Here is a 1,153,433-nt window from a genome sequence, read left to right on the forward strand (position 1 = left end):
AAACGAAAAATTTAAATGGCGAAGTAAGAAGATAACGTTATAGTGAATTATTTTTTCACATTAATTGATTTAATAAAAATGAAAACATATGATTGATTGTAAAAATAAGAATGTATAATATATGAGAGTTCATTTTCCAAATTGCTTATTCTATTCTGATATCCATGACTTTATTAATTTTGAAATCATACAGACGTTTGAAACGATTCGATCGTAACAACGCATGTAGAGTATCGGTTACGACATCTTTTCGTGCACATCGGAACTTTCGTCTATTTTTTTTCGTTCAAATTTTCTATCTATCTATATATATATATAAATTATAAATAATTATATATATTATAAATATATATTTTTTTATAAAATTATATATATATATTATAGAAATATATATATATATATATATATATATATATATGTACAAAAAAATGTTAACTTAATTAATAAAGATATGTAACTTCGACTTTCAATCTCTATACGTTTGCAAATATTTGATTTAAAATAAACATGTATCATGATGCACAGCTATAAATCACAATTGAGTCTTAGTTTAAAGCTATTTATAGACACTAATGTTTTTATCATCCAATAAATATACACGTAGTTACATTTTATTGTTATCGATCATTTTCTCATCACATGTATTCAGGTACAGTTAAAAATAATTGTAGCTTTAAATATGCAACAAAACTGGTATATTCTTGGACTAATTTACAAAACGATACCGAATGACAGCGCTCTTATATTCCAAAATGTATCCTCGATTCGAATCTCAGATGTCGCCACTATCCAATAGAGCCTTACGTTAATCGTTCTACGTACAGTCGATAGATCGAAAAATCAGTATCGATCAGTACAGCGGGTGCAGCCTGTCAGAAACACTAGAGACGGGGTTTTTGTTGCATTGGAATTGCACTGTTCCAAACTGAGCTTTTTTTCTTATCAAGAAAACGAGTAATGCTGTCGTGACGGTCGCACAACAGAATCGTGTTGTGAGCAACATAGCATTTGTAACAGCTTCGGTTTGCGTTCTTTCAAGAAACGATAGCATTTTGTACCGGAGTACTGTTTAGCCATTTTTGTAGTCCTGTACTAAACAAACGTGCCTCTTGTGATCCGCAATGGCGGAGACAAATGGGGCCGCAAATTTGAATACGAAAAATGGCAATTTTATCTGCGGCGTCGTCGAAGGTACATAAACGGTTTTTCTACGGCGTGAAATATACATATTTGGTCATCGTTCGCAATGGCTTCACATAGGAGGGGGAATGATTGGAATGCGCTATTCATTACAGTAACTCGTATTGTTTGCATAAAATATACCATCTGATATTTCAGGTTTTTATGGGCGACCTTGGACTACAGAACAAAGGAAAGATTTATTTCAAAAGCAAGTATTTTACATCAGTTTTTATTCATGTTCATGTTAAAGACAGTATTCTAAGCTTCCTTCATTAATTTTCAGATTAAAAAAATGGGGTATGGATTCGTATTTATATGCTCCAAAAGATGATTACAAGCATCGAGCATATTGGAGAGACTTATACACGGTAGAAGAAGCAGAACATTTAACAGGGTTGATAACAGCTGCAAGAGAATGTGGTATCACATTTTATTATGCATTATCACCAGGATTGGATATCACTTATTCAAGTGCAAAGGAAGTTAGTGTATTAAAAAGAAAATTAGAGCAAGTTAGCCAGTTTGGCTGTACTGCATTTGCATTATTATTTGATGATATAGAGCCAGAAATGAGTGAAGCAGATAAAGAAGTATTTCAATCTTTTGCTCATGCACAAGTATGTATTAAATGATTTAATCAGCATAATAATTATAAAATATCTTATTCATAATTAATTAAAATAATCTGTTTATAGGTTTCTGTTACAAATGATATTTTTCAACATCTTGGCCAACCTAGATTTTTATTGTGTCCAACACAATATTGTGCAACTCGGGCAATGCCAAATGTAGCATCTTCAGAGTATCTTAACACACTTGGTAGTAAATTGGCTCAAGAAATTGATATAATGTGGACTGGTCCTAAAGTAATATCCAGACTTCTAACTGTTGAGTCCATTGAAGAGATTACAGAAGTTCTGAGGAGGCCACCAGTCATATGGGATAATTTACATGCTAATGATTATGATCAGAAACGAGTATTCTTAGGACCATATTCTGGTAGATCACCTGACCTGATTCCTAAACTCAGAGGTGTTTTAACCAATCCTAATTGTGAATATGGAGCAAATTTTATAGCAATTCATACATTAGCTCAATGGAGTAGATGTAATGTTGATGGGAAAAGGGATTTAAGTTTGAGTGAGTACCTAATTGCTTTTGATTAAAAAATAAATTAAGTCTGCATTATTTTGTTCTACTTTGTGTTTTTTAGATGACACTGTATCAGCTGACATAAAATTAGAGACTGAAACAGAAGATGGTGTGCTTGGTGAAGATGTTCCTTTAACATTGTCTCCAAATATATATCATCCTCGGCATGCTTTGAAAAATGCTATTACCGATTGGTTAGTAGAATTTAACAAAAAACGGTCTGCATGGGGTGTCATAGCGAAGCCACAGCCATGTGTCGCTCCAACCGTACCAATTCCAATAATTCCCTCTGTAAATACATGTATGAGTCTCACATCCACGACGACTACAACTACCGTTCCTGCAACACCGACGCCAGTAAATAATTCCAATCATCTTCAAGCATTAGCAGAGGTTTGCTCAAGTGTGACAACTACTGATAGCTATGTGCAACCTGCCACTGGTCCCGTCATGAATTCTTTGGTATCTGAAACGACTGTTGTTAGTGAACCCATTATTCCATCAATTTCTACTAGTGTGGAAAATGTACCAAGTTCAAATACTTTGTCATCCATGGAACCAATGGATTGTAATACAACACCTAATAATTCTCCAGCACATGCAGCCAAGATTCAAACAGAGGATGATGCTATGGTAGAAAATACTTCTGTGAGTTTCTTTAAATGTCATTAGCTATGGAACTTGTGAAATTTATATAATTGTTTATTTTGTTTCATAGACATGTAGTGAAGCCTCTGGCAGTATGCAAGTAGAAGTGGATGGCACCTCTCCTGTTGTAAATGGTACTCAGATGATCGTTGAAAATGACAGTGAAAATCATGATAGCAGTGATAACGCATATCAAGAGTCTCAAGAATCGATAGATGCCGACAAGCGATTGACGCAAGAAGATTTATCGCTATTATGCGATCTTTTCTATCTGCCATTTGAACACGGTGGTCAAGGCATTCAATTACTACAAGAGTTTAACTGGTTGAAAAGTAATGCTCACGTTGTTATGAGAAAATCAAAAGAGGATGAAACTGTATCAGAATCTGATGTATGTAATTCTTCTATCAATTTATTATGACTAAGATATATATATATATATGTCGAGTTGTCGTTTGGATTTCGAGCGCGAGACGATTCTTCGTTAGTATTTGCCATCGTGATGTTCAATAAAGGTTATATTTACATAAATTAATATTTCTTTACAAAGTTTGATAAATAATTAGTTTAACGGTTAACTGGAATAACAAACAATAAGTAAACGAATGCTTTTGACAATATTCTTGGGTTCTGTAACGAATCCACGGTCAATGGGAAACTTTTTGTACGTTTTAATATATTTTTGATAGCACACTGACACGTTCGCTCAAGCACAGGGTTTCTCTAAGACTAACTCCAAGATGATGACAGTAAACTCTCCAAGGAGATTGCAAAATAAAAGACAGATACAGTTACATATATCAAATACATATCGATCGGGAATATCAACAAATTCCCAAGCGCCGTAACTAGGCAGTTCCACATAAACCAGCATTGCTCCTGATCAAGACTTGATTGTTTATACAGCGTATCCCTTAACACTGGTACCTCCTCTGTAAGACATTTCGTTCATCCCATGACCGTGGCTACGTTCGGCGACCAGTTATGTCACCCCGAGCCCAAGTATTGGGAAATCTTCCAAAAGAAAGGCCCGATGTCCCTACATCTCCGATATATATATTACGTTATAATGTATATATTACATTACAATATATAACTATATATATATAACTGTTTTAAATCAATTTTAGATTGAAGAATGGCACACGCGAGCAGCTAAGTTAAACGATATGTGCAATGCCGTAAATAGACTATTTCAGAGGCTTACATATTGTAATAATCGTGAGTTACTGTATGATCTGTATTCGTATGTGTGGGACATGCGAGGAGTCGTGTCTCTCTTAAACAGTTACGTAAAATGGTTGGGTAAGTTACATTATATTCTTACAAAAAGTTCAATACAGTACCATCAGTATGTCGTTATGTTTCGATATTTCTTTAAAAGAGATGAAAGAATCTAAGGAAAATGCTCCAAATAAAGTAGAAAGTAATATCAAAAGTATTTCATATTTTTAATTCTATTTAAATTACTGCCTAATTTAGCCAATATTCATTCCTTTAAATATAAATGTATAGAAATATGAGTAATATTAAAATAAATGAAGAAAGTTCATTCAAAATGGTAGTATGCTGGTACAATGACAAAATTATAAAAACTACATAACACAAAATTTCATTATGTTTTATTTTTTCTTTTGTTTTCGTATTATGTCGCGATAAGTATTTGTTGTGCTACAAATGAGTGCTGTTATTAATTTTTCTCAAAGGTACTATAATTTATTACCTATACTTATATTTCAGAACAAAAGTGTCTCGAGTATTGGTAAGTGTAATGTTATATTCGTTCCTTAACTCACTCATTTTGTCTTTTTACAAGAAAGATGTGTTTTTTTAGGAATTAGGCAATAATTTTTGTAACTAATGATTTATAATACTGTAGGAATTGGAACTATATATCATTTTAATATATTAAAAAAGCCATTTATATACTATTTCTTAAACATTTTTCTCTAAACATGTAACTGGAAAATATTTTTTTTTTAAACTTGTGAATTTGTTACATTGTATATAACTTCCTTGTAAAATGACATAATTTATACAATCATAAAACACGTAAAAAACATTAGTTACTAATTTCAAGAATTATTGATGTTTTGTTAATCTATTTTTAAAACAAACAAAATGATTTATTTTTTGCACATATAATTACCAAAAAATAAAAATAGATACCTTTTTAATTAAGAGCCACATCATTTCGTGAATGTAACATTCTTACGTATATTAATATTATATATATTATATATATATAAATATTAAATATTATTTTGCGAATCTGTATATACAATAAATGCTATATATACTTAAAATTTTCATATACAAATATTTATACAATATAAAAAATTGGACAAAAGAGAACTCTCAATTAAACAAAATTCACTAAATTCTTTCGAAAATTGTTTTCCATAATTTGACTATTTTTTAATTAATCAGGATGTAAACATGCATCAGTAATACTTGGAATCAAAATATTTCATAGATCGCATATCTATGAAATTGCATCCGTACATTTGTTTCTGCGCTTTAGAATCAAATGTACCATGGCGCGCGTAAACGAACAAGCAGGGTTGCCGTAAGTCATCGAGAAATCAGAACAAATTAAAAATGTAAAGTAAACTTACTCTCCTTACCTAATACATTCATATTTCCTGAAAATACAGTTGCACTATAGAATTGCATTATACAATTGCACCAAACATTAATTCTTATACAAAACTGAAACACGAACTTAATAAGTTATTCTGTATTTAAGGCTAATTGAAATAAATTGTTTTAATTTTAACTGTATATAGTTTCTTACGAAGTAATTTTCTTATTTGTCGACTAACGGCTTCCTATTTATAGTTCTATTAACGAATAAAGAATGTCACAACATTTCTCATTTCCTCATTAACTTTTTCTGATAATATAATTAAAATACTATATATGTTTTGCTATATATTATCATGATAGGACAAGTCATGAAAACAATGAGAGTTGATGTGACTTTCTAGCGCAATATTCGGCAAAAGGATTTTTCTTAGCAAACAATTTCTGGGAAACTATTTAACAGCATCTATGTGGACCTGAACAAATACCATATTTGAAATAACCTTGTGCCAGCTATTAACATATTGGCTGACTTTCTTTCACAGATAATGTTTGGCAGAAATCTATTTGTTATATTTATTTATCTGAAGTTCACAATTTATATATTTCAACATGGTAACATATATTTGGATTATTACCATGCGGCGAACAAAGATGAACTTTCAGTAAATAGTTTCTGCCAACAATATAAGTGTATCAGGAACAGTACAGCTTCAATTCACTGACTAACGTGCGTTTCTGTGTTTTTTGTCTTGTTGATAGCGTTTGGCAGATTCCCGTCGACGATGACAACGTTTACCCAGGGAAGCTACACATGTATGCGATTCACCAGTCTGAGTAATCCAACAAAAAGCGCGCGACTAGCAAAGCTTCAAACCAATGAAAATTATGACAGAATTTCAATTCGAGTTTGAAGCTTTGTAAAAGTATTATTATTATAATTAATATAAGCAAGAGATTTGCGCGTAGAAGCAGCGTTCTGATGCCTTGAAGAATCTATGTATATTCAACAAAATATTACTAGTACTTGATGTAGTTTGGTACACGATGGACATACTTTCCTATTTTGCAAAAATTCTTGCAAAACATTTATTGAAATTTTATATAAAGCGGTTTTGTGTCTCATTATTTGATTTTTATTTTATTTCACAGCATTTATATTTGTAACTGTATTTTAGTTTATTCGTGTATATATATATTGCTAATATACTTCAAAGTTGTATTAATGTAAACTTCACTTTTATTTTTAAAGATAACATTTCGATAAATCTTTTGTAATAATAATTTTTGCATGTGAAGTAAGTCCATCTAAAATTTCAAAAAGATTGGCGAAGTTAAGACAATGTTATAAAATATTGAGAGCTTTTTCCTGAGAATTATACTGGTCAAACACAATCAACAAAAGTTGTATCGTCTGTGCTTTTTTTTTATTTCTTCAAATTTTTTAACATTATTTGCAAAAAATCAATAGTGTTCACTGCATATTATGCTTTTATTATGTTCATTGAAGGCATCTTTCATGAATTGTGAATGACCAGTAGTACATCCTCCTTTTGCCAACTTGCCTGTACTAATTTCTTTTAGTTCCAGAAACTGTATTCTTTTCAGGAGTAATAGGAGTTTTATTTCAGGCGCATTTTGGCAAACTGGATTACCATTCCACCAATCCCATTTTCCTTTCCATTATCCTAGGAATTTGTCATTACCCGAACTTTGGTGCAACATTCTTTAAGCATTAATTCTTTTGTTGTTACACTTTATTTTAATCATAATTGGTACAACATTAATAGAGAAATGTAATCTTCTATGGATGGAAAGTTAATCTCCCTGTAACGAGACTCGTTTTTCCAAATTACCTTATGAATTTCATGCTCCTTTTTATTTGAAAGTTGTTCAGTAGGTAGACGAATAAACAATCAATTGAAACGTAATCAAGTTACGTATGATTTTATACATTAACGAAATGGTGCACCGTAGTTTTTGTGTTTTTGTGTTTTCGGTTAATGGTTTCTTTATCTCGCAAATACGATTCTCTCGATTCTATAAAATAATGCAAAGGATACAGTAGTGTGACCGAGATGAAGAAACATAAAGTACCATTGATCGAAATCTACTTATGCATGTTACAAATTTTAAGCAAAATTAGTGTTCAGAGCAGTGGAGACCATTCTATAAATTTTACAAACTGCATAATCGCGCGTTCACAATGTTTTGTATTTTACCACTATATTAAGGCTGTATTGTATCTTGGGATAGGGTTCTCGAATGGCTGGAAAGAAACTTTTATGAGTGGAGAACAAGAACCATGGGTATTCCGCGGTGGACTTACGGCTGATCTACAGGTATATTTATCGATTATATCTTTTTTAAGTTAAATATGTAATCAAAAAAGAGAAAGAGGGTGGAGGAAAGGAAAATTAATATTAATTTCTTTTTATAGAGATTAATTCCAGTGGATAGTGGTAATGACTTATTTGTTTATAAAGCACCAGAAGTGCCCAGTAGTAAAATCTATACAATTAGACCTTACTTAGCAAGTGATGAAGATGCAGTTTATGATGTGTGCAATAAAATATGTGGCTGTGTGGGTTCATCTGCAGTTGCAGATCGGTAAGAATATATTTTCTTTATAACAAATTGCATTTTTTCTCTGTTACAATAGACAATTGCAAATATTGAACTTTTAATGTCAGGTTGGTAGGTGGTTACATAACTTTGAGTCCAGAACTATGTATGGTTGTCGAAGATGAAAATGGAATAGTAGGTTATGCACTGGCTGCCTTAAATGTAAAATCTTATTATCAGAAGTTATCTATTTCTTGGATTCCTGAGTTACGAATGAAATATCCATTGGAGGATAATATTAATGAATTACCACAGAATGTTCAGGTATCTGTCTGAAATTCGTTATCTTGTTAATTATTAAATCTGAAAATTGATAGTATATTAATCTTTGAAATTTATTTATAGGATGCCATACAGTATTTCCACTCATTTGTTGCGGATGTACCTGAACAATTGTGCAGACAGCATCCGTCAAAGCTGTTATGTGCTGTGTTACCAAGTGTTACGGATCAATCTGTCCCTAAAAGAATAATTACGTGTATTCTTGCCGCTTTAAGAGCAAATGGTAAATAGCTTTTTGCATAGTCTTTTAATTACTATTTATGGAGTGATCTGTCATATGATACGAATTCTTTTGCAGGTTCGTTCGGTGTACATACTACAATGTCAAATACGGACAAGGAGTCTCACGAGTTTTACAGTAAATTAGGCTTTGTCGACTTAAATCCAGCGCACGAGGAACATCCCGGGATCAAGACTATGTGTAGAAGTTTCTAACAAAGAGTGAATACACCAGTGATATTTGTGAATAAAGTGTATCTACTCGGAGCATCTGCAAAGAAGGCTTCTATGGCTTAAAAACGAAGTTTCTGATAACGTAGAAATCTATTTATTTCTAAAATGGCCCAGAAAAGCTTTCTTTATCGTGTGTTTTCCTGCAAAGGACAGGAAATTGATCATCAAGAATACTTTCTTAAGAATAAAAAAAGGAGAATATGGGCAGATTTTATATTATAAGATTTTTAATGACTTGTACTTCCTTTCCAAAAACTGTCCTACAAGATATCTGTTTTAAACTACAAATAGAAAGAAGAAAAAAAGAAAAGATCACCCAAATGTGTTTAACTATATATTCGCATGTATATATAACATGAAATAGGCTGCAATGTTGTCGACCGTAAAAAATTCGAAAGTGTAAAACGTGCAATATTAATGTTTAAACAGAGCAAAAGCAAAACACGATAAGGAGAATTTGTTAATTTTATGAATATTTGTGTTTGTGAGTACAATGCTATGGGATTTCAGTATACCCGGTATGCTGGTATGTTAATATGAAGTTTTTTTAAAAATCGGCGGATGTATATAACGTGTTGAATGCTGAATGATGAAAAAGGATAATGCCAGTATGTGTGTTCAATTACTGAATTAATCGAAGCTTTTTTAACCTATCGAAAGATATTTTCTTATAAAAACTACAGGTGTGAACAGCAAAAGAACCATGAGACAAGAGGAGAAAGTAAACTTGCTTCATTCGGTTCATTCTTACTGAAACGCTATAAAAGTAAAAAAAGAACACAAGGTCTAATTTTAACATCAGATCCGTGTTTTTAAGAGAATTTAATCTATAGGTACAGTACTGCCTGGTAAAAATATGTTCACTTTAAAGTGTGTACATAATCGATATTTAATATCCTAAGCCTATCCTAAGGCCTTTTTATGTTTAACGTATCCTAATTGGCTTTATAATTACATTACATTACATAGTATTCGTGTATGTATTACCAGGGAATGTGATATATAGAATTGTTTAGAAAATATTGATTATTTCACTAGCGTCCATACGTATTCAAAAGTTAGTTAATCACTAATTTAATTTTATTACGTCCAAGTTACGTATATATACATTGTGTTTTATACGATTGTTTATTTTTATTAATGATGATAAGTATCTGTCCTATCGAAAATAACTGAATCAGTTATAAATTACGCGATAATTGTTTTCCGAGAAGCTATTTATTCAAGAGAAAGCAGATAAAGTTAGATCATTACATTGCTGATTAGGTACTAACAAGCTAGTTCGTATCACGTTGTATGCGTCAGTGTATCAAATGTACAGAGCCAAGATAGAAAGTAATTAACTAAATAAGGTGAACTAAATAAGAGAAAAAAAATTCAAATAAATATGAAAATCTTAGATATTTGCCTTATAATTACTATTGATCATAGTACTATTACAAAACAGTTGTATCACGGACTAAGATGTGATTTTCCGACCCTTAGCGAAGTATAAGTATCATACTAGGATTTGAGATGCGGTGCCATGTATGAAACAAGAGGAAAAATTCAATCGTTACGAAAATCGTTCACGTAACTATGAAATCTATTTTAATTCGGATTATCACTTTGTAGAATTTTTATATATACTCGCCACGTGTTTTCGTGACGATTGAACATAAAAACGATTAAAAAAGAATTGTATTCACGGGAAGGCTGGAAAGCAGAAATGTTCTGCATATTTTACCATCCTTTTTTTTCTTTTTTCTTCTTTTTTTTACATAATATTGACTTATTGATCACATATATTTTTTCTTATCCTACTAAAGTAGTTTGATACACATGTTTACTCTGTTCAATATTGATACGAATAACTGTTTGTATGTATAGCTTTTTTATAGCAAATATCTTTTTAATGCGTGTTTTCTTTTGTCAATACTGTTTAAACATGGAAAGAAAGAATGATGTGCATACAATAATATTTCCAGTTGTCCCGTCTTGTACTTGTTAAGTAACGTACATGTAATTAACACTATTGAAACAATATGTGATTATTACTGATTTATTTAAATAAACATGTCAAGACTGATATTCCCGGCGTAGTTGAAATGGATATTGATCGTATCGAAAAGTGATCAATAATTTTATCGGAATCCTTGTAGTTTGTTTAATTTTTCAATGGTATCGTTGCGACGTCATTGTATTTTCGCAAATCCTGAATTTCGCTTTGAAATTGTAATATCTGAAATTCCAAAGAAAATGCATGAGAATCAGTATCATTTAAAAAGCAAATGTTTTTTTCCCTGTAACGAACATGCAAATTTTCAGTATAAAAAAATAGCGTATCAAATACCTTTTTTATATCATTTTTAAACAAGTTCTGTTTGGTTCTAGGAGTTATTTTATCCGTAGCATTTACTTCAAGTTTACTTAAAGATTCTAACAGCTCATTGATCTTTTTATTAATGTCTCTGTAAAAAGTTATTTCATGAATTTTTGATTGCGTTTTAGCAAACATATAAATTTTAAATTATAGAGTAGAGGGTATCACTTAATTATTTACGTTCAAAAAGCAAATAAAGATTATGTAACATTAATATTGCTGATTATGTTACTAAGAAGCTAGTTATCCGTATCACGTTGTGTACGTTAGTCCATCAAGTGCACAGAACCAAAATAGAAACTAATTTTATAATTATAATAATAATATTATAATTTTTAGATTGTAGAGCAAAAAGTTTATCACTTACGCCGGTGGTATAAATTTTTGCTTGTCCTTTTTTCTTGATCCCAAATTTTTCTATAGTTTAAATTAATAGATGTATAATCAAATCTTTTGTAAATTTTTGTAAGAGAACTGTTAAAAAAAGTTAAAAAACAAATCTCACCAGTTTGGAACTTTGTTTAAATATGGAATCATAGTCTCCGACATCGAAACCAAACGGGATATCATCTGTTAAATAAATATTTTATTTAGCTATAAAATAATGTAATTAAGTCTTTTTTTATAGTACCTGCGTTTCTTTTCATTGCCTTTTCCATAGCTTTGCTATAACTCCTTTTATCTCGTCTCCATTCTTTTAAAACATTTTCATCCCTAAACAGTTACGGGATTGTAAAAAATGAAATGTATTTTACTGAAACAAGGAAAATGAAGATGATCTTACTTTATCTTTTGAAGTAGCGCTGTTTGTCTGGCAAACAATTCTCTTAACTTGGAAAACCATAACAAACGATGTTCCACTGCAACGTTTGCACCTTTATTTTCACATCTACGTTCAAGAATTAATTGCAATTAATTGTAAAGTAGAAGTTAATAAAATTTAGACTTTTTATCGTTTCAATACAATATATATATCTGTATACATATATAATAGCTACAGAAATCATCAGTTTATTGAAAATTTTTACTGAAGGATAACAGGGTATTGATTAATTTTAAACATATTTTGGAATGAAATGTATATATTTAATTTTAGTACTTAATTTTTTATACATTTTATAATCCAAAAGCTTCTGTTTTTAAGTAGAAGAAATTTTTATTCTTCATTTATTTACGTATATAAATACTTTAACTACTTATTTCTGTACTATGTACCTAATTCAACTATTTACTCCTATATAATTTTCTAAACATGACAGTATCCAGTTTGGATCGTTTAATCTCATTGGATTTAATTTAAATTTATTTCCATCGTTTGTAACAATATGAAAAACACGTTCAATATTTTCCGTAGAATCTTTGTATCTCTTATTGTTTTCTAATAATTTATTATTTTCCGATATAGCTGTTTTAATTTTATTAATACTTCTACACTCCTTTTCTATTGAATTAGAGTAAGTTTTCAAAATTTTTATATTCTTTCGGACATAAAGAGATCTCGGAGATGGGCCCATCAAACGTAAGACTTTATTATTCATTTTATTGATTTCGTCTTCTATTTCCTTATTGTTAAAACTGGTTATACTTTCCAAAGCACATTTATATTCTAATTCTTTATCGATCTTGCAATTGGTTACTTTTTGCAAATAAAAATCATAGAAAGATTTAGATATTTTTTGTAAAGAATTATTATTATCCAGAAATATTGGTTTTTCATGATAATACCTGTTACTGGGCTTATACGATTTACGTTTTTCTCTTGTAGATACGTTCCTGTTAGAAATAGTGTTCTTCAATGGTATAATTTTCTTCTTATTTTTTCGTGGAGATTGATAACATAGAATTGTCGACAACGATGATCCGATTTTGTCTGAAAATTCATCATTTTATCTTATGGACCTTCTTAATTACTAAATATATATACTTTTTTTAATTGATAACTATAGCTACATATACAAATTTATGTACGTGGAAATACACCTACTTTCCTTGGCTTCTACCCGTTCCCCAGGATGCGCATTATTCCATTCCATTCGTAAAAATTTCAAAATAGCCACACAACCAGAAGCCACGATATCTTTCGGCGGCGTGACAAGCGGGTTCTGTGTCACGTGAAGGGTCTTCAAATTGGGCAAGGTGCCTAAAATTAGTCGTTATGAGTTGTCTGACCGTCAAGGCCCAAACATCGTTAGAGAAACCCTCAATAAACCAAAGGTCCCACCATAAACCGAATCTCATTAATTGGCAGGTGGCTTTAATCCTTGTACTTTGGTTTAGTACTGGTACTTAAAAAGTTCTTCGATCTATTGCACATTCTGCCAAATTACGGAGAAAGGAAATAGTTATCTAACGGGTAAAACGAAATAATTGCCTAACAGAAAAGCTGGTTTTTCACATAAATAATGTCGCCCACGAATCACGTTGGTAAGAGGCTTCTTCCTCCCATTTTCCTTCCATCGCGGATCATTGCTCTCACTTTCCTAACTAAAAATGTAAGCAACAAATCTGCGTTCTTTGTTCAAAGGGCACACCCATACCGAGCTTTCCTCCGTAATCACATCAGAACAAACTTCAGAGTTTTCCTTCGGCTCTCACAGTGCCGCCAGTTCCGAGAATTCCTTCGGCTCTCACGATTCCTACAGTTCCTTCATCTCTCCGACTGTTCCTCCTGCTTCTACGCCATCAGGAGAGTCACTATATTGCTTCTCATAATGATTCAAACGAACAATCAAGGACAACATATATACGGATTCTCTCAACTAAGAATAATCCTTCACTTCGTTATCTGTGTCTTAATCAACGGCGTTACTACTTTGTGTGATTGTATAAAGTGTTGGAAATACATAAGTTATAATTCTGTGAATTACGGTGTTGTACTAACTGAGTCACCCCTATTACCCTAACCGAAATCAGGGGATCGAACAATCGTAACGGGAATTTACGACTCCCGTTAACGCGTATTCTCACGACCGCGTCTCCCCGCGATAGCTCGAAAATACAGTAACAATGCTTATTCTTTTACAAATTATTCGTTCACATTATGGCTACACGTAGATGAAATACTGAAAAGGAAAAAGTGGAAAAAATTGAAAAGCTTTCAATGAATGCTTACAAAGTTCCAACGGTAGATTTTCCACTCTGTTTCCTTGAAGTAGAATCGTTTCTAAGCACATGTGCCCTTTGATACTAGCTGGGAAGGAAGAGAGTTGGTTATTTCTGACATCTAACCACTCCAAGTACATTAAACAACTGAAAACTTCGTCAGGAATTTCGATCAAACCGTTGTTCGACAAATACAACATCTAGAAACAAAACAAAAATATGTATTCAAAATGTAAAGACATACCGAGGAAGTTTCTGTTAATATTTCAATACAATTAAAGTAAAAAAAAAAAAGTACTTGAAAAAGTAAAGTACCCTTAAATGCGGAAAATTATTCAATATTTCCGCGGGAAATTGTTTCAAGTCCATATTAGAAAAGTCTACGAATATTTCACCGTATACGGGTTCCTTTTTTAGAGCTAATGGTGGTAAACTTATAGTATTCTTTGAAGATTTTCGTGATTCTTTCACTGTTGCGGAAGAATCTTCTGAAGCATTATCCGGGTAAATGTCATCGATGAATCCTAAACTTAAATCATTTTTGTTTTTACCCTTTACTTTCTTTGTTACTGTTCCTACAATGAAAGATATAGCAAATATTTGTTTAGGTACGACCAGAGTAAATATTGCAACCTCATTACAATATTTTAATGTTTCACGATTTCACGTTAAAATTCCTCGTAGGATCAGTTAGGATGATGGGGGTAGTAGTTTGCAATTAATGTGATGTTTGAAATTAAATTGAAACTTATGTCGATTAACGTAAAGTTATTGCTGCAAAAAGAGTCAGAATTTCTTGGATGTATAGATATAAAGATAAAAACTCTGAGTCGGTGTATGAAATACGTAAAACCGCGTACGACTTTTTCTTTTTAACAGAACTTGATTGGAACATAGAGTATTTATTTGATATAAATGTTAATACCTAGATCTTCGATATTCTGTTCAATACAATCCGTAGGGCTATCGTTTGCTGATTGCTCATGTAGCGTATTTTCGAAAATATTGCACATAATATTCGGCCCAAAATCGATATCTTTCAAATCGAAAGTTTCATCATCATTGTATGCATCTTCCATGCTGTTTAAAACTCGCGAAGATCGTGCGTACAATTCGTTCGCAATACTTGGTTTCTGGTTTTCATCTTCGTCTTTCTACGAACGATCACGCATAAAACGATTATGGAAATATAAATTACGATCAATGTTATAAAATAAGAATAAATTAAATGTTCTTCTTCTCTGTAAGCTGTAAGCGATTATTACTTTGTTAGCAATAAGCAAAAGTAAAATAGTAGCGAATAAAATTAGTTTTTTTCTATAGTAATTAACCAACTGCAAAAAGGGAGTTTCGTTGTTTATTCGTCTTTAAAAATCGCTAATTTCACTTTAAAAATATATTTGATAATATTGTGAACAAAGAATTTGCTAGCATATTTTTGTTACGTTTCTTAAATTACAAAGAATTAAATGTTTCTGGGATTAATAAGATTAATGGCAAAAAAATTAAAAAAAATAAATATTTTTCTATCATTGTTTTTTTGAAATAATAATATAATCTTAACAAAACTAGCCTATTAATTAATGATTAATAATATGAATAATAAATAAATAATAATAAGTATTAAAACTAATTGAACTAAAAAAAATAAAAATATACTATGTCCATTGATATTAACAATGGCAATAACGTCAAATTAAATAAACAATTAGAAATTATACAAATTGGACTACCTGAGACTCTACATCAGACACACTTTCTTCCTTGCTAGTTAAGGAGGTTTGTTCAGTAACTTGTTTCTCCTCTTTGTTCTTTATGTTTTGGATACAACGATTAATCGACAAATACCTTTTGCTATTCGATTCTGCACCGAGTCCGTAATATTGGGTTAATAAATCTCTAGCCAAATCGGACATGACGTTGAATAAGTATTTTTATTATTTTAGCAAAAGAGGAATTATTTTCAGGAACTGAGGGTGATAATTCAACAATGGTTAACTAGATCGATTATTATTCCTGTTTATTCATTGCCTAGGTGACGAGATACTTAGATTATATATACCACGTATTATTTTTTACTAGAAATGAGAAATATATTTATTATATTAAATTTCATTTTCTTTAGTTTGAAAAACATTATTTTTATAATTTAATATCACGTTTTTGACTCAAAATTCTGAACGTACTCTACTTGATATAATAAAATAAAATAAAATAAAATGTATTAAAATAAAATAAAATAAAATAATTTTGATATGTATAAAAGGATGTGCTAAAAGAAAGAAATAATAAATAATTGTAGCTTCTGATCCTACGTTGAATCCGAAATAATAAGTATATATGTATACGTATATACATGCCACGCATGCGCAGAGAGATCCTACTCCTTCCCTCCAGCGCAGAGCGTCTGTTTCAGTCTTCCATCTTGTGGCAATTTAGTCTTATTGAAGTCGTCTACGAAGAAGGTCTGGGAGTGTCCGTGGTTACGGCCAGTTACATACTACGTGCTTTGTTAGGTTATTCCATACAAGTGCTGTGTTGACCAGTGCCTTAACCAACTCGTCATTTCATAGCGTACCATTATTCGTATTTAAGTGAATTCGATATAATTTCCGTGTGGAATGTCGGATTCAGAGGCGAGCAATCTATCAGACAATGAAAGCGATCGAGGAGTTGGCGGCAGCGAAAGTGACCAAGAAGAAAACCATTCAGTGAAATCCGCAGCTGGCAGCGATGGTGGAAACGCTGGTGAAAGATCACGTAGCGTCTCTCGCAGTAGAAGTCCGTCCAGGTCGCAATCGAGAAGTCCACGCAGGTGGCGATCACGATCTCGATCAGCCAGCGGGTAAGATTAATACTTATTTTATGTATATTTTATGAGAAAACTCCATTTGGAAGCACACGGAGTTCGTGACCTATTTGTACGTCATATGATAGTTTTCAACAAGTAGAGTTCAAAAATATCAATTTAAAGCACGCAGATCATTGTTTAATAAACTACATGCCTGTAAAATTTATACATAATTTACAATTCACCTGGGTGCCATTTTGAGATTTCGGATAATTAACACGACCATATTTATGTTCATGGCTGATACAGTGAGTTGTGTCAGTGACTACATATATAAATGCACGTGATAGTTATTTCAGCGTGCAAACTAAGAAGCCAGGAAAATCAAATTTATCTAATCAAAGGATAATACAATGTTTCTTGAAACTCAATTGTACTGATTTATCAATTTTATTGTTTTTGGATTGTCGTCATTAAAGACATTACCAAGTTAACGTTATTGATAGAAGGAACTACCACAAAAATTTGTATAGACAGTCGATAAGACTGTTGTAATTAAAATCTAATGCAACTAAATTGAAACTCTAATTCATTTATTTACAAATTTAATCTTATATTAGTTGATTTACTGTTTTGTGCAAATAAACAATTGAAATTGTACTGTTACGGTTATTCGACATATTTGTTTCAGTTATATGTATATAATACAAAAACTACGTGCTCTTTAAAATGAAGTTCTGTTCATAAATAATTTATATAAACATGAACCATATTATTTGAAGAAATAAAATATTGAAACAACTATTATATATTTTTTCAATGCTTTTGTAATTACACATTGAGTTTATATTTTTATATGGAATACTTGTATGCTATTCCTAGTTGTATATGTTGGATAAAAATTCTGAAATAGATTTTATAGCATATCATGTTGCTTATTAAAAATGGAATTGATCATGATTTAAAAAAATTTATTGAATCTTTAGTTCGGAGGATGGTAGAGAAGATGAAGCAGAGGAAGCAAGATCTGGTGATGAAGAGATGGTGGAGCCTGAGGAAGAACCTGAAGGTAAATGACAAAGAATATAAATACATATATAAATTTCTTTTATCATATTAATATTTACTTTAATTTTTGTTTAGGAGAAGATTTGGAGGGAAGTAGCGAATATGACGAAGAAGAAGAAGAGGAGGATGATGATAGACCTCGTAGGAAAAGAAGAAAAGACAAATATCGTGATTTTATCATAGACGAAGCTGAAGTAGATGATGAGGTTGAAGATGATGATGAATGGGAAGAAGGTGCCCAAGAAATTGGTATCGTTGGAAATGAAGTGGACGAGTTAGGTCCTACAGCCAGAGAAATTGAAGGCAGGCGTAGAGGAACTAATCTTTGGGAGTAAGTACCTTAAATCTATTCAAATCCTTTAAGATTTTTTGTCCTTAAGCTAATTTTTACAAATTTTCACAGTTCTCAAAAGGAAGATGAAATAGAAGAATATCTTAGAAAAAAGTATGCAGATGAATCTCTTGCTACTCGGCATTTTGGTGATGGTGGTGAAGAAATGAGTGATGAAATCACACAACAAACTTTACTGCCAGGTGTGAAAGATCCAAATCTGTGGATGGTAAAATGCCGTATTGGAGAAGAAAAAGCAACAGTACTATTGTTAATGCGAAAATTTATAACATACCAATATTCAAATGAACCTCTTCAAATAAAATCTATTGTTGCACCTGAAGGAGTAAAGGGATATATTTACATAGAAGCGTACAAACAACCACACGTAAAGGCAGCCATCGAAAACGTAGGAAATCTAAGAATGGGTATTTGGAAACAACAGATGGTACCAATCAAAGAGATGACTGATGTGTTACGTGTAGTTAAAGAACAGACAGGCTTAAAAGCGAAACAATGGGTTAGACTAAAAAGAGGCATTTATAAAGATGACATAGCTCAAGTTGACTATGTTGACTTGGCACAGAATCAGGTTCATTTGAAATTGTTGCCCAGAATTGATTATACTAGACCACGTGGAGCTTTGAGAACAGCACAAAGCGAATCTGAAGCCTTAAAACGCAAGAGAAAAAGAAGACCAGCAGCCAAACCGTTTGACCCCGAAGCAATTCGTGCTATCGGAGGAGAAGTCACTAGCGATGGTGACTTCTTAATTTTCGAAGGAAATAGATATAGTAGAAAAGGATTTTTGTATAAAAATTTTACCACAAGTGCGATTATCGCAGAAGGTGTGAAACCAACATTATCTGAACTAGAAAGGTTCGAGGAGGCTCCCGAGGGTGTCGAATTAGATTTAAGTGGAACTCCAGGAACTGGTGCGGGTAATAAAGAAGATGCGACGGTGACCCATTCTTTCAGTACAGGAGACAATGTCGAAGTATGCGAGGGAGAATTGATTAACTTGCAAGGAAAAATTGTCTCTATAGATGGAAACATGATTATGGTTATGCCAAAACATGAGGAGCTTAGAGAAGCCTTAGAATTTCAAGCGTCTGAATTACGAAAATATTTCACTATGGGCGACCACGTTAAGGTTGTTGCAGGAAGATATGAGGGTGATACCGGTTTAATAGTTCGAGTCGAACAAAATAGAGTAGTTTTGTTTTCTGATCTTTCAATGCACGAATTAGAAGTGCTTCCAAGAGATCTACAACTTTGTTCGGATATGGCAACTGGAGTAGACAGTTTAGGTCAATTCCAATGGGGTGATTTAGTACAGCTGGACGCACAAACCGTGGGTGTAATTGTTCGATTGGAGCGTGAAAACTTTCACGTACTCTCAATGCATGGCAAGGTTATAGAAGCTAGACCTCAGGGACTCACAAAGAGACGTGAGAATAGAAATGCAGTGGCGTTAGACTCACAACAGAACACTATACAAAGGAAAGACATTGTCAAAGTAGTAGATGGTCCACACGCTGGAAGGGGCGGAGAAATAAAACATTTATACAGAAGCTTTGCATTTTTGCATTCGCGAATGTTCGTTGACAACGGTGGAATTTTCGTTTGCAAAACGAGACATTTGCAACTTTCTGGTGGAAATAAGTCCAATATGTCGTCTATGTCACCTGTGGCAGGATTCATGTCGCCAAGAATAGCTTCGCCAATGCATCCTAGTGGAGGTGGCTTCGGAAGAGGTGGCGGAGGTGGAAGAGGCAGAGGTCGTGGTGGTGGAGCCAGACGTGACAGAGAATTGATAGGAACCACTATCAAAATAACTGGCGGGCCGTATAAGGGAAATGTTGGAATAGTAAAAGACGCTACAGAGACAACTGCTCGTGTAGAATTACACTCCACCTGTCAGACCATCTCCGTGGACAGATCTCACATTGCGAACGTTGCTGTACTCACAAAGGATGGTGGTTTCAGCAGCTACAACAGGACACCAGCATATGGTGGTGGACAGACACCCATGTATGCTAGAGATGGATCGAAAACACCCATGCATGGCTCTCAAACACCAATGTACGAAAGTAAGTATTTGAAACAGATGTACAAGCATGCAAGTATATGATTAAATTCAATGAACTAATCTTAATATTCTAAACTCGCAGATGGTTCTCGTACACCTCATTATGGCTCAATGACGCCATCCCACGATGGTTCACGCACACCGGGACAATCTGGTGCCTGGGATCCAGCTGTTACCAATACTCCTGCCAGAACGAACGACTTCGATGGATACAGTATGGAAGAAGGCGGATCTCCAGGTTATGCGCCAGGTTATCCTTCAACTGGACCATTCACGCCACAAACGCCTGGCACGATGTACGGCTCAGAGCAGAGCTTCAGTTCATATCAACCGAGTCCTAGCCCGGCAGGAAGTGCCACTGCAAGTCCAAGTCCTACAGGATACGTTGCAACTCCCTCACCAACTGGTACTGGATATACTACTAGTCCGCATGGAGCCTTTGCCACGCCTTCACCCATGGGTTACAGTCCTATGACTCCAGGTAAATGCCTTTCTCTATTTGGGCGCTTTAGAAATAGAGATTAGAATGTTCGTTAAAACTATTACTTTTTCTTTTTCAGGAGTTGCAGGTAGCCCATACAATCCACAGACACCAGGTGCCAGTCTAGATACAAATGTCGGTTCTGGAATCATTGGAGGAGCCGATTGGCACACAACAGATATTGAAGTTCGAATTCGTGACTCTCATCAAGATCCTGCGTTAGCTGGCCAGCAAGGTGTTGTTCGGGGAATATCCGTAAGTATTCTACCTCTTGATTAATAAAACTAGTTTTATGTAGTTTATAATTAGACTGCAGATGTTTATGCAGGTACATGTCTATGTAAATACAATCAAAGAAGCAGAATCTAATCAGAGATTTATTTCATCCACTAAATATTTGTTATAAAGAGTATTATACTGTGGATATTTTGTATACAATGTTTTGTATACTGTATGTATTATATGTATTTTTGTGTTTTCAAATTTTCTGTAAATGTATAAACATCTAGTTATAATGTACACTAATTTCGCTATACTCTTTTCTATATTTCTTTCGATTTCCATTTATTTTTTTTTTTATTATATATACTATTATTTTTATTTTATTATCTTTTTATTTCAAATCTGTTTACTACTTAAATATATGTGTGAACAGGGTGGCATGTGTGCGATCTTCCTACCTGTAGAAGACAGAGTAGTGAATTTGATTTGCGAGGATTTAGAACCGGTAGTTCCATCACGAGGTGACCGAGTCAAAGTGATTATCGGAGAAGACAGAGAAGCAGTAGGCACTCTGCTATCCATAGATAACCAAGAAGGTGTAGTGAAATTAAACAAGGACGAAGTGAAAATGTTGCACTTGCGGTTTTTGTGCAAGATGAAGGCATCGAATACATAATTTTTCATTCCAAGACAATTTTCTAACTAGATGGGAAAGAAGAATCCATAAAGACAATTTCAACAAGGGGAGCAAATTCGAAAGATTTATAATGAAAATCTTGCAAATAACATTGATGATTTTATGTTGTATTTCTTGTTATGTTCACAAGTAGCATCTAAATTATGTAATTATTAAGTGTATATATATAAATAAATAAATAAATATATATATATATTGTAAAGAGTTTTTAATCTTTCCCTAATATTTTAACTTGTTCCATGATGTTATAAAAATCGGGATGAGTTATATGGATATGTATACTTACAATTAGTTGTGTATAAAATAGTTCACCAATTTTTATACAATGTAAAGATGAATTGTAATATAAACACGCCTAAGTACGAAAAGAAAACGGAGTTCTCAATCTTCATTTGATCGAAGACAAAATCGAAGCTATTATACCTATTAAACGTTTGTACTCTTAAAATTATTCACAATTTACAACTCATTAATCTGAAGACAGTCGCATAACAAACGAGAGGAAGCCGTGACGAAATGATTAGGGAATACTCAAGGGATCGGCATAAATTTTCCAAGGGAAAATCGTACTAATCGGGATTTACCGATTGGATTATGAAATCATGCTTTCTATGGTTCTTTCCGGTATTTATTGCAACTATTCTCGTTAATATAGGAAGGTATATAAACATAAACACCAACATCATACTTGTTTTATTTAAAGTTCAATTGTACAATTAGAAGAATGTTATTATTAATTAATTATATGAAACTGAGATTATAACATTTCATTTAAAAATATATGCTTCATCTCGTTACTGTTGCGAATGTTAGGGTGATGGGTGTTAATACTTTCAAACATGAACAAAACATTGGCACGGTGTTATTTGAGAAAAGTGATACAGCTAAACATTGTTGGACCACAGAGGAATTTATTATCTTAAATAGTCGACGAATGTTTCAAGATCTCTTACCAAAGGTACGGCTCTCCTTAACCTAGTTCTGCCAGTTATGAATCACCAAAATTGTATTCTTTTATCCTATACAGTTTATTTTAACATAAAATATTCCAAACATCATTATTGCTTTTTTGCATATTTTTTATTTCCTTCATAATATGTTGTGTGTTTGTGATCTTTTCATTTTTGGTGTACCAATAAATTTTTAATAAAGGAAATAATGATACTTCAATCAAATACGTATATTTTATAACATATATATAATTCATATTATTATTCAATAAATGTCTAAAATGTATTTTTTCATATGCAACTAATAATAAATTACCTTCTTTTTTTAAATAAAATTTATTTACTATCATCTGTACATATACGTTAAACATAATAAAAATGCTCAAATTAAAAATGAATTACTAACGGACAATTCTGTATTTAAACAAGAAGATATGAAGCAGTGTCATCTTAAATAATGATACAAATTTATTCGTGACCAACAGATAATTTTTCTCTGAACAGAATCATTATTCAAAAATAAATCTCGGAAGTTCGTTATTCTTGAAAGGTTGCCCAACTTTGTTAGGTATAATATTGGGTTATACTCGTGGTACAGATTATAGTTCCAACCTAAGTAAGACAAATCGCATCGAAATTCAAGTTTAAAAATATTGTAATAATGTTTAGTTTTAGCAATAGCTTAAGCTTCAATGTTTCAATGAAGACTACCAAATATAAATTATGTTTCAATAATTCGCTCTTAATATGGTATTATAGCGATAAATAGTTGAGGACTGCTTAAATATCAACAAAAATATCGCAAAACGATGAAGTGTTAACACCGCAAATAGCTTCAATGTATCATCCTATCCACTTTAAAAAAAAGCTTGAAATCGTTCCATCATCGATTCCTCTTCAAAAAAATATCCATGTGTCTATACCGTTCCCATCTATGGTTACTCTGATTCTCCAGGTGAAAGTTCTAAATTATGAGAACGATCGGTACATCGCGCTGCTGATGGATTACTTTCACATTTGTCTGGAAAACGTGCGTAAGCTGTCGATAGGAAAAACGAAGCACCTGATGCTGAAAGCCCTGGCGGACACGATGGGCGGCTACTTGCAGGTTTACATTTTGCCCCTCACCAAACACTCCTATTACGCGGGCAACGTAAAGTACCGAAATGCTAGAAAACTATTCGAACTGTACGAACAGCTGAAAGTTTTTTTACGAAGCAACGGAGCTGGTTGGCTAAATCCTTCGAAGAAGATAAAACAGACGAAGATTCAAGCGATAGTGATCACATCGCCGAAATCGTCGTCGGTTGCGTGCGACGGGGTTATTACTTACTCTGCATGTAAGAATATGATTATTAGCTTTCGTAAAGTATTCATGAGCATTTTAAGCAATTCGATAGTGATTGTTTCAATCGAAAGTTTGGAGAAAATAGTTTTGTTTGTAGATGGAATGAAGTAGATTGCTAGGATACTGTAATGGGTTTATTTGGTACTAATTTGGAGGGAAGTTTCATAGATACAAGTGTTGAAATGGTGTGAGAGATGGCAGTGCTATGTGCCAACATTAATCGTGTGTGTATAAGTTTAAAAAGTTTGGAGGAACATAATTATTCCGTTATTAAAATTGAATTTTGGATTTATGAATCGGGATGTGAATATAACGTAATTAACAAAATTTATGGGCTTGTATCGAAATGTGTAAATAATGATATGTATGATAATAGTAACTGTAATGATATGTACTGTAGATAGTGTAATGATAATGATAATAGTAACATTATTCTTAGCTATTATGTATCTAAAGTTCAAACAATTTTTAAGCTAGTTTCTATGCAATAATCAGTTTGATATTATTATTATTTATTTATTAGCTTCGATCGCTAACAGACGAGAGACGAAACGTTTCACGTTCAAGCAGAAAAAGAGGCATATTCCGAAGCACAAAATTAAAAGTACAAATCCGAGTGAGTTCATCAGAATTAATATAAAAATTAAATACTTGCTAAGTATAATCTATCCCTAATTTTAATAAACAATCCAATACTAAAAAGATGATATTTGTTTAAACATAATATTATCATTATTTGAAGGGCACAAAGATGAATCTGATCGAGACAACGAATCAATTATCATCCCTCTTCCTTTCCTGGACGACGATACACAGCCAAATAGGTATTGACAATTTGAACCATTTCCTTCCATTGCCAATATTAACGATATTAAAATAGAATTTTTTCTTCAGTATCGCGTTACCTTTTAAGAAGAACACCTTGCAGTCTTTATACAGTGAACGATCGACTTTTGCATTGGTCAAATATTACATAGCTAGCGTAAAGTGCATCGTCTCGAAATCGAAAGAAAAAGCTGAGCTGGAGGCCTTTAATCGGGAGTTTTACGATTGGCTGCAGCAATCCGTACGTTGTGAGTCGCTGTGATCGAAAGTGGCAATCTTCCTTACATATATAAATATAATATATACTTAATATACTTATACTATATATAAATATATACTATATATAAATTATAAATATATACTATATATAAATACTTAAGGAAATTGTTCAATTACAATCAAGAAACCTTTTCCTAGCAAAACATTTTATAACCATCATTAAACAATGGTATAAATGGTTAAACGATATTTTTTAACATATTTCATGCAATATCATATTGTTTAAGGTTTCTCAGATTGCATGTTATTTTGTGCAATTCAGTTTGAGTAATGCTGTTCTATAAAATTGATTGTTTTGAACGATGTTTGTCCGAAATTCTTTATCTTAATACAGCATTGAGCTGCATTGCATACAGAACGTCTACATATAATTAGGTTTCGTTTCTTTAATTATGCCTATTAAAATGTAAATTTTCATAAATATTTACAGCCTATCAATCAGTGTTTTAATAATTAAGGTTTATTTGATTCTACATTGCTCAAACTTGAGCAACAACCATTAGACGACTCTCATCGCCTTTCCAGGTGCAACGACACCTTGATGATGAGAAATGGTACCCGGCGTTCGGCGGTGTATTGAGGGTGATCGCCTCGTTGGAGGAAGCAGGTACACGTCGCTCGATTCTTTTCCTTATTAGCAATTTTCCAGCGCTGGATGTTTCCTATAACCCATCGTTTTTCCATGTCAGGCGCGGGAACCGGTCCCACGAAGGGAGCAAAAAGCGGAACGTATGAGATTATGCCCAAAACAGGCATGCAACAAACTATTGAGCCAGAGGAAGCCGTGTCACCTCTGTACAAAGGTGACGAGAGAAAGCAGCACTTCAATCGCCGTCGAATTTTTCTAACTTCTGCTTTCTAACGTTGTCTCGTTCCTTCCTTCGTTCTAGAAGAGGAAACGGGAGTCCCACTAGGAACGACCGAATTAATATTGATTGCAGTGGTGAGCGCGTTACTAGTGTGGTTGCTGGTGGGCTTGAGCTTGGTCTGCTACAGATTCCTTACGAAACACTCGGACGAGTGCGTCTCATATGAACCACAGGATCCTCCGTATGTTTTAATAAACATTTTTTATGGGGAAAAATTATTTTAAATTATAATATTTTACATATTTTACAAGGGAGGAATTTTATTAAAATGCAATGTTATAATATGCGAAGAGACGTGATAAATGATATTCCTCGCTGTTTACAGAAGAACAATTTTAAAATGCAATATGTTCTCAAACAATTTCACATCAAAATGTTTTATAGTGGTTTGAGATTAAAAGAAAATCAAAACGATAAAAAACAAATACAATGATTTTTTGATGAATTTTTCCATAGATTTTAAAATTCTATTAAAATTTGTTTTTTCCAATTTAGTGATATTACACATACAACGGTTTTTTAAAAGAAAATTTCCTATTTTTCTAATTTAGAGTTGCTGTTTTGTACGAAAATAAAGAATACTGCCAACCTGATACGTGTCCGACACAATCACCTCGTAAGAGTTTGCTGGAAAGAATTAAGGATTATTGGAAGAACAGGTTTGGTAAATGTCATGGAGGTTGTCAAGATCGTATGGACGAGGAACGTTGTTTAGCCGCAATTAGTTATACTAGCAAAGACACGATCGACGTTAGTCATAGTAGCAGAAGTTATCAGTAAGTATTTATTTAATATTTATTGATTATCACTTTAGAAAATCAATTTCCTGCGATTAATTTATTATTCTCAAAGATTTATGTGTTGTAATAAGTAAATTTAAAATAATGATTGGATAATTATTTCGTAGATCATTTGATTTTTCTCTGCTTGTTATAAAGATTAATGGCAAAACTAAAACAGGTTCTAAAAAGTTATTTAAGCCTTAAACAATTATATCTTCTATTATTTTTTCAGGAAAAGGAAAATAAACAAATCGGTTTCAGCGATGTTATCGTGTCATCGAAAAGAGCATGTGCCCATCAGAGTACGTAATTTCGATTATTCAAATTGTTATTAATTACGTGGACAAGATATAACTGTAAATTCAATTGAATTTTTGTAGAAAGTTTGTTATAGTTCGGATGGCTCGTTAACCACGAATACGGAGAGTCCGGATAGCAAACCCAGATAATAAAAGGTTACAAGTTTTCATTTATCTTTTAATATATCCCTTTTTAGTATGTACGACGTAATAAATACAGTCAATTACAAATAAAATCACCTTTCTAATTATTGCTATCTAAGTATAATAATTCTTAAATACGTTATATAATAACTAGGTATTTTTATCCCTTTGATAGTGTAATAAAGTTGTAATGTTATGATAGTGTGAATGAACGATTTAGAAAATAATTATTTCTTTATCGTTACAAGACTTTATATTTCAAATATCGAAAAAATACGTAATTTAATGTAAGAATACGTCCATTTAAACAAAAAATTAAGATATTTTTAATGATTTTCTCAATAAAATTTCAAAAAATTTCTAACTTTTGGTAGCAACATACGATTTATCATGTTTCTTTTTCGTGACCTTTATACATTTATTGCCCCCAAAAATTATTAAACATACATTAAAAGAATTTTTTCATCTCGAATCCTCGTCAAGAATGACAAGGTGGCCAGTCCGTTATCGTAGGGGACGCGAGACGGCAGTTTTAATTTTATTATAACCGCGTTCTGCAGAGGCGGCTAGCAGTCGATTGCACTTTGTTATGCCGGCCGCGTACGTGCGGATTGCATTCAATGAATGCACGTTCCCGAAGCGTGCAGCCGACGAGCCACGCGCTGCAACTTGTTGCAACCGGGCCGCGGAGTCGAATGCCGGCGTCTCCTGGTTTATCAAACGCGTCGCAACAGCAGCGCCATCTGGCCTTGGAAGCGTGTCGAGTGTCGGCCACGGCGATCAGGACAGTCAGTGTCGCGCGATACGTTTAAGGGTAAAGGTATTTTGCGTTGTCCTCTCGATATACTTTCGATCGTGTACTGTCATAAGTGCTTCGAATCGGTAAACATTCCATATTAAATGTGATATAATTGAACTTCGTTACACGCTTTCTTATTCACGTTCGATAATACTCGTTGTCGAACGAATCAAACAAAAACTAAATTGTGTTCGCATATTTCATTCGTTCGTGAAGACACGTGTGTTACGGTTACTTTTGATTCAACTGTCCCTTTGTTTTTACTCGGTTATTTGACTAAAAATCGAGCTCTAACGTTCATAGTGGTGGAAAACATTACTGTAAAAAATAAGAGTTAATTAACAAACATTGGTGAGATTTCGGCGCGAATTCGCGTTCCTTTATCTAAATTTTCATAGAAACGCGAATTGGAACGTTCCGCTTGTTCAAACGATCTATTGGTTAATTTCAAATAGATCGAATTCGCTGAAAGGTGAAGCTCGTGCGATTTGTTGAATCGACTGTTTGAAATTCTTGAACTGAGTTTTCTAGTCGTGTTGGACGATCGTTTTATTTGATAAATCGAGTAAATAAATCTTTGTCGATTGAGGAATACGACGCTTTAGAATTTCGTACGTGTAAACAAAACAATTCGAGCTTGACTTTGTTATCGGTTTCGCGGGACAAATTTTTTTGGTAGTTCTCCTGAATTTGAATTCGTGAGAAAAGAGTGTGAGAATACTTCGTAGTTGATACAATTCATGAATTGATTCGTGTAACTATACGATTGGGACTAGTTTCGATTTGTGAACAATGTGCACTGCGGATAGATTCTCGACTGGCGTTTCGCGCGTCCGTAATTGACTGTGGTGTCGTGGTGTGCTCTCCTCTTTAAGGACATGATGGGACGACGAAGCTGCAGTAAACTGTGCCTACTGTTCGTCGTGTTACTCCTCGCCGCCGTTTTGAAAGGTGAGTGACGTTTTTCTTCAGTTTCTTATTTGAAAAGCTTACTTCGTTGAAAGATTCATGTATTCAACGTGACATTCGAGGTTTTGAGAATTAGATGATTTGAAGGCCATGGAGAAGAAACATGATAAATTACACTTCTTGCATTTTTAGAAAAGCAGTTTTTTTGTTAAAATTTAACACATCAGTCCCATATTACAGAACTGTTTTTTTACTTCGTTTATGAATTATCTTAGATAGAAGAAATGCGTTATTACCTATATGAATATTTTAAAACTAAAATATCAGTTATCACTAGATTGCGAACCTTTATGTATTTACAATAAATTTAACAGTATAGAGAACGCAGATAATGCATGAAAATGTATAAAATATTCAAAATAAAACGACCAGTGTGATATTTAGCGAATGAAACGAATATATATATAGATTCTATTTTTTTAGTTGCATTTATAGAAATATGAAATTGCATAAATATCCACGGTCTAATTAGCATAATATTAATTATGCTGTTTATTTTATCTAAAGCTTTAACCAACTTTCAAAAGGTATTACATAAAAAGTTATTTTGCTTTTCAACTCAGTTTTACTGAAATATCCACTTTTAATCAACAAGCGATATAAAAATTAGGAAATCAATGAATGTAGACTTATTGTGGGTACTCGTGTAATCTTCATTTGTAGAGTGATATGTAGCGAACACGTTTAGGATGAATAGGTTGAATAATTCTTATTAATTCTATTTATTGACGGTGTATTTCATTTTTTATTTATGATATTGGAAATGAAAAATATATACAAAAATAATTTTATTTTGACCGAATTCGTTTCATTAACCCATTAACGATCAAGGTTATGTTAATGCAACATTTCATTTGCAAATTTTTTCTATCAGTTTCTCTGTATTTGTATTACTTGATATTAAAATATTTTTTTTAATTATAAACTAACTTTACATACATAACATGTACTTATCATGTTTGTCCTATAATCTTCTATTAATATAATTATTTAACATAAAATAAAATATCAGAATCAAAATTATTTTAATGTTAATGTCAAATAAAGATTAATCGTTGAAAAATGTCTAGAATATCCAAGGTTTATTATTATTACGAAGTATACGTAAAAGATACGTTTCATTTTTTCCGGGGATCGAATTTCATTGAGAGAGTATGAAGGACATCTGAATAGGAATGATATATTTTCTTAATGTAAATAGAAAAAGTTTCGAAGGCATATGGTACACGGCCACGATGATTGTACCTTTTTCACAAAGTGATCGTGAAACGTGATGTTTACATTGGTACGACCATATACAAAAAGTGACGAAGAACGCAATAAGGAAGGGAATTCAAAACACATATTTATCCAGGCTGTATTTGTATCGAGGTCACCACAATACAGCCTGGATTCTATTGTTTTTTGCATCTGCCTGAATACCAACGTCATTGTTTTCTTCGCTAATGAATAAAACCAGGAATTTGTTTCTTTTTTGTAGTTATTGTATATCGCGTTCAATTTCTGCTTTATTAGCTTGAGGAAATAATCAAAGCCATTTTCGCTCCGTCAACAATTTTGATTATTCGTCTGTTGAATTAATAATTATTAAAAAGTTGGATTAACAAGGTATTACGCAATTGAAATTATTATTATATTGATATTTTGTTGTTATTTTATGTTTTAGAGGTAGGATCGCGTTAGTTATTATTATGTTATATAGATAATAAATCCACACTTCTCGGAGCAGAAAAACCTTTATTGCACACACTTAGAAGGGTCACAAACGAATGAAAGAAAAAAGGCAAGGGAGGTCCTAAAACTATTGATCAGGTCTATCGACCGTGTCTAGGAATAACTTCTAGTTACTCCTTTTGTAACTAGCCGTCAGCATATAGATGGCGAGCGAGAACTCACGTTGTTATTTTCAACATATTTTTTATTTTTCATCCCACATGACCAAGAAATGGACTTCACGCAATCCTTGTCTTACAATTCTATCTTAACCTTTCTCTCCTCTCATTCTCATTCTCATTTTTTCTTATTTTCTATTTTTCAACTGTGTATACATACTTCCAATAATATTATTTATTGTTAGTACTACAGGTAGGGAAGGGGTAGCCTTAAAAGCACCAAGAAACACGTGAAAGGTTTTAGATTAGAAACAGAAAATTTTATATTAATTTATTAATTGTGAAATAGTTAAGTGCTTATAATAAATTTCTGGAATAAAAGTACTGGATTTCCAATCATCTTGCCATACTTGTTTTGGTTATAGAATTTTTTTTTTTTTATTTATTAGAATATTTACAATCAATTCTCGTTGAGAATTTTCAGTAACTTCATTTGGCGTGATACAATGACATGGCTTATAATAGTTTTATATTGTTGGTTCTAGTAGAATCTAAGGATTTAATCTAGAAGGTATTTTCTTTTTAGTCTGCGGATCTGGTCCGTCGTGAGGTTATAGAATAACGCGAGAAATCAATTTATGTAAAACAAGCGAATTTTTTTTAAGCTTTTTTAAAATCTGTTGCAATTCTTCTTTAATTTCTGCTAGAGTAGGGTAAGGATGAGATTATGATAATTCAATTAGTTCCATAATACGTATAATCATGCGTGTAAAATTAGGATCACCGTGATTATTTCGACAATTTATTATAAGTTTATTTATAAAATTTGAATTATTCAAAGGATATTAAATAACGTTGCGATATTCATCTACCTAGTTCGCAATTGATTAAACTTATTTTCTTCGACAACTTTGTAATCAGATTGTATTTAATACACGTTTAATATATTCTGGGAAATGTAACAATTATGAGGATTTTAGTAAATTATTAGGTCATCTGACATAAGGACTTGTAGCCTTTCTGATTGTGAGAACTGAATTTACAATGAACAATTCAGTTACCATTCATAACAGTAACACTCTTCGCTCTAGAAGTTCTATGAATAGAGGATAAGAAAAGGTAGGTTATTGTAGGAAATAAAGAAAATTATTAGTAGCTATATTAATGATTAATGGATGAATTATTTTTCATTATTAATTTAAATAAATATAAGGCATTTTTATTTGCTCAAAGCCCATACTTTAGCCACGAAAAAAGTAACACAAGGTCAGTGATTTTTATTAATAAGTAACTATTAACACAAATTACATAAATAATTCAATTTCTTCGTTGCTTTGGTATATCTCAATTTATTCCAACAACGAGACGCGCAACATCGATATACATAGAATTTGGAAATTTCCATCGTAAATGTTCCATTCAAACGTTTTTGCTCTTGCAAACAGAACAGAAAACCTGGTATTTTATCTCACAAACCGACAATATACCGTGGCAACACTTTTTGACTAAATCGAATTTACAAACCATGCATATCTAACGAATCCAAAGAGGTTCAGGGGAAAAAAGGTGAAGGAAAAAAGAGCAGAATATTTACGTCTCCTCGAAAATAAACACCAATACGTGGCACGAAACGCGAGTTCTCGCATTTCCCGGCTGCATGACCGTTTTTCACCCGTAGAAAAAAGTAAAAAGGAGGAAGGACGAGGTGGAAGAAGAGGAAGGGGAAAGGCAAAGCTTGCGTCGAAATTCGAATGGAAAAACGTCGACAGGGGGTTCATTTCGCTCTGGCCATCGTTTCGAATCCCATTCCGAACTCGGATCTCATTCTGGACACGCGTGATCCGGATTAGAAACATCCGATTCCTCTGTTTTAGATTACCCGGGTCGTTTTGTCGCATGCAAAAGTTGGAAATCGAAGATGAGCCAGCAAGATATCATGTAAATTTTCCCCCGTTTTCATATTTCGATAACCTCTTTTCCTTTTGTTTCTGGCGAATAATTTTAAAAGAAATTGAACGGCCATGGTGGTAGAAAAATTCTAGTTTCGTTTTTATTCTGTTTCTTCTTATTTTTCCCATATTTGCAAGGCTGAATATTTAGACAAATAGTTAAAGGGAAGCGCTTCGATGGAGTTTGAGAGGACAGGTGGTAGAAAAACTTTGGAAATTTTATTTTTCTTCCTTCCTATTCTTTTTTATGTATTTTTTATAGTTGTATGGGTGAATATTTCAGCGAATAGTTAACATGAAAAAATATTGTAATAGACGGAGTCTGTGAAGGAAAAGACGATAGAAAAATTTGAAAAATTTTAGTTATTCTTGCTTTTATCCTACTCGTGTTTTCCTTCGATATTTCAAACGGTGAATATCCAGACAAATGGTTAAAATTCAACAATATTGTATATAAATACAATTTTAGACAAAATCATTTCCCTATTCATAAACTTGCCATTGTACATTCCCACTTTGTACAGTCAGCTCTCCTTCAACTATCGTCCACGCAGATCCAACCTTCTTCTTTATGCTAATCTGAAGTACCTGTACATCAATATGAAGTTGATTTCTCACACACGATATGTATCATGCACAGGTAAAAGGAGAAGCGGAAAGATTTGCATACATCGATGGTTGTTCCTTTATAGCGGCACGTGTAACGGAAAATATCAAGAGTGGCCACTTTAGACTTACATTGTGCTTTATAAACATTCAACAAGTGGCAACGGGTCCATCGACTTGTGGAACTTCTCAGTTCGCCGAGTGTTCCTTTTAAAATCGATCGAACTGCATAAGTATTTCTCCGCGGGACGAACTTTCGCTGTTTAGCTTGCCACCATTAAATGAGATTCTTTCCAAGTACTACTGGCTCGCACCACCGTGAAATCGATGGCGAATCAGCATCGTGCCAACGGAATACACCCCTGAATTTTGTTGAATGTTTTACCACCGCCAACTTCTCATGTTAATCCACGATGTTGGACTTTTAAGACGGTTGGGAGAACTGGTTGAACGAGATTTAATTCGGTGCAAGCATTATGATGTATTTGGTTGCTTGTTTCTGTTTTGTTTGAGGTGAAAGTTTAGGATGACACACAGTGGCTAAACTAGCGCAGATACGTGAACAAAGTAAAGATATTGGTACTCTAGAGATCATTTAAAATCTAATCAATTTAAATCTAATGGATTTAAAATTTCCATACGTGTTGTAAGTCTAATGTATTGGATTGGCAACTAAGTGATTGCGTATTTTAAATAAGAAGGAAAATTCAATATTTTTGCTTAAAAATATAACTTTATTCAATTAGGTATTGTCCGTTTTTGTCGATCACCTTTTGCCATCTTTCAGGCAGTGCCATAATTCCATGTTCGTAAAACTTCTGATTTTTGCCAGCAAAAAGCTAAATTAAATGTGATTTTACATCATCAACGTTATTAAAAATTTTATCGCTTAAGGAGTTCTGCATGGAACGAAATAAATGGTAATCTGAATGCGCAAGGTCAGGACTATATGTGGATGTGACAACACATCCCAAACTAGTTCCAATAATTTTTGGCGAGTAATCAAAGATGTGTGGAGCTTTGCATTATCATGCTAGGAAACAACGCCCTTACGATTTGCCAATTCAGGTTTTTCTTGAACTGCATCGCTCAGTTTGACGAGTTGTTGAACGTACATGTTTCAATTAATCGTTTGGTTTCTTGGTAAAAGTTCAAAGTACAGAATTCCTTTATAATTCCACTAAACTGACAGCATAATCTTTTTTTGCTGAATCTCAGCTTTTGGTGTCGTCTGGGCTGGTTTATCTTGCATCATCCACGATCTTCTCTGATTAACGTTGTTATAAACAATCCACTTTTGGTCGCCAGTGATCAGTCGTTTCAGAAATGGACCAATTTAGTTGCGTTTCAGAAGCAAATCGAAGATGCTAATGAATTTCCTTAAGCTGATAAGGGACCCATAAATCGAGTTTCTTCACATAGCCAAGCTGTTTTAATTTTTTTAATGCATGTATGCGATACATTCAGCTTCTCTTCAATCTCACGTTGTGCTATGACAATTTGAATCAATAATGGCCTTGATATGGGTCTTATCAACTTTAACTGGATGGCCAGATCGCTGAGCATTTTTGAGTGAAAAATCAGCAGAACGAAATTTGGCAAACCAATTTTAACACTGCCTTTCTTTCAAGACTTCACTCTCATATACGGCACATAACTTATGCGCTTGCGATGCGTTCTTGCCTTTTCGGAAATAATACAATAAAATATGTCTGAAATGCGCGTCTTGTTCTTCTATTTTTAAATTGGGATAAAAACAAAATTAAATAACTAATCGATAGAATTTTTTTACTAAATTAAAGGTGGAAGTCCAAACAATAAGAAAACAATGTAGGTTAGGCGCTTTGAACACGTTGACAAAACAAAAGAATGTGCTAAGGCTACCTATTGACAAAATCCGCAATCACCTAGTTGCCAAATTAATAATTTCGTTAAATACAGTTAGATTATTGTTTTGTCTTTAGATATATTTCCATGTATTTGTATATGTACATTTTTGTATTCTAGCTAGGTTTTCTAATTATATTTGAATGTTAATATTAGCATAACGATGAGGGATCACGAGAAGGAGATTGAAAGTAATAATGGCGTTTGGTTGCAAGTATAAATATAAGGCAGTTAGAGAGAAATTAATCTTAAGGTTAGCCCGATATACAAACCGATATACGATGTGGTGTGGAGGGACGAATGAGTGGATTTTTCTAAACCAAGTCCATTTTATGGCCTGCTAGGGGCTAAAATTGCAACATATTATCACGTTGACTGCCGCGTGTGTTTTCAATGAAATCTCCTTCAGGCCACGAGTGCCGCTGTACTAAACGTACTTTGCTAGGTACTCCCACCAACATTTTAGATAATTTAAAATCTCTGCCCTCATTAGTTAGAATGTCGAAAAGAAAAATGGAAAACTTATTTCTTAGTGAGTGAAATAGCAGTGAAAAAGAAAGCTTTTACGAGGCTTAAAGAAATTCGAATAGTAGCGATGAGGAAGAAATCAGATTTTCTAGAAATAGAAATATAAATAGAATTACATCGCCTGATTCTGATTCGGATATTGATAAGTGCAATCGTAGTGATACTAAATGTAATGAAGATACTGTTGACGAGATTTTACAAGAATTGGTTATTGAGGAAGAAAGAAGAACTGATGATACCGAGGAAAGTACAATTCAATTTGGTGAATGGAATGAATTTAGTGGTCGGCAGAAGTCAGTTCCTTTTCCCGAGACAGACTGCGTCATTAGGCAATTACCTGGCGATGTCAATCCATATGATGTGTTTCAGCTGTTCGTTGATGACGAAATAATAAACTTACTTCTATCAGAAAATTGTAACAAGGAAGGATGTAAATATTAGAAAATTTAGAGAATTATTAGCTGAAAAATTATTAGGCTTGTCTGAAAATACAAAAAATCCTTGTCTTCGACGGAATTAGCATAATATCGCCGTTCGGAAAAATGATTCCGGAAGAAGCATTAGACGCATATGCAAACTACGTTATGCAGATAAAAGACGTCGAACGGACCGATCAAAGACACGGGAGAATTTAAAGAAAGCAACAACTTATTGTCCAAATTATCCCGACCAAACTCAGCTTTGTATAGAATGCTTCAAAGTTTTAGATTCTAAATAATTTTCTTAATAAGTCATTTTTGTATTACTTTTATAACAATTCAATAGTTTTATTACTTTCTGTGGAATATCTTTTCAAGTACCTACGACGATCCTTCGCAAGTAATCAAATAAGCGTCACCCGAATACGGGTGATGCGACCATATCGCAAACTTTGCTGTCACCCTAATATGGGTGACACGGCAATCAACGTGTTATTATTATTATTATTTTGATTATTAAGGTTAAATGATGTATTCACTTATAAACTCGATATAAATTGCTCTAACAAAATATTAATCAAAAGATTGACTTTTTAAGCAAATATTTAATCAAATATCGATCAAATATTAGAACGTTTATAGATTTTCGTTACTATGTTTGTATGACTTGTCAGAGCTTAAAATATATAGATTAAAAATAAAATAATATTGATGGAAACGTCGCTTAATAAATCCTTACTATCCATCTATTGTAGATCGTTCAGTTTGGTCGTTGTGTGACAGTTTGTTTATTAATTGTTTTAGAAAAATTGATGATAGAATATTTATGATGTATACAGTTGAAAATAAATAAGGAAAGTAGGTATAAGATGAAGATGAGCTCATTCAGATGATTTAGTTAAATATAACGATGATTGATGTGATACTGATACTCCAAATCGTATGGAGCAAGCAGCGATTTATTGATGCATGAATTTACATGTAGCTCGCGATTTTACTCGGTTTCTGATTCTAAATTCATTACGTATTACGCATTCTGATATTTAAATTCATTACATATCACGGATTCCGATCCTAAACTCACCATGTATCCCGGATTCTCATTCTAAATGCATTACGTGTTACAGATTCTGTTTCTAAATTCATCACAAATTAAGATTGCAATCTAAAACTTGTCGAAAAATACTCGGGAATTTCACATCCATCGATAATTATAAAATTACAAAAATATTTAAAAAAATGTCAAAGACTGCTGTCTACCACATTATTATTTACAATTTACATGCCTATATTATCAGGTTATCCGAAAAGTATTTTTCTTTTACAGACACGTCCATTACAACGATGCATCTTTATACAAACATGAAACCGAATCTGTCGAACGTTGTAATCTTTATCTTGATAAAACAAAATAGATCATGCGTGATTCGATAAAATAATATAAAACGAAAAATGTTGTGCATCCATTAATTCCTTATAAAACGAAAGAAACTTTTCGTACGACCTAATATTATGATAGGTATTAATACGTATTAATACTTCAACTAATGAATGAATTAGTCGATTGATGTACGAACTTCGCTCACAAGAATATTTGCCCGATCTTTTTACCTATGTATTTTGATTGTGAATTCGTCACATGGTATATTACGGTACAAAATTTGTCCAAATATATCGCGGAATCTGACGCCCACCAGCAATGATAAAGTTCGTGCCTCCTTCAAACGAGCTTAAACACGAATGAAGGGACATTTTCAACGAGCCATGCGAAAATAGCCCGTAAAGCAGCAATAAAATGTGAATTTTCTGCTCGCTGAAACGTTCGAATGCCCGAAACCCGGGCTTTGCCCGTTTTAAACGGGGTAGAGGGGGCTTCATAAAAATTTGAATGCAATTCACTCGCGGGTACCTCGCGTGTGTCGCCCAATTTTCCCAGCTTTTTTCATGAAAATTTCTCTTCCTCCCCCTATTATACACAAAGATAGAAAGACATAGAGAGGGAAGAATGCAGAGAAGAGAATGAGACACGGAGAGATGGATCGATTCGAGCGTTTATATTTATTACCAGTTTGTCGTTTCGCTATTCTAATTTCAATTGCAACCCGACACCAGGCTGCCTGTAATTACGAACGTTTAAAAGCTTCGGCGACGTGTACTTTAGTTTGTAAACAATTTCAAACGCATCCAAGCCCCCGTAAGCCGAATTAATGGGCTCACTTTTAATTACCACTCCGCGTGCGTCCGGGCGCCATTCGCCACTCCCTTTTTTTTTTCGTCATTTAATTTAATTGTTCGTAACGATTACTCGCTATGCTTTTTTAGTTCAATTGCAGCTGGTAAGTTCGTACGTCTTCTCGTCTTTCTATCCCCAGCCCCAACAGTGCAAGCAAGTTCTCGCGAAATTGAACGAATTTTTTTTCCAGCCAGCTGGATGCGCGACGCTTTTTTCGCACAGGCTTTTCCAGGCAGTTGCTGTTGCTGGTTTATGGGATGGTTTGAAAAAGATCGACGCGTTACGTTTCTGGGGCTTTTAATTTAGCGATCGAGAAAGCTTGAAAGGAATTTTATGGCGAAAGCTGAAGAACGTTTCGAATTTACGCCAAGGGTTGCTGAAGACCAACGGTGTCTATGTTTTGTATTTTTCATGTAGAAGTTGGATATTAAGAGATTTAAGGGTTTTCAAGTTATGGAGTTTTAGTAGGTTCGAATAAAATAAATTAGTGGCATATAATATCGGAAAAACAATAATAAAGAAATCCAGCAATAAGTGACGTTACTAAATTCATATTATACACATATACATGTACAATTCATATTGTATACAAGCTATAGTACCATTTCTCAATGATGAACGCGCTCATCATCCCCGGTTAACTGGATCATCATATAACATAATAAAATCATATACATATATATATATGGATAATACAACGACACCCAAAGACTCACATTGCTTCTATCTTTATCTCAGATCGAAGCAAAGTTAAGATATACTTTATGTGGACCTGATTAAAGTTTAGTGCCCTTTAGTACACTAACCCTTTGCTCCAGTGTATGCATATCTGTCATGAATAAAATATCAATCTTAGAAATTCAATACCGGTGCAGGACACCATTAGCTTTGCACGACTCGCTCTATATAACTCACAATGCCCAGTCTCCAACTTTAATACACACTTTCTACAGGAAGTCAGTTTCTGAAAAGTTTGAACCAACGTCGTTCCACGATGTAGAACGATTTATCAGTGCCTGGAGCGGCCCGATGGGGTTGCATAAAGACACGAGGTTCACCGAGCCGATCCGTCACTGCGAATAATCGTCAGAACGAGGTTGATTTTATTGGCAATGAGCCTCGGTTATCGATCGCTCGGATGATAACGCACATCCGTAAATAATAGCGAGTCGATCGAACGAGAGTTATCGATCGTTGAAACGCGTATCAGTTGGTCCAGTTGAAAAACGTCTCACAGTTAAATTACTCATCTTGGCGCGCCGGTGAAATAAATATGGCAGTGAGCGTGTAACTACCTGCCTTACGTCGGGCGAGCCATCGACGTTTACAGACGCGTTCCGCCGTATTTACGGCCGCAAAAAGCGCGATTCCGTTCGCCGTTACGTCTTCCTTGGGCGACGAGCCGCACAGCTTCCCGTTCAGTTTTACTTGAGCAACAGCACCAGGGTAACGAAGGTTGGTGTAGGAGTTTTTATTGCTCGGTTATGTCCGCGGACGTCGGAGAAAATCTTTCAGGGTTTATCTCTGCGTGCACGAAGATGTGGAAATGGAAAATAAAGGTTTAAAGGCTGATGAAGATTTGTGTCGCGGCGAAAGAAAACGGTGAATCGGTGGATTAAGTTTAGTCAGCTGGCTCAAGGAATTCGTATTCCAAGGATGTTAGAGATATGTATCTGCTGAATAGGGGAAAACGTAGTTAAATTAGGTTTTGTTATCGATAGACTTCGGATTTTTATGAAGGTTTATATCTTTGTGGGCGCAACTAGAGAAATATAACTTAAATAGAGATTCGTTCTATCTGTTAAAAGATACGAGTATTTCTAATTTAAATATTTCATATGCTTTTCCATATTATTTTGTATACTTTTACGTCTTTAGATTTTGTACAAGTACATAAAAATCCGTAGTAATTACTAGGAATGTGTTAACGAGTGAAGAGAATGATTTTATCTTAAAAGGATATAGGGAGTTGCTAGATTTGTTAACGAACATGTCGTAGAATACGGGGAATTGTTAGAGTAGTTTATATAGAAATATTGTACTAGATAAACGGTTCACGTTAAATAAAAAATTTGAAAGTTTTTAATTTCAAAGTATGTAAGTAAAGATGTAAAAATATATCAATTTAGAAGCTTAAAAAATTCCATAAGAATAACTTGTTGATAACAATTTATATTTTTGTTGAAAGTACCAAGTTACCAAGTACAATTCTACGAGCTAGTAACGTCGTCAGCCATGCTTTCCTTCGAGATTAGTGATAAACTACACCGGCAGCGATATTTTATCGACGATGCTTCGAATTTATTTCGCTCGGCGTGCTATGGGGCGGTTCTTTCGCGTGATTCTTACCACTGAGAGGCATAAGAAAAAGGAAACGAAGGAGGATATAGACTTGGACAGAACGGGCGAGGAAAACCCAAGGAGAATGAAACTTAAAGGAACTGCTCGAGATTTTGCGAAATTTATGACCAAGTATAATGGCCAACGCTGAATTTTCTTTCTCAAAAGCTGCCGCGTAATTCTGTCAACCAATCCGGCACATTTGTACGCTTTCCTGCTTAAGAAACTCTACCATGGCAGCCTCTTTTTAAGAGCAGCTTGCTACTGTTCAAGTTTTCCTGGAAAGTTTGTGAGATTTCATTTATATAGAAGTGTGTACCCTGGACAGAAGTATATTGATGTTTGTCCATTAAAGTTGGTAATTTCAATAGTCGCAATGTTAAAAATCATTTTCAGTATTTGAAGGAAAATTTTAGCCTACAGTTGAGACAAGAAAAATTTATTTATTTACGCATATATCCTATTTTCGTCTTTTTCAACCACATTCGTATCTCTATCTTAGAATAGCTTTGAAAGCTGAAGTAAATTATTTTAACGTTTGTAACTATTCCTACCGTATATACCAGATAAATAAATGGAATCTACACGTTTTCTTTTTCAAAAATGCTCGTTTACTTTTCCTAAAATTTACATCATTTGTCACTTCAAGCCTTCAATTATGTTACAAGTTTGCATTGAAAGATGCTTGACGACGTTTGAACCGTAATAAAATTGATATTCGATCGAGACTTTATTAATTTTATTTTGTTCACGATAGTAAAAAGCTCAGTTCTATACTTTGCCATGATATCCAAGATCTGCGAATACGAAACGCTCCGATTCTACTTGATCGCAATTTTTAAATTTCGCGGGTATAATAGCATAACAGAAACCGTGTTAATTTTACTTTGTACATGACAGTGAAAAGCTCAATTATTCTATATCACGATCTGTAAAATCTGCAAATACAAAAAGACTGTGATTCCAATTCGATCGCGATTTTCAAATTCCATCCGCAGGTTTGGTCGTAAAGCTTCAATAACAGAGGCCATTCGTCGTGCGATAAACGTTGCAAATCCTGGTGTAACGCCAGTAGTTTCGAATGCACGATTCATCACCTCGTCGATCACCGGAACGATAGAGTGGAAGCGCATCTCATCATACGGAAATATTTATACACCGACTACGGTGAATACGATCGATGTAGGTACGCACGATGACAAAGTTTGAAGGAACTTGTCTGAATTATACATGTTGGAGCTGCATGCTTCCTGTTTTTCTCTATTTTCCCTTGCGTTCCTCGCGCAACATCGCTCGAAACTATGTGTAACCTTTCGTTTGTACAAATCGATGAGGGATACTTGGATGTGGCATTCGCCAACGTGTTTCGAGTTCCCGAGTCTTTCCGCTGTTCCTCTTTCAACGAGACGACACAGCTGTTTGCGTGCCATTTTCGTGACCGCGTTGATACTGTTGATTCGATGTTACTCGTAAACTTTTCTGATACCGGAACTCGCCAATCCTTTCGTTTCTTCGTAGATATTTTAGTCTTTTTACCGTGTGAAATATAGAAGTTGTTTGGGTGTTAAGAAGTTTAATTTAAGAACAGTTGACAATATTTATCTTACTAACATGTTATATTTGTTACTTTGCGTATCATTTGCTCGGAGATATTTATCACCACTTTCTACGGATCTTTTTACGCGTAGTTTTTCTTCTTTTTTTATGCAGACTTGTATGTCAGATAGTTTAACACTACTTCATGGAACCAGAATTATAATTTTTCATAAAATGATTTTCCGTTGTAACTTTCGGATACAAAAATTATGCTTATGCGTTATGCTCGATGCATGAAATAAATAATAATTTACATATTATCAGATAATAAATATAGATATATTTATTTGCAAACAATTTTATGATTAAAATTTGGTTTTAATATTTATGACGAATTTTGAGGACGAAGTAGATGAAATTGGCAAATTTTAATTTGAAATCTAATTTGAATCACGAATTTTCAAGGGGATATATATATTATAGGGAAATTAGCTTTATTCGTAACTTTTTCTGTTTATTTAATAAGACACATAAAAAATTGGATAAAGCATTACAGCTCAAAATGACGTCAATATCTGCTGTTTGAATAATACTGTTTTTCATCTAATGGCCCATAAAAATTTAACTTTAAGAATTCTGTATGCATAACATTCACGATCGTCTATAGACTACACTTTGACGTCAGCTATGTCTCAATAACCGCCGTTTATTTCCTCATTCGTTACATTTTACGATCGCAGACAACAGAGATGCATAACAGAAATACTCTGCGCTCTGAGCTAACAAGTCAAAACCTAGCGCAATTTCGTGTCTTCCATATAACTACTAATTCATATACTATAAATAGATCAGTGCCTCTCAACCCCATCATATCGCTAAATTTCTCTATGATAATTCTGTCGTGAAGCTATTTTCACAAAAATCTCATATTAAAATTTTCAATCTCATGTAGCAAAAGCGAAGAAAAAATATTTTCGTACATCCCTCCTCCTGCATACAGTCTATTCAAAACACTGAATTATACTAAAAAAAATCTGAACTGAAAATGAACAAGATTATTTTGCCAAAAAGCAAAATCTTTTAACATCCCACAATTCATTACGCTAAATACACCAAATCTATACTGAACCTTATTAATTTATACCAATGATTTATATCAAATATAAAAACTTGTAGCAAATTTTATACCAGAAGATTGATGTTCTGTCTTATCGAAACTCATAAACACTCTTTTCCAACACGTTTTAAAAGAAAATTCTTTCCCAAATTACTCCCCTCATTTTCTTTCAACGTACAGCCTAAGCTAACCACTCGATTCACGCTAAACCTTATCACAAAAGTCGTGAATACTTCCAGCCAATTACCCCGAAGATAAAAATAATCGAATAATCCGAAAGATTTACCGACGGCAACGTCATCTTTCACTTTGCGTTTCGCATGATTTATTCGCGGTCCCTGTAGACGGAATAAGAGGGAAAAATGGTGAGTTAGAGTCGCATCCAGGCCACGCAGAGGGTGATTGGGGGTGGGTTAGAGAAGCAAGCGGCGGGGTTGAAAGCGTACGAGTCCGAGCAAAGTCAATGGCCGGCGAGCAAGGGCGTATAAATCTGAAACTTAAATTTAGATCGGCTCTGAAACGATGCTTTTCCCTTCCACACACCGTTCTATCAGTTTGTCGGCCAGTGCTGCCGCCCTATCCGTCGATGTTCGAACCGGAAAACGCGTTTTCACGAAGGCGGTTCTTTATGACGGTCATCGTGCGTCGACCGTACTCTCCTTGGCCAGGGTCATGGTCTTTCGTACTGGTTCAGGATTATGCTTTACGACGCTGTTACTGCACCAGGAATTTTACCAAGCCTTGTTCTTTATACATATTGTGCGCTGTATCTCGTTTCATTTATATCTTTTCTCTATTTTTAGATGTTCGTCGGAAGTAAGAATTACGCACGTGATTCGAGTCAAAAGATTTTTTGGTAGGACGAGTAATGATATCTTGTTTGAGAGTTTGTTTTTACGAAAGTGATTTTTATTTCAGAATTTTTATGTAATTTAATGGTCGATATTGTTGATGGCAATTGTTACTCGTATTTAGTAAGAGCGGAAAGCTTTTGTCAGTTCAAGGAGAAACGAAAGCTTGTTCGAGAATTCGTTTCTAAAAGAATGACTTTTATTTAAGGAGTTTTATGTAATTCGATGGTAGATTTGATCACGCGAGAATTTGTTTTTTTCTATTTTTATGCATTCCTGGTCAGTGGGAAGTAAATTTGGAAATTGTAAGCTATGCTTCCCAAAATTATCGATATCGGATGTCTTGCAACTACAAAGTACAAATAAACGTAATCACGTGCTTAATAAATTTCTCGGTTTTCTTCGAAAATACGTTAATCGAACTTATAAAAAAGTATTTTTATTTTTTCCTTCAAAATTTGAATCAAGAAGCTGAAACACAAAGCTCATCCTCTAAAGAATAAACGATACTTACTGACAATATCGAGCCAGTTCGGTACAGCAGCAAGTTGGGAGAAAATTAAGTCCCCAACAAGACTGTTCTTTTTTTATTTAACTTGGTGTTTTGTTTCCTGTAATATCATAGCCGATATTAAGAGAAGTTTTACAAGCCTGGTCTCGAGTATCACTTTGATCCACTGCTGCTGATACACTTTAGTCTGGCTGAAGTTTCATAATTAGAAAGTTTATCGCGGCAGGAAAACTGCTAGGAAAAGTGCGCGCGTCTGGCGTCAGCATTTCCTTATCGACAACTTTAATGACGTTTTGTGATTATTAATTCGGGCAAAAGCACCCTGCTTTCTCTTGATATCTGTATTTGATTGGAACACGTGAGCTTTTCAGCGTTCGAAATGCTCGATCCATGGGCAAAGTTCCTGTTCGTTCTGCAGTTTGACTGCAATGGAAAGCGAGTTTACGCGAACGAAAAGCTGTTGATCGTTTAATTAAATTCTGCGAGCTTTTCACTTTATGATCGTTGAAATCTGATGGTGTTTCAGCAGTGAAAGGAAAGGGATAGGGCGAGCAGAAATCTTATATACATACCGCTTCTTGAATAGAAATTGTACAGTACAGTCGGCAAAATTGAATTGTTTTGGAGTTTTCAGTTTTAATTTTGGTTAAATTACTGACATTTATTCTTATTCGTAGTATGTTTTACTTTATGTTTTATTCATTTTATATTCTAAGCAAAAATCTGTTTGTATGTATAGGTATGCATACTTATCTTTTAAATTACTGTATTATATTAGGTTGTCCGAAAAGTTTCTTTCGTTTTATAAGGAAATAATAGACACATAATGTTTTTTCTTTTATATTAGTTTATTGAATTATGCACGAATATAATAATAGAAATAGAACGAAACGGATCATACCTAATTCAATAAAATAATATAAAAGAGAAATTGTTGTTCATCTATTATCACATTGTAAAACGAAAGAAATTTTTTGGACAACCCAATACATTTTTTCAAATATATTCGTATTACCGAGATATATATCGATGTGAGGGGCAAAGTATCGAAGGTATCGACCAAGCATGAGATATATTTTTAACGTGATTTATGTCATATTTCGCATAGAAAATTCATTCAACGAATTGTAACTAAAGGAAATATATTAAAAAGCAGTAGGGACAGAATTTTACGTATTTTTATATGAAATTTATGTACACTTGATTAATTACAACTAGATCCAAAATAAAGAATTTTAGAAATATTTGAGAAGAAAGAAAGCAACAAAATTATATCGCGTCTATGTTTAACATTTTTCTTAGATGAATAAAACTTGGAACAATAATACGCACGGCAAGGAGAAGAAAGTAAAGAATTAGAATTGGCAACGAGCTTGCCCCTCTCTTCTTTTTAAATTCCCTAGTCAACAGGTTAGTAAAAGAACAGTAAGGGTTGGCATCTTACAAATTTAACTCTCAGCCCGCCGCTCGAACGAAACGAATACAGTCCACCGCATGTTACTGTTATTTCTGGCGACAGTTTTTAACTAGTGCAATCTGCGAATAAAGCGTTGCCTGCTCGTCGAGCACCAGTTAACATCTGCGAGTCGTTTTCCATCGTTATTTTCACCGGGGTTCGTCGAATCCTCCCTTTTTATTCTTTCTTCATGTGCTACCAACTCCCTGTAGAACTCTCTTTTAATTATCTCGCCTCTTAAAACATGAAACTTTAGCGTCTATATAAACTTTACGATCCATATGACACGATGTAACGTTTTACAGCAACTTATACGTTTGCCAGATCTGCAAATAAAATTTATTTCCTCTTTGTTTGTTACATACACGTAGATTTTGCGTGTTTATGCAAATTCGTATTTTTGTGTTTGATATTGTCTCATTTTTTCATTATTATATCGAAGGCTAATAATATCTCGTAATAAGCAACACATTTGATTATTCTGTGAAAAGTTGAAGCTTGAATTTAAATTCACTTTATAATTATGTTGCTTCGTCTTTTAAAACTCGCTTCTTCACAAATTTTACGGCCTATGAACATGGCGTACGTAATACTCCAAAACAGTCTGCGCGTTTTCAGAGTCCAATATTTACGTCTGCTTTCAAGTTATATGATAATTTTTACGTTTACGCAAATATTCCACATAAATTAATTCGTTTTAACGAGTTCAGCGAGTTATCCCTTAATTAAAAAAGCTTTTACGATCACGCAATTACATAATTATTAATAAATATAATTACATGATCGTTAATAAAGCCAAGTAAATTTCTATGTGATTGGCTCTATTCCTCATAGATATAAATATAATACAATTAATTTCTAAGGGACACGAAAGAAAAGAAGTAACTGAAAATATCTGCTGAAGGTTACATTGAAAAATTTGGCAATCTGAGCGACGAGTTAATTCACCTTCTTTGGTTAACAAATTCAAAACTTTAAATACTGCGCAAGACAATTTTTTCCTTTTAATATTAAAATTTGAACTTTGAATAGAAGTGTTTCTGTTATATTTTTACTACGAAGTAGACAGCGGGAATATGTACGGGAATAACGATGTTTCAAGTGAAATTTTTGCTACCGAGAAATTTAATTACCGCTGTATTTATTGAACTGTAGGAAACACACGCGTGCCGCGCAGCCGTCTGTGAAAGTAATTAATATGAACGAAGGTAGAGAGGCGATTCTCGTTTGCTTTTTCTGCGTCCAAAAATCAAGTTCCACAGAGAGTTCTGCGTTTGATGTTGATTCCGTTCGAGACCGATCGGATTACCCTCGGTTTATACTTTGACTGACAGCTCGACCAGCTTGTAGTTTGTTCGCGATAAATGAATTTTTTGAAAGCACGAACAGTAGAGTCGTCGGTATTTGTTTAATCCAGAGGCATTTTTCCTATTATGTATCTCTCTAAAGAAACTCATCATTTATTTTAATGAATTTTACGAACCTTGTTCGATGCTGTTTCCCATATACCCCAAGCATCAAAGTCATAACTTTTATCTCGATTGAGTTGAGAGCAGCTACGAATTCTCAAACGCTAAAAATCTTAGAAATAATTAGAGATCTATTGACTCTATATATGTTAATAATTTTTCAAAATTTTCTTTAATTATAATGAATATAGCTTTGCCTTCCAACACGGTAAATTTACTAATCGCAAGCGATCGATACAGGTTGCTACTAAAATACTTTGTCTTTAATAGTATTTTTGAAAAAATGTTCTATATTCTCTAAAATCTTGGTTCGTCCATTCATTACAAGTTTTTCATTTACGAGCTTGGCCATTGTGTGCATCAGTCATTATTTATTACATATATACATGTAAATTCTATAAAATTCAAACTACCCGCCGACCGATATTTTCACTTTTGCTTTGTTTTATCGGCAGCCATTTTACTGAACAGATGAGATGACGAGAGAAGAACGGTAATGTAGGACTTAGAAAATCTCGATTATATATATGTAATAACGTAAATCCTTAGGATAAATAAGAGGATCGATTCTGGAAAATCGAGTTTATTTTGGGAATAAATTAAATTATACAATTATATACAACAGCAATTAATAGCAAATCTACTACTAATTTTACTTGGAAAATCGAGAATCGATCTTCTAAGTCCTAAATTACCGTTCTTCTCTCGTCATCTCATCTATTCAATAAAATGGCTGCCGGTAAAACAAAGCAAAAATGAAAATGTCAATTGGCGGGTAGTTTGAATTTCATAGAATTTACATATATATTCATTATTTATATTAGGTTCAGGAAGAACGGTTAAGTTTTAACTCATAAGCAAATATATAGTTAATAAAATAGATAATACATAAATATTTATATAAAATTGATTATATTGATAAATACTGATTTTCGGCGACCTGGATATTGCGAAGTTTCTGACCGATTTCATTTTGGGCTAAGTTTTTCATTCAGTTCTCTTGCCGTCTTATCAGAAGGATCATCACTCTGCTCACTCCGTGGCCAGGCCCTTTTAGAAAACCCTTATCACTTTGCACGTGTCACGGGGCACCGTGAGCCCGTGACTTCGACTCATCGGCTCCGTGCACGCTATCCCCGGTGGTGGACAACGACAACAGAGAGCGTCGGGTCACTACTCGGCAATTTGAATCTATAACATCCGCGATTCTTGGAAACGTGTTCGTAACACCACTCAAAACCACATTGAGGCTAAACCCTGATGACACACCCATTTATGGTGTCGGCTATCAGCAGTATAATATTCTTGGAAATGGATCGACATCACACGATGCGTCGACCTTGATACAAGCATATCCTCTACGTCCCTGACATATCCATCGTGTTTGAGCTTTGAACAGCTTTAAGTATTTTGCGTTTTTATGATATCCTATGCGCTATAGTTTATGTAAAACAAAATTTCAATTTATACTTTTTTATTTCGTATGTCTTGTATTCAAAACAGAGAAACTGCAAATCAGTAAAATTATTTCCTATATTTTTTCAGAAATAAGTTCCTCTCCCATTTCTTGAAAAACAAAAGGTCACCCATTACTTTCTCAAAATGTTCGTCTTCGCTCGTGCTACAACCGTATTACAAAAATTTCGATATCTCAAAAACGATCAACCGTTGGGAACCTCGTGAAACTTTATCAAAGAACGCGTCTTATCGACCACGAATTTTTAAAGTCCGATCCAGTCGCGACACGTAGACGGTGAAACGTCGATTCCGCGCGAGCAGCTTCTCGCTTCTCTCCTGTATAACTTGCTGATTTTATCAGCGATGCGTGTCACAAAGTCCTGGCTTCGGTTCGTTGCGTGCACACTCACACACGTACACTCGATCAACCGTGTACACGCGCGCGCCCCGCCACCATCTGCTATATGCCAGCGGAGCATTTCGTGATTTAATTAATTAGCGCGAATTAATCCCAATTAGCGAATCTTGTCTGACGACTGCGAGGTGAGTGGCTCCTCTCTGTTCGTTATGCACGAACGGTGTGCAGCTGCTTTCACACCGGGGCACCTACGTGATACAATGCGTCTTTGGCCATGCTGAATTTATTCACGGCCCCTTATGGTTCGAAAGGCTAACGTAGAGAGAAAGGAAGATGTTTCCCGCGAAAATGACGTTTGCTGGAAAATTTGCTCATTGGATATTATAATGGATTTAGGAATTTTTTGCAATTTTAGGAATTTTAGAAGTTTCTGTCCATACGATTTGTAGAGGATTGTTGGTTACTGTAGAGGATGGTTGGTTTGTTTGAATAACGAGATAACTCGCTATTGAAAACCGTCAAGTATATTTAAAATGATAAGTAAATTAATGCAGACAATAATCGCTCGTACTAACAGATTCGCTAAAAACAGTGTGTAAATTGCTAATAAGATCGCAGATAACTCGTTGATAACTGATAGATACTGTCTTTGGCGAATCTGCTAATACGAGCGATTATTGTCTGTATTAATTTATTTATCATTTTAAATATACATGACGGTGTTCAACAGTGGGTTTCTCGTTATTCGAACAAACCAACCATCCTCTACAGTGACCAACAATCCTCTACAGATTCATAGGACGTTGAAGTCTTTAATACTACTTGACAATAAATGGTGGAACTTTCTTATAGAAATTGCGTGTTATTGAGGATGTCAGTGATATTTTGTAAAGTATATGAATAAAAGCTCGCATCTCCTTCTTGCATTATAAAAATATATTTATTAGCGAGTTGAAAGCATATTAACTTCCCTGTTTCGTATCATTTTATTTCTGATAGCTTAGAATAGCATTCGTCAGATACAGATACAAAGAATTAATAAATCGAAATGTTGTTTCCTTATTGTATATTAAAATTGTTGTTTGTGCTCATAAGTCACAATACTTAACACATTGTTGACCGGTCACGAGTTAACTCGTGTTTTCATGGCCAAACGTTGTGGACCAGCCATGAATAAAGTCGTGATGCACTTTTTTTCGCGTCAGCATTATTTAACTTTAAAATGGTCCAAAAAGATTACCATTTTTTGTGATAAACTGCACCTTGTTCAATGCATATAAAATGTACTACCTGCCAGAAAATAAAACAAGATACAAAAAATTTCTACTGGAAGTATCTAGAGAATGGATAACTGTGGATTCCAAAGAATGTAGCATTGCACCTGACACTTCTCGAATTTTTAAAATAGCTCCTTATAATGATGCACCCTTCAGGCTTTCCGGGTGACTAAGAGGCCACGTCTTAGAGAAAATAGTCACTAGCAGAAAAACAAATCCGTCTAGAGCGTATAGAGTATGCCCCTCAAAAGGAAGACGCAACGAAACTAGATATATTTGCAAAAGATGTGTACCATTACACGTAGTTGATTGTTACACTGTTTATCATACGAAAATGAAATATTAAAAGTTGAATAATAAATAAAATTTATTGAAATTTATTTATATTATTTTACTTCTATATCCAATTACGAAATAATAGACATGAGATAAATTCTCAGTAAAATTGCAGGTCAACAATGTGTTAAGCTTTGACATCTTTTTATACTTGTTTCGTTGTAGCCTTCATTTTCATTATTTTGGCACATATCTTAATTCTCGGTTTTGTATTAATACTTTCACGAATATCTAAAATATGTCGCGTGAAATGTTTGCAATTATTAAAAAATCACTGATACAATCACAAGCGTACACTGTAGAATAATAGGTACATACAAAGATAGTTGATTAACACAAATCCTGACCAGAACTCTAAGAAGTAAAGCATTATAATCCCCATGACTAAGAAATTTGTCATATCTGTGTAATTCTCTGGAATACTTTAATCCAGGCTACTCCGGATACGGAGAATCGTTTAGATTGCATTTTGTTACTTGGAAAATGGAAGCAGTAATCTCAGACTGATTAAACAAGATGAGTTCACGGTAATTCGCGGTGTAGTTTCGACTATAAAATTCAATATTCTATGAATGAAGATTACCTCTAGAGTTCTGCTTTATGGTCGGTTCACATGCAGCCGCGGTTTGTGGTTTCAAGAGTCATCGTCGATGCATACGTGTCGATTTTGTACGTAGATTCGCTAGCCTCTCATAGAGATTTTCGTTTTTCGTATTATTTTACTGTTATTGTTTCGAGTTATAGTCGAAACGTTAATTAACGAAGACTGTAATATTCCATGAAATTTCCAGATGATCGTCAAACGTTATAACGATACTATAATTGGACAGTTCACGTGATAGAGGTTGTTGACAATAGAATAAAATTAATCAAGTTGAGCATTGATATAAATTAAATAAATTTAATGAAGTGGAATACTTCACATTATGCGGAGGATTTGGGAAATGAAAATCAAATACAAAAGTTTAGCTGGATATAAAAGACTGTAAAGGTAGATATTATATTTTTATTAAAGGAAAGATTTTTATTCTACAAATTCAAGAACTAAATATCCAAGATATTCTACACTAAATAAAACAAAAATGTAAAATTTGTACGTTTGAAAGAAATAAAATAAAAATGTTTCGTGTTTATAAAAATAGAATTCACACTTCTAACAATTGTACAGAGAACTTCAAACAAACACTTTCGGATTTCACTATTACACGTTCAGGCCTTGTTCAATCGTACAAATATACGATTTTTTGTTTTTGTCAACCGAAAATGTACTACGGTACTACGATTGTTTGTTCGAAATGGTGCGTCCACGTCAGTGGAACTTTGATATTGGAATACAAAGTCGACGTGTTTTACGATGGCTGGAATTTTGCGTACTCCGATTTTCCAGAGAAATCGGTTTGCGCCATTGGTGATTTGGGACGCGCGCTGCCATGCGAAATAAGCTGAAACACGTCCGGAATCCTTGTTGGGAAAGCAAACGCTTTCACCGTGATATTCGCTTTCATGGAGTTATAATTAATATCCGCGACCGGTCAATTCAAATATCATCCCTCTGGTCGAAACGCGGCGCTATGCCTGTCACGATAATTAATCCCGTTTGATTTAAATCTGAGAAACGTTGATAGGCATATCGACTTTATCTGGCTTGTTACGAATTTGAAAATTTGCAATACTGATAGTTTCGTTTGATACGGATAATATCGTGCTAAAATTACGATTAAATATGGTAGGAAATACAATGATATTAACGCTACATACAACTGTGATTCTTGAATGTGTACTTAACGATAGTTAACAAGCTAGTTAACGAAGCTATTTCTACCAAAACCAGTCAAAATGACTGGTCTTTAAAAAATATATAATTCCATGTTATGTAGTACATTTTTGGTATTATTACTCCATCTGGGATTATGATCCCTAAACGAGAATTGGCACATTTATAAAATTGTAGAACCAGTCATTTTGACTGGTGTAGTATTTCTAGTCTTAGCATCTAGCGATAGATCTGGAATTTTCCTGATAACTAATATCATCATATTGAATGTATTAAAAATTTAAAAAATGCGTGGGAAGTTGTACAAAATGAGGAAATTTGTTAATTGGGGTTCGATAAACAGATTGCAGAACCCTTTTACACTTTGACAAGTACCAGTCATTTTGGCTGGTATTAGTATAAGTAGCCTTGATACAAAATTATTTCGAGTTTGAAAACATAAAAAACAAAATAAAATTCATTATATTATTCTTTTAATTATCGTTGCGAAAGTCATTACATCATTACGGAAAAAAGTTATAACCTGAAGTAAGAATTTGAAAATAAAATTGTAAAACCCTCAATTTGTCTGGTGTGGTAGTTCTAGTGTTAAACAAGTTATACACAGTTAATTAATATTAAAGTAACCTGATAAGAGCAAATAGGTAGAATACAATCGTATTTGCATCTCAATAAACCTAAACATTTTAATATGAAAGCTCGTTCACGTTTCTAGTAATCGGAAAGATGAAAATCCGGTACCAATCATTTCCATTGGGGTACGATAGTTCTAGCGTTAAAGTACAAGAAGAATCATGATTCATCGTCATGAAACCATCGAATTTCATAAAATCTTTAAAAAAACTCGCGCTCAGATCAAAATCGATAAGTATGATGATACTTCGTTGATGACGTTCTACAGTAGAGGCGTTCGAAACATTATTTACAAGCATGTAATAGGACTCGGATGTAACGCGGTTTCAGCTAAGTACCTACCATCGGGTCTGCATCATGTTTCATAGTGAATTTACGCAGCGCGCAAATTTAATAGCAGCCATGCGTGCGCATCAATTACGATTACTCGATGCGACGTAATATAGGATTATCGATCGACTGCCACGCACTTACGCCGTTGTATAGTATATCGCTGGGACGATAATAACGCCGGAACCCGTCCAATTGGGAGGATATTACTAACGATTTTAATTAATTCCACGATACACCAGGAAATCCCTTGCAAAACGATAGCCCTCGCCTTGCCCTAGGGCCGGCATTGCCAATCTTCTCCTGCCCCGTTCTTTCGGCTGTTCGTTCTGTCTTCTCGTCCCTGCGTTTCTCTCTTCTGTCTTCGAACGTTAAAATGCACGAAAGACGAAGGAAATTGCATTTAAATTTTAATTTTTCATCAAGATAGAATTTGAAATTGTATATTAGTCAGTAGACTATGGATATTTATGTAAATTTATATTTTAATGAATATAATCCAAAAAATGTAATCTAACTAGTAAATTATTTCGCTTTTTCAATAATTGGTAATATATTGTAGATATTTTTTTGTATATTCTTGCGTGTTACGTTCATTCTTTGTATTTTTCTACGTTCAAAATTCACAAAAATACAGAAAAATTCGTGGTCTACTAATAAATCGTCTGTAAATTTATTCGTTTCTATGTCTAGGTAGTTAGATTTCTTTATTGGAGATGTAAATTAATATGTTGTTTTTGGATTTACTTGTTCGTTGTTATATCAGACTTACATGTAACAATTTAGGTTTTTCATCGTGGATCGTATTGATGGACGCTATAATTTCATTTCTCTTTTTAATTAAAACAAGGAAAGATATATATTATTGTATAGATCTACCTATGTTTTGTGCTGAAAAAAGATTGTAGTTTAACTACACTCTGATGAAAACATACTGGTCCATTTATCACATCGCGCATCCATCAATAATCCGCAAACATGCCCGGTTGTTCTACGTCAAGCGATCGATTAAAAACGACTCGATGCATCTGTCCTGACACTATTTTTCGTCTTGGAACTACACTCGCCAGAAGATATGAAATCATTTTTCGCTATCATATCTATCATACTCAATTTTCCAGAGAGATACGGTCGATAGAGACATTCGTAAAACTTTTAACAGGCTGTAACGCTATCCATTAAGCCACCTGAAATATTCGTGTCGTTGGAGTTGATTTATTTTTTCAGTTCCAAAGGTAACTTCCTTTTAGTAAAAGAGTGAAATGTAGGATCATTTAAGAAAGTGTTTTTCAATGAAACGCTATACAAATATTGGAGGAGAATCTAAATTTTCAGAGATTTACGATTTGCCCCGAAAGGAATAAAAAATATACATATTGCCAATAAATTACAACATAATTAAAGAAGTTATGGAATCTAAATTATTCATTTATACATTTATATACATTCTACCTTTCCATCTTTAAATTTCCCATGAATCTATAAAAGTCCACAGTCTAATAATAAATATAAGACTAAAACCAATACTTTCGATATAAAATGTACCTTTGTATCTACGAGTATCCCATATCGTTAAGAATCCACCTGGATTTATTTTTATACAGATACTATCACAACATACAATTCACATACTATTAGGTCGTCCGGAAAGTTTCTTTCGTTTTATAAGGAAACAATGGATGCACAACATTTTCCATTTTATATTATTTTAAATTACGTATGATCCATTTTGTGTTATCAAAATAAAGATCACAACGTTCGACAGATTAGGTTTCATGTTTGTATAAAGATGCATCATTGTAAAAGACGTGTCTGTAAAAGAAAGACACTTTTCGGACAACCTAATATTTATATCTATTTATTTAACAACTTCATTAAGAAACGATAGAAAGAAAATAGTGTCTCACGAAATACCATGCATAATCAGTCAGCTTTTCAAACCCTTATATACCCGGTTTATTTTAATCGTGCTTTTCATCCATTCGAATTCCACTGGGAACGTTGGTTCGAAGCGGCGTGGAAAGTTCACGTTTCGTCGAAAGCACGATTTTTCCTCGAATCGTGCCCGCCCTTTTCCTCTTTTCTTTTTTCTCCCTTCTATTCTCAAAGGGTCGGAACGAGACGCTTAAAATCGGTCGTTTTTTGGCGGACAGCCGGTGGTAACGATGGCTGGCTGATATTTATACGATGGCCGGGAGTTATTCGCGTACGGGTGTAGGCAGAGGCCGGGGATTATTACGTTGTTCGGGATACGTATGAATAATATATCGTGACAGAGAATAGGTTTTGTGCTTAAGCTTGAGCGACGGGGAATGATCGAAGGGGAATTAATGGCGAAATTGGAAAGCGAAGGTCGAGAATGGCGGGGAGAGTCTGGCTCACGTTTTGTTGCTTTGCGTTTCGAAACGGACTCTCGATGGTTATCGAGTGAAAAGGATCGAGATACCGCTCTTGGCAAAGCTTTTTCGCCAGGATAATGTTCGAATGTGATGTCGTGCGTTCGATTCTACTGAATGACGCGCACGAATCGAGGTTCCCTTTGATTTAGACCGTGGCGATTTGCCGCGCTACAATTCGACTCGGCTCAGTTGCCATCGCATTTAGCCCGGCTCAGTTAGTTTCCGGTGGTATCGCTTCGGATCGTGAAAGTTCGATTTCCTGTCTTTGGATTAGGCCACCTTTTGTCATGTGTGTATTTTAGGACACGTTATCCCCGAATCCATTCGATTCCATTGTTTTCCTGCATATAAAATTCATCTTCTCAAACGAAAGTTTGATCGCATGTAGATATTTTTTTGACGAATATATCTTTAAATGTTAGAATCGATGATTTTTGTAAAATCACAAACTGCGCTACATCATATGATATTTATTTTGATTTATTGTATAATTGGAATATTTATATTTATTTTTTAATTTATATTTATATATGGAATAATATTGGAATATAAATTTCAAGGAAAAGAAGATAAAATTTAAGGTTTTCGTACGACTATTTTGGATATACTGGAATAATGCGAAAAGATAAAATTAAAATGAACTAGGTTTGATAGGGTGATATATTAGTATTATGTTTGTTACTTAAATTGGTCGAAGAAGTTCTGTATCCATCGAACAATTAATACAGTTAAAGCCTGGATCGGTTCAGTTCAATTAACACCAATTTACACTAATTCATATAAGTTGAAACTAATTCGCATCGAATTAGTCCAAGTCCAGATCAACTTCCATCTCAACTCATCAATCTATGTATTTCGAATCAACTCAAACCAATCGAACCGATAACTTCCTTTCTACTCCTCGCTACTTTCCTTCTTCACAAACTTTTACCCTCACTAAGGACAAACTTATGTAGCTGTTCTTCATCATTCGTCATTCATCACAAACCTTCGTGGACTTTTCTTTCTCACTCTTTACTCTTTACCAGATATTGGTATACCACTTGATGTATCTGACACCACACATTCGTCGCATATTATTACAATATTTATACGCGTTTTGCATATTTTGCATGCTTTTTACAATTACTAAAAAATTTTTTCCGGGACAAGATAATTCATTTTTATGGGAACCTCGAATAGGCTTCTATGGAATATTTTTGATTCTCTCGTTCCTAACGCCGGCTTTAGCCGACAACTATGCAACAGTTTCTGTATCCGAGTGCCAACTATAATCGGCATGCACATAACGAGCCATCATTCCCAGTGCTGTTTTTAATAAATACTTTTTAATCGCAATAATCATTTCTATACTTCTTATAGGTTCGCTAGTATTCAAATAACTATTTGAGTAAAGTAAAAAAGTATCGATTTTTTATTCTAGAATAATTATAATCTTTCAAAATATTCGGAGAATTTGAAAGAAATCGCTGATTGATATCTGTCAGTTTCTTTTTTTTTACGGATTTAAAGGCCAGTGTTTTTATTTTATTAAAAATAAAAACATATATTTAGACAATTGTTTTATAATGCTACACATACTTTGCTCTTTATACAGAATAGGTACTGACAGCGGACTTTTCCATACAGAGGGAAGATACTTGCGCACACGCCACGTCGGAACGACAGGGTTAAGCTACACGTTCCATAAGTTTCAAATACCTAATGCGCTTATTGTGTTCAACATTACATCTGTAACACATGTGTACTCAAACGATCAGCAGCAACCATAGAACCACACTTTACTGTTAACGCAACTTTGACCAAAATGTGCTATAGACCCTCACGCGAGCTTTCCATGCAATTATCACGTTCGCTATGAAACCATCAGATATTCTAATACTTACGAACACCACGTATATATTCCATCAACCCAGCTGAACGATAATAGGACCCCACTGAGCCATTTTCTTACCACTCTCCACCAATTAACCAGTAACGAGAGAAGTTCCTGTTCTATTCTGCAACTCAACGCAGCACAACGCGTGCAGCAATATTGTTTTGTATCGTGAATTTTCAAGAGAGTAATTTCGACGTTGTTCCGACATAGCATCGAGAGTGCGTTAGGTAAACGGTATTCGATCGGTCACCGGTCGAACGCGTTTGGATCCACGCGATTGGGGGTTAACCTCGTTGCTTGAATATCCTGGACCCTGTCCATTGTGCTTGGCGGCTGCACGGTCCGCTTGCTCCTTTTTAGCTGGGATGCCGCGTTTCGTGCGCGACGCTCTCTCCTCGCTTGCCGATCTATCCCTCTGAATGCATCTCGTTGATTAACTCGCTTGGGGTTGCCGTACGCTGGCCGAAAGGAATACCTGGCGAACCCGATGCACCCCTGCCCACCGTCGACTGCGTGCCTTTGCTAATATGCGCGCCGCGAATACCGTTCTCGGACAAAGCTAATCGAATCGAACGACACGCTCGCCTCGATACACTCCCTCAGCTGCGAATCCAGCTATGCGAATTCTTGCTTGCCGCCGGTCTGGTCAGTTTGCCTACAAAATCATCTGCCTTCGGTTTGCTTGATCGGATATAACGGTACCTGCGGATTCACTGTAGACTGGCTCAGCGATGGAGGAATATCTGTGATAATATTTTTGCATAGGTTTGTCAGAGGCAGATAGCGCAGATATATAATTGGAGGACGTATTATTGTGAAATTTTGAGAGAGTTTTAGATTTTAAACTCTCGTGGTGATTATCAGATGACATATTTGCAATTATTTGAGTTTGGCTCATACGTTTTAATTTTGGGGGATTTTATTCGTAAGAGCTCGTTCTATTTGAATAATTTCTTAAATTCATAAAGGACGTGGCGTGACGCGTAGTATAACAGAATAATGAGAAATTCCACAAGAAAAGGCAAGTTGTAGAATACATTTCTTTCATTTAGGGTTTCGTATCAGACAGAGTTAATTTTAAACAAATATCCGGTCAGTAGAACGACAGGATTTCCTTACCATCGCCCAGAAAGAAAATCAACAAGTTAGAAAAATTGTGTTATGATATCTAAATTTATTTTCAAAATGTGACTAATTGTGTTTCTCTACAATGATCTTTGCACGAACCATTCAAAAACAATATTATATAATACCAACTATATAAATTGAAATGCATAGGAAAATAATGACGTGACAAACACTGTGTTTTAAATTTACCTTAGAATTTATCATTATATATGCATTGTATATTTTCTTCTCATAAATAAATTTATGGAAGGAAATCATTTGTTTCCCGAGAATTGAATATCAATCCATTATCGTTCTGATGAAATTAATCGATCAGTTCGTCTTCGAGGAGATTCGTATTCCTCCCAAATGTTCTGTCTGTAGTTTACAATTGATTTCTTTCCATTTCGAATAAACAATAGCACGGTCGAATTCAAAGCAAAAGCAACCGGCGACTCGATTTAACAGTCACGGTAAATCCTTGCTTCCCGTGGAACCCTCGCTCCGAAGTTCACCAGCCGCGTATCCGATGTCGCGACGCGTTTTAATAATTGAAGCCGGCCCGTGGAAACTTCACTCTCGTTTCGGATTCCCAGGGCTTTCGCGAGTCGCGCAACAATTGCGTCGTCTGATTGCCCGTGAGGTCGCCGGGTTACCACGGCTGCAGCCATCATTCTCCACCAGACGGATCGGGTTGCGTTAAAATCGTTCTAGTCGCTGGATCATCCAAGTTTCTGTTTGCCCTCGAGACGATCGTTTGAAATTGAAATATCTTAGTTGCTAGAGTTGAGCTCGAGTTTCTTCGTAGTTTGCGCATAGACGTTGGTATTTCTGTGATTTCAAAGAGTGTAGAGATTTTCCAAAGAGAGAGAAAGAGAGAGAGAGAGAGAGAGAGAGAGGGAGAGAGAGCAATAGCATTCTAAACTGGAACATTTTTTAATTTTTAAGTCCTGCGTAATCTTTGCACATATCTTATTGGTTTGTCAGTATAGCGATACATTTAGTCAGGAAAAGTAAATTTTCAGAAAATCAATTTGAAATACAAAGTTTGACTGATTATGAATATTTATGGTAAATATTTCACTATACTATTGTAAATATTAATTTTAGCTAGTGGATACTAATTCACAATCGTTCGAGCTGATCACGCGATAACACAACAGCAGTATTTGCAGGTTTGACAAGTGGATCGTTATGGAAAGACTTCGTTTCTTTTGTAATTTAAATACAATAGAACTCCACTTGTATAAACTCGTCAGGGGCAAGCTTGTAACATATATATTGGGTTGGCAACTAAGTGATTGCGGATTCTGTCATTACCACCTAATGTCAAAATCCGCAATCACTTGGTTGCCAACCCAATATAATTCTAGTTCCAAATTTTTGAATCCTGATCTATTTCTATTGATAAGTAATACAAGTCCATTAAGTAAAATATTTTTATTCATTTTAATTATTTCAGTATTTCAAAGTGGACGATTTTTAGATCCGTCATTCTTGTATCACATTGATGTGACTGATTAATTCATTATCAATTGTGTTTTACTTGATAGAAAATAATGTTAATAGATTGTGGCATTATGTATATAGTTATTAAGGGTGCTTTTAGAACGATGCAATTGTTAAGGATGGTTTTAGAAGCTTTTGCTTGAAAATTACGAGTTTAGTGTGCTCTTAGGAAAAGTGCATTTTATGGCTGGTTTTAAAGTCTTATAGCAGGGTTGTTTGCGATGACAGGAGAATGTAAGTTCTCGCCGGAAGTGCAGTAGAATCTATAGCATCCGCATTAACGGAAAGACATGATCTTTTGGATATAGAAATTTTCGTATTCGAACAAGAAATCGAAAAAAAGAAATAGGAGAAAAAAAGGAAAGTAAAAACTCGTCAAGCGGTGTTCGCCGATCCGACTCTCTCTAAAATCACCTCGAAGCGTCGTTTCTCCCTCTTTCAAAGTCTATTCATTCGCAGAACGGTGTCGAACGGTAGCGGGTAGAAATTAAAACCAGCGCACAAAGAGGAAGCAGCGGATGGATCGCGAGCGAAAAACGCGAAAATCCTTGCTCGAATCGGCGTGGCGGCCTTTGATGTCGCGGATTACGTCATTCTAATAAACGACTTACCCTTGCGTCGTGTGTTTTGCGCCCCTTACGATTACTCGCCTCGTTCGTTCGTTCGTTCGTTCGTTCGTCACTTGCACTCGCTGGCGAGGGAAGCTTGAAAATCGCACGTTCGTCGTAGCGAGCTTAGAGCCTCGCAGTTTGCTTGTTATTTCGCGGACGAATCAAAACGGCCTTTGGTTTACCTAAGAAGAAGGGCGTCGGCGCGAAAAGGCGCGAGTCGATGCTCTACCCCGGTACTTAAGCTCTCCGCTTCTCCGCTTTTAATTGCTCGAAATCCCGGCGATTTCTTTGCGACAGGTCCCCCGTGCTCGCTCCTCCTCCTTTAAGCGTCGTTCGAGCGTGATCACCCGACCCAACCCCCGGGGCTTCCTAATAAAGCCGCCCCTGGCCGACGAAATTCGCGCGGCGCGCGACGTTTTACGTACACGCGCGCGCTCTTGTGTACACTGGGTGTGGCGAAAATCGTGATACTGGTAGAATGATTCTCTTTGCAAAGGTAGTAAGTCGAAGTTGTGGAATTAATGAGTTTTCGTGTCGGCCCTTGATTACCAGAGAAATAATTAGTAAATTGATCGAGGGGAATCGTTTCATGTGTGTAGGCTATGTGCGTGTAAGAGGAGGAGGGGCGAGTGGGCAGAAGGTGTCCTCGGAGTGGAAGGTGAAAATTTAATGATCTTTGTTGCGCAGTAGTAAGGTTTTAAATAAAGGCTCGTGTGATGATCGTGTTAATTATAAGAGGAGTCACGAGAATATCCCCATAATGCAAAAAGGTAATTTCTGCTCCAAGTTGCGAGCGTGGCTATCGGATTTCTTGGGATTTGATTCATTAATGTAATTTTAAGTGGAAAAATATATTAAGGGGTAAGAGTAGCATATCGTATGGATAGAATCGTATGGATTCAAATAGAAGAATGTTTTACCGTGGGGTCAGGAAACTAAGGTCGATTTTTTTATTGTTTTAAATAAATAGATTAAACTATTTTCAAAGCAATCAGTATTTATGTAAACTTTGAGAGGTAATAATAATAATAAGCACCAATGGAACACGATAAATGGTAGAATGTAAATATAATAAGGAAAGAATAGAGCGAATCGGATTTGCTAATGGTACACTAACAACTACCTTGAAGTGTTACTATCCACACTTGGCTCATTATTCTTGCTCATTATAACGCATTAAACGTCACGCCAGCCGCGCTGTGACGACACACCAATAATTCATTTACTTTTATTTTTTTCAATTGCTCCAACTTATTACTCTCAGTACAATTTTCACCATTCTCCCTCGAGAAATTCTCGCTACCAACAATTCGCCCCTTGCGCGCGCAATTAAACCCACTCGATCGAGTTTCAATCTCAAGTTCCCTGCATCTCGCAAAAAAAGTCAAGAAACAAAAGCAAAAAGAAGAACAGAAAGAAACAAGGGGAAAAAAGCAAGAACTAGCTACCATTCCATAGCCTTGAAATCTCGTGTCCACACTCTCTCTCCCTCCCTCTCTTTCGAGACTCTCTCTTCCCTTGACGGTGGAACCGTGCGATTTCCACCGCACCCTGTATATAACACAAATAAAGGCCGGAGAGGGTGGCGTAACAGCGTGGAGGGGCTTGGGGTGGCGCGTACAGGCTCATTTTCCAGGAGTGTCATTATGAACTAGCAGATATTAAATTTGTGCCGGTCGGTCTGGCCGTGGTTACCGTGGAGACCCCTTTGCGCCCTCGTGTACAGCTTTTCGCGGCTTTGGGATCATTATTAGTGCAGCAAGCGCGCGCGCGACTGTTTAATGAATGTCGACCGCGTCGTGGTCGCCGATTAAATTCCGACGAGTGATCGATATGGTGGGAAAAACGGTTTGTTTGATAGTGTTTCACCATGTTGAGGAGTCTTCTTTCCTTTGGGGTAAATCAACGCCAAGGGGAGAGACAGCAGGCGTTTTCCTATATTTGTAGGGGTATAGCAGGTTCATGGTCGCGAGGCTCGTTGGGGTGTGAACGTGGGAATTTTCAAGGGTTCCCTTTTTACGTTGGAGGAAATATACCGGGGAAAGGGGTGGGTCGGTTAGACAGGACCTTAGAAAGTAACGACTCATTAGTTGCCAGTACTTTGCGTGTGTTGTGTAGGGTAGATTTAGGCGAAGGTGTAGTAGTAGTGTGCTGTAAACATTTTACGGTTGTGATCTCTTTCGCCCTTTTAAGGTAATATGTATTGAAAGCAGGGTAGGTACCCTCTATGTTAAAATATCCTGTGCAGTATTTTTTCATTCTTCGAGATACGTTGAGATACTTGAAGCTTCCTTTGATTTTTACTTTTTGGATAAAGTTATATTTTACAGGCTGCTACGAAATAACGACTAGATATTTGAAATCAAAAGAAGAGAACCAAGATTTTCACGAAAAAGTAATGAAACTTGAGTTTCCTCGGATTGTTCAAAATATGTAGTATGTCGATAGCGCATTTCGATTAAGAAAGTAGTAGTATACTACTTAACACTTAGCCAACCGTGCGCGCCACAGCAAGCTATACGTTTCCACCGCGCATTTTTCCAAGTATAGAGGACTCATATTCACTACTTAAAAAACAAAGAAGTCTAAAAATTATTTAAGTGGTTAATTATATTTCGCGGTAATGATTTTATTTAACGATTTCACATATTATTTATACAAAACAAAATTAAAAGTATAAAAAAATATAGGTAAAATTAAAAACATTAAAGATAACCAAAGATAAATAACAGGACTTGCAGGTGAAATTAAAAATTCATAATGCATTTTAATATTTTTTTTACAGTGTGTTATCGTTCGATTATAACTTTATTTAGTCATAACTGATAGTGTAACTTTTTAATTAATTTTAACACCATTAAATTGGTATATTTGATTGTATACTGTACTTTGTAAAAGCAGAAAAAGTGGTGCAATTAATTGGGAACAATTCCAGGTAAACAATAACTGATAATAACAACCAAAAAAAAGAAAACGCGTTTCTAAAGTCAAAAAAGACTAGGGAGGTCTCCCCGTTCGGTTGGCTAAGTGTTAACTATGGAATACTTTGTATCTGTGGATAGTTGTGAAGATTTCGGGTCTCGATTTAATGGAAAAGTGCGATAAAGTATGATATTCTGTTAAAAAAATCTCTAATATACTGTTTGTCTTCGGACATAACGTAATATGTGAACATAAAGGAGAAAAATAATAACTGTGTTATAAGATACTATCTTTGAAAGTGTATGTGACACGTTATAGAAATTTACGTTGACTGGATACATCGAAAAGAAGAGGAAACTTCATCTTTTTAAATTTAAGCTAGAATTTACGATTCTTTGCTCTATTCGCGGTAAATAAAGTTATGAAAGTACTTAAATCATTTCTACTTTAAGAAGTTCAACACCAACCATATACTTGAGTAAAAACAAAGAGTATAATTGATTAGTTTATCTTTCGTGGAATTCATATATCCCCTACTATGTTTCAACAGTTATTTAATAACGTGTATCGCATGCAAGTTAACGTTGATAATACTCATTTCACATTGAAGTAATAAAGGCAATATGCTGTTTCGCTAGTGGAACGTGTACATAATAAATCATTCGTACAGTAGAACCTATGTATAATAGATGTTCGTATAGCAGAAGTTCTGTTGAAATACGAAACATAGATACGTTTTCGAATAATAAATTTTACCGAATAAATTCAATTACTCGATAAATTTTGGTTGGAAATTTCAAGTAAAAAATGCATGTAATCGATAGAGTGGGAATTAAAACATCGCTGGGCTTGGTTTTATCTTATTTCCGTCGGAATTGATGTTTGTTCATGCATGACGTTCAATGTTAGAGGTAGAAGTACAGAGGTAACTCATTTTTCTAGTTTTCTTTATTGCAACACTATGCACGCGCGCTAAACCGCGCGAGGAAGTAAATTTCCAGACGGTCGTTCTTTCTGTTTTATATTTCATAACAAAAACGTTTCACGAAGAGTAATCTTTTCTAGAAGTTTACACGGTAATAACGGCATGCGCAGCCATACAGCAAAACCTCATACGACTATGATATATATAACATAGTGTGTATATATAACAACATGGCACATTGTGTGAAATATAGAAGATATTTCTAAAATGGTTTGCCAACCTTTGTCTATCTATAACGCCTGTTCTATCGATGGAACACTTTTATTGTAGCTTTCAAGATGTAGTTCGTAAAAATTGTAGGTAAAAGTCGATGAATTTCAAGAATGTTTGTTACTGTACGAAATTGAAATATTTTATAAATATTATTTCTTCTATTAGTACTCTTATTGTTTAAGAAGATACCCGTTTAAGTATCACATACTTATTTACTCTTGTTCAACAGTTTATACAAAATTCAATCGCTTTTGGAACTTTTTCCTTATAATCTAAACACTGATTCGATCTACTCCAATCGTTTAATCGTAGTTGCGTTTTCTACATATGTTTCTGTTAATACGTGATCGTTCGAAGATTTCACTGTGAATTCTTCTCTTATTTTCGAGATTGTTCAACGAACTATAAGAGTCTGAATTAGTTTAGATAAATGTTTTAACTAATTGAATAAACAGAGATGCTAACATACCGCGGTTTTTCTTCGATTAAAAACAATAGAGAATCACATTATCAATGAACAATTGAACTAAACATCCGTGTAATAATATATACAGTGGCGTAAAAGCGCATTCCAATTTCGTAAAGAAACGCAGATTCCATTGGGAGAGAGACGTTCTCCAACGCCATACGTTTCATGGTATGTAATACTTACGTACTTTTGCCCCGACATCCGTGAGGCATCTGTTCGCTTCGTTCACCATGAAATATCTATCTCGACGCGCGTTGACACGACGAACGGCATTCTAATGGGGAAATCATGAGTCGGAGCGGCTGATGCATGAGCTTCCACCATGGCGTGTTGCCTATACGAGCTCATAAAAACCGATCCACCGATGAGAAATATCCCGTAGACGGTGTACGGATGATTAAACTGTCGTTTACGCTGCTTGCGGAAATCTCTGATGCCCCGAAGACGTGACTGTCGAACGATATACCCAGGCCAGACTAACTGCGTTCATTTGTCGATCAATAATGCGCACCACCGTGGTGATGATAACGTTTATCGATCTTCCATATATCTTGATTCATCTTTCTTTATTAATCTATTTGCCTCGACGTGTTGATAAAACATTCGATTTGTTTTTTAGCCTTCTACGAGCATAGTATCTCACCGGTTTCGCACCATCTTTATATTGCTCTTTGAAAAACTCATTTTTTGCGTATTCACGCCATTAATCTGATTTTTATATAAATTATATGGTACTTTATATTTTTATGGATACAACTATGAAAATACCAATTTAATGGAGATTTGTCTTTTTTTTTCTTTTAAGACTTTTTAAATTAGATCAATAAATATTTTTTAATTGTTTTCAATGGAATACGTAAAATACATAGTACTTATGAATTAAATCGAATGCACATATTAATTTAATTTCTATGTTACTGTTTATCCTCGGTTTATTTCTCCGACTGTTCGACCAAAGGAATAATTCTAAATGGGATCGATACCATTAAAGATCGAAGTATGAGAATAGATACGATAACTGTTTTACCAAATAAGCTGCTACCTCTATGAATCTCTCACATAAATCATAGCAAACTTCAAACACAAAGCGAAATCCTGTGTAATTAATGGTTTCCCTTAACTCTACGTTCTAACTCAACTAATTTATACGCCAAAGCGATCGAACTTATTTCGATCATTCGTAAACATAAAACAGCGCCATAAATAAAAGTCGTATTTTATATGCAGCAAAACGAAATTAGAATCCGCAATCGAATAAAACACTGCCGTAAACCAGCCCTCGATATCGAGCGTTCTAGTTTACTTAAACATACTGTCGCGGAACGTGCACTGGTCCCGTGGTTCTCATATTGTCGTAAACAAATTACACAAACGGGGTGAGAGCCGGTCGATCGCGGCTCCTCGTTAAAATATTATTCGTTGTGCCGATTCTCTTGTTACGAAACGCGGGGAATCGAGCTTGTTACCGTGCCCAGGCAAATAATTTCGTTTCGCGTAATTGCTGAATATTAAACGAGTCGACGCGCGACTATTAAGGGACGAAAAATGAGAAATTTCGTGGAAAACGGTGTTTCTCGGTGCAAAAATGCAATTACCGCGCCGGTTCTTTTGCTCTTTACATCGTCGGTCGACAACATCGGTAAGCTGGTCGACGAAAGGAGAAAAAGAAGTTCTCGATAGCCTCTGAAACTCGTGGAAACGCGATAGCTCTGTGAAAATTTCGACCACTGCGATTAAATACATGAGTTGCCGCGAATAATGCGATTTGACGGACAAAAGAAACCCCAATAATTAAGCGATTCTGGTGAAAAAGTAGGGAACGTCTTCGTTGAGGAAGTTTTAACGGCCGTTCCGTGCTGCGAGGTTTCCTGCGTGAGGCTGGACAATAATGTTCTTTAAGAATCTTCGTCCTTCGATTGTAATTAGGTACCGTACAAAATTGGTGTGATCGAGTGTTAAAGTATGAAAGGAAATTACGAAGGACAAGAAATTCTTTTTATTGGATTTCTTGTATATAAATATTGTACAATGGCTCGTACAGGTATTCGTACACCTACCGTACAAAACTTTTTCATGTACTTATATCATGTGCGTTATATAATATATAAAAATGTACTAAATATCTTGTAACTTGTGGATTTCAAAGTTTTACTAATATGATCATGCTAATTGAGCGTCGCTATAATATTAGGTTGTCCGAAAAGTTTCTTTCGTTTCGTAAGGTGTTAATAGATGAACAACAATTTCTGTTTTATATTATTTTATTGAATTAGGTATGATCCATTTCGTTCTATTTCTATTATTACGTTTGTGTATAATTCAATAAACTAATATAAAAGAAAAAACATTGTATGTCTATTATTTCCTTATAAAACGAAAGAAACTTTTCGGACAACCTAATACTAATGTACTGCTGTTATAACATACGTAATATATTCATAAAAGGTGTTAATAAATGTGCGAATACTTTCGCGAGACATGTTATTCGAGTAACTTTGACCTAACTTCTTCCTTTATGGCCTTTTTTAAGCGAGCGTTCGTTGTTCACTGATTAGAAGTATTATACTTACAATTTATATGTAATGATTCTTAGTGCAAAGAATTGAAATGGAAATTTGCGTTTAGATGAAACAACGCATGAAACTATTGATTCCAAAAGCCAGAAACATTCTAATCATCGACCGTTGTAAAAGCTTAAGATGTAAGATTCTAATTTGTTTTCTTTCGTTTGTTTTAGGTGAGTCGAATGCATGTTCGTTAGAAGATGAAGTTTTTAACGTTATGACGTTCACGAATGTGGTAGGATCGGATTTTTTCTATTTTTCTATTTTCTAAAAGACTCTAGGTATATGTGTGACTTATCCTGCTTTTCATATTAAATGCTCATGAACCAGTGTGTTGATGTGACACTTAAATAAATATAGAAAAAATACGTTACAAGTAATTAATGACTTTCCTGGCGAAAAACATAGAAGAAAATAAATGAAAATCACTGAGCGGAAACGACGAAATTAATAATGAGCGTCGTTCGTCGAGCAACGTAACGAGAATTCGCTAGCAGAGGGACAAAGCGAATTTACATGTCCGATAGCTATTAACCGACCACATTGTTATTATAATTGTATGTGCTCTATGGTACATGTGCTCTCGACGAAAGACGATAATGAGCACTTTAAGCTTAACTCCAGATTGATGTGGCAAATTGAATTCTCTATGGGATACATTTGATTCTAGCCGGGCAAAGCGGCTTGACCGACAGGATTTATGCACAAAGGAAGCCCAGGTAATTACCTGTGCGTCGGCAGTGCCTTGAATATCAATTCGGACGAAAATTGGATGTCAGATCTCGTCGAATCCCACGCGTGTCTACGTTCGTTTTACGTCAAGCTTCTTCGTTTCCCAAAATTGCTCGCACGAAAATCGAATAGAACGCGTTACCTTCTATCGCTTCGTTCTTTCTTCTGGTCTAATTATGGACTTAATCATCGCGTATCTTGTTTTCAAATCTATTCTTCTTTGTATGAAGAAATGGGGAATTTTATCTAGTGTGTGTCGAGAGTACATTTGCTAGTTCATGTTTATAGAAATACTATATTTATTTATATTTATAGAAATATTTCCATTTTAATTCTTTTTACAGAACATTTATTATATATATTTATTATATAGAAGCAATCTCTTTCGTCGCTGATATTTCACTAGTCTCTCAAAAACAGCAATACCTGAACAATATTCGAAATAGAAGGTTGGATAGAAAAATATTTTATATGTCTCTTTTCCGATTCACTGCCAAAGTTAGTACCGGAGAATTACATTTAAAAATTCTCGGTTCACACCGAAGGAATATTCCGATTCGATAGTAGACTTAAATAACATCGTCCATTTTCCTCGCTATCGAGGAAAGATCGTATCGCCTGCAGTAACCCGATCGTTACAAGAAACATTCAAAACATTATCCTTATCTTTTTCCATTGTTCCAACTGCCATTCCAGAAGAAATGTAAAATCGACCGTCGCAACGTATACTCCATCTACGAATCATTCACATACTCTACGATCCTCTTCTCAATCCCTCGGGCAAATCACTCACTCTGTAGAACGACAAGTATAATACATGTTTTTCCAACTGAAATTTACACCACTATGAGTATAAGATCGGATTACAATGCATATAGTGAGAGCCAAAATCGGGTATACACTTAGCAAACATGAAATTTGTGTAATATCGACTTACCTACAGATCTATGTCTTTTACTATTTTACATTTGTATCTTTCCAATAAATTTTCAATTTATGGAACGTATGAGCTGTTTATTTGCCGAATCGATCAACCCAACGAAACAAAAATTAATAAAATTGCATAAGAAGAGTGTCAATTGACATTAAAATGTCAAAAATTTCAAATAATGCAGATAGTCAGTTTGGTCCGCGAATGGCTCGCATGTGAAACAGTTTTCGAATAAATGTCGTGCCTTCAAGGTGTGCACTCACTTTTGACTCTCGCTGTACATACGCATATCGTATAATTTGCCATATCTCGGGCCATAAAGGAGCCCATAAGCAACGCCAGGTCGCTAGATTCGCGTGCACATCTGCTATCTGTCGATTCGAAAGGTGGAACGCGAGACGAGCAAGCGGAATCTTTAATGTTTGCAGGCTGGAATCGATGGTACGTCGAGATTCTGCGTAAGCACAATATCAGCTCCCGCCAACGAGAGGGAGAATGCGGCTACGAGTCATCTTAAGAAAATTACCGTCCGCGGACATTTTGCCAGAATGGAAAATCGATGTGTTAGGGCGACGCTCGAGCAACCCTGCAGGCTCTGTGGATGCCTCGACATACAGAGAGAAAGAGAAAGAGACAAATATAGGATTGGTAAGAGAAAGGAGAGAGAAGGAGAGGGATTGTTCGTTGGAGACGAAAATTCCAGTCGCAGCGACGTTACCGGCCCGTTATACATTCATGCCCTTCTAATTTTCACATTATTAAAAGATTTATCGGCCACTCGGTCAGCCGTGATACCGGCTGCGCCCGAATATCGAGGCTCCATTAAGAGATGGAGGCGAAATTGCGTTCCAAAGCGAATCTATAGGGTGACTTGAAAGTTTCTGGCACTAGTGTTCAGAAGATATCTTTCTGGATGGTTGGAATTAGATCTACGATGAAAGTTTGAAAGGCAAATGATGCAAAAAACATTGTAATTTTACAAAAGAAATTTCACAAGAATAATGAGCAGATGATAAAAGATGCGTATGTGATACTCACATATACTCAGTTTCTTATAATATTTTCTTTTATCCGCCGCCGTATATGTAATCCTATCAGTTCTTTACAGTAGTATTACATATTTGAATAAGTTCCAATGGTGTTAAAAAAAAATTATAACAACGCTTTATTAAAAGGGTTAAAAAATTTTATTAAAAGTCTTAAAAGGGTTAAAGAAGTTGCGCGTCGTTGAATGTAACGTTAGCAATTCTTATTTTGTAAAGCCAACCCTTGTAGACACTACTCCATTTACATTGTTGGATCGATTGTCTCTCGGCTAATGGAATTTACTACTTGTCTTAAATATTAAAATAATTTAAGAGAATCGATCGTCGTGATCGATGAATCATCGGTGGTGGATCTTTTGTGAGCAATTATTTTGGAGTTGCAAACATCGTCCACTAGATATACACTGCATATGTCCATGTTTAAACCCATAAGGGGATAGACCCAGGTGTTCACGAGGCTATCGAGTCCATTAATTGCGGCGACACGTCTTCAGGTTTATGATACATCAGTCTGCAGGACATTGGAAGCCCATGTGGTTACAAATGTTCAGTAATAAGAGACTTCCAGGTCACCAATTGTGCAGTTAATATCGTCTAACTAAGGTGCGGCACTTGTCAATGTCCGGAAGACGGTCAATTTTGATCGTCTGTATCATAGAATTAATTTTTCAGCACGAGATATCTGGTATCAGAACTCCGATGTATTTCGTGAAATTTATCGATCTGAAAGACACACGATTTCTGATAGAAATTGAAAAACGTTGATAGCAAATGGTTAAATTTATGGTTTTCCCGACAATTACATTGTTTCATTAATGATGAAAGTATTATTCTATAAGTTGAAAGGAAGTTTGTAAAAAAAGGATATAAAAAAAGGAGATTCATGGAGCTAGAAATTGGAAATTGTTGACTTGAAAATGGTACTAAAAATGAATGTCTCTTCTTCGCAAATTAAAATTACTTTTAATGATATAGAGTAGCATTAATTATACATAAATGAATTTTCTATAAATTCTCTAAATATAATATTTTCTTCTTCGTATGACAACATGGTAGTCAACTTCAAGATTATTACAAGAATTACACGAAATTTGTAAAATTTCCATTAAACGATGTTGAAGATAAGCATTCGTGAGTGTGTTAATTCAGTTTCGCGGTTGCCTTAGTAACGACGTGAAATTTGCGCAAACTTTTGGCGGTGTAATGTTGAAGGTAGACGTTCACAATGGCGTTAATTCAGTTTCGTGGTTGCCGTAGTAACGACGTGAAATTTGTGCAAACTTTTGGCCAACTAATGCTTGGAGGCCAACCTTCCATTTGCATAGGGCGTGATTACTCCGAATTGACATAATAATACCATCTAACAAATTTATGAATCTCGTCAGAAATTTCCTCAATCACTTTCCAAATCATTATATTAGTTATTAAACTCATGTAATATCAGTTATTAGTAAAGTACCAAGTATATCATATAGTTAATTACTTAATTATCACGTCTATCGACTATCTGATTATCAATCGACTAGCAATCTTGTTGTTAATACCGATAGAAATTTCTCTCAGTTCGATAAATTTCTTTTACGACGATGTTCCCTAAGATAACACAAAATTTCAAGTCAAATTTTCTTCGAATTCTCGAATTTTATGTAATGTATTATTCCAAATCCTTGTTATTTCCTTCGCACTATTTTCCCAATAGATAATAGAAGGTAACTCATTCTTTTAAAATTTTAAACTAACTCATTTATTTATGTATCTACTGAAATACAAATTTATTCATTTTCATCCCAAATTTGTATGTAGATATCTCATTAAAAAATCTGCTTTCCCAATTTATAATTATAGTTTCATATTATAGTTCTTATTAATCTCGTCTTTCATTAAATTAGTAACATTCAAATAACATTTTTTATAAAAAGAGAAAGTCATAGTAAGTTTGAAAAATGTTCCACAACTTTGATATACCTGCGACTGAGATTAGCCTTTCCACGGCGGAATGATATAGTTTCACAGGTAGGGTGTGTCTCGTCTTCAAAAAACCGATATTCGAGAGTGTTATTACGAGCTGCTATCATCTTACGTTTTCCTTACGCTTCCCAAAGCACTCACTCTCTACCATACCTGAAGTTGCAGCCACACGATTAAGTGTTGACGTTGTCATCGATATGGCTCTTTGCAAATTCAAGCTACGTCCTCGTCTCCAGTTTCACGAGGAAGGCTCTCCTCTCTCAATTTCAAGCCGTGTTAGGTTGTTCCAGTCACGATTCGATAAAGACGTCAAATTGTGTGTACTTCCTCTTTCGTTTCATACTCGAGAAATGATCGAGTATCCCGCGGAAATTAAACGTCACCCGATGGTTACCAGAAAATAAATTACTATTTATTCCCTGCGGGAATTGGAAATTTCCAATATCATTCTACAAATGTAACTTTTACATGTTTCAGAGTTTTCAATTTCTTTATGAGGAAACAAAGGTCTGTATGGTTTGATAAATTTTAACTATCGAATGTAACATTACTCCATATTTTTGAAGGTCCAATTTCTAAAATTCTTTTACCGTGCTAGGTTTGAAAAATATCTAAGAAAATTGTGGGATGTTTATTAATGTTTATTATACAATGGTTGTTTGAATCAGATGTTTGGAACATTTTCGATAAAAATAAGAATCACGTTGAAAGACAATCGAGGGTGAAATTTTGCTTAGATCATCATCGATATTGTTCGTTTCTTTTATAAACTAAAATTAATCATTAAATGCTCCCACTCGTGACACATATATATATATATAATTTACCCGATTATTTTATCCACGGATCTGCATGAACTCATAATTAAAACACTATCTTATATTTACGCTAAAGTATTTATATATATTATACAAAATGTATATCATACCCATTTTTATTCCACACATTTTCGTGACTGTCTTTCATATCATCATTCCATATTTCAATTTTCGAACAAAACCAACCAACTCTCGTATACAAAAACCAATCGATCTCCCAGTATGTTTTCGCCCGGAAACGAATTAATATTTGTCCGGGGCGCGTCAATTAAAATCCTGCCCCTTCCACTGGTCGATGGGTAACGATGTTGATGGTATCGCCGAGACGAACGACAGATTATTAGCGGATACACGTGAATTGACCGATGTCCGAGGTCGAGTAACACGATGTCTCGTTACCCGTATTACGCGTCGCAACAAGATAACCAGAAAATCGAGCGGCGTTGTAAATCATGGCCCGGGATTGTGTTCTCCGCGTTGGCCAAGATAAAATGGCTACAACGCCGGACTTGGACGATGTAGTAAATCGCCGAGCGTGTTCTTAGCCTTTATTACGTTGCGTGCTTCCTTTAATTAGATTCTACGCGTTGTATTTTTATTCGCGAGGCACGTTTCGTTTCGTTCCTTGTAGTGACTGGCTTTAGATTCTCAATGCTTTTATCCGTTGTTTCCAGAGGGATGATCAGGAAGAAATGTATTCTGATGGATAAGGATGTCAGTTTTGGAGTTTGTATTTTGCCGTGAATTATTCGTAATTTAGATTACTAAGTTTACAGTGTTTGCTTTGTATCAGGTCGTCTGAAAAGTTTCTTTCGTTTTATAAGGAAATAATGGATGCACAATATTTTTCGTTTTATATTATTTTATCGAATTACGTATGACCCATTTTGTTCTATCAAGATAAAGATCACAACGTTTGACAGATTAGGTTTCATGTATGTATAAAGATGCATCGTTGCAAAATACGTGTCTGTAAAAGAAATACATTTTTCGGACAACCTAATATCAATGGTTCTTTTGGTGGGTGGTATTTTGAGAATTGATGGTAGGTTAGGCTTAATTAAATATTGCCTTTAAAATATATTTTTCTTGTTTTATCGCAGAAAAGAATACAATTGTGTAATCTCAGTTTCTTACTTTATCTCACACTCTTTATTTAGCCTCCAACTGATATCGTATAAGCGATTACAAAAAATTATAGTTCAGTTTGTGCGAATTAAATTAATTTTAGTATCTGATTTCATTCTTTATTTCTTATGACTATTAATTACCTTCAATCTCGAATTAAATTACATAATGTGTAAGTAAAATAATAGAAAATGAAACAATACGATATAATCTAAAATTATTGGGTAATATTCTTCGATGCTATAACGATACCAATCGAATATTAATAATCACTACTTAACATGATTACACACATTTACATATGTAATATGATCACGATACAAAATTTCAAGTTCCCATCGTAAAAATCTATATTCATTTATAAAACACTCACCTTTTAACATTCGCAAATATTGAAAATCTTTGGTCTGAAAAATGTCTGCTATAAATCTCTCTATTCTTTCATCCCTTCCATGATCTCATTAGAGACCCCGTACCAAACCAGAACACCGTCTCTAATTCGATCGCATGCAACGAAACGAATCCCTATTCTCAATCTCGGCCACCCGAAGCGAAAAGAACATCAAACACACGGGGTGGCTGACTGAATGGCCAAAATAATGACGCACTTAAGGATTGATCGATGTCTCGGACCGCGTAAACACGTATAGCCTCGTTACGGTATCGTGAGACAAGGGGTGTGCAACAGCGTCTTACACGATGCCCGCTAGGACAACATTGTAATCCCTGCTCTGTGAGTCGTTGTCTTTTCCTTTGGCCGAGCACCGGGTTAGCGCTAACAAGATTGCTCGAAGGGATCGGGCATAATCTCTTCCCTTCTCCCGTCTGCTTCGCTTCCTCGTCTCTTTTGAGATTACATCTTGTACGTCAGGCACAGAATCCACCAGCGTTTCAGCCCAGGCCTCCTTGTCTATGTGTAGTCCGCGCCTCTCTCTTTCTCTTTCTCTTTCTCTTTCCCTTTGTGTGTGTACGTCTCGCGGAGCGCTTTCCAGGCTACGAGCACGTTACAGAAATCGTTTTCTCCCTGTCCCAGCGAAAGGTAATCGACTTTTAAGCACCGCCGCCTTCGCTGTAATTGCAGAAGAAGACACTGAAAGAAGCGACGACAAGGGTAAAGGGAGAAGGTTAGGCAGGGCGTAAAAGAGATGAACGAAGAAGAGAGAGGGTGGAAGTTCTTGTTGCGTAACAACAGCTCGCGGCTTCCGCGAAGGACGCCTTTTAATTTGCAATTGATAGCAGGAAATTAAACGCCCTCCACCGGTGAACGTGGTGCTGCTGCTCCTCAGATTGGACTGCACTGTCTCGGGGAGATTCTGGGGAAATTTTACGAGTGAAATTGCGGATAGCGATTTTGTTTGGTTAGAAAATTGCGGGCAGGAAGGTTTTAATGAGTCTTGGAATAGGTCATTCTGTGTCAAATGTGGGCCGATAAACTTGGAACATTGAGTCGGACTTTCAATGAGGAAAGAACTTGTTATTTCACATTCTAAGTGTGCTAGGCTGTAGGCAGATTTTGAATCAAGGCATGTTATATAAAACGGTGATAAGTATATTTAATAAGGGAATAACGGATATTAATTTATAATAATTACAAAATTTTTGTTTGCTTTATTTTACCGATATGTTTGGATGTTGTACCATTATTCATTGTTGAAAGATTAAACTAGACAATTTCCAGGGCTAAATTATAATAGTTGCTTGAAAAAAGTTTGAGAAACTCAAAGCTAACTTAGTCAAAATCTAGTGGCAACTTAAATTCAACCATTTCAAAATTGGCCTAGCCTGGAACCTGAATGTTTGAAACATTGTTACGGTTTAATTGAAGTGGCATGACATAACAAATATTTCTAATCTTTAAACAAATTGATTCCTATAATTAACTTTCTATTGGCGAGATTCCTCAGTTCCCTGTCAGAGAATCAATGCATTTCTAATTTCTGTTTTACTCTAGAAATCAAAGGTTAACAACCCTACTTGTTTAATTTTACTAATTTTTTTACTAATTTATTTATTAATGATTCTTATGATTAACTTTCTATTGGCGAGATTCCTCAGTTCCCTGTCAGAGAGTTAATGCATTTCTAATTTCTGTTTTGCCCTAGAAATCAAAGATTAATCTTACTTGTTTAATTTTACTAATTTTTTAATTTAATGAACATATACTTTCATCATCAAGAACATATAGATCGTAGAATTTTGACTCTGGCTCAGCGTGTTTAATTCAAGAAGGAAATATTCCTGAGACGATCAGTTGAACTTCTCGTATCGATTACACAAATTTAATTAGCGCAACCCTTTGCAATCTTGTTAGCGTCCGCAATTAAATGATCGATCGAAAGCAGCGGAATGACTGATAAAGCGAAGAACGGTTTTCTAATGCGAGTAACGTGACCATGTCTTACGGAGTCAGTTTAACCTAAACAACGTCCGGCCCAACTTCTGGTTAATTACGAGTCGCAGCTTCGACATCGTGACGAGCATCTGTTCGTGCTTTCTTCGCATTGTCGAGCGTGCTCAAAGGACCCTTTTGACACCGTTGTTTGCGCTCCACGCGATCACGCCAACGAGATAGCGCACGTAGCGAGAACCTGGCATTGGGAGTGAATATTCATTCGTTGCTATCAGATTGGGGGCGACAGAACTATGCTCCGCCGAAAGAGAAACGCCCTAAACAGGAGAAAGAGACATCGTTGCTCTGGCGAAGAGAACCAGTTTCGAATATTCTTTCCATATGTATTTCAAATATTCTCTTTAAATGTATTTCGAAGGGAAATTATTTCGAATTTGCAACAAGTAACAGTGAAGATAAGTTTGATACAGTTGTTTTTTACGGATATAGGCAGAGGGCTAAATGGTTAACACTTTGACTGCCACACCGAAATCACATGTTTCGCTCAGGACGCCACAGGAGTATTTTTATTATTCAAAGCATATAATGGCAAAATAATAATAAATTGATGATGTAAGACAACATTCTTTCCCAATGGACCGTTTATCTTACTGGTGGTCACGGGTGACCACTGTGGCGCCTTGGTAACAGTTGATAGCGACATATTATAACAAGGCTTCGTTTATTTCAACATACCATTCGCATTCGTTATTTCGTCGCAAGCAAAACGTGCAGAATATATTGTTGAAACGTGTAGAAGATATTAGTAAGCAGTATTTGCTCATTCTATATATAATGGTAAGGTATGTGCACACTTCTAACTTCAATTATATGATTATAAAGCAGCATTTACGATTATTTTCTAAGCTGTGTTTATAATAATATTCGTAGATTATCCCTCAAACATATGGATGCAAACACGGTGCGTCGTTAGCTCCAAGATTTCTTCTCATTTTTTTTTTTTTTTATTAATGTTCTAATAAAAATGTTTAATTCTTCAATGGAACACTTTTTATTTCAAAGTATCTTGTATTTATCGGTTATATTCAAAATGCCCTAACTGTCAATTTTCATGCAATTTTTACAATTGTAAGAAGTTCAAGCGCTTCGGTCACCAATGATCACCGTGGCGTCACAAGATAAACCGTGGCCGGTCATATATGACCAACGTGGCAGCCAAAGTGTTAAAAAAGAAGCGAGTTTACGTTCATTTTTTACTTCTATGTTTTATGTGATGAAAGCGATCGAAATCTCGGATCTGGATCTCTTGACGTTTTCTCGGCGACTGTCTAAAACCGAACATCGACGCTTCCATATCGGCGAATATTTAGATTATCGACGCTCAGTCTGACACGGGTCCTTATTACCTACACGAATAACGAAATTAATTAAGGTGGTGAATTGAGCAAATTGGATTTATTTATTATCTTTTATTCACTGTTTATATTTTGAGATAACAAATGTTGTATGAATTTCATTTACATTTCATTTAAATGTCTTTCTCATCAAATGTGAAGCGTAAGATGAAGTTGACTTTTTCAGGAAAAAAGCAAGTATACCTACAGAGTTTTTCTACAAAATAGACTGTCAATGATAAAAAAAGAAAAAAAAAATGATGAAATTGGATATTTATATGAAATGATAGCGTTTAGTAATTGCTATAAGAATAGAAAGAATAAGATATTGCTTATATAATATTAATCAGACAATATTAGCGAACAATTACTATAAAAAGTGATGCATATATCCAAAAAATATTAATTGTATAAAAATATATTATCTTTGAATGTTCCTTCAATTCCGCTATAAACTTTTTAAACAATTCAATACACCAATCTGATATACTATTTCACCGTGATCTAAGGCCATTTTGCTAAAATTATTCTGAAATTCTCGTCATTGTACAATCAGGATCGTTTTCACCGTACACGAAAGCCACCAGCATCACCTAATCCAACGCAAGACAAATCAATACGACCGTTTCACCGGTAGAAACCGCATTTGCATACAATGTCGAACGTTACAAATGGCTACACGCCGGCGAGTCGCCAGGAACTTTTCCCGATACGCGTCCATTTTTCCCTCGGCTTGGCCCTTTCAGGGACGAGCGGCTTTTTTCCGCGATTCACACGCTCTCAACGCACGGTTCGTTTCCACCTAAGCGAGTATCCACCTCGCGTAAACGTTACTACGGCTTAGCTCGTAAACCGACTGAAATTTTCTCTAACTGCCGCTCGTAAGGAAAAGGCTATCATTCGAGAGGCTGTGTGGATATGCAAACCCTGAAAAGAGAGCGTACCGTGCTAGAGCTCCCTTAAGCGGACGCGCGCGCGCGCGCTATCATGCGAATACAGCACTGTGCAAAAGAACCGGACTATCGAAGACGTTGTTACTTTGTGAATTAATTTAGGAACATTTGGTATTTTATATATTTTAATATATTTATATCTTTAAATGAACATTTATTAATCAGTAAGCCGTGGATGTTTGTGCATTTGTGTGAAATTTAAAAATGCAAAGTTCGCAGAATTTGATGTGCACATATATAATTTAATATAATGTGTTGATAATCCATAGAGTTATTGCATATAGTATGCGCAGGTGTATGAAATATTCAAAGTAGAGTAGCACTGGTTAAAATTTTCAGTAGATAATATGAATCTTTATTTAAATTGTGGTTTTTAGTTATGTTCATAAAAATACAAATTTATATAAAAATCCGTAGCCTATTAATTAGACAACTACCTTTATATAACTAATTATTTACCAAATTATTGTGGTTATCGCATTATTCGTTTTTAAATTTTTCGTACAGGTATTAACAGTCTTTGTACTGGTCTTAACTGGAGCTACAATATAATGCCATGATAATAAAAGTACTTGTATAATCCCATTTACAAAAGATATCAAAGATTTGAAAAACTCGAGGAATATAACCTTAAGAAAATTTTCTACTTCAAGTAATGTTTTCCTCTGATACTTTTTCCTATTATCAACGTGTAATAAATAAAGTATTCAAAATACTCAAGTTAGATGGAATACCCTGTATATGCGGAGGTTGAATACGGAATAATCGCGACTCACGACACTTGTATTGCTTGTTGGAGACGTTGTTTCACGCATTGGATGTGTATTCAGCAGACTAGTCGCAGAAGCTGGTATGATGGTGACGAGAAGATAGAGATAGCTGTTTGTTCGGTCTTTGATTCGGTCAGGTTTCAGCTTACATGATCGATCATTCCAGTAGCTCGTTTATATCTGAATGCCAGGAGAAACGTCATTATTCTAGGCGGAGAAAAAGAAGGCAAATGTGGGCAAAGGTGAAGTTCATTGTTCCATATATGTATATATTAGGGTGTCCGAAAAGTTTCTTTCGTTTCGTAAGGTTATAATAGATGAATAACAATTTCTGTTTTATATTATTTTATTGTATTAGGTATGATCCATTTCGTTCTATTTCTATTATTACGTTCGTGCATAATTCAATAAACTAAAATAAAACAAAAAACACTGTGAGTCTATTATTTCTTTATAAAACGAAAGAAACTTTTCGGACAACTTTTAAGGATTTTTAAGAAGCGAGAAACAACGAGAAGAGGAGAAACAAGCAATTATCGCTGAAATTCCGCACTTCTAAAGCGAGAGCCCTATTTCTCAACACAGTAGACGAATTAAAATCCGTAAAAGACCAGCGGCAGTACATTCGTTTCTCCCTACTAAATTTTTCCTGCTGCTTGCAACGGTTCATGCTACGAGAGCGTGCATACCGCAGCGCGGTGGATAAATTTCTTTGCTCCACCGTTGTCGCACCATCCAATTCTCTTTCCCGTTTTCAGAGCTTCGATTTTCACGGTCGCATATTTCTCAACAGCGACACAGCTGCGGGAGTATTTCTCCGCCCTCATTAATAACAATAGTTTCCTTAAAAAGAGCGTTTCTTACACCATAGACGGTGGTACATCGCGTGCCCTGTCGCGTTCGTGCGGTTCACATGCGTTTGGTCGAATGTAGCCACGTGCAGAATAGATGTACACGACCGCGTATTCACACGCGTAATTTGCAGTAACTCCGCAAAGCCGGCCATATATATGCGTACAAACCGCATTTACATACGTGTAGTCGGTGTTTCACGTGGCCAATTGCGCACGTGTACACTTACATAATAACCATGTACGGAAATCGCCTTCTGTTATTACGGCCAGCAAGCGGTCTCGTTTCCAGTCGACTTTCAAGCCCCTACGAGCAAGCCGAGTCTCTTCAAGCGACGAATTTTTTCTGACTTTTTAACTGGTTGACCATGGTAGTGAGAAAAACGGTTATTTCTTTAACAGGATTAGGCTGATCAGCATGGTTGTAATATTTTACAGAAATTTCATAGATTTTATGCCATAGAGGCTCTTTACCGTAGCAGTGACCTTATCTTGTTACGTTGATTGCATTACGGTGATGGAGTATGTATGCGATATTGACGGTAGTCATTTATAAATCAGTGAAATTTATGCATCTGGTTTAGTGAAACTTCAGGGTTCGGATATGTCAAATTGGATACGGATGCGAAACTGAAGACGATTAATCTTTGAGTAGATTAATCCCGTGACGTTAAATGACGTTTCTGGCATGTCGTGCATTTTCCATGCCAAATTGCACAATGACGTGTTAGAGACGTCACCTGTAGCCGAACGATTAGAGGAAATTCATGACCAAATAAACATTTTGACTTTAATTGGATAACCGTTTTGCCAGTGTCTGTATGGAGATTTCAGCAAAACTAGATTTACATCTGATAGATACGTATTTGTACGAAAAATTTCTATTAGAATTGCAAGAAGGATTTATTATTATAATTACGCTTAATTAGTCTGATTGAATTTATAGGAATTTTTAAACTTTATTTTACGTATATTATACGTATACGTATATCATAACCATGCACAACAATATACATATCTTGCTGAAATAAGCTACAGGATTTTGACGCTGTAAATAAGATGTACATTGTCGCTCAAAAGGATGTCTACGTTTTGATTCATTTTTATTCAGAATACACGAATGTCATTAAAATATAAAAATTAATGGCAGACTAATGATCAAAAGTCAATTTTCTCACTATTTTCTTCTACTATTTTTTTATTATTTTCTTATGTGATCATCAAGTACATGTTATAAGTGTCGGAACACTTTTAAGCAAGTCGACGTGTTAACCAATTCACTTGTCAAATACATCAACTTCAATAAAAGCGAAGAAAATCCTAGCAAAATCGTCTTTCCTTAAACCACCACGAGAAAGAACGTTCTCTTGTTCTTCACTGGCAAGTCGGAAAGGATTGACCACTCGAAATCGATCATCGCTTCGTACTCGTGTGTATATACGTGAAATGCAATCGCATAGTGCTCGGAAATAGGTTCGATGGACACAAGATCTGCGATGAAAACCGGTCTTAACCGATACCAGCGTGTGCTGTTTCTCACGTGGGTTCAAGAGCTGCACACTTTACCGCCGCTTGAGGTTGGATCGCCGCAAACCACACGCGCTTCTTGTTTTACGCTGCTTCTTCTCCGAGATTGCCAGCTTTCCGCCTGTACTCGTTCTATTTATCGGAGCTATGGTTATTCAGCTGGATTCTTTTGTCTGGAAGACCTGGTCCATAGGGATCGCGATAGAATTGGACCTGTTTCGTCAAGCTACCGCAATTTTAGTCGCGATGAACTGGTTTCGACTACTACTGGGCTTTCAGCTCGAGATGGGATGTTGACTTGATTCTGGACAGCGAGTAAGAGGAACGATGCGGTTTGGAAATGCTCGAGAGTTTTTAAAAGCTCGATGTGGTTGATCTTTTATTAAACCAGCTAAGATTTTTCATGGATTTTCCATCTAATTATTAGACTGCGGATTTTTATGCAACACGAATATAACTAGAGAGATTAAATAGAGATTTATTTTACCTCTCGCGTATTATAATTAGCATTCTACGTTGAATTCATTGGTAATTTACCGTAAAGATATCTCAAACTTTTGCATTTCAATCTTACCGTTATGTTAGTAAACAAAATAGGTCTGTGATATTTCAAGAAAATTGTTTCGTGCAATTGCAAGTCTCATCAACGGTCGAAGCAAAATTCACAAGGCAAAACGATACTACGCTCTTTATGAAAACGGTACATTGAAAGTTCAGATTGCACCCAAGATAAATTTAACCCCTTTGAGAATGTTACGCGACACTCGACTGTGGACGATCGTCATATAGAGGCAGCGTACGGTAGCAAAGTGGAAGACAGATGTTTGACCCGTGAAAGTCCTTTTTCTGGGAAATTACAGTACCGTTCAGGAGTAGTAACTTGTTACCAGAGAACCGGTAATTACTACCGTGGAACCGCTATCGAGTCAGCTCTCTGAACCTCTTTGGTTTACCTTTGCTTTTGAAATTCTCCCTATTCGTGACTGAGTGCGGCGGTACGTTTTTACCTACCGCTTATTCTGTTTACCTCGTGGTACGCAAGCTGGCTTGCTAAACGTCGGTTAACCGTGGAGGACCTTTCATCGAGATTTCCTCTGCGGACCGTTTGAATTTTCATATGGCTTTTGACTCGCGTTCTTCGACCCTGTCGCTCGTTCACCTCGCTCGAGAATAATCGCCAATGACGCTGCCGTCGGTTTCAATAACCTACCCGTCGTGCGAGATACATCGACTCGAAACAGAAGAATCTTGTTACAAGATCGCTAGGGTTTCCGATAGATAAAACCGATACATTCTTGTTCGAATCGATTATTCTTGCGGGAACAAGAATTTGTTACGACCGGCTGTAGCAAGTGTTTGAGCTTCGAGTGTTGTCCTTTTTCACACGAAGATACGCGTATCGCGATACACGTTTGAATTACGCGTCTAGAAGTAAAAATAAAAAAGAAGTAAGAAAGTATAACGTAGTATTTATCTAACAGGAAAATAAAAAGCGACTGACAGATTGACACACGAGAGAACTGAACAGAGTGAGCGAACTAAACGATATGGTATTTCTCGTGTAAATTACAATTTGTTGTTCGTGTAAATTACGGTTCGTTGTCGTTCTCGTACAAAAAAGATCACCAGTAACCGAGGAACTCAAAATACACAAAATCAGTATGTATTAATGTTATTTACGAAGCTTCAGATGCCTCTAGTATTTTATTTAATATAAAATGTCATACAAAGAAAGCACGGTATAATATTTCGGCGACATGAATTTATGTTTTACATCATACTATATCAGTAGTATAATTCAATTTTTAGACGACATAAATTTGTGCTTTATATCGCATCGTATCACTAGCATAATTCAATTTTTCGATGGCATAAATTTGTGCTTTACATCGCATCGTATCACCAGCATAATTCAATTTTTCGATGGCATAAATTTGTCCTTTAAAATATGGTTACGCTAATGTAATTAAAATACAGAAACGAGAATGCGTTAATAACCAACCAGTGACTTTTAACATTCTTTCAAACAGAAGTGAATTTACAATTTTCTATTGTATATTGTCGAGTATTAATATTTTAACACAACTATGTACCGAATATCTTAATACAAGTATATTATACTCTAATAATTATAATTCTAGAGGAATTCTACAAATAGATTGGCAGAGATTACAAACAAGCATGTTAAATGATCATTTCTAGAGACAAGAAAAAAAAAAGATGGTAAAATGTAGATTCTTTTAAATCAACAAAAGTTTCTCTATATAATTGTTAATTTCTTAGGAAGTTTCTTAGGAAGCAACTATAGATTTAAAATAATACCAACTACTAATAACAGCCATTCAATAGATCTAAAACTTTGCACATCACGTTCTACAATTACGCCATTTTCTTCCTTCAATTTTCAACCTTATTTCAACATGATCGGCGTTATAATCAAGTAGCTGTTTCCAGGGGTATTTGATTAAATCCGCAGTCGATTAAATAACTGCGAGTTTCCACAATATTTCATACATCTTCGTCGGGTTCGCGGAAAGAAACGTGCTCTTCGCCCTTTACTTCATTCTTCGCCTCCCTTTTGGTCGCTAATGTCTAGCCTGCCGTTTTTCCTCGAATTCAGTTCCCGTACTCTGAACACGTTCTATTGGCAATTTCGATCCCGAACGCCCGGCGAATGCCAACGGTACGCCTTATCCGTCTACTTGGACCGCGTTATCAGCGTAAATCCGTTTACAAGCTTACGAAAGCGTATATCCACGCGTACACCGTGAAACCGGCCTCGAACCCTAGCTACCTGATCGTGGTAATTCCATGTACGCTCACGCTGTGACTGTATTACGTTGGAATTGGATTATTTAAACGAGTGAAATATTTTTTTCAAGGGAATCGTTGGGTATTTTTAATTCAGTGCTCGTTTACCGTAGTTGTTGTTAATCGGTGTTCATCGGAACACTTAATATTCCTCGAAATTAGATGTTTTATTTTGATAAAAGAATTATTTTAGTTACAGTTTCTGTTGAAGTGGATTTCACTTCTAGGAAAACTCCACATCTCTAGTGTTTAGTTTTTGGCACAACTATTCTCTTTACACTGGCTTCTTTGGTCTCTTTTGTAGTACCCGACATACAGGCAATGTTCGACTATTCGCGGTAGATCGCATCAACGAGAGTCGTAAATTCTCGTTACGATTCGATAATCGACGTCGCTAATTGATCGATTCCCTATTTCGTTTAGGATAATAAAGATTGTTGACTGATTATAACACTGAAGTAACAGGTTATAATATATAATTTATTCCAACATCTTTGTAGACATAAATGTTGGGTTGACAACTAAGTGATTGCGAATTTTGTCGTTACTACCTAATGACAAAATTCGTAATCACTTAATTGCCAACCCGTTACGCGACGTATGTATAGACGTATTCTCAGAGACGTGTAAATAGTAAGTTACAACTCATGACTGATCAATGAATGAGAAACCAGTCAAGAGATGTTGACTTATCTAAGGCAGATAAACCAATCTAGAGATATAGGGCAGTTAAACCAGTGAAGTTTGGTGACGATGCTGTCGCAGAGGAAGACTATTGCTGGGTGTTTGTTGCCCCACCACCGGTCGCTTGCGGGTGGAGATGACCATTGAACATGAGAAAAGTTCGACCTTCTCATTTTTACCTGATGGAACAATAACCATAAGGAGCGTCCCAACTTGAATATATTTTATAATAATTAAAGGCTCTGACGATAGAATAAAACTCCTTAGTTTTATCACAATTCCTTAGGATTATTGCGATCCGACCAATTATTAGGTTGTCCGAAAAGTTCCTTTCATTTTTTAAGGAAATAATAGACGTACAACGTTTTTTGTTTCATATTATTTTGTCGAATTACGTACGATCCATTTTGTTCTGTTGAGATAAACACCGCGACGTTTCACAGATTTGGTTTCATGTTTGTATGAAGGTGCGCTGTTGAGAAAAACACGTTTGCGAAAGAAAGACACTTTTCGGACAACCTAATATATTCGCACAGCTAGTGGCCGTCTTGTCCGAGGGATGAATTCTAGTTTATGTAAAGAGTCATCCGAAAGACGAAAAGATCGGAAAACTTCAATAAGCCTAACGGCCATCAATATATTTCAGCACCACAGCCGTTCATCGTGAGTTAGTCACCAAGAGTCAAGAGTCGTTAATCGAGAGTTGTCATATCACACTGCTGAATTAAGTTCAAATTAAATAATCATCGCTTTTTTGTTTAATTTACTGTAATAAATCCATTCAGCAATACATTATCACGTAGGATAGAAACCACTGGAAATCCTAATTTCTGATATTTCTAAATAAAGAACTTCTATAATACATTGATCCACGCGTTTGCTCTTCCTATTCCGAGATATAAAACCTCAACAGATTCTACGAATAACAATATAATATTTTTCTTAAACTAACGTTCCCGTTTTACATCGTTACATATGAAATCTGTAATTTATATATTTTAATGAAGAGCACGTTCGCGTATATCTTTATTGTTCGTTTTAAGACCTTTGTGATTTTGGCGCTCCGCAAATTTTTCTCGTAATCTGTAATCTATTTATAAAAAGTGAGATTCGTAAACAATACGATCACGCGACCAATCAGTGAAATCGAGAGAGATAAAAAGAAAGAAAGAGACATCGGCGTACAAGCGTGGAATAATGCCGACAGCAGGGCAAAATCCGGTCTGATTTCGTCGATCCATTCTTCTCTATTGAAACAAGTTAAAGCTTACTGATTTCAACGGATGAAGGACGGCGACAACATTCACGAGCACGTGTGAAAATTTTCTGATAAGATCTACGAATTGAACGAAATGGAAGTCGACAGAAACGTGGACTTGCAAGTCTGAATGTTCCTTTTCAGCGCCTCTTCCTACTGCGTTGTTTCGAAAATTTTAGATGCGCGATCGAGTCCCGCAACTATCTACCATCACCGGAAATGCTTTGTACAGAAGTAATCGAAGAGAGTGACGGTCATAAAAAAAATCGAGGTCTCGACGCAAAACACGATGCCTACGCACGAACGATAGATGGGAAAAATGGGAAAGGCTAGAAGCGGCGGAGTTAACGCTGCAAACAATTTTAATACACGCTTGTTGATGCGATGACAAACGGATTGACAGGATCGAAACATCAACGTTGTTTGCAGATGTTCGACCTGAGATCCATCATATTGCAACGATCTACTCTGCTCCCGGATAAAGTGTGTCGATAATATCTATACCTCTGTCTTGCGGGCACAACTCAAAATTACTAGTTTTGTAGAGGAACATTTATGATAATTAAAGTGCAATATAAGATCAGGTATTAGATTTTCAGGTAAAAGAGTGAGAAGGAAATGAAATTGACTTGAACGTGTTTAACGATTCGCGTTCGACCGACACCTACATATGGACATGTACATATGTATGTATATGGGCAGTTAGTTTTCTGCTCGCGACCACGTGTGAATCTCGTTTGTGTTCTTTTTCTTCCGGACGAGATGATCGATAGGCGTATTTTTTTCTTATTTGAGAAAGCTCGATATTTTTTCTTCTGTGTTCGCTACCACGCGAGGGTCATACTTCCGCTCACAGATTAGCTCGTCACTTACATGTCCGACAAAAAATGATAAATCGAGAACGATAACCTGATTGGGAAATATACAGAGTATGATATATGTGTTATTCGGATAATCGAACGTTCGGATAAAAAGTGTCCACAACAGAAAAAAAGCTATGTAAAACAAACAATATAAACGAACGAAAGGTAATACGATAGAAGGAATATTGAAATCCAGGTTTTTCCTCTCCTGAAACATTTCCAATATCTATGCGGTCTGATTCTAATGATTCTAGAAACGGAATTATTCAATAGTTTTAGAATTCTATACTCTTCGAAGACGCTTGAACCTCTTGAAGCAGTTCCAAATATAACATTCGGGAGGTCGACTTGGCGCGAACGTTCGAGCCATGGTAAGTCGAACGCTAAATGAATCTGCTGTGATTAATCACGAGCTCAGTCAGGTGCCATTTGTTACCGTTTCCAACCCGGAAAATAATACCGGCCGTGTAACACCTGGTCGCTGACTGCAACTTTGAAATCGCACCCTTTCGGCTGCTACAACTATGTAATTTCGAATTCGATTGCTAGGGTCCGTTATACTACACGGAAAAGGCTGTCTGTGCTAATTGCAATTTCTAAGGACTATCAAACATTTCGTTCTCTGATATATTGCCAGAAGCAAGTTGTTTTCTTTTTATTTACTTCCCCTAACTTTCATGTGTGTGTATTGCAGTGAATATGTGTGATCAGTCGATATATAAGTTTATTAATATATTAGGTCATCCCATAAGTTCATGCCGTTTTTCGAGCGGTTATATATGTTAAGATTGTTTACATAGCTTTCAGTTTCATGAAAAAATGTAATCCCCCTCTCATTGTACAACTTCTTCCCATTTTTCATTATTCCGTCTGGATAAAAGTTCTCTTGTTTTTCTTTAAAATATGAAATGTACACACAAAGGTCGGCACGAACTTATGGGATGACCTAATATTTACTAAATTAATAAATTGGACGTAATATACGTATGTATGCGTATAAAGGAATAATCGAGCTTAAAATCATAAATTTCATCAATTCATGTTGTTCAATTATTTACGCATTTTATGAACATAAATTAATTCAATCTGAAACTCTGAATTGTAATAAAGTACTGCAATGTTATAATTCAAATATTGTAATAAGTTTCCAAGTACGTATTTCCAGCATATGCAAGTTCGCTGCAAATATAAATCATATTCTTATTAATATCTTAGTAACTTAAAATTTTGATATTCTTTCTCTTCTTAGTTCTTTCATAGTTCAACAAACTACGATTGGGAATCGTAAAAGACGAATATCAAAGATAAAGACAAATCAGATAAATCAAAAAGTTGCAGAAATATCGAATAACATACAATCATGTGTATCTTATTTTGAAAGTAGACTAAAGTAAATCGCATGTAACAAAGTTGTAGTACTTTCAAGCGCATTGACGTTCCAAATTTTCAGGAGCAGCTCGATCGTTTTTTAAGCATGTCTCTGTTCTTATCGTTTTAATAAAATGTGACCCCAACTCGGAAAGGACCCTCTAACTATGTCAAATTAGCTTTTTCTGCATTAAAAACCCGTCTCGACAAGCTGTCATGGCAAGGGTCAAATATGAGCCGTCGTCAACGCCGAGGGAATGAAAGTATTTTTACCACCGCGCAGGGGATGAAAACGGCCTGCCAAGGACGGGATTAATTACACCCAACAATTTTAATTCCAGGAGATACAGATCGCGAATTAACGTTGGATTGCTATGTGAAATAACTTCTGTCTGGTCTCTTTCACGACGTAAAATGAAAATCTTCTCATTTCTAAAAATATTCCTGTGGGAAAAAAGAAATTTTTATTATTAAACAAATTCATACAATTATTGTCTCTTAGAAATTGGATATTTTCTTGCATTAAATACAAAACATTCCTTTGTTCGCATATTGACTTTTAACAAAGTAAACGAATGTGTGATTCACGATGAAGTAGAATTATCGACAACGGAAGATCTGATTACCTAATTTGAATACAACATGGAAAGACGCAGGAGGATGAAATATCCATTGTGACGAAAAGCTTTGTTAAACAGAGTACAAAATTAAACATTATTTTTATGTAACGATCGATGTATATCGATTTCAACGTCCCGTCGATAAATATCTCCATTTCGCCTTTCGTTCGACAGTCAAACGTCTAATTACTAATTAAGATTCAACAAGCAAAAGCATACAAGGATTATCTCAAACATCCTTTGTGACAAAAAGCCCTGTTAGACCATGGTTGCGATGCATATTCAGATGAACTGGTATTCTGACGAATGAAACGTCTAAAGGCTGCAACGTACATGCTCATAGAAATCTACATACGATTCTTTGAAATACGCATCCACTGTAACCAAAGCCTTAACCAGAATATATAATTGAACATTATTTTTATACAGCGGTTCGTGTGTGCGTCGTTCGTGATTTCACTGTCTCGACGATAAATATCTTTTTCGCCTTTGGTTCGACAGCGAATAGTCGTCTTGGGAGAGAGGGTTGCGTGGGCGGACGAATTTTGGTCAGGGAGCTCGTAAGCAACCCCATGAATCGTACGTGCCTCGTCGGAACTTGGCTTCTCCGTTGTCAACGTGTATCAACGCCCTCGTGCGCGTGCACACGCGTGTCTACACGTACACTGGCAGTTGCACAATATGTGGGTGGATGCAGTTCTGTCGACGAGTCGAGAGGAAATGTGTTTTCAGAGCTATGGATACAGGTTCGGTTGAAGTGCGGTCGGTTTAAGTACGCGGGTTCAATTGTTTCTTCAGATGTTATAAAAGCTGAAGAGAGTTGGGGCAGGAAGTCGTGCTAGTGGAATTTTCGAGTCTCTTCTTTGAATATTGATTAAGCCTCCGAGGACGAGCGATAAAGTTCTGCATGGTGCAAACGTTCTTCGTGTGGCACCCGGTGGTTAAACGAAATAACGTAGGAATGTGGACAAATTTTAGTGACGTCTACGTTATAGGTCTTTTAATAGTGATTAAATGTTATTTTGGTTACCTGAATAATTGAATATTTAAATAATCAAGTAACGAGAGATTAATCTCTGATTTCTTTAACATCTTGATACAAAAATCAATTTTATTACAGCATCGAATGTTGCAATTTTAACTTTGCTATGATTGTTGAATTTTTCTCTTATTCCAACAATCGGAAAAAATTTTAATGTTTTACGATCATGTGTGTAACTATCACTGTAATGATGTAACTTCGTTCAAATTATTAATCTCTATGTCTTGTAATTTTCTTATGCGGAGTATACACGTCAACGTTAGCCACATATTTGCCGCTTCATATAAAAGATTGAAATATTATGCACAATTTATATTCTCCAATCTACAGCAAATTGAAAGCAAAATCAGAATTTTTTGATTGAATTTCTTTCTCATACAGTGGCAACCTGCCTCCATTATATTTAATAATTCACTGCATGATTGTTATTATTCGCGCTACAAACGTGAAGTTATTAATATGAAACCGACGATGTTAATTAAAATTATATTTAATTATAATTGAATCGTAATTTAAAATTATAAAATTAGAAGATATTAAAATTAATTTAGAGTTAGATATTAACAAATTCTTGAAATACCTGATAAATACACTTGGATTGCAATAAGCTTTATAGTTCATATTATTCTATCTGCCTTTATTGCCAGTCTAAGAAAGGAATGCCAGACATCATGAAACCTCCTATATGAAACAAAATCTCGCCGATCCCTTCATCTCTTTTCTCCTTTCGCCGAAAATCTCTTGTCACGAAAACACTTTAGTAGTTCCCTGGAGTGTCATCTGGCTTTCCTTTTCACCATCGTCTACATTGCTAGCCATTTTCACCGCAAATTGTTGCGCCACTGTTCATCGCGTTGTTATTAACCGTGCGACAAAGGGGCCCAGATAAATCTTGATAACGCGTCCAGGATCCTCCGCAATTCTTCCGCGGTGTATCGTCGCTCTGATTCATAGCTGATGAGAATTTCATTGCTCTCCGTGGATTTGGCCACTGTTCCAAAATTATTGCAATAAAGAGAAACTTTCCCTCTAGACTTATGAGTATTAGGTCGTTTTACAAGCTGTGTCGTTTTATAAATCCTCAATAAAACAGCACTGTTCCTCATCGTGTCAAAATCACATTGCCTCTTAGTCGTTTTGGTTAATTCTACTGCGATCGTCGAATTCTCGTATTTCAACTTTCTTCTCGTAAAAAAAAAAAAAAGGAAAAAAAATTTGTAATGTAATGGAACTATGTAATATAAAATAACATAAAGTTAAAACGAGAAATTTGTATATCAACAACAACGTCTCCTCGCGTTTTGCCTAAATTTCAGATATTTTTTTAAAAGCAGAACAATGCAGTTGGGTCGCTAATGATGACCACTTTAGATGACTTAATACTGATGACAAATGGTACTAATTTCCTGAAAACAGGAACTTCTCAGATAAGAATTGATAACAGACTTTGTCATCTTTTTTGTCGGCTTCAGATTAGATACGATGATTCATAATTATTCTGATCCTTTTGTTACGTGTGTATAAATAGTATTTATTAGTACAAACAAATTTTTATATTTTGTTTCATATTATTGTTTCGTATACTTTGTTTCCATATTATTCTCATTTTTCTGTTTTATCCACAAAATTCCAAGCTTCTTAATATCTCGAGCTCTCATTGTTTGATACACCAAGTTACAATATAATATGTTTCGTCCATTGCATTCCGCAACACTAACCCTTATCTACCATTAACCTACTTACAACTGATACCAACTTCCATTCTGATGTTCCACATAAAAATTCTCTGCTTTTTTCACTAAACCAGACATTTTTTTTCTCTTTCTTCCAAAACAATTATCCAGCTGTGCATATCTGTTGCTACAATTCTTTAAGATACCCCCTCACTAGGAAGAGATCCTTAAAACTTTTATATTGTATTTAATATAAAAGCCCATTAATTCCACTTGAAGTATCAAACATGGAGCAATTCTTTGATTAATGAGAAAATAATGTTGGTTTTGTTGAGGAAATGAATTACTTATTCAGCTTAGCTTTAGTGTCCATATTTTATGTGCATGTAATAAAACTCCATTTATTTGAACTCATCGAGGGACAAACAGCTCAGACAACAGGAGTTTACAGATCCTCTATTGTTCTCTTTACTAAGAGGACAATGAGCAAGATTTCTCTTTACTATCTACGACTTTTTTATTTTTACAATAGGAGCTCAGATAAGAAGACTCAATCAGTATCGTTTAATTAAGCACGAATTAAAATTACGTTCCGATAATCAGAGTTTAGATAAACGAAGATCCATTTTAATTAGTTATATAATTGTAACTGTTTATCGTGAGTAACTATGTTTCGAATGCTACAGATACGTGAATCGACTAATTGTGGGTGTTTGCAACTGAAGAAACGGCAGGGAAGTTTCAACAGAGATTTCTTTCATCCTGTGAATATTATAACCAGAACTGTACATTTTTGTATTAGTTCGTCCGATAAGTTTCTTTCGTTTTATAAGGAAATAATGGATGCACAACATTTTCCGTTTTATATTATTTTATCGAATTACGTATGATCCATTTTGTTCTATCAAAATAAAGATCACAACGTTTGACAGATTAGGTTTCATGTTGGTAAAAAACGGGTTTGTAAAAGAAAGACACTTCCCGGATAACCTAATATATTTCAATTTTTCGTAAATGCATGAACATCGAATTTGAGAATGATACTCTACACTAAGACAAAATTGCTTAAATTCTTTTCCTTAAATTCTTTTATTCCTTAAATTCTTTTTTTACGATTAAGAATATCCTACTTGTATCTTTTAGCACGTACTTAACGATACGTAACGTATTAGCCATTCGTTTATACGTACACAGTCGCAAATCGACATTATTTTCCCAGAAGCTCAATAACTTCTATGGAAATCCTATCGTCAATCCTGTTGTCAAGTCTTTTCGTCTATCGCTTAATTCCTACACTAACTTGGGAGTCGTTCAAAACAGCAAACATCGATCAACTGAAATTTCTTCTTTCAATCCGAGACCTCGCCAATCTTGAAATCTTTTCATTCTCGAATAATTACTAGCCATGTAACGATTCGTGTTTAGCCCAATTTCAATTATGAAACTGCCTTATTGAACGAATGTTCGTGTATCACGTAGTATCTCGCGCAACGGGTTGACAGAACGAATACGCGGCTCGAATGATCTCGTTGCAGCGTGAAGAGTGGCCATGGGTCTCACCACGAACCAATTACGATGTATTCAACTGTGGAAGGGCTAAAATTCCGGTCGAGTGGTTCTTGAACCTCATCCGCAGATGCGGATAATCGTGTAATCCCGCGCGAACGTGCACGAGTGGCTGCCACGACCTCTCGGTTGTTCGGATTGACTCGGATTGAGCCACCTAAACGTCTCTGTGCTTCCTTCGCAGACGCGGTCTGCTTGTCAAGGACACAGTTGCGCGCGGTTACAAGGGGCAAATATGAGGGTATAAACGTTTGTGGTGTCTGGAGATGTGGCAAGCCTCGTGAAGATCGGTATTAGAGTCGTGTTAAGTTTGTTGGAAACCGTGGTTGCTTCTTGTATTGATTTTCAGCCTATGTCGTAAGGTGCTGCTTAATCTTCCAAAAGTAGTGTTGGAGTTATGCCAAGTTTCTTTTAAAATATGATCGTCAGACACGATAATGAACTCTTTCGCTATGAACGGTTGTACACTTCTGAACGCACTTAACAAAGACACCAGTAAATTTGAATAATCGCCGAGGAATTGTTAAAATCATTAAGAACGACTATCTGACTTTAAACGTGCTGTTATAAAGAGCTGATACGTCGCTAATTATAATTAATGAAATTTTTTTCTTTATCTATCTCGATAACTGTTTCAACTAATCTCGACAATTGTATCATTAATTTCCCTGTTCTGTGTATATCGTTAATTGAATTCATGAACGTTGTAAATGATTCTACGAGCTAGATTTAAATTTTGACTTTTAAATTAAAGTTTCTTCTTACCCAGTTTCATTCCAAACTTTTCCAACGAGTTTTACAAACAGTCTCTCTTAACTTTTATCGTACATTTTGCATCATTATCTTACTCGAGTACGACATTTTGATCGACCATTCGTTTGTCTGAAGATTTAAATCGACTAGTGCGTTTCTTATTGAACGAAAAAGTGCCCTTATTATGAAAGGATAGAAATATAATACATATAAACTATGATATTTCGATTTGAACAATTTCACAGCACATATCACTAACCGGAAAAAAAATCTTCATCATTCGCGCATAAATTTTGATAAATTGATACAATTTTAACATCACCACGTCAGAATTTTAAACTGATTTCTGAACTTTTGATTCATATCCTACGCGCAGCATATGTCTTACTAGGACGAACACGAAGAATAAGAAGAAGATCCTTTAAGGAAATTACTCAGAAGGGAAAGAAGAATTTCCAGGGTGACAAGACATTCTTTCCCAGTAGACTTGCCGGAAACCGAGACATTTAGCTGCTTCGTCTCGTATAATGCACCGCAGAGCCGGGAATAATCTTTTTCCATGTATCCGCGACTTCTAGCAAGCCTGTCAGCCTATCTGTCGCACGCCAGCCACTCAGACACGTTGCAACGTATGTAAATGACGCAAATGCGCCGTGCTCGCTGCTTCCCGTGATCGAGCCTCTATATTACCAGCTCTTCTCTAAGTAGATTTTCGGCCAAGAGTGTCGAGCTCAGGTGCGCCTATCGATTTCCGTAAGAGACTCGACGAGTATCGAGACGTTGACACACTGGAAATTTGTCTCACATCGATGTCGACTTTGTCCCTATATTATCGCACGTCGATTGATCCTTAAGCTCATTTTTCTGTTTATTTCCTTTTTAACGATCGTTTTGTTTTTAATTTGAAGGATTCGCTTCGATACTGTATGAAAATTGTAATGTATAGTATAGGCTAGATACAACGGGATCGTAAATTATCGTATCGTAACACGTTCAGATATTTATTTTTATTGTGGCAGTTTGAAACAGTCTGCGTATTGAATTCCCGGTGCTTTTATTATCTGTTCGATGATCAATACGTAGCACGTTTCAAAAAGACGCTTCTCTGATCTGCTGGATTATTAAAGCGTTGTTTCGAGCCTGGAAAGCTTGTTTTTACAGCCAATGGGGCTTTCGATTTTGAATATACGGCAAAACGTTCGTTGGTATGTAAACCGAGCTTAACGGAATAACGTAGCCAGATGAAACAGCCGTTTCGGAGTTTGTAAGAGCTTTCACGCTCGGCTGAATAGTTGCAGATCAATTTATACGCTAAATTTATTCATTATGTTATAAATATTTTAGAGGGAATGCGTTGAAATTAATAATTTGAAGAGAAATACGCAGTTGTATGGATTACATGTGATCATATACGAAACTAGAAATATTTACGAGACTCACGAAAATGAAGCTAATTTACGATTCAAATTGTAGTTCTAAGTTATTTCAGCATATCAGTTTCCACATTACACTACATGCTAAATATTTGAAACTCTATATTATGTATTCTCTATATTCAACTCTATATTCTATATTCAATACTATATATTCAAAGTTTGAGTTTTTGGCTTTTCTTAAATCCGAAATGTAATTTATTTGTTCTAACAATTATTCGTATAAAACTTGGAACGAAATTTAAATAGAAACGTACAAAATGTACCTGGAAGAGATTTTCGAATATAAAAACGAAAGATTTTTTCTTTTCTGCAAGATGGCTAAAGCTTATATTTTTGTCTTTAATTTTAGTATCAGAATATATGATGAATACTACTTAGTTCTTCGAAAAAATTGAACAATTAGTCTAAAAATTGTTGGTTAATTTATCTTTTATATGGCTCGTATATCATAGTTTTGTTCGAATTTCTATTAAAATTACAGGAAAACGTTCTGTTCTATCTATTATATTAGCAAAATCGAAAAGAGATTGCGAGTTTATTTATGTATCCATAAATTACATGTATCCAATAGCCAAACAACATTTCGATACAGGATATAGTTCAATTACTCAAATCAAAAAGCCTTTTCATAGGTAGAATAAAAACGAATTGGTGGCAATTGCTACGAGATAACCGCTGTGTGCCATATTCCAATAACACCGGAATAAACACATAAAAATCATCAATTAATCCACTTAAACCGCAAACAGAACTCGATTCCGACCGAATCGTTTCGGCGACAATTTCGCCAGATTTTTCATCAATTTTTCCAAATTCGTTGCCATGAAATAAAGTATCGAAAACCGAGAATAAATATTAAGCTGTAGGATTGACCATTGATTAAATCAACATTCAGGTTTAATTTTCACGATGTTCTCTCGAAAAAGTTACAAATTTAGAGGGCGGACCGTTAAAATCAAAGTGAATTTCAGGATTTCCATTGCGATTTATTTACTTATATCGTTATCGTGTATTGCGTCTATGAATTCTAGAATCTTTGTTTCTATTAATTTAATTGTCGTATCACGCTTTTATATCTATGCATTTAGAATTTCCGACTTATTTGATATATCAACGTTGAAATAAACAACGAACCAAAAATTGAAAGCTTTGGTGGATATAAAAATAATTGTTAACTGATTTCTAACCCAAACTAAATAAATTTAATGCATTGGCTTGGCAACTAAGTGATTGCGGATTTTGTCAATACCACCTAATGACAAAATCCGCAATCACTTAGTTGCCAAGCCAATAAATTCGATATGATTTATCGATATAAGAAAAAGAGAATAGAATATATTGATATATCGAATTAACCTACATCGATATATCAAATACTGGCTTAGAATTTTTATTACGAAAAGCTTATTTATAGTATCATGCTATTATATCTGTGCATTAAAATTTTGTATTACTATTAATATTATTTATAATATTACGGTATGACGGTTATTAGGTTATCGTTTGAGAGAATTCACCAATATACGAGGACGTATGCGTAGCTTTAAGCCAGATTTGAATGGCGACCTATCATAAACGTTAATTTGATACTGAGCCATGGTTTAGTCCTATCAGTAGCGAACAGACGACAATAACGATGCTTTGTAACGTTTCCCATTGTAGCGGTCTATCCTCGGAGAAGACGAAATACAAGCTCTCGTCATCCATTCCGTTGCCAACGAAGAATTTCGTTATTATTGTTTCCGCTTTAATTAGAGTTGGTTAACGTTTTGAGAATTGGGACAATGCGCGTCGTTGCCCTTCCTGTTTAATACGAGGTAGGGAATGAGCTCATTTCGTGCTCTGCAAATGAATTCTGCGTCCATTTCTGTTTCAAGTCGAGATTCGTTTGTGACAGATTGAAGGAAATAGGATATTTTGGTACGAAGTTGCAATTTTACGATGGATTGGTAGATCGACTATGAATTTCCTATAAATTGTTGAGAAGTGGATCATGGATATGTTGTATTATTTGTCGTGTTACTTGTACGAATTTAACACTAGGACTACCGATAGTTAACACGAAGCTATTCCTACCAAAACCGGTGAAAATGACTGGTCTTTAAAAAATACGTAATAATAGAATATTTTTATATTTATTGATTTATTACTTTCTTACAAAAGGAATTCAATGTCATGTAGTACATTTTTGGTATTATTGATCCATCTGGCACCGTGATCCCTAAACGAAAGTTGACACATTTATAAAATTGTAGAACCAGACATATTGACTGGTGTGGTATTTCTAGTGTTGGCATCTAGCGATCTAGCGATCGATCCGGAATTTTCCTGATAACTGATATCATCATATCGAATGATACGCGGTAAAAATTTCAAAAACGTGTGGGAAGTTGTACAAGGCGAGGAAACTGGTTAATTGGAGATCGATAAACAGATTTCAAGAGCCTTTTACACTTTGACAAGTATCAGTCGTTTTGACTGGTATTGGTATAAATAGCCTTGATACAAAATTATTTTCAGTTTGAATACATAAAAAACAAAATAAAATTCATTATATTATTCTTTTAGTTATCGTTGCGAAAGTCATTACATCATTGTGGAAAGAAAATATAACATGAAGTAGGAATTTTAAAATAAAATTGTAAAACCAGTCAATTTGACTGGCGTGGTAGTTCTAGTGTTAACATCTATTTGATTGAATTTTGTGGAAATATACTTTTGCAAGTTTTTTTTTTTAGAAAATATGGACGTTTTAGAAATCGCAATGCAAATTATACATACGTATGTTCTATTTTATACATACATGAGTTGAGAATTTTTCCTCGAAATTTGTCACGATTAACGACTAATCACAGATAACATGAAAATCAGAATAATTTCTTCTTTAAGCTGAAAACAAGTTTATATTCATGCGGGGTTAATCTGTGGTGAAGGATTGCTGGAATTCAGCTGCACCAGTAACTTTACCGCAATTATTTCCAAGAGTATCATTTGTCATCACGCTACTTTCAGTGTCTGTATTCGTACAAGATCCGAGTTGTTGGTCTAATGACTAGCAAGCGCTACGTCATCTTTTCCCACTAAATAGTCTAATATATCCACGAAAATTGCACTTTCAGCACTTAACGCGAATTGCAGTAGTTGCTAGTTCGTGTCAGAGATTCGTCAAGTGCCTTTTATCTTCCTTTGCACTTTGTGCTACGTGTTGTCGCAAGAAACTGTTGGTAAAACATGTTTGCAGTTCGTAAAGTGCAACCTGTTTCCTCTTTCTTGCTCATAATTTCTAAAATGTGTCGTAATATTTATTGCCACGTCTGAGTTTTGGAATGTTTACGGTTGATCTAATTTTCCCCACGATTTTTATCCGAAAGATCATGTTAATCTTTTATTCTGAACAATATTGCGGGTAGATTCTGAAACGTTCATGGTTGATCTAATTTTCTGAACGATGTTCATCCGAAAGATTTTTGCAACTTTTTATTCGGTAAATTATCGCCAACAGATTCTACAATATCAAGAGATCCGCTGAAAACAATTTTATTACGAAATTACTTACACTGCTTAGACTATAATTATAAATATAATAAAATACAGCGTACCAAATATCATCAGAATATAATTTTTGCTTTTCTCGTTCCATTCTACTGTATAAACATATCTGCATTCAGCAAAATGCTCCATTTTTATTCTAAATTTCGTCCGAAAATCCTCACAATTTCTTTCTATTATTTTCGTACCATAGAATAATCTTTTTTAGAATTGTACCACGTGTACTGCCACACCCTGTATACTTTTCTTTACATTCTACCGCATATTCCATACTGCACTTCACCATTGTAATACAGCGTGGTATTCTTCCCTTCACGCATGCAACACAGTCGCTGCGGAACTCGATCGCGCATTATTCATCGACGCGTTTTTCAATCCCATGGTACACACCGAAGAATACTCGACAACGCGTCCGCGACGTCGAGAGCCTCGTTCGAGATAAATCGTAGACGCTTTCGTTGGAAGCCAGATAAGCCTTGTACGTCGGCTGTGATACGTGACATCGTCTTGCACGATTGATTCTTTTTTTCTGCGGTCGTGAAGGGCTCGCGTGGGTGCCTCCTCTACGAAAATGGATTTAATATTTCCATTCGCGGCGCGGATCGATATAAATGCAAATTAGGGCTAGCGGGGGTGGCACGATTCCCGCACGAGAATAGGCAGACGAGTACTACAGGGTTGGAGGAAGAAGAAACGTGGTCGATGAGCCGAGACCGATTTTCAATCGGCTGCGTTGCGCCAACAACGGGATTATGATCGAACGTGGATCCGACTCTCAGCGAGTGGATTAATGGATTTCCAGGCAACCGGATGCGGATAGAAGAAAAGTGGCGAATTCCTTCCACGAATAGACTCAGTCTTTTCCATTCGCGTTAAAGTTTTGGCCGCTCTTTCACAGAACGATAATTAGACTACTACTGGATTTCTTTTGCATTTATGGGAAATTTGAAGGTGTAAAAATGTATATAAATAATATGTACATAAATAAACTCCGAATTTAGTATTTATCATATTATTTAGTAAGTGAAACGATCGTCTATCTAGGTTCCACTACTTAATTAAATTTATAAAAATATAAATTTATACAAATATCTACAGTCCATTTTATGTCTCTTAATTCCAAATACCTTCTACCTTAGAAATAACATTGATTTTTCATTTTAGTATGTATAATATTGTTCGTACGCAAGTCCTCATTCTTATGCTGATTGCGTGGTGATATATTGGCTTGGCAACTAAATGATTATGAATTTTGTCAATACCACCTAATGACAAAATCCGCAACCACTTATTTGCCAATCCAATATTTGATGTATTGGAGTTATACGTGAGAGTGCCCATGAGAAATGCTACGATACGAAGAAGCTTTTTGTAGCTACTGCATATAGTGGAAAAATAAAATTATACGAATCGTCAAATATAAATCATAACTTTCAAGCTTCTTCTCTCGTCTGGAACTCAAGACGAACAGATCCTTCTTTTTTACCTGTCAAATTCGAGTCTGACTGAATCTAATGATCTAAATGAACCAGTACGAAAGCAGACTCGTTGGAGAAATCGAAAAGTCGGAGAAAGTATAAGACAGGGATTAAATTGGTCGGTTTGCCGTGACTCCCGCGGCGAAGTTATTGCTAGATGGTAATTAAATCGCGAGTGTACGTAGTCGCGTTCGCGAAACGTCGAATTAAATTAATCGTGTCGATGCCACAGCCTCCGTTCTTCGATAAATTCACCCGCCGCGCTTGCTGGCCAATCGAATTAATCCTGTCGCGTGCACACAGACTTTAGCTCGAAAACGCGCGGCGGTCTCGAACTTGCACAACCAGTTACACCGCTTCGTCTCGTTTGCATTATTAATCGTCGTTCATTGTCGTGGATACATCGTGTTGCGCTGAGTATTTTCGATTATCAACTCTTATACAATAGCATCTCGATTGCCCGAACTGATTACTATGACACCGCGGATATTTATGCAAATTCATACTTTTGTGAATTCATAATTTAAAAGATTTGTTTTACTTACTAAATAATATAAAAAATACTACACTTTGAATGTTCCATATACTTTTGCGGACTATGTACATCGCGTGCATTTTTGAAAAAAAAAGAAAAAATAAAAATCCGCTGTCCACAGATTGCTTACAGAAGAACCGGATAATCGAGTCTTTCAAATAATCGAACGACTAATACTGCGACTACGTTTCACACGCAGGATAACATGGATCACTTATCGTATATGTATTAGGTTGTCCGAAAAGTTTCTTTCGTTTTATAAGAAAATAATAGACGCACAATGTTTTTTGTTTTATATTGGTTTATCGAATTATACACGAACGTAATAATAGAAATAGAACGAAATGGATCGTACCTAATTCAATAAAATAATATAAAACAGAAATTGTTGTTCATCTATTATCACCTTACGAAACGAAAGAAACTATTCGGACAACCTAATATGTCCCAATAATTTTCTTCCTGGACTTCTGACTCGAATGATTTTTTCTGAAGCGACAAATTACAAATTTTAAGAAGAATTAGTATTTCTGCAGAATTATTGTTCTTTTGCACTTCGTACCATCTATCAGCTGTTTCTATTGTTAAGAATGCTTCTGATTTATAGCTCATCGATGTTCTCGCTACTGTTAAATTTCTCTCTAATTCTGTTGATAATTTTCCTGTCGCTTACATATGTAACGATGAATTGAGAACAGTAACGTGATTGGGAAATATACAAAGAGTATATATGACATAGTTAAGTATATCAGATCCTTTGTTTCCTTTTACTTCCCGATGTCGTTTAGATAATTGTACGTTCAAACAAATAGATGTTCGACAAATCGCTGTATCACAAGAACGTTATGTAGAAGCATATCGAAGAATACAGATACATGGAACATCTCCTTTATCAATTACGCTTATCATCAAGAAACAAAGTTCAATAAAAGCATCGCTGACAGTGCCATTCGTTCGATAGTATGACAGATCTTCTCCAATGCCAGCTTCCTCGCTAACAGTGTCAAACTTGATCAACTATTACAGTCATCGAAGTAGCTTCAGAAGAGAAAGTTTAAGAGCAAGAAAAGATTATGAAGTCCGTTTCCGTTTACTGGAAAAAGTTGACAGAATTTATCGAATTGCAAAGTCGGAAGTTTTGGTCGCGAATGGTGAAATTGGAGATGAACCGATAGACAACTTACTACAGTCAGCTACTCCCTTTATCCCAACAGGACAGCCCAGTATATCGTGTATCTTATTCCTGTGTATCCGTCAGTACTCCCCGTGGAGTTCCATCGACGTTTCCAACGTTCTTTTTCTTCGTTCTCGTCCTTCGCGCTTCGTCCTTGCCCGTCGACCGCACGCTGCTTCGTGACACCTAATTTTCGCGTGTATTCTGACGCTACGTTGTGTGAATATCCTCCGTGTAAAGAGGAATTCAACCAGGCCGAGAATTAGTGTGAAAAAATTGTTGCGAAGATTCGGTGATTTTAGATTTTATTAAATACGGTTGTGTAGTTATATACTTAGGTGTTATTAAATGGGTTGTAACTACTTAGCGTTCGAGAGGAAACTTCGGGGAATTTAGTTGCGCCGCCAACTATTCGAACAGGGAAATTAGACTACTTCTTGCTTGAGATTAGAATCGGGATCAGTTGAGCGTGTTGTTTAAGTTCGAAGAATCTCATCGAATGTCGAGTTATTTGCAATCTCAGTGTTCTCCTTTCCAGATAAGAAACTACGATTAAATGCTTAGTTTAATTAATGTTATTTTTTTGGAATTATCATAAACCTATATCTTGATCTTTAGCTCAAAAGTTATAGAATTTTCAATAGTAAAATTGTAATATGTTAAGATTCTAACATAGTGCAATAAATCTTTAATAGGCAAATTCAGAAATCCTAAATAAGATAATACGCTAAAACACTTGCTTTAACTGTTAATCAAAATTTCCAATTGGTGGGATACTTTTCAGATACTCGTAGATGCTTTTCTAATCTTTGATAAAAAGTTAAGACATTTTAGGTAATAGAAGAATATTATTAAATTTGAAATTAGATTTTCAATAGAAAAAATGATAAATAAATCGTGATTTTAATTCTTAAACCAAAAGTGTCGAAGTGGCAAATAATAGGACAACTTAACGATTTTATTCTGAATTAAACTAAGCTTTTAACCTTAATCTCCTATCTGAAAATGCAGGCACTGAAATTGTAAATATTGTCAAATTCGATGGGATTCTTTGAATTTAAATGATGCGCCTGACTGATCCTGATTCTAATCTCAAGCAAGAAGTAGTCTAATTTCCCTGTTCGGATAGTTGGCGGCGCATCCAGGTTCCCCGAAGTTTGATGTTCTTAACTCTATAATCCAGGTCTGTCTGAATCCTGACGTTTCCGTTGGTTGTCTAGAGAAGTAGGAAGAAGCTCCAAGTCCGCTCTAAGACCTAATTAGAATTTCCGATGTTTCTCGTCCTGAAATGTTACAGGCTAAAACTCTATACAAAATCCTTGATCCAAGGGTTTACATGCCGGTATCATGTTCCCTAATCCTTGTTGTCTTTAATTAACAACAAACCATTTCCCAGTACCATTTAGTTTATTCACGTTGAAAGGCTATCCTCAAAAATTGATTGATTTTATCATTTCTATTTCACAATTTCCAACGAACAAAAATTATATTCTCAATAAAAACAAGAACTAAATAAACGACCAAATTAAAAAAATAAAATCAACCGAAAGGTAAAAAACAATCATTTTCAAGTCGTCCTAATGAATTCCTCCCCGAACACGTTAGCAATCCATATAAATATCATTACTAACACTTCCATCTCGAAAACACGAGAGCAAAATCAGCCATAGACCCTCCATCTCGTTTACCCTCATTCACCCCAATACCCCACATCGAAACCTCCTTCTAATCGATACGACCGAACGCATCATATTTCCCACATAACCGCTTCTATCCTTCCTCCAAAATCCAAGGTCAATCATTTAAAACCCTTGTTAGCAAACCAGCATCGTTTCACGCTCACGTTGAACACATGTCCCCGGAACTCGTATATTTTTGTAGATGCATGCAGCGCGAAGAACCATCCAGCCAAACTAGAGAGCGAGAGAGAGAGAGAGAGAGAAAGAGAGGCGAATAGAACGAGAGGGGTTCATCGTGGAAATGAATGAGCGTATAAATCAGCGTTAACGATCGTTCTGCAAACAACTCGGGAGGCCGACCGGTCCCGAAATTAAATAAGTCCACACCGATCGCTATCGTATCCTCATCTTTTTTCTCTCTATTTCACCTTTCCCTTTCTCTTTTTCCCCCCTTTGCCTCGCTAGCTTTAATACAGGCATATAAACATAGAGACGAGGCAAAGGCATCGATCTACCAAGGAATGCATTATTCTTGGGTTCTCGGAGGTTGCCTCGTTCCCGCCGATTCGTTCTGCTTTGCATATAACAGCAATAAACTGGAGATTTATGCATTTGATACGATAACCGCTGAGATTCCGATCGGTCCGGTCAGCTACTGCTTCTTCTCGCTTGGACAACAAGAGGAAGAGCGTCGCGTGTTGGCCACGGTTGAACGATCTGCAAGCAGAATTTCTGTGATTAGGCCCGGAGTGTCGGGAACCGCATACTCGAGGGAATATTCGTTTCCGGACGACAGAGCGAACAGTTGTGATTTGAGCTGTTATACATCTCGGACGTTCGATGATTGGAGCTTGAACGTTCCACTCTGTTTTTAACTGCGCTCCGCTCTTTCGCTCATTTTCTCAGGCTCAATCCTATTTTTGCCATATTGAAGAATATCTCCAGTTTGAACAAAAAGTCTCGTCTCAACTTTGTGTCAAAAACTTTTTTAAAATAGCGGAAATTCTTTTTGTCCACTGAAATGGGCGCAGGATTGAAATATAAACATTCGAGAATCGAAGTAGAACTAAGGATGGATAGAGATAACGATGTTGGAACATCATATTGTTCGTAACTATAGTGCGTTTAGGAACCTTAAATCTGTCGTTCGAATATTATAAATTAGTAACACGTTGTTAGGAATTTTAATTAAAGACTCGCGAATGTAAAGTTCACTCCAAAAAAGTTGATTCTAGATTTTTATTATTACCCTTAAAGTGTTGAATCTTCTAAAATTGTTTGAATATTACAGGTGCGTTCGATATAATATTTTCAAATGGAAATTTTAGTACATTTGAATCTTTTCTTCTTTTCTTCATTACTCACTATTTTAAACTAAACGTATATTTGTATTTCGTTGAGAGATTCTTATCAGAGGGATAGTTTGCTGTTTCCAACCAACAATATCGACGTATTATACCTCCGTTGGTTACCGGAATGGCTAAACACGAGCTGTACTGTTGTCGTTTACTTAGCTCTGCTTGGAAACACGTACCAACTTTGTTCCTTATAGTGGTAAATTTATCTTTGATAATTGCACTGCAAACTCGATCAACCATACGTAAATCGAAAGTATTTTAAATATCGTATATTGTATATTTAGTATATTTGCATATATTGGGTTGACAACTAAGTGATTACAGATTTTGTCATTACGTGGCAATTACTTAGTTTCCAACCCAATAGTTGTGTGATATATTTCAATCTATCGCGAGTTCCAAGGCAAAATATATAAAATTCGCGTGGCAATTAACGCGTTAAATAGCAAGAAAAGTTAGATACGTTAGAAAGATATTTCTGCACCGGTTAAGTACTTTCGAGAATCGAGATTGACAAAGCTTTCGCAGAGGGAATCGCACGTGGGCTGTGTCCATTAGCGCGCGCAGGAAAGGAATTCCCATTTCCGGCGTACTTTTAAGCGGTTCGATACTCTTTTAGCAACGCGGCTTCCACGGAACAAAATTAGACACGGGAGAACGTCTTCTCCGACTGCATTCATGTCTCGCGACTTCTGCTAAGTGTACACGTACACATTAGTGCGTTTACATGAGTACATTAGAGTGTCGGATGAATTCATTATGCAGCGTATGACTATATAATGGGAGGCGTTTGCTGGTGAATTTATAGATGTACGATATACATATATAATTAATCCTATAGATTTACTTAATTAATATCGACGCAGTTATTTATTCATGTTATTTAATTTTCATTTCTACATCGAAATTAGAAAAAGGGTAATGAGGTAATAATAATGTACCTATTAATTAAGATGTGGAAACAGTTATAATATCAACTTTATTTGTTGAAACGACTCATACAATTTACCTACGGGCCCATTTGATAATTTGGAATAATGTAAATTAGTAGAAGAGTTAAACGTTCTGATTATAACTTTCATCTTGATAATCGTACTATGCTTCATTCGTAGTAACTGACGTTTAAATATTACTGTAAAAGTAGAGACTGTATACACAGGGTAAATTTTTATGAATATTTCATCTGATAAACCTTAATTCTTATTTTTTCAGTCTACAACAAGATTGATGTATTTTATAAAAGTATAGGTATGCTATATTTTTAGTATGTTTTTAGCATATTGTAAAATTACATACGAGTAGAGTTGAAAATATTATAATATATTATTGTCATTAATAATTATTAAGGAGACAATGAACGACAATCCAATGTTACGGTATAATGCTTTAACAATAAAACAGATAAAAAAAATTACAATTTGAAAACTACATTTACATATCTACATATCAGAAAATTAAAATTTACATATCTTAAACGTGTCTCGATAAATTACAAATTTCCTGACATTAACTTGACGCTAGTTGCTATAAAGCAGCAAGCAGTCCATAAAAAGACGATTTCAATAAAAAAAAAAAAAAAATAAGAGTTAGCATTATTCTGGCCTTAAGGAAAGTGGATCTTTGGGGATAAAACTCGCCTCGATTCTACGGAATTCCGTAGAACGGTGAGATTCGAAGCGATTAACTTTTCAGATGACACGGCGTTTCGATCCGATCAGAAGTGGATTCGACACTTCAACACACTTCGGAATTTCGGAACTTTTTATTTCGCGTCGGATCAGCTTGCTTTCTACTCGAACGCACCCCCAGACTTCACCCCACTTTTCCCCTCTTTTTACCACGAGTGTGGGAGGCGTGCCGGATCGCAGGAAATTTGAAACTGAGAGCGAAGCATCCGCGATAAAAGTCGAAAGCTCGCCGAAACGTTCTCTTCAACGATCGAATTGCAACGTGTGTCTGCACGGTGCACAGGTCTCCGAGGAAATTGCGTTTCCACGGTAAACTGCGGTATTTTCAACTTTGATTAGATGATGTGTCCTATGACGGAAATTGATTAATCTCGTATAACCGAAATTTTATTCATTTCGCAAAAGAGAAAGTTATGTGATATTTCAGGATTTTATTTGAAAAAACGACGTCTAATAATAGAAATAATAATTTCTTTATTATACAAATAAATAATACTAACTTTATTACACAGATAGAGGTATATTTATGCTGTTCAATTATAGAAGCAACCAGTAAGTGCAAACAAGTACAAAAATTTCTGTACAAGCTTTTTTTTTAAATTTCACTATAGTGCTCTCATATTTAATCTTTCTGTATCTAATTTCGATACAATTATGATCAGTGACGTAAGAAGATTTAGACAATTTTTAATACAATAAGTGTAATCCTTATAATTGTTGTAAAATTGCAAATAATGTAGGTAGCTCAACAAATCTGAATAAATCGTGTAATGCTATTTTGATAATGTAAAAAAGATAACAAATGGTAGTTTAATAACATTAAAAAGATAAAAAAAGATGGAAAGATATCAATCTAGTACGTTGACAGTGCATCGTTTGTTCAGAGTTCATCCATCGACGCTGCAGCTCGTTTCGCATGCCGGCGCAATTCGCAAATATTTGCGCGACGAAGGAGCGATTGCAAAAACGCGGAGTTCCGGCAGAGGCAGAACCGGCTCCGACCGTACAATACGTGTGCTCATAACAGGATATTGGATGTTTCGTGTAAATGAACCATTTGTGCCGCGCGTTGTTCCAGTGTATTTCAATTTAACTAAAGTTTTTAATCGCTTGATAGAAATGTCTACTGAATTATTTAACAAAAGATGTTGGAGAGCTTGGTGATAATGTGACTTCAAAGAATTGGAAATCGATTCGAGTAACGTTGTTCGATGTTTAATTAGAATAAACGTGAAAAAAGAAAAATATACGCGAATAGAAATCAGTGAAGTTTCATTAGTTTAATTAACTCTGATTTATTTGTCCACATTAGCAGTTATTAGTTCCCTATATCGATGATAGAGCAACGTATAAAACGAAAAGAATATGGATTTTTAATTTGTAGAGTATATTTGTTATTTTTATACTGCGCAAATAATTGAAAAATATTTATGATCAAGATGCATATAATTTATAGTCTCAGTAATAGATTTTATTTTTAAAGACAACTTTAAAATTGTTAAAAGTTGTTCAAGAACTCAACTTTCGCAATCTATATTTGTTAAATAAATTTAAAATCAAGGATATGATAACTAGAACGCTCCTTAGTTTTATGTGCGTTGTGATAAATTCGAATATTACTGAAACTTCTGATATGGAGATACAAAGATAACCAACTTTGGAACCATGTACATAACTATATGAAAGTTCATTAATTATTATGATACACTGAATTATTAAATTACCAGCGGTTAACCAGTGTTTCAACACAAGTTGCAACATAATTTACATAACGTAAACTGCTAAATATTAATCCAAACTATCTAGCAGTGAAACACGTTTTAGAATAAAAAATTACTTCCTCAAACTACAAGAAGCATTTTCCTGGAAATCTTCTAATAACATTCCTTCACTGAATTTTTATTTTACTATTTCTTTATAAACCAAAAGATTTCGGCAGTATCTTGCAGGAGTCGCGTAGCGTGGTAAAACAAATTTATTTCAAACATCGCAACGCTGCTCCAGCTATTTTCAATAACGCTCTCGTCGAGAATTACAAAGAAAACTTCGACGCGAGGCGAATTTCCGTGGAAAAAAAAGATGTTACAATCCTGTCGAAATTACAGGATGGAAGTTTCACGGAAAATATTCCTACGGGAGTTTTTCGCGTCCAATAAAAAGGGCGGATGAAAGTGGCTGCAAGTTTCTCGCTAAAGAAATTTCAAACACTTTTGCGTTTTGCCCCTGGCGAAGAATTCAACCGTACCTCCGTTGTTTTCGCGTTCTATGTATACTACCAGCATTACACTTGCGGCAGTTTCATTACTCTTTTGGTAGGGACGTCGTCCGCCCAATTTCGACGGGCAGACTGCGAGCTTTATTACGTTCTCGCGTTATATCGCTGGGCTGGACACTCGAACACTGTCTAGGAATTGCGCTTAACACGTGATGTCAGAGCCTGGAATGAAGTTTCTTCATTTAGGTCTTTGCCTGTTCCCACGAGGATTAAATTAGATTGGATTATCAGCTTTTCTAACGAAGTTATTGAACATTGCTGGATATTAGAAGTTAGTTGGTAATTGTTTTAATTTTTATGCAATTTCATATTTTTACCAACATAATCAAAGAAATGGAAAGCAGATAACAATTTACTTGGAACATTGAAAATTGTAACAACTTCATATATATAATTACTTCGTTTTTTATATTTTTACAGATTATCTGCATTACGTAGATTTTCACATTTTTCAATTTCCCATAAATGCATAAAGATCTACAGTTTACATCGAATACGATAGTAAAGTGTTATTCTTGTAGAATAATCTTTAATCTTCTGATGCATCGTATCTTCTTAGTTTTAGTCGTATCATTTAGTTTTGTTGGATTTTTTGACATTTTTGTATCAATTTTGTCTTCTTCTTGTCTTTACGTTTGAATATATAAATTCGAAGAACGTATATGTATCAGAGGTCAGTTGGTAGACCTTTGAATTTAAGAAAAGAATCGACACTTTCACTGTAGGTTAAAACAGTGGTGTGCTACAATTATTTGGTTGGCAACTAAGTGATTTCGGATTTTGTCATTACCACTTAATGGCAAAATCCGCAATCGCTTAGTTGCCAACCCAATACTATGTTTCAAAATTTACTAATAAGTTGTTTCATATTGATTTTGCATATAATTAATATATCGTTATATATATATCGTTAATATATGCTCGTCATATGCTAGATTTTAAAATAGAAAACACGATCCTGACGATTCTAAATCTTAACAACTTAGAAATACGGATTCCACAGTGAAAAAGTCGAAAACAAAAAGAAAAAAGAGAAAATTACATAGCGATATTAATAAATCCGAACCACTTAAGTACACGTCACTAAACGTTTTTCTTATTTCAGGTAATTATACGTCTTTACACAAAGATTTGCTTAAACTACGGCGCCACGACGTTCGCTCGGCCTGACCGGATTCATAAAGGCTTTACGAGGTGCGTAATTAAAGCTGATTATCTTAACGGCCATTGTAACAGTAGATATCGTTCCCGTCTTCAGCCTATAAATACTTGCGATAGGCTTTTAATTGGAATTCATGGGCTCGAGTGCATAGTATTCCCATCCGATAATCTTCGTTGTATCGCGCGATATCTGGCCCAGACGAATATAGCCAAGCTCTGTTTGGTAGCGTACGTGATAAACGTATTTCTCGAGGAGGTTGTTGCACAATTACGATATATCTTCAGGGTAAAGGTAATTAACAGTTGAAACAGGTTTTATTTCTTTCGCTGATTCCTTCGTCCCAGCGAAAATTTGAAGGTTGATGATGCTCGTAAGTTTGAATGGGTCTGACCATTTGTGGCTAATCCATAGCAGTGTGTCGAGTATTTTTGCATTATTTTTATGCAGTTAAAAAGTGATAGCAAACAGGTTTTTCACATACAAGGGGTTTGCTTTAGTTAGGATAAGATTCAGAATGAGTTTAACACGTTCCATGCAAAGCTGATAATCGACAAACTATCAATTTATGGAATCTATTTTCTCTTATAATAGCTTTCTTCGGCTTTCAAACTTTTTATGGGCAAAGAAACAAGCTAAATAAAAGTTTTCACGTTATCAATATCGCTGTAGCTGCGTCGGGATAAAGAATTAGTCACACGAAGGGTTCAAATGTTTTCTCGTGGCAAGATATTGACTTCAATTTTAGATAATCGATATTGGTGTTAGATATCTTTCTATATAGAACTCTCTATCTTCTAAAGATAAGCAATTCATCTTATAAGTTCCAATTGCTAGGAAACTTTTCCTTCTATAGAAAAAGTATCTCGGACGAGAGTTACTGGTACTGTCAGATCTTTCACAAGATTATTTGAAACGCAATAAAAAATTCCCCTAAATTAAAAGAATCTGAAAATGAACTCTTCGAATATCATCAAACGCGGGGCAACTTCATTAACTTGATTTTCCTTTAGACATCCAATCTCTGACCCAGTCAAACCTCCCTCTAATCCACGCCTACCGCATGATCAAAGTACATATTTCCTTGCCCGAGTCATATAACATCCCTTGTCGCACACAATGAATAATTACTCTCGTATAAGCCCTGCATATCGTTGTTCTTGTTTCACAATAATCGCATCAATTATTCAAACGACCTGTCACCACTCAAATACATACCCTCAGCTGCTCTAAAGAGAAGTTTAAAGGTTGCCACGCGTTGTATAAGAATTTAATCAGAGATTCAGAGTCAGGAAAGCCCAGGCGGCGAAAATCATGGTCGAAACGAAGAAACCTGATCTCGACTGACATTTGCAAATGACGTTAGCCCGTATTAACGCGGTGGCTGTGTCCGCGCCGTGAGACAAAACGTTTCACGCTACCTTCTGACGATGGAGTCGTCGTCGTCGTAAATTAGTTCCAAGTTAATCGGTGACGGCGTAGGGTTGCGAGCGCCAGTCTCTTCTGGAAAGATGGCCGCGTGAAAAGAGATAATTTGCATTTTAATTGCGCCAGTCTGCGCCACTCTGCCCCCTCCCCCCCACCTCTCGAACGGTGTGCACCCTCGTCGACGTTGACACTGCACCCTTGCAACCTGCCCGCGCCTTTTCTCGCGAGCGTTTCCACGCCAAAAGCTTTGTTTCAGCCGGCATTGTGCCATGAACCTTCGCCTTTTCGGCTTCCAACTCTATCAGACGATGGTAAGCTCATCGTCGATCGTTGCCAGCTTTGGTTATCTTTGTCGCCGCGATTTTGTCTTCGTACTTTGCCACTTTTCACCTTTTGTGTTGGTAATGCGATCAGAGTGGATGCTTTTGAAATTTGTTTTAAATTTTCGATTTTGTGATACTAGTAAACTGCAATTTTTGTGCATTGTGTAACGTATAGAAATGTAAAAAATATTCAGTTTTTATAGGCTTTAACGAGCGAAATAAATCTTTGTGTAGTTTTCATTGCCTCAGGTATGTTCATAAAAATTTCAGGTTTCTGATTTTGTAACATGGCAAGTCAGACATTTGGCGGCAGTTTTGGCAATATAGTTGGAAATTGAACTTTCTGAAATTCGATCTGTTCCGTGATGAGGTTTTTAATTTGAGGTTTCTGTTTCTGTGGCAGGAAAAGCTAGATATTTGGCAAAAATGATGGTTACGTAATTAGAGGAAGGCATTTGAGATTCATTCCGTTTGATAATAAGCTTTTCAATTTCAGTTTCGATTTCGTAGTATGCGAAGTTGTGGAGATTTAATGAGATTTGTTTCTGTTCATTATCTACCTGCTTAATTATTTTTCTATTTCTATAATTATCAGCTCTGATTTAAAAATACACAATCTTTATTTCACATTTAGCAAAAATGATTGAATTTCTAAAATAAAAGCCAATTACAAGTAAATTATATTCTAAACGGCTCGGGGAAACCTTTCACCGAAATAAATTGAATTATTCAATATTTCAAAGCCAGCAATCCTGGAATCATAAATTAAAGCTACGGAACTTCCACAAATAGAAATTCGCGCATAAATATAATTTCGTTTGAAAATCTCGCTTATTGAAAAAAATCAAAGAGCATTTCGCGGAAAGAAATTATCTCCGGCCGCGGTTCAAGTTTCCTCTTTCCATTTCATGGCTTTCTCCCCCTTGATGCTCTTAAACTTTCCTTGCCGCGGAATGGCAAAGGAGAGAAAAGAGAGAAGAAGCGGCGCGTTTAATTGTAAGTACATTCAATTTACCTGGCCGATTCCTTTCTTTCGATTTCTTTCAATTTCTGCTCCACTCTCCGCGTCTTTTAAGCAATGGCGAAAGGAGTTGCTGGAGGATGGAATAACGGGAACAGAGAACGCTGGAAAAGTTTACACGGAAGATGCTCACCAACTTTGCCTTTAACTTGCGCGCTCACTCGCTAAACCCCCTCGCACCCAGACCCATTAATAAATCGAGCTCTTCGAGTAAGTTGCGTAGAATAATCAATAATTCGATGAATTACCGAGAAGGATGAATGACTCGGCGAAAATACGAGGGTCTGCCCCGTTGTAATTCCTCAGCCAATGTACCATGGTGGTTTGTTAAGAGCCATGGGGGAAAAAATTGCGGGTAGTATCAAGTTGAGCTTTCGAGATCGGAAAATAATTGGGCGCAAATTGCAGGATGTTTTTAGTATATTAATATCTCGAGTATAAAAGCGGAGATTCCAAGTGGAATCAGTTTTCAGTCGATATGAATAGTTATTATTTATCCTTTCTTTTTATTAATGGATTAAAGGGATCATTCAGTTAGAGTAAATATAAATAGAAAGGATGATTTTAATCCTCAGCAGTGTCTACTTTTAAATTCGTAAATAATTTCTGGGAATGAAAAATCTCTTATCGAAGGATACGGAAGATATTGAACAGCTGTTGGTTGAGCTTATCGAAATTAATTTTATTGAAAAGTACAATCTTTCTGGAATATTTATATGAAATTTCACATTAGAGATTGTTAGAGTAACGAAGTCATCGCATTTTACTCTCAACTCTAGCCAATTACACGTATACGAAGTTTAGTTGGAATCGTTGATTGGATTTTTCTAGGCACAGTACTAGAAATATTAGAAAATATTGTCGAGCTAATTTGGCTGAGATTTTACACAGCTGTTTTACATCGAATGATTTTTTACATCTTTTCGTAGGATATTTGAAGAAATTGTTACCTTTTATGTACAAAGAGAATATATTTGTAAAAGAAATTTTCACAAATTGCAATTACTCTATATTATAATAATATTGCTAAATTTCCTACGATTTTATTTATCTATTGAAAAAAAAATGGTGTTTCTTCGGTTTCTGTTAAACAACAGCACTCCGAAAGCCCGCATCGAAAAATACATTTTATCTTATTATTTTTTAATAAACTTTAAACGATTGTCAAACATAAATATTCCTTCTAAACGATCTAAACTTTACTTTAAAATTATATTTACATCTCTTAGAGATTACATTATAAATAAAAACCAATCTGTCTGACTTACGTATATCAATTTGAAATCACGCAAGATTTGAAAGATCAAACAGACTTCATTTCACTTTACAACAATTTATACTTTCGAACTTTTTTAATGAATATCGCCCCTTAAGCTTAAATTAAATGCGCAGACGTATTATTTCTTAACGTAACAACTGACGTTAAAGCTTAAGCTTTTTACCGCGTTCTATGAATCATTTTTCGCCCAGTCGTATTTTTCTACCGTTAGGAAATTTCTTCAGTTTTTTCTTTCTCAAATTTTCTTAAATCCTACTAGTAAGCTCTTTATCCGATTAAAATAAAAATGAGATTAAAATATAAAGAAAATAAAAGAAGATCGCAGCAGAGTTAAATTCAAACTGGTTAGTCGAACGAATAGAAAATCGAACTTTTATTCCATCCTTTCATTCCATTATTCTTAGAATCGGTATTAAGAGTAATCGATATAAAATTGGATAATACCAGGACTTTTTACTGGCACAATTCACGGAACTTTTATCGAGGCGATCATTGACGTGGTCTGGCTTCTCCGCGTCTGGTTCCTCGTTAAATATTAATCCCCTAATTCGATCCACTTGCGCCTTAAGCATCGTGAGAGGGCAGAGACTGTGCTTCCGTATTCCTGGCAAGAACATCACGGTTGCAACTGTCACCTGAACGGTAACGGGTTTTATGGTGTCCTGGTTCTGCCGGCGCTAGTTTTACGACCTCCCCCATTGGCTACAGCGGTTACCCTATAGTATAGTTACGCTGAAGTGAAGGTCGATACGACTCCTCCTGGAGCACGCTAGCTCTCTGTTCGGTATTTTCCTTGGTTATCCAAGAATCCGCTCAACTTAAGAGTAGAGAATTATTATTACATCGGTGCATATAAAATACCGCTCTACTTTTTTAACTTTGAATTTTAGTAGGACAAACTATGCATTTAATTTCGTTCTATCGCCAATTACCAAATACATCGAAGATGAAGAAATTTGCTGTAAAACACGTACATAGATGTGTGAAATACTGAAATGATTTATAATAAAAATATTACAATTTCGTATGAGGTCTACATTTGGAAAATGTGCTACTAAAGTTGCTGGTAATACAGAAGCATTTGAGGAAGTTCAAAGATATTCTTATTTAATTATTTAATCAAATTGAATTATCAGAGGAGATACTGTGACAGTTCTATTTCGAGAGTGTTTCACTTTAGAACCAATAATTTGCATAAGTCTGAAACGATGGAACTTATCAGTTACTCTGCTAGTATATTGAATGATAAGTAGAAATTCGATTAAGTATATGATTCTTTACATAAACAATGTGTGACGAAAATTTTCTTTGATAAAACGATACTGCAGATATATCGAATTAAAGTACACCGTACAATTAGAAACGTAGTCTGATAGTTTGGACTATTTATTCTAAATTCCTCTTACAATTAGTATCACTCTCGCTTGGTCGAACTATAGATTCGCTGGCTCACAATACAGACCGAATAAACTAAACACTCTCACATTCCTCAAAGACATCGACCCTGCAAGACATTCCATCCATATCAGGCCAGGCTGATTAAAATGAAACCCGAGGGCCACACGCTGATAAGCCAAGCCACAACATAAACAAAACTCGAACGTTTAATTAGATCCAGCCAGAGCCACCAATAAAACCAATTACGGACTCCCTAAACACACCCGTTGCCCCAGCAAGCGCACCAAGGCACGTTTCCACTGCTGGTACTTGCTTTCCTTGCCTTCACGCTGCCAATCTCTCTGCTGCTAACAGAATTAGTCCTCTCCCTCTCTGAATTCAGCACCATCGCCTCCTTTTCTCTACCAATATCCAAGCTGCCACTTCTAACTGTCCTCATTGAAGTCAACGAAGGCCTCTTCTTAGCGTTGAAGTAGAGAGACACCCTTCTCATCTGTTCCTTCTTGGGCGAATCTTGACCAGACGAAGACGATCTGCTCTCGTTTTTATCCTCCTGGCCCTCTGATGTAGTCGTAGTGATACTAAGTCTCGTAGGCTTCTTTCGTGTCGATTTTCCAGGAGACTCTGGCACTTCCGACGACGTGACGCTACTCTGCTTCTTATACTTCCTTTGAGCAGTAGGTGACGCAGGTTTTTGCTCTTTATTGGCACTACACTTCTCTTTTCTGATCGTTCTCTTCCTACGTCCACTTGGTGTACTCGGTACACTTTCTTCGTGAGAAAACACGTGTTCGTCTTCTTGATGAGAATCTCCATCTATGGAGGTCTGCGTCTGAGCTGGCACCTTCAATGTTAGGTTATCGTAGTACATCATCCCTCTTTGTGGATACAAGCCTCCTCTTGGCAAAAATGGCACGTTCTGATACAAATTCTGTGTATGTAAATAGGGATTGGTATTTAACCTACGCATAGTGTTGAATTCGTAAGGAGTAGGTGGACCTACTAGAGTATGCGGACTCGGTCTCTCAAAAGACGTTACCTGAATCTGAGGCTTGCTCGTTGGAGACATCAATTTTCCATTCATTAGTTGGTTAGATGGGATTAAGAGACGGTTTTTGTCAGACTGAACCGGTCTGTATCTTTCTGAAAAAGGAACTCTGTTGAAGGTGGGCACTTCAGATTGTGATGGGTAGCAGCACAGGTTGTCATCGTTCACTTGGACGGACAGCGGTCTGGTGACGTTGTTCTGGTTCATGTAACTGGTAGACGGCTCGAAACTTCGTAGAAAGGGGTTCTTGAAGAGTCGATAGTCTATGGTGGGTAACTTGGGGATTTCTGGGATGTCGGGGCTCATCGCCTGTTCCACGCGAGGCGCCTTCAGAGTGACGTTCAGGTACGATTTGTACGGCTTCGAGTCTGATATATTGTCCAAAGTGTTGTCACTTCGGGTCAATATTTGTTGCTTACCATTAGATTGATTGACCGAAGCGGTTTGAGACTTACTAGGTAAATCCTGCCACGACATCGACTTTGTCAATTGATTGGTCGTGCCTGATTTGACTTCAGCGATTAGTAAGTTGTCTGTACTTAGGAACGTCCTCTGTTCACTTTTATCATTTAATAGATTACCCTCGTATGGAATTGCTCCATCAACGTACAGATCAACCGATCCCTTCTGAGATGTGAACTGACTTTTCGAGATTACAGTAGACCCAGTCTTGCCACTACTAGAACTATTCCCAGTTCCAAAGTGACTGACAGTCGGCGAGGATTCTTCAGTCTGTTTCTTTAACTTCGAAGGCAGTGGAGCAAAAAAATGCTTCGGTTTCTCGGCTCCTGATAACCCAGGACTCTCTTCTGTCTCTATCTTCGTTGCATCACTAGCACTCAGATCGGTTGGTCCCTTCATATTTGGCAAATTTGCATTCGTACTCCAACCATTTTCAATCATTTTCTCCGAATTCTGACGACTATTTCCAAAGAATGTCGAGTTGAGTGGATTACTTGACAATTTTAGGCCAACACCTCTTCTTTGTACAAAGCTTGGGAAATTAGGAAAACCTCCGATGGTCGATGCGAATTGTTGCTTTAATTGTTCCTGGTGAATTGTAGCAAAGCTCTGCATACTTGGTGTTCCGTCAGTATCAGTTGCTCCATACGTGGTCACCTGTGTCTGAGGCATTATAACGTTACTTTGCCAGCCTGCAGGAGGAGCGTGTATTATTTGATCGTTGATTTCATTCATAGCCGGACCTGCTAAACTCGATATTGGGCCTATTCGGTCTGCATTTATTCTTGGACACGGAGAAGTTAGCATCGTTGATGCATCAGCAGGCAGCATTAGGTTTAGCGTGCTTGGGAACTTGAAAGGATACTCGTTATAGTAAGCAGAGCTACCTAAGCAAGTCGATGATTGATAGGCGCCAGGACAGAAGGGGATATTGTCATGAAGTTGCCTCGACTTTAGGATAGAAAGTGGACTTTTCTGTTCTTTGGATTGCAGAACATCTTCCGAAGAAGCTTCCTTTTTATCCTTATCTCGTTTCGGCTCTTCCTCTTCGTCGACCACTGATAAGTCGTCGAAGTCTACGTGTAGCCTATGGAGACCGTTACTGGTCATTTTCTCCGTGGAAATCTTTTGATTTTCCGCGTTGTCTAATTGCTCAGATTTGTCGGGTTCCCTGGTGGTATCTTCGCCGTCCTCGCTGAGCTCTTCGTCCTCCTCGAAGGAGTAATCAGATTGCAGACCGCCATCCTCATCGGAGCGATCCTGAAATGTATAATCCTTTAAATCTCTTAATTATTCTAATCTGTGACATTTTTTGTATATACCATGTACATTTTAATTTCTATTAAAAATACAGTTTTTATAAATTTCGTAACAAGTACTTCTGAATTTTTACATCGATATTCAAATTGATTAATTCCATCAGGACATTATAACAATTCTAATAACTTTATAATAATTGTAATAACTTCTCTCTGGTCTCCTTGTATGCAACCAATCAAATTTTATATATTGATACGTAGACTACAATTATTACAGTGCTTAAAACAACCAAGGAATCACTACTATAAACGATTCAATTACACTAATCAGGAGAATAGAGTCATCGAAGTATCCTTTAGAAACAACAGATTGATATACGTATAATGTTACTTATATTATACTTTGATAAAGATTGACTTTAAGATCATTGTCCAACATCCAACTGTTTTAAGCATCGTGTAAGTAATTATATAAATTTACTGGTTTTATCTAGAATGTATATTTTGAAAATATTAGAAATCTTAATTTCTTAACAAAATTAAGAAAAGAAGTTCTTTTCAGAGTCAAAAATCATTCATTGATGACCACGTAAGTCCTAAACAGATATTTATATGAGATATTAATGTATCGATATTCGACTTCGGGAAAGTAATTTATAAACTTGTTCTCGCTAATTCCTCGCGTACATTAATTTCCCATCAGTATCCTTCAAATCAGGATACCACTGCGAAAACAAAGTTTCTGTTATCAATCAAATACGCAAAATCTGGAAAATCGACGAATCGATCAGTCATCCCTTGTCTCAATTCACAATGAACGAACTTTAGCATCGAGTTACCTCGTATTCTTCGCTTTCTGGGTGGCACTTTTGCCTCTTCAGGATCTCCTCGAGCTTGTCGTACTCGTCCCTGAGGCTCCATATCTCCCTACGCAGCTGCTCGTTCTCTCTGCGCAGCTTCTTGATATCGTTCTGACCTGAAATCGAATTAAATTACTTTCCTCCCTTTTTTTTATTTCAATATATTCCTCTACAATTTGCGCGAAGAGACGTTTGACAAATTATTGTAACAATTACAATAATTATTATTGTTATTATTTTATACTGTAATTAGGTTAAATAAATGTTTCCTCCTTGGAAAACCAGATTAAATTTTATTCGTTATCATTGCCGGTATCGTATTTCAAAACGAACGTTCTTTTCAATTGGGTCAAAGACACAATCTCTGTGGCTTGATTTATTTTCAAGTTCCACTTTAGTTTCATTAATGTTTCGAGGTTTGGATTACGACTGGGTACGGACCCGAAAACACACGTATCTCAACATAAACATTCACTGGAAATCGAGTAAATCTAATAAAATCAATAAAGATCATAGAAGAATACGTTTCCTGACCGTGTAAAATAAAATTCGTGCAAAAGTACCGATAATTTTCTGCGTATAAAAGGAGCCGCGAAAGTTGAGGAGCGAGGGTACTATACAAATATCTACAAATCAAAGTAGTTTATTTAATTGTGTCAAAAACACGAATTGGAGCTATCAATTAGTTTCATCACGTTTGAAACGAACCACCTACACAAACACAATAATTTAAAGATTCTTCGAGCTCAAAGGCCCAAGCACTACGTACACTAGGATGGCTATTTCAGTTGCAGATTCGAACCCACTGATTCTAACATTTATATATTAAACCACAACTCGAGCTCTCAAAGATCAAGGCTCGAAGCTCATCTTAACGATGCTGAATCCGCTTGAAAATGCTCGGAAAATTCTACACCACGTGTTCTCTTGGAGTTCGTTTTTTTCGTGGAAATCACTTAATCACGATCTGACCAGTCTGGTAACGGACAGACCGTCCGTTGCACCAATCGAAACGATCGATCATTGGTCAGGCCTGGCAACAATCTCTAACCCTTCGTCTTTCGGTGCGTCAAGGAACTGGTGATAAATCACCCACGGTGAGAGACCTTCAAATTACTTAGCCGGCAGATACGAATAAAGTTTCAGCAAAGCCTAATCTAGCCGACGAAAGGCTGGCACGCCGCGAAATAAATGAAAAATCGCGATAAAACGAGGCTTCCTTTCTTCGTTCTTCTGCTTTTTGTTCTTCTCGTCCTACGCGCGCACTTCCAAGACGCGCTTTTTGATCGATCGTTCGGCGAAACGGAGATTAGGAGGTCGATTAGATGGACTTCATGGGTTGTTTCCATTGTGTCTGCTGGCCGCTCTCGAGTGATTAATGCGATGCTCCCTCATCGTAGAGAAAGCTCGGTGTTTAGAGGGAACACGCGAACTGCGGTTGTCTTCGCGTCTCGAGATACAGGTGCGCAGGAAGTTCGCCTGCCACTTGTCTGGCGAAGGGATTGTGACGATAAGTGGGAAGTTACTGTGTAAGGAGTACGGGAAGTTCGCGTTGTTCCGTCAGGCTTGATTTCGGATTTCGTAAACGTAGTTCCGATTCTTAGCAATTGCTTCGGATGCTGCGATCCAAAATTGCATCAACATTATTTTTCTAATCTGAAAAATTCTTTTGTTTCCCATATGTTTGCGCGTGCATCACAGATTATTGCTTTTTTAAGCTGGGAGATTGTCACAGAGCCATAAATTAGCGATAGAAAAACCAAAGGGTTCTAATGAACACTCCGCAGGCCATCGAAACAACAACGAAGAGAGTGTTCCAGTGTCAGAAAACAGTAACAGCATGGCCATCTCTGACCTGGACCCCGGCGACACTCCCGGCGATAGCCCCTCCATAGGAACCAAACCCATAGTGTATAAACCTTCCTAAAATCAGCTCTCGACATTCTCTGTTCTAACACTGTGTTGCATTCGTACAATAAATTTTACTACTATATCTAAAGTTCAATTCTTTACCTTATTTGTGAAACGTTCAAACTGCGACGCGAGGAGATCACCGGTGATCTGTCAATCTCGTCATTTCTTGTGTCTCCTATGTGATGCGATCAAAGTTGTTAAACGTTAATAATATGATCGGTTTGGTAGTTTGTCATTGGAAACTGTCTAGGAATAGCGAAGTTTAGAAGAATTGAAATAATGATATTTGTTTATTCTCCGAGAACATGGACATGGAATGGATCGTGGAACACAGAAATCTTTTCGTTATTCGACTTGAAAACTCGTTTTATGATATAGCAAAGACTTTAATAATTTGCTCAGATTTTTTGGAAGTATGGAATAATACAAAAGCTAAGCGTGATCATAAACGACTGCTATGTTCTTTGTAACGAATATATATATATTTTTGTTTCGTCAAGATATAACAAAAGTCTGATTGGAATGCACGATTTCCCGTTTCCATTTTGTGTCAACGCTAGAACTACCAACTAGTCAAATTGACTGGCTTTACAATTTTATTTTAGAATTCCTACTTCATGTTATATTTTCTTTCCGCAATGATGTAATGACTTCTGCAACGATAACTAAAAGAATAATATAATGAATATTATTTTGTTTTTTATGTATTCAAGCTCAAAATAATTTTATATCAAGGCTATTTACACCAATAATTTCAGTCAAAATAACTGGTACTTGTCGAAGTGTAAAAGGGTTCTGCAATCTGTTTATCGAACCCCAATTAACCAGTTTCGTCGTTTTGTACAACTTCCCACACGTTTTTTAAATTTTTACTACGTATCATTCGATATGATGATATCAGTTATCAGGAAAATTCCGGATCGATCGCTGGATAGCTAGATGTTAACACTAGAAACACCACACCAGTCAAAATGATTGGTTCTACAATTTTATAAACGTGCCAACCCTCGTTTAGGGATCATGGTCCCAGATGGATTAATAATACCAAAAATGTACTACATAACATGGAATTCCTCCTGTAAGAAAGTAATAAATCAATAAATATAATAATATTCTATTATTAGGTATTTTTTAAAGACCAGTTATTTTGACTGGTTTTGGTAGAAATAGCTTCGTGTTAATTATTGGTAGTTTTAGTGTTAAGCATTTCCTTAAAACAGTGCAAATATCGCATGTTAAAATAACAGCGAGATTGAAATATAGAAATTCGAGAATCATAGTAGGATAAAAAAAATATCCTTCAAAACAGCCCAGAGATTGTGTGAAAAATTTCCGATCATGTACCTATCATAAAACCATTAGAACGTTTGATACCGGAAGCCGCGCGTTCTCCATTATCCATCTCCGCGTTCGAAAACTGCCAGTCCGGTTTCATGGCCGCTTATCGGTCGCGCAAACACGCTTTATAAGCAGCCGCGTGATAACAGGCCGCTTAAGCTGCACGCGGTGCCCATTGCATGGTGGAACAAGAAAAGCCATGTGGTAAATCAGGATTAAAACGGCGCTGGCCGCTTGGAAATTTAAATAAATTAAATCCTTCCGGAGGTTCATAAATTCGGATTTTCCGGCTGGACACCAACGGCTATTTGGATCCTATTAAATCTCGCGCCTCTATCTCTCGGTCGTTTGCATTTTTTTCTTCCGCTTCTTCTTTTTCTACATCCCCGCTGTATCCCCTCTTGTGCATCTCTTCCAAGAAACCCTTCCTCCACCGATATTCTCGTTTCATTCGATGTCGTGATGCTCAAGGGTTTGCGACGAATCGCCACGTCGCGTCGAGTCGAGTCAAACTCGAAACGTTTCTTATCTATTGGCCGAAACGTATCTACGTAGCATGGAGATTGACGAGGATAATGGATATAACTGTGAAAAGAGATCGTAACTAGGGATGAATCATAGTGATGTCAGCGTGTAATGTGCGATCGTATTTACAGGCTAAATGACTTTTATAAGCATCATATCTCGCGGTCTTGAGACGACACTTCGGGTTTACGAGTGTATGTAAATTCGTTTTGTAAGACGTATATATTCTAGTTTTACGCAGGATGTTTTAATAGCGAGTTTTTGTCTTGCTGAAGATAGGTTACGGTTCCTTGAAATTCGTTGAAAATTATACTACATGATAAGTGATGCTTCTTTGGTTCTTACATTTATTTATTTATTTATATTATTTATATATAGTATTTTATTTGTATTATGTTGTGGGATGTGGCTTATTTTATTATATTTAGAGCATGGAGTGATTTTGGATAGATTAATTATATAGAATTAAATTCTTGTTTAATGTAGAGGTTCATTTGCGAAGAAATATTTATTAAATATATCCGGATCGAAGGAAATATTTACCTATTAACGATTGTTACTTTGAAATGTCACAAAAATATATTTAAAAAAAATATAATATTTCAAGTTACCAGGTATGCTTTAATATTTCTATTTCAATTAGCTGTTTTAAAATGTGAACTTGTCGCCGATTTGGGCGAATATCGTAGCGCAACATCGTCCTTTCCAAGAAGTTATTTATTCCAGAAGGATTTCCGCGTTGGCGAAATGTCAGGGCTCCGTGGGGCTGATATTTGTAAAGATGACACGGAAGAACGTGTTCACGGCTCGTAACGCTAGTTTGTCATGCACCGAGTATTCCTTATTTCGTCGTATTTTTCTATCTGTTGAAACATTCAGCCATTTTTCAAACGCGGAAAATCTTCCAACGTTCCCTTTGCTTCCGAGAATCATTTCAACGGAACTGTCTTATGAACGAATTTAATACGAAAATTGCTCAACGTCGTCTAAAAACTATCTTATCGACATACAAAATGTACAGCATTAGCCAAAAGCTTCGAACGGAACTCATATATTCCATAGGCAGATCTTATTAGCGAAAATCGTAGGATGCAAGCTTATTTCTCGACTATCGGGTGCAGTTCAAAATCATCAACTTTGGATTAACGAGACCCTGTCAACCTTTCGTCCTAAAATATTGTCCTGGCTGAAACCATTCTTACCCTCTAAACATGCTACCAATTAATTCAAGTCCAGAGCAGAAAATGGTGCACATAACTCCTGTCAAATTAACGCGAGACTTGAGCGTGCAATTGCCACGACAACCGTCGTATTTCGTTGTACTACCTCCTACCAAACCATAGAAAACAAAAACGCAGCTCGTGGTTCTCCGTTCCAGCTCTATATTAATTATTTCACCGGCGAGGAAAGGTTTTGTCGATCGCAACTGCGTTAGACCGGAAGAGGTACATAAACAGAGACGACGTACATTAACTCGGAAATTGGTATGCTCGATGGAAAAAGGAGAGGAAACACGGAGGCCGGCGTTCTCTCTGTTAAAGAAGAAACTGATCAAAGCAGCAGCGCGAGCCGCGTATTTGGTTTCGTCAAGTTTCCATCGGGGTTGGGTTGCGTACGTTGGCCCCTTTGAAAAATGGAAATTGCGTCCCGTGGATGCAAACGAACGTCGAGCAACGGCGAGGAAACGGCCGTGGGCTGTGTTTTCCCTCCCCTTTGAGCTAAAAACAAGAAATCGCGTAAGCCCGGCTTGATTGATCGCGCGCCCCTCCGCAAGAAAACTTCGCGCCTGTTTGCCCGTCATATTTACGGCCGATGTTAACGAACCAGAGGATCGGCAGAGATAGGTAGTTGAACCGGGTTTTAGAATGACGGTCTCTGTGGATGGTTCAACCGGCTCGTGAATATTTTTAGGAATTATTGAAACTACCGCGAGGTGTGGTTGGAAAACAGCAGAATTCAGTGGAATATTGAATTGCGCTGAATATTCATTTTTAATGAGCTAGTGCAAATCGTTCAGCCTCGATTTTCAACATTTAGATTTCGGACATAACGAGCTGAAAGATGTGCAGAGATTTGTTTGGAACAGGTTCTTTTTGGAATGACGGTTGAGCGAATATTTTGAGAGGGATGAAATTATTGGAATTATTGCGGTGTGCACGATTGAAAAACGGTGGAAAGAGAAAATTAATAGGGTCAGAAGATATTCATTTTGATGTGAATTACCGAAAGGGCAAAATTGCCAGAGTTTTTACATTTCAGATATCAAGTTTAAATATTTGGTTCTAAATCAGTGGGAATATTTCAATTTCGACATTCGAAACTATATTTGTCAATTCTTATTTTGAAGTGTAAAATCGTACACTTTAAACATTACGAGCTGGAACGAGTGGGAAAAAATGTAATTGAGAATAATTTTAGAAGAAAAGAATTATTGAAATCCTTGTGAGGCATCGTGGTTGAGAATGTAGAAAGAAGAAATTAAGAGTAATACAATAATAATAGTAATAAGTATAATGATATTCATTCATTTTAACGCGCCATAACGATGCAAATTGTAGATATTAGAAGAAAGAACGTCAGATTTCCTGAATTTCAGGCCGAATACCGAAGCTGAAACAACGGGAATTTTCAAATTTGAAATTCCAAACCGCAGACTTTACATTTCTTTGCGTTTCTATCCATTCTCATTTCATCTCTTTATTTTTCACGATACGTTGAAATATTTACATTTCCCCGGGTTTTTTACCCGAGTAAACTTATGATATTCAAATTCGGTTATATTACAAGTACAAAGAAATAACAAATCTTCAGTTTCCTTGCATCTTTCGAAATAATAGATAGGACGTTTTAACCGAGGAGAACAGAATCCTGCACTTTCAATCTCCTTCCATTGCATTCGCTTATTTCGCATCAAAACGAGAACTGATCTGTCAATGAGAGACTTTCATAGAGCCTGCAAAGATTCTACCAACGACGGTAACTGTATTACTAGGGAAAATGCCGATCGTCTATGCTTAATGGCACGGTCGGTCCTAAGCCATAAGCTTGTAAGCTTATAATCGAACGTGACACGGGCGTCTGCCAGCGGCCAAAATTAGATCACGCCAATATCCCGTGTAAATTATCGCGATCGGGTTTGAGAGAGGCGAGACGACGTGGCAAGCTCGCAGGAAACTCGAGGAACCGATTACCATAATGCAGATTGCCTTTCGTATTTATAACCCGCGTTAATTAACTCGTCGCCTCCCGCGCGAAGATTAATCCGTCTCGGCGAGCATTCCTTCGAAGCGTTGATATTTCAACGAGATCGACCAATGATGAATCGAGACTCGGTTTCTCGAGCACGCTAATTGCCGTTTTATTGTGTCTGCAGCGTCCTCGGTCGTTTCGAGAAGCGACTATTATATCGTTGTTTCAATGATCGCGAGTTTCGAGCAAAGTAACTCTGTTCTCTGTAAGATACATAGTTTCGCTATATGTTTTTCTTGTACTCGTTTTAGCGTATTTTGCCAAACTTTCGATGAATCGGATGGACTTGAAACAGAAGTTCTAACGGCTCGAGAGTCGGATGGTTTTAAGTAGAATAAGTTTGTTTTTGATCAGACTCGAGGTCACATATTGTATCTACTTTTAGTCATTCTTCTGAAATGTTTAATGTTAATTATACATTTAAAATTGATTTACAAATCATATTGCACGTGACTTATAGTTGTAAACGAGACGGTTTGTTCTTTTGTAAAATAAAAATGTTTAATTAGCTTTCTTCTTAAATCGGAAATGTTTAGTGTAAACCTGTTTTCGATCAGGTTTATCGACACACTTTCGTTTTCTTTCGGATCGTAATGATATCAACAGATCTGCAGTTGAGGCGGATATTATTTCTTCATTTTGAAAACGAAATTCGGAAAAAGCGTTCAGTAGAAATTATAGATTCTACGTAGTTGGATTATCTTCTCGCAGGAGACATCGGAGACAAAAAAGTTAGGAAGATTCTACTTTTTTGGAACTCTGCAAATTCTCAGGAAAACTTTCGTGGAAACTTTGATATAATTATTACACAATTTTTCTTCTTTATACTTTTTGGTTCTTCAGCTTTGGTTAAACACCCTATGTGAAATAACGTGTGTCCTCTAGTCTTATAAGCAATGTACCTTGAAAACCCTGAAGTTTCAAGTTTTCGTTAGAAGTTTCAAACAGGTCCTTTGTTAGTCAATTTATAATATTTTATTAAGTTGAGATTAAAAAAATTTTCTAGAGCCTAATGTCATAAAAGAAGAATAGTTTCTATAGTAACTTGTATAGCCAATGTGGGTTAGAATAATTAGAGGTTCATAAGAGGAGCAGAATTTTTCGAAGTTAGTAGAATATGCTTGTTCCAGATCAGACGTATTCTAGTCTACAACTATATATATGTGCAATTTTATTTATTTTCTGAATTCAACCATTCTGAGTTCGAAACAAACGATTCCATCAAGTATCTCATACTCCAAATTGACAATTAGAGATCATGTTTGTACATTAAATAAGGGAGACTTACATTAAAATTTGCTCAGTCGTGTGATTATCGAATTCAATGAAAATTTGTATTTTTATATGAGGAATTAAAATTATCTACACACGATTGGTGCAAAATTTCATACTAATTGTATTTTGACGAATTTTATATTAAAATTTAGAGATCTCGCATACGGCAGATAATTTCTACCTCGATTCAGACTCACGTCTGTCTACATTAATGAATACCTTTTTCATCAAGTTTTCTGGATTTTCGGTTTGAAATAAAAGAAATGGAATATTCTTCTCTAAAACGTACGTACAATATTGGCAGAGCGGAGAGAATTTGACATTTCCAATTTATATCCTACTCGCTCTCGAAAATTATTCAAACTGTTCACTTCGAAATAGAAAGAACGGAAGATTTTTTTTGGAACGTATTTGTAAAATTGGCAGAACGGAGCAAGTAACGTGACGTTTTCAATTTATACGTATCTATTCTCGTAGTTCTCGAAGCTTTGCAAGTGGAATTAGACGAAACAGAATATTCTCCTGTGACTTATTTTCAAAGTAGATAAAGTCAAGTAAATGTGATGCGACAGTTTTCATTTATAAATGTCTATTCCCGTAAATTTCGAAGTTTTTAGTTCAATATAGAAGGATCAGAATATCCTCTGTGCCTTTAAAATTGGTAGAATCGATCAATTAACGCGGTAACATTTTTAATTCATACATAATCGGAACTCTCTCAGTGCGAAATAGAAGACATGATATATTTTCCTGTGATTTACCTATTTCCAAAATTGACAAAATTAAACATAAATGAGATTTAATAGTTTGATTTATACATGATGCATAAACTGTGAGTTGTTACGCATTTGTGCAAAATTTAATATATAAAGTTTAAAATGATACATCCAAAGATACGTAAACTATTCGAAAGAACATTCGTTGTAATTTTTAATAGGCGAAACGAACCTCTGTTTATATTCTGTCTCTTTACGCGTGTTCGTAAAAATATAAATTTGCATAAAAATCCACAGTCTAATGATGAATTTTCAAAACCCTTTAATTGAAAATAGTGGAAACATCATATTCTTCTCGAAGGTATTCTTCAAAGTTGGCATGATGGAGTAAGTGGTTCTATATTTTTAACGGTGTTGCGTATGCAAGACTATCGCCCCAGGGAAACCGTCCCATTGACAGAATGACGAACGTTCCAGGTAGTCGGTGGTTACTCCCAGGGCTTATAAATCAGACGATATTTCCTGTTTCGACGTTCACGGAGACGTCCCGTTTCCTGCGTGCCATCTTAAAGTCAATCCTCGTGGAAGCTCGCTGGCTGAAGTGTTTCTTTCCATTTTTAGATTACTCAGAAACATTCGAATGTACTTTTGGTTTTCTGCATCTCCGTCTGCCTTTTAGAATTTCTATACTTATTTTTAACCTACGTTCGTGCGAATTCTATTCCTTTCTTTTTATCAAATCCTTGAAATTTTTGATGTTTCACTAATTCACGAATTTTGAAGTAATAGATTTTCAAGGACTCGCCTACTTTAAAAAATTGATATCATCGTCTTTTAGAATACTTTTACTCTTCGTACGTTTCATTTAGCGGATTTTCAAGTTCTGTGTGATTAAATAATTTTTAGAAATCGTTGCGTTAGTATTCAATGTGCCTCCGTACGAATATAATTACTAAAACACAAATAAACGTCAAATATGAAACATAAGTACGTCTAAATGAAACAAGTAAAATTTATATGAAATTTGGAAGTAAAGAAACGAATAAAAAGACAATTCATCTAAATGAAATATCCAAAGAATAAAGCTCATTGTGATATTTGATGGGAGAAGCAAATCTGTTCTTGAATTTTCTTTCCTTCGTTATACTAAAAAGAAATGTGAATTTTCATGCACATCCATAGTTTAATCGTGACAACTAATGGATTATGGATGAGAATTTACGACAGTCCCCATTGTCTATGCACATTTTCCTGTTTCAAATGCAAAGCAGGCTAATAATTAGGTAATCCTTGGATATGGTAATGTTATCTAACTTCAACGCTCATTGTCGTAATTTAATGTATTTAACTTTAGCTTTCTACGATAGATTGTTTCAGGATTTTCCCCATACTAAAGCTAAAGTAATACTCCTATCTACATCTCACCCACGGCGTCATATTTCAGGATCTTCGTAAGTTTCCTAATCCGCTAAGTTCGCTATAAGAGGATGGATCTTCGATGAAGCACTGGCTGTTTCTAACTTCAAAGCAAGGACCGGTTAAGTAGTCGTGCAAAGTAGAATTACTTAGAAATCGATCTTATCTTCAAATTTTACCATATCCAGGGCAGCGTGAACTTTCGAAATTTGCGTGTTCAAAGTGAGAAGCCCTGTTCAGCTTCCTGGACTTTCTCGAAACTACAGAATTTAATATCACAAGCAAGCGTTAGTTCCAAAACACAATCTTCATCGCCACCACATTATTCTATTTTATTTTAGTTTATTCGTCAAACTCTTTATCGAGTACTTTATGGAAAACTTTCTCGAAATTGCATTTAATATCACAAGCAAGCGTTAGTTTAAAAAAACAATCTTCATCGTCACGACATTGTTTTATTTTATTTTATCCTCTATGGAATATATCTCTTTTTACATGAAAAATAGAAAATATAATAAATGCAATGATATACAAGGTTAATCGATAATATCGTGAATTGAAGCTTCACGGAATTCATCGTTCAGTTTATTGGAAAATTCTAATACTGAATTTTTAACAAATGTGAAATTAATATGCAAATCAGAAAATCGATAAGCATTGACATTTCATACTTTTCAAGATTTGCAATCTGGAAAGCGGAAGAGATAGCTCCGGTTTTCCTCGTTTGCTATTCAACACTCGAAAGAATCAACGTATCACGTAAATCGACAATTCTCAGACAAGTTATGGCGTCTTGGGCAGATATCCTAGTTCCTCGGCTCGACTATCATATTCTTTTGTCGAATATAGTTTATTGCACGTTCGACTGCACCTGCGAAAAACACAGACGTAGCGAATGTCGTCGAAATAAGAGATCGTTGTTTATGGTTTCAAGCAACAGACAGGCTTCGAGGTATTGCTGCACGCTCGAGTTTTACAACCACTACAGTTCTCTTGACACTAAATTATCGTCGGAGCAAGCGTATAGGGTGTCCCTGTAGGAAAAGGCGGTATCACGTAGGTATCGATAAATCTTGGCTGACGAGCTTCGTGCAAGATACATTACCACAGTGTCGAAATTTTGGTTTCAACTATGTGCAGTGAACATATTCTGATTTCGTTTTAATCTGTTGCCCTTCTCTAAACACTTTCTTTCTCAAAATCATCTCTTTATCAAACTAAAGTTTTTGTATTTTTCCTTATTCGTATGTTTTCGTACATTTAAGTAACTTCCCTTAAAAGTTCCACTTTAATTAGTTGCATTTTTCTGTAATTTTTTTTTCAATTTTCTTACTTCTTCTTTTTCCATTTATATCTTCATTGATTTCTTGCTGATCGTAGTAGGTGTATTTCTGTATACAAAATAACTGGGTGTTTAGAAATGTTGTCCTCGAGTCAGCTTATACATGATCATTGTTGTATATTTATACAGTACGAAAGTGGTAACAATCGTGATCACTACACTTCTAACGATGCACAGAGAAAATAACATAAACATCATTTCTCTACAGGATTTCCGCTTGATTTTTCCTCTATGTTTAGATATTCGAGACACCAGAAATTTAAATATTTGCCATTTTCGAGCCAAGATTTTACTCAAAATTTACATCTCTTATACACTTAATTCTTCTTCATTTAAAATTCACCAGGCTCCGAGATTATCAATTTTCTAGAAATCAGTTGCTTCGTCACTTTTGCAATCTGAATTTCCTGTTTCCGAGTTTAAAAACGTGCTAGGAAGCTTAAAAAAGTGTTAGAAAACCGGCTGCTTTATTTATACCGCAACTTTGCCCTTTTTACATTTTATATCTATGATTTCAAATTTGTAAATGTAATTAGGTTGATGTTGTCTAAGCGAGTCACCCTATATTCCCGGTTATGGAGCTCCATAGAACGCTGGATGACGTTGTTCCCAAGCATGACCATGTCAAAATGCCCATTTGCCCGCTTTTGAATAATCACTGACGTCGGTATTTTTAACTGGAAGAAGTTGGAGGAGTAGTTCCCGGAAAGCATTTGTAAAATGTCGAGACGACAAGCTTTCATTGAATCTTTAATCTTTACTGTGGAATCGTGGACAATCTGTGCTGGTAGCGTTCGTTTTCTTTTCTTTCTTCCGAGAAACGTCCGTGGAAAAACAGAAACGTTCGTGTAGAGCCACGCTATGTTCATTATTGACTATGAGCGTGGGATTTCTCAGTGCTTGGAGCAAACTGCTACTCTTAATACTCGTTGCACTGGTATATGAAGCTTTATATGGAACAGAAGAATGTAATTTTTATTCATTAATCGAGTGAAAAGATATTTAATAAGTTTTTTTTGAAATTTCATATTTTTCTCCTTGGAGTTGCCTTTATGTCAAGTAATATTACAATATATCGTTCATTGCCTTTTTTATCTTTTTGCGTCGTTCTGTCGAAACACATAAATATAGAGCAGTACTAAATTTATTTAGATATATCATCATATCAAATCATCAAATATATAGCATCATATAGCGATAATGACGCAACATATGCGTCAATGGTTAAAAGCGAAAGTGTTAAATAAATGTATTTGATATAGAATAATTAAGGAACGATTAAAGAAAATCGGAACTACGTAAACTTAATATCTCGTTGGAGATTCGAAGAATGGTCAGTGGAAAGTTAAAGGATATTGAAATGGTAGTGAATGGAAGATCACAAGAGATAAATAGCATAATGAAAGAAAAATCAGGAAAGACAGAAAATCAGGACAAAAGTGCATAAGATAATCAGAAATAAAAGTCCAGAGAAATGCAAAGAATAGTCACAGAAAAAGCCAAGAAAATCACAAAAAGTACTAGAAACTGAAAAGGCCATGAATCGCATCTAAAAGTCCACGCGTCGAATCGTAAAATAAAAGTTGGCATATAATCGGAAAATAACGAAGGAATGTGAGAACTGCGGAAACTCTAAATTCAAAACGTCAAAGTGATCAGAGAATCAGCTAAAAAATCCAAACCACGTGTTGAAGCCATTCGACAGCGTCTGTTCAAAGCGAGCCACCGCAATTCCAAAGAAAACAATGTAATGTCCAAGTTACTCCAAGCCAAACTACCCTGCTACTGGGTTTCCCTCTTTCACGGAACTCCACTTTCGAAACAGAATTACCCAATTTCCTGCGGCCACGACACATACACGTAGACACCCTTCTACACGTATACACACATGCTCATATAAAGACAAAGATCACGCTTGTAGAAAACGTGGAATACGCAGGCCTTGTCCGACAAGTCAATCGGCAATGTTGGAGATCCAAATCCGCGATAGGCAAAATAATTTAGTCGCAGTAAGTTCGATGGTCCCTTGAAAATCCTTGAACGAGGCTTCCTCGATAGATCTGCCTTCGAACTTCCGGTCATGCCGTTTACTCGACAAAGTTTCTGTTGTGGTTTCGAAATGCGAATATTACAACTTCTTATAAAATAATAATACAATAATATAATATTACAAGTTCTCGTTGTAAAGTAATAATAATCATAATAACGCAAATCATACTACAAATACACATTACAAAAGATAGTTGAAAATGGAAATTATAAACTAAATTGGGACAAAGCAACGCACATCGATAAGATGTAGTTACATGTAACAGGCCGGATATATTTATATTACAAAAGAGAAAAGGAAAGCTGCGTGATTGACGTTACGGTACCGAATAACACGCGCGTTACGCAAAAGGAACGAGAAAACATGAAAAAGCATACTCCACTTGCAATAAAAATTTGCACCAATGAAAATAAGAGAATGTGACGGTACTACCGATGGTCATATCCGTCATACTTATCACTCATAAACAAAGAATTCCTCCAGTTATTTTGAAACACTAGGCATAAAGACACGCCTTCGTTCAAACGTACGATGAGCTATGATATTCGAAAGAGCGGCAATAGTCGAGAAAACGCTACGACAGTAACACGAGAATATAGATATGAGCTGGTGAACACGAACACGTCATGTAATCCTCAAAAGCACACAAGTATAAATAAGGATGATAATAACAATAAAACACACCTAAAGCTCTAATAATAAATAATAATACTCTTCGCTATACACAAGAAAATTCAACGCCTCGTCCTAACTTGGTCAAAGCACTTTGCAGTGGGCAAATCCATCCTTCGAAAGATGAAAAAAGAGAAATAAAAAGCAATGATAATAATAAAACACATCTAATGCTGTACGGAAAATAGAGACACATCGGCGCACAAAAATCATTATTCTTGGTCATATGGTCATTGGTACGAAATTTCTTAAATACATAATGGACAAGGCGAATATTTGGCGATAATTCCGTATTTACCATAAATATCGGCGCATCTTAAGAAAAAAAAATAGACGATAATAATAATAACGATAATAGTACTGATAATTATAATAACAATGATAATGATAATGATAATGGCGGAGCGATAATGGTCGGTTCCGAGTTCACCAGGAACTTTAGCGGGGAACTTTAAATGCGCGCCGACGGGATAATAGGAGAGTCTCGCAGTTCGGGCAATTTATGGCGGTCATTCTCTGGACGATAACGAAACGCCGCCGCGCTACCGCGAGAGGCGAAAACTTGTCAAAAGGCGAAATTACCGTTGACCCAGCACGTTTAATCCGCCGTAGCGATGTTTGTTAGTTTATTCTAGCGCACGGAGGGCCGAACGCCGAGGATACACGAGTTTTACGTTTCAGATAATTTCGTCTATTTTTGGAATTTTCGGAAAACGTGGCTGCTACACTGGCGAGAGACACCGAGGCAAATGTATAATTTTAGTGGAAATGTATTCTTTATGAGGTTAGATTTGAAAGTATTAGGCTTCTTGGAAGTTTCAATTTAACGGGCAAATATTAGCATCTATTCAATTTTCACCTACCATCTATCACAAACCATGTTAAAGAAGAAAAAATTTGCTATGTTTTAAATACGTACAACATTAAGGAAACTTGTTAGAAAGAGTTTATTTATAAGAGTTCTTATTTTATTGTAAGCTTTACAAAGAGTATATATATTTCTGAAAATTAACAATAGTCAAGCGACGTGACTCATTACTGTATCAAGTTGTATGTTTACATCTCTACATATTTCTATCGGTCTGAACATCCGCCTACATCTGCATAGGAAATAATTTTTCCAACTTCCATTTTGTATCCACGTCATCCACCTACGCTATTTCATTTATCCTAACTATGAAAGAGATTAAAAAAAATTATTTATTTTTTATTTGGAAGTAATTTACAATCAATTCTCATTGAGAATTATAAGTAAATTATTCTGGATTATTTAAAGCTAGAGGGTAATGCCTTTTTAGCTTGCGGATCTGATCCGTTGTGTCAAGTAATTGAGTAACTATTCGGTTTTGATGGTTGTTAATTTTTATGTTATATCTATTACTGAATTTGAATATTTCTTTATTAACTGTAGGTATTTTAAGGTCGCGATGTATTGTTTTGTTGGCAACATACCAAAGTGCATCTATTGAGGATCTTAGAGTTTTTGATTGGAATCGTTGAAGAATTTCTATGTTGGAATTACTCGCTGTTCCCCATAGTTGGATCCCATATTTCCAAACAGGTTTTAATATGGCTTCATATAGCATTATTTTACTCTGCAGGCGTAAGTTGGAACGTCTACCAATGAGTCAGTAGAATAAAAAAAATTATGGCACAGTTGAAGTTGAAGCTTATTTTTCTTCAAATTCTTGGCTTCTATGGAACACGTAGTGATTCCGGACAATTGGTTGGCAATGTATTACTCGCTCGCAACAAAATGCATATAATTTCATATTAGTTCTTATATTTCATTTTTATTCGCATTTAATTCTTGTAATGCATATTTTCAATCACAGAATTACATTCTAACTTCACAATCACTAGCACGATAAAAGAAGTTAGAGAAACTTCTTCAAAATTGATATAGAAATGCGAGAAAGATAGGCGAAATGCGTATGCAGAGTTTCAACTCAAAGGGAGTGCAAAACCAGTCCAGAGTATGCAAACCAAGAGTGTGAATCCAACTAAGGGTATGTCAACCTTAGATGTAACTTGCGATTCGCTAAACCAACAACCATCTCATCTAAAATTCAAACTCGGCTCTGTAACATTAATTTATCACGGAGATAGCATGTAGAAATTATCTTATGCGTACATTACGAGTGTCAGACGAATTTACAATTCGTTAACCTAAATGGGATGCAACTGCAAAGATAGTGATTAGACGGGACGAGTTGCAAATTCAGCTGAATAAATCTACGCTGTAATCATTTAAAAAGATCGTTAAATAATTGAGAAATTGACAATCTTCTATCTCAAATCATTCGTTTAAAAAATCTTTCCTCTAATTTCTCATTGCGTCATTTTCCTAGCAAACCAACGATACGTAAAACGAATACAATCTTCCTCGCCCCATATACTATAAAACACAATATCAAAGATAATTCCATGAAAATTCGATGAGAAACACACGACAAACGTTCTAACGTCAGTACACTTTCAAATCTACGAAAACCTTCAAAATTCAGCTAAAACAGGCAGAGACAACGTTTCTGCGCGATTTTTACTCGGTCGAGGCGTGATCGTATGCAAATTGAAAAGAACGACGAGAGGATTGCGTCGCAGCGTGGAATTGCAACGCAATTCAAGCAAGCCGAAGGCTGCAAGTCCGTTCAGCGACCGAGTTAGGGTTCCAAAGCCGTTTCAAAAGCCGACAACGGGTTTTCTACCGGCAACGAGAAACCGACAGCACACGTGGAAATAGCACAACGCGTTTGCCCTCGGCGATTTTTCCGTCCACGAGCCGGCAAATTACGCGCGGTTTTGGGGTCGCTGGTTATTTCTGTCCGCTTTTGTCGGCAAATAGGTAATTAATGCGCTCTTAAAGACGACGAAATGGCGACACAAAGCTTGTTTGACTTTCACGGTAGGTGGTTCCCGCGGAATTTGATTCGCGAGTTGCGCTTTTAGGGAATTTCTGTAGACCGGCGTTTCGTTCTTTCTCAAAGTTTCTAACTTTGTTTCGTTTTCTGACGGATCTCGAATAATTAGATCCGCGGATTTTTATGCATTTCTACCAAACTGAAAGTATCACTGTACAAAAGCTGACTGAATGTATATAATTTGTAAAGATATATAAAATATTTGAGGAAGAATACTCGTGTTCATGTTTAATAGATAAAGTGAATCCTTATTTTTTTAATTGTATTTGTAAAGATAAAAATTTGCATAAAGATCAGTTTGGAACGACTAGTTGTTTGGTTTTTTTCCTACATTTTTTTTACTACTTTGTGATCCTTCATTTTATACGATTTTCTTATAGTCAGATTTATCAGTTATTTCTCTTCTTAAAACTAATTAAAGAATTATTTATACAAAGGTTTATTCATATACGAGGCTATTTACCAACAGAGCTCACAATGTTCAAACGTTAAGATGAAAAACCTTCGTTTAATCTGAAAGCAGACAGACAGAAATTATTGATAGTAGGTGTACGACAATAATAATTGCGATTAAACGTGAAATACGTGACTCGTCTGCAATTTAATGAGTAATCACGTCAAGAGAGAAAAACCATTACCATTGTCTATAAAATTAGTCAGTGTTACAATACCATTACGCTCCCTCGCACTCGGCAAGATTACAGTCGTGCTTTTGCTCGCAGAGGACTACAAAGACCTTTAATTTACTAACTCCTGTATGCGACGTTCCTGCAGGACAATTAACGAAACCTAATCAAGTACTCTGAAACAGGGTAGCAACCAATTTGCATCCTCGTCGAATAAATTTTTGGCAATGTGATCCATCGTCATAGCAACTCTAAATTCAAACGGTGTATTTCTTGAATGTTATGTAAGTTTTCATCTTTAATCCTAAACTAATACTTTAATCCTACAATTATACGACGACTAAAATATAGAATTTGTATGAAAGAAAAATTGAAATATGCGTATGGTAAATAAAATAAAATAATATACATATATTATTTATATTAATATAATGATATATATATATGGTTCAGGAGAAGAAACAAGTCTTTATCCACGTGTTTCACGCCATACATCGTTTTCACCCACTTCAAACTTTTCTAAACAGATATTAACGTCATTTAAAATTCTAAATGAAAATGATGGTTTGGTTATGTAAATACCAGCTAAGGGTATGACTTGTTGTTTGCTTTTTTATGTGAAGAATTCTTAGTAGAATGACTCACGAATCGCGCTGGTCATCGTATTTTCTCATGTTCAACTTCATAAGTTTCCTAAGCTCCAAAATTAAACATAAGATGAGATCTTCATTGACGTAACTTCTACTTCAAGTGCAAATCTCGATCACGAGTATGTTATTTTTAAGAGTAAAGATCTTTAGAAAATATGAAATTCTTCAATGAAATCTTCACTATCATCGAATCAACAACAAGAAGATGACATTTTTCTTCGTTAATTATTTATTAAATTTTTCGATCTTCTTTTTAAGCTTTATAAATTTCGGTAGGATGAAGATTCAAATGAAAATCATTACTAGTAATAACTATGCAATCTGTCGTTAATTCCACGTCAAGAAAGTTTGTTTTCTCCGCATCAATGTCTTATAGGATTTCTCAATATTCTCTTAAAACACGTAACTTTCGAAAACAATGGAAATTAAAGTCTTTAATTAAAACTTTACCACAATGTCAGTTGTTACTCACTCGCTAACAGGAAATACACTTTCTTTCACATTTACATTCTGTTATATAAAACTTCTCAATATCTTTCCAAGGTTCGCACTCTTTGAGAAACTGCAGATTCGGATAAAAATCTCATGACAATGCACACCATTATAAATTTCAGCAAATTCCATTCTATGCTATTTTCTGTCAACTCACCTATATAAACCATCTGTCATCTTTTCACTACGAGAAAACGTAAATGTCAATTAAAATCATACCATCAAAATTATATCTCCATATACACGAGCTATCAATTCCACAACAAAAATACACTTTTCGTCAACTTAGAACCGTAAAGTATCAGAAAACTCTTGCGATAATTCGCACTACTATTAACATATTCATTGCTATTTACTACGTCTATCTATTATACATATTTTAAGCAACAATTTTTCTTCAAACATATTGTCTTTTAAACCATATTGTATTAAAGCTCAAAGAAAGTACAATCCAACGATTATGTCAACAGCATTGCTTAAATAACTGAGCATAATCGACGCAGCATATGCGTCACTAACAGAGAATATCCACCTCAAACTCTTCTAAACTAAAATATACTCGAACTTTTGCACGAAGAGCGATAGATTTGTCACTTTTTCCTCGAACAATCGATAGATTCATAAACTCTACTCACTGTCTTGCATCAGTCGTGTTCAAACAACGTACCACCGGTCATAGATCGAAAAGAAAACAAGGTTCCTCATGGATCGCGCACGTTTGCAACTTGTTTTATCACGATTTGCTTTTCTTCTCGGGAACGGTTCATTGTCGCGTTGTCAACTCGAGTTTTCTGACGATCTCGGCGCCGGATCGCATTCGCCGCGTATGCTAATTTTGCTGGTGCAGTCACGTGCTTTCGCAACGAGGATGCACCGGCTTGGCGTCGCTCAACAGCGAATATGAATGTTCCGACACCGGGATTTGCTCTGTGCCTGCGCTGGAATTTTTTTCTACGCTTTTCACGACCTCTTTTGTTACCATTATTAAAACATTCCGCTGTTGTTCTTCTCTAAGCTGTGTTTTGAGTGCTTCAGTTTGAAACACGGGCTTGTAGATTGTTTAGCAGAAAAATTTGTTCTTCTTGTGATAAGATATCTTTTTATAATGTGGGATTTTTTCTCACATTTTTATAAAATTGATGTAATACGGCAAAATTGAAATAATTTTTATCGCGAAAAAATACATTTGACGTTTGGTTAATAACTTGTTGAAGCGCAGTGTTGCTCACGTGCAACGTCAAGTGTGAGAATATTAAAAGAAACGTATTGTTCGTGTTTTTAAAGGGAAAGAAGTAGCGAAGGAAATTCATTTTATTGAGATAGTTTCTAGGTTAGGAAGATTAATAATTCGGTAAACTGTGACAGTGTCGAGTCCAGGTCAGAATTTATATTCGTAGATATGTTGAGTAAAAGATTAGCTGGGAATAAACGAACGATTTTCTAAAGGTGGAGAAACTTCGTATTTCATTTCAACTAGTTTTTCTAGACTGAACAAAGATGATTTACAAAAACGAGCACCATTGTTCATATTGGATAATGCTTTTATTAAGTGAAGAATTTATTTAAAAGTAAATATGAATAAAACTGCGCCGTGATATAAAAGTAATTAAGAGTAATTAACAATTGCCACTATAGTTTTAATCGATCATTTATTTCCCATGTATGTAATAACTTTTTAAGTTTGAGAAATATTTTTCCTAAAGTTTCAGAGTTCTACCTAAAGAGAAAAAAATAGATTGATTTAAATTTGAAACTTTTACTTAACACAAGAGAAAAAGCTAAGAAAAGTACTAAGTAAAAAAGATACTAAGAATAATTGTTGTAAATCTTGATGCTGCAAATTAAATATTGTTCTTTTAAAAATTGTTATATGTCTGCTTATCTCAAAAAGAAGGAAGGAAGGAACATTAGTTAAATTAAAAATCTTTAATTAATTATAGAAATGTCTATCTAGAGTTTAAGAGTCCTAACATTTTCCTCAAACAAGAAGCTTTTTAGATTTTTGCAGACAAGAAGATTTTTAATTTCATTTAAATAATTGCTTCGAAATAAATTGGCAGATAAATTAAAGTTCAGCCGCGCGTTTTTTTCGAAAAGAGAACTTCATCCAGCTTTCAAGGGGATCGCGCAATTCTTTCCTTAAACTGAAATAAATTTTCCTTAATGCAGGCGAAACTAGAGCGCAGCGGAAGCTGCTATTGGTACTTACGCTTAATAAGTTACAATAACGTTAATTACTGCAGATAATTACGTTAAAACTCTAATATAATTACAACGTGACTCGCTCGTGGAATTCTCTCGTCTGTCGTTACTACAGAAAGATTTTACAGTTATGTTTGGATGTTGTTGAAACGCAATAACAAAGTAGCTTCTGCCCCCAAAAATCGATTACAATTTTCTATTTATTTAATTATAACAAAAGACTGTTATAGTTAAATCTTCACCCGACCCTAAATTTAATACAACTACAACCATCTGTTTCAGTAAACAACGTTTTCTATCCCGAAACTGTACAAACGAATAACTTTTACAATCCAAAAGATGATCATTATGAATATCCGAATTACACAGAACAAAGAGTTTCCTTTCTCAAAAAAAAAAAAAAAAAAAAAAAAAAAAAAATATCAAATTTACGGCGGCCTATCCAAACACTGGAGCATAGCATTCAAAGTACGGTGGGAAAGGAAGCGAGACAAACGGATCCACGAAACATCCATCAACGCGGAAGAATCCCAGAGCGTGTGAAAGGGGTTGTAAAAATCTGCATGGCCGAGTTTAATATCGAGGAACAAACGATGATTCCGGTGAGCTGACAAACTCTCTCATCCCCTTCTTCTCCCCAATTCCTTTTCTCGATTGTACTCTTCATTCTCCCGGCGGAAAATTTCTTTTCTGCTTACGACCGACTGATACCTCTCTTTCATCGGTAGATAGAAGACTAGAAAATAAGGCGCAAGGTGTACGTGGATTCTATCAGTAAGAATCATATCCACCTGTGCCCAGTGGTCATTATCCTGTCTTCGTTTCTTCCATTTCCTCTTTCCTTCCATCATTCTTTTCTTCTTCTTCTTCCGTTCACCAGCAACGTAACAGGGTAAAGAGTGGAACAAAAAAAAAAAAAGAAAAGAAAAGAGATCCGAGGGATGGAAGGAGAGAATATTAAAAACTTTTTCCATAAAGCGTCTTTGCGAGGCGAGACGCCGTTAGAGCGAGCATGAAAGCTTTGGTTCCTTGCAGTTTCAAGCGTATCCTCGCCGGTTTTTCCGAATTAGTTCAGACGGTTTTCCGCGTTGCGCCTCCTATTTTTCTCGGCTTTTTTTCTTCGCCACTTGGGCCGCGGGCGAAATGAGCGCACGGCCCCTTTCGCTGTGGATAAACGCGGCACAGAGCTCGAGAAGAGGAAACCCCGGGAATAGTAAAATTTAATTTCGACCATTTTAGTTGTGCATCGCGCCAAGTCATTTGGCATTTCGAGGAAATGCTCGGCCTTGAGATTATCGGTGGAAATTCGCGATGGTTAATAACATTGAAAGGAATGTTCGTGGAATATTTTTAATAGAAACGAAAGATAAGGCGAAGGATACAACGTGAGTTTATGGATGTGTGTGTGTATAGGTGTAAATACTTAGGGAGGATGGGAATTACGGCAGACTAAAATCTACTGGAAAGTGTGGTTTGAAGTTTCAAGCTCAGTCTGAAGCTGAGATGTGGAGTCACGATGCAAATGTTTATTTCATTTGGTTGAAACTTGGTCTTGCAGTAAATACTAAAAACTTCGCTACGTATTTCTAGAAATTTAATGCGAAGAATTATCACTATCATGAAAAAATATTTCAATAGGAAAGAGAAATATTTTTTTTGCCAAAAATTCAATTCTAATTGTGTATATTGAAAATTTTATTAATTGATAGTAGAAGAATGATAGTTTGTAAGGTACCGTGGCAAATATTCAGAGAAACAAAGCATACAGATCGATAAGAGCACGTTGACGTTATCAGAAGGTTAATTGGAAGTACGTGTTTGCGATTGCTTGCCACCTAATTAAGGAAACTGGATCCGTAAATATGATTAGGAATGCGATTGAATGCGTAACAAATTAATTAGGTATGATATTTAATTGATGAAAGGTTTGTGAAAGCTGACGATAGAACGAATTATACAATATAGACCGATGCTTGAAGAAGATCTGAAACACTTGAAGAGTTGATTCAAGTGTAGCTACTTACATACGTATATGTAATTACGAAGTACTATCGAACAGAGAGGATCAGAAACATCTATAACGATTACTTTTCTGAACTCAAGAAGATCGTCTTGCCTTTTCTTTTAATTTAAAATTTAGCTTGTACTGTATTTACTTTGAAGAAATACAAAATAAACGAAGAAATACGAAGTAAAGGAACGCACACCTTCCACGTCTATCAAGACAAATACTATTTTTATCTATTAAAAAATTCTCAGTGAAATAATAAAGAAAAGTCAAATAAAAGAATATCTGCTCGTACTTTCTTCCACAAAGAAAAATTCCCTTCTACATCAATTCAATTCCAATAGCAACTTCATTATAGAAACTCTTTATGATACTACTACCACCGTTTCTATTACAGCAATAGCACTACTTTCAACGCGAAAACCATTACGCTGTACGATTATCCTCGCACAATATAAAACGAAAGAAAGATATCACGTACTCCCTTTTTCTTCGCCTTTGTTTCTTCCCCTTTCTCTTCTGTGCATTGTGTCTCTTTGCCCATCTCTCCATTCCAAATTTCACGTTCGTTCGAACGATTCGCCAGGGCCACCAGGCGAATTATAGTGATTTACGAGCGTTGATTTACGCTCGACAGATACGTCGATTCCAACGCCTCCAAATTATCCTCTCGAAGAGTCATTAAATAATCGAGGCAACGTTTCGTCAACAAATAAACTCCCTTCGACGAGGCGTGCGAAACAACCAGAAGAAGGACGTCGTCGCGACCATTGATTTCGGGAGGAGAACGCGCGAAGTCAGTTTTCCTCGTCGCGAAGAAGTTGGCAAGTTCGCTCTGATGGATCTCGATCAACGTGCAACCCATTCATCTCGTATACGACGTCGAAACAGAGCTATCTTCTGACGCTCGTCGTCCTTGTTCTAAATCCCCCGATCGTGTTCTTTGATGTTACACCTCCTCTTCTTTTCACTTTTTCCTGCTCTTTTTTCCTTTCTTTATTTCCTCCGGATGATTGTCTGCATCTTTTCTTACGGAGTTACGGAGCGATGATAGAGTTACTTGGAAATTGAATTTTTCTTGCGGCTGATGATCCATAAGATCTGCTTCTTCTTTCTGATTCTCGTAGTTTAATCTTCTCTATTAGTCTTAATAGTCATCCTATTTTTGGCTTCACTTTTGTTATTGTTCCGTTTCCCCGATAGTTTTGATTTATTTTCTTCGTTGTTTCCAGTAATTATCGTAATATATTGCTTTGACTTGTTGCTCTTCTTTCTCTTACCTACAGTATTTTCTGTATTACTTTTAATAGTTATCGTATGTTTGCTTCGAATTTTGTTATTCTCCTTCTTCAATGGAATTAATTTTCTTTTGTGTTTATTGCTTTTAATAGCTACCCAATCTTTTTATTTATCGTTCTTGTTTGACTTCTTTGACCGCTTAATCCTTAGAATATTCGAGCTATGATTTCCTCGGATAGAACATTTCTGAGAAATTGTGCCAAGTCCTACTATTAATTAACGTAAGAAACTTCGAACTTTTAGCAAAACGACGATAATATTCAATGAACGACGAAAAAATAAATAATATAAAAATTGAATAACAGAAGAAAATCTATTAATATGCATATCAAATATTTATACGTTTAAAAGCTTGTAACTTCGTTCTTTCAACAGAGACGAACGATTTTTCGTATTATTATTTATGAAAGAGGTTTGGAAAATCTACTAAGAACTTTTTAACTTATATAATCCTAAGAAAGATTCGAAATATTTCCGTCAATCAGTATATGTATCTTTCCAAACATCATTTCTCGGATCACATTAGATCACATCACGTGTTTACACGCTGTTACACGAGATTATTTTAGCAGAAGTAAAATCTTGCATCCGGTAGTGTAAATGTTTCGAAAAACACATGAATCTTGTTTGAATGATATTAAGTATCGTTTCAGGCAGCTTTACTTTCAAACAGAATATAGATTATATACAAATTTCCCAAAAATAGCCGTGTATATCATCTATTACTATTTTCATCTACATTGCGTTCTGTGTGTACTAAGCAAATTTCAAAAGAAAATAAAAATAAAAAAAGGAAAAAATATTTCCAAATCAGCGAGTCACTCTAAGCAAGGAAACGATCAATTTTCTACCGATTATCGATCAAAAAATTATGTATAATATACTGTATAGTAAATCAATTTTATGTTAAAAAATAAATGCAACAGAGATATAAATCTCTCGCAAGAAGACGATAAACAGAGTAAATAGAGGAAATGTAACGTTCACAAAGATTAAGTGTAATCACCACTATCACCGTCTCACAAAAATATTTCTCCGATTCATCTTAAACTTCACAAATGCATCGTCTTAACGCATTAACACATCACCACGAAATTTTCACTGGCAGTCAATTCGCGTCTTTCAATAATTAACTGTAAGTCACTGTTTAATTTCTCTTTTTCGTTGAAGTATTTCTCCATTTCTTTCTACTGGCAAACTATATCAGCACGATTAAAGCAACGTTCGATCGATACAATCTTCACTGCTAACTAATCTCTCTGATCGATTTTCAATTTTCAATTACGTTGTGGAAACAATCGTCCAATTTTCATGAACGATTAACAAAAATTCCTTGAATCCTCGTCCAAATGTTTTTAACTCTCGCCAAAATGTCTCTGTAACTTGGTAACAGCGCACGTAAGCTTCGATATACAAAATCTTGGCTAAAACTCGATCCATTCGCCAAACTATCCTCTGGAAATTGAACTTTCGAATAAAACGGCACGATATATTGATGTGAAAAATCAACGTATCTGTTGGCACACGTCAGAGAAAAAATGGAAAGTCTCGATGAAAAGAGGCAGACATGCCTGTCGTTTTGAGCCTCCGGATAAAACTAGTTCGCGGATGGCTGTTGAAGCCCGTTAGCCCTCTCCTTCTTTCTCCGTCGCGCGCGCGACTATTTAAATCTTTTGTAATAGCTACTGGCCAAGACGAGCTTCCACCAAGATTCTGTCGTCACGTGGCGACAAGAACGCTGTCCATGTTCAGCTTTCGTAGGATATCTCCACTTTGAGCATCTTCTTTGGGGTGGTTTCGGTGGTTTCTTGGTGGTTTTAGCCACTTGAAATTTGTTTCTCAAAATTTCCAAGTAGTAAGAGAATAGTTTCCTAGACTTGGAATAGTTCTTAGAGGCTGGCCTTTGGGAAAATGTCGCCCTCTGACGAATTTCTCCTTATGACGTCGATGATTTTTCTTCCGAAGAAATTTTCTCCAAGTTTCTTCTTTCTCTCTTTTTCATCGCTTGTATGTTTTTGTTAAAAATGACAAATTTCTCGTGTATATTTTTTGTTGTCGATGATTGATAAGGTTTTTGAGAGCGACATTAAGAGCATTTTAAAATGTAAATTAATGTTTGATGACGACGTGCGGAAATTTTATGACGTTAACGAAGAAACTTTTATTGTTTGGATAAAATTAAATTGAAATTTTCCAGGAAAGAGATTTCCGATAATCTTCGATCATTTGCTTAGATATATCTTTCCGCTAATTCCTATATTTTAGTGATGATAAGTTCTTCGAAAAAGTGTTCTTAAATTGCGTGTCAAGCATCATCGATCTTTGTATAAGAAGATCTTAAAAAACTATTTTCCTATATCTCGATTCTCACGATAACTACAAGTTAAATTAATCGCTGCAAAAATAGCTCATCGTTAAGAAAACCAGACTTTCCTTTTTTTTAGTGTTTTTTTTTAAACATGCTCTTGCCATGCCTCAAAAATAATCGTGAAAGTACAATCTGCTGTTATTTTAAACAAAACACAAAACAGACACTCGTCTTTTAAACACAGAATCTCGAGAGTAGCTGAAGAGGTCAGAGGAAAACTGATACAAGTGAGAAAATATTTCAATTACAAGGACAATAAATAAAGTTTGTGTTTTATAGAAACATTTCATTTTTTATATATCATTTTTTTTTTATATCAAACATTAAAACGTTAGATGTCATCATTATCACAAAAAAACATATGCCCACTATTTTTCTTTTAAAAGATGCGTTCACACCGCGTTTCTACTGGGTTCTTCGATTACGCTTCTTTGCATTTTTTAAGATAATTAGCCTAAGTAGTCTCCGTACATAGAACAATTACTCTCAAACATTCGTTTTAAACGAACGTTTCATTTCGTTTGATTTTGGAAATCTGTATCCTTTTCTACATAGAAATATGTCATACAAATGATACTACATACAAATCATGCCATATGAGAAACAACTACACTTGTATTATTTTTCCACCAAGTTCTTCAACGATACCTGTTAGTAAAAATTATAACTTTTGATGATTGCCTAGAATATACTTTAAAATAGCGTAATTCGCTCTTTTTAATTACCTTCCAAACGTTCGAAACGCGTGTTGTGATTTAAACAAAAATACAACAGTTACTCTACATGTTCATCAAGTTCTCCTATTTTACCTAATACTAAAAATAATAGCTTTTATCGATTTTTAAAGGTATTGTTTAAAATAGCCTGTCCAAGTCTTCCTAGCGTTGCTTTAACTTTAAACATTCCTATTCAATTTCAACCCCGACGTCTTAGCAGTTCACCCATCTCGTGGCAACCACCAACTGACAGAGAAATAAATTTTTCGGTGTCTCAGATTTCATCCAACGTGATACAGCTACCGTGACGCAACACAGGCCTTTTCCCCCTAGGCAAAAAACACACGCATGAAAGAAAATACGCGGCCTCTAGGATGACGAATCGTTGATTAGGACGCGGCACGTTTCCTTCACGCTGCAATGTAATCTGTCAAGCGTTTTAAAAACGCCTGAAAATAATCCAGCGTGACGCAAGGGGCTGTATAGCTCTCGCTTGTCGAGTTTACAAGCCCCCCATGAAATTCTGAGATCCGTACAGGTAGAAATAGTATGAGCACCATGACCAAGAGGCGTGGAAATTATGGGGAATAGTGATCAATAGAGATTCGGTTCGAATCAAATAATTTTTTCAAATGTTTCAAGTCTGATTGAATTTATTTGGTGAGAGGATCTTGATGAAATTGTATTAGGTTGTCCGAGAAGTGTCTTTCTTTTACAGACCCGTCTTTTACAACGATGCATTTTTATACAAACATGAAATCTTATCTGTCGAACGTTGTGATCTTTATTTTGATAGAACAAAATGGATCATACGTAATTTGATAAAATAATATAAAACGGAAAATGTTGTGCATCCATTAATTCCTTATAAAACGAAAGAAACTTTTCGGACGACCTAATACGTAGATAACTTTGTCAGAGGTTTGCTATAGAGATTACAGAGAATTACTATATTAGGAAGTATTTTTAGATGAACTTTTATTTTCTGAGAGATTGATTCAATCGCTGTGCTATAGTAACGCAGAAAATAATTTGCAAATATATATAAAGCGATATTTTTTTTAAACCAATTTTTGTTTTCGAAGAAAGTTTGTTATTGCATCGATATTAATTACATTTTTAATGAGCATGTCTAGATCACTGTGTTATAGTAGCAATAAAATTAATTGGAAATATTTTACAAAATATTTTTATATTAACTTTATTGTTAAGAAATAAAATCTTGTTTTGGAAGAAATTGATTTGGAAAATTTGTTCCTCCTATTTCGATTCCGTAGGATCTATGAGCAAGCATTATCTGTTCCATTTATATTTGTCGGTATTTATAAAATTGTACTTTGCATATTATCACTCTTAACGGAATCATAATCAATAATTATGATATATTTATATGAAATTTCTCTATATTCATAATTTGTATAAAGAATTAGAACTACCCTCATTCGTGTTTCTTAACAGGTAACGTGATTTATAATTTGACAGAAATAAGAATGTTGAAGTAAACTGAGATACATCGGAAAATGAGATTTCAATATTTGTAATGAGAAATTTTTGCGCGAAATATTCACTTCCTATTGATTGTACGTAGTAGGAGTTTATCAGAATTGGAAAGCTATCAATTTACTAGGAAAAGCAGAAGACTAGGTTAAACGATCGAGTTAAGATATGAAAAGGTGAAACAAATTTCAATAACAGTTTCTCAGGAAACGTAAAGGATAATAAAGTTCGAGGCCTGAATCCACTTCGCCAATTTACAATTCTGATTCATTATTACAAACTCAGCTTTCAACAACGTTGAAACCTTACCAAAATGTTTTTATTCTATTGTATAGGTAACCAATGATGGTTCATTAACGTTTAAGACGCACCATATTATTTCTATTTTTAATATATATATAACTGTTAGAATATATAAAACATTAGAATAGAATTAGAGTAATATTATATGGAAGAATAACAAATATTTTAAATAAAAGAAGATAAACTTGTGTGTACGTAACATTTCAAAATTCTTCCAAAACTTATCATGTTCAAGAGTTTCTTTAGACACTTAGACGTGAGTATGAAAAGAAAGTTCTACAAATAAAAAAGCTTTAGAAAATATTTCCAAATTCATGCTTACTTTCTTATCGAGTTTTCTAATAATGTAATGAAGATTGTTCGACATGGACATTTCATGGTGTTTAATAACTGTGTTTAATTTTGAAGATACATTTTCTCCCGCTCATATGAACGACGCTCTTCAAGAATCGGTATAGAAACGACATCTGGATTTCTAGAGCTTCGGTAGAACAAGCGTTTGCCGTGGGCGGGCATTGCTGCCAAAACAAAGCTTTTCTTGGCTCGATGGATAAACAAATTTTGAGAAAATAGCCGGCTTTTCGCAATTCTTCGCCGGCATGAAAATATTCGACACGTTCTAAACGTTTCATCGTTATGTTGTATTTGTTCAGAAATTAGTTATCTTCCATCCCCCGCTACTTTCTTCCTACAGTACACCTTTACTCCTTCGATTTATAACATTTGCAATTAAACATTTAGAGAACATCGTTACTTTGTATTTGACTTTGTATTTCATTTTCTAATATTATACCATCTAATGACAAAATCCGCAATCACTTAGTTGCCAACCCAATAGTATTATGATTTTGGTATTCTTTGTTATGCAATTTTTCAAAGGTCTTTTGTTATATTTTCATTAGGCGAAGCCTGCACTTAGTTTGTTTATATTTTCCTTTGGACGTAATACTAGGGTCATAGTAACTTTATCAGTTTCACCTTTTTCCTAAATAAAACATGTTTTTATACAACAAACAACTTTATCTCTTTAATATTCAAAGGAATTTTTAAAATAATGATTATAGATATTCGTTTTTATTGTAGTTTTAAATAGTCAGAATTTACGAGCTATTTAGAATTTAGGGCATAATAAATTTAAAAAGACCATCATGTTTTCATTACTATCACACTGACAAATTTTCCAAAAAGTTTTATAGCGCCCTAGAACACGTAACACGTAGCATCTAAATCTTCCTTATGACTCGAATATTTTTCTCATGCCACAAACACCATTATCTCTGCTTATATAATCAGCCTGGTTACCAATATATTTTGACCTAAAATGTTTAGATAATACATAATGCACGTTTGTTCTCCGGAAAACTGGTAGATAAACCAAATCTATATCATAAATTTCTATCCGCATCGCTGCCAAAGGTATTATTCTTCTATATTTGACTGCTTCAGAAAATTCCACGAGAAATAAAAACAATTAGTACACTCACCATCATCGGAATCATTCAGTCATTGGTTTAAAATAGTAGCGAGATCCATTAAATCACTATTTTACATTTATTCACTTGTCGTCGTTCTTCTTCACGATGATGAAATTCAACAAAATTTCTTTCGCGATTCGAAGATGAAGAAAAATTCGATTTTCCATCTTCGAATTTTTAGCACAATACTCTTTCTAGTATTTTATTTTTATTTTGCCTTATACAAATATCAATTTATACTGTACGTTAGAGGTAGTATAGGTTGGAGATTTTGCAAGATTTATCACGAATAATTATGAAAATATGTTGGAAAATTCGAGAGGTCGAGTGACTGGAACTGCGACAGCTGCCGGCCGGACACGAAGTTGGCGCGTTTGGCTAAGTTTCGAAAATAGTTCGCACCGGATTCGACGATGGTGTGTCTATTTGTAGCATAAAACAACCAGTCAGACCCGCCACGTTTAATTTACGAAACTCCCTAGCAATCTAGTAAAAACTATCTCCTCTTTCAGAAATATCATTTTTATTCCTCTTGTTCTTTGTTTTATCTTTTTCGTAATGAAACATTATTTTTGATTTTTCATATCTTAACTACATAACTTTAGGTATATAACCTTTTCCAAAACATTGTAAAATATGATATAGTATTATCTCTGTTTCATAGTCGTTTCTTTTATTTTGAGAATATAGCAAAACTTTCGGTAAGACATGAAGTAAAGCAGCTTAAAACAGTTTTTCTATGCTTTTGTCTGAACACCCTTCACTTTATCTAATATCCAATTATTGCCGAATGCTTTTTATTCTTCTCTTCTTTTATTCTTCTCTATGCTTTAATATTTTTATTAGTGTTTTTTTTTTTGTCTGATATCCCATCTTTTATCTAATATTCCCCGTAAATAATAATTGAAAAATTTTCTGAAAAGAAGGATCTCTATGATCCATGACGAACACGTATGTACTGAGCACTTGTTTTAGTCAAATAGTTCAATTACCATTGTATTTCTTTCATAAATAGACAAAGAGAAAAGTTGATTAAAAGTCATTAAAATGATAAATTCAAACTAGGTAATACTAAAGCTGATTACGTAATTACGTATTATTCGCTAATATTAAACAACTAGAACTGAGACATCCGATGCAGTTTTGTCTCATTGGATCTTTTTCCGGGAACTTTTTCAATTCCGCTATATGCATTATAAACGTGTGGTACAGAATTGCTGAGCAGGAACAGCCCAGAACAGTAATTCCGACTATGCTAACATAGTAATCCGGTAATATCATAAACTCTTTACCTTGCTCTACTTCAGCGTTAATATGAATAGTCCTCAGCCTCAGCTCTTCGTTCTCATAAATCATCCCTCGCGAGGATTTCCGGTCGAGCTTCCTGTTTGGTTTTACGCTGCAGTCTCTCCGCCTGGCTCTCAGCATCCCAGCGCCACCAACTCTGACACCAGTACCCGCCATCATTTCATTAATTCGATAATGTCACAGTCACAATAAATTAAAAAAGAAGCGAAATATAAGAGAAGAAGAAATTCACTTCGTCTAAATGTTCCTTAGTCTACCGATTAAAAACTCGTAAGATGTCCTTTTTTTCTTTAAACTTAAACTTCTTTAGGATTAAACTCACTGTCCTCGATGCAGTTATTTTCGAGTGAATGCTAATAAGCAAAAATGTATGTTTTATGGGGAACAAGGAGGGACGTTCCGTTGGTTGATTTTTACTTGTGTCTTCTTGTAGCTTTACGATCAGCTGTGAGCCATTTCATGCAGTTTGTACTTTCACTTGATGCCCGTGGACGCGTTAAAACATATTGCGCCATTAAGAAGCGAGTTTAAAGTCTTGAGAGAGAGAGAAGCGGCGTGTTCAAGTGGCGTTTAATCTTACGTGAAGCTTTTAAATTGGATTTGTGGCGCTGAACTTCCCTCAGATTTTCTTCTTTATGGGCTTCTCTCGAAATTTTTCTTCCTTCCAACTATCTCCAATCGTTCTTTCCCTAATCTTTTTGGGATATTAACTTTCACGTCTTTTAATTTCCCTCTCTATTAATTTTCTTCCTACCTTAGATGCCTTGCATCTCATTTCACTGTTACCAATATAATTAATATCGATTTTGTATTGTATTTTAGATGTCTGTAATTACTTTGTATCTTGGAAATTGTCTTAAATTTTATTCCTGCTTTTTCTACATTCTTAAATAATTGCATGTCAGTAATTCCAGGACTTATTAATTTCGCTCTGTTCGAATTCCATCGAGTTAAATAATCAAGTTAAATAATTATTGTTTAATTTCTCACTTAAACTTCTCTCAAGCCAGTTCCTTTCACTTTCCCTTTTCTAAATCTCTCAAGATTTCATATTTTCTCAGATTTTTCAGAAATATTGGTCTCAGAATCTTCGCTTCGATCATATCAGGCTTTTTCTTCTCTTTTCTAGAACCAACCTCACGCTCTTAAATTCGGCCCAAATTCTATCCCGCTTCTGAAATTTCTCACGCGTATTATACTCTCTCTCTCTCTCTCTCTCTCTCTCTCTCTCTCTCTCTCTCTCCTGCCACTCCTCTATCATTCGATTTTCAACTTCACATACACCTTTCACTTCCTCTGGCCTGCAAACCATGAACCGGAATAAGAAAATTCCATCCAACCTACGCCCTCGTTCTCAAGAATCAACGTCCATAAAAATGGGCGTAGAAATTCCAGAAAAATTGCAAGTTGGATCGAAGCGTCGTGCGACCAGCTCGATCGTAAGACAAGGCCCTTTTCATCGGAAACGGCATGCTTTCCATCGAGTTGCCGCGCGTCCGCGCCAAACCCGAAAGAATTTGCATCATCCGTTCGTTTATCACGCGTTGTTCCTCCGGCGCAATTTGCCTGCCCATTATTCAAGCGTTTATCAGCGTTTTCGAGCGCCCCAGCCCCCCTCTCCTCTTGCACGCCGCTTTTGTCCTTGTGTATTTCTTTCAATTTATTCGCGCGTCCTCCGGCATTTTATCCTAGATGTTCCGCCGCTTCCGGTTTCCTCTCGCTTCGATTCGCCGGGATTTATTCGCGTCGCTGATCCGAATTTATCGCGTACGAATTTTTTCTACCCCCACAAGTTGCTGTCAAGGGTCGAAGCTGGTTTTCCATGGGACTTGGGACCAACCGTTTCCAGTGAACTTTGAAAACATTTGCTGCTTCCTTCGTCTCTTTCTGTTACCTTTTCAGAGAGGATTTTAAAGAAAATTCCTGTTGGACATTAGATCGCATTGTTCGATTTGGTATTTGAGATCGCTAGGTTGGTTTTCTCACATAGTTAGTCGTTGAAACGTTGAAGATTTTCAATATCAAATTTCTTTTCCATGATATCGATACTTGTTGAGAATATTCGAGTATTTGAACCTAATTATAAGGTTCATTCCGTCTTCCTTTCGTTTTTGTTGCTAGAAAATGATTCAACGGGTAGTTGCAACGCTGTTGTGATTCCAATGGTTTTAAAAAATATCTTCTGTATTCAAGATTCTTCAAATTGATCTTCGGAAAGTCTACAGATATATCCGAGTTAAATTAAATCCTTCGAGTTATCTTCTAAATCCAGTTTGGATAGATTCCTTTGACGACTGAATCATTTCTCTGAAAAATAAAATACTAATGTTACTTATTAAAATTATTAATGTTGTATAGATTTTTAAAAATTCAATTCAGACTAACTTACCTACACATTTCGTACGTAATAAATTTAAAACACGTTTGAAAGAAATTTTGAAATTTCAATGTTTCCTATTTGATACTTTAATCTCTTCGAAGTTAAAAAATTTGTTTCTTAAATACGATAAATTAGTAATCGGATTTGAAATATATAATTCAAGGTTTCTAACGATGATTAATTGTAAGTAAATAATTGTACAGGATTATTGTGGTAACACGCGTGAGAACTCGTTTCGATTTAAACAGTTTATTTCACGGCGCGTTGAGCACGAGAAACAACCGAAACGCAACTAAATAACTTGCAATCGGCTAATCAGCTTCAACACTGGAATCGAATAAAGTGCTCGGATAATCAAAATTGTAATTCTTGCCTAAATAAACCGTTGAATGCAATTAGTTGGAACATGTGGCAAAATCAGTGAAATATTGAAATTAAATTCGAAAATTATTTGTTTATAATACGCATATCCTGTATACGTTTGGTATTATCTGAATTCCACAGTCAATTTCATATGATATTTTCAAAAAACGACGAAATACATAATTCAGAATTAAAAGAACAAATTGAGAAAATATTCTAATTTAGAAATTGAACCTTAAAGACTTTCCATAGAATATTTTACCGTAGAATACACTTCCTTATATATTTCGACTATTTATTTATTTCGAAGTTCGTTTAGTAGCAACCAATAGTTGCTACTTCTTTTAATACGATTAGAGCTTGAGAATTAGGTCATGTTAATAATAAATTCAAAAGACAAAATAGGAAGAGAAACTCATTACTTTATGTGAAATTTACGAACAAACAAAAACCTTCTTAATGTACATCAAACAATGAACGAACAAATGCAGAGATAATTATCAAATAGCAGAAATATTATTTGGAACGAAATAATTAAAAAATCTCCTGTAATTAAATGTAATATCTGATCAGAATACATTTTTATATTCGCGAGTGAACAAAGTCCTGCTTGATAAAGATCAAATAACGAGTATTAAACGCAGCTACAGCCATCATTCCATATATATAAAATCATTTCAAACGAGGCAATTGAAAATAAAAAGAAGTAGATTCCACTATAAGTAGTGGAATCGTATCTATTTATTCCCTATACCTGTTCGCTTATTTTTGTCTTCGACTGTATCGCATATATCCAATTGTTCACGTTCGTATCTGTCTCGTATATCGCGCCATATATGTATCATTTTCAAAGCATTAACCCTTTCGCTACGGGTGGTTTTTCTGCCGCGTCAAAACAGTGCACAGTGCGCGAAGAAAATCGTCAGCGACCGCGTTTACGCCTCACTGCTAACCGAGCTGTTCTGACGGTGTTTTTCGAAGAAAAAATGTTTCCTCAAAACAGAGTATTTATAATTTCTTAACACACTCATTTTTAATTACAATTTGGAAACAAAAAGATTACAGAATATAATAATATGATATAATATAATTGCATGATGCTAATAGCTTTTAATAATGGTATTTTTCGAAACATGGTGTTACACATAGGCTAACATGGCAAATCTGGCACTGGTATCGCGATTCGCTCCACAGTTCCCATCATTCGATTATACTCGACAACACATTTCGATTTTTCAATCATTTTTTGCGTGTGATAATGACGTTTCATGTGAACAAATTTTTCATTGTAGAAAGAGGATAACATATACACTGCCCTCTTGTCACCGCCATCTTATTGTTAACAAAAGGCTTGAGGATGTATTAGGTTGTCCGAAAAGTTTCTGTCGTTTCATGAGGAAATAATAAACGCATAACGTTTTTTATTTTATTAGGTCATCCCATAAGTTCGTTCCGTTTTTCGAGCGGTTATATATGTTAAGATTGTTTACATACCTTTCAGTTTCATGGAAAAATGTAATCCCCCTCTCGTTGTACAACTTCTTCCCATTTTTCAAGTGCATTATCCTTATCGCCGTATGTTTATAAATCGACACATGAAATGTATACACAAAAGTCGGCACGAACTTATGGGATGTCCTAATATATTATTTTGTCGAATTACGACCAATTTTGTTCTGTTGATAACACCGCGACATTTCACAGACTTGGTTTCACATTTATATGAAGCTGCAGTCTTGTAAAAACACGTTTGCGAAAGAAAGACACTTTTCGGACAACCTGATACAATACTCGTCATATGTACAATTCGCGGCATCTTACGCACAGCGATTATAGCTGGACATCTTAGCGAAAGGGTTAAAGAAACTTGATTGAAAAAGCTCGCTGCAAACAACATTTCGGCGAAACGAAAATCAAGCAAGTAGAAAAGCAAAAGCCGAAAAAAGAAGATCGTGTCCGGCACAAAGAGCTAACCAACTGCCGAGACGTGGAAAACACCGCTAAAGACAAATCGAATAAGCGTGTGTTCAAAGGGCTCTCGTATGCTATGAAATTGAAGCCCTTCCAGGGAAAAAAGCAGCGAAATAGCACGAAAATGAATTATTCACGGAAGAGAAAATGGGAGGGAAGCAGCTTGAAAAATTTGCTAGGTCGAAAATCCAGGTCGACCGCAGCTTCGTCTTGGTTTCAAGCGTTCTCTGGCGAGCTGTCCCGAGGGATGGTCGATTAAAGCATTCGCCGGCGGGCCGATTCGGCCTTAAAGGCGCGGCACTCGCGCTTCCCGCTGCAGATATACATGGAATAGGAAAACATTCTCGGCGGAAAGCCGAGGTAGAACATAAATCTATGCTTTGAAGACCGTTTTTGGCTATAGCTCTTTCCCCCTCCTACGGCGGCGGCCGTGCTCTCTGTGTACAGTACACGGAGTCTGACGACGTGACATCAAAGAGCAAGAGGCCTGGGAGAGGCTGCCGCGAAAGGCAGACAGCATGAAAGCACAGGTGCATATCGTCGTGTCACTCGTTTGTGGGCTGTTGCGTTACTTTTCCGTGGAGGAGGATTCAGAGCAAAATGGGAAGGGGGGGAGATTTAGGAAAGAAGCAGTGAGAGGGGTGTAGGGCGTAGGGGAAGTTTCAAAGCTGGAGGAACGGATAGGATAGAGAAGAGAGATAGGGACAGATTGGAATACAAAAAAGGGATAGAAACCAGAAGAAGAAAATAGATTAGAATAGATTAGAAGAAAATAGATTTGAGAATGAGGAGAATAGAGAAGTTGATTGGAAGGAAAAAACGTTGCTGGTGTTAAAGGAGGAAATGAAAAGATACGGTTAGTACTGAGAAAAGGGATGAATGAATAGAGAAGTGGGAAAAGGAAGGGATAGAAAAGCGATTGATGATACTAGCAATTGTGGATTATTATGAATGAAAGCTACTGGAGGATTAAATTAAGGAAGTAAGAAAATAGGAGCTTTGGAAGGAAGAGATATTATTATCTAGTGCTAGACGGGTGGAATGATTTAAACACGTAGCAGGGATTTGCTATGATTAAACGATTGAGAAATAGACGAGTAATCGATAATACGAGGGCTAGAGATGAATGAAAAGTAGTGGAAGATTGGAAAATGAGGAAACTGAGTATGTAGTTTAAAAAAGAAAGACGTTCTTAGTGCGTGGAAGATATAGCAATAGAAATAAGAATAACGAATAAACGAAAAGATTTGAAGCTAGAGGAATAATTATTTCAAAGGAAGTGAGAGATTAAGAAATAACAGAGAAGAAAGAGGTAGGGCAATGCGAATGAAAGAAGTGGTCGAAATGAAAGAAAATACATAAAAGTTGAGCAGAGGATAAAAAGAATGAAGAGGAAAGTGTTTAAAGGCAAAAGAATAATTAATTGATTATTTATCGATACTAAAGAAATGAAAATTTAGAGAATATGGAAAAAATAACAAATGATAAACGTAGAAGGGAATGACTAGGAAATAGGAAACCGATGAACACGAAAGAAAGAAATGATCGCAGTATAAGAAATAAATTATAACAGTAAGATAAAATAAAACAAAATGAAATTTTGTTATAATATAATTTTGTTAAAAGAAATGGCAGAATAGTAGAAATGACAATGAAAGGAGAATTATAAGAACAATGAGATTTTTAAATGGAATAGAAAGGAGACGTGAAAGACAAGAATTGGTTAAAACAGAAAGGCTAATTTTCAGGACAATAGAAAATTAAGAATAAGGTATAAAACGAAGAAGTCACGTGGAAGAAAGAATCGCAAAAGCGCACAAAGGTATTGAGATATTGAAAGAAAAGTAGAAACGAAACATGTATCTCCTGAAACTTAATTAGAAAGGAATAACTGAAAGAAATGCCAGGAAATGAAGAAATGATCCTAAAGAGAGATTGTAGTTGGAGAAACTTTGAAACGATGAAAGGAAGAAAAAAGGAAGGTAATTGAAACAAAGCAACGTAAAGGAAACGACACTGAATGAAGAAGCGCGAGAGGTTTAACAAACAAAGAGAAAAAAAGAGAATCGAGGAAAATGGACGTTGAGAGGAAGCCTAGAGAAAGGGAGGTTAAAAGAAAGTGAAATGAAGTCACAGAAACCTAAAGGAAAGCAAGCCTAAAAAAGAGATTTTAAAGAGGAGAGATCTGAAAGATGAAGAACATGAGAAATGAAAAATTCAAGAAATAAGGCACAGAGCGTAGCTTTAAGTGAAAAATATCCGTCAAGAATAATGTGATACTATGAAAATGAAAATAAATTTAGAACAGAAAGTTTAAAAAGTTTGTAAAAGAAAGACTTAAGAAGATTAGGAATACTCGAAAATAATAGTCTAAGAAGAAGGAGAAATGGCAAGAAAATTAAAAAAAAAACATTGCAAATATTTAAGACAACGATTTGCAGAAACTTCAGAAACCACAGACTCAAAAATAGAATTACAACAAATGAAAAATACCAAGAGCAAGGAAATACAATTACTATGAGTATAAAACGGAAAAAATAGGAAGCAAAAAGGAGAGCTTTAGTAAAAACAGGTTTTAAAGGTTAAAAAGAGAAGAAGTCAACAAAAGACATAGGAAGGTAGATTAAAGGAGATCTTATAGAAAGGTGGATCAAAAGATACGAGAACTCGAGACAGAGAGAAGTATGGAGAAGGATCTAAATAGGCAAGAATTAAAAGAGAGGGATTTAGAAGAAGTGTTCTTCATCTATGGAAGGGAGCGAGAACCTAAAGAGACGGGGGTCAGGAACTAAAGAGATTAAGGCATGGAATCCTAGAAAAGGGGAGCTCAAAGAGACGTACACGCGGATTAAGAGAGAAGGGGATCAAATGAAGAAGGATTAAGAGTCAAAGATTTTGAAAAAAAGAGGCACTGTTACGGAAGGGACGCAAATAGATACACGCGTGTAAGAATAAAGGAATGAGCAAAAATGAGCCAGGAGTTAGAACCAGAATACGAATATTGTTCAAACAAACAGGTGTTATCAAAATCATTTTACAAAATAGAACGATAAATGTTAATTACAGAAGCTACTTTAATAGCCATTTTATTATTTATGAAAACACTGAGATTAATTTATTTATCAGAAAGATACAGAAATTTAGAAGATTGTATGAAAAATAATATTTCAAGCTCAAGAAGAAAACTTTCCAAAATGAATAAAAATAATAAACACTGCGATGGTGAAAATCACGAGAGAAAAAATGAAATGAAAATGTAATGAAAAACTAAATCACACGATTAACCTGAAATATATATGAAAGAATAATAGTGTCTAGAAGAATAGGAAATAGTTAGATGGAAAGAAGGATAAGGGCAGATAGGAAGTAAATTATTAAAGAACAAAGTTTATCTAATAAATTCTTTGACAACGTACAGGCGCAATTAATTTATAAACAATCCACTGGGAAGTACTTCCTCTGTAATTGTTTTGAATTTCCTCGGATGCCGTAATTAGAAAAGAAAAAACAGGAATTTTCAAACGCCTTGCAGTCTGATGATTATTGTTGCATCAGCGGAAGCGAGGTTAATTTGTTCAAAGAACCATGCTTTGCCTGGCTATGTTTAAGTAGATATGTTTGTTTGCTCTGTGTCTGATCCGGTACGGTGTTACTCTACTGTCGCTGATTATTAAAATTTGTTTTCCTATTTTCACGAATCTTCCTGTGTTGATAATTTCAATTAGTATTTATTTTTATCAACATAACTCTCAATATTTCGGTCTCCTGTTATTTCTATTTTTAATTTCGTTTCGTGCCGATCTTTTATTGCCTCGCTTAAAAAAGCAACTCCCTCTCTGAGAAATTTTATCCAAATGTAAATTTAGAAATCAAATTCTTCAAAATGATTACTTTAATATTGACCTTGCTGCGTTTTTTCCATCATTTTCGATCTGATCGTATTTTCCTAATAGTTAAAAAATATTTCAAGTAAATACGACAAAAGCTTTTTATTAAGTACGCGTGACTTGTTATTTCAAATTGTAATTTCAAATTAAAACTCTTTTTTGAAAGTCAAACTCTCGATTAAAAGTCTTTTTGTTTGTTGAGACAAAAGCAGCATTGGAATATAAAAATTCAATTCGCAGGATTAAATACGAAAGAGATACACAGATATAGATTGTTATTCATTTTTCTTCCTTCTTTATCCTGTTCTTCTTGCATTAACAAATTACCAGTGTTCTTTCCTTTTCTTTTTCATTCTGATTTAATATAATAATCACATAATAGTGAAATTATGAAAATTTGTCTAACAGTTATTCAAAAATAGAATTATTGTTAGAAAAGATCGAATTATTATAAATTGTAAGATAATTTAGCTTCCTGTAATTTTTAATTTTAATAAAACAGTAATTTATCTTTATACTTACTTTCTATTTTTCATACACTACATTGGTACCATTGACCTTTACGATTTTGTTTCTACATTTGCAAGAGTCTCTGCGTCGCACATGGAACTTTATGTTAGAATCTTCACCAAAGTTTATCCAATTGTTCGAGGCTTCAGTGTTCGTTATATTAGGTGCTGTGAACAAAAACTAACATGAAAATAATATTCCAGTGTTAGAAGGTAACCAATTATCCATATCTTCTGTTTGAATTTTACCCAACATCTAACAGAAACTAATTCGCGTTTATAAATCTATAAAACTTATTTAATTCTTTTATAAAATAAAACTTTTTCCATGTCATAATTTATTATTATTACGCAGATATACGATAAAAGTAGATAACAAGAATTACATAACAGTGAAATATTTTTCACAAGACGTTAAATTTGTGTTACTTGTAAAATCGATATAAGAACCAATGCCAGAATCATCTTGAAACAAGTAGTTATAAAAACAGAAAAATAATCAGCAGGTGAAATATGAATCGATATAAGAATCATTATGTCAAATAAATTTCCATTCGTTCCAACAGTTATTCACAATAATGAGTCTATTTTAGAAAAAGCAACATCGATGATGAGAAGAATCGTATCCTTCTGTTTACAAATGTACACCAAATTTTAATACAAGATGATCAGATCTGTATCAATATTTTTCTTCGTCGCTACATTGCAGTCAGTTAATACCGAATCGTAAAATGAATATCGTATCAAACGAAGCAGCGCGTCCATTACGGGGAAAAGAGACGGCAAAATTTTCAAATGACAATCAACGGAAGTTTGAAACTACCTTCTTCATTTTTCCTTCTATATTTTTTCCCTATTCCACTTGGGAAAGTTTGCGGGGGTGGAAACGAAGTTCCACGGTTTCACGGCTTTTCCGACGAAATATTCGTGGCCGTAATCACGTTCATTTGAACGCGGATGCATTTTAATAGCGGGAGCGAATCGCAGGCAACTCGATTCGGAAAGTTGTCACGCTGTCGGGCAAAAACTTAGACCTCGTTAAGGCGCCGAGGTGCGTTTGCGTGACACTCATCAAAGCAACGGGCGAGGTTCCTTCAAGAAGACGGAGAAGGATTAACGAAGAGGAGTGTCCTTTCTTGCGTTGTTCGTAAACTTCGTAAATATTTTTCATAAACGCGTTGATGAATTTAGTCGGGAGTTGTACATATAAATTTTTGACAAAACCCGAAATTTATAAAGAATTATTTTAATTTTTGAAGGATTTTGTTATTCAAGGTGTGTAGTTTAGTTTTATCTAAATAATTAATGTTTCTAAAATGACCTTATATGGCATTTAAAAATTTTAGTCCTCCAAGGTGATGAGCGTTTTTTAAATATTCTTTGCAAATTAGTAAAGGATATACTTTATCTTTTTTTTTCTTTTTTACTTCATTTGAAATAATATTTATTTAGTTTAGTTGTTTAAATTGAATAATTCTCTTTAATTAACTTTGTTGTGCATGAGATTTTTAATTCTTTGAAATCGTAGTGTCTTTTAAATTATTATAAATTATAACAACTTTTTCAAATTTAACGAATAATGTTCCTCTAATAGTAAAAATTCTTCTAATTAGTTTGAATTTTAAACAAGCTCAATTTCGAATAAACGATTAGCCATTTTGTAAAAATGCAAAATCTAATTGTGATCTTTGTAATTCCAATTGAAAGTTCAAATTTTCATCTATTTTAAAATTAGATAGTTTGTTAACCCGACTGGGTAATAAATCACGGCTAGGTTCGTAAATAAGAAGTCACAAGTGAAAAATCGCAGAACACTGCAGGAATACTGGCTACGTTAAACAAGACGCAGAACTACCAACACTCTACTTAATTTTGATTTTTACTACGATGTCGAATTTACAATGGAATTTTCCTAACGATTACATCGCATAACACTATTAATTCCATTTGTAATATATTCTTTTTCAATTCCAAAATAGCCGGATAATCGATGTACGTAACAAAAGTGTTTATTGTAAGAACAAAAATTGGATCACGATTATATTCGACACGAGTTCGATCCAGGAGCGTTTTACAGACGCAAAACATGCTATGGCCACCTGGTGGTGGCGCAATTTAATGATTTCCGGTAGCGATTTTCGATACGCATTTCGATGACCATGAGTTACGTTCGATAGAGTCGAGAACGTAAAGCAGATGAACTGCCAGAATGAAATTGCACGATCATCATTTTCTAGAAAATACTTCGCTTCCCAGTTTCCTTCAAGTTTCTTCATAACTTCTACCATCCTTGTTCGAAACGACTTAGAAATTTTACCTCAGTTCAATAAGGTCATTACGATTTTGACCACTTTTTCAATGTTCAGACTATTATTAGAATCCAATATGGTAATTCAGTTGCTCGATAAACTAAAAATTCCCAAAATTAGCATATGTAGCTCCTTGTTCATGAAAAGTGTAAAAGAAACATTCTAAATTTCCAAAGAATTCGAGAATCTCGAGGAATTCACTAAGCTGAATGAATCAAAATAATCCAAGGAATCGAAAGATCTGTAGAATCCAAGGAATATAAGAAATTGTAAGATCCAAAATATAGAATTTATTGAAAGATCGAAAAATCCAGAGAATTCACAGAATCCATTGAATACAAGAAATTCAAGAAATTCCAGGAAATAAAGATACTAAATGAAACAAAATAATCCAACGAATCCAAGGTGAATTTAAGGAATCCAATAAATTTGAAGACTCAAAGTATACAAAATGTTCAAAAGATCTAATATTTCAAGAATTTAAAAGTTCGAAGAGTTCAAATCTCTGGGAATCCTTTAGAATCAAATTGATTAATACAAATCTCATTTATAATATTATATTCCTTTAACGCAAACGATATTTCTACGGTAACCGAAACTTCGACGTACACTGTCGCTTTTTTCTATTAAATTTGTATTAAAAATATGTAAATGCATATTTCGAATATCGAATGCACCGATAAAAGCACTTTGTTCGATCAAATATGAATAGTTTATTTTAAAAAATTCGTCGAAGCGTTAACAGATTTTAAATTGATCATGACAATCTCTCAGTTAATTTGAAAGAATTTTCTTTACCTTATCTATTGCTTGATAACCAGATAATGATGAATTCCTCAAATGCAAATGTCGGTTTCTTTATTACGCTAACTATACTAACCTGTAAAATGAAGTTTTATTCAATCATAATATCGTCTGTTGGCTCTAATAAAGGATAAAATCATTCTGGGTCCTTTACTTGTAACTTCGTGACTAAATTACATTTTGCCAAAGACAGACAAGCGTCCACATATTTTCTAGTGGCAGTGTAATAACAAAATCGTTTATTGCAAGAGCAAAATGCGGATCACGATTATGTTGTACACGAGTTGCTCTGCAACTATCCAGTGACACCGCAATTCTTGCACGTTCTTCAAAATTCTCCGTTTAATCATTGCGTTATAATATCGTCAACGTTGCATCAGAATATCGAAAAATCATCATCTCCGCGTAGAGATACGAGCCAGTGAATCGTGAGTGTCGCGTTGGCTACACGCGGAAAGCGTGCACTCGCGACACGGTCGAGGTAACGACAAGCCATGGATTACTCGCGCGACACGTGTTGCCGACGTTTACCCGCGTCACGTTAACATGTGCATCGGCGTCGTTCCGCGTAAGTGCGCGCAGAAGTGCGCGTACACGTGGTTTCGGCCGGCCGATCCTGTTGCGGATGATTTACATGCGGTCGCGCAACGCCAGCTGGCTTTGCTCGCCGCACAGGATACTACTTTGCCTCCACGAGCGTTTTCGATCCTCATCGCGGTTCACTGCCCCCGACTTTGCGCACCGCCGATGCTGCAACCCGAACCCGTGGCCGGTCGCACGATTTTTAGGGGATATCGAAGGAGGGTAGCTGGAATTTTCAATGGCTGGAAGAATTGGTAATAGGGTGGTTTAGGGTGGTTTGAAGAGGTTCAAGATGGTTCGGTTGGGTTCGGTGACGAATCAAAGTAGATGGAATGTGTAAAGTGGTTTTTCGAGACAGTTATTTGACTTGATCGAGGGTGGCTCGGAAATTCGTTTAACTCTGCTACGATCTTTCGATCATGTTCGAGCCAATTGTACGTCACGTTAAAAACATCTTCAGGTTGAATAAAATACGAAAAGGTCTCGTCGATATGCATAGTGTCTCGTTTCAATTTTATTAGGTTGTCCGAAAAGTTCCTTTCGTTTTATGAGGAAATAATAGACGCACAACGTTTTTTCTTTTATATTATTTTGTCGAATTACGTACGATCCATTTTGTTCTGTTGAGATAAACACCGCGACATTTCACAGACTTGGTTTCACGTTTGTATGAAGGTACACTGTTGTAAAAAACACGTTTACGAAAGAAAGACACTTTCCGGACAACCTAATGCGTTAACTTTTTAAATATTGCGTACAATATCGTTATATATATAGCAGTGCTGAACAATTTCCGCAACGGAAACTCGAAAAGCTATACAGGAAGCGTAACTACGATCCGGAACTCCATTGAGAAAATCCGATGGCTCCGCTCTCGCGATAAAATAAATCACGGCGCCTGGCCTTGAGAGACGCGGCTTCACCCGCGACTTGAACCCGCGAGACGGCCAGACATGGCGAACTAACTTCGTCCTCGCGATTTCGAGCCGTGGCTAATTGAATTCGATCGAAAATACTCGTCTAATTGCAGCGTCGCTGGTGACTCGACGGTTTCTCTCCCCCGTTTGCCCCACGTGAAAAGTGGGGCTGAACTTTCCAGTTTATGGAACTGAATCTTAAGTGGCCGACCCTCCAATTTAAACTTAGGTTATCGTTCTGTCCTCGAAAGCAGGTTACCGTACACTCATACCCCTTGCCATGACTTGCCTCGTGAATCAAACTCTCTGTCCCTTTGCCGTGCTATCGAATTCAAGAAATAGCGATGGGATCAGGTTCGATACTTATAAATTCGAGTCCAGCAATTGTAGATCTTAAGAATCTGCTTACACGCATATATCTCGATACACCTTGTATTTGATTCTATTTTGCAGTACTTTCTTCAGTTCTCAAAGTATATACTCATAGAGAATTCGATTCTCTCAAGTCCAAGTCTACTTGAACTTGTAGATACTACTTCTTCTTTTTCAAAATAAAGAGAGTTCAAAATTTAGGCGACCGACATCGAACATATTTCTGACCTACTTGAGCCTATCTCCATGAAGAAACTACGTGAAATCGGACACTCCATCGTGAGAGGGTAAACTGGTCCGTGGAATTTTTTCAAAGCGCAAGAGGGGCGATTCTATGGTATTTTGGGGGATGCGCGTGATTCACGAGTCACTGAGGAAATTGATGGGCCCAGTGGACTGTTTGGGAATGAGAGTAGGAGGATTCTTGACCTATCGGTCAGAAGTTGCTCCGAGGAGGAAATTCAACTTGGTCGACTGGTAAGAATGTGAAAGGAAAGGAATTGGGAAGTTTGCACTTTGATGGACGTGGAAAAATAGACGGCGAATTAATTTTCTATTTCCACAACGCAGGGTTAATGGCGTGAAATTGAATTTTTATGATGAGAAGTTTTTAGATGAATATATTTGATACTTATTTGTAAGGCTTTTTATAGATTGATTTCAGCATGTGCTCGTATTTGTTTCGAGTTTCAGTTTTTTTTTAATTTCAGTTAAATCTATTTATAATTTTCTTCGTCACCGGAAATTTGAGAAAATGTTCGTCTAAATATGCCGACGATTTTTGTAAACTGTATTGTACGTAAGTAAGACACAGTATATATATTGATTTGTGGTTTATATATAGAATGCTTTTACTTTAAAATTTGTGGAAGTTTCAGCTTTCATTTTTAATGAACAGGAAAAAATTTCAAACGTTTTACTCAATACATGTAATATTAAAATATACAGGATATTGAGAAGCCTAGGATGAAATAAAAGCTTAGAACTTTAAAGGTTTTTAGCATTTGATTACTTAACAAAGGTTTGGAATTATTTTATACAAGGTTTTACGAAATATGTCGTAGATATTTAAAAGGTGGGTTCTAAACATGAAAAGAACGAAAGAAGTTCATGTACATACTTATACTTTGTGTTTCTCACTTTAATACGACATATCTGTCTATACCTTACGTCATTTGTTTCAATTCATGGACCTTGGTGTATAGGTACAATAACTCTATATGTATGGAATTTTTAATTTAGTCGCCTATAATACGTGTTATAGTTCAATTATAACAAAAAGTTTTCAAACGAAAGACTTCATGGGCATAGGAAATAAAATTTTGTATCTTTCAATAATTCTTGACCTATATTAGCAATAATTTATAGCAATCTTTTATAGCGATATAATATTTTCTGTTAAATCTCTCGCAGACTAATTTCTTTGTTTGTATTTTATATTTTGACACGAAACGTGTTTAATTTGCTCATAAATACGTAAAAATACAACACCTCATTCGAAAAACTTGATCTTAAGTTTCTTATTTCTGTTGGCAAGTATCATAAGTCTTTACAATTATAGACTCATCTCTCTAACACTTTGTGTAATATTAGCATATCACTGCAAAAATTTTATTCTATAAATTAAAATCTCATCTAATGGAAAAAATCATCTTCACTCTGGAATCTTATTTTCTGAGAGTGTAACCTTCTCGAATCTGATGGAACGTTTATCTTTACCGACATTTTGTTCCACTTTGTCAGTCAGAAGCTCTTCAACGGATATAAAAAAATTTAGCGTGTTTTAGCGTGTAAAGAAGAAAATGTAATAAAGCTCTCATCAAAAACTCGCGATCAACGTTCGCTCTCGTTTCTACTAAATGCATGACGATGAAAACTTGATCGATCCTCCACAAACGAGTCTCTTTTTTTTGACGAGTTGTAGGTTCGCGCTGAAATAGCGTCGCGGCGCCGTTCGAATGCCTGAAGATCGAGCGTCGACCACCCAGTCAGATCCCAAGTAATAAATTATATCTCGTTTTCTGATACACAAGAGAAGAATTACAGAAATTCATCATTCTGTGTTTTGAGATCTAACACGCTGTTTTCTTTGACAATTTGTTCACAAATTTCTGTTTATATCATTAATTATTTCATTCGAAATAATTTTTAAGTTCATGAATTTTACTTTCAATTTTCTACATCTCCAAATTTTGGAAATCTTCGTGTCAATGATCGCATATTTGTACCACGATATCCAAGGCACAAAATAGTCAAACATTTTGTTTGTTTTCAAGTTTTAGTAACGTGGATTATTTTCAAATTTACGTGTTAGAAATAAAAGCACAAAATTTAAAAATTTGATTAGTTCCGGTGTTTGAAAATTTGTGATTTAATTAGTAATTGGTATTTTTCACGTTGTTTTACAGTGATGATAGTATTTTAAGAGAAATAACGTAGTACGTTACATTTACTATTCTTTGTTTAATTAGTGGAAGAATGTATGTATCCTTGTAAAAATACGATTCACATTCCTAAAAATATTATGTGACTATTTATACTCATTAATCGTCCAACTTTCTTGAAACCTTCCTTAAAATTCTATTATTCAAAATTTGAGAAAATGCAAACCAGAAAGCACGTTGAAGGCATCTTTCCAAACATTTTACCCAAACTCGGAACCCAATTTCCTAAAGTAGACTCCTAAACATAAACGAAAAGCTAGCACCGCACCGCGCCGCACGAAAAAGGGGAAAACGAGAAGAGAACAACGGTTAAACTGTCTCAAAGTCCGTCCCATTCACTGCCACCCGGAATTTCCATCCCCTTCCTCCGTCCGACCTCTCCAATTAGCCTTGTCAAAAACACACGTCGAACTACCCCAACGAGATCCAACCCCCTTCGTCCCGTGTCATTCGCTCTCTTGGTTCACATGGCTGACAAGGAAAATGAAATTTCCCGGTAGCGGGTGGAACAAACGGAAAAACCGGAGGGCTACGGAATTGCACCAGAAAAATGAGGCCCCTGGTAACGCACACCCCCGCGTCGTTCTATATTTCAAGGGTCGTGTTTCGACTGGCCGGAAACTGCAAAGTCATTTCGAGGCCGTTGCAACGCAATAAAAGAGCAGTAGGGGTGGCAATAAAGGCCAGTGACGCGGTTAACTGAAAAAAAATCTATTTTTTCGCTTCGAGACGCGGTTATCATCCCCCTGATGGTAGTTCAGTCTCGGGACGGTTGACAAATACGCGTCCAGTTTGTTAGTGGGTTTCTTCCTTTTCGAGAATGATCTTCTATTGTTCTTAGGGTGTAGGAGATAAGGGAGGTTTATGGGTTGACGTTAAGGATGGTAGATGATTCCATCTTGGAATTGCAACTTTGGCTTTTCTTCTTCATTTTACGACGACCGGTTACTTTCGAATAGTTTATGTTTATAGAGAAGTTTAATACTCTCGTGTGCCTTATTTTTATTTGGCAGATTCTACAGTATTCTTGGACGAAATTTAGCGATAAGTAACTATGAAACTGTAGATATTCCTGCATTTATGGAAAATTGAACTTGATTCAAAGCTGCACGAACTATGCAGAAATAAATAAAATATCCACAGTACAGTTATTATTGTAATATTTAATGATAATGATTTAACGATGTATAATTGTATAGAGATCTGCATTCTAACAATTATACACTAATGGTTAATAATGTGGACAAGTGAAGTGATTGAATCTTGCTAAGTAGAATTTAAATGGAAATGATTGTAAGAGATTAGAAATCCAGGTATCAAGTTAACTTGTCTTTCCCTTCTAGGAAGTTTAAATTAAGCTTAATAGGAGCAGCTTAGTTTATTAAGATAATCTGTAATAGAAGAGTATATTTGACAAGAAAATATTTATAGGATACCTGCACCATCTAGATTCTAGATTCTAGAAAATGCTATATAGAATTATTCTAATAATTTTTTATAATGTTTCTTGATGTAATTGGGAAGAAACTCGATTAGCTTATTTGTCTCGGTTGTATGTACTTGTGATTATGAAGTAGTTCTGTCTCACGATGTGAAAATATGAGTAGAATAGATATTTCTAACACGTATAGGATGATAATAAGAGGATAACTTGTAGCTTCTTTGCAAACAATATATACACATTTCAATGATTTAAAAACAAACAGTTCCATTATTTTACTTATTTCTTATCTCGCAACTGAAGTAAGTGCACTGTTTTATTTTTCAAAACTTCGAATATTGTACTGAAAAATTATCAAAGAATCAATCGGTTCATAAAAATATTTTGCTGATACCTTAAATGATACGAAATAAAAATTGCAAACGTACCGTTAAAATTTACATAAATGGTTCCATTTTACTTATTCGTCATATAGTTTGTTGGAAAAGAAGAGAAGGTTAGTTTATTTAATAAATAACCGTAGTCTAAACGTGGTATCTTTTCAGTATCTCTGTCAAAAATTTCAAAACGAAGTAGTGAAGCCTTTAAAACAAATCAAAGATTTTTTTTGCATATCTTACAAGAAAGAAATAAAGTAATGTCAAAAACGAGAATGGTAAACGAAAAATACAAAACACGATGAGTTCTCGCACCGTGAAAATAAATTCCCAAACGAAGATACATTCTTCGTGAATGAAAGGGAAGATGTATGTGCATTCCTAAAACCACCATTCGTAATCCAAACAGGCGAGTATTAATAGGCGGGAAAGAAAACAGTGAAAATTTTCAGCGACCGATGTCTGACAATCGTCGAACAGCTGACACACGGACAGTCCAGAAATAAATTTTTCTTGTCGCGAATTTTTGTCGATTGCCGCGATAATTCCTCCTAACTTCTTCGAAATTATGTTGTTTTTTATTCCAAAAATGTAAAAAATCATCACCGATTCCTAAAGTAGAAATGCAGACGAAATAAATGTAGCAATAAGTAAAAAAGTGTAGAAAAATCTTTTTAAGTATAAATTATAGTATTGTCGTATTTTTTTTTAGATACATGTCAAGATCGAGTTCAATAAGGATAAACTAAACTTCATTATATGTTCTATATATCTGATTTCGTTGTATACAATTTTTATAAACTTTTATATGTTCTTTATTTATTATTATTAAAGTTCCTTTAAAATAGTGAATTTTCTATTTTATGTATGACTCAAATTTTTCAATTTCCGTATATATGCATGAAAACATCTGGTTTAGGAAGCGTCTGGTTCAATAAAGTATGACTCGTTAAAAATCAAGCATTTCATATGCGCAAGCTAATACTGTACAGTGACTGCATGGTTCTTGTAAAATATTCTTCGATGATGAGTTAATACAAATATTCCTTACCAATAATCAATACAATTAAAATATTATAAAGTAATATTTAAATAAACACATGTACATTTTTTAAGCAAAGTACATTTATTCTTAATAATATAGATTCACTAAAAAGTATTATTGAACGAAGAATTAAAGAGAACCTTTTAAAGAGAAAGATTGAAAGTCAGAATAATGAATACAAATGAACAAATATATTAATAAATCAGAAATTACAAATTAATGTAAATTGTAATATTGATACAATTTTTGTTTAAAAAAATAGAGAAAAAGTATACATTCTATTAATTACGACATATAGTATAATTTTGACTTTCGCATATTTTTCTCAATAATAATTAAGTTAATACTTTCGAGATCTTATTGATCTGGAAACATCTATGAAATATACTTATTTCCATAAATTAATGAATTTTTTCAAACATCTTTTAACTGAGATAATTAATTCTCCGTAACATCATGCAACTATGAAAGTTATATACCTATATGCCTATTCATTTTGATATCTGTATGTCACCGTATTATTATTCCTTTTTAATGCATCTCGATACCAATACCAAATTATTACATATCAGATTAAAATAAAAAATTGTTCTGAATTATAACTTTCTCCTCTCAGATCCAGACAAAGGATTGACAATAAGAAATTATAAAAATATAGAATATATAACTGTGAAATATATGCGATACCTAAACAGACATTCGCTTGCTTTGAACACATCTATTCACTATATAGCATAAACTCGTCCAAAAATAATCTAATCACCTAACAAAAAAAGAAATAAAATGAACGTTTCACAGAGGTGTTAAAAATCACACCATCGCACTCACTGTCGTCCCCTCTGTCCCGCTTGTCAATCTCCCGCTGTCGAATCTCGATCGTTCCGCGTCGTAAATACGAGCCATATGATCGCCGGCCGTCTCTGAATCATCGCCGCAGAAAATATCCACGACCCCGAAGGTACAACCTACTCCACGCTTTCCACCTTCGAAAAGGTACCAGCAGTTCCTCGCTTTAATATCCAATTCCTTTCTAAGAACCTCCTTCCTCACACAAACGCTCTTTTAAATCGCACAATGAAAAAAGAAAGAATAGAAAACCACGAACCTTCGTTCCTCTTTTTTTCTTCTAAAAGACACGACAGTCCCTTTAACCGCGTTTAGAGTTCCAAAGCGCGTGAAAAAAATGCCAAGCTCCTCGGGGTACGCGACAAGACGAGAGCGTCACACGCGACACACATTCACTCGACTCGAAAAAAAAGGAGGCGCTAAAGGAGCAAAAACAGCGAAGAAAGACATGGAAGAGAGGAAAAAGAATTGAAAGAGAGAGGAGAAACAAAGAAGATAAGGATAGAAAAAGAAGGAACGAACGATAGAAGAAGAAAGAGAAGAGGCAAAAAACACGAGAGTGGTCCAGCTCGAAGCAACAATGCCTTTTTCATCCTTCTTTTACTTGCACCTCACTAACGACCGGGAGCACGCTATCCAACCTTCTTGCTCGCCTTTTTGCTTGCTTTTTTATCTCTCGACCCGTCGCTCCATCGTCGAACGCGTCCCTATCCCTTCCCTATTTTCCCCCCACGGCCATCCCTTCCCTTTTCCACCCTTGTTTTTTCTACACCGGTACACAGGAAGGCAGGAAGCTTCTTCACGCGACGTACCTCTCTTTTTGCCCCTCTGTTCCTTACTTCTCTTGTTTCTCTCTCACCGACACACCACCCTTTCTCGACCACCTTCTTCTAACTCGTTGCTTCGTCTTTTTTCCCCTTTTCCGTCTTCGTCGTCTGTTTCTTCTTGCTCTTCCTGTTTCCCTTGCGTTTCCTTCTCGCGGCCACGGCCGTGCGGAATTCGAACCGGGGTTCGATTTGGCGGCACCCGGTTTGAGCCGGTCGGCATAACTGCGTTCGAGTAGACCACTCACTCCCGGACTCGTGGCCTCTTGCCTCTTCTCTCTCGCTCTTTTTATGTTCCTCTCTCTCTTTCTCGCTCGTTCGCTCACTCTCTCCGTTTCGCTCCCAAGCTCGGCTCTACCACCTCTCGAACGTTCTTCTTAGTACTCCCTCTCTTTCGCACCAGTTTAACGGTCTTTCTTTGTCTTGCGCTAATTTATCGCTGTCTTTGTTGGTAGTAATGGGTTTGAGGTGATTTCATTTGGCACGGGCGAGAATAGAAGGTTGCACGGAGGTTGAAGTGGAGTTTTCGTGATTTGGAAATTTTTGTCAGATGCAAAGCGTCAAATAAAACAAAAGTTGTGATATTGGCACTTTAGAAAACGCAATACTCGATAAATGACATAAAAATCAGAATGCTGGAGTTTTTGAAACATATCTCTGTTTGAAAGTCTTCGGGCAAGTGTTGCATTTCATTAAAATTGTATCAACCCTAAACTTGCAGAAACCAAAAAACACATTTCTGTCTCCGTATTAGTTGTTTAATTGTGCTCTATACAATTTTGCTTCTCTTTTGTTAAAAGTATCCTTATAATTAGGTATTTATCGTTTTAACGCTAAGATTATAGATAGCAGTAAGATTAATCCATTTGTACATTCGACAGACTCCAATAAAATGTCATGATAGTACTATAAACTATGAACCTTACAGCTTATACGTATATATTCATATTTTTATTAATACCGTAAAAAAGTAGAGCTTGTATTTTAATTGATAAATGTTGTAACGTGCATTTTAACTTCGATATTACAAATTCATGCTTGTCCATTTTTCTGTATTCACACTTGACACATTGTAAATGTATAACCGTCCATTGTCTAGGTTTATTAACTACAAGCAGCTGAAAGTACGCATTTTATTGCATCTAATATCAGAAATACAACCAATTTTTACGATGGTTATTAATTATTCTCTCTCCGCAAGTAGTTTATTCGAGGTAGCTCGTAACTTTATTACACTGTGAAAGATAGGAAAAATCTCCTTTGATCAATTATCTTCTAAATAATAACATCATCACACCGTGGAACAGATAAAAATCTCTTGCTTCCGGTGGATTAAGAAATCCAACCCTCCACTAAGACACCCACAAAACGCCTCACCTCCAAAAAAATGCAATCACTAAATCACCACAAGAGAACCACAAGAACATCCAACTACCGCGTTCCAAGTCATTCTAAACTCACGAATCTAGGTCTCGGAGATAGTCACGAGGTGTCCTCCCGGTGGCAATCGAATTTAGTCCCATCACTATCATCACCCTGATCTTCTGCTTCGATTCTTAGCCTTGTTCCTCACTTTGGATCACTAATTTTCCCTCCTTTTCCATTTTTAGCCCCTTCTCCGTTCGTTTCGTTTTCTCTTTCGTAAACACGGTTCAACGTTGCTGTATCCCGATTTTCTCCGCCGCCTTTTTTACCCCTCCACGTTCTGTTATTCCTCCCCACCCCATTTGCTGTTTTTCTCTTTCTCTTTCCGGTACCCTTCTCTCCAACACCCAACACACTCGCGCACACACCTTCTATCGTAATGTATGTGTACGCACATACAGGTATTAGTAACGCGTACCACGCTATCTTGCCGATCTAAAATTACCCCAGAAACGAGGAACGGCCGCGAGGCGAGTCTCTCGCTCTCTTCCGCACGCTTCTTACCGCTAACACGCACGCGAGTTCCGCCCTACCAGGTGGAGGATCGCTGGATCACAGTCGTGGATCGGTTACGGGGTCGATGGATCGGTTTTCCTAAGTGGCCTTCCACGAGTCTTCAAGTATACTTAGTGCAAGCGATATAGCAAGATAAAACGTTAACCCTTTGCGCCCTGAACAGCGTTCGAAATTTTATCCTAATTGATTATTCAAATTAACTGCTTCTCATAGATATCTATAATGGAAATATACATATTTTTATATTCCCCTAATAAATATTTATATCGCTATATTTCTGTCAAAATTATGGTATAACACAAAAGAATATGTTTTATAATAATCTGACAGTGTAAATCCTATGCGCTTGTTGGATCGTCACACGAGCTGTTTGGAAAAATACAGGAAAGCGACGATGTTGCTGATCACACGGTGGGTCGGTTTTCTTAACCGGCCTTCCGAGGGTCTTCAGACATACTTACAAATAGTGCAAACGATATAACGCGGTTGTCAGATAAATCGTTAACCCTGTGCGGTCTGAGCAACATGCGAGATCTTATCCCAACTGATTCATGTAGGTACAATAAGTTACTGCTTTCCAAAGGTATTTGCAATTTGTCTGTATTTTCATGTTTTTGTAACTAATAGTCTACATCGATATATTTTTGTTGAATTAAATTATAATCAGATTGCGGATTTTTATGCATTTATGGGAGATTTACAGATGAAAAAAATGCATATCATGTGCAAAAATATATTTAACAAAATATTGAAAGTAGAATATTTATCATAATATCTAGTAAATGAAACAGATAATTTTTTGGATCCCATTTCTTTAATTAGTCTATAAAAATGCTTTAACTTCTGATCGATTTTATGGCTTAACTATGCATTTTGCTTCCACCGTCCGTAACAAGTATTAGATTTGTGAAGGGGAGGTAAAAAAGTTAGCGGAGAAGAGAAAGTAGTTATAATGATGGATAGAATGAATGCATTCAGGCAATTGGATTGGTTAATGCTGTTTGTCGATGTTGTTTATATATTGATTCTTTCGTGAGCTAGGGGAATCTGAAGTAATTGGACATGTTAGAACTAGGTGATGAATGTATTCTTTTTTTGTGGCTGAAATGTGTAGGGTTGAACATGTTGATTTTAGTTCAGATCTAGTTTTAATTTCTTAATGATTTCCTTTTCTTCTTTGAATACGTCGGAGGGGTTAGCGACGTGTAATTGAACTTTCAATTTAAATTTCATTATCTCTGTAAAAATTAATAATTATTTTGTAAGTTACAAGAGTTTAAAGTAAATGAATACGTTGGAATTGAATGGAAAATACGACTTTGTGTGATTTCGTAATCGTGAAAATTTCTCTTTTGTATAGTGTTAAAGGATTGGCAATCTGTGTATGCATTTTTAATTTAAATTTTACTATCGTGAGATATATCAAGAAGAAATAATTTTTTTAATGCAGCTTTCCCTCCCCCTATTTCTTTCATAATATTTCTAACAATATATTATTGTTGCACACGGGAAGCAAAACGGTTGATCAGATTTCGCATTCGAGTGTTCAAGGATCGGCTAATAATCCGTGTAATTCGACGAACAACGATCACCGTGACAATTATACGGTATTGTTTGTAACTAGTGATCAATGTGCCAACGGAGGGTGTTGCGGTTACGGCATTTAAGTTCCGGGTAGAAGATACGCGGAACGGTGAGCGCGCTATGTAAATTCCTGTGCCACATTTCACGCGCCATAAACTTATGAATGACCGGTGTGGACAAGTCCGTTCTGATGCGTTGCTCGTATGCTCCGCCAGGGTTGATCCATAAACATGCGATGCGGAGAATTCCTAATGATTACAATCACGCGGGAATGTTGATCGAGGCTATGAATGAAAATTGGACAGGGGTAACGCGCGTTTCACGCCCAACCATCAAAGAAAATGCGTTAGTAAAATGCAAAAGGAAATGTATAGTATATATCGGGCCTCCAACTTGGCTCAAATTATGTTCTCATTACTGATCAAAATAATTTAAATATGTAAATTTATGTTTTCACCTTGTGTATCGCATAATACATTTTCAATATATTGTTGTGATGCAAAAGAAGAGTAATATGCTAAAGACATAAAATCCTCTGCTTGCGTATCGAATTTTGCTGAAAGATTGTCCGCACGTGATGAACATTAATTATAATCAATTCTCAATTGATGCTGTTAGATTATTAATGACAACTTAAATTAGGATGTAGAATTTTATTTTATTTTGTATTTTATATCTTACACGATATAAATTATCGGTTTTATTTATTATCAGATGGATGAAAAATACAAATTAAGATTAGAAGTAAGTGAATATAATTGTGATCGCCTCTAACCTAACGATACTAATGGAGGATTAAAGATCGTTTGTCTGAGTTTATGATCTAGGTGTTAACGTAGATTCGAGATTATTTTGGCACTTCTTCCTGTTATTTTAAATAACTTTTGAGTTAAATTCGAATCAAAATATATTGCACTCCACTTTTCAGAAAGTAAATGATCTCTCAGAAGAGTAATTTAATATTTGGAAGAATTTTAGTTTTAGTTATATAAGGCAAATAAGAATGGAAAATAATGACGGAGGATGTTGTACTTGAATCCTAGTACCGAAACCTACTAACAAATGCAAGTTACGTGTGACAATATGATATGCAATTTTGTAAGATTAAAAACATTTTCTTGTACATTTTTTTATCAATATTCTCCATTATATCGATACATATAACAATATATAAATATAATCAATATACTTCGTTTATCAGAATCTTCAAACTATGACTTATCCCTGGCATAAAGGAAGACACATTTCATTGAATAAATATAAAATAGAGATTTAGGAAATCTTTCACCGTAAAATACGTATTTATTTCATTTCACAATTAGCATAAATCTTAACAAATCTCGCTTACAAGCCACTATAAGAATCATTCGATCTAAGCGATAATTACCTTAATCGTTCGCCAATTTCCCAATCTTCACCACTTTTAAATCATACAAATTTTCCAAATATGCATCACCAAACTTCAAAACGAAGGCGCCTAGCAAACACTTTCGAACTGACTCAAGCCGTCTGCTTCTAACAACTCCTAATTTCAACGGCGCGAATCAGATCTATTACCGTAAATATACGTACAAGTTTCAAGAATAAATATGTCAAATCTGAACGCAGCTGCTTCGTCCATCATTCACGATCCCTCGCCTGCGGGTTAATCATCCGGTGGTCCAAAAGAAAAGTTTGGACGACGTTCAGGAGAAACGGACAGTCGTGATCCGGACGCGGGTCCACATGTCACTAGGTGGCCTACATTTACAAGTTAAATCCACACCGTGTTCCACTGTTCCAGTCTATTATAAATTGGACTGTCGTCGAGTAAGTGCTGCATAGTAGAACCGTGAAAAGCTTCATTATTCCGGTCTCCGCGCAGTCCGATTCCTCAGGGGCGAAGAGATAGAGGAACAAATAGAGATTCGAATGTGCTATGTGTGGGTGTTGGGGAAAGTGTTTGGAAAGTGAGCGTAGAGGACAAGTCAAAGCGGAAAAGCGAAAGTGAAACGAAGTATTAGGTTTTAAAGTTTCATGATAATTAGGCGAGGTACTCGTGGTTACTCCTCCCATTTTTAGTACGTTGCGCTTTGTTCCAAAGTCTCGCTTCTTCGCTTCAATTGACTTTCTCAGGGAAGACGTACAAATATCAGTCTTCTTTCGTAATTTTCGTAGTATTATTTTTTTCCGAAGAAAAAAATATGTTGAAGTGTATCCTGAGCAAGTGCACTGGAATGTTCACGAAACGTTGGAACAAAACATGGCAAACCAATCAAAACCTGATCAGAATCAGGAAAATCACAAATATGAAACGAAATTGTTGAAGATCTTGGATTTCATGGAGTGAATTGAACTTCTGTGCACGATTTTGAATGTGTGAAATATATGCAATTCTGTTTTTACATAATGCATTCACATCTAAAGAAGCGTGTCAATAAGAATAGTGCAATGAAAAGATAGAAAATTGAATAATTGCATGCCTGTTCTTTAATAACAGAGATGTTTAATACATATTAGAATTCAATACATTAACTAAATCAATTTATCTATTTTTCCAGGAAATATTCCGAAGAATTCTGATGTTTCTTGTCACTTTAATTAAAATTTACTATCAACCGAAGAAACATCAAAATTCTTTAAAATTAAACAAACGAGATTTCCTTGGCAAGAATCGTGTGTATGTTTATTATTAGGTGCATCCGTCTTCGAAGGATCACGCGAATTTAATTCGCGATCTATATAAGCTTTCATTGAATCTATTTAGAAACATTGGGTCTAAATCTAAACCTAAATAACTATTTGTATTTATAGAAATTGTATTCAACGTGTAATTATTTCAGACTTCTAACTTAATGCAAATATTTATTCGTGATTACATTTACATTAATATCTACGATTAAATATATTTGATCATGGCAAAAGATGAAAGCTAAAGGTTAAAAACATCATAACCTACATTTCCTGCCTCTTATATAAGAGTAATTTTAAAATTCAATATGCTGTGAACCAATTCCGCATCAAAATTATCTTTCCCTTTAACTTAGAATTAAATATGTGGTCACACCATCATCCTAGATACTTAAAAAATGTTAATAACGTTAACTATGTAGTCTAATATTTATTAAATCAAATCAACATAACAATTAAAGAAATATCTTTTAAATGTCAAGATGTCGCTTCTAAACAACTTGTCTAGTATCAGACGTACCAGTCAGTCACTAATACGTGACAAATACGTTCTGATTTAGCCGAAGAATTTATATTGACGTTTTATTGTTAGATCGTAATTGTGAATCAAGGACAAGTGGTTGATCGTTCAACACTTATACGTAATTTAATTTGCTGGCGAAACTGTTTTATAACCTTACCTTGTCACCTTGTCCATAGCGCAATAAAAATTCCTGCAAGTATATATCGACTCATAATCACGTCCAATCGCTCGATTAAATGCCGTTGCTCTCCGCGTGCAATTTCCCGGGGATAGCCGCGACAGGTTGGCGCTCGAAGAATGACGACGAAGAAAAATGCAATTTCGCGTGCACGCCGATTCGGGAATTCCAGCATGCGCGGCCGAACAAACAAAAACGAGTTAATTAAAAGCTGGCTGCCGCAGAATAGGTGGAGAAACGAAGCCTGTGGACACACAATGCCGCGTTTCCTGCGTGCCATCCGGCCTACGTATGCATATGCATACGCATTCGCACGGAAGATGCAATTTTTTGCCGCGTGGAATGCATATTCCGTCGATCACAAGCGCAGCAATTTCGGACAAGCGGTCACGATCACCGGCTCCTAGGGAATTTCACGGCCAACGTCCATTCCCCATGGATTCGTCGACGAATGTCGCGTATTCCATGGATTCCGGGCAACTGCAGTGAGGTTATGTTCATAATGGAGTTCGTTGGCTATTGTTCGGATGGGTTTGGGTTAGGTTTCAGACAGAATCCATGCTGGATATCTGAATTGTGAAGGCTTGTTCAGGTTTCAAGCAGGAAGTTTTAACTTTAGTTCGGAAATTTTGGCTGACTGCGATTTTTTTAGGAATTTATGTTTCAGAATTTGCAGTAACGTTATATTCATGATAAAATTTAGTGGTCATTGTTTGGACGAGTTTAATACTGAATGACTGGTATATGTTTAAATAGCTGTCTAAATAAAATTAAATGTTTATTTAGATTTCAGACAGAATTTTGGTTTCAGTTTGGGATTTTTGGAACATTGTGGTTTCTTTTTAAATGTATGTTATGTTTCACAGATTTCGAAACTCGCAGTCGCATTGTTTTTATAATGAAGTTCGTTGATTGTTGTTTGGGTAGATCTGAGGATCAGTTGTGTATATCCAAATGTTTGTTCAGGTTTTAGGCAAAGTGTTTCAACTTTAGTTTGGAATTTTTGGCAGACTGCAAATAGTTTTATATGTGTAATGGAATTCATCGTTTCTTGTTTTACTCGGTCGAGAGCATGTATAATGTATGTCTAAACGTTTCATCGTGTATACATTTGTAATAATTCCGGATCTCTAATAAATCTGTAATAGTTCAATCTAATGGATTTAATAGAATTAAATTCAAGGCTGTTTAGGACATATCGAATTGAAGAGTGTACAGATCTATAATGTAAATATGAGAGGATTTGGAAACATTTAAAGCGAACGAAATTGTAAAATTTTTACAAATAGAATTTTGCAGTAGTTTTTGAAAGACTTTTTCGTTTTTACTGAGCTGGAATATAATTAGTTGGTTAATTCTTATTTTCGTTTTGCACAATACTGGCTTCATGTAAGGACATTAATTTTCAAATGTTGCCTGTGCAAGTTAATATTGTGAAGTTACTTGTACAATTTTGCAAAACATTATATTATATTATAATAAATGTTAAATTATACACCATCATAATAGAGTCAATAAATTATCCTAGAATTGTTTATTCAATTTACGATAATGATTCTTCACAGATTGATTTCTAATATCTCCGAAGAGAATATTAGCTAATTGAGATCCGTGTGATAACAGAGTACTCAGTGTACATTATACTGAAAGTACATCCAATACTGAATATACTGGGTATATTTATGTATAAAATACATATTGTATGAGAGCACCATAATTTAAAGGACTGCATATTAAAGCAAGCTATAATTAAAATTGTTTTCCAACTACTTTAGATGAATTTATAGCGTAATATAAATATATGATTCGTATCTTTGTATGAAAAAATGTATATATGTTTCTCAAAATCGTGATAAAATTTATTCAGTCCTTATAAAAGAAAGGCGTTCGAAATTAATTAAAAAAGGAAAAATCCTTTTGATAAAAATCTACAAAAATTTCCATTACTTTGGTAATTAAAAAAAAAAAAAGGAGAGTGCAACAAATTCTTGATGACACTGTGAGAAATTTTTACCAAAATGACAAGCTGTTTAATATTCTGAAAACATGAAAGCATAGAAAGCTCTATCTCAATAAATCGTCATATATTCTACCAAAAAAATGTTTCCACCGTGTATAATTCGTGATGTAAAACCAATGTCATAAAAAATTCATCAGAGAACTAATTTTTCATCTGCGATAAAGTATTGCAAAAGGCTCGTGGCATATTCTTGGTAATGCAGACTGATTGTAATAATCGCGAGCAAATTAAATTGCGATTCACGTCGCGAGCACAAAACTCGTTAAGGACCCATGAAAATTGTATGGAAAATAAATTGCATGGCCCGGGAGCGCGGAATTACCTGGCACATGCAGCCCGGATTCATAGGAGTTAATGAAACTTTCAGCTAATGCACACAACGAACAATAAATTAGAGGAGGCAAAAGGAATGCAGAGAGCGTAACGCGATTTGAGGAAACAGCATGATTTTTCCTCACGCTTCTAGCCGTGGATTTTGTTACATTTACTGAACTCTGCTACTATTTTATTTTAATAAAGAAATTGTACTCGAAATTATGTAAAATACCTGATGAGTTAAAAATATAATTTTCAATAAATTTATACATATATGACTTTATCGGATATTATTAAAAACTCTATTTAAAAGCTTTGTCCGAATGAATTTAGATTTTAATATATATAAATATAATATTATAATATATGTTTAAGATAAATTATAAATTCTGATAAAGAACATAATTTTTCTGAACTAATGACTGATCATGTTACCCTCGAAGAGTCGGTCGTACGAATTATAAAATTGTCGCGAAGAAAACTGAAAGATAGTACGTATTTTAATCGCGAGGATTAAAACAGAGGTAGCGCTCGAGTTTTACATGGTCGCAGTCGACGTAAAAACTCGCGTTTCGTGACCCGTCAGATCGCACGTCTCGATTAAAGGAATTGAAGCAAGGAACTCCTTTGATCTGGAATCCGAGGCTCGACAGGCCGAAAAGCTTGGAACGATGGAGAAGATTGCGTTTTACAAATGCTCTATCAATCTTACAGCAACTGTTAATTTTCCAAGATGGAAGTACGACACTTGATTGACTACTAACGTGATTTCGTTAAAATTTCTTTCTTAAAAATGAGATTTTAATGTTACAACATTTCATTCGAATGAGAAAGAGAAAAAATCGGACAATATTTTAAGCTATTATGTACTTTACTCAAATTTATTCTATGGGCATAAAATAATAAAAAAATAGATAAATTGCGCTAAGATAATCCGCAGTTTTCCTAAATAGAATAAAGAGATTCGCGAATTCTCGAAGAACCGCGCATTAACTGAATTTATTGATCAATAAAGTAGCCAGTTAACGTCATCCATAAATTTAGTAATTCATTTCCACTGGCCGAAACCCCTTTTAATTTATGTCTATTGTTTATTCATTATACCGTTTAATCTTTGATAAATTCATATACCCTTTTGAAATCGTTATTCAAAGCGATATTGGATTTTTAAAAGATGTGCAAATATAAGGTAGAATTATTAAATGTACAGAAGCAATTAATTATTTAAGTTTACGAAATCTGGAACATTATTTAAATGTAAATTAAGGACACGCGGTGGTCTTATTGTAGCGAAACGTATTATCTATGTACAATCTTTTAAATTTATTTCTTCGCTTTAACCAAGCAGTTCTTATCTCAAATAGAAAATCTCCAATATTAATAGAATGAATAAATAATAAGTTGAGAAAAAAGATTCTGACTGCATTCAAAATTTGAAAAGTTTTATTATATCAACATAATACAATTTTAAAATATTTAAAAACTTCAAATGTTAAAAATTCATATATACGCATTACCAAAGTTTGAAATATTCTAATAAATGTCCGAAGATCTCCTTTAAAAAATTAAACATCGTCCCGTTGCTATTTAGAAACCTAAAATCTTCAATAAATATGTATGTATATACCTGTAGCGGTAGATCTTAAAATACCATAATTTACATACATACAGCATCACCCATAAATATGTATTGGGACACTTGCAATTAAATGCCTTTCATTGGTTTCATATTTTAGTCATTTTATTAAAAATCTATTATTTCATTCGTATCATATATACCTTACAATACAAAATATTAAGTGAAGCAAAATTTGTTAAAGTTTCGCAACCAATGTAGCCAAGTGTATTAATGGATCTCAGAAGCAGGAACAAACGAATTGATAAATTATTTATGACAGAAATAAAGTAGTATTTCTTACGAGTAGATATTGCATCTACCACTTAATAAACATTAATAAATAATTACTACTACTACTACTACTGCTAATATTACTATAAAGAATAGCTGCCACTTCTTTAAACCTATTCTCTTTGTTTGAAACTTAACTGTTCATTTATTCCCAGATATTTTCAGAAACAACAGGAACAATAAAAATGATGACACGAAAGAAGCAAAAACAAACGAATTGATAAATTATTTATGACAGAAATAAAGTAGTATTTCTTACGAGTAGATATTGCATGTACCATTTATTAATAGACATTAATAAATAATTACTGCTACTACCACTGCTAATACTACTATAAAGAATAGCTGCCACTTCTTTAAACCTATTCTCTTTGTTTGAAACTTAACTGTTCATTTATTCCCAGATATTTTCAGAAATAACAGGAACAATAAAAATGACGACACGAAAGAAGCAGCAGAATGGATAGAAAAACGAAGGGAAACTAAACGTTACCACGACAGGGACGATAAATCACCGGTGTAATATCTAGTCACGGCAGGTCAGGTCCCAAGTCTCGACGGGTAGACGCAGCGAAGTCTTATTCAATTCGCATGCTCCAAGAACGCTGCGATTACATCGCGTGACTCGATGCACCGGTTCGGATTACACGTGCCTCGGGATCTTGGTGATCCTAAATCCTGTCGGCCCTTGTCACCCAGCTCCAGGAACTCCGAAAACGACGTGGGCGACCGACTACGTCGTGCCTCGCTCGACCAAACACCTACAGACAGTTTGTGTCTGGCCAGAGTCTTCTGTCTTTTTCGTGATTCCTAGCAATTTTCTCCTCTCTTCTTCACTTCTCCTCGATTTTTGCAATATTTTACGGTTCTCTGTGATTTTCTAAAATTTATTTCCATCTTTTTAGCATTTTATATGATCCCAAACAATTTTGCAACATTTACAATGTTTTACTGTTCTTTACTGTTTCCTGTTATTTTTTTTTTTTCTTTGTTATTTTCTCTAACTCTCCGCAACGCTTTATAATTTTATTACACACATTAATATCTATGGTATGCAAGAATATTCTCGTCACACAAAAAAGGAATCTAAACGGCCGATTAATTTTCGTAGTGATATTAAGCTACACCAAGCTACATCTTCTTCCATAAATCTGTACCACGACGAATTAACCTTCTTCGTCAACCTATTTCTCAAATAATTTATATTTCTTTCCGCTTTCTGAGATGTTGATCGTTTTTGTCGTAACTGGAAGCGGGCAAGCATTTTCCTTCGTCACGTTTCATAAGCGAACCTTTTATTCGGCCGCTCGACTCGTTTGTATTACAAATTGCTCTAAGAAGATTTCCGAGTCCCGCGTCCTTGGTACCTCGCCTAGATCCTGATTTATACTTCTCGATCTGCGCGTCAGCAACCGTGGCTCGTTCACGGCGCTCTTCAAGGACAGAAATTCTCGAGTATATGTCTCCACTCTAGTGAAACAGAGCTCATAATGCGAGGAGAATTTTTCCCGTAAATCCGTACGAAACGTTCCCTAATTGCGATTATTGCAACATTTCGAGTACAGTTGAGGAAGTAACATTAAATTCCAGATTTAAATTAACTTGATTTTAAAACAAACAATCCCGTAATGTTTTTTAATTCGATGCACGAGAATGTTATAGATTTTTTAAATAATGTGTATAGCAGTATAATAATGTGTAGGTAGAATTAAACAATGTGTCAAATATGCTGAATTAATTTAATAATTTTAACAAACCAGATAGTTTCGAAATTGGACTTAAGTCGACACCTCGAACTTTCACAAAGCACGCACCTTGTGAATCAATGAATTTCAGTACAAAGTATTCGGAAATACGGTTCTATCGCCAATTTTACAGTTTATGTCATCGATCCAAACCTGAAGGTTACACAAGACGGCCACGTTAACGGCCAACGCCAACCCTCCTGTCTTTGCTTTTTCACAAAAGAAACCAACTCTGATGATCTTTTTCCCCTAACTTCTACGTACGATTACGTTCGTACAGTAATTGCTGGAGAAATAGGAAAGCGCAAGTGGCCAAGGGTTCGCGAAAATTAACTCACACACCCTCTGTCGAATTGACCTCGCTGCTACCGGGGGTGGCAGATGGCTCGGAAAATCTAGGATTACGAAACTAACGGAAATATCGAATTACTGGCACCGTGCAAACGGTCGCGAACGAAGAAACGACCGTCCGTGCAATTGCGGCAATCGAACGGCGTATAACCGTGTCTCCTCCGCCTCCCTTGGGGGTGGTTTATAGGGGTGACGCGTGTTCCCGCTGAATGGAACTATTCCCACTCCACGGGCAAACTCTTTTCCAATTGTCTTCGTAAGAAGGACCTCTGATTGGATCGGATAAATTGAGATCTTTTAATTGGAATAGGGTGGAAGACGATTCTCGGCCGATGATTATGGAAAAATTTCAACGGAATAGGTTTTACGCTTTGGGTATCGGCTATAGATTTTATGGTGTTTCCATAGTTCGTACTTTCCGAAGAGGTTTCTTTTCTTCGGAGCAAACCTGAAAAGTGACATTTTCATAGAAAAATCACGAAATATGTCATCGTGAAATTTTTAAATCTAAAGAACCTAACACTTCGCTTCATTACCAATTAACCATTATTAATTTCAACCACCATTCAAATCATTTAGATTATCGCATTGTCAAGTATGATTCTTGTAAATTTCCTGATAGAATAAAAATGTAAAATTCGGCCAAATTAATCATCGTGATATTGGCAGCGACTAGACTCGATCGTATTTGAAGTATTGGAAGGGGGCGGGTAGGGATACGCATGGTGCTTCATTAACCGCGTCGGGCCTTATGGAGTATCGGAGGTCGGCGAATTTCGCGTCCCATGAAATCCCGCGGGTGCCACGAATCGGCGATCAAGCGACAAATTAACTCTGGATCGCGTCGTAGATCGCCGCGGGTGGCCCCACGACGCAATGCGACGCGTTAAACGTTCGCGGAACGCTGACGACGGCGCGTTATCTGTGTTGCTTTTTCGCAACCGGATGACATCCGCCGTAAACAGCTCGATCGGCCGTGTTGCTTCCGGGAACAGGATCCTCCATGCAGTTCCCGGAGGAACGTCGATACTTTCTTGTATTCCACACGGTGATTAGACTAAGTTTAATAACTATACAGGATGTTTAGGATGAAAGAGATCACTTGAGTATTTATTGAAAAACATATATATTTAATAAAAAATTAGCATACAATATGAATAGCCATTTTAATTTTTCTAAATTAAATTTAAATTATTATTAAATTTTTAATACTTTTATCATCTCTGCGAAATACATAGTTGTAATTTATTATATTGCGAATTATTTGTATACAATTTCACTATTTCGTTCATCTATTAATAATTATTTTTTTATTATTTAAGCCTTGTTAAACATGTTATTTCAAACAAAAAGTTATTTTGATCTTTCACACTACCAAAGAGTTCAGATTATTTTACTGAAGAAGAAGGAGAGGGAGAAGCATCTCTCTGTTTATTTTTCTTCTCGCGATAAAATTGTATTTTTTACTCACGCTTTCGAAATTAGAATAATTTAAACGGATCATGTTTAATCACGTTGAATAACATCAACATCTTATGATCAAAGAATTTTTCAACCTCCTTTGATTCAGAGGAACTTCAATTACAACTCAAATAAATTCAAACTCTAGATGCGCTTAAGTCAAACATTCTAAGAAATCCTACAAGATGTTCGCCTTAAGTTTTGATATTAGCACAGAAACTTCTAGATCGAAGTACTACGAATTTCTACGATATGCATCTGATCTTTAATAATTCGTATATAATTTATGAATATACACAAAACCGAAATTTTTAATAATTCTCAAGCACCTCGTGTTCTCTTAAATTTCGTCTAATTCCAATTCCGAAAAGGAACAGTACCAAATTATATTCTATAGAAGAACTTCTCAAAAATTTACTTTTTATTTTATTCGAAATTCTTCAGCCAATTTACATTACGCAGTTCTATTCTTCAACATCGTGGACATAAAAGCCAATGCTAGGGATTTAAATCTAATTAATCAAATAGAAATTAATGGAAATTTATTTCATTCCCTAAATATTACAGCAAACACCATACTTTGAATATTTGGTGACTTTAAATTTCCTATAAATCGATCAAAATCCGCAATCTACTTATTACCTTTCCAATTCTTAAACATCAGCAACTCTCCATAGCATCATTTTCCTAAAACTCTTCGATGCCGTGGTATCTTTTAAAAAATTTCTCAAAAGTCCTGCAGGATAATCCGAAAGCAGTTGAATCCAATAACCGTGCCGGAAATTTGTACCAATTCGAAGGCTGATCGGCAAGGAAATAACGTACACCTTTCCGCTCGAAATCTCGTTCGAATTTCCATGGACGTCGCGACGAATCGACGCGACATACGAAGCTGCTTTGCTCTCTGGTTTCTCGCTCGTTTTCCAGCTTTGGTCTCCCGAGGAAAAGGACGTGGATCAACAGCGCTGAAAACGTGGAAGCTAGGAAACTTGGATCCGATCAAGAACAATAGCAGACACCGGCAATGACGGTTTATCGGCATTCTTCGTGACGTTTTCTACGCTCGTGTACTTCGTTCCTTTTATCGTATTGACTTTATCTTTCGAGAATAGAGATCCGAGCACACGGAACTCTGCAGGGAGATTTACGAAGATCGTTTTTTAACCGTAGTCCACGGTTCTCCCTCCCTCGAGGATGTATTTTGTTCGAGAAGGAACTTTTACCTTACATTCGAAGAGAATAAGTGGAGGTTTTTGAGTTTCCCGTCTCTTTTTTTTGGTTTTACGTTTTCCGAGCGGCGAGTGAACTGGGAATTTGAAGAATGAATTTTTCTAAAATTGGTATTTTTGATTGATATTAAAGTTAGTTTTAAGTATAATTTGTTTGGAGCTTATGGCTGGTGATGCTGATGCGTGAGCACAAGCTGATTTCTGTATTTGAGCACTGACCTGTTAATTGTTTTAGGTGTAAGTTATAATAAATTCACATTGTTAACAATCTTTTGTTCGTGAAATTTAACTTATCTTAAACACCCGAAAACACTTAACATGGTTCACCGACGGCTACTGTCGCAGTCAGCGCGTTATCTGAACTTTAGTCTTTATTTTATACGATCCAACGTTGATTTTCGGCCTACAGTTAATTATTTATACCTACGTTGATCTGGAAAGAGGGTAAGTGTAAGCGAGTAGAAGCTTCTGCGTTTAACCTGTTGCGCCGAGGGCGGATTTATCGACCTGTGTCGATGAATATTTCACAGGAATCGTCAAGTCTCCCGACAGCGTGATAATAAACTGTGATTTTCATGGCTGGAAAAAATGGAACATCGATGAACGAAGTTTACTCAAACCCAGGATTATTGAAATCGTTTAAATTCTTCCCTCCCTTCTCTTCTTTCCTTCGCTATTTATCTCCTTTTATGGATTAGATTACACGATCGAATATTTCGTTTGTTCGAAGAAGCGTATTAAAATAAGATTACGTTGAACGAATGTACCTTTGAAGTAGTTTTTAGTAATAATATCAGAGTGATAAATGAAAAATTCGTAATTTTTTATAGAAATTCCAACTTCTTTAGTCGTCATGATTATTACAGTGTTAACGAAATTTCAAAATGTTTCGTATAATATATTCATAAAGGAAGTCCGTGATAAGTCTCCGAATACTTTCGTGGGCCACTTTTCACTCTCTTCATTACTCACTCTTCATTCTCATCACTCTCTTCATTCATTCTGAAATATATATCTCGAAATCTACAGAAATCTTGATCGCTCGCCAAACGCGACAAAGACATTACACTTCCTACCTGCCGTTATTTCATCCTCCCTTTGTTCGTACCAAGTTTCCAAGTAAGCTTTCCAATCGAACAGCCTGTAAATCGTTGTTCGCCGAAAGAATCGTTCCGTTATCATCCATATTCAGCTGACACCATCGTTCGGAGGAAACGCTCCATGTTCCAGGGACGGCAGGCTGCAATAACGATAAAACTGTCCCAACCATTCTGTGGCCGCAAACCGCAAATGTAGACGGCCAACCAACCCCGCGATGGCGGGGATAGTTTCCCATGGAAACAGCTTCAGACAACAATTCCGTAGGACATCGATGTTTACTGCGCGTCGAGTTAACGCAAAGACAACCCCTGTGCTGCTTTGGACTCGACCGGAAGAGAGAACAGGATCCGAGCGCATCGATCTCGCGAGGGGGCGGACAGGATCCCGAAAGGGTTTCGTGCTGCTACAGCCCGACCGGGGATTACATTCCATTGGCCAGCCGATTGTTTGGCCTTAGTAAAGTCGTGTGTAACGTTCTTTGCCACTTCCGTTCTTTCCTACTTCCGTTCTTTGTGCTTATTTAGCTTGCAGCTGGATGCCTTGTTTGACAAACGAATTAATATTGTAGCTTTAGGTAATTTTGAAGATTTTTCTTTCGAAGTAAAATTTCTCTGTACCAACACAGTACAGTCATTAATTAACAATCATGTTAATTTACACAAAGATGAAAAGTTAAATAGTTATAATTGCGTGAATAGTTAGGTAAGATCAGTGTGTAAATATATATATCGAGAATTAAGGCTAAGTGGTTGAGAGTTGCTTTTAATAGCTAAAAATAAACTATTATTATCATTACATAAAGATATAGACAAACATAGGTATTATAAATAACAGATTTAAACATGTTTCAGGAGTTTAAATACATTTGTGCATGGATTTTTAGTCCGAATCATTTCTGTAGGACATTTTAGGAGTAAAGAGTGTTAAGAGAGAATTAATAAATTTGGGAGATGTATTAGGTCGTCCGAGAAGTTTCTTTCGTTTTATAAGGAAATAATGGATGCACAACATTTTCCGTTTTATATTATTTTATCGAATTACGTATGATTTTGTTCTATTAAAGATCACGTTCGACAGATTAGGTTTCATGTTAGTATAAAGATGTATCGTTGTAAAAGACGGGTCTGTAAGAGGAAAACACTTTTCCGACAACTTAATAATAGACGAGTAGGTTAATGAATGATGGTATTGGTGATTATATTCTATTGACTTATATTACTAAACTTTGAAACGGATCTGAAGATATACATATAGAAGTAAATAATATTTACGAGAAGTATACAGTTCGCAAAAATTCTGGAGATAAACGATTGAATATTTTCATGGGTCACTGTGCTTTCACCTTTTCACTGGAAGTCAATATTAATACATAATTACTTTACGTATAACGAAATTTGAGACGTGAGGTTTATTCGAATTGAAACGAGTACGTGATTAATAATTTCGAAATAATCACCAGCATCTTCCACGCGTTGTTTCACAACGTTGAAATTTAACAGTCGTTCAAAATACCGAAGGGATAATATTTTATGTTGTTTGAAATATTATTAGATAGGTCTAAGTAGACTAAAAATAGTAATGCGAATAATTTATATATAGCGACAAAAGTCGTGTGATCTTGGAATTCATACGAACTTCAGTTATACCAAGCAAAGATTTTTAACAAGAATGGACATCTGGTAGATCGAGTGTCCGCCCAGTTACGTCGAGTTGCTCATCTTTTTGTCCTCAGACCCTCTTCTTCCTCTTCGTTTCCTGCCGGACCTCTCGATCGTTATCTAAACGATCTTCTGGTGCGCTGGACCGACGTCTCAGGGTAAGATAACGCATTGCCAGGATCCCTCGTCCTTGGGACCACATTGAACGACCGTCTGAACCCTGTTTCTCTTATCATAGACCCTTTTTCTTCTTGTCAAGCCAGCGAATTGTTACGTTAGCCATCGTTACGTTATTAGGCGGAAGGTACGATAGGGTCGTTTACTAAGTTTCCCTTTGGAGACTGGTACCACAGTCTCTGTCTTCTGACTGAATTTTCAACGTTCGATACTTGTAGCTTGATGAATTAATTAATTAATTAAGAAGGTCCTTGTTACATTGCACGGTGATGTTGAAGAAAATTAGGTAGAAAGGAAAATGGAGGTACACGCGAGGGAATATATATCTGTCTAGATTCTGGAAGCTTGAAACATAAGCACATCATAAAGTGTGGTATGTAGTTTCGAGGTTCTCTTCGAGCATTAGATAAATTAAACATTCCAAATTCGGTTATTGATATTGCGTGTTGTATTTTGGCAATTACAGATATTTCATCAAATGATCATTATTAAATTTGAATTAATTGGATATTGAATATCAAGTATATCAAATTGATGTATATGAATGATTACTGCTGCAACGAAAGCAAATAGAAATGTATAATTACGCCCCTACATTAATGAACATTTTTTCGCATTAATTGATTTATAATGAAATTGATCAAATAATATTACTACTTTCATTTCCCTTACTTAACATTTTTTTCTTATTTCTTTAAAAATTAGAAAAGATGAACTTTCAATGGCACGTTTTTTCTATAAAATTTAATATTTTCTTAATAGATCAAATAAACGTTTTCTCTTTTTGCACTTGCACAACACATTTATAAGGAAATTGCTCAAATAAACGTCTTGCATACATCTCATGTCTCATATACATCCCAATTACAATTAATAATAACATATTATGTTACAATTATTTTATTTTATTATATTATATCTATTATATAAAATTGTCATATGATATCGCAATACGTTATACATTAATACTTATAATTAATTTAACTATCTTTTTCATTTATCCTTACGTTCGTAAAAGAGTGATCCATTTTAAAAAAGGCTTTAAACTATATACAAACTTCTTTCGAACATTTCCTGCAAATTGGGAGAATTCTATAAAAAGAAACAAAAGCAAAAGATTCGATGCTATCACCTCGACTGAACATTTTCAATTTCTCGAATAATCCCACGCTCACCACCCGATAACAAAAGACAGAATATTTCTCATGCTCGTGAAGTTGCAGCAAATTTTCCGGAAGTCCCTAAACAAAGAGAAGACTCGACGTAAAGAAAGAGAAGAACATCGATACGGATAGAAATCGAAGGCAATCGATGGAACATCCTTTGCATTTCGCGAGCTGCATACCGTGGAATGTTATTTCGCGGCGAACGCTCGGTGTAATGGGATTCTCCGAGGACTATCTAATTTCTTTCGTCCATTTCTCTCGAAACGGAATTCCTGGCCGTATGTTCTTTAAGTAATGGCCCGGCAACGCGAAGTGAATTTACATTTCGATGGGATCGACTTCATTCTCGGTCCTCCCACGTTCTCGCTCTGTTTTCTTTTCTCGTATTCGTCCGTTCATCTTTTTCGATAGAAAGATTCTTAAGTCGGCTCCCTTCTTTTTGGAGCACAGATGTCGCAGGAAATCTCCTGCCGATTCTGTGGAAATGGACAAACCGAGGGCAAATAGAATGAATCGAGTGTTGATAAGTTTTGTTAAAGACGATTTTGTGGGATTTTGATTAGGTTTCCATTTGTTGTTACATGTTCTGCATACTTTGCTCGAGAACAGTAACTGATGCTAATAAACGTCTTATAATAATGAACGTAAGAAACCATCTTATATTTAATACCTAGTATTGCCATTTTGAAATTCAAGCTTTGTAAAAGGCAAAAATCGATAGACTAAATATATCTGTAATATCTGTGGGAAAATAATTAAGATAATTTTTTTTTGTTACAGGTGAGTGGTATAAACATATGATTATCTTCTCCAAATTATCGTCTACGACAATTTTAATGTAAGTAAGTAACTATAAAATTAGTAACATATATTGTAAATATTCTGTATTTTTTATATAGTACGTTCACTTAATTTATAATACTAGTCAATTAGATCTAGATATAATGAATATCGTATGGTTTAACAATACTTTCAGTTACAAAAAATTATAAAAATATATAATCAGAAAAAAAATTTATTGGAAAGCTTTAATGGAAAATAAATGTACACATATCCTCGCATATGTATGCAGTATGCATATCCTCGCATGTGTTACTATAGCAATGACCTCCACAGAGTTAAATTATTTCCAACTTGACCCGATATACCACCAAACACCCTCAAACCATGACCAATCCACTTACTTCCACAACTAAAACCTACTCAATATATTGTACCTCCACTCTTTCATCAAATTTTAACTTCTCCATACCACAAAAGAGAAACCATCGTTGGAAAATCTTTTCCAGCAGTTACTCGTCGCTAATTGCTGAAATTGAAGGGAAAGAATGTCCGATCGTAGAACTATTCGTTTGGATACTCGAGTACTAGGAGGAAGCAGCTGGTGCTGGTGAGAAAAGGGACAAAGAAAAGGGAAGTTTTAACGAGCCTCCGGTATTTGCATACGTCTCATTAGCGATTTTTAATTGCGAGTAGGCGGCCATTTGTTCCTTGGCTGTTTCCCTCCGCTTCTTCTTCGACTAGCAAGTAGAATAAAGATATCGTACACACCGATTGAAACAATTAACTCATCACTTTTGTGATCACGTCGTGTCATTTGCGCGAAAAACAGCAAAGAGAAGGAGTTCGTTGTCGTGCACGAGAGTTGTCTGTTATCATTGCTGTGATAAACCGTTGCCTCCGGTTATCAGTCGCTAATTGCGCGAAATGATACGTTCGCAAATTATTTCCGTAGCCCTACAGCGCACACGTGAACAGCCTAGTTGGTGCGACCTTAAATGTTAATTATAATGAAATATATAAATATAAATATAATATTATATTATATTTGTATAAATATGTAAGTAAAAGGTTTGAATTAAATGAGTTTAGAATAATCTTTCTTTAAATCGATATTGTACCAGAATAGAGCATCATTCAACAATAAATATAATCGGTTATGATAAATAAATATTTAAATTAAATAAACGTTTTTAAAAGATTCTTTGGTCATAACGGGGTTCTTTGGTTACTAGGGTAATAAATAAAACATGGATTTCACTCTTGTGACAGATACTGAGTTTACTAAAAATAAAATCCAATCTTGTATTTAATAAAATATTTGAACATATCGAATCGTCATTAACGCGTTAACGTAAATCTTTTCGTTTACTTAAGCTGGAGACCTATAATTATCGAGGGCAATATGTACCATCACGAATAATTGGATAGAACAGCGACAGTTTTTGCTCGTAAACACAGTCCACGTGCGCCTGGCAATTAAAATACTAATTACGAGTAACGTTGACACGACGCGGACGTTCGTTTAATTTCTTTCGATTTAATTACCGGTTTCACACTCGCATTTGATGCCACGTGGGTCGTTGCACACCCGCGTCTGTAAACATTTCGCGGTTCCGGATTCCCGACCTGTGTCTAATCATTCAGAACGTTTCAACTCCGAACGTATTTTAGACCTCAGTTTGACGATTATTAATTGAAATTTGATCACGTTAAAATCGCGTTATTTATTACCTTTGGTTTTATGTTTGTGGGAAAAATTTAAACTTTACTGCAAACAATTCATTGGAAAAATAAAAGTTGAACATTAGTTTTACATGCTAAATCCAATTTAAGAAGATTACAAAAAATCGATTACCCTTTGGTTTCTAAAAAGTGCTTAATAAAAGAGAAGCTACTTATTATATATTTTCTTAATAAGATTGCTATGTATATGGCTTCCAATGATATTGATTTTATTTATCAAATATGAAATACTTCGAATTAATAATTATTATATTATATTATTGTATTATATTTCATTTTCTATTTTAGAATTCTAAAACTCGAAAGGAAAATCAGTAGGTACCGCTGTTTAAAGCAGCATGAAAATTGTTAAGTTCAGTCAAGTGATTTGAATCAAGTTGCCTTCTTGTCGCTTCTAATCAAAAGTTGAGTAAGGAGTTATGACAAATAGCATAACGATCTATCCTAGTATAAAATATGAAGAATCTAACATTTTGATTTTAAACCCATTAAAGTGAAACTCCGTTTCTCGCCGCACTGACGTGACATAATTTAATTAAACCGGCATAACTCAATGAACCTCGTCGAAATTTAAAGTTGCATCTAATTTAATTAAACTTCAATTTAACTTAGCTTCTACACTTTCACATAACTATCTTCTATTATCTACGTCAATCTACGAAATACCTCTCCTCGTATCTAATTCTCCTCAATTTCTATTCCAAGCATAACTTTACTCGATAATACGTTTACTGCCACGCGAATTTTGTATATTTTGCCCTGCGATAGATTGAAATATGCTATACTATAATATCTCATTTTTATATTAAATATTAAAATATTATATATATAATATATTGTATTTTTCTGTCAGTGTTATTTTTAAATTATTTGCATTATTGACAACTTTTTAGTCCGTGAAATTTATCATATCTCAAAAAAAATTGAGTAACTTGAATCATTGATGATCATCGTGGCAATCAACATGTTAACAAAAATGAAGTTTTTAATGCTTGCGTTATGGGAAATAGGGAAAAAAGGGAACAAATGTACAGGACTTCGCTTCCCTTTAATTCCTCTCGTTGCGTTGGTCTAAAGCATAGCACATTTTTGGAACAATGTTTGCTTTTAATTCTTCGACCTCGTTATTGTCCTTGCAATACAATTTATTACAATACAATGAGAGTTCACATCTTGAAACTTTTTATCGCATTAAGGAAACGAAATAAAAAGTTTAATGAACTTAAATTAAAAGACGTTATTCTTTTTGTTCGACTTATTTTCGCACGCACAATCACTACTCGACTTGTTGTGCCACGATTTTGGGGACACCCTGTACATTATTTAATTTCCGTTGGATCACACATTGAAACACTCGCATACGCAGTTGTGAATGAGATTTTCATAAAAGCTGTTTATTTAGATTCGTGAAGTATGCGAGTATAGTAGAAAGATAAAGAGATCGATGGCTGATGAATGTAAACAGATCGCCAAGTGGTCCAAAGCGGCAAACGTGCGTCGGCTATGCTTGTGACTGTGTCATAGAACACACGCATCGACAGGATTCAATGCGCTAGTATCGACAGCTTTTTTCGAATATCTCGGAAACTATGTTCAACCGACGATTATATGTATAAAAAAAAATTATATAGAATCATGCATCCGACATCACATTTAAAAATCATCGCTGTCGGTGGGAGAGCAGTCTTTCGACAAGTTCTTCTAACGATGAATGAACTTTCACGTTGTCCGGAAAGATTGCATTTGAAGAAAACAGTATGATTCGCGGAAAATGCATAGTCGCCGCAGCAGTTTCCCGAATATTTTGGAAACTAGGCGAATCTACTCCTCATACGCGTATGTATAGAAAAAAGTTAGTCAAAATGTTGAGTTTTACAACATACTCAAAAGTCATCGAAATCGGAAAATACTTAACTTTTCTGTAGTTTCATCAACGACACCTTCATAAAAAATTTTGCAATCTACCCCTGGCGAATACGAGTATTATTTTAACACTAGAACTACCGACAGTGAACACGAATTTCTACCAAAACCAGTCAAAATAACTGGTCTTTAAAAATTACCTAATAATAGAATATTTTTATATTTATTGATTTATTACTTTCTTACAGAAGGAATTCCATGTTATGTACACTTTTGGTATTGTTAATCCATCTGGGACCGTAATCCCTAAACGAGGGTTGACATATTTATAAAATTGTAGAACCAATCATTTGAACTGGTGTGGTATTGCTAGTGTTAGCATCTAGCGATTTAGCGATCGATCCGGAATTTTCCTGATAACTGATATCATCATATCGAATGATACGCGGTAAAAATTTCAAAAACGTGTGGGAAGTTGTACAAGACGAGGAAACTGGTTAATTGGGCTTCGATAAACAAATTGCACGACCCTTTTACACTTTGACAAGTATCAGTCATTTTGACTGGTATTGATATAAGTAGCCTTGATACAAAATTATTTTGAGTTTGAATACATAAAAAACAAAATAAAATTCATTATATTATTCTCTTAGTTATCGTTGTGAAAGTCATTACATCATTGCGGAAAAAAATATAACATAAAGTGGGAGTTTTAAAGTAAAATTGTAAAACCAATCAATTTGACTGGTGTGGTAGTTCCAGTGTTAAGAAGTCGTAATATCATTGAGACGACCAAACAAAGTAGTTGTTCGTCGATAACTCGTTCCAATCCCGTTCATCTTATCAACGATCACAGTTAAACCATTTTCGCCGTATCTCGTGAGTGTAGGTGATACTTTCCGTTACTCATCACTGATATCATCGAGTCTAGACGTTTAAAACATCCCCCTTGGTAATTAGACATCGAGTCTTGGAATCCGATATCCCGTTCATCTGCTTGTAACCAGAGATTTTAGCGGGCAAAGCTCGAGCCTTAAACCACTATCTCTGTCCCCGTTGTCCAGTAAATTCGACCAGTTTAATTCTCGTGCGGCTATGCCACCATGCAGAAACATTATGTTCTTTGTTTCATGTTATGCCGGAGATCCGCCTCCTACGCTCTCATATCGACGAGTTACGACCACTCGGACGACTAAACATCCGAGAGAAATCACCGCGGGCTTCCTCTTGCTATACGATGTTCCGGAAAACTGAAGAAGCCATTGTAGAACGACGAGGAGACGCGCCGCGCGGGATACTTGACGACGGTTCTATGCTCGTTTGAGAACAATGACGACGGCGGGATCGTTGAACTGAAATATTTGTAGTTCCCTGTGATTTTTATCTTTTAAATATAGTTATCAGAAATAGTAACTAAATATTTTTGATTGAATGCAGGAAGACAAAGACGGCACAAACCAAATAATAAACTACTATAGTTTCCGGCAATTTCGAAATAGTAGAATTTAGCTAAATCCGACTTTACACCGTTTCACTTTGCAGGAACACGGTAGATGGACGATGCTTTCATCCTTGTTTCATACGCGGATAAGCGTTCGTCAGCGGCGCTCATCCGCTGCATTCTTCCAGAGGGAAAGGTTAGAAATACGGTTTAAAGGAAATAACAGGACAGATTTGGGATTTTCACGCGTCATACAATGTACGATATATCAATGTAATCTTTACTATGTTTATTTAATTAAAATCGCGCTAAAGACTGTTTATATCATACTCAAGTACCAGTTTTAGATATGCGAGCTCTTCCTTTTAACATTCTTGTTGAGGTTATGTGATAGAGGAACACGTGGATGAATTTGTAATAGAAATATATATTGAAGTAAGTATAAGTATAGTGTATACTGATCCAGATTCTCACTTTAGCAGCGTTACATTACAATAGGAAAATGATAGGAAGCACGTTGATACATTTATAGCAAAGGATATTGCCAAGAAGTTAACTTTGGTGTGTAACTCTAGCTGAAGGTTGCAAGAAACGGCAATAAAAATCTACTTATAGCTCTTTTGTTTCTAGAACTTGTAACCCAAAAACAACATTCGTATTCAGGGATACAATAATATGGACCTTTCGTTTTTTAATTTTTTGCTTCAGTAAATTCTATTTTCTTCGTAATGATGGTGTCCAGGTCACGGGTATACAAAAGAAAAAGATGTAAAGTTTTCCCAGAAGTAATTACTTCAACTATCCTAAATTACTCGCCAATTGCAAATACTTCAAATGTATTATTTTTGTTATAGCATGAAAATGTACATGCGTATTACGTTTATCGACATCATCTCAATAGGCACATAACCACACACGATGCTATCATTTTTCGCTCGAATGGGCCACAAGTGGTAGCCATAAAATCAACTAAAAAATATTCGACCGCTTTATCGGCCAAATATCTGTTGCCGAACTCGATTATTTTATCAGTCTACGTTATTTAACTGGGTCTTCTGCATCAGCTTGGGAACGAGTGCCACGTTTGTTCGTTTATCGCCGTGTGTCCAGGTTCATGCGTCGCTGACGCTTATCATTATCGTCGCCAGGCACGCACAACATTTCCAACTCGCTCGTTTTCCGGACGGGATCCACTGAATCATCGCGTGTAACCCATCGGAGGTCCCTGCGCGGCCGGAAATCCAGGGGACCAGGAGGGACGATCGCCGATTTTTGAAACGACCCAAGGCACGTAGGTGCCCTGTCATTGGTGTAACTTAACAGATGTTGAAAATATTGGAAATCGAAGGGAATCGGAGGTTTTTGATATTGGAACGATTTACAACAGCCGATAAAAGAAAGTTGAAAATTCATGCACTATAAATTTCAGTAACTTTTATTCCAGAAATTTTAGTGAATTATTTAGAAGTTTGGTCAACGATTTCGATATTCGCTCTTGAAATATGTTATCAAGGTCATTATTCTGAACAACTTTTTTTATGCACGTAATCGCTTCATGAATTTAAGTCAAATATTTAAGCGTTCGTTGTCGTGCATATCAATGACAATTTTTGCATATTTTATTTAAACGAGATATTTTTTAACGCGGAAAAGATATAATGGGGAGTAATTAGATATAGAAGGATTGAAATACGATGACCAGGAATCGTAGTAATCGATGCCTGGAAACGATTCCAGTAAAATATTCAATGGAATCCGAGAAACATTGCTTCCTAAACGATATCCCAGCCAATTACTTGAAATTCTATTCTCCTATTGGTAATTAAAACAACAGATGGTATCGTCGATCGGCTGACAGTATTCGAACGATACGACGTTGCAGGGATGCATCAGGATCGAATGAAACAGCTCGCGAAATCTAACAGCGTGGCTCTCGATGGACCGTGGTTTCGTTACATAGCAGATGATATCTGTGGGACCAAATGCACGTGGTAATGGATTCCCGGAAGGGTTGAAATTAATTATAGAACGTTGTAGCTATTAGGAAGGAAGCACGGTCTGCGCTGGCACGATAACAGCGACAAGAACTTTGTTGTTTTCGAATTGAATCGTGCATTCGCCTAACTAGCAATGCCGCGTTCATTAACTTATTAAGTATTAATTAAGTTCGTTTCCTGCTTCTGCTTTAACGAGCAATAATCGCCCTATCTTCCTTGTCAGACAATTATGTAACTTCTTGTTTCCAAAGCAACGCTAAAAATATCATCTTTTAATTATTTTACAATGTAATTTGTACGAGTAGACAAAATACTATATCTGAAAGAGGCAATCGAGTTGTATAAAACTTGGACAATTCAATTTACTATTATTATTACGGTAATGTTTTTCATTTTCTATTAAGATTTTGCATTTAAAAATTGTCAGGGTAATAATTTTCTTCCGATTTATTCATCAAAATTGTTTCCTATTTTCAAAGTAACTGCCAGAAAGAATCTGAAACCTTTGTCTTCACGATCCAATTCAATTTTCCAATCAACGAAGCCAGAACGAAGTTAGGTTCGCCTAAATTTTCCATGAGACGAAACACGATACTGGCTCTTTCACTAGCGGATCTACACAATCAACACGGGCAAATTTCAACGGAACGTCGCGCGAACGGCTCGATGTTGCTGGATAGAAGGGATAATCTTTCCTGCCTGCGCACCATTATCCTGGCTAAATTGGTATCCATTGTTTGTTGATGGGCCTGCTAATTACCTAGCGCCGCGCACTGACGTCCTAAAGGGTTCAGGGATTAAGTAGATCGGTAGGTATTAGTCTGCGGTTCTTGGTAAATGCGCACTGTCTAGTACAGCCGTAGCTCCTTGCAATAAGTTTCCTTAATGCCCGCACCACCGCCGTATCGAAACGAGCGGATTAATAAATTCTTGAGCTCGTGAAGCGAACTCTGTCAATTTTCAGGTTAACGCGGCTCCTGTGTCGAAGACACAGTCTAGTTCAATCCTCTATGGTATTTGACATATGTCTTTTAAATATATATTGAACTGTACGAAGGTTTTTTTTTATTATTTAATTTGTACTTTACAATTTGTCCAGCTGAACATTTGGTAAATTTTTCTAACTTAATTGCTAAATAACATGTGGATGGCTACCCCCAGCGGGAGATACCATCTTCGAGTTTGACTATTTTATTTCTTTAGTTAGGTCAGTGGCGTGTTTTCTTTTTAGTCTTCTTTCTATGAGAGTTTTGCTCGCTTCAACAGCCAGCTGGTTTGGATTTGTTGCCGTTCTTTCCTTGTATTTTTCTGTGTACCTGTCGATATACTAAGGTGGCATGTATAAAAAGTTCATTGCATATGATTGCTTGATGGTCGATTTAGCTTTCAGAAGACTCAGTAATCTCATACAAAACATAGGAATTATCCTGGTTTTTTAATATAACGATTCTGCTATTTGTCATCCACTAATACCAATTATAGGTTAAATAAGTATAATTTTTCAATTCATGAATTTTGAATTGATCATGACTAACTTACTGTCATGGATGCAGAATAACAGTTGGAGTAATAAATTACATATATGCTATTACACATATTATGGTTTACCAATACAGCGAATAATGGGTCTGTTCAAATGTTTTGCTGTTCTTCGTTAAGGTATCCAATAAACATCTTGTAACTTTTAATTAATACATTTTCTCATCCACGTTTCAAATGTTACCAATATAAACGCGATAGTTGTGTTACAGTGCTAATGAGATTTCAAACTGTTCTGTATAATACATAGACGGAAAGTTTTTAGGGTTGTTGGAATACTTTTGTCAGCTAACGTACGTCACTCGCTAATAAGGTTCTTCTTTCAACCCCTCTACACTACAAACGTCCTTGAGATTCAAATCGATGTGATCTGAACGCGAGAACGATCCAAGCAGAACCCACGTCAACATCAATGAAACAAATTCCACCATAAAGCTTTACGACGACCCTTTCGTATAATACTCCTACTTACTTTATCCTCTGTTCAAGGATCATTCTCCGATGTTGCAGTCAAAGGAGACACAATGTCTCAACATCGACCAATTAACTAACCAGAAGATCCAAGTTTTAAATTGAAAATCGAAGATATCGAAAATCAATATCTGGTTGCGATGTCGTTTTCTATGCTAATTAATTGAACAGCATTATGATCCTATCGGCGGTACGGCACCATTATGTCGCCCCAGTGTCTTATAATCAAAAGAAGAAAGGCTTCGAAGAAACGTGAAACGATGTCGATTGCTCACGGAAGCCCCATTAACGTTTCTTCCAATCGCCGGGGAAAAGGCGATCAATTTTTGCGGGACTAACGTCAAGGAGATTACGGGTATAATTAAACGTACTTTGCCTGGGAACAAAATGACGTGATTTAAAGGGTTCTCCGGAGCCGCATTTACTGCCACTGGCATTACGCGGCGGTAGTTTGACGATGCTGAAATTATTAGATGGAATCTTCATAATTTTCACTAAGAAATTTTACTTTTATTGTAGTGTAAACAGACGGAGGGAAAGTAACATAACGACATAATAATTTGTGAATATCGACGAGTAATGAAAATATTTTTATTGATATTTCTATCGAGAAATAAATTCATTCTTTAGTATTTCTTTAATAATTTTTTTAATGTGTATCTACGAAATATTTGGTCACGCTAACATTATGTGATTTTAATTCGAAGATGGATTTTAACTCCTTCTTAAACGGAATTGTCATAATTTTCAGTAAAGAATTAAGCAGATGGAGAAAAAGTGTAGCTAATAGCTGGTGGGTACTAGAGATATATTTGCAAATTTAACCGAAAGGTAAACGAATTCTTTATTCTCTTTGTTCGTTCTTTCAGCGTTGTATGTGTTTTTTCGTATCTGCCGAATATTTGTTGTGTATTAATCTATTATTTTCTTTTCTGTTTTACTAAATACGTGAGATATAAAAATCTTTGACTCATGTATTTGTATGGACGTTTGGTTTTACTCCGGGATTGTTTTATCGAGTAACCTAGTTATTCCAGATTTCCTATCTTTCTTTTGTTTTTTGGACTGCTTATGTTTTCACGAATTTATATTTATTTTTTGCAGTTTATATTTCATCTATGAAAATACGGAAAATTATTTTTTCATCTTTTATCTGCTTTACTCATTGTTCGATATCTGCTAATTCAAACAAATAAAACTTCGCTTTAGCGTACGAATTTCCGCGATACAAAAGATCATAAGAGCTCCATGATATACAATTCGTTTCATAAAATTATAACACATCGTTCTATTACTCTAATATTGACGTTAAATAGTAGAATAATAAGACGAAACACGTACAACTCGTTACTAGACTGCGAATTGTTAATAGAAAATTTGAAAATGCGTTGAATAAAAGGTCAACTCATTACGTTGTGAACCTCACGACAGAATATCACTACAAAAAATATTCCAAAAATGGAACCGCATATAAATCCGGCTCACGCCATGCAATCCCAACATTATTCTACCCTGCGTGTCTCCAAATATCGCCATCATCAAATGTTGGCGAATCGTCCGTGGAAGCCAGTGGAAGGTCGCTTCCCATAAAGAATCCGCTCGGTGAATCGGTTTCATAAAGCCCGTCGGATGCAACCCATGCGCCAATCGCATCCCCACGGTGTGTGCAAGCGCGGTCATGGACCACGCTTCGTGCCATAGTGATGCAGAGAAAACATGAGGCGGGGTCGTTGGCAACGGGACGCGAGGGTCGGGAGATGATTTCTGCGTTGCCATATTGAATTTCATTTGGGTATCCAGTTTCGCGTGCGGATGACATTCTTTGTCTTCTTGGCCAGGCGGAATATTGCATTCTTCCGGAAAGCTTTTCCTTCCTTTCCGGTACCGGGCGGCCTCTCATCCGAGGTGAAATGAAATTCCACGTCCAATTTGCCATCGAACGCCGCTGCGAACGGTCCCACCCCCCGCACCCTGTCACAGATAGGGAAAAAAAGAATCGACCGAATCGACGAACGCAAAACTGGGGAATCGTCTTTCAAAATGTGCGTGGCTCGCGTTATTTCCTCGTGAAACTCGATACCTAGGTATTGTGATAAAATTGAAAAAAAATATCGAACCGCAGCCGTTCCGATAGAAAACAAATCGTGGGCGGAAAGGAGCAATGTGAATGTGTTTTCTGGCGAAACCAGCCGGTTTGATTTGTTTATGTCGGTCTAAGACGACGCGATGGGTGGGTATGGCGCCGATGTAGTCGCTTCTTTGTTCAAGGATGCTGCTGAATTATTTTCGCACCTGTTGTACTTGCTTTCTTCGTATCTGGTTTTTCCAATTTTCTTTCCCCTTTCTTTTCTGTTAGCTAAGGTTTAACGTGGCATCACCTACAAGGTTGCTAGCGACACCATGAGAAAGGGCAGCATACCATGTTACATTACACCACTCTATTGAATAACCCGATTTTCTTGATCAATTTTAACAAACTATGGTTTTTTTCGCCTTCAAAGTTATCCTTGAGAAGGAGCTTCAGTGTTATATTTTGGACAGTCCACGATTAGGTGGTCCATTGTGATAAATGTGCTCATGAAAGGGTCAACTTTTGGTCAACAGGATATTCACTCCTTTCTCGCTGTTTTACCTAAGCTTTTAATAAAATATACAAAATTTGAGGCCTAATCTTGCATCGTATTTTAGATATCGTAAATGTTTCTTTGGAAATTTAATAATTCTAACACTCTTCTGGCCGCTCGCCAGAGAATTGATATTAAAAGAAGAAAAGATAATGTTCAATCTGCTTCTTTATTTAAAAAAAGAAAATTTGCACATTCATGGTTTTGGCATAAGAAATATCTAATTATGAAATTGAAGCACAGAAGAACTTACAGTAGCTTCTGGATATTTTCCAAAGAGGGAGAAAGCGGCTGAAATATTCTACGTTTTTATATTTGCATATTTTAATATAGTAAATGTTATTACGCTCTTAACTTTCAGACTGTATCCATATCTTCAATACAATTTTTATTTTTTCTGAAACTCTTTCCTTGCTATTTATTTTCTTTCCTTTTATTTCTCTCAACGTATACTTAGATATATGAAAACATTTCCAAATTTATCGCAATGTTTACAGATGTTTTTAAAGATACGATTCGATATAAAACTTGAAGGAGCGTTTCCAAGAAACGAAAGAATAATAGCAAATATTTAAGAATACGTATTACAGTTTGGAATATATGCAGGACTCGTGTCATATACAACTGACACATACGTGGACTAGAGACAGTGTGTTTGGTCGAGGAAATGCACGCTATCGGAAAACTGTCCCACGATATTCCAGTCACCTCGAGCTGATTCTTACCATTTGCTCCTACGACCTGCTCTATCCGACGCTTTTTTCCAGGACTTCCACGAAGTCGCATTCGTAAGCTTATTCCCGTGGCTGCGGGGAAATAATGCAAGTGTCAGGATTTTTCTTCTGGCACCGCTTGAATGTTCCCTCGAGGAATTGACCAACGTCATTTGTAGGTTCGTGCACTTCCAACTTATCTGTTCAACTTGTATGATTGCGAAAAAATTGGTGGCAATAAATTTTAAAAGAAAATTAAATTTCATAAACAATATAGGATTAACAGCGTGTTATGTAATTCTTTTTCATATAAAGTCCAGAAGAAAGTTTTTCCTTTGCCCTAAGGCAAGTTCTCGATGTTCTGGATCACAGGAACCGATCTAGTTGCATATTCGCGAGGCACGACTTCTGCAGTCATGCCACGACTTAAATGTCAGCGTACGAGTTGCATGTGCAGTTGGCGATCCAGGCCATACAGTCTGCCCCTTATCGTCTTCATGCTAACTATTGTTCCACGTGCTTAACGACTATTACGCGTATCCTTCCGTCGATTCTGATAATGTGTGTCGTATAAAAACGCGTTGCAACGCGAACTGCTTTTTAAGTAACTCCCCAATTCGTCGATTACGCCTTCTTCTGTCAATACACTTTTAAAACACAATAAATTTGTAATGAGAAATTTACTTCTGTTTCGTGACAATTTTACAGTAATTCGTTCGTTAGCAGAAAAACTGTAAGAAACGTTCCTTTGGAGAAAAAGCCTTTATTGTATTGTATATCTTATGAGCTTTAATAAAGAAATACAATTATGGTTGCAGTTGTTTATTTACGTCGTATGCTCGACGAGAATCTCCTTCAATTTCAAAGGCTTAAGAACGAAGACTTAGGCTTCAAAGATGAACCTCGCTTTTTAGATTAATGAATTTATTGCAAGAAAAAGAAAGAGAACAATTTTATAGAAATGATATTAAAGGATGATGCTGAATCGTACAAGTAATGGAAAATAATAGGATTATAACGCTTTGCGACGAATTTTACTTTTATTTAAAAATTGGATAGCAGTTTCCAACAGACTTGATGTATCACGATCTTCTTACGAATAAAACTTCGCAGAAATATCATGCAATAAAATAAAATAATATAGTATGCAAATTCCAGAACATTAAGTTACGTGTCGCTATGTCACTTAATCCATATCTAAAGCACGACATCGAGGTCTTCTCATTTGTAGCAAACTCGTTCTCGAAGGTTGGCACGACTAAATACAGGACATTCGCGAGAAATCCTTAAGGCCGGTCTTAATTAATACGGCGCTTAATTAACTACGACCCGCAGTTTATTCCCCTCGCAAATTCACGGCGTCGGTAACGCATACGTAAACGCGAAGGGCCTGCCCTTTCTACTCGATTTTCCATGCGCATACACGTAAGTGAATGGAATTCGCCTCTCTCCGCGGAATTTCATTTTCAGGCTCATCCACCATCGCCAGTGTCCTCCGTGCCACCAAACTCGCGATACGTTGAAGGGGTTGAGTTACGTCACAATTTGAAGGCCAACGCTCACATTCTTGTTGCAAGAGTTTGTTTACCACTTTTCGTGTCGATGTTCGTTTAAAAAATGAGAATTTGAAGGATGTGTTTTTAGAAAGTTCATAATAATCGAAGATCACGCGAGAAAAATACAATAAATACAGTTTTGTTGATTTTTTAATTCTAATGTTGTCTTGTATGATCAAACAGAAGATTTTGAGCATGACGTGATTGAAATAAACATAACCAGTCTGAATACCTAAATTTCTTAAAAGTAGCTGATACATTGACGATGTCTTATGAACGCCATAGATGTAATTATTAAAACAAAGGATATTTTAATAAATTCGATAGTGTAATAATAGGACGAGAAACATTTTTAAAATTTCGAAGAGGATGAGGAAGACGAATGAATTGAAAAATTTCAAGTTAGGCAATGTGATGTACCGTGTTCTTTTCTCGATTATTTATTTCTTTGCTATCAGTTTTCTTAAATTATTATTTGATAAATCATGAAATTTGGAATAGTTTTATTTTAACCACTCGATATCCAATAAAAAAGCATTTTCCTTTATACTTTTCATTTTTTTTATCTTCAATTAAAGCAGTACCGTTGCATCGAACCTTCTCACGATTGGATCATAATTTCCCCATCCATTAGGAGCCTTCAGGGGTTTATATTAATATAAAATCTTCGGTTCTAGCGATCTTCGACAAAGACGAGCAGCCAGACGGGGGAACATTTATTCGACGTAATTCCACTTTTCATTCGGTTGAAATTGATTTCATAACCATTCCGGCGTTTCCTTTCCTTCCTCAGGTAATTTCGCTTATTTCAAATTCATATGTGTTATTCTACAAAAAAAAAGAGAAAAGTGAACTTTTCGTTTCACACTATCTCTTTGAAAAAAGCGACAATCTTTCGTCGCAGTACAACATCCAACATCCAATTTCAATTACATTACAAACATCCAATTTCACCCGAAATAAATCAACCCGTCAGCCCGTAAGATATTGCTCATCGTTCCAACGTTAACGAACGATCAATACAGAAAATATCATCGTTAAAATTTGTCGAAAGTGCAACAATTTCACAATTTCCACTTTGAAAATAATCCAACACTCGTCAACAACTCGTCATCACTCGTCGCTTTTCTCAACGCCATTGTTATCTCCAGTAACCAAGCAGAAAGATGTAACACAATTCGCCAATTCAAAATACCGTTAACTGATCACCGAAACATTGAGGATACGTCACGTCATCTCGATCACCGATCAGTAGCGATCATGACCGCTGGAAGAAGAGTCGTCAGCGAAACGTTGACGATGTCTTTCTGTTAGATATACAGTTTACATCTGTAAACCCAAGACAGTGTCGAACAGAGCAGTGTCAAATGTAACAATGCCAAGCGTAACAGTGTTAAGTATTGTTAAGGTTGAGGTTGACTGATTGAAGAACGAGTGGATGAATTTGTAATAGGAAAGCATATTGGAATAATTAAAAGTATAAGTATAAATGTAATGTATAAGTTTATGCTGATTCAGATCCTTACTCTCTTAGTGTTACTAGACAATGGAATGACAGAGAGCACGTTCATATATTTATAGCAAAAAGACATTACCAAAAAAGTTAAGCTTATAGCTTTGGCTAGAGGCTACAGGGAACATAAATTGAAATCTATTTATTAGTTTCTTTGTTCCTAGACTTTGCAACCCAAAGCATGATATATACTCAAGGGTACTATTGAAAATTGTGGATCTTAATTGCCGAAATAAAAGTAAAGGAACATTAAGGTTACACTTAGAATTCATATTAAAATAGTTTTAGATTTATTTGATAAACGATTTCCAGGATCTTCGTCGATATACATTTGCACACGTCTCAGCACTTCCTTTGTCTCACCACCTTCCATACCAGACTGCCGACGAAACAGTTACATTCATCTGTTTTTCGAGCGTTGTGCACGCCCATACTTCCACACACTCATATTCACATATTCACACATGTCACTACTACGCGCTAGTCTAGCACACAAAATTATACATATCTCAATAGGTACAATAATATGCACCGCTCCTTATTTAAAATATTTCTGCGTAATGGCAGTCTCCAGGTCACGGATATACATAAATAAAGATGTAGAGTTTTGAAGTAGTTACTTCAACAAGTATAACAATAGGAAGTGTAACAATACTAACTATGATAACCCAGGCCATGAATGTATGAAGAGTCTCGTGTAACACAGTGTATTCCACCTTTCAAACATTTAACAGCCGTAGAAAATCACGATCCCCTGTGCACGTATAAACGCGAAACTCATCCTAGATCTGTGTTTTAATACCGTTTATTAGCCAGCCATGGCCTTTATGAAATCAGTAATCTGTTAATGGGTCGTCTCACAGCCACCCCCTCTCTAGGCCGCATAAACACCGCGAACAAGAGCCAGGGGTTTTCCCCTTTCTCTGCCCCAATTGGGATTCGTCATGCGTGACTGAACGGAAGCAGCGTAATCTGCGTAATACCCGTAACACACCATTATGTTATTAGGCCGGGGTGTTGCTGGCCCTCGTTGCATTGGCCACGTTAACGCGGACTAGGTATTAAAAGGCTCTTATCGTTCTCCTTGGGAAAGTGAATCCTCGAGGGGCGAGAGAACCGGTGAAACGAATGTTGGATTCCATCGTGGATGGCGGAAGATGAGAGTGACGATCGCTAATCTTGATCGTCATTAGTGCTTTTGGCAGATTGGCATTGTTAATTCAATACTGGTTAGATGGATTGAGGTTGATTGGAGTAGGTTAGATTGCGTGGTTGTGAAGTGCCACGTTCGGAATTCAGCACTTGAGAAATTACGGGCTTCGTAGTTTTAAACGAATTAAATTGAGATTAGAGAAATTTTACAATTAATGGGAGTAGCGTTTTGTTAGGTTCGCTTTAAAATTCATGTAGAGAAGAAAAAAAGGAAGTAAAAAGAATAAAATGAAATAAAATAGATTTAAGATCAGATATGTTTGAGGATTTGAAAGTTTAATAAGCGACCTTACTCTAATTAATTTAATCTAATAATTCAACAATCCATAATTAATCAATCTAATAATTGAATAATATATATAATAAATATAATTATGTATATAAAGAATGATCGAATTAGGGGAACGAAAGGATGAAAAAGATTATACTGGATGGAGGAGGAGTAGGACAAGAAGGATAAGAAGAAAATGAAGAAATTAAAAGAGAGAGGAGGGAAGGAAGATAAGGAAGTAAGGACGGACGAACGGAAAGGAAGGATGGAAGGATGGGGAAGCGAAGGGATGGAATTTTTATTATTTTCAATCATTCTGTCGCAGTTATTGCTACTACGCTTGTTATTTTCAAAACACAAATTTACCATTACCAATTCATCAAAAGGAAAACCTTACATAAACTAGCGAGATTGATCGTCACAATTCAGAGAAAACAGGGAACATCCATTTTTCAAACTAATCCTTCATTGTTCGACGAGAAAAATCCCACGGACCGAGAGATATACTGTCCATCGTCATTAGTGATGGAGTGAAGTTCGATATGTACATACGTCCTTATAAATCGAGATCAAATTTAAATTCCATTTCACAGAATTCGAACATTGCTTATAAAAATGCACATAATCTATTTTTTTCTTCTTTATAATATTTCATACGTATAATATAAAAATTATATTATACATGATAAAATTATAATTTATTTCTCTGATATTATTTGGAAAAATACGCTTTCCAAAAATACAGCTGTCATTACATATATAAAAATCTACTTTTCATATAATTATACTCATCGTTAATCACCAAAATCGAGATCAATTCTAAATTCCATTTCATAGAATTCGAACATTGCTTATAAAAATGCAAATAATCTATTTTTTTCTTCTTTATAATATTCTATACGTATAGTATAAAAATTATATTATACATGATAAAATTATAATTTATTTTTCTGATATTATTTTGAAAAATACGCTTTCCAAAAATACACCTGTCATTACATATATAAAAATCTACTTTTTAAATACTTATACCCATCGCTAATCACCAGAATCTTCATTATCATCTTGGCGAAATTATCGCAGAACTAAAGACGTTGTTGAAGACTCCCTCGAACCAGTTCCTGGTAACAATGCAAGTTGTTCGATCGGTCGATTCTTGCCGGTCTGAAAAATAATACCGTTAATCAGAGTGTAATTCCACGCTGTAGTATACGTTGCCGGTTGCCCTCGACACGCTTCACCCGCGGCTACGTAATTTCCTTCGATGATAGTGCGGATCGGAAGATTTCGTGGGCGGCCTGCCACGGTACCAGACGTAATATCGAGAGAATCGCCATCGCCTGCTAATACCGCGGAAAGTTTATTAGCTCTGGCCCTTCCTTCGTGATCCGGCCGCTTTAATCTCCAGTATGTCGTGGTCCTCGGATCAATTTCTCTTAAGGGGAGCAATGGGAAAATATGAGAGGAATACTCTCCGTGATAAATGTCAATAGTTGTTTCGATTGAACGTGAGTTACGTTTCGTTGCGATATACAGAGTGATCCATTTCAATAAGACCACTTAAATGTCTGTTGGAATTGCGGCACAAAATATTTTACGCGTAATTTGAATGGTATCGATCGTAAGGTGATCGATGATTTTTTATACACAACTACGTATTTTTGCTTGCCATCTCGATAGATATAAATTGTAGATACATTAATTAGAATATATTTATTATGCGACCGTATCTGCAAGTCGCACAGTTCAAACTTCTCCTTTTCTAAAGATTCTCCCTGTTACGGCCGATGACTCTTCATGTTTGAGGCGGCCACCAGTTGTACACATAGAATTAAGCGGGCCGTAATAATCTTAAGGAATTGTCATAAAACGAGGCTTTTTGATTCACCGTTAAGGCTGTCAATTGGTATAAAACATCTTCGAGTCAAGAGCTTCCTTATGATTATTTCTCCAACAGGTAAAAATTAAGGAAACGTGGATTTTCCCATGTGTCCCGGGATTCCACCCGCAAGCGACAAGTGGTGGGGTAATCACTACTGAGTAAGACTTTTTCTTTGCAACAGCATCGTCACCAGACTTCACTGGATCTACGACTACAAATCAGTCAACATATTTGCACTGGTTCATCGACTTTAGAACAGTCAACATCTCTTTACCGGGTTTTCATCCTTCAATCATTCACCTACTTAACTTATACCTTATGCACCAGCGTAACTATCTTTCTACAAAGTTGTTGGAAATATATACTATCTTTGAAATGTTAATCAAGCATTATACTCATTAAACCACCTCTGTCCTAATCGAAATAGGAGATCGAGCAGTTCGTGGCGTCGATTGTTTAATCATAACGGGAATTTACGACTCTCGTTGACGCGCTTCCTCGTGATCGCGTCTCTCCGCGACTGCTCGGAAAAACACTCCCCTCTCTGCTCCCTCGGCTCTATCCCAAAAACATTTCTCCACTATATCGATCAGTCGTCGAAACGAATCAATGAACTGCGGCAACGACATCTGAAACAATAGTAGCATTGAAAAAACTCCACTCCCTTGCTTGTCACATTGCACCCTGAATGAAGTCGGTTCCTTTCATCAGCTCGATCGGCGTGCACGCACGACTTCCGCAGAATATTGGACACAGTGACGGGAAGATATTGAAATCCTCCGCTTCGTAACGCAGCAAGCCTTCGAGTTCTCGGTCCCGCTAGCTACGTGATCACGTTACATTAGCGAGAGACCTCCACGTGGGGAGGATGCGTGGGTGGAGAGACATAAGAGAAAGAGCTGACGTGTTGATGGGAAGTAAGAGACGAAAGGAAGAGCAACGAGTTGAGGCGGTGGAAAAGTGAAGGAGGTGGAAGGTGGCATGGGTGGAAGAGAAAAGCGATGATGTACGTATAGGAGGAAGAGATGAAAACAGGCGGAAAGGCGGAGGGGAGGGAGAGTTGAGGTGAATTGAGAAGCTTGGGGGGAACGTGATGGAAGGTGGATGAAGGGGAGTGAAAATTACGTAAGTGAAAGAGGAAAAGCGATAAGTTGGATTAAGACTTTGCGTCTGCTATATTTTCGAACTTTCATTCCAATCGATCCGCGCTGATTTCGTCAGTCACTGCCATTAAGTCAGTATGTACCGTGTGCTTATTCGTTATTTTAGCTTGTATTATTTTTATTATTCGACTGCGGAATTTTTGCATTTTTATATTTTTACGAACACAGTCAAAAAACTGGAATAATAATTAAAAATAAAAATTTGCTTTATGTGCTGAATTTTACAATAAATACTCTACCATTTTATTGTATATATTTTTGCATATTATATGCGTTACATACATTTTTGCGGCTACAAATTCTCAATAAAAGCAGAAAAATTCTAAATCATCACACAGATGAATAAAAACCAATGATGCGTGAAAACGGTACATTTTGTTCGCAATGTTTTTCAATTTGCACATATCCCTATTTTTCAATAAAATGCACTTTGAAGAAACACAGAGAACGAGGAAAGAGGGAATACAGGAAAAAGTAGGCTCGCATGAAAGAATTGGAAAAGGATATCGATGTGTAAGATGGATAGAGGAGAGGGTGAAAAGGGTTGGGAAAAGGTAGTGGGAAAATGTGGACTATGTAGGTGAACAGGGGGTTAATTAGCGAAAAGGAAAAAAGGACTGAAAGGAAGGGAAATTGGAGAAGGAGTGGAGAAAAAAGTACGTGAGAGTAGAAGAATCGGAAGAGGAGTTTAATGTATAAAGTGGATGAAGGAGAAAGTGAAAAGGGTTGAAAAAGAAGGTAGAGAAACAATGTGGACTATGTAGGTGAACAGGAGTTTAATTAGTTCAAAAGGGGGAAAAGGATAAAAGAGGAGGGGAAACGGAGAAGGGAGCGAGGAAAAAAATGTGTGAATTGAACAGGATGAAAAGGAAGAAATTTGAAGTGAAGATGAATGGAAGAAGACGGAAGATAAAAAGAAAAGTTTAAGAAGAGTAGAAGCTATATAGGTGAAAAAAGAAACAATAAAAAATGTTTAGAGAGAAAAAGAGATGGAGAAAACGAAATTTAATTTTATGTGAAGGTGAATGCAGAAATAGATAAAAAAAAAATAGGAAAAACAAATAAAGGAAGAACGAAGACTACGCACAGGAAAAAGAAATAAATTGGAAAAAATATAGAACTAGAAAAATTTAATATAAAGGGTAGAAGGAAAGAAGAGATACAAAACATCACGACAATATTCATAAAAAGTCAAGATAAGAAAGTTGGTTACAAGGAAGAAAAAAATAGAAAAGAAATTGAAAAAGAAAATGTATAAGTTGAAGTGGTTTGAAAGTGGAATTTGATGCGATAAAAGAGAAGGAGAAGAAACGAAGGCTGTGCAGGTTAGAGATGGAAAGGAGTTAACCAGAAAAAAGAAATGAAAAGAAGCGGAAGTTGAGAGAGGGTGACAAAGAGAAACAAGAGTATGTGAGTTGCAAAAGATGAAAAAGGAACTTATTACACGACGATGGAAAAGGGAAAGGAATCAAACAAGAGAAAGAAAAAAGAGTAAAAAGGGATAGGTATATCATAAGCGGAAAATAATAAGAAACGTATATTTAAAATTATAGAAATAAACAAATGATAAAAACTAAAAGCTTTCACGAAATGTAGAAGAATAATAAAACTTAAGCGTTATAAGCCCGGATGAAAGCACGAAAGAAATTAAAAATGCGAAATTTAATTTCAACCTAATAAAATACAGGAGATAAACAGCGAAACAACGAAACATATCAAAAGAGAAAACAATTGCAACAAAAAATAGAAGAATAATAAAACACAGGAGGAACAAATGAAAATAAAAAATACAAACCAATCAAAAACCAAGCGAAAACGAGTACTTCTCTGTAATCTAAAAACTACACAAAATCCAACGAGAGAAGCAAATACATTTTAACGATAAAACATAACTGAAATGTTCTGCCTCTGAAATAGCATACAATTCCAAAAAACTGTGAAGAGATACTAAGTAAAAACAGGATTATTGGAAACAACGAATAGAAATCTAGTTCCCTACGTTTGTTGGTTATGGAAGATTGTTTGTACAAAAACAAACCCATACATTTTCTTTAAAAGTAATAGCATTCCAAATGGAATTTTTAGAATCGGGTCACACAAAAATTAATTTACCCATATTTTTGAAACAGGAATTATCTACAACAACGGTACGCTTCACTTTAATCTTCTTGTTTGTTATTTTTGAATATTTAGATATTTTATGGAATATTAAATACCACGTATATACATTATGTTATTAAAAAATTGCAAAGAGATTTTTCGTATAGAATTGTTTTATTTGGGAAAGAAATTAACCCTTATCCAAAAGAGACTGGATTATAGTTACGAACAACAAGTTTTTATTTTACAATAACAAAGTGTAGAGTCAATTGGAAAGCCATTTTATTTCTATGCGACAGCTAAAATTAAACAAATTAAATCGTTCGTATAATTTAATACAATAATGATACATTAATGTCACTGAAAATAATAAATATAAAACATTTGCCTGAGATCATTGACCCAACTAAAGGATCATTTGAGTTAAATACAGATTTTGCAAAAATGATACAACGATTTAAATCCGCTATAATAAAATAAAATATATTAGATATTACATTGTATGCTGCAAAATCTTATATAAAGTAAAATTTTAATAAAGTTTAATATTTATATAAAATTCTAGAATACGCGAATCTATTTGTTTTTATTTATTTTATAGAACAATTTTTATTGACAACTATCAATTCACATGAAATGCGCATAGAAATTATCTTTTTCTTGGTCAATGCAGTATACGTCTTCCAGTAGCATGAAAGAGAAACGGGGACTCTGATCGAGTTCCCCGTTTATGGTACGTGTATGGCATAAGGTCCCGGCGTCGACGCAGCGTCGTCGCGAGAAATTCGTTTAAAACTCCGTGCAAGGGCGTAAATACGACAGCCGCTGGCTCCGGGAGGGCGCTTCATCGCGAGAGTGCAACTTATGAATCAAATTGCATTCACGTAACTCGAATTCCCGCGGAACTCGACCTGCAACCCTCCTAGCGCATTCTGTCGATGATACTGGAATTCCACGGGGAATTCACGGGGAATTTACAAGGAATTTACACGTTCCATCTTGCACATCGACTGTGTGTTGCAGCGTTCGTGCTCTTGTATCGACTGTTAGACGAAATTGTAGAATTTCGACGGATGAAAGGCGACAGTACTTGATTTAGCTTGAAATGGAAGCAAAGTGAAAAGGATAGCTTTCAGATGCTTAAATTTTGTTGAAGAAAATGTTAATACCATAATGTGTATACTATAGCGTGGATTATAATTTTATAGGAAATTGTATTTACGTGTTACGTTGAACCTATAAACTTAAGCTTGTGGTTCAAATTAAAATTTAGATATTTTATAACATTTGCTAGATTCAGCTTGTTGTAGTCTAGATTTTTTTATATTTTTAACTTTGCGCAATATTTCGAAATATTTTCTAACCCTAGGAAAATACAAATTGATCGAATTTAATTGAGGGAACGTAGCAGAGTTAACGCAACAAGATGCAAAACGCAAGACAGAAAGTGATAAAAAGCGAATGTTTTTATAACTCCAAAAAAACGTGATTGCTTATTAATGTAAAAAATGTGTTAGAAATGTTTGGTTGACTATACCCGTGTCTCACACGGAGATGAGCGTTAAAAGGTTAAACTCGAAATATCATTTCCTCTACAGCCATAATCTTACCTCCATCTGCCAACCTCGAAACTGACCATTTCATCACCGCGAAACTCGAGCAAACTTCCTTCGCGACTCCTTCTGCGTTTTCCAAACGAAGATGCGACACTAATTAGAAATAATCGCGCCTCCAGGGTAAAGGGTACCATCTTGCAGGTGCGCCTCTTAAGTGAAATAAATGTTCGTCGACAGTATAGGCCGCTTTTTAACCCTGGTCGTGCTCCTTTGCCCATTCAAATGGTAACTTTAATGCACGCCCCGAATTAAATATCGCCGACTAGTAAGAGAAAGCGACAAGTTGAACGCGTAAATTACTCGAGATATCAGCGTGACTCGTTACGACGAGAACGTATTAAACGTTGCCGTAATTTCAGCTTCGTGATTTCGAAGGACTAACGACCCGTTGGAACGCGAAAATTCAACGTCGAATATCGTACTTTCGTAAGAAACTCGAATCTTCGTGTCTTTTGCTTTCTGCCACGTTTGACGAAGCGATGAGGGAGGAAGAAATTGCGAAAAGAACGTTAGATTGCGAGGGAAATGCTGGTAAAGTTTAAAGAGTGATGTAGGAAGCCTTTGATGAGAGTTCTGAGTTCGTACTTTTTACTTTCAGATATGTTGAATGTGGCGGTAGATTTTGTAGAAGAGATCGATGGTTGAGATGAAGGTTGCCCGCGTAACTTCAAGAAAATGTTTCTTCAGAGGGTTAGGTTTGTGACGGATATTGAATGAAAATGTTTTAATTACAATATTGTTAGATACATTTATATTGGACAAAATGATTTAGTCGTGCGTCAGAATAACGTGGAAACCGTGAAAGAACGATTTCAAGGGCTAAGAATGGAAATTTGGCCAATGTTTCGCTCTATTTTCTTTACATTGTGTGTTTAGTGTGAATAATCTTTTTGTAAAATTGCAAATGGTTTTTCGTTTTGCCTGAAAAACTTGTTTGCATCGTAGGTATAAACCTTCGAAATAAATACGCGATGTTATGAATATTAGAGAGTTAGTAACATTGCTATTGTAAATTTTAATTTTAACAATATTTTAATTGGAAAATGTGTAATGTGTTATTTTTATTCCACATTAATTACGATTTAATTTTAAACTTAAATTATTCATACAATTTATATAGATTTTTGAAATTATTTGTAAGGGCAAGAAGTGAAAATGTTACAGTATGAGCTCAAAATATTAAAAAATAAACAGACAAATGATTTCGGTTTTATTAAGTCTAGAAGCTAAAATGAAATAATTCATAAAAGCTTATCGCTGTATACGGTATGGAGAATTTACATCCTTTTGCAGTCAAAAAATAATTCATCGTACAACTTTATATTATGTTAAATGAAATAAAATTCTTATTTGCATATGTTACGTTTCAGAACTAATAAAAAATTCCAATAAAAATGCTGAATATCTAAAACAGATAACTTCAAAATGTGTCTCCATTAATTTACAGTTATTGGCTACTTTATTTTATATTTCATTATTTTATTATTGTTTTATTTCATTTAAAAGAATTGTAATTGTGGAAGCAAAGTTCTCTTTAAAATTTTGGAATGGGGTTATAATTCAAATTATTTTCAAATCTCTTCGCACGTAATAAATTGTAAACCACTACCTTACAGTTTTATTAAGTTATTAAAATGTAATAACTTAAGTTAATAGCTAGTCAAAGGTATTTTAATTAGACAATCTGCCATAAATTGACCTTCTGTCTAAAATATTTCTACTTGTCATTATTCAACACCAAGAAATTTGTGACGATATAGCGTCGCAATTATTCAACACTTGAACAAATTCCTGCATTATATTAAACAACTGGCGAAACTTGTTGGGCTTGTAACCTCTTAATAAATCAGTTGAAACAAAAAATCTGGATACCAGTTACACCCTTTCACCATTGTCGTGTCACGATCAGTATTCAGCGATGAAAAGCGCAGATGTTACAATAGCTGCTTCTCATTCGGCTACCTGTACAACTCGATTATTAATAATATTGTCGTCTAGAATAGTGTTCATTGTTCTGTACAGCATTTCTCTTACGAAATGATTTCTAATTTAGAGCTCTGTTAAATGTCCCATGCTTAATCATCTTGGAAGAGACTGTAGGTTTATATCTCAACTTTCCGGCATCAGAAATAGCTTTAAATAAATGAACTAAATATTGAGCTAATAAAAAAGCCATTTAATATTTATTAACACTTTGACTGTCACGTTAGTCATATGTGATCAGCCACAGTTTCTCCTGTGACGCCACGGTGGTCATTGGTGACCGGAGCGTTTGAACTTCTTACAATTTACAACTTCTGTAAAAATTGTATGAAAATTGACAGGGCATTTTGAATATAACCAATAAATAGAAGATACTTTGAAATAAAAACTGCCCCATTGAACAATTAAACATTTTTATTAGAACATCAATAAAAAAAATGAGAAGAAATCTTGCATTTAACGGTGCACTGTGTTTGCATCCATATGTTTGAGGGGTAGTTTACAAATATTATTATAAACAAGTTAGAAGTGTGCACATATCTTACTATTGTATATAGAATAAGCAAATACTGTTTACTAATATCTTCTACACGTTTCAACAATATATTCTGGACGTTTTGCTTGCGACGAAATAACGAATGCGAATGTTTTGTTGAAATAAACGAAGCTTTGTTATAATACGTCGCTATCAACTGTTACCAAGGCGCCACGGTGGTCACCCGTGACCACCAACAAGATAAACGGTCCATTGGGGAAGAATGTTGTCTTACAACATCAATTTATTATTAATTCGTCATTATATTCTTTGAATAATAAAAATACTCCCGTGACGTCCTGAGTGAAACATGTGATTTCGGCGTGGCAATCAAAGTGTTAATATAGAGAAGGAGAATTAAAGATCTGAGTATCTCACATGAACTACAAAAAGTTGATACTATTAAGATAAAATGTATAGAATCTAATAAAAAGATGTAATTGGTAAACAAGTCTATGTTCAAATACTTGGTGTAGCCATGGTATACATATATCATCATACTTACATAGGTCGAAATCAATAATTCTAGTGTTAAACATCTTTCTTCCCTCGCAATATCCTTTTTTACTGAGCGTTCTATTCATTCCACGTGGGCCTTGAAACACCCCTTCGGTAGCACCCAAGGACACCCATTCCTCTTCAATTCCCTGTTTCAATTCCCCAGCGGAGAGACTTTCGATCTCTTTCTCCATGGTAAGTCAACGAACCCGCAATTTGTTCGTTTCCTTACGTCAAAGTCGCGTGGTCCGCGCGACAAACACGTTGCGTGCTTTGGTTGTCGCGTGCATCGGTCGCTGGTACGGATCGATAAGCGCGACAACGAGGCGGTCGAAGCGGGCCGTGTATCGCCGCGTCGCTTGCGAAAGAGGAAATAAAAGCGTTTAGAGGCGGAGGCGGAGGATGGAGGAGGCTGAGTAAAGCAAACACGAGCAAAAACGAGCGGCCAGGGACGAATAAACGAGCGATGCCTGGCTGGCGGCGTTGCAATGACAACAAATTGTATTCGAAAACAAAGTACGCGTAATTGCGAGCGAGCCTCCTCCGCCAGGCAGACGAGTCTGGCCCTGGCACGCATCGTCGTCGTAACTTTTTTGTAACGAACCGACCCACAGTCTCTCTCCTTCTCTCTCTCTCTCTCTCTCTCTCTTTCTCTCTTTGTCTTCTTTCTCTAAGGCTAGTCGCGAATGCTCATCACGTAAGGGGATTGACTAGCTCATTAGAAGCTAACTACGAGCATCCTCTAACCGGAGGTCTCTCTACACCTTGCACGCTCGAGCTGTGTGCTGTATGCCGCCCCGCTTTCAAATTCACGCTGCGGCTTTCGTAGACACGTACTACACACGAGCTTCGCGGGACATTCGTTCTACCGGAAGTTAGCCAATGTTTGTTTGATGGAAAGTATGGACTGTGTAGAATTGCAGTAATATGATGATGATGATGATGATCGGTTTGAGATTGTTGACGATTATACGTTTTTAAGTGGAATTGGAAAATGATGGCGAGGCTCTGTTTGACTTCTGGACAGAGGGTAATGGAAATTTATAGTGGCAGCCAGGGATTAATGGATCTATTGAGTCGTTCCTAAAATTCGTAGCCGAATAATCTCCTATATTTTGTTTGTTATACATATTTTTGATGAAATTTGAAAAGAATTATTTATTAAATCACGATGAGAAATAGGTGAAGAATACTAAACTCGTGAAGGATTTACAGCATCTTATTCATATTCTGATTTTTGCAAGATCTTTTATCTTTACATATCTAGAAATCTAGAAATCTGAAAAAGCAATTTCTGGAAAAGAAATCAAGATTAGAAGCTGCACGATAGATAGCAAAAAGTAATCAAAATTAGACTTTCTAGTCGACTTAATGGAAAACTAATGGAAATAAATTGTTAGAAAATCCGTTTGAACTACGAATTTTGAAATAAAAGATCAATCACAAGGAAAGTCACACGTAGAAAAAAAGCTAATAATGCAAAGTACCTAGAAAATAAATATTATATATGTAAGATATAACAGTTATGAACTTTGAAAGAAACTCGTCCCTATTATCAATTAAAATTAAAAACATCCAGAGTAAAGTTAAATAGATTCCAGGAAAATGAATTTTTAGAATTTAATTTGAAGCCGTTCGACCAAAATCCACTGAAGCAACCGCGTTTTAGTAGCTTTCCCTTACAAGCCAAGTTGTCAGTTGAGAATTCAGTTATTTAATGAGATTAATCAGCAACCTTTGAAGAAGTTACTGTTCGGAGAGATCAACATTGAATAATCTGGTTTCAGAGAGATCAGAAGTTAGTCAGATTTTAATCAGCGATGGCGGAGTTTATATTGCGAAATAATGAAACCTAGAAAATTTATTTAGCACCCAATCAGTGAGTCACCCTTTCGAATTCCACCGAAAAATAAACTAATTACAATAATTATTAATTATTTATATATTTCGTGAATTTTTTATTATTCATCGTTACTTTTTTATTATTATTATTTTTAGATTTGTGAAATTATCGAGCTACTTCTATGTTCATTGCTTGGTCTCCTAACATCTTTTACTTTTAAATAAGTCACTCAAAATCAACGTGATCAATTCCATTTTCTAAACATTAGTTTAATTTTCGAGAACAATTAATCCCGATGGAGTGGATTGTTATAGCTGAAATATCTACTTTATAAAACATTTTGTAATTAATAAGCCATGTCATAGTACCTAAAGTAACTTTAAATCTTGAAATTCAGAAACATACACCAAGACGTAACATATCACCAGGGTAGATGGACAAATTCTTCAGCACAGTCTTTTCATCCCCGAGATAAACATGTCTCGCCATAAACATGTCTCCGAAATGATATAACCACATTTTCTTTTCAAGGTATAGCTACATTTTATTTCAACGTATCATCCACATTCTTTAGGAACAAATTCAAGATCTCTACCAAATCATCGTTAAAAGCATATGCAAAATCCACGGAAACAAAGGGATTGTAATATTATCACACCAACGATTGTTGAGAATTGTGGATCTTAATCGGCAAAATAAATGTATAGGAACACTTAGATTACACTTACAATTGATATCAAAATAGCTTCAGATTTATTTGATATGCGATTTACAAGATATTCGTCGGTACACATTTGCACGTGTCTCAGCACTCTCTTTGTCTCACCATCTTCTTTACCACGCCACAGTCACGTAGAAGACACAAGAAATTACGAAAATGATAGATCACCGGTGATCTCCTCGCATTGCAGTTCCAACGTTTCACAAATAAGATGAAGAAATTGAACTTTGTATATGGTAATAGAATTTATTATACGAATCCAACAGAGTGACGGTTCAGAGCGTTACAACTGACTGATCTCGAGCGCTAGTTTGGGAGGGTTTTTATACTGAGGTTTTAGTCCCTCTGGAGGGGTTGTCGTCTGGTGTATATCAGAGGCGGCTATTCCATTACTATTTGGCTATTGTTTACATAGCTGTGGCATGCAGAATGTCTATTCTATTACTCCTTCTGAGCGTGTGACCTTCTGGTGTGTGTGACATTACCAACAGAACACTCTTCTGTTTTATGAGACGCTGTGCACGCACATACTCCCACACACTCATACTCATATATGTGTGTCACTGCTACGCGGCTAATCTAATGTAGCATACATAACACATATCTAGCATAAATTACACATATCTCAATAGCCATAATTTCAGCGTTAATTAGCCAAGTTCAGACATTTTGACGAATTTTAAAACTCAATCTCTTCTTAAACTGTGCTTGGAATGATAAAATGTTTTCTATGTTTTCATCATCAATTTCCTTCTGCACACTTGTACATATTATTTCCTCGGATCTTGTATATTAAAGCACATCTCGAAGCGTATTGAATTCCATTCGCGATGCTTCTTCACGGCTCACAACCCCCACGTTCCCACGGACAAGGAAGCCCCTTTGTTGCAAATTGGAGAAAATTTACGAGTCTCGCGACAATTTCACCAATTGTACCCTCCTATTGATACGTTCTGCCTAAGTGCATCCCTGAAATTCTTATCTGGACGCGGGACTCTGCGTTATACGATATACATACATACATATATATGTGTGTGTATATATATATATATATATACAGGTCGTACAGGGGGCGTGTATCGGTCGGATCGGGCCTTTATGAAGGCAAGTTGGGATAAGACTCCCAAGGGAGTTCCAACCCCAGAAGGGGATGATGTACTTGCCTTGAAACTGCTGATAGTATCCTGGGAATACGAGAGAGATGGTCGTTGAAAAGCGACTCGGCTTCAACGTTGATTCGTTGAGGTCCACTGGTTCAAAGCTTTTTGTATTATCGGCCAGCTTCTTTTTCGCGAATTTATTTGCACACTTTATCGATATGTGGGTTCGCTGTATCGTTGCTCTCCGACGCGTTGTGGATTTCAGTTTGATTCGAGATCAGGTTATTTTAGGGTTGAAACGGAGGATGCGCGGTTAATTTGGATTTATAGGATGTTAAATCTTAATTTAGCTTTCTGGAATGTTAATGGTGTAAGTGGCGATGTTAAGTGTGATTTGTGCCACTAACCTTGTTTCGATTTGATCGTGTTTTATTTGGAAATTAAGTATATTTTTAGTCAATCAAGATTGACGTACACCCTTTTGCTGACTTCGTTTCATCTTTTTTCATTGTGTGTCTAATGTCAAAAAATCGGTCGTAAGAATTCAAAGAATTATGTCGTCGATCATAGACATTAGGACACATGTTCGTTACATTGAGCACATTCGGTAAACTCTAACAAATTGTACTTCATATTATAATGTAGATACGAGGCAAATAAAATAACAGATTTATAATAAAATAACCAACAATTTAAACCAACTCTCAGAACCTGTCGTGATAATCGTATCGATAGTCGATACGATAGATAATCGATTAGATCAACGGTGTGTATTCGTTAACAAATAAGTAGTCTCTATCGTAAAACTTTTGTGTAGGGTCGCATGTTGACACGATTTCACTAGAAACTTCCGAAAGAAATTCAACTAAAAAAGACAACTTTAAAAAAGCACAGAGAGCACAGAAAACGGAAAAATAGCAGTAGGAGTTTAAGCTGTCTCTGGGGGGTGGTGGCAGGCTCGGGATTGAAAGCGGATCGAGCACAGCGGCAAATTAACGGTGACCAATAAAGCAACGAGGCGACCTCCGTTCCGGCCAATCTACTAGTGGCTAGATTCAAATCCGCCTCCGGCGTTTCGGTCGATGATTAAATTTCGCCTACAGCCGCTGTCGAATATTAGTCCCGGTACACCGCGGCAGCCTCCCGTTGTTCCTCTTGAGAGCCATCATCGACACGGTGGCGCACGTTGCGATCGTAAATTCCCCCGGTTGCCGCTGAGATGCGATACAACGAGGCAGAAATTGAGGTAGGTCTCTGGAAGAGTAAAAAGGGCCACAGTCGATTGATTGATTTTTCTGGGGCAAATGTTCGAGGAGGAAGAAGGTTGGAGTAGATTGTTTGGTATAATGTAGCATATAAAATATATATATCTGAATCCAATAAACTGAGCACCGTCTTATATACATAAGGGTGGTCAAGGTAAATGGAATGATGGAAATGTCAAATGTATTTATTGCTACATGAAAGAGTTCTCAAGAAAAAGTTACACTATTTCAAGGGATATTATATTTAAAGAATTTTTAGGTATTATATTTAAAGAATTTTAAGAAATATTATAGAAGTATATAATAGTGTTCATGTATTATACTATCTTCTTTACTTATCATAGCTTTATACTCAATATTATTTATGGTTCTTTTAGATATCGCTACCCGTATATAAAGTGAAGAATTTATCTGGTCGAAAATTTTTGCACAGCACTGTATAACGGTGAAAATATATAGTTCTTTCTCATGGGCATCCTTTTTACGAGATTCGAAGGTATTCCTCTGTAACTCTTCCAAATAATCCTTATAAATTTTTTACGTGTGTTTCGAATCGTTATCTCGTACACGTGTAAACTTCTGGTTGATTAATTAATTTTCTAATAATCTAGATGGATTACTATGTTCTCTATGAAAACAACAAGCGTCGTAATACTTGTAAAGCGTCGTAAGACTGTATACGATGTTTTATAAGGGCTTACTTTAATGGTAGATAAACAGTAAGTAAAAGAGTTCATACGAACGTGTCCTATCGTTTTTCCTTTTTCCTGGGTTATAACCATTTTTGTATTGTAATAAGGTGCATTCCAGTTGGTTGCGTCTGCAGGAAATAACTCGAAACGGTTATCTCTGGCTTGAATACAAATCCGCGGTCGTTGTGTTATAGAATTTTTCAAACTTTCAGCAATTTCAAATATAGTGTAACCAGAACACATCTTCCAAATGAAATAAAAATCAGATCGAAGATACAGAAGATACAAACAAAACGGAAGACAGGAGGAACGAAGGGAAATATAGGAGAAGAATATTAGGGAAATCTCGAGACTATGAAAGTAAGAAAGGTGGGAGGTATAAAAGGAAGTTGGAACGAAAGGAAGGCACGTACTTGCTTTTGCATATATTCCAAGGGAGGATTCCCTTTATGGGGCACAATGCATCCTGTGCACGATGTCTCAACGGGGGGGAGACGCAGGCTGTAGAGCATGACGTAGTCCAGCATTATATGAATCCCTGAAATTATGGGAATCCATGTAGGTACGCAATAAAGTCCGTTGTCCGTGTGTACACGCCCTACGATGTCCCCTTCCGCGTAGAACGATTCGTTTCCAAAATTATATCCCGTGCATGCCATGAAGTTCAATGAAAATCGCTACCACCGGAAACGATCAGGTGCATCTGCCTGACTCTCGGTGCTTTCGCTCTTAAAATACAATATGTCATAACGTAGAAGCTCTACGGTTGTTGTAATATATTAGCTATGTTTACAGTATACTATCATGCAAAGAGTTTCGCAAGTATTTATCTATTCACACTACCGCTATAAAAATATTTGGACACTTGCTTATTTTTTTACAAGATATGTATTAATTACAAAATTACAAATTGCTATGATTTGGTTCTTCATAATCATCGTACTTGCGTACTATAATATATTATAACCCGACTTAATTGATTTTCGAATCAATTCTCATTGAAAATTATAAGTAAATTATTCCGGCGTGATACTATAACGTGAATAATAAATGATTATCGTATGTTTGATTCTAGCTGAATCTAATGTTTAAATCTAGAGGATAATGTCTTTTTAGCTTGCAGATCTAATCCGTCGTGTCAAGTAATTGAGTAACTGGTGGGTTTTGGTGGTTTTTAATTCTTATGTTATATCTATTACTGAATTTGGATATTTCTTCTTTAACTGTAGGTATCTTAAAGTCGCGATGTATTGTTTCGTTGGTAACAAGCCAATATATAATAATAAAACTGACGCTTGTAATTGTCGTATCTTACGCAACTATCTCGTTACACGTTTATCTGTAGACTTTTGGATTTTTGCATTTTAAGACACATTAAGAAGGCTATTCTAAGCCCCTGGCGTTAATAAAAACAGTGATATTAAGCAGCAAGTGTATATATTATATATTAGTATATTATATACACTTATAATATAGTATAGATTAATACTAATATATAATATAGTACAGATATATATATACTACAGTATACAGTATACAATATGTTGCACGACTCATCATGCAGTGTCGATCGATTTCCAAGAGAGTATTATATTGTCGATAACCACTATCATAAATGTGTCATCAGCGTTTAGACTCGATAGCGGGTTTGACGAACACGATTCTAGGAATTGCGAATGTTATAGTTTCGGGGTGCCGCACGAACCCGACGCTCTTTGTTGTTGTCCGCCGCTGAGGATTGCGTGCATGGGGCCGATGACTCGCGAACACTCGGGGTCACGGTGCCTCGTGGCACGTAACAAGCGATAAGGGTTTTCTGGAAGGATCTGGTCACGGAGTGGGGAAGGTGATGAATGATGAACCCTCTGGCAAGAAGACTGGCAATGAGTCAAAAACCTCAACACCAACACTCAACACTTAGCCTAGAATCTTCGCGAGTTCGAGATGGCCGAAGATCAATGCACGTATTATTTAACAAATAAATATTGAAGTAAATTGTTGTCATATTTTGTAATGTGTAATATAGATTTATAAAAAGATAGTAAGTGTAACTTCTAACTCAAAAATCAACTATTTTTGTTTAAAGTTAGAAGGGGTCTTCTCTTATTGTTTTCTTTGTTTTCTTCAGGATCTAAAACAGTTGAAAAGGAAGCAGACAGAGTGTATAATTTTAAACACATTTATCTCGAAATTTATTCTCACGTTAACTTCTTATTATCAAAGCGTGTATTATATCACATATTATATTATCAAAAGTAATTTACATTATTTTTTTCACTACCTAGATCAATATTTCTATTTGTGACTGCTTTTATCGTGTTAGATAGTAAAGAATTCATAATAAAATAGAGGCTAGCAAAGAACACACTCTGGATATTTTTATCAATTGATTTATCGTTGATTACATTAAGAAACGATTTGGGGAATTTATAACGACAGCGTTTTGATAACAAGAATTCATCAGAAACATGAAAGCGCGCCCCAAGTATCTGAAGCTTTCACTTTGTATTTATGGGTTTCCCAGTGGCACGTGTTTTAGCTACGATTCCTATCCTTCCTCCATTATTCACTGAAAATACGTATTCTAGTAGATTAGATTCTTTCGGAAGCCCCTTCTCACTTCCTTTTACAACTATAAAGTGGAATACAGAGTGAATAAAATAGATCTATTTCTTTCCAATTCGTTAAAAATATATCTCCGATAATTTGAAATTTGATACAAGTTTCGAAATTTAATTTAATTTAATTGTTAAATTAAAATTAAATGTTAGAATTGGTTTAAAATATGGAACATAGAAGAATTTTATATCAAATTAAACTGTAATTACTGAATTAAATTTTAATTGAATCAAAAACTTCATTGGAGATTTGTAAGAAATAAAAAATTCAAATTAAATTAGGATCGACTTTAATATGTAATTTCAATTTGATAACTACCTAATTAGAAATAGAAATTTCGAAATTTCAATTAATTTTATGTCAAATTAAAATTAGATTAAAATTAGATTTGATTCCTTCCCTAATTTAAGATTTATTAGACTAAAGACTTAAATTAAAACTCGAGCAAGTTGAGATTTAGTTTGTGCTACATTTATGGTGAAATTTAGCGTAGATTAAATCTGAGTATGATTTGGTTAATTTTAGATAATGCACAGAGTTTGATTCAAGTTGAATTTCACTAGGTCAAGGTTAAGATTTAAGCTCAAACTAGTTCTGTATTAAATTTGCATCGTATTTTGTCGATACTTAGCTTCGAGTTATGTTAAACTTAGACCCAGATCTATAGAAATCGGAACTAGGTCAAAACTACATCTTTTATGGATCTAGATTACGTTTGAATCCAGTTTTTATCGATTTGAAGATCTAGAATCAGGTCCAAATTTAATGTTATCTAATCCAAAGCTAGATTCTAACTTATAATTAGATTTGAAGATAGATTATGAATCCTAATTCAAATCATGAGAAATTATTCACATGAATTCTAATTCAATAGATTTGAAGATAGATTATGAATTCTAATTCAAATTCAACTGCACTTCGTAGTTTGAAATTCAAATTGGATTCGGAATAATTCTTAATCAAAGACATAAATCAAACATAGGATTTCAACATCACGTCAATCTCACTGGCTGATTCATAATTTAACATACTTTAATACGGTTGATTCAACATTCTTTCCAATAATATTATTGATTTATAACAGTAGATTTTTGGGATGCAATATGCAACATTTATAGCAATCGTAACATTGTACTATTTATTTCAAAACCACAAAAATTTATATTTAAAATATGATACACGTAAAATTTAAAAATATAATACACACTATACTTTGGACATTTCCTATCTTTAATGTACGTATACTTCATTTAAATTATTATCCTGCTTATATCTAAAAATTACATTAAATACTAATATTTTATTCGACATAGGATTTTCTTTGCGTTGCACAAAAAATTTCTACTATTTCCCATTTTTAACGCCTGTGGACGTATTCAGTATTTCCCTGAAATTCCTCTGCAGTTCTGCATCGCGATATGTACAATAAAAACCGGCCAGTCCACTTCTAATATCGCATATGAATGGCTGCCAGGAGGGGGATGAGGGTTGAACGGGAAGACAGATCGACCTTTCTCCGCTTGAAAAACCGACGCATTCAATACGTGGCTCTGGCCAGAGATAAAAACCATTAAATGCCTTTCTCGATATTTGTTTGACTCGATTAACTTATCGATGGCGACTGGTAAAAGTGTTCCGGCTTGTCAATGCGCGACGATATTTCAACGTGATATCGCGTTAGGAGATTTCCTCTTTTCTACCTTTGCCTTCTGATCCCTCCAACACGATTCGAATCCTATCGGGTGAAATTGTTCGTCCGACTTCGTTTTGTAACACGCTTCGATCGGCTTTCCAATTAGTCGATCCGATATCGATTCTGGACGCTATTGACATTCGAGAAAGGATCCAGGAAAATTGATCTTGATTGAAGCTACGAATCTCATTGAGTCTCTTTCATTAAATACCGATATTATTTTTAATTACTTGATTGATGAATAGACATCTTATTACCCTTATTCTTCGGTCCTTCGATTGCAACGAAACGATTTTATTTGAATACTGCTATCATAGTAAGCAGTATAGATTGTAAAAGTTTGATGCAAAATGAGCATTTATTATGGTAACCTTTGACATGGTAAGCGAATCTTTTCGTAACACATTGAAAATATACTTCGATTTATGATCCACAAATCTGAGTTTTATATTATATTAAAATGGGAAAAACTATATCGAACATTTATTAGAACAAATGTAGAGAATTATACCATGTTTGCGTGTGTGAAGTAATCTATTAGGTTGTCCGAAAAGTGTCTTTTTTTTACAGACACGTCTTTTACAACAATGCATCTTCATACAAACATGAAATCTAATCTGTCAAATGTTGTGATTTTCATCTTGATAAAACAAAATAGACCATACGTAATTCGATAAAATAATATAAAACGGAAAATGTTGTGCGTCCATTATTTCCTTATAAAACGAAAGAAACTTTTCGGACGACCTAATATGTTGATATATAATAAATAAAATAATCTTGTGTTTGCAACTTTACTAACGCATTTCTAAACCTAAATCAATTCTTCTGCTTGCATTTAATGTATTGACGTAAGACGTCGAATGTCCCTAAATAACAAAAGTTTATATCGGCGAGATATCTTTTCTTCGACGAAAGAAATTTTCAAACGTATTATTTCGTTATAATTTTGTAAATACTCAAGACTTGTAGTTTTCCGTAAACAAATGACTGCTTATCTCTTCGTAAATCTATAGTGTCCAATACTTTCTCCACGACTTTTCCCGACCAAATACTTTTTTTCAACTGCAATTTCTTTCATTCGCTCACTATTCTCCCCTAAATAATAAACGGAAACTCCGATTATTTATTTTTTTCTGCTGCGTTTGATCGAAGACTCGTTGTCAGAGACAATGCGCTTAAAATTAAAAGTATACACGAGGAAACTATGTTGTTGAAACGGGCTCTTTCCATGAAACCGTCGCGATTGATGATCTGAAAATCTGCACGCTGATAGTTATGGCTAGATCACAACGAACGACCGGCCGTATGGCGCGTTACTAGCCAGTCTGTCGGGAAAATCGTGATTTGCGGGCAACATATGTTCGAGATTCGGCCGCCGTGCGGGGTTAATCGAATCACTATGACAAAACGATTAATCTCATTTAGTGTGGCGCGACGGGAGCGAATGGTAGGAATGAGGGCAAGGATGGATGGGGGTTTAAAGGGGAGAGAGTAGGAGGTGAGAGGATCAAAAATTGTGATGGTGAAGAAAAATGAAGAGAAATTTTGGAAGGGGATAGGTCTTTGTAGGGAAAGTATAGGTGAAAAGAGACGATGGATAAAAAGCTTGATAAGATGCAGAGACTCGTGGAAAAGCTACAAAGTAAAGCGAAGAATTGTTGATTTGGAAAAAATGGTACTTACGAGATGACCGAATAGGAAATGACATTGTAAGTTTGTATAAAATGTTGTATAAATGTTGAAGAAAAGGATTTACGTAAGGATACTAACAAAATGAAGAATAAGAGATTTAACACTAGAATTATCAATAGTTAAGAGGAAGCTATTTCTACCAAAACCAGTCAAAATAACTGGTTTTTAAAAATTACCTAATAATAGAATATTTTTATATTTATTGATTTATTACTTTCTTACAGAAGGAATTCTATGTTATGTAGTACATTTTTGTTATTATTAATCCATTTGGGACTATGATGCCTAAACGAGGATTAACATATTTATAAAATTGTAGAACCAGTCATTTGGACTAGTGTAGTATTGCTAGTTTTAACATTTAGCGATCGATCCGGAATTTTCTTGATAACTGATATCATCATATCGAATGATACGCGGTAAAAATTTAAAAAACGTGTGGGAAGTTGTACAAAACGAGGAAACTGGTTAATTGGGCTTCGATAAACAGATTGCACGATCCTTTTACACTTTAATAAGTAACAATCATTTTGACTGGTATTGCTATAAATAGCCTTGATACAAAATACATTGAGTTTGAATACATAAAAACAAAATAAAATTCATTATATTATTCTTTTAGTTATCGTTGTGAAAGTCATTACATCATTGCGGAAAAAATACAACATGAAGTAGGAATTTTAAAATAAAATTGTAAAACCAGTAAATTTGACTGGTGTGATAGCTCTAGTGCTAAATAAAATGTGTATCGAGTTTGTGAGAAAGATGTAGAGTAGAATGAAAAATTGGTGATTTGGAAAGATGGTAGGTATTCTCAAAAATGGGAGAATGAGAAATAACGTTTCGAAGGAGGAAAATACTAATGGAATTATGAATAAAATATATTTATAGTTTAAATAAAATGCACATTGAGTTCGTGGAAAGAACTAAGATCCTTAATATCTCGTTGTCAGCAACCTAAAATACATAAACTATTCTGTATGAGAATATTCTAAAAAAAAATTAAGACTTCTATACTTAACCGAAGTATAAATAAATACACGAATGGTCCTAAATTGAAACGTACTGAACGATGACACAAAGACACAACGATATTCTACAGCCAGAAATTCTAACTAAAAGCCCTTTAGACATCTCGCTAAATCCAGGTCTGTTAATCGAAAGAACCTGGTCGTCTCATTCTTCTCCATCTCGATTCAAGAAACACAAAGCAGAAGAATCATCTCGAGAAATCCAGGAGGCATTTAAAAGATGCAGAAAAACAGCGAAACGCTTTCGTTTAGTCGCGAACCTTCAATTAACCCCGCTCTGAGTTCCGTTGCAAGGGTGGAAATAATTAAAGCTGACGAAAGAGGTAGAAGCAGAGCGGTCGTTCTGGCGAGCATTCAATTCCGGTTCCGTTCTTTCCGGGATTAGGGCCGCGTGTAACCTCGGGGCCGGATTGAATCCTCGAGCACCGTTTCGTCCGCGCCTCTTTCGTCGATCAATCAGCCCGGCCAGAGTAGGGAACACGTGTCTATTCGGCACACGTACGAAGAAAGGAGGTAGCGGGGGCGGACACGCGGTCGAAAGGAGATAAATGGTCGGACAGATGGAGAAATGGAGGCGAATCGACGAAGAGGCAGGTGCGTGCCTCGTTGGAGACGGAAATATGAAGGAAACGCGATGGGCAACTCGGTGTAAAAATCGCCAGATACGAGTGGCAGTGTTAGAGGGACGAGTTATTCGTAAGAGAAAAAGGGTAAACAAGTAGAAATGTTAATGAAAAGATTTTAGAGAAAGAAAAGTGCCGTGCTAGTGGTGGTGAGTGATCGTGACGATAGTGAATTGCGTAGTAAAATTGGACATTAATCTCCTTGCTAAGTGAGTCGAATATAATTCCTTTTTATTCTTTTAAGGAGGTAAGTTCGGTTGGCGAAGCTTTCTTTGCGTAGATAAATTAATATATCGAGGTGATATTTCATGCTAAAAAGTAGAATTTTATTGTTAATTACGTATTTAGATATTTTGCTGGGTCAAATATCTGTTAATTATTTTTAAACGTTGACGCTTGCTGTTGAATTATAATTGTTTAACACTGCTACTCTTCTCATTTCTTTTTCACATTTATATGAGACATCTTTTCTTCAGATATCTTTTTCCTGGATTTTGAAATACTTTATTTTTTAGAGGTACAGAGAATCAATAACTAGTGAAATTTTGATACATTGGATATTAAAACATATTCACATTTGCTATGTTTTATTAATAGCTTTCATAACTGAAAGAGAAATTCTTATTGCAAGTCTACTTTCACCAGGCCAAATTTATCTATAAACATTATGTCTTCTAATGTTTCCATCAAGTAAAATTTCTTCTCTTTGTGGAGGCACTCGATAGTAAAATAACACCACTCGACACTAACTAGTGTCGAACGACGACAGTGACATAGCGCCTTAGAATTACGAACGTTCGGGACCCCGGGTTTCGAATCCCGGCGACCGGTGTCTGATTTTTCTTCTACGTATCAAAAATAGAAGAAAAACAGCAGTACCCCATCAACGACATCTACAGCCAGCAGCTACAATTATCACCTCATCTCACAAAAATAGAGATTTTATCATAGGCAAACAATAAACTTATTAAATGAAATAATAAAATTCGTAAATCTCAATTACTCCAAGGTATCTCGTATAACGCTACCAAATTTCACTATTTTCAGTTTAGATCAAAATAATTCAATCGAACGTAAATGTCCACACACAAGTATATCGTTCCATTTAACATCTATTTAACATTATTTATAAATTCATATCCACTGACAAATAATATTCGATTAGAAATTCAGTATTATTGTAAAATTCTATTTTATTCTATGATAATTTGATTTTTCACGCTTTGCCCGAAAGAAATTTTATTTCTGGTATAAAAATAAAATAAATTTAAAAAAAAACATGAAAAAACAAATAAAGAGAAAACTGAACAGCTAAAATAAAATATAAGTACATACTTACGTATCCTGGAACAGAGAGATTCGAATGGACAGATAGACGAAGGAGGCTAGTTAATTAGAGACAGAGACAGCACAGGGAGAAATAAATAAGGCGGGTAGTAAGGGTGATAGAGATCGAAGGGGTGAAACGGGGAGAAAGGAATATTGCGAATCCTTCGCCGGCGTCACGTACAAACGTCCTTTTGAAAACCAACCCCTTCCCATGGCCGCTCGTTCGAACGCCTCGAGAAGGCAATCGTTCTCCTCTTTCTTTCCGCCTCGGATCCTTCGACGCGTGACTCGATTGTTCTTTCACGATCGACCGGGACACGTCCGCGCGCCGCTGTAAATTTTTACTTGTCCGTCCGTCCGTGCCATTCGTTCGCTTTCTCTATCTTCGATAAAACCGCGCGAATGGAGATGAACATTTTTAGGAGCTACGATTACGAGGATTTTTCGATCCAAGGAATTATACGTCCTCGCTGCAGACGTCCTTCTTTCGTTGGAAATTCCAAGATGCTGCTATGTTCTCCGTCTGTAATGAAAGTAAATCGAGAGGTAGTGAATCACTGGCGTGTAAATTTAGTTACTGAAGTCTGATCAAATGAAATGGAAAATAGGGGATTTCGAAGAGAAAGGGAAAGATTGATTTTGCCGAAATATTTATGTGGAAATCTGTAAAAATGAACTTCGTAAAATAATCAGTAACGAATCTTTTAATAACGCTGTAATACATTTTTTAAATCTTGTAGAAAGCTGTAAAATGACGAATAACGCTTCATTTAAGGTTGATATTTACACTTGACAGCAAACGTTTTCTGTTACCTTATGATATAGCAAAAGCATTAAAAAGCTAGAGAAATAGCCATTTCGAGTTATAGTTGATCGATACACTTCGTTATATCTCCGCAATCAAATAAGTAGAATATCAGAGCTTGTAGACCCTAGATGCTCTGGTGACCTATTATTACAGGAAAAAAAATGCCGTAGGTATCGTGGTAATTTTTCCCTTGTTATACGCTGCAATTTATCAAGGGTCGAAGCTTGTTGGCTGCAATTTATTTTGCGATAGTCGTAAACAATCGTGTCCCTCGCGGTCTTGAAACAATTTCAAGTAAAAGCCCCCTTGAACTTACTCTATTAAGACGAACTGGTACAATTTCTTTTGATAAAACAACTTCCTTTAACGATTTCTCATGAAGCTTCTGAAGATTTCTTCTTATTCAATCACAAATCAGCCCATTTTACAAGACGAAAATATACAGCTGTTTTACTTAAAACTTTAATATTATCGTAATTATGTTACAGAAATGTTAATTCTTTTTAGATTGAAAGATCCTCATAGAACATAGTACCTCGTAGTATCGGAATATACGTCGAAAGATATTAAATAAATGTTAAATATCATCTTTCATTAACCACTATACATTATAAAAAAAAAGAAAGGAAAGAAGGATAAATAATTTACTTTTAACGGGACATCGCTAACAGGTCTTCTACTCGATCTCTCGTAACACGCCGAAAAGAGTGTCTCCTAATCAATTTCCAGGCGGTTTAGGGGCACGCAACGATTCCTGTTCATGTCCTTTCCCCTGCACAACGTTCAATTACCAGAGGGACGATCACCTTTTCGGACGGGAAGTGGCTCGTTATCACGGTCATTACGAGGCACCGTGATTACCTGACATTACATCGTTCGAGGTAGATCGATTTAGGTTGGCAGGCGTGGCTAACGTGCCTTGCGATCTGTTCAGCCCAAGGATCGAAGGAGATCCATTGAACGCTCGAGGATCGATGAAATTGCACGGAGTCAGGTGTTCCTCGATGCTCGTTTTTTTGCAACGGTCTTCGATGTTCATATCGATCGTTTTCACTGCAATCGGGAATCGCTTTGATTACGGGACATCCGCTGGGATTAACATGGAATTTTTGCTGACGTAACAACGTGCTTTACTTTCTGATAGCTTGCTCGAAGGCTTCGCGAAGGTTTCGAGTGTTGTTCGAGTAGTTTCCAGACTGTTTCGAAAAGTTCCAAGCGAATAGGGATTTTGCTACGAGTTCGAGTACTTCGAAAGCGGAAGTTGGATTTTATTGGCAGAGTGACGCGAGTATTTTATGATATATTGTGAGTGATATACAGTACGAGTTAAAAGCCTGGAATTTACGCGTTGTGCGAGATTGATGAAACCAAAAGAGACAGTTCAGTATTCGGCGTTATCTTAGTAAAAATTTTCGTTGAAACATTTGTCAAGCTAAAAATTTGAACGAAGCTTGATCAGCCATTAATTCAAAATTTCCTCAAATTTTCCCAAGAGTGGCGTACAAAGGACCAAGAAAACGTAATACAACGAGAAAGTACTGTTTGGTTAAAATGGACGTACCATCGTTCTCTAAATTTACATTTTCAACGTTACGCAAGCTGTCTGGTCGCACGTATGCGTTCCCGAAGCCGAACACAACCGTCCACGTTGACGGAGATCGATTTAACACTCCAGTCGAACAAGGGCTCGTTTGAGTTCACGGAACTTGCGAAAGTTCTCAACATTGCACGATCCGAGCTCGATGAAATAAACATCAGTTCTTTTGACTGCGAGCCTGTTAAAGCAGCGTCGATTTTAGAACGATGTCGTCGGTACAAGGGACCGATGCAATAATACAAATTAAACATTGTTTCATATTCCTTCGATCACTCGACTCGAAGATAAATATTTAATTGGAAGCCACAGATTGGAAATTATCGCGATATTAATTGCAATTTTAATAGAAATACATTTTACGAGAGAAGCGTAATTATTAGTTATTTTACGAAGAAAAAATAGTTACCAACTTTTTTTATATTGAATTGAAACTTTGAGAGTTTTACAAGCAAGAGGTGATCTTCCTATATGCAACTATTGAAATTTTTTTTTAGAAAAATAAAATAGTTAGCTTAAGGAAATGATAGTTAGAGTTATTTCTCTTAAGAAATGTATAGTTCCCTAAGTCTGTGCACAATACGAATCTTCTGCGAAACAGCCGCTACCAGAGACTTCCATCCATTTTTTACTTATAAAATATTTAATCGTAGATAGAATCCACAACGAAAAAATGGTCAACACTCGCAAAGAAAAAGAAATACGTTGCGTACAGGAAATACGGGCGGAAAGACGTATGCAACAGGAATGAAAATTGTTTCCGTCTTTATCGTCCTTCTTGTGTCATCTCCCGGCGTGTGCGAATAAGATCGTCGAGTTATGGACCGAGGAATTTCAGGAACTCGGAATTGCCGTCTCGTGTAGAATTCATAGAAGCGTAAAGCAAGTCGAGTGTTACATGTAATATTTACGGCGTCGAGAAAGCCAATGAAACTCGTGCCAGTGAGAATAAAAATGGCACCACCACTGTCGTCTCTTTCCTGGATGTACCAGAAAAAAATGTTAACGCAAAAAGAGAAAGAATCTCGTTAAATGGTAGTACACGATGAGTCAGTGAATTTTTAATGGGTATTTAAGCAAGAATATTTTAGTGATTGATTTCATTTTTGATATTCGTATATTTTTAATTGGTTACAAGGTATTCGACTATGCTAGATATTTAGTACATTTTCTTCAAAATTATAATACATGTTAGTACAGGAGAAAATAATTCGAAATAAAATAAAATGTATATAGAAAAATTGTGTAGGAAGAACTGAGTATAAAGTACTTAGATGGTAAATATTTTTCTGTTCAGCTCTCCATGTGGTACTTCTCGCTTTTAACGTTTTATCTTCGTTTAATATTTCCTAGGATATTGTAAGAATTTGATCAAATATCGAATTTATGAAAAAATCGCTTTCAAATAACTAATAGTGAAGATTTTATATTATTTCATTTCCTCGTTGTAATCTCGTTACATAGAAAAGTGTACAACTGACGAGTCGATTTTTGGAAATCCAGAGAAGACCTAAAAAATCAAAAAATTATTCCTTCCTATTTTCTTCTTTTGCTTTATAGAAAATTCGTTTATTGTAAATCAAAGACTGATAGAAGAAAAATAGATCTAAGATACCGTACATCTGTCTGTGAAGACACGATTAAAATAGATTTCCAGATTACAAAGATCTTTGTTCCTTTCCACAGTGCGTGTTAAAAAGGTATACTTCCAATAGAATTTTCTGAATTTTATTACCATCTCCGCGCTGGCAAGATCAACCACGCAACGGTATCAGAGAATTTAAGCGGCGTGGAAGATCCCCCGAGGACACAGATCACTCGATACACCGTAAAAGAGAAGAGAGAGATTAAAGGGGGTGGACGAGAGTCCTTGGCCGTAGTCCTCAATGCTCCTCGAACTCTTGGAAAAGGTTCTTTCTTTCTGTCAGGCCTTACGTTTCCAACGACAAAGAGCTTTCTAAGCGGATCTAAGCCCGTTCCATGTAATAGGTAGAATCTATGTGCACCCGTTTCCTATGTATGCGGTTGTGTACGTGTAAGGGAATAAAAGGGAACACGTGAATATCTTCGTTGCTTGCGATAGTACGATGGTATTGTTAAGGTTGTAAGTTTGACAAAGTAAAAGGAACATAATCATACAATAACGTTTTTTCTGTTCTCTTTTTCGATGATGTATCTTTTTTTCTTTTTTCTAAAATATTAAAAATAAAATTATAAGTTGTATTTCTGATTTGTAATATAATATATAGCTAAGTATTAGATGTGATATTCGCAGAGGAATTTCTATCAGATGAGACATCCTTTACATCGTAATTGGAACATTGGCATACATCGATCCTATATTTGTATAATCTGTTGCAAAAATAAGGAGATGTATTAGGTGTGGCTAAAAGTTCTATCCGTTTATATTATGAAAATGCTGCAATCAGGAGAAAAGAATAGTTTTTAAAAGTATTATCGGTAACTGAGGAATTCAAATAGAAGTATAAAAAGAACGTAATAACCGAGATTACGCGTCACTTTATCAGCAAAGAAGAAATAACAGAGATTGGTTGAGAAATTCCATGTCAATCACCGTATTTTCCAGATTTAGTACCTTACGACTATCTGTTATTTCTGGTTCTGTAAAACCTTTTCAACGGAAGAAAGTTTCATGAAGATGCAGATGTGAAAAAGGCACTGAATAAATTTTTGGCTTTCAAGAATGAGATTCCTTTTACCACAGAGAAATACACAGGCTGCCATTAAAATAGGAAGAAGATAGAAAATAATAATGGAAATTATATTGTAAATTAAACTTTGATAGACATTATAAAAAACGTTTATTTTCTTCTGCTTTAAAAACGAACAGAATTTTTTTTTTTTTTAGTATTTACCAACAATTTTCAAAAACGAACAACATTAAAGCAGCGCAACTGCAAAAAGGAATCCCAGAAAAGAATCACCTACAGTCTCCAGGACAACGAGAACGAATTTCTCGCTTGCGTTACGAAAGTCCAAGAAAAAGCACGTAACGGGTGAAAGAAAAGGAAAAAGAGAAGGGGATGAGGAAAAATAAGCAGAAGCTTATGGTATCGCCGAAAGTAAGCGGGAATCCTTGTAGGAGTAATTAAAGGACGAGAAAGAAACATTTCATTCCCGAAAGGCTGCGTCCTTCCCTTTCGCCTAACTGAGTTTTAACGAAGGGAACCCACCCTACGTGTAACTCCTGCGGGGTCGTAATACGTCACATAAGGCTCATCCCTTAACAGACGTCTAATGGCTCACAAAGGAGCAAGGAGGGCTGATTACACAAGAAAAGGGGAAGTTTTATGTACATAGCGTGTATCTCGGCCAGCAGGCGAGGAAATAATAAAAAGAACGACCCGTGTTGATTGAGTTATGGTCACCCTGTGCGCGATTTCTTCTTATAAATATGATATGGATATTCTCGTAGGACGATTTTATTTTCAATAATAGATCATCATCATCTTCCTCGATTTGCTTGTGACACGAATTTAAATATACGGTGTACATGCGTTAGAAAACATTTAAATTGCTAGAAATAGCAGCGTTGTAAATTTATAAAATTTCCATGAAAAGTTATGAATTAGTCGTCACTATTACTCTGGCAGCTGCAATGTTCAAGTATTCCAAGAAACAACGATCTATCGCAGGAATTCTACGTAGAAGAACGACAGCAAAGCGATTCACTTTTCGATGATTGCGAGGCGACGTTCGCGGCGCGTTACCCCTGTCTTACCGGAAACGATGCTCAGCCTGCTCACGGAATTTATTATCGTCAGTGATTTTTCACTTGCTCGCCGGCTGGCCGCGAATAGAACAGCGAGAAGGAGCTCGATATCTCGGAATGAAATATTATTACCCGCCAGGGAGGGAGTTTCGCGGAACTGTTGGGAAACTTTGCGAAAAAGTAACGAGGAAAAGTGTCTGGCTCGCTTTCCTCCTAGCTACCCTTCTTATCACGTCTGGAATTTGGAATTTTACAATCCGTTATTTCTTGTATTATTGAAATACTTTGGTGGTAAAAAGTGGATTCATGGTATTTGACGTTCCGATATTAAACTATGTTTGAATTTCCTTCCGCCAGATTTTTATTTTTACTATACTAGAATATCGTAAACTTTTGGAAATATTAATTATTTTGTCTCTACTCTCCGAAGAAATATAATTTTTCTGCGATATAATTAAATGATTATAGATAGATTTGTTTATCATTACAGCCTGGTAAAAGGATTTGAATTCCATATTTTTCTGATTTTTCACTCACACATATGTGCTGAATTCTAATTTCGATTTTCTAGAATTAACAAACTTATGTCTGTTTGAAGAATGCTGAACGATATTCAAATAATATAAAGAAAGCTTTAAATATGTATGTATCCTTCACGAAACTATATTTTTCGAATTGCCTCCTTTCTAATATATTTGACCGATGCGAAATATCTAAATTTACAATGGCACAAAATCCTTTAAAATTTACGAATACCGTGAAATTTAAAGCTTGAAATATTAAACAAAGTAAGTAATAAAAATTTGAACAATGGAGGTATAAAATTTTGATAGTGGAAATAAAAGAATTAATATTCCTGCATAGAACAAAGAAACAATATTTATTGATCAATGATATAATTGTGAATATTCAAGATCCTTAAAGTTAGAATTTCGTGCTAATAATCAAGCCAATGAGAAGAATGCATGGTCGTAAATTGTTAGGAACAAGTTTCTAGGGGTTGCAAAGGGTTAAGAGGCGGCGTGAGTGCGAAAACGTGTTGAGAAAAATGAAGGTAATTTAGCTTTCCACGTAATTATTGCTAATAGATGCAGCCACGTTAATCCCATAAATTTTTTAAGAAGTACCCCTGTAATTGCTACTGGACATGTTTTTCTTCCTGGTCGTAACGTTACAGAAGAGGAATTAGTTATATAATAGCTCCCTTTAAAGGTCTTATCATTTTTGTAAATCTTAGTACATTTAATTTTATTGTCCAAGTTATATTCTCAATTGAAATCGATAGTAACAAATTTCCTTCTTGTATCGCTGTAAGAGATTGTAACAAAAATTTTGTTTAGAAAATATTAATTTGATGGAATAAAAGGAATAAAATTTTTGTTTCATAAACATTTTGTTTCATTCTCTGTATAAAAATTATAATGAATGTGTATACTCTTTGTATACTCTGTATGTTTTTACATATTGTATATATTTTGCACATTTTTGTACACTTAGATTTCCTATAACTCCATAAATATTCGCAATCCAAATGTTAATTTTGATTATATTAGATATCAACGTTTAAAGATATCCAGCGTACACGATAATTAACACCATCAAAATAATATAATAGAGAAGGTAGTCGAGCAATAACCTTGAAATAAAAGAGATTTAACATGGCCGTAACATGTTTCTTTATATGAATCGTAAATTTCTCAAAGTTTTGCGGTATTACTATCTTTAGACGACAATCTATTACCCTCCTTCTGTTTGTTTCAGTTTCAGCAAACTCGGCATGCAATATTAATTTTCCTCTATTTTCATTAGTTTCTCCAAGCTCGTTCTTCTTCATGAGAACAGCCCTAACCTCTTCGTCAAACGTTTCGAGGTTAAGAAAAACTTTTTCTTTCCGAGTTTCCTTTCTGAGTTCCTTTCTGAGTTTCAAGTTGCCAACATGAATTTTAAAACTGACCCTCGTCGACGTCGCAAGAACTTTTCCGCGGTCCGCCCTTTCACACGCGTAATTGTAATCCCTCCGCGACTCTGGCTCAACCTAAACAGGCGGCTGATTATTTTGCTCCCCCGTTCACCGAGAGTTTTTCCAGTTCTTTTCTTGAATGGCTTTTAAATTTTATCCAAACTTCGAAAAAATTTTATCGATAAACCAGCAGTTGAATTTCTCTGTGTCCTGATTCTTGTCGTTTTTAAATTATTTCTTAATTTAACGAAATTAAACGAGCTTCTGAGAAAAACACGTGATATTAATATTGTCAAAAACGCGTACATATTCTCAGTAATTGTAGGAAAGGAATTTTTATGAATTTCGTAGATTTTTTTATTTTAAAGACTTTGGTTTTAAAGGAAGTAAAGATCAGAAATTTTCTATAATATAAAAGAGCAGTCAATATTTCAATTTACCACTTCAAATATTCCATTACGCTTCGTTAAAATAACCTGTCGATTTCTTTACCCACCGCGTACGCTATCGCAACTTCCCTAACATTCCAATCGGAAGACCATCAGAACTAGGTCATCGGAAGGTTTGACCAGAGTGTTCCACTTGAACTAGTCACCAAGACCGACCGCTAAAATCAAAGGATTAATCCTCGACTGTTTCGTATCCCTTCGTCGATGAAAATCCTCCAACAGTACGTCAGAATTTTAGTTACACGGTACTAAAATTAAAAATCAAACTAAGGAAACAAATATCTCGACACGCGTTTGAGAAACTGCATTGACTTTTGTATTGAACTTCTTGTTTCAATTCTAACAACAGATCGGTATATATATTCAGTAAAATAGCACAGATAATATTGCAAATTGCATTTCGTTACTGATATTTTCTAGCGTTAAATTTAAACATGTTAATTTTTGGATTATGCTTTAGATAATTTTCAAATATTCAAAATAATTATGATAATGTACTCTGTTTTCGATATCCTATATATCCTTACACTATGCATTGAGTGCACTTTGGCATCTTTAAGTTTTCCACAAAATGTGTAAAAATTCGCAGTCTATGTATCGTATTTTACATTTCTTTAAACAGACGCCATTAAGACAGACATTAAACTTTGAATTCTTCGTTTTTGTCGCTTGAGTAAAACAGTTGTGCTGTTGCATAAATGGCGTTAGGTTTGAATGGTTTCGTTCTCCGGCAGGCGAAGATGTGACTATTTTCACCCTCCACCCCTCCGTTGAGAGTTTGTATGTGACTTTGAAAGCGCGCACGCAATTACGAACGAAATACCGGACCGGCTGGCATACGTAACAGCCACGGTCGCCGTGGAAACTTGGACGACAGGCAGCAGAGGGAGGACAAAGTGACTCGTTTAAAGTTACGGCTGACAGTCACGTGCCTGGCGCGTCTCGAAAGTCGTTCGCGTGCTCAGACGTCGTTTACGCGACGCTGCGAGATTCATGGCCGAAATTCTGCGATCGAATAACAGGGGGTGAGAATATGGAGGTGGATTTCAATTAATTGATTTGGGAGACGGAGGTTTCTATTAGCGGCATTAGAGGTTTCGACGTTACGGAACGGGGTGGAAAAGGAAGGAAGACGTTACGACTCTATTGAATTACTATGGGAATGATCAAATTGATGGTTTCCTTTTTTTTCTTCTTTCTTTTGTGATTCCAGGTACGATTATACTTTACGGCGGATTGTTGCGAGCTTTTTCTGAAGTAACTATGAAGCAAATTGCTTCGAAATCTTTTATGACTTCATATTTAACATTTGAACATACGAAACAAATGTTTTTATCTGAAAAATATGTAAAGATATCGTTATTGAGGCATTTGCTACAGCTGTCGGAATTGGAAAATGGTAGGAGCTCTAGTGCTTGCAATATTTGTGTAGAATCAAAAATCGAAAAATATTCTTGTTATTTACGAAATTATATCAACGATGAACCTCCATAATAAAGTAAATTAATGTTTAAAATATGCTCATTGCAATTATTTAGTCATGTGTGTAAGGACAACTCCATTGGTTGAATAATTTCTTCTAAATCACTAACTTAAAACAAGTAATTTCGTGAAAGAAGCATTTAAGACCTGAAGTAAAAAGAAATTATAATTTATACACAGATATACCCGGCAAGAGTTCTTCTATAACCCATACGTGTCTCTGGAAATATGTCGAATTTTAGCCTAAAGAATTTTAGTCTAAACCTTTGGAATTATGTTCTTCAAATGTATTACTATGAATTAAAGCAATAAAAATCTTGACACATTTGACCCGATAAAATATAGTGCTGCTTTTAAGAATGTAATTTATCTTATTTCTTCTCTCTCTCTCTCTCTCTCTCTCTCTCTCTCTCTCTCTCTCTCTCTCTCTCTCTCTCTCTCTGTGACTTAAGAGTCTAATCTGATAAATTAGAAATTTCAAAGAGTTCGTTACTATTTGTATTTCATCTCGAAAACTTTCCGAGTGACCCAGGCAGATTCTAGGATGCAGATAGTAGGTGAGATAGGTTTTGTAAATCGAGTAAATTGTCTTGGAGGAAGGACCTAGTTTTGGTTGTTTGGAGAGATGGGTGTTGGTGTTATAGTTATTCGCTTGTACAGGGACTTTGTGCTTCGTTACATTAGAAGCGCGATAGTTTGGAACTTGGTTGGCCAGAGTTTGCGACGACTACTATATCTACTCAGTTATTTTAGTAATGTATCGGTAATTTGACAGTCGGCATTATTTTAATATCTTGTTTTGATATTTTAATGCATAAGAACATTTATTCTTTAATATGCGAATATTTTTGATAACTTTATGTACGAATTTGTCATGTGTTTCAAATCCATCAGCTATAATAACCTTTTAATGTAATAAACAAACAAAACTGTATTCATTGAAAGCTTTTATAATAAATTCAAATATCATTTCAAGTATTGAAAATAAAATTATAATAAACAGCACTTTCAAAATTATATACCTACCATTCGCATTGTCAATAACTGAATTTCTTATTATTGACTGCTTAAAGTTTCAAGCAGTTTTAAGAACAGGAACGATTATAGCTGTGCAATTAGGATCTCGATTATTAGTATACCGATTAACAGAACTATCTATTATTGAAACATCGATTAATGGAAAACTTGAGGATGGTCTCTTGTAAAAAATATCGAAGAGCAAGAATAGAAATTGCAACAAATTACTTGAATATTTTTTATTCCTATTTGATATTAAGTTTATCATTATTTAAAATAATAAGTAAATATTTTTGGACAATAAAGGAAAAATGAAAAGGACAGTAAATAAAGTTAATGATCTAAAACTTGAAGAATATTCTCACATGCAGATAACCTTAGCCGTAATCTCCAATCCAAGACAAAGATATCCTATATATATATAAGTCCCAGAATTTTTCTCCGACTCAAAATAAAATACAATGCATTTCGTAAGGTGCAATAACAAATTCGGTTATTAACCCAACAAGGACTTAGACTCGGAAACATCTCCTTGTATCTTCTAGAAGGAATACCCGTACGCATCGATGCAAGAGTGTATTCCTCGTCAACACGAGGATCGTGACGTCCCGTCACGGGCTAGCAAGCAAAGGGGCGCGTTAGGGTTTCGCCGATTTGATCGTTTCACGCCGCGGAGGGTGGCTTTCGTCTTGGCGCGTCAAGTGGATCCTCTTCCCTTATCGATTCCACCCGCGCGCTCGCTCGTCTGTCTGAAGCGCGTCGGTGAAAACAGATGTAAATTCCGACTTCTGGAGCGAAAGTTGCTCCGGGGCCCCTTGATCCGGCGATGCATGAGACACCGACGATCCTACACGGTTCAAACGCTTCGAGTGTTCCGATAGTGTCCGGCGATCACTGCCAGACATTGCTGGAAGAATGCGTGAGAATCGCAAGAGGAGACAAAGGAGGAGAACAGAGGTAGAAGTGGACGTTATCGAAAGAAATTTTTATTCGAATAATTGTTGAAATAGAACTTGTTTTTATTCATTCTTCGTTTTGATACTTTGTCTTTGAAGTATGGGTGTTTCCGCGGATTCATATTTTTTATACGAGAGTATAAAATCATATAAATACAGCGAATAAGAAAAATATGTGGAACGGTAGTGGGAATAGATATATTAAATAAAGTTTCGTTAAATACAACTTGTTTGCAGAAAAATGTAAACGTTCGTCTCAATTATTTACAAAATAATCGATGTACTATAAGAATGTATAATAAATGAAAGATGTAACATTAGTATTAATACAATTAAATTAGTTTGATTAAATGTCGATGAATTTATCAATACTACGTACTGACGCTATCTGTCCATTTCTTTTTGTCTCGAATGTACGTAATCATATTTTGATGAGATTTTTGTGAGAAATATTAATAGAAAATGGAAGAATAATTATATAACGGATAATAGTTTATTCAAAATGTATGTATCTAAATGTTCAAAAATGTATGTAACTAAAGGATTTATTTTTCATTTTCAATCATTTTATTTCTCATCATTCGAAATAAAAGGTATGCAGAGAGTTTGAATAAACAGGAGGCAAAGATGACAGTGAAAGGAGAAGAGCAACTATAGATGTCTATGAAGGAATTCTCATACTCGAAAGGAGTCCTCAAGTATTTGAAGAGAAAATGAGAGAGAAATGGATAGATCGACGTAGATAGAAGATGCATAAGGAACGTGTGATTTATCTGACGGATTACGAGGAAAGTTTTCCAATTGCTGGTGAACGACGACATTGGAAACCGATAAGTTTCGACGTTCACGTGGCGCTCAAGTAGCTGGAAGCGTGGATGGTTCTTGGACATACCACCATTTGTTCCTCCTGAAATTCCTCTGCGTTCTACCTTGATGCAATGATGAAACACTACAATTTGTTGAAATCTTGATCTATTGGTGTGTTTATCAGGGTAAAATGGAGTTTGGTTCGATCCACCATGGATATAGTGAGTTTGTGCTATTAGATTTTCACACGTGTTTTAGGATGAAGCAATGGTTTGTCTTTTTTTTCTTTTTTTTTTTAGATTCACTACATGGGAGACGTGAAGAAGGAGGAAGTATTAGAAAGGATTATTAATATACTATAAATCCCTCATGTTCGTTCGTAGGAACAAACAAACCTAAATTCTTGGCGCATCAATTTGATAACTGTTGAAAAGCACAAAGCACAGCATGCGACTAGAGATGTAAAATGAAAAATCTAGAAATATCTAAACTTTCTATAGTACTTTCTATAGTATGTATTTTCTAGATAGAACAATTTTCTACAGAGTTCATATTTTTTAATCATACGTAAAAAAATTTAAATTTGCATATAACTCCTCAATTTAATTATAGCGAATACTGTACACTACGATACCTCACATATTTATTGAATATTATGTACGCTCTTTGCATTATTGCAAATTTCCCATAAATGCATAAATAGATTACAAGTCCAATTTATATAAGCGAACCAATTTCTGATGATTTTACAGCATTCATATTAATATCTACACGATTAATCAGAAAATAACATAAAACATACAGATTTGGAGAACAAACACTTCATTCTTGTGGAAATGTTGGGAAGCTGTCAACTCATCAGTCTAGACAAGAACAATTTATCATAAAACTCGAAGAATAATTCCGGACTGTCTGTCATCGTCGAAGAAGACGCATTTTTCACCACGTGAACGCGTTTACTCTTCGGTTTCTACATTCTACCCTTCGTACAGTTATCCCTATCCCTGAGATACCGCGTTCGATTATCGTCGACGCGTTGATGTATCCCTCGTAGGATGATCGTTTTTCCTGAGAATGCCGAGTTATCGCGAGATTAAAGGCGGCTGGTTTCATTCGGCCGAAAGGAAACGTTGCTTATAACGCAAAGGAGGTTTTTTCCTCTGACGGAAAGGGGCTCGTTGTTTCATCTGACGTTTATGACAGTTTTTTAATTTCTTTTATTGATACGGATGTGTGATATCTTGGCGATATCCTCTTACTTTGGAGATACGCTCGTGGGAAAATTATGTTAATGCACTGAGTCTTCGGTTCGTTTTTTGGCTGACATTGAAAGGAACGATGTACTTTCTTTCATCGAATGTGTCTTTATACTCAACCTTGAACGCATAAACTACCAAAAATCAAAGAATTATAAGGCAAAACGACTATCATTGCGACACATTATTCTTTTTTCAAACGTGAAAGTACTGTAACAAACCGAGAGTTGTACCATTAACACGACAAACCTCTGAATGAAACATTTACGTTTCCGTGTACTTTCACTTCCTACTCAACTTCCAATTGTTAATAAGGTTACCAAGTGCATCTATGTTAATCAAATACAGACGACGTTGAATAGTTGCCATTCGATCAGAAGATCGAGTCTATCACCTTTGTTCGCATACAATGCGTTTGGCAAGCCATTATTACCGATCGTATCTGATTTACGTCATAGAATGAATAGTAATAATACATAATTTATAATTATATAATATAATATATTGTGTGTATTAAATTATACACTGCAGTGAAGAATGCAATTTCTAAAAAAACATTTCGCACAGATACAGAATATCGAACTCATCGAAATAATTAAATACTCCACTTAAAACCTGTTCAGATATCTTAAAAAATGCCATCATAAGCACACGATTCAACACTATGAAACGTAGAATAAGGATATATTCTTACTAAATTGAAAAATTAATCGAATAACTCCAGTTATAAAGCAAATCAAAATAAAAAGTTTATAACAACGATTATTTATTATCGTTTATAACTTATTATAAAATAGTAGTATAATATAGGAAAGTAGGCGAACTCCAAGAACTTCAAATTCGCCCGAATCGACGCATGCTCACCCTACCGAAAAACCACTCCGCGTTTCACGCAATCTCAACCCTTGACTCTCACAGGCCGCGTTACCTCCTTCGCCTAGACAGGAAATGCGTGAACGAGCAGGAAGAAAGCGAATCAATGACGGATCGTTGCCGGATATTACCAAGATGAGGCAGACGTGTTTCAAGACGATGCCTGCTACATAGTGTGCACGCGTTAAAAGCGGAGACATTGGCAAGAGCACTTCCTTTGAAAGCAGACGCATCTTTGACGGGCGTGGTGGCGTGGCTGGGTGTCGGGCGAGGATTATTCGCCAAGCGGAAAGGGAAACACGAGCGTCCGCCTAGCTAGACGGACGGGAATATCTTTGGAGGATTGCGGGCAAAGTATTAAACGGATAGCCGTCGATGTCATTCCACCAGCGGGATTAATATTTCTGCGGCGTTTAATAACGCCAACGGGGAAACTCGTTTCTTGCGTTTTGAAACTTCGATAGAGAAAGGGCGTCATGGATGAGAGTTGTAAATTAAACGTTAGGCTGACGAAATTGTTGGTTCTTCTTCGGTTGAACGAATGTTTCGCTGAATGTTATTGGCTGAATTCCTACTTTGTACAGAGACTTTGACTGTGGTTAATTTTTGTTGCTGGGGTGTTTTATGAAATTCTTTGAAAGAGAATTTTATTACGCCCTACGTTTCTTTTGTTGCGAATGAAAACGTTCGTGGTTAATGGAATGCTTTAAGAATGAATGATATTGGAAAATGGTAGTCTTCCGTAGTTGTTAAATTATCCTAAATATTAGATGCATGAAATTGTTGCTTTTTCGTCGTTTACTGTCACTCTGGATAAATCTTTCAACGAGTATTATTTGTTCAAGACATTGATTATAATTATGTCTTGTTAGTGGCGTGTTTTATGAGATACTTTTGAAAAGACATGAATTTTGTCTATTCTTTAATTACTAATCAATATATTTCTTAATAAATAACGAATCGTATTTTTAAAGTATTTGTTGAATATGGAAAACTATGAAAATTATTAAATTTGGTACATATTAAAACTGTTAATACGAGAAAGTATAACCAAGTAGGTACTAGTATACTTCTTATTTATGTTCTTCTTAAGTATAACGTTTTATGGTGGGATTAGTAATGAAATACGTGAGGTAATTATACCATTATATTCCAGTAATAATTTAAAATATGTATATTATTAGGTTGTCCGAAAAGTGTCTTTCTTTTGCAAACGTGTTTTTTACAATAGTGCACCTTCATGTGAAATTAAAAAAAAAAATTCGAACGTGAAACCAAGTCTGTGAAATGTCGCGGTGTTTATCTCAACAGAACAAAATGGCTCGTACGTAATTCAACAGAATAATATAAAACAAAACGCATGTTGTGCGTTTATTATTTCCTCATAAAACGAAAGAAACTTTTCGGACAACATAATACATATATTATATTATTAATTTATATTTTTAATATTTAATATTACGTTATATTTTTAATATTTATCGGCATACAAGTGATTAACTCTAGCATATCATCGGTTCATCGATTCCTTTATTTTTACATTCCTTTGCGTATACATAGCTGTTTTATAGGCGTTGTATATCATTAGCTGTTGCGAACAGAAGAGAAAATAACTTATAGCGGAAGGTGATTACTTGAAAGTATTTTAAAACGAGTTAGGTATAATAATCGATTCGCTAAAATTAATCGTTAATTCTTTGTTGATTCAGACCATGAAATACAGTGGCTCGTGCAAATATGTGAACACTTATCGTTGAATACCTATGATACTAAACTTTTTGAAATTTCATTGGCGCTATAAAAAGACACGATTGTCGTGATCAGAATAAATAAAAAACCAATCTGACAATGAATATAGAAATTGTAAGACATCTATTGCAAATGTGCACTTACGTTAGTGAAAAATTAATACACATGAATAGCAATCTTAACCAGGAAAATGGTGTTAAGAATGTTCACTAAATATTGTCGTTTCTTGATAGAATTATTAATTGATTGTTTAAATGCTGCGGAGATCTTCGCGAAGCGTATGCTTCCAATAAATATATCGCAACTTCTATTTACGTTATCAGATCCATTTCAAGTTCTATCAGTATAATCGCGATAGTCGTGTTTCCTTACAATGGTAATGAGATTTCAAAGTGTTTCACGTAATATATACGTGAAAAGTTCCCAGGATAATCCGAATACTTTCGTGAGGCACTGTACCACGAGTATTCTACCTTACGAACAGTTCAAACGAATTCTCGAACGAGAAAGACTTAACCTAAATCGATTGTATCCTTGCAAATCCGTAATTCACGAGTAAACAAACAGTGCAGAGTGTAAAGTCAAGAGGTGATCCTGTGTTCAGGGAAATTAATAACGAAATAGGAAGTTCCACGGTTTGTGTCCTCTGGCGAGTAACAAAAGCCCCTGTGGGCATCCAGGTGGCCTCCGTGGCCCGTTCCGCCATTTACGTCCTCCGCATCTTGGCGGGCTTATCAAAAAAACTCGCGAGAGACGAGCTCTCTCTCTCTCTCTTTATCTGCCTCTCGCGTATATTGTACACGCAAGACTCTGTCGTTGGCCTTCGTGAAGAGAAAGAAAAAGAGGAAAAAGAGAAAAAAAAAGAAGAAGTGGAAGCCGGTGCATTTGTTCTGCCGGCTTTCTATCTAGGATCAGCATGTAGCCAAGCGTGTGGCCGCTCTCTTCCGGCCGTGTACGAAGGGAGAAAACAATGGCCACGTTAAAGGCAATATTAGTTTTTGCCCCGGTGGCCCTCTCGTTGGAACGCCGCGCATAAGCGGATGGGAAAGCGGTCGGCGAATGAGCAACTCTGTAATCCTTGGATCATTGTTCTGCCTGGCTTATCGATAGATACAACTCTAGCCCCGGTAAAAGTGAAGTTTCTGTGAGGAATTAAGGTGAAGCAGTGAGAGACTGAGAGATTTGCATCATAGCTTCCACTGTCAACCGGTTAATTGAAAAGTAAGACTTTGCGGTTGGCTGAAGACGGAGTTGGTTAACCCTTGCTCGGTTATAATTAGGTCATTTCAAAGTCAATAATCAAGATTTATCATAGTGTACATAGTGTACGAGACTTTAAAGTTGTAGGTAATTATAATATAATTGTTTCTTATCTTCTCTACAGGGAATGTCCACGACGTTGTATTATACAAACGCAATACGTCAATATACGTCGTTAGAAGAATAGTAACTGCATACATACGCACCGAATTTTCAAATTCGATTTTCTCGAAATCAAAGCCTCGAACGAAAAAATTTTATTCTGCATTTTCTTCACATTTTTGCACAAGGAATCGCCTCATGCCCGGTTGTATATGTTATTCGACCGTGTATGTTTTATATTTCCTTTTAATACAAAGTAGATTACTGCAATCTACACAATCTATAGAAATCACTGGGTAAAAACACACCATTCTCAAGTCAATCACAAATTTCTATCTGCAAAAGATACTCTAACTCTCAAACGACATGCCAAGTACCTTATAAAGTGAAGAAAAAAGGCTCGACACAGCAAATCACTATCGCATACGTAATTATAAAAAATAATGAAGAAGAGTCTCGGAGTAAAACCAACTTCGCCGCCATCTCCATTAACATACATCGTCACAACCAACTCTTTCGTTGCCTGATACCATTCAAGCCTGGAGAACGTGGTAGGTTTTATCATGAAACTTTCCGGTACGCCAGATCTCTCGGTCTCTTCATCCCCCAATTTGCTTTTGACGCAATTACCCCACTCTCATCCTCTCTCGTCTCCTTGTCCTATGTACGCGTGTAAGTAAGTACATGTGCCAAACAGAGCGATAGCTGTAAACGTTAAGCAGGGAAGGAATATTAGTTTTTACTGTACGGCTTCCTTTTATCCGGTCTCGCGGACTTGCATTCGAGCCAGCCGAATGGAATAGAAACGACGCCTTAATGGGCTTTTTGCGGCATTACCGGCGTCTTTGTTGCACGTTACAGCACTGCATCCTCCGCAAAATCGTATCATACCTTCGACAAAATGGCCACCGAGCAAATGTTCCCTGAAACGTCTCCCCGAGGCAGCTCGTTCGAATTTTATTAACGTTCACGTGGCTTTTCATACTTCGTCCCTTTATCCCCGTCCCTGTTAGGGTAGAGTTAACGTCTTACTTCTCCTTCCACTTCTTTCGCTTGTACAGAGTTTCGTTTAATTGATTTCCAATGGAAAGCGTGATTAGAGTAGTTAGGTCATTAGAGATTGCTATGTAAGTCAGGTTTGTGGTTGCTGTTTTGTAGTGGTTGGATTGAAGCAGTTTGCGAAGTAAGATGGCGAAAGGGTAGTGGTTCGAGTGATGGCGTTGAAATACGAGACGTTCGAGTTTTAAGTCCTTACGTGACCTGCCTGTGACTGTCGTGGAATGACATGACTTACTCGCGTCACGTTTTTGTTTCAAAAGGGATGGAACAAGCATTAGTAGAGAAAGGTATATCGTAAAGGATACGAGTTTAGATTGTATATATCTTAAAACGATTTCAGATAGCTATGTTGTAGGTGGATATTCGTAAGCGAATTTAATATTCAATTATGTACTATATTAACATGTACAGTATTAATTTGTAGTTTTCTTTTCAGTTGTAATTTTTAAGTAAAATTTAAGTTAATGATTAAGTAATTAAGTAAATTTTAACTTTAGTTAATATTTAACTTCCAAACTCTAGGAGAATAAAATACCTACTGCTGTAATAACTTGTTCGTATGATACAAGAACAAGATGAATTCGATATTTTATGTGATGTTTGTTCGCGTGGGAAACAACCGTCTGAAAATTAGTTTCGTTGGCGCGTTATTTCGTGACAGGATTCGAGGATCGAGGCGCAAAAGCTCGACGTAGATCCGCAGACAATATTGCTACCTGTGGATAGGCAATAAGAGCAAAGAAACATCTGAGAACGAGACCAAGACCGCAATAAAATCAAACCGTCGGAGGTTCATAGTGTCAACCATTGTATTCCGTGGCTCAGTTTGATACCACGTTCGAGTTCTTCTCCTCTCTGGAACGTATCCTTGAAAAGAGTTCCACGAACAACATGTAATCCTTTATAAACGATCAGAAATTCGAAGACTAAACAATGCACTGATTTCTTTCCATTTCTTCTTTTCTGCTGGACCACGTTGGAAATTGTAGTTTTCACAAAAATCGTAAAAATAAGTTCCTACAAAGAACTTTTTAAATTCGTCAAATTGCGAACAATGATTAAAACGTTCATGAATTGATCACTACTAGAAAATTAATTACTTTTAAAAACTTATTACTAGCACTGAGGTGAAAAACAATTGTCGCGAAATAACCGCAGAAAAAAATATTAAAACACCAAAATCTTGAAAAATGAATGGCTATTTGTTAAAAAGTTAATTTCTAATTATCTCTAAAAATTAATCACTATCGCTGAAGCCGTGAACTATCGTCACAGTACTATCAAAAGTTCACTACAATATTGCAAATACCAAATTTGAGAAATTCGCAAATCGCAGATTCCAAAGAAGAGGACGCGGGAGCAGAGAAAGGAAGCGCGACGTCAGACATCGCCTCTCCTCTCGTGGAAACAACCGGAACAATAAAATTTAATCCGCGGTGTGTGAGCGTGTGCAACTTGAAAGCCGCGAGGGCATAGCCTTGAAAAAGGCTTGACAAGCGAGTCGTTGTGGCCGTATCTGATCTCAGCACGAAAACGAGTCTCTAACGAGCTTCTAACACGTTTAACGCAAAATGGACACGGCCGATCTTAATAAAGACACTTGCAGTCTCGTTGACAAAAGAGCTTTCGGAAGAAGAAAATGGCAGGGCATCATGCAACGCTCGTTGCCGTGAGTACAAGCCTTTAACCAGTCAACGTTCGATAAACTAGTTCCCATTTCGCTCGAGCGAAGAAAATTATCCGGGATACTTCAATCGTTTGCTAGAAGAAGCTTGTGTCCTTTGTTCCTGCTGACTTGAACTTTTCACGCGGTGATACGGCTGCCTCTAGCAGAGATTGCTACACTGTGTGTCGTTAATTAGCTTTTGTAGGTGACTCTTCTATCGAACAGCAACTCCTAGACCTTCCACGAGGAGAACAAACGAAGTTAATTATCGGACTTCGGGGAATTGATCGACAAGCCGATGATTTTTGTCTTCTCAGTGGTCGGCTTGAGTCGATGGAGAGTCTGAGGAGATGGTACTTTTGTTGGGGAATAATAGTAGAGGCGAGTATTAGAAATTGCTAGTTTGTGATATTAACGATTTTAGTATTATTAACGCATATGGTGCGTCACAAGCGAAACTTAGCTAATTTAAGTAATGTTGTAACACAATTTTGCATTTTCGTCTTTGCTCATTTGCACATCGACTCACGAAATAATCTGAGTGATATGTTAAAATAAATATTATTTAAAATAATATGATACTATTTCCGATGAAGAAAACTGTGTAATTCCAATAGATGGAATAGCCATACTTTCAAGCAACAAATGTGTTGATAGAGGTAATAGTTTTATTGGAATTTTGTTATTAGTCATGAATTTAATAGATAAATTGGGGTTTGTGTGGAACTATAATATTTTAATTTTGTTAGATTATATTTAACAGTCACAACTTCAAACTTCTGGTCCAGATAAACAATCATTGTTACCAAATCGTAATTTAGCTGTTTCATTTTTTAAATTTTAGACGTTAATTTGGGGCATCGTATTTTGTGAACTCGTTGACAATAATGTCAAGTCCCTTAACCAGTCGTGATTATCACGCTCCGATTGGCTCCGAAGAGGATAGCGATTCAGTGAATTGCAACTCGCCATAAATCTTTGATCTCTAATTTGTTCCACTCGTAAAACGTTCATCGTATGTTATGATAAAGTAGATTATTTGGAGCACCGTCAAAACTTTCTGTTTCATCAAAGAATTTATGTTATTGTATGTTAGTATTTTAATATTTACAATTTTTAACGTTGCAAAAAAAAAAGGTAACCTTGTTAGTAGAATTTTGAATTCTATAAATTGTTTAAAAGGTTGCATTAAAGTATTTAATTAAAGAAAAATATATTGCTTAATGTAAACCTCCGAATCTTTCATCTACCTTATTTGAACAAAAGTAAAGATTCTCTTTGTCAGTGGAAATTTTCCTCCTCTTCTCTATCGAGAATATTTAATTACAGAAAAGTAGCGTTTCTATCTAATTTCTGACACTTTGATCTTCCCTTCAATCTACCTTATTTAAACCGCTTAAGAATTGTCCGTGTCAGATAGAATATTGTATCCTTGTCAATAGAAGATTTTTCAAAAGGGATTCGACTTTACGAAAATAACTAAAGTCCCACTTTGAAATAAATTAAATGCCTGAATAGTATAAAAATATTATGAGTTTAATCGTTCAGTGTTTCAATGAATATTAGTAACGAAAAAAATTGAACAGAACTTGCGAAACATCTGAATCAATGCTATGACATTTATCTCATTAAACTTGCTATAAATCAAAATTTCCTCAAATAAAATACAATTTATCGCGAACGACGTGACCCTGAGCTCTTAATAACGTTTTAACTGGCAAGTGCCATTAATAAATTAAAATTTGTGACGTGGAATGACCCAAGGTCTTAATCCACTTACCATGGATCACCAAAAGGCGTTGATGTCCTTTGGAAGCAGAGATTCCCTCGTAGCAATATCCAGCAGTCTTACAGTGGTAATCGTCAACGAATTTCACGCGTTGATTAATACAAATTTAATTCGTCGAATTGCATCAGACGGAGTACTGGGGGACAATCAGGCGACGGTTTTCTCTCGATCATTGCAGCAAGTTCGAATGCAACCGTTTTACAGCTTGCCCACACGATTCCCGGTGACAGGGTCAAATGGTTGTCTGAATTACGGCTTTTAGATTGCCACCGTACGAACACCATCAGTTTCGAGACGATTCTTAAACGCTAGACGTTCAATATAATGAATTTATTGCCCTCCGGTTTTTGGGTACTTACGATGCTCAACACGTACTTCTTTGCAGCGTCAAGGATAGAAATTAGTTCTTTCTTAACACGCTGATAGAGATAGTAAATCACTTGGAACAGATTTATATTTTATCTTTTCCTTTCGCTTTCCTGTTTCTTTATTAATGTTGAGAATTGTGGATCTTAATTGCCGAAATAAAAGTAAAGGAACACTAAGATTTCACTTAGAATTCATATTAAAATAGTTTTACATTTATTTAATGAATGATTTCCAGGATCTTCGTCTCAGCATTCTCTTTGTCTCACCATCTTCCTTACCATACTACCAACGTAACAGTTACATTCATATGTTTTTCCAGACACTGTGCACACACATCTTCAATACACTCATATTCACATACGTGTGTCACTACTACGCAGCTAATCTAGTCTAGCACACAAAATTATACATTTCTCTACAATTAACATAGGCAAACAGTGTTCACTGTTCGTAATGAGTTTGCTTTTCTACTATATTTATAAAAACTTAATTAAAAACTTAATTCATAGATAAACCAACCTGCAAAGTCTGTAAACACAGTCGAACCTACGTGCGTCATGACGATGACGAATCAATAAATCTCTGTTCCGCCATCAGATAGCAAAATAATTCGTCTCGGAAGTCAAGTCCACGTGCAATTCATTAAGATAGCACAGAGGGCTCGTTAACTCTCGAAATCCAGTTAGAAGGTTCGATTCGATCATAGGAAAAAGCGAAGTCAATTCACATGGCACGTATGTCATGGCACTTGTGCCCCTCATGCGAGTCGTACTCACTACGGGGGTTCTGTGCCCGAATTTCTCGGCAAGGGTGTTCTCGAAGGGTGCACACGAAGGGTGCGCTCGAGTGTCACGTGCGTCCCATTTCCAACCTCTCTGTCCTTGAGGATAAAGGGGATTTTGGTCATTCCTGAAGCTAGAGATGGATCCACACGATCGAGTACACATCATATGGAAGCACGCGTTTGGCCTCGATTTGTTATTTCTAACGTCAGCCTTCCTTTGTATAGTAATTTAATTTATGCCTTACAATGTACAGATTGTCCATGATTTTTCTCATTACACTGTCTACTGAAAATCGATAACAAGACTATTGGAACAGCATCGCATTATTTTTAGATTCACGATACTCTCTGTCATCTTCCTTTTCGTTGTTCCTCTTAAATGCAGCGTAAACAACTAGCGTTTTAGCCGGCGGCTTATCATTTGCTCCATTTATGTAACAATTGCTCTAACACCCACTGTTAAATGTTCTCTTTCTCTCCTTCTCTCGGACGCGTATATTGTGGTAGCTGAGACAATAACTCCATTCACGCGAAATGTCCCCGTTACGTTGAATAGCATGGAAAAGTGATTGTCAGAGAGATTGTGCGATATTCCGAGGAATGATGCGCGAAGGAAGTGTCGTCTGTAAATATACATATATACAAAGACATTTTATTTCTTTTCTTTCTGTACTGATTTTAAATTTTGAATGGCGTTCTGTGAATTGTAAATTAAAATGGATTCAATGATGTTTACGAAATTGGAAATTTCCATTAGTATTGTATTTGAGCTTTAATCGTTTAAAAGGAATAAAAATGAATTCGATGGTCAGTTAATATTTGAAACGTTTGAACGCTCTTCCGTAGCACTCCACAAATTGTTAATTTGTATGGTAACTAACCATCACTAAATAATTTGATGGATACAAGTGATTTTAAGAAAATATGTGTACAATATAACGTTTCTCTTTTTGTTACAGGTGAGTGGTACGGAAAATTCATCCGAAGCAATTTCAACGCAAGAAACTACGTAACTATATTAATAAATTATGTACGAATATCGTAAAATTGTTACAAAATATGAAAGAATTTGTCATAAATATGCAATTTCATTTTCAGCAAAGAAACCTAATAGAATGTTTGTATTTTTTGGAGCTTTTATTTATAAAAATTCCTACATCAATTGAATTACATATATTTATATTATTATTTAGTGCTTCGGTCTACTGCACATTTCAATTTACGTTGAATAGTGTGTGTAATGCGTATATTTGAACAATAATTTATTTGATATTTTCATAAACATCATTAACATGCCAATGAAGTGGTAGGACGTGTAGGGTGCCAAAGAAATACTCCGCGGATTGATCTAACAATGAATTTATTAATAATACGAGCAAGACCTTGACAATCTTGTTAGTGAGCATTACCTGGGCCGTACTCGTACTGTTCTTTGCGTGTTCGCCATCGACTCAACTTCACCGATCACTCGCAACGCTCTGTCTCTCTGTGACACTCGCGAACTTTTCCTCGTTTCCCTTTATATAGGGCGGCGAGGTTCTCGAAAGAGAAAATTTTCTTCCGGGATAGGAAAACAGTTTTTTTTCTTGTCGAAGGCACTTGCGCTTTTTGTATGTCCCAGGATTTATTCTTTTACGATATCAGCCTTGGACCTCATTTCGATGCTTAAACTCTGGAACTTTCTTTACGGCCATGGGCCGCTATGACAAATATTAAATTTTGATATGTTTCTTCATAACGTAGAAAAAATGGAATCGATGCATAACAATATACTTTTGACTAGTGGCATTGTTTCTTGCTATTGTACGTATCTCATCTCACATAAGTATATCTCTGTTTAAAAAGATAAATGTTCTTGAAAATCACAGAAGAGCGACGCAAATTTATCCTCATGAAATCTCAAAACACGGAGAAAATTTTATTTGAAATATTTTTTCGTGTAACGAATAATTTCAGGAACGATTACATAGTAGAATAGAAAAAACTATTTTCCAAAATCGGTTCACATTAAATGGCACAGAAGAGATGGAAATTTTAGCTGAGCGATGAGGTCATAAAAATTTCCAATCTCCATAAATCTCTTCGATAACTCATCTACGTCGAAGCATCCATAATTACATGAAATACCTAATATTGGAGCAGGGACGACGCTACGTTTAACTGGAAAATGAACCGGGGAAGAGAAAATATATATAGAGAAAACCAACGATGGGAAATCCATAAAAGTTCCTTCGAATACCTTTCCATACCGCGATAGAGGCCAGGTATTAGCATTTTTTTTCTTTTATCCTTTTCTCTCGCCCCCTCTCCCTTTTTCGCTCTCTTTGCAGCTCTCTTTGGCCGGCTGCTTCTTGGCCTGCTCGATATTAGGGTGCTCGGCGTTTCTCTCCTATATTCTCAGCCTCTCTCCTACGACCGGCATCTTTTATTTCGCCTTTTCTGCCCGCTCGTCGCCGTCCATTTCCTTGACATTCACTTCGGCGTCGTTGAACACGCGCGGAAACACACTTTTGCCCCTTTGTGACGCGGGGACACCCCTGCCTCTGTCGTCTGTTCGATTTTCGAGAGAATTTCTCTCTCTTCTAGTCGAAGAATCTGAATTTTCGTAGAGATTCGTATTGAAATTACACATGGGAACCAATATTTCAATGGTAACGTGGTGGTATTCAAGGAGAGGTTGTTTATTTGGTGATGCTTTAATGTGTCGCAGAATTGAACAACATTTTATCTGCATAACAAATAACAGATAAAAATAAGATTTTATTCACCATTAATAAATAAATATTCAGTCGGATATGGTTTTATTTGGAATAATTATTATTCCAATAATTTGAAAATAAACTTATTTTGTAATATTTACACAGTCAATGGTCTGGTCTCGTAGACAACATACCTCGACCAGACAATAGGGAATTTATGCTGCTTTAAAATGAAGTAATCCAACTCAGAACTAGCTTAAACTGTTGTGTTTACACAATATGACCCAACGAGATTGATCGTTAACTAGTCACGCGCATGGGCCATGTATCCCCCGAGATCCTTCTAGAAACTTTAAGTTTGCATAATCAAAACGTCATATATACCGTCAGTTTATTAGAAAAGTGACATAATTCATTCTTCTCCGGCAATATCGTTTTTTAACTAAAGCGGTCGGTATTATTGGCCATTCAGTTCCTGGTCTGATTTCTTATTATCCTGGGTTTTAAAAAAAGTCTACAAAAATTCTGAGATACTTATTATAGTCCCTAATTTACTATACAAATGATCCTTCAGCCGAATGTTTAAACCTTTTTGTAATAAAAATAGACATTTGACGGAAAGTTATGAAGAGATTGGAATTTGTTTAAAGGTACACAGTTTCGTAATAAAGAAATATTTAAAGAAGTTATTGTAGTGTTTTACCCATAACACTGTGATCTTTTGAAAAAATATAAAGAGATCTTCCAGCCCCTAGAAAACTATAATTATTTTCAGACCTAAATTTGCGACATTTTTAAGTGGACTATTTATTATTAAAAAATGGCATAAGACACGCGTCGAAAAGAAAAGGTTTCGCATCTTGTACTTGCTAATGCATGAGAAACATAGAAATCATACAAGACTCTGAGGCACTTGCCAAGAGATTAGTATATATATCAAAATAAAAAAAAATTATGCACAAAAATGCATTTATTCATCAAAAGACTAACGTGAGCGGCAATATAAGTCGCGGAAGACACAGTGCTCATTTTTCCTTCGTGGTATTCAACCTTCGTGGTTTGGGCTGTCAACGCCTCGTAAGAATAGGTTTTTTTTAGGTGCACGAATCGCGGAGTCTGACACCTCCGGAGTTCCGGAGATTTCATCAAGACGTCGACGACCCATACTGACGGCGGAGGGTTAAAAAAAGTAAACTTTTTGTAAATTAAGAAATGCGATGTCAACATTCTGACTCAGGAAGATCACTTCCTCGATATCAAATCCGAAATATTTCATAGCATTTCAGAAAGTACACATACGATGTTTAATATATCTCTAGTCAAACATCATCGTGTGTATTCATGTTTTCCATAATTATGTCATTTGTCTTGACAATTTACATCTCTATTTTCTATAAATATTATACATACCTGAATATTCCGATATGACGAAAAAATATTAAAATTAAAAACACATTCATAACCAGATTCGGTATAAACAGGCTGAATTAAGCTAACAGCAAACTGACGATATAATTACTTAACAAGAGCACCGTCTACGTAAGTTTCAACATTAAAAACTCTTAGCCAATCTATAATATTTACCATGCTTTCAACCACGCCTTCGAAATATTTGTTCAGGACAAGGAAAATCGACCTAATGAAAAAGCTGCTACCCCATTTGTCCATAGGCGAGTAGCGTGAGTATCGAGGATTTTTAATACGCGTCATCGGCGCGGAACCAAGCTGACTACCAGCCGATGGGGATAGCTATATCCGTGCCACGCGACCCTGTTTATTCTTCCCAGCTAATCCCTGGCGGTCGTTCGCTCGAAAAATCTCACCCCCTCGCCTTTTTTCCCTGTGCCTTGCCTCGAAAAAGACGGTTCTGTTTGTCTGGCAATTTATTCCGAGCCGCGTCGCCGCGATTATAGCGCTTTAACTGGATACGAGTCGCGAATTCGAAGGGTGCATTAAAGATCGATGCACCCGGGGGTGGATTAATTTGGGGATCTAGATGAAGAGAGATTGATGCATTTTGCAAGTCGAATGATGGGTGGAGGAAGGTTGTTTGCATAAGATTGTGTTCTTTTCATGGTGGTTTGTTCTGATACTTACAGCAAGGGATGGTTAGTAGTTTATGAATGTGTCGATATACGAAAAACGTATCGTAGGATCTAGTCAGTGACCTATCCAGCTTGAACGTAACTGTCGCATGTTTTACTCTTCTCTTAAGATACCTACAGTTAAAGAAGAAATATCCAAATTCGGTAATAGATATAACATAAGAATTATCAACTACCAAAACCCATTAGTTACTCAATTACGTGACACGACAGATCAGATCCGCAGGCTAAAAAGACATTATCATTTATTATTCACGTTATAGTACCACGCCAGAATAATTTACTTATAATTTTCAATGAGAATTGATTGTAAACTACTTCCAAATAAAAAAAAAGAAATATTTTCCTTTCTCGTATATACAGTGATACACGAAGGTGTTTGGACACATATCATGAAAAATTTTTGTGGATACGTCACATGCGTTTCATATACACACATAATATATATAAACATAATGACATAACATAATATTAGGTTGTTCGTGTGTTTCACATCAATGCACCTTCATACAAACGTGAAACCAAGTCTGTGAAATGTCGCGGTGTTTATCTCAACAGAACAACATGGATCGTACGTAATTCGGCAAAATAATGTAGAACAAAAAACGTTGTGCGTTTATTCGATAAAAAACTCATAAAACGAAAAATCTTTTTGAACAATCTAATATATTCATAAAAGGTGTTTACAAGTACTTCAATAGCTTCGTATGTCTGTATACGTAAAGCGATTCATTAATGTAAATAGAAATATGGATTTGCATAAACATCCATCGTCTACTCAGAGATTCATTTAGACTCTCCCGATCTGAGAATCGATCAACCTCGCCACAAGCCACCCCTCTGCAGCCTCGATGCTCCGAGGAGGCCCTCGAGAGCTCGTTAAGGGAAGAGGCTCGTTTTCATCGCTAGAACTCCGGTCGATTGATCAAGCGGAGTCGCTAGAGTTGCGCCGCGAGATTCGAACCGGCAAGCACACTGAGAAGTGCAGAAGGAAAAATGGAACCATGGAAAGTGCCTCGAAGAGAAACAATAGCGAAAGAAAGAAAAGTTCAGATGGAAAGAGAGAGGAACAACGATAAGAAGCATGGAACGAGCAACGCGAATAGAAAACTGGAAACGGAACTCCCGGTGGAGCACGCGTGAACGAGCTTTGGACAGTATTGCGATCAGCCAGCCCTCGGGCAACTGCAACCTCCCCTGCTCACCCCCGTCGCTGGTATCGTGGATACGCCCCTGACCCGTTGCCCCTGGCAAGTAGAGACTCTCCATCGCGAAACGAAACGATGGAGACTGAGTTTTGTTGGCATAAAACTTGAAACTCAATCTGACCGAAGCTTCTTCGTGCAGTTGCCTGCTACAGAACGGAAGTCGACTGGCTGTTACTGTTTCCGGGGACGTGGACGCCAGATTACAATGAGACGCAGGCGGATGTATATACACATTTTGGCAAATGTTCGAGAGTCGATCAGAAATTAAGGAGGCTCCCTATTTTATTTGAATTTTTTAGCTAATTATAGGTTCATTGTCTTCTCAGTTTGATACCATTTCTTATTGTTCTTTAAAACATTTGTTATTATCACTAATGGATTGGAATGGCTTTTATTAGTCTTTTAACCTACTTGTTGGTTACATCGCGTTGGTGAGCTAACAGTAGCTATTTTTTCAGGAACAGTGATGTAGTACTATTTGTAGCGGCACGCGACACTAACTAGCGTAGGATGACGGCAGCGCAGTGGTTAGCGCCTTAGGTTACGAACGTTCAGGACCCGAGTTTCAAATCCCGGCGACCGTAGTCCGATTTTTCTTCCACGATACAAAAATGAGAAGAAAAGCAGCAATACCCCAGCAGCGACATTTACACCCACAGCAGAACCTATCTGGGCCTCTACATCGAGCCGTAGCACTATCACCACAACTATAACCACTACTATCCACCTTCATATTTAATGAAACGCATGCAAATAGCAAAGGATATAAATTCAGTGGTTCTGAAGAAATTACATGTACATTGATAAAATTGAATACACCTGTACACAATTAACCAGCATGCAAATCTTGTAATAAATGCAACGTTGAGCAAATACTTTTTGTAGTCACTGCAAGCATGGGTAATCTACTAGTACCAAATGATGGATATAATCGTTTATTTAAATTTATCTAAATTTAATCGTAATGTAGCCAATCGTTAAAATAGTTTAATGATGTTTATAGCTTTTAATAGTCCATCGATACAAGTTTAATTAACATCATTAAACGTATTTTCAATACCGTTAGATAAAAAGCGTAACTACGTTAAAAACTTCAATTAAATAAATCTTATTAAATAGTATTAACAACGTTTCAATATCGCGACAGATTGAAGAATGGAAAATCACTGCTGCGTATCAGTTTCACATACCCAATGCCACAAAAGCCACATCTCACGGCCAAGAAACCCTAAGAACCTCATAGAACCGAACATTTACAGGATAAAGCGGCGAAATTAAAGGAATCCGAGGTATCACGATCGCGGATCCCATAACAGTTCCAGCGATTTCTTCAAAATTGAATTCTCCGTCGTCGAAATAGAACGACAGACCTTGCACTTGTTCGATGGAAAACCAATGGGAGTAGAACTTTTCCAGGACAATGTTTCGCGCGTAGAACGCTTTTCTACCTTCAAGCAGAAGATTATTCTCGCTCGCGGAAACGGCTAGCAGATGGCACGGTCGGAAGAAAAGGAAGAAAGAGAACGGTTTGCGCGTCGACCCCTCGAAAAATCTCGGGGACAGAGGACGGCTTTTCAAGTCGCTGCACACCGTCTCCTCGTATGCGCGAAACTGAGATTCTCGTAGCGCCTGAGGGTAATAAAGGGAGAAGAAAGAGAGAAGAATGCAAGGAGGATAAGAAGCTTCGAATAAGGGGAGAAGGACCGTTGTGGATGGCAAAGGAGGCTCGTTAGATTGAGTTTCAGGCTGGCTATGGCTTGGCAACGTCTCGTTTTACGCAGGAAATTTTCTGCTCCCCCCTGAAAGGGAAATATAAACGCGACACGTACAACAGAAAAGGGTAGCCTGTTTGGGGAAACAATGCCACGTGACTCGTTATCATGGTAGCCGCGAACTTTCCACGCCTATGTTACCCGTCGTTCAACGGATAATGACAGCCTTCGTTACGAAGGTAGGCTTTTGCATTCAGAAATTATACGCTCTATCCGGTTAAATTTGCAACGCTCAAATATCAGACAAAATCGCAGTTTTCCATTGTCAGTTACTACATTGAATGCTACTGACATTGAATATATAATGAAAAATGTAGATCCTCGTTTGAATATTTTAATGTGATGCTCGCGGGATGTTACAAGACCACCGCAAGGTCGAAAGAATAGACACATAGTATATCGCTCTCGATATTGTGTGATGTTCTGAAACATTTCTTCCTATTATTGTAGTAATTAGTTTATTAATAATAATAGATTAAACAGATGTTACTTAAACAGAGAACAATGGTTATTTAACATGAACTAAACGCAACAACAATTAACAACAACAATTAAGACAACTCTCGTCAACACAGATTCAACTCTCTCTCTCTCTCGCAACGACGCTAACAACACTATCTTGACAGCACAATCCACAATCTCTGGCTTCTCAACTCACACTGCTGTTAATTTGTTTATGTCCCTTAGCAACCCCTTGTCTTTTGTCTTAGTCTCATATCTTTTGTCTTAGCCCCCCACCACGCACATGCTCAGCTTGTTTGTAATTCGCACGACATCCCCCCAGGCCCACGATACTACATTATTTATATTTTTCTCAGATAGATCGGAGACACCGTAGATACACATATAAAAGAGTGTTCAGTCTGCGAGAGTTATTGTTTGGGATATTTGAAAGAGTTTACGAAGGATAGATTTCGTAAATTATTAAATTATTTCATACATATTAAAAAAGCTATATTCATACACGCATATGGTACAAAATATATGTACTTTTAGTAGAAAGGATATATAGGTTAAAGTATTAAAGGAATATACCTTCAGGCCAATACATTTGGTAAGATTTAGAACCTTTATCGTATGATATTTTGTATAATATTATTATATTTATAATAACGTACTTGTTTTTTTCAAGAAAATCCTGTAAAATATATATGTACTTAAATCATTTAGTGTTCTCATAAGATGCTGTAATGGATGTTGTGAGCACTAGTTTCGCTGAAGGTGAGATTGAAAGCTTAAGGTAACGATGCTGAAAGCGCACGTCGCGAAACTTTATTAACAAGTGGATAAAGGAGCCGATCTAAATTTGAAGGGTGTAAAGGATGAGGCAACTTACTTCGTTTCTTGATTAAGAAGCAATTCCGTTTAGGTAAAGAACCAATTAGACTTTAGCAGTGGAAGTTACTCGGAAGTCAGTCGATTAACATCCACTGATGTATTCAGGCTTGAGTGCTAGATGTTAATTAATTTTGCTACCATTATGGAAGTTGTAATGCTTCAAACATGCAAGATTTCGATTCTTAATAGAAAATAATTAAAAATTTTAACGCGTCAGATTGTTACGTTTCAATGATAATAAATTAATCATACATTCCAAAGCGGAATTTAATTTAATTTAATTTTCAGTTAGCAAACATTTGATCAGCAATTATAAACCAACGGGTCAATTAAAAAATAATGAAATTAAATGTTAATGGATAATTCAGCTGAGGTTCGCCAGTTCTATTTTCACAAAGCATTTTATAAAAAGTGTTTGATAAAAATCACGAGTGTGATTTAGCTTTGAATCAAAAGTATTTCAACTGGTTCCACGTCGTATATATCCACGATATTCATAGTATGTAACCACTGCAAACAGTAATTTTTCCACTCTCCATTTGATACAGAATAGCGATAAAGGCATTTCATTTCACTTGTTTAACTTTGTTAGCTTTTTCATTGTAAAATCGTGGTTGATATAAAAGGGCACAAATTTCTTTAGGATACAATATTTACAGAAATATCGAGAAAGATAACTCTCTCATATTATAAAAATTCATCGGATAAATTTCACCATCCACAACCTTTGAGGGTTAATAACTAACAAAAACATACAACGTGTCTCGTATAACATTAGACATAACAATTGACAGCCGGAGTGATTGTACGCGCAAAAATAAGTCGAAAATGTAGAATGGAACTTTCAAGTATACTTGAACACGGCTAATTCCAGAATTCATGGAAAGAAAGACATAATCGACAGTAAGCTATTCTACGTGATAAATTTTCAAATTTATTCTTTTTTTATTATTTTTACATATACAATAGATTCATCCCCTAGTCGGTTGACTATGACCAGTGCGGGATACCCTGTATAATTATTCTCAAAGACTGCTTACATGTTTATATACGCCTATTACAATAAGTAAATAAATAATTTTAAACACTTTTACTTCGCAGACGAACGAACTGCTTGCTATTCGCGTCACAAAGCCATGTACATATATAAATCTTGACCGAGGAAATAACGCCTGGGTCTGGCTGGGCTCATAGCTCTCCAACAGCGAAACACGACTTGTAATTACGTTTCTGAAGGCAAATAAGAGGTCTCATCCCGGCGAAAGAGGCAGGACGGAGCCGAGTTTTGTTGGCATACAACTTGAAACTCAATCTAACGGGCTTTTCCACGTTTTACGCTGTTCCGCTTTTCCCGCTCCATGTTCTGTCTCTTTCTACCTTTCCCTTCCTCAAGCTCGTGATTCCCTTCTTAGCCCACGGGGCTGACACGAGGATCCACAGAGTTTCAGAGCCGCGGCGCAAACAGAGGATACACCTTTGTCTGTCTTTCTAATTCTCGGGACAACAGGTCGAGAATATGTTGCCAACTTTTCTTTTCTCAGCGGTAGATCTCGAAGAGGTCGAAGGATCTTCCTTTTTCACCAAGAAATCTCCTTTCCCGTTGCGTTCACAGTTTCTGCTCGAACCTTCGATTCTTCTTTCTCCTATGTATTGGTTTCATGAACGAACTGCGATTATGCGACGCTTTGTTGCTATGCAACATATCTATCCTACCGCAAACAAAGATAAACGTTAAGAAAATCCAGTGAAAGAAATGAACATATTTCTCTAAAATACGGTATTTACAGAGATATGGAAAATAATTTATTCGCATTATAAAATCCAATCGTGGTTCCATGATCATAATAAAGTAGAAAGAATTTATTTATAAACTCAATACTTTCCATCAATATTTAAAAACAGAATAGAAAAATAAAAAACGTAATTATCACAGAGAAATTGCTAAAAATTGGACGGTGAAAAAGAAAAAGAAATTCATATGAAATCGTTCGAACGAATATAAGCACACGTATACACTATACGCGTGTTACATTCTTTCATTTGACGAATATTAAAACGACACGGTGGTATCGCTCTTTTGATTCCATCGTGAATCGATTCTCGAAAGCACGCAATCGATCTGCGTAGTCCTCCTCGTTTCACGGACAACGCGTGTGGCTGCCGCAAGAGCCAAAAGCAAAGAAAGGTGAAAGGCAAAGCGAGTGGAGAGGGAAAGGGAAAATAGGGAGCAGTAGGAAGCTTTAATGGGGAAAAGCCCGCATTTTGCGACATAACCGCAGGGACAAGCCCGTAGCTACAAAGAATCACTCGTCACCCCAAACTGTGGAGAAAAGCACGATCAAGTTTTCAGACTTGTTCATAGAGGGGTGACTCTAAAGAATCCAATCCGTGTCACCCAAGCGCGTCGAGGCGTTCCCAATGAGAACTAAATAAAGAACCTTTCTCATTGCTGTCGCTCGCAGTGCGATGATTATTTTAGGTTATACTATCTTCTAGTGACGTATCGAAATTCTGCTAGTCTCTTAGAGCATGTTTTAGCTTATTCATGTTCGGGTAAATATAGCGTGTTATAAATATGGTAATCTAGAAGATCGATATTTAGCGAGACATAATACAGTCACCTAGAAAATATGTCCATCTTGTTATAATTTCTTATAATTTACAGATTATGTGTACAGAGACTTGTATGGATGTTTATACATTTAACATAGAGTAACAAAAGTATTTGATGCTTTCAAGTGTACGTGTCTGCTTAAAAACATTTTAAACTATCTAACTTTGCTTTATTTTATTTTATTCTACTTTCTGCCTATTAACACTTTGACTGCCACGCCGAAATCACATGTTTCGCTCAGGACGCCACGGGAGTATTTTTATTATTCAAAGCATATAATGGCAGAATAATAATAAATTGATGATGTAAGACAACATTCTTTCCCAATGAACCGTTTATCTTATTGGTGGTCACGGATGACCACCGTGACGCCTTGGTAACAGATGATAGCGACATATTATAACAAGGCTTCATTTCAACAAAACATTCGCATTCGTTATTTCGTCGCAAGCAAAACGTGCAGAATATATTGTTGAAACGTGTAGAAGGTATTAGTAAACAGTATTTGCTTACTCTATATATAATAGTAAGGTATGTGCACACTTCTAACTTCAATTATATTGTAGCGGCACTCGACAGCAAACTTCCCAACGGTTTCTGTCCCATGCCTCGCTACACAAGGACTCTACCTTTCGAACTGATGATTGCCAGATGTCGATACACTCTCTCCGAATATTTACAGCGAGCCTAAGGATCCGCTATAAATCTTAGGATTCATGCAGCTAAGATTCTCTAAAGGAACAAATAGTCTTTGTCTCAATAGTCCCTACACATACCACCTACTACGGGAAATCTGCTTTTTCTCACGTACGACGCTCCTCGCTAGCAACTCTCTCTCAAGGGCAGTTACCATCCCTTTCCAACCACCAACTCACAATTTAGCCAATTAACAGCGACGTCCATTTCCCTCACTCTCTGAACCAACACTTTTCTTAACGAATCCGATGATCCCGTATCCTTAGACACACCCAAACACAGTTTTCCTAAGGAGCATCATCGCGTCACTAATTCATTCTGTTCTATCGCGAGCCGCGAGGCAAGTTGGAAGACGCCTATCTGAATTGTCCGTCCGCAGTCGTACGTAATAGCGAATCTGAATTCCTCGACATCTGTGCAATCGTCTCGACTTGAACCACCGCGTAAAGTACCGCGCCGAGCTTGAACTTGTAATCTCGAACCGATAATTGTACCGTGCTTTCGGCGCGCTAGTGTATACTACGGACACAAGCAAATAAACTGTTATTGTTTAACAATACCGAGTGATTCTTCTATACCTATCACGCACATCACCTCAATATGATTATAAAGCAACATTTACGATTATTTTCTAAGTTGTGTTTATAATAATATTTGTATATTACCCCTCAAATGGATGCAAAATGGATGCAAACACAGTGCACCGTTAGATGCAAGACTTCTTCTCATTTTTTTTTTTATTGATGTTCTAATAAAAATGTTTAATTGTTCAATGGGACACTTTATTTCAAAGTATCTTCTATTTATCCGTTATATTCAAAATGCCCTAACTGTCAATTTTCATACAATTTTTACAATTGTAAGAAGTTGAAGCGCTTCTGTCACCAATGATCACTGTGATGTCACAGGAGAAACCGTGGCCGGTCATATGACCAACGTGGCAGTCAAAGTGTTAAATCTATAGCTCAAGCTAATTTCAATATTCGACATAATTTAAACGACACTTGTCAAACACGATAAAACAATGAAAAGGGGGATCGATCTATAGAAACAGGAGAATCCTGTTTTACTTTGAAACAAAGCTCAAGTAATTCTACATAATTGAAAGGATACCTCGAAAATACGACGAAACATTGAATACAGCGATGAATTCATAGAAACAGAGGAATCTTGCTTTATTGTTGAGCTGAGACAACACTCGTACGCTGTTACAAATATATAAAGGCGACCAGGTGTTCTGGAAATGACGAGATCTCGAGGATATCATCGCGATTCCACCTCGTCTCACGTAACCACCGTGAACCGCTACGTGTCCCCTGCGTCTAACTCGCTGATCTACCTAAACGCGCGTCCTCGGCGAGAGACACGCTGCGTATATCCAAGGAACGAGCCGCGGAACACGAAGCGAGGATTTGGCCCGGTATCCCGGAAGGATTTCGAGTACGTTGAAAATGGAATAGGGAGAAACAAATACGATGGACGTGCTTGGTTCCCGCTTGTTGTACGAAAATCAAGATCCACCGTCTCTCCTTTTGGGAGCTGATGGTCCACGATTGTTTTGTTGTTTGGATTATATAGCGAAATTGTAATGTAGAATGTACAGAGGAAGAAACAGGGACTGCCATGGGTGTTTCGATTTTGAAATACGGTTGAGTTAGAAGGATGATGAAACTGGATGGATGGTTTCGTTGTAGAGAGAATTTCTCAGGTGAGGATACAACTGTGTTTTTCACGCTAGATTGTAAGGATAAGAAAGGATAAAATGAATGGATAAGAAGAATAATGCAAAGAGTATTTCCGGTCGACTATAAAAGTCGAATTAGAATCTTGAATCTTTTTCAATAGAATAAAAAAGGTATTCTATCGTGTGAGGTAATGTACCTAGTGAAGAATTTATTAATTACTGTACCGCTAAATGGATGTTTTCATTCTTTTAAATACAATCAAGTTACCATTATACAAATGAAGAAAGTAGAGTGAGAACTGGAAAATTTGTCGAACAACTCGATAACGAATTGTATAAACAAAAATGTGCAAAGTAGTAAGAAAAATCTTTTCATATAGTAAATACCTTCGTGTTTCAAAGTAGAATGAAATTCTCATCGCGTAAGATAAGAAGAAATATACGGTATAAGGAGTATTTCAGATAAAGTTCGAGTCATTTCTCTAGGGGTGAATAATAAGGGTGAGAAAATAGCAACAGAAAATGTTTGATACAGTGTTCTTATATTTTAAGGTGGAATGAGGCTTTCGTTATGTAAGATAAGAAATGTAGAGTACGGGAAAATCTCCTGAGTAATAGTCGTTTCTTCAGGAGTGGGAACGTAGTAGCAAATAATCAGGAAATTGGATGAAGGTAATAAAGTCTTTTTAACTTAATGGAAATTAAAACGTTTATCATCCGAAGTAAATAATGACAGGAAGATATTGCTACAAAAATTTTTCTAGAGAAATAGTTCTAGAAAATAATGTGAAATGATAATAGTAACAGGATGATATAAAATAATATAAAACGATACGAAATAATATAAATATTAAAATTAGCCCCTTCGTATCTTATCATGTTATACTTACAGTGTATACAATATCGTTCTTTAAAACGTTATTAACTGACTAAATGTTAAGCATTTTTTTATTTAATAAAATTAATTGTAATTTTACTGCGTTATACTTTCTTCATAGAAAGATTAGAGAAAAAAAAGTTTTTATTACCAATAATTAATAAATAAGAATTCTCCACACTCAAAATGACATTCTGTCTTAGAAGGACAACTATTCAACTACTATTTAACTATTAATATATTATAATTATACAACTATTCAAGCTAATATTAATGAATTGGGAATTTAAACTTTTAGAATTTATTCAGAATTGAAGCCAATCCAATATGTAATATTTATTTTCCGCTGAAACAAAGCCTACTAAAGGAATTAATTTCCAGCTAATAAATTTCTTTATTCCTCCGATAACCGATTGCCTATTATCCTGAAATGATCGTCTTTTATGAGATCGCCGATTCACAAAAACCATCAATTCACACAAAATAAAAACCCAGAAAAATCCATTCACTAGAAACTCCATTCTGTGAAACCGGCGTATCGAGAACTGTTAATAATACAAAATAATTCAATAATATAGAATAATAATATTTTAGAGAAATATTAGAGAGTTATTTTAAAGAAATACGATTATTTGTTATTATTATTATTAATTCTCTCTTCTTATTATTCTTATTATTATTATTCTCTCTCAAATCACCAATTCAAGCTATCAATCCAGGCATAAAAGGAACGCTTGAAAAGTCTTTCATCGCAAACTACATCTCATCAAATCATCGTATCAAGAGCTTTTAATATACTGTACCATGTACTCGTTCCACGCGATTATTCAAATGCATATCGACCTAATTTCACGCTTAACCGAACACCGCGTCACCGTTTCTTTTCGTACAATGCTCTTTATCAACTACTGGTCGTTCACCAACCGGCCCTTCGAGAATCGATTTAGGAAAAAAATTCACGATCGATCGAGAAAAAATCACGCGTGGTACGATGCGATATCGATAAACGAGTTTCCCAACGAGTGAAACGAGAGGGGAAATATTTTCCAGCAAGGTGTGTGCAGTAGTGTGCACGCAGTCTGGCGATCGCGACCGCGATAAAAGGGTCAACGAGATCGGCTCGTTTTAATGTCTCGATTGCGATTTTCACTGTTGGGGCTCGCGTGTACACCTGGCCAACACTTATCAGCGCCGATAACCCATCCAGACGACAACGCACGGCTCGAATGAGCGGTGAAAGGCGGTTCGATTTTTGAATAATACATAACACGGTTATTAATGAGCTACTACCTGGTCGTTAGGAGACATTTTACGTAGGAAATGAACGTTTTATATGTAAAAGATTATTATCGTGAATGATGATGAGTTCGATCGTTAAGCGACTTGGTTCGAGACTTTGTCAGGAGGAAGATGGAATTTATTTTTAATACCGAAGCTATTAGTAAGTATAGAATTTCTATCAAAGGGATCAAGGTGAAAGATAATATGAGAAAATATTGTACATATAACGCAAGGGAAAAAGCAAAACTTTCATCATTTACATACTTAGTGAAAAATCATTCAAATCTCCGTAACTGTATGAAATAAATTTGTAAATCTATAAATCTGTACACACTTGAAGATGTATAAAATTATTGTGAAAGACTATGTTTAACCAAAAATCGTTAAAATCTTCATAAATCTATGAAATAAATTTTTAAATATATAAATCTATGAATTCTTGTAAATCTATGAAATTACGGTAAGAAGACACGAGTGTTCATTTTGACTATCGATAGTTGGTAATTCTATTGTTGATAGCTGCATTTTTATTCCAAATACGCAATATACCGTCTGATTATAGAAAAAGGGGTAATACATAATCGCAAACAAGTTTAGAAGGATTTTCTTTGTACTTTTTAGTAGTTGCGTTACTCGTATCTATCAGAAAGTTCATTATGAAACAGTATGCCATGGATAAATCTTATATAAATATCTAAGTTTAAAATAGAACGTGTATTCTGATCTTATCATACTACCTCCATTATACAGGAGCTATTAAACACAGTTTTCTCAATAATGTACATGACGAATATCATATATTATATTTCTACAAATATATTATAATATATTTTATAAATATATAATTTTTTTATTACACTAAAGTTTATACAACTTAAGAGTATGATTAAGAAATAATCGCTGGACAAAACAATTTCAATTTTATTTTTAATTTAATTTTAATTTTAATTTTAAATTTTACAAACTTCTACAAACTCGACAAATGATAAATTATTAATAAATACTTTAATATTTGATTAAACGATGCCAATGCTTAATAACAAAAACCAAGATTAAATGCACTACTATCGCAAAGCTGTAAAACTACCTTAACCGTTACAATCTTCCGCTGTAAGTAATTCCAGTAATATTCATCGATTTCACATTTCACGTGTCTCTAATCACCAAAACCGCAAACACCGTGGCACGCCCTAAAGAGTTTCTTTCAGATATATTTCCAATGACTGGATCGACTAAATACCTTCGGGATTGTCCACAATCAGGTATCTTTCCTTCATCCCCGATTTCCTGAACACGTTCAGTCTGCTAGCAGGGTCGGGCTGCTAGGATATCCATGGCGTCGCAACACAGGGGTGAAATTCACCCCTTAAGCCCGCTGCAGGCGAACGGATACGTCGCTTTAAGCTGCTGGCTTTGATGTCCAGGTCAGGATCTGACCGGTTCTCGAGCTAACGGAGAGTTCGTGCACCCCATTGCAACCCGTGCGTGCTCCCCCAATTAACCGTCTTTTGAGGCTCCGTTACGCCGCTTCCGCCCCCGTGCAAGTATCAACCCCCTCGCAACCGCAGCCTCCGATCGTTATTTCTGCGTTTCACAGCCGATTGCCTGGCCATCTCTGATAAAACATAGCGAGTTTTAAAATTACTCATAATATTATGGCGAGCTTGCAGAAAATTCTGCGAATATTGCATAGCTGTATAAAAATATGGATAATTCTAAAGAAAATTCGGGATGTATAAGTAGACAATGTTACTGCCTTCTGTGGTAACAAACTTGTTTTTAATATCATAGACAACTTCCAGTAAATTGTATGAGAATTGGATGGTTTCATAAGAATGTAGTGGAAAAATTGTACGACAATAATTGCTTTTCATTGTAAACTTCTACGTGAATTAAAAAAGTATTTTTGTAGAAATAAAGTAAGTATGTATGTACTTACAGAATTATCTACACTTCATATTTCTCTAAGAGATTCTGAATGAAATTTTCTAGCTTTTAGTTCGTATATTTTAATCGTCGTAGACATACAAATTTTTCTATTAAAACCGAACTCCTTTTATTCACGATTTTGCCAAATTAAAAATTGTATCACGTTATATAAAGATAACATTATTTGAATAATTTTAGTGAAATAACATTAGTTACATACATTTATTTTAAAAATAAACTTTGATCATGCTGTATTTGGCACATTTATTATACATAAATCGTTATTAATTATACTACACACGAAAAAGATATGATCAATGGGAATAGATTCTTTTTCCATAATGGAAATGTCAGAAATAAATTACAACGTTACGATAAGGAAACGTTCGCATAGAATTTCGACGGGGCCCGGTGAGGTTCCTTTAATTAGAAAATTAGTGGTTGTTCTCCGGGGGCGTGTAACCGGCTACCGGACTCCTACACTCCCTCAATTAACCTGCTTTGGCGCCTTAATTGCAGCCGCCAGGTCTTTCCACCTGTTAGATAACGAAACCACTTATGCACGGTACACGCGTGGATCGTGGCTATGTACGTAAGTACGTAAATCTCTTTTTTTCCCTTCAAAGCCGAACCCATGTCATTACTCTTTTTATTCGTTTTGCTACATCCATTAGACGTTACAATATTTTTCAACAACTCTTTTCGTTTTTTAAGACTAGTTCGCATGCTGCGCAATTTGAATTTTGATCGGAAAGGGAAACAGGAAAAATCGATTGCTGATTAGAAATATGCATTTTTACACATACACTTTCATTAAATAAATATATTATATACAAAATGGTTCGTAATTCATGGTACAAATGTGGTCAGGGAGATCTCATGGTTCAAGATAACACGAAAATCAAATACTCAGTATCTTTTAAAATAACAACAATGTATAATTTCTTTCTTCTTATCTAAGCAAACAAATAAATATAGTATTATATGAATTATATTGTGTGGTTTAATAAAATCTTATTAGAAGATTGTATAATATAACAATATGTAAAAAAAATAGGTATAATATGTATAGTATATAAAACTCATGTACATGTAAATATGTTACAATTTATTTAAAATATCTCTATAAAAATATATTCGCTTTTCAGTGAATCGTTACATAAAACATTTGCAGTCTACAAACTCGCTTGAAAAGCTTAGAAAAACAATTTCCTACTTCCAAGTAATGGTTAAAAATGCATGTCACTTTGAATAACCTATTCAAAACTCTTCCACTATGAAACTACTGGTTTTTCTGCGAGGCAAAAATTGCTTTCAAATCCTTTCATTTTCCAAATCTCGTTTCAGAACTTCTGAAAACAATCTTTACGCTTAATACCCCTTTTTCAGAGGAAGCATGCCATCTTAAAACTTATACATACATATTTAAATAGTTTCAAATAAAACGTTCCCTCCTTTTACGTTCAGCTAAATCTGTTAAATCGAAGTCATCTATCGTTCATGTTTTATTCGATAACTTACGGAAAGAATTTCCAGTCTTACAGCGCTTGTTCAAAAGATACGCCACCTTAAAAAATCCATTCGAGAACTTTTTATTGAGAAACTTCCCAGTAACCCAGAAATTCTCACCGGAATCCTAGCGAACCAATTTCAAAGTTTGATCTGTTCCTCTGTAAAATATTCCATCGTAATGGAAGAATCTAAAATTTCTTTCTGCGCTGTGAATATCGTCCATTCTTAAAACTTTTATCACCTATCATAGTAATAAAGATTTCAGAACGCTTCTTTAAAAAATGCTTCATCTTAGAGAAATACTCTTATCTCACGTCGAAACTTGTTGTTCGATTCTAATGTTCAACTCCAGTTATAAAAATAAATCTGAATATTAAAAAAACCTCTTTTTTAAAAACTGCATTATGAAGACAATATTTGGCTTTTTAAACTCCATCGGGAAAAAAATATGAAGTATGAAAAAAGTAGAGAGAAAGGTTCTTTACCTGATTCATTGAATTAGTAATATATTTCTAGCGCAAAATTTAATTGGTTGTAATTTTTTAACCCAATTCTATAAACATAAATTCGAATATAAAACGTCTTCTTTTTAAATACTGCATTATGTAAACAATATTCTGGTGTTCTCAAGTCCCACGAAGAGAAACATAAAACGTAGAAGGTTCGTCAGTTGATTCATCGAACTCTTATTGTATTTCCAGCGCAAATTTAAATTGTTCATAATTTGAATATTTTTCTACACGAAATTTGCCCATTGTCTTCACAAATATCGCCCACTATTTTTTTAATAATAACGTATACAGTAAATTTAAAGAAATATCAGAAAGCCAATTCACCTATAACACCATTATTTCAATCCATTCATGATCCAGTCGATTCGAACCTTTCCAACCACTCTCGTAAAACTATCTTCTACCTCACGATACTTAGCCAATATTTCGCTTTAAAAAAGGATTTCTTCCACGTCAAAACCCTCGAAGCCTCTCCCTCGGTCCAACCCCAACATCAAAACATTACACATCAATTTAAAAAAACCTCCGTTAAAGGGTGCTTTCGTCCCTCTAAATAAATTCTTCGAGCAAAACATCCAGCGCAAATACGGAACGACTAATTGTCTCGCGGTGCATCTTCATTTTCTTCCCCCAACCCTTGGTTCCCTCGTCTTGTTCATGAGGCTGCGCTTTATTTAAAACCTTCGCCACCCCATCGGGACCGTTGAAAGCGTTCCTTGCTCCTTCGGAAAGAAGCCACCCCTGCCACTTGCCTCGATTTCGATTTAAAACAGAAGTTCATCGGTTGCTCGGCTTCAACCCCCTCGGTTTCTTTCACGCGCGAGCGAGCACGTCTGGCCGAATCGGCCTGCACAGGAAAGTAAGTATTGTTCCTTGGTGAATTTCGTTGTCATTCGTCGATTCGACGGAAAGGAAAACACCCGAGCCGGGGGTCGAACGTTTGCCGAGGTAAACAACCAGCGTGAACTCGTGGAAAGGGGGTGGAACGTGACACGATTCTTGTTTCCTTTGCTTCTGTTTGTCCGATTCGGTTTTTCCACGGTTTTTCTCTGTTACTTCTCTTTTCTCTTTTTATCGAAACACCACGAGGAAGCGACAATTTTGTTTGTTTTAACGAGTTTTATTAAAATACGGAGATTGAGGTCGGATTGGAAATTTTTTTGGATGCTGAGAGATGGCTGTTGAAGGTTTTGTTTGAAATGGTCCGAGGACCATAGTTGAGGATTTATGACGGTGGTCGAGAGGATATTTGAAAGATAAGCGATAAAATAAAAATACTTTCACAAAGATAGAGTAGATGACTGTTATAATTCTATAACTAATTCATATGTTTTATTATTATTTATTTTTTAGATAATCGTAAATGTAACTTCATTTAATACTATAGAACATTATTATTCGAATCTATACGCTGGAACGTTTAAACTTTTCGTTAATCCTGAATCGAATAAATGCACTCCGATGTCCTGAAAGCAAACGCGAACATTGGACTCGATAAAAAGCAGAAACTCTACGCTAAAAATTTTATTTCGCTCCCCTAAACGCAGGCAACTCCATTGGCCCGTCGAAAGCCAGTATTTCTACTATATTTTTCCCCAATTTCGTTTCGTTCCCTTTTGATCTTCGTCTGTAAAGCAACCCCCTCAGCTCTATCGTTTCTACGGAAAGCCTTCTGTAGAATCTTTAATTCCACAACGACAGGAAAATACGTAGCAAACAAAATTATCGGTCGCAGCATGTGATTCAGTTGTAGAGGAAAATAAAGGGGAGACGTCCCTGCTCGATTCTTAAGGCAGTCTCTTCTCATCCAAGCCCAACCACCATTCTTTTATTCTTTGAGAATCTGAAACAGTCGGAATCGAAAGATCCAGCTAATAAGAATCGGTTTACTCGATGTAGGTTTAGTTTTGTAAGAAACTAATTTTATTTTCACGAATTGGAATTTAAGATAAAATCTTTTGATGCAAGGGAAAAGAATGATAGAAAATAGAAAAAATGCTGAAATAGCTTATGGAAAATATAAAAAATAGAATTTTAGTTATTTATGTATTCGTTTATGAACAAACATTGTTTAATCTTCGGTACATAATACAAGAAGCACATTAATTATAAAAACAATTATAAAAAAATATTAAAGAACTGAGGTGTCCGTGAAAAATAGAAGAGAAATAACTTTGCGGGGAAAGTTCATGGTTATATCATGTTCATATATTCGTCGTTTTTAACCAACCAACTTCATCTTGACACAATTATCTTGGTGAAGAAAACGCCCTGTATATTTTTTCTGCACATATTTCTCCTTAAAAGAATTAACGAATATTAAGCCAAAAAACAGAATAAACATCTGATTTGTACATTTTATCTGAGTATTTTTTATTCTTCTCTTATTAAACAATTATTGCTTAAATAGTTCTATAATTTTACTTAAATATTTGCAATGTTATTATTTTTTTAGTTTTATCGTTTATGGTATATTATTATATAAATATCAACGTTATCACATGAATATTAATATCATTGTTTTGTCACAATCTGGAAATTAATTTTGGTATGAATATTAGTATTGCCTGTTTTTGTTACGTATTATTATTATTATTACATTATATATTATTAATGATTTTGATATTATTTGCAAATTAATTAATCCTTTTGAATTCAAACAGATAAAAGTAGATTTTCCTCGAAAATAATAAATCGATTAACTTCTCTGACTAATGATGCATTTAATTAATTCCTCGTTAATGATGAGCCCAAAATGCACGCGAGATGATCCATTTTCATCGTAACAGTAATAACAGAAAAATTATATAATTCCATTCGGAAGATGAATATTAGACTTGGATTAATAATTAACATAGTAATCATACTTCTTATAGAAGTACAAAGAAAATTAAATATAATGTTGTATTATTGTTAATAATAATTTTGTTATCATCTATCACGCAAAATCACAGAAATATCAGATTTTCCTATACACTTTTTATTTGCAAAATTCACAATGCAAATACTCTGTCACTTAAGAATTTAGGAAAATTCCTTAAAAATTCTCTTATTTTATAGCTTTCCATTTGACTGCTTAATATAATTTAGAATATCTTCTCTCATTCTTATCGTTATCGAGATAAAATAGATCGAATATTATCAATTATAGCCGTGCTTTTCTACGTGACAAAAGATCGAGAAAAATGAGGGGGTTTCAGTGTGAAATTTCTCATAGACTCTGGCACGTGGCGTTTCGTCAGCGTCGAAGCGTGAAAAGACGCGGAAATTTGTTCGCGGAGGCACGAAACAGCATACTTACGCGCGATCTTCCGGCTCCTAGGGGGTGTGCGCTCGTTAATCTGCCGTAAAAGGCGCAAGGTACATAGAAAGCGATTTAATTATCCGCTCGCGCGATCTTTCGCTTGGCCGTGGCTAAGGAACGGCGAGTTAATGGTCGTTAATTACTCAGCGGAAAATCAACCGTCGCCGGAACGTTGTACTTTATTTTGCCTTGGCTTGTTGTGACTTTTCTGACGTAAAACCTGCAGATTTTATTGTGAACGAATTTCTCTACACTCCAAAGAATTTTTTATGCTATCTGAAATGAACGTAATGGCATAGCAGTAATAGCATTTTGTTTGCTTCTGTCAAGTATATTTCTTCGTATACTTTCATAACAATCACTGAAGAAAGGGTTATGCGCATTTAAAATAATTTATCATCGTTTAGAAGAAGAACGTTAAAACCGTAGAGAGATACAGAATACAGAAAATATTTTCTACCAGTTACAGAGGGACTGATCTACAAATTGTAATAGATATTAAAAAAAAAAACAATTTAATACAAATCTATACTGTAACGTGACCCAAAACACATGAATATTATCATACATTGGATATAAATAATCGCAACAAATTTAAAAAGTGACGAAAAATATTGAGAAGGATGAAGATGGAACTAAAAATTGAAACAAAAGATGAATTCACAAATAGAATCTTAAAATTGCACAAAACCATCATCATTTGAAAGCTTGGCGTTAGATATGTTCGCAAGAATATTAATATTTCTTAATTAGTTAACAAATCATTTTCATCCGATTGTTCATTTCAGTGTCAATAAAATACTGATTTGCTGAATGATTTAATCGCTTAATATATTGTACTAATATATTAATCGCACAGTACATTGATTTTTATAAATTCAGTATTTTATACAAATATTTTATACACCAAAATATCTACATGCATATGTATCTTATAAAAACTTAAACAATTGCATGCTTTCCGATGTGAAAAATTCTTTGAAATAAAAATATATATCATTGGAAGAAGCATGAGTGAGAAACAACGATATACCTGAAGTCTTTATCTAAAAAGAAAATCTTGTTCAAAAAATACATGTGCATTATTCAGCTTCTATTAATAAACAAAGATGCAAAATATGGTAAAACAAAGAATGAAACGGGGACGTCGAATTGACATTTTTGACGAAACTTTCCATTTGTCATTTCGCGGCGAGCAATGCCAGGGTGAAAACGTACATTTTAGCGTGTCGCGCACCGAATTTTAATTAAAGCCCAAAAATTCCGTATGGATGAAGGAACCCCCACTGTGACAGGCTTAGAAGGGATAAAATGATTCTCTGCAAGTGACGTTCGAAGTCGGGGAAGTGGTCGTCGTGGATCAAAACGTAGCCCAGGCAATTTCTCATATCGCCTTGAAAGGTGGATCCAGAAGAGATTATGTAGATAAAGCTGATTCGTGTTCACCGCTTTCGTTACATCGTTACTGTTGCTGTTGTTCAATTTATACCGAAATGTGAATCGTTTAGTAAGATCTCATATACTAAAGTCTGATATTTTACCTTCAAAATCTTCCATTGTCGCTTCACGAAAAATGACTAATTTGAAGCTTCGTAAAAAACCTTTCTTACGTTGCCTAATCACGAGGTCCACCATCCCTACGTATAAACCACTGCAGAAGCAATTAAACTGGCGAGAAGAAATATCCGGACCCACCCTGACGAGCCATAGTCGTCAATCCTGAAAGCTAATTCCAATTTCCAAACAAGAAACTATCCAAGGTTTCGTTTCAGATCGGGGATCGTGATCGTTGATCAACCCCATAAAACTTATGAGACGGTGCTCTCGCGATCGCGTCGTCGGACAGGCCACCATCCCCTTGGTTACTATTTTTAGTACGACAGCTGGAACGAACTGAATTAAAGTTTAATTAAAGCCGGTAAAATTCCTGGTAGACGAAGACAACTGTAGAAAAAGAGAAAGAGAAGCGAGTGCCTTTCTCTCTCTCTTTCTCTCTCTCTCTCTCTTTCTCTTTCTCTCTTTGGACCAGACACGACAGGGGTGAAGCTTCTGCGAGTGACGTACGAAATTGCTAGTCGCGTCAGAGGGTCATCGTAACCCTGAAACCGGTGGTGGACACTCTTTGCCGTTTCTCCTTTTTGCAATTTTTCCCCCTCGCTTTCTTTTTTTCTGCTGCGCGAAATTTTGTTTCTGCTCCTCTCCTTTAAGGAAGCAGTCTCCTGTGAATGTTGCAAAATTTCACAACTTTCGTGAATTTTGTTTTAAGATGATGGTGCGTTTAACGTTATAGTGTTTTTGTTATCAGTTATTTTTTTCATCATGCATAACAATTCTTTATACAGTTTTAATTAATTGTTCCTCGATTTTAGCTTGCCCGCAATAAACGCGTATTCAAACTTTCAGAGTGGATTAAAATGAAAGAATCAAGAAGATTCTTCATCGGTGTATTCTAAACACGGGTTTATAGCGGACGAGATAAAATCGAGAAACAGTTAATTAAAGCTGTATAAAAAATTCTTACGTATGAGAAAGTAATTAAGTAAGCTACAAAAAGAATTATAAAGTTAGACCATCGGTTTCAACAAAATTCATGAAAATTGTTAAATTTTGCAATGTTCGTAGGAGAATGCCCCGTTAACGCGAGAAAAGGGCTGGGTGTTACGAATTAAAATACGCCACTGTTCTATAACGAACGAGAGGATAATCAAGAGAAAGAGAGAGAAAACGGGGTGTTTCGTAGGGGGCAGCGGGCACTTCAGTTCTTTCCAAGAGCATCGACAAAGGGATACTTTGTACCGCTTTTTTTCTGCCCTTCTCACTCGTACTTCTTGTTTTTCCACCTCCCATGCTTCCATTTCTCTCAAGTTGGTTTTTCTTATTTCCCAATTGTGAACTGCGGCAATTTCATCTATTTTTTATTCCTTCTTTTAGTGGATCGAATTAAGGCTTTTTATTATGGAAAGAAAAATTGATGCAAAACAGTTAATTGTCGATCCTCGAGATTATTGGAATATTTAGTATATCAGTTTCATAGAAAAAAAAGTATCTCTTTTGTCCCTGAAATTTCGTTTCGAGAGATTAGTACTTATAAATTATCAAATTTCAATACTTTGTAATTTACAATTACATTTGAGTTTCGATAGATTCTGATCACGTTCATTCGATATTAAACTCCTATTTTCCTACTAACTTTTCAACTACAATAATACAAATAAATGATAATAATAATGTTTAACAATAATAAGTAAAAGGATCTGTTAGACTTGCGTTTTCGTAATCAGAATAAATTTCTATGTTTTATGCCCGCAACCAACACGGAACAACCCTTCTGAAACAATACTCACAATCAAGCCAGCAAAACGATCCCAACGACTGCCTTTCTCTCTTTTCGAGCAATTCCTAACCAACTCCATTCTTTTCTCTTTACATACACACAGTGCACCCGTTGTCTCTTACCTTCTCTTTCTTGCATCCTCTCGCGCCCTTGCGTATGCTTCCTCCGTCCTCTTCAACTCTTGTTCATCTTTTTTTCCTTCGTTCACTTTCTACGTCCTTCCTTCTCCTCTTTCTTCGTCTTTCCCATATTATGATCCATTGTCGATCTTCGTCGACTCTTCTCTTGTTCCTATAGTCTCTTCCACGCCACTACGGCGGCTTCGTTATTTTATAATTGGCACTATCCGCCCTCTTTCATGAATTATTCCGCAGACCGATAAAGTCGCAGAATATCGACGAGTTTCCCTCTATGGCTCTTCTGTCTCTCCCTCCTGGTTTCTCCACCTCTTTTCACTCCCCCTTTGTTCTTCTCTCTCCACGGGAAAAGTACACGGTTTCTTTTTTCTGCTGTTCCACGGTGTCTTTTGCGTACGAGAATCCAGCTTTCTCGTACCTCGTAATTCTATGTCGATCGATTATTATATCATCGTAGAAGCTGAAGATTGGAAGAGTGAACCTTGGAGGTTGTCTTATTGAAGAAGTTGAACATAACGAGCAGATAAATTCTAAAAAGAATTAAATAGATAAGTAAATAATAATTAAAGTAGATAAAAATATGCCTTCGTTCAAAAATCTTAGGACGATTATTATATTTTCTCCAACATTGGAAAACATTATGTCGGAGTAACATAACAATAAAAAATAGATGACGTCCTAAGGTCTTTGAGCCAAAGTGTTTATACATAATAAATAATATAAAGAGCGGATAAAAATAGAGGAAACCGTTGTTCACAATCGCGAAATATGAAAAATCATTGCAAGAGAGAAGGAAGGAAGGTGGAATAGAGAAATAAGGAAATTGGAGAGGTGGAAAATAAATATTTGTGCAAATTCATATTTTTATGCACACGAGTCAACGAGTAGAATCTTGATAGAGATTTGTTTTACCCACTAAATAGTACAATATTTTGGATACTTTATATAGTTTTGTTCATTATGTGGATACATTATGTGGATAAATACATAAAAATCCGCAGTCTATCTATTCGGTGCAGTGCAGACGAGCGACAAGTCATTGTTGGATGTGGCTTTAGCGATGCGCTGAATGATCAATTGTCTGCCAACTTTGAATTGAAATAGAACTAGAAAAAATGAAATTCTTCAGGCTAACATATATTATCACTACAACAGAGTTAAAATACATAATCGAAAGTATAAATTGAATATTCATCTTCAGACGTTATCTAGGTAATTGAGATTCACGTTAAAAACTAATAAAAACGAGCTCTTATTACTGTACACCTTTCTCTTCTATAATTGAAACAATGTAATTGTTTTATGAAAGAATAGAAATCGATCGAAGAAATTGGCTAGACGTTGGTTATCCACTTAACGTGTACCGTGTCGAGAATTGAGAGAGGAAACTATTGTTACTTGTGTTTTGTTCCTATTCTTTTCGCTTACTTTATAAGACACGAATAGTGTGTTCGCTTGTAGTAAGTTTATGAAGGGGTAGAAATCGATCAATAGACATATCCAGCTAATGTGGACTGGGGTTGCAAAATGAAATGGAAACTTTCTATATTTCTCCTTTCTTCCACTCCATTTTTCCCTTTTTTTGAATAATGAATAGGAAATTAGACGTTGTTGATAGCTATTCCGTGAAAGTATGGTAATTGATTCATGGAAATGAATATTATTCTCTGCTAATTACCTGGTTATCGTAACTTCGTGTCGCAAATTGAAAGCCAGCAATTATTATTGCTCTCCTGCTTTCTTTTATTTTATCTTGCATGAAAGTATAATTGCTTGGAATCAATTTGGTTTTTATGAAAGGCTGGTAATTGATCGATGAAATTGAATAAAGTGGAACTGAAATGATACCATATTACGGAAAACACTGTTTGATAAATAAACTGCGAATTTTTATGCATTTCTGACAAATTTAATGAATGCATGTAATGTAGGAAAAGATATAAAATAACCGAAGTGGAGTACTCGTCACAATTTTTAATAGACAAAAGAATTACCACGTAGCTTCCATTTCTTTAACTCTCTTCATAAAAATACGAAATTACGTAAAAGTGTCAGGTCTAGTGATAAATTTCCGACACGAATTCACGTTAAGTGGATGATCAACGTTCATCGACCAATCACGACCAGCGTTGATCTCCACTGAACGGTGGTGCTCGTTGTCTGTGCAGTCTGTGACACCCTACTAATAGTTCGAGTGACGCAAGAAAGTGGCAGAAGTCATCGTCGTCTGACACGCGCTCTAAAGCCCTACCCTTCCCAGACGCTTCTCCTTTTTGTTCTCAAAACCAGCACGTGTGAACGCGTTTCTTTCTTCTTCTTCCTCTTTTTTCCACCCTTTTCTTTCTTTCTTTCCTTGTATTTTTTTTCACCTATTCCTCTTTCACCCGTTACGTTGTCGTTTTCTCTCTCACCCCTTCTGACACACGTACACACACTCTTTTTCCGCGTTCTCCCTTTTATTCTCTTAAAACGTCGAGACGACTGCCCCGTAATTCCGCTGGCGGCTCGGCAGCGTCACGCCGGCTTCTGAAATAAAACGTTTCGCGGCTGCAGCTCGCCGATAAGACCGTCTACCACGCCGCGACTAGAATTTTAATTGTGAATCGTGACTGGTTAATGGGTCTCGAATGTATCGCCGTTGTTAAAGAAGAAGATTCTTTCGGCAAGCTTAGGATCTTCGTACGGTTTTAGCCGCTTGGTTTTCATTTTTATGGGACACCCGCTAGCTTTAATCCTTTCACAATGTAATATGAGAGAAGATAGAACAAGATATGAATTATGGTTTTACAAATTTCAGGTTTTAAATGTTATTAAACGAGGTCTTTGCCATATAATATCTTCAACTGATATTTCGATTTTTCATATGCAATACAATTTAAACACATGTAATGACATCTTGTTTCTGTGAAAGTGAAGTAGCACCAAAAAGTAATATGAACGTGTGAAAATGTTTCTGCAAAACACAAAACTTTCCATGAAAAGATATTATTTGCTATGAATTAAAGTTTATAAAAAGTAGTGAAAAGGTTGCCTTCTTTCTCAAACAAAATACACTTTGTATTGGAAATATACTTAGAATGCAAAGGAAAGATTTAAAATTATCTTTATTCTTGGAAAAAATGTGTCAATTTTAATAAATGTTTTCAAAAATCCATATTTTTCAATGTATCTCTAGATTATTGAATGGTACTACAAGAATTAAATGATATTCCACAAAATTTCATATACAAAGAATTTGTCTTACGAAATGTTCCTGTATTTTCAGACAAAAGGAGCTGCGATTTTAGTTTCGTATAATACTTCAACTACACTTCCACTCGAAAAATCCACCACATTCACCAGTTTCCAAAATCAACCCCTCCAACCCCCTGCTGGCACAACCGTAAACACTCAAACCCCTCCAAACATCTCTACTTTCCTCGGAGCAACGTTCTCCCTCCCCAGAAGAAGAAAAAATCCTCTCCCAGTCGACCACAGAGTCCTCTTTTCCTCTTCTTTTTCCTCTCCCTGTCATCAAACCCCTACATACCCTTACGCATTGTGGCGAGCCACCCCCGGTCACCGTGCAAATCCGAGCGCAGGACAAAATGTCTCTTTGATGTGAAACAACCGAACGCTTGCCTACCCCATCCATTGCAGTAGCCATGAATTCATTCAACTAACCCCTTTTCCACCCCCTCATCGCAAAAGAGGAAACGAGCGTGAGTCGGTTTCCGTATGACGATGATCAAGGCTCCTTCTGCAGTTTTCGACTTCTTCCGTGCGGAAAAAGGCGCATGGAATCGATTTCGCAGCCTGTTGGTTCTCACGAGGTCTGAGGGCCGATTATAATTTTACATTAGGAAATCTGTGTTGGTAAGAACGATTCAAGTATGTAAAAAAAGCGATAGAAAATAATAGAAAGAAGTGATTTTTCCATTATTTTTCATATTTAAGTTTTCAATACGTGTTTTACGTTATTCGATTTTCCATTTGCCAGGAGACCTTCTAATCAGCTAATATCGAATAATAACAAAACATTTACGTTTTATTATTACCAAGATCCTTTTGCAATTTTCGACGATAGTTTACGAAGATATTTAACAGAAAATTGAAACGAAAAATCATGCATACCAATGACAACTTCAAATATTTTATAACACCAAAAAGATGCGATTGAATCGAATAGGACCGAAAGAACGCAGTAGGGTAGAACGTGAGTCAAGAAAAGGAGCATAGCAAAATGCAAATATAACAATTCCAGGAAACAAGAAATATTCAGAACCATGTCATAAACTTTGGAAATTGACTGGAACGCAACATCTCTATTTCTAATGTTCGTACAGGTAGAAAGGGTTGTGGAGAGAGTGGGTTACAGGAGAAATGGCGAGAAATTAGCTGGGCACTGCCGGGTTAATGACCGGGTGTCGCGTTTAATTTTGTGCGACGTTTATTAAAATTTCGTCGAGGATCAGCGCGTGAAAGTTTTTTTCGGGAATTGGTAAGGTTTCCTCGCCACGACTACTTTTCTACCGATCGTACGCTAGAATCGCGTAGAACCGCATACATCGCACGTGGACCATGTACTCTCGTGTTTTTTCGAGACTGCTGATTAATTGGAACGACCCACTTTGACAGATTGATGGAGGAGGCGGAGGTGAAAGAATGTCGGCGCGTTCTTGTAGTTGGCTCACCTTGATCATTGTGTGCTTCGACGCGAGTAGAAGTGGCAGGTTGAATAAGTGGTCGATTAATTATGTCCGGTTTACAGCAGTATTTAGCAGGTTTTCTTATATTCTTTTATCATCTAAACTAAATCTAAAAGTACTCGCGATAAAATCTCGTTTATGCGAACGAGATAATAGTACAATTCAGTGTGATATAGTTTAAAGCATGGAAGTATGGTCTTTTGCTGATATTATTTTACACGCGTAAGCCGTAATAATAATATAATAATAATAAGCAAAAATTATTCACGCTGCTCACAACCTGTTACTATCGTCGGCAAATATGCTCAATATAACAGAAAATCGCAATCACAAAGAAATCTCCATTCCTCTTGGAACAAACACATAAGCCCCTGAACCTTTTATCAGAATATCAAAGCAAAATTAAACACGCGTTTACGCAAGAATTGCCCTCGCCTCTAATTTCATGCTTCCCCTTCTTGCATCTTCGATTAAACGAAAGCCATTCCGCGGCGCTAAATGAGGAAGGTTGCAGGAAACAGGAGCGTGTTCCTTCGGTTGCATCGCCTTGATCGTTGAAACGGCTGGTCGAAGCCAAAGCCTAAGGGTTGGATAAGTGGGTCATTAATTAGGCCGAGTTAATTTGCGATCAACACCAAGAAGCCTGTACTACCCTCTCTACTCTTCTTCGTTCTCCTCTTCACCCACCAGGGCTAAGAGCGAGTAAGGGTGGCTGGAATTACTTACGGTCTCGCGAGTCTTTCCTGCCGCGAAACAATTATGTCATTGTCACTGGTAGAATGGGAGTGAACGAGATCGAGACGGAAAGGAGAAAGACGACCGACTATAGAGAGAGTTGAAAGGTGGAAGGGTGAACGTAGATTGAAACGACGGTGACATTGTTGGGATAATTAGATCGTCGGATGGCGAATTGAATAGTATGTATTTGTTACATTATGTAAATTCGAAGGTTACGCAACGCTGGATTAATTCGAAGTTGGTCATTCTGTTTCGAGCACTAGCGAAAATTTAGCGATGTTCCTCTCGCCAGGATTGCGTTGAATCCTTAATAATTTTGTATATTTTAGGGAATTGCGTCGGGTCAGCGGAATCTTCGATGATCTGGTTACTCTGCTGCAGGAAATTTCACCGTTTTCTTTTTTCGGAATGTTGTTGCGTTGGAACATCGAGACTGATTAATACTAATTGTGACTTGTAATTTGTACATAATGGTACTGCGAATACTACATCTGATAAAAGTAAGTAAATTAAAACAGATATCTCCGTACGTTTTGTTTGTATTCTCTTAATAATTTGCAATATTACAACGATTTTAATGCGAATAAATGAATAAACTGACAAGAAAGACAAGAGAGGAAATGTAATTTCATGCCTCTCGACAAAATGTTTGAATTTAATCGACACGTGGTAACGTTAGGTTAGTAAATTCAAATATGATTACCATCTCGATTCGATTGTGTGATATTAATAGGTAGAAAGCTCGCATGGATTGAAACAACTTATTCAATTAATGCAAAATTATAGGCCAATTCGATGATGAAATAAACTGTATAATTAATTAGTTGTTTGAATTTCATATTATTCAGTTACACGAGGATTGTCCGGCAGAAAGGATTATTATAAATGCATACAGTAATTAATAAAGGTATTTATACATGTCCTTTTTCCACTCAAGCAGCTTTCTATTAAGTTCTACATTTCCATTCCGTAATATCAAATCGCATAAAAATGCTATTAATTTATACGAGATTTATTATAGTCGGAAACAATTAACATATTAATACAATAATTAATGCAGCGCTATACAAATACTTTTTATAGTCATTGTATATTATGCACACATTGTGAACAAAGCAAAAGATCTATAGTATATTCATTAAGAAAGAGAAAAAGGATAATGTAGAGAATGTCCTTTCGTGTTACATTCCCTTTTTTGTTACCAACGGTGTTAAAGGAGTAAGAGAAACGCGTGTGAATTCTGAAAGACAGCTGAAATGCTAAAAGAAGAAAGTAACTAAGAAAGGTACAAAGGAAATGAATGAAGAACAAAGGGAAAAAGCTTGAAGTTGTAAAACTGGATGAGAATCCTATGGACAATTAGAGTGAGGGCTTTGTAATTATATTGCTCACAGAAGGAAGGAGGACTGGACAATAGTAATAACAAATTATCAAAATAGAAATATATTTTTAAGACTTTTAATGTTTAAAAATTGTACTAAATCGGAAGAAAAATCTATGAAAAATTAACATGACAGCATTCTAATAATATCATTTAAAGAAAATGAAAGAAATAGTAATAATAATTTAATAATAAGAACGAGGTAATAAAATAGTAAAAGGGAGAGGTATAACGCAATGTTTAAAAAGTTGTAAAATCATACGAAATTTTTTCATGGAAATGAAAGTCGACACGAACGCATAATAATAATAATAATATTCGAAGGAAAAAGGAAAATAGAAATAATGTAACAAGAAATCGCTAAAACAAACAAAATCAAAATTAAGAAACTTCGAAAGATTGCAAAGAAGGGAAAAATATTAGAAGAATAATTCACAAATTTATAGAAATAAAAGAAAAATTTGTTATGAAACGAAGTGTGGAAAATAAATCGGTTATATGAACTAAAGTACAATTAAATAGAGAAAGAAATTGCAGAAAGAATAGAAGAAAGATGGAAGAGAACACTGAGAGATTACGTAAGAAAGAACATTAAGACGCCAGCGGAGATTGCTAAGGAAATAAGAAAGAGATTGATAAAGCGGAGGGGAAAAATGACCTGGGCACAGATAGTTGAAACTAAAGAAGTATGCGAAATAGGGTTGACTACCAGGAAGAAGACAGCTGGGTGGAATCGCGACGAAAAGAGTGAAAGCTCCTTTTTGCAACTTTTTTATCTGGGCTTGCGATGAAAATTTAAACAGCACAAAATTATCAAATTTCATGGAAATCGATTGATGCAGAAGTAAACAAGTGACATGGACAGATGGACAAAAATGTAGATTCACTAGTTGTAGGTATTTTTAACTCGTAAGCTCGTAGCTTCTGGTAACTTTAAGCGATATCCATGAAATTTTCGCTATGTATGCATATAGCTGACATAACTCTTCAAACTCTGTTTATATTACGATAGTTATAGAGTTACTATAGTTGACTATAACATTTTGTTATAACGACGCTTATTGTAACACAAGAAACAAAGGGTAACGCAGGCAGAAAATTAAAATTACCTGGCTCAGAATCCATATGAAATGAAGCGAAACGGGGGACAAGAGACGACTTTTAAACCATAATAGCTAGGAAGTGGCGAAAATTCGATTGATGGTTCGCAAAGTGGCATCGCGTGCTGTCAAAGGCGCGTCACAGGTGTGACGAAAATAGGGATGAAGTCGGCTCGCACGGCGGAAAATACTTTTCGATGCCGGTCGACCGGTGCTTATTAATTAACGCGTGAATCGAGTTTTCAGTTACGAGCTCGTTTGCTAGTCTGACTGCATAGGCCGCGAGCTGTCTTTCGTTTGATTTAATTGAAGTAATTACGAACGAACTCGATATCGGGCCGGGGTTAGAAATTAACGTGGCCGGCGAGGATCGCAGTTTAATCGATACTACCGAACACCGTTTCCTGTTCGCGCGCCGAAATACGCCATTCTACGACAAAAAGCACGCTGGCTTTGTGTCACTCGTTTTCTTTCGCATCATTGATGATCGTCAAAGATCATCGAAGAAGGTGTTTGTGATTTTATAGCGATTCAGAATTACGGCAGTGGAATTTAATAGTTGGTATTGAATTAGCGTAGATAGACGAATTATCGCATAGAGGGCTCGATTTATTAGATGCGATCCGAGAGGTGAAAGAATCGGCTCAAAGAAAAGAGACATAAGAGACAATGTTAATGCAACGGTGGAACTGTTTTCATTTTCAATCTTCACTGAATAAAGCTTTTGCTAATGTAAGAAATTTACCGCAAGTATCAATAAACCACAATATTTAGTGAAATTAACTGTTGAATTAATTGTTGTATATCTAAGACTAGCGTTCATGCTGTATACTAATTTTCGCTAAGTGCATATTTGCAATATACGTTTTGTAATTTCTATATACATTTTCGGATTGGTTTCAAACTTTAATATCATAATCACGAATGCCGTGACTCGTTACAATGGTAAAGACGTTTCAAAAGGTTTCGTATAATGCATATTCATAATAATTGACTGCGATAAGTGATACTTTCATGAACCACTGTATATTCACGTAAAAGGTTATTATTTATGTTTAAATATCATTGTCTGTTTTAATAACATTTTAACAGTGATATAGTACAATTACTAAAAATGAAGAAACATTCGACGTTAAGAGTTAATAATTAGAAGAATTCCAACTATCGCGTACATACAAATTCAACAGAGAATTGAAACAAATTTACTGTATACTTGATATACAACATTGAGAAGAATGGAAACAATTTGTGCTCTCTAGAAAAGAATAAACGCGAGAAATAATTTAAGTTTAGACTAGCGAGGGGTGAACGAGGTTCCTCTATATCAGCAGGCATTTATTTCCCCTCCCTACCACGGCAGGGGTGCACGCCACCGGCAACGCTAGATATTTCTCTTCATCGTGATCGCTTTATTAGCACAGACGCGCGCGAGCACTCGCCCATTAATCATTGTTTTTCACTTAAGAATTTAAGATTAATGTCGCCTGGCTGGAAAGAAAACAGTACACCCCCTCCCTCTGGTTTTCATCGAACGCAGCCGAGCGTTCGTTTGTATCTATTAGACTGTGTGTTGCGTTAATATTTTCCACCGTTCTTATTAAATCCCCATTATTTTCTATTCCAATTCTTCTCAAATGTTCCAAAAGTTGATAGATTTTTAAATAATGGACGTATATTCAATGTGAGAACAAAATTCTGGTAAAATAGTAAATTGATATTTTAAAAATCATTTTGTTACAAAATTTGTTTACAGATATTTTGTTATCTCTGCGAGGCAATAAATACCTGATATTCGAGTTTACTACTTGAAATATTAATTAATAACTAAGATTTAATTTAAAGATCCAAATGAACTATAAACAATTATTACGAATGTAACATACAATCGCTTCAACGTGATTAAATAGTGTTAAACTATTGTTTTCAAAAGATACCCGCTAACAAATCGACCTAAAGTTAACAAGTGATCGGTTACAGGTTAATAAATGAATGTTACTCGATCAATTACAAATATCTTGTAACAAATTGTTCGATTAATCCGTGTAAATAGAAAAACGGAAAAACGCTAACACGTTAACCAATCTCGTTTTCCATCGGTTGTATTATAGTTCGAAGCTTGTTGTAGACCAAAGCTGAAGATGTAGTAAACACGTGCAAAGTCAGTTATTAATCACTATTTAGTCAGGTTGCTATCAAGACAGGCGATCAGCTACAGGCACGAGCAATCAATCATTGGTCAGTGTTTAGTCGAGACAATATCTCCCGAAGCAATCGGAATTCGGGCTGAAATAGTCATTTATTACTCGACATTTACTTCAGTCAAGATCTTTTAAGGCAATCAACTTTTTGACGCTTTCCACTCAATCAGTATTAACTCATAAGAAATTCGGTCGAACACCGTCAGTGCGGTTAAATCTTAACAAATTGCTTACGCGCGGTTCATTATTGGATTTTAAAACTTTGACGTAAAGTTAAAAATAAACATACATTCCAATAAACGAATTTCTCTCACAAAAATATTTAAATAAGCAATAATCGCAATTGGAAAATCAATATGAATGTAATAGAGTACAAAATGACTATTATATTAGGTTGCCCGGAAAGTGTCTTTCTTTTACAGACACGTCTTTTATAACGACGCATCCTTGTACAAACATGAAATCTATTCTGTCGAACGTTGTGATCTTTATTTTGATAGAACCAAATGGGTCATACGTAATTTGATGAAACAATATAAAACGGAGAATGTTGTGCATCCATTATTTCCTTAAAAAAGGAAAGAAACTTTTCGGACGACCTAATAATTGATCTCTTACAACACAGTTTATAACGTTCACGTACAAAATTAACTTAAAACAGAAACGAAACGCTAAATCAATTTTATTTATAACAGTTAACAGCTTCGTTCGATCCATGCAAGATACTTCTCCGCTTCCGTAAATCAAAATTTCTGAAAAGTAATTCCATCGCTGCGCTTTCACCGGTTTCTACGCTCTTCGTTCCCCTCGAAGGTCGAGAAAAACCGAAGGGTACACGGAGAGCGAACAAATTTCCGTGTTCACCGCGGGCGGTCCGCGACGCTCTCCTCACGCAGCGTCGCGTCGCCTCACGCAACAGTCGTATCCGCTGATACCGGCACCTGGCTGAATAATGCGTCCAATATGCACCGCGATAACGAACATGGCCGTGTTTCACCGCGCGGAAATATTGTTCGCGGTGGCTCCTGCAACACGTTTCTGCGACAGCCTACCTAGTGGATTTTGTCGCAGCAGCGCACGCGAATTCTTCCGGCCGTCACTTCCGCCCTCGACTTTAATCCCGATCAAGATAACGAATTTGTCGGCATGGAAGTTGCGTTTGCACGCACGTTTCTAGGTTCACCGCTCACCGGGCAGAATTGTTTCGACGTGATGGAGATATGTGAGTGAACGAAAGAGAATGGGGTACGTTTGGCGACAGAGTAGAAGCGCGTGGGATTAATTAGATGGAGGGTAGACGCTGATAAGATAATCGGAGCAAGTTTAGTGGAAACATTCGTTCTTCTAACGTGTTTTCACGTGGTATAAGTAAGTGCCTTTTAGAATTAAATTTCCTCAATGCACGTACATATACATACGTCCGATATTTTTAGTGTTAACACCGAAGTTATGAGGTCCTCGAATTTTTACACTTGAATCACTTTTCGAAGATTTCTAATGATTTAGGAAAATTTGGAACGGAAAATTGTTAGACGTATACCAATGATATTTTTTCATAGTTGGTCCAAACTTGAAATACGTTTTTTAAAAATACGGTTGTATCGATAATGACCAAAAAAAGAAAAAAAAATGCAGCAGGGTTAAAAATTTAACTCTAATCGTATATTTCAACTGCTAAAAATATTACTCCTTTAATCTTATAATCGACTGATTATAAATTATAGCCTGCACTGCTCTTTTCACTTTTTTATAATTTTCCAATGTATTAATAAAATATTAATATATAATGGATGTAAAACGCTATTTGACGAGAAACAAAATTATAAAGCAAGTGTCGATTTTATAAAATCAATCGGCCTTTCGTCCATAATAATTAGCAAGATAGTCGTGAAGGTTCCCTATGTCTGTTGAATTATCACATTAAGCGAAACGTGCTTCTGAATGATGGTCCTTTTCCTCCGTGGAAAACGGTTGATCGCATTTACCTTGTGAAAGAGGCAGAAAGATGTGGCTCACGTAACGACCGGTACGAAATTAAACATAAAATCGACGAAACGTGGTCCGCACGTGAAAGGAGTAGTCCTGAGTCTCGAAAGAGACCAACTAGGAATTGTCTCTTCACAGTCACCGACGCATTTAGCTGTTAAATGTATCGACCAGACGGGTTGAATTGGTGACAGAACTGTACTTCAACGATCCATTTCTGCTCGTTTACTTTTCGATATAACTCGTCAATCTTTAAACAAAATGTTCTTATATTTCTTCCTCTTTTTTTCTTTGAAAATAAAATTGTACCAAAATGGAGAGATATTCTCCATCATTTATCGCAGCTCGAAAATACGTAAACAATTTCTTCTCAACGATAACGTTTAATTATACGACAGATTTTAAAGAAACAATTGTCTTATTTTCAAAGAATATTACTTTTAATAAAAGACAACTTATAATTGCTTTATGAATTAAACGCTGTAGCGAATACTACAATTTGAACAATTTATGTATTTTTGCATACCATGTCTGTTTCGTGCATATTTTCAGCTTGAAATTCCTCGTAAATGCATAAAGATGCATTGCATGCAAATGCAGTCGGGTTATAGTAATGTCTTTTGTCAATTTATGTTATGTTTAATAAAAGGGAAAATTGAAATTTTGTAGAACACCCTATATAGAAAGTATAGCGAAAGGGCAGTGTCTCTCGCGGCAAAACGAGTCGGCCGAAGTCTCGTTTGAAATGAAAGCCGGCTCACGGATCACGAATGAAATCTTTCGCGTCATTGTTTTCTCTCTTCCGCGATTCGACTCTTTGTCCCAGTTATAAACGTTTGGTTTATTCCCTTCCACTTCTATATCGCTCTCGTAAGGGACAAAAGCTGTGTGACGCGGCATATTTTCCTCTTCGAGCGACTCGATAAATAAAACGAATGCCAGATAAGTAAAGAACGCGAAAGAACCGATCTCCTTGTTCCAATATTAATTTTCTACTCGCTGCAGGGAATATTATTTTCTTGTAATTCATCTACCCCGTGTTTCTGTTATTCAACATTCCTACCTCTGTTGTGTACTGTGTACTTCAAGTTTTCATATTGTAAACAAGGAATCGTGAGTTTTAACATTTCACAGCGTAGTGTGCAAGACAAGCTGAAGCAAGCTGTTAAATATAATATTAGTACTACAAGTATAGTACTAGAAGTTTCACATCTTAAATATCAGTAGTCATTGTACCAACGTAATTATTAATATTTATTTTCTATATAAAATATTTCATTTACACTTCATGCTCATATTATTCATTTCTCATGATTTCACATAGACGCATAGAAATCCGCGATCTATTGGACCGCTCGGAAAGTTCGTTCCGATTTTTAAGGAATTTGGTCGATATAAAAGATCGCGTTGAAAAGTTTTTCGCCGAGAAATCTGAGAGGTTCTGGAAGACTAGAATATTCAAGTTACGTGAAAGATGCGAAAAACTCGTGGAACAAAACGGCACCTATATAATTCAATAAATGTATATCGAATCGAAATGTAAATCAGAACGAACTTCCCGGCCGATTCAATAGTTATAAATAACATTAAGATTATTACGAGAAAATAATATTAGAAGAAAATTCGCATCGGGTGAAAGCCATTTACATTTTGAGTTAAATTCATGATAGCATTTACAGGTTAAATATTTCCAATTTAAATCTATATACATTATCCCGATATATCGAGTGTATCTCAAAATATTCGTTAAATATATGACTGACTTGAATGTGAAAGTTGAGTTATCAAAAGACGTTTAGTTTATTCATTCAACTCGCGTATATACCTTCAAATCAAACGCAAACTTCCTAAAGAACAACTACAATCGATATTCCACTACAGTGCAATCATCAGAGAACATCAAAGATCCAACAGTGATGAAATTCTAAATGCCTACAATTCAAATGTACAAGTGTGGATGTCTTAATACGCTGAACCTAACGTTGACCGAATTCAAAGTATCTACAATTCAAATGTACAAATGTGTATACGTCAATATGTGGAACATCGATGGAATTCCTAATATCTACAATTCAAATCAATGTACTAATGTGGATAACAATGTTTGGTACATTAATTCAAGTCAAGTACATCTCTTGAAATCAAAGTCAAATTATCTGCAGAACGGCATAATCAACACTCCAACCAATCACGTAACCAGCCACCAATAAACACCATACAGAAATAAAAATACAATTTAATGCAAATTCATATCTTTTCTTTTTTTTTTTTTATAGAACTTAAGTAAAAATATTAATTAGTTTTACTTACAAGATATTACGCCTAATAAATAATTTACTTTGGATATTTTACGTATCTTCGGATATTATATGAATTCCGTATATATATAGCATACACCCATTTTCCCATAAATGTAGAAAAATTCACAGTCCATTAATACTTTGACTGCCACGTCGGTCATATGTGACGCCACGGTGGTTATTGATGACCGGAGCGCTTGAATTTCTTATAATTATAAAAATTGTATGAAAATTGATAATTAAGGCATTTTGAATATAGCCGATAAATAGAAGATACTTTGAAACAAAAAGTGTCCCATTGAACAGTTAAACATTTTTATTAGAACATCAATAAAAAAAAATGAGTAGATATCTTGTATCTAACGGTGCACTGTGTTTGCATTCATATGTTTGAGGGGTAAACTACAAATATTATTATAAACACAGCTTAGAAAATAATCGTAAATGTTGCTTTATAATCATATAATTGAAGTTAGAAGTGTGCACATACCTTACCATTATATATAGAATGAGCAAATACTGTTTACTAGTATCTTCTACATATTTTAACAATATATTCTGCACGTTTTGCTGGCGACAAAATAACGAATGCGAATGGTTTGTTGAAATAAACGAAGCCTTGTTATAATATGTCGCTATCAACTGTTACCAAGGCGCCACGGTGGCCACCCATGACCACCAATAAGATAAACGGTTCATTAGGAAAGAATGTTGTCTTACATCATCAATTTATTATTATTCTGCCATTATATGCTTTGAGTAATAAAAATACTCCCGTGGCATCCTGAGCGAAACATGTGATTTCGGCGTGGCAGTCAAAGTGTTAATGGTCAACTAACATCGCTCATCGCTAAAGTTTCAATATTAACCGACTTGAAAAAATTGACAATGGAAATTTATGATCGAAATATATTTCAACGTGTATACGATAAAATGTATATTATCAAAAGATGATAGTGCTATACGGCGAAAATCGAAAAGTTTAAAATGGCGTTAAGCAGAGGCTGAAGGCCGGCCCCATTCAACAATGCCCCCATCAGAGCATGCATTTGTCCATGGCACGCCGTCAGAATTTTCCATCTCTCGCATTGCACGTGTGCAGCGTGCAGTCTCGCGCGTGCATACCGAGCCTTTGACACGCGCATAAATCCAGCAGGGCGTCCCGTGGCATTGTGAGCCTTGTCAGAGGAGCTTCCTCTCGTGCCTTCTTTAGAAATGCCATTTCTCTACGTCACGCGTCCCTCTTCTTTCGCCAACCTCAGTGCTGCCCACCTTTCCAACGGGACCACGTGGAAGGACATGTTTACTGGGAAACGAGGCTATAGAAGAATCTTTGTTGTGCTCGAGTTGGAGGTGCAGTGCACTAAATGACTCTTGATTATTGACTTCGTTTACGACCGATTTCATTTAGCAATTTTTTGTTTCCTTTGGTCAGATGTCAAGAAGCAGCTAGGGATTTTCAATGTCATTACGTGGAATGACGGATGAGTGTGAAGTAAAGGATATAGAAAAAAATGTGAATATACGTATATTCGTATTATATTTGTTTCTTTTTTTCTATATTTAATTTGTACTTTATAATTTGTCCAGCTAGACATTTGGTAAATTGTTCTAACTTAATTGCTAATTAACATGTGGTTGGCTACCCCCAGTGGGATATCATCTTCGAGTTTGTTTATTTTATTTCTTTAGTGAGATCAGTGGGGTGTTTTCTCTTTAGTCTTCTTTTTATGAGAATTTTGCTTGTTTGAGCAGCCAGCTGCTTTGGATGTGTTGCCATTCTTTTCTTGTATTTTTTTTACGTATCTGCCGATTTCTTCTTTGATTGTTGGTATAATATTTGTGTATATTAGGTTGTCCGAAAAGTTTCTTTCATTTCATAAGGTGATAATAGACGAACAACAATTTCTGTTTTATATTATTTTATTGAATTAGGTATTATCTATTTCGTTATATTTCTATTATTATGTTCGTGCTTAATTCAATAAACTAATATAAAACAAACAACATTCTGCGTCTATTATTTCCTTATAAAACGAAAGAAACTTTTCGGACAACTTAATATATATATGCTACGTTATTATAAACTTAAAATATTCAAAGCTTAAAAAACTTCAATACTTACACCCTTAAAAGAAATTACTGGATCGAAACATCGAACAAACGACAGACTCTAAATATTCACTGATTCCACGAGCAGTTTCAAGTTCTTCCAACTTCTCCGTCAATTTTGGTTCCATTTGGCGAACAATCAACTGAATAATTGATCGCACGATCGAACACTGGTTCGCTGAAAAATGAATTGAGTCGGACGAGGAGCCACGTAAAATTTTTAAGAGGGGAATCGAGACAGCAGCGTCTCTCCTGCCTCGAAATAGCTCGTATTTTGACACCGGTGACAGGCATTCTTATTCTTATGGTAATACTCGCGGCTCTTTCAGATCTTCGCCTTTCTTAACCCACCTCTGGTTCTTATTCTCGCGTTGTCCTCGTAGAACAGGCGACGCGGCAGCTTTTGAAAATCTTTTCGTAAATCTACGCCAGACCCGGCGTTGTTCCCATTGTGACGCGGTAATGCGTCCTGGGACGTTTTTGGTCGCGTGGGATGGTGCGATGAAACTCTTTGGAGATATTCTAGCGGGAATTCTTTTTCGCGGAAAAATACAAGAGATTTGGAACTACGTTAGTCAATCTAACGTTTTTTGACGTGGTAATGTGTTTGTCAAACTCTTTAACGTTTATTTATCAAGATACCGTTCAGGAATTTTTGTTAAAAATTCTTGCAGAATTTTAGAGATTCAACGATGCAGTAGCTTTTGTTTAATTAAATTGATGAAGAGTATACTCTAAAACTTTTGATACGAACGTTTATAGACTAATTGGTGATATTTATATCCATCTATAAAATTTATTATATAATTAGATTAGATACGATTTATGATCAATAATTCATATTTTTTACCGTGTTTAAAGATTGGAAATTGACTTGCTATTTTTTTGCTCTTATCACATACCTCTAAAGTACTACAAATTAATCCATAACAATGTACTGGATTTCGAGAGATTTTTTTTATTTGTACTTTACAATTTATCCACCTAGACATTTGGTAAATTTTTCTAACTTAATTGCTAAATAACATGTGGTTGGCTACCCTCAACGGGATACCATCTTCGAGTTTGTATTTCTTTCGAGTATTTCTTTAGTGAGGTCAGTGGGGTGTTTTTTCTTTTTTTGTAATCTTCTTATTTTCAAGAGATGGCACACCTTTTACACCGTAATGGATTCCCACGATGATGGTCCCCGGTTGCAGATAATTCACGTCACCGCTCGTATAAATATACATATGTCTCACCCCCGGTCAGCTACTTAACTGTTAAACAGCTCTAACGAACCATCGAATCGTCACAATAGGCATTCTAAATAATAAACGAGCGATATTTCACGTGGAGCACAAAGCGTCAACTTTTTATTTTGACAGTATTGTCACGGTCCATGGAAAATACAGGGGTGCCATCTCCAATTATATGTACTACCAGCACCCCAAGTTGGACTGTTAGTTTGTGTTTGTGGTTGCAGCTTTGAACTGTGAAAAGTTTCACTGAGATGTGGTAGGTAATTGTCGAGATAGAAAAGATTTGATTTATGTGAGAAAAAGTGGTTGGAAATTGTGACATTAGAGGGTAAGAAAATTTTATGGTTTTGATCCTTTTCAGAAGTTCCTCCTAGAAATATTCAAAGCGATATGTCTACTTTTTTTTTGCATTGTTAATCTATCTTACTGAATACAGAGAAAAAAATAAAAAGATTGTCTGTATATCCGCATCTATAAATTTACAAAATCCCATCTGTTAATTAAAAATTATTTTCTTTAATTAAAATTATTATTACCGGCTATACATTGGTACTTCGAATTCCTCTCGTGTATCCCGTATTTCATTAATTAAAAATTATTTGTTTTAAACGAAAGATCAAAGAATTTCCAAGAATGGACTCATTGAAACGAGAGGATTCTATCGTTTCTCGATCGACAGTAGAATATTAAACGAACAAAGTCGATCGAGGTCTCGTGGAACAGAAAGAAGTTCCTTTGCTTTGTTCAGACTTCATAAACACCGGTTACTCGTAATTTCACGCACAAGTGTGGCGCTGCTTGTAAAATCGTACTTATTAATTATTCATCGGGCAGAGCGACCGATGCGAGATATTTCGCTCCGCGAAAACACGAGGAAAAAATAACGAGCACGATGAATATTACGATAGAACTATACATCACTATAATGGATCGCGCGCGTTGAATATTCAAGCGTTACAGACGGCGATCCGAATGACTCAATAGGCCCCACTTAAGTCCTTCTGTAATCGTTTGCACGAACGAGACTTTAAATTATCCCGTATATTCAATTTCTCGTTTGCGGAAGGAAAAATTTATAATTCTGAGAGAGAGAGAGAGAGAGAGAGAGGGAGAGAGAGAGAGAGTATGCGTGTGTCCACTGGTTTTCTCACATAACTGGTAAAAATGAAGGTTGATGTAAAATTTTTTGAAACTTTTCAAATAAAAATAAATTTTCTTACGTACATTCATTATATATGTTTGAAGTGAAAACTATTAAAAATATGAAAATGTTCATTTAGAGACGGTTAATTTAAATATTTTAATATTAATCTTGTCTAATTGGATGTACATATATGTATTCAGCGATTACTGAAACAGTTCTAAGGAAGCTTGTCTGCAGATATATATATCGGATTTCGTTAGAAATTTTAGGCGTGAAATAATTAATAAGTATAACAAAAGCTATTGACAATGTTCCTGGGCTCAATAACGAATCCACGGTCAACAGGTAAACTCTTTGTACAATGGAGTACATTTTGTAGCACGCAGACACGTTAACTCAGACGCTGGGTTACTTTCAGACTGACTCCAAGTCAATGACAGAAAACTCTCCAAGGAGATTGCAAAATAAAAGACAGATACAGTCACACATGTCAAATACATATCGATCGGGAATATCAACAGATTCCCAAGCGCCGTAGCTAGGCAGTCCCGCGTAAACCAACATTGCTCCTGATCGAGACTCGATTGTTTATACAGCGTGTCCTCAACATCGGTACCTCCTCTGTAAGACATTTCGTTCATCCCGTGACCGTGGCTATGTTCGGCGACCAGTTATGTCACCTCGAGCCCAAGTATTGGGGAACTTCCTAAAGAAATGTCCCTACATCTTCGACATATATGTATATATAACATACAAAAAATAAGTTATTTGTCATCATAGATATATTGTAGTTTCATAGCAAAAACCCACTGTTATTTGTATAAAACAGTTCAATTTTGAATTTAAAACTACACAATTGTAAAAAGTCCCAGAAAGGATCTTGAGATCCAGAAATAAGTGGAAGAGTCTCTAAGCAAACCATGAGAGTCCATAAAAAATTCTTTTTTCAAACGTTTAATAACAGTGTCAGCAATCGTAGTCCAAGAAGAAAGAACTATCTTTTTTACGATTCAATAAAAGTTTTTTCTTGTGTAAGGAAAAACGAGAGTGTATAACATATATGTATAATGATGTATCTTCATATAGAAGATACAAGGTGAAAGCATACGATATATACATAAGAGAAAATGAAAATATATAATACTTATACATAATACATTATATATAAAATATATAAGAACACACGCATATCCTCGCATATATAATAATATTTATTCTAATATAGATAAAAAAAATTGCGATAAACAATCTTATGTTTAATTCTTCTTTAGGTGTGCACTTTTTAGAATTCAAATAAATTTAATCGAATTGAATAAATAATAATTCAAATTCAAATATATCAGTCTGCAATAATTCGATATACTACATTTGCATTATTTGTAATACAGCGATATGTATTTTCAATGTTATCGTGCAATATTATTGTACACTGTGCGTCCTGGGTCATCGACAATTCAAACTTCAGAAGAGAGTAATCGCTCAAAAAAATCCAATATTTCCTTTCACAAATTCCATTTCAACGCTTCGGAAAACGATACAGCAGAGTCAGATCTAATTTGAACATTTATCGAAAACACGATACAGCCACGAAAAAGCAATAATTCTACCAATTACGCTGTCCAGCGACCAAACTCATCCTCCTCTCGACAAACTCTTCAAAGAAACTGTAATAACTGTAATAACACCAACCGTCAGCGAAAAACCCAAGCAGAAATTGCAACATCCGCCATTGCTGGTGGTGCAACCGCGAAGAAATTTCATTTGTGCCGGCGGCAGCCTGGCCGCGTGAACCACTTTTAGCAGCGTCAACGCGAAATTATTTGGCCAACGCGACGCACACGAGCGCATACACACATTCAAAAAGCATAGATACACCCAGACGCACAATTACAAAGAGAGTCACGTTTTGCAAGCTGGCAGACGAGCTCTGACTTTTCCTAATGGAAACAGGATCGAGGGAGGATGGAGAAGCTTTAAAAGTGGCGTTACAAGCGCTTTAAATCCGCGCGGCATTTATTATTCCACCGCGAGTGTTATTTTTCCACGTTGGCTACCTTGCTCGCATCTTTTTTTGCGAGCAGGCACGGATTTTCGGATTTTGTCTCGATCATTCGACAACCAGACCGCCGAATATCATCCGGCTAAACGAAGATTACATTCCTCACGGGATTTGTCCGACTTTTTCTCTCCTCGGTCGCCCCCGTCTCTGCAAGTTTCATTCGTTGATGAATTTTTTAAAGAATAATTTTCTACCGCGGGATTCATGGATTCACGGTTATTCGTGAAAATCGTTTGTAGGACCGCGAGTTGATGTAAAAATAGAGGATTTAGTAAATGCAAGGCATTTTTTAGTGAAATGTTTCAAAGTTTGAGTAAACGAAGAGCGCTGATTATAGAATAATATAATTTGTATATGCAAAATGATGTTATACGTAGAAAGATATTTATTTCATTTATACTCCAAAGGATCAAAAATTCTTTTCACAAACATCGAAGTTTTCAGGAAACGGAAAGCAAATCGTTTAATGACACTTTTCACATCCAAAATTCGTCCTCGACTTTCAATAATAAGAAATTAATTCTCAAATCGCGAAAGCTTCCACCAAACACAAAAATCCCATAAAGTCGTAGCACTATTTGAAGGTTTCAACGAAACATACCCTTATCCTGGCGAACATCCAATTCAAAGGATAAGGGAGGACGATCCACGCCACAAACCAAGGCTTGCATCGTCGGAAAGTTGACGGATTTTTCATTCTCAGGATCGGTTGCAGTTGGCATTGGCAACTTCGCCAGACCACTACTTGCCAATTACACCCTGAAGAGAAGCGTTCTCTGCAGGGGTGGCCCGGATCGCGCGACGAAGGAAGCCGCAACAGTGGACCCGGCAAAAGTTTAGGCTTGTCTGCGACAATCGCTTTCAAACGCGTTCTCCGGACCTCTCCAGGGGGTGTTTTCCTCGGACTACTCTCTGTCACGAGCAGTTTCCTCAGGCTTATTCGACGTGGCTGCACGTCGTTTAACGCTGTTTGAGTTCCGTTCAACATCGAATCGCTTGCAAGGATAGTCTAATCGTGGTAAATTGGAAATAGGGTGCAGTTTCTTTCAATGACTGTTTTGTATTTCAAATTTAGGATACTTTTCCTTAGAAAGGAACATTTGAAGTTTAGAGCAGAGTAACTTCAGATTTAAAGTTTTGGTTGGGACTAGATTGGGGTTAGGTTAAGCAAGCAGTTAACAGAAGGATCTGTCTCGTTTTTGAGTAGTTGAGTTATTAAAATCGAACATATTTATTATAAAACATTTATTAAATTTTCCGCAGCCATTAACGCGATAAGATTTTGTACATATATCTCGCTGTTATTATCTTTGTACTAAAATAAACTATTCGACTAATTCATTAATTCGAAAAAATAAAGAAGTAGAATAAAAATGGCTTGGATGATTTTAGAGATGTTATGAGTCATCCCTAAAATTAACGCATTCTCATGATATGTATATTCAATGATTTAAGATCGATATACATCTGTACGCTTTTAAGGCAGATTTCAACGAATTTGTTATGTGTCGTCGGCGAATTACCAACGAATAACGAATAAAATATGGAAAACGTTGGGAAATTCTGTTGATCCCGAATTAAACGATGTAGCATGATCGATGAGTATCGGAAGCAAACGAGTCGAAAATAAATTCAGCCCTGGGGGAGCGTGATCAGGCGTCACAGCGAACCGGAAAGTATTAACGCGACAATAGCAGGCCGCAACGCGGCGGAAAAGCGAGTCGTCAAGCATTTTAAATAATCTCAAATCGGCCAAGCGACGCGAAAACCTAGCGGAAGCTACCTTCGCGTTTTTACGACCTCGACGAAACGAATTGTTCGCGCATCGGTCCGGTAACTTGGAAAAATCACGCCCCCGTTTCTTACACGGGGTGCAGCTTAGGGGATGAAATATTAATTAATTCGCGTCGTTAATAATAAAGTGGAAAAACTTACAGTATAACTATAGACCAGTTAGCATCTATTTCCTGATCATTCTAAGGTGTTTCATATCTAACAACAGACTGTTCTATAAATATTGATAATATTTATGATATTAGTTAGTACCTTGCACATGGTATATTTTAAAGCAGAAAATATTCATAGTGATTCGCATAACCATTGTTCTGACAATTATAAATCTTAACAATTTATAGCTTTCTATGTATGCTTGTACGACGTACGGGCTTCACAATGAAAAAGTGAACAGAGAGAAACAATTCTTTACGTAGGTTTAGTTATGTTAATAAAAATATGAAATTCCGTAAAAATCTACAGTTTATTAATAACTTTTAATCCTACGATTATATAGAAATTTATAGCTAAATAACCGATAAATTAAAATTTCATTTATTTTTAAGTTTATATTTATTATTACTATGAAGTTCTAGTTAGCCTATATAGATAAAGGCTCGTTATCGATGTCACCAGACCTCTGGCCATCGAATCCCTGGAATTTTTCCGCCGATTTAAATGCCAGCCGCGTATATGCCGGGAATGAACAAAATTCGACGGATAAAGAGAGAGAAAGGGAGGACGGGAAAAATGTAACCAGCTTCCAGCGACGAATAAATAAAAATGTTCTGACGTAACCGTGTTCTCGTCAACAGAGCTCTTTGAAGTGCTGGGTACACATGATTGGGCTTTAAAACTTTGTCGAGTTTGTTTAGGTTGCAAATATAGAATTAAAGGGTTGACTGTGCGCGTATAACCCTGGACTAGACTCTTTTCTAATTCCTTATTACTTTCGTTTTATCATTATGTCGAACGTGTTTTGTTTTCCAGAGAAAAATTAAATTCTCATTTTTAATTCTGGTTTATTAAAGCTCTCGTCGAGCGAACGTTTTAACGAGCTCCGATTTTAAATACTCGAGAAATTAAATTTGCGATATTCACGTAACGAAGTTTATTAAAAAGCATGGTTGTTTGAGATAATATGTAATAATGTATAAACTGAAAATAAAGACACAAAGAGAGAAAGGAAGGAAATGGCTATATTTATTCTTCGTTTGAATTTTTCCTTATTTAAGATATTCCAGAATATATGTAGAACTTGATGCGAGTTTCATTTTCGAAGCAAAATTAGAATAACTGTAATACATTTTCATCGATATTTCGTTTATTGAGAAATAGCAATTCGTTATAACATAAATGAAAATTTAAATAAACCATTGGATTCAATAATTACGAGGGTACGGATACTTCTGTAATTTACTATAAATATGAAATAATAATTCCGATCTAACTTTCTTGCTGTAATTACATGTGTTAATTAAAATTGTACTTGTAAAACATCAAACATCAATTCGTTTCACCATTATAAAATGCAAATTCCTTTTTCACGGAGCAACTGATCCCCGAACTTTTAAGCGATAACGTAACACACAAAAGCTCGCGTAAAATTCAATATCCTTCTCCGATCGTCCGATTACAATTTACATCCACCGCCACAAAAGGCAACACGATTCAAACAAAAAGCGAAACACTTTTCGCAAAATTAAATCCTCATTTCGTTGCCATTCAACAATCCCCTCTTCCTATTGCCGGTTTAACTCTCCGAAAAATACTCAGCTTTCATGCAGCAACAAAAGATAAGCAGAGATAGATGGACGGGAGGAAAAAGGAGAGCAAATAAAATACAAACAAAAAGAAAACGAAGAGTACAATAGCGTTCGATTTTATTGGCCCTCTCTGGATGCGTGTTACGTGGACCAGCACTCCGGGGAATCGTACGCGTTTTTCCAGTCTCGTCTATCATACGGGATGTCTACTTTTTATGAGCTCTACCAGTGTCGTGTTCGAAAACAGGAGCCAGATTTAGGGAACAACCGCTGACTTTTTCGTACTTTTTGGTTCGTTTTTGCGTATACCGCAAATCAAGGAAACATTAGTAAAACAGAGTAATGTTTGTACGTATGAATTCTTACGCTTTTTAACGAGATTTGCGGACTCTTTAAGAGAGAAGACGTTTCAAGATCGAACAAAGATCATATATAGAGTGTCTCATTTTAATCTATTAATGTGAATTATTGGTGAATTATCTTAGATGTATATGGAAAGTTATTAACCCATGTATATCGAAAAACCATTAATTAAATAGATTTTCTGACTTTTATTCTGTAAAACCTAGCATAAGAGTGATAAGAAAAACAAACATAGAAAAATAGTGCCTTAAGTCTGTCCTTGCCTTTCAGACGATAAATTTTACGAAATAATATTTAATATTAAAAATTATATGATTCTATTTAAGAAATCGTATGACCTCTACGCACCCATTTATGGGAAAACTAATTACACCAAAATATATTTCGTTTATGCATTAAAATCGAATGCTTTACTATAGATCTGTATACGGAGGAAAAGTTAGGATGCAAAATTTCCTCGTATCTACATTAAGTATAATCAATGTTATATTAGCTAAAATAATAGTTTCATCTGAAATTAAAATAAAATTTTCTCGTGTCTCTAAAAAGAAATGTAAAATGTAAAAATGTGTTCCAAGTGAAGAAAGCAGTTCCAGGTAAAAATTTCCCCACCCCGTGTATTCGATTCGTAACAGTCCAGATAATATTTCCTTATTTATAATCAATAAAATAATATATATGTCATCTTCGAAATCGCAAGGAGTAGCCAGTTCCAGCCAGAGGATAAGCCAAGTTAGAGGAGGCAGAGTATTGCAAGTTTAAATTTGCACTTGGCACCTGATCGGCTGACGTAGCATGAAACCGAGGGATGCAACCATAGGAAGGGGTATAATTCGCTCGATTATTTAATAGCTTGGCCTAGCGCCTGGCTACAACATCGAGCAGAGCCCTGTCTCGTGGATCTTCCGAATTGCAATCTATATTAAAGCCCCCATGGCGAATTACTCATTAGTAGATTAACGAGCACCACCATGCCAATGTTAATTGGAGTTTCCTATAGAATTGAAGATATTCTGGCATATGCGAAGCATATAGAGTTCCCGGATGAATAGAGGAGATTTAAATAAACTACTACGTAGAAACGAAACTCTCATCAACTTCATTCGAGATTCATTGTTTGATTTCTGAAAAATATCTTTAGAACATCTCTATGGAACATCTAAATAAACACTTCTGACACTAAATAATATTGTATCTTTAAGAACTTTTAAAACTTTATTATTTCATGTTCTTCCTCGTTGAAAATAAAAATCAGGGATCGTAGAAATGAATTTATGGTTACGTAGTTCCATGTCTACAGGCCAAATGAGTTTAGCATCCTGCATATTCAACAGGAACATACAACGCATGTATTTATCATAAACTCGCATCTCGATACATCGGTACATTGATAATTAGCCTACTTGCATATGTTCTCATTCGTATTCAACATTTATTATACAGTAGCCAAAACTTAAACATTAACGGAATTTTGAAGAAATTTTCTAATCCTTAACTCTGTTCCAGTCTCAATCTTACTCTGCTATTTACAAGTAAGAACATTTGTAATATTTCAATGAATACCTTAATGTATACTTGAAACGAAAAATCATACATATTAACGAAAATTCTTCCATACTTGTTCCACAAACTTATAAAACTTGTTAAGAATATAAAAACACAATTGAGTCTAGAATGGGTTTAAAATAACCCAAAAAATAGATATATTCTTTTGATCAGTAAAGTATTATATTAACATTGGTGCTTGAACTCTCGTAGTTAGCAGGCTGTGTGTCAATTATGCAAATCTCAATGTTTTCAAATTAAACAATTTAAAAAAAAATAATAATAATCCATCTTTTGAACGATTATAATATAATTTTGAACACGAAATGTGAAAACAACGACAATATTGATTTTGAAATATTATGTATGTGGGAGCTTAAATCACGCATAAGATAATGCAGATTATTGCACTGTATATGCAGTCAGGGATCACGATGTGATTTAGATTACGGTGTCAGAGATTATGGGAACGATACCAATCGTTCCACGATAAATTCCATTATAATCCAGATTATTCTGTGTGATATCTCAGCTGGTAAGCCACTATGTCAAGTTCGATTCGTAGATTATAGGGCGATTCGAGTCGTTGAACAAGGAATAATTGCATGTATGAATTAGCAACATTTGCTACAGTTTGGAGCTTAATGCTCTCTTGAGTAACCCTGTTGATGAAGCTCATACGAAAACTAATGTTTCTTAATTATAATAAATAGTCGTACATTTTTCCTTACACATTCAATTTGTAATTAACAAGCCGTTAATAATAAAATGACGACGTATCGTAATACAACTACAAAAAGTATCATATTTGATGTTGAGGTTGAGGTTGATTGATTGAAGAACAAGTGGATGAATTTTTAATAGAGAAGTATATTGAAATATTTAAAGATATAAGTATAATGTATAAGTTTATGCTGATTCAGATCCTTACTCTTTTAGTGTTACTAAACAATGGAATGATAGGGAGCACGTTCATATATTTATAACAAAAAGACATTACCAAAAAAGTTAAGCATATAGCTTGGGCTCGAGGCTACAGGAAACATAAATGGAAATCTGTTTATTAGTTCCTTTATTGCTAGACATGCAACCCAAAACATAATATATATTCAAGGGTACAATAATATGCACCACTCCTTATTTAGAATATTTCTGCGTAATAGCAGACTCCAGGTCACGGATATACTTTAAATAAAGATGTAGAGTTTTTCTTGAGAGTAATTACTTCAACATTTGATATTTGATTTTCATTCAAGTTCTGTCTTATCCGATAAGTACCACTTTAAACACAAATTAAAATATATGTAACCGAAACCTGCGAGAATGCCCAATACAGTTCTAATGCAGTTTATCCTCGCATAAACCATCTCTGTTCAACGTCTCGTCATGACGTTAACATCGTACATCAGGCTTATTATCGTTCCTACAAGATATCAGACCGCTAATAGAGTTAGCTGCTTGAAACTGACGTGACGCTGGACGGAAGAAGCCGATCGTATTTCGCCCTGACAGAATCATCGGGTTTTGTGTTGCGTGAACCACGAAGGGGTTGGAGAATGGTCGTTTGCACCTTCGAGGGACGGCTGTTGATGTGGTATTTGCGCAGGTGTAGGAAACATCGAACGTCAACGTTTCTCGATGTAGTTGGACGTTCCGTTGTTAGGCAGTTGGATAACTCGAGATACGGCCGCGCGGGCGAATGTACTTGGCATGCTTGTAGCTCCGAGCTTATGCTTTTGATCGATTTTCAGGCCTACTCATAGATTGCTTAGGTAGATTAGGATTAACCGTGTCAATGTCCGTCGGCGACCATTCATTTAGAGTGTTAATTAACGAGATACAAAGCTTTAACCTAAAAAGGTGAGGTTCCGGGACTAACGTCATACGAAGCGCAAGCTTCCGAAGATCAAAGTCTCGCAATCAGTCTTATTCCAATGCGAACACCTAATTCTAATTTTAGATTAGGGACACCGGATCCTATTTCATTTTAGGGATCTTTTATGTCCTCATTTTGCATAGAAAATATATGTACATATATATATATATAATTAGTCATATATTTATTAGTTGATTTGCATATCCTGATCTCTTCTTGAAGTTCAGGCTAAAATAGTCTAAGCAACATTATATTATGTTTTTGATGTATATAGACTAACTTGTTGGATAATTTAAGAATTGAAATATTTTAATAATTTAAGTATTTCTCAGTATTTTCACTTTATCGTATATTATATATAGATATCTTAATTATATGTATATAATGACGGTCGTAATATATCGTGATATAAATAAATAAATAAAAATAAATTATGATTACATAATACTCTAATTTACGCCATGTACTTTAATTTGCTCCTCTTTCGTCTATAAGTTTTTATAATACACATGAAACATTATTTTGTGTTTTAACTCATGTAAATTCACTCGATATACATACTTATAAATAAATATTGATTTACAGGTGAAAATGGCGACATCGAAAATTTAGATCCAAACGTTCAGGATTACACCACTGACGAAGATTATAATGACGTGTATGATGCAACATCCAACGGGTACGTAATCAAATATTCTTTTTTCTTATTTGATATCTGTAATTATTTCCTTATCTAATGCTGATTTTGTGATGAATACATCGTTAGAATAAATTTCAGTATTTAAAGAATATTACTAATAATTGTGTCAGCCAATTTATTTTCTCAAATATTTATAGGTGGCGGAAAATGTTAAACTATTTCACATCAATCTTTGTAGCATTATAAACGAAACAAATTAAATTGAAATTCAAGTTTCATAAGTTTATTATTATTACAATTTACTGCAATTGAATGTTTTATATATGTAATTTAATAACTTAATATTGTATATATATATATACATTGTTTATCAATAATAAATATTCTGTTATAAGAAACGAATACCGCGGGAAAACAAAGGTGCAGTAAAAACGTATTAATTTCGCCGACATTCGCAATGAAACGTGGTTTCGGACTCGAGAAAGTTTCACGCGTACACCGCCAGCGATCGTAAATATCGTTTATTAAAGGACGGCAACGGGTTAAAATTTCAGCGTTCTTTACAACGAACGCGTAACACGTGAAAATTATGTAACAGGGGATCAATTTTCTGGCTTTTACACGTCAGGTCGCGCGATCGCCAACACTTCATCGCTCGCATTTTTTTCCACGAAAATTTCGGTTATACACGGTTATACAAAAAAGAAAGGATGTTTGTCAAAAAAGAGGTTTTCAAAGTCAACTGTCTACAGAATTGTCCAACTGTCCAATTGAAGATTCGTTTAGTTGAAAAATATTGAAGTGTGGGGGTGACGATTGTGAACGTATTTAAGTATTTATTGTAAGAACCTTTCATAAATAAATTATGCGTGTTATATAGTTCGAACTAAATCTGAAAATGTACATAGAAGTTACAAGATAGTTACTACATGATATTTATTTGTGGAATTGTTAAATGCGCTATGGAATTGTTTTGTCGTAATAAAATTCATCTAATAATGCGATAAATTGTTTTGTTACATTTTTCTTGATATATTTTCAATTCTTTACAATTTGGATATTCTGAAGAATTGCTTTTTTCCCAACTTATCTTCCATTTTACAATAGGAACAAAGGGAAAATTTGGGAAAAATATTAGAGAAATTTTACTGAAACTTTATGAAATTCTAGTAATGATAGAATGTTTGTAGAGTCTGTCTTCAAAAATAAAACTATGCAATACAATATTATCAATATGATCTCGTTATTTCTTCCGATTTCGTAAAACAATACGATTCCATTTACAACTCATCAAAATAAACCGAACTAAACCGATAACCTAACAAACTTTACCACGTTCAACTTCAACGATCCTCGTATGAATCATCGTCAATCAACGAACACAGTGTCGATCGTTACCCACGCAGAATTAAATTCTAGATACATGAGGCTGTATGCATGCTTACAAGTTCACCCTAGCGCAACATTGGAAAAGGTGTTAAAACGCTGAAAGAAGGTATGGGGGTCGATGAATCGTTAACAGTCCGACGCGCCCACACCGTTACGTCACTTCCTTCGCTTGGCAGCTTTAAAGCAGTCAGAAGACCGTCTCAGACAGGGATTAGGCGTTCGCAAGGTTTCTATAAATAATGCAACGTTTAACCTCGCTTGAGGGATCGGTTTTGTACCCCACCTACGTTTCTTGTCCCGGGAACAACGTTTTAAAGTCACCATGCAAATGATCGAGCAAAGCCAAATCGACCAAGGATTACCTTCAAGTCAGCATTTCTGGGCGAATTTAGATGTACTTGTAGCTTATAGTATTTCGCTCTAGATTAGTTAAGTTTATCTTAACTGATAACACAAATTTTGCTTTCGAAGTTACTAAAATTTACAGTGCTAATGAGATTTCAAAATGTTTTGTATAATATACATATAAAAGAAATATCGGAATACTTTTGTATTGTATTGTATTGTATGCTAATGTATGTAAGATGACAACGTATAAACCAAATAGTCGGCGATAAGTTAATTCAATACGGAATTTATTGTTAATTTAACTTCGTTACGGTTAGTTGGTCATTTAAGTTAGATTATTTGCTTCTTGTTCGATGGAGAAAGATGTGTCGCAGCAACGTCTGGCAGCATCCCTGTCAGCTTTCCTCGTCAACAAACCCCTTGTAGAAAGGGGTTGCAAGAGAATCGAGCGTGCATCAATATTAATGGAGGCACGTGGCGTTCGGGAATAATGTAGTTGGCTGAAAGTCGGCGACCCGTGGCACACACGATATCGTAACCATAATGCTCTCGCTTAGATCGGTTACGACACGTAATTTCAATCACGTTCGTCGCATTATCGCCGTCATTATATAGCCATGTAAATCACATGGAGCGTATGTGTATGGAAAACAACCAAGTGGAACAATTCGATTGGTTAAGATAAAGGATATGTGAGGAAAATCGTATTATTTCTACTACAACTATCAAATTTGATAAAATAGTAGATATCAGACTTTTTTTTGCTCATAAAATTAATATTAACTTTGGTTAAAATAAAAACGTAATTTTTGATCTAGACAGGTCTGTCGTCATGTGATTGTGTAAATTACATAGAACGTATGCGTGGAGAAAAGAAAATGGAAAAGTCTGTTACCAAAAAATTAATTCAGCAGATCGAACATACACATCATGACTGAATCTTTTCGTTTCCTAAATCCTAACACGCGATAGGCAACACGATAAAATTCCTGAAAGAAGAGGATCGAATCTTCGGAATGTCAGAATTAGCTCTATCGACGGGAATTAGCTTGTCAGAAGCGAAGTAGAGAATTCAAATTTAATCACGCCCACAGCTTTCCATGTTCTACGACGCACGGGAAGTGGCATTATTAGCTTTCGAATCGAACCAATCGAGCCGCTTCCTTATTAAGCCCCGCGGCATCCCCTGCGCTCGCTTTTCCATCATGCGAACCCATGAAATCCTCCCCTTTTCTGCTCTCCTCCGGCCCTCGTCCCCCTTTTTTTAATTCCACATCTACATTTCCGATGGAAAATTTTACTCATCCCTACCTCGCCCGAACGTAATTTTTCCCCAACGATAATTCTGATCGGCATATTCCACGATTTTACGTCGAGCATATCGATAATATTTCATAAGCTAACCTTGCAGAGGGCTGTCAATAACTAGGTTAATTTTGAAACCGGATGAATATTATCAAAACTCGTGTTAAATTTGTTACAAGAACGATTCAAAGAGATTTAATACTTTGAAACGATAAATCAACGCATAATCAATGATCGTGTATATCTATTTGTACTGCATTTAGCTATATGCTGAAAGGGTTAATATTATATTCTTTGGATAGCATTTTTCCGAGCGATATATTTATTGCTGTATAATACACGAGTAATAAGATATACGACGGTGAAACATGTTCAAAGACATTTTCAAAAAATTCATAAAATTCTTAGGATAATTTAAAAAAATTTATTAGAAATATAAAATATATATTGAGATATGTATAATTTTGTGTGCTAGACTAGATTAGCCGCGTAGTAGTGACACACTTATGTGAATATTAGTGAATGGAAGTATATGTGTGCACAGCGTCTCGAAAAACAGATGAATATAACTGTTCCATTGGTAGTGTGATATGGAAGATGGTGAGACAAAGAAAGTGTTGAGACGCGTGCAAATGTATATCGACGAAGATCCTGAAAATCGTTTATTAAATAAATCTAAAGCTATTTTAATATGAATTCTAAGTGTAACCTTAGCGTTCCTTTACTTTCATTTCGGCGTTTAAGATCCACAATTCTCAACAGTATATATTGAATTGATATGAAATAAATAGCTAAATCAGAATGATTGGTATTTCCGCTTTTGCAATTATTTTAATTATACGAGACTTTTCGCCAATATTAATATTTTGTTTTATCGAGACAGAAACATAATTACACAATTGATTATTATATACGTAATATTATCTTGAATCTAATTAGATACCATGTACTATGCAGAACGTGTTTAGCTTGGTACTTTTAGTTTCTTAAAATATCTCAAAATTCGCTATATGATGACTGTGCAAATTGTTGATTATTCTTAACAATAATATTTAACGTTTATTCCTAGTAACAACGTTTTAACATTTTAATGTATTAATCTTGTATTCATTGATCGTGTATTGATTGAAAAGCTTAGAGTTCGAAGAGCAAGCGAGTTAGTTTAATTTTTCATATTTTTATAAATATTTATGTCTATCGCAAACTGTTATTAACATTCGTCGTTGTTTATCAGAAATCGCTATGAAAAAGCAAAGAGCCCTTCTCTGATATCTTTTGCAGCAACAACGCATTCGTTCGAAATTCCCAAACTTTGAATATAAAACAGGAATTACTCTTTCCATTCTTTCCACGATTTTCCCGCGTTTATCGAGATTTCGCCAGTTACGAGAGCAAGAGCTGCGGCGTCACCACGAACGCACTGACGAAAACGCCGCCTCCTCAAAATGCATAGAATTACTTTGCATGGTAAACACACGGAGGAACTGGCCAGGTCTTTTTCCAGACCTCCGCCAATCCTGTGTCACCCTTACGGCGAATTTCGCGAGCGCTGTTAATTTCGTCCCGTGTCGTTTGACGTCGAAAACCGGCCGGGACGTCGTTAATGCATGCACCGGTGATTTCAATTTTGCGAAACTTCCGCGGGCGTAACTTTTTGTCCTCGTGTCCTCCACCATCTCCTCCCCCTTAATCCCCTGTAATTTGATGATCCTCTAATGGCAGCGCGTAAAATCGACCGAGACATGGAAAAAGGAATGGTTAGCCAGGGAAAAATAAAAGAAAGTATAGCGAGTTGCCGACGACATTGAAGAGACACGATTAAACGTGATTATTCAACAAAATCACGACGATTTTCTGTTGATCTTAAGGTTTTGAAATAAAGCAAAGGTTTGACGAGATTGTCGAGACGCTATAATACAGGTCTGTTACGTTTGTGATATAGGAAGTTAGAACTTTTAGGTGTTTCGAGTTAGTTGAACATTTTATTGATAATATAAAGATGAAGAAACTGGGATGAAAATATATAATATTAATTTGCTATATGAACTTTTGATTTGAGAAAGGATTTACTACAATCTATAAAATTGAATAACGCTCTTTTATTCTCTCCACTTAAATATACAAGCAAATCACTATTTAATTATTTAAATGGAAAGTTCTGTCTGATTTGATTTATCTGTAATGTAAGCACTTGATGCACTTAAAGTACTTCTTTTACTTAAAATAACAACTAGTTTTATTCTCTTCGGCATGCTTCAAGAATTGAAAGAAAAATTGAAAAAATTCCAAAAAACGTAAAAATTCAAAAGCGTGGCATACACAATTATTCGGAATTAATGTTCCATCTCAGTCCCATCCACGCATCTCTAATTCATCTTTGATTTGATTAAATAAAAACATAGATGTTTTAGAAAATGGGAGGATTCCGAAAATTCTGTTCTCTTTACTACATTTCTCCTACATTGATAGAATCGTGTATTTCGAAAATAAATAGTTTAAAACTGTGAGAATGAACGTAGTTTCAGAACGAAAACCCCCAATTCGATTTCCTCTATTTAACATAACTCTTCGTTCTTTTCACAAAGCGATCAAAATTATATTCTTTACCGGAAACAGAACAATCACGATATCTGTAAAGGGGTATTATCATTTTACACAATTTAAACGACTCGTGGGTCAAGAACGGTTAACCCTGGAGGCCACAGGTGCACCGGAACTTGCCGATGACTTAGTGATCATAGCTTGATTTATATTCAATAACCAACGGGGGTTAGTTACTCGCCACGGTCGTATGCAATCACGTTCCAGTGTGTAAACACGTGCGTACACGAGTGGACGCGCGTGTCCTTGTGTCGAACGAGGAACACGCACACGCGTGCCTTGGCAAACGTGGTGATTGCCTCTGCGCGCCAAGGGGTAGCTTCCGGTTTGCGTAACAGTACGCTCTACTTGCTCGATATCTAAGAACGGTACGCTATGGGCTACTGTGACAGTTTCGTGATGCTTGATGGACGATATTGCTGGCCTTAGTAGCTGTTTTAGTCGCTCGAATATACGTTAGTATCGTTGGTAATTAAGCAACAGATCGAGCATTCTGATTATATTGTAAGGGCGTGAGTGCCTTTCTAGAACGTTGATAATTTTGCTTAGATAATTGAAAGCTTTAATGGAGAGAGAAAGAGAGAGAGAGAGAGAGAGAGAGAGAGAAAGATTAGTTTTTTAAGAGGCTGATAATATTATTAAACCTTTTGGAATTAAATTTCTTTTACGTTGTCTATACTGCCTTATATAAGTATTAGCATGTCTATTTTTAGTATTTATGGGAAAATCGTAACGAGTTTTACTTTATTTAATGTTTTCCATTATAAGGGAAATACGATATAAATAGAATAAGAGATTTTCAGATTTATTTCAAGAGATACATTATTTTATTTTATACGGATATTTTTCGATACGGGTTGATATATTTTATGTAGAGACACGAGTATTTTAGAATATAAAACACACATTTTATTTTATATGAGCACGTTTCAGTGTTAATAATTTTATACGAGTGATTGCGAAATTTTATATAGGAAAGCGTATATTTCAAGAATTTGATGATTTCATTTCAACCGTCGAAAACTGTAATACCTGATGTGCTGTGTACGTCTATATGAAAATTTTGGATATTCCATTTTATTCGACAGGTCGACAATTGTGTTGATTGCAAATATCTTATAAGATTGATCGATTAGTTTTATTTTAATGGCCAGAGATATCTTTTATGTACAAATGTCTGCGTCTCGACTTTATACTGCTATCGTTTAAAACATTAATAACTGACGAAAATACTGAAACGTTAAAATTCCTATAATCTAATTTATTTTAAGAAAAAAAAATAGCATTTTAATAAACATATGAACCAATAGCATTTTACTGACTGCGAAAAACACTCGTATATTATTTACCAAAACTTTGAATAGCACAGGAAGAACTGAAAAATTTCAAAACCAAAGATAATAATAAAATAAACAAAAACATATCCGCATGTTAAACTGGCGATTGAAACTTGGCGAAATCAAGAACTGAAAGTGCATCGGATCAACGAAATCAATTTTCCATTAACCACAGCGAAGAAACGTGGAAACGACGCGGTAATAAATTGAAAAATTCATTAACCTGATCGTACTCGATTCGATTAAATTTCAAATTGATCGTGAGACCAGAAAGGCAAACGGAACTAGGCGATGGATTCGATTAACCGTTCCGTCTGGAACGTTTAAAAATTGTACAGTTTAATCTGTCTCTTTTTCCTTTTCAATCGAATTTCACGCGATAACTTTTGAAACAGCAAAACAGCGGCTACGCCGTGATTGATCGGAACGAGAATTGACTGGATCCGAAACCGGTGTTGTTGCTAAAACAAAGGAACGAACGATGGAATTTTCGAGCAGGCTGCAGTTTAATTAATCGCAAGGGAAACAACAATCGACTCTGCGTACCTAGTTTCATGTTTCCAAGACAAACTCTGTGCATCTGACGTGCACACGAATTGGAAAGCCCTTTACATGATCGTCATTCGTCGTTGTATTAGCGAAGGATCTCGTTTAAGCAGATGCATCGAGCTTGAAAGGGCGAAACTTGAGGATAAATTTTGACAGTAACTCGTACAAAGGAAATAGAGTGTCGCGTGTTGAATATATCGTTGCCGAAAGCGAAATTTATACTCCGTTCCTGACGATACTTCGTTAATACAGCTGCCTTCTCGGATCATTCTCTTTATTATTAACGAGTTTCTCAAATTTGTGGGAAACGTAAGAGAATCGTCGATAACCATCTTCAATTGGAATTATTCAAATTCATCGATCTTTCCAATCGTTCGAATAATTCTAAGCAACAGTGTATCTCTCATTGTCAGTGTAAAACAAACTGCCGTAATCTTTCTTTTAACCACTTCCATCTCAAAGATACGTGTCCGTAAACGAAGGAGGATGCACGGGGCTCTAGTGGAAGTCGCAATCAATCGTGACTTCCGGTAGATCTCGACGCACGGGGGAGAAAGTAATCGCGTATATTAGGGCAATATAAATCCGGCACGGCGGACGTTGTCGCGCGACGTTGCGACTGGAATATTAAGTATGAATATGTTAATGGACCGGCACCCTATTCTTCTCGCCCTTTCGCGTGGTGGCGCGCCGCGAAATAATGCATGACCAGAACTTCCCCTTATCACCCTGGTGATGTACGATCAGCGGGGTCGCGCTATTTACTCGAGTGTTTCTGGAAATGGACTAGCCAAGATTTCATCGTCTTTGCCCGCTTGATCGAGACAAGAGACACATACAGAAATATTATTCCCTTACAGATCCTCTTACAATGTTTTCCGGTTCAATCGTATTCTCTTTCTTTAGTAGTCTGTTAACGTACAGTCTCTTTCGACCTACTCGATCAAAAACGTACAATTTTCTTTCTAGCGGAATTGTTTCTTGGATGTATAATAAGAGTATATTTTTATAACAATATACTTTTTAATAAGATAAAATGCAAAAGACAAGATACGAAGCAACGGAAAGCGTGTGGCCTTTATAAACACGAATTTCTGCGAGAAAGAAACATAGCTCCCTTTCCGCTTCTCCTTCACATTATCGACATAATCAAAATTCCTTCGCCAATCGGGCGAAACTTTCAAGCTGAGCGATTCAAAGGCCGAAAACTTGGCTGCTTTTAACGATCCCCTTCAAGTTACATTGTTAGCGGCGAGGTTACACGAAGTGGCTGCAGAGATCGATCTGCATGTGGGTGGAAACGCTGACCGCCCTGAGGGCATCTGACGTGGGATCGCCGTTGCATAAAAATCCGTCAGGGACACTGGTCCGTTTCGTGTTAGTGCTCTCTGTGTCTATCAAGGTGCGTTTAAACGAGCAGGAACATAAAATGAAAGCAACAGCATTCGTTCGTGCTCGTTTAATGTAAACGCCCAGCAAGAAAATTGTTCGCAAATGTATTTATAAGAATCGAATAAACATTTTTGAAGTATTTTTAGTGCATTGTAAGAAAATTCGTACGTACGATTAGCAAATAAACGAACAATCGCCAATTCGTCGTTTACACTTTAACTATTTCACGGTGCATTAAAATAGTGGTGTGATGCTATAACTACGTTGAAAAATTTCTAAAAAAATTGTTTCATCTGGATTTCTCATATAATCATATAATTATAATTATTAAATATGTACTGGAATGTATAGTGATTCATGCATTCACGTCGTCGTAACAATTATAGACTTTAACAATTTATAATTTCTCGCGTTTTCGTACAATGTACATCGTCGACCAAAAATCTTAGGACGGTATCTATATTTGCTTGAAAATTACGGAAAATTATGTAATTATCAAACCATATAGAAATGTCGCCTAACAAGATACATTATGCGATAAAGAAAGTATCAGGCGCGAGTGTATCATGAATTTTATTAAAAAGTATATCCACGCTTCAAGCTTAGGAATCTGCATCAAATATCGAAGTTTTATAAAAGACAGAAGGTGTTTTAAAGCTTTTAAATAGTAGGGAAAGTAGGGAAAGAACGAGCGTTCGTTCGCTTAATCGAAACGCACTTTTACTCGAAAGCGCATTCTCTTTGTTTCTCTCCCTTCTTTACTTTTGTTTTAGTTCTTTTGTTTCACAAGATCGAACAATGAATCAATTGAGTCTCATTGGCATGGTTAGATAACTATGATTTAATGTGACAGCAGAGTATGAAAGAGTGGGTGGTTCAAGTGGATTTTGTGTTTCGGTTATTGGAGCCGGATTAAATTTAACCCTGCCACATCGAGAAATTTGCCGTCCACGTTATGCCAATGGATCTCGAATTGAATTTCGTCTGCGTGAAATATAACGGAGATAGCCAATAGAGGAGAAAAATTTCATATTTTTCTCCACTTTTTTTTAAATAACAACCTAATACAGTATGATTTATGATCTTGGGCCTTATGAACAAAGAATAGATTCGTTTGGGAAATTTTAAGTATAGATTTTAAAGAAGCTTTTCATCGAAGCATTCTTTACAAGATTAGATCTCGAGGAAAATTATCTCCAAAAGTTCTAGATGCTATAGAAACTTTGATTTTGCTCGTTATTTTGCTCATCTGCATCTTCTTTGATTGGAATCTCCTTGAATTTTTCAAAATCCTGCTGCAATACAATGTACTATGCAATGTACAATGCAATGCGCTTTGGATATTATCGATTCATCGTTATTAAAACGCAAGGCATTTTCAAATAAAGAATTTACAGAATATTTCCCAATAATTTACCTGCAATGAAGTTTGAAAGGGAAAATTTACCATTTAGTTAATTTGTTCTTTGAATACTTGTCGCCCTATGTATGCTCTATTTCGATAACTTTTAATTGTATCAAAATTTATTTTTATTTCATAATCTAGGTATTTAAATTACTTTTCACATGATATTTTAGGAATGAAATATTTAAAATAATATAATGTACAATGCATTTTACGAAAATCTAGGTCTTTGGTATTTATCTTCTCCGTGCAATTTGTTTGATTTATGAGCCTGTTGTATTACGTTGATATGAAAGTTCACTTATTTTCTATTACATAATATTAGAAGTATAAAAATATTTTTTAGACTGACGTGTTATATTGACAATATCGAACCAATGTATACATTAAAAGATTATTTCAAAAGAAAAATATAAAATATCTTTTCTTTTAACGAATAATTTAGATTGAAGCAGATGAACAAACCTACATATATATTTTTCATATTTTAATAAAAATAATTCAAAGTTTAAGTATTTCAATTTTATCATCTGTTCCTTAAAATTCTAATTGCAGCAATTTACTTTTATTTTTCAACTTATTTACCTATTTACTGTCCTTATTTTTTTTTAACAAAATTCGTTGAAAATCAAAGTCTTTCAAATTACGTATCTATTTTCGAAAATTCTAATTTCAGCGACTCGATTTTATTTCTATATTAATTTTACAATCTACTCCGCGTATCCATTTTATTTTTTCTATTTCCTTTTTTTCTATAATATTATATGCCATTACGCGGCTTTTAAAACACGAAATATTTTTAAGCGGCACGATTTACTGTGCATTTTAATAAATGCTTCCGGGCAACGCTTGTAATATGCTCGTGTAAGAGGCATCGTAACAAATATCCAGTCATGGTGGAAAATGTTTTCCCGCGCCAGGGGTTTACACGTTGTAAAAATCCAAATACAAGGTATAATAATCGTTGAATTTTTGATATGTCGCTTCACTCTACGCCTGTAATCATGCTAAACGGAGCATGTAAACTGGTGACTGATAAAAAATTTAACCCGTGTGTCCTGAGCGTTCTTTGGTCCATTTCTCGCGACAACATGTTGCTCATACATTTCAATGAGAGCACTCCAACGGGTGCTCGGAAAACATGTATCATCAGCGTATACTTGCCGGAGTTTACTTTTTAAAGTCATATTAAAAAATGATTAATGGATATCATGCCGTAACCTTGGTTATTATCATTTTCGCTGGCGCAGCAAACATGACGAAATAAATATACAATATTTTACAATATTCCACGTAGAATACTATTTTGGTTTGATTAATAAATTTATTCACCTTTTACTATATATATATATATATATATATATATATATATATATATATATATATATATATATATATATATCATTTGCATATATTCTATACCGTTTCGAAGAATGCTATAAAAGTTGTTTAAAGACTGTAAAAATACGCGCATTTGAATCTTTTGATGGAAGATTCCATATTTATAAAGACATGGGTGAAATAAATAGTTTCTTAATTAATAGCGCTCAACGTACTCTTTTGAGGAAAAACGACTGAACTTATTACTCGATCTAATAAATTATTATTCAGCCTAATACTATTCTGCAATTTTATAACGATAGAAAATGGTGGCTTATTTAAAAGTATTTATAGAGTTATACATTTTATAAAACTTTTCATCTAAGGAAATAAACAAAGTTAAATACCGATCTATTATTTTGAAATATTTAAATACCATAATGTTTGATAACATATTAGCGATACTTACCTCGTCAGAGATGTAAGAATATTTTATTTTGATCGTATATGAACAATGTTTTAATTTATTATTCTTTTACTTTATAGAACTGACATGGAAGCTGTATCTGGAGCCAAAAGTGGCACGTTAAAGTTCATACGCACTTTGACTAATATCTCGAGAGATGCCGGTAGTGTAGTACACATGCGATGCGAGGTTGTCGGCGATCCTCCGCCAACTAGAATCAAATGGTACAAGAACGAAGCACCTCTCGAAGAAAAACGGCCCAAGATCACTATAAAGAAGATACCTGCGCAGGTAATATCAACATTTATTAATCACAAATATTTACCTTTAACTTTTCCTCCTATTCTAAATACGAAATAAACGGCAAATAAAAAATTCGTACAAATAACCTAACATTATAAGATGTAAGGACTTTTTAGGAATATTTGCAATTTTACACGTAACTTCTAATGAGAATAACATTCTAACTTTCGTAACTATAAACATGTACCCATGAGACTACAGTGAAAACAGTACAGTTAAAAATTTGTGCTTTACATTGGCCAAATGCAGAAATATGTACGTATGTATATGAGATGTAGAAATACCTATGTAGATGGAGTATGTTGTACCAAAGTATAGATCATGTTTATACTAGATAAAATATCTTGAAACAACATAAAAATATTCTACTATTTCGAGCCTTGTTTTATGCGATTGTTTATTAAATATATTTTATTATACATATATATGTAATATGAATAGGAAAAAAAAACAGAAAATATTTGTATTCCTCAGACACATGAACATGCTGCGAAGAACATCGCCGGAAGCCGCCTAAAAATCGTCAACTTAGATGTCTCTGACATAGGGTTCTATGCTTGTCGTGTAACGAATGGGAAGGATCAGATCCAAAGCGAAGGAACCCTTCGCGTCGATTCGTCCAAAAGCAGACACGGTGAGTTAAATATGAGTTAAAAATATCCTTAGCAAATATTTGTACAACTATTCACCAGCAATAATTATTCAACGATTATTTATTAGATCTTTGTTTAAACTTACTTGAAAGATATAGGAGTATTGTCACTTAACAAAGCATTCAATAATAGAAATACGAAATCAGTTAGAATAACAAACAATTAGAAACGAGATTAAAATTGCAATCAAATTTAAAATGCAAAACTAAAATTCGGAGGAAATAAAACTGAGATTAAAACACGAAAGTACAAAATTTAAAGAATAAAAGATTGATGACACTGACAAAATTCAATTGTATTGATACGAAAAAGATCTATTTTAGCTTTCTTCTACAGACACGATCATCAGTGAAACTATTTGTTTGCATCAAACTAAGTATATATGTATCTTTGTTCTTCAATCGGAAAGTTCCAATTGAGTCCGTGGGTAAACGTTTCACGATTTCGAACAAGTATCTATGATGACGAAGAAAAGCTTTTCGTGATCTCGAGCGAAGACGTACGAAATATAGGAAGCTTTAACGGAGGATCGTAAAGCTGTCAATTCGACTCATCGAAATTCCCTTTTGACGTCTACTCGGCGAGGACGTGAGGGGAAATTGATTCCCCCGGGCAAAGTGATTCCTTTTAGAGAAAAAAACGTCGAAACGCCGACTTTGACCATTTTTTTGGGACAAAGTTTCGAATAAGCCAAAACTTGAAACATTAGAATATTGTTTAAATTATTTCAAAATATTTTATTTATTTTCTAAAAATACATGTTGCTGTACATATAGCGAATCGGAATAATATTTCTTTTATTAGTACAATAAAATATAGTAGATATAAAAAATAGATAAAGGATATTTCACAATTTCACCAATATTAGTGTATTTTTTATTCAGAGATAATATTTAATTCATTGAATTTTAATCGTTGAGAAATCTAATATTATTGTATGAATATGAGAATTTTTCTTTCATATACAGTAATACATTAAAGCTACTTATTGATTTCGAAGATGTCAAAAATCTTAGATTTCTCCTTTCCTCATTTAAATATTTCTACAAATGTTATAACAATTTATAGAAGTATCAAATATTTATTTGTGTTGAATCATAAGATATTTATATGAATGAAATATTTATATAAAATCCATACTTATGAAAACGCTAAAAAAAAAGTACGAATTTATCTGTCATCAATGAAATTTATTTAACTATTTCCCAGTAGCAATTTCATGACTAAGTTTACGAGGATGCGACGTGCAGGGAAATTCCTCGTGCTCTTTACAAACGTTCTGACAAGTCGTAAACTCATAAAGCATCTGCTTCTGAAACACATTGCACGCAAAGTTAGCGAATTGCAACCAAATGAAGTGCCTTCATGATGTATGAAACTATATACGTACGAAAACACCATTTTCTAAGATGCAAATTCCTACGTCCGTCAGTTTATCAATTAACTTTTACTTTACTGCCAAAATTTTACGAGTGCTTACTCGAGAAACCTCGATTTATTTACAAAAGTCTTCACTTTACAGAATTATTAGTTTAATAGAAAAATATCGACAATTTCCGTGCATATTGCACAAAATAAATTAGGCAATAAAAACTTTAAATATCTTTTATCCTATTTTTAGTTATTATGATACATCCACTGCGCATCGTTCTTGTACAATAATTCGTAACATATATTATACTTTCTGAATTTTATTCTTGACTTGTATTAGCTTATTATCCAAAGAATACATATAATAATTACTTATTTTACATTCTATAATAATATTTAGTTTGCTTTTTATTTATTTTCCAGTAGATAAAATGAATTTTATTATTAATTTTTAATTAAAATTTTATAATTTAAACTTTAGATTTACGCTGTCTCTGGTCACTATATCGATCGCTACATTATTTTGTATAGTAATACATAATTTGCAACATACAATTTCTAGACACTGTTGAAAAATGTATGTTCATTTATCGATTCCTGACGTTTATTCTCTAAATAAAGTGACCAAATATTTTCAACGTTTCTCTAAAAAAAGAAGAGAATTAAAAAGTTTTAGTAACACGAACGCAATTAAACCTCTTTCGTTTCTACTATCTCTTTCGCAGCACACTTGCGTGTTAATAGCTCCTGTATATGGTTTCCGTGTACGGTGGTAATTAGAACAGGCCTACCACGTTTTCCAACAAAGTTCAAACGCGACACCATCAACAAGTTCTAATCTATTTTCACGGATGTGTCGCCAACGCTTGAAACGTTGGAAGAACCATGCTATAGCGCTAAGAGCCTCTTCCAATTCCAGGCTGTTAGACTTTCTTCTCAGCCTTGTTTTCGGCCCAAAGAAGCTGCAAGATGTTCCGCGAATTCAATTCTCCGAACAGAGAATTGAATTGAGCAGAATGTACGACGTTGCTTCCTGTACAGAAAGCTCAGTGTTGTTTTTCGATACGTGACTCTTTGTACTATTTCGAAGGACAATCTTTTTTATCAGAAGAATTTTTCTCGTTCAATTATATAATCTTCTATAGAATAGAATGGAACAAAGTATGTCATGGAAAAAATTGCAATTATCGTGTATATCCTAACGTTAATTATACACGACTTTCCAAGAACGAAAAATTCCAATTTATCTATTAAAAGTCTCATAAAATCCACCTTAACACGTTCATCGCGTACCTCCAAAACTATACTGAGATTGTAAATACAAATGAAGCAACGGACAAATTACAACTTCGTTCTAAATTTTTCAGCGCAACGACAAGCCCAAGAATGTCATTCCCCATCACAGAAACACAAATACCCCCGCCCCTCCTCCTAAAAAAAAAAGAAAACAAGAAAGAATGAGAAGAAGAAGAAGGACGAAGGAAACAAGCTTCGAAGGCGTATTAAGGCCGATGCCAGGGCTAATTCAGCCTCATCCCCGTGGAGCTTGTCGTCCCTTATAAGTCGGTATTCAGCCGGAAAGTTTTCGCCCGGTGTCTCGAAGAGGAATTTCGCGCGAGAGGAACTTTCGAAACGCTGCCTTGCCCGCTAGCGATGAAACAAAACTGACAGCGTTCCTCTGACGAAGTTACCGGCCGACACCCCTAACAAATTCTAATCTAATCGGCAGCGAGAGTGGGCCGATGCACGGAAGAGAACGTTTCTTCGCTTGTCGCCCCTCGATGGACCCGATGGCCAAAGCCTTGGAAACCCTTGGCGACGCGGAACTTTAATATTAGCACTCTGCAAGTCAAACTCTGCTAGTACTCTCCTCCCCGATCCGGCAAGATTCGAAGTTCTTTCCACTCGTTTCGATCCCTCGTACTGCACCCCTCGTTTTTGATCCTTTGAGAGGACGCGTCGTTGATACGAGCCTCAGTGGAAATCCTGGCAATGATTTGTTTGACAAGTTCAGTCTCGATATAAGTTTCTGGGAGATTTTTGTTTCGGCAGCATGTTCATTTTCTGTTTATTTGTTCTTTCTTTCTTCATTTCTTTCTTTTCGACTAGACGAAAGCCGAATGAGTGTACAGAGAGATAAGAGAAGAATGGAATAGAGAGTGGTGAAATTTTATAGGAAGAATCTCTGTTATTAAATTATTTACTGTAGAATAGGATAGAATAGATAGCAGTTTAATTATATTTACAAACGATGTGATTCAAAAGTATTAATTATTCAGAAATACATGTTCTTTTAATTGCTGAGAGAAATATGGCATAGAGATTTTGTATTTAACATAACAACATACATACGTATTATTGTATTATTTAATATCGCACATTAAACTATTAACTTGTTAACAAGTTAAAGAGACTCTATATAAATAAGTAGATATAACTAAAAGAACAAAAAGTGAAAAGACAATTTTAATATTTTAAATATTTTAAGCCAAATAGCATGTCGTTAACGATCCTTTTATATATCTCCACAAATTTCAAAGATTTATTTATGTCGATAAAAAGAGATAGATAGATAAGAAAGAACAAGATAAAAAAGCAATCGAAAATCACCCGAAGTAATCAAACTGCCAACGTCGATTTACTTGCTTAATGTAAACGAGACTTCGCAATTTCGAACTTAATCGTTGGATGGTTTTTGGTTGGAGATCAACGCCGCTCATCGCGTCATCCTCTCTCTCTCTCTCTCTCTCTCTCTCTCTCTCTCTCTCTCTCTCTCTCTCTTTCTCTTTCTCTCTTTCTCTAATGTTTAATTCGAAAAGGGGCGAGAAGTCGAGTTAATTAACACGGTGCTCAATTATTCAGGGCGGGCCTAATAAGCCGTGTCGAAACTGTTTGCCGCTGGTACACGATCGGAACGAGTTTGCGTTGCGCGCGAGCGTCAGTGGGCCTTTTATGGCAAGGTGTTGCTTTCGGGGGATGGTGTTGACCTGTTTAAGTGGCGTGGAACGTAATGATTCGTGAAGTAAAGCGCCACTACAGCTGTGACGGAGATTTAAATGGGAAGAGGTAACGCTCTGTTGAAGAAGTATTCGGCGGAACTGGAACGTGTGTTCGAAACTCAGGGCTGTTACCGTCCCTTGGAAATGCGGGCAACTGGATTACATGTAATTTAGGAAGAGGTTGGTAAGTGGCTCACATTGATTCCTTGCGGTGAAATGAGGTTTTTTTGAACATTGGAGCGTCGTGGAATCTGGAATGATAGAAAGGTGAGTTTAGTGGTTGAAAGTAGGCTTGAGGTATATTTGAAGTTTTTAACAAAAAGAAAGGAAAAGTTAAGATGGAATATTTAAGATGATACGAAATAGAAATCTAATGACTATAATATGAATAAAATTAAAAAATAATTATACAAAGTATAAATGTACAATATTCAGACACCTTCTTTGCGAACCTTTTACGCAGAAACAATGATGTAGCATGCACAGAGAAGGGAAAATTGGACAAGGTAAATGGCTACGCTAAAAGGACGTCCGCCCTGCACTTTCCTAATTCACTTATCCACGTTGCCATCGAGTTTTTAACGAAGAGGCTGAACACTTAGTTATCGTGAAACCCTGCCACCCAAGTTCTCGTGTTTACTTTAATCTGTCGGATGAGATCTTTTAAAGAACCTTCACGTGTTTGTTATACTATCGCGTGAAACGTTTAAAACCGTGACTTCCCGGTAATAAAACACAATTTAGATTATCATATATTATATCATAAGCTACGACAAATAGTGGCTATATTATTATAATTAGTTATTTATTATCCTATCAGGAAGTTATTAGAAGTATTTTAAGATTTTTGTTATGAAGCAACCCTCTGTGACACCACTAGTACAAAATTATACATACATATATATCATTTTTTTAAATTTATTCCTCTTATTCTTGATTTATTATTTGTTAACTAAATCCGTAATACTTTATTAATCTACTATCACACGAAAACAACAAACGAACCCTTTAATAATCATTACATTATTTAGGAATTATTATTTCCTTTCTCTCTAATAATTATTATTTTACTCTATACAATAATTATTATAAATAAAACGATTATTAATTTCTACATTTCAAATCAAAGTAAAAGTCTGAAATTGATTGCAATCTCTTTTCCACAGAAGCGAATAAAGTTCTCTTTACAGAAGATTAAACGATTCAGTGATGAAACCAATTGCAATGGAAAGGATACTTTACACAACATCCATCGTAAAAAACCTTGCAAAATGCTTTGAATCGAGCGAAATTTTCGATTTTACAAATTCAAACGAGGCCCATGCACGCGCAACTACGGAACGCTACATTTAAAAGAATAATACTACAAGAGTAAAAAAGGGAGTAAAAGAGAAACAAACAGCGATCATTTATCGCACCGAACGGAAAGAACTTTCCCACATAATAATTGTATTCGATTTTACGCGTCACCGCCGGCTTCCACGAGCGTTCATGTTTTCTGCATATTGAAAGAGAATCTCGCGAAATTTTCCACGCTGATCGACACGTCCCCGTTCACCGTTCATCGTTCAACGTTGATGAATATTCAAGTTACTGTCCATAATTTTTCATATAATTCCGAGTCGCGTCGAGTTCTCTATTATTTACAATCGATACTTTTATTTGCACAAGAGAAGGGTAAAACGGCTGTGAAACGAACGCAGGCAGTATGAAAAAGAAACGAAAGAAAACTAAAACCACTTCTAAACTACTTCTTCTTATTTTCTTTCTTTCTTATAACAAGAACAATTTTTGTAACGCAGTTGGAAAAGCATGTATTTTCTCTTGCTTTAGAAATTATCGTTTTACTCTGTTCAACAATAATTGTATTATGAATAATTATGGACTGAAACACACTATTTCTTCAATATCACCAAAATCCGTTAATCATCCTTGGATACATTAAGTGAAATTGTTTTTGTAAAGAATAGATTGAACGCTATAAGATATCAGAAGACGTTACATGGCGAACTATTGTCTTTTCATAATCGAAACAGGAGACGAAAAGACAAATGTTCAATAGGACAGTTTTCACACAACCGCCACTACAAAAAAATGGTTTCAAGATTTCGGAACAGGATTATTACCATGAACAACATTGGCTTCTGATCTGAACGTGATCGAAACCCCGCAAGGGCAATTCTAGCAAGAGAAGTTTGCACCTCCCAGCGTGGATGAATCACTCGCATACACATCAAAGTGTTAAAGTCTAGATTCGCCTTCAGCTATAAATTCCTGTATCAAAGGCCGAATAGATATTAAAATTTATTCGAGTTAAAGAACGAACGAAATTCTGCTGTAATACATTTCGTAAATCAATTTTCTACGGAATATGAATAATAGTCGTAAAATGTGATCAAGTACAATTTTTATCATTTTTCATGATTCTAAAGAATCCTGAAGAACCGCCAATTTTTCGGCACATTTTTTGAATTGCGTTAGTCGGTGGAGCGTGTAGTCCTCCTCGATGATTTGGAAATGATATTCAACGAATTTGAAGGATCGCGTTTTACGGCTGATTCGATTAATTCACAATTATACCCGTCCTGGTTAATATCGATTCCGGCGGACGGATACTCTCGCTTCGCTGCCCCTTATTTCGACGGCATTCTAGCCGAATTTTAATTAATTCTGGAATTATTAATCCGACCAGGCCAGCTGGCAACTTTGATCCACCTATTTTCGCGGAAATAATTGAAAAGGTTCCCTCACCCACGGAAAACTGTCTCCACCATGACGGAGACAGTTCTCGATGTCTCGATCTTTTCTCGTTACAAATGGCCTCGTTTGTGACAGGGATGATTGATTAATCGATAGATTATAAAGTAGGAAATGTGACTCTGATACTTTTTCAATGGAAATGTTTCGAGACGTAAATATTCTCAGTGATCGATACACTGCCGATTTCTAAGAAAAATGTATTTTAATAAAAAAATGTATGAACATGGCAGTATCTCTGTATTCGTTGTTCCGTACAAGAGGGGGCAATTTAAATATGATGTTCACGTGTTGCTTATTCTACGAAGATATAAATCATTTATTGTTTCTTGAAAATACGTAAACCATCTCGTTGTATCAATAACGTTTAATTGTACAAGCGATTTTTAACAAAAATTTATTTCAGTTTAATATTCGGACACTCATTTGCGTTCGAGCTAGTCCATAGAAACAGTTCGAACTGCGAAATAAATTTATCTCGTGTAATTATTTTGCGCAATCAGCCAATATTTTTAAGAAATTTAACAAGTTACGAAAAGTATTAGGAGAGTATTAGTTTCGATAAAAAAACAACTTGTAATTTATCATAGAGAAAATGGTAAAATTTATTAATTGCAGCAGAGATCATTAAAAAATATAAAGAAGACCGCATGCAATTTAAGAAACAAAGAGGAAAGCTTCTTTTTTGTTGAAAATGAAATTGTACAAATTTAATTTTATTGTTAGGGAGAAATTATTTACGTTAAGTTACAACGAATGATCTATGTCCTCAATCTATGTAGAACAAGCAGCACAATATTTAAATCATCCTCTTTCATATGAGGCAACAAATACAGAGATAGCGCTGTCTGCAAATATTAATGCGAATGTACAATGTACAAATTGCAACTTTAAATGTACAAAACTGTAAAGAGTATGCACGTACATTGCAATCGGCGCGGTAAGCAATCAACATTCTGCAAACTACTTCCATAGAATTTCGTTAAACATTAATCACACCGTACAACAAAACACATTAACTGAAACAGCGTTCACCGCAAACAAATTTCATTCAGCGACGACGCGTTCATTATCAACGGCATTATAACTCGAGGTCGCGCGATGAAATTTTCCGCGGTCGCGTGCTACGCAACCATCCCCTGCATTCTTGCAATAAGATCATGAATACGGCGCGAAAAACCAATACACCGGGAATAATCGAAAAAGTTCGCCTGTCACCGAAGACAGTCGCGTCCGGTGAACACATTAACGGTACCACGGTGAATGCGCGTTTCTGCTCGCGTTGCACTCCTTGCTCAAAGGCAGTTCGATTTACGGACAGGCCGATGAACACAAAGTTGAAAGCGGGGCAGATGCAGAGAGAAAGAGAAAGAGAGAGAATGGGAGGGAGAAATTTTAATGGAGAGAAATTCAAACAGAGAGAAGAGAGTCTTGGTACGCGGAATTTCAAACAGTGCAGGAAGATCGATAAGGAGAAGGTGAAACAGAACTTGGAATAAAAATCTCTGTCGAAGGTTTTGCCATTCGAGAAGATTATTCTTGCATGAGGTTTTATTCATTTTAATAATTTGAAGGACTCTTAACCCTGCTGCGGTCTTCCAAGTTCTATATTTCAATCTTGCTCTCATTCCAGCAAATGAAAAACATTTATGATGTTTTAAGAAGATGTTCAACGTAAAACTAAAGCGAGAAAGCATGCATTTCAAGAAGAATTTTTCCCATATTCTGTTTAAGCTGGAGATATTTTTAATGATAGAAAAATGAAATTGGTCGGTAATGGTTGAAAGAACGCAGCAAGGTGAAGAATTATGATTTTGTAATTTAATTATTTGTTATTGATTAATTAATAAAATTAATTAAATTAACTTTTGTTAATTTAAGAATATATAATTGGATATCATTTGGTTAATCTTGAATAAATTGGAGAAATTTTAAGGTAAACTTTGAATATGTGAAACATAAAGGGATTCTGAATATAAAAGATACAGAGACTCGGTAGAAAGAGATTCGCATAGAAGAAGACTCGCAGAGGCTAAATGCAAAAACTCATAGAGAGAAAGGTTTCCTGACAGTCAACAGAAAGAATCGAGTGAGGAGATTCACGGGAAGACTAACCACGAAATAAGGGAGGAAAGCCATGGAAAGGAAGTTCACACAGCGAAGCTCACAAAGAACGAAGAAAAGAGAAACTAGAAAAACGCCTGGAACAAAGTGACTATCCAAATGAAGGGACTCGGGGAAAAAGCTGTGAAAGAAGGACGGCATTAAAACTCGATCAACACGAAAGATAGGCGAAATAAAATTTATTTAAACTTCGCAAGATTTATCACTGAGGTGACGAAACACCTGGAGAAAGAAAGCAGATTAAAGAACGAAAAATGTATTATCCGAGACGTGATAAAAAATTGAAAGAAAGGAAATGTATTTCGGCAAGAATATCAAAGGAAGAGGACAAAGGAAATTTCACGAAGAAAGAATCATTGTTAGAAATGAGAAAGCAGAATTCACGAGTAAATGCAAACACATATAGTTTTCAGAAAGCGTAGACAAGAAAAATTTGTAAGGCTGAGAAAAATGGATTAAATAAAAAATTTACGAGATTTGCACCGTTCAATATTAAATTATTGCAAAATTTTGAAAAAAGCCTCATGCAGTGAAAATTATTTTGGTTATTTGATAAATATAACTTTGAATTCTTTAAAAGCAATCAATTAATTCTCTATATAATTTATTTATTGTACTTTATACAGTAAAGAAACTTTATATTCAAAGTTGTACTAGAACAACTAGATTCCCAGCACTCGTTACTTCTAAATGTTGGTGAAACTTTCGCTCCACAAGTTTTTTATAACCTGATCTTAAAGCTGATGAACATTTAAAAAACGCTGAATAAGTACATGTTCGTCGCCCAACAAATTCAATTTTCAGCTACTTTTGAAAAAAGCCAATGAAATCTCCATAATCAAACATGAAGCTGATGCAAAATTTTCAAAACTTTGTATACGTGTTCATCCTGTGTAATAAACTCAATTTTTAGTAAGCTTTTAGGAAGGATAATATGACTTTTACTCCACGAAATTTTCATAACCAAACAAAACTGATGCAGAATTGCAAAAAAGCTTCGTCGTTTAATAAGCTGAAATTTCAGCACTTTTTAAGTAAAACAATGAAACTTTATAGAAACGTTGCAGATTTTGGCTAATCTTTCTACATATTGTGTATATATATACATAAAGCTACGAAAAAATTTAAAAGCCACTGTATATTATACATCATCGTTTAGTAAAGTCAATTTCCATCATATTTCCTTAGCAATGAAAAGCAATGAAACCTTTATGCTACAAATTCTACTTTATCAAACGTAGAAGTACCAAAAAATCTGCAAACTACGACGCAATACATCTTCATCATCCGATAAACATCATTCTCCCCGTACCTACTCTCGAAGGCGATAAAACAAGCGCTCCACCCCGAACACGAAACAAAAACAACTCGCCAACGCCATGCTTCGCAAATTACTTCATCGACTATCTAATCACACGATCGAGCTCAGCCCTACGTATTTTTCCTTCCATTCCCACCTACGTGTTTCATTAAAATCCACGCGATTCTCTGGTTAACAAGATAAAAACATATACGTACGTGGCACGACGAAGAAAGAAAACAGAAAGGAGCGAAGATCCTCGATCGAAAAACACGAGAAAGACAAAAGGGTGAGAAAAACGATAGAGAGAAGTAAAGAGAGAGGAAGAGAGAAAGAGAGAGAGATTGGGAGAGAAGGTGAACTAGCAGAAACTCTGGTGAGGGCAGTGAAGCAAGTTGGAGAGAAGCAGTTTCAAACTACACAGCCGTGTAATCATATACAGATAAGAGACGTACATACATACGTATTCAGGTGGTAGAGGGCAAGATTCTATCGTTGCAGCAGCTGCAACGTGAAAGAGGATGTGCCACAGACCTTAGTGAAAAGCCTCCACACCCGATTCCAACGTGATTTCGTAGGGTTATTTAGTATGCCAGGCAGAGAGAGAGAGAGAGAGAGAGAGAGAGAGGAGGGAAATGAGGCAAGTTTCGATTCGCGATATCGAATCGTGCACGATGATACAATGAGCCAAAGTAATACACCTCGAGATACGCCGGCTCGATAGCTTTTGTAATTCTGGAGAAATCCAGATGCAAGGATTACTTTGGGGTGGAAAATTTTTCAGTGAAAATTGTGTAATGTTTGTTGAAACGTTTGATGAAGCAGATTAATTTAATATTTCCGTAAAATTTTATAGCGTGAAAGAGTAAATACCGAGAGGCGAAGCTTACTGCGAGATAAAAGATTTTTTGGTAAAAATTGGGAAATGATGAAATGTTTGGTATAAGAAAGAAAATAAGCTTTGTACGTGATTGCTTTGTTTGTGATTGCTGCAAATTATATTAAAAATGTCCAACTCCGTTAACTTACGAAGAACGCGGAATAAGAAGAATAAAATATATATTTGTTCATTTATTTAAGAGAAACCCTAAACGTCCGGCACTTAAGGAACTCCCCTTACTAATATTTTATATTATATACAAATTCAGTTTTTAAATTGTAAACCTATCTGTCTTGTAACTTCTATATACAATATTCAATTGCTTTTATTTACTACAAATTTTAATATTATAATCACAATAGTCGTGTCTCGTTACAGTGCTAAGGAAATTTCAAACAGTTTCGTATAATGCACATAATATATTCATAGCGATTTTCTGTGTTCGAATACCTTCGTGAGGTCGAAAAAAACAGTCAATCCTGGAATTTTGTACCGAACACACGCATTTTGAATTGCGCCCTACTATAATATACATTGTGGAATAGATTGATTGTCGCTACTGTAAATAAATGATAATTACAAAGAAAAATAACCATCACCAGTGCAACAACACGTTTATTTGTTAAAACAAAAACAAGGTAGAAATTATGAGAATTTGAAGAAAGTAGGAAGATTCATTAACCAGACACAATCGTAACAAACCGATTGGAGTGTGGTCCGCCGCGATCGCGAAGCATTTGCGTTAGACGCGACGAGGCGAGTAGCAGTTATCAGCGACGACTCAGGGAAATCGTGTAATTTACGAGACATCGTAGCCGTGAAATGCAACAATGCTCGTTACGAAATACATTTCCCAGGCCGCGAGTAATACCTATCTACGAAATATCGGCTACGCTGCAACCACCTACGATTTACAGTCAACCACGATTAAGTAGCTTACCTGGAAATTCCGTACTTGCTATGAAACGGAAACTTCGACTAGCAAGTTTCCTGATGCACTTGCAACTTGCAATTTGCCGGTCGAGCACGTTAATCAAAAGAGATTTACCAATAAAAGGAATCTTGAAAATGGAATGCGCTAGCTGGGAAAAAATGCTATTTTCCCAAACGCACGTGTGACAAATTCCTCTGGAAGTATAAAAAGGTTGTCCACAAAATGATCAGTAAATACAACAAACAGCGAAACAAGCTAGCGAGACGGTCTCCCCGGAAAGTTTGCCGATAAATTCCTTAACAAATTTCGAAGCGTATAATTAGAGACGGCCCGTCTGGCGTATCATTAAACCAAGATACCTCTCGTTAAGCACGTCCACGGTGAAATTGAAGCTTGCAGCTGGAGCTGGAGGCTCGCGCTTCGGCCAACTTTCGCATAAAGTTAAAGCCGTGCCCGAGGCACAAAAGCATCTTCGAGGCAGGCGTGACTGAACCCGCGATTTCAGATAAGCTCGATCTTCGCCGTATGTCTCGCGTCTAGAGCTTGCGTTCCTCCTTGATCGACCTACATGTCGCGCACATCTTATTCTTACTTTGGTATGCCTTTCTTCTTTTTGATAGTTAGCCACTGGTATGTACAGTTACTCGTAAAAGTATTCGATCAGTGTATCTAAATTCGACTATATAATAACACAATATAAATTCTACGATAGAATAAAAATGAAAATTATACGATAAAATTATATGATATACTAATATATACATATAAATCATATCGTCATCGATTAAACTGATTCTTCACAGAATGACGAAACTTCCGTATATGTATCGTTCATGCATAAAGATCAGAGGGTATATATTGTACATGTAACTCTTGAATCGAGCTGTAGCTGTAACAACACGAAACCGCAGCGTTCGCCCGCAGGTGTGCGTGTGCGTGCGTGTGGGGGATCGGGGGCATCTGTTCCATGTACATTTAATGCACACGAAACACACAACGCGCCCCCAGGCCGGAGGGGTTGCAAGGATAATTTCGGATAACCGCACTGGTAAAACCTGAATACCAGGGGCGTATCCATGGCCACGGAACTGCGGGCTCGAATGTTCCGAATGTAACTTAAATCTTAATAATATTCCGCCTTATCTTAATTAGCTTCCGCGATGCGATGCGTGTTTTAATAGTGGCACCCACGGCTGCTTATCTCGTTCGATCAAAATTTATAACCGGTATTACGCTACTTGGCGCGTTAATGCCGCTCGGATACCCTTCGTCCTTTTTTTCCGAGGACTCGCGTGGACACGGTAAATCGTCCAACTTTTCTCCCCTTTTGCGATCGTATTGATCGTTCATTAGCGCTGCAGGACAAAGTATCGCACGTATGTACTAAGTACCCGGATTATAAGCGTTCGTCTGTGCTTGCGTGTAATGAAAAGAGCTTAAAATGGGAGTATCGTCGGATATGTGGGAATATTGATCACATGTTTCAGCTCGATATATGGTATATGTCTAACTGTAAAGAATAAAGGATAGGCTGACTAATAAAGTTTCTTGATGTATATGTATAATGTTGGTAATATTATTAGTAAACCGGGAATGTTTACGTATCTCTGATAAGTTTAAGTAAATTTAAACGAAATTATACAGAATATAATAGTAATTTATCTTTTACCTATAATATTTTACATTACTTTTTAACGTATCTTCTTTTTATTCAATAGCGCTATTTATATCGCTTTAAATTCAATTTATTCTACCTAAACAAAGAGATAAAATCGTTTCTTTCTAATTTTAAAAGATACTTTTAAGAATGTTTTCCAAAATGCTCGCTTGAAACATTTCAACTCTTCTACAAATTTTTCTGCATCTGTTCTGTTCATTTATTAGTTTGCTTATTGCAACTAACGTAAGTATGCAATAACGTTTCCATAAGTAAAGTCTAAAGGCGAATAGACTCATTACTATTACACGATCTAATATTAAAATTCTATAAATCATCAAGCTATAAAAACAGCATAATAAACATCGTCAGAGTATCCACTATGAGAGCTATCTATGCACTTTCAAAAACGTGCAAACTTTCGAACAATATTATCCGAATTGTTGGTGAGTCAAACTCCGCTTTCTCGACACGTGGTCGCGCCAATACATTGCATTGGACGGAAGTGAAACGTAGATCATATCGAAATTCAGTACCGTTCGAACCAGGTGAGGGTGGAGCAAAGTTCTTTAAAGCGGGAACTGTTTACGATTCAATTGGAAAAGGCTCTCTCGACGGGCAGCAAGCGCAGCGTGACTAGCCGCACAATATCGGTTAACAAACCGTCGAGAACTGTCAGGGACTTGTTCCTAACTTCGATGTAACTTCGCTTTCGAACTTGTTCCTCGCCGCACGATTTAAAGACGACCGCAAGAACTCTTTTTCCTTCGGTCGAGAGGTTCGACTCGTGAAAGCACTCGATTTCAACCGCACGTTTCTCCGTTCTTCTCTCTCTCTCTCTCTCTCTTTCTCTTCCAGCCTACACTTCTCCAACGTTCTCCGTTTCCCAACGAGCGTGAAATTACACTCCAGATATCTAGCTGCACACCTAAACACTCGAGACACCGCAAGGATCCTGGACCTGTCGTAATTAGTGCCCGAAGAATCGACAGGTTCGTGTTCAACCGCGTTGTTTGAAACGTTTTCGATCTTAGGAAAAATTTCGCTAATTATCAGCAATAGGCTGTGCATCATTGATTTTTTGTTAAGATTCTTATGTTTCCAAAGTAAGCGTAATATATAATGTAACATAAACGTAATGAATCGTAAGTAAAATGACTGAAACGTTCTAAATACTTGTGAAAGATCGTTTTTCTTTGTTATCAAGCTTGTTAGTGCTGTTCAAGAACATTGACAGGTATCGGTAATTCATAGTTCGTGCCTTGTAAAGTTTTACCAATAATATTAATCCAACTGTGCAAGAGGAACCAAAGAATCATTGAAATCGATCAAATGAACGTTATAGCGAATAATTGCCAGAATTTCTTTTCCGTGAACGTTCCTCAATGCGACATAGAGAATTTTGAATTAATTAAATTGTATCGAACATGGAAACAGTTGGGGACCGGCTAAGGCTAATCGATGACTCGAAAAACACCACTTGTACGATATAATTTTTCGCTATCATCAAGTTTGTTACTGGTATTCCAGATTCATTAATATTGGTAGTTTGTGACTTTTCAAATTTTACTGATAATAGCCTACTGCGCGAGAGGACCTAAGATCGTTGAAATCGATAAAACGAACCTCCTGGCAAATAATTAGCAAAATTACTTTTTCGGGGTAGTTTGGAATCGGAAACAAGATACAGAGGATTTCGAATTAATCACGATACACCGGTAAACTGCATTGAATATCGGCACCGATTAATGCAAATCGATGGTAATCAAACGTGGCAAAGAGTAATATCGTGGCAACCACTCGATACTATCCTATTAAGGCGCTCGGTTACCTGCCTGGTTCGCTCGAGCGTATCGTATACGATCTATAATCCCAAGTTTCACTTTATAAATTGCACTGATAACGCGCTAATGCTCTGCCCTCGGACCACCGTAATCTTCAGACAAGAATCACCACTAACGATTGGCCATTTATCCGGCAACGCGTGGTACACTTTTCGAGGACGCTGTTTTGGATCGAAGGTAGATGTAATGGGAAATAATAAGCGTGAAATAACCACTCGATTTTACGTGTTTTATTTTGGGCCGAGAAGAAAGACCGTGGGTTTTATTTAGAGGAAATTCGTTCATTCGTTTCCTTCAAGATTTCTTTTTAAGCTTTATGGAAAATATTTATCTGCGGATAAATTGTTGTTAATTATTGAAATCGATAATATGATTCTTTGAAAATCATTGAAAATTGGAGTAAAAAGAATGTAATATCAAAATACGTGGATATATAGAATTGTTTACATAGAGTTTACATACTGCTTACGCATTTTATATCCTGTATAATGTTTGAAAGATCATCTACGATAATAAAATGCTATGAAAAAATTGTTTTTAAAGTAGAAAGTCTATTTTTTAATTCGTAGATATTAAAACAAACGTAAATTATCGATTGCGTTAAAAATAAAAACACGTAGATCTTAGAAACTATCACATTCTTATCATTCTAATTAAAATACCTACGAAACAGTCGAGATTAATAATTTTACTTCTAGGAATCCTTACTAGCTTAAAAGCTTTTATAGATATATTTTATTACCGTGCTAAGTTAAACAAGGACACTGTATTTCGGGGAAAAATTGTTCATATTCTCCGTTTCGAGTTAATCTAAAAAAAAAAAAAAGTTCCCTAAATTAACTCGTCGATAATTTCCAAAAGCAAATAAGAAAAATATATACGAGAAATATTTTTATCTATTTTATCGAAAAAGAGGCACGAACCTCGAAAATGAAAACCATGAAAACCTTTGTAGTTTGAATAGTGTCTCCCTCAAAGCCGTTGGAACAAAAACTCCCATGTTTTACATTAACGCGTCTACCGCCTACAGACTGTCAAAGGAGGCTGTATTAAGCGAGACACTTATAAAAATAAAACAGATCCGCCGGTTATCGCTCGGCTGCGGGCTCGTTTCCATGATTTCGATCCTTTCCCTGTCGCGATTCTCTGGCAACGTGTGCAACCTGATATAATTCTCCTGGTGTCGCTATCAGCCTATTCATTAAACTCACAAACATTTACAAACATCTATAAACACTCACGAACATACGCAGAACGCGTATTTATTACTGTAATTTAAAAAATTTTGTTAAAACTAATAAAAGTTTTGAGGAAATATTGTGAAGTTTTGTTAAAAAATTGAGAAAAATTGATTTTGTTGTATATAAGTATATATATAATATATATATTTATATATATTTAAATAATATAGAAATTTACATTTAAATATATACATTTAAATAATACATTGAAAAAAGGATAATTACTGTTCAAAAGTATGCGATACTTGCTTATCCTTGACGAGATGTAATTTAATTATAGTACATAGCGTTGCATCAATCTCATTTTTATCAAAAGGAAGATATTTCAAATCAAATATTCTAATCGTTGGTTTAATAACAACATCGATCAAAATTTTGATCTTCTATGTTTCAGTAATTTAAAACGAAACAATTTATATTTTAAATTCTCAGTCACGAGTTCAAGAAACGGTGAACACACATCGTGAACGTAAAGGTAGGAATGTTCCAGTTCAATATTTTTTAGAAATATAGTAATGATAACTGTTGAAAATTTAATATATGATAAATTTCGAAAAAGCAGCTTGTACATCGGAGAATTGAAAAGAATATTCCTCACAACGAAAATATTCATGAAAAGGGTAAAATTACACAGAAAGTTAATTAAAAATTTGTTCTCCAGTGTAATATAAAACAGGCAGGATAATATGAAATTTTGATGGAATAAAATTTTCCAATTTGATGAAGCAAGAGAAAATTTTGCGAGATATTTGCTAACGATTCTACAAAATGTAATATGAATTTAACAAGTACGGATTTCATTTCGCTCATTATTTCGTACGAACAGTATTCTAAATAACACGAAGGCATTGTTTAATGAACAATAGAAAGGCATTTCATATCTCTATATTATATCTGTAATTCACGATTATGACTTTGAACGAAAATCAAATTAAAATATTTTAATTGATTAAAGAAATATCAAAAAATATGAAAATATAATATAATAAGAAAACGCGTCAAAACCACTTGTATAAATCACGAAAAATAATATAACATAACTTTGCAAAAGCGAGAAAGAATACATTCCTGTAATACTCGGTATCAATGAAATAGTACGAACAATATTTTATTTTATAAAAAACGTTTACAAAAGAAAGAAAGAAATTCGTTATACCGTAACAATATGAAACAATATGAATAATAGTTTATTTTCCAAAAAAAAATGCTTTATAAAATGGGCAAGCTTTATATCACCTTATAACGACGAAACAATACGGTTGTATAAAAACGCGCAGAAGCGGAACAATATAAAAGGAAACAAAAAATAAAACCGGGCGAAAGACACGCGGATAATAAAACATAAATATGTTCTTCGCCGGTACGTGCTAAAAAACCGACGCGAATCGTGTAGCCAATTTAATATCGGCGGCAGATATTCGAACGAAAATTAAATAGTAAAATTTAAAAAAGGAAATATTAAATTTCGCTCGCGTTTCGTCGGGACGTGTTTCATAAAATTGCGCGATTCACCGAGCCATTTTTCATCCGTGAAAATCGGACGCGAGCAATCGGTTCGCGATTTCGACCGTGCGATATTTTCAACAAATTTGCAATTTACACATTCGTCCTACCAATGTCGGAGCAAATACGCGTTATCGTGTGCCTCGGATCAATTTTTCGCACACGTAAACCGGAAACTCGGGGCTACATAATCGTCCATAAACGCGTATAGATTTCACGTGGCTCGAGGTAGCTACCAGGGCTGCCATCTCACCTCACCCCCTTCCGGAAAGCCCGGCTTAAAGGACTTAACAATTCGCGTTTCGCGTAATCTCGCATGAATCTTCATCGTCTACTATCTGGCCGCGCTTTCTGCAAAGCTCCAATCGTGCCACGGAAACCAAACGCAAACATCCGCCGTGAAATTGATGCCGCAGTTTTCGCTCGCGTGAACGCCTCGCTTGAATGCTTTGATTTCTAACCTTATGGTTGATATATCGTACAGCCTATTTTAGGTGAAAATATTTCCCGCATATGCTATCTATATGGTTTCCATAGGAACGTTTTTACAGACAGTCTCGTCTCGTGTACACACTGACACGTTGATTTGTCACTGTTATCATTCGTAGCGCGAAAAATGAACGCTTTAAGCAGAGGCGTTAGGATTGCCTGTTATATCGCTAGACGAATAGAAAGTTAGAGCGAAAAGAAATAAACGATTCCAAATTTGAATATATCCCCTAGAAAGAAAAAAAGAAAGAAAATAAAAAAGTAGAAGTTGGAAAAACATTGTTCGATTTGCCTACATCGATCGAACCTTTGCTTTTTAACTTGACGATTTCAATTAATTTCTATCGATCCATCTTTCGCCGAATCCGGTTTCTGTCGTCTCTTCATTCACATTGACAGATCAGTTGCAACACTTTCTGTCACGATCCACCGAAACATCCTCCGTATGAATGACGAAACGTTCGGGTGGATGACAGATAGCGTGAACGGTCTCATCTAACACGCATGTTTCAATGTTCTGTCGTGGCGGTATCGATACGTGACGGTCCATGCCGTGTAATGTAAATTGACCTTAAAGTTTATGTGCAGGTCAACACGTAATAGAAAAAAATCAATTTCTTAATCCTGCCAAATGAGAATAGCTGGCTTGAAAGAAAAACGAGCACACTGAACGACGCGAGGATAAAAACGCGTAATTGAAACGAGTCTCCATTCACGACGTCAGCAAACGAACCTCCAATTACAATCTCGTTGTAGAAATCCAGGGGAACGGGATACGGTAACGAACAGGAACGAAGAGGTAGCGATCGCGATCGTATATACGATCCAAAGGCTAGAGGGGAAAAGGTGAAGAGACGAAAAGAGAAAAGAGGATCGTAGGTTACTCACGGTTAGCAAGAGGCGATGACCGGGCGTCGTCGTATTTTCACGTAACGGTTCGTTAAAGGGCAGAGAGTTGCAACGGTGGACGCGAAATTTTACCGCTCCGCGGTGCGTGAAATGGATACCGGGACGAGTGGGAAGCCGTGGGCACATCTAAACAATAAGCAGGGATATTAGTCTTGCTCAGCCAGGCAGGTGTAGATGCACACCGTGATTTCACGTATCGCGGTGTCGCGTTCGGCTTCACAGGTATCTTCGTGCAAGACAGAAATTTCCCGGGGGCACTTTAATAAATTATACACGAACTTTGATGCCACTCTCCGCTGAGAGAACGCGTATACTGTCGGTTGAAAATACCTGACCACCCAGATTATTCTTCTTCCTCGTTTCTCTTTTCTTTTCTTCTTTATTCGAGCAGATAATTTTCTGCGTGAAAAGATTAATTGGAAGAAATCAGGGAATCGAAACGGCAAACAAGATGAATTTTAACACATTTTCTAAAATCTTCTTTCATTTTAACCCTTTGCACTCCTATGTCGACATCAGTTTTTATCTCAGGAGCTCCTCGATCCGAGTCCCATTCGACATTCTTTCAATCCCACCTTTTTTGTGAAACGTGCAAAAGAAAACCAGGATTGCATGCTGGAAATTGTTTCAAGATATATCATACACTTAAAAATTACAAAATACAACAAATGCGAATAAAACTGGTATTTAAGTGAATTTCTTTCTTCCTTCATCTATTTAAATTGTCTTATTTTTTAGTTAAAGTAAATTTCAAATAAAACACTTAAAAGCATTAGGAGCTGCTGATAACGAAAATGAAATAAAATTCGCAGTGCAAAGGGTTAAAGATAAGTTGAAACATTTGGCCTTCTCCGCGTCTTTCGCCTCTTACGATCACGTACACGCTTTGCCAATAAACAACGCAAATAATCAAACGATAGTAGATCTCTGATTTACGACAACCAACTTCCACGTAAATACAACTGAATTTTATACAACAATTTATTCAAGTACATTTATTCAATTCAGAATATTTATTCAGTTTATACAACTGAATGAAATAGATACTTGACGAATCGATTAATTAATCGTCGCAACAGAATGAAATCTCAAATTCCATTGAGCAGCTCTTCGATGGACCAGTTTGTAACGGATAAACAGGTTTGCTTCGTCGAAAAAAGCATCAAAGATTCGAAAACGAAAAACTAGAAACGAGAACGTGGTGTGGGTGAGAACGAGATGGAGGGTATCGTTTGCGATTCACGGAAAGCTCGCACGGCGGTCGATTAATAGTGCAATTAAAGGGCGGCGTTCGGCAAAGGCACACGTTTGGAATCGTTATTGACGGGGGCTCGACGAAATTCCATTTCGTTTCAATAATTCCGCATGTACACGTGACGGTGACACGGGCGTTAATAAAACGGGAGTTAAAGTGCAGCCCCGTTCATTGAAAATACGTGTCCCACGACGCGTTTTACGCTATCCCATAATAGTATTACAGTTTATTTCGTGCCTCGATAACGAATACGCATAAATAGCTACGGATATCGGCCCGCGAAATAATAATAATCGAGACTAGATGACGAAACGTATACAGATCGTAACTTTGTCCCTGATAAGATAAAAGTTGTGGGCCACCTGCCGTGTATGTAATCGAGAAAATATTTCTGCTTTCTGCTATTCACGGATTATAAGTGACATAGACATGTCATATAAATTGCGAATAACAACGATCATCGTATTCCGAATGCAGAAATACAGCTGTGGAATATTAACTCGTATAATTAACTGTTATTTGAATACATCGTTCATTAAATTAATAATAAATACCATTGAACAACGAATACCATAAACGTAAAAAGAGGAAACACGGTACCAGTAAACTGTGAATACTCAAAAAACGTAAATGCCAAATACCCAATATATGGGACAAAACATCCAAAGGAAGAACGAACTCCATTTCTAAAATTAATCCTCCTCATCGAATCACGATAGTAATGCAACGCAAGTAAATGAAATAACAGTCGATACCAAACACAGCCATAACACGAACAGATTCACGGAAGAGCGAGCGGACAAGCCGGTCGTTTTCACCGGAAGGAGCGACTGGACCGATGATGATCGTTCACCCGGTAGCATGTAACATACGCCGTGTTACACGCAACAAAATTCACGGTCGGGGCGAATTTCGAAATTCACCAGGATGGTTAATGCCAGACTCGCGGTCCATTAGAAGTCCACCTCTTTAGAGATCGTTGCCAGTCGATCGGTAGAACCGATGCAGCGAGCCAGAGGCTGCCCTGGTCCGCGGCCGGAAGCCGGCAAAACGGATAAATTGGAATGGCGTGCGGCCGGCCAGCTTCGTATCGACATTTTGGATAATCCCAGGGCCGCGCAGCGATGCGTACAAATGCCCCGCTGTGTAAACTATGCACCATCGTCCACTGGCCTTGTATTTATTAAACATGTCCGGTTACGAACTACCGCTACCCTCTGGCTATGGGCCGTTGCTCGATACCCGAGATCCGTGTTAATTTGTCTGCGATCAATAGAATTGACAAATCAACTACTTGCGTTAGAACTTCGTTTTGAGGTAAAAAGAATAATTATCCTTTGCAGTGCAAAAAGATCTAATCGTACAGTTTTTACGGCTAATCGCTCCAAAAGCAAATTTTTCTCATTTTTAACTATTTTATATGCAATATATAAAATAATTCATAAAATCGTCTTTTATATTTTATAGATATAAACGTATACAAAGGTACAAAATAATGGGGATTATTTAAAGAGCTGTCGTCATCTTGGATTTCGGTAATTTTTTTAATACGTCGTAGAAGTCAACATTTACAATAATTTTTTTCTTTGCGTGCTATTCCTGGACTCTTTTAGTTTTCCAAATATTTTCAAGAAACTGTACCTTTACCACTACAACGAATTCTGCTTATAATTATGTGTCTGTAACGGCGTACGTGTTAAAATTGGATGTCGACCGTCTCATAGCGTATGCATCGGGATAAAGTGATTTCCTTGAAAAAAAGCAGTCAAATTAACCTTAAAATTTCTGAAATACATATGCTTCTAAAATATATTCGTTGAAACATTCTAAATGTCTCGTATAACCCTCTCATACACCAAAACACATGAAAAACGCATGTGGACGTTAAAAATTTGTTTCGCGATGATTGCACGTAGCTGCGAATATGTAAATCAGCTAATAGGTAATTTACGTTAACTAATAACAATACTGTACACGAAACGAAAATTTTCCAAAGTTGGACGAATCTTTTTCCTACCTTTAATCATCACTAACCTACAATCTCATGTATTTATATAAAATATCATAATTAAGCAATTTTATTCTAACATCTACCAATTAAATAAAAAAGAAAAGAAATAAAAGGAGGGAGAGAAAATAAATACACATATAATAGCTCATAAAATCGACTCCGTTGCTTCATTAAATATCTCGGATGCAATTGGAGCAAAACCTTTCCCGGCACTTCCCGCGCCGATAAAGCAATAAAACCTGCGACGAATGGAGCACGAAGGGAACAAAGCGAAGGAAGAAACGCGGATCCAGATTGCCGGCAATCGGATGTCGGCGGCGGTGGATTCTCTTTTTGCATCGCTTACAAGTGGTTCCGACGATATTTAGGATCGGAGTCCGCTTACGTGAAGAGCCAGCTATCATTTATCTCGGTACATTCCCTTCCTTTTCACGATACACGCCCGTGTTCCTCTACACCTATGTATACTGGGTGATTCATAAATGCATGTCAATGCTTCGGGGGTGAATCTACACATGGAAACAAGTAAAAAAGACTCATCTGAACATACAATGGTTTACGAAGGTACTCAAACACTCCTAGGTACTTTTTGTGTGTATTTTATTCAAAACATTTCGAAATCTCGTTAGCACTGTAACGAAACACGGCTCTCGTGATCGTATTGTTAAAATTTGAAACGGATCTGAAAATGTATATAGAAGTTACAAGATATTTATTGCGAGTATACCTACGCTTCGTTAGTCAATTTTTTAGAACGAATAAAATAATAAAATATTCGTGGCTTAACAAATTTTCAATGACTTTGAAACATTGGCCAATCACTTTGATAACATTGCCGGAGGAAAGATGAGCAAACACAATATAATATCTGGCAGAAATTAAATGATACAGAGTAGTATATTTTGATGTAACAATTGCGGCTTCCAAAGTAAAATGGTATACATTGTTAAATTTTTTTTTTTTGTTTGTAAATTACAGTTAAATTACAGGATGTGTGAAATCATCCATAAATCTATAAATTGAAAGCTAAGATACATAGGATATATGTGTTCGTACGATGTTTTCTACTTATTTTAATATATGTAGATATATATTCATCCTCTAAAGTATAGAGTTACGTTTATGAATCGTCCTGTAAATATATACGTATCTGCTTTTCTCGGAGTTCACCGACGAAACGATCGCATCTCCTCTACTATGCCAGTGGTTCTCACCAACTTTCGACACTTTAATAACGTTTACCTTGCGATCGTTTCAACTTCGACTTTCTCGAGGCCTTCGGCTAAGAAAGTTCGAACGTAAGTTTCGTATAAGCTTCGTGGAAATCGCGATCTTTTTACGATCGAGTAGAGAATCGACTTACCGCTACCGATAGTTACAGAAACTAGAAAATATGAAAGCACAAAACGTATTTATAAAATCTGAGGAAGTTTGAATTTCTTTGGAATATTGATTTTACTGATTAGATTATTAAATTTGGATGAAGTTTCTATTATCTGTAAATGAAATCGTAATTTTATCTAGAGTCCAAAATATGTTTCCCTTTTTCATTTTCTATATCAAATTATTAAAATACTAAAGAACGACGAGAATTCTAATTTTTAAATTATTTATTATTCTTAACAACACTAATAATTGGAAAATCCTAATGCTGCTCTTTTCGTGTTTCTTAATCACATACTTCGACTCGCAATTATCAATTTAATCATACGGGAATATTATTAACAACGCAAACAATATTTTGATAATTTTCGTAACGATAACGAAAAATACAACATCGATAACTTTTAACCAGATAAAAATACCATCGATATCTTTCTACGAAGTATAACATTCGTACTATTATCTTCACCCCTGAAATATAATATTTATACTTTCACAGTTTTACTTTGTTGCAGCACAACTCGTAAGTGACACAATGATACATTCGGTTGTATTTTTTCGTGATAAAATTATCTCCGTGTTTCTAGCTGCATTCTAATCGAGAATACTTTTTTCCCCCGCTTTCTACACCCGAAACTCTGCTATTTGGTACCCATAATACCATGCTAATTCCCGTCACGACGCAGTTGCTCAATTTCGTTAATTTATCGTCGCGCGCGGCGGCTGTTTAAACGGTGATTTAATTTCATTTAATAACACGGAACGAAATTACCGTGATTTATAGCGGCAACAATATAAGCGGAATTTGCAATGCGCGGCCGGAAACGGCAGTGTGTTCGCCATTTTCGACGTTGGGCGGCTGGTCGCGGTTGGAAAGTCGAAACACGCCAGTAGAACAGAGAAAAGAGACTGAAAAAGGAAAAGAGTAAAGCAGAGTTTGAGGATGAAATTTAATTACATACGTGTCGCGTGCAAACTCTACACGGGAATTATGTCGGATGTCGAAATTCATTCTCTTCTTATTTTCTTCGGCTGTTTCCTGTGTTGTAATCGCGTGCTTGCAACTTCCTTGCGTATGTTTTAATATGAACAAGCAATGTGCAGGACCTTTGGATGGACCACTGACTTACATGAAACTTCTAACGCTGATAAATTACATTGTTCGCTTTACGCGGAATAATAACAACGTACGATAGCTTAGAAAAGTTTTCAGATACTTGTAGAAACCTCTTATGATTATCTTGTGTGTGTTACGCGAAGCATTTTGAAATTTCATCATTCACGAGATTAAATGCGTCGAAAGCTTCTGTGTTCGACAACTATGAATAATAATGGCGTAAAGCTAATATTTTTCACGATCAACTTCAAAGAAGAGATACTCTCACGAGTGTACGGTAAATCTTCGATTTTACACGACTTATGGGCAATCGAGTGCACTTGATGTCCAAGGGTGTCGAAGCCGCTATAAATTCCACGGGAATTATGGCGTTACTAAAGAGGCAATTTCCACTGGGAACTATTCGCCTGCAGCCAGGATAATCCGGGAAAAATATCAGCTCGAGGATTATTAGCCTGCGGCTTTCGCCGAAGTGTTTCCAATTAACCAGAGGAGAATTATGATCGTCGCTGACGGCCTGTTCTACCAACGATAGATTAAAAGTTTCGCTCGCGAGTCGTCATATGTATGTGAACGTACCTTTAAATATGAATATAGTTTACTTAACAAGAGCGTGATGGTTAAATTACAATTTAATGATTATTCGTTGTGTTAAAATGAAAATACAGTAGAATATCGAGTTCTTAATATTTCTGAATATTTGGTAAAAAAATGATATCGAAGCGAAGAATATTATTATTGATATTTGTAGCATGAATTTTTATTAATAATAAAATTATCAGGTGATCCGATTCAGATACAACTGGAAAAGTAATTCCAAATTGTCGACCAGTTGCGCATCTTGTATTGATTCATTATTTAAAATATTGTTCCCTATTAACCAGACGAATTTATAATTTATAGTATAACATTGATTATATTTAAAAGGATTAAATTGACGTACTTTTTTCTAAGCAAGAAGAAATGTATTTCCTTCAGAAGTACAATTTATCGGTGATTAAAAATTAATCCATTTTACGTATACATTTCTTCCGTGAAACTACTTAAAGTAGTTGTAAAGTTGTGGACATCGTTTCACTTTACGGTCCGTGCATTACTGTTTTTTGGCCAATTTTAGCAAAACAAAATCCCCGAACGTTTAATTTAATTTTATTTTTACACTCTGTGACGCTCTGACAAATCATGATGCAACAAAATAAAACGGAAAGAGAGGAAAATAAAATCGAGAGGTCGATGTACCATTGATTCTTTCCAATAAAACCCGAACGATTTAATGAAACAGCCGAGCATCGATCCTTACCGTTCGTTACCAGACTGTTGCCTCATCGAAACGAACGAAAAATTTCGGAATTATTTGTCGGAATGGAAATAAAGTCGTCAAACGACGAAGTTTCACCGGTGAATTCGGGGCGAGGGTAAATATTCGTGGTCGCGGAACCGTTCAAACGCCGTCCGGTCAATTCTCCTGGCTAAACCGCAACTGCGACGTGCCATCGACGTTCAGGAAAATTGAAAATCCAAAAAATAGATGCCAACGTCAAGGCGAGCCAGACAGGGAGATTAATGCACAGGGGAGAATCGATGGAGACGATCCATTTGCGATAAAATGAAGAGATCATGGCTATTGAAACAGAATAAAAGAGAAAATAAAATTGGAAAGATATTATTGATAAGTACACTGCAGATTTTCATGCATTTATGGAAACTTTGAAGATGCAAAAATACACCGGATGCGGATAACGTGCGAAGATATGTAAAATATCTAACGTAGTGCATTCGTTATAATATTTAGCGGGTGAGAGAGATCTCTGCCCAAGTTCCAATTTTTTAATTATGACTGCAAAAAAATTTTTATTTGCATAAATGTCCGCAATCTATCGATGAAAATAGAATTTAGAAGCAAGAGCTTAAAGAGAATGTATCTTCGTCTTTTTACAAATTTTAAATTATCTTTATAATTTTCCAGAATTCGAAGAATTTTGTACTTATGTACTAATTTACAGGTTACTGGCCTTCTCTGATTTGTCTAACATATTAACAGTCTAACATGCTAATAAAATTATCAGCGGAGAAATGAACAAATATACAGTGGCTACAAGAAGTTTCGTCACGTACGCTTATTTTCCAATGAAGCTTTTTTTTGGTCAAATTGGTATGAAATTTTTGTAGTTATATGTAAGTTTACAAAAAGTACCACCAAATGATACAAAACCTAACACTAGAACTAGCTGTAAAAACGACGAATTTCAGATCTTCTTTTTTCTAGAATTACTAAAAGCATGTAGATATTTTAGTCAAAATGAATATTTATTTTTATCTAGATAGAGACCCAATTACTTGGATTTATTTATTCCAATTAATATCATTTGAATTGTAACGATTCATATATAGAATAATTAATTACACATTACAGATCTGTAGTTCTAGTATTAATATACATGGATATACCTAATTAATTAATATGTATTAATATGTGAATGAATTTGTAATAGAAAAGTATATTGAAATAATTAAAGATATAAGTATAATGTATAAGTTTATGCTGATTCAGACTCTCTTAGTGTTACTAGACAATGAAATGATAGAGAGCACATTCATATATTTATAGCAAAAGAACATTGCCAAAAAAGTTAAGCTTATAGCTTGGACTCAAGGCAACAGGGAACATAAACGGAAATCTGTTTATTAGTTCCTTTGTTGCTAGACTTTGCAATCCAAAACATAATGTATATTCAAGGATACAATAATATGCACCGCTCCTTATTTAGAATATTTCTTCGTAATAGCAGTCTCCAAGTCACGGATATACATAAATAAAGATGTAGAGTTTTTCTTGAAATAGTGACTTCAATATAAATGTAGTATCTTGAATGGGTCTAGAGGAGGGACAAGTAAGGATGCTTTATTTGTTAACAAGTTGATATAGTTCGTGTATTTAATAACGATGAATATAATGATAAAGCATGACAGATTATTCAGTGATAAACAATGTCAACGTGTTCGTTCGGCTTACCAGCTTTATACACCCGACCTCTCGACGTGTACTCTTAGAATCTTCAAAAAGGACTCCTTCGACCTTAGATCATTTCTTGGTCTTCTCAGGGAGACGAACCCCACTACGCTCGGATCACGCCACCGTTCGCACCTATGATCACGTATATCGCCTTCCTTGTAGATGAAAACAACAGACTGAAATCGACGTTTCTGGAAGTCGCTGCTTGGCGACAACTATGCGCTCGTCGATACATTGTATGCCCCTTGTTGGGCAAATAAGGCGATCCGCCTGCGACATTGTAGGACCGCGAGCGACGGCCAGAAACGCGACCCATACTAAAACCTCGCAGCGTAACAACAAAACGTACACCTCCCTCTTTTTTTGATACTACATAAATAATAAATAGAACGATACGTCAATATGCTTTTTGTGGTCACTGTAAATAATTGTTAATTATTAAGAATTATTATTTCATATGAAACTTCATTTCACCATGCTACATTTGACCTCTCTTTATCCCATATTCTCTGAACATTTCTTTATCGATGAAGCGTATACAACTACTCTATACATAATTAGCCTAAGCTCTCAGGAAAAATGTCTTATTTACGAAAGGATCTTATAATCTTCCTAAATCCACGGATTTCCACGTTCAAAACACTTCTGCCAAATTTCCTCCATCATCCTATTTACAATATCAGTATCCCTCATAAATATTGTATTAGCTACGCTTGCTGTATTAAGTACGATCTGCATACACGAATCTTGGATACTTTCGCGTAGATGTGCCATCAAAATAGGAGAGAGGCTTAACGACAGAACACCGTTACCGAGCTTTATTATAATTTCATGTAATTTCGCTAATGGGGATTAGCCGCTGGCCGGACATAGAATAATATTAAGGTGAAACTTCCTCGTCCGGGCTTTAAACCGTAATCTAGCTTAATACGACCGACCAGGGAAGGATTATTTTTCGGGGGTACGGATTCTTGTCTGCCTGGTAAGCAGTTAGGCTGGTATACACGTCTGCCGCGTTATATTTTCGCGGCTAATTTCCCTCACGGCTTTACTTCAATTACCATAAGTTTCCGGCCTCTGTCTTAAATTTTGTTCATTTTAATTATTGCATACATTTTTATTGAATATCGTATTTTTGGGATAAGTCTGAGTGAAGAGATGTTGACAAGTTGAATAGGATTTTTAACATGAAATTTGATATATACAGAGAATCAGAAAGTTGACTGTCATCGAGTTAATCCATTGTTTCGCATAATAGTTTACTAACTAATAATATTAGTAAATTATCAAGTGACAAGTTTAATAAAATAATCGAACGATTTGTTATTGTCGTTGCTCTGTTATTTAAAGTCGCATCAACTGTCAGGATTATTAACTGCCAGGATTACTTTTTCTTAAAAAATCCACGTGTATTTTTGTTTCTACTAAAATGTATTAAGTTGTCCGGGAAGTATCTTTCTTTCGCAAACGTGTTTTTTACAACAGTGCACCTTCATACAAACGTGAAACCAAGTCTGTGAAATGTCGCGGTGTTTATCTCAACAGAATAAAATGGATCGTACGTAATTCGAGAAAATAATACAAAAGAAAAAGCGTTGTGCGTCTATTATTTCCTCAATCTAATAGTACAAGACAAGGTATTGCTTGAGACAATCATTTGCTTTATTATCAAAAGTGTTCCAATTATGAAACAAAATATATTGATACTGATAATCGGTAACATGTAATTGTTACTAATAATATTCACTCGATAAACAATAAAGGATCAACGTCTCATGCTCCCTAACAAAATGAAATACCAAAGACCATCTTTTTGCTCGAATATGATTACTCAAAGGGTGAAATCTGAATGATGCGCGGTGCTGATTTCAAGCGGAAACGATACGCAGCGAAACGTCGCTGATCACGAGGCAGTGCGACCATTAATATTAATGGAATACCGATACGACGCGATAAAAGCGATTTAATAGCGTAGTTAATGGCATTATATCATGGAACTACTGGAGCCATTAGCGAAATTACGGGGAAATTAGATGTACCGGGGGCTGGCCACGCTGATCGTCCTTTCTGAGCTGCATTTTTAACCAGAATCACGCGCCATCTGCGTCTGCTTTTCGTGAATCCTCGATGAAATTTCGATGATTCTAGAACCCTCATATGCAAACGCGTATACGATATTGCGTGCATTACTGATGCAAATTAATTACAACGTTAATGCACTGCCTTTTAATAGTGCGCTGATTATTCTAACCATATTTGGTACATTAATTTCGCATGATCAGCTCTTGAGACTACCCACTGCTTTTGTTTTCAATTTTTATAGGATTGTTCAAACAGTTGTTAATCTCGTTAGTCGTCATTTATTTCCTGGTGATCAAACATTTGATTTTCCCTTGATTACATTTTTTTAAATACAACGATAACTTTGCCATCTTCAATCGGTAATGCCGTATTAATCCACTAGTTCTAATTCAACAAATTGTAGTTGTTATGTTTCATGCAAATAGCGTTGTTCCAGACCGAGGTAGCATAGCTCGAGTCGCTTGAAACGAATTTTGTTTTTCACCGCCTGACCGCGTCCTCATCGCGTTTCCTACGATCATCAAAGCGTTAAAAACTGTAAACATTTGAACAAAACGTCACGCGAACCATCTACAGAAATTTCGATCGGCAGCCAAAATTTCTCAGACACCCGATACGATTCAGATCTCGAAAATCGTTTCGCGGCGCAGATATCGATATAGCAATCGTCGCTTCCAATATTCAACAACTTCTATCCTCGGCTGTTTTGGTCAGCCGCGAGACTTCCAATTAAAACGGACAAAGAAAAAAGCAAATGAAAAAGGATAGAAGGCGGGGAAGACAGGGAAAAGATCGGAAGAGAACAAGAGTCTCGACTTAATTTTGTATGCACTATGCTCGATAACAATTTCATCTCCGATATCGCTGGTCGATTAGTCGAATAACATCGAAGCAAGTGGAGGAACAAGGGGAGAAATAAGAAAAAGGGAGGAATAAGAAAAACAAGTGCAAGAAGAATAATAAGAAGAGAAAGAAAAAGGAAAGGCAAGGGCGGCCGCCAAGCATAAGAAAGGGCAACAAGGACGAAGATCCTGAAACCAGCCGAAGGCAAATCACGTACACTGCCGCCTTCGTGGGCTACTGAATTGAATTTCGGACAACACTTACCACGCCAGCCTCATGAATAATGCATTCGTTGGAGTGACTGGTCGCGGGTGTCGCGCACGGAAAAGTGTTGACCCTTTGACCAAGATGGATGAGGCGGTCGTTGATTATCAAAGACAAACGTGGCTTCCAGCCGCGTTTCTTGCACCCTTCTCCATCTCTGGTGCACACCGTACACCAGAATCGACTTGCTCAAGCTTTTGGCTTTGAAATATCCTCGAAACGGCGCGATGCGACGCCTCGCAAGTCTAATCGATGCGCGTTGAACGACGATAGAGATATTGCTCCGCAGCTTTAAAACAGATGGGGCACGTCTTCGGGGTTCTCCTTGGGAGGTGGACGACGTATTTGCTCGGAATTTTTATACGTCGCGCGTTTTAAAAGGACGAATCTTTTTGAAGGATGAGAACAATTACAGCCGAGGAACGTTCTGTAGAAGTGTTCTTATAAATCCGTATCAAAATCGTGATTAGACTTTAGATTTTTATTTATTTATTTATAGGAAATTGGAGGGTAAAACAATTCATAGAATGCACACAATATGAGAGAAGTATATAAAATATCGAAATTATAGCACTCGTTAGGATTTACCTAAGTTTTTGATTATATTCATAAAAATATGAATTTGTATAAATGTTCATCATCTACTCGTAACACATAAAGCTTCGTTCATCGTGTTCGAACCAAGTGTTCGATATGCGCAAGTTGGTTTTGGATCTCAGAACGAGTACATTTTTGGTTCCACCAGTTGTTTTCGCCAAACGCGTATATCAGTTCCTCGGCCAAATTGATGGCTTACGCAGAACGCATACACGCGGCGGTAGTCGGCAAAGGGTTAATTAAAATTCTGCTGAAAAGATTCAAGAAGAAACACGTGTAGCTATCCGTATTGTCCCAAAAATAGATTCCGGAAACGTCATCGTCCCGCGGAATAATTAATTCGAAACAGGGACTAACCCGATTGCCTGGCGTGTTTTCCGGGCTACCCACGCTAAAAGCGCGGGCCTCTCGAGAAAAAGTAATTAGAATTCAGAAAGGGCGAACTATACCGAAACCCGACACTTTGCATATAATTTCGCTGGGACCGCGTGTATACGCGGCGAGTACTCGCGCGATACGCGGTGATACATTATGCTATTACGTTTCATTGCCCGACATTAGACGAGATTACGTTCCTTCCCTTGATATTACACCCGGTGCCCAGGGTGACTTAATGGCTTATTTCATCATCGCGACCGGCCGAATATTTTTCTGCCCCTTCTTCGGCACTTTTTCCGACGATCCGCGATATCTTCGCCGGCAACCACCCGAAAACCGTAATTTGTACCGTCGTAAAAGGCGCCGGTGAGAATTTGCGAGTTGGCAAGATTCTATCGAGACCCACGCTAACTTATTATTCTTATCGGCAGGAGCGTTCGTTTAGCCTTTTCGAGGGAAAGAATTACAGGTTCTTCGTACATTCGTACGAAGCAATTCTATCCTCTGTGATCTTATTTATTCACTCGATAATTCAGATACGATGACTTCAAAATGAAAGAAATTTTATTAATCGGGTCATCCTATGCCCAGCAACAATTTTCATAGCGATGGAATTCAAAATTAACACTGACAGATCAATTTTATTCGCGGTTGATTCGCAGTACTTGCAAATGTTAATACGATGTAATTTATTTCGAACAAAATGAGGAGGCGGTTCTTACTTGGTAAGTCTTTTGAGAGATCGACTATTCGAATGAGAAATTCGCTTCTCATCTTCAGTTAATATGTTCAAGATACGATTTAATCCCTAGTTTTATTAGGTTGTCCGAAAAGTTTCTTTCGTTTTATTAGGAAATAATAGACGCGCAATGTTTTTTGTTTCATATTAGTTTATTGAATTATGCACGAAATGGATCATACCTAATTCAATAAAATAATATAAAACAAAAATTCTTCTTCATCTATTATCACCTTATGAAACGAAAGAAACTTTTCGGACAACCTAATTATGTATTTCGTCAAGTTTACGTGTTAAGAACAAAAGACAGAATTTTACCCATTCGACAACGTGCAAAAGTTTCGAAAATATCAATTTTCTCCAATATCTTCCTTATGATTATGTTCTAACTGAGACAAAACAAAGACATCGTGATTTTTATATAATATCATGAATATTTTCAAATCAATAACCATTCATTATGTGACTTGATAATTACTTATTAATTAATACTTGATAATTACTTTATTATCAAGTTATATTCAACAGCCTAGTAAATGAAAAATAAATGTTTGTTTTCCAAAACTGTTTCCCTATAAAACCCAAGTTTCACCACAAAGCATAAAAGTATAATATGTCTATTATACTATAATTACGGTTATTTAAATAAATATATATTATTTATATATAAATTTATATGCAAATATGTATATACAAGAACAAATATTCCGATGCAAATATTTCGACGATGTCTCTGATAAGTATCACGATGTGAAGGAAATTCTTATCGATGGAAACGAGTCGCAGCACGCGATCGTACCAACCAAAGTCGAATGCACTATGTTACAGAGATGCAGCAGCGGTTACGTGTCCGACCCACGTATTATGTATCTCGAACAGGAAGTGGAAAAAGATAAGACAACTTGGCGTCATTAATAACTCCTCCCCCGCGTTCCACTCGCATCTGGAGCTTGCTCTTCCTACAACTCCGTGGCCTTCCATTCACCTCGATGTTTATTCCTAAGTAATTTCAACACTTCAATGGTCATTTTAAAATTCGTTCTGTCGGCAATATATTTCACGTGTCTCTGCACTTCTCTTACGAGATTCTTTGCTAATTTCATGGAAATTCTAGTTTTCTTCGCTCGTACAACTTTTAAATAAAACTAACGTAGAACATCGGAGGAAATGGAAACTTTCGAATTTTTAGGCATTTCCAAAAGTGGATTTTTCCTCGTGAAAAGTTTGAGAAGACACGGGGTCTCGTAAGATTTGAGAAAATTTCTATGTCAGAAATTTTGTATCACAGATATAAATATTTATCAGACTCCCGTCAGTTAAGTTAATTATTCTAAATTTCTAGAAACAAATTTTAATTCGTCGTTTCAAAATCGTGAAATATGTGTCGCTTTACCGTACATTACCAACAGAATGATAAGGAAAAGAACGGTTCATCCTAACTACTCTGATCTAGTATGTGCTCTATAGAACACTCATAGATAGATGCAATTCAGTCAAACGGATGCTTATTGCGAACTCGCAAAACGGCCATTACTCTATTCTGAAACTCCAACAAATCCCCTCTAAATCCATCGAATTACACGCGATTCGTATTCCATCGAGGTTCACTTCCTCCCTGAACGTACTGCAGCCTCTTCAATTTCGATCGAAGAGTGAAAAACAAAAAGCGAAAATTAATAAAAAAAAAAGGCGAAAAGCGCGATCGAAACATCGCGATGATGGCCGCGCATTATCGAAGCCGTGATAAATCGAATGGAGCGCGACCGGAAGCTCGAGTTGCATCGCGTATCAAATTCGCGGCCGGAAATCGTACAATGCGGTCCGTGTAATGAAAGATAATTGAAATCAAAACAGAATCAATGCGGGGAGCTACAGTTTGTTACCGTTGCGAAGCTACATAAAAATCCCACTGTACAACCATAAAGCAACCTGCAGCCCGCGATTTCGATTTTTCCTCACTTTTTTCCCTGTTTTACTTTCATCCTGTTTTTTTTTTTTTTTTATCTTTTTTATGCACATCCTCGTATCCAGTTCGGCTTTATTACGTTTTCCACCGGAGCGCAAATATTTCCACGATGAAAAGGTGGTCGCAATTACGAATGGAATTACGCGGATGCAGCGCGCTCCTCTCCTTAAACAGAGAGAATTGTAGGATATTTTAATAAATCTATTTTCCATCCGTTTCGTGTATTTTATTTGTCGTGTTTAAAGTTGAATTATTACGTCGTAATTCCCTGAAAGCGGAATTACGTAACGTAGAGTTTTTATTAGCAGGATATTTGACCATTCGGTATTTTAATATGTCTGCACCGAATTTAACGACAGATATTTTGTTAACATTTTTTACCTCATTGTAATGACGAAATTAAATTCTGTTCTGCGTAGCATGTTTTTCAAATAATGAACGACAATTAAACGAACGAGAATACCTGGCCAATTTTCCTGTAGTTTTTGCATTTTAGCTGTTGAAATAAAATATGTATTACGTACAGCGTGATATTGATTTAGACAATGAATCGTGAAATATTTTAATAATTTCCTATTTTGATCGTATATTTGTTGTTTATTTTACATGTTTCCATTATACTTTCAATCCGTTCGAGTGGACTCATTTATATTCAGAATATTTTATTTTCTTAAATAATACGAACATTCGAATACGTCTATTTTCCATTTATATCGTATTTTATTATTACCTTCAAATAATTCGATAACATTCTCGTTGCAACATTTTGAAATAAAATTGTGTAACATTCTGGTCTTCTCTTCTTAAATAATGAACAGAATTTAAATATTGAACGAGAATTTTATGAATATGTAAATGAACCTGTTTGAAAGTTTTAATACCACCTGATATCTACGTTAATCACGACATCGAAATTATATGATTTTTAATTTTAACATGTCGTTAATACAGTACATGGTTTAATATCTATTTTATGAAAATTTAATAAGCGTTGAAATGTCAGCAACATAGCCTCTTCTCTCAAACAATATTCGTTATATCCTCTCGTTATTTTACATGACATGATGATCATCTAAAGTGAAAAGAGCGTAAAGATTATGGATCTACAGGACACTTTATATCGCTTATAAGAAAATAATAAAACACTGCAGAAAAATCTGTAATTCATTACTATGATACGTTCCAAAGCTAAAATCAACCATTTTTAATAAGCAAATAATTCTCCTATAATTCTTAAATATAATATTAAATAATAAACTAACTAATAAATGTAATACTTCGCCTATTAATATTTCAAATATTATTAAGTATTTCGATTATATATGCGGAAATAATATATACGATTCGATAGAATAGAGGCAATTTTCAGTCGAAACCCGATATATTCTAGCGATTACACCACAAAATTTCGCCACATTAAACGATGAACAGAACCGAGAATCTTTCCGAGTACGAAAAGTAATTTCGCTTGGTAATCGTTGGTAGTTTGTTATACGTAAATCGGTCCTGAGGGAGAGACACCCTCTATATTTGTTCGCAAGGTTCTCTACGCTGGTGCAAGGTAAATAATATTGGAAATCTGAATCTACCGACGAGGCAGGAGGACCTCTCTCCACTAGCTTGTTGTGGACATTTCGAAAAGTTTTCCGGCGACGTTGTTTGAACGCTACTCATTAAGCAAAATCATCGATTTCACGATAAAAGGAAGACGAGTTCGATTTAATCGTACTTGTAGATAAGAAAAGAGAAGAATTTTCTGCTTGAGCATGTGCTTAAATATTATTGGAATAACATTATTTTATTATTACAATTGTAACAGTGAAAATGCAAATTTCCATCTTTAAACATCTTTCACTGAAAACCAACTTTTCTGATCGTTCTAATGTGGTAAGAAAATTGGCGTTTATAATAATCGCGTGGGACTATTTTTCGCTTTGTTATTCGTTTGTTTCGTATTAATTGGAAACGATAAGTTATCGTTAGATGCGGATAAACAAAGAGGAAACACGCAACAATTTTGTGCCAATTAAAATATCAACAATTTAATCGCAACGAAACTTAATGATCGCGAAAGTAACTTAAAAAGCGTTCTATAGTCATAAACGCAAAAACAGGGAACCGAAAACGGAAAGAAACGAAAGAACAGCTGGAGCTAGGAAATTACAACGCGAAACAACGGTACTATACCATACGCCGCGTTTAATTTCTCTACGAATCACAGAGTTCATGCCTTTTCTCGAAATGCAAGGACGAGGTTGAAACTACTGTTATTTTTCCTCTTTTTCCTTGGAGAAAGAGGAACGAAGAAAGGGAAAGCAACGGGGAAAATAAAACAGACAACCGTACATACCGGGTGAAAAAAAGAAGAGAGAAAAGGAACAAGGAAAAAACGCAAAAAATGAGACAGAGAGATCGAAAAATTCGACGGCAGGAAATTTTTAGCGAGTGCAGCGTACACCCTTTTCATCGTGTCCCAACTCTTTTAGAATTATAGCGGTACAAAGGCACGAGCATTGGCGGAGGAGGATGAATAAACCGTAGCTGCAAATGCAGGCTCGCGCCAACCCAGAGATTTTCAAAAGGACCACGCGACGTGCCAGGCGTACAAAGAGAACAGCAGTCCATCCTCCTTTCGACAGAAGAACACCTTGAACATTGCACCAGAAAGATTTCAGTTGGTCCGCTGGTATCATATTTTTATCGGGCTGACGTCTATACCACCCTACCCGTAGGCATAGCCGCGCGTCATCTGGAACAAAGCTCCTGGTCAGGATTAATGTTGAAGAGGAAAATGGAGTATAGAAGACGTGTAAACACGAGAAAGAAGGATTGGTTGTGTTCAAAGAAGATGACCTTGAGTCACGATAGAAAGACATACGATAACAAACAAAGATGTTAGCACAGATCCGATTTTTCTGCACAATTTTTAGATTTTCAAGTTTCTTAGAGATAGCTTTCGAACCTTTCAAGTATGTTATTCTTTATTATCATTAAACAACTTTACCGTAAGAATTAACGATAAAAAATATATAATAAACTGTTTCGTAAAATTATATAAAATTACTCTAATTAAAAACTAATTGTAGAATCAATACAAGAATCGAACTGTTTTGGAAATAAATCATTTTTGTTGAATAACTAATATAGAATTACTTGTCACTGTATGTGGTATAATTTTTTGAAAGATTTAGGAAATGGGGAACAATATTATGAATAATTATACAAATCCATTATGAAGGAGAAAAGAGAAGGATGCAGTTTGAGAGGGTGGATTGTTTCGAAGGCCAATTTTGAACTGATACGATTTTGAAAAGAGGATAATTGACCAGCTTAGGCATTGTAATAAAAGATGAACAATTTTTAAACTGTTATTTAAAGAAATAATATACGTGGCATAAATGAATAAAAATGTTTAATAAACGTATCAAATGTTGTAAAGTATTTAGAGAACAATATGAAACTATATGAAATATTTATAAACCTCCGTGAAATGTAAATTAAATTTTTAAGTATATTAATGCGTTTCATAGAAAATATGTTTTTAATTTAAATAATAATTTATTTTACAGTTCCTGTGCATCCCGACCACGCCATTAGTCAAACATCGGACGATGATAGATTTTCACCTGACATGATTGGTGGTGGCGATTTTATTGAAGGGTAAATATTAAATTTACGTAACATTTATTATACAGTATGACGTCTTTCAGTAAATAACATTTTAGATTAATAAATGATAAACGATACTGTTTTTAAATTTATATTTGATAATTAATGACATCGACTATTATACCAGAAAAAAGAGTATTTTAGAACGTTTATATACTTTTAAAAAAATCTGTAATATTTAAGAGAAATTTTAAGTTAAATACTTTAAATTTAAAAAATGTCAAGTAATCATTGTTATTGTATTAAAATTATGTTATCATAAATTGTTATCACGTATCTATTTTAAACAGCTACTATTTTTTTTTAATTGGTGATTCTTTATTTCACCGCCTAAAAACTGCGATTAGCGTCAGTTTACAAATGGACGCCGGGTGTGGTGTTAAATGACATAAGATTTTTCTGTTAAAATTTTTAAAGATAATTTATAAATATGAAGCTACTCTTGTACCTAGTATTGTTACAAAATACTCGTATTTTTGTACGTGCCATACATAGTGTCAAAAATGTTACAAATGTTACAGAAACAAGGTGATCATTGTTTGTTTTTTTCAGTGAGGTTATAGAAACTGCCGCGAATTTTGTACGACAGTAAACATACAAGAATGTAACTGATATTCGTTAAATAAAGAACCGAAAATATAAATTTGTGTTATTTTATTTTTATTTTAAAACATTTTATTTCATGAATCAGGACATTCTATCTGTTAATAGTTGTGTTTGTTTTATGCTTGAAGGTTATGTTTTGGAGAAAATAATCATGTATCTTCCTAAAAATCATGACATAAAATGTTCACGCAATGAAATAACAAATTGATATTTTTACTTTGCACAGCAAATGAATCTGTATATGCTTCCATTATGATAGAAATATATCATTTTCTGAAATAATAAAACAAAACGTTTTTGTACTTCTAACCTACCAAATTTACTCTATAAATTTCTATGTTATTCAATGAATATATTGAGATAAATGCTTTTTTGTTTTGTATTATTAACAGCATTGGACCTGGAGATGGATTAGATCTCTCAGGAACTGGAATGTCAACTCCTCACATCTCTCATTTGGCATCGACAAATCCATTTAGTATATTATCACCAAGTCCACAACCAACTAGTTCTCAATCTAGTACTATCGACGTTCATACAATCGGCGGCCTTAGAAACGTCAATATGCAGTTATCTCCTGGGAGAAAAGACAATCATGAAGGAAAATGCGAGGTACGTAAGCAATCATAAAGTCTTAAATTGGTCATTAAGTTATAAATCCTGTATTAAAGTTTTAACTCATTCTTTTAGGTGTATGTAGGGAAAACATGTGCACAATTTTTAGGAAATCAATCTGTTTATATTCCATATCCAATGACCCAAGAACTGCTTGATGATAAACTAATGAAAGCTTTTGGTGTTATCAAATACTCAAAGTAAGTGAATTGTATATGTTTGCAATTTCATCATACTAGAACAAAATAAATTTTTGTTTATGTTTCAGTGAGGTCTCATCGAATTGCGAAGGTTATGCAAAACCATCATTATGTTACTCTGCATTCCCAATATGTCGTGACCCTGCCAGTATTCTTAAACTTAAAAATTCTGAAGCTAGCGCAAGTTTATTTCATTTTCTGAATTCGAATCAGGGTGATTTGTCAAGAGACGCAGGTGATGGGGATGATGCAGATGATATTACAGGAGTTCATGGCATTCCCAGAAAACGTAGTCCTACATTAGGTCCTGGCTCAGAATTCAATCCATATAAGGATGGGAAAGCTTCCAACAAAAAGATAATAAATCAAAGCTATGGAGAAGCACAGTCATCTAGTAGAAACGAGATCAATCGTAAATTACGCAGGATCTGTCGGCAAGAATGTGAAATGCTAGAAAATGATTTGTGTAAGAAAGAATACGCAATTGCTAAAAGACATCCACTGATTGGTCATCAAGTGCCTTTAGTTGATTGTTCTGATTTACCAATGGAAGATAGCCCCGAGGCTCGTGATTGTTTAAGTCTTGGAATTTCCTCAGGAAACAATGTACAGGAAAGTACGTATTAAACTCCTTTAACAGCTCCTTAAATAATAAAGCTATATTATTGTATTGTAAAGCGTTGTTTCATTTTTTTGTAGATGACTACTGTTACTGGGGAAGCGGAAAGTCTTATCGTGGTATTGTGAAGACAAGCATTAGTGGAAGACCATGTATGCAATGGTCGCATGGTGAATTTAATCTCCAGATTTCCGATTATCCCGAATTAGCTGGAAAGCATTCATACTGCCGTAATCCAGGCGATAAAGAATTACAACCGTGGTGTTACGTTTATGTCGATAGTAAGCCGCAAAAAGAATTTTGTAACATACCTAAATGTGGTAAGTTGTGATAATTAAATAAACAATCAAGGACATATTACTCATTAGTATAAAAGTACACTATAACTTTTTTCTTCACAGTTGAAAACTTATGGATCTATGCAGTCGTTGGTTTTGTACTAACAGGAGGATTTGTTGTCATATTAGTCTGTTACTGCTGCTGCTATAGAAGCAGGAAATCTAGAAGGCAAATGAATCATTTGCCATCAAATAAGGTAGAATTTTACCTAATTTGAAAACTATATTTTAAATGAATCTGGATGAAAAGTTTCTCTACTAACAATAACAATACAAATTAATACTTTATTTTTTATTTAAAGATGCTAACCGGTATACAATGTGATAAAAATATATACGACGGAAGACGAAGTACAACGCAACCTATGGAAATGAGTTCTCTTTTAGCTGGTCCTGGTAATACAACTCCAGGAACAGGAACATTAAGTAGCGGTAGTAGTCGAACGTCCAATAATAGAGTACCGCAATTTACTACCAATAATGTTGTCCTTTTGCAAGAACTTGGAGAAGGAGCTTTCGGTATGCATGAAATAGAATAATTTTATATTTCCTTTTTATACACACTTTACATAAACTATAATTTTCTGAACGTTTTCTAGGAAAGGTATACAAGGGTGAATTACAAACCGGCAATAAATGTGAACCGCCAATTTATGTAGCAGTGAAAACGTTAAAAGAGAATGCAAGCCCAAAAACACAAAGCGACTTCAAACGGGAAGTTGATCTGATGACTGACCTAAGGCATCCAAACATTATTTGCCTACTGGGCGTAATATTGAAAGGGGAACCAATGTGTATGTTGTTTGAGTACATGACCCAAGGGGATTTACACGAGTTTCTCATTTGTCATTCACCAAGATCAGACGTTCCATTAAACAATGGAAGCGGAAAAATTTTAGAGCAGCCAGAATTTTTACACATTGCTTTACAAATCGCATCTGGTTAGATCAATTTGGAATTTATAGTTTTATTACATATATCTATACAATTTACTAAATCAAGATATCATATTAGGTATGGAATATTTAGCCAGTCATCACTATGTTCATCGAGACTTGGCCGCGAGAAACTGCCTAGTTGGAGACAATTTAACTGTAAAGATTTCCGATTTCGGTTTATCTCGTGATATATACAGTAGCGACTACTATAGAGTTCAATCCAAAAGTTTATTGCCCGTTCGATGGATGCCACCAGAGTCAATCCTTTACGGAAAATTTACGACAGAATCCGACGTATGGAGTTTCGGAGTCGTATTATGGGAAATTTATAGTTATGGCTTACAAGTAATAAAATAATGTTAAATAATAACACTATGGAATTAAAAAATTATACTTAAATGTTGCACGTTTAATTTACAGCCATATTACGGGTATAATAATCAAGAAGTAATAGACATGATTCGATCACGGCAATTGTTACCATGCCCGGAGGATTGCCCGACGATGATCTACAGCCTAATGATAGAGTGCTGGCACGAGGTGGCCAATCGCAGACCGCAGTTCCCGGAGATTCACCATCGCCTGCACAACTGGTACATAAACCAAACTTACCTGAGCGATTTCTGTAACGAATCTATCACCAGCTATTCCGGAAGCAGTCATAAAAGCACGAATAAAACCAATTCTACGCAGCTATCAGCGCCAATATACAAATGCGATCCAAAGGATATGAACTTCAAAGGGAACACGGAGCAACCATTCTGTAACCTGAACGACCACAGCAATGGGATCAAGATGCTGCCGTCGAGCTTTCAGAACGCGAATTCCGTCGAACAGAGATCAAATTGCGGCTTCAATGAACACGGCACGCCCATGAAGGCTCCCATTTATCCGAATCAGACGACAAACATCAATTTGAACGATTTCGATGATAAACAGTGTTGTTCGCCAAAATTAAGCGGAGCGAAGAAAGTATTGCCTCCAGCACCTCAGCCGATGAACAAGATAAACACTCCTAATGGAACCAGACCAATGCAAAATGGAGCGCAACTAGTTGTCAGGTTACCAGACCCCAGTAAGGTCACTACCGAGACCAGGGTATCGAAGTGAACACGAACGAAGATTGTTCACTTGAACAATTTTTGTATGTACTCATGGTAATCGTTACACAAGGTATATATCTATACCGTTCGTTTCGCAAGTACGATTCGATTTTCGAAGCTTCGGATAACGTTCGTTAAACAGGATAGGTAACTCTCTCTTCAATACCTAATCACTGCCACGTTTCCGTATTTATTTCTTCAATTGGAATATACATATTTTATACTGTCGATAAACACGTAAAAAAACATGGTGTACAACCTTAACGAATTTTTTATACATACATACAACGTAACGGAATATACATACGTATAAATATGAATATATGCAGTATAGGATGTAGGCTGTACCGTTTCATATTGTCGCGTTTCCCTTGTATTATTTCGTAGTTACATCTTCAGTTTTATAACATTTTCAACGTATTGAAAATCACGTTAATACGTAATCAAACATATTTACTAATAACATCTTATGCCATTAATTTTGTATAAGTGTACGAGATCTAATATTCCGTTATATTATAGTCACAATGTTAGTGATACTATTCATGCGACAAAATTTCGCAAGTTAAGCAAGTTCTGTGAGACTTTTTATACTATTTTATTTATATTTTTGCATACGCGAAACCGTGAATTTCTCGACTGATCTATTGTTACTAGATTGTAATATAAATATAATATCGCGTGTCTGCCAGATGGTATTCACCATCTAATACGATTCTGAAAATCTATCTCCAGAAATGGCACAATAATCAATTATTGGCTGTACGTTGTAGCAGTAAGTCGATTACGCGAAAAGCACAATCTCATTGTGCGTTTAATAGATTTTTAAAAAAGTAACTTTATCTGTGAAAATTCGTAAACTATCAGTGATGATTCATTTAAGAACGAAAAGCAATTTTGAATCATATCTGAACGTGAACAATTATTATGCTCAATCAACCAATCGCGCATCTTTATTATATAGAGCAAAATGTTTTTCATACTCTTTTCATCATTTCATAAAATCCTGTATCTTAAATCGTTCGCTCGTTTTACGTAAAAAACCAAGCAAGATCGTGTGCTCTTAACTACTGCCAGAATTTAATATTCTTTATAGAGTCTATTCAGTTAAACGATACTCAAGACAAATATATTGATGATTGCACTGATAGTAAGAACTTACAAAAGCTCAGAAATTTCCAAGAAATTATTGAAAAGTTGTCAACATTATTAACGTGTAAATTATACAGGATCATATTATTCATGTATAGAGCGTAGAATCTACGATTATATGGAGCAGGCGTTACAAACTGTATTCATAAACGGTTCGAAACTAGTCTCTAGTGAAACTCGAATAATAATAAAACGAATTAACGCCTGACTCGTTGCGATATAGCGTGAATTATACAGTTAGAATCGTAAGCAAGCGAATTGTAGGTTATGGAAGTCTAGAGTGAGAGTGTTTAAACAAGATTGTATTATACTTTTTATAATTTTCTATTAGGAGAGGAGAGTCAAAGGGGGATGTTTTGTCAGCCGAGATGAAGCTGTCAAATGTTTAAAATCGATTTAAACGAGATGATTAGAGTAACGATTTAATAAGGTATTATGTTAAAACGGAACTCTTTTTCAGAGATGACGAGCCTACGAATCGGTCTTTGTATTATTATTAATTATTATTATTAATTGTATGGTAATCCTGACGTCCGCATCGAGGGCTCGTTATCCGTTAGATTTAAGTTAATTTATATCAATCGTTTTGAAGAAGGATCATAAATGTAAGATCTTTATATATTTAATCTTTGATCTTTATATATGTATATATATCTATATATATACACATACACACGATCAAGTACGGTATACATATATACGATCCATGTTTTTTGTATGAAAGCGATATCACTTCATTTTTCCCTCTTGTCACACCTCGATCCCGATCTATTTTCAATCCGCAGCAACATGTTCCCTGAATAAATGTTAAAATATGTACGTATCGTATTTATTGACTTCCTCTTCCTAAACAATTTCAATTCTTTTCTCTTAACTTAATATAAGTCTTTTGCGTGAAAAAATAAATGACTTATATTATTTACTAAAATGAGCATTATTAACGTACTTAATTGTCAGAAATAATTACACAATTCGCAAATACTTTACAAAAAATTCTCTAAATAAAATAAATAGCAAATAATGATTTTTCAGATTATTTTCTATTACTTTATAGCATAAATCGATAAATTAGTAATTTCGAAGTATTTTATTGTATCTAAAAAAAGACCACATATTTAAAAGAATTCAAAAAGAAATTACAGTGACACAATTGCAGGTGATTCGACCTGAATTACGACCATTATTGCAAATTTCAGAGATAAAAATCAAAATCAATCAATATTCGTAAAAGCATTATTTTTTAACGTGTATCTTCTCGACGCGTTATCTTAGTAAAAAGATCATAATGTAGAAAGGTCCCCCTTCTACGTTATAACAGTAATATTTCGCTGATGGACAATCGCAGTACATACCGGAAACTAACGGGTTAATGGATATTCACGATGTGCGTTGCAAAAGCAAACACATCAAAGATGCTTGTAACCCTATTCATAATAATCCTTCGTTATTGCCGTGTAAAATGTCAAATGGAGAAAAGTATAATTTGGGACAAGAACCAACAAGATTTCGTTCAACTGTACAATGATTCAAGATTCCGCGATTTCCGAAGACAAACGATTTCCACGAGGCAAGATTTACATATGAAAGATATCAGTGGAAAAGTTCTGAGAGCTTCTTACTACGAGGTTTTAAACAGATCCCTTATAAGCATATGAATTGCCCGTAAATTCGAGGCGTTGTTCCGCGAGACTCAAAGAATACTTCATCGTTATACTTTAGGAACAGGATTTAGTTATGTTTTATGAGAACGACACGAAGGTGACTGGAATCTGTGGCGATATATGGAACCTGCTCGCATATCATCTCAATTTCACGTACGTTTTTCATATCACGTATAAATTATTTTTTACGTTAAGAAGGAAGATTTCAGAAGTTTTGTTAACAATTTCTAAAAACTAGTAGACATAGAAAAAGTAATTTGAGATTGTGTTTAAATTAAAAATTCAACTATTCATTGTTTTAGTTAGAATATTTAGTGACTTACAAAATTGATCAAATGTCTTGCTAATATGAATATTTGTATAATAATAACAAGAAAGATTATTAGTGTCATCGGATTTTTATTTAAGCATGTTCAGGTTTTCCGATATTTTCTCGATATTTTTATTTCACACTGAAATATAAATATTATATGTTTCTTAAATTATTTCATGCAGGACAAAATAGAACTCACTAATATAGAGTAAAACGGAACACCTATTGTAATGCCTATACTAAGTTAAAAGTGTTTATCTGCACTAAATGTTGTTTGTAATATTATGTCATATTTAATTATACATATAGAACTTATATTTGCAATTTTTACAAAAATACAAATTTTATACCTTTAGTCATGGCTTTAAGCGGGCGTTCCATTTTACCTTATCCTATGATTAAGGAAATATTTCAATACTTCTAGAAAATCTCTCTACTAAATTAAATTAACAAAAAGTCTTATTTTCTTATAATCTAAGGTTCAATTAAAACATCCGATTCTCTATTAACAAAATGCAAAATTGAATATTCCATTCTATCCTACTTTCTCAAGGCTGTACATCTACAACATTATTCGGGAATTTCCACAAATAAGAATTAATAGGAAATTTTTAAACATTTTAATTATCGAAACACAAACCATAAAAAGTTAGTATAATATTGCTAGAAAAATCAATTACTCTTGTATATTTGATGATTATCTATATTATCTTGTATCAAGTATATCCTAAGTACAGCATTTTGTACGAGTGCTGGATAATTTGGTGTTTAAATTGATAATATAAGTTTTTTAAATACTAAAACGAGCATTTAAGGTAAAAAGCATCGAGTTATTGGATTAGGTTGATACCAGTGAAATACGGAGAACATCACTTCGGAGAACGCTTGGAAAACGGAAGTTACAGCGGTGTAATGGGGTTGCTCGATCGAAATGAAACGCAAGTGATTTTGCGAACAGGATATTATGCTCTCCGCACGAATCTATTCGACTATACAGTACCCGTTTGGAATACCAAGTAGGAAATCTCTTTTTAAATAAATTTTTAGTTGAAAATTATTTTTATTATTAAAAATTATTGTTGTTATTTCTGTATTTAGAGGTAGAATCACAATAGTTATTATTTTATTCTGTGGATAAATCTATCACACCGTTCTAAGCCGAAAAACTATATTGTACTTTCTTACATGGGCTAGGGATAAAAACAAAAGAATATCTTAAACCTATCGATTATATTTGGAACTATCTTCTAGTTACTATTTATTGTAACTAGCGCATTTGCATATGGATGGTGAGCGCGAACTCACGTTGTCATTTTTAACAATTACATTAAACGATTCTATTAACCTCTGAATAGATATTTCTTTAAATTATTTGACTTTAAAAAAATTCTATTAATCTCTGAATGGATATTTCTTTAAATTATTTGACTTTAAAAAAAGAAATAAAGATCAATTACAATTTTTTACATCATTAATGCATACTTAAAGTTGTAATGCTATATAGACAACGTAGATATGTGGTCATCTATGATGCAGTGATACCAATTCAAGATTAAATTTATCATGTTTATTATTTACGTTAGTCACGTTAGTTTGGTAACATTTGTTAAATAATTTATTATGAATTATTTGACTGACACACGTTAAACAGGTACCGATTGTATATAAAGCCAAAATACGAATACGACAACAGGTGGCTGTTGAGCATGTTTACACGCGAAACTCTGTGCACTCACATTTTTCTAATCCTGATATTTGCTGTCGCTGGTTACATTTTTCAATATGGATCACGCAAAAATCGCAAAAGAAGTAAACAATCAAAGTCAAGGAGTGGATACTTCAATTTCGCCGACCATATCTTTTACACATATTCCATAATGTGCTGTCAAGGTTTCATTATTTCTTATTCTATTATTATTCTCTTAATTTGACAATTCCAAAAGTTTATTAATTTCTATAAATTCTATTATTTTAGCTACTATACTAGCTATTTATCGCACTATTTCTAAATGAAATAAAACTTACTGGAGTTCAATTATAAAAGTAGAATTATTCTAAATTTATTCTTCAATATTGTAAATCGATTATTCTATGAAATAGCTAGAAACACGAGATTTATTTTCAGAAGAATTTCGTTGTGTTTAATATTTTCAGGATATCTTCCGCGAGGTTTTTGTGATCAGAGCAAGATATTATCCACATCGAAATTTTTATTCGCTTGGTTGATGCTGCTGATTTTCAGCTCTAGTCTTATTTATCGAATGACAAATCGGTCTATGACACCACCGTTTGTCGATTTTGACACGTTGTTGAAGCAATCGAAATACAACGTTCTAATTTTCGAAGGATCTATAATCTACGAATTCGTAAAGGTATTAGGGCAGACTTCAAATTCCTACAATGCTCTGTATAAATCCAATTTTTTTATTTCGTTATGCTGTTTGTTCAATGATTTTATCTGTGTTTTCCAAAAGTATTAAATAAGAAATTATTAATTTTATTTATTATTATCAAATTATTAATATTAAGAAATAAGAAATAAAGTATTAAATAAGAAATAAAAAGGAAAAAAGAGGTGGTTTTCAAAAATATAAATTTCAACAGTTCGTCCCCTATACAGTTATTTAATGTTGACTCGACAATGTACTTTCAGAATGCCATTCATTTGCCAATGTACGACAATTACAAATTATCGGAACGTATCTTCTTTGAGAAAAATTTAAGTTTCATATACAAGGAAGTTTGTTCTGGCAAAAAATTAATCGCCACTTTGGAGAACGAAAACAAAGCATATTCAAGAAGCAAAGATTTCTGTCCGATCGTACCAGTGGGAAAAAATTATTTTCAAACTTGGATTGGATTTGGTGTACCAAAACGTTTTCCGTACAAACGTTCCATCGACACATCGTAAATATACTTCTGACAAATTAAATAATTACCTCTAAAAAATTGTTTAATTTTGAATATCGAAATTTAGAAAATGAAAATATATTATACAGTGACTCACGAAAGTAATCGAACAATGCTAAAAATTTATTAACTGTAACATCGTAATAAGACACGACAACGTGGTGACTGCATTGATAAAACGTCAAACGAATTTAAAACTGTACATATGTAGAAATTACAAGATATTTATGGAAAACAAATGTTTGGTAAAAATCACCAAAGTTTATGAACAGTCAATTCACTATATTAATAATTCCGAATATTTATCAAGACCGCAAAATCTTTAAATTGCATTACATTGCTAATACTAATTTTCTATACTAGTTTTTTACAAAGTGTACGTTCCCAATAAATGTCATGTAATTTCTATACAAACTCGTTTCAAATTCCACTATTATAATCACGATAATAGTTTTCGATTTCAAAATTCAAAAAGTTTCGTGATAAGTGTTGCAATATACGTATACAAGTGATAAATATCGCGGGTCAAAGTTGAATGGTTTGAAAGGGGACACATTTTCGTGCTATTTTTCTTACTTTTCTTAATCGAATTATGGTTTTCAGAATAATAAAATTACACGAAGTTGGCCTAATAGATATCTTAAAAGATCGCTGGATGAACTATCGCAGAAACAATATAGAAAGGAGTCCTTTCAAAAGGATCGACATAAATCAAGTTTATCTAATTTTTGAGATGCTTTTTATTGGTATTGTTCTTTCCCTCATAATACTTTCATTAGAAAATCTAATATTCTTTTGTAGAAAGGAGCTTACGTAATTACTGTTGTAGCTATGATAAATGATAATAAATGAGATATGGTAATACAACATTTTTCACCCTCGTTTCTTTTTTCCTAATTAAAATAAATAACAAACGATATTGAGTAAATATTCACAAAAAGGGAACCACTTCTGATTTTCATAACTTTTTAATATGTTGTCATGGTCATCATCCTGAGTAGTATAAAGGTCTATTAAAGACTTATCATCAAAAAAGGTTTATTTCGCATTTTCATAGTAATTTTAAGCTAATCAGAAATGAGTTTCGGTTAAGTCTGGGTTACTTGAAAAGAAAGTCCCGGTCCTTCGCACTTTATTAAATATAAATAGTGTTGGAGAAATTGCGTACTTCTGTGTAGACCGTTTTCGATAATAAAATGAAATTTTGTGAATATTTACCTAATATTGAACAGTCTTAATATTGACCACGCTAGATTTACACATGCACATCTAAGTCCTAAATGTGACCCACCAACTTGGCGTATTTATAATTTTCAAGTTACCACTAAATACATCCGTCTGAGCTGTCTCTCAACGTCTATATGTAGCGTTTCGTTCTAAATTGCAGAAACTCCAAGTGGAAATCTCAGTAACAGAAAAGAAGTCCCATTTTATACGATTTCTTTTCCATTAACCTGGCAATGAATAAAATTTCGTATTATGAAGTCGATCTACATTACTAAATGCATTTCTATCACTGACCTAAATCGTAGGTATGTTTTCATGTTACAACGATTTATCAGTATGAAATCGTAGCGTTTAGCATCGACTGTGTTGCAGAAACGCGAGATCGTGAGACACGATAACATTTACCGAAGCAAATGTTAGAGCAATTTACCGTGACGTTTCGTTAGCAATATTAGCTGGAACTATTTTATTGAAATGGCAGCTTGATATGTGACACGCGATTAATTTTAATCGTTATGTTCAATCTTAACAGTGTAGATAATAACGCGTAATTATGTGGATTATTGGAAAGATTATTTAAATTTGTTATAGAACTTTGAAATCATGTATAGTAAATGGGAAAACTTGCATGAAAAAAGGAAGATAAACTATCGAATGACTGGAAAAGTAAAAGAATAATTTCTGTAATATTACGTAATATTGAATAGAATATTTTAAAATTTGATAATAAATTTAGTAAAAAAAATTTGTTCATCCTTCGAATTTAATTTAACATTTAATCGAAAGTTTCTTTTATTTTTCCTTATTCTAAATTCAATTGAATTGAACAATATCTATAGATAGCTAATTTACAGAAAGCCAAGAATTTACTTACGTAAAATTAAAATTTTGCATTTAAACTATAAATTTTTTCATATTTCTTTTCTATCCAATAGATATGAACAAGCTCCTATATCTATTTTATTTATATCCAATTAAAACTTTCAATAAAATATTGCATATATAATTACTTCACGTGTCACAACACAACTACAACATAATGTCTCTCAATGTGTGTAAAACTTCTTCCTTCTTACTCTATTCTAATATTAAAAATGAAATTTATACGATATCAGCTTGATTATATAGCCAGCTATATAAATGAAGGATAGTTTCAACTATCTAACGATAAATCTCAAATATCTCGAAATAGTATTCTAAGTGATTTCTTGTACATCCTGTAGTCTAAATGAATTAGACTACACTCGAAAAGCAGAATAGATAGAAGAAAAGACGAGAGACGGAACTTTTTAAAATGATTACATTGATTAAAATCGACCTTACGACTAGCCACCAAATAAAACAGCAGAAAATAAATGATTTGATCGATTAGAAGATAATCATATCGCATTAAAACGAAAATATCGAGCAACATCAATATGTATAATGAAACCTCCTGCTAGCGATTGTGGTTGAAACAAACGTCGTTAAAGCAAGAGCAAACGTTACCATTGTCGTTCTTCAAGCAATACAGTCCAAGAAACATTTTCTTCATGAGAAAGATACTACTACTCGTGATGGTTCACCAATTACTTAGACCTGTTCGATCAGTGAACGGTGTGATATGGGACAAGAAACTACAGGATTTTGTTCCGATTTTCGGTATCCCAGCTTTCGCAGCTGTAAACAACGAAGTGCTGAGCCAAAGTCGAGGAGAGGAAATATACGATTTCCAAGGGAGGATCGTTAGGTTCTCTTATTACGAGGTAAAAATAATGTTTCCCGTTTTCTGAAGGAGTATTATAAGGCTGATAATAATCATAATTGTAAAGTTGAAGCTGCTTTTTTCTGACTCATTTTATATAAATTTCTGCTGGAAGATCACAAACAGCAATCGAATCATGGAGATCAGAAAGCATTGTCATTTCACTGAATTCTCTGAACAAATTATACAGAATTATGCGATAACAGGATCATTATAAATTTTATTTTAATTCAATTCTATTATACCTGTTGAAGCATGATTTGTACCAAATTTATACCAAACGACAAAATAAAATTTTCTTACATATTTATATTGTTATATTATATATTAACATAATATTATGTAATATATATTTTATTATATTAATTTTATTACAGAAATTTTATTTTAATGTTTGCGCTTCTATTTAAAGATGTCTTTAAATGAATGAAGAATTTCTGTTAAGAATCCATAAAATGTTGAACTTACTCAACCATAGAGTCGGGCATTATTCGAATTACTATCATTTATACCATATTTTATGATGTTTCTTTAGGAGAAGAACCTTATCAATAGCGTAGGTAATGGAACACGAATCACCGGAATTATAGGCGAGATCTGGAATATTTTGTCCGAATATTTAAATTTCACGTAATGCCAAACTCTCTATTTCTCTTATTTAATGAATTTGACATTAGATATTAAACCAACAAAGACACAGATTTTTGGGAAATTCAAACTTTTTAGAATAAAACCGATTCTGACGGACGAGAAGAGTACAGGGGCGTCAGATCTTGATGGCATGTTTAGAACTGGTTTATTAAAGTATATTGCAGATAATAAAACAGATGTAATACCGAGGATGGAAGCTCATCCCAAGAGATTGACTATTACCCAGATGACGATGCCTTTATGGAAAGCCGAGTAAGAGTATTTTATAGTAAAAAGAATGATGTTGATGTTAATTATGGATATTATAAACATGAATTATAAAAACAAATTGTATAGACACAAACTTTACTCTCAATCTTTTTTATCTGTTAGCAATTCATTGCAAATAAATTCATGTTACTATTTTGAATAAGCATCGAAGAATCATAAATTATCATCTTATTAAAAAGATAATAATAAGCCACGCCGTCTGTCTTTTATAGGAAAGTAAGTTTAAAATTAATTCAGCGATTATGCATATGCTCTCGCTACCTATATATTTTTCAATGTTTTTAGGATATTGATTATCACAATATCAGCCATTCTGGTCTTATACGAAGTTTCTTGGATTTTTCATTTATTTTTAAACATAGTATATATAATCGTAATATGTCCTTCTTTTTTCTGTACGTTTATTTTTTCAACCAATCGTAAGTCACATTCGCCCGTTAAATAAAAGCAATAGACATAAAGAGGGCATAAGAAAAATAGTATAAAAAAGAATAATGAAATGATACATTAACGTAATGTTAGCCATTGATAGGTAGAAATATTCTTTTAACCATCAGATGATATTAAAACTTAAAACCAGAAAATCAATAAGTATCATGCTTTTTCCGTATAGTCTTCAAATATGTACAGTATCATAATTTACTTACAGATATCGGCTATATATTGAACGAGAAGTAAAACACGTACCTACTTGGATGGTGAAATTATTCTCCAAAAGAGTTTGGCACGCAGTTCTGATAACATACTTATTATTGAGCATGTGCAGCTATCTTTCTCACAAGGTCGAGACGAGAATCATGCTTAAGAAGTTGCAGACTGACTTGAAGGATCATTTTTTCTATAACTTTGGCATGATCTGCGGACAAAGTAAGAAAAAATACATTAGCGAAAATTATGGCACATAAAATATAAACTTAATCTGCTTAAAATTCTTCTTCACGAAAATCTTTTTGCGATTACAAATTTTTATTTACACAAGGCACGATTGTTATTACTACCTACACCGTACAATACGCGTTATTAACACGTTGACTGCCACGATACCCGTATTCGAGTGTCGCTTATTTGACTACTTGCGAGGGATCGTCGTAGGTATTTGAAAAGATATTCCATAATAATAAAACGGTTGAATTGTTATAAAAGTAATACGAAAATGGTTTATTAAAAAATTATTTAGAATATAAAGCTTTAAAGCATTCTATATATAACTGAAGTTGTTGGCGACAATTTGGACAATAAGTTGTTGTTTTCTTCAAATTCTTTTGTGCCTTTGTTCGGTCTATTCGACGTCTTTTATTCGCATAACATAGTTTGCATGCGCGTCTAATGCTTCTTCCGGAATCATTTTTCCGAACGGCGATATTATTCTGACTCCGTCGAAGACAAGGATTTTTTGTATTTTCAGACAATCCTAATAATTTTGCAACTAATAATTGTCTAAATATTCTAATATTTATATTCATCCTTGTTGCAATTTTATAAACCGTCAAAGCGTTTACAGCAGAAATTCCCAGAAGGAGTTGAATGCCAAGTTTTCTGTACCATTTGATTCCTTTTCTAATTGTGGTGGCATAAAAAACCATTTGGTCGGAATAATTTATACCACACTTTCCGTCATTATATTCAACAACAGCTAGTGGCTTTAATGTTGCGAACGAACGAAACGGGAGATCATTCTTGAGACCACCACATGTGCGACCGCATTACTAAAATATCGATGAGAGCACCTAGCAGAGAACGCTTGGTACTGCTGCACGCGTGGCCTGACGGAGATTTCTTTGAAAACACGCGTGGCAGTCAACGTGTTAACATAGTAATAACTATTAACAGCTATAATTAATAATAATTTACATTGTCACAATAACAAAGCGAAAGAAACTCAAAAAAAGAAAATTAAAGAAAAGTAAAATTATCTCTTTCGAAACTGAAGTCTTCTTTTAAAAACTGGATCAATGTACACTTGTGTACAGTTGAGTCTGTGTAAAAATTGAATAGAAAACAATTCATCAATACACAAACTTTAACGCCTTTCTTTAAAAAATATTGTCCTCACTTTTTTACCATCTTAAATTTTTTTGCATTTATTACTACAGCTTTTCACTAGACAATTAATTTATTACGAATGAAAGCTCTAATTTTTTACAGGCTTCTTTCCATCTTCTTCGACCAGAAGCTCAAGGATAATAGAATTATGGTTGGGTTTATTTTCTTGTTTGATCAGAACCGCTTTCAGTGCCCTTTTAATAGGCTATATGACGCAAACTACCTTCACACCTCCTTTCAACGATATAGAATCTCTTTTGGATAATACTTCGTACAAAATTTTAACTTTAAATGGTTCTATACCAAATCTTATTATCGAGGTACGAAAACGTAATTCTTCCTGAGTCAAGAGCTCATAACAAAAACGATCCTTGCCCATGTTTGTTTTCTTCTAGGAAAACGAAAGAATACGAATTTCTGACCAATACGTTTCAGTTCTTTTAAACAAAATATTTATCGTATTATATAATTACTGTAAATTATCTGTAATTAGATCACAGTAGGATTCTATTTAAGTCATTGAGTTGTGCAACCATGACAAGGATTATTTATATAAAATTGTTTAATTTTTATTGAATAAATCAAGGCGTAAGTCATTCATAAGTTTCTGACCATTATATAGGATGTATAATTATTTGAGAAGTTGAAAAATATAACAAAGGCCGTTTTTGTTATAAGTCTCTCAATTCCAATCACTATAAATCATCAGAAATTTAGGGAAATAAGAAAATAAGTGAGTATATATTAAATATCTTCAGGTATCAGGTATCTTATTTAGACATAATTTCACGCAAATTTTGAGAAACATATATCATAAAAATACCATAAACAACTCATGAATCGAGTTTCTATAATAGAAATTGTAATTACAATATAAAATGTAATGTAAAGATGTAGATTATGCTTAGCTGTTTTATTTAAATATGATTATTTTATTACTTGAGTTTAGCGAGGAACATCGCCTGTATACAAAAAAGTTCTTGACATGAAACGATATATTGTTATGGATACAATTGAGGAGATGTATACAAAAATATGTACATCTAATAAGCCATACACAATATTCGAAAGTGAAGATTTAAAAAAAGCTAGAGGAATGTACTTCTGTCGATTGAATCCCGTAGGAATTCCTTTACTTTATTCATGGATAGTTCCCGGAATTTCGAAGACTTTTACACATAGAAGGTCTATTGATATCGGGTAAATATTTTAACTTTACATTAATATTTATATATGTATATTCTTCATAATATTGTACAAATTTATTTGGTTCACAAAGAAATAGAATAATTTGATTATTTTTACTATATAGAATGTTGAAATTATATGAAGTTGGCTTTATCAAACTATTGAAACATCGCTGGATAGAGTCAAAGAACGTTGAAAAAGAGACACTAAATGTGACAGAACCAATTATCTTAGAACAAGTGTATTTAACATTAATGATCTTCATCGGTGGGCTTCTAATATCATTCGTAATTCTTTTGTTTGAAAATATAATATTTTATTGCAAAATTAAGAAAATATCCTAAGAAAATTGTGAAAATTATTGTAAAAAGTTGTAAAAATTAATAAAAATTTAGAGATATATTATTGAAAAGTTTGTAATCTTCATATTTGCATCAAACAATATTTTGTTTTAAAAGTATTTTATTCATCAATTAATAACTGGAATTTGTACATGAAATACAATTATTATGGTTTTGCATCAGTATGCTGTTCACCTACAGTTTCTGGCGGTACCACTTGAGCAACCGATTCAACAGCGCTATCAGATGATGAGGATTCTTCCTTTTTCTTTGGCAAGATGTAAGTAGATGTCGATATTTCTTTCGGTGTTAGCCAATTTGGTATAATTTTCCCGTGTATGCGCCAAGTACCATATACATTGGATATATGTTTCTCAAATACTATATAATCCAAAACATCTTTCCTCACTGTCTCACTACCTAATAACACTCGTCCAAATCGATCATAAATGCAGAGAAGCTAAAAGATTAATTTTTCATGTAATAATCTAAATATTATACATATCCCATACATATATACAATATTAAGATCTACTGTTAAACCTGTTGAGTATGAAAACGAATAGTGACTTGTGCAAATAAATTGCTCTTTGTAATCAGATTTGTTACTCTAGCATGTACGATACGTGCTGGCTCCAAAGATTCCAAAAATTTCCATACAATTGTTTTGTTCTCAACATTATGTATCAGTAACTAAAATAAAATAATATCTATCAGTATATTCACACCATTATATGAAGAAAGCAACATTAAATTTAAATATATCGAGACATACAGGATATGCAGTTTCTGTAACATATTGTAGTATTTCATCTTGATCTTTACTGTAAATACAATAAATTTATAACTTAATCTAAACTATCATTAGCATAAATATATGATGTGATCAGCTTTGAAGTAATGTATTCCAAATAAATTTCAATGAACATTTCTTACCGACATAAAGCTTCGTGTGCTTTTTTATAAATATTTAATAGGTTTTCTCTAAATGTATCAGATGAATAGTTGTCCTCATATGACTTAATTTTTCTAAGGTCCATAAAAGATTTACTCTTTTTTTGTATAAATTCAAACTTTTGTTTCGCACCCTAGACATTACATATAAAAATATTTTGAATATATTGTCAATTCAATCTTCTATTTCTATTTCTAATTCAATCTTTATTAATTATATTATGCTATAAATAAATATATTATGTACCGTAGTGCTAATGGGAGAAAATTTTCCATCACCTTCTGGAGCAATGTAACTTTCAAATATTGTAGGTGTACAGCTAATAAAAACTGGTCTTTCAGACCACTCTTTTTGTGGTAGAATTCCAGCTTCTTTCAACTTTGTTCTTAGCTTACTGTTAGTATTATCATCATCATCATCAAATTTAGGTAATTTTATTTTAATGACTTTCTTTCCCCTTTCTTTGCGATACTTTTGATTAAAATGTTTCTTTATATTTCTGACTTGCTGAGAACTGTCATTAGGAACTAGATAATTAATAGGACCTAACATTACTGGTAGATTATTCTAAAAACCAGTAAAATATGTTTTACAGTTAAACAATCATTATAAAAAACTGACATTTTAAATTGATAAAATTATATCATTAATAAAGTTTGAAATTACCTGCATATACTTCCCAAAAATACATACTGCATTTCTGTATCTTTGTATCATGTTTATAAATGTGTCTGAAGGCGTTGTTAAGTCACTTAAACTTATATTTTTCAAATGAAATTTATTTAAATCACTTGTTACGCTTCCATTGAATACTATGTTTAGGTTAGGTTAAAGTACCCAAAACAGATTAGTAAAATACACTATTTAGTAACATACAAATATATTTACATTAAAATACTTCCGTTAACTGAAAAAGTATATAATTATAACTAGTTTATAATCTTATATTGTTTAAACAATAAAAATATATGTATTATATAATTGAGAACGTGTTATCAAATGATGGCGTTATAATTAACAAATTCTATTAGTTGCTGTTTTTCGAAAATTCAAAATAATATAAAATAAAAATATAAGTTATATAATAGAAGATAAGTTACGGGAAATTATTTCTTAAATATGAAATTTACAAATAAAGTACGGTATAATCATTAAATACATATAGCATTTAATATATCTTTATTCAATATCTATTTAAAATATTCGCCTACTACTTATAAAATAAATGCAAATAGATATATATAGATATATTAATATTTTTGCCGAATTATTGGCATTTTTACCTATTTTCTTCTTTACTGTATCATTATGATATTACTTTTACATTGATTTGAAACGTAATGTGATTAATAAAATTTTACATACGTGTTTCTATGACTCAAAAGATCTTGACAATTTCGTGAGAATGATGTCTTGATTTCCGTTTCCTGATAGTTCCAAACTAAAATATACATATACACGTGAGTAGTGGTAACGCGTTTAATTCTAAAGAGAAACTTATCGAACAAAGTTTTTCACGACATTGTTATTGAACAACGACGCCTTATTTTAATTTGCAATACCACGAACACACTGTATTTTGATTTTAAAGCTTTATGATCACTGAATAATTTAATATATCTTTCTTTGAATAAGATAGGTTATGAATTCAAAATTGTACTTTGTATTTATAAATGTATATGATTATAATATTTAAAGAAATACGCTTTATTTAGAAAACGATGTTAATTATGATCCATATATATTTCGCAATAATATAAATTATTACAAAATAATAATTATCATATAAATTAAAATTTCTTAAAATTAAATTAAAATTTTTTGAAAATACATACGTTAAAAGCAAGAAATAAAAATGGTTAAAGCAAAGAAGAAATTATTATCGGAAGTTTCCCAACAAATACGTAATCAACAAAAGAAAAAATCTTTGAATCCATTCGAAGTGCATGTAAATAAGAACAAACAAAATGTGTTGGGTAGAAAGAGCAAGACGGATGATGGTCTCCCAGGTGTATCACGTGCTAAAGCAATCAAGAAGCGAAAACAGACGCTTCTACAAGAATACAAATTAAAAAATAAGGATAATTTATTTTTAGACAAGCGTATAGGTGAAAAGAATTTATCCCTGAGCGAAGAAGATAAAGCATTGGCCAGATTTGCAGCAGAACGTATAAGAGCTCATAAAAAAAAGAATATTTATAACTTGAATGATGATGAAGTATTAACACATAGGGGTCAAACTTTAGAGGAAATTGAAAAATTTGATGACCCAAAAAGTGATGATGAATATAGTGATGATGAGAGTAGAACTGGTAAACTGGATAATAAGTTTGTTGGTGAAGCTCACTTTGGTGGTGGAATTTTATCCAAATCAGGATCTGAAAAATCTAGAAAAGATCTTATAGATGAGCTTATAGCTGAATCAAAAAAACGCAAAGCTGAGAAACAGAAAATACGTGAACAAACTATAGATTTAACAGAAAAACTTGATTCTGAGTGGAGGGATCTTCTTCCAATTGTTTCAGCGACTAATAAGAGTGTTAAAGAAGAAACTGCAGAGACAAAGGCTGATGATTACGATATTGCAGTACGTAAATTGAAATTTGAGGCTAAAGGTACACCATCAGATAAATTAAAATCTGAAGAAGAGATTGTAAAAGAGGAAAAGGAGAAACTGGAAGCTTTAGAAGCAGATCGGTTGGCAAGAATGAAAGGACTTGTAAATAATATAAGTAATGAGATTAAACACAAATCTGCAGATGATCTTGATGATGGTTTTATGCTAGAAACTATAAATGACCAAATCCCAGCAGATGATGATGGAGAAAATTCAATTAAAGATATACAAGAAGGTTCAAATAATGAAGACAGTATAAATATTCAGGGAGATAAACAATTAAATACTACTGCAATGAGTGACCTTATTAAGAAAGAAAGGAAAATAGAGAAAAAGAATTCTGTCAAAAGTGAATTAGCTGAAAGTTGTAGCGATGAAATTTCAGAATCTGAAAGTTCTGAAGAAGATAACTTATCGGATTTGAAAGAATCAGAATCTTCTAGCGAAGAAGAAAAAGAGTTAAACAAAAGCAGTATGATAATTGGTTCAAAAGGGAAATCAAAAACTAGTGTTCTGAAGTTGGATAATGAGACTAGAGAGCAAGAAATTAGAGATGATCTTTTAAAAATGAAAAATATCATGGAAAGTGCAAGGAAGGAATTACCTTACACTTATAAAGTACCAGAAAGTTTTGAAGAGTTACAAGAATATTTTCAAAATTATAATGCTGATTACCAATCAATTATCGTAGATCGTATAATTAAGTGTAATCATTGGTCACTGAATAATACAGATAAAGAAAAGTTATCAAATTTATTTTTGTTTTTATTACAACATGTAAATGATCATGTTATAGGAAATGATGTTGAAAGTATAGTTAAAGGTTTCCAAATTATGGATAGGTAATATATAACTTTCTAATAAAATTTAATTACTTGTATTATATCTATATTATATTACACATACTTATTTCAGATTATCTCCTTTTTTATACGATCTTGCTCATCTAAATTCACAGAATGCCAAATCTGTTATACAAAGAATAATCAAAGAAAAGCACAATGACTTTGAGAAAAATAAGAAGAGATACCCTGGCCTAGATACAGTATGTTTAACATATAACTATATTAAAAATATATTTTCAAGAGTATTAATTATAATCTTCTTATAAATATCTTTTTTTCAGCTTATTTTCTTTAAATTGGTTTCTTTGATATTTCCAACGTCCGATTTCAGACATCCTGTAATTACTCCCTGTGCAATATTTATGTCAGAAATACTATTTAGATGTCATATTAAAAATAAAATAGATATTTCAAAGGGTCTTTTTATATGTACTCTTATATTAGAGGTAATTGTTACTACTACTGTTATATTTTTATAATCGAACATATTATGTGGAAATGCAAACCCTATATTAATATTTCATTCACATTCACAGTATACAGTATTAAGTAAGCGATTTGCTCCATCTGTGATAAATTTCTTGCGCGGAATAGTTTACGTATCCACGCCTACACATTTAATACAAGGAATAAAAATAATACCGCCCTTTAAAACAATCGGAAACTCGAGAAATTTATTAATACTTGATGAAGATCATGCTAAGTTTGATATTAATCCAAGTAGTATTTATATGAAAGCATCCGATCTAATAGATGGCCCCATAGATGATGATTTCAGAATAAGAGCCTTATTAATAGCTGTAAATTTATTGCGCGAATTTAAAAACCATTTAGAAGAACTGGAAGCTGTGTATTCGATATTTGAGCCAATTTTAAAATTACTTAAATCAAATTCTTTTGACAAATATCCACCAAACGTGAAGAAACATATTATGCAATTACAAAAAGATTTGGAAAAGCTAAAGAATAAAAAATTAGAATACATTATGGTTCAAAAGAAGAAACCAAAACCATTAAGATTATACGAGCCGCGAATTGAAGCAGTGTATGTAAAAATTGAATTTGTAATTTCAAATCACGCCGTTTTATAAATTCAAAAATGTTATTAAGTTTCGTATATTCTTTACAGATATGACGGTAAGAAACATAAGACTATGTCCAAGGAGAAAGCTGAAAGAGAAAAATTGTTGCACAAGTATAAAAAGGAAATGAAAGGTGCTATACGTGAAATACGAAGAGATAGAGTTTTCTTAACGAAGCTACAAATAAAACAACAGATTAAGAGCGATGAAGAACGTAAACGTAAGGTGAAAGAAATCTTTGGCGAAGCTTCAGTACAACAGAGTGAATTAAAGAAATTAAAACGGAAGAAATAATAGTAATACAATAAACCGCGCATTCTGGAATCTGTATATATTATCTTTCTTAGACAATATTGGTATTTTGAATGATTTTGTGTAAGATTGTATTAACGATGACCTCGGATTTAACGAATCGTGATCGCTATATTAGCGCTTTTTTTGAGATTCTTATAATTTCATTAATTGTAATAAATGTAAATAAGCATTTTGATAAGAAAATCTTTTAATCTATTTCGTTTGTCAAAACAATACTGTAATTGTATGACACGGAGATAATTCCTTATGGAAAAAAATTAGCAGAAAACACAAAATAAAAATCTCTCGTCCGAGAAAATAAATAAAAAGTGTGATATAAAATTTGCCAAGTAGTTTTTCCACTTACTTTTTAAGAAAGTAGAATTTGAACGTTCTCTGGCAAAATGTTCTCTGGCTTACTTTCTGAGGACTCAGTTGCTTTGTCATTAATGTCACTGTTGCTGTTATCATTACAAATTTCAATTTCTTTTTCCCCTGGTTCACTTCCTTCATACTCAGAGAATTCACTATCCTCGATATCAGAGCATTCCATTGGAATCCTTTTCAATTTTTGCAACGATTCGGATGCTTCCAATTGTTTACACATTTTCAAGGCTTGTAAAATATTGTTTTATAAAATGAGAAATCAGGTTTTATTCCAACGACTGTACTTTTATTTTAAATGAATAAAACAAAATTAAAGTTTATTATATTATTCCTTTAGCTATCCCTGCAAAAATCACTGCATCATTGCGGAGAAAAAATATAACATGAAGTAAGAATTTTAAAATAAAGTTGTCAAACCAGTCATTTTGACTGGTGTGGTAGTTCTAGTATTAATTAAGAGTTGTCCTAATGTACACATATGATAAATTTGCAAATTTATTTTTTTTGGAAACAAACCGTCTTGTGAATAAATTTTATTCTACATTTCCGACTTATTTTCACATGTAGAAGAGTAATCTGATTATTTACTTCTACCTAGTCTGGAATTAGTGGTGTTCAAAAAAACTTTATATATATGTTTCTATGACTCGAAAGATCTTGATAATTCCGTGAGAACGATGTCTTGATTTCTGATTCTTGATAATTCGAAACTGAAATATACATATACACGTGATTAGCGGTAACACGTTTAATCCTACAGAGAAACTTATCGAACAAAATCTTTGACAACATTATTATTGAATAACGACGCCTTATTTTTAATTTGCAATATCACGAACACATTCTATTCTGATTTTAAAGCTTTATGATCACTGAATAATTTAATATATCTTTCTTTGAATAAGATAGGTTATGAATTCAAAATAATACTTTGTATTTATAAATGTATATGATTATAATATTTAAAGAAATACGCTTTATTTAAAAAACGATGTTATGATTTTATTATATAAAAATTATGATCCATATATATTTCGCAATAATATAAGTGTTACGTCCTGTGACCTAAACATATGTTCTAATCCATCCTTCGGCCAAGATGCTCAACAGCAGTTTTAACATTTGCTCGGACGCACAATATTCCATATAATCCCAAGGACTATGGACAAATGGACAAATCACTATAGTCCATTCCTACTCACACATTTTTTGATCGATACAACAATTTCTTTTTTAACGATTTCTTTCTTCATCCTAAGATACTACTTGTAGAATTATTTTGCAGATTTGCTAAAACGATCGAAACCAAGTCGAATAATCGTTGTTGCACCGGAACTGTATTACTTAGCGAGGTTAAATTTAAATAATGTAAATCCAATGACACCCTTGCTTGGCTATTTATACTATATTTCCAAATATGTAAACATCGTTTATACACTAGAATTAGCACGACGTCTGGAAGGTTTTGGCGTGGCAACCAATTGTTTTCATCCTGGTCTAATAAGCACTGGAATCTGTAAAAGTGTCTCGCCTCCACTTCTTGGGGATTACATTTTTTACTGAACACATTTTCCAAAACAGCCGAACAGAGCGCGCAAATAACGATACATCTTGCAGTGTCCAATGGAGTTAGTGGGATTTCTAGTAAATATTTTTCGCATTGTCGTGTAAGAAAAACTTGTCACAATTTTTTGTTTACAAATAGCATTTCTTAAATAATGATGATATCGTTTATTGCTACATATCATTAATTTTAGGAAATCGAACTTCCTCACGGGATAAAGAATCCATCTCAAGGTAAAAAGTTTTAGGACTCAGCGAAACCATGGTGAAACTTCAACCATCAGATCTAAAAATATAGAAGTTCGCATAAACATATTTTATTAATCTATGTACTTAAAAGCCGCAAATTTTCTATAATTAAAAGGCTTCTAATTCGTTAAACTTTTTGTACAAATTATTTATATTTAATTATCCCGCAAAGTAATAATCGGGAAATAGTAATACATTTCTCATGTTTTATTTATACAAGGTGGTTGGTAACTGGTGGTACAAACGGAAAGGGGGTGATTCTACGCGAAAAAAGAAGTTGAAAATATAGAATACAAATTTTTCGTTTGAGGCTTTGTTTCCGAGAAAATCGACTTTGAATTTTCGCTCGGTACGCGTGCACTTTATCACGTCTCGTTATAACGGATCTCACTGTAGATCGTTGTCTCGATGGATATTATCGCAGTTTAAGTTTGTTTTTGCCGTAACGGAAAATTAGGAATACATAATGAAATAATATGAAGTAATCATAAAGTTTATTATTACAAAAATTGCTGAAGATGTTCTGCCGAATTCTGCCGAACATATACTTCTGCTCTTCTAATTAAATTTCTATGAACACTTTCTAAGTCGATTTTCTTGAAAACAAAGCCTCAAACGAAAAATTTTTATTCTATATTTTCGACTTCTTTTTTCACGTAGAATCACTTCCTTTCCGCTTGTACCACCAGTTGCCAATCACCCTGTATATTCTAATTTCATCAAAGAAAACAAAGGATCACCGCACCTTATTGTACTTGTAACTTGCATTAAAAGTATCCGCTAATATTTACAATTCTTTGAAAATATTAATAAATACTTACTTATGGGTTTAATGTTTCACTGTATTTCGGACCGATGGTTCAGGAAACAATCTTTCCCATTCTTGCATCCTTTCAGGGAAGAATTCAGTTTTGATCGATGGATGAAGATTCAACTCTAAGAAATTGTTTTGCTCGGGTACAAATTTGTCCCACCTTACATTCCTCAGTCGACTATCGTGTTTCGGAATCGGTTCGCCATTTATAACGAAATTCGACCATATGCTAGTAGAAATTTCCACCATAGGAATCTCTGGTGCGTCGCTGTTGAAATATGGGAACTGGCTTTTTATGAAGAAAAGATACTGCAGATCGTCATGATGACATACACCTGAGGGACACGTAAAACGTTTAAAATATGGTCCTCATTGAGTTTCCAGACAAACGAAGAGTAAACAGTTTTACCATATGGTGTCGTGGCGTTCAACATATAAAAGCTGTATCGTCCTTGGAACGAAAATTTATAAAAGTATACCGGCAATTTCGAATACGTAGCGAATAACTTGATTGCTCGGTACATAGGGAATGTAATTATAGAATCACAATATATCTGAAAAAGATTTGATATTTTTTTATGATTTCAATGGAAAACAAATTACAATTAGAGTACGAAGAGAATTTGATACGTACATCACCGAGCTCCTTGCTGTTAGCCGAGTTAATTGGCTGATCGTTAAAATAGAATTTCCGTAATTCCCTACTAATATAATTCGATCGCGACGTATTACGTTCGTACATAAATACGATTGGAGCGAGAGTATTCCAATTATCGTTCAACTCAGGGTACACAGAATTACCTTCTAGTGTTGCATTTTCATAATCTGCGCAATTTAATGAAACAATTGGATATGCTCAATTTTCATATCTTTATAATATATTTATACAAAATATCTTAATTCGAATACTCACACGCAACTATACCGGCAAATTCTTCTTCTGTAACTCCCATCATTAAAGGAACCTGATAGAATCTCCTTTGCGTTATCACGTCGTACGGCTGTTCAGACAGGAACCTTTCGACACCAGGAACTTCCGGTTCCACAGCGGGTGTCCACAACAAAATGGGAGTTGCGTACCAATCCTGTTAAAAAAATAACATAATTAATATTTACACTTGCCAAGACTTTTATACACTAGATTTATATTGTTATATGGAACGTACGAATAAGGAGCCCAACGTGACTATGAAGTTTTCTACAGGTTTCGTCCGCAAACAATCTACCATAGCGCTGGTCGAGTCAGTGGAACAATTCAATAGTCGTGCCTGCTTCTGAACCAGTTGGATTTGTCCATGTTGCGATATTCCCGAATAGACTTCTAGTACTATAGCCGAAGAACTCATCGTGATAGCTCTGTGAAAAAGATTGCGAGACATTGGAGACACCAAATGCAACATAATGCTGAAACTTCCTGCGCTGTAACCGCATAGAGTGACGGAGTTTGGATTGCCACCAAAGGCAGCTATGTTTCTTTGAACCCAACGGAAAGCTGCGACTTGGTCCTTTAGACCCATATTACCTGGTGCTGCACTGTCACCAGTATTCAAGAAACCTGAAATAATTTCAATTTATGTTTTCAATAAGCTTTAATCCAAGTAATAGGAGTAGATTGACTCATCATATTCTAATTGAGGAGCTTCCTACTTTTAAGGAACTTCCTAATCCTAAGAAAATTCGAATCGAGTAAATTGATAGCTTTGGTAGGTAGCTCCTTAATTACTTCCTTGATTTATTTCAAATTACCTAACGCCCCAAGGCGATAATTTATTGTAACCAAAACAATATCTTTATCCAACAGATACTCTGGTCCAAAGTTTATACTTTGTCCTGAGAAACTGTAAAAGCCCCCTGGATGTATGAAGATCATTACCGGTCTCGATACGTTCTCGCTTTTACACGGTAGCTAGAATTGCAAATGGACTATTAATGCAAAGATTCCAAAATCACTTAACCATGCACGCTAATTTAGTACAATTCGCTACCTACTTTGGTAGTATACACGTTTAAGCGTAGACAATCTTCCGATACTAGTGTGCCATTAGGTTGAGGACAACTGGGTCCTTCTTCGGTTGCGTCGAAAACGTTTTGCCAATCTTTCGCTGGAATTGGAGGCTATACAGTAATTTAAAAACACGAAATAAGAAATATAACGCACATATCATAACAGTTTTATCTACTATGTAATTAACGAAAGTTATCAACTATATAGTTAACAATTATGCAATTTGTGTTTAATCTCTTAGGATGTGCGAAATTGGTAACTTTACTTCTGTATATTATATCGTGAAAATGAGATAATTTATAAGGCGGCTTGTTAAAAATGATTCAGTGCCATAATGTCGCGAATCCGCTTAACTAAGGAAGCTTGTTAAAAACATTCCTCGAGTAATTGTACGTGACATTAATGAAAATACCTAGTCTTGATTTCCATGTCTTACATTTTGCAAACTATACGTTTAGAAACTGTTTCGACGCTCTTTATACAAGGATAACGCATAAGTTAACGCTGACGTAAAATAACAACCAGTTAAAGGATTTTTTACCTGGAAACGTTGGGATCCAACAGGTGGTTCGCCATATCTTATACCACGGAACGAATAAATTTCTCTTCCAAGTCTAGAAGTCAAAATAGACCCTCGAATTTTCCCGATTGGAGCAGTGACCAAAGGTTGTTTCGCGGTCTTCGACTGTTGAGCGATAGCGAGACCGGTGACACAAACGAGAAATACCAGAACGCCTCTCATCTTAGACCTTGCAGCTTACTTTTTTTCTTTGTCGGAAATTTCTTCTCTTTGGATGAAGAAGCAAATTGATAAGATCAAATCAACTCGGTTAGCCGATTTCAACGGTGTTCGTGCAAGCACTGTAGAATCGGCTGACAAATGCGCACATTTTATACGACAGCTTTGAGGAAAGTGAGTGGGGAAACCCAGTTTCCTTTCTGAGCAATATAATCTTCAATAAACTTCCACACAGTGACACCCCTTATTAGTCAATCGAGCCAACTATAATATTTCTCGATTAACATGTTGTATTTATTAATATTTTTATCTTTTAATTGCATGCGTTTTTGTTATAGTAATCGCTATATTATGTAAATGTCGCACTGTCTCTCTAATAATAAATGTATCGTTGCAAAAAATCAATGTTACAAATATTGTGAACTCAACACTCATAGCATGAAAAATCAAACAAACGATAGCGAGTATGCTTCGACAAACAAATAGTCATGTTCAGATTATCGCAACAAGGTTTAACGATTCGTATCTTCCAAATTATAAAAAGGAAAGGAAAAAAAATACTCGGCTGTTAATGAAAATTTGAAGTTCACATAAACGTATATTTTTGATCTATGTATCTAAAAGCCGTGAATTTTCTGTCATTAAAACGCTTTGAATTCATTAAACTTTCTGTACGAATAATTTGTATTAAATTATATACAGCAATGTTATTAAGAAATAAGATATTTCTCATATTTTAATTACGCATTCTAATTTGATTGAGAAAAATAATAATAGCCATTGACTTTGCACTCGCGTAATGTTCATCGCATTTGAGATTTAGGGTGCAGGGAACAATCTTTCCCATTCTCGCATTCTTTCAGGAAAGAACTCAGTTCTGATCGATGGATGAAGATTCAGCTCAAGGAAATTGCTATGCTCGGGTACCAATCTACCCCATCTTACATTCCTGAGTTGACCATCGTGTTTACGGATCGGTTCACCATTTATAACAAAGTTCGACCATATGCTGGTAGAAATTTCCACCATAGGGATTTCTGGTGCGTCGCTGTTGAAGTATGGGAAACGGCTCTTTATGAAGAAAAGATACTGCAGATCGTCATGATGACATACACCTGAGGGACATGTAAAACGGTTAAAATATGGTCCTCATTGAATTTCCAGACAAATGAAGAGTAAACAGTTTTACCATATGGTGTCGTGGCGTTCAACATATAAAAGCTGTAGCGTCCTTGGAACGAAAATTTATAAAAGTATACCGGCAATTTCGAATACGTAGCGAACAACTTGATTGCTCGGTACATAGGAAATTTAGTTATAGCATCACCATATATCTGGAAAAGATTTGATATTTTTTTATGATTTCAATGGTGAACAAATTACAATTAGAGCGCGAAGATAATTTGATACGTACATCACCGAGCTTTCTGTAGCTAGCCGAGCTAAGTGACTGATCGTTGAAATAGAATTTCCGTAATTCCCTACTAACGTAATTCGATCGTGATGTATTACGTTCGTACATAAATATGATCGGAGCGAGAGTATTCCAATTATCGTTCAACTCAGGGTACAGAGAATTACCTTTTAATGTGGCATTTTCATACACTGCAAAATTTAATAAAACAATTGGATATACTCAATTTTCATATTTTTATCATGTATTTATACGAAATATCTTAATTCAAATACTCACAAGCAGCTATACCGCCAAATTCGTCTTCCGTAACTCCCATCATTAAAGGAACTTGATAGAATCTTCCTTGCTTTATCACGTCGTACGGCTGCTCAGACAGGAACCTTTCAACACCAGGAACTGTCGGTTCCACAGCTGGTGACCAGAGCACAATAGGATTTCCACGCCAATCCTATCAAAAATATAATATCACTAATGTTCCTAGTTGCCTAAATTTTTACATGCTGGGTCTATATTGTTATATCAAACGCACATATAAGTCGCGTAATGTGTCTGTGAAGTTTTCTGCAGGTTTTGAGCGGAAACAGCGCACCATAGCACTAGTCGAATCAGTAGGGCAATCCAATAATCGTGCCTGTCTTTGAGCTAGCTGCATTTGTCCATGTTGCGATATTCCGGAATAAACATTTAGTTTTATAGCCGAAGAACTCATCGCGATAGCTCTGTGAAAAAGATTGCGAGACATTGGAGACACCAAATGCAACATAATACTGAAACTTCCTGCGCTATAACCGCATAGAGTGACAGAGTTTGGATTGCCACCAAAGGCAGCGATGTTTCTTTGAACCCAATGGAAAGCTGCGACTTGGTCCTTTAGACCCATGTTACCTGGTGCTGCACTGTCGCCGGTATTCAAGAATCCTGAAATAATTCGAATTTGTTTTAGCAAATTCCTAACGCGAGTAAATTAACTTTGTACGTTCTAATTGTGGAGCTTTTTCAAAAACAAGGTCTGTAAGACGAAATAGGGTATAGCAAATTGTAAAATAAATTCGGTTTGTATTAGTAATTATTTCTTTTTATATTTACGAAATAAATAACAATTTCGTAATAATTTAATCATTCTTTAATTTCAAATCTTTTCAGAAAGCTCCCGCAATTACTTCTCTGATTTATTTCAAGTTACCTAACGTCCCAAGACGATAATTAATTGTAACCAAAACGATATCTTTATCCAACAGATACTGTGGCCCGAAGTTTATACTTTGTCCTGAGAAACCGTTAAAGCCACCTGGATGTATGAAGATCATTACTGGTCTCGATACATCTTCGTTTCTACAGGGTAGCTAGAATTGGGAATGTATCCTTGTTGCAAATGTTTAACTGCGCATGATATATTTATATGCATGATGTGTGATGCCTACTTTGGTAGTGTACACGTTTAGGCGTAGACAATCTTCTGATTGTTGTATGCCGTTAGCATGGGGGCAACTGGGTCCTTCCTCGGTTGCGTCGAAAACGTTTTGCCAATCTTTCGCTGGGATTGGAGGCTATACAGTAATTTCAAAACATGAAATAAAAAATATATCGCGTATATGATAATAGTTTCATCAACTATGCAATTAACGAAAGGGGTATTGTGCAATTTATTGTCAATCTCTTAAGATGTGCGAAATTGATAGCTTTACTTCTGCAAATTGTATCATGAAAATGAGATAATTTGTATACCGGCTAGTTAAAAATTATTCGGTGGCATAATATCGCAAATGCGCTAAAATAAGAAAGCTTGTCAAAATATTCTTCGAGTAATTGTACGTGACATTAACGAAAATACCTAGTCTCATACATTTGCAAACTAAGCTTTTAGAAACTGTTTCGACGCTCTTTATACAAGGATAACGCATAAGTTAACGCTGACGTAAAATAACAACCAGTTAAAGGATTTTTTACCTGGAAACGTTGGGATCCAACAGGTGGTTCGCCATATCTTATACCACGGAACGAATAAATTTCTTTTCCGAGTCTAGAGGTCAAAATAGACCCACGAATTTTCCCAATTGGAGCAGTGACCAACGGTTGTTCAGCGATCGACTGTTGAGCGACAGCGAGGCCGGTGACACAAACAAGAAATACCAGAACGCCTCTCATCTTAGACCTTGCAGCTTACTTTTTTTCTTTGTCGGAAATTCCTTCTCTTTGGACGAAGTAGTAGATTGATGAAAACAAATCAATTAGCCGACATAGACTGTGCTCGTACAAGCACCGGAATAACCAAGTAGGCAAAAGCGAACAATTTATACGAGAGCAACGAGGTAAATAAGTGGGGAACTCCAAATGCCTTCCTGGGAAATATCATCATTTGTAAACTCCCACATAGGGGCGCACTTCATTTGTCGTTGAAGATATCCATAATATTCCTCGACCAACAATAAGTGCATTTACTAATACCAATTTTCGCCTTTTAATTACATGCGCATGTCACATTCATTATAACTTAGTATCGCTATACTATAGTATATATATATAATATATATAGTAATATTACATATATTGTATAGTTATATATATTATATATAGTAATATTATATATATAGTATATGTATATATAAATATCAGACTATCTTTTTAATAACAGATTTATCATTGCAAAAAGTAACGATATTACAAACGTTATGAACTCAAAACTTGTAACATAAGCGCCAAACAAACGATAACAAATAAAGACATAAATATTTGCAACTGTGTTCTGACAAACAGCTAATTACATACAGATTGAAGATTCTTCAGATTCGTATCTTTGGCATTACCAAATAGGAAGGGAAGGATATTTCATCATCAATATCAATAATGATCTATATGTTTATTAAATTGCTTCGAAACACTTAAAACAAAATTAATAGCCTTAAAAAGGACCATTCGGACTTCACATTGCTATGTTGCTTTGCTTTATGATGCAGGAGATAGAGGAAATAATTTTTCCCATTCTTGCATCCTATCGGGATAGAAACCAGTCTTCATGGTAGGATTCAAGTTGATATCCAAGTAGTTACTTTTCTCGCTTTCAAACCTGTCCCACGTTATATTCCTACCATTTGGAATGGGTTGGCCAGTTTGTACAAAGCTGGACCACATAGATGTGTACAATTCCACCATAGGAATCTCAGGTGCAGTCTTATTAAAATATGGAAAGTTACTCTTTATGTAGTATAAATATTGCAAATCGTCTTGATGTTCGACGCCTAGAATTATAAGAAAACAGTGTAATCAATCGTTCAACAGTGTGATCATCGAGTGAACTTACCATAGGGTGTCGTAGCGTTCCACATTGTAAAGCTATAACGGCCTTGATAAGTAAATTTATAAAGATACACCGGAGCTTTGGAGTTTTCAGCTATTAACTTCGCCCCACGATATTGTGAAAATATAATTACGCTGTCCGCATAGAGCTGCAAATTGATTTTACAATTTCTTTGATTATCAGTATCAATGGTGAATTTGTTAAAGGAGTAATTTAGCAGTTCATACATGAGCAAGACCATTTCTGTTAGACGAACCGAGTGGTTCGTCATTCAAATAAAACTTCCGCAATTCTGTACTAATATTTTTCGATCTTGCCGTATTACGTTCGTATATGAAACTAATCGGTGCTACGTGATACCAATTTTCGTCCATATTTCGGTATATGTTGCCATTGTTTCTGGTGGTATTTTCAAATACTAAAAGAAACAAGCGATCCATAATTAGGGAAGAGCTTCGATTCTTTTATAATTGTGATTCAATTTCACAACTATGCGACTTACTGACGACTACCCCACCAAGTTCATCTTTCGTTACCCCAAATATGGCTGGGACTTGATAAAACTTTCCTTGTTGAATAAGATCGATGGGTTGAGCTGGTAGAAATCGTTCCATTCCTGGAACTTCCGGTTCTACGACGGGTTTCCAGACGACAATTGGATCTCCGTACCATTCCTGGGATGTAAGAAGTATTAAAAACCTCTAAGTATCCACTAAATTATAAGAAAGAAATTTCTCTTAGATATGAACTAACAAAAAATTCAGATATAGTTTTTGTAAAGTTGGCTACAGGCTTTGATCTGAGACAAGCCAACATGTCTTTGGTGCTGTTAATGGGACAATTCAAAAGTTTCGCTTGTTTTTCTGCGATATCTCTTTGGTGGGTTGGATAAGGTTCCGTGAGTAAGGGGGAGCCACTCATATCGATCACCCTGTGGAATAGATTTTTGGACATTGGTGATAACATGTGCAAGAAAGTACTGAGCCCTCCGACGCTGCAGCCGCTGATGGTCACGGAGTTTGGATCTCCTCCGAAAGCAATGATGTTCCTTTGAATCCAACGAAGCGCTATTACCTGATCTTTCAAACCTAGATTTCCTGGAGCCAGTGAATCGCCTGTTGCTATAAAACCTATGAAATCCATATTTATATATTTTATATATCCTTGGACAGAATAGAAGAATAAATAATTGGAAAGAATAGAAGGAAAATGATCATTGGTATATCGTGTATTATAAATGCCTAAATTACCTAACGTGGCAAGGCGATAATTTACAGTAACCAAAACGATATCATGGTCCAGCAAATATTCGGGACCATAGTTAAAGCTCTGAGCGGAAGACTGGTAGAAACCGCCTGGATGGAAGAATACCAATACTGGCAATGATACATTTTCATTTTTCGAAGGCAGCTGCAACATTTAGATAATTACATTCCATAAATATATATTTTTTATCTTGATCAATTAAACACGCTGTAGACGAGCCGGAAAAAGTAAGACATACTTTTTTAGTATAGACATTTAAACGCAAGCAATCTTCAGACATTAGCTCGATACGCTCCACATTTGGACATGCAGGACCTTCTTCGGACGCATCGAAAACATCGTTCCAATCTGCTGCTGGAGTGGCAACCTGTATTGTGAGAAAATTGTAAGGATTATTCCCACCGATGTGCCATAAATACTCGCATAAAAGGAAATACGCAAAGTACTCTTTGTTTGCATAGTTGAAGGCTGACGATAAGTTTGACAAATGTCCACGAACAAGGATGTTTCCAGGATTAATAAAATTACGATAGAGGCAAGAATGAGAAACTCACCTGAAAACGTCGTTCTCCTGTGGGAGGCTCTGCATATCTCACGCCACGGAAGGAATAAATCTCCTTTCCGAGCCTTGAAGTTAGAATAGAGCCGCGGATTTTTCCAATTGGCGCTACCGCTTCCGGATGTGCTGTGCAATATAAAACGTTACCGATTCCGATGATATAAAACAAAAACAGTAGCTTCATCTTTTCGTTTGACAGTAATTCTTTTCTCATGAATATCGCTGTTTCCGTAAACGAGGAAAATCAGTCAGCTAAATTATTGGACGGTTGCTCACGTAGCCGATGATTAAGAGACACTGAAGGCTAAGAAAGAGAGAAGAACGTTTTATATTCTGGTTGAAAGGAAAAAGCTAACCATAATTATCTTAATATATTCGATCGTGAAAAACTAAAACATAGCCATCATAGTTTTACAAATTACTGTAACATATTGTCCATCTGTTCTTTGGTAGTGTACAATTAAGTATCGCTAGGTTATCGAATGTCAGTAAAAGTATTTGGTAACATCTACAACGTGAAAAATATAAAATCGCAGACGACGTAGGTGAAAAATTGGAAAAATTGAACATAAAAATATTTATCGGTGAAATATCTAATACTTGTTATTTACTGGAACTCGTTTTTATACAAATACGTGTATTGCGATACCATAGAGTTACATAACTATCTGCTATTGCGTGCAAGTGATAAGAAAGAAACGAAAGAATCATCAATTATCTGTATTCTTATCACGCCTTTAGTTTTGGGAAACAACAACAAACGAAAAACACGTGGAAGATTGGACACTATTTAAAAATGTGCCTTTTTTTACTGTCTTTTTTTTGTTACTTTTTATTTCTCTATTTTTAATGTACATTTTACTGTACATTTTATTGTACATAATTTTTGCGTTATCTAAATTCCTTAGTTTCACTTTCTACTCTTCTTCAGTTTCTTCAGCTACCTCGTCCGTTTCTCCTTCTTCTTTTTCCTCTTTTTCTTCTTCTTTCTCTTCTCCTTCTTCCTTTTCTTCTTCTCTTTCTTCTTCAGGTCTTTCCAATTTCTTTCTCCTTGTCCTTGAAAGATGCTTTTTGCCCAATAATTTCTCAGCTCGTTTCCTTTCCATTTTCTGCTTTTTTGCAAAGTCTGGATAGATACAAGGATCATAGGTTGCTTCGTAAATAATCGGATCAATCGGCCGCTTTTTAACAACCCGCTTCTTCTTCGGCTCTGGACATTCGCCCATTTTATATGGCTTTGTTTTTGGCAAAACTTTGCCGTAAACCTGCGACAAAATCAATAAATGGTTCTGCGGCTAAATGTTCAGAAAAATTGATTCAGTTTTTAATGGTTTTTACTTAAATCAACATACAGGCATCTCGAATATCGGTCTACCATATTTATCTTTTTCACGCGGCGGTCTTTTTTCAACAGGACTTCGAGGTCTCGGTGGTTTCGCCAAAGATTCAACTCTTCCAGAAGCTGTAGCCGCCAAAGCACTTTTTTTCACGGTAAAAGCATCAGTTCTGATAGTCTTAGTTTTATGAATATTTGGTTTGGCCAATTCTTCCATACGTGCGGATGCTGAAACAAACAACAACGTACACACAAGCTCGTCAACGTCAACTAATTTTTTATTAATTTCGCCGCAGACCTTTAGCATTCAAAGCTGCTTTCGTGATGCGTGTGGGATCATCTACGCATGGATGCGGTGCGAATCTCCAAGCGTGTTTCTCGAGTTTTCTTCTTTTAGCTTTCCGCTCTTCCTCTTCACTTTTAAACACTTCCTCCTCTCCTTCTTCCGCTTCTGTAGCTTTTCCATTCGTATCGTCGGACTTACGCTTTTTTCCTCTTCTCTCGCCCTCTTCCTTTTCCCTGTATTCAGCGAAAGCTCTTCTACCTCTCTTCTCCCCTTCCTCGATTATCATCTTCTTAAAAGCTTTTGACTGTTTGTCCTTTTTATCTTTTATCGTCTTGTACGATGGTACAGCCAGAAAACTTAACCAAGGCGTAATCTAGCGATTCGAGAGATTAAAAAACTGTTTACCATGTTTATTCGTGAAAGTTGAATGGAATATACACGCGGACATGAAATTAATGTAAATGTATTTTAGAAGTGGTCACCACTAAAAATTACAAAAGTAATCTGTATTGGATCATTGCTTTTCAAAATCTATTCTTTTCGTCAACATACTGTTTTAGCGCGCAAATAATTATTTCGTAAGCTTTCAAACAATTTCTCCCGAGAAACTTCTTTAAGTTGCGCCACTTCGAATATACACGTACAAATATTCATATGCACATGCGATATAGATTCATTTTACTTGATAGGAAAGCGCAGTTCGTTTTATGCCATAAGGTGTAAATAGCTCCTCTATTTCTTCTTTGGTTAATTGTTCAGGACAATCGAGCAATTTCTTCGCTAAAGCCAACTTCCTCAGTCTGTCTTCGTCCAGCTCCCGTTTCTCATGCAACATCAATCTGGATGGTTTGCATTCTTCGGGAAGAATGACACGGGGCAAGCTTAGCTCGATGATTCTTTGAGATGCCTGGTAGTTTAATGCTGCTGGCGAAACCTTGTAATAAACTCGACCAAAATCGACCAGTTTTATATTTGGTAGAGACAACAAAATCGTTCTCTTAGATGGAATTGCTTTCAGTGCCGCTTTCGAGATAGCGAGGTCTAATTTGCAGTGAATGCTTTCGTCGATTCTTTCCTTCGGTTTGGACAACATTTTGATTCTTTTCTTTAGCTGAGATAATGGCTTCGATGGCCGAACCTGAGGAATGTTGCACATTGTAACGTGTAAAAGTATTAGGTCATCCCATAAGTTCGTGCCGACTTCTTGGCGTATACATTTCATATTTTAAAGAAAAACAAGAGAACTTTTATCGAGACGGAATAATGGCCCTATCAGAAAAATGGGAAAAAGTTGTACAACGAGAGGGGGATTACATATTTTCATGAAACTGAAACGTATATAAACAATCTTAAACATATATGACCGCTCGAAAAATGGCACGAACTTATGGGATGACCTAATATGTACAAATCTTTCAAATCTAGAATTTCTCGTATAATATTTAAATAAAGATTTGTTTCGCCTATTAAATTATCAGATATAAAATAAAAGTCTGCTTTTTCAATAAATGCATAAATATCCGCAATTTATTTACGACTAACTATAGGCTCAGGTTGCGGAAGCTTTTTCGGTATAGCATTGAATTTCGCCCAGGCATTGAAACGCGCCCAATCAGCCGGCGTCGCTAGCCATCCTTTCAATCGTAATTTACGTTTAATTTTTCTAAAAGTCAGAATGTTAGAAAGATTTTTATCTGTTCGACACGCTGACAAAAAGATCACGCTTACTTCCCCTTGAGTCTCGACTTATCTAGTTTTCTTAATCTGCCAGCTGCTGCTCTAGGGGATCCGCTTCTTGCTGTTTCCTTCGTTTCCTTCGTAATTTGACCTTTCCTCGCAACCACGCTCCTTACGGGTTTTTTTAGTTTTACAGCCATTTTTTACAAGTTTTCGGAACTAGTTTCTAATCACTACATGAATGCTTCATAACATGGGCTTAGATTCGAGAGAAGAATAGAAAATAAACTTCTTTATCAACGACATCTTCGCGAATTTAGCTCATTATACAGGTTAAATGTTACTTCAATTTACCAACGAAGAAGAGAATATTAAGATTGTTAACGGTGATACTTTTCGTTGTGCGTTACGATTTTGCGTTAAATTTCTCATTTTCGATATAGCTATTTCATTTTATGCGACTTTATTGTGTCCGTGTTACGTGAACCGAGACTGCCAAGTTTTAAAAGAGATCAAGCCTTCGTTTGTTTTTCGCCGACGCAAATGTCCGCGTTAAATAGAAATTAGTAATTATCGAGTCATTTTATAGACGTTCTTTATTTTATATTACATCGTTTATGGATTATGAGTTATCTTTTTTCCTGAAGCGTTGCATTTTTTCATCATTTGCAAGTAATTCTCGAAATCGTCGTATGGCTCGGTACGAATCATGTAACTTTTCGGTTTCGCGAGTTCATGCAGTCGTTTTGAACATCCTTTATTCCTAGCCGCAGTGATACGAGCATAAGTATCCAGTAAAAATCTCTTCTTCCTCGATTCTTGCGCGTCCTTCGATTGTTCGCTGCTATTTATCAATTTATGATGTCCTTGTTTCACTAAGAAATATTTATTATACAATTGCATAATTCTATAGTAATAAATTTCGACATTTCTTTATGTACACCTGATATGTTCAAGATTCTTTCCAACTCGGGAACGAGAACTCTCCAAAAATCACACTCAGTCTTTAACAAACGACCACGATTACGAGTGATAGAAGAGATTCAAACGAATAATTTGCGATAGCAAATAAAGAAAGACTTTAAACAGGCCAAAAATGCAAATTAGCAAAACAATACATTGAAGCACTTAGTTTAGGGGGTTCTTGAAACTGATGGAGGTTCGATGAAAAATGAAGGTAACGCTTGGAGGGTTCTCTTTAAACTACCTGTATTTATGGGAGAACTTTTAACGCTAAAGTTGGATATATTAGACACGTTTGTGCCTGGTTTTCGTTTAGGTTGGGCTAATTTGTTTAACGAATCCGTAATTTGATAAGATAATGCTCCACGTTTTACCTGTAATGTTAAGACGACTGAAATATTTTTCGTGTTTCTTTATGTTCGCGATACTTACATTGAAGGCATTGTAGTTATTGGTTTTATCGATTCTTTTTCTTGGTTTCGCTAGTTTTTCAAATCTTGGTACATTATCTTGACAAACATCCGTGTTCATATCGTTAATTTAATCGTAAAATTGTTATCTAACTTGAGACTCGGGAAGTTGTAATGTAAATCGTGGAAGCAACAGAAAATTTAGAAAAATTTACCTTAGGGTTAAATGTTGATTGGTGACAGTGAAGCGATTATAAAATAAAGATGTTTGCAAACTTCAATTCTTTCTTCGTAATAGATCTAACAAACAGTGAACAAAATTTCAAGTCCCCCCGCAAAGTCTGTCGATTGGCGAAATTAATACTCTAAATTTCCGTTCTACGATGTTGAAATTCGAGTAAATACAGCGTTTCCCCGTTTTCCTAGTTTCCCCATTCTCACTAATATAATTTTCCACATAATAGACACGAAATAACGCCAAAATCTGCTATCAAAAACCATCGTAATAAACGAAGAACTTATTGGTGCGCTCCTAGAAGAGTAAAAAGTACAGTTATTGTAGAAAATTTCGACAATTCGTTGACACAGAAGAAAAATATAAAAAAAGTAAAATACTAATGAATACTTTCATATCATCGTATTTTCGATAAGTGTCTTTTTAATTTACCAATAACAAATACTCAGAGATAAACAACAAATAAAATGCTATATTTATTTGCAGAGGCATCATAAGAAAAAGCGAAAAACTATGAAAAGCCTGAGACGCATTGACATCTTAGCGCAGCCTAAATCTATAAAACATAAAGTAGAACATAAGAATCATTTTTCTACAGTAAATATTTATCTTTCTAGCTTGAAAATTCATTTCGTGGTACTAATATAATTTTTTGGTACATCAAGGTAAGCAAATCTGCTCAAAAGTATCAAATTCCAAAAAGGTCTATTTCATCGGATCACAAAAGTGCCATTTACCAACGTAAAACATTCAGAATAAAAAAGTTTAAAGGTACACGTGAGTTGCCAATGAACTCGACGTTGAAGGATTGTTCGACAATTATATTACCTAAGAAGCTAGGTGTCCGATTGTTTGCTTTAGGTCTTTATTTATATTTTTACTAATATTATTTTTCTATCTTTTCACTATACTAACTAGTCTAAGATTAATTATTCATTTATTCATAATAGTAAAAAAGAAACTTAAAGAATTAACAAATTCTAACAATACGTAAGAAAGACTGATCGAAGACGAAAAGACTGCAAAGTCGTGCAATATATCAGTAAGAAAAATTTTAAATGAAATGAGAAAATAATTGACGTAACTATAATGTACTATAAAACAACTTTATTCAGTGTGTACAAAAATATTAATGGACGGCGTAAGGTACATGTACGGTTACACTGCAAATATACTTAAATAACAATTAAATATCATTTTATACTTATCTAAAATGTCGAGAAATGGACGGATTATACAATAATCTTTAGTTGAGAACTATATGTTACGTTACCACATCCATTCATTTAACTATGAATCGGTATGTAAAATACGAAAAATATGATTAATTTTGTGAACACATCTCATACAAAGATTAAAAAACTAGTAAATATAGCTAGATGTATTTTCTAAAAGTTTTTTCTATCGAATGTACATATATTCATCTGTTAAAAGAAATTTACCTTATTTACCTACTAAGTATGTAAGCAAATATAATCATAGCTATCGTAGCTATTATCGAATGCTCTATAGCTGATGCACCGGCATTACAATCTACAATTCTTCTAGCTCTCATAAAGTCTGGACCTAAATACGCACTAAACTCTCTTTTTTCTGGTGGTATTACTACTAACTGCTGTGTAGCGTCCTGGAAAATCAAGTCGCTATAAGGCGGCTGACTGTAAAACATACTAAAACTAAATTCGTCCTGTTCTTTTCTGCCATAAAATTGTTGGGCGTAAATAAACAAGTTTATGTAAGCGTTTATTTGTGTCTCGTTATATCCATAATATCCACCACGTGTAACTATTGCATTCGCTGCCACTTTTCCTAAATTGCAATGTATGTAATCGGTTGTTGGTCGACGAGTGCCGTCTGGGCAAAGCAATTCGAAATCTTTAGTGAAAGTATTACGTGCCCACGTTTCTCGTCGTTTTCCATCTGTATTTTCTGCGACTGTTGTGTGCTTCACAAAAGCTACATCTCCGCCCCCCTCGACTAAACATCTAAAGGCACCAGTATACCCATAATAATCTTCAGATGCATCTCTACGACAATACTGGAAGCTGGCACCGTGGCACAGATCACACATATTGTCATATGGCACTCCTAAAATAAGTTAACATGCAACATATAATTTTGCACAGACCTGCAATCAATCCTAGTTCAAGAATTGCAATTACCTGTATTGTATTCGGTACTAAGCGCGCCCGGAATGCAAGATTTACTAAAATATTCTGCAGCAGCGTGAACTGAATCACAACCATAACCCCTGATCCACGTATTTGAAATAAGATATGCTAACGGATACACCCAACCTGCCGCTGTATTGATTCCTGTATGACAAGTGTTCTTATTTTTTAGATAAGTCAAATCTGTGTTGTCATCCTCCTCTTTTGCCACTGCAACGACATAATATTCTGGTGTAGGTAAATTGTAAACTTCAGATATAAATGGAATCAAATCAAAGCGTAAACCAGCAGTATATACGTCACTAGTGTCTAATACTGCCACATCAGCAATTCTAAAAAAAAAAAGAGAATGAATTTTGTTTTACACTAAATTCTCCTATTTTATCCGCAAACTTTTTCGATATTACATATATACATACCCACTTTGTATAGCCTGCATGCAATGAATTTGACTGTAACCTTTGTGACAATTTAATTCTGGCTTCAACAATTGTGCCTTTAATGCTATCTAATATGAAAATAAACATTAATAATTATATTTAATTTAGAGATATAATATTTATTTCTTTAAATCGTTACCTTCATTTTTATACATTTTTCCATTTCTGGATCAGACGTAATACATAGGGTCATTTTACTAACAGGACAACGTCGCATTTCTAATATTACATCAAGGAATCTACCTAAATAACCAGTGTACACTTGTTCTTTTTCACTTAATTCCATGAAGTCTCGCGCTGTATCCTAAAATTATACAGTTTAAAATAAAATTATCTTAAAAAAGGTAATGATAATGTCAAAAAGAATATTGTATTTACAGAAAAAATCAAATTATGATGCATTCCATATTTAGGTGCAGATTCAAATAAATTGAAAGTCTCTATTGGTTGTATGTTTGTTGATTCTGTGTTATCCCATGTATTCAAATCATTTCCATTATAGCTTCTTTCATTTCCGTTACGATTTTCAAAGTTATCTGTGCTATATTCGTTTGGATTAACATATTCAGTGTTGTTAAATCTATTATTAAAATCTGGCCGATTTTCGAAACGATTGTCATAAAATTCGGTCGAATTTTTTGCATTATGTCTGCGTAGTACCTGAACTGCTGTCTCTAAAAATCGCTGATATAATCGACGGGTTTCGATTTTTGTAGCAGACGATGTAACTACAGCGCGTGATGGAACTATACCCCAATTACAATATTTGTATTCGTTAATCGGTTTACGAGTACCATCTCGACAAAGTAATTCAAATTGCTCCTTCTTTACAGAATCTTAAAAAATTGATATTATTTATTAATATTGTAATATAGTTTAATGGTAAAGCCCTTTAATTAAAAACATACTAAAGTCAAATGTTGTTGATGTCATCTCATCCACAGTCGTGTCTACTAAGAAAGCAATTTCTCCTGCTTCTACCAAACATCTAAATGCTCCCTCATATCCTGCATAAGGATCTGAAGTTGTACACCTTTCTCCAGGTATCTTTCCAATACACAATTTACATAATTGATCAGAGTTATCACCTAAAATTTAAAATTTCTATAAAGAATATGAACATTAGGTAAAGTTATTATCAATCATACCTAATGGATTATATTTATCTATCAATGAATTTACAGCACAACTGGGCCCAAAATATTTGATGGTAGATTTAACATGATTATTACAATCTATAATTTCTAATCCACCTTCTTTCATAAGCTGTATAAAACAGAAAAATGACAGATTTTGGTTAATACAGCATATATTACATAGAAACATAGTAAAAAGAAATAATATTTACTGTATAAATTGGAATAACCCAACCAGCAAGCATCCCAAGACCAGCAAAACAAGCCTTTTTACCCCTCAAATCACCTAATCTCTGGACATCTGGTAAAGATCCTTTTTTAATAACTGCTACCGCAAATTGATAATTGACACCACTTTCATGTATTTCTTGCATTAATGGGATTAAACTATGATAGCGTCCTGCCATGAAAATTTCACCAGCATCTAAAGTGGTTATATCTGCTTTTTCTTGATCCAACATAGCCATGCATCCTTCTTTATTAAATGCTTGTTTGCATTGCACAGAAATGTAATTACGCCCAAAAAATGTTATTTCGCGATCAACTGCTCTTGAAAATGCTTTGCACTTATCCTGTTCAGCATCAGATATTGTACACCATGTAACAGTATTGTTGAGGTTTTGTCCTGTGTACGGATTTAAACATTGTTATTAATGCTAATTATAATAGTAATCGATTTGTAAATATTTTTTGCAATTTGATATTTGTTATTTTTGAGGATAAACAACAATTAATAATTAAATAATAACAAACGGTTAGTCATTAAACAAAGTGAATATTTGAATGTGAATTTTGAAGTGAATACTAAACCATTAAAAAATAAAAGTATATTTTATACCATATATAAAACGACAGGATAAACTGAAGAGTATTAAAATTAGATTTATGCAATTGATTGGTAGCATTTTTATACTTTCTTCGTCTAAGCATTAATTGCTACGAAAGGCAACACCCATTACTTTAGTACTCTTACTATACTATTACTATACTATGTGTATTATTCATTCACAGTGCTATAGGCTGTAGCGAACTGTAGTAAAATATCACTCATTCTCCAATTGTTAATTGAATATTCTAGTACTGATACAACATTTTCATTCACTTTTCATACATTTGTATTAATTTTAAAAGTTCACTAATGATTATATAACTAATACGATTAATAAATAAGTTGAATATTGAAATTAATATCATTGCATACTTAGAAAATATAATTATAAAATTTACTTTATCATAGAATTATCATACGTAAAGTGATACTTTTGAATAATAAAGTAATCAGTTAAAAATATATAGATAATCTCTTATTTTTCAAAAAGACAATATAATTATCTTTTCTCATTTCAATTATCAAGTATTGTAACACTACCGAATTGACTATCATAGCATTAAATAGTACAGGGCAAATAATCTTGCAATCAGTAATGAGTACAATGTCAGTAGTACAATTTGTTCTTCGGTAATATGGTTAATTGTTTGTGTTATAGCATAAATGCTTTATGTATGCTCAATTGAGCAACGTTGAACATTGATGATGTCCAGATTAAATTTCTGTGTGTGTCATAATTGTGAATACGATCAATTAGAAAATATGTACATTTGGTGCAAAAAACGTATTCTTCTCGGTCCATTGACCGATGAATCTTTGGAAAACAAAAATAAGAAGTTTTGAAGAAAGATCGACTTTGTTTAAACAAGCTATGAAAAATTATGTGAGAGCAACAAAATTTTGCTCGTAATTGCCTAATTTTTGTGCGTGATATCAAGGATACCTCACATTTGACAAATTAATGCAGCTGTAATTTTTAACTATGCAAGCTGCAATGCGATTTGTATTAATTTTAATCGCAATCTACTGTAAATAAGGAAAAGGACAAAAAATATCAATGCTTTATAAACTTTCTTGGAATAAAAAAATGTTGCCATACTAATAAGTCCTTGTAAGACTGTTCAATGATTAATTTATGTATTTATAAACTAAAGATACTTTACTTAAATACTTATTATTCGGCATGGAAGTTGTTTGGAAGAATATAAAATTTAAATATATATTTGTCTGCATTTTAATTACATTTATTATTTCGTGCCTGATAAGTATCGCACCTATAAGTATTGGTAAGTCTTTTATATATTTAATATAACAATGAATTACGAAGTGTTTAAATAAAATTTTAGATGAATGCAAGTGTGAAATAACTACACAATCAAGTCAATACAGTAATAATAAATGGCAGAGTAATGATAATAAAATTTACAAAAAAACTTTACATCGTTTAGCTATACTTGTGCCATTTCGAGATCGCTTTGAAGAATTACTGATATTTGCTCCACATATGAAAAAATTTTTAGATAAACAAAATATAAATTATCACATATTTGTACTTAATCAGGTACATTCTGGTTAATTTAATTATTAATAAACTAAAACATGTTATTTAAATGTAATAATAATATCATGTATCTTTATAGGTTGATAGATTTAGATTTAATCGGGCCTCTCTTATAAATGTAGGTTTCCTTGAAATTAACAAAGAGTTTGATTATATAGCTATACATGATGTAGACTTGTTGCCTATAAATGATGAATTATTATATTCTTTCCCTAATAAGAGCCCATACCATATATCTTCCCCAGAGTTACATCCTAGATACCATTATACAACTTTTGTTGGTGGAATATTACTTATTAAAAGGTTCTTATTATAATAGTTATTATTGTATGAAATACTTATAAATTCATGTAAATTAAATTAACAAGAAAAATATTTCTGCAGAGAACATTTTATACAAGTGAATGGAATGTCTAATAAATATTGGGGATGGGGTCTTGAAGATGACGAATTTTATGTTAGATTGAAAGAAGCTGGATTAAGTGTTTTAAGACCACAAAATATATCTACTGGAACACATAACACATTCAAGTAAGACACTTCGTAACAAGTTTATATATACACTAAATATTAATATAAATAAATGTTCATAAATTAGTGATTGTGTTACATTTATTTATTGTAGACATATACATGACAGAAACCATAGGAAGCGAGATATGATAAAATGTTATAATCAACGGGAAGTTACTAGAAAACGAGATCGTCAAACTGGCTTAAATAACGTTTCTTATAAAATATTAGGTATGATTACAATGTCTATTGAAGATACTCCATTAACAGTCCTTAATATTTCTCTAATGTGTGATAAAATGATTACACCTTGGTGCGAATGTGATAAAATACTTGGATCCAAGGATGGAAAATCAAAGGAAAAAAAGAAAGTTAATAATAACAAGTCTGCCACTGGATTGTAATTATTCTAATAAAAATTGTGTTAAAAGAAAAAAGAATATATATACACATACGTATAATCAAGTGTATTTACTATTGTTATATTGTCTTCTACTTTATATTATTCAAATGAGACAAATACAGGGTGATCACTTTCCTAGTTATTGCAGTTGCATGACATTATCGTCGCGGCACGCGACACTGCCTATGAATTAACCAGCGAGAGAATCACCCTATATAATTTCTCAAAATTTATAATCATATTTTTAACATACTACTTATATATTCCCTATGTCATATGTAGCATAAATATCTTCAGCGATGAAGTAATTAGATAGCATAAAATTTGAATATGCAGAAGTATTATTATACTATTATCTTTCTTACATCTTGTGTAGATTTTAGTAATTAAAAGATTTTAATTACTGTTTAATTACCCTGCACCTTCTCTTTTTCAAATAACATAGTTGAATTCATATACTTTTAACATTTTATTGATGCACGAATATTGGAGTATTATTACCAATAAATTTAGGAAATCAGAAACAAATTTGTAGCAGATCTGTTTTTCTTATTTTACTACTAAAATATAAATCTTGTCAATAAGAAGCATGAAGTATTGTATATCTCTAAGATAGACCGATAGACCATTATGCAGAAGATTATTTATAAGCAATGATTTAATACTGTAATCAATCACTTAAAATGGTCTTTTATATTACACATATAATAATATTTGTACATATATATTTACATTTGAAGTAAGAACACTGAATTATACTATACAATAAATATAATTCTTAAGAGCACAATGGTACATATAGTACAATGACAGAAGAGATTTGACGTAAGTATTCGTGATTTTAATATTACAGTTCTTAAGATGTAAAAAGAAAGATATAATTAACCCTTTCGCTACGGCAGTGTGCTCCGTCGGAGTGATACCGCTGTATGGGCTACCGTACCGCCGGAATAGCGGTACTGAACGGAGCACTGCGACGGAAAGCGTGCATATGTCATCGCGCGGACGTCGTCTATAGGCGACGCTCGTACAGATAGGTCGTCACGCGGATGTCGCCTATAGGCGACACTCGTAGCGAAAGGGTTAAAATACAAAATTATGGCTACATAACTGCATTTAATTGCAAAATAAAATGTTCTCTCAATTCATTTGTACTAAAATCATCACCATCATTATTTTCATCAAAAATGTCTTGCACAGTTCCTGTCACAGTTTCAGCACTTTCATATTCAGTTGCTTTGCCAACTGAAGCTACATGTTCTGTGTTCTTTTCATCTATTTCAGATTCATTATTTGTATCATGAGCTTTTTCTGCTTTAATACTTATCTTCGTAGAATTTTGTGCCTCGTCCATATCACTTCTGTTAAGATCTGTAAAATCTTCAGTAAGAAGTTCTTCCGTTAAAGCTGGTAATGGTGGTAATGGAAACCCATAAGAAAGCAGCTTATCATATTCATTTTTCCCATAAAGTTCCCAAATCTCTGTTGCCATGGATAAAACCTTTTCTGAAAATTCTTGTTTAGAGCTGTCTAGTAACATTTCATTAAATTTGCACATTTTTTCATCCAAAAGCTTTCTTCTTCTCATAACAGTTTGCATATTTAACATTTTCCTTTTGTAGGTGTTCGTGTTTTTTTCTGCTCTTTCGAGATATTTAGATGCTTTTTCCAACTTCCAGTTAAGTTCCTTTATTTGATTATCCTTTTGTTTAATTTGCCCTTCAAGCTTTCTTTTTTGCTGAGATGCCAATGTTACAGTTTTTGTTAATTTTTTATTCATTTCTTCAAAATAGTTTACTCTGTTTGATAAGTCTTTTATCAATCTTCGTTTGGATTCTAAATTTTTTTTATTAAGTATTGTAGATTGTATGTTACTTGATCTTGTATTAATTCTAGATGTTTCCACTTCTTTGACTTGCATTTCATGTCCTGTGGTTTTTATACTGTTTTCAAATTCTTTATAAATAATTAACTGGTCAGTTAACTTTGCAATTACATCCTCTTGAATTTGTATTCTTTCTAACAGATCTTCATAATCTGAGGAAACACAACTAGGATTATTTTCCAAGGAAGTTTGAACACCTTGTGTACAATTTTGTAATAGTGAATTAGTTCTTATCCTTTCTTCGTCATCAGAACATGTATGTTTGATACAAGAAGGATAGTATGTTTTAGAACTATGAGTTGAATTGAAACTTGTAAACTCTCTGTCTTCATAAGGAAATTGATTCATTAGTGAAATTTCTTTACTTAAAGGTACATATTCATTCTTTATCATTGGATTATTAAATTCTCCATAAATAATACCTTTAACATCTTTTGGTGTTTCTACTGTTATAATAGATGTAATGAGTGAATCATTTTCCTCAATTTTGGAAGCAGTACTGAATTCTTTAGATATTTGTGTTCCTGTTGTGTTAAATGATAACTCTTCAATAATTTCAGTCACATCATCAGGGTCACCAGTTACTTTGATAACAAATTTATCAGTTTCTATTTCTACATCATTTTTATTAATATCATTTGTATGCTGAGAAAACAAAGGTAATTCATCTTTTATTTCTATTTCAGATGAGTCACTATTACTTGAAGAATCAATATCTTGATCTGAATTGCTTCTAAATGACTTCTTTATTGATCTCATTATTTCTTCTCTAGTTCTTCTCTTACGCTTCATAGCTGCTCTTATATTTGGTATAACATGAACTTCATCTTTAGTAAAATTTTCTTCTATGTCTTCATTGAAAACCTTCTTTTCATCTTTAATATAAATTATTTCATCATGTTCCAATGCACTGTTATTCACTTTATTCATTTTTGATACAGTTTGTGATACAGATGTTTTTTCATCCCCACTTTCAGTACCAAATATTATTTCAACATTTTCTTCTTTGTTTGTAAGCATATGTCCGACTTCGCTTTTCATTGATAAATGATTTTTATTAACAGGCGAAGTAACTTTATAGTCATTAGTAGTAAATTCAACTTTATGATTATCAGCAGTGAATTCAACTTTATGATTATCAGTAGTAAATTCAACTGTATGATCATCAGTAGTAAATTCAACTTTTGTATCCATTTTTTCTTCAATTTCACCTTCCTTTTGACTCTTAACCATCAACTTCTTCTCAATCTCATTTTTATAATTTTCATCTTCAGTAGATCCACCATCACAAATTTGTTTTAACTTCTCCTCAATTTCATCATAACTATCTTCAAGTGTGTTACGATCCATAACCTCTAATTTAGTTTCTTCCTTTATAGTAGTATTTGATAGTCGTGTAGTTTCTGAATTGTTCATAAATAAAGATAATTTAATTTCCTTTTTATTATTGTTCGGTTGAACTTCAAGACTATATTGCTCCACTAAACTATTAATATCAGTGAGGTTATCCTCAGCAATCATCACAATATTTTGCCTTTGATGATTAACCTTAATGTTTTTTTCTATCTTATCTTCTGTATATTTATGGGTATGTTTAAGATAATCTCCAGTAGTTTGTTGTATAGATAGTTCCCCAATCTCCTGAAAATCCAAATCTTTCTCTTCTAAATGTTCAATAGATGAATGCTCTGTATCATTTTCTGTATATTCTATGTTATATTCACCTTGCAGTAAGTTTTCACCTTTTTTATTAAATATCTTAGTTCTTTTTTTAGGTGATTTTCTAGTAGATGTCACAGTAAATATAGAAGGAATTGCGTTCTTCTTCAGTCTAATTCTTCCACTTTGTGTTATAGACCATTCTTGAGGTTCAAAGTGTACATGACAAAGAAATGAGTTATTTGATGGTTCCCAATCAGCTCTAGCAACACGCTCTTGCCAAATTTTTCTGTATTTTGGATCACGTGGAAAACATTTCATAATATAACCTTTCTCACTACGATTGTTGCAGCCAACTGCTGCACAGCCTGGCATATTTAGACATCCAGAACTTGTTAAGGTTTCTGCAAATTATAGATAATAAATTCATAATTCACTAAGATGAACAACTCAGTTTTATAAATCTAACCTAACTAACAATATATTTCCATATGTAAAAAGTTAATCAAAATTAATATTTATTTTCATATATAATATGTATATCAGTTGATTTAAAAATTTAATAAGTTTAAATATACATATTAAATTTTTAAATCAACTGCTATCAACTAAGGATCAACTAAGTTTAATTATACATAGCATAATTTAAACAAATATTGAATACAGAAATAATGCATAATGCGAAAATATACTTTTTACTTTTCTAAGAATAAATTTAACCAAAAGATATTTAAAAGTACTTTTTCATGTGATGCAAACCTTTGTTCTTGAGTTGTAACTACTGATAGAAAGGGTTGACTCGATCGTATACAAAACATTCTAAAAATTAGGCTATTCAAACGGTGTATTACGTTTTATAGACGCGGATAAATTTAAAAGCTTCTTATATAAATTGTTAGATTGTTATAACTTAAAGGAAGACAAATATTTCTTGAATACTATAAATCTTCTGCCGGTAATGTATGATGTAAAAAAACCGAAACCCGTCCACCTCACCCATTAACTCTATTCAAGATCTATTATTACACGTTACAATTTGTAAATTTACTATGTTATTTACTAATTTCATGTGATCAATATTGACGCAAATATACAAAAAAAAAAAAAAAATATACAAAGTTAAACAGCTAGACAATGGTAAACTTGTGTTGAGATGTATTTCTCGCTACGCAATGGAAATGTCTCGACGTAATATGGCTACCTCGAAAATCGGATAATAAATAGGTTAATTGTTAACTCACGTTATCGAATAAAATTAAATATATATTTCTATCAATACCAATGTAGTCTCTATACATTATTTAATCTTAGTATACCTGCCTTTTGAATTCTATTTTCAAGTCATTATATGTCATCTTTATTGAAGGTGAAATAAAAGTTTTATAACAACCTGCACATTATATGAATTACTAACTATACTGCACTTTGAAAAATTGATCACTCTAATTATGTATGAACACTTATTTTTATATTCATCACATGGTGCACTAAATCGTCTACATCCACCGTTTCATATTGTTTTATATTACATCATTTAAATAAATTCCACGTGGAATATTTTTTTATTTTGTTTTGTATTGATATAGTTTAAATAAATTGTTACCAAGTTCTCAAGTAAAAATAAAGATTATACATACATTGCATTCATTTTATCCTTTATTGTGGAACGATAGATAGGGTTAGTATCTGAACAGCGGTTCTTTCACTTAAGCTTAAGAGTAACGGCAAATACGCATTAAACGTCTATTTCACCAATTTTCTTATGCCTCGTTCTTTTGTATATTTGAAGTGAGCAATTGCTTTTAGTGTGACGTTTGAATCGCAAATAAATATATTACCGAGCAGCATGTAGTTTTCTACGTACGATGTGTCTGTCATAAATTCGGCCTACATTATTAAAATGTAATTTGTCAAAACTGATTGATTTATAGAAAGTGAGGAACGATTTATTAATAAATATTTGGCAAAATGACAACATTAAATAACGTGTTAAAAGCTATAGAAGCTTTAAAATCAGCTCAAGAGTCAAACACTCTTCTGTCAGATTCGAACGCAAGGTACAAGAACAAATTGTTTTTTTCATTTAATAATTGAAATGATCGTATAAATAAAATAATTCAAAACTTTTGAATTGAATACATTATTTTTGTTTATATAGTTTATAGCTAAATACCTGCAATAAAATTTTGTATAATTTGTAAAATTAGGACTTATATAGTTATCATAAAAAATTAATAAAAATTATGGAATGTAGTATGTTACAAAATTTAATATATCCTTTATTTCAATAAAAGGAAAGATAAATTAACATGTTGCATGACAATAACAGAAGGAATATGTTCACCAACTGTCAAACTAGCAACCAAGTTTCCTCAGGTACTTAGTCTTTCAATTGAAACTTTACTGACACTGTGTAATGATGATGAATCTGATGTCAGAACGGTAGCAGATGAAACATTAAATAAAATTATAAGGGTATAGATTTATATTTCATAATCTTTGATATTAAAGCTATAGATGTTTTAATAATATTTTATTTTAAAGGCAATGGCTGATAGTAATATTGTTAAAGTTCAAATAGAACTTTACAACGAAATAAAAAGGAATGGACCTGCTAGAACATTGAGAGCTGCTCTTTGGAGATTTGGTCTTCTTAGTCATATGATACGCCCTACAAGAGGAAAAGCATATGTATCTAATTTGATACCATGTATAGTAAATATTGCACATCGTTCTGAAGAATCTGTAATTGAAACGCTATCACAATCATTACCATTAATTATGAAAGCACTAGGGCCATTTATGACAGACAATGATATCAAGGTAATTTTCCTTTATTTTAGTATTTATAACTATGAATCCATGCCCATGCTTCTTTTTCAGACATTATTGAAAGCATTCTTTGAAAATATATCCTGTGTACAAGCAGCATTTCGTAGAGCTGCAGCAAATATGATTTTAGCAACATGTTTGAATTGTCGCAGACCACAGTTTTTTTTAAATTATGTACTGAAGCATCTTTTAGGTAAACTTATGAATGTTATACAGGTACAAGTAAAATACTTTTTACTAATTAAATGTTACTTTTTATAGGTATTATAGTGCCTATAAGTGAAGATGAGAACCGTATAGCAGCTATTATTGGTATATTTGGTTGTATAAGAATAATTTTACCACATATATGCAATCCATCAGAAGATCCAGATGATGACACAGTAGAGACAGATAGCTTGTTACAAATTTATGAACTATGTTTACATTATACAAAATGGCATTCTGATCATAATGTTATAAATGCTGTTCTGGAGACACTGACTCAGTTTTTGAAGTCACCTCCAAAAGTTCTAATATCATTATTATTATCAAATCAAGGTATAACACAGAGCAAAATAGCAGTGAATCAAAATGAAATGATGTTATCATTAAGTCAAGCAAGCACATCTAGTGTTGCAACTGCTTGTGGAGAAAATTCTGATTATACCTTAAATTTACTTGATTCCGATATACCTGAAATAAATCCAAAGATAGAAAAGTGGATGCTAGATTCTGAGACTATACCTCCTTTGATGGAAAATGTACAAATTTCAAAGGAATGCATAAATAATATTGTAGAAATGAAAGGAAAGATTTTAGAAAATTATAGTGATTTGAAGATTGGAGTCATTGACAGTAAGAGAAAAAGTGTAGTATAGAAAGTATATGTGTATCATTTGAAGAAATAATCGTATTACGTTTATTCCAGATGAAACGATCGAAGAAGGTAGTGATGTTGGAAGTGAAATAGAAAAATCGGAGAAAGTTTATTCGAGTTTACAAAACGAACCAAGAGACGTGGATTATACCGAAGAAATCACATGTTCTATCGCATCTCTTAAAAAATTATCTTTAGATTTTTCGTTACGAGAAATAGACGTCGGAACTTTTACAGATCCTGATATACCGTTAAAATTCTGTTGTCGTTATTTGGTATCGTCTTTTCTCTTAACTGGCAACATTGGTCATGTAATACCAGATAAATATTTTCGTGTTAGTGTAAAGTCTCTTGCTTTAACTTGCGTGGCTTATATTTTGAAACTTTGTCCGAATCTATTTTTAATACCTGTTGCCAAAGAACCGAATTCTAACGAGAATAAACAAATGATAACGGATATCTTATTATTTGCAAGTCATCCAGATCCTCAAATTAGGGGTAATATATCAATTATTATTGGTACATTCCTGAAATCTGTATATACTCAATATGGAGGTTCTTTTAAAAAATTTGAAGCAGAGATCACTGATAAAAACTTATGTGGAATTATATCACTAGACAATTTAATTAAATTACTTTTAAAGGTAAATGCTCTCATATATTAGAATATGATTATTCGAAAATTTTGATGAGCATATGTTTAAAACAGGGTTTAGAAGATGACTCTGCTACCACATGTCGACAAACATTAACAGCATTCAGTTTATGTCTACCAGAGTTGTTAGAGTCTGTTGACAATAAATATGGAATCACTGTGTTAACTGTATTACCTCAGCTAGTAAAGAATCCATATTTTCTGGTAAAAGTTAAATTAGTGGAATTATTGAGTGAGATATCGTATGTTACTATAGAACATATAACTGGTGGATCAATGTTCCAAGAACATTTTATCAATGTTATTGTAACTCTGTTAGGTGACCAAGATCAAAGAATTAGGCATGCAGCATCAGATGCTATTGTAAAGTAATTATCGGAGTTTATATCTTTTGTTAATCAAGTTTTAGGTCTCCTCGATTAACATAACTCTTTTTTTTAGGAGTATTCCTTTATTACATTTCCAACAACCACATGATGATGTTATTACGCGAAAGGCCATACAATACACGGAGCAATATATGAGCGCAGTTACCCGGAGTTCAGTAGAACTGTCCTCTTGTCAAGAGAAACAAAAGTTCTTTATAAATACGTCTATACAGCCATTTGCAGCTTTAAACTTCCATAACTCGACGAATTATCGTCCAAATGTAGAATACTCGTTGTCGATTGTAATCAACATGTTGGCTGAGATTCTTGGAGTACAGTCATCGAAGTATTTAGTGTATGGCTGTTGTGAAGCACTGTTTCGTTTAAGCGATGTATATAATACTACAGTATATATTAGAGGATGGGATTGTATTTCACCTAAAACATTGTTGAAAAGGTCTCATAAAAAGAACGGTAGTCGATTAGATATTAGCGAATCAAATTTTACAAGCGAAATGATGCCATCGTCCGTGAGCAACAGCCTTTTATCTTTGGCTTTACCCTTACTATCATCGTCCCCTATAAGCTTAGACTTGTTAACGCATAAACATTTGGTACTTCTTGCTGGCAATCTTGCATCGGGTTTAGCATTTTGCAATTTTAAACCCAATGATCCAACTAAAACTTGGTGGGGCACGTTTAAGGATAAACAAATAGAGTTGTTGTTAACACATATTACAAGAGTATTAAATATATTTGTTCATATAATCGACGACGTGCAATTGACACAATCTAGTACAAAAACGGCGTTATCGTCTTTGTCATCTACGCAAACATTATCGCCGAAAAAGAAGATAATAATGTCTGAACCGAAGTTGAAAGAGAAAGGAGAAAAATTTGGAAGCTTGAAATTTATAAAAGAGCAAATGGGTGCGTTTGTTTCAACACCGCATTATATGAAAATGTACGAAAATCTTAAAGCAGCACATTTGAATTATCTAGCCACGCTTGAACCGCATGCTAGCGAAATGTATTTGTCTTTGTTAAATGCTATTCTAGATGTTCTTTCGCAAATTCTTGAAATTATATCAGTCAATGAAGCAGCTCAAATAGCAGAAGAAATTCTACATTATCTACAAAGCACTGTCGTATTATCTCCCACTGCAACCGTTCAGTGTGTTCAACAATTGCTGAAGTGTTTATTCAGCACAAACGTGTATGCACAATGGAATGAATTAGATATACAGAAAAATTCAGACAGAATAACCGTACTATGGGATGACGTTAAAGGATTTTATAATCATTGCTTTCAAAGTCCTGCAAGGCAAATGGCAAATACTATAAAATCCATGGGAAACAATTGCAGGGGTGAAAACGAACCAGATACCGGGTAAATTTGTATTTTTGTATTGTAACTTGTATTTGTTTGTATAGATTGCTATACACAGTTATTTTATTTCAGATGGGTAGGTTTGTTACATAGAAAAGGTGATAGAAAATTCTCTTCTATTTTTAAGAATTTATCGCGATCATCTGATCAAAAAACCTCTGTAGCTTCGTTCATTCGTCTTTTTGAGCCAATGGTTATAAAATCATTAAAACAGTACACTGTAACAAGTAGCGTGTCATTACAGTGTCAAGTATTGATGCTACTCAGCCAGCTAGTGCAATTAAGAGTCAACTATTGCTTGTTGGATTCTGAAAGAATATTCATTGGATTTGTATTGAAGCAGTTTGAATTTATTGAAGAAGGTCACGTGAAACAAACGGAGGATCTATTGCCAAAGATTTTCAACTTTTTAGTTCATTTGTCGTACGAAAAAAATCATTCGAAAGCTATAATAGGAATTCCAAAGATAATCCAATTATGCGATGGACTTATGGCAAGTGGTCAACCAGCGCTCACGCACTGTATACCAGCCCTGGCTCCAGTCGTAGAAGATGTATTTTTAATTAGAAACGCAAGTTCAAACCCGACAGAGCAAAGAGAGCTTGAGACAACAAGAGAAGTCCTAATTTCGATGCTTTTACGTCTTGTAGAATATTACCAAATCATTGAGCTCTTGGCATTATGTTTAACGGAGTCTAGATTCAGCGGAGATGGTAACGGAGAAGAAAAATGGCGAAGATGGTCTAGACTGACAATGGACTCTGTTCTTCCTATGCTGGCAGCAGGAAAAGTTCGAATAGAATCGGAGAAAGCACACGTGGCTTTGATTAAATTATTCGCAGCTATTTCTCCTACGGTTTTTAGACCAGTCGATCCTCTTTTAAAGGTACTTCTCGTTAAACCAGACTCTCTGGATACTTCAAATTTGAGACTAAAACGATGGTTAGGAGTGGTAAATGTTGTCCTGTTATCTTTGATCGCGTGCTCGAAAGAGGAAGCAATGCTTGCGCGACTTTCCGACCTCAGTTCGAACGTGTCCGAACTATCCCACTCGTTTCTTCATCCAAAATCGTCTTCTCAAACCATGGATCCTTTGAATGTTTTGGACAGCCAATCAGCTGAAGTACCGCCAGAAAGAATATTAGCTAGATTTATATTTAAAGTTATTAACTTGGTAGGCTGCAAGGTTTACAATCTCCTTGGATTGGTCGATCATAAACTCAGCGATCCATATATCGCATTTTCCGAATCAATGGAGAACGATTATTATTTGATCCACCAATTTGCATTCTTCTTGCAGTTATGCATTCACATGTTCGAATCTGGGAGTCACTGCAAAGTGGCAAACGCTGTTATACAAATGATTCAAGGTCGAAATGTTCTCGAAGAGGAGAAGCTGCCGATCTCCGATTTGAACTATTTAATGTTGAACATTGGAAACAAGTGCCCAACATTAACTTGCCAGTGGGCCTATTTAATGACTTTATTAGGGTACAATGAAATGACTTTTTGGTCCAAAATATTGGGTACTCGTCGAACAGAATACGTCGTGCATTGTTCTCCAAATGAAGAGAAAAACGTTGATCATGACAGCAGCGTTAACATTCAAATTATTAGAAAAGGTGGCATAATATTATTCTGCGATTACGTCTGCGAGAATCTGTGCGATGCAGAGCCCTTAACATGGTTGTTAGTTAATCATACAGAAGAGACAGTAAATAGTGCCATCGAGTCTCCTGTCAGAGATCTCTTGACGACAGCTATACACAGAAATTCTGCAGCTAGTGGATTGTTGGTACAAGCGATCGCGACCAAATGCACAGACTTGTCACAACCCAGTTTCGTCAAGAGACTCTTGGAATGTATAGAAGGTGCTCATCATTCGCAAAGCGGAGCTGTTTTAATGACACTGATACCGAGATTGTTATCCACCAAGTATCTGGCTTTGTCGAGAATGGCGGCGAAAATAGCTAGTCGAAGAGTAGAAATTTTATTAACCACACCTGCAGCTGATGCGACGAAGCAATTATCAAAAGAAGATTTCACCAAGATCATGGAGATTCTGCAAGTGACCAAGCTTGCTAAGAAACACGGTGGATTAGTTAGTCTGTTGAATAAATTTGGAGTACAGTATTACGATTTGTCCCCTCTAGAACTCGACCAATGTAGACCGTTTAATCCATCCACCGTGAAAAGTATTCAACTGGATCGTAATTGGTTTTTGTCTCAAGTAAAATTACGATGTTGTAGTTCAAGTGCTAGTCACAATTTATCGGAAGCAGCGCAGTTACTTAGGGTTTTAGATTTCGAAGATTGCCTCGGTATCCTGTCTTCCAAAGAGTTTAATATCTCGATATTGAAACCCTGCATAATATTGGGTGTACGAATTAGCGTGGAGAAGTGCCAAAAATTAGAATTCGGTGTAGCACAGAACGAAAAGGATTTTAATTTCGAAACTAGTCCCTTATACAGCGCCGCGAAACAGAGTTTATTAGAGCACGTTCATTATGTCACCGATTTAATGCCAAAACCGCATCATATTTACAATCCAACGCAATCTAATGGCAATTCGAGAGAATTGAAGTATGCGCATCGTTTTCATGAACTCTTAAACGAGTTTGTATATTGGGATGTACTTTTTATGTTGATACCCGCTGTGAAGATATATATGAAGACATTGCCAAAGTTAGCCAAGTATAATCTAGCGAAAATCGATAAAAAATCCGAAGAAGATCTAGCCAAATTTGCAATACTGTGTTTAGAATTAACACACTGGATGGTACACTGTGATGAGAATAAAATTAAAAAATTGAGACCAAGGAACATGGAACTTGCGTTAAGCTGTGCATCAGAAATTCTAAAACATCCTGGCCCAAGTAAAATTTTTGGGGAAAACGTGAAGTATTCGTGGGTTTGTAGTGGTGCTGCTTCACTCAAGAAAATAGTAGAATACCTGTTGACTACTGTGGACGTTTTGCCAGTTATAGATATACGTGCTTTAGAACCAGCGCTAGAAGATGAGGATACCAGAGACTTTGCTCGTGCTTGCATGCGAATGGCTGATCTGGTCGCTTGGTTGGAACAATGTCAAAAGAAACAGTTATCCACAAATATTCCACGCTACCTGTTTGACACGATACAAGATTTAATCGTAAGTATCAGTCGTCAACCACTGGTAAATTCATATATCTTAACACCACCGTTAGTTTGGAAACAAAACTGGAATGTCGTTGGTTCTGGTCCGACCAAATGTTACTTCCCGTTATTATCTTCGGAGTCGAATCTCCTTCAGGAGGTGGAAATTTTGGAGCAGTTCATTTACAGGATAAATCTGTTAGGCTGGGTCTCTCGGTTGCAATTCGAAGAGATATGGATGGCTCTCTTAGGGGTGCTCAATCTTTCACAAAACGAGAACGTACCCGTAGAAGATATCCCAGCGTTGATTCAAGCGAGCAGTTTAGCTGTACAGGCGATTACAAAATTGTTACTGAATACTTTGCTTCTTCCTTATCCTGGCAACCCAAGAGCCAGCACTGTGATTCATTATCCGAGAGATCCTCAGCTCTCGGTTCATAAAATCAGTTCTCAAAAATTGTACGCGATTCAAGATCTGCTCACGTGGAAGTACGAATGCATGAACGACTCAGAGATGATCGATGGCTTGAACATGGATCACATCTTCCATCGAGGAAACATAGAAAGAGTTGCGAATTTGAACAAGTATACATATAGCCAACTTTCTGTTTCTTACTTGTGGTCGCTGTGCAACTTGTATGAGGATAAGTTGAGCGCCTCCGTCCTCAATTTGAAGAACAGAAGAAACGACGCGTTAATGTCCGCGTCACTTGATTTGGATTCCTGCCTTCGTTTCTTGATAGAACTTTATACATCTTGGATGTCTCCGCAGGCTAATACACCGATACAATTGCTCACGGAGGTCGTTAAGTCTATTCTAGCAATTTCGGAATTGTTCGTCGAAAGAGCCCAGTATCAGTGGATGTTGGACATGTGTCTGGAATTGTCGAGAATTCATCCAACAGAGAATGTCATTTTACATCAATACTTGGTAGTTTCCGTGTGTAAAGCTGCAGCAGTACTAACACCGTTGGTATGTATTCTTCGAAAATATTTTTTGCAAATTGTTTAATACAGTTAGGATTTCATTTTTTCAGGACTTTGAAACGTTAGACAAAGTTAAGCGTCTAGTAGACACGAATCTGAAATCGAGCTTCTTACCTGCGAAGGTATCCGCCCTTCACGGTTCATTGTATCTGTTGCAAAGTGCTGTGCTCGCAAATTGCGAAGAGACGATGAATATTATTCATCCGTTGGCAATAGAATACATACAGAAACATTTGGACGCGCAAGATTTGAACGGGTAAATCACACAAATTTCTATTGTGTATTCTACAACACACGTGCTTTGTTGAAATTAATTACTCACCTAATTTAGCGTGTTAAGACAAAGTGAAGAGCATCAGGGTGTAATGTGGGCTTTGGTATTCTTTCTATTGGAGCATGCCGAAGATACTCCACCAGACACGGAAGCGCCAGCTGTGTTAGAATTAGTCCTTAATTTACTTACATCACAAAATATTTCTTGTAGCTTACATCAAACACTCTTGCAGGTATGTTATTGGGTATTCGTGTAATACTATGTATTTGTTAAATGTTCAAATTATGTATACTTGTAATGCTGTGTGTATGTAATCAATTTAGGGGCTCGAGCGACTCGTAGCAACCAAAAGCGTGATAGGAAAGGTAGCCGAACAGATAGTAAAAGTTGCGATTGATCGCTTAAAACAACCTAGTCCTATGTTATCGCTGCCAGCGTTGCAATTGTTATTGACTTGCATGTATACAGAAGCAGCAGATAGATTGAATCAACCGGAAACGGAGGAACCATTACCAGATGCTGAACCAGAAGCATTGGTTCGATCCATAGAGCGCGCTTCAGCGATTTTCGATAAGATCAGGAGAGGACACTCTATGGAAGTGGAGCTTTTATGTACAGTTTTGTCCGGTGTGCTCGGAGATTTCTTCCCACCATCGGAGATCTTAACTAAAGTCATAGGAGAATTTTTGTCGCCGCAACAACCTCACCCCCGGCTACTTGCCGCCGTTGTTTTTAAAGTTTGTATTGCCGATGCGAACGCATAGCGATATACTAAAAATAATCGAGTATTAACATTATGGTTGATTGGCTATTTTATGCAATTGACTAGCGATTGATCAGCAATACGTTAAATTACGAATAATTTAAAGCAATAAGATGATTTTTCTCCTTTTTCTGTAGGTATGCGAACGAGCATGCACTTGCGCGCAAATGGAACTTCTTCAAGATTGGGTTGTATTTAGTTTGCCAAACTTTATTCAGAGTTTACCTGTTACAATGTCAACATGGTGCTTGTCTTGTTTTTTTATCAGTGCATCCACAAATCATTGGCTGAGAGCTTTGTATCCTTTCACATTTTCGATAGTTTGTCAAATATACTCATTTGTTAAAAGCTTTCTTAACAATTTACTCAGGTTTCCATATATTCAATCAAGGATTGGAAAATACGAATACGAGGATAAGAAGATATTGTGCATCGCTGCTTCGGACTTCTATCGAAAGGTATAAAATTTTATGATAAAGTCAGCGCGTGATATCAAATAACGTCATCACTTTTCAATAGTTATCTAAGGACACTCAGAGGGAAGCTTTCGTGGAAACTTTCGAAGCAGCAGCAAAGGAACCTGGAACTCCGTTCAGTGACATTTTAGCGTCCTTCTAGCTAGTCTTATCATCGATTGTGTCGATATGGGAAAGTTAAATCAAAATGAGAAGTATTCATCGTAATTCTGCTCTTGAGTCTCTTTGTAAATTGATGTACAATCATTGCACGACCTCGACTCGTTGCGTGTACAGTTGTATGTGTATGTAATGATATTTATTTTACATCTATCCTGTCGGAAAGAGGTAACAATGTTTACAATAAACGATATTTTTTAAATACTTCGCGTTTGTGCATCTCGAATTCTCCTTCCTTCGAAAATAAAGGAGATGTTCTTAGTTAGATATACTGATTGCCATTTTCTTGCGTCTCTGTTTCATTCGTTTCACGTAGAAGTACAAATGTATGGTGCTATAATAGAATATTTCAACGAAGGATAGTACACTGACTCCCAGAAACAATCCCGCCGCACCTCCAACACCAGCTGTAACGAATTTGTTCAATTACAGAAACTTTTATTTCTTTATATTAATTTTTTTTTAATGTTTGTTTAATGTACTTCAAATTATAGCATAACTATCTACATATTTATTTACAGATACGTACTTAGAAAATCGTGAAACCCGTACAACAATGCTCGATGGTAGATAATTTGCGGAAGCTCGACGATTAAGGTCATAACAGACATATTTATCGGTGTATCGTTTCTGAAACAATCCAAAAATTCTGTTTTCCTATACATGCTTTATCTCTAATGGTAATATGAATTAGTTTCGATAAATACAGTTCGGTGTTTTCACTATCTCTGATTTGATAGGTAAAGACATTGCATTTTGGGGCGCATTCGCAAGAACGGGGTGGATATTGGAACAGAAAAAGGCTCTGCGTCGCTTTTCCGATACATCGAAGTTGCGTGGAATTGCAAGTGTCTACACCCTCTGTAAAACCATTAAATTTATATTTATTCAATTTCTCTATTACGTCGATTTTAATATTACCAACCAATGGGCCTGGCAAAATGCGGACGACAATTGCATTTGTCCTGTATCACTTTCATCCTACATTCGGTGATGCACATATTTCTCGTATACACTGGCCACGTTTTTAAACCAGCATCGTGGAAATCTTTGCAATTTCTTTGATGAGCACGAAGCTCTTTAACGTTTGGGTTCATATTAATCTGAGTTATCGACATGATGGCACGTTGCAGCATCCTTGGTTTTACCCATCTCATTGGAGTGTCGTATATTATCAGCTCAAAAGGATCGCATGCGGCGATCTGCAGCACCAAAAAAGAAGAAGAAAAAAAAGGAAGAAAACACTTTATTGCCGATATTTTGTCATATCTTTATTTTCAAAACATATAGAAACATACTCGTACCAAAGCCATATGCTCCACGGCGAAATTTTCTTGTATGCCGTCGATGTTGTAATCGTACAATGGTAATTTGTCTGGTATAGGAATAATGGTCCAGTTGTCATTCTTCCAGTAGCTTGTTCCATATGAAAGAATCATGTTTTTGAGTTGATTTAATGTTAATTTAACAGGAAGAGGACATTAGAGAAAAGTACCAACTTTAAAGTAGCATAGGTTGCGAAGACGCTCCTAGTTGTTAAGCACGCGCCTCTTTCTGTCATTACCCACGTTTCATAAGGGTCGTTCTCTTTCAGAATATTCGGAGAAATATCTTTCTTCAAGTCGTAAAGTATCTCTAGCCACTTGTTCGCTGGAACTTGGTCGAAGATAGGTGTATTCATCATATTTTCATAAGTGACGTTGCCAAGAAAGACGAAGAACTGTTCTGCCTCTGATGTGTGTTTAATACCGTGTCTAGATGTGCAACGTGTTTAGCAAAAAATATTTCATTTCATCCAGATATTATCGTAAGAATAAAGATCCTACTTCTTGAATACATGTGGAATCTTCTTTAGCTCCACGCTTGGTACCGGGCAAATAAACAGCGCTGGTTTCAATGTTACAAATTGGTCTCGATCAGTATCTACCACGATAACTGTGGCGTTATTCTGGTAACGACCCCAGAGTAGAAACGACAGGAAGATCAGGCACAATAGAGCTCCAAGAATGCAGAAGGCGGTGAGGAATCTTTTAAGACGTATATTTCGCAATTTTATTATCTCGTTAGTTCGGATATCGTCGAAGGTACTTACGTCTCAACGGGGTGTCTATTTGGTGCTACCAGATGATTTAAACCGTGTACAGACGAAGAACTCGCGAATTCTACAAAATATTTTCCTGCGTTCGATTTCGCACTGATGATTGGCATGCCGATATGATTTGGATAATGTTCGAATACGGATTTCCTTTGTTTCAACGTAGCTCCCCAACGAGCTTGGAAGTCCGGTAATATCTCATTCTCGTAGAAATAATTATTTTTCTCCTGTGTCTTCTCCGATATATTTTTCGGTATTTTCGGCATGCCTTTTCGTTCGCGGCTGACTCTTTCTTTCGATCAAATCCACGCGAATGGATATTAAAGTAAATGTTTGTAATACAGAAAAAGATTCGTGTTATAATCATTCTCTATCTAATTCGTTGGCATTTCCATCGATCGATGAGAGACACTGCACGCGATGCTTCTATTAATTATGAATGATAACGTAATAAAGTAGGAAGTAGATCTATAATAAAGATAATACAGCAGTTCAAGTGCTCGTGATTTATATGATAATTAATTCGCAATGAAACACGTACGTATATGTTAATAAAAAAGTTTATTTCAAAAACAATTCTCCATCTTCCCCTTTACTCGCAGTGTTTATCGCGAATATTACAAATTTTTAAATATTACACATTTTTCCAGTGCCTACTTTAGCGCTAGATTTCAGAGATGACAGTGCAAGTCAATTCTTTTTTTTTTTACAACACACGTTCCGTGCTTTTTATATCAGAACACGAACTTTACCTTCTCTGTATTTCTTCCCTTTTTCTCTTTCGTCAATTTTCTTCGATGGAAGAACAACATTAAACAGAACAGCAGATCTTATTATGAACGAAGGTGAACTTGATCTTATGGGAATCCGGGTTGTCCGGGACGTGGGCAGATGCGAATTCCACGGGAGATTCTGACGTCAGCAAGATTATGGAACGACCAGATACAGAAACGGTTAGGTTTTACTCATTAATTAACCCTGAAATGCAAATGTTGCCATTTCACTCATATATGCTATCCCATTATCACGATACGATATTTATTGCATTGTAATTTGAATGTATGTAAACGATCGAAGAAATGGTCCGCTCCTACTTGAATGAACCTTTTATTTCATCCGTTTAAAGAATTAAAATCATTAATTTCAAAATGTTTTATCCCGTTTAAAAAAAGTCACTCGTTTGAGGATTGATTTTTCGATGTACGTATCGGTCGTCATTAGACGATCATAGTCAATACGGTCTTAATTAATAATTAAAAATAATTAATTCAATGACGCCTGTTTAGGAGACTGAGGAATGCTACCCGGTGCAGAAATACCACGACGTTCGACGAAAACAGGGTGAATCGCATCACGATTTGAAACACAAGTGTTGTTTAAAGTGTAACCAGCCATGGACTGAGGTGGGGCCATCGGAATTTGGAAGGAGGCGTAGAAGAACAAAAGATCAGGTGCAACACTGTCCTTCTTGTCACTGTCCGCCTGAAACAGTGAAATATTCGATCGGAAGAACAAAGTACGTTTAATTGGCCGTTGTACCTTACAAAATTAGAACGATTCCTTTTGCTAGCTGTTCGAAAAACATGGATGCGGTTTTGAACGAGTACGAACACTTGTTGACGACTCCGACGAGTCAAAAGTTCAAGCATCAAAGATCTCAGAGCAACTCGCTGTCGCCGAGATTATACGCATCGTCGCCTTGCAGCAACGCGGCGTATGCTCATTATCATTCGCGGAAAAGGCAACCGAGCAGTCATCGACGTCAATGTAGGAACGAGCAGGAACAAGTGCTTTCAATTATGAAGAACACGCTACATTCCGGTGGCAACGATCACGACAGTTTTTATTGCGAATATCCACGGTCTATGAAAAACAGCTATAAGAAAGAGGGCTACTGTATGAAGAACGGTGATCAGGTAAAGATACTTGTTATTGGAGACTGCGGCTCTTTATGCATTTATGTTGCATTTGCATATTACGCTTGTGATGTATAAAAGGTAAAATAAAATATCGCAAGTAAAGTACTCGTTATAAATTTTAGTCGCTGCGCAATTGCTATTGCCTTGCCGTTTCTTTAATTGCATTTATAGAACTATGACTTTATGTAAATACATCCGCAGTCTAATTAGTGTAACTGAACATGTCCAAATTTCTCGAAGATTAACACGTTTTCGAAATAGGCAATGACAGGAATTATGAAGACCATAGACGTGGACAGCGAGACGATGGAACAGTATATGCGACACAAAAAGGAGCGCATTTTGAAGTCAGAATCACGAACAAGAGAGAGACACCACGTTGATAAAGTGAATAGGATAAACGCGGATGAAAGATACGACTTAGGAGGACATAAAGACGACGGCTGGTTATACACTAAGGGTAAATTGAGATTCAATTTATCCAAGCACGAGAATGAAAATAAAATAGAGGAGGAAGGTTTGGCTGAGGATCGGAACCTACAGGGGAACAACAGATCTAGCGTGCAACCGAATAAACTTTCTATCCTAAAAGGCAGCAGTTCGCAGACTTCGTCGAAAAATAAAAACGTCGAAGATGTGGTGAGTCTTTCTTTAATCGCCGTACTTTTATTCTCAAGTATGAACATTCTATCGAAGCTATTTCTTCGCCTTTCAGTCCAAGCATAAAATTCCGACAGTCGACGCGAACGGTTATTCGAAAGAGGCAGATTTGTCAAAAGGAGCCGAGATTTGTAAACCGTGCCAGCGAACCGTTGTTCAACAGAATTCTCCTCGCAGTCCTGGCAAAGAATCGACCAGTAACTCTGAAGAAAGTAGAGACGAAAGCTCGTGTTGCGAATTAGTTAAGGAGGAAGACGAAGAATCTCCTTCTAGGAAGAGTATTTACGCAGGTGGAGATCTCGATCTCGATCTTGATCTTCGTGCGACTAAAAGTTATATCGTTGATCTAATCGATCGGGTTCTTAGCAAGAAATTCGCCATCTCGCCGGGTCAGCAAAAGGTTTTCATTCGATTTCAAATGATTCGATAAGCTAAAATTTGTCCATTATTTTTCTCTTCTTTTTTTCTTCTTCAATGCATCTGAACATACTTTTCATCGCGTTTCAGAACATAGAATCGAATCGAGAATTAACGGAACAAGGATTCTCCATAGAAATAATACGTGCGTTGCGTGATGACTGTTGCGAGATATTTGCAAAGGATCTGTCCAGCCATCACGAAACATCGGCTGAATGTATAAAACGCTTGAAAACCCTTCGATCGAAACACATGCAACACATTCAGGACGAGTTTAAAAAGCTGTGTGATCTTCAAAAGTTTCTAGACGAGTATTCACCGAGGCAGTCGTTACCCTCGTTTCATTCACTTTCGGGTGCGATCGAACAGAGGGTGGAGGAACGACAGCAGCAGCAAGCGCAACAGCAACAACAACACGAAGAGAAACAGAATTTGGGTACGATATCGTGAAGATTTCAAGGGTCGATTTAATGGCATCAAATTTTCACGATTAAATAGCTCTCTATTATCGAAGAGATGCATTTCTATTCAGCATTAGATATAACGCAACGAAAGAAATAGATTTTTAGTTTACTACTAGTACTGTATATCGTCTATTTTTTTACCGAATTATTCGAGTTTGAAAGAACATAAGATTTTATTAATAAAACGCAGATGAATAAAATAAAATAAATATATTTCGATATATAAAGAAATAAATACTTTTAGAGCGTTGGAACGTTACAAACTTAACATTGGCGACAGTTCTTCAAATTCTTATCAGCCATTTTCTATCCTAAATCCATAAAATAAAGCGATCCATAAAGGAAGCGCGTCGATGTCTTTTTGGCCACAACTTTCTTCTTCCTTCCTTCGGGTTTTTCATCTTTTTTTACAGTCCCTTAAAATCTCCAAACTCACTAATCGTTCTCGTATACAAAAACTTGCAAAGGTTCTCCGTATACAAAAGTTCCATATACAGTGATATTCAATTTTAAAATCTCGTATTATCCGGCATTTTCACAAAGTAAGCAACTTTATCCTCAGCGACTCTGTAATTGTGGATCCATCTAGATCCTTTCCTAAGGCTACCATCTATTCCATCCTTCCACACTCCTGCAGGCAGATAAACTTCTCTCTGTCTGCTACCGGAATAAAGTACGGGCGCTACTATAAGTTCCTCTCCCACAGAAAATTCATCAACGACAACGTGACAGGCTGGATCCGCAGGATCTAACATCCACAAGGGTCGAATTATCGGTAGACCAGTGTCAAGTATTTCCTTAGCGTATTTCTTTAACAACGGTGTTACTGTCTTTTGCCTTAAGGTCGTCAACGTCTTGGCTATTTCTAACACAGATTCGTCCGAGTATTTGCTTGGTAAATGAGTGAAGCGTATCACTGGTAAGAACGTAGACAGCTGTAACCATCTGATGTACAATTCTTTGTCCGGTAAATTCACTTCAAAGTCATTATCAGGATTGTTGTCAGACATGGGCAGGGCCACGTCTCCTCCAACAGCACCCGGCATAATGAATGGATAACCAATCATTCCATAGGTCAAAACTGTTGGTATGACAGTCTTGATGGCCTTCCACGAGGAAGAGAATGGCGGAAGGGAAACGAATACTGGCGGTCGTGGCCTAGAGATCGCGCCTGACACACCCATCACTGGCACGGATCCCAATATCGATTTTGTGAATATCGTTTTGTAATGATCCGGATTTGTCAGTGGCTGCTCGCATTTGTAATAGTGAGGCATGTCTTGCGCTGTGCCCAAGTCAAGGTAGAACGAGTCCACGTGGTACTTCATGATCAATCTTTCGAGCTTGGACTGCAGCCAAGGTAGAGTTTTATTGTTCGTGATATCTAGGACACCCACGCTGTTACTCTGCTTGTACCTGTAAACAGAATTTCGTATCTTTATATAATCGTATTTACTGTATTATATATATATGATTATACATATGGCAATATATAATCCGTTGGACTACTTTTTGTCGACTATTCTATTTTTACCTAGTCAAAGCGGGTATTCTCGGATCGCTTCCTCTCTCAGAGATCAATAATCGGTTGGTCACCGCGTCTTTAAAATTGATAGACTCCGTAGATATAAACGGCTGTATACTGAACACGATTCTAAATCCTCGACGGTGAATAATATTAATCGTTTCTTCCATCGACGGGAATCGTTCCTCATCCAACACGAAGTCACCTGGACTAGGCTGCCACTCCTCGCTCAGCAAAACGTGTCCCTGTTTCAAGAAGCCCAAAGCTATTACGTTGTCCGTGTAATTGTAAACCGCTGCTTCACTGGTAGGTGAAATTTGCCAGACTGGTTCAGACAACAACGAGTGAACCGCGTTCAACTCATCCGGTTTTAAACCGTCCCACAAAGACTTCTCAGCCATGGAAGAATGCAAATTCTTCATATTATCGGTAGCACAGATTGTGTAGTTTAACTGAGGCAAAGGTGTCAGATGATTAATATACGCGAAAGCATCATACTTCGCTTGCATACAGAAGTTGTTGCTTTTGTTTGCGTTAATCGACACGTAAAGTGGAGTTTCTGGATCAACCAGTACGGTAGCGCCTTTCGAGTTTAAGAAATATCTCTTGAGTACATTTCCAAAAGGATGTTTGGTAATGTCACCGGTAATAAAAGGACTTAAATCAAGTCGTCCACGTTCGAGAGGATAAGGCATATTCTGTACTTGGCCACCACCGTACCAATGGCCTCTTTTTTGCGACCAATCGAAGCAATCTTTGGGGTTGTAGTGAGGGTTTAAACTTTGCCAAGTAACGTGGTAACAGTGCATGTCCGTGTGTCTTGTGTGAGCGAGATATAGACGTGCTTGTTGAAGCCACTCCAGGCAAACAGAGTCTTGCTTCTGGTGATGAGATAGACAAGGAAATACTCCGGTCTCTGCTGGTATACCCTCGCCGAGTCTCGCTGCGATCACTTCCGTTCCGGTGCTGCTGTATACGTGCATCACTCGTTTGTTCTTATTGAAGCTAAAAATGACAGATTTAAAACATTTATTTATCGAGGCTTTCAGATACTGTAGCGCAATTTACACTGCCGGAAATTTCTATTCTAAAAATTCATCAAAATGATAATTGTATTCTCTAATATGCCATAAGTTTGATGCGTGACAGAGTATGAAGTTACGCAATAGAGAATAAAAATATACAAAAAGCACCATAGAAAGACGATGTAGAGAATATACAAAACTGTAGAAAATATCGGAAGCGTAGAACTCGTTGTAATATTTAAATAAATCTCTGCTTTTGTTTCTTTACCGATCATAACAAAGACATAAATTGGCATAAATATCCGCAGTCTGGTAATAAGAATATTACATCTTCTTGCTTACCTAAATTTATCGAAATAGGCCCGTTGAAGGACATGCTGCGTGTAATAAATATGCGCAAATCCTACCAGGAAGACGACACAGAGAAACAATATACCGACGAAAGCTCGAAGTCTAAGAACAACCATCGAAACAAACGTTTAAACTCTAAGTCAGAAATTACCATAGGTAGTCACGTTTCTCAAACTTGTTTACCGATAATCGGCGTTCTGCCTCTTCTTGCTACTGCGTAGAGCTTGAGGAATCGACAGCTGAAGTTTTTCCTTGAGCAAACTGCTAATGCTGTTAACGCTCGTTATCGTGGAGTTGGCGCTCTGCCCTCCAGATAGTTCCATCGGATCGTTTCCTAATTTTTTATTTATCATTGGAGACATGGTTCTGCCTTTCCTTCGAGGTGGAGCTTGCAACGGTACTCTAAACAATCACAAAAGGAAATATGTAAATTTTCTTCTTTCAAATGAAATATCTAAAAGAGGCAGCAAGCTTTACTCTCGTTTCTTTTTTTATAATACCTTTGCAGAGATACCGCACTGCCAACGTCGTATCTTGGCATCATTTTCTGTTCGAAACTTCGCGAGAACGATTATTACCGACGTTTGACTCTCATGGAATTTATCGTCGAATTAATAAACGATGGAAACTAAAACTGTAGCTTATTCGATTTCGCGTGCCAAGTGACTGCTAGAAACAAAGCGAGCGCGCGGTAAGCCTTAAAGTCTCGACTGCAAACACTGCGTTAATCTCACCAAGTGCATCGTAAATTACACGAAGATACGCAACAGTGTACACGTAACACAAAGTACGCGGAAATCTCTTGGTGTTAAAGGCTGTTAATGGCCAAATACCGACTGACTGGCAGTCTGGTGCGACGATTGGGAGAGTCTCGATCGTACTCTTAGTGCGATAACCCTGAAGCGATATAAAGAAGGTCGAATCCGAAGATGATCCTCACACTGAGCGCACATAATTCTACGAAGACACGAATACTGGTTTTAACTAGTTAGACAAAGGATTTACATGTGATGTGATAAATATTAACGACAATGTTTCAGGAGTGTTCCTCTCTCCTTTTCAAAGGCAGTTCGGATTCGCGGTGTTTAAGATACGATATCGTTTTATGATTACTTTACTATATGATTAATTATTGTTTTGCTTATTAATTTTATATGCTGAACTTTTTCCTACGAAATAAATATTTATATTCGTCTGCGAGCGTGTGTATTTTTGAATAAAAATGCGTATAAAAATTTGTAAAACCTTGTACCGCAAAATTGGGTTCGCTTACTATGTCGTATCGATAATTATAATATTTTATTAGTCTTGTCATTTTTTTACGTTTGGAGGGGACGATTTATTAACGTGTGATCGTACTTAAAAGACTCACGGGATATTTATCAGCCGAATAAAAAAAACTTACTTGGCCAACTCTTCGTCATTTGCTTCTTCCTCGGTCTCAGAACCGAGCGGACTTCCATTGGGCGTCGAACCGCTGTTGCTGAACGTCACGCTGCTGCTGTCGTCGCTCTCCGATCTCGTGAACTTCGAGGCGGTTCCCTGCGAAAGTTTGACCACTCGTGAACATCGAACAATCCTGGGAAAATCAATTTGATGACAAGTAACAAGAAGAGAAAATTTAAATCGTTGTCACGTTTCCTGTTTTATCGTTTCTTCCGTGACCTTACTCGTTTAAACTCTCGAAATGTCAAGTCACGATGAACAACGATGGAAAGTGAGACCTGCTGCTTCGAACGACACTCGTGAACTACTCTCACGGAAACGTAGAACGGCATAGCACAGCACAGTACGGTGAATGCATAGGTTGACGATGGTAAACATTACGTAATCATCGAGAAATCATACTTTTTCATCGACAAATCGCAACCGACTCAGAAACCGAAGCGAAAACTTTCGGAATTGGAAAAATTATATGTAATTCAAAGATAATTTTTATACCAATTCCCACCATGCGATATTTGTAGCAGGTATTAAGCTCCGGAATAAAGAACAAACCTTTATCACATCCAGTTTTAGATTCTCAGATAATGCTCTTTTCAGAGAATAGTGAGATATAGAATAGATAGAACTGTATTTATAATCCTTGACATCCTTCACATGCATAGAGAATACTGTCTCGATCATTTATGCGAATAACAAATACATACTACTATACATATTAAAGGTTTATCGTGAATAATACAGATATAATGCAAATGAATTATTCTTCACTGGAAGAAACCAGTTTCCAGCTTCAAATTCCTTCAGTACATTTAATAAACATATATACTGATAATTATGACAGAATGACGACAGTTAACGCTGTTGTTAGTACCTTTGCTGGGCTCGCACTGTTATTGATTATTCACAGTGAAGTTTAACACGATGTTTGATTTGCGAATATTAGAAAGAGACTGTGTATATGTTTAAGCATTTATTATTGAATCCGTGAGAAACAAGTATCGTCTTCTATTCAACTTCTCCACTAACATTATATTCTTCGAACTTACCTTTTGTCTATCGATTCGTAGATCCTCCATTTCATCCAGATTACTCGGCATCGAAATACTCGTTTTACGAATTCGATTAGCTAGTATCGTGGGATCGATTGTTCCAGTACTCTTGTCATTCGGAACTTTTATAGTTTCCGTAATTTTGTCTGTGGATGTGTTATGTCCCGCCACCTTCGATGTATCTAGAAACCATAATTATTTTCTCCTTGTTATGTTGTATTTCTCTGAGAAATAGAAATATTAGAATCGTAACTTTTATTTGCGAGTATAATTGAGTATGATTTCAACGCTATAAGAGAGAAATATTACGAATAAAATACTTATACTTATTTAAAGAAGTCATTGTTTCTACCGAATTTCAAACTAAAAACTATATTTTACTACAATCATCGATACTCGATCAACAGTGTTACCAACGTTACTTTGTTTACGATATTATTGCCTAAATATCAACAGCTCTAACCTCGATAGAGTACGTTTTCTATTATACCAAATGAGCACAATCGACGAAGAAAATTATTAGAAAACGGCTGACAATCTTAAATGCCACAAAAATGTGCGATTGCCCTGCGGATAAAGAGGATGGTAGCATAAAGGTGCCGGAGACAGTGACGCTTTTCAAAAAATGTGCAAAATCGTACCGTCCAACGAAAGACATAACCGAACCACCGAGCTGTGATACAATTTCGAATAAAGATATCTGGAGTACTGTGGATTCTTCGCAATCGGATCATAGATGTACGATATACGGATCTCCAAAAGGATCACAGTCGAGCTCAAATAGTTTTAGCACTGATTCCAAAGTGGTAATTTTATTCTCGATTTTTCATAATCGAACAAAACGTTTCGTCAGCTACACTACTTTTCACATCATGTAGTACAAGTTCGTCGATTCTGGGGAATGCGAGTGTCTCGGTGAAGCAGAAGAAGAACCATGGCATCCACCGATATTCAGTTACGAGCCCTGCGTCGAGGAAGAGGAAGTCGAAGAAAGGCCAGACATCGAGTGCACGTTGGCAATTATAAAACCAGAAGCAATAATCTATAGAAAACAAATCGAGCAACGAATATTCGAGGAAGGCTTCGAGATTTATCAAACACGATGGCTGCAGCTCACGCCAGAACAGGTGTCCGAGTTTTACTCGGATAAATATGGACAGCTAAATTTCGCACATCTTGTTGCCTATATGGCATCAGAGCCTATAATCGTTCACGTTTTGGGGAAAAAATGCGCTGTTCATGAGTGGCGATTGCTCATGGGTCCGACGAAAGTAATTTATAAATAGGTTCGACCGTCTCGAAAATATCTCGGTTAATTCTTCAATTACATTTAATTATAGATTACATTCAATTATTTCAGGTCACGGAAGCTCGTTTGTATTATCCTGATAGTATAAGAGCGAGATATGGTAGAAGAGGCGAGGATTTTAAAAATGCTGTTCACGGAAGTAACACTCGACAAGAGGCTGAGAAAGAAATTCATTTCTTCTTTCCTGATTGTATAGATTCTGTAGTTACGTGTACTTTTTTCTTTTCCTTTTTTTTTAATCATCGATCATTTCGTTTGTTTGTTTCAGTCATAGTCGAGCCTCTGCTGAAGAATCAAATAGCAGTGGATTACTTGTGGGAAGTACTTAACCCTGTACTCGTAGAAGCACTATCAACAGTAAGAGAAACAACTTCTAGGATACCTTTTGTCAAACCTCAACGATTACACCAGAAATTGATAATTTGTGAAAATTCTTTTACACAGTGTTGCAAATTAAAACCTGCAGATCCTGTCCTGTGGCTTGCCAATTGGTTGATTATGAACAATCCGAACAAACCGAAATTGCCGCAAGATCTTGCCATGATTGCATCGTGAATATCGAGATTTATATTTTATACTTCCGAAGACTCTGTTGTTTTTCGTAAATTCTATTTTTCTGATATTAATAAACTACGTTTTATCTCACCTACTGTGATATTCTCCTTCTGAGGTTCGTGACGTTGACATGGCGCTCTTTTGTTTATTGTCCTTCTTTGCGTTCCGCTTAAAATGGGACTGTACCTTGAGAAAGTATCATCGCGTTAATAAATCATAACGACATGTTACAACTCCACCGTCATATCTTTTTATTAATACTAGTTATAGTCGTTCTATCGATATCGGTACCTCGAAATTACTAAATTTTGCACAACATTCACAAGCTGTTCGTCCTCAAAAATTCCGTGGCCGAGCGTTTCGTTTTCTTTGGTTAACGTGCACTGTTCCTCTTCGACATTTCCATCAACATTCACCGCAGAATCCTTCGGTCTACCTCGTAAACGCTCTCCTTGTTCACGCGTAGAATCACAATTCCCAGTGTGACTCACAGTCGGTAAATGAATCGTATTCGACGAGTACAAATTATTCACTTTATGGACACGATTTATTTCGTCCAATCGTGATCCCCAAGTGGAACTCCTACACCCAAAAAATTAATCCGTAATTCTGACGACTTTTCGATCGACGTATTATTCGACCGAAGAACGTGAGTGAAATCGAAATTGCGTTCTACCTAGGGCGTTCTTCGTTCACGAAACGCACTCTTGCTACTGTTCCGCCGCTCTGCTCGCCATCGAAATCATTGCACGTGATTTCCGGTGTCGTGCCGATTAATCTATTGTCGTCTGGAATTTCCAGATCGTCCCGGAGGTTACCGTTTCTTCTCGAACTCTTCCCTTCGTTCGACACCTTCTTTCTCGCTGGTTTTTCCGGTGTTTTCGCTGGATAGTATTTTCCTCCACTTGGTGACCTTCGAAGTATAGGGAAGATAAGGTTATTATATCGTTACCAGCGCGTGAAAGCTTTACAGGGTCGTTTCGTCTATTCCCGAAAATTAGGTCTAGTTCATACTTCGTATGCTTTATTCCCAGAAAGCTAGATTTAAATACTACTAAAATATAAATTATAGAATTAGACTTAGATCGTAGAGAGCTTCGTACGTCTTATTCCCAAAATCTAAATCCGCGTTATAAGGAATGTCGTATATTTTGTCATCAAAAACTAGGTCTAGACCGTAAAGAACGTTTTACAGGTATTTCTGTCGAATTTTCCCGAAAATGGCAAATTTAATAGTTTTCGCGATTATTCTAAGTTAAAGATGACGATCTGAATTTAATCGAAAAGAGATGGTCGTCGATCCCTGGCGTTAAACGAAGGCAATCGTTTTACCTGGAAGAGTGCCAAGGATCCACCCAGGTGGGTTCCCCGGAGCTGGTTTCAACAGCTCCGCCAGCGGGAAGATGTTCCACCACGCTGCTATGTGCTGGCTTGTACCAAGGTGACGGGATCCTGACTATTCTACCAGGGGATAAAGATTCCTCTGGCTTACTTCCGCTCTGTTGTGGCAATAAGAATGACAGGGAAACGCCTGGTCGTTCTGCCAAGCCGACTGGATCGACACTGGCTACACTGACGTCCCAGGGATCGACGATGGAGAGCAATACTTTCTGCGCAAAGAGAATAAGGATGGAGAGTATGTCGGAGGGAAGAGGGGCAATCAGAAAAGTACCGTCACGGGAGTTGGCTAGTTAAAGTTGATTAAAGTTATGTCGTGGTACCGTCAGTTGAGCCAAAGTGAAAAGAAGAGGATCATCTCCAGACGGTTGCGTCGTGGCGAGAAATCTTCGTGGGATCTTTCACGGTTGAGCAAGGGAGGAACGTAAAGATTTATCGTGTCGTTGTTACTCAAATATTAGAAATTGATAAATTTCTGGCTTTTAAATCCGAGTGTAAAATGTGATGAGCTTCGAAATCGACATTCGTGAAACTAAAAATTCGAAGGTTTTTTTCGTTACGCATTTATAATCGCACTCGAACAAGCTCGTTAAAGAGAAATCAAATTATGGTATTTACACTCCGTTAATCATCGAAAGTGGCATGGAGCTGACAGTTCAACGTATACGAATCATTCGAATTACATAATGGAAATTGATAATGGCTTGGATGTCGCGCGCGTGCTATTTTCTTTCCTATTTTTAATGTACCAGCCAAAGTTTAAATCGTCGCTTGATTTTCTCATTTTTTTTTTTTTTTTTTTTTTTGAGAAGGTTAATTGTAGCTTCCGAAAGATAAAAGTAGTTCTATCTCGGCAAAATCGTAGGCAGATTTGTTCGAGGATAAAAACGAATCGGACTCAAGATGGAAAGTTGAATTAAAATCCGATTAAATAGGATATTTGAAAGGAGCCAATATTAGGTAATTAAGTAGTATAAAAACAGAGAGATTGGCGTGTTGTATTTATTCGCTACACTGTAAATGTATTTGCGAACTGTACATCGAGCGGTGTAGTCGGTATTATCAAGGGGACCATATCTTGTTTACGTTCGGCGGAGCAACGAACAGAACTTTAAACAAACTAGACAATAAAACGATTAAAAAAAAACGTGCAAAGATTACATGTACGGTTTAAATCGCCGCGATTAGCGAATGAACAATTTTCTTAGATGCTCGTTTGTTACTTCGCTATTGATACACTAACATTTGATAAGAATAAAAGGAAGTATTACTTGTTGAAGATAAAGCTACATACATTGAATGCATGAGTCAGATTCCTCGTGATCCACGATAGATGTTTCAGCCTCTTTTCTCGTTCTACGAGACAATTCGTGTTTCCCTGATGTCATATTAGAATAGCATAATTGACTGTTAATTGCAAGATTTAACGACTACCGTTTCTTTTCTTTTCTTTTGAAATAAATACATTTTAATTCAACAGACCGAATCATCATTACAAAAGCGTTGAAAATTTGCACGAAAAGAGTAGCGACGTTTGGGACGACGTTCCTCCGAGTGACCGCCATTGTTTCACGTTTCGTTTACGATTCAAATCTCGTGGATTTCGTGAAGACAGGAAAACAAGGAGAAAAATTAACGACGATGATCTCATTCGCACGGTTGATTCGTTTGCACGCAGAGATGCGAGTTTTCTATGAAATTAGGTTAACAACTGCAGAAACAGTAAGATAACTTTCGACCTCGAACGAACGATCGAATTATAACTCGACACAACAGTAGCAACACAATGTTTTATCCTTTCCTCGAACCGTTCCGAGTCTGATTACGATGAGTTTTGATACTTTCCCGTGATCATTTCTTCGAAAAATTAATTATAATTTACACGATATGCCAATACTCTATATCTCGCGTTTAGTCCGATACGTAACATGCAAAGTATCGACATCCTATAAAAAACAAAATCAGATTTTTCACGTAATAAGGACTTTACGGACAAAGTTTAATTCAATCATGCAACTCTGTTATGCAAGCGATGATTTTGAAGGCCAAGGAAAATTGTTGAGGTAACTAAGAAAGGCTGTGTTGAGTCCTTTGTCGACAAATATCACTGGCAGCAAACTCAAAAATAGTTTGTCAAATTAGTTTCTATCGATCTATAATCCTTGATAATCGTTCGATTTGTCGTACAACGATATTAGATAACGTGTTTCAGAAAATACAGTGTCTGCAAGTTAATTTGAGCACGTAACGGAAATTCAAACAATAGTCGATAAATCCGTGAATCAGGACTGCCGATCAGGCTAAAATAAAATAAGATCGTAATAAATACGGAGTGACAGTATCGTTTAAAATATTTATATTTGTAAGTTTCGTGTTATTTCCAAATAAATTTGTCATGCTTCCACGTATTCGGACATACGTTATAGTACTAAAGAAAAGGGGCTAATTAGAAATGCTAGATAACTCGCATGACGTCAGTAAGACTATTTAACAGGAAGCGATAGAATTCTTAAATAAAGATGATTTACGATAACTAGTAATTTAAATAGATTTCATTACTTGATAGAAGCATTCTGTAATTAGAGAACATTACGATTTATCATTACTATTTATCATGGCAATTCAACGAGTAAAAACGCTTACAGTAAGAAGGTTGTTGCTTTATACGATTCTTTCATATCGTTTCATCTTTGCAAATGTTATTATTAAATGGGTCGGCAAAATCGAACGCAGCTTTGAAATGGTGTAAATCAATGCGTCAATTGTTGAGCAGTGTCAAAGTTGCATAACACTTTGGTCTGTTCGCACAATGAATTTTCAATAAACTACTGTACTTGTATATATTCGTTATACATATTGTATATAATTTCAAGATACAACTGAAAAAGGACGAGGAGAATAATTAGAATGAAAAGTATTAAAAAAATCACTACCGAACATAACATTTAAGTCTTAAGATTCCCTGAAGTTGATCGTCCTTTTACGCGATCGAAGAAAAATTTCATAAAAACGCAAAGAAACGGATTCGCGAGGAAATAAACCTAGAATGTAATTTTGAGAAAACATACGCGCAACTTTCACGAGGCGTTTAAACGATTCTTATCGCTTCAAAGGCACGACGCGGTTCTACTAGAAAAACTATTAAAATTGTTATCGATCACGTTGCTCGAAATACGTTGCACTGCGCTGTCGAGAAAAAAAGTAAATGGAAAAAGACAAGAAAGATGTTCACTCACCTTTTGATTGTCGGCTTTCTTCCGTTTCTTCTTTAATCTCTCCATTATTCTGGATCGAACGTTCGAACCGGTTGATCGCAGGCGATTATCGAGCTTTCGAGCCTAAATTATACCGCGTACGTTGAGACGATTAGATGAGAGAACCTCCACCTTCGAAGACAGGTGGTTTTAGACTGATCTTCCGTTCCTTATATCGGCAACCACTTAGCGATATCTTCCGAGACCGCGTTCAATGTATCGGTAACGCGTTTGCGCGCGTATAAACACTCACCGATTTGCAAGCGTTCACTAATACATAAAAATTGAATACCGCATACTTGCATATATACAAGATATGTCCCTCTTTCCGCCCACGGACAACTGATATCGATAAATCCCGTGAGTGACCAAATCGGAGCGCGTGAGCGAGCGTGTTTACGCCGCTACCGATCGGATACTAATACAGTTCGTGATCCTTCGGTAGGAACTTTATATTTCCCGAGAAGACGGCTCGCAGTCACCAAGGCGGCCCATAATCGCGAAATAAAAATTTCTTTTTTTAAATGTTCGTGACGAGTTCTACGCGGCCTCTGGCATCGAAGGAGAAGAAGAAGATCGCGTTCGTAGGTATCTTTTTAAGGGAAAGCTTGTGACGAGCTCATGGAAGAAGAAAATTTCGAGCATCGAGGAAAGGGCTTGTTGTATAGTGATTAGCGATTAGTTTCGAAGAAAGTCGGGAAAGATTTGGAACGTATCGATCTCGCGAGTGTTGTCACGGAGCTGTTCGAAAGAACGTTATTTGAAAACGAATCTGTGCAACTATTTGTTTTTCAACTCGGGCATCGTTATACGACGCGCAAAATCACGGCACAATTTATTACATAAGCGACATTGTATATCCAGCGTAACCTGAAATCTGCGAAATTATAGAGAAGTAATAATTCCATGAGCTTAGCTATGTTATCGAGCTGTGCAAAAAAATATCAGTATCAATAAAGACGGATGTTGTAATGTTCTCTGTATTTTTTCTTTTTTTTTTTTTAATTTTTCTTCTTTTTTCGTAATTTTATTTTTCCCCGATTCTTAACAAGATGATCCGAAAACAAATCCAACAATATCAACGTTAATCCGAAATACCAGTTTTACAGCAAAAGTCGCGAACTAATAGTACATGATAAATTGCTTGGAGCATTTGTTATTACGAGCTACGATTATACATAGTACCTTAATTAATGTCTAAAGAGTTAATTGTAATGATATGGTCTTACTGTAATAATAATTAAATTAAACTACCTAATTCGTCATCCAATTTTACAGACTTCTTTTTAACGTGATTATTAATGAAGTAATTAATAACTAACCGCCTTCTTTTTTGGACGTACTGTCCCCTTATTAGAGAAAAGAAATAACATATCTTATATTCTTCGATAAAAAAATACTACTGGGCAACGATAAATAAGTAGAACTAATAAGTGAATAAACTTGATGATTTTCGCACAATACAATTACATATAGTATAAATAAATATAGGCACGCGATAACGAACATAAATCAAATTTAGTAAATAATTTTCACATGCATGCTCTAAAAATGTAAAGCTAGCGGTTCGGAGCAATGTAACTTGGACGTATATTTCTTTGCTTAATATCCTTTCTAATTTCTCTCGAAAATATTTCTATCGTCATGATTTACACGATTTACATGTAACGACATAACTTCGTCAGAAATATTGTTGCCGCAAAACACATAATTGCTTATACCGACGCTACCGATGAAACTCGAATAATTAATTATTTATAATTACTTCATCGATTAAAGAAATAATATATCACAAAAAAAAAAAAAATATAAAAATCCTACGGCCGTTTCTGCCAATCGATGCGACCTTCGGCTAAAGTCTATTAATGGTATTTTAATACTTGTTCGGTACTTCGTGTACTGCGCTTTCACGAATTATAAACTTAAAGCAGTAAATATTCGCGCAGGTAACGCCTAATACGACCAAGCTACTAGTATTTATAGATTTTTGTTGGAAAAATTGAAGGAAAACTCATAACTTAAAACAAGAGGTAATCGTATTGGCGAAGTTACAAACCATTGCTCGATGCTTGAATTATAAGCAAACTTCGTAACATCGTGATACTACAATTTTCAGTTCCGAGCCTCGAGAAACCGAAGGTCCACCTTCGTTCGTCTTCGTTCAAATATAATTACGGGCGAATTTTCAACAATAACTTGCAGATCATTTTGCACAGTTCCCATATAGTAGAATTATTGATAGGATAAAAATCAAAAATCGTCATTGTGTACTTCCCTGATTGATCGATCTATATGAGCGGAACAGATACATATATACATAAGTAGATTTATATTTCAGACGTACATATTTATATATCTGATCGGATAGTACTGTGTTCAATGCGTGAAATTCCCATAAAAATAATCAAAACTTCCCTGCTTAAATATTGTACAGTATTGAACGATAATCAATCACCTTAGATTAATTCGATCAATTGAACTTGAATTATCAGAAATCTTCGCGAACAGAACATTTGTTTCATTTAAACAAAAAGGTTCTCATTATTCTTACGGCACTTCAAGGATTATTACTCTTAATGCTACTAACGTTATCTCCCACTTCGATATCCTTAGGATAAACCATTCGGCTTCTGCTGCCTCAAAAATCACGCGCAATTCATTTCGAATAAAGTTTAAAAACATTAACGATAGTTATACATCTATTTCTATAATTATTATCTGCCGAGGCTTCTCTCGTTGTTGAACAAACGAATCGTTCGGAACGGAAGTGCGGAAGATCGCAAAGCCTATCGATGGAAAGCAAGTTGAAGAAGGAGACAAGGAAAAAATAGAGAGACCATAACGTCGAATGTGGTGTTCCTAGCGATCGATTGGTTCCGAACAATTCGCTGTTCCATCGGTTAACACGACGAACAGGCCAAGATGCTTTAAAGGTTCATCAGTGTATTTACCGATCTTAAAGACGCTAAAATTATTCATATATAATCGTTTCGTTCTTATTATCTGTATCTTCTTTAACAATGTCACTGAGTATTATCTTTCTTTGCTCATCTGCTATGGCGTTCTACCCATGTCTTTCTTTAACTTTTAACGTTTCTCTTAAGTCTTATTTATATTTGTGGGATCTTGCCGCTTGTTTCTTCCATCGTTAAATCATCGTTACCTGAAGTTTTATCTTTAGACAAACGTTTACACACGTTACGAATGTTGTCTTCGTATAATGGAGGATAATGAAGTGTATTTGTTTGTGAATTTAACGATGAGTTCAACGTCTAAGCACAGCTACGGTTTTTAAGTTGGATCGCGTCTCGTTTACAATCTCTGGTATACGTATATTCACCATTTGTACACTACCGGCGTGCGATTACACGAGATCGGATCGAAAACAATTTTTACTTTATACTTTTGCATTTTTAATAGTAAAAATATAGCTTCGGGAAAAAGTAATCTGTGCTATCGTTCAGACCACTATTACGCTTACTTTACACACATGATAACATGAACTGGATATTGGGAAAATCTCTACTTCGTTATCAAGTACATACAACCGTATACGTAGATGAAAACAGATTGGAAAAAAATGTAAAAAGAAAAAATGAAAAAAATGCGCACAGAGTATAAAGGAAACTAACCCTTAAAAGATAATACTTGTTGGTTAAGTTTATATACTCATAAGAATTCAACGAACAAAAGTTGGCGATACCTATTAGGCTAGTAGAAAGGAACGTCTCGTAATTCAATGATTCTCTCGATCGAGACCGAAAGTTACGTTACACACGATGAACGATAGGCCAATGAATAGGTTCATCTATTCGTCTGGTGTTTTAGTATGATACTATAGCAACAATATCTTACATAGAAAGTAATGCGATCGCTCAGTATTCTTCCCTTTCTAACTAAAGTAGCGCAATCTACGATAGAAGTGTTATTAGCTAGAGATACAACGATACGTTTACTCCCATCTGATGCTGATGTTTGCTCTTTTGTTTAGAACAAAAGGAAAATGTTAATTTTCTAGTAGTACTTTTCGTATTTGCAATACTATTAAAAGATCGTACACTAACACGTAACAGATGCACTGTGTTAATAGCATCGTGAAACTAATGAAACAGGAGTCTGGCGTGATTAGGGTGTCCCGTTAATTTTTGAATCGTCTTAGAAAAGTAATCCTAATAAAAAAGTTCTTGCTACAAAGATAAGTGAATTGTGTCCGATGAGACGATACCTTTGCTATTATGCACCATACACGTTTTTTAACGCCGCACGTTACCTCATTCTCCTGGATCGTCCCACTTTGCTTCTTCGGCTATTCGGTCAAAACAATCTGACAGGAACGTGTACTGCAAATAAAACGTAATATATTCGATCGTAAATATGCAAAATAGTTTGATTAAATCGTAACGATACAACAAGAAAAAAGAAATGGAAAAGACAGATCATGAATAATGTAACAGCGTCCTCTCACAACATATCACCTGTACATAGCGAGTAAACAGATTATTAACTATGATATTATCATACAACATCCAGGTAAAAATAGAAAGTAAAGAACGACACGTAAAACAGCATTGCTCTGCTATCAAAAGAAATGACTGCAATCAATGTACAGTAACACGTTTCAGTAAGTTATTGAAATTCATCTTTTGAATAAGAAAAAAGGGGAACTCACTACTTACATAAGGTGTGAAAAGCTTTAGCCAACGCGGTGGACGGTTATCTTGGCGCGTGTATTGAAAGCAGAACGCCATTCCTTCTTCGTCTACCTCCCATCGAGTAATGGTGTTCCAGTGAAATTCAACGACTTGAGATTCCAAAGTGCCGTCCTCCTTCGCTGCGTGTAGCTTAAATGCCGGTGTTCCAACAGCGGGAACAACGTGTCCTTCCTTTCGTGAGTCGCACGCACAATGAGGGAACACGATATCGCCGTAACCGCTCAATTCTTTCGCTAGTTTTAGGTACTACAAACAAAAAGATAAGAAGGGAATGTGAATACAAGACTTTTGAAACTGACGAGGGTACAGCACATATTACATAGAAATAAAAGGTCGCTCGTACCTCGTGTTTCCTCGACGCGTCTTGCAATGCTTTCAACTGATACAATCTCTCGCCGGCCGTAATGTGTCCTCTGTTAACTTCGTCCACAGTTTGCCAGAAGGTCCAGGTTAATGCTTGCTCGTTGAGTGGTCTATTTACATTGAAAAGCCACCTTCTTATTGCTAAACACGTCACACTGGCGGTCGAGTAATTTTGAACGTACAAAGTATGAGGATGTTCATGGGGTTGCAGCTTTCTTTCTGCGAAACGAATGGTATTCTATTAAAACGAATGACATCTCTGGATATATTACAGTAGTTAACAATAGACCTTGCCACACATCCATATTTTCCAATGAAGCGCTTTTTATCAGATTCTACAGTTCATTTTTAATATATTCATATATTCATTTAATATATTCCTTTCATATATGTACTTTGATCTAATTAATTATCATGTAAATATTATAATAAATACAATCGTGTGTCAATACTTTTTTGTAGCCACTGTATTAAATAATTCGGTCTATTGAATTTACATCCAAATTACGTACCGAAATTATATTCCACGATCTCGAAAAGATAAAAGTATTTCGCGGTTTCCGCGTCTAGTCCCACTCTACTGCAAACTGCATCGTATACGTCACTGACAGAGGCAGCTTTAGCAACCGTTATGGTAACAACCTCGCGATCCGGCAATAGTACTTTTAAATCGACAGCTGGACCTTGATCCCCATCCTCTTCGAGTCTATCGGCCAAGAATTCTTGCATGATATCGCTTTCGGCAATTACACGCACGGCGCAAACCTTCTCCAAATACTGTTCTAACCCGCGCCTTCTCGCGTCCAGTTGAAGCTCGCTCAATCTACGCACAAGTATGACAATCTTTACATATAAAAACACGTCAGACGTACAAGTCGAGCCGAAAAATTCGGAATTTGATGTGGATATCATACTGAAATGGCCATTTTCCTGGTAGCTTAGGGAAGTTAAAACCGATAAATTCCTTCTTCAGTGCCATATGCAGTGCAGCGAATTCTCGATAGCGTCGAGAGCACAAATGTCTGCCTGCCATGTGAACGTTGAAAACCACATAACGCTCATGCTTCCTCTCGCGGACGTGATAATCCGGCACGCTGATAGGTAGAGATCGCTTCTCGCTGTAGTCCACCGATGCATAACTAGGAGAAAGCGTAATCGACCGATATAAATGCGCGAAAAGCGAAAACAAGAAATCATTTAATACGCTTGAAAATCTATCGCAAGATCTTTAAACGCTCCAAAAGTCTCGAAATCTTTAAACTCATTGACATACAAATTTTTTCGCACCGGACGATCCCATCGCCTGATAGATGACTGTGCATGTCAATAGATCGAGAACTTAAGAATCCATCTTTAAGAGATCATAGAAGATTTTAAGCACCTAAGTCTCTCTAAAATTTGAAGATTTTATCTCTTAAAGAGACTATCACGATAGATCGTAAGGCAACTTGCGTACCTTAAATCTTCGAAAGGTTCTAACTTTTCCGCTTCCTGCGGCGTAACGGAGATAACAGTCAGCGTTAAGACATCACCCCCTGACTTGATCAAATCCACCACTTGCTTGTGGGTGGCTCCCTCGACGTTCACATTGTTTCTGTAACAAGACCAAGTCTTTATCTTCCAAAAAGTACATCTACAAATCATTTCACACATCTTTCTTTTACCCTGCCGTGATTGCTTTGAACCGCGAGTCAAGATTCGGCCCGCGACGTCCACGATTTTCCATCCACTCGCATTGAACTGCAGTGACATAACACGTCAACATTTTATAGTTTTATCACCACGATATCGGGAAAAAGTTGTCAACTGTTGCAAAATCAGAGCAGTGACTTGTTACGCTCTGTTCAGACTACACTCGAAGCTACACAGCGAGGAAAGAAAGCAAATGTTGCGGTTTCTTTCCTTCTTTCTTTCTCTGCCCAGTCGCGATTCCGTGGCTAGTTTTGACTTTCACAACTAAAAGAAACACAGGAGGAAAGGAAGGAGGAAAACAGGTGACCAGCCTTGGTCGAACTTCGAATTCCACACGTGAAAGGACGACTGTTATTGGTCGCGAGAGGAGGCACGACTCTGCGATCGATTTGCGATCTACACTCCAGCTAAGCATAAACAGTGCACTTTATACTTATCCCTATCGACCTCGTATCCCCCCTTCATCTTAACTTTATTTTATTATCTTTGATTTTGTTGCGAACTGGGTTGACCAGATAATGTCACGCGTTGTAAACGGAAAAAAATTACTACGCTTCTGATTATTAATATTCTTGTCGTATACGATGACTTTTCATCGAGGATCAATTAATACAGCGATCGGCGAAAGTATTTGAATATCTTCCATCGAAAACCTTTATGCATATATTGCGTTAAGAATCAAGAGTATAATTGTTAAGCTCGAGTTTTATCAATTTATTGCGAGAGATAAACTTTCTTCGCAACTTTCCTGCCATGGGCTATTAATAGACTCGTACGACAATGCGAGTATATTTAATGAGAGTTGCTATTTTTACAGCAAACCGTTTTTCAGGTGTTCTGCGCGTCTGTCCCGGATAAGTATCGGAGCAACAGAAAATCGCCTCGCTTCTCTTACGATTTAGCACAATGTAATTTGACCTGAGCATACTGTAATGTAATCATTGAATGGTAAGGGCGACTAACATTGACCAAAGATAAAAATAGAATTATCGAAACTGATTTTAAAATGTTTTATTATAATATTCTAGTCAAGATTGCTTGAAAAAAAAAAAGAAGAAAAGAAGGGAGAAGAACAGAAGATAAGGAAATGGATTTGCCAAGATATATGGGTCTCGATAAAACTATCGTTTTGTTTCTTTATCGCGTGCTACTTTTCTTACGACGCAGTCTGGTCGAAAGAGGATACCAATCATGTAAAAATGTACGTAATCGTGTAATATATAATTGCCAGGAATTACATAAACGTAAACTGCGAAACTCTTTGCTTTTTCTTTCCAGTTTAATCTCGCAAACGACCGAATACTTCGAGCGTGCTAAAAACGCTCCAAGATAGGATTTAATATACTCATCGTTGATTGATAACTGACGACGTTTACAATTATCAACACGCGATACTATCTGCATTGCATTCACGGTTAATCGTACGTTGACCTTATCCGAAAGAAAAATAAATCCTACAGATTTGATCACCAATTCAATTCTATTCGTTTCCATCAAAGGCTTTCAGTTCTCCAGGCTTTAATCGACACAGTCGCGGACGTAATTGAAGGGAAAGCTAAGCAAGCAAATCGCGATGAATTCGCTGAATGAACGATAACACGGTAGTACTCAGTGTTTCTCCAAGTGTCGCAGAATCGATCATTCGTCAAGAAAAAAATCACATACACGTAACGTGTTGCAATTTCTTTAAAAATATCGATAAAATTCCTTTATCGAGAGTTCTTGTTATTAATCGTCATTATGATCACGTTACTTTTCCACAATATTTTTCGCACTTAGCGCAAGATGTAACGTAGAAAAGAGGTCATATACATATATCTGAATGCCAAGCGTATTTACATTTATCGGTATGTCAACCAAACGATACATTTCAACAGGAGCGAGATAATCTGCTCTTACGATGAAAATGTGAACTAGTTATCTATTAGTCAGTTACCAAACACAATGTCATGACAAACATGAAAGAGTAACAGCACGGACGAAGTATGCATAACGTACGGCTAATATACATCAGGAAACTTCGTATTTCATCGATTTAGAACGGTGAATTCGAGAAATTGTATTTGTGGCAATAGCTAAGCCGCGGATGTTTATGCATTTCTGAAAAATTTAAAGACGTACAAATCTTTAGACTCTCTCTATATGTAAAATGTAAAAATATGTAAAATATGTAAAATGATCTCTATATGTAAAAAAAACATATAACATATTCAAAGCATAGTGTTTCATATAACGTTTAGCATTTGAAACAAATTATCACATAGATTTTACTTTTTCAGTTAATAATGTAACTAAATTTGCATAAACACTGGTGGTCTAGTAATCACTGAAGTTACAAAATATCTAGTGCCGCATCGCGTGAAATAAATCATTCATCAATGATCATTATTTGCATTCTTGTACAAACAATTACGTCTGCGTAAAATTAACCCGTACATAATACATTAAACAGACAATAATAAATAACTTTGCGCAGTTATTAAAGAGTTTCGAGAAAATTCAACGTTATGTTTATTTACGAATTTCTTATTCTTCAAATTTACAAAACCAAGCACGAGATCTTGGCCTTCTTTATTAAATTAAACTTAGATATTAGTAATACGATAACTACAAACATTAGCCTATGGACTAATTGAATAAAGCATGTAGCGTTTCTTCATACCAGTTGTTCATTCATATAATTACTCAGCTATTCCAATGAAACCGGTCCAGGTGCAACTAGTAAAACAGATTGCAGATATAAACGGTATCAGATGAATCGATGGCAAAAATAAGATTGTACGTGAAGAGATACAGGAACTGAAGAAATATTTTTTCCACCGACTCTCTTGAACCGTATCTGAATATTAAAAAATAAATATTACGTATATACAAATTATATAGATAAATAAAGTATATATAAACTTCCTACGTTGAACAGTTAGGAAATTATTCCTTACAGATTAGATGATATCGTTATTTCTTACTCGTATCCACCTTAACAACTGATACGGAATTATTTCTAACACCCTACTCTTTTGTCCACATTTCCTGGTATTACTTCCAAGTTTCGTTTAAAGCTTTGCGGTTTTCTTCTTTTTTTTCTGAGGCACATAATCGCGTCGAAGAAACACCCGTTTCGCTCTAATTTAATATCGTGTCCTTGGCGGCTGAAAAGTCCATCCACGAGATCGCCACGCGTACGTGTAACCACTTGTTAGAAGCCGTACAAGGGACAAATCTTCTCAAGCAAGCTTCGATGCTTGATGAAGCTAGCGTATCGAAGAGAAGAATGAAATTTCTAAGTCGACCTTGTCTCAATTTTGCGTTAATTGTATATAGGTATTTCGCTAAGCGAACGTATTAACTCTTTATGTCATCGAGTTGCTTTCTACAGAATTTACTTTCTACTCTAATTACCATCGTCAGCGTGTGTGTAAATGATAAAAAAAAGGTTACTGTAAATAGTAGATATAGGTACTTACTTACGTGATTAACGTCTGATTTCTCGAGTTGGTTCAACTAAGTACAGTGACCTATTGCGCGTACTCGAGATAACGAATTAACTAATAAACCTTGATACATTTTTCCCTGGGAACAATGTCTTCTGTTAATCTTCCTTGGACAAAAACAAAGTCACAAAGCACAAACTGTTTACGTCTGGGAATCGCGTGCTTATACAAGTTTTGTTTTCATAACGATAGTTATATACAGTGACTCGTGTGAATATTTCAACATCTATAGGAATGTTTTACAAATGCATTATATATGTTACGCGAAACATCTTGAAATTTCATTAACGCTATAGTGAGACACGAATGTCATTAATGCAGTGATACAGACATGATCAAATTTGACACAAATCTGGAAGTGTACGGAAAAAGTTACAAGATATTTTTTCCAAGTATATATTTTACAGAGATCGTGAAATTATTTAGACAATTAATAATTATCCAGTATTTGATAGAAACGTCTTTAACACTTATTATATATGCCGTGAATCGTGTTTTCCTATTCGTTTTCAATGACGCCCCACGCGAATAAAATTAACAAACCAACAAGTTTACAGTACCATTAGACGATCATTACAGAATCGTTAGAATCCACGTACGTATTACCATATGTCTGTTCTTTTTTGCCTTGACATTACGTTTTATACCGATAATAATTATGCAACAGGCGGTAAATTTATTTGTCAGTCAGTAAAATGTTTTTAAGTATATCTTGCAGCTGATAATACATCTAAGTCCGCCCGCAAGTTAAATGACATATGCTTCGAACGGAACTTAAATTTATTTTTTCCATTCTAATCGTATCGCAACAACAGCTGTTATGCATGAAACTTTTTTAAAACGTTCATTGGACTTGTGGTAAATAAGAATATTACGAATTATACGTCGGAGAAAGAATTTAAAAAGCCATGCTTAATTCTAAGTAGCTTTCCTATTGATACATCGATCACATAAAAATCAGAGATTGCACTTCCATTTCATAAATGGGGAATAACACTGAAAGCTAAAAGATTAGAGTAGGAATTCCCGAAGAAATGGGAAAGAAAATTAACTTCATCCCAGTTAACGTATCACGATGTTTAAATTGATAAATTATCGCACGCTTCGTTGAAATTCCAATTGCGAAGGCGATTACCGATCTTGCGAAATCAACGGCGAAAGATCGGGCCGATAATAATACTGTTGCGTTTTCTAATGCAGAAAAAGATAAGAAAAACACCAGGTCGGAAGTACCAGGAAATGGAGGGGAGGTAGACAAGAAAAGGCTGTCGACATGATACGTTCTCATATTTCGTTCGCGCGAATTTAAAATGATCGGTCAAAAACAGAGAAATATTAGTCAAATATTAATTGCTATCTAGATTACAGCAAATACGCGCTAACATTTACTTTATTATTACAAAATATAAAAATAACAAAGTTGAAATGCAAAAATTGTCTTTGGATCCTGTTGCGATCCTCCAGTTTTTATATTTCAATTTTGCTCTCATTACAGTAAACAAAAAGTATATTTTGTAATGGCTTAAGAAGATTTCAACGTAACATTTTTGAACGAGAGATCATGCACACCAATAAGATCTTTTTCATATTTTGTTAAAACCTGAGATATTTTTCTATGTTAGAAAAGTACAAATGGATCGAAAATGGTCGAAACAATGCAGCTGGATTAATGTCATGAGGTACATAAGAAGCTTCATTCAATTTAAATTCGTCTGGCTGATTAAGCAGCAGAGACTACTGTATCAAAACATATTTCCGTTATAAACAAGAGCGAAAGCGACGAAATAAATATCATTGCGAATTTTATTACATGTTGGTTATTGTTGGTTATTTAACGCAAATTTACGTGTTTAATTACCTCGTACAGGTATAATTAGCATAATGACCGGTTTAAAATAAGGCCAAAGAATAGTTTCAGTCAAGAGTCAAGTCGGCAAACTTTTTCAACGATTCGAATCGACTTTTCGGAACGTCAAAATGCGCGATCGAAACTTGAGTAATTCTGAATAACTTTGATCGCGACAATTACATAGTATCGCGTCGATAAAGCAGCTTTTCATTTAGAAAGTCGTCATTCCTCGATATAAATCGGAGATCTACACGTGAGACTGGCATAAATCAGGAGAATAAATGTTATGATGTTTTTGATTTGCAAACTCGACACTGCGTCATATTTCCTCCAACGTGGAAACGTATTACTGTTTTATAGCAACAACATTCTTTCTTATAAAAATACAAACAAAAGAACCTACTTACGAAGTACAAGGCGTGTATGTTTGTCTGTACCGTTATTTCAGTTACATCGATACGACGATTACGTTTCTAATTGAATAATATATTCTGATGTTTGAGAATTAAAATGGAAAACTCTCGACTGATCGATATAGATTTTCCTTTCCAAAAGCGTCTGCTTTACAGATCTTCTAAAATATATGTTTATGTAGATAATACTGATCGTTAACAAAAGGATATACAGCGAAAAAATCGAAAATCGAGTGAAACAAAATATTAGCTCACAGAATTAAATGTTCATTTCCTGATAGAATAGCAGGATCAGGTGAAATGTAAACCTAGCTCAGAAACCATCTTCCGTACTGGGAGAGATTACGTCTAACCAGTGAAATTGATTAAAACAAGCAGTATCGATAAAGCTTAAAGCAAACAGCAATTCGGCTGTCCAATCTATGCGGTTAACAATTTTCAGGTAGCCCGTTACAATTCGCACACAGTGGATACAACGAGTGGTTGCGTGCGATCTTTATCCCGTAAATATCTAATAAGAAATACTCTTACTTCTCAGACGAGGTAAAAGTCGGTACTCGTTTGACAGGTAAACGTACAATGATCAGATCGTAAGCTAAAAAGCGCAGACAAACAAAATGATCGGAGAACTTCGAAAAGAAAACAAACGAAGCGAGAGAGTGGATTACTCACACTTCTAATATGCGATCGCCTTTTCGTACACCGGCTTTCTCAGCAGCACCTCGAGGTAATACAGCGCTGACATGCTGAAGCGGCGCGTACAATTCTCCGTTGATGCTTCTGAGCTGTCCACCCTCGCTGACCTGACCGCGTACATTGAACCCAAAACCAGTCTCAGTTTTGTAAATGATGACGCATCTTGGCCCCTGTCCGATCGGATTTGTCTGGTTTACCGGGTGTTGAGGCACGCGCCCGTTGGTGATCATCGTCACGCTCGCGTTTCTCGTTACGTCCTCGTTCGCGGCTGGCAAGCGCTGCACCTCCGACTCGCAGTCCGCCATCTTACTCTCTGACCGCCCATTGATCTTTCTTTCATACGGAAATCCGCCGCAAGACTGCGCCTGTGTAGCCCGTCTAGCGTTTCTCTTTCTGTTTCCCTCTCTCTAGACGTCTTTCTTTCTTCCATGCTAATGAGTTTAGTGGCCGCCGCCAGAGGTCAGTCTTTTGAATCAGCTGTTACCGCCAATGTTAACATTCTCTTTCTGTTTGTGAAATGATCTTCTTACTTTCCTTTTTATCGTTTCCATTGCCATAAATACATAATAAGTGTGTTACGTTGTTTGTGTGTAAATCGAATCGTTGGATTAAGATGGATGTCATCTTGAAGAATCGTTACCTGTCTTTTGCTAACGCTGTTGGGATGATAATATTGGAAAACATAGAACCAGTGGACTCGTGATTTGAAATGGAGGACTAAGGTATGCAGTAATGATGTAATTTGTGTGTTGTATGTTAATTGTCATAAATATCTTTTAATCGCAAATATATTTTAAAGTTATGATGAAAATTTAACCGTTATTTTTAAAAATTACGAGATGCTGCGCTGGTGCATCGGCGACGCTGCGCATGCGTAACACTTTTAACCCCACTGCAAAATAACTACCATCTGATGTGATTTGAAATTTCAAATTGCGGATGTAAATTTGAATCTTGGGATTTTAGAAACCATAGAAACATACAATACCATTTATGTTTGTAATATATTAAATAATTATTAGATACATTTATGTGCGATAGTTGTTTTAAAGTCATTCATATGTACAATATTTCGTTCCAACTCTTAATTTAAATCTCTGTTGTTCGTAATATCTCAGTACGTTTTACCTTCTATGCTTGAAACAAGAATTTCAATTTAATTATAGAATAATTAGATTTTCGATATCGATTCTTCTTTCCCCTTCATTTCTAACTTTTTTATTGTACAAAATCCGAGCGAATATCAATTTTTTAAATTATATTTCTAGAAAATGTATATCGTCAATGGAACTTCAGAGGTGCGATTTAGAGAATCATAGGACTCAAATAAATTACCAACGACGGTTGAAACAACGTTTTTACAGGAATGAGAATAATCGAACAAAGAGCAGAGAGAATACTGATCGCGCGAAAAGGGATGATGTTGAGAATATAAAATTATATAGGATCGTAATACTGTTGAATTGGTTAGTTTAATCTATCTGTACCCTTACTTTTTCGATAATGCGCAAGACAAAATTATTCTAAGGGGTTTAGAACATACGTTACTCGCCCGAGTACCTTACAAAAAACTTTAGTACCTGTTCCGGTAGTTTCTTTCTGTTTTTGCGCATTTATCTTCGGTATACCGATACACGTCTGAGGATATTATGAAATAGACACACACAAATAACTACAAAATCACACGTTACATCCACACTTAATTAGAATGAAAGAGAGCGAGAGAGAAACGACGAAAACATCGGGTCGGAATTTTCTTTTTCATTCGAAGAAAATGAGAACTCGATAAAACCTCCGTATTCACAGACTGCACTTGTTCGCAAATAAAAAACGAATAAGAAAGAGAGAAACTTCGTGTTGAACGAAAGAAAAATGTACTTTTTGGCATTGTGTATTACCATAATATGATGTTTTACGCGTATACTTTGAATATTTTATTTTATTTTTTCTTCTTTTTTTTTTTTGCTTTTTAATCTCAAAGGAACAAAAAAGTACTATGAAAAATTTCGTGCTTTTCCTTAACTTAACGGATCGTTACGACTGACTGTTATTATGCAACTCTCTTCTTTTCCTCCTTTCTTTACATTTCCAACTAGCAGGTTCTTAGAAAGTGAAACCTTGAGAACATGGAGGTTTAAGTGAACCATAAGACTTCGTGATAGTATGTGCGTATTATGTACATCGTATGAATACTTTAAGATAATCTTTTTAATAAATATAATAGATAATATAAAAGGGCACTGTGAACTAATTACAAACGTTAGAGAAATATAATATAATATAATATAATAATAGCAGTAGTAGTGGTAATAATAATAATAATAATAATAGTAATAGTAATAGTAATAATAATTATTATAATAATTAGTAATAATAAATATGATTGTACGGATAACATGCCCTTTTTAAGGTAACCCAAGAATAGGAGGAACGTGTATACATTAAAATTGCTCGAAACTTATTTAAGTCTGACTAAGCATTTAGTACAACAGCATTTTTTCCCGTTTATATAAAATTCGAAGGTATTCCTAACAAACGGTTCACTATCGATAGATCTGAGACGACGTATCGGTCGAAGTGACCCTGCTAAATTTTGCACATAATATACAGACTGTACAGAAAATACACGCATTGGGTTCTGGGCAAAGAATTTTCTCGGCAAAAAAAGATTCTCGTTCCAATGAGTTCATTGGTATCGTCTAGTGCGTAATGGCAAATCAAATCGAATAAATTACAAGATAAGTCGAACGGTAAATCTAGATTCTAGATCATGAAATTTAAATAAAACGCAAAACTCATAGTTAAACGTTACGCTAACATGGCAGCGTTCTTATAAACAAAAAACAATTATAAAATCGTATATCGAGAGCGATCTAAACGGCTATCACATATTATATTCCGTGATATAACAACAAATTCACGATGTCTCCGTTAAAATTCGTATCATACATTAAATTTAAGACGCAAGAAAAATTCATTGTAATATCAATTGCCTTTGTAACAACAATTTAGTATTACGATTTTCTTGCAACTATCATAATATACATTCAACAAATAGACGGTTAGACAGAGTGTTAGCTATAAATTGGACATCGATCGACATCGACATTCAGGATTTTTAAATCGTTTTAATAAGAAATTCTCAGATAAAACATCTATGCAAACACGGTCTCCAAATAGAATTTCTACTATTCTTGTTTTGATATAAGCGTGCTTCATTTCACAACGCACCTTTAAAAAACCTTTCAATGTTGCCTTTAACGAGTAAATGCTAAAAATTCGTATTAAAAAGCGTTTGCATCTACAACAGCGCTTTTGGACACGCCCTCAAATTATATCAACATTCATATACTTTCTTTGTGTAAATACATTTCGTTTTCCGGCCGATAAGATTACGTTGTTGAAAAAGCTATCGCGAAATGAAAGTTAATATAACGGTATTGATCTATTGATTCACCGATTAATGAAATCAAAAATGTATATCTTACGACACTTCGACAGTATCAACCTAAATATTTAATGGCTCGAAACAAGTGGTCGATTCTCTAAAAATTTCAATTGTAAATCACACTGTTCTCTTTCTCTTATTCTCGTATTATACACGAAGGCTTTCGTGGAAGAGCGCGTTTTGAATTTGCTTGATATCTTTGCACTATGATCTTTAAAAAATCCTACCGTTGCTAAAACGAAGCACGTTTGATTCTCGACGTATTCATTCGCCACTTTTAAAGGTTCAACTTCGTACGACTTTCCTAAATTTTTTCAACGTTTCATCGAATTGGAAGTATTTTTAATCTATGCAATGATCCCTGTTTAACAATCCCTGTAAGAGAATCCCTTTATAAAGTGTCAGCCAACTATATCCAGACGCGATTCAATTGTAATTGTTCTGAGACGGTGTAGGAGATAATCTTTGGTTACCCAAAAATGCCTATTAAATACGATCGACGATTACTTAGTTCCTGTATGACGGAAGCCGTTGTAACACGTTATAATATATTTGTAGGTCTTTAAATCTTACATATCAGTGACCGATCGGCCGCTTAAATTATATCGTCCATAGTTTTGTGATTTTTCGCAACATTCATATCTTTTTTTTTTTTTTTTTTTTTTTTTTAAGTTTCATTATACTTAGGTCTTCATCCTTAATAAATCAGTTTTACAACTTTAACCCTCTCATATAAAGATTCTATAACAATATATCCTTCAAACTTTGTACTTGATAATTTAATTTTTAGACAGGCGTTCAAAGTATGAAAGACACGTCGTAGAAACAACAAAAATCAGCTAGCATTTAGTACAAGTTTAACAAAATAGGCTCAAGTCCTATCAAATCGTAAATGACGATAAAAATGCGAAACTAATTATCGTAACGGAGAGTGCAATTAATCGTGGTTAGAATATAAAGTACATATTACGCGATAATGCAAGTGGCGATAAACTAAGCATACTATTATAGAAGAAACTACTATTAATTATTATTTATCTATCAAACGTATTAATTCATATAGTAGTACACTAATATAATAAATAAAGTCTGTATGAATGAAACTGCATTTTATCGGTTAGAGCGCCAAGTCTTGTGACCTTAACTCTGGTACGCGTAACACAGAATATAAGAAAAATTCTTTAAACCTATGAAATAGCATAATTCACATACTTGTATACATTATATATTAATTTAATTGACGTAGTAATTGTTCTCAAATGGAATGTTCATAAAGTAAGACGTTTCATACTTTACACGTTTTAAATAACTCGTAGTCATCTTTTAAAATGTACAATAAAATTTACATATGAGAGGGTTAAACTTGGACCGGCATCCGATTGTGCCACGTTTCACGCTATTACTCGGACAGCCGTTTCTAATTGGCACTGTTGCGCCACTTAGAACGTCATTTATTCTTAATATCGAATCGCTTGTTCACAGAGCAAAATACCAAGGAACAAAAACGGAAGGTTTCTGTTCGCACATATTGGCCTTGAAAGAACTAGTCTTTCTTTAAATATTCTCTAAACATATAGCCTAACATAAGAGTAGAAATCTGAAATATTACATCAATGGAGATGATAGCAAAAAATAACTTTTAGTTATTTAAGCTAGAAATAGGCTATGTAAGGAGATTGTTACGCATATTCGGGAAGAACATCAATCTGGTACATGATAATAAAGGTTACACCCTAATCAGAATCTTCTTCTACGGTTGGAGGTAACATAGCAAGATGTTGTGAACTAAGTATGCCTCTGGAAAGCGCATACTCTGCCAGAGCACGATGACAGAAAACGTATTGGTCTGGCATTTGAATACTGTAGGCCCTCTGTGCTCGGATTTTTTCCACAGTTCCACGAATGTCTACAGTTCCAGTATCTTCTAGTCGCGATATGCAAATATCTAATGTGCAAAATGTTCCTAGAAAAATAACATCCCGCGATAAGTATCTTTGTTGTACTCTCTAAACGTTTTCTTTGAAACTCGCGTGAATAACGGTATTTATACCTGTCCTTCCTATTCCGGCACTGCAATGAACAACTATAGGAGGTCCTCGCGGATGTCCAGCCCACGTATCCCCTCTACTAGCAAGTAATTTATTTTGTTGTTGTCTTACTAAGGCTAGAAACTGTAACAGAGCTCTGGCCGATTGTGGGACACCATAATCTGGCCACGCGGTGTACAGCGTATGGCAAACTTCCCTTGCCTCGTCAGTCTAAAATAAAAGCATAATGTATTTATCGATTAGAAACTTCTAAACATCGAGAGTGTCAGTTCCCGTCCTTGAAAGTTAAGCCAACACCGAGACATACCTTGTTGTTTGTAAGAAGAAGCATCGATATCGTGTACTCGGGATTCGTATCGACCTCAAGAGTGGTTACTGTAAAACCTCCCGCTTGTACTTCGTCTCCCGGTTCCGGACCCCAATATTGTGCACATTTCGTGCGACCTCTTTCCACCACTCTAAAATCCATCAAAAATTATGGATACTCTTCCGGTTGAATATCAAAGCAATCAGGGAAATGTGCCTTTATCGACCTACCTTGTGGTCATAACGACAACGAGCGTTTGCTGTTCCCAAATCATTCTCCAGAAATCACCGCAAGTTTTCGGCAGCGGACCCTGTGTGCTAATAAACGCGTTCTTCTGTTTGTAACCGTCAACAAAATTAGCATTTATGTAATCTGATGTAGCGTCCCCGTCTACTTGCGACAGGCATACCCTACTGTGATCGTAGCAAAGCACGTCTGTGTACCGGTTCTTCGACTGATTCGATCTTAATCTGAAAAATGTATCGAAAATTGTTTGTCAAACGACGATTCGGTGATAATCCTACGAAACATATTTCTCAAAGAATAACAGCCTTCGCGTACTTTGCATTATTGAAGGAACCTTCGGGCGGTCTTTGCCTAATTTCCGTGTACTCCGCTATGAGACCTGCGCGTCCTCTCGAATGAATCTCTTCGATCAGTTGTTCCATGGTAACGGCCTGAATGCCGAGATCCCCGTGTAAGCTATCGTCGTCGCTAAACCCTGAACTAGCTGAGGACGGAGGCTGTACTGGAGATGGTGCCTCATCGGTTCCCATCCAGATATCACCATTCGTAATCTCGATATCTCCAATATTGGAGATACCATTTTTAACTTTGTTTTTATCGATTATAGGACTAGTTGAGCTACTGACCGTAGTTCCATTGGGATTTTGAACCGTGTGGTTTTTCAATGTGGGCGAAAGAGGAGTACCCACTCTAGGGGTAACCTACACATATAAGAAATCCATGAATCATTGTTGAAGAATTCTTTTGGCATCTACTAGAACAAATGGACGCAATTAGAATACTGACCTCACAAAGCTCACCCCCTCCCCTGTTTGTCATGGATTTAAGACAGTGGAGAAGCCATGCCTCATGCTGTATCTCCAATGTGCCGCCCAAGCGATGCGGTAATGATTCCCGCGGGATATGTAACGTTAATTGAGGAATGGATACGGTGAATACTCTGTCCCTCAACTTTTCACGCACGAATAATCGAAGGATCTTGAAGGGTGCTTTGAACCACAGCGGTGCAGTCACTATTAAGACTTTTTTTAATTTTGCTGGATAACCACCCTGAAACAATACGTCATCGTTATAGTACGTATACTCGACCGAAATTATTGTAGTTCAATATTTACATTTTCCATCTTACATGCGACACCGTAAAGTATAAGACCATATGCTTATAAACGAATTATTTACGCAAGTAGTCAACTGCAGAAACAAAGGAATAAAAAAAGAATAATCGAATAATCGATCAGTTTATAACATACAGTTTATTTTTATATAACGATACTATTATAAAAAAAAAACATTGTGTGCATCGCGCGCGCGCGCGCGCGCGCATCTGTGTGTGTCTTAAAGATAAAAGATATTAAAAAACGATCGGTTAACGCAAGTGCAGGATTTATTTTCGAAATGGAGCGACTTTCAAATTTGACCTTTGCAAGACGATGCAATAATAGAATGGTATATAAACCGAGAACTACGTTTTAGTGCCAACTGCAAGCAATCTTCGAATATATGTTTTACACGCGAAGGGGTTTCGTTCTAGAGGAAAACTACGGAATTACGTGGCACGAGTTTCGATCCAATTTAACGGTAAACCTGTCTTATAGGCTAGTTACGCGTTGCATCAAACGATGCAAAATTCAATTGAACTGGGACAAACGATTCATAGGCGCGGGGTCGACGAACATTCAAGATTTCAGATCAATAGGAACGTGTAATGCGTGAAAAATTCTTTCTCACTTCTGGAGTTGTGCAAAATGCAGGAAACACGGTAACTCAACCCTCGGTACCCTCTGTGATGTATATAGAGGGCGGAAGTACCGTAACGGCAACGACGTCAGCAGCAGCAGCACCACTACATCTTTACGATCTTAAGCGCATAAACTCTATTACATCGAAACCCCGCGAAAACACAACGAAAAGGTGTCGACGACTTGAAGCTGTTTCGAATCGATTCAGAACGATTACCGATCGCTATACAAACAGATTTCCTATATCGAAGATCGTGACAGATGAAAATCGGGATCGAGGAAACTACATACGAGGGTATTTTGGTGTGATACGAGCACTTGAGCACAATCAATCAATAGATTAGAATTTTCGTTTACCGTATGTCGCGAAAAGGTGCACTGTAAGCGAATATTTTATCGGACATCGATGACACGAGCTCGTTAGGCGATCTACCTATCAAACGACGGATCGTAGAACGTGGATTATCTAATGTACGAACGAAGCGCCGATGTAACGATAAATCGAGCGCTCTCGATCGGCTTGAAATTCGATTAATCACCAGGGTATATCCAGTGGTCGTTGAATCGATGGAATCGAAATCACTGCCGACACTGGGTCAGTCAATCGATAGCGTGAAATTAGAATAACCGTTTTCTACGGTTGACGAGCATAACTCGCGCTGCTACAGTTCCCGATTGTTACAACGTCATTCTCGTGCCGCGAAGTGGTTGGTTCGCGTATTCGGATGGAACAATGCGACGATTCGACAACTCGAAGAAATTACAACGATCCAAACGGTGGAATCAGGTTGTAACTTCTTCCGATCTGTGCACGATAATGACGCAAAGGGGTCACGATGATTACTGACCACGAGCGTCGCGACGTTATCCCGCGTATGCGCGCATGCGCGCCAACGACCCCTTCTTTTTACCACCGCTCTAGCATCCCTTACACGAATTTCTTTCTCCCCCCTCCCCCGGCAAAGGTGCGATCCTACGTGCGGTGACGTATTATGTCAGTGTCTCTCAACCCGAGGACCTATTCTTGCTTCATGTCCGATACTTTGGTAATCAGAATTCGCTGAAATATATGAATCGTGTTGCGTACAACCCGGGGGTTATCAACCTCTAAAACTCGCCACCGCTAAAACTAGAACGTTCCGCATTATTTTTAACCGCAAGATCTGACTACGTAAACAAAATATCACCTTCACCGTGTAGCACCTTTTCCTAGTTTTTAGTGCGAACGCCCTTGAGGAACGTGATTCGAAATGGGCCACGCTATTTTTACCGTGATACGAACTTTAATTTATCAGTCCATAACCGATGAAAAGACGAAACTTTATCGGGAAAAGTAGTAGTCAGTCCGCGACCGATTATACGCTATAGACGGGTATAATAGAGCGGAAAATGAAGGAGTATCGGAACGTTATTAGTCGAATAGAAAGCGATCACGTACCTTTATGCATTTTCCTTTTATATACTTCCCCTAGACACGCGTTTCAGAATAGAATTCTACTTTATCCCCGGTTCCTAATAAATAATCCGACTAAACTGATGATTATTTTTACCTCGGTGCCCGGTGACGTAAAAATGTTTGTTAGAAATAGTTTCACGAATATCCTATAACTGCGTCATTTCGACCAAAACCTTTGAAACTCCCTTGCCTCGCTCACAATGCGCGGCTCACTGGGCAATTGCAAGTGGGTTTCCGTGAAGCGTTAACGACCCCTTAAACTTCCCTGTTCTTTGAGATACACCCTTCTATGTACCCCACCAGCAGACGCTTCGGAATTACTTTATGTATTGCTCCGTATTATATAATCGAGATTCTAAGCGACCCGCTCCTTCCCTTTTTGCCACCAACTAGGAGGTACCACGGTCCAATACACGCGTCTCAAATATTTTCTAGCGTGCAACGTTACGCATTCGCATATTAGGCTAATCTTTTTCACAGACTGGCGACACATGCGTGCATTACACGGTCTGATTTCGTCCGTGGTACGAATAAAAGCCAAAGATGTTGATTAAATTTCCTGTGTAAAGATAATGGCCTACATTCGGAACGATCCGTTGCTACCAACAAAGCCTCTTTGTTTCTCGGCGCTCTGTAAACTCCGGACGTAGATTCGTGAATGAACCAAGGTGAATATCGAGAATGGTAAATTTGTTAAGTCGCGGGAGTATATATTAAGTTTCTGTCAAAGTGTAATAAATTTATTTATTCAGGATTTAACAGTGTTTATAATAACTGACTTAAATTTAACGAGGTGTTTCATCATTCTGGCGCTATTTTTTTGTATCTCGATAGAGTTAAATAATAAATATATGTAGGAGGGATGCGTAGATCGTTTTGAGATCGCGCGTGCACGGGTGTGAAACTTACCTTTAAGAGGGTGAGAATCTTTTGGGAGAGGTCATAGTCGAAATTCTGGTATTTGCTATCCGACATGTCATAAATAAAAACCAGACCGTGCTTTTGAGTTTCTACACTTTCTAGCGCTGCATCTAACTGGTACACCACACCCTGTAACGAGACAGTGAAAGTTCCATTATTAATAATTTACAACGTCTCTTATGGTATGATCTTCTATTTTAAGTTTTTAAGTACAAACTCACTTGTAACGTTGTCTGGTGCGTGGTATTTTGTGGAAGGTGTAAATGTGCTGTAAAAATAGCTATGGCTGCCCCTGTAGCGTCCCTCGAAGGCTACAACATTTTCACAAATGCAACGTATAAACATCATGTAATCGAAAACGCCAGATCACATTCAGATTCTTTTCAACGAAAATTAGAAACTTACTAAAACTGTAAATTTTCCTGTGCGTAATTCACTGAGCAAAGGTTCCTGAGTAGGATACAAAAGTGCAAGACCCTCTCGCCTTCTGGTGGCTTCGTGCTGTTCGTACAACGCTAATGCTCTCGCAACTTCGAATTTCCTCGCTGTTAAAAATTTCACAGCCGTGCTCCACGATACTGGACCGGCTCTTCTTCCAGCCCGGCATTTATTAACTGCTTCTATAAATTCTTTCGTGGCCTGCAAACACAACGAGATTGATCAGACATTTTTCAGCAAAGCAGATCTTGTTAAATTTGAAATTTATTTCACGTTAAATTTAACATTAACATAAAACATCAACTGCTTTCTCCGCTTAAATGGTTCTTTATATATCCCGAACAAAAAACGCTAATTCGCAGAATGCGCGGAATTCTAATAAAAGGAAGATGATCATTAATCAAAAAGAAGATTATACGAGACACGTTTAGAACAATGGGATAGTCTCGCAACATTTCTACACTGTCGAAACGCGTAACAGTCATTCGTCAATGATTTGTGTACATGCCCTGGGTACCGATATAACTTCCGGTGCCCGACTACCTACCCACCGGCAACTTCCGCCATAGTACGCTCGCCGGGGACCGGTGCGGTAAATGGATAGATTCATTCCAGGGTCAAGAAATTTAATATCGTAAATCGATACTTTAATAAAGCTTTGCTAACCGACAGTTCTCGCTTTGTTTTAATTCCAACGTCACGTTTTGCTTATGAAAGACGCACACGTTCTATTTAATGCCACGGTTGAATTTTTAGAGCGGAAGATTCGTCGTTTTCCGCGACGCAGACCTTATAAAGCCACAAAATCCTTTTGTTTATCAACCGCATACTATTCGATGATTTATTTATCACGGTATATGACAATTTTTCTATCGGAATTGTACATAAATCTTGACATATTCGCGAGAAATAAGATAATACGATGTTCCGAAAATTCTCAGTCGGCAAAAAGATCGAACGTTATTGTCACGATGACAATGTCTAGTTGTACAAACATTGATGATTAAAGCATGATGTACACACGCGAGTCTATCTATCGCGTTTGTTTAACATATTCAACGTTGAGTAATGTAATCGCAGTTGCAATTCGTCGAAAGACATTCTTGAAGCTCTATCGAGCAGGAAGAATTTAGTTCTTTTGTCACTTCCGTTGAAAATTATCGGGAAGATTCAAAGGATTAGCGCCAGAGAAACGAACAATGTTTATATTACGCGGTTGTAAACACGTACGTGGTGTAGGGATCGAAGTAAAAAAAGATCGCGATCGATCGTTTCGAGATGTCGGCAAGATCGGTTGAAACAACTTTTGGACACGATATATTTTATACGAATATTTTATAATCGCTTACCTGTTCTTGCTCGACAGTTAACGTGGCTGCCATTTTGACTTAACGCACTGACATAACCGAAGAATCGCACTAGCACGTACTTATTTTCGACTCTATCCTAACGATCCTCTGTCTGTGGCTACACATTTTGTTTCCACACCAAAACGCACAACACTATCCTTATGACCGATTGGTCGAAGCGATGACAGAAACAAGTAGATCGGTCCGGCACTCGTTCATTGTCCGACGCTTGACACAGCTATAGCAGAACCGCTCCGACCCGTTCAGACGCTCGATCGTCTTTCTCTCCGTAGGTTGAGCGCCATCTTGGAAGCGTGAGTGTGTAGGCGACACTATACCATACTATACATTAACTACAGATTTGTACCATAGTTTATCGGACGCCTGTCCTTCTCACGCCGGATATGCTATCATTGGCCGAGTATAGTTAACGTCGAAAGCCTCTCTGACTCCCCAAGTCTTATACGATTTCGTGCAAATTCAACGCCGGAAACAAGCCAGGTGTGTTTTGGAACGGAAGCAGAATCGTTGTTAGTATATTATAATCCGGACACGTATCGGTACGTGTTTCAATGCGCGCGCTCGAATACCAGTCACGTATACATTAATATGCTTTCAAAGGATCTTGCAGAGTTTTCGCAAAAAAAGCTCCAAAATTCTTGCGCTTTATAAATTGTATCAGCGAATTTGTTGACGCACGTCTGGTAGATACACAAAATCAATTTTTTGTCGGTAACGTGGGGCAACGCAGTCAATGAACGAGCGGTTCTTCCTCGTACTTCAATCCCGTTTTGAACCCAATTTGAACGTTTCAATCCCGAGCGATATATGGATCGAAATTAATTTGAATACGTCAGATGCCATTGACGTGATTGATATTTTAATATCCTGAATACCACGGCGTTAATATGTACTACGATGCGTGAGAGAGATCACCGTCGAAACGTTGCCAATAAGCAACAAGTTAGCGTGCGAGCTATACGCAACAAGTCTCATAATAGAATTAAGTTTTTGTACGTTTGTTCGAACTTGGGAAAACAAAGTTGGACGTATTTCTTCGTATAAATTCGATTCGTGTCTAGGAGCGTGGTTAAATGTAACGAATAAAGGTACGCAGACTGTATTTTTTTTTTTTTGTAATATAAACATTTTTCTTATTCAAACGTATGTTCTTACATTTACACAGTACAAAAAATTATACTCAGACCTGCCGGCCCGCGGTTCATAATTGCTATGACTGGGGGCGACCGGTGATGGGGTAGTGTAGGACTTTGGGGGTGGATATTTTGTAGGAGTTTTAAGGGCTGTACAATTGTCTCATCCATTCCACTCCGCCCCCAATACACGGCCCCTTGTTCTCATTCTCGCTCTCACTCACTCGTGTATTCTTCCCGGAATTTCGCTCAAAAAAACAACACACGCACGCGTTTATGCAGTTACATACAAGCAATCTTTCATAATCACCCTCATTTATACACTGACGTTCGATAGTCGTGCTTCGTATCATGTTCCTATTCAGCAACATTTAAATATCGGTATTTCTTCGTTATAATTAATCGTAATAATGATAATCATAATAATTAATTAATAATAATTAATAATGGTATAATAAACTATCTATCTACGCGTGTAAGGTGTATTCTTTTGTCCATAGTTTATGGAGTGTGTAATCCCTTAAAGCCTAACTTTCTTTCGTATTTATATATGTATATGTATACATATAAGTATGTATAAATGTATTTACATACACGTAGCGGGAGAACGAATAATAGCTTTGTCTGCAGCAATAATACACAGAGTATGCCTATTTGCTTTTTTTTTTTCTATAACTTTATACATCGTCGTTATCATCAATTATCATTATCATAATCGTCGCTTGTGAATAATAAGGGTACTTTTTTTTATTCTTGTTATAATTTCCGTAATATTAACGTTACTTATCGACACTAAGAGATATTTAAAACTTCATTCGTTAAATATTATTTTAGTCAAGTCGTTGTATGCTAGAGACGAATGTTGAGATCAAAGAAATTGCGGATTCCAGGATTCCAGTGATTTGTTTCTCCTTATTTCTTCGCTTGTTGCTTGCACGTCGGTTTCGAGATTACCAGCAGTAGAGAACATCTGACGATCGATAAGCGCACCAACAGCGCGAGACGCTAAATCACATACACCTGTCCTCGAAAGCTGTTGCCTTCCTCTCTCTTTTTTCCGCCTTTTTTCATTCTCCATCTTCTACTTCTTTTTCTTCTTCATCTTACTCTGCTACCGCTTGAGGTTGCGAATAAATCGTGAACGTTCAACTATGATATTCCCCGGTTTACGACTGTGTTAAAAATGTCATCGTGGAACACAATGAACGAGGACGGCAATGGCTTTCAAGAATTCAGACATTGCGCAACATACCATGAATAGCAGCGGTTTGTTCTATATGAGAACAGTTGAATGATAGGAACTCGGCCTCTCATCTGTGAATTCTGCATGACTAATCTGTGTTTCTTTTTTTTTTCTTTCTTCCCTCTCTCTTTTTTGCCTGTCCCCTCTTCCTTCTTTTTTTTTGCCTACCTATACACGTACGATACACAACGTGTAAACACGCGAGACTGTCCACATTGTTCAACATTGGCACTTCGAAAATCGTTACAGCTTTACTTTGCATTAAATAATGTTACCATAGTTTATCGATATTAATTATAATACAATTAGAATATCGCTGCTCTATCGGATAGACGGTTTGCGTGATTCGACAAAAATAACAGATCATTTTTACTTTGCTTTTTTTCTTATCCTCCTTTTCAGTTTATTTTCATCTTTTGACTGGGTCATCACTGGGCCACACAATGTTAATCCAATCTATAAAAACATTAAATTCATCGAGTCTACTCTCATCGATATCTCATATCCTATAAAGGTAATATCGAAAGATTTGTTTAGCAATTTCCCTTGTTATTTTTGTTCTGATGCCTTAATTTAAACGACGATGGTCATACAAACCTTCGGACAAACTTTGCTCGGTATAGCCGATATATCTTTCGAAGAAGAAAAACAAACTGAAAAACGTATATACCCGAGGAAGCCGAACTGCGATTTATCACGTGTAATTGCGTTAACGCGCAATGGTCGAGTCATCTTATTCCAGAAACTTGACCGTTGCGAACAGTTTAGGCAGTGTTCTCCTCTTACACTCGCCTCCCGCGCGAAACACAAGGACGATAGCAGGAAATATATATCGGCCATTTGGCAAAGCGCTTTTCTGTTTGCTTTCGTTAAATCGATACCAAAAAAGCACCAGATCACGAGAGCACATAACGCGGATCGACAAGTATCACTGATCCAGCTAACAATTTAATCGACATCTAATTGCACAAAGGTACCTCTAGACGATCCTTTTCGTAGTTGCTAGTAAGAATTCATTACACAATAATCCATTATCTACATTTATATAATATAGACAGTATGTATTGAATACAGGCACGATATAAGTAATTACAAATAATGTATGATCCAAAGTCCTCCTCATAGGTATCACAATGATAACGGACGCGGCGCGCGCTCGTTCGCGAGACCGACTCCATAACTTCAAAGAAAAAAAGCCACGGACTTCATGTCCGCAAGCACGTTGCTCGAGAGGAAGGAAAAAGTATGTGTAAAAGGAAAATTCAAATGAAACAACGAATAATCTCATTGGCTCAGCCAATATCGAAAAATGAAACTTTTGAGTTACTCGTCAAATATCACAACAAATTCTTGCACCTCGATACAGGTTTCTTCGGAGCATCTTAGATTAATCCTCCTGTCGTCTCGAACCGATCCCGGGCATATGCTATTCGGTGGACCGATACACGACCGGATAACAGGTTACGCACTCACTGTTATAGCGAGACTTTAATCAAACAACGATCAACGGCTCTTGCGACCGCGACAGGGGGCCTAGGGCTACGTCTCCTCCTTCTTTATCTCATTATTAGACTTAAGCTTGGCAAGAGTTTCTTCCTTCACGTTACTCAATACGGCCAGCGAATCTTTCACCGCATGGTAGATTATGTTCTTGATTTGCAACTTGTCTTCGTGATTCGTGTGTGTGTCCGATAACGCACGGAACTCTTGCGTTAGGTGGAAGCAATGCGACACGTTTTCTGGAGATACGAAATCTTCGGCTACCTTTATACAATTGTGAAGATTACGGACTTGATGCGGTGCGCCAGCTGGCACGAATACTGCATCGCCTAGGCACTGTACGATAGCGTATCTGTAACAAGGGAGAGAAACACATCTTTATTTTTACAAATACCTCAGAAAACTACGAGAGACAGTAAGATCGTCGAATGAACGCAATGCTTACCCTTCGACGCCGTATTCGCGGTACAGACGTTCTCGCAAAGGTCCATCGAGGTAACAGCTTTGATCGTGAATTGGATCGTGATGCGGCTCCAAACGAGCCCCTCGTTCCAAAGCCACCGCGTTCAATAGATCCCTGATCTTGTCGGCATCTCGTGCTGCGTATATGTGCCACAATGCTCCCGGTGCTTCTCCACGTTCACGAACACGACGGCGTGTCAAGATGTCACAGCCGGCTTCGTCTATCGCTCGTAGTGCTTCTATAACATTGATAAGCTTGTTAATTGCATGACCAAATTCACGATTGTTAATTCTTCGAAATTTAATTTGCTTTAGATAAAAACGACACAAAGTAATGGTAAATACCTTTGACGTATTCGTCGTTATCGGCATCCTTCGGAATTCCCACGTAGACCATAACGTTGACCGCATCGGAAATATCTAGATGAAGGTTGGTTGTTCCCTTATTGGGATGAAGAGCCGATCCGTAAGCGTTGTACATTTTGGGTCCCAGGTCTGGTCTCACGAAGCAATCAGGCAGACGGCTGGCCAGATTCAATCTTCCGTTTCGATGAGTATACTCCGACAACGGCAAAACTTTCATTAAATCCGCGAATCTCGATGGCAATAATTCCGCGAAGTCTTCGCCGGGCGGCCAGTCCTTCAATTTCAGTAACATCGGATTTCCCCTCTCATCCTTTAATCTCTTCGAGAAGTGTTCGAAGCCTTCCCAGAATTTACGCATTGGTTGATTCGGTACCAAATTTCCGGTCATGCAGTTGATCAAGTCGTTCTTCTCGTCGCCAAAGTCTCTAGCGAACGAGTCCGGGTGCCACAGATTGATATCTAACGACTTCGCAACGTCTGACACGATGACTGGCTGTCCGCGTTTCCACTGGTCTTGAAATATTCTATAATTGTTAGGATTGTTTGGATCGTTTAACCTGAGCAACTTTCCATCGCAGAGCCATGAGTGCGGTACATCCGGATACAGACTCTTACTTTCGGTAAGCGTCATGATCCGAATGGGCAACGGTTCTCTTCCTTTCTGCGTCCATTTGTATCTTCTAACGAAATGCTTCAATTCCCTCGGTTTCTCATCATCTACTTCACCTTCCCTCTCTTTCTTCACGCTATGTTCTATTACGCTGGATATAACCTCATCTAGCGTGTCCATTTTCGACTTTTTGCCAGATTTCGCGACGTTATTCTGCGCGTTGTTTCCGGAAGTAACGTTAACATTGCCGGAATTGTTGGTCGGTGAATTCGATCTAGATCCACTACCGTTTGATTTATGGGACGGTCGGATAAGCAATTCTCTCAAGGTCGAGTAATTGCCATCTCGATCCTCGTCGGAATCCGAGCTAGAACCACTTTCGTTTTTATCCTGATTCTGCAGAGCCACATCCGCCAGCCAATTCAGCGGAGAGTTTTTATCTTCGCCGTTTGTTTTGTTCTCCGACGATCCGTTCGATTCGTTCACTTTCTTCTCTTCTTTAACTTCCTGTTTAACATTACCGTTCAGAACCGGTACCGTGTCGCCTTTTATCATGTTCCGCAAATATTCGTTGGGAGAGGTTTGAACGACTAGCGAGCAACCACAATGCTGTGGTATTCCCCATTCCGCTCGGCATTCGTGCAACCGTTGCCCGAGACGTGTCAAGCTATCGCCGGCGATAATTTGCGTGAGCATAAGTCGTTCAGGCTCGTGCACTTGCCTATTCGTACACAAAAGCCACGAAAAATCGTCTCTATCCTTGCCGCTCTCTCCCCAAATCTTGATTGTTCCATTCTTGCGTCCCTAATAACATTTATGATTTGTGAAATCTCCGCGAATAAAAATTTAGATATATAACGTAGCTACGTTTCACACGTCAGAGTTAAAGAGCTCGATTTTTATAGATATAATCACGTGGATTTCAACGAACTAGTTATCATCATGTCTTACGAATGAATATAGGTTTATAAAGATAAAAAGAAATGTTCTCACCTTGTAACAATCGATGCATACGACGAAGCCACATTTTCCGCAGGCCCAGTGATAGTTGAACAAGGTCGTCTCGCAGACATCGCACATCTCTCGAACACCTTGCACCACTCTCTTCCAAGCGACTGTTCCGTCTACAAGTCCCGAACTTGCTGTCAAGGTGAAGAAACAATCGATACGCAAAGCGTTAAATCATGCGAACAAAAGAAATACTCCAAGCTAATTTTCCTCGCGTATAATTGCATGCTTATGAAAATATCGAATTAAATATTTCCAACGTAAATGAATGATATACACAATAATGAAATCAAAAAAAAAAGAAAGCTAAATGACCATATCTCATGCTAAATATATTCAATTTGTTTTTTGTTTCAAATTTATTCTCATAATATCTTATATATACGTAACATCGATACAATGAAACATGCGTGAAGACACATAAACATTGATTTTTCAAATTTTTACTCTGTATTTTCGAATGACCATGTTACCTAAATGTTTGAATCCAACATGAAAGATTTACCTTCTGCCATGTGTTGTTGAAGAGCGTCCTTTTCTTGATGCAAGAGGTCACAGAACTGATCTCCGACTTGGCGAAGCAGTCTGTGAGCCATTTCTAAATCTAGATCTTCTTTGTCTCCTTTCTCTTTATCGTTCTTGTCGGACTTTTCATCCTTCTTCGTATCCGTATTCTCTTTTCCTGGTAACCATAATCGGAGATCTACCTGTAACACGAAAACGAAACGATTGTTCGTTATTCTTGCAAACGTGCCTTGATAAAAGGTGCTGCAATTTCGAATACTTACCTCAGACGCATCTTTATGAGGATCGCTAAATCCTGCTATAGCCAACTGTCCGTTTTTCGTGTACCGTAATCTACGGAATGCATAAAATCTGCAGAAAATATTTTGAGGAAGATTTTTGGAGCGCTGGTGCGGTGTCCATCTGCACTCACGACATTTAGCTAACTTTGGAGCTACTTCGAAACAAGCGCCGTCTTGCAACCAACTGTCACCGGTTTTTTTCAATTGTGATATCGGAGGTCTACGAAAGGGATCGCCCCTACCACCACTTCCACCTGGCCCACTGTTACCACCGCTCGTACTATCGTCTCTACGTTCTTTCTTTTGACGAGGTTGCTGATCTTCTCCGCCCAATTCGTTACCTTTCGTAGTCTTTGGTCTTCTACCTCGTTTTCTCGGTTCCTTATTATTTCCTATTGAACAAAAAGTATGATCTATTTGAGTAACGATGGAGAACATTTATTTAGCCATTTATACACAAATAACTTAGTTCAGTGTTAAAAAGCTCGTTATATTGTTTGTATTTCATAGATGTATTTATACTAATCAATTCATTATTTCATCATCTTTTTTTCCTAATAATTGTTATTAGAATATTTGAAAACAGCAAGCAAGGATTTTATATTGAAACAGGGTAAGTGTACGAAACGGGATAACAAGGGTTTCAAGAGCATGGCGAACCTAAAGAGTGTCAGGAATACAACATTTTAACTGTGACATGTATCAAACAATCTACGTTATTCAATTCTATCGAATCTGCATTGTAATTATATTATTTATCTATTTCAAAAAGTTGCTCAATATTTTTTCTATTACTGAATCCTACTATTTTATAATATTGGAATTAAGTTAAATATTTTATGTTGCTGTGATAAACTATTTTTTCTAAATTATAACAATTTTTTAAACACTGGTTTCTGTAATAATCTTGTATAATTTATCTATCATTTTAGCATATTTTTTGTGTACTTAAAAAGAAACAATAATCTACTTTACTTGTGTTCCTCGATAATTATTTCAATTTATTTCAATGCTTGAATCCAAATGGATCAATCAATGGTATTCCTGAATTTCTCGAGTTCCCGCATGGCTCTATAGAAAGGATTAAGTGTATGACCATGGAACACGGATCACTTACCCTGCAAGTGAATAGTTAGTTCACCTGATGGGAAGTCCATTTACAAGAAGCTACGTCAACTAACCGTTTCCCGAGGAATTGTTGGAATTGGCCGTGGTATGCCGCACCCTCGACGTAGGTTGAATGGAACCCAACTGTTCGCTGGTATCGCTAGCAGAACCAGCCTCGCTCTCGTTACTAGACTCGCTGCCTACACCAGTCCCTCCAGCTTGCTTGTCTTCCTTTCGTCTCCGCTGATCTTCCGCGGTCGTTTGCTGCCTCCGTGCTGCGCCCTTCTTTCGTTTTACCTACCACAGGGCACAGATTATTAAGTAGTCAGGAAGTTCATGCTCTTGCCGAAACTACTGCCAAAATACTACAAAAACCTAGATATACGCGCGCGCGCATGCAAAGACACGCACGACGCACGCACACCGTACCGTATTCATATATATCGTTTACAGTATGGCTTCCTATTGCAAGCAAATCAATTTTCGAATCGAATTACGTTACATGCAATATGTCTAGATAATTTCAAACGAACGGTTTAATATACAAAAAAATAAAAAAGAAGCTAAAAAAGATAGTTCTTCTCTCATAAACAACAGAATAATTTAACAAGTTCTCAAAAATCGAACATATATAACGGAATTCAAACAATCGTTTTGAGGTTAGGTTTCTTTAATTGCGAATATATAAAGAAAGAAATCGCTTCACACTTTACCAATTTTATCCACTCAGAGTTATACATGTCGCACGGTCGATAATCGTTCGTAGAGCACATATATCAGCGTCAAAGTTCGAGAAACTCGTGCCAAAATAATTTCATTATATCGCACGTACAACGTTCGAAGACACCTTTCTACTTGTGGCTTGTATTGGCAGAGCAGTATTATCAAAATGGCGGCGAAAGAGGCGGGAAGTACAAACGCAACCGTGGCGGGAACTACAAAGGCAACCGTGGCGGGAACTACAAAGGCAACCGTGGCGGGAAGTACAAACGCAACCGTGGCGGGAAATTCGAACGCGCAACTCTGACGCTACAGTGATTTTGCAGCAGACGTAATAATCGTGTACATGCTTCGACACAATTGAACTACTAATTATACGATAACGATGAAAACCGTTACTAATGATACATTGAAAATCTACATACTACCAGAAAAAGAGCGTAGACATGAATAAAGGAAAGGATGTAGCAGTTATAATCAGAACACGACCTATTTAGAGAACCATGCAAGAATAATATAACAGACGTTACATTGAGTCACTACAACGAGTCCAAACGACTTAGACGTCCGACTCTAGAAAAGTAATAAGATAGATACGATCCATATAGATACCTTGGGTGGCTTCCTTTTCGGCGGCGACTTCCTTTCCGGGTCGCTGCTTGACGAGTCTTCCTGTAACGTTTTCGTGTCCGTGGCGTGTCCGTTTAATGATTCTTTGTTCGCCGATTTACGACTACTTTTGGCAGTGACCTTGCTTTTATTGATGCTGTTCACCGCCATACTACCAATATTGTGAATAGAGTTGACGGCGCTAGGCAAACAAGTGGTGGTCGTATTGCCGGAGACGTTCGAAGAAGTGTCGCGTTCTTTGTTGTTCAACGACTGCGACGGTGCTTGAGAGATGTTCATAGGCAAAGTGACACAAGTACCACTACCTACGACGCCCGTTGTATCTTCCGTCCCATCTTCGCCAGAATGCCTTTGAAGCCAAGCCTTCTTCAGTTTGTGTACGGGATAACTGGTACTGCTGGGTGGCCTAGGCGCGGGACTGTTGGACTTCTCGCTATCAACCGTACTCGGATTGGCTTTGGCGGGCGTACCGGGAGCACTAGGTGCTGGACTGGGCGCCGTGGAGGGTGCTGGACTGGGAATGGGCGCGGGACTCGGTGCCGCGCTCACTGTCGGATTTAACGAGCTGACACTACCCGTACTGGCCGGTCTCACGGAACCATCACCGCTGGCAGTTCGTGGCGTTGGGCTGACCGCTGTCACGGTACGTTCCTGTGTCGTCTGTGTGTTCGATTGAGCCAATAAAGCGACTGTGGTGTTGACGACGGTGGTGATCGAGGTGGCCGCCGAAGCTATCAACGGGCTCGGTTCGCTCACTCTCGAGAGAACCGGTGGTCCGACACATTGCAACGATAGTGGCTGTGGTTCCTCCGTTCTACGTTTCTTGCAGACTTCCAGGGAAACCGGTTGGCCGGAATTCTCGGTCAACGACGGAGTGGGCGCTTTCCTCTTAGGCGAACCGGATCTCTCCACTCCGAGATCGAGCGGCTGCGTTTGGAAAGAGGTGTTGATCTGTGGTTGCGCGTGTTGCACCGTCTGACCGGGTTGCTGATGAGGACTCGTGTGATGCGCTGGATGCGCGATGGGCCTGGACAGGGGCGCCGAAGCTGCAGTCGGTGGAGAACCGTGAAGGGGTGGCGGTGGAAGCTTCGCGGCTGGCATCGAGCCGGTATAACCTCTAGGATCATAGACGGACCTACTGTGCGCGGGTGGCGGTAGAGGTGGAGGCGGCGCCCCGTGATGGTGAGGCACTTGCTGGTAAGGCGAGCTACTGGCCTTCGAGGTGAGAGGTATCGGGGCTGCGACTGCCGGCTCGGAAGCTCTGCAGACCGGCGTTCCGGTCATAATACCCGAATTCGGTTTCCCGTAGATGTGAGGCGGCGCTGGGCTACTGACTTTTGGCTTAGAGCCTGCCGGCGCGGCGTAATGTGAGGTCGGTGAGGCCGTGGGCGGATGCGGATGTGGATAAGAATACGAGGACTTGGCAGTAGCGTAAGGTAGGCCGGGTTCCGGCCTGGTAAGATAACGTGGTTCGGGTGGCGATGGATGCGGTGGCTGATGAGGATGTTGAGCGTGCGGTGACTGACGATTGTGCGAATGCGGTGGATGTCCGTGCGGACTGGGTAACTGCGTTGTGGTCGTAGACCCGCTACTGCTTCGGTGATGACCCTGAGGTATGCTCTTCGCCGCCTGTAGTCCGTCCAGGTGGTGAAGATGGTGAGGACTCTGCGTCGGACTTCTGTACTCGTACGGCTTGTGCTGCGGCGGGACCGATTGTACGTTCAGATACGGCATGATTTTCGGACTCGGCGAGTGTTGCTGTGACGTCGGCACTTTCGGAAGCTCTCGACCTTCGTTCTTCACTATCACCGAGCTCTTGTGATCCGGCAATAAAGAAGGAGGATTCTGGAGAATCTCCCGACCATGATGGTCTCGCTCGAGACCTCCGGCCAAACCGCTTTTACTCGGTAACGACTTGTGCGGTTGACCTACGTCACTCTTCACCTTAATATCGTGCATATACGGTGACTGTGGCTGGTACGTCGAGTAACTGAACAGGCCGACGTTTGGCTCCACCTTTGGCAGGGAACTGTGCGACGGCCCTACCACCGGTGGTGGTTTCTCGTGAAGACTGCTAACGGGCAGCGACGACTTGGAAGTCCTCGAGTGCGCCGGTGGTGGTGGATAATCGACTTTGCCAGGTACGCTCGATGGTCGAGACACCTGCGCCAAAACAAACCAGAATGACTACCATTAACGCGATATTACCAATGTTGGTATATACCAATCGCCGCAGAAACGAACGTTTAAGCCGAGTATCGGCGTTAGTGCGCCCGTTCTCTCTTGATCGATCTCTCGATCGTTACAACCACGCGCATACGTACCTGTTGAGTCGGAGGCGCAGTGGCTGCATAATAAGCGGCTCTCTGTTGTGCCGCGACATGGTCCCTGGCCTCGGCTTGCCTGTGCAGTCTCTCGGCCGCGACCAGGTGTTCCCTTATCCCCAGGTTCTCAGTTTCTCGCTGTCGCTGCTCCCTCGCGTCCCGCTCCCTTGCCTCGCGTTCCCTTTCCTCGCGCTCGCGTTGCTGTTGCTGCGCGACGGTGACTGGATGCGCCGCCGCCGCACCTGGCCCGGGATGATGATGGCCTACATGCGCTGTCATTGCGGAATGCGGCGTGGCGTGCGTCCTGCTTCCTGGTGGTGGTAATGGGATGAACGTGTTCCATGCCATCGAGGTCGACTGCATGTTTCTCTGCGGAACATAAGACACCTACTTCAATAAATACTGCCAATCAGTTTGTCGGTTCGACCCGGATGATCGTCACGCCCGTTTGCTGTTTCCTCCCTGATATCCGTCATTGTCCACGTGTGCCGGTCAGAGAGACACGAAACGCGATACGCGACTTCTATTTTCGCGTTCGTCGTCACAGTTGCGCGCGCGGGTGCACGCGCGGAAACGCATTCGACACCGACATCCGAGGAGAAAGCAATCTACTGTACTCTCGCTGACGCCATCGTCTTAGCAACTTTCCTAATGATATACGATTATTAGTCCGGTAATGTTTTATACATCTGTGGGAAATTCGTAGATACAAGAACGCCCAGAATGCGCATAGTACGCGAAAATATACATTTCCGAAGTATAGTACTCGTTATAATATTTAGTCGATGAATCAAATTTCTGCTTAGTTGCATTCAGAAAAATAAAAAATTGTAGAAATCCGCAGTTCAATGCGTGTTTTCAACTCGTTTATGTGCAATATCTCTACGATGAATGTAAAACATTCCAAAGTCCGTATTGCATATTTTACATTTTTCCTAAGAAATTTCATGCGAAAATCTTTTATCTTCTTTAGATAAATCGCGATCTTTCCGAACGATTGACCGAATATGATACATATAATTTTCTTAGAAACATTGCCGATAAGGTAATTGACGTGTGAATCATTTGAACTTATATCGATAGCAAAACACACTGATCAAACCGCATTCTACCCGCAGCATGTGTTCCTTTCGTCGATGTATTTACGCGAGTCTATTGGAGAGTCGTATCACCAAGATCTCGTGAAGTCGATTGGAAACGTCAACACGACTGGAACTTTCCACGTATATGATACAGTCATCAATTCTATAAGAGTAAATCTTATAAATTCAAGAAATCCAAGATTTCCGCCTGATTCGATTCTGTACATATCATTCGATAAATACTCGGAACATCAAGATCGAATCGTTTATAACAGAATACTAATCGTCCAGCTAATTTTATTCCAACTTTTCCTCGAATCGATTTGTCACGATCGTAAGGAAAATCTTTGGCATTGGTATTTTTCTACGATTAATCAAGGCCACACCATCGAGTCACCAGATAAAATTTATCAACGACGATGATCCAGACGATCAGAAGGAGAGAAGTAGAATGAACGACCATTTATGAAGAGAGAGAGACAGGGGGGGAGAGAGAAGGAGAGGAAGGCTTTAAGTAGCTTGTCACGAGCAGACCGCGAATCTAATTATGGCCTCATCCTAGAAGAAGGTTTACGATGCTAATCGAGCCGTGAGCAAATGTCAACTCACGTGGACTGTTTGCTCGTTGTTCGCGTCATCTTTACTTGCGCGTATTTCTGCCTTCTATGTACATTCGTGGTAATCACAATTTCGTGACTTCTCTAAAGTTTCTTTCACCTGCTATCACGACACACGCATTTCCACACGAAAGGGAGTCGAAGCTTTCTCAAAAGTATCGAGCACGTCGATTATCGCCAGGATGTGAAGCTGCATCGCGACAAAAAGACACATTTGCATCTGACGAAGAGTAAATTACCGGTATGTCATTGAAGAAGCATGTTCGCGTTTATCCAAAGGCAAGAAAGCGGCTCGAATATCTGCTGGCTGGCGAACAGCGGACAGAACACGAATAGAACGGAGATCGACGATCCTCGGTGGTATTCTGTTGATCGCGTGGAACGCGTCTGACCCCGAGCCTGTATCAGCCGAGATTGTACCCGTGTTTTGTCCGCGTAGGAGCATTATACGCGGTTGCGTTTTGTTCACGTATTGCATTCCTGACAAAAGGTGCAGAGCGGGAGAGCAGGCCGAACAAAAGCTCGTAAAACGCTCGTTAAAAGCACGAGACACGCGCGAGCCAGTCGACAGAGAAAGGAAGGGGAGGGGGGGCGGGTGTTGCGGACCGAATCTGAGAGATTGCGCTTAATAAAAGCCAGAACACGGCATTCAGGCTCAATCAGGCACAGGGACTGGCTGCTATTGGTTCGTTGACTTTCTCTTCCTCGACTCTTAACCACTGACGCTTAATCTGCTTTTTGTACCCGGCAAACGTGTTAGCCAGCGCGCTACTCCCAACTCTCCTCTTTCTCCCTCTCTATTTTATTTCTCCTTCAAGTCGTGCTCCAAATGATTACAGATCGAGTATCAGAGAATAGTCTATTATTAGTACATGCACGCTTTACGAGATGGAACTTTTCACGCACGATGACTCCTCTCTAAATATTTATAGGATATAGCAGAGTTGCTCGAAGCTGCTGCGAAGCATCGACGTTTTAAAATTCAACCTTGAACTTTGCATGGAATAATCAGACTTGCGTACACGATAGTTACAAGTATGTATCGGCTAATCCATTTATTATAACATTTACATACTGGTTAATTAGCTTCATGTATATTAAATTTTCTATCATTTATTAATTTCCTTTTAGTCGTTCTATTAATCATGGTCCGGTGGTGATGGCGATGACGCGAGTCGCGTTTACAGAGTCGACACTCACGACTCTCGTCTACGAACGTCACGCTTTTTAAACGTGCACCAATTTGCCCGTGTTTCGCAACCGGCACGGATGTATCGCGCGAACTCCGCGTTCTAACGAGCGCAACGATTCATGCCGTGCGAGCAAATCTAGCTGGCTTGAGTCATCGCGTTCCTACTTCCTAAACGAGCTACCGCTAATGTCGACGATGCGTATCGCGCAAGAAACATTAGTCTGGCTACTGTATATCCGTTAAGCGAATCCAAGCCGATCGAATTCTCTTAATCGATACACGATAGACGATAAGGAGGATAACGATAAGTTGGTCGTCTAAATTTCGTTAACTGATATCGATGGTGCTTGCTCTCCGTTGTAGAACAAATTTCGGTGTGACTTATAAAAATGCCATTTTATTGTTCAAATAAAGTTAACGATAACTCTTATTTATTTAAGTATACGACGTATGATAGCATACAGTAACATAATGTCCGAAACGATAATAGTATCTTCTCTAATAATAAAATTATTCTGAGATAGTTGGAATAAGAATAAAAATAGCGTTGTCAGAGAATGCAAAATCTCTGTCGACCGACTGTATAAAACGAATATATAATTAGAGGTAAAGAAATCGATGTTCGATCGAGGCTTTGAATTCCACGATGCACCTCCGTAGACAAAACACGTTACTCGAATCGCGACGAGATCGAAACGTTAAATAATACGATCGAAAGCGAAGGACTATCGTGGAATATTCCACTTGTAACACGCGGCGAAAATAACACCACTCGCATTGCAAATGACGGCAAAAGAACATTTCCTCTACTGTGCAAACTGCCTTTGAATTACAAGCAATCAACGATGACAGTCAAGTTTGCGTAGCACCATTAATCTCGCGGACGAAACTCCTCGATAAGAAAGAAACGGAGATCGTAACGACATCCATGCAACTTTTTCATTCCAAGACTTAATGATACGAATGTTGAACGGAAGAGGAATATTATCATCGTTCCGGTGAACCAAGCAGCGTATCAATTATGTAATCACACGCGGCTCTTCGGTGATAACTCCCACGAACTTCCACAATGACATTTACGCGGCGCAAATAATAGTAGAAAGCTCGTTTCGTTTCTCTCTTCTTTACACTTTCGATCGTGTTACGTCGATTATCACCGATCGAGCACACTTCAATTCCATTTTATTTATCCGCGCGCTCGCTAATGACGCCGAAACTGAAAACGTTTAATCGCCACACGATCGCCGAACGATCGTTGAATTAAAATCGTGCGCGCCATCGAGGCCACTTTCGTTAACTGACCCAATCGAGCCGAATGTTGAGTGTATCGAAAGAAATAACGCCATGGAGGAGATGAGAGGCGAAATTAAAACGCGCATTTTCATCTCTTTGTTTCTCACTTGTTTCCTTTCCTTTTCTTTATTTATACATATCCTCCGATCGTGTCGCTAGACATTCGAAATTATGAAACACAGCCATTGACAACGTTAACGATATTTCTTTAAGCAAATCGGAACACCGTGGAGTCGATATTCCGGACACGTTCGACATGTCGTGCTGTTTTTAAAAGGCTTACAGTCTTTGAACCTGACAGTCTTCGTTTTCAATCATACAAGACTATACACCACGCCACGCACAATTTAAAAACAAGCTCTAATTCCGGCTCAATGGGATTAAAATAGCACCCTGTCGTATTCGAATCTCGGTTTCTTTCATTTCCTCGCAGCCCCTGGCTCCGCGTCAGCGCTATGATATTCGAACATTCATTATTTATCACGGAGCGAGCAGGCTATCAATGCGGGGGTGGACTGGTACAAAAGAGGGGTTCGACGTAGCCGATGAACGAAGTAAATCATCCACAGTTATAGCTCATCCTCTCTCGCTTCGATTAATCTATTCGTCGATTTACCCGTCCGACCCCAAAAGGAACTTTCTTTCTGTCTCGGCCGACTGATATTTTAATGCCAGGAATTACGGGGCTTTGGCTTTTCCTTCGACATTTGGAAAAACGTTGCTCGTTCGCTGACCGAGAACCAACTTATTGATAAAAAAAAAAAAAAAAAAAAAATGAGCAAGTAAAAACGATTAGAAAAATTATTCAAGGCTCTTGGAAACATAAATCGTAATTTTGCAAAATACTTATCGCAATCGGTCATCGAACGACCTCAACGAATATATCGAGAAAGTCGACAAATATTTGTCGTTCGCAATAGTCCAACCGAGTTTATCGACAAAAATAAGACTGGACGTTATCGCGCTCATTTTACGCCGGTCTGAAATGAATGGCGAGCACCAATGATTATAGAGGGGAAGATGATAAACGATTATTTCCCTTCGTATTTTTATCTCGATATAGCTTCTTATTCGCTAATTAATTCGAATATGGACAGATAAGCCGATAACGAGTTTATCACCACAGGTAACCATATACGTAATTCGCTTGCTTTTAAATAAATAACACGACAGAAATGAACTACGCGTACATTAATCTATTCACCGAGGAAAACACGTCAAGTAAACACACGAATTCCTATTGTTTAACGAGCTGCTTTGTTTTTGCTCAAATGAATTATATCTATATGAATCAGTCTGAAATTCTATAATATTTATTGGTTATAAAGATAATGAAGAAATTATATGACGAATCATCGATAATTATACGACAAATTCCTCTCAGCCAATTATTACATCACATGACGAAAGCAACGACTAGAGTAACAAATCGATATAGATCCACTTTACAGCAGAGTTTGATCTCATCCGTGTTATCAATCGAGTCGACAAAACATTTCTACAAAAAGTCACGATAAGATAGCATTGGCAGGCTATTATCGGGTTCTGCTGCAAACACTCGGATAAAGAAAATCGAAATCGAACGCGTGACCAAAAACATTTTGCGTGTGCGATACGTACTTCTATATATATATATAATATATATATCGTACGCTTTACAAAGGTCGACACCATTTTTACGGTACAAATGTTAACGTTCAAATTTCAACCTGATCGTGACCAAATATTTGTCTGAAACCTGAGAAATAGATAAATGAGTGAAACAAAGAGTTAGACAAATAAATAGGAAGCAAACGAGTTGGAAACGAAGCGAACAGTCATCGAAAGGAGTTCTAGCGTTAAATTCAAAGCCGCGTGGATTGTTTGCGAATAACATAGCGAAACGCTATCTTATCGCGACAGACGGGCCAAGAAACGTATTTATATTTCCAGCAAACAGATAGCTGGCGAGATGATAGGAGATAAGGGAAAAGGAACCGGAGCCGAGTAGATCTTTTTACACCTATAGTCAACAGCCGGCAAGCCGATAACGACACATTTAGTAATATTTGAGTACAGTTAACACGGTTGATTCACGTTGTTTGCGAAGCCACGATGGGCCACGCACGAGATAACGATCACGTGAATCGACTATCAGGAATCTAGCGAATTCGCGCAATCGGATACGAAAGCTTTCAATGAGCCCCGTTCCTGGACTTCCAATGATATCAAATAAGGAAAAAGAGATAGAGGGTAATGGAGGAGAATACGAAAGAAACTTTTCGCGGAATCGCTCGCGAATAGGTAATCGACGGAGTAGAAGAAACTAAGAATGAGGAAGAGATTCGAAGAAAAGTTCGCGGGACGCCGATTGAATTAACCATTAGATCGAAGGCTGGCATTTTATAGCTGGAGTTCTGCATACTTATCGGATTAACACGCTATGTTCCCGAATCGATTTTATAGAGGCGACATAGATTTAACTTTTACGTAGGCAACATAGGTAAAAAAAATGCCTATAATATTTGAAGCTTTAATATTCGAAACTTCTGCAGACAGTTCGACGTAAAAATATCGAAAGAAAATATAAAGTTTGCTAGAAAATAGTGAATCCAGGTTTGAGGATGGAAAATTTCAAAAATATGGCTGAGAGACATCGGTAGCTAAAGGCGAGGAACATAGATAGACGAAGAATTAACGAAGGATAATTCGATAAGGATTACGTTCGAACAGGAACTAAAAGTTTTCGAGGGAAGAAGTTAGCTAACAGATGCGAAGCATATTTGCCAGAATCGCAGCGGCGCATTAAATTTCAGACGAGCTACGTCAAACGACTATAAGAGAGCCACGATAGTAACTTGCTGACGCCGCTGCGGAGAAACTACTCTCGAGGTTTCCTATGTACGTGCCTGGTCAGCAGGCGATGGGACTTGCTGACTGTTCGCATTTCTGTCTCTCCCCCGCGGACTCGGCCGTAACCACGTTTCGCTCCGTCGAATTGAAAGGCAATGCTTAGAAAACGGATTGCCCGACGACACAAAGAGCAAAGAAGGAGGATGATAACAGACATGTCGGCAATTTTCAAACTCCTTTCTCTCGCTTTTCAACGGTTTTATCAGCGCCATTAAAAAGACGTAACAATAGGGATGACTGGAAGATCTTTCGACAGTTGCCTCTTTTTAACAAGCTGTGTTTCAAATAGAAGATTTTGACTAACTAAACTACAATCATTTTATCCTTTATAATTAACCTTTAAACAAGAACACTACCATATACGGTAACCTCTAAAAATATTGCCACTATACCGTTAACAAACGATTTAAATTTATAATCTAACGATTCCATAAGAAAGTTGTAGCTATTTAATCTAACGTATCACTAATTACTGTACTTTAATTAAATTCAGATATCGATACTGTACCACCACTGTGCTGTGCGTACAATCGACTGTTTCATTATTTCTTCTCTTTTTTTCTCTCCTCCGTGAATATCATCGCTGTTCAGTTAAAAAATTACATTCCATAAAAGAAACCACTGTTCTCCTCGCATCTTAACCAAATCCACGATTCAACGTCTTCGCTTCCACTCTAACTATGCTTCGATCCTCGTTCAGTTTCTAATCCAGTCAAAATACTCAACAGCATCGTGACACTTTGTCTCCCAAATGCATTGGCTAACAAGCCGAAAATCCAAACTAAGCACAGAAAATAAATTAAAAATATATAAAACGATCATAAAACCAATCTGGACGTACGGAATACCACTATGGGGGACGGCAGCAATGAGCCATATAAACAAAATAAAGGTAATACAGGCTAAAATCCTCAGAACAATAGTAAACGGACCTTGGTACGTCAGAAACGAAGATATACGAAGGGATCTGGGAATGCCAACGGTCAAGGAAGAAATTAGCAGATACTCCGAGAAATACAAATCAAGAATAGCAACACGCATAAACCGGCTAGCTGCGGAAACATACAAAACCATAAATATGGACAGAAGACTAAAAAGGAAGCACCCAGCAGACCTAATAAAGGACATAACCTAAGAAACACGAGGATGGTACCCCGCTGGGGTAGCCACCAACATGCTAATTTAACCGTTAAAAAATTCCACCAAATGTCCAAATTGGACAAATTGTGAATTTTAATAAATAAATAAAAAAAAAAAAAAAAAAAAAAAAGAAACTTTGTCTCCGTTTTCACCTGACCACTCTCCGACTCCGAATAATCGGTAATCTTTTCAAAGACGAATAAACCCGTCGACAAATAAAATCATCGAGGAAATTATGCGCAGGTGAATCTATCGGCCGGATAACGCATCCGGCCGCGCGCGCACGAGCGCGTTTATCGTTTCATGAATTATTTATTCGAGGTCGTGCACGCGGTCCGCTCTCTCGCATTCCCCTCCCGTTTCAACGTCTGTTATTACTTGCACGCCGGTTTTCGTGCGTGGTGTGCTTTTAGAAACGAGATCATTTCAGGCCGAATGCCCGCGGCGACCTGTCTCTGTCACGATTTATTTCCCAATTATGAGGATCCTCCAACCTAGGGGACAAGCGAGTCTCCATCAGCCAGACACAAAAGGATGCAAAGGTTCCAAATGGATCACCGACCTGCTCTTTCACCATTGACTATCCCTCCAGTGTACGACTTTTCATCCGCTTTCTTTTCCCTGTCCAAAACCACCGACCTATTTTTCTCACAGACCTTCAGAAACAAATTCTCGTCCCATGAAAATTATTGTACTCTGTCCAACAATAGCGTATGGGGGTCTGACGTTTTACCAACATCCAGCGTATCCAGTGAGACGACTGTGACGTTTATAAGTCCACGGCAAGTTTGATTGTAACGTTGCACAAAATTCGCGAAATATACTATAAAATGTGACATGTTCAAAATGCAACGCGATAAAATTTCGACAGTTTCACTGCGCGTTATTAATATTGGATTGTCACAGTGTATTTGCAATATTTCTCGGAGACGACGATTTAAAAAAGAAACAACCGCGGTTAATATAGTAAAATCTATTCGGTTGTCCGAAAAGTATCTTTCCTCCGCAAACGTGTTTTTCACAACACTGCACCTTCGTATAAACGTGAAACCAAGTCTGTGTGTTTATCTCAACAGAACAAAACGGATCGTACGTAATTCGACAAGCGTAAAACAAAGAACGTTGAGCGTCTATTATTTCCTTACAAAACGATTGAAACTTTCCGAACGAGCTAATACATAAATATAGTACCATAAATTATCATCAGAATTGAGCCATTATTACGCTATCTAAACACCAGAGACGTTTCATCTCGTTTGACGAACCATTCGATGAAAATTTGAATTAACATAAACATGGGTTAGCTGTAGCACGACAGGGACGGTATCAGGATCAGAGACCGCTGCATCGGTTCAGTATGTTCACGAGGAGATGCGCGCGTGTACGACGAGACAGAGAGGATTTATGAGAATAGCTTCCCTACAGAGGAATACCGTGGTAGTCCCGTGAGTTCAGGGCACGTGGTAATTAACTTTGCACTGGATTAGAAGGCGTGGGTACCGGGCAAATTTACAACGAACGAACAGAGGCGGTTCTGCGCTATCAAAGTCGAAGAGACACGAGGAGGAAGTCGGATGGAACTGGAAACGGCGCTTTTCAGCGAGGAAATAGGCTCTCGAGTGTCGCGCTTCCAGCTCGTCGTCCTCCTCTTCCACGAGCGCGTTAATTTCTTCGATTCGCTGGTTGCAGCACGCGTTCTTTCGTTTAACGAGCTTACCATGCCAGTCCGCCTCTTTTCTTTCCTCTCTTTTTCGATTCGCCTTTCTATCTGCGTGATCGATCGACGTAGTTAAGGCTATTAGCCGATGAGAATCGGAAACGGAATTACGCTCCTACCATCTATGGATCGACGTTCTAAAAACCTAGCAACGTAAGTACCATAGAAATTGAGGAGTTTGCAGTGGAAATAAATCCTGTTAAATGTTCCGACTTTTTCAAACAATAACGTGTTTGTCCGATTAGCAACAAGCTCTTACAGTACGATTAATCGTTGTCGTAAGACAGGATCCACGCTTTGTTCTCGCAAATCGCGTGGAACGCGCGCTACCTGTATCTAAATTAATACAATCGTATCGCAGTGTGAAATATTCCGGGAACTGCAAGAAGCGTAGAAATAACAAACAGCGCCCTATGTAAAGATAGACTTGAAGTACATAAATTAAAAGTAAGGTTAAATTGTCAGGCGAAATGAAATTGTTTCTTAGTTGTTGTTGAATGAAAATTGATGAATTGTCGAAGCTATATCTCATCACAATAAACCAGTTGCCAAAAGTGAGTCGAGTTTTATTTTCGCTTGAAATATATTTAACAAAAACTAAGGATGCCAAAGTATTCTATTGCTCTCGTCGCCAGTCTATTATTATCTATCAATATGGTAAACGAAACTCCTCGGTTGTTTAAAAAATGAGAGCGTGCGACGCATTCCTTTCGAACGAAGAAATAAGCTGGAGAGTCGGCCACGACAACGCGCGACCAGCCCCGTAACATTTTAATTTCTGCGACTTCCTCGCCGACTTCCTTCGCTGCAATATCGCGTTGCACAATACACAGCACGTGAATAAATGGATGTTCGAGTTTCTCCTGATCTAGATAACCGCTGCTGCTTTTTACTTTCATGCCTGACCAACGTACGATATATCAACGGATTAAACGGCCGGCCAGTCGCCAAACCACGGATTCCACGTTTACGCCATTGAATGCACGCCTATGAATCACTTGAATGTCATTCATTCGAGGAAGAAAGTCGTAAGGGAAACATCAGACGTTTTGAAGAAAGAAGAACTACACCACGCGTGTCTTCCCACGAGAAGACGTATACAGCCGCCGATACAAGAAATTGTACATCTTGTAAAAAGAGTATTATTATTTAAACAAAGTGTGATATAACTATAATTACTATTATATATAATTATTATTTAAACAAGTATGAGACAACGTGGATATTAATAAAATTCTTCGTTTATAGTATTATTGCAGAGTTCTTGGTTTCAGTATAGAAATTACAAACTACGCGCTGAAATTCTGTGGCATTTTATTTGAACAAAAATAGAGGATTTTTGTAAGTGGCTATCTAGGTCGTATTTATAAACTAACAGATATACACAGGATTCGTAGGAATTTTTTCTTTGTTCGTTTCGATATACGCGTATCTATTTTACACGCTTCTCGATGATTTTTCTGATCCCGTGCATCTGGTAGCGTGACGAGAATGCGTAACCTCGACCAATTACCGCCACCGTAATCCCCACTAATTAATCCGCGTGATTCACAAGGAAGTGCGTTCGGGTTTATCGTGCGTTTAGAAATAATGTGTTCCAATTAGAAGTTTCGTCCCTCGCGCAACCGTAACTCGATACCATAACGGGCGAGATTAACAGCTGAATACGTCAACTTGGAGTTATGGCTCTTCGAACAGGAATTTCAAATTAACACGCTGTTCGTTGCAACACTGTGTCTCTATCCAACTAGCATTTTAGTAGGAAATAAATTCTATAAATAATGCTTTAAAAATACAACTTGTCAGACACGTAAAATCTATCGTGACATCAATGATCGTACGTAATAAAAATACCGTCGAAACGATCGAAATATGAAATTCGAAATCATCGAAGAAGGAAAAAGGCGACATTTTTATCGTAGTATCCACTTTAATTCGGCTTTAAACGTATCGATGAGGGAACGATACACCGTAAGAGAGAAAGACAGTATTGTCGTAGCACGAAACACCATCGAGTTCTATTGTTGCGTACCGTGCAGTGCATAATTAACGACCTTCGTGCCGATCGAGTTTTGCATTGCAAATACCACTTGGAAACGCTAAGCGCACACCCTGGCGTCTCTCTCGTCACATAAATAAACCAACACCGCGTGCATGCGCGCTAGTCGTGTTGCTACAATAAACACCGTGAAAAGTATCGCGATCGAGATGAATCGCCTTATGCTGTTTGTTACAGCAGATTGTTATACATTTAGAAATCTGGAAGCACTTTCGACAGACGAACGAAGATAACGTTCGCAAAAAAAAAGAAAAAAATAAAATATCTCGAGTGGTCTATCTTCCTATCTTCGAGAGTAGTTGAAATGCTTCTCTTCTACGTTCTGGGACAAGTGTGTTTAAAATTCCGTAGAACGTTTCTACTAAATTTAGAAAATTTCGCAGAACCTGCGTTGGATGAAAGAAGCGTTTGTTTTACTTTCTAGTTGAATATTTTCTGAAATAATTCTGGAAATTTTACATTTCGTCGACTGTGTCAAGTTGAAAGAGTTAACTGAGATAAGAGATTAGCTTGATTGATTTTGAAAATTTCAAAAAATCTCACCGATAAGGATAAATAAATAACTCGTCATTTTTCATATTCTGTCCGATATGAAAATTCCCAGGTCTGCTTTCGAATAGCGACCTACATAATAGAACGATGAACTTATTGAGCGACCCAATACCTGAACCGATGCAGGCTGTCGCCACGTGAGATCGTAGAAAAGAACGGAAAGAGTACGAACTCGCATCAAGCTGTAAATAAAAGCCGCTGCGTACAAAGAGAGAGGCAAAGGGAAGCTTTTCGAAACCTGTAGGAATCGTCGACGAGTGTAAAATCCAGCCGACGTGTATAAATCAGAGGCCGAGTTTTCCATCGTGACAGCCTTCGAAGCAGCCCAGAAAACGTACTTCTTTCCGAGCTTGTGTCCGTTCTCGCGGAACGAACGGCGTACGTTTCGCTTAGAAAAAAGAAAAAAAGAAAAGACTAGCAACAACGGTTTCAACGCAACCAAAGAAAAGAATTTATCGCCGCGTACACACACACACACACACCGTTTCTGGCATTGTTATCAACCGTACCAGATATACGTTATCGCGGTGCAAACATAACGACAACGGTCGTTCTCTCTATTCCTCGTAAATTTTCCAAGGTCACAGACCTCGTTCCAGCTCCCTTTCAACCCTTTTTACTGGGTCACTTTCGATCCAGATGCATCTTTCTATCGTTAGAAGGTTTCTTAATTTCGGCGAAACGTAAATAAATATTTTTAACCTGAGTCGAGTAACGAACAAAGAAACGTTATCGATAAGCATGATCAGCCGTTTCCATTTTAGTGCAACGTGTCGTTCGTAAAATGAAATTTGAATTTCTTCGCCGGAAACGAAAGCAAGATCGCAATCAGCATGGACGAAACGAAAGTAAATATGGCAATCTGTACTGACCTTCCAAACGATCGTTTGAAAGCGCAGGGGACCCTTTTAAATTCTAATTTGTAGATCCACGTAGCCTTGGCGCGTGTTTAAAATGGCAATCACGTCGAGCACTGATTCACAAACAACGGTATCGTATCCTCTGCCAGCAATGTATATCACACGCGAGAATACGGCTAAAGCGTTTACCTTTAGCCGAATAAGCCGATAAATACGGCAAAAAAGTTTATCAAGAGACTCGTGTCGAGCCGCTGAATCGCTCGAGTTTCTCTTGGCAACTCTGACTCTGACGAATCGATCGACGAAACCGTCCCCAGCTTCGAGACACACACTCGTTCGCGCACGCTATATCTGAGAGGCGAAATGGAAAACACTTGGCCGATAGCGTCGTTATCGTGATTTATCTATACACGACGACTAAGAGAAAAAAAGCGATTTATGGAGGAAGTTGAATCGAATGGTATTTACGCGTAACACGAGACCGTGACTCATAGGCTCGACGAAGAACCGTCCGAGCGGGACGAAAGCCAGCAAAGGACTGGCAGGACATTTTCGTAAGATGGAAGGGCAGGTAGATCCCGCTGGGCCCCAACCTGAAATGATCCTCATTGGTGTATGCACCCATATGAGTCTGCAATGCGCCCCAGAGGATCTCAACTTCCTTTCTAACTTGCCCTTCATTCAAGAATTCGTACGAGGTCGAAAAACCGCTTCGTAGGTTCGTTACCCATTCCGAGGGCTTCCACGCTTATAACCAGGTTAAGAAATCCTAGGAACATAACTCAACGAACAAAGGAACAAGAACCTAAGTAAACATTTGTTTTGTATACTAAATATTATATTCTGTACAGTCCTCTGGTTTTCATATCTTTTATTGCGATTTTTGCATTCTCAAATTACGCAGAAATATCCGCGATGTAATTACGATACTAATCAGAACCGATTAGAAATAAAAGTTGTATAATGTTCGATAAAGAATATTCCTTGAAAAAGATAAAGTTTCGATTTGTTTAATATAGGTTCCAGGAGTTCCAAGCTCGTCATTATCTTCGTTGCGTAAGATTTCTTTCGTGAAATTCAACGCGGAACGAGGCGTACAAGATTCAACAGCTGTTGGAAAAGTTTCACGTCATCGAGCGCACACATTCCAACGAAATCAATAGTAGGTTTGCGAGCCGACTTTATACGGAATTACGGAACATCGAAACAGAGAGGCGGATAATCGAGTACGTTGATAGATGTCATAAATATAGGTATATGGGTAATATTATGCATAATGCATACATACATGTATTACGAAAGAATGTTGCTGGTTAAGAAACCAAGAGAAAGAGGAAATGAGAAACGCTGCAAAGCAGCCAAGCAGGAAAGTATACAGAGCGCGGGGCAGGTTTTGGGTGACTGTCAGGGCTGTAACACGCACAAAAGGCAGGTGCTGGAATGCATTGATTGCCTCTGCCCCCTCTCGGTATTCCGTTGCCCAGCTCGTATCTGCTCTGGGAACACACCCTTCTCTCCCAGGGAAACGCACGAGATCCTGAATTCCCGGGAGAACGTCATCTCCTGGCTGCTTTCAGATTATCCCTCTTTTCCCGACACGAGGCCACCCTCGTTTCGCCCTGCAGCTTCTTCTTTCTCTTCGTTTTGTTTCTGAATGTCTTCCTATGTGCGCGTCTGTATGTGTGCATGTTCTGTAGGACCATATAGATAGATTAAATTTGAATCGCTTAAGATTATAGCGGTTATCCGAGTCCCGTTTAGCCTAAGTTCCCTATTATCCGAGGTGCTTTGAACTTTACCATAACTTCGACCTTTTTCCTTTCTCTTTTTTCTTTTTTTGTTTCTCGAAATTTTAACGCGAACAGTACGAAAGTGTAATTTGTGCGAAAACAGCTAAACTTTCAACCAATCAAATAACGAATTAAACCTAAGTACATATTACGTGATGGAAATTCTTATATTTAGGTAACGATTTTCAGTGAAAATTTATTACCTAACTTACGACTTGATCGTAAGAATTTACGAACGTTTCTTTCCTCCTTGCGAATTGGGAACAGCAGATGCTGTGTAATTTGAAAGTGTCGAAAACTTGAACGAGTTTTACGGGACGGTGTAACAGAGCAGGCGTCTCGGTTTTCGAAAATTTCTCGTTACCACGGAGCATCGAATACAAAGTTGGTTGAAAATTCCGCAAACGGAATTTCGAACAGTTGCCGAGCCGAGGCTGCGGTTTGCGAGCGAAATACCCGCTTTCGGCGAGACAGCGGGTCGATTCAGTGCGGTGGTAAATGCGCTAAATTGTTTGCACGAACAGTTTCGGAACGAACTTCCGTGGCTATTCGCATTTGATTCGGCCCAGAACTCGCTGCTCTCTGAACAGCGTTGCTATTCCGCTAGCAAATTCAATAATCAGGTCGATTCGTTAACTTTTCAATCCCATCGCGCCACGAACTTGCTCTTTCATTCCTATCGCGACTACTTTTTAACGACGCATTTATTCGTTATTCTTATCTTTCCAAAATAGCAAATCTTCATATTTTCTTACCCTTATCCGTGTTGCCAAGACAATGTCATTTAACAGAAATCTCCTTATAAAATTTTAATTGTATATTTGCTAATTACAAATATATATATTTAACTATCTTCGCAAGTATATCACACGCAGAAAAATGTCCAAATTTTGAATCATACTATCCATGATTATTACTGTAAATCTCGTTTGTAAATAAACAGAAACATGTGTGTTTTTTTAAGCGTTCGAAAGTTCAACGGCGCGGTACAAATTTTCCATTTCACTATTCTCTGTTCCCAAGAGTTGTTCATCGCTGAAAGGATTAATCGAAACGCTCACGCTCGACACGCAACTCCAGCAGTTCCCTGAAAACTGTTCCTCGGGAAAGGATCGAGAAATTACGATAAACCAGGCTGGATTAAGCTTAGAGCTGTTTTGCCGTCGATTTGAAATTCCAAAGTTGCCTCGCGCGTTATCCTACGGAGAACAATTCCGTGATTTCTTTCCCCTTAGCGCCGACAGTTTCAGCGTTAACAGCAAATTGACGAACACGAATCGCTTCCATTCCATTCGAACATCTTACTTGGAAATTCGCAGCGACTTCCGTGGAATGCCGGTGCAAACAAGTGGCTGCTAGGAGTTCTCAGAATTTCCGAGACGTCGCCCTTGGACGTTGCTTGCATAATCGAGCTCGACCGTTAAATATTTAACGTCGGTTCTTTAGCTAAACGCGCGATAAAAATATTTCTACCTTTCCGGTTGCAAGTCGCCCGCGCGGCAACAAGGAGGCGCGACAAGTGACGCATCGCGATGTCCTCGTTAGCACCGAGATTGTTTGACTTTCGGGGTCGCGAGAAACTTAACTTAAACTTCCGGGATTCCTAGTCTATGTATCGTTCGAGCTTTGCTCGATTCTATTCGCTTTGAGAAGATTAAGGAAAAGAAACGAAGGTCTTGGGGCACATCGAGTTTCTTATTTCTTTTCTTTTCCTTTTTTTTCTTTTCCTTTTCCTGTAAGATACGAAGGTTACGGAAAAGAAACGCGATGACCATTAAAATAAAAATACTGTTTTAACGTTTAATTCGTTTGGTTTTAGTACTCGATATAAAGAAATTGTATTGCTCTTACTGTTTTTAACGCACGATTTACAATTCGAAAATTTGAACAGATATTTTTAGAGGTACAAACGCGAAGGAATACGTGAGGAGAAGAACATAGTTGATATTTTTGGATTCCACTCGTCAAAGATTATATTATAAAAAAGAGTCTCGAATTCGGTATGCTTGGAAACGAAATTCAAGCCAAGGAGAGAGAAAAAGATAGAAACAGAAGAAATAGTAGAGCGAAGCTGGTGGAGCAGATCGGTTGCTTAAAGACGCGCATAATATCGAAGATTTTTTGTCGAGCATCTGTTAGACACGCTGCTCCAACGTTGGAGAAGCCCGGAGGTCGTTAAAAACACGCGCAACGGAGAAAAACAAGCAGTAAAGGCTGACTAACCTTTTGTTGTGCCAGCCTGAGGGACTCTTCGAAGTGCTTGTGAACTGCCTGCTCGGTGGCCCTTTGCTTCTCCAGCCTCTCTCTTTCCATCTTGGCCTCTCTCTCGCGTTCACGCTTCTCCAGCCGGGCTTCCGCTTCTCGCCGTTCCCTGAAACGCACACAAAAGTTTCAAGGTTACACATCATTCGATCCAGAACACGCCTCGAACATGTTTTCCAGGCTCGGCCAACTTCTTTCCTCCATTATTTTTATTCCATTGCTTCGATCGATCGACATTCTTTTTTCAGAATTTCCACCGACACTGAAAATAAATTTCGCAGAAGTTGGCATTCGAATTTACTGCAAACGAGAATAACAAACATGAGAGGGCCCGAAGCGTTTGAATTCCTCTGCGGTGTGTCACGACGAGGTACAAATTGTTGAATCGCGATAAACTGGAAATGCTAATTGGCTGACGGATCCTTGGCTTCGTCAATCGCGATTTACGATAGAAGACAGCTCGTCACGAGAAAGATAGAGAGTCGGTAAATGATCGTGGTATTAAGAACACTATGTTTAATTTATGCAAGTGCAGGCAAACGTTTTTCCGTTAATTTACATCCATACGCCGCTCGTGGATTTAATTTAGCTATCTAAACCCGACGAGAGAGCTGTTCTTATATCGCTAAATGTTACTGTTGCGAGCATTATTATTAGACTGCGGATATTTCTATATTTAGTGGCAACTTGTACACTTATCGAAAAACATACGGAATTTATACACAAGAACATCGAAGGCAAGGCATACTAATAATATCAGACAAACTCTGTTTTGTATAGAAATCGAAATTTACATAAATGCTCGTAGTCTAATCGTTACAGACGATATAATCGCTACATTCTACGGTTGCTTGCATTTTTTCATAGAAAGTAACTTTGAATGAAATAATGGCAAGCGCCGCTGCTATTCTACCAAAGTTTCTCATTGTCTTCTTGAAACTTCCGTGTCACGAGGCACTCGTAAATAAGGCAAACGTTAGGTTGGAACATGGACTGGCACGTGTTTGCAAAATGCAGCGGTAAACATCTGTGTAAGACGCCAGAGCCTATGAATCATACATCTGACCTGCAATACCCAAAGGTTAGTTGTTCGGTCAACGATGAAACTGATTTTTCCCTGGCTTTATTTCATTTCGCCAACACCACATATCGATAAGTAAGCTAGTTATGTGTACACACAGAGGATTTTTTAAAACGCGCTCGTTTACGCGTGTTCGTGCATGCACTCTGTTCGTTTCAATATTAAAATAGTCGCGATAATAATGCCGACGGTGGCTGGCGTGTGTATCGTGACTTTTTAACAGGCTTAGTCAGATAAGCATTCATTAATGCTTGCGCAAGTTATTTATATAGTTACGTGCGCAACGCGCGTGTTTATCTCGGTCCTCAGTCGGCGGACCTTCCAATAATGCGCGCGTTGGATCCGCGCGATAAATGCCTATTCGCTAGTTCTACCGTGCTATTTTTCACGCATTACAGTCCACACAGCAAAATATACTATTTCCTCGTGACGGTTATAGAGGCCTCCTCTCTTCCTCCGTGAGACCTCTTTTCTCTTCGCAGTCGTGGGATCTATCGTTATCGTTGTTTCAAACGGAGGAGGTTATCTTTTATCGAGCTTCTGTTTGCTTCGCGACTATACTCCGACGAAACCCACTCTCCGCGCCCTTTGCACCGACTTGTACCGAACGCAGGCTATTCCATCTTTCGCGCATTCATAAATCAACCAGGCTGTTGGAGTTTCGTATTATACGATGAGAAACGAGCGTTCCTTCTCTTCTAGTATAAATGAACCTTTTCATGCTTTAATTTTCTTTATGACCTGCGCCTTCTTTCATTCTTATTTTCCAGGTGTTAACATCTAAAACCGTTCGAGTCACCAACAACTATTATTCTACGATTTTACAATTTGTAATGTCTAATATTTACTTTGAATCTTTCTGTAACATTACCAAACGGGATGTATGTCATTATTTTTCGAATGATTCGTTCAGGACAGTTATCGGTACAATGAGAGAGAATGTTAGTCGAACCTCAAGTAGTCAGAATAAGCATCGTAAAATGAATCAGCACTCGGGAAATCAAACGTAAAATCAGGAAAAGCGTAGTCAGTGTAAAGTACAAGTATCTACTCGTGGAAAAGCCCAGCTGAATAGAAAACTGTGCAAAGGCGGTCGAGCCGTGACACGACAATAGCGTGCTGAGAGTACACACTACGCACTGGTATTATTAATGCGCAAACAACGTACGTAGAATACGCGGGAAATAAATGCATCGAGCCTATCTGCGGGGAAAAGAGAAACGGGAGGACGCGTTTTCCACGACATACACGACGCAAACGAAACTCAACTGACCCGTACTGGTTCCGAGAACGAGCACGATTTATCATTACGCTTAGACGCACCGGAACCAGTTTTTGCGTCCGATTGATTTGCAAAAAACGGCTAACTTATTCAACCGGTGCTGCATAAATCGACCGGTGCTCTTCGTCTTAATCGCCGATTATCACCGACTCGACGTTCGTGTTATTTATAATATAACATCGTTTCATATTTATCACAAATACCTCGATACTGATTACGTCTTTATCTCGAACCGTTTATTTTTTTCGTCAGAAATAAACATCGTTAAGTATGTAAAGTAAAACGTGCGAAAAACATTCCGCTGGGAGGTTGCGATATTTCAGATCGGATTACCTCGAGCTAACGTTTCCACTCTTTTTTTTTTCCCCGCACGAGCAAAGATTAGAACGCTATAGTCTGTGCTTCCTTTTCCCATTTTCTATCGAAATTAAAATATCATCTTGGACAGAACGTGCTATGTCGTAGATTGGTGGCAATAAAAGGAAGAAAATAGGCCGAACGAAGGAACAGGTTCTCGAGCGAACAGTTATGCATAAATGAAGAGCAAGAACTTTCCTGGAAGCGGTGGTCGGTCTTGTATAGGTGAAGCGGATAGGTCCAGCTTTTTAGAATCGAACCATAGATTCGCTTGTTTGACAAACTTTTCATTTAATGGGCAAACTTTTATGCGGCATTGTGGACGGTAGTTTGAAACTCGAACCGCTGGCCATAAAATAAAGGGAACACTTTTAACAGCGGAACTGCGTCATGTTGATTTAAACATTGCTTCCTCATGTTTAATAACATCCTCGAGAACGTATTTCCTTTACAACCAGTCGTTGAGAGATTGCGACAAAAGTTTCTGCAAATTTTCCATAAACCAGACTCCAGAAACCAAACTTCGTTGATTATCCACTTTTGTCCAATTACTACGATTACTTCTGCCGTGATTCCCAAATTTTGCAAATTCTTACACCTCGATATTTTCCATAAGCGCGCGAGCATTGGCAGTCTATTCATATTTGCCGGAAATTTACGAAACACCCCAAGGATAAAAAAAAATCGCAATTCTCAAAGAAAATCCCGACTACGTCTACCAGCTGGGTGAAATCGTTGATACCAAAAAAGAAAACGAAAAAAAGGTTAATCGGCGGAGGTGCGGAGATGGTCGAAGGTCGACAAGACAGGAATTCCTTCTCCTTCGGCTCTTTCTTTTTTCTTTTATCCTTTTTTTGGTGCTGCTCAGAAATCGAGCAGAGTATCGGAGAGGTAAAGAGGCGAAGAGCAGCGCCGGTCGATAAACTAGTCCGGTATGGGAACAGGACAGGTTCGAGCTGCGAGCAACCTTTGAAAAATCCGGTCGCCGGAGACCGGCCTGACCAGAAGACCGGCTTTACCGAGCAATACACGGCAAATATCACCAAAAAAGGCCTTACGCATCCTTGCCTCGCGGCCTCTTTTGTTTTGCTCGTCGAGCCCTCTCCTCGCGTGAACCGCTTCGCTCCTTTTGCTCGCGCGACCATCGCCAATGGATTTTCTTTTCGTAAAAACGTACGTACCAAGGGAAAATAATCGCGTACGGCTTGTCGGTAAGATAGAAAATTAAACGTAGCAGATATATAGAGGATATGGTAAAAAAAGTGGTAAAAGAATGAGGATCGAGCTGGCGAAAGTTATGGTACGATATAATACTGGTTTTAAAACACCCATAAAGCAAGTTAGATGCAGACTGTAGTTCACTTCACGATCGCTTTAGTTTGTAATAGCCGCAATCTAACGCGACCCATGCTGCAAACGATTATTACGGAACACTTAAAACCATTTCGGTACGTTGGACGATCGAAACGATTGCAAGGTTTGCGCTTTCCCTGCAAACGTTTCCATCGCACGTTCACGAGCGTTTTTCTGAAGACGCCAACTCGTAATTCGATGGAACAGATTTGCAACTTAAACTACACAGTTTACAACTATACGACGACTACAGAGTTTACTTGCACAACGTGAAATCCATTGTTAATCCACATAGCAAACGTGTAACGAATTATCAAGATAACGATGGTACACGAAACGTTACCTGTCGCTACGATTAACGTTAATTCGACGATAATTCCCGAGCAATTCTAAAATCCGTCGCCCACGAGTTCACGTTTCTTCGATATTCCTGCCTGTGTGTATAGTTGTGTGTTGACCTTCGCACTTTCTCTTTCCTTGGTCGAACAGGCGATTTATTTTCGCGCGATATTTACTAAACACGGTACGCGACAGAGCGGACGAGACGATCATTCGAATGCGGCTCGGAAAACAGACTAGGAGACGAATTTCCTGGACAGGCCATTGATCGGTCGACGTTCTTGTTTACAAATCGTGACCCGGGTATACGATACCAAAGATTAGTTTGTCTTAGGCGCCTGATGTCGAAACACACCTATACACTTTCGACAAATTCGCTGCTAAGGACCATCGGATTTTCGCTTCTCGCGATCTTATAATGTTTACAAATAATTTTTACAACATAATCGTTTCGCTATCAGAAAGCTTCACGTACATATGTCTTTCATACGAATTATTATGAAACTATCCTGACGATTTCGGAATATTTAGTTCGACTCGGTGCCATAAACATGTGACCTGTTACGCGGGCTTATTTTCTGCAGCAGAAAATTCTATGCCGCTAAATAAAATATCGCATCGTAGCGACAAAAATACCTCTGTTGCTTGGTTGGAATAAACGTAGACGAGATACATACGTGTAATAGGGTTGCATTTTGTACGCTTGTATCGCGATGGCAATATGATATTTCACTCTTATTCGAGCAGAAGCGATTCGATTATGCCCGAAGCTTGAATTTTACGGCTCATGAATTTTGTAGGATGCGCTGAATACCGCTTTCTTCATGCGCTTCGCTCGACCTTAGCCAGCAGCCGCCTGACATTCTGAAGGCGCACGCCAGACGATGAAGACCAAGATGGCTCCCAGACACCTGTCCGTCTACGTTTTTCCTCTCTCTTTCCCTTTCCACCCTTTTCTTTCCTTTATCACGCGGTCTGCACCGCGAGAAAGCAGCCTGCGTTCTCTCCGAGCCGACACCAGACTAGCTGAAACCTATTTTTGCTTTCGTTTCGTGCGACTCGGTCCCGCTCCGCGCACCGCTTCGCTTCGCTCGACGTTCTGACAAAGTGCGGCACGAAACACGCTGCTGGATTTTGCTTTTCCTCGGCGATGGACATGCCCGCGAGTAATAGCTTGAAATTCGCTGACCTTTTTACCCGGACGTCGACGCACCTTTACGGAAACGAAGCACCAACGAGGCTGCGCTGCTATCTTACGGCAATGGAAATTCACGCTCGAACATAAAGTCATTGAGACTAAATACGAAGAGATTGTACGAGTTTAATGTCATCGTTTTTTCTTTCTGTTTTTCAAACTTACCTTGGAATTCACCGTTTACTTGTCTCAGATTCGTCGGATGAAAATAATTTCGTTTCGTAAGAATGGAATATCGATCGTGTACTCGCGTTACTTGGATCGAAAAAGAGCACAGGCTCCGTCGTTGTCCTCGATGCCTCATTAGCCTTATAACGCGAGATTAGCGAGGAATAAATCGTCGAACCGCGAGGAAATGTTTGTCAAATGACGTGTTCTAACGTCTCGGTAACTTAATTGGACTAGAGAGCAGACTTGGCAAAGGTCACTGGATTACTATCCGTACACGTTGCATTTTATGTTCTGCCTATCCAAGCGGATGATGCTTTCAATTAGGTGTCTTCTCACGTGTCGGGAATGCCGAGTACGGCTCGCATTTAGAACGCGTAATTTCGTAATCGAACGTCCAGCAAATAGCAAATGTGAGATAGACAAGCGTGAAGACGGGCCGACATAAAAGATTCATAATACAGCTTTATCGGTTCTCGTTGATCGACTTCCAATAATAGAATATCCGACGCGGTCCCTTTTACCGAGAATATTTCAGCGAGAAGAGCGAACCGCCTATAACACAGAGTCGTAAATATGAAATAAATTTAGAGTGGCAGGCGCAGGTATAAAAAGGAAATTTCTGATTCTTCCACTTCTTTTTGCGCCACGGCGATCTTTTAACGTCAAATCGGTTAACTCGACGGAACAAGAAATGGAGAAACTCGACGAAATTACGTAAGATAAGCATCATCGATCGCAACTGCTTTGACAGTAAAATATCAAAAATTTCAGAAACTCGAATTTAATCACTTTGAACGGCTCGTACGTACGTACGACGAATTAACGCTTGCATTCCTACGCTTTCTGCGCCCATCCTGTGATTACCATGATTTCTACGTGACGTAATTTCACCGCAGACAGAACACGCCAACGGATAAAAGTCGAGTTGTTCGAGGAAGGGAATGGGACGCGGCAGGGGGAGAAAAAAAAAAGGAGAAAGAGAGACGAAACGAGTTTTCGTGGCGCACACGTGCTGGTTCGAAGCTCGTCTCTCATGGACGATCGCACACCTTTGCGCGAACCAATGCATCATCCGGGCAGGTTAGCTTGCCTACACGGACACGTATATACGAGCTTCGATGTAACGGGTACACCTACCGGGTGAGACTCGAGCTTTCATCCTCTCATCGGATCGCACCTTTCAAAATTTTGTTCCTCTCTTTCGAGGTGATTCGATGGAAGCTTCAGCGAGTTCGGCAGCTTTTTCTACTGGCCATTTCGTGAAAATGTTTTTGAACATTTTGTAAAATAAATGTCCGCTTCGTCAGCAAGGTTGAACCTTGCATCAATTGGTTCTGCGCGTACCTCTCGCGTGCTGCGTAAAGACCCATTAATCATTAGCGATACACTGCGAAGTTAATTATTTACATAGCACGTGCTTCTTTTTTATTTCCGCTATATTTGAATATTTTTTCTTGTATAATCAGCCAGTTTGCTACATTATGACTTAAAACGATAGATGACACGTGGATAATTAGTTACTGACTGTCCTCTGCTTACTACTAGGAGATAAAAATAAACCAATGTGTGATCGTTATTTTTTTCCTTAACCTTGCACTTTAAAATCTGTGAATTACGTGATCGAGCTTGTCAGTTTCAATTATACTAATTAAGAGCAGCAGGAGATCGGAGATCGAGAAATTGAAAGATCACAAGACTACACGGATGACTGGTACTACAAATTTTTATGCAGATTCATTTTTTTTTTTTTTTTTAATCTGAACAGGAGTTTTTCATTTTTTTAGGATACTAAAAGCTATTACTTGCACTCTGCATAATTTACGTTTGCATAAATGCATAAGAATCCGAAACCTATCGATGTAATCGATTAAGTGGAGCTACGAACAAAGAAGTCGATTCTTCCCTCTCATCGGGTTTTCGCTTCAGTGAAACCAAAATGTAGGAGTAGAAAGCCGAGAGAGAAATAATAGAAAGAGCACGGTGGCTCGCGATTCCCATTTGAACGAAAGTGTGATTTGCGCGCGGTGCATCTTCGTCGAAAACGTTTTTGTTCGAATGTCGCCGTGACAGGCTGAAACGAACGAAACTGAATTTACGAGACGTTCGAAGTTGGAGAAGATCGGCCGGTTCTATAGAAAAGATAGAGCGTGGCGCGAGTAAATGTCAGTAACCTTGCAAAAGACAGGCCACCGGCTGCCACGTTTACTCGGAAGCCATTAATACGTCGAAAGGCAATGGGAAACGGCGCGACCGCCATCGTCGTTAATAACACGAATCAGATTTAGTTTCTACGTTCGAAGCGGGGAAAACGCGTGACTATGGCTGGCCTGAGTCGGCGTTTTATTGCGGCACCGTAATTGAGACCTGTCACGTTAACGTTACGCGGGATTAACCTGTTGACTGGATCGACCGCAACAAGCTTCGTGCCTCCTCTCGCCATTGTCGCTCGCAATTATGCGAACCTCACCGACAGTCTTTCGGAAGTTGAGAACACTGCATCTACCAAACCAATCAACTTTCGGACCTTTTATTTTTACAATTACTGGAATCGTGCCAAAATTTCTGACGATATTACCGCCTGCTTTTATCACGACCTTTTCTAAGTTCACCATCGACTATAGTATTATTAATCGTGTCATTAATTCATCGACCACGTACGATATAGAAACAGATATCGCGTGTATGACGTGATACACGAGGGTTGTTTGTTAACGTTGTTATTCGAAGCGAATGCATTTGCATTCTTGTATTTTTACTTCGTATTTTACATCTACGTTGAACCAGCGACGTCCCGAACTGTTGTTCTCAGACGCGAGCAAAACTACGAGCGAATTATTAGAATGTTGACTTCGACGGAGCAATCTCTGGCATCGCGAACGACATATAACGCCGATGTTATTTTCGAACAACGTAATTCTGCGACACCTATAATTGCTAACCGCGTGGCTATCTTTAAAGATGAAACCCGAGTTTAAACATTTTAAACACTCGGCACGATATCAGGGGCATGGAAAAATGACAACTGGCAGAGGGGCGAGCCCAGCGAGATTCGTTGTTGGCGCAGTGTCTGTACCCGGAATACGGGCCGCTTAGAGTTTTTGACGAGTGGTCGATGCTCGTAAAATTGCTGTTGCTGCCGACCACCGGTGCCAAAACGGTCCACTATCTTCGTTCTATTTTTACCATGGTGAACAGGGGAACGCTCGTTTGGCTCGAGAGCCTGGGAAAACGACGCCCCTCCCTCAGAACTAACAATTTCCCGCCTTTAACTCATCGTTTCTCCTTTGCTCTTGTTCACAACCCAACAGACCTATTCTAATTTTCTTTGATTTCAAAAGCGTCTACGTTTGTTATTTCGATCGAGATTAAATCGATTCCCGATTTAGTACGACGTCGCTACGAATCGACCGTTTGCGTTACAATTTTTACTGCTTTCACTTCGATGCAAATCACCGAACGGATGGTTTATGCATCAGCTTCATTACAATTTCATACAAGCCGCATTAGCATGCGTGGCTCGCAGTCGCTATAGAAATAACTTTTTGCAAGAGCCGGTCGGCAACGTTGCATAAACGGGACAGCAGAAGTAATCAATTATAAATACGTACTTTACAGTGTAGGTAATTGATACGCGGTAAGAACGCATAAATCGAACGACCCGGTGGTAACGCTCGGTTATCACGTCAAAAAAACGCTGATAATTATCACCGGACGTTTATTATTTCATCGTTAACGTTATTTCTATATTTTGTCGTTGTTCGCGTCACTTCGTTTACGTCACAGTATAATTGATGAATTACCGATCATCTTCCGACCTAGTTTGAAGTCTAACGCATTTCCGAGAATTCCTGGGAAACACGCCGGTTAAAGAGAACGACATTTTTAAAAAATAATCTACGTAATATATCGAGCATGCATAAACAAAGTTCTTCAAAGTTTGTTTTCTTTCTACAACTACACGTATGCTTCCGACTATAATTATCTATACTTATGTAAATCAGAATACCTTTGTCTTCGCTTTACGACATGTTTATACACTAAGGTTAGCACCAAGTCATTCGCTAGCCAGCCGAGCACGAAACAAATGTTTTCGTAGCGTCTAAATACCATTCAGAAGAAGCAGAGAAAGGGACGGAGAGAGAGAAAGAGAGAGAAAGAAACTCGAGGGTAAAGAATGGCTCGGAGGGAAAGTTTGGTCCTCGACATGGATATTTCAGCGAAAGCCCGTGGACGATCAATAAATCCAGCGAAACTCGGTATAAAAGGTCGAATGGGTGCGCGAGGGTGTGTTCCGAGGGTTGATACGGTTGATCGATCGCAGGGTGATTTCACTGGAAACTTCGTACGGGACTTGAATGGAGACTTGGAAAGGACGTAAAATCGAATAATCACATGCTATCGAGGGGGGACCAGGTTAGGTTTCCAACATCCATAACGTACGCCAGTAATCGTTTTCCTGGGTCGATACAGAAAGGGAACAGCGAAATAAATTCACCCTTTATGTCTGCCTGTCTATTTCCTCGACCTTTCTTCTCTTCCACGTCGAACATTTCAAAACGAAAGATAACGTCGCGAATATATTTAATCCTACTGCGTTTTCTCGTTACTTTCGTTATCGTTAAAAAATTCCTCCAGTTTAAAGAAGCTATAAGAGTTTATCGTTATCGTTATCGTTATCTATGCCAAAGGTTTTCTTAAGATACCAAAAATCTCTTTATTCGTGGAAACAAAAGCGAGGAGATAAAAATTCGTAGACCACAAGGTGAACCAAGTACTCGGCGCATCTTTCCGCGCTCCTTTACTTTCGACTCGAGTTTTTCGACGCGTAGCGTCGCGACAGATTTTGGGTAATGGCCAAACGGTCACACCGAGGCGAACGGTGAATTTTAGATAATGACGCGATCGAGGCTGACGAGAATCGCGAGGTGTCCGAGCATGCTTCTAAGAAATAATCGGCTGGCCACGATGCGGCCAGTTAAACCGAGCGTGCCGTCGCTAAAGCCATTCTTTTCTCGCCGCGGGAATATAATTAGACGCTGAAGAAGCGATGGAGCGGTAAATCACTTGGGACGAGGAAAGATCAAGGGGGACGACAACGCTGTTGTCGGGTTACCAAACTCGTTCGGGTATCAGGATCGAGGACACTGCAGGAGAGTCTTTAAAAATAGCCAGCTGGAATCACCGTGTCGGATCGCAGCTCGTTTCGCGAAATCTCGTGGAACGAGAATAGTTTCCGGGAAGCGAGATGCCTGATTATTCGAGCGCATGCACGCTGCCTGTATTCGAGACAGGGAGAGACCTGAAAGAATCCGACGCGAGAGGTGTATCGAGGAAAAAAAAACCTGCCTGACTTGGAGCCGCGGTGAAACGCGCAAAAAAGCGAGTAATACTTCCACAGGTTTTTATGAGGCATCGGTGTAGGTTTTTACACTAGCTGGCATTCTCAGGTTACATTAAAAAAAAACGTCGCGTGAGGCGTAAACGAATCGGAGATAGACGGACGGCTCGCGACTGACGTTGCTTAGCGCTTGTAGTAACAAGGAAAAAAAGATGTGTTCCTGGAAAGATCTTGGGAATCGATTTCAACGTGTAAATATTACGCATAGTTGGTTTGACAGAAGTGTGTCTAGTTGCCTGAATATTTCCGAGTCAGTTTTTGATACGATTATACACGTTGTACTATTTTATGTATAAGTGTGTCTATAAATTCTGCAGAAAGGATTTAACGGTGTAACCAAGAGAACAGGCAAGTATTCAAAGATGGCGTCTCACTTGGAACAGTGATTCGTATGATACGGAATATCGATGTAAAATAAATTTAATATAACCAAATGTCCGCTTGGACGGATCGTAAGGAAATTGCGTATGTTCGTACAGAATCGATGTTTCGAGTGGCTGAGCCAGTTTAGCTGGCCAATGGAAACGGTTCCACGTAAATACATTGATGCAAATGCTCTTGGATTGACTTATCTTGCCAGTGGATCTCCGGCTTAAACATCAGTACGTTAGAAAGAAACGTTCCGTATCATTTTCAAACGAGCAATCGATCGTTACGCGACGGAATAATAATCGTCATCGGATGTTTAATTTTGTATAAAATATGGAGCTACGTTTCTGGTAAATTATACGTATACATACACGGTGTAGCCTTTTAAACAGCGGGACAACGAGAGAGATCCGTGCGACTCGGTGGAAAAAGTCGAGAGAACGAGAGAATCGACTTTCGTGGTCGAATTCTCGAGCGAGACGGATCGCGGCGACACAGAGCGTATCACGTTTCCATAAACAAGTCGCCATTTATACGACAAAGACAGTGGATAGCGAATCTCTTTTGTCTCTCGGCTCGGTGCGTTCGTAAATAGAGTCTGCCTTTCAACCGACTGCAGCTTCTTATCTCGCTCCCTTTACCCCGAGAGTTCCGTAAACATATACTTGGCGGCCGGCCAAGCGCAGAATGGAATACATTATTCTAGAAATTGCAACGCCGAACAAGTGCCAACAGACCGTGGCATGGTGCGCTTCTCGCGTGCGTAGATAATCTAATTGTTCCCCAAGTCCAACCTGCGCGCCACGCTCTTCCCTTCGATTACACGCAAACTACGTACGTCAACCGGGTCAAACTTGCCCTCGTTATTGGCTCCTCTCTCTTAACGAATCAAACTCTTTAACGAACTAAATGGCATTCTAATTAAAGTTCCACAGCCTTACACATTTTTGCTAACCTCTGTGGAAAATTCTGCGATTTTCTATACAAACTTTAGCAAACTTTTAATTGATGTTACACTTACTGTTAGATACGTTGCCGCGAGAACGAAGAAGCGTTTTCAATGGCTGCAACGTGACTATTCCGATTCTATAATGTTGCAATTATATTTCAACACAAAGGACGCCAGCTAAAGCTTACCAAAAGATAACGCAAGTCTTCGTTTAGGTTGCCAATTGGCGTCTCCGCTGTTAAAGTATCAATTGCCAATAAATTATATCACGTTTATCCGAGTGTATTGTTCACTGGCTACTTCCTTCCGCATTTTCATCGGGATCTTTCAGTCGTCGAACGATCCAAAGCGAACTCGGTGGATTCGATAACGCGGCCGAAACTATACTTGACCCATTTAAACGATGGAACAACGTAATCCGCCGACTTTCCCAAACGTCCTGATTCGATTAAATACGCGGTTGGTACGCTGTTTCCGTGACGCCCTGCCATAACTAAACGCGCCAAATATACACGTAGATCGTTTAACAACTCGTGCGCGCAAAGTACCGCCACTTGCATAAGCATGTAACTCGAAAATAGAACAAGATATATTCGCGTGGAATAGCCGAGGAAGGTCACCAGGTTGTTGAACGTTACTCCGTCGATCAGCCAGTTCTCGTCTCTATCGAATCTCGAGCGGTGCAGCCTTTGACCTTTCGCGAGAATATCTGTGAAACTTTGTTCGGAGCTCTTACGATGCTGTCTGTCGTTTTGTTTCGCTCGATGATCGTGCATTTGTAATTACTCAATCGCGGCTGTCAATTGTGGGATTTATCAGAAATTGGAAGGTATAAAATAAAAAGTAAAAATGCAGAAAATGTTCAACTATCTGAAAACAACTGGAAACTATCGCCAGAGAAAATCACGTTAACGTTATCACGAATGAAATTCTTTAATCTCATCGATAGATTTTCTTTATTACAAAGATCGATAACAGACGCAATCAAATGACTTATCGTTGTTCGATATCGGACGGAAAGTACAAGAGTTATTGTTTGCAGTGGTTACAAACAACATTTTAACGATATTACGTGTATTACAAAACGAGATAATATTGAAATAAAATATTTCACTATAATTACGTTTGCTAAAATACGAATTTTTCGTAGCCTTTAAAACGGACCGAAAATACCAACTTTTGAATATACATCCGCGCACTCTAATAACCACGAGCTTTTTATCAAAAGAACGCACGATTCGCACTAATTCCAGCACGTTCTATCTTCGATCGTAGGTCACGAAGAACCAGCTCAACTTGCAAGTTGATCTTCAGTCGCGTTATCTATGGCGAAAACGGTTATTTCTAGAAACGTAATACGGTATCTTTAGAATAAATATTCTACTGGAGGATGAAACAGCGATCTGTGATCGGCGATAAAGCATTTGACCCGAATATCGGAACTGCCAAAACACTGACCAAAAATAATCGGAACGCCGGAATTCGGTGTCCCTCTCCGTGCCGTCGATATTCCAAATGCGAAATTATTTCGCCCCCGCTTATTCACGCGCAGCCAGCTGGGAGCCGAGCCAACCGAGAACGCCCTCTTCCATCTTCTTCCTCGAATTCCGTGCAATCCGATCCTAACGAACGCACCGCTCGCAATTACGGCATCGCTTACACGCGTCTCTCCATCCAGAATAGATTCTGTTTTTCTAACCAGAACCGTCGGACTTTTTTCTTTTTTCTTTCTTCCTCTCTTTCTTTCTTTTTTCTTTTTTTCTTCGTATCGTTAATTGAATGAGTAGCACAACGGTCTAAGTCTACTGCTATTTCTCATTAAACTGTGTGTTCGCGTTTAGCACAAAAAGTTGGTCATATTTTTTTGCAGGTACGAAAATGTATCGAGATAGCAGTTAGAACGTATACACGGCGTACGAAATGACTGTATTTAGCTATAAATAATTTCAGCGGATACATAGATCTCTTGCATGGATTCATAGCGTCATTTAGAACATTCGTCTCAGATGCCATATAAGGCTACACTTCCGATGACATGATCTGATGAAATCGACGTAATTCGCTGCAATCTTCGTATTCATGTAAATTAACGAACGATAATGCAAAGTCGGAGCTTATCTGCTTCTTCTTATCTTTCGTAGTGCTTGTGTGTGTTCGATGTAGAAGAGATTATGCGGCTTGATAAACAAATAACAATAGCAACTCGATGATGAAACTAAAGGACGATAACACGCGATCAAGAGTTAAAATGATAATAAGAAAAAAACTGAAAATATAGATTGTCAAATCTATTTCGATAATTTGACAATCTATTTTAATCTATACTGGCTTATGCCAACTATAGACATAATAACGCGTTCAATCTTTCGTCGTCTTTCCGGTTTAATCTTCTTAATATCATAATTAAGTTATTATTGTTATCATTATTATCGTGCGCGATAATACGCAACTCGGCAAGGCTACGATGTACGCTGGAACGTGATCGTTGATTTTCCAGAGGCAATCCCGTGACTGGATCATTACCGATCGCGTAATTTGATCGCGCGATGTCTGTTTGCGTTACAAGAGCGCCACGCAATCGTGGTAACAAGGCGTGTTTTGCTGGAATTATATTCTCGTGGAAAAGTTGCGAAAGAAATGCAATAAAAGTTTTTACCCTGCCTTCTGATCATCTCGTTTTCTTTTCTCAAACTCGCTGCAGAAGGAGAAAGAAAGATTAGAAGGAACGCGAATTTTTTCCGCGTAATTACGAGACCGACAAAGAAACGGAATGCGCGCGAACGAAAGTTACGTTCTCGGAATAAGAAAATATTTACGGAAGATGGGAAGGGGAATACGTTTCCAACAGCAATCTCTGTATATTTCCACGTTTGGATATTTCCGGGAAGAAAACGCAGAAAAAGAGAGTGAAAAAAAAAAATCGCAGAGAGAAGTACGTGAAGCAGTTTTCGTCTACGATGACAAAAAGATTGGCACACGTGTTTGCGGAGGAAACGAGCGAAAGATATCCGCTCGAACGGAAACTGTTATTTGCAATTCAATAGATTCGGCTCGATTTAGATACACCTCACGGTTGTTGTCCGTTTGTGATTCGCGAATTTCGTGTCGATCAAAAATATCACCGATCGATTCCACTTTTCGATAAACAACGCCAATACATACGCGATTTCGAAGAGCTTCGGTCTTGGTACTTTGTCCTCGACCCTCGCACGAGTCTCCAACGAAGGCGATTCTTTTTATTTTTCGAGCGAACGCAAACAGCAGTGTAAAATTTGCTCACTCGGCATTTCGTAACAACTGCCTCGTGTATCAACGAGAATTTTCGCAAATACGTCGTTTACTTGGAGATAAAGCCGCACAGAATTTAAACCCGAGTGGCTGGCATTGCCTACGCGGAACAACATGCACGCACATACATAGTTTCAAAATGACAAACACGTTTTGCAATATCGGCGTGTCAACCCGTGAAACGATCGATAACCACTAACTATGAAAACATTCCTACACTTCGATTAAAGTAAACAGCCAGAGTACTCTGTACTATGTGTATATCAATACACCTTTGTAACTTTCAATTTTCAATTACAGTAGATATCTGTTTATACGAACCCCGCGATGTGCTCTTACTTTAACGAAATTTTAATGAATGCCCCATTTAACGAACTTCTGACGATCGATTCCATTTATTGGACGGAAAAAACCATACATGAACCATTATATACATCTCGGCTCTTAACAGCTTTGGTTCTAGTTTATCGACAATTTGGAAAAACTAAATGATCGTTTAAAACGATAAGGAGGCACATTTAATCCGATGTTTATATAATGCGTACTAAAATTCACGCTATGACACGCATACAAAGTTTACAATCTACGTTGAACGCTGCAGCTCCGCGTTGAAGATACGTAGAACGTATTCCATGACTGTTGAGTAACAGAAGCGTATGCACAAAATATAAAGACAGAATTGTATGATAGTCTCGTTCTGGCTTGGCGAAATATCCGCAATCGTAAAATATCGCGATTCTGCGTATGGAAAGAGCGGATATCGTGGAACTCGTTAATTGGTAAGAGATATCAAAGAGACGAGAAAGAGAGCGAGAGAATTGGACGCATAGTGCAAAGAGAGTCGAGACAGATACGACAGATCGGCTCGCTACCTCTCACACTGATAACGCACTGTTACAACCTGCGTGTAATACCGATAAGATAAGACGATACTTCGGACAATAGCGATTTTTGTCCACGAGGATGGAACCTGGCGATAAGGAAGAATAATGCGAAATATGAACATCGCGCTGATAACGCTGACTACCGGAGATGCGTAAACGCGGTACATGTATAGAGAGGTACAGTGCCTTTCATGACCTTCGAACTCGAGTCATAAGGTTGACAATACTCGAAGCTATACAAAGATACGAAAGCGACAGATAACAAGCCGCGCGGACTTGACGAGATTCTGCGACGTTTCGAATTGCGAAAGGGGAATTTATCGAGCTTCTGAATCATGCTTGCCTCATTGAAATTGTGTTAATTAGTTGCTATATAGGAATGTACAGTTGGAGCGTGTTGCCGCCTGACTGGATGTCCCCTCTTCCCCCTCTAAGATGTCGCAACACCTCGATCATCGATTTACCATTGCTCTACACACGCAATTCGGCCTGATAAAAGACCGAGCGAATAGATTTTACCGATTGCGATAACATTTTTATAGAAGCAAGTGGACTTACGATGGCGAACGAAAGAAAATTAAATGATTCGGAAGGAAATAAAACGATGTAGAATTCGAGTAGAACGACATAGAAAGTCGAATCATCTTTTTATCAAGGTTTTTGTTAATAATATACGATATGCTTGATGCTATAGTCTTGGAGTTTGCTTGAGCGAGCCACGCAACACGCCGATAAAACTAGAGAAACCGTCTCCTCTCTATTGACCTAGATCGTGGCCTCTGCAATTCACCGGTGCAGAGCACGAGGACGCACAATTGGAAAATGTATGGACTCGTCGGACTGGTAGAATCTAACAACGCTTTACGAGCGTCTCTCTTCCGCTGCTACCGCGTCACGAAAACGACGACGAAGACAACGACAGCGACGACGACAACGATACTTGTCTTCTCTGTTTCGGTGAGCACGACTGGTAAAGCCAGTTACCGGAGAAGGATATTTGCGATTGTGATTCAACGCTGCACTCGACTGAGCGGCCATTGAGGAGAAAGGGGACTGTGGATGCGGGCAGAAAATCGAGAAAGAAAACCGGCCACCGCAACGACCCGCCGGATATAATAACTAAACAAGTCATTTGCCAGACTTCGAAGCAATTCTTCCTCGGGCGCAACGAGATCCGCCGCCTCAGTGATTCTCATGCTGTTCCATCGTAAACGCGAAAGAGTGGTGACATCGATGATAGCGGATTTAAGAGTTTGACGCATTTACTGCATACAGTCTGTGCTGGGAGCTACAATGACTTAGAAAGTGAAAGAAAGCAGTAGATAACGCGTTCGAACATAGCCATTGTCACTTAAACTTGAAACAAAGTAAAGTAAAGGAAAAAATGAAGTAGAGTGCATTTAGTGGAAAAGATTCCAGAAACGGAGCTGTAGCTCGATAGCAGCGAAAAAGTTTCGAAGAAACGATAAAAGTCGGTGAATCACAGACAACCGATTAACCTAAAAACCAGAGCACGCCGTGTATTCAACGACAGACTCTAACTAAAAGCGTTGGCGAAAAATGTAACAGGAAATTTATCGCAGGAAACGAGATCCAATTTCGAAACGATTCGCCACGGTAGAAGAAGCAGCGACAACAGGTTTCGTGGTTTGCAAGTAACAAAGCAACGCGTCGAGAACCGTGAGAAAAAGAAGAGGGAAGTATTTTCACTTTATCGCGAAAATAAACTCGACACCTTCGAGCCACGCCTGAATATTTAACGACGTAGTAATATATCGACGAGGCGGGCCAAAATTAGGCCAAAATTACTCGTACTTGTCAGTCGCGAGGTGAGACACCGCCTGGGTCCCTGACAGTCGTTCTCCTTCTCTGCATCTTATTGCGGGTTGGACGCGTTCACGGATCTAGCGCGTGCTCTTTCAAGATAAGTCGCGAGAGAGTGGCCAGAAGAAAAAAAATAAAATAGAAAGGCAGAGAACAAGAGGTGAGAACAGCCGATCCGTCGCCATCTATTTTCATTCATCGAAGGTCAACCGCGGCTTACTACGTGTATTAAAGTTAGCGAGACTAGAACTCGCGTTCCTTCTCGGCAGGAATTCAACTATGCGCTGTGAATGATTTGCAGAAAGTGCAGTAATCGTTACGTAACGCGAGCATTTCCCAACTTCTTTTTTCTACCTTGACACGTGAACCGTTAAGGACCTACGCATCGATCAACTTCATAAATTAAAAAATACGAGAAAGCGGCGATGTTACTACATGAAACTACCGCTTTTTAAATTTCGCCAACAGCGATTATCAATCGCTTACTTACGTAAGGAAATTCAGGAATTAATTGAAAAGCGAAGTTGATCGGCTCGACTTGCGAGATGCTGACGTAAGAAAGGACACGCACAGCTTTCGACAAGTTGCTAGATTTCGATCGAACGTCGCATCGATAAGCTGCTGCTGCATGTTCGACCTCGAATGACCCCTAGAACACTACTATACACGCATCCTACGAACATCTAACTTCGCTCTTTCCGTCTTTCTCTTTATCTATCGTCTGATTTTTTTCCTGTGCAGAGTGCAGCGTTACATTGTTCGCGAGCCACAGTTGAGAAGGGCAGGTAGAAACCCTCGGGATAACAAAAGGACCAGTCGTGCCTTTGTGTATTTCCATAGAATGCGGCAGACTTTCGTGATTTCTCTCTACCTGAGGCCAGCTCGGCTAACAAAGGGAGCAATGCCTGGCGTCTCGAAATTTTTTCTGCTTTCGCTCCTCCCGCCTGGTTCCCACTCGCTTGCTCGCAATGATCCTCTACCTTCCTTTCTGCCCCTTCCTTCCTGATGGTCCTTTCCAAGGAGCCAGGCGCCCGATTAACCGCATTGTTACGTTTTCCCAGAGCCCATTATAGCGCGCAGTTTATGGCACTCTCTGCCCCTGCCAACTCTTTTTCTCTCTGCTTCTCTTCTTCTACGCGTATCTCTCTAGGTCTGTATTGCCCGAGGACAAACGGTCTTTGCAAAAATCGCCCGCGTAGCTTGCGAGATGGAACCGGAATTCCTTCATTTTAGAAGCCAACACAAAATTCTACCCGTGACACGATCGTCGCTGCCTCTCTCTCTCTCTCTCTCTCTCTCTCTCTCTCTCTCTGCCCCCCTCCGGCTTTCTCCCTCTCTCTGTTTTTGCCACGGGCCATTCTTTTCGACACGTACACCTTTCAGTTTCTGCGAATTCTATTCTGCCATTGGCCGACAGATTCAAGAGTACGAGAGCTCGAGTGCTTCTTGGAACGTCGAAATGGAAAGGCGGACTCGATGAGAAACCCGTTTCGAGGAAGAAGATAATACGATAATTTCTGTTGTTCCAAAAATTATAGGATTTAATGATTAATCGACTCTGTTATTAATATTGGATTAATTCTACTATCCGAGACATTATTGTTTGTTTAAAAATTACAGGAGAGAAGTATGGCGATTTTTGGTGATTTTGATATCGTTTAATGGTTGTTGAAAGGCTTAGAAATGGAATATAAATATTACGCGGGAATTTTTGTAACCGCTATCCGATGTCCCTGATTCGAGGGAATTTTTCGATTAAGTACGTTGTACGGTATCTGGTGGATAAACGAAAGCTTTGACAGCTATTTAATTTAATTTCTACCGGGATTATGCACGGGAGCCTGGAAAATTCAATAAATTCATCTACGTGAAAAAAAAGGCTTTGCCACGTCAACTTAATAACTCGATGGCTCGAAAACGAAAGGCGGCTGGCTAATTAAGCGTGCCCGGCTGAACCAGTCCCGGTTTCACTCGACTACTCGACCATCAAACGTTTTCTCCGTGTTCCGGTTCAGGGTTGAGTCGATCGAGCGAGCCTCGTGTTCCGATCGATTACCATCGAGATTCTTTCCAAGAGGATTACGACTACGCCGCGCGTACCGCGATTAGAAAAACCTCCGTGAGCGAGTTCTCTTACGACACGCTCGAATAAATTACAGTCCGCAAATTCATGAAAATTTATCTCCACGATGGTTTCAACAAGGAAACTGCACGGTGCAATGGCCATCATGTGCTGGATACACATCGCTAGATGGAATTCCAACCAGATGAAATTCGAAAAAGATATGTCGTCTCATTATCTACCACGAGACCTATTCCTCGAGGTTACGCGAGTAGTCTGAAATTATCGGCTTTGAGATCAGAAAATTTGCGAATTTGTAAGTCATTTTCATCCGAAGAGCGTACTGAATAAGAATACATTTGTAATACGATAAATCACAGCATTGAATTTTTAAGCGACGTCAGGTTCAAAGCTTTGATTGCACGTCGGTTAAATTAGACGAAGCTTGAATCTGATTACATTCAGATCCGAGAAGTTATCGAAGATTGGCGAGTCTCGTTAAAAATTGTTGACGTTCTGAGAAAAAGTTCGATCTTTCTCGGGTTCGATTGCCGGCGTTCTCACGTCCTCGTACAGCTGACAAAACAACGCGTAGCCAGCGCACAGTAATCGAGACAAAAATAAAACGTAGGACTATGCAAATACGGTACAGTATCGAGAAGTGTATCTCGAAGGAGATCGTTCGCACGTCAAACCGATGCGATGGAACGAATTCCAATTAATTACGCGCAATGACGCGCGTCGAATAACGTGGATTGTAAATCAGACCTACGCCGTGTGCCGGACATTACGCAACGGCGTCGACATTGTAGGAGAAACCAGTTTGTACAAACATCTAATATTTCGTTTGCTGCGGAGCTCGATCGTCGAATGGCAACCACGTTTCGCTTATCCGCCGATTTGTTGGAAATCGAGATCCGGTTATCGACAAGTGTTTCGATCGAACATCCATGTACCGTTATCAAACGCCAGGGGATCTCGTCGAGCCGAAGCGGCTGACAGCTCGTTGCCAGAGGCAAAGCGAATACGTATATTCCACGGTATAACAAATTGCCAGTTGAAATACGATAAACATGGTATTGTTTGGTAAACTTGAAATAGATTTTGTAGTGTTCTCGACGTGACCTTGAAGAAAAGGAAAAGTACGCGAGAAGAACGTGCGAGTCCATTTTTCTTAATTTCTTGATTTACAACGACACGCTCGCTTCGGATATACAAGTTCCCCAAAGATAGGCGATGAATCTGTGAAACTTTGTGAACGAACAAGCTAGGAACCATTTTTCAAACGCGAAATTAAACGTAATTCAATGCCGTAGGCAATTAAAGCAACAGTTTTGGTATCGCGGAATCGATCGTCGAATATAAAGATTGTTTTCCCCGTGAAAAACGAAAAACATGACTCGTCATGCTTCTCACACGTGGCCTTCGCATATTAATACACGTATTACATATACGTTTGTCCGCGTCACTTTCCAATTTACCTTACGGAAAGTCTGACACGCGCATTTTCGCCCTTCCGACATTCAAATTCTAATTTTACTCGTTTACGATGGTCGTAAACGGGAATCCCAGTTCCGGGCAACGTGACTGACTCGGCCAGAGCGATTAAAGCGATCCCGTGAAACGCTCGAGTACATTCTGGCCCGTTCATCGATTCATCTCTGCATAGTTCTTGAAAGGCACGATTCATCGAGATCTAACGTCGTACCCGAGAGTCCGATACGCGAACCGCGAAGCTCGTCGGTGTTTTAGATTTCAAAGGCATAACGGTGTTTCCATAAGCAGTCCGACCATTTATATTCAGCGTACGAAACATCAGAAACTTCCCTAACTCCTCTGCGAAACTCGTAGATAAAATAAAAGCGGATCGTAATTTACGCGAAACTTTGTTCGAATACAAAGTTTCCCATTATCCCTCGGTAGGCGAACTTTATGCGTCGAGTGACTGGAACGTTCTTTAGAAGGAAAGAAAAAGAAAGGTGAGAGAGATCGTTCCCAGGAGGTTCAACGATTTTCCATGGTCTACCGAGAGAGGAGCCAGTGAACCTGAACGAAGCCGATTACACCTGTATATACGTACTTGTCTTACCTCGCTTTCGATCGTTTGAAAATATTCTCGCGCGGTTTCTTCTCGCACGCAGCTAAACATATCCTTGCCGTGAGCGATTGCTTTCTAGCGAGCCGAAAGTACGAATGGAATTGTTCGAAAGAAAACTGGCGGTGACAAACGGAAACGTTGACTTACAGTGCAAGCGTCGTGGCGACGTTAGCAATGTCTGCCGGCAGGAAGTTGCTCTGTTGGCTCGGTGGTTGATGGTGATGATGATGATGATGAAGCTGATGTTGCTGTTGTTGCTGTTGCGGCTGGTGCTGTTGTTGGTGAGGATGATGCTGAAAGGCCGTCTGGTGGGAGGGCGAGCTGCCCGCCGGCATCAAATTATACGGCTGATAGAGCAGCTGCGGCTGAGCCTGCGTTGCTGCGCCAGCGGCCGCCAGTAAAACTTGCGTTTGTCCCTGATGTACGTGATGATTGTGATGGTGGTGCGGGTTACCCTGCGTGGCCGTCTGCGGGCTTACCGGAAGGACCGCCATTGCCGCGCCTCCTAGCACCGGTGGCATGCTTCTTGTTCTACCTTCGTCGTCGCTGCGTTCTCGATGATCAGTACGGTGCTTCTCTTCATCGTACGAGCCGCACACAACGTTGCGGTGCGGCTCATCTCTCGGGACGGCCGGGAAGACCGTCTCGAGATCGAGAACAACGAGCTGCTGTTAGGCTAGCTCTTCTCGATACGTTCGACGAAAGGCAAGGGAATAACCTTTTCCTTTTTAGCACTGGTCTCCGTCGTTGTCCTTATCGTCGCCTTGAACCGGCGCGGTTCTCGTTACTGGTCACGCGCGCGCCACTTGGGCGGTCACCAAAGATCGCTCTTCTACTGCTTTTGTTAACTCAACCGCGCACGCACGCACTATATCTCTTGTATCGCATACAACGAAGAATATTCACACTGTGTGGCTTGTATCGGTGTCGGGGTTCTCGCTCGAGGGAACGATATCGAAGCAATCACCGAGAAAAACAAGAAACACCATCGACTCGTTCGTACACACCGGCAGCACCCTGGCGCGCACTGCGTGCGACGATGAGATCACTCGTCGCGCGAGAGAGAACTGTACGAAGCCACGGAATACGATCCTTTACGAAGCTTGCCGAACGGTCACGAAGCGCTGTTAACAGACGTTGATCGACCGACGAACAATGGTCGCGCGAAACGTTTCTCTTCTCTTTTCTCTTTTCTCTTTCCTTACTTTCCCAACCGACAGTCGATGCACTTTGCTTTTTACCGCACTCCGACTCTTCACCGATAGATCGATTTGCTGGTCGTGAGCGCGCCCGACGATTCTTCCACGTAGCGAATCGAGAGACGGAGAGACAGAGAGAGAGAGAGAGAGAGAGAGCGCGGAGCGAGAGAGATCGAGAGAAAGAGAGCGCGACGAAAGCCTTTATAAGAAGAACGAACGTGCCGAAAGAAGACGACCGCGAGTCGCGATCAAAATCGAGTCACACTTCCCTGCGAACCAGCACGATACACGAGCAGTGGCTCTCGTGACCCCTGCAAAACAATGGCGCGATTCTGCGGAGGACGCCCGCTCGTCCAACGACCGCCACGATTTCCTTTCCACACTGCACGAAAGAACGGGTTGACTTTTCAGTGCTCCGATAATACAACCGCTCTTTCAATCGCCAGATACATATCGCCGTGTGGTTCGCGACACTTCACTGTATAATCCAAAAGGGAAATCCTGTTTGAAGGCGGAAACGAACAATCGTTCGGTGAGAACGAATACGCTCGATTAATCCTTGGCACGGGACGATAAGGCGGATAAAAGAAGCTTGCTGTACACTGGTCACTGTATGGTCGGGTCGAATGCCCGCACTCGCGTACGAATCGGACAGACGCTCGAGAGGAATCTTCGGTACTCGAAACTCGGCGGCGAACGTGGCAGAGAAGGGTGTCAGAGTGATAATTCGAGGGATCGAAAATGGTCTGCGTATCACGTTCTCACACACACACACACATACACTCGAAAAGTTGACACACGCAGAAGAACACGACGCGGACCAAGATCAGATCGCGTCGAAGGCCGCTACTCTACTGCCGCAGCGAGGAAAGCTCGCCCCCCACCACGCCCTCCACCAGTATACTTCCCCGACGCGACGTTCTCCCTACCATCGGACCGATACCGCCGCGCCGGCCACCGCCGCCACGTCGCTCTGGCTCTCCCTTCCCAGAGACACCCACGGTTCCACCTAACCTCTCTTGTTTCTCCTCCTTTCAGCCCCAGCCCCGGTACCCTTCTTTTCCTCTCGTTCCCCTCTTCCCACGTCTATATAGCTCGTTCTCTCGCCGTTTCTCTCTCTCGCGTACTCTAGCAACGTTTCTCTTTCTATGTGTGTGACCGAAGGCGACCGACCGAGCACGGCCAACTCTCCGCACGACTCTACTCTCCGCCTGCCGCGCCGTGGCTGCCGCAAAAAATATTCCGCGTGCATTCACGCACACGTGCTCGCGCGTGTTGCAGCACTGCCGTGCCTGCCGCTGTTTTGCGGTCGAGCGAAATGACGTTCGGTCTCGCAACGCCGAACTTCTGCCTTTCCTTTTTGCGCTTTTTACCACATTTTGTGGAACCTGGCCTGCTTTATTATACAAAATTCCGTGCAGCAGCAGCGCGTTGCTCGGCGACCGTGTAATATTTCTACACACGTGCGAACGTCCTCGAAACGGACGCCTCTACTCGACGACGGTTGTTCAACAAGGGAATCGTGCCCTCCTCTCTCCTTCGTCGAGTTGGCCGCTTGATTCTGCGCGCCAACGTACCGCTGCACGTTCCATTGTATATTTTTTTACAGTGTCCTTGCTCCGCGCATCGAGAAAAACCGAGCGCTGAGACTTGCTCCCTTCTGTCCACGCACGCATAAACGAACGCATCTCGTTTGCATTTTACGCGTCACGTTTCCGCCTTCCTTCTACTCCCCGATGGCATGCGCGTGGTTACGTAAAGCGAAATTATTTTCCACGGCCGATGCTTTAAAGATGTATCGCGCGGTGTATCGCGCGCGTTTCAGACGGCCGAGTCGATTTTATCGCGGGACGCGGAGAAACGTGGGAGTTACGTGGATACCGTGGGCAATCGTGCGACCCGATCTACCCGAACTTCCATTCGGAATCGAGAAAACCAAAGTGTAACAATGCCTCGTCTCTCGCCGTTAATTGCCCGTCTCGTAACGCGTCATTTCGAAATTCCATGCCTCGAGTCGTTAGTGTACGAAGATCGCAGCAGACAAACACGATGAATACATTCTTGTTGATTTTCTGATTTTCATTTCCTTTTACCATCGAGAACAAGAAGGGAACTTTAATACGACATAATTGAAAATGAAAACGATCTGTCGCGTCCAAAGACGTACACGGCTTTTAAAAGTGGTTGACAAATTACTAAATACCACAGATATGATTCTTAAGACACGCAACATTCAAATATCTACGATATCGTAACATTACGATCAGCGATATTTCTCAAATTCTGGAGGAAACGGGAAACAGGTTCAGCTCGGAAACCAAATACATACGAGACAATTTGTTTTCCCTTGTATATATATCTATATATATGTAGATGTCTCCGATTCCATGGCTCTCTAATACCGGTTATCTGTGGTTAATCCGCTGTCACGCGAGCTAGATCGAATCGTCAAGTTGGACGCTCGTAAAGATAAGATGCGTTCCCTTATCGGAAGCGAACGCGGCAAGCCTATTTACATTCTCGTTTCGAACGGTATCTCTCGGTGGTATCGAGCCAGCTCTCGCGCCTATCGACGCCGCTACACCGCGTGAAAAATGCCGCAGCAGCCTAGTGGTCAAGCGGTTTCTTAATAGCGCGGGTTTTTACGCCTCGCACTTGCGAAAGAAAGTTTCTTATCCAAGACCGGCGTGCTTCGACCCGGCAATTTATCATTATGTACCGGTACACGGCTCGTTACGTCCGTCCTGGGCGCAATTTGCGCCACCTTGGCGAATAAATATCCGCAATAGAGCACGATGTCGCGAATCGTGTTGCGCGTGGCAGTTCCGCGAGCTCACCATCGCGTTCCAATCGACACACCGGCGTAGATTCGTTATTCCTGGATGACTAATGTCTCGTAGTCTTTGCTCTTTCCACAACACCGAGCCACGTACATATTCGCGAAACAAACTTTCGAGATAACGCTAAATGCGCGACGTACTTTACGCGCCTTTAACGTTACGTAAACCCAAGGCTCCGTATAGGTAGAAAAAAAAAAAAGGAAGAATCGTTTTGCACGCGACAAATCGACCGAATGTTCTATCTAAAATCATTTGACCTCCGTATGCGTTGGATGCAGGCGAGTCAGCCTCATGTTTCTTCCATTCGAGAACGTGTATCACGCATGAATAAATGGATCACGATGAATTTCAAATGGCGACCGTGCTAAAACGCTGCCACGTCATCGACCGCTCGTCGATCGGCGAGAAAATAATCTGATAAGTAATTAAGCGTTCGCTCGAGCGTAACAATTCATGCAAATCGACTGCTTAACTTCGAACCGCGCTATTCGATCGAAGGTCGCGTATTAATTAACGAAGCATCGACAATTATGCTCGCTTGGAATGATCCGCGAATTAACGACCGAATGACGAATACATGCGCGTTAGTTCACAGATAGAGAAGAGCTATTTAAATCGGAAGAACGAACAGCACCTCCCCCGATGGCGGCGAATAATGAAAGACGTAGGGAGCAGCTAGGTTCCAGGCGGGTTTTGTAGCAAGTTGCCCGGCGAAGCTAGAGTAGGCCTCGGTGCTGCTGGTTTATGTAACTCGACTGAAGAGGGACATTAGTGGTCGTTTCGAGTGTCTGCTGTCTCCCGCATTCCCGGCAGCTGGCTGCATTTTGCATGTGCACGCGCATGCGTTTCCACCGCGTCACTCGGTCGCACGTACACGCTCGCGAGCACGTTGCCTGCGTGTTCAAGGACAGAGATTTGCACAAGTGCCCACAGGAGCACGTTCCCGCGATCGTCTTTCGTGTTTTCGAAACTTCCTGAGAAAGATTCTTTCGGTGACACGACGTCCTTTCATAAGCACCGTCGGGCTTATTCTCTATTCGAAACTTTACGGACTTCCTCGTGGACGTCGAGATGAAATATCGATCTTTATTATTAACTCCATGGAAATCGTAACGAGAAATATACGAGAAACGCATCCGGTCAGATAGACCTCTCACTTTATATTTCGAAAGTTTATATTCTTCAGTTCACTTCTAACGCATCGAAACTTAACGGAGAACGCGCGTAAGATTCAGATATCGTGGAGGAATGACGAACGTTCCTAGAACGGTGGCTTGTTTCTATGGTATTGGTACCAAGCAGAGTTACTTCGGTGAATCATAAACGACCTCGAATTTTTATGATTTCTATCAGCGGTTTCGAACGTCTGCTTTCAACGAGCTGAATAAACAACGGGGGGAACACTTGTGTTCGACGCGAGACGGAAATACTTTAATCCGAGCTGACTACGTTGTTAATTAATAACCCGTGAAGTTGACGACACATGTAATTGAATTTCGCAAGGGTAAATATCCTCTGGAATATTGGATTACACGAAAGGGTATTGAGTTACGTGTTCATCGCGTAAGCACACGGAGGAAACAAACCAAAAATACATCCCTTTCATTGACGCTCTTTACACATCGAACACGTACGATGGCTTATCGGGAGAATGTGCAACAGTGGCATTTTTATGTCGGTGTCACCGTTGACCTTGCTGCTTCAGCTATATCAGGCACGCACACACGCGTGCCCTTAGGATATTGGATACATGTAATTCTCGACAACCGGGATCGATAAACTGCTCGCACGTTTCTCTTACGTACAGTAACTTACGAAAGTATTCGAACCCTTGTACATACCTTTACAGAATATATTACGTATGCTGTACGAAACTGTGTGCTATTTTGAAATTTCATTAGCGCCGTAACGAGAACCGAGTATCTTGGGTACATTGACAAAGTTTGCAGCAAACCTGGAAATCTACATGGAAGCTCCGACGTATGCATATATCTAGTGCAACTATATATCTCGCAGAGATAAGAAAAGTATTTAAAACAGTCAGCCATCCGATATGTTAATAAACCGCAATTATTCAATGAGATCATCTTTATTAATCTTCGGCACGGGATGACAGTCGTGCTTCGTTACGATGCTAATGAAATTTCAGAATATTTAATGTAACGTATACAACGCGTACATAGAAAATTCTATCTAGATTTATGTAGATCTCTTCTAAATATTCAATCTGGGTTATGAAACAATTTACGATCGCCACTGTTGCTAGAGAATAACATTAACCGGTACGTTTGTCTAGTTAGGCAACGAAACCGTACACACAGTGTAGGTGCAGAATGTTACAAATTAAAGGCGGTTGCGGCCAGCTAATGGCCAGCATTTACCAAAGCAATCAGCCATTCTGTTTACCGTGGAAGTCGAAACTCGAGTGAAAAAAGGGTCGCGTGACACAGAAATAGGACGGTGGCGCGGTAAAAGGGGAATAAGTAAATTGGAAACGGCTCGATTCCTTTGCAATAAACGACAAATGGCCTTGATCGAGGTTCTGCCCCATACGACACAGTTAGCACGCACGCGTACCAATGCTCGTTCGGTCGCGTGTGTCGAGCACAAAAGCCCTTTGTAGGTATTCAGACCGGCGGCTATCGATTATATCTAACGTTGGGGCTTCCGCAAACGTCCGTGAACGTTTCCACTCTCTCTCTCTCTTTTTCCTCCCTCTCGTACTTCTCCGTTTGGAATTTTTATATAGCCAGGTAGTTACTTTCAATGGATCATTTTCAAACGTAATAGATCGCTTGAAAATTGTTGGTTCCGAAATTTTACGAGTCACGGAGCAAATTACTTTGCCCGATACGAACGATTCTGGTATACTTTGATCCAAGTCCCCGATCAACTGCAGAAATTAGGCGCGAAGAATTCACAGCGACTAGCGTCGCGTAACGCATTCATTCTGCGTTATCGTTTCGTAATGAGATTTTACGTAATCAAAGTCTAGACGTTACAGCGATCGATTACCCCTCTGTCGTAAACACTTGGAACACGGGAAAGGTATCGCGACACGGAGAAGCGTGTCGTTGTAAAAGAAGTTTCGTTCTGCAATTTCCAAGCGACACAGAGAGGACGTTATCGACGTAGTAAGAGGTCTATAATACTCTATAAGCTGAGGTTAAGAGCCAGTGACGTGTTCTAACGCGAGTGGCGCGCGAAAAAATATTACAATGCCTCTGGACGGCTGCCCGTAGGATTAACTTCCCCAACCTTGGCGGTAATTGCAAAGTTGACAAACGTCTGCCGCGGCCAGTATTAAGTTTCAGCGCACGATCGCTTATGCATGAGGAGAGTTACGTCGGTCGCCAAGTTTGATGGGCTAGCACGCTTCCAATCATAAGTTGTTCGCCTTTTCGAGCCGAGTGAAAATCACCTCGAATAGCCTCGCCACTGAAACAAGTTTGTAAATTCTGTTCGCTTGCACCCGCGTGCGATCGACTTTCGTTTCGATGGAACTCGTTTTCACTGGGAACTTAGAGACCTACAGAATCTTTTCGCACGACTGGTTGCGTGGATTCGATTATTTAAGCAACGTTGCGTTTTCATTTTTGCGTAATCGCATCGTTTCGAAAAGAAGAACCCGACTGCACAGTTGAAATCGCATATCTTCGAAGATACGCGGAGCAGCGCATATTCTCACGAACGCGTGATAAATTGGAAAGATCGACGGAATTCGTGGAATCGAGTTTTCTCGCGGACCGATCGATCGGCGGTGGCCAAGTTACTCGGCTCGTTAACGTGCTTCTAATTTTCTTCGCTTAGTCCTTAGTTCTTCGAGCTCGTCAGAAATTCCAGAGCCTTGGAATCTGTCGGAGCACGACCTTGGGAGTCGATACGCGGGACTAAAGTTTCACGAAACTTGTTGGACAACTGCGAGCAGGGAGAAGCTAGATGCTCGGTTATATCGTGGCTCGACGGGGCCGTGCCGTGACCTCACCAATACAACGCGCAAAATTTCAGACCGAGTTCGAAGAACCGACACCGCCTCCGATCTCCGCCTCCTCTTCTTCCACTCTCTTCGACGATCTCGATACACCTCGATCTATACACGTACTTGTCGGAATCGTATAGAATAGTGCGTTCAAGTTCCTGTTATACCTTCGATCTTTAACCTGTTCGACCATACGTTTCGAAGGAACCAGTCGACAGGGTTTACGGATCGTGTATCATCGAACTGCGTTCCCGTTGTGTGGCGGCAGGGTTAATGCAAGGATCGTTATTTCCAAGATGGCCGAACGTTCGCCACGTGACCTCGGTGCGTGTGTGCGCCTTCCTCGCACATACCAGCAGTTTCTGCATGAGTGCCGTCTGCGTTTTCTCGTCTTGCACCGAGCTGCGTTTGTATAAGTATACACGTGTTTAATTCAACGAGTATCCTGTTCTTTACAGGATGAAGGTATAAACAAGCTAGATTATCTTGTTGCTGCTAAAATTTGCATATCTATCGACAAGATTGTTTGTCGGTAGGAAACGTAGTTTCTTTCGATCGTTCTGTTTCCTATACCAAGCGTGGAGTCGAAGCGCAAACCACGATGTATTGAACTATCGCTCAACCACTGTAGATTTGACAACACAATATCGTCGAGACTCTGGAAACGTGTCAGTAGAGCGTGTTGCTTATGCGACAGAAATTCTAGTTCCCTCGTGAAGCCATCGATCGATCTGGTAAACAGATATGACGAAGCGACGTGGAAAAGAAATAACCACGCGTAAAGTCGATCGGATAAAAAGGAAAGGAATAGAAAAGTTCGAGCATTAAAGCTGTTCCGCGGCTTTAAGCGTTCGCCCGAGTGTCAGCGTTCGCTGCGAATGAGAAAAAAAAAGCTCGTTCCCTGAGCACTGGAACGAGTGTGTGCAACCTCTCACGCACACGCTTCCTGCATTGTTACTTGGCATGGATCGCCGACGAACGAGCCCCTTTTATTATTACCATTTGTTGCCGTGTACGTGTTTCCTGCTACGTCGAGTAACACGAACGCGCGCTAGAGTATAATGCTCTTCTCTCTCTTTCGTACGTCTGTCCTCCCTTGCGGCCTTCGCGCTCCTGCTTCTCCCTTTTTCTCATTCCCCGTTCGTCTTCCTGCTGTTCGCCGATGTATGTGCAACGTCGTCCATACGAAATGACCCATATATCCCCGTGGAATGTTTCGGGAAAATAACGCGCACGCCTCTACGTTACGGTTATTTACTGCGTTACCGAGTAAATAATGGTTGGGTAAATATGGGACTCTTGCGACAACGAAATCGAATCGAGGAATGTGGGGATACACGAAGACTACGATAACTACGAAACACGACACGTCACGTTTCCTGTTTTTACAGTGAGCAGTTTTAAGATTCGATACAGTTCAACGTCGTTGATCGATGTGAAGTCAAAATTTGTCAACTTGTCGGCTATCGCGCCTGCGATGTTCGCTCGGAGAAACGTTGAGCAAAAACCAACAACTTTTTCAAGAAACGTGCAACATCGACGAGAAACCGCTCGTTGTTGCTCGAGTAAGCACGCAGTTTGATGCTTTGAATTTGAAATCATCGTAGAGGAGAGCAACGTTCGAAACAGGGAGAAAATCAATGTTCGTCGACTACTGGTCTTTACACGATTATTCCGCCGAGTTCGTGTGGGAAACGTCGTTTCAGAAGTCGCATGGGGACGCGTACAGTTAGATACGACAGACGGGTTTTTGCAGTGCGCTCTCAATTACCTCCTTTTTCCTCGGTGCGTTTTTCTGCTTTCCTTTCGCGTGTGAATACGCGTTCCCTCGAATCGATGATCCGGTCGCAAGTGCGCGCGTTTCGACTCTCGGGATTACATAATAACGAGAGGCTTGACAATGAACGACGGAACAAAAGAATTCCTTCGCGTGGATCCGCCATTCAGCACCGCCAGGAAGAAAGTGGAGGAAACGTCGCTTGGTCGACGTCCCTTTATTAACGCGAACGTTTCCTGGGAGCAACCGGTTGCGACCAGTCGATCGAAGACCGGTCTCTCTGCCCGGCCTGTCTGTCGTCTATGTGTTCGATTTACTTTTCGAAACTCGAGAAGTATTTCAGGATTTCCACGGCAACAGAAGTGGACGTCTCGAGTTTCAACCGAGAGTTCTTAATGGGCTGCATTAGTCGAGGCTCATTCAGAGTCAGCCTGGAGGTCATGACCCCGGCATTTTCTCAGCACCATCGGAACCGGTTATTTCTGCGAAACGGGACCGCGGTAACAATTGCGAAGGATGCAAAGTCCGAAAATAAAGAATCGCTTTCTATGCGTTTGCATGGTGAACGTACGTGAACCGTGGGTTACTACAGTTCGAACAACTTGCTGCATGGTTATCCATGCTTTTTTTAGAAACTTTTTTTTAAGAAATAATTACTCTACGTAATAAAAAAAAGAAACCGAGAAACGGGTCGTACCGAGAAAACGCGATAAGATATTTTTGTGGAAGGTTACATTATCCCAGTTCGACGGATGTGCTCTTGAAGTCACGCAAACAAGAGGCAAATGTGTTCATTTGTCAATCGCGGATAAAAGGCAAGATGCTCCGACACGGCCGCGTGCATGTATGCGTTTCGAGACGATCGGTATGCCGCGTGGAGAAACGGAAATTACGAGGCGTCGCCGGTAGGAAAAAAAGCACCGGCGAAAACGGAGGCGTTCGAGGCAAGGCAACGAACACATACGGAGGAGGAAAGAGAAAAGACGGGAAGGAAGAGGAGAAGCACAGAAGGAGGAGAATGGCGCGAGAGAAGGCGAAGGAAGGAGAAAAGGTAGGAAAAAAGCAGCTCGTTAAGGCATGACCTTTACCAGAGGGAACGTGGGAGGTTATAATACACTTAGTGCACGGTTTCGTTTATCGTTGAGAGAGTCGTGGAGGTTTTGTTGGGCGATGAATGCAGGTCGTAGCGGGCTGTACGCTCGACTCGGCCGCGGGCTGGGGCTCGAGAAGGGGCGGTGGGTTCGTAGCCAAAGGGAGGAGTGTGTGGAGGGGCAGGCGGAGAAGAGCGCGACGCGGAAACGAGACGGGAATAGAGAGACGGAAGAGTGGAAACGGCCGATGGAGGGGAACTTGATGTGCACGTGTATATACGTGTGTATTCGTTGTTCGGGAAAAAGAGAGGAACAGCGACGACGAACTGCAGCGCGCGCTATAACACGGCGGAGAGCCGCGCCGGGAAGAAGGAAGATCGAGCGGGAAAGAGCGAGCGAGACGCGAGAAGCCGAGACGAGAATAGAGAGGGTGGACAAGCGAGCACAAGCGAGAGAAGCAGAGAGAAACGAGAGGTCAAAGGCCTTCGTGCAGCGCCAATGTGCCATGAGTAACCACCGGCTGAGCCACTCCACACGGCATTGGCACACCACTACCGCTTTGCAACCCACTCCCTCCTCCTCGTCGATAACGTATTCCTTTGACACACAGCCACGCACACGTATACGCTCTCCAACGCTGCGTGCTTCGGCACACGAGAAACTAGTTACGCACCGTCTCTAACGCTCCGACTAATTCGATGATAGGCTAAGAATTTTCAAGCAACGCAACTGCCCTAACGAATTTATCACGCCCCGCGGAGTATTCTCGTTAACCACGTTATATACTGCTAACGAACGTTTAAGCGATAAATTAACAGAGTCGTTCGTTCGACTAACGGATTTCGATACCCCCGTTCCCAGACGAAGGAGAGGGAGCCCATCGAAACGAGCCGAGAGAGTAGCGTACCACAGCGAAGCTATGCTTCTTCCACTTTCAGAATATGAATCACTTTTCGCGAAACCATCGAGGATAGAGTTTCGTTCCCATCGCTCGTTCCACACAGACCGGATCGGAGAGCGCGCGCAATGTAGAGAGGAAGAGAGAGAGAGACGGTGTGAGGAGAGGGAGGGAGTAGAAGAGAGGAGGAGAGGAGAGGAGAGGAGAGGAGAGGCAGCTAGAGAGGGGCTGCTGCGGGTTAGGAAACATCGGGGAGAGCCGCTCCTCGACGTGGAGCGAGCAACACGCATGCGCGGCTGCACGCTCGGCAGCGCATTTAAGCGTCTCCCCGGGACGTGCACCCACCGCCGCATCATCGGCACGCATTTCTCTGTGTGTGCGCGCATTTACGATACCTCGTATGCCATCCACCCGTGCTACGTTCGAAACTGGCGAGCCAGAGCCGCGGCTGGTGGGGGACAGAATGATGCGTGTCTCGACCCAGCGAGCAAGAATGAAGGCAAGAGTGTTTTCTGGAAAAGGTCAACGGTATCGGCCACGAAAGAGAGACGTGCCGAGCGAAGGTCGGAGCCTACCAACGTCATTCGATAGCACTTGGATTTCTCTTCATCGTTTAACGTCCCTACTGCGGATAAACGCCTATATTTTAGGCTAACTGGTGCTCCGACGAAGATACTCAAAGACCGCTGTTCGTATACTCGTAAAAGCTTATACGCAGGGTTTACAAGCCAATTAGTATGAATCATCTTTCGGTACCGACGATTTCTCCCATATAAACAGCCTTTTGTTGTCAAAATCTCAGTCATTATATGGCCGCTATAATGATGCCATTGCGATATAATGACTGAATTGTTCCGTCGATCGAGGGTTTTGGCAACAAAGGGATATTTGCACAGGACGGGTCGTTTTTAACGATAAGTAACTTACACCGATCGGTCCCGACGTATTTCGTTCGTCGGTATGCCAGTTCGTCCGAATGAACGTCCAACGTGATCGTGCAGCTTGAAAGAAACGCAACGCTAATTTCGTCCTTGGGAATAGGATCGAGTAAAGTTCGTATTCCCGGAAATGCATATTCCTCGACTGGAACAACGTGTAACGTATCGTTTAGCATCTTGGCGATTCGTTTGCATGAAATCGCGGCGGGGTCGACGCATCGATCCGTGGCGAGGCATAGGCCGCGGGCGCACGCAGGTGAATTTAAACAAGATTGGCCGAACGGTAGACGGCCACTTCAGCCAGCCGTAATACCATTTAAATATCTTCCTTTTCCACATTTGCAAACAAACACGGCCACGTCCGCAGTTACCAGCGACGATATAAATTATTCAACCAGCTATATCAGTCCTCCGGTCTTTAGATAGGAATCGTTCGAACGGCGTTAGAATCTCGTTCCTCGCCTCCAAGTTTCCTTTCCCTTCGTACGTGCTATCGTCGCCTATTCAGAAGTGTATACGTTTATGTACACGCTGACTATAACACACTGCGAAGCGTAACTTCTCTTTCTCTCCCCCTCCCCCAAACTATATACCGTTAGGATAGCAGGCAACGACCCAGATCCACCCAGAGGACCCGGCGCCTCCAACCGGGGATATTTTTTTCTTCCGATACAGAACGAACCACGCGCACAACGTGATCGCTTCCTCCGAGCGAAGGGAAGCGGATTACTCAGGTGAAAGCGTAATACTCGACTGGCCCGAAAGATACAGCTTTTATCCAAGGAACAGAGAGGGTGTCGACGAGATACCAAGAGCAGTTTCCACTTTTACCGTGAACCTCCTCCTCGATCGAGTGTCTGCTGCACTGTTGCTGCTTCAACGCCTCCTTTCTCCTTCCTCTATCTTATTCCATTTTCTGCTCCTCCTCTTCCTGCTACTATCGTCCTAGCGGTTTTCTTTCGTCTAAAGCGTAAACTATCGTGCTACACTCTATGAGATTTCAACGACCGTTCGCTATTGTCACCGCGAGATAGAAGAAATTAAACGAAAAGCGATAGAGTCACCCACGGCGTTAATTTGTTAGCCGTTACCAGCATGGAGATCGTGTTTGACATCTTGCCGCCGAGTTTCTATTGCTACTATTCTTATTCGTTCTAAACGTTCAAGGTATCTGGCGAAATTTTCAGACACTTATGCGAGTCTCCAACGCGCAATCACTTTTTAAGTGCAACGTGTGAAAGATTAACCTGGGAATAATAAACGTTTCGCCCGTAGACGATGCAAGTTGCTTACAGAAGGTTGATAACGATAAGAGCGATCGATGGATCTCGTCGACTCGTAGCCGTACGAGGTCCGGATGATGACGGAACATTACGAACTCGCGCGAAAACCAGTAAGACCTATCAACGACAGCGGAGGGACGAGAAACAGGTTCTCGACGAGACCCAGCTCGAAACCAGTTCCACTGGTTCCACGAGTGAAAAACGGCCTCGCGCTTTTTTCCATCGAACAGGTTCAATTTGAATATCGTGAACCGATTATCCCGCGGATGGTATCGCTCGAGAGAACCAGGAGAACGAGGAGGAAAAAGAAAAGAAAGAGAGAGAAAGAGAGGGAGAGAGATAGAAGGAGAGCTCTCTGGTAACTGTAACCGCTCTCCGTGGAAACGTGTTCTAGCGTCGTGAGCTTGAATGAATCTCAATTCGAGCCGCCGCCTAGAGACACGGAGTGCAAAAGCCAGCGCGGTAATAGCGCAATTTATTGAGCCGTTAAGGAGCTAATGCACGCTGTTACGCACCCGTGAACTACTCACACGTATCGTTTAATTATATCGTGTTACGCAACACGCGGCGAACAATTGGCCAACCAGCCTCGTGCACCGATTACAAAACGGTCCACGAAATTTATGCGCGAGATAATCACCTTCTCAGGACATCAAGAGGTTGGTTCGTACAAATGGAATGGATTCCGCGAACGAATCGTTGAATTTCCTTCATCGTTACGTCCATCGAAAACGAGTCTCTCCGCTATAATTAAACCTACATCGACCTTCCTACGCGAGATGTCGTTTGCGAAACAGAGAGCGTGTATCATTGGCCTCTGAGCTCCATTTACCGGACGATTTGTTCGCCATCCATCCACGTCGCCTTTCATTATCTTTAATTACTACGTGCTCGCCACGACGATTCGTGCTGCTCGTGTCGAGCAAGCTTACACGCTGATCGCTTATTTTCTGTGGAATTGCTTGAATATTAAGCGCCATTTCCTTGCAATTATAAGAGAATACACGTTTGTTATGGATGACGTCCTTTCGTCGTTATCTCGATTGATCGATATTTGATCGTATCCAAGTAGAGGCGCGTGCGAAGGAAAAAGATGAAGCTATGCAAATTAGATAGTAATATTCTTCCCGCTTCTGAGCAAATGAGCATGTAATTAGAAGTAACGTTAACCGTGTATCTAATTTGGTTTCTTAGATTACTCAAGCGTCGATACATTCCGCGTGAGATACAACGTTGCTCGATACTTCTTGCATCGAGTGTTACTTTAAATAGTATAATGGCCAACGAGGCTGAACGCTACGTATTCTCAATGTCGACTCGGCTTTTTCTTTCGCGTGAATAATAAGGAAAAGAAAAAAAGGCAATTATTTCTCAAGGTTGAACTTGAAAAACATTCGAGAATGTTGGATTACGTTTTAACGAGAAACAATGATTTTCGATGATATACGAGAGGCTGGTTGGTAAACGCAAAGCGACATACTTTTGCTATTATCATCGCGACGCGAACGCGACCTTTGGCCCACATCCTGTTGCCCTAATCGCAGCCGGGAGAAAAAAATTGTTTTCTCAGAAGCGGAGATAACGGGTCAACTATCGCGTACAGAATACGAGCGCTTGATACCGAACGGACCCGATGCTGGTGCCCGCATGAATTCGTACTGTCAGCAATTGGAAAGCTCAGTGATTTTGACAAGTTGCATCGAACGTTCTAATTTGATCTGTCAAACGACGGATGCGATAACAGTTAACTGTCAACCTTTGGAAATAACAAGGAAGAAAGGGAGAAAAAAGAAAGCTGTGAAATGATAACAAGCGAACTGTCGTTTATTTTATCAGTCATTTTCGAGCCTTTAGAATTTGGAAAATTCTAATCCCTCTACACGAAGCCTCTTTAAGTTTTCGTTCGTTAAATCGTTACCACATCGATTATTATCGTACTTCCTTATGGCTATTTTAACTGTTTTAATCAAATGATGATATACAAGTGTTTGTCTTTATCAATCAGCCTCGTTCAAAACATTTACCAAGCCATATTTCACTTTCGATCTTTGCTCTCCGCTCATTCTCTATGTATTTTAATAATCGCTTCTGCCATAAATGAATAAATAAATAAATAAATAACTCTTTCCCATCTTCCGTAATATTCGACAAGACAAGATCTTGACGATTCCACTTTTTCTCTTGAGATTCGGTTTATCGTGGTTCGATCGCAGTACTATGGATAACGTCCTTGGATAGAAAGCGAATAGAAAAGGAAGATAATAGCGTAGAAACGAGTAGAAGGATCGAAGACGGTGAAATGGAAGCGAAAGACATCGCAGGCGAAAAGCTTTGAAAACCGCGTGCTCAGCGAGCTTACGCGTCGTCTAAAAATAAACGAGGTACATTTGAATACGAAGGACGACGGTTTTCATTACGAGCGATGCGCGATAAAAGAGGTAAAAGCAGGAAGCCATTGGAACCTCGGCATACATACATACATACATACGACCGAGAGTTGTAAAGTTACGTTAAGGCCGGCTATAAAGCTCGCGGAAGGCATGCGCCGGCCGACCGTTGTTTGTGTCATTATCGACGTCGTATATCGAGTGGCGCGAGACATTCCAAAGTATACGCTCGATAACGGCAGCTGTTCGCCGAACAAGCTGCCAAACGATAAACTACTAGTAAAAACCCCAGCTACTACTAAATGATAGGGAATCGTTGCACGAAGCAAACTCGTTTTCTTAGTCAGACGCCATTCAATGACCTCCCTCCCTCTCTCTATCTCTTTCGACTTTATATCGATTTTATTTGCAAATATATGTACATCGAAAATCGAAATTAAATTTGTCTTCAGCGTAATAGATCTTGAAAAATGCACCTGTGCGAATCTAGAAAAATTTCCGTGAAAAATTCTGCTCTCGTTTTTCCCTGTAGTAGTAAACACATCCAAAGAACTGTGGTGTAAGTCTATGAAAGTTGTATAAGAAAAACAGCGAACTGTCACAATTTTCCATCGAATGGAATTGCCTAAAGCGAAGCATGAATATCTGAGAGGAAAATAAAGAAAGAAACAATGACACTGTTTCCCTGCAAGTGCCCGTGCACCCTTTGCGTGGATGGTGTTCGTACGATGGGTGATGGAGAAGGAGGGAGGGGAGAAAAAATTAAATGTCCCCTGGCAGAAGAGTATCAGAAACACGACACTGTTAAAATTGCTGGCGACAGTGGCGCACGGACCAGCTGTGCCGGCTGTGACGATGAAGCTGTGTACACAATAGGGTGGATGGAACGAAGGGTAGTACGGAACGCTGTGTCGAGCAGAGGGATTATAGGGCAGTCGCAAGGAAGGGGAAGGTTTCGGCGCCCCAACGAGTTTGACGCGATGACGCGATACATTCCATAGACGAGGGTGGAAGGGACTCTCGCGTGTCTACGATCGTTCCCATTCTATCCCTTTTTTTCTCGGTGTTCTGTTCCCTGCAACCGCACCTCACCCCGGGCTCCAAGTTCTTTGGTTCAACGCCACGACTACCTGCTATATCCCTCTTTGCCAATGTATTTCAGGGAACAAACGAACCTATGGGAACTTGATCCTCGGCCTCTTTTCCATTCTGTCGCTCCAACGAACATCGAATGGCCCATAATCGATCGGCAGGGGTTTTCGTAGTAAAATAGGATTGTAGAAATCCCACTATTAGTCAAAGTTTGCAATAGCTCAGGACAGTTGCAGGCGGAAGTTGCAGTGTTTGAAATCACTGACACAAGTTAAATAGTAAGTTAGGAATGTTTGTTTGTCGTAGTGTAGAATGTTAGTGTCAACACGGATCACGGTACGAAACGAAGAAAAGAATTTTAGAAGAGGGCACGTCGTACTGAAAGGTTACTCGTAGTAGTAAAAGATTAAACTGAAAATTCTGTCAACCTTCTACGTTGAAATTCAATGCACGAAAATCAGTCTGGCAAAATTAGTAAATTATAGAAAATAGAAATTACTTTTCAAGACGAGCGTTCGTTGTTCGATGTTTGATAGCGACGTGCTACGATTAAAAAAGATTCTCGATGAAGAATATCACAGAGAGAATTCCTTGAAAATGGATCTCGAATCGAATCAAATTCGAAATTCAAACGGACAAAAACTTAAGAAGCTAGGAATCTGAAACATTCCCCTACATTCCAAATGCACCGGTTGCAATTGCGAGCCGATGCTTCGATTTAGGATCTGGTCGTTGATTATGGAAGCTATTGAACGCGTTATGAAACCAGATTCGTGAAAGAGAAAGAGAGAGGGAGAGGGAAGAGTGGGCCAAGCGAATGGGATCTTGGTAGCGGTTAGTTGCGCAAACACCGCTCGAAGCTGGTTCCAGGAGAGCAGCAACAACGTTTATTGCCTGCGGTTCGCATCTCTCTCTCTCTCGTTTCCGCGTTTCTAGTTCTTCTATCTCTGTTTCTCTACGATGCGCCAGACTCGGTGACTCAGTATCAGTTTTTTATCGTGGTTGTCTCGGTATCTTTGGATCGTGAACGTCTATTTCGAACGAAAGCAGAGATGACGATATGCTACAGCTACATGCGAGCACGAGACGAAAAAGAAGAAAAGGGAGAAGAACAGGAGAAAGGAGGAGAAACGGTGAAAAAGGTTGCTGGAGGTAGGGTCAGTGCGTTACAAGGAACTTGGGGATCGAGTTACCCAAAAGTTTCGCGACTTCGTGTGAAGAAAAAGTTCGATACGTATCTTGCCACTGGCACAACCTTGAAATTCCCTCGCGTTTTATAACGTCCGTCGATGCTTTTCAATTACACTGTCGCTGTCAATGATTTCAACGAGCTCGTATAATGTTTGAGTTGGCAACCTTGAGCCAACTAATCGCCAACTTTTTTTCCAAACTACGCTTTTTTTTGCTTGTAACTAGTCGACCAATTATTAGTTTCTGGACGTGTTCCATGTTCTCACGGTGTACCCGCAGGGACTACGAATTAATCTTTCGAAGGTTACCTGGGTCGTTTACACCTCCAGCGATATTTTACTCGTGATTTTCTTCCAAACGAATCCTTATTCCCTTCTTTAAACGCCTTTTCAACATTCTACTTGAAAAGTAATCGTAAAATACAATAAAGAGTTCGACAAGTGTCCCAGGATCTTTTCGAGCACCTGCGCTGGCTACGAATTTACAGATGAGCGTACCACAACGCTACACTGTTACTCGTCGTGAGCACATGAGTAGACTCGGTAGAGTCGTACACGAGGAATTTTACACAGATACGAATACCAGCTTTGTTTATTAATAATTTTGTTTAAAAACAGTCTGGAATATGTACTACCAAATGGCATTCCTTGCATTCCCACGTAGTTTCACTGCGTTTTTCCTGTTTCGCACATACTCCACGCCTTCTTCGTGGATTTTCCTTTAGCCTTTTTGAGTGGAATATTCCTTGGAAAATGAATATTCCACGTTTTTGATAATCAGGAATACACACACTCTGTACAATTTGTCATCGTCGTCGGCCATCGCTGCTAATTGGTTGGAAAAACTGTTAGGGAAAAACTGTTAGGGAAAAACGAAAACTGCAATCTCGCAATGCTGGAAGTCCATCGTGTCCCAAGGGCGGAACTAACCGTTACTATTAAGAAAACCACAAAAAAGACCTAAAATGCTTCGTGAAAATAAAGGACTCGACAGTAAACATTGAACCTTATGATAGGTAGCTGGGATCAGTGGTAATAAAGACTAATTTTCCTCGGGGATTATTGCTGATACGAGTGAATACGTTGAAGAAGTAGCAGATAAGAGGAACAACAGAGAAGTAAAAGTGGATAAAGGTACGTGGTATCTTTAGAAAATTAGAAACGGCTATTATCAAAAAATTGTTATAGAAATTGAACAAAATTATAAAGTATTGTGCAGGAAGAAATGGACGAGTGTATAACGTTGTTGGCAATTTTAAAACACAAACATTTCGACGTTCGTGGCACGTCTTCTAAAACCTGTAATAAATAGCTGTCGACGAAAGTTCAACCACGAACTTTCGATACATACAAGCGCCTCTGGCGATATTTCAATATTGAACCAATGGTGATGTTTTTACAAGAATCGTTAACGTTAACAAAACGCTGGTGAATAGAACGATCGGTAAGGTAGAATAAATAAAATAATCTGTTTTCAGAATTTCAGGTAAAGACTGATCCTTACAGTGAAACGGGGACAGGTAGGTACAGCTCTGGTCGGAAATCTTGGAATATGTCTCGACAAGGTGTCTCTCGATTAAGGAAACCACATCGACACGGATTGCTACGCCCGTTAAATTAACGGATCGTCCAACTACAAAGTAAGAGCCGCTTTCCAAGCGATTCCTTGAGAATCTCGGTGATTTTGTGAAAAGGAGGTCAGCTCGCGTTTATTTCACCCGTAAACCAGCGCGAGTCAAGCAAAGTGGAAGCCAAGGTGTTTGAAGTTTATCGCGATGAAATCAGGCCGGGGCAGAGAGGAACCTTTTAGCAGAGGCGACTGCTCCGCAGATTAAACATCGATTTTTTTCTTTGAAAAACACGTTAACGAACCTAGATAGGTTTGTATAAGTGGAAAATGCAGCCCTTTTTGGTTCTGCGTTTCTTATTTGGACAACGAACAACCTTTGCAGGTAAACGAACGGGGCTTTTAGCAAAGAGGAGCTGGAATTAAGAAATCGATGGTCAAAGTCGTTGGTTCTTTGTCGTAATTAAATAAAACGTTAATTTCAACTATATAAATAAAGAATAATAGCTTGCACTGCGATGGACAAAGTATCAAAGTATTTTTTTCCCAAGGAGTGGACATTTTTGTCGGTTGGAATTTCTGATTGGATAAAGGATACCCCGGACGAACCTTTTTCCCGATAAAAACTTGCCGCGCTTCGTTGATAGGGAGCGTGAAATTGGTTTTCGAAGAAACGAGAAAAACAGAAGCAGCAAAATCGTTCCTCCGGATAGGAAAAGTTCGTTTCGGCCGAACAATGAGTAACGAAACGAGTAACGGTAAAAGGTCTATGGCGTGCAGTCGAGAGAAAGAGAAAAAACGTGAAACTGTCACGGTCAACGGTCAAGACAACAGAAACGCGTCTCGCTCGTTTTACCGGAACAATCGACGAGACTGAAAGAGACCGGAGAATCCTGGAACGTAATCGCGTAGCGCTCCAACCACGTAAAACTTCTACTTAAACGATACATCGGTGGTCGTGAAAGCATGTGGCAATTTTATGTACAATGGCGATCGTATAATACCAAAAGTTCAAGTTTATTATAGTAATTAATGTTCGGACCTCGTTCAGCAGCCATATCAAACAACTGTTATTTTTCGTTTTATATTATTTCTCAATTTCATTACTCGTGCCACTCGATTAGTGTCAAAGAAATGAATTAATTACTTTTATAACTGGATGGTTTAAATAATCGTAAATTTCAAGGATGTTTAACAAAAATCCTAACATCTGACATTTATCGAGTCGACCCGTACGGCTTTCGAGCGGCTCGTTTATTACTCTGGTTTTCACTGATAAAATTAATCATACACGGTGTACGAAAATTATATGTCACGAGTATCACGTGATACAACACGTTTTCCCTCTGCGGACACGTGCAGAAAAAAACGTACATGTAAAGTTGTTCGTGACTTTGAAATTCAAATGTGCCCGTATGCGGCGAAAAAATTATGCTTGTAGAATTTAGCATAAAATATTCAAATGACTGTATACTTTTGTCATAAAGTGTAACTATGTTGGTCGAAGTCCTTCGAAGCATTTGCAACGCAAAAGCATCGAGTTATCGCGAATAAAACGATCGTGGCTCGCAGCAGAACTCACTCAATTATCTCATCGATCGAACGAAATCGAAAACTGGTTGTTCGCGACGAGCCTGGACAAGATGGAGAACGAGACGAGATGGAGATGAGAAACATGCTGGAACGTATGCGCGCCAATGATTCAGGCTGACGCAGCAGCAGTGTAGTGTGTAAAAACTGGCCAGGAAAAGGCCAAGGCTTCGTCGTTGAATACGATGATGAAAACAAGGATGAATTCCAGATCCGTACGCTGCCAGCGTGACCAAAAAAAAAGAGAAGTTAACGAAAACACACCAGACCTCTTTATCATGGATAATTTTGCAAACGACTGATTCGTTGGGGTTTTACGCCAAGTTTGCGCAACACAGTTTATCAAAATAACGAAAGTCATTCCGAAGAAGTACGATGCTTGCTAGAGCCGCGTGACAAGAATCAGACACGTTATTTATTATGCTTGTTTGACTTTCCGCGATCGCTAGTTACAAGAAACCAGCCTACGAGTAATTGCATATTTTTGCATCCGCCTGTTTTTTACATTTCACGTAACATCTCGCGATGCCCTCGTCAAGTTGTGTATTAATTACGTCAAAATTACAACGAGCTAAAAATACTCCCAGCAATTTTGCGGTCCTGCCGTTATAAAGGAAAAAAAAAAAGGAAATCTGAACAAGAAACGCGGCGCACCGTTAATTTCCGTCGTTATAAATAAACGTAAGGCAGCGATTCTAGTTATCGTCGGCTAATAGTCGCACGATTAGCCCCAGAAACGAGTCAAGGACGGATACAAAGTAACGAGAGAGACCAACTTTTACTTTCCGCAGTCGGGTCTCGAGGTTCTTCCGTGTTTCAAAAACGGCACGTGCCAACGGAATATCGCCTCGTTCGACGTACGTACGATACGTCGGTCGGCCGTTCCATTTCTCTAAACTCGGCCAAGGCAGGGTTGTGCGACTTATACGTTCGTCCACGACTAGTCATGCACGCCGATGACGACAACGCGATAGCGCTCCGTCGAGAGCCGAAGCAATTTGCATAGGATGCACGCGCACACAGCCTGACCTATTTGTAACGCGCGTAAATATCTTTCTAACCGTTGCCGGTTACCGTTGAAACGCGCGTGCAACGTTTAAAAAATCGCGGTAATGGAGCCGCTATCTGTCTACTTTTACCGCTTCGAACGGACGCTTGGAAAAAAGTTGCCAGTCAGCGGTATCTCGGTGGCGGGGGAGGGGACCGTTATTAAGAGATAATAAAGAGGCAATTTAGAGCTGTCGCGACAACGCTCGTGTTTCTTTTTCGAGCATCGTTCAAGGTCAAGTGGATTGAGACACGTTGGAATTGCTCGCATGAACGGAGGGGGCAACGAAACTGCACTTTGTGGGTCACGTTCCTTCGTTCTCATCGATCATCCGTAGCGAGTATTCTTGTTCGCGAGAATGCTCCGAAGAAGCAGGGTAAACGTTACGTACTTAAATGAACAATAATTTGCGATCAAAGAAACGAAAAGGAAGGAGAATTTAGAAGGCTGGAAATCGCGCCGGTGAAAATCTACGAAATTACTGCAAAAAATTTGCAATCGATCGTTACGACCATTCTTGCAGTTGCAGCGTTGAAAAGAAAAAAGAAGGAACGACCGTGTGCGACGATTTGAGAGTTCGAAAGCACTGCAGATAGGAGCTGGGGCGAGCAGTAGGGGACGGAAGGCTATATAAGGAGCGCCAGGGCACAAAGGAGAGGAAACGTCGTTGAAACGTACATACGTAACCACGCGAAGGGAACGCTCTCGAGTTTTGTTCGCTTTGTTCGCTCGATGAACACGCGTGTGCGTTCCTAAGCGGAAAAGGGAGTCGGTCTGTTGGCCGGCAAGCTGTACGGGCAAGAAACACGCTGCAAGAAGGACACAGAGGCGAGATAGAGAAACTGGAACTCGAAGCTCGTTCCAGTGAAGATACACGCGAATCGGATTACAATCGTAAACGACATTACGCGTTATATTTCTATTTTCGTTCGAACCGTTTGCAACGAAAGAAGCTTACGCAAGGATGTTCACAAAATAGAGTGCAACTCGTAAGAGTTGAAATGGAAGTTTTAGTTCTTTCCATGCATGTACGTAGCTACGACCCAATGGCTAATAATCAAGCACTACTTGCATCTCAGTATCAAAATACGATATCGATACGAAATTTTAGGGCAACAGAGACTTTATTAGGTTGTCCGGAAAGTGTCTTTTTACAGACACGTCTTTTACAACGATGCATCTTTATACAAACATGAAACCTAATCTATCAAACGTTGTGATCTTTATCTTGATAGAACAAAATGGATCATACGTAATTCGATAAAATAATATAAAACGTTGTGCATCCATCATTTCCTTATAAAATGAAGGAAGCTTTTGGGACGACCTAATACATTTAGTCACGTATTTCGATATCTAAAGGTATCGCCTCTTTGGTTGTAATCTTATTTCCTGCTCTCTCATACGTTTTCGTGTCATGAAAAAATATATAAGAATTTGCGATTAAATAAATCAATGTTTATCGATTAATGCAACGAGTAGGCTTTTCGATACTCGTAATAGGCGTTGTAGGTGCTTTTTCTTTTCAGAAAGCCTCTGGATTAAATCGATAGAGAACTGGCGAGAACTGTCAAAGACAGGGACCTGTCTGTAGAAAGTTATCCAAGTAGCGGGGGTAATTAAACGCGAAAGACAGGAGAGAAACGGCGTTAACTCGTTCCCCGCTCCCTATCTTTTCGCGTAATAACAGTTTCACTTCTATTACACGTTGCTGGTTTACGTGTGCACGGCGTAACTCACGATGAGTCACGCTTGTCTTTTACGTATGCAGCCAGGTCAGGTCTGCGAGTTTTTCTTCGCGATGTTTACCTCGAGCTGCGACTCGAGGTTAACGATATTTTAGATAATTGGAGGAAACTCGTTTACCTAGTTCTCTCTTTGCGTTTTCCCTACGCAATCGCTGACATTTTACTAAAATCTCTAAACTCCGGAGCCTCGGTCAACTTATCAACGTTTCTCCGGCCGTTGGTCGTCTGTCTGCTTTTCACAAGTTTCTAAGTAATCTACGATGTTCCTAACGACTTTCAATCATAGCCGTGGATGAGGCGAAGGCAGTTGTAATTTCCAAAATCGGTTTCGAGATCGTACAGCCTTCTTAATATCCGACCCTTAATTCCAACGTCCATTAACTGGCAACAAATTACAGGCACCGGCCTTCTACCAAATTTTCCAACACCATATAAACACCACCGTCCGGTTTGTGCAATTTGTTTGCCAGAGTGGAGGCCGGAAAGCCCCTGGCCGCAAATCTTGCAACTCTATCCTCGCTCTGCCGTAGGAACCCGACTACAGGCTGGTAATGGGTTCAGACGGGTTCTCCGATCCCTCGAAACCACACGACCAAAGCACAAGGAGGCGCTGAAAAAACCTAATAACCTGCTGTCTATCGCGATGGACATCGATAGATGAGAACGCGCGTCAGTCGTCTACAGCCGACACTCAAAGAACGAGAAAAAGAAAAGAAGGAAAGGGTCACCCAAGTCTTTTCGATTAATTTATGGTAGCGTAGAACGATTTGTAAAATTTGTGGAATGCGTTCGAGACCAACGATCCGGACGATGAGTCACAGAATATTTCCCGGGGATTCAACTATCTGTGTCGTCTGCAGATATTTACATTATCAATCAACAGGATTGGAAATAAATTCGCTGGGATAGAGAGGCGAAATGTACGACAAGAGCCTAAAGTAGGAAACAGCCATCGATCTGGTAAAAAGCCAGGTCTAGTCGATCTACTGGCATTCAATAAAACTCAGATATGTCAAAAGCAAGATGATCAAAATACCAAAATATAAATGAAATCCACAGAAGCTACTCGGTCACGAGGAAAAATATTATCAAAATACAGCTATCTCGGACACGTCGAATTAAAAAAGCAGATAAATTTCGCGAGATTTGCGACATGTTCGTCTGGATCGTGTTAAATTTAAACCGGCTACGAAAAGGAGAGAAAAAGAGAGAGAGAGAGAGAGAGGCTACCCATCGTGGGTAGAGGCTGACGGCCGATGCCGATGCCGATGGCGATGGTCTATCTGTTGCGAAGAGGCGGCCACGGAAGGTGGAGGGAAGACAGGATCGGTCGTTTGGTCTGTCGAGGCAGAAACATGACGAAGGAGGAGAACGGCGAGGAAGGGAAAACCGGTTCGACAGGTTCGGCTCCCATTTACCTGACCATGTAGCGCCTACCTACGTTCGGACATTATGTATTATGCAGTCTGGCTGTATGTGTAACGCATAACTACGGTGTGTATCCAGCGAGCGAGGAAGAAAAAGAGTGCGGAGGGGACGGGGACCTGAATCCGAGGGAAAGGAGAGAAAAGGAAGAGAGCAGACCGCAAAGGTTCGTGGCTCACGATGAAAGCGGACCGTGTTTGACCTCCAGGCTGATCTTCACTCTCGTCCGACGGTATTCCATCTTTCGGCTTACCGAGAATCTTTCACGTTTGCACTGCGAAAATTGACCGTTTTGTTTCCTTTTCTTTTCATCTGTTCCTCCCGTTCCAGTCACTCTTTTTCCCCTGATCGATGTTGCTTTCGTTGGATTCGACTGTTTTCGTTGAATCGCGAAAATCTTCGATCCGAAGATCGCTTGGCGAGTGCAAGACGCAACAGCATCGAAATCGAAAACACGTTCCGAAGCGTCAGCCTACTTTCTCGCGTAGAATCGTTTGCTCGCGAGTAGAAGATGAAGCGGAGCGATAAAGCGCCGTTATGTTAATTGGCCCGCCGGGGCGTTGCGTCTCGAGATTAATTTACCCCAGAAAGATGGTATCGCCGCGCCAATTACCGTATCCAGAGGCCGTAATTCGTTGCGCTAGAGGTGTGCAAGTTTAGGTGGCTCGTACCGTCGTCTCTTCGACTTTTCATTCCTCCATGACTCACACACCGTCTCCCATCTACCTTCCCATAACCTTAGTGCCGCTTCGAATTCCAAGATACACAGTGGCTTGTGAAAATCTTGTGAAAACGTTGAAACTTCTGCTACGTACGTAACGTTATTTTCTTTCTAACTGAAACTGATAACACGGATCGATCGTAAATTTGATAAACGCGAAGATAAATTCACGTGTCTTACGTCGATGTCAATAAAATTTCCAAATGTTCCATACAAGTACAGATGACACATCCACGGCAGAAGAGTTTCAAGAAGCCTGCAAATACTTGCATGAGTCACGCCACGTTATATCAAAAGGGGTAGAAACGAGGTAAGAAGGAACGAGAAAAGAGTACGAGAGAATGGCGCACGAAACGGAGTGGCTTCTGTTGGCCTAGCAATTTCGAGAGAATCGTTCCATCCCGCTTTAACGCGAGGTTCCTCGAGCTCTCGAGCCGCGAGACACGCCACTTGGTATTCCGCTGGGCGAAGCAAAAGCGGCGCTCGCGCAGGCATTCCGCTGGAACGTGCTAGGCATCAGCCCCTACCCCCGTGTCACTCTCTCTCTCTCTCTCTCTCTTTCTCTCTATGCTTCGACTCACTTGTGTGAACAAATTCTGGATTCTGAGCGCGCGCGCTATGTCCCCCAAACGGGGGAAGGGATTACGAGGATGGCCGGATGAGCCAACTTCTGCCGACAACTTCCGCCGGTTTGGAGGCTGTCGTCCGCTAATTCTGCGCGATCGTGGCGATTCTACGAGGAATTTCGAGTGAATTCCAAAGCCATGAGCGTATTATACGCGGCGTAATAACCAGCTGTGAATAATTACACAGGGATTTTAAGAAGATGGTTGAGGAGTGCAGGATGGACCGAGTGCATCTGTAACCCAGAATACTCGCTTCCAGTCACGGATCGAGTGCTGTTCGAACCAGACAGAGAAGGAGGGAGGAAAGTTCGCGGAGAGACGAGTCGAGGCGAGTCGAATAACTGGTTGTTCCAGTTTCTGGCGTTACGTTTGACGCTGGATACCCCGGCCAGTGCGACCGGTATTTGTATGAACGAGGATATTCCGCGACCGCGTTTTCAATGAAAATATCAACGATTGATGGCAGACTAAGTATAGTACGGGCGTTGACTAGATCGTCTTCCGAGATACAGGTTGGTATCAAAGCCAATTAAATTACCGATCTTCAACATCAAATAGCTTCAGCGCAATCACGAAGATACAGAAACTTTTGCACGGTAAAAAGAAGCAAAGCTTCTATATCGTTTCTAGAGATCTTTAAAGGTTCTGTCACGTTCTTGAGAGAGACAGATCCTTTCTAACCTCTACTAAATTCCGATAGACTTATTGCTTTTAAAATTCGAACGACTCACTGTACACATATCGATACAGATAGCAAACATATACCGGAGGAAATGAGAAATATTATGTTCTCTTTGCTTGGTCTCGTTAAAACAATTCATTTCCCCCGGGAAAATTACGACGTGAAAAGAATCACAATATTCACTCGCGATCTGTTGCAATTTAAACGAACGGCAGTGCCGTGCTTCGTAAAAATAGAACGAAAAGTTAACAGAAAAATATTCCTGGAGGAATTCAACGCCAATGCCAAAACGCGATATCAAAGTGGAACTCTTTTCCACGTTGAATAAGACGCGCTATTATTAAAAGGCCGAAGTGTCGAGAATCGTCCCCCATCTTGTTTTTCCTAGCCGTGAAACGCAAACAACCGACGTGCACCAGCGATCTCGAAAACGAATTCAGTCGGTCGGTTTATCTCTCGATCCGTTTTTCTTTCCAGCCCCGACACACTTTGGAACTTTGCGTCCCCTTTATAGCGCGCCAGTGAGGTTTACTGACATTGTTACGACCGGGTTAGTCGCGAATCGATTTGAATTTCGTCGCAGTCACGATTCACCAGCAATTCCTGTTTCTTCCTCTTCACCGCCATCTCTCTAACGACCCACTGTCACAAATCAGTTAGTTTTTTCTCCGAGATATTATCGTCATCTAACCGCAGCTGAACTTTCGTCGATGTTTCCGTCACATTTTTACACGTATTTTTCATCGATGTTCGTCAACTGTACTTTGTTCGTTTCGTATCGGTTCGCATGTTATTCGCCAACGCGATGAATATATTACGCGCGGAACGTCTTCAACCTTCATTAGCATTATAAATATTTCCCCGTATTACAGTTACCTTCCGCCGTATGTAAAATAGTTGCGTAGCTTTCGAGAACCGTTTGCGAGTTTATTACGAAACAGTAGTACTCGTAAAATGTTTGCGAACATCGTTGCTCCGAAACACCGTTCGCCAACAGGTTTGTTGACGAGTACTTTATACGTTCTCGGGAATCCAACGTTCGCGAATTCTTGGAAAATTATCTGGACCCACGTCCTTGGCTGCGATTCTGGATTTACTTTGCAAAGAGCGAACATGTTTCCCTTTCCTCTGACTTTCCACCCACCGAAAATCTGTTTCACCACCTACGTTTCGCTCTCTCTCTCTCTCTCTCTCTTCCTCTCTTCTTGAACCTCTGGCCTTTTCTTTCTCCATGTTCGCTTCTGTGCGCGTGCGACTCGGTCTCGCCGTTTTTCCCCTGCGACGACTCTTCGATCGCTCCCGTTCGTCCGTGACGACCTCGATGCTAGGCTACAGCGTGTATTTTTAGAGGCGACGTTCGCGTCCGCGCTGTTCTAGCGAAAAACTTCTCGATCTCGATGCGATCCCGAGACCAAAGACGTTATGGTCAAACCGGTGTCGCGTTCGTAAACGCTGACCGAATATAGAATCCCGTGAAATTCGTTCTTTACCGCCAGACATCGACTACGGATCTGCAGATCGATATTCACGAATCGGAGAACGCTACAGGATAGATCAGCACTGTTCGCGATTTCCAGTTAATTAGTCGCTTCGTACTGTAAGATTTTTACTATGATTAGTTTACTTACAATAAATGGATTAGACAGATGTTGGTTAAACAGGAAACGATGGTTGTTTAACGTGAACTAATCACAATAACATATTATAATTAAGACAACTAGATAGTTACTTTGCAACTCTTGTCACCACAGATCCAACGCTAACTCTCACGCGGGTCACACTCTCTTGACAACGCAATTCGCACTCTCTGACTTTTCAACTAGCACTCTCTCACTTCTCAACTAACACTGACTGTTAACACGTTGACTGTCGCGCATGTTTTCAACGAAATCTCCTTCAAGCCACCAGTGTGGTACAGGTTATTCCGACCAAATGGTTTCTTATGCCACTACGATTAGAAAAGGAATCAAATGGTACCGAAAACTTGGCATTCTACTCCTTCTGGCAATTTCTCTTACAAACGCTTTGACGGTTTAGAAAATTGCAATAAGGAAGGATGTAAATATTAGAAGATTTAGAGAATTATTAGCTGAGAATTATTACCAAAATTTTTATCTAATATATCTATATTGTCACGTTTGGCTATCCAAATTTTGAAATTTTAAACAATGTAGTAGTCGCTGCCACCAGGAACAGTCTAAGGACTGTTTCAATTAGATATTTCTTGTTGTTAATGGTTCTTCTGGTGCAAGAATCTGGCTTTTAAGATACCGGGCTCTCCATGCACGTTCTTCTTCCGTCATACCAATCAAACGTTCTCTTTCTCTCACTAAACGGCCACCAATATTCATTGCTTTTACACCACCAGTAGGTGAAGCTGCCATTGTAAATAAATTAACTGAAAGTAATTGTTGATATATATTAAAGACAATACTTATATCTTATAAAAATTAATCGCAAATTACGTTATATAATATACGATTGAATATAACCTATTGAATATAACCTAATAAAATTATTAGGCTTGTCTGAAAATACAAAAAATCCTTGTCTTCGATGGAATTAGCATAATATTTCAGTTCGGAAAAATGATTCCGGAAGAAGCATTAGACGCGCATGCAAACTACGTTATGCGGATAAAAGACGTCGAACGGACCGATCAAAGACACGAGAGAATTTAACGAAAACAACAACTTATTGTCCAAATTGTCCCGACCATCCTCAGCTTTCTATAGAATGCTTTAAAGTTTTACATAATAATTTAAATAATTTTCTTAACCCTCTGAGTGCTAAATACTCGCGGCCTATGACGATCACTGTTGACGGAATACTTTTTCGTTAGACTGAACTCTGTTGATTGACTATTCAAAGCGCAAATCGTAATAAGTTATAGTAATTCTTTTGCACGAGATTAAACGATTCAAGAGCGTTATTTTTTAGTTATTTTTAATTATTTACTATAAACATTGAAATTTACAGTTAACTAGAATTTGGGTAATAAACTAGAAAACAATAAACCAGAAAACTAAATTTAGTAAATATTAACACAAGTTAATAATCTAGTAGTGTGTGAAAAATTCAGTGCTTGAGAAAACTAAAAAAACCAGACGTAGAGTTTTCTTACAAGTGGTGACCACTTCAACAATAACGAGGCACTATTGGCATTTGTTTACTGCCGTAAGGAATGCATTTATATTTATTTCACACAAACGTAATAGTATCACTTCTGCGTAGGTGTTCGGAAAAATTGAAAAACCCATACATGCGTCCTTAGTCCATGCCGGGCACTTACAGAAAACGCATATATATGTCCTCAGTCCACACCGATAGCTTTCGCCAGACACCTATATGCGCTCACAGCACTCAAAGGGTTAATAAACCATTTTCGTATTACTTTTACAACAATCCAATAGTTTTATTATTTCCTCCGAAATATCTTATCAAATACCTACGACGATCCTTCGCAAGTAGACAAATAAGCGTCACCCGAATACGGGTGATGCGGCCCGATCAGGAACTTTGCCGTCACCCGAATATGGGCGACACGGCAGTCAACGCGTTAATTCGTCTTTGTCCCTTAGCATCCCTTTGTCTCTCGTCTTAGCCCCATCACGCACGTGTTTCGCAAGGCTTGTTTGGCCAGGGTCACGCAAGGCTTTTCCGCGAAACTATTCGATCGAAGAACCAACGATACATTGTTGGGCCTATCGGCACTTCGGCTTTCTCGCGATATTGTTTATAGTTCGCTCGATATCTCTTAGGCCTCTCGTCCACGATACTACAGTACGAATGAGTTGATTATCAGTCTCGAATGTACAAATTCCAAGCTGAATGTCTATAAATTAAAGTTTACTTGTATCGTGAATAAATCACATACACGTGGAAGAAGGAAGGGTTGGACGCGCCGCGGAAACGAATTTCCCAACATGAGAAATTTCGCACAACAATATGCCGATTTATCGCTGCTACTAATTCGACAAGTTATAAGTTATTCGTCAGACTAACAACTGTTTTACAACCTTTTTACATCAAATGGCATAATCAGGTGACTTGCGATTCGTAAAGTTTCGTTTCTTTTAACCTCGAGCTAATAACGTCGCGCAAGGCTATCTATCGATACACATCAATGACTCGTAATTTACGACAAGTAAAATTCTGCCAACGTTGGTTCAATTTGCTAGTAAGAAGGGACAGAGAGGAGAACTTTTGAAGCTTTTTTATCAAATTTATTATCGAATTACTGTGTCCGTTGACTGGTTCGAATAAACGAGGTTCCACCGTGTCTGAAACTCTACTAAAGTAAGGACGTGCGACTAATATGTCGTGGACCACGAGAATGTTAACGCTCGGATAGCAAGAATAATCTACGCAGTTTCGAAGTTGAAAAATTCCTGAAAGTCCAGACACCCCAGTGGTCGTAAAGCTTGCCGCCGTTAAACAGCGTTCCACCTTCTCTCCGACACGATCGTTTCGTTAACTTTACCCGTGGAACGCGGCACAAGGAGAGGACGAGGAGAGAAGGGAGATGCGCGATGAGGAAGTTTGTTGCAAAGTTTATGCGATTTCAGGCTGGAGCCGAAGAGAGATGGAATTGCGGGGCCGCGCACGGTTTTATGGGCCGTTCCGTTTTACTTTCCTCGTAAAAAATGCCCGGGCCGTCGTTACTCTCGTTCGAAAAAGCTGGACCGAAGAGAGTCAGAGCCCTCTCGTCGATTAAAGTCGAGCAAGCGTGACGGTTCGCGTAAACAGACGTTCGCGCCAGGCTAAACGCTCGATCGCGTGCCTCTGCAATTAACAATTATCGAGCCAACCGTATTGGGAAATTTCCACGATACCGTCCACAATACCGTTCTTTGTTAACACAAACAGGGCGAATTATATCTTGATTCCTATTTATATTTTTGCCGAGCGACAGGCCACTGGAAAATCGCAGTTAAAGCTTTTAAAGCGGCTTTCTGTGCGAACGACACGTACCACGGGAAATAGTCGAGCCACGTGTTTCGCCATGATAAATATTTATTCGCCTTTGTTGTATGGAATCGGAGGCTGGCGTAAAAAGGCCAATAAAATGGCGATAAATGTCGGGACGCTCGATGCACAGTGTTCTTTGACTGGCATGTTTGAAATCCTTTGGAAACCACGTTCCAAGATATCGAATAGGGATGTACAGGTTTTTGATAGAATCAGTATTTTCTAGCATATAAACGATAGTTCGAGTGAAAATACGACGGGGTCGTAAAAATTCTTCGTCTATCGGAACAAGAGAATTTGGCAGAAATCCGAGCGGATAACTTCGATCGAAAAGGTACGAAGAATCAATGTGCTTTCGATGGAAAATCATTGTCGTACTCTTTCAAACCGGAATATTTCGGAAGAAACGGCGATCGTATTTAACGTATTTTACGCGTATTACCAAACACGCTAATGGCAAGAATTAACCGCTAACGATTCGTAACGCGCCACTTGTCTCCTGCAACGTTTCTTCCAATAGCAACCGAAGAGAAAAGGGAGAGACGCGAGTTCTAAATATAATGCATTGGGTGCACGAAGTTTCACGTGACGCACACCTGCCACTGACACGTCATCAGGAGCTAGTCGTCTTCGTGGACGACGTAACCTGTTATAAGGATTGCGTGCGACACGCACTGCGTCAATACGTGCGAGCCAGATGACGGCGTTTTCCAGTTAATCAAAATCCCAAGACCAAGTATCCGACCTTGGAATCTGTCTCTCGATAGATTAACCCGAAGCTTCGCGGATAGTTTGTTTAATGTGGATGACAAGTTGTCGAGTAGCAGAATCGGAGCAGACATTGGCGAACGTTTAATCGTCGTTACGCGACGAAAGGAAAAAATCGCGCAAAACGTCTTCACATCGTTCTTTCATCGACGCAATTGAAGCAACTTGGTTTCGCGATGGATCGTTCTGAATACATTGGATAGAAGAGAGAAGAGCATGGAGGAGCATCGCGTGGTCCTCGCTAGTAATTATTGACCCGTGGTGACTCACTAGGTTGAGGACCTTTATGATCCACGCTAATGGGCTCGCCACTTCAGCCACTCGGAGGAACACGCAGTTAGGCATCCACACGGACGAGCACGCGAGCGCGAGGAAGGAGCGCGCGTGCATCACGTGTGCGTGACGCGTTTTATGGCTCTCGGCCACGCAAATCTCGTTGCGCGTTCTTCCACTCGTGAAAAGCCTCGACCTAGCCCTCTCTCCTCTCTTCTCTTTCCACGACGAAAGAAAGGGTTGGATGGCACGCTCATCTTTCTAATGGTCTCTCGAATTAGAAACCACCGCTTCATTTTCCTTTCCTGACTCTGCAGGATAGATCGTTACCCACGAGCACTCGCCATTGCATCGTTCAGTCTTTTTGATAAAAAATTTACCTAACCGAGGAAATTCGTCGCTTGCTTCGTTGAGCTTCTGGTGGACAGATAAAATCGAAAACAGCGATTTCACCGATGTCAGCTGGTTTCGATTTCGTCCTTGTGAATACGATGGACAAATTCTTTTTCTCAACGTTGCTCTTACAAAACGAACCTGGTTTACGTTTTTCGATTTAACACGGCGCTATAGGAGTTTTAATTAATTAGTCGGAATAGATGGTTAATTAAAATTGCAGCAGATGAGACACGTTGAGAATCGTTAATAGCGCTGTCGCATGCTCCGCATCGCTCGAGATCAGGCAACGTTTCAGGATCAAATATTTATGTCTGATCCGGCGCGTTTCTACCAGAACGTCGCTTCAATTATAGCAGATGAGCTATATATCCCGCGCATTATTATACGCCGGGCTATTTGTGTACACGATTTCGAGCCGAGAATACGGTCTCGAGGCTGGATTCCACTCGTTAAGTCACTGACCCGAATAGAGCCCACGTAGAAGGAAATAGGAAGTCATTGGCGCAACGCTGATTTTTCTCTCGACATGGGAGAGTTCAATCGAGCTGAACGAACCTTCGGAATCGGTTACACGCTGAATTTCCTCTTTCCCTCCACGTTCACCCTATTAACTTCGCAATAGGTCTCTTCCACTGTCTTCTGCCTTTTCTTCCCTCGTTTATTTCTTTTTTTACTTCTTTTTTCAAATAGATTCTGCGAACCTTCTCTGTCAGATAATAAAACGATATCTGTCCTTGATCCGAGAACTCGGCTCGCTAACTTCAAAGCCTAGAAAATATCACCTCTATCGTTTTTCGCAAGCTTCTAAACAATCATTTATCGACGTTTGTATTTTCAAGATTGAGATATTCGTATCTACCGGAGAATATCGTCTGTAAGATGTGAAAATAAATGCATCGAGTACGACGAGTTTGCTCGTTACTATATTCCTGTTAAAATCGTTGAAAGAAGACAGTGTTGCTTCGAAAAATTCATTTCTATTCCGGGCAGTATTTTGCTATTCTCTGGTTAAGAGAAACGAAACACAAGGTTAGCCGTAACGATAAGCGGTAACCGAGTCGAGTAATTTAATTAATAGCTGTTTGTTCGCGACGATCCAGCCAGACTTGGCAAGGTTTTTCCAAGTACGTACGTGGTTAGAGGTGGAAGAGAAAAAGACGTTTATTAGCGCATGCTGGTCTCGAGAAAATAGACGGTCGCTTATGAAAGGTACACCAGTAGATACACGTTCCAGATAACGTCAATAAGCATTGTTACTCGCAGCAACTTCTCGCGTCACGAGTGTAAAAACAGCGTGGCCGTAAAAAACCAGGCAGCTCGAAATTTCCTCGCGTATTTCCCTCCGACAGAATTAGCAGACGGATAGACAATAAACGCCGGCTATTTCCGTGGTCTCGCGGTAAAATAATCAAAGGTAACCGCAGACTCGCGAGACATAGCCAAAACTATTTTCTTTCCAGTTTCAATTTCTTTCTGTCTTTAAAACTGAATTTCAACATTTGGATTTTGGCCAGCTTTCTAGCTAGCTTTCACGGTGGCGTATAATCTGGCAACGGATTCGGCTTATTCACAGCGCGGACAAGCGCCAATAGGTAGGTAATTACAAGCGAAGAGAAAGGAGCGCAAGACGTCGATAGAGGGAGCGAGAGGGAGATTTTGCACGCGTGTGCGTGACCAGCGTGCAAACCATCCGCGTTGATGGACGTGTGCCACGTGAACCGCATAACGACTGGCCATCATTGTCTGCGTTTCGCCCACATGGCCTTTGAACGTGTCCCCCGTCAGCCCGTGAGAGACGATAACGCGATGACCTCGAGATAAATTGCTCGTCCGCGGTGTTCAATGGCATCCCGAGCCGAACAAACGAAAGAAGAAAGTCTGCGCGTGATGGATACCAATTGGTTGCGTAATGAACTCATTCGAATCGTCAAAGAGGCGAAAGGACAATGCAGAGGCCAGCTACGTTCAACGAACGCAGCATTTTCGACTTCCAACCATTTTGTCCCATCGTGCGCTTCTTCTCGCTGCTGTGATATCTCGCTACGTAATTAAACTTCTTCCTCGATTGTCAACTTCTAATTATCGTGTACCGTGCAGCGAGTTACGCGTCTGTAAATTGATCCTATCCGCGATCGATCCCTCGTAACGTCGTGAACGCTGGAAAATTTGCACGTGAGAATGAAAGGAGACGAAACGGCGCAGGATCAACGAACGCGTATCGCGCGGATAAGCGTGAACGCGATTGGCCGTAACGTGCTCCAAGGTAGCCAAACGAGAACCCGTTCCATGGAACGAGGCGTATTACCAAGAGTCAGGAGGAAGAGGGAGAGCGTAGCAGGGAGAAACAATTTAGGAAAAACTGCCAACGACCAGTAGCGAGACCATATTTCTATGCAGATGCGATCCTTGACGAGACTGGTGGCACTGTACACCGGGGAGAGCACCGGTGGTCTTTTCTTACTACTGCAGCCTGGCTACGTATTTTTATAGCTTCCTGGCGAGCATTCCTTTCCCTCCGTACCGGTTAGCGAACGGTCTTGGACGAGGTCTTCCAGCATGCAAGAACAAGTGGAAGAAGAAGATGTGCGCGAGAAGAAGAAGATAAAAAGACAAGTAGCCTGACCTTGTGCCCAAATGCCAGTTTCTGTCGCCACGAATCGTCGATCGCCTCCTTTCTGCTCACGGAAAGCTTTAGGAGGGAAGAACTTGCATAAGCGTTAAATCGCGCCAGTTACACGTAGGAGCCACGTAATCGGTCGTATTTGGAGCAGAATAACAGCAAGGCTATGCGCTCGTCGGAGGAAAAAGGGCGAAACTACGCGATGTTTTGCCGCAGTGTGTTTGTTCGATCGTTGTGCCCGGCCACTTGGCTCGATACCGCAACTGCACCACCGACAGTTTCGAATCGTCGCGTTAATTCGAAGCAGGGGAACGGAAGCTCGTTACCGAAATTTCCAAGCAGAAAGGGCGCCTCTGAGCTTCTACGGTACAGAAAAGAGGAGGAGGGAAGAGAGAGAGTGAAGCGAAAGTAGTCCGAGTTTCGCTCGGGTCGTAACCATACTCTCAACTTCGCGCCGTTAATTAAATCTTCGTCGTAGAACACGGCTGATACGAGGCAAAGTTAACTCCGCAACGTCTAACCACTCTGCGCCGCATCCTTCCAGGAATCTGCTGAATTTCACGCGCTGCGCCGCTATAACACGCTCGCACTTAGGTTTGTCGATCGCCTCCTGGCGATAAAGATCGGCGCGGTGAAGTTTCTTGGCTCACGTGAGGAGTCGTGATCTACGATGCACGAAAAGTAACGAAACTATCGAGAAAGTATACGGCTCGTTCGTTCGAGTTTCGAGTGCGGCACGGTGCGTTCCGCAGCGGCCAACACGAATATCATCCAGCCTAATGAAGATTTCGCGTGACATTGGAAAATACAGGCTGCAATCGGCCGAGATCTGGGCCTCGTGCGAACGATCTATCTTGGATACGCGTGCTTGCTGATCTTGCTGGAAAAATTATTCAAGGATAAGGCACGAGCTGAATTAACGTGCCTAGGAATATGCACGAAACCAATTTAGCGAAGCAGGAGGTTTAGAGCGGCGGTAGGTCCTGCTGTTGCAACACGGTCTCGTAGCGTGCAATCATTCGCAATGGGACGATATCAACTTGTTTTGTGCCAGAAGGAGCTGGAAGATCGACCCGTTGTTAATTATTAGCCTGTCTTCTCTCGATTTATGTACGTACTTGTTCGTTTGCTCGAGAATTAGCTTGTTTACGACAACATGAAGAAATCGTCGAGTTGTACAGTTGGTCGCAAAAATACCCGACGACGTTATTTCTTGCTGTACTTTATTACAGGACTACCAGAAGACCAGAAAACAGAGAAAAGGAAAGAGACGAGGGAAAGTAATTTGTCATTTTAGAAATATTTATTGCAATGGAAATTGTATTTCGTACAGCCGATGCGAAATAGTCATGCGGACACTTTTGCGAGCAACTACAGATCCAGATCAATGTCTTCGCACAAAACAGAAAGGAAAATTTATTTACGCTCGACTAGAGACGCAAATACGATTCAGATAGCTTAAAATTGCCAGGACCTATGACTGCGAGGCAATTTACTCGATGACGTGCGTCGTTAAGTCGATGATAGGCGGCGAAAAGTGTGCGTAGGACGAACGACACGATTTCGACACCGTGATGAAACGAATTTACGCGACGACGATTCCTTTGCCTCCGTTACGCCACTTTTCCAACCAACGCTCTCATTCTCCAGAGTTTCGTGGAATATTTGGTGCTTTCGCTGACGTAAATAAACGACCCGAAAGCGATCTGTGGTATGTACTCGAGGACTGGTTTATTTTCGTCGAAGCTGTCAGGAACAAACCAACAAACGAAGGGCGCTGTTCAATACCAATGTCGCGGAAGAACGCGTGATCGCGATAGCTCGTCGACCGGGACACCCTCTTCTTCCTTGCACCAGATATGAGGCTTTAGATCTCTAAACACACGCGTTTACGTCATAAAGTCTACCCGTAAACTTTGCAAGCAAATATTTTTAGAAGGTTGCATTTTTTCTTTTCGTAGACGATTCGTTGAAAGACAAGTTTGGAAATCTTCGCGTTTTAATACACTCGCTGCTACCGATATACACGCGAATCGCGTTCATTCTTAAAGTCTACTTTAAATGAAAATTATATTTCGATAGATATTAATAAAACGTAGTGTTCAAATATTCGTTTTTAGTATTCGACGTACGTACTTGAATTTTACTAGTTTTACATATTTTTCGCGAATAAAGTGTTTGACCACAGACGCAACTGTTGCATTTTAGCTTAATTTCGATAAGATAATTTTGGAGGGGCAGACGCTGGATATTGTGCAAGTACGTTCGAAATAACAGGATTTTTCATAAAAAAAAAAGAATTCGGAGGGTTCGAGAATATGTTAACCTACAACGAGTTAAAAAGACGCTGACGATAGGACGAGCTGAAGTTTGGTATTCTCGAGCGAAGAAGTTCGCCGTCAAACTTCACCGAGTGGTCTTGAACCGTTCGACCTCGAGAGGGAAGTACGTCGACGTCCGAGTCAGTGAACGATCTAGGTTCGTTTTATTTATATCGGAAAGCGAGGAATTTCGGGTCATTGGTTCGGTAGCAAAACCGTTGAATGGATTCGATCGGTAACAGCATCTTATCGCGATCACCCAACGGAAGTTGGCAGCAAGTCGCAGCTGCCGTCCGGAAACGCAGACAGGTAGACACTGCCACGTCCGTCTCCTTCCACCCTGGCTACTTTTTCGTCTCCTCCCCCTTATAGTCGGCAGTCACGCGAGAGAGCAAACAAAGAACGCTCGAAAGGCTGAGGTCGGGCAAGAAACGTTGCACGCAGCTGCCTTCGAGAGACATTCACTTCCCTGATGGCATTTCGTTTCCTGACCGAGCGGAATGCACGCAAGGTGCAAAAACAGCGCCGCTATTGAAACCGAGCCAAGCGAATCGAAAAATTGCCCCGCTAGGTTCTCCGTCGTTGTCGATGGCCGTGCCAGGGAGCGTGAGTCCTTCGACGTTTCGAAAATCGCTTTGACGGTATCGACGACAGTGATTGCCATGTTTATCGGAAAGTTGCATATGAAACTTTGAAATGGTTTACCGGTTCAGGGGCAAAAGAAAGTATAGTTTCACAGACAATAGGTAAATTAGTAGGGTTGGCGATGGATACAACAAAGACGTTCTTTTACCGCATCTTCTAAATCAGATAGAAGAGCCGATTTTATCCAATTTGAATAAGGGCAATTCGACGAGCTCGCATCATCCTATCGTAAAGATATTTCGTCGAGAGAAGGTCGTAAATCTCGTAAGTAAAAATAGAGTTAAAACTCACCGAAGCATCCTCTCTCTCTCGACGATCTCCTCGGGAGTAGGTTGAGCAGGTCCGAGCAACGAGTGCGGTAGCGGCGGGTACCTCTGAGACCTCCAAAGCATTTCAGACGCAACGGCGGGATGATGATGACCGGGTGGTGGTGCGGGATTCTGGTAGCCGACCGGTGGAGCAGTTGCAGCGGCTGCCGCAGCCACGGCGGCCGCGGAGCTCGGTCCGGCGCTGGGAGGTGGTTGAGGATGCGCCATTAGTAAGGACGTGTGCTGGACGCTTTGCACGTGCCAGACTCTAGCTGGTGTGGCGGCCGCCGCTGGTGTCGAGGAGCTGGTGGTCTCGTCGACGCTGAGCGCCGAGCTTCTGCTACCGCTCCTCTCGTCGCCAGAGCCGGCGCTCCTCAGGGAACTTACCCCGCTGTCGGAGCCGCTGTCCCCATAAGCTGCACTCGCGGCGCCGCTACCAGCCGCGGCTCCGACCGCTCGGATACCGACCGCTGCTGGCACACCAGCGAGCACTCCGCTTCCAGGTATCCCGGCCCCAGCCTCCACTTCCATGAGGCCGGCCTCATCGCCGCCCCTCGATGTGTGAGACTGCTGTTGCACCTCGAGGAGGCTCGACGAGGACAACTGATGATGATGCTGCGACTGTTGATGTTGCTGCTGATGATGCGGACTGTTCGCTACCTGATGCTGATGCTGTAGCTGTTGCTGCTGCGGATGATGATGTATCACCGGACTACCGGTCGAGTAACGTTGCTGTTGATGATGATGCGGCGGCGTGTGGTGATGGTGTTGATGGTATTGCTGCAGGTGATGATGATGGTGACCAGCTACCGGCGGTGGCGGCTTGTTCAGTCTCTCGGCTAGAATGACAGGGCTCTCGTTGTGCCGATTTCGCTCCTGCTCCCGTTGCTGCTCCAGGAGCAGGCTCTGCCTGCCAGAGCCGCCGCCGCCGCTGCTACTAAGCGGACTCAGCCTCTCCAGCACGGAGCCTGAGTCCTGACTGCTCGACTCCAGCAGCTCGACCACCGATTCGACGCTCGCCGCCCTCGCGCCGCTCACGCTACCCACGCTATCCTCCGTGCCTAGCTCGGTAGTCAGCTCGGTTCTTCGCGAGCCACGCTCCTCTTCCTCCTCTTCCTGCTCTTCCTGCACTTCCTTCCCTTCCGGTTCCTCTTCTTGTCCCCGAGCACGATTTCGATGTTCCGGCTCGTCCCCGTCCTCCTCCTCGTCCTCGCGCTCGTCCTCGTCCTCGTCCTCGTCCTCGGCCTCGTCCTCTTCCTCCTCGACGCTCTTGCCGTTCGAGCCGGACTTTAACAGGCTCGCTTCGGCACCGCTGAGGACGCTGCCTTTGTCGACCACCACCGACGAGTCGAGCAGCGATCCATTCACCAACACCTGCTGTTCCTTGCCGTTCTCTCTACCGCTATCTCCCTTAGTTCCAAATCGTTCTTCCTTCTGATCCGCGTTCGATCGCCTCTGTTGAAGAACCGTGTCGCCTCCAGGGTCTACTACTTTGTTCGGAGGCGGAGGCTCTGGTTCTCTGTCTCGCTCCCTAGATTGACTCTCCTCGTTCTCCTCGAGCTTCTCGACCTCTCCCCCTTCGGCTCGCTCCTGCTTCCTTTCCTCCTCTTCCGTTTCCTCGAGATCCGACGCTATCTCCTCGCAACCTTTCCCACCTCCCTTTCGCTCGGATCTAAGCTTCCTACCGACCGGACTTGTCCTGAGCCTCTTAGTCAGGGGATCGCAGCGTTCCTGATCTTCGTCCTCCTCCTCGCCACGCTCGTCCTCCTCGAGTCTTCCACCTAGTCGTTCCTCTTTCTCGGCAGACTTTACGCCGCCCGAGTGTTCGGTATCTTCTTCCGCCTCTGTTTTCGTTTCCTGGCAACTGAGCCTCGGCCTTCGTCGCACGGGTCTCTGCGATGGACTCTCCACCGGACTCTTTACGGCAGTTCCACGTTTTCGCAGCTTCGACGCGCTGCTCGATGCGCTGTTCGCCTCTTCTAAGACGGTTCGTGGTATACGATTGCTGGGCCTGCCGGAAGGTGGACCCTTGTTCTCCCGGTCTTCCTGCCGCGTCGATAAATTGCTTTCACCGTCTTTCTCTAGTCTTTCGCGGCTTGCGCCCTCGCTCACGCGTCTTCGTCGGCTGTTGCGCGCTGAGTTCTTTTCTGAAACAATAATTGAATACCAGGTCAGTCGATCGATTTTTATAAAAACTGCTTCGCAACTTTAATTTGAAAATCACGTTCATCCTTACTTCGTTTATACGTAACAAATTAATGCTCGGCTTCGGATACGCGAAATTCTAATTCGTCGAGCTTAATTTCAGTTATAATTACAGTATGTTCGGTATGTATAATGCAATGACTCTGAATGAACGTTATTCTTTTTGTACGTACGAGGTAAATGAAAATTTCATAAGAATTTCACGATATACTGCGCTGAAAAGTACATTTTGCACTCATATTATTCACCATGGACCTCTTTTCCGACATTCCCTTCATTTATGTCATCCAAGGTATAATCATTCTTATCGATCACAGCGCTGTGTTTACGTGATAAGTGGAAGGTTGTTCGTGTACCCTTGTTCATTCTTGTCGATTAAGGTCGATCGATTGAGCGCCGTAGCTGGTCGCTACGTTGTATCACGTAAGCAATTACAGAGGAAAGTTGCTAATCTCTCCGAGTCGCGCATACTACGATAATTCAACGACTAGTAGGAAACACGTGTTCATCAAGCAAATGCGAGAAAATTCTAATAAAGAATGACACGCTGCGTTTGCAACGGGAATCCCATACATTAGATCTAGTCAGTCTGACTCAGCCGTTTCAAGCTCACAGCGACAGGAAGGTATACCGAATCAGCGGATCAATTGATTAGAAGATTAGAATTACCGATTACCGAACTGTGAAACCTGTACTACAGAAAATACATTTCGTAAAAAATCATTAGAACCTCTAAAAAATTAAAATACAAGAAATTTCTCTGAGAAACGGAGAGCTGGTGGTTTCGATAAAATTGTTCGTTTCGAACGACAGTTGCAGTAATAGATCCCCTGAACAAATAATCCCCTATTTCGCTCCCTTAAATTCACAGCGCATCTCATAGCTTTCATCTCTTTCACCTCAATCGGATTCGTAATCCTCGATACCATCGAAACGTTGCATCCGAGGAATTGGCTTTTCGTCCACGTAGGTATACGCGCTACGACCCCAGGGAGTTTTCAAGGGTCGACTGGCTGTAAACGCGATAGCAGTAGAGAGAACAATCCGCGACAACGCGTACGTTGGAATCTAACGACTAGGACGGAAACAATAACGCGATAGCGCCAACGAGATGAAACGTATCGCCAGAGAAACACGATGTAGCGTACACCTGTACAGCGTTCATAAATATTAAGGCAACCGCTGATTTCATAGGAAATGTAATTGACAATTATTAGGTTGTTCGAAAAGTGTCTTTCTTTTACAGACCCGTCGTTTACAGCGATGCATCTTTATACAAATATAGCGGCACTCGACAGTAAACCTTTCCAACGATTTCTGACCCGTGGCTAGCTACACAAAGACCCTATTTATGACCGGACGACGGTAGAGCTGTGGTTAGCGCCGTTGTTTACGAACGTTCAAGACCAGGTTCAAACCCCGCCACTCTAAATTCAATTGCTAAGTGAGAAAAGGTCAACTCGAACAAAGACAAAAATCCTATACCCCAAAAACGAGTACCTCACAGCGACCTATACACCAGCCGCAGCACTATCACCTAACTATCAACACCTCACAAACATGAAACCTAATCTGTCGAACGTTGTGATGTTAATCTTGATAGGACAAAATGGACCATACGTAATTCGAAAAAAATAATATAAAACGGAAAATGTTGTGCATCCATCATTTCCTTATAAAACGAAAGAAACTTTCCGGACGACCTAATACGATATCTCTAACTGAAGTCTTCGCAAAAAGAAGTATATTAGACGAAATCAAGTCTAGTTAAAAATCTGAATTTAATTAATGGATAAAGGTACCGAATTATCGAGAGATACAGCGAACATGAATGAGAAAGAAGTCAAATTTAATTACACGTAATTAACAGTGTAATACCGAATAGATGAATTCTTCGTATGCTAACGTTTCAAACGATAATTGTCAAAGGGTTTGATAATTTCCTGACGATCGGATGATCGTCAACCTAATTTTTACCATGTCCTAGTACTTGCGAACGGGGTTGTGCACGACGAGATACAGGCGCAACGGAAACAGTAGAGAGCGAAACAGGGGAGAAAGAGAAGAAACGGAGGAACGGACAGGTGGAGGAGGCAGAGGCCATGGCTGAGAGACAGCGCACGAGCAGAGGGGACAGAGGAGAGGGATTTATTACCAAGGATTTACTGTTATTACCCGGAGGGGGAGAAGCACTCGAGCGGGCAACGGCGTTGCATACGTGGGGTGCGCGTTTATCCGATGCGCAGACCTCTATGTATCCGGAATACATGGACGCGTGCATGTAACGTGGATGGTTGCATTCGCAAACTCGACGTTCCGCGTCTCCTAGCGACTGCGGTTTGTCCTCCTGTCCAGCCGAAGTCCGCATGCATTACGCTCTGCGTAATTGAACAGCGCCGACGTACTTTGCTTTACATTTTAACTCGCCTCTCTCGCTATTATTCCCGGGACACGAGCGCGGAACGTTGACCAGACCAGAAACCAACTTCCACCGATTATTATTTCGAACGGGAAAAAGATGAAAAGACAGGGCAAACGCGTGGTTTTTATTCGTGCGATTGTTTTATTGGCAGTTTGTATATCTCGCGTTCCAATAGCTAGCAGATCTAAGAGGAATACGTATTAACATTTAAGCGATACAATTCTATTTATTTTGCATTCATATCCATTTTTTCCTTGCGATGTTTGCTTCTTTGGGCGGTTAACTGGTCATTTACTCGTTTGCAAATCGCGTTTCTAATCTTATTCAGATCGTATTCAAAGGCTTGTCAGTCATCGGTGTAATAAATTAAATTCGATTATCAACACTCTCATCAATACTCTGGTGTTGAAGAACGTTTTACGATCATTTCGGATAACGCGAGCGTATGCGAATTCGGTCTTGGCTTAATGTTACACGATCGGTTCGCTTTTAGAATGCAAACACTTTGTTTGCGCTCGTTTCGACGCGCTTTAAACCGGGTCACCGGAATTCGGCGCGACCTCAAAGCGAGACCGAACGCGTAATTTCTAATCGAACGGGTGTACTCGGGTTAGACTGATATTTGCTGCGATTCCAACGAGACGATGGCGAGTGTGGGGGCTAAACTAAATACGTTTGTACGAATTTGGTTTTTAATTAGCGGAAACTTAGCGTGTAGATCAGGATAATTCTAGAGAAAAAAAATAGAGGTTGGAATTTACAGGCCGTGTTGAGATCGTTAAACGATGCACACTAATTTAATTTCAGATTGATTTTACAATAGCAAGTTTATTATTCGCATGAAACGCATAAACATCTTTGGCGTATTTATTATACTAAGCTTGTTACTATTGTACAAGAGAATTGAATTACACCGAGACTCGTGAAACTCCGTTAATTATATCGCTTTAATTATGCAAGCGAGTCCAAGATACTGACAAGTATTTCGTGATTTATTCGAACGTACACGCTGAGAGAACGGAGCAGCGAAGAATGGAACGATCCGAGCGGCGAATTTTCAACGGAAAGGAGGAGAATTTCTGTCGGAGCTCGCGTCAGTGTATGTATTGAAAGTTACGGAATTATATGGTCGAGGATCCAGGTGCTCAGCGAAAAAATACGGCGCAGACAGGATATGAATTTTCGCTACAGTGAAATTTTTTATTTGCCTTTTGGAATCTCCCTTTGCCGGGATTTTCGTTCACGGTGTGGAATCTTTTTCAGGTAAAAAGAGCAGGCCAGCGGGCAATGTTTCACAGCGACAGTTCCAGTCAGATTTCATTTTCCGCGTTTGACGGACGATTAACCGACGAGAGAGCACTGTCGATATTCCGTCACGGTTTTTAAACGCGCAACAACTCGATGAAACGCAAACTCTTTGGTTTTTTCATCGACTCGACGGTGTCGTGCTACTGTGACCCGATAAAAAAAAAAAAAAAAAAATAATCTATCCTCGTTTGTCGGATAATTGGTGTTTATACGGAACCGTGAACCTTCGAACGACTGCCCTTTCAGAAGGGTAGAGTTCAGAAAAACAACGATATAGATTCTCTTCGAGAGGGTCAAAGCAACCCCTGCTCCGATGGATATCGACTTGGCCAGACTTGCCTCTTCCTAGGGATCAGATTAAACACGGTTGACTGAGTCTCGCGGCCATTTAAACGCATTGTCAAAATCCGAACGTCATGCTGGTACGCTTGCACTGGAAAGTTTCAGGAGGGTTATTACGTTAGTTTTCAAACTGAGAGAAACTCGGTTCCGCAGAACTGTGCTTATGCGAGCTTCATTCGAAGGAAATTTTAGTTGGCTACTGCCCGACCAAACGAACCGTTGGATTGAATCCATTCCTTTCAATATGAAATCCTATCATAAAGAATAAAAAAATCTCCGAAATAAATCGTATTTTCACGAGCCAGTTTAGTATGTTTTATTGATAAAAAAAAAAAAAAAAAGAACCGATTGGCTTGTGAGAAACTCGCGCGTACGAGTTATGACCACGTCGATCGTCGAGAGGTCGGTGAATGAAGCGAGGAAAGGAGCGGAAGGCACCGGAGGAGAGGATCGGAAAATGGTTTCTCGAGGCTGGTTCGCGTCTCGTCTTGCGCGGTTATTTTCGACCCGCTCTATTTCTGCCGGCGCTCCCTGCAACGGCCGAGGATCTCCCGCGCGTTTGTTGATAAACTTATTTCGTGCGAAAGCGGGGGAAAATGGCGATCGAGGGTAGAAGACAGCGAGAAACGACACCGGGGACCGAGTATAAAAATAAAAGGGTTGGCCAGCCGCCAGAGACCTCCTTCCCTCGGCTCTTTTCTTATTCTTCTGCGGAGACTCGCAGGCCCCATGCCAAGCCGCGCGCCGACTGCCTAATTTACCCGTAAAACGACTAACGCCGAACCCCGCGTCACGTTCGCTTTGATAAACCGAGCTCGATACTCCGATCGATCTCGTTCCGCGCCAAATCGCAGTCCAATTGAACGTCGGAAATCCTGGATTCGCGCTTTCATCGACGATAATTCGCGTTACCGCATTAAGGGAGGCGGCTCCCTTTTGCCTTTGCCAACGTCGATCGACGATCGCGTCCAGTTTTCTACCGACGTAATCCTGCGAGAAACCATCGAACGAATCTGTGCGGTCTGCTTACGTTTGACGAGCGAGAGTTTAGAAATTCGGTGTTTGGCGAGTATACGACAAAGGGATGAAAATAAAGGTACGAGGAGGAACGAGAAAAGAAGGACACGTTGCTGGACGAGTATCATAGCGGTGTAAGTTGCTTATTATTTTTTACAAAAGCGTTCTTGTCGTTTATCGTTTATTATTGTTCGAGTGTGGAACGAAAGCGATGATTTTTATAGGAATTGAAGCGCGTGACCAAAGTCGAGTTCTGCGAATCTTAACGCACATCACCGTGTCATTAATACGGATTGTTATTGTTAATCGTCACTGTTATTGCGAATACATGTGAACATTCTCCGTGCCACGTAATTCATCGTTGCGACTAAAGTGGCACGTCTTTCATAAGAGAATGGATGATCGACGTAGAAACGAACTAGGTCAATCTGTACGAACGAGTTCGATTTCCTTTGCTCGCATTTCAAGTGGCTCGTACACGGTCATCGAGCCACGATCTTCGAGTTCGCGCGCATGTTTCTCGAGTACCCAGAGCGCTTACATAAAAATGGTAAGGATTGAGAGCCACTGGTCATTCGGTTCGTCGACATCGCCTCGGCGACACATTTCTTTCCGTTCACGGAACACTCTGTGACAGCAACCACGACGACGACGACACTGACAAGTTACGAGAGTCTGAAAAAATAAGAACCGATTCCGTATGGGCAACACATGACAAACTCCAGCTATTCCGACAGGAGATCGCGTTGCTTCTTTTTTTCGTCATGTTCCTCGCCGGTTCTTTTGTCTCTTCGGCAGTGTCGAGACAAAAAAGGAAAAATACACGCAGACGATTTGCAAGAACGTGAAACGTTAACCCATTAAGTTGACTGGTTTTTACTCCTTTTTAGTCGATTTATATTATTAAATTTCATCGAATACACGTCACGATCAAAAATGGCAGAAGAAAAATGCGATAAGTCCATTTTTGTTGATATTCGATAGATCGGACAACATCGAATGAACACGTTGAGAATTATATCGTCGTAAAATTTCCTTCTTACACAGTTCCAGTCGATTTATATTATTAAATTTCATCGAATACACGTCACGATCGAAGATGGCAGAAGAAAAATGCGATAAGTCCATTTTTGTTGATATTCGATAGATCGGACAACATCGAATGACCACGTTGAGAATTATATCATCGTAAAATTTCCTTCTTACACAGTTTATCTTCGTCGAGTAACGTAACCTACGTTACACAATCCACGTGGTTGGGTAACCATCAACTGTGAACGATATTGCCTCTCATTCCGATGAAATTCGTGACTATGCCACGTAATTTTCCTCGGCGATTCCACGCATTCTCTTCGTACTTTCGTTTCACTCCTTCAATCATCATTAATGCGAGCCTCTCTTGATGTATTCGCCGTTACTGACGCACCGTGGCGCATCGTGTTGAATTCCACGAAGTTTCAACCGATGGACTCTCGAATCTCGTATTTTCTTCTTATCAAACAAAAATCTTCCTTTTACATAACAACGATTATTTTAGCACGCTGTTTATTATTTCGTTTCTTTTTCGATTCGAAGGATACGTCCAGCCTTACTTTTTTCCCGAATCCTACGACCGTCAAACTCCGCTCTTGCACTGCGAATTTTATTTCAATTTCGTTACCAGCAGCTCCCAACTTTCCCAGCTTTCAAGCGTTTTATTTGAAATTTACTTTGACTAAAAAATAAATAAAGGAAGAAACAAATTCACTGAAATACCAGTTTTATTCGCATTATTCTTGTATTTTCTAATTTTTAAGTGTACGGTATATCTTGAAACAATTTCCAGCATTCAATCCTCCTTTTCTTTCGCACGTTTCGCAAAAAAAGGTGCACACGAAAGAATATCGAGTGGAACTCGACAAAGGAGCTCCTCAGATAAAAACTGATGTCTACTCGGACTCGACGTAAGAGTGCAAAAGGTTAATCCCAAAATTCGATAAGAATTATTGTCCAAGTAATAAGAATGGCGTTTGAGTAGCAGCAAACCTTGAACTTGCGAGGGTGTCAGAAGGCGGCGGTTAATTCTCATTCAGTAATCCGAGTATTAAAGAGGTTAACGGCACGGGCCGGCTGTCTCGGATTTTCAGCAGAGGCGGAGGCGAGATGTCCCCATTGTTTCTGAATTATTTATTAGCCGTAGTTTGGATCGCAACGATTGAATGGTCAGTGACCGGATGTGACGTGCCTGCGGGCCAAGATGGCCGGCAACGATAATTACTCGCGTGTTTACGACCGATAAAGCTTGAATGCCCCACCTCCTACACGCGCCACAGAGTGCACCTATGTGCCAGCTCGCGCACCCAGTCCGATCGAGAGAGGTGAACTCGACACAGGCAGAGAGGGAGATGCGTGCGAGTACACAAAATGTCACGAGCACTGCCCTCGACATGGGTGGACATAGAGGGAACCTCGATGCAATTCGATGGCTTTGACACTGGTTATTATGAAATTTAAGTCAGCTCGCCAATATGTCTCAACAATATCGTTCACGCCGTAATTTTAATGGTCGGTAATCAAATTTTCGTTGATTTCGTTGAGGATAAATAAACTATATTTGCAGTGACAAAATGACGCAATTACAAGGCTGGATAGTCTATAGGCGTAATTACATTTTTTCCTGTTTTATAATTTTATTAATCGGCTATAAATTAATGTCTGAGATTGATGTTAAATTCTCAAAAAAAAAAAAAAAAAGAGAGAAGAATAATAAATAATTCTAATCCCGTATGATGATTTCTAACGGAAAATGGCAGGAATAGTAGTAAATTTCAACGCGAATTTGAAAAAAACGCTGCTTTTGAAAGCGCGTCACTTTTCTCTACCATCTCGATTTATGAAATCGACCAACATGGCTTGCCGATCGTTCAACAAATATGTAAATAGTCTCGAAGATTTAATTTATGTACATAGAATTTTGTGCGTAAACTGTTCCCACGACGCGAATACACACGTAAAATTGTTCGAAGAATACTTTCACAAGAATGTAAAAATTTATTAAGAAAATTTGCATAGCCGATTGACTACACGACAGATAATCAGCTTAAAATACAAAATGTTGGCTGGATTATAGCTTTGCCTATAGTCTTAACTCTTTGTGGGCGTGAGTTAACGGCCTTGAAAGCATAACAGTAAAAACGACTTCACCGACGGTCACGGTACGACGACTCCGGAATCTATGCGCCAAAATCACCAGCCAGAACGTGTAAAACGCGTTGCGAATGAAAAGTGGCTGCAAAGAATTCGCGGCGTGCACCGCCACAAATCATCTCGTCGAACGCTATCGTCGATTCTATCTATCTACGTCACTGACAACAAATATGTATTTAGCTGTAAATCGAGCACGCGTCGCTCGGACACTAACGTAATCAGGACTTTCAGCCGGCTATATTCTATTAATAAACTATAGTTGCCTTTCTTACCGTCGCGATAATACATCTTCAATGATAATTATGTCGAAGGTTCACCAGCTGGCTCGACCGCTAATCGTAATGGGGCAATAAATACTATCTCGTTTCAACGAACACATTGCAATTTCCTTGGAATGCAACGTGATAGAATTACGAGACAAAGATAAAACGTTCAACGATGCTTTTCAAATTCCTGCGACAATTCACTCGCACGATTCCGCATCGTCCACGCGATTTTCATTGCTGCAGTTTTCAATCGTCGCGGATCGTTTTCACGATTTCCGAGTTTTTACTTCGCCTCTCACATTCGTTCAACTTTCGATCGAAAATAATCGACACGGATAAAACTGTGTTCGTTCGGTCGAACGGTAGCGCAGTTTTCGATTTCAAAGTTCATCCTCCATGCTGAATCCGTTATTCGCGCTTCGTTTGAGACACGAGACCGTAAGAGAGTTTAGTTGATCGTACGGCGAGGAGAATCGGGAACAGTCGATCGTTATTAGATATGGGCTTTATGGGAGGCCGTAAACACGGAAACGAGTGAGAGGGGAGAAGAGGACACGCGTATAACCGGGCTCTCCGTGATCCAGCTACGTACCTGTAGGCTGACCTAACCCCTGCGAATAGCTCTCTCCGGGACATCGATCGATCTACAGGGTGTCCTAGAATTTATCGTTTCCTGCTACAAAACGTTATACCGTAATACGGACAATACGCTGCCTTTGACGACAGTCTTGGTCGATCGATAATCGCGCCCTTTGCCTCGTCACCGCCAGGAATACCATGTGCAGTATGCAATCCCCGATCATATTTCGTCGCCAAGACTTTCAGTCGGCCGCGCGAATTGAAATTCGACGCGTATATTCCTTTTCGCGCCTCACGACCATGGTCGCCAATTTGTGAGTAGAATATGCATGAATAAATTAGACAGCGTGTTGAAATATGCGTCGATGCACCGATCTATTAATATTCAGACTCTGTGACCCTCGAGAAATCATTGCTCCATGTTATTTATTGATAATTATTCTTGTTCGATTATTTGTTTCTACTGTTGTTGTGATTATCGTTGAATCGATTATTTTTTCATATTTTAATATTGCTTCGATATTAACGTTTAACTTAATGTTTCAATATCGTTTATTACTCAGATATTAATCAGAACAGTGACTTTGACGAGATATTAAAAATTCGCTGCAATCTATGAGATACGCAATATCCTGTACAGTTATCGAAACTTTTATTTCAACTTGTTCGCCAAATGAGACGTTGTCTTCGCGCTACTTCAATGAATCACGTTTCTTGAAGAGTATATATATATATATATATATATATATATATATATATATATATATATATATATATACATGCGTATAGATCTCGAGAGGCCGCCTCAGGGCCGTGAGAAGCCGATACGGTGAACCCTTTCAAGGCCTTGGCTCGTCGAACCGATGCGTCTCAGCGCATATGTTTACACGATAGATAGTCGAATAGAGTAAAGAGCCGTGGAACGCGGCCATTTCACGCGTACTTGTCATTCGCTTGCTCTCGTTAATGGCTCTGTCGTTAATCCCTTTCGTTCAACAGACAGCTGTATGATCGCTGCGACGAGATGGACAGCCGCTCGTTCTTGGAATCGCTGATCCGGCTGCGTCGTCTAATCGCGTAATTAGCGCGCTGGCATGCGCCATCGTCATTGTATGATAATTATATTTAGTGGAACGACGATTATATCACGACGATTCTCTTTGTGCTGTCATCGTATTTCGTTCTTTTTTTAGAAATCTGCACACGTCCCTATCTCCGCACGTTTATCATAGCTCGATGGAAGTTAGACACACACCGGACAATCCATTTAGTTTATTCTCTGTCATTCTCTATCGCTATGAGAATGAACACTTTTATGGAAAATTTAAGGATACAAAAGTGCATAGAACGCAAACAATATGCAAACATATAATTACAAAGTATACGGGTTAGATGGATATTTAAATAATAATTTGGTATAAATAATAAGTTAAAGAAATTTTCTATGGAGATTCCATATTTTTTAACTAACATTGGTACCGATACGAAGTCGCGTAAATATTTTCGGTCTAGTGGTTGCGTACTAAGACATACTACAGCTAGAGCTTATATTCTATAAAATCAACAAAGTGTCTGGTGATAACACGAAATCGATGGAATGTTGGATAAAAGAGACGTTTTACTGGAGCAAGTAAAGGAACGGAAGAAGTGGGTAGACAGCTCTGAACGGGTCTTGTTCGGGTCACGAACCGGTCGCATGTTTTGCTTAGGCTGCCTCGGCCATTATATTTTATTGTGTTGCACCGGTGACGTCACGACCAATTGACCTCCCCTGAGGCCACTCGGTGAGTTTAACGCCAGCCAATGGCTTCGTGGTACGTGCGTGTAACTCTCTGCGTTCTGTGGCAGTCGTTATTCCTGGACGAGACGACGGTTTCTGGTGCGCCGGCTTCGTAGCCGAAATGGGACGACCAGAGCATAGCCCTGTAGCGAGCGAAACAGAGAACGAACGACAGAGAGCAGAGTCATGGGCCACTTTAACGTCGCGTCTCGACGCCGGAAAGTCTCCCTTGTTTTTTCTGGAACTGCGCCGACGTGACTCTCCCGGCCGGCAGAGTAGAAGCAGTCATTAGGTTCAAAGGCTTCTCGGTATCGGACGTAAACGGGTCTCGAGCAAAGTGTAGCTTTTGGCAGAGACCCTGCTGCGTGGAAATAGGGATTCAACGCTGGTAATACGTTTTTTACGACCGCTTCGACTTCGCCACTGGCTCTCTTCCATTCGATACGCTCGGATTCGCTTTTCGATACTTCCTCTCGCCGGCATACTCTTATACAACCGACTGTTATTCCACAGTGCTTTCGACTATCAATGCGATTCGCTACTGAAACTAATACAAAACAAACGCTATGGTTTTCTATTTTTACTCTTTTAACACTAGAACTACCGCGCCAGTCAAATCCACTGGTTTTACAATTTTATTTTCAAATTCCTACTTCATGTTATAGCTTCTTTCCGCAATGATGTAATGACTTTCGTAACGATAACTAAAAGAATAATATAATGAATTTTATTTTGTTCTTTGTGTATTCAAACTCGAAATAATTTTGCATCCAGGCTATTTATACCAATACCAGTCAAAGTGACTGCTACTTGTCAAAGTGTAAAAGAGTGTTGCAATCTGTTTATCGAAGCCCAATTAAACAATTTCCTCGTTTTGTACAACTTCTCACACGTTTTTACAATTATTACTGCGTATCATTCGATATGATGATATCAGTTATCACTAGATACTAGCACTAGAAATACCACAGCAATCAAAATGACTGGCTCTACAATTTTATAAATATGTCAATCCTAGTTTAGGGATCATGATCCCAGATGGATTAATAATACCAAAAATGTACTACATAACATGGAACTGCTTCTGTAAGAATGTAATAAATCAATAAATATAAAAGTATTCTATTATTACGTATTTTTTAAAGGCCAGTAATTTTCACTGGTTTTGGTAGAAATAGCTTCGTGTTAACTATCGGTAGTTCTAGTGTTAAAGGCCGATCTACGAGTGATCGTAGAAGAACGTAGAAGCTTCGTCAGCCGAGTGTTTGATATTCCCTCGAAATAGAATTCTGCAATGTGTAATATTTGTCTTATTATTATTTGATGTGTCAACGTACGGTAATAGAGTAACAAATATTTGTTAGAGATAGATTTCTTCTTTATTGGTGTATTATGTCGTATGAAACGTATTGATTGTGGATGGTCACGGTTATTTTCCAATCGATTGTATTTCTATCTCTTCGTACGCGTCAGTCTGTTCGTCTTTTTTATACAATATAGCAAACACGCTGATAAAACTAGTGATATAACACGGTGATAGAAGATTTATCGTGTCAGTTACCGTTCAAACAAAATGAACGCTTATCGCGAACACACCCACATTCCACATTGGAATGTTGCGACTCGATCGATGTCTCTAGCTGAAAAATCTTAATCGATCTTGAGTATTTTTCTGCTACACACTACGAAACACTCCTTCCATCTTGTTTTACCTAATCGTTAATCCTGCTATTTACTTTTAATCAAAAGCGAGTAATTGACTCGGCACGTTCTCCTCGGATGAAAGTGGGCAAAGATGAGCGCTGACCTCTGCTTTCCTGCTTGACAAAGAGATGACTCATCGAGTTCTAGTCTAGGTAGCCTGACCTATACTCTTACACCTATACTCGGGAATTGCCCGGAATCTAAACTACTCAAAAGACCTATAATTTTTATTCATGTGCTGGCACAGTGTATTATATGTATAAAAGGCGATCCTGTGCCGCGGGATCGAGACAAATAATCGATAATGTGAAAGCAACTCAGCTTGTCGTGGAAACAACTAAGAATCGAATTTCTCAAGAGAATCCACCGTAGAAGAATCTTCTCGACATATTTTTCGTCGTAAGAAAAATAAAAAAGAAAAAAAGGAAAATAAATAAAACGTAAACTTCTTAACTCTTCTTCATCGATGTAAAAAAGTTATTGGACATTTCTTTGGCGAACGTCTCATAAAATGAAATAGAGGCAAGTTTCACGCGAGAGAAACCCAAGTACCCAGCTATTAGTTAAAAACTTTTACTCCTGACTTTCCCGATCTCGTTAAACCTCCGCCAGAGAAAAAGCTTCAAGTTCATCGAAGTCTCCGCTCTATCTCTCAGCCTGTAATTACAAATTCCCGAGATTCGTTAACTCCAAGTATGCAAGAATCTTATACTTATCTGTCTTTAAAAGCTCGTTTATTGCTCGTATCTACTTCAACGACGTTAACCTTCGCCTCGCAACCCGACAGATCAGTATTCATTATTCAGTTTGTTAGCTTTATGCCCGTTTTGCTGACTTATCGTCATTAACGACGTAAACTCGGTAGATTCTCGTACCGCGGTGCCGGTGGTGCTCATTTGCCTTAGCGTGGGATTTTCTCTCTGTGTTAAACTGCATGCGTAGATGCATCAACAATGAAATACGTATAGATTCTTCTAACTTATAAATTATAGAGTTTCCCAGATATTTTATTCGTGGAAACGCGCACAGTTTACTTATGGAAAATGCCAATTTTACAGAGCGCAAGCAGCAGATTCGCTCTGGTTCCGACTATGCAAAAATTTCGCGAGATTGTTGACTATCGTTTGGTAGAATGGCGGTACTGTCGTGTACATTATGGAACCATTGTTGCGCCCGCGTCTCGGCTTGGCAACTAATTAATTCAGCTAATAAACGTCGGCGTGGATTCGAATAGAACAGGTGGCAAACGCTGTATCCACAGAAATTATTGCGTTACGCTGCACGCCGTGACGAGACGAGGAGAAGACGAGAAGAGACGACTAGAGAGAAGAGAAGAGAAGAGAAGAGAAGAGAAGAGAAGAGAGAAGAGGAGAGAGAAGTGAGAGAGGAGAGAGGAGGCGCGCGTGCGCTTCATTCGCCCGACAGAAAGTTGTTCCTATTAAAAACAGTCATTACGAGGCGGCCGCGTGCGTTTACTCATTAACGGGGAAAATAACGTTTGCCAATCTTTCTGGCTGAGCCAGCAATTAGAGCAAATAGCGAGATGAAAGTTTTCACCGATAACATTGTATGCGCGCGGCTGCTTTCAAATGCCTTGCAACGTGGAACAACGCGCGAGGGGCCGCGTTGAGAAATATTTTATGGACACTCCGTTACGTTAACGACGTATTTAATTAAAGGATGCAACTGATAATTAGCGGCTCCGCTGATTTGCGATTAAACGTGGAACCGCGCCGCAGAAAAGGCTAATTACGATAAAAATTCATCTCGAAACGCGTACTTCGTCTTGTTCAACAGCCGCGCGTTTACAATGACGAATGAATATGAAACGAAATTACATTTGCAAACAGGTAGATCAAACTTCGTGATTTTCCTCGTTACCCAGCCTTTTAATTCTCCCCGTTTCTGATCGTCCTAACCTTCCTTCTCACCGATTCTATTAGGTCAGCCGAAAAATAACGCGCAAATTCGTTAGAAAATAAGTCGACCTCGATGGTCCGCGGCTTCTTCCAGTCGAAGGAAGCTCCAGGGGAGCACGAGAAAAAAGAATGGAGTGGGTCAGGAGACGTCTTGCGCTTGTGTTCCAGCAGAGATCATCGAAGTCACGAGTTCGTACTTACGCACGAGGAACACCTACGGCGAAGCAACTGGGAGAGTGTTCTTCCTTTCACCTTTCCCCTCCATTCCAGTCTTTGGAGCTGAATAGAAAGAAAGAGAGAGAGAGAGAGAGAGAGAGAGAGAGAGAGAGACCTGTCGAAACGAAATCGGGAAACAGTTTGGAGGAAGGATGGCGAGAAAGAGAGGCAGGAAAGTACCCTGGTGAGTTTATATCGCGACGGGACTATCAAACAGGGGCGGATACGAGGATCCCTTCGAGCCATAATTCTCGACCCAGTCGTCGTGGGTGTACTCTCGGTTAAGGGGATTTCACGCAGACAAGTTCTCGCGTGGCTGTGTGAAGGCGCCTGCACACACATACACACACAAACACAGAGAGCCAGGCAAGGTTACATAGGCGGGCAGACGAGTGCAGGAGTCACTGGCGGCGATCTGTGTCTGAGATATGCAGTCCGACAGGGAGACCGGAGCCGAAGGGGGAGAGCAGAGAGTCAGGGAACTGGTGTATCGAACAAAGAGAGACAGGTCGATATCTCTGTTCTGCCTGCTCACTGGGATCCCTTCTACGCGAGCGAACAAGCGACCGAGCGACCGAACCAACAGTGGAGGGGAAAAGAGGGATAACGTGGCAAACGGAGAACTAGCTGAACCGGTTTGACGGACCTCGACTGGTTTCATTAAACCCCGGTTGTAACCTCCTCCGTTACCTCCTCCTTCTTCTCTCAGGCCAGGGCTCTTTCCATCGTCTCGTCGCTGTGTACACGCACGAGCGAGGCTGAAAAGCCATTCGTGGCTCGTTTCTCTCGTTCCTGAGCGCCGAGAGCACACCAGATTTGCCTCTCTTTTCTCTGCACACTGCCGTGTAACTGCAACTACACACAGCAATAGAGACGTAGTGTGTGTATGTGTGTATGTTTGTGTGCGCGACTAGAAAGAGGTAAGGTGCAAAAGGAAAGTCCCGGATAATTGCCGTGGTCCCGTAATGTCTACACACCGATGCGCTCTTCCCATTCCACCTAAGTCTCTACACATCAGCACAGCCTCTGTGCATTGCGTCGCCCTACTAAAAAATCATTACGAGATTTCCTATAGTTCTTTCGCCTCGATTTTAACGTGCAATTACTTTTTCTAGCCATCCGCCACAAATTCACCTTCCGACCAGTATTTTCCCAAGAAGTACACGTACGTGTCAATGACTCGTGGACATTCAAAAGGAAACTATAATATGGCTGACGGTTATTCTCGGGCGTATCCATGCCATGATTTCGCTTGCCTACGTGCTGGCCCATCCGTGGCCGGGCTTTTTCTCCTTCTTGAAACGAAAGGGTGTCCGGAGAGCGGGGTAGAATGAGAGGGTTGGTTGAACGAGGGATTCTGCGAACCGTGAGCCTGCGAGTCGTTGGATCAATACGCCGTCGAGTAATTGCGGTGTAACGATCGAGGGGGCGAAGAAGCCCTTCCCCTCTCGCCCTATGCTCGCCCTCTCTCTGTCTCGGTCTCACCCTCTGAAAACACGTCGATATGCACGCAGATATCACGCGGATGATTCAGACGCGATGCTTCAATCGAGATAGCGATTTCATTTCTCCTATCGCGCACTCCCGACCCACGCTATGCTCCACACACTCTGCTCGCTCCTTGCACACTCGTCAACGGCAAACAGTTCCATTTGAGAGTTCGTTCCTCGCGTTTTCGCCAATATCGCTGGAAAATTGTTTCAGCAACGCGCAGTTTCACCGAGCGCGAATCATCTCCGCGAAACTTGCGATAAAATTACGCGAACCTGGTCGTCCACGTGAACGTTTGTCGAGGGAAAATGTAACGATCGTGGAAACCATCTTATCTCAATAAAAAACTTCCAACAGAATCTCCAACGATTTTATCGTATGGAAATCATTCGCATCGGAGCAATGTTCCACGCGCTCTCTTTATTACGACCTTGTTCTCCGGCGCGGTTCTGTCGCCTCGAGCGATTCGCTTCCCCCGAATTAGTAAATTACGACCGGCAATTACCCGTTGGTTAAACGTAATCGTTACCACGGAAACGATCTTGACCGCACTCAACAGCTTTGCTACCTTCCAATGCCTATTTAAAGCGAGCCCCTTCTACGAAACGCTCCTTCCAGCTATTGTTGTATATACTTGTCTATGAAAGTATTCGAGAGAGAGGGAGAAGGAGAAATTTCTTTGGTATTACGATGAAACACGACTACTGTAATCGTACTGATACAAGTTGAAACCAATCCGAAAATGTATATACAAATTACAAGACGAATCAAATCTTTCAATATTACAAATTACAAGGCGAAACAAATCTTCTGAATATTAAAGTCTCGCTGAATACCGAAGCTTATTTTAATATAATGGATAATTCAATTAAATCGAAAATGCAGAAAAATGACGATATTAAGACAAAGAGTGTACTATCGTGAGTGTCCGAATAGCTCTGTATCATAAGTGTTGAAATACTTTCGCGAATCAATACTGTGAAAGATCACCAGAATCAGCAACCAGCAATTCTGCATGCGCGCGCGCGCACGCAAGCACACATACACACACAGAGGAAAAAAAAAGGAACTGGCACCATTCTGCGAGAACGGAACATCTGTTTTTACGTCGATCCGATTTCAGCAACGAGAGCAGCCGTGAAGGGGGCTTGGCAAAAAAAGGGAAACCTAGATCGTTCGTCATTTCTATCCTTTTAACGTTGCGTGACTTTGCGCGACTCCTTATCTAATCTTCCGCTCGTAATCTTTGTTCACGCGAGAAAGACCGTGAATTTAGGTTACACCGTAGTATGCACAGAGAGAAAGGGAATGAAAGAAACGGAGGAAAAGAGACGTCAGAGAAAGACAGATGTGGCGTGCATGTACACGTATAAATAGACGAAGAATCGCTGAAAGCCGAAAGCGACGGAAAATCCTGGCCGCTGGCCAAACGTCGCGAGATAAATAATTTATCACTATCGTGTAAACGTGAGTGGTCGGGCCAGCTGGTTCGTCCGCGTCGCACAACTACTTATCCGTCATTGTCCATTTTCTCCATCTCTCGTCTCCCCTTCGACCTCTTCAAATCTCTCTCTTTCTTTCTCTTCTTTCTTTTCGCTCGTGTACAATTGCTGGCAAAAATATTCGAACGCTCGAGCTCGCTACAACTCTCTTATCTCGCTTTCTGTGTCTCGTATGAAACATTTCTAAATCCAGTAAAGCTTTGAACAAATCTGTGCATGCGATATAACTACGTATACCAGTTTCTAGGGTAATATATAGCTTGTAATTTCTACGTAGATACGTTTCCAAATTGACTTCAAATTCGATGAATATAGTGGCGACAGTCATGACCACGGTGCCAATGAAACTTCGAAATGTTTTATATGACACATAATACATAAATAAACGTTTTCTACGTTAAGCTTTGGAATACTTTCGCGAGCCACTGTACGCTTGCAAGGCGGTCGTTGGAATCCAAAAACTAGCATCTCCAAAAACTTTGCATCTTTTCAGGACCGTTTCTTCGACCTTTCTTGCCTGTGAGCGTGGTCGAGGCATGAATGACGATCAAAGAAGGTCGGCGGATCGTGTAAAACCGTCGTCGTAAATCCGTGCCATTTCTTCGCGTCCTCGGCGAGGCGGTATTTCGCGTATCGTTTCTTGGTGGGCGTGCCGTGAAGTTAGGATCGCTGTTCGTTGAAATACGAATGGTTTCGGAGATTTAAGCCCGCGTAATCTTGCACATGGCCGTGCGTTTAATGGTGACATCCTCCTTGTCGACCGATGATCTTGCAGTTACTCTTGACCAACTTTCTGTCTTTGAACGATTACACTCTCACACAACCTCTATTAAACCATCTATTTTTAGTTCCATATAGCTGCAGTTTTCCAAGCGGATAAATACACTGCCACTCGAAAGTATCTGCAGACAGTTGTTCCTTTTTTACATTTCCACACTCTTGAAATTCAACAGCGTTTATTTACATTGACGGCGAGGCGATTTCTTGGAAACAAAGCTGAATGAATTTAAGGAAAATTCGAGCGATCTAGTCGCGCACAACTATCGGTTCATATATATCGGCTCATATTCGAATCTGGGTTAAGTATTGTCACATACACGGAATTTAACTTCAGTCAATATTGATTCAGCTTTCGTGCTATTACTTGGAATTCCAACTTGAGAAAGAAAGTTGGCGCTCTGTGCGAATCTTTCCGATACACGTAATCCTTTCTCCGGCTGGACAATTAAAATATATACGTTGCTGATACGAGCGCGATATCGAAATGGAAATCGCTTTGCCGGATTTATCGCGCGGATCATCCTGTTATTTCGAATTTCATTGTTCCGGGATCTGGACAAGATTAAACGCTATTGTCTCTGAACGTGACATTTTTATACAGTATATGTTATACATACTATTATTTCTTCAAATATTGTAAAAAATTACGCGGACATTCAAATTTTCGTGAATAACGAGTTAGGAAAAATTCAAATCTTCTATTTAAGTTTCCCCTAAATGAAATATTCCACCGAATCTCCGATAGCCACGGAAATAACAGCGCAGATACGTGTTAGCGCATAATCTTTTGTAAAGTAACGAAATCGTCCGCACATTTACTTTTTTCTCGCCAACAGATTAAATTTATCCGCTACCTTTGTTATCAAAATATCGCGGTGTTCGCAGAGGCAGATACGAGCTACGTGTGCCGATAGCCACGTGAATAATTCTCGGTCTGGATAACCTGGTTTAAAGTTCGAAACCGAGCGAAACCAAGACTACTACATAATGCTTTTAACCTGTTATTTCATACACCAAGTTTTTGTTCATGTCTCGAGAAACGAAAGCGGAAAATTATTATAAGAATGTATCCACGTATCTGTCAGTCTATAATATTAACTTAAACATCAGCGCACAGATTGTAATTAAGATTTCGAGTCGAAGTCCAAAACAGGTTTTACCTGCTAATTGCATGCAATCAGGTGGATCAGGTTTCTGCGTTACTTTGAATCGAGATTTCTCCTAGTCATACTTGACAGATGTTCTCTTCAATTACTGCGAAAACCTACCACTTGGTTTGCAAGACTTCGGTGCAATGAAACTGCCAATAGTAAGGATTCTCAAAAATGTTCAATTGTACAATGTTAAATGTATAATTATAATTATATATTAGACCGTATTACTAGGAAAACAAAATTATCGAATAGCAGAAAACAAGAGACTGAGGATTTTTGCACGTAGGAGAAGTTACAGTAAAATATCTAAATATCGAAGATTGAAAGCGTGCCACGCGATGATCTAAGGACCGAGGAATTTTAAAATGGAATTCAAAACGATAAATAAGATTTCACAGGAAACACGTGATCTGGAAAAGTGCGTGAAATCGCGTTTCGCGTCTAATCTTACGCTTACGAAAAGAGGTCGGTATCAAGAAACACGACGTTATCGTGTTCCGCCGAGATAAACGAAACAGCTTCCTGAACGGTCAGCCAAAAGCTGGGCGAAGCGATTTTTGTCACGGAAACGAGAAAGAGGAGCGAAGAACGATGCGGCAGCGTTTATACGGTTTCACTTTACACAGACTTTGCTCGCGTAATCGGATAGAATCGCACCTCACAGAAATTCAAGGTATTTCTCTTAAAGCAGGCCGATGTATCGCGAAAAAGATAAAACCTCCAAAGTGTCTAATAGAATACTACATACGTATATTTTCCTTCCATTTACGGGGAAAATAGAAAATTACGAATCACGTAGTATCGATCCTTCCACCTCGAGTATTTTCTTACCTGCAACAAAAAGAAAATATAGATTTGTTAGGAACCGGTTCTTAGTGCTTAGTGAATAATAATTATTTTATATCAACATGTTTCGAAAGTCAAGGAATTAACGATATTGATTTCATATTTTTCCCACCTTCGTTAAATTTGTTTTTTCATATAAAATCGCAAGTTTGTATTTTCTGTATGTCGGATTGGCAACTAAGTGAATGCGGATTTTGTCATTAGATGATATTGACAGAATATACAGAAAATACAAAACTTGCGATTTTTTATAAAAAAAACAAATTTAACGAACCCAGCAGGATTTAAAACTGGTATCTTTATCACGAGGATTTCTTCTTTCTATCAACTAAGTGATTGCGGATCTTGTCAATACCACCTAATGACAAAATCCACAATCACTTAGTTGCCGACCCAACAGAACACCAGAAACGAAGAAATCCTCGTGATAAAAATACCAGTTTTAAATCTTCCTGTGTGCTGATCGATAGTTGCTTGGTTGCACCGTCAAAGGATGAAGGCAACGTGTAGTACAGAACGTTCAACAGGAATTACATCGAGCTCGAGAAAAGTGAATGTGACCCGTGTTAATTAACGTAGATACAATCGCCAGACAATCGTGTGCTCGATTGCTGTCGGAGAAGCAGTTACGGAGAAATCTAGCGCAAGGGTTTCATTGGATTGTGTAAGAGAAACAGAGACAAACCTACGTCGAACGGGGAATTTATTGTGCCGGTTAAGTTGTACAGAGGTGTTCTTAGATAGTCGAGTATATCGATGGTTAGATAAATTCATAGATAGTTCTGGTAGAGAGTAGCAGGGGAAAACAGAAGCTGATAGAGGGGACGGTCGAAGCGATGGTAACAGAGAACCGCCACAGAAAGCCATTAACAAGTTCGACACGAAAGTCGGAAAGTTAGCGAAACTACCATGAATTGCTCGTTGGTGTTGGTATATCGTCAGTTTATAGCGCAAGTTCTACTCGCTACTGTCACGTTATATACACAGAGAAGTGCGCACGGCGGAAAACTTCATGAAAACTCTCCCTGCCTGCCGACCCGGCGAAACTTTTTAATTGATTTTATTTAGTCATCTCTCATCCCCCTCTCTCGCTACCTTCTCCCTTTTTGCCGCTCCTATAATCGTACCGTGTTTGTCGACTTGTCCCTTCACCGTTCCTGCATTTTCACCGTCGCAGAAACTGCTGTCCGGAAACCCTGTCGATCTTACACCCCCAGGGCTCCGATTACCATGCCCCAGAAAGTCCTCTGGTACTACGCCAAAGGATTTAATCCACTGGAACACAACCCCCTTTTTCGATGACACGCTCGATAATCCTGTCCACGTTTTCATTATTTTTTTTATACGTCGATCAATGGCAATTCCGTAAAGCACCACACTATGTGTTTCTTCCTTTTCCGTTTAACAGGATAAATTTAAGCAATCGTACGATAAATTGCATTTATTGCTTCTTAGTCTTTTTTGGAAGTATAGCGGTTTAGAATTTTGTATTTTTTTAATTTTTATATTTAGATTTAGTTCTTACAGGTAACATCTCACCTGTGTGTTTTTCAAAACGTTTGACTTAAAAATTGAACGCATAACGTAATAGAAATTTCGATAAGTATCGCAGAAATTTTCCAGATCTTCCGAGAGCTTAGAACGGTAAAGATTACGCGCGAATATAAACGATTCAATTTGCCAAAGAAAGATCTTCTACAAATCCTTGACAAAAATTGTATGGCAGATCGATTCGAATTTCAACGAGACGTGGAAAACTACCGAAAGTTAAGGGATTTCGCGGTGAGAATGTGAGCAATCGGAAAACTTGCGCGACACGAGCAAAGTTTCGATACGACGCGACAGGGAAACTGCACGGAATCGTATAGAATTGTGTCTACTCGGCGAAACTAGCACGCAACTTTGCGAAACAATCTGCTCATACTTCACACGTTCCACTTCCGGTAATCTCGTGAAACTGCAATGGCTCGTGTTTTACGCCGTTGTTAATCAGTTAACGTTACTTTATCTACGAATACGAAACTTGAACCCTTGCAAAACAAATTTTTCTCTCGATAATGTACGCGCTGACACGATAATAGTGTTGCCAAGTTTGAGCAAAATAAATGGTATATTACGTGAGAGCATATCTTGCATCATCATTTGTTGCTTCGATAGTCGGAATCTAAATTTCGAAGTAAAAAAAAAAATTACGTTAACACAACGTTCAACTCCTAACGGATCGAATTACCGCACACGCGGCACATTTCTCACGCCCTTTCATCGAGTCTCCAGATCGAATTAACATCGTTGCTACAAATTCCCTATAAAACGATGGCACGTGGCCGAGACTCGGACTACTATTCCAGTTGCATGGATAGGAACAAAAACAGGCATCTCAATAGCCGTATGATTATTGTCCGCCGTAGAAACTAGCACACGCTCGCTTGGGAGATCGCGGACCGAAGCAGGTTATGTTTTCCTTTGCGATCTCGCGTAAAAGCGAAAGACAGACAGAACGCATACGATGCGTCAACGTGGAGGTGAACGCGGACGTGGACACACACCGGTGGGTTTCCTGCACGTGTCCCACGGGAGGGACACGCATCGCCGGTGAATCCCTGCGGCACGGCATTTACGATGTCTTTCTCCTTCGCCCTTTACCTGCTTCTCTCGCTCGTTCCCGAGTACACGGTTCGACGAGCCTCGACACACAAATAGTCGAGCGGGCTCGTCGGTTCAACGTGTAACGAATGGACGTGTGTGCGTGTATATAGCTCGGCTACATAAAGCCCCTCCTGGGTTTTATGTGGCCATATAGATACAAGCCCGGTTCCGAGTAGCGTGTCTGGCATCTTCGTATATAGCGTGGTGGCGTGGGCTCGCGGCTGGCATGCATTATTCACGAAGTAGTCACAAACTGAACCCGCTCTCCCGGCTCCAACCCGATCTGCCCGTGACTCCGCATACACGCGCATCCACTTCGCTCCGACACCGTGCACGGCTACGCGAATTTGCTACAATGCAGTCTAGAAGATTAAGCCTTTGACTGGCGCGCGTTCCGCAGAGTCTTTTCTTTCTATATAGACCTTGCTCTGATGGACTTAGCGAGCACTTTTTTCTTCGAAATTGGACGAATATCATCGATGGAGAGGAAAAGGTTTAACTGTACGTAAGCATATTTTTATGTTTAACCTATGTTTATGCTTTACTGTTTTTTCTCTTTTTTTTTTTTTTACTGTTCTAGGCTTTTGAAAAATATGAATAATTTAGTCAGGTGTCTACTGTGTTATTCAATAAGTTTTTTTTAAAGAATATAAATATTCTCTTTAAAGAGATTCGATCGAGCACTCGGATTAAAGTATTTCCAGAATATTCTAAATCACTCGTTAAACAGACACTTATTGTGTCTCGCGAATTTTTATCGTACGTTTGAGAAACTTGTAAATTAAGCGGCAACGAGGTAAAAACCAATGCATTTATAGAAGTGTACGTCGTCTACCTTTCGCCTATGGATATCTGACAGGTTGTATGTATAATCCGCGTTGGCAGAATGAGCAGCTTGTTACACGATCGTCGACTTAATTACGCTAATGAGGACGTTTTGTCCGGTTCTTCGTTATTAACGACACTATTTCTGTGTCGCTGACCTTGTCTGCCTTGCTCCATTCTCTATCTCTCTCTATGTCTGCTTTTCGCAATCCTTTCTTATCTCGTCTACTTATTTAATTCATTAAATGTTGCGAAAGACACGCTTTAACTATTTATCGATTTAATTTTTATTTAAATAAGTTTTTTAGACATCTGGTTTGGTCGAGTCGAACGGCAAACAAACAAAATGAAATACACGAATGAAATTATGTAACCGTGATAGCGCGTTTTTAGAATTAATTAAACTTGCTATTCCAGCAAATTAGAGACGGATAATTCGAAAACGATGGAATGACAAAAAGCTGAAAGGATTCGTAGAAACAGGAAATCTATTTGAGTGAAAAATCGTTTTCTCATTCGATACACACGGAAATAGAATATCCGCTATAAAATTAGAAAAGCACCGCGCTCGTCAAACTCATGCCACATCACGGCCAATTACATTCACCGTTCATCCGTACGTTACCCTATTATTGCGATATTATTGAAAATACATACACGGAGATTCGCGTATCGCTTATGCAGCGCTGTAACTAATAACACACTTTCGTCCATCCAGACAGAAAGCTGCACTTAGCGTTTAACACGAACTGCAATTACGGAGAATTACCTCGAATTTGCATCTAGTCGTTAGTATATTATTTACGTACAATGTACATACCACATTTAATAACGTTTTATCAAGTTATCGAGCAATAAACAAGAGATCTATCAACTAAGTGAAATTCCACGCGTTTAAATAGCAGTGAAACGCTTTATTTCAATGGATCGATAAACCAGCTGGATCCTTCGTTCAAATCCTTCGGTAGATGTATAATATGTATGTCCAGCGTCGAGGACGAGGTTCGTTTCTCAAAGCGGAATCTAACCGTCGTCATGCCGGTACGCTGATTAATTAAGGAAAATTATTAATTTCTGCCATAGCGACGTGGAAACTTTATGCGACGTCAAACAGAGGAGACGCGAACGTCGCTTACGAGGGAAATTTTTCGTCAAATTAGCAAGCACGACTCTAGGGAAAAAAATTCAACATTTTTCTGGATTCTGCTCGAGAGAATATAACTCACGTCGAGTAACTGGAAATAACCGCAACAAATGAGACCGGAATATCTTGCCGCGTTCCTTGCATAATCACCAGTCAGTTGAAAATATCGTTAACTTGCAGATAATTATCATATTTGATGTATTCGGTATGGATGCATAATCGTGCGTCATCGTGATTCGCATGATAGAAATAGCGATAATTCTATAGAGCACCAATGATTAAACGACGGATCTTTACGCACATTCGTATTTCTATTCATTTTCACGACAAAAAACAATGAAATAATGTCTTCGTTGTTTTCATTGGGAAATCTAATAAATGGGAATATTTGAAAAGCAGAAACATAGAAAGAATAATTAAGGTGAATATATAAATAAATAAATATGTATATCGCGCACTGGTAGATAACGCTTGCGTGATGCTAATGTCGTGTTACCGATCACAGCGCAAATGAGTGCAGAAATAGAACTATCTTTGGACTAAGCTAATATAGATCGAACGAGCGTTTTATCTTATCGCAATAAGTTAATATTTTGATTGAAGGAGGAAACGAATTTATTCGATATCTTCCCTTTCTCCATTCGCGTATTTGCACAGTTGTACGTATTCGTATCTAACTGTAAACTTTCTCGGAACTCGCCTATCGACTTGTAAATTAAAAACAAGCATGTCGAATTATTACATAAGCCTCTATCCTCGTTTATCTGTTCGCGGCCTCGTAATCGCTCTAATTCCTACGCGAACGAGAAACGCTTCGTTTCCCTGGCAAAGCAAAAAAATCGACCCACGGCAACGTTAACTACGGATTATTATGCAATTCATTAATAATTCACCGGTGTTTGAGTAAGAATATTCCGAAGTCGATTAATCGATCTCTTCCTGCTTGTGAACAGCGCGTAGAAGGTGAGAAAACGAGGACGACTGTTGGATTAGCTGGTAAATCGATTTTCCAGAAGCTCGGTCAGAGAGGAAGAAGAAAGTCTGCAGTTCGATTACGCAAGGAGAAAGTCGCGCCAGCGAAACGAACGAAACGCCAGTCTTTTTGCGAGTCTGCTGTCCCTTGCCATCTTCTCGCCTCCGTCGACCCATAATCGAGACGAACAGAGAGAAAGGAAGAGATGCCAACCGACAGAAACAAAAGAGAGGAAGATAAAAAGAGAGAGAGAGAAAGGAGAGACAAGAAGGAGAACCGGTTCTGCGAAGTCCATGGCGTGTCTAATCACGGCGCTACACGAGCGTTACGCTTTGGCTGCGCATGAAAATACCTATATACACCTATGTACCTATGTACTTGCGTGCCTGTATGCCAACTATTTATACAAGGTGTTACAAAAGAAGAGTTTCACATTTTCTGACCTCACGTGTAATACTTAACGAGAGATGCGAATGATATGTAACAAACGTAGAAAAAATCAGATCTTTCGATGTTACTTTTGCCACCCGCTACATCTTTCAGCTGATGCTATACAACGCTTAAATCAAATATTTGATGAAAGATAAGGAGGATGTGTCGATCGATGATCGAATTTACATATTCAAGAAAGACACACTGGTGGTGTGTCGGTTCGCAATTTCCCGATCACAATCTTGCGTCTTCAAGAAAGACACATTGTGAAACGTGAAAACAGATTTTTATGTTGCTTATAAAAATAATTCATTCGAGCACATGCGGTGACTCGTGAAAATAAAATACGTATGTATAATTAAACGATCGAACATCGTATACTCTCCACTCATAGTGCTATGCTACAAGCCTTTAGAAAGCCTTATATCCTTTTTGTGAAACAATCTGTAGGTACATGTGTACTGGTGCATCTGTTGGAATACGCGCGTAAAGCCCGCTGCTCGTAACGTGAATCGCGGCGTACCGTGACTAGAATCGTCTATTTGCCTCGTTTCCTTAATGCAGCTCGTCGCACGTAACTCACGATCACGATCCACGAATAGTAAAAACGCGGAGAATGTCCCAATTGCTAATAAGCAGTAATTTTATTCGACTTGCCTGGCACGATACCCGTTGCACGGCGAGTGGCGCTATACGCGAGAACGACGCATCGCGTGTTCACGTCATCGTCGACTACGATGCCATTATATTTTCGTGTTGGAATTTAATTAGAAGCTGACGTGTAGGAAAATATACCGCGGTGGTATGCGTTCTGGATATCAAAAAGTGTGGATCAGGCTGGTTTACTTTCTGCACGATAAGGCAGCTGTGACTCATTGTCGACTATCAAGTACAGCGGGGTAAAGTTTGCGGTGACTTGTCCCGGAAAACCGATATCTCAGCTAGACCATGTTCTTTTCCTCGAGAAGGTTCAACATTTTTCGCGGTGTACAGGTAAATGAATCAACCTGTCACGCTTTTCTGCAAGGCGAACGGCAGGCTTTTATATTCGTGGGAGAGAAAAAGGTGCGGAAGGTTACCCGCGAATTTTTTCTCCCGGAGCAAAAAATTATCCAGCTTCTCTCTCCGCCGCGATATTCCGTCTCGACACTTTTTTATCCCTTTCGATCCTCTCTGCTTCCCTTCCTGCTTCGCAGCGTCAATGGTTTGACCAGGGCATCGCCTGTACGTTCCATGGTACTCGCGTTTGAAAGGAAGCACGTTGGAAGGAAGAGGATGAAGTTTCATTTAATTAGGAAAGGTAAACATTCACCACGGACTTACTCGCTCGCCATTGTTATTTCTCCTATCTCTCGGCTTTCTCGAGAATCGACCGTGAAACCTGGCCTGCTCATTCCGAGAGCTTTTTGTTTGCAGAATACCTGCGCAAGCCTGCACCCTACCTGCCCGATACAGACGCGTATCTCGAATGTTTAAAACCCAGCAGAAATTAATTCCACAGGGTTTAATCCCTTTAAAGCTCGAACCTGTCTTGCAAAGTCACCTATCGATATGGTTTTATCAACGATTTAGTTAGTTATTGAAGTAAGTAATTTTAGTATCGATAATGGTACTTTGTGATACTAAATCTACAGCTTAGACTTCTCACACATACTTTCCGTTAGGTTATATTGGTACGTAATAATTTGAAATTCCTTCAACTTTAGTTGAAAATCAGATCTTGTTGCAGTTTTCAAATGTTGCATTAAAGTTTGACAGAAATAAGCTAGTAACATTTCTATACTCATGCAGGATTATTTTTTTTTCTTTCTTTCTTTTTTTTTTTTGTGTCTACGAGGAAGAAACAATTTACTCGGCAATTTCACTAAAAAATGATTGATTATCTTTCAATTTACCGTTTCAATGGAAATAAATGTGAGCGTCAAGCGGTTAATAAGATGCTATACCGCGACTTTCTCTTGGAAAACTACTAGCGGATAAACCCACGCGCTTCTCCCATGTATTTCTATCTATCAGCCGATCGAATGACAAGGTTTCGTTTAACGGTGAAACCCAGACTAACTAGAGAGGAAAATTTAGCTGAGTCGAGTTATCGTAAGCATGATTTACGTACGTTTCAATTCGATAGCGATGCACACGTGCCAATAACGGAGCGAAGCGTAGCGCATGCATTACATATTCATATGGCTGGAGCCGATTGCATCGCGGATAGCATTGCGCAAGCATCGCGTCTAAAAGGAACGTTTAAACGGTCTGATGTTCATTCCCATAGAGACGGGTTGCACAAAGCGGCATATAGGCAAGAACAAGATACTGCTTATATCTGGTGTATCTGGCTAATAAGTATGCCGCCTGTCCTTGAAAACATACTTTCGAGTTCAAGGTTTTGCCTCGATGAACATTCGTATCGAACTACACGAAATTTGACCAACTTCCATATTTCAGCGTTGCCAGCAGTCGTGGTCAACTGGACACTTCGCAACGAGTTGCTCGGAAGCTGCTTCGAATCGTGAAAGATATTCCAGCATTTTGAAGCTAACATATTCCCGCAGGCAAAAAGCAATTATGTGCGTGTTTAACGATAAGCAACGTTTTTATAAAAATATTAAGATTTCCCTTTGGAGAGCGAGCTCCGCTAGGAGTCATTGCCGCGACGATTTAAGGCCCAGTTTCTATGAAATAAATACTCGCTTTGAACGCGACGAGGCAAACAAATAAATTTTCCCACGAAGTGGCGTTGTAGCTTTGGCAGCTGTTTTTATTCGAACGCGTGCATTCCAAGGGAGAAAAAAAGATGCACGTCTGCGGTCCGGGAGCTCGACGATTCAGAAATGCAGCCGTGAGGGAGAGTAGAATCTATCTTGTGCTCTGTCGCTAAAAATAAGCCTTGTGACTAAAAAGTATACTGGAATTCTATTTAGCCGAACTACGTTTTTCAGTGTTCGCTTGTGTGAACTGAAATATGGAACCCACTTGTCCAAACGAGAAAAATTTAATCGTATTGCGATCGTTCCGCAACGTGTTTAGATAAATAGAGTTATTACTACGTAATAAAGACACCGAGAAATGATATTTTTATGATGAAGAAATTATAGGTTACTAATACGCTATAAAACAGAAACATTAGGTAGAAGCAAATTTCGAAATTCGTAATCAACGCGATTAGCAAAAGAATGGTGCTGTTTCTGGCTAAATTCGCGCTGAAAGTAATCACCGAGCTTCGTTGGCAAAAAAGCAAATCAATTAGAAGGTGGACGAAATTGAGCGGCACGCTTTTAACTCTTCAGAGACGAGACTGTAGAGAGCCGAAATTGATCTCGGCGGAGGCGCCACTCTAAATGGAGAGTAACGGCCATATACCGGACTTATGGCTTCCTCTGGCTCTTCCTTTAAACCATCCGCTATCCTTTCCCGCGGACCTGTACCTAACTGAACGCCGCATAAGGATTCAGGCCAGGCTTGGCCATAAATCGAGGATAACGACTGCACGGTGTACGCGCGGCGAATACCGCCATTAAATGGCAAGAGAGCGCGAGCTGGCTCGTGTTCCGCAATTATTTCGTCGAAGGACGACCGCTTCTGGGTTCCCCGGGGGTCCTCGTTCCGTCTCGCGCGAATGTGTGAGACGCTGCACGATCGAATACTCGCGCGCAACACTCGCCTTCTCTTCTCTCCTCTACTCTTCTCTGTATGACCCAGGGACGTGCAGGATTTCGAGTTCTCGACCGGAGGAAAAAAACCTATACGAATGCCTATCCCAAGCCGAACCAGCTTCGAGAAGTTAATGTCTTTATAAGAAAACGACCGTTGATCGACCAATTACGGGATACTGGATAATTGCTTTCGCGATTCGATGCAACTTGTCCCGTGAATCGAGCTGTAAGCGTAATGGACTTAACGAACGAGCGTCTACTGCGAATTAGAGCAATTATTTCAGTCTCGATATAGTTACGATGTTTCAACTTTGTTGCAATTTTTTGCTTTCCGAATATTTATTTATTTACAACGTAAAACAAATCTGGCAACCCCTATACAACGTAAACTCGTTTTTATCGTAGACGTGTTAAATGTCCGTGGCATAAAGATCGTCCTATCGTCGACATTTGGAATTCCATTTTTGGAATTTAAACGGAGCCGCTTAAAGGGCCAGCTATCCTCGCCGTGTTTAAATTCCAAACACCACCTGCTGCTCTTCCCGTTCCTTTGCTCGCGGCTCAACTTAGGGTGTAGGAGAATACTATGCGTGTGTGTGTATACGTGTAGGCGTGTGTTGATTTTACTTCGAGTCCCTGGGCTGTTTTTATTTCGTGCTTCACCGGGCACGTGATCTTAATTCGAGCTCAAAGCACTGCAGGTTAATTTGGTAACAATCGAAAGTCGATCGAATGCGATTAGAGTCGACGTATTACTTGGATCGCGATAGTCCACAAAACACCAGCCAGGTATACCGTTACTCTCTGCAATGTGTACGCAGCACCTGCTCCAAACGACGTGACCCAATGGAAAGTAAGAACATCCGTGTAATAACGGGTTGCTCGAATTTTACAGATAGTCTGACTCAATTTAATTGCTTATATATATATTACCTGTGTTATATAAAACATTAAAAAATTTCATTAATGCTGCAACCAGATATCAGTGCCAGGATTATATCGATAAAACCAATCTGAAAGTACATATAAAGCTTACAACACGTTTACTGCAAACATAAGCCTGATAAGAGATTGATATACGTTATTTGAATATTCGTGTGATATTCTGCGAAATACGCATTTATTCGCACTAAATATCTCGTAGTTTCTATATATATTCTCAAATTTGTTTCAAACTTTACCAATACAACCATGATAGTTAAAACTTACTAATAGTTCTAATGGAATTTTAATATATTTCGTGTAAGATACGTAATACATTCTTAGACAATTTCTACAAGTAGGCGATTGTGTATGAAACAAATTAGCATTTTGATGCTTTCGAAACGCAGACACTTTTACGAAACTACAAAGAACCCGATACGCGTTTACGAAGAAAAACGATCAAATATACGTATAATAAATTCCGCGAGATAATGTCGAAGGATACAAATTCGTTAATTATCGAAAAAAATCATGGCGGAGGATTTTTTAACGCCAATAGAAACTTGTCACTTGTTTCCTCGCTGGCACTCTTTCAAAGGCTTCGCGTTGACTTTAATCGGATCGAATGGCACTAAGAGTTTGTGCAGCACATTACCTAAGAATCCAGACCTAGGTTTTCAGTCGAAGGTAATCCCTTTTAGTCGCAGTAATCATCACGTCACAAAATACGGTTGCTTCCACTTAGCACAATCTCGACAGCGTTGATGCACGTTCGACGGAAATTCACACGGCATTTGCTCTAACACACCAGTCGTATTTAATCGCATCCGATCTAATTCACCAAATGTCACCAAATTCATCAAATTATTTCATTCTATCAATCGTAAGGAAAATAGTTTTAAGAAGGAAGAAACGAGCAACACATCACACATCACACGGCAATTCCGATTTTCGAGAAACTGCAGAAGGTTCGCGCGTAGCTGCGAGCCCACACGAAGATTGCCGAAGATCAACGCACGACTACGATCACTTCCGAAGATTTCCGAGCGAGCTCGTTTTGCATCGCCGCGCACACAGCCAGCACTTGAAATTCGTATATTTAAGCGAATTCTTGAACCGTTTCCGAGGCGGTATTTTATCGGTTCGTTTATGCTTCGCGTCTGCCTTTCATCGTTACATTTGTGTGAATCTCCTCTTCCCAACTTTCTGTTATGCCGAAGTAGCGGCGTTGTCCAAACAATCCATGAACCGTTTCATTGTAACGAAGTGGAACCGCTGAGAGAATCGAAAATAATATAACAACATTTTGCTAGATAACAAACACCGTGGAATTTCTACGTCAGGGATTAGAATACACTACATCGTGAGTTTACGTTCCCGAGTATTCCAAAGTATTCGTATTTACAATACGCTACGCGATTAACGAGAAACCGTTCCGCGAGAAGCTCTCGCCTCGGCTGACGATAGATCGAGATAGGGCAACGCGACGAGAATAGTTCTAAGGTAAAGTTCGGGCGTTCCTGGAGGTCAACGATCCTCGTTTCTGTCGCGTCTTTTCGGCGTGTTTCGCTGAACCAGGACGCGACGCCGATGGAAAGAAAGGGAAAGACGAAGGCGCACGGGAAGAATCGCGTGGAGAACTGGAAGCGGCGAACCGGATTCCAGTGTGCCACGAGTCTCTGCTTGCTTCTGCGCAAGAATTTGTGCGCAACTACGGTCGCACGAACGAATGCCTCGCCGAAGATTGATCACAGACAGAATCTCTTCGTCCTTTTTCCCCTCTTCGTGCTTGATTAATCCTTTCTCGTATGAAATCACGACGCGGTAACAAGTGGGAAATAAATGGAAAATATCCGTTCGAATCGATTTCATGGGAAATTTATGTGTTTCTATGTCTTCTTATAGCGTCTGGTTAAGATATACGCGGCATTAAAATACCGATTAAATCTGCTGAATAAAATTCAGTCGATTCGATTGAATCATATCGAAACTGTTGAATGAGAATAAAGAATTTGAAATGCGATTAATCGACACTTTGAACGCCAGGAAGATTATTCTATCTCTGTTTATATTCCATTCAAAGAGAAAGATAACAATAATAATGCAGGCGGTAATCCTTCAGGCTATGAGAAATTGAACGAAAATTCATGGCTTCGATCGAAGAATTCCATTACATATTTAAACGGTATTTCGAAGCAAGCCAATTCACTGGCACGTTACTTAATCTACAAACCTTTTACATTTATTCTTCTCTTATCACCGACTTTGCGAACATTTTACCTTAGATACGAATGTTGATTTACCCGATCAAAGAATTACTTCTGGTTGCGCGAAAAATGAGAAAAGAGCATATTAACCAGCGATACGATCGCAACAAGTGTTTCTATAACATCTAATTCCCCGTTTTAAACGAAATCGCAAAACAATTACCAGAAGCACCAATCAATTCTGACCGATCGGTGAATTCGTCCCGACCCCTGTTAAACGATACTCTGAAACCAATAGGAATGATTCAGTGACGAAATTGCAGGACTAGCAGCAGCCTGTCCCGTAATTGCTATCCTAATTGAACTGCGTGCTGGTTTTGCGATATCCGATGCGGTATTGGATGCCTCGTAACGCTGTAACCCTGTAACACCAAATCGATACCGTAAGCTTTGCGAGCCACGCTGGAATGAGATACGCTGGTTTGCACGGCACGGGTGGTCGGATAAGAGGTATCCGTTATCGTGCTTTTTACGGATTCAACTTTGCACCAAGACGCTCAAACCACGAGCGATCTTCTATTAAACGCGATATCGCGGTTTCAGTACCGCAGCTGCTTTATGTAGGTCAGTCGCGCGTTTGTTATCATTAGAGACACAGGTAGGGATTCTGCGTAAGATTGCAGCCTCTAACGCGTAAAATATTAAATACGATCGTGTATCATCGATCTACGCAACTAAACATAGTTTTCATTGCAGCTAGAAGACATTCAGATTATAGTCCGATTATACTTCGCACAGATAGATCGATAGATAGACTTCTTTCGCATTTAGAAATTTTTCATAATTACCTAACTCCTTCTTATTGCAATTAGGCAGAGAAATCCTAGTGCATTTAGAGCGATACATTTTTGCGACGTTGCAGGCATATTTGGAGTTATAAATGTTAATTTGTTGCTCGTATGCTATAATATATCGACAACGAGATATCTCGTAAAAATTCGTAAAATCGGACGATATTGGCACGTTTCGATTTTCATCGGAAACTCGATTTATCTGCCCGAACGAGTTCCTCGGAAAGTGGTAAAGGATGGCGAAGAAAGCAACGGCGATAAAACGTTTCACTGGTTATTACTCGCTCGCGTTACGCAACCGAGGAATTAACCTGGTTTTCGTGAAACGTTCCGTACTCTCGCCACAACGAGGCAAGGGGAAAGAAACAAAGAAGAGAAAAAAAAAGCGCAGAAATCCTCGACACAGCATCTCCATCGTTCGCGTTAACGACTTGTAATGGCTGGTACGGTACACGGACCAGAGTGAATTTTTTTCCCCTCGGACTTCGTGACCGGACATCACGGATGTGTTCATTTTGCTTTTATTCTGCCGGCAGGTACACGGATTCAGTGCATAGCGTTCGCGAGAAGCGTCCTCGTGTTTCAGCCGCGCGTAGAGCCGGTTTTTTTACGGCTGCCGCAGGCAACAGACCCGTTTTCGGCGAATCTGGTTGTAGCTTGTTTCTCTCCCTCGACCGGATTCAGAGACCGCCCACGATCCGATCGATCGTGATTCTGCGAGTGCGCTGCGAAACTGGCACCGACCAGATCCGGAGATCCTAGGGGAGAGACCGACACGCTGCTCGCTCCGTTTCCTCTCCCTTGTCCCTTCTCGACAACCACAGCGAAAGAGAGAGAGCTTTAACGACCGTGGCCCGAATCGACCTTGCTCCCTCTCCTGTTATTTTCATCGCCGACCAGAAAATGTTCTCACGTACACCTCGCAGAGAAAAGTGTTCGTTCCTCCTGCAATTGCAACGAAATTGGACACTGAAAGACCGAGCGCTGCTTTTACAACGATTTCCTCGAAACTTTCAGATATATGGCAAACGCCAATGGTGGATCGAAGCGAGCTCTGCTGTAGAACGATCTAGTATATACATAGTTCTAATGGAAAACGGTTGCCACGTTTATTAGCAAAGTACACGTCGAACCCACGACATTTTCTTAAGTGAAAGGAAAAATCCAATACGAAGATATACGCTAAATAATAGCGATTTCTTGGAGAAAAATCTGATAAGAAATACACTCGTTGTATTCGCTAGCGAAAATAAATATCGGGGCAATTAAGCGATTCGAAGCAAAATTTCATTAGAGGTTTCCTTGAGATTTCTCGTTTTTATAGCCGCCATTGCGTTACGCTCTTCAGGGTTGCGCGAGCACGAGATCTAATCTTCGCAGAGCGGTGGGTCGGAGGGGATTAGGTTTGTCGTGTCAGGGACTGAGAGCGTAAAGGGTAACCGAGTCAAAACAGAGAGAAGGGGAACGTAAGAAACGAGGTTCTATCCTCGATGGAGCAAGATAACGGATGAACCGAGGCTTCTAAAAAATAGCACGGGTTACCGTATCAGCGTTCAAAGTATAGCGTGACATTATCGTCGTCGTTTAACCGTTTCCATTATGTGTCAAAGTGTCAAGTGTACAAAGAAAGCTCTAATTGCAATCGAGTCTGCAAAAGAACAGAATAGCCAACTCCACGTTTTTCAGTTCCATTATACAGATAACGTAATTAATATTCGATACTCATAATCGCATATTTTCAAATTCACGTAAATCTGTTGTTAGAACGATGACGCAAATAACACTGAAATACCAAGTCAGTTTCAAAAATAACTTTCGCGAGATCGCTTTTCTGTATTTTGCAAATTCTGCATAAAATCAGTGTGGTATGTGAAACACGAAGCAAGTATCCGATCGGCACAATTGTATCGTCTAATGGCGCTAATCTTCTTTCCAGCTTTGCAAAGGAACGACCAGAGTAAGAAATATGGTAACGATCAGGATACATCCTCAGGGAGCTTTAGCTCGGAATAATCGTCGACCAGCGACGTCCCTGTCGAACGACAGAGTCGAGAGGTAACCCTAAACCCTGCTCGGTCAGTGGAGTCAGCATACCTACTCAAGGTTAACACCCGTTTCGTCTTGAAATTCCATCCACGGCGAAATAGGTCCCCGCGCGCAGTGGACCAAGCAACCAGAGAAACAGAGAATAAAAGAGAGCGAGAGAAGGACAGAGGAGGAAAAAAAGAAGCAGAAAGTGGAAAGAGCCGGTAGAGAGAACGAGATGGCGTTCTTCCTACGTCCTCGTGGCCCAGGAATTCTGGGTTAATGGCACCGCATTACGATCGCGTGACTTTAGTCAGATATCCGTGCCCGCGATCTGGATAGTAGTTGGTATCCACAGAGGGGATACGACAAGGAGACAAGGAGCGAGGGGAATGAGGAGAAAAATAACCGAGCCGCGTGTTCCAATCGATCGTAAATACATATAATGCAAGCACGGCCGAATGTCTCTATGAGAGCGTTACGTGAGCGAGATTCGATCGGTCGATTTACAGGCCGGTTATACGACTGCGACATAGCGCGATCGAGTTTGGATAGAAACTCGTGTTCGTCGTTTGCGATGCGTCTAAACGACAAGTAGTAACGTCACGTATTTTACCACAACGCACGAAAAATGCAATTTTTCAAAGAGGATTTCTGTTATCGTATAGAGATGGAAAAAATGGTACGAGGAACGTGGATGTGAAGATTGGGTATCTTCGAATGCAGTGTATCGGTGGTCGAAGTGGTATCTCTTAATCTCCTATGGGCAAGCATACTTTCGCATCTTTCGCGAACAAACCGAGTTGTTTGTGTCAACGCCTAATTCTTTTATTGCGTTATTCTACGTTCGCAAAATGTGATGAAACTTTGCGGATACTTGATGGAATCTCTACTATATTATGCGATAAGTTTTTAGGTCAAACGTTCAGAAGGTTTGTTTTAAGAAAAATAATAATGAATTTGAAGAAATCCACGAGCGAAATTTCACCGGAGCGTGTAAGAGACTCAATTTGCCAATGGAGGGTCGATCGTGCTGTCTGTAATTTGTGTTCTTTCGCCTATACCAGCCTTCCTTCTTTAACTGTGTTCATACCTTTTGACAAAATTCTGAAGCGATGAGAATTTTTCAGGGCGCATTCGCGAAAAATGCGCATTGGGTTTGAAACTCATGGGATGGTGATATGAAAGTTTCTTGATCGTGTGACAAATCTATTTCCAGGGGAATTAGCGATGACACGCAGAACAAAGGGATTCCGAATCGACGTTGAAACGTTGGTCAATGACAGTCGGATGACGAGAACGAGACTAAAACGGAGGCGATCGGCGATTAATTATCTATTTCTCGCGACGAGGATCGACGTATCGATCCGATGATTCTCGATGAGCTGTGTGCTTGAAAGCTGTCAGGACATTTCCAAGTAGATTATTTCGAGTATCGGTTCCAATCGTCGCGGCGCTCTAAATTTGTCCAACACCATTCTGTCTGTCTCTATACACCGGGGAAATTAACGAATTACACTACCACCCGTCATTTCAAATTTTCTCTCTTATTTTTATTCCTTCGTATTTTCTTCTTTTCTATATTAATTATAAATTGAAAAGCATTAATTATTAAGAAATTTATTTCCTCAAATTTGTCTTGCACTCTATCATCATTTATATCGCCTATTTGTGATAAATCAGCTTTTCAAAGCAAGTAATTTATTTTCGAAGAATTTGAACATTAATCACAGGCGGATAATGAAATTCTGAAATTTATTAAAACACGATCATCCAATATCAGACACCCTGTGGTGATCGTAAGCTTATATACACGTGTATACAATGTCGAATGTCTGAGATACTGAGATCCGACGAAGAATGTAAAGAATATTATACATCCCCAACCACCACCAACGCGTTAACGTCGAATAATCCAATAAAGCTTTTTTTATAGAGTTATCGTTATTAATAATTCTAACCCCTTGCAATTATACAACATAGCATGTATATATATATTTAGATATCGACTAATATGGTGATAAATTAAAATTCCTTTATCGATTCTCCATACAGGTCAACATATAATATTAATAAGAAGCGAATAAGCGGACACTAAGAATGGTTAGTGAAAAGATATTAAGAGCATGTGCTGCCTAAGCACCCTCCACGTTCCTCTTGCATTTTAATGCACTCCACGTTCCGGTGACTTCGCAGGGGATATTCAAGATTATTGCCCTCGCTCCCTTTCTACGAGGAAGGACATTTGAGTCGGGTCGAGCTGTTCGGGATTGTGTTTCTCGCACGTGTGTACCAGACACGACCAGAACGTGTCTCCGAACAGCTTTCCCTTTGGATTCTTCAACGAACAATCACTAATGCGACGACAACCTAGCGACAGCCATAAAGATCATGCGTGACTCAACATTTTACGTTATTGTAGGGCTTTTCTACACGATATATCGCTTTCCAGCTAACGATATCAGTAAATCGACGAGTCATAGATTACAGGTTGATACGCATCTTTTCCGTAGTCTAAAAATGTTATCACATGGAAGAGCATAATCGCACGACACGCGATTCGTGAACTTTTGGTATAAAATTTCATTGGATTCTAGGGCATCGAGATTTCCATGAAATCGATCGTCGATCATGGGAGAATGTTCTTAGGTGGAAAGTTTAGCTTCTCTGAGTTTCCAGTAGGATAGCTCGCATCGAATAACAAAGGGGATAGAGCAACTGTTGTTTTGAAATGCACTTCAGATGCGTCTGGTTATACGAGTATAGGTGCACTGGCAGGCTATTTGCGGAACAACAACAAACTTTTGTTTCCGTGGACAAGTAGAAACGCGGGCGTCGAGACGCCTTGAATCGAGAATTTCGTTTCTCTTTTTTCCTCGTTAGACTCTCGACGTGTCGGTACGTTTGTTCGCGCGAAAGGTGGCATAATAAACGGGAGGCAGGAAAATAACGCGCGAAGACCTGGTTTCGCAGTCGAGCCTTCGACGAAGAATATTTTTCGCCGAACTGTTTGCGTTACTTCGATATCAATAACTGTCGATAAAAAGAAAATACCAAGAAGAGTTTGAAACCGAAGAAAAATACGCTTTTGGATGATCCGCGTAACCTTTTTAAATTACGATTTCCTTTTATCATCTCTTTCTATGTGGCAGAAACAAGAAAAACGCACTAGAAACAGATATTTTAAACTGCGATCCTAAGTTTATTTTTATACTTTAACTTTATTGTGTTTAATTCGTGTTAAAAAATCTTCAACTAAAAATAACCGAGGCGATCTCTGAAAAAACATTTCACGACCACCTCGGCCATTGCAACCCGAGATTTAACATGTTCATCCCCGAGAAACAGGCAGCGTTTCTAACTCGTAATCGTAGAAAACTCGGAGCAGCGAAATTAGTAGGTTCGAATAAGTCGCTAGCATTTCTCGAGAGCAAAACAGACATCTCGGCGAATGGTTCGATGAGAGCCCATCGATTGAACGAGCCTTTGCCTCGGGCCGAATCGCACAAGCTCTCTAAAAATGGAGAAGTGAAGAACAACGGCACCGAGGATCCTTCTGCATAGCTTTAATGGCCAGGCCTGTTACACATCGACCAGAAATCCTGCTTTATCCCTCCGGTTCGAGCAGTGGAAACAATTACGGTGCCTATTTAAAAACCGGTTTCTCTCCCCGCGTTTCGACCTTCGCCTTTTTCGTTCTTTGACGAGCCGTCCGACGCCACTTCACCGGCTTGAATCGCCGGAATCGAGGCAATAGAAAAAAAAGGCGAGAAATCGCACGAAGCTGCTAGGTAGGAATCGGAGACTGATCGCTTACCAAGCAGCTTTAAACACCAACGCGAAGAATTCGTAGGAAGCTCCATCTTCTTTTCTTCTTCGCATAAATAACATTATATTGGCTTCTAACATAAATCCTTGTTTTTGCACATATATTACGTACATTATAATACATAGAAAAGTATTAGGTCGTCCGGAAAGTGTCCTTTAACAGACACGTCTTTTACAACGACGCATTTTTATACAAACATTTTTTTTTTTTTTTTTTTTTATTTATTAGAATATTTACAATCAATTCTCGTTGAGAATTTTCAGTAACTTCATTTGGCGTGATACAATGACATGGCTTATAATAGTTTTATATTGTTGGTTCTAGTAGAATCTAAGGATTTAATCTAGAGGGTATTTTCTTTTTAGTCTGCGGATCTGGTCCGTCGTGTCTAGTAATTGGGTGACTAATGGCTTGTGGTGATTATTGACTCTTGTGTTATATCTGCTTCTGGACTTTGTGTATTTCATTATTATACAAACATGAAACCTAATCTGTCAAACGTGATTTTTATCTTGATAAAACAAAATGGATCATACGTAATTCGATAAAATAATATAAAACGGAAAATCTTGTGCATCCATTATTTCCTTATAAAACGAAAGAAACTTTTCGGACGACCTAATAGATTTGTGGCGGCACTCGACAACAAATACCGCCACTCGACACTAACTGGCACCGGACAACGGCAGCGCAGTTCCAAATAGACTAACGAACTGTCCTGTTTTTGCGACCAGGTTTTCAGGACAGAGATTATTTTTTTATATTTATTTCTTAAAGTTCACAATTTGTCCAATTTGCACATTTGGTAGAATTTTTTAACAGTTATATTAACATGTTGGTGGCTACCCCCAGCAGGGTACCATCCTCGCGTTTGCTAGGTTATATCCTTTATGAGGTCTGCTGGATGCTTCCTTTTTAGTCTTCTAACCATGTTTATGGTTTTGAACGTTTCCGCAGCTAGCCGGTTTGGGTGTGTTGCTATTCTTGATTTGCATTTTTCTGAGTATCCGCTAATTTCTTGCTAGATCGTTGGGATTCCCAGGTCCATCCGTATGTCATCATTTCTAACGTACCATGGCGCGTTTACTGCTGTTCTAAGTATTTTAGCTTGCATTGTTTCTATTTTGTGTATATGGCTCATTACTGCTGTCCCCCACAGTGGTATCCCAAGTCTTTTTATATATTTTTAATTTATTTTCTATGCTTAATTTGGATTTTCGGCTTGTTGGCCAATGCATTTGTCTCCTTATTGTCTGTATTTTTTCTATTATTGATTTAATACGCTGTTTCCATGTGAGTTGTGTATCTAAGTGAAGCTTCAGGACAGAGATAGAAAGAAAATAGCAATATCGTATATAAACACCGCTCTACAGCGACTTAAATCTAATTGAAAAATAGTAAGCAAACAAATGTAATCTCGACACACAAACATTGTATGGCTATGTCGTACCGTCACGTATCGGTACTTTTGCCTAAACCACCCCACAACCGAAGTTCATTGTTTATTGTGAACAACATACCCATGTAATACACAACTACTGGTCAATAAACGTTATAAAAAAAAGAACAACGGCAGCGCAATGGTTAGCACCTTCCCACAGAACACCCCTCCCCACCCCTCCCAGTCCATCCCCTCCCAGCCCCTCCCTAATAGGCTAGCGAACTGTCCTGTTTTTGCGCCCAGGCTTTCAGGACATAAATTAAAATATCGTACATAAGCACAGCGCAACAGCGGCTTAATTTTATTTTATTTAACAATAATAATCTTAAAAAAAAAAAAAAAAAAGAGAAAAGAATGTAATAATGCATGGCTACGTCGTACCGTCGCGTATCGGTACTTTTGCCTGTACCACCCTACAATTAGAATTCAGCGTTTATTCTGGAAAAAAAATCATGTAAAAAAAATATGTAAAAAATCTGGAATTAATAAACAAAGTTAAAAAAAAAAAAAAAAAAAAGCAGTGGTTAGCACCTTAGGTTACAAACGTTCGGGACCCGGGTTCAAATCCCGGTGCCCGTAGGTCTAATTTTTCTTCCACTATTCTTAAATAAGAAGAAAATACAGCAGTATCCCAGCAGCTACAATTATCACGGATAACATCCACACCTGAGATTTGATTTTATGTTACACGCCAGCAATATTCGAGCTATTTACAGATAACAAAAAATGGTTTGATCTTTTCAAAAAGAGAATTCATTTCTCAAAATCAGCCTATCTGAGCACAAACAAAAACAAGATCCCGATCTCTCTTATACCTATCGAAAATAAATCGAAATTCTCAGCTATATACTGCAGCGTTCCGTGTTGGAAAATACCCTGTACTATATATCACCTAACGTATCCTTGAATGCCATAGTCGGCAGCAACATTAACCCGCGCGTAGTGCACACTGCATACGTATAAACGTATCAACCAACACCAAATCCATAAATTGAAATTAACGCGCGACTGAATATGCAAGGAAGGACGCGACGTGCTGCATATTGATGCTGGCGAGGCGAGGAGGTCTCGTTTTCGATGCGAGATTTCATAATGGCGGTGAGAAAGAGAAGAAGTTTTGATCTCGTGAGCGTTCGCGTGCTTGCGCTCGCTGCTTAACGATGTAATTCGTGGTGGCCGATAACGACCACCCCTAACGCAACGCGCTGCTTCGAGTGCTGGCAATTAGGGTAATTGCATTCCGCGTAGAGGAACGTGGGTGAAAGAGGAAAACAGGCGAGCGTGGAGAAACGGGAGGAGGGAACGCGAAGCGATTTGCAAGTCAAACGGCTCCCCCCTCTTCCTTACAGCCAACTATATCCCTCCTCGGTGTGCATACCGAGCGGAAAAAGCACGGAAATTCCCTGGATAATCAGTGGAGTTTTGTAACAAGCCGTCGTGGCTTCGTCTCTTCTGAAAAAAAAGAACGCCTCCTTCCGATTACTTCTACTTGACGTCGTTAAGCTGACGAATGTGCAACGTCTGCTACGTGCAACATCTTACGGCATACGTCTCTGTGATTTCTTCCACTGTTTATAACTCGTACCTTGGTATGTAATTGACTGTAACTTCATCAACTAATTGACCAAACATTCCTTCTTCCGATATCTTTGGCAGCGCAGTTGAATGTTTACGTAGAATCAGAAAATATGTAAGGACTATTTATCACGTTGACTGCCACGACACCCGTATTCGGCTGACGCTTATTCGACTACTTGCAAAGGATCGTCGTGGGTATTTGAAAAGATATTCTAGAGGAAATAATGAAACTATTGAATTGTTATGAAAGTAACATGGTTTATTAAAAAAATTATTTACTCGCGTTACTAAAATATCGATGGGAGTACCTGACAGAAAACGCTTGGTACTGCGGCACGCGTCGCCTGACGGAGATTTCAGTGAAAACACGCGTGGCAGTCAACGAGTTATAGGACCAATTTTTAACGTATCAAAACGACGAAACGATGAAAAATGTGGTGCATAGAAAAGTATCACTTAACCCTTTCGCTCCGAGCGGCACCCGCGACGAATCCTAAGTCCAAATCCAAATGATGCATATGCAAGTGCTATCTGTAGTCGATAATATTTCGTTATCGGCAAAACATTTTATTGACATATTGGATTAATCACTTCTCAAAGTTACTCATTGTTGAAACAACATTAAAACGTTTCACGTAATATATTTCAAACATCCAAACGATCGTATACCGTTTCATGCTAAAATATTTATTAAATCCATTGACAGTGAAACGATATTTCATATACGATTCTTATTTATAAGAATTATTGTTATTTAAGACTCAAGAAAACGTATATACAATAATCACGCACACTGTGCGTATTTCTGACGCGCGTTCCCGTTCAGTGACAGTATTTCGGCGGACTGGACTGCCAAAGCGAAAGTGTTAAGTCTCGTTTATCAAGCTATAAAAATTACGATAGAAATATTTGGCGTATTCATGCATACTCCTCATGAATTGCGAATGGATTTCGACTGTGGTATCCTGTATGCGAATGCGAAACGCATAAGTACGTTGCAAGCTTCGAGGTTAATCAACGGGTTACCATTTTCGCTGCTATAACGGTGAAATAACGGCGAGTGAAAACAACCATACGAGATTCGCGGATCCAGCGACCGTGCGATCGAAGTATGTGTATTTGCAGTGTGAATGTATAGACTGAAGCCGCGTCTTAAAGAGAGATGAGCCGCTCGCGACACCATCAAGGTCGTCAACTCATCAGGCCTCATCGGGCCAAGCGATAAAAACGAGCTGTTTACGAGGGGGCCTGCTGATGCCATGACGAGGAAGATTAACAGACCGGCAGATAGCCCCGGCCGTTAAAAGAAACGAAAGGGAGGAAAAGCGAAACAAGGAACGAGAAACATTAGTCGCAGACGTATTACGAAGCTTGGCAAGGTGCCAACCATTTAAGAATCCCGAAACCTGTTTCCGGCTGCATTGTGAACGCTTCTTCTTTCATCGAGGCTGAACGCTCGTGCACGGTACCGCTTTCTTTGTAACGGAACAAGAGCCGAAGAAAGGATCCCCGAGCCAAACACGGTAGTTGAATACAATTATCGAAATTGCTTCGCTCGGTCTTCGTTTTATACCCATTCTTTTCCACCACATCTGCCACCATTTTCAACGACAGATTTCATTCTTTCCTCACGCGCTTTTATCCGGTGTGTTCGAATTATGTTACGTTATACGGTTTAATTAACCTCGAGAATAGTTAACGACAGGCGAATTACACGCGGCAGAGAAATTATTCGGTCGGAACACGGAAATTAAATATTCGGCCCGTAAGGAAGTTTTCATTGAAATTGTATAATACCATTGCGATATAGGAAATTATGAACGTTCATCTCGTAGATTACGAATTTTTCTTTCTAATATTACGCACACGCGTTTCTTCGTTTCACAACGAAGCGTTTTTTAATCAGCTTCTACGTTTCATTTTCGTTGCGTCGAATCTTTGCGATCGTACGAAAGTACGTGCTGTTAAATAATGCGAATTTCCATACAATAAATACAATAGCGTGTGAATGGAAAACGCTAATAAAAAAAAAAAAAAAACGAAATTGAAAAGAGACATTTAACACTACCATCGAATGAAAATATTGAACAATCGTATACAAATTATTTGTTAGTTCACACTAAAATTGGATTCGCGGTGAATGTGTCGAATCATAAAGAAAAATATTCGATAAAAAAGCGATCTTCTATTATTTAAACGATTCAGTCGCGTACACATCGTTTAAATACAGCAACATATTTTCAGTGCAACACCTTCCGCTTCTATTTAAAATCAAACTAGCCGCTGGATGGTATGATCGATCATCCCATAGGAAGAAAGAAAAATCCGTTCGGTACCTGTTACGGAGAACAGGTTCTCCTGTGCACTGACCTCTTCTCCTCGCAGGTACTTAAGGGAATAAAAGGCTCCCGCTGGAGTTGAACGATAGAAGGGACGGACGAGTTTTGCCAGCGCTTCGTCAACGTCGCGTTCAAACCTGTTTCAGACATGCCTCCGTGCCGATCTTTCGAAATCTGCGCAGACAACTTGTTTTTCGAAATGGAGAAAACCAGCGGGAACGATCGAAGATATCCATTGGAGAAGAAGATAAAGATATGATATAAAAAAGGGTATAAAAATCAAAGTAAATATTTTTAACCCTCTGAGCGTTCAGTAAAATCACCAAACTATATTCTTTATGACTTGAACTTGAAGCTGTATTCAGTTTCTCTTAATGTTCTTAGTCATTTTTTTGTGCTAAGCAAAGTCTTTAGCGTTTTTCGGTGCTCTTTTTTTACCGTTTCTTTTTCTTCAACCGTCGTTTCTTCGGTCTTGTTTCACACAGATACGAACTTATATACGAACAGAAATATGCACGTTCTAATGTAATAGTATGCTAAAGAAACTAACTCTACGGAAAAGGTCAACTAGCTAGATATCCGCACTGTAAACACACGAGACGTGGACTTTGCAGAAGGGGTAATACGAGCGTCGAGAGACTTTGAAGGAAGATAAGTGGAACGATGCGTAATTAGAATGCGAGATAAGCGGTTGAGACATGTGGACGCTCGATCATGTAGGTGAAAGTCAACGTGGCGGTGATACGAAACAGGAAATTGGTATCCCGAATAACATTACGATTATACAGGAAGAATAAAAATAGCAATGAGTAAAAAACCAGCGTAATGGAGACGCGAAAATCGCGAAGGAAAATTTTTCCTCCATATTTCCATATATTTCTGGCACATGCATGTGAAATTTCAAGTGATTTCGTAACACCGACACGAGCTATTTTTGCAATGCGATCGTCGGTCATCGCGTTACCCGGAAATCGACGATTTCGTTGCACGCTCGCGCTCGGACCGATAACCCTTGGGACTCGCGCTATTTACGGCGAGAAGGGGTTATCGCGACGATACGTTAGGTTCATCGCACCCCAGAACCTTTCAGTTCAGTCAGCTACGAGCAAAAAGGAAAAAAAATCATACGATATTTTGTTCGCCCCCCTTGGTTTGCCGTAAAATCATAGGTCAATCCATTGTGCGTTTCGTGTGCATTGTACAAGTATTCGAACAATTGATCATATTGGAGAAAATTTGTACGTTGAAATAATTTCATCGTGTTCACGAAAGTTTCTCGGTATAAATCGTTTCGGCGATGAAATATAAATTTCGTAGACTAAAAACGAAGGCGGTTCTCTAAACGATATACAAGGTATGTACAACATGTTGAACTTCTTCTCATAAAAGTAACTTCTGCTTTATAAATAAGCTGTGCTTTATTGTGTCTATCGACGATATGAGACGTCTTATCGACTTCGGACTTTGACTGGCTATATTCTGTGCTTTATACGTTTTGCTCGGAGAAACGAGGACGTACGGCGACGAATAACGCGACGTGATTGCCGGTTTTATGAATTGCCGCGGCGATAAGATGGGAAATTACGACGTGGCTGAGCGGCGCGACGATAAAGCTTCTTGAAGAGCGGATCGTGGAAGCGGCGAGCTTGATTAATTGACGGAAAAATTGACAAAATAAATGTAGATAGTTGGAAACCGTTTGCCTGAGCGAATTAGTTACGCCAAAAGTTTCCACTTCGAGCTAGATGTAACTCGATTGTTGTTATTCGCCAACTATAGCGTGCGTACGCAAGTGGAAATAGATGTATACAACTTACCAAAGCCGAAGGATAGTACAGCCCTTAGGACAGGCAACGAAACATTGGATATTTACCTGAAACAAAACCTCGGCGTTACTCAATTGTGGCATTCTGGCAAACAAACGGGTCAGGTCGAATGGACCGACAAACATGCGGTTACTATGGTCAGTCAAACATTACCGACTGCACAAAAGCATCGGTGATTAGATATCTCGATCTGACCTCGGTCACGAATCAACCCTTTCATCGCTTGCCATAGGTGGCTTTTCAGCACAGCTGTTACTCGTACGCCCAAAAAACAGTGGTCAAATTGAAATATTATACGTTATAGGCTTACGAAAATATTTGAAATCTTGTAGGCACCTTTTACGAATGTATTCTACTGTATATTCTACTGAACATTTCGAAATTCCATTAACGCTGTTACGAGACTCCAGCATCGTGATTATATCGCTAAAGTTTAATGTTTATTCAAAGTACACTGTCAACTCGTTTTCCGTCGAGTCTTTTCGTTAAGGTGTATAAAAGTAAACTGCGAATAGTTGCGTCAATAGTTTTTACTGTAAATCTATAAAGTCGGATCGTTAAGAGGACGCAATAGAGGTGTCGGAATATAAATTAAAATATTTTTGCCGCAACGTAGAAGAGAGAAGAGACATTGGTCGGGCAATTATGAGTGAAAGTGGCCGGTTAAAAAATTCTGCTCAATTTTTTCTCCTCCTTTGGAAGAAGTCCGATACGAAAGCACGTCGCCAGGTGCTTCTTTTGAGAACGCCAGGAAACCATTTGCGAGCGAACCGGTGTTCCACAGTCTTCAAGGCCTCCGCGAATCGTTTCATCGTGAATACCCTCTACTATCCTGCTCCTTTCTCTTTTAGTCCCCCTCGCACAGCCATTCGGAAATTGCGGCTTTTACTTTTCTCACATTCGACCGCGAAATCCGAGGAATTTTCTTAAAATTTTCCTACGGTATATAGGTGAATATAATACTCTGGTCTATTATATAAGGAAACGCGATTTAACCTGTTTTCCTCTGTAGTCTACGTATGCAGGTTGCTTAATGAATTTTCAGCTCGATGTTTTCCAGGTAATTGACATCGGTGCGGAGTTTAAAGCGAAGCAATTAGGCGAATTGATATGCGGAGCTGTTATCGCGTGGTAATTTGCGCTAGGTGTTACGCAAGGAATAATTTGTTCAAGGTTGACCGTGAGTCACGCTATTAACATCGTAGGTGTTCGTAATAAGACACAGCAAAAGGAAACTTGGTCGAAATTGCTTGTATAATTCGGTCGTGATTTCCACGGCAGGAACTTTTGTCGGAAAAATAACTGGAATCGATAACCAAAAAGAAAACTAATAAAAGTCTAGCGGGGCTTTAAGAGATTTTTCGCGGAACGATCCTCTCAAAAGGACGGTCGATAGCCGGAAAGTTTGGAAACTTTTAATGAAATTGTTACTAAAGTCGTTTGTGTGCTTTCAAAGTTCTAATTAACTCGAGCGAAAGTTGCTTGGAGCAATTTTTCAAACGATGCATGTACAAACGGTTTACAGGGGAAAATGCGCCTGACAACGAACAACCTCGATACAATTTTGCCCGATAATTATTCGCTCGGGTGAAATGAAAATTGAGAAAGTATCGAAAATTGTACAAACATGGCTCAGTCTTACGCGAAAGCGGTCAAGGATTCGTTGGAAATAACGTTTGCTTGATCAGGCCGCTCGAATACCACGAATACTTGAATAAGTAAGAGTTTCAAAGGCGTGGAGCTCCAGATGTTTAAACACCTGTCGCGTCTCCGCTCCCTATTTACCGCTATTTTTCACCGCCGAATCGTCGATTTGAAACTTGGCGCGCGTTTCAACTTTGGATGTCTACGTCTTCGCGCGATAGTAAAATCGTGAATTTCGCAGTCACGCAGGTTAAATATCTTGATGTTTCTCAGTGTGGGAGGCGTGGAAAACATAGCGACATTTCCTAGCGATTCGTTTCTTTCTGTGTTGGAAGTAACATAACGGGGACGTAATTGGATACAGAATAATTTATAGTTGGTAATATAGTTTCGCTAAGAACGCGGATGACTGATATAAAAATCAACGCCACGTTTCAAAGCAGCTAAATGTCACGATATTAATACGTTCGCTAAACAGAAAGAGTTAGCCTGAAAATAAATATGAAAAATTGCCACGTAGGGGTCACGAACGAAGGACGTTTCTCCAAATATTCTCGAGATCCAAAATACTAAATGAACTGGTAAAACCGTGTAGATTTCGTGAAACAAGCATTAGCGCGAAATGGACCGTAAATTACAAGCTGTAATACAAGCACTAATCCATAAAAGACACGATCGTGTTTATACGAACGTTGAAGAGGATTCGAAGAAAGAATAGAAAAAACATTCGTACCTCGAGCGAAAAACCGGAGGCGATAGGATAGGATTTCATGTTCGCGACGAGTGGACGAGAAGCAACTGATTTTTTGCGGGCAAAAAAAGCCCATGTGTCCTCGCGATGCTGCTGGACAAGGACAGATAGGCGTATATAGAGAAAAGAAAGAGACGCACATAGACGGTCAAGCGACCCTCGTTCCTTCCTCCGCAGGAACGGGAAACAACCGGGGATGGCTCGGGTTTAACGGTCGTGACGCTCAATATGCGCTGCCGGAGACCACGGAGTCTGTTTTTTTGCCGTGCGCCAGCCAGCCTCTCCTCTCTCTTTCCTCTCTCTGCTGGTTTTTTCCTGTCTTTCTTCGCGGTATCGTTCCAACTCCGTGGAACACCGTCTCCCCCTCGACGAGTCGGCATTCTCGGGCCTATCTCGTTTACTCGTTCAACACGTCATTATCAAACCGGTTGCCGCCGCTGTTGCAGCTGCAATATCGTGCCAGGGTTCTCTCACGTTCTCCTCGCTCTCCTGCCACGTCTCATTGAGCGGAGCCTCGATGCTTTGGAAATCGATCTCCGTGACTCGATTCGGGCCGCTTTCTGAGACCATCTAGCACATTTTTCCTCGAAACTGGAATAGAAACTTTTGATCGTGCAGATTGCAACGATTCGATTGCCGGTTTCCTTTCGGCGGATTTTATACGGAGGAACGTCATAAATTAATAGTGTACTTCCTTTGGTTGAGAGTATCTACGAAAAAAAAGGGACAAATAGGAATAGACCGTGGAGATGAAGCGTGTAATTATCTGACTCGAACGGAAGCGAATAATTATGTAGATCGTTAACGATATTGTGTCGCGAGGAATGGCAAAAACTTGGTTTCGTTTAAATTCGTTTCGCGTTATTATTGCTGTTACTATTTGTAGCGTTAAGTTAACAGTTTCTCTATGTGTTGAAACGAGAATGATTTATCGACGCGAAGATTAATGCCAATCCGAGTGGAGAACTTGGAACGGAAATTGCGAAACATCGCAAATTTCCAATGTCTCGATCCTTTGCCCTCGCTGAAGAGATTGGAAGATGTTTGTAGATTTGTCAGGACGTCCGAAACGTAAAAATCCAGCTGCCAAAAGTGCGCGACGTTCTTGGGTTGGCAAACAAGGCCAAGGAGAAAATTTCAACTTGGTAATTCAAGAAGTAGCTCATAAATCAACTGTCACGGTTTTTCTTCTCCGGCGAAGAAGAAAAACGACTGGAGGAGCGGTCACTAGAGCAGCCAAGCGGGAGAAACGAAACGAGTCGAGGGGGGAAAAAACTGTAAAACGAGAGGAATCGTCGGAAGGCAAAGTATGTTTTAACGAAACACGATCTCGAAAGAATACCATTCGATCGGTATGCTTCTAGCGTTATCCACTTCAAGATATAACTGGTAAAATTGATGAAAAGTGCCGCTTTAAATTCCGTGACCGCGTATTCGAACGAGAAAAAGGACGAATCCATCGCGTGGCACAGAGAATTTGTAGAAGTGAGAGAAAAAGAGGAACTGGTTAAAATGTTCGGCGACAAATGTTTGCGGAGCGTGCCGCGCCGATATTCACGGAGATTCTGTGCCACTTTGTCCCTTTTTATCGGTGACGCTCTCCTGTTCCGATAACAGGAATCCTTGCCTTCTATTTAACGCCACGTAACACAAATGTACAAAGCCGATCGCTTATTAAATCGCTTTCAAGAAATGAGACGAAATTTGCATGGTTTAAAATCTAGTCTGAAATGCAAATATGGAACGGCCAACATTGAGATTGAAATGTTCTACGTTTTTACTTCTCCTCTAACCTTTTCAACTACAAGTTAAATATTCGGAAAACAACTGCATTATATCGAATCGCGATAAAGCAACAATCGTAGCATTATCAATTCGATTTCAATATCAAACAGGAAGAATGTGTCCAGTTGGTTACATTATCGGGAAAGCTTCCGGTAAATATCACGGGTCAGCGATGACGTATGTGTTAAGCTATCGATGCACGCAGAGGCAGGAAAAGGTAAAGTCTATTCCGACGGATTGCACGGTCATAATGAAGTAAAAGTTGTTGAACATTGTTCGACATGGACCTCGTGTGGAACGCGGAGTCGGTCGGTTTAACAAAGCTGAGCAGAAAAGGAAAGAAAAGGATGAGAAAACAGCGAGAGAAACAATCACAGACCGTAAAGGAAAGACATGTTCGACACACCGTGGAAAGTGTCACGACAGGTTGATCCTGTTCGTCAGTTGTTTGCGTTTCAACGTGCCGCTCCGACTTATATTTTATGGCTCCATATCGATAAGACAGCTTCCTTAAGCCATTTTATAAACGTCAAATTATCTGATTTCCCTGTCGGACGCGAAATTTCGGTTTAAAGCCACTTCTAAAATTAACCTACTCAAAACTTTCTATCCGAAATTGCAAGCCTATAGTCTACAACTAGTAACTGGCCAATTTCCTGTACACCCTTTGACACTCGTCTCTTTGTCCTTGGATCCTCGCCGCAAAGCACGCGTACGGACAAAGCTACTTTTCACAATTAGAGGGACCAAAAGGCCGAATTGCGAAATGGAACTCTATTAGGCGCGATCGAACTATGCAGCTAGATGCAAAGAGAGAGAGAGAGAGAGAGAGAGAGAGAGAGAGAGAGGGGGAGGGAGAGAAGGAGGAATTAAATTCAATTTATGGGGAAATAAGTTGAGCCAGTTGCAGAATTTGGAGCACGATGGAGTAGCGAAGCGAGATTGGCGGTCAACCGCGGACGCTGAACCGGCGACTTCGATAATTCGCCGTTTACACCGTAATTTTGCTACGACCAAGCCACGAATTCAGTCTGGCTAAAACGGTTTCCTTCTATAAAGGTTAGCCGGGATCTAAACCGCGATATGTGAGAGGATAGAGGGTCAAACTTAATCGGAGAAAAAGAAGCAACGGAGAAGACTCGACTAATTATATAGCATAGCTGTAGATATTCCTAGCTTTCCATTGTTCTTCGCGATACACGTTCCAGGATGAAATCATGCGAATCGAGCAGGCGGAAGCAGCCAGATGCCTTTGGTGATATTTTTCAATCGAGCATCGATTATTTATATTTTTGTATCGACTACAGAAGTTATTGAATGATTATTGGCCCTTTGCACTGCGAATATTATTTCAATTTCGTTACCAGCAGCTCCCAACGCTTTTAAGCGCTTTATTTGAAATTTAATTTAACTAAAAATAAGACAATTTAAATGAATTAAAAAATAAATTCACTTAAATACCAATTTTATTCACGCTATTGATTGTATTTTGTAATTTTTAAATGCATGATATATCTTGAAACAATTTCCAGCATGCAACCCTCGTTTTCTTCGTTTCACAAAAAAAAAAGGTGGACATGAAAGAATGTCGAGTGGAACTCAACAAAGGAGCTCCTGAGATAAAAACTGATGTCGAGTCACATCCGACACGGGAGTGCAAAGGGTTAAGCCACGGACGTTTACGCATTTGAGAAACGTGTTCAGCTGTAAATATTTGCCGCTATATCCAGTTCCATTTATCCGATCGTTCTACGACTTACGATTGGAGATAGCATCTTCCACAACTTTTCTACAATATTTCACTTGGAATTTTCGCTAGGGGAAAACCCGCTGAAGAATCATTGCTTCGCTATCGTGACGCGAATCGTTTATTAAATCCATGTGTATAAAATACCACCACAAACGGATTTACCAATCTGTCTCCGTCATCCGAAAATTTGATCAGAATGACAAAGAGCCGTGACGCAATTTACGAGCGTCGAGTTGGATATTCGCGCACGAGCGCCTGGCAAATATAAGTGCGGAGGGAAGCGTCGTCATTCGGGGATGTTTGCGGGGTCGCGAGCAACCCCTTCCGATAAACACAGTCGCCCTCTCTCTGAATGAGCATCCTCCCTCTCTTCTACCCCTTCCCTAGTTCTCTATCCCAGAGGCGAAGCTCTCTCTCTCCCCCTCTCTCTCTCGCTCTCTCTCTCTTTCTCTGTCTCTCTTTTTCGTTCCTTTGTAGCCTCGCGTGGCAAGGCTGTGCGCGGTAGTTACAATGCACGAGGGGTTGGTTACCGGAAGAGGGAGGTTGTTTCGAGACGGCGTTATCGACCCGTTTTCCCAATCCCGTAGCTACCTTAAAGAGGAACCCTTGTAAATACGAGGCGGCGCCTTTAATGGCTCTGAGAAACTTCCATGAGACTATTTCTTTAGTTCTTCTGCGCGATTCTGCCGCATTCTTGTTTTTGGAACGGAATGCTTCGGATCTTTGTGTCCGCTGTATACAATATACTGGACGCATCGTGTTTTCCAATAAAAAGAAGTTTCCAACTGTTCAGCAGGTTCGTAGAGATACGACGAATGCATAGCCATCAGCGGTGTAATTATTAATTACACGATTTATGATAAATTTGGAAAGTAAATGACTATTCATAACGAAGCAACGATGAAATAAAGTGTTTTCACCGTAGCTTTCGTTTGGTCGAGTGAAAAATGAGGTGGAAAGTAAGCAATTAATATCGGTAATGCCGGTCCGACAGAAATTACGATATTTTAATTTTCAGAACACAATGCGGAAACGCTCTCTGATTTCCTAGCAATGCGCCACGCATTCTGTTATTAGTTAATTAATTGGTCGGCTATGTACGAGTTGGCTGGTCGGAGTTTGGCCGTGTGGAAAGAGAAAAATTCGAAACGCCGGTTGTAATTTATAAATGAAATTACACACAATGGAACAATTCGTATTGTTGCGCCCAAGGAATTATTTATTCTTCCCAACGGCCGATGCGATAAATGCATATTTAACTGGCGTGTCGAGGCGAAATTGTGTGCGAACGGCACCCGTTGCACAACCACCTTCCTTTGCCATCTTTCGTGAATAGCTTCTTGATCTTCTTCAACGAACAATGAGCGGTTTGTAACACTTTTGTTCATTGATGCCGGATACTTGCCATCCGAGAGTAAGCAGATAATGTATAATTTAAACCTCATTGTTCGCGCTTTGCTTTTCCCCGCGCTAAGCGTTAATAGTATCGAGACATGTGTAATTTTGTGTGCTACGCTAAATTAGCCGCGTAGTAATAATACATATATATAGTAAAACAGAAGAATACAACTGTTCCGTTGGTTTGTGGTAAAGAAGATACCGAGACAAAGAGAGTGCTGAGAAGCGTGCAAATGTGTATCGACGAATATCTCGTGAATCACAAATCAAATAAATCTGAAACTATTTTGATACCAATTCTAAGTGTAATCTAAGTGTTGCTATACTTATATTTCGCCGATTAAAATCCACAATTATCGACAAATAAATTTCACAATCGTTCGGTGGTCGCAAAAATACAACAAGTTCGTACCTACAGTCTATAAAATCAGATTTTTCTACGATTATCAGTGCGAAATGGTTAACGATAGAAAATTGAACTTTTATTCTCTGAACGATCAGAAAGATACGTGGAAGCATTGGAAACAAGGCGCAACTATTACTCAACGTGCTTCTATCGAAGCAAATCGCGACTTTCCCCAGTAGTAAATTCCACGAGTGCTGCTTCTAGAATCCAAGGCCAAGCCAACCAGAATGCTCGACCGCCGTTTACAACCCACAATTCACTGATTCATAGTTTATTATGTAGCTCTTGCAATCCTTGACTTCCTACGTGCAGTTTTCAGTTCTCGGCGACCAAAGGATCTCTGCATGCAACTTCCTCTATCCATCTCGTTCGCCTCGATACTTTATTTATATGGCTAGCAGGGATTCTCTGTCTCTGCACGAGGAACAGCGTACAACAATAGGCTGACTCACGCCGATCTCGACAATTAGGACAGGCCTTTTCTACGTCCTGCGCGAGCTTTTCTGTCTAGACTGGTCGATAGGTCGCGTACTCGTGTGGGTGAGCAGAAACATCCCACACAATGGAATTTTGTTTTTTGTCTCGTGTCTCCTTATATTCTTGAATTCTTTCAGCCAACTACACGGGTTCCTTAGACTGTGAGTAGACGTGGGCTGTTTGAAGGTTGTAACATCGTCGAGACTGCGAAATATATTCGGACGGCTTTATCCCTCGGTCTTTTCTGTTTTTAGAATTTCTGTACTTAAATATAGCGTATTGTATAGCGAGAATCTATATTCGACGCGACAGAATTTAATCCGCGCGTTCTTAGCAATCTCAAGGGGAAGAAAATCATCGTTCCACGGATTTACCTGCTTTTAGATAAAATTATCGTTGCGTGGAAAGAATTTTAAACGCGAACAGTGCCAAGAGAAAGAGAGAAGCGGAGTACGTGGGACGAATTAGACAGGCCAGAATAATGCAACTTGTGTGAAATTATCGCAGGAATAATGAATTAATTATACGCGTTCGTACAGCAACAACTTCCGGCATATTTTATAGCGCACCCATTTTAACCCATGACTCGCGCATATTCGGAAGCAAATAAATTAATATCGATCTTTTGTTCGTCGTACTCATTACGTTCTGTGGCGCGTCAAAAGCAAGCAAACAGAAAAAAGAAAAGGATAAAACTCGTTACATTTTTCCCTCGATTCATTTATTATTTTTTTTTTTTCATTCGACTTCTGCGGTCCAATAGCCACGAACGTAAAAATTGATAAAAATCTTCGATCCGGATCCGTGGCTAGTTTTCATTCAAGATCGCATATTTTCGTCGTTCGTTCCGCTGTGTGTTCGTTGATAGTTCTTGTACGCGTATTTCCTCCTTCCCTCGCATTTCACTTTTTCCCCCGTTTTCATTTTTCGTTCGAGTCCGGGCCGTTTCGGTACAATCTAAATCTCACGAAGCGATATAAATGGAAAAGATATTTTTTTCCCCCGATGGAGCTGTGATGGACGATCGGAAATGAAACGGGGCTCCCATGGAAACCGAATCGCGAAACGGAAACAGCCTGAATTGAAATAAAAATGAAACAAAAAAGAAGAAAAAAAAAGGACGGAGAAGAAGAAACTTAATTAACGAGGCTACTCCTATTCTCGAACAGTGTTATTCTCTCTTCAGCGACGCGAAAATACTTTCTTGTTCGAATGAAAATTATCGCAAAGGTGAACGAACGTTAAAAACGCTCGGCAAATGGAAAATAAAAGTGGGGTGCAGGTAGAAGGGCAGAAAAAAGAGAAGAAAAGAGGAAAAAGAGAGGAAAGGGAAAGGTAAAAGGAAAGAAAAATAAGCAGTAGTTTGATGCGAGTGCGAAAACGGTGGGCGTGCCTGGCTCGCATCGTCGCCCGGCAACGCGTGCATGCATAATGCACGCAAAAGCGTGCGCAGCTGCGAGACGCGCGTGCAGATGCATTTAGCCGGCCGACGATGCGCTCTTTAATGAGCTGCGATCGTGTGCTGCCCATGTTTCGCCTCCGATCACCGTTACCGCCACCGTTTTCCACGTTTATTAACCCTTATGTTGCTCGATTGTCCAGTTCTATTTCTCTATTAACCGCTTTTCACGTTGCTGTAAAAACATCGCCACTTCTTGCCCACTGTACCGTCGATTTATATTTTTGAAACAAAAGCGGAAAGTTCAAAATATACGATTTGCAACGAATATCTTCGAACATTTAGAAAGAAGAGAAAATTTTCACGAATAATCTCGTAATCGAGATGTAACGTAGATTATGGGGAAAACGATCGACTGATGGGAATTTCACGTTCCTCTGAAATAACGATCCAAACGATAGAATGGAAGTTAGCAGAAGATGTTTGGACGAGTTACAATTCGGAGCTAAAATGCCTCTCGGTCGCGAGATCAGGAATACGAGAGATTAAACTCACGCCAGTAGCAATTACTTTCGGCGCCACGGTGAAGCAAGATGTTTTACGAGGTCGGAGAACTTGCAGAGAGAAGGCTCGCCGACCGAACGAGACGAGTGGAGTCGTTAAACGACGAGAACGCGCAAAATTCTCCTACGATCCCGGTATTTTCCGCCTGTTCCTTTTCCACTGAGAATCCCGTTTCCCGGGAACGCGACCGCTGAATAGCCGATTGCTCGAGTCATCGGTGCGCGTACTCGTCTTTCTCAGCGTTTTCCCGAAATAGACGGACGCATTTCAAAGGAGTGGAATGCAACGAAACGTCGAGGAGAGATTTTGTAACTCAGTCTCCGTTTGACGAATGACCGGCGCTACTTTGAACCGAGAATAGCGAACCGAAATATTTCGAGTCCATTGAAACGTACGATTCTTCAACGAAAGGATCTGGCGCCTTTTTAACATTTTTTCCATCGCAATTCTTGTCTAATCCTTACGTTCAGAACTAAAATATTCCCGTACCTCCATTTCCTACATCCCTTTCTTTGTTCCATCATTTTCACCAAACTACTCTCAGTTTCCATCCGCCGGTGTTGTTCAATCTTCTTCTATGATAGTAACAAGTTTGGTAACGAAACAAAGATTCAGATGCGAAGAGAACAGAGTTAAACGAACAAGTAAATAACAGCGACGTTCGCAGAGCAAAGCCTTTAACCCCGCTGTTTGAAACTTTAGAGGCAAAACAGTCGTCTGTGATCGACGATTACCTTCATCGATAATTCCATCGATTTTCTTTACTCTCTGTTTCTTAGAGATAGCGGATTTAGCAAGTAAGCGTCTCGGGTGTCTCTAATTCGCGTTTCCTCTTCTCGCTCTCTTAATAAACAGTTACAGGCGAGAAAGATGCGTCGTCCGAAATGAGAGAGGAGTTTGGAAACCGAGAGCCAAATGGTCGTTGAAAGGCTTATATCAGTGACGGTTTGGCGAGTCCAATTACCAGACGCAGAGAGAGAAAAATCGGGCGCGCGTGCGTCCGCAGTTACGCCGATAAATCCGCGGCGAAATGTGACCATCTGTAAGAATAATGCGACGCGAGGGTCTCGCTTCGATATATCCGTCGGAGCAAGACCCGGATGTACGGGAATAGCGGGTCGCGCAAAATCCGCAGCGTGTCTGCGTGCGTGCGTGAGCGCAATAAAACCGGCACCGAGCAGGGGAAAAGTTGGCGGCCTGCCAGCCGGAACGAAGCTAATCTCACTTTCGGTTTTGTGCCGTGCACCAACCTATACCCTCGACACGCCATCGCTGTTCTTCTCTACCATCCATCGGCTATTGCCCACCTGTGCAAATTGCAATTCGATCGCGGCCATCGATTTTTCCAATCGTCGATCTCGCGCCTTTTTCCTCTATCTCGCGATCAAATCCTAATCGGAATGTTTCAGTCGTCGGATCAGAGGCCAGAAGCAAAATAAAGTGTAAAATCTGCGTGAACACGGGCGTATTATTCAAGAAACGTAACCGGGATAAATGAAAGACGCGGTAGAAAGGTAGATGGTCTAGCCAACTGAACATCGTAAGGACACTCGAGATATTCGATATGCGCGTTTCTCGATATAAAAATCCGCGGATGAAAAAGAAAACCTGGAGGAACTCCGCAGAACAAGTACGTCTACGTTGGAAAATCAAGTTCGAATCCTTGGAGACTAGAAATTATCAGAGTGAAGCTAACAATGCCTCGCAGCGATAAATGGTGTCTTGATTGAAACAGATCGACGGACGTGTCGGTCGGAACAGGGTGGGACCTGGTTGCATTCGAAGAAAGATTAGCGAGACTCGCAAATTGCGGTGGAAGGAAAATTAATGCGATTCCTGATCCGGTATTACGGCCGGATTAAACGACTCGCAATCACGCGACAGACACGAGAGCATGGCAAAAGTAAAAAGATGGAAGGAAGCGGTTTCTGCCTGTTGGAAGGCCGTCGTGTCTCGCGTTCGATGATCGTAGGACACGAAGGATGAAGAAATCGCTAAAGATCTCCGGTTGGGAACTCATCGATATCTGTCCATGCACCACCTGCTACCCGTCGCAGCCATCGTCAGATTGCACCTGCGTGCACCTCAACCCCTCTCGAACGCGCTCACAGACGGAAGGTGTGCACTGGAATTCGACGACGAACAGCTGCTCCCGGAGACCTTTGGCTTGTTCGACCGATTATGCAATCATCGGGGAAACCGAGGGAAACAGAGAGGAACCGAGGGTCGACCTAGACGCCATTTAAATGGATATTTGCGTTCCAATGCGTTCAGGTGTTGTGGGATATAAACACGAGCTTTTAACTGCATTGCTAATTCTTTCGTTGGATAAAATGGAATATGGAACAGATGACTTGTTGCGGGTTCAAAAATAAATGGATACTGCATTTTTACGTTAATTTGTAACATGTTAAATGTTCGATTTCGATGCGTCGATTGTCCAAATCTTTCCTTATTTTCCATACATACTTGCGTTATCGCATCGTATAATTTTCAAGCTGATGACTTTCCCTTTCATATATGTGTACGATACGAATCGTTAAAAGGTCGAGATTTGACACGTTAATTGGCTAACTTGATTCGGTAATTTAGAGTACTTTATATAAATCGAGTAGCAGCGAGATTCTTTCTTATTGCTTGGGACTTTATCGTCTTTATTTCTGCTGACATAGTAATCGATGCCACTTCTTAACGTGGGAAACTCGATGAATAGTTGTACGAAGAAACGGTTTTTCAAAAAAGCCAGTTTCGCGAAGCGTGTACTTTCCAAGCTTTGCACCGATCGATCTTTCGTGTGAAAGACAGATCGTTACGTCATTCGTCTTGCAAGTCGTAATGCCACTTAAAAAAGACAGAAAGATCAGGTTATCATCCTGTAGCTTTCCGCGACCAATCATCTTTCTTTCTCGTTTTCCTTTCCCTCTGGGAAGCTTATTAACGAGCCTGATATTTCTGCTTCGAGAAAACTGCAATCGCTTCGAGACTCGAGCTCCTTCCTTGGAAAACCTGATATCTCAAAGGGACGTTATTACTCGAGCGTAAAAACTCCAACGAAGAAAATCTCTATAAAGCTTGCTCGCGTTACGACTTCCACGACAATTTCTATTGCAATTACTGAAAAACCGATTATCAAAAGCTTGGTATTTTCGTAAATTTTTCAAAGATGCTGAATCGCTGGTCTCGTAGATAGTCGACGTGATTGCCAGGCAAGAACGCTTCGCAAAGGGCGTGCAAGTGTTCGAGCTGCACATTCCAAGATCTTCGAACGATGACAGAAACTACTTCGACAAAGTTCACCCGAAAGTTGTGCGAGACGTGCGAGGATCGAGCTCCGGTAACTACTCCCAAACACTTCATGTCCCTGAGGACTAACGTGCCCTCGGGATCGAGAAGTCGTAACCTGCGAAGCGCTCGTGGCGAAAATACTTTCTTCTCGTCCGTAAAATTTTCTCCTTTCCTCGAAACGAAACTTCGAATCGTTTTTTCAGGCACGTACGTACGAACAACGATAGAACTCTAGACACACTTGTACGATAATTTATCAATTAATAAATACGCGTTCGTGCAAACCGAAATTACGTTCGATCGTAGTTCACGGATAGTCGGAATCCAACGCAGGTTCTACGATACTAATAATTAGTTCGATCGTGCAACAACGTCCGAATGTAAATAAAATAATTCAGCCGAATATTCTCGTCGGCAAATTCACTGGCCAAATCTCGAGTGGTAACGCTGATAAAAGGCAGGATTGTGACACGGTGCTGTGTGATACGGGTTAAAAGAAGAAATAGCGGGAAGAAGCTCATCGATTCAGCAGTGAAATGTGAACCAGCCTGAGCCTTATCCCCGGTTGGTTCTTACTGGAACGGTCTCAAGCCGTCGACGTCATCAATATTCGTAAGGCGAAGGTGCTCCCTGATCGTTGGCGATAAAATTCCCTGGCAGAAAAGCTCGACCAACCGAGTCAAAGAGGATAGAATACCCGAGGCTCTTTACGATCCCTTAAAAGCAGCGGTTTCAAAGACCAAGGAGATCTCGCGACGGCTCGTAAAATCAGGAAGATCGATGACCATCCGTGGAAAACTGCTTGCAACCGAACCAAAGGACCGGAAAGGCAATTAATCTTTGGATACATTTGGTAATCGATAAACGAGAAAGAACGTCAGACTCGCGATATTATTTAACGTAAAGAATAAAGAAGTACGTTATTGGTAGCACGGAGAATGAGAGGAAGGAAAAAGCGTTTGAGAGGAAGCAAAAACACGATATTTCACGCGACCTGTGAGTTCAAGGGAATTCCAGCTGCTGGTAGTACGTACGTGGCGGTGGAGGAGCAGAGTACGAACGAGCAAACCAAAAGTTAGTTGGCAACAATAATTATCCGAGTTCTGCAACTAGTGGGTGAAACGGGCGAGTCAAGCTCAAACTGAAATGGATATAGCCTCCTAATTGCCTCGAGATCGCCATCCACCTGTGTACAAATTCGCAACCACTGTGTGTTTATTGCCGTACTGGCATCCCCTGATAATTTTCTTGTTTCGAAAAGTTCGAGCAAAGACAACAATTGCAACAGTTTATTTATTTTATCTGCCACTTAACGGACTGGGATTCGATACGATTACATAAAAGAAGTTTTTACGTTCAAATTAAGAAAATTGTCGATATTCGAGGTATAATAAACGATTAATTCGATGGAATTCTAATTATCTACTCTCACGGTAGATTTCCTACAATTATCGATAGATTTGATAGTTCGTCGATCTGCAAAGCAAATCAAAGTTAAACTTCCTTCTCCATAGTTGGATACGAAGCAATTTACCATCTTCCATCTAACATTAGATGATCCCATCGATTTCGAATTTCCATTCACAAACTACGTGTCTCTGCGTTTATAAGCTTTTTCCCAACGCACATGTTGTATTTCAAACTTCTTGTACGTTTAATGGGACTTTGTTCTCTAAATAAAATAAATAGGAAATTCCGCAATTTTTAGATTCTTTTCTCTTTTTCCAGATAAAACGCGAAACGTATTTTTTCCCTTTTGCCCTATCTATTATTTCTCTTTTTCATCGTGCAAACAAATTAGATTTCATGTGGCGGGATATTCCGACGGAAGAGGGAACGTGCGGTACATACGCGCAGCGACGTAAAAAATTTATCGCGTGTAGCATCGTGCACGCGCGGATTCCACAGGCGTGAAATTATCGGCAGAAACGCGCGCGGAGTCGAGCAGAAGAAATTTCTTCTGGTATAGCCGGTAATGAAATTTCCTCGGGGAACATTGCATCGGATGCGCGACATCCGCGGGAAAAAGAATTTCCGGCCGATCGATGAATTAATCTCGTGCGCGTCGTCGGGCGAAAAAAATGGTGGGAGACTGCGAATGGGACGTGTAAATAGCGTTGTGCGCATTCACCTTGCAAATCAATACTCGGCCGCATCATTAAATTCAGGCTTTTAATTTAACAGCCGCGGGATTGGTTGCTCGATGAAAATTACGGCTCGCGCCAACCAAACCTATCCAGATCAAATAAAACCTGTCCAGAATTGTTTATTGGTTGTTGCAATTCCGCTTCCTCGATAACTTGCAGTTTCTAGCCATTGTGTTAATTGTTTTAACGATCGCAAGAAGAATTTCGATTTCCAGATAACTCGGGTGCTCTGACGATTGTGTTAACTGTTTTAAACGATCAAAGGAAGACATTACGTACTTCTACATAAATTAAACGAAGTAATTCAAGATATTAGATTAGGTTACAACATATGAAATTTCAGATCCTTTAACTAGATTATATCAAAGAGTATGTTGCGTGCCTGCAGTCCGATTTATATTGAAACGTCGATTTATGCTTCTTGCTTTCATTTATCTTTTGTCGAAAATAGCATTGCAAGGCCTGCAACGTTCTATTTGCAACAATGAATATCCATGAACCCCCAATGTGCTACAATGAATACACATGAAATTAGTCATTTGCCTTCATGAGTCTAAATTTAGCAACGACTCACACTAGCCAAACTAGTCAAAGATACGGTCAGATCACACAAGAATGTAGAATGTAGAATTTTGCCAAGGTATTCACACTAGACGATCAGAAACAATCAAATCTCGTCGCAGTCTCTTTCGTTCCTATTCGCTGAAGGAGAAACGATGTCGTTTTCCAAGCATACGTATAAAAATGTTTGTAACTGAAATCACGTAGTAGTTCGCTGTAATTTCGTACAAATTCAATTAAACGCTGCATGTTCCTTTTCGACAATTGAGCGGGATCTCGGTCGCTAGGAAACTCGATCGAACCGCCTACTCTGAATGCTCTCACTGGATTACGTGTCAGCGATTTTGCTGACTTGACGTGATCTGGGCGTATTGTTACCGCTAGTGTGAACCAAGCTTGATGATTCTGCACAAATAACTCTAATACGTATTTACTTGTATTTAAAATCGAAGAATTAAAGAACTCGACTTCGAGAGAACGAGATCTTTTGAAAATAATTTTCGAAAGATCGCAAGGCTACGGATGAATGAAAAATAAATACTCTGATGAAAAATAAAGACACGTCTATTCTGAGAAAGGAGATCGAACATTCCATATGTCACGACCTAATACAACATAGCCAGGAAGGAGAAGGTGTCATGCGCATGCGCGATGGATCGTCACACACGAACAACACGATCGACGATGGATGAGTCACCTAGTAGGTGACTGTGGATTCATTCAAAAGTCGTGGCTCGTTTCGTATACTGTGTGACGATGTGCGATCTGTGTCCATTCGGGTCAAGCGATGCAAAACCTCTCTCTCCCTTTCCCCTGCTGTTCCATGGCTGCCCGTGGTGTTGCGCAACTGCGCATACGTGAACGCGTATGCCAACACAGCCGATATCGATCTCGAAATTATGCATTCGTCGAACGACGTTTCCTACGCGCAGCCTCGTCGCCCAGCGATTTTCCGCTTCGGAACGGTGAATTAAAACGCGAAAAACCGAACGATCCATTTTTTCACCTCAATCTCCGGACAAACGTTTTTTGTTCTCTTCTTTTTTCTCTTTCAATGCGAGATTTTATGCGAGAACTCCTCGTGACAATTGAAACTTGTAATTTCCATTTTCCAGTAATTCGAAAGAAGGAAAAAGGAAAAAAAGGAGAAAGAAAGAAGAAACCAATTCGAAATCAATCAAAATCGAATCACTTTTTCAAACGCATCATAAATTCATAGCCGACTAACGTGCGCAGTAATAAACTTTCGCGCTTTTCAATGCAAATCTTTCGAATATGAAATATCGAAGCTGCTCCCTTATCGTTGCAAACTCTTCAATTATGGAACGCAATTTATGTTTCATATTCTATTCGCTTTATCGTTGAATGAATAGGACACATTTGGGAATCCGGGGATGCGTAGTCTGGTGGCTAATTAGGCTGGTTAGTATCGGGTCGGAAACGTGAGGTATTTCGACCAGACAGTGATACCAGCTTTTTCCAGGCCATTTACAGGCTACACGCCGTTCATTGGCCGCCAGATGCGGCCTTGTCGACATGTGGTTCGACTAGCTTGCAATTCGTGCATACGCCGCGCGCCTAATGTTAAATGCATATACTACGGGAATACGACAGACCGCCCACGTGCTGTTCAACGATACTTTAATCTGCCGTTTGCAGTGTGTCCTCGTTGCAACTGTACCTACATCGTTCTCCTAAACTTTCAAACGATTACTCCACCGGTCGACGAGTAATTGAAAATCTGCCTGCGATCGTCTTAACGCGTTCTCGTATATTATAATAGCCAGATTTTGAAATCAAGGGAAATGAAGGGTTGTGCAATCAGAATGATGAACAGCTCAGAGAAATCTGTCTCGTGGAAATATTTGAACATTTACCATGGAAAACTGTCAAGTGGTAATTTCGTGGTGAATTTCAAAAGTAAAAGTTCGTGATAAAATTGCAAAATATATATAATAAATCCATGTAATTTCGTATAACGAACATAATACATTCATAGATGGTATTTACGAGCGACGAAACACCTCTGCGAGCCTCCTCTATACGTCACAGTCGTTCATTAATCGGATTCTCTCGCTACTTTTGTATCGATAGAAGAAGGAAATCACCGATTCGAATACGTTTCACGATCTCGTAACCGTAGAGGGAGTCGTCTCTAACGAACACGTCTTTCGCTCGTTCGATTCTCAATAAATCTCGATTTACTATGTTCCCAGGAGTGGCCCACCTTTCTCACGGTTTGCTCTTTGAAGACTTATAGAGCGACGTTTCTTCTTGCTCGAGCGAGGACTGTCGGACGAGCGACTCGACTTTGAGAAGTTGGCAGACGAGGAAAGAAAGTAGAAAAAACAAGTGTCGACGTCTTTGCAACCAGGATTGGTAAGCTGCCAAGCAAGTCGTACGTATTACAACCAGTAACCACTGCTATCAATCTCATTCTCGTACAATCTCCTCGCTCCATGTATATTTTTTACTAAACTTGCACCCATTTCTTTTTTCTTTTTTTTAATGGAACTGCATTCACCGCATTTTGCGCAAACGATCGTCGATCAAACGAAAAGTATTTCCGTAACGAGCGAAATTAATTTCTGAACTTGTTAGAATCGTTGGGAATTCTATGATTAATGTGTCACGGTATTTTTACTACGGAACTTGCCTTTGTTATGCATGCGCTGTTGAAATATTAAATTCCCCGTGTTCTGCTAATTAGAAAGAAGAAACTACGAATTATTTTTTAATTATCGGTAATGTGGGAACGGGAATTTTTGACGATTGTTTCTATCGAGTAACTGAGTTTCAAGTGTCAGAGATACGTGAACCGGCCGAGCAACTTGAGGCTGGCACGACTATCCAAAGTTTCGAGACTGTATACAGGCTATGCGGAGTTTGCTCGAATACAGTGAAAGAGATTCTGAAATAGGGAATGCCTGGAATTTAGAATAGTACAGCCTTTGAATTATATTCCATCGCGTTGTATCGTATTTTTACCATCTCAATATACATAATGTTTTTTATCCTGATATTGAAACTTTCACAGATAAAATTTTCAGCGACACACGTTTCGCTAATTAACGCATGATATTTTCACGTAGCATGTATCTACTCTTCTTTCCTCCATTTTCTTTTGAGTTTCTCTTCTAAAATATTTACGCGACGTGGATTTTCCTCGGGCCGAAATAGAGAAGAATTCCATTCCACCCCCGGTTTTTGCTCGCTATTACTACGAAGTATCATCGCCCGATGCAGAGAGAGAGAGAGAGCTGACAGTGTCTCGTAGTTGTATTTTCAGCAACGTGTCATCCGGTTCGCGTTTTATGCGATGCGTTTATTTTCGGAGGGAGGCGGAGGGAGAAAAAGGGGAGAAAAGAGAAGTTGGTCGAGACGAAGCGAGGAATTACAGCGACGCAGGCCCCACTTCAAAGGAGCCCTCGTTACTTTATTAGCGCGTGCCTCTACCTCGTACCTCGCAGAAAGAAAGATCGTGGCTTTGAATCTTTGCTCGTGAAACACTGGATAAGTTCCCAGAACGATCGCATAAATTTCTTTGCTTTCCACGCGGCGGCAGAATCGAAACCGATGCTCCGGATCTTCCTTCGGATGTTTTCTATTTCTCTAGAACACCGAGAATTATCGTTCTCCGCGTGGTTTTCTCTTTTCTCCTTCGGAGAATACGTAATCGCGAGCTTTCGATCGATCGCGAACGCGTCTAAACGTCCAGTGATTGAGGAAAATATTTTTATAAACGTATTATGCATCGTATACGAAACTTCTCCAAAATTTAGTTAGCATTCTAACGAGACACGATTATCGTACGTTGGTATAATTTGATATAGACACACGTCTGTGTCGGAATATATTTAATAAAAAATTAGAATAGCAATCTCAAACATATAATTAGCGCCAAAGCTGATCTCGCCAAATTTTCAGACCTACTAATAATATCTAATTAAACGTTTACGTATCTTAATGATTTTTAGATGTATGAGCGATTGCATACATTTTCAGACCCGTTTCATGTAACACACATAATAATCTATAAAAAGGTTCTACGAGTGTTCGAATACTTTCGTGACCCACTCTACGTAATCTCCAACTTTCGATCGAACGCAGATTCTACATTCGATAAAACGCACGTGTCTAATATATCTCCATTGTCGTGCTATTAATCTTTCTCCGCGGAGAAATTGAAAAATCACAGGGAATCCCACAGAACGGAATTGTGGAACACGCGACCAACTTTTCGCATCGATGCTTTACGCTTTCGAGAGGTTTACAGGCGATCTTGCGCACGGCCAAGTATGCATACTCTAGACTCTAGGTCTAGACTCTAGGCTCTAGAGGCTCGAGTGGACATGCAGGAAACGAGGATGAAACGAGAAATAGAGAAGCAATCGCGACGGCTATATCTGTCCGATGACGTAAGGGGACTTTTGCGATGCACTCGCTTCTCTTTCGACTTCCTGCTGCCTGTGCAGAGAAAAGAAAAGAAGAGTGACGCACTCACGATTTCTAACTCGACGACAGCTATCCACTTCCCTCTGATCAACACGAAATCGGAAAACGTGTTCTGTTAACGACGTGACAAATGCTAATGGCATACCATTGTTAATTACTAGCGTATGAATGTTAATATTTATTACTAATTTCTGCTGAGAATTTATCACTTAAAAAAGAAACTCCAAGCTACTGAATTTCTTTTTTCAACCTACTGAAGCTACGAGAAGAATTATAATTTCTTGATGGAAACAGCGAATTAGCGAAAGTCACGCTCGATATCGTTGATATAACGTGTATTTATTTATATTTATAGCAAAGAAACTTAACGACCAAGCGCAGAATAGCAGAGAATTAATCGACTAGAGTAAAACTGATTGCCGAATCGCCTCGAGTGGCCAATGGCCGATACGATTCTGGCGTGGAATAATTGGCGAATTAATGAAATAATTTTGTCAATTAAGGGACTATCGAACGAGAACGGGTCTGGAAATAAAATTTGCGAATAGCAGGCTTGCCAAAGCATGCCAAGAATAGTTTCTCTCTATCGAATCACGCGGTCTTTCGTTAATTTCCTAGAGCAAATGCCATTGTAGAGAACCAACTGTCGCCGATGAATATACCGATTCCGTAATTGAAGCGCAATGCAACGTAGAAAATCGGATTATAGTTGAAATTTCTCTCCGCGAATGTGACTTGCTAGTTAAAATTTGACATTTCCAATACGGGGCAGCGTCTCAATTATTCAGGCGCTCGCCGAACGACCGAGAATTCGAAAGTAAATACTTCGGTATTTAGGCATGAATCGAGTTTAATTCATTGGCAACGTCTAAAATTAGTCAGATATTTAGAAATTGAAATAATTCGATGCGTGATTGGATTTCTCCGGGCAGATAAAATTAATTTACCAGAGTCAGAATATACGGGCAACCAGATTGATTTCAACTCTACTTTCTGTCAATTTCTCGGTTTCATTTCAATAATTACCCGATTGATGTTCCATTCTCATCCAGGAATTTTATTTAAAAAATCATTCAAATCCTGAAAAAAGCTATCGTAAAATTTCTACGAAAAATTACAATCGTCGTTATATCGTCGCGACCAATCCGATAACTCTGACGTCGAGTGTTCGTTTTCGGACAAAGCTTGAAAATCCCGCAGTTCCATCAACATCAGCACCCTCTTTCGCTTCAGAGTCAGCACTTCCTTCCTGCGTGAAATCCCTCGTACGAGCTACGATTCTTTCCATCTCCTCTCGCCCCTTAAAACCAGAAGAGATTCAACCAGACCAGGCAACGAGTCTTTTGTTTGTGGACCGGTTCTTCTTGGTTCTTCGAATCATTTATTCCCCTTGGCGCGCCTCCCTGCCTACCCAGATATCTTTTCCATCCTTCCCACCCAAGCTTTCTTTTTTACCCCTCTTCTTCCGCTCCGCCCTTAACTTCTTCTTTCCCTTTCACAGCCTGCTCTTTTTCTATACCCTGTCCTCTACAGCGCAGTCTCTGTCCCTAGAGAGACGATGCACTTTAAGGCGGCCCTAATTCCACATGGGTTCGCCTCTCTCTCTCTCTCTCTTTTTCTCCTTTTCTCACACTGGTTTAATCAATGAGCCCAATGCTCGATCCTATCGTCGGAAACCTTCTTGTCCGACCTTTGAGTGGCTCGCTCGGTCGTGCCCTATTAGGTACGACCCTATCCGACCTCTCTTCATCAACCGTAGGATAGATATAGCCCACGCGTTAGAACGAGGTTTTGCTCTATTATTCTTTTCTCCTACTGATTGTTCGCAGATGAAATATTTGCCTGGCGATGAAATATTTGCCTTTTCTCCGGTCGCCAAAGCGGAATTATTGCGTGGTACATCACGTTGGAATTTTTATGCGGCGACTCGAGTCCAACGGAGAAGTTAGACTCTTTTTTAATATAAATATGAAAGGGTTGACATACACCGAACAAGGGTTCGGTATACAGTAAAACCTCCGTATTCGCGGTTTTACCTACCCTAAGTTCAGAATCAGTTTCACCTATTTAAACCGTGGTTCTGAAAAATTGAATGGGAAGCTTCCAATCGAGGATTCTCAATTCTGAAAATTATATGAGCGCTGCAGAAAAACCAGCATCACCGGTAGCAAATGATCCTTCTAACGACTTTATCATCGGATATTTTCATCAGTATTTTTTGACCGATCGATATATAAGCTACGTGATCTATGTTCGCGAATATAGAGATTTCACTGTACTTGTAACAATTGACGCAGACGCAGATAGATAATTAGAGCGTATACGACAATGTAATCAGCGTTCTTACCTTTTTCCAGATGCTGCGAGATTGGGCTCTGTATCCTAGGAGTAGTTTGCAGTTGTGCGGCGTTTCCTGGACGTCCTCGGGGTCTTCTTCCAGGTCGCGGCTGAAATACAAGCGAAATAGGTTTACTTTTGCCAGGCAGTTTCTAAAATAACGCTAAAAACGAAAGTACGGTTCGAGAACACTTGACTTCTTTATTACGTCTGTATTTCCCTACGGATGTATGATAGTAACGTCAGTCTGGCCCCTTTGTTGTCACTCGTAAAGTCACGCGACGGCACTCGAAGGCTAACTTGGACAGGGTTGCGAATAAACGGGGTGCAGGCGGTCCGCGTCTTTGTTCAACTGGCGCATTTATTACCGTAGATAAACGCGACAGCGTGGACGGCACTAGAGATAAACGCCGCCACGCTGTTCCGTATACTGGGTGATCCGGGTAGAATGCAAATAGCTGCACAGTGTTAATTTTATTATTAAAACACCATAGACTTTTACGCGTTTACGGGAAATTTACAGACGCACAGTATTATAAAATAGCTCAAATGGTCACGAAATATTCAAAGTGCGATATTTATTACTTATTATAAATCATAACAAATATTATTTAATCTGTGTATTAATAAAATATTATTTAGTCTGCCTACTGTGTTCATGGAAATATGAACTCGTATAAACGTACGCAGACTAATTTTCGTCGAACGAATAATATTCATAGAAGAAATTTTGATTGTTCGGGGCACCCTGTACAACACCGAAATATCAAACTACTCGAAAGTCATTGTAATTATTTCAAATAAAATCTCGACGCTCGCGTAGTATGAACTTTGGTATTATTTTGGCCAAACAATGGTAAAGATTCGTGAATTTATAGAAGCCTCGTTTGTTTGGGTCACGCTATACAATGGCGGTGTAAAGGGGCCACCGGGTACGCTGTGCGAAGAAGGAAACACGAAAGAAGGCGAGACGTAGGCGAATTTACGAGCGTGGAAAGGATACGCGGCTGGATTATCGGTCGGTGAATATTCTTGAGGAACAAGCTGCAAGAGTGGTGGAGACGCCTCGAGAGAAATTAAAAGCCAGTATCGGTCATGAATATACGAAAAGGTGATGGGGAATTGCCTCCGAAGAGATACACCCGATAAGACGCTCTGAACAGCGAATAAACTAAGCGGAGTTTCGAACGACGTGCATTCTGTCGGATTCCATCGGAAGTTATCCATCGATCTGATACGAGTTTAAACGTCCGAAGAGCATTCGTAGTTCCGCGAAATTCCCCAGTTTCCGAATTTTACGACCATTCGACGATCTCGCTAACATCGATTATGCCGTTTCACAATTTCGAGTAAAACGTAAATCTAAATATGCAACGTGTTTGAACACTTTTACGACCAACTGTATATTTCAGCAACATGCTCGCAAACACACGACAAACGAATAACAAAATATTCGCCAGTACTAGAAAGGACTTGTGCCTTATAATCCTTTTTTCTCGTGCAACTTGGTTCCTCTGGTAACGCGGTTGAAAAAGTGAGGGGACAGGTCGCGACCTCCTCTAGTCTGAGTGCCAGAAAAGAAGACTCCAGCCTGTTTTATTGTGAATCGAGGTTAAAGTCTCTGGCACGGGACCAGGCATTTCACCTAGGCCGTCGCATTCCGCCGGATGCACATGGCCACGCACATTATGTGGCCCTTATGTAGTCTCGTGTGTATGTATGTACCTTCCTCACATACCGACCGCTTCCCCTTATGTAGTCACGGCCGGCTGATCTACAACTCGTGTACACACAGGCAAGCATTAAAAGGGGAGGCGGTCGTCTACACGGGGGAAGCTCATGAAATAAATAGTTTGCGCCGTCGCTCCGGGCTTTGTGTCGCTGTTGCTGCGCCAGTGGCGTAGCTTCGGCTTCCTCCGATATCTGCACCAGGAATGCGGAATAAGTGGGCCGACCGAGGAATCTCGCACGACCGAATTATTAATGTTTCGTCGCGGCGAGACTCGTTAGAAATACGCCGACCGAAGATCGTATCGACTCGCTCGTTATTCGCACGCGAGCAACCTAATCGATTCCACCGACGAAGCCGACGAATATCCATAAGAGCCTGTATCACTGGCTCAGGAGCACGATTTATACGCAGCTTTTAGCATGGGACGCCCGAGTGTTTAATTACGATTTACCTCTTATCACGATGATAGTGAAAATACAAGTAACCGTATTCTGATAGCAGCAAATAACCAAAGCTTTCTTCCGATAAATAAATTTCCACGATACGTAGGAGCTTCGCGTTGAATTTCTCGTAAAAGCGATCGTCTGCAAAATTTAAAAGACGGTGAAGCGCGTTCGTGGACACGTTTAGATATCCGATAACGATAAACGTATGGTAGGGGCATCGCGCAATTACTGTAACAGGGTCGTGTAGTGGTCGAAGGATATGCAGTCTGGGCAGAGCGTTACGGTCGCCTCACGGATGATCCCATAATGCCATTAACGCACCGAGCAACCTCCGCTGTTGCTAGTGATATCGTTGCCGCAGGCGGATATAGGCGGATAGCACCTTTTTCCGGCATATGCTAATCTAATTAATGGCGACACGGAAAGTCGAAGCTGTGTGTGCGACGATCGGACGTACGTATGTGTGCGTGTGCAGGGAACAGTCTGGCGCTGCTTAAGTGGTTACCTATGTAACTGGAAAAGATCAGCGCGCAAATATGCATTGGCGTAGCCAGCCGAGAATATCGACCCAACTAACGAATAGTACGGACCAGCTTCGATAACGTAAGAGTTCAATTTGCGAGAAAAGACTTTTACGATCTATCGAACATCTTTTATATTGTTATGAATCTCTTCTTCTACGAAAACTCAAACTCGGAAAACGTTCGTATTTCAGTTTTGCTTCGTTTCACGATACACCAAGACTATAGCCAAACTTTTGATCGATAACGTATGCAGACACGAAGGGTGGCGCGATAAAGCTAGCCAGCTCGCTTGTTTACCGATTTTTACCGCCTACTATCGTGGCCAACCGGTTCTCTGGATACCGGTTGCTCTTTCCTGCCTGTAAACTGGTCCACCCATGCTGTCGACCCCCCTTCGTTCGCAGTATATTCGCCATTTTATCCCGTCCACAAATCTCGATCAATTTCCTCGGCTTTTTTAATCTTTTCCTCGCATTTTCCTTCGTTACCTTGCGCACGATTCACCAATAATGTGTTCTCTCAGGTGTTTATATTTCGCCTTTCTGCGAGAAAGCTTGCCAGTTCATTGGAAGGTACCAAAGACATCGAACCAATCTAAAACGGTGGTAGATAGGGAATATGAAAGACAGTCGCCATTGAAGAAAGCATTATGCGATCGTGAACGAATTCACGTAACAGGGCGTATCGTTTACGCGACTTTGACATGCGACAGCAACCGCTGTAAGAGAGATACGGTCGACGTGACTCGTTTTATCTATGCGCATACTTGACTCACATACAAGTCAAGTATCTCGGCGAGGTATTGACAGTCAGGAGGGATCCGTCTGTTCGATTCGCGTACCTTGACGCGTGATAAGTGACAACGACTGATAACAGCCGCGTATTCACGCCCATTAGCACACCGCTATCCCAGCCTTGCTCGATTGGATCGTTGAGAATTTTGGTTCGCTCAAAGTTTCCAGACGAACGAGCAACGTGCGAATATTTGCTCGCTAATTCCTCGAATACTTCCTCTCTGCTTCGATCTATTCGTTCAGCCATTTAGTCGATCGATTGACCTCTGACTTGGCGGATAGTCTAACTTCTCATAAATTTACCCTCAGAGACAAATTTTACGTTTATGAATAATTGTCGGGCAGCCGATGTCTGAAAGAGGAATCTGGGAATACGACTGTCAGATATGCAATAGCGGCCGATTAAATATGACTGAACGTTGCTATTCGTAGCAAAGCGGAGTGATTTCGAGAGACGACAAAACAGCAGTCATCTTAGAAACCATTATTAATTCAGAATTTTTCGCTGAAATAATAATAAATAAATAGTTACACGCTACCTACCGATGAAAGAGTAATCTTCTTGCCTTCTTGAAAGATTGCGCTCACAACTAAATTTTGAACGAATCTATTGATAAATATTTTACACTTCTGTTGCTCCTTTTGATAAGGATCTATAACCAACTTACACGACGACCATGAAAGAAAAATATGGAGAAATGATATTTTTGTGTTTTACAGGAAAGCAATATTCAGCCTTAAAATACTGACGATCGATTCTACATAAACAAAATTCCCTTCCTATTTGATCTTGGTGCTAAACATATTTCATTGAATATTTAAAAAAACATCGATCGTCGTAATATCCAAGTTAGAGACACGGTTGTTTTTCTCTTTACAAAACATGGTGGGTTGATTATCTATTTTTAAGATCTGCAATTTTAAATCTAGAAGCTTGTTTCCCCACCGTTGGCCCAGGACTCTTGAAAAATACGAGCTGAACAGCATAAAAAACATACATAGAAAAAAAGAGAAAAAGAATGAGAAGAGGAGAGAAGAAAAAAGCTAATTCAGCAAGTGCTGGCGAAAAAGTTACGTTTCACGGCGGTTCTTTGAAAAGTGGTAGCGCGGTTAAATCGAGCCACCCTGTATACGCATTCATGCATAGTACACGCGTTCCCGTCGTTCGCAAAGAGTCGCAGACGCGTTTATGTAGACATTCGTACATATGTACGAGTATCTACGTATGCGCGCGGCGCTCGTCTCTCGGCACATGGCCGATGTTCTATATATAAGCGCGTTTCTATGTAAGCGGTGTGTGTAACGCCAACGGACCGGCAGATATTCCGATCGATCGTACCGGGTTATCTGACTGCCAACGAGAATTCATTTTCCCTTCCATTCGTCTCTCTTTCTCTGCAGGCTCGCTCGTCCACCCATACACCCACCCTTTTCCCTTCTGCCACCGTCTCTTGCTTTTCTTCCTTCTCTTGCCGTATCCGCGCTCCTCTTTGCTCGCTCTGTTTCACTCTCTTTTCTACACGCGTACATAAAGGATCTCGCGTACACCATCGCTCAAAAGTTTCTACACGCGTGAATAAAGGAAAGGGCTCTCGAATTTTTCCCTCAAATCGATCCTATTTCGCTCTGTATATCTCCTTTCAATTAGAGCCTCTTTGTCGCCGAAACTCTTTCGTGTCAGGTTTGTGGTTAGGACATTTTGATTAGGACTTTCATGTGGGTACATGTGTGTCATATCGAACATTTTCTCATTCGTTTCACCAATTACTATCCGGTTTATATCTTTGGACTCGTCCGGTTAATTCATTTTCATAACCTACAATGTTGCACTTAACAAATAATTTTATAGTGCTTGCCCGGGTATTATAAAATTTTTTGATTTTTAATAGAGCGCTCCGAAGTTGGCGCTGTAAACATAACCAAAAAGAATTCGCCTGGTACTCAGTGGACGTGTTAATTCAACCTGATAAAAGATAACCTCACTTCAAAAATTATCATAAATAGAGCTAGCTCGGGCTTGCAAAAGGATTAGTCAACAAGCATTTGCGCAATTCTGTTCGAATCGATGCAAAAGCGTCGTTCTTGAATGACATCGGTTTCCATGAGTTTTACCAGCTTATAAGTTCGCATACATTATCCAAAGACACGCTAAGTGTCTGCCGTATCTCAAGTACACAGTCGACAGAATTTCAAAGTCGTTCCTTTCGAAAGTTACGAGAAAAGTGTCTATACTTTCTTCTAAGAGTATTTCCTCGCCATATAAACGAAAGGAAGTTTCGATAGTTAACGAATTTTGCTCTCTCCTGGTTGCGCTTTGCGTTCTGTCACTTACCGGACACGTTAATCACGTTATGCGTGTACGCGCAAATGAAAGAAGAACTGGCGGAAAAAACGTAGGAGCAATAATCGAATTCGCCGAGAGTCAAGGGCCTTTGTTCTTTCTCGCGTATATTTTCGGTGCCTTCTGAAAAATTGGACCGTCCGCGTCGTTGTTTATCCTCCTAAATTTAATGGCGTTAAAACAAATAGATACAGGGGATTAAAATTCAAAGCGATTGAGATCGCTTTGAGATTTAACGAGAACAGCAGTTTCCGGAGAATTCGAGGCACAAAGCTGTAAATTCGAACTAGTGACCATCTACACTCTGCTTTGAAGGAAACGCACGAGCGACAAATTACGAGTTTACGTTGTTTAATATCCGCAACGTGCATGGAATCGAACGCTGCAAACTACCTTTTAATATTCCTGATACAACGAAGTAAATATTATCGCGACGAAACTCGATTTATAGTTATGGTAAATGTACTATAACGCGTACAGCTATAATGGAAATTTCGAAGATGAAAAATGGAAGGTTTGCGTGAAACGCTTCGAGTGTCGGGTTAACACGTATAATGCTGTAGAACCACTGAATCACGTTCTATTTTCTTCGCGGGTTGATAAGGAAATCGTATTAACTCCGCCATTAAAGGCGGAGGTGGCAATCAGAGTGGATCTTTAGCGTTGGAACACTTACGTCTCGTGGCGCTGGAGCCGTGGAATTGAAACCAGTTCGAGCCGGTCACCGAGCTGCACGTTTATCCATGAAAAATGGCCGTCCGTTGCGTTTGACTTTCACTTTACTTGACACAGCACACAATCATTCATCGAGCGCCGGGGTTAGAATTAAAAATCGCGCGTCACGCGCCACGAGAAACCGATATACATGTATCGTATACGTGCATATACATATACATATATATCTATATACATATATATATGTATATATACACCACCGGCTGTATCACGATTCTAAACGTTAAAATCCTGCACGCTCAAAATGCGACGTGTATCTTCACTGTGACAATCATTCCCTCGGTTCACTCGGCCTTCGAAGCGGGTACTTGTCGACATCGATCGAATCGATTCTGGTTACGAGCCTCACATATCGATAGGATCTCTCGATCCGTTTGGCTGCGATGCGACGACACTGTGATACTTCACGAGAGAGGATCGAAATATTTTCGAAATATTTGACGATTCCGCGCGACGCGTTTAGCTCTGGGATGCTCGGAAGATCGAGCTCGAAATAATTGGTAAATTCCGTTTAAAACGTTCGGACGGCGTATCGTAGTCGGTTAGAAACGCGGCGGCATCGTTAGGGAGCACTGCGTCTGGGAATGTTGCCAATTCGAGGCGCATTTCACTCGCAACTCGCATCTATCGCGTAAATCACAATTTCTTTCACGCGCGTCTTCGCGAACGGATTTATCGCGATTCGAAAGCACATATACATTACACACCACCGTTTTCGAACACGAGCCGAATAACTTTGAATTCCAGAGAATAACGTGAGAGCATCCGCGTCAAATATGGCTGGTTCTTATCTCGTAGACGCGCTTCAAACAACACAACTGTGTCAAACTAGACAAGGGAAGAGCGGCCGGCAGTCAGGTTAAACCGGGGTGCTCAAACAAAATCCTTGTCTCCGATAAACTTCAGCCCCCGCCCATCATTCGTCCAACGAACCGAGAGCCGGTGGAATTTTCAGCCGACTCTAGACACGACGTTCGCGTGCCAAGGACGCGTAGCAAACTTCACGGCAAGGCGATCGCGAATCGCGACACCGCGTCAATCGTTAATCTTCTTCCCGAACCAGAGAGCCTCCGACGGTCTTTCGCAGTATCACCTCTTTCTTCCTTTCCTCTCTTTCTCTCTCTCTCTCTCTCTCACTCTCTCTCTCTCTCTCTCTCTCTCTATCTATCTATCTATCTCTATCTAATTATCAATCTATTCCTGAATGCAACTCTCTCGATCGGTTTTCTCCTGTGGTTTATTGCGCACTCTCCTCGTGTTTCCGAATCAGCGATTAACAAACACTTCCTATTTCCGGCTGGATCATAGTCGGGAACCAGGGAAAAAGCACGGAACCAACGGATAAAGCGCCGGCACGAAAGCGTCACTACCCGTACGCGCCGATACGACACGACGGCAATAATAGAAAATCTTTGGGGTGGGATAAGCCGCGAGGGTGGGGGCACGTTCACCCTCGAGACGACGACGGCAAGTCGACAAGTGTAGAGACAAAAGCGCGCAGACGATCAGACACGAACTGCGATACGCGCGGCCCGCAGTGCTGCCGTCTACTGGTGCTCCGCGAGCTTCGTGGAATCCTCTCTCCCCCACTACGCGTCTCTGCCCACGGCTCCGACGCCCGCTCCCGCTCACTGTCTCCGCTCCCGGCCTACGACACACCGACGCCCGATCACCCGATCCGCCGCCACTCCCTCCTCGCGTTCCCTTGCTTTCCTTGCCGGACCACCTTTCCCCTCTTTCCCCTCTTTACCGTTTCACTCTCCCGGTCCAACCTTCCGATCCTACTACCTCCTCCCTCACCACCCTTCTCTCCCTTATCCGTTCCATCCCGTTCCGTTCCATTCCGTTCCGTTGCTACGACCCCCATCTCGAGACCCTAGGCAACGAGCAGCCGCCTTCGAAAACCGGGAGCGTCACGCGACCGACGATAATATTGCGAACGTGGCTCGTTGATGCATACCCGATAAACTCTCGGCCTTTTCCTCTTCCTCTTTTCTCGGTCTCCTATCTTCCATTATAGCTTTCTCTTTCCACCAGCCCAGTTTCAGCCTCCTATAACCAAGTACAGTCTCTCCGATTTCTGGCTTTACGAGAGACGTTTGGTAAATGAATTTCAAGCGTATGTATCAGCTTTTAGAGACTCGAATTACCTCGACATAAAGCAGAGCGATCGTTATGTCATGAAACTTTGGATCGAACAGCAAACCATTTGACAGTACAATTTCCCGTAGCGAGGAAACGCATCGTCACGATCGTTTGCATAATGCCTCGCTCGCAATCGAATTGGTCGGAAGATTTATCGAGCGCTGGCGCGTTCCTCGCTCGAGAAACGACGCCACAAGGAAAGAGAGAAAAGCCAGCGGAATCTTTTGTGCTTGGCTCGGCGCGATCTCACGGATCGACGGTATCTAGAGCAAGTTCGCATCGGTCGGGCTCCAACGAGTGCGTCTCGTGTCGGGTCTACGCTGTGTGAGAGTATCTCCGTTAATTTCACTATACCGTGTACGTGAACAGAAGCCGAGATTGTACGCGGAAACCCATTGTGACTTGGCCAACCGTGAACGAAATGGCTACCTTTACGCTTTACTGGTTACGGCTACGCGGAATTTATTGGCAATCGATAGGGTTCAGGAGCGTGTGCCCTGCTCTTTTCGCCAAATCCTCGATCATTCCGAGTATCTAAATTTCTTTGGCTCGAATTCTGCATTTCAAATGTATGTATATACGTCTTATACTCTCCCACCCTTTCTCTCTCTCTCTCTCTCTCTCTCTCTCTCTCTCTCTCTTTCCTTCTTTCTCTGCCGGTGGACTCGATTCCATTCGATTGATAAAACTTCGGGTTCCAAGTGTATAAATAAAACGACGCGTTGAACGATCGGCCATGCACGAGGATAGACCGCTATGCATAGACGATGAAACGCGGAAGGTAGGGCGAACAAGTCACGGAGCGTGGCGGCTTTATTTATGAGGCTTACAAAGTATCGATCCGGCACGTCATTCGGGAGTAGTTCGACCAGCCGGGAACTTTGTTGTTGGGAACTGAAAGTTTCTAAGCGGGGAAAACTCCAGCACAAACAGGTGGAACGGGCGATGAAGGCCTTCTGGCGCCAGCCAATGCTACCTACGTACTTGCCTGTGTATGAGTGCACGTTACCCACACAACCAGCCTAGGCTGCTGTACGAGGCACATCGATGTGGAACGTGCACGTGCGATTGAACCCTCTGCGCGTTAACAATATTGAGAGAGTCGGCGCGAGGGAGGGGCCACAAACAACCCTCCGCCACGAGAGATTCAAGGAGAAATTGCCAGGGTCAACCCCATCTATCGCGAGATGCTGCGGAATAAATGATCCTAAGCCCTACGATACCGGCCTCCGCTCTTTGCAAATAACTCTTACCGGAAGGGGAGGAACGTCGTTTCCGTACCGATCAGTCGTGCAGTATAGTATAAGGATTTCGTTCGAGTAAAATATCCAGTGACGATTTATTACCGAAATTCCAGAGATCTATTTATTCGCGTCGAATCAAAGGCGCCATTTCGTTTAATGGAAAACTGTTCATTAGGGACGCGTGGAAAATGATAAGCTTTCGGGAACGTAAATATAATCGCTGGATAATTCACGGGGCGCGGAAACGAAATTCTCTGAAATACTTCAAGCTGAATAATTTGTTCGCGAACGCGTACCCGTGGTAGAGAGGAAGGGAGAGAGAAAGTGCGGTCGAATGCGGTATCGCAATTAATTTACGTGCTATTTTCTAACGAGCATGTCCGCCCGATGCCTCTTTTTTTCGCTTCTATATCGGCAAATTTAACGAATTCCATTTCTTCTTTTCTCTATTTCCTCTTTTCCTTTTTTTTTTCTCTTTTTCTCTTTTTTTCGTCAGCGTAATAATTCGATCTTTGTAGAGGTCAGTCGACTTTTCGCCCAGGACCCTGGCGATTAAACTTTCATGAAACTTCCGATGCAAATTTAATTACCGCGAAATTGAGTCGCGCACAAAAGAAGCGAAGCGACGTGGAGCGTTTGATCGAATCGAGGAATTCCAGGACGAGAGGAGCGCGACATATGCACATATTCGATTTCGCTTGGAAACGATAATCCACTGACTCGTTTAAAAATGTCGGCCGTCTCGTCCTCGGATCGGACGAATCGATACACGATCCACCGCCGAATCCGCTCTCGCCGCTAACGCGCTATTGCTAAGCGGAAGTATTTCCGTCGATACGGAATAAATGGGAAAGCTGGCTGGTATCCGAACAGGCTCGTTAACGATTCATAACCCCTACACTGCTTCGTTCGCGTATTTCGTCGATGTCTGGTCGAATGCGATTACGTAAGTGTATTTCTGAATCTCCCAACGTTCGAACGTAAACAGAATAAAACAAGAGTGAAAGAGGAATTCGCACGGTCGACCGAGAGAAGGCGGCCGAATTTCGAGGAACGCGAGCCAGAGGACGCCGCGTCGTGGTGAGGTTTAAGCCTAGAAAGGGCGCAAAGTTGTCGGAATTCCAGACAGTCGGGGAACGAAATTCACCAATTTGTAGGCTGATGTTTTGCGTTAGCTCTGGCCGGGCGGCAGGGATGTGTTTCGCGCCAACCACCAGCCACCCCCACCATCGTAGACCCCCACCAGCCTGACCTGCCTGAGAATCAATACAGCTACCGACCGCCGCCCCAACCCCATCCAGCCAGCCATACCGTGCCCCACCTACTTTCCACGCTACGCACCCCCTTTTGCCATTCTCGAGTGCCGATTCCCATTCTGGGTTCGCAGCTTCAGAGCTCGACTTCCACCCCGTTCTCTCCATACTCTGGCGACCCTTGCCACTCTGCACGTTTCTCTTTCTGCCACTCTAACCCCTAGGCCTGCATTCTCCCCTCCCTTGATGCTCATCCCCTTCCGTTTCATTCGGATCCAGCAACCGCTCGACCGTCTCTCTTCTTTCCATCGGTATCCCACTTCGACCCCCAGGGGCGTCGGTCTCGCTCCACCTCGCCGACCAACCCCTCCACCTCTGTCCTCCCACGTGCCACGAGGCTCGGTCGTTTTCTTTGAGCCGCTGGTGCAGACTCGGCCAACCACCCCTATTGGCTGAACGACTCTTTAAAGCGGCTAGATACCCCAGCCAGATATAAAGATGAGACGAGGCCGATGAAAATGGTAGAAGAGCTTCTGAAGACGGGGGCGGAGAAAGGAAAAAGAAGGGTGAAAAAGCAAGGTGGAAACAAGAGGAAGTTTACGAGTTCAACATACCAGGTGAACTTGAGCAAAGTTCGGAGGAGGGAGATTGGCCGCCGGCCAACCCCCTTGCTCTCTCTCGCTAGGGTGTTTGCCCGATATTTACATTCGGATGAATCGGTCTGTCCACCGAGGGTATTTCGAGTTTCGACCGTTGCGATGTCTGGTTTGGTGTTGGCATTCGTTTGGATTGTTAATTGAGCTGCCGGCGAATCGATGCTTTTCGCATGAGTGGAGGAAAAAATATTGGCCCGTGTCGAATCGTTAGCCGAGCTAACGAACTCGAAATGTAAGTCGTCTTCGTCTGACCTTACTTATCTTCTATTCTTCTCGATCCAGTCTCTTTTGTCTTTACACCCTATACATAATTTATATCTTATACTCGATAGAGGAGCAGGTAAAGTCGGTGACTCGTAGGGCTTTCGGCAGCAGTTTCCCCTCGCTAGCGAAGAAGGCATTTAATTGACGACTCCAAGACCCCTTTTAAAGAAGCTGTTCGTGGATTTAATGAGAAACACGAGGAACGGGATGCCGTGGGGGAACTACCAATCTCCCCCATCCCTTTTCTCACGTATAGGAACGCGTGAGTTGGTGTAGACCGAATTCCTTCGCGGGACTCGATATTGTTGGGAGATCCCATAGCGGATCGGGAAACGGAAGACGAAAGTGCGAGGGGAGATTGCACCGTTACGCGTCGGTGAAAATGAACAAAATATAAACCTTCTTAGACGAATTTCAATCACGGACATTTCAACGAAGAATAAAAAGCTGTTGATTTATTCTCTTTGATTCTTCGATTTGATCGATTCATTTTTGGATAATCGAATCAGTATCGATAAGCCAAAATTAATTATCCGATTTTTCTTTCAGAAAATAGATTTGGTAAAGTGGCTTATGACTAACCGTAATTACGCTTTTATATCTGATTTTCAATCATTATCAAAGATAAACGAGCGATTAAATGGAAGGTAATACGTCAGTGTTTTAAAAATATCTCATAGAGGATGTTTTTATCGTTTGAATTTTTCACAGGTGGAAAGTACAGTCAGGTTTCCCTGTAAAAATTCGATCGGTCGACGATTTCTTCGTCTCGCGGATAATCCTTTTTATAAAGTCTCCGCTTTATCTCGCAGTTTCTTCGAAGCGATACGACGAAATATGAATGAACGTTTCGCGGAGCAAAGTGTTCGTATAAGCCGGGCAAAAAAGGAGGAATTCCCGTGGAACGTTCGAAAGGCAAGAGTTCGTTCACAGTGCAATCTTTAAAGTGGCTCTAATGGCTATTTCCAAGAAGCGTCTCGAAACTGGAGAGCAAGTTCCATTACGAGCAAGCAGTCGCTAGCTTAATCCCTTTCGGCGAGTTTTCGAACTCGTATAAGCCAGCTCGGAACTTCCTGACTTAGGGCTGTCGACCCAAAGTATCCTGCGAGTCACGAATTCCGCCAACTTTGCACGCAGCCTTCGAACCAGCTTCTACACTCGACGGATTCCAGTCTCACAACGGGACCGCAGAAACTGTTACGTCGCGATCTTCTCAGAAACTACATATACGAGTTTCAAAGAAATTCGAAAACACGAGGAAAATACAACTGGAGCCTGTTTTCTTTCATAATTTTTCCTTCGTAATATTCTGCTTGTTAATTATTTCGTCTTTTAAATCGATAATCTTTGTTATCAGAATTCGCTGATATATCACGCGAGTTGAAACGCGATCCATTAAAGATTAGCGCATTTTTTCTGATCTACTGATCCAACGATTTGATAAAATAGAAGTCAGTGAGAATTCACGTGGAACGCACGATATCTACATTATTTCATTCGCGTTATAATTAATATTATTTCTGTATTCGCGAAATTCCTTCGTTAAGCGAAATTAAAATCAATCGTTACATGGACTCTATTTGAATATTACGTGTCACTTAATTAAATTACCACCGTACAGTGGAATGGAAACATTAACAACTGTTATACAATAAAGTTTATTGCTAACTTTCCACTTATAAAATTCCACCTATGATAGAGCTGAAATAGATTTGCATGTGAAACGTCGCGAATGAAAGTACAATAAATAATTCTTGCGGGTTAGATTTTAGAAGTAATTTCATGCGGGTCGGGGCAAACGGTTGATATAATCGCGGAGCTGGAATAGATTTCGCAGAAATGATTTATGGAACAGCCAGTTGGCAAAAGAGGGATCGAAGGAGAGGAGAGGGAGAGATTCCTCTCGCATTAACGAGATTGTTAGGTCGATGGATACAGAGAATTCGGACTTCTCCGTAAGAAGTTTTTCTCTCGCGAGGTAGGAAGAAATTTCAAAGATCGAATATCTCTTTCTATAGACGCTGGCAACTCCGGTGACATCGAATTTGAAACTTTCACAGAATTACTCGCTAACGATAGAAAATTCCGGATCGTGGAAAGTCATCGCGCCGAGCAACCAGGGTTAACGCTTCGGCTTTACCTCGATTGAGACACCGAGCAACTCTGAAAAGCAACTTCTGATTGCCGTTTACGAACCTACCGTTTTCAGCTTCGGTTGATCTAGTTTCTCGTTCAATTACCGATGTGATTAGGTTGCTTCGGAGATTTCGTCGAATTCTTAATTTACCAGTAACGTTCATCGGGAAAAGGGACGATCTATTTTGCCAAGAAACTACTTTATTGGATGTAGGATTGGTTTATGAGAAGACATTTATAGAGGCCTGTTCCGAATATACAGTTTATATAAAAAGATATTAAAACTTGATTAGCATCGAAACAATATTCCGATTATGTTGTCGAAGTCTGAAATTATATATAGAAGTTACTTATATAAATATTCATTGCAAACGTACCTCATTGAGGTCATGAAATTATTTAAGACCACTATAATTATTCCTTATATTAATAACTCTTGATATTTAACGTGACTCTATCTTTAAGACTCTATTCATAGTAAATATATTTGCGATAAATATTTCATAATCGGTATAGCTATTCTCAGATTCTAAAACTGTCGTGATACACCGTGTAACGAAATGAAGTTCGTTGAAGACGAATAACGTCGTTGAAAAAAGAAAAGGGAAGGGCAGGGGTGAATCGAGAATGCACGGTGACGGAGATTGTCCTTTCGAAGGGACCGTCTGGTATGTTCGATTGCCGTCTCGCCAGGAAATCGAGCGAAGAGAACACGAAGAAGGTGGGGCAACCACGTTCACGACGAACGGAAGTCGGCCGCCAAGGTAGCAACGGACTCTATTCCCGATTCCTGAAAGCTCGAGGGTGCCGCAAACACGACTTTATTGATTTCCCGCATTAAAGGGAAGCAGTCGGTTCGTACACAGAATCACGTGCTTTCGCCAAATATTTTCCGCTTTTTATGTCTATTTTTTCTTCCTTCCTTTCTTTACCTATATAATGACCCACAAATGTACTCGAAACTTAAACACTTTGCCTGTGTTCATAGGAACACGAATGTATACAACGATATACGTTTTGCGCTGTTCAAACAAATATCTTGCAACTTCTACGTACATGCACTTTCAGGTTTGTTCCAAATTGTATAAGCATAGAAACCTTGTTTCAAAATGTTTCACGCGGGACAGGTAATATATTCTTAAACTGCTTCTGCAAGTATTCGAATACTTTCGCGAACACCCGCATATTTCGGCGATATATAGCGGTACTATTATATCTTTTCAAACCTTGCGGTTTGCCACGATTCGCGTTTTATCTGCCACTGGTCGATATATATATATATATATATTTAATGACGGTGGAAAAATTAAGAAATCTCACGGTAACGATGTCACGGTAACGAGCGATAAGGTGATAACACGCGGTACGATAGGTTGGAAGTTACATTGCTCATTATCTCGTAGATGCGAAAGTGGTATTCAAGGACGAAAGAATTTTCGAGCCAATACGCGACAAGCTTGTTTACTCGTCGAACGATTTTTATCCTTTTCTACGTGCCAACTTTGTTTCGTGTATTTCTCTCTTTTTTTTTGCAAATAATTGGGAGAATGAATTTAAACGAAACGAACGTTCGTCAGCCGAAGGAACGTGTTTCCTTTGGAGACATAAGTTGCCTCTCTATCGTCGGAAGAAAATTTATTTGAGTCATGTCGATCGACCAGAGGGGAGCTATCTTTGCAGAAGTTACATGTTTACTTCGAGGAGGTTATCGCGCTGTTCAATTCGTGACTCGAAACAATCAGTCGCCTGATCGGGGGAACTTGCGAACACGTCACGATCTTGAACAGGTATTAATCAAGATAACGATACTAATCAGGTAACGAGTGACCGGAGTGGGTCCGTTTCTCATGTTGTCTTTGAAAATCTTTCTATACCATCTGCTTCAAAGTGGCAACTCATTTCTCTACAGCGCTGTACGCCAACAAATAATTGTCATGCAATTGTAAAACTTTAAATGTACGTTAAATATACGAATTATCGTAAAGTATCATAAAATAATTGATTTTTAGATTTCCACTTTGAAGATGGTATCGTACAAATAAACTAACAGTACGTGTCGATTCGAAAGCAACGATTACGTTAACAATAAAAAAAAAAAGAAACTGTACAAAAGCGTTGCCTCTCTTATGTACAAGAATCGAATATTTCGTACAACTGCGTTACGAAAGAACGACGATAATATATATCAATCCTGACGTTTCGACTTAATAAATAAATTCGAGAGAGAAGCGAGAAAAATGGAAAATGTGGTATGACACATTGCTCTTGCCGTTTATATTATCGTAAACTACATAGCGATTTAATAATAGAACGGAATTGAATTTCACTCACCACAACAAGCGCGTGCGTCAGAGCAGTCGATGACCTCGACCTCCTCGGTGTCATGCCGACGACCTCGCCTCTCATGATGCTCTCGACGACTGCAGAAAAAGGAACGAGCTAAAATTGACACGATGTTCTATCTCTTTTTTTCTCTCTTCTAAAAAAGTAATATTCGCTTCGTAAAAAAAAAAAAAGAAAGAAAGGAAAAACGTTCATCTCTTACAGCCACCTCTTAAAGGATTCAGTTCTATTTCATTAAAAGGTAACAAGTTTATTTCGTTAAAAAGAAAAACGACATGGAAACGTTGGTTTATCCCTCTATCGGAAACACTCGATTCCGTGAGATTATTTCTAGCGACTATTATTCGTGGACTCACCTCCATCGCCAATCAGCCGCATTTGTACTAAACTAGGGTCCTCGTTGTGATCCTCGAGAACCGTGTCATCGGTGACAGTCAAATCCTAAAAATTGCATCGCAGAGCCATGAATAAGCAATAAAAACAGAAATCAATCGTAATTTCTTATTCTGACATTTTGGATTTATTACGCTGCTCGAAACTGTTCCTCGAATCTTAAAACAAATATCATCGTATATTAACTGTGCTAAATATACGAGAGACGATTTATTATAGACAATTGCCATTGATCGATGGATGCTATGGCCCGCGAGGTCTCAAATAAACATCGAGCTGGGAATTCCTTCGGAAAGGAATCAACGATGCGAAAGCGTCTTTCATTTTCGCGTCCACTCGATCTATAGATCGAGACATTAGACTAGTTTCCAACAGTGATAAATCCTTCTCACAAGCAATTTACGGTTCTTGCGGGTGTTTGAGTGGAACAGCAGAAATCGAGTAATATATGTCCCCGAGCAAACCGTATTTGTCAATTTAAGTGTCAAAGGTTGTTCCAGTCGATGGACTATCGTCTCGTTGAACCGTATCAATGTAACTATTCCCGTCAACGAGTCTAGCGAATCGATCGTAACGAATCTTGCGTAAAACCTAATGGAGAACTGTTTCGGAAAGTGAAAGTCTCTACGATCTTCTGATTCTCTGTTCGTAACTATCGTCGATCAAACGATCGGATTCATGAATTTTTTTGTCTTCCTTTTAATTCTTACGAAAGTACTCGAATGCCAATGAAACGTTAAAATGTCTAAACATTTATACACAAGCAACAATTTACGTTACACAAATATAACACGTGTAATACGAAGGTAAATGTTTTTCAAGGCAAGCGTTCAGATACTTTCGTGACCTAGTGTACGTGGAAAAAAGAGGACGCTACCTTGGTGGACTCGTTGTAACCAACGATGACAGCGGTGTACCATTGCGTAGTGCCCTCGGCCCGATAAACCTCGACCCTGAAGCCAACTAGTACGCTCGGCGTGGTTAACAGGATTCTCTGGCCATCCTGCATTTCTGCCCATCGCCTGACAGCGCTTGCCCAGGGCACCGAGCCCTTGGTCAGCTCCCAGTCCTGCTGCAAGAACAACGATCGGTTGAAGCGTCGTTATGCGAGGTTCTATCGAGACCCGAAATTCGAGTAGAGAATCGTGTAATCCGCACGTACAATAGTTTTCCTTAGATCAGCACATTCGTCGAGTTTTGCAACGGATTTTTAAGTTTCCCATAAACGAATAGGAATTCGCAATCAAATTCCATCACAGATTGCTGCGGATCCTCGTTCTTTGGATATGTTTGCATCGATCCACGCTTCGTATAAATTAAATTACAAAGCATAGAAACGAATGTAAAGGATGTGAATATTTTGGTTGCCACGCTACGGATCGCCATGATGTAACAAAGAAAATATCGTCCGTCGATGATGGAGGAGCAGGCGAAATAGACGCAAGTTCGCCATCGATCGTCTTCAACGAACAAAGCAGTTGTTCCCCGAAACGATATCCGATGCCTGGCCTCGTAATTGGGTGATTAATTGTTCCCTGTTGGCGATTCATTGCGCGTGCCACGCCTTACCGATCAAACAAATCCGATCTGCACGTAGTCGACTCCGTTTCGGTTTGGCCAATTCGTTTATTCGAATCGATAAAACGTCTGGTAATTGGTAAGTCGAAAGTGGAAAGTGGAGAGCCACAGGGACAACAAGCCTGAAGGAATCCAGTCGAGTCTAGGACGTAACAGCTCGATCCTTCGGAACTCGAACGATCGATAAAGTCGTTTCTCTGGTCGTGTCGTTCCACGACAACTTTTTCCTCGTTGATACTCTCGCGAACACACAAAGTCCATACTTACACACGCGTTCGCCGAGGAAGCGTTGCGTCAACGTCTCGTTACGTCATGATCGCCCTGTTACGTCAGATGCGTTGTGCAATCACGACGCGAAGCATGACGGTGATGCACGATAATGGTAGTAATATAACGGCAATTATAACGCTATTACTGAAGCGTCGAGAGCGCTTAACAATTTGCCCGACGTTCCATGTAATATCACCACTGAGTGGCCAAATCAACGTCGTTTCCTAGCGACATTTCGCCGCGCAACGGTTTCCTATCGCGCGTGTACTCATCCGTTACGAGAATTTTAGCTTGGACTTTGGTCGAAGAATAGAAAACTAAACGATCGACAGTGAAGGATCGTCCAAGTGGCAAGAGTAACGCGTCGTGAAAGTCGAGGACAAGGTGGATGAGTATTCGCGCGACTCACTGTACATATTTCGAAGGATTATAGCCATAAATCTTGCTCTTATCGATAAATCTTTAGGACGCAGCGCGTGTAATCTTACGAAAGAAAAGATGCGAAAGCTGTAGTGGCGGGTTGCATCGTTGTATCGCGGACCGTTAGGCAAAACGGGAATATGTTGGCGCCTTGCGTTGGCCGTTCTCCAACGTTCGACGATGTTGGTGCACGCGCGGTGTCAACACGAGTCACCGAACCGGCAGCTGCCAACGAAACAAGAGCAAAGAGTAGGCTAACTGTTGGAAGCTTCACGCAAGTCGCGAACGAATATCCACGTGATCGCTTCTTCCCGGGCGTAAGTACGTGTCGGCGCGGCACAGCGCGATTACACGGCTCCCTCGGTATGCGTGTTGCTAGCTATGCGCCTCGAAACAGCTTGCAGAAAGAACCCGTTGCATTTATAGTTCAGGGTCAGCAGACTCTTCACCCTTTTGCGGTCCAGCCAAGCCGACCAATTTCTTTTCTCCTTTTTCCCTTCCTCTTTTCCTCCCTTCTTTCTCTTTCTTCGTCTTCTCTTTTTCACCACTACTCTGCGCTTCTTTCTTTCCACCTTTCTTCTTTCTATGTCCTTCAGGTTCCTCTTAACTTCGTCTTTTTGCTTCTTTTTCACCAGTTGGACTCTGCTACGCCATTGTCGAAGCTTCTTTCTCGTCCTTTTGTGGCACGCCGCGTCGTTACAGCCATATACATTTTTTTGCTCCTTTCGCTTTGTTCACTGGAAACATTCCTACGTCTTATTTTTCCTTTTCTTCCGCCGCTTTCTTCTTTCGTTCCACGCTTGTTTCTTCTTTCTTCCCCTTTTTCTAGCTTCTCCTTTCTCTTTTTAAGATTCCGTTTTGTTCTGACGAAGGAAAAGTGCAGCTGCGGCTATCAGAAATCGATAATCGAATGCGAAGCCGGTGATGGCCAAGCACGAGCAATTTCCCGTAACCCTGATGAAATTATTTCTGCCGTGACATTTTTTTCTCTCCTTCTATTTATTGCGCGTAACACGGTGAAGTTCAATTGTCAGGCCACGGGATCATTTTATCGATAGCCTGGCAACTTTATTTTATACGCTGCTCTAAATAATTAGAGGATCGCTATTATGAATGGCTCTAGCGCATCAATGGAGCGGATAAGAGGCAAAGAAGTCTTACAAGATCGATAGATTCATCGTTCTTCACGTATATGCTGCATCCATTCAACTATTTAATGCTACCGATAGAACTGCTGCGTTTTAGTTTTTCTCTGCCTTCAAAACGTTTTAAAGGCTATGTTTACTCTACCTTTGTAAAAACGAACGAAACAGCTAGCACTGGATTTGAACAAACATTACTACTGTAGCGGCATTCGACAACAAATACCGCTACACGACACTAACTAAGCAACGGACACGGTAGCGAAGTGATTAACGCTCTAGTTTTCGAACGTTCGGGACCCGGGTTCGATTCCCGGCGCCCGTGAATCCTATTTTTCTGCCACGCATCAAAATAAAAGAATAATTAGCAGTGCCGCAGCAGCGACATCTACGGCCGGCAACTACTACTATTACCGACGACAACGAAAAACGCCACACACACCTCTACACACTACCTAAAACGAGGATATATCTGGTTTAAAAAGAAAAAGAAATGTGCAATTCCAGACACACGGTTTGTCGTATTTTACTAGCAACGTTTGCGTTAAAGAGAGAGAAGGAGACGTTAAAAAAGGTAGAAAATTTAATCCAAACAGGCAGAAAATGACGAGAGGCACGCTATTTTCCTCATCAAGTGGAACTATCTGTGCGGTAATCGTCCTTAATACGTAACCAAACGGAGATAGGCTGGCGAAACTCCGGTGCAGCTGATCTCCTGACCACGGTCTTTGTGCAACTTTTCACCGCACGTGAACCACTTACAATTCGTCGGCAGCCGAGAAAACTTTTAACGGTAAAAGTTCCGCTAGTTTAATTACTTGGAAACAATTCCCCGCATCCGCGTCCGTCCATTCGAACGTAAAAACTTTTCAAGCATGTTCGCCGCTCACCATCCCTCCATCGCAGAAAAACCACACGCTCATCGATTTATCGTTCCTTATGGATGTTTCTGGCCGCGTCTTCGAATATAGAAAGTCGATCGCGTAAGGGTTGACATAGATAGACCGTCCGCTTTCCGTTCTGCCTTACACGCGTTTTAACAGTCCATTAGGGGTTGCAAAGTGTCCTTCTGCCGTGGTTATTTCAAAGAGGCGGAGACGTCTATCTTCTACCTTATTTTATATCTAAAAATGATTTCTCTTCTGTGTTTACAGGGGAAAATCAGGGATTATTCGATTGTTATAAAAGAGCGCGAGACGTACAAAAGCAACTTAAGTTAAAAATTGTAGTGTTAAGTTAAAAGTTGTAATAAAAAGGAAGGGTAAAACGAGGACGATTCTACGGGTTGTAAATTTTAGGTGACCCTGGATGACCTAAAGGCGATATTCGGTCACCAGAGATCGCATCCCTCGAAAGATTACTCGTAGTCACGACAACGGTTCCCCCGAGGGCTGTCGGATAGGTCAATAGCCTCGCAACTTGCTGCCAAGTTTCCTCGCCGCTCTAACGAAGTAAGTTTGCAGTTGCGAAGCGGCTGGATCGGTTTAGGGAACTTGCGTGCCACTTAATCGGCCAAAGATCTCCTAACAGCGCTTTCTCGGCGAAAAGAAAAAGCTGCAGAGACTTCGTAACGAACTTGATATCCGTCTGATCGATCGGAATATGGTTGCATTCTCATGCAACCATGTGATCCTCTCGGATCACACGTTGCAAGTTGAATTTCCAAACATTCAGGAAATCTAAGAGAAACGAAACGAAGATGATACTCACGGTAAATGGCTTCAGCTTCGAGTAGTCGACGAAATCCAGCCTTCGATCTTGCATGAACTCGAGAGGCATCGCGTCTTCCGGTAACTCTGCTCGCGCCACCAGGGGGTAAAATGTCTGAAAGTGAGTTTCGATTCAGGATTAATTTGAATTCGCCCATTCCGCGCTACCGAACTACCCAAATATTTACATATTACACGGGAATATTTAATGAAACTCTCTAGACGCTTCGGAGAACAAGGGACGACGCTTATAATTGATGGCGCGTTTATTAAAATTAAAGCTTGCTCTCTTAATTATCCCTAAACGAACGGACCAAGGGGTGGAAAATGGCTACGTCGGATCTACTTTCGCGCTGAAACGCAACGATGATCGCGAATACTTTGCATGTAAACTGCGCGATATTCCCGTCTATTCGAATCTGAAAGTTGCAATTTTGCGAGCGCGCTTCTGCGCCAATGGACACTTAAGCGGGATCAACGGAACGTCCTGGCTGATGTGGCTACGCGAAGGGTTCGTTAATCGATAAAGCGTCCGGGAAAGAAGGACGCGCAAGGAGAGGCGAAGGGGAGAAGAGAAACGAAGGACAAGGCGCACTTACTAGAGCCGGCCAGGCGACAGTGTTTGCGACAGCAGTGGCACCCCTCAGGGGTTTCCCGTTGATACGATGATGGTGGTGGTTATTATTCGCGTGATTGTGGTGATCGATGGCGATGAGGCTGGCATGCCTGGGGTCAGGTCGCTCGGCCCAATACAGTCCTTTTTCCACTAAGAAGAACGAAAACACTGCGTCTCTGTGCGGCGATAGCCATTCTCTTCTTTGCCACTCTACGTCGTCGTATTCTACGAGGATCTGCAAGAAAGACGTTCGTTCATGTACCGCGCTTCTTCGACACCCAGGGTTCGATGACACTATCGTCCGTCTACTGCTATTCAATCGAGCTTTGTTCTGCTCTCTATGGATCGTTTTACCGCGAATTCGATACGCCAACTTTGTCCTTCTCGGCCTGTTATTCGTCTTAAACGCGCACTCGACTTCCACACCTTTTACGAAACATTTGGAAACTTCGTTAAGGCTGCAACGAAGCTCGACTAAGCTAAGATATCGGCTTGGCAACTAAGTGATTGCGGATTTTAACATTAGGTAGTAACGACAAAATCCGCAATCACTTAGTTGCCGAGCCAATAGATCCGCGAATACGTACATTTAAGTTCGAAAATATTTACCGCGAGTACATACTTGGCGGAGAACGTACAAGTAATTTAAACGATCAATTATCCGTTATATTAACGAGCCTCGATATCGAGTGCCAGCGTTTCCGACGTATGTGACTCGTTACGTTACGTACATATACGTTTAAAAACCACTCGCTGTATATTTGCGATAAGCGCCTGGCAATTTCTATAGACATTTTCAGTTTAATAACGGATCGATTCGCTTATGCAGCCTGATGTAACGAATTAAAACATTCTGCCTCGTAGCAGCGTTATTACGCGCGTTTAGGTCTTAAACGGAACTATATAAGTCTGTCTCTTTGTGTCCGTCGACACAACGAAACGAAGGAGAGAAAAAAGGGAAGACGAAACGAGAGGCGAGGAACAGAAGTTGGATATCGGTCGATTAACGATATCCATTATTCATAAATCACGAGCGGCGTTAAAGGGGCAATGAAAAGGGGGAGAACGGTGAATTCTCACGGCCGGTTTACTCCGGCTCTTCGTTAACGCGATAAATTCGACGCCAGGGAACAGAGAGCTATCGCTAATTGCAGGTTGGCCTGCGCGTCGCCTAATAAACGCGATCACTGTGTCGAGTAACCTGTGGTGAAAGTGACCGTGTATCGTTTCACCATCGGCAAATGCGTCAAACTTCCTATTTATACAACTTTCTGACGTAACGCGATATTTTTTAACGGTCAATATCGCCGTGTGCGACGGCCGTTTGAATTTTCGCAGCGAGGATCAATCGGCCCGACTATTTGTCGTTCGTTCGGTTGATTTTACGAGCGAACGCAAGCCCCAAATGATCAACATTCCTCCCATGCAGCGCAACGAACTCAAAGGCACACGCGTGACCCGTTACGGCCGCGGCGCGTCAGCCAATTAATACATAAATCAACATTAATCGGAGCTGCTAGGTCGTCGAGGCCGGCGCTTGTACCGATGTTTTCCGAAAGGGCTCTCTTCGATATATGGTGTCTACATTTTATACTCTTCCCACTGCGATAGATATATCCCTGTAAAATGTTGCCCGCGTGATACGACATCGTACAATGTTTGCGTCGCGATGATACATCATAATACCGAGAAAATTGCGGCACGCCTCTGACAGCTCGTCCATTTGCCTTCTTTCACTTTTCTTTCGTTATATCTTTGCTGGATATGAAAGTTACAGAGAAATGTTACTAGAAAAATGGAAAGGAAAGAAAAAGATTCGGATAAGTAAATTGTCAAAGTTTCGAATTTTGTAATTTCCAAATGAGTCGGTCTTTTGCTTCTCCAATGGCTATTCGAATGTCTATATTTTCAAACTGAAAGATTCGTACCGATGAGCGGACAGCTGAGATATAAAGATCGTATTTATTGAAAGAGAAAGAAAGGCGTAAGAGTAACGATAATTTTTCCCGTCGATTTACTCGAACCACTGGACAGTGGAATTCTGCTTGGTTTGTTCCAGCAGCGACTTCGAGTTCCCAAAGTTATTGAATCTGCCGTTTCGCACTCTTCCAGTCATACCTTTAACGGTTTCTTTAACGATTCTTTCAAACACTCTTCGTTAACGACGTTCCTGTTGACGATTTTCCTATGTCTAAACCTAACCTCGAACGATCTCGCTACGAAAGGAATGCTGTACGCAATAGCGCGAAGGAAACGCATAAATTACTTACTTCGTTATCCGAAGGCGCTATAAAACAAAAGTCCTCGGGGACCGGCCAAGATAAATCTCCGCATGCCCTTGATTTTATCGAATACACGGTCATAGCAATGTCCGCCAAAAGCGCGGGGAAAACGAGGCTCGTTGGTTCCCGGTTCATCCGCCAGGCGGCGATACCTATCGGAGTGGGGATCAGTAATGGCCGCCAAGATTGAAAAGCTCCGCCTCTGGGGAACGTTCTGGTACCGCCCGATTCCGTTGCCAGGGCAACCGACTATCGGCCATTTTGTTCTCATGACCTACCACAACCGTCTCCTACTACAGACACGAACCTTCCCCCTTCTACCTTCCACCTTCGATCACGATTTACCTCGCGCCCCCACCTTCTCGTATCTCGCGCCGTCGCGGTCCGTTTCGTGTTTTCCTTGTTCCGAACGCGGAACGAGAAGAAACGGTGCACGCGTGTTGTTCTTCCCTCGAGCCAACGATACTTTCGATTCTTTTTTTCTTCCCTCGTATCTCGCGTGTACAGTTGGCCACGAAAGTGTTCGATCTTTTACAAATAAATTATGTGTCTTCTACGAAACGTTTTCAAGTTTCATTAGAACCATAATGACACTCGATTATCTTGATTGCATTGGTATATACATATTGGTACATTTAAACAAATCGGAAAATCCGTATAAAAGCTACAGAATATTTTACGCTTCTGCGTATATCACGCATTATAAATTATAAAAGTATCGAAGCAGTCGATTATGCATAATATGCGTAAATCTCGGCACTAGGTGGGATCGTATTTAATACTTAGTCTGTACCTACGACAGCTGATTATGCTTGATTCTTTCGTTGTAGATACGCGTTTGTAATATTAAATACGTAGTTTGGAATTTATGTGTACACTTTCAGATTGGTATTGTGCCACTACTTAATCACGATAATCGTGTCTCATTGGAAAGAACACAATGCACACGACATAGCCATACGCATAAAGATTCTCTATTTCAGGTGTTTTAATACTTTCGCAGAATGTTCCACTTTAACGTGTAATTTTTTTTCGTCAGACGTTCTCTCCGTTTTTAACGTCGAGAAAGGCGGTCTGGTTTTGTGAAAAAGGAGAGACGCTGTGAAATAAGGTGGTACGCATTTGCATTTTATTCCGACCACTTCCCGATCAGATACACCGCACGTTCGCGCCCCGTGTTTGTTCTTTTTAAACCTAAAACGGGGGCTATTGGCTCGCTTCCTTCGTACCTTTCGTGACTCTAATCGCTATCATTCCCACCTTCTGGCGACGTGAAACAACGACCAGAGGCGTGGAGAAAAGTCGTCTTGTCCCCAGATTCTACGGCATAGATAACACGTTCCTCATACTCGATCATTTCAACCAGGTAATTTCTTCTATATAAATCAGCCTCGTAAATCACCGTATCCAAGTGATCTAACATCAAAGAACGTTTGAAAACAAATTGAAGACGTTCAAGGTACCACAGAGGATATCAGATTAGAACCGTTTCGGCGAAGCGGAAACGCCGATGAAATAGGATCTCCAAGGTCATTGGCAACATTTTTAAACCGTGTGTCATGCATCTGTCTTTGTATCTGCTTATTTTAACAGCAATGAAAACAAGACCGATGACACGCATCATTCGAGTGTTCAAGGTCGTCAAAGGTCACTTCGAACGTTATACGAGCCGCCCATTTGTCAAATCGGTTGACTTCACGCAACAAAAAGTAGAGGAAATTGGTGAAATTGTACGAGATAAGCATCGCAGTTGAAGAAACATAAAACAGCTGAGCTGACCAGAGTTTGCACTGTAAACGGCTCATGCAGCGCGTGAACTCTTTTTTTTCCTTCATCCCTTCCTTTTTTTTTTTTTTTTTTTTTGTTTAATCAACGGTTCACTATGAAACGTTAGAGTGCATATTTCGAGTCGATCGACAAACGGATAAATCATTCGAACAACGGTATACCAAGGTACTTGGACGTGTTCCGTTACGCGTCCACGTTACTCCACATGTTTCGATCCGCGGAAGAATGAGTGACGGTTCTAAGGAGCACGATGACGCGGTGGACGTGGTCCACAGGTTGGCAATTACAAAGAATTGGAGGAGTAAGGTGGAAAGAATTTCAATCGGGGAAAAAGTTCTGACACTGTGCGGAATCGGAGGCAGAGTCGAAGCGAATTAAATGGAAAAGAGCGGACCGTCCCTCGATGGCTGGTTGCGCAAGGTCCAATTAACCATTACGTTAAATACAGCTCTCTAGTTACGTACGCTGTGCTCTTCGATCATTTCATGCTCACGTTCACTTTTACGATGCCCTTTCGCGACCCGTGGGCTTCCTTTGGTTTTTGCAACGCGTGCTCGATAATTAAGAGGCAACTGGCGCTCGTGATCCCTGAAAATTGCTTTGTTTCAGAACTACGTTCTTCTTGTTTAACGTAGGAACCATCGACGAGTGAAGTTTAACACTTGCAACGAAGAAATTCCACGAACGAAACGTACGTCCATGTACTTTGCAAAAACTCGAGGAAATTCTCAAAAGTTTACCATTCTATTGGCAACTAGTACCAATTACCATTAGATGGTAATGACAAAATCCGTAATAACTTAGTTGCCAACCCAATAAATCTATGAAGTTTCTGTAAACGCATAAATTTTCTACAAACGGTTACAAAATCCATGGACAATTTATCGTTTTGGATATTTTAAACGAATGGCATTTATTTGATTTAAAAAAAGAAGGAAGATGGCGGAGGAGAAAGGAATCGATCAGGCGGACCGTGGTCCCTGAAAATTGCTTTGTTTCAGAACTACGTTCTCTTTGTTTAACGTAGGAACCATCGACGAGTGAAGTTTAACATTTGCAACGAAGAAATTCCACGAACGAAACGTACGTCCATGTGCTTTGCAAAAACTCAAGGAAATTCTCAAAAGTTTGCCATTCTATTGGCTTGGCAACTAAGTGATTGCGGATTTTGTCATCACCACCTAATGGCAAAATCCGCAATCACTTAGTTGCCAACATAATAAATCTATGAAGTTTCTATAAACGCATAAAGTTTCTACGAACGGTTACAAAGTCCATCGACAATTTCTCGTTTTGGACATCTTAAACGAATAGCATTTATTTGATTTAAAAAAAGAAAGAAGATGGCGGAGAAGAAAGGAATCGATCAGGCGGTGAGTATTTCGAGGATCGTCGGATCCAATCGGTAGCCCAACAAACTTTCCGAAGTGTTTGAACTATCGAAATGGGAAAATAGGGCGAAAGAGGGGAAGAATAGGGCTGGAAAATAAGCACACGAGGAAAGTTGGTTTCCTGCGACAAACAGGCCGGCATTCCACTTGCGTGAAACGCAGTTTCAAAGGGCGGCCTGCGTCATCGCCTGCGACACGTCTGTCGATCGAATATTGGATCAACTCGCGTCAAATACTGGAAACGAGAGCACGGAAACAACTGGAAGCTCTGCTATTCGTCTGAACGCGAAGAAAATGAAGGTGGAGAGGTTCTCCTATATGCGAGCCTCTTATTCAATTCCGTTCCTTTGTTCTTAATCGGAATTCGTTTAAAAATATAATCTTTTGAAAGACTATTTTACGAATGGAAATCTGTTTACCACGTGAGAAGGATACAACAGATCTGCTTCGTCTCTAGACTATGGAATTTTTCCCAGAATTTAATGGCTTACGTTGGATTCCGGCGAATTATAACGAAAAATATTACGATACGATATGGCATTGTACGAAGTTCGTGTCGAATCTTTATCTAAATTTCAAATTTCGTTTCAGTTCATAAAATCAAAGGTCGTTAGAGCGAAGTTATATAAGTACGCAATGATCCCGGTGATTTCGTATTAGTCACAGTGTTTTAAAGACAAATAGTTAAGTTTAACGAGTATGGTGATAAAACAAGTCGTAAGATGTTAAAGGCAGTTCGTGAATGGCCATTCTTCGTCCCCTGTTTATGCTCGACGAATATAATAACCCAATAGGTAGATGGAACGACCTTTCGTAATTTCTTCATTATGTATATCCATTTCATTCTACCTGTCGTACTAAACGCTACTTTTCTCTAGACATGTCGTCGATAGAAATTTTCTCAACTGCTTCTTTATTTCGCTGTTCGTTTCAACAACAGCGAAAACAAAACATTCAAAAATAATACGAAATATTATATACGTCGGAGATGAAACAACATCGGGGCCTTTTCTTTGGAATTTTTGGGAAAATCCCCGATGCTTTAGTCTAGACTTGTTATTATAGCTGTACTTAGAAGTAGTTGTTTATGATTTAATCGGATTATGTTTGCCTGACGTTTATGACAGTAGGCTTGGGCTCGGAGTGACACATCTGGTCGCTAAACGCAGCCAACGTTTTTGCCTAAAAGAGGTATGACGCAGTTGTATGGCTCTCCTTAACCCCTTAACCTACGACTACGGGCATAGTCCGTAGTACGATTATCGGGCCAAACGTAAATATTACGGGCATAGCCCGTAGTGCGACGATCGGTCCGGACGTAAATATTACAGGCATAGTCCGTTGTAGATGATCGGACCAAACGTAAATATTACGGGCATAGCCCGTAGTACAATGATCGGACCGGACGTAAATATTACGAGCATAGGCCGTTGTAGATGATCGGACCAAACGTAAATATTACGGGCATAGCCCGTAGTACAATGATCGGACCGGACGTAAATATTACGAGCATAGGCCGTTATAGATGATCGGACCAAATGTAAATATTACGGGCATAGCCCGTAGTACGATGATCGGGCCAAATATAATATATGATATAATATATAATAGCTCGTTTACGTTCTCGGCTCAAAATTCTCGAACGTACATCGTGGGTTAAGGGGTTAAAAGGATAGTTGACGCAAGGAGTACAGGGAGGTACATAATAAAGCACGTAAGTTCAGTTTCACTTGGACTTTTGACGAGTAAGTAAGCGCGTTTGTTATCCTGTTGACCAAATTCGGTAACAGATATAATATAAGAGTTAACAATCATCGAAACCCATTAGTTAGCCAATTACTTGACACGACGGATCAGATCCGCAGATTACAAAGACATTATCCTTTAGATTTAAGCATTAGATACAACTGGAATCAAACATACTATAAACTTTTATAATCCAGGTTAAATTAGGTGGTAATTGAGAAAATCCGCAATCACTTAGTTTCCAATAGAATGGTAAACTTTTGAGAATTTCCTTGAGTTTTTGCAAAGTGCATGGACGTACGTTTCGTTCGTGGAATTTCTTCGTTGCAAGTGTTAAACTTCACCCGTCGATGGTTCCTACGTTAAACGAAAAGAACGTAGCTCTGAAACAAAGCAATTCTCAGGGATCACGGTCCGCCTGATCGATTGCTTTCTCCTCCACGCCAAAGTAATTTACCTATAATTCTCGATAAGAATTGATTGTAAAAAGTCTACCAAATAAAATAAAAAAAAATCCTGTTCATCGTGTATTCGTTATTGAACCTAAGATTATTGTCATTAGCATCTCGAGTATCTAATCGTCACGGTTAATTGTCGAGTTCTGTAATGGTCATATAATCACCTTGTGAGTTTATTATTATCTTCATTTAGTGACTAAGAAATCATTGTTATTATAATATAATTATAATAATATAATATAATAAATAAATAATGTAATATAATAAAATATAATATAATTATAATATAAGTCTTTATTAAGAACTTATTATTGCGTAGTGAAATTGTTTATTGCTAGTGAACCTTATTCTGTAATAATCTGTGGCGGCACTCGACCACGGAACTTTCCAGCGGCTTCGTCACACAAAGCGCTATACCTTCAAAGCGTAAGGCCGATACGCATGTATCGATATCCCTACGGTTCTTTCGCCGAATATTCGGAAGAATGCATACGCGGCAACTATCGCGGACGACTAATAAACGCGTGCGTAGTGGGGATATCGATGGGCAACAAAGAAAAGAATTCGTTTGGTTTCGAACAAAAGATTCATTCTGCCCCGAGCTGCGAAGTGCGAAAGGTTTAGCATTACAGCGAAGCAAACACAATTCCAGATACGCGATTATTAACTGTTGATTGTTAATCGTTAATCGTTGATCGTAAATTGTTGATTGTTGATTGTTAATACTTTAATAAACCCTTTTTATTGAACATCAAGAGTATTTCTTGTGGGCACCTTCACCAACCGTCTCAAATCCTATTTGTACCATTAAGTATCATCTATATTGTATAACACAAAAATGGCTAATCCAAATGAAGGTTCGTTAAACGCCCCTAATCTTAATGATAACTCGACATATATTTATAGAATATTTCCAGTACAATAAAGACCGTGAAACGAGAATATGTAAAAGGATAGGTGGTTATTGACACAAGGGTTAACGAGCAAAATGTTTTTAGAGTGTAGAGAATAGTCGGTAGAAAAAACGAAGGAGAAGAGAAGAGACAGAGGAACCCTGATATTTAAAGGTAGCATTCAAAGTATCGCATGACCCTTCCCGAGGAACAAAACCCAACGGCGTCGACGGCAGTCGGATGATGAAAAACTGCACCGTTGCCACGGCTATCCACAGCGACTTCAACTTCGCCGTACACATACGAAAGAAAGAACGTGGCCGCATTGTTTCAACCCTTCGCGTTAACAACGTCCCCCGCGAATACGAGGCTGGCGGAAGAGCAGACGAGCGAAAAGTCACGGTCCATTTTTCCTCGGCTTTATTTCGCGCCCGTCGCTGTCCCGAATCCCTCAGTGTGTCATTAGTTTTGCCTTTATTCAACGCACGTGTTCACGACTGCGTTCCACCCGTCATACAACGTTTCGAACTACGCTACGAATATATACAACCGACGCGTCTTCCTACTAAAACGCAAGTATACTAAGTGCAGACGATATAAGCGAAGTATGAAATTAAAGATCTTAGCCCTTAACGTAGTCGCGGATTAATTTTAACACTAGAACTACCAAACCAGTTAAACTGACTGGTTTTACAATTTTATTTTAAAATTCCTACTTCGCGTTATATTTTTTCCGCAACGATGTAATGACTTTCGCAACGATAACTACGAGAATAATATAATGAATTTTATTTTGTTTCTTATGTATTCAAACTTAAAATAATTTTGCATCAAGGCTATTTATATCAATACCAGTCAAAACGACTGGTACTTTTCAAAGTGTAAAAGGTCCTGTAATCAATTTATCGAACTCCAATTAATCAGTTTCCTCGTTTTCTACAACTTCCCACGCGTTTGCAAAATTTGTACCGCGTATCATTCGATCTGATGATATCAGTTATCAGGAAAATTCCGGATCGATCGCTAGATCGCTAGAAATACCACAGCGGTCAAAATGACTGCTTCTACAATTTTATTTTAAAATTCCTACTTCGCGTTATATTTTTTCCGCAATGATGTAATGACTTTCGCAACGATAACTACGAGAATGATATAATGAATTTTGTTTTATGTTTTACGTATCCAAACTTAAAATAATCTTGTGTCAAGGCTACTTATACCAATACCAGCCAAAATAACTGGTACTTTTCAAAGTGTAAAAGGTCCTGCAATGAATTTATCGAATTCCAATTAATCAGTTTCCTCGTTTTCTACAACTTCCCACACGTTTCCAAAATTTGTTCCGCGTATCATTCGATATGATGATATCAGTTATCAGGAAAATTCCAGCAGATCGCTAACGGTAGAAATATCACAGCAGTCAAAATGACTGCTTCCACAATTTTATAAATATGTCAACCCTCGTTTAAGGATCATAGTCCCAAGTGGATTAATAATACCATAACATGGAATTGCTTCTGTAAGAAAGTAACAAATCAATGAATATAAAAATATTCTATTATTACGTATTTTTTAAAGACCACTCATTTTCATTGCTTTTGGTAGAAACAGCTTCGCGTTAACTATCTATAATTCTAGTTAAATTGATGCGTTTTGCAACTTTGAATGCACTCTATGCGCGTAGAACTTTACCATATTGTGTATAAATTACAGCAAATTTTACAATGTATCAGACGTATCTTTATACGAACACGAAACCTAATCCGTCGAACGTTGTGATCTTTATCTTGACAGAACAAAATGGATCATACGTAATTCGATAAAATAATATAAAACTGAAAATATCGTGCATCCATCATTTTCTTATAAAACGAAAGAAACTTTTCGGACGACCTAATAATTGTTCACATCCTTAGTCACGAGAAGTGTCTCTAATTATACATGAAAATGGACGCTTGAGTAAATTTAAATTTTCCAATTTTACCGACCACGGTATAAAGTGCATATGGTATCCTATCGATCGATGGAACCATGATTTTCCCATGAAGTTTATTGATCCGTTGTTTTTTCGTAGAACAGCTTCTCGTATGCATCTTAGCAGCCTTCAATCCCTTCTGTGATTATAACTTGCACACCTGCCTTACTATTTCTGTACATGCGTTCAAGATAATTACGATTTCCTTTTCTTTACGGTTAATTAACCTAAGCATAAGAAAAAAGTCGTTGTTCCAGATAGTTTATTTGTGTCGGTGGGCCAATCACGGGGCAGCAACAGCGTTGAAGAAAGCTCGGTAGTCGCGAATCTCGTTAATTTTCTTTGGCGGTGGTTGTAAGTAGAACGAGCGTAAATAAAGTAAACGTAATTAGGCCGAGAGTAAATGACGTAAACGTAATTGGAGCGGCCGTAAATTGCACTTGGAAAGAAATTCCACGACTTTTATCGAAGAGGTAGACATTTTCCATCGAATCGACGTACATAGGGATTGATATTTCGATGGACTCAATGAAGATATTAATATTTAGATGGAACACCGAACGCGAGAATTGCAACTTTTTCTTAGAAAACGAAGATGCCTCGCGTCGTGCATATCGCGGATCTGGGTAGAAATTAGCAGAAAAAGTGTCTCGCACTACAGGCGACTGTGGAATTATTTATTTCCTCCGCGTCGTTTCATTACTGTTATTTAACTCTAGCAGAAATCATCGAGCGTGACCAACGTTTTTCACGATAGTCTTAACCACATGGAACGCGGTGAGACCTAAAAAGAAAAAAAAAAAAGGTAGGGAAATAATTTCGATCTCCGTTTTTCTTTCGCTTGGAAACTCGCCGGAGGAAGAGCGGACTTTGCTTTCTAGCGCAGCCAATAATTATTCCCTGTACGACGTACGTATATTCCTCCAAGAAATTCCTGCAATTCTTTTTAAAAATCGTCACCGTAACGCGTGGCGAGACAATGCTATGAAAAGCATTGAGGGGAAAAATACGCCGGTAGAATTTTTCGCGCGGAATTATTAAAAAGAAAGCGAGCAGATCGTTTCGATCTCGTTTCTACCTATTCGAAAGTGATCGAACTTTGTTTGCCAGCGTAGCTGACAATTGTTTCGTGTATTACAATATCTTGCAAGGAAATCGTGAAATTCTTTTTTAAAAATCGACTACGCGTCGCACCGAGACAGAGGAAAAATCCGACGGGAAAAATACACACGGACAGCGGTAAGAAGGAAAAAAAAGGGGTGGAAAAAAGAAAAACAGGGGAAAAGAGAGACGGAGGGAGCAGAGGGAATAGGAGTGCGCAGCAATACGCACCGTAGAAACGAGATATGTGCGCAGACGAGCTCTCGTCGAAACGTGAACCCTATTTTCCCGGGAATTACGAGTGGGCTCGGGGGTAAGGGTGGGGGATGGTTACACGGGGGAGGTGCACACTTCTCGACAAAAGATCTTTTTTCCATTCCTCGTGGCGTCGCTAGGTACGAGCTTCTCTCTCAAACAGCTACCCTGTGCCTCGCGACCCTCTTTCCACCGACCGAGCTGTTTCTCTCGTTCCTCTTTGTCCCTGTTTCGCTGCAGCGCGCGCTTTTCATGCGGAGCTCGGGCTCGTGTATTTTCGCGAAAATAGGCCGCGTGGAGAGGAACGGCGGATGAAGAGCGAGCGAGAAGAAGAGAAAAAGAGTGGCGGCTGGTTGCGGTGACCTCTTTCTGGCCACCTACCCGCTCCGCTCGCTGGCTGGTCGGCCGATCGAACCGAGGCGGACGCCTCGCAGGTGCTACAAAGGGTTGCTTTTTTATACCGCCTTGCTGCCATTCGGTTACCTCTGATTTCACCAACCCGCTAAAATTATCCATCGGTCGAGAAATTCTTATCGATTCGACACGCTAAATGCTGATATTTTCACCTGAGATTTGCTTCCGACGATGTTTATATAATAAATTTCGCTGGTTACCTCCGACTCCAGAAACATGTTAATCAATCGTTGAAGGCATTACGATCGATTAGACGAAATTTCTTCCAGAATTAACTGCGATAATAGTTACAGGTGTGTAGAATTCTTTGATCGAAGATCTGATGACAGAAATGTGGAATCGCGCTGTAACGCAGTGTAATATCGATGGTGGAAAAACTCCGACTCTTTCACTTTCGATATATACTTCGAACGACATTTACGCGGAATTATTTGGAAATGGATCAGATCGAATGTTGTTCTTCGAATAAAATAAAAATTCGCTTTGGGGGAACACGACCTCTACCACGTGATTCAGCGTAAACGTTAAACGCTGCAGGTGCATCAGCATGTAACTAGGTGTGTTTTTTTTCGCATCGTCTGCAGTCCTACAAAGAGAAAGGAAGACGGGCGGCGAAACTTCTCTTTGCTCGAGGGAAACGTTTCGAAAGAGAGGAAGAACTGTTGCTGGCGCGAATCTTGGTCAGTCGTAAACGTACATCCGATTTCGATACTAGTTACGCAGCTCTTTCCTATTACCTCTTCCCTTTCTCCAATCCAATTCTCCTTTACGAAATAATAGGCGAAATCGCTTTTAGAAATTATATTAACCCGAATAAGATCTGAGTGGAGGGAAAGGAATAAATGCTGAACGCCGAGGAAACCGATCACAGCGTCCAATGCAAAAAGACGGATAAGATGTAGAAATTAGACATTTGGAAATTGCGAATCGTAGTAAACTATATACGCAATGTATTCGATACAGAAGTTGACTCGGTGATTTAATGATAAATTAATTCGCCGATTATTTTACATTTATATCAGAGATATTTTTCAAAAATCAATTATAAATCTCGGGAAAGCCATCGAATTGATTTCTACGCTTAACAAATTCAGAAGGAGAGAGAGGCAAGTGATGGACGAAGCGGAAGAAGAAGAAGAAGAAGAAGAAGAAGAAGAAGAAGAGAGTATCGAGGCGGAGGCAAATGGAGTTGGACTTCTAGGAAATCGGAGTGCGTGCGAGAGAATCGTCGAGACCCGGGAAGAAAGAAGAGCAGAGAGTAAGGAGAAAGGAGGAGGAAGTTAAGTTGGAAGAGCAAAAGGAGGGAGATGAGAAGGAAGGAAGATAAAAGGGGTAAGGAGGGGGAAGTGTGGGTGTTATAGAGAAGGAACAGAGAGGAAAGGGAATGCCCCCTTTTATGCTGCGTACGTATGATGTGTCTATGTGTGAGAATACCACCACCGGAAGTTGGAGGCCACCGCCTGACCTTGCAGCGGTCGGTCGGTTTCAACTCTGGCTAGCAGCCCCGTTCAACACTCGATTATATACCGGGTGTCTCATGAATTTGGATAAGCATGGGTCATCGAGTACTAAAATAAAGATGAAACCACGTTTCTTCCGTATTAGGCTTCAAATCATTTTGCTGCAACGTATCTTTGCAGAAGCATAACGACCAATTTTCATGAAATTCGACTCAATGAAATTTTGCGTTTTTTTTTTTTTTAATCAATGACAAATTTGACGTCCTAACACTAGAAATACCACAGCAGCCAAAATGACTGGTTCTACAATTTTATGAATGTGTCAATTCTCTTTTAGGGATCATGGTCCCAGATGGATTAATTATATCAAAAATGTGCTACGTAACATGGAATTGATTCTGTAAGAAAGCAATAAATCAATAAATATACAAATTATTCTATTATTACGTATTTTAAAGGCCAGTCACTTTCATTGGCTTTGGTTGAAATAGTTTCGTGTTAACTATCGGTAGTTCTAATGTTAATAGATACGTGGTACGTAGCACAATACTAATATGCTCGAGCATAATTTATTCCTAATTTTTTATATATGTTTCTTTAATATTTATCTCTCTTTGTACTTGTATTCAACTGTGCCGAATATCGTCACTATTATTAACTTTTCTTAATCGCGTTTATATCGTTCGAAAACATACTACTGCGTGATAGAATCGCGCGAATATTAAATATCAAGGTTGTTAGAAAGTTTGCTATGTACAACGTCGCTTATGTTTAAATACTCGACGATAGTTCGACTATAAACGTTCGAGCGTATTTTCTATATTTTAAGGAACTGAGATTCTTAGTTGCAACGTAGGTAGAATATAGAGGAATACGTGCGGAAAGTCACATTTTTCTGGTCTCGATACAGCCAATACCGTCCCTCCGATCGAACTACGAAACGAGGACAAAACATTGCCAGCCTCGCAAGATCGGATATGGACCCCTTTAACAGACTGAAACTCTAATATGGGCCATTGAAGCCGATAGCACGATATTTCTTGGTCGTTCGGATGATCGAGTTCAAACATCTTTCACGCCGATCCAAGTCGCAGTGAATTTCGTAATCGAAAGTCGAATCATCCGTGTCGCGTATCCAACAGGTTTCGAGGCGATCGAGACTCGAGGACGTCCTTTCCACCGTCATTTTCTCCGCGTGCCAATAGAGAAAAAAGAAATAAAAAATACAAATTACACCGAAGATAGTCTGTACGTGCGTAGTTAGATATTTCCCTCGTATTAATCAAGTTTCTCTGGGAGAATCTGTAATAAGAAATAATAGCAAAGAAATGAAACTACTCGTTCGCAAGCGAAGCAGAAGATTCGATCGATGACTTGATTCGATGAAACGCGGGTTTCGACGATCAACGATCGACGAAACGAACGTTTTAATGTTCGCCTTTCGACCACGCACGCGTTTATAGATACAGCTGTTCATACGAAAAGGAAAAGTCGAAGAAATGTCTGATCGCTAAAGTAAATATTTTTCTTAACTTTCTTGGCTAAATTCCAAACCTGAGTGGAAATCTTCGCGATTCTCTTTTATCTATTTTAACGCGTTCTTCGAATTACCAGGCTCGCGCGAATCGAATGATTGCCACGCGTTAAATCACCCACGACACTGCTTAATCGCTGTATCTTTCTTACATCTGGTCTTACAATCTTATCACGATTTTCATTATGCGCTACGTTTTACCTGACACGTCACGGGTCTAGCCAAGTTTCTCTATATTCAACGCGTGCAACGATTCGCTTGCTAATCCGTGTCTGAAACCACAAAATCATCGCTAAAAATAACATTGTTGGAAAAGAATGAATTTCACGAAAGAAGGCCTGAAAACAGTCGTTAACGATTGCAAGGCGAAGTGGCGTTACGAGATCCTGCGCTCTATCAATATCTTTTTTCGCAGTGTGCTCCTAGTCGATGAAGGGAGGCTTCGTATACCTAATGAGTTTCCCAATGACGTATCTTCGATAAATTACCTCCGTATGGGGTTCTCCGTGACAGAGGTCGTCACGGTGGTGCGGCACGAGTGAATGGGCGATCTAGTATTTGCGAGGGATGGAGAAACCGGCTTTAAAGGGGATGTAACGGTATTCCTAACCCTCCATCGAAAACATGGATCGCTCTACCGAATCGTCTATCGCTCTTATTTATCTGCTGCTATTTTCTCAGAGTGCAATCGGTTCCTTTCTGTTGTTCTCTGTTAACCCTTTGCACTCCGAATTTTATTTCAATCTCGTTACCAGCAGCTACCAACGCTTTTAAGCGTTTTATTTGAAATTTACTTGAATTGAAAAATAAGACAATTTGAATAAATAAAGGAAGAAAGGAATTCGCTTAAATACCAGTTTTATTCACGCTATTGTTGTATTTTGTAATTTTTAAGTGTATGATATATCTTGAAACAATTTCCCGGATACAATGCTGGTTTTCTTTCGCACGTTTCACAAAAACAGCTGGGACTGAAAGAACGCCGAGTGGAACTCGACAAAGGAGCTCCTCAGATAAAAACCGACGTTGAGTCACATTCGACATAGGAGTGCAAAGGGTTAAAAGGTTGCAACTAACGCATTAAACGACTTTCGATATTCTAGGTAAACGAATATCTAAAGTTTAACGAGAACGAAATTTTATTGCCAACAAATAGGATAACGTAGTTCGCAGTAAGGCGAAGGTAAACCTGTATTAGTACCGTTAGCACAGAGTATACGTAATTAGGAATCTATTTACGGATTTCCTTCATTATTTCTTGCTTCTAAATAGCTTTATACTTTACGAACGCTGCGAACTATCGAATCTTCCTACAAACATAACAGGAGCCATATTTTCTTTAGACGTTGCAAACATTCGCGAGTTTGTTCGTATACGAACAAAATTCTTTTATCGATTGGAAATGTTAAGCAGAAATCTTGTTTCACCTGTTAAATCTTCCAAATTTTATATCATCCCATAAGTTCGTGCCGATTTTCGAGCGGTTATATATATTAAGATTGTTTACATACCTTTCAGTTTCATGGAAAAATGTAGACCCCCTCTCGTTGTACAACTTCTTCCCAATTTTCATTATTCCGTCTCGATAGAAGTTCTCTTGTTTTTCTTTAAAATATGAAATGTATACACAAAGGTCGGCACGAACTTATGGGATGACCTAATACTTTGGAATGTCCCATACGTTTCCCCGTATCTAGCGCATTCAGTGTTAGTTAACACCAGAGCTGCCACACCAGTCAAATCGACTGGTTTTACAATTTTATTTTAAAATTCCTACTTCGCGTTATATTTTTTTCCGCAATGACGTAATGACTTTCGCAACGATAATTAAAAGAATAATATAATGAATTTTATTTTGTTTTTTATGTATTCAAACTCGAAATAATTTTGTATCGAGGCTATTTATACCAATACCAGTCAAAGCGACCGGTGCTTGTCAAAGTGTAAAAGGGTCCTGCAATCAGTTTATCGAACTCCAATTAACCAGTTTCCTCGTTTTGACAACTTTCCACACGTTTTTAAAATTTTTATTGCGTATCATTCTATATGATGATATCAGTTATCAGGAAAATTCCAGCTAGATCGCTAACGGTAGAAATATCACAGCAGTCAAAATGTCTGCTTCTACAATTTTATAAATATGTCAACCCTCGTTTAAGGATCATAGTCCCAAGTGGATTAATAATACCATAACATGGAATTGCTTCTGTAAGAAAGTAATAAATCAATGAATATAAAAATATTCTATTACGTATTTTTTAAAGACCAGTCATTATCATTAGTTTTGGTAGAAACAGCTTAGTGTTAACTATCGGTAGTTCTAGTGTTAATCTTCAAACATCTCGTAACATCCGCGGTCTATTTATTAGGTTGTCCGAAAAGTTTCTTTCGTTCTGTGAGGAAATAATACACGCACAATGTTGTTTGTTTTATATCAGTTTATTGAATTATGCACGAATATAATAATAGAAATAGAACGAAATGGGTCATACCTAATTTGATAAAATAATATAAGACAGAAATTGTTGTTCATCTGTTATCGCCTTATGAAACGAAAGAAACTTTTCGCGCAAACTAATAATAATTGAAAGTTGGCTGTTCGTCACAACGCCAATCATTGCCAAGAAACGTTGCCGGTAATGACCGAATTGCCCTTTGATACAAAAAAGAGTTTCGAAAAAAGGAGCGAAAAAAAATCGCGACAAGGATACGAGCTGGAAAGGCCGAGCAAATGGGCAAAAACGAAACACAATTTTTCGCTAGTAGTGGCGACATCGTGGCTCCGACTAGTCTCTCGTATCGAAGCGGAGAGCGTAGCACGGTGCTGTGACGAGGGGTTTGATGGAAACGAATGCAGCCGCCTTTGGTCAGAGCACACCCCTTTCCTGCACATCCGTGGTTACCCAGCACCCTTCAATCCCCTTCCACGAACCCGTTTCTCGTTCAGACCACCTCCACGACAAGCTTTATCGGGCAACGCCCAGATAGGGCTCGAAATATCGAATCTCCACCCTCGCCGTGCCATCTATCACTGGAAGGCCTACACTCGCCCACAACTATTTTTAGATTTTCATATTTCCATCTTTTCCTCGCATCTTTGCCGAATTACCATCTCTCTCCGTTCAAGGTGATTTGGCTAATTAATACGACGGTTTTTAAAACGCAGTTTTACATCGGAACATTCGAACAACTTTACTCGAATGAGATTCACAATTTTCTGCAGTCGTACCAAGGACCCGCGAGCAAAACGAGACAAAACGAGCAAAAGAACGCTATAAACACATTTTTGGAATAAAAGGTGGAGAGTATGCGGCGAAAAGAACTAAAAAAAGTAACAACATATTGCGATCGTTGTAAGGGCCAGCCAGCACTCTGTCTAACATGTTTTAAAAAATAATATTGAATTGTTATGTTTTGAGTATTGTACGTCTGCTTAGAATGTTGAGATAAAATAATATAAACCAATTTTGTGAAATACATGTGTAGGCCATCGCGATGTACGCCGACCAATGGGACAGACACGTGTGAACCACGGATGGCCCACGTCAGCGTCAACCTGTTAATTAATGTGAGACAGGTTTTTAAAAGTAGCGTTCTGGGATTTAGCGTTCGAGCGAACGTTTCAACATCAGCTGATACATCGTCGAGGAACGAAGCATCGCGAAGTACAGTGATATTCTTTGATTCGTCGATTCAATGAAGATGCAAGAGAGGGATAATCGGAGCCACAGTGTGTCAATTGATCCACAAGCTTATTCCTTGTATTATGTTCGCTTCCGCGCCACTATTACATCCTTTTAAAGCTATATATCTCTTGTACTTAACGTACGTTCGCGAATCTATGTTCGTAGGCGAGCATCTTAAAAAAGAAAGTAAATTTTAATGGAACACGGCGAGTCTATTATTAACCTTCGATATTTTACAATCTATTTTTAGTATATTACGTATTATGTTACGAAACGGAATTGGTTTTTTTTTCCGTACTAAAATGTTAAATCCATCGAGCTGCAAGAAAAAAGAAAGAAACGATTAAAGAATCGTAAAGCAGACGTCTGGACGCGGTGTCCCGTTTATCGTACGGTGAGTTGGTCATACTTTTCCGAGAACAGTCCTTTCTCAGAAATAGCCTTGACTTTTCGGCCACGACCGAAAAAACGTGGGCCGTACGCTGGCTGAATAGCAATAGCCAAAACGAGTCACTCTCCGTCTGAGATCGACGATCATGACATGACTAATGGCTTGTTTACAACGTCACGACCCTGTTCCTTTTTTTCTTCCCGCCATGCAAGTAAGCCAGCTCCATTAACCGAGACTTCGACGCAACCCAACGAACCTATCGTTCCAATTGCGTTGTTTTGCAATTATCGTAAATTTCACGTCTGACCATCGCCATCCCGATAATGATCGAAATATAATATAAATAATATAATAATAGTTTCAATTAAAATTCCATGACAATCGTTCGTTATATCTGACCAAAGAAATATTATAATGTTTGCGACAAAGCGAAGTAATTATTAAATGGAAACGAAGTATATTGCTTTAAAGCGAATAAAGGAATAAAATATGGAGGAAGGATATCCGAGGGCGGAACGAGAATAGTCGACAAAGTACTGGAGAGAAGGCGAAGGCATGGCTGGGACGAAGAGGGTGGCACACGTGCACTGTCCAGCTCTATTTTTATGTGTAACTCTCTAGAGATGGCCCTCCGCGAGCTACGTGGGAGTCCGTGCACTTTTTCCACGTTGAACGCACTCGCCAAAAAATATCACAGTGGCGCAAAAGGGATAGAAACCAAGCTCTTCTGTTCTCGCTTCAAAGAATTCCGTCTATTATAAAAACTACGTAGCAGGAATTTGTTGCAGTTTTTCTTCGAGAGAAATCGAGTTTCTATTCATTGATTCGCGTATCGTGGAAATGGACGGTGATCGTTCGAGGAAATGCAACAACTCGTTTAGCATTTTCGACTCTCACTGCGCAAGAGGAAGGCGAAGAAGTTGTAATTGAATTTTGTGTCTGGAACATCTGCGCCAATCCGATCTGTGTAAAGTTCAATTATGCCTATGTAAGTGAGTTTCGTAAGAGACAGCCACGTTCCCACGTGACGCTTTTCTTCACGGACACTCGGTAAAAAATGTCTTTTCATCGAATTAACAACGCTCGAATTGACTTTGTCACGCGAGTCACAACTTCGAATTCCACTAATTGACGATGTTAGGCTAATTCCCGACGAACATTCGTGTATAACAAATTGTCGCCAACACTGCGTGGACGTACGCTACGTACTGATATCACGATCGGTATCGCGATACTGATTTTCTGTATCCTCGTTTCCTCCGTCTTTATACAGTGGCTTTCTTCGTACAAGAACGACGCTCACGAAACAAAGTACAGCGAGGAATCACGCGAGCAACGAATTGATATCGCTATCGAATTGATATTTCTCTCTTTTATCTTAATTAAAACACACTAGTCTATGAAAGGCGATGCCTATAAAATCTGGAATTTTTGGAAACCAACGAGTCAGAAATAAGGAACGTACGATCATGGCTACTCTATCAAGTAGATACTGTATCGCGCGAGTGTGTTCCTTGTGCGCTACTCCTGAAGGCGTACTTTGTACGTGGATGGAGGTAGTTTTATTCGAGCGAGACGAAGAAAGAAAGAAACTGAAATTTCAAAGTACGAACAAGATGAAAGCGAAGGAAAAACAATGGTTAGGATGATGAGAAAGGCTGTTGGCGCGATTCTATTTCTCCAAGTCATCGAAAGGATAAATCTTTTGGTGTCCTTTCAATTTCAAAAATAGTTTCCACTCGGCTGGTAGTTGAAAGAGTAGAGGAGGATAGAAGCGATGGACGAAGAAGAGCAGAGGGGTAGAACCTATTTTCCGGTTCGTGGTGGCTTCTGTGTAACAAAGTCGACGGTAAAAGGGGCTTCATCCCTTCGTGTCTGATCGGCGCCTTTGATGGTCACCATGGCAACTTGCCTTCTCGGCTGCTCCTTCCTTCGTCTGCTCTTTGCTTGCTCTTTTCTTTCCTTGCCAGAGTCCCACCTCCTAGTAGATCTATCTACTTGTATACGCACGTACGTTCGTGTTATCTGATCGATCGAATTTTTCAATAAATATAGATGTTCATAGGAATGGAATTTTGGTGTAAATTTGGAAACCAATAGGATAGTCCTATCACGTAACTCTTCCTTATTAGTCGCTATATTTGCAATTATTTCATATACGTTCAACTACGTTGTCAGTGTCCAGTTATGTTAGTTCTGACGTATATCGCGGAACGTTCGAAACGGGATATGTTGGCGATTCGACGAGCAGCTCGAAGAGAGCCCGACCAGGCAATGTAAGTTCGTCTGGGGATAGGCAATGGATTCGAAATCGAAGAACAGGGTGGTTATCGCGGTGCCTGGTGCACGAGTCGTTCGAATTGGTTCCGCAAATTGCGTTCCGTGCCGAGCTAATGAATTTGCCCGAACTCGATCGCCGTCTGGATTGCTATATCGATTTGTATCGCGGAGTAATTGAAGATACCGCGAATCTAACGACGATAATGAAACCCATTCACGGTTCTGCCTTTTCCGATAAATAATAGTTAGGGTTGCTCTGAAAAATAGCAGAGTTTGCATATCACAAACTTGTTTACCATCGACATGCATGCAATAAATAAGAAACACATCCGTGACCTGTTTCCCGCGGTTTATTTTCCACCACGATCATTATTTTTCACATTAGTCAGACCATATTGGCAGACGCTGTCAAAACAAAATGCTAATTCCTCCAGACACGCTTCAATTTTTCTTATTTCTTGCTGAATCATCGAAGCTGAGTCAAAGTACAGCTGATATGTACGATCCTTGGTAATTACTTTTACTCCGCATTTACTGTATATTCTTATTGAGATACGTAGAATTTTATGTGCTAGACTAGGTTAGATGTGTAGTAGTGATACTTGTATGTGAATATCAGTGTGTGGAAGTATGTGCGCGCGCGGCGTCTCGAAAACGAATGAATGTTCAGTCGGTTAACAGTCGGGTATGGAAGAAAGTGACGAGACGCGTGCAAATGTGTATCGATGAATATCTTTGAAATCGTTTATCAAATAAATATATAATTATTCTAATATGAATTCTAAGTGTAAATTTAATGTTCCCATACCATTATTTCGGCTATTAAGATCCAAAATTTTCAACAATTCTTTTCAGACGCAGCTTAAACTCCACTATTATATATATAACCATTTTATCGTTGTTTCAAAGACGTTAGTTCTTTTTTTTTTTTTAAGAATCGAGCATCAACGAGTAACGAAAAACAGAAGGTTAGAAAAAACAGAGTTAACCAGTTCGTCCGTTGAAAAACTCCACCGAAACAACGAACATCGTATCGATGCTATTATTAATTAAAAATAACACGTATCTTCTTCAATTATTCGCGCAACGTGCATCGACTTCTCTAGTCGACCGAATAATTACGAGCGGTAGTGTACGTGCGTGTATGTGTATCGTCGGTTAGAGTCGGAAAAATGGTTGGCCCAGTTTCACAGTACAATTGGCCCGTGTACCGCGTGGAAAGCAAGAGTCGTTGGAGGCAACGGGGTATCGGGTCAAGCGGATAAAGAGAAGCATAGAGTCGCGTGGAACGTGGATAAAAAAAACATGCAAGTCCGGCGGAGCGAGGGAAGCACGTGCGTGATCGTTGACCGGGGAACGGTGAAAGCGAGTCGCAGTCAGCTGAGCGGGAATTAAACGAAAGAACTTCGGCCGGTCTCTCCCGAGGGGGGCGGCGAGGAAACTTTTCTACTGTGTGTTACGACTAGCCTAGTTGCCCGTGGAAGAAAGTGAAGCCGGATAAAGAGCCAGCACGACACAAAGCCACGCGCGAGAGAGAAGGGAAACACACGGGAAGGGTGAGCCGATCGAACGCAATCGGAGATCGCCTCGTCAATATCACTCCTTCACCGTTTTTTCTCCAACGACCCGATAATCCATCGATTTTTCTTCGATCATCAATCGGAAAATTGATATGATAGGTGGATGAGAAAACATTGAGGAAAAGTTTGACCGATCGACTGTAGCAGAATACGAGAGAGTAATTCGTTTCAGGAAATCATGGACGACATGTCCACGCCCACGGATCAGAGATCAACTGCTAATTAACTTTCTGCACTCGAGAAACAATTCGTCGTTTCTTTTTACTAGACGGGATTTCAGTGGATGAATTCTTATTTGCCACGACTGACGAATAGCATACATCAAATGCATTAATGTCCATGTACAATTACGTTTTGTAATGTTTAAGGCGTAATAGTAGCTTTTGACGCAACTGCAAGGATTATTACTGGAAACGGTAATAACAGAAAGAAATTGATAATCGACGAATGAGCTGGTACATGAATTTCATATTAACGAACTCAAGACCAAATTCAAAGGGCTAATACGATTAATAGCGTGGAGAATCTCGTCGAGAGATTTCTAAAGGCAGGTTCTGAAATTTTTAATCCGCCACGCTGATCCCTAACACACTCGTCTCAGAAACGTTGTTTCCTTTGGCGCGCACATGTCGAGTGTCTCGCTAGAAAAATGGGTCGCGTCCATATCCCTCGTGACCCGGTGTTTGCTCGGTCGAAACCAACGAAACTGCATTTAAAGATGATCCAATAGCTGCGAGCTTCGGTGGGCAGAGATTTCAACTCGGTAGCGAGAGGAATTTATTGATCTCGGCGCAGCCCTTTGGCCTATATACGAAACCGTATCCCTCTCGTTTTGCTCTTCATTCTCTTTCTCCTGGACTTTTTGTCCATATACACACATCTTTCCTCGGCCTTCTTTCTCTGTCGTCATTTTTGCATGCATCACGAGCCCCCGTTCTGCGACGTTCTCGCGAGCTATTATCTCGTCGCGAAGCTTTTTATGCTTCCATAACGATCTCCTCTCTGCCCTTCTTTCGAGCTTTCTTCCCTGGCCCGCTTTCTGCCTCCCACGCCCACCCCTTTTGTTCGCGTCTTATTCACCTGAAGACGACGACAACGATGACAACGACGACGACCAAGTTGAAACCACCTCGCGAGTAGCCCCTTCATAATTTGCTCTAATATTTATGGTCAGTGTTTGCAGTCGTTTCGCGACAACTTCTTCAACGAGCTTTTCTTCCGCGATTCTTTCCTTTTTCTTTTTTTTTTTTTTTTTCAAAAGATCGATGAAAAGAACGTTCAAAGGAGAAGAAAGGAATTAGAGTATAACCAATGAAGCAACGTTCTGCTCGGCTGATTCGACGATTCTAATGGAGAGATTCATGTCGGTGCATCGTTAGTAGAGAAATATGTACGGTATGGGAAATATGTATGATCCAGAATGGCTTGGAACGCGAAAAGAACCACCTGTCACGCGAAACGTGCCTGACGATCATTCAGCCTGACGTTTTCATCGGCGTCTTCGAACGATCGAATAAAGACTGTGGCGACATTATAAAATATCACGACTATGTTTCTCGCATACCTACTGAATTAATCTTGCGTAAGGTTCATTTTCAATGAACGAATAACAAAACGAACGAATATTATTGCAAGCGTATCACCGACAATGAAGTTGCTCTACTTATCGATTTTATAATCTTTGGAAACCCGTAAACCTTTTTATTTTCCGTTCGTTTCTATAACTAGCTTCATTAAATACTTTCATTGATCTTGTATTCTCTAAAATATTCGAACGTTAAAGAAACGCGAACCAGCAACGACATTGGCAGGGGAATCGATCGAGCGTGCAGCCGACTCTCTGAATTGCAAATGATGGCGAAAACTCGGAGCTAATAACTATCGCAAAGAAGCCTGTCGATCGGCTCTCGATTTCGCAAGCTACAGGAAATAAGACATCCGTCCGTGTTGAGTCGAATATCTTGATAGGCGGTTTTTCGTGTCGCGGTGCACGCATTCCTCGCACGTACGAGGCCCCCTTCTCCAGCCAGCCGTTCGAAAGCCACGAAAAAAGCGCAGAAAAGGCACGGAAGAAACTGAAGTGCACACTTTTAACGCGCGGCCACTACAGACATTCCGTTTTTGTTAGCGTAGAAGCGTGCCTCTCTCGCAGCCCGAGCACAGACACGCGCCTCTATCTGCGTGTTTCCATCGCGATTGGTCCGAATGGCCTCTTCTACAAGCCAGTGCAAGGACTTTTCAAAGGATGCTGGCTCTGTTTGTGATTCGAGGCGCTCCGCGCGCCTTCCATCAGACCGTTTCGTATATCGGGATCGCGTGAAAAGCAAGTGAACTTTGCCAGTGCATGTTCACTCGCTCTCACGATAACCCAGAATATTCAGAAAAATGGAAACTGCTTGTTAGAAACCGCAAATCGAAGGAACAAGTTGGCAAGTTTCGATAACAGTCCGATGCGCGATATGAGAATTCAAATATTTATATTTGTTCGACTTTATATGATTTATTCCTTTATTGTTAGAAATATGAAAATACATAGAACCATTCTTTCTTTAAGTTTGTCGTATTCTCTGGATTATTTTTCACACGATCGTGTTCGAGGCTACTTGCGAAAGAAGAGTTTCAGGGAAAAGACGAAAGAATCCAACTAAGATAATTAATCATTTACTTATCTATCCACGACCGTGTTCTTTCATTTTACACTTTGCTGTACTATCTTCCTCCTGCTAGAGTTGAGTAGGTTTCCGCTCTTTATTTTCCATACATTTTATTCGTTATTATAAAATTCCCGTTATCTGAAGCTTAAAATACGAAGCTCGTTAAAAGTATTTCCTGTGTTTATTCGCGCTAAAGGAAAAAGCCTTCGCCGGAGCAAAAAGACTATGTGGGCCGCCACTAAATACGGGCAACGGATTTCGCTGGCAAATTACGTTTTACGCGAAAAGTTAGCGGGCTTCTTCTCAAATTATTATCTCTTTCAAAACCGGTATTTATTACGCGCAGTTCTCGGCCGCGGCTGGTAGACTTTTATTCACGCAAGGAAATTTAATCATAGCTACGAAGAGTAGCGTTATTAATTTTCAAATAGTTTACCATTATCATCGATAGTGCTCTTGCTAAAATATCCGTTAATAAAATTTACTTTGCCAAAACTTAGATGCCAATTTTCGTCTTGTTCGCAGAAACATTCATGTGCGCAAGTATCCTACCTGGCCTGGTCGTTAGCAACCAAGTGAACTGCACAAAACGTCGCATAATCTTCCTACTCTAACGTTAAATTTAGAAAACCGCATCGATTACCTTCAAGTGCATAATTACCGCTATACGCGTAATTAAATAACGCTATCGTAATAAACCTCCTTGAGAGGAGCACGCGTTTAATTAGCATCAGTCATCGGCGTGTACCGATAAGCGAAGAGATAACGATTTACAATTACGGAAAGCGTGTTCGAATTTTTGTGAGTGTCACGGAGGCCGGTGCGAGTATCGAAATTCGAGGGTCGTCGGCACGGCCCGTATAAGTACGTACACGTCAGGGTCATTGACCCCGATACAGTGGCGCGCACACGCGCGCAGCATAGCCACGTTGTGACATAATGCAAGGCGGCGCACACGTGCACTGCTACCATACAGATAAAACGCGGACGCACGCTCGCACGTACGTGACGGACGGTGCACCCGTAACGTGTGCACGCATGCACATTGTCGTTCCGGAAACCTCGAACCAGCTTGCCGTGCCCTTACGTGCCCCACCAGGACACGCTTTCCACCCTCGCGAGAATACAAAAAAGAAAAAGAAAATAACTACGCCTTTACGACCTTTTTACTTTTCCCCATTTATCTGACACTTTGTGCGTTACGAGTTCGTTGCTTCCTTAAAGTCTATACACGTACACTCCGGGCGCTAGCGTGTAGAATTTAGAAGAAAGAATGTGGCTATCGACCGGTTTCATCTTGAATAATGCGTAGAGAATACGGTCCGGGTAAGGCATATGGCGAGCAATGTAATTATTATATTTCAGATATCTGTAGAAACGAATTGGCAAAAGTACGAGGAGATTAGGATCAGAGGCTTTGATACAGGCAAAAGGATTCTTAGTACGGAGTCATTTATGTTGCGTCTTGAAAGTTTAATTTATGATCTCGCCGATGTTCGCTAACGAATGTTGCGCGCTTATCGCGATCAAATTTGTCAAATTAATTCAAAAGCGGCTATCGTTGAAAGTCTAATTCGAAACAGTGCATGGTATGTGATCGCTCAACCTTTTACCTTGGGAAAATAATAGCAAGTTTAAAGGCAGCCAGCGAAAGATTTAATAGGAGTCGTTAATCGGCGCCTGGCTGTATCTAGAGAATCGCGGATGCTTTTCTGACAGCAGCGTAACAGCGTCGTTCCCATTCTTTCGTAGAAAAAGATTCTCCCAGCCATTAGAGCGAGCCGCTCTTCCAAACGAAGAAGTGGCTGGACGATTTCGACCTTTCATCCTGCGAGATCGGGAGAACGACAGCCAACGAAAAAGACAACAGACGTTTAAGTGGCTGGCGATATATATTCGTGCGACAATAAAATTACAGGCCGTGCAGAAGCACGTGACTTGGAATGCACCAAGAACTGCATTCTTTGACCGTATATTTCTCTTCTGCGCTTCTTTGCCCCCTCTTTCTTCCGCTTCGTCGGTGGTCAGCGAGCGTGCCTGGCCCCATGGCGCAAGCCAATAAATACCGCGCGTCGGCGTGACGTTTTTATTTTTTAATGTTATCCAGACAAGGTCGACTAACTGTACATCCTCGATATCTTCAGGTGCTTCACCGTAAGTTAACCGCCGTTCCCTGCACCAACATCAACCTACGCTACTGTTCGTATGCATTTCCACGTCCACGGTTCGTTGCAAATACATAAAATATAAAAAGGTGGGGTTACTAGAGTCATCTAAGCTTTAATCTTGAACTTTGCACAGATTAATCAAACTTATATACACAGTGGCTACAGAACACCGTTCTTGCACACCGTTTTATTTATTATAGGATTATTTATATACATTATTAATTAATTAGAAACTACAGCTAAGAATATTCGGTTTACGGGCAAGACATAGTTTCACGGAACAAGTTGATAGAGTTTAAAGGGCGATTCGTAACGAATTTTAGGCGTCTCGTTACGTCACAGATCTCCGCGTTAACGTCGGAAGCCAATAGAGATCAGCTGAAGCGCGAGGTCAAAAAGGTCGTCGAGATAAATTAAGCAATCGACGATAAGCTATCGTTATCGTTATCGTGGCAGCTCGGTGTGGGATTTTGCACGCGTTCGGATGAAGAAGACAGACGAAATCCAACCCTTCCTTCGAAGAAACAATCCGAGAAATGTCGTGACACGCTCTGAGTGGTCCGAGAGGGGTACAGAACCTACTGATAACGCGTAATATGTAACATCGGCTGTTCTAAAACCAACAAACCGGTAGATAAAGAAAGTGTGTCATTTAAGTGGACTCGTGGTTCTTCATCTCGTTCTAGATGACCTATCGTCGAATAAGCACTTCAATTTGTATTTGCTTGGTAATTTATATATCAGCCATTTAAAAGCCATGGCGATCAATTCGACAAATTGGAAGTGACGATATTGGAAAGCCTGTTTTTTAAACTTTGCCTTCCAATTTACCTTTATTTATGTCATCTTCTCGCGATCGATCGTCTTATGGAAGCTAGTCCTTCGTTTCTTGAGTATTCGATATCAATCGTTTACTTACGTAATGAAGTTACGAAATTGATAAAAAATGGATGAGTTTGTCATCCGAGGGATTGCTATAGGAAACGAAGAGAAATTATAGGATTTATAAATCGGTTAGAAAATTTGTTAAGATCCTTAAAGTTACGCAGATCCGCGTGGCTCGTTGGCAAGAATAACAGGGTATAATTAGAAGAACAATAAATCTATAATGGAGCTCGCGAGTTTAGCGCATGCACAAAGCTATGGACGTGATGCAGTTATACTAGCATCCCTCTGCTTCGTTCTTACACACGTGTTACACTCTTCGCCGAGCAAATATGGAACTGAAATCGTGAACGATAGTAAAGGTCTTGAGCCGCGGCCAAATGTCACGACGAAATCGATCAAACGTTATCCACGGACAGCGGATTTCCAGTACGCGAAAGACGCAGGCATCAGATGTACGTCATGCGTTTATTAACGTGGCAGCTATAAAACTCGTCGTTTTTCATTTTGGATTCTTCGTCTCTGCTATTGCTAAAAATATGCCGGTACTCTTAACAAAATTCACGTCGATGTTCCCTAAAGAGTAAGCGTTAGTCTTCCACAAAATATTCAATCGCTGCAAACAAGGATATAGAAACGTTTTGCCTGTCCGATACACTATCAGTCTTTCGTCTTTAAGACAAACCTACCTCAAGACGCGAAAACATTACACGTGTGAAAATATACGAAGACGATGGATTCCTGGCTACCTCGAAGCGGAGCACCGAGCAAACATAGTTTTCTTCTCTCCGTTCCTCTCGCTTCTTTTGTCAAGTACGTGACTAAATGCATACAGAATAATCCTCTTACACGCGTTACAACGACTGCGGAATTTTTTGCAATTAAGAAAATCCAATTGAATCCACTGATTGTGCACTAGAGAGACGTAGAATCGAACAAATATTTCACCTAACTAAAGTCGATTCACATAAGATTCCTCGGGATAGATATTGACCCCGATGTCGCAATATTCCAGGTTTATCGAAGGTTCGAGGGAGAAAAGAGCAGAGACAGGAAAGAAAAGTAATCGAGGATGAGAAACCGAAGCAAGGAAAGGTCCGTGTGTTTGGCTGTTTGTAGAATCTGGGTGAGTGACCTGGGTCCGTGGCGGTTAGTCGCCTGGTCTGCCAGGAACCTGTTCTCCCGACCGTTTCTTCTCTTTTCTTTCTCCGGTTCTCTTTCTCCTTCTACCTCTTTCCATCTAGGCAGCAAGCCATCTTCCTCCGTTTTCTACAGCCTCTGGCCAAGGCATACACACGCTTGAAAACCGTGCAAGCGGAACACTGGCAAGCTTTTCGCGGCATTGTCCGCGATCGCGGTTGAAACACGGTTGAAACATTCAGAGGACTAGAACTCATATTCGCGAGCAACTTCGGACTTGTGCATCGGCCAGGAGAAAAGACGGGCCCGTTAGAGGGACACGATCATCTGGGTCGTGATGATCCGGGTGAAAGTGCTCAGCTAACGGGAACAGCTTCTTGCCTGCTAGACGATAACCATAGAACGCAACCGGCTTCTTTCGGTAACTGCAGCTGAACCCCTGTGTCAATGACGATCCTAAAAATGTAAATAATTCCTAGATTCCAATTCGTAAATTCCATCGCTCGAAATTTTCAACACTCTACGACGGTGGTCAGTCAAGCGTAACTCTGCTTGCGGTTGACTAATAAATGAAATTTACGAAGTCTTTAGCTGCTATTCACGACAAACAACTGAAACTATCTTCCATGTGTATGGGCGTTTCACTCTATTAACATTTCCTTTTCTTCTCCCATTTCTTTTTTCGATTCACCGTCTCTCGTCGTCCAAGAGCACACGTGCTTTTGTCTGCTAGCGCTATTCGATAAACCATTCAACGGCGTAACCAGTTATCAACAAAGAATGGAAAGTCAAAGCGATCGATGGATGAGGAACAACGCCGGTTCCTATACGAATATACGAAACACTCACGCAATGTGGGTGTTCTGTACAGGTGTAAGACTCGTCTGGAGCCGTGAGGTCGGCACACGAACCACGAACGCAGCCTGCATCGTGCATATGTATACTCGGCGTTCGGATTATGCAAGCAAGTCCGCTTTCTACGTGGGCTTAGAATCTGGGTCGGACACGAAGTCATTGTTTACAACGAGTCGGCGTTGAATAGGTGGGTTGATGCTATGTGACGGAGTGTACCGTGTCTACCCAGATTTGCAACTGCAATAGCTCGCGATACCTTCCAATCCCTTCGACGACTACCTCCTTTTCTCTGTTTGTTTCTTTGATTAATCAGTACTAACGACGAGGTGCCCATCAACGCGCATCGTGCGCGATAGATCGTGATGATTATGGTTTCGTTAACTAAAAGATTGGAATCTCAGCTGAGACTTCTTCCACCTACTACATATTATTATTACGAGTATTTTATATATTTTTCCACATTTTTCCATATTTTGTATATTTTTCCATCTTCAAATTTCCCATAAATCCAATATTATTTATCAATATTGTTCATTGGAATCATTGGAATTGTCGGATAGAGATGTACGGTTGTATGGCTGATAGCTGGAAGTTATTCTATGCCGAATTGCAAGAACGAAACAAATAATAAAATAATATTATTTGTTGAATTACAAGCTGTGGAATTTGAAAATTCTTAGAAGCTGTTTTTATATAATTTATACATTAAAACATTATTCAGGCGTATTGCATATTAGAGAAGACGAAGGATAAACCGATCGTACGATCGGATTCGATGTTCATTAATTAAAAGTTTGACTTTTGTTGTAAACAAAATAATGATGTTAAGGTTCCAAACAATTGAAACGTCTGTATTGTTCTCTGGATTTTATTCTTTCGCTGGAAAAATCGTGAACGATGATTAAAAGCGAAATGAGAATTAGGTTAGTTCTTGTTGAAAAAGTTCGTCGTTCGAAATATTCGTTTGTCGTAACATAAGCGGAAATTATATCAAAGGTTATTGTCTCGGTTTTTGGAAAATAATAACGTACATATAAATACGGTGAAATAATAACTGTTATAAGTACAGAGGAATGGCTTTGAAAATGAATATTTCGCTTTTATGATAACATTGCATTTTACGCGATAGTGACGTACTAAGAAAATCTATGAATGTTAGGGTCGGTATTAACATCAAAATGCACGGTATTATATCTACGATAAAATTAACTACGTGTTGATACATTCTTGTCTGCGGTTATTAAGCTAGTATCTTCGTACAGTGACTGCCAAAATTTGATGCCAAAATGTAATTTTATTACATCATTTAGAACGCCTGCTGAATTGTATAAAATTGCTCAAAACTACCATAGAAATTATCTGAAATATTTTTACAACAAGAATTTTACTAATGTATAATTTTTAACCTGAAGTAAAATTACGTTCTAGCCTGAAACCATTGGCAGCCGATTGAGGTTAGGTTGGAGTTAGGTTGAGGTTAGGTTGGAGTTAGGTTGAGGTTAGGTTGGGCAACACAAGAAATAACGAAACGTACGAGAAATTTATTTATGAATATCCAGATCCTTCGAACCGAATTCTTATTCAGAGTAAGGGATAAATGATAATTTTCGCAGTTTGAACACCTAAGGAATAAATTATATAAATATACGATCTTTCAAATAAGCACCGTAGGCAAAATCCAATGGTCCATATATCCCACTCTCATAGAAGGTCTCGCGATTGTTAAAAAGTTCATTAAAACGCGGGCAAAGTGTGACGTATCACACGGAATTGTCCGGCGTGTCTTTGTCTCGCGAGAATAAAGTACCCTCGAAACTGCAGGAACCGAACAGGATTGTTTCGCGGACGAAAACGAGCAAAATGTAACAGGACTATTGTCTGCGCGCGTTACAGTTCACCCAGCGAAAGAGTCTCGCTATTTTTCATTCTGGAATTTTAGCAGCACCATGAACAGGAAATCCGACGAAACTGTCCCTGCGGTCAAAATCTGACTTGCACGTTTTTTCGCCAATTTTACTATGCCCTTCTCTTTTATTTGCAAAAAAATCGAATTTTCATGATTCACGATTTAGATATAGACCGCTGCACGACAATATTCGCGCGACTATCATATCGTACGATATTATTACAACGTATCCTACAATATAGAATATCGCAACGAAACTCATTTTGATTAAAATAAGAGAATCGTATTGTTGAAATATACGGGATTATCGTTTCCTGTCGTTAGAAATAAATACCTAGATAATCGTAAATAACGAAATATCTATAAAATTATCAGCTACCTTGACGCTCTTCCCTACCACTGTTCAACACTTTCCAAGGAAACCTTCGTTGCAAGAAAGGGCGAAAGAAAGAATTTCATACCTCTGGATCCTAGCGTACGCTTTTTTTCCGGAATTCGCACGAGCATGAGTCAGTGTAAGGAACCGCGACTGCGGTTTACGTGCGATAGAAAGTCGCGGGAGCGTGTCTGGCCGCGTGGGTGCCGGAGCTTGCATAACGCACAATATCAACGAGCAGACAAAGACCGAAATATTTCGATATTGGCGAACGAATCGGAATCTGCCGGTGAAACCGGCGAGGGGAATAGAAACGATCCTCGGTAACGTTCCTGCAGGGCGTGCATCGAACCGCATCATCTTCTAACCGTATCGCGGCCGTTGCACCCGGATTTTAATATTAGAATGCTCACGATAATGATAGGGCCCTCGAAATAACGTCCGCGATCGGTTTCGACGTCAATTATTACGGCTGAATATTTGCACAACGAAATTGATACTCTCGTCGTCGAAACGTGACGCGTGATTTCACGCGGTTCGATCGAGGTCGTTGAACTACATACAAGCACATTCGTGCGTTTCCAATTCGTAGATTCGTTGCGTCGCGTCGTCGCTACAGTCAACCCTCTCCATATGCGAATTTGAAAGATTGCTAACTAAGATCGCGGATGCGCGACTCTACACTGTCTCGTGAAATGTATGGCGCCGTTTCCAAGATTGCGCCCGGAATTTATGGACGGATACTTTTTCAAACGAAATGATGCACGACGAACGTAGCTTTTGACCGGGAAATTTGATGCATCCGATGTATCGCGCAGCAAAGTTTCCACAGTTACAGATGCAAAAGCGGTTGATGCGTTAGATGTTTGGAAAAAAATGATGACATCGAAATTGGTTTCTCGTGACTTTCAATCTTGGTTACACCGTGCGACGATTAAGCTGTCAGACTGGTTTTAATACTTTTAAAGCAAATTTCTTCATTTCGAATGCTCTATATTTTTGTACGTGTTTTGGACAACCACGCAATCTGTATATGTACTTTATCGTCGTATTATAGTCATATTTTACGCTCTTACTTTATCAAAGGTCTCGGCTACATCCGATTCTTCCGGCTGCGACCTTTGTCGATTTTGCCCCAATTATGTTCTTATCCTTGGTAATTATTTGGGACAACACTGATTACCGTAATGTCCAAAATATTCAGTGCTCGATGTGATGTAATCCAGATGATATCGTGCAACTTCTGAGGTACCAAGATTTAGCTAACGTTTATGATAAACTGACGTCAGCGTTGCTTAATCAATTCCGATATCCCGTACGCCGATATCGTCGATAATGAAATTATGGGAGAAGGTTTGGAATATCGACTATAGGACGCTACGAAAATAGTCACTTGACCCTGTGATATCGCTCAGATGAGCGACCTTGTGCCGGATAAATAATCAAACTTAAGTCTGATTAACGAATTAAATCGCAATAGCTCAACCTGGTAGTTGATTAGGAAATAAATAAACAAATATGGAAAATAACCCTTTTAATTTTTACATCCTCCAAGGATAAACTATTGAGACAAGTATGGATATACACTGATTGCAGATAATTGACTATGTCAGTAATTATGTGATTTCTTATGTAAGTTTACGACGAGTAACATATAACCGGTATGCGTGTTCTGAATAATTAGGACGACGCAACGTGATCGCTGTGATTATTATAATCGTGTTTAACTTCCAAAAAAGTTCGAAATATCGACTTTCTCTAATATTCAAATATTTTTGTAAACGCCTGTATACACGTTCCATAATTCCGTTTAGCGGCGAGGGAATAAAGCGTCGACAATCAATTAAAGGTGAACGGTAAGAGGAAAATAATAACGAAACTTCTTGCTCTTAGTTTGAATAAAATAACCGAGACCAATAGCTAACCTGTTCAACTAGCATTATAGTTGCGTTAGCCAACTATTTTGGTCAATTAACTGTTTTAGGCAGGAAACCGTTTTAGTTAGTGAGCCGCTTCATTCGGTTAAGTGGTAAAATCCGTTACCCTTGTTCACCGGTCATATCCACAGGCAATTTTGGTTCCTTTAACTGACCAAAATTGAGCGGTATCAAAATTTCTCTAATTTGAAAAGTAATTATAACGTTTGAAGCTTGGTGCAATTTACAAATTAGATGCTCGTCCATGAAGAAAAGTACAACGGAACCGCATCCTGACACTTATTCAGCGATCTTTTAAAACCACGAAGCGAGTTATGGAAAAAATCGAGATAAATGCGGAAGATAGGAACAAAAAGGTTTTTTTTCCTGCTTACCAAATAAAGCTCGTTAACTCGAGTCGGTCGAACGGTTAGGTGATCTTCTTAACGAGCTGAACGAACCACATCACTATCTACGTGTTTCTTTCCTATGTACCCAGAGTTTTGGAATCATCCGGCTGAGGCAATCCTCTGAGCAACAGAGTGTAAGGGACAACTCGAACCAAAGAAGTGATTTTGTAAAGAGACCTGATCCACGCGACTCTTACGAATATGTAACATCTTCTCGGACCCCATAGCTAATGATACCGACTCTTTTGAACCCGCAGAGGACAGGGGAAAAGGCAAAGTGGATTTCCTGGTGAGAGGAAAGCGCAAAGCCAGACACGTTCTACCTTTGTTTCGCTTTGTAGCAACGTGTTAAACTTGCATTTAATCGCCATCACCTGCTGCTTCTCGATGTGTGTAAAATAATATGTATAATTAATGGATTCGTAAGGAAAACGAGCCGTGTTCACGTTTGTCGTTGTTGCAAGAAATCAAAAGAATCTCTCGTCGATATGTTTGAATTCTTTTTAACGAAATATTCACCATGCTGCGCGGTTGCTACGAGTCTATCTGTAACTTGACCGTCACTTGATTTACAAAATGCTATTCATCGATAAATCTTTTTTTCTATTTTCAGTCGCGAACAGAGTGAATCAGAGACGCGTCATTCTTTTTTACGTGGTAGAGCGCAAGTACAATGGTAGACGTTATTCCTCGTTTTATTGCACTTTAAGGTGAATGGAATTCTTCTACAGAGAAGAGGCCGCAGTGGAGAACGGCAGGAGACGGGGAGGAAAGAGAAGTGTCGAAGGAGGACGAAGGAAATCTCGGTCTTGCCACAGCCAGCAGAGTCCTGGCTTTCCTTCGAATTCCTTCTAGCAAATGGAGCATAAATTACGACAGATCTTAGGCATTCTGTCTTCTTTTTTTTTTCAGAAAAGAACCATGTAATGTATCGTGTATCAATCATTTCGTATGTTTTCGTGTTCGACTTTGATTGACAAATTTCGTGTTGAATAGTCGGTCGAATGATGTTATAAAGAAGACATATAATGCAATAAAATTTCAGTTAAAACGATAATTATTACTATTTCGACCAATGTACAAACAACGAATAGTTTTCGATCTACACAAAATATCATCGACCGTTCTAACATGTACTTTCAATGTACTTGACTCTTAGAAGACACGACGTTTATAAGAAAGCTCGTCAGCTGGCAACAGTCGAAACGCGGTATGACAAAGCTGTAAATTCCGCTGAGTGGATTCTACGGAATACACGCAACAGTGCAAATTAGCAAGAACTCGCGCAACGTGTCGTAAATGCAAATTGGAACGATTACCGAGATCGTCGCCGTTTTGAAAACGAATATCATGGCGTTCTTGGAACGCGAGGCAAGAGGAGAATTTCACGGACCTCGGTGGGAACCTTGTACAATATCAAGGACCGATCTGAGAGGAATATCAATGTTTCATCAATCGTAAATGGGTCGAAACAACTCCCCCTCTTTGCCTCGTCTCCACCGAACTGGTGGAACAGACCGCCTTTTTCGTGCACCTGCCACGTCCACGGCGAAGCACCGTTATGCAGCACATACGAGGCACATCGGCTTGCATGAATCTCCGAGAAAGAACAAACGGGGGCCCGGACATGCCGATAACCCCAAAATTATTGCCAACTCTGGACCCCGAAATTTGCGGTCGACGAATTACCAGGGCCCTGAACCTAACACTTTCGGGTAATTCCCTACAGTTACATGGTTTTCTCTCGTAGATTGCCAACGAGAATGCAAGGCTCAGCTGTTTTCGACTGGCCGCAGAAAGAAATTTATAAAATTGTACGTGAGAAATTTTGTCCGTTCTTTCGGTGGTACTAGGACATGGATATTCCATTGAATTGCTCAGAATATCGTAAGTTCTATCAGAGGACAATATTCCTTGGTAAGAAAATCGTGAAACACATAGATCTATCTGTGCTACCTGTTAACAAAGCTATCCGGAGATTTATGTAATGCATTTATAGAGGAGAACGATAAATGTTCGCGTTTTAATTAGATTTTAATCGTGTTTTATAGCTTGAAACGTTAAAACAAAGAGATCTTTGAATTCCTACGCTTGAAATAATTTTGCTTGCCAATTAATTGCTATACAGCGGAAATGAACGCCGGGTCTATGAAAAGAGAACGCTTTATTACGAATAAAATCAGAATGCTATAGAGGTCCAAGTACGTTAAATTTCGTGTTACTTGATATTATGAAAATCAGATGTATAGTAATTATATAGAATAATAATCCAATTAGTATGTTGCAGCATACTATGACTTTATGTAGAAAATGCAACATTCGACTGGCTTTCGTTGGAATCGACGCATCGACACCTAGCCACGGCGATATAAACGGTATAGAATCTGTTCTTTATCCGAACCATCGAACAGAATCATTTTCGAGGAAGGAGAAAGCGAACGGTCGCGACAAGCGCTTCGCATTCAATGACCTCGGACCACGGCTCGATGCCAGCGCAGCGAATGACCTCCGACTGGTAAATAGTAAACAGATGTCAACTAAATTCATTCCAGAGACCAGATACTTGTTGGCGCCATCGTAAATTCGCAGACGAATTCGACATCGAGTCGTTCGAGTAACAAACGACCAATCATCCAATAAACCTAATTATATACAGAATATCACGCAAAAGTATCGCAACGTTTTTGCAAAATGCTACGAAATTTCATTCGTACCGTAACCAGACACATCTATCATGATCGTATCGATGCTTGAAAACAATCTGAAAATGTATATTAAAATTTCGAACATATATAATGTTTCGAGGCGTTGTAATTTACAATTTCAGATTGCTTATAGCACCTGAATAATCAAAGTGTAGTAAGTATAACGCGTAGAACTTCTGGAGCATCTTGTCAATCTAGAGTAATACGCAGTATGAATAGTAGAACACTTATAGTAGTTAGAATATCTGGAATAGCCTACAATTGGCTCGATGCTTAAAACATTTAGAATACCTAGAGTAGCCGGGGCAGAGTTCTTGAAACGCTAATGGTAAGCTCGTAGTGGTCGATTTAAAATAAATATTAGGTAGTTCGTCGCATAATAGAATTGTAAGAATGATTTAATAAAATGATGTGGACACCGCCGTCTATTTATCGGCAAGACGTATCTTAATCAAAAAGCTCGGAATAAACCGGATTTCATTGCTCCTAATTATTTATCGTGACTACGTATAATGAAATATTAAGACGCGGTTAAATTGATTTTTAAAGGCCAATACGCAATAATGAAATAGACATTTGTAATTTTCTGAGCTTCATGTGATGTATAAATAACAAAAAATTCCAAGTCTTGTAATAGACGATCTAAATCAATAATCCGGTGATTGGAGAAAAAAGTTATAATTACCACTACTAATTATATCGATTCATTATTGATTTGTCGACTTCGATAAAATGAACGCCAGTATAACTGTATGCTTATGTTAATGGAATATATATGTGCTACGTAGGAAACGTAGATATCTGAAACGTTTTACTGGTAACACTACGTGCGAACGTTGAATTATATGTAAATGATTCGAACTGAATGGCGGAGAAAATTAATGTCGCTTTTCCACAAACAAAACAATTTTATCGGTCGTATAATATCAGCTTTAGCTGTACGGTTGGTTTTACGATCAAAAAGGAATATTAATGTACGCGATATAATATCATAAATATTAATGTTAATATCAAAATTTCATTTCGAATTTATCGAACATTAATTATAGGGAGCCGGGTCTCGAAACGTGTTTTCTTTGAAAAGAAATACATTTCGAACGACCAAACACTTGCTTTTCGGCGTTCCGGTCGGACTTCGAAAAAGCCCGTTGAAAAAAATAAAACGGGACGCCTGGCTTTAAAAATGTTCAACTGACTGGCACCAAACAACGTGAGCGCTAGAATTCAGGACTTTGTACTCGTAACTACGCGTAAATATCCTTGAATGAATTATTGAATGAAATGAAATTCCACGTTAAAAAGACGAAGATCACTGTATAAGCACAGTCGAATTTGAATTTCAATTGTTGTTGAATTTTAAACCGGATAACAACGTTTATTATGAAAATGACTTTACTTAACCGATAGACGCGCAATCGTGCAGAAATGTAAGCTATCTTATTTGCATAACTGAACGTTATTATTAATAAAGACAGGATCTCAGTCTTTGTCATTTCAACCAATATAATCCACCAACGAGACGATACACGAGAATCTCTTAGATTTCTTAATTGTCCATTTCTAATCGATTTCTTCGTTTCATTACATATGTACTCGATTAATATTCCATTCTCGAGAAACAAATAGCTTGCTTCCATAACTTCATACATCGCGAGAAGATAACATAAATAATCGTATATTATCGTCACTTTATGGTACCTTTGAATTTATCGAGTTGATCGAGGTAGCTTTTAAGCGGCTAATGGAAAACTTTAGCAAATTTTGTCAATTACGCATCGTGTAATTGACAAAAACCAGCCGTATAATCCATACTGGTTGCATTTTGCGATGTACGTATATACATACGTGTACTGGCTACGTCCTCGAAAACTAGAATAGTTATGACTTATGTTATGTCGCGATAACGAAAAAAAGAAACTCTCAGGTAAGCGGATCGCACGATAGCTTACGTAATCTGACAAAAGCAACGCAGAGCATAATGTTGACTTGCCTATTTTGCTTCGGTTCGCGTTTTGGCAACGATTTCGCGGTCGTTTAAACTCGCTTATCTCTGATCAAGTTCGATCAACAGCTTCTCGATGGATCGTGAACGGGTGATAACGTCGACCGATTTATGGCTTTCTACAAGATACATGCACAAGAATCCGCCAGTTCTGGAGATGATCGCCTTTATTTCTAATTGTTATTTCTTCTGTTCAGCGCGTATGATAAACGGAGACTTATTCAATGAAATTTGAGAAGTTGCAAGCAACAGACCAATCGTCTATCTCAAGACGGTTTAACGGAAGAGTACTTGATCTTAAGACTGGTTAGACAGCGTACGAATCAACAAGTGCTGATAAGAGAATACTAAATATTTTCAAGATAAAACGTTTTAGACATGAAGTAACAACAACAAGTTCGTAATAATAATTTTGTACAACGTAGAATAGACAGCAAAGTACATAAATGATATTCGTTTTATTTTTGGATGAGAGAAAATTAATGTACTCCAAAATTAAATTTTAAAAATACTTGATAATGGAAAGCAGAAAATAAGCTATGGATAGGATATGAATATTAATGAATTTATGGAAAATTTATTCAAATAAAAACAAATTTTATTTAAATTTCAGTAAATGTAAAAATCTGCGGTATACGCATAATATGCAAAGGTATCTAAAGGATTAAATATAAATATTAAAATGGTAAGATAAATACCTATTTAGGTTCCATCTATTTAATTGCGCTGATAAAACTATGAATTTACATAATTATTCACAACTTATCTGCAACCGAATATATTCGATATATTAGTCAAGTGTCGTAAAATAAAAAATTTTCAATACTGAATATCGTATTGTATCATGACTCTGTTTTAACTATGAATGTTATTAACATATAATTAATATCCTATTATCAAGGACTGAATTTGCTATTCATCAACCCTGCCTTGAATCTCATGTATTATCCGAAAATATGTATAAGTTGGGAAGAATAGGCTCATTGAAATTCGACAGGAGCTGTCGAGGAATCTTTTTAACCTTTTTAATCCGCGAATCTTTCCATAGTTAGAATGGAGAAGATATTTATCGACTAAGTAAAAAGAAGAACGGTTCGTTATATTTATATATATGTACATACTAATAAAACTTCGTCTCGATATTAAGCTTATGAACACATTTTTGCTTCTCCTAATGACCGCTATGTCACATGATTTCTCGACTAACTCCAATTGTATTCTATCTATTAGCTATTGATATATTTCCAACTATCTATATTATTCATAGAAATAATATTTAGAACGCACAAAACTATGAAAAAGCACGTGTTTATATAACCATTGCGCGTTTCAGAGTATTAATACTTTATTGAATAAACATTTTTGTAGATTAATTTCACTATCATTGTAACTTTTGTAAAACGTGGGAAATGTATGAAAAAACGATGGAAATAATCCATGCAATATTCAGAAAGTTTTTTGATCCGAATGTAGTGTCAACCACGAAAAAAACACCTATGACACAAGGTTTTTTTGGTACTGTAGAGACAGAAGCGCGGGCTTCTCGGATCGAGGTGAAGTAGACGCGAAGTTCGAATGTTCGAAAGGTCGATCGCTAATGTAAACAGAAACAGCGTGTCGCGCGCGCGATGCCAGATAGGCCGCATGCATCGAACCAAAGTTAGTCTACGTAAACTCGACTCGTGGTTACGATTAATCGAGACGACAAAAATCATATAAACGAAAAATGTCCGTTAGGTGGACGATACTCACCTGAAGATCATGACAGCCGTTATCCCTGTGACTGGCAGCACGAATCACCCCTGCACGCCACCCCCACTCACTGATCTTATTCACCTTTAGCTTGGTGAAACCACTCACCGAGAGAAACCTCTTTCCCACGATCTCTTCGCGAAACTTGTACGCCATATTATGGATCGGCAACCGCGGCGTGTCGAATCCGCGAATTCGGATCGCCAGCCGGGTCTTCCAATCACCCTTTCTCCTCCTCTACTTCTCTATACGTCTACTTCTCCTTCTCACTTCTCTGTCTCTCTCTCCTTCTTCTATCCCTGTATATCTCGCTATCCTTCCCTCTCGCACTCTCGCACTCGCTTTCTCTCTCCCCCACGAACTGTGCCGTTCTCTTTTCCTCTATTCCGATCCTCCAGCGAGCGTGCCTCTCCCCCAAAAAAGAAAACCCCACGTAGCACTGAACCGTAGAGAAGAACAACCGAGCACCGATCACCACTTCGTTATTTTTCACCAAAGACACCAACAGCACAGTCACTCGGATCTGCTTCTCTCCTCGTGATCACGACGGGCCAGCAAACAACAGGGCCATGAGGCGCGCACGATCCTCTTCTCCTTTCTCCTCTTTTCTTCTCTCTTCCTTGGACGGTCGGCCACCACCAGCAGCAGCCACTCCTTGCTCCTACATACGTGCGTCTGGACACTGGACACCGTATCACCGAAAACGTCTTGGCGACCGTTCCGATATACCACTTTCCTCTTCTCGACACCTTGTCGTCGTCCTCGTCGTCCTCGTCGTCCTCGTCCTCGTCCTCGTCCTCGTCCTCGTCGTTGTCGTCGTCGTTCTCCTTTCCTTCTTTTTTCCTTTTCCTCCGTCGCGCACCACGCAGCCGATCTTTCTTCCCTTTTACAGTCCGCTCCACCTGCGCGCCCGTAGTCCTCGTTGTCGTCGTCTCCCCGATGATGTCCCCCGCGCCGACAGGATTTCGCCTGCTTTCGCCACGTCCAGGACACGGAACGAGAGGCACTTTAAACTTCCGGCCGCACACCGTGTATACTGGACACACACTGCTCGGTTGACGGTAACGGCGGCAGCGCGGTAACCAAGCACTCCGAACGGTACCAGTGTGAACGTGAGAGTGACACACACATGACCGGCCAGTGATATCGCGTAGCGCGCACTGCGGGCGGACGGCAGGGAGGCACGGCTCCTTCCCGCGACTCCTGCCTCCTACCCCGCTTCACGGTTCGACCTCCCGCCATCGTCCTCTACCCTCGAACACCCCAGGCCCCCGCCTGCTCCGACGTTCGCGCCGACGCCTTCCCTCCGCCCCGCCATCCTCCTCGCGGCCAAGCAGCCGTGCCGCGCGCTATGCCGCACCGCGCCGCGTCGCCACCGATACTCTCTCTCCCCACCACTAACTATTCTTCCCCTTTTAGCCACATCTCACCCTTCCCTCCCGTTCCCATCATCTCATCTATACAGTTTTCTTCTCTTCTCTTCTCTTCTCTTCTCATCTCTTCTCTTCTCTTCTCTTCTCCTCTCTTCTCTTCTCATCTCTTCTCCTCTCTTCTCTTCTCTTCTCTTCTCTTCTCTTCTCTTCTCTTCTCTTCTCTTCTCTTCTCTTCTCTTCTCTTCTCTTCTCTCCTCTTTTCTTCTCTTCTCTTCTCTTCTCTTCTCTTCTCTTTTATTCTCCTTTCTTCTCTTCTCTTCTTTTCTCTTCTTTTCTCTTCTCTTGTCTTCTTTACGCTTTTCGTTCCTTTCCTACATTCCTCTCCTCTTATCTTCTCTTTACTTCTTTCCTCTTCCCGTCTTTTCTCTTCTCTTCGCTTCTCTTATCTCATCTCTTTTCTCTTCGCTTTAGAGTCGCGCAGCGGCAAAGTTCTTTCGCATTGCTACAACTCATGGCACGAGCATGAAGTGAAGAGAACTCTAGGGCCGTAACACCAACCGCGAACGAAACTCGTGAGTCCGTGTTTTTGGCGGGGTGGGGTAAAATGTCAACTGAAGGATCGCATTATGGGAGCAGGCTCTGCGGTTAAGGTACCTTCTCCTGTTGCTACTTGCACTTGTAAAAAAATGCAATAAAACTTTTTTAATATTCCATTTTGCTGTTATTTTTATGAAGTTTGTTTCCCAAAAAACGAACTGATACGTGTGTAGTGTGTTATAAATCACAACACGCGTCACTATTCTTGACACGAACAAATTGCTGTCTCGTCGATCTTTGCCACTCGATTTATTTGTTTGTACAGGACTGGTGGTCTGGGAAATGTTCCTCTACATTAGAGCTTCATTCCTCTGTATCTTTGCAAACATGGCATTACTCCGTTCTTTAACGATGATTAATTACGAGTATCACGTGGTATATTCTTTTTCCTCTTACTGGAAAACGTAAATTTGGTACGTTGTAAGACACTTTGATGGTAGATTAAAGTTGGATATCCATCGATTAAATTAAACAGTTACTCCCATTATTGATGTATACGTTATTCAAAATTTATATTCTCTTTTTTATTCTGACGGTGCTTCATCCTCGTTTTAGAAAAAATAAATGAAAATTCTTTAGACTTTCTTTGGCTTCGATATAATAATAAATTAAATTCCCCGCTAGAGAAAGATGTTAAGAGATACCTACTGTTTGTACAGCCCTGCGGTCACGTGACGAAAACACGACGTGACGTCACACGCGCAGCAGCAGCCAGCTGCCAGTCCAACATGGTTGACCTGTGAGCAGTGGTGCTACAAACGGCCGTCCGCATTAATTGCTCGCTTCTTCCAATCGCGCGTACACCGTATATTGTTCAAAACCGTTAATATGATATCTTCGATCATCTCGCGACTCGTCATGTGAGTATTCAAACCTATAATAACCGAAATACGAGAAAGTAGTGTGAATAAGAAGTCAGCTGCGCCTGGATTCTCGCCATCATTAACTCAGGGTTGTTCGATTCTATTTGTCAATTTACACAGTTCAATTTCGTTTTTGACTCTTTCTTCTCCAGTGTACGATTTAATCATCCATCAATTTGTATTTTTACTTGACGCTTCGAAATGGAGATCGCGTAATAGCCTGAACGTCTAGTAGTCGTTACCCTTCTTTTCTCGCAACCCCTCTTTTAACAAAGAAATCGCAAAGGGTGTCTCGTTGACGTGGTCATGTAATGCGAATAAGATCAGAGGTGCAGTGTTCCAGTGAAAAGTTACACGACCATTCACGAATCTGCCTTGACGTGGAGAAATTATGTCATCGCGTCGTCGCAACACGGCTCGAAGAAAGATTTCCATGTTTGGTTACAAGTTCTACAACGACGTCTAACCGATTGCCATCCTATTTGAAAATCGTCCTAGTTACTCGAACGAGATATCGATTCATCGGTGAAATTAATTCATGGCGATATCGATCCCCCTGTATCGGAGCATTTCGAAAATTTTGATCGCAAAAGGTAAGAGAAAATTTTCTCCACACTCTCATATTAGAGATACGAACGATAAACAAAAAATTCTACGCTCGAGGAGGACGTGACGACTTTAATTATACGTAAAGTTTCAATTGAAAGGAACCTATCGCAATCGACTAAATTTGCGCATAGCAAGATGAATATCATAGAGAAGTTCACATGCTGCGAAAGTACGTAATCTTGTCGCAATAGCCCTATGTATGCATGTAATGGAAACCTAACCTAACCATTAACTTTTTAGTCCCAACAGCAGGAGCTCCTCCTCCCCTCCATTCCGAACGTACACTCATAACGTTACACCTTGCGCATAAAAGTTTACTTAGTATTTAGAATTAAATCTATATATAAACATTCCTGAAGAAATCAAAATATATTTATAATTGAACATCGTGGAAATTGATACTACTTGAAGTATAAATTATTGGAGTTGCTGTGAAATTTAATTCTGTTAGGCAATCGATTAAATCGTTTCGATTTTTCGTATTTACAAGCTGGTCTAAAACTACGATAGAACTTGTTTAAACGCGTTTGGACGTGTTCCACGGTCCGAATCGACGCTCTTACATCCTCCTGGTCTTTATTGTCCGTACCCATTTCTGCATACCGAATGTTTAAAAATAGTCAGATACGTTCGAAGGAGGACAAAAGACCCTTATTGTCAGTCAAATGGTGAAGAATCATAGCGCGGAGCCTATTGTGATTTACCGGATATTGTTTTCAATACCATCAACTGATTAAATACGTACTATATATTGTGCGTCACAAAGAGATACTAATATTAACATATTTATCTTATCTACGAAGAATTATGTATACTTCGTTAATCTGTTCTCAGCTGTTCCGAGGTTTCTCTGGTTTTCCCAATAATTATTTTCACCACTGCTCGTGATCTTGAACTCTTACAAATTCGGGAACTTTTAAATATTCAACGAAGCATTTCAGCTCGAACTGATTTAAATTAGGAAACCTTGCAAACCGAAATGAGACATTTGTAATTCTTCCAAAAGTTATTTTTGCCATCGTCCTTTTATGAATTAGGAAATTTGGAAATATCCAACGAAACATTTCAAATAGAAAGAAATATTAAACTTGGAGTAGGTATAGAAAATTAGACAAAAGAGTGAAAATGAAGTGTGACGTTGCATCAGTTAAAGTGGAATCGCCGACGTCAATACAGAACGTTTTCGTGCGTGTATCTGAAAGCCGTCATCAAAGATGAACGTCTGACCGAGCATCAGCTGATTGGAAAGCTACGTCATAATGATGAGAACTTGGTACAGCATGGCGTTGTGCGTCCTCTCGTTAGGGAGCACGTTTTGTTGACGGCGTTAGTAAACGTACACCGTCGATAACACGTGTGCACGGTGATAGTCTTGCCGAGACATGACTCACGCTCGTCGCGCTTGACAATAAATTGAAACGAGTCGGAGAAACGCTGATCTCAGATCGAGCACAAGGCGAGCCTCTTAAAATTCGCCGATCCGACCGGTTATGCTTTCGAGTATCGTTCGATAGTACATAGGATCGATCTATCTGCTTAAAAAAAGAAAGTATTCGATAGCTTCTCCGGATTTCTTAGCGGAACTAGTAGGAATTGCAAGAATAGAGTATCGAAAAAGGAATTGTGCAATAAAGGAGCAGCGCGAAGATACCAGAAAGGAGATTCAAGTATAAAAGAAAAGATAACAAGGAATACGAAAAATAGAGAGGACATAAAAACAACCATAAAAAGAGAGAACAAGGAAATAAGAATATAGAAAGGAGGAAAGTTTTCACAAGTGAAGAAGATACATTAAAAGTTTCTTTAAATTCTTAGTGTATCTTTAGTCTTCCAAGAGGAATATATCCAATATATCTAAGAATAATAGCTTTACTTGGGATAGAGTAGTAAAAATTCTGAATTTGTACGGATAATATATTTCTTCTAGTAATATATTTGCTGGTATATCTATGGAGATACTGTAGGATCTTCATATAATCGTAAAAAGTTTAAACATTGCTTTAATATAGACGATATCCTTCCCATCCGTTTGAATTACGATAACAATGAGGTGGAATATAAAAAACAAAGTAACAAAGAGATTTCTACTATTTCTATGCGTTATGGCTGATTCATTGGTGTATCGCGATGTTCCTCGACAGATGTTTCGTTTCCCGATAATGTCACGGAGCGTTATCTCACTCTTATTACGTATATCGTTTAAGAAGTGTGACTCACGTATTCGATAGTCTTTGTGCACATCAAGCATTGTCTTTTTACCGCATTAAGAATACGCGAGTGCAGTTCCCTTTCACCTTTTCAACGTGTACTATCTTACGTGTTTACGAATACATATACACTAGTTTACGAAGGTATTCGAACATTTATCATGGGAAATATTTATGAATATGTATTACGTAAAAAATTAGTATATCGTAGGCAGTTGGTTTAAATATACAAGCAATGCTAAAAGCAATCCCATTAAGAATTGACGTCCATTAATATAACGAATATTTTACTGTTTAAATAATCTTGCGATGCGTGCAAAGTGCATGTTTGCGATAAATATCATGTAACTTCTACATACATTTTTGCGTTTATTTCAAACTTTATCAATGCGATCATGATAATATTTCCACATTGTAAATATCCGAATTGTTCGTTGGCATGTGTACCAACTACTAAAGACGTTCTTCTTCCCTTTATTTTTTATTTATACATCATTCTTAATCGATAAAATATTTTGTAAAAATAAACTCAACGAGTAAAGATAGATTCCACATGTTCGCATTAGCGACACGCTTGCGTCAAACTCTTTAAAAACTTTGGAAAGTGTCCAACGTTGAGGTCGTTTATTCGTAGCTGTACGTCGATATTGGAATGAAATTTTCAGAATAATTTTCTCACGACCGGTAACGTGTCTAAAAGTAATACGGCTCGATAGATCTTGGAGGAAAGGAAGTTTGCGGGCGGAAGGAAACGGGTAGTACACCAAGGGATGCTTTCTTGGTAGACCAGAGGAACGTGGTCGTTGGATCGATGCCCGGTTGGCAACAGGAGGGTGGTTCTGCCGGTGGTATATGAGCAAGGACGTTCGTGCGGCACCCTCGTTTCCTCTTTCTCCGCCCTTTTTCTCTCCTCCTTCTTCTCTTTTCTTCTCTTCTCTTCTCTTCAGGTCTCGTCTCTTTTCTTGCGGGTTCTCCCGTTACAGCTGTGCAGGGGTAGCACGATTCTCCAGCGGTTCGTCGTCAATCGATATTTCGTTTCAGAAAAGATCTCTGTATTAACCTTTCTGGTGTGTTGCGCGAGGCACAGGCGTTTCACAGTGAATCTCCGCCATCTAAACAGTCGTCAAGGGTGGCTGTTGCTTGTTTGTTTTTCCTTTTGCTTGCTCAAATACCGCTGGAGACGGTATCATTTGGCAGAAAATATTCCAACGTACGGTTACCAGCGTTCACTATTGGAAATTATTAGAATCGACACAACAATCTCACCGAAATGTATTGAAGCACGATGTGCTTGTTCCTAGCGTTGCTAAACGAAAACCGTGTCTCGGTGAAAAGTGAAACGGGAACACGCGCAACGATTAATTTCGTAAATCCTATAGCAACCAGGTCGAGATAAAACCTACCGACTGACTCTCTTTCTTCTTCTGTCGACACCTGCGCGCACACTCTCATTCTATTTACCTAGCTTCCTCTCCGTTTCGTTCCATGACCTATATTTTCGATGTTGCTGAAAGGTATCTCATTTTCTATGGATGCAGGCATTGCTCCGGTTGCTGTGCCCGTTGTCGACCACCGACTCCAACGCGAAACACTGCCGTTTCTTCGTGGCTGTTGATTCTATTTACATAGAATCGCGTTTGGAAGTATTACTCGTTGTGACCTGCTTCTATGAAAAGAAGAAAACCGAAAATTTCGAATTAAAAACTATTGCTTCGCGGTAGTATTGATCGTTGGACTCGTACGTTCTTAAACGATACTTCAGAGGCTAAATTAAATTCCAATTGTTTAATTGCGTTCATAAAAATTCGTAGTCTGATTATCACTGTTTCCTTGCTTTCTAATTTTACAGCTCGATCAGCGTAACTTCTGTTTCATAAATCTGATTATGACTTACATCATACGGATGGAACCATTTAATCACTACGTTCGCACATAATCGAGTAATTATTATTATCTTATCGTATATTTTCGACGCGATCTCCCAACTTGTTTCTTCGTCGAGGTGACAATCGTCGAGGCGGCTTTCCACGATTTAGAACGACGATAGTTTCTTCAACTGTTGGAGGTAGACATCGCGTGATTCTGGCGTTGTTACACCGCGTTCGGCTGAGCGTACGAGACGCGGTGGCTCGACCATGAGAAATTCGCGTAAAGGGGCCTCGAGTATTTCAAAAGGCTGCCTACGACTGGAAGGGAAAAAAAGAGAAAACGTCGCATAGAGCAGGAAAGAAGTTACGTCGGTGTTGCGGTAATATGGTCGGGTACTTAGGATCCTCCAGCACGTGACGTCATTGCACTCGTTAGAATAATTAAGAATTCCATTCGCTAATTACGATGCGGTTCGTTCACCGCACTTTTCCATCCTATTGCGAGGCTTCCACCATATACCGCTGGATTAACGCAAAATTTCTAACTGACCAGCGAGATAGAACCGCTTTTTCGTCATTAAAAAAAAAAAGTAACTTGAAATCAGAAGAGATAGCCATCAAAAGAGATGACCAGAAAAAAATGGAATTGCCTCTTATGATGGTTCTTAATGGGTTAAATCTCAACACAGATCCGCGCCTTTTCGGAAACTCCACGGCTCGAATATCGTTAAACACCAGGCTGTAAGCTCTGAAAATGGCTTTCGTGCTCTCGGAAACAAAATGAGAGGCACGCGTCGGCTCGATCGGTGGAAATGTTATCGCAGTTGCGCGCCAACGATTCCCCGGAGTACCGATAGATGATAGCGTTCGCGGGTCGAAGGGAATGTCGAAGCTCGCGCCGGTAGATAACAAGTTCGTGCTCCTCTCCTTCCACGTTTCGGTTTCCCCGCTTCTTCCCGAGCACAGTACCTCGAACAGCTCTAGAGAAAGAGAGAGAGAGAGGGCTCCGTTTTGATTTACACCCTCCTTTTTCCCGCCCTCGTATATAATTACGCCATTTTCTCGCAGACCAGGCCATATTTCTTCGTCCCTGGAGACGCGCCAAGGAGCAAAAGTGCACGTCACGGGGGTGTGGTAAAGAGCACGAGACTCGTCGAGCCCGAGAAGGGTGGCGCGGCCAGAAACGAAAGCATCGTGCCATGCCAGGGTGATGACCCTTTGGGCGTACCCTAAGACCTTACGCTCCTGGTATCGTCGCGATATCCTCCTTTCTTGCCTCTCTGCTCTTTCATCCCGCCCCTACCTCTACCTTGTCCCTTCTTCTTCTATGTCTTTTTTTTTTCTCCACCGAACACTCCCTCTTGTCTTTTTATCCGTTTTCTGGATAGGTGGGTGGCTAGTGGCCATACTCGAGCAAGCTAGATGACCGTAGGGGAACAGAATTGGAACGACGCACTGGAATGCGAGCCTGAACCCGAAGGTTTTTCTCTCTTGCTTTGTTCCCGATCTCGATATTAGAGGCACACGTGAGATAATTTCTCACTTCCATCTCTTCTTCCTTCTTTTCTTGTCTTCTGCTGTATCTTGACAGATAGAACTTTGATCGAACCTCGGTCTCTTCTCAGAAAAATTATTTCTTTCCGTGTTTTCTGACGTCTGTATCTCTTTAACACGCGCGGATTGCCTCGAGTCGAAATTCCAATATACTGGGAATTCGTATTGGAGAAATGTGTAATGTCTTCTCACATTTTCCAATGGTTTTGTATTTCTACAGATTTCATATTTTCGAAACACCGCTGGTTCATACGGATCAAGGATTTGGGAATGCTGGAAATTCTTATTAGAGAAATAATTTTGGTGCGAGGTCAAAAGACGCGAGCCACACTGTGTTTTCCATAAATCTTGAAATACGAAGTCGCATTAATACAGCTCTTTCTTAAATCTTTTCGCGGGATGCAGATTCGTAAACGTCTCGGCATATGCAAGCTGTGGACTGGCGCGCTTGAGAAAGTTCAGACTCGACGCACTGCGTGGGAGGTCCGCGATTCATCCGCGATGTTTGTGGATCTTTTATAGCATGGATTTCCCAACATCTCCGCCGTAGACCAGCACCATGTGCCTGCAGAAAGTTTGCAGCCAATGCCCTTTATCGTAAACCAACGCATTCGATTTTCCTGAAAAAAAGACGTTAAGAATTTTTCGTGACCTAAATCGATCGAAACAGATTATCGGAATAAGAATTTCATCGTTGTCCTCGATTAGATCGCGTATTCTTGAGAATCTGATATTTCTTCTTTAAATAACACCAAATAAATCAGTCATGCTTGCGCATTTCTCTCGGAATATTTTCGGTTTCGGGCACTGCAAAATCGTCTTTTTTCTCCCGTCTGGTATTTCTCCCTCTACGACACTCTACCCTTACTTTTAGTCGGTGTTTCTCGTTCTCTCCTAAGGAAGACGATGCGTCGTCGTTGTATTCGTCGGCCACTCTTCGCTGTTTAAATATAAACCCAAGCACAGAAGTGGCCAGCTTCCAGTTCGGGCGTCGCGACGCTCGTGGAACATACATCCGACACAAAGCTCGAGACTTTGAGTCTTGTCACACGTACATCTCGTGCGAGTAACACTGTGAGTTTCGTTCCCGCGAATTATTGCTTCGTCCCACGTTATTCTGGTTTATGATTGTACCGAGAGGAGCACTACTGAAACGATTTCGTCGATCCTTGATCGCATCCAGAATCGAGCCAACGAGTTCATCGACCAAGTCGTCCATTCAAAACGAATCGGTGAGAGCTGTAAAGTGTCGTCCTTGATGGGAAAGCTCGATCAACGAAATTAGGTAGAAAAGAGCCGAGTTTAAACGATGGAATGGTCCAGTCGTTAAAACAACCGACGCGAAATCTCTGGTTTAAGAGAGTTTAATTGAGATCGAAGTTTTTAATGTTCGAAACGGTTTATAAAGAGCGTGAAGTATCAAGGGAACGTTGAACGAAATTTTCAATCGGCTTTCAAAGTTGCCGTAGTTGGGAACTTTTCCAAAGGTTATCGAGCTCCCCACGGGAAGCAAGTCCAGCTGATAGCTTGGCTGAAATCATACACCATACTTCCACGATCGTCGAATCCTGGAGCAAAGGGTCGTTGATCCTCTTCGATATCTAAGTGTTAAAATCGAGGAATGTTTAAAAAGGATTCTGAAAAATCGACGATTCTTGCGTTGACGTTTCGACTTTGAGAAATAATACCGGCCGTCCAAATAATCTTAAATCGAACTACCATCAAAGTAGTTTCGTCTTTGCACCAAATTTCCAGATATTTTCTAATCTGGAAAGTCGTGGTTGTTCGCACGTGAACTCGAGTTCTCTCAGTCACCATTAATATTTGATCGAGTGAACGACGCTGCACATTCTATCGAAACCTATTCCGTGCTCCGATCAGGTCAAACTCTACGAGTTGGTCCTGTTTTCCCGGAGGTCGCCGAAACTCGACGATTGACTAATTCGTTCGCGAGAGGAATCACCGGTGCCATTCGTCTTTGTCAAGAGGAGCAACGAGATCCCGAAGGAGCGGTGGAAAAAAGTAGTCGGAGTGAGAGAAAAGAGCAAGAGGAGAAAGGAGGCGGCTGCAAGAAAGGAACCGCTTGTTCGACCGGTTGCTTAGAAAACGTTAGTTGAATCAGTCGGCTGGTCGTTACCCCGGAACAACTTTTGTCGGCACGGCGTGACAATAAAGAGACCGGACGAACGCGCGCCATCCAACCAACAACGCGACTTCTCCAGAGTAAAAAAGTTCGCGACTGGGTTGAGAGAAAGCGAATGCTGCCCTTAAGCAGTCAAAAATCTACGCGTAAAATGTGCAGCTCGTGAAATTCGATCGTGCCAGCGCTCTCTCCTACAGAATTTAAAACGTCAGCTTCCTTCAAGAAGAAAGTTGTCGCCTTTAAGCTTTTCAGACTGGAAAGCTCCGCCATCCAAGTTCCGGCCGCCCATCCAGGACCTTGTAAACTTCGTTCCAACTCTCGCTGTAAAAGTTTCCTAAAATAGCAAAAGAACGGACAGAGATATTCGCTTCAGAAAATCTCGAGAGAAGAAACCCTTATTAGCGGGAATCCAGTTCGTCGACGTTCTCCGTGCAGTTGCAGGCGAGTCTTTTTTTGCAGAGGAGCATTCGTGGGGATGCAAGCGGTTGTTCTTGGCCACTTTCTAATCCTCCGATCTGCGATTGCCGAGTTAATGAACGATCAGCTGGTGAACGGTCCGAGTGATTGAGGCCAATGTTGAATTCGTTACAGCGAAGAAGCTTATGCGTCGAAACTGCGGTTGACTTTCGACCGTCTTCTTAGACAGAACTTGTCGAGCTTTTATCGTCCATACGCAGCTTAAATCTTGTTAGGCTAATATCGGAGCGTATTAAACGAGAGGCAAGCTGAACCGAAAGGTTTCTATCGGATTTCGAGCGACAAATAACGTTCTGTATAGGGTCGATATCTTCCTGACTATAGGAATAGTTAACACGACTAGACAACATTTTCAACATTCACAATGACCTGCCCTTTGCCTCTGAAAAGTACATCGTCGGTGGCCGTGCCTATAGAGGCCTACCATTATACACGAAACATCCATTTGCCCATCTTCAAACGAGTAACCGTGGTGAACACTATATCCGTTACATTCTTACCTTCTCCCTTAAAAATTATATCGAAAACGCGAGAAAAATAGGACAAATTCGAGCCAATGTTTCTACCGAAAGCCGCGTCGTTTAACACTTTTCGACGTAAGAGAGTAAACAAAAATAACGTCGGTTGAGAACAGTTAGAACGTAAATATAGTCGTATAAATTTCCTTGATCTCGATTAATCGAAATAACACAGGGTGTCACGATTTCGACGAATACGACCGTTCGCGAATATGTATTTGTTTGCGAGGGAAAGGCAGAACGCGTAACGTAATTTGCGTAATTCGCGGAAAAATTAATTGCATAACTGGAAAATCGATACGTTGATTCGGTAGCTGTAAAATTACGAAGTGTTGGTAAATCGTTCGGAGGCGTTTTAATTTCATGAAAAATAATGCGCACACCGCCTCGCTAATGAGTTTCAGAAACTTTTTAAAAAGCATGCTGCGTACGAACGGAATAAAGTCGGCGAATTTTTTTTATAAGCGTATAATTATTTAACGTTTAGCTTAGGATTTTTCGCGAGTTCGCCAACACGTACAAATTCTGCGGCTGACTTTTTACATTTTTCAATTTTTATATAATTTCGAATAGTTACGGTTGCTGAATCAACGTCGCCTCCATGAAAACAGACAACCGATTAATCATTCGAAAACATCGCGTTGCGTAACGTAAACTAACGATATCCGAATACGTGTGACATTGATCAAAATGCTGATCGGTAAACAAGATTGTATAACATTGTAGATATTTCCAGCGCGGATGTGAAATTTCGAAGAACGTGATTCGAAATGAAGCTCGTTGAAATACATGGAAACGCGTACAGCATCATCCGAGATTGCAACTGCGGTGACACTGATCCAAAACTTGCTCGGCAAAATTGTACAACGTTGTAAATATTGCCAAGCGAAGTGTTTAGAATAGTCGGATTACGTTAATCCTTTCACCATGTAATAAAACGACGGCAGTCTACAACGAATGATTTCGAATACAATTGCATCGGGAATTTTAATTTTAGCTTTTCAATATTAGCTAAGTTCGAACGAATCGACGGTTATGATAATTCTTACTATTATAGTTGACAGTTTTCTCTCTCCTTTTACATTATGCAAGGATTAAGGCTCGTTGATCGATCGGCATGACTCTTTGACTCGATGGCGCCACGATTAATTTTTTATTCGTTTCCCGAATGATATTTGTGAATCGTTAATGACTAGACAATGCGTTCCTGGCAATGTGTAAAACAGAGCAATAAATCAATCATGGGGATAAACGAAAAGAGGGCAAACTCGTTTTTCTTTTTCAATGTATATTTTTAGATCTCCTTTCGTCCCTGACTTCCTTTTTCTATAACACAATACTTGGTCATCTAAATTCGTGAGCCTTCGACTTGATCGCGTCGGTGTTATGGATTACCCGCATAATTCTTTGTCGCGCCCATTCATCTTCGTAATTAAGCGACCGTTTACATGCGACGCAGCAGTATCTCACTTGTAAATCGTTGTCACGAAGGTGAAAGTTATTAAGCATTCTTGATAAAGGTAGCCGCGTTTGCAACACTCCTCGAAATTAGAAATACCAGATGAATCGCATCTCCACTCACGAATTCTCTTTAATTACGAAAGAAGGCTTGTAGCTTGATTAAAGAATCGACGTAATCCTTTCTACGTGAAGTTTTATTACACCGTTCGATTATCGTCTTCTGTGATTGCGGATACGAGAGCCTGGCTTTGTTTCGGGTCATTGTATTGTTAAAAGTAAGAAAGGCTATTGGTCTCGTCTAAAAGCGATCAGGCCAGCCAAGAAAGGAAATCATGCGCTAGAAACAAAGAATGGAAGCCTCGACGAATATCTTCTTTTTCTTCGAGCTTTGTCATCGCCTCCAAGGACGAGCTGGCAAGCCTCGTGGAATACCGCATCCACGGTATTCCGATGCAGTTTCAAAATTGTTCGGCCGAACAACACTTGGCGACTTTGGAAAAGTTCCAGAGACGCTCGACGAAAAAAGCTGAACCAACTCGACAACCATTTTTTTTTTTTTTTTCTACGATGTAAAACAGGAAGACTCTGTTGGGGTAAAAAGATTTACACCGAACACTTCCAGATTTTTGCCACCGAATCTTTATACGATCGCACCGACAGAATTGTCAGCTGAAAGTAGCTGAGTTTATTGAGGAAGTTATATTCTATCTTTTTTTTTTTTTATTGCACACGAATGTCTCTGTGTGTATTGCTCGATCGGGTTCTTAATCCGTTCGCTCTTAACTAAGCTACATTTTTAGCGAAACTACCGAGATTAAATCGTGGGATAAGGAAATCAAATTTTCTCGTTGGCTAAAAATGGTGCAATCCCGAAAGGATTAAAAAACATATGTGCAGTTTAGACTCGCTTAGCTTATCTATTTATAGCGGTTTGTATCTAGCTTATTCTACGCGTACGTCGCAGCGATATGTACCGATGGATCAGGTTGATGCTCCTTGTCCCCATCTCGAAATAACCGGACACGCCCTCGTTACGACGTTTTCGTACCTCGCTCATTAAAGCTGTAAACGAATCACACTGATTCGTTACCTATGCGCTTACCTTGCCACTCTATCCCACCGGTGGAAAGTTAATAGTCCGCTCAATAACGACACCGTTCGGCTCGAATCAGCGAGAACCGATACGTTTCCACGGAGCAAAATCAAGCAAAACCCGCCCAACCAATCAGTGGCTGACGTGGAAAGAAAGATAATGATGATTTTCGTATCCGCCAGAGTTTTAATTAATGGACAAGAGATAATAAAGAGGGAGTCGAGGGAAATTGTGATTCGAGAAGGGCTACGATTAAAATAGAAAACTGGGTCGACCCTGAAGCGCGATGAAAAGTTACCTGGACGCCAGTATCCAGCACGTATTCCCGTTATTTCTTGTCGAACCGTATTTCGGATATGCAACCGACATATTTCTCACAACCTTTAATTAGCAAATGCACCCACGTTGCATCCAAGTGATTGCATTTTTATTATTTATTATTACAATATATAAGCTTGCATATGGACCGTATTCTTGCCACGTGACACTAGCCATCCTATGAATTAATACCATAAACATTTGTTCGATCTCTGTGAGTATCATTGGATTCCATCGTTCGAAGGGAACATATGCTCGTACGCACACAATCACGCAGATTCACGATCGCTGTAAGCGTTCCGTTTTCATTTTCAGCCGCGATAAAAATAGCCATACGTTTGTAAATAAATATTCACGGCGTTTCGGCGATTCATTGGTAGATTTTCAAAATAAAATGGCAAATCGCAACGAGTTTGCTGCTTTTTGAATTTATCGGCCGCACAATGGGCGCAACTCGCGCAATGAAACCTGTTGCGAGAATACAATGGGCAAGTAAATTTTCTTTCGACAATGTAAAACAATAACTATTCTCTTTCGCTTTTTGTAGCCAGTCATTACAGTTCATTGACAACGCTGCTCGTGAATCGAGCTTTTCGATCGAGAACGCCATTTCACAAACTTTCGTATAAGTAAAACATATCGCTTTACGCAAACGTGCACTTGTATACCGATTTTTCCCAAGCTTTTCCAAAAAGGTACAAGACCAGACGGTACAATCGTTGATCTTTCGATACACGCGTTTATCGCATACACGGGCTGCGCATATTTTAACAATCTATTCAGGATAAAATGGAATATTCAGGATATGCCAGCGTTTACCAGACATAATCAAGCGAAAAATGTTATTTAGAGTTTGGTATTAAAAAGCTACAATAAAAGTACAAAGGGAACGTTAACAGGCATACGATTACTTGCTAGAGGACTGTAAGACGGAGATAGTTTACAACGAACGCAACCTTTGGCTGACACGGTCTACTTAAAAATCTCTATTTCGCTTATTACGTTTTTCTTTTGTGATATTCGGGTATTGTGGCCATTGACTTATCGATAAAATCACTGGAAAATTCAAACAGTCGAAACGACCGACCGGCTCGATAAAACCGTAGACGCGACTCGTAGCAATTGTTACCGGACTACCAGTTTCATGTTTATTAATGCAGCCGCGTAAACATGCATACGCGTGCACGAGCACAAACGCAGGAACAAGCGAAGGCGAGCATCGTCTACAACGACATGTTTATTCGTACGAGGTCAAGATCATTGTCGTTCATTCGCGCGCAGCCTGGATTCCGTCACGTTTCGCCGCGGATCCTCCATGAGCAACTTTTTCTGTCGCGAAATCCGTACACTAGCCACGTTCCCATATTGCAAAGCCTTTGCCCCAAAGAAAGCGTGTCCTCGACCGTTTATCGTGAATTTTGCTTCTGTTTTCCATTTCCAATGAATTTTCATCCGTAACGTTCAAACCGCACAGCAAGAACCTGTCTGAATGAACCGGTTAATTACAATTTCCATAGTGGCTCTCAACTTTGTCCAATTGAAATTGTACGAACGAATAGCGATAGTTTACATAGGTGTAATATTGTAACATTGCACCTTCCAACGACTGCAATTTGTACATATTTCTGTTTCCTCTCTTCGCAACAATCGGGTCACGCTCCTTAATCGACGTAATCCTTAACTTATGATCCTCGAGTCATCATGTCCAATGTGTCTTTCATAATCTGAATTTTACCATCCCCACCGCCAATTTTTCCAGAATCGTTAAAACGTCCGGCATTTCTCGTCAAATAGATTCTCTTAGTTGCGAGCCTCAAACCGCGTCAAACACTGTAGCGAGTGCAGCAACGAGTTGCCAAAAAATCATCAAACGTCTATTGGAATTTTTACTTTCGTGTAACCTATTCTTTACACGGGCAGCCAATGCTTATCGAGTTGCCCATTCTGAATGCGAATAATTTTCCATTGTCAGGATATTTATAAATACAACATAGGTTTGAGAACGTTCGATCCAGTGTATATTCTAATTTCGTCTAAAATTCTTTAAACGTGAGTGGATTAGTCACCACCCAGGCTCCAAGACAGAGATACCAATATTCTTTAGGATATTTTTCGAAAACTCGAAAAATTCCGTTTCTGGGCTTCGTTAATGCGCAAATACCAGCACAGACTGCGCACAAATGACGCCCTGTTACGCAATCGACATTGCTGACAATCATCGTATTACCTGCAAAGCGCGATCGTCCGTAGTTTCGCGCGATTCTCGCTTGGCGAAGCTCGTTCGCCGAACCCATCCTCCCCAGCTCCGCAATCATTCTCTGAATATCAAATTCGGTCGAAAGTTACATTTTGTTCGAGCGATTTTTCTTGTCGAAGTAATTTTTATTAACATCAACGGCGGTTTATACCGCCGTTGAAAAAAGTGTGAAATAGCAGCAACGAAAAGAGGAAAAAACAAGAGACACGCAATGTGGTAAAAACGAAAAACACTGTTATTTTAAACACGACGATACTCTCCAACATTGGGAACAATGTAAATTGGGGCTAGTTGAGTGAAGTTAAATAATTTGCTTTGCAATTTGCCAAACTCAATTAGGAATAATTTTCAAGTGATCTACGTTTGAAAACAAATTATTTAACCCGTTATTAACGCTGTAGTAAATAGCGAAATATAGCGTGTACTTACATTGGAAATTCAACGGCCATACGTTCTACCGATGAAAGGGAAAAAAGTTAGTTCAATGGTAATAGTTTCAACCGTGATTAACATAATTCAGTAGTGTATGTATATGCTATTCCTTTTGCGTCATTTTCTTCTTCACTGTATTAGTTCTTATGCAATATCTTCTAGCTGACTCAAATATCTTACTACACTCTTCAGCTTCTTCTGAAATACATTTGGAGAACCAATTTATCCAATCAGCGTGTTAGATTTCCATTAACAACAATAGACATTGTGCTAATGTTATATTTACACGAGACAAACGTCAGCTGAAGTGACACAGCACCTTGGAACAGTCCGTAAAAACGAAAAGTCTATCGGATCGGTTGAATCGTTATGGCCAAGGCGAGTTGGGCGAATTTCGTATCCGGCTCGCGTGACAGCGGCTTAAGGCGCTAAAATAGAGCCTGTATGGCATCGATGTAGTCGACACGTCGGTGCCAGAACGCAGTTACGCATTTAGTCTTTAACTGGAAGCATCCGCGGCCGGAACAAGCGGCCGCCGAGCCCGTGACCGACGAAAACGCGAATTTTCCTCGATCGAACAGCGCGAATCGTCTGCTCTGGGCGATCCTTTCGTGGAAAACGAATCGATTCGTAGCCGTGAAACGACGATGTGAAGCGTCTGCGAGGCTAGAGGATGCAACAAGTGCGTCGCGGCGGAGAACAGTTCACGAAAAGGGGACGTCATGTAGAAGCTACCTGCGTTGCCAATTGCGTCCACGAATCGACCGCTTGATCTCCGCGCTGCCGCTAATTACCCTCGCAATCAGCCTCGATTCAGCTTCGTTTCACGCCTACGAGATCATCGTTTGCAACGAAAGGATCCGCCGTATGAACGCGACTGTAGAAAATCCGTGAGTGAAAGTACACGCATCATAGTATTCCCTTCGTTCGATCGTTCTTCTATAATCTTTGATTACTTCATCGTTCGGTTATTTCGTCGATCGACGAGCTATACCTATCAGAACGAGACACGTCTCTATCCGATTTTTCAATCTGTTCGCCGAGTCTGTAAGTTTCCTTTCGCTTATCTTTCTGTTAGTTTACTTTTACAGGCAGAGTAAGACTGATTTTTCAAGGCACGATTTTTCCTGGTTCGATTTTGCAGTTTGATGCGTCGGATCGGACCGACGAGAATCGAAAAACACTCGGAGAAAGAGTTCGCGAATAGAAATCGAGAATCCAGGCGTGGTACAGGGAAGATTCCCGGTGTGGAATGGAAATCAAAAGAAACGATCCTCGGCCGGAAGAACTCGAGGAAAATCCGTTTCTCTGGACGATCTGTAAAACGGGTGTCCCTCGAATATTGGCCACGAGTCTGTTCGCTGTCGGTCGATATTGTGCGGACCAATTGCCAAAGAAAATGGGCCTGGGCAGCCTTCGGATCCTGGCCGCGTTCCTAGTTATCGTAATGCCCCGATCGCTGACTTACATTCTCCTGTATCCGATTTTCAGATTAGTGTTTGGCAATTTGTATCCGGCCTACGCTTCGTACAAGGCAGTGAGAACGAAGAATGTGAAAGAATACGTGAGTATCTATCAAGACCACCCGCTGAAATAACTACAGAGGTATTCTTACTTCGTCTTCCATTAATAGCGATTATGTTTGATCATTCTAATTAATGGGAATAGAGTATAAGCGTGCTTCCAAGTACGAGCCAAGTTTCAGCTGAACTTGCTCGATAACGTTGCGGCTAAACATTGTTTCTAGGAAAGCATAAACTTTGCTCCGCAAATATTTATCCACGAGGGCTAGTTCTCTCAGGCTTCTTTGTTAAAAATCGACCGCACTTGTCCTCGACGAACTTTGCTTCTGGATTAACTCGTGTCGCTTTATGCTCCAATACCTTCTCCAGAGAATTCCCGGTTAAATTCCAAGCTTATATTTCCATTCCCTTTGCGTTTCCCTCTTGTTTTCGCATAACGTTAAAAGCTAATATTAGGTTGCTGCGGATCGGAGACCGTTGTCTGGTTAGAATACTTCTACCAATTTGATGCGCAACCTCTATGTACGTGGATGTTATGCCTCTTATATCACTATATATGTACATTCTGCACATATTTGTACATTCAAATTTCCCACGAATGCGTAAACATTCTCGGGCTAATTACCAACATTGATAACCAACTTACACGAACAAAATAGCAAACGGAATTTATACAGCGATCTAACATATCCCATACGAAAGCCAAGACGAAGTAAGAGTTCCTCCAAGATGACGATCGTCGTATTCCTAAGAGCGTACGGTTTCGTCGCAGAGATCCGTCTGGAGACAAACTGTAAGAATTTGTACTTTCGTTTTCAGGTGAAATGGATGATGTATTGGATCGTGTTCGCGCTGTTCACGTGCGCGGAAACATTCACCGACGTCTTCTTCAGCTTTTGGTGAGCAACGCCTGGGTCGCGTTTCTCTTCTAACTTTGATACATACCCTAGTATAGCTAGCAGCGTACGAGCACTGGAAAGGTCAAATAGAAGAGGAGAGGTCGACACCAGCGTGGTCCCTTGCCTCTCGTAACTTGTTAATTCAAAGAGTACTCGCGATGAAAGAGGCTGATATAGCGGTTGCACGCGTTCGCTGGATGGAAAGGGCATGTGTTTCGTAGACAGGGCTATCTGGAGTCGCGAAGCGTTTGGTTTGGTCGGTCGGTCATGGCCCCGTTTTCGCCGGAAGCGAATAAAATTCGAGCGAACCGGGGCCAATAAACCGAGGTGAACCGCGTGGTCCGCTCGCCACCGGGAATTCCGAAAGTCTAATTTCGGCCGAGATGGATATTGGCTTACATGCACTTCTGAGGATTCTACCGGCGTCTCGTCTTCCGTCTCTGTTTCTGGTGTTCCTGCCTGCTGTGCCAGATCTCTCCCTTCATACTCGAATTACAACCAAAAAGGAGAGTTGCCGGTGTATTTCTAGCCAGGAATACCCTCGCACTTTCCTCTCCTTCCCTCCCTCTTTCTCACACTCTCTCTTTTCTTTCCTATCGTCCACTATCCTACGCCTGGCCATTACACTACCCAATTATTTCCCCCTTTTTCTTTTTTTACCCTCCTTTCACGATGATGCGGCTTCGTGGTTCACGGCTGCGTCACGCGTAACGACAATTGACGAGCTTTCTGAAAAACACAGGCCCTGTAGGTCCATCGTAAATACGTACAGTTACTGAGAAAAGTCGCCGTACACCTGACAGAAGGGTCATTTTTATTACAATAAAATGCTACAACATTTCGTTGCCAAGTTATTGCGATTTATGTCAAGATGATAAACACTATAATATAAGATAAATGTTATTATACGACGTGATATGTACATCGTGAAATGTTGGCCCTCGATGGGTTGTTAAGAGTCGATCGATGGATGTTAGAAAAATTAGAACCGAGGCTTACAAAGTAATTTAACATTTTTCCAAAAAGCTTCTCAATTTTATCGTTGATTATATTTTTTTGCTCGAACTACAAATGTTACATTCCTCTATGAAAATGTGCAGTATTTTACCGACCAATAATTACGGCCATCGATTTTTCCATCGTTTCGTACGCGTAACATTTGTGTTTTGATCTTGCTCGTATAGGTTCCCGTTTTACTATGAAATCAAGACTATCCTGGTGATCTGGCTGTTGAGCCCAGCCACTAAAGGCTCCAGCATTCTCTACAGACGCTTCGTTCACCCGGCTTTGATCCGGCGCGAGGCTGAGATCGACGATGCCTTAGCACGCGCGACGGAGCAAGGTTACTCGGCAGTGTTGCACCTCGGATCGAAAGGTGTGAATTATGCTACCACGGTTCTCATGCAAACCGCCATCAAGGTAAGTTTCCAACTTAAAGGTACACTCGCTTACAGATGCCGTAACGACGAATCCGATCGTCTTGTTTAACAGGAAAAGTAAACAGCAACGGGAAAGATATTCTTTTATGGAATAAAAGTAATTGTGAGATCAAACACGGAATAATAAAATACGGGAAATTCCAAGTAGATCATAGATGATTACATAAAAAAATATACAGAATATATACAACGTAGTCTATCTCGTTTCTTCGAGTATATAATACTGAATCTTTTCCTCGTAACAAAACGATCAAAAGTCCATAACTTCACGTAAAATATTAACTCGCTGTAGCCACCGCTTCCCAACTTGCTAATCGTTCAATTTTCTTTTTTTTCTTGTTTTTTATGTTTACGTTGTCCTGCACGCCTATCCTGCACGCCGCCTCTAATCAAACAAACACCAACGTCGATCATCATCACTACACATCGTCTAACCACTGCCAATCATCGTCGTTCCTTTAACAACTCGTCGTTATATATTGTCAAAAAAAAAAAAAAAAAAAAAAAAAACACCATGTTATACGTACACACGTGTTTGTTATGTTCGACCTGTAACATCAAACATTCCACGACGTTCGTGTATATGTGTAAAAACCAAAAAAAAAAAATCCTTCCAAAAACACATTGGAACGGGGGTGTTCAGCATATTCTGAAGTCAGACCAAATCATGGTGACTGAGCTATCAACGATCCAATCGGCCTCGGCCGTTTCTAGCTTGGCCAAGCTTCCAACGACCTCGAAGGAAAAGACGGACCAGATAGACGCCATCCAGAAACCGAGCACCCCGTCGCACTCAAGCAGTAGCTCCGATGACTTGATGCCTGTCGATTCGATGCCCAACATGAGCAACGATATGAACACGGACGACGAGCTGGTCGAAATTAATCGTGTAGCAGAAGGGAACGTTTTCAAGGCGCCATCGCCGAAGAAAACGTACAAGGCGCGGAAAACCAGAAAAGGGCGAACCGAAGGCAACTCGAGGCGACTCAGGTCACAGGCTCGCGACACTGGCTCCATCTTCAGCGACGATGAGTGGGACCAGCAGTATGCATCCACCCTGACAGAATACTGAAACACAGTGTCGTTCTGTGGAAAGCAACGATTTAACGTAGTCTCGGAGAATCGCGAGAATAATCCTCGACAGGCTTTCGCCGAAAAGGAGTGCAAGTTACCGATTTAAGATTAACATAGCGTTTTTACATTTATAGAGATTCGAGTGGAATGGGTTTTAGGGAAATTATGCGTGTGTTTATTGAAAGTCTTAGAGTGATTTTTCATTTTTTTCTCTCTCTCTCTCTCTCCCTCTCTCTCTCTCTCTCTCTCTGTTTTAGAGCCGAGTTAATCCTGAAGAAGGTATTCGTTAAGACGGATTATGGAATGGTTGGGAAGACAAAGATAAAAAGGGATTTGATCATTTCGATGAGAGGGGAGTTTTTGAAATTTTATTCCCGTGAAATTATTTGTTACATCTACACCTGCGTTACGATACTATATACAACGATAAAGATGTTTTTTTACTCGATATATACCAGAGGCCTTTAGCATAATGTAATCTCAGCTGCGAAACGTTTAACATTTAGATGAACATTAAGAAACTATTATTGCGTGCCACCTTTCTGCGAATTCTGCGACTTATATCGTTTATTATACCAATTAGCATTAAGAGTAATCTATCGTGATTGATCGCGTACCGTGATAATTTTGATAAGTCGGGAGAACTGGTGCCTTACGACAGATGACGATATGAGATTTTGTCGATTACGGCAATCCAAGAAATTTTCGTCCATTGTTGCAAACTGGCAAACTATTCTTAACAAATAAATATATCAAATAACCATGCTGAATCCTTTCTCACGAACAAGCCGTCGAATAATCGGTGTATCGATCGAATACATGATATTTCATTTCTATCAACTAGACTTGTATCAAAAAGACAGAGTTTAAGACTGTACCGCGCCGAGGTATGTAACAGGAAGAATTCGACGATCACTGGCAATTTTGTATATGCAATTTGCACGAACACTTGTTATCTGGATCGCACGATTTGCTTACCAAGTAATCGAAGTACTGTACTTTTTGCTGGCACGTAATCACCGACCAACATCAGGTAGTGCTTAAGGAGGCATCGATCACAGAGCGTGTCGTTCCTTGCTGTAGTTCCCATAGTTGTAACTGTTGTTAAATCTCATACATATATCAGATTGATGTAAACGTGATGGAAAGTAATTGCATAGGATACACATCCTCGTTACTCTTGTACACCAACCGAACATCTGCAAGCATATTAGAATCGTCGAGAATCTAAGAAAGTTATAGCAATACGAGGATTTGCCATTGAAACGTTTAGAAAGTAAGACTTTTATATCCCAAAGATTTTACTCAACTACCGATATGTTTCATTTCATTTTTTTTTTATTCCCGTTTTTTTTCGAATAAATATATTCTATGGATAAGGATGTAATGTGTTGGTCCCTCACTCTTGCTCCGTTCTCTTTTTCGTGGAAAATAAACGCTAGTACCCCGCGATCATCCGGATCGATCGATTCTTCATCGTTCGTATCGTGCAAATCCCGTCTAACGAGTTGGTCCAGTTAATCAAGAGAACCCGGTTCTATCGCTGGACACGCGGAACGCTAGCCGTTAACTCGTGCCAGAATGAAAGTCGGAAAGAAACGTAGCCGGATAGGCGAGAGACCGCAACGCGTTCGCGTTGTTGAACCCGGCCTAGATCGGTCGCTAAAAACACGCACGACAGATCGAACACACGCTCCGGTGTCGGCAGATAACACATTAACACCTTTTTCCGGGTTGGTAAGAATATATTTTTATTTATTTCTTTTTCTCTGTACAAAATATCGAGATGAGAAGGTCTATGACTTCAGAGTTCCTAAGAGACTTGCCGAGAGGAATTAAACAATTTCCGATCGATAGTTGGCCAATATCTACGCGATTTCGTATTTTTACGAGGATAATTTAGAAAGTAGAATCCAGATAGGAAATTGTTAAGTATTTTAACGAGTAATTGCACTTTCAATATTTCACGTATCTCTGAATATCAGCATCCTACGTTTTGCATAATTCTTCGCGTTTGCTATAATAAACGTTCGATACGTTTCTCTCTCGCGCCGATGGAAATCGACGTCTCAACTTATCGCGAGAAGCCTCAACCACGACGTCGAACGCTGTCGTAAATAATAAAAGTCGATGTTGCGTCAGAAGGATCGATTTACAGGCTTCGCAGCACTCACGTGTTTATTAGAAATTTGTCATTCCTCTCGCCGAGTACTATCAACTCTACGAGTCTAAGCACCTTCTTCTTTTTTAACACCCTACGTAATACTTTGTTTTAGTCTTCGCTGTATGTATCTTCAACGTGTAACTATACGTTTCTCTGTGCTCGATCGATGAGTTTGATTTTTCTGCTCACTGGTTCTTAACAAACGACACGGCACGCAATCGTGGATTACCCGGCAGGTTGAAAAAAACGGAGGATTGGTTTTTCAGGGCGGTGGTGGTCTGGTACAGCATTTAAAGAAGAGCTACAGCCTGAGCGACCTGACCGGCGAGAAAGAGGACGAGAATAGAAACACGCCGCACATGCACGACGAGACGGACATGGAAGGTTATTGGCCGATCATGGCTCTAGTCATTTTTACGAATTCTCTCGCGAATAACCATAACGCCGTTCGCTTCCTTCGATGTAAAACTCTGTTTATTTTAACTGTTCGCTGGACAAACGGTCCATATATTAGCAGTTCGCCGATTTTTCCCCGCTATCCACGATGCTTCGAATAATTATAGACTTAAACACATTTTCTGCATTGGTTCTTCGATATTTCCGAGAAACAAAGATAACCTCAGGCGATATCGTTTTCGTAAATTGAACGCTCGAAAGGATATCGACAGATGGCGTATTCGTAAAGACGGATCGTCTTTCATAACTGAGACAGAAGATAAAAAAGACAGTGCAGTCGCCAGTGCAGGAAAGTTTCGAAATTTCGGAACACAGTTATTAACATGGGCATCGAGAACCTACGTGGAATTCTAGCGAGATAAGTTTACTTTAAAAAAAAAGAAAAAAGAATAAAATCTGAAACTTTAAATAAGTCATTGGATAGCCTAATTTAACAGATTGATAGAAGTAATTGAAGATAAAGGGAAATCCAGTAAACATTGAACATTGCGAAGGTGAGAACACTAACACTGAGTTTGTATCTTTTCACAGGGAGAAACACAATTTTAAAGAAGAGATCTAATTTCTTCCAGACTTGGAGAGAAGACAATTTTTCTTCCTTTTGTCTCTCGTTTTGTTTCGCATTACAATTACGGTATTATAACAAACAATCCTTTTTGTTTCGATGTTACGACAAATCAGAAAATAGCATTGAGTTTATAATTATTCACGGCACTCTATTTTGTGGTTCTTAGCTAAAAACGTCCTACTCTAGAATCTTCTTCCTTTTTTCGCAGCCGCAACGTTGAAGGATAGAATTCGATCGTGTAAATTGATCGACAAACAAAATTGCGAACGAAATATCACTTTGGCTCGTTAATCAGTGAAAACGATTGACACGACGCAGCACGTGCGTCCGCAGTAGCAATTTTGTTAATCGGGCATTAAAAGAACATACTTTGATCGAAATTTGTCAATAATTTACAGTGGAACCTCGTCGAAGAGAGCATGTAGGAAGAAGAGGGTATAGTCCTCGTCGGACACAGTCCAGCACCAATCGAGTGGAAATGTATTTTTCCGAGGTGGACGTTGATGTTCTACAGCCAAGGTCTAGGGAGCCAACAGTTAGCTTAACGTTCGTATCTCGTTTTCAACGAATAATCATAGTACAATCGTGTAGCGTGCTAACGTGGACGTATTATGCTGTAAACGTATCGTTGGTTGCAGTAATATAAGGTCTTCGGACGACATTTCCAGCGGGTACAGCAGCGGGGAAGCGCTACAATCCAGCCGTACATCTCAAGGCGATTCGTTGGTTCGAACATCGAGCGTCGGTGCAAGAACACGCGCAAAACCTCGCTCCGCCACGAAGAAGACCCCAGAGGTACTAAATTCAACCGGCCGAATCCGTATAAGAACATAAATCAAGGTTTAATTCCGCGTACTCGAGCCCCAATTTCATTTCTGCAACCGAAACTTTACTGCAACTGTTCCAAATGACGCTGATAAACAGACTAGAAGCAAGGCGTCTAAACTAGAAAATAAACTAGGCTAGAATGAAACAGCAAAGACGAGTCTGCGACGAAATTGAACCTTGATTAATTCATTAAGGACATTGGCAAACTTTTCCCTCCACATTCTATGTATTAAACATCGTATCAAGCATACGTAATTATTTCTTCCATCTGGACTTTGCCATTTTATATCAGAGGAATCGAAACGTGTACTTAAAACGTTACGATGATTCGAGGAGCGTTGGAAAACGGTGTAAGTGAGAAGATTGAAAAATTGCGATTTTTTTATCGGAAAATGTTCTACATGGCAACGAGAATACCGCGATATAGTATTTGAGCGCAATTTAAACGCACTCTCTAAACAGTCATTAATAACGCTAGAAGGTGTTAGAACGTTGCCTCTACAAAGAGGATGCACAAGCGCTAGTAGACGTTAGTTAATTGTTTCTTCGCTTTTGTCTATGTCATCTATCTAAACGAGTTTGGACATTCGTTTGAGTCGAGTTTTCTTTACAACTACGAGATATTACACGCAGCGTTTTCCACAGACGCACTTCGATTCTTGCCGCCTGGTCCTTAATGACGATTTAAATTCGTTCAATTTAATCTTCTCGAATTATATAGCAGCACTTGATTAGACGTTTCATTTGATAATACAACGATTTTTATGATATTTGAAGGACTCGGGAGAGGATTCCGACAGCATCGATCCTTCTTCCTCCAAAAATGTCTCATTTCCGACACCTTTGAATCTCATCACTCCTGAACAAGCTCTCGAGATCCTGCTTCTACTCTCGAAAAACAGTAACGTTGCTGATTATATGAAATTCGATCGTGGCACCTTTACCGCAGGTAACGATGATTTACTTAAAAGTACCAGTCAATCAGGCCCGCCGGAACTAGAAAAAAAAGAAACGACGGAAACGATCGATAATTCACGGCCAGAGCCTGTGCTAGCCGCGGAGGTTCGAATAATTGAAAGTATAGAGGCGAGGACCCATCCTGAACCTTTATCGGCTGCAGAGAGATCAATTAACGATGCGCAGACGAAGCACGTCGAAACACAAGACGCAAAGACCGAAAACACGATAGAAAATAATTTTACTTGTGACGAAGCTTCTTCCGAAAAATTAGCCGAACGGTCAATACGGACTGTAACGGATGAACTCTGTCAGGATAAGTTCGACGAGCTGAAACAACTGTTAAACGACGCTCGTAAGGCGGTGAATAACATCGTCCACACGCAGGAAAAATTGCAGCGTAGCGTTACACCCGTCACTGAAAGGTTATCCTCGAAAGACTCGTCGCAAAATGTGGACGTTGAAGCGGCGAACGAGAATGAAAACGTAGGAAAAGATGGCGAAGACGCGAACGCATCGTCAGAAAGAACAAAAGAAATAGAAAATACAGCTGATGACAAAGACGCGGTAAACATGGTTCCGGAATACGGCAGCGCCAGCTACTTGGACGTTTGGACAACTCCGAGTGTGTCACGTAGTAATTCCGACAGTCTTGGCCGAGCTGGTAAGTACAACAAGAAACCAGCTCCCAAAGTACCTCTCACGGAGAGCAAAGAGGACTTGAACGAGACCGATGCTCAGAGCGCGTTGAAAGCCACTTTGGTAATTAAAACTGGAACCTTAAAGACCTTCTCAAACACCGGCACCACGAAAGACGTGTTTATCGCTCACGCTACTGGCGCGAAGTCAAAGGGGAAGAGGTGTAAGAGGCAGCGAACAAAGGAAGGCTTCTCGAAGCTGCTCGCTATTCCGAAAAATATCTTCCACAGCGCGTTTTCGAAAGAACGCAAGGCTTCGAAAACAGACGACTCCAGCTCGGATATCAGCACGTCCGAGACCAGATCGAACAGTATCGAACCTCAGGAAACGATTATCGAACTTGCACCAAAGCCATCTAGCTCCGGTCAAGAGATAAACGTTCAGAATGACGATAAAAACGAGAACTACATTTCTGACAGTTCTAACAGCTCAGACACTTACGTACTCGCGTCAAGCGACGATAAGGAAAACGATGAAACAAAGAAAGTTACCGAGGAGAAAGTGGAGAGCGCGAACGTAGAATCACGGATAAGAGAAGCGTCGCAGTCACCGATAATTGGCAAAAGATTAGAGTCGGATATTTTCTAAATGCTGTCGTTTAATATCGTATAAACTATAATCGTGTACGTTGCGAGAGTTAGACGGGTCTCATTGACTGGTTTTCGTCGACGATTTAAGTAAACCCAATATCATCGCTCCTTCCTAGTCCTTTTCGTCCACTTTGTCGTACTGAGGAAATCTGGAGAGAAGAAACGGATTAGTTCGTTGGTTCAGATCGTATGGATATGGTTTCTAGAGTGTTTTTTTTGATAATTCGTTAGACCACTAATCGCTTACCGAGTGTTACTTCTTACTAGAATGTTAAACATGCATGTTACTCGACGATTAACACGATTACAACGACACAGCTACACGATTTATTAACCGTTGCTTCGAGAAGGAAACGATACCACCTGAGGGGAATTTTTCTGCCAGTATGCTCCCCCCTCCCCTCATGTCGTAGTATCTGTTTCCTAAAGTCAGTGTGGTGTGTAAATTATTATCGAATCGATCTCTGTTTTAAAGACTGCGTCGTAAAGAACGCTTAGCAAATGATCAAATACATAAAAATGTAAATAACGCGATATCGGGCAGTTTTATTTGAGGATCGAACGTTCACTCGCTAACAGAACGACGATAACACACAGAATTCGTCTTTATTTTTCAGATAACAAGCTTCGCTACCCTGCCCCGCAGCAAGAAGACAAATAAGAAGAAGGTGGCATGAAATTTAGAAACTGCTGCTGATCGTATCAAGGAATAAGAGCAAGCCTTCTCTTTTGACTTATTTGAATTTCTACGTGCAGCGATAAAACGATCAGCAGCAGAGACAGCTATAAACCTATGAAAATGCATAATGCATCGCGCGACATTGTGCTCTAGCACTGACGTTACACGATTCGTTTGTACATAGTTTCTCTCATAATTTCTATTTCAGTTTCGCAAGAACGTGATTCTCATCGATTGTAATCGAGCATCTAGTTAAATAGGCATAGGAGAATTTGTCCTGTTCATCGGGTTACATTAAAAAAAGCAAAGCAACGATAGAGTAAAAAAAAAGAGAAGAATCAACCATTCGTAACCGATCTGTAACACCGTTGCTCACAGTCATCCAAGAGGTTCTTAGATACTTCTGTATTATGCTTTTTATCGCGTATCCTGAGATCCACGTGCGTAACATCGTTTACACGACCATACACTACGGTTCTAATCGAGTTTTATAATATATAGGTACACGCGTAACGATAACGGGGAAAGGAAAACTTCCGGTGTTTATCGCACTCGATCAATGTTGCTTACGATCAAGCGTAGACCTTATTAATAGAGACACGTGATTTACCGTCGATACCCGAAAATCGCATGCGATTCCATTTCTAAGCTTTTCTAAGCTGTAGCTCTCGTGTTTCCGTCAAACATCACTGGATCATTGTAAAAAGAAACAAGAAGGTAAAGAAGAAGAAGAAGCACAATTAAAAGAGTCAGTCGTATTTACGAGAGAAAGGGATGAATTTTGTGAAATCTAGTCAACAAACAAAACGTACTCAGGCAACTTTCGAATAGTGCCACTCAACTTTCTACGTATAATTTGTCTATATATATACGTAACTGTAGCTAGCAGAGATAGGGAGACGTGCGGTGATCGATGACCGATAAACGACCGTATGAAACTACACGATCATTGCACTTTTTCACGGAAATTAGAACTCGCGAAACGTTGCATAACGTTCGTAACTGTAATAATAACCGTAGAGAAATTTGTAAGATCCCGTTGACGACCAGCCACTTGTCCTATGATTTTGAAATTTTAAGGTTCCACGTGACAGCGGTCCGCTTACGTGTACTTTCGTTCGAACTCGAGTCGTGAAACAGAACGAGACACGAAAAGACGCGCAACGATCTGCGCTTCCCTTAAAGTCTGAGTTTTGTTAGATCTGGAAGATAGTTGGAATCGAATATTAGCCTCGAATCGGCTTTATTTCGACGTTGAACCACTTGTTCCCTAGCGATGAAAGAGCGCGAGCGATTGAAATTAGAAATCATTGAAACGTACGCGAATCCTTACCCGAGTGAGGTGCGTGGTATTATTTTTTGCTTGAGAGTTGGCAACTATGACGTGATAACTCCTGTTTTAATATAGAATCGCATCTGTTTATAAGTTGTTTGCGTGCACGGTATACCGAGCAGAAAATTTACGCACAAACGCTGTAACTATCTCAAAGGAGAATTGTAACGAGCAATTGTCGATCTTATCGAATCTATCGTATATGTAATTTATCGTCCTGTACTTTAGTGGCCATTGCGAACGCTGAGCGAAAGATGCCACTCGAGGACGTAATATTATCGTTCAGTTGAGGATTTGTTGTACGAGCATAGTTGTTGATTTTGCTAGATCGTAGGAAGAGAATGCAGTTAATGCGACGATCGTCTTTTTGAAAATTTCGAAATACACCGCAGAAATTGTAGATATATTTAGAGATGAACAAAGCTTCGAGTTAAAGATTTGGAAGGTTCGTAAATATCTCTACTTAGCAGGTCGACATTTGCATTCGCTGCATTTTATCAGATAATGTAACAAAATTCGACGCTTGTCAAGGGAAATTCGTTTAATTGTAACTTACGTGTATTGTTAATTCTTAACTATCTGGATACCTGGCCGCAACTGTACGTGTATGCGAAACTAGAAAGGAACATGCTCAATCTTAAGAATCTTTGCCCGTGCTCGATAGGAGAAAACTCGTAAAAATTGTTACAGTACCTCGATGTTGTTCGAGCTTTCTTCTTTCCAATTTTAATAAGCCTTTTTTGGTGCATCGATAATGCACCATGAAATTACGTATATGGTGCTGCAAACTTTTTAAGTTATTTTATAATTATATATCTTGGCAACGTATATATAAATATATATGTATATATAAGGAAAACATGTTCTGAATGTTAAAAAGGCACCTGAAACGTTGTGAATTATATGGATAGATTGGTTAACAGTATTTCGGTTTAAGTATATCTGTAGTCAATAAAGTCAGATTAAAGTATGATACCTATATGAATTTGTTTACGATATTAATTGTTTCGAAATTTGACAAAATGTAAGTATTGGAAATTATGTAATGTTAAGCAAAATAACTTGGACGTTGCAGATTTCCCTATCTGTATATAATAAAAATTAAATTAAAGTACTTTCATTTTTATCAGAATAAAAATAATTCTATCAAAATGCCTTTATTAAATCGTTTATTCATTAAATCGTTCGCATTATACTTTATATTTAGAAAAATAATTTAAAATATTTAACTTTGTGTATCGAGCCACATAGTTCATATAAAAATATATAAATTACAATTTCATACATACATCCATACACACATGCATGTATTGTAACGAAGTCGTTATCATTTTTGTATCAGATGCAATGTTATCGACTCAATGTGAAGTAACTTCCAACTGTACCATCGTACATGGTTGAGTTGTGTATATAGTTCCTTCATTCACCGCTCTAACTTCGACAAGAAATCCCATAAGCTGCAGATCTATTCTATAGCTTATATGTGGCAATAGATCTATCTTCTATTCTAGGCTGTAGTAGGAGTTTCAAATGTGACGTGAAAATGCATTGCGTGTTAAATCTAGAATACTTCTTGTCTATGCTTAAATACAACACCTCTTTTTGATGACAATCATAAACTTCTGGCTTTTTTTAATACTGCGGTCTGCTTTCTTAAATTAGTATTATTAGTTTAGAGATAATTATGTATACACATATTGTACATAATCAAAATTGTACTCATTGTAATATGCTTTTAAAAGCATATCTGAACTATAACTGTTTTCCATTAAATGATCAATATGGCGGCTTCCACATAATAGTAAATAAAAGTGATAGATTTTGTTAAACTTCATAATAAATTTCATTGAAAAAGTGCAACTGTTTATTACTTTTATTTTAATACCCATTACTACAAATGATGGTAGATGATGTTTTACATTGAAGTGATTTACGTAGCTTCTTATTATTTCTGTACGTTTTCTTAACACTCATTTTTGCTTGTTGTTAAACATGTGCTTGCGCATTTGGAACATATCACAAAGAATTTGAAATATTCATGAAATTCTGAAATAAATGATTATATTTATTTTCAAAATGAATTACAGTAATAACTTTTGTCATCATTTGTTACTTTATTAATTTTAAAAAGGCATTCTTACAATTATTTCATATTTTTTTCAATGTATAATTTAAGTATTTTTCGACGTTTTTTTAATAATTATCGTTATTATCTTTTAGCTGTGATTAAACTTTTTTATAATATATTTATAGCAAATATAGAAGTATCTTACTCAATTTACAATCTTTACTTCATTGTATTTTTTTTACAGTTTCTTATTATATACATCAAAATTATCCAATGTATGCACCAGAAATATATGATATCGCTTTTTCAGATCTTAAAAAAATACGCATATAATATACGTTTGATTTTAAAAATCGAAGCTGTGGTAATATTAAAAAATGTTGCAACAACATCAATTATTAAGGGATAAGATGCTTTTTCGAATATTGAAAAATAAGAACCACCTCGTTAACAACATATGCGAAAAACTGGTATTTATAAATAAATAAAACTACATATTTTATTAACAGTATATGCTACCATTAAGCTATAATTCATACACATATTTTTGAATATGTATTATTTAGTTACTAAGATAATCCTTATATTTTTGTATAGAAAGATCAGTTTTAATAATCTAATAAGTTTTTATTTACAATGAATTATTATTTTAGAATAACAATGTGAAGAACATTGTATTATTATCAGAAGATGAACTTTGTGAACTATGGCTACATATAAAAACTGTATTATTAGAAGCACAAAAGTTATGTAAACAAACATCAAAGAATAAAGACAAACATGTGAAAGTAAGATCACTTAGATGAATATATTGTATGATATTTTGTCATTTTTTTTATCATTAATATAATTATTATTATTATCATCAATGCAATACATCTATGTTATCATTTCAGGAATTTAATCTTATGATTAAATTAATACGTACAATAACTATCATGGCTCTTGAAACAATTGTACAACGAAAGTTTATACCCAATGTTCTATTACAAAACATAATATTACTACATTCTGCTGTGCTACCAAATATAAAAAATGAACAGGTTGATGTTTAATTATTATCATTTATTCTTTTAATATCCATATTTTTTAATTTTTAAATAAAAATCTTTCTAAAGGCTAAAAATGAAATATCAAATTTGCTGGAAAAGTGGTGGATATTAGACATGACATGGAAAGAGAAAGTGATAAGAAATGTATTGAAATACCTCATCCAAAATAGCAAAACTTCATTGGTAATTATGTATTGAGTATATAAATACATGTGAACAATGTAACTTTAAATAACTGATTCATTAATTATAATTTTAGCAACATGTAAAACGTTTATATGAGATAAGGTCTAGCATCACATTACTGAAATGTATTGAAGATGTGCAAGAACTACTTAAACTTGTTCGAGAAAAAACTGTGATGTCCCTTGAAGAAGGTCGAATGTTGATATTACATTTATTTACGCTTGGGGAGCAATATATATTGGTACAAGTTATAAATTATGCCGAAAAGGTTATAAATATCAGTTTATATCAAACTAACATTAACATAATGGATATTTCAGGGAATTCATAATAATGTAAGGGTAGTATTACAAGATATTGAACACAGTTATATTCCTGCATATGCAGATCTATATACAACAGCATGGTTAAATGGAACTGCAAAATTTAAGAAATTTATCGTTGAAAATTGTTTACAAAGTATTATTTTTCATTGTTTCCGAACATATAGAGATGATACAGGAAGGGCAAAGCTTGGTAAAAATCTGCTTTCATTTGTTGCTGCTATGCATGATAGCAAGCATCAAGCAGCAAAATTAATGATTCACAATGAATGTAAACCTTTACTTTGGCAACATTTAAAGGTATTACCAGAATGAAATTTACATATACACATATACATAATTTGTTATAAGCACCAAATTAAATTCTTATCACAGGCACATGGGTCTTTCATCATATGCAATGCTGTAGAGATTCTCTTTATAACAAGTTCTGTTCAATATACATGTACTCCAAGAGACAGAAATAAAATCTATATTCAAAAATATTATGAAACAATAACAGATCTCTTAAAAGATTCAGATTCTGAAGTGTGCAATGTTACTATAAAAGTATGGTAATTTGTCTATTATTACTTTAACCTCTTGCTTTACAATATTAGTACACGTCATATAAGGACATGGATTATGCTTTTAATTCAATAAAGAGTTTTGTTTCTTCAGCCTGAACATTATCACAACTTACTTAAATAGTTACTAACAAAACTATAAGGCAAGGGGTTAAATATTTCAGAACTAATTATTGATATTTAAGAAATGTGAACAACTTTAGGGTCTATTTAAAATGTTAGAAAAATATTGGAATCATGTTCCAAACAATATTATTCGGAGCTGGTTAAATATACTACTACAACATACAAAAAACGCCAGTAATTCCGAAATAAGGGCAAGCATTTTTACTGGTTTAAAAAGAATATTAGTTAAAGAGCGATCCCATATGATACTTAAAGATTTTCTACCAAATTTTGCTAACAGTATTTATGACGAAGATCAGACGGTATTAGAAGCGTTAATTAAACTTCTTTATCATGCACAAAACCAACTTGGAATACCATTCTGGAATATAGTACCCTTGACCTATGTCCTCGATCGCTTAGAGGTATACATAATACAAAATAATATTTGACTATTTGCAAATAAAAATAATATTAAATTTAATGTCTTATTATTATTTTCAGACTACTCAAGATGAATTTGTCTTGCAAGAATTAGTAAAACTTATGTGGTTACGTATATCGTCGAATGGTACACATCACGATAAAATAAAGGATGAATTAGCATATATAGGAACAAGCAATATAAATGCCGTTAGAAGATTTTGTTTGCATTCTAAATCTATTATAAGTTTGAGTACATCCATGAAGCTTATTGAAACTTTGTTATCTGTGATAAGAGAAGAAATGGAATGTTTACCTGTAGCAAAAATATTAAACAAAAATTATAATAAAAAAATTAAATGTAACACCAAAAAGAATAGATTCGAAAATGGTAATAATATATAATTATTGTGTGATATTAAGTTTATTAAGTTTAAGTTTAAACATTAATAATTGTGTTTATCGGGGTAGATTCTTCAAATAGTTGGAATGATGACTTTGATAATTATAGAGCTATAAATATATATATCGATATTATTGCTATGTTATTAATAGCAAATATTGAACATAGTGACGAAGGAATATTGTATAAAATAGAAATTAATATTTTACAACCAATTGCACATGCATTACCAGAGCTTTTCAAGAATTTCAGAGTAAGTATTCATAATTTATTCCCTATAGGTCTCTATAATATGTATGTAATCCTTTTTCAGGAAACACCAATAAACGAGTCAATAATATTTTTATTTTCTTTAATACCTCCGAAATTTTTTTTGAATAAAATTGGTGTTCTGGAAATGTTGATACAACAACTGTGTGATCCCAATACTCCCGATGAAAGCCTCCTTTCAACTGTGTATCTTCTGATGAAATGGAATAAGGGAGATACAATTTTATTTGCATTAACGAATCTTTTTACACAATCTTTAAATACAAATGCAAGACATAATCAGGTAAAAATATTGCTTAATAAATATATTAATAACAATAAGATATAATACTATTAAATGTTCATTTAGAATACTGCACATGATTTCCAAATTAATGAGAAAGGTTTAGAATTAAGTTTACGAATTCTAAAACATTTACTGCATGTTGAATATCAGTCAGTTTTAATGAATAAATATCATAAGGACATACTTAAATTTTGGGAAAGTTTACATAGACTAAGAAGTTTTATAGAGAGAGAAGTGAATAATGAGTGCAATATAAAAAGTCTTGTATCCAAAGATATAATTATAAATTTTTTTAAAGAATATATATCAATGATTGCAATATTACATAAAAAGGATGTATTTGACACATCAGAACATTTTTCGGAGATTTTATTATGGGTCAGGAGGTATGAAAGTTAATTACATATTTTTATCAATTTTCTAGAAGTATCGTTATTGTTAACATACGCTTTCTTTTTACACAGGACAATAGTGACACACATATCACACGTTAATGTAAACACTATAGAAAATCATTATGCTTGTATAAATATAATAAAAAGTACTTTTGATATGTCAAAATTACTACTGAAAGAGTGCAATACTACTCCGAAACTATGTTGTGATATTGTACTTTTATATTGCAGTTGTTTATCATCATCAAATGGTATAATTTTTTTGAATGACGCATTTGATGCAATAATGATGTTATTAGATTTTAGTAAAATGGCTTATGACAAACAAGAACCAAATTTATTAAACATTGTTGTACCAAATTTTGTATGTATTGTAATGGTTACTTTAACTAGATGTAGCAAAGATATGTTACTTAAATATACAAACGTAAGTATACGTAATGTAAGTATACGAGTTATGTAAAAAAGACGCGGTAAATATTTTCTATATTAAATAACTTATTAATTATAGGACAGAAAAATACTGCATAAATTAACGCAAAAATATTTTTCCGTTATTAAAAATACTTTTGACGATGAGAGTTCTTATCTTTCATATATAACTATTATGTTTAATGCTGCAATCAGTAGTATAAGTATGGAAATTACACGTTTACTACAACGCTCACATATAATAGTGGAAAATATTATAAGCACACCATTTCCTTATCTAGCAAAAGAAATATTAAAAATTATTTTAAATACAAAAAGATATCAGAAACTGAGTATACAAGTATTAACAAAGACAATAACAAGTTGTGCAAAAGTAAGTATATATACACTATTTAAAATCTATTAATAGCTTAGCTAATTCATTTCACATTTTAGATTGACATGTTATCTTCTCTGATAGTAATATGCAAAATGCTTAAATCAAATGATAAAAAAGTTATTAATTTACTTAAAAACGTGACATTAGCATCCAAAGTACACTACCAAAATCAATCTTGTGATACTCTCTTTGATAGGTATTATTAATTTTTTATTCTAAAAATAATAATATGTTAATCGTAACCGTAATCACGTGATCAGAAAGATCATAATATTGATAAGAAATATAATATCCATAATTCTTCCAGGTCTATAAATGATGCAATAGATATAGTTATAGATGCCATATTGAAACAGAAATAATACAATTACCGTTTATGTAACTAATTATGTAATTGTAATAAGCTAATATATCTACTGCGCGATATATTTTCATTCAATATTTTATGTATTAATGAAACTATAAAATTTTATATTTTTGAAATTATGAAGAATGTTTTTTAATACTTTTTAACAAGGGAAGCTTTAGAAAAGGAGGAAAAGAAAAAGTATGAAAAAATATTTTTGACGAGACAGAAAAGTAGAAAATTTTTACATTAGTATATCAATTAAGATATTGAACGTAATTATTAATTACTAATTAATAATTGAAATAAGAATTCCAATTAAAATAATTAGAATAAGAAAAAATAAGATTTCTAGAGATATAATGTTTAAAGTTCAATAAATATACATACATATATTGTATATTTAAATATAATTATTTTTTGTACAAGAATATTTCATTTGTTTACATAAATAAAACATTTAAATAAATTATATGAAATTATAATTACTACAATTGTTATGTATTGTAATTTATGACTTACTGTTTCGCCATTGCACGTTACTTAGCCAGAAAACGTTATATTTCTCATTTGTCTGACTGCAGCTACAACTCTGGCATTGCATCCAGAGCTACTCTTGTGGTAATCTTCTGGTGGGAGTCTTAATAAAAGAGACATATGTTGTAGATTTTCTGATAAGGATAGACCAAGTTCCTCTAATACATTACCAAGGTAATCTGCAAAATATATTCTACATATTAAAAAACTGAAGAAAATGTTTTTAATATCTAATTTTTTGATACGAAGGTACATACCTATGTCAGTTGCAAGTTGTTTACATGCAGCAGAACTTAGCTGACAAATTCCTAATGTTTGATCTAGAAACATTTGACATGTTTCTTTAGCAATGATTTCTAATAAAATACCAGTAAATCCAGATTCAGTGGAACTTTGAGCATATTGTGGATCTGCTGCTTTTAATGCCTGCGTAAGGCTCGGATTTTCCCTTAGTAAAAATGGCTCTAAATGCTGTGGTAATGTCATCAAATATTGCCCAACTTGTGTTATATATTCCTGAGGAGCAAAGCTATAATCGGGTAAATCTGCACTCAAATGCGTCATTTTGTTGATTTCTGTTGACCATGCTGGTGCTTTTTGTACTGATAATAATTGCGTAAAGATAGGAGCAAAGATTACTTCATATGTTGCACGATGTAAATCAGAACATAGTTTGTGAATAGACTTTATTATTGGATCAAGAATTGTTTCTTCTTCTGTAAAAGAAAACATTTATTTAAATAAGAATTGGTGTCATCGATGAAAAAGTCTTCATACTGATTACCTTTTTGAAAAGATGCAGTTAAATTTTCCAATTCATTTTGACTTGATGTATGTAAAAGTAATTTTTTATACTGATTAAAAACGCTACCACTTGTACTTTGCAGCTTATTATTAGCTTCTGTAATGTCAATTATCAAAGATTTCTCAAATTGTTGAATCTGTCCCAAAAGATCACCTGTATATATTGGAATTGACAATATTACATCAAATTTATTTAAAAAAGGGAAATAAAAATGCTACCTATAGTTTGCATCAAAGTAAGGCACATTTGGAACAAATTCCAATCCTCATGTTTTACTTTTTTGTGTTCTAATTGCCGTATAGCCACTTGATATTTGTCAAGATATTTATTGAAGTAACGCTGTAAAAATAAACATCTTCTTACATATACATAATGAGAAAGTCTTTTTATCTTAGCATTTTAATTAGTTTAATATTACAGTTAGGGATTTTAATACGCTGGGATAACCACAACCATCTGTAAAGAGTTTACATCTTTTATTGGCCTCATTTGCATATTCCATTACTCTCGAAAGGCTAAGGGAAAGGTTATTGATCGTATCACTTAAATCATCTTGAACAGAGTCTATAGATTGCAACTGATATTCAAGTTGAGCTGTTTCATAAATATTGTATTTTGTAACATATGGAACATAAGGTGCATATATTGCTTGTGCCAATGCTAACAATTTTGGAGTCTGTGATTTTCCATGTGATGATGTTTCAATAGCACCTTGCAAGTTCACAGCAAAGTGCCTTGTAATTTGTTTAAGTTCAAGTAAAAGTGACAATTGCATAGCATTTGTATGTTGTTTTAAAAGAGCTTCTATACATTCTGGAATGCCTGGGTCCAAACTTCTCAAAAGATCAGCATATATCTCAATAATTACATCAACTGAGGTACTTGGGAATACTTGATAACACCATTTCACCTGTATTGAAATCATGTTACCATAAGAATAAAATTTTTGTTATATATGTTAACACAACATTTTTAAAATAAAAGCTACCTGATCATTCCAATTAGATAATAATTTATCGTAATAAGTATGTAACCAGTAAGAAACATTTTCATCTTGTGCTAATTCAATAGTTCTGCGCCATTCTTGTCCTAATGATACTTTCAGACAATTGTGATAATACTTGAGAAGTTGAGGCAAACGTTCCATTTTACTAAAAATATCCACATAAATTTTAGATTGTTCTGAAACAAAAGTATTAGTTAATTTTTATACAGTGGCAAAGGTTACAATTACATTCAATATAACATACCCAAATTTGCAGCAGTAAATGCCTGAACTAACTTTGGACTAGCTATGGCTTCTAACCGATTTTTTAAACCTTCTAATTGTAATTTTTTATCTTCATAGTCAATAACATTTACGAGCATAGCCAGTGATTTTTGCATACTGAACAGTTTATTTGCTATAGCTTCTATATCTCCCGACTCAAATACCTGAAATGTTAAAAATAACATAAAGCCAAAATTTATAAGCATTTTCTTATCTCAGTGAATACTATACCTCTTCAACATCATTGGCAAGTATACTCCAATTATCAGCTTCGTGTAATCCTTGTTTAGCAATCTGTAAGTCTGTTTTTATTTTATCTATTCTCTCTAATGTTGCCATTGATGAAGCAGTGTCTTTTTCAACCTATTTAATAAATTAATATCGTAATAATAGAGAAACAATAGAGGTATTCAATCATTTCAAACAAAAATATCAGAATCAAAACCTTTTCTATTTCTTGTTTAACTGCAACCATTTTTTCTCTCAGAGCTAAAGCTTCTTGTTGCAAAAGTTGAGTATCTCTTAGAACTCTTGGCAAACTTGAAAGAACAGACTGACTGGTTTCTTCTAAAGCCCCATTGACTTGTTGCACATACAATTGTAATTTCATTACCAATGATGAGACAAATGCCTAATAAAGTAATATATAAAAAATATTTATACAAAAAGATAGAAAATCAGAAATTTAGAAAACATATAAAATATTATCTCCTTGAATTTGAATGTCGTGGCGATTTCGCATTCGAGTAGTTATTTATATAAAATAACGATTAAAAAAAGTTTTTAAAACATTTTTTATTTAATGCTATAATATTTTTATATGCGATGTAGTAAAAAAGAATTATCTATAAAAAGGCATATGGTGTCATTGACCGCGATGCAATAGAAGCAGTCAGTTTAGTAACTGACTGTACTAGTGCAACTGAAAGTCAAAAACTGTGTCGAGGAAAGAAATAGAACCCGCGCAATCGAGATCACACTAACTGTATGACTTACATCTTTGTTTTCTTGTGCCTCGACAGATTTAAACGTTTTATTAATCCAATCTTTCACATCGAAAGTATCTTCGGAAAATGCAGATACATCCTGAAATCGGTTTAAGGTTAGGAAAAATTTGATCTTTTATTTTAAGAATTTTCTACATTTTTTCACAAAATACAGTAATCATTTAAAATATTTAACAGAGTATATCGAGTTTCTGAGCGGATGTTTTATTTTCAGGATTTTTAATAAATATTTCGTTGCTTACCATGATAAATTACAAATCGTTAAAAGTTCTCAGGTAACTTTTTTTTTTAAAACGAAAAATGTAAAGTATACGGTGCGAATAGTACGGTTTCGAGAGTTGAAATTTATTTTCTCTATATTTTATTCCTTTTTCGGATGCCGTATAGCGCAGAAGTGTTTCGGTACACAGCCACTTTGCCGTTGCACTTCGCGTGTTGTTTCGTGACGCCGGAACCCAGAAGGACGTTATTATCGTATTAGATTACAACAAATTAATTCGTTCTCTGTGTTTCTTCTCTCTCTCTCTTTTTTTTTTTTTGGTTTCCTTTCATTAGTATTATTAAACATTTTTGTGCATTCTTGAAATATATGTAGTGCTGCAAGGTGTATGGTCGTCAAACAAATCGATTGTGCAAATGTGCAGCATTTATACTTCTGTAATGGGACGCAGTTCTAGGTTAATAGATTCAGTTAATTAGATGTGAAAACGCGAAAATTTCGGGAAACTAAAATCACAACTTCGATACGCGATATATTATACATATGTGACAGTATTTAAGATTTAAAGATAACGTAACGATACAATGAAATTAAAGAAAAGGATCACTAAAGATAAAACGAGTGTCTTGTTTTCTTTTCTATAATAATTGTGATAAAATGAATATCTCGGATTCCAGACGAATACTATAAAGGAAAGACCATTTTGGAAGGTGCTGTTTCACCCCTTAGCGACAGTCAGCTCGGTTTCCTTGTGACACAGTTCACTTCTCTGGATTCCGATAAACTGCCTAGCAGAAGGTTATAAATCGAAGAAGAAAAGGGAGAGAAGATGGAAAACAGCATCATATCGGCCGTTTCCGGGCCCTTTGTTGATCGCCACGCCTCCGAAACTGCGTTTGCGCGTGACGATTTGCGCAACAGTTGGAAGTTGGAATTTTGCCTCGAAATAGCCTTAATCTCGACGAAAATAAGGAGAGCAGGCTGAGCAGAACTGCAGCGGTTATACTTTACCCTTTTCTTTGCGAACATTGAGCGCATCATCTGGTCGAGAAAAGGCCTATCTTTCTCAGGTTGTGCTGCATACGCATGTGCTTCGTTTTTCCATATTACACGTATTTATTACATACGTTATTGATCATTTGATACCTTATTTATATTCATTTTATGACTATAAGTTCTCTGATCTTTTTTGTTATCGAATATTTGAAACGAGATCTTGGAGTTTCGAGTTCACATGTGTAACAAGGGAATTATTCTTTCGCATAAAGTTGAACTTTATTACGGACGGCAATCAGACCCAATCAGTACGGCATATTAGAAGCGTATGCATTTAATGTCGCGTATAAAGTGCGTCGATCAGAAGTCCAATTTTGTAATCTTGCTGTGCATATGAATGCGTGCCGCTGATAAATTGTCCTTCATTTGGACCAGGCTGAGACTTTTCAAAAAAGTACTATTTCATTTATTCATTATAAACAAATGAAGAAAAAAATATCAATCATTACATTTTACAATATGAATTTGTGCTTTTTGTGTATTAATGTTGATGTTAAAAAGTTGTTGATAATTTTTTATTTTATTAATGATACGATTTAATATTCGTAATTAATGTTGGTTCGATAATTTTGCTACAGTTACTGTTTTTTATATATTTGATTATCTATCCCAAGGTTTAAAGTGAATTAATGTAGAATAAGTTGAATGCAGCTGCGTGTTTTTGCAATGTGGAAAAATTATGGAACCATCAACCTTACACGGAAAGACCATTGTACCTGGTCCCAGGGCTACTATGCGATACGACCGTCTGTAGGAAGGGTAAGAGATATCCTCGACCTTGAGGTTTGTACCAGCCAATCCCAGGCCTTTATTTCCTAGCAGTAGGTATGGGATTGGTTAAATGTTCTCCACGGCACTATTGTATTTCCAAGTGCTTCCGGTTAAAAAGACAGATTTCCGAAAAAGCAAGTATATACCTGGTAAGTCGATAGAACACGTAACGTCGATTTTTTCTCTTCTCTTTTTTTCCATTTCCGTCAATGCACTATCCCTCCAATGCACACTGCTGGCTAAACAGCGTGAAAAAGTAATTATCAACTCGCGATAACGAGTCAGCAAACGGATTTTTACTCAATCTTCCTTCCTGTATGAAAACACACGTTCGCCTTTGCAAAAGGTACACGCGATTCGCAATGAAGAACAATTTACTTGGTTTTGATTACACATTGTTCGACCATGCGACGAAACAGCATGATCGGATTTACCGTGGCTGTGTAGCACAGGGAACTCATCATTGTCAGAAACGCTGCGATCAATTAGAAGAATGCATCTCAAGAAAGACCATAATACGACAATTATTCTGAAACTGAACTGAAAGTTAGTCCCTGTGACACACAGTCGAACGTTGAGAGCATTTGGTATCAGCCTTTGCTGTGGTGCTCGTGTTACATCTGGCTGCGATACGTTACATTGGACCAGCCGATCTTTTACCCATTTCTAGTTCACATACTTACATATAGGTATACTGCACTTCAGTTCTCCAAGCCTCTTATCTTTGTTGGTGTGCTCGATAAAATCCTTACACAATTACTCACAAAATTCAAGGCGAGTATTTGTGTTTAGAATAAACGGGTCCCTGCTGCACGAATTTTGCAAGCGTAAAATCACTCCTACACAAAGCACTCTGTATGTCGCATTGCATTTCAATACGATCGTTTTGGTTGTGTTTTTGTTCAATCGGCCCCTTCTCATGGATCAAGACCTTATCTTTTTGAAAGTTCTGGGAATAATATTAATCTCGCATCGAATATGTAACCCTATTTAATTCAGGAACTGGCGGAAACTTTCGAAAGACAATCAATAGCTTCGTCTGGCACTCTGCAAAGTAAACGTTTCGAGGATGTTGGCGAATGAAATTAATGATCTTCCTTCAATCTCGGTTGATTGCAGCCCTTTTCCCTCAAATTCGTAATATTCGTATCTTATAATATCTCATTCTTCATTTTACTAAAATTTGCAACAAGAATTTTCATAGTGACGGTATAGAATTAATCTTTCGGATGTGCTGGGGAATAAGATGTATTGCGTGTATTTACTAGTAACGTCGTACCATGCAGTATGACCGACCGTTCCTAGGTAACAGGTCTTTAACCTATGTATCTGAAAACGTTGAGAACTGCAAACAATCGGGCGGAAAAATAAGAAGAAAGGATATTGAACTTTTTTAAAATTTTCGAAGAATTAGAAATACGTTAGACGAAAGGAAAAAAGATATGCGAATATTTGATGGTTGAGAAAGATGCATAAACTTGGTATGTCAGTGATACGTTTGATCGCATTCATGCTGGAGCGTAGGCTTATCTCGGGACGTGTACGGGAGGATGAAATTATTCAGCCGGTAACGGCAGAGACTGTACCGAGGCCGCGCTACACTTCTGAGAAAATAAATTCTCCCGCGCTTCTTCAGTGCCCGTAGGTTCGCGTTGCCACTTCCTTCGTGAATTCTCTTCCTCGAAGATCGAGTTGATTCGAATAGCCAACCTTCCCTCTGGGGACCATAAGGGGACGAGGCTCTCTCGACTGCGCAATTCTCGTTGCAGAAAAAAAAGTAGAGACGCTAAAAAAGGTAAAAAGGAACTGAGGCGAAGGGGATATCGAATTTTTTTGCGGCCCCTCCTCGCTTTGCGCCTATATTGATTTTTAGAAATTCCTCGCGAGACGGTTGAACGCGAATGTAGAAAGGAGTGAGCGAGCGAGCGAAGCGAACCGGCGAAGGAAAGAAGAAAAGAAGGAGAGGGACGAAGCAGCCGGAAAAGATTCGCGGCCCTCGAGCCATCGCGCGTTCTAGGGCGGTGCAACGCTGTTTTACGAAACCTTTTAGCGGGCAATGTCCGATAGAAACCGAGAGAACGTAATTAACTTGGAACTTATCAAGCCGAGAAGCGTCGCGTGTTTTGCGTCTTCGCGAAATGTCTCAACAGAATAATTGTCTGGAGAATACTCTGTCACGTTTTGACACAATTCGAACTTATTTTATATTGCTCTACAAGCTGATATTTACGAGCACGTTCGTTATATAATTCATTAATAGATACTCTTACATTTTTCATAAATTCTTTCAACGATTCATCTGCTCTACATTCGACTGCCGACTTTTCTACGTTAGTGAGAAGATCGGTTAAAAAATCAGAAATTTGAATAATAGTAATATGAAATTTAAATTTAAATTGGGAACTTTCAGCGGGAAATCGAAAAGCTCGTGAAACGACGAGGGAGAAAGTAGAGTAGGAAATGTTCGTTCGATAATTTATTTTCTATGAGTATATAATATAGCGATGATGTATAAAAACGGAAGCCAAGAACGTTGCACGCGAACTAGAGAAGTTGAAATGAACCGTTAAAAGTTCCAGCGGACGAAACGTGAAATAATGGTAGGAGGGCGATGCGTGCGTGTTCGTAGGTATTTATAAGATTCGTAAGGATGTTTACGGCATTTGTTTCTAACAGCGGGAAAATTCCCACCCATATTAGACATAATGCGAGACGGCCCTGCTTATAGTCGAAAGCAATCGAAGGTAGTCGAAGTCGTCCGAGGACAGTGGAAAATAGTGGGATGTTTCCCCTCTTTCGCTTATGACCATCCCTCAACCCCTACCATAGCGCACATCCCTTCCTTTAGGCTCGATGTATCTCTGTTTCTCTCATACCCGTTGACGGTTCTCTCAGTCGCTTCCTTCTCCCTCTCTGTCTCGCTCTGACTGGCTGTAATCTCCCTCTCTCTTTCCTTCCGTCTTTGTCTGTCTCTGTTTTTCCTTCTTGCTCGTTCAGCTCGTTCTTAACGTCAAACCACTTAGGGCCGCAGACCTCGGCAGTCAGTCGATCTTTCCTAGCAGCAGCATTCCGGCATTTTCCACCTGATCGCGCGCGGGCGGTCCGGTAAACGCCATTTTGTTCGTCACGTCTGATCGTCACGTCTCCTCGTTAGAGAGAGGAACCTCGTGCGTAGAACGTTTGTATGTGCCGCGCACCCTTCCACGCCCCGTGCAACACCTGCGTTATCAAAAACAACAAACGAACGGCGACGCACTTTGTAACACACGCGCGCGGTTGTTGTGTGGTGCGGGTGGTTTACTTTTCCCTATTCCGTGAAACCGACAACCGGGCATTGGGAACGAAAAAAGACACCGGGTGTTGTTTTTCCGTTGACGAGACCCGCACGGAACGGAGTGCGTGACCCCGCGTGGTGTTTTCTCTCTCTGCTCTCCACGTTATTCTTCCCTCGGTCACCACCACGTTAAGGACCTCGACAACGCAGTTAACCGATACGTGAGAACGTGAGTACGCACTATATACTTTATTAGATTCACGCGCATTTCGACTGTCTTTCCGTCTATCACGCACACGGTCCCAACGTTAGATCTTGTTTTTTCCTGCCTGCATGGCATCGTCTGCCATGTTAGACCGGCGTCTCTTTCTCTTTCTCCCTCTTTCTCGTTGTCCCTCTCTTTTTACTCTCTCTCCCTTCTCGCGCCGTCCCCCTTCCTCGTGCTTCGTGTAAACGCGCTCTCTCCCACCTCCGCTCGTATCTCGACAGGAGCGTCGACATGAATTTTCCGATTGCGAATTTTAATGTTAATATATAATGACGGTCGCAGTCACGATGTTGATGACAGTCATGCTGTTGGTAAGGAACGACGACGACGCCGCCTGTCAACTAACCTCTTGCCTTCATTGACGTGCTGCTCCTGTATTTTCGCTGTTTGTATAATTCGTTGCGTGTTACGTATATGTGCTACGAGCAGCCGACGATTGAACAAAGAGTGCTAGAGAGGGAAAATAAACAGGAGCGAGAAAGAGAAGAAATGAGCACGTATTCGTAGGACAACAAAAGTTAATACAAAACATCGTGCCCCCGTAATTCTACGCGAATGTACATGATTTCTTCGACCTTTTTTGTCTGTTTTCGAAATGATACTCTTCGCGGAAGCCGTGTGTACTTTTCAGAACAGACATAACCTTAAACGATCGAAGAATGAATACATACACCTGACCGGTTTATGTGTATACCTTTGAAGGCATAGGCGCGGTTCTTAACACGACGATTCAGCACGTGTGCACGCGCGTTCGATGCTCCAAGATAGTGCATCTAACTGTAACCAATCAAAGCAACTGAAGATTTGTTTATTTCGCGTGCTGGCGCAAAAGCGCGGGAAGCGGGAGGGTTTGAATCGAACCGCGAGACGCAACATTTTTATAATCGACGCATTCACGGCACTCTAAAAATCCTCTAAAAGAAGCATTTTACGCTTCCAAACAGAAATTGCGTCTCTAAATTGCGAAATTTTGAATCAGAATGATTTCAAAATGACTCATCATTACGAATCAGATTATTTTCCATGAATAGTGCCGCGTAGTAACCGAGGACGATAGTTAATTCTATGCTTATCTTCACGCGGAAATTTTTCGCTCTAGGAAAACTTCTAATCAGTTTCGCCGTTTTTGCAAAAACCAAACCGCTGTTGCAACTTTTATAACAGCCCGATATCGCGTTACGCGTACGTTTTTCATTTTTTTTTCTATTTCTTTTTTCTTTCTCTTTTTCTTTTTCTTTTTCTTTTTCTTTCTTTCTTTCCTTTCCGCGTGACGTATATTATGTTCTCGTGAAATCTGATAGAACGTTAAATGTCTTTTTGCGCGGACGATCGGCAACGCTGTACTTATCTTCGAAATACACTTTGTCGCGCACAATCGAAGAGCGAAAAAGAGTTTTATCAGAGGAAAAATTGAATCGCGCGTCCATTCCCTTGGCTCGCTCGTTAAAACAGACGTCTACGTTACGCGTGTCGTTTTTTTGGGAAACAGTAGAAAATTATGAAATCCTATTATGCGAGGCGTATTTTTCATACGTGCTTCCTTTTTTTCTCCGTAGGAATTGCATTATCTCATTCGCGTACCTCGCCTCAGTGGTTCCATTGACGGTGCGTCATAGCGAATTATTAAACTCTTCGAAAAAGAGCAATTACTTGACGTCATTGCAGACACGTGGAGCAGAGCGCGTTAGTCGTAGTAATTTATGTCATCGCCGGCGCGGAAATGGGTTTTTCCAAAAATAAAATACGACCGAACCGATCGTTGTTCGGCGACACATCGGAAAATTACCGATTGACATCATCGAATCTGTGCATTTTTTTTCAAAATACTTCTGAAGTTGACCGTGGGAAATCGACACTTTTCACGTCTTCATGAATTTTTATGAATTTCTTCTTCTCTCTGAAATAATAAAGTAAGCATCGATTGCGGTATTTGCATCGAGAAAAGGAAACGTAGCTAGAAGTGCTTCTGGCGTTTTCACGAATCGATTTCATGATCATTTTTTATCTTTGTAAAAAGTCGCAACTATGCAAATAATAAAGTTGAATATAAATTGCATTCACCAAATGAGAATATAAATATCGTCGTTTGTTCCTCTTGTGTATGTTTCAGACGAAACGAGATATATCATTTTCTGAAATCAAGTGAAATGATCGCGTAATTTTGTTATATTCGAGCTTTACGGGGTCTGTAAGTTTAGTAAACTCTGATTCCATCGTATAGTTAGCTCGTTAGCCGTACTTGTCTGCCATCGAGATTAGAAGAAACCGACGAACAACTTTGAACATTTGTATTTATGTCCTCGATGTTTATTATAAACGCCCTTTCTTTTTTCACCGTCTCAACGTCGACCAAAATTACTCATCTATTTTTCTTGTTTTCAACATGGTTTCACACGACCGTTTCGCATATTTTTCCATCGATTAGTTTGAATATTAAGCGGCTAGCTACGTCAAAAATCAGTGGGAAAAAATTTCCCCGGCGAGTAATAGCGAGGAACGTGTGGAAAGAAAAAAAAATGTGTTACGTTGTCGATAATTGCAACTATGATACAATAACAGTGTAGTAGTAGTAGTAGTAGTAGTGGTAATAATAGTTACTGTGAGGATTCAAAGATCGATCATAAAAAGAAGCACGCAAACACAATTTGATTGATCGATAAGAGTAAAAACGATATGGAGAACTCACGCAGCCATGTGATTTCGTTGCATGCCAATGTATTATGGGCTTTGATTGTCAGACTGGTATAAACCTGCTGTTACGTTTTACGCACTCCTCGACATCAAAAAGTTTGCCAGCGATCCGACACGGAAGGATCTCGCGAGAATTTGGCAACCATTATAGTAACGTCGCAAAGAGACAATGAATTGTTTATTCCAAATATAAAATTGTTCCAACCTTTATTGCCAGTGAATAACAAACTATGTATTTATATCGATCGAATATATATATACCAAAGAGTTTATAAAATGTTCAGATATCTGTAGAAATCCTTTACAAATAATATACTCATGTAATATATAATAATAGTAATAATATAATATATTTATATAATAAAATTGAGAAACGATGTTAATAAGTTCTGGTTCAAATGTGTTGTACCTTCTACATACATCTTCAGATTAGTTTTAAATTTGGCATGATTATTAATTAATTTGTTGATATAATCGTGACGGCCGTGTTTCATAACGATGCTAATGAAACTTCAAAATGTTTCATATAGATGAACATTTTCTATGGTAAATGTTCCATTGTAGATAGATGCAGTGTCTCTGTGAACATGGTGGGGATAGGAGTCAATATCGAAGATAAGCGTGCGAACGTCTTGACTCGGCCTCGTTCAATCTTTTTCCGTGCGTTGAAAAATGTGTTTTCTCTCGGTTGCTCGCGGCCAGCTGCACCGATCTTCCCTCTCGCGTGTATATACGCGTATTTCTGTAACGGGCGGGATAGTGACCCGCGTAAACGTTCGAAACACTTGATATCATTTGCGTCGCCTTTCGTCCCATTGTTGAAAACATCGCACCGACAGATAATTAGCTATATCGTTTCTCTGTTATCATTTTTATTTGTCGCGAGTGCATATACTTTGTTTCGCGGTATTGTTCGTGTGTAAATATTAAACGAAATGCGATATACTCGGTGCGCATCAGCGGTCCGTTACGGGCATATGCACGTAGGGAATTTTCGGTTCTTAATTTCCGTCGACGCGTGCGAAACTAACGCTGTAAATATTTGCATCGTTTCTATTTTTTTTCCCCTCTCGTATGTATCTTAAATTGAATTTTCTAACCTGTTTAAGTTCTAATATTACAGGATAATTTACGGTAAACTGCGTACTTCTCGAACGTCCTCGACACGTTTCGAGTATTGCCATTTTTTCTTCGCTTTTTTTCTTCCGTCTCTAATGTTAACTTGTAAGAGTGATTTATACTTTCGTTGTTACCAGCATCTTTTTCCTGGTAAATACTAATAATCCGTGACGAACGCTGGTCACCAGTTTTGTTTCTAAGGCCGCAAGAAGCTTAGATCTTTTTTTCCACTATAATTTCTATTTACTAGGAATTTTCTGTTTCGTCGAAATGAAACCGGTTAACTATCGTGCGTCACAGAGATGTTTTGAAGTCGGTAAGAAAAATATAAACTTATTCAAAAAGCTTCGTACTTGTTATATCATATCATGTGTAATTCATCAGTTTTTTTTATTAAGAGCGAATTAATTTTGTACGCAGTACAGTGACAGTTAAATTCTTTCTGGTGTTTTTAATTCGCCGCGATCGGATTTTTCTGCTTACACTAAACTGTCTCGTTTAGATTTTTTAAAGATAGCAATTATTATATAAACAGCTCATTTACACGTGTCGTTTTATTTCTTTAAATATCGCTGCAAGCGACGTCGTTGAGTAATTGAACAGCAATACGTATACTGGAACTTGTTACATTAAGAAATTGGTCGTAGACGATAGGGTACTTAAGCATCACCAGTGAATTGTCGCTTTGGACGAAAGGCCGTAAAACGCGGGAGATGATGAAACCGAGCGAAAAGTAGATCGAATTTCAAAACACAGCTACTGTCGTCGGTTTGGTTTTCTCTCCATCACGGTGCGTCCGGACAAAAACTTCAAATTCCGTAGCGAGGTAACGCCACAGGCGAAATTGTCAGTATGATTAATACCGACGAAGGCAAAACTAACGTTGGCGTGGCCACCTATGGAAAAGTCGATAACTAACAAAAAATAGTGCCACAGAGTGTGGAATCAAGAGAAATTGAGCCGAATCATGAGTCGTTCGTCAATTTATGTACGCGTGAAAGTTAGTATCGCGCGCGCGCGCACGCCGCTAATACTTTTTTCGCCATAGCGAAACCTCTGGAACGGTTTTCAATTTATTTCATGGATTTCTCTCCTACTCGTTTAGAAATATCATCGCACGAATATCAACGTAGATTATTCTTTTTTTTCCTTTTTTTTTTTTTTTTTTTTCTTAGGCGATGATTGAACGTATAGGGAAAAAAACTGTTTGCAAAGTAAAATTTCTAAAATTATTGCAATTTAGTTCTTACAAGATGGCAGAGAAAGAAACCTATTTGCACAAAAAGAGAAACGGATGTGAAAACGGCGATAGGTGTTTGAAGTTGGAGAATAATTAGTCCTTTTGACTCTACGATTTCTAGATTTTCCATAAAATTGTCGACGGCTATACGAGAAGCTTTCCCACGTGTTTCATGGAATTCCACTTTCACACGGTATAATTCCTTGAAATGATACTCGTGCGTGTTGAATGAGTAGAATGAGTAGAAGAACCGCGGAGACAATTAAACGTCAATAAGATAGTGGCGCGATGCGCGAGTAGGGAATAAGGTGTCGAACCGTCTACCCGAGAAACGTGGCTAATCTCCGAGAAGGAAGAGAGAACTCTCGGGTTGTTGCATGCTCGAGGATGTCACGATGCGCCACGGAGAAATCTCTTTGATTTTCACACGTTGCGTCCAAAACAGTATTCAAGCGACGTTCGCACGACGCGGCCGCAAACCGAATTGATTTCCCCCCTTCTTTTTTTTTTTTCTAGCTGGTCCTGCGTTTTTCAATCTTTTCTCTATTCCGTCCTATTTTCTTTCATTTATATTTTTACTCGTTTGTTTCTTCCGTTCTACGACTTATTTATCTTTGTTCTTTTTTCCTTTGTTTCTTTAATTTGCGAAACCCACCGATAAGAGTGATTCATGGATCGTAAAATACAAATTATCGAGTACAAAAACTTTCCTGCGAACGAAACAATATCGGATGGCACCGTGTACAGTTTTATACGGCAATATACACGAGCCTCCTTAGTTAACCGTGAAAACAGCAGTTTCATTATTTTTTTCTGCCGTCTTCGTTTTTCTTCATTCAGTCCCAAATATTTAGTTATTCTCTCGTGACAGCCTGTACGATATAACTTCGCTCATAAGATAAGAAATACGGGTTATTTCGAGTATTTCAAGGATTCCTGTAGAGTAGGATTTCGCCATAAAATTACTGGCAATAGCGCAAATTATTTTATGTCAGCGCAGTTTTCTATATGGAAAGAAGGGTAACTTATACCTCTGGAAAGATTCTAAAGCCGAGGTGTCAAAGGAGGCCACTTTAGAACAATAAAGCTCAGGACTAAAGCTAGGGAATAATCATGGCCCTATGACGTGCTATAAAGCGCACCAGAGTCTCATTGCTTACCTATTTGACACGCACTTCTCGTACTTCTCTGCTGTCTTAAACAAAGAATTCTCTTCGGCGTGTCGGGGGAAAGGGCAGTTTTTGTTAGGAAAGTAAGGGAGATTCGGGGAAAGAGAATGGAAAAAACGGGAAGGAGAAAAGGAAAATGTCGTTAGTTATTCCATAGTATTGTTGCGTTCGTTCGAAACACAGGCTAAAGAATCTTCTACTTAAAAGTTTCGTAATTTCAGCAGAGAGTAAGTTGCCGTGAAAAGGTTTTCGGTGAAATTGAATTAATAGGTCCTCCATGACTGGAGGTCAGAAAATAATTGTAAACGAAAGAGAAACTACGTTCCCTTGTATTTCTAGCGAAACTTTTGCTTCAAGTGCTTCTAATTGTTATTCGAAGAAGGAAAATTCTGAGAAATTCATAGATCGCATCGTGTTATTCTTATATTATATATACGTACGTATCTTTCTTAGATAAAGGAGTAAGAAATCGGAAAACGAGTATGTATATTTCAAACGCGTAGAAAATTCTGGTTTGCTAGTAGAATAGGTTGGAATAGGTTCTCGGAAACAGATACCCGAAGTCAATCTTCTTTTTATCGACCAGTTAGTTCGTGCACGTTGAGGTGCTTATTAACGAGTCGAGGAATCTCGGCTCCTTATATTTTTTCTGGCATAGGGAGAGGAACGGAAGAGTCGGCGATTCGCACAATCCCATACGAAGGAATAAAAAGGAGCGACCCTCGAACACAAAGGTGTTCTCCCTGAAAGTAACCACTCTGGCAGATCGTAAAACCGAAAAAAACTGCGAGTAAAAGTTACTACGTGTCCTTGCAAGTTCCTAAACTTCGCTATCGAACAAAAGTACGAAGCTCTTTTCCTAAAAAAAAAAAAAAAAAGAGGAGGTAAGGGGGAGAATAACGATTCCACTGTCTTCGGTGAAATCAAGGTAATATTTCGAGATTTAAGGTAAAGTTAAAAAAAAAAAAAAAAAAAAAAAAAAAGGAAGAAGCGTTCGTGGAAAAAAGTGAAGGGATTACAGATCGTAAGAAGTCAGTTTCGATTTGATCGTGACTCTTCTATAGGCCTGGAAATCGACTGGATTCGCTGGCAAGCGTAGCTCGTTAGAACGTTTGACGACATAATTACAAAGGATCGATAATAAGAAACGCGAGCAGCTTCCTGTAGCGTAGTGAGTCGGTCGCTTTTGCACCGAGATGCCACGGCACATTAACCGAGCAGCTTGTGTCGCGTTATTAAACAGAAGCAGAAGATCCTCCTTGAGCATGGAGGATCGGTTTTTCCGCGTAAAGTACCGTTGATAATGGAACAGATCTTGAAGGGGTTATTGTACGGCTGGATGGATATGGCGATGATATCGAAATACACGGTTTGTTCTACCAAGGAAAGAAACTGATGGACATCGTGGCACAACTTCTGCCACGTAAATTCACGATATTCCTTTGAATTTCGATCGTTTTCCGAAACAGTCTCGTACTTTGTTTAAAATGTCTAATTCCAGTTAAATGTCTACCTCCGGATAGTTTCTGACGCGAGAAACGTAAAAGCGTGAAAAATCGAATCAATTTCCGAGAAAGGAAACAAGCTCCAAAAAGCCATGGCTCGTACATATTTCAGCGAGCTGCTCGAGTCGCAGTCAATGGAAACGTCCATCGGCAAACGTTCCGCCTTAATTAAACCGCTCGATGGACGCGGTGTTTCGCAGTATCGTGTCGTTGTAAACGCGTGTATCACGACTTTTATCGCGAGTCGAAATTGAAACGACACCGCGCGCGATTATACGCGGTAAATTGAATCCCGCGATCCCGGGATTTTTCGAAAACAGACGCGCGGAATCGACAGGTGCTCGCATTCGTTCCAAATGAATTTCATGGCGAGCGATAAACACGTCGATCGCCGTGATTTCGCGCTCCATTTTATTTATTTGTTTATTTAAACGAGTGAGAAAAAGCCGCGGGTTACAAAAAAAAAAAAAAGAGAACTACGGCATAAAACGCGATTCGATGAAACCATTTTGTGCGTTAACTGGAAAGCGCTGTCTTGAAGGAAAGTTTCATCTTTTTACTGTTAATTGCCCCTCCCTTTTTTTTTTATATAAGAATTCCACCGAAGTTTTATTCGAGGGATTTCATCGAAATCTTGATTTCCGCTCTATTGAAAGTTTGATATACAAAGAGAAGAAACGATATTTTTCGAAAACGCCTATTCAGATGTCGCAGATTTTCGTCCTTAAACGACATCGACAGCCGAGTGGAACAATTTTCTCTTTTTTCCTATTCGAGGTAGCCGCGAGCTGGCTCGCTAAAAGCAAAACTTTTCCCATTTAACTGGTACCACCTCTCACCGGCTCGTGAGGGAGACGTAATGCCGTAAGATTTATAGAAAAGCATGCCGAGGCTGATTTTTCGAGATAATAACTTCTCTCTTCCGCGACTGTTTGCCGATCGCTACGCAGACGTTTTTCTTACTTTTGAAGGGGAGGGGCGAGGGGGCGGGAAAGCCGTCGAAAATCGGACTTGCAGAATTTTAACCTTGTTTTATCTTAAAAGGCGAATAGCCTTCCACCGCTTGCCTCTCAGACATCTTTCTTCCCTCGAATCTCGGACACTTCGTTTCGAGCTTCTGCAAAGTTTCCTCTACTTGGTTACTTTTTCTCGAGAGATTCGTCTCGTCTGAAACACGAAACTCAATTCGACATCTATCGGAGCTGGTCGAATGCAAAATCTCGCAGCGTTTCAACCAGCTAGGTAAATTGCAAGTCCAAAAGGAAATCAGGATGCGAGAATTCTCTTTTTCCCTGATTCTTCCTACAGTCACGATCGCAGAACGAAAACACGATAAGTATATATATATATTTTTCTTGATTTTCTGGTTTTAAGTGTTACTATCCTGTAAAACATAGATAAAATAAGATTTATATCGCGTTTCTCGCCTCCACTCCTCAATTACTGAGAAGAAAGCCGTGCAAGCGTCAAGTATTCCCGCGAAAGTAGCATTTATAATTACACCGATAATTACTGAAATTTCTTTCGAATATGCTGGACAGACCACCGCCGATGAATACCGACAAAAGTCTCGGCGTCGGCTATTAAAACGGCAGCAGGAAGGAACCGTCCACGAAATAACTTTTATTACTGAATCAAGTACGCAGAAACTTGATAATCCTAAGTAAACAGAGGGTTAAGGGTCGCGTTTCATGCACAGAGAAAGACCGAGAAAGAAGGGGAGTAAGTATAGGATGGAGGAAGAAAGCGAACGAACGAAGGAAAGAGAGTGAAGTGGTGAGCGTAGAATACGTGGGACATGGGCCGGTGTTTGTGCGTGCTTGGGGTAAAAAGCCGCGGAGGGGGTGACTGTCGCGAGAATAGCGAGGTTGCGAGGGAAGACAGGGGGTTGCATAGGCTTCGATGGCTAAGGGACGTATACAAAAGTATGATAAAGGGGTTGGCTGGAGGGGTGGATCGCGGAAGGGGTGTTCTCGGTGACTCGTCGGAGAAAACGGTGGGGATGGCGCGGCGGTGCGATGGGGGGCAGCCCGGTGACGGTGCGCTAGGTGGTGGAAGTGGAGAAAAGGGATTGTTTGAGAGCATCGACGACCAGACGGGGCCACTTGCCTCCGTTCGACACCCTCTTACGCGCCTATCCGCCCCGCCCTGCCCCGCTCCCCACTGACGTCACGGACCAGCACACTTTTAAACGAATAATGCAAATTGATTTTGCGATTGTCGTCGCCGTCTACGCGGCTAGATGCCGAGCACCGATGCCTCTGTCGTGTTGAAAGACAGCCTTTGTTCCAGCCACCTGGAGAAAACTGTCTCTTCTCTCTCTCTCTCTCTCTTTTCTCTAAATGCCACTCTATGTCTAAGTACGGCTAACGAAACTCGTGTTTTTTTTTTTACTTCACCCTCTAATAAACCGATGCGAGAATTTTCAATCGGATCGTAGGGGAAATCCATCGGGAATGGAATTAGTAATTACGTACTTGGAAATTATATGTGCTTTGATGCGTATTCTCCTCGAATTTTGCATATTGATGCGTAGCTCTTTGCTTTACGATTTTGTTTGAAAAATTATTTAAATCAGTCTTGACTAATCACTGTCACAGTAAGATATGGACAAATTATATAGAATTTTTGGATGATAATTCCCAGTCTGAGGAAGTGCAATTATAATATGTTGAATTGACATCGCAATTTACGTAGCTTGATTATGTGCAAAGGGGGAATAGAAAATCCAGTAATAGCAGGTTTCCTTAGTAAAGGTCAAAATGTCATGGCACTTCCGAGTACTACGGTTACAAATACATATGTACGTCAGTAACTTTTCACGACTACATCATTTTATACTTTTTCTTTTTTTTTTTTTTTATTTACTTCTCGACAACTTCATTGTTGAAAGCGCCATGTGTAGATTGTTCCATTTGCAATTCTAGTGTTTCTTGCTCGTAACAAATACAATCGACTTTTACGTTTATTCGTGCATTGTTTGCGATATATGTATGGTAGACTGTAGAGCCCTGGAGAATCAGCGTGACAATATTTGCGGACAGACAGGACGGACAACCTCTGTAGAATCACGCAATTAATTTAGCGGTCTCCAAGACAAATTTCTACCGATTTACTATTTCTTCTTGTTTAATCGGGATTAGATTAGTCACGAAACAAGAGAAACGCATTATAAGATTAGCAAACTTGGATGATATAATATTTTCCACGTTTTGATCGATGTGTATCTGGAATTTCCTGCATTTCTAGGAATATTTTCATGCATATGATGACACTCGCGACCTTCGATCGACCCTAGCGCATTCACAGACTGGATTTGCACGCCCGCCTCGGAACGACAAAGAGGGTACAATCGAAAAGGCTTGCCGAGACGCCATTATCTGCTCGTGTCGCGTCAAAATTAAAATTTATATGGTGTACGGCGAAATGGTGCGATGCATCACTTCGAGCTCGTGTAACGATGGACAAAAGAACCAAGCGAACATGACAAAAATTCTTTATTAGGTCTGGAGGCATTGGTAATGAGAATTTGAAAGCATCGCGTGAGATCATTCTGCCCCCTTTAATCAAGGTATTCTATTCTAGTATTTTTGCATTTTTCAGGATACGCTCAGGCTGCTACGTACTTGAAATATTAATGAACGAAACTTAAAGTTTTCTTTAGTTTAGAAATGGCGGGTGGAAATTGCGACGATTATAATTTGTTCAAAGCTTTCGCACGTCATGCTTGAATAAAAATTCGTATACGGTAGCCAGTACACACGCATGAAGCATTCGTTCAAAAATCAATTTAGCAGAAGCTGGGTGGCACTTAGCTGTGCATTTCGATCTCCAGTTAAAAACATTTTCATCCGGTGTAAATAAATTTCAGTAAGTTACGCGTACCTGAGCTGAAAACCAGATAGATCGACCACGAGTCGAGAGTCATAAAGAACGGAAAAAGACTTGACAAAATGACGCTGGGACGAGTGTCATCGAGTACCGCATACGATGATCGCTATAAACGAGACTAAATTGTACACTCGTTTCGAGCACGGTTTTTGCGAGCTTCGATTTGATTAATTATTTAAAAATCGTCGAGATACTAGGACCGTTTTAAAATCAACTTTTCCATCACCAAACGTCGACGATGCAGGAACCGACGAATGATATACAAATCGCGTCGCTGTTAACGCGTTCCGACAAACGTTCGTTATCGTATTCCCGATTCGATGTCTCCAGAAACAATGTCGGATCGATGATACGACACGTTGATTACATTAGGTTGTCGTATATGAAATACCGCTTCTCTGAAGTTTCATTTTGATAGGCCTAACGTCACTCGCTAAACTTTATCGAAGAGTTTTTTCACGACGTCTTACGTTTTATCTTCCTAATATCAGATCTTTATAGTCGTATGAAAGTACTACTAAACGATACGAAATTTGATACTTTGATACTTGCACTTAATTAATTAGTTTGTGAACGCTATAAGAAATACAATGACGTGGCAATACTTTTTGTATCCACCGTAGAAATGGCGCAACTATCATAAGATTCGAGTCGAAACGTTATACGAAACGTTGTGCGTTCTCGTGTTCGGTGAAAAGGTATCTTATAATCATTACACCGTGTGTCTCCCGTGTCTGTCCGCCGTTAAAAGCCCTCCGTTTCGCAATTCCGCGAACGCCCGTCGCTCACTTTCCTCGATCCCTTCGGAATTTCAAGTATGCAATAATTTAATCCTTGGCCGTTCCTTTATTTCCGGCGCGGCAGAGTAGAAAGGTTAAATAGATTAATTGCTTAGGTCGGGATCGATTGAATATGACAGAGGGGTGGTTCTCTTTTCTCTACCGCCACCACCGCCGCCCCCTCTTTATTCTTTTTTTCCTGCGCCTGGAAATTGCTATCGCTTTGAGAATTAAACCTGGACTCGGTTCACTCGCTGCGAACGAACAAAAGGTAGTAGGGGGGGGGGTGGAAAGGCGGAAAGACGAGGGAAGAAGACTGGTGAGGGGGAGGGGCTGGGAGAAGGCGGTAGGACGCCAAAGGGGGCAAGTGGGGGAAAGCCATAACGATGATGCTCGTTATTCGAAAAAGAAAGAAGAAAATATATCGCTGCCGAGGACTGTGATGAACGAGAAAGCAGAAGGCTGCCTGATATCGTTTTTTCGCTTTAATAAATCCCTCCTCCCCCTCCCTGTGCGCTTTTTACTTCTACGATTTCATTCCCATGGCTTTCGAACGGGTCGACTACGGGGTTACTACACCGAAACCGCCGCAAAGAGTCATATCCATCGAGTCGCATTGCAGAGTCGTCGTAAGAAAGGAGCTGCCTCCCTAATCAAAATTCCTTTCCGTAACGCGATAAGATACGTCGCGCCGCGCCGTTTGGTAAACGCGTCCTGTCCTCAGAAATGGAACGCCATCGGTTCCCCGCTTCGTCGTCACGCTTTATCGGAAGTTTCGAAAAGAGTTTCCTACTGGTAGCTCCATTTTTTTGTTTGCAGAAGCTTTGTGTAACCGTATGTTCGAGGCTTTTGTAGCTCATGCAGTAATTCTTTTTTTTGCTTCCACGTGTATACACGAGATAATCTACTAATGATTGTGATAATGGTGCAGAAGCGTCACTAACGGATTTGTTCTCGGTGAAAGGACAAGCTAAATAAAGCGAAAGAAGGGGAAACAGTCTGCTTGCTTAATTGAACGGAATGGTCTTAACGTAACTCCCCTTGTTCGAGCGAAAATTGCGAAGGACGGTATTATGGTCTCCCAAATTTCACGTTGATAACAAAACGACCTTTAAATCGATCAAATAACGTCGATGGTTGCTTGGGCTATACGGGTAGTTTCGTTTCCCTTCTACGACGCCTGTAGGGTTTCTCTGGCACACGAAAGGGCCGGGAGCGGGACAACGCTTCACCACGACGAAATACAATCCCAAAGAGAGAAGAGCTTCTTTCCTGTACTTCCACCCGGAAGTCACACGCGCACCGCACCGGCAACAAGATACCACCGATCCATAGCGTGTTGAACTTATACTCGCTTTTTATTTGTCTCTGGTAGAATCGAAACGAACTTTATACTCCCTCGTAGCACATAACTCATAGACGTATTCTTGGAAAGCATGCTTGCCTGAAAATGTCTCTTTGTAAAACGCTAAGAAACGTAAGTGGAATAAAAAATCTACGCTTTTCGGTGTAAAAGGCGCATTAATCCGCAAGTGGAAAAAAAGTATAGACAGGATTGTACGTGTGGTGGTAAAGCACGAAGTATAACGTTACAGGCCAACGTGCAGAGTTACACGGGCCACGCAACCTATACAGATCGCGCTGTTCGTGTAATACGAAACTGCAAGTAGTTTCTCCGCGAGTTCGTGACGATTAATCGCCGTCACGCACACCACACCTATCTATCGATGATTAACGACCGGACAATTAGTCGATCCTATACGCTTGTTTATGGCCCGAAAATTAGTTGTACGCGTCTTATCGATGCGATCGTTCGCGTTGCGTCGCATCGGTGATTCGGTAATTACGAGCCTCATGGAATTCCGCACACACACACATACATACCCGCCCCCTTTTCCACCCCTGTCCCTCTCGTCCACCCTCTCTCTCGTTGCAGACCTCTCGAAACGAAGAATCGATCCGCCGTTCGCGTCTCTCGGTTCGCTCCCCCTGAAAAAAGGAGGCAGAAGAATCGAAGAAAAAAAAAAGAAAAATGAAAGAGAAAGAGAGGAGCGGACGGAGTAGGAGGAAGAGCCGTAGTCGTAGGAGGGACGGGTGTCGGCCGTGGAGTTCGGGGGCTCGAGACTCGGGACAGAGCAAGAGAGAGATAGTGTAAGAGAATGAGATCGAAGGGGGAAGGGTATGGAGTAGATCGCGAGTGAGCAAGAAGGTGATACGTAGTATGTACTCCTTCGAGCCAGTGCAAGATGGATTTCCGCGAACTTCGAGCGGGCCTTAACTCGCGAAAAATGTCAAAGTGAGTAGAAGAATAGGTGGTGGGCAGGGGCAGCAGGGGAGAGAGAAGAGTAGGATAGGAAGAGAGTGAAAAGGGTGACTGGTAGGTGAGGTAAAGGGGCGTAAAACGAAGCGTCGTCGTCGTCGTTGCTCGCCGTCGCCGCCGCTACCACCGTCACATCTACGGTGCGTCCGTTGTCCGCCGTTCGCCGTTCCCCTATATACGTGTATCCGCGTGCTTAAGATCCAAAAGCGCGGCTGTCGAGGAGACGAAGGAGTGGGGATAGTCTCGTGGGGAAAAAGGCCGCGCAGAAGGAGAAAGAGGGAATTGCATGACGGAGGGACAGAGTCGATGGAGGGGATGATTGTCAAAACAGGGCTGCAAGACGCTACGAAAAATGTTCGTATTTATGGCACTATTTCCGCTGCTTCGAACCCCCAACCTCCGGCCTGGATCACCCACCCCCTCCCACCTTGTGCCTCGCCTTGTCTGGCCTCCTCGCGAAATCCTCTCTTCCCCCGTTTCTTTTTTACTTCCTCCTGCCGTCGTTTTCCAGAGTGCGCGGCGCGGCACGGCGGCCGTTCTTACTTTTCTTGCTTTTCTCTTCTCCTCTCTCTTCGCGGAGTAACCCCACCACGCGTCTTCCCGTGCCTCACTTCCCCTTCCCCCTTCCCGTTTCTTTCTATGTCGTTTACTCTACCCTACCTTCAGTCCGGATCCCTACCCCAAACAACCTCTCCCCACTATCGAGAGTAACCGACTCGCCGGCGGGAGTTTCCCCCACTTTTGCGGCGCCACTTTAATGTTACATTAATAAAAAGCAACAATCAATATCTTCCCCGTAAAAAATTTTAATCTATAACAGAGAGAATTCCGGCCCCTCCCGCATCTCCTACCACCGACCGACCTCTCGCGTTCTTCCTCGCGTGCGCTCTCTTTCACTCCATCCTCTTTCCTCTTTCTCTATTCCTCTCTTCGATTCTCTCTCACTCTCTTCTGCCTCCCGCCCTCTTGAGAAAAGCGCTGCTACGAACCGTGCCGAGTTCACAGTATCGTATCCAGACTGTACGGGTACCCTGTTGTCAGAGTCAACGACGCGCGAAGTGCGTGTTGTCATTTCACTTTTCACACCGGCGAGTGAAGGACCGCGAGCGGACCGCCCTTCGTCGTGTTGTTACACGTGCCCTTTTCTCGCGCCCTTCCGAGCGCTCCACGCTCACCCTTCGCGCGCCACCCGCCGCTTTCCATTCTGCGTTTCTTTTTTCGTCGCTCGGAAGTTAGACTCATCTTCGTTTTTTATTTCCCTCTGTGTCTCACTCTCTCTCTCTTTCTCTCTCAATCCTTTACTATTTTCCTCGGACTCCCCTCCCTTTCTCTCTATCCCTTTCCCTTTCCCTTTCTTTCTCTCTTTCGCTCTGTGCATCGTTCCGACTCGCTCACTCGCATACGCCAGTGACACACACGCGTTATATTCGTTCGGGGGGAAACGTGGTGCGTGCGCGTATTATACACACAACATACGGAAGTCGAAAATGTGACGAGGTGGGGTAGAGATGTGCGTGTACGGTCGCGAATCTGCGTACGTGTTTTAGGAAAAACGTGCTTGCAGCCTCTCCTTTCAGAGATCTCACGTATTCGGGCGCGACCACGTCGGAAGGGGAAAAAATACGCAACATAGACGATGGAATGAATAGAGAGCATTGTTGGTATCGTTTCTCGTGTATTGAACTCTCTGCATCGGAGCTCGCATCGATGTCGCAATAAAATTTACGTCGGCCGGGAGAGTTAAACGTGACATCTGTGTGTCGCGTCGGTGTTAAGTACGCGAACCGTTGAGCGTAAACGATTCCGATCGAATCTACTTAAATTTCAACGAGCCGAGTGAGAATCGCGCTCCGGCAGTCGCGCAACGAACGCTGACCTTTCTTATCGCTCGTTCGACGAATTGCTTTTCCGCAAAAGTTCACTCGAATATTTATCTCCGTGCGATTGGCCGAGATCGAAAGGAATACAAGCTACAAGCTCTGCAATTCTTCCCGTACGTTCGAATGGAAATCGAAATAGCGCCGTTCGGTTTCTCGCCACTCCGATTTTATATTCGTGTATAGTATATAACCATAACCGAGGGCACGAGCTCTCTCGACCTGCGTTTCTTCTTCCCGGACAAAAGGGTACAGAAGTAGCGGTGCAAGCGCGAGAGAAGACGCACTGAGCGAAAAAGGCGAAGGAAAGACAGAGAGGAAGAAAGAGCGAGAACGAGACGGATAACGCGAAAGAGTCAGGAGTGGGAAAGGGAGGGAGAAACAGCGGTCTCGCGCATCTCTGCGCGCGACGAAGGCAACTGAGCTTCTTCGGACCTCAAGAGACTATAGTCGACTATTTTAACTTGAACACTATGTTTTGCAGCGTATCTTGCCGCTGACTCGGCGGAAATCGTATATTGTTATCTCTGTTTTTATTCTGTACGCGCCCGCTCTCTGCTGGTGACTTTCATTGATACCGTTGGAAACCTCTTTTTTCAAACACGCGTCCCCTCGCGTTTGTGCTGGTTAATTTTTTCACGCGAGATATATCGAACGTAGTCGAATGTCGCCGTTCGATCCGCGATCGCATTCGGACCCGCGCTCACAGATTCACGAGTAACAACCATTCAAACGCCAACATTTCTTGCGCGCGTGCTTTCGTAGAAAGTTTCGAAGAGTTGTGCCAAGTGTGTCGAGACCGTCTGTAGTTCGAATCAAATTTGTGCCGCGTGATACAAGCAACAACTACCGAGTGATTCACTTCCGGACTCGAGGACTACGTGTCATCGATCATTCTCGCAGCTAGGAAGTATCGTACAGCTTTGACGGGCGACTTCGGCGGAACAACGTACGTAATATGTGATATTTATTTTTAATTGCCGTTTTCATAAGAACCAATTGAAATTAAAAGCATATTTCCACCATGATAATATCGCCAGCTACGAAACCTTCTCACGATATTTTCAATTTCTCCGGGTTAAAACGAATTCATGGATGTTCGAAGAAAACGCGAACTTCTTAACAGGATGACATTGCACCGGGATCTCTCGCCCCTGGCCGTGCGACGCGTAGGTCAGGTTAGAAACTGTGCGAACGTTTCCGCGACGCACGTTGCTGTTGTGTGTGCCGCGCGGCGAGACAGAGAGCGTGGCATCGAGGCAGCACGGCGGAAAGATCGAGGCAGAGCCACGAACAACACAACAAGCGAGAGGGATAGATGTAACTACTGTAGAGGGAAAAGAAAGCGAAACGAGGCGCGAGAGTGAGAAAGGAAAGAGAGCACGCGGCATGGTCGTAGCGTGGTAGCGTCGAATTCGTACGGGTGACTGAATGGAATGAGTCGTCTGCGGTAGCGCGGGGAAGGGTAAGGGCCGGACCAATAGAGTCGAGAGTTTCGTCAGAGCCGTGAAAGGAGGGAGAGCGACGTCGTTGGAAGGGGCGAGCTGACAGACTTACACACGTGCGTTTGAACCTACGCTACGCGTACGCTCGTTGCGATCGCACAGAACATCATACGGTGCTGCTGCTCTACCAATCTTACCTAACTGTTGAATTGATTCAGCGATACACGATTTCCGATCGATCGATCGATCCGTAGCATCGAACCGCGCTTACTGTCTAGTACATTAGTTACCGTTAGCAAGTTGATAATAAATTTGTTATTTGAACGAAACGAATTATCGATAGCTGCATAGAATGTATCTACGTGTGTTGTACGAAATATTCTGAAATTTCGTCTGTTATTAGTACATCTACTAATGCTTTACTAAGTAACTATCTGAAGAAATTGTAAGTTCCACGTACATTTTCAAATTGATTTCAAATCTTACCGACGTAATCGTTTCTCTTTACAGTGCCTAACGATATTCCGAATTCTTTTATGTATGATGTGGACAGAGAAGTTTTCTATAATAATTGTCTAAATATTTTCATGAGTCAACGTAAGTGACACATAGAAAGAACAAAAAAGCTTAGTAACACAGTGGATTGCACAGTAAATTCGTATTAGTCATACGAGTAGAGGCGGTGTCAAAGTTCATTCAGTAGTATCAGTAGCACTCGAGAGAGCGTCATTCCCATTGCTTGGCCGCGTGGTACGTGGCCCATACACGCATGCACACTCACACACGCCCGGAACTCGTTTATTCTATCTCTCCATGCGTACGTGCACGCTGTGGAAAACCAGCTGTGCGAATCGATTGGTCGAGGATTCGATTTTTCTCTTCCCCGTCGATGCTGTGGACTGATAACTAGTCACGTGACCAGATTTATTCAAAGGATTTACTAAGGAACATCCGCTACGCTGATTTCGATGAAAATTCTACGCGTTTATACAATGAATATCAGATAAAGGGATGAGGATATCTTTTTAGCCAAGCAGTTTTAAATTTCATTTTCCCTCGCTCTCAGAGATTCGTTTCTCTGACGCTATCTTCGAAACTATAGGGAACATGAGAAAACTTTTTGATAAATGTGTTATAGATCCTTCCTGTAATTCGTCAGTGGAATAGAATTTTATTCCACCGAAACATTTGAAATTCCATTTACTACGAAACAATATTAAGGATCGAGATCTACTATTGGCGAATGTTTTTGATAGATTTCACTTCGATTGTGAATTAATGCCGGAATCACACGCGATATAGGATATTTAGCGAAGATAGATTAATGATCGCATGCGTTATGCACTATGTACGTATGCTGGAATACAATAAGATTAACAATGCATATCGATAATTGATTCCAATTATACATGGTAATTGGTGGCAAGAGTTCATGGTAAAAGCTCATGAATAATAATATCGACAGAGCATTTTTCTTCTTTCGTATACGATACGTCCGGTTATGACAGATGAAAAAGAGTGAGATGATTGACCACCAGGAAAAATTGCGTTAAAACGTATGCTTGTTATTTCAACAATCGATAATTTTTAACGTAGTTTATCTTTGCCGATCGATTTTCTTGCTTAGCGAAATCGTGCAACACCTTTTATTCCATCGTCGATTGTTCGCAGACCGTCTGCCAACAGAAGTGCTAGGTCATTGTATCTCGCATACCGCTGCCAGGATTTTATGACCTGTTAACGACGATCGTGGACATTTGGAATACAGCGTGGTTCGAAAGTAACAACCGGCACGAAGTCGTCATCGTTAACAAAAATTGAAAAAGTATCGTGGGAAACGAAAATGTTACGTAACGCGAAAAGTACGAGGAACGTATGGATTTCTAGGACAGTGGGAAAGGTTGCGAGAATTAAATTGGAACGCTTCTATTCTGGGTGGCGTTTGACGGCCATCGTTGTTATTCTCATTAAGCGTAGCGAACTCGAAGTAAAATTGTAAAAGGCACGGGTCATTCGGAGTCTTGGCGCGCAAAGGGAGAAGAGAGGCTTTGCTCTCTAGAGGAATGCTCTGCCGGATTGAGAACTCGGATCCATCCGGCCGGTCTCGAAAACCTGTTGCATTTTAACGACACGACCGATTCTTTGGAAATCCGGCTGGTTGTGCTCGAACCAGCCAATATCACTCTTGGGAAAAACTATTCTATATCGTTGGGATTACCTACATTAACGTCCAGCAAACGCTCGATTATACCATGTTTTCTAATAATCGTTAATTTTCTCACGATAAGCATAGCAATGAATAAGACAAGCACGTGTAACGAGTGATCAAGTTATTTATAGGTTTCGTCCGCGTTTCTCTTATCCTTTTCCATTTGTTTAATTGTTGTTGTATACGTCGTTGGATTATAAGCAAAGACAGCAAACAAACATATTTAACATAAAAGATGTAAAAGTGGTAAAAAGTCGATTCTTGACGCATCATCCGTCAACTATAGTTACAGAACACGATTACAACGATGACTGTGATGACTACGAAATAACATCAGACGTTGTACAACGTATATGCATACTCGTGCAGATGGTTGACACGAATAACGCGGCGAGAATACCGTGCGATGCCTGGCGGTCCATGATTCATAAAATATCGAACGGAATCCTCGCAGGCCGCGTTTTTGCGGCATGCGATCATCGGTCATTGCATGTACGCGTTTCCGCGTTTCGGTTCACAGGATTTTTCTGGATCGATAGTGCTGCAGCGAAACAGAGTGGAAGAAGAGGGGGGAGGTTCCCCGGCGCATAAACAAACGTGTATGCATGCTTATTAAATACTTTAGGATACTCACGCGATGCCGTGTAATTTACGGTATAATTTAAAAAACGGTCGAGAGCCGGCGCGTAATCGTATTGTCGGCCACGATGCAAAAGCTCCGCGAACCACGCGCGCCGCTACCTTGCCCCCTTCTTATTTATAACGTGTCAATAGCGTATCGTATTACTTCCGGTTGTTAACACCGATCAATAGCGTATATCATTCTTTCACGATAACCCGACTCGAGCTCCGCGTTCGCTTCGCTTAAAATCGTTTCTCGTCCAATTACACTTTTGCGGCAATCGTTTTTCCTTCTTTTTCTAAAAATCTGCTTGGTTTAAATGGTTCTAACGTCGACTTAAACGGTCGTCCCCTTTTTTAAAATTCATTTCCCCGAAGAAGCCGCTCGAGCAGGCTCTAGAGAACGCGAACATCGCGAACCAGTATCGGGCAGCTGTTTACGAAACGGCTTCACAGGGCAAACAACGATCTCGTTCGACTCGATCGCTTCGAGTCGTGCTCGAGAACTCTAAAGCACACTTCCGCCGTTGATTCTGGCGTCATTAAGAGCGAGCCTCGGGCCCGACCAGCTCGAACTTTGCCGCCGCGGAATGCCTGACTCGTTGGATCGTTCCACCGGAAGTTCCCGTACTCTTTCCCGCTCTCGAGCTTTCAACTCGCGCCGCTACACTGGCCCAGGAAGGGGCGGCAAGAGGAAGAGGAGGGAACAGCAGGGGGCGGCAGTGTGTATGTGGCTCGCTCGGGTACGTGATACCCGCGAGATTCTGAAAAGGACAACCACGCTCGCGTCTCGCTTGCTTGCTTTTAGTGAGGAGACCGGATTAACCCGAAAGCAACCTCGTCTGGCGAAGGACGTGGCCTAGTCCGTGTATCTTCGGCACACGGAAACGGGCCAATCCTTCGCGGATCATTATATTTTTATAATATCGCGGGCCATTTATATTTGGACCGATCCAAGTCTTGTTACCTTGGACGTCATTGAAATCGTAATGAAAGTTCACACGGTTAAATACAGATCGCTGTTTTCGAATGGTTCCTCCTCGTCTCTCCCTGCCTATTTACGACGATTTTTGTAGATGCGCCACAATGTACTTACATGCGTATGTATTCGATTCAGTCTTACGACGACCACTGAAGGTTGTAATCCCTTCCCTCAGGCTCGTACTTGCCTCGCTCTAGGTTACTCGAGTATGTTGTCTTTGCTGTCAAAGGGTTAGTATCGAAGCTTTTAGTTACCGCGATTTTACTTTTTTCGAGTTTCTAGTTTACTCGATACCGAGAAATTGTGTTATTAAGCTGGAATCCGAGGAATTGCGAACAAGGGTCTTTTATGAAATTTCAAGAGATTTCTAGACGATGAAAATATAGTTTTTGTGTACACATGCCACTGGCGTTCGACAGAGGGAAGAGCTTCTGTCGAATTCTACGTTCTACTATACAAAGGAAAGAATCGGAAGAAAAGCGTTTGTCCGGAGTCAGGTTGAAAAAGTTTGCCCCCTTTGACGAAATTGACTCGGACGAAATAGCTAAATCGAAGAGACATCCTGGCCGATTAGTGTAACGTTTCCTCCTGTCAGAGTCAGTGTATCGTACTCGAGCCTTTTCGCCACTGTACATCGACGGGACACCTCCGACCGATGCGCACGTATCCTATGGTGTACATATATGTGTATATATATACACATATATATATGTATATATATATCCAACAAAACACCATAGGAGAGAGTCCAGGACAACGAAGAGTTAGAACGACACGGAGGTGGAGGCGGAGGAGGTAGATGGAGGTGGAGGAGAAGACGGAGAAGGACAGAGGTGATGGTGGTAGTGTGTGTGGTGGTGGAGAGAGGCAATGGTGGAAGATGGGAGATTTTACAAAAAGCGAGGCAGAGCGGCCCCTTTCGTCGCGCGGCCGCGACGGGCGGAAGGGGGGCGGGGGTGGGGGAGCAATGCGGGGGCTAGGGAGAGGGCGGACGACCTCGACGATGATACGACAAAAAATCAGATGCACGGCCATTGGCTGTTCTCAATTCGAATTATTGGCTTCCCCGGTCGCCGTTCGTCAGAGCCTCCCCGACCTTCTCGATACTCTTTCTCTCTTTCTAGCTCTCTTTCCCCTTTTCTCTTTTCCTCCGATCTCTCCTACCACTTTTCCCTCTGCCTGCTCCGCCACTGCCGCCACCGCCGCCGCCGCCGCCGCCGCTGCCACCGCCGCCGCTGCCACCGCCATCTCCTCCGTCGAGCCTCCATCTCCTCTCTCGCCCCCTTCGGGAATGGGCGCCGGCGAGAAGGGCCGAAAAAACTTCGAAAAAAAAATCCAATTTCGTTGCCATGGTGACCGGCGTGCGTTGACTTTGATAAAGATCCCCCGAACGAGCCACCTCCGCTTTTCTGCCTCCTCCGCCTCTTTCTCCTCCGTCTCCTGCTCCGTACTCTTCATCCTCCTTCTCCGCCTCCGCCTCTTGCTCCTCGGTCTCCTCCTGGCTGGTTCGTACCCTCCGCCACGACGCCGTCGCTTTCGCAGTTTCTCTGATTGTACGCACGCTCTCGTCCTCTCCTTGCCTGCGCTCTCGTTCTCGCCTTCTCTCTTTCTCTCTTTCTCTCTCACTCTCTCTCTGTACGTGTGCACATGCACAAGCGAGCGATCGCTTTTACGTGGCCTGTATGTATGTACTGTGCGCGCGTGAGCGAGGGAACACCGGTGGATTCGTCGGCGAACAGCCGATATACGGAGGGATGGGGCCGCGAAGCCTCACGGGGGCTAGCGGTGCCGCGGTTTTGGTTGACCCATATCAAAAGGGAGGAGGTGCCCCCGGATGTTTCGCTGGCCGGACTCGTTGAGTGGTTTGTTTGTTTCGGGCATCGACTATCGGGGGAGAAATGTTATTTACATGGCAGAGAAATGTTACCAGAACCGAAGACACAGGCCGACTTCTCCTCCACTTTGGCGTTATGCGCCAAGGATAAATGCCGAGCGCGCCCGATAAAGGCCAGATCTATTTCCAAGAGAAACGTCTGCCTTTCTCGTCTTCCCTTCTATAGGTATAACGAAATAAGAGAAACGCGAACGTCATCGCATCGGTTCAAAGTCCTATGACTTTTCGGTGTACCCAGCGATGTAATACGAAAACTATATAGCCCTCGACAATGTTTCTTTAAGCCTAACCCCACGTCCGCCCGCCCGCGATGAATAAACGATCGTGAGTTACGAGCAGATGCGTGTGCTTAATGCGAGTCCGTGCATAGGAGCAGAAAGTTGCGCGACGAAGAAGGCTCTGCCTACTGTATATTCTTGAGTAGGCGTGGGTGTACGTGTAAGGGGCCGCGTGTCTATCCCCACCAGGACAGCGTCTGATTTTTATTTCGAAAAACTTTTTTAATAAAAAAGTTACCCGCGCCACCCCATGCCACACTAGGGGTAGGAGCCTCGCTTATACGGCCAGGTGTATTCTATATAGAGGCTGTCGAGGAGAGCGAGAATAGGAAGAAGGGGGGAGGGGACGACCAAGCCACCGGACCTCGCATTAAAAGTTTCACGGCGCTCACGATATTTCATAACTTTCCTATATTTCGAAAAACGTGCAGTCGACTAGTCGGATCCAGACGAGCCCCGGAATTTGTGTGCACGCGGGCTTCCTACTCTTTTGGCCGTGTGTATCGCGATCAAACACGTATGTCGGCGGTGCTTACGCGCGAATAGAGAGCCTGTTACATTGCCATCTCTAACTTCTCTCCTAGGCCAACGTTGTTTCACCTCCTCGTCACGACTCTACACTCTGCCGGCTCACCATTTTATTCCATCTTCTTCTCTTTCCCTTTCCAATCCTTCGTATCTCTCGCTCATGGTTGCCCCGGTCTTTGTTTCTCTTTCTCTTTCTACGCTTTTGCTCTTCCCTTCGTGTGTTCCTTTCGCTTCTAGTCGGCCGTTTCTTGTTCTTTCATTACGTTCGTTCGCCGAGAACACACGGTTAAAGTAACTAGAGCTGGTCGGAACGGCGCTCCGATCGATCGCTCCGAAACGTGCTGGAATCTCGTTTGCGATCGCGACGATAATTGTAAATGCACGCGCCGGGGGGAACGTTCTTTATATTCGCATTTCGCGTAAATTGTTTTTATCGTTTTTATCTCGGTGATCAGGACTTCGTGTCCGTACGTCTGCTTGTTCTCTTTTCCTTCCCCTTCGACTTTTACTTCCATCGTCGTACATAAATCGAGCCGAGTCGAACCGAGTCGAATTGAACCGACTTGAATGTAGGAGAGTCGATTCGCATCGGAGATACTTTTTAACGAATATTCGAAATAGCCCTACTGGTTAAACGCGTCTCGCCGGAGTACAGTCCCTGGTACGAGTCGTATCCGCTCTGTCTCACGCATAATGAAACCACCAGGCTTTTGCACCGTAACTGGCCTCCACGCTACTACGTACGACGATACACGACGAATCGAGTACAGTGACAGCTGCATACAACTAACCTCGTATTCTCATCAGTCTGTGTTAAGATGCTCTTAACATTGATGATACTCGTGTTCACGAGCTTCTGCCGGTCATTCGCATTCGCATAGCAGCAAAATAAATTGCCCGGTGAATCTTGATATGCTGGCCAGTGCTCCGAAGCCACTAGTCGAACGAGACGCTCTCGTGTGAAATTTGTGTTAATTGAAAGCACCGCGTATATTCGTTGCATCGTTTGGTACACGCTGCTCGGAACCGAGCCATGGTAAATACATTGTAGTTTCCCTTCGGTCCGATACTTTCTCGATATTTTTGTCCACTTATTGGAAAACTGTTAATATTATATCTACGTTAAATATCGAATTTTTCAGCGTAACTTTCCGCGCGTCTTCCGCCCACGGAATCACCATTTCAATTTTAATCGCCAAACGAAATTACTCTCGTCGGATAATCTCGGTCCTCTCCTCTTCGTCATATCGTCGTAATCGCAGTCGTGGTCGTTCTCGTCCTCGTCGTCGTCGTCGTCGTCGTTGTCGTCGTTTACAACAAGGGAGACGATCGAACTTGCAAATTGCCAGCAAAAAATATACACGCCTCTAGATTGAAATTTTCCCCTGTTCTTGAGAGAAAACGAAATAAGTACAAGGACGGGGCGATATTATTGGAACGTCGCACATTATATCGCAACGTTTCCAATCGCATTGGCGTAGACGGTACTTTTATGGTTTTTTAATTCCTCTCATCCCGTGGGGCTTTTTATTCTTATTTTCCGGTCGCTAAGCCGGCATCTTAGAGTGGGAGGAAGACGAGGAGCCCTTGCTACTCTTCGATATCTTTTCCTTTCTTTCTCTCTCTCTCTCTCTCTCTATCTATCTCTCTTTCTCTCGCTACCTCTTTCTCTGTTCGCCTGTTCGATTCTCGGCTTCTTCTTTTCCTCGGATTTCGAATCGAGCTCGTGGGCTCTCCGGTCGCACAGGGTGGCAGTGGGTCGTCGTCGACGAGCCTTCGCGACCTCGCTGCCACGGTTTTAACCCGACCGTGCGTGCGTTTCTTTCGATTCCAGTCAACCCCTCTCGATTTCGATGCGTCTACCTGTGGACCGTGCTCGATTCTTGCCCCTTTTTTTTCCTCTTTTTGCGATATCCTCCGCTGTTTCAGTCACGGGAGTAAATCCTCTACGATCAAACGATACCCTCCCTCCCTCCCCTCTGCACCAGCCCGAAGATTCCGTGGAACAAAAAACAGGATAGCCTTCGAGCTTGAGAAAATTTCCGGCTCTTTCTTTACGAAGAAACTGGATTTCGAGCTGACGTCGAGTCGCAGAAAGAAGGCAGGCTCCTCGTCCCTTTTCAACCTCGCGACTGCGACCGACTTTCGACTTTCGAAGCTTTTCTCTTTCTCGTTGCGCTACGTTTAAAGGGATAGAGTAATTCGGCTACCGACAAAAGTGAAATTGCTCGACCAGAACTACGCTTTAATGTCTGCTGTCGAGACTGGCTGGTGGTAACTGGAATCGTCTCTGAGTCCACGTGCCTCTATGGTAATCTATATTGATCAACGTCAGCTCGGTATCGTTTGCATTCGTTAATTATAATTAACTAATTAATTAATTAAAGTAAAGCCGCGAAAAAAGAATTATAGTAGCCTGCAGAAATTGGCAGGGGAACAAAGGAAAAGATTGCGTAGGTGGCAAAGTATCAGGATGGCAATTATATTTGCTAAAGAATTTGATAGGAATCGTGATTTCGTTCCCAGAGTCGAAATCACCGGCGCAAAATCGAGCAACGGTGCTTCTTACTTTCGCACGATAGATCGCTAAGAAAATGTAAAAAAATGCAAAAAACTTGGTGTATCGACCGCGGGAAAATGGGAAATTAAAAAGCTGCACGCCGGACTATCGTTCCTTTTACTTGCCCGGTTAGGAAGCTAACGGAAGTTTTTCTACTCGTTATTGTATGCGTGTATGTGTGTCCTGTTGCATTTGTTCATGTGTGTACATGCATGTGTGTGTGTGTGTGTGTGTGTGCGTTGCGTATGAGTAACGGTGAAGTTGTAACACGTCCTCTTATCGTAATAGATTTATCGATTCGGCGTTTACATGCCGTTCAGTTTTTGCGCTACATGGGAACGTTAACTTGTCGTTGAATTTACTATCGGTCGGCAGGCTAGACCGTTAAGCAAACTTCAATTTGTTCTATGTGTTATAATTACAATCGGTAAGTATAAACGACGGCATGCGTGTTCTATAATTATGTTGATGCGGCTAATTCGCACACTAAACCTATATGTCCCGTACGCATCCTCCTCCAGTTAATTACCTCGAGAAACCTCGTTAACAAATCGGTTCTTACTTTTCCCCCATCGCTAGTACTGTACCTGTTCCTCCCTTTTCTCTTTTTTCTTTCTTTTCTTTTTTCTTTTTTTTTTTTTTTTTTTTCTTTATCGTAGCCGGGTCATTTTGAGAACTTGTTATTTCCACTAACGAGTGTAATTATTTTCTAGTATTTCATTTTGACGCTAGAATTACCAGAGTTCTTTGAACAACCAACTCGTAATTTTTCGTTGAAATTTTCTAGATTTATGTTTGTTTCCGTTTATTCAATTTTTCACATCTATCTCAACTTCCCTCGTACTCTTACGTTTTAGCTTTGTCGGTAGTTTTATAGCGTCCTAATCTTACATACAAATTTTATAGATAAATGAACTTTTAACGATTCGAGTAATTTTCAATAGCGTACTATAAACATTTTAATTTGTACCTCGATAGGTACAAACTAGCGTTACAGGAAATCGTCTGACAAAGTGTTTTAAGCATAAAAAGGGCGTATAATTACTCGTAAGAAGAATACAAAAAGAAAGGGTATTTTTAATCGCGTTTATAATATATCAGCGGGTGGTTATAAACGGTTTTTGAATTACGGTTTTTATCTAATTTGAAATTCACCGAGCTCTGGGGAATCCTCGTGAACGTTGAAACGTAAGTGTGTTTTTACACGGATGATAGCCGGTGGAGAAGCAGCGCGAAAATTGTCATACTCTCTCAGTGTGCACTTAATGAGCTTGAAAAGTATTTACGTGCCTAGCTCGACCCTCTCGTTAACGCGTTGTCGTTGCCGGGCAAATTTGCCAACTCGTCTGATCGTTAATGCGCTGCAAGACGCGCGTTACAGGTAATATCCGTTATTTTAGCGGACAGTAAAATTTCGAAAAACACTGGCAAGATTTTTTCCTCGTGCAAACGATAGACAAAAACCTGGGGAACAACGTCGCGATTATAAGAAACTTGACGGCAATCGATAAAAGGCTCTAGCGGGAATCCTAAAGTTAGAACCGTATATTAGGGTCATTTATGTCTGAACTACTTTTTCACATGTTTAATACGCTTAAAGATCCGTGAAACTTTGCAAACTTTTCGATTTTGTATTACAAATTACAGCAGCAATTTCCAAAGAATTGGAAATTTTTCGTAGCTACATAACGCGATTACAAAGATACTATTTCAATTATCTAGGAATGTAAGGTTACCTAGTAGATTTCGCCATGGGAAAGCTACAGTCATTTTTTCTCAACTACATTCTTACACATTTAACGTGCTACCACGAATCTTTCGAAACTTTCCTTCGGACCTATATTACAAACTATACCGCCGCGGTTTCCAAGATCAATCGCAGACTTTTCGTACGTGCCGCACGATTCCACACAAGCAACCATCTAATCCTAAATTCATCGTTGAAGTAGTTCGGTCGATCTGCTTGTCGAAAAACAGGCATCTAGAATCGCATAGCGCTGCATCGGGGTCAGCCGCGTCTGAACCGTTTACAACGCGAACTAGTGCTCAATTTCACTTGGCCGTAGTAGGGATAAAGGAAGCAAAAGGAAGGCGAGATACGGATACAGTTTTAAGCGTAAAGCTGGTCCGGTTGGCGAAACACGCGTCGTTAAGAAGGGATGCGGAGGCGAGGCTCGGTGGGAGAAGTGGCCGAAGAGAAGAGGTAGAACGAAGTAACCCGAGCGAAGTGTGATCGTGCAGAAGAGAGCACGGTAGCCGTGCACGGTACGAGATTCGTCCAGTTAGGACAGGTCATGTCACGGCACGCTCGACGATTCATGCCTCTTTTGGCGGAGTTACCGCGCACTTTTCAAGTGGATCCTGCCCGTAGCCGTCGAACGACCGGCTCGCTGCCCTATCTCGAAAAAAAGACTCGAGAGTCCATGGACAGAGTCGAAACTCTAACCTTTTTCTTCCCTCTTTCCATCCTCTCTTACTCGACTTTTTTCGTCTGCGCTCTCTTCCTTTTTTACATCTCTCCGTCTCTTTATTTCTTTATCATATCTTTTTTTTTCTTAAGGATTTTGTTTCTGTCTTTCTCTTCTTCTTCTTTTTTTTTATCTTTGTCGCGAAGGGAGCAGCAGGATCCGAGCGAAGAAACAGCGGCAGGAGGAAAAGGGGGAGGAATTCGTAAAAAGAGAGGAATGCAACGTCTGGTCGTACGTCATTCTGTCCGCGGTACGGTGGCCAACAATGCTTTCTCTCTTCTTCTCTGTGCGAGCCTCGTGGCCTCCAAGAATTTTGCCGAAGCGCTTTTGATCTCGCTCGCGCGCAAATTACGAGAATCCGTATGGAGAATTTTCAGAAATGCCGATCCGTTGGCTCGATCGACGTCAATGGAAAGAGATTAAATTTTTTGCACCGACTAGCAACGAAGCTTCTGCTTTTATTCTTGAAAGCGACGTTTGTTTTCCGATTCTCGGCAACTTCGTCGAATCGCATCGCGTGTTTCAATATACGAGACACAGAGTGGTAAGCGAAACCGTAGTTCGATCCTGTAATTGGTACGCTTTACTGCCCCTAGGATAATTAGACGGTAATCGCGTATTTCTTGGTAATCGTGCGATGAGTCCTGAAAGCGTGTACAGGTCGAAGGCAAAAGTTGCAGGCAGGACAAAAAGCGCGCGAGTAGAGAAGAAGAAGAGGCGAGCAAAAAAAAAAGCTGCGGGGGAAGAGAAAGAGAAAGAAACAAAGAGAGAGAGAGAGAGAGAGAGAGAATGTCTCCGGGGCGAGATGTTCGGATAACGCATTAAACACCGTTCCTTCTGGAAAGCGATGCCGAACGGGACAAGGAGGGTAATACCCTTGCCGGTGGTATCGTTAGCACGATGTAACGCAACGAGGAACGAGGAACGAGCGGTCGTTCACGTCGTCGGTATCGTTGTTACACGGACACATAGAGGAAAGCGCGCGGCGTGTTGTGCGGAGGTGCTCGGCAAATGACAGAGGAGGGTGCAGATAGGAAGGGGAACGCGTTTGTGTATGTGACGATGTGCACATGTACACTCACATATAGTACACGTATACGTGTACACGTGCGCGCGAGATGCTCGGTTCGTTTGTGGGGGAATTGTTGGTGCGCGGGGGTTGGTGCAGGAATGAAGTTGGCCGACGGGCGAGAGAAGCCTAGGAGAAGCGAGAAACGGTGCAGGGGAAGAAGGAGGAAGGGTGAATCATGGTGGGGTGCTCTCGAAAGGGTGGAGTGGGTGCGGGGTGTCTCTTTTGAGCCGCTGAACTTTGCCAAGTTCGAAACCGTCCGAGGCCGTGGCGACTCACCCTCTGACGTGCATTCGGCTTCCACCCTTCTTCTTCCTCCCCTTCTTTCGTTCTATCTCTCCCTCTCGTTCTCTATATCTCTCTTCCCCTCATGGTTTTCCCTGCATCGGCCTCTCCTTCTATCTACACAGTGTACGACTGTACTCGCCGTACACGTCTCTCTTCTCTTTCTCTGTTTTCTCTCCTCCGGCCCCCGTCTGTTTCTCCTGCCCGTCGCTGTCTCTATTCCTCCTTCTCCACTCACCCCCCTCTACCCGAAACCGCGCTTCGGCGTACCCTCTCAGCCGTCGTGGTATTATGGAAATTTTGAACCAATTCGAAAATCAATAGTCCCTGCCAGGAAGCCTCGAGGCGGCCTACGTTGCAACCACGCTCTTCCCTAGAACGTATTCAGGACCGCGGTGTGTTTCACGATAGGCCGCGTAAGCCTTCGCGTTTTCGCGTCTTACGCACTCGCACATCTACCAGGCTGCTCCGACATTTTGGTACCGCCGCGTCACACAGAGCAACACCTTCGCGGTTTTTTCGTGCGGCGCGTTTTTCTTTTTTTTTGCCGCCGTGCTTCGTTCGTGGCGGGTACGAAAAAATTGGAGGGAAGGAAAAAAGGGAAAGGCGAAAGGTGGTTTTAGTTTCTTTCTCTCTTTCTCTCTTCCTTTCGGTCGTGGGAGAGGCGCAGAAACGGAGGATGAAGCGGGAAAAGAGAGAGGGGGTCAAAATCTTGGCAACGTTGGAGGCTTTTTCATTTGATGCGCATCGGATTCCGGGACGCTTGGAATCGCTTCGGTTCCCATGAGTCTCCGCGGCAATCCGAGTAAAGGGATAGAGGAGGGGCGTCTACGAGGCTGGTGGGGAGAGCTTTTTTCGTTTTACAAACTGGTTCAATTTTTTCTCAAAAAGCGGGTGAACACCGCGGAAACCGGTTGTGTCTACGCCGACTCGGGACCCGACTAGCCGAGGAGGAGGCGTCGGAGGGGAATGGTCTTCTCTTCGGAGCTCCAGGTTCGTGTAGACTCTGCTATGTAGCCCCGTTCAACGACAGTATCCTTCTACTTAATTGAAGCAACTGATCTCATTGTGTCTGCGAGCACGCTTCCATCCGAAAATCCAATTCCCCGCTCTTTCCAAAACTTTCTCCCAAATGTCTGCCGACGTCTACGCCGGAAAACCAGTAATTACTGAGATTTTTCCGAGTCTCTCGATGAACTTTCCAGCTTTCTCAAACTTTCTTGCACCCATCCTCCTTCCGTAGAATTCGTAATTATTATTTTATCATAGATCGCGATAGCGTAGCCGGGGTAAGTTTGTCGCGATCCTCGAAATTTTTCTATCTCGATCTCGCTTTCGTTTCGATCGAAAGGAAAGCTTTCAACGTGGCTGTTAATCCCGTTGTTCTCCTCGGATTTACGCGACTGAAAATGGATGTTACACGTGCCTCTCGTGGTCAACCTCGCTTTTTTGCAATTTCGTCGTATGGACAACGCGATTAAAAGAGACAGTCACAGAGGAAACGAGAACAACGGGATTAAGAAAGTCTACGGCGCGAAAGCGAAATATTTTCATATTTTCCCGAAACTCGAGAAATTTTCCAACGATATCGAATAAAAGTGATTTGGTCGAGAACGACCCAAGGAACGCAGCAAGGGTTGAACTTACGCTTTGCTTATGCCGCATCCTTCTTCTCACGGTGGAAACGCAATTACGATGCCTCTAAAATAGAACTCTCTTTGTTCCTTCGTAATAAAAAAGAAAAAGGGAGAGAAAAGAAAGAAAAAGAAGCATCTGACATCATTATGATAATAGTGACAAAGCTTTAAGACGATTTGGAAAAGGCTTTTGTGCATGACACACTTCTCCCTTTCGCGAAACCTACTCTGGAGAAGCCAACGCGAAGTAGGTTTCCATTAGCAACGACGTATTATTATTTACCAGGCACGCTCTGAGAATCCAGAAGTCTCTTTTCAGTAGCGTAAGCCTCGCGTCGCGGGCCTGCGGATGCCTCCGACCAACTCTACCAAGATTTCACCGACACGAGCCCCAGTTTACAGCCGATGCCGTTGTGTTCGACGCTTTATTTTCGTAATTGTCCCTTGGCCGATCGATTCCAATTGCCTCTCGGCGTTATTGTTACTTACGCTCCATTCGGAGCCGTCTTTCACGAAAAATATGTTCTAAAGTCCTCTTAACCCTAATGTGCACCGACGTTTTCTTTTTTACCGAAGTATCGCGGTAATGTTGGATATTATAGGTTACCTTCGCGACGTTACCTCATTGCACGGATATCTTTACAAAATTTATGCAAAAGCTTTTTGAATATTAAAACGTCGAACTTCGGTAAGCGTTTCAGTTGGCCAAGTAAGGATTAAAAAAGTTTCTGCGTTTGTATTTTTTCATTTTCTCTACCTTGCCGTCCTTTTCAGTTTCGACAAGGTCCTCGAACTCGTATTTCGAGTAAAAAACAGGGTCCGAAAGCAGTCGGGTCAAAAAAACCTTTTCCCGGCTAAAATTGCCCATTTCGAAGGTAGCGGTGTTTCGCTTTTTAAAAGGTTGCTGCTGCGTCCACTCTCTACGCGTACCAAAGGCAGAGAGAGAGAGAGATAGAGAGAGAGAAAAAGGCGAGAATCCGACGAACAGACGAATGGTCAGGCCAACAACGTTGCTCCGGATGAACGATATTGGTCTCGACCTTCGTACCCTTTCGAATTTATCCTCTTTAATCGATCGACATGGAATCGTTCAATTTTTAGCGTTGCTCGTTATTTTAACCGTGACACCGTCGACTGTCGTCGCGAAATCGCATGGCAAGACGATCGAACCGGCCAAAAATAATCGTCGTTCTTTCTTGAAATCCAGGACGAATCGGACCGATTTCCACGATACACAAAGAAAAGGTAGATATATAGAAAGGTTTTTCGGTATCGTTCAGCGGCAGTCTTTGACTCGAGGGAAAGACGGCTATGAAGATCAGTGGAGTATGTCGCCTAGTAATCGTCGAGTGCACTTGACTAACGCTCGCTTTAGTGGATCTCGCTGAAGGCACGCGTTCGTGTACGAGCGTGTACACGCGCGCGATTCCAAGTCCGTGTGACTCGATGAAGCGTAACTTAATACAATATTTTTTCTCGCTTTGCATACACCACGTAACTCGTTGAAAATTCTGTGTATCCATGCGGTGTTGCTGGACACGACGACGAGTTCTTGCTTGGCTCTGTCGACTTTTTAGCAAGTCGAAAACCGCATCGAACTTACCTCGCCTCTTCTTCTCCAGTTGGATCTTCTATTTCGATAGATATTATTGAAACACGGATGGCTTTTTAAATTGATTTTAGTGTTCCACGTGACTTTGCTATTGGCTTGGCAACTAAGTGATCGCGGATTTTGTCAATACCATCTAATGACAAAATCCGCGATCACTTAGTTGCCAACCGAATATCTTCTTACGAATCGAGCGTTCAAAAAGCAACGGGGAAGGGGGTGGCAAATGTTTAAAGCGGAAATGCGAAGAAGAAGCGAGGAGAAGAGAGCAGCGTGGTTAAACAAAACGATCGCGTGTGTTCGTGGCCCATGCTGAAAATTGCCATGGTTCGGGAAAAAATCAATTTGGCAGTGACTTCGTGGTACTCGAGGAGAACAGTTGGTCACCGTCCAATAACCGGAAGCGGTGGCAACGCTCGAAGGTAAAAGAACGTGGCGCTTATCGCTGAGAGAAAGAGAGCAAAGAAGTACCTCGTCTTTCTGCGTACGCGATTAGCGTCGTCGTATCTCATCGATTATCGCCCCCTGCCCCCTCCTCGCTCATACGTTGGATAGCGTGCAACTTATCCCAGCAATATTTTGTCTTCGCATTGGGTAAAGCGATAACGACGTGTGATGTAACTGGGAGCCCGGATACGTTGAGAAATAAGCGGAAATGATCTCGTTCTCATGGGAACTCGCAGCGATACTTACCACGGGGAACGAACAAATTAAAAACGTGTTTTCGTCGAGATATTGATTTTTCAGCCGGACCAAAGTCAAAAACAAACAAACAACAGATACGCTGTATCTTTCACAAAATTGTTCCGTACGTTGAAAAATATTGCTCGCTATAATATCAAAATATCGAAGATATGGTTAAACCGCCGCTTGTCTTAATATTTTTAAGAGATTTATATTTCTCTACATAACGGTACCGTGTTTTTCGTTCTCAGGTATTTCGTATCGAAACATTATCCTTTGGCACGTTTTTCTTCTATGGTCTTCGAATCGACTCGATAGTTTCTCCGTTTCTTCGGAATTTGAAGTATACGCGGTTCCGGTTTATGAAATTCCTGTACAGATAGACGGTGCCCTAGTTAACTTGCAGCGGGCTTCGATCAATTCAATCAACGACAAACATATTCGCGTCGTGATATATTTATCGAACATGATATTTTGCCCGTCGTCTAACGTAAAATGGAAAAGTTTGCTGCAAAAATCATCCCCTCTACGGATCCCATAATACCAGGGAAGAACCACTTGTAGCTTCAACGCGTGTTACTTCGTGTCTACTCGCAACTCGGATCTTCCAACGAAGATGTAACGTTTAAAAACCACACGTACGATAAGCAAGCGTATCGTTGGTAAGAGAAATATTGATATTCGCAATGGTTTAGCGCATCGTGAAGCGCATTGTGCGATCAGCAAAGAGAATCGAGGCTGGCCTAGAACGGAAGAAATCCGACCGAGAGCCGTTCCACGAGCTTCTGGATTGTTCTTTTCGTTCGTTTCACACGCCAGCGTCTCGCCGTCTTTCTATTTTCTCTTCGGCTTCGCCTTCGTTCCTTCCAGTAAACGCGTCTTTCTCTTATCTGCTGACAAATTGCTCTCGCTCTTATCTTCGCATTTTTTTTCCCCTCTCCGCTACGAATCAGAAGACGAATCTCTTTCCTTTTTCCTTTTCGCTACTTCCGTGGTCGAGAAATTTCCAAGGGCACGCGTAAGATTTTCTGAAAAATCGTGTCGTCTCGGAACGACCGGCCGAAGTTCTACGCGAAAGGTTATCGATGCGGTTACGTATTTCTCCGGGGCGGCGGAGAGCCGCACGATAAGGCCTACTTGTAAAATTCCAATTCTTTCGAAAATACACAAACAGGTCGTTATTAAACCCTGCTACGTACTTTCAGACATTTTCGCTACAGTCGTACTCGCCTATCGCTGACAAAAAACGAGATAATCGTGATCGATACGCACGATTTTTCCTTCCAATATCTTGCCGCAGATTTCGTTGAAACATTTATCAGACTAGCTGAGAGTAGCTTTCTGTTCGTCGAGACAAGAGCGTGATTCAAACGTTTCTTAGAAGAATTAAGAATCAAGAAATAGATAAATAAGCGAGCAAGCGGATATATCGGATAGTTGACGCTCATACGATGCCAATGTATCGTCAGAACGTGGTCGTAGTCTTAAAAATCGCCGTTTTCCTCCGTACGGAACAGGTAATCGCACGCAGTCAGAAAACATTCCTGCGCACTGTCCGTGCTCTTATCAGCCAATGGCTCGTACGAGCCTCCGTTTTCTTCGGGTGTCTTATCATCGCCCTGTGACGCACTTACACTGCATCAACGACGCGCCCGCAAAACAACCCCCACCCAAATTCCATGAAATCACAACCGGCCACTGTGGAAAGAAGGACAGAAAGTCAGCGAATACGTTTGTGGGTGGTAACAGAGAAGCCAATGGAAGAAATAGTCTTCGTTATCTAAACGAAAGTTTAGTCAGATTAATGGAACTTTCGTCGATCGAGTGCATCTGTTCGAAGGCGAGCTTCGATTATGCGAACGAAAAACAAACGGTAGCGAGGTAAATGAATAAAGCTTGATTATATACGGACTGATTATCCGCCGATAATTCAGCGAATCCAGACAAGCAGAGTTCTAGCGTAATATCGAAAAATAATAAAGGGAAACAAGGGGAAGTTGGCGTATGTTTTCGACTGATGGTGCATAGGCACAGTGGCGTATCGTTTCGCGGGGCAAAGGGGAGCGGCATCGCATCGCATCGCATCGCATCGCATCGCATCGCATCGCATCGCATCGCACATCATATCGTATCATATCGTCTGGTTTCGTATCGTATCGTATCGTATCGCATCGTATCGTAGAAAGGTAGTGGGAGGTGGTGGTTGGCGATGGCTAGGCCGGGAGGGGACTGTGTCGGCCTAAGAAGGGGCTGCCAAGGGGAGGAAAAAGCTAAAAGGAGGAGGGATACACATCGAACGAACGGAGAAAAGGAGGCAGTGGCGGCGGCGATGGCGGCTGGTCGAGCAGGGGGTAGGCGAGACGGGGGAGGCCAGAAGAGACACAGGACGGTTCCGTGGCATTTGTAGCATTGTAGGTCGTTGCGTTTTATAACGTGACTCCTTAATTTCCGCGACTGGCGCCCGTGTCCGCGAAAATCGTCTTTGCAATCATCTCGTTTCTCGTCGTCGTCGTCGTTCTATTGTCGTCTTCGTGGTAGCGTTCGTCGTGGTGTCGTCGTCGTGTGGTATTCGTCGTGGTGTTGCACGTTGTCGTGCTTGTGTGACTCGTTGTTACGAATGCGAACCTCCTTAAGCGGCGATGAAGCGTTTACGAGAACGCGGCTGGTACCCTTAATGGATCCACAAGGCTTTTTTGCTCCAGCCTCCTTCGTTTTCCACGGTTTCTGACTCGATCGCGGACGGGACGGGACAAAGAGCAGCGCGCGTGGTCGACGCGTGGAAACGAGACTCGGTACGCGGTAATTGCATACAGTGTGTCTGTGCGTCTGTTGCTGCTGTTGTTGTTGCACCATACCTTTTTCTGCGGTTACGTGTCCGTGTCTTTGTGCGTACCTGTCGTTTTCCCACTTGTATACGTGCGTGTGCGTGTGTTGCGATCCTCGTTGAACTCGACTCTCGTTTCCTTGAACGTGTTCCATGCCACGCTTCGGTCGTGTCACGATGCCCACTCCAAGCGTCGCGAACGTACCTCGCGAAACGACGCACCGAGGGAAAGAAACGTCATTTTTCCAAACAAAATGCCGCGTTTTCGCTTCGTGTCTTGCAAACAGGTGGCAATTATCCGTTCTCTGGGTGTACGTTTGGCTGTCAGTACGTTTAATTGGACACGGACAATCTGTGTCGTTACATTGCAACGATATTCGAAAACAATTATAGACCAGTAAACGAGTAAATTATAAATGATTCGTTGGTTTTCATTAAAACGAGCACGATTTTCCTTGCCACGATCTTCGTAAATCTGTTTCGTCGCGCACATATAAATCGCCAAGTAGTTTACACGAGTTCGCAGTTCTTCCGATTGCACGGCGCATCCCGAACGTGACCAAAATGCTCTGCTCGTTCCCTTTCGCTTTTACTTCGGTGTCGTTTACTCGTCATCGTTGTTTTCGAAGATGAAAGCACAGAGGAAATCGTGGCTCGCAGGTAACTCGACCTGTTCGACTACGTGACTAGCAAGTCCTCTTTATTTTCGACTTCGCAGCGCTTTGTCAAAATTCTCGTCCCGAGATACAACTTTACTTTACACCGTGAAAAATATTCCATGTTTTTCACACTTTTCGAGTCGGCGTAACGCGAAGTTTATTCTCAGTTACAGTTGTTCGAGCGTGTCGGTCCGATGTTGTGACTCGCATGATTAATGCGTCGCTCCTTTCACCTGCGTGTCGCCGAGTGGCGTCTAATTGCGCTAATCGCGCCATACGTCAGACGTTCGTTGCACCGGTAGTCCGACCAATGACTGTTCCATCGATCCGTTTCTCATATTTCGGCGAACCAAATTTTCCTATGCGAAAGAAAATCCTTTTCATCGATAAGATGACCGTATCGCGCGGTTTTCCGTCGTTTCGGCAAGTTTCCCTTATCTATTCCGAATCTGTTTTGGTCGCACTAACGCGATCACAAACCCAAACGATCTCGCCGCGTTATGGCACGCAATTGGCGAGCGCGGAAACGACGCTACGCGCGTAATTATACTCCTCTTTGATGTTCGCATTCGGTGCACGCCAGCCGGCAGCACGATGTAGATAAAACAAAACAAAAAAGAAAAATAAAAAGAAGAATGGAAAAAAGAGGGCGGAAAAATAGAGAGAAAAAGGGGACGGGCCAAAAGGGAGATGCGTTTGAGTTTACGCCCGTTTTTCGAAAAGACCAAGTCACGTTTTTTTCCCCGCAGCATGCGTAGTAAAACTCGCGGAGCTTACGCTTTTAAGTCGACTTTGCCCGTCCCCTCTCTCTCCTCGCCGGCTTTCCAGCTACGCGGAAATATCGCGTAATAAACCAAAAAGCTCGCCTTTTTTACGAATTTATCTCGCCTTGTTTTTTTTCTCTTCTCGAAAGTTTACGACCATCCCGTGGAAATTTCGTTTTTATGTAACAGGTAATTTCGAGAATTTACTTTTCCCGATGGACCATGCCGCTTTGCGCCCTCGTGTGCTCTTGCCTTCTCTCTCTCTCTTTTTTTTTTCTTTCTCTTTTTTTCCCAAGCTGGAATTTTAAAACCACGACGCTTCGGTGAAACTTTTCAAAGGGGGACGCGTAGGATCTCGAGCCGGGGATGGTACCGAGTAACTTTTACTTTCCTTGACTTTTCACACCTCCCACCTTCCTACTGTGCCGTGGTCTCCATGATTTTCGAATGTTTGCCAAGCGACAAACCATTCGCGCGGGGCAAATATTTTTTAGCGTGACGCTTCTCGAATCGACTTGGCGATTGAAATGGCCGATGGAAATGCTCGTTTCCAAACATACGGGGGAAAAAAAATTCCATACACGTAGATCTAGCTGCAAATATTGTCGACACCTCGACTAGCCCGGTACCGTGGAAAACGCGCCTGGGAACGGTGATTTTCAATTTCCACGCGTTCGCGCGTTTGTTTTCGTCACGGGTTCGACGTTTCGTCACCACTTGTTGTGTCGGCACGTTGATGTTTCCGGTGGAAATCAATAGAATCCATGAAACGAGGCGATCTCCTTGCTACGACCAGTGACTCTGCATTCGTTCAATTATCTCTCTCTTTTTCGCTTTCTCTACCTCCCTCTCTCTTTCTCTTTCTCTGTATATATATATATATATATATATATATATATATATACGTTCTCTTTTCCACGAAACGGCAGAAGGTTGTATGTAACGTGGCACGTGCGTGCACGAGGAAAAGCAAGCAGTGTGTAATACGCCCCCCTCGTGTGCACGAGAGAGAATCGACGAAAGAGAACGAGAGAAAATGATCTGGACGCAGCGTGCGGCGAGGTTTATCTCGAAGTGCGCGATAAAGCCACTATCGTGGGTCTCGTTGCGCGGCTCTTTGTCGCTTCCCATAAAACAAAAAAAAAGAGAAAGAGAAAAAAGAAAGAAAAGAAATCGCCAGGAAAGTCGGTCAGAGCAAAGCGTATTTACGAATCTGAAAATTCGTCCGGCGACGAGGAAGGAACGTTTCTGTCGTGTCTGGTCTATGGAAATTTCGTCGCCGGAACGAAAGAATAATTGTACGATCGGGTTCGTTCCAGTTGATTTCGGTTTCGTTAGGTTCGCTTTGATTCACTCTAGTTCGTTCTGCTGCAATCTACTTCGCTTTGTTTTCTCGGAGATTCTCTAATTCTCGGAGAATCGTGTTTCGAAATAGCTCACGGTGAATGGAAGATAAGTGGAATCAATTTATGGTACATGCCGGTGATAACGAAAAGCTGAGTAACCCGTTTTCGAGAAAATAAATGGAGTCGGCGGAACGTACTTGGAGGGAGGGAAATGTTCTTGTTTCGCTCGTCTTGTCTTCTCGTGCAGTAACTCGCGACCGCGGAACCGTTATGCCCAACTATCGTTGCGCGTATATGCAAGATCTTTGCAGCGTAGTGAGATGGAGGGACAAGGAAGAGGGAGGGACGGTATCGCGATAGAAAAAGCAACGTGGAAGCGAAAGATGGTACGCGAGAAGTCGATAAAAAGGGCGTCGAACCTGTCACGCTCAAGGAACGAAGCATTTTCAATAAGACCATTCGCAAATTTTCTCTACGTCCCAACGGTTTTCATCGTCTCGCTTTTCCTCGCGAATGTGATACGAACAGCTGATAAAACGCCCTCTGTAACGATAATAACCAGTTACGTCAGCATAGAATTCCTCGAGATCCTCTTTGACCTTTCGAAAGAACAGATTTTTATCGGAAATCCCTGCGACGCGACGACGTCTCTCGCTGCTGCGCATACTTCGACAGTTTCGCTTTTAGATGGTCTCTACTTTTTCTTCTTTTTGTCTTTCCTTCTTTACCTTCTTATTCTTCTTCTTCTTCTTCTTTTCTTTTTTTTTTATCGAAAGAAAATAATTCCTTCGCTAACTTGCCCTACGAATTATCTTTTAGTTGTTCCACGGTTAATTGCAGTCTTGGAAGTTTCATGGCTTCCCGCCTGCCAAAGTTTCAACTTTCGCCGATTGTCGTTGGCCCGGAGCTATTCAAAAGTATCCCTGAGAGTTACTTTCAATCGTTGCCCGCAAAGTTTCCAGAAAACTTCTTCTATTTTCTTTTTTTTCGCTCCAAATTCAGATCCGCCATACCTTTGTCTGACGTTTAAGGTTAATTAAACCTGCTTCCTCCGCGTTGATTTATTGTTTTCAAACTTCTCAGAGGTTCCCTGCGCTGCCTTTCGAGACGAATCGAAAAATTTTCCCGCCTTTCAAAGAGTCTCCTCTCTCTCTCTTTCTCTCGCGGGGCTACTTCGTTCCAGAAACTTTCGTATTTATCATTCGCGTCACGTGGAATTCTTTTTTTCCACTTTGACGTACGTAAAAACACATTCGTCTCTTCAATTTTTTAACGCGTTTTTTCTCACTTCTTATTTTTTGGATCGAGTGAAATATCGAAAGACGTGAAATACTTATATATCTCTCCGTGTTATCTAACCGGTCTTGGCATATTTTATACATGTAATATAATATTTATATTCCATAAATTTCTTGTTTTTGTCCATGAATGACGCCATTGTAGTTATCCGGCTCCGTTATATGTAATAATGTACTCTGTGTTTTGGGAGCCGAGAGCGTATCTCCAAAATGCTATTTCAGTAGTTAAGATAAATACGCGTTGAATTCGGGAAATTTTGAAGTTACAGGGAATCATCTCCTAATATTCGAAAGAATTCGCTTGAGACCGTGTAAATACACTGGCAAGTTAAAACGTTATATTAAATAATTCAGGCGAAAAATGACTCGCGATAACATTCTAAGGATATCGAGAATCGAACCCTGAAGCTTCGAATAGAACGCAGAAATCTTGCTATCGCTGCCGGTCTCGCGTTGATTTAACCATGTTATTGCTTCATTATGTAATTTTCACGCTGTCATATTCTTTCAATATTTTTCAAGTACCACTACCGTTAGGATTATAAATCTTCTAATCTTCTGTCGATCGATAACGAAACTGTATAAAAACAGTCGCGCCACGAGACGCAGTGTACGCTAAAACGATCGCGCGTGGATTCGAGTCTGGTTTAGTGAGGTGCATCGAGAGATTTGGGAAACACATGGCAGGTGAATAACCAAGTGCGCGTACGGTTCAACTGTTTTTACGATTTTCCAGTGGCCGGTGGCGTAAACGGTTCGATTACGTGAATTATAACAGTATTCTGGCCTCTCGACGAGGCCACTCGGCGCGGCTCGTTCGCCACGCAGCAATAAACGCTTCGGTCGGCGGAATAATCGAAGGAAAAAAGGGGCGGAAGAAGCTCGGTGAATTCACGAGTGGCTCATCGACCGTTTCAAAAGTTGGAGAAACGTTCGCGAATTAATCTTCCGATTAATTTGTAGAGCTCGCAACCTGCGAACGAAAGAACACCGCGTCGTCATCGTCGTCGTCGTCGTGACCACGCGGATTTCTCCAGCGAAAAAGAAAATAAAAGATGACCGGCTCGATGCTCGGAAAAATTCCACCACGATTCTTCCGTGTATTAGTATCGGTATCGGCTTAACGAGAACCTCGGAATTAATGCGCCGTTGATTTTAACGCGTTCTAGGAAGGAATTGAAAAGAGAAGAGGCTCGGCTACTCTCTTTGGTTCCAATCCTTCCTTTATTAATTCAGAAACCGAGTGGTTTTAGAGGAACTATAATTAAAATCGGGCTTCTCATCCCTGCCATTACGCTGCGTACCACGCTCTTCTTTTAATTTCGGCTTTCCGGTTTTAATTACTTTCTTGAAAATACGTGGTAATATCAAAATTCAGTATTCCCAGTATTTCGCGAATAAAAATTTCCTACAATTATTCGTTGAACCGTAGTAGACCCGAGCCTCGTGTTGGTACGAGCGTGTTTCAAACATATCGAATGTACCGTACTGTTCTAAATTCCGAACGTTCGGTTCGTTCGAGAAACGTTACGATTTTCCACTTTGCTCTAGTCGGATCATCGGTTACCAATGTTCCCTCGAATACCACGATTAAACAACTAATAATACCGGTAAATCTACCAGTTACCGCATACATATATATACCTATAGATCGCAAATTCTCGTTTCCTATAATTCGACGGTTTTACACTAAATACGATGACCGGCCGATTCGCGGATCCATTCGACCATAGGCAACAGTTTCGTTCGTTTTATTTAACAAACTTTCTCGCATAACGCTAGAAAATTTGTTAGCGTCGACAATTCTTAACTCGTGTGACTCGTAAAATTTGACGAAAGATGTTAGCAGTTTTAGCGGCGGAACACGGAAAGGGAAGAGACGGGCGAATTTTAAAACTCGATTCGCACCCATAGAGAATTCTCGTCGATGCTAAGAATACGGATCAACGTTTCGACGCTTGTCGACGTTCGAATTGGTTCGAACGCTATCCACGTGGAAGTTAATTAGCAAACGACAGTCACGATCGTCGTGCTCGTCGCTGTTATCTCGGATCGTAGGAGCGACGGTTGTCCCGGCGGCGAGGGGTTAACCCGATTTCCCAATTTGATCCGGATTTCGAAAAGGTCACCGCTTGCCAGCGCTCTTCCGCGTCCCGTTGAGTCGGGCATTTTCTCAACGGCGAAAGGTACTCTAATCCGAACCGTAAACACAATAGAAAGTATCTCAGGGAATCTAGGCTACCGAGCGAGCATCGTTTTCGCGCGCCCGTGCTTCCTACGCTCCTCGTCCGTGTGTGCTATCCCCGTGTACGTAACGAGACCTGAATACCGGGCTGCCCTCCAGCCCCGACAAAAATGTTTGACATCCGGTTACCTCGTGGAGAACGGTCTTTTGACGCGCCATCGGCATTTTTTCGGCCAAGAGGGAAAAAAAGGCGAATGTAAGGTAAGACGCGGTGGTGACGCAGGAATTCGAGAGATGAAAATTAGAAAGGGGACGGAGAGAAAAGTGTAGAAAATGAGGGGCCGGTCGTGAAGGAGAGATCGAGGACATAAAAAGACAATAGGAGAATCCAGTAGGAGGAACAGGGAGACTGGTAATACGATGAGAGATGAAAAAAAGGGGTGTAGAAAGAAAGAGAGAGAGAGAGAGAGGGGGGGGATAAAAATATGTTGGTGTACGAAATTGAGAAGACGATGAAAGAGAGAAGGGGTCGTAATTTCGTGCAAATTCGCGCCTTGTCGATTTTTCCGCGTATTGTACCCTCAGCGTTTTCCGATACGGGGAATTTATTGATTCCCACGATCCACAGACGAGTTCCATGGTGGCTTGCTTGCCTGCGGGGAATTTTAAAACCGCAGTCGAGCGTGCAGCCTAAACTCTCTGCCTTAGATATTACCCTCCGTCCTCGATAAGATACGTTGACTAGTTTACTGACTGGAAACCGGAGGATGATGCGCGTTCCATTCAAAATTATTCCCTACTTTTCTTCGAGTTTACTCCGACAAAAAAAAAGAAAAAAAGAAATGGAAGAAAGATTAGAGGATGGACTTCGTTTTGAAACGCTTGAAACGTGTAACATGTCTTTTATAACGCGTGAAGACTATAAGAGAAAGAACGCGGCAAGTCACGTTTCTATAGAAATCTAAGTTCTCTTCTTTAACGTGGTTGACGATTAAGCCGCACGGAAGCCACTTTGATCAGCCTTGAAAATTACAGAGCAGCGATGACGTTACAAATACAAATTCAATTATTTATTGGTAAATAATGAAATTGTATTAAATGTTGGTAAATTTCAAGGTGCCTCTTGCGATGCAATAAACTCGTGAAAGTATGTCATATCCTCATGACACGAATGTCATTTTTTAAAAAAGTCACAAATTCCGTGCGTCCCGAAACGAAGTTCGGTCGAACGTAGAAGATTCGGCAAAAATTGGCATTGAATTTTTAGCGCGGACACGAATCTTCATCGGAATCCGTGTCTTTTCTAATTCACGACAATTGTAGATTGGAGATTAATCTGGATTTAATTGACGAAATAAACAACGTTACACGGGACAATTGATCGCGTGTCACTTCTCCATTAGATTATAACCACATGTGACTGGACGTCGCCAGTTTTAATCAGAAATTCGCCAAATCAGCTTTCCGATTCGTTTCTAATGGAACTTCATGAGCGGCCGGCGAAGCCGATGAAAGTTAAATGTCGATATTCGACTTTCACGATTTTACAAAGTCACTCTCGATAATTATGCTAATAGATACACGCGGCTCACGTTAATCGTTTCCAGATAATGCAATGAAAACTTCTTTTTCCCGCAGTTTTCCCGGGAACTTTCTTTCTCCCGCGAAATCATCCCGTTCCTCGCATCGATCTCCCTTCGTTTCCAATCTTTCAAACAACTGCAGAAGAAATTCAGCTGCAGTAATCTAATCTCGTTGGATTAGACATAACAGAAATTATTTCCTCGTTCTGCATTCTGTTCTTCATTATAACTTTCTAATCTAATTCCTGGAATTTTCGAAAGGAATTGCGATTTTTAAGTGCTTTGTCCTTGTTTCGATGTTTTTTTTTTTTAAAGAGGATGAATCGACGACCGCTGGATCGCAGACATTCGCGCAAAAATCCGAATTTTTGCGAATGTAATTAACACGTTGCTGTATAACGTCGAGTCGCGCACGTGCCGCTCGTTTGCGGTTATTATCCAACAAAAATCCTTCGATCTGTTTTTCAGAAAGTTTTTCAATTATCAATTAATATCGTTGCTGCGAGACAAACGATGGTAGGAAGCAATTATTAGACTCTCCGAGAGCGGAATTTCTTAGTTTCTTTCCTCTGTACTTAACCGCCCAGCGAAGTCATAAGCGAGTAAGCATCGCAGCAAATTGCTTCATAAAAGCAGTCGGTCGTATCCCTCGGTGAAGTTGTAAATTAAACACGTTGCCACGTCTGGTGTTTCTATCGGTCATCGGTACACGATGGAAAACTAGCTATCGGCCACTGGTTCAAACTGAATATAATATAATCGATCTAAATGAAACTAATGGAAATTAGCAGGGGCGATGAGAAGAAAAACAAACGCGAGATACATAAACCTCATCGAACTAGATCCAGACGATTCGAATCTAATTCTGTAATCGAACCTTAACGAGAAACATTTATATTCGCAGAACTAAGAGTTAACAAAGACCGATCAATTTTAGTTGGTTTTAGCGCTCATAGATATAAGATATTATTATTTATTTATCTGTAACAAAAATAGTAAATTCCATAAACGAAGACACGGTTGAAGGTTTAGTATCGTATTTCTATCAACCGATGTTCCCATAACCGATAAATTGTACGACGTACCACGTCAAAAATATCCTCTTCTTTGATTAACGCGTAATCAAATAACTAATGTGTAAATCAAGTCGAGCCTTTCGCGAATGAAACTGAAACTCGAAGTAGCTTTGTTCGAGAGAAACGGATGCGAAGATGGAATTTTTTAAAGCGCGTTGCACTCTCAGATCGACTCTGTCTGATGGCCAATCCCTTTATCCGCATGTTACAGAGAAAACACGTGAGACCGAGGATCGTCAGGGGCAGCCGTGATCGAGGTACACGTTCGAACGGACTCGCGTGTAAATGCTTCGAAGGCCACCGTGTTGCAGGCATTCATCCGGTTGACAGAGGTCCGGGTTGCTTCGACTTGGAGAACGAGCCTGTCGACTGACTGCGCATCGACCGATACCTTCTGTAAGAACCTTTTCCGAACGTACGCAAGTTTAGCGTATACGTTAGCTTTTACCTCGTCCCCTGTTTGCACGCTCAACTCTCATTTACATCGCGGATGCGTTGTAAATAGCGTCGAACTGTAGCATCGAACTAACGTAGAACCGGAAGAAATAAAAAGTCGTAAATGCAACAGTTCTACTACGCTTGCCAGACGTTGCGGAAATGCGCGGAACAAAATGACCTAACAGGAAACGTATCAATTACAGCGTACTATTGAATCGCGTAGTGCAGTCATTTTCAAACGTAATTTTCTCTTAGGCCTAATTAGACTGCGGATTTTTACGCCAGCTTTTTACCAATAAAATATCGAAATATTATTGTCGTTAGTTATCACACGCCGATTTTTCCATTCCTCCTTTTCTTTTAGCTTCTCCTCGCTGAAAGCTTGCCGATTAATATCCAAGCAGAGAACGTACTCGCCGAGCCGAGTATCGTGGGAACTCGAAAACTATCGCCTTATAAATCGACTATTAAATTGCGATACGCGTATATCGTGCAGCGTAGAAACGACCCTTTGCCTGGTAATTAAGGTAATTTCCTATAAAGATTCGTTTCACGATCTGTCGCAACGTTCGCCGCGCTGGTTACTCGATACCTCGCGTCTTTTTTAATTCCTACTTTCGAACGAGCAACACCTATTCCTCGAAAGAGACAGATATCTACAGCTATTCGACCGAAATGTGTAATTACTGGTTTAGCTAGTAGCGTTGCGTGGAATGGTCAAAAATTGCGATCTTCCTGACCCGAGATTAATGTTGCAGAACGAAGAAGGAAGGCGGTGGGATTACGGTGAACCGCAAGAACGGATCTTTGGCTTGGACAAGCTGCTGGCGGTGCCAGATCCGCGCATGCTTCAGCAACGAGGCAGTTCAGCAACGACACCACCCGCGACGTCATCCTCCAACATGTTCCCCCAACAATATTGCCTACGATGGAAATACCATCACAGCAACCTACAGACCATGTTCTCACAGCTGCTCGAGCGACAAGCTTATTGCGACGTCACTTTAGCCTGCGAGGGCAAGACTCTCAGAGCGCACAAGGTAAACAAAGACACGTTTCAACATTCCCTCGCGTTGCCCTTTTTGTCACGTGCGGCGACGAACCTTCGAATTTCCGCGAATTCATCGGTTCAACGTGGAAAATTATATCTCGCGATGCATGAAATTAATCGGCTTCGAAACGAAAACAACCCTTGTTAAATCTTTCGAATTTTTAGTAGGCAAAAGCGAGACACGCGGCACCGTGCGATCGATATTACGAAAAACGATTTATCGTTTTCGTAGGAACTCGTCTATCGTCTATCGAAAGATCAGCAACTTTTGTAATTTAATTGGATAAAGTTGGTAAATTAATCGAATACAATCGCATTCTGATATAATTGCAAAGACACTTGCAGCGATCGTACAGTACGATGAATGTATCGTTTGAAAGAATTCGATTGATATTAAATTTCAATTGGAGTGTTTTATTGTTTTTTTTGGGGGGGGGGGAGAAGATCATGGACAAGGATCGTTTTTGTTATGAACCCTTTCATTCCCATTAAATTTGGTTTGACGTAAGCTTGGTCAACTTTGTATGACGAGTATATCGCGTGTTTTATTTTGTAGCGAAAAGGCAACGCGCGGAAGAATCTTCGTTACTATCGCATTACCATCGGATTTTACATTTTACTCTATATAAATGATTCAACTTGGCGGATTAATTGACACGTGTCACTTAATTCCAACAGGAAACGTGAAAATATTTAATATTTGACACGTTTTGTGTCTTTATACTGGGCGAGCTGAACAAGCTGATGAAAAATTTAAAATCCGCTCGTACATGAAAAAGCTGATATTTTGGAAAGGGAAAATTCGTTAGAATATCCGTGGATGTTAAACCGAAAGAATAATTGTTATAGCTGATCCGTAGCCCTTTAACGGTGATAAACTCTGCCCTTGGTCCAACTCGATAACCTTCTATTCCCTTTAAAATCCCTTTTCCACGCGTGCGTTCGGTTTCAGCTATTTTACGCTTTGAAATGTTTTAGAGGCACACGCTCGTTCGCTCTGCGTCGTTTAACGCGTTACAGGTGCATTGTATCATCGTCGAAACGCATAGTACTCCATTTTCACTTTCCGTAAATTGGATACACAGTTTTCCGCCCTTTTTTCGCCTAAATTGCTACACACACACACACACACACACACACATACCGGCTACATTTCCTCTTTCTTTTTCCATACCCTTAAACCAGGATCAAAAAAGGTGTTTCACGAATCGAAATCGCGTTAGAAAAATCGGTTCGGATTAAGCGGTTGCGACTGAAATCGTCATCGTTCGCTGTTAAACGGAGTGCGATTCCGGAAAGAAATTGTACGTTTTTCGAAAGAAAAACAAAAAAAGAAAAAATAAAAAGAAAAATTGCCAGTTCTAGAAAGGCGTTTTTCCGTAATTAAACTCCATCCTTGGAGAGTGGAAAAAGCTGGCGAGTAGACGACAACGGGAGGACCCAATCTCGTCCAGCTTCCATTGACTTGGACGATAGCGTTCATCCGTTTCATCCCCTTGCGTTTTTCCTCATACACGTGTCTCTCTATCGGTTCTCTGCCGAGCCCCGTTTCGCCTATCCCTTTCTCTCTCTCTGTCTCTCTCTTTCTCTTGGTAGGTTTTTCTGCGTGCCCACCTCTTGGTTGGCGGCGCAGTGCCGGGCGGAGAATTTCCTCGATTCGTCTTATTGCGCGTCGCGAGGCGGGTGAAAAGAGACGAGACGAGCCGGCCGACGAAGCCGAGGACGAACGATAGAGCGAGAGGAAAAGTCAACGGAGAAGGGTGGGGGCGGCAGACCACCCTCGCCTGCCCCGGGGAACATAAAACTTAACAAACGATCAATTTTCTGTTCTTTGTTTCTTACCAGGCTAGAACTACGGTATTTCGCCACTCTCTGTTCCCCACCCCCTCGAAGAAAGAACGGTGGTTCTCCTTCGGCCCCAGCCGACTCCCGTTCAACCAACCTCCACCTCCACCCTTTTCTTTCTTTCTTTCTTTCTTTCTTTCTTTTTTTTCGTTTCTGTCTTTCTTTTTCTTCTTTCGCTCTAGCTTTGCTCCCGCTGTGCTTCGTTTCGCTCCCTTAGCCTCTCACCCTCTCACTTTCCCTGGCAATCGCTATCTTCTTCTTTTCTTCCCCCCTCTCCCACCCCTTTTTGCGGGGGCTGTTTCACCCCCTCTCTTTCGAGCCCGACGGCTCGCCGCCACCCCTTCCATGTTTCCCTTTTTGTATCTCCGTCTCGGCTGTGCGTCGAAACGAGCCGCGCAGAGGAGAGGCACTCTATCAAAGTAGAGTACGTTTGGCTTGGTTTATTTTTTACTTTGGGAGGGGTCCAAATTGTAAAATCAATACTTCCTCCTAAATTTAGAATGCCGCCACCGAGCGACGCCGACGCGCGCGGCCTTTTTCCTCGTTCCTTTTCGGCCTCGTACACACCGGGAGGCTTGGTCGCGCGCGCGTCGCGATGCCGCGCCGCTCCGCGCGGGAAACCGACAACACACACAACGAGAAATAGAGGAGAGGGTGATGTCGCGCGGACGCCGCCGCCGCCGCGTCATCGCGCCGGAAAACAAAAGCCAACGCGCGGACGAGTGCGCGCACTCTTCGAGACACCCCTCGGGATCAAAAACGACACCAACGTGTAACCAGCGGGTCCACCCATGCCTCTCTTCCCACGTACACCACCGTACAGAAATACGGTTCAACCGGCGTAATTCGAATGTCAAGGGGAGAACTGAAATCTTCGACTTACCGTAGCTTTAGAGTCGCTGCGATTTACGAAAGGAAAATCGCTATACCGCTGTTAAATTACTGTAGCGAAAATTATTACGAAGGGTCCCGTCTTACGAGTTTCTGAAATCTTTCGAATTGTACGAAACTCGAAGAAAAAGAATCTCGAAATTCGAATTTTCACTCGTTTTCGGTAAAGTCGCAAGTTCGATTTAAGATCCGATCTCTTAGGCTTCCCATCTTTCGTTTTTTTAATTCTCGGAGCATTTTAATTTACGTTGATCGGTTTCTTCGTTCCAGAAGAAATTCCTTCCTTCCGTATGAACGGTTCGTCTTCGATTTCAAATGCACTTTCCGATCTCGAATAAAGGTGTTCGCAATTACTCGAAACGTTTGTCACGCGACTAGAGCGGTTGGTTGAACTGTCCAGATCCCATCGCGGCTCGTAAGGTCAGGAATTACAGACAGCTGCTCCCCTAGCCTCTGCCACCTGTATCCAGGTGTGCTCGATGATCGTAGATGCGATCACGAACGGGGAGGGAAAATAGAAGTTGCTTTTTCTCTCTTCTCCATTGTTTTGCCTGATGATATTTCGTTTTTGATAGCGATGGAACACCACGTATTCAAAAATAGTGCACCTGTGAATTAAAAAAGTTGTTATTATATCCGAGAGATTGGAAAGTCAATTAACGAGTTCATTCGTTTTCCCCGTAACTCCGTAAGCATCTAGCAACGAGTTTATTATCTCTACGGTCTGAAATTTCGCAAATTTCGAAATTTCTCGAAAAATCTTATCTCGACAGTTCGTAGAACGTATTTTCGATAGATAAATCAAAAGATAGACGCGTTTATTTTTCGATAGCCGGTCAAAACGGCGAGGTACTTTAGCGAGAGACTTGTCACGTTTTTCTACCCTTTTTCCTTTTTTCTTCTTCTTTTTTTTTTTGCGAGAAAGACTACGGAAAATACGAACGGCAAGATATACGCGAATGACAGCGTAGGTGGAAATACTCGTTCAGATTGAAATATAAACGACAGAGGCGGTGGTGCGATCAAAATGTAACATCAGTCGTGCTACAATGTTGTGGTTTGTTTTATGACGGTGGTGCGTTTACTTCCTTGTTGTTCGTTTTCACGATCGCCGCCGGTGAGAGGTTAAATATCGATTGCTGTTCGATGTAACGCTTTTCGCTTTGCACGTGGCAGCTGAGGTCGTCTTTTTCGTAAAATAAACCGATTTCAAGTGCCGGGACCCGACGATCCCTGATGCAGACAGCTTGATTTCCGACTATTGTTATTAAATGAATGGATGTCCGTGTTTTGTGAATATTTTAAAGCCCAGGACGATTTCCACCGATACGATATGCCTCTGCACGTCGTTAAACTCGTTAGAGAGACTGGCCGAGATAAGGTGCGTTTCGTAACTGCCATAGAAACACCATCAAGTTGAATCCTCGAGACACGTCGACGGAAAAAATATCGATTTCGCGACGAACACGTGCAAACAGAAGAAAAGCGAATTCGTTCGTTTCTTCGACAGCTAAGATGTATACCCCTGTTCGGTATAAACACTTAGGCAGACTTAAATAAACATGTAAAATCAACCGGTGATTATGTAAACGTTGAACGGTTATTATCTCATTTGGAACGTTGTATTATAAGAAAATGATACGTGCGATATTATAGTAATCGTCTTAAGCACTTTCCGATCTGGGACCATATGGGAAACAGGGTTTCATAAAAATACCGTTTAACAGTTGGGCCGATGGTTTTTCTTGACGACCAACGTTCCGTTAACCTCGAGTTCTCCGGAATAGGCGCGACACCGAGCCGAGTCTCTTTTACATTCTTTGAGAAGCTCGAAGATGAAAAAGATGCTATTGGCAAGGGGATCGAATGAAATGAAAATGAAAAATTCCAGCGAAATTTCCACCGGCGATCTTTCATCTCTGTAAACTTTCGCGTTAAAATCGCTGAACGATACGCTCAAGGATGGCCGTGCCGGCTAACCGCATCGCGACCTATTTTTTCAAAAGCAGTTTTCACCTATAGACCAGATTCTATGTATACTCCGTACTAGATACCGAATAGTTTCTAGGTTAAATTCATTTTTCATTTATGCGAAATTCACCGTTCACTGAATTTCCCGACTCGTCACGAAATCTAAGTATATTCCGATCTCTCGCGTATTCCAGTCAGGGTGTGACGTTCAAAATCTAACACCTCGATCGACCGACCTTCACTTTCGAGCTCGATGGAAATCAATTTCGCGAAACGAATCCCAAGGTTGGACGAGTCCCAAGTCGTTGGAAGTCGCCGCTCAAAGATCTCTGGGAAAAGGTAAAGGATCGCGCCACTTTAACTACGAATCGTCTGGGAACCTAGTCAACTGGCGGTTGTTCGGTTCGATCGTTGCCACAATTTTTCGATCGTTGGTCACTATGTGAACCGACAATCGAGGTCGGTCTATCGATCAAAGCGGGCGCGGAAACGCAAAGAAAACGACAGTGAGATTCCTCGCGGTCTGCGACCGTGACGATGATATCCACGCGTGTTCTCAGGTTCTATCCCGCCAACAGGAGATGCACATTACAACACCGTGTGCCTCGCGGGTAATTATATGCCGTGCCAGAAGGGTTGCCAGGTGCCAGGGTCGTTAAACCCGGACATCCTGTGTTCTAAAAAACACGACGCGCCGCTTCCTAACTGTATAAATAATAGTACGCCTTTATTCCGTGAGCCAACAGTCGAGCGTGGCCGCGACGCTCGCCCGAAAATAATCTACATATGCGATTTGCTGCGAGATATCGCGATATGAAAACGATCGCCAGTAATAATCAATCCCTTGTTGCATCGTAATATCGTTCGATATCTGCAACGGTACGCAATGGTAATGGAAAGAGGCGATAGATCCATAGGCAAGAGAAAGATTCGCTTCGTTATAGCAAATGGAGATTGTTATTACCAGACTGCGGATTTTTATGGAAATTTATGTTTCTATGAGCGCCACTGAACGAACAAAACTTAGATAGAGATTCGTTTCATTTATTAAGAATTAAAAACCAGCTGTAAATTACGAATACTTTATCGTGGATATTTTCTGTACTTTTATATATTACTACATATACTGTACGGTTTTCCATAAATTCATAGTCTTATATAAATGCACAAGTATCTACAGTCTGATCATTACGATGTTACATGTATGTGTACGCGTTCTTTAGCCGGTTTAACGTTTCCAGTGAGACGGTAATTCTCCAACGTTTCGATAATTTCCTGATGATTCTGTAAGTTTATTTAAATCGTGCTAAGCAAACGAATACTCATGGGAACGGGGTTGTACGTAAGTTAAAGCCACACGGCAACTTGGATTCGCGTCGTACGCAATGAACACGTTAATTAATGCCACGGAATAAAGATCGTGCTTCTCCGGTCAGAGCACACACGATCCACCCACTCGTGCAAACATAAATAGAAAAGATTTGTTCGACGAGAGATTCGTTCCTGGAGCACGCGCTCGACAAAGACTCGATTAACACCGACGAGCAGGTAAACAAAGCGTTCATTAAACGACGCGTTGCCGGCAATGAAACGAAGAGAAAAAGGAGGTCGAAATTCGGTGACACCGGCGTGAAAAAAAGAAAAAAAAAAGAAAGTAGTGAAAACGCAGCCGGTCTCACCGACACCCCGGGGAAAATCGGCGCGTTGGTGATTCTTCAAAAGCCCGGGTGGGAAACGCGCGCTTGAATTTTCTCTCGGTGCGCGTCGGGACAACCGGACGGACGAAGAAAGAGGATGGCGAAAGCGCGAGTAGCAAACAGAGAGGGAGAGAGACAGAGAGACGGAGAGGCCGAGTGCTCTCGCACGTGTTAATGGGATTTTACGAGCGACGCGTGGCGAAGGAAAAGGTCGTTTCACGAAATTAACACCCGCCGAAGCGAGTGAACTCGTAAAAAAATATAATCGATATTTTCGTACAGGCGTAAGTACTTTTTTCCCCATCCTTCCTCTCGCTTTCTCTCTCTCCATCCCTCTCTCTCTCTCTCTCTCTCTCTCTCTCTCTCTCTCTCTCTTTTGTCGTCTGCGTTCACACTGAGTCACGCTTCTCTTCCCTCGAAACACACACAAACACACACACAGCCAAAACCAATTCTCCTTCTCTCTCATACCATCAGCAGTGGCGTAGAAGATTAATTTGTTTTACTCGTGTCTCGGAGTTTAATATTTTTCATTAGATCTCGCTCTTGCTCGTTTCCCTCGGCCCCTATTGGCGTACATCTACATTGTCGCAGCTGTCGCGACGTCTCGCGAGCCACGTTTCAACGTAGCAATTCGCAGACCAAGCTTCGCGATGACGAAGAATCGCGCCACCTATTCGCTGGCCCTTCGGGATTCACCGATCCACTCCACGCTTCGGCGAAACTTGCAATTTCAGCTCGCACGCGATCCGAGCACCGTTCCCACGGATAACTGTATTTTACAAAAATTTATGCCCTCACGCGGTTCTTTACCGCGTAAATATCCTAATCGATCGTTCGTCCAACTTATTTGAATAAACGTCAGATGTTAACGTCATTCGAGCTCTCTCGCCAGTTAGCTCGATCAACTCTGCTTTTCACGCAGCTTTTCCATCTTCTTGCATACTCCTCTACTTTATTACGTGTTATCACTAGACACGATTATCGCGAAATCAATGCTCGTTATCTTAAGAGACGAGTTATTCTTATAAATGTACTTGTTTTCTGTATTTCGATTTATGAAGTTGATCCGGCAAACTCGTTCAACCGAGGGTATTTACGAAAGCAGATGGGTTTCAACGAGTGTTGGTCTAATTGCATAATGAACAGAATCACCTACGTTCGTATCTCTGATAGAGCGTCGAAATATTTTTCACAGTATTCCCTCTAATCTTTCGAGGAATATTCAGGAATGTTATTTCTGTTCGCTATTTCCATACGAAAATTACCGCGCAGTGGCGTAGGAATTTTAAGTATCGGTAAAATTGATATTAATACCGACGGTAGGAAACGCTCTTGCGTTTAATACATCAAGAATAAAGAACGACGATTCGCTTATGTGCAATCTTATCGATCGTCAATACAAAAGTTCGGTCAACATATAGCCGTATAGAAATTCTGGAGAACTTCGGCTTACGTGTTCCAAACAACAAACGACGTTCGTCGTAGCGATCTCGAATTACGAGTATATGTGTATATAGTGTCGAGCGAAAGGTTCACGTTCGGTCAAGGGGTGTAACCAATCATGTTAGCTCTCGTCGCGTGTGATTGGAGGAGATAGATTGATTACGATTGATTGATTGCGATTTTTGAATGTATTTACGCACAAAAGTAGCGTGCGTGTACTCGCACACAGATAGCTGTGTTGTCACGATACTTAAACGGTTTCGCGACGTGTGAAGCGATTTACAGATAGATGGCGATTTAACTTGTCTGTTTCGAGGTATGATCGCGGTTCTAAAGCGCACCGTTTCAACATTTTTAATGCTACAATATACTTTCATTGTTATTAATATTACCATTAATATCGATAATATAGTTTTGCCTCTAGACAGACGACGCGCTCGGTGCCGGCCTATTGCGAGACGCGTATACCGTTCGGCTTGACTTTGTTCTCGAACGGGACAAGAAAGAACACGGAGAACGGGCGACAGGCTGGAGATAGCGGCAAATTATAAAGTGATCGGCCGAGCAGCACATAACACGTCAGAATCGCTAATACCAGAGCGAGAAAGCATTACGCATATTCTATTCGTCTTTTATTAAACGATGTCACTGTTCGTTCGAGCAGAAAAATTTACGACCTTTCGCTTTCGCGAACCTCTTACTCGTTCTTGGATTTCTCACTCTGTCGGCGAGTTGCTTATTTCGAGACAGAAACGTTCCTCGTATCCTTTTATCCTTTGCGCGTTGCGCCTTTCAGAGAACCGAAAGCCAGTGATACACGATGTGCGCGGAGGTGCCGGAATGTAACACCCCGATGGAATTCGAGAGGTTAGGAGTTATGTCGTGGGGATCTTTCGATTGGTCTTCGTACGACCGTTTGGAAACTCCGGGGTTTGTCACAGGATCTCGCCTATCGAGCTGTGGAAAACTGCTGCGAGGAATTTAAAAGTTCGTGGTACCGCAAATCCGTTAAATCAGGTCTAAGCACACAGCACGGGTCGTAGCACTAAAATTTTACATTTGTCAAAGATAGCGATTGTGCTTGACCGTGGTATAAAGTTGGCGTAACGGGATAGTCGGTAGATCGCGTTATAACGAGGTAACTCGATCTGCAAAGTGGCACGACAAAGCGGTAAAAAGAGCTTGATTCGAGATATTAATGGTGGAGATGCGTCGATAAAACTCATCTCTGCGATCTGGAAGAAAGCATTGTTCATGGTGCGGAGGGTGGTGTCGTTAAGCCTAATAACGAAAGTTGAAGAAGTCAATCGCGCTGTATTATATTAATCGTCGAAACGTGGCACTCTGTGCGCATTGACGTTTAATCGTATATCTCAGCAACATTTCGCTATAGAAGGCGTGGTTTCGCCTTATCTTTCGCGCGATTGGCTATCAAAGTCGAGCAGGGAACACGTAGTACTACGTGAAACGTTGGAAAGGCGCTTAGGATCGGGTGTGGAACGTTGTCTCGTTGGTTTTTCCCTGGAAGAGAGAGGCAAACGTGTAACCAGTCAAAGGAATCGAGCAATGTGCCGGGCGAGATCGGCCTTCGCATTGCTCGAATTTTCCAAAAACTTTCGAAATCGGTCGAATAAATCGCACGTTGTTCACACACGTGTGCGATTTGTTCCTCTCGATCTGTCGGACAACGTCGCGCTTACGTTTCCTCGGTTGTTAAGTCGTTGGAGCGTGACGATTACAAATCAATGAAATCTCGCTGGGTTATTAGAAAATCAGCGCGTGACTACGTTCTACTTTGTAGAGATCGGCGTGTTCCTTACGCCACTGCGATCGTGGAGACACGCAAGCCCCATATACATACGGCGCGAGCAAGTGGAGACGCGTACGTACACTCCCGTTCATAAGTATTGGCACATGTATGAAAAGTTGAGTAAACTCGAAAAATCGTTAGGAAATTAACCGAACCGTTAGCAATCGCTATCTCGTTCGACGCGTTAGACCATAAAGCATCCACGTCCGACTAACGCTTCATGAACAACATAGCCCGAAACTACGAGGAGGTCCGAATTAATCAAACAACCGCGGAAACTGTATTACGTACAAAGCTACTACTATATTATAGAGTTTAATTTTACTTATTCGTTTTTTAAAAGTTGCGAGCTAATGGTTTAAGACAATAACATGTTCCAACTATAATCGTAATATGTTATATGACAACGTGTAACGTACCGCAAAATAGTCCGTGTTCGGAGATTGAAACTACCTCTGTAAAAAGAGTGGCGATCGAAAGACGCGGTACACGGACGAGGAAAGAGTTTTCGCTTTGTTACATCAAATTTTATTACTCCAACATCGGATATACCGGACCTTTCCGATCTAACGTTAAGAACGAAATAACGAATTCTCGAACGTTTTGAAAATTACCTAATAATTTTCCGAGTTTATTTAGGCCCTGATAAGTATCCTAATACTTCTGAACTGGGATGTACATTCGGAGCGTACACACACTCACCTCGGACAATTGCGTTTGTCTTCTCTCCTTCTCGATTCCGGTTCCCTCTTTTTCTTCCCTTCGACTCCCTCGCTCTTCCTTTCTTCCTCGCACCCTTTCCCATTGCACCTCTCCTTTTCCATTTTTTCCTTCTCTCCCTCGCCGTCAATTCTGCCGTTCCCCTTTCCGCTTCAATCTTCCTTCGCCCTATCCTTTCTCTCCTCCTGACTTTTTTATCATTTTTCGCTGGCCCCTCTTTTCTATTTTTTTTTCTTTCTTTCCTCTTCCTACCCTTCCCATGTTCGCTCTTTGACTTTGCCTCTTTTTCTCCCCTCGCTGCAGCACTATTTCTACTCCTCCCTGCGCCCCCCCCCCCGTCCTTTTACTCTAGCACGCTGTTTCTCATTATCTCTTTTTCGCTTTGCCTTCATTCGCCTCCGCTGCTCCATCCTCCTTTCTCTCTGTCTCTATCCGCAGCATTGTCCCTTTTGTCGTCGTGACCCTCCGCTATCCTCTCTATTCCTCCCTTCTCTCGCAGCAGCCGCGGCCTTTCCCTTTCCTCCTGTGATATCATATCACAGAGACAGCGTCTAGCTCGTGTGCGCCTGTGTATATTCCGCGTCGCTCGACGGAAGCAGGACCAAGGTGAAAATTCGAAAATTTCACCGTTCGCTTTGTCACGGCCCTGGCCTTCACGGTCGGCCGCTTTCTCAGAATTCGTTCACTCGTCGGTTACGATCCTTCCCTCGACCTAGAACGCGTTATGCCACCAGTTGGTCCCGCGTTACAGCTGCGACCAGGCGAACTTGTAACGCTACATAGAGATGGCCGTGCCGTGTTCCCCGATAATCTAATAACGTTCTTTGGAACGCGGTAGACTGAGTAGGTCGTACAAATTGCTAATACTTTGCTACCATTCGACCAGTTCGCACGCCTCGCGTGTTTCGCTTCGATTTTGTTGCTGGAGAACGGTTACGTAATTTCACGCAACGAGCCAGTTTGTTAACGATCCCATATAGTTGCATTCGACTGGATGAAAAAGAACTCGAACGATTGATACCGAATCCAACGAAATTGCGCAACGCCTACGAGGTTCTAAAGTCGAAAGCAGCACAAACGTTGGAGCATTCGCGAGGCGAACGTGTTGGTTTTCACTGATTTCGGCTCTCCATTCATCGATGCAATACGATGAACTCGGGAGATAGTCGTGTGTATGCGTTATTTATGGAATTACGTAAGACGTTTCTTTTTCCTTTTTTTTTCTTTTTTTTTTGTGTGTGTGTGTGTATGCGTGTGTGAAGAGAATCTGTTTGGATGGACTCTCGCTAATATAAACGACAACCGGCTGCTTCGCGAGTGTCGTCGACCTCGCTCCACGATCACTTTCAGCGTCACGACGGGAACTTCGATTCGATCCAAGGCTCTCGCCCTTTCAGACCCATCTTCGTTTTCTTTTTTTTCTCCTTTTTCTTTCTTCGCTAGACTTTTACGTTGCATCGATTCCTCGATCGTTAGAGACGTCGGTTTGTGCTAATTACATTTCGTCATATCTTTCCTTTCCGATGTGACCAATAATCTAAATTACCTGCTACGTCGTAACAAACTTACTGAAAATTCCCTCACAGGAACAGACCGATAGAGACATTTTTTTTTATCAACATTGTGTAATCGTTGATCGATAAGAATGTATTGTGTCGTGGACTCTGATTGCTTCGGAAACGGTGCATGATCTGTATGTTTCTTTCTATTTTCTTTTATTTCCTTCTCGCAGGAAATTCGACGGCAACTCGGCAAGCTTGTCTAGACCGTTTAGCTTGTTTTATAAAAGTCCTTTTAACTTCGAAACGTTCAGTTACAGGCTCATTAACCTCTTTCGTGCAATGGTTTTAACGAAACGCGAGATTAGTTTGGAAAAGTGGAAAAAAAGAAAAGTGTGCGGAGGAGATGCACGAAAAAAGTCCTTGGCGAAATTGGATTTAATTTCGTTGCTCCGATCCCTTCCAACAACTTGTCAGTATTTTTTCTTCTCTCTCTCTTCCTACACTCTCCTCGATATTACGAAACGAAACGAAACGTCGTGCAGGCGTTTCGAAGGCGCAGATTCGATTTTTTGGCCGCGAGTCCCTTTTTCAAGGGCACACCTACCTCCATCGCGCCCGCAAATTTCTTTTTACCCTTCCGTTTCGTTCTCCTCCTGCGCTGTCTGTTCCAGTATCTCTCCCCTTTTGCTTCTCCTCGTCGGTCGCCAGAAACGGGAAACGCCTGAACTATCGATCGAATTACGTAACTACAGGCAGAGGCCGGTAATCTCGTTTTTCTAATGAACTTCGTAGCGAGCGAATGCCCCTTGCGTCGGACGACAGCCACAAACCGTGCGTCATATTTGGTCGCTCGATCAAAAACTATGTCTTCTTCAACCAGCCGCTCTACCCTTCTTCGACGATCCAACCCTCCAAACGCAAACACATCGACTAACTTTCTCTGGCTCTTTGTCCACCGTTCCACGGTATTTGAATATTTTAGTCGAAACATTGAGCGGGATATTTAACCGATAGAATTACTCGTTGGAGAATCATCGACTCGTTTGCCACGTGCTTCCGACGTGCACGTCACAAGTAGAAAACGTCCCGGTTACGCTTTCTCAGACGTTAAACGGGAATAATATGGATTACACGGTGAAGCAGCGTTCGCATTTATTATTTTTCCTGCATTGGTAATGACAATGAACGAGTCGCAGAAGCGAACCTTCGCTTTCTAAATATTACTTTAACAGGTTTGGTGCTCTTTGCACACGCGTTTCCATTATCTCGCGTCGCCACTGAAATACGCTAAACTGTGTACACTGTCGGTTAGCCGGTCCTGCTTTAAACCGATCACATTTTCACGGAGAGGAGAACGACCGACCAGCAGAAAAATCATCGCGTGTTTGTTGATCCGTCAACCGGTAAACGATAGTCGGTATATATGTTCGATTGGTCGATCAGAGAGGTTCAGTGTCGTAAAGGCCAGTTAAGCAAAAGTCTACTCCGCGTGTGACATATATTTTTGTTGATTTTCGTAAAAATGGAAGCGCTTGTTCTGTGTTTCGAAGGAGGCGTTGAAGTCTCCAAAGGTTCGGCAGCTAGAAAAAAAGCTAACTACCGTCTCTTCGAACGAAAGTCTCGTGTTCTTCGTCGAAAGTCCGTGGCAATATCCAGGCGAGACGAGAACGGCGAAAGAGCGTGTGCGAAGGTTGGCTGGTCGAGACGGCGAATGGCAAAGGCAAAACGACCAAAGGGGTGAAAAATTCGCAACGATCGCGAGAGACAGTCGCGTCTCGCGGCTCGTGCCGACGCGACGTGGCGTTATTGCAGCGAGGCAACGAGGCCGCGCATATCAATAAATAACCGTAAGGCAGCGTTAACATCAACAACGATACGTCGGCTATCATTCCGTGCTTCTTTGCCACCACCCCCCTCGGTCGGGTCCGCGTCAGCCCCACGGGGGTGTGCACACGTAGGTACAATCGATTGCGTCTGCCAAGCTTTTACGCCGGGGAGAGAAAACCGGCGAATCGACAAATTCGACGCGGCGCACCCCCGTCTCCGAGGAAGGGGTCGCTCACCATCGGCCCCGTCCATTTATATCCTCCTTTCGTCCTCCTCTTTCCTACCCACCCCTCATCCTCCTACCCCATCCTCCTCCTCGTCCTCCGCCTCCTCCTTCCTTTCTCCGGGCCACCCATCCTCCTTTCTCCTTCCTTTTCTCTTTCTTTCTTTTATTTTTTATTGCTATTTTTTTTTTATATTCCCGGGCGAAAGACGAAGCACCCCGTTATGCACGATAAAAAGTTTAATGTCAGAGAAGACGTCGTGGGCGGCGGAAACGAGGAAGGGCGAAGAGGGATGAGGTGGTATGAGGAGGGGTGGGTAAGGAGGGGTCTGCAACTGGGATGGGTGGGTGCGTGGGGTGGGTAGGCGCGGGTTCGACGTCGGGACGTGGCGGCAGAGGGGGAGGGGGGTGAAAGTGCCCGGGGATCGTAATGACTCGATATGAAACCCGGGCAGTGCAATTTCTTTCTTCTTCTGCCCTTTCCTTCCTCCCCCGCGCGTCTCGACGTCTTCCTCTTTTTTCATCGCAGTATTTCCCCATAAAAGCGGCTCGGCATAATAAAAAGCGTTATATAGCTGGCACTGAAAAGTAACGCGCGTCTCTCTCTCTCTCTCTCTCTCTTTCTCTCTTCTCTCTCTCGTTCTCTCTTGGTCTTTCTCTCCCCCCTCCCCACTTGATCTGCTTCGCGCTCGTGTATATGCGTTTATACGTACGTGTGAATGTTTGTGTATAGGTTTGCGTACACGTGTGCGTTTGCAAGGAAACTGTATACGTACGTACACTAAGAAACAGACACGGCGGCGTTAGGTCTTTTACGGCCTTATTTGCGGAGACGTAAAAATCGCGAAAATCAATACGGAACTTCTAACATTAAATATTCAGGCTATTGACTGGGCGGGGCCGAGAGCCAGACACTCTTTCGTACCTGAGAGTTCCTCGGCTTCTTCCATGGGAAACTATTCTTCCGCGATCGCGATACGCTCGCCGCGCGCCAGACGAATCGAGAAACACAGCTGCTTCCAGATGTTTCGCGGCTTCTCCGGCCTTTCCACGATACTTCGATCCTGCTACCAGTTTGCGTCCTACCGCGTCTTTCTTCTAGCAAATGTTCGGAAATTTTATTAAACGGTCGATGCCATCGGAATTGATGTAACCATTGACAAAATTTTGCGAGTCATAAATTATGAGTTAGGTACCAGCATCGGCAAATTGGTTCTCTCTTCCGTTCTCTTCGATGAACTTTTCCGATAAAGGAATTTCTAAACGATGACGAGGATGACAATTCCCTAACGATTACGAAGTGGAAAGAATATTTGACCGAAATCGCGAATCCGCGATTTTTATCTAATCGAATAGAGGGTGTTTGAAAGCGTAAAAATTCTGAAAACTTTGAACAATTTGAACAATTGAACGAAATCCTGGTGTACGATTACCGCGAGCGTTCAACATGATACAGGTTTCCCTGTATATCGTCATTAGGGTCAATTACTTATTCAACGATACCTGATTAGGAAAATTATTTTCTTCTTTCTGGCACGTCTTAAAATAAAAACCAATCTTTTGTAGTTTTTGAAATTTGCGCGTTTTACTCTTTGCTTTCTAATCTTGAAAATTTCTAGCTTTCTAGCTGTTCTGGGAGGTGAGTGAAATTTCGCTTACAAAATTCCACCCAGACATACAGACAAACAAACAAACCGGAGAAGCAGGCGGAAAAAACTTGTCGGTTTTTTTTAAATTGTATCGTATTATCGTCAAAAATGAACATGTTTCCAAAGTAAAGCTTTCTAGCTGCTCGCGAGGCGAGTGAAATTTCACTCAGATAGACAAACAAACAAACAAACCGAAAAGTATTATATCGTGTATCGTGTTAGCATTAAAAATGTACATGTTTCCAAAGTTAAGCTTTCTAGTTGGTCGATAAGTGGGTGAAATTTCGCTTACAAAAATTCCGCTCAAACAAACAGGCGGAAAAGTAAGGTGAATAAAAAGCATTAAAAAAAAAGTTGTCGATTTTTTAAAATTATGTTGTGTTGTCATTGGAAATGAAAGCGTGTTCGAAATTTCAGCTTTCTAGCTGGTCGGCGAAATGAGTGAAATCTCGCTTATCAAATTTCACTAAGGACAGACAAACAAACAAACAAACAAACGAAAAAAGAAAAAACAGGAAAGTAAGCTAAATAAGAAGCATTGAAAAACGACAAATTCTTCCCCTGCGATCTTCAAGTTAACTGATTACTTTACTTCACGCAAAGGACTACGAGATTGTGAAAGACAGTGTGTAATTTGTAAATTCATTAGTCGGCAAACTATGGTGCAGGGGTGGCCAGATTTCTACATCCTTTGGTACGAAGTAATTAATTGTTTACGAACGCGAGCATGGAACGTAGATATTTTTGGTACCGCTTTTCATTTCGATACATACCGGCACAAAATACATTTTTTCCGCCCCCCGAGAATAATAGGATATTTGATGCTCGTTATGATTAAAAACGATTTGCGCGTGTGGAGTGATCAATGTTGCAATGACAATTTTCAAAGAGCGAGCCAGGATATTCGAGGTTCCTTTTGACGGAAAATTGTTTGATGTATGAAACGATTAACGCTTTAACTGAGCAATTATTTCCAGGGAAAAGCGCAATATCCGACGTTCTTTCTGTAACCGGCAATCAAATTCGACGTTTGCAATTGGTTGAATTGTTTCGGGCACGTTGTGAAAAATCGGACGATTTGATACGCGGAATTGTCAGACAACGTTTTCGATAATACACGTCGCTCTAACCATAATGCGACTCATAGCTGGCAAACATTTGTTTCCGCGAACAAAAACGGAAAAACAAACAGCAGAAAAATGAAGAAAGGGGAAGGAGGAGACAAATTCATGATAATTCTCTCTCTCTCTCTCTCCCTGTCTCCCGCTGTCTCTCCCTCGCACCTGTATAGCCCCGGTTAAAGGGTTAAGGAATAAATAATTCGCAACCAAAACGAAACGGGGGCTTTTGCGATGCAACAATACACCGTGGTACGAATTAATACGTATTCAGTTGCCTCTTTTTACTTGCATGTAAAATTCTATTGTTATTTCGCAGAATAATTTTCAAGGAATTACGCGAACGCTCTGGTATACGGCAGTCGATAGAGCGACCATGCTCGAGCGACAAAGAGAAAACGAAAAGAGACGAAGGAAAAAAAGGAAGCAGTAAAAAAAAAAAAAAACATAGGGGGACACGATTTACGGTGGGTTTACGTTTCGTGAAATAAAATGCAAATTCGAAGGGAAAATCGTACGTACGCTCGTGTCCCGTTCGGTTGACAATTAGAACTCGTGATCGAGTAAAGAACAGATTGGAAATAATTCCTTTCGTTTAAAATATTCATTTTAACCTTTGTTACAGTTTTAATACGCGCCTTTTATAACGCAACATTTTATCGACAAAAAGGCGAATGTAAACTTCCAGCGAAATATTTTCCGCCGAATCTAAGAAACTTTCGCGCGACTCGTGGCGATTTCTCGAACGTGGAATTTCGAAAGAATCTTCGCGTCTAGTCCGAGGCAAATTACAAGGATAATCGAAACGAAATGTATTATTCGTGCAACGCGTGACTTGTTGCACGTTTCGTTCGTTTGAAACTACGAAAGAATCGAAAAAGCATCGATTTCTTGCGAGAGCGCCGGAGAAAGTAATTTTTCCCGGATGATCCGCGATGAAACGCGCTAAATGCGTTTGACAGTATCGATGATACGTGACAAATCTAGGCTAAGCCAGGCTGATTTGCATCGTCGAATGGAAAACGATATATACCCGGTTTAATCTCGGACAACAAACAAGTTAATGAACGGCAGCGAGGGTAATAAATTTCCCGCAGATTGAAAACAATTTATATTCTACATAATGGCGATATCCATATCTTTTAAACTAAGCACTCGGTTGTGCGTTCGTTACGCGAAAAGCTGGATGGCGATCTTTTAAATTGAAACTGGCAAATAAATTTTTCCAGCGACACATCGCTTACAAGATTATATCTTCTATATTTCGCGATAACCAGATTAACGTACGAGAAAAGGAAGGAGCGACGCGAGGCGAGAAAATTACGATAGAACCGGTAGACAGGATACTGACGGAAGATGTGTCGTTTATAAACGACGTGTCAGCAAATAAAATCACGATTGACAGAAATACCGGTTGTTCAACGGTGCTAAATACGTAGGCGTGCGAAGCTGTTCTTGAATCGCTTTAAGCCCGCTCCGCACTCGTCCAATCGATCTTAAACTGATTCTTGGCTGTGTTTCCGTGTCTAAACCGATCTGACCTAAATCCAAGCGTGTTTCAGTTCTCAAGGCTTTCGATATCGATTCGATTCAATTTAACACGGTTCCCTTTCGATTCGGTTTCGTCTATTAAGATTGCTCCAGTTCGCTACAGCTCGGTTCACCTGTCTCCGTTTCCACTTCAATTACGAGAGATCGACGCCAACGTGTCGACCGAAACGTGTCCTGTTCTGCGTTCCGTACGATCGAGCTCAGTCTCGAAAGATCCTGCCTCGCATCGTACGTTTTGATTTTAATTTTAATGTTAAACGGAGGGGCTTAAACCTTTGGAGAATAGATAATAACTACATGCACAACGATGTGTCGCGCCATGGTAGATATTACGCGACGAGCACGTGTGCAACTTGAGCGTGAAACACGTGTTTCTTTCTCGTTTTTCTTTTTTTCTTTTCCCTTTCCACGAGTCCGAGTGGAAAGCGTTAAGTTCAGGCAAGTGTGTAACGAGCTTTAGCGCTAAGAAAAAAATCACAGCGGTCAGAGAACGAGAGAGTAGTCTGTTCGTCGAGTGCTTCATTGACTTTCATGACAGATCTGCGCATAGTAGCTGGCTTGGGCGTCGAAGCGGAAATACATATTTTATCGGCACTGTTCGGAAGCGCCGCTTAAGAATTCGATCATCTCCGTGATCTGTTCATTGGCATCGTCATCGTTCCTACGTATGCGTATCCGCGTATGTCTTACGTTCACTCCCATTCATAAGTAGATATCAGAACACCTGCTGCTTTCATACGAAACGCTACAATTAATCCAGAGTATCGAAGAAACGATTATTTTCTACCAAACTTATAATAATACAGTGAATTACGATAATTATATAATTTTGTATCGAGTTAATCTCGGCAGATTTTTAGTTTAAATGCCGTCCGAAAAATCTGTTAAACCTGTCGAACGAATTAAATTTCCTAGTCATTTCTAATGTTAATTACACTTCCTGTCGTAATACTTATGATACTTTCATGGTACTTGCGAACAAGGATATACGTATATATGTGTGCCTTTACGTAGATTACGTGTGCGTACCTCTGTGTATGCCAGCGTATGTACGTGTGCGCACGGAATAACAGCTCACGTGCGGCGTGCCAATTTTCGGGGTAATTAATGAAGAGCGACGCGGCGTCGCGTGCCCTTATCCGGACCTATGAATTAACTTTCGCTGTGGTCCTCAATTTTCTTCGTTCTTGATATTCTCCTGTCCATTGAACTCGAATATTTGTCAAGGACGCGTTTGTCGGTCACATTCCCCGCGCGTAACCGGTTTGCCTTGTTTTAATGGTCGATTTGCAAGCGTCGAAACTTTCGACGGATCGTTTAGTCCCTTCATTAACGCGTCCTTTCGCTTTTGTTTTCGCAGGTAGTTCTATCAGCGTGCAGCACGTACTTCGACACGATCCTGTCTCAGTACGAAGAGAAGGATCCCATTGTCATAATGCGGGACGTCAAATTCTCAGACATCAAAGTCCTCGTCGAGTTCATGTACAAGGGAGAGATTAACATTGATCACGTAAGTACTATAAAGCATTTCGTGATCTAAATGTATCTTTTAATATATAATCGTATCGGCCGGATAAATGGCCACGAATTGTGGCCCACTGCCACTCGAGTCAGCCCTCTTTTCGTTACCAACGAACATTCCCTGCTGTCCGATTAATAGAACGAGAGAAACTTTTTTTTAATATTTTTTACTTCGCCGTTACGAGATGTTTCAGTTGATAGGATACCGAGCATCGCTATATTTCGACTAATTTTAAGAATCGACGTTGAGCAGCATTGATCGATTTGTAAAAATACAGCTGTTCGGATGTATGGCCGCTGTTATTGATCAAGCGTGGCCAAATATCCGGACGCTTAGCGTGCACGACAAGAGAGTTGGACGAAGTCGTTTGAGAAACGTTGATCGGGCTTTTTCAACGAGCGGTGCTGCTCGAAATGAAAACTGATTAAAGAAATAAAGCCCGCGGAACGTAGCTCTTTCGCCTCTCTTCAGACTCGATTGACGACTTATTTACATCGTGGACATTTACGAGGACACTTGTATGCCGCTGACGGAGGGAAAAATGTCGCGGGGAACGGCGCGGGAACGCGGCTGGCCTCAATTTATTAATAATTGAAGACTTCTGGCTCTTCGAGGTTCGAGAATGCCGCGCTTCAAAGCGACCCGAACTTCCCATTAATCCCTGCGAGCAAAAATCCTCCCGAAGATGCAATTTGTTTTGCCGAGCGCGGTCAATCGTTTCTTCTCGTGCTCGTCTTCTTCTCTCCGCGTGGTAATCGAACAAAAGAGAAGAAGAACCACTTTGTCATCGGTGAAAACCGTCGCGATGAAAATCCAATCGATAGTTCTATTACACCGCCGCCTAATTAACCATCGAGCAGGTTTTTGGTCTTCCACGTTGATCCTATTTTAATCTCGGTGTATGTTCGTGTGCAAGTGCACGTTGATTGTTTGAACTATCGCTTGACAAGAAACGGGAAACACGCGCGGTGGAAAACGGCATTGCTCTGCATCGTTTACTCGCTCCTCGCAAGAAAACGATAAATCGGCGCCGACCAACGGGCACCGATCTGTTAACACGTTTGCTCCTACCGACGAGCGTATGTTACGTCATTTTAATTATCCGCAACTTAATTACTAGACTCGCGGTAATTGAGCATTGACGCAACTATCGGATTTTTATATTTATTCAATTATCTTAATTTAATGAAAATATTCAAGGAGATAGAAACAAGACAGTAAGTAACGAGGTTGAGAAAAGGAAAACGAGATTGCGTATTTTCAGAAACGCGATTAAGAAAGTACTACGCGGACAAGAATTTACCTCATTTACGCTCATTCGATGTTTCCAAAAAATCTTTCTACCTAAATGACGGCCCTTCCATTCCACCTTCTAACTTGAGAAATTTTCTAACGATAAAAATGTACGATCGGGTCGTAAATAATCCCAACAACACACTTACAAGCGAAGGTATCCATTTCTCAGTGTAAGAGGTCGAACAAAGAATCCGAAAGAAAAAGCATGCGTAGAAAATTTGACCCGATTCCTCGATAAATTCCATTCGAAATCCCAACCTTATCTTGGGACCTTAATTTCTCTCTACTATTTCAATTGCTGATCAACATGGTCCCTAAGAAAGGCGAAACACCATCGAATACCGAAGAAACACGGAGGTGTACCGTTTCACGTGTCTCGTGCGAGGTGAAACGCGTGTCGCTGGATAAGAATCGGATCCAGGTTGGAAAGAGGATCCCGACAACGGCAACGGGTTCTCGTTCTTCCGTGTTTCTAGTCGTGATCAGGCAGTCGGGTTCGCGAGAGCTTTCTCCGGCTTGGCCACGTTTTGCCTGCGAAAAATCCGGCTCTGGTGAAAATCTGTGCACGGCGTATGGAACGCGGGGAGCATCGAAGTTGTTCGATCGTGGTCGGTAAATGAGCTTTGGCTGTCGTCGATCGGATTTGCGCGGGGTCGGGGCCGTGCGCGTGTTTTTTTTTTCAGCGCCAGGCAAGCTGAAACGAAAGCGGGAATGGCGCCTATGGTGGTGACGGTCGTTTCTGAAATACACATTATCCGCTGCCGGAGACGCTGACCCACATAAGCATTTTTCCAATTCCGTTCGTGGCTGATAGAAAGCCGCGGAGAACCGTTTGTAGAAAGTTCTCATATTATTTAGCATTCTCTCGGTCGCTCTGTTATTATCGCAGCGAAAATTGGCAAATAATAATCGGACCTATTCCAGCGAGGCGTCCAGTTGGCCCGATACAAAACGTTATATCGGATTTTTCCTTCTCTGTCTCGTAGCCGCGGCGATCCGATTCATTATTCGCTGCCTCGAATCCCGGCTTTCGATCGAACAAATTCGGCTGCTACGAGTATGCCCCGGACAGGGCAAATTGAAGCGGCCAGGATTAATGGAATTACTAATTTTTACTTGTGCCGCGCGATCGCTTTTTCCTACGGCTTTTCCAGAACGAACGGAGCAGAGGTAATTAGATTTACTTAGCAGCTCTGCAGCTGGACGAATTTCTTACCGCGTTCGACTCCCCTCGTATATCTATATCTGTGTACTGTAACGGGTGTCCCAGAAAATTGAGTGAGAAATTTCAGAATTCGTGCAGAAGCCAGATCGATCGATTCCGTTAATTGAATAACAAAGATAAAATGATGATGTGGCAAACGCTGTTGTTTTATTTTTAGTTGGAAACATTTTCCTTTTCGAGCCTGCTGAAACTGAATTCCGCGTCTATTTAATGAAATGTAAAAAATCGATTAGAATTTTGGAAGTCGATCGGTTTGCATTTCGCATCACCCTAAAGTTCGACGACAATTTTCTGACACATCCTGTAGACATGCTACCCACCCTGTAGACTTGGACGAAGGAACTTCCGGGAACATTCCACGCGAGAACAAGAAAATACGTGGAGGCTCGTGCCAAAAACGCTGAAACGACGCGCTTCCTACATTATACCATTTATGCTCGTTTCCTGGAATCACCGCGGAAATATTGAAAGCGGATCGGTTAAAAATATTGCTGCTGGTAACTCTTGCCAGGAATGGTTAAACCACTCAGGCTTAACGTCTGCCGAAACGAGAGGGAACTTTACTTACCTTGATTAGTCGGAGAATATCGAGGATATCTACCATGTACCCTTCTTCTTACGCGGATTTCGTGTCTCTTTATTTTACTATACATACAAGGCATTTCAGAAAATTGGTGCGAAACTCCTGAAGCACGTACCACTCATAGAAACAAGCGTGTTTGATACCAACTTTCTGAAACGTACATATATATCTTTAAACAAGGTTCAAAATTTTACCAACTCGATCGAAATCACGGACGAAAACTCTGACTGACAACCTCTGAAAGGATTAAACGACAAAGAGCAGCTTTTCTGCTCGACAAAGAAAGCTCTGCATCTTTTGAAGATGGGATTCGTTGCTGTTTGCTAGATTGATTAAAATCGCGATGCGTCGATGTTTCAGACGAGATTGTCGTCCCTGCTGAAAACCGCGGAGGATTTGCATATCAAGGGCCTGGCCGAGGTGAGCTGGCGTAGCGATTCCACGCAAAATGATCTAGGAAACAGCGGTCACAGTCCCGGCGCGGCGACTCCAGGTGTCGAGACGGTCCTCAGGGAAGGTGACGCCGATGAACCACCACCTCCGAAGCAAAGACGCAGAGGGCGTCCGCCTCTGGACGACCCACCCTCGGCTCACGACGTTTTCACACCGAAAATCACATGTATCACCGGAAATGTACGTCAAGTATGGTTCATTTTAACGTTCCATTTATCGTAATATGTCCATCAAACGAAGAGACTGCTGGAACAAGGAGGCAAAATTCTACTTTCCAATCGATTTAAAGTTAGTCAAAATCATATTACAGACTTTTTCGAACGTGCTACAATTTCGCGACCGATTAATATTCAAATATGAATACGAGAGCTACATTTTCTTTTTTTTATCCTCTATTATCTAAATATAATTTAAACATTGGAACTGGATCCTTGTTACTGCAAACCCTTCGATCACTGTTGATTGAACGATCCTAAACGTTCTTCGTCTTTCCCTTTCTTTTTTTATATTTATACCGACTCAGATATGCCTCTCGTTCTTCCAAAAATAATTGAAAGATAATTTCATCACATCTTGTGACAGATATTTTATGCTTTGAAATGGATAGCCATTTATCGTACAATTAAACCTCAACTGATGAAGACAGTAACACTCGGTGATTAAGAATCGATTAACAACGATATAAAGAAGTGATTAGCATATTGAACGTAAAGTCCAAATACAGAGAGAAACTAATATTTCGTAAAATATCGTAGAAAGATTGAGGCGTATCGGAATTAATCTCTCCATCACATCGATCGCAATCGACAGTTACATAGCGGTTATCTCTTTGACGCGTGTATTTCAAACGTTCTCGATTTCCCAGGAGGAAATGATGAGCGAGGGCGGTGACCACGAGAGTTGGGACGACGAAATGATGATGAATGAAAATAACGAAACGCCACTGCCGGTGGTAAGGATAGCTTCTTCATTCTTTTTTTTTTTTTTTTTTTTTTTCTTTTTCATTACATACTTGATATACGATCGCTTTGGTAACGTCCTACGATGATATTTTAACAAGCTCTGTGTATCGTCGTGCTTTGCAGCTATCGTACATGTCGAAGGATGACAACGCATCCGACCAGGAAAAGAAAGGTACGTGACTTGGTCGATCGAACAAAAGTAGTCGCGATTAGGCGTTACTCCGGAGGATGATACTACGCAGACACACGTTCTATGCAGAGGTGCGCGTTCTGTTCGGTAGGCGCGAAGAATTTAACGTGGTTTGATTTTGCTGCAGCGCCTACCACTCCCTCGAATTCCAACGCCACGAACCTATCGATCCCCGAGCAATTCCGAGACGTCGTGAAGATGAACGATTACCTGACGACGGGACGCCGCCAAGAGTTCTGGGAGGAGCCGTTCACGCGACGCGTTATGGATGCCATTAAGAGCAAAGAACTGGAAATGAAGACTGCTGCCGAGATACTTGGCGTGTCTTACGGAACCCTCTACGGCAGATATCGCGACAGTTATGGTTGCCTTAAACATCCGTATAGGTAATGGAGAACAGACTTGACGGTTTTTGATTGCCTTTGTCGCGACCGGTTACTGCTTCCTTCGTGCTTTATGACCGTATCGCGTTTATGCATCGTATTTAAAGCGAGCGCGCGCGCGCACGCTCGTAACCTCGTAACTCTTTGCCTTTCGAGAGAGTTTTCATTCCGAATCGTGAAAATCGCGAACACGAAGGTACGAGGAAAGAAAACAGAAATTTTCCTGGGAATAAATTTGAGACGCGTGCTAGGTGAAATCGTGCATTAACCTGCTTTCGTCGGCTTCATTTTTACGCTGCTGTGTTCCAAGCAGACTTTTTCTTCCTCCTTGTCTTCTCCCTTTTTCTTTCAATTACTTTAACAGGCAAGAATTTAGGCTTGAAATAATTACGATAATAAAAATCTGTTACAGAGTAAGGGACTTTTGGTCAGAACCTGGGCCAGCGGAAGTGTTAGCCAAACTACGAAGGAAAGAGATCACGTTGTTCCGTGCAGCCGAGTTCCTTAACGTGACCGTCCACACGTTGGCAACCTATTTGTCAACGCTACAGGGTCCAGACAGGATTTCGCTGGCCGGTGACTTGAGCGTTGCGTCGGGTGCCATCGACGGCAACAACGAGACTCCGGAGAATAACGACTCGGTGAACGATATCCTGCAGAAGATCAACGCGAACGCAGCAACGACAGCGACACCGACAACCTCGACTCCCATCAAGAGAGAGGGAGGCGGCTATATCGAGGTACCAACGCCCGTCCCAAAGCCAGCGACCTCGGTGCTCGAAAACAACCCGGATATCACGATCGTGAAAACAGAAGGCATGCCCCGCAAACGGGAGTACGCGAAAGTTTCGAACACGGAGAACAACAACGCAAAACTGATGAGTGGCGGCGCTGTTAGCGAGGTGACGCAACAACAGCAACAACAACAACAGCAAAAGATCACCGATCCGTTGTCGTTGAACAACGACAACAGCAAACCCTAACTATTCAGGCCTTATCTGCAACCGGCGAATCCCCGTGCACCGAGCGCTAACTACAGATCCGAGCTGTGCCCTCGCAGATTCTATTCGAACGTGTTTACTCGCTTCCTCACGAATTTCCATTTGAAGTAGAAGAAGGCGAAGATGAAGAAGAAGGTGAAACGCGTCGCACTGTCCGTGTTAATAATTATTTGTCGTCGTGACGTCGTCGTCGCAGCCTTGGCCCGTTCGTTGACGCTCCACGCACGCCAGCCCACGCCAGCAAAAATGTAGCTTTAGACAATCTCGCGTGTACGATCGTCGTCGTGGCATAGGTTGGAGTTGCGTCGACAGCAGGCGAAACTGTCGCGAGTAAACAGGAAACAAAAAAGAAAGAAAACGTTATTAGCGAGAGTTATATCGAGGGATATGTTGAATGCGGAGTCGACTTATTTTCGACGAAGGAGTTTGCCAAGCGAAGGGCTTGTTGTGTTCGGTGGTCCTGCCTTTGGATCCGGTTCCATTCTATCCCGTTGCATGGGAGCAACGCCTGCCGCATATATTTTCCGAGTAAAACGAACAGAGTGCGTCGAAACTAGAGAACGATTCCTTCTTAAGAGTTAGTACCTAGCGATACGGTTCTTCGTTACTTCAAAATTGGTTTGCTTTAAATCCAAAGTCAGTAGCGATTATCGAGATCGTGTTTGGCCTTCGTGACAAGGAACAAACAAAATGAGAAACAGAAGAACTAGGACTAAAAAGAAAGGGAAAAAACACATAAAAAAGGAAGAATGAAGAAAAGAGATGAATGAAAGAAAGAAAGAAAGAAACGTGTAATAAAGTTCAATCGAAGTTCCTTTTGAATAACGATGTAGGGTGTATCGCGAAAAGAATGCCTAGACTATTTTCTGCCGCATGTGTCTGTATGGTAGCACGTAAAGAGCGACAATATTATTCACCCGTAGACCCGTCAGTATAGCGATCCCAGAGTGACAGTTCTTCGAGAATAGATGTTTCTCGTGCGATCGTCGTTTTAAACAAACATTGCACGAGCGTATATTTCAGCGGTATATTGAAAATACACTTTTGCAACGGGAGCCTTAAATCGTTCGAGCGTTAGAAATGTTTTACAGATGCGATTCGCCGAGATTATAATTTGTAGCATATATCATTTTCTGTCGAAGCATATCGGCCAATGACGAATTTCGCACTTGTGTTTTCTCTTTCGAACGGTTTAATTTGTACATTTCAAGGCATGCCTTCTCAAGGACGATCTTTTACTAAAGGAATATTTAGAACGTTTAAATATTTAGAACGTTAAAAAAATCGGAATTCGATCCGTTAAGGAGGAAACGGTACAATTCTATTTTCCTTGTTTCTTTCGTTCACTTTCTGTCTCTCCCTCTTTCTCTCTCTCTCTCTCTCTCTCTCTCTTTCTCTCTCTCTCTCTCTCTCTCTCTCTCTGACTCCCTTTCTCACTATGTATTTACGACAGTATATACGATTTATCGCATCTATAGATGATATTTTTTTAGAAACCTCGTTTAAGTATGTTATATATGCGCGAGCTTTTTTTCCTCCTTTTTTGTTTCCTTTTTTAAATTTTTTATTTTCTTTTTTTTATGTATATATAAATTAAGTTGTTGACGTCTTAAATGGCTTTTATATAAGCAATGATTGCTGATCGATATCAAATATCACTTAAAAAGGAAATACACGCATAACGTCCATTGTAAATATCGGTGCAATAGTAAGACCTGAAATTAATATTATTTGCCACAAAGTGTGCGTTTAATCGCTATTTTAAAGGGAAGGAAAAAGCAAAGCAGAAATGGGGAAACGAAGAAGGGACATGCTGTTTTTAGCGTAGTGCAATCGCATTCAAATCCATATTGCTTTGTAAAAGCGGGGATGAAAGAAACGAATGGAAATAAGAACGGGGAAGATAAAAGAAAAGAAAAAAAAAAAAAAGAAAAAGGTATATCGATGCGACTATTTTGGGCCGATCGATCGATGATGCCTTGTGGTGCGCACCTACTTGCGAGAAACTTGCGAAAAACTTGCGTCTAAACTCGTAAGAAAAACAAATTGTTCGTTGGCGTCGTGTCTGCGCGTAGCTAGACGTGAAGAAGAGCGAAAAAAAACAAAGTTGCATGTGCGCACGATTTAAACTGTACTACATGAGACATTTCGACTGGGAAAAGATATGAGTATTCCTGTCCGCTGAAGGCGACAAAAAAAACAAACAAACAAACAAAAACACTAAGTAAGAAGTAATAGTATAGTAGAGGTATTCTCGATATGATATTTTTCGACGATATAAGACTTAGTTGTGTTGAGAGGACTTATGCAGAGAGGGTACTTGTAAAGTAATCCAGAGGAAAAAAATGGTGTAATTTGTGAAAAAAAAAAAGGCCGGACGCACAGGAAGAACACACAGTGTCATAGAGGAGGGTTAGCGACGAGGAGAGAATTCAAACGAAAAAAAAAAAGTGGTATTGTGAAATGTGTACATACAGAAGCGTAGGTTAAATAGAGCGATCGAATGCGTGGAAACGTGAGCACGCAAAGAATATTATATATATATATCTCTTTTTCTCTAGAGGAAATTCTAAAATCGACTGACTATTAATGATAAAGATGATGTTTAAACGATTAACTGCTCCATGAGCATGGGAGAAATAGCGTTATACGTTCGACGAGGATCACTAGTATTTTCCGAAATGAAAACAAATTGTTTTACGTTTTCTATTTTTTTCTCTTTTTCTTTTTTGTTTTTAGTAAATATATATATATATAAATATATGTACACATATATATATATATACATATATATAATATGTGCATATAATACATATATAATATGTATACATATGTATACATATTTTATATACATATATACATATATACATATGTATATATAATGTATACATATATAATATATGTATATATATATATATATATATATATACATATATTGTGTTGTTTAACTCTGTTGAAATCAAGAGCAGAGGATAATCTTTCTGATTACTTTACGAGTGCTCTGGACCGACCATTTTACCACGTATAAGTATCAATTTTATACGATAACTTTGCACCGTTCGATATTTTTATTCGTAAACTATGGGACACCGTCGATGATATAGATCTGTTCATCCTCCCATTCATTAATTTAACTCTCCTCGAATTTCATGATATCTTTCTAAATCTCTTTTCCAAACCTCTCTATCTCTTTCTTCCTCATCCCCTCCCTTAGTCTGTCGTTCATTATTATTATTATTATTATTATTATTACTATTATTATTAATAATATTATTATTATTATTATTATTATTATTGCTACTATTGTCATCATCATCATCATCATCTTCATCATCATCATCATTATTATTAATGTTATTATTAATATTATTATTAATGTTATTATTAATATTATTATTAATGTTATTATTAATATTATTATTAATATTATTATTAATATTATTATTAATATTATTATTAATATTATTATTATTATTATTATTATTATTATTGTTACTATTTCCTTTTTTAAGTAAAGTAAGACTAAGACATACCAAATGAGAAATGTAAGGACAAGTTTTGTTAGGTTAGTACTATCGCATATCAAGAACGCAAGAATATATGCGCCTGAAGCACTTTGTATTGCCTATGCACGTCCCGGTGAAACGTAGCTGGGGCGCACAAGACCATTTTTACTCTAGCAAGAGTATACGACTAGAAGTATTAATATTTAATATTAATAATCAACGCGGATTGTCCAGAATGGATGGTCATGTTTTTGAGGATCAACATCGAGCCATTTTGAACAAAAAGAAACAAACCAATTTAAAAGAAAGTCAAGAAAGATAAAAAGAATTCATCAGACAAAGGAGTTCGATGTTTCTATTTCTTTTTTCTTTTCGTTTGTATAATTTTCTCAGTCGATCGTTGATTTTTTTGTTTCGGTTTCATTTTTGTTTTCTATCGGCCAATTGATCCTTGGAAAAATTACCTACTCTTTTTACCGTCCATACGGACACCAAGTTTAACGTTAGTCTTTTTTTTTCTTTTTTCTTTTTTGCAACGTCTCTTTTCTCTTTTATTCTAATCGAGATGCGATCATATTCTTTTTAAAAACGAATCTTCTTCGCGAGAGTACAAATTACAATGGGACTTTTGTTAACCCTGTTGGTGCCATGGACGCTTTTGAGAAAAAGGAAACGTTTCACGTGTTTTGTCCTGCCCGTCTTTGCATCGCGTCTCTTATCCTTCGTTTCTAGGCACCAAGACGGTTAACGATTATCTTCTTACGATTATTATTAGACGAAATCGTCGATTCGTTTAATAGATATATATATATATATATATATATATATATATTTTCTTTATTATCTTTTTTCGTTTAACGAAGAGATCGCGCGTATGTCAAACCGTACGTCTCAAAGACTGATGGCCATTCATTTGGAGGTTCTTGTAATGGTAATCTCACGCCGCGCGACCTTGTAAACCGTCGACAAGATCGCCGGAGTACATCGACATTGTATGAGAAGACAGGACAAGACTAGCCTATTATTGGCGAACGATGCCCGATCGCCGTGCGCATCGTACAATGAGACTAAAAAAATTGATATCATAATTATGTGTCGTTTGATATAAACGAGTAATGAATATAGTATGTATCATCGTTTTATACACAACCTAATTATATCTACGTACACTATGTACATTCCTAGTATACACTATGTCACTGTCACACACATTTGCATTACACGCGCATTAACAAAAAGAAAAAAAACGCATGGACCTATTGTATACGTGTACGCGCGTGTGCATCCGCACGCACAAAGAGCGTGTACGCGTGCGTATGCACGGACGCGCACGCAGAGACACAATACACATATGAATATATTTATAATAATTATATAGCTATTCCAAAACGGACCACCGCGACATCGACGTACGAAGATCATTTTAAAAAAAAATACAAATACAAACGAGATAGACGAAATGAAAGGAAAATAAACAAAAAAGAAAAAAAAAAGAAAGAAAACCGGGGGAAAAGAAGTATATGAGGAACTCTTAATCGACGATATTTAAATGCGTATTAAAATTAACGATCGTCGGTTAAAATTAACCAGCGTTACGTTTCGTTGTTAAGAGAACAGCATCGCCGTTATCAGTGTCTCATGTATAACAACGCAATCGAGTCTCTGTCAATTTTACAAATACACACGAAAATTCCCGAGTGTATACGTGTATACAAGGAGAATAACGAAGAAGTAAAAAAAAAAAAAAAAAAATGAAAAACAAAATGTAATAAAACACGCATGTATAGCAAAAGAGGTTGTTACACTTAAGCACAATAGAGAAGACAAAGTATATGAGTATAGTTTTACACGAAGGCTTCATCGCCCGTTTAGTTTTATACTTGAGACACGAAGAAAAGGCTGAAACGGTTAGACGATAAAAACAGTTCGAAACCCCTCTGTTCTGCGTTCTCGTTCTTTCTCTCTCTGCTGTCCGTAAGAATCGAAAAGTAAAAACAGAAAAAAAAGATACAAAACGAAACGAAATCAGATTTTTGTTTTTCTCTTTTACCGATGGCGAATTATCGTCATATGCCCGACCATCGCGTACACATACACGCGCGCGTTACGCGCATGCGCATTCGTAACGCATCCGTTTCGTACAGAAAACTTCCTCTTCCACTGCCCATTTGTCTCCTTTTTCTGTTTTCTCTTTCTTTCTCAAAGTATATCAGTTTGGTTTAATTTAATTAGTACTATGTATACACAGAAATATTTTGAAAATCATCGAAGAATGCGATGACGGATACCACAGATCGATCGATGGAGCGACATCGCATTCTCGTTTCCACGAAGTATCATTTCTCATTAGCCAAAGTTTAGAATTTGCGTTCATTATCTGTAATTATTTTTCTTTCGTGAATCACGGCTTACTTTATTCCTTTCTTTATCTCTCCCTGTTCCTTTATCGTTCTACCTATCTCCTTTCCTCTTTTTTACATTCATACACATGGACACAGGACATATATGTTTGACATATTATTATATTTACTATTATTTTAATTATAATTTCCCAGGAGTATATATTATCTTTAATAATCGTGGTAATTTTTAGACTAGAAAAACATTATATTAGCGGATAGAGATTAAAGTATACATAAAAAATAAAGTAAATATATATATATAAATATATATATTATATATATATATATTGATAAAAAATATTGAGATCGTAATTAGAAATTGGGTCGAGTGCATACAATGCTGAAAGACGATAATGGTATTTACGCGTAAGGATGTTAAAAGGTCGAGCAGATGGATTAAAAGCGGTCTTGGCTAATGTTGGCCAAGCTGCTCGCAGAGAATATTCAATGATTGAACAAAAAAAAGTAAATGTAAATGTTTGTAAACAAATTATGAAACATTATTTGTTCAGTGCCTACATATTTACACAGTAACAATAAAGATGAAGATTAGCGAACATTCTTTTGTCTCTTTTTTCACCAAGAAGAATGATAACGATTTCGATCCAGATCGATCGGAACCGCAAGTTGCCGTAAAAGCGATCCGTCAAAATATAACGAACCGATCGTTAAAAACTACCGCAATGCGAACGATCGTTTTCTAACAGTATTTTTATATAACTGATATGCATCTTGACATTAAAAATAAATGAGTGAAAAACTGTGTCTTCTTTCGTAGCCTGGAATATAACGTCTGCAGATTTAAATTACAATCTAAAGTTACTATCATTGCGCGGAGAGATCAAAGATATTCAGATAATACAAACATATCCTGATACGGCATTCGTTTCATCTCGATTCGTTCTTTTGTCTCAGAATTAAATTTGAAACACTTTCGTTACCAATATCTAATAAAAGCTTAACAAAGCTGTTTCTAAACCCAGAAAATCGTAATTTCAATATTTTTGGTACCAACAGAATGTACTAATTTACGCTTTACAATTTACACTTATAAATTTTTAAACAATTTACAAATTTTAAGGTTATCTTATATTATTCGATCACTAATTCAAGTATTTTTTCATTGGAAACGCTCAAAATCGATCACTGTATGTTTTATTGGGATCGTATTACGTACTTACCTACATATATTTATGAATACAGGCCCAAGTCTAGCACCATCCCCACTATCGGGCCCTTTGGTAGCGATCGTTGGTCACACTAACATAGTATGACATCCTAGCTCGGCAGTTGAATTTCGAAACTCGACTGTGCTGGATCGGGACGTTTCGCTCGCTGTTTTCCGTAGTCTTTACATCTTCAGCATTTTTTCGCGAAAAGTCGTGCACTTATTCACATTTTCACCTTCTCTTCGTTTACTTTCACAATGCATATCTTGTGCACGCAAACACTTCCGTTGCCAGAGGTATCGAACATGTTTTATCCGTTCAACACTAGTCTCGAAGAGGAAATCAAGAGATTGTTTTCCAATTTCACAATCGAAACTCCAAACTCGTCACTTCCAGATGGTAAGTTGATTTAGCATTGATTATTTTCAAGGATATTTCTATAATTCCGCACGATTTCGAAGATATGGAATTTGCTGGAAGAATCTTTAAGTAATGCTACCGTCGAAGATCGATCGAAGCGAGACAGAATGCTTTATCGATTTTATATCGATCTTTAGAGCCGGTGAGATAAAAAGCTATTTTAGTCTATGTTAAATTTCCAAATTACGTATGTAGATGATGTAACGTAGCATTGTGTAACGTAACGTAATCTTCTGCGTCGTAAACGATATAGCATCTTCATACTTTTCGTTCCGTAGAAATTTTATTCTTTCTTTCTTTGCTTCTGTTTCCTATTTAAAATGACGTAATTTAATAACACGATGCGTTCTACAGCAAATTCTAATCCTCACGTCATAATAGTTTCGTAAATATTTCTTCTTTATTAAATCATATTAACTAAATAGTAGCGTAAATAATCTTTAGACGTAACCACAATAGCTCTCTCATTATGAATTCCCTATGACTTACGATAAATATGAACTGTCATCGATGATCATTTGTTTCGCTAAAAACAAGAAACGCGTCACACCAATCCATAAGCAACGCGTTTCTTACTTATGTAACACGAAATGATCGGTATATTGATTACTGATTAAAATTCGATAAATTAGGTAGTGATTATAGCTTTTAATTTAATGTTTCGATATTGCGTTTTAATTTGAAATTGCGTGTACATATCTTGGTTCATAATGCGCGATGAGATCGCGTTCCGATTAGCAGATACCTTACATAGTTTGTAAACAAACGAATCGATAAAAGGAATTCTGTATTCTAAAACGTTCTGCGGAATAACTCGTCCTTCACGATCGCTAGAAACGCATATTCGACCGAGTTCACCGAATCAAGTAAAAAAATATCACCTGCTAGTTTAATCACTAAATGCACATAATTATTTTTGAGTTCGTATTTTACCAATATTTTATGAACATGTAACAACATGTTAACTATTTGTTTCTTCGAAGAGAAAAGACAAAGGAAGAAAAAGAAACGATACAAGTGATCGTTCTTACCGCGATACAGATATTCGAGATCGAGTAAACATAAACAGAAAATGGCACGTTTTTTGCTCTACCTTAGGTTAAGGGAGTTGAAAGATGATAACTGTGATGGTAATATTCGTATCTCAACACATCTATTCAAAATGAAAACATAGAAATTTTATTGTTAGAGAATGTGTTTTCAATATTGTTTTCGCGGAGAATGTGTTATCAATACAAATATTGTTTTTAGAATCTTTTGATGGCTTTTAAGTCGTGACAATCATAATAATTGTCAGAAATAATATTTATGTTCGATTACACGACCATGTTGTTTTTCGTTACTCGAAAAATCAGGACGAATCTGTTTACAAACTATGAAACACAAGACTTACGGCCGTTATTTTCTCGACTTACACTTTCTCGCATTAGACCTCGAAAAAGCCCTCGCTCGATGAAAATAAACTAGACGCGATTATCCTCGGAGTATTGTATTTCTTTGTAATCGTTCCATTACCTTCGCAAGCTTTCGATGACTAACGATTGATTGTCTTTAATGACTAACGATTTTTTCACTTATAAGTTTCTCACGTAGCATTACTTTTTATTTATTCTTCATACATTATGTCACTTTATTTGTTTTTCAGTTATTTTTCTTTTTCCTTTTCTATGTACTTTGAAGAAAACCAATTCATGTAATTGTACTTGGCTGTTGTAGTTGACGAAGTAATGGAAGAGTTCCGTCAAAATGGGCGTGATTTCGAATACTGTCCAGATCTGGACAATTTTACGGTGCCAGAAATACCACGCCGCAAGAAAAATAAGAAACCTCTACCTACAGAATGCGTTTTCTGTAGAAATAATGGTGAAGAGGAAGCTTATTACAGGAAACACTTGTTGAAAGATGCCGAAGGTCGTGTTTCTTGTCCGGTTTTGAGGTAAATTGGATTATCACTATTCACTTCCATATAATTTTTCTAACCCCCTACAGTCCAAACGAAAATTCTATTTCGTTTTAATTTGTTCATGCTCGATAAGTTACTTTTACGTTCTATTGATAATTTAGACGAATTTTCATATTTTATAATTTATAATTCCAAGGTTTTCTTACAGAATTGAACTAATACCATTAGTGAAACTTTACAAATCATTAAGATATATATATATATATACTATACATATATTACTATTTTTTTGTATTATATAATAACAAGCTTGGAAATAAAGTAAATGAAATTTTATAATAATCATGCTATTTGAAAAGGAACTTTATAAACTGACTCATAACTTGTTGAATCATTGATATTCTGAATTGGTAAATTGTTATTACTAAGCCCCAGAAAATGTATTAAAAAGAAAAAAAAATTCAAGAGTTAATAATCTTCAAATTATATTCACACTATTTTTTCTTTGAATCTTTAGGGCCTATACATGTCCAATTTGTGGTGCGTACGGAGACGTGGCTCATACGGTTAAGTATTGCCCGAAGAGCCAGAAGCCTGGAACATTAGCGACGGTGAACACGTTCAAGCTATTGAGAAACTCCATGGGCAAACGACGCGTCAAGTAAACCACACGTGACACTCGAACACACATGTCACCATCATCGTGCCATAAAACATCGAAGTATTTAACTACTTTTCCTCGAGGACTTCGAAGAACAGATGCTTCGAACTTTTCAAGCGTTTCGATATATCATCTGCTGACAGGTAATCTCACCATTGTCGCATCTTTCCAAAATAAGCAACGAAATAAAGTGCCTTACAAGAGTATGCGTTCTAATTTCTAGCAACGATTTGTGTAACAAAGTTGCCATTACGTTGATCTATCGCGGTGGAAGTTTGTTTTACATTTCTTTCACTCGATTATCTTTGTTCTTCTCTTTCTTACATTGTATTTACTTCTTCCTATTTGTGTAACGTGGCACGTAGTGAAAAGGAAACGTAAAATAAACCTCGAAATTTCTAGAAAAAGCGAAGACCGTTCTTGTAACACGAATCGTCTATACAATCGGGAGGCTGTATCCAAAGATCTTATTGTTAGTTGTAGAAATTATACGAAACGTTGTGCCATATATTCTCGTCAAACGTGTCGTTTTAGCTCTTCCTTGCAATATTGCGAATAAATATTCATTCGTATATATATCGAATATACGTAGTTTTTCCATTTTTCTCGAACCAGCACTTGATACTATAAATATATTTTTTAAATTCATATACGTTTATCGCATTTGCGTAACGTCCACGAACACCTATATCCCTTAACATTAATCTTCAACAGAGTTTTACGCCGATGTAAGAACGAATTGAATTCGATTTATTGAAACGAATATGTACTGTGATAATGTGAATAAGAAGACTAACAATTTTTACACGACAGCCAGATGTATGACGTTGTTCAAAATCAAGGACAACGTACTGATTCTCTATAAGCCGTTTAACAAAAGCAAATCACGTTTTCCAATCTTAAATGCTTCGAGCCAGGATTCTTTTTTTATCGAGACACGTCAATGGACAGAGAGAACTATACTTATTTGATCTGAAATGAAACAAAGCAACTCTTACATGATATTGCGACTTGAAAGCTTTTACGCAGTTTTATTTATCAATATTAAATGTAACATGGAGATTGCGTTTGTATTGTATTAACGGTTAACCAAAATCATAAGAGGAAAGTTTTTCTTTTGAAGGTTAGCTTTTCTTAAACGACCGACGAGAGGGACCAATGAAATAAAGTTCCTTTTAAAGTGTATACTTGATCGTTCCATAACAATTAAGTAGGTACGTAGAATATATACAAAAGTTTGCAGCTCGTACATTATACTTTTAATTTACCAGACTTCTTTCATGACGCTCGTCATTTTCGAACAATGATCGAAATAATTAAAAAGTGAAATCACGCATGGTCTCTAGATATGTTTATGGATGTTTAGTTACTTTGATGAAACCGACGAACTTGCAAAGCCTCTCGTTCCTGTGTCTTGACTGTGAGTCTCGTCGAAGGTCACCGAAACGAGAATACCAGCAATTAGTCGTGATGTTTACATTCTTTTGATCGGTACTTCGATAACTGACGGTCAGATTCGTGGCTCTTTCCAGGCAGTGGCTTTTTTGTTCGCCGTTTCGCCGATCTTTCTCAGTGCGCGTATTTCACTTTGGACATCCGTCACACGTTCGTCGAAACGTACCAAGTCGAATGAGACAAGTACGTATCGTTCTGTCATATTAACTCTGAATGTATACGAACGACATTTTACCGCGCTATTTCGCTGCGATCATATATCTGTCTTTATTGTTCTTAATAAGAAAACAAAGAAAGAAGACACATAGTCGCAGGGAGATCGCGCAGTAAAATATCGCTCTCATGCATTCAGGATTAACACAGATGAACGAGCGGGTGAATGCATTGGTTTCTCTGCAGCGAGTTTGCTTTTGTAGTTTTGGAAATATTTTTGAATTAGATTAAGCGATAATATTGAACCTTTAGTATATTCTTTATACTTTATTTGGTAAATTTATTTATTTTCGAGTGGTCGAAAAATTTTTCTTTTGCGTATTTTCATATCTAGTGACGAGTAGATTTAAGGTTAATTTTCACAGGGGATTTCGAATACAGTTTGTCGTTTGGCGATAGCATTTAACGAAACTATTTAAGGAAAGATGAGAAAATAATTGTTTTCCGGAATACTTTATGGACAGATTTCACAATTAATAATCAAACAGTTGCACAGTTTTATGTGAAGGTATCGGCTCATCATATTGGAGATTATGTCTGAGGAGACATAACCTATTGGGCGGTTTTGAAATCGTATAAGAATTGTTTCATGCAATTTAATAGTACTTCAGATTTTCTTGTGATACTTGTTTGTGCGCGCAACAAGATAGGAGAGGAAAAGCCGTCACTCCTGCTCCTCTGTAGTGTTGCATTGCTCAAGTATTTCCTCTATGTAAGGTCGAATTCCGTGTCGTAACTTTTAATCGAAATTTCGGGGAGTTTGTTGATATGGATAGAACAATGAGTTTATAGATATGTGTACATTAATTAGATTTCTATTACAGAGTCTTTTATGTTCAAGTTCCTATTATATAGTAATTATTGGTATTTACGTGTTAGGATATTATTATCTATCGAATAAGAATTACAATATTACTCCTGGAGATACATTATGATTGCCGAATACTTTTGTACCATAGATTGACTGTATTCAAGGGGAGAGAGACTTAACAACTTCTAAGAACGAGACCAAAACGATGGCTCGTGTATTTTATTGTCTTTTTTTTGTTCTCCTAATGGGTAAACTAAAGATCCCAAATCTAGGGAATTACTTTGTTTTGTTATTTTTGTTACATTTCTATAGTTTTTGAATCTTTTTCCCTATGTGGAATTTATTAATGTTAAGTAAAATTAATGTTATAAAAAATTAAGGGTCGATCCATAGACTGCTGTTTCTATATTTGCCGTAAGATATGAATTGTTTATAAAGATATTGTATTTCTAATATTTATATAACTACTAACATAATAATATATACATAAATACTAGTTGTAATTAAGTATTATCTATTGATAATGATGTATAGCAGTCCAAAGAGATAATAAATGCGAGGAATAATCGAAAGAAATTTTTACTCTGCTGATATATCGTAAATTATAACGTGACTTGCGACTTTCTTTTTATAGTATATATAAAAACAATGCGCGAAATAATTAAAGAAGGAAGCCATGTTGCGTTTACTATGTGCACTGTCGCTGGCGTTATACGTATAGTACGTATAGTAGATGATTCACAATAAAACGCGAGATGACGTTACAGTAATCTGATGCCAGTGTGGTTTACGATTATGAGCGGCAGGTGATAACGTAGTAATAGCAGCCAGAACAGAGCCCTAAAGAGTACAGAGAAGGTAGCTAATTCCGATGGTTATTACGCTGTAATATTCCTTACTCGTTCCACATTCCGTTTATCTCTGATATATCTCAACACTATTCCCGATAATCCAACAAAAATTGTACAAATGTTAATTTCCGCGCGATTATTCTCCGATCGCATGATCACTCCTTTGTCAAGCATATTATGTATTATATGGCGAGCGATTGAATGTGGCGAAATTTTTTAGAATCTCCACCAACACACGAGAGAAAGAAGCGAATGCTAATTTTGTAATTTGATGATGATCAATAGTACGGTGAATGCTTATTTATTTTGAATTTATTTTGATGCGAATGAAACAAAGGACATGTCATATTTTAATTTAGTTTCGATCTTTTCACAACGATGCGCTCGCCATTTCTGCATTGTAATTTTACGGTATAGTTTGCGTACTGCCGTCATGATATATTATATATGTTTGCATCTCATCATTTTTCTTATCATTAATGTTATTTGTACTACTATATTATTAATATTATGTTATTGGCGTGACATTATTTAAGTGTACGTAGTCTGATAATTTGTATCATGATTATTGATGTTTATTAAAGAATACTGCAATTTAAACGAGTGCTTATTTCAAAATATAACCTAACTTAAGAGAAGTAATCGATGTTTAATTGTTCTTTATCAGAAAATCGCGTGTAAAAAAAAGAAAGGGAAGATATCACATTTTACAGGCAGAAACCATCAACCTTTGCGTGACGGTGGATTTCATGGAAACTGTTCACGTTTTGTACGACATACGCGTCGCCGAGCACAAATCGTTTCGCACTCTTCCAACCGGTAGAAGCAATCACGTCGCTGCGTTTCGATGATTAACTGACCGTCAGGATTTTTGTAGCACTTTTTGCACCGTGACTAAAACGTAATATCTTTTCTTCTTAATCCGACATTGCCTCTCCGTTTTCAAATTTAATCTCAAACATCGATATCAGGGACACTAAAGTTAATTTGTCCGACGCGATTTAAACGCAAGTTATTTATTTCGCGTGCAGATTAACTTGTAGCTGGTCATAATATTTTATGCCGATACTTTTGTGATAGCCGACGGTTTACTAGGTAAGTGGGTCACTCTTTGTATTCGTTACGACGAGTTGCTCAAATAATCGCTCTAGTGTAAGTGGATATTGTCAATGATTTTATTATAGACAAGCCTAGCGTATCAAAATAGCTCTTCAATAAATATAGAATAACCAAACAGAAAGAAGAGCTCGTAAACATTTTGTCACGATGAGCGGCGACGTGTGCGGGAACATTAATTTTTATCTTGCCGCATCTTCGAGCCAGTGGATAAACCATGACGTAGTTGCGCTATTGTTTAGAAAATTGAGAACTTGGTCCATATAATAAAACAACCTATTAGCCTTGTGCATGAAATCTGGATATTCCCAGTATGTCAGGAAACCGACACATCCTGTATACATAAACGACGAGTCGTGTTAAAAATCGTTCAATAGAGAACGAGCCAGCGAATAGAAAACAAGCCATGCTGCGGCCTTTTGTGCTAGTTTACTTTATCACGATCTTCTTGATGATTTCAAAAATAATATCTTCTAACAAATCGAACGAAGAGGTGAGAAAAGTGGACAGAACGTTTCACAGTGCCTCGTCACCTTTATTTTTTTTTCATCTACTCAAACTGAAGAAAAAGATCCAGAAGATAGAGAATGTGCCAACCACCCCGCCAACCGCAGACTGCATTTGCGTTCCTTACTACCTATGTGACGCTAATCGTACCATAATTACAGAAAACATTGGAATGATCGACATTCGGTAAATTTTTCTATACCACCAATAAAATTAATTCGTTTGGTTGACTGGTCGTTTCTTATGTCAAAACAGATACCGAAGATGCACCGGAGACTTGGAAGTGTGTTGTCATCTACGGAACGTAACAGTCACCACCACTACTATGAAACCTACTACAACTACAACAACAACAACAACAACAATGAAACCTACTACTACTACTATGAAGACAATTACCACTACGAAGGCAACGACCACCTCGACTCTCCCGCCGGTGATTTTTCCAACCACAAACCCTCAACCTGTCCCAATCTGTGTCTGCGTGCTTGTAACTCAATGTGATGCAAACGGAATCATCGGCTATGGTGGAGAAGGCGTAATCAATCCTCGTGTGCAATATATTCAGTGTCCCAGCAGCAACATGGTATGCTGCAGACCGACCAGCGTGATCCAGTATCCTGTAGTAACCAATCCTCCGGTTGTCTCTCCACAAATTTGTGTATTATGTGGAAATGCAATCCAGTGTAACAACGGCATCGTGATTCCAGTAAACGTCGGGATCGTGAATCCTGTGGTGACTTACAATCAACAGACGTGTCCTGTGCCTACTTCTTGCTGTCAGGGGATAAATACAGGCTATGGAAATGGGATTCCAGTGGCAATCGGGCCCATTAGAAATCCTGGGACTTCTCAGGCTTGTTATTGTATGAAAAGTTGGTTATGCACGCCAGGAAACTCTGTCAGTACAGATGGAGCTGGTGCCATCGATCCAAGGTTCTCCGTGTGTGGAAACACGGACGAAATTTGTTGTCGAGCCTCTTCTACGATCAATGTAGCAAGAAATCGCGGTTTAGATGGATTAGGAGAGAGTGTCATAAATGGTGAAGCGTCCTTTTCGCAACCTGGGTGTGGTATTCAGAATAAAACGTACGCGGCAGGTACATAGATTGTTGTAAATGATTGTTGAGTCTTGTTAAATTAATGGAACATTAAGTTAATCGAATCTGATGTTTATTTTCTCACAGCTCAACCTTACCCTGTGGACACTGGAAAAACGTATTTCGCCGAGTTTCCGTGGATGGTAGCTCTGTTAACAATACAATCAGATGGTAAATATCTATTCCAATGCGGAGGATCTATGATTACCAAGAGCGCTGTCCTTACGGCTGCGCATTGTGTTACCAAGTAAGCAGATTATGCAAATTTTATAACTGGAAGTTCAACTTGACTATTGAATACTAAAATTTACGAGAAATGGATATCAAAATATAGCTTGTTAGTTTAGGAAATGGTAGACCGATAGCGCGTTTTGGTCAATGGGATCTGGAAAATCAAGCTGGCGACCAACCATTACCCTTTCAAGACGTAAACATAAAAGCCATAATAACCCATCCCCAATTCTATAGTGCTGCTCTATACAACGACATAGCAGTCGTCATTTTAAGCGGACCGGTGAAATTGAATGTCAACGTTGCCCCTATTTGTATGCCGCAGCAGGGATTAATATTTCCTGCTGGTACTAGGTGTATCGGCACAGGTTGGGGAAAGAACTCGTTCGGTAAGATCATTATGATATTTGTATCTTTTTTTTATTTATACATAATCGCAACGTCCTCCTACTTATCAAACCGTAATCAAATGTCGCAACACAGGTGGAACGTATCAAACTGAGTTAAGGAAAGTAGAACTTCCTCTGGTGGACAGAACCGATTGTCAAAATCGTCTTCGAACGACGAGACTAGGAACGTATTTTCAGCTACATAGCTCCTTTGTTTGTGCTGGAGGAGAAGCAAATAGGGATACGTGCCGTGGAGACGGCGGTGGACCTCTTGTGTGTCCTACAGCCACGGGACAATACTTTCAGGTATCACATTACTTCAAGTATTACGTTCTAGAGGTGCCTAAAAATGAGAAAAAAAAAGTACAAAAATTATTTTGAACTTCTTTTTTTAGGCTGGTATAGTGTCTTGGGGAATCGGTTGCGGATCATCAAATATTCCCGCCGTTTACACGAATGTAGCGCAATACTCGCAATGGATCGGTCAACAATTGGCAACTTACGGGGCGTAATAGAAAATAAATATAGTTTATAAATTTTTTATCTAGTCTTTTTAATTTATGATGCATATTTTTGTGTCATTTACTGTGTAAAATTGTGTACCATAAAGAAATATATAGCGCAAGAAAATATTTGTTTTTGTAAATGTAACGAATGTGATAATTTAGCGCTTCGATGAAATTATCTCTGTCATGCCTTCTCTGCCATGTTATTTCTGGCATTTGTTTCTATTTCCTTTCTCCCCTTCTTATATGAATTTTCCTCATAGCCATGTTTTATGTTCGATAACAACAATGAACCACATAATTCAACTAGAATTGCTATAATCGAAGATACTGAGAACAATAGTCAATCCCCATAATAAGTCAGAAACGAGGATATACGCAGATTTAAAAATACCAAGGTCAAGGAAAAATCGGTAGGTACGCAAAAAAATACAAGGGAAGAATGGCAACACATCCAAACCAGCTGGCTGTTGAAGCGAACAAAATTTTCATAGAAAGAAGATTCAAAAGAAAACATCACCTGACTTCACTAAAGAAATAAAATAGTCAAACTCGAAAATGGTATCCTGCTAGGGATAGCCATCCACATGCTATTTAGCAATTAAGTTAGAAAAATTTACCAAATGTCGAGCTAGACAAATTGTAAAGTACAAATTAAATAATAATAATAATAATAAAAAAAAAAAAATATTTTGTGTTCGAATAAACGCAATATGTACCGACTTTTGTTCGAAGCAGTAACAAACATAACCTATAAAACTACAAATGTTTCCTCTAAATATTCCATGAAACTAAACTATGTCATTCGGTTAGAAAAATATTGATTACAGTTTTGAGTCACTAGGAGGTGAACAATGCACACTATTATGATATTCTCCCAGATAATAATAATATTCTCCCATCAATTATCTATGATATGCATCGCTATATATTATAACGTGAATGTTATATCAGCTATTGTAAAATCTCACGAATTGATAAGAACGATTAACGGGACATTGTTGCGACCTATTTTTTACAACGCATCTAGATTGCATCGATATCATCCATCCATTGTCGCGACATCTAGTGTAAAATAAATCAATTATTATACGTCAAATCATTTATTCGAGTAAAGTCTGATACAAACGATTTCTGCGCGCGATGTCACTGCGATCGTAATATGTCTATCTTCGTTGTTTTTAAACAAGAAAACAGAGAAAAGTATATAATTGTGGTGATATTGCGCGAACAAAAATGATTTGTCTACATTAGACCTACATGCCCAAAACAGCAAAGAAATGACAAAGTAACAACAAAGAAATAATTTTAGTATCTTTTTTTGATTTGGTATATGTACGAGTAACTGAAATCAGAATAGTTAAGGAGTATACTTGACCTTAACATAAAAAAATGGCGAATTCTAAGAATATATTAAATTCCCGACACGTTCTTTAGAAGCAACAGCAGTTGAAATTAAATGGGGATAGATACAAATCCTCGAGAGGTTATCGTTCGATGATTATACGCAAAGTTAGTGACCTGTTACAATTTTATTTTTACTAATAGAAATACCACTGTTTAAATTCACGAAAACCTGTTTCGGTAACGAATCCAAGAGGAAATCAAATTCAGTTTTTATTATGAATATCTCGAAAGACAAGCTTCCGAGTTTGGACATCAACAGACTTCGGAAATCAGCGTTAAGACGTACGTATTGGAATAAGTTGTACAATTTATAAATAATGGCGTAAAAATTTATAAGTAATAACGAGATTGTTAAAAAAGGGAATCCTACCTATTCCGAAAAGGAAAGAAACCTGTTCGTATAAATTCCATGGTTGCGCATGGGGAATACCACCTAACTGGTGGGAGCAAGATCATGTCAATACCGAATGGGTTAAGAGTTCAGAGGAAACATAATACGCGTTATATATGAACGCTGGAATGGAGAATCATGAAATCATGAATACTGGTGGGGGCAACTCTCATAAATGCTCGAAGCTAGGCTGCTATATGTGCAAACGAAGAAATCGTGAGCTCGACGTTCTGTCGTGTTGCTCTTCCAGAAGAAAACTCGGCAGCGTCTATTTAAGATCGATTTATAGTGAGTACTCTATTGTTTTTTATATACGACGTATTAAATGAACGTAATGTATTGTATTGTAGTTATATACTTTTTGCTGTTTAACGAAATTAAATAATTAAAGTAACAGGAATATGATTATAAATTTTAGTTCTTTTGATTTTAGTAGAAAAATCTATTTGTCAATTATGTGAATAAACCTTGTGCAACTATAGAGAAATTCTAGGTACAACGTGTGTCACACTGTTTATAAAGATATAAAAGAAGGTAAAGGTATGAAGAAATTGTTGGAAGTTTTCTTGGAAGTCCTTGACGGGCAATACTAACATTTGTTTCCTTGAAATGTGATAAATACGTATGTATTTATTACGGTTAGAGTAATTTCTGTAAAAGTATCTTTGATGGTTGATTTTATACCTAAGTGACAAGTTCGTTCGGTTAATCGACGTAAAAGAGTGAAAGAATATTTCAGTTCGAGAATGTGGATGTTTCGATCGGATGGTCAACCGGTTCCATATAATAGTGTCAAGTAGATTAAGAAAAAGGTCAGTGTCATGAATAGCCGATCTGACACGAATACGGGGGCAGATGCTTACATAATAATTTCCCATTAAAACGATGATTTGTTAAGTTTTACATTTAGTTCTTGGCATCTGACTGCATGTTTCTACGATTTTTCGCTTTAACGATTTTATTTACATCTCTTTTGAGCTAACGCGATAAATCATGGAAATTTCGAACAGGAAAATGTTGCTTATTTAAAATTCACGGATTATTTATAAACATTGCGTAATATGCTGGACAATTAATCGCGTTCAGCCACCCATGACGAAGTTTACAGTCAAATGTTGATTTACGTTTGGTTACGCAGTGAAACGATAATTACTTTTTCTAGGAAACCTTGAATCTCTTGCCTTAATTTCAATGATTGCGGTTAGATTGCGAAACCAACAAATTATTATTCGTCAGACCGTGAACTTCTCCGGATTTCTATAGTCTCCTCATGTTGAATATTTCCCTGAATATCAAATGTATTTTTTTTATCAAGGTAAACGACAATTACATTTATCAACATAGTTGATCATCTGTCTCGTCGACTAGTGTAATGAAGATAAATTATTTTACGTTGGACGCTAATGTCAACTATGAACGATTATCCTGTGTATATGTTTTGAAAGCGTTAGAAGAAATTAGTATGAAACTGCATAAAAGACGAATAATGGTCAATGTTAATGATTGAACGCCTCGAGCTTACCTTACGGTCAATTTTTCGAAACGCTTCCCCTATTTTTGTGTATCTAAAGGGGAGGGGGAGAGGAGGGGAGGGATATCGTCGCGTCATACCGGTTTTATCTTCGTGAAGTCATTCTTATTTATATGCAAAACAAAATGAGACTACCGTAGTCAGCCTATAATCTCTTGCGATGCTCGTAGATATTTACTTTGGGGCATCCATTTGAGTATTGATCTTGTTCTTTTGTGGACATTCAGATATGTGCAAACTATCGATGAACCAATCGCATTTTCTTTTTTCTTGCGAGACTGGTGTAACTAGATTAACGTGTTTTCTTCATAAAAATATTGTATTGCATCGAGAACGGTAAGATTATTTTCTTGCATCGAATCGAATCGAATCTTCATTCGAAAAACATTCATCGACCAATCAAGTAAATTATTTAATCTATCCGCTCGAGGCTTGACAAATCACGCCAAGGGTTTATCCCAAACCCGAGAAAGGTCTGGTTAACATCCTCTTAACCGATAGTCCCTACTTATACCATCTCAAGAACTCAAAGCCTCAAGAGCCGTTGCACCTCATGCTCTTGAGATTGTAAAGATCCACTCTAATCTATGGAATAATTCTGTTTCAGAACTTTCAACACAGCAATGTGGGGAATACTATTGACACTGGCTGTGTCCAGTTTTTCTTTGGTTGTATCAGCCCCCCAAAACGATGGTGGATTGGATTCCTTGATAGCGAGCTTATCTGGAACAAATTCTTCAACTCAGGCCCCTATGGCGGACGCTGAGTTGAATGCTTTAATATCGGACGTATTTAATCAACAACCAACCTCCACTACAGCGGCGACTATTTTGGGTACAGATAACAAGCCGAAACAACCACAAGAAGACTGTGAATGCGTACCGTATTATCTATGTCAAAACGGCACCATTTCAGACAACGGAGAAACAATCATTGATATCAGGTTCGGCTTCGATGATGAGACTAGCTATATGGGGTGAGTTCTAAAGATTAGTCTCAAAGTGGCAAGTGTTAGCACTGTTATTGGGAGAAGTAGTGCACGATTGTAAGTAATATTGGATTAATTGTATCTATGTTATGAACATATAGGTATATTTATTGAGTATGAATAAATACACAGCAAAGCTGATTTTGCATGTACGATGATTCTTTGTCTAACAAAATATGTGGGTGTCAGGTTTGTTTATTACTTGTTCGTGTGAGCGTTAATTCTCATTGAATCGAATGTGCACGCCGTATGAGACTATCTTTGGATTTACTCCAGATAGATTTTTCACTTTATGTAATAAAAGCAATATCGTCAACCACTCTAACCAGTATTACAGTTAAAATTCTTTTGATGTGGCTTTTGAAATATGAAGTGAGAAATTTGTCTAGCCAGAAATTTTTACATTTGAATCTTTATAGTGTCATTGTATAAATTACATCTTATGTTTTTGTATCTTCGTTATAATATTGATTTATGGAAATGCAACCTCAACAATGTACACAATGTTAACGATACAGAGCCTCATGGGGCAAATGCGCGAACTACCTGGAAGTCTGTTGTAAGCCACCAGACAGGACTAATCCCAACGAAATAATTACGCCCCCGCCAATCACGAGGAAAGGTTGCGGGCAAAGACACCCCAACGGCGTTGGTTTCAGAATTACCGGCGACAAAGATAACGAAGCGCAATTTGGCGAGTTCCCGTGGATGGTGGCTATATTGAAGGAAGAAATGATCGGAAATGAGAAAGTGAACCTTTATCAATGCGGAGGTTCCTTGATTCACAAGCTGGCTGTTTTAACAGCCGCCCACTGTGTGCAAGGGTAAATAATCTAGTCCTTCTAAATATTATAATTGACATCGATTCACCTGGCATTTTGTAACTAAACACTTATAATTTTCCAATAGAAAACAACCATCTGAGTTGAAAGTTCGTGCTGGAGAATGGGACACGCAAACCAAGGACGAAATATATCCTCATCAAGATCGTAAAGTAGAAAAAGTGATCGTTCACCAAAATTATAAAGCCGGAACTCTATTTTATGATTTCGCCATTTTGATCTTGTCTGAGCCGGTGAACCTCGTGGACAACGTGGATCTCGTTTGCCTGCCAGAACGAAATGCTGTGTTCGATAATTCTCGGTGTTTCGCTAGTGGCTGGGGCAGAGACATCTTTGGTAAAGATCTCCAGGCGAGCGCCTACAGTTTTACGTAGATTTCGAACCACTAGAAAGCGCGCTGATATAAACACAATACAATTACGAAACTCAATCGGGATTTGAGAATCGAGGATTTTCCGGTTATAAATTCGTGCCCAACCAACCGAACCAGCGTGTCTCTAATCTATCAATTTGAATAGATCTATTCAATGTTATTCTAAAAATTCTCGGACTTCTAATTGGAACGTTTGTTGTATAGGTAAGGAGGGACACTATCAGGTAATCTTGAAGAAAGTAGAATTACCGACAGTGCCTCATAGTGAATGCCAGAACAAGCTTCGAGAAACTAGATTAGGAAAATACTTCCGTCTTCACGAAACCTTTATGTGCGCTGGTGGAGAGCCTGGGAAAGATACATGCAAAGTAAATTAATTATTATACATAGATCTTACAATCAGTTGTCAAATCCATTATAGCTTTATTGTCATGTATTATCATGTAGTATCACGTAAATCGTATATCATGTATTATAGAGTATAAAATTTTCTTTTAGGGTGATGGAGGAGGTCCTCTTGTATGCCCCATGAAGAGTAATCCTAGTACGTATTTGCAAGCAGGTATTGTAGCATGGGGAATCGGTTGCGCGGAAGGTGGAACTCCAGGTGTTTATGCCAATGTTGCCTCAGCGCGTGATTGGATCGATGAACAAATGGCTTTTAACAATTTGGATAATACCGTTTACCAACCTCAAGTATAGACTGATTGATTTTTGCACATCGTTTTATAAGTTTGTACACATAGCAATCAATGTCGTTTTTCCATGGAAAGACTGCTGTATTCTTCGGGTACTATTTTTTTAATAATAATGTGCGTGACATCCGTTAGTGGATTTTTTTTCAGAAAAATATTCTCTCGAAACTTAGATATTTTTTCCCAATTTTAAATAGCTTTGGCATTACTTTCTTGGCTAGATCTTTCCTCTTGCCCTTTGTATTGTAAAATTAAATGTGAAAAGTAAACGTGGAAAGTGAACGTGGAAAATAAACGTAAATACCTAACGGGAAATAACAGTTTCTATAAAGTTAAAGCTAACGATTGAATATAACTTTTATGTCGAGTGACTAATCTGTCAAATATCTCCACAGTTAAAAAGTATGGAGATAAAAAAAAATATTAAATAATGATGATCATAAAATTATATTTGGTCGTAGACTTTGTCACGTAAAATTCATGATAAAAAAGGAAGAGCTGAGCAATAGCTTAACTTGACTGTCATTTTATATTTTTATATGCTTTTATTCACAAAAGTGGTTAAATACAATATTACAATGAAGTTACAAAGTATTAAAATAGTTGTTCAAATCGCGGCCAAGACTGTACCCAAGACAAGTCTTGTGGTCGAATGACGCAGTTTTATATGTCGAGTTTGTCGAAGTTGAGGAGCACGGAGAGGATCCTGAGTGCCCTACGTGATGGGGAAAATTTGGTGTTGGGCTGTGTGCAAAGGTAAGGTCACGGTCTAAAGATTCATCGTCAGGTAGTGAGGAATGACGTGGATTTGGATATGGTCGCTGTCACAGGTGCACTTCTACAGGGTTCTACAAGGTGCATTTAGCACGTGTTTGGCAAATGAAATAGCTTATGAGCACACCACTCCATTGATTCTCTTCAGATACGCTGTAGAGACAGCAAAATGTATTGTGTTTCCAGACCCTTAAGCATATTTTAGAGAGGTATACCTGCTTTCTAGGAAAAATATCGTGAACAATCCTTCATTCAGGTTGGTTACAATTGCTAGAAACATGCACAATTGTTTTTTTTTTATTGAAATGCAACTTTCCAATCGGTGGTTGACATAATAATTCGTTTGCGCGTTTCGCGCGGCGGGGTCTTATTTCAAGAATTTTTGTATATATACATGTATGTAAACGCGGGAAGTCGGATAAATTTTAAGCGTTTCATTTGTAATACATGGATTGAAATACATTGTGTATAGTTAATATGAAATTTTATTTTATTTTATTATTTAATTTGTACTTTACAATTTGTCGAGCTGGACATTTGGTAAATTTTTCTAACTTAATTGCTAAATAACATGTGTATGGCTATTCACAGCGAGATACCATTTTCGAGTTTGATTATTTTATTTCTTTAGCGAGGACAGCTGGGTATTTTCTTTTTAGTCTTTTTTTCTATGAGAGTTTTGCTGGCTTCAGCAGCCAACTAGTTTGGATGTTGCCGTTATTCGCTTGTATCTTTCTGCGTACCTGCCGATTTCTTCCTCGACCGTTGGTATATTTAAGTCTGCATATATCCTCGTTTCGAACATGTCATGGGGCGTTGACTATTGTTCTCAGTATCTTCGATTGTAACAACTGTAGTAGTATGAAGTAAGCGCTGTTTTTATTAAGCTTTAAAAATTATATTACTGCCATAGTTGAAAGAAACGTATATTTTTTATATAATTAAAAATATCTGTTTCTTTTTAATTTAACATAGCCTACATTTAATTGTACTTGTAATTTATTTATGTGAAAGATTTGTATAATATTATTTGCATTCTTTGTAATAAGTTTTTGAATTTAATGTCATCAATTTATGAAAGAATCAAGGAAGCTTTCTTTCTAAAATTCATGTACTAATTATTCACAGTATAACTGTTAATATAAACACTTCTTGTTGGAATTAATTATTCGAATAATTCTGTACTTTTTAATCTTCTTAACTGATAACAGGCATGTTCGTAACTTATGGTAATTTGTGCGTGCCTCCTCGTACTTCTAGTTGGTATAAAAATGTAGTAGGTGAAGGTGAATAAGTTGTGTTGTAAGAAAAAAATGGGCACTTAAGTCTTCAAATGGCTCTGAAACGACGAACTTATAATATATGTAAATATTCATTGTACTTTTTGACTTTGTAACCTCAGTTGTCCTAATGTTCGTCTACACACGTAACTTCTAACTTCGATTGATATATTTATTCAAGTTAGGCACACTAATCCAGAAACAGCAGTCACATTACAACAAGGGCACACCACAAAAATAGAAAAATAGCTACAAGATAAACAAATAAAAGCAAACCCCAGTAAATTCAAGCATATTACATTCAATTGAATGGCACTCACATAACATAAACAAGGCAAGTTAAATACCTAGGACTCCACTTAAACACACAACTTACATGGAAAAAACATACTAAATCAATTATAGACAAAATACGAATAAAAAGAAGACAGATGTACTAGCTATCAGAATTAGATCAAAATTTAAAAATAGATAAATATAATGAAAATTACAATTCAGACTGTAACAATAAAAACCTTGTTGAAGAGGGAAATAATATAATACATACTCCAAATAAGAATTCATATAAGAGCAAAGATTTATTAAGTCAAAAATGTAACAGTACTAACCAGAATGTACTAATAATACTCCCAAAAAAAGAAAGTTCAGTAGAAGTTGTGTACCATCAGAGGAAAATGAATCTTATATATTATATATTATATAATATAACCGTTATATATTAAAAATAGTTACAAAATTATACGAGTTAAAAGTTTTAACCAATACTATTAAAAATATGATACGCTATGAACCATTGTGAATAATAATGACTTTGAATTCATAAATTGGGTTTCAAAAATATTGAAAGAATATATTATGCCTGGTGAATATTGGATTACATTGAAAAATTTATTGCTTAAGATAGGACATCTGAATCCAGAAATTATAGAAATTATTGTACAAGAACATATAAGCACACAATCACATACTGAGGAAGTAAATTTTAATATTATTCATAAACTAGATTGTAAAATAAATTACAATATACTGTCATCCTTTAAAAAATTGATTAAGAATAAAAATAAAATTCAAGGAATAAAAGAAGATATATTATCTGAATATGATCAAGGCATTGGATCACCAGATTCATGTTCTACGGTAAATGAATCAGAGAGATTATTAGAGACAAATGAACATATAAATATATTTGAGAAGGACACAAGGAGAGAAATGAACAAGATAACAGTGATAATGTACAAGATGAAAATTATTCTTTAAAATTATATAATAGGTAAATAAAAAAATAAAATTTCTTGTTTTACATATTTGCTGTTGTCACAAACATAATTTATACAGTGTCCAAAAAAACCATTTAATATTTGTATACACAGCATACTGAATAAATGAGCCTTAGTAAACACATATTATCATTATGATAAATGACTTAGTACTAGCATAATGCTTATGTATCATATAAATATTGAACGGTCTTTTTTGAATTCCCTGTATAGTTATTCTTGGGTGTTTATTTATGTTATTTCTTTTTTATGTTTGGGCATACATATATTTCTATGTATACATATTTTATACTTTTAAATTAAGTTTTATACTTATAAACTAAAATAGTGAATATATATATGTATATATATATTTTTTGTTGTTTAAATCTGACAAAAATAATCAGATAAGTTTTTATTGATTACATAAAATGTTATTAGCTAATTCTCAAGTTGTAGTATAAAATTTACGTGTTATATTATTTTAAATCGTAAATGCTAAATTTGTATGAACTTGGTCACTTCTATCATAATTTACTATAATAAAATAAAGATTTACTTAAATGACTTAAGGATGATTAGAATATAGGAGTATAAAATAAGAAAAATCTTTGTATTTATTGAGATAAGATCACAATAGGCAAAAACCAATATGTGACTATTATTATTATTATAAATAAAATAAAGATACACAATTAAATGTTAATATTTATTCAAAAATTTTTCTAAATATATTTTATTTTTTACGCACCTTACCTAGTCCAAACTAGAGTGACCACTGTATGTTACCAAATATTGTTTGATATTGGTAAATATGCTTTATAGTATGGTAAAATCACAAATTTATTTCTGTAAGATTAATGCTGTAACTATTATGCTCTTTGTTGAAATATACTTAACAAATCAACAACCTATAGAAGCTTTTTTGTTACTTAGACATGAGTTAAGAGTTCTTTAATATGTTGGAGATGATATTTAAAATAACAATTATAATTAATTATAGTCATTTTCATATAGCTTACTCTTTTCAGAAACTAGTATTATGTATACTGATCTTTGTAAGTAGAAATTACTGTGTATTGTAAAAGGTATCTTTCTTAAAGTAAAAATAATGACCATTTTATTAGATGTATTTTGTAAGAAAATTTCCAGTATATGCTTATTTTCTTCTGCAATTTCTAGTTCAGAACCAATATAGCAATTTTGATCCAAAATTAGGTAAGATGAAGTGTATTGGTTATACAAATATGTAACAAGTATAAACTTTTAATTTTTACTATCCTTTTTAGATCTTACGAATTTCGTAAATAAACTAATACCAGTGCTTCTGTTAGAAAAAGATGACCATTTTATTGTGCGTATTGTAAGAGTGATTAATCGTTACGATCTTACACTAAACACTGTTACATATCGTGCATTAATTGCTAAGCTATTTGATACTGATATCGATTTGTCAAAATGTTTCATCACACTGCAGTTGGATTAGGAATATATTCTAGAATACAGGTAGAACAGATACGTATTAGTGCATTTTTATATTTAAAAAAATAAAATTAAAATTTATTCATAAGAAATATTTATATCAATACATATATTATCTTCATTAGTTTTTGAGATCAGTTGTTTCCAATGATACATTTTAATATAAATATTAGATTGTCCGAAAAGTTTCTTTCGTTTCATAAGGTGATAATAGATGAACAACAATTTTTGTTTTATATTATTTTATTGAATTAGATATGATCCATTTCGTTATATTTCTATTATTATGTTCGTGTATAATTTAATAAACTGATATAAAACAAAAAACATTGTGCTTCTATTATTTCCTTATAAAACGAAAGAAACTTTCCGAACAACCTAATACCAATTGGACAAAAGAAGAAATGTATCTTGCAATATTGGATTCAATGATACAATTTTTATTGCATGTTGGACATGGACTCGGTAATATTAACCCAAGAGAATTCAATATATATCTTAATTTTGAAGCAAGTTATATCTACTATAATATTCACTACGGAAATTTACCAATTTTATAAATGAACTTTAATTCTTTACAAAATATCGCTTTAAATAAGAAATTTATTGGTAAAAGAAAAGACTAATCTGGAAGGATTGAAAAAAGCAAAATTTTAATGAAAAATATATTGAAAAGTCAATTTAATCCACCCATTTTAATAGCAAAAAAGAGATTAGATAAAATATGTAAATTAACTAAGAAAAGTATCTTGTTACTTAAAGGATAAGGTAGAAAAGTAATGAAAACAAGATTCTACTTCTTATCAAAATGGGTAACTCTTTGGATTAATATTTCTTTACATTTTTTCTAAGCTATTTCGTTTATGGAAATTGATTATTGTTTTAATTTTCATTAGAATTGTTTTATACGTAAGTTATTACAAATTAAAAAATGACTTTGTTATTTTTAAATTGACTATGTTTTGGTAGATTGTACAATAAAACTGCACAGATTATTGGTATTATGTAATTACACAATGGTAGAATATGTACATGTGAATTTGTGTTCTTTTTGAAAGTATACTACAGCTATACAAAAATAACATGTATTGTAGTTGTAATACTGACAATTAAACTTTTGATATCCTGAATAATTGTCATATGTTTTAAAATTAAATTAAATTAAGATTAAATCCAATACTTGCATAAAATGGACACTTAAGTACAACACCAAATTGTATTGTCATATTAGGTGTAAATACTTACATATATATTTCAAGAAAAACATATATCTACAATTTATATAAAACAGTTTGATGTAAATTAAATATTTAATATATTAATAACGATGTTCGACCTTTCAACTAATACTTAGTAAAAAAGTTATAGTCCATTAATCAAACTCTGGAATATCATCAAATGAATAACCTGGTACCTTTTGATAAGCTAAAATAGCTACCCTCATATGATAAGCACCTGGTATAAACATTAGAATTCCTAAAATAATAACTGGCCACATACGATCTGAATACTGTAAAAGATAAAGTAATTATTAAATACACACTACGTACATTACTTTATAGTGAAATTGTCATTACAAATAATACAGCTACAAGTAAAATGAATAGAATATTCTTCTTAGATATGATAAAATGTAATAGTAACTGTATTATATATTTTTGGGTTAAAAATATTTAAAAAAGGTATTTAAAATATCTTACCTTTGAATCAATATGTCCACTTACAATTAGACTACCCATGATGAGCATAATAGTACCTCCAACAAAAAGAAGAGCAGCTAACATAATGGCTTTCCATGGTATTTTCACAGGTGGATTCACAAACTGTTAGAGACAAATGTAATTAATCATTAGTATTTGTCTTTGAATTATTTTTAATTTAATTACATAACATTTTGATCGACTTTAATTAATGTATTTATGTTATTTTGAAGTAGAAGAGTATTTAAAATATACATAAAGGATGATATCTGACCTGTGAATCAACAAAGCCATTGTCAGTTTCTGTAAGCTGTGTATAATCCACGTTGTTGAATTGTCTGTCACCGCTGCCAGGTTTTCTTCTTGACATACTCACTTTGTTAATATAATCTGTAAAAACGGATAAAACACATTGCATTTTTTTTCATGTGTAACTATCTTTTAAAAAATTACGTATTTTTACAATATCCAAATTATTAGTGTCTATGTAAACAAAATTAAATTAATTTCTGTATTATATCATACACTTGCACACAAATAAACTTATCTTGTGTAGATAAATAGCGTGTTTCAATTATTTTTGACAATTTAATTTATAATAATTTTTATTAAAAATCTTTTTTTTAAATATAAACTATTAGCATATAATACTTATAAGTACCATTTACATTATTACTTAGTTATTTATATCCATACTACACAAATATAATACATCAATTGGGCTTAGAGTAGTAAACATTTTAACCTCTTTTATATCCACATATATTCTATAATTTATCAATAACTCGCTGTACTTACTTAATTCTTAATTAACACATGCCATCGAAAACAATTTAGAAAATAATCAATTTTTCATTCGTTATATTCGTAGAAACAACTAAAAACAAGCTCTTGTAGGTTATGTGTCTATCAATATTAGATAACGCGCGTTAAGTTCAAGACGCATGCGCGTCTGTTAAAAGAAGGAATGACTAGATACCGAGGGAATATTTAAATACTTGATTTATCTATCACCGAGTATTAATGAATAAAGATGAAGGCTCTGGTTTGAACAATTTATAATAATACTTTAGTATCAAGAACTAAAAATGAAATCAAGAAATAGAAACTACCTGTGCCAAACCAGCTCGTCCACATATCAATTAACAATTGCACACTTATGCTCGTGTTGAAAATATGTAATTATTTTCTTCTTCATCCACTTTCCTATCGATAAAGATAAGGTTGCACGATCTTCTGAACGAAAAGATCATGCCGCGAGTTCACTTTAATAAATCTTTTTAACAGCATATTCTTCTAACGAATGAACTAAATTCTGAAAAGTTCGCTACTTTTTTGACACTCTTTATATCGATATAAGAGATTCTATAGTCTCTTAAAATACTTGGTTAAATTATCCAAGATTCAATAGTTATGCAAATGAATGGATAAAATTGTATATGACCATTGTTGCTCGCTCTTTCACAAGTTGAGAGGGCTAGATTGGTATTTTCCTTACAAATTTTTATGAAACAACATTGCTGATTCGTTATAAAAGACACACTTGTGAAGGAATTTGTCACATGAAACTTAAGTAATTTACGTCTAGACTTTCCTTACGCACACCACTGGCATAGGCAACTTTAACCTCGAGATTTTCGATTACGTTTGTCAGTCGGTCGGATCGATCTGCGAAAATGAAGAGAAGTGGAAGCTGTGCTTTTCTGCGCCACGACGTTTGACGCAGTACCGTACAATGGCGAGGGTTCATCACAAACGCAATAATAATGCTTAAAATTTTCTAAACAAATATTCCATTGCAATATTTTTTATTTACATTTATATCACTATCGTACATAAAACTGAAATTAATAGGAATGGAAAATAATGGAGTATCGAAAATAGATATATGTATATGTTTTCGTCATAAGAATTAATAAACTGTCAATAAAGAAGCAAACACGAATACTTCGATTGATCTATGCTTATTCATTTCATGAATGTTTCTCCAGTTCGTAACATCGTGTAACATAAAGCGATTATGTGTTTAAAGACCTGAGCGTATTGCATCAGCAATCTCGAGTGAAGTGCTGTGCTCAAAGGGTTACAAGCTTTATATATACGTATATGTATATATGAAGGATCGAGGAAATGAATGGAAGAGACAATTTCTCTAAGTATAATAAGAAAGTACAGCTTGAGAAACATAACTACATATCGATGATATCTTTGTAAAAATATCGATTTCCATGTACAAGGTATATCTCACTCCTTTCTATGTTCATTATGGTACATTACAATTGTCGCACTTGCACAATATAAACTAATATTTCTGATTGTAACGTTTGCCTAGATTAACGCTATATTTATGTATGCTCAATAAAAAATAATTCTCTCCTCGTCATCCAATATGATATTCAATACAATATAATATTTTTATATATTCTGTTGTAGTCAGAACTACTACATCGATTAAATTTTCCTGAACCAAATAATTTACAAAAATTCGATTAAGAATCCCTATGGTAGATTGAATCCGAAATTGCGCAGTGCTGGGTACCGAGAGGGAGTGATACGTCTTTGAAATGAAAGAGCGCCTGCGCTAGGAGCAGCACGGCGGTGGTCGGTGCAAGGAGGGTAACGGTGACCCAGGGGCGGCAGTGCGGGTTCAGGGGGCGGCGAGGGCAGGTGCCTCCGTTGGAACTACCCCTTGACAACAGCCCGCAGCCATTCTCACCTCCGGCCGATCTTACGTCGCGTAATTCTCCTTTCTTTCGACAATCGAACATCCGTCGATCGCGGTGATTCTTCTTCGTCTTGCTGGAACAAGGCTCACGCGATTCATTCAGGTAAATCGAACGAATCTAATGATAGTGTTTTTTTTTTCTTGTAATAATTACGTAAACGCGATAAATTGGTATTATTGCGAATGACACCTACAAACGATCTTTTGGCGGTAGTGCGCCTCTGGGAGCTTATTTGTTGCGCGTTAAGCGGCTCCGATTACATAGTGCTTCCTGTTGTGGCATTATCGTGACACCGGTGTAATTCTCCGCAGAGAAGAACCTGCAAATAGGCACGTATATAATCGTTGATTACTTACCAGTAAGTGAAGACTCATCGTAAGCAGCTTGGGATGCTGTGAACGTGCCACGTCTCGATGTTTGTTCTTCATTTATCATTTTCTTTGTCATTCTTATTTCTGTGGTTGATTAAAAATGTTTCTTCCACCGATTTCGAAATACGGTGCCGTTGAATCAACTAGATTTGGACGATGCCTGTTCTATTTCACTGTGAAAATAGGGAAGCAATTACGCAGACATGCGGCAAGGGGTAAGTTACGGTAATAAATTGGTAAGAATACGTCTGACGAAATATCTAAATCAAAAATATTCGCTCTTTGGAGGAAACGAGAAATAAAATAGGTGGGCGAGTTCAAAAGAATTATTCTTTTCAGTGCTCTCGGGATTTTATGGGTCATGAGGGACAATCCTATTACATCTTGCTGGATTTCCCTGTGTCTATACTTACTTCTTTCAGTGATATTACCTTCTTTCTTCACACATATCGTTATCCTATGCTGAAAAACTCGTTTAATCGCCCGATTTAATTAAATCATCGTACTGTTAAAAGTATGCTTGATATAATGTTGCAAAATAAATATTCGTATTAATTGTAATGGCGTCCGTGATATCGAAAGTTACGCTGTTTTACACTTTAACCGATTTATTCGGGGACAAGGGTATCCAGCAAAATGAATTTATTCCGAAATTAATTTATTGATAACAACGAGTTTGTTTGTATAAGACATAGAACTCAATAAAAATTCAATGTTTTCGTTCAATTTTCCGATATACTACCTTATGTTTATACATGCGGCTAATCGATATTGTCCATATGTGTTTTCGGTCCATCGATTACAGCAATTAATCTTTCACGATAAAGGCTACATCGCGGTCAGCAAGTTTAATAGTTTGCTTTTAATAAATTCAGTGTACTTTGATATCCTGCGTAAAGTATTTTCACGGTACAATTAATTTGTCAACAACAGTTCATTTATCTACTGACAAAAGTGAGTTAAAATACTAAACGTTCATTCTATTAACGCTAAATTTCATGGCTTCTGTAATTTCTCGCTGATAAAATAAATCGCCTGCAAAGAAAAGCAAGATCCCTTTTTAAAGAGAGAGATCGTTTATCTTAATTTCGATTAACGTTATTCTCTTGTTATAGTGCCATAATGTATTGCATTGTTAAAATGGCATCGGGGATCCCCTAATTCTCAGCTAATGACGAAGAGCACAGAGATTATATTTTATTCATCGACGACTTTGTTGATAGTACAGGGTTAGATAAGGTTGTTACAAACACACGCTATCGATATTTGAAAGATAATGTGCTTTAGCTTCATCCACTATGTATATAGACAAAAGATTAAGTCATCCTTAGTTGTTCTATATTTCACGTAATTCTTTAACCTTTGAAATCACTAAAGTTCTCGAGCACCGAATATCTTAAATTTTGATCTCTTAGAAATATTCAATTCTTATCTTTTTGGAATTGTTTTGCAATTCTTAGAAGCTAAATTAGTATCATCCAGAAAATCTTTTAGAAATCCGTTTTCGAAAATCCGACGTTTTCTTTTTCTGAATGCCCTAAATACGTATTTAACTCAAAAATATCTATTGCTTTCGGGCCTGAGTTTTTGACAAATTCTGTGCTCCACAAAAGTCTGTAAAAATGTATAAAACCCTTGAAAGGAATGTGCTGGTCTTCATAGTGTGTTCGTCATCTTTGTAATTATCCAATTAAATTTTCATTTATAATTTTCTGTCTATTTCCGTCTCTCTCTCTCTCTCTCTCTCATGCGAAATAAGGTTGGAAGGTTGAAACAATTAGCGCAGGCGATGATGGATGTGTGTAGCACGTGGACACATTCTGCTTGCCACGATAAACCAAAGTCAGACCTTGACTATGCACAGAAAGTGTTGGCTCTCTAACATTTGAAAGTTCAAAAGTACCTGTAATTATGTAATCACCGTCCATCGATAAACATCTGTGAACGAGCATGGAAATAAGGTTTCGTGGTTTTAATGCTCGCTAATCGCAGGTCAATTTATGTATTTCTTTTTCATCTTTACGATGTTTCCATGTTTCTTCGATTATTATTGCTGAAAAATTAAAACGTTCGATCAACTGTCGAGTCATTGTTGCAAATGAGTAATTGGAGACCGATCGTTGCAAATTATACGATTCATCGGAAATAAGACCGCAACTAATAATGTTTGACGTTCCTTGTCATTTTTTTAATTATTCAACATTGGAATCAATGTCGTGTCTTAAACGAACGTCGTTCGTTGTTAAGGTCGCGTTAATGTCAAATCATGCGAAGTCACGGGTTCGAAGATTATCCGAAGTCACAGGAAAGTTATTTTAGAGATCGTTAAAGATCGCTTTACAGTTGTATAGGGTCGTTCCGAGGACACTCTATCTCACAATTTTCGTTCATACGACATAAAGATCAGAATAAACAGTCGAGTATAAAAAGGGAAATTTACGGAATAAACCATTACAAGAAAGTTTTTAGAAATTCAATGGAAGAGGAAGCAATATCATTGAACATGTTATGAACAGGGACATAGAGTCACGTGTTTTATGGCCGACGGAGGCCGACTGAGGTTCGAAAGTTCGTGCCACTTACACAATCATCTCTTGGTAATTAGTTTCAGCATGGAGTGCCCCGAAGCGATGGAACGAGGCCGGAACTTTCGTCTGCTCACCGAGGAAGAGCTGCCTCGACTCTTGGACTTCCTTGCTGGCTATCTGCCCGAATCCTTAAAGGTGCGTGCAATTTCCCTTTGAATTTGCTCGGCTCACGTTTACGCAAAAAAATTCAGGAAATCCTGGCAAGACCACTAGAGTTTGTAATTTGTCTTTCCCTTAGAGTTTCTATTATGGATTACTGAAATTACCCATTTCAAATACTACCGTCTTCTATTTGTATATCACGGCTACTATTTCATTTTCTTCGTACCATATTTACTTGTCTTCGTTCAATTTCAGATATTTAATCGTTATTTCGTAACAGTCTTTTTGCTCAGAAGATAAAAGACACGAGACATTTCGAATATATGTTAAAAAATGAAGAAATAGATAGAACATGCAAATTCTGAAGAGAATGGAATAGGGTTTTACGGTTGAATGCTGTATAAGTTAAATTTCTCCGTAATTAATGGTACCTTTTCTCATGCAAAAACCAATGAATCAGAAATTACGTGCCCTACGGAAAAACTTAATTCGTTTCGTTACACGTGCAAATTAGGTTTCCCTTGCTTGAAAATATTCCCCGTGCCTGTCGGATGCCGTGTTTTCGACTAATAATAATTCCAGCGATCGATCTCGAGCGCGTTTACATTTCGAAAAACAAAATAACCGGTTCCGAATAAATTATTCCAACGCTCGCATAATTACAGTGGTTCTCTGGAAATTACTATATTTTTTTGCGGCATTAATGCGAATACGTGAAAGGCGGCTGATTTACGAGATTCGCGGGCCAATTTTTGCGGACGAAAATTTAATTAAGAGCTTCGCGTCATCTTCTGCTCAAAAACGCGATTCTAAATCACGCTACGAGTGCCAGACGAGACCTTGAATTTGGTTAGAAATGCAGGCTAGGTGAACACATAGATCTACGCTGCTGTAGAAAAGGTGACACGTAAATCTACGCGCGCTGAATGCACCACGCGATTAATATCGCAAGGTTAAGGTCCTTGGAATTCACTGCGACGCGATAAAACAACCCACAAGGAATTTAGTGCGAACGAAGGCCAATACCTGCACGCGCTTGCCACCTTTAAATTATCGCTCCGCAGCCTGAAGTCCTTGGAAGACGTTCACGTTAGCTTTCTATCCTAAACTTGGAACACGATCGGCTCGAAGACGTTCCAAAATAGACCTCAAGTTGATCTAACCTTCGTCACTTTTTATGATTTTAACTTTCACTATACATGTATTCGCATCTTCCGTGAACAAGCTGCATCCTTTCTACCCAGGCCTAATTTTTCTTCCCCATTTACTATACAGGCTCTTAACGATTTGTATTTATTATTATAAAAAGTTCGCTATATTGCTTCGAGTCTTGAAAACATATCGACAGAGAATAAATGTTTAACTTAATTAAATGTGGAACTAAACGGATGGTACATTTAAGAATTGAAATAAGAAATCCTTACGATCTTGACTTACAGCAGCGCGATCTTTAGCCCGTCGATTATTATTCGATGTTACATGTCAGATAATGTGGTACGGGATAGCGTCCCTGGTGTCCGAGATTTATGATAATTAGACAAATAGATCCTCGCAGGACCCAAGAATCGAAAGGTTCTTCGGAAAAGAGAAAAATTCGCTTTGAAGAAATGCACGAATAAAACGTCGCATCTCGGGTCGCATAAACGATCTCGTGGAGGATTAGGATAAACTTAAAAAATGATCAAAGAAAGGACGAGTGAAAGAAAGAAACAATATTTGAGATAAATGTACAGTGAGAAGAAGAAATAGGGACACAGAATCTGTCGTGGAGTTGGGAGAAAATTGGCCGGGCGATAGGGGGAGGATATCCGCAGCACTCCCGAGGGAAGAGGGGGCGAGGATCGACAGGATGAGATTACCGGTGTAAAGGAAGAGATCCTTGCGTAGTATTTCCGCCGTAACCCGGTATAAGTGGTCGGCCGTTGTGCTAGGTTAGTGTCAAGGTCGTAACCGTGTACAGGTCGCTTTGTGCAACGGCGATATTCTCGCCGGGATATTTGCACGCAGGGTCGTAAAGTGGCGCGAGCAACGCGGCGTGATATTTTTTCTAAGTGGTACATAGAAAGCTAGGCACGTATTAACGTATGATACCAAACCAAGGCTGAAATCTCTTTTCTGACGACACGTTTCGATAGATCAATCGCGTGTGCACCGATTACGCGATGTTAAAACGTGTCCTCGTGTTCATCACCATCGCCGTGCGTTCGCCACGTTCAGCCATGTGTATAAAGGTGATATTTTTTGAACGACTGTACCATAGCTCATTTTAACATCGCGATAAGAAGTTCACTACGCACAGCCACTCAAATGTTTCAGGACATGCGCTATTTTTAATAAATTTCGATATCTAATGTAGATTATAAATTTCAAATCGCTCGACGTTGTACTTATCGATGAAGTACTTCTGTGAAACAGATCGCGTCCCCATGCATACATTAGTATCTCATGAATGCTAATCTCCTACACAGTCAGGGAACTGTATTCAATATCCATTTGATCGATGACAAAGAAACGTATAAAATGGAAAACGTATGGAAAAAAAGTTACTTTTTAAAATTATAAAAATATTTTTAACGATAATATCGATCACCGTTATCGGTCATTTATGATGCTATCTCGGCTTATAAACTGCCTTCTACGCACGCTGTTGCAGCAACGTTCGCCGCATGTAGTGGCCTGACAAATCGGCAGGTTACGCACCGTACACCGAATCTCGGGTGTCGAAAGTCTTGAAGCCGATCTCCACCGAATTCATTCGGCCGACGTCGTTATGACATCACAACCACGATCGATATACCCGGCGAACCGGAGAGACCACCTTCAGCGATATCAGTATCATCTGTATTATCAGTCTTATCGTTCAAGCGTAATCGGCATCTCAGTTCATCTTCTTGATTTTGGTGTTTTCTTTCCGTTCATTCTCCTCGAGTATCACGTTCCGTTCCTCATTGTTACGCTGCGTCGTTATACGTACAGTTTCTTTTCCTTAAGTTTACTCGTGCCGTTTCGTTCCTTTTCTTCGTTATAGTGTGTTCGCGTTAAACATTTCATCTCAAGCATCGATTATAGGATCTTCTTCCTCTTCCTTTTTTGTAGCATTTTATACGCATATCTATAAAATATCAATGGAAATAAGAAAGTACTGTACGTAATTTTAAAGTTTCTTTCTAGAAAAGATACCACATAGTATGTATCTATAATACAGTACATATCTATACTAAATGTCTCATAACCATTCGTTACGACCTCGGTATTTTCTTCGCACGTACTGCTACAGTAATAGGTATCGATAGACGTTCAAAACACTCGAATACCTATAGTAGGAATAAGCAACAGCCTGTATACTTTTCCCTGAACACCCTAGCACATAGATCGAAGTAATTTAAGATATCGTAATAAAGGCGTAATTGAAATTTGTAATCATGACTGAATTGTGCATTATACAGTAAACCTGAAGAATTTCGTGTCAGCAATGTTAAAATATTTAAAGCTAAAAACGGCGAGGGAACGAATTTACAGAGAGACTCCGCCGGCATCGATCCATCTTTTTCTCTTTCGCCTTTCACTCTCGAGCCAGAGAGTTATCGATCTAAAAAGAGCTTTGTTTGTTGCTCGTCGACGGCTGGCGGGACTACCGGTGTTACGACTGCTGGCCACGCCACCTCAATTCCGGTACCGATGTGCAAGGTGTAGCGGAGTCAAGGCCAAGGTTGCGTTTCCATGATCAACGCACGGCGTTGATCTCGTAATCTCACTGCGATATCGACAGAGATTCGTTCTTGCGACACTCCATCGGAATTCGATGTTGTAAGCGTTTAATGTTATCGAGAAAGTCGTCGATTGCTTATCTGCGATCATAAGCTCTTACGTCTCGTATAACGTTTATAATTTACCATTTGTATTATGCCAGGCACAAGCGATACATAATCTTCTCGCGTTTAGGCTTTCTTTGAAAAAGATGATCGAAAGGTAGTTTTATTGCGTTTTATCATTTTGCAATCCTCATAGCGTACTTCGCATCACCATTCTTCGCAATGGATATCTTTCGAAAACTAACTAACAAAGATACAAAAATTTGGTCGTGACCGGATACAGACGCACCGTCTTTAATTTCTTGAATGCAAAATTCCAAAAGATGGTTCTGTTCAGATCGCAAGGAATGGTTCTCCGCAGTTGTTTCTTCATCTATTCTGCGAGCCCGCCTCGCATTAGCAGTTTGCGCGATTCGGAAGAATTAACGATGACCATTGGTACTCGCGTTGTGTGTTATAATGCTTGGCCAGCATGAAACGATGGCGCATGCCGGCTACGTCATTTATCCTCGAATAAAGCTGTGCCAACCAACGAAAAGGCAAGGTCAAGGTTGTGTCCGGACGTGCACACGCGATGCCGTACGGCTTTTTCGAATCCGCATTTGAATCGATGCTCCTTGCACGCTTACAACGCGTCATGATGATCCTTAACGAGCAACGACAGCCTGTCTCGAAGAGGTTCGATAATGAGTAGCTTCGCCGGACCACTTTTTCAATCGCCTCTTTCTTCTTTTGTTTCCGTGACAAGTGGATGAAGCGAGAGAAACTCGAAGTCCAACATACATCATCTTTTCTTCCTTACATTAGCTCTTCGGCTTAGGGGAGATTGTCTACAGCGGTAGCAAGTGGCGATGAGGTAAGATAACTATAGTACACTACTACTAACAGCAGTGTACATAATGGCACCATTTCGTTTCTTTTCTTTCATATAAATAGGTACAGTTAGTATGACCTGAAGAAATATCAATCAACTGTTCATAAAATAACGAAGTATTTCTGTTACGGTAATATTCTGCTTTTTGTTAAAACAGAATTTGTGATACGAAGCGTGAAACACGTATACATTGGTTGCAAGTATATTCATTAAGGAAAAAGGAAAAATACGGTTATATATTAAAAATAATAAAGCTGCCAGGTCTCGTTTATTCGCCACGTTAACGCATGTTACGTGTTACTCTATTATTATCTCTAAACCGGGTAAATTAGCTTGCATGACTTTTATCTCGCCAGCAATTTGAAGTTTGTTCAATAACGTTGGATTTTTTAAGGCCGTGATAAGGTAAATAAACTTCTTTAGTTTCACTTTTGCCGGTGTATAATAAAAATGAAATTTTAAAGAGAGAATGAAAAAGGAACTTTATCAGTGGGTTTATTTTTAAGATTAATTGACATAGGGAATTAGATAAGAAGGGATTGCTGAAACAAATTTACGTGTTAATATTTCACTGGATATCAAGATTCAATTTCTCAAAATTAATTTTATGTATACGAGGTGCGACACGTCGAGCGCGAAGAGAAGCATTTTCGCTCGAAAGACACCAAACGAATCGGCACAATTCCTGCAACTTTCTTATTTGCATCATCTCTCTCGGCTCTTTTCACGATCGAGCCAGTGATATGTAAATTTACGCCGGTCATACTTCACGCGATGCATGTGAAACATTTTATTACAAGACATCTGTGCTCACAAAAATATTTCAAGTAAAAGCGAGCACGTTTACGTTCCTTTTTCAGAAAACGAGATGCGGGGAATTTGCCTGTCTTTCATGCGGCCAAGGAAGCTAAAATCCCATACGCCTGACGAAAAAATGAAACGTAAAAAATAAAAATAAAAATGATAGAAAAGATATCGGCAGTAACGGGCAAAACACTCGCGACTACGTGAAACTACTGGGTCGTATTCAAATTACAAATTAAATTGACGTGTGAAATCGCTAGAACGTTCGCAGTGTATCGTGCATGATATTCGTCCATTCTGTCTGATGCAACGGTTATATAAAATCTAGGACAGACTACGACGTTCCGCAATACTGTCGATTATTTACTTACTTTCAACCGAGAGGTTGTTACGGAGCTGGTAGCTCACATGATGCATCTGCATTCAATATGTATATTCTCCAATCGATACAGATATCACTAGAATTTTAAATGGTCGTCTGTTACAGTTATTGGCAACCATAGTCTTTTGTAGCAATATGATTCGATTTCGATGTCTGTTGGTGGCAAAAGTGGTCGAACGAATGGAACTCATCGTAACTGTTTTCCCCCTTGCAAAATTGAAAATCGTTACGATATTTGAGGAAGAAAAAGGGAATGCTTTAGACACGAACGTATCAGAGGTAGCACGTGTTTTATTTTAAAAGCCGACGTCTGGAGCGTCGCCCTTGGCTAGATTACTCTTTATCTTGCAGCTTCCCTGTAAATATACACCTTTTCATCTCAGACGTTGCCTTTAGTCAATGCTCACTACGGGAAAGAAATCCACCCCTTAACTAACCCAAGAGCTTGTACTCTTCTAATTCTTCCGCGAGATGAAAAGATTTCCAACTGTTTCTTCGCGGATCCACAGCTTTGTAACTGCTACAGTGCAAAAAGATTACTTGTCATTTTGTCCGTTTACTTGGCAAGGTGGTTACTCAGCTGGGAAACTACTGGTTTGAAACAGAGTACAAACTCTTCGTCGATTGTTTGCAGCTTTTAACGTAACTGTCCTCTTTGTTTTACAGTTCCATCAAACTTTGTTGACCTACATGCATGACAGAGTATGGGATTTTAATTTCTACGTAGCTAATAACTGGCCCGAGGACGCGATCTGCTTACATTTCCCCGGAATGACATTATCTGTGAGTATAAAATAAATCTCCATTCGTTTCAAATTATACTTTAACCGCGACTGATCCTATCTCGCAACAGTGCACTCATACTACGTTTATTTCCCTCGAGTATATCAGGGAAAAAGATATCGAACATTGTCCGTGTAATTTATCTTCTCTCATAAATTTATAAGATAAAATATTTTAAAGTCGCTTCTATGAAACAAAGTACTCGATGATTCAATTAAATACTCACGCGGATAAAAAATGTAAAATTGAAAAAGGAATGTGTACCCATCTCACGAGCCTTTGGCAAATTCATCTTGTTTCCGAACGTATCGCGTAGAGGTGCAGAAAAGTTGGCCCAGATACTTGCTTGGCTTTCGGCCAATCTTTTGTTTCACAGCCTTGCCAGTTCATTACCTGACCTCAGTCGTGACTCTTCTAATCTACACTCTATCTCGCTCGATGTTCTTTACTTAATTAACGTGTCCGCAATCTTGCGCGTTCGATAACTTGTTACCGTTAAATTCTCTCGTCTTTTCCTGAAATTTGCCAATTCGTAAATCAAAACGCGTGAACCTTGATATTTTCCATTGTAATTATTTGTTTGATCGCATTGAAACCAAGGTGCCTAAATTCTCCAAAGGGACAAAGTTAAATTTCAAATGGGATTTTACGACGTTAAAAGTCGGGGCAGAGTAAATCTGAACGTTCGGCGACAAAACCCAATGATAAATAATTCATGCGCCCGAGGACAAGGCCTTTCACAACTTCCCTTAGTTTTAGCGCCGGCAGAAGACCAATCTCTTCTTTAACGTAATCACTTCATCGACTTTCAGCCTCATGGTTTGCTGTTCGAGAGCGTGGGCGTCTTTTGTCCTAACGACCGACTGGAACTACTCACATTATTGAGGAACGAAGATGTTTTGATCGATTGGTCGAAGCCTTTGTACATTAACTTCATACACTATGCCTTAGCGGAAGAGTTGACACGTCTTTACGAGGGGATAGGAACTATAGAGAGGGTGGCTGGAGATGTCTACATGTGCGCGGACCCGAACAACCTAAACTGCGTGGAAGAAGCTGACGAGGACGCAGATCCTGACATACAAGTTCAACCGCTGAAAGCAGAACACGCCGAAGGAATTTATGAACTGTATCCTGCTAACGATATGGAGTGTCATGAAGTCTTTCTGCGGCTAATCAGAATCCTTCCAGCAGCAGGAGTCTTTGTTAAGGGAAGTTTAGCAGCGTGGATGGTCCAGTCTTACTATGGGGCCATGTTCTCCATGCAGACCAAGCCAGAATACAGACGGAAGGGCTACGGTACAAAATTAGCAAGGTAGACGAATCTTATCTTCTATTGTTATATCTTATATTTTCATGTTATAATCGGATCATTGCTTGATGAACTAGTTTAACACTTTCACTGCTACTGACGTGATTATTTGTTTCAAAAAAAAATTTGAGAAACTAACAAAACGGTGAACACCGTACTTAGAAAAAGAACATTAGTTAAAAAAGAGGCATTCCTGATAAAAACAGAATACATTTTCAGAGGTAGATCGTTATATTCTAGTAGCAGCGAATGTGTTACGGTAAATAATCTCGAAAAAGTCTTACACCAACGATACTTCTCCATTCATAATAGTAAAATCGTAGGTACTTGACCAAAAAAGTCGTCGACAAGGGGTACCAGCCGTTCGTTGTGATACGTCCTGAAAATGATGCGAGTCAGAGTTTATACAGGAAATTAGGATTTAAGAGGTTGTACCAAACCGTACGGATGTCGTTCATGCCGTCAACGTGGCAGGATGAAGAAACGAAGATGAACCGAGTTTTACGAGAGAACTTGGAGAACGCTGTCAGACAGCTAACCATCGAGCAGAAAGTTGCGGACGCGTTCAGAAATGAAGAAATGATTTCCATTAAGGAAGAAACCATAGAAGACAAGGAACAGATGTCGGAATGTCTGAACGAAACAGGGAATTTGTTGGCGGAGGAACCCGAGGAAGGATCCGAAGAGGACGAAAATCCTTTGGGAGAGGAGACAGAAGAAAGAATAATAGTGACCGAACTTTCGGTCGAAGGAAACGTCGAAGTAGAATCTGCTGGTAATACTGCAGAAACTGCGAATGGTAGCAATCAAGACGATGGGGGAACAAATACTGGGGACGCGGAGTAATTAAGTACTTACATGTTCGATTATTCGATAAAAGGTCCATGATTTACGTCGAGTTGCTCGCTCGAGTGTACGCTTTTCCTTTCAAGGCTAACGGAGGAAAGAGAGCGATTGGTATAGGGACACTAGCGAATTTTCCAGCCAAAAACTCTAACATTCAATTTATACATATAAAAAGCTGACTTGGAAATGCACTTTGAATAAGCTACAGTTCTTTAACAAAATTTTTCTTAATGCTTTTGCAAGCAAACTGAATCAAAGCAGCAACAATTGAAAGTATTAGTTGTGATATGCTTTTAGACTATTTATTCATTGATAGGTATGTTCTAAAGCGGTAGCCTTTTGTGAGGGAGAGCTCTCGAGCGACATGAATGACACTAGGAAAGAGAAAAGAAATTATTTTAAGAAATTTAACGATTTTACGGCACCGCGTTCGTGCGAGGCTTCAATTCGAGTACGAAAGTACGTAGATACGAGATTTACGTACGGGTTCCTCATATCAGACTGCTTGAAGTATGTCGTAAAGATCTCAGGAAACAGCTAGATGTATCCTTTGAATCGCCATGTTTAGATTGTTTCAAAGTCTATCTGTACCTGTTGTATTTGGTGGATTCATTGTTTCAGATGTTTGGCATTAAATATTTTAGCAATTTGTCAGTACACCTGTATGGAGTATATTTGGAAGTTTACCTGAAATTAATCTTTCGTTTAATGGTCTTTTCAGACCATTGACTAGACTTTGTCAGACTAATGACAATTACAACTGATAATCCTTGACGAAATAATGCTTACGTGTTCTTATCGAATAGCCTGTGAGTTATATAATAATTAATTAAATATAATTAACATGAATATTTAATGAGTATCGAAAGAAGAAAACTGAATGCGATCGACAAGCAAAGACACGAAGAACCTAATATCCTTTAGCGACCAAACACTATGATGGACTTTGAATTATGAATTGCATATATACCTGTCTAAACGATGAATCCTATGAATGGACAAAAAGAAACGAACGTGATGAATAGTCGTGGAACGCGCGACTGCTTAGAAATTTACGCGCTAAATCAATCTGTGATTATAATTTCCCTATATAAAGTAGCGTTTCGAACAAAAATTCAGAAGCCTCGTGCGACCTCGACACGCTTTCCTTAATACAAGTAGAAGCCAATTACTGTACCGGTGCGCTCGACCGTACTAAATTTCAGGTACGTTGAATTATGGGATAACAACATTGACTCGATAAGATTGAAACCAGGTAGTGAAAGATATTTTGTTCGAAAACTTATACTTATACTTCTAACGCAGCGTGCATGCAACGCTATGGCGTCATTTCGAAAGAGTAACTAATGCCTAATGTTAAGGCTTTGTTTCACAATCTGAAGAAATTATTATAATATTTTTTTATTCAATACAGAATAAATTCTATAAATACAAGAAGTAAGTTCGAAGTAAGACCTGTGAGTATAGTCACCGGCACAGCGATCGGTTTAGCGTGCGAGCCAATGATAATAATAATAAAAATAGTTAATAGCGATCATACAATTAATATTACTATTAGTTACAGAATATACATGTATAATATGAATATACGCGCAAAAAGGAAGCCCGATCAGCCCGGTTCGCTTACTGAGAAAATCCTTTTTTAGAATTTAGATGGTTACTATTTGTATCATTTTTTCTATATTTTACAGATACGTTTTATCAATGATACTCGACGTGGCAAACACGTGTGAAAGAACAGGTTTAAGAAGGTCGGTGCTGGGACGACCGGGCAGTTCCTCGAAGGCCCTCAATGTCCCTCCTTTATTTTGGATTTTCGACGTTTCCGGGGGCCAGCTGTGATATTTTCCTCACTCCACTTATGCTCTGGTTACAGTACCGACAAATTTAGATTTAGACAATTGATTGTTAATGGAACATGCTGGGACTCCTTCAATTCCATTGATATTTTGTCACCGACGTACTTAAAATAGCGAATAAATTTGTTATTTCGTATTGTTTTAGTTATTGACTCTTAGAGGACCAAGAAAATCAATATATTGGCAACAATGGCGTAAAACGCAACACTCAAAATTATAGTGTCTTCAAGTTCACCTAAAAATTATTATAACACATGAAAAATTAGTGTCCTCTGAGTGTAAAACATTTTACAACAAAAAATATGTCACGTACGTTACCTTGACCACGTTAAGAAAAAAGATAATATAATTCATATCCTAACTCCAGTTTAGATAATTACGAGCATAAAACTGGATATAAAATTGATAAACGATTGGTCGTTTAAACGTATGCGATAATGTACATGTTTAATATCTGGAAAGAATTCTGCGTATCTCCCTATATTGCTTAAATAGCAAAGCTTGTCAAGTTCGTTTTGCCAGTTTGAGTTGCAACGTTAATCATAACCTGATCCACAAGCGGTCGCAATTTCGAATACTTTCTTACACTATGCACAAGCTCGAATAAAATTCGTAAATACGATTAAAGATGTGTAGAACGGTTATTACGAGAGATATGAATTTTCGAACCGAATAACACAGAACGAAAAGGGCACTGAATTTTAAAGTCCAATTAGTCCAAGATAATCTCAACTTCGAAAAATTTGCATACGTGATTTTGGGCACAAGAGAAAAATCATCGTAGTTCCTACATCTATAACTAGATAGCGAAGGTGGTTAGTGGCGCTATCGTCAGAACAGTTTTCCCTCCAATTTTAAGTTTGGCTGCGCAGTGCAATTTTCGATTCGGTTCGTTGACCGCGCCATGTCAATTATAATTCCGAGTGTGATAAAAGTGTTATTTCTTCCGTCATACGATCACTAATTAGTGCTAGAACATCGGTAAGATTCTGTTCTTTCTCAAAGATATATTTAAAGAAGCGTGATAACGTATAAATATTGGATAGATGTATGATCATACAATTTTTACAGACAGAGAACCCATCTCGATTCGAAACCCAGTTAACGGATGAATTAGCGGATCTATTTCTCAGCTCCATCGTATTGTCGTTTGTTCAGTCATATCAAACAATGTTTATAAATTAAGGTAAAAATTCACGTAATATAGTTTTTATAGTCATTGATCGGCCTGGCAGAAAAGGATTTCCAGCGATTAATGACGTGTGTATAATTCGCACAAACTGATTTCTCGTAATGGCCGTACGCCATGTGATTCCGTTGCATAAGTTTCAACCAATTAATTGCAAATCATTATTTCCAAATATTTGCTAAAACAAGTAAGAAATAATAACAAATAAATCTTGGAAACTAATTTTTAGACTAATAAAAAAATGCATTTGACTTTGTATTTAAATTTTCTATTTTTTTTTTTTGTATCTAGTCAAAAAGTTTAATTTCGTAGCACCATGCATTATTGATTAAAGTTCCGAACACATTTCTTTTTGTTTGTATTTTTTGCTATAATTTAAGAAAATAATTCATTTTCATTTACATTCATTTAATCTGTCTTTAAATGATGTCCCGTTTTTATGAAACAATTGCAACGGAAGGACATGAAAGATGTCTGAATAGAAAATTAGAAAAGAAAAGAGCAACAACGAAATAATCACTGTAATTAAATCTATACAAGCATGTACCTATTAGTTTGCTAATTGTAGCACCATGCAAGTCAATGTTTCGCGAAATAGGCCTAAAATCCGTCTATCGACATCTAAACATGTTTCTTCAACATATATTGTAAGTATATACATATACATATATATACATTAATATATGCATATATATCTGTATGTGTATATACATATATACATATATATGTATATATGTGTATGTATATATATTATGTATAGGAATATATATGACATATATATTCTTATATATTTCCTCGTGCACGTTGCCTTCCGCTACAACAAAATCTTTATCTGGAGCAACCACTTAAATTTCTGTCATATAATATATGAAAGTTATACAAAAACTGTTAAATAAATAAAAAGGGAATTATATCGCGAATGCAAAATTATCGGAAGTCTATTCATTATACGGAACGAGAAAACAAAGTTAACCTATAAAGCGTAATCCAGGGGAATGTAGCACGTCTATCACAAAGGTAGACATTGATTTTTGTAATTTGTGTGTTCGATAAAGGCAAATATTTTCAACGCGTGAGATTTTTTATGAAAATTGGACATTGGAAATGAGCTTTGGATAATAAATGGAACAAATAAATATGATTTTCCAACGGTGGTGTGATTTATTATGCACTTTTATCGACACACTTGTCCATCTATATCGACCATGTTCGTTAAATTCGGAATTGATAGTTATTTTACGTATAGTAACTTATAAAACAGTAAATTCTTACAATATATTATTTGTTGCCCGATTTCGACCACTTGAATATCATTACTGTTTATTTTTATTAATCTTTCACACATTTTTATGCTTCTCAAAATACATTCAACTTTTTAACGTAATTCTTTATAGATTCCTTTAAATTCTAACACTTGGTTTTTACAATAAATAATTAAATGTAACCGCACTTACATTAAACGTAATGATTAAAATTTACAAAGCACAATCGATGTCTATTACAATTTTATCAATATCGTATTTTATCTTCGTAAACACATTGTTTTATGATAATGATCAACTAATTATGAAAGATTCATCTTTTGACAAACGGCACTCTTGCACTATCAGCTGATTCATAACAGAGACCGTAAATATGCGTCATGAGTTAAACGTCAAACGTTCAATTACTCTTAGCAAAAGTTTGACATTTTGAAATCTAATCGATCACGGGATATTAATATTCAACGTAGATACACGAACATGAAAGGTTTCTTGAGTCCGTAGTTCGAACATGAAGCAACATATCACCAGGAGCACAAATTCTTACATCGGGTTAAGGTTAGAGAACACAAAAATCGGCCATGTAGTTTTATCTGCACGACGCGACGCTTGGGAGTGTCTGTTGGAAATCGAAGATGTCTTATCAATTAGTGGTAGAATAAGATTGTGACGATAAAAATATACGTAACCGCGAATACTAGAGTTCGAGATGAGAAAGAGGCGCACGGTGTATAAAATTGGTAGCGTTTCACGATGTACTGCACTAAGCGATCTACAAGAAGGAGAAGAGACGACAGGTGACTGGTGGCTTCGCCATGCGCGTTGCTCGCTCGACCTCGGCGTCGCTCGAGCACGCTCGTCATAGCTCGGGCGCCTCCGGCGGCGAATGGTGGGGCGAGCAGTGTATCCGTGACGTCACATAATTAGAGTAAATACAAAGTAGTCTTGATGGGACAGCGGCGTGCGCCGCACCGTGAGTCGCTGGTCCGCGCGCGTCAAACTTATATCGTTTCGATACACGCACACCGCGTTTGTGTAGCTCGTGATATATCGCGCTATGTGCCGTCAGTGTGTGTGTGCCAAAGGATCCTAGATGACTGTGGGAATAGTAAGTGACAGTCGTGCAGCAAAGAAATGGAAAAGATAGAGGTGAGCCGATAGTAATTTGAAAAAAATTTTGTAATTAAAAAGTTGGCTTGCGCTGGCTTAAATACAGATTCCGCGCGCCTGCGATCTTTCTCTTCCCTCCGCTCGTTGTGTCGAATTCACTCGATGTGTTCTCGCTCGTCCGTAATGCAGAAGTGACAGCGTGGTGATGAGTGGGGGAAGGGGTAGTCAATGGAGGGGAGACGGTCGTGTACTTAGACATCTGGCAACGAATGCAATTGTGTGTATCTTCAATGTGCCACACTATTAGAAGGACTGATTAACTCTCTCCCTCCTCCACCGTTATCAGCGCGTTGTCTTTCTCTGTTTCATTTTCATTTCTCTGTGTCAACTTTGTGATTCTGCGTTTATCTCTCTCGCACGTTTCTTAGCCTTCCACCGCCACCTCCTCCCCCCTTTCTCTCCCCCTCTCCACCCTTATTCCTCCCCCACTCTATTCGTTCTTTCTCTTGCTTATTCGTACGCTTGCTTACTATTTCTCTCTGTTCTTCTACGTTTACATGTCTCGCTCTTTCCCTCTTCCTCTTTCTTTATCTCTTGTATTCTTTCTTTCTTTCTTTCTCACGCTTCCACCAGTACACTTTGTGCTTCTTTCTCTCTCCCTCTCTTTTTCATGTTCTCTCACTCGCAGTTAGTGAGGTATTTATAGATGTGCCTTAACCCGATTTAACACAGCCACCTCGACTCGCATTGTCCTAACAACGATTTAATGAGAAATTACATTTTTCCCCGAATTGTTTAGCTGTTTTTTTTTTCGCGCTTTCTCTTTCCTTTTTCCAAAAAAAACATTGTCGAGATTAAATGGAATCGTGTGAAAGAAAAGGGTCGTAAGAGAAAACACAACAACATTATTCGTGCACACGTCCAAAAGTCGAATCGATAAGTACGTCCGTTATTATTAGGACGAAATATTATGGTACAACGGGTAGATAAATAGAGCGTCGTCTGTTTAAAGGAAATTTTAAGAGTGTATGTTTGGCTGCCGTGAGAAAAATATATTTAGAAGTGTTTCGTGGAAAGGATGTACAGTCGAATGAGAAGTTTTACAACAACTTTTATTATCGACAAGTTTCTACTCTCTCTCGCTCCATCTTTTATTTATGATAACGAAAGCGATTAAATTGGTGTTATTTACCACTTGAAATATAGCAACCATTGATCCGTAATTATTGATTTGTTGGCAATACTTTTTCGTTATTTTTAACGTAACTCGTGTATCTTTTTTTTTCAGTTTTCTTCTTTTTTTGTCATCTCCCCTTCTATTCCCGTGCTCCCTCCTTCTTGCACGCTTACTGACTCACTCACTCGTTTGCTCGCTCGCTCTCGCTGTCTTTATTATTAGTGGACGAATTGAAAGTATACATTTGAGAATTAAATCGATAATGCGGGGTCGCGAGTCACGGTTGTACTTATTATATCAGGGCCTAAGCGGTGAGCGTCATTTTTGTTATCGTAACTCAACTGAGTATCTAATACACGTAAAGCAGTCTCTATTGTCTTTTTCTCGCAATAAGAAGACAACAAACTTCTACAGTTTTTCGTCCCCTTTGTTCACCGTATAACGACTTAAAATATTCTCTCTGGCCTTTCGAATAAAGTATACTTTCCTGGCGAGCTATTTAGCGTCCATAGAAATTTTTGTTCCTTTTTGTCTGTTACTTTCTTCTTCTTCTTCTTCGTTTTTCTTGTCCCGTTGTTGCTGAAATGGGAAATACAAATTGTAAAAAATGCTACTGGCAGATGCAATAATAATCAGTGCGCCAGCGAAAATTCCCATCCCCTGCGACCTATACTCGAGCGTCTATGACGTAATAAAATTATATATTTATACGACGCGAAGCTATTTGGAGTATGATAAGTGAGGCACGGTGAAATGATGTTATTATGCAACATTGAATACTTATCGTATAAACTAAGTAATGTTTTGAGATGTTAATATTTCACGCAGTTTATATAAATCAGTGAATATTTTAATATAATAATATTAATAATAAATTTTTTAAATTTTAACCTCGCATTCGCCGGCTATAAATTATATTTGAACAATATACGGACAATTAAATATTCAAATTTGGTAATTCAATTTAAATAAACAATCGATGGAAAACAATTTAATAATCCAATTAAATTTAACAGAAAACATGTATTTCAAACTGTATTTAATAACTGGTAAAAGCAAACTTTATAAACAAATATATTGTCACTTCTATTTATTAATTCCGTGCGTTGCAGCTGGTTTAAATAATACGTGAATCGCGATTAAAATAATGCTCCGTCCTTGCGGCAAACAAACAAACATACATATACGTATGTATTCCTGGTTTTTCTGTACGCGATTCAAGAGTCGTAAAAAATAACAAAATATTTATTTTAACGTTGGCTGTAATTTCCACGAGATACGTTTTGTATCGAACGTCCTTCAATTCATGCATCAAATATAAACACGTTATCTTTCTACAATTTTTCGCACAGCAAGCACAACTGTATATTTGCTTGGTGTTATATTAAAATTGTTTCGAACGAATGGTCTATTTTTGCATCGTGAAAATTACGTCATGCCCTGACATGGCACTATTTACGTTTAAGGATTTCAATATTACACGAACGTACGACATCTCCAAAAAGATTAAATTCAAAATTTAGTGCGCTCGCCCGTAATTCACGTTGTCGATAACTTTGCTGCCTTTGTTCAGGCCTTTATAACAAAAACTATTTCTCACGGCAATCATTTTCTCTCGGGATTTATGTAATATAATATTCACTTCTATCGTTATTCTTTATTCTCTATCCGCGAACGTGTTATGAATCTATCGCAAATATAACAACGATAAAAATATTGGCCGTGCTTGTGAGATAATTATCTCGTGACTCACCCACTGACTGTTGTATTTTTCTTCTTCTTGCAGATCGTTAATAAATTTTATAGTCAGTTACGAGGCCATTTTATCTCTTTCTATCCTTCTCTCTCTCTCTCTCTCTCTCTCTCTCTCTTATTTATTCCTCTTTTGCTTCTTTATATTAGAATTATATTCGAATTCGTCATGCGTGTTGCGTTCTTCCTAGTTCACACTATAATTTTACCTCTCACGGAAAATTGCGAATTCCTGTTTTATATTTGTAATTCTAATACGATAACATTAGGGAATCATTCGCGAATCGCAAGCACGTCTAATTTCTTATCTTATTATTTCACGTATATATTCGGTAATCGACGGTGCATACATGTGGTCGCATACTCGTATTGTTTACATGGCTCTCTTTCTCTTCTGATTCGTGTATCCTCGTACGAGCTCGTGTTGGTACGCGTGACACGATGCGCGCGCACTTACACACATACAGCACGAGCCAAATTCAACGAACCGAGCGGGACAGGTGCTTCACTAACAATAGTGGTACACGCCTTTGAAAATGTACTTCAAATAATGATCGCGACGCTAAGCGCACTTTCAGTTATCGCGTAAAGCTACCGCGTACAACGCGTACCGCAAAAACCAGTCGCCAGATAAATTTTACGATCTTTCACCAGCAATGGAAATTAGCCGATAATTCATTCGCGTTGACGCGCGCGCACGCGGCCCACAGAACTGCACGATCTTGTTTCCTAGAATTCAATTGACGATTCATAATTAAAATTTGTGTACACGCGACCGGGCATATTTATTCGCGCTCACACGCGTGCCGAGTGCGTGTATCGATCTTTGCCCGTCCAGCCGAGCCAAATATTTATAATCCATGAAAAATAAATATAGGTTAGCCTACCCCATTTTCACTTAATACGATGTAATAAGAGCGTTATTAATCAGTTAATTCATTAATCATTCGAGCTTATCCTTTTTAGATAAGTTGAAGTTCTTCCCAAGGTTAACAAAACATAATTTCTTTTGTTATTTTTTCTTATTCTTTTACTCGGAGGTATTTTTCTTTTATTTATTCTGTTTTTCTTTTTTAAAGAAAACATGTGTATGAAAATATTGAATTAAGCGTTGCTTGTTGATTCGGTATGATTCGTTCTTGCTTCTACCCTTATACGGCCCCTCAGAATCTACCCCACCAGCAGTCGTTCACGCTCTTTCCTGCTAACAACATTAAAGGAAAGTACCCCGTTGCTGCTTTAATGGAATTTACTTTTGTAGCTTCGCAGAGCTCACCATATTTTACAGAGTAAATTGCACCGCGGGGGCGGATCTCGAAAAACAAGTGTTTCGATTTGACACGAACAATAGGAACGCTCTTTGTCACATTATTTCGTTAGCAGCGACTCAAAGAATATTTATATGTATTTCTAGGAAATTCTAATTTTCCCGAAACATCCCTAATCGTGCAGATTCTTTTTCCATTTTGGTAAATTATAAAATTGGTTGTCGCATTTAGGTTTGTTTGATCGCGTGCTCACCGAAATGAGATCCGATAAGAGACTCTTGTACGATCGAGATAACGCTTAAAGAATCGTTAAATGCAATGATAAAGCGTTGTGGTTTATTTAAAAAAAAATGCTACCGGCGATAAGAAAAAAATTTTATCTATCGTGGAAAATTGTCGGAGTCGAAATAAGTTTGTTCGTTTCGCTTTGTGTTTGTCGTGGATACGTCATATTTCAGGAGAAAGTTGTTTTCGATACTTGATTTACATGTGTTAAGCGTGCGGCTTAAACTGGTAATAATTACAAGATAATGCGTATACACTCGGATTGTCAAGTGAAAGAATGCGCGCGAAGGAAAAGCGGCGAAGTTTTTACCACGGAGTGTACATCATGCTAAAATTCTAATCGGCAAAATTAGTCGGGAGGGGGTACAGTCGCGCCAGAAAGTCTGGCTGACCGCGTTTCCAAGTAGAAAAGTTATGAAATCAATTCAATGTAGGATTGGCCTCCTCTCTGTATAGTGTGCTGTTGGCTCTGTTATTTCTCTTTTTTTTCCTCTCTCCCCCCTCCCCGCCCCCTAAGCATAATCCGCCGTTTACGCTCGTTACACACGAGCAAATGTCTTAATAAGATCTTCGTTTTCTCTTCCCTTTTACGCTTTAATCAATTTCCTTATTAAATTCTCTAGATTAATTTCCGAGGTCATCACGGAGAAAGATCGATAATTAATATTGTGGAAGTTTCAAGCTATCGTAAACAAGGGGAATCGAATCAAATCAAACGACCTCGTTCTCTGGTGTTAATCAACACAACACGAACGCGTAATTACGTTTACCTCATTAGTAATGGTAATCGTATGCTATGTTTTAAAGAGGCAAGAAATCTCATGGATTAAGCCTTTCAGTTAAAAACCGAATACATACATGCATACATGCTAACAATGTAACGTATATGTATGTTTGCTTGGCTGTGAGTGTTGGAACAATCGTGGAAGATAAACCGTTATCAATATAATACTAATAATCCGTTATCTTGCATAAGTAATAGAACTATATATTTACCGTAAAGAGTATCTTGAAAGAGTACGAAATATTTAACGACTCTTTTAACATTTACTTACAATAATTTTCTGTCTTAAATATTACCGTTTGAATATTTTATAATTATATAAAGATCTATTTTATCCAGACAAATAAAGAAAAGTCGTTGAAATATTTGACCTCGTTTAAAACGTTATAAAGTTGCCTGATTCAATTCGGGCCGTGATATTGATTTTGAAGGATACGCGAAAGTAAATAGGAGAGCGATATAGAAATACAGTGATAAAATATTTATCTGAATAATTCTTTTCGAAATGCTACATATATAGCGTATAAATTAAATTAAGATTCAAATGGGATAACAGTCTTTCAAAATACTCTTCCATTTTCTACGTTGCTTTTTACTAACGAAAGTTAAAACGGGAATATTCGTTTCACTTTGGAATCGCTTATTAGTTTTTCTATGTCGTCTATCTTTTATTTTCCCCTATGTATTTTAATGGACTTTCGACGCGCATTTAGCATCGCGGATGTAGCGCGTAATACCAACATTTGCGGCAGTAGTTATCACGACTATGGTTAGGAGCATAATATTACGAATTTCACTGTACTAGTATCACGACAATGAAGGGAAGGACGACGATAAACGATAGATAATTTTCTTCGAACACTTCGAATATTTTATCGATAAAATTCACTCTCTAAAATTTGTTCAAAATTTTTAATCAGTTTTAATTTTAGTTTGTTTATTTTATTTTTGTATTTTCTTTTTAGACATTTTTCCTGAGATCGATTTACGCATAAATATTTGTTTCTGTTGTCTCGCTTATCGTTATTATGTATTTCTATTTAGCGCGAGCAAACGAGTATCATAAAATAATCAGTGTTTTCTCTATTTTCATGCGAAATTTTTATACTCTATATTTACAATAATTGCAACGTACTTTAGTTGTATTGCGTTGTAACGCATCTCGTTAAATCTCTTTGCGTTCTACTCTTTACCGTTTAACGTTTTGCTCTCTTTTTTTTCCTTCGATTCGTTTGCCACATATTTACGATAACGTTATGCAGCCATTAATTTCGGTGCATCGCGAATACCGCTTTCGATATATCGAATAAATAATTTATTTGCATATTCGAGAAACATTAATATGAAATGAATCGTAAATAAAAATGAAGAAAATAGCGAAGTAACATATAATACAATCATGCTCGTGGCTCGTGACACAACTACAAAGATACATAGTTTGAGTCAGCGAAATTCTGGAAACTCGATGTAAATACAGTTTCTTACGAAAGTATTTGAATATTGTAAGGAACATTTACACGAAATATTTTCAAATTTTATTCAGAAAATATTTGAATATTTATAACGCAACGTTCATTAACGCTGTAACGAGATATAGTTATCATAATTGTATGTATTAATAAAATTTCAAACCAATCTGAAAATGTACATACAGATTACAAGATTCATTACATTATTCAATACATTTATTCATTAGATTAATTAGGTATTTCTTGGCATGTTTATACTATCAATTCTGTAATTTTGTTTCAACTGATATAATAATCACCATACCTCTGTTTTATTACACTGCTAATGAAATTTCAAAACGTTTTATATAACACGTATATGTACTTGATGATTCGATTTTTTCTAAATCTGACCTTCGTAGTATTAATTTATTTTAATAAGCTGTATTGATCATGCAAAAGTAGGGAAATCCTTCTATCCTCAATCAAATAGATTAATACAATCTAATATAAGGAAATTAGTTATTCCACCGAATATTTTTTGCTTACATTTATTTTACACAGCCAATTGCCCAATTTATTCGATATCTCATACAAATTTTCGAAATAAGTGTTCGTATTTTAATATAAATTTAAATTTAACTTCAACTTAATTTTAATTTTAAATACCTTCATGATCCGCTGTAACGTAACACGATACATATTATACAATTGTATAACATTTTCATAGTCTTCGAACATCGATACACGCTACTCATCTTTAAAAGTAGACATCGAACGTTCTTGCTCCATTTATTCGAAACTTTGGAGGTTAAAACGTGGCAATGCGTTAACACATATCGGAGAGTCGACGTATCGGTGTGTGGTGCCTTGGGTTTGTTGTAATGAATACTCGTTAAATCAACGGTAATTTAATTGAATTCCTACGCAGCAACGCAATTTAAATGTGATTCGGCGCGGGTTCGAGTTCACTTTCCGCGCCGACTGTACACACGGGTTGCACATAGACGCGTTCACGCGATTAAGTACATTGCTTCTTTCATCTGCTGCTGAAAACGAAAAAGTTGAAAAACGAAAGTCTCGCCGTGGGGAGAGAACCAGATGTATATCTATATATCTACGTGTATATTCGCGATATTTATACGTGTCTAAAAGAAAAGCAAGCAACTTTTAACTTGATTCCGCTTTATCTTTGTGAGTTATAACCGAGCCACCGCTTATCTGCGACTCTTCTTAAATACATTATTGAGTGAACAACAAATAACTCTGCAAAATCTAACTCGCACGACTACGTGTCTCCGATTCTAATTTCCACGAAAACATTTCCATGTTTATGGAGAATGATATTGCTAAGAATTAATAACATAGAGAAGAGAAAGATTATCCATTTCTGTATTTTTCTGACGATAATGAAAACTTGATTAAAATTATTTTAATTTATCTGTCGAACGAAAGCTACGTTAATTGATTTTGTTGAAATATTCGCGATATTTGGAAATTCTAATTTGGAATATATTTACTCTAGATGGATTAACAATGTAACGATATTTGTACGTGGAAATAGTAATACGCTTCCACGATAATAAATTGATAATAACAATGGCGAGTGCTATTATATTAATCACGCGCTAAAAACAACACGCGAACTCGTTCTCCCGATGATAAATTTACTTCGTACATAATTGTGTAATTTAAATAACTCTGCTGGCAAGTTATCAAACTACATGAACACGTACCATTTGAAGCGAAACTGTAAATCATGATTTTAAAAATATAGTCCCTCTTTTTTTATTCTATGCTAACGTTGGATGAAAGTTCAACTCGTAAAACTACGAGTATATTACATTAAACATTCCTTCCACTCTTGTAATCCTAGAGTTCCATTTTCACGCTATCTTTTTAATTTTAGAAATATAATACGTATTACGTACATGTAAAATATTCAGCATTATAATTCGTAGAAAGACGCGATAGAACTCTAACAGAGTTTCATAACGTCACATACCGCGATATAAACTTTTAGATTAATTGTTGTTTGGTCTGAAGTCTGAAATAATCAAATGTACAAACTTTGCACATCCTTGACACAAATTGTTCGTCCATAATGAAAGGAAGTATTTAAACTTGCACCTTAGCATCGTTTAGAATGATGGTTAGCCACCCATCCCTTATAAATATTCCACTCACAGATCTTTCATTATTTCGCGTAATTCGTCCTCAACGTTGAGCGCACCAAAGTTTATCCATCCTTGACACAAATTGTCGAACTGTAATCAAATATACGCTACGAAACGATGGCCAGACAGTCATAATTGCTTTTTCGTTTTATATAAATCTTCGGTTTTTATGTTATTAGAATAAAAAAAATGTTAAAAGCGAACGATAGGATATAGTAAAGAAAAAGAACGAGAGAGAGAGAGAGAGAGAGAGAGAAATGGAGCAGAAATGGCATTGAGTTTTAATAAATGATAGAAATGGTAATTATACGGATGAACAGTCCATTAATAACAATGACGCATTTTGTTGCGTCGATGAATAATCGACAGGCGAGATTTGTTAAATTACAAGTTTTGTTCTCGCGAAATAATGTATAGCGAAACGAATCCATCGTGGATGAATAATGGCAGCGAAGTTTCGGATCGATAGGAATTTACGCGTGGCTTAAATAAATAAATAGAAATTTCCGCGGATAGTCGGGCGTACAAACAGCCAAACGCAATTTGTAGACGATCATGAAATTCAATCCATTTTCTTACTTTAATTGAAACCCGATGTTCCTTTGATATCGAACGGGATAGGATTAACGAATCGTTCGACTAATTAAACTGAATTTTACTAATATTTTCAAACACGGGCTGAATAACGTTCGGCTATTACATAATCTGTAGAGAGCTATAGAGAGTAACGAGTTAACGCATACGAGCGTATCATGAATCGTATAACACAGCGATAAATCCATCAGCATCGATTACGATTCATCGATATAACATGATATGTTAATACACGAGGATTCCGCGTTTCCCATTGGTAATGTGCCAAGATACTGAATACCTTCTTCTAGTGGCTCGAATGTAGAGTGAGTTGTGAAAGCGTTCAAATGTTTGCAATTAAGATCTCGCGATCGTTCGTTCGTTGGGTTCTTTCATTCATCCGGACGAAAGAAGGCCACGACCTGGACCTGACTCAAACTTTACAACTCGCTCAATGTAAATAAGACGTACAGTTAACCCGCGAAAGTATTTGAGCACCAACCGCAGAATATTTTTATGTATGTATTGCACGCGTTATATAAAACATTTTGCGACATGGCTGTTATGATTATAATATTTAATGACGTATGTAGAAGTTATAAGATATTTTCTGCAGGCATGTATCTAGTAATAAATTAGCATACTGTATGAAACGCGTAATTAGTGCTAAATATATAAATTCTAGCTTCTACCAAATAGATTATGGAACATATAAAAATGATATAAAATATCCAAATTATAGTGCTCGTTATAAGATGTATTGAATGGAATAAACTTCCTCTTAGATTCTATTTCTTTAATTGCGTTCATAAAAATATGAATTTGTATAAACATATATAACGTCTAATAATGATTAATTGACTATTCAAAGGCTGAATATGTTTTGATCTCTGAATAAATACATATTCCATAACTGTTCTATACATTTTCAGATTGATTTTAAATCTTACGATCGAGTATCCTCAAAGTGCTAATGAAGTCTTGAAACATCCCGTGTAACACGGATAAAATATTTATAAAAATATCTAATTAATAATCAGCTTTGCTTTTAATTACATAATTCCTTTCACATAAATCAGTTCCTTCTTCATTTCTTCAGAGTCTATTTATATTATAATAATATATAATAATTTCGTCTCTATTAAAGAGCCAAGCGTTATTTATATTTAACACACTGTAGAATAGTTTGCATCATTAACTCGGAACGCATTTGTATCTTCCATGAAGCGTATATTCATGTTAAAACTGTCATAAATATCGCGCATCTTATCAGATTCTTTTCAAGGCTCGGCTGTACGATCTTGATATCCGCCATAGTTATAATATTTCTTTGATAATTCCTGACATGCATATTCCATGTATTAATCATCCTAATCGGTTGGAACACTTTCGTCATCGAGCCGGGTTCTTGGCGTGGTTAGTTTGCGTCTCTTACCTTTCTGTCGTTCTTTCCATTGCCTCACCTTCTTTCGCTAGCCTCCTCTGGTTTCTCACCCCTCGACCACCCTCTCCTTTCCCCGTCAGCAGGTTTTAGTCGACCAGGTAGATGCGGGAGAATATAGCATATGTGAGAGGCAAAAAGTAATTGGCAGTAAATTTTCTTGGGTCTGGACTCAGTGTATCTCGTTGACGCTTCCATGATCCACGCTGGGAAATACTTAGTTCTTAACCCTTCGCGGTCGTAATTCCTCTTCAGGCAACTATTGTGTACCGCTGACGGACCATGAGAATTGATAAATTTCGTTTCCACGATTTATTACTATCTTTCGTCGGGAAGTTTCCAAATTAGAAGCGAAATATCTTCCACATGACATAAGCTGTTTTTTTATTTCTTCTTTTTTATTTCTCATTCTTTTTCTTTTTTTCATTTTTATAGCCCATTACGTAAAAGAATTCTTTGCACGATTGCATTCAATGGAAACATCTTGAACAAGCAAACATCGTATTTAACGAAAAGGAAAGGTTCGACGCGATGAAGAAGAAACGCAAGTCATTTCTTAAATCAGTCTGCAAACATTGGTTGATCGATGAAAAAAATCCAGTGGAAATGCAAGGAAGGGGTGAATACGTATTCAAACATAATAGATGTGACCGGACTTCGAAAAGAGATACAATGTTTTTCATTGTGACGGGACGCGGTTCGATTATATAAGCAATCGATGGGAGAGTGTGTCATTGTCGATTGTGCTTTATTGGCACTGTATCATCGGCCTGTTCCGGTGATTACGGCTTATTAGAATTTTTATCTTTTCCATTAAACGGAAATCTGGATGAGAATGCATTATTACAGAGCTATTATTATATTATATTACATATATTATTATTATAATAGGAAGTCAAATGTTCGAATATTTGGATGGATACCAGTGAGGATAGTGAGATAGCTGCTTGGATGCGGAATACAAACATCAGGGTATTCTCTGTCAAAAGTAAATGTTTGTCTTTTTATTCTGCTCTATAAGCGCGTTTATGAATATTTAGGTACAATGATAAGTCGACGCCTGTAAATTATAATTTTCCATCTTTTCATAGTACGTAGAAAAGAAGTGAGTCGTAAAAATCAATAATTAGATTAATTGTAATTATAATTCACTTACATACGCGTAATGTACAGTGTATCGTAAAATAATCTTTTCAAATCATCTTAATAAAAATAAAGTTGAATACATAAAATTACACGAGTATATGTAGGCATTTTATGGCTGACTGTATTTATGTGATAAAAGATCAGAGCTACAGGAAGACACTTATCGATCCAATTATATCTAATTAATTACGATCGTTTTAACCTGTTTCCGTTGACCAACCAACAAGAAAACAAATCACGAGAGCATTCAGAGATGATGAGGAATATATATGTATATATATATAAAGTGGTATATCCTCTGTAAGCGTAGGAATCACGGTTGAATATTCCAAAGACAGAGTCAGGATTCGAAATAGTTGTTGCACGCGTTTGTCCAGAAGCAGAAGCACGTTGCGAATGCGTAAAGAGCGATGCCAAGTTGCTTCCTAACCGGGTCAAGCAGAAAATGCTACGACTAACAATAAGTTTCGTTTACCAGCGGACAACAGAGATCCGGTCTCTCCTCTCGAAAACTTCCTGGATCATCAAGCAGCCTCTATATGGTCACGCGAGTACCATCTAACTGCTTTCTTAGCTCGATAAATTTGCTAACTTCCCTGAGATTTGCTGTCGTTCAGCGAGATATATCCGCGGAAATTCGATTATACCAGCCTCGGGTTTAGACACATTGTTTTGTCTGAGGTTTGCTGAATGAAAATACATAGCAGTCGTGTGTGTGGCTTCAGCTCCACCGGGTTCCCATTGTTCTCTCGATTAAATTATCTCCTGTCATCTGCTTTTACTTTTCTTTTTACTTGTCTAATTATTTTACATCAATCTTGTGCAATCGAGAGTCGTTAATTGTATTTTTTATCGTAATGTGAAATTGTGTATTTTTAGCTTGGTATCTAGCTCGGTTATTGGTGTTTACGATGAATTTTTATCGGCCCCATACATCAGAAAGCATAGGATGAATGACAAACATTATTTCTAAAAATGTTTTATTTATGCCGTCTTACGATGCTTGCGATAAATAAAATAAGATTTTAGTAGAGAAATATATATGAAATGACCAAAGTGTACGGTTGTGTGAAATGTCCATTACTTAATAATAAATTTCTCATCAGATTTCATTTTTTAAATATGCTTGTGAAAACACGAATTTGCATAAATATCCACGGTCTGATTATTAATTTGACGATTAAATTAGTCAGTTTTTCAAAAGTTTCTGTCGGATAATTTGTAGATTTTATTGATGCTGAATAAAATTTGAATAGTTCTCCATAGGAGTAATATCTAAAGTCCCGTTCTGTGGAGATACGTCCCATGTTTTGTTAGAAAGAAGCTATATCTCGGATGATGCAACTTTGATGCTAAAGCTCGTTACTTTCTAACCGGTTCTCTTTTTTTCTACTTGCCAACTTTTAACTCGAAAACGGGAATTAAACGAACTTTGCGTTTATATTTTAACTGGCTCCCTCGATAAATAAACTTTATAGCCATTATGGCGTGTAAATTCATTGGAAACAGAGAAAAGTGGCCAGATGCGTGAAGGATTTTAACTATTCTTTACTCTGCGATATTTCGCTTGCGTTTTTAGTGGAAAGTTTTTACGAAAGTTTTCTTACAACTTTCGGTGGAAAAGTTTTCCCTACGTTCCGTGAATTCCACGCTCTTTCAGTTGCTGTACTCTTAATTTCCGAAAACGCGAGGTAAACAATATAGAGAACGAGATAGCCGACGAAATTTGTTTTCGCAAATTGAAAGCTCCGAATATGTAGTATGTTTTAGTTTCCCTTAATTGGTATTTGTCGTACAATTCATTCGAAATTTTCGGAGCACTGGCTGGAAAATGAATGAACATTTTTCGTCCGGTTAGTTTCCTATTTTCTCTCTCGTTAAATAAAGGACGAACATTATTTATAACGTGATGTTACGTTTGAATGGAAAATTTGCTTTCTGTTTAAACAGTTGCCTCTGTGCATTATGTTTATATTAGAGATAAAAGAGTCGAAAGTATTTTCCTTCTCCTTCCTTGTTTGTTACACATCTATCGTAAATTAGATAAAAAATGAAAAAAGTGATATATTATAAATGAATTAAGAGCAAGTAAGTTTTAGGAAAATTTAATTTGAAGACTGGAAGCTAAGCACACCGTTCCTATTATGCCATCAACGATCAAATATTTACCTTAGAATTTAAATTTAATGTTCCCTCATGTTTGAGATATCTAAAAGTTAGTTTGACCTCGTTTTTTATCGCGTTTCGTGCAGCCTGTGAATTCAGCTACTTGAACTTTTATATAAAACCATTTTCTTTGTATTTTATTTAAGTACGTGAATGTTTCTAATAGATGTTCGTATTTTCAGTCGCTCTCTCTTCCCTTTCCCTTTCTTTTTTTTTTTTTTTTTTAATTTTTACAATATATGAAATAATTTTAACCTACGGTCGTTCAATAATTTCACCGGTCTCTCTAGGTATAACTGAAATCGCAATTGAAAAACCAATTTGTATTGTAATTCTGTTGCAGCGACAGCTGTTGCACGGGAAATCGTTTCGGACAATCATAATTCCGTGCATGAAGTAAAACATCATAAATTTATATTAAAATATACGATGTTGTGTTCTCCTTTTAGCTTCGCATTGATACGGAATTTTTTTCTTTTTTTTTTTTTTTACTAAAGTAGCAACCGTGTTTCGTTCTGAATCTTGTAAGTAACCTCGCGTGAACGATGTATATCGTTATATGTATATTTATATCATTGTTAATCGTTAGTGTATCGTAACAAATTACATTACGATCGAATAGATGATTATCAAATTCAAATTTCCTCCCTCCTAGGATTGTATCTTTTATCTGAATTGGTTAATAAACGATTCGAAATTGCCCTAAAATTACTTCTTTCCCAGATCTCGCGGACTAAAAACTGGCTAAATACACACACGCAACAAATCTAAACGCAAAGTGTCAATCGAGCACGCGACAAATCGGCAGCCGTGCAGAACGAAAGATTACGGCCCCTGTCGAGTGAATCGAACGGTTTTTCTTCTCTTTTTTTTTTTCATCACGGTCAGCCCCTGGAGCCCATTATCGATCCCTCAACGAAGGGTTTACAACTATGAGTGGTAGTGGGTCTTTTTTTATCGCGGCTCTCTATTCACTGTGGATCAAATTCAACGTGTACTCATCTATACGAATCAATTTAATGCTCAACTGTTATTCCTCGAAATCTGGATACGTTTATAAGTGATCATTGCATACAGAGTTTAACAGCGTTTTTCTTTTTCAATGCCATCGAAATTATTTGTATCCTGTTATTCTCTTTTTAGCTATTTTCGAAATTTCCATACATTTAGATACGTGCAATTTTACTAACTCGAATCTCAATTTTTCTTTTTGGTTTATCGTCTTAAATATTAAATTGCTTAGCTACTCTGACTCGAGCTCTTTATAATATACAGCGAGTGAAATCAATTTTTGTTTAAATTCTACTTCCTTAGAACACTTAGTTACACTTGCTTAGTTACGCTTAGTTACACTTACAAGAACATGAATTTACACGAACATTCATAATCCATTAACGCGTGATCGCATATAGAGTTCAAGAGTTCAAGCACCAAAAAGCAGATATTTTTATTTCAAGCACAATTGAGATCATTTTTAAGCTTATCTATATAGGCGGCGGGCCACGGGAGGAAATTTGTCAAAAATGTGTACAGAGGAAATTTTTGCTCGTATGTTGAAATGTGTAGGGGTTCGATTTGCAGTCCCGTGTGTAGGGTGGTGGAAAGTGGAAAGCTAGTGGGGGGTTTCAAACCCGATAGAGAGGTCCGACGTAATTACTGCTGGGAATTGGACAAATGGAAAATGCATTCTATTATTGTGGCAACTTCCTGCAAAAGGGGAACAGTTGCCTAGTAGAGCTGCTGTGTGTACGTGTGCGTGTATGTACCTGCATGCAATATTTTTTTTATGTTACTACCTTGTGCTTTTGTCGCGTTTCGAATATCAACCAACTTCAATAGAGGGAATATAAATTTTCCATTATATGGGATCGTGTGTACCGAAGGACAGCTTGTTTTTCATTAACCATTCCTGTTCAAGATTCTTGTTCGTCTAGTACGTGTACCATAATTTATTGAAATGAATTTTAAGACATTAGGTAATAGAAAAATTATTGTAGTATCATTTATAAATTATTATTAATTACGTTATATTTATCATATTATTGTTAGGCCGTAGACGTTTATGTAAATTCATACCTTTTTTCTTTTTAATTAGTTGGAAAACATGAAACTTAAATAGGTATTTTTTTTAGTAAATAATATGACTATAAAATATAATAGCGTGAAGTACATTGTACGTTTGTTCATATACATATACGCATTTAAATTAAATTCTTACATTTTGAAATTTTCCATAAATGCATAAACATCAAGTGCAGTTTAATTATCATAATAATTCCATACTTATTCTAGAAGTTGTTTTATCATTTGGAAAGCGATTTTAATTGTTTCCTTGTTTGTTCCGGGACTCATAAAGTGAATCATTAGTAAATTGAGAAGGAACGTCCTCGTCCGTAGAAATCGATGAAAATCTCGCTAGTAAAATTAATATTAATGAGTTGTTAATGATCATTGTTGCCTATTGACTAGTTTTTATTCTTGTTCGTTTGTAACGTACTTACTTTCTATTAAACTTACTGAGCAAGAATTTCTGAACGACAAGAAAGTTTTAATTAACTCGCATTCTATAATTGTGATTTCTTGCTTTAATATTTCAATGTCGTTTTCTTCAACGCATCGATGCTCAGAGCTTTTCTAATTACGCGCAGCTATTTATTAGGTCAAATTGAATACCAAACAGCTCGCTGCTTGTTTACGACTGAAACTTAATTAAATTGTTATTTCAATTTTGTCAGCCAATACCCACGTAACATTATAATACTTGAATGAACGTGTGTTGAAAAATTCACTATTGCTATTCAACTATCATTAAACCAATTCAACGTTTTTAAAAATAGTAATTAATTGTTGTGCTTAATGTCCTGCTGGTTAATCGAAGATAAGAAGTTTGCGAGAAGTTTTACAATTTGAGAAATATATTGCTAGAGTGTTAAAAGCATCTAACTCGATATAGAAGAAAATAATGAAGAAATATGTAGTTGTTTTGTTGCTATATTGGTCGCTAAAGCGTTCGTTTATCGTTGAACGGCCTGGGGAATTTCTAATTAATCGAACAAACAAGACTTCCCAAGAAAACGTCTGAATAGATGCGTAATAACCATTATTGAAATTTTCTTTTCGGTTGTAGCTTAGTGGAAACCGGTTTCTCAGCAGCTAACATACACCAACGATCTCCAGGTGTCTCGCGATTATGCTAGAGGTCGAGACACACGCTCTATCCAGATACAGGCTCTTTAAATAATACTCTCCTCCCCATAGTCGATCGCGATTGCTCGCAACCCAAGCCACAGGCAGGTGAATCGTTCCCGATCGATCCCAATAATCGGTGATCTAACGCCAAGAAAACTCGTAGCCATCCCCGTCGTTAAATCCTGCTGCAGGATTATGTATTTGCAGGTGGACGTTTATTATTAAGATGATGCTACAGTGCCGTTCAAAAGTCTCGGATCGTCGATAAAATGTCGATGTTCCGAGATGGAAACGTAATTGAGCGAAATAATTGGCGATTGTGCGCGATAGGAAGCGTATTAAGAGTTGAATATTTGAATTAGAATTAAACTTTTAATTCCAGAGCTTTTAAATGAAATGTTCTTCGATGAGATTCGAAAGTTATTTATAAATATGAGCATTTATATAACTTCTAAATTACAGGGAAACAATGGAATTATTTTTCCCATATTGTAGAAGGAAAACAGCTTTGGGAACGGTAGTATCAAATTATTAATTTTTCTGGCACAGTTGGCGTAGTTGCTGTCCAACGGAAAACAAAACTAAAAACTAATTTCATATTATGTGAGTTTCGAGCTCGTTAAAAGTACAATCTGTTTTTCAATATTGTTGCCACTATTTTCATTTCGTATCGCTGCAATCATTTTCACCTCGAACGTTGCCGTACGTGTTTCGATTCATTCGGCCGAAAGTTTGTTAATTTCTGGACATCTTGCGCGAAACAAAAGTCGAGCTATTGTTTAAGAACGTAATTTTTATTTGCTCGTAAATTCTATTTCTACGAGCCGGGGCAGGTTCACTTTAGTTCACTGAAATTTTTAGCGTACTACGAAATAACCTATAACTTTTAGATTTAGGTCAAGCGTGTCTGGCCGTGTATTCTTGAAAGTTTGAACAAAATGAAAACGAGCCACGTCCAAATATTACTTACGCTCAACTTTTAATTACATTTTACAGACCATCGATAATTTATCTTAAGTTATAAACTTCCAGCTACAGGAACTTTGCTAAAAATCCAATAACCTATAACTATAATATTACGTCGGATCGATGTGTCGTAGTAACTTGTTTCGTATTACAAAACTTCTCCACGACTCTCGAAAATCTATCGAACGGGGCAAATCCTTTTCCTTTGTACACATTCCAACGATTCTATCCTTCTATTCAGAAATCGATATCGCTGCAATTTCGAACGAGTTTGCGGCAATAAGTTGCTCGCATGCGAAGCAAAACACGTTGCGAGTTTGCTCGCAAGCTTTTGGAATGATCTTCGATCAATCCAGCCAGCGTAACGGCGCCGCACGAGGGTTTTCCCTTGGACAAAAACGCTTCATTGGCATTCATTTCGATAACGATGATTTACATTCCGCGGGACCGTCGAATTAATTACCGCATCGCAACGAGAGCCTGCTTGAAACAATCATACACACCGACGATATCATGTTGCACACCGACGACTTTCCAGTTCGCACGGTCATTCGAATACGCGTCCCAACACACGAAATGCTGTTCGTTTCTCTTGTCCCCCTCGTTGCGTTTTCATTATTTGCTTTGCGCCGGATCAACTGCTGACACGAGTTATTAGGGACAATCCTGTTCGTTACGTTAGCCAAGTTAGCATAAATTGTATACTTTGATAGAATCTAGTCGGCCGGAGAAAGTTTAGCTCTCTGTTCCATGTATTGTCTCCGTGTTGTAAAGATTATTATTCATTCGTGGCGAGATCAAGTTTAACACGTTCACTACCTACCATGCGGATTCCAGTGTTTAAGATTGTACATACGAGTCGTTCGAAAGCCGCATTGATCAACTCCGTAAATAGAAAGGCAAAAATTGCGACGATGTTGCAAATACTATTTTTTTTTATTCACCTTGGACTTTGTTATTACTCATGTAGTTTTCTTATAATGAGTGAGCGCATGGAAGTAATTCGTTTCTTCAGAGTCGAACATTAATCGCGTACATACGCTGGCTCATAAATATAAAACATTTTGACATTTTATCGGTAATGTACTAAGACACGATTATCACGATTCTATCGATCAGATTAGAAATCAATCTGAAGATGTATATAGAAATTACAAGATATTTATCGCTGAAGTTGCACTCGTTCCATTAATTAAACGTAACTATACGCCGAGGATTCTCTCGAAACGTTAGAAATCCTCTTCTCGGTTGGAAAACAATTTTCTATCGTAGCATTCGATGAACCAGCGAATAGAGAATACAAAAATTGCCAATTATATTCGTTGGAGTCCTAATTACTAATTATACATCAATCGAGCTTCATTAACGATTGAAAATGTTTCGCCAGCGCAGCGTCGTTTCCGCAAAAACAAATAAGTAAGAGAGAATCATAATTTCCAGTCGTAATCATCGTCAAAGATGGAATTCGTTTGTCTGTATATGTACGAGTGAATCGAGTTACCAGCGATAACTTATCTTCGCCATATGCTTATGACAGATGTGATTACCATCGTGCATGTCCATGCTGACACGTATTAAAAGTAATTGCCTTTTTCCAACCGGTGAAATATCGAAATTTATATTGACTGGTTGAAATAAAGGGAAAAGAAGAAAAGCCAGAGGAAAAAGGAAAACAGCAATCTCTCGTCTCTGCCTAGCATTCCATCGATTATGCAGCGCGCGCTCCACAAGCAACAAATACATATAATGCATCAATCAGTACATTCACAAATGCACTTACATAATCGTTACTTTACTGCTTTCTCGATACATCTATTCGATGAGTGCTGGTAAATCGAAAAATAAATAAAATTATCAGAACAAGCTTTGTTATTGACGATTGCGTTTCGACTTTCGAACGTTGTTCGCTATTCACTAGGCGCATACAGCTTCAATTTTCGATCGCTTTGAATTAACTTTCAATCGCCGTTCAAACGAATTCTGCTATTTTAAACGTAACGTTGAATTAATAAGTTTAATTAATTCTAGGTAGAAGAATAGTACTGAAGGGATTCTGAAAAGATGAAGGTAACTCTATTCTTTTTCGTCAATCTTTAGCAACTTTAGGACGTCTCGATACACTGACTTTATGTCTGTTAGTGGTATTTTGAGTCTATTAGTGGAGATTACGAAGTCGAAGAAAATATTATCTCTTTTTCGTTTGGATCAGAACAAATTTTGTTTTTTATCTCGATAGTCGAAAAATTTCTTTCGACAAAATAAGGTCGGCGGAGGGGGAGGGGGAAAGATCGAAGATCACGAATGCGCATTGATCACGTTATGTTTCTTCGGTTCTGGAGAAAATTAGGTGTGGAACGCGTCGCGACTCTGTGCTTTATCGACACTTTCGCCTCCATGAATAAAATATCACGTTATCGGAGGAATTAATAATACTTTATGAAAGATACCGGCTATTTGTTGGCTTTATAGTTTGCTGTCAGAAGTATCTACGAGTACGCGATTGTATTATTTATACGATGCTTCGTTTTCGTTTACGTTCCACTTTGCGTCTTACCGAAATTATCCTTTTCCTTTAACTTTGGTTGTTACGTACGAAACTTGGTGAAACTATATTCTTTGCTTTTTACCATTATACATTTATATATAGTTTGGTTTCCTTTTTATGACAGTAGAAACACCGAGAGTTATTTTTATAGGTATTCGCAAGCTGGCTTTTCCGTCTTTTTTTTTTTTTGAGTATAATTTACGATTGAGTTAATTGGAAAACAATTTTTTTCACGAATTCGTTGAACTTCTCGTAGCGTGCGTGGAATTGAAAGAGAAACGAGGGGTAGCCCGAATCGATGTCGACGACAAGCCATAATTTAGTTTTTTCCTTCGTTCGAATATTTCTTGCCGTTGCTGGAGGACTTAATCCGCATAAATTTCTGGAACGTCAAATTACAGATAACTTTCTGACGGACACACGTACACACGAACAACGATTGTACGTAGGGTAGATAAAGTATTAACGTTAGAGATACCGGAAATGCCATGGAAGAAGAACATCTAAAACTGCAGCTACTTTTTAGTTTACAAAAGGTTAATAAAAATTGTTTGAAAACTGCAAAATAAAAGGGGAAAGAGGGAAGAGGAAGAAAGCCAATAAAGCACGAAAATATCTGTAAAATGAAAAATGAAAAATGAAAAATGAAAAAAAGAGGAGGAAAAGAGATGGAAAAATTGATTTTATCTCGGTTGGTTGGTATTTGGTAAAACGCGAAATTCTTCGATGGTGGATGGTAGAGGCGCGATTAATTTCTTGAAACCGCGGGTCTAAAGTTATTACAAAAGCGCTCGAAGGGATTTGTGATTTCGCGCGACTCCCTTCGAACTGTCAGCCGCCCACTTTTTGAGTGTCAGCTTATTTAACAGGCCGTCCCAAGTGTGTACACACGTACGCGTGCACACACAGCCCCTTTTTGTCTCTCTGTATGTCTCTGTTTCACTCACTGCCGCTCGACACTCTCTCCCTTCATTCCCACCCTCCCATATTTTTTCCCTTTTTCATCCACTGTTTTCTTGTTCCCGCGGCAGCTTGCTTTTGATGTTTTCGGAGCTGTTGGAAAATCTTTGCCCGATGCTTTGCCGTATATACATACGTATCTACATATATTTGAACAATCCGACTGTAAGCTTCGCCGAATATTCGTAATTCGATTGCATTTGGAAAAAATGCACGGCGTTAATAAATACTAGAATTTCTCTATTTACACAATGATCAAAAATTGCCCGTATTTGGGTTTGGGAAGTTAACATTTCGTCCTCGTGCGAAAATTACTGCTGCAAAATTATATACAATCGAATCTAATTATTTAACGTGTAAATGTTGTAATAAATACGGTAACGTGCGAATAACTTTCTCTAGCCATTCACGTAATCCTAACAACGTGTTGGATTTGAGTTTTTTAACGATAGGCAAATACGATTGCATCGAAAATGACTCGGAGGGAGAAATTTTGTCTATTTAGCGTTATTGATACGGCAATAGTGATTAGTTGTTACTACGATATGTTATGCATTGCATAATCCTGTGTTTCGTTATATTATAATTATTTCTGATAAAATACAATTTTTCATATAACTTTAATAGTATGTGAAATCATCGACGATGTTCGTAGATGTAAAAACTTTGATTCAAAGGGAGACTAGTAGCGTGAGCGTGCGCATATCCGGCCTTAAAGATAGCCGGACATGAAAAAAGTCTGAAACCCATGGTCCGATCAATCCGGTGTACACTCCCGAGGGGAGTCTAGTTATGTACTTTCACTTATAAAGCAGTTTCTCAAACGTGTTTCACGACCGTGGATTAGCTTCTATGTATTTGGAAAATAAGTCGAAAGAGGGGAACGCATATATTCGAAACGTGAAATTAGAACGAGCAATAACAGTAATCGGATAAATTATTCGATTGAAAGTTTAATTCGTCGAGCGGTTATAAGAGGGGCATAAAATACGACCGATTAATAATCGGATGCTCGTTTATTTAAGTGTACAAAGAAGTGAATATAATTGTTTCGTTAGCCTGGAGCACGATTTCAGCCGAGTAACGAAGTATAAATGTAATTTTGAGCGAGCCTTGTGTGTGGGAAAATTACTTTGCTATTACGGTTCGACGATTCGTCCCGAGCAAAAAGAACAAGACAAAAGCGTACGTTGTATATGTTCGTATAAAACTCAAATGGAAATTGAATGGATATGGTGTCCATAAAAATATCTTACGGTCTGGTATGGAAATAACGAGGATGATATTGTCTTAATAATAAGTAAACGCCAGTTCGTTCAGTTTTAATCCTTTCAGGACCGAATTTCTTTTTAGCATGTGAGGAAAATTGCTTTTCCATCAGTTTCGCTATTAATAGCAGACACGACGCGATGAACTAAAATATAAAACCAGTTTTACCGAAAATAAATTTATCTCGTTCGGTCAATTTTTATTATTCCATTCAATTGCGACTGCGCAGTCCGGGGTTCAACTTGCTTTTATAAAGTTCCGTTAATTATTAATTTATTAAAATATAACGTCGAAGCGTGTAAAACGCGAGATTCGAAATATTCGAATTGAATGGAACTTGAAAGGGGACATTTAAGGTTCGCGATATTTCAAACATTCCCCAGAGTGTCAGGAAAGAGATTCTAGAGGCAGAACGCTAAATAAAGCGCCGTTGTCCCTTTAACCCTTCGACAGAGACGCGTGAGAGGCACTATTTGTTATTTATAAAATGTGTGCATGCTTTTTTATATTTTTTACTCTGAATATTTTCGGATTGAAGTTGTTACAGACAACACCGTAACAGTTCGAATCCTATTTTTAACACAAAAGCTCGTAACCAAACAGAGCGTAGATACGGGTGCACGATGAAAAATTGTACACGACTATAATAAAAATACTCTACGATGGTAGCAGATTTATCTTCCTTTTTCAAGAATCACTTTTTTTTTGTCCTTTTTAATTAATTTGTATCGTCGTATGCAGGTAGGGAAAATAGTGCAGAAGGTTAAATGAAAGATTCATTGGTATTCGACTGGCGCAATTTAAAATGAGCTCACCTGGAGCATACGCTGTTTAGAGAGAACGTTGAAAATAATGATGAACAGAGTTCTGAAAGAGAAACGTATTGAATGCGATACGTGGGTGGTGAGAGAGAAGGGGTTAGAGAGATTAATCTGTGCGTCGAGAAAGGAGAAAAAGAAAAGAGAAAGAGGAATAAAAAATAACAGATGATTATATAAATTAAGCTCGACAACGGATGAAGGGATTGAAATGGTCGAATGAAATCATCGTCGATTGTGAAATAATAGGCGAGCGTTGCCTACAGGAAGCTGAATTCATGCGATTCAAACAATCTCGCGGGACAGTTCTCGTGTAATTCGAATACAAAGTAATACCATGCTATGAATAACATACTGTAATCGGTAAATCCGTGACTCTATCGTTTCGAGGTATTTAATAAATAGCTCTGTCTACGAGAGACGAGTGTGTTAGAACATAAAGAAACTTGTTTCAAAGAAAAAAGAAGACACACATACATACGTATATTATGCTCGATGATATACGTTTCTGGACCTGAATCCTATTAAACGGCCGATTCTTTTTATATTCAGAAATTACAACGCGAACATTCAATTTGCTGGGAATTAATTATCGAATGATATTATTGTAAATTTCAGAGCAATAAGCTGCGTTGTTATAAAATAATTGAATTCCTCTGATGAACAATCTCCGATTGATGCTGAATCGCATTACCGTAATCATTCGATATCGCAGTAATATTTTAGAACATATACATTTTAGATCTTTCACGTTTCACGAATTGATATTGATATTTATATATAGGATGACTCATAAAAATATTTGAACACGTATATGTAGAAACATTTTCTCGATATATCATTACGTACATTAAGGGGGGATCCCCTTTTACACACACATACATTTAGAAGGAGGATAAGTTTCCTGTAAACAGTACACGAAAGAGATTCAAAAGAGAAATAAATAACTAATCAAGTAAATTATTATTTGTGTTATACAAAAAGTTTTCATTTTGTATGATATAGCATATGATCACGTTGGCAAAGCGAAAAAATGAGAAAAAATAAATTGAAACGAAAATATATATATATACAAGTTGCAACATATTTCTTGCAAGTATGCGCTGCACAAAGGTCACGAAATTGTTTACATTGTAAATTGACTACGGAGAAAAATGTAAATTACTGTTATTATCGTTATATCAATAAGTTATTTATAACAGACCACCTTTAACACTAATTATACGTTTCAGTCAACTATTCATTTTATCGAGTATATGATCGCAGTAAACATCTCGTAACTTTTCTAGTATATTTTTATGTTGGTTTTACATTTTATTATTACAATCACGATAGTCGTGACTGATTATACGCGCTTATGTTTCGCATAATGCAAGTTCAACCGAGCTTTTTTTCATAGCATCGTAGAAAAGAGGGAGATTGTTTATAAGTATAAGGAATAAATTTGTGACTTGCATTTCTTTCTTTTCTTTTTCTCTTCTTTCAGCTGACATGATTTTTATTTTTAGCGCAGAAAAATGGGAACGTAATCAGGCGCTCGATTATACGCGGTCGAAAAATCGGCAAAAATGTCGAAAATACTTATAAATAAACGTAGTAGATGCATTAAAGTTGCGCGTCACGGAATAACCTAGATTCTTCCATACGTTCACCGGTTGTGTGTATATTTCTTTCATTCGTGATTTAATAATAACCAAATAGAAATAGAGAAAGAGGGAGCGAAAGAGACGATCAGAATTTCAATTTACGTTGAAAACTGGCCTATGTAGCCTATCAAGAGTCGACAATATTGTTACAATCAGCGGATACGTACGTACTTGTATAATGTTGCAACGTGACAGAAAAAAAAAGTCGAGAATCGCGTGTAATGTCGCGATACAATGTAATGTTTTATTACAAAATGCTCGTTACTTTATACATATTTATTTCTCCCAGGCTTCACGACCTCGTACTATTTCTATTTATTGCTTGCATTTTCTTTTCGCGATATTTTCGAACATGAAGCGCATAAAAGAAACACGAGAATGTAGGCGAGTAAAGAATTCTGATAATTAAGTCTACACAGAGCTGTAATTAAACGAGTTTAATGACTCGAGTTCTTTGCTTGATCGTAGTCTTTAAATTAACTTCGTGTTTTATAGCCTAACTTTGCCTCTTTATGCAAAATCAATAGTAAAAATAACGGCGAGTTTAACAAGGAAAGAATCGTAAAGGGCGAAAGAGGGAATTTCAAAATATGATCATTTTATTTCGTTTGTTTCAAACGTTAATCGCCGATTGTTAGGACTAAACGAACAAAACACGAGCGCTTTTAGTCTACGACGAGAATTTAATTTATTGTTGTAACGTCGTAAATAAACAAGATAACTTTATTTATGAATCAATAAAAAAGAGGAGAATTATCGACGAACATTTGCAGTATCGCGTAACAAAGTAATTAAACGGGAAGAGCTGTAATCTTATAGCTGCTATCTTCGTTATTTAGCAAAATATTATAACTAGAAGAATGATAATAAGTTAGAAAAGGAAGGGAAAAAAAGGAGAAATATTGCTGATAAGCAAAGTGAATAAATTAAAATCGTACGTTACGAAATAACCTGGATTCTTTCGACCGTTCAGCAATATATTTCTTGCGCCAGGATTTAATAATAATATGATATCGGATCTATAAACGCGAATACACTGTTTGTCGGTGTTGGCGCGCATGCGCCGTTGCTTTGTACACCCCACTCTCTTCGTAAAACCACTGATTGCGCGCGATTGAGAAACAGAAACTCGCGTTGCGTTATCTATGCGAAACTACATGTACGTAGGTACAGAAACAATTTTCCCGATGTGGTTCAAACGTGAATTAACTAATTCCAAAGAAACATTTGATACATATAAAACTTGTAAAGATCTAAATTTAGATTCAAAAAGTTTCTTATTTTAAATTTTTCACGTGGAAAATTTAAAATAAGAAACTTTTTGAATCTTTTTGAAACTTTTTATATTTGCCTACAATTCGGTAACACTATCGCGAGTAACATTATCAATTATTTTATTGTCATATATCCATACAATGGTAAACGTAATAGTTGTTTCGTGTTCGTATTCGCAATGCTATACGTTGCAGCATGACTATTTCCATGGAGTATTACTACCTGTACAATTGCATCATTAAGATACTATTTAACCGGCTTCGCGGTGGAAAGTTTCATTTAGAAGAGGTAAAAAAAAAGTGGAACTCGTTCTCCACATTCTTCTATATATTCCATATCGATTCTCCAGCGATTCGAGTGTATTGTGTTCGTTTGTACTTTTGAATAATTCATTTTGGGGTGCTGGTAACAATAATAGATATTACGATTAACTGCAAAACAGTTTCACAGTGCTTCTAATCTGGGCGATACGATCTGGTTCGACCGATAATCCTTTATCAGACTAGTAGTGGCGGAGAGTTATCGGCGATTACTTTTAAAAATAAAACAAATTTTCCCCGCTCATAATAAACTTTGTAACGCATATTATTGACTTCTTTTTTTTTTCGATGATGCTTTTATCACGATATAATTTGAATCGCCTCTTTCGACTCTTTGAATGTCTCTTATCGGAATTATTACGACAAACTATTTGGATAGAAAACAAATTGAAGCAGTGTTTTCGATTAGACTAATCCTTGATTAAAGTTCTAGCGGACTTTAAAGAATTTTATATCGCGTCGTTGTAATCGAAATGCCATTTGATTTGTTCGTTTGCCAGTCCACTTACTTACGTTCGTTTCCAGGTTCATGTTTATCGAATATCGCAGCGTCTGTTTTTACAGCGTCCGCACGTTTTCCAAATTCACTGGATTTTTTGCGCTTTTGTCGTCCAATCGTTCCGCCTGTCCAAATCCATTCGTTATTTTTCAATTGCCATTTGATTTCCACGACTTTATCATACCTATTACCGATTCTCGATCGAAGGGAATCAAAATTCAACATTTTTGCCCTCTTTTTTTTTCCCAATTTTCTCTTCTTCTGATTATCGGAACACTTTTATTGCTCTTACATAAGAGTATTTATCAATACTAGCTAGTTCGTAAATTGTGATTTGATTGAACTGATTGAATTGTGATTGAATTGTGTCAAAAGACCCAAGAACTAACTAACGATTCTTCCTTCTGTAAAAAGAGGAAACGAGTGTTTTTTGTAGTTAAATAAAGAGCGAAGAGGTTTCAGTGTATGTTTCGGGTTTCTTCCTTTCGACTTACAAATGAGAGGGAAAAGAGAATTCCATCAACGATGAAATTTGGATATTAAGAGCGTACAACACAGTGAGCTTCTAAATGAAAAAATATGAGGCATGAAAAGTCTCTAATTAAAACATAGAACTCCGTGTTTCTCGCAGTTTATAACATTAATAGAAATTACGACAGACAGTTTTTACGAGCGAGACATCAAAAGGACTTATTAAAGAGGAGTTTCAATCCGACTGGTAGTTCCACGTTTTACAGATTCCCAGTGAAAGAGGAAAAACAGAAAACGCTGTTGCTTTATTATTCGATAGAAATAATTCGACTAGGAAGTTTTTGATTCATGGAAGTAATTAACCAGGCGTAATAAAAAAAGAAAAAGGAGAAAGAGAGAGAGACGAATCGTTGCATCTATTAACGAAGCACGTGTAAATTAACCGAAATTAGTTTGAAACGTAATCAGTTCCGTGCAAGATGCCACGATAAACTTTCATAAAGATAACAACTTACGATCTGCAAAGTCGCCCGGTTATTGTGAGCAACCTTCTTCGTTACATTCTCCTCGAAATCTAGCGAAACGAGTGTCGTAACTTTGTTCGAAATTAATTATAAATTTGCATTTCTCTAATGTTCTTTCATCGTCGAAATTAATAAAACATGATTCCAAAAGTTTAACTAAACCGTTGTAACAACGTTCGTTCCCATTCTTTTTTGTTCTTTTCATTTCGTTAAGTTCGAGCAGACTTAAATGAAAAACTTTCGAAAATTGTCCACGGTTTTCTCAAATTTTGCGGCTAGCTCATTTTAAATTCAAATCGAATTCGTTTTAAAGTCAAAATTTAGTCGCGATATACATACCTTCTCGACTTTTATCTCAGTCAGTTTCAGACAAAATTGCTCGTCAGGGTGGCTCTTGCTCGAGAAATGTTTCCCCTTTCGCAAAGTCGACGAGGGATTTCGTTTCCGTTTCTTAGCGATTGTACCTAAATAAAGGTATTTCGCCCTTCCCTTCAATGGATTTCATCCTTCGGATTAGAGAAAACCAGCGATTGATTTACATCCTTGGTCAAAGGGCCTGTCTCGTTAAAAAAAGAATACAATTAGCTCTTATTCTATTCTGTCTCGTTTGATACAGAAATCCTTGAATGACGGGCAAAATTGAAGAAAATTATAGAAACCAAACAAAATGAAATACTCGATACCCGATATGCTATAAAAGGATTAAACATCCGGGAGCGAAAAATGTCGAATGCGATATTTCGACATTTTTTCAAAAGAAATTATTTTTCCATGTGCACTATGATTTCGTCGAAACATACGCGTTTCGAAAAATATTTTCTCCGTGTTCGTATATTCGCTATACGTACATATACGTATATGTGTGTGTGTGTATATATATATATATATATATATATGGGATATTTACTTACTGATATCGTCGAATAAAATACGGAATGTGAAAGTGTATGGGATGGAAATAAAGGTATGTTTTTACAGGATATTTGACGTTATATCATCTCTCTTTTACTCTCTTCTTCTTTCCTGTTGAGTGGAGTGTACGGCGTATTCGTCGTATATCTTGATTACCATTCATTCTATAGCCTGCACAATTTTCTCTATACTGAAAGAATTTCCTGTTCCGAAACTGAATATTTAAGTCACCTTTATTACGTTGAGAATTTAATCCATTAAAAGCCAAGCAGAGAAATAAGGTATAAAAGTTGCGTAAATGCAAAAGTTCTTCATAAAATTGTAAGTACCCGGAGAAGAGGAAATAAATGAAATATATCCATAGAAGAAATGGTAACGAGAAAAGATATTGAGCAAATTCTTGGAATTCCTTTTCGCCGTAGCATAGAGCATGATTTCACAATGTGATTTCGATAGAATTAAATAACGTAATTGAACCAAAATTGCAGATGAAATCGTTTCTGGCCTCCAACGAGTTAATTTCGGCTTATGAGATATCTTTGGGTGTTTTCGTTCTTCGCAGTGTTTTATTCGGACACGCGATACACGAAAAAGAAAAAGAAAAAAAAATAGTAAAGTTATATTAAACATTGAAAACAAATATTTAGAAACTATTTATGTTTTAAAAATAACTACTTCTGGAGTTATATAGACACGAGAACGATAGCGTTAAATATAAATCACGCGTATCTTTGCATATGCACTGAGTGCAGCGAGAGGATAGAAACGAATAAAAATTGTTTTCTAGCTAAAAACCGGGCAACAATTTCTCCGTAAAGAGGAACAAAAGGTCGGCTTGAATGGGCTGACACCCAACTCGCGCTAAACGGCGAAATAAACGTTGATTATTCTCAAAGAGGGCCAGTCAAAGCGGGACCCAATTATATGAGCTGGGAACCGGTTCCATTTTCGGAGCCATCTCCAAGGTGACTTCTGATCTGGCGTGTAGGGCCTTAGCTCGACTTTTGTCGACAGCTCGGAGGGAGAATCACGTATCAGTCGCTCCCGAATATCTTTTATTACTTATAAACTTTCGTTGTCTTGTATGGAGTCACTTTTCAGACCAATAATAATAATTATGACAAGAGAACAAGATCTCACGGGGAGACCGAGCTAAAAGCAAACAAGACAGGAAGAGTAAGAATGAAGAAGAGGAGGGAGAACAGAGAGAATGGAAGGGTGATACGCGAGAATGCGAATAAAGAAGAGAGAGAAGAAAAGGAGGAGGGAGGATGTTGGGGATGTCACTTTTGCCTTGATGCGGTCGATTCTACGAGGACAAAACATTGAAAAGATATATATTTGACCGACGAGAATCGTGTGCCTGCATCGAACCGCATTCATCTCGTTTGTCCTTTTTTATTTTCTCCTTCGGTTAAATTTTTAATCCACCAACAATTTAAACAACTTTTCAATCTAGCGGTTCTTTATAAATGTATCGGGAATATATAGTACGGTACTGTGCTCGAGTCTTGGGTCATAAATATGTTAGAAGTAGTGAAAAGAATGCTAAATTGATTACACGCGAGACACATATAAAACGATTTAGAAGGAGAATACTCTGAAGTATGAATAAATTATTTGAAATACCATGAATGGCAGTGAGAAACGAGCTTAATCGAAAAATAATTTGATCGTGAAAAATAAGCTTACACGAAATATTAATTACTTCGGATTAAACAATATATCGTTATCAAATTAGCAATAATTGTCGAATTAAATACTTTTTTTTAGAAGTGACAATGGGTATAAAATAATATCAAGCATTTTTATATGTGTTTATTTATCTGTTCTAAAAAAGCAAAACATTTCTTACGAATTTTTGCGCAGTGTTGTATGTTTGGTCGTTATGCTGTCTTGAAATTCCGCACGATCTGGTAGTTAATAAATTTTCGCAAAAGCTGGACTCGAAGTCGAAACCCTCGTTACTACGATAAAATGTTGTTAAAAGTAACGCACGCTCGTTCGAAACACGTAATTGCCTTCTCCGCTCGGCAAAAATGTTTCCGCGTATTATACACATTCTCGCGGACTGTATGAATTACTTTCCGAACTGTATGGATCTCGCGGTGAATTGCAGCGAAATTCGTTCCACTCGTTTTAATTGAAATGGATGACCCTCGAGAAAAATTTAGCCCCGCTCGATGGGACGAGAAAGCTCGGTAAATAATGCGTACAATTAACAGAGTGATTCGATCGAGAATAGCGAGAACTGATTACACTCGTGAATCCATCGAGCGATATTTCGTTTAAAAATAAATGACCGTCACCCAAACAATTTTACACCCAGAGAACCGACAAAGGTTCATTTACTACGTTTGTTCATTCTCATTTCCTTGCTAATTACTAAGTTGGCAATTTTTATGCAAATTCATATTTTCATGAAAGCAATTAAAGAAACTGGAGATACCTAAATGGAGATTTAATTTATCGTTTAAATACGAAGACCGTGATAAGCGATTTTTAAATTCGATAATCAATTTCATGTTATCAAAGCTCTTTCCATTTTATTGAATTAAATATATATTTCTTATATTTTTCAATCATTATAATTGCACTGCGCATGTTTCCGCATATTCAATTTCTTTTTCCAGGCAATTTTTTTTTTTTTTTATGATTAAAAAAAGTACAATCTAGATAGGGATTTGTTTCATCTAGTAAACATTACGACATGTACTTTACTTTGGATATTTTATATACCTTTTATGTTACGTACGTTCTGCAGAATTTTACATCTCTAGATATTCCATAAATCCACAACTTCCATAAATTATAATAATCTTCATTTCGCTGTATTCTAAAATCTGTTTCTAACATAATTCTACTCTTTAAAATAGAATTGCTTACGATTTCATGGAATTTTAACTGAAATATTTCTTCGGCCATTGATGCAAATTGTTCGAAATAAGAAAAATACCAGCAACCGCAAAGGGTTAAATGCCTCTGTAAATGTTGCGTGAGGTGATGCGCTGACGAGTCAAGTGTGCCTATTCGTTGATTCGTATTACAGAGAGAGGCGTGTGCGTGTAACGTATATACCTGAGTCAAATTCCTCGTATATCGTGAATCGAGTGTGCATACACGTGCTCTGTTCGTGTGTGTCTTCCCCTGTGTCGATTCACTCCTGTATACAGGCGTTACTTTACTGCGGTATACGTGAGTCCATTGATAGCGATGGCTTTGAGCCGTTTCCGATCAGGTCAAACACTATTCAACAAACTTTCCATTTTATCAACAACGTACACCCCTATTACTTCTCGAATTCACATTTCATTACGATCATACTATACTATGGTTAACAATCTAATCGCACTAATGCAATCGCACAATCTAATAGATTAAAAAAAAAAAAAAAAAAATGTTTAGGTACAACAAATTAAAGTCGTAAACGATTACAATGATTTGAAGAATTTTCAGCTTTTTGTTCAAAATAGATTATGTATATTATCTACGTTTTTATTACCTCTCACAAATTTATAACAGTAATAATAATAATAATACACGTGCAACAAGCTGTAATAAAATTTTTTATTTAATTTCGAATTAAAGTTACGAGTGATTACAGTCGTTCGAAGAATTTTCATCATTTCTAACTCGAAAGATTGTCCAATAAGGATATTTATATTATACGTATAAAATTGCAGAAAATATCGTTAATACGAGAAAAATATGCGCCCATCGCTATCGAGATATGTGTGCGAGCGTAGCCTAAAGGCTGTCTCACAAACAGCTCTCGACGTGTAATGGGGATCTAAATCCAAGTGAAAATAGGAACACGTGTGTGAACGTTGTGTATCGATTTCAATGTATGTAATATGCTGGGACGGTATGAATAAATTTTGAAGCAGACTGTACGACGAATATAGAGGATATAAAAGCGAACGTTATTTCCTTTGATATCTTCGGGCGTTTTTAATACGAATGATATATGTATATCTATAGATTTATCGTTTTAAAGTTAAACAGATATGTTTAACCTCTCGAGTAGGTGAATAGAAATTTTCTACGTGCATATTCTTTACATTTATTAGAATGATTCGATAAAATGTTGTAAAGGTTAAATAGTTTTTGTCGAGTGTTTAACTTGCAACAATTAGTAATCAACGACAGCTCATTCTAGATGCACTTTAAGGTTGGTATCGATTGCCGAAGTAGAATAAATCATTCTAGTAGCGGTATATTTGCTCGGGAAACTATGTCTGCCTATGTAATAAACCCATCAAGAACTTCCCCTAACAGATTGTATACTATGTACTCTGAACGAACCTAATATTTAAATTTCAATGCGAATACCAAGTACGTAGGGTAAATAGTTTTTAAGCGTTGGATCGGCTAAATTCCATTTATAATCTTAATAAAATTATCCAAATAAAAATCATTGTTTTTTTTTTCGACAAAATTCTTTTAATCTTGTTGTTCCACTGGCTTTTTTCTTACATTTCCATGTATTCATGTATCTTCTTTCCTTGGGATATTTTATTCATAAAATTCGTGGAACACAAAGCCAGTAAAATTACATTGAATATGAAAAACTAAATATTTCAAGACTATCCATATTTTAATAATATCTATTGAAATATAACAATCATTTCAAATCATACACATTCAAGGATAATAGAAGGATTTAATTAGTTAGAAAATTCATCGCGATATCGATATTTTATATTAAAAGAATCTTATATTATTTTATATTAAAAAAATTTATATTAAAACAATCCCTCTGTTTGCCTTGCTTTAATTTCATAACGTCTATTCGGCTTCTCCCCCTCCCTTTCGCTTCCTCCGACTAAAAAATAAACGCAGCAAATAACTTTCAAAGGAACAAGAAATACACATATGTACATATATCCGAGCGATGAATAGAAAGTTTCCTGCCCGTATATTCGTTCTCGATGTATTCGTTTGTGAATCGTCGCTTAATGTTTTGAGGTGACTCACTGATTGTGACGGGCGCTTAAAGCGCTTAGTAAAATTCATTGTAGAGGGAGACAGATACTGTTTGAGACCTCGGCGCGCGCGAGAGAGATAGAACTATAGCTTCTTTTAGAGCGAAGTGTCATCAGGAAAGAGAGACAGATAAACATGGACACAGATATTATATGTACACAAAAGGTAATAAGAGAGAGAGAGAGAGAGAGAGAGAGAGAGAAACTGAAGGAATGAAATTACGAGAAAGACTAAAGTGTTTTGGAGGCTCTTTGGACAGCTTGGTATATGCGTGTATGTATATATAATTATATATGAACGTGGCAAACATATACACTGCAGTGGAGGTAAATAGAGAGGGAGCCACTGCTCCATATCTTATCCTTTTCTTCCCTTTTCTGAGAGCCACATTTAGGTTAGATTTAGACTACATTAAAGAATTGTTTAAGTGTAATTGCTTATAGATATTATCTGTTACGCGAATGATATTAACGTTTCTTGTTAAAATTTTGAGGTTGTATTATTGCCTCTCAGAAGCCTTATTATTGATTAACTGCAACTTTTGCTTTTATTTGAGTAGGTGATTGGTATTTGAACTTTTCAAAGAACAAACGATTTACTTCTATATAATACAATACACATAATACAAGAACTAAGAAGCTTTCTGGAGAAAGAATCTATATGAGTTATACATTATGAAATTTTTATTTATATTATTATTACGATAAGACCTTTCATCGCATATATCTTTCAACCGTAGATTCCAAGATGAACTTGAAGAAACAAGGTCTGTCTGTAACATGATCGTTTTTCTTTATTTCTCGATTTATAGAGTCTATAATATTGATTGATACGATGCTATTGAAATTCATTTTTTTTCTTGCATTCTGCGGTTATCGCGTGGGATAAAGATTTGCAGAAAATCGAAACGCTTTGATCTTTAATTGATAGAACACACTTTCCCTAAGCTCTTACAGGGACTTATAGCGAAATCCGTAACGGTTTGTTCCTTGTTTTCTTTTTTCTCCCGTTTTTAATCTCCCAGTTCTTACCGTCGATAAAGAACAAACAAATTCATTAATTATGTAACAGATCGATTGTTGCAATTAAGTGTTACCGGCAGTTCGCTTTTTCCCCGACTGTAAACGAAAATGTTAACATTTCGCTTTCTTACGTAAACCAAGCGTTGAATAAGCGTAGACATTACTTAACAACGTCTCTTTTTATATTCTTTCTGGCGATTACAGGACGAGAAATAAGTTAATTCGTCGTTTTACTGCTGGCCAATTATATAATGTATCTCATTGTGTTGTGTGATTAAATGAGAAGAATTCCTCGTTTTTTTTTTTTTTTATACTTTTTATACGATAATCATGAAACATTGTTCAGGAGGATCCTGTTTCGTATGCATTATTTATATTAATATATTGCCCTTGTTAATATGTATGAGTGGATAAAACTTCCTGTGTTTAGAATCTGCGTTCTGTTGCTTAATACAATCACTGCGTTGCGATATCTCCTCGTCATTTTTTCTTTTCAACCATTTTTTTAACGCATTCTTAACTCGAAATATGTAAAGCACGTAAATGCATTATACACGCTATACTTAAGAATGAAAACCTTACTTTTACGGGTAGAGAAACATAAAATTAACGATATTCGAAATATTCGATGGAACTCGGTATCCTCGTATAATTTCGGGTTATGAACTATAATCTTAAACTCGGTACTACCGTGTAATTTTAATCGCGTGCATTTCTTTTCTACTATCTGTCTACTATTTTATAATATAATGCCACCGTAATTTTTATTTCGTTTTGCTATAATTAAAGTGATAAGCAAAGTAAACGATTTGTGTTTGCTTATATTTATATTCATCGTCGGCTAAAGGATATCAGTCAACTCGTACTCGTATCTCGTGACTATCAAATAGTTTTCGTCTTACTTTTCCATTGCCTATTTTTATTCGCAATGTCGATTTGAATGTTAGGTTTACTTGTAACGGGCATCGCGGTTAATCACGAAATAAAATGTACGATACACGCATACCAGTTGGTAGAACCCATGTTAGAGAGGCCAGACAAATCGATATCTTTGTTTCTGTGGCCGGTCAGAAAACATCTGGATGATAATGACCGTAGTAGAATATTAAGTTGCAACTAAAGTGTGCTGGCTTGTTTCTTAAACACTTTATACTCGTGACTCAACATCCTGCCCGATCTATTCTAATGTAATAAACTCAACGTTTCAATTTCTCAGAATTACCGCATAACGAAAACAATTCAGCTTGAAAATGGTTACGATATTGGGATTTCAAATATTTATTGTTTGAGTCATGTCGGTAATTAAACAAGATAAAGCGTAGAATTTGTGAACGTGAGAAACTGCTTGTCATTTTTATTCTTAGAATCATACAACACGTCTTTTTATGGGATTTTGACAAATATTTGTATCCTTTATCGTTTATTATCTTTCATTTATCAGGAGAGTTAACTTCAATGTAATTTTTAAATTGACCACTAACATTTGAGAAACAGACGAGCGAAGCTTCAATGTTTTCCAAGGCTTATTTCGTTTTCTAATAAAACGTTATATCTATTCTATACCCATCTAGGAATATTTATTCAAAGTGAAAGGAGTTAATTAGCATAGGACTATTTGAAAAGGTCGTTCTCATCCTTTTCTATTCTCATGGAATATCAACTAAGAGTTATGAATCCGTAATTGTTTAATGCTAAAGTACGAAGCACACTCGTAATCTCGTATTATGAAAACGTGCTACACATCATATTTCTCTGCGTGGCCTTAAAACGTTACGCGCAGGACTCTTTTTCTCGTTCCTTTTTCTTTCTTGTCTCATCCAGTGTTGGCTCTGGTTGCCAGAGGAAAACCAGGCAACGGCTATTACATAAAACCCGAAGAAGCACAACAAACTGAATATTACGGTGTTTGGTTTGAAAAAATAAGATTAAATGAGATAAAAACGAAATTGAGATCATAATACATATTGTCCGTAAAAAATGATTGAAGGGCTGTCTCGAGCAACGGCCTATAGCGGAAATAAAGCCAAGTATAATAAAATTGATAATAACTCGGAAAGAAAGATAAGTTATCCATTCGTATCTCGTACTCGATTAGTGTATTTGTTAGTCGAATAGACGAGGTATTATTAAATTTTTGTTTATTATGTAAACACAAAGGAAACAAACTCCTTTAATAATAGAAAACTAAAACTTCCAACGCGATTTACGTAATTCACTGTTTTGTCTTATAAACATTTCTTCCAGAAAGCTTCTCAATTATATAAAATGTTCTCGGTACAAAAAGTAAACGAAATTCATTATATTTCCTTCTCTGTTTCATTCGCTTTTTAAATTAGAAAGACACGAATATTATTTATGATAGGTAAATATCGATCGAAAGAATATTCTTCCGATGTAAATCTACTCGTAACTCGCCAAACGAAGAATATTATTTAGTCGTGTTTAGCGAGAAGATCCCATCGTATCGCGCCTTTTGCCCGGACGTAATTATTCACAGTTAAAGGATTAACACTTTTCAGTAGTACACGGTCTGTAGCGGCTATTCACTGATGCATTCGCTTCTTCATGCGATTAGCGTGATGCTGCTCTCGGAAACCAGTTCCCCTTAAGAGCAATTACAGAAATGAGACGATATTCCATTTGTAGTTAGTATTTCTACACGGAATAATCATTTTGTCTTCCTCGCCGTACCTTTTCTCTTTGCCACCCTCTTACATTTCCTTCGTTCTTTTGTTCGCTAGTTCCAGTTGCATGACTTTTAAAGATTTTCTAGCTTTCCAGAAGAAGAAAGCGGTTCTCAAGGCAAAAAGATATCCAGGGTGTTTCGTTCCATTTCAAAAAGCTTGCCCAAGTTTTTGCAAAGAGAGAGAGAGAGGAAGAGGGAGAGGCATAGAGTAGATCGTTCTTCTGCTCATTAAGTTCATAAAGTCATTTGCTTGACCTATTTTCCATCGAAAAGCAGCACTCGCACCACTACCAACACGACGAATCGATTAGTAATCAATTAAGCCCTCGTTTTACAAATTATCCCTCTATAAAATGTTATATCGAGAGACTTTTCGAAAGAAAAGCGGATTCTTTATATTCTTATAGAATTTAACTTTATATATCGATCGTTGGAAGCATAGAAGCGAGTTTGCAGCGGGCGGTATTAAGACGTATCGACTAATAAATTTATTAACGCCACGTCGGTTTATATTGGATTTAATTAATATCCTCTAAAGGTACTCGAATTAATTAATGGCTACGAGAAAGGATTTGAACAAAATTATTATTTCACCGGCCATGTATACGTATAATATTCCAGTGTAAAATGAATAAAAGAAATCTCGATTTGCATTTCACAAGTTTGAAACAGCGAATGTAATTATTAATTATTCGCGAGGAAAGGAGCCTTGCAATTCTGGTAATTTAATACATTTATAATACGCGTGCAAAACATTCTGCCATATTTCAAATTTAATACGTGTGTATATTCGTACAATTTCAATATTATTATTAATTAAAAATCTTCCACGATAAGTGTTCAAATATTTTTCCTATCGTATGTGTGTGCCTGTACATTTGTGTGTCCAAGTAAACCGTGGAATACGTGTACATAATTTTTTAAGATAATAATCTCCGTGCTTTAAAACTATACTATCTTTGGATTCCACCGAGAAACTAGAAATTCGACGTGTACGAAAACAAAGTCCAGCCAGTTTTCTTTTTTTTTTTTTTATTTTTCTCTCTCTCTCTCTCTCTCCCTAAGGTCCTAGCAAATTAACACGTTGAGCGCCACTGGTCATGACTGACAACGAGCATAAATAATAAACCGATCGTAACGTTCCGTGTGTGTACACGGATAAAATGTGCTTGAACGAGGCATCGACAACGCACGCTGAATAATACATGCGCTGTCGTTCTCGATGCTGCGGAGAAATATTTGGCAGGGCCGGTACGCGCGATGGTAATTGGAGTGTGTGTGCGGGTAAATAATGAAGGCAGAAACGCGCCACGAAAATCCATGCACAGCAACCAAGTGACTACGCGGCACGCGGACACGTACAACGTTTCGGAGGGGATGGTAAAAACGTAAGAGGGAGGAGAAATGGCGGAGGAGGAGGAGGAGGTGGAAGAGTAGAAAGAGAAAGAGAGAGAGAAAAGAGGGAAAAGAAGGAAAAAAAGAAGGGCCGGTAGATGCAATTGCGATATCAATGGCGTTGGGGGTTCGCAGGCGATGCAGCTGTAGCGGAGAAACGAGATTAACGCTATAAATACCATTGGTGGCCAAGCCAGGCTTGTGTCTTGACCGACGAGAAACTCTTGTCCGCGACTGTACCCTTAAAACATTGGAAATAGTTATGGCAGTGGCGCTCATCCAATGGCTATCGTTCCGCATTTATTGATTCAATTATGTAACCGAGCACTCGATTGACAGCGGGAATATGGCCCTCGTATCATGCCTGATCGTTTTTATTTCCTGTAATTGATTGGCTTCGATGCACTTTTTTCCACCCCGTTCTGCATTCGTCTCTCTGTAGGTTTTTCCAATCGTTGATATTATTGTTGCTCGTTGCGGTGATTTTTAGCATTTGTATTTTGATGAATATAGAATAAATAAGAAATGGTTGAACAACTGGCAGGTTTTGTACGAGCGATTGTTATTGATAATTGGATGGTTGAATTTGTAATACGATTTGAAATGTTGGATTATTGGATTATAATATGATACGAAATGTAAATGGTTTTTAACGATTCATGAATCGCTGAATATTAACAACCGCCTGTCTATGTACGTAAATGTTCGCAGGATAAAAATTGTTCACGTTGAAAATGCGCGGATAAAAATGTTTATTGGAAAACAAGAAACCGTTTGCGTCGATACACAGCAATGATATAACGCAATTGAACATTTCGTACGTCGTAACCTAATAATTCAATTGTTGCCAATATTATATGAAATCATTCAGTTATTCTATACGTATATTTAGAATAGCAAGAAAACATGTTTGATTCGAGGGAATAGAATATATGAGAAGAATAGATTGTTATTAGGTTGACTTAACGGGCAATTAAGCCCGATGCAATCGCGGTAGGAAATAGCTGTGCTATTGAAGTATCAGAGTTAACGAAGTAATTGTGTGTTTTTACACAACACAACCTCTAACATTACCGTATACGTATATCCTGAATCGGAATTAAATAACGAGACGATTATTTTCTTCTGTTCTATATCTACACGAGTATGTACAATAATTACATGTATTTTCTTAAAAATTTGCTTTCCTTAAAAATTCTAGTTTATAATAACGGGAACAAACGCGCCCTTCGTACGTACGGTGGATCGGAAAACGTAGAAATGGTAGAGAGATATAAATTGACAATTCTGCTATGTCGATTTTACACTGAAATCCGTTCGATTTGAAATTGAGCGTGTAAGTAAAGCAAAAGAAGCAACGAACAAACTCTGGCTGCAAAGTCGACGCGCGTCTATAGAGACCGAAGTTAAGCAAAGAAAGACAGCGCAACGCATTTTTCTTTTTCACTTGGTTGCTATTGGATATTCTGAATTACGATGGCAATCTTTCTCATTGCCGTGAAAGCTCGGGACATCGCATTTGCAATTCGATACGCGGTGATGCTTCAGTTCGTATTAACTAACGGCTGCATAGAAAAGGTGAATATTTCGCTTCGTTATAAAAATTGAACGTCTGTTGAGGAGCAGTTATATCGAATTCATCCCTCTTTCAACTTTTGATGAGCAGCTTGTAGAAAATTATTCATGCCAGATTACTTAGCTTGACTCGAGTATGTACTATTAATTCATATACATACTGCCAAGTCGAATAGCTATATGACTACTATGTGGTATGGTACAAACGATCCTACCCTACTCTATATTTCAGTCGATATTCTATATATAAAACCATGTCTAATTATATAATAATTCATCTCCTTTACCAACATTTCTTCATATATCAAACTTTCCTGCTAACTTCTTTATGATGGACATGGACGTGAAACGATAAAAAATTTAATCCACCCCTCTCCCCCCTCCCCCCATCCTCCGATTCGTCTTTCAGTCAGGCAACTGAAAGCTTTTACGGGAATGGTCTTTTTGAAAAATCGAGGAAAGCAAAAGAGGGCGGACTCTATATTTGCAGCGTGGCGGGGCGGGGCTGTAGTTTTCTTAAATTTGATATTTCATTTGGCTAAGTACGCTGCCTTGCTCGTAACGCGACGCTTCAATTACGTTTAATTAAATTATGTTATATAATTATTAGTATCGTTTAATTAAATTATGCAGAAATTTTAGTATTCCGTTCACGTGTGACGAGGGGAATATAGCGAAGCGTGCGAAACTTGGTTAAAAAGTTCCGGGTCTAAGGTGCATATCTAAAATAAGTCCCTGAGAAAATTAAATCGCAACACGGCAATATATCGGATAAGATTAGACGTGTTTACTTTATAATAGCTACATCTACACAGTACGCGCGTACATATATGCGTATAAAGTGGTTTTAAAGTTCCAAAGCATCCTTTTGCATTAACGGCATTTGTATTCCGGATGCTGTGCGTAACTCTTTGATCGATATCACGATAATATGAAAATCATTTCAACTGGCAAAAACCTAGCGAAAGAACTACCCGTCCTGTTTTTCGCTGAATTCTTTTATATTTCCTTGTTATATACTTTTTCACACGTTAACGGAATCTTTGAACGGGGAGCGTACGTTCTTACGATTATTCAATATCTATTTATCGACTACGATCGTATTAAGATTATCCAATATAACGTCTGACGAAAATACTTATGGAAACCTTTGTACGAAACATTTCGAAACTATATTAGCACCGCAGCGAAGCACGACTATCCTGATTATGCTAAGCAAAAATTTGAAACTGGATACGACCGTGTCTCGTTACTACGATGCTAATTAAAGTAAACGTTGTCGATAGTATGTTGCTCGAGTACTATAATAGTAAAAGTAATATACCCGATAACGTACGTAATTACCGGTTAGTTTTAGTTAATCACCTTGATATGAAGTGATAGATATGTATGGCGGCGCGAAAAATTCGGCTTCGCCACCGATTCCGCGTAATTGATGCGCGTGATGCACTCGTGCATTCGGAATCGCACAGAACCGCATCGCTGCCCTCGCGTGCTTCGTTAATCACGCACGTTGACGGTTGAATCTTGGCAAAAAGAAAAGGGGAGAAGGAAAGAAGTGAACGCATTCGTAAGAGAGTAAAAGAGAGAAAGAGAGTGGAAGGGAGAAGGTATAAAAGACATGAATGCGAGTCGTTGCTCGCTTTGCTGTTCGTACAGGAAGCTCATCGAGAGTTATGCGCAGGACTGTACTTACGTGCACCGTGCACTCTTCGTTTATCGAATTTCTTCTTTGTCTTTTTCTTTGCTCTCCGTAAAATAATAAACGCTCTTTTTTCTCGTCCTTTAATAACACCGGTGATTTTTTACAGGATAAATGAAAACCTCGGATTATATCTTAGGTCATTCGTTTACTTAACATTATAAATTAAGATAAAATTAAATAGCAAGCATCGAAGCTTGTAATTATAAACACAGTTATTTTATTGTTCGATTTAATTTCATTTCATTTAATTCATATGTATTCTATTTATATGTATGTAATAATAACGATAATAATAATAATTATTGTTAAACTGAGATGAGGAGAGTTTGAAGTATTGAGGATTATAATTAGAATCAGAAAAATTGTAGATAGTATTAGTACAGAAATGATTAATTCTACTGAATTAGAAAGAGAATCTATCTCATCGTGTCAATAAGATTAGATAAAATAAAGAGTTAGAATTATAAATATTACGCCACTCGCTTAAAGCGGACAAATTTTTCCACATTTCGATCGCTACGAAATTTTATTAAAGGGCAAAATAATAATAATAATAATAATAATAATAATAATAATAATAATAATAATAATAATAATAATAATAATAATCAGAATGGTTTAAAAGATAAAATATCTAATTTTAGGTAAAAGCAGTGACCGAATATTTTTCGTGAAAATTCTGGCAACACCTGAGAAATATTGAAAAATTTCCAAAATGATGGAATACATGTAGTTCCAGAAAATAACAGATAATGAATGCCGGAAAATTTTATCTAAAGGAATTAAAATTTTACAGAATAATCTAACATTATTATCATTTTTAAAACTTTAGATAAGAGATAACGTGGAGGTTAGTGTATACATACTCATTGAAATTACTTGTTATATTTTAGTTGACATGTGTTTGCGATTCGCTCGATAAAGTAATCAGTTCTTATCTGAGTATGACTTTTTTTTTTTAGAAGCTCATTTTTAAATGTCACATGTATAAATAACTGACACGACGAACGGTTGTATTGATAATCTATATTCCTCCAAAAGTAACATAAAATATATACGTATAAAAGATTATAACGGGTATATTTTAGGAAGATTGTTTTAGAAACTATGTTATTTTCTTACCCAGCGAACAAAGTGTAAGGAGAGAACCGATATTCCCGTCACGGACTGTACGAGAAGCCATTTTGAATCTTCCTCGGAAAATTTATTACTTTACCTTCATTAGTTTCCACGTTATCCGAGTTTAAACACGCTGTATCGTTTTCTATTCAGTCTCGTAAATGAGCTCACGGTTTATTAATGAACGTCAACCGATTATAGTAAAATTGTATAATTGTGGATCGTAATTGGAGTGTCGTGAATTTATTGGAACGAAAGACGTTTATATCGATCGGCCAGAAATCCTATCGATCGTTAAAGAACTGAAAATAATTTTCATTTTCTTGGGACGATAAGTTGCTGATATTCGTTTACCAGGAAAAAGAGATGTTTTTTTTTTTTTTTTAAAGCATGTGCTTTTTGAAGGAGCACATTGTTACAAATGAGGGCCTCTGGCGTGGGATATGAGTCATCTAACGACTTGTTTCACTTGACGAACATCCATAAAACTGAACTGACGGCTTACAAATAAGCATACTCGACACCAGCCTTAAAACTACTCCGATGTTTCGCTTACTACCAACCTTATTTTTGCATGTTGCATGATTTCGCAGAAAATTAAAAAGCTCTAATTAATTTTACTCGAGTAATCAATTTAATTAAATTCAATTTAAAGATAATTTTACTCGTTAGATATATTTTTATACGTGTTTCCCTATTACGCGTATTTCTCTACCACACAAGTTTCTAACAAAATACGTAAATAAACGCATAAATACCTACGCTCTACTTATTATATAATTCTCTATCATTCAAGTATCAAAACTTCCCATTTAAAACACAAATCCTGTACGTAGATTGTCTGTTTGTAAATTTCAAACACATCGAACACATACCTAAACGCGATCAGTTTATAAACACAAAGACTCGTCAACGTTCGAAGCGAAGGTTGCCGAAATTACGCGTCCGAAAGGAAATCTGTCAGTCGTTCGCGTACCGTGCTAGGTACCAGCCGTTCTTAATACGCAAATAAGGTTCGTCGAAACGAACGAAGCCTATGTAAATTGCGTACAATTTTCTCGCTACGCACGCACTTCGTTTTCTAATATAACATTGATTTCCGTTGCAGTTGTTGGGCGGTGCTTGCTTCAGCCACGGTCCGTACACGTTCTATAAAGCAGTTCGAATAGGAAACGGTCGTGTACTTCGTCTTGGAAGCTTCTTCCTCACGAAATTGTGGAGCGATGCAGATCTCGTCAGCATCGGGGAACTTCAGTTGCTGTGGATGGACAGCAGGGGACCGAATCAACCTCTGGCATCTTTACGGCTGTACTTTTTGCCGGAGAACACCCCGGATGGCCGAAGGGACACGCACGGAGAGGTGAGTGATTTTCGCCTTTTTATCCATGTACTTGTTTCTCTTTGTCGAGTCTCCAGATGAAACTATCACTCGACACGAATACTTCGCTTTCAGTAGATTGGCAGTATCGGGGACCACAGAAGACATTCGTGATAAGTCAGATATTTTTGTTTTTCATACGAGTTTTCGTATAAATTTTCGATTAATATTCCTGATCAATTGCATATAGATAATTATCGTTAGCCAATTAAGCGTTAGCAGAGTATTTTCACGAAACCTTATATGGTTCTCTTTAACTAATATGTTAGAGGAAATTCTGTTGTTTTAACCAGCGAATAAGATAAGGGAATCGTACTTAGTAGATTTTTCTCCGGTAATATTCGTTTGCTTGTATTTTATTCGATCGTACGTTGTTTTAACTACGGAAGGTAGAAAGTAACGTTTTCGAGCAATGAATCAGTCGAATTGCCTATTCAGTCGCTCTCGTTGTGAAAATAATGAATTAGAGAAGCAATCTTGGTTCACGGGCGATAGTAGCGCGTAAATAGTTATGCGCTGGAAAATAGAAAGTAATATTTAAACCGATAAATCAGCTGGGATTGCTACATTGTGACTTTATTGCGAAAGTAACGGAGAGATGTATAAGATACAGATAGTAAGATACGTAAGTATAATTCAAAGTAAAATGGTAAAATAGTAAATCTCACGGCAAAAATACGTAGAAAAGATAATCTCGTTTCGCGATAGAACCGAGCGAATTACTCGAGTGTAATCTTTTATTCGAGTTAATTGCCCCAGATAAGATAATAAGCAATCTTTTTCCTTTTAACTTTAAAATATAAAGTACAGCATTAATTGAACATACATATAATCAGGCTGAAACGACGTTTAAGAAGCAGGACGAAGTATAATACAACGTTGAAATTTTTCGTACAAAGAAGCGGTAAAGGAGGAGGAGGACATTTTATATTCGCAAGTCTAATAATAATCATAAAATACGTGAGACCGATTTCACGCGTTTTCACGTCACAATAGGTCGATGTAATTTTATTTTAGCTCGATTAATTTCCAGATATTTCATTCCCCGGTAGCGTTTTTCAATTCGTGTGAAATATACGTAGAATACGAATTAAGACGAAGTATGTGTCTTCCAAAATTAAATGATTTCATAGAAACTGTTGAAATCGTTGAAATCGAAGAAGTCATCTATAAGTTGTTCAGATGACGTTCTATATGAGTCATAAATCTTTTCGACCGGCAAACAATGCAATTTAATTGCCCTCTCTTCGAAGACATAGTAATCGTGGTTGCGCCGCGATATATAGCGGTGGAACAACGATCGCGTTCCGATCGCAATGATTTAAAAGATCGTCGAACGATTAGGAGTGTCGTAATGCCAGAATTTTTCTGAATTCTCTGCCGGCTAATTTTAGCGATGCGATGCAACCTTGATCTAATTCATCGGTCGACCACGTTGCTCGAAACAATTCTATATTCCTGCGCTGAATGCGCAACGAAAAACCTCAACTCGAAACGTGATTCTTACGAAATCAGAATGTGCACATGTATTTCTGATCCTTTTTTTACTTTACATAATACTTCACACAGACGTGTTCTATGATACGTTTAAACGTCAACTCTTTAATTACCAGGGGGGTCTTGTTTTTTCTGTTTATCTTCCTTTGATAAACATTATTTTTCACACGCATTATATAAAAAGGAAAAAAAAAAACACTTGGAATCGGTTTCCACCGAATAAATAACGTACAAGTAACATCCTCTTATCTAAAGTTTATCCCGGTCGAAAAGTTGCAAAGCGAATAATTGTAATTTAGCTGGTAATCGCTGGCAAACACTCGAACGCGTCGTTCCACAACGAGGAAATGCTCTTTCGACGTCGTAAACCGGTTTACGTTCTGTTTTTTCCACGTTGCTCGAACATTTCATCGGCAAAAATCACTCGGAGCACGCTTTGGGTAAATCGCGTTTTTTTCGCGTGACGACTGACCATTAACCTCTCATTAAATTCTATGGTACCGCAAAAATTTCTGTCTTTTTTCCTTTCGATCTTCTCTTTTCTTCTTTCGTTTTTCTTTCCTTTTGACAAAATTAATTTAATATGCTGTACAAACGGTGTATTCGTTTTTGCGTTGGGTTCGTGTATCGTATGGGATTGCAGGCCATTTCTACCGGCCCAAAGCTATAGTTTAACTAAAATTAATCTGTCTTATAATAACGCGATTATCGCTGCCACGGTAGTGTTCAGGGCACATTCGTGTACTCGGAATCAAATTCACCTTGTATTATGCTAACGACATGCTAATGGCCCCTTCTTTAACGACCGTTTCCTTTTGTGAGTTCGCTTTTGATTCCTCGAGTTCTCCTCGTCGGCCGTAGCTTCCCATCTGGCGATATTAATTACGAAATATCGTATCCGCCAGGCGTTTTGTATGCCGAAACAAAAGTAAAAAGGAAAAAGAAAAGGGAGAAACGATAGAGATGAGGAATATACCTCAACTTCATCGCCAATAAACTTTCGCTTGTTTCCAATACTAAATTGCATTATGTCGTCCCACGGCGGGTCAATAAATATTCAGAAGCTGCATTGATCGATTATAACGTGAATCGGCGCGTATATGTAACTCGGCGTAAAGTGATTAATAATTGCGAGTTTATATTTATTAATGCGAAACGACAATGCGCCCGAGAAGCGAAGAGAATCAATTGGATCGAAGTGGGAAAACAATAAAAAAAAAAAAAAAAAAAAAAAAAAAAACAACGAAGGAGAGAAAGAGAGAGAGAAGAAAAATATGAAACAAATTGGCGGAGTTGAAAAATTTATGGAATTCCGAGGCACGCTCGTGAAACGAAATATAGATTTATTTCCCCCTGCTAATAGAGGAACGCGAAAAACGAGTAATCGGTGTTATCGAATTTTGTTCGCCAGGAAAACGCAATGTGTACTCGATAATTTAATTGAGACTCGATAATTTTCTTGAACGGACAGTGCGTTCGTATACACGCATACTTTGGATTCACGCGTCGCATTTGCATAAATCTATTAAAATTCATAGCCTCCTAATCAAGTAATTCTCGGCGCTTGTCATAATGGGGGGAAAAAAAAAAGAAGAAAGAAAGAAAGAAAGGATGTAGAGGGGGAAAACGTCGGAATGAAATCGTTTTTATCGTTGGAAAAATACGCGATAAAATCAGGAAGACTCGAGATGTGCGATAAAATTGCAACGTTGTAAGATACGCTCGTTGAAAAAGTCCAAAATGAGAACGTGATTGGCAACTGAATATGGTGGGATATTAGGAAAAAAAAAAAAAAATAAAAGAAAGAAAAATAAATAGTTGCTGCGAGAGATGGATAGTGGAAGAGAGATTTACGAGCCTGGGCTTTGAAAGTATCGCGGCGTGGAATTTTTTGTTATTATAGAAGTATTACGCTTACATCGTTTACACAAGGAACGCTTAACGCAATTTTTTAGAAAAAGAAAGGAGAGAAAAAAGAACGAGGGAGGCAGTAGATGCAGATCTGTATGTTGTTCCTGCGGCTTTCATACTTGCCGGATTTTATTCAAAACCATATTTGCATTCTCATTATTTTTTTGCCCCTTCCTCGTTTGAGCTTCTCTGAAATTCCGCGGAGTTCCATACTTATAATTCATTTCCCGTCTTCTCTAAGCATTAAATTCGTTTCTTTTCTACGTTCTAAAGGTGCGAGTAATGTAATATAATATATCTAACGCCAGAACGTTAATTTGCAACGTACTGGATATCACATTGTGTTTTCATTAACGACTTTTGCCATTATTCGACGCGATAAATCACGACATAAATTCAAATTTATGGATTGCGAGAGCGAAAATTTTAAAGAATACGCTGATCGATCTGGCTATTTTGCTAATAATTTGTACATATTACCGATTTAAACGAATATATTTAGTAGAAATGACACGGGAATTACAGTCAAACGTCTAACGTTGAAATTTATTGCTCAAACGTAACGCGATCATTGCATAACATTATTGTAACAGAAAATATAAATTATGCGTGAGTGGCGTTTATCGAGTAATTTATCTAACAGAAGTGTAACGAATCTAGTAAATATCATTATTATCGTTAAATATTAACAAATAATGATTACACGAATTGTACCCTGTTAAATCCTGCCGAATCTCTGGCACAGTTTGCAAAATTTCAATAGAAGTAAAGCAGAGATATGCAAAAAAAGGTTAGATTTAAAGGATAGAAAAGGTTAATAGAGGCAAAAGCGTAAAGTACAGAGTGGCAGATGTAAAAATGCTGCGGAAGGGTCTACAGAACACAAGCAAAATCCCTCGTTGGATGGTTAGGGTGGATTTTGGGGTTGGCCTGTTCTACTATCGAGACATTGTCAATTAAGCGCAGCCCTTCGCTCGTCATTTTCACTGTTTACAGGCTGGTTAGCTTGAAAGCATCGTATATTACAGTCTAGAAATGGATTTTCTTTCTCTCGTGGCACGCAGAAATTCAATTTGAGATTTTTTTTCAAATTCATCTTCAGTCGTTTGTCCGTCATTTTCATTTAACAATTCTCAAAGGATGAATTTCCCGAATCAAATCTGCCCGGTAAAAATATAGAGAAACATAGTTGTTTAAGATAATGTAAAATAAAAGAGAACATGGATAAATCGCGGTAAAATCAAATACATATTTCTCGATCGTAAATCATTTCTCGCCAATTCGACTTTTAATTGGCGAACCGACGAAAAGAAACGTTAAAATATTTCTCGAGTGAAGTGGTTTATATCGAGCTCGTCGCGATATCTTAGAAAAATGGTTTTATCGATTTACGATTAAAACGATATATGGCGTGTACCGAAATACGGGTAGAAGAGAAGTAAGTAACGTTATTCGCTTTTGCTCTAACAACAAACTTCCATTCGCATTTACTAATTGGCAGAGTCACGAACAGTCAAAACAGCATTTAGTTAGTCGAATTGTTGAGCTAATTAAATATGCACCGAGTACGGAATGTTGTGTGTGACTCAACGCAACTTCTTTCCATGGAATATAAATAATTCCATCGTATCAAACTTGCAACGAGGAATTCGCGATAAAAAAAAATATATATATATATATATAATTCCTCGAACATGGTTCTATAAACGAGCGTTATGAATTATTTAAATAACCTACTTGGACGGAAAATTGCTTTTTCAATAATACATTTTCTCCGTCGTAATCTTACTTATCGAAACGTCTAGTTTGTCTTATCAGTATGTATTACTTCTTAATGAACGTACTTTATATTCTCCTTTTATTATCCTACTTTTCCAACTTTTAATTTTTATTTGAATCGTTATCGTTGATTTTACTATAAATACTTTACTTAGATTTTTCTGAAAGGCTCGAGCTTAATTATAATGCTGGAATATCGGTTTTTATCCTCTTTTTTTTTTTTATTTTTTTGCGTTTCCACGTGTTTCCTCGTTTCTTCCTCGCTCGAAATCTTGAAAGGAATATCGGTAGCGTTCTAGAAATCCACTGTCGCAACTTTTCATATGTAATCTCAACTTTTGAATTTTTACGAATAACTATGTCGATTGTATTTGTTGGAAATATTATAGAAATTGTTTTTAGATTTAAAAGTACCGTTTGTATACGTGTATGCACGATAATGGCGGGGACATAATGGGCACTTTGGTAAATGGAAAAACACATAGCGTTCGTTATTATTTTAAATCGATAAACGTCTGTGCACGCGAGAGCCACTGTTAAATCGAATCACCGTGCTCACAATCACGACCGTATTATTGCACACGGCATCGAGTAAGAACAACAAATTGGATGCAGCCTTGGAAATATTATTTTAAATGACTTTTGAAACCGGATAGCTGCAAACACTACGCTCCCAGTAAAATGACATTCTTTTACTTCAATTATTATTTTCATTCCAGCTAATACCAATCGGACGAAAATCAATTTGCTCTTGCGTTTAAAAAATTTAGCAGAGGGACAATCTTTGACCGTGGCTTACGCGGAAAAGTAATTTAACAATTGTTAAAGCTACAATAGAGAGGCAAAGCCTGAGTAAAAGCAGTTATGATTCTCTACTCTCCTCTCTTTCCTTTTTTTTTCTTTCTTTTTTTTTTTTTTTTTTGCAAAGAGTAAAAAATTTCTGTGGCCAGAAAAAATTGTATTTTGTGTTTGTAAAAAAATTTCGTCAGAGAAGAAACTACCACGAAAAATTGAAAATTTCCTTTCCTTGGAAAAAAAACAAAAACAAAAAAGAAAAAGAGAAAGGAAGGGAAACAGTTTTGATTTGTAGTTTATTTATTGGTTATCCCGAAAGGTTAAAAATTTGAAATAGAAAAAAAAAAAAAAAAAATACGAATAGGATAAAAGATGGAGTTATCGAATTGAACGGAATGTTGGAAAATGATGGAAACATTTCTGTATTATGTAGACTTTTTTAAAGCATTATGCCGTTACGCTGCAAATATGTAGAAATAAGTATCTCTGCGAGCTCGACAAGGTTACGTTCTAATACTGTCTGCAGAAATGACGTAATGAATAATGCATTCTCTGGTTTAAATGTTAGTTTTATGAAACGCAACACTCGCACACGCCTCGTGCAGATCAACGTTAATTCGTTCTCGATGGTGTTTGATGCACGTTCCATGACAACGTGAATTCGCGTAAATAAAAAAAATCTCATTTATTACATTCAAAGGTTGGAAAAATATCATAAATATTTAGATTACTTTTTACGGCGTATATGTATGATCTTGCAAGCTTTGTTTTATTACGTTAGTCCGTTGTCTTTCAATTTCAGTCGAGTGTTTCAAAGATCGATAAATCTTTTGCTTTAATTCTCGCTTCGATTGCGACTCTCCAACTTGGAGACCGATTGCTCTCAAACCATTGACGAACTTGACGTAATTGTTTCCACGTAATCGAAAACTTGCAAGATTTAAAAATAGATTCCATCGAATTAGAGAACCGTTACGACTGTTAGACTGCGGATTTATACGATTAAACCAGTGAAACAGAGATTTCTATCGCTAAATGTTATAACGAGTAGTTATGCTTCTGATATTGTTCGTATTTTAACATATTATCGACGAACACACGGATAGAACATGACAAAGGCCTATCTTCTTTAATCTCTTTATTTCGAGCAATCGAAAATAAGGATTAAAGGATAGCTTTGGTACGACACTGATTATTATAGCTTATTACAGATTATTATAGCTTACGACACTGATTATTGAATTTTTAAACTCAATGTGGTCTTCAATTTTCCGTTGATTAGATTTCCGAATAAATTTCAATTTCACGTAAATTAATAGAAATCCGTATTCTAGTAACTGGATGCATATAAAATAGCATTTAATTCTTAATTTGACGCGTCTACGGCGAGATAACGGAAATAAGAATTCACGAAGCTTGGATTTTGATTTCGAAACTGTTGGAAAGACAATTGAGAGAATTGATCAAGAAGCCCATGACCCTATCTTAGTAAATTAGAAGCAGAAACGCCCTGCAGCTGTTGATGGATAAACATTGCTGTTCGATAGTCAAGATAAATCGAACCTTTTAATTCGCTCGTGTTCATCGATCATGTCAATTATACGTGACACAGTCGATTCGCGATAAATCGTTGGCATAATATTTTCACACTTTCCGGCTTCGTACTGGGATTAGTCGATTGTAATAGTTCTACGTACAATGACTCACAGAAAGTATGCGAAACGTGTACACTTACGGTAGAAAACTTTTGTGTACATATATTACGTGTTTTGTATGAAACATTTCGAAATTTTATCAGCACCGCGTTGCTTGCAGGTTTGTACAAGTGTTGGAATACCATGGCGAATCCGTATAACTACAGTGATAGCTAATTAGAAAAAATGTTGACGATTATTTTTCAAAGAAAAGCGAAAAAGGGGAAAAAATGAAAGATGAAAGCAGATACTTTACGCTTTTCGACTTTGTTCCGGCTGTTTTCTCTCTTTCTGATTCTTCAAAGTCCCCCGTGATGACCCTTGAAAAGAATCAAAGAGCGCGAAGAGACAGCGAGGAATGGACTGTGTAGAAAACGATGTGTCACTATAAACGACCAGAAAACGCGTTACCGAAGAGATTTGGCGAGATTTCGCGCCCTTTCATCTCCTTCTCGCCTTCTCGCTGCAGATTTCATTTCATCCATCCAGCTTTGATTTCATTTTATTTTCTTACGGCAACTTCTAAACGAAAACGGCAATTACGGGTCATTTCTTGACTTGTTCGCGTCTCTAAACGTCGTTGAAAATAAGATTGAAAATAGGATGGCGAGAAAGGGCGCAAAATGCTGGATAAATATATCTGAAAGATGGCACTTCTCTTCTTTCGTGCAGACTTTCGTGTTTTCAAGTTTCTCGTTGATTTCGCCTCGATTTCCACGCTCTCCGCTAACGCCATTGTAAATTCGGCTTAATGAAGAAATTCTCATTCGTGCAACGTCGTTACAAACTCTGCTGGCCGAATAAAAAGTAAACTGATTCGGAAGGAATAAACAACGCCGATAACTTGATATCTTAAGAGGCTGATTATTTTGACAAATGTATTAAAAAGTTTCGTTTCCTTTTGTGTTTGCAATCCGACGCTTTTCTTTTCCACCGTTTCTTTTTTTCTCGTTCGTTCGATACGTTGAAGATTTCGTTATCCGCGGAAAACGTTTGGACTCTTAGAGAATTTCCATGAGAACTTCGAAGATCCCCTCTGTTTTTACGAAAAAATTCTTTTACCATTTTCTTTTCTTTTACCACCTTTTTTCGTCCCCCATTTTTTTTTTTTTTTTTTTTATGCGAAGTAATTTAAGAGGATATGAACTTTTCTACCTCCGTTTCAAAGGTTGCTTTTATTTTTCTTCTTTCTTCCCCTTCCTTCGTCCGGCTGTAGAACTTTTCATGAAGTTTTTCCAGTGTAATTCTAGATAAATACGCGCATTAATTTTTAGTAGCGTTGTTGAATTTCTATTTTCGCGAAATTTTATTCTACTTCGTCTCTTTAATTTAATTACTGCATTGGATGTTGGAATGCGCGTGATATAATGAGGAAAATAAATGTAAATATTATTTCGCCGATGAAACTCCGACGTGTACAGAACGGAGGCCACGAGTTCAAAAACCAGTTCCCCCGAAGCCTAATTAATAAATGTAGCTTTCGCATTATTAGTTTTTGTTGTAACAAGCCCTTGTTCGGATATGATATCCGTACACAGGCGAAAATGATGATATTAATATGGAGATAAACTAGAGCGCGGAATAATTTCTGAAATAACTCGACCGGAGTTGAAAAATTTTCTCTGTTCGCTTGTAGGGGAAAGAAAAGAGAAATAGCGGTCTGGCGCGGGCATTTAATTCGCAAAATGTCGCCCTCCCGTTTTATTTTCGATTTCATTGTTGCGTCGATATCGTGTCGCACCGATTGATGCACAATATTTACGAATCGAAACCCTTGCTGATCGGGGGATGAATTTTTGAGCGAATGAAGAGAGAAATAGCGGAGGTTACAAAACGAAGGGAGAAAAATATATACAAGTCGTCGTGGTATTGTTGAGCAGCATAAATACAGACGGCAAAGAGAATAACAAGAGCGAACAAAGTGTTGTTTTGCATGCATTCCATCGCGATCGAACATAGACGCTACGAATATTTCATTGCACTCCGTCGGAAAATACTTTACGCTCGTTTATTTCCTCCCCGCGAGAAAAAGTTTGTTCCGGGAGCGATGAAATTTATTTGCACTCGTTTCTTCGTGGCTTAATATTTCCTTCTTCTTTTTTTCTCTCCCCTTCTTTTCAACTTTTCCTTTTTTTTCCTCGTTTTATCTTTCCCCTCGTTTCTGTTTTACGCGTGTGTACTCAGCGAGAGAGAACCTTGACGTCCTATTTCCGTGCCGCTTCAAGTGTCTTTCGGGCAATTCGATTTTATAATTTCGAGAACGCCTAGAAAAAAGATTAATCAGTCTCAAGGAGCCTACGGCGAAATTCAAGCGGATACGAGTCTCTCTGTCGAGAAACTTCGAGTTGGTTCTCCGAACGATCGCCCGGGAAATTGCATACTTTGGCAGGTATCATTCCTTTTAAATAGACGATAGAAACGTACAAATTGACCCAGATTGACTTAATCGTAACCAACGTTAAATCGTAAATTGTTTAGCCACTGTATATAGGATCATTTGTATTTTCCAATAAACCTATCGATCGACGTTTCGATTAAAAAATATGAATTTTTGAAATTCTCGAACAAATAACCACGACATCGTGATCTCATGCTATTATCGTCGATCTAATTGATAGACTGAGAAACGAGAACGAGTCCATTTCATTTCACGAGGCTATTGTTTATGAATCGAGAGATTATCAACGAGCGATAGCCTGTATAAAGCACATATGTACATACATACTTGCCGCTCTACTTATCGTTATTTAATTATCGAAACAACTTTCTATCCATTACTTGGTAAAAATTAGGTTTCCTAGAATTTGCTCAGTTTCTTCCACGGATCAAGTAGATTTCTCACATGCGATTATCACGTTCCTTCCATTCGTTGTTATAATTTATCGTATCCTCAGCTTCGTTCTGTTCTATCGAATCCATGGAGTTACACGAACCTGACGTGATGCACACACTTCATTTGATACTCGCGGGGAGTCCACGCTGGCCTGCATAATTTATTAGAAAATTGCGAACGAGTTTCCTCGTCTCCTCTCTATTCTTCTATCCGTCTTTCTCTGCTCTTCTTATAGACGTCTTCACGCGCACGCATGCAGTCTCCACGTTAGAATAATTCAATGTTCTAAATAAAACTCGTGGAATTCGCGTGCACGCGGTTGTTGTTAGGCCAGTGTTGAGGACGATGGGGAATCCGCGATCGGGTGAACGTACCCTTAAGCCCTGCACATACAACGCGATTAACCCGTCTGCATCGTTTTCTTCCATTAGACGCTGATCCTAAATCGTACAAAGCGTTTTTTTATCGTCACATATTCGAATGTTGTCACTGCTCGCGCCTTTTATTCTTCGCGTTACGTCGTTCGACTTTTTCCCCGAGATCTTGACAATCGTATGAGGGATGCAACTGTTCGTTCAAGAAGTTGGAGCATAATGCCAACACTCGGAAATATCGATTCTTTTTGCTCTGCTCGCGTGGTGCGTCCGCGATTGGGAAAAAGAATACCAAAATAGCTTCTTGGAGGGCTTTAAGTTTAATTAGAAGCTTTAGAATAGTGGAGTTTACGACGACGAATCGATTGGCAGACACCGCAGCGCTGCTTTTAGGCAAACATTTTGAGAATAAATGGCTCGGTCTGGCGCTCAAAATTGTTGCTGATGTAGTTTGAGCACATCCCTCTGGGATTGTTATCGAATTTCGAGAGGAATGCCTTGAAAGCGACGGAAGCTGAATCGGGAACTTTGTGAAAAATTTCGCGAATCCCGGGAACGATATAATTCTGTAGAGAAATGAAGAGCGAAGAGCTGTTCGTTCGAGGGTCTGATCGATTTAAGAAACTGCCGTAGCTTGTATTACAAATAGAAAACAGAGCCGAGGAGAACAAAATCTTCTTTAATGCTCCGAATGGTCCGCTTTGAAATCTCCTTTAATTTAACAAGGAAGAATGGAAAACACAGTTGCTGTACACGTATTACATTTTTAACAATCCCATTACATTTTGAATGCAAATATTACTTTGCAGAGAAACATTCAAGATGGAAATATATGGAATTAACGTTTACCGCGCAGCGAAAAGAGAATAAGAACGGAGGAAGGAAATTTCATTTAAGTAGCGTTGTAGCCGTGACATAAAACCTCTACTATATTCTTGGAAAATATTTTTTTACAAAATTTCATTATAATGGAAATACACTAGCTCGCGAAAGTATTTCAATACTTGTAGAAATCTCTTACGTGTACGTGTGTTGTATATAAAAATGTTCTATGGTAAGTGTTCGAATACTTTTGCCGGCCCGTGTATCTGTTTCCGCAACGTGGAGCATCATCGTGAAGAGAGAAAAGGAAAAATCGTTTTCTTTTATTAAAACGTAACATTATATCGGAAAAGCCGTGGTCGTGAAATATCGTCAAAGTTTTCGATACGAATAACAGAACTGACGTAAATGCACGAATATAATTATTCGTTGCATTTAAATACAGATTGATTTATTTTCATACATGGCGCGTGTCGGAGATAAATTATTTGCGAAAAGCAACGGGAAATTGATATACACGAGGCGTACAACATGGCGGATATCTAATATCACTTTGTATGTTCGAAGTCGGAGATTGCACGTGTACGCACAAAAATCAATGCAGTGTTTGTAAAGGCTCTTATTCAGAAGCGTGACTTACATAATACATCCGTACAGTACGCTGGCAATGCTTCGTACAGATATAACTCATAAAATCGTACAAACTGGCAGAATCGATTTGTTTACGTTGATTCATTTCTTACCGTACTAGATAAATCTTTTTTCATTTTCTATTTCTTTCTTTTTTCTTACACACATGCTCGTGTGTCGGATTTTTATTTGTCGCGCTAATTCTTTCGCGCAGCAAGATCGCAGCAGGAAAACATAGTAACAAGTACAGTACGTTTTGTTTATATTCCGAATCACTTCGTCTGTGAAACATTTGGAAAATTTTAAAAAGAATGAGAAAGAAGAAACACGCGTTTAGTTGCCACGCTAAATATAAAAACAATTTTGGTAGCCTGAATCTTAAAAAATACTGTCTGTGTATTTGTATTACACCGATGTATCCCCTATAACGTTTTCATACCGTTTAATTAAGTTCGTTATCTAGCGGTACCTTCGTACGACTATAAACATCTGATACTATGAAAATGAAATATATAGAACCCCTGTAAAAAGATGTTTCGTTCGAAAGTAAAGATATACACGTGCCAATACCTTGTCCAGCTACCGTAAAACATAGAAAATGTGAATTATCTATCGTATTGTTCTCCTTCGTATATTTTCCTCGGTCGAAAGGTTATTCATATTGAATTTAATTATCATTCGGTTCGCATAATGCTAAGTTATACAAAATACGCGATTGAACCGTAAATTGAAGTAATTAGCAAAATATTTAATTAAATTGTTAGCCTGGCCATTAAACGGAGGAATTCATTAAACGGTCGTATCGTGTTTTATTTGCAACTGTAATACATGAACCGTGTGTATTAATTAAATTTGATTTGGCCCGTCCGCTGTTACAACTGCACGACATGATCTACTGTTGTGCACGCTATCTTGTAAACTATGACGTAATCGATAACAGAGTCGAGCGAGGGGAAAAAAAGAAATTATGATTCAGTTCGTGTAACGCGCGCGGGTTTACCGAATCCGGTATTTCAAGAATAGAAGTCCCCACTTTCTCTCTCTCTCTCTCTTTCTGCCTCTCTTTCTCACTGTACTCAATCAACAACCGATTTTCCGTAAAATTTTCAACTCGATTTCACGGCGAACAAGTACATCGCAATCACGCGTTCCGTGAAATGAATGTTCACAGTTGACTGGTATTAAATTCATCTACGTATAAACGTTCTTCGTATGAATCAAGAAAATAAAGTTGTTTTTTTTTTCTTTTTGACGTCCGTTTAATATTAATCGAGCGGCTAAAGAACGTTTTTATGATAAATATGTATACAGGTTTCTGATGTAGCTACTTTCAAATGAAAGAATTATTGGGAAAGTGTACAGTGTCCGAAATTTACATAAAACCACTATAAACGTTTTTTTTTTTTGGTAAAATCATGTAGTTATTCCATTCTGATAACAAGTTTGTGTATGATACCATTTTGGGAAAACTGGGACAGAAACGTACACGTAACAATGATTTTTTAATATCATCCATGGAAAGAATAGAAGAAAGCAATTTTATTTATCAACACGACAACGTTCCCGTTCATACATCGAAACAAATGAAACAGTGGCTGCGCCAAAAAATATCAATGTTTCAACATGGCCAGCATGTTTACTAGAATCGAAACTCGTAAGAAAATCTGTGGAGAATAATTGCAAGAGAAGTTTGTACCAATTTCAGACAGTATAATTCCATTAGTGGAATTTATCAAACGCTGCAAACGAAGCGTGCACGTCTATCGATAAAAAGATGGTACAAAATATAATTTCGTTGAAAAGATGGCAATTATACGTTGATATGGAAACAGCGAAGAAATTATCGTTAATTCTAATTTTACAGTCGAAATTTATTCGTTTAAAGCGCGCGTCGATTCGTAGAAATTCCTCATTTCGTTTTCTCTTATATTATATCTCTACGTTTTTTAAAAATAACCTTCCGTTTTTGGAATCGAAGTGTACGTCTGTTCTTTGATTTTGTGATTTTAATTTTACTATTTAATTTTATTCGTTTGAAGCGCGCGTCGATTCATAGAAATTCTTCATTTCGTTTTCTCTTAAATTATATTTCTACGTTTTTTAGAAATAATCTTGTGTTGTTAGAATCGAAGTGTGTGTCCGTTCTTTGATTTTTTAATTTTAATTTTACAATTTAATTTTATTCGTTTGAAGCGCGCGTCGATCCATGGAAATTCTTCATTTCGTTTTCTCTTAAATTATATTTCTACGTTTTTTTTTAAATAATCTTCTGTTGTTGGAATCGAAGTGTATACCTGTTCTTTGATTTTTTAATTTTAATTTTACAATTTAATTTTATTCGTTTGAAGCGCGCGTCGATCCATGGAAATTCTTCATTTCGTTTTCTCTTAAATTATATTTCTACGTTTTTTTTTAAATAATCTTCTGTTGTTAGAATCGAAGTGTATATCTGCTCTCTAATTTTTCCAAATTACTATCATGCACGAACTCGTCGTTAGAATGGAATAATCAATTAGAATAAACGTGTCTGTCGTACTTTACATCTCCTCTCCTTTTTCATTTTTTTGCTTTGACACTCGTAAAAGCATTGTTTCGTTGAATAAAGATATAGTATCGACGTAAATCCATTAACACTTGAAATTGACTCGATTTCATGTTGGATCCACTTTAATGCGAAAACGATAGAATGGCGTCGGTATCATCAATCAATAGGGGGAGTATCGATCTTGAGTTTTGACATCGGTTTCATCCCGGGGACGATCCAAAATTTCTGTGTACAGGGTGACACCGTTGTTATGGTAGGTAGCGTTTACCTGTATATTCTAGATGCAGTTAATTAATTAGACGTAACGCGCGTGCAATGAACGAAAGCACCTCGTGCCAAGTAAATTCGCCAGATTGTCCAAATAAAACGTAAATTCTGTCCCTCAATCGGCATCTAGCCCCGTGCATTACGCGTTCCACCAGATTTATGTGAATTTAGTTCGGCATGTAGTACTCACTATGGATATATTAGAACACTGTCACGTAGAAATGGAATCGAGTGGAGAACTGTTTGTGAACTGCAACTGACCCGAACGCTTGATTCACTCGCTCGAATACAGACGGAAGTGGGACGAGTGTAATTCTCTGATTGATTATTGTTGCCTCTACTTTCGCCTGAAAAATACACCTTTTCCGATAGGCACGTGTTTTTCCATATTTTGCCCGATATAAAGGCAAATCGAATCGGACTGTTAGTTTTTTGTTTCTTTTTTTTTTAGGAAAATTATCTGTTGCAACTCATCAACGATATTTTCTCCCGATCATCTTCGTTACGCTCGACTTGATCTTACAGTATCGTTCATTTAGGAAAGCGATATTTATTCGTAATTTACAAACTTGAAAAACATCATCTTTTTCAATCATCTCGATGCAATTTGTCCTGATAAAAGTATCGATCTTTTAAGAAACTAATTCTCTAAACTAATTCTATACTAAGAACTCATTCGTAACGTACAATTCGATAAAAATAATTCAGATAATTTATAATAATTCAATTCGATGAAATCTTTCTGGAATAAATATTTCCTTGTAATCTATTAATTCGCCAACAATGAACTTCCTCTACGATCTGGATTTTCTACTGATTAGAGGAGCAGTCGACGAAAGGTTCTCCGAGGCTTGTAACATTTCCAACATAACACGTATGGACGCCATTCGAGTCAGGTTTATTCCCATCTCTAGTAGTACGGTGTTGGTACGTTGTTGGTGCAGCGTGGTTCGCATGGTTGCCGGGGATCTCGGGGTTAGGGAGGAATCGAGAACGACGGGGGTGGACCAAGGGGGTGCCAAATGGAAGCTATAGCAGGGTATAGAGCTACTCTGTATGGGTAAGTGGAGAGAGCCAGTGTTATTGGTTTTTGTTGCGCATGCCTACTGCCGGCGCCAATCTGGCGAATTATTAGCCAAGTTTAACTGGCCAGAGGTGAGATAGATTATGACAGGAGTTGGTAATTTAATGGCCTCACTCCACTCTTGCGTATTAATCGATTAATATTTTTCTTTTAACCTAGTCAGAATTATCGATCCGAAAAAATCAGTTCAATCGTTTCATCCTCCAGCTGATTCATTCGATATCAATCGTTGAAATTTATCGGTTAATAATTGATCGTCGTGATTACGTTGCTCGTTGATAACGAATACGAATAGACTGCAGAAATTTTATTGCGAGATCAAATCGTTAACGACCTCTATTATTTTATATAAGATACGTTTAAATCGTTTGCACTTTTCCTCTTAGCGTATCGAAGATCTTCACGCAAATTCATATTTTTATGTGTAGGAGTAAAATATAAGACACGTGCACTTTGAGCATTTTTCTAATCAAATTCAAATTTTCTCGCTCGTTTGTCTTACTCAATTTAGTTAGATTCTTTTCTATTTTTTTTTTTTTTTTTCTTTTATCCTTCCCCTTGTTATAAGATAAAGGATAGAAATTGGCGAAGTAATCGATCACGATGACCATCGATTCCCCCTCGCCTTACATATCGTTTTATTGTCAGGTTACCGGGAAACCCACTCGATGGCATAAAATGAATTTTCATGGGCAATCAAAGGGAACGACTCGAGGGTTCGTAGAAACCAAGTTGGAAAATTTATGAACAGAGTCAAAGATTCCAACTCTTTTATTTAGACGTATACATGTCCTATCGAAAAGGAAGAAAAAGTGTGTCTTTTAACAGTCACCGTAAAAAGAAAAGCTCGCTCATGCCCCTTATCGTACACGGCGTTTCATTTTTTCTTTCGAATCGTGCCACCCCACTCGAGATCCTGAAAAGCCAATTTCACCGATAAGCGAGCAGCTGCAACTGCCCGCGCGGCGATCGCGTTTAAACGAAATTAGTCCGCGCGCGCGGTGTGCATAAGGTTATAAACGCTACCAAAAAACGAGCTAGTGTCCGAGGGATGGACGAAAGTGAAAGTTTCGAATAGAAATTCCGTAAAAATTGTCTGCAGTTTCAGGGAAAATTCGATTCAAATTACAGAGTTCGAACGATCCAATAGAATACCGATTTCCTATCGCTAGGGATCGCGGTTTGATATTTGTTCCAGCTCTGTAAAAGATAACCTAAAGAATATTAATCGAACGTCGTAACCGGTAGAAATTTCCAAACAAACCGATCTTTTCGAAAAATCATCAAATCCGATTTGCCATTCATCCATAATACTTTCAACAGAGTTGCTAATAATAATCGTAATGATCGACATGAATGATAGTGCACAATTTATTAAAAAAAAAAAAAAAAAAAAAAAAAAAAGAAACAAACAGACTGTATCCAATGGAAATTAGCAGAGGAATCGGCGATAGTATCGACGATGATAATGACGAGAAAGTTATCGGTCCTTGGAGCGACATTAACCTTTAAATTGCTACAGGTAGTAGCCGAGACATGTGTATAGCTGGTCGAATGAACTCGACAGGTTCAAAACCGTTTGTATTTGCGTTCATGCATTTTCGTGGGCAATGGTATGTGTCCGGCCGATAGCCACGGCAGATGCTTAAGGCGCGTTCACACGGCCGTGATCGGTGTGTGCGTATTTACCTGCTCACTATCACCGCCATATTGCGGATACGTTCGTGTGGGATTTGTGGGTTGGACAGTGGCGGCGACGCTTTCGTTCTTGGTTTACTTAGGCGAATACAGAGTGCCCTTATGAACGCTACAATGCCAACTGAGTAAAAAGGGGTTACTTTGGTCGAGTTTCTTTTTTATTTCCTTCGTCCCATTCAAGCCCGCCTCGAATCGGTTTTCCCCGGCCCCCTTTTTGTCGCTCGTCGCGTGCAATTTCTGCGATTCATGCCACCCTCTTGTTATCGATCAATTAATATACGAAGATCACACAGGCGAAATACGATAAGTCTATCTTTGTTGATTTTCCCACTTTTATGTCATTTAGTTCATTTAGAAAACAGTTGAAGAAAGGAAACATTGTGATAGATTCGAAGACGTTTGTCATTATATTTAATTCCAGGGCCGGAGGCGAAAATAATTTTTATACGAAATCGATTGACAACATATTGAATTTTAAAATTACACTCCCTCGTAAAAGACGGAAAATTCAACTCGTCGTGTTTTTTACCTTTTTTCCCCCTTTCATATTGATCAAAAATCTGTCTCCTCTTTTCGTCTCTTATCTTTTTCCCCCTCTCCTTTTTAATAAAATTTTTTCGGAAATAAAATTGTGAGTGATTAATCATATAAAATCGTAGAGAATGGTAATAAAATTTGGTCGGTGAGAGAGAGAGCTTAAATGAAAGTCAGGAGAGAATGGCGTAAAAGGTCGACTTGCCCGGGATGGAATACACAGATAATTCTTCTTGAAATATTTCCCTTTGGTAAAACGATTTTATATTATGTCAAGTCGCCTATTCAGCTCGTTGGCCAATGCCGAGTAGTTACAGCCATCTTTCTTCAAGGTCCTCTTCCTTTATGGCCTCGTCCACGTTCATTCGCGTTGCTTTTACATCGCTGCTGCGCGGTAATTGAATATTTGACGAGCAGGAAAAGTATCTGACACGATGGAATCGGTGTTAAAAGAGGTCTGACCCGGCGACGTTCGATCTACTAGCAAACAAAACCGAACATCGTGCCGGCTCTCTGTGTGCCAATAATTATTATACTAATTTCATTAGCACCCGTTGCTTGTTTAAAATTTCAATTTATAGTCCACACGGCTGCCGGCCGATCGATGCAGCATTAAATTACTTCTACTTGGGTCTACGGGGTAAAATTTCAAATTCGTACACGTTCAATGGCTGTTCAAAGATGCAAAAATACACGTGCGTAGACTATGACAGGGAAACACGATACACGTTCGTCAATTGTCTGATAATGTGATCAATGAAACGTATTTTATAACTTTTAGGTTATTATAACATGGCATAGTAGAGGATGAATGGAACCTGTTAAAAATAGCTTTTAACTTGACAAAATTTCGTGGTAAGCGATATTCTTAAAATTGCCAAATGGATGGGACAACGAACGTTGTTCAAATTCAAAGGCAGATAATTGAATTTAAAAGTTGCTTTACCGTGACAAATAAAAATGCGAGATCCATCGTATTTTTCTGCCGTAGTCTTTATATAAAGAGAGAAATGGAAAAGGAAAGAAGGGAGAAAGTAAAAAAAAGAAAATAAAACGCTATAAAAATTACGTTATTTGAAATTCCCCGTGTTTTTTCTTTTTTTTTTTTAACTTCCACAGGTTCGCGGAATTTTACGAAATCATCTCTGCTTTATTATTATTGTCCCCTTTTTCTACTTGGGGAGAAATTTTTATCTGAATTTTAATCAGTTGTGTTACGGACGCGCGAACGAACGATACAGGGAGCCGAAAGAGTTTCAACGAGGAAAGTAATTTTGCCCGCTACTGTACATTACGTGTTTAGCTTGTATAGCCTGGGTGGGATTGGATAATTCTAAACACAGTTGCCTGTGTAGTAACCTTTGACCAACTTCGTAACTGTGTATGGAAGTATGGACTCTCCCTAACTGAGAATGGAAGGGATTCTCCTTTCTCTTCTATTCTCTTCTCTTCGTGATCTCACTTCTACTTAGTGAAACACGCCATCCTTGTTCGTTCCTCGCAATTGATCCTCATCTCTCTCAATTTCTCTCGCTCTTCCCATTCTGATAACATTAGCTATTCTCAACTTCTTCTATCTTTCTCTCGTTCTCTCTCTCTTCTTCCGTCGTCTTTCTTGCAAAAGTTTTTCAGGCAATTTAATCATATTACCGCTTCGAATGTATCAAAGAACCTGTTTCAATCGTTTCTAAGTTACGAAGCATCAGGGCAGTAATCGATGATAACAGTAATATATGTATATAAATTTTTGTAAATTTCATAAAATTGCAAATTGCACCGTGGAAGAAATAACAATGACGAAATATCGTGTTTCCCTTTCATGGGATTTTACAAAGAACGCTATTTTAAAAAGCAGAAATCGATAATGTAGGTTGATAGAAAATAATTGCAAATAAAATTGCGTCAATGCAACGTTGACCTCGATGGTTTACGAAGCAGAGGAAAGACGTTGTTTATCTAGCTTCTTTTTTCTTTTTCCCTGTTTTAAAGATGCTCAATTTATTTGAGAAATTCGAGTAATTTTTTAAGGCTTCGGAAAAACAAAGAGAAAAACCTAAGCTATAAATGTTCTCACCGTAAACTGACCTAAGATGCACTTTAGACTTGTAGGTAATCTGGAGCAGTGGTTGTCGAATGGCCAGTTTTAGCATTGCGAGCATCGCTACTAGCCTCTTGTACTCCAAGCAAGTATATACGTATTTCCGCGAACAGTAGGAACAAGCTGGTGAATGGAGGATTCTTAAATTAAATCGTTAATCTTGGCGCAGAAGTCGTGCCTTTTCGTCGCTCGTAACGAGACCGGGAGAAAAATGAACTTGCCCGTTGAACACTTTTGCGTGCTTTCGTTTCGTTTCGTTTCGTTTGAGCACCACCAACTTGTCGAGCCTTTAGAAATTGTTTCACTGACACTCGTCTCGGAAAACGTATTCAATTCTCGTCAGAAGAGTAGCCAGCTTCCTTTTTCAACGTTTATATCTGCTGGTTCGGCTTAGCTACATATTGCCGTATAATTATGTCAGAGATTATTGGTCGCTATTTAAAAGTACTTATTATCATATGTACGTTGAACACAAGGATTCGTTGTATTTCTATTTTTCGATTGGCTAGTTTATAGCCGAATCGACTGCTGTATTATGGTTATTAACAACTCAGTTGTAATTATGGACTAGCGATTTTAGAATTTTATCTTGTCAATTTGATAATCGAATGGAAACTCCTCGATAGAATATGTAATAGGATGAGAAAAAATAGGAAGAGCATGAAATTTTTAAACGCATTTCCGAACGCATTTATTTATTTAGTTTATTCTACATTCGAAACAGCTTTTAGTTTATTTAAGTTACGAATGGATATCAGCCGATTCCATTGGAAATAGATTTTAGCAGTCGAGAATTCGATTTTATTTACATTTGTATTTTCGCCCTCCGCCCGGCGAGATTTCAATTTCCCGAAAAACATCATTTTTGAATTGTGACAGTATTCTTCGTCCCGATGGACGTTTTGAAAAACAGCTACAAATCACTTGCATATTCATGAATTCTCTTTTAATTAAAAATATCTCGATCGTTAAAGACGCGGTGTGAAAAATATATTCTTTTTTTTTTTGTGTGTGTTTTTAATATTTCATAAAAATTCAGTGTTTCAATATCAGTAGAGTACTGTGATGGATTCGGAGAAGAAAAAAAGAAGAAGATACAGCAACGTTAGTACAAAGAAGAAAAATAAGAGTAGTTACGTACTAAAAATAAACCACAAACAATTTTCTCAATCTTTATTAAATATCCAATGAAATCTGAAATCTGTAACGATAAAAATACCTTTATTCTCGTTTATTCTTTAGCCAGTTTCAAACATTGATTTATTAAATTAAACAATGCAACGTGGATAGAGCAGCAATTTGTTTGATGGCGAGAGGCCTTTTTATTCATGCCGTTTCGCGTATCCACGAATATAAAAGTGCGTACCAGTTATTTTTGAACGATATTTTTATTTCTGTTAAAGCGCTTGATACTTCTGTATGATAAAGCGATTGCTTGCATCGCAGCGTGGGCGGTGCGATAACAAATTCCGATGTTTTGCACCGACACGTACGTACGTCGCCCCACTTTTCTTCGACACTAAGACGATTTACTTAACGTATTATCTCTTACCTTACATGCTTATGGACTTTAACCATTCCACTATGAAATACATCTACACTGCAATCGTATTTCTACTTTAAAACGATATTTATTTTCACAGAGATAATAATATACGTATACTCTCGACGGTCTTATATAAAAGAATTTTAAAATCTGCCGATTCGACGAGCTAGCGAAACTTTCACTGCTATAAAAAGAAAGAACTTATGAAATTGCATGTGATTATACAAAAAAATTGAATATGAAATCTAGAAGATTTATTGACTAAATTGTACGAACTTTATTACACAGCCTATGAAGCGAACATATTTATTGCACGATATTGCGAACTTAGGAATCGTGGAATCGAATGTGACTAGAAGGAAGAAATTTACAGGACAGGTGGTTACGGAAGAATAGATTTGTTGAACTTTAATTCGGGAACGTGAATACATCCAGGAAATTTGATATTCGAGTAAAACGACACAATCGAATTGATGTTAATTCATTTCGCTCGTTCCGAACTTGTTCCATCCTCGTTTTCCCATTGAACCATTCGAACTCTACCAAACGTGTTTCAAATTGTATTTTCGATAATCGCCGAACGAATGAAAAGCACGTTCGGTGTATAGTATACCTATCTGCCATTCATTTATATCGTATTGTTCACTAATGAGAAATCCAGCAAATGCAGCGAAATTACAAATGTAAATCGAATGTTTAACATATCGGCCGAAATGTAGTCGAAAGAACGGTCTCGACAACTGAAACTCTTCCTTTCAACACTAATTACCACTTAGTAGATTAACTTCTTTTTAATTTACTCGTCTGACAAACGATTACAATCTTCTAATGCGCTTTTCAAACGGGATCGACGTGCATCATTAAAAAATTATTAACATTCGACATCTCGACTTTCCCTCTATCAAAGAAAAGGGAAAAAGAAAAAGAAAAGGATCCACGATTATATATTTCTATCGACAAATTCTACACCGTCCAATGAGATAACGACTCGATCAGTATTTACAATATACATATACACACACATATATATATATCACCACATTTCGTATACGAAATTAACGTTAATCACTGTAAATTAATGAAATTCGTCAGCTCGTTTTTATTCATTAAAAGAAAAAAGAAAAATATAATACGATATATTTACGGGGGGAAATTTTACGCCATCGTATGGAATAATGCGAATGACAAATGAAATAACATGAATAACATTCGTGTCAAACGTTAAAACGTAGTAGAGAGAATGTATCGATTAATAAACCGCTAAATGTCAGTAACAGAACCCCTCCTGCGCCCCGCTTCACCACCCCTTCCCAACGCTCCTCGTTTCCCGTCTTCCCCTCTCTCGTGACTAATAATATTGCTGTTCATACGGCACAACACTATTTTGAAACGCGAGGCAATACAGGAAATACGGTAACGGAGTTCGTGTAATAATGCCATGTTGCATTATTCAATTACACGAGAGAGTTCGGCTCCGGGAAGATCGATAACGGACTGAAAGTAACAAACGCCGCCTCCTCGGGCTCATATTTTTATCGTTTACGCGGAATAGAGCGATATTGGAAGGAAGGAGGCGGCGGAGTTCTGGTGTCACAATTCACGCGGCACTCGGATGTTACGTTACACGAAAACCAGACTGATCGAGAACATCCAGACAGAGAAAGAATCGATATGGTCCAATGCAACAATGGAAAAGAAATAATAGTAGCGTGCTCATTGTTTGTTCTTCGAGGAGTATATCAGTCGGATGTGAATAATCGTTGAAACATCACGTTACACTGTAGCATTTGGGACAGTGTGTCACGTTGATTTGAAGACTGCCATCGATAATTGAGTGGACGAGGGTCGTGTTCAACCCCTTGCCGTGTTAACGAGACTGACTCGTGATGAAGATTTTCGTCCAAACATGAATATCACGAGCCAGGCTCGTGAACAGAAAGTCGGAAGCCAAACATAAATATCGTAATATAATGCTCGTAATTGAATGTTAGTTCCTATTATCAGTACGCCACGAGACGCCTACCGCTTGGGCCCGAGTTTCGTCGAGCTAAATGGCACGGGAATGGGTTAACATATATATATCATTGTTATGTAAATTAAATTAATGTTATTGTCAATTGCGTACTGGAATCTATCCATCGCCTCTTGATTCGTTGGAAAAAAGAAGGAAGCGAACATTTTAATTCCTACCAGTTTTGGTAGATTATTTTCTCTATAAACACGTAGTCACGTTTCGTGTTTTGAAATAAGAGAAGAAAAGGTGGGAGAAAACGATCGTATCGGAAGCAACGGAGTGTTTTTCTTATAGAGTCCCGATGTAGATGGAATATTAGACCCTGAACAGGAATACGATCGCGGTTTACGCCTATGGGGCTCGCCCTGTCGTCCATTAAAAGTCGTCGGCCCTTGTCTCCCTCCGTGAGGAGCACAAAAACCAGAAAACGTAAAAGGCATGGCACTCGTTCGAAACCAGTTCACGCTCCGGGGGAAGCTCCGCATGCCAAGAAAAATAGATCGTTAACGAATAAAAGAAAAAAAAAAAGGAAAAAAAATGAGCTTCGGTAAAGGGTGGCTGGGTGGTGAGGGGGAGGGGTGTAATAAAATTAACCTGTCGCGTAACAATGAACGTGATAATGATGCCGCGTGTGTCGTCCGTGAAATTATCGGTGACGATAATCGTGTCACGTGTGTGTCTGCCAAGTTGGAAGCGGCAAGCTAAATGGAAAAATCCTCGATTCGAAATCGTAATAAAAATCTCAAGATACGTGTGTGCCCCTGCATCCGAGGATCCTAACCTCCGTCTGACGAGTTTTCAATAGAGCATTCTCCAGTTATATTGCTTGTTTTCTTGCTCGTCGAGCTGCGCGGGATCGATATATAGTATACAGCCTGTGCATTCAACGGATTCGAATATTATCGAAACATTTACGATATATTAACGTTAGCCGAGGAACAGCGATGAGGTGGAGGGGGACAGGTAAATATTTGCGGTCGGGTATCGAGTTAAACTCAGTTAGCATTATCGATTCGTAATTATTATGGAACGATTAATAATTGTTAATTATCGATCGGGGATGGGTCAGGAAAATTCTCGACAGTTATTCGTCATATACAGGGAATGAAAAAAATCGTTGACGATATTATCATTGCGAGAGATACTCGATTCCTGTAAGTTAATCTGTAAGTCAAAAATAAGAAAAAAGGAAAGACAAAAAAGAAAGGAGGAAGAAAAAAAGGAAATAGAAAAACGGAAGTACACGAGACACTTTGTATATTACCATGAAGTTTCTCGTGAAATCTCGGCTTCTGTTTTGTGCGCGACAGCTTGACATGTTTTCGTTATGAATATAAACGGGGCTTTCGCAATAAAAGTAAAAAGCCACGTTTTGCTCGCATAGTCGTGTACAACTCCTTCTAGTTTCCGGTGATTAATTTTCACGGATGTTTTCAACTACGTATACGATTTCTCTAAATTTTAATATTTGTCCGCTTTTGCTTTACAGTTTTCCATTTCTGGAACTTGTTCTTCCTTTCGTTTCCTTAATATCAACGTAGATATCGATACATAGAAAATAGGTAGAGTTATGTTCTTTGTAATACGGTAGATATATAATAGAAGACATAAACCGGTTTCATAATCTATTTGAATTACGTAAGGCGATTATTATTCAAATCATGCATATGTATACGTATATGTGTGTTTCGTATGAAGACGGGGAGCGAGTTTTCCACGTGATCACTTGAAAACCTGCTTTATTGGAATTCTATTTCTGTTGGCACCACTCTACGCCAATGTGCCCTCCCGGACTCCAGCTCGTTCATGGAGCGGGGGAACACAGTATTTCTAAAGTATCTCTAAGGCCTCATTGACCCATGAATCGTTCATCTTTGCATACCTTGTTCCTGATTTTCGCCTTTGACAGTGCAAATAAAGAGTCAATCGGTTTTATCTAAATTTATGCGACCGTATTCCAACGCGATCAATTACTCGTATGTTTATTTATGCGTACATTTTTCTACTCATATATCCTACGAATAAATAATTATTTTGTCGTGAGTGTATGTACGTACATATGTAGTTTGGTGAAATAACAGTTTTGAAAGCGTTATATTATCTGCCATGTTCATCGAACGAACACGGAATTAAAAGTGGAATTGAGAATTTTCTACCCGCGGGTTTCTACTCGATCATTTCCCTGTGCATATTTTGTTGGAAAGAAAAAATGATTTCACAAATGAGATTTTATAAAAAAATCATATATCTCCCTGCCGTTGAATTATTCCACGTTTCATTCCTTTTCTGATAAACATTGTTTTTAATTTTCAAATTGTGGCTACGTTATTTTCGATAGATATAATTTCCCCCGGTAGCTAAAATTTTTAAAATGTGTTCATCCACATTCTCGCGAATTTCATTTTGAAACATTACAAAATTGAAATTAATTAAAAACGGCAATACTTTTTTTTTCTTTTCATGCAACGTAAATGCCAATAAACTTTATCAAGCCAGCGGGCGTATTGTTAAAGCTATTTCGCGAAAAATAAAATATAGGAGAAAAATGAAATAAAACAAAACAGCAAAAAAAAAAAAAAAAAAAAAAAGAAAGAAGCAAATCGAACCGTAGTACGCGTGCGAAGGGGCCTATATTGTTAACAGGCGGCCAAATCAATCGTCGGAATATACTCGTGAAAGAACTCTACTGCTCTTGTAAGAACCGGGATAGCCATCGAATATTAATTTTAAAAGTTATAGAAATTCAGCTTTCAAGATACACTGCACTGCGACGTGTAGAAAGCGAAAGAAAGAAAGAGAGAGGGAGAGAGAGAGGAAGAGAGAAAAAAGAGGAAATCGACTTACAAATTACGGCTCTTCTCGTACGAGTATCTTGTATATGTGCCGTATAATACTATAATGTATGTATCTAATGTAGGTATGTAAACACATATATACCTGTATATCCTATCTGAGTTGGTTGGGAGTACGACGCGTTTCCATGGTAACCCATCCCTCCTATCAAATTTTCCCCCACCCTCGACCGCTCTTCTTTCCCCTACTCCCCGAATTACCATCTTTCTCTCTCCAACGCTTTTCAACTCCATGTTGCCTTCTTGCTCTTTAACTCCGTCGCCCTCCTACTTGTTCCCCCTCCCTTCGCTCTATGTTTCTCTTTCGGTTACCCCCACCATCCACCAGTCTGTCTTTCCATGTGTCTTTATCTCTCTATATTTCTGTTTTCCCCTCTACCGGTGCTCCTGTCTCACTCGAAGCTATTCGCTCGAGCCACATGGTTTCTCTCTTCCTCTCCCTCTCGTTCTGACTCGAGTACGCGCACCTCTCTCGCTCGCTTCACTCGTCTTTCTCTCTCGGTTAGTTCCCCCGCCACGCAGCCAGTCTTTTGCCACGGAAGAAAACTATTCATTGTCAATACTCGAGACCCCGACTCCCGACCATGAAACCAACTTTTTTCACAGGGGTGAATTCCCATTACCGGCATATATACGTATCCTTTTTTTGCTTTTTTCAAGGGACGATAATGACTTCGGGGATGATCTTTTGAGGCCGAGGGGGGAAAGGGCGAGCGTCCGTCAGGGGTGTATTAATAAGACGATTTGATCTACGTTCGTGATTACATCGGAATACGTTTTATATTTCGGATAAACAGGAACGGTATTTCTTTTTCCCTCCCATTATAACCGATTGTACGACCGTTACTCTTCTTTTTTTTCTCCCGCTCACCGAGAGAGGGTGTTCAAAGTGAATTCTTAGTAGCTGTTTAAGCGTTTGCTAAACACGTTTAAGCAACTCGAGATCTTTCCCACTAGATGGCAAACAACGTAATTATCGTAACCAGGCTGGTGTTATAAGTCGTTGGAGGAAATGTTCATTACGGTAAAATCATTTTTCAAAGATAAATGAACGAAGATGATATCGGAATGTTCGATATAGGTTTTATAGGCATGAGAATTAAGATTGAAAGAATAGCGGTGATATTTTAAATGGAGGTAAAATAATTGAAATACGTGCACCTGATCCATGGCTCGTTATCAATCTACGTAAGAGAATCGAATAAATTGGAAACAATTATGGCAACGTGACCGCTGTTAATCGTGATTAATCCGCTCGCGCCGCAATTTCCTGTCGCCGATGAATCATAAATCGCACTGTCGAGCCATTCAAGAGATTTTTCAAGTTCGCTCGTCCTATTTTGTTGATATGTATATCAGACTGGATTACTAGTTGATACAAGGCGTGAAATACTTTTCCAGAAATATATGGACGGATGTAGAAAAAAGATTTTACTCGACGAATATTACATTTTGTTCATCTTTATTTTACTCTTTTGATAGATGTTTATAAAGAATATACTATTTTATCAGATTTCACAGGGATTTTGAATCTAGATTATTCCCTCTCTATATAAAAACGTTAGAGCAATTAATTTTACAATTTTCTTTAATAACGTTTCCACAGGAGGAAATCCTTCATTTTCTGTTTCTCTTTTGTTGCTTTTGTGAAAGAGCGGAAATTTTAGATTTCACGAGAGAAGATCGACTTATGTTTGAATAAGCGAATGTTGAAATTACGTTTTAATACTGTACGGTATAACTAAAGTTTAATTGAATGAATGTTGTAATTTGTGCTGCGAGTTTCTCTTTCGGGAGGAAGTCAGGCAAACAGAATAACTTTGCATGAAATCGATGAAGGAAGGAACAGTCCAACTCCTCTCTTTCGTATTAAAAATTTCAACCAACTTGTAGAGATGAGATCTACGAGGAAATAAGTTTGCCTTCTTAAAAAATGCCGGGATCACTTCGAAAGGACAGTCGCGCGGTTTTATCTCAATTTCTCAGTAACTTTTCAATTCCTAGCATTTGCTTTATGAAACATAGATTCAAAAGAATCACCGACATTTCAATTGTAGTCACGCAAGAAAATATGTATGAATTTTTCTTGGCCATTTTAGTCTTCGCCATGGTATTTCGAATTTAACAAGCTCCTATATATTTTGATGATGATCAATTTGAAATCTATTCTAATTCGTCATCGCGTACCGCGATACAATGCTAATTAACCCGTCACTGTTTTACATCGGCGAGCGTTTGATCCTATCGCGGCTGTCGAGCGCACACCGTCATTGCAACGGATTATGCTGACGCGGAAGAAGCAAGGAAAAGAGGCGCGGGGATATTTTATTAACCTTCCGGTTAATTGTAGGAATGCCATTGCGAACGATAATAAAGCAGACGATAATTGTCGTCCAATCCGAACGAAATTTCGAAAACTTCGATAAAGAAGCGATGCAAAATGAAATTTAAACGAAGGAGAGATAACGTTATACGAAAGTCATGTAGGATTTCAGAGTCTGGGTAAATCGTTTTAAATAAGACTAGAAATCGCATTTAAAAAGCAAGAGAAAGAGGAGAAGGGTGTATATGCGTACTCGCCACGTCTGGACCACCACAAATTAATTACGAGTCGCGCGAGAGAGTATCAAGAGAGGAGGACAAAGATAGAGAGGGTGAGCATCTACATGAGAAGAAGAAAGAGGACACTAAGAAGGGTGGCGGAGAGACGGAGACAAAGTACGGTCTCGAATTCCATGTACCCACGTAATTCACGTTAATTGGTATTCAGAGGGGTTACGTAGCGAGTGTGTCTTTTGAAAACAAGCTGGATCCGACCCGTCCAATGGCAAAAGCTCTTAAAACCCAGTTCCTTTTCCTTCGGTTGCTCGCTACACTTTCATCTTCTTTCTCGCTCTCTGCCACTCTTTCCTGTTGCTTTCTTTCTTCTTTTTTTCCATATACATAGCCAGAAATCTTTAGGCTCGACAAGCGTAATTCATCCGGATGATTTAACTTGTCCAGTGTATAAAGCAAGAAATAATATTAATCTTGCCTTCGGCCAAGATTCCTAAGACGATTAATCAATGTTGTAAATTGTCTTAGGCGAGAGAGACGTGCATTTGATCGCTTGGTCCCGCGTCACCGGTTCGAAACAAAAACGTCCGAGTGCAGAGCCGAGTAGTTCCAACTTTTCAGAGCATACTAATTCCTTTCCGAAGCGATTTAATATGACACTCGAAGTTCGCGCGATAAATGCCTCGCGATATCTGTATATTATCATTATCAGAGCGTGGCGCGTTGCTGACGCTCGCATTACCAACTACAAATTTATCGCGATAATTTAGCGTATGTACTCCATTAAGTAAAAAGATCGTGAGTCGAAAGCCAATGGAATCGGCCGAAAGCAGGTTAATAGGAGGTAGGCTACGGATTTTTATGCACATTCGTATTTTTAAGAATACGTATAATTAACAGAGGTAGAACCTCGGTAGAAAATTGTTTCACCTAGCAATTATTTATTATAGAAAGCATTACGTTTCTCGATTTATTACGTATCTCATCGTATCTCGTGTATCTTTATTGCTTCTTTTAAATTGTTTTTGATTTTCCTGTAAATGCGTAAAAACTCGTAGCCTGTTAAAAGATGTAGCCTTTTTGATTATCTTACTTGTTACGTAACATTTAACGAATGGATTATTTTCTGTCTCGGGAAAACACTGAAACTCGATGATTGTCATTCTATATTCTTATTCATTTATGATTAGTCATAACGCTCCTCGCTGATTCGATATATATCTTTATTCTTTGCCATCTTTTTATTTCGCTCCTACGATCTTGATTATCCTTATTTGCCAAGGTGCTTGTTTATCTTTTTTTTCCTCTCAGGTATCTTGTATCTTTTCTCGAAGGTCTTATCGTTCGAGAAGATCATTTATTCCTTTTATTTTGCGATTAATCTTCGAAGTGTGAATTGCCGCAAGAATTGCAGGGCTGGAAATTACAGTGCTATATATATATCTTTATAGGAGTATAAAATTCTCTTAATTTTGAGATTACAAAAAGCAGAGCTAGATCGGTTTGGCTTTTAAGGGACGCGATTATCTTCGATTTACGAACGTTAAATGCGCTATATTGCCTGAGTTTAAAATATCCTCGAGAACGTTTCACGATAGTGTTAATTATCATAGCGCCTTAAAACTTGTTCAGGTATTGACTTAACGGTACGATTAATTTGCGAGCATGGCGATGATCTTGAAAACAGCGAGGTGGCAGGCTTTGTTTTAGGCCAGCCGGTAGTTAGCATATTTAAAAAGCAAGAGAAACGTAAAGCGGGTTAAATGGCATTTCGTTTTCTCTCAGTTCCGCGCCTAATCAAACGGAGGCACAAGATACTCTTTGGCCGATATGCCGTTTCGAAAGAGCTTAAAGCAGAAGGGTGGAAAAGATAGACAGAAGGGAGGAGTCGGAAAAAGGAGAAGAAAGATGGAAATTCGAGTTAATACGGGGCCCCTCGTCGTCGAGGGAAAACAAAGGCAGCGTTATTTGGGAATTCAGCTCCGGGGCCTCGGTCGATAATAATCTCGCGCAACCGTACATCCAGCAAAAGTATAACGCGGAGCTTTCTTTTGCTCGCGAGTACCTTTTAGCATCGAAACGCTTTCGACGTTCGAATCGATTCTCCAGCCGGTGCGAGCTGCGTGAATCGATGATGAATCGTGTCAAGAAACCAGTCGAAAAAATATTTGTAATACCAGTCGAAAAATCACCGTTCATTAATGTTTATAGGATTTAATTCAATTACGCAAGGTGATTAGGCATTTTAGTAATTTTTCACGTGCAAGGATGAAACAAATTGTGGCATATTTTTTTTAAGATTCGTATACGTTGGGAGAGTTATTTACCCCAAAGACCATCTAAGTGATCGTTTTTCCTAATTTAATTTAATTTTAATATTTTTTATTACTTTATACTGTTTAATATTTGAATATTTAAGTATACACTTTGCATTGACATTCGCCTATAATTCTTACAAATCGGTTAAAACGTTGGGATATTTATACAGGGTGGTGTAAGTAGAGCTGAGAATACTAGAAAAATGAAGAGATCAGAAGAATTAACGGCGGGCAAGAAACGTCGGGCATTAACGGCGACTGGAATGAATTAAAATAACTTGCGTGTTTCGTTCGGACTCTCATGCGATTTAATGAATTCTAAGTTGCCAATTAAAATGAAATTACATCAGCTTATTTTTTTTTTTTTCAACTATCTAGTCGAAAGGATAGCTCGCCGGTCCCACGTGTTTAATTGTCTTCATTTGTTTCAATTAATTTGCCGTTCGTTGAAATTCGATTTAACGGGTACGAAGTTTCTGTTAAATATTTGTATTTCGTTCGAAATCATTCGAAATACCTCGAGAAATATCCCGAATGATAATTATTAATCGCTCACGGACACGAGTTTATAATTAATGTTTTCCACGTATGTGAAAGTTTGAAATTCAGATATACTGTTTGTGATACATATAACGTGAAACATTTCGTTTTATCTCTGGTGGTGGGGGAGGGGGGAGGGGAAATATCGTCATATTGTTTTAATAAAAATTGGAAAGTCGGTAGCGTTTCTGTGGCATGAAATCTTTTTTTTCCTCCGTGGCCTTCGTGTTTACTTGTGAAAATTTCCAAGGACCTCGATTTTATAACAGCAATTTTTAAGGAACAACTTGGCAAGCTAGTTTGTGCTTCTTTACGGCGCAGGTTTTCTTTCACTTGAGGAAATTCAGCTTGAAGCTGGAACAGCGTTTATTTAATAAAAAGAGGAAGGAAAACATATGAGATATTTTTTAATTAAATCGTTTTCGGAGCTTTGAAGAAAAAAAGATCAAAGCGTCGCGTCGCCGGCATGGATTATATTTTACGTTTAATAACCTCAACTCTTTGACAGCCATGAAATTCTATTAAACTCTCCAAAAAGTTAATGACTTAATTAAATATTTTTCATTTTAAACGACGCGACAATTGACCGTGCAACTCGTTTCGAGATCGACGATCGACGGTTTCATAGAAATTTTTCAAGACAAATATAATCAGCCGTTTATTATTTCCGTACAACCGATCGTATTTCTTCGTTAGATATTTCATTTCTCAAAGGAACTCTGTCATTGCAGAGAGAACGGAAACTCTAAAGTAGAAATAAACGCTCGATTATGTGGTTCTTTCTCCTTCTTTGTTGAAACGATTAACGTAAGATATTACCTCGACTAAACTTTCAATACGTTCTCCTTGTCGCGTGTCCGATAAACCAGCAAATTACGATCGAGATTCGGCTAAAAATAACTTTCAAGAACGTGTGTGATACCTACTCTTTTTCAGCGACCCGAGCGTCCGTTTAATTTCCTTGATGCCAGTCGTTCAAAATTTTACTCAAAAAGTAAAAGGTTAAGGATATATCTCGGCGTAGCCGGAGAATGCATCGCGTTTTGCAAGAAAATTTGCCAGTCTATCCAAAAGGAAATTAGTTGATTGCTCGAACGGACTAGAATTATGAGAAAAGGAAAAAGAAGGAGAAAGCTTACGTTGGTAAAAGTTAAAAGAACGTGTTCACGAAAAGGGGGAAAAAGAAACATCGTCAGAGATGGTTTTGTAAATTTAAATGAAAGCAAGAGGGACGACGTTTTAGCGGGAAAACGCTTCGGTTAGCGAAATACGTGTATAAAAATGCCGGGCAATTAGTAGGAGGGAAACTGGTTGGTCCCGTCTCGCGATGGGATAGGTTTCGAAAAACTGGGACATAGTTGACGGTGCAGATGCGGTCGGAAAAGAACCGGAATAAATCTGAAGCGGAGGACTGAAAGGCGTTCTTTAATTCGTGGCTGCGGCGCCATCCTCTTCAGATACGAATCTTCCCCCTCTAACACTGTGTGGTAGACGTCATTTCGAAAATCATAGCCAATCACACGAAGCTGTGGAGACTCGTTAACGCGCCATTCGGACCTGCGAAAGGTTATTTGTCTACGGTCGATTATTCGTGCGAACTAGCTCACCCTAATTACTACTCGCTGTCTACGATGGACTTCAAAGACCGTTTCCCGCGCGATGAACTCGTGAAACGTCGTTAACCCTCGGACCCGGGTGCGCTGCCCTTTTTCGGCGCTCTGCTTTCCATTCCTTTCCTCTTTTGTTTTTCACCAGACAAGAAGATAAAGTTTGTTGACCCTTTTAGAGGAGCTGTAATGGCCTTGAACAGAAGTTACCAACTCCCGCGAGGGGTCGACTAATTTATCCAACTGTCGATGAATTATTAGGATCGTAAATAGCGGTATTAATCTCTCTACTCGAGCCTCTGCGAGTGTGTCTCTGCGAACCTGTGTATGTTTTTTAATAACTCGTTTCGTTATTGATTGTCGTTACGTTCGCTGTTATTGGAACGAATTTGTAGCCGCGAGTAATTAATCGTAAGAGGAGAGGAACCTGACGCTTGAAGGAATTTCTTGTCGCGTTCGTCGAGCGCGATTGCGAAATTCTCAAGTTAGATTCTAAAAAAATTGAATTCTAACCGAAAGGAAGCTTGGACGGATAGATAGAGGTATGTTGTTGATAAACGTTTGTCAGAGAAAAATCACGATTGTTGTGCAACATGTTAGGGTATGAGAAAGAAAAATAGAAGAAAAAGAAGGGGAAAAGAATAAGAAGCAACGGAAGGAAAATAAGAAGAAACGTATAAAATCTCCTTTCAAATAAATTTCTCTTCAGCGGCTCCCGAGAGCTTGATGATCTTCCTTTCTTTGTAAACGAGATTGAATTCCATAGCGGACGTGAATTTTACGAATAATGCGAGCTGCTCGTTGAAAATAATTCGTTAAATAATACCAGCAACTGAATAATAATAAGAATGTTGAATTTGCTGTTTAAGAAAAAATTTTAATTAATTCGTTCGTTTATCTTAAAAAATAGAACGTCCGGTTTGGCTCGGTTCATTTGTTCGAAGGATATTTTAATGAAATACAGCGTTACTCTGGTCGCGTACTTTCGTTTAAGCAAATGTTTATACATTTTTGTAAAACTTACCTGAATAACTTTATCACCGGCGCGTTGAATTAAAACAGGCAACGTCGAGTGTACAAGGCTTTAGTATTCACGTAATATACACAACACATACGTACCGTGCATTTCTCTTTATGAGTTCTGCATAGTCGTGAACTTAACGATTTTCCAGCGCGAAAGAGATTCCAACTAGAAATTCATAAAATTTCTACGGGCGAGCTGTTTGCCGTGTTTTTCAAAATTAATCTACTCCAATTTCATTATTACCGTTTTCAATTTAATCTGCACTCTCCAACTTATAATCTTTTTGATTTCAATTATTTAAACTTCATCTTCGTACGAATATACCGAACGTTCTTTCTTTTTATCATAAGGACGAGCGTAAATTTTAAGCGTAATTCGACGTCGATGTAAAATTAGATTTTCATTAAAATTCAATATCGATTTACGACAAACGTCTTTCAATCGGAGCGAAATTAAAGGAGAGTGCAATTTTGAATAGGCTACTAATAAAACCGTTGAACGGTTAGATAATCGTGATACAGTTGCTCTTTAATTACGTTGTTAACTTATTTCCTTCGAAAATCATTCGATCAGCCAGATAACGTATTACGTTGACAAACAGAGCGGCGATTAGTGGGACGTTATACGCCAATGGTGATACAGGCAAGCCTGCAGTCTGTTTAAACCCATTGGCGTAGTGAACCGTTTCAGTTCAGTGCCTATATGTAAATCGTAAAATCGTGGCCGGTACGATTTATGATTTACGAGTTGACAAATCGCTTCTGGCAACCGACCTACGCGAAATGCCTTGCTCTCTTTTTTTTTTCTCTCTTTCTCTCTCTCTCTTTCTCTCTCTCTCATTTGCACCGTAGATATCATTTTCATTACGTAAACCTTTTGTTCAGTCACACAGCATCATAATTAATTCCTCGATTTTGCTCGTTGTCTGAAATTTAACAAGAGTACAAAAGCCGTGAATCTAAATAGAAACCGAGAACAGTTTCTCTTGAATAATAATTATTCCCAGAGGGGATTATGATTGTTAAAAGACATTGTTTATAATAAGTACGTTGAAGCTCTTATTTATTTAAGAACGGTGGATTTATCGTTCGAAATGATTGCTCCGTGAAATTTATTTTCATCCTTGCTTTCCAATAGGAAATGAGATAAAAATATTATACCTTTATCGTGTAACTAATAAATCGAGAGACCATTATATTTCTTTATTTCGATTGTACGGTTCTTCCTGCGCGTTCTATTGAATTCAGTTACATCACACGAGAGGTTGGCGGAGGAAAAAATATTGTCTGGATATATAATATCTTTGGAAATTTTGTCGACAGTGTGAAATTAACAAAAGGAACGGCCACGGTGAAATAATCAAATTAAAAATCAGGCACGGCTGTATTTTCGTCCTTCGACATTTTTATCTGCAAATCTGTTGCTTTTATCTGTTTCTTGTACCGTATAGCGAAAACGGAGAAAGGTGTAGAGAATGCAGCCACCGATGCAGCCGCCTATGTACCGTCCTTGGCAGTTTGCCGCGCTGTAGAGATATTGTCACTGGACGCTTGGTCTCGCGCTTCCTTTTGCAGACAATATTTCTCCGGTGTGCTCAGAGAGGGTTTCACAATAATAGGAAAAAAGGTGACCCTCGCTATTCAGGCCCAAAGCGGTTATTTCTCACTATAATTTAATAACGGCTTGTATTTTGATAACGTTATTATTTCATGCGATTTCAAAGAGATGAACTTTTTCCCTTCGACGATTTATACATATTGGAATACATATGTATATAGATGCTCGGGAATATCTATTGTAATTATTTAAATTAATCAATTGCGCGATTGTATTCTCATTACGAGAAATGTTTTAAATAAAATGTAATAACATACACAGTTACGACAAAAAAAAAAAGTGAAAAATATTTTACCTATAAAATTTGATCAAGCTGAAAATTTAATTAAATCGAATGAAATATAGTGAAATTGAGTAATCTATTCACGCGAGATATTTTATCCGTGTTTGTTGTTCATTTAGGAGTAATTGAATACGAGCGAATTTATTAAATCAGAGTTAGAAATACATCGGGGATTACCAGTAGAATCACGAACGTGCATTCGTACGCAAATACGAACTTATTGCGCGCTTAATGAATGCTTAGACGCCTTGGAGCGTCTTAGTTCAGAAGCACTGGCCATTCGACCAATAATTTGTCGTGAATTTTCGCTCGAAGTACTGTGCTTTCCAAGTAGCTGGAATGTTAGTATAGTCGAGGAATGAGGAATATCGAAACGATCTCTCGCTCTGGAAAATTAGTTAATTTAATCGGACGTATTATAGTCTAGAAGGAATGGAGAAAAACGTCGGGACGCTTTCGACCTTCCAACAATCTCGTCACATGGGTGGTCGCGCTCGCGCTCACACACGCTCTTGTGCGCGCGCGCGCGCTCGTTCACTCGCTTCTCTTCTCTCGACGTGTGTTCGTGTTTACTCGAACGTTATAAATTTAAACTCCAAGCTTGCTGTAAATATTTATGAACCTACAAGTCATAAGCGGTAATAGGATGTAAGGTGGAACATGATTAAGGTACAATAATCGTTTACAATTATCGTTAAACTGAAATTATGTTCTTGCATAGTTATTGATATGTGTTTCACGTTTCGCTTCTTTTTTTTTTCGGTCTGATCTATCGCATAAAGATAGTACGTTTTATCGCGGGTAACTGTCCCGGCTAATCCTACGAAAAATAATGGAGCAGATATTTTTGCGTTAACGTTTGAAAAATATGGCCGCCTGTGTGTAAAGCATCAAAGAGAAGAATTTTACCTCGCTGAACTTAATAATAACGTAGCACGTTGAAAAAGAAAAACGTGCTGCAGTTTTGTTCCGAGCGAGACAGGTGTCTATTATATTTTGATGCAGTTGCCATACCCAATCAATAAATTTTTAGCAGTTGTATGAAAATATTTATCAAAAGGGGAGGGGAGGGGGGATGGAAGCAAAAGCGTTTAGAGGTGGATACACCGGTTTATAACTGACAGCTGTGAAGTGTTCACGCGTTGTTTGCAGATGTAACTGACATGACGTTCGCAAATGTTTGTTTCTCTATTTCTTTTTGTGTATGTTTTATTTGCTTTCTGGTTTTTTTGTTTCCCGTCGGAGTAAAATAACAACATATCGTTCTGCAACGCGACAGTAATTTTGTCTTATACCTGGTGATATATTGTGATTGTAGCTCACTTTTAGTTCCAAGCCTCCCCTCCCCCTCCCTCTCTCTCTCTTTCTTTCCATGGATTTATTTCGTCATTAAAACTGGGTAAAGCGGATATACGTAATATGGTGGACAGAAAAAAAGAGGCGGAAGGAAGATTCGAAATAACGATTAGTTTAAATTACAAGAATACGCCGAAGGAAAGACGACTAGGGTTCCAAGGTCCTTTAACAGTTTTTGAACCTTCGACAGATTTTATTCAGATATATGCGGAATATTCCATTGTATATTTTATACTACTCGAGTCGCTGTATTCCCATCACTGAGTCATAACATGGTTGGCTGTAAAAAAAAATTCAATATTCCAGCAGAATGGCGTAGTAGTAAGAAAAAGAAGAGGCAAGTAAGATTCAACTTCTAAAATATATTCTGCGTGGGAATAAAGAATGGTGGTTGTATGGTACTTCAACGATAATAAATAATTTCGCAACTACGGCGAAGTTTTATTACGGTTAATATATTTTGAAACTCTTTCGTTCCACCGACCGTACTATATTGCTTACGCGCTATTATTAACCTCGCATCTATTAATATAATTACTCATTAAATAAACATTAATGGCAGGAATATTAAATAAATCTAGAGAGCACTGCTTTCGAGCAGTTAAAGTAATTATGGTCGGTTGTTCTTCGAGCATCAAATCAATCTCGCGTTATCATTGAGGCAACACGGTTCCTCATAATCTTTGGTATATTACGTTTAAAACGCCTTGAATCTTTTTATATCCATTACCATTCAACGATGTATGTATACAAGTGTCGCGGTCTTCCTTACCCACTCAGTTGCTCACTAACACGCATGTAATTACACGCGACAATGACGAAACGACAGTGATGCGTTTGTGCACGCTATATATGTAGTATGCGTACTGTGCATCGTATATAATCAAGCATAATGTATCGCGTTTGATATCCTTACGTGCTTCAGATAAAGAAGACACGAATATATGTAGGAACGCGTGTGGAGAAAGTCTAAATAAATTTAATGCGAGATATGCAATTAAATAACCGTAAATAAAAGAGAAATTTGTTTGCGAGAATTATGGGAAGGAATAACGTGTATTAATTATTCTTTATTTATAGTGGGTGTAAATTAATCAAAATTTCATAGAAAGCTATTGAAATTTATTTCAACGCGTAACGTACTGTAATCTAGGGGGAACGTTTAATTTATAAAGAAACAGGCCAGTAGCCCTTTATTATCCGCAGGAAAATAATTAATTAGCGATGCGCTTTCGTGTCGGTTGTACAGCTGGTGCAATCATTCTTTGGCTGACTCAGCTGCTACGTAGCTGAAAGCGTTGCGAAGAAAAACATCAGCCGTATTAAAGATAGGAAAAAAAAGACTCCAGGCAAATGGTTGTTGTTTGGTATCAATCTGAAAGAATTTCTCTCTTAATTTTGCTTCTTGCTGTAGCTGCCCGTTTCGATGTTCGCCAAAGGCGCTCCATCAGGCTTCCACGTAATATATCACCGGTCATTTCGAAAATTGGCAGCCCCTTTCTCAATTTTTGATCTCTCGACACTCCTAATCTTCGAATTTTTGAATTTTCAACTTTGTAAGTATTGGAATTTTCCAAGTTGTCGAAACTCCGAAACTTGGAACCTTGAAAATTAAGCAATTTCAAAATTAATTCTTTTTTTTTTTCAATTTGAACTATTTGATTTCCAAACTTTCCAACGATTAAGGTTAAAAATATTACGATTTTTTAAGCGTTAAAGCATCCACTGTTAAGCATGTGTACTAAACAAATATTAAACACGTTACATCAGAATCTCAAGTATTTAAAGCCGCTTAAGCTCTGATTCCGCTAAACTAATATACGCTGAGTGTTCTCCTGAAATTCAGAGCGTAGATTTCGAGCAATCTCGCGTTGTTTCGTACGGTGACGCATAGACTTGTAATTAATTACGGTGCATGACGTTCACGCGTGATAAAATATCGTCGCATATATACGTTGGGATAATTGAAAGCGTGACAAAAAGGCCGCAGCAAATATAATAAAATGGAAACGTCCAACGAAAGTGTATCTGGTATTGTACGCCCTTTTGTCGTTAATAATCCCGCGGACCTTTGCTCTTTCCTTTTTTTCCAAAGAAACCATGCAAACATATTTCGTCCCGCGATACGCACGGATAATATGCATAAAACATGATACGATCACGCACATATCACTTGAAATTCCACGAGCGTCGGCTATGAGAGAATTTCGTCAACTTTTTGACGATACTGTACTACCGGGCACAGAGCTTCTTCGAGTTCAAATACGCGCGCGCATACACACACACACACACACACTAGGCTACACGTATTTACATATGTATATACAGGGTGCACTGCACACGCATACATACGTGTATACTGTCTGTTCCTTAAAGCGGAAAAGATTAACAAGCAAGAACAACCGGTGAGCGTATTGAATTGGACACATGGATGTTGGGTGAGCAGAAAACTTCACCAACACATTAATAACCTAACCGAGCAAACAGAAACAAATAGAGCCTGCGTGAATCGAAGAATTTCATTATCTGTGCGGGGTTATCTCGGGTCAACGGAATAGCCTATCGTCGTTCATTCAGAGATCCATTTAATTACCAGAATTCCATTCAGTTTATGCATCACTTTACTTGCCGATTTAGCCGTCGTTGTATCGTTTATATACATGCGTGTATCACGCGGTTGTTGAGGCGAAAACATCGGGTGAAAGAGAGGACGGGAGAGCGATGAGACGAGGATAGAGACAGCTTGCCGAGGGGTGGGTTGGTGGAGAGGGGAAATGCCGTGGGATCGGAATTTCTCGAGAACATTATTATCATTTGAAATTACGCGAGTGATTCGATTCGCTGTAATGCAGTCGCATAATTCCCTCCGTGTACAGCTGTGCGTTATGTATAATACTTAGCCGTGACGCGTACTGTATCCGGACATAAATAAAAGCTGCGAAGATTTCTCGAAGTAAGTATAACACGACGTTTTCCAAAGGGAGGATCGTATAGACACGCAAATCGTATGTAATATCCTTATCGGTGTTTACAGTTTCATGTCAGATTTTAAATATCCGATTCAACTGACAGATAGCTAATAGTGATTTAGATGTAATTCGATTACAAGTGACCGTATGTTTTTCTCATAAAACTGGCCTAGGAATTTTTACGATATTCTCTAATGCCCCTCTCTAATGCCACTTCTCTAATGATTCCCACTAGTTAACGGCCCACTAGATCGTTTTAAATTTATACATATAAATTTGTACAATATATACGTAACGAAGGTATTTCAATATCTATAGATAGGTATCTCTCTTGAAATATTTTGAAATTTCATTGTAACGAGACTCGACTATCACGATCATACTGATAAAGTTTGGAACAAATCCGAAAATGTATATGGAACGATGACAATTGCGCATTATGTTAATAACTCTGAATATTCAGTGAGCCATCTTTAATACTTATTATATGCTTAAAATTGCTATTCATTGCGTATACGAATTTTGTACTAAATATATGTCTACGTTAAACCGGCAAATATCTCGTAGCTTTTATATACATTTTCGTGGTAGTCGTGTTTCATTACAGTATTTTAATGAAATTTCAAAATATCTTATATAACGTACACATAAAAATTGTTTATGACTGGCGCTCGAATACTTGCACGAGCCACTGTAAATATATAAAATATGTATGTAAGCATGTACATACTTTCATAGCGAATTCGTAATTTGTTGAAGCATGGACTACGCAGACTATGTTGTGTGCAATTTCAAGTGGATACACATCACGATATTGAAAGTTATTTATAATGCGCGGTTGGTCGTGGCCGAGGCTCAGACGCGAATTGTATATGATGGAATCGTGTGTATGATAGCTACCACTCGGCGAGTACAGTGCAGTACGAAAGTTATTCGATTAGTTTGTCCCTAAGATCTTGTCTTTCCTTCGTGGCCTCGTTACGCGGCCACTATTATTATTGACGTTACTAATTCCCTCTCCTTGCTCCTCTCTTCCTCTATATATAGCTCTCTGTCGTTAACCTCACCGTATTCATCATTTTATTACCGTATTCGAGCGTTGTTATTTCATGTCTGCTAATTGCACTAATGAGACGTAATCTTAGTTGCATTACATCGTGTATTTCTTCGACGTTATCGCGTTTCGTGGCGTATCTCGAATGCAAATGAGAATATGTATCGAATGTTCTGCAAACGCGTTCGTTTCTTTATTTCGAAGGTTTTTCGTAACGCTTGGCAATGAAATTTCTGATCGGTGTGTATGTGAGCCGGGACGAGTAGCATGTAAAGAGGTCCGGCGTAATGTTTTCGAAATCGGAGAGACATATTAATCGAACGACAACAAAGAAATATTTTTAATATCCATCGTCATAGAAAATTTATATATTTTTTTTATTTATTATTATTATTTTTTTTTTTTTTTTAATTACAGAGAAACAAATATTTTCACGTTTTTCACATTTTTATACTTCATGTTTTATATTAATGGATTTTTATTACGATTTTTGTGTTACCTTAAAATCATAATCTGCGAACATTTGCATTTATGAAATTTTACATGTGGACGGGAACGCAACGGAAATATTTTACCATCGTTATTTCAAATAGTCTCGTAATATTTCATCATCACTCGTAAAATATATGTGTAACATATTTCTTCATTTTTAAACATGGATATATATTTAACGGTTAAATAGATTTTACGAGTTCAGGATGCGCGATAATGGCCCGTTATTATTACAGCGTTGTTACTTAGAACAATGGTTTCTCCGCTCACTTGTTCGTGCGCTCTTTATTAAAGAAACTCACTAATTTCAGAAACGTTCGGTAAAGAACACGAGATGGCATTAAAATTTATCATTAACGTAACAAAATATCATAAAACTTCGTGAATCAGTTATCTTCCGATAAAAAGTATCTTGTACCGTTGAATCGAATAGGTTGTTCCCCTTTTTAATTACGTTACATTAAAATCGCATCTTTTTCAATTGCCGAATAACATCGACGTAAGAAAACCAACAAAACTGTGCTTATCGTATTTTTCTCGCTTGTATTCGTCGTTTTTATTCAGTTAACAAACAAAATTCCATTTAATTTAATTCCACGTAATCTTTGTTTAATATTTCGATAGTTCCAACGTTCACCAGCGTTTTGTTCGCTTCTTCTCGGTTATTGCAACTACAAACGCGAAATCCCAATTTGCGAAAATAGAAACGGCTTATCATTGTGTCGCGTATGCAGGCATTCGGTTGATCGTCACATTGATTGCGCGTTGCTGAGAGCAATGCCAACGAACCAAATGTCGAATCGATGGTCAATTTCTATTACGAAGCACGAATATATATATATATATATATATATATATATATTCATATATGTATATATGAATGACCCGTTGCACCTTGCAACGAGGTTAAAGGACAGTCATCGGGTCAAATCGATAATCCGTTTAATCCTTACTCCCCCTCGCCCTTACCATTCATCTTCAAAAAGGGAGAGGGGGTTGCAAAAAAGGGGAAGAAGAGAGATATGTACAGGTTTCTTCTAGCTTTATCTGATAAACCGTACTTAAAATTCCGCGATTCCGTCGGTTACGTTTTCGTCTGTTAAATATTTATGGAACTTATAAAGTTTCCTCTCTTTCCTCTATGAGGAAAGATCAAGCACTTTCGACGCGGTGTATAATATAACGTTCTTTGGGAATGAACTCGATTTAGGAAGGAGGTAGAAAGGCAGCCAGAGATCGATGTAACTAGACAGTTTGATGTTCATATTATTATCTTAATCCTGTATAATATTATGGAACGTTATACCATCGCGATACATTAATGTCTTATGCGTACACGTAGGTTCGGCGGAACGAATATAACGCCGAGGAAAATATGGAAACGTTTTATCGTTTATTTAAAAATATTCCCTCGCTGCGATATTTCCTCACCTGCTATCGTGAAATTTACGGTAAGTGAAATGTATTATAAATTTGCAACGACTACGGGAAATTTAATATTTTCATTCGTATATTGTTGAACAGCGTGAATAACGAATAAATGAAAAATAAATTTACTACGTGTTGTTTGTTTCATTATAGTTCGTGGCGATATATTAAATAAATTTGTTATTAGCTGTGGAAGGAAATTTGTTACGTAGCCGATAGTTGCAGATTGTAGGCCACTTTAGACGTCGCGAGACTATTTTGTTGCGAATAAGATCAAAGGTTAATCGGATTGCTGCATGAGATTAGATTTTACAAAGAAGATTTACGTCCGTGCACCTTTATTTGCTCGTCCACCTGCAAGCTTTATTAAATCGCTGCATTCTCTTTATCTTTGTATTCCCTGCCGATCCCAACTCGAGATCGATGAAAGAATAAACGTCTGCAAAGTTTCCAAACAAACTTTGCTTTATTAAATGTCGTAATTTCATTTCGTTAGCTACCTTTTAGAAAATCGAGCAAATAGAACGCCAATCGATTCTACGAAGAAATTATGTGTTATAAAAATAGATCACATACACAGCGGCTGCCTCGTGCATGTTTATGCGAAAATTCATATTTTCATAACGAAAGTTAAGTGGAATTGAAAAAAGAAATTAAGTTTAAAGAGAAATTTCATTCGCTAAATATTATAATTCGTACATTTTTCAGCATCGTGTACGTTCTAAATATTTTTACACGTTTCAATATCCCGTAAAACGCATAAATATCCGTAGTCTAATAATAACGCGTAATAATACTACGAGAAAATTGTTAAAAATTAAAAGTTACATCTGAATACGTGCAAAGGTTTCAATGGCTTCGTAAAAGCACAATTCGAATTGTTCGACCGAGCTAAGATCCAGTTCTTCTCTGCTGTATATCGGTCAGTACGTTTCCTTAACGAGCTTGTCCGCTAATCCTGTTTTTCCGGGGTGGGGGGCAAAAAAAAAAAAAAAAAAAAAAAGAAAAAAAAGAATAAAACGTTAGACGAAGTAACAAAAGTATGCAAATGTTTATTCACGTTGATCGAACGATAGACTATGTTGGCAACGTTTGCTCGGCCGTTTTGCAAATTACAATCTCGTTGTGCTAAAAATAAAAAACGGGAGGGAAGAGTTATTAAACCCTTGGTACGATCGATCGATCAGCCTAGCTAGGTATTACGTTGCGCGAAAGAAAGAAAATAACCGAGACTATTTAATATTAAAGCTTACAGTAAGGTGATATTCGGAAAATTAAATCCGGACTTTGTAATGAGTCACCTTGAAGCAAGCCAGTCCCGGAGAGATCGATATCCCCAGGAACGTTTTTATCATGGAGCCCATCTCCGCAATAAAATATATTTGCTCCCTCCTTTAATGTAACCAAACAAGAATTGGAGGGGAAAGAATGAATAACCTTCATAAAGAAATCTGAATCCTCTTGTCGATGAAAATACGCTCTGATCATACGACTTCTTTCGTTTTATTTACTTTACCTTTTCTGATTGACTACCTTTCAATAATAAATTATGCTAATTGCTTTCTTTTTATATTTATTATTATTATCGTTGGATTATTTTGCCGATGGATATTCGTATATGGGTATATATGATACAGCAGGCGAAATATTTTGACCGAATGTTGATTAAAAAGTTTCCTATCGTAAATCGTAAGGAAACAGAAAAATGTAAAATGTCTACGTACGCGCGTCTTTGCGAACGTTGTTCGGTGGTCGGAAACAGGTCAGACGACTTTGCATAAAGTTGATAAATCGCGAAACCTAACTCCTTGCCGCGTTAAAAACAGGAAGAAAATTTCAGTGAACTCGGAGGGACCAGATAGAATTCACGGTGGAAATAAGGCCGTGTTCTGGAATAATAATAAATCTGCCTTAATAAAACACTTTCGTGATTCAAGTCCAACTTTGTTGAAAAGAAACAAAAAAGAAAAGGAAACCGAGTTAAAGAACTCGAAGACCTTCTTCCTTCTTTGTTCGCAGGGAGTTTTCCATAAAATCTTCTCCCTGAGAAATATTAAAGCAAAGAAAAAGAGGATGTAACTTTATGCGCCGGACGATCTATTAATTAAGTATCATAGAATGTTAAGAGTGGCGCGAAAGGCAAGAGTTCGTTATAATAAGGCAGTGAATTTGCCGATTGACTTACAACCAGTTGCCAGACAATAACGCCAATTTGTTCCGTGTTCATTACTTAACGTTCGACGAAATAATACAATCGAACAAGCGATGAGTCATAAAATTCTGATTCGATTACGCTTTGTGACTTTCTCCTGGTTGGTAGCTGCTCGCGCTCGTAACGCCACATAAAGGATTTATTAAATTGTCATTGAGCTGGATATCGAACGGGAAAAGGCAGGCGATTTTATCACTGCCCCGAAGTTTAACCTTTCAAGAGTATTAAAATCGGATTAGTACCGGCGATATTCATTGTTCACAGTTGTAACGTTCTATGTGCCATGTCTACTATCGAAACTTTCCCCCAATTTCACATTCTCATCACTTCTGCTCTCCAATTTTTACATATTTCTCGAAAATTCTTCCTATCATTCTCCTAGGCGAATATTTCATCCTCTCAGAAGTATAATACAATCGAATTAACATCGACGATATCCACTATGGCAACTTTCCCTAAATTTCATATTTTCATCCCTTTTCTTCCATAATTTTTCTTCGATCTCATTTCGATATTTTATTAATATTTTACCGTCTCAAAAGTATGATAATTAACATCGACGAATTAACATCGACGATATTCGTTGTTCGTAGTTTTTTCTATACCGTACGTTCTCTTCGGAAGCTTCCCCTAAATTAAACAATTTTTATCCCTTTTGTCTAACGATTCTCAGATATTCCTGGATATGCTCTTCGTGCCTTTTCGTAATATTCGTTGAATGTTTTCCTCGATCAATGTTTTATCGTTTCGACATTTTAATCTTCTTTCGCGAAGATATTCGGGTCGTGGTAAGTAGACTTGTTATTCGCTGCACGTTCAATGGGACACTTAACCCTTTTATATTCAAATTACTTTGCTTGTACGGGTCGGAGAATGGTTTTTCTTGTACACGTTGACGTGATATGTAAAAGAGAATACAAACTCCTCTTTTTTTTTCCTTTTTCTTACGTGTCGCGCGACTTTGTTCAAAAGATATTCGTTCTACCTATTCGTCTCCCTTTCATTTATTATTGCTTTGATTATCCTTTGTTAGGTCTATAGACTTGATCGATGAAAATATTATGCAGATTAGTAACATTAATTTCGAAGACAAAAACATTTCGAACATCTTTGAATCTCTCGTATTCCGTTATTAATTATTTAATTTAATCGGACTCTCATCGGTGATTAGTGAATTTAAGGCTTGATGAACATGATTTATCGTTTTGTTCCTTTTTTTTTTTAAGAAGAGGAAAAAAGACCGAGGGAAAGAAAATAACGATAAGAAAAATAAAAGCATCGTTGCATCCTTTATCACGCCAACTAAAAACAGCTGACAGTGAATTGGTCGTGTTATCTTCATTGAATATGACATCACGCGCGGTAGGCACTCGGAAATTTTATTTGCACATCGAGCAGAAATTGGAATAAACCGGCCGCGTTGGCAGTGGCGTTATTAAACAAGGGATTAACGAATGTATGGTAATAAAATGGGACGAATTTTACGGAAGCGCCACAGCAAAGCTTCTGTCGTATAAAAGTGTTGGCCGTTGTTGGCTCCAATTTAATTACCGATCGATACGGCAATAAAACAGGAAATTAACTGTCACGGAAAAAGGGGGGATATAGTTGTGTGCGGCATAATTTATAGTCGATTGGATTGCATTTTTAGAATTTAATTGGTTATGAATAATTATAGAAACAATCAACGTATCTGTCACGTCGTGCCTTGTTTCACGAGCCGTTTGCCGCGTAATTCTCCTTTTAATGCTCGTACTATTTTCATACAGCATAGAACACAGTATGTTCGTCGTTTAAAAATGCAGGAATAGTTCGCTATGAAAAATAGTATCTAACGATTGAATTGTTTTTATCGAATCCTTATTTTAATGCTATTTAACGTCCATATGTAGTTAAACTGTGAACGTTTATGCGTTTAGAGGAAATTCGGAGGCGCGAATATGCACAGAATGGTATGACGTATACGGAAAAGGAGCACAGGAGTGACATTAGAATGTAAAAAAAATCAGCAGAAAGCTCTTTTCCATTCGGTGGTCTTCGTACATCGCGCGAAAGCGTATAAAGCGTATAATGTATAGGACTCGACGTGAATTTAGTAAGCGAAACAAATGTCTGGGTATATTTGTCCTAGCAGTGGTTAAATTATAAATTTGCATAAATGCCGGCAGTCTAGTTATTTGAATGAATTTCGACCGTTACAAGTCGTAGAAACGTTTCGTCAATTTCTACGGGACAGATCTTTCCATTTTATTTTTATCCAGCCGGTTGGTTCGCTCGGTTGGTTGCAACAAATTGCCGAATCTAGCTAAATTGTTTTGACTGGATTTTTCGTGTACGAAATAGCGGAAGCAATTGTCCATTTGTCACGATCCACGAAAACAGAATCGCAGTTTTGCAAACAGAGATACGAGCCGGCCCGGTGCACAATAATAGCGTTGATTAGATAATCAAGTATTTATTACAACGATGAAAATAACATACGGTCGGTCAGAGGCTGGCATTAACGCACCTGGAAATGCGCGATTCGTGTCGAGGGAATGGGAAAAAATCTTGAACGCGAATGGACAATGATTTATCGCGTCTCCATTTGTGGCGTTTACCTGTGTACGTCGGTGTACGAACAATACACAGACCCATAAAAGTATTCCAACGCCCGTAGACATCTTTTATGAATATATTACGTGCCTTATACGAAACATTTTGAAACTTCATTAGCGCTGTTACGTGACTCGTCTACCGTGATTAATACTAGTAAAGTTTGAAACAATTTTCAAAACGTACAGTGTACGTATATAAAGGGCAGAAAATATTTGACGCGCGAACTCGTATTTCACGGAGATCGTAATGATATTTAAACGGTACGCCATCGTTATACCGAAGGGACTCGATATCTAACGAGCCTCTAACACTCTTTACGTATTTAAGATGCTTACTCATACCGTGTATTAATTTCTCGGAAGATATGTTTATAATAAATATCCCGTAGCTTCTGTACACATTTTCGGGTTATTAGTCGTTTCATGGGACAAGGAGATTAAATTCTTCTACGGTCAGCGTACTTACAAATACGCGCGTGCAACGCGTCATCGCCACGTAACGCCTATGTACGTTTATACGAACGAGTTCTCAAATGAGCCGTAAAGGCGAGCGTGTACAGGATACCTGTTTTCGCTATTATAAACTGCTAATTATGCGAGAGAGTTACGGTGACAGCCAGTTTCGATGGAATCGTATCGGATAAGGACGGTGGAAAAAATGTTTAACCTGACGTTTAATGAAGAAAAGGAAAGAAAAACGGCAACGTGGAAATCTCGCGAAAGAAGCTGCAACGTGCTGCAAAGAAACTCCTAAGGGTACAAGCCGAGAAACGAGCAAAGGGGTTAAGGATAGATAGAAGAAACGTACAAGGGGAGAATGGGTGAAAAAAAGGGAAAGAACATTCTGTGAGAAATGCGGGCATAATGGACATTCTTGCAAATCGAAATCTTTGACACTGCAACTTTATTATCGTCCGCTTCTTGATGATATTTTTCCTTTACGGCATTATACGCAAAGTTTTACAATATAGAGACAAGAATTGGAAATTATTTTCTGGCATACAAAATGCAATCTACAGCGAACGTACGCATAAATAATAAACGACAATTCCTATGCGAAAACTAAATCGAGAAACCGAGGGAATGTGTCATTTAGCACTTGTAGTTAGTACCTCGGTTTGCTGCTAATAGGTTTGAATTAGCTGTCCTTATCTTGCTTCTTCTTTGCTAAACAGCTTCGTTTGTGAGGACAGCTGCGAGATTCTCGAGTCGTTAATAACCTTGATTATGTTCGCAGATTAATTCGCAATCTGGAAAACATTGCGTATCGAGAGCAAACGGCCTGTAATATCGGTTAGCAAGTACGTTTCATCTATGATACTTTCCATCGTGCTGTCCATTGTTATTTTGTACGAACACTCGTCGTTGGACTTTGAAATATACGTCGTTCCTTTGGAGTTTCGCTGTACGAAAGATATCGAGTACTAGTCTCGTTAAACAAGATGCACTGTGTCATGTTGTTCATTGAATTGTACGAAACAGAGATTGTCCCGATATTTTGTGTCTGGAAAGGTTTGTAAAAATAAGCCTCGAGTTGCTTTTTCAAGTATTGGAATGGTGTAAGAAGCTCGAGAAAAGGCAAATTCTTGGCTGACACCGCATTAGTGTGTCAACCGGAGTCCGATGAGGTAAACTACAATTGCGACACGTCTCGACGAGATTTTCTGGATTCCTCGAAGCAGACCTCTCTCAAACATCTTTAAAACCGGTAACAATGAAACAGGTCTGGATATATTTTACTCGATGACAAGAAACAGTTATATCTTAGATATAGAATTATTTGTTCGAAGAACTCGGAGTATGGAAGAAGGAATAATATGAGAATTCTAAAGGAAGAACAGGATAAGTTCGTTGTTTTATTTCTTCTGGGAAAGTAATTTTGAAATTTGCTACGCTGTAAACCATAGATATATATATATATATATATTTGCATTTGCTTGCGCAGCTAATTACGTTGTTTGTTTCTTTCGTTCAGCGGAAAATTTTCGAAATATGTAATAATTGCTGGTCGTAAAATACTATCCGAATAAAATATAATTAACAGAAATGACTTATCGTGTTTTTCTTCACACGTGATGTTTGTACGCGATAATGAATATACGAGCGCGTTAATGAAAAATAATCGTTAAGGTCGATATGTACATTTAGTGGCGCATAGGATAACGTTTAATTATCTGAACGAAACGATGAATCCCGTGGTGTGGTGAAAGCAAATCGAATCTCGATGTCACGATTCACGATCAATTTAATCGTGGCAGACTGTGTTTCAGTGATAAAATTTGCGCGTCGCGATAAGAACACCGGCCAGTAAACTCGTCGAATTTCATTGTTCCCCGATTGACGATGGTAAGGGGTGAATAAATCCTTTTGCTGGCGGCGAACCGATTGAACAAAAAAAAAAAAAAAAAAAAAAAAAGAAAAGGAGGAAGCAATTAACTGGGACTGCGAAATTCCACGTTGCGCTAATCCACGATGGCGGTCTGCCGCTTTTATCGCGTTAAAAAAAAAAAAAAAAAAGAAGGGAAGGATTCTCTCGTTTTGTTTTCGTCGAACGCTGTGATGAACAAAGGATGCAAATGTTTCTCGTGAGATTTTTCCGAGAAACGAAGGCTGACCGATGAAGATTGGCAGATGCTCGAGATATCGATATTTCAAATTGGAAATATATTTCCAATTTTTCATTTCCAAAATATATTTCCATTTTTCAATTTTATATTTCCGTTATTTTCCACTGCAATTTTTTTTAGAATAACTTCTGTCCCCCCCCCCCCCCATTTTTTTTATCTACAGAGAAAAGGACAAATAATTACGGCTTTACGTTCGTATAATTCCGTTATAAAACAAATTTCAATCTGTTATAAATGAATAAATGAACGAAACGGATCGATCGGTTTGAAAGGCATGCTTCAAATGTAGCTTTTAAATGCATCCACAATATTCGCAATTATACGCAAACACACGTACAACACAGAGATTAATAGTGGCCACGTAGATATCCGAGCGTCCGGCCAATAAAGTTGTTCGATAACTATAATCTAGCTATTCGAAATAACCGAGCATCCAAACCAAACTATTCCTGCTATTCTAGGTTTGCCGGCGTTCACGTAATTGAAGAAAGAACATTCACGGCAAATAATAACGGGTATTGCGTGTTGCCTGGCGAGCTGGCCACCATGAAGCAACAAACGTTCAAAATAATTTCTAGCTTATTGGAATATGCCTGACGTCCCATGGTTGAAGCCGCTACGATCGAGAAAGAAATGATCGAATTACTTTATTATTACGATCCAAAGAATTATACAGGTTCGACGAACGAAATAAAAGATGGAGAATGTGTCGTGAATCAATTTGCGCTCGGTAATCAAGTACATTTGCTTGAGTGCGGGAAATCGGTCTTACGGAGGAACACGCATACACAAAGTTGTTACTAGAAAATTACATCGAATTAATCGGATGGCGTGGATCTCGCGCGTTAACAACAACGCCGGCGAAAGAAGTAATTCACGTACGCGACCCATTAACGGATACCAAAACGTTGTTGATCGATCGATGTTAGTTTGGTATGTACGTGTCACGTTGTATTGATTCAACTCCCGACCAATCGAAATGCGTACAAGTAATTGAAATTAATATGACCCGATATGATATCAATATACAGTGGATGTTTGTGCAAGTTAATATATAAATACAATTAAGAGAGTGAGACGTAGGAAATTTGTTTCACTTATACAGCGAATATTATACAACGAGTACTGTACTTTGAACGTTTCATATATTTTTCAATTATTTTATATATATATATTTTTTTTCTTCTGAACGTCCCAAATACATACGAATTTATGATCCACCGTAACATGACGTTACGCCTATGCAATGATTTCCTACAACCATGTAAACATCCGCGTCGTCCAATGAAGAATTTGCCCTATTACATCCAATTGTCGTACTCTTCCCTATTCGTTCACGAGGCGAACAGAAAACTTCCATATAATTAGGTTGATTTTAAACCGGTTAGACAGAGAATTAACAAAATGTTGGTGATAACATCTGCGCTTTCACGCGTAACGAGTAGGTAGCACAATTTGCTTGAAAGCGTATATTTTTCAATTACCCTCCTTTTCCTTAATGGATTAATTCCTCTGGCTGTTTGAGCCTCGCTAATCTCTGCAAGTTACACTCTTTTTTTCCTCTCCCACTGTCCCTTTTTATTGAACAGCTTTTTTAGTTGCACAATCGCTTCTATGCCATTCTCGGGCATTTTGCTCCTGTTTCTTTTTTTCCCATCTTTTTTTGACACAGATATATTTCATTGCCGGTAACAGATGGTGTCTTTTTCCCTCACCGCGTTTCCGTCTTGCTCTCGCGCCATTGCTGCTTTTTCATTTTGCTTCTCTCTCTCTCTCTATTTCTCTTTCTCTTTCTCTCTCTCTCTCTCTGTCGTTTTTTCCCTTCCATTTTTTTTTTCTCGTGCTCTTTTTATTTTCTCCGTGGTGCAACAATACGCACGTATATATACACGTACATACGCATTCACGTTCGTCTGGCCCTTTTATGTCTGCACACTAATCTTTACATGTCGTGGATGGTCCGCAAAAAAACAGTGTTGGAAAAGCGCGGCGGATGCTGAATGAAAAAAAAGAATCGAACACCTAAATTGTACTAAAAACAAACGCTCAATTATACTTAGCTATCAAGTGTTTCAGAATAAGGTGACAGTGGCCATTTTTTCAGCCGTATAATTACCGATTCTTCCGAGCTTATTTTCCAACGAAACCTTTCTTTTTCTCTATCAGGTTCAACATTTCGTATTTTTAATATCGATTGATAATTACGTGAATGTTGTGATAAATACCTTTATGATAAGTACCTTTTATAGCCACTGTATATTCTCGTTTAAACATAAGTATGTGCTGTTACGTGCATAATTGTGTTCATTGTTGAAAGAAAAATTCCTGTGGAAAGGATTGAATGGAAAGTGGAAAATACCAAAGAACAGCTAACTCATCGAACAAATCGCGCTCAATGAATCGAAATTGACGCGATCATTAATCAAGCTTAACCTAATTCCGCGAGTCACTGGAATTATTTTCGGTTAATTAAAATATCCGGAGCCCGTCGAATCGTCGATAAATCCCCTCTCCTACGATTTCACTTTGCAACGCGAACGAGAAGCAAGCGGAGAACGACGAAATCCTGCACGATTTTAATGACCTGTTCCCCATGTCCCGCTCTGTATTTCCCACCGGTCGTCCTATTCGCGGTCTCTAAAATCGGATCTCGATCCGGCAATGTAAACGAAAAAATTTGACAAGTCTTGACAAATTGAAGGGGCTCGAACCGAGTGTTGCGGGGATACAAACATCGGCCGGGCTCACGGACGAAAGTTTCACTGTACGAGAATAGTGATTCCATCGTCGTTGCACAGGTACCAAAGGGCCTCGTCACCGCCAAACAATTGACTGAACCTGGCCTGGTCAATGTGGAACGATCCGAACACACGCTCGCATGAATATATGCATACATTGCCACGGTGAACTGAAATTAAGCCGGTTCAGCAGTGTCAGTTTGACAAAAATATAGACGAGATTGGAGGTAGGCTATGTCCCATGTGTTATTACGGGGCTGGTTATTATCGCATTTTTCCATGAGTCAGCGATTAAATAGCGTGGAATTTATTATGCAACTTTAGGTGGATAAAAATGGAGAAACAATAGCGAAGAATTAGCGAATACGTTCCGATGAATTTTCAGTGGGTTTCGGATTATTCTAAGTAGCATCAATTCGCGTTCGATATTTTAAGAATCGAACGTACCTAACTGCGCTCGAAATAAGAATCCTACGTATTCCCGAAGCCTGGTTCTTTGCCTTGGTAAACCTGAGAATAAATACGACCAAATTAGCTACCCATTGGAAATCAATTTAACGACAAACTTAACCCTTTTAATCCTCTTTTTACACTCAACTCTAGCATTAGATTTAATTATCAATGCTCTTTACGTGTTCCAGGTAAGAAGCGTGTTTATTTCCATTCTACCGTTTGCTGGTTTGTGTCTGGACAATCAGGTGAGGTTATTTTATTATCACGATTAAATGGAAGCTCGTTACCGCCGATAGAAACTTTAATGCGGATCATTTTAACCTTTGTAAAACATTTAATGAATTTCCCGTGTACAAATCGTAATAGCGGCAAGGACTTTTGCGAAACTGTGAATTAAAATGTCTACCACAACTTGAAGATAAAATCGAAATATAATATAAAATGTCAGAAAAATATTTGACGGTAGTAACGGTGTAAGTGACAGTTTGGTATAATTGAAGCTGTTAGAGGTATTAAGAAGATGAAATATAGTAGCCGACCAACCGAGTATATTAATCCTCTGACACCGGATTCATCCACTCGCTTGAATACATAACTATAAGCTATTCTTGATTCCACATAAACCAGCTCCATTCAACCGGTGTAAAGCGCGCGTATAAACAGCTATCTACAGGCGGCACATCAACGAAATTAGTTTTAACGATTCGTTAGAAGCCCGAGGCTTCTGTACGTGCACCCTATTGATTGGTTATCGGAATAATGGCCAGCCGGTGTGGGTAATTCGCGTAGCCAGTGTTGGTAATTCGTGGTTGTAGCGTTGGTAATTCGGTAGTATCAACGTATCGGTGCTTGCAGCGACAAGCCGCGGGAGAGAACATGCTCGTGAAAGCATCGTTAATACAGCATAAATTCCTGCAGACATTTTTACAACGTCGAAAATCTCAAACTCGAGGAGCTTCCTGATTTTTTCGTTGCTCGTGTTGCGGCCGTGTGTTACGAGATGAATGTTTAAATTTGCCCGGCCGTACTTTTATACCTGCTATAAATTTAAAAGAGAAGAGAACTCGTCAAACTTCTGTAACCGTTTCGCACGTATTTCAACCATGTGCCATCACGACTATCGAAGAATTATTTATTTTGATCGGTTGCTACGACTACGATTCGCAAGTCCGGGCTAAAGTTTCGGAAAAAGGAAAGTTGTATCTTTGATTTCAGTCGTCTTCTGATCATTCGATCGAATAATACATTATTTCAAGTTCTTTTATAAGTGCACGCGACACGCGTGATTTAACGTGTATTGTATTTGATGCGATCAATCATCGTTGATCCAGCAAACGACACATTTAATCGAGAGATAAATCGCGTGGATTGAGAATTAAAAAAAGGAAGAAAACGGTGGAATATAGGCTCGTAAAAGTCATTCACCGATTTTTCCATAGACGTGTACTTGACACATGTATAGGTGCGTGTCATCGTTCGCCGATACACACGCGGTTATAGGGAATTGCACACGTGCACTCTCGTTCGGGGCCACTACAATACAAATTCGTTCGGACAGCCGATAAAACAAATAATAATCCGTCCCGTACATGCGATACTTGCCCGATCACGAACACGCTCCGGGATAGTGTCCCTTCATTGGAACAATTACCATTCATTTACGCGACGTTTAAATCGCATTTCGACTTATAGTTTCGTCTCTGTCCCTCCTGTCCACGATTGCTGAGTGCACTTTGATGTTATCGTTTGCCGAATGACGAATACATAATTATCTTTACATCATCCTTTCACTCTGTGTCCTATTGCATCGTCCAACCCTCGCGTCCTGTCCTGGTTTCTATGGATTTTCTACTTGTATGTAATTAAACGTAATGCAACTTGGTCGAAACAGTGGAATTAAGCGCATAGAAATTTGCCTTACGATGGAGATGTTTTAACAACGGTTTCGATATAGCCGTCGTAGATGACTAACGTAGATTGAAATTGCGAGAAACGCGTGATCATTTGATATTTAACACGAAGAAAATACACAGAGTATATATACCGCTCATAATTATTTGAAAGATATCATCTTTTATACTCTACTTCGCCTCTAATTAGAAAAGCTAAACGAGATTCCCTTGTTATTAAGACGTATGGTTGTTTATTGTAAAAACGAAGTTTTGACCGAGTTCGCTTTCAAACGTGTTGCAGTTGTCTCATAAATATTAATATCAAACAGGGACAGAAACATTTCAGTGGAAACGCAACAATTTTTCCCTTATTCCTGTTCTCCGTTATTTTTTCCCCATCTTTCTCGCCGACCTAATATCCGTAAATTTTCCATTTACTCGATTTCTATTAATTTTTTACTATACTAGTAGACCGCTGACCCTTATGCAAATTAAATCATACAAAAAATTATACGAACGTTATCCATTATCTTCAAACCTATCCAAATATTTATAAGCAGTTGTGCATATTTGCTTATAATACGAAGTCTTTCTGTTTGAAATATCCAAAGACCACGCATACAAATATAAATTGTATTAGTAGGTAAAAAAGTATATTGTAAGCTATTATCAAAAGGAGCGATGGAAATTTGAATCAGCATAGAAAGTGCAGGTTTAATGGGGAAAGAACATAAAAGACAGGAAGATGTTTTAATGACAGCTGGAAATCTGGTCGGTGGATGTCCGCGGGAGCCACGATAACATCGTCGATATTCCCAATGCCTACAGTGAACTCGATAAACAGGTTTGCGCACGACGATGCAGATCGTTAAGGTACCATTGAAATCTATATCTCATTGTTACTCACCGTATACGTATCCCTTCCTCTGATCTACGTGGTCTGAATTTGATCGCGGATCTTATTCAATCAGATATATTAACGATGCGTCGTTGCGAGGAAATTTTTTCTCTAGAATTATCTTATCTGCAGTGAATCAGAATGGTCTTCTTCCTCGATTGAACTGCCAACTATATAAGCAACATTGCAACTAATCTACCGATACCATCTATATTTCATGTCGTGGTTAACCGTACTAACTGATATTTTTTTCATATGATAGGAGATCGATAAACCTAACCCTTAAACTATGATCGTACAGGATGACCGTCATTACGAATGTAATTTAATGTTAATAACGTTATAAGGGATATTTATCGCGCCAGATATGATTTTTCAACGCGTTACCCTATTTTTCAAAGCGAGAGTCGACCGGTACAGGCGAGGAAATATAATAATAGCAGAGCTAAATGAAAATTTTCAAACGACTCACCGACGTATCGTTTGGCAAAAGTTGCCAAAGTTGGATATTAACGTGGAAAATGCAAATGGCGCGCAGCTTGATTCGCGTTTACGATAATTATTTTGCGTTGTATGCATAATAACGACGGTGCGTGCATGCGTGCGCTGGAAAAGTTGCCTGAGTGGAACGTACACCGAGTGACACGCTACAACCGAATGCATGATTCATGTGCCAATTATCGTTCACACAGTTAAGCAAGTTTTACTGCCTCGTACACAGACGAGCACCCGCGCATACGTTCGTTCCTGATCAACCTCTTCTTTCCCTTTCTCTCTCTCCGCTTATTCTTCTCTATCCTTGATTCGTCTTCTTACCCTATGGTTGTCTTACTTCACCCCACTTTGTCCGGATTCGCGTCTACTCGTCTTTTTTCACTCTTTTGATCCGTTCTTCGCTATCCATGGCGTCACTTGCCTTCTCTCTTGTTCCGTCATTCGCTCCATCTGTTCCTTTATCTCCCTTTACCTGTTATTTTCCTATCAGGCCCTCTCTATTTGCCCTTACCGCCTTTCCTACGTTTGTCCCTCTCTTTTTTCTCTCTGTTCTCTTCCGTTAGGCCAGCACACTCGCTCACACTCATCGTCTTCCTTTTAATCCATCGTCCTCTCTCATTCCATCATCTGTCTCCATCTTACTCGCTGTTTCGAACGTCCGCCTTCGTCATTCCTTCAATCTATCCGTTTCTTTCGCTCTTTAATTTATCCTCTAGCGTTGTCCTTCTCTATCTGCTTGGTTACCTTCTGTCCTTGTCCCTTCAACGTCCATATACTGGCTGGGTTTCTCGCTCGGCTAGGATAGCATGTGTGCTCGTGTGCGATACACTCGCAACAACAGAACTCTCGCAGACACGACGACAGAGCGTACACACTCGGTGAACGAGTTGCACAAAAAGCTGTGTAAACGGCGTTGCGTGCGCAGGAATATTGGAATCTTTCGTTGTCGATGTTATCTCCTTTAAGGTGGTGACGGAAGGTGGGGTGAATTCGCTGGAGAAAATTACTTCGGGATCTCTGTTGATACTCTCTCGCTTCAAGTACAGAACTATGGGTTTTATGGGGAGGATGAACTATTATAGAGACTCGTTGGTTTATTGTTTGTACAATAATTGATTTCACCGATGAGCTTTCCTCCTGTTGTTTATCTTTCATCTTAAGCGAACGCCCATTCTTTAATTTGCTAGAATATTACTTGTACATCGTTTCATTTCAGCTGAACATAAATTCATATTTATATTCGCAAAGATTGAAATTCCGATGGAAAACATTTCTTGAAATCAAGATCGATTAAAACTGATTATTTAAAATCGAATTATCTTAAATACGATTTCGAATTAAAACATGATACGGCTGACAGATTAACGTTGCCGGTATCGTTAACTTATCTAGTGTTACGTCGAAAGTGAATTTTTAATATTTTACGAAATAGCGAACGACGTTCAAAATGCTAGTAATATTATCATAATCCTATGGAAGGTTTGAAAGGTATGGAAAAAGAAGATGAGCAAACTATTTGAAAGACTTTCAGGTCGTTGGAAGCGACGTAATTTGAATATCGAGGATCGAAGATGCGGCGTTCAATAAATTACGGGCCACCATGGTACAAGCCCGATTGACGATTGTTGATTTATCGCGACGATAACTTACACGACACACCCTTGTGTTACTGGAGAAAGGAATAGTAGATCGCTTTATTATATTTTCGGGGAATATGCCGATTTATGTTACAAGCCAAAGTCAATAGACCTTCGGACGAATAGAATTTTTTTTCAAAATCCGTTTCAACCACAATTATCGAAGTTTTGTTGTAAGTGCCGCGTTTTTATGCAACTAATTTATTTGCCAACTAATCGATCAGTCTTCTGAAAACTTTCGATTTACAGGAGAAATCTACACGATCGATCGTTTCGGTTACTTTCTTAAATCGTTCGTAACAATGTTACAACTTCGTGCAACGTAACGCGAGATCATGTAAAATTGTTAATCAATGTTTCATTTGTCCGGCAAATATATGTTTTATTCGTTTTATAAATTTGATATGTCCGAACAATGTTAATTGATTTGAACAGGCATTGTGTGCTATTTTCATTCTCTTCGGAGTTTTATCGAATTTTATCTTGGTATAAAATACAATAGAAACCGTCGTATTTTCAAACGAGCTACACATAATGTATTCATTTTCTACGCACAGTGCATTCCCTGAATATAAAGTTGGTGATTTATTTTCACGTGACGTATGATCCTGATATTCGAAGACTGGTCGTATCGTCGGAAAATACGAGTCCAGGGGCAATTGTTTGCATTTCTATTTACCTCTCTCTTGTATCTAACGCTCTGTCGGTAACTGATGTATCTGATTTACCTTTATACCGACCATGGATAGAATCAATGTAATTTTCATCGTTGAAAATATGTATATACATACGTACATACATACACACATGTATAATAAATGTATATCTAGGAAAATCAATTTTTCATTTTGTACATCGGTGCAGTGCATTCGGTTCGACGTTTTATTTAAAATGGTTCCGACATATTTGTATATCGTCACGGGTAAAATTAGAACGTAGTGAATTTATTAATATATTTCTCTCTATTTTTAATAAGAACACAGATAATCAATTTTAATCTATAATTTCGATTGTTCTGCATTTCTTCGATTGTATTGAATCCAGAAAGAAATGTATATTCTCGTTCGATAAGTGCCGAATAGATCCTAACAAAGTTCATTTACACATACGTACGTCTGGTAAATTTACGGTGAAGTCGCACGATCTTAACGGACGGTCTTAAGCTTTAATTAAAAGCCACATCGTCTGGCTCTAATTTGGTGTACTATCTACGTTCACGATTTCTTGTAAAGACTAACCTGAAATGTCATCTATCTACTAGGAATGCAAACGTTCGTCGTCGCATTTTTCGAACTTTTAAAATTCTATCGACAATACATTCATTGTCGATTTATAGTCGCCATCGATCATTCGATCCGATTCAATTTCAAGGAGAAAGCGATTTTATGGCGCGCTCATAATTTCCAAACGTTCTCCCCCCCCCCCCCCTCTTCTTTTTTCTTTTTCTTTTTCATTAAATTGGCTGGGTTATTAGCGAGATTTCGTTGGATCTGTTGATCCATTTAAAAATAGTTTGAGGTGTGCACATTAAATATTGGAATTTCACCGCTATATGTTTTAGTCGGAATAACATTGTGAGTGACATTAAACGCCAGGCAGATCAATATCTGCATTACGGTCTCTACAGAGAGCGGGGTCGTAAAATAAATCTCCGGCTGAAATGTTATTATTACTCACTCGAAGATAGAAATTACACAGTTAATACTAGTAATCCTTGTGCTAACTTTAATCTACCGGCATGCTAATTATAAATAACCATTCTAAATTGAAATATGTCATTAAATCACGGAATATATTTGCATTTTATAACGGCTATGCGATACGTAGTGAAAAAACTTACGTAAGCGACAATTACACGTTCGATCGATACTTACTTTTCCTATTATTGAATATATTATTTCTACGACGTATCGTTATTCGATAATTACTGTTTGTTTCTATTTTATTCTCGCAGATATTTCTTTGATAAATGTCACGATAAAAATTCGATTTGTCACGTCCCACGCCAATGCAGAGACGTTTGGGAATCAGAACGGGTTTATTTACGAAGCCAACGCGGTATTACGATATTTTTCAATTCGAATAATATACGAACTGATTCGGCCTTTGCATGACTAAATTGCTTGAAAACTCGTAACAGAAAGAGAGAACGAGTCTGTCCATCGGATGTATGTATAACTATATACCCTATATAATGCATTCTCTCTCGGCGTCGTCGGTAAGAGTGCGAGAGGGGCAACGACGACGTGGGGCATCTGTTTTGTATGTGCAGCGTGAATTTGAACACGTGTTTCATTTAAATATTTGTACCTGAAACTCGAATGTTGCCAATTTACACAAAATGCCCTGTGCGAGGAGTCGCTCGCAATCACGTTTAAAAATTTCATCTCGTGTAGTTAGTATATACAATCCGTGCACCCGCAGCGAATGAACATTCTTTTCCACAAGATTTGACTCTTTTCAAATTTTCAAATACCAACGTATTTTTGTTTTTTTTTTTTTTTTTTTTTTTTTTCATTCGCTGACTAAATTCTATTTTGGTCGATGTTTATCGTTCGACAAGTACATACATGGCAGACGAGCGCGTTGTATTTAAATTGAAATCGGCGTGGTTGTGAAAATGACGTAAGAGTTGTGCGTGGGGATTTAATTAAAATTCATAAAAATAGCAGGAAAAATAGTAGGTTGAATCGCTAGCCATTTAATTAAAGCCTTAATTAAATATGTTAAAAATATCCGCGAATGCGACCGTCGGGATAATGAAAACCGCGGAAAATGATTTTTGCCTTTCGGGGCAATGTTTACACGAGTCGAGAAATCATATAATCCGAGCGGACAGATTTTAATTTCGAGAGATTAATTACAGAAATATTATTTAACGCACGTGCTCGCGAACGATTTTTACCGAAATCCAAGCAGCTAATGGAAAATTTGTGTATTCAACGCAATATTCCGGTTTTAATGTAGTAGTGCATCCGAAATACGCTACAACTTCATTATGCAGCTCTCTGTCCTCAATTATGCAGCTTTATTACAAATTTACAGACGCCCAGGCCGCGGACTTGAATTTTAATTGTACATTAAAATCCATTGCCCCTTATCAAAAATAAAATTGTTTCGCTCGCTAATTGAGCCTGATTACGTAGCTCGCCATCATTGTTTATTCAGTCAAATATGGCCTGGTTGGAACAGTTCTAAACAAGGCCGGTCTTCATTAAACTAGAAACATGTTATATTAAACCGTAATGTATATAGAAATCAATCATGCAATCGTGTCGAATGCATTACCTAATCTGTACGGTCTATCGCGTGACTGTATTTAGCTTGGCTTTAAAATTGTGACGTATTGTCGCAAATCACCACTACCATTTCTATCGAAACGTAAGAATCGTAAAAGGAAACGTGGAAGAAATTGTACAATTTATTCATTTGTCGTAGGAAACTTTTATATGTGTTAATTGCATGTATTACATGTGTATTATAAATGTGTGTATCAAATATCTTACACTTTCTACGTACAATATCGGATTCGTTTTAAATTAGTCGAACGAAATTTTAAAATGTCTCGTATAACACGCGTAATATGTTAATAAATAATTTCTACAAGCGTTCGAATACTTTCGTCAGCTGCTATATATGTAGAGACTAATTATAACGCTATAGCTATATCGGTTGTAGAGAAACTTTTGGCAATCACTTTAACCATCTTCTATGCCGGTAGTGGAACATTGTTGCGGCTTGTGACATTTATTTTCAACGAAATTAATTCCGCGTCCGCGATGCCTCCCAATATTATTCTGCGACTGATAGATAAGAGTGAATTGGAGTCGCGCCAGCTGCCGAGTTCTGTATTCGTTCCATCGAATAAAATGGGAATGAATGAGTGATGAATTTAAAGAGCGCTCAGCCGGCATGAAAAGTGAGAAACTGATAGAGAGGAGGAAAATAATCGTGCTGCCATCGTTGCTCGCGTTTTCGAAACAATTTGACCGCCGATTCCGCGGATCAAAGTAAAAACTTGTTAATTAGTTTTACCGACGCAAGGAATGGAGAGAGAGAGAGAGAGAGAGAGCATGGGAAGAGTTATTACGTACACTTTCTTGATACTTTCGAAATTAAAGTTTTTATTCGACTACATTTCCCGTTTTCCATTTATTCCTTTCTTCTTCTTTTTTTTTTTTATTCGAACTTTTAATTTAATAATTTTACGCTTTCTTTTCAGTCGCATATGAAAAAGGTTCACTATTTCAATGCGCGCTCTTTAGCTGCTCCTCTTTGAGAAATAGGCCAAGCAAATAACTTTGCATAAAATCGATGAGTAGCGAAACAACCTAACTCCACTTCAGAGGGAAAAATTTCGCGTACCGCTCGTTGCAATGGGATTTACAATAGGAAAGAGGTCGTACTTTTAAATAATGGCAGATATTCCTTTTTGCATATAAAGCGGCCAGCGATATCGAACGTCGTGCAAATAAACTTTCATTGGGATAATACTTCAATGGCGATCCTTGGAACACAGTATATTATTCCATAAATTCAGTATATCTGAAACTAATTCACCCTCCTATACAATTTATCCCCTCGTAATTTTCGCTAAAGCTGAACTTTGTTATTACTTAACTCACCCTCTTCCATTATTCTTATTATTATAACAGCTCCTCGCATAAAAAGCAGTTCATAAAACACGAGCTTTTCAGAAGTAAGTAATATCACGAAAAAAAAAGTGTGTCTACGAACTGTGACGTACATCAAAAAAAAAAAAAAAAAAAAAGGGAGAATCTGTAAAAAAGGCAAGAAATAAGGGTAGAGTCTCGATAAGAGAGATTAAAAGTCATGAGTTCGATATCTGTGCCATGCAGAAGACATTAAATGCCAGTGATCGTGTACATTTGTTTTGGTATTTTATCAAGCCACACGTGATCGGTTAAATATCTGCCCGACCTGATCAGACATTACAAATTCTCTCCCTTCCAACTGGTTATTTTTGTCAATTTATTGTCTCCGTCAGTATGACAACTGGCCCTAAATAATAACTGCCTTGGGTTTTTCGTGCTCGTTGCCCCTCTCGTTCTTGCATACTTAGGACTATGAGCGTGCGCGAGCGAGACAGAACGATCGAGGGGAAGCCGAGAGAAGGATGACCACACGCGCGAAAGAAATAGAACGATAGGTGGACACGATGAAACGAGAGAGAGAGAGAGAGAGGGAGTGAGAGAAAGGAAAGGGAGAAAGAGACAGAGGACAGCCGAGCGAGCGTATCCGGTCGTTGCCACGTCTAGAGCTCGTTCACTTGTTTTGTCTCTCCCCACTCGCTATACCCACGTGTTAGGATGCATTCACACGGAAAGCCACTAGTCGTAAAACCTGCTTTTCAGTTCTGTTCGCATTTGTCATGGGGTTAATTGATGTTAAGCGTTATGTGCGCGCGGATCTGCGCGTGTTTCATAAAATTCATCGAACTATATAGATTATCGGTCGAATCGAAAATTCATCGTTCATCAGAATTTCGAACTTTTACACCGAGTACATATATTTTTGAAACATTTTAGACGGCTAGTAATGGTGGAAGTCGTGTTTGCGTAGCATATTCGTGCCTACTCTGTTTATACATATTACATTCGATTATGGTTATATTGTGTGCTGTTTATATTCTATGCGCATATTGGTTGGTTGGCGTATCAATAATTAATTGATTATTAATTGTATCGTTATTGTAGCTGCGTATTCGCCCGTATAATTTTACTTAAACGTTAATCGGTTGCAGGTAAATCGAATTTAATAATATCCAAGAATCAAATTAATTAGTTACTACATATATTATAATGTAATATACATATGTATTAATATATTGTAATTTTATTTGTTCTGGTTTAATCGAAAAAGTTACTTTAAAATATTAATAATTACGTTTGTACAAGGATATTATGATGGATATAAACGTTAAGAGAAGGAGCGAAAATTATTCCACTTTGATGTCGTGTCGCGTTTAATATTTCACCGGTCGGTAAGTGGCGAGAATATGATGTGCGCTCTACCCGTCATATACTTTCTTTACCAGAGAAGAAACTGAAAATACACATTTCACACGAGTTGTACCTCTTAAAATCATGATCGTTTCAAATAGGAAGAAAAGGATTTGTCGTCGAACGTGACTGGAATATCCTGCTGTTTGTTCGAACGAAAAATTCTTGCCCCATCAATTTCTAGATGCGAGCTCGTGTATAGCAAAATGGCCGCTTAGGTTTATGAGATAATGAAACAGATATTAAATGTATGAAAAAAGGCAATATTACACGATGCGCATCGTACGCGATGGCGTTCTCGTAGTTAAAATTTGTTCCCCTATTTTTTCCTATTTTCATTCTTTAAATTGCTCATTACTGAAATTAATTTTACGCTGAAAAAATACAAATGTAAATATTATCGAATCACAAATTTTTCTACTATTTTTTGAACCTTATATGTGTATATAATGCGTATTGATTTAGCTTTCCACGTGCCGGATGTTGGAGGGAACGTTTTTAAACGAGGCAGTAAAATTTTATCTCTGACATGGTATATTATTAAAATCACATTAATAAACTATAACAAGATAATTGAAATATAGAATTAATAATTAATTCTTAATTCGATCATTAATTATTAATGCGCTAATTTTTGTGACGTTTTATTTTTCAAATACCATCTATTAAATTATTCATTTAGAATTAATTAATGAATTATTTATTACTTTACATTGTCTTTTAATAAACCACATTATGCGTTGAAACGGAACACGGCGTAATTTCTTTTTATGACGCCACATCGTGGAACCGGAGATAGCGCCACGTTGCATTTCATAACCCGTAATTATCTCGGAATCGATTTATTTTTGTAAAACGAAATAACCAGCGATCTTCATTAAGTCGAAGATTTACTTGTCGTTTCAGTGGTAGCTCGTGATAAACATACAAAACGGCCCGACGTAAAATAACTTGGCAAGTCTAATGCCGTTGTAAGGCTTAATTTCCGTTTTCAGGGTGCCTCGTGTAACGTTGCCTTACGAGTAATTTCACTATTTTCCCTGTGACCCGAGGTTTCCACTTAAATACCTTAGTTTAACGAAACGGTTTAACTATTGTCCGCCGGCCGTGGAACGTACGCATTCCAGCCAAGAAATGAATTCGCGAAATATTATTAGAGCATATTGTTCTAGTATATTGTTTGAATAGACATTCAATTTCCATCAACGAGGTCACAACTAAATATAATAAAGTTACACAATCGTGTCATCTTGGGATATCGTTGATGTTTAGTCATCGTTCGTTACGAACATAAAATGAATCGACGACTGTTAAAGTTAAAAGGAAACGAAACAAATAATAAAGTCGTACGTTAAAATTAACTTATTACAGTTCGAAAAATTGTCTGTTATGCCACTCGTGTATTTAGACGAGGCGTATTCTATAGCCGCATAAATACTTCACCTAACTTCTTCCTTCTTCTATGAAACTCTCTGGCCTGCCACTGTTTTTTTCTTGCTCCTCCTTTTTTCTCGCGTATCCTCTTTCGCTCTTCTTTCTCACTCTCCTGTTTCCATTTCTCCTTCAGCTCCTGCTTCTCTTCTTCCTCCATCTTCTTCACCTCCGCCTCTACCCCACCCCCGCCCTGCTCTTTTCATTCTGTTTTTCTGTTTTGCTTCATCCTTCCCTTTTCTTCTCCTCTACCTTTGCTTTTCCCATCTCTTCGTCGCAGTCCCCAGACAATATTTTACCGGCTTCCGCGTTGCTATAGTAACCACTCGCGACTTCCAAGTTCTCCAAAGCTCGTGTGCTTCTCTTTTCATCTACAAACCTATATCCCTTCGCGATTTCTTTTGACCATTATGCAACGATTTGTCCGCGTTCTCCAGCCCCATATCTCCTCTCGTGCTGGTTTTGCCACAAAAATTTTTATAACGGTAGTACAAAATTGTTGGCATTTTTCTATCGTAGTTTCTCTCTTTCTCTCTTCCTCTCTATCTATCTTTCTATTCTTCTCTCTTTACCGATAAATGAATATTTGGTCGTGTAACGGGGTTATGATTTTAGTTCTCGGTTTCCACGCGAGGTGAAATCAACGATAGATTCATAATACATCGAAATATGGATTCTAATATATATCGTGCCTTAAGATATTGGATATTGAAAGGTTTCCCGGGATATGTTTGAAGACGTTGAAGAATCGGAATTTTGGCCGGTGTGTATTTATGTGTGTGCGCGCGCGCGCGCGCGCGCGTGTGTGTGTGTCGAGACATTCGCGAAAAATACGAGACTAAAATATTATTCTTTTTTTCTTTCTCGCTCGCCCGTAAGGCAAAAGTGTTCCTTGCCTTTTTATTACTTCCTCGAGCTGAATCGAGAATGATGTTTGAATTGAAATATCGTCTTTCGGAAGTTATTCAATACCATGAAACCGTATGGACTGTGTATTCGCGGAATAACTTGTTCGGAAATCGTCGGGGATCGATAGAATTAAAATTCACACGTTAACCAAATAAAGGAGAATTTCGAAAGGAAGAAATTTATGTAGGCTGCCGTATCGTTAATTCGTACGACACACGAATTCTCATTTGAAAATATTTATCCATGTTAATTTCCGAAAAAATTGATTTTTACTCTCTTTCATGTCCTTTTCATCGCGTATGAAATTAATCGAAAGATTTGGGATTGTCGGGAATTTAATCGGACTAAAGGTTGTAACGTGGAAAATAGAACGCGTAAAACAAACTTCAGTTGGAAATGCAATTAATGCAAATTACTATCGTTGCTGTATGCCATTTAATTTAGGGAGATTTATTTTCACTTTAACATCGAGTTTGTGATGCTTTTTAAATCGTCGGCCCGATTCATCCTATTTCGAGAGGCAGGGAATAATTTCGAAAATACACACGTGCCAAAAGAATGCTGAATTCGATGGTGGCTGCGGAACCAACGAAATAAAAGCAGTTTTTCATAAAGAAAAAACGGCAGAGGATCAGAACAATAAACAATTTTTTTTTTTTTTTTTTTTTTGCTAGTATACAAAGCGCACCTTTTCTGGCACAGTTATTCCTTTAATTGAGATTGTGATATTTGTATTTTTAATGATCTCCGACCTCGGCGGGGAAACCTTTTAATCGCGTAATTAAATACACTTCATCGAATTAATAATGAAATTTTCAGACGTTCGTTTTCGGTGGTGCGCGAGCATAAGCGAACGAGAAAGAGGATTAATTATCTTAATTAAAATTGCGACATGGCGGCATTTAATAAACGTTACTGTAAATGTTAATGAATTATATCAGACGCTAGGATAACTCGCGATATTAACAAAATCATATCGATAATGCATCGAATACGTTTGAAGATCATGCTTCAATCACATTATGATAAATCGGTTTTATGTTTTATGCATCGGATACGTGTGAAGATCGTATTAGGAAAGAATTATGATAAGTCCATTTTATCTCATTTTGTGACTTAAAAAAAAAAAAGGTATTTTAATACGAAATACGTAGTATATACATAGCCATTGCTATTGATATTTTTGAAATGTTAGAGAGAATGGTAGAAACACGCGTTTAATCCCAAAATCAAACGGAAAAGTAATTTTGATTCGGAATTGGGAACTCGACAACATATTGAATTTTAGCAATTACTCTTGCGTTATGAATAAATATAAGTTATATCTATACGAACTATAAATTATACATATTTGTAAATTGCTCTCGTAAACTAAACATAAAACGTAAACATGAGAACACTCGTGTGACTTGTTATGCTTTTGATCTGCGGTTTTCATTTGTGCATTTATATTTACAATTAATTAAATCGGACAGTTATTTGAAGAGGAAATATATATCGAAATTAAAATCGGTCAGATATCTTGGTGTTTACGCGGAAAACGGAGGAATGCCTACAAAATCCATGCTCAGTGATCGCGTGTCCAGCGAAATTACTGTGACGGTTATCGCATTGAACATTTTATATCGCACGAAGCGCGTGTCCCGTTGCTCATCCTCGCTTCGCTGCTGTTTAATAGAAAACTCTTTACTTTAAATATAGGATCCAGTCTAACTTCGTACGGCCATTTAAAAGATTGTTAGGTAGAAATTTTTGTTTAGAAATTTCTCGAAACGTTTCCCCGTTTCTTGGAGAAACTTTTATACGCTTGGATCGTAGAAACGAGCAAATTAACTTCTTAATGAATTAAAAAGAATTAAAGATAGACATCGTCGTCATTATCACTACTATTAAACCTATAATAAGATATATTATTAAAAACTGTGATCAAAATCCTACTGTTAAACTTATTTTATTGCTAATTTTTAATTTTAAATTCTTGTAATTTTTTTTTTGTAACCTAGTTACATTATATCGTTTAGCCTTCTAGCTGTTTCGTTAAAATGTATAAAACCGAGACCGAACAACGACTATTGCAATAATGACTGTATTAATCGGAAAAAATAGATACGTATTTGATTATTCCTGTATTCTATGCGAGAGAGATTGACGTATAAAGGGACGCAAGTTACTCTCATCAAAAGTGAGTACATCCCTTTTACCCTTGGGCACGAACGTGCGTGTGCTCGCCAATCCTGTTTCAGCTTTGATAAATCGGGCCGCGCATGTTTATGCAATAACCGTGTGAGTTCTATTTAGATTACAGAGTCGTAGTTCTTATTTTGCGACGCACGTATATACGAGAGGAAGAAGGATGGATACGAACCTTGAAGCTTAAGGAAAATTCTTAGATAAAAATAACTGTCAATGAAAATAACGTAACGAACTATTGTAGTAGTATCACTGTAATTTCGACAGTGATTTCCGAGAATTTACTATCATAAAATATGTTACACAAGCGTTTTGCAAAATAGTTTTCAATTTTTATGGCAGTGTAGAATGTTTGCGCGAAATGTTTGAATGCAACTGCAACGAATTGAATCGATGGTCCTGATTCTCCAATATCGGTTGACGAGAAATCAGCGTTTCTATGATTTTTTTTTTTTTTTTTTTCAGAAAATAAATAAAAAAGGAAATAAGCGATTTTTGAAATGAAACGAAATATATACGTAGAAAAGAAGGGAAATAAATTGTCCAAATGAGAAATGCAATGAATCGTCTCGTGTACATTTTAAGAACGTGGCCATATATGTAATACATAATGGTTCACGAAAATAATTCGTATGTACATTTAAGTAACATTGATTTGGATCGAGTTAGTCAATTACCCATTAAACTAATGAGCCTGAATATTCAATGGGACCATCTCTAACATTTATATATTCAAAATCACTATTCATGCTGTATACTAGATTTCGACTAAAGTAAATTCATGTATTATATTTGCAGTGAGTAGCGCTGGTATATACGTTTTTAGATCGCTTTCGAATTTTACGAATATAACGATACGACGATCGTGTCTCGTTATACAGCGTTAATAAAATTTCGTAATATTCAGTACAATACGCGCATAAATTTTCCTGTGGTAAGTGTTGAAATACTTTCGTGATACACTGTATGTAATTCCGTTGAAATCGTATAAAATCCCATGAATCATATAGGAGTGGCAGTTACACGAACGAATAGCGTGCAATTCCCACAATTTTGTCGAATAGTTGAAACGAAGAACATAATAACGGGCAATTGAAATCGAGCGGGCGTGGGGGAAAAGAGAAACAGCATTTCCATCGATCGATTGAAAGCGTTGAGAGGTGGTTAAAATACGTTTGTTCATTGGGCCAATGCGCTGTCTCCCTCTATTCAGATAGCGACGAGTGCATTTCTGTATCTTATAGAACATGGAACAGGCACATTCGGCAGAAACCGCAGTGCCCTCTGGCCCTGTCCGACGTTACTTTATACAGCTTGAATCAAATTAAATCGGAATGTGCAGCCTCGTAACGAGGGACGTTCTGCTAATCCTCTTGCAATCAGATTTGCTATTGTGCGCCCAACGAAAAGAACTTTCCCTCTCTTTATTCTTGCTTTCTTCATTCTCTCTGTATTCCTTTCCTCTCTTTCTTCGTTCTTGGCCGTCGGTGCCGGCTAGTAATAAATTTGATTTTCCACAGGGTGATTACCGGTCGATTAATGGCAGAGCGACGTCTTACTTTTCGTTCGTGTCAATTTTTTCCCATTCATCCCGAATGGTTTTACGAATTTTCGTTTTTTTTTTTACCTCATGTGCTTTCTTTTCTTTCTTCTTCTTCTTTTTTTTTTTTTTGCCATTTAATTAATTTTCCTGATTGATCGGAAGATTGGAAAGGTTTTTCGACTGGATTCATTTAATATACGCTAAACGAGAGTATACGTACGTACATATATAAAATTTAATATTCATCGCTCGAAAGGTATTGATTTTAATATAGGTCTAATAAAATTACGATATAATAACAGATATGGGAGTAATGCACCTGATTCCATAGCGAGCCTGAATTAGAATTGAACAGTTTCGAGTGTATTATGCAAATTGTAATTAACTGATATTTGCTCGTAGTCTGTGGCCACCGCGGACAACTACGTCAGTGAACATTTATTACTGCAATTTATGAAATTGAAATTGGACTGTAATGCTGGCTGTGATCAAATTGAAATATTTGAGATGTAACTGTTCTTTAAATTAAATTGAAAGCTCTCTCGCTCGTGCTCGGCAACCGCATTTCACTGCTCGTCCCGTGAATCGCGTATGAATTAGAGGAGAGATTATTATTATTATAATTCGCGAATGGTCGTGGTCGTTTTTAGAGATTTTCTTTCAATCAGTCAGCTCGAAACAGTTATGTACTTTACCGTGATTTTGGTAGAGTTTTACGAAAATAAAATGTGCAACGGAATGAAAACATCGAAAAAGTGTCATCGTTGTTAAAAGCAGAAAAATAAACAGAGAGAAAAAATGTGGTTCTCTTTAAAAAGGAAGAGAACGTAGGTAAAAAAAAGAAAAAAAAGGAGAAGGTAGGAACGGAAGGTTTACAGAAGTATAGTATCCGTGTCTCAAAAGAGGCACTCGGAGCGTCAATAAACTTGTATAGGGACGCTCGTAAAATTTTTTTCTCGAAAACGAAGCAACATTCAAGTATGAAAGACCTTTTGAACTCGCCTTAAGTTTACCCGTATTTACGAGATTTCAGCTTAGACGTCACGCGGAATGAAAGATTAAGGGGGCAAACAAAGTAAAAGGGAAATACACGGTAAGGGTTAATAGTAATAGTGGGGGAAAACAGATTCGAAGTGAAAAGGGAGGGCGCGCGAGCGCGCGCGCGCGCGTGGAAACTACCAGGAGCAGAAGGGAGAGAACACAGAAGGAGGTGGAAAGAGAAACCCGCTCAAAGTTTTGGTCAATTGATCCTACGTTTAATCGAATTAATAAAGGACGCAAACGAAACTTTGTTGACGAATACCCGATACGCTTGAAAATGTCTGGTTTCCTGGGAAATATATTTACTTTGCTTCCCCTCGCGTTAATTCGATTTATTAGAACCACCAAAGTGGCATTGTTCTGAAAAGTTGAAACCGTTAGATCGACTGTCCCGTTTCTACGTTGAGATACAATTGACAAAAACATTTTTCACTTCGTTTCGGTTATGAATTCGTATATGGAGATTAGAAAACGAAATGCGATTACCAAGGTTTCTCGTGTTCGTTTGCAGTCCTTGGTTTCGTACGTACTACTTTCTTGTTATTAGGTATAAAAAGTTTGCTCGTGTTATTATTTGAAATTGTGAAACGTGGGACCGTGCAAGAGTTAGGTTATAAACGTACAGTTGGTAGCAAAAGTTTTCGGGCGGCGGTAGCAGCGGGCAAGAGCACGAAAATATTCGATTGAAATTTATATCGCGATCAATGTTCCCGTGGATTTTTAGAGGAGTTGAAAACTTGGGGGGAAAAGTATAAAAAGTATTTCGCAGAGGTGGAGTTTAATTTACTTTCGCAATAAAGTGCACGATTTTATTTTCTCATAAGGGAATAACGTAATGTAACTAACCTGTACGATGCCAAGTACCGAACACATCGCGCGCGCGCGCGCGCGCGAGCGTGCTTGTGTATTATTTCATTTAATGTAGTAAGAAGAAGTTGGCAATTGAAATAGTAAAAGCGTGGGCGTGTTGAGTTATATAAAAGCGCCCGTAAAACGCGAATGCTCTTATTTTTCCTCTTCTTTTTTTTATATATGTATATGTATATGTATATATATATATATGTAGGATATTGATCACTCCTACATTATGAACACAAACCAACGTCTTATTCTATTTCAACCTGTTTTATATATATATAATAATATATATAACCTGTATATATATATATATTGAAATAGAATTATGTTTTATATATATATAATAATATATATAACCTATAATATATATATATATAAACAGGTTGAAATAGAATAAAACGTTGGTTTGTGTTCGTAATGTAGGAGTGATCAATATTTAAAGACTTTGAAAGTAGGTAAATGCAGCGAATAAAAAGAAAGCAGGGTAAAAAGTTTGATGATGTTTTTAACTAGATGTTCTTTTATCATTAAAGGAAAGATTTCTGGTTTTTGCGGTATTTACTTATGCTTATAGCGGTGGCCTGATACAATTAAGTCGTTTTCTGATGGACGTCCGTTTGATTTAGTATTCGCGGTAATTTAATGGGCGAAGGTAAAGGAGAATGACGCATGAATAATTTATTTAGGAAACTGGAAAAAACCTTCGACTACACGCAACTCGTTCGAGATCATTTTATCCAAACGGTTAACAAGCTACGCTATGAATGTAAAATTACTTTTACTGTTTCGTACAATTCGTTAACAAATTTGCTTTCGGTTGATTTGCAACGAAGAGATGAACGTTTTATCCGTTGCGAAAGTTTCGTAAGAGAAAGATAAACATTTCTGGGCAACTTTTAGCAAAGGAGGAACATACCTGAACGTTCAAGGATTCAGTTCAAGATTATATTGGCAAAGAAGTCCGTAGAAAAGCCAGGAAGTTTAACGTTTGTAATCTCCGACAAACGTATAATTTAATATCGCGATCTTTAAAATGTTAACGAGCTCTTCAGAGAATTTCTAAGTGACTGCGAATGTACTTTAGTATTCAAATAAACGAAAACTATTGCTCCGATGTTAATACCTTTTGAAACTTAAGGAAACACTATGTCCAAGTGCAAAACAGATTTAAGGCTTTAGCAAGATAGCTAAAGATACAGACTCGACCAGATTCAAAATTTAGACGATACGTTCGTCGGATGAATTTCGAGTTTTTGAACTTCAAAAGGTTTTCGAGAAAAAGAGACGCAGGACTTTTGCTGGCGGATCTTTGGGGTAGGCACGTGCCGAACGCATTGTTCCTTTTTTGCCGAACACGAAACAGAAAAGAGCGGCTTTTCTTCGACGTGTAAACGGGACTTTATGCGCTGGTTATTCATGCCATTCGCGTGTACGTACGAGCTTTCGCACATTTACGCTACTCATTCATACAGGGAAAGAGATATAAATACGCGTGCGCGTTTGCGAACACGTGCGCATACACCCACGATGCGTAACGACCGTGTAAAGTCCCCTACTCTTTTCCGAATCTCCGCCACTCTACGATTTCCCCACTCCTTCCATTGCCATCTCCTCGTCGTCCCCGTTATTATTCGAAAACCTTTTATTTATTTATGGAATACATTTCAAGATTCAATTTTGTCCACCTAAGTACATACTCGCCTCGCTTATATCCGTCGTTTGTTTGTCCTTTGTTTGTCCGTTTTGCTTTATACTTTTCACGTCTCTGATTCTTTCCTTCTTTCTCCGATTGTTTTATGTGTTCGAGCGCAAAGCATACACGTTGCTCCGTCAATGAATTCTGATCGCGCTAAACCTTGTACCGACGGTCGGTAAAAAGTCCCTCTTGCAGAAGTTTGTAAAGTGAGAACACGTTCACCTAGTTGCAATTATGTACTCTGTTTAATTCTGTTCTTGACACTCTGTGTCGTTTGGTCGCGAGCCGTTTTCACATCCACGGCTAACCGTCGTGCCAAACGTGGTGCACGCATGTTTATTTGCATCCGTGGATATTAAGAGTGGTAAGTTTGATTATCTTCCTTGGAAACTCGCCACAAAATCGATCAGTCGAGTGTTTCGTTTCATTTAAAGCATTACCCGAGTTTCGGTACTCGGAAAACGGAGACCATTTCGCAAACAGCGCGGACCAAAGTTTCCAACTTAAAAGAAGTTTGGACAACGATTAGCTTCTGATTAAAACAAGAAGATCGATGTTGTAACGGAAGAGTAATTTAAAGCAAACTAATGTCAATCAAAGAAACTGTATTAAATTACGTTATGCTAACGCAACGAATATAATTTGCATATTACTCGCAAGTACATGCAAATCCAAGGAATTACTCGGCATCTATGTTTTACCTGGAAAAGAGTGCGCCACCGTATACGTAACTGGGAATAAACGTGGTTATTATTAGAAGAAATTGTATGCGGATATAACTAATAATGACGTGTAATAGTATTTTCGTCTCATGGTGGAAACTGAAGGCTTGGAAATTCGGTAGCCGCATACATAAGCGGCAGAAGCACGATTAAACTTTAAAATGCAATTATCTCAAAATAACTGTGCTCGGCAGTTAGCAAGTCTGCGCTCAGTAGGGCAACGTAACCCTTATAATTGCTCTGAATTAATACATCAAACAGCTATGTTATCTAACATGCACTGTACTATGGTATGAATGATACTATCTGTAATTGCATATTCTGTTTAGAATTACGCTTTCAGAATTGGTTTATGCACATCATCTAAATATCTCAGTGTTCGAAATTTATTTTTTCTTCCTCTATCCTTTTCTATCGTATATTTATTTAACGCCATAAATTTATTTAATAATTTATTTAATAGATATATTATTAAGAAAACCTGTTTGGAAACGCTCGTTGGAGTATTTTGGTCGACGCAACTTTTACCTAAATTATAAACACCATATAGAGAGTTTTCGAAAGCAGCCTTTCAACTCCAATAGAATTATTCTTTCTACAGGCTTTTCTCTTTTCCCCCGTTTATCCTTTGTTACTCTTTCAAAGAATTCTTTTTATCTTGCTTGTGAAATTTGTTAAATTCTTTCTGAAAAATACTAACAATATTACATTTTCACGTGGAAAAAGTTAAAATCGACGTAACTAAAATTGTTTTGCTTCTTTATGCCGTGAATTTTCCAATCTATTATAAAAATTTCTAGCTAAATGATGGCTCGGTTAACAGGTTGAAAACTTTGTTTGTTGAACAATATTTCAAGCATTCGATGCTCTCGTAATATTTCCATCGTTCATTATAAAAATAAAGCGAAACTAAGGCACAACTTTTAATGCAATTAGAAATTCGCTCTTTTCGCGCGGTCGTGTCGGAAGAAAAATTGAAGTTGAGTTAATTAATAAAGTTGGAGATTGAAGGCAGATGCTTGGGAGAATTCGCAGAATGCGAAAAATTTACGACCAAACTATTCGATCGCGAAGTTCGTCAAATTGTCCTGCTGTGATCGTTTAAAATATCAAACGCTGTATGTTCGTAGGATCGCGTAATTATTGTAATTTATTAGATTTTCGTGAGCAATGCGACGAGCAATATCGTTGGGAATTCTGTAAACGTCGGGAAACATTAGGAAGAAAGGAAGGAAGGGAAAATGTTGGTGAATCGTGGATGGTTATTCTCACCAAATGCCGTGTTGCGAAAATCGAGATGAGCGAGACTTCCATTTCGCTATTGCTCATTCCACCTCTTCAGCGACTATGTCAAGATGAAATTCTCGAAATAGACGACTTCGCAATGGAGAGAAACGTGCAACAGGGACACTAAAGAACCAAAGAATCAGAGTGAAAATGAAAATTCGGTTAAGACTCTTTTAATCCTATCTAAATCGTTGTTGCACAATTTTATTCGACGTTGCTCGCATATTTAACGAGTCGTCAAACTGTTCTTCATGATTTCCAATATTATTGTTACGGCTCTTTTGTACAATAGTTCACCGACTAATAGTGTTAGTAAAATCGATTTCACGATTTTATATAATATTTGTCGAGCAGGATAATCAAATCAAAAATTCCATTTCATGTCTTGCTGTAACATTTTCTACCATTGTACGTTGATGTTTAATAGATTTACGAATTGTACAATTTTGCTAGCAATATCAATTAAGATTCACTAATTAATATTTTAAGAAATGTTTTAACATAGTCAACAAATCTTTCGTACATTTTCGATTATTAGAAAATTGTTTAATCATAGAAGAGCATGATCCGATTCTAAACTGTCGAATTAACGTGGCAATTAAATGGTTAATGACATTTGGTGATTACGTCGATAGATTCTCGAATATCTTAAATTTTAATAAGGAAAGCCAATTTCATCTTGGTAAGAAGTTGGATGCGCAATGCGAACTGGCTACGTAATTAAACTCCCTTTTTCCGTGGCTCGAATGTCCTTTAATATGTAAAACGAGTCAATTAGAATATCAAACGTGACCTCAAACGAGAACACGCACTGCTGTACTAAAATAGCGTGGATACACCACTTTACCAGCCGCCCCTTTTCCCGAGAATCGTTTCACCTTCCGCAATCGTAGCTTCTTTTGCAATCATTTTCGGATCTCCTGCACTCGGGATCTCCTTCACTCGTGAAACATCAAACAAATTGTTTTCCTTCTCCGTAACTCTCAAAGTTGTTCGATAAGAACAACAGCGAATGCAAAAAAGTGAAAGATTTATTTTACAAATAAAATTCGATAATCTTTTGCTATATTTATGAATCAATTTTAACTGTATTTAATTAACATTGTCCGTTCATTTTCTGTTTCAGGTACTAACTTGTTGTTTATTTTCCGATTCGTTTATGGATGGTATAAAAAAGGACTCATTTAGGTGAGACGTTTCATGTACAAATGAGAATAAAGAAAAGCGTTTTAGAGCGATCGAGCAAAATTGCCAAAAGGATTAACGATGCTTGAGACGAGCGTTGCAAAATTGACAAATGGTTATTCGAATTGTTGTAATAAACCACAATACGATGCCAGCCACAACTGAATGTAAATCGAACAAGGTCGCTGCGCGCCTATTGAATCAGGCTTTATGCGTTTTGACATTGAGCTTGCAATCTGAAAACGATGTCGTTTTCGTTCTTAACCTTATAGCAGATTTAATGCACGAGAAAATGAACAGTGACGAATGTTTATGCTTCTTCGTGGACACGTTGACGATATTTCTTCTCAGCTTCCAACCGGACGTATAAATTTATTAATCCTGTCAAATCTGAAAAGATTATTTTTTCCATGCTCCACCGTCGAGCCATTAAAAAAAAAAAAAAAAAAAAAAAAGAAAAGGAAAGGAATAAAAAAATGTATACGTAAAAAGCAGTATATCGTAGTCAAACGATTGAAGGGGTTTTAGTAGTACATATACGCATTCTGTGGCAAAGCGATTCGAACGTTGGCATAGCTGATCAGACAAGAATGAAGTTGGTTAAACGTGAAAATAAAGTGCTCTCTGGAAGCTTTACGCCAAGCACGTACACGCAAGCTGCAATTTGCATGCTTTTATGCGGTGCGAAGTTTACAACAAGCGCGTACACGTGCCACCGCCGGAAAAGTTTCCTGTTTTTCTTACGAACTGCTCGTTCGAGGGGATATCCGAATGGATAAATTACGTCGTCGCTCTCGGCTGCCTTGCGACGCGTGCCGCGCGTCTAGGGGAAAAAAAGTTCCCCACTCGAGAGTTTTTTTTCCTAACCTTGTCACCGATACTATACGAAATAAGCTTATTAAATCACTCACAGCCGGGATAATTAAATAAACGACTATGATGATTTGAATTTTGCAAAGTTTTAATTATCTATCTTTAATTTTGGAGCTTTGTAAAGAAAAACCTATATAAACAGCATTCTCTAATTAGATACTTGAAACTTTGATTTACTTTCTAAATATAAACCGGACAAAGTTGCTCGGAAAGCTGTAAGTTGTTGTAAAAATTGAAACTAAAACTTCCGACGCAATTTGCTCGATCCACTGTTTCATCTTATGAACCTTTTTCGCAGAAAGCTTCTCAATTATCGGTTTAGAACAAATTGCTAGCTGTGTACAATTATGTGCCACGTGAAGTTTCCGTTTGTACTGTACGAACGAAATTGCCGAACGTTTCTACTTATTCTCCGAATTCTTCGCATACCGACGGCTTCGTATGCAAACGTTCGAGAATTTACATATTTGAAAACAAAAATGGCAGTACGATATCGCGTGCGATAACGTTCGACTCGCATTCAAATTATTAATACACTTATCGTGTCTATCGCTTCTTTTTCTTTTACATTTTATGTCCCATTATAATCGCAATGATCGTTACGACGGCATTAATCTTCTTTAATTTGCGTAGAATGTTGCGAGTTACTTAGAAACGCGTCGTCAATCCTTGCGTGTTTGATCAAGTTTTCCGATCATGCTCATACTGTTCATAGCCTTATACATATGTAGAGGAATCGTATTAATCAGGGAAGATATGCTGAAATTATCTTGAATCATATTCATCCTTCTCACATATAGTGGCTTGTTAAAGTATTTCCATGCTTATCATAGAAAATTCTTGAAAATGAATTCTTGCTAATGAATTTTCAAAATATTCCACGCCTAATATATTCGTAATACCTCGAATTGTACAATACCTCGAATACATTCGCTAACTACTGTATTAAGTAACGATAATTACGACTGCGTAATAATATTTCGTTAATCTCGAATTAATTGGCAGCTCGTTCGAAGGCACGACAAACGATCGAAAATTGTCCTTAACTTGTCCGTGACAAATTCGATTCCCTGTGACATAAACGTCGCTGATGGTGTTGCGTAATTTTACGTAATTACTCCCTCGTCGCTGGAATAGCTGCTTCGTCCGTAGTTTATACTGAAGCACGCGGATCATTAATATCCGAAATTCTTGGCCTTTCTTCTCCCGATTGAACGGTCGGCTTGCGTATCTGGCATTTTCGTTAAAAAAAAGAAGTGCCGTTTATTACGATGGGCAAGGCGTATCGGCGTAAAACGACCTTGATAAGAGATTCAGGGAAATAGAGAATGAATGAACTGGCAGGCTGATCGATCTTTCGATAGTTACGTCGTAACGTTGACAGAAACAAAAAGACGAATTGCAGAAGAAGAAGGCACGACTAGATGCGAAGAGTGCGGATAGCAACCAAGAGAAGGGAGGAGAACGCAAGGTGGAAAGAAGTTGCAGCGAAATAAATTATGCAAAATACTTTCCTTCGTTGGAATATGAAATCGCGCCACGGAGTTTCTCGTCACACGAGGCAAAAGAATTCACTTTGCCGCGGCGAATCAGAGACAGAGAGTAAAAAATAAATTCGATAGTATTCTGATTCGGCGTTATCAAATCCGATTGTTGACGAGCACAACAGTAGCGCGAAGGATTGTTCTATTTGTGCACGTTGTATCATCTTCTCTCTTTTTTTTTTTTATGCATTTTTAATATATTTTATATTTATGGAATATCCATTGCTTTAAAAAAGCAAGACGAAAGTAAAAGATAGAGAAGTGAAAAAAATTACGAGAATATTATGAGATACTACCAAGTTAAAAGTTATATGAAATCCGTGAGGAGAAACATCGATCTGCTGGTGGCTAATTGAACTACAAGGGAGGATAACTTTCACAAAATATTATGTAGTTTGGAACAAGTTCATCGCGGTTTTATAGTATTCTTTAGCCTGTCAGAACTTTTGAATACCACGCTGTGAGACAGAACTTTTATTTACTTTTGACGGGCGGAGGGTGGAAGTTCCAGATTCCATCTCCCTTCTCTTCCGATACTCCGCCTCCGGAGAAAATAAAACCTATTCGTCATCATACGTGTCATGGTTTCCGTGGAGAGTTTCAATAGACGTTGCTAAAGATATATGTATTTCCCACATCTCACATTCCACATTCCTTATTTCGTTTCTCAAATCTTATATTCTCCGTCCCATATACTAACATCCCACATCCAATATTCCCTATCCTACATCGCTATTCCATTCCTTACATTTTATCCTGCGTTCCACGCTCCGTTTTCCATATGCCAATTTAATAATTCCAACTTTTCGAATTATACGTGGGGGAAAATCCAGAGAATGCCCACGAAATATAATTTTCTCGCAAATGTCGCGAAAACACCGTCATCTCCCACAAGCAAAATTCTTTGTACCACAAAATGAAATTCGCCTCTCCGAGTCGTGTCAGTCCGATGTTCCCAGCAACTCTGAAATCCTCACTTCGCACGAACGAAATTCGCCATTGTAGAATTGAGCTTGAGATGTGCGATCTCACGCTAACGACATATGTATTGTAATTTCTCGCCAGTCCTATGCTTCCCAATTAAAACTTTATCGACTCTCCGTAGAAACTTGGAAATTACAATTAAAAAAACGCTGTACGCGTCGTAACGTAACGATGAAAAACGTAGCGATTTATTACGGTTAAACCACGAGACGTAAAATTACTTCCACCACCTGCTTGTTTCTGAGGGAGAGAGAGAGGGAGAGAGAGAGAAAAAGAAAAGAATCACGATGATATTTATTTACTAATTCGAATAAAGAAAGCATAATAGAACGAAAAGTAATGGCATACCAAGAGGAGAAGAAACATTTTCAACGAAGAGTTATACCGTTCTCGTGTAACAGGGACTGATGAGAGAACGGTCAGTCACGGGGAATATAAACGGATTACATGCCTCGAATGCATTTCTTTCACCTATCGCCCCCTACCTCTGTGCCTTGTCCTCTTCACCTGAAACAGTAATACTCGGTCCCTTCCTACGGATACCTGGCCACAGATTTCTCGGACGATAATTAAGGCGAAACGAGATGAGTTCCTCTCTTGGCTTTTTGAATGAGTCACGTTTCCGACAGTCGCTAAACGAGCCACGAGATATACGCAATATCATTTACAAATCTCTGCCGCTGCGTTTAATTGATTTCTCATCAAAGCAAACAAATATTTGCTCCTCTATATTTATTCTCGTGATTTCATCGAGATTGCGAATATTTAGAGAAACAGGATTTTCTATTTATGCTTGTATAGTGGCGGTTTTCCCATAGAGGAGTTTTCCCAAAGAAGTGTTTCCATATCGGCCGCGTATTTTATTTTATTTTTTTTTTTTTTTTTATCTAATTCCCTCGTTTCGCTCTAGCGGCTTCCAATTCGAAATAGTTTTTACATTTTCATCGTTTCGCTGACAAATAAATCTTCCGACGAAGATGAATCGTTTTACGTGTTTATTACTGCAATTGCAGAAAAACAAGCACGGTCTTCAATCTTGTTTCACCCCCGTTGTTCCGCATTCGGATTATTTTATTTCGTTTCGTTCGTTCACAGGTTTTATTATTTTTCTGTTATGCCCGCGATGAATAAATGCATCGGGAAGCATTATTGTCATTGGTAATAATTTACGATGCTCGATCGGGCGTTACATAAAATTATTAACGTTACATTAATGATCGTTATCGCGTGTCGCATAATTCTCTGCCGGACGCGTCGTAAATTTTTTTTTAAATCGATACTTATATATATATCCATTGTTTCCATTGTTTTCCTTTCTCATTTATCTTGTATAAATCGGTTTCTTAAAAATCGTCAAAGAAGGGAAAAATTGAATCATCGAGCGGAGGGGAAAAGACGACGAAAGGTATGGAATTGTTTTATTTCTAAGATTATCTATGTTAAGTAATTAAAGGCTCTCTTTCGGCTTGACACAACTCTCTGATACTTTCGTTCGAAGGGAGAAATAGTCCCGAGGAGAAAAATACGCTTGACGTGGCACTGAGAAAATATTGCGGTGTATGAAACGGAGACACTTTATCGCTACGATATATATCATTCTATTCACTTACTCGCGCGTTGCTTTTCGAAATGATAGTAAGTAGCAGGAAGAGAAGGGTAAGAAGAATCCGCGCTATGAGAATTTTCAGCGCGAAATAAAAAGCAGGCCTGTTTCATAAATGGCCGGACACGCGAACGCGCTCCTAAGGAGAAGGGAATTGTAAGTACCTGCCTCTTAAAAATCGTCGAATTTTTGCGATGAAAGGGTAGTAAGTAATTTTCCAGAGATTGCAAGCCGACGAATAAAGCGATAAAATATATTCGGAATACGTCGTTCCTTGGAAATTAGACTCTGTGGAAATGCAAATTTAATTTGCGAGTTCCCATTGGAAAGCGTTGTGTACAATTTAAGCGTTGTTAAACTTTCTCTTGAACAAAAACTCTTTTGTTTGCTCGTGTGTATGTATGCGCGCGCGCGTGAATTAGTGAAGAGGCTGGTAAAAAAGCCACGACAGTTTATACTCGTACGTTTTTATAAAAATATAAGCGGGTTCGCGGTAATATTAGCTCGGGGGTTAATATTACAAGCCATAATTCCAATCTTATCGGTTTCCGATACGCGCCGCTATCGAAACGTTGAAAAGTACATTGTAGCAAAATCACGGGTGCAACAATGTCCATCGTATCACAAAGTACACAAATACGGGGCCGGTACACATGGCAAAGTGAAATAATATATGGAATGCAAGTCGGATTACATTTGCATCTGTCATCCGAATATCTCCGTCCTCTCCATATATGTAGATGATGTTGTCACGATTCATCGGAAATTCGCCGTCAATCTGATTACAAATTTCAAACCAGTATTGAATTCCGTTCGATCCTGGTGTCATATTTGTGTGACAGTGCAGCAAGCATTGACCGTTCGGCCGTTCTCTGTGGATTTGTGTGTACACACACCCTATGGCCTCCCCTATATCTACCTCTGTCTCACTTAATTCATTCTCTATAGCGCGTTCCATTTCTTCGTGTCTCGCTCTATTCTACCATCGAAGAATTCCTATCCCCCTGCGCATCTTCCCCAGCTGTTCTTCCTCGCCGAGGCTGTTGCAACCGAAATTGTTGCCCGATGCTTTTTCATGGAGAATAACTCGACGAATGTCTTCTCGACGATCGTAAAAATAACTTTATCGTGAATACAAGAGTCTATTTAACGCTGCTCGAGTGTACCCTGTTGGTGAAACACCGTCTATACACGTATCGTTGGTGTGCACACACGAAACTGAATTCTCCGCACGCGCACTTGAATAGTGCATCATATAAATACGCGCGCGCGTGCAAAGAGGGGGAGCGTTTACACGAAACACGCGTAAACGTATGCAGCGAGGGATGCTGGCGTATGCGTGTAAGTAAATGTAGCTGCATACGGTGCACATTACGAGGAGTATCCATGGAGTGGAGATCGTTCTCCTCGCGTTGCCATTCCCCACTCTTCGGTGTAACCTCTTCCACTGCTTGCTCCCGCCTTATTTATCACAGTAATTCTCAATAAACTACTCGCTTCCCTTGTCTCTTGCTTACTCATGAAGTAATAAAGTGAATTTACTCCAATCTACAGCCTCTTTCATCGAACGATTCTCGTTTTATACGCTGTCCCTTATTTGATTTCTCTTCTTCTTTCTTGCTTCTCTACTTGCTTTTTCATATCCCTTTTATTCCATCTGGATGTTCTTTCTTGTTCGTTCATCGAATAGAAAGTATTTCCGCTTCTTCGGTTATTTATACTATGCGAGTGGTTTTCGAGTAGCTATTATATATTTGGAAATTATCGATCGCTACTTGGATGGTACTTGACTGGCACAGGAGTTTATGTTCGTTATTAAGTGGCGCTTATATGACGCTTTATATACGTTGGGATTTTTTTTACACAGAGCAAGACAACTTGTCCCTTTGATTTTTAACATTTATCGGCGGACGATCATCTTTCGTTTCTTTTTTTCACTTTCTCTGGTATTTTTCAGCAACGAGCAAGCACGCGAGAGTTGGACAGTTTACAAGGTTAATTTGATAACCCGGCTCGTTAACGAGTACAAACTAATTAGGCTATAAAGTCGGCAATAATGTCAGTCGTAATAGTTTCGCCAAGTAATCACTGTGAACGGGGTCGTTAATTTTTACGATCGAATTTCTCACCGTGCATTCCTGTCGGCCTGCAAGTGCCAACGATATATGCACGTTTCCTTTTCGTTTTTCGGACGACAATGACAGTAAAATCAATTGAAAGTAAAGCCATACGAGAAAAGAAGGACAGACGCGATATCTGTTTCGTAAAACTTTATCAAAGAAAGATTAAAAATTCTTTCGTTATTCCAGCCTTGTAAAGAAATATTCACAAAGGCAAAAAAGAGAGAAAGGGTATAAAAGGAAAGAAAGAGGAGCGTCAGCGAATATTCTCAGCTGGATGAATCGTAAGTGCAACTATAAACGTCGATCATTGCAATGCTGTCAGTGGAACGATGTTTCGTTAGTTATCGGCTGCCATTGAACACGTACAATACACCGGTCCGGATCACGGACGAGGAAATGATCTGTTACTGGTGAATCATGAATATATCCGTAAGGTTAAGTGGCGAGGACGAATAAATAAATGGCTGGTGGCTATGCGAGCAAGCACAGAAATGGGGAACATAGTAAAATCGAATGGTCTATTATACGCGGGAACAATAGGCTACGGGCAGACGAACGAAATTGTAATTAGACGCAAGATGCGCGTACAATATGCCAACGTTACAAGTAGAACGATCCGAATAGGTTCAGACTTAGAGAGAAGGATGATGGAGGAACACATAATACGGGATATGCGTAAACAGTTATTATCAGCGATAAACTCGTATTTAGTTGATTCTGGCGTATGATATGAATTTATTAGCTTGAAATTCGATCTGTCATCCTTCGTTTAACTAAATTATTCCTTCTAATCACTGGACAAATTTTTCCGAGATTTTAATATTAATTTCATATACATCACGCGAGACGTGAGTTAACGACACACAGGAAAGGGTTAACGATAATCTTCTTCTACGAACGATCTCGGATTATCACAAAGCGATGTGAAGAGGAAAATGAAAGCGTCGAAGGCCCTTTAAATTTTCATTATCGATATTCGATAACGGAGTGTACTGTGATACGTGACTATCCAGATAATTCCATCGTTTGAAATTCTTTCTCCCAACGAAAGAATAATTAATTACACCCTCGATTATATTATTTGAATTTAAAATAGCAAATAATATTATTCGAGTTCGAAAATTGATATAGATCGAAGAGACGGCAAAGAATCCGGCGCTTTCGTATTGAAACTTTTCAAGCGACTATGAATGCTGGTTCCAAATATATAATGTTTTTCCAATTGTAGAACTTTCAAGAATATTTTTAAAGAACTTCCGAAGAATAGTAAAACATTTTCAATATATACATATATCGAATGGAATTTTAATATGAATTTAAATTGGTGGTTTTAGTTTTAAATCTGTATATCGATTTCTCGATTTAATATGCATTTCGATGCATTCGTAAAAAAGGCAAAGAATATTTTAATTCATTAAAAAAGCGATAGTATTTGATCTTCGTACACACTGTAATTTTGTTCGTTGTGGATACGTGATACAGTATGATATAAGAAGAAAACAATACTTTATTAAATTCGGTGAACTGAGTGATATTAATCGTGATAAGTAATACGATAGAATTTATGGGAAATGTTACATTATCGGGCAATGTAATATGTGAAACGTAAATATGATAATGTTAAACTTTACGATTCTGGCGGTATTTTAGTTATTATCTAAATTACGTGGGATCCGGCAAAGCGGTTCTCGGTTAATTACGATGGTAGAAGTAAGTAGGAAGTATAGGGCAAATTACGCGACGCAATTCGATGATATTGCGTTTTCGTGAATCGCAAAGCTAATATGCGTCACAAGATACGATTCATCATTGCCGGTTGGAATGCGATCATTGGTATTGTCGTCATTACCGTCGCAGATGAACATGTTAACCTAGCTCTAATGTGAAATGAGTTGCAGGGAAGCAAATATCGATACGTTGTACGATCCACGATAACATACACTTGACGTTTATATTCGGACAGGCTTTCGGAATATCTGTCTGCTGCACAGTGTACGCGAATTCACTTGATAACAACCCATGCATATTGACCGTCGATAAGGTAGACTTTAAGCTGCATCCACATTTTATACTCCTTTTATTGATTAATATTTTTCAAATGCGATTTTTAAAATTGTCGCTATATTTTATATACGGTGTTCGACATTATTCAGAATTATTTAAAACTATTTAATATTTGAATAGCGAACACGGAAGTTTAATAATAATATAATTAACGTTGTAACATTTTAATGAGAACTTGAGCGTTATGTTGTTTCTGTTTTACATAAAATATTCGATACACGGGGATGGGAAAAGTTACGCGAATTATATGAAAATTATCATTGCCTCTAATGCTTACAAAGAGAAATGATTTCATTATCGTCAGATATATTCACCAGCCCGTTACTGAAACGTAAGCAATAACCGAGAGTGGTAGATTTTCATTTACTCGGCATCGTTGCTTCCATTTCTGCATACAGCGGGAATCAGTTTGAATAGAAAGTAAGCGAAGCGAGCCCTCTGTGCGCGTTTATTGTGTTTTATATCATTTTTAAATTGTTACTCAGCACACAGATTTCGTGTGTATGGAATTGGATAAAACTCGTGTTTTTCAAAGTAAATATTTCTCTATGGTACATGTATATGTATATATATATATATAAATATGGAGATGTATATCCCAACGAAAATAATAATGATATTAAATCTCTCCGAGTGAATTACGTTGCCTCGATAAATTGATGCGAAGCGTCGAATATTTTTCAGGAGTTTAAGGCGACACTTAATTGGGAGCGACCTATAAATAATCGTAGTCAAGTTTTATCATTATTCAGCACGTTTTATTAACGTCTTCTTCGCTGAGACGTTTTTAATTAATCACTCCGCGATAAAGCGGCCAGCGATGTTTCGTAATTCAAGGCCAATTTCGTTTCAATCATTATCATTTTCGATTTCGACACGCAATGAAAAATATTCATAAATATATCTTTCGGCTGAAAATTGATTAATTTTAAATTGATAACTAGACTATTACGAACACCATAACAGAAATGATATTCAATAATAATTATGCCACTATCGAGCATAGATATTTTCATTCGACATGCTCGAGATGTTAAATTTATATTTGATCACCGACTTGGCTTGCTGGATCGCTTTCACCTTTCGATTACAACATTCTTGTTACATCGAGAATTTACATTCGTGTTAACATTGTTTCGAGCTGTTGTTTAACGAGAAAACACACCTTGAACGAATTTACAGATTTGTTCTAAAAGGGATCGATTGAAATAATAGTTGGCGCACAATGGATTTATATAGGAATATTTTTGGCTGAAAACAAGATAGTGAAGTCGGTTTATCAATCTTCCTTGTTAATTAAATTTTATCGGTATTCGTTATCGGCGTTAATTGAATTTTTCTGTTGGCCTGCAGCGGTAATGTTCTAAAATTTAATCCGGTATAAGAGAATATCCAGGTATTATTTACATAAATCGAGCCAGCGTCGCGTATTGATTTTCATAAAGTTTGAATGCATTGCTTAATGGAAATCGCATTGATAGGGCGTCGTGTAAAAAATATTAAAAACGTAGCGACGCAGGATTTTCGAGAAATGGAAATTCAACTTCGAATCAAACGCCAGTGAAATTAAAGCCCGAAATTAAATCTCCTCGAATTCGAGACCATTTCTAAATTGAAACGGTCAAAATGTATTCACGAGATAGATGTGCTTGGTCGTAAATAAATTAAAAATAATATGTACGCCCTCTAATACAGAGAAACGGGACTCGGCAAGAGAATGAGAAAGCAAAGGAAGAAAAGTAGATTAAGAAACGTTGAAGTTAAACCAGATACCGGAGAAACATATTAGATATATTTTTTTATCCATCTGATGGTTGACTATTTTAACGTTGATTTGCATTGCAATTTCAACGGGGAAATACTTTGTACAAGTTGTAACGTAATGAAGATAATTAAAATACAATGTAAACCCCGACGCGTATCGAATTATGCAAACGCGCAAGAGTGTGCTTATTCAGAAACAAAACACGCCAGCTCGTACAATGCATTATTATTTGGAATTTACGACGGTACTCATGAGAACGATGGAAAAGGATGGAGTCGTATTCCTCTACACTTGTTATCTTATCGTGATCTCTAAAGGGTTTGAGCTTGGAAGGTGATCATACGTTGAAACGAGTCGAATAGTTTTAACACGGCATTTCTTTTCAATTCCATCGAAACTGAAATTTATCTGAATCGCGTATAAATATAAATCTTATCTTAAAGGTTAGAATCTCGAGCGTGTGAACGCGTAACGTTCGGAAAATTGCGATTATGTAATGTAAAAACAATTGGATCAAAAATGGCGGTCGAATAGAATGAGAACCACTGACACGAGCAGGTTGACTGCCCCCCCGCCTACCGCTACTCCTCTTGCCCCACTGATTTCATGTCGGAGCGAAGCTCGTGTTACACGATGCAGACTATCTTCCGGCCAATCGATACGTACTTAATTAATTAACCCTTTCGTACATCGAGCATTATTGCTAATTGTAAATCCAATGAAATATATTTATTTCGATTCGCTCCGTTAACGAGCGAACCGTGTTAATAAGTATTTTGTAACGACATTGTTTGTCGTAAATGAGGGAAAAACAAAAAGGAAAAACACGGCACACGTGCGAGGGGCGAGGGGCAGATGTTTTTAATTAAAAGCCCTTTGCGCTGTGAACTTTGTTTTCAGTAGTTGACAGAATAATTTTTAATAATATCGAAATTGCCCGATGCAAGAAACACTCGTAAATATGCGAAGCAAGACGAAAGGAAAGTCGCTACTCATATTACTCACGCGAAATATTCAATTACCTTGCCTCCTTCGAAAAGTCATTTTTCACTCGACTCCGATATTAGACCGTATTTGTTTGTACTTTGCACGTTTTATGTTCCGTGAATAAATATTTATGAAATATCCTCATGCCGGGCAGATTCGTTTTTTTTTCTTTTTCCTATGATTTTTTCTTTTACCTTTTTCTAACTAAAAGCAAAGGGACACGCGCTCGAGGGAATATTAAACGGAATTCGAGATGGTGCTCGACGGGAGAGAACGGCACGTTCAATTTTTCAAAAGTTCCGATTCACTTTGTTTGAATGGAGCCAGCTGAATGCACGTAAGATTACATTCTTAAAGTAATTTAAAGTTCGTGCCAAGTTTCTGAGGTTCTCGTTGTTAAACAGCATTAACTCGGTATTGGAGTTGATTTTACTTAAAAAAAAAAAAAAAAAAAAAGAAGAAGAAAAAAGGAAAAATAAAGGAGAAAAAGGAAAAAGGGAAAAAGAATGAAAGGAAAGAAGTGGAGAAGAGAGGTGTATCTATAGAATTAAAGAGCTGAGACTCACTGGTAAATCTTGCTTATGTTTCTTTTGTTCTTTCGTTCGAGCCAAGAGAACCCCGGTTCGCTGTTTGTTCTCTCTGTTGGAAACCAACCATTTACGAGTCACTTTCTTAATTAACCCTTATCATTACAAACGGTATCTACAACATGCATTATATCCTAGAAAACTTATTTCTTATCTATATACCTACATATATACGCCTACATAACATACCTATGTATTATGTATATATCTGGCGTGCGCAATTATGGTAAATTACGGTTAAACCATGCATCATATTTCTTAACAAAACTTCCGATGATAATTTCCATGTACATAGTTAGAATAAGCATTTTCGTGTTAATATCATAGCGCGAGATTATAGAACGCTTTCGTAAACACTCGGTACATTATTACCGAGTTGCACGCATCAACTTGTCAAGAATTACGTAAATTTGTTGTTGAAAGCGCTTAATAGACATACATTACGATAGCAGTATGTCACTTAATCAAGGTAATCAATACACACCGATAATTTACTTGCTTTATCCTATAACGAATATTTAGAAGAAAAGTATTTTGTACTTTCGTTTAGAACAATTTATGAAATTATATTTACGTAACTTCTTTCTACGCACGTAAATCCACAAAATGAAACGTATACGATGTTAACTTGTACCGTTAATCTGATTTAGGGTTAACGATGAAATTTCTAGCAATAGACAGCTAAATAAATTATTCGAAAACATGTAGCATGGATTTCTACAGTGACGAAAAAAAGAGAGGAAGAAAAAGAAGGTCTGACGAAAATGGCTGTCGTTCTCTGATGCACTATCGAAAGAACGAAACTTCTTCTAGTATACTGGGGATTGTAATATTTATAGTCGGACATTAGGCAGGTATGGGAATCGGCCGTGTACAGTGGCTTGTAAAAGTTCGAACGAGGTCGTGGCTAGTACTAACGTCCCGGAGAACCTTATTCGGGTCACTTCGTGATGCTTCGTAACCCTTCGTGTGTCACTCGTTATATTTTGTGGTTACTCGGTGGGTGAGCTGGACTCTTGTGCTGGAATAATAATAATTAGAATCATATATATTCTTGGTAATTTTGCCCCTGCAATTTACCTCGTAAACATCTCTTTTTTTCTTTTTTCAATATTTGTTTTCCCAACTAACCGACTATTTTGCGTAGACTATAAAAAAGTTTACGCACGACGTTGTTTATGATTCACTGCTCTCTCATAATTTACCTCACGCGAACAAATTTAAAGTTCTTAACCTTTATGTAAATTAATGAAATTTTTTCTTAATCGATAAATCAAGATTTATTACAATTATAAATAAATTGCGAAATTCCATCGTCGGGTTATTTTCATGAAATTGGCTGCATAAATGTAATAAGTTTCGACGCAGTAAAGAGATTATTAAGTTTCAAATAATTTACGAAGCAGCATTAAATTGTTGTATAAAGACAAAGTTCACAATTATTCAGCGTTCTTTATTTCCTTTTTTTTCTTTTTTCTTTCTTTTTTTTTAAACTAAGTAGCTTTCAATCATTACTCTGGTAGAGATAAAATTTGCTTCAAAGTAATGATTCACTGTATATACACTTTATCAAATTATTTGATATATCTTTATAAAGAAAGATTTTATTAGAGAATACGTTATTAAATTACTTTCTAGCAAATGGCGCTGGATTCCAGTGAACTTTCCTTATGTGCACCAAATTAAAGACCCTATTTCATTCCGTTGAATTTTAACGAGCTTTGAATAAGTTTTGCGATTATTTAAATGAAATTTCAATGAAGTCGGCAGGAAATATTGGATTTAAAGATAATTATAAAGAGGAGAACGGAGAGCAAGTTATCGATCCGAGAAGGGAGACGGTGCATTTATGAAATTGCATTTATGAAACAGATAATATTTTATAATTAAGATCGTAGGACACGAATTTCCGAGGCCACACCCACGCGCGAATGCCTCGGCACAAAAGATCATTGTTATATTTCGGCTAAATTGAAATAAATTTTTGAATGACTGCGTTGTAACCACGGGGATATAGAGTGGCGTTCAAACACAAAATCCTCAAAATCAGAATTTTCAAAAGTCCTGCTATCGTTGGAACATTACACGATTGAATCAGAACGAATCCACGTTTATTTTACTGTTGAAAATTTTCTATCGAGGAAATTGAATTTCGAAAGTATTATTACTTCCATTTGTTTTATGTTCTCTCCTCTCTCTCTCTTTGTCTCTCGAATAGATTTTATGGTAATTGTACAAGTTCAAAATTTCACGTACGTCGAATATAACTTTTGTAAATGATTCAAGATATATGTACGTGGTATAAAGTTCGAATGGAAATACCGAACCTATTATACGTACAATGTATTTATCGTGCGATGCATGAAAATTATGAGAGGGGAAGGCGGGAAATGAGAGAGAGAGAGAGAGAGAGAGAGAGAGAGAATCGAGGCCAGTAGAGGGGAACGGTGTGCCACTAATAATGACTTTTAATAAATTTAGCTTACGGAACGTGAATGAAAATTTGTATTTTTGCCCGCGCTACGAATGAAACGATAATAATTGTTTAAGCTAATTGAGTCCAAATAAGGGAGCGGTGGCTGAAAAATGATTTAACAGCGGGCAGAATTTGAATTTATCATTCCGCCAACGCATCCATATTTATCGGGCACTTTTATCGAGGAACTTGCTCGTTCGGGGATACTAGGGAAATTAATTCAATTTAGTTGCCGTACAAAAGAATAATGGACTGCGATTTAAATGATACTTGCGAACCGTGCGCTGAAAAAGAATATTGCGCGTAAACTTGAATGAGTCATCGTCTCAATAATAGCTAGAAATCAACAGTTTGTGTAAGATTTCAAGATAACATTATTTTTCCCAAGTTGTATCTTCTCTGGCGAATGAAAATGTTGAAAAATACTTATCGCTTCTATAACTATAAATAATTATACAAGCAGATAAAATTCGTGCTTCGTTATCAATCACGTTTATCTTCACGTAATCATCGTTTCTTCTACTTTTTTCTTTTCGGTTATTAAAGTAAAAGAACAACGTTATTTTTACGTTTAATTGGATAAACGTACATTCCTTTTAATTTATTCAAGATTCTCGTGAGTTCAGGATTATTTTTGTAAACGGCAGACATTTATTTGTACGTGTTTTTAGAGGAAATTCAATATAACCCACGAAATATCGCTAGAAATATTTCGCGTCCACTGAAAAGGTATTACTTATAACCGCGTTGGTTCTTTTTCCAGCGTGCACGAATTACGAGTTCTTGATTTTTCGAGAGAAGTTTTCCTGCGATATTATTAAGCATTAAAGTGCGGCTTCTATATCGATAAAGGAGGTACAGTTCACGATAACAGCCATACATAAAACACGATATTCACGAAAGATTTCTAAAAGAGAGAGAGAGAGACAGAGAGAAAAGGAAAAAATGAAAGAGAGAGAGAGAGAGAGAGAGAGAGAGAGAGAAGGACAGAAAAACTCGTTCCAAACCGTAATTGAGATACAAGAAATTGTATTTTATTCGACGCGCTATTTTAATACTTTCTTATTACCTTTAATAAAACGTGGCTCACAGTAGTGCAAAAAATCAGCACGATCATTTTTTCGATAACGAAAACAATTGCAGCTGGGATAGAACGGAGAGCATCGAATTTTTCCTCGGTTTTTACAACGCAATTAAAAATACGATTTTATCGTAAAAAGAACGACAAGGATAATAATTACGACGTTAAAACGGATAATAATAATAATGATAATAGAAAAATAGCAGCCGTCGTTTTTAAATTGAACAATTCGATTGATTACGGTATAATTTGGTATTTTACTGGTATAATAAAACACAATGTTGCCCGGCGAGCAAACTGACGTATCAGTTATTAAAAGTTTAATCATTTCTATTTCAAGGTACAGGCAGCGCGACAAGTTGGTAAGCATGGAGGAGAGCGTATAGTCAATGGGAAAAGTTTCGCGATTCGCCAACCGGATCGATGCAGTTTCCCCCGGGCTCTCTCGTTGCTTTACGTAATATTAAAACTATTTCGTGATTTCGTTTCGCATAATAACGTAACGTTGTTGAATAGAACATCGCAATTCGCGATTTTCGTTTTGGAATTTACTGTACTTTATTGCGGCTTTACGTGTATACGAAACGCATTCAAAAATATATTACACGGAAGAAGAAAGACCGTGAGATTTTTGCGCGATGATACGTTCCTCCGCCGGAGGTTAAATTTTCTTTTCGAGTCGATATTTTAATTAAATTAAATGAAATTAAATAATGCTTCGTATTAGCAAAAATTCTGCATCCTTAGTATTTTATATGCAGCATAATTAAACCGGTTGAGAAAAGGAGAGAGAGAGAGAGAGAGAGCGAGGGAGGAGGAACAATGGTAATGCAATTGCAATTTAATTTCATTAATTTCACAATTTTTTCGCCAGTTTTCGGAGCAGAGAAACAACGTTTAATTCTTTTATAGGTCCGAGTAGCGTAGAAAGAAAATGAGAGGCAGATCTAATATTTAAACGTATTAAATAACACGTAAATGCTATAATAAATGCATTACTTTTTGTACTCACTGTATAAAGAGAATAAATATAGAATGAAGGCTGATTCTATCGTTTTTTATGTCGATTAAAAAGAAAAACTATGGTTATTAAAGAACAATTTACCAATTAGGATCAGTCACAGCGAGAGTTTGTTTTTGTGTGCTCGCGTTCACTCGGAGACCCGACGTGTTCTCTATGGTGGTCATAAATCATAAGCTATCTACCAGCAACGCGGCTCACCTCGTCGCATCATGTTAATGTTAACAGCTATCGATCAGAAAGCTTACAAGCAACCAGACTCTTACATGCAATCAGCAACTATGTAATATCTAATTAATTCTTACGCGTTTATGCAAGACTGGCATAGATTTATATCGATGAAAGAGATACGGTTAATCAATACCGATATTGTTTAAGAAATCATAAATTATATCGATTGACGAATTTCTAAAGGAAACAGCGATCGAGATAAAAAGGAAAGAAGAATCACATCATAAAATCAGTTTCAATTTCACGTCGGCCGATATTAACGTTTTCCAACGCATGTCTATCCATCCGTCAACATGTGCCGGCCACAATGAGGAACAATACTTGTTAACAGACCATCACGACAGACAGTGGTGTCTCGATTGTGTGCAAAAACACACAAAACATCGAGATAAGCTGAACTCGGGAGACAACACGGCGTCAGCGGGAACATTTCTGTGGATTCATTCGCCGTATCCGAATTCTACGACTCTTGCGACCAAAGAACAATAATCGTGTTACGTTCACTAGTTCGATTGTTTTCCTTTAATAATATTTATTTGCCTTTTTGGTGTTATACACCGTGCGCTTTTTATTCATGAAGCGATGAAAATATTCGGAACGTTTCCGATAACGAGAAAATTTGGAATTGAAAGAAAGCAACTGCGGTATCAGTAATTCGAGTAAACCAAGAAAAATCAGCTCTATAGATCAAGCGCTTTTTTTAAACGTGCTATAAATTTATAATTAAATAGGATAATTACGCGTTAATAATATTCGTAGTAATATTAATTTCCTATTAATAATATCTTTTTTCCTTTCAATAAATAACGTTCAGATATTGGATTTGTTCGCTTATTTTTACGAGCTCTGCAATTGAAAATGTTGGGGAAATATAATTTGTCGAAATTGTTTGATATCCTATGTAATTTAGTAATTAGCTACGTGAGTTGAAAATAGAGATAGAAACAATATTATTGAGCATTTATTAATTGGAGGGCTGTGTTTCTCTGTAAGTGTAACGAAGTGGATATTTGCAGCGTGCTTGTCGCATTTTTCGTCTAATTAAAATTGATCTGATTACCAGATTATAATGGACACATAATGAATGCATGACCGACACCATTAGCAAACAAGATACGTCCGAAGTGGATCGAGTAGAAGCGCTGGGAACAATTAGTTAATAATAATAATGATCGCGATTATAATTATCCCTTTCGAGAATTAATATTGTAATAACGTTATTTGTATAATTTGCGAAAATTAATAACGTTTCCATTAAATCCCCTTTATTTGTTCATTTAATCGTATAACGAAATTGCTCGAATCGAAGGAACATAGGATAGAAGATCATATAATTATTCGTTGCAAGAGAGAAACAGGCACGCGGTTAAAAAATTCTGTTTTTCTTTCATGTTGTTTATCCATTTATTTGTTCATTCGAGTTAGATGTACAGATATATATACGGTTAAATACAACATATACACTAGTTGTATCGACCGCATTATATATATGTATGTGTGTGTATAATGTTCGGAATATTAATATCAGATAATAATATGCAAATTTTGCGTTATGTTTCGGGGAGCATAGCAAACAAGCCATTTTCGTTTTCTATCGATTTTGGTCTGTTTAAAAGTCACGTGATATAGTAGAAAAGGCGCGTCTCCTGTATAGTAACAATCGAACCATTTTTTTCACGGGTTTCAACGGTGACACGCGTGTTTCGCGTATTCATAAGCACGCGTGTCACTCGAAACGCAACTACCTCGGAATTCATACATGCCTTCTCTTTATACATGCCGTCACCATGCATGTAACGTCGAAATGGCATTGTTCGCTTTTGGTTGGGTCGTTTTAAGATGGTCGAACTATCCCGAATAAATTTGTCGTCTCTTTCTATCCGTAGTTATTTGCGCGAAAGCTTTAGTCAGCCAGTTTCGATCGAGGTTATAAGAGGCAAAAGAAGAAGAAAAAAAAAGAGAAAAAAAATAAGAGAAAAGAAAAAAAAGTGAGAGAAAACTGGGATGGAATATTTTATCGAATAACTTGATAATAACGTAGGAACAACGTGTTTCACAACTGCACGAAGTAGTTGCATGGGTGGGTGGCCGGCACAAAAGGCAGAGAAAATAAGCTCACGATCACGATGGCGCGGGACTAGGACGGCAACAGATGTCTAACAAAACACGTCTCTCCGTTAATCGATAACTTAATTGTCTGTTATTTAAGTGGGAAAGAAACGTACAATTGATATGGTTGCAGCGGACGAGCGTACGTTTGGTTTAAGGATAAATGAAAACCGTTCGGCGAAATTGGACGTGACATTTAATTTTATTCCGTCCTGAAAACAAATAAAGGTATTACGGTATTATTACGCGCAACAAATATGTACCTGCGCGCGGCTGCCTCATTGTTCGACGTTTCAAAGATTTAATTTGCTTATTCACGAGGCTCGTTCTTCGTTCTATAGTAGAATTTAACCGGAGTATTTTCTGCCGGGCGATTTATAAAATAACATTTCGAAAGAAATAGACTAGGAAAGTGAATTAATTAAAAGATATAATTACACGCGATAACTCAGCTATTCTCTCGAGTGGTTCAACGTCAACTCCGTGTAATTTAATGTATTCTATTGAATAAGTTTTACACCGTAATGTTCCAGGTTACGTTTTTCGTTCCTTTTCATCGTGCAATTTCGAGAGAGACATAATTAAATAAAGGACATGTCAGGTAACAAAGCTCGTTCCGTCATGTTAACCGGTGAATCAAACAAGTTTTATGGAAGCGAGTGCAAGCCTGTGCCGATCACTGAAATCACGTACCGCTACCGTAATGAATGTGTTCGCTTGTATATAGTATATACTTTTCTCTGCGTGCAGTCGTATTGTATGTACCTACGTACAAGTACATTTTGTTCGTGATTTCCATGGAGAGTTAACGTACTGTATTCTTCGCTAGTTGGAGTATTATTGAAGTTCCTATACATACTATGACGACGGAATAACGTTAAGAAACTTATCGCGATAGCGACCCAACGCAGATTTTTCAAGCGAGATTAATGGTTTGTCGTTTATTGATTCTTTTTTTTAAATTGCTCGTTTAATCATCACGCGAGTCACGATAATAGGTTATTATCGAGACTCGGTTGAGATTATAGGTTGAGTATTTTAAATTCTAAAAGTGATCAGTTTGTATTCAAAGATCCTAAACTATCTTTCATGGAAGGGGAATTAATATTATAGAATGATCTAACAATAGAAGATTTACATATACAGGCTCACGAAAGTATTCGAGCGCTTGTAAAAATCTCTTATGAATGTGTTATAGGAAACATTTCGAAACTTCATTAGTGCTGTTATGAGACTCGATTATCATGATTATATTGATGAAATTTCGAAACCGGTATGAAACTATCGATAAAAATTATAAGATACGTATCTTCCTTATTTATTATTCCTTACATTAATAAACATTAGCGAGTCAGTGTACATAAAATTATTTTCAAAAGTAATTTATCCAACTCGGTTGGTGAGAATATTTCGTAACGCGTGTCGCACAATGATGACTCATTGAACTTGATGACATTCATTCCCATAAAGTATATCAGCCTGGCATTCGAAGGAAATTCATTGTCCAACTACTTTGATCGTTAATCAATTGCTCGACGAGCTATTGCCGAGACATGTAGACGAAGCGAATTTATTATACTTGAGTATCTCTATGTAATTATCCGCGTGCCATTAGTGCCATCGAATAATCACTATGCATTAACGAGACTCATGATTATGACGCGAATACTTACGCTCAGAAAGACAGTATTCTAATATGCGTGATATCGTTCGTTTACGGAGCGTACGGTTTGCTCTTACCACGGGAGAGAAAGTATTATAAGAGAAAGAAGAAATTTTATTTTTACGTCGGTATGAAAGAGCTGAAATTATTCCACTCGAACTTTAACGAGTGGAACTCGGGCACGGAAATAATTTCGTTTCATTGTTTCCTGCGAGAATGTGAGCCACTCCGTGCAGTTAGCGCAATACCTGGCTGGATAAAATTTCTATCTAGTTACCGACCGAATTACAGCGTGACCTTTTCATTCACCCATCTTTTTCTCATCGCGCTTGTTTTAATCCTTTTACAGGCGTTCGGGCCTCTGTTTACGGCAATAAAACATTAGCAACTTATGGCGCGTCGAAGAGAGTCTTTAAACCCTTCTTTTCATTACTAGAACCTCGTGCAAGCTTTTATGCGCCTGCATTTCTGTCATCAATCAACGTCAGGAAAGAATAAACCTGAAAGCGTTTGAAAAATGATGAGAGGGTACCAGATATCTGTTTTACCGGCAGATCCTTTCACCAAAGAACACAGGCTTTGAGTGATAATACGATAGACCTAACAATCAGCCGCGTTTTACTTAATACAATATGGGACATTCATGATCCACCTAATCGGTATATACGTAAAGCTATATCGATTTCACGTCGCTCTAAACCAATTTCAACGCTTTCAGCTGCATCTTTTCTAAACTTGTAAGCCTTTGCGTACTGTTTTATTATTAAATCGATTCCAGTCATAGAAGCCAATAAATTACAAACGTGTCTGTACTTCGAGAGAAGCTTTAGAAGAAATCCCTTTGCCTTCTTATATTTACGTTTAATTTATCCTCTTCTAAATTAAACCGAATGGTTTTATATAAATAATATATGTATCCGATATACATATTCATCGATGAAATTATATAATAATCGTTCAGTTTCGCGATGAAGTAATAGCACGAAAATTGAGAACCACTGTGAGCAAGTCATACCGCAGGAATAGCTTCTACGCTAAAGTTGCATGACTCTGTTATGTATGTGGTCTATTATGTTTGCGACTTATAGAATAGCTTTCAGCTTCAGGAACGTAAAGGTCCTGTCACAACTGCAGTTCCGTTTATCGTAAAACTTTCCTCTTTAATATAAGCCAGATACGAGTTCCCTCATCGATCAAATTAAATGTCCGTTATATCCAAATTTAATTGGCTCCAATTTCTAATTCTAGAATTTTGCGCTTGAGTACTATTATCGCGAATGATCAATAATAACTAGTTGGAGTTTTTAAACTAAATTAGATTCGTTTCAGCGATTTTTAGATATTTCTTAACGCATCTCTTTGGCTCGTTCCAGCTCTGATGCAATGATACATTAAATTTGAATAATTTTTTAAAACGAGGTTACGCTTAATTTAAATAATACGTAACAGTTAGACTGCGACCGTTTACGCGTTTATGAAAAATTCTAACATGTAAAGATGCACAAACAGAACGTAATATGCTGAAATGTGTAAAATATTGATGGTATAAAATTCGTTATAATATTTAATAGATGAAACAATTTGCTACCTACATTACACATTTTTTTAATTATATTTAGAAAAAAAAAGATGAATTTTCATAAATATCCACAGTCTAGTAATCGTGGAAATATTTAGTAAGTGAAATCTTTTTTAGTTACGTTTGTAAAAATTTCAGTTAAAATATCCACAGTCCAGTAATAATATTCCCAAGCATTAAGCGGAACAATTTTCATATTCGTGTTAAGATATGCCTACGGAATTCCGGTTTTTTAATTAGAACGAAGATGAAGACAAGACACGGGAATTACATACATCCTTCCCGTTTCTCACAGTGCGAGTACGTTAAACAAATGCATGGCCAAGAGAAGCAGAACGTACGATCGCAATAATAATAATAAAAATAAAAAATACAAAATCGGCACGACGATTTATCGAATTTGCATGCTCGTGTTTTAACATTTATTGATGTTAACAGGAGCTCAATCTGTAATATTACCGATGAATAAAACGAAGAAAAGGTGTATAACAAATTTATGCATAGATCGGAACGAAATGTGCTCGAAACTGAATCAATTAAAATTTATTTTCCGATATCCTTCTGGCGGGCTAATAAAATTTACGGCGATATTTGCCGATATAATAGTCGCGGTAAAATTACACGTATAAATTCAAATTCATTTCAACGGCTTGCGATGAAACGATTTTCGTGGCACGTACTTCAATGGGAATACACATTTTATCACTGTCATCATTTATCTCGCTGGCCTGACGGAGTTCCATCATTCTCTGCGCGTTTCTTTCTTATATGTATCGGGCCTGTCCTATAGAATTTCAGACCCCGTGGCTTGCTTATACAAGACAGAAAGTTATCGGAAAACTATTCGGGACGGAGGGTTGAATATTATGAAATAAAGGGGGAGTGTAGAAGGGGGGAAACATCATCGATACTTTAAGACTCGGGGATAAAATTCGTAAGATGAAACGTTACGGTGGCTCTCGATGTTCAACCAATTTACCGTAAAACGAAGTTGCTGTGTACTGGCTTGCCACGTATTTTTGGACATGTCGTGGTATTCGGTCGCGAAATAACATATTTAACGGCTTCATCGATAGGCAATCGTGCGACAAATAGCGGGAAGAGGAGCGGAAGGTTATCAATTTTGAGCCAGTGGCATGGCTAATAGAACGTGTGTGCTCGGTGATTCGTCAATCGTTTTGCACCGGTTCGGTTAGCTTCGAGTAACGCTTTAGGCTGACTGGCATTGCATCGTCTATTAAAATGCCCTCTCTTGGTTTCCCGGTAAAAAATGAAACAGCTACTCGCAGGGACTCGATGAAACCAGTTCTCCCGATGGCCTCACACAATGTAGGGGATCGTAGAGCAAGATGAATTCCACGCTCGACGAAACTCCGTCGACTTTTCTCCCCGTGTACATACGTGTATTATTATGCGCGTTCACCGGCGTGTATGTAATACCGGTTTTAACGTGTACGCGTTAGAAGGTTTATCGCGTTGCAGTTTTCGTTGCGAATACTTTACTCTCTTTCTCTGTCTTTTTGTCTCTCCGATGAGGCAGGAAGGAATTTCTTTCTTTTGTTTGTTTGTTTGCCCGGTGAACGCAACGCTTTGCCGGTGAACGATATTGGAATAATGTTGAGCAAGCCTGTGCGGCCATCCTCGGTCAATGATCGTTTCTCTTTTAGCGATGACATCTTTTCGAGTAACGCGCTCCCTACGCCATTTTAAACGACGCATCGCAAACATTATCTTTGTACCACTTAACCAACGAATTATCAAGTTATTACACAGAATATTTGCGAGTCGATGAGCTTTCTGAAAGAAGTACTCATAGATACTAATGGCATTATTAATTAAGTAGGTCCAGGATTAAATTATGTAGCATTTATTAGTATTTTTATATGATTTAATATTTATGAAAGATGATGTGAAACTTGATAAAAAAGAAAAAGCTTCAGGTTCTACGATTTTACTATTGCAACATTTTATTTCTTGTTTTAACGATATTACTATTATATGAGAGAAGCAAGTTACAACGGTTTAAGTGATTCGAAGTACTTTGAGTCCATCACTAGCTGCGAGCGAGCAATTCTCTCCTTTTAGCCGGAGCATATTGTGTACAAGGACCCTGCATTTATCGTTCCGCTCTCGAGAATCGCGATAATAATGTTCCACGGCAATTGAGCAATGATCGAATGATGCAGAGAGCGGTCATTACCGAGGAACGAGCGTGTACACGGATACTTGGCTAAAATGCACAAGGAACAGCAAATGTCTCGATTGCTCGGTTTGAAGACCGGTTTCGAATAACTTGGACAATGCGGAACCTTTAATAAATCGATTATTTATTGACGAATACTGACGCGTATTATCTGCTTCGTATTCTAGCAAATATCACTAAAATCCTTTAACAAAAACTGAATCTACTTTGACTCTGTACGCGTTTTAATTTTAGTTTCGATATTTATGAAATTTGCGTGCGTATCGTTGCATTCAAAGGCTATTCGATCATTAAAGGTAATCATCAAGTTCGCTGTAATTTCATACCAAGGTCGCTTTTAATTAACATTTAAATTAATGATAATAATTAATTTATATGCGTTACTTTGAAGGTCGTTCAGATCGTACTATCGAAGGTCAAGGTCATTTTAAGATTACCAAAGGTCGTCAGGATTATGTTATTCGCATAATGATGCTCGTTTCAGAATAATAAAGTCACTTAGAGTTTCGGCTAATTTATTCTTTCAAATTATCTATATAATTTAAAAACGATTGATTCGTAAAAACTTCGAAAAATGGTAAAAGTATTATTCAATACCCTTAGCATTTCGAGGACGTCAAAAAATATATATTCTACGATACATGGTTCGTTTCCACTCGGAGAGGAATACAAAGCCGAGCATGGAACAGTTCTATTTTTTATTTCATCTCCTTCCTGTGTTATTTGCATTTACAATGTTCGCTGGATATTCAACGTTGCGAGGGCGGTGTGTGTTCAGTCAGTGTTCAATTTTCTCGCATAATTTATTTTTAATATGCAGCCCCGCTTTAATAATATGCTTTTACAAAACGCACTTCGCCATATTAAATTTACTTTGATATTATCTTTCTCGGAATAGTGGTATGCTTTTATGATTCTATCGTTCGTTAATTAACGTAACATATTATTGATCGGGACCGAAGCAAGATTTTAATCGAATAACGAATATTACTACGGGGCTTCTTCAGCTATTTATCTCGCGACTCTTGTTCGTCAGTTCTGTTTAAAATAATAATAGAATAATGGAGTTATATCAAAACACACCTTTTGTAACTCGCTGCTAATTCCAATTTACACGTACATTTACGTTTCCGCACTATTATTATAACACTTAGTTGCTGTTCGATAAATATTTTTGAATATACCTGATGACGAAACTCCGCGACATTGTTATTCTTTACCACTGTTCTAATATTAACCCAGAATCGGGCAAAATTTTACTCGAATAACAGGTAACGAATAAAAGTAAGGAACAGCGTTTTATTCGCTGATGAATAAACATTTATTCTAATAAGATTAATAATTTATTCTAATATAAAATTAATTGTACAGTGAATTACATTCGTGTATATAGAGTAACTTGCTAATCACAAATAACGTATAATTACTACGCGGATGAAATATTCGACTGAAATGACTGTACTCGAATAATTATTTTAGATAAATATTTATACGAAACAATTCGAATAATGGCCAGCTTTGCACTCCTTCGTTACGCATTTCCTTGTTTCATGCTCTTCCAAGGATTTCGTTATCAAAAGCCATTGCCAAGGGAAAGGCTGGAAAAAGTTTGTTATCTTCGTAGCGTTCGCGTTACAAATAATAATAGATCCAAAGTTTGTCGGCAATTTTTGCCACGTTTCCGTAACGCGCTACCAGCAACTTTAATTCCTACTTCTTTTTCCTTTATTTCGTCCATTCGGCAAAATGTAAACGTCACTTTATTATTATTATGCTGGTGCCGAGAACGTACATGTGTGCATTATACATAGAATGCACTGACGGCCGCAAAAGAGGGGTGGAAGCGTTTTGGCGGGTGAATTGGGGGGGCTGCCAAGGGGGTAAAACTTTTCGGTAAGTCTGCAGCAACATTTGAACCGCCCGCCTCACTCCTGTTGTTTCATTGAATTGCAGAGAAACTGTTCGAGTTTCGGCGCTGTGCAAAATAAAATTATTCGCCGGCGCTTAATTAGAAATTTGCGTTGCTCGCGAGCATACGTTCAGCCCGGCTTTATCAAGAAATTAAGTAAATTAGATTATCAAGGAGTTAAGTGAAAATTACTGGTCTTCCTTGTGCCGTGTCTAGCCGGTGTAATTTAATACAGCGCACGAATGTTTTTCGAGCTCTGTTACAACGTTACACTCGAGTGCTCTCTGCCGTGCCTTTTATGCAGAACGTTATGAACGCAGGCTAAGGTAGGGTTGTTTGAATCAGAAGGATGTTTGAGTCGAGCTAAGTGATCTGCCTTGTAATTTTACCAAATCCGGTTCCGAGCGATTTCTAAGCGATTTATATTTAAAAATAGGCTATTCGACTCGTTGTTAGCGGTGTGAAATACGTATATTGTGTACACGGACAGCTTGACGGCCATTGTACTTTCTAAAAAGAAACAACTTGAACTAGTCGTCAGAAGGAAAGAAGTTTATTTGATCCTCGGTTGCAATATCTTTTCTTTCTTGACGCTGAAATACGCGACATTTTCTCAATCTTTCGTTATATCACGTTAAAGGCGAACGATGTCTCCTGCTCGTAATATATAACAAGTTTGATTATTCTATGTAAAGCTGGAGATTGAATTTTAAGATGTTGTTAAATGACTCAAATAACCCTACTTTACTATACATCCTTCCTATTATGGCACATACGCTCGTCGTTCGACAGTGGAAAATGGTGTAATAAAACCGGTCGGTCGCGCGCTGGTATTGCAGATTTCATATTGTCTGACTCTCCATGGACGAATCTCCTTTGAACAGATGTATACTTTCGCTAAGATGCGCAGACAAGGCCAAATAGGTAATCAAATGGCTGGTTCGATCTTCTTTTTCGTCGCCCAGAATGTGTTAAACATGGTCAAAGCAAAGAAATGGCAAAGAAAAACCTTTATTTCGCCAGTGTGGTAGTGCACTCTCTATTGGCTCTGTTTCTCTGTACGAAGGAGACAATGGCTAGGGCAAAAAGAGACGGGAAGAGAAGGAACAGAGGGGGTGGGGTTTATCGATCAAATGCATTTCCATGGAATTCGACGCGCTTTGTATTTCAAATTTGAAACTCTCGAAACGAATCTCGTGCAACGATAAATTTATTGAATAAACAAAACACGTCACTACGTTGCGTAAATAAATCGCCGACCTGGGGAGTTCATTTTCGCGGAATGCCTCTGTCGATTGGTTAAAAGCATCGCGGAATCCTCTTTTAGGGATTTTATACCGTGAACGCGGGCTGCGGTCGAAATTATTTCGCAATTGACGATCGGATCGGACCGCGTCGATTCGAAATAATCTTTTCTATATCCTTGGCGTTTCTTGTTTTTTTAAAAATAACTCGTTACGCGCATGGCGCAATAGTTTGCTATTATAACAAGGTAAGATTATTACGGACAACCAGAAGATATTACGTAGAAACTAATAATGCAAATAGCGAGGTAACTGGCAAACACAGAGTAATATATACAAGCTATTGGAATTATGATAATTATAACTGAGACTTATTAACATGGAGGGAATTTTCTCCTATGAAAATCTGACCTCTTAAAAATTGCCCATAATCGAACTCGAAACGAATTACTAAATAAATTACTTAGCTTGATCGAGATATCCTTCTGATTCGACCCCTATCCTTTCCTAGTTGAAATTTTACGGGTCGAAAGGTTCATAGTCTCATTTGGAGGTTGATCTTAGACCAAGCGGTAAATTAAAATTAATCGATGAGATTTCGGTGGATTAAGCGCGAGCTGATAGGCTATCGTTTAAGCAATACCTAATCGACGAACAGTTTCCGCGGACTTAACGAAATACGTTGGCAACTACTTCGTTAACGCAAATCCTTTATCGTTGAACTGCTTAGAAGCGTCGCGCCGGAGCCGGTGGGCGCGTTAAAAGATAAAATTTGCATCGGCGCGTTGAAGAAGCATTGGAATAATGAATAGAAATGAAACATAAAACGTGGCGGCACAGAAGTTGCTCCGGAAACTTTTTCTTTGCATGGAATTATAAGTTTTAAGTACGATGTTTAAGTTTCATAAAACTGTTCAAAGATTTCGAGCTACTGTAAAAACTAAAATATTGGAACGCAACTTACGGGTTCTCCGCTGTAATTCGAAGTTTCCGGTTATTTTCGATGGGAATCTACTTAAACAAAACTTTTCGCAGTCATTTCTCCTTCTATCATTTTCGGCTTAAGCCTTACCCGAAGGATCCTCGAATTTTTATGCCTCGATCTTGCCCTCCTTTTGACAAACAGAACAGATTTCCTACGTTTAAAAAAAGATGTTTTAAAAACACGTATTGAACTGTGCGGGAAATTCATAGTGGCTTTATTATAAGCTTCTGTCAAATAATGAAATGTTCAAACAAGTTGGATACTAAAGAGGATTAAGGAGAAACATTCAAAATTCCTTAATAACACAAGCTTCCTTTCCTCAGTGAGACAATGTTGAACATTATATATTCATGAAGAGCAAGCAAGAAACTTTGAATCTTAGCTGAAATGTTCAACTCTATCTGTTTCATTCAGTGAATATAGTATAACCGCATTAGTATTTATCATGCCTTTCAGAAAACTTATTCGAAGGACAACCGAATCGAAAATTACCCAAAGAACGCAATACTAAGTATCCAATGTGTCCTTTAAATTCATCAACATGCCATTTATTGGATTAAAGTCGGAAAAACGAAAATTATGAGAATTATGTATCGCCTGAAACTTGTTGGTAATTATTATAAAAATCGTGCTGGCGTGCACACGAATTCTGTTACGGTTATTATATAATTTGAGCAGGGAAAAAGCGAAGCCATTAATGTAAGTATGGCGCGATGGTAAAAAGAGCGATTTAACAAGATTAAAAAGAACCCTTAATTGCTTTTCATTGACATAAGTACAGGGGATAGTTGATTATTTTCTTATCCTTTCTGCCTAAGTCGGTAACGATGTAACGTTTGATTTTCTCAATAAGAGGAAAGAGATTTATCTTAAAATGTATAAGGCTTATATCGGCAAAAAAGGGAAATTTTCACCACCGCGAGATAAACGACGAGAAAAAGTGTTTTCAAAAATACTCCATGTCGAGCAAACACGATCAAATCGAGATCGCGTTCCATTTTTATTCCCTTTTGAAAAAGTAATTCCCATTTCTCACATATGAACCCCGACGGAACCAGACGAAGATGTAGAAGCACGAACAGAGAAAGAGCGAGCGAGTGCGCTAGACAGATAAAGAGGAAAATGGAACAGGAAGAAGAGAGGAGGAAGCCAGAGCAGAGGGATAACAGAGAGTGAGAGGGAGAGATGGAGAAAGACAGTATGAAAGGTAGGGAGAGACAGCGGGTGGCTCGATCGATCCAGAAACACCGTGTGTAAACTACCAAGCATAATCAAATTCCTTTTAGCTTCAATCCTGGCATACCAGTTGCAAAGTGGTACTGTTTTCATTCAGACTGAGTGAATCGAGCAAAAACGTATTTTCCTACATTAGAGGCAGTGACTTTCGCCGCGAAGTGGCCTTCGCATTACGCGCCTTAATTACCGCCGCTAATTACTGTAAATGCTTACCACTAATTTTTCATTCTTGGTGCACGCACTTCCTTTATCTGTCGTACAAAAGTCTCCTCCCCATCCGTTCCACGATTTCGAGGGCCATTCTACTTTTGGATGGGGTTGAAGTGGCTGTGGTTAAGGTTATTGCGCACCTTTCCCCCATCGTCCCAAAAAGAATTCTTCAGGTAGTAAATATTTTAGGAATCTCTTCGAACCATCGGGAAACTCGCATACGATATTCTTTTGAAGTAAACATTTCTTTTTAATTTTTTAAGAATTTACAGGGAAACATACAGAGAGGAACTGTTAAAAGATAGATGACCAATACACGATCAACTCTAGCCTAGTTTCAGTTAGTATTATTCGTGTCGATCTGTACATGACCCGATGAAATATAGATCGGAACTTTTGGGTCACCCTATATTTCCTGAAAGCGCGCCATTGCCCCATCTACTACCGCGTGCTCCAGGGTTTAATCTAACAATGATTTATGCTTCGCAGTGGCTCTCATACTTATTGATTTAAACCTGTCACAAGCGCTAAAATTAATCCTGTTCGTATTTTCCTGTCCGGCAAGTGTTACATATATTTTCTTCCTCTCCCTCTTTCTCTATCACCGCTTTTTTCCTTGCTTTCCCCCCTCTTTTTTTAATACTTTATCTCTTTTTTTATTTACTACGTTCGGTGAGACGTTTCTTTTTTTTTCCTGTATCAAGCCCAGGATTTCACGTTCGTCTATCCTTCGACGATGTAAATCTTCCATAGCCATAAAACTCGAACGACGTCTCTTTGTTGGGCTCTCGGTAGCCGGTTCGCGGCGAAAGAAAAACGAAGAAACAATTCCAAAGCCCTGACGGTGGTGAGGGAAGAATTTGATTTGGAAGCACGCTCGAAATCTAAACTTTTCACGGTGAGATTCGTGGCCGGATAACGACGTGACTTCCAAAGTAATGGCCTCCCGGTGCGGTTTACAAGCAAAGATTGAGCGTCACTAAAACCAACACGCTACATATTCCACTCTACGATTGTACTTCCCCACCACGTCGGGCTCTTCCTCCCTCTACCACCCTCGTCCATGAATGTATTATGTACGCTCGGCGAATATGTCAACTGCAGCATTGCGTATTTATACGGTGGCTCCCGGAATTTTTTCTTCTCGTTTGCTTCCGGCTTTTCGTCTTTAACGCTGTTTCACGATTACCGGCCTGAACGATGTAGCTCGATTGAACGCGTGTTCCATCCCTTGCCAAATCGATCTATTTTCCTTGATTTTGATTTTCTATAAGCTCGGTAATCCGCCGATAATCGAGTCGCTCGCATGACAAAGTGGCGTTGATTCCATTTGTTGATATCTCTGAAATTTTCCAAAACCAAAAAATCTCGATCGATGTTTCATCCAGCCATTCTACTTCTTGCTCTGCGAAGTTCGTCAATTTAGCAAATAAGCACGCGAATTACGGGGGAACGCGCAAAATACCGTATACCAACTATACGTTGTGACGTTTATTCGTTTTAGAATCATACAGATTTCCACTACCTGTTCGCGATGGCACACGATTTTCTTCTTCTGTATCTGGCGGCTGGTTGGTTCGGTGTCGACCGAGGAATACTCTTCCTGACGTCTATTTTAATTTAAGTTACAAAAGACTACTTAAGAAGTTGAGTGAAAGACGAGAGATAAAGGAGGTGGCGGGCACAAGATGAGATTACCCAGATAGATAGAAAGTTTCGTAGCTACGATAATAATATCGCTAGCATGCTGCAGAGTATACAAGTCGTTTATTATGTTTAATGCGATAAATTTCTTTGGTAAATGGGCGAATCGGGGGAGGTCGGTTTCGCGTTTACAACGGAAAAGAATTAAGGCTCGTCCTTGTCGTGTCGCGATATCGTTATTAAAACCGATGCGCGCGTTTCGATGTTCTTGAAATAAACAAATCGAACGACATATACATTATTGATCGTACAATGCGACCCTGTTAAAATTAATACGGCCGGTAAAACAATTTCGAGAGTTATTTATTATTTTTTGCTGGCGAATTAATCAAAATGCGCTGGACAACTGGCGCGCGCTCGCGGGGATGACTTTTCCTGTAAAATTTAATTGAATTCAGAGTTGCAAATAATTTATAAATGGTAATGCGAAATTTATGTCGACCGTCCGTGCAATAATCGGATGATGGAGCAATATAAAAATAATTTAACGCTCGTTGCCCCGTGTGTAATAGATTTTAATAAAAAAATTCAGATTTTTAATAAGCTTGGTCGAACAAGAGGCCGCTGCCATTGTTCTCCCGATTAAGGTAAAAACAAACGAACGTAAAATCGAAGAGCAAGAGCTAAAGATTGAAGGGTTGGTTCGTAACAAAGACGACACTGTTCTATTATGTTTATCTTCCTGTAGGAACGCCGATACTCCAACATTTTTCATTTCAATCCTTTCGTACAAAATATTTGGAGAATATAATAAATAGAAAACGAATAAATAGGAACGATAAAACAACTTCGTATCTTGATGCAACAGTGATTTTTATTCGAGAGAGACGTTCTCAAGACCAAGAAAAATCTCTGAGGATAATTGGTAATCCGCAAAAGATCGAATACGACAAACAGCAAGAGATAACAAAGGAGAGATACAAAGAAGAGGGAGGAAAGGGATTACTCAAATTGGAAATTACTTTTCCTGATACACACAGCGAAAGTTCATTAACAATTCTTAGTATTCTCTGCCGAGCCACAAATATCATTTGGACCTTTGCCATGAAACATTCCCCGAGACGCTTTACTCTATCTTTTCGCTGGTTTAGCAGTTAACTGTGAACCCTTCTCATCCTGTCCCTTGATATTGGTTGTTAGCCTGCGCAAGAATTGACTTAATCCATCCACGCCACTCTTTAATGGCCGCTCGGAGATATGAAATCGTGAAACAAGACCGATTCTCTTCCGCTTGACAGATGTTGCCGGAATGTACGTATAACGTCTCTATTCACCGATATGAATGGATTTTTCATCGTGCCGATTTTTCCTCCTTACCATATCGCATAGAGTATAAAGGATAATGCACGATGGAATTGACGAATCGCGCGAGCTTGATAAAATCTTAATCGAGTACATGCTTGTAACAATTACTCGAGTGTAAACACGCCATTCGAGCGAGCTGCGATGTCCAGCTATTATTCACGCGATATCAACGGCCATTGCGAATTGCAAAGGAAAAATTTACGAGAATAATGTGCTATTTACGATAAAACGCGTTATCGGATATTATTCTTTCTTCTTTAATTGATTTACAGCCGCATTAATCACCACTAATGGATTATTAACGGACTGTAGACATTTATGTAAATGTATAGTTGAAAGAGTGGAACCTGGCCAGAGATTTGTTTCACTTACTAAATATTATAACGAGCGGTACTCTGGATATTTTATATACTTTTGCATAATTAAATCTTCCATAAATGTAGCGTCTCACGGTTGAAATTATAAGGCGAGTTTCGTAAGCCTTTAAATTTATTACAATCGCTTTGTTTCGACGATTTCGTCAGCTCTGATGTTTGATTAAAATTTGTTAAGCTATCTTTGATTAAAATATTCGATTAAGATTACGAACGATATTATTACGGTATTATTTAATACGTACGAGATAAAATTTCATCCATTGTAGCCATCTGCCAATCTGAGATTAGATGGCGCACAATAATTTTTATATTACGTAAAAGATATTATACTTTGTGGGGTCGTTTAGTCTCCGAGAATTGATAGGTTATCGGTGTGTTTAGGGTGGCAGCGAATCCCCATAGCAACGTCGGAATACATTTCCACATGATTCCGTGCATACTGTCCATGTCATGAGTTTGGGGTTAAATCTGCGTCTGTATCTGTGCCAACATTGCACTACCTTCTGGCACATTGTTGCCCTTACACATGTGCGCTGGTTTCCCCTCGCTGCGCAACCCTCTCTCACCCTTTCGCCCTGTCTCTTTCTCTCCGTTGACCCCTTTAATCCCACCATCGCCTTGTCTCTCCCTAACCCTCTCGCCCTACCTCTCTGCCTGACTCCCTGGCTCTCCCTCTTCTAGATACACATCTCGGATATGTGCAGTCAAGGGGAATACTCGGCTGCATAGAGAGAGTTTGTCTCATCTTCTAAATGTACAGACGACGGAAGTTAGCTAAATTTTAGAGGTGTAAAACGACTCGGTGCCGCTCTCGTTCCATAACAATCGTTTTATTCTCTCGCAAGGAACATCGACTCTTTCTATCTTTTAATTTTATCGTTTTCGCCTGATTGTTAAAGTTCCTCTTTCTTTCCCACTTTTGTACACAGTATTCTGCCAATTATGGTATGATCGACAGAGGGATAATTCTACGTGAAAGAACTAATCGAAGCTATAGAACAAAATGTTTCGTACGACGTTTTGTTTTTGTGAAAGCCAACTTGTCTAAGTCCAGACTGGACAGGAGCGAATAATCGATAGAAGGTTATACAACGTATGGAAATAAGTTGAAAATATAGATTATAGCTTTCCATTTTCTTGATGGCCTTAAACGGTACAGTTTTATTCCACGTTCTGACTAAACAAAAGTTTCAAATTCAGTTTCATTGGAAACGTTGCACCGTATGAAAAGATTGTGTTTTATATTTCTCCATGTGGAATCGCCCCCTTGTCGATTGTACTATGATTGCCGGGACGCTGTATATTTTCCTAGTTCCTTCGAGCAACCATATTTCTACGGGTAAACATGAAGGTGTAATAAAGAGTCGCGGAAAGGAAGTCACGGACGTTTGTTTCCCACCAGATATATTTTAATATTTCAAGATACTGTAAACCTTAAAATGTAATTTCCTCTGGTAGCTGTTTCTTTGCGAAAAGTTTACGCCTCAAACAGTACGTTCGTAGCTCTGTTAAATTGAATTTTGCAAGTGCATACTTTGCCGGAGGGCTGTTTGAAATATGTGCGTTTCAATGTTCCGCCATAAGATTTATTGAAATATCCATTCAGCTATTAATAAAACGTAACTTGAACTGCCTCTGTGTTGGTGTTGGTTTCATTAAAAATTTTCAACGGACCCGGGAAATTTACTTATGCATACATGAGCAGTTTGCATCTAAATCGCTCGTCTTAACATAAAGCAGCTGTTTAGCGTAATTCGGGATAATTATTGATAATCAATGAGACAGAATCTCGATGATACCAGAAGATCCGTATACTATACCGAAGCACGTATCTATTATGTACTTGCCTCTAAATCACTCGTTGTCTCAACGCTTAGGAAAAGCAACCGTTTAGCAGCACAATTCAGGACAGTTATCGATTTTTAAGTAGACATGATCTCTCGGTAATGCGAGAAAATCCCATAAACGTAACACCAGAATACACTGTTAATTGCATCATACGCAAAGAAGATATTTTCATTAATGCGTAATTCTGCCCTACTTTTGATATAGCGTAGTACTAATTAAGTAAGTATAGCGCTAGTGTCACGTCGCTAGTCATATAATTAATTTTATAGTCATTTCTATTCATAGCCCTCGTACCACGACTAATACGACGCTCTTTGATCGATGTTCCCCGCTATCCAAAATTTACAGTTGGCTAATTGCATTTCGCGTAAGTGCTCGGCCTAGACGATTGAAAAGTAAGAGATTACCAATTTGGAGAAACTTCGTCCGGGGATGGAAGTTTAAAACTACATTTAAATATTTAAATAGAATCGAGTTGCGAGTTGAACTCCCGCCATCAGTTTCACTACCAGCTTTAACGTGATTACAAAGTTGCCGCAGTTTACTCGCTCTCTAGAAACAACGGCACCGAATGTAATACACGAATAATCAGACACGATTTCGTATCTGATAACAAACGGTTTTGTAGCCGTGGGCAAATGATGCAAAAACTATCGAGGGATTTAATTAAAACGATATCTTCGTGTTAACGAAATCAATAAGGGTGAAAGGGCAACGAGGGGCGAAAGGAAAAAAGAAGGAGGGAGAGAGAGAGGGGGGGTAGCTATTGGCAATCCGAAAAGTCAATAGAACGTGGAGGAGAACCCTCTTAGGAAATCATGACAATAAATACACGAAGAGGCGAGTAGAACAAAGGAGAGAAAAAAGGCATTCATGTCGGAAGATTCTTCTTTGTGCTACGCGTGATACTTCTCGGTTACAACATTCTGTTCTACCGTTTTCCGCGTATCCCAGCGATTAAGACGAAAAGTTTGTTTTCAGAGTCGTGATTCAGGGGTGGAGAACACGAAAGAGAGCGACCAACCATACGGTTGGTATCGGAAGCACAAAGAAGACAGGGAAATGGAACGACATAGTAAAGAGAAAATTTCTTTGCGATTGACAGTGAGAAGAAACGAGCGGCGATGAACGTGACCAAAAGAGGCAAATAAATTTGTTGCGAAGCGCATTAGTAGCAATGGGACAGATACGCCCTCGTCAATAGCCTCTTGTAATTATCAAAAAAAATACGTCTTCCTTTCTGATACACTGCAGATTTTTATACGAATTAACTGGATCGTTCCTTGATGAAACATTTCACAAATTAGAAGTTAATAAAGACGCGTCAATTTTAGTTACTTTCAGTCCTTGTACATGTAAATATGACATAATTTATTTTGAATAAAGAAATGATACGTAAAAACACAGGGTACTTTTCGGTAAATTATTTCAATCAGCAAACTAATCTGGTGATTGTGTATTAGAGCGAGCAGAGAAAGCGAGCGAGTAGATAAAGTAGCAAAGAAAAGATGGTACAAACAGGAGGGCAAATAAGTGACCAAGGGTGCGGGAGTAAAAAAGAAGGGAGGTAATGCTGAAAGCTAAAAGAAGAAGAGGTATAGAGATGGGAGAAGAAAAGATGGAGAATGGGATGTAAACGAGGGACGAGAGAAAGACGAGCAATAGGTAGAAGGGAAAAAAGATAAGCGGAGGAAAAGAGAAGTGGAGTGGCGAGAGTTGAAGCAGGGCACGGAGGAGCACGGAGCTAAAAGATGAAAGTATAACCCAGGCTACAGTGACTTACAAACTAAATAGAACATCATATCGTAGCATAGACGAACAAGTATATATTTAAATTCTGTTTCCAATTATAATTAGCCATATCTCTTTAAATATGGCCCCATTAAATATTGCGATTTCTTGATATAATCGACAACCAACTGTTTAAATATGGCCCAATTAAATATTGCGATTTCTTGATATAATTGACAATCAACTGTTTAAACATTTTTGTAATGTCTGAGAAATATATGCTCGCATTAAGCGTGTCTCTGAATAGCGTTTCACTACGCTAATAAAATTTCAAACTGGTGGTATACTAATAAGAAGTGTCTACGAGCGGTCGAATACTTTGGTGAGTCTGTATATGTTCTTTGAATAGTATAAAACGATATTGTCAAACTTAGCGGTGGTTCCATTGAAACATCCAGCATCTTACAGCTAACTCTGACTGGCAGTTGAAGTGCAAGGGGTTAAAACCCGGCCATTTTACTTGGCTCAAGGCTCTTTTCGCCGTGGGTTAACGGATTTACTCGCAGAGCCACCGGTTCAAGTGCATCTCACAATTGCCCCTCGTTGAATCTCAATTCTTTCCGGACGATTCGATTTGCCGCTAACGAATCTTCCAGTTATATAAGCTAATTGCGAAGGAACGTCGTAGAGAACCGGGCGATGTTAATTAAATATAACATCATACTTCGTGTTGTTTGAATAAATACAGTTATTTCAGTCTTGGATAGTTGAGATTGTTTAACTCGTTATTAATTAAATGGCTACGTTTTCAATTCATTTTATTTTCTACGATTTGATTTCCCGCTCGTCTTATGTTCATTCAAAGGTCGAGGAACGATGAAAAAGAACAACATTAATACTTAGTCGCGCTGTACGTTTACTTTTCTTGTTTGATTTATAGGCGTCCAACGTCTCGGTAATAAATTTCACACCAATGTTTACCTTATGAGTCATTACTAGCATTGTTCGATCTTCGAGATACACGAAGAGCGCGTATGGCATTTATCATCTATCATGTTCTATCATGCAATTTCAGCCACCTTCGGATATTAAATTATTTACTCGAAAAGAACTTTTTTATCTCTATAACTTTGTACTTTATTACACTGTCATTTGCAATCTTCCTAACGTTCGTACATATACTTTAAGCTTTAATGGGTACCAATATCCTACAGTTGAATTAAATCCCACAAATCAGCAGATCCAAGAGTTAGTTGAAACTTTGTGAAAATAACGTCGCCGCTGGCATCAACGGACAATTAAATTATCGCCGAAGCAGAGTAGGTAACGATGCACTCGAGGTACAACATAAACCACGAGTTACGTTGGCTGGATTATGTGTATACATAACGAGCACATAGGTGTGTTAGCAGCACACGCGACAAGTAGATCTATGTACAGGACAGGTCAGATTATCGTGAAGTTTAAGTAGCGCAGGGACTTGACCGTGCCTCCACCTGTCGATGGAAGGTCGGTAAAATAATACTCTAGATAGGTCTCACTGGTAAAAGAGGTTCCTGCATTCTCAGACAATAGAAATCCCGAAAGTTTCCATCGAAATTGCGTAACTTGATTATCATCTTGTTTATCTCTCTTCCCTTGTTAGGTAATTTATTTTAATTCAACAAGTAATTTAATTTAATATAAAAACACTGTTTCAACATGCCCTGCAAGTTTCATCGCAAAGAAAAGTTGCACGATGAAACACGTGGAGAACTTTTCGTCCTACTTTTAGAAGATATAGTAATACACAAAAGTTTCGAGGAAATACATATTTATAGAGTCTATAAAAGCAAGTTTGAGGAGAAGATTTAATAACGGAAAAGGGGTCACTTAAATGATAAGTTAGTGACGTAACGCGGATAATAGCTCGTACTCGCTAAAGATCTTGTGATTACGTTTATCTATAATAAACGCTCTTGAACCACGCTTTGAAATATAATTTATCGATTTTTATAAATTATTCTACTTTTATACTACTTTTATATCTTTCTAATTTACCTTTTCTATTGTGTACCTACTAAATTGCTAATTATTAAACAATTATTATTATAAAAGGAAAATATTTGTCTGATTACAGGACGAAGTGCTGACGATATCGGAAAAGGTGGTCGTGCGGGTTCACGATCTCGTCACCTGGTTATCGCCTACGTTAGAATGGTCGTGGGGTCGCGAGGTGTCTTATCCACCGACCCCGACGTCATCTCCGGCGAACAGTCCGCTAAGGTATGAGATACCACAACCTCAGGTGCTCACCGATCCTGGCATCGATTTCTCAGACGTCGATAAGCAACAGAAGGAATACGAAAGTAGTCACAACACAAGGAAATCGGATTGTATTTCCCAAACGAAAGTGGTCGTGCTCTCGTACCCCAGGTACTGTCGATATCGAGCACTGTTGCGTAGGCTCGAAGGTGCCGAACCGTCCTGGCTTTGCTCGTCCATAGCAGCTGCACTAGGTGGATTCACCGCCACACCAGGTACGAGGGTACTCTTCTGCAGAGATACCTTCGACTACCCGGACCTTGAAACTCATGAGCTCCTCTGCAATCACCTAGGTACGCTCAATTGTTAACCTATTAACCCACTACTATTATCTGATTCCGTTTACCTATTTATCGAATATTTTTCTATTTAACTCTATAATTTACCAATTACCTACTTTAGCTATTTTATTTGTGTATCTTACTATTAATATTTAACCTCTTAAGTATTAAAATAAAGTCATTCCCTAATCCAATTAACAGGACAACTACAGCTTATTTTTTTAAAGAAGTCAATGCACTGAACATAGTTCGTTAATCTTTAACTAAATCGACAAATACTACCCGCTGAGTAAAAATTTTATTCAATACCCTGTTTGTTAAACATCAAATACTATGCTGTTCTTACGTGGTAATTAATAATTATTCATAATCATAATATAATTAATAATCATTGCGTAAAGTGGATACATATTAATTTCGACAATTTTGGGTATCATTTACCGACCGAGGTTAGCTGCACGTAGTCGCAGCAGACGATTACATAGACTAGCTAAAGACTAGAGAAGTATTTAAAAAACAACAGAACGTGTCGAGTAAAGCTAGCGGGAAGAACGTTATTGTAAGGTTCCATTGTGCACGATGTGTTACTTTATTGGAAAGATACTTTGTAACCATAACAGCGAAGGTCATAATCCGGATTAATACATTCAGTAGAACAAACATCCATCTACAAATATCAATCGAACTGTTCTGCTAGGATTTCTAGAAATTTTACCAGTGAAGGTGACAACAGTGATGGTGTGACTTTGTATATTGTGCACATAGATTGTTTCGTTTATTTAATTTTGACGCGGTTACAAACAAACAATGACTATTGTAATGAAGATTAAAGAAAATAAAATTGTGTATTTTCAAGTTGCTGGTGAGTAAAATTATCGTGGTTCATACAAAAGACATAAGGAATGACTTTCTGGACAGCATTTGTATTGAAATGTGATACGTACAAGTGAAATGGATACAGAAACTTATAAAGAAACGATAACAATATTATATATTGGTCCATGTTGCAAGTGTCCAGTGTAAAACGCGTACAGTGCTAAATTAAGTTCGAAAATTAATAATATAATCTTTTGATAAGCAGTCGATGTTTGAAGGTTTCCTTCTTTAATTTTGTTAAAATTAGCCATATGGCATTGATATAAATAATTACATACATATGTATGTTCAGCTCTGGTAATGTAGTGCAAATAGAAATATGAATTACAATTTGAAAATATTCGTTACGTAGTAAAACTAACCTTGTTATTCTACAATAACACAAAATATTATATACATCATATTATTACTGTAGTAATTACAGCTTTTATAGTGCACATGTCGATTTGTTCGTTTTATACGTTTCGTGACGAAAAATTTCACGAAATATAATATTCTTTTTTTGAACTGTTATTTAAAATGATTACTTTTTAAATTGCGAAAAATTGAATAAATGTAATGACCAAGGTTATTCTATATTCACATTTTGGGTATAATTTCAACTCGACACGAGAAATAAAAAAATTTCACGCGATCCTAATGGGAGTCTTTTTACTTGAAACGGAAATCGTGCGAAACGTGAATTGTCCTGTTATTAATCTAATTCCAATGGTAATCGTCATCTTTTGTGTGTATCGCATTAAAACAAACAGACTTTTATAATCGTCAGATATCAAAGAAGAACATTACGGTATCGTAAACGTATAATGTCTTATATATGTATTTACCCAGTAATCCAGAAAAACACAATCAGGAATATATTTTTCTTAAACTTTCCACAATATAGCAAATGTTAAGTAACAACATATATAACGCAACTATTAATTTCTTCTAACAGATTAGGAGTATCTGATAACAGAAATGCAAGAAATCTTAAGGAGATAAAGGAATACTTGTTTTCTAAATTGCTTTCTCGATTCTTCGTTATTTTATTGCATTCTTAAAGGTCTAATCTAATGAGCATGATTGAATTAAAAAAAATTATTTAAATAAACAATGTAAAATAATTTTTTAGCACCGAAATTAAAAGGAAGACCGAGAAGGAAGCGTAAAAAGCGTAGCGCATCGCCAGGCGAATCGAGCAACGAGAGCGAGGCTTCTGTGGCGTCTACCTCGAAGAGTGCCCCAGCGAGTTCGAACGTGGTGGTACCGAGCGTTGGAAGGCCACCTTCGTCGGTGGTACGACGAAGCGAGCGAAAGACCACCGCTGAGGAAAAGAAATTCCTAACGGATGTGCAGAATTTCATGAACTCGCGGGGTACGCCTGTCGGAAAGATGCCACTGCTGGGCTACAGGCAGAGTCAGTATCTGTGTGACGTCCTTTTTTTTTTTTTTTAATTGGCGGAAAACTTTTTTAGACACCTTTAATTAAGATCTCATATCTTCGCCTGCGTACATATAAAAACATATTAATCTATTGTAATTTAAATTGAAACAGTGATTGGTACTGTTCGAAGCTGATCTACAGCAGTGTTTCCTTTTGACAAACTCATACGTTCCTTATAATAAATGTTCTAAAGATACAACGAAGATATCGGACTAACAATGTTCTTTTGTTTACAGTTGATCTCTTCCTGTTTTATACGAAAGTGCAATTGCTCGGTGGCTACGATTCTGTCAGTGCTGGTCGACTCTGGAAAAACATTTACGATGACATAGGTGGTAATACAGGATCCACCAGCGCAGCGACTATCACTCGACGACATTACGAAAGGTAAAGTATTCGAATGATTTTATGTATTAGCGATCAAGTCAGTGACGGTCTATGGAATGGGTCGTACGAACAGGTTGCTGTTACCCTACGAGAGGTATCAAAGAGGAGAGGAAGCGAAAGTTAGACTGACACCCGGAAGGCGAAGTAAGAGTAGCAGCGTGTCCGAAGAGTCTGAAGATAATAAGCAAGAGACGAACGATTCATATCCATCGGAAACGCCTCCCCCTGTAGAAACGAATGTTACTGCTACAACTCCTCCCCTTCAATCAATTGTATCGTCGGCAGCAGTAAGTATCGTCGAGATACTTCAACATCTATACTTTATACGATGCTCGTGCATTGAATAATACGAGCGGTATGATAATTAAATTTATCTTTACAGCCGTTCCTTTCGAGCGAAAAACCGAAGACGGAGACTGGCAAGACATCATCTCTGCGTAGCGTACGAGTGAAACAAGAACGCTTGAAATCGTTAAATACTATGATTGCCAATAGTACGCCATCGCCCAGCCAGCAAACAATCCAACTACCAAGTCCACCACCTTCTTCTAATACGTCAATTTCAACGCCGAGTAGTACACCCTCTACGACACCCACGAATGGTACTGGAAGTCAAAGTGTATTAGAGAGGCAGCTCAACAGTCCTCTGATATCGCAACAAGTTCCACCGTCGTGTTCACCGCCGGGTCTTCCGGTAACTACAGTGGTAACGAATGCTTCTACGGTGGTAACGTTAACACCACCGCCGGAGAAGGATATGAAAGAAATCAAACTAGATCCTAAACAAACCACCCTGTTGGCTCAGGGTAAGGAGAACATACCGTTGTTCGGCGAGAAGTCAATTTTCGCGGAAAAGACGATAGTGCCTCCTAGATCACCAGAAGTGATTGACCTTGAAACGGAGAGTGACACGAGTAGGGATAAGATAATCATTCCCAGTTTTAAGAAACGTAAATTGGAAATACTTCGCGAGGGTGGTCTTGAAGTTACTGCCGTTGACTTGGATACGCGACCCAGCGTGATTCAAAGCAATCCTCCTGCGCCAGCAACAATGAAATCCGAAGAAAAACCGCCAATATCGTATCCTCTTCCAGTCACACCTAATTCCATTCCTAAGTTGATTTCCGTCACCGTGACGCCGGACATAGGGCATATGTTATCGTCTCCTCAAGAGCATCAACATCATCATCATCATCAAGCACGGTTACAAACGCCGACCAAGCAACATCCCGCTCATCACAATAACAATAATAATATTATGATGAATAATAATAATATGGTGAACAGTCGTGTAATAAATCTTGGTACTTCTAATAACGCCGCGTTGCTACAATTGTACGCGAATGCTAATGTCCCGCCACCAGCGTCGTCAGGGTTGCATCAAGCAAATCATCGTTTCGTGCCGCCAATTGTTCCTAACGGTAGGATATTTCCGCCCAAGGTGACACAGTCAAAGTCGATATTCGCACACAACGAAAAAATGGTTTACGGAGATCCGAAAGAGATTCCTATCCCTCCAAAGTATCGTTCCACGCTGCATCGTTTGCAGCCGCATCAGATACACAATAATAATGACCCTGTGTACGGCGGGGTCCTCGACTTAACACAAAAATCGAACAAGCCGGTGTTTCCGAGGCCGAGCTTAGAAATAGTGAAAGTACCTGTAGTGCCGAGGCCTAATCCATTAAACTTGGAGATGAGGAACTCGTCGATTAAAGAGAAACCAACAGATTGTTCGAAACGAAGTACCTTCCCTGGTTACCAGAACGTACTCGACAGTCGAACGATGGCTTCGAATAACTTAGAAATTACGATCGTAAACCCTAAGCAAAAAAATAATCACTTAAGCACACCGACGCATGTTCGGGTATCGAGTCCATCTAGAAATAGCGCGATACCTGTGCAAAGAAGGCAACACCTGAACGGCAAGTACACGACGAGGAGTGAACCAGTTTCACCCTACACACCTAGGAAGCCGAGTCATCCTGTTATACCGAATGTACCTAATCTAAATCACCTGAATAGTGGAAATTATCCTAGAATGGCAACGATTCAGCAACAGAATACGATCGATAGGAGAAAAAACGTAGAAATGAGCGGTGGTAAGGAGCAGCATCAGCATCAGCATCACCATTCACTTCAACATCAGCATCATCACCAGCACCAACATATGCATCAACAACATCAACAACATCAACAACATCAACAGCAACAGCGTCGAATCAGCGAGGGCGATAAATCGTTAATCGCTCAACAACAACAGCAACAACAACAACACCAGCCACAGGAACCGAGGCAAACCGAAGCTGGAAGACGACACAGTGTTCCGAGTATACCTTCTGGTTATGTACCTACGGTACCGCAAAACAATCCAGCTTTCTTTCCACAACTGCCAAACACGCCCGGCAAGTTCCTACCGATTTTAGACCCCATGTACTATTCCGCATTCTATAATGGTTTATTTCCCCCGCCGATTCCGCCCACGGCTGCCACGTCGTTTTTACCGCCGGAATTTAGTGCGTACTATAAAGAATTACTTGCTTCCTCGCAACCAAGACTGGGGATGGCGGGGCAGCATCAGCCAGCTGCTCCAACGTCTAAGTAGACAATGGGATCTCATCTAGGGTTTCCGATGTGTAATGAATATCGGTTTCATTTCTAGAGACAAAGATCCGTCGGATTCCTCGCTTCGAATTCTATTTTCACTGAAATTACTCGATGAGGAATTTCCTCGTAATTGTCAATAAATAATAAAGACATTCAGCGAATAAACTTAAATCGCGATAGAAGAATGTGTATTTATGTTATCGTTTAAGCATTTTCCGACGATCATTTAAAAATACACTGTCGTTTTGAATAATATTCTAAATATTTAATTGTAACGATATAGGAAGAATAATACAGTGTCGATCGAACGTAAAAAAATAAAAAAAGAGGAGATCGAACGAAGTTCGAACCACAAACGAAAAATAGGTGCATACAGTGAAATAAGTGTGTACATGCATATATCATGCAATAAATTAGGTAATAATTTTTTATATGTAACAATAATAACGAGATAACTTCATTGTAAATGGAAATCGATGAAACGATGTTTCGGTCTTATTTTAATTTTTATATATATTCGAGAGGATATTCGATATTAATTAAGAAAAACGTACTAAAACACTGTGATAACGATTAAAGGGAAAGAAGAAAAAAAGCAAAAAAAAAAAGGATTAAGAAGAAAGAAAAATACTGAACTCAATATTAGAAATGGATGAATGCAGTTGACTGTTCTTCATTCGATAAAACAATTCTTTCAACGTTCATTCTTCGCAAAGTTTAAATGTACATCCGTAACGGTCAAATGCTAGGAATAATCAATTAAGAAATTCAATGACTATTTTACGTTCATTTTTTTATATCTTTCCGCGAAAATGCAAATTTTTTCAGGAGATTAATTCAATTCTCCATTATGAGTCCAAATTTCTTAATTTCGAACGTGCGATGTGATAACTAAATAAATATATAAATAAATAAAGAAATATATATAAATACATATACATGTATATTACATATATGTGTATATGCGAGATCTTTAACCGACGGATCGCCAGAATGTATAATTGTTTATTGTATAACGATAAATCTTACGTAGTAACGATCGCGAGAACCCTATTCTACTGTGTAAGTTTAGACAATTTTCATTGTATTGACACGTACACACTATCACCATACACACTAATCTGTAGTCAGCTCTAACAAATAAGTGCACGCAAGCGATGTTATAGCAACGAGATATGTATATATTGTATATAATCACGTATTCGTTAAGCTAGATAAATTCCCTGCATTATATCTTTCAATATTACGTAAGTGCGTTAAGATTTAGTAAATGTACAGGCTGTCTTATTTGTGTGGCCAACGATAGTCGTATCGCTGCATATATATAAATATATTCTTATTAGGGTGCAACGCAATATTTTGCAGAATACTTCTAGAAAATCTCTTGTACATTGAACTATAACGAAACGAAAGCGTAGATAAAAAAAAGGAAATGTTTTCATTTTTTATTGACAGAGAGATTGCTCGTGAAAAATAACAAATCAGAGAGAAAAAGGAAAAAGAAGCATGCGAATCTTTTATTTTAAATTCCAATTAAGGAGCACCATCGCATAATTGACTGATTAAATACGCGTGATCGCTGCCGAAAGCGATCGAACATCGCGGGCCACCAAAGTTCTGAAGAAAAGAAAAAAAGTACCGATGGTATATCCATGTTAAATGTAGACATATTAATAGAATTTGTTCGTTTTAGGATACTCTGATAAAGGAAAAAAAACAAAAATAAAATATCAGATAATGTTAAAAAAAACATTCGTACCCCTAAAACGTACAAGAGTGTAAAAGGTCCTCGCCTGACCATTCTAGCAAAATCAGATTTCTATATCGATGTCTTTCAACTATAAGTTGTTCATGTTTGGAAGTTCTTTTACGAAACAAGAGTGAAATGGTGAGCGTTGTTGGAATTTACGATCGCGGTTTTTTGAAAGGTCTTCAAGCTACGCCCGACGCGCCGAAAAGTAGAAATCATTTTTCTTTTCTTTTCTTTTTTTACTTCAATTGATTCTATTATCATCGTAGCATAAAAGGAGCACGAATTATTTTTTTTATATAAAAAATAATCTTTTTATTAGATTTGCCTTGAAACGCTTCTCTTGTTCTAATGGTGCTATGTTGCAAGGTATTTGTAAGAAAAAGTTCTTGTTTTTTTTTCTTTTTTGAGCTTTTACGAAGGAAAACCGTCGGGAATCGACAAAGATCGTTGACGTATTCCGAAAGAAATACGATCTAAGACAGACCTTCTTCACGTCCAAGTCTGATAAACCGTATTTCGAAGGTAAAAAGACTTCTGATTTCAGAGTGTATGTATATATCAAAAGCAGATCCGTTATTGTTGCGATTACGATATAATTCCGCGAAATTCATTTAACAATGGCTAAACGAATTGGAAGAAGTGGTATGAAGAAAAGGAAAAAGTTTTCTTTTTCTCGGAACAGAGAATAAAAAAAAAAAAAAAGAAAGAAAAGTAAAAGGAAGGGCTTGTACGAGAATACGTGCCATAAAACTGCTTAGATAATGACTTTCAAAATCGAACGATAACAACGGTCGTTTGTATGTGCTTTTAACGAGCCCTTTATCAACTAGAAAGACTATAAGAATGTAGAAGAAAGTTTAAATGAAAGGAAAGAAGTGCAAAATTCCATAGGGGAGATTTTATGTAATTTCTTTTTGTTTTGTTACCGTGGATGTTTTAATCTCGAATTATAGTGCGTGAGCGATAAAGAGAGAAGAAACTTGAAAGAATGTACGTATGTATGTGAGAGGGAGAAACAAAAAAAAAAGCAAATGAAAGAGACTTCAAAGACGCGCGATGAGATAAGAATGTATGAATGCGAATACAGAGCAAAAATTAGAGAACGATTAATATTCAAAAAAAAAAAAAAAAAAAAAGAAAAAAAGAAAGTCTATATTCGTTTTTTGTTTTTCTTTTGCGAGTTTTTCTTCATTTTGTATACTTAGCAGTGACTTTTTAGCGTAACCCTCGTTTCCCAATTTAATAATAATTATTATTACGATACAAATATTTTTTATTATATGGGCATTTCAGTTCCTAACTTGGAAATAAAATATCTACTACGAATGAATTCGTTATTGACAGAATTCAAGCAAGTGAACGTGTTTCTCCCTTTAAAAGTTATAATATTTGACATTTTTTATTTAAAACGTCTAAATTTTTATTTGAAGTTTAAAATAAAACGATTTGAAACTCGAAACCAATTGAAACGTGCTTGCTTTTGATTTGATGCATAAAATGCATATTTCCATTGCTCTATCTAATAATAAAAACCGACGATCTCATGCTCAAAATGATGATAACTGAAGCATTGACTAGTAAGTATTAATAACACTTTTATGATCTCTAAATAATTATTCTAAATAAAGATCTCTTACACAAAATATAAAAATACTCGGAAAAATCTATGTAAAAAATAGAAGCGATAAGAATACTTTCGATTTATATATTTACCTCGAACATATCCTCTACGCAGTGCTGTGAACTCAGCGAATGACTAAAATGAGACAAAAAAGATAATGGCGCGGAATGCACGAGCATGTGCCGCGAAATTTAAAATGTCTTTACGGTGGCTATAAACTGATAACCTGTTTAACCAGTTCGGTAATGGTAGACGCAGAAAGTTCTGCCTCACAAAATCATTTCTACTCTGTTTTCCCTACTGATTATTTTTACTCGACATAACCTTACTATCTCATATTTTACTATTTCAATATTATATACACAAATTCCACAGAAAAGAGCATAATTATAATACCATCCTTTTAATTACGCATGTATGTTTTCAAAAATCATCAGATCGTTTCATTAATAGATTCAAATTTACATAAGAGATTAGAACGAAGATTTACATATCACATTCAGTAGAAGATTCAATCGTAACAAATTTTTTTTTCGTAAAGCATGAATTTATTAGTTAACTTCCGCATTTAATTCGAATGTTAATTATCGGTGGTCGGCATAAAGGTTAGTTTCACATGGTCTTATTACATACAAAGTACACAGCATTGAAGCATCTTCTATCAAGTACAAAATTACTATTTTAATCTACCGTTAATTCAATCTGTGCAAATGCGTATTATGAACGCGTATCACATAGATGGATAGAATTCTTTATATTCTCTACAACAATAATGTACGATTTCATAATTACATACAAACCTTTAAATTGTGGGATACAGGAAAGTATTTCATGTTACGTTTATTTTGTCCACCGATAACCACAGTACATTGCCAATATCTCTAATTTTATTCATTTTCGTGTTTGTATTGAGCATAAAATATTCCGACATTCCGTTTATTTGAATCTGCTGCAGGACAAGTAGTTCATATAACTGAAGTCCGTATAATACGAGCTTACTGGTTCTCCTTATTACTTACGATTTCTCGTTCATAGTAGTCATTCAAGTTCAGATAAATCAATCCAATTAGAAGAAGTTTATTTAATTGCCCACTAATTAAAATTTCGTTTAAATATATGGACAAACGGACTAATTACACTCTATCCAACGTTATAAATTGTAGAGGGCGTAATAAAACCTCTGAATGGTCGGTATTACAGAACATGTGACGCGATGTTCCGTAAGGTGCCAAGTCCACTTTTATTGTTCTCGATGATTGAATTAAATATGCTTCACATATAAAATGAGTCGCACAGATCGTAAGAAATAATCCAATCTCTTTCGAGATCGAAATTTCAGAACGCGAAATACGAAAACCCATATAATATCAGGTTTATTCCATATTTAGTCAGTGGTTTCACGATCGAAACCCACATCAGCGTTGCTGTCAATGTACCTAGACGAACACACAGATATGTATAGATTGTACACGTAGCGAATAGAACAAGGTGGTAGGGTGGAATTGTGTTTACCTCTCCATCCCCCGATGACAATCGGCAAACACACTTCGATGTAGGATTGTTGCGCACTGCTGCACGCCAAACTGCCTTTGTGTACGTAGTATACTTGCACAAATCTGCAGATCAGAGACGAAATTCTCGAAAATTCGCATTCGCACTTCACGAAAATTCACTACTTCACTCTACTTCGACTTACTAGTTTCATAACGAATTTTGTACTGCGATTATCGCAATTTCTTCGATACTCCCGCCAAACGATTCGATTGTAGAGGGCGTCGCTGCACGCTATCGAACCTTCATAAATTAAGTAGGGGCGATCTAATTGTTTCCTTATTAGGGAACAAATACGGAAATTTCTTTGATTATTAAACACAACAAAATATCTATATACGTAACTAGTATTTTGATTTGATATATTATTTAAAAGATTCTGGACTTTGGAAAAATAGAAAAAATTCTTTCAATAAATTAAAAGTGTAGGATAAACGATACTAATTTTAAGTGCGTCGATTTAATTTATTAGAAGAAATGAAACTGTTTTTCGCTGTTAACCACTCTTCAGGTAAATATCAAATCTTCATTCAAAACATATCTGCAATAGTACTGCGTAGAAATATCACGTTTCCATTTTAAAAACCAATTTTTATTTCACTTTTATTCTTGCAATGCAGCACCAATTTTTATAAAAATACGTACGTAGGACGTTACTGAGATTTAACGATCAATAAAATGGGATAATTAAATCATGAGAAATAGCCCTTTAGAGAAAATAGAAGACAAAACGAATTAAATCACGGACAATATTGCAGCGTATTCTCGGTCGGTAATAACGCGTAGAACGATTCGATTCGTGCACCAGTATCGATCGAGGGACCAGGCGCAAAAGGTTACGCGGGCGTAGATGGAGGTGCGGGGTTTCTTGGACGCGCTTGAACATCGTTGCGGTGACGAGCATGTCATATCTTCGCGTTTCATGCGAAGCAGAGAATGCACGTAACCAGCGCAAAGCTGTCTTCCGCCCAGTTCTCGTGAACACTTCACCCACCAGACAATAGTTTACCGTATCGACCTATTCTCCCTCTCTCTTTCGTACGTAGCTTCTCCCTCCGTGCTTCGTTCTCATCTACCTCCTCATGCCACCCCGCTCCAGCCAACCACGAACTTGCTCTTCTGGCCTTCCCTTCGTGCCTTTCCGCAGATCCAACTTGTTTCTGTGTGCCATGAACTCCGAAGCTTCCGAGTCCACTTAGGAACAGCTGCGAACAATCCACGAACAGTCGCGATACTTTTCAAACTTTTCGCCGATATTTTCGAAAGTTTCCCTTTGTGTTCGGGTCTCCTGATGTTCTGAGTTATGGTCTTTATACTATCCTATTCGCAATCTTATTTCTTTGCACAATTATACCTTATCTTTACAAATAAAGGAACAATCCTAGAATTCAGTAATTAGAGCCATATTACCAAAACTATCCTATTCACAATCTTGTTTTCTTCCTCGATTTTGAGCTAACGTCACATGTGATCATCACAGAGATAAATATGATAAGCAATTTTTAAATTCAATAATCTGTTCATCTATTTTTAAAAGATTTGTATATATCTTGGAATGTAACAAGTTGTTCCCTTTCCAACTATCATAGCTAACAAATAACATGAAAATTAAAAGATCAAACAAAAACTGAAATATTCCTCTATGCGCCCTTCATATAGATCTAACTTTGTTCTCGTTAAGTATATCATAGGCTAAGTTTTGTGTATCATGAAATACAACAAAACAAATGAGAAATCACGGCCTTACAATTTATTATCAAAAGAGCAAAATTTTATCAGGACATTTAAACTCGTTAACCTGGAAGAAATTCTTCATCCATATAATAAACTTGCGAGTTTAATGGAAATTAAATTCAGTTTGCTTGAGTCCGAACGCCGCTCGTAGACTTCGCACCGTCACGGTTTCCGAAGGTCGAGATTTGTTCCAAAGTTTGTATGAATGAAACTTATCCTAATATCTCCGTGAACGGTGTGCGGCTTTCTTCGGACAGTTCTAGTCGGGGAACAGCGTCGACCAAAAGTACAGAAAGTCCACGGGAGAGAGAGCACGTGCAAGCAAGGGTCGGTTGTTTCCGAGCTCGTTCGAATCGTTTCAACCCAGGGTCAGTGGAACGTGCTTGTGTACGAACTGTCCGCAACTGTCATTCACCTCGTGGCTTGCCACGCGTTCGCGGCGGATATTTCCGTATGGTTTGCGGGAAAAAGTTATCACGGGGTCGGGGAAAAATCGAAGTGCCACAACGGATGAGTTTTCGCGGCCTGAGACTTCTCTCTCATTGGTTACACACAAAGAGAATGAGAATATTGGAAAAAAAAAATGTTTCCCAATCACCACCGGTTACAACCTGGAGAATTGTATCTGTACGGTCTGATTCGTACAGCTAAATATCATTTCATTTGTATTTCTTATTAATAGAATAACACAGGAAAAAAACACGATGAGCACATTTTTCTTCATTTTCTGAGGAACATATGTTTAGCTCTAAAGCCAAATAAAAAGACAATTTCGATAGTGTAAGATTGATTGGTTAAGCTATTGGATTTTAGAACGGCTTCCCTGTGAAAGGTAGGAAATTTCACTTATCTTGTTCTTCTCCTGTAATCTTTAATTAAAGATGCAGAAAAAGTACAAATGACTAAAAAGCCTGGAAGAACGCTAAAAGAAATTTATTCTTATACTGAGTACGAGAACTTCGTCGGCGTATCATTTGCAATTTTCATTTAAAACTTTCATGCATTTTGTCTCGCACATTTGATGAACATACACACACAAACACACACGCAGTAACGAACTTAGAAACTTAAGTCCGCTTTTACGCTATTTCATCGCATAACGATGCAGCTCAACGTTTACGTCCAAAAGCTTGCATTTAATGCAAACAGGAAAAAGAAGAAAAAATATGAGCACTTTTTCGAATACATCTGACTCTATCCACGGTCATTCAAGGCCTCATTACAGTCGTGTATCGTTGTGTATATCGCTCATTGAGCTTCGCGTGAAAAGCTGGCCTCGTTAACGAAGCACGGTCGCAAAGCTGTTTTCCGGAGCCCGCGTGTTCTTCGTTCGACGACACATCAACTGTCACTGAAGACGACTTTTCAACGTCTCCGGGATATAAAAGGCGGCCATACTGACCCCGAATCGCGGGTTATCGAATTGTGCCTTCACCGACAGATAGACATCGAGATGCGTACTGACATACAGTGTGCGAGCGTTGTTCGCGTGACAGCGAGCCAAGCGTACTCTTATGCCCGTGGTTCTCTCGTCTGACAGCCGTGACCTTCGAACGTTTATCGGTAGAAAACTTTCTTCGGGATTTCGCCTCCGCTCACGGCTAAAAAGTCGAACGCTCTAGTTCTCCGCTACATAGTGATTTCTCGCCTTTGAAGATTCGAATAAATCGATGAATCAAGAAACAAGTGAAAATAACGGATCATGATGGAACACGGAAAGGATGGAACTGAGCAGCATATTTTTAACAGGTAGGTTTCACGTTAAGTAAATAGTTAGATCTCAATTTTTTGAAATAATACGATACTCGATGAATGTTAAAGATTTTGAACAGAAACTTCTGTTAGTGATTTTAAGCTATTGTCTCGGTTTGCTTGTTGATTTTATTACGGTAAATGTCCGAGGGTAACATGAGAGAAAGGATATAATACGAACTATCAAAGAGTAGATTGTAATATTTGCCGTGTAATATTCTGTTAAGTATAGCAAGCTGAAACTTCTGCTTTCCCCAAAGTTATGTAACTGTTCGATCTATTTCACGTCCCAGGCGAATTGGTGTCAGTTGCTGATAATAGTAATAAATAGCCGAAGCAACGATTCAGCCTCGTAAAATTTTAGAAAGTGCTCCGGTCCAGATAACTTCCGGCTTCGTGAACTAATCTTCTCCGTTTTCTGGTAGTTCAACTTGGTGGTGAGGTAGGTCGGCATAGTTTCCCGTTGATGCCGCCTTTCTATTCGAACGACTCGCCAGGGAACAAGGAAGCATAACGCGGTTGGGTGTCGCGACGCCAGACGCGGTTGCATTTACGAAAAGGATGGAAAAATGAACGCTCGTTGCTTAGAGACGTAAATGCAGTTAAGTTCTGCCTGGATGCGTCCAGCAGTTCTCAATATTCTTGATGCGAAACACCAACCTATTCTCTTTGTCTAAAAATCCTTCTTACAATTAGAGAAGAAAAACTTATATAAACTAAGCTCGTAGTTATTTATTAGAACAATATTTGAAACGTTGAAAATTATTACAATAATACAAAGCAAATGGTAAAATTTTTTACTCTGAAGAACATAAAAGGAAATATATCTTCTTTTTATAGAAACTTTCTCTGAATATATATCTCGCAAATTCTATATACATTTTCAGAATGATTTCAGATTTTACCAATATAATTATGATAGTCTTGTCTCATTACGATGCTAATGAAATTTCAAAATGTTCTATATAACAGATACAATAAAAACATAACAATTTTCGAATGCTTTCACGAGTCAGCTTAAGTGAAAGAGATAAATTTTGGAAAGGTAATAGGAAGGAAAGCCATCTTAAACGCAAACCGCTTAAACGCGGCGTTTGAAGGTTAGCAGGCCTCCTGGCGTCGTATCACCGCCTAATAAAATGACTAGTCGTCTGACCAGCATAACCTCGCCAACCCATCGACCCCCGCTATACGTTCCTGGGATAAACGCAGAGAGTAAAGAGGCGGAGGTGGAGGAGGAATAGAAAGAGGAGGACGAAGAGGAGGAGGAGGAGGTGGAGAAAGGTGCAGGAGGAGGAAGAGGGTGGGCAGGGTCGAGGGTGAACCCCTTATTGATTTTTAGGGTGACACTGTCAACCGGCGAGTGTTGAGTCCCCCGCGACGGGAGGGACTTTGAAACGACGAGGAGTGAGAAAAAATGTGGCGGCCGCTGCGCCATTCCACGCGCGAAAAACATCCCTTCTTTACAGTTATCTTCCTTTTCATTTTCTTTTCTCTTGGTTCTGCGATTGATTAGAATTTCATACGCGAATAAAGATGATTAGGAAACTGTTCGATCGTCGCTTTCCGCTAGAAACATGAAACATTTTTTCGTTGTGTAAAAGTGGCGAGTGCGGCGTCGGCGGCAGTGGTGGCGGTGACAGAAAAGAGTAACTGTGGCGAGGCGCAGTCCCGTTGCGGTCGGGGGTTTAGCTCTCGGCGCAGGGCCGTACGCATCCGTGGGCGACGCTCCACGTGGAACAGCTGCCTTCTCGCGTCGTCTTGCATGTTTTACACAACGTCTCGGGCATTCGGATCGTGGTTTTAGTTCTCGGGAAACGATATCACGCTGACGGTGGACAAATTTCGTTTCAATTCTACACGTTTTTTTCTCGCACCTTCGAGTCATAGTTGACGTTCAGCCTATTTTTCTTTTTTCCATTCTTTGTAATCGTTTGGCCGAGCCACGCCACCACGTCGTGAATCGTCCATGAATAAGCAGCGAATGACGCGTGTGTTTCCCGTAATCGTCTTTCGTGCTCGATCGCTCCTCGATATCCTTGCTTGGTGACGTGTGTTCTTTGTGCGCCACGCTTTCTGGCTGTGCTGCACGCAGAAAGTTACGAGAGTTAACTTTCGAGTGTTCGCGGAAACGGTGCGCCAACGGAGGAGGAGGATTAAAGAAACGCATCGTGTGTGTGGTGTTTCTTCACGTCGCGTCGGTTTCTAATTTGCCGCAGCGGGGGGCAGAGAAACGTTTGATTGAATATCGAAGGGAGGAAGTGTGATAAATAATAGCGAGCGGGAGAGTAGTGCTTTGGAGGATGCGTGTTGGCTGGTCGTTCCGTTGTTGCGTGTGATTGTTTTCTCACCTAACTTGGCTCGCTTTGGTGCATCGCTCTTTACGAACTGAGCCGGCATCTCATGTTGTTTACAAATCAAGGCGATTACGTTACTGCACGTCCTGTACACACTGTGTTACTCGCATGCAACAGGCGACACCGCGTTGCCAAAGTTTCCTCTTGATTAATCGATCGGAAATTACAGCCGGTCAGAGTGATACCTCTCAAGGATTTGAATGAATCGCGCGGTTCACTGATAGACGCAGAAGAGACATTCAGAGAAACCGAGGAAGAAGGAACGAAGCGTAGAGGAGTGCGGCGCATTGGCGTAGAGCCGGCAAGAACGGTCGCGTCTAGGGAAAAATCGGTGAATAGTTTCGGGTGCACGCGCAAGGAATATCAGCCGTGTAATTACGCGAAGGTAGCGCGCGGCTTAGAATCAATACGACTGGATTACTTAGGCGACGGTTTAACTCCGAGGATCGAGAGAAAGCGTGGCTAATAGCCGACGAAACACGCGTGTCTAGCGGCCGAACGATTTTTCGACTGGCATCTAAAGGCACAAGGCAAACGGCGCAGAAAAGACGAGCTGCACTACGGAGTTGCTGCGTATGCCTTGATGGGGTGTGCTTTCAGTGTGTTTGGGCGGGGTGTGAGGCAGTCGTTGCTGCCGCGTCGGCTCATGCAGCCAGTCTGTTAAAAATGGCAGCGTCGTCCGATTTTTATGTATCGGATAACAATTATTGGCTACGACCGAGGAAGAAATCCAGTTGACATCCGGGCGCGGGCAGTTAGGAGGGACAGTGAATACTGAACACGTGGTCTGTTGAGGGAGCAGCTAGTCTAGTTTACTACTAGGTGCGTGTGTCGACTAGCTACACCCCTGGCGCACGTGCGTACGTGTATTTCCTCGAGTCGTCGCGAACGGTGCACGTGTGAGTGACAAATCGCGAGTGAAAGTGCTGGAGACTAGTGACTTTTTTTCGTGCCGTCACGCGTTCCTCACAGGCTTCCTGTATTTTCATTCGCGAAACCTGTCTTGACAGTTAAAACTTGACGTTTCGGAACGTCTGTGTCGATACAATCACGTTCGTCCAGTGTTTACCATGTATCTTTACCGTATGGTTAATTAAATCAATGAAGTATACGTATGGTAGACAAAAATTCGATCTTTCTAACGGTTACGGAGAATTATTACGATTCGTTCGATGTGAATTAATGCGTGGTTAAAAACCTTCAGTAAATACGAATACGAATACGAATACGAATGCTGTGGCGCCACCTGCACGCTACGTCCCTGGCAAGGGTCGTCTGTTGACTCTGGTGGTGTTTATTCGCGCTTGCCTCTTCTCTCTCTCTCTCTCTCTCTCTCTCTCTCTCTCTCTCTCTCTCTTGCACCGAGTCATTTGTGTTTGGACGATCGTGAATTTTTTGCAATGTGACGAGAAAATGAATGAAGATTAGTGTGATGTCGGACCTGTGCACGCGCCTAACAGTGGGTGCGCGCCTGGATCTCGACTCGAAACTTGGTGGAACGTCTTGAAACAGGTCGAAAATCAGCATGAAAATGCCGGCAACGCGACCGTACAGGTGCCCATTGTTATTCGCAGCTTTCACAGTTTTCGATGAAACAGTGCATCGACAGACTTCAAATCCGGACTCCTGAAAAGTATCGTGAATCGTGCTTCGTGCGCTTTAAGTCCCCTCGCCGTCGGTGGGACTCGCGAAACGCGTTCTAACCGCACTATAGGTTAGGTTACCGGCACATAACCTTAATTCAATTCTAAGGAAAACTCGAGTTGTTACACATGCAGGAATTGAAACGTGACCTTCTTGTGATCTCATTTAATTGAGAGTTAAACGTATCTAGGAAGATTGACCTTTCTTTGCCAAGTGCTGATTCCTACATTGTGGGTGATCGGTGCAATGGAATGATCTGGGTGACCATAGGACAATGAAGGCCAATGGGACAAACAATGGTGATTTTACTTTGTTTCTCTGTTTTTTAGAATTCTTTAGAAATGCTATGTTATATATTACTTTACGTAAAGTGGTGTTAATATAAGCATCAGAGTTGTTTATTATTAGACTACTATTAGAGTTGTTTACATGCATCGATATGCTATTCTCATAAATGCACCATATATGAGATTGCTTAAAAAGGTTATTGTGTTAAATATAGATAGAATATAAATATAATAGTAAAGCTAATTATCTGTATTGCACATAAATGAGCTTGATAACTAAACGAATCATTAGAATCTTCACGTACTATATGAAAACATTTATATGTTGCAGATTTTATACATTATAAGTGTATCTGTATCTATAAGAATGTGCAATATTGAAGGTAATAAGAGGAATAGTATTAAATAATGGAGTTGTAATGAGTATATTATATCGGTATAATAGTATATCATTATATATACTATTCCAATATTACTTCTCTTATGTTTTGGAACCTATGTATATGTACTAATATGTATATTATATTATAACATACTTCATTTTGGTATTTCTGTAACATCATAACAGTTAATCCTTAATATAACAGAAAGAATTCCTTCATCATTTAGAATCTTTGTACTTCCAAGCGTACACACTATAATATAACACACTTACTTCTTATGTTCTGGTAATATGAGATCAATTACTCTAAAGTACAACAAATACAATAAGTACAACAAGTGTACGCACTATAATATAACATATTTACTTCTTATGTTCTGGTAATATGAGATCAATTACTCTAAAGTACAACAAATATAACATCATGCATTGTTTAAATTTTCAGGCTGTAGCCGCCTAAACACGCCATTGGCAGCCACTACCACGCTGGAGGATCCGGGAACACCAGCCTCTTGGAAGGGCCCGCCGCCCGGCTCGGAGGCATCGCCTTTTACACCCAACTCCGTTGGCCAGGGTGGTGGCCCTGGCTCCGGTCCTTACAACAGTACAGGTGGTCCACCGAGTAATGCGGCCTTCCAGGGTCCGAGTCCTTTCCCCGGTGGTGCTGGTAGTCCAGCAGGAGCACCACCCTATCAAGGCCCACCTCCTGGTTCCGCGACTCCTCAATATACTGCCTCACCAGCGCCTAGTGGTTCCTCGACACCTGGTCCCGGACCACCGCCGAATTCGTCGGGCTTCCCTCCGCCGCCGAATAATTCCGGGCCACCATATAATGGGCCCGGACCGAGCCCGTTCGGTTCGCCATCTGGCGGGCCACCGCAGTTCGTCGGTCGACCCGGTTCCTCAGGACCGCCGTTCGTACCTCCGGGAGCAGGGAATCCTCATTTTCCTTCGCATGGTCAACCGTTTGGAGGTCCTCAGTACGGTATGCCACCTGGAAGCCCATTCGGACCAGGACATCCGATGACAGGACCTATTGGGCCTGGACATCCAGCGATGATGGGTCCTGGTGGTCCCGTCGACAGGTTAGAGCAAGGGTGAGTGTTGATTATATTATGCTCTCGACGTGTTACTTATCAATTATAACGTATATGAGAGATCTAACTGAATGCAAATGTAAGTTAAAGTTTTGGGAATTTAAATTTAATTGTGTATTTCTATTTTTTAAGGTATAGTACATTGAATTTCATAATCAATGATAGTGTAACTTGATTTTCAGTTAAGATATATTTCTATCGGTTTAAGAAGTATATTGATTTATATCACTATGATATATCGCCAATTAGTAATGGTCTTGAGTTAATCCTTTCAGGTTCGAATTTTCTTTGGACAGTAACGAAGTTCTTTTCTTTTTATCGATTATCAATGTAGGTCTATGTAGATCTATTGATGTTATTAATTACCGAAATTTAAGTAATTAAAAATTAATAAAGAAGATACGAATGGATTAACTAGAGGCGATAGAGATATATTTGATGAGTAACACGTTCGATCGAACTTATCGAATAAATAGTCTTAGAACTTGTAGATTACTCCTCAATCAACGGAGTACGTAGTGTATTTGATAATGCATCTTGATAAGTCTGAAGCTGTATTCTGATTGCTATAAGGGAGAACGTTGCGTTTAGCAATGATATCGCGCGTATTAAATCCAAATTCAACGGAATTAATGTTTTTTACTTGAACACGATACCATCGATAGACTTTCGTCGGTTTAGAATATAGAAACGTTGTCGCTATTAGTGTGTAAAACACAAGAGCACCACGTGTCTGACGTTGTCGGACTGCTAACATTCCTAGATAACACAGTCTACAGGTAGCCACCGTTATTTATCACTCGTCTCCCGGTTAGTCCGCATTCTTGCTGATAATCCTGCTTCGGCAGAGCTACGTTCTTGCCCTTTGAAAATGGTCTCGATCGTTTGCATCGACGTCAATGCTTCTGTAGTCGAACAACTCGTTTTCGAAATCAGTTACGTACTGAGAGAGAGCTTGTTTCAATGCTTCGATGCGATAAAAGCTACAAATGTTTCAGTAGACACATAGGGGTCGTCCATGTATCACCGGGAAAGTTATAAATAGGAACAAAAGCAGCAACTATTTCCAAACATTTTCGATAGCACTAGTAGGTAATAATCAAATTTCTTATAGACACATCTTCCCGTTAATCTTTGTAAATTGCTCAAAATAATTAGGGAGGAATTAGCGACGAATGGTTCTGGTGTGAACAGAACAGAAAAAATTCTACAGTATTGAAAATTTAATCAATTTTTATCAATAAAGAAAGAAGTTACGTTTCTTCAAGTTTCTCAGATTGAGAAGCACTGTGCTTCCTAAAATACGATTCCATCAAATTCAGATCGAAGATAAATTTTTTTCCCCGTTAGTTGCCAAATTTTTTCGCGATCGTTGCCAGATACTGTGAAAACATATTGTTTGTTAAGTATCGTTTTTCCAAACGGAGCTAGATATCGCGTGTGCAGACGAAACCTGTAATGAACGGCGCCAGCAGCGAGTCACTCGGTGCTAAACTTGGCAGCCGTGTTAGTGATTCACTATCTCCGATCTAGATTATTGATGCAGTGAAAAAATCACACGTTATCGAGCCACTCGAAAGAATTGACGTTTCGAGAGTTCGTATCATGCGTCGGAGTTGTCGCCGTGTACACGTACTATAATTTATACAAGAGCGAACCGGACCACGAGAGAACTACGTAAACCAGTTTTTCAAATAGTTTTAGTAACAGACGTCTCTGAAGGCGTGACTCGATCGGTCGCTAAATCCGGCGAGGGCGCATTATTCGAATTTCCTCGTGCCGATAACTTCAAAACTGGAGTTTCGAATTAGAAAAAGAAGAACTTGCGAGTCGAGTAATAAGCTACGCGACAAGATCCAGAGATATAGGAGCTGTCCGAGAAGATTTTTAACCGCGCGTTACACGCGAAATCATCGACGTGTCTTTCACTGAGTGCGTGGGCACGCGTGAATTCCTCACGCGTGTGTTTACGCGTGTTCGAGTTTACAAGTGTCTTAAATCTTTGTAAACTGTTGAACGGATCGTGGGAGTACGAGGAAAAGCTGGTGAATTGTAAATGACGGACTCGAAAACTTCGTTATACGGTAAAATTTGGGGCAATCAAGAATTTGCGCGTTTAGGATATCTTCAAGATTAGCATGAAAGATCACAAATTTAGATAGCACGTTTATTGATAACGTTTTTATCGATAAGAAAATCGATGACATTAATGATTTTAAATTGTGCAAATAGGAGAGAAGGTTAGCGTTACTCAAAATGATAAACTCTTGAGCTTTGTTGTTTGTTAAAATTTAGAGCAATCCGAAAGTTTAAACCTTCCGAATGTATCTAAAATCAACGCGAATGATTAAGAATTCAGATAATACAGATCATTGAGTAAATATGATTGATGAAAACTCTGTCATCGGAGTAATCTCTTGATTGACAAGAAAATCGGCGGCATTTACGGAGTCGCTAAACCTGTTAGTAATTGATATCATATACAATTTATTAGCGTCTGTAATCGCGGAAGACGGAGTTTCGTTCTTTCGGGTTTCATTTAGTACACGTGAATCACATAAACAACCGGTGTCGTTTAATGAGGATTTATAAAACGACAATGATAAGATTGCGGCAGATATGGGTCTCCTAATATGAATTTTAATTTCTGTCAAGCTTTAACAAACTCCTGCTAGTCTTATAATTTTCCTGACATTGAATAATCGTCTACCTGTCGCAACTTAGTTCGTACTTGTACCCTCTACCTTCTCTCTTCGACCCCTCTTTCGCGGATAACGCGATCTACAACGAAAGAATTGAAGGATCTTGGTCAATAAGGAGCAGCATCGATATTTGGATTTTGTACTTGGTAAAAAAAGAATTATTTAAATTATTCAAAATTATTAGAAAAGAAAGAAGTGTATGGTTTATTACTAGCAAAAGTTTATTACTAGGAGTATTAGTCGACGACTGACTTTCACTTGATTTTCATGGGTTTTCTTAAATTACTGGTAAGTGGTGCTACCACTTTATTGCAGTAAGAAAAATTAATCTTGAAAGAATCAGATGGTTTTTTAAATATGATTTTTTAATTTTTCTTTATTTTTCGTTCTTCTTTTGTCTCTATCGTACAATAACTAGGAATACGTATCGTTGAAGGTAGAATAAAATAACGGTGTTACATTCTTGGCAGGGATTGTACCGCGGGAGGTGACGCCATACTTTTGTAGGAGGTAGTACGCGACCCACCTCCCCTGTTCTCCCTAAACCCTCCTAGCCACCCCGTGTTACGGAGGGCGGGTGAACCAACGAGTGGAGGTAGTGTGGGGGGGCATCAGGGTGGTACGAAGGTTCTCATATTTCCTGTATTTTAATTTTTCACGATATTTCACTGGTATCCGGCCGTCTGTAAATTATTTACTCTTTACCATTCGTTTTCCTTCGTTTTATGTTGCACATTTGTAAGGATATCGCGTAGAGTGTTAGGGTAAGTCGCACTCAAGACTAGAGGCGCGATTAGCTTGATATGACTGGATCGATAGAACGTGTCAAGGATGCGTCTGGAAATCGAGATATTGTGACACCGACGATCGTTGGCTTTGTCGTAAGCTTTTGACGTCAGTTTCCATTGATTTAGAAAACTGATCGTTGATAATTCGGACAGTTAGATAAACTGATTAAAAGTGATCGCCTGACTTCGCAAATGTCGTTTGATTTTTGTACATTATAAAATTACCTTTGAGAATTTGACGATTCAAGACTTCAAAAATTTAAATTGCTAATATCTGAAAATTCAAAGATTCGAATTTGTGAAAACACGAATTACTAACACTCGAAAATTCAGAACGTTAAATTTAAAAAAAATATGAATCATTAATATTTAAAAACGCGGATAGACGATACGCGAAAATTCCAAACATACAAATTCGAAAAAGACTCAAGTTATTGATATTAAAAAATCCAAATTTTCAAAAACAAAAATTAATTAACCGTTGTCTTTTTATCGCGATATTAAAAAGTTTGTTGAGAACCACTCGAGCTCCCTGCCCCTTCCTGCTCTTCCTTGCTTCTCGGGTTTGGGTTGGGAGAGCGAAGAGGGATGGGGCCGAGGGGTGTAGATGGTGGCAGGAGCAGAGTGAGGGGGGGGCTAGGGGGCTATAGGTGTAGGTAGAAAAGCGAGGATGGGGTGGCGATCCGTCGGTCTGGGCCCAGCAGCTTCGCTCGTGCGTCCGCGCCACACCACCGTTTACACTTTCCCGTGTAAAGGAATCTTGGAACCGTCGGGATCTCTGCCCGTTGCGTTTCGTTACCGTTTGTCTCAGGTCGTGGTCGAGCCGCGGTTCCACGCTGTTACTCTCGGAGCATTTGAGAAAACGAGCACGAGAAATTCGTATCGCTTTATAGCGGCCGCTCAGCCGCAACGAGGGTTTGTTTATACCGCGTTCTTACCACGGAGCACATAATTGATCGGTATCCCATAGAAACCTCGCGTTTCCGGTCTGCATTCTGCACTCTTGGATCTTGAGTGCGATGAGTCGGATCTCCGCTCCAATAAGGTGGCTTGCACGATCCTTAAGGTTGCTATCTCTTTTCGAAAAATTGCGGAGTATAACTTTTTCCACGCGCATGTAACGCAAGACTAATTAGACAAGCTCACGGCACAGGTATATCGTGCGATGTTTCTGGATTTTTATAAGAAAGTTCTAAAGATTGTTATCTTTATACGAATATCACAGGGGAGAGATAAGATGAATTTCGTCGTTTTGTTGTAAATTTCATGGAGTTTTTAGAATTCAATACGCTGACGACTATTTCCATCGCAGTGAAGACGACGATATGAATAAAAAGCGATAACAATTAACGTTCGAACGCGCCAACTGTAATTCGCATAGGAAGTGCGTGGTATTCATAACTAGTTTCATATCCGCGGCAAATTTTCCCATTCGCCGGTCGGAAAATATTATTGTTAATTAATTGTTAATTAATTTGTGACATAACAGTTACGTGATGTTTGTTTTCTCGAGAAAAAGGTGAGTGTAATTAATATGGACGTACAATTACAAAACAGCACTTGTTAGGGGCTGTGTTAGGAGAAAATTGATCGACCACTCTGCTAGTATTTAACAATACAAATAAAAGTAGAGTGAAACTTTTCAGTCTGTTTGCCGAATCTCGTAGTAGTGCTAATTGAATCTGAAAATGTTTCGTATGACACGCGCAATATATTGATAAAATCTGTCTAAAATCGTTCGCAATTATAATGACACATCAGTCTTCACGAAAGTTCATATTCTTTTCGTGCATTATTAGCTGCGATGGCGGTGCACCGAGGAAAGAGATAGTATTGATTTTTACCGATATTTAGCCGTGGAATTATCCCCTCTCTCTTTCTCTCTCTATGTCTCTTTTTCTTTCTTTTGCCAGCTCTTTCTCTCCTTATAGCCGTCTGCTTCCTTTTGCTTCCTCGATCCTCCCCTTTTCGTCTCAGCCCCCCTCTAACTACCCCTCCTTTCATCTAGCTGCTTCACCCTTGTCCCCCTCAGGGCCACCCTCCGCAGGCTGCGGCACCCTTCGCGAATCCTGGAGGAAACTAGGTGCCGGGAACGGAAAATCTGAATACCTATGACCCAGAAGAACGTTTCTATGCTAAGTACACGTTGAGCAACGACGAAAAAACCTCTGTTCAAACCAATCATCCCCCTTCGACCAAATAATCCTACACTGGCTGACAACTGGTCACTAGTTGATGAAGGGTGGAGCAAGAGTTTGGTGGTCTTAATTAAAATAGATGTCGAGGGTGTGTTTCTATTAGATGTCGGTGTGTTTTTTTATAATTGAATGATAATGAATAAGTTGTTAGGTGACAAGATCGTTGTTGTTTTGGTTATTGCAAATTGATTTGTTAACCCTTTGCGGTTTAAAGTTGAGCTGGACTCCACACTGTACTTTCTTTCATTTCTTTTACTTCTAACTTATAACGTAAATTTTCTTATGGCATTTGTTTCCATCGAGTTATACTGACCCAGACAGGCAGACCCAGATTGTATTGTCTGTAACGATGTTTAGTTTTAATCCTGCCTTACACTTTAGTTTTCCAACGAGGATCACGAGTTACGTATTCGATATTTCAATGGTTGTATCTGTTGTACAATTGTGTTACTGTTAAAACTCGTTTCATTACCTATTAAAGAGATCTTTGGGGCCAATGTGTACACAATTGTAATGGCTTGTGGGATCGTTTACAAATTTGAGCAACGATTTTAAATATAGAGGAACACGCCATCGAAAGTGGATATTACCTGTACAAGAGCAAGTTGGCCAAGTTTCACCGACTCGGCGAGAAACATTATCGACTATCCGTATTCTTCCCCTGTTGTTCTTAGTCAGGAAGCAAACCTTGTCCTTTTTTCGGTACTCCTGGCGACCTCTGTTCGGCCTAAGCTGCAATCGCACGTAGCGACACGATCTTCGGGTACGGCAGCTTTGCACTCGGGGATTCTCTAATCGACGTAAGTTTAGCAAGAAAATACTCTGCCAGTAGCCTTTGGAAATGGGAACCTCTAATTTATAAGGCCAAGATGAGCCAGTTGCGGCTGGAAGGAGAAACGAAGATAGAGAAAGAGCGGCTCTTACTAAAATTCAAAAGTTCCTCGACGAAGTTTACGATGCCGTCTAGCCGGCGCGTCGCTGAGATTCTCTGTCTCCCCGGCTTGTTCCCTCCCCCTTTCGGCCTCTGCTTCATATCTTTTCTAGATCTGTCGTCTGACGATTTTCTGTAGCCACGGAACACGTGAGCATTCGAATCTTTGCTTTGGAACGATCGATTTCATTCATGGTAGCCTCTGAAGATTAACGTTGCAACCATAAATGATCAAAGTGTAGAATTTGTAGGAAAAAAAAAAGGAAAAAGAAAATACAAATGGAGGACATATGAAACTTTTATCCCTGTATTTTACTAAAAGTCGTTCTACATTTTCAAAAATCCGCAAATCTATAAAATATCTATGAAGTATTGGATATTCGTTACTCACTGACTATTCTCATGATTCTGCTATTAATAAGAACGATTATATCGAAGTTCCTCGAACGAACGTGATCCCAAGGCACGGATGGACGTCGGTTTTAATCGACGAACAGGATGAAAAAGGCGTCGCTTAGGATCGTCGTGGGCGTCCGGGAAAATAAATGTCCACGTTAAATATTCATACAGCAACGCTGCTTTAAAATTACAGGTTAATACAACGAGACGCGAATCTCAATATATTATTCACGCATCACCGGCCATTCGATTTCCATAGGTCCTCGATGGAAGGGCTACTTGCTGACTATCCTGAATCGAGCTTGGCGAAACTGATAATCATGTTAGAGTCCGATCGAAATCGTAAATACCGCCATTCGTATCTGATCGTATATTCTGATCGAGAAGATAATTAAAGTCACTGTTTATTATGTTTGCAATTTCTCACGAAAGTACTTGAACACTTACGGTAGAAACTTTTTATGTATACACAATGTGTGTACACATTCGTGTATATTATATAATACGTATAATGTATTTATGAATGGTCGAATACACCTCCCATCAGCTACTGTATCCTGGAGCATATATTGGAAATTTTAATTCTGCAATTCTCGAATTCCTTATGTTTCCCATTTCGCTTTCGTTTCAGTCAAGGAGAAAGTTTCTAATGTTTTAAGAAGATTCGTTTAACTTAAGAATTCTTCTAAGGGTAGAAAAATACGATTCGATTAGAAATAACCGAAAGAATGGTTAAGGGATGATTAAAAGAGTATTAAACTGCACTTGATCACTATGTACGTTCGAAACAAAGAAATATATCATTATACGGTCGATGAATAAAGAGTTACAGGCAGAACGCATTCTAATGTAACGAGTAGTAGCACCGGAGATAGCTCGGTAGGTCGCTGACCATACCTAACATTTAATGCCGGTGTACCGTTATACGAGGTCTGTGGGGTGCCAATCGTTTCTTATCCGGATTAAAACTCGTTAAGGCGCCCTGCACACCCTTAGGGATAAAGCAGTTTATGACACTCAATATATTCCGGGTTGCATTTGTGTACTAACATCTTGACTATGGCTTTGTGGAGATATTCGTTCGACAATATTGTATACCTGTCGTCTATTGCCATATCGTCAATAAGATAAGCAGTAAAATAATATAAGGATATAGATTATTAGGGTAGTCAAAGTAACCAGTTTATCGTTTTTCATAGTTATGTGCCGAACATACTCTAAGTATAGTACATGTTATAATATTTAATGGTTGAAACAAGTTCTTCTTTCGACTTAATTTCTTTAATTATAATAAATTATATTATTAGGTCATCTCATAAGTTCGTTCCGTTTTTCGAGCGGTTGTATATGTTAAGATTGTTTACATACCTTTTAGTTTCATGAAAAAATGTAATCCCCCTCTCGTTGTACAACTTCTTCCCATTTTTCAAGTGCATTGGTCCCTTATCGCCGTATGTTTATAAATCGACACGTGAAATGTATACACAAAAGTCGGCACGAACTTATGGAATGACCTAATATATAAAACATAATAGAATAAACACGAAAACGTGTAGTGTACTTATTATCGTATTTTAGTACCAAAATAGAATCTAAATATTGTTGGTAAAGTGAAAATGTTAGGAATTATGTAGAAACAATAGAGTAGGATGCAGTGGATTGGCGACGGTGCATCTACATCGGTGTTCGAATGTTCGTGCCCCTTACATGCCACAAGGGAATGAGTCACTCTCAATTCTTAGCACAATCGCACATCTGGTCATAGACGGATTGTCCTCGTTCCTGGGGTTCACGGATGCTGTAGTCCGGCTGGCACTTCCGACTTGAACAAACCAGGCTATAAGGGATGAAAAGTACAAACGCACATGTTTTAGTCGTACGATTTCTTTCGAATAATTGAAGATATTATTCAACATTAGAACTATTAAACTAATCAAAACGATTAGCATGGGATTTTTTGTAGAACACTTACTTAAAACTTAGTAGTTTCTGGTTTTAAGTTGTTAATCCTCTCGGTTTGTATTCTAACATTGTATTTAGCGATGTATAATAATACAGACTGTAATATAAATTCTTGAAGTTTGAAAAAATTAGATTAAGCATAATTTTAGAAAATTCGACGTGTAGTCCTATTTATAGAGGAATCTAAAGTTTTCTAAAAGTTACTTTATCGTGAAACATAATATTCTACATTAGTCACGACGTGTTTAATTCACTTTATATTATACGCAGAAAGAAATAGTTGTCGATTCATTCGATGTGTTTGAAGGACAAACAGAGCAGATGATAGAAAATACTTGGATCGAAAAGATAAATGGAAGTTGCTCGACTTTCTATTAAGCGGTTTCGATCGACAGAAACGATTAAAAGAATCGAAACTTTGTTAAGAAGTTAACGGACTCGAATATCTTTGTCTGGCGCGTTGCTTCGGTCGAGGAAATTCTTGGACGTGTTGAAATACCTGGACTGAGGTCGCATTTGTGCTAATTGCATGGGAAGCGAAGCCGAGGGGATAACCCATGGGGAGAAGTGCCGCAGGTGGGGTAAATGGTCATGGTAAACGCGTCAACTTTGTAACGAGGGAGACCGGAGAAAAGTCTCTCGAATCAAGTTCAAAATTATGATAATGTTCCAAGGTTAATGGACTTTGTAGATGGGAATTTTTTTGTGAAATCATAAAAAATTAGGAGATTGTGATGTTTACAAGAGACGTTTCGCAGATGTGGTTATCTCCAATCTCAATGAAATTTGGTAATGGGGATTAATTTTATATGTTCGATAAACGAAACTGTAATTATGAAAAAGATAGTTTATACCGCGGAAGAGCTGTTCATATCTTCGCGTTAACATATTGGGATACAATTATTAATTAAATTCGTTGTTACAATACGCTATGATATATTCTCCTATATTTTAGATATATACATTTTTCTCATAATTGGTCAGTCATTCGCAGCTAAAATTGATCATTCACGTAAAAGTATCACCGCATCAAGTTTCATTGAAATCAACGAAGACCACACCAAACGCATCCTCCGTTAAAACCTTCGTTTATTCTACGTTTCAATCGGAGTCGTCGATTCGATGGTTTCACAGGAAACTTTATAAAACGTGAAACGAATCGAACTCGCTTAGAGAGCGCAATGAAACAATTAATAGTAGCCCGAGAGAGAAAAGAAAAAGAGAATCGGGGTCTTTCCGCAAACGGGGATTGAGTTCCTCGGGAAATCATTATTTCGTCCGGCTTTGCGCGTTTCCCGGCGTTTTCCATTTCTTCGGCAATTTCCGGTTCTTTCTCCGTGCGGCGGTCGCGCCGCGAGCTACTCGATCCTTCTCATCGAAAGCAGGGCTCTCCCCTTTCCTAACCAACGAATGCGACGTGAGTCATTAGCGCAGGTCACGGCGTTATTAAAGACAATGAAGCAAACTTTATACGAGCGGGGGTACGGGGCCAATTACTTGGCAATTAGTCGAGCGAGCAACAAGTGAGCATCGCCACGAACCTCTCTCCATCTCGCTCTTCCTTTCTTCGTCTTCTATTCAGACCACCTTCTCGTTCGCGTCTTTCCCTCCATCGTAGACCTCCGTCACGTTCCTCGTGACACGATTGGCGATGCCCATTCGATTCTTTGTCCTGCAACTTTTCCAGCGAATTTAATCGTACACAGTCTGAAATGGATCTTGGTTATCCTACGGCTTAGACGTCTCGGATGACTCAGAAGTGTTTCTCGAATTAAGGAGATGCGTTATTCTCTAATAGCTTGGAAGGATCAAATTTTTTTAATTTTCCTAAACCATTAACCATTTAGCTGTAGCGAACTCCTTGAAAACTTTGAAAAGTGTGTACTTAAAATGTGTCACAGAAAGTAATCGATGACGAGTACACTCGTAAAACACGGAATATGCGTGGCTGTTACAATATAGAATTAAGTTGTAATGAAATGACTGTTCTATTTTTTAATTTTATTACTGACATCATAACGCAAAATATTGCCATTTCTTCGTGACGAGTATACTCATCAAAAACAGCTAACTGGTCAGAGGCCACCGTTTCCTTTACAGATTTTAATAGCCGATTTATGTTATTCAATTTTGTTTTTTACTATTGCGACTATGAAAGGAGATCGGAAGGATACGTTCAGTGTTTTTTGTCGTTATTATTTCTTTCATCCGGATTCTGCAGATTTTAAGAAAATTGAGAAGAAAAAGTTGTCCCATTAATTGATTGCGTGTAACGTTTTGTTCCACGACGTGTGATGCATAGAGTATTCGATTGATCGAGACCCGAGTATGCTTGGGAACTTTCGCTAATTGCGGCACGTTAGATTCCATAAAAAGATCTTCCTTCGATCGTCGATCGAGGAAACTGATTCTGCCTGTCCTACCGGTGCTGATTTCACTTGGGACTCATTAACACGTCCGTAATTGGATGTACCGTTGTAATTGCGAATCACGTGAACGCAACCTGGAATCTGGTCTTCTGCCAGACTTTTAAAAATGTTTCCTGACCCGTTATAACTAGAGTTTCAAGCTTTTTAGTTTTTACCATATCCATCGACCAGTGTCTCGTGTAGATTTATTTCCAAGTGGTATTTCTGTTACAGGATTGTAACATCTATCCCTATTAAATTCTTTCTTTTATTGATATCTATTGTACAAATAATTGATAATATCGAGTTGCATCGACGCTGTGCGTCCCACGTAGTATTAAAATATTAATAATACAATGTTTATTGACCCGATTTCTCTAAAGACTGATAAATTTCCAGTGCCTCGATTTACCGGCATTGCGTCGCGGACAACATTCATTTTTACGCGTTTATTCCAGAACGATCAAATAATCCCGGCGAATACAATTTTAAGCAAACAGCTACCCTCATTATTTATGACCACTAGACGGCTGCAATAAAAATAATGATGTTGCGCCACAGTACCTGGCACGAAAATCAATGAAGCAATTAAATTGATAAGTTTGTCTCGTTATATTTTCATTCTTTTGTCGCAGTAATCAAACCTGCAAAATTATGTGTCACCACACATGCGTTAATTTCACCCTTCTCCATGTACTTGACTTTCGGCCATGTCGCCAGAACTTAGAATTTTAATTACAATTGTTACCCCGTTGTATCCAACCTCGTGCGAATACGTTCGGTTTTCACGGATAGTTAAAAATCTCGCGACTCTAATTATAACCTCTTCAATTTTGATTTCACGGTTTCCAAATGAAATTTTCTCTGTATTTGCTCGTTTACAATTTTCGACTTCGACAGAGTCGTATTATATACGTCCTTGAACATTTAGGTAGACACGAACAGCTCGCAAAAGGGTGCAAACGCGCGTACACTCTCGATCAAGAGTGACTTCGCACTTTTCGCGGTTTCATTTTGCGTGATGCTTTTCATTCAACGATTTCTGTGTCATTCATTCTTTTCAATTTTGTTTACCGTTCATCGTATAGTATCAATGCAACTATATATTGTTTATTTATTAACGGTATTTTTTTCATTTATCGAAAGCTAACGTCACATCGACCGTGTAGATATTGACAACAGAAATAGATATTATTAGATATATTATTTCGGATTTCTAAGTTATACAGATACTTCTACTAAGTTATACAATACTTCGTTATGAATGTTTCTCGAACTACTACAAAGGAAAAAACAACACTCCATCGATTATTAATTAATACTGTTTTGTTTATAGTTTGAAAAATATGAAACGGACGAAAGATATCATTTATTTTAATATCTAAAACTTGCTCGCCATTCTTTTGAGCGAGATCTTCCGTATCATAAAATAGATATTTTATCTCTATTTCTCAATAAACGTCTTTACTTTGTTCTATGCAGTCATTTAATTTGACTAATGACGGCATTACTTAGTAGTCATAAGAGCTCTGACAGATCTTTCCCGCTTCGAAGATAGCAGGATACATCGAAGGCCTCCGCTTGTGCAGTTTAATTGATTTATGTCGATAACCGTTTCCGGAAGACATTTTATACGTTAATTATTAGTGCGTGGCAATCTTGGAGGCACGCGTTACGAATTCATTAACTCGTATCGAGATATATTCCAGAGATACTCTGATCTCTTACATTATTATCTTGCACCTACCAGTTTTATCGAACGACGATACCGCGTTTATAAACCACGATAGACCACTTAAAATCTTGTTCTCCTCGATGTCCATTTCTCCATCTCTCTCTCTCGATAGTTCTTTAATTGCCAGCATTTTAATCGCACTACGTCATTCCGTTATTGCGGAACAAATTGCTCTATGATTGGCTGCTGTCCCCACTTTTTTCATCCGGAGAAATCTAATGTCGAATACTCCGAGAACTCCACCGCGAATATCTGGAAAAATACCGCCACTTTACATTCCTAAACGCTGGCCTGATTCCGATCGGCCATGAAAGTGCAAACGTTTCGCGATTTCGTGAAGACATAGGAGAATCACGAGCATATAAATTTTTCAAACGATTAATAGGTTATGCGTAGACTGGATTTCTGGGAAATTTGGAGGTGCAAGAGTACACAGAACGCGTATAAGAAAATTGGAATATTTATTATAGATAATATGTATTGGTTTCTATTTAAATTATAGATGATACGTACAAGTTTCTATTTAAGTATCATTTCTTTAGTTATGTTTCTAAAAAGTATAATATGAAAATGCTTTGTATGTGTGTGTACTCGAGCTTTGTATGCACGTATTTGATGAATATCAATATTGTGCATACAATAGTACATATACACATAACAAGTAACATAATAACAAGTGCAGTGATTTGATTTGAATATCAATTTACAATTGACAAAGTACAAGCTGTAAGTTATAGATTTCTGTTAAACGAAACTATTTTACATGCATTAGGACAATTATTAGCGTTATTAATAATTTACTAGCACTGGTTCGATACTGGTACTAGTCCAACTGCGAAATCTTTAAGGGATGAAACACAAACGAGGGTGTAACGCGTTGAATCGAGGTTTAGGAAATTTGACATAAAATTGGCGTGCAAATGTCTAGGAGAAGCTTCGTAAGTTCAGACGGTTCATATAGATAATTTGTTGCAAGGGGAAACATTGCGCGCATTGTTGTTCGCAACTGGCATTTACTAGTTGACATAATTGTCCCTTGCGTGCTTGTTCCAAGCACTCTCTACTCACCCCGCGAATTTTCCTTTGAAAAATATCCAACCCGAATACTCGCCAACTTAAAAAAAAACTTCTGCCTCTCAAGGTACGCGAATATTAATACATCAAGTATTTTGTTTGTTCGCAACTAAACTCGAACGAGGAAATAATTGTCGCGATATAAAGGAGTATGTAAAAATATATGAAATATCCAAAGCACGGTAAACATTGTAATATTTAATAGACGAAATTCTATTCCATTTATGAAATCTCCAATTTGCTAGTACTCGCAATTTATTAATTACTAAATTATTGTGTAAATGGATTTCAATGCGATTCTTCCATCGAAATAAACCTTGCATCACACTGACAATACTACAATACTTCCATTCAAACAAATTCTATGCACAAGCTTTGACTGCAAAAGAAAGGTCAAAGGAATTCAAGACTCGTTCACAATAGCCAACATCTGAGCATCTGTAGCGTTTCTTACGTGAACCGAAAACTATTTGGTGGCAATGGCGAAAGTAAGAATAAAAGGTGCATCAACGTCGAAATGACAGGATAATATCTTTGATTGGCTGTGATGCAAAAGACTGGCGGCTACTTTTGCATCGCCCTGTACTAGCTACCTCCGGGGGTGGTAGGCGGAGGATGGGGCTGCGGCGGGCGTTTTTCAAATAATTACATCGAGCTGCGGTGGTGGTGGGTTGCCATGGCAACCGCAGTGCCTTCAGCATCCTACGACTGAAAGCAACCGGGCAACCGTGCGATGCAACCCGGTTCTCTTCCCTTGGTTCATACTTCGTGCTAGTTCCGAACGTTTCCCTGGACCATTTGTGTTTCAACGGAACGCTCCGATGTTGGATCGGACAAGCCGAGGAGCATGAATTACTAATCTGTAAATATACGTAATAATTAAAGATCAAACAAAAAATATATAAGTCGATTTCAGACTCTTATATCGTCTGACGGCATAGCTATAGTATATTTACATGAACTGTGGCACATTTAGTATATTTTTTGATAAAAGTAGAGTTTGATAGAAGTTCGTAGATGTGACTTTGTCATGTTCTTCGCCTGTTCTTAAAAGCATTAGATAGAAGTTTTTAATCGAGATGAAAAATTCATGAGTTTATAGTCGAATGTTTGGAAGTAAATGAAAAATACGTATTTCATTATGTAAATACGATGAAAATTTAAGTTCTTGGTAAATTCGTTGCAGAATATTGTTTAATAAAGGTATAAGGTAAAGGTGTAGGTCGAGGGAAATATAATTTTTATTTAACTGCAAGAAGGTATTAAGACGAAATCACTAACAGCTTTTACGGCAGCGAGTTCCTTACTTATTTCCTGTGTTACAGTAATATTCTGCGTGTTTAGTGATTATGAGATATGTTCAGATTTGTTACACTGTTCCCTCTTTTAAAGCTCCTCCTGCACGATCGAACTAATATCATTAGAAAAATCTTGCAAATCGCAAGTCTTAATAAATTTTCTTACTTAACACGTCGAATGCCACGCTAATTTTACAGGGATTTCCCGTGGCGCCGCGATGAATTTTTGATTATGCGATACATATAATGTTGAAATATTACCTACAAGAGATATGTTACGGTGTATAATCATCATTAATGAATTTATCTTACAGAGGTCACCGTTCACCTCTTATTTTTTTGCGATTATTAATTATCTCATATTGTTTCTTCGCGTTGCTAAATAATTTTTCCACGTTGTTACGTCCTTGGGCCTACCATAAACCATGAATCATAAACCATAAACCATAAACCATAAACCATAAACCATAAACCATAAACCATCCCTCGGTTAATATTCTCACCTTCTGTATAAACATACTTTCTCGAGTTCGCAATAATCAGGAAGAACCGTCATAAGATTTAGTATTGTTTACTTTGTTGTCAAGGACCTTAATTGCCATCAAACGTCTGTCAAGTCGAAACGTTCCTTGGATTTATTGCTCATTAAGGTAAAATATGGAAAAAACGTGTTTTTCCCGTGGTTGCAATATACCTACATAATAGATCTATATTTTATGTATAAATAAAACTATTTTTATATGTTTTACATTGCATTAATATCGTTACACCATTATAGTAACGATGGTAATAATACGAAATTTATAACTATTGACATTTGTTCGAATTATGTATTTCTACTAATCTTGACTGGCCGGTCACCGGTCACCCCCGTGGCATTCAACTTGTTAATCGATAAATTATTGTGCAAAATGACTCTGAAAAAGACTATATACTCGTTACTTAAATTTACTAATTCAATAAATTTAGTTTTAGTTTCATCAGAATATGTATCATGAAGTCTCCAATTACACCAGTTGCCAACGTCCATTTCGAATTGTGTCATTCTAATTTCAACTGATTAGGATAATCCTCCCAACGAGGAATTATTAGATCAGCTCTTAAAATGACGTAAAACGTCCATATCTCTTTTCCTCTCTGTGTCAAGAACAAACGATTCCTTTTTAAAGGGAAGATTAGGGTTAGTACTTTCAGTCCGTAAAGTTTCATCCACTATGACCTTGACATCCGGGTAAAGTTCAGCCGAGCTTATTTCGCTGTTACGCAACATAACCAGTCAAGGAATCTTACGACTACGCCACGATCGTAAATTCTCTCCAGACGAGGTGTGCAAATGTTACAGTGCCATTGTGCGATACCAGAACAGCTGCAGTCAATTTCCCCAGACAGATGATCAACTTGCCGATGCAAATCGTTATTGCTAAGGAATTACGAATTAGCAGATAAAGTTAGGAGAAAAGTTACTCTCCTCTCGTATCCTTCCATTTAAATCCAATTTCATTCAATATGGGATTGATTACAACGTAGCGAATCTTCAAACTCTTCCTCTGTGAAGAACAAGTAATGTGACTTATCGTGTTCACGCGCAATTAACTTAACTCCGCTGTTTCAAAATTTACTTATCTTATAGAATAAAATATATATTTTCTTATATAACTTCATCAATTTCCCCTACTTTCTGTTTTGCGAAGTGCATTGGCAAATAGGCAGTCTTCTTCTAAACGTCTTAAATCGCCTGTACGATGCAACGTAAGGACTAAACGCTCAAATTGTTAAGCTTCGTACGGTGAATGCATCGACGTGCTAACTTTTCAGGACGCAAACACAGATCCGACGGTAATGAAAGCGGTATAATAGAACGAAAAGGAACAGAGGAAGGAGGTTTCGCTTCGAGTCCGCGGAGAAGCTGGAGCGAAGCGTAATTTCGGTTCTAACCGTGACCACGGTCATCGGCTGGCGGTTCGCCTACGTAATACGTAGTAGTACATATAAGTGGTAGGTAGGTATGCGCAAACAGCAAACAAGAAGTAGCTACCGGCTGCTTCCACAGGTGGTCGGGTCACGAACTGACCCCACTCCAACCCCTTGTTTCCTCCTCGCGCTCGCACTCCCGCTTCCTTTCCTCTCTCGCTCTCTTACTCTCGCGACTCTTCGGAGTCCTGCTTGACCCGTTGCACGTCAGGTTAGGTGTGTAGGTCGCTAGTAGGTCGGCCAAGAGGTGGAAGAAGAGAGAGAAGGTGAGTTCGCGAGGGGCCATGTCGATTCGTAACGCAGACACGCCGTAAACCCCGACGTTTTAGCCACTTCCTGGCGCCGGCGGGGTAGTTCCCTTTCCTCCCTCCTCCCCCCCCTCTCTCTCTCACTTCTATAGATGATCTTGCTTTCCTTCGAGTTTCGATGTCACGGGAGAACGATCGCAGGATCCGTTGTTTATTTTTAAACACGATAGAAAATAAACGATTGACTTTAAATGCGAGCAGAAAGGGGATAAGAGAAACTTGGAATTGAGATTTAGATGAAACGATTAACAGAGAAGATATTTTTATGTCTTAAGCGAGATTAGAGGTTGGAAGAGGAAAAATTTGTAGTGGGCTAATATTGGAATAGCACTTTGAATGAGACAACGAAAGAGAAGATTTCTTATGCGGAATCTTATATAGGAACGGGGCAACAAATGTTTGATGTAGCTCAACGTAAAGTTGAAATAGTGAATTTGGATGAAACAACGTGAGAAAAGACTTTTTGAGGAAAATCCTTGTGCTTGATTTTGGAAATTTCGAATGGAGCAATTAACATAAATAGAGAAGTTTGGGATATTGGAATAGATATTCGAATGAAATAAGAGATATTCACCTTCGCGCACAGTTGTAATGCAGGTTCTTATGTCTATAGTGTGTTATTGTGATTTATCAAGAGGATCGCCCGCTGCGTGTGCTACCGTGATTTTTCACGAATGTCTAATTGCTCGATAGCATGCTCAACCGCTAATGGGACAACGCGTGGTCAATTAAGGAATTGAGATTAACGAGGGAATTTTCGCAATGTGCAGATTATAAGAAAACTCCTTTGTAGTATAGCATATCGAGACGCGAAATCTGCTTGTCACCGATAAGAACAAACAATTCGAGTGCAAGAAAATGAAATACGGTAGATTGTTGGGAGGAAAAGCAGAAGTGCCAATTACGTGGCGCCTAAACGATGACGTGGAATGACTGATGACGCGATTAACCGCGGAGGTTAATGTTCGCGCTGTTTTTCTTGCTGAATAACATCGCGATTGAATGCACTTTTTTCTTATCCTTGCTTTTCAGACCGGCGTAGGTAGTTTGCTAGGAACTGTTAGCCCTTTGCTCGTTTCACTATTCTTGATGATGATTGCTGTAATGTAAAGTGATTTTGCAGCGGCTCGTGTTGAAGATTGAAAAGGTTTTTACGGGAATGTGATCAATGGGAAAAGGTAATAAAGGCAGAGGGTCTCTGAGGAAGATAGTGGGAAAAAGGTGAATTGTTCTTTTCTAGAAAAATCTCAACATTCGTTTGGATGCCGTAAAAAGATAATTCAAACGAGGAAACGGCGTTTATCTTTTTTTTAAAACGATTTAGAAGTTAGTGCGCGCACGCATGTGTGGAGGAATCGCGAGCCGCAAATTAAATTGTCATACATTATTTTGACAAACATTTGTCGTGTGTGCCGCATCGTCCAATAAAACGGAACAATTTACCGTGGCATTTAGACATGATTATAACTTAATGCGCACTCCGCTGTTTGCCATTGTAATTGCGCTGGTAACGACATTTAGGTTGACGCCGAATTATTCAGCGTGCGTTTTGTTTTATAACGCGAACTGTTCCCATTGATCGAATTTCCCTTGATCTCAAAATTAGTTGTAGGATCGATTTATCACGGGATTCCGTGTACACTCGATTCCGTGTTTCTTTCCATTGGAAATTGTTAGGATATTTTTTATACGTAATCGTAATCTTGATAGATAGTAACATGCGAAAAAAGATAGTAAATTCTTGTATGGCGTGAAAGGCTAGAAAGAAATTGTATTTGCAAAAAAGACACCGCAATTATCTAGTACTCTGACTTCTCTGTATTACAGCTATAATGGCGAACAGAAGGAAATCTAAGAGTCAAATAAAACGAGGGTAAACGAACGCCATAATTTTATAACATGGAATTGTATACGAAATATTAATTTTAAACTTCCCTCTGCTTGTGATTACCCGCCTAATTATTCAATTCATGACCTTGTAACCGAGAGAGAGAGAGACAATAAAGATTCTTAAAAGACAAGCAATAAACAGTCGTTAGGCGGTGTGTACGTATTGGATGTAACACGATGGCGAAGCAAGGGGTCCTTGTGATGTAATAACACGAAACTACATCGTATCGCCTTAGGTGTGATAAAGAGGCCGCTTAATAGTACTACGGCCATTCATGCCGCGAGTCACCGGCAGCTTAGCGCTCTATTAATCACAGATTATTATTCATGCACCTACCGGTAGTCCGTGGTGCTTTTAGCGGCGCTGACTTTTGTCGCCCCATTGGCTTTAAGCTCTTCCCAGGCGCATCGTTCTCTCTCTTTCTCTCTAACTTTCTGTGCACACGCGCTGTTTGCATCCTCTTCTCCGCCTCGAGCCTCTCCACCTGGGATTCTTTCCGGTTCCTTTCGGTCCCGCTTCATTAACCACCGCGTGGTGGAAATGGAATCGGGAAGTTGGTTCTCCGAGAGTAAAAAGAGATCCGCCGATAGAGAGTGGCAGGATTCGTATCGTAGGAACGGTTAATTGATTTCCGCGGGAATCTTTGTTCCAGAGTTGTTTTGTTTGGATAAAGAGCCACTCGATCAACCGGCTCGAAGTTCACCTCTGGTTTTCGCACTGTTAACCCATTTCGTGTGTCTTAAGTTATTCACTTATACTTCTTATATGATGCTTTACGCTTTTGTACAGACTTCGAGGATCTTTTATTATTATATTAGCTTGTCCGAAAAGTTTTTTTCGTTTTATAAGGGAATAATGGATGCACAACATTTTCCGTTTTATATTATTTTATCGAATTACGTATGATCCGTTTTGTTGTATCAAAATAAAGATTACAACGTTCGACATATTAGGTTTCATGTTTGTATAAAGATGCGTTGTTGTAAAAGACGTGTCTGTAAAAGAAAGACACTTTTCAGGCAACCTAATAATTAATTCGATGAACGATAAGCGTATTAGCATAGGAAAATCAAATTAACAGTGACATCACGAAAGTATTAATCATTAATAACCGCCATTGATACGCTAGCGTCGTGTGTTATTTATCTGGTTATACGTTTTACTTTTACCTTTTCACTTTTCGAATATTCAAAGACATTGAATTTCCTTACTAACCCGACAGAATTATATGTTGTTAATCCTTCATGAATGTAACGCTCGAAACTAGTTATAGATTGCAATCTATATTAAGAAGTAGAGCGATTGAAAACACGTTTTGTCATTACGAAGAAATAAAATGGAATGACGTTGCTTTTATCTCCGCCCAACAAAAATTAACAAAACAGCTATGTAATTAATCTTCCCTTATCTAAAATTAGCCAGTATCATAATTGAAACTCAACGAAGCGAAATGCAGCGGTGCGACTTCGACACGAAAGATCTCAATCTCCCATTGACAGATTCTACCATCCACTACAATATAGATCGCCATACACGGTGTAGGATTTCCTTTCAGTAAGACACGCCGCGTTTTTATCGACGGGAGTCAACGAGACGCGACAAAAACTACGTTACAGCGAGAAAAAGACGGCAATATCTTTCCGCTATTCCCCTTCATGGCTTGCTTCGAGCCTGCGAGGAAGAAGAGACAAAAAAAAACGTGTACCGTGGAAAAAAGTAGTTGTTCTCGGTTTTTTCTCTTCTCGATCCATCGAGCACGAGCGAAAAAAACGACCCGCAGTCCCGGTGTCATCGTTTTGTTTTTTTCTTCACACGTGCACGCCATTCTCTCTCTCTCTCTCTCTCTCTCTCTCTCTCTCTCTTTCTTCTTCCGTTTTTCTCTCTTTTTCCCCTCGTCGTCCCTTTCGCGATGGCACTCGTTCTGCGTATCTGGAATACGAGTGACTATTCTTAGGAATACGGTTCTTACCGCGTGTCAATGTTTTCGTTCACGATGCCGCTGCTGGTATTCGTAGGCCGTCCACGTCACGGTTGTCGGTTTTTTACCGCTGCTTCGGAGACGAATGATTAATTATTGCGCCGACCTCTCATCCCGTGAGTGTCAGTGATCTCACCGGTTCAATGTAAAAAGGAAGGGGCTGCGCGAGAAGCTGATCCTTGCGAGAACGACTTCATTTCCTGATCAGCTGGATGTCACGAAACTTCGATACATATTTTTTTTAGGGGAGATTTGTTCGAAGATGTTCTTGAACAGATACATTGACCCTACAGATGTAAAATTTTGCTGAATATTTTTAAAGATATTTCTAAATGAACGCTAAATCTGTGTTCATTGGTTAGAACTATATACAAAGATACGGATCGTTTAAAAGACATGCTGATAAATTTCATGAATGGAAAAGTAGAGAAGGTATTGCATTTTAAAATTGACATTGGAATTTGCGATTGTTTATGTTATCTTTGCATAATGAATAATTCTTTGAGGATCGAATCCTTTTGGATTGTGGAGAAAATTTATTTTCTGTAAATATAATAATAGAAACATATCCTTTCCTATGTTCATGTACAAAGGACCCCAAAGGACTTTGATAAAAATTCATCTTTCCATTTCCTGTACGGTGATTAATTTCGTATGTTCTTCTGGTAGAAATATTGCGACTATCTAATTGCAAACGCGTTTAATCTGTCTGCGAAGCTTCTTTGCCATGTACAGCTTGCAGGATTTTATTAAAATTAGATGACGTCGGATTGTGTGAGCAATATTTGTTAATTAATTTTGGCGGGGTTGGTTCGTCGCGTTTTCTCGTTTCTGTCTGGAGATAGGGACGTGTGTTCCTACGTCATTACTTTGACGGACGACCGCGCACAGCACGGTAGATGTCCACCATTCTACGTACGCTGTACGAGCAGCCCGTGTGCTACTCGGTTAATTGACGCTTAATTGGCTGTAATTAAGTTAACTTCGCGAGCACGTGGCTCCGCTCCATGGAGATTGGCCACGCGCGAACATCGCGGTTTGAGCAATCGTTCGAACAGAACTCGAACGCGTATTTCTCGATCATCTACGATTTCGAAATTTTATTGAAATTTCCAAAGATGTCTTAATACCTATACGAAAGGTCCGTATATTATTTTTCATGGAAATTTTGCATATTAGGACAATTACAAATTTGGACATTCGAATTATTTTTCACAAATTTTGCGATAAAAATTTCATTCTTATCTCTTCGATACAGATTCTACGTTTATCTTCAATTATCAAGAACTCTAGAATTAATCAAAATCATGAGCAACAAAGTTGCTTCGGCTTATTTGCCTGGTAACAAAGTCGCTGATTGAAATGCGAAGGGTGATCCCATGCATAATAGACTATTTGTCTTCTTCTTGTTCTCCTCTGGAAAACTCCATCGACATTCCTCTAAACATTGTTGTAACTCGCATTCCTTCGTCTCCCTGTCCAGGAAGTCGAGAGGATTTGCGGTGAATAGGTAGACAACCAAGCATTTACTATCGAACTCTGTACTCCAAGAGGATGTACAGGGTACACGTTAATCGTTCGAAACTCAACCATCATTTGTCAATGGTCACGCGCTGAAAAACTTGGTCAACTGTCAAAGCAAGTCGAGCAATCGATATGTCGACGGCGTGACACGAGAGATTCGCGTGTAACAGCGCATGCGTTGTGGCGAATACACGCATCATCGATCAAGGATATTCCGAACGAAGAAGGATATACGCGAGGACCTCGAGTCAGGGTCAAGCTGAGAAGGTGGCGACCTAACCTCAAATCTCTAGCCAGGTAATTCACCTCCACCTTGAATTCCGGCGTCTCGTGCGTATATGTAATCACCTGTCGCTGATGGAGACTGACCTTCTGCACACTTTCGCCCGTTGACTTCACCAGCGAATACATTTGCATCTCGTTTCCTTCCAATATGTATATTTTTCTCTTTTTCTTCCAATCCACTCGCCGCCTTCTATTTTTTTTCTTTTCTTTTTCTTTTCGCTGGTTCGACAAAAGACGAGATGTTCGACGTCCTTGGAAGCCCGCCGGCTCTCTCACGGCACATAGTGGCACGGAATAATCCCTTGTCCTTGCGCGTGCACAGTCCGTTTTTAGATCGACTCGTGTGGCACTCGATCGCGCTTTTTCAACTTTTCAGGTCACCTCTTCCTCCGCCTCTTCCTCCTCGCGGCCCGTTACAACGATTCGGCGTGGAGATATCGCGATACGCGTTTAAGATACTCGTTTTAGAATAAAATACAGGAAGATGCTCGTGTGATACGATATCCGTCTCTGTCAACGGGGTAGCTCTACTTTGTATCTCATGATTCTTATAAACCTTCTTGAGTACAAATGTAACGAAACGCAAGACACATGTAAGCCAAATTCCGATCATTACTCTCGGCATTAATTAGCTTTCTCTGATATCTCCTTAAATATTTCAGAAATATCATAACATAGCTCCTTCTTCTCATATAGCGGATTTATTATCTCTAAAATACAGTTTTAAAAACGAGAGCTTGTACCCATTATCAACTGTGTTATGGTAAAGTACTTGCTCTTGGTTACGAATTAGTATGAAAATTAGAAAATCAACAAACCGTAACTTATCGTGTTGTCGCAGTGTGATTTGCAAGTGAAATTGGGAAATAAAAATTCAAGTAACCGGTGAGAAAGACTAAAAAGATATAGGAAAGTTGGAAAATTTCCGGGTCTGACGCGTGTCTAGATCGCGGCAAGCTGGTTTTCCTTACTCATATTCTATCGCGAGTGTTACCGCGTAATAACGTTACAAGCTGTGGATCTCGTGATCGCGAACTAATCACCAGGAATTCAGGATTCTAGTCAAGATATCTTCGGATCATTGTCAGGTTGTGCATGTTGCTAAGAGGTTGCTCGTTGTCGAGGATCTAAGAAGAAGTCGAATACGAAGCCCGCGCATGAATAGACAGCTGAGATATGCTGATTAAATTCTCCACGGTGTGCGGAGACTTCGATCTCCGTCTCGCGAATGAAAGCACCTTGGATTTCCCAATGCTGAAGAGTATGATTTCAATCGGTGATGCTTCCAGCATGAAATTACGACGCAGATACAGGGAATTTCAGCTGAAAAGCGTAATCACCGTTTTCCCACCGAAAGAGAAACAACACCGTGAAACCTTCTGGCCCGCCGAAGAGTATCGTTTCCAAATTTTCCTTCGACCACAAATCCGCTCTGGTCGTTTGCTCTAACTAATCCACCGAATATTATATCAACATATAAGTGCTCCAAGAGCCACCGTTGATCATCTTCGTAACTTGGAAATTACGGTGATGATGTTACAAACACTTTAGAATTTACTATTTACTTACGTCATCTTCTTGCAATGAGCGAAATTATGGAAGTAAGTAACTTGTATCTTGAGAATTGGATATTAATCGTATGAACTTGGACTGAAATCAGGAAATTACCAAAAAAATCCCAAGTCGATGAGTTTCACTTCTAAGATTCTCGTATGTAACAATCAGAGCAGCCTGATCATTTCCAAGGAATGGTCTCGCGGGAAAACTTTCTTATTCTATGCATCCTGTCGTCCAGTTAGCGCGGCTCATCCCTCTGACCTCTTTCCCCCCGAAGCGGGCCGTAATTGGCAGAAAAGAGGTCGTTTTGTTTTCAGGCCCGCGCCGTCTAGAAGTATAAAAATTCGGCCGGTTTCTCGAGATGTAGATGCGTTCTCGGAAGCGGGTTGGGCCTTGCCCGTACGACCAGGTGAACTAAGGGGGTGGGGGGAGAGAGAGAGGGCCGGTGGCTGGGTTGGGGAGAGACGAGAGAGAGGGAGGCCGCGGAGGACGAGCCCGATCCCGATGTAAAACCCGGCAAAAGTTTAGTCCACACCAGCGCTGGCGGCAATAGCATTGTCCCGTGGCGCAAAAGTTCACGTCGCTCCCGGCAGGACAACAATTGTCCTTTGTTGCGCCGTTGCTTCTCCCTGTCTCCTTTTCCCTCTTGCTACTGCTGCTGGTTACTGCCGCGGCTGCCTCCACCTCGTTCCTCTCTCCCTTCCTCAGCCTCCACCTTCTTTATACCCCACCTCTTCTCTCCGTTGCTGGCATCCTCCTGCGGCGTCTGCTCACGCTTGTTTGTTTCCACGCGCTTTAACGAATTCCGACCTTCGGGAGAGAGACGTAACGCCGTTACGTCGCACGCTTCTCACTATTTTTCGATTGAACTGCGAATGCCAACTACGAGTTTTACGGATCATCAGAATCTTCGTTCAACCCTGATACTTCTGCGTATTGGAGATGTACGCGGTTTTTAGGCGATACGGGATACGAGGGATAAAGTTTGTAATAATAAGGTTTGTTTCAACATGTTGCTTATTGATCTATTTCCTATCTAAACATTTTCTATAGACACACACACACACACATACACTGAAAAACATAATCAGCAACATCAATTGAAGACCGTGCGGAAATGTGCGATAAAATAAATTGTTCGAAAAAATGTTGCGCTAATAAAATGGCAGTGTTTAATGGGTTAACTTCTGATTCTGCTTGCTGGATCGCGAATTCCTTCCTATATGCGAACAAAAAGTAGTAAATAGCGAGAGGTGAACTTCGGTTTGGTCCACTACAAACTTTTACCGTACTTCGTGACCTCGAACTTTCTTCGCTTTGCCTTCCTCTTACTTTTATAAAAGCAGATTAAAATTTTCACGAATCTGGTACGATCTTCGATAACACCATAGTGGATACTTTGTTTTTGAAGAACTGTTTTGCCATTCTAATGTCAAAGAAATATTCCGTGTTAAAGTTGGCCTCGTAGCACAAAAGGCACGAAATTCGTGAAATCTGAGGCCAGACGTGAACACATATGTATCTGTTGGAGAAACGCGTTGTATGAATTCGTTGTATTTTTAGGCGAAATTCCATGTTCGATATCGTATTGAAAAATCGATCTCTCAACGGAGCAGTATCTCTGCCAACAATTGGATTCTGTTCACTAAGATCAACAGAAGAGAGTCCAATAAGAATTCGAACTTCAATTTCATAAACAATTTCGTGGAATGAAGCGGAGCAGAAGGTGAATTTAATCTAGAGAAGTGTGACGCTTTAAGAAAGGAATCAGACAGTTTTTCCAAGCGAGGATATTAAAATTTGTCGAGTATCGTTCAATTTCTTTTAGCTGAAGAAAGAGTGGATCAAAGTTAAGTGGAGAGAACGTAACGAATTTGCGGGAAGAATTGAAATATCGTTGAGATAACATCGTCTTGGCTGTATCAAGAATAAAACGTAAATACAGCGAAGATGTCAGAGGAATTACGATACTCGCGATAGACCTATAATCATCCGTGCAATCGTACGGATAATTAGCGATTTCAATTCGTAGTTCCTCGTATTAAGGCGTTTCGATTTGCATAAACCTGGTGATTAATGTATCCTACGCACGTTCGATGACGAAAAACCTCGAATCTTCCCTTCTCCAATGTTATTAATTTCCTCGTAGCACACTATATCGAAGATGAGTCGGGAGAAAAATTTTGAAGCGCGGTAAAAGCGTAATACAAAATTCGAGACAGTTCTAGCCGTTTGGTGTCGCCGCGGAAAATATGGAAAATCGTTAGAAGGAACACGGAACGGTGAAGTTCCCAAGCGAAGCAGCGATGAATTCGTCCGCATTCCCGGGAACCTCGACCTGTTCTGCCCGGGACAACTATTGTCCTTCTTTCCGGTTTTTCTGTCGTTCGCGCGCTGCTCGTTGCAATATTTTATTCCCTTCAAAGGGAAGCGCGATGGAAGATTGCGTTTCCAACTTTGATTAACCAAAAACATTTTCAGCAACTTACAAATGTTAAACGCTTTCGGAATATTTAGTATACGTATTTGACTAGTTGAGAATTAAAATGGTATAGCTCAGTTTGTTTGTATTTAATCTACCTTTTTTTAATTTTTAATAATTATTAGAGAGAGAGAGAGAGAGAGGGAGAGAGAGAGAAAGAGAGGTTATAATTTAGTTAAGCACGAAATTAAGCGAACTATATTTTTAAAAGTTGAAATACGTGATTAAGTTCGAATCTTCAAGAAGTTGCCTTACATCTCTTACTTACTCTTAACTCACGATTTGTCATTCATCGAAAGGATGATTAATTCGAAGCAATGTTCGAAGCAAAATGAATTAACTTAGAGGATTACTTGAAACGATCAACCCCATTTTAAATTTATACATCCAAAAGTATAACGATTAATACGAAACACGATTAATTTGAACTTGAGAAATTCAAAATTAATGATTAATCTGAAGTTGGACCGAGGAAGGTGGATTAACTGTGAACATTATATGCTTGGAATGATCGAATCTTTCTTAAAACTTGCGATCCTCGACGGATCTTTGGTGTAACTTACAATTAGTTCGGACCAACAGAGGGAGAGAGAGAGAGAGAATCAAGTGAACAAATCGTGTGCACACTCGCCGGTGCGTTTTTTCCACGCGGCCGAGGATCCAGCTTGATTTTTTGTCTGGTTTTTTCCGACGCTCGGACCGATTCCACGTCAATAGCATCGCTGCTCGTTAATACATCGTCGGACAATAGTTTCGCCGCGGCTTTTCGCCGTGCACCACCTCCTCCGTCCCCTCCCCTCCCCCGTATCCCCCCTCGTCGACCTCCACCTTCTTCGTTTCCCACCTCTTTCTCCCTTGTCCCCGCTGCCCTTTCTCTTCCCTCACCTACACGCATACACGTGCACGTATGTACCGCCCCGATACGTGTGTTATATCACATTATGTACGGCCGCGTGTTGGTCCACGTATCTATGGCCTATGTATACATGCGTTATTCCTGGTACATATACAGGGTGAGTCACCAAATAGTGGAACCTGAAATATTTTGTAAACTATCAATCTCTTCTTGGTAATGTGGCCTCGTTCCCGATGATAGTCCAGCGAAACGCGCGTATATACGTCGGAATTCCTATGATTTTTTTGAGTCACACGAAGGGAGGATTTTTTTTTTAAATCAGATAAGAGTTAGAATCTTTGAGTGTCGATGAATCTTTCTAGATATTTTTTCGCTGTGATCGCGATTGTGTTCTAGAATCTAGATCATGGTTCTGAACGAATAGAATAGAATTGGTGATAGATGTCTGGTTAAGATCCAGAGGAAAAACGGTGACTATATGAAAGGTAATTTTAATGTTTACTAACACGTTCGTTGCGTACGTACGTCAGAGTCGATACGTACCTTTCAGCTATGCGTATGGTACCGACTCTGGAATGTGAGGAGCGCAGTAAAAAGGTAATATTTAATATAGAAACGGGTATTGTATGAAAATTGTCTGTTAGTCTACGCCATTGTGAACGTATTAAAGTATAGATAATTCTTCTCGTATCGATAAATGTTCTTATCTATCACAGTTGCAATGGGCAGTTCGCAATGTAAGTCTGCATAGTCAAAACGGAAAAGAAAGACGACGTATGAAAGATAATTGTTATTAAGAAAGACTACATAAAAGCATCGTATAGTATCAAACACATACACACTTTAACATCACATGACACGCAGGCAGACGACTTGTAACATCTATCCCACCCCGTGTGCCACGAGGAGTCTTCCGTTTTTGATGAAATTTAATTGCACGCTCGGGAAGCTGGACGACGTGCACAATTTGCGTTTCGAAAAACATGTATTTATTCCTACTACGCACGTATATGTTCCTTTTTTTCTCCCTTCATCTTTTTTCTGTCCTCGGCGCGCAACCCCCCAGTGCTGCACCTTTCGCGATCAGGGCAGCGTTTTACGACGGCATACATTAATGTTTTACAGGGGAACAAGTGAGGCCAGTGCCAGCGAAGGCACTTCATTAGCGGAAATATACATTATTTGTGCAAAATGGAGTAGTTGATGCACGTTCGGAGAATTTATCGATCGCACAATTATATTCTCTTTTCCGAAGGTAACTCTTCCACCGAGCGCGTAGGCGTGTTACTTGGTTGGAGTATCAAGAGAGTCAGAGAGAAGAAAGAGAAAGAGAACCGACTACTCGACGAATCTTATCTTTTTTCTCTCCCTTTTCCCCTTCTTTTATTTTCTTTTTAGGGCACCCTGTTTGTATTTACCCCAACCTTCGACTTTCTATATAATATGTTTATATACCGTCTGCAAGTTACTATTATACATGGCTATCTAGATGTACAGGGCGTTTCGAAAATCGTGGAGCAATCTTAGTGCAGTAAAAGTATGTACGTATCATTTATTTATTGGAACAATATATTTATTAGAACGAAATGTTCTATGAATTTCGATTTGAATTATCTGATTAATTTTGATCAAATGAACTTTCGCCGACTGAATTCATTTATCCGAAAATCAATGTCATTTATCAAAATCATAGATACGTATGAACCTGTCCATGTTAGATATTATACGAACTGTTTGCGCTCCAATGAGTTCATCTTTCGATATGATGATTTTTCCTCGTGTTCGATGACTTATGAATAAAGGAATCTTAGACTTCTCGACTCTTCTTAATCTACTTAAGTCATCATTCTATTAGTTCAATCAGTGTAGTCATTCCTCAAATGTAGCCTCAAGCAACGAGGCTCGAACTTGACATACTTTTACATCGCTTCAAATATTGTGTGTTTCTCGTTGATGCGCGGCAAAGAGAGTCTTGAAATTGGACCACTTGTTTTTGGAACACCCTGTGTAGGATAGAAGGACGAGCAGGAGCGTCGGTGACTCTACGTTCACATCGACACGATGCACTCTCACATGCACCAACTCGTTCCGTGCACGTACACGGAACATCGTCAGGAATTCGTATATGTGTAAACGTGGCACTCATACACGGCCAGCGATGCACTTGTCGTGCAGTGCGACCACCAGTGGTTCTCACGATACGAGTCGTCATTTTAATGGTTATTCTATGCTTAAAAAGATGTTTATTAATCACGGAGAAGAAATCCTACGTTAATGCTTTTCAATAGTCAATTATTAATCCATCAAATTAATCAATCGATTACCGAAAAGTATAGACCGTCTTATGCTTTCTTCATAAATTTGATCGATTAGTAAGAATTATATAATGGTATAATTAATACATGATTCAGCAGATTATTATTCCATCTTCTGATCTGATACGTGACTGTGCAATTACCGTTTGCAGATTGTGTAGTATGATGAATATTTCGCTCGAAAGATTGCACTGCATTGAACAGAAATTAAAGATGTTAGAGCGTTCAAGAAGAAAGAAAAACACGGCCAATTTTCATCGATTTCTCACGTTGTTAAAATAGATGTGAGTTAATACTATAAATTCTGTGTTATCAGGTCTGGTGTGGTTCAATTTATTTTGCTAATTTAGATTCTAATAATTTTCTAATAAGATCAGAATCGAAAGGGAACAATGGATGATAAACGATGGAAGTTTCATTAAGTAAAATCCCTTACTTCTCCATTTCTCATGCTAATAATAGCTCAAAGGCGGTCTTTACGTTGCACGAGGCCACCGTAAACACGAATCAAGATTTAAGCGATGTATGCTAATACGAGACTTAGTATGCGCCGCGGTGGCCCCGCATTATGAAGATTTTCAATTTTATGCGGCATCAACGTGAATAAATATTTACACAGGCAATGAGCGGGCCCGTTACAGCCTCTATCTCGCCGCTGACAGTTTTGCTAATGTCATTAGCGTCCTGTGGCACGGGCCTCGTTAGGCGTTTCCAGGTGCACGCGTTAGATTATCAATGATTCCTCAGTGAAGCGCACCGGACACTCGACATTCATTCATTTCGTTAAACACTTCACTGTGCTAAATATCTCTGTGTCTCATCAAATTTGGCATATTTGTTAGAGGAGTAAAAATTTTAGATTAAAGTAAAAAATTAAATACGTACTTCAAAATGTATGACATAGTCATTGATGCAAGCGTTGGTTACAATTGAATTGCACACATCCATACTATAATTTGTATTATATGTAGTACACTAGTGTAGCGTGTAAAGTAACTTTTCGATATCATAAAGTTTCTCTTCGTTTGCCTCAAGAATAGGTGTGTCGAAATTCAAAGGCTATAAAGTATAACATTTGTAGCAAAGTGGAAGGGATATGGAAAAATACAGGATCATTCGAGTTTCTAAAAATCCACAGTTTTCTATCGAACAATCTATTTTTGTAGTTTACGCTTTCTATAAAATATTCAACAAATACTTTCGACTAATTTTCGTGGTAACCTCGTTAAGAAAATAGGAAAAATTCGCTAAGGCTGGAATAGAGATCGATCAGCGCGTGCGAGTGCTTGGAAATATTAATCAAGCGTGGATTGTAAAGCCGCCGATGTTCGTATTTTTAACAAGATCGACCTCGTAAAAAGGAGAAGATTCACGTTCCCTCGTCACCGACGAAAATTTCCTGTTCGTGCAACGTAGCCGCTGACGTGCACTGCTGACACAGTGGATGGTCACGTCAGCAATTGGCAACGAGCCCGAAAAAATATTTCGCCCTCAGATCTGTGCTTTGACAGCGTCGGAGCATTCGTTCGGGTCAATATCACCGTATAAAATATCTGGGTGACTTAGTTATTATTTATCTTGACGAACGTGCGTCGCCCCGGATGAGCTTGGATCGATGTAACTCACATTGGTGGGATGACAGAACGAACAGAATCTTGCAAGAATAAAACATTTGGGGGTGGGGGTGGGGGTCGAAAACAATATAAGAATTAAAGGGAAGAATCCCCGAAATAAGGGGAAGGGAACTTGAGGGGAGAGAAATCGAAGGAAGACGCAGGAGAGCACAATGAAGATAAAAAGACGAACCACGTAGAAAAAGAGTAAAAGAGAGTTGTGTAGATTGGAAAAGGGTGGAATAGGAGAGAACGAGAGAGGTAAGAGGAACAATGGAGGGAGAAAATGAATGGAGAAGGGAAAGGTGTGAGAAGCAGAGAAAGCGTTGGCGGTATAGAATAAAGAGGGACGGAGAGTCGAAGAGATCGGAGCAGGAGAGTGACAGGCAGACAAGAATGGAGAATAAATGGTATTTATATTCTCCAAAAATATTCTCTATCTCAACGACAACAGTTACGAATACCGTTTCGAATCGTGGTAGAAGAATTCTTTCATTCACCGGCGAACAATTTCGATAAAAGTGTGTGTCTCCGTTTCACTTTTTACCCCTAAGCCAACCACTCTTTTCTTCTTCTTCTTTTTCTTCTTCTTCTTCTTCTTTTTCTTCCGTCGTCCTTTTCCCTGAGGATTTTTGAATTTATGTATACGCATGTATGTGTAGCGAGTCATTCAGTGGAAAATCTATTGACTAAGAAGTGGGTGTAACCTAACAAGTTATAAAACCACATAAATACACCGGGTTCGTAAAGCCGGTTATGTTTCAGCTTGTCCCAGACGCGTCGACGAGCCGAACACACGGTTTCCTATTCGTCGTTCCTCCTTTCTTTTTTCCCAGTGTTCCCTGATCGAACGCCACGCCCACGCGGTTTGCATAATTTTACGATAAATTATTGCGCGGTTATGACGGATTCGATAAATTATTGCGCGATCCTCCAATCGAGACCTTTGGGGATTGTCTTTCGAACCTGCTCGCAGCTACATTAGCTTTGCTGCTCGATGTTTTCGCGAGCCTAAAACTCTAGCTTTTTTTTTTTAAATAAATTCGCGTAGTTTCGTGAGTAGAGTAAAATATTAGATCTTTCGGGAAGTTGGTAGAGTTTCTGACAGCTCAAACACCAAGTTCTGTTTCATATCTGACCTAAGGAAATTATTTAACACTGCTTGTTTCTAATTTAAGTTATATATCTTAATTTTCACCAAATTTGTTAACGTCACTAAGCTAAACGCATTACATGCTTCTAAAACTTCATTAAATCATTACTAAAATATGAAAAGTTTCTTTAAAAAGCGGTTGCGAAGATAGCGATGGTGCAAGTCATACAACTATAAAATTCTGTAAACTAAGTTCTCTGTACAAACATTGCCTCTAAATTTTTCTCACGTTTCACTATAAACTTTCCCAACGATCCAACAGTGTGGTAACTTTCGCTTTTGAACTTGAAAAAAAGAGTTATTCGAGAGAAGTATAAACTCCCCTCAATTTCGAGTTAATGATTTGATGGAATGTTAACGAGGAATTAAAGAGGGAAACGGAACCCTTTGTTGTCGCTTTTGTTCCTTTGAAAAGATTTCCGCGAACCGTCGCGGCACAGATACCAGCAATCGGTCCTTTATCGAAGGTTGTCAAGTTCACATTATCGTAACCGCGAACCACAAACTTCGTTAGTCTTCGCAATTACGTGTAATGTGGGTGAAAAGGACACGCTTCGTGATGTCACTTCTCTTTCTCTTTGCGGAATGTATTCGACGTTATTGAGTTAAGCCTGTCTTCGTGAAGTACCCAAGAAAATTATGTCCGGCAATTATAACAAATCAGTACCGTTCTTTTCTACCCTTATTGTTCATCGTTAAAGAAATTCAATTCAAGATTTCATTAGAAATATAACGAAGGAATGTTTAATATAGCTTTCACGAGAAGCATCTTCTCCACAAACACTGTGTACGTATTTCGTTTATTGTTGTTCGTATCGCATTTTTGTCTTTCTTAATCTATGAAGGGAAAACATGATACATACTACGAATGTTCTTTATTGTTCGTTATTTTAAACCGCAATCATAAAAGTTATCACGAATCGATTTATTTCAAATATTTGTATATTTGAAGGGAGAGGAAATTTTCCGAAATTTCTATGTTAGAATCAAATGCAGACGTTCTAAGACGTTCTCTTATTGATTTATAAAAATCAGCAGAAACTAATCGAAACTAATGCAAGAGAGGAGACGATCGAAGGACACAGTAGAATGGCAAATGAAAATCAAAAAACCGTTCTAGAGAACGTGAACGATCTCGGTGAAAAGTTTTCTCACTTATCGTTACACTTTGTAGCAAGACCAGTTTTAATTAAGAAACGAGGCACGATAATTGACTTCCGCGATACTCGGTTGATGAATGGAACGTTTTTATCCTGGGACGAAAGGACTGAGTAAGGAGCGAGCATAAATACCGTCGTAAGTGCTTTGATCCAAACAGTCTTTCTACACGGGCTTCTCTTTCTACGAAGCTAGTGGCCTGTTGCATGCCACTGCTCACCGTCCCTCGGGCTATGCACCAGCCGTGTTTCTTAGGCCGCTGATCGATTTAAGCCGCGTCCACGCGTTCCTCCACCGTGAAATGTCCACGGTGAACTTCCAAGGTGTCAGCTGTCTTTGACCGTTTGTAATACGGCTTCGTAATATCTTCTCATCCTCTAAGAGTGGTTAATTCCCACTTTTTCCCCCCTTCTTTATAGAATTCTTTATATCTTGGATGCGTTCAATTACCGTTTTCTATATCGAGAAACTGTTATTCGAACTGTTTTTGGAATTTAATATATTGAGCGTTATCGACGCAGATGTAGCGTCTATTCAGATATAAACCAATTTGTGGCGATTCAGCGAAAACTTATACAATTTCAGTCATATAAAAATTTAAAATAATAATACCTTTTTGGTTTGAGACAATGAGACAAACGAGGAGGCAATGTTCAGCGTATTCAAGGATTATTAATTACAATAATGGCAGATTTAGTAAAAATGAAAATGCAACTGCAAGAGTAGGTAATTGTGTTTTAATAGCAAAGTGTAATACAACGCGAGAAAATGAAAGGAGTTTAAAAGAAGCACGGGAGAATTGGGGATAGTTCTTTGTTGCTGAACCTTCGGCAACATTGCTGTGCATCGATGCGGGTGCGCCTTATTATCGTTAAATTTAGATAGGTCGTGTGCACAGGGTACGGCAATAATTCATGAGCGTCTGTCTGCCTGTCACGATTTTCTATCCACGTTTGGACGATCTTAAAGGCTGAAGCTGCAGCGATATTTGCGCTGCGATCATGAATTATGCACAACCGATTTAAATACGAATCTTTAGTATTGTATGTTGGGAAATCGTACTATTGACACCTGACGTTAACACGATGAAATTAAACAAATTAATGTCGTTCGCGTTCTCCCATTCCCTTTCTCCTATTCCACTTGGAAAACGACAGTTAAATTACTTTCGAAAAAGTTGTAACAGAATGTCTATTAGAAATAACAAAAATATCTTAGAAATTCATAAAAGGCCTCTGCAACTCGTCGATCTCAATTTTAACCATCACATGCAATGTATCGCTATTCACATATACTACCAGTCGTGAGTTAAAACACCTATTAGTTACATTTATTGGAAAACTTTAATAAATTTCACTTCGTTTAGTACTTTACGTTAATACTAGAACTAGCGTGTTTAATACGTGTACTTATACCTAAATATATTCTAGTTTAATAGAATTAAAGCAATATGATGAAGATAGCTGAATGGTGTTTCTGTCTAAGCAAAAATAAAAATTGACATTGTGAATAATACTTAATAATGTTTCCGGTATTTGCAAAAACAAAGTACAGTAAAATAAGAAAATTAGATCAATGGGAAGTAGCTTTGTATCAAATATTAGTAAATGTCTCGATCTTTATGGTACGCAAGCTATATCATATGCTATTGTTCATAAAGAATCTCAGAATTCTTAGGATTCGAGTTCCAACTTGAATTCTTATCTCCGAATGTTCCAGTTTTGTTAACGATTGAATGCTATAGTTTCATGGCGTCATCTCTTCCTTTTCTCTTCTCATCCCCCTCCCGCCTGCACCCCGGTCGCGTCTGCGGACGAGGTGGAATCATGGGGTGGTTCAGACCTCGTGGCACGAGAGAAAGAGAGAGGAGAGAAGAGAGAGCAAGCTCCGGGGGAGGCAGAGGACAATACTATCTCCGCTGACTCAGTTTATGGCTGATCATTCGACCCTGGCTCTCTCTCGTTTTGTCCAAGTGTTTCCGTCCCTCTGTCTCCTTTTCTCTCTCCCTCTCCCTCTTTACCTACTCCTTCTCCCACATCTCTCGGTATATAGATATGTACACACGTATAATATATAGTGGCTCACACTGTTGGGCTACGTACTTACATACAGCGGTCTCGCGTGTGTGCAGAAATATGTAGACACCCCTTGCGCACATAGCGCGCATGTAAGATCGTCTACAGGGTGAGGCGTTTAGAAGTGAGCTATATGTGCTCCTTGATTATGAATTTTTGAACAGCACACGAAGCATATTATCAATATTTAAGGCGCTGAAAAAGATTATAATATGAACGTATCCACGTTGTAGCTCGCCAATAATTCGAAAGCAGAACAGATACGGATTTGCGTAAATCCTTTGATGAATCGTCTAGAAATCGAACAGTGCTCTCTATTCGCTAGTAAATTCGTCGCTCGTTATACGCAACTGTACGTACTCCCAATGAACATAGTTATAACTCTGTTTAAAAACTATGCATTAGCGAACTGTAATGCGATATGTATTTAGTATTTAGTTGTTGTCATAATTGATGTTTGTACAGATACGACGGACTTGTTCAGTTAGAACAGTCAATGGTAGCGCAAACTCTATGCGTTAAACGATATGCGATGATCGCGCACACGCAGTGTAGAGTAAATGGGATATACGCACACGTGGTTTAGCGTGCTCGTGTACCAGGTTGCTTCTCTGGGCGTTCCATATCAAATCGACGACGCGTCTCCCTTTTGTCGCGATTCGATAGTACCCCCTGTAATCCGCTCGTTAAGCTCTTTACGCGAAATGGATATGGAAGAAGCTCGCAATGCTGATTCGCTTCTGCATGATCATTTGTGGGTAAATTAAGGAGCTCCGCCGCGGGTCTCGTTGGTTAATCGGTTTCTAGCTACGTTTACGTTGCATCCGAATCGTGTTGCTCTCGGTTGTTAACCTTTTCTCTAAGACAAGATACATACATATAATGCGCTTAGTAGTAGTACAGTTGGTTGTTCGCGAAACCAAAATGATCAACACTATCCAAATTAATCGTCTACAAGCAAGTCGCTGAATTTATTTTCCGAATGGGCTGTATCTCGACCAGAAATACAGCGGATCGTGGATGACAGGATCGGCTCAATTAGATTCATGGAGATTCGCGATCCTTGCGTTAGTTATTACTACGACGTATGTATCTGAAGGACTTTATTCCGAAACCTCATCCGTATTAATCAAGCTACCTGGATTACAACGTGAATTCAAACATCTCGAAATCAATGTAAATGCGCGAATCTGTTATTTAGTTGAAATATGCTTTCAGGTTTTTATCCTTCTTCTCACTGATCAAATCATTTCACAAATTACGATTGAATTTGATTTTAAATGGGATTAGAACAACTTGATCGTCGATTTGACCTAGTCTTCCAACTTAATTTTTAAATGCTTCTATTTCCACACGATGTGACGACCGTTATAAGAACTTTTCCCACGGAATTAATTCGATTCTCGCGTCACTAGTTAAGCGCCTACGCAATCAGGAACTCGCGACACGATCGACCGAGCAGGTTGGAATCGAGGCAACGTCGATGGATGTATACCACCGCAGTGATGTGGTGGCTCCCTTTCATCTATCTTCTCTTGGCGTGCTCAGCCGTGAGCCACTGTGTCAAAATATTCCATTGGATTAGGCGGGCGCCGATCGAATTATATACACCGGATACACGATTCCCGTCTTACACGGCTCCCGTTTTCTCTGGACCAGCTTCTTTCTGGCTACCGTGGCGCTTCGCGAAGCGCTTCGTTACGGCCGGACGCACACGATCCGCCGCTAATCCGCTTGGTCGTTGAGGCGACACGGGGATCCGTCAAAGCGAACACGTCGGCTACCTTTTCAAGATCCTCCCCTTTTATCTGCCTCCTTTCTAGGTTTTTGTTCCTCCTTCTCGTACCTCGTTTTTTTACACTGTATGTTCGTTCATCTTTTTCGAAATTCAACCTCTATTCATGCCCCTCGTCTTGGCTTTCTTCCAGATTGCGCTTCACTTCTTTAACTGGACATTTGTTAAACGCGTATGAGTCGCTTAGAAGCCACGCGGTAATCAGCTGCGCGAATTAAAATACACAGGAGAATAAGAATCGTAAACACAATTTTTCAGAAAGTTTCCTAAATTAACCTGCTTTCTTTCAACGTATCTTGAAAAATGAAAAACTGATAGATTGGAAACTTTAACTAAGAAGGATAGCATATTCGTTCTACGAAGTATATTGTATCGGAGAAAAGAAGCTTTTGACAAAATAACATCGACAATGTGGAACATGGTCGATATAATATATTTATATCTTGCTTGCTATTGATACATAAGTACGTAGCTTCGAGTGTATAATTAGGAGAAATGTTACCGATGCAACTGTTGCGTTTCTGTCTTTGAAAAAAAAGAAGAAAAAGAAAGGAAATGATGGAACATCGTGCGTTGAAACGTTATATAAAATGAAGATACCTCCGATATAAAAAATGTGTAATTCCAAAAATGGAATAGTAGTGATTACGCTAAGGCGGAAATTTACGTTTTAACATAAATTCGGTTAGCGGCCGGGATATTACTACTTATACTACTTAATTGCCTAACTTGTAACCAATTGGCCCATTGTTCCGATTCCTGCCGCCGATTATAATTATTATCCGTATTATATACTACTCGACGTTTCTACAAGTATTGTATTCAGTAACAAGGGACAAGACCGCGGAATTACCCTTTTCTCCGCTTCCGATCTTTCATTTCGCATCGCGTCGTACTTCCCAATACATATTTCGGCTTTGAAGACGGCACTAAAAAAACATTGGCCAAAGTAGTGCCGATTCTTAATCGCAACCCCTGCAAGACTCTTTCTTCTCGCATAGAGGCAGCAGGATTAAACGCGGCCACCCCCGGTGTCGAAGATACGCGAAATTCCCAACGAACCCATCCCACCCGGCGTTACTTTGCGCCCCCGTGCCCTCCCCTCTTCCCTCCTTTACCGTCTCTCTATTTTTTTCTCCCGCCTGTCCCCTCGCCACCCTCCTTGCTCTTGCATTTTTTGCCTCCTACAACCACGTACAACCAGCAGCAGCAGCAGCAGCAGCAGCATAGAGAGAGAGGAAGAGAAAGAGAGAGAGAGAGAGAGAAAGGGAGAGAGATGAAGAGGGTGAGAGACGGATGTAGGAAGGGGGTGTGGGCGAGAGCAGGAGACAATTTCATCGCGCTCGTCTCGTCAGCTCGTCTCCACCGTGCTGAAGAGTTGCCACGGGCAACCCTCCGCGACCACTGGAGAATTATTGTCCGTGAAAAGGGGATGGGCCACCCTCTCTTTCTCCCTCTGCCACCCCTTTTTCTCTTTCTCTGTTAGGAACCGAGGGGGATGAGTGGTGGGCGAGTTGGGGTGGGTTCAGGCCGGCGGAGTCGTGCGCACCCTGTGCCAGGAGCTCCACGTCGGGGAAAAATTCAATCCCCCGGTTAAAGGGGATGACGCGCTCTTCAGGGCCGTATAGTAGTAGTCGGCCTGGTAATTTTCACGAAACCGCTTTTGCCTCCTTCTCCTTCTTCTTCTTCTTTATCACACACGCACACACACACGTGCTCTCTCTCTCTCTCTCTCTCTCTCTCTCTCTCTCTCTCTCTATTTTCGAACGTACTATGCGGTTCCCTCGTTCTGCTCGGCCTCTACTTCGAGCTCTCCGTTGCTGCACGTGCCTCCTGACACCACCGACCAAAACCAGCCCCCCTCGAATCTTTCCGTCAAGCCTCACGCTTTCACCGAACGCTGCGCTGGTTTAAAGTCGAGGTCATCAGTGGATCCGGTGGGATGCACGATCCGCTTCTCTGTTTCGCGATCTGCGCCCTTTTTATACAATAATTTACCAATTAATAATTGGTAAGTTTAGAAATTACAGGTTATAAGCTTCTCTTTTATAATTTTACTATTTGAACGCGTCAAGGATCGAACAGTGAAATGATGCGTAGAGATTACAGAAATGTCTGAATCTATACATCATTATGTAAAATGAAGAAATTTTGCTGAAAAAGATACGTAATTCCAAAGATGGGATATTTTCATATTATTAGCCATATTTTGATTGCGGAGCATGTGTGTTAATATGCACTTTTACGATTCCAAACTACTCTTCGTCCTCTCTAAGTTTTACTAACAGGTCCACTTCGAGTACGACGATAGAAATCTTCAATTATTTTCCCTAATAGGTAATGATAAGGAGTTCGATGGATCTGGTTAAAAGAGTTTGGTTTCTCACTCGCAATAACTGTACCAGCGCTAAGGAAACAAATATGAGGTAAAAAGCAAAAAAGAAAAAGGTCGGTAAACTTGGTCGACAAATACTGGTTCATTCTTTCCCCGTTCGAGCTGTTCGTTCTCCAAAGCAACGATGATTGTTTGCCAAAGTCTCTTTCTGCTAATTTTATGCCGTGGGAGAGTTGCAAGCTGGTAACACCGATTGTTTGCGTCGAGATCTGCGGAGTCACTGGTTTTTGGCACGTTAGGACAGTCTTTACTGATCCCATCTTTCGAATCGCAGCTCCTTTTTCTTCCCCTTTTCACTCGCAATCGTGCAGCTTCTTCTCGTCACAGTAGGATGATATACATCGAATTAAATCGAATTAAAGAATTCGTTTCTTCTAGACACATGCACAATCTCTTATAAACAGTCATCGGACTAATTAAAACGTTTGTCGCGAGATCAAATATCTGACGAAGCTTTCAAAGATCTGAATAAAGATTTGGCTCCACTCTACGAACTACATTGAAGAAAAGAAGAAAAAGAAGAGAAGAGTTTTCCTGGAGGCAGGTTCCTAATGACGGTCCCAGAACGCGAGGAATCAGAGACACAAAGATCGTCCGACCGAAGAATCCTATGGAGGCAGCCTGTTAATGTTTAATCACGATTCTTGCTGTTCGAATGCCGCACGGGATTCCAGAGGCCAGTCCTCTTACGACAGTAAAACGAACGAGCGAGCGAGTTTACGACGCTCACGGTTTCAGGGTCGGACACTGACGAGCACCTGGGGTAAATCTAAAGGGTGGCTTAAGGGGGTTAATTTCCAACGTCGCTTAATTCACGTGCTTGCCCCGCTGACATCGTTCCACCCGTTGTTTCGGTGGCCTCTCTTTCCTATCCCGACCTTCCTTCTTTCAAAAAACTATATTCTCTTCCATTGAATTTTTCCTTCTCCCACTTGTTATTACTTTCATTCTTCTTTGGCGATGAAAACGGAGGAAGTTACTTCATATCGCAAATATTCTACGCCTAGGAATTTATGAACTTCTAGATCCCAATTTTTTGGAGAAAACTCTGTTGCGCTTTAATTATGCTTTCTTTTTCGTATACAAGTTAGGTTTACTTTTTATAGGAGGGAATGCTGACGGGGTTTGGTTTAGTAATATATGCGTGTAATTGTACTGACTGAAACGAATGAAAAGTTACGATTACAGTTACTAATGTAATTTAGGAGTTTCTATTAAGTTAGTATTTCGCGCACTGATTTACGTTTCCTTAGATTGTCCTGTGTAATGGATTTTATATCGAATTGTTGTATAGAAAGAAAATATTTCTCGTTTCTCAGTAACGATAAGAAAATTGATCGACTTGCTCATTTTTCAACATAGATAATTCTTGCGTATAAATAATTTCCAGTCAACTTTAATCTATTTGTAATTGAAACTTACATAAGCGTATACTTGTAAATAATCATGTTACGAATGATAAATGTTGGAGAACTTTATGCTCTCTTAATCATACGAATAGCATGCAGATATGAGTTTTCCTATCATCGATATCCGTTTCGATCAGCTTTAAAAATAGCTCCGGTTGGTTATTAGTTTCTGGTAATAGGGCGTTTCAACTGATCCTCACCCCTGTAAGAGCTTTAGAATGTACCCCCAGGCTGGTTGTATTCTTCCACTTTTGACGAAAGTAACATTCCGACTGGAACGCCATTGACGAGTTTCCAATTCCTCCGATATCTGTGGTCTAGCTTTACGGGGAATTCGGCGCAGAAAGCGATCTCTGTTCACCACCGTTGCGGCTAGACTTATGCCCGTGCACATGTTTACGCGCCTGTTACATCGATCTATCGATCTATTTGCATTTGCGAGATCGAACCAACTCGACATTCTACTTTCCATTATTCAAATTAACGTGGGACTGTTAGAAAAAATTGCCGTATAATCTCAAAAATGTCTCGGAGTAAATCGAATTAGCATAAAGTATAGGATTATTTTAGTAGTATTTATTTCAAGCTAATTGTAAGTAACAAGCCTAGTACATAATTTGCCAAATAATATTTCGTAATGTACAGGTTGAATTTTTCTGTGTAAAATTCAAGAATGAATTTTAAGACGTTAAAGCCTAAGTGACTCGGATAACAGTATCTGATCATGTAATAGATTCGGTGTCGTTTACAATAGCGCAAAACTTTTGTCCAACTCGCACGCGACTACTTTTACCGCCGTTTCAGCCTAGTTCCTATAGACAGGCAATTTCGCGTGCGCGAGTTTACATATTAATCGTGTTGTTACACTAACAAGTGTTGACTCGTTCCGTTAACGGGTACTCTCGACGAATGACGCAACGTTCCTCGGATTGGACGGAGAGAAAGAAGGGTTACGGCAAGAGGCGACGAGGATTCGTAGAAGAAAAATACTTGGATGGTAGCGATGGACGAAAAAAGAACTATACTACATCAAAAAGAAAAAAAGAAAGAAGAGAAGAACTAGAACCTAGCCAGAGGAAGAAGGAAGACAATTGAAGGAGAGGGAAGAGGGGGGAAAAATTGCAGAGAACGGCATAGAGTATCTGAAATGTAGACCCTACTACTTTTCTTCTTTCCCTTCTTTCTGCATGTTCTTTTCTTTTTCTTTCGCGTCCTCTTTTCCTTTTTCTTGCCTGCGTCTTCTGCCTCGTTTTTGCTTTTGCTCCGGCTTCCTCTTTATCGGTTTCTCCCCTGTTCCTCGTCCGAGGAACTAAGGCTCAACCCCGTGACTAGGGTTCGGGACAGTAGCGTTCGACGCTCTGCCTCCCGCGCGCCACCTCTCAAATACACGGCGAAAGAAGAAAAGGGACAGACTGAGGGAGCGAGTATGCCTCCTTCCTTCCCTCGTGCGTTGTCTGCGCCTATTGGCACCCAACAAGCGCACCCGCTTAAAAGATACGCGACAAGCTTATCGACACGGTAAACAAGAACACTTTACTACGACAATATTGGCCGAATGTAAAACCTGTTTGAAAGGCGACATAAAAAACGAGTGTCCGAGTGTCTCCGGCCGCGTCTACTCTTCTCCTCATCCTCCTCCATCCATCGGCTCCATCTTCTTCTCCTTCTTATCTTTTCTCGCTGCTTCTCTGCTTCTTCTTCCTCTTGTCTTCTCGATTTCTTTTTCGTTCTGTTGGACGCGCAAAAAGGTCTTGTCTTAGAAAAGAAGAAGCGTTTCTACCATGCGCGGGGAACGGTACGACGTGGAAACTGGTTTAGAAGTCGTACGCTCGAAAGATCCACGTTTCTCCTCCTCCAGCTCGATCGAGGAAGCAGAAATTCGTTTTGTCAGTCTTTGGTTGCGTGTTTATATTGTATTTGCGTATATGTCCACCCGAGGGATACTCGAAGTTTAGTAAATTCTTAAATATGGAGAATACGTAAGTCAGAGCGTCAAGTTCGAAGCAAGAATGATCGACGTTTTGAATTTCCCGCCGAAAGCGTGTGGTCGATTGCGCGGGAAACGCGTTCTCGCGGAGATCATCGTCCTGGTAACGTCTCCTCGATCTCCCGTGGTGTTAGGAAGAGAAGCGCGCAGAAGGGAAGAGGAGAGGGAGAGAGAGAGAGAGAGAGAGAGACTAAACGATGGAGCACAGAGGAAGAAACGGTGGTGGAGAGGTATGAGAGAGGAGACACGTTTGTTCGAGACAAAAAGCGCAGCGTCTGAAAAGAAAGGTCGAGGAGAGTGTCTCTCCCTCTCCGTGGCAGGATCATCGGCCCAGTTACGTCCTTCTTCCAGTAACCTTGCATCCTCTGTCGAGTTTTCCACCTCCTGTGCCTGGTGTCGTTCCACCTTCTCCGTCCTTTTTACACTACTCATCGCCGCGAGAGCCCACGAGTCGCGGTGCACCGATAGGCAAAAATTGTAGCAACCTGAAAAAAAGGACCTGCATGCAGCGGCGGAGAGTCGGGCTGCGAGAGGGAACAAGAGCAAGAGCGAACCGGTAGAAAAAAAGAAGAAAAAAAGGAAAGAAAAGAGCGCAGAGGCGGGGAACAGAGAAAAAGCAGAAAGAAAGAGTGAAGCAACGCAGAGAGAAAGAGAAAGAGAGGAGAGAGAGAGAATGCTAGAGAGACACACGCTGCAAACAATGGCAGCGCGTGCACGGAGTTTCTTTCTCCTCTGTTCGCTCCTAATCTGCTCTCTTTCTTCCACTTCAACCCGCTTTTGCCCTCTCTCTCCTACGTACGCACGTGCACGGATCTTTGTCTCTCTCCTGCTTGCTGCACTGTCTCTCCTTTTCTATCCTTTCCTCGCCGTATTTGTCATCCTCCTCTATCATTCGTGTTCTCTTCGTTCCACAAGCAACAGTAATATCTACGGTTGTAGACGTGCAGCAGCCCGACGCTAGTGTGCGCACGAGAGACAGAGAATACGAACACGAGAAAGGGAGGGTGAGAAGAGAGGTGTAGAATAGAAGGAGAGAGGACGATGTTGCAGAGTAGGAAAGAAGGGAGGAAGAGAAGGACGGAGCAAGACAACGACAAGAGAGAGAGGAAGGGCGGAACAGGTTCCTGGCGCGTTGGGTTGGGTTGCCGGAGGGTGCGGGGATCCGAGCTGGAACGAACGGGGGCTGAGGGGAGGCCGGAGGAGAACTGGAATCCTGAGTAGCAACGGCGTAGCCGCGAACCAACGAACCTGGGCTCAACCTTAAAGCGATGGATCACTTTTGGTCACTGGTCGACGGCCACCGGCGACCTGTCTCAATCGGTACCAAATGCAACCCGGAGAACGCTTCCAAACTCGAACTTAACAGAGACAACAAAGTAACTCGAAAGTTAACCTCTGTTTCCAGTTTAAATTCTATTCAACTTAACTAATACATTAGGTTCTCGTCAATGTTACCAAACCTTCGTAAATTAGGCACAGGTTCGGAGCTCGTGCGTTATCGAAATTAATATTCGAAGATGCAAGGTATCTATATGATTCTAAAGATGTCCCAAAGGGAACGGATTATCTAGGGATTTTGCGTCGCGCGCGTCTGCACGCAATTGGCGTAGAGACGCTAGTCGGAGTTAGAATCGAATCCTTCGACTGTCGTGTCTTAACCGGTTAAGCCTTCGAACCGAAGCATGTAAACGTAGTAAATGCTCGCAGCATCCATAGTGATATTTTTGAAACGTCGACACTGGCTGAACCCGGCACCGCGATGACGTAGCTGTTTATACAAATGACTGCTTCCTGGACACGGCTGTGAAACGATGCCGTGAAACTCGACGATCGCTCGAAGAGGGAAATGGAAAGCACACGAAGGCGAAGGAAGAGATTCTAAAGACATGTGTTGGATTAATCGATCAAAACGTGGCAAGTTTGATCGAATCCGGCAATTCCTTTCTTGCACGGCTGTACTTGGTATAAACAGAAATCCGGCCGAAGGATGGTCCGTCAGGGAGAAACCTGTTTGCTAATCTGCAACTAACAACAAACGATCGCTTTTGAAGTTTCGCTGGTTCTTGTGTTCCGCGAGATCGAACTCCCGCTTCATCGATTTTTCGATAGTTCCGAGACTATGTAGAGTGGAACATTTATCTATAGTCGAATTATTCGTTCTATCTCCCCCTTGGTTGCTGAATACTTCCGGGAGTAAGTACATAACAAGTATTCCAATAACAGAGTGTACAATCTAATCTGCGAGGGTAAGCTTAGAAATCCTAGCGATCGACGCCTGGAAACCGACGTGGTTGTGAATTCGAATCCATCCGAGAACTGGACGCGCCGATGTTCACGCGTTGTCGTCTGCCCCTTTACCTTTTTTACCCTTTTCATCACTCGTAAGAATTAAGAGGCTACGAAAGTTCCCCGTTGAATAAATTACCAACGATAAAATCGCGGATATATAGTAACGCATATTCGACTCTTTCTGTATCTAGTACTATACTAAAGTGTCCACAACTATCCACACCTAATCGTCCCACTCGACGAAACTGTTGATTACCCCCACCTCCGGCGAGGAAAAGTTTTACGCGCGATAAAGTCCGCTGATCCGATTAATACGTAATTGGTTAAGTTTCGACACCGTGAGTTTCCATCAGAAATTAGTAGCAACTTTGGGGTCCCATCAGAATTCTGCGTGTAAAGCGTGACGCCGCTGCCATATGATCAGATTAGAATTTACGAAGCGTGGAAAAAAATGACGAGCATAAAAAAGGAAGAATTATTTACAACCAAACACTTTTACATGGTCGTTATTTTTTAGACGTGTGATTTTATGCATAGTTATTTACCCCTTCGTGTAAGATCACCGATAAGGATGTGGCGTCGAAAAGACATATAACAGATGGCGCGGACGATGTAAAATGTCCTCTAATGGCGCGATACTCACCGCACTGATTAGACGGTTAACTACGGAGCATTAGTTACGAAGATGATAATAAACGGTGTTATCACTTAACGCATGAGGCCGCCGTGCGGATAACGAAGAGGTCTGCGTATCACAAGTGGCGACATCGACGTCACACAGGAACACGAGAGACGACATGACTCGATAGCGTAAAGCATAAAGCATTATAGTAAAAAGCATATCGGCCAGCGGTAATTAACGCTATTGTAGCTCGTGTCGTTCATCGAAATGCTAATATCTAGCGCGTATTGTTTATGCGCGATTTATGCGCAAGCACTAGGACAAGTATACTTATCGGTGGCTTATTTTGTAACTTTTTTTTTTTAAAGTTAGAAACGTTACTCTATTGCATCAGGAGCAGAAATAAAGACGTTAGGCATTTCTAAAGCATAAAAATCGGAGAAGTCCGTGGTGGTGACTTTTGCACAAAGGGTTTATCATCAATGGAGACGTCGAAGATCAAATTTCAAGAAATACTGAACGGTGGCTCGACCGTTTCATCCCCTTTTAATACGTTTCTTAAAGAAACTGGAGGAGCAGCGTACCTCCATCAGGATGAACATCGTCCCCGAGGATCCCTTTCATTCCTGACAACCCTATAGCTTACAACTAAATTAGCGCCTAATAGCAAACCACCGAGCCCGGCCCCTGTGCGCCCTGCCTTGATTATTCTGAAATACGGACAATTATTTTTAACCGGTGACTGCTTTCAATCCACCTTGAAAAATTTGCAATTTACAGAATTAAAAGGTATTCGAGGTATTTCATTTACTTCTTATACAAATTACATGTTGGCTGTAATATTTCATTCTGTACCTTGCACGATCGTCGATCTAAGCAATCAGCGCAAATCCCATAGATGCAGGCGATTATATCCAAAACGTGGGCAAAACAGTCCTCTATGCGAATCAAAGGACTTCATAAACCTTTGTACGCTATACTTTGGAATAGAGAGGAAAAAGTGAATCGTCCACATTATATCGCTGCATCTTCTCTTAAGTCACCAATTTATTAGCGATCGCCGCAAATCCCTTAGATCGAGACAATTATATTCGAGGCGCGTCGAAATTATTCCCGAATTCGACTCTCTCACGCTATACTTTAGAGGAGAGACGATCATCGAAGCAAAGACACGCAACGCACGCATCAGTCGACAGGTCGTCCGGTGTTTTTTTCCGGGCCGCGAGTAGCATTGGTGATCGGTGGTGTCGCAAAACGGTCTCCGGGGGGACGTTGTCCTTGCACGTACGTTTGCACGGGCAAAGTCCCGTGGGAAAACGCGAGAGATCGGAATGCGGAGGAAAAGGGGTTTCCGTAGCGGCGCACACGTACGGTGCACCCACCACACCCTGTGCTCTCCGCGTCGTCCTTCTCTCCATCCACGGCCACCCCTTTCGGTTCGGTGGCGCGGCAAATCAGTCGTTCTTACGGGAACACGATGGTCGACGACGCTGAAAGCGGTGGTAGCTGTTAAAGAGGAGGGTCGCAGGGCCGGGGTGCGGGGGTTGAGGGTGGTTTCGCAGGGGGAGGGAGGAGGGGTTGGGTGAAAGGGCGAGAAGGGTGGCGGCGGTCGTCGTAGCAGCGGCGGTGAAGGCGGTGGGCTCGTGGGGGTGGGTTTGGTTGAGGGTGGTTTGATCGTATGGTACCACGATGTATTTAATCTGCAGGCCGCTATATGGTCTTAGTTATTCATGGTGGTCGGGTGATGGGGTTCTGGTGGGGGCATGGTGTACCGTCACGAAGGGTGGTGGTGTGGGGTGGGGGCGAGATATTGATCAAAACCTACCCTGGCACCAACCTCTGCCCCCCTCTTACTCCATCCAACACACCCTTCTCTCTATTTCTCCTTCTCTCTTTCTCTCTCTCTCTCTCTCTCTCTCTCTCTCTCTCTCTCTTTCTCTCTCGCTCGCTCGCTCGCTCGCTCTCTTGGTCTACCCTCCCTTACCCACACCTTCCTTCCTTCCTCACCCTCTCGCTACACTCGACCGAGCGTAGCCAGTGGTTCTCAATGCAGGATTCGAAATGGTAAGAGGTTCTCCCTCGCGAACCAGACGAATCATTTCTATGTCCTAGCGGGGGATGTGTCACACGAAAGATGCTGTCGTTGTATAGAGATTATGTAACTAATGGGTTTCTTTTTAATAAAGTTGCAAGAGAAGGATTTATAGATGCGGATAGGATGTGATTTATGATGCTCGTATTAAGCAAATAATTTATTAATGCATTCTGTGTTAAATACGTATTTTAACATTACATTCATTACATCGTATCGACCGAACGATCCCATAGAAGTGTTTAAATACAACCGGTAGGATTTGTTCGCGGAAAAAGGGGAGAAAAGTGTGCGTTTTGATATAACTGGAGGGCTTCGAATCCTGGCTGCTAATAGTCTCGTCGGCAAAGCGATGCGTAGCGATCAAACGAAGATACAGAATTTCAACCAATTCCCTCAAACTGTTCCCGTTCGATGTTTCCAAAACGAGTCTCAGTTCTGAAACGCGAATATCGCGAAACGAACCCCGACCTTCACATGCAAATTCGAGAGATTTATTAATTGATTGCTTCCCCTCGATTTTTTTCCCACCCTGATTTACGACTTTCTAAAGTATATATCGGGTATAAAAGTTCAAAGAAATATATACGCCTCAAGGGAAAATTGATGTGGGATAAACATTCTTCCGCATGAATATTCTAAATAAACTTGTAATTGGTGATTAGCAGTCAGAAGCTTTTCACGAATGGTTTATGTTCGTTGCAATCATGCCATCTTCTAAACGCTCTCTAGCACTCAAAGAAAATTTTTTATATTTTTTCTTTAATTATACTTTAGTATATTTCAAAGTATTCTAAATTCCGGCTCTTCTACTCTTGGCATAGACAATATTTCTCTGAAAAATTGATTATTGCGATGGTTCACATTTTGGTCCACAGAGTATAGATATATGTAGGATTCATAATACGCGTCGTATCTATTAGTTACGCGATTCCTGTGGAATAGCCGGAGAGAAAAAATAAACATGGAAATGAAAAATACGAGTGATCGAAGATTCTACCACGCAAAGTTCTTCTCTTGCTTTTCGTTCTACTTATGGTCACAAGATTATTCCCGACTGACTTCGAAAGTGGCTAGAAGTTTTTACGAGCCACTAAGTCATCTTCTCCACGACTTTTCTCGTTCCTCTATCCTGACTACCATGTTTTCTAATTGTACCGCATTTAATTACATCTAGTTAGTTAGCCCCGTTGATCGTCACCGGTTGATGACGAAACATAGTCACATTGTACGCGAAACATTCTAAAATCGTTTCTTTCCATTGGTCTCCCGGTTTGTTGTAAGTTTTCGCGACTAAAAAGAATCGAGAACGTCGCGTTTTAATAATACCAGAGATTTATGCACGATGATCGAGCAACAATGTGAACGGTGGTCTCTCTCGTGCCGCGGAATAATTCAAGATATCATCTACGAAATTTATTTTCATTTTCTGTGTCGCGAAGGAACGGCGTCCGAGTCTCGTTAAAACAGTACCTGAGCAAAAGCGGAAAACAAAAGGAATAAGTAACGGCCGCGATAAAAGCGAAATACGATCAATTTTGAGTTTCATGTTTTCAAGCTAATTTTTATTCGGGCTTTTGCAATCCGCTTATCATAAAGGGAACGCTAAATGACCAATTACGCACGGAGAAAAGTTGGATTGAAGCTTGCAATTTTTCGATTTTTCCAACTTCAATTCGATTGCGAACGAATGTACAATGGTAACGGCGCGAATATTTCGTTTTCTTCAATCTCACAGTCTAACAACGAATCTCTCAAGAATCAAACACATCGACTGATTTTTTAATAAATTTTTCAATTTTATTAAACAAGTAAATTCTAAGATGAATTTTAAATAATTTTAATTCGTAACATCACCATTTTTTCTACTTTCCAAATTATGGAATTAATCGATATTGCTTCTGATTGGCTCGTACTAGTAATATTTTAATAAAATTCGAAACTCATCTGAAATTGTAATTATATCGGTAAAATTTGAAATCAATCTGAAAATATATATAGAAGTTAATATCTACATCTAGAAATATCTACATCTACTGCAAACATATTTATTTAACAAAAAACATATTTAGTACAGAATTAGTATACAGTATGAAAGCAATCTTGAACATATATTTAGCCATACGTTTCAACTGTTGAAAGTATCATCCCTTTAATTTCATAAATAATCAAGTTATAATTTTATTCTTTTCCTGTTTTGAGAGCATATAATACATTTTGTAGCAATACAGAACAGATACTTTACAATGTACATTACTACTATTTATGATTCTCAAACCTCCATGTGAAAGATGTTTTTTCATAAATATTTTTTCGATTCGCGTAATTGCTGTTCCGAAAAATCCGGCTTGGAAATTTCTACTCTATTAATTCGTGGGCGATCTCGAACGACGGATCTCGAGCGTGGGACGACGAATATCTGGTATATTTATGATAAAAAATTCCTCACCTGTGCCTCGTTGAGTGGTCTTCGCGAAGCCCGTCCTTTTAATGATCTCCGTGGAGAGAGCGCTTCAGAGTATCGTCTCGAGGACCCAGTGGAACGACGGTGTAACATCATTGCGACATTTAATTATTTTGATTTTTACATTTGACGCGGTTTCCCGCTTTGTCACGTGGCTTTTCCCAGCGACGACGTGCGGATTACATCGATTATTTCGATGGGCGTCGATGTGGAAGAAACAACGAACGCGAGTCTGGGGATGAATGCGTTTGATAAAAAGAACTCGCCTGCTCACCCCCGGTTCCTCGTACCTGTCCTCTTTTGTACCTGTCGCGAATAATCGCGGTTCCCGAGGCCACTCGACTAAAAGAAGAGAATCACCGTGTTCACGACCAATCGAAAAGTAACTTTATACTCGCGTCTGCCGATGTTATTGATTTTGTAAGATTAAATTGCTGCTAACGTACCGACCAAATGAGGGATGTCGTGTACATGGACGTTAATTAATTTGTTTTTAGCGAATTTTCAATTGCACCGTTGATTATGAAATATCGCCAAATAATAGAGGAATAGGGTTCTGATTGTTGTAAATGAATAAAGCTCACCACGTCTAGTAAGGTAGAGTTGTTTGAGTCGACTATGTTTCAACATCACAAGAATCAAGTTCGAACTTTGCACAGAGCAATGAAACTTGTGTAATGTATTGTGAGATTATTGCGTTCGTATATTGTGATTACTGATCATCCACTTTTAAATGTACAGCAAAGGGAAATAATAAAAACGAGAAAATATCTCAGATAAGCTAAGATAATATATTTTTTGTTGTTATATGATACATGAAAGAAAAAAGTTTTCCACAAAGATTGAAAAATACGTGTGACCGATTTCCAATTTTCCTTATCCACTTTTTCGACACTTCTCTGTGGTACTGTAGAAGGAATATCATAGATGGGAAACTGTCCGCAAAAGAGGGACGCTCGATGAAAAGTGTCGAGTGTCTCTCGTCAGCGCCAAATCTTTCGATGATCCGCTCGACGTTTGATCCGTCCACTCGATCATCCCTCGGCTCTCTTGTAATTACTCTGATTTTTCACGCGGTCGGTTTCGCGTTCTGTGTCACGATGAGAAGAGTCTACTTGTCGCAGGGTAGCGCCTGCTAAACCGATATCTTTCAGCGTCACGGATTCTTTGAAGTGTATCGACTCTGTGGATAGAGGGGGACAGTCTAACTACGGCGTGTCGCTGCGGCTTTTAATTACGCGCCAATTAATTAACACACCGCTCCCGCCGTTTCTTTTTTCACTCACCCCCTATCCACCTGGTTTTTCCTTCCCTACTTTCTCTCTCTCTCTCTCTCTCTCTCTCTCTCCCTCTCTCTCTCCCTTTCTCGCTTTAGTCGTTTTTTATTTAGCCGGACGTAGCCACGCGGAGCCATTAGAGGCTCCAACGCGACCGCGCGCCACCCTTTGCCTTGCCAGCAAGTTATCTCGTTAAGAAATTAACCGCGAATTAACGCTGTTTTACCGCATAATTAGATGACCCCTAAAGATTGCCCCTTAATCCTCGGCGACGAACCGTTTTCCCCTCGATATTTGCCCGTAAACAACTTTCTACATTGTATTCTTTCTTCTTCCTTCTTATTCCTCTGCGGTTACCTTTTTGGTCCAGAGAATGAAACTAACACTCTTTACCCTGTTTTATCGCGCTCATCTACAATCTCTTTTGAAAGTCAAATTATTCGAGACGAACTATTTGTCTTTCTGCAAGTTCAGATAAACGGAGTCACTATCGATTTTTCGTAGAATAAGAATTCACGTTCAGATTATCAAAGTCAGTGAGCAGGAATCGATGTTGTCGGGCATTAACTAAAAACTTCATGGCCACAAATAGAGTTCTACTGTAGTAGAAAAGCTGTAAGACATTGACGATAGAGGGATAGGGGGGCGAACGTACGCAAAGAAGTAATTTCGAATCTGTAACGAGATCCGTATTCGAGTAGAATCCGAAGTTGGGTCAAATTCAATGAGATCCGTTCACCGATGTCACGAAGGAGTTGGTAGATAGCTACGGGTTAGATTGAGGTTGATTGGGTAACCGCTAAGTATATCGAGCTTAGAGTACTTCAGGAGCCTTCGTACAAGGGTGCGATGCTTGTTTGCTCAATGATGTTGGGCTACTAAGGCGTTTACGGATCTACAGGTGACTGGCTTCATTACTCACCTAGTTGTTCCCTCTCCTTTGCAGATTAATTGGGTTTTTGGGGTCGTTTCGAGCCTCTCTTCAAGGGTTCGAGTAAAAGACAAATTTGTCGTGGGTAATTGAAACGAGAAAACCTTGACAGTCGTGTCTTGACAAAGTCGATGAAACTGTGTTAAAGATTAACACCATTTTAAGGAGAATGGTATTTTGGTCCATTTAACAGAGAATTGTCACCGGACTTTATTTCGTTTAGGCTCTGAACTCATCCTACCGTTTAGTAAATACGAGCAGCAAGCCAAGGACTGGTTTTCGTGAACTGGAATCTTGCGCCGTCGTATTGTGAAAGCGGCTTTAGTCGACGCGTGACAAATCCCGGGGAGCACGCGTAATACGCATGTCGAATACACATGAACCGCTCTTAAAGGGCTCGTATCCACGCCTCCAGTGTTCCGGTACAAGATTACTTATCGGCCGCGACAGGATACTCTACTTTAAAGAAGCCACTTCTGCTCCTTCCCTTTTGCTACTTTCGATACGTTCAACAACTCGGTCCATGATTATTATCAATCCAGCGAAACTAGCTTTTTTCGTATTTCTCGATTAGTTCAAACATCGCAAATACCTCGCTCTACATGGAATACGCGAAATCAATCAAATATGTACATAGATTCTTATAAATTGCAGTCGTCAGAAGAATTTATGTATGTATGCATCCACGGTAACCAAAGTCTAAATCTGCATCCCGGTTTCTGCATTCGCGACAACTCTTCTGCAACTCCTCCTCAGGAAGAAGTACGTCTAGTAGTACCACCACAAAGCTCACCCTCTTTCCTGATCCACAACTTCAACTTCAGCTTCTCTAGACTCTAGATCAGCACCCTGAACATCAAAAATTTTGTTGGCTACGAGAAGATAGAGCCAGGGGGCAGTTTTTGGCGGTCTCCAGCTCGCATGATCGAACGGTGGGCACGATTAACTCGCGGTGAACCTGTGTGTACGTCGGTTGATCAGTCTCTTGGAGTGAGTTCTCAGCCTCCTGAACGTTCCTCCGGCTACCTCTGTCTTCCTATCGTTCCTTCGTGACGACGTCTCTGTTGGTTGCACGCTGGTCGTGCCCCTGTCCCCCTTGGTTCGTTCAGGTCTTTTTCTTTCTCTCTCTTTCTCTCTTCTTCCCTCTCTGTTCGTGGTGGCAACGAGCAGCGAGTTCGAACCGAGAAGGCAAGTCGAGGAACCCTCTCTCGCGCAGAGGAAGAAAGAACGAAGGAACGAACGAACGAACGAACGGTGAGCAAATGCTCTCCTCGTTCACTCCCCCTCCCCCATTCACCTCTCTTCTTCCCCTCCGCTGTGTTCGGTCGATCTTTTTCTCTCCCTTTTTCAGCTGTCTGCCCCTGTGTTTCTTCGTTTTTTCCGTTCTCTCTCCTCTCTTTCTCCAGGGGTCAACGTACAGGCGCGCGGCGTGACCGAAATCACACACACGCTCGTTGCGAACCCGCTCGACTGTGACTCGCTTCTTCGTCTTTATTTGGCCTCTAATTGTTCCTTCTTGCGCGACGCCCGTCGGTCTGCTCGCCTGCTTTCGCTGCCTCCTTGCCTTCGAGACCCTCCGGCTTCGACGTCCAACTTTCGACGAGTCACCTGAGGATTCCACGTCGAGGACCCTGCCACCTCTGTACCTGCCATATGAAAGCTCACGTTCCGAAGTTTCACTCATCTTCCCGTCGAATCAGTAATTTTTCTAGGCCACTGTGTGACTAGATCCGCGATTCTCTTCCTTTTCTCGAATCTTATAGATTTCTACCAATCTGAGTCTATTGTGCAGCTTGTGAGTTTGGTGTTACCTTGGTATATTCGAATGATGGCAAAATTTAGAAATTTGAAAACATGTTTACTGTAGGAACGACTTAAACTCCTGTAATAAAGTTAAATTATCCTTCCTACCTTAGTAATCTTAATGGCTTTACGAACCAAACAGTCCGCTTACGTTTCGTGAAAACGGCAGATGTTTTATTGGGATATTTCTAAATGAAAACATGTGGCTTTTACAAACGAAACGAAGAATTTATTATTTCTATCATGACTTCACGTGACAATCAACCCCTGCTATAATTAGCTCCTTCTGAAGAGGCTAATCGCAATCGCTTCCGGCTGTGACAGAGGTTTTCAATCGGTGCAACAACCTGACATGTCTTGGACAATGGTTTGGCCCGAGTCTGGCCACGTCTACCTGGTCGAAAAGGGGGCTGGAAAAAGGGGGAAGGAAACGGGGCCTTGGGTGTCGCAGAGAGCAGATTAATGGTCTCTGGGAATTCCTGGTAGCGTATCCAAGAACTGGACTCTCTCCTTTTCTGTACGGATATTCAATAGCAGAAGGTCGTGGCACGGTGCGTAAACCAGAAACCACCCACGATAGAAAATTTCATTGGAACTCCGTCAAGAATGTAGTCGAACACTAGAAAAACTGTTCTTCAAAGGATGAACTCGATGGTTTTTCCAGTTTAGTAATGCTTGAGACTCTAGTTGCTATTCAAGTGCATAGTACGTTCCCTGGATTATTTAAAACTTAGCTGCTACATTTAGAAGATCGACGTTTGCTTAAAAGTGTACATTAAATACTTTCGTATAAAATCTGTTTATAATCAAGGAATAATTTATTCCTTCATTTTCTTTACATATACATACGTTTAATAAAAAAATTCATGTATCTTTAAATACTTTGAATAATCTTTTTAAATATCCTTTGAAACGATATTAACGAGTTTGTTATATTATTCGGTCCAATACAATATAAAGAGAGGTATCGTCAAATTTGTAAATAATGGCAATTTTAATTGGGTGGGCACAACAAGAAAAAAATAAAAGAAATGGAGAAATTTCCTACAAAGAACTTGATTAACTAAAGCAAGAAGAAACACGCTGTTTAATCTGTTAGAATTCATCATCGTGTAAAATAGTAACACGAAACTAATGCTTCCTACTTTCTCTTTGGGGTTGTTAAGGCATTTATGGTTATAGCATGTTGATATTTATTTTTTTGGAGCTGAAGGCCTATACCGAATTATTTTGAGCAGGAAGAATAGGTCCGAAATGGTACTAAGCTGATAAAAAAGCCCTAACCGCGACCTAAGGAATAGGATAGAGACTCAGGTAACTCGGTACTTACCACGCAGGTAGAGCTTGAGACAAGAGGTATTATTGTCCGAGTGGCAGGGGCTAGAGGCAAACCGTTTACAAAACGTTGGAAATTCCAGGTATCCTCCATTGTTTAACAGAAAATAATAAAGTTTTCCTTGAGATTTATTTTTTTCCATCATTGAGAATCCAATTGGATTTTCCTGCATGTAATATAACAATTTCTGGAGGAAACTAACGACACCTATTCTCTCGTTTTGTTCGACTTCCACTGACCTCGTTTGACCAATTTTACCTTATCTACAACTGAATTAACAAATTTCCACCAAAATAACAGGAGAAAGTTTTTTTTCAACAATAAAATTCTAATAATTGAATTTTTGTGTACTCTTTTAGAGAAAAATATCGGTTTCTTTTTTCGTAAAAGAAGCGTTTCTATAAGAAAATTTGTGACAGGGTTTGAAAAAAAAAAAAAAAAGAAGAAAAAGAAACTGGAAGTTGTATTCGTGCAGGGCGATGATCGTTTTCGCACGTGCTGCGCGTCAAGGTGGTAGACCATTCTTCCTCATCACGCCGTACAAATGCGTTCAACTTGACCCCGAACCCGATGAATCGGATTTCTGAGCTTCTGTGATCTTAGTGAAATGAATCCTACATCGGTTCCTCTAGGGCCCTCAGGTTCCTTCTGATCACACGAAAGTGAAACTGCTTTCTAGTAAACTTCGATAAAGAGACGACCTCCTACTACCACCTGACCAACCATTTAGCAAACAAATTCGAATACCACACTTCTACATCATTTTCATTCTACGACTACTCGTAGAAAATTTATTTAAATTCCTCGAATAATTTTTATATAATATTCATCTTTACGTCATGTCGCTTTGGACATTTGAATGCTTAAAAACTAGTTGGACCACGCGATAGATCGTTGGAAAATATTTAAAAAGCTCGTGTCGTTACCGATGGGTCTCTTCCTTCTCGATACGTGTTCCGACGCCGCATTGTACGTTTAATGAGTTAACGACGGGCAATAGTACGCCCGTAAGGTGAATACGCGAGGAACGAAAAATCAGAGCGTTCTCTGGCAAGGGTGGCACGGCTCGGTAAGGAAGGCATGGTATGGCGCGGTAACGCAAGGTAAGGCAAGTCCCACGTCGGTTGCGTGGACACCGGGCATCGGGCGCTCACGTGGCTCCCCACCATTCCATCCGTGCGTGAGACTGCTCCCTTCCGACGTTCCTTTCGCCGTGGCTTCGGTTCAGCTTCCCCCACCTCGTATCCTCGCGTGGCTCTCTCCCCCCCAGCATGCCGCTCTGTCCTCGAAAGCTCGAATGCGACAGCAACGCCACGGAGCCTGCCGCTCCGCAGTAACGCTCTTGCTCTCGTGCAGTACACAACTGTTCGTGGACGGTGTTGTTTGTTGCTTTGTGACACGCAACGCGCGTTGTCCCGCGTTCGTGTCCTCTCTCTCTCTTTTCCTCTCTTCTGTCTGTTTCTTTGGTGTGGATCGCGCGCACGGTGACTCGAGTGTTCAGTGATCGTCTCGCGATATGTACATAGTTCATTCGAACTGCGTTCGTCTTTCTCGTATTATTTATCTCTCTCTGGTTTTTTGCATTGAGAAGTAACTGAGAGAGTATTGCAGTCTATACGTTATCGGATAGAGTCTGTTGGCCGCAAGTTTGATTCGTTTTCGGAATCGACGCAATAGAAGAATCGGAGCTCTCCTAGTGTAAAAGGAACATAAAACGACTGGACTCGAGAGCGTGACGGACTATGCTGAAACACGGCCATCCAGTTGGGAAGCAGCGTGGTCGCGCGGGCTTGGTGTTTGGGTCGCCTAGCGGCGACTGAGTTCGGAATGCTAAAAGTTCCCGCGGGAGTCGGCGGAGAGTGTTTGCAGAAGGAGAAGAAGGCCGGCAGGATGGGCGGGAGACGAGGTGTGCTGGTCCGCGACGTAGGTGCGCACCGCGACGCCGACGACGTGACGGCCACGTGCCCCCGCAGTTACCTCGCTGGTTGTCGCCACTAACTGCTGCTCTAGCGTATAGTCGTTGATCGTAGATAGTTGGTCGAGCGAAACGGTGATCGTACGACCATATTTTGTACACCGCGTCGTAAAAACAAGGTGTATAGTCGAGTGTGTGATTTTCGTCGATAGATGGAGTATAGAGTGTATTACCGGTGATTTTTCCCGTTTCGTATTTCGTATCAAGTGCACTGTGACTTCGCTGATCGTTTTTGGTGTTTCGTTCAGCCGCCATTGGAGATATTCGTTCATAGGATTCGAAGTTGTGAAGTTGTTGGATACTTTAGTGTGACAGACGCGAACAGGTGGTATACGCATTGTTCCTCAACTCGAAGTCGAATCGTTCTAATAGATAATCGAACATCCCGCCGGTGAAAGGAGTGAGGACGCATTGAGCGCTGATGAACTGGATGTCACGGGGCGTTAATTCGTTGTCCCGCGTGAACCCAAGGTATCAAGAAACTTGAAACTTGATACACGAGGTGTCGTCCCTTCCGTCCCAGCCGCGTGCACCGAGTTCTACTTTTTCGAAACATACCGCGAAGTGTTGTGATTCCTCGCAGTGATTGTTCGCCGTGATTGATGATATTCTAACTGGGATCCTTCTTAGAGGTCGAACCAAACGTTACGAATTTGAATCTTTTACTGCTTCAAACTATTTGTCAAGGAATTACGGCCGAAACATTGTTTCTACGGTGAAAACATATTCTAGAAACAGTGTCTTTAAACGTGTAAGTGATAAATAAATAACAGCGAGTTGGAGTTTCATCGAAGGACATCGAGGGACGCAATAGGTTCTGGATATAAACAAGAAAATAGTGCCTCTAAACTGAGCTAAAAGCGAAATTCGATTAACAAGAGATTTGGCATCGTGGAAGCTAGATAGATTTCTGACCGAGCATCGAGAGATTCCCGCGCTCGTACCCCAGTCATCAGGCCGACGGGAGTTCGAGGAGAGGGTGAAGGGCGTCGTGGAGGGGGGAGTGATGCCGGTGAGGGTGGCACAGCGCCCCCCAGGTGGAATACCACTACACGCCGGCGTGCCGGTAGCGCCCAGCAGCGTAACCGCCTCCGGTCCGTCGGGCCGGTGCCTCGGGGGCCCGGCAGCGCCCCCCGCCGGCTCGCCACCGCTGCCGCCCTCCTTGCAATCGCTTGGCGGCGGTGTGAGCAACAACGCCAGCAACACTGTTGGTGCTGCCAGCAACGGCTCCAGCAACGGTAACGCCGGCCTTCAGAACACCGGCAACAATAATAACAATATAGTCGGGAACAACAACGCCGGTCAAAGTATCGCCGGCACCGGCCTAGGAGGCGTCAGCACTACAAGCGGCGCCACGAATCCCTTGCAGGCGATGGCGTCGGCGGCGGCCTCGCTAACCCAGTTGAACAACATGGCGAATGGCCCGCTGCCGCCGCTAGCGGCCACCGGACCTACCGGACCGCCTAGTTTACCGCCTCCACAGCCGGCCACTACGCCGACTCATGGGGGTCCACCGACGCCGCACGCTGGTGTCACCGGTGGACCCCATCTTAATGGAGCTTCTCCTAGCCCTCACCCGATGCCACCTCACGGAATGATGAGCGGATCGCCTCACGCGCCTCACCCACATATGGGTGGCGGCGGACCCTCACCTCATCCTCATCATCCCGGACCTCACATGGTTGGTTCGCCACACCATCCTGGCCCACATCCCATGGGTCCCGCTGCTAGCATGATCGGAGCCAGTATGCAGCCTCAAGGTGGCCCTGGGATGTGTGGCCCTGGACCCACCGGTCCTATGGGACCACACGCTCATCCGCAAGGACCTGGAGTACCCGGACAGCCTCACATGCACAACGACCCTTTTTACTGCTCGCCTTTTGGATCGCATTACTTCAGGTAAATTCTCTAGCTGATCGTTTATTTGGGTTAGGGAATCGAGGGGGATGTAATTTTGACGCAAAATTCTAATTAAATAAGAATTGATATCTTGACACGTATTATATATATATATAAAGAAAAGAGAACAGCATTTATTCTGTCTTAAGGTGCTCGTTGTAAGTCGTCCTTGATACATATTTTTCTAACTATTTTATGGAGTGTGAGGTGAGGTAAGGCGAAGGCCGTGACTGGTGATGAATTTCCATCGGACACGGCCGCGACAGCCTGCTCACCTTTGGCTCCATTGGGAAACACGACGGAGGAAGATCAATCTTGCCGCGATTAGAGAACCGTGCCCGCGACAGAAATAAATAATCTGTCGCCACGTCGACTGTAACAATTTTTCGTCACGCGAAACAACGCTCTCCCGTTCGACGAACGCGTTTCCGTAGTGTATTGGTGCTTTCTTTCAAGAAATGGTCACGTGAAATTCCTGAAAATGGTGTATCGCGTGGTCGAAGAAAGTTCCGAGCAAAACGTAAGCGTGTCTCGTAGCTGTGATCTGCGCATTCGAAAAACACGAGGTATCTTTCCACGCGTTTCTTTTTCTCGATTATAAAAGGCAAAAGAAAGTTGCATTTTTTGTCGTATCTTTTTTTCGAAGCCTGAATCGATTCTGACTGATGCAGATGTTTTACGTTCGTTGGATTTTAGGTTGTTGGCGTGTTATTATTCTGTCAAATTATTTTATGAATTTGTGGGAAATTTAGAGATATACAAAAGGTTTATAAGATGTCCAAACTAGAATGCTCGTTATAATATTTAATGAATGAAACGAAGTTTCTAATTCTTCATTTATGTCGATAAAGATACGAAGTTGCATGAGAATTTGCGGTTTAGTTATCACGCACAGAGATAAAAGGTTTTTTCATTCGACTTTTTGCTTCATCACTGCAGAATAAATTATCTGACACTTGTTACAACAATGATCCAGCCTTTGCTGGATAAGGCTTAATACGAAACATTTAATTGTAAGAATTTTATAGTTGGATACTATATTCAGACTGTTCCTTTACGGCCCGATACTTCGTTCCGCGCCAATCGTTTGGCAGTCTCTCACTAGTACACTCTCTCGGGCGTAGTAACAGTATACTCGGAGAATCCGTTATCATAGCTCGGCCAGGATCTTCCTGGTGGGTGACCGTTGCACGGTCGAACGTGCCTCGAAATGTAGCCGCTAGTAAATAGGCTTGTGGAGCTAACCAAAATACTTATTTATCCGATCCCCATTCACAATCGTTCTTCTCCATTGCTATCTCACCTGCTCAGCTTTGAGTTTCATCTTCTCTTTAACACATTTACTGCGTTTGGCGCAAACTTTTAGATATTTGCGCAGAGTCGGTCAAAAAAACACGAATATACTTAAACACACTGGAATCCTTTGAAAATTTCAGTCAAACGTATTTGGTAATAATCGTGCAAATTTTTATCATAGCAATAATCGATGATTCGATTAGTATCAGACATCTATCGTTAATAGTTAAGAGATTTAAGAACTCGATAGAAGAACAAGCGTAGGATTTCTGAAAAGTATCGTGGCTAAACAATACTCGTATCGTCTCCGAAATTCTATCCGAACGTACTACAACCATTTCGTTCATTACAATCATGCGAACTTTCATCGGAATAATCGGAATAGAGATGTATTTGGAAGTAGCCAGGGATCGATGGTGCATGAGGCAATTATCGTGGACACAGCGAGCATGTTCGCGAGTCAGGTGCCCTGGAAGTGTCTGGGACACGGTTCTATCCGCAAGTTCAGGTGGCCCGCAGGTGGGAGGCGCCCCTTTGCGCAGGTGTACGCGCAAAACGCGACTTCCTTCCTCGTCTGGAGAAGGCCAGAGCAGAGCAGAGGGCCGTTCAGAACCGATACCCGGAGCGTAGCTACTACGACGGTGACGATTATCCGGTTCTTCTCCTTCGACCTTCCTTGTATCCGGTCTGGACGTCTCTATCGGCTCGACATCATCTCCCTGTTCGCTGGCCCCGTCTGGTAATCGCCAGGGCTCATTATCATAAGCGTTCCACGCTGCTACATTCGCACGAATCGTCGAACTACTTCGTTCAACAACCGCGACCATTTTCGTCCCCCTTCTAGTCGCGATTTCTCGAAGATCTTTCAGCAGAGATACATTTATATCTAAGCTCGATTTATTGAAACGAAATTTTACTTAGTTTCAGATTAAACGAACGCTTACTCATTGACTTTATCTAAATGTAAACTCTTATTATATAAACATGTAGTGGGGAGAACCGATGTATTTCTATTTCAATTATATGACATGTTTCTTTTAATAGCTCAGAGGCAGTTGTGTTGTATTTTCACGATTTTGTTTTCCGTATACTAGAAAAATTGGTGCAAGCGTAAAGTTGTTGTAGAACCATTCGTATTCTTCGTTTTCTTCTACGTTTTACTGAAATATAATATTCTTATCTTTGGATATTAACTCAGTAACATATGTACAGTCCTCTACCAGTTGTCTCTGCTCTGAGATATTGTAACCGCGTCTTATTAATTTCGCTGTTTCGTTAATCGTCATTCTTTCTAAACTTTTGCGCTTTGAGAACAATGAAATTATGACAATTACGGACCATCGAAATTAATATTTCAGTGATGCGTAGGTACCACGTATTTAGGAATATATAAGTACATAAGAATGTCTAGTACGAAGAAAGTAGTATGTTAATGGGATAATCGAGTAAATGGAGATTGATTTCTGATTTTAATCAAACTTTTACGACTTTAAAATTAGCGATATGCGACTTATTATTATAATTGGCTCGTTATTACATTACGATATCGTTAAAGAATTAACAGGGAAATTATAAGAGTTATATTTTCTTTTCACTAAATTGTAAGAGAGAAAATGAAGAAAGAAAGAGGAATAAACGAGAAGGAGACGATGAACGAAGTTTCGAGCGCAATCGGAAGTCGAACGTCGTCGGTGGACTTATCTTATCGCGGCCTCTCGGTAGGATAAGAAGGACCTTGATCGCCTCGCGACAAACTGTATCGGCACCTTGGTTGGTTGCGAGCCTCTGGTAGTTTTGCAAATTTCTATATACACGTTCTCTTTACTACCATCTCTTCTTTTATTACTAAAAATACAAATATATTTCATTCTATTATTATATCTACAAGGAAGTTCGCGTGACTATTTCCATTCTATTATTTTCTAGTTGAAAAATATTGAAAAATTTACTACAAGATCTATATATCATGTTTCCATTAATGTTGTATTATCCTAATAACCCATTCAGGAAATTCATTATTTTCTAACCTGAGAATTTTCGAAAAATTTATTACAACACCAAGTTATTAGTTTTCAATTATATCCTAATACCTTAATAGATCCTAACAATCTATAGTCAGAATGATCGGTACAAGCGGTTTTCGCGTTATTTCGATCAGTCAAACGTTCAAGTAACACTGGGAAATAGCTTTGCGAAGGAAACGAAGCGACTATCGAGGTTTTGGTGGTTCGCGAGCGGCAGCATCGCGGTTCTAGTAAATCGCCGGTACGAATCGGTGGATGACGAAGGGGAAGAGCCGTGGAAAGAGGAAAGGCTCGTTTCACTGGCGAGGCACGCGAGGAGATACCAGGCCGAGTGCATGAAGCCGTGTGCAGGTAGCGTATCAAGCCGTATCGTCGGTCGGTTCCAGTTTCACGTGAAACTGTTCGTGCAACCAAGCAGGTTCAAGGCAAGCCTGAAAAGTGGAATGCACGTGCGTGCAGATGGAACACCCTGGAAATCTGAACAATCGGCGGGATCTAGTCTTTGCGTTGTAATAAACGAGACAGTTTAGTTAGTTTTCTCATTAATCAACTATGATCCTTGGAACATTCGACATCTTGTTACTAAAATAATAAGAAGAGATATTTTCAGATGGTTTTGTAGAGAAGCTTGAACACGGTAAAATTCAAAAAATCAGTTCTATCGAAACTAATTATTACTAAAGCACCATTGTACACAAGTAAATATATTCCTATATAAGCGTATACTTTTGGTATCAGATGCTATAAACGGAAGAAATTCGATTCTCGATTCGTGGTCATTTTATTTTCCTGTCAAAGTGTTAAACTCGCGTGAAGTAAGAAGGGAATTATGTGAGTAGTGGTTTCTATTTGCAACAAGGAGAGGTACAAGCGCGTTCGTATAATCCCTAAAGAGTTATTAAATCAGATCAGCTGCCCCAAAACGTGCAAAGTTTATCAGACCGCGAAGGCTCAGATCCAATCTAATTCCCAGTGTTCGCTCCTCTGCGGACGTGGCAGGTCGGCTATCAAATGCATCAAGCTTTTCCACGCACTCGATTAACCCCGCCGCACTCAATCATTCACGCGGTAGCGTCTTCCGTCCCTTCCAATTACTTTCAAAGCCGAGGAGCCGGCCCAGGAAGCAAGATAAACCTAATCCCGGTTCAGGTATACGTGTCCGAAGCTTTCTCTTCGGTTCAGCTTCCAGACGTCGCTTATAGTACTAGGACATAGTAAAGAGAATAGAGATCCACGGAACAAGGCGAACAGGGAACGTAAGATCCTGACAAGGTGACAATGAGCATGAGGAAGGCCTTTCCTGAGTCATGGCTTACCTAGGAATGTCGATACAGGTGTCCCATCGGGCAGGTGCAATTTGGCAAATCTCCGTCGCTATTATTAAGTCAACTTGATTATGATTTTTTTTAGTAATATTTCCAGATATTCCATTTTAGAGATGTTAGTCGTTATCGGTAGATCGTAGTTTTCTATAAGGATTTGTGCTTTTGAAAAGACGGATAGATTCAAACCTAGACGACAATGTGTTTGGTCACTTTTCCTTGGAAATAAATTGTTATCGATAAACTGTGGATATTTATAGAAATTCGTATGTTTAGCAAGTTACGTAAAGAATACAAAGTTGGATAAAAACTTCTATCTACTAAATGAAGAATTCTATATTTTAGTTTGTTATTTTTATATTTTTAATCGTTACAGTCCTACTGATCGCTCGCGTTTTCGTGTTTTTTAATTAAATGGTCCCTGTATAACGAGAAAATTCTATCACGTTATTGAGAAGAAGCAAATCGAACTTTTTTCGTGTCGAAAGTATCGGAAAACTATTTAGTCTGACGGTGTATCATTCCTGTTTCGATCGATTTCTTGGCTGTAAAACACGGCCGATGAAAGAACAATGTTCTCTCGTCCGGTATACAAAAGACGATTCGAAAGTTTAGTTAGGAGTATCAAGGTAAATAGCTGGATGACAGACTGGAATCGATTATCGTTCGCACGGATCTTCGCGATAACAATTTCATAGCTCGATAAACGGTCACTGTTATCGCGCTTCGACGCGAAACTAGCGGAGATTCGAAGATAATTGGCCCGATTCTCTCTGTTCCTCCGGTTCGTTCCTTCGGTATAAGTGTCGGTTACCGGATTACCGATCCGACGAGACGTCGTTCTTAATTGAAAATGGATTCACCGTGTTGTGTATCCACTCGAAAAGTTGCAGACACTGCGGCGTGTTCGAGGTGTTAACAGCTGGCTTGGTCGATAAGGATCTTTGCGGTCTGATAAATGACGAGTAGTCTATTCGCTTTGCTATTCGATATCTCGAACGATTCGACTTCGTGTATTCAACGGAAATTTCAAACGATCGATCACCGGCCGTAATAATTCAAAACCATTCCGGGAACACGACCAGTGTTCCTAGACTTTAACTCTAAAAACTAGAGAGAAATGTAATACCGATGTTTAGCTCTGGAGCACCTGCTGCTCTTGAAAACTACGATAAGAAGAAACTTGCCCGATTCTCGTATGAAATATCACCTGTACCGTGACTAATCTAGGATCCCTTTCCAACTTGTGTACGTTTTGCTACTGTTTTCGATTTATACGACTTCGATCTTTCTCAAATTCTTGTTACAACCAAAGGCTAAATCTCGCGAAGAACGCGTCAGATATGGTTCTTGCCGAATTCGATAAAATTTACTATGGTGATAATTTTATCTGTACGATAAATGTAATCTAAACCTAAACCTAAATAATACCGAGAAACTTACGTTTGAAATTTGGAAAAATCTTATGGTACAGTGTATCAGGACATCGAAACGCTTTATTCGTCAATGAAAATGTAGGACAATTTAATGTTTCGTATAAATAATACATTCGTAAAGGCTATCCTCAAGCGTTGGAATATTTTCATGAGCCGGTGTAGAATTAGCATCGCAGGAAAAATTTTATTGAAATCGGTAGGGGTCACGCCCGAAGCTTGTCTTGTCTCGGAAAATTCCCGATATTCCCGTGGTTGGCCACAGTCTAGCCAGTGGAATCGAAAGTTTATGATTATTTTAACGCGAGCTGTTGCTTCCTTGTGGATTCGGGCATTTTATTTTTATCGCGGCCGTCTATTTCAGCCGATGCGTTTCGAATTCGTTTCTCTAACCTCTTCTAGAGGCTACGAGAGATGTGTCTTGATCCATTCGAACGAAACGAACTACCGATGCGGGGAATAATGGCCGATCGGCAAATCGAAAGCTTCAGCTATAAATAATGAAATTAGCGCTGCCTGTCCAAATGCAGCACGTGACCTCGCGAATCTTGCCAAGTGTCTGTGTATTCCGTAGAGAGCCGTGGGTTCAACCGATCTACCTGCGCGGCGCACACTCACGAGCCAGTGGTTCCCAATTCGATCTACACGCTGTCTTTTCACCAGTTCTTTCGAGGATTTTTACCAGAGAATAGTTGAATATCAGTAGAACGGCCTTGTGTATCTTTATATCGAATCTAGTGGCTCGGTTATACACACAGCACTCGTTTACACAATGGATACATTGCTTTTCGTCAAGCTTTTGATATCTTGTCGTTTCGGAGTAATTTTTAAGCTTGATGAATCGCCTGATTGTTGTACAGTATGGATTATCAGTTTCGGTATTCATTAGTCGAATTATTACTGGAAATAATGGTGCATTAAGAGTCGCGTAATTGGAGGAAATATGTTCTCTGAAATATTTCCTATTTGTTACATAAAACGGTGTTTTGCTGATCTCAGTCATGCGACGATTGCTCGGTGAACGTCGATACGCGTTTCCTTCGGAATTTTTAACGTAATCGGTTGCGTTCGAAAGAAGTACCTTTAGAATCGTGACGCTTCTAAGATTTCTTCCAGCGATCTTGCGAACCTTTTAGGTGTAACAATAAGAATACTAGCTTTTGCCAGGGTCCAAAATTCGATCTCTGTTTCTTTGCGCCACCAATTGTTGCCAGATTATTCCGGAAATCTCGGCGAGTTTCGTTCGATCCACGTACCAAGGTCGTATTTCAAATACGATCGCTCGCCTTAAGTCTAAATTTAATCTCTTCTTTTCCCCTAATATCAACCATTAGATTTTAACGACTCGAAGTATAAGTCTCCAGCGATGCGTTTTCGATTGTTTAATTCTTATCAGAATCCGTAGGACCAAAGAAAATTGTACGCATGCCGTCTCTGGATCTCTACTTTTGCGTCGCGATTCTTACGTCATGGTAGTTGCATAATCTCGCATCTCGAGCGCGTGCTGCGCCATGCACAAGACAAATCACTATCTAGGTCTACCAATCTATCGAGATAGATTTCCGAATTTTACGTTCTAACGATCGACCCTTCTAACCGTGATCGATAAATCTGTTGTATCGAATCGTTTAAACGTCCTTCGTAAGACGGAGACGACTTCGGAGACTGAGATGTCGACCAGTGCCGCCGCGCCTCCAGAGAACGCCGCTCCTACGTTTCCTCGGTTCATTAATTCACGGATGAAGAATCGAACGTTGGAATGAGAACCGCGAGTGATTTGCCAGTGAAGCAGTTCGTTGGCGTTGGAGTTGGCTCGGCTGGTCTCTCCTCTCTCCCTTGCTCCTTCCTTCTCTTCTTCTTCTTCTTCTTCTTCTTCTCCTTCGTCGTCATCGTCGTCGTCGTCGTCGTCGTCGTCGCCGTCGTCTTCTTCTTCTTCTTCTTCTTCTTCTTCTTCTTCTTCTTAGACTCGCGCTCTGCTCTCTCCGCGTTCTCAAGGCCGCCTCTTCGAAACCTCTCTCTCTCTCTCTCTCTCTCTCTCTCTCTCTCTCTCTCTCTCTCTCTCCTTCCTCTCCTCTTCTTCCTTCTGTTCCCTTCCTCCGCTTCTCTGCCTCCTCTGCCTCCCCCACCGCCTCCAACTTTGTTGCCTCCTTTCCTTCCACATTCCTCTCTTCACCCCCTCGACAGGCCACGGCATTTTACCTCAAGCTGACTCTCCTTCCTCTTCTTCGGCTCTCTGCGAACCCCTCGTCTCACCTTTCTCCATACTCTACACTACCGTTCATAAGTATTCGGACATATCCAAATTACCGCAAATTTATAAAATATATACGATTGGACCCCCTGTAACGCGGCAGATATATACTTCCAGCGTTACACGAATTTTGTGTTATACGGCAGCTGAAGTGCGAAAACTTCTTTCTTATATAACCAAAAATAATAATTATTTTATTTTTAAACATCAGAAACGTGAAATATTTCCGTGTTTATGCTTACGGAACAATTTAAGCAAGTGAAATTAAAATCTAACCAGAATCGCACGAAATCAAGTTCCAAGACATCGTTTTTTGTTTACTGGTACAGCCTTTCATCTGAATTTCAGTTTGACAATTTTTACGTCTTTTATTTGAAAATCTCTTTGTTGGAATGATTTCTTTAAGAATGATTTCACTTTTACTATTACTTCTCAATTTCCGTTATACGAAGTGACTACAAATCTTTTGCAAAGTGTTATATCAGATCTTATTGTAATTTAAATGAAACTCTTTGACCTGATCTTGGCCTTTCATCTTATCTCAGCTAAGCTGTGACGAGCTCCATTTTCCACAAAAGAGTAGTTTTTAAATTCGGTATAACAATTCCACGTTATCAAAATTATCTTTCTATTCGCTTTCCACATTATCCCTACAGTTTTACAGATATTGTTTCACATAATATCGAAATATCGAATATATTAAGGTGTCGCTGTTAAATAGTCTTTTTATAAAACTTGCTGAATTCGTCAGCTATTTCGCAAGCCACGCGCGTCCTCGCGAGGGAAGCCAGCGCGCGCGTCGCGTCCAACTTTCCAACCTGGTCTTCCGAGTCGAGCCGATCGAACTCGAACGAGAGAAGCCACCGCGGTCAGGAGGAAAGCGGAATCCTGGAGAAATTGCCGGCACCTTGCGAGACGCGGGAAATGTCGTTCGACCAGTTCCTCCGTCGTTTTGCCCCGTGAACGAACAGCTACCTAGCGCTCTAGGTCCGGTTTCCAGTCCCTTCGGCGAACTTCCAACGACGTCCCTTTTTTTTTGCCCACGGCATTCAGACTGCTAGCCGCTGACGTTTCTTCCACGCGATCACCGTCCAACATGAGGAAGGTTATGGTCACTGGCCAGCTTCTGTTGTCGGAAATGCACGCTGATTTCTGCTGATTCGTCGATGGTTCTCCGATTTTCGTAAGGTTGGATTTACTGTACGAAGATGAGACGGATAGGTGAAGCTTCATTTAGTTTAGACAAGTTAGTTGGATCTAAGGAGTCGAAGTTAGATGAATCGATTAATGAGAACGAGCGTAGAAACTGGAAAGGATATTTCAAGACACTCAAAGACCATACGGTGCATGCAGACTAAAAGTTTTCTTATAGGAAGAAATGTTACTAAACGAGATAAGTTCCGATTGAAAAAGGTTTTCAAGTGTTTATTAACAACGGCAGCATTGAGAGTAAAAATGAATTATCTGCAATATTCAACGAACAGACTGTGCGGTTCGTCGTCTGAAAAATTACGATATCCTTTGTAATTCGTAAGTTTCCAGTTTCGTTGAGAATTTCCCGCGTATCGGAGCGATACGTACGTGCGCGCCAACTGCCCTCGGAATATGCACGAGGAAGAGTGGGAAAGAGAGAAGAAGAAAGAGCACCTCCACTTTATTCCCGGAGGTTTTTTTTTCGAAAGACGAATCCCGCTCACCTTGAAAGGTACGTCGCGTGGCTCGTCGTCAAGCAGTTCTCGAATAAACCCTTCGACCCGTAGAAAACTTCGAAAAACCATTTAGAAAAGCTATCTTTGGAATTTCCATTCTCGTCGTGCAAATCGTTTGAAATCGACTGGTGTTAGAATTTTTCTCCGTTATAAGAAAAATCTTTAACCGTACGTACGCTTATCTTCGAGATACTTTGTCCTCGGACCACTTTCAGTTTCCGGTTGCGTGAAGATTTAAATTTCGATTGACATAGATCGACATCCGATGTTATGACATCGAAGACTCAGCATTAATTCTGTTGCACCTGTCGATTATGGGGAGGGGGAGTGAGAGGTTAGCAAAAAAACGCACAACGAATTTCTTCGTCTTCCTATCGTAAAATAAGAATCTCTCGGAACACGAAATTTTTTTTATTGGAATAGTCGAAAAAAGAGTTTGAAGACGGACGTTAATGCTTGTTGAAAGGAGAATAAAAAGAAGGAACCGAAATAACTTTGTTAGTATAATTCCATGTGCTAAGGCTCCTGAATGTTAACCGGATCCTTGTCACAAGGGTTCGCGGCTTAATCCGGATTTATTCGGTCTCTTTTATCCGCGGAATGATCGCAAACGTAGACACGCTACCGTAACCCAGTCACGTGGTGCCGAATCGAGGTGGGAACCATTTGGAGTCAGTGTGCTTCCGCGGGACGTTTAGTCTTGGACTGTATGGTTCCGCACGTGGAACACATCTTGACCATTTTAGGAAGCAGTTTCAAGTGGTCAGAATCATTGCATCTTGTTGTGATCATATACCGAGGACTAATCCCGCTAACATGCGCCAGATCACGATGAAGCCAGTTAGGTTAAGCGCACGTACATCTTCTTTCTCTGATTGTCTTTCTTTCGGTATTAATTGTTTTCTTCGTCTGACGAAGATTATAACGTGATCGATTCTATTCAGCTTCTGGAATTTTCATAATTGTTAGATACTCCCATATAGGTACAAAGTATTGTAAGAACGAGAACTTTCATTACTTTATAACGGTAAAAGTCTGCGCGATATCACAAGTTAAATATCTATCTTTCTAAAATTCTATTCTTGTTCTGTAAAGTGATTAACCGGGTTCCTTAATCAAACATTTCTGAGATTAGGAAATTGGAGATTAAAGAATAAAATGAATTTTCGGTTTGAGTTTCAGTTTAAAAATAATTATGATCGAACAAAAATAAAATAGTAGAAAGATAGAAGATTTTTATATAAATATATCGTGTAACCCAAAAGACGTCAATTCTTCTTGCTCGGTCAAATTCTGCTAAACTAATAAACTGAAAGTGGATTTATTTGAGAAAATTTTATGAAGATATTAAATCAGTCTAAGAGTGAACCATATGAAAGGAGAAAAAAGGTGTAGAATCAAGTGGCTTTCTAAATGGCGCGGTACATCTCTCTGCGCCATATGTCGAGTAGCAGGCAAGATTTCTCCGATTCCTCGTAGAATCAGGAACAGCGTGGGCTGGGGTGGAAAAACACGGAAGGGATTCATAGGGCAGCCTTGTGCAGGCGGAAGGGTCGTCTTTGTGTCGCACTTGGTGTGGTCGGGTATGGATTCTCACGGGACGTTGCGCACACAACGTCTCACGGCTCGACTATGTTAGCGATGGCTATAAGTTGTTACGTGTACAAGTCGTTCCCATTACTATTAAACGTTTGCTCATTCTGACATCAATCTTTTACAATTCTAGCAGAAAAGCTAAAACAACTCCAATAGTTTTAGAGTAACATATCGCTAGGTTAATAAATACAAACAGGGACTAATAAACTATTCGAATGCTATAACAAACGAACCGTCTTGAAATTACTAAAGAAAAAAATACCCGATAGTTGTAAATTGTTAATTTCATGGTATGACTATCAAAAAAATACCTACGGACTTTCACTATCAACTTGTTATATCAATTTTTATCTCAGGTTATATCCGGAAGGAAAAATGTACCAAATAGTCCCTTTTACATTTGCAACTTGTCCAATTCCTTAGTATTTCTACTCATGCAACTACTGTGTTATAAGAATGAATCTAATATGATCATTTTGTTGAATGAAATATATAATGTTTGATAATCATAGATATTTAAATGCACTTTTTTCTAACTATTATCGTACTGATGAAAAAGAAATTGAAACCTCTCTTAGACGCGAACTATCCTTAACCAATGATTAAGTCTATCAAAATTCGTTTGATCGTTGTAAATTTATATTTTATTGTGACAAAAAATTAAATTATTGGAATTTTCGTTTAAATGAGGCCATTGCTAGGTTTGTTCGTGGGTCTCACACTAGGAAGCCGACGAACACGCCAATACAGTCGAAGGGAAGAGGTTCCTCTCCCGCAGGTTCCCACGTGTTTCCGACCGCAAGCCGCAGTTATAACGGCGCAGCCGCGACTCGTCGACGAAGGACGAAGCGGTAGCAACGCTACTGTTTCCATTGCCATAGCGCGGACGAGTTCGTCGTCCTGCGGTACGGTAGCAATAGCTACGTACCAGTAACGTGTCTTCCTGTTCTTCTTGCTGTTCCCTCGAACCCACGCCACGTGGGATAAACTTCTCTTCGACGATGAGACAATGAGAGAATTCTGAACATACCAATACAGGGTGTCACAGTAATCTCGATACAATCGGCAAGAGACTAATTTGATGTGAAAATGCGTGAAAACTGTAGAATGAAATTTTATCGTAGATCGTCTCGTTTGAAACTTTTAACACGTTCCAATTCGATCTTTTTGGAAACTCCTGTTGATCGTTGATTTGTACCCAATCGGTAATTAATAGCGTTTGGACATATTTAACGAATCTTTCAACTCGACTTTCTTGAAAACGAAGCGTCTCGCGAAAAAGATTTATTTTATATTTTTGATTTATTTCTTTATAAAGTAGCGCGATTACTGGAACACCCTGTATACTCTTCGATCCTTCCATCTTCCTTTTGCATTCTCATTACTTCCGTTCCTCTCGTTCTGCAGCTTTTTATTTCGACTTACTCGAACTTATTGATTGCTCGTTCCGTTCGTTTCTTCTTCTGCTTTGATAATTTCTACATAGCCATTTTTCGTAGCTTTTTACTGACTTGCCCCGCGTTTTTTTTCTGAACACGATGTCTCTACATTGTGCGTGCCTCTTGGTTGCACCTTGTCGCGGGATTGCGTTTTTTTCTCGCCTCTTGTCTCTTTCTTATTCTTGCGCGGCCGTGGTCTTTGTCGCGGCCAAGCTGTTCTAGCGCCTTGGAATGAATCAGCCGGCTCGGATGGGCGAGTTCGCATGTACCGCGTGCCGGGCAAGGCCGCGTTTTTACGCCACGAGAAAGAAAAGGAGCGCGCTGGCTCGTGCTAGGATGTTTGTGCTCGTCGAGCTCGTTTGCTTGTTCGGGTCGTAACCGGGTCGTGCACGGGATCGATGCAAGAGACAAACAACGCGAAGTTGCTCCAAAAGGGCGTCCATGTTGTATGAGTCCCTCAGAAGCGGAATTGATCTTCGCTTTTGCTGAATTTCTAAATTCGATTACCCAAATAGCTATAGCCAATTATTAGTCTAACTTTGCAAAAGAGTAATTATTCAATGATGAATGAAAATCTCTAAATAGATTTGATAGATTTATGGCAAATTATATATTCAGACGTATATAGTATTAAAAACTAGAAGCGAAGCTTCCAATGAAATTTACTGGATATACCATCTTTTCTTACGAGTCCTTTTTCTAGGAAGCTTCTCCGCTATCGTTTAATCAAATTGAGAACTCTTCTTTCTTAAAGTCTATGATTTATTATCGCAAACATTTTCTTTATTGTTTTAATAAACTTGAAATTACTTGCCCAACCTATCATTTTGTTCTACGTGTCCTCTTACCAGAAAGTTTCCCAATTATTGTATAAATATTTCAAGCAACTTTTGATCAGCGACAAAGCGTTCACGTATACGTAGGAAATTTCTTTGTTGGTTAGAAACGATTTCTCCTGGTGTCGTGACCAACCGCAAGGGTGCTCGATCGTGGAAGAAAAGTGGAGCGAATCGGCGCGCCTCAATATGCTATCAACGCCCACGTGCTCCTATATCAGATTTTATTGTATTTCATATTCAATCCTACGAAACAGGCAATGGGAGTAATTGGAGAGATGGAGACTTCGGGAACCCAAGGGAACCAAGAATGGCGAGACACTCGGCTAACCCAGTTCCGTATTTGGTTTTGCGATCAGACCACCATTTCCTCCGCATTTTATAGCGAAAAACGAGCGGTTACGTTTGCCTGACAGCGATTGAGTTCTCAATCGCGAACTACGCGTAAATGTGGGTTGAATTTTCTGTTGATTTATGGATGAATGCGTATATAATTTTGTATTAATTTTCTATTTTAAAGATGTATCATTTCGTTTCTTAAGTTGGTGTTTTTGTAACAGTAACATAGTCAGATATTCAGCGATGAAACGATACACTACATCAGAATTCCATTTATTTGAATTTTATTTATTGGAATGAAATTGGTTTCTATTGGATTAAGTGAGATTCCGTCGATTGAATTTGCTGATTTGAACATGAGTTCTTCTATAAATAACAAATAATAAGTAGTGAGAACAATTGGTGAACTCTTATTGTATATGAACCGTTTGTCTCTGAACTAGTTCGGATTTTGATGCAACTTTGATTGTAATAAATTTCTTAATTTCATTATCCAGATACGCAGTCAAGAAAGCAAACGCATTTCTGCAGATATATTTATCCAAAGGATTCTGGAAACAGTATAAACAATCCGTAGAATCCAGCGGTTTAGCTAGGGACTTTCCTTTTCTTCTAGAGAAAACTGATGAAACACCAGTAACAAGTTCGAAACATCATGTTCGAGAGTAGAAATTCGAGCAGAAACCCGCGACTTTTACTTTTGAAAGTATCTCTTGCCTCGTCAACACGATCGAAAGTCAAGATACTTTCAACGATAAACTATCGTTCCTCCTCTTTTTAGCCACGTGATAGGCTTCTAGAACAGGTTCACATTAGCAATCTTTGCTTGAGAATCTTGCTCAAATCTTCGAGAATCTTCGTGAAAATTGCATTTTCATTCTTGTAGCGCGAAGCCGTAACCGATTCATTGGTAAAATATGGAATGCCAAACGTCAGAGCGTCGCGTGATCCGTTCGGGTGAAAGTTTCTCGGTTGCGTCGTCTACGCCCTTAATTCGAGACGTTCGCCTCGGAACATAGTAGTTGGACAAAAGTTACGCGCAGTTACGTGGCAACTTGCACACAGGGTTGTGGATTAAACCGCTAAAGGAGTCTGAACTAGCAGCCTGTGGATCGAGTCGTTTGTGCGTGAACTTTCCATCGATATCGCAATTTCCGAATATGGAATTTCCATTGCAGTCTCCTCGAATTTTGTTCCATCAGTCGTACGATTTCGAGGAATTCCAATGATTCGAAGTTTACGTTTATGATAACGCTATACATGCTCACGCGAAAGTACTCGAATACTTGTACACACCTTCTACGAATATATTATGTGATTGACTGAAAGACAAGCATTGAAGCTGAAACAAATATCTATTCAATTATCTTAACAAACTTGTTGTGACTAGACCGCGGATGTTTATGTAAATTTGAACTTTTTTGTATATCACTAAAGAAATAGAACCTAAATGAACATTCTTTTCATCCTTTAACTATTATAAGCGGTACTTCACTTTGGATATTTCGTGTATTCTTTCACGTTACAGATATTTGATACATTTTTCCTCATTTTTCTCATTAATTCGTAGAATTAATCGATACTCTACCGTAATAAGTGTTTCAACATGCTGCACTCTGCTTTCTTTAGTTTTGCGAGTCACTTTAACGAGACGAAAATAGCCTCGACAATGATCGATCACGCAACGATAAAAAGTGCAACAGTTATGACAATATCTTGTTACTCGAGTAATTGCACGAACGTAACGTGCACGTCAATAGTAGCAAACATATGAGACAATTCTCTAATTGCTACTGCTGATGTATCGCGTAGGTGCGTTACTGGTAGAAAACGCGAAGAAAGAAGCACTTTCTCCTGTCATAGGCTGGGTGGCCAGGTGTTTCCCGAGTACTGACAGCGCTATCGTGTAGCGGCTCGCTAGGTTAATCGGTTGACAAAAGGTTATGTCACTCCTTGTTGGCTGTACGCACGCAGGTACACGCGTGACTTCCTGGTTACACGGTTGCCTGCGCGCTTTCGCTCGACTCTGTTACTCGATCGACTTTGCAAACTTCACGATCTCCCATGAAATCCATTTAATACTCCATATATACACTGGGTCACGCGAAAGTATTTGAACATTTATCATAGAACACTTTTACGTCCACGTTGCGCGTATTACATAAACATTTTGAAATTTCAATATATCCACATTACACTTACGAACGTGAATGTGTTATGCCAATGATGCTGCATTTCTTTTAATTCGATGTGCATATGTTTATCCGGGACGAGTTAATGAAATACACGCAGCGTTTTTACTTGGCGAGTCAACGCGTGTTTAAAAAAAAAATGGGATAAAAAAGCGCTCTCGCGCTGAACACCTTGCTATCAATCATCGGCGGAAGTGGACGCGGTGTCGATCAATTTTTATCGTGGGACACTCGTGTCAATATCTCTGCGAACCAGTTGAAAAATAAAATGTCCACGGGAATGGGAATGAGAAATAAAAAAAAATGCGCACTCGTATACATAGGGAAAAGATTAAAAAAAAAACATACACGTGAAAATTGAAAAAAAAAAAAAAGGGAAACAAGAAGGGAAAGCGAAAAATTGCAGTTTCAATGGTTGCGTGGCGCCACGTGGCTACGCGACGCTCGAATTACATGTCCACCCTTTGTGGAGGCTCTTCTGCGGTCGCGGGACACCACCCTATGGTAGTGCGATTACACAGTATGACCCGTTTACGGTCGTTTCTATCTCGTTTCCAAAAATCGCGACCGCGGGGACCAAGCGTCAACGACAAGAACGAGAACCGCTAGCTTTAGGGGCTGGGTAATGCGCTGCAAATGACTTCCTCGTCCACTACTCCATAAGGGTTTCTTTTTATTAATCCTCCAAACGTTTGTTTAATAGACCTGCTTTTAGCATTTTCAGTTTCTTCGAAAGCATTTGGCCGTTAACCAGATATCATCACGGACAAGTAGATCGAGAGTTTCTATTGAAGTTTTTTAGTTTTCTAACTGAAACCGAAAATTATAGGATCTAAATGGGAATTTGCTCCTTCCATTGAATGTTATATCGAGAATTATATTTTAGATATTTTATATGAGCTTGCTTACTCTCCAGTCGATAAGGCTTTCTTCTCATTAATCGTTCAGTGTTTGTTTAAATAGCTCTGCTTTTAGCATTTCAAGTTTCTTCGATGGCATTCAACCATTAAGTAAATATCTTACTATATTTAAGTAAATATCTTATTATATATATATCATACTAATGGATAGTTTGGGAATGTTGATATGTTTATATATCATTGTTCAAGATGTCTCGTATAACGCACTTAATATATTTATCGAAAATGTTTACAGGTTAGAATATTTGAATAAGTCTCCGTATCTTGTTTTATCTCTTATCGAAATTCCTCGTGATCGAAGAAGGTGCAGAAGGAGGATAAGGATTTTTGGTAAATAGAGTAAACGGTTAGGCGGCAATAGAGTTAAAGGAAAGTGACCGAGATTCACGACACCAGGCACGTGTCCCTCGATTAAAAATTAATCAAGCCCCTGGGGCGGTCGGTTCTTTTTTTCGCGGAAGCTCTTTTGCGGTCGCGGGACACCCCGGGGTACGTAGTTAACGAGTAGTTACGGGCCGACCCTCTGTGGTTCCTCCACACTGCTATGGCGTTCCGTATAGGAGGTTTACCTATATTTAGCCCGATAAAAATACCATCGCGCCTCCCGCATGACGGCCTCCTGGCCCGCCATTCCCGATTTAAACTTATACCAACTCCCGACTCCCTCTGCTGCCTGCCGAGTCGTCGCGAATCCGCCACGCGAATCGACGTCCTTCTATCGAAACACATCGACGACTCCTTTCAGATTACCATCTCCACGCTTTCAAATCCTTTGGAGATAAGAACGAATCGCGCAATTCGTGTCTTGATTCGATCAGTTCGGATGGAGTAGGATTACTTTGACTCCACTTTAACTCCACCTTTTGAAATTTTTATTGCCAAAGGATTAGTGTTCGACGCTTATCTCATAATTTCAACGATTTTCTCTGCCCTTTGTCTCGTGGTCAATAAGCGGCTCGTTTATAATTCGAAACAATTAACGTTAATTCTAAGTTGTATATAACCTTTGAAATTCCGCGAGTCAGACTTCTTCTAGTCCTTTTCTTCGTTCGAATTTATATCAACGGAGAGAGCAAACTGTGCGAGTCATCCTGGCTTGACTCACGGAGCTCGTAAATTCGTGATACAAATCGGTACCTCGGCGACAAAAGGCTTGAAGTGCCGAGTTGGGATTTAGGGAGCTGCACCCTACCTGCTGTAATTGAATCGACGAGAGTAGAATACGTATGTAGTTTCTTCGTTACACGTCGTAGATTATTCGTAGACTAATTTTATAATCGTTATCTGGCCTGAATTACGTATCTCTGGATAAAGTGGAATCTTATCGAAAATCGTTGAACGCGGTTTTCCAAAGCGGAGCTCACCGCTCTCACGACTTTGTACAAAACCGACGATTATCGTCGCCACGATTACGTCTGTACGTTGTCTCTGGTATCTTCTAGTGGAAGTAGGACAGCGAACGATATTTTTTCCCTCTCGGAACAATGACTGCCTTTATTCACGTTTCCTCGCCGTGTTATCAATTAAGACCGAGCTCTGATGTAACACTCGAATATCGAAGCGCTTCATTTCCTGATAACTCAATGTCATTTCGTGCCTGTTTTATTATCGCTATCTTGAAAATTAATGCCACCGTCAATCTCGGTCACACGGGGAACTATTGATCGAACAAGCTTTTTTCAATAAATGAGAAAGTACGTAGACTAGATCAGAAGAATCAAAAGTTAGAACGACACAGAACTACATTCTATTATTACATTAGTTATCTTTGTCGAATAAACAACGAATCAGACGTTTCTAAGTTATAAGCTGCCTAGGCTACGTATAATTGTCAATAAAAAATCAATCAATTAAAGATCGCAAAATTGTATTTTATTATCATTCTAGTTATCTTCATCGAATAGTCGTATTTTTCTCTCCCTCCCCTAGAGAAATCTCTAGATAACGGCTTGCCGATGAAACGTACGAATTTATTGATCGGCGTCGTAACAGGTAAAGTGTTGAACAGGGCAAGCGATAAACGGTTTGTTAAACTAGCACGTGTCGGTCGGTAAGACATCGTCGTGTCGCCGTCAAAATCGTTGTCAAAGCTGTTCGCGTCAAACAGCGTCGCTTCGTCAACGTCAACGACCAGCCAGCTCGACCACACAGTTTCGGCCCCTCATCCCCGTTACATTTTTTTTTTTTTTTTTCGTGGTCATATTCTCGTGGACGCGATCCAGTTGAAAATCTCGCGCGTTTCTCCGACAGGTAGCTGCGAGAGGAACAGATAAATACGTAGCAATGGAAAACGAGATTTTAAACGGTGACTGGACGTTCTCCAATGTTTGACGCGCGAGATCGTGCGCGTGCTTGTCCTCGGTGGTCTTCGTTGCGCAATGATAACGATGACAAAGACTGTAGCGACAACAGCGCGATAATGACGTCGGGACGATGCGATGGTTTTTCACAGAACGTGAGCTTTAGTCACGCTCCCTGTGATTCCGGGCTCGCGGAATTCGCGTTTAATCGGCCGAACGCGACTTCCTTTGAACGCTTCACGTTTCAACGTTTCAACCAGCCCCGTTTGAGCAGCCGCTGTGTTGCCTCAGTTTCGCTTTGCAGCTGATCCCCGACGTTCGTTGCGCGGAATCAAGGGAATATGCGTTTCGCGAAATTAGACATGCTTCAATTTGGGATCATCGACTATCCCGGCCGTTTCTGGAGCTTCCCAATCCCGAAGAATCAGCGTTCGTATGTTAGTCTTTGCAGATCCACAGTCGGGATATTTCGTAGAAGTTTATAAGTTTTAGTTTTAGTTTTTATTTTATGAATGTGATTGGAGAAACAGACAGAATCTGTGGATGGTAAGTGGATAAATGGTACTACAGTTTGAATATTTTACACAGATTATTCTAATATTTTTAGATCGTTCGCGGCTTTCTTGCAAAATCCTGTCAAAAACAATATACCTGCGTCGCTAATTATGTATCCAATCCAGTGATTGAAATTCTCTAGCTCTAATTCTTCTCAGCTCTATAGAATATACCCAATGATAAATTCAACTCTTTATCTCCGTCAATCTTCTATCAATAGAAACGTTAACTTCGAAATGCACCAATAACACTTAGCGATAATTCTCGCCCCCCTTGCTATTCCCTTCGTATTATTTTTTTCTGTTGTTCTTTATTTGTAGCTTTCTAGTAAAACTTTAAACGCGCTCTATTTATATACGGAATATTCCCTAACAAACTTCCTAGAGCCTAGAAATACCTAGAATACGCTGTATATTCCTGCATGTTACGTGCATTTTTGCACCTTGAGGATATATCAGAAGCGTACCAACAACCGCACAAACTGTATTATACCGTGTGACAGATCACACTAGACCGAGCGCCATCCAGAATTAGACGCGTGGCTGTTTAGCAATTTTGCCCGAAGTAGAACGGGTTAAAGCGATATTGCAGGCTATCGCTGTCACTCAAAAGTTCTGCCATTAAATATCACGGTGATCTTTCGACGAAGATAAGAGACGATTTCGTTGTGTGCCTCTCTTTTTGACACGCTCGACGTAAAAAGAGAGAACTGAAGGAGAGAGAAGAGAATTGGTCGTGACAGGTAGTGCAGGTGAACAGTTGCGTAATTAGTCGAGGTTGAGTTAGGTGCTGCTGATTGGTGGGGGAGGCATCTAACGAGTTACGTTTCTCGCGGTAAACACACGTACTTATACATACAGGTCTCTCTCGAACGGAGGCCGTAATCTCGCTTTCTTAAACAACGAAGACCGAGATTAGTCGGTATTTTCCAATTCTTCTCCGCGGACGCCTGTTTTGAAATACACTGGCGCGCGCCTTGCTGGCAGAGTAATGGCGTGCTCCTGAAGGCTGGAACGATTTGTATCGAGATCTTGCTTCAACGTTTTGCCGCTTGATTTATGGCGTTCCCACGTAACACGTGATCAAGATTTTTCAATGCGTCACGGTTCAATGTGTCTGTCGAGATTCTACGTAGATCCCTAGTTCGTAGAGACTCGATCCTTAAAATGTTAGGTGTCGATTACGCGTTATACGCGGACACACGTTTTACTCGAAAATTTTTGCAAGTTGGGTATGCGAATGAATAATCGTCGATACCGGTTTTTGGTCGTCAAAAGACACCATTACTCCGAAATCATTTTCCTCCTGTAGTCCTCTTGAAAGGATTAATTCGAAGAGTGGATACTTGGCGAGCGCCCGGTAGGTGAAGCTCGAGTCGGTATCTAATCCATGAGTGGTGAGGTCACGCCTGAAAAACCGCATAAAATGTAAAAAATAGAAGACTACGTGTCGTGCGATAAGCGGCGAAAAAATGGACATTTTAAAATACGAGTGGACTGGAGGAAGGGAGAATGGTTATAGGACGAAAAAAGGATTTTTCATAATGTATTTTCGTAATAACGGGGTAAACCGTAGTCCAAGATAGACGGAGACGAAACTGTGGGTGGGCCAATCGCCCACTTCCACGGAACTTCATTATGCAGTTTCTAATAAATTTATGTGGCCGTGATAAATATTCAGGCGTCGCGGCTATTTTAATTGATATAACGAAGGAATATTCATGAGGAAAATTAGAGGGACCGCTCAATTTATGCGTCTCGTACGTTCCCGAATTTCTGTGCCTTGGTTACACGAGATGAGAGGATGCGTGGATGCAGCATCGTTCCACGCATAAATTCACCATCGTGGATCAGCTGGAACACACCGGCCGACAACTTTGTGGATTCGACGCGGATTGCACGAACGATAGACTGACGTGTTTGTAATGTTGGGCGTTATCTTGCAAACTACAAACTCGTTGCGTGTATTGTGTCATCCAGTGCTAGCGCATCTACACATATATATCTGATTGCTTGTTCGTTCGAATTCCTAATTGCTGTATAGATAATTGCCAGCGACTGATCGTTTTCTTTAATCCTAGTTTCAGCCACCACTCCTATAATTCCATTATCAATCTCTTATTTCCTAGCGAAAGTATCGTAAAATTCCTTCGAATCCCCGTTATTTGACTATTTTGACACGTATTGTGCAACCTTGTATACAAATGTATCCGAAATCGCGTACGACTGGCCAAAAATAGATTTAAGAATATATTCTGCGATTAAATTCAAACAATCTGAACAAGCAACTTATTTTTGGCCGGCCATACGCGATTTCGGATTACTTTTCATTGAAGGAATTTTAGATTTGTCACCTACAGTGCCTTCGCCGCACGAAATTTAGTAACCGAACGTGATTTTCACGTATTCAAATATAACGCGAGGTTGCTTCTCTATAATTTTCATTTACACCTGTCCGAGCCAGACTGTCGTATAATTGCTGCAACTGCTTTGCCTATGATTTATCACGGTGGTCACGTTCGAATAAGTAGTAACTTAATAAGACTTCCCACATGGTTTCGCCTAAGAAACTCAATGCTTTCAATAGGCTGTCAGAAACAGCAGCCCTGTTAAGTGACTTTGAAATATAGCAGCGTATTTTATTGACTGGTCTAATAGTCGCTGACACGGCCGATGGAAAATCGTGATTCTCGATCAGAGAGGAGCGGTGACGCCGGTTTCCACGAAAAGATCCTTTGTTAAATGAACTGTGAACCGCGCGCTCAGGTGCGCAATAACACTAGTACTAGCGACGTACGACGAGATTTCTGAGCACCGCGATTACGCAAACGGTTGACTGACATCTTGCGAATGTCATTTTCTGCTGCAACAGTCGCTCTTTGCATCGCCAAGGAGTCGCGTGTTCCATCACGTGCGTTTCAAATGTGATCAACTTACGTATGTTTGTCTTTCGTGTTCTTCGAATTCACTTATATCGCACGAGAACTCGTACGTTACGTGGACAAGTTCCTTTGAGACTTTTTACAGCACTTTGCATAGAATCAATGTAAGAATCATTCGTGCACGTATATTTTAAGTACGTTGAACTTTTATGGATTCACTTTCGATGCTCATTCAGTCTATTTACATTGCGTTTTAGATAGGAAATATGGCTCGTAAGGGATTCAGGTGCGTTCGATTTTCGTAAATCAGCGTTCGAACGACGAAATCTCTTCCTTACGTCTCCCCAGAATATTTTGGACAGAAAATTTGGGAACAGATTATCTCGTAAACGAAGTACCGTTTGACTAGCAATTATGTAGTACACGTGTACTTAGGTATACAAAGATTAATGGACACGCTGAGTGTTCCACTCTCCGTTAACAAGGGAGGCTTCATAGTCTAGAGATTTCGATAAATTTCCACGCAAACAATCTTTGCTCTTTTGAAGCTTATACGAGAACTATGCTTCTAAATCTTACGCACGTTGACGTAAAAAGCGTACATGCAAACGGAGAACATCGGGAGAATGATCGGTGAAGGTTTTCGAGCGCGACTAGAGGTTGCTTTCCAGGGGAACGTGAAAGTAGACTAACGAAACAGTTTAGTAGAAGATCCGACGAGGCAGTTAGGAGATGGCGGTCGCAAAATTTCTAGACATTTATCACAGTCAAGCTGGGCGGCGTACGAACCCGCGAAGCAATAGGACTATCCTATCTTGGCATCGCGCTCGCGCCAGCCTGAGTAGATCAAAACCGCTTACAGATTATTTTTAGATCCGCTCGACTGGCCGACCGATTATTCCTCGCTAAATCATAACTTTTCTCCCCTGGACCGCCTCCACGCAGTCCAAATACATTGATCGAAGGCCACTGCCCTTTGCTGCGGAATTAGTCAGAGCGAATTTTTTGATTCATCATGCGTCTCGTGAAAAATTGGTTACCGTGAAATTCTAGTTCCATTAGTCTCGAATCTTTCTATTTTAAATATTTCGTTGTTACAATTAAGGGACGAAATTTATTGCAATTTTTATCAGAGCCGTAGATTCATTAACACCCTGAGAACTTCACGTTGAGGAAATCTTCCTCGTTTCCTTATTCTCGAATCTTTCTTTTCTAGAGATTTTGTTAAAAGAAAGAAAGAAAAAAAAAAAAAAGGAAAAGGAGGAATCTAGAGGTAGTCAAGATTTTATCCCTTGAGAACTTCATATTCGCGAAATCTTATTTTTCTTCCTTTTGAATTCCTCCCTCCTTTGTTTCCTAAATATTTCATTGCCACAATTAAAGGATGAAATCTACTGCAATTCTTGCCAGAACTCGGCGAGGAATCCTTTGAGACCTCAATGTTAATAAAATCTTACTTCCTTGCTTCTTCAATTCTTTTCTTCTTTCTCTTCGAAATATTTCGTTGTCACAATTAAGGAATAAAATTTGTTGCAATCTTCATCTGGCTTGTACGAGGGGAAGGATGTTGTTGTATCGTATAGGAAAAAGAGTGAGAGGAGAGAGAGGCTATGAATACGTGTGGCTATGGAGGCTCGGGCCACGCGCCACGCGATATTGTAACGCTAGCAACGAGTTGGTCTCGGCTTCCCGAGCGAGACGACACCTCGTCTCACCTTAACGGATCGCGCTTCTTCACGCTTGTCATGCCTCGCTACGACACGCTTACTCGTGGATAATGTAAAGCAGGCCTCACGGATGATCTCACGTTTTTCAGGACGCGGCTGGATTTCCTTCTGTCACACCAGGGAATCGATTCGATCAGACTGATACTTGCGACAGCGAAAACTGTTTTCTCAATGATGTATAGCAGATAGTAGCGATGTAGCAGGCTTGTAAAATCAGACATGCAGAAAACTACATATGTTACGCGTGCCGAAACAGAAACTTAAGATATTTGTGGAAGATAAACTCTCTTAGAGTGAAATACGATGACTTTCCTTGTCTTTTAGCGTTATGCAACTTTCAATATCTCGTCGTTTTAATATCAAAAGTCCATTCCACCAAGGTATTTAGGAGAAATTCAAATTTTTTTAAATACCTGGAATACCAATCCGAACCTGGTAAATAATTTGCTATTCTCTCGCAATAAATAAACTTATGGATGTAAAATAGTTTGTTATTTTCGAACATTTTAATACTAATCACGTATCCACATGACGAAACTGATAGACTTACTAAGAGTGGAGTTAATTATTTCGACTTCCGATTTATCGAAAACAGGTTGAATCGTGACACGACTAATTTAATCAGGTTCGTAAAGATCCACAATCCAAACATCAGTTACTACGTATTACAATATTGAAGTTTCGATTTTTAAACCCTTTCGAGAGTCACTTTCGATCGAAAGACATTTGCATATTTGATACAGTCACTTCCAATTAGATTAACTGCTCACGTCGTTCCGTTAAGATTTCTTCGGACGCACGCGGTGAAGAGCCATGTTCCAGCGCAGCAGTGATCTCACGCATAGAGTCGGGATAATTAAGATACATTTCGCAATTAATGCAAGCGCGATCCAGTAACGATAAGACGAAACGGAGAACTCTGAGTGTCGGCGAACACCGGCGTGGAACATGAGACGCGGACGAAGTACGCCGCGACGACGTGGTGAGAGGCACGTGCCTTCCGTGAACACGTGTAGCAGGTGCGCGTCGACGTCGACACTTCGCTATCTTCCTAACAACCCCGATTCGATCACGTATCCGATGAATTTCGTGTAATCTAATAGAACACAGATTTATTCAAGTCGTAGTTTAAACCGGACCGTGGAACAATAACAGTATTATAATACAGTGTTCCTTGATTAACACACGTATATGTATTTCTCATTTTCCTGTTTAGTAGACGTAGAATTAACCCTCGCTGCCACCTTCGAAACTTTAATATTTCAAGCTTTCAACTTCGACATAAAAATCTGGAGCAGCGTTAGCAATATTTCCACCGGAAGATAAAAGTTCTGTCAGAAAAGAGACGTAGAAGCGAATACTCGGTCGCACGGTAGCAAAGTTGATACAGGAAGTAGCTGTATATTTTGTTAAATGCGACGGATGTTAGAAACGTAGAATGTCGCTTCATCCCTAAAATTTCAGAGCAGTCGATCGATAGGCACGTCGGTGGCGTGCGACGGGCACGCATAGGCTTTCTAAAATTGGCCGAGGCAACGTGGCATATTTCCAGAGATAGAAAAAGAGAGACGCGTTCGGAGACGCGACAGGAGGCAAGGAAAATACGAAAGGGGCCTGGAGATCGTTGAGGAAAGGCTCGGTCAGGGGGACAACGGACGAACCTTCGTCGGGAGACAACGAGGTCTTGGCTAATTCCGTCGTCGCACGTGCGTGTAAACGCTAGCGGCGGTGTTCTCTTGCTTACGCAACTCGCACAAGCGCGCGTACGATCCAAAAATTCACGCATTGTGCCTTGAACGTGTATCCGGTTCCCGATGTCGAAATTTCAAATTCCTCTTCATCCACGAGCTTTTTCACCTTAAAATAAAAGCTTCGGTTAAAGCATCGCTTAAAAACAGACAAACCCGTCTCTGTAGTCTTCGCGCCTTTTACTCGTCCAGTGGGAGAAAGAATTTGAGGAGGATCGAAAAGTGAAAATTTGTATACGAGAAACGAGTCGTTTGATGTGACCACTGACGTTCAGTATCAGGGTTGACAGTCGACGTTAGGTTGTCAGCGATTTGGACGAGATCTTGAAAATTGAAGAACGAAACTTCAACTTTGCTATTGTTTCTTTCCAACGAGCGAAGACTTGGCACGAGACGAACGAATGTTCGCTCTTTGATTGTATGTCGGCTTGGACGTTGTGTTTTATAACGTTCGGGATTTATTTAGAGCCTGCACACGCCGCGCTGCGTCTTCCGAAAGGTATTTCAGAGTGTCAGGAATCTGTTACGACATTGTCCGTTAAAGGCTAGAATTATAATAATACATCTCGTTATATATACATTGCTCCCCTTTCTAAACATTTTCATAACCTGAACGTTAGAACGAAACGTATTGGTTTTGGTATAGATATCTACTCTTAGTCATAAAGACCGCTTAATGCATTCGTTGCTATTGACGCACATGCTGCGTCGAATCTATTGCTTCATCTTCTTTTACATCTCCCTCCAATGTATGATTGTTATTTTGACCTGGAAAAATTGTAAAGAGAGGCTAAAAGTCACATTAACATCTCCCTAAAAGGTCTAGACCTTTCGCTTTATAATTACTGAGAAAAAATTCTCAAACTTTGTCGGTTTCCAGCTGCTTCGGTGTAATGCACTCCCTTCAAATATAGACGGGGTTAAAGACGAATAAAAACTTCGTGACGAGCCACAGTATTTTCAAGTTCATCGTAAAATAGGATACAAACACGTTTTAAGAGATACATAGAGTGTTTTTTTCTTTTACGGTGGAGTAGAAAGCATCGTAAAATGTTGCTGGAAATCGAACGGCAACGTACCGGGCCCCTAAAAAACGATTCACGAGTTTCATTGAACGCGACGAGGGGCCAAAGTTTGGAGGCCGCCCGTAAAAACAGGCATACGGTGCCAAAAAGGGGATGAAGGGGAGAGAAACAGGCTGTTGAGAAGGGGTAAAAGCAACAGGAAGAAACGTCACTGTAACCAACCTTCGAAACTTTAACTGCACCCTCTGATGAAGCGGAGATTCTAAAATCTAAAATATTACATCTCCTGTTCCAGTTGAACTCAGTCTTTCACCTTCCAAGAATACAAGAAAATTGTTGTTACGCAATAGCTACAAAACATATTTGCAATGAAGCGATTTTTTTTATTAAATTTTACGTTCCACTTTCGTAGTAGGTATACAATTTTTTTTCACTCGTACGAAGGTAACTATGTACCAAATAATATTGGAACCTAATTATCTATTACGTACTTGACATTATTTTATATAAGTTAAATTCTACGTCTAAAAGAATTAAGAATTATTAAGTGTTCTAAAGTAAAATTAATTTTCAACGACACGGCGATATCATTTACGGGGTTTTCGCTTAATTAATCGTTTAAAAATTCATAAAACAAGGAGTTAATAAACGAAATTCAAACGTTCGGCATCGTGTTGGTCTACCGAATACCCGATCTCGTGGTAGTTGTAGATGTACCGAAAGTTTTGATCAGTAGCGTAGGCGTCATGGGACCTAAGGGTGAGGAAAAACAACGGGAACAGCGAGAAGACGGGGTAAAAGAGGGAAACTGGAGGCACAACGAAGAAACATACCGGGTTAGAAGTCGACAGAAGCGGGAAGGAAGGGTGAAAGAGAGATAGAGACGGCAAGGCAAGAACGAAGTTATGGAAGCGCCTGGGGCCGCGCTCTGCTCCGAGAATAGGGGATGCTGGTAGAGGGAAGTGCTTCCTTTCTCATAATGCATGAAACGAAGCCTGTGCCTCTCTCGGTGTTGCATTGTCGGTGTGCTCGCATAACGACATCCTTCGTCCTCGAGTCATCGTTCCTCATGCGAAAGAGTCGACTGTTCGATGTAGCGTGTCTTCCGAGTCGACCGAGGATCTTGATCCTGCCTGTTAAGAGGACGATGCCTCGTTCAGGTGTGTTCTATCACGTCGTCGAACGTGCAACCTAATAGACGTCGCTTTGTTTTCGACTCACGACGCGGCTAACCAGATGGATTGTTCGATCGAACGAAAGAAGCAACATATCTCGTCTCTACATTTGCTCTCGCGGTCTCGTTTGAATCTTTTTGAATTATTAATTAATATAGTTGTTTAATTTCGATCATTTAATTTTGACGTACTTTTCCAAACTTTATTTCCTAATCGAACTGTTGTTTTAACAAGCAAGAATATTCTTCATGTCTTGAAAAATACGTTAACAAAGGTACATAATATACGTGGTACAATATTTACAGGTGGAACACATGGTTCTTTAATTAGACTCCATTTTCTTAATGATCTTCGTAAAAATATGAAGTTACATAAACACCAGTTTATTCGTGACATTCCAACATCTAGCGGGAGGAATAAATGCTAAACAACTCTTGGAACATTGGTTCATAACTTTGGTATTAAAAAGCAAAATTCGATAATTTAAATGGACAGAACTGAGAATTGCAAATGGAATGTCATATTCTTTCGTGCCTTTCTCAAACTTTAGAAATTTATCAAGACTAAAAGGAATATTATCAGGCCTGAAACGATCCGAAGAACGCAACAGGGTTAAGTACTCGAAGGTTCCAGAAACCGACAAAATTACCTAAGAAACAAATGGACCTTTCAAGCCCCTAAAAGCTTGTCCTCCCAGTAACAATCTCGTATCACCTATCTGCATCGTGATTTAGTATATTTAATATAGCAATGATCCTGGTCATTTAGAAATTAGGAGAAAAGAGACAAGTTCCAAAGTTGTTCAAGATGATTCATTTTAAGCATTTACGATGGGGTTATTAAATGGCAATGCATTAAGGAAGAAGGAGAAGAGGAAAGGATCGTTTGAATATCTAAGGCGCGCCGTGTAAAAATGGAATGGCGAAAGTGGAAGGAAATGCGTCCTTCCTCATAATGCACGAGAGGCAGGAATAAGCAGCCTTACCTTTGGTGGCTTCGTCTACGTTCGTTTTGCAAACGACATTCCTTGTCTTCGTATTATTACTCCTCCCAGAGGAAAATACCTGTCCCAGGTGCACGCTGATGCTCGTGAGAAAATATTGAAGGCATCTCTTGATGCTCGCACAGAGAGTTCAAATTAATTAGAATTATGTAGTTGATTTACTCTACTATATAGAAGAATGCAAGCAGTGAAGATTTTTCAAAAAGAAAAATCGTTTAAAATATGGAAAAATACAGGGTAGATGACATAACTCTCGTACCGTTCCCGAAGTTTTATTTTAACGAGCAGAAAGACAGACATTTAAAGACAGACTTTGGTATACAATTACCGATGATTTGGTTGTTCGAAAATATCGTAGATCAGTTCTGTTTTAAGCACCACAGTTACCAGTATAGTATAGTCTCATTATTATTTATCATAGCCTATAACAAACTTACAAAGCTTATTCTAGAATCGTGTGAAAGTTATTTGGAGAAATTCATTATCGTGAAAGACGAAAATTTGTCCACGAAAAGAATCGCGAAATTATAGATAGCGAAAGATCTAATTATAGTTAAATGTTTCTCGCTTTGCTCCACCAATTTTCCAAATAATATAATATATTAACAACAATTGATTCCTTTATCATCCTTCATGAGTTTGTTAGAAATAAAGATACACTCGATTGGATTTAAAATGATAGAAAAAAACGTAGCAGGCTTAAAAGAGCCAGCAACTTCTCATCCAAACATAGGCAGTTGAAGGTTGATTTTCAAGCGAAGTCGAGAATTCTAATGAGCGCGTTCGAAGAGGAAATTCGTCCGGTTTCTTGAATGAAGTCCACGAGTACGTGCACGGTCGCGGAAAGTCGTAGCGCGAAGCTTTGCATTTCAGCAGCGTAGACAAGGCCTTGCCCTCTTTAAGGCAATTAATGACTCAATCGGGATCAGGCTGATTGAGCCTTTATAAGGGCCTGGGGTACGCGTGGCCGGACTTCGCAATGCGCAGAATGCACTTGCCTGGCCGCATTTATTAACACGGTGGCACGAACCCAATTAAGGACGAACGAGCGAGGAAGCTGAGGATTCCTCGTCGCGTGTTACATGCTCATCTAATGATACACGATTCTCCTAACTCGTGTGAAAACTCATCGATACTTTCGCCCATAATTGCTTCCACTTTCCAAAATTCCGAAAATTCGCCGATTCTTAGCTGTAAGCGCTTAATTCATGCTCAAATTGTTTCCGTTCAGTTCTATAAGTTCTACAGATTCGAATCTACGTTATGTTACTCTATGTTAGAAATGTCTTTAAATGTCGATGATTCTAGATTGGAAGTTCTCATATTTCATGTTCTCATATATGCGCGCAATTTTCAAGTCTCGAGTTTCAGGTTCAATTTCTCTTTTGGATACACCTATATATCTCATTTTTTGGATCCACGAGATAGTACTTTTGGCTACCTGCCCTCATTTCGCCTAACGGAAAACAGTATCCTCTTAGGCCGTTTGAAATCTCAGCGATATTTTCTTAAAAAATTTCTGTAATTTTGTTAAAATTCTGCCCCTCCCTAGAAATATTTAGGTTCCTCGTGCTTAAATCAGGTCATCAAATTATCAAATTATTAAATTATTATTCTCTTATAAAATTACGAAATCATCCTATTCTTATCAGATTATTGTCCTCTAGTTTGATATCTCACTTTGATATATCATGTCTGGCGAAATACTCTCGAAATGTAGCGAATGATTTTAGGCTAGGTGTCTTCCCGAAGTGAGATGGAAAGTTGAACGGTGACACGGTGCAACAATACGAGCTGGATCGCTACGGGCTGTCTTGTGCGTGGTCAGATACAAGTGACGTTAATGCGCAATAAATTAGCGACCTCCCACGCGGTTTATGAACAACGCTCTTCACGTCTCAGTCTAACTACGTTTTTGCATCGCGTCTTAGATTCGCGAAAAAGTCATGGATTTCACGAATAAGTTTCCTGTTCTTTTCTTTCTTGCATCCAATACGATTTTCAGCGGTTCCTGATCTATGTAAGAAGTCGTTGACCTTTTCCACTTGTGGACGATTAATAAATCTCCTTAAAGATATTCCTATGAAGCATTTTCAATAAACTTGCGTATATCTATTCATAACATCTTCGAAATCTGCAGGTATTGATCCAATAGTATTCTGCGGTGCATAGTTTCATTGAGATCGAAGAGAAACCAGAAATTGGGAATGGCGTCGAGTACAATTTTCGCGGGTCGATTGATCGGATCTCCCTAAATCACTAAGAGGCACCGAATAAACCTGATCGTAGGAGGTATGAGAGCTACAGCTTTCAGACGTGCTTCGTAAACCGGTATAAGCGTTCCAGTCCTGTGAACAACGATGGACCGTGACACTACGGATTTATCGTGCCGTCATTTCCGTGTAAATAGTCCCAACACGACGCCATAATGATGTCCTTTCGTTCAACTTCGGATCAATCTTCGAATTACTTTGAAATTTACGTTCTTTGTGATGTGTAGGAAGAATTTATATTCTTTACGATCGTACGACTTTCCATATAATTTTCTTTTTTAATCGTACAAGATGTACAAAAGTCATCCGTAGTAATTTTTTCATTGAAAATTTGCCGAGCGTGCGTAGGAGTTCAAGGCGGATAACGACTAGGAAACGACTCTTTCGCGGGGTAAAAACAAACGTCGTTTTGTATAATGCTGTTCGAACGAGTGTAACTATTAAAGTTTGGCCTCATTCCAGTTGCAAAAGATCTTACGAGTGACGAGATAACTCATCCTTCTTCGCTCAACAGATAGCTGTTTAGCTTGGAACCTGCAACGTCAGACTTCACCGACAATTCCTTTCTCTTACCATTTCGAATAAAAATCATATACGAATTATAGGAAAAAATATAAAGAGAAAAACGTGTGAACAATCGCCGACAAGAATCTTAGTTGCGTTGACTGAAGAATCTTTAGATACAGCGAGCGTTGAAAATTGCGAGAAGCGAATGAAGCTAGCAAAGGCCAAAGGAATAGAGGAAACGGTAAAGAATCAGAAACGAGGAGTAGATGACACGAAAGAGGGTAAATGATCGACGCTGGACTCTCGACTTTTCTTTCTTTTTTTTTCTTTCGTGTTGAGTACGCGTCGAAAACCGGTTCCTTGGATTCGTGTAACATCTTCGAGTCCAGT

At 38.5% G+C, this 1,153,433-nt stretch overlaps 36 protein-coding genes and 8 long non-coding RNA genes across 104 annotated transcripts in view; 23 read left to right on the forward strand and 21 right to left on the reverse strand.

The window, feature by feature from the left end:
• Nucleotides 1–841: 841 nt before the first annotated feature.
• Nucleotides 842–10,998, forward strand: LOC126924931 (protein O-GlcNAcase). Of its 3 annotated transcripts, none has more exons than XM_050739955.1 (13): nucleotides 842–1,191; nucleotides 1,339–1,390; nucleotides 1,466–1,799; nucleotides 1,878–2,322; nucleotides 2,396–2,982; nucleotides 3,053–3,373; nucleotides 4,113–4,287; nucleotides 6,331–6,384; nucleotides 7,825–7,910; nucleotides 8,009–8,178; nucleotides 8,262–8,457; nucleotides 8,539–8,698; nucleotides 8,774–10,998. In XM_050739955.1, exons 1-13 carry the CDS (start codon nucleotides 1,122–1,124, stop codon nucleotides 8,908–8,910), a joined length of 2,787 nt encoding a protein of 928 aa, XP_050595912.1. In that variant the 5' UTR covers nucleotides 842–1,121; the 3' UTR covers nucleotides 8,911–10,998. The 3 variants fall into 3 exon arrangements, with proteins under 3 accessions (XP_050595912.1, XP_050595913.1, XP_050595914.1); XM_050739956.1 differs by having other exon boundaries at nucleotides 2,396–2,967; XM_050739957.1 differs by lacking the exon at nucleotides 6,331–6,384.
• A 76-nt stretch (nucleotides 10,999–11,074) lies between these two features.
• Nucleotides 11,075–16,382, reverse strand: LOC126925071 (leucine-rich repeat-containing protein 40-like). The gene is made up of 12 exons (XM_050740240.1): nucleotides 16,126–16,382; nucleotides 15,318–15,546; nucleotides 14,708–14,967; nucleotides 14,403–14,592; nucleotides 13,275–13,430; nucleotides 13,016–13,160; nucleotides 12,075–12,179; nucleotides 11,922–12,004; nucleotides 11,796–11,860; nucleotides 11,658–11,707; nucleotides 11,261–11,378; nucleotides 11,075–11,149 (listed from the first exon to the last, which is right to left on the reverse strand). Exons 1-12 carry the CDS (start codon nucleotides 16,306–16,308, stop codon nucleotides 11,075–11,077), a joined length of 1,659 nt encoding a protein of 552 aa, XP_050596197.1. The 5' UTR covers nucleotides 16,309–16,382.
• A 436-nt stretch (nucleotides 16,383–16,818) lies between these two features.
• Nucleotides 16,819–22,270, forward strand: LOC126924926 (transcription elongation factor SPT5). Its single transcript, XM_050739932.1, has 7 exons — nucleotides 16,819–17,237; nucleotides 18,170–18,252; nucleotides 18,327–18,582; nucleotides 18,655–20,675; nucleotides 20,757–21,155; nucleotides 21,235–21,410; nucleotides 21,811–22,270. Exons 1-7 carry the CDS (start codon nucleotides 17,014–17,016, stop codon nucleotides 22,051–22,053), a joined length of 3,402 nt encoding a protein of 1,133 aa, XP_050595889.1. The 5' UTR covers nucleotides 16,819–17,013; the 3' UTR covers nucleotides 22,054–22,270.
• Nucleotides 22,271–22,338: 68 nt separating this feature from the next.
• On the forward strand, nucleotides 22,339–27,771 carry LOC126924948 (uncharacterized). Its single transcript, XM_050740005.1, has 11 exons — nucleotides 22,339–23,032; nucleotides 23,980–24,364; nucleotides 24,896–24,988; nucleotides 25,115–25,196; nucleotides 25,267–25,438; nucleotides 26,002–26,083; nucleotides 26,166–26,279; nucleotides 26,367–26,526; nucleotides 26,897–27,121; nucleotides 27,360–27,429; nucleotides 27,508–27,771. Exons 1-11 carry the CDS (start codon nucleotides 22,856–22,858, stop codon nucleotides 27,574–27,576), a joined length of 1,629 nt encoding a protein of 542 aa, XP_050595962.1. The 5' UTR covers nucleotides 22,339–22,855; the 3' UTR covers nucleotides 27,577–27,771.
• A 573-nt stretch (nucleotides 27,772–28,344) lies between these two features.
• Nucleotides 28,345–375,394, forward strand: LOC126924924 (tyrosine-protein kinase transmembrane receptor Ror). 4 transcript variants are annotated; one of them, XM_050739930.1, is made up of 15 exons: nucleotides 28,345–29,320; nucleotides 316,557–316,650; nucleotides 328,804–329,014; nucleotides 329,501–329,660; nucleotides 368,905–368,995; nucleotides 370,003–370,222; nucleotides 370,301–370,425; nucleotides 370,494–371,041; nucleotides 371,125–371,364; nucleotides 371,446–371,579; nucleotides 371,685–371,901; nucleotides 371,982–372,323; nucleotides 372,397–372,665; nucleotides 372,741–372,913; nucleotides 373,014–373,195. In XM_050739930.1, exons 1-15 carry the CDS (start codon nucleotides 29,248–29,250, stop codon nucleotides 373,051–373,053), a joined length of 2,937 nt encoding a protein of 978 aa, XP_050595887.1. In that variant the 5' UTR covers nucleotides 28,345–29,247; the 3' UTR covers nucleotides 373,054–373,195. The 4 variants fall into 4 exon arrangements, with proteins under 4 accessions (XP_050595887.1, XP_050595885.1, XP_050595886.1 ...); XM_050739929.1 differs by adding an exon at nucleotides 112,280–112,368 and having other exon boundaries at nucleotides 29,244–29,320; nucleotides 372,741–375,394; XM_050739928.1 differs by having other exon boundaries at nucleotides 28,346–29,320; nucleotides 372,741–375,394.
• On the reverse strand, nucleotides 115,767–175,117 carry LOC126924929 (uncharacterized). Of its 5 annotated transcripts, XM_050739946.1 has the most exons (6): nucleotides 174,833–175,117; nucleotides 162,897–163,051; nucleotides 153,758–156,080; nucleotides 121,391–121,527; nucleotides 118,822–120,552; nucleotides 115,767–118,713 (listed from the first exon to the last, which is right to left on the reverse strand). In XM_050739946.1, exons 3-6 carry the CDS (start codon nucleotides 153,930–153,932, stop codon nucleotides 118,036–118,038), a joined length of 2,721 nt encoding a protein of 906 aa, XP_050595903.1. In that variant the 5' UTR covers nucleotides 153,933–156,080; nucleotides 162,897–163,051; nucleotides 174,833–175,117; the 3' UTR covers nucleotides 115,767–118,035. The 5 variants fall into 5 exon arrangements, with proteins under 5 accessions (XP_050595903.1, XP_050595902.1, XP_050595905.1 ...); XM_050739945.1 differs by having other exon boundaries at nucleotides 115,767–120,552; nucleotides 174,833–175,116; XM_050739948.1 differs by lacking the exons at nucleotides 153,758–156,080; nucleotides 162,897–163,051; nucleotides 174,833–175,117 and adding exons at nucleotides 145,289–146,292; nucleotides 147,113–147,685 and having other exon boundaries at nucleotides 115,767–120,552.
• LOC126924988 (uncharacterized) lies at nucleotides 282,216–286,174 on the reverse strand. Its single transcript, XR_007713770.1, has 2 exons — nucleotides 284,228–286,174; nucleotides 282,216–282,769 (listed from the first exon to the last, which is right to left on the reverse strand). It is a non-coding gene; the product is annotated as an uncharacterized LOC126924988 (long non-coding RNA).
• Nucleotides 375,395–375,896: 502 nt separating the features above from the next.
• On the forward strand, nucleotides 375,897–380,326 carry LOC126924953 (glutamate receptor ionotropic, kainate glr-3-like). The gene is made up of 7 exons (XM_050740022.1): nucleotides 375,897–376,200; nucleotides 376,295–376,389; nucleotides 377,392–377,565; nucleotides 378,201–378,439; nucleotides 378,704–378,921; nucleotides 379,203–379,456; nucleotides 380,063–380,326. Exons 1-7 carry the CDS (start codon nucleotides 375,958–375,960, stop codon nucleotides 380,274–380,276), a joined length of 1,437 nt encoding a protein of 478 aa, XP_050595979.1. The 5' UTR covers nucleotides 375,897–375,957; the 3' UTR covers nucleotides 380,277–380,326.
• A 1,608-nt stretch (nucleotides 380,327–381,934) lies between these two features.
• On the forward strand, nucleotides 381,935–386,994 carry LOC126924958 (glutamate receptor U1-like). The gene is made up of 7 exons (XM_050740032.1): nucleotides 381,935–382,431; nucleotides 382,966–383,060; nucleotides 383,157–383,333; nucleotides 384,001–384,218; nucleotides 385,497–385,714; nucleotides 386,344–386,594; nucleotides 386,707–386,994. The coding sequence occupies exons 1-7, from the start codon at nucleotides 382,219–382,221 to the stop codon at nucleotides 386,924–386,926; spliced, it is 1,392 nt and encodes a 463-aa protein (XP_050595989.1). The 5' UTR covers nucleotides 381,935–382,218; the 3' UTR covers nucleotides 386,927–386,994.
• Nucleotides 386,995–387,026: 32 nt separating this feature from the next.
• On the reverse strand, nucleotides 387,027–389,319 carry LOC126924965 (probable 39S ribosomal protein L45, mitochondrial). 2 transcript variants are annotated; one of them, XM_050740049.1, is made up of 7 exons: nucleotides 389,244–389,319; nucleotides 388,545–388,785; nucleotides 388,125–388,445; nucleotides 387,860–388,011; nucleotides 387,699–387,747; nucleotides 387,467–387,616; nucleotides 387,027–387,383 (listed from the first exon to the last, which is right to left on the reverse strand). In XM_050740049.1, the coding sequence occupies exons 2-7, from the start codon at nucleotides 388,593–388,595 to the stop codon at nucleotides 387,090–387,092; spliced, it is 1,017 nt and encodes a 338-aa protein (XP_050596006.1). In that variant the 5' UTR covers nucleotides 388,596–388,785; nucleotides 389,244–389,319; the 3' UTR covers nucleotides 387,027–387,089. The 2 variants fall into 2 exon arrangements, with proteins under 2 accessions (XP_050596006.1, XP_050596005.1); XM_050740048.1 differs by having other exon boundaries at nucleotides 389,162–389,288.
• Nucleotides 389,320–389,733: 414 nt separating this feature from the next.
• On the forward strand, nucleotides 389,734–393,423 carry LOC126924935 (nucleolar protein 14 homolog). Its single transcript, XM_050739968.1, has 5 exons — nucleotides 389,734–391,337; nucleotides 391,411–391,540; nucleotides 391,622–391,786; nucleotides 391,877–392,385; nucleotides 392,470–393,423. The coding sequence occupies exons 1-5, from the start codon at nucleotides 389,734–389,736 to the stop codon at nucleotides 392,714–392,716; spliced, it is 2,655 nt and encodes an 884-aa protein (XP_050595925.1). The 3' UTR covers nucleotides 392,717–393,423.
• A 1,053-nt stretch (nucleotides 393,424–394,476) lies between these two features.
• Nucleotides 394,477–398,613, reverse strand: LOC126924947 (esterase E4-like). Of its 2 annotated transcripts, none has more exons than XM_050740003.1 (9): nucleotides 398,276–398,613; nucleotides 397,719–397,844; nucleotides 397,476–397,635; nucleotides 396,896–397,284; nucleotides 396,643–396,814; nucleotides 396,364–396,554; nucleotides 396,139–396,283; nucleotides 395,737–396,064; nucleotides 394,477–394,952 (listed from the first exon to the last, which is right to left on the reverse strand). In XM_050740003.1, exons 1-8 carry the CDS (start codon nucleotides 398,474–398,476, stop codon nucleotides 395,745–395,747), a joined length of 1,704 nt encoding a protein of 567 aa, XP_050595960.1. In that variant the 5' UTR covers nucleotides 398,477–398,613; the 3' UTR covers nucleotides 394,477–394,952; nucleotides 395,737–395,744. The 2 variants fall into 2 exon arrangements, with proteins under 2 accessions (XP_050595960.1, XP_050595961.1); XM_050740004.1 differs by lacking the exon at nucleotides 394,477–394,952 and adding an exon at nucleotides 395,393–395,625.
• Nucleotides 398,614–399,051: 438 nt separating this feature from the next.
• On the reverse strand, nucleotides 399,052–405,608 carry LOC126925072 (uncharacterized). Its single transcript, XM_050740241.1, has 18 exons — nucleotides 405,433–405,608; nucleotides 405,006–405,314; nucleotides 404,690–404,818; nucleotides 404,436–404,595; nucleotides 403,939–404,315; nucleotides 403,688–403,859; nucleotides 403,413–403,603; nucleotides 403,189–403,333; nucleotides 402,843–403,126; nucleotides 402,226–402,304; nucleotides 401,838–402,049; nucleotides 401,312–401,437; nucleotides 401,074–401,233; nucleotides 400,420–400,808; nucleotides 400,167–400,338; nucleotides 399,888–400,078; nucleotides 399,663–399,807; nucleotides 399,052–399,588 (listed from the first exon to the last, which is right to left on the reverse strand). Exons 2-18 carry the CDS (start codon nucleotides 405,222–405,224, stop codon nucleotides 399,293–399,295), a joined length of 3,447 nt encoding a protein of 1,148 aa, XP_050596198.1. The 5' UTR covers nucleotides 405,225–405,314; nucleotides 405,433–405,608; the 3' UTR covers nucleotides 399,052–399,292.
• Nucleotides 405,496–408,725, reverse strand: LOC126925074 (neurofilament medium polypeptide-like). The gene is made up of 7 exons (XM_050740242.1): nucleotides 408,361–408,725; nucleotides 408,175–408,295; nucleotides 407,315–407,770; nucleotides 406,645–407,005; nucleotides 406,363–406,574; nucleotides 406,086–406,275; nucleotides 405,496–405,518 (listed from the first exon to the last, which is right to left on the reverse strand). The coding sequence occupies exons 1-7, from the start codon at nucleotides 408,507–408,509 to the stop codon at nucleotides 405,496–405,498; spliced, it is 1,512 nt and encodes a 503-aa protein (XP_050596199.1). The 5' UTR covers nucleotides 408,510–408,725.
• Nucleotides 408,726–408,786: 61 nt separating this feature from the next.
• LOC126924978 (uncharacterized) lies at nucleotides 408,787–410,642 on the reverse strand. Its single transcript, XM_050740061.1, has 3 exons — nucleotides 409,705–410,642; nucleotides 409,517–409,646; nucleotides 408,787–409,184 (listed from the first exon to the last, which is right to left on the reverse strand). The coding sequence occupies exons 1-3, from the start codon at nucleotides 409,801–409,803 to the stop codon at nucleotides 408,925–408,927; spliced, it is 489 nt and encodes a 162-aa protein (XP_050596018.1). The 5' UTR covers nucleotides 409,804–410,642; the 3' UTR covers nucleotides 408,787–408,924.
• On the forward strand, nucleotides 409,958–410,998 carry LOC126924977 (uncharacterized). Its single transcript, XM_050740060.1, has 5 exons — nucleotides 409,958–410,079; nucleotides 410,147–410,288; nucleotides 410,404–410,514; nucleotides 410,583–410,778; nucleotides 410,868–410,998. Exons 1-5 carry the CDS (start codon nucleotides 410,066–410,068, stop codon nucleotides 410,909–410,911), a joined length of 507 nt encoding a protein of 168 aa, XP_050596017.1. The 5' UTR covers nucleotides 409,958–410,065; the 3' UTR covers nucleotides 410,912–410,998.
• An 11-nt stretch (nucleotides 410,999–411,009) lies between these two features.
• LOC126924937 (melanotransferrin) lies at nucleotides 411,010–414,647 on the reverse strand. Its single transcript, XM_050739983.1, has 9 exons — nucleotides 414,503–414,647; nucleotides 413,877–414,289; nucleotides 413,677–413,794; nucleotides 413,437–413,616; nucleotides 412,907–413,364; nucleotides 412,668–412,832; nucleotides 412,508–412,596; nucleotides 412,080–412,420; nucleotides 411,010–412,005 (listed from the first exon to the last, which is right to left on the reverse strand). The coding sequence occupies exons 1-9, from the start codon at nucleotides 414,567–414,569 to the stop codon at nucleotides 411,365–411,367; spliced, it is 2,472 nt and encodes an 823-aa protein (XP_050595940.1). The 5' UTR covers nucleotides 414,570–414,647; the 3' UTR covers nucleotides 411,010–411,364.
• A 361-nt stretch (nucleotides 414,648–415,008) lies between these two features.
• On the forward strand, nucleotides 415,009–417,028 carry LOC126924968 (beta-1,4-galactosyltransferase 7). The gene is made up of 5 exons (XM_050740052.1): nucleotides 415,009–415,779; nucleotides 415,840–416,054; nucleotides 416,134–416,357; nucleotides 416,439–416,585; nucleotides 416,680–417,028. Exons 1-5 carry the CDS (start codon nucleotides 415,677–415,679, stop codon nucleotides 416,969–416,971), a joined length of 981 nt encoding a protein of 326 aa, XP_050596009.1. The 5' UTR covers nucleotides 415,009–415,676; the 3' UTR covers nucleotides 416,972–417,028.
• LOC126924930 (uncharacterized) lies at nucleotides 416,956–422,284 on the reverse strand. Of its 4 annotated transcripts, none has more exons than XM_050739950.1 (2): nucleotides 422,152–422,284; nucleotides 416,956–420,918 (listed from the first exon to the last, which is right to left on the reverse strand). In XM_050739950.1, the coding sequence occupies exon 2, from the start codon at nucleotides 420,887–420,889 to the stop codon at nucleotides 418,073–418,075; it is 2,817 nt and encodes a 938-aa protein (XP_050595907.1). In that variant the 5' UTR covers nucleotides 420,890–420,918; nucleotides 422,152–422,284; the 3' UTR covers nucleotides 416,956–418,072. The 4 variants fall into 4 exon arrangements, with proteins under 4 accessions (XP_050595907.1, XP_050595908.1, XP_050595909.1 ...); XM_050739951.1 differs by lacking the exon at nucleotides 422,152–422,284 and adding an exon at nucleotides 421,835–422,062; XM_050739952.1 differs by lacking the exon at nucleotides 422,152–422,284 and adding an exon at nucleotides 421,274–421,757.
• A 38-nt stretch (nucleotides 422,285–422,322) lies between these two features.
• Nucleotides 422,323–432,616, forward strand: LOC126924919 (huntingtin). 2 transcript variants are annotated; one of them, XM_050739911.1, is made up of 15 exons: nucleotides 422,323–422,571; nucleotides 422,809–422,989; nucleotides 423,059–423,337; nucleotides 423,398–423,539; nucleotides 423,608–424,183; nucleotides 424,257–424,849; nucleotides 424,915–425,228; nucleotides 425,302–426,618; nucleotides 426,691–430,726; nucleotides 430,791–430,996; nucleotides 431,081–431,246; nucleotides 431,338–431,751; nucleotides 431,915–432,075; nucleotides 432,148–432,235; nucleotides 432,297–432,616. In XM_050739911.1, exons 1-15 carry the CDS (start codon nucleotides 422,483–422,485, stop codon nucleotides 432,393–432,395), a joined length of 8,661 nt encoding a protein of 2,886 aa, XP_050595868.1. In that variant the 5' UTR covers nucleotides 422,323–422,482; the 3' UTR covers nucleotides 432,396–432,616. The 2 variants fall into 2 exon arrangements, with proteins under 2 accessions (XP_050595868.1, XP_050595866.1); XM_050739909.1 differs by having other exon boundaries at nucleotides 422,326–422,571; nucleotides 431,072–431,246.
• Nucleotides 432,469–434,784, reverse strand: LOC126924952 (pickpocket protein 11-like). The gene is made up of 8 exons (XM_050740020.1): nucleotides 434,505–434,784; nucleotides 434,239–434,439; nucleotides 433,912–434,166; nucleotides 433,717–433,828; nucleotides 433,338–433,614; nucleotides 433,120–433,273; nucleotides 432,942–433,042; nucleotides 432,469–432,819 (listed from the first exon to the last, which is right to left on the reverse strand). Exons 1-8 carry the CDS (start codon nucleotides 434,771–434,773, stop codon nucleotides 432,671–432,673), a joined length of 1,518 nt encoding a protein of 505 aa, XP_050595977.1. The 5' UTR covers nucleotides 434,774–434,784; the 3' UTR covers nucleotides 432,469–432,670.
• An 87-nt stretch (nucleotides 434,785–434,871) lies between these two features.
• Nucleotides 434,872–438,235, forward strand: LOC126924957 (uncharacterized). The gene is made up of 4 exons (XM_050740031.1): nucleotides 434,872–436,423; nucleotides 436,688–437,065; nucleotides 437,142–437,486; nucleotides 437,594–438,235. Exons 1-4 carry the CDS (start codon nucleotides 436,091–436,093, stop codon nucleotides 437,951–437,953), a joined length of 1,416 nt encoding a protein of 471 aa, XP_050595988.1. The 5' UTR covers nucleotides 434,872–436,090; the 3' UTR covers nucleotides 437,954–438,235.
• On the reverse strand, nucleotides 438,163–450,010 carry LOC126924923 (myogenesis-regulating glycosidase). 3 transcript variants are annotated; one of them, XM_050739925.1, is made up of 11 exons: nucleotides 449,862–450,010; nucleotides 446,560–446,837; nucleotides 445,904–446,140; nucleotides 445,519–445,809; nucleotides 445,319–445,413; nucleotides 443,361–443,545; nucleotides 442,274–442,410; nucleotides 441,052–441,270; nucleotides 440,860–440,970; nucleotides 439,502–440,497; nucleotides 438,163–439,383 (listed from the first exon to the last, which is right to left on the reverse strand). In XM_050739925.1, the coding sequence occupies exons 1-11, from the start codon at nucleotides 449,904–449,906 to the stop codon at nucleotides 438,477–438,479; spliced, it is 3,501 nt and encodes a 1,166-aa protein (XP_050595882.1). In that variant the 5' UTR covers nucleotides 449,907–450,010; the 3' UTR covers nucleotides 438,163–438,476. The 3 variants fall into 3 exon arrangements, with proteins under 3 accessions (XP_050595882.1, XP_050595883.1, XP_050595884.1); XM_050739926.1 differs by lacking the exons at nucleotides 445,904–446,140; nucleotides 446,560–446,837; nucleotides 449,862–450,010 and having other exon boundaries at nucleotides 445,323–445,413; nucleotides 445,519–445,668; XM_050739927.1 differs by lacking the exons at nucleotides 443,361–443,545; nucleotides 445,319–445,413; nucleotides 445,519–445,809; ... (1 more) ...; nucleotides 446,560–446,837; nucleotides 449,862–450,010 and adding an exon at nucleotides 442,539–442,667.
• On the forward strand, nucleotides 443,776–445,317 carry LOC126924963 (nucleoside diphosphate kinase homolog 5-like). 3 transcript variants are annotated; one of them, XM_050740046.1, is made up of 5 exons: nucleotides 443,776–444,169; nucleotides 444,242–444,634; nucleotides 444,724–444,862; nucleotides 444,941–445,029; nucleotides 445,117–445,317. In XM_050740046.1, the coding sequence occupies exons 1-5, from the start codon at nucleotides 443,918–443,920 to the stop codon at nucleotides 445,225–445,227; spliced, it is 984 nt and encodes a 327-aa protein (XP_050596003.1). In that variant the 5' UTR covers nucleotides 443,776–443,917; the 3' UTR covers nucleotides 445,228–445,317. The 3 variants fall into 3 exon arrangements, with proteins under 3 accessions (XP_050596003.1, XP_050596002.1, XP_050596001.1); XM_050740045.1 differs by having other exon boundaries at nucleotides 444,724–445,029; XM_050740044.1 differs by having other exon boundaries at nucleotides 444,724–445,317.
• LOC126924982 (uncharacterized) lies at nucleotides 446,859–459,310 on the forward strand. 3 transcript variants are annotated; one of them, XR_007713762.1, is made up of 4 exons: nucleotides 446,859–447,171; nucleotides 457,479–457,594; nucleotides 457,675–457,847; nucleotides 457,925–459,310. It is a non-coding gene; the product is annotated as an uncharacterized LOC126924982 (long non-coding RNA). The 3 variants fall into 3 exon arrangements; XR_007713760.1 differs by having other exon boundaries at nucleotides 446,861–447,049; XR_007713761.1 differs by lacking the exon at nucleotides 446,859–447,171 and having other exon boundaries at nucleotides 457,925–458,067; nucleotides 458,146–459,310.
• Nucleotides 447,401–463,441, reverse strand: LOC126924949 (sorting nexin-27). Of its 2 annotated transcripts, XM_050740006.1 has the most exons (8): nucleotides 463,072–463,441; nucleotides 456,411–456,548; nucleotides 455,869–456,093; nucleotides 455,467–455,777; nucleotides 454,935–455,173; nucleotides 454,556–454,837; nucleotides 449,862–454,219; nucleotides 447,401–447,745 (listed from the first exon to the last, which is right to left on the reverse strand). In XM_050740006.1, exons 1-7 carry the CDS (start codon nucleotides 463,398–463,400, stop codon nucleotides 454,151–454,153), a joined length of 1,593 nt encoding a protein of 530 aa, XP_050595963.1. In that variant the 5' UTR covers nucleotides 463,401–463,441; the 3' UTR covers nucleotides 447,401–447,745; nucleotides 449,862–454,150. The 2 variants fall into 2 exon arrangements, with proteins under 2 accessions (XP_050595963.1, XP_050595964.1); XM_050740007.1 differs by lacking the exons at nucleotides 447,401–447,745; nucleotides 463,072–463,441 and adding an exon at nucleotides 456,619–456,745 and having other exon boundaries at nucleotides 452,192–454,219.
• A 639-nt stretch (nucleotides 463,442–464,080) lies between these two features.
• LOC126924941 (tyrosine-protein phosphatase non-receptor type 9) lies at nucleotides 464,081–475,376 on the reverse strand. The gene is made up of 10 exons (XM_050739995.1): nucleotides 475,048–475,376; nucleotides 473,666–473,899; nucleotides 473,482–473,571; nucleotides 473,249–473,389; nucleotides 469,931–470,194; nucleotides 469,460–469,845; nucleotides 469,129–469,368; nucleotides 468,899–469,049; nucleotides 468,594–468,801; nucleotides 464,081–468,506 (listed from the first exon to the last, which is right to left on the reverse strand). Exons 1-10 carry the CDS (start codon nucleotides 475,078–475,080, stop codon nucleotides 468,277–468,279), a joined length of 1,977 nt encoding a protein of 658 aa, XP_050595952.1. The 5' UTR covers nucleotides 475,081–475,376; the 3' UTR covers nucleotides 464,081–468,276.
• A 2,455-nt stretch (nucleotides 475,377–477,831) lies between these two features.
• Nucleotides 477,832–705,731, reverse strand: LOC126924918 (probable JmjC domain-containing histone demethylation protein 2C). 4 transcript variants are annotated; one of them, XM_050739906.1, is made up of 18 exons: nucleotides 704,580–705,731; nucleotides 662,560–662,811; nucleotides 661,962–662,075; nucleotides 657,719–657,910; nucleotides 656,805–656,889; nucleotides 656,437–656,525; nucleotides 639,846–639,945; nucleotides 567,450–569,613; nucleotides 504,395–504,542; nucleotides 486,978–487,364; nucleotides 484,636–486,816; nucleotides 483,378–483,600; nucleotides 482,179–482,588; nucleotides 481,896–482,097; nucleotides 481,376–481,524; nucleotides 479,752–481,186; nucleotides 479,390–479,645; nucleotides 477,832–479,296 (listed from the first exon to the last, which is right to left on the reverse strand). In XM_050739906.1, exons 1-18 carry the CDS (start codon nucleotides 704,733–704,735, stop codon nucleotides 478,984–478,986), a joined length of 8,856 nt encoding a protein of 2,951 aa, XP_050595863.1. In that variant the 5' UTR covers nucleotides 704,736–705,731; the 3' UTR covers nucleotides 477,832–478,983. The 4 variants fall into 4 exon arrangements, with proteins under 4 accessions (XP_050595863.1, XP_050595865.1, XP_050595864.1 ...); XM_050739908.1 differs by having other exon boundaries at nucleotides 481,376–481,506; nucleotides 657,719–657,913; XM_050739907.1 differs by having other exon boundaries at nucleotides 486,978–487,346; nucleotides 657,719–657,913; nucleotides 704,580–705,730.
• Nucleotides 705,732–721,933: 16,202 nt separating this feature from the next.
• Nucleotides 721,934–728,045, forward strand: LOC126924964 (receptor expression-enhancing protein 1-like). The gene is made up of 6 exons (XM_050740047.1): nucleotides 721,934–722,404; nucleotides 722,512–723,396; nucleotides 723,494–723,913; nucleotides 724,692–724,771; nucleotides 725,956–726,190; nucleotides 726,854–728,045. The coding sequence occupies exons 3-6, from the start codon at nucleotides 723,602–723,604 to the stop codon at nucleotides 727,280–727,282; spliced, it is 1,056 nt and encodes a 351-aa protein (XP_050596004.1). The 5' UTR covers nucleotides 721,934–722,404; nucleotides 722,512–723,396; nucleotides 723,494–723,601; the 3' UTR covers nucleotides 727,283–728,045.
• Nucleotides 728,046–733,541: 5,496 nt separating this feature from the next.
• LOC126924927 (uncharacterized) lies at nucleotides 733,542–743,857 on the forward strand. 8 transcript variants are annotated; one of them, XM_050739940.1, is made up of 19 exons: nucleotides 733,542–733,733; nucleotides 734,164–737,511; nucleotides 737,937–738,096; nucleotides 738,280–738,414; nucleotides 738,523–738,669; nucleotides 738,745–738,861; nucleotides 738,938–739,105; nucleotides 739,185–739,487; nucleotides 739,563–739,736; nucleotides 739,957–740,283; nucleotides 740,363–740,672; nucleotides 740,753–740,937; nucleotides 740,998–741,237; nucleotides 741,304–741,626; nucleotides 741,705–742,062; nucleotides 742,147–742,440; nucleotides 742,503–742,642; nucleotides 743,377–743,503; nucleotides 743,579–743,727. In XM_050739940.1, the coding sequence occupies exons 3-18, from the start codon at nucleotides 738,004–738,006 to the stop codon at nucleotides 743,435–743,437; spliced, it is 3,375 nt and encodes a 1,124-aa protein (XP_050595897.1). In that variant the 5' UTR covers nucleotides 733,542–733,733; nucleotides 734,164–737,511; nucleotides 737,937–738,003; the 3' UTR covers nucleotides 743,438–743,503; nucleotides 743,579–743,727. The 8 variants fall into 8 exon arrangements, with proteins under 8 accessions (XP_050595897.1, XP_050595898.1, XP_050595890.1 ...); XM_050739941.1 differs by lacking the exon at nucleotides 743,579–743,727 and adding an exon at nucleotides 742,754–742,993 and having other exon boundaries at nucleotides 743,377–743,506; XM_050739933.1 differs by lacking the exon at nucleotides 742,503–742,642 and having other exon boundaries at nucleotides 743,579–743,857.
• Nucleotides 743,858–751,816: 7,959 nt separating this feature from the next.
• Nucleotides 751,817–832,414, forward strand: LOC126924950 (uncharacterized). 10 transcript variants are annotated; one of them, XM_050740008.1, is made up of 9 exons: nucleotides 751,817–751,961; nucleotides 798,807–798,991; nucleotides 799,792–800,073; nucleotides 819,695–819,844; nucleotides 823,321–823,602; nucleotides 824,279–824,365; nucleotides 824,499–824,547; nucleotides 824,693–824,951; nucleotides 825,361–832,414. In XM_050740008.1, exons 3-9 carry the CDS (start codon nucleotides 799,879–799,881, stop codon nucleotides 825,929–825,931), a joined length of 1,593 nt encoding a protein of 530 aa, XP_050595965.1. In that variant the 5' UTR covers nucleotides 751,817–751,961; nucleotides 798,807–798,991; nucleotides 799,792–799,878; the 3' UTR covers nucleotides 825,932–832,414. The 10 variants fall into 10 exon arrangements, with proteins under 10 accessions (XP_050595965.1, XP_050595975.1, XP_050595966.1 ...); XM_050740018.1 differs by having other exon boundaries at nucleotides 823,321–823,593; XM_050740009.1 differs by lacking the exon at nucleotides 751,817–751,961 and adding an exon at nucleotides 769,388–769,540.
• A 729-nt stretch (nucleotides 832,415–833,143) lies between these two features.
• Nucleotides 833,144–839,940, forward strand: LOC126924976 (uncharacterized). Its single transcript, XM_050740059.1, has 3 exons — nucleotides 833,144–833,425; nucleotides 835,163–835,382; nucleotides 835,867–839,940. Exons 1-3 carry the CDS (start codon nucleotides 833,284–833,286, stop codon nucleotides 836,012–836,014), a joined length of 510 nt encoding a protein of 169 aa, XP_050596016.1. The 5' UTR covers nucleotides 833,144–833,283; the 3' UTR covers nucleotides 836,015–839,940.
• Nucleotides 839,941–840,186: 246 nt separating this feature from the next.
• On the forward strand, nucleotides 840,187–843,313 carry LOC126924943 (phenoloxidase-activating factor 2-like). 2 transcript variants are annotated; one of them, XM_050739999.1, is made up of 7 exons: nucleotides 840,187–840,435; nucleotides 841,022–841,149; nucleotides 841,219–842,063; nucleotides 842,151–842,310; nucleotides 842,406–842,683; nucleotides 842,778–842,989; nucleotides 843,079–843,313. In XM_050739999.1, exons 2-7 carry the CDS (start codon nucleotides 841,136–841,138, stop codon nucleotides 843,193–843,195), a joined length of 1,626 nt encoding a protein of 541 aa, XP_050595956.1. In that variant the 5' UTR covers nucleotides 840,187–840,435; nucleotides 841,022–841,135; the 3' UTR covers nucleotides 843,196–843,313. The 2 variants fall into 2 exon arrangements, with proteins under 2 accessions (XP_050595956.1, XP_050595955.1); XM_050739998.1 differs by lacking the exon at nucleotides 840,187–840,435 and having other exon boundaries at nucleotides 840,473–841,149.
• A 1,803-nt stretch (nucleotides 843,314–845,116) lies between these two features.
• LOC126924955 (phenoloxidase-activating factor 2-like) lies at nucleotides 845,117–849,550 on the forward strand. 5 transcript variants are annotated; one of them, XM_050740029.1, is made up of 6 exons: nucleotides 845,117–845,275; nucleotides 847,126–847,494; nucleotides 848,025–848,330; nucleotides 848,416–848,684; nucleotides 848,926–849,089; nucleotides 849,220–849,550. In XM_050740029.1, exons 2-6 carry the CDS (start codon nucleotides 847,142–847,144, stop codon nucleotides 849,421–849,423), a joined length of 1,296 nt encoding a protein of 431 aa, XP_050595986.1. In that variant the 5' UTR covers nucleotides 845,117–845,275; nucleotides 847,126–847,141; the 3' UTR covers nucleotides 849,424–849,550. The 5 variants fall into 5 exon arrangements, with proteins under 5 accessions (XP_050595986.1, XP_050595985.1, XP_050595983.1 ...); XM_050740028.1 differs by lacking the exon at nucleotides 845,117–845,275 and adding an exon at nucleotides 845,738–845,799; XM_050740026.1 differs by lacking the exon at nucleotides 845,117–845,275 and adding an exon at nucleotides 846,665–846,854.
• A 5,652-nt stretch (nucleotides 849,551–855,202) lies between these two features.
• On the reverse strand, nucleotides 855,203–857,588 carry LOC126924980 (transmembrane protein 230). 2 transcript variants are annotated; one of them, XM_050740065.1, is made up of 4 exons: nucleotides 857,021–857,588; nucleotides 856,183–856,298; nucleotides 855,909–856,031; nucleotides 855,203–855,718 (listed from the first exon to the last, which is right to left on the reverse strand). In XM_050740065.1, exons 1-4 carry the CDS (start codon nucleotides 857,043–857,045, stop codon nucleotides 855,581–855,583), a joined length of 402 nt encoding a protein of 133 aa, XP_050596022.1. In that variant the 5' UTR covers nucleotides 857,046–857,588; the 3' UTR covers nucleotides 855,203–855,580. The 2 variants fall into 2 exon arrangements, with proteins under 2 accessions (XP_050596022.1, XP_050596023.1); XM_050740066.1 differs by lacking the exon at nucleotides 857,021–857,588 and adding an exon at nucleotides 856,707–856,871.
• A 944-nt stretch (nucleotides 857,589–858,532) lies between these two features.
• LOC126924959 (uncharacterized) lies at nucleotides 858,533–874,705 on the forward strand. Of its 3 annotated transcripts, XM_050740034.1 has the most exons (6): nucleotides 858,923–859,220; nucleotides 861,611–861,728; nucleotides 868,234–868,350; nucleotides 869,163–869,665; nucleotides 869,986–870,512; nucleotides 872,200–874,705. In XM_050740034.1, the coding sequence occupies exons 1-5, from the start codon at nucleotides 859,162–859,164 to the stop codon at nucleotides 870,506–870,508; spliced, it is 1,320 nt and encodes a 439-aa protein (XP_050595991.1). In that variant the 5' UTR covers nucleotides 858,923–859,161; the 3' UTR covers nucleotides 870,509–870,512; nucleotides 872,200–874,705. The 3 variants fall into 3 exon arrangements, with proteins under 3 accessions (XP_050595993.1, XP_050595991.1, XP_050595990.1); XM_050740036.1 differs by lacking the exons at nucleotides 858,923–859,220; nucleotides 872,200–874,705 and adding an exon at nucleotides 858,533–858,736 and having other exon boundaries at nucleotides 869,986–871,333; XM_050740033.1 differs by lacking the exon at nucleotides 872,200–874,705 and having other exon boundaries at nucleotides 858,929–859,220; nucleotides 869,986–871,333.
• Nucleotides 874,693–875,752, reverse strand: LOC126924991 (uncharacterized). The gene is made up of 2 exons (XR_007713773.1): nucleotides 875,508–875,752; nucleotides 874,693–875,437 (listed from the first exon to the last, which is right to left on the reverse strand). It is a non-coding gene; the product is annotated as an uncharacterized LOC126924991 (long non-coding RNA).
• Nucleotides 875,753–875,768: 16 nt separating this feature from the next.
• LOC126924922 (mastermind-like domain-containing protein 1) lies at nucleotides 875,769–1,047,849 on the forward strand. Of its 5 annotated transcripts, XM_050739921.1 has the most exons (9): nucleotides 875,770–875,967; nucleotides 896,329–896,367; nucleotides 921,136–921,387; nucleotides 976,438–976,494; nucleotides 1,039,618–1,040,095; nucleotides 1,042,074–1,042,358; nucleotides 1,042,622–1,042,772; nucleotides 1,042,846–1,043,059; nucleotides 1,043,155–1,047,849. In XM_050739921.1, exons 2-9 carry the CDS (start codon nucleotides 896,362–896,364, stop codon nucleotides 1,045,375–1,045,377), a joined length of 3,666 nt encoding a protein of 1,221 aa, XP_050595878.1. In that variant the 5' UTR covers nucleotides 875,770–875,967; nucleotides 896,329–896,361; the 3' UTR covers nucleotides 1,045,378–1,047,849. The 5 variants fall into 5 exon arrangements, with proteins under 5 accessions (XP_050595879.1, XP_050595878.1, XP_050595876.1 ...); XM_050739922.1 differs by lacking the exon at nucleotides 896,329–896,367 and having other exon boundaries at nucleotides 875,769–875,967; nucleotides 1,042,074–1,042,316; XM_050739919.1 differs by lacking the exon at nucleotides 896,329–896,367.
• LOC126924996 (uncharacterized) lies at nucleotides 876,773–879,318 on the reverse strand. Its single transcript, XR_007713778.1, has 2 exons — nucleotides 878,859–879,318; nucleotides 876,773–877,684 (listed from the first exon to the last, which is right to left on the reverse strand). It is a non-coding gene; the product is annotated as an uncharacterized LOC126924996 (long non-coding RNA).
• Nucleotides 976,501–990,694, forward strand: LOC126924997 (uncharacterized). Its single transcript, XR_007713779.1, has 2 exons — nucleotides 976,501–987,175; nucleotides 987,296–990,694. It is a non-coding gene; the product is annotated as an uncharacterized LOC126924997 (long non-coding RNA).
• LOC126924985 (uncharacterized) lies at nucleotides 1,013,061–1,048,890 on the reverse strand. The gene is made up of 3 exons (XR_007713767.1): nucleotides 1,048,846–1,048,890; nucleotides 1,013,266–1,013,607; nucleotides 1,013,061–1,013,213 (listed from the first exon to the last, which is right to left on the reverse strand). It is a non-coding gene; the product is annotated as an uncharacterized LOC126924985 (long non-coding RNA).
• On the reverse strand, nucleotides 1,027,082–1,031,747 carry LOC126924989 (uncharacterized). Its single transcript, XR_007713771.1, has 2 exons — nucleotides 1,030,537–1,031,747; nucleotides 1,027,082–1,029,238 (listed from the first exon to the last, which is right to left on the reverse strand). It is a non-coding gene; the product is annotated as an uncharacterized LOC126924989 (long non-coding RNA).
• Nucleotides 1,048,891–1,049,073: 183 nt separating the features above from the next.
• LOC126924983 (uncharacterized) lies at nucleotides 1,049,074–1,053,546 on the reverse strand. 3 transcript variants are annotated; one of them, XR_007713765.1, is made up of 4 exons: nucleotides 1,050,950–1,053,546; nucleotides 1,050,450–1,050,582; nucleotides 1,050,266–1,050,369; nucleotides 1,049,074–1,050,189 (listed from the first exon to the last, which is right to left on the reverse strand). It is a non-coding gene; the product is annotated as an uncharacterized LOC126924983 (long non-coding RNA). The 3 variants fall into 3 exon arrangements; XR_007713764.1 differs by having other exon boundaries at nucleotides 1,049,074–1,049,702; nucleotides 1,049,773–1,050,189; nucleotides 1,050,450–1,053,230; XR_007713763.1 differs by having other exon boundaries at nucleotides 1,050,450–1,053,230.
• A 21-nt stretch (nucleotides 1,053,547–1,053,567) lies between these two features.
• Nucleotides 1,053,568–1,153,433, forward strand: part of LOC126924938 (LIM domain-binding protein 2) — a 134,482-nt gene continuing 34,616 nt past the window's right edge. For 3 of the 6 annotated variants that reach the window (XM_050739984.1, XM_050739985.1, XM_050739986.1), the window contains exon 1: nucleotides 1,117,930–1,120,492. In XM_050739984.1, the coding sequence (XP_050595941.1) occupies nucleotides 1,119,600–1,120,492 (893 nt within the window). In that variant the 5' untranslated portion in view covers nucleotides 1,117,930–1,119,599. Of the gene's footprint in view, nucleotides 1,053,788–1,055,238; nucleotides 1,058,091–1,058,905; nucleotides 1,059,558–1,117,929; nucleotides 1,120,493–1,153,433 lie in introns of those variants that run through there. The other 3 variants (XM_050739987.1, XM_050739989.1, XM_050739988.1) reach the window with 2 other exon arrangements.

Source organism: Bombus affinis, chromosome 15, assembly GCF_024516045.1.
Source record: "Bombus affinis isolate iyBomAffi1 chromosome 15, iyBomAffi1.2, whole genome shotgun sequence".
Lineage (NCBI taxonomy): Eukaryota > Metazoa > Arthropoda > Insecta > Hymenoptera > Apidae > Bombus > Bombus affinis.

Coding starts and splice junctions, on each gene's coding strand:
- LOC126924922 (XM_050739919.1), top strand. Junction 976,495..1,039,617: donor GTTTGTGTCTGGACAATCAG/GTGAGGTTATTT, acceptor GTCTGATTACAG/GACGAAGTGCTGACGATATC. Junction 1,042,773..1,042,845: donor ACTCGACGACATTACGAAAG/GTAAAGTATTCG, acceptor TCGTACGAACAG/GTTGCTGTTACCCTACGAGA.
- LOC126924955 (XM_050740026.1), top strand. CDS start 846,748: ATGTGCAAACTATCGATGAACCAATCGCATTTTCTTTTTTCTTGCGAG. Junction 847,495..848,024: donor GATGAGACTAGCTATATGGG/GTGAGTTCTAAA, acceptor TTAACGATACAG/AGCCTCATGGGGCAAATGCG. Junction 848,685..848,925: donor CTGGGGCAGAGACATCTTTG/GTAAAGATCTCC, acceptor TTTGTTGTATAG/GTAAGGAGGGACACTATCAG.
- LOC126925071 (XM_050740240.1), bottom strand. CDS start 16,308: ATGTCCGATTTGGCTAGAGATTTATTAACCCAATATTACGGACTCGGT. Junction 14,968..15,317: donor ACAGAATATCGAAGATCTAG/GTATTAACATTT, acceptor CTTTCATTGTAG/GAACAGTAACAAAGAAAGTA. Junction 12,180..13,015: donor TCGTATAAGCCCAGTAACAG/GTATTATCATGA, acceptor TCTTGAACGTAG/ATGTGAAAATAAAGGTGCAA.
- LOC126924957 (XM_050740031.1), top strand. CDS start 436,091: ATGGATGCGGTTTTGAACGAGTACGAACACTTGTTGACGACTCCGACG. Junction 436,424..436,687: donor GTATGAAGAACGGTGATCAG/GTAAAGATACTT, acceptor TTTTCGAAATAG/GCAATGACAGGAATTATGAA. Junction 437,066..437,141: donor ATAAAAACGTCGAAGATGTG/GTGAGTCTTTCT, acceptor TTCGCCTTTCAG/TCCAAGCATAAAATTCCGAC.
- LOC126924965 (XM_050740049.1), bottom strand. CDS start 388,595: ATGATACAAAGATACAGAAATGCAGTATGTATTTTTGGGAAGTATATG. Junction 388,446..388,544: donor TTTTTGGGAAGTATATGCAG/GTAATTTCAAAC, acceptor ACTGGTTTTTAG/AATAATCTACCAGTAATGTT. Junction 387,748..387,859: donor GCACACGAAGCTTTATGTCG/GTAAGAAATGTT, acceptor TTGTATTTACAG/TAAAGATCAAGATGAAATAC.
- LOC126924947 (XM_050740003.1), bottom strand. CDS start 398,476: ATGAGAGGCGTTCTGGTATTTCTCGTTTGTGTCACCGGTCTCGCTATC. Junction 397,845..398,275: donor TTGGATCCCAACGTTTCCAG/GTAAAAAATCCT, acceptor ATTACTGTATAG/CCTCCAATTCCAGCGAAAGA. Junction 396,065..396,138: donor GAACGCCACGACACCATATG/GTAAAACTGTTT, acceptor CGTGTCCCTCAG/GTGTATGTCATCATGACGAT.
- LOC126924948 (XM_050740005.1), top strand. CDS start 22,856: ATGCTTCATCTCGTTACTGTTGCGAATGTTAGGGTGATGGGTGTTAAT. Junction 27,122..27,359: donor CATAGTAGCAGAAGTTATCA/GTAAGTATTTAT, acceptor TTATTTTTTCAG/GAAAAGGAAAATAAACAAAT. Junction 27,430..27,507: donor AAGAGCATGTGCCCATCAGA/GTACGTAATTTC, acceptor GAATTTTTGTAG/AAAGTTTGTTATAGTTCGGA.
- LOC126925074 (XM_050740242.1), bottom strand. CDS start 408,509: ATGGCTGTAAAACTAAAAAAACCCGTAAGGAGCGTGGTTGCGAGGAAA. Junction 407,006..407,314: donor GAACTGCGCTTTCCTATCAA/GTAAAATGAATC, acceptor TCGAATCGCTAG/ATTACGCCTTGGTTAAGTTT. Junction 406,575..406,644: donor AGCAGCTTTGAATGCTAAAG/GTCTGCGGCGAA, acceptor TGTTTGTTTCAG/CATCCGCACGTATGGAAGAA.
- LOC126924963 (XM_050740044.1), top strand. CDS start 443,918: ATGTGCGATTGCCCTGCGGATAAAGAGGATGGTAGCATAAAGGTGCCG. Junction 444,170..444,241: donor TTAGCACTGATTCCAAAGTG/GTAATTTTATTC, acceptor CACATCATGTAG/TACAAGTTCGTCGATTCTGG. Junction 444,635..444,723: donor TGCTCATGGGTCCGACGAAA/GTAATTTATAAA, acceptor CAATTATTTCAG/GTCACGGAAGCTCGTTTGTA.
- LOC126924943 (XM_050739998.1), top strand. CDS start 840,863: ATGCTGCGGCCTTTTGTGCTAGTTTACTTTATCACGATCTTCTTGATG. Junction 842,311..842,405: donor GCTGCGCATTGTGTTACCAA/GTAAGCAGATTA, acceptor ATAGCTTGTTAG/TTTAGGAAATGGTAGACCGA. Junction 842,990..843,078: donor CCACGGGACAATACTTTCAG/GTATCACATTAC, acceptor TTCTTTTTTTAG/GCTGGTATAGTGTCTTGGGG.
- LOC126924949 (XM_050740006.1), bottom strand. CDS start 463,400: ATGGCGGACTGCGAGTCGGAGGTGCAGCGCTTGCCAGCCGCGAACGAG. Junction 456,094..456,410: donor GAACCTTTCGAAGATTTAAG/GTACGCAAGTTG, acceptor GCTTTCTCCTAG/TTATGCATCGGTGGACTACA. Junction 454,220..454,555: donor TAAAGCTTTTCACACCTTAT/GTAAGTAGTGAG, acceptor TTTTATTTGCAG/TACACGTTCCTGTCAGATTG.
- LOC126924980 (XM_050740065.1), bottom strand. CDS start 857,045: ATGTGGACGAGCTGGTTTGGCACAG. Junction 856,299..857,020: donor GACGAGCTGGTTTGGCACAG/GTAGTTTCTATT, acceptor CCGTTTTTACAG/ATTATATTAACAAAGTGAGT. Junction 855,719..855,908: donor GTGGACATATTGATTCAAAG/GTAAGATATTTT, acceptor TATCTTTTACAG/TATTCAGATCGTATGTGGCC.
- LOC126925072 (XM_050740241.1), bottom strand. CDS start 405,224: ATGAGAAAAGAATTACTGTCAAACGAAAAGATGAAGCTACTGTTTTTG. Junction 400,079..400,166: donor ATTTGGCGGTATAGCTGCTT/GTGAGTATTTGA, acceptor TAAATTTTGCAG/TGTATGAAAATGCCACATTA. Junction 399,808..399,887: donor GCTACAGAAAGCTCGGTGAT/GTACGTATCAAA, acceptor AATCTTTTCCAG/ATATATGGTGATGCTATAAC.
- LOC126924964 (XM_050740047.1), top strand. CDS start 723,602: ATGGAAATCAAAAGAAACGATCCTCGGCCGGAAGAACTCGAGGAAAAT. Junction 723,914..724,691: donor CGAAGAATGTGAAAGAATAC/GTGAGTATCTAT, acceptor TTTCGTTTTCAG/GTGAAATGGATGATGTATTG. Junction 724,772..725,955: donor GACGTCTTCTTCAGCTTTTG/GTGAGCAACGCC, acceptor TTGCTCGTATAG/GTTCCCGTTTTACTATGAAA.
- LOC126924952 (XM_050740020.1), bottom strand. CDS start 434,773: ATGCCGAAAATACCGAAAAATATATCGGAGAAGACACAGGAGAAAAAT. Junction 433,615..433,716: donor CCGTGGAGCATATGGCTTTG/GTACGAGTATGT, acceptor TTGGTGCTGCAG/ATCGCCGCATGCGATCCTTT. Junction 433,043..433,119: donor GATAGTGAAAACACCGAACT/GTATTTATCGAA, acceptor GGATTGTTTCAG/AAACGATACACCGATAAATA.
- LOC126924930 (XM_050739950.1), bottom strand. CDS start 420,889: ATGCCAGGCTGTGCAGCAGTTGGCTGCAACAATCGTAGTGAGAAAGGT.
- LOC126924929 (XM_050739945.1), bottom strand. CDS start 153,932: ATGATGGCGGGTACTGGTGTCAGAGTTGGTGGCGCTGGGATGCTGAGA. Junction 121,528..153,757: donor TAACGCTGAAGTAGAGCAAG/GTAAAGAGTTTA, acceptor ATTCGATTTCAG/GTCAGAACGATATCAAGAAG. Junction 120,553..121,390: donor CAGAAAGCGAAGAATACGAG/GTAACTCGATGC, acceptor TATACATTTCAG/GATCGCTCCGATGAGGATGG.
- LOC126924935 (XM_050739968.1), top strand. CDS start 389,734: ATGGTTAAAGCAAAGAAGAAATTATTATCGGAAGTTTCCCAACAAATA. Junction 391,787..391,876: donor TATGTACTCTTATATTAGAG/GTAATTGTTACT, acceptor TCACATTCACAG/TATACAGTATTAAGTAAGCG. Junction 392,386..392,469: donor GAGCCGCGAATTGAAGCAGT/GTATGTAAAAAT, acceptor TATTCTTTACAG/ATATGACGGTAAGAAACATA.
- LOC126924919 (XM_050739909.1), top strand. CDS start 422,483: ATGACAACATTAAATAACGTGTTAAAAGCTATAGAAGCTTTAAAATCA. Junction 431,752..431,914: donor TTGCCGCCGTTGTTTTTAAA/GTTTGTATTGCC, acceptor CTTTTTCTGTAG/GTATGCGAACGAGCATGCAC. Junction 432,076..432,147: donor AATCATTGGCTGAGAGCTTT/GTATCCTTTCAC, acceptor CAATTTACTCAG/GTTTCCATATATTCAATCAA.
- LOC126924968 (XM_050740052.1), top strand. CDS start 415,677: ATGGAAGTTGTTTGGAAGAATATAAAATTTAAATATATATTTGTCTGC. Junction 416,358..416,438: donor GGAATATTACTTATTAAAAG/GTTCTTATTATA, acceptor ATATTTCTGCAG/AGAACATTTTATACAAGTGA. Junction 416,586..416,679: donor GGAACACATAACACATTCAA/GTAAGACACTTC, acceptor TATTTATTGTAG/ACATATACATGACAGAAACC.
- LOC126924937 (XM_050739983.1), bottom strand. CDS start 414,569: ATGCTACCAATCAATTGCATAAATCTAATTTTAATACTCTTCAGTTTA. Junction 413,365..413,436: donor ATCAACAACATTTGACTTTA/GTATGTTTTTAA, acceptor CAATTTTTTAAG/ATTCTGTAAAGAAGGAGCAA. Junction 412,006..412,079: donor TAGTACCGAATACAATACAG/GTAATTGCAATT, acceptor AACTTATTTTAG/GAGTGCCATATGACAATATG.
- LOC126924927 (XM_050739933.1), top strand. CDS start 738,004: ATGTTGCAACAACATCAATTATTAAGGGATAAGATGCTTTTTCGAATA. Junction 740,938..740,997: donor AGCTTTTCAAGAATTTCAGA/GTAAGTATTCAT, acceptor ATCCTTTTTCAG/GAAACACCAATAAACGAGTC. Junction 741,238..741,303: donor CAAATGCAAGACATAATCAG/GTAAAAATATTG, acceptor ATGTTCATTTAG/AATACTGCACATGATTTCCA.
- LOC126924978 (XM_050740061.1), bottom strand. CDS start 409,803: ATGAACACGGATGTTTGTCAAGATAATGTACCAAGATTTGAAAAACTA. Junction 409,647..409,704: donor ATAACTACAATGCCTTCAAT/GTAAGTATCGCG, acceptor TTAACATTACAG/GTAAAACGTGGAGCATTATC. Junction 409,185..409,516: donor AAGTTCTCCCATAAATACAG/GTAGTTTAAAGA, acceptor AATATTTCTTAG/TGAAACAAGGACATCATAAA.
- LOC126924941 (XM_050739995.1), bottom strand. CDS start 475,080: ATGGCAGCCACGTTAACTGTCGAGCAAGAACAG. Junction 470,195..473,248: donor AGATTCTCACCCTCTTAAAG/GTAAGTTTCACA, acceptor GTATTGTTTCAG/GGTGGTTATCCAGCAAAATT. Junction 469,369..469,459: donor GGTTCCTTCAATAATGCAAA/GTACGCGAAGGC, acceptor TACATTTTTCAG/ATTAAGATCGAATCAGTCGA.
- LOC126924923 (XM_050739925.1), bottom strand. CDS start 449,906: ATGGAGAGATTAAAGAAGAAACGGAAGAAAGCCGACAATCAAAAG. Junction 446,141..446,559: donor GATCCTTGGCACTCTTCCAG/GTAAAACGATTG, acceptor TATACTTCGAAG/GTCACCAAGTGGAGGAAAAT. Junction 440,498..440,859: donor GCCTATTTCGATAAATTTAG/GTAAGCAAGAAG, acceptor TGTCATTTTTAG/CTTCAATAAGAACAAACGAG.
- LOC126924926 (XM_050739932.1), top strand. CDS start 17,014: ATGTCGGATTCAGAGGCGAGCAATCTATCAGACAATGAAAGCGATCGA. Junction 18,253..18,326: donor GCCTGAGGAAGAACCTGAAG/GTAAATGACAAA, acceptor ATTTTTGTTTAG/GAGAAGATTTGGAGGGAAGT. Junction 18,583..18,654: donor AGAGGAACTAATCTTTGGGA/GTAAGTACCTTA, acceptor AAATTTTCACAG/TTCTCAAAAGGAAGATGAAA.
- LOC126924953 (XM_050740022.1), top strand. CDS start 375,958: ATGTGCGTTGCAAAAGCAAACACATCAAAGATGCTTGTAACCCTATTC. Junction 376,390..377,391: donor GCATATCATCTCAATTTCAC/GTACGTTTTTCA, acceptor TTATTGGATTAG/GTTGATACCAGTGAAATACG. Junction 379,457..380,062: donor AAACGTTCCATCGACACATC/GTAAATATACTT, acceptor TATGGTTTTCAG/AATAATAAAATTACACGAAG.
- LOC126924959 (XM_050740034.1), top strand. CDS start 859,162: ATGCCTGTTCTATTTCACTGTGAAAATAGGGAAGCAATTACGCAGACA. Junction 861,729..868,233: donor ATCTGCCCGAATCCTTAAAG/GTGCGTGCAATT, acceptor TTTGTTTTACAG/TTCCATCAAACTTTGTTGAC. Junction 868,351..869,162: donor TCCCCGGAATGACATTATCT/GTGAGTATAAAA, acceptor ATCGACTTTCAG/CCTCATGGTTTGCTGTTCGA.
- LOC126924950 (XM_050740008.1), top strand. CDS start 799,879: ATGCTTCAGCAACGAGGCAGTTCAGCAACGACACCACCCGCGACGTCA. Junction 824,366..824,498: donor ACGAAACGCCACTGCCGGTG/GTAAGGATAGCT, acceptor CGTGCTTTGCAG/CTATCGTACATGTCGAAGGA. Junction 824,952..825,360: donor TGCCTTAAACATCCGTATAG/GTAATGGAGAAC, acceptor AATCTGTTACAG/AGTAAGGGACTTTTGGTCAG.
- LOC126924976 (XM_050740059.1), top strand. CDS start 833,284: ATGCATATCTTGTGCACGCAAACACTTCCGTTGCCAGAGGTATCGAAC. Junction 833,426..835,162: donor AAACTCGTCACTTCCAGATG/GTAAGTTGATTT, acceptor TGGCTGTTGTAG/TTGACGAAGTAATGGAAGAG. Junction 835,383..835,866: donor GTTTCTTGTCCGGTTTTGAG/GTAAATTGGATT, acceptor TTGAATCTTTAG/GGCCTATACATGTCCAATTT.
- LOC126924977 (XM_050740060.1), top strand. Junction 410,289..410,403: donor AGAAGAAAAATATAAAAAAA/GTAAAATACTAA, acceptor ATTTATTTGCAG/AGGCATCATAAGAAAAAGCG. Junction 410,779..410,867: donor TGTCCGATTGTTTGCTTTAG/GTCTTTATTTAT, acceptor TATTCATAATAG/TAAAAAAGAAACTTAAAGAA.
- LOC126924931 (XM_050739955.1), top strand. CDS start 1,122: ATGGCGGAGACAAATGGGGCCGCAAATTTGAATACGAAAAATGGCAAT. Junction 2,323..2,395: donor GAAAAGGGATTTAAGTTTGA/GTGAGTACCTAA, acceptor TGTGTTTTTTAG/ATGACACTGTATCAGCTGAC. Junction 6,385..7,824: donor TACCCAGGGAAGCTACACAT/GTATGCGATTCA, acceptor ATCTTGGGATAG/GGTTCTCGAATGGCTGGAAA.
- LOC126924918 (XM_050739905.1), bottom strand. CDS start 704,735: ATGGCGTACAAGTTTCGCGAAGAGATCGTGGGAAAGAGGTTTCTCTCG. Junction 483,601..484,635: donor CGAAAAGGAAGCCACCCAAG/GTATCTATATGG, acceptor GCCCTGTGGTAG/GTAAAACGAAAGAAGGGCGC. Junction 481,525..481,895: donor TCAACAACACATGGCAGAAG/GTAAATCTTTCA, acceptor TCACCTTGACAG/CAAGTTCGGGACTTGTAGAC.
- LOC126924958 (XM_050740032.1), top strand. CDS start 382,219: ATGAGAAAGATACTACTACTCGTGATGGTTCACCAATTACTTAGACCT. Junction 382,432..382,965: donor TTAGGTTCTCTTATTACGAG/GTAAAAATAATG, acceptor ATGTTTCTTTAG/GAGAAGAACCTTATCAATAG. Junction 383,061..383,156: donor TCCGAATATTTAAATTTCAC/GTAATGCCAAAC, acceptor CAAACTTTTTAG/AATAAAACCGATTCTGACGG.
- LOC126924924 (XM_050739928.1), top strand. CDS start 29,248: ATGATGGGACGACGAAGCTGCAGTAAACTGTGCCTACTGTTCGTCGTG. Junction 371,365..371,445: donor TTGTAACATACCTAAATGTG/GTAAGTTGTGAT, acceptor TTTTCTTCACAG/TTGAAAACTTATGGATCTAT. Junction 372,324..372,396: donor TGCTTTACAAATCGCATCTG/GTTAGATCAATT, acceptor ATATCATATTAG/GTATGGAATATTTAGCCAGT.